The 1,033,073-nt window shown below is 45.1% G+C and overlaps 5 protein-coding genes and 1 long non-coding RNA gene across 23 annotated transcripts in view; 5 read left to right on the top strand and 1 right to left on the bottom strand.

Moving 5' to 3' along the window:
• Positions 1–423,284: 423,284 nt before the first annotated feature.
• Positions 423,285–907,812, top strand: FBRSL1 (fibrosin like 1). 17 transcript variants are annotated; one of them, XM_088532466.1, is made up of 20 exons: positions 423,285–423,579; positions 558,433–558,633; positions 634,682–634,777; positions 644,716–644,751; positions 742,662–742,691; positions 812,497–812,550; positions 851,452–851,497; positions 879,652–880,048; positions 881,548–881,801; positions 886,175–886,410; positions 888,481–888,531; positions 889,469–889,564; positions 892,905–892,976; positions 893,555–893,593; positions 894,503–894,574; positions 895,868–896,000; positions 899,591–899,668; positions 901,477–901,560; positions 902,592–902,832; positions 904,830–907,812. In XM_088532466.1, the coding sequence occupies exons 1-20, from the start codon at positions 423,298–423,300 to the stop codon at positions 906,061–906,063; spliced, it is 3,732 nt and encodes a 1,243-aa protein (XP_088388592.1). In that variant the 5' UTR covers positions 423,285–423,297; the 3' UTR covers positions 906,064–907,812. The 17 variants fall into 17 exon arrangements, with proteins under 17 accessions (XP_088388592.1, XP_088388595.1, XP_088388594.1 ...); XM_088532469.1 differs by having other exon boundaries at positions 634,676–634,777; positions 886,175–886,389; XM_088532468.1 differs by having other exon boundaries at positions 634,676–634,777; positions 893,555–893,584.
• Positions 907,813–926,967: 19,155 nt separating this feature from the next.
• On the top strand, positions 926,968–934,387 carry LOC148593109 (uncharacterized). Its single transcript, XR_015913809.1, has 2 exons — positions 926,968–927,044; positions 934,108–934,387. It is a non-coding gene; the product is annotated as an uncharacterized LOC148593109 (long non-coding RNA).
• Positions 934,388–935,700: 1,313 nt separating this feature from the next.
• CHFR (checkpoint with forkhead and ring finger domains) lies at positions 935,701–956,670 on the top strand. Its single transcript, XM_088532433.1, has 17 exons — positions 935,701–935,950; positions 937,787–937,886; positions 943,691–943,800; positions 946,130–946,189; positions 946,360–946,569; positions 947,444–947,668; positions 948,226–948,382; positions 948,681–948,835; positions 948,965–949,127; positions 950,107–950,249; positions 950,584–950,703; positions 951,026–951,109; positions 951,836–951,906; positions 952,896–952,983; positions 953,131–953,238; positions 954,169–954,241; positions 956,474–956,670. Exons 1-17 carry the CDS (start codon positions 935,812–935,814, stop codon positions 956,514–956,516), a joined length of 2,049 nt encoding a protein of 682 aa, XP_088388559.1. The 5' UTR covers positions 935,701–935,811; the 3' UTR covers positions 956,517–956,670.
• An 8,230-nt stretch (positions 956,671–964,900) lies between these two features.
• LOC104573847 (uncharacterized) lies at positions 964,901–994,295 on the bottom strand. Its single transcript, XM_088532230.1, has 7 exons — positions 994,168–994,295; positions 977,245–978,236; positions 971,291–971,342; positions 971,090–971,192; positions 969,903–970,066; positions 966,245–966,490; positions 964,901–965,644 (listed from the first exon to the last, which is right to left on the bottom strand). Exons 1-7 carry the CDS (start codon positions 994,240–994,242, stop codon positions 964,901–964,903), a joined length of 2,376 nt encoding a protein of 791 aa, XP_088388356.1. The 5' UTR covers positions 994,243–994,295.
• A 7,338-nt stretch (positions 994,296–1,001,633) lies between these two features.
• Positions 1,001,634–1,022,491, top strand: GOLGA3 (golgin A3). 2 transcript variants are annotated; one of them, XM_088532431.1, is made up of 24 exons: positions 1,001,634–1,001,688; positions 1,003,357–1,003,707; positions 1,006,087–1,006,245; positions 1,007,213–1,007,325; positions 1,007,655–1,008,346; positions 1,009,145–1,009,256; positions 1,009,800–1,010,106; positions 1,010,678–1,010,880; positions 1,011,218–1,011,355; positions 1,011,972–1,012,133; positions 1,012,936–1,013,304; positions 1,014,435–1,014,512; positions 1,015,326–1,015,589; positions 1,015,864–1,015,958; positions 1,016,748–1,016,964; positions 1,017,625–1,017,768; positions 1,018,351–1,018,548; positions 1,019,093–1,019,209; positions 1,019,723–1,019,862; positions 1,020,171–1,020,303; positions 1,020,493–1,020,615; positions 1,020,702–1,020,866; positions 1,021,174–1,021,337; positions 1,022,252–1,022,491. In XM_088532431.1, exons 2-24 carry the CDS (start codon positions 1,003,578–1,003,580, stop codon positions 1,022,457–1,022,459), a joined length of 4,431 nt encoding a protein of 1,476 aa, XP_088388557.1. In that variant the 5' UTR covers positions 1,001,634–1,001,688; positions 1,003,357–1,003,577; the 3' UTR covers positions 1,022,460–1,022,491. The 2 variants fall into 2 exon arrangements, with proteins under 2 accessions (XP_088388557.1, XP_088388556.1); XM_088532430.1 differs by having other exon boundaries at positions 1,006,087–1,006,368.
• A 4,859-nt stretch (positions 1,022,492–1,027,350) lies between these two features.
• ANKLE2 (ankyrin repeat and LEM domain containing 2) overlaps positions 1,027,351–1,033,073 on the top strand; it is a 13,971-nt gene continuing 8,248 nt past the window's right edge. The window contains exons 1-3 of the mRNA XM_088532429.1: positions 1,027,351–1,027,573; positions 1,031,470–1,031,958; positions 1,032,759–1,032,950. Of these exons, the coding sequence (XP_088388555.1) occupies positions 1,027,366–1,027,573; positions 1,031,470–1,031,958; positions 1,032,759–1,032,950 (889 nt within the window). The 5' untranslated portion in view covers positions 1,027,351–1,027,365. The remainder of the gene's footprint in view (positions 1,027,574–1,031,469; positions 1,031,959–1,032,758; positions 1,032,951–1,033,073) is intronic.

Below are 1,033,073 nucleotides of genomic sequence, written 5' to 3'. Positions count from 1 at the left end.
TTACCCAGATTTGATGACTTTTTAATATCACCTCAGCTTTAAACAGTTCTTTTAAAGACACCATTTCATCCATGATGTGATTTAGGTGAAACAGTTATTTCCTTTTGCTAAGCAAATGTTTTGAAGCAGTAAGCTTAAGACAGTCTACAGTGTGTAGAGGAGAGATGGAGAATATGCTTATATGGCTACAACCTTACCACCCTAACTCCATTCAAGTAATAGGTACGCTTAAACATCACTCATTGAAAAATCTCAAAGCAATTCACAAAGGACATACTATTAGAGCTGACTGCAGGATGGCAGGAGTGTTTTAGGAGAAGTTTCAAGGTCAGAAAGTGTATTTTCATTTTGCATTGGAACAAAACCAAAAAGTTCTGAATTATTTTCACACGAACAGGATGGAGTTGAAACCACTGCTTCCTGAACAGAAGGGTCAGGTTCCAATTTTTTAGGTCTGTACAGCCAGAACAAAACTTGACCAAAATCAATACATGCAACTTTTGGATTCCAATGAATATACTTTGTTGAAAATGTATCAACATGCTCTGATTGCTGACCCGCCTTTCAAAGGGCAGCAGGCAAGGCTTAGGTAACTTGCCCCAAACCAACCGAACAAGCTATAGACAGGGCCAGGACCCCATCTCAAACCTACTTTCTGTCTTACAGACACACACACACACACACACACACTCCTTTTGATTTAGTAATTCTACTAGTAAGATTAGTACTCATACTAATCTGAAGTTAAGGATGACCTTAACCTCAACCAGTATAGAGCAACTAGAACTTTTAGCAAATAGTGGAAACTGTAAACTGTGGGGCAACTGAGTATGACCAAGATGCTCATCACCATCTGGATACTTCCCAAGTTCAAGTTTCCTCCCAAAGTGGGCAGAAAGATGACCATGGTAAACTCTACCTGTGAAGTACCTTCTCTGTTGAGGTACAGCAGCATCTGTGGAATAACTACACCTTCTGTTGTGCAGCCCCCAGTATGGTGGGAAGATATTAAAAAAAAAAAAAAAAAACTGATTCTGTAAGTGAGTTTTTCCTGTCAGATTTCATTTTTCGAGTCCCTTTAAAGAAATAAGGGACTTGACTCATTGACGAAATAAAGTAAGATTTTACTGTTGGAGGTTGGCAAGAGAAGTAGAGGTTGATTGAAAAGTTGTTTGAACATTTTTGAATCTTAAAAACATTAGGTTTAAAAACAAGAAGATACTGAACTAAATTAATAATCACAAAAATCATTCCCATCTATTTCTTTAAAAGGAAGTAACAAGATTGATTTACCATATCTAAGGAGACATACTTTTCAGATCATTCTGTTGCACCATATCAGACATTTGCCTGAATGAATAATGTGTAGAAGGGAAGACTTTGATGTTTAAAATATTTGAACACTACTGTTAAAGGAAAAAAATGCAGGTAGATTGTAGCTGCAGTTATTCATTTACATTAATATCACTATCTCATAATGAAAACCTAACTGCATTTACTAGCGTACTGCTTAGGAGATTTAATACATCTTAATATTTTCTATTTTAAATAGTACTTAGAAGAAAACAGCAACAAAAATAGTTCAAAGTCTACAATCTCTCTTAAATCACACAGATGTACAGAAATGAGGCCCTCATCCTGTAGCAATGAGGCACTGCAACACATCAAGTAATTGCAAACTAGTATTTGCACAGCCCTTTTCTTACCAGATTTCCAACAGACTCCCCAAGAAAAGATCTGAATAACTCACTAGCTTTTGCAACTGGATTTAAGACAGAGGTAAGTAAGTAAGCCTCAACTCTCTTACACTTGTCATGCTTCCAAGCAGCCTCTAATCTTCTCTGCTGCAGTTTTGGAGAAAACAGCATGTTCCAGTGTCATAACAAAGCCAAGAGTCAACCAGCTCCTCCTGGAGACACTGCTGAGTGCCTGGAGCTGCAAGTGTCCCTCTGGCCGTGTTGGTGCATAGACTTTGGAGCTCATCCCCAGCGACCAAACACTTCTTATAGTTACTACCAAAGTGCTGCAGCCTGGTGTCTGGAAAGGCAAGGAGAGCAAGCCCTAACTCGGCATCCATCTCACTGTGGTAAAAAGCCTGAAAGAGCAGAAGTCACAGAGGGCTGATGCATGGTGATACCACACAGGGAACACTCAGCACTGGCTCGGGAAGGTATATGGTGACTGAACAGCTCTTTCTGTAACATCCTGGCAGCGCCCGCTCGCACAATAGCGTAATCTGTCTGCTTTACTTTCACCAAAATGCCAAGACAATGTGCCATGGTTTCAAGCAAGATAAATGTATTTACTGAGACAACTTCTCTGCCAAACTAATTACAGCTTTTATTATGGGGGTCACAACTGCAATGTGCAAAGACTCTCATCCATAACCAGTGGCCCTACCCAAAGCATTATGCACAACATCAGGAATTAAGTATTCACAAGACTAGCCTTAATGTGTGCCAAATTTTAACTTCATCTTGAGGATGTTTCTAAATGCAATGATTTGTCTTAGCATCTCCGCATATGTTTCAGAAATCAGTTAGATTACATATATATCCTTTTAATTTTAGCAGTATTAAGTTTCATCACTATTTCCACCCTCTTTCTGTAATGTATTATTAAGGTTACACAGAAGTTTCCAAAAGTGAACTTTGGGACCCTTCCCATGCAGCAATTCTCCCTGGTACATGAGATCATTTCTTCAAACACACAGACTGTGCTGAGTTCTAGCGCCTGTGGCTGTGATAAAGATGCACTACCCACATACTCCTCACATTGTATTAAAACTACAGGCTGACTCTGCAGAGAGGATTTATAACACAGAGCACAATCATACACAGATCTGTTGCTTTCATGTTTATGATATTGTGCTGATGACCACACTGTAAAAATAACATACAGATAAAACCCAACAATTATGTGAAGATGCATTTAAAAAAGACAATAAAGTTGTCATTGTAAAAACAGAATATAAATAACTACTAAGACTAAAATATTCAACCCACATACTTAGATTTTACAAGACTCTAATTTATAAACATTACAGCTCTCACCAATTTTAATAAGAATGAGTGCAGCTCCTACCTTTTTAAAATCCAGCCCAGTCTTCTATCCATTTCCTACTATCAATTCCTGCTATATTTTCAAAAGGCACTTCTCTGGTAAGAGAGGATCATCAGCATTCACTATGATCAGAGATCATTTGCAGGATCTTACATTCATTGTTTCATGTGATCTCTAAGAATTCCAACAGAGAAAAATGCCTGAGGACTCCATCACCCACACATGGCACCGCAAGCCCCGCTCGGCCCATGCCCCAGGCAGGGCAGTTGATAAAAACCTGCTGGACGAGGTTGCACTGACATCATCACGTCTTTGATAACCATCATAACTTAACAGTAAAGCATTTCATGGAGATATTGTGATAAGACAGAGACATTGGCAATAAATCTAAGAAGTTTTCAAAGGCAGATTCTATGTTTGTAAGAGTTCTAGCAAAGAAAACAAATGCACAAGAGATATATAAAGATAATTCAATATCCAACAATTACAGAAACAGAAATTACTTCATTATTTACCTTGAGATCCATTTTTACCTATCACCATTGCCAGCAAGCTTACAGAAAGCTAAACAAGGGCTAGCTAGGGCATTTGTATGCGCAAGCTTTTGCTTTCTGTGCTGACCAGTATTCTCTCCTGGTTCCATATGTTCTCTTTTCTGCTGCAGTTATTACCTCTGCTCTCCTACTTTGTAGAGTCTTTGAAGCAGACACTGCTGTTTAATGGCACTGTTTTGGTTCCTGGATGGGATTCATACTCCCAGGAACAAATCAGTCTTCACCTCTATTTGTCAACTGACACCTATGAGCTACAACGTCAAGCTCTTCTTTAGAACCCATTTGTCCTATTTCCATCTTTATTCTTAAACAGAAAACCTTATGGTAACAGAATTTGCAGTCAGTTCTTACATTAAATACTCTCTTAGGCAGAAGCTGCTGCTCACATCAAGTTTTATATTGAGGCATATTTTTAATATAGCTGTCCTTTTCAGTAGGAGTCTACTTTCTGAAAGGACTGAGAAGAAAAACTTGGTTTCCTCTGGTAAATGTTGAACAAAACTATTCTCCGCTGGCACTTGAATAACCAGTGGACTACTTTGCACCCCACGGAGGAGCAAATACAGTGGGAAGCTCTGAGCTCCAGCTCAAAGGCTATGGAAAAGCTGAATGTTATCACTGGCCTAGAAAAGTTCAGAAGACTTGCTGCTGGAGATGGAAAAGGAGTGACTTACCACTGAACGCAGGAGCATGTGCTCATGTTCAGCTGTCCTCATCACACTCAGATTCAGCCAGGAGGCCCAGGCTTATGGGCTCCTGCATCTATTTGCCCATGCTGGTCCACTTGCAGCTAGAGAGCCTCACAGAACATTCATTTACATGCTTGTCTGTGGCTCAGTGCACATTATTAAGAGATGCATGGCCCTCTAGCAAAATCGTCACAATAAAATTAAGAAACCCAGCCAGCCAGTCAAAGTCATAAGAGATCAAATATTCTAAGTGCAGTAGCACAGGGGTAAATTAGTATTGTTACCTTCTGACCCCAAAAGCTGCACCCAATGCTGGCTTTAAACAATAAAAATAATGAGATTTTTAGATTCTATTTATTTTTAAACAATAACTGGCAGCTTGAAAGTATAAAACATGTTTCAGCAAATAAAGCTGACATTGACATTTTTAGCAAAGACAAGCTATATAGTAGCTTGTCACTGGGCAAGTTTGAAGAATCATTGCTGCTTCTGATGTACAATGTTTTTCACAGGGACAGTGCATGTGTGAGTAATAAAAAAAAACATTTAGTACAGTTTGTATCTGCTTTAAACAAAGTTGTTCAGAAAGTTTAAATAGAAACCAAACCATTTTGGCTTTAATGCCATCTCTAGCATTAAAGACTTCAATGTTTCTTAAAAATATCATTGCAAAGAAAAAAAAAGATAGAGAGTGATGTATGGTGAAATTCCATCCTGGAAACTATGCCAGTGAGAAGCCTTAACAGATGGAAGTAGGATGACTAAACCTAACTCATCTAGTAGAGTTGAGCTCCCAAATATTCCTAATAAAGGACAAAGTCAAAACAAAGTTTTAGAGTTATTTTTTTCTCTTTTCCTTTTTTTTTTTTTTTTTAAATGTGCTTGAAAATTAGCCAGTTGGTAGGAAAAGAACACTTAAGACTATATTGGACTACCCAAATGCTTAAAGAACCTTCTATTCTGTCTCCTCCTTGAAGCCACATGACTTCTCCATCGGAAAAACGGGGACAGCTTGCCATGAAGGAAGTGGCAGAATTTGCTCTTATTAACATTCACATCCAATGATTTAGGAATTGCATGCAGCTCAAAAACAACTGAAAACCAATCCAAAATGAGAAAAATACGGAAAACTTACAGACGTGTAATCAGGCACCACGAGGGCAGCGCGGGAGGCGATGCAGGCGCACACAGGCAGGCCGTGCACGCATAACTCAGAACCCTTTTAGCTGCTGATACTGGAAAGACATTCTCTATTATTCATTAATTCCATGGCGAGCAGATAGAGTGAACATTTTTCCTTTTAATTAAGCTTGCTGTGGGCTACGAAGCTGAAGAGCTACATTTGTTTATATATTTATTTATTTAAAGGGGAAAGTATTTCTCACAAAAACCACTACGGTTAAACTGCAGCCTCACAGCCTCTGGCCAGGCTCATACACATTTCAGGATACGTCTTTGCTCACTGCGTTATGATATTTTATCCCAGATACTGATCACTTCCTGTGCTTACACTAAACACAGAGAGATATTTTATGTCCGTGCACTGATTCTCCCAAGTACAGACATTAATATCAGCTGTAAAGGGCTGATCACATTCCGCTGGTATAAAGACAGCGTGAAATGCAAAGAATCAGGTCTCTAGTTTGCTTTATACTATTCATTATTATCTAAAACACTCAGCATGTGTCCAATTGTACCAGCTCACAGCAATTTCATGACACTAAATTCTTTAATATCCATGAATTTTCTTTTGATTTACATAAACCAAAGGTGAGCATCGAGCGCTGTGCAGGCTGCCCAGAGCAGAGAATGGTTTTGTTGGTGCTGGTTGTTCCCTTCCATTCCTATGGGATGAAGAAATGTTGACAGAAGTTGGCATGTGACTACATTGGCTTAAAATACAAGGGTTTCACTAGATATTTAACAAGACAATGTTACACTAAGCAAGCATTACTGCTTGTTAGCATGCATTGTCCAATACAATTAGTAGGATACCCTGCCAGAGTAAATACTCAAGATACCTGGGCAACAGACTTAAGTTATTAAACTTTTGACAAAAGGTTAGGGGAATTCTCTTGAAACAATAGTTGTCTGTCACATGAAATACTTCTTGAACAAAGGAAAGAGAAAACTGTAGCATGAATGGGGTTAGGGCAAGGTGAAACTAGAGGTCGGCAGGATAATTTAGAGGAGTCTAATGGACTTAATACAATCTATGCAGTAGATTGAATAGAAAATAAAGGATAAAAGTGAATAAAAATCTCAAATTTCACTGATGTGTCTATCTAAAATATCCAAGGTTTTCATCCTACAGGGACTTTCCGAGGTACTCCAGAGATGGGTAAGATTTGGTAGAGGAGGATTTGGGATGAAATGCTTTCCCTTGTGAACCAAAACAAATGACAGAATGGGGTAAAAGAATGTCACATTGCTTGAGCAATGTGACAGCAATGTGAAGCTTCGCTGCCTTCAGCTGGTCATGGGCCCAGCTCCTGACTATTAGCAAATTCTTTCTGCTGCTTTATTTTTCAGCCCCTTCCTTCCTAATCCCCCCTTTTCTCTGTGGCTCTTGTCCAAACCTTTTGTTCTCAACATTTCGAGGGAACATTTATCTAGAATGAGACCCTGATCTTGACCGGGACAATGAGATACTTCCATATGACATATAAGACATAGTCAAGACAAATAATAATGACCAGCAATGATAAGAATATTGCATCTTTATAACATTTCCTCCATGTATGACATAAGGGAATCCATCAGATAACTCTTAAAATAGCCTACTCTAAAATTAGATAAGCGAATACTGCCGTGAAACACTGTAATACTAATGCAATTGGAAGAGCTGGATAGAAGGACCAGATTTAGTGCTCAGAAAATCTTCTGCATTGAAAATGTAAATTGAGGTAATTGCCACTAATCGTGCACAGCACTAATATAAATTCAGACATGAAAACTGAACAAGCAGCACTGAGTCTGACCACACACAGGAACCCTTAATTTCAGGAAAGATCTGTACCAGATTCAGTGAGTCTATTCTATTTTACTCCTACCCTTACCTGCTTTCAAAAACATTCTGTAAGCAACTGTCATGATGATACTAAGGCAAATATATCCCGAAATCGTCTCAAACAAAGCACAATTTCACTGGCAAACACAGCATACGTCACGTCTTCCATCCCTCTGCTCCTCAGTTGCACACTTGTCTGAACGTGCAGTTTAGGGGCCACAAGAATATTATTCTTTAATTGCAACCGACAGAAGAGCAACTGTGCATAAGGTGCTCACGTGGTGGTTATCGTGGCAGGCATTAGTGACAGCAGTGGGCACTTCCAGAGATTACAGCAGGATAAAATTATTTCATTTGGAGTACTGTCAAACCCATATTTCTGTGGGCAAAACTGAAATGCTGTGTAATGAGTTTTCAATCAGGAAATGCCTAGCCTCTTGGCCAACAGATTATGCAATATCCACAATATACCTGGGCTCCTGCTGCTGAAGATAAAAAGTCAGGCTAGATGTGACCTGTGAGAGCTTCATATTTTTACAGGCTTAGAACAGATGGGGGTGCAGGAAGACAAAAATTATTTGGACGTCATCTGCCTGTGCTGTTGCCTGGGGATTTTAAGCTATTTCTGCGAAGCCTCAGGAACATGATTTGTGGTCATTTTCCCCCACATATATTTCCTGTTTGATACTTACCAAAAAAACTAATCTCATTTGCCCACTACCACGGACAATTTGTTTGAGCAAGAAGGTCTTGGCTGAGTCAAGCATTCAAAAAAAAAAAAAAAAAAAAAAAAAAAAAAAGAGATATCATCAAAAATTGTATAGCAGTAGCTGCTAGGGCCTTAATGCTTTGCAGCCTTTGAAACATCACCCTCAGGTCAGAAGAAAAGGCAGGATGTTGTTAATAGACCATCTGCTTCTACCAGTATATCCTAAGCCACCGGAGAACCGTGTGCCATAAAAATGACGCCCGAGGTGCAACGTAATATCAGCATTAAACCTCAGCCCGAGAACCAGCGATGTTATTGAACACCACCAAAGGGCCACAGATCCACCTCGGGAAATCTCCTTAGCAAAAAAAGCATTAAAGTCCCATAGCTACAGGATAAGCAGGTCTTAAGAACTTGCAGTAAGTTACAATTGGCAAGAGCAAACCTTTTATCCAGTTTTTGTCCTTCAAAATCTCTGAGTTGTGAAACACGGTAGCAAATCTGATAGTGTCTTAAAATGATAAGGGAAGTAACTGAATGCCTGTCTATCCTCTCCACTAAATCACAGTAAATCCTACAATAGATAATCCAGCATTATATGAATTCTTTACTGAACGGGAATTCGGTGGTTTGGGGCTGCAGCACAGAGAAAAGGAAAGACAAGACTCCTTTGTTTTTAGCGAAAAAAAATCTACAGCTAATAGCTAAGACACTAAACACTGCCATGATGGACACACTATGGTACGTTAGAAGAAAATTGCATATTCTTTTGGGAATATATTGTCACAAGCCAGCTGCTTATAGTGGATTAGAAAAGGGAATTAGAAAATACACAACCCAATTAAAAAGTAATGTTTTGTTTGTTTCTTGCAGTTCTTTTGCTCTTTCATGCTAATTTCTTCACTTTTTCATTTTCACTTAATTTAATATTAATATTGATATTCACAAATAACTCCCAAGGTTCATGTCTTTCTAAAATGCCTCTAGCATTTGTTTTCATACTAGGCCTGATCCTACAAGTGTGAAAGGAGCTGTGCCAGTTTCCCATGGCTCAGGATACAGCCCCAAGTTCTCTTTTGCTGACTTCAGCGGGAGAAGACCAATCTCTGGATGCAGTAAACTTTCCATATCATCACAGCAAAATGAAAAGATGTTCCAGTCTTTCATGCAAGGAGACCCAAAGGAGTCTACCTCTCTTTTATAGAGATTCACAGAAAATTTACAGAAAATTTGAAGGAAAGATCATGCTGGAGGCATGATAGAACAGGAATCTCTCTTGCTATGGGTTCTTCTAGCACAAGGTAGAAGTGAAACTAGCCCATTACCGAATACTCATAAGTAACTTTACTACAATATCAAATGGACCATCAAAATGACAAAGACAGCATTGCACGATGTGTTAAGGCAGCACTGGAATTACAGAAAACATATAGTAAATCTGAATGCAAAAGACTTGCACAGACTTCACAAAATACTTGCCAGATTTGAGGGCAAATCCCCATTTTCTGAAGTAAAATCAAGAAAAAAAAAACACTTGCACAATTTCTGACAAACCTCTAGACCTCTGAATCTTCTATCACCGTTAGAAATAAGGTTTTTCAAAATGCAAAGCCCCAACTCTTCCTTGTTGAAGAAATAAATACAGTACACTTATTAGGTTCCTTTAACAACTGAACAATTTTCAGACAAAGAGCTTGAGGCATTCCATCTATCCTTGCTTTCATGAAGCAACTCATATAATTAGAAGAGAAACAAAAGCTCCTGGAATCTGATTGAAAGAAAAGACTACAATCAAAAAAGGAGGAATTGGAAGGGAGAAAAGAAAAAAAAAAAAGAAGAAAAAAGAAAAAATTTTAAAAAAACAAAGACCCAAGCTCTGATCTTGCAAAGATAGTAAATTCCTTTAGTCTTCAGATGAATAAATGTGCCCAATTGTCACATCTATTATTCCCAGAATAGCTACAGTCCAGTTAACAACTTATTTTTGGAAGCACAACTTGTGAAGAACATGGAAGCATTTAGCACTTACAGGTCTGTATTTGTGGCTCACTGCTGGTTGCTGTCCCCCAGCCAACACAGCTGTACAACCCTACGTGGCTACTGGCCTCACCAAATGGCCTCTTGGCACACCAGGTGTCAACAGGACCTTGGGTGACAGCCCTGTGAACTTTGCAAGTGCAAAGCATTTGCAATTTCGATTGCAGCGCTCTTACCGTGTGTCAAGTTCTTCTTGTTTGATGTGCCAAGTCAGGAGAGTCAATTGTACTTAATCCACAAATGCTATAAATCAAAGAAGAAAGGAATTAAGTTTCCAGATACGGGACAGATTCAGCTGTTTCCTCACTGAAAACAAGCCAAGATTTTTTCTTAAGGTTTGCATTTTAAATAATGCTTCTGCACATACTATCACATTACACCATTGTATTTTATTAGAAAGTGTTAGTAATTCTTATATTGTAGAAATTCTCCAGTGGTGCCTTCACATGTTGCCAGTATGTGGCAACAGCAGCTCAGGGGCACTCTGTGCTCAAGACACGGAAACACAAAGGTCTCAGGTGACCTGGGAGATGATTTCCCTCGTTGAAAAACATAATCTAGACAACCAGAACTACCATGGAGTATGTACTGCAGTTGAGGACAGTTTGGTCCAAAATAAACTTTTTTTAAAGTTGCAGTATTTTGTTTCAATACTTTGTTTCCACTCCTTTGATTTTACATTTCTAAACAACACACTCACATGAGTTAGTTCATTCAGTTCTGCCATTAAAAATCTTGCAAAACTTTTCATTTCAGGGAAAAAGCTAAAAGAATTCCTTTTGGGTCTGGATGCCTCTTTTTGCAGTTGCTTTAGTTTGGTCAACAAACCAAAAAGACCTGTTACTTATGTATCTCCAGTCTCCTTATTCAAGTCTTTCTTTTATAGAGAGAACAGGACCCAGCAAACTCCAAAATAAGGCGCACTGATTTTTTTTTTTTTTTTTATGGCCTAGTAAGAAAGAAGCTTAGTTCATATAAATCAATCTGCAATGAAGGACATGAAGCTGTGTGCTTTCATGCCAGGCAGGAATTGACCCATTTTTATTAGCTCACTATAAGGATAACTTCTTTTACTGCGTATGTATGTAATGTATGTAAGCGCCTCTCCTTACTCAACAATACTTAGAACAAAACAGTATGATCACAGAAAGCATTAATGTAGTAGTTCTCTAAAAAGGTGTATTGAAATGCAGAAAAATATCAGAAAACAGGGACATTATGCTATATAAAAATAGGAAACCTTGACAAAAGCAGAATGCTCTGAAGAGATAAAGGGAAGATCAATGTGTTCCATCTTTATAGACTCTCATCTTGCATTCTCCCGCCGTATCAAGTCAAAGCCGACTTTTGTCTGTAGTCTAACAAAGGGTATCAGAGTGACAAAATGTACAGTAGTTTCTGCTTTATGCTCCCTGGTAACTTGTCATTTGCAATCAGCTTAAAATTCTAAACAGCTTTTTCCTTACCTGCCCGAGTCCCTTTGCAGGGCAGCTCGCAGGCGGCCACAGCGTGGCCCTGCATCCGAAAGGCTCCTTCTCCTGCTCCCTTCCTCCCTGAGGAGCTGCCAGCAGCGGCCGGGCGAAGGATCCGCACACCTGATATACATATTGCACTGCACAGTAAACTGAGCCACATTGCACAGAGATATACAGCTCAAATATACGCACAGGATCAAGCAGAATGTGGCAAATCAGCTCCCACTCCCCTTTCAATGTTTTACTTCGGATTCCTGTCTTTTCAAATAAAATTTCATTTGAAAAGGTAGTTTAGTACTTCTAGAAAGAACGAATCTGATTTTCCGAAAGACAATAAAAAGCAGTGTTGAACTTAGCTTCAACATCTGATATTTATCAAAGCTTTTTGCTAAATCAGGTTTAGAGAGAGTGGAGAGTAAGGGGAGTGTGAAATTCGCAGAGAAGTTCTCATTAAATTTCTGAGCCCTCAAATCCATCATTGTAACGCCTGGGATTTCCAAAAAATCAAGAAATCCTTTCCATGCTGGCTCTGAAATGATTGCATCTACTTGTGTGCATGGTGGCAGATAAAGAAGCTGCCCCAGAACCACAGAGTTGATGCCCACAACCAGTCTTCAACTTTCAACACATACGTAAAGAAGAACACCTGCCTTGGAAACCTGAAGATCTACTAGAGCAAATCTTAAGTTCTTAATAAGGAGGCAGATATATGCTTGGAAAAAAAAATGCTACCAAGACAAAATCCTTTTGCTGCAGAAAGTCAACAGCTATGGGGCCTGAGGCCCATTTCTTATCTTCCAGTGAGTTTCTGTCCGGGTGCTATCAGCATGGCAGTCCTCGCATCATTTGGAATTGTTGGGTAAAACCCTTGCACAGCTGTTTGCCTCAGACTGCAGCACAGGCTCTTGCAGCCCTTCCTTTCGATTGCAGAGCACGCTCTGTGCTTGAGGAAGCTGCATATTGGGTTTTCACAGTTTGTGCTTCAGTGACTACGACCCATGCAGCACTATAACGGACCAGAAACTCCTCAAATTCCAGTACATTGCTGTGTGTGTGATATGCGAAATGCAGATGACCACGTTACCACATTCTCAGTTTCAAAACCTGCACTTTTTTGAACTTTCTTAAAGTCACTACTATGGCTGGGCTGGCAGCGTGCACTGACCTGACACGAGACGCAGGGACACGAACTCCTGACGACTTGGTCAAAGCAGCGCAGAGCAAACAGGCTCGGGACAGACTCTGCATCAGGCGTTGGCAAAGGGTTTCTACATGACCGTTTTATTTTAAAATTCATCTGTCAGAATGAGAAATAAGACAGGGTGATCTAATTTCTTTGTATGAAAACTCTGACCAGAAGAAGCATTTGTTGAATCTGCTAGATTGCTTTTCACCTCCTTAGAGTGAACTTTTGTTTTATAATCATATCCCACCAGGCATGCAGCAAGAAGAGAGAGCAGAAACTGAGTCCAATGTAGAAACTGAACAAAATTCACCTGCTATCTTATTACTGCCAGGCCTTAAGTGAAACAGCAGTCAATGTCCTGGAAACTACCTGCTACAGCCTCCTCTTCAAAGTGCAGCAATGAACCAAGCAACTCCAGTGCTGGCACCAATCCTTTTTCCCCAAGGTGTTCAATTCAAGTCAGTTGCAGCATTCGGCAGGGGTTGTACGGAGTGTGAGGAGCTGCTGCCAGCCGCACGCTCGGCGTCACCGCGCCGCAACAGCCCGACCTGCCGCGACAGCCGGACCGCGCTGCAACAGCCGGACCTGCCACAATGTCCCCGCCACCACGTGCGAGCTCTCGGTGCGACTAGCTCTGCCTCAAAGCAGACAATTACGGCACGTTTGCCAAAATATTAATGTGTATTATTATGCTCTGGTGTTAACTAAAAACATTTCTTGAGCTACTGCCTCATCCAAGCAAACAAATTAGTATAATTGGGGAGCTGTGTTTATGAATACAAAGCATAGAGAGAGGCAACGCACATTGTCTTGTTGTCATTCCTGTCAGGCAGCAGCGTTCCCAGCGCTGCTCCTTGCAGGCTGAGCGTACTGCTGTAATTGATGGCAACATTTATCATAACAGCAGTGCAAAAGCATCAATTGCTTGATGAATTTATTTGCTCCTACCCAGAAGAGGAGCTTTGATTGGACCACTTCATAAACATCAAAACGCTGCAGACCTGTTATGCTGCTGCTGCTAAAAAAAATAAAAATTAAAAAAAATAAAAGACATGGGGAAATGGGGAAGCATGATTGGGAGGCTGGAAGTTGAGTGAAAAGACAAATTGTTTTGATTAGAGGACAACTACCATTACTTTATCTATTAAAGAATTCAGATGTTCCAAAGATCTCTCTTATCAACAGCTGCAGTATAATCTGTTTCTTTCCATCCTTTCCCTGGCAATATTTTTTTCTTTCCCAAACCACAATATTCCTGGAGGGAGACAGCGTCAAAGTAAGTATCAATCTCCCAACCCAACATGACAGGACCCCTGGGTTTCGCAAAAGCAAAAACATGAATCACATCAAACTCCTCCTCTTCCATAGAGAGACACGGAGCCATATTATTTTTTCCCCATCCATCAGCAGTCCTTTAAAGCTATGCAAAATTCTTTTGGAGTGGATTCTGCACTTTTTGCACACAGCTGCAAGCAAATCCGAAGGAAAATAGGCCCAATGGCTCTACACGTGGTAGTTTCTAGACTCAGACTAGTTCTGAACAGTTCTGAAAATCACTGCTTGAGATGGAAATGGTCTACATGCTATTACAGTAAGGCTGTTTTTCAAATAACAGCAACCAGAAAGGGAGGGAAAAAAGAAGGAGAAAAAAAAAAAAAAAGTATTTCTTGACTCATTGCTACTGCTGCCCTCAGCAGGGTCAGGAAACGCAACTTTTGAATAGCCAGTTGCTGTTTGGAGCAGTTTCTGCCCAGTTTACACCAAAGTCAGCACTAACATCACTGAGTGATTCACAGGCTGGCTGAGAAACAGCATGAATGTCATTATGGGCTTCAGAGGGATTAAGAGTCCATCCTTAATGAGATCTTCTGAAAGTATAACAACCCACCAGACAGCATATCATAAACTAGATTTTAAAAAACAAAAGTATGCAAACAGACCTGCTCCACCCAAGTTCTTAATGCCATAGTTATGGTTCTTAAATAAACATTCCCAATCTGCTGAGCACCTAATAGCTACTACCAAGCTGTTCCCTTGTCCAGTAACTTGAAGAAGTGACAGACGTCCCAGAATGAGAAAGAAACACTCGATAACAACTCCTTTGGCCAGGGACTGTACTCAGGGTGGAACGTGGAAGAGCAGCCTACCTAGACTCCGTTCCACTGACTCGGAGCAGGTGCTCCGTGCTCAGCAGCGTGGCTCACAAATCCAGTGCATCAGGTTTACACAGTCAGATGCCCACAGAAATCTAAGCTTGCAATATGGAGAACACTCGAAGGCACCCTGTGGTTTGCCCCAGGAAACAGGGGCTGGTGAAACTACGCTCCTGTGCAAGGTGAAACGAGAGGGCAGAGCAGGGGACACATGCACTGAAATAAGTGAGTGACCCCAAGCAGAAGTAAGGGGGATTTCAGAAGCATATGCTGGCCTCAAGAGCACAAAAGGCACCGAATTTCCTTGGTATTAACACTCCTTAAAGACTCAAGGGCTTTAGAAGATTCCTGCTGAAACCTTTTAAATCCCCTCCTAATTACGCTCTATCTTCCTTCAAAAGCCCATATCCAGGGCGTTTTGTTACAAAAACTAGTACAAACAACATCGGCTCCTGCGAACAATCTGCAGAGGTGAAGGGGAACAAGTACAGCACCACCCAAGAGTCTGTAGGATCACAGTCATTACAACCTAAAACCTGTTTCTGTAAGTGGGACCTGTGTCTATTCATGCAGTCCTTTGAAATCATGTTCAGTGTCACACAAACAAAGAACAATAAGAAAGTCATAGTAAAAAAAAACCTATTCTATCCTATTAACCTGAGCCTGGAAAATAGCAGTGGAGCTTCAATAAAAATGAAGGGAGGCCTGAGAAAAGGGCAAATTAGACAGATTTTCAGTACAAGGAAATAGCGCACCAAATCCTTCTGCATCCAGTTACCAACGTTACCTGCTCCATGGAAAATTGGATGACAGCAGCAAGTGCTGCTCGTGGCACAGTTTCCATCCTGTTAGTCTGCTGAGCACACAAATTAAGTGAGTCAACAACGATTAGTCCAGCAGCCCAGCCCAGGGAAGGGATGGTTATTAATGTGAAAGAAAGGTCGGCAAAAGCAGGGCTAAGCAATTTTTACAATTCTCACTGCTCTTCAATGAAAGGCTCAGCTGCACCTTTCTCTGAGTTATTAAGGATTATTTTGAATGCCAGCAGAATGCCTTTCACAGCCAGATACGTCCCATCCTCTCTCTGTTAGCCTTCCTCAAAGCTGTGGCACATGATTCTCTCCCTTCAGCTTAAGCCTCTCAGCCAAAACTACTGCTCTCCAGGCTGAACTGCTGCTTACGGAGACCCTGCCGCGGCCACAGTGACGTCTGTCCCACGGATGCAGCGGTCCTTTACCAGTGAGATGAAGGGAAGATGCTCTTCCTGCAGCTCTAGCTCAGACTCGCAAGAGAAATTCTAAAATTTATGGCAAATGCCATGGTGGAAGAGCCAGGACAGATCCTGTTTGCCAGCAGGTGCCACCGAGCTGGGCTCTGTGTCTGACTTGTGATCACGCAGCTGCTCTCGACATGGGCACAGGCACAGGACAAGGGTCCATGGAGCTGCTACCGGTTGTTCCCATTTTAGCAAGATTTTCTTTGATTTCTTCAGAAATTCTTGGTTTGGGAGGGAAGAGGCTCTCAGTTGAGAGGATCAATTTTCTATCAAAAATGTTTATATTGTTTTGAGTGTCAATAGGCAAGACTACCCCAGCTGAGGACTTGGCTCCCCCGTACTAGCAGCAACTTTACTATTGTCTTTCCTTTCCTTCCATTTCGCAACAGAGTTCCATGACAGAAGAGCTGCAGCTTCATGGAAATCTGAGCAGCGCTTCCAGCCCCCAGGGAGGCTGGTTGCAGAGGGAAGCCTGGGGACAAGGGAGCCGAGATGTGCAGATGGCCAGCTGGCTGGTCACACACAGCACAAGGGCTACGGAGCCAGATGGCTCATGTTAGAAAGAGCAGGAAAGATCAGCTTGATTGAACACTCTGGCATCATTTACAGTCGTTTCAGGACAAGCACGAGGGCACCATCGTGAGTCGCTGTGAACTGTTCCATTATATGTGCACACTCTTGCATAGAAAACAAAATCTCATTCTCATTTGCAAAGTCCTGAAAGCCATCACAGCAAATCCTTCCTTATTACCCAAAAATCCTTTTTGGAGATACTTTATTGCAGCCCTTGCCACCTTGTAATAAATACTATTTAACTATTCCACAAGCATGCTGCAAAAGCCTAGCTAATTGGCAAGAAATGCTCAGTAAACTATTAATTACAGCAATATCTCTCAGATATGCCTTGGGCTCCAGTGAGATTGCTCATGTGAGTGTGACTGAGAACTTCATCTCAGACTCAGGTCAGGACCACTCAAGAGAGGCAGCACTAAAGCTCAGCACTGCCCCTTGCACCTCCTGGGCCTGTTTCTGCAGAGTAAGAGAAGAGAAATCAAGGCTCAGTTCCTCCTTCCCCTGCAAAGGGAGAAGCTTTCCCTGAAACACAACATTATAGACTACAAGAGCAAAGTTTAGCTGTTCTTTTTCTACTAATTTCCCTGCTTTGCCATCTCCTTCTAAATGACATCTCCTTGAGAGATCACAAACTTAACCAAGAGTCATGCATGCTCCAGCTTGAAAAATGTAGAAATGAGTAGGCAGAGAAGGGGTAGGAAGGAGCCAGCAGAGTTATCGCGCCGTCCCCGAGGAGAGCTAGGCTGGGCACCAGGTCCTGTCTGGCCAATTCTGCACTGGCCTCTGCTGGGAGAGAAGCTCCCTGGGCCTCCTCTGGCTTTTCAGGTAAGTTTTGCATCCCACCTTGAGCACGAGGTTGATGGAGCGGAACCACAACCTGGAGTGAATTCAAAACAAGGCTGAAGATGCTGGGAGGCAAATCTGCAGGTAACATAAATCAGCACTAACCTCAAGGCAGATTTACACCAGATGAGCATCTCCAGCCTCCTTATCAAGAATAAGGCAGTTCTTTCTTCAGGGGTTCAGCAGGGTTTGCAAGGCTCCATCTCTGCCTCCAGACCTGCGCCTGTCTCATGAGGAGTGAGTCAGTCTCACCCAGGCTGTTTGGTCTTTTAATTCAATTTCCTTAAACCAACAGCGCTGCCTAGGCTCTTTTCTTTTCCGTTCTGATTAGCAGACCAAATATGTTCTACATGAATTGCATAATTACATCAGCAAATCCATTTTCTTTTGCCTTTTTTCTTCCAGTTTTCCAAAACATAGGGCTTTTTCCCCCGCAGAACTCCCCAAAGAGATGCCACAAAGCAAAGCAATCATGCAAAAAGATTTATGACAGTCATTTGTATACATGAGTATGCTCACAGACATTCCCGTTCCCTCTTCTGTCTTCTCATTTTATTTAGTGTGAAAGCACAAGCTGTTCCCAAGTCACATTTATACATTTTTCATAAATCAGATACTACTGATACCATTTTAGAGATGGACAGAGTTTTTTTTGTTATTTTGTTCTTTTTTTTCCAGAATCCCAGCATATTTCATGATTTGCCGGAAGTCTTTACAAAGCGTCAGATTTAACAAAAAGGGACACTCGCCTCATGGTTAATCCTGACCTGGATTGAGACTTTTAACTCAGTTCCCCAGTTAAGGACTGGAACTAACTGAGGTGCCTGGGGACTCAGCCCCAGCTCTTGCCTTGCACCTCGGTCCTTCCTTGCTGCAGCTCTTCCCTAGGTACAACCTGCTGGTGCCCAGCAAGCAGCTCCCTGCATTCCCCCTGTTATGTATCTGCTCAGGAGAGTGTGTGGGGTGGAGCGAGCAGCAGTAATGGACCAGCATAAACAGCACAACAGGCTGTTCTGCAGGATTGGTCACAGCCTGGCTATTCATTAGCATTAAAGCAGCCAGAGTGGCTTGCAGCACATGATTCAGGGAAATTAACACTGGTTTCTGCATCTGCCACCGGCTTGCAGAATGATCATGGGTGTCTCAGAGTTTCTCCCCAACTCAGTTTCCTATTTGCAAATGCCTGTCCTATTTTACAACACCACACAGCAAATATAAAACAACACATTTCTACTAAAACGACAACTTTGTCCCCAGGTTCTTGTCCTCAACCCATCTTCCTCCCCTGAAGAATAATGAACGCTGCCCAGGCTGGCAACAAATCTACATTTTTGCCCTAAAGAAGCTGGTTAAAACACACACAGCAGCCTCTCATCTCCTGCTGAAAAAGCAGAGCCGAGCCAAGCGAGCTCCATCAGCTACAAACCTGCACAGCCATGGGCAGATCTCCAGCTTGTCGCCTGCTCCTCTCTTGCAGCCCGTGCAAAGTGAACATAGAAAGGCTCAGACTCAAAAACAGGACAGGCTCAGGAACCTGGGGCCCTGTAACAGAGGCCCTGTGTGATGCCTGGTCTGTAGGACATTCCCCCAGAGCTGCAAGCCAGGACAGTCCATGGTTGCATATTGCAGCCCCTCTTGCAGCCCACGTGGAAAAGCCTGAAAGCAGCAGGCACCTGCATTGCCTCTGCTGTGGAAATTCTCCCTTCTCCCTCCTCATAGCCTGCATACAAAACCAGGGCAATGGGCTGAATCCCTCTACACCCTCCTGCACCCATTGCACATAACCCCCCGCCGCAGTGCACAGAAGGGAGAAGCAAACCACAGAGCAGCATTTGTCCTGGATATCGGGCTAGCAACTCCTTTCATTATAGCACAAACTCGAAACACAAAAGCAGAATAAATGAGTTCCCGAGCAGAATATCTACCTTATTACTCAGCTGAATGCTTCCCAAGTTAGCAGAAGAGATTAATCTTCTATGTTCTTGGGGACATGTCGATGCATCACCGAGTTAAGGGCCAGAGAAGATCTCGGCCTCCCAAAAGCATTGCAGCACCAGCAGCTCTGCTGCTCTGCTCAACTGATGTCAACCCAGGCCCAGCCTTCACGCCAGAGAGACCTGCTGTAAAAGGGGATTGTGTGTTGTGGAATAAATTTGGGGTTAAAAGTTTCATCTGCACTTCCTACCCCATAAAAGACAAAACATCACTAGACAAAATGGGATATTTTATGAAAACATTTCATTTAACTGAACAGAGCTAATTGTTAGGGTGGTGATGTTTACCCAACACACACGAATGCCAAAGCTTCATTCGGAAGGGCTTTGAAATCACACTGAAAGATGCCATTTCTGCACTGGAGCACTATCAAAAAGGGTTCTAAATATTAGTAGCCCAGAGCAGTGAGAGTGCTCATCGCTGGATGGTGGGAAAGGGAAGAGGCATCCAACTCATTAAAACCAGCTACAGATCTGCCCAGACTGGAGAGAACCGTGAACAAAAATCTCTTCATTTCCAAACACTATGTTATTCAAAACCTAGCATGACCAAATTATGCTGAAATTGCTGATAGGTGTTGAAAAAATAAAAATGAATGCGACAGGAAGGGAAAACAACAGCTAATGTATTAGAGAAAAGAGGTTCTAAAAGATGGAAACCAAATCTTGGTTCTGAGTTTAGCCTCCTGACAGGGATTTATTTCTAATCACTGTGGAAGTTTGTATGTTACAATGTAAGTCTAGTCAAAACGTGTCTATTTTGAGATCATATTTGACATGAGGTTGGGCAGCCAGTGGAATATTTCTTACAGAAACACTATCTAACCAGCACTGCAATAGCTCATTTAAATAATCCTGTAAAAATAACATGTAATGTCCTCATTAAAAACACTTTCCCAGCAAGTACATCATTTTAAAGATATCTAGGATTGATAAGATGGACTTTACAAATGCTGGTAGCACCCATTTGGGCCTAGGCCAGGAGCAAGCTATTATGTAATTTTCTCTAATTGATAAATAAAATTAAAATATTTGAAGCAAGCTATAAATCAGTGAAATTCCAGTGCTACCTATTATTTGGAGGCCCCTTCCAACCTCAATCATTCTGTGATTTGCCTTCCCACTTTAATCTGCTCTCACTAAACTATTCTTTGAGGTTCTGCTCAGTAATAAAATGGCAGCCCTCATGGTTTCATAATGGAACAGCACATGAGCTATGGCCAAAACAAATCAGTTAACTCCAATCTCTCCCAGTGTTAATCATTTCTTGCCTTTACAATAACGCAGTGAACCAGATCCACCTTAACCTTCCAGTCACTTCTTGGCTTACAGCAGCTCTGAACCCTCAAAACTACAACACGAATGCTCCTGTTCGTTGAGGTATTGCCTTGCTGGTAGGTGTAGAGAGGACCTTCTCCAGAGGTGTGCTCATAGCAGCCTCCAGGCCTCGCCACCACAGAGGAACTTTAGTAACTTAAGCCAAGATTGAGGTCCCTACGTGCCAGCCGGTGCATCCTTTCTCAGAGCCTGCAGATCCTTGATTTCTCACTTAGAGCTGTGGCCTTGGAGGGGGGGAAGCAGATGCTCACTGAGATATGGAGCCTTCAGAGAAAAAGCTTTTGTTAAGGAAAATAAATGACTTCATGTGATTGAGTTAACAGCTAAAAGAGCAAATGCCAATATGTATTGAAATACAAGGCAGCTGGTCCCCAAGTTGATCAGTCACAGAGCACTCCGTAGCTCCCTGGCAAAGCCTGTATTTGTATATGAATTGTTTAACATGAAGAGATTATGAAATTCATTACTTTTAATTTTAAATAAGAGATTCTACATTAAAGCAAGGAGGAGGATATGCTCATCCAGCACCTTCTGTCCCGAAGGACTGCAGAACAACAGAAAATGAGTTCCCATTTATGGTGCTTTTCCTGCCAAATACTCAGCTACAGAGTCTGCAGGCTTGCATATGAGCACTTGGAAAAAGTCAAGGAGGAGGGTTTTTTTTTTTTTTTTACCCTAAGAAGGCACTGCTTAAATAAATAAAAAATGCTACATGATCCAGTTCAGCTCAGAGGGCAGCAGAAAGCTATGCCGAGTACTGCTGCTGTGGGAAACAGCTTTCTCTGCTCCAGGGAATCCCTTTTCAGCCACTGAACACCGAGCAGCCTGGCCAAAGGCACGCAGGTTAAATGTGGAGTCTCCAAGGGAGCTATTCCTGTGCTCAAAGCTAATGTTTGCTTAAATGTTTTGCTGAATTGCTGTTGGCTCAGCATCTTCGAGAATCAAGCTGTTGCTAGCACTTTAAATACCACAACAGAAGATGTAGAAGGAGAGCCAAGATTAGAAAGAGACTCTGGTCTCTCAGAGGCCTCGTGTATATGTATTTTCTGAGTTCATCTGTCCTACGAACAGTGAGAACAAGGATCATCTCAGGCTCTTCTCCTTTGCAGGACACCACAAGGTGTCCACTCCCTTTTGCAGGCAGAATCTGCTGGTGGTGAGAGGGGTTCTGATTGCTTTCCATGACTTGAGGACAAAAAAATCCTTTCCAAGTGAGAGCTGGGAGAGAACTGGAGTGTGGGGGTAGCACAGAAATGAAAATGAGGAACAGAAAGGCTGAAAGATTTGCAATAAACTCCATCTCATGTCCTTCACATATTTTCTTCCTTACAATTATTTACAATCATTTTGTTAACCTTGAAGAATGGAATCTGAAGTCTCAGTCTCACTTTGGAATCAGCAGGCCAAAAGAGAGATGATGCCCTGCTCAGAAGATGACAGCCTTTTTTGGCATGCTGATCATAGGAGGGTGAAATTTCCCACTTTTTTAAAACTAAATCTATTGGCTCAGGCAGACAGAATGGGAAATTCTATTTCAGTCAACTGAGATTGATGAGCAAACTACTGACCGGTAAAGGGAGTCGAGAATTAGCAAAGCAAAGGCCTTTTTAATGGAACTTTATATTGTCGATCTTCATCTGCCATCAAGAGTCTTCAGTCACAGCATGAAATTTATTCAGACATTATAACCACCTAGCCTTACTCTGACATTGGGACTTAACATGCCTCCTCTTGTTAATATCATTCAGCAACAGCTGCATTATATTACCTGTCAAAAATTATTAATCCAATTCTGTTTTCATGTATATTTATCATTTCACTGCCAACCACACTCAATGATTCTGTAAGACACATTGATTTCCTGAATGAATTAAATGAAAAGTATCTGTCATAAGTTTTACAGACAGTGGAATGATTTTCAGGAACTCCTAGGATTTGCTCTCTTTTACCCCCAACGATTTGCAGATAATGCTCAGTAAATGGTGATGCACAACTCACTATGGGGAATTTTTGTTTGTTTCCTTCTGTTTTATCTGCTTATTAGAATTCTGGCATAGAGCCAAATACCCTGGCCTTCCTCATACACTGATTCCATTTAATTTTATGAGAGCTTCTTGAACAAAATGCCACTTCTCCACAACCGCTGACCTCAGCGGCTGCTAAAGCAGAACTAACCAAATTCTAACAAAACCGTTAAATGCTCAGGCCATACCACTGACATCAGGAAACCTCACATGCAGCAAGTTGCTTCTCTAGTACCTGGCTCATCTCCCATCAAATCTGACGGAAAGTTTCCACCAACTTCCAGTGAGGGATCTGAGCTTCTTACCCCGTGTAAGCAGCTACCCATTGACAACACCCTGGCCAGGTCATGCAATGGGCCATGCACTGAGGGAACCCTGCACTCCCCTCGCCACAACTCTCTGCTCTACCTACTGAGACGCAACACAGCGCCCGAGTTAATCAACTTTTACCATTCACATGTAGCATCCACAGAGGAAATTCAGTACACGGTAAGAAGGGCTTGTTCAAGGACAACTGGAGGTCTCACTGATTGGAGCTACCAGTTCTGAGGAAGCATGACACTTCTCAAGCAAGTCTTTTTCTTCATTTTCTTCAAATGGAATGCTAATGAAATTCAACCAAGCTTAAAGCAAAAATCAAAGTTCACAGAAACTTCAAAAGTGACAAAAGGACAAGAGATATGTTAATATGAAGATAGAGCCCCCTCCAATCCACAGTGGGAAGTGCCAGTCACCTGGAGATAAAAGACAATTCCTCTCACTGACATTCAAATAGAAGTTGAAGAAAAGTAATGCCCCAAACCACCAATCTCTCTCTTCCCAACTCCCTTTAATGCTTCCCTGTTTCTCCTCTAGCCCAGCTTTAAGGGCCCCAGTGTTTGGGAAATGCTGCACTACAGAGGCTCAGCTCTTGCATGGGAGCCCTGCTGAACGGTGAAGCAGAGTGAGGCTGATCAATCTCTATTCAATAACGCCAGTGAGAAGGCCCAAATGACCCCAGAGCTGTTCATCTCTCAAGTTCATTGCCTACACCCCATTCACTAGGATGTAAGTTCACCTATCATCATTATTTGCACGTTGTAAATCTTACCCATCTTCCAAAGGCCAGAAATACAAAACGAAGCTTGTTTTCTAAGACCACACTGCCAGTGGCTAAGACAGATGCTTCTCAGAACGATACCAAATGAGCTGTGGAACGCGGGCCGTTATGAGTTGGGCCTTGAATGCAATACATCAAGCTTTAATAGTCAAGATGCAGTGCTGTTCAGGTGAGGCTTATTACATGGTTTGTAGAACAGGTGTGAGATGTTGCTGCGCTGGGTAAAACAACAGCTGAGCAAAGCATTTGCTGCAGGTACCTTGGGCTCTGAGCTCACAAAAGCACTGCAGCTGTGCCCCACTCTCACAGAAATCCCATCAGGCAAAAGACACATTTTCCAATCAAGTGCTACTACACTTGATATTATCTTACCAACAGCCTGGTTACCAAAATTGCTAGTCCAGTTTATCTATCCACACTTTCAACATCAACATCTAGGGGAACTTTTCTACTGTTACTTACTCATGCTTCCAGCAGAAATGCAGGGTCACACTTGACAGCTCCCAGGAGAAGAGGCAGGATGAGAGTCATGAGAGATGATTTCAGCATTTGTAATGGTGTCTGGACCAGGGAGATTCATGTGGATTTTAGAAATAGCAAGAGAGAGAAGGCTACAGTGGTTTTGATTCCAAGGAGTAACAGTCTAGATAGTCTGACAGGGGACACAGCCATTCCTTAGAAATGTTACAGAAACATACCCTATCCACTGACTGAGGAGGAAAGGGAATTTGTGGTCACGCAGGGATGAGATGGTACCTAGGTAACAGGCCTGGGTCAAACTGAGCATATTTCCTACATGCTGCCACTGATGCTTTATTATTGAGGTAAAAGGCAATGATTTCATATCACTTTATTTCAGGCAGTGCAGCTTGGTAATTTCTCTAAGATGGTCTTGATATTGCTCTCCGTTTTGAACTTCAGTTCTCTGCATTTGATATTTCCTCAGCAAATTTTTGTTACCACTGTGAATAACAAAATGATGCCACTTCTTCTCTTGGTATTCCCAGTTCTGCTGTTGCTGTTTACCCTAGAACCTGATCTCTTTGCTTTGGCCATATTGACTCAGGGCTCCCATAGCCCAAGACCAGACAGTGGTTCCATAATTGTGGTAGTTCCATACAGTTTTATAAAACTGAACAGTTACTGAAATACTCCCTTTCTCATACACAGGCCACACTCTATAGCCACCCCTGTGAGCTACAACAACTAGAACAACTAGAAAACAGTCCCGAGGAAAGGAGCAATATGAGCTTTTCTGGTTCTTTTGGTTTCTCCCCTAACTAAATGGGTACCAGGAACTCCCTGTGTGGAACAAGCAGCCCTTAACTCAGGCTCAAGTCCAGCCTGGGAAAAGTTTCCTCCCTTTAGCAGCCTATAAGACAAATAATGCTTTTACAAGTATGCGAAAAACGGCCTGAGCCTCCTCTCACCTTAATGCACTGTAATGAGTCCATACACACGATAACCTCATTCCTTCTTCCCTCTGTATCACCAGAGTGACCCAGCTGGCCAGGACAGCACAGTTGGCTCTCGGAGATGACGGGTTCACTCCTGGGCATGGAGCAGGGGTGGATACTGGCTCCCAGACAGCTCCCACTCCCAATTCAACGCCCAGGCCAGCTTGGCTGCCCTGGGAAACATCACGGAATGAAACCAACTGGTAGAAATTGCTCTTCCCAACCTTTCCCCAGAGCTGGAGCAACCACAGCTTGGCAGGGTCATGAGCACCCTCCCTGGCACCAAGGCCACCACCAACCCTAGGAACCTCTCCAGGGAGCACAGTAGTTTTGCTGGGGCTTTTGTCCCCAAACAGCTACCTGAAGCTTCAGCTGGAAGGGGAAGCCACACACAAAGTGTACATATTAAAACAGCTACAGCAGAGGAGGAAATCGCCTTTCATTAATTTTCCATAAGTGGATTACACCAAGCAGAGTGTAAACAGTCCCACGGGCACCAATTACCAGGCTTATTCTATAACTGAATTGTCCTAAACAAGCACCATTTTAATTTGAATATCAAATACTTTACACAGCAGGGAAGAGAAGGAATAAACCAACTTAACAATGCATTTGTTACGGATTTCTACAAAATTGCTGTGGAAACCTTGGTATCCCTAGTGGATCGTGTGAATTCTCTTTGCATATGCTCATGCTGAACACCCCGCTCGATCAGATGAGAGACACTATGGTTCCACGCCAGCTACTGCAGCATTAACAAAAATGCTCCAAAATTTGAGGAGAGGTCAGCCTAAAAAACAATCAATCAGAAAACAAACAAACAAAAAAATAATTAAATTCAGCATGATTTTCTTCTATTTTGAAGAGACTTAAGAGAGGGACCTGCTAGGCCCCTTTCTGCTTCTAAGTATCTTGGTTTACACATCACAGGTGTTTTGGCATTACTTTTCTTTAACAAACTAGAACGAGTATTCCTCATACCCTCAGGAATGAGGTGCTAGATGCTTGCTTGACGTTCTGCAGGAGGGATGAAACAATTCATCACAAACACAGACCACGATGACAACACCAGGTACTTTGAGAAACTACGTAAAGGAGAATCCCAGTTCCCACCAGTGGATAACAGCAGAGCCTTTGTAGGAAGCTCCTGCCTTCCATAAGCCCTGAGCCAAAACGAAAGCGACCCCAGACAAACAAAAAGTCTAACCCATGATACGACCTTTGAGCATAGCTTAGTTTTAATTAGTCTGCTGGCATTTTTGGCATGATTTGGTGAGTTCAGTCCTGCAGCTACCGCTTCAGCGAGCAGTCATGGATTAAATAGATTAAAGAAGAAACAGAATAATCAAATCTACTATGTTCAACTGATTGAAAGTGCAGCACCTTAGGGCACACCCTACAACCTTGCTAATCCCAGAAAAATGCAAAGCCTTATCCTTCTATAAGTATGCAATGCAGTTGTGACTGTTATAGATTAGTCCTGGTAAATTCTGGCTTCACTCAAAGACATTAAAGCCACATAATTCCTGCCTGAGCAGCCAAGAAGCTCCAACTTATTCAGGCTGGAGAACAGGTCAGAGAGAGAGAGTGGTGGGGTTAGTCCAATTTAAAAAGCGAATATTGAGGCATGCATTACACAGATTCCTCAGTGAAGTTCACCTATAAAGTCTGAAGCACAGCTTAAATCAAAGGGCTCTTAGCTCTTAATCTTCTTTCTCATATAATATGCATCCTCTTGAAACAATAACAATGCTGGGAAAAGGCATCAGTGAGCTTGTCTCCTGATTTAAACCTCCGTCGCATCAACTGACAAAGTAGATTCACAAGGCGACACTCAGAGCCTTTACTGGTAAAAATTCTGCATTCCTACCACAAGATTCTCACCATGGCAATATGTTCCAACAGACCATGCTGTAAATTGAAAGCAAAGTGTTCTCTGTACAGTTCTTGAAGAAATAATTTGGTTCCTAGGTGAAGACAATGTTGTTAAATGTCTTTGAAGCTCTGAATACTAAACAGTGCTTTTTCCCTGCCAGCATATTTTGGTTTTCTTTTACACAGCACATAGATGAATGGGCAGGAAAAAGCAGCCTTCTGGAAACTCAGCTTGGTCTCTGCCCAAAGCCATTATTCATTTCCATGTGGCAACAGCAAGCACTGCATGTTCTCCACCTATATCTACAGCATTCAAAGGAGAGATCCCCAAGGAGAAATGTGTGTGGGGGGGGGAAAGATCATGTGCAAAGCAGAAACTGTGAATTTTCTTCTGTTTCATTAGGCAGAAGAAACCTTAGCAATTGCATAGAGTGTATCCAACCATCCTATTCACTAACCAATCTCCAAAAAGGCCAAGCCTTGCTGCCCTTCCACTAATGGCTACTTTTAAGAGGGTAGACTCAAGCAAGGTAAAACAAACAGGAGTAATTCCATAGGTGCCTTTGCTCCAAACCAGCATCTCATTAGAACTGACCACCTCCATAAACCTGCTCCAAACAGTGCTAACGTCAGGCTCCACCATCTAACACTGTCACTAGACTGTGTATTTTAAGAAATAGGGTATGCCACTGTTCTTGAAAAAATATCAAACAGCGATGGGATAATAGTGGTTAAAGGATAGCCCGACCTTTTCCAGCTAACTGGTAGCGTGTGCCACACCTGACTAAGACCTCGCAGTATTTTGTCCTTGTACTTACAGTCCGTCTCTGGCCCGGGCAGCCTCCATCGTATTGAGGCAGTTTGTGCATCATTGCATTAGGTTCCGAGCCACATCCTCAACCCGTTCAACTCATGTGATGAGATACACTGGATGAAAAACAAGAGCAACGAATTTCAGGCTCAGTGGAAAGCCTTCCTGTATATTTATGAGCCTAAGTCCAACCTTTAAAAACTCTTCTCCCCAGTCAGTTTTGTTCAACAGGAAGTAGTGGATAAAACACAGAGGAGAAGCTGCTAGTAATAAAATGGTGAGGCAGAAAGGATAGCTTTGGATTTTTTTTCACAGCACTACTAGCAGCGTGAAATAGCAAGAAACGCCAACATTTTATTTACAGTCCTTCAGTACTTCACATTCTGCTATTTTTCTACCCCCAAACAAGACCCTGTGGGTCTAATTAAGTTTTCAGGGGAGGCTTGGGAGATATGATTTCACTCACTCTGTATCATTTATTCCAAGTTTTCTATAGATGCATGGGGAAAAAGCCACCCTGTACAATAAATCAAATATGGTGCTGGTGAGGGATACGCTAAATAGGGCAAAAACCCTTGCTCTAATCCTGCATGGGGTAGAAAGTTCCCCTGCTAGTGAGAGAAGTCCAGGAGAGCTCTTCCTGCACGGGGCAGGGCAGCTTTCAAGAATTAAATTGTCACGTGTCTCATTCTACACCAAGAAACGGAAGCTGTGAACAGATCTCTGCACATTCCCTTTCTTCCTTACCCTACCACTAATGCCATGGTCTGGGCAGATCACTTGGAAATAGATCCAAAGCAGTGTTCAGATTTCTAAAGAAGTTTTCTCAAGCCCTCTTTCCTGTCCTGTGACACAGAGCACGCCTGCATGTTCTGCCACATTTGGACTTTCAATACCACTACAACACAAAGGGATGCTCATGCTTCTGTTTCATAAAATGTTGTGTTCATATTGAACACAAACTGCCCCGCACTAAGTCATGCTTTTAAGGTCACCTCTGACAGAATTGATATTAATGTAACCTAAACCACTAAGCTCCGCTATTTTCTCTGCCACAGCGAACACTCTGTCCCCATGATCCGCATGCTGAAATACACTTTATGTCCTTCCAGCAGGATCACCTATCCCTAACCCATCCAGTCTACCATTAGGGAAAGAGTTGGCCTAGAGCCTGGAATTCTCCTGATCCTGCTGGGACAGATAACCCAGGATGAAGTTTGCTGCACTCCAGCTCTTCTAACTCAAAAGCCACCACTCAGCTCATCCTCCAAAAAGACAATATTTACCCTCAGAGCATCTGAATTCCTAAGTGCTTTTTGCTTTTTAAATGTCCATGTGTGAATAACCACTGTCTGAAAGCGACCTTAAATGAAAGCCAGAGACTTAACCCAATCTATGCAATACCCTAGCAGAAGGCTACAAAAACACCAAGGGCTTCAGTCATGATCCTTTCTGACAGATAAACATCAAAACATATTTGAGTAACATGACTAAAGCTCCAGAATAATGGTTATCTGCCCTAGGCTCTCTGCTTCTGCAGGCAAAAAAAACACTTAAGCTTGGAGGCCGCTGTCAGTGTATTTTCCATGATGTTAAAAAATGACGGCTTTACATTTGCTCCCTGTTGTTTTTAAGCCAACGCCTTGGAAGCTTCAAAGTGAAATAAATTTCTTTATTCCATTCCCTGTTTTTCTCCCCCTCTGCCACCCATGCACAGTGGTTTGCTTATTGAGGGTCATTCATGTGTAGGGGCTGCTGGCATTGATGTATTTTGTTGGCAGGGCAGAGGGCTTTTTGCCTTTCTTAGAGCAGATCAAGCAGACCGGTGTATTCATGTAGGCAGGTAGAAGCAGCAGATGAAGATGATGCTAATTTTGCAAGCAGAAATAATCAGCGGCAGAAGTGTCAGGCTTCCCGTATCTGAAACATGGTAGGCGACCACTCAGGCTCAGCACTTCCAGTAACCTAAGCCAGCCTTATTCTGACTGCATTATCACTAGGTAAAAGGTTTCACTCCCTTTTGATAGAAAACTTTTTTTTTTTTTCCCCCTTCAGTTGTATCTATTCTAACTTAGACAAAAACTGGATCTTGACATTGTGTACAGGGAGAGAATTCTTCCCCTTTTTGCATTCAAATGCACTCCCACAATCTTGCTTGCCACTCCTTTCAACTTGCTGTCCAAATCTGAACCTAACACCATCACACAACGTATGTCCTTATAGAAATATGAGAAAGTTCTCTGGAATGACATTGTGGTATCTCTCAGACAGGGAAGATGAGAAATACTCTGCGAGCACCCCTTCCAGCAAAGAGACATCTGACAGGCTTAATCAAATCAGTACAAACATCCCCTCCCATGAATGAACTCTGTCTGAAATTAAGGCAATCAACAAAGAAACTAATTAAGGACAAATTTCAACACAAGTTACACAGGTGCTACTCTGCTTTTAGACCTGCATGAGCCTTTTGGTGTTTCCTTAAACTCAAATGTGAAATTTATATGCACAATCAAGAAGGTGGTTGCGCTCTGGCACATTTGAAGGTGGCTCTTCTCCACCTTCTTTATAACCATCTATATGAAGAACAGATTAGGCAGTACACTATAATTACTGATATGTTCACCAGCTAGGCAAAACCCTTTACTCAGGAGCTTAACTGCTCTAAGGGCAGAGAAATAACAGATGGACAACATGCATTTCAGCAAACTGTGCCATATGTACAAGCGCATGTTATAGCATCCTTTCAAAGCGTCTTGTCTCCTAGGGCCCAGAAGAGACAGAAGACTAAGAATCCAACTCCATCTTCCAAATTCCCAGTTGGGCTGGAGTCACTGAGTTCCTGAATTCCCCATGGGAAGCAACAGCAATCCTATAGTATGGATTGTGAGCCTGCATTGCCTAGCTTGATAACAGCCAAGGTCAATGGGCATCCAAATTGCAGCTGGTCAAACACATCTTTTTTTTTTTTTTTTTTTTTTTTTTTTGCTAAAGCATTCAGTTGAAACAGGGATTCTGCGCTAGGCAGCCCCAAGCCAGCAAGTCATTTGCCATATGACTGTCACTGCGGTAGCTGCATCTGCCTTGCCAGGCTCCCTAAAAAATATTTGTGATTTGTTCTTTTTTGAGGGTTTCTGCCTACTCCAGAGATGAAAAGCTCTTCACACTGTAGACAGATGGGGTTCTGCTCCAGCAGCAGTACGCTGGATTTATCATCTGCAGCGCCCAGCTGGAAGTGAACTCCCAAACACAAATCTGAACAGAAATGAAAGCTGCTCAAAAGAGGAACCTCTCACAGCAGTGGTGATTTTTGTCGTATCACTCATCCACCAAATATTACCTTAATAAACATTAGAAATGTTAATGATGGACTCTAACTAGAAAGTTAATACAAGTGGAGGCACAGATGGGATAATACAAACCTAAAGCACTCGGTCTTCCCTGAGTTTTACTCAGGATAGTTTTATAGGCTAGTCGCTCTGACATTAAAAGCAGGCACGTAGACAGCCGAGACAAGCTCCGAGTTCCTCCAGGAGCTGGACCAACACCAGTTCACCTGCTCCCCTTTCAGCAATTTATAACACTACCTACAGCATCACTCAACAGCACCATTTCACAGGTGCTCTGACCTCCAAGCGAACTGGTATTGACTTCACGAGCTGCAGGAACATGCAGCCCAAACGTGTCTACAGGCAAATTTTCCACATGCAAACTACCTCCTGAACAAAACCAGCTCTTGGGACCCCCTTGCTGGTAACAGCATCTCCCAAACCTTTGGGCTAAGATCACTCAGAGTACCACATCTGTAAAGGATACATCTTCTCCCTTTGGGTTATATCCTGGCTTTTTGCAGAGAAAAAATGCAATAATCTGATAGGTCTCTTCCATCACTATCATTACTGAGTAGAATTTGAATAATTCAGACAAAAGTTGATTGTGATAAGAACCAGTCCATTTAATTAGACACGAGGTTTTTGGAGAGAATGAGTGGACTTGTTTTCATGTTAAAAAAAAAGAAAAAAAAAAACACACCACAATGTTTCCCTCGGGGAGCTGCCATGCTCCACAGATGGTGCAGCAGAAGCTCGAGGCAAAGCAAGTCACGGCGAGGCAGACGAGCAAGGCAAACCCGAGAGATCCGGGGTCAGTCTCGGTCACTTGACCTCCTGCAGCCCAGCTCCAGAACCACGCAGCGTCCTCTGCGGAGCACTTGAATCCATCTGGTAATTCTGGGATACCTCCCGGCACGCTCGGCCGGCTCATGAAGGTCTTTGGGAGCGCACCCTGAACTGCAGGGCACTACCCGTTGGCATTTACACATATCAAGTACATGGTCCAGAGCACCCTCCATGCCACACACGCCTGCACCTAAGCGAAGGTTGCACTTGTGAAACCTCTCACTGCCTGCGCAAGGGGCAGCGTGCTGAGCACCCTGCACTCGCATGGAGCCAGCCTGCAAACACCCCCAGCAGCTGAGGATTGGCTTCGGCATATACCAGTATTGCCACCGAACAAAAATACTTCCACAACAACAAGAATAATAAAACATACGAAACCAGAGAATGCAGAGAATTTCAGGCATTGCTTAAGGTCTCCTGTAATATCACAGATAATTATCCCTCCGTATTTGTTAGGCGAGTTGGGGGAGAGAAGAAGGATTGCTAAAAATTGGCTTTTAAATCTGGCTTCCCCTGAGAAAGATGGTCATGCTCTGAGGTTTGTGGTATAACTTGATAAGCGGTGATTAAAGCAGTAATCCCGAATTGTAATCAAAAAGCAGTCAAGGCTCTGAAATTACTTTTCACTAAGCTTTTTCCCCTTTCAAAGACAGCTCTGTATGGCAAAAGATAATACAACCACAGATGCTGTTCCAATTTCGTTTAGAAATATTTGATCCATTAATTCATAGTTTGGAAAGGTTTTCCTCTTTTATTTGTCTTTAAATCCACATTAAAAGTGGACTAGGAGGCTGGAAGAAATTATTTTTGGCTGTAGCTGTTCTCTCTGGAAGAATACCTGATATATTTATATGTCAGCACAGCCTGAGTAACAAAAAGGTTCCCCTCACCCAGTGAAGCGCTAGCTAAAGCCAGCCTTACACGTGCAATAAAATATCAGGCTGGCCCATGGCCGTGTTGGCAGCATAAAGCCTTTCCTAATAAGAAATGGTTTGCAGGTTTGGAGAAATTAAGCTCATTTTTTGACTCCCTGAGTTTACTGCTGTGTCTTTAAGGTGATTTCTGCTGGAGCACTGGACAACGACACCATTCAGCGTGGCCGTGTTCAGTGACTTCGACACTTTGCCCCTTCAGCCGATCAACTGCTGTGAATTCCTATTCCACTCACCCGATGAAAAGCACAGGCAACAGTCCATGACAGTTGATTTTCCACAGCACAAGTGGCCAAACTACCTACTAGTTTGTTCCCAACAACGTTGTTTCTGGATAAAAATGATTAGCAATAGGATGTGCAAAACGCATATGCTTTTTAAGATGTTGCAGAAGCAAGTATAAAACTGTCATTAAGTTTGAATTTTTTTTCCCTAGCTCTGTGCGATGATTTGTATCCTCTCCCTTTATGCTAATTTGGCAAGAAAACAGAAACAAAACTCACGAAACTCTAAAATCAGTAAATTTTGCCCTGCGTGACAGCAAACCTGTAGACGTTTCTCACGGTGAGCGCTCAAACCACTCTTTGCTAGTTATGACCTAGCTCCATACCCAAGTGCCTGTCTTCATTAACGACGCAATAAGCTGCCTTTCCCCACGCTTACTCTTCCAGCTCTAGCACCAAAATGGCTTAACTGGGGACAAATGCAGAGTAAATTATCCTCCTGGCCTGCCCTGAAAAGGGGGTCACACACTGCCATCTACTCGTGCCATTCAGAGTCTCAAATTTCCTCAAAAGCTCCAGTATCCACATTTCTGATGGCAGCTCTCTCCAGAAGGTATTTCCAGTGCAGCAGCTCCACACTTCAGGTTTTCTAGGGCTGGTGCCACAGCTGTTAGAGACACGATGGGAATACACACCGCACGGAGCCCAAGTGGCTGCAGGAACAGTCTCCATAAGGCGTCTCCACATACTGAAACCCTTTGGGAACACACCCTTGAGGCTTGCTAACACAAGAGCGAGCAGGAGCCCTGCTCCACACACATCAGAAGACAAATAGGTGGCAGGTTGCAAGGAAAAGCAAGAAATACTGGCTGACAAAAGCCAGTATCGTGGGCTAAGTACACATGTACTGCGGTACGACAGCAAAGGACAGCTTTAAAAGTAGAATTTGAAAGAAACTAATAGCAAAGTTTTATGTATGTTTAACAGAAAGCTTCCCTGATTTATATCAGAAATCACAGGTCCTGCTTGACTCTATGGATGCTACAGCAGCTCTGTGTACAAGGCAGAATGCAGCTGTGTGCCCAGTTCTGCCTCTCCCTGTAAACAAGGGAATTGGGGTCATGCTACACAGAGCCAGGGAATTCTCACTCTCCATTCAAAAGGTAAATAATGAATCTGACCTACTGTTCTGACCCCAGACGGTGCAGGCCATCCCTTATCCATCACTCACGCAGCATACAGAGCAGCAGAAACTAGAGTAAATTAATCATTTTCTCATTCTGCAGCGTACAGAAAATGGACTGCTCTAGTGAGTGACTGCTTCTTTATAAGATAAGGTTAATCGATAAAGATAATTAGACACTTCTGGTTAATACGTCTATGTCATTGAAAAAAGGCAGGTAAATCCCGCCATTCCCTATCGAAATACGAACAAACCGACGTGGTATAAAAGGAGTGCAGCTACATGCAAACTGCTAACATCTCAAACTACAAATATCTTAAGATTCCCTTCAATCTGAAAAATCCTAAATTCCAGAGACAAGCACATTCTAGCTGAGCTCCCACAGTCCGAGGAACACAGTTAAACCTTCGTGTTCACCTGGAACTGTCTTGGTTTTTGTGGACAGTTTAATAATTTGTCAGTGTTTCATTAAAAAGGGCCTATTTGTCAAACCCCTAAAACCAGCAAGCGGTATCTTCACAGAAGCTGCCCAGATAACCACCAGCTCTGCCTCGGGAATGAGGGTCCAGCCACCAGCAAAGCCTTGCGAGACAGGAGCCTTCTCTGCCCTCCGGGCCACCCAGTTCCAGAACAGGAGCTTCACTAGTCCCCAGCACCGCCCAGGCTCAGGTTCCCTTGGGTGCAAACGCAGGTTGAAGCAGGGCCAGGTTATCCGGAGCACAGACAGGTTCAAAGCTCTCACGTGCTCCCTCTTTCCCAGTGAACCTGTTTTAATCCCTGTGAGCCACACCGTTCATCTCGGATCACTCCTCAGCTCTGAGCAGGGAGGGCAAGATAAACCTCTCCAGCTAACAACAGTAAATCTGCAGTGATGGACAACGGGCAGATCATCTAGCTAATCTCCACTTGTCCCGCTTTAACTGAAGCTTTTTGCAAACAAGTATCGATCCATCGTTCCACAGCCACAAATCCTCAAGCAATTCTTTGTGGAAAAAAATAAAATAAAAAAGCACTTCTTTTTGTGAGGGGAAGAAAGCTAACCAGGAGAGCAAGAAAAAAAAAAAAAAATCTCTCTCCAACATCAGCAGCCCCGTTCGTGAAGTCACACACACGTGTCTGGTTTCCCCTTGCCTCAGTTTACCTGTGGTCCCAAAATGGGTTTTTGATGCACCAAAGCTTTCTTGAGGGCTCTGAATATCAGTTTTGTTTTTCTTACAGTTGTGCTACTGGGAATGAGAATACGCTCGTATTCTGCTTTCCTTGTACCTTTTCTCTGTGACTTTACTATAAACCTTTTCTGACTTTCCTTCACTTCTGTGTAACATTTGTCTCTTCATGTCAAAATGAAGATAAGAGTCAGGGCTGATGACTTCATTTGAATTTGAAACTATTTTGCTTTACTTTCCCCTTACCCCTTGAGCCACAACTCTTTTTTTTCTTTACCCCTCCCTATCATCACATCTCAGCATGGCCAGGCTTTTATTTTCACAAAAGTTGCTGAACTCCCCAAAAAATAAACTGCTAAAAAAATAGTAAGTGGTTGGGCATGAAGTTGGACAACACTGTGAGATGCCATTGCACGCCAGGAGGAACATTCAGAGAGTCCCAAAAATGTTTCATTTATGATTAGATACGTTTAGCTAAGAGAGGTCTTGGACTAGCTTAGAAAAACACGAGCACAAACACCTGAGAATACCCAGTAGATCACTTGGCCTCCCCTCTCCCAACACAGGCTCTTTGGAACGGAAGAGGTCCTGATTTGCTTTTTCCAGACATGATGTTCTTTGTCACCCAGAAACATGGTTTAATTGCTTTCATTATCTTAGGAGTTTTATTATTCAAATTATCTGTGACATTTTATTATCTGAAATATCTATCTTCCCTTCTAATGAAAGCTATAACTAACATAAGTAGACACCAACTCTTTCTGTAATGAATGGCAACAAAGAAAAGCAAAAAGCAAACTAAACCCTTAGTGCCACAGAGGGAAAAAGAATGGAATATCTGGAAAACTTTTCTTCTTAGCACCTCAGAATTAATTTTATTTTAGTGGCAACTTCCACTCACAACATTGACAACTGACTGACATACATAGTCTGTTCGCAAGGTTTTTGAAGGGAAAAACCATCTTATTCTGCACCTGAGCTGAACTTTGCACAATGTGCTCCTGACCCAGGACTTGACATTTGTGTTGGTGCAGTGCAAAAAAGGAGTGCATGTATTACTGAATCTGCTGGGTCTTTCTGCATTCTCCTCCAGTGCTGAAGGAACTGCCATGGCATACACTGTATCTGAAAAGGCAACTTTGCGTGCTGTTTTCTTCTGCAGTTTCCATATTCTTGCTTGCATTTCACAGTATTTCACACATAGTAGGTGTTTGTAGTAAAACAAAAACACTCATAGTAGTAAATACCAATCACTGACACCTAGTAGACTTGTCTTCCTGTTCATATTTGGTCTTGTTCCTGCTGAGACAAGTAAGAGTTTCTTTCTAATGCTAAATACCAGTGGAAGTAATGCTGAACGCTTGGGCTTCAATGTATATTATAATTCCTTAGGAAAAGAAAGGCTGAAGAGGAGGAAAGAGGGAATATATGAACATAGGATATTAATACCTAACGTGGTAAATGTACGATTAGCCCAACAAAAAAGGCCATGATTAAATCGTTCTATAACCCAAAAGCATAAAAAGATAAATGTTATGATGTAGAGTTAGCAATTAGGCTTTCTTAAATTCCCGAATTAAATAAATCACAGGTTCCTGAATTTTGAAATCTTTCTCCTTCATGTAAATATTTGAAGTTGTTTTCAAGGATGGCATCTGGCTTTCAGCATATTGTTTTGAAAAGGATCATGCAGAACTCAAGATAGAATCCAAGATAATGATCCTTATCCTAGAGCAGGCAGAGGTATACTAGAAACAGTTTAAATCAACACACCAGCTCCTGTCTCACCCTCTAATGGACATGTGTGGCATTGGACGATGCTGTATGAGGCAGCAGCAGAAAGGAGAAGCACTCTCCAAGCATTTGCCATTCTGGGAATGGGGAGACAAAAAGACAGTTCTTCTGTAGCCATCGTAGCCCTCACCACTGGTAAAGTGAGGCAGCACGCAAAAAAAGCAAGACCGTTCGTATAGACAGCAGAACTTGGTAATTATTTTATCAATACTCTTCCTGCTTTCTGATCATAAGGAAGGAGCACTGCTACAATTTCTGTAGCAGGAGGGCCTTTGCTGCCTTCTGTGAGATATCTTTGGTGTTGCAGAATGTGCTGCAGTGTTCCATTAATGGTACAGGATATAAATTTCTAGGCAGTTCCAAAGGCTTCATTCCTAATGTATGCAAAATCCTCTAGGCAGAGATGGGGATGCATGCAGGATTAAGCTGAGTTTTGGTGACAAAATATTACCATGATATCTGAAGAACTACAACCAGTCATTTCATTTCTGAACAGGTATATTCCCAAGCAGCTCTGAAAAAACTAATGAGATTTCTGAGCTAAATCCTAGGGCTTCTCAGAGAAAGGTGTCTTGGCCAGACACTACACACTTTGCATCTTCCAGGACCCATTAAGATTCACCTGACTGCACACAAATTGTACACTGGGAAATTCAAAGGAGCCCTCTGCATTATAACTGCTTTATCAAGCACTTGAATAGCTCAGTGCAGCCCCTCTGACCTGACTGGTAATTCACTTCTAAGTTTGATCCTAAAAGCAAGTGGACAAGTCTAAAATTCCCTGGTCCATCACATATGGAGATGCCATGTGATGTGTTCCAGTAGGACAGTCACTCAGCTCCGTCCTCCAAGGCCTACTGAATGCCAAGATGAAACGAACTTGGTGATGGAGGAGACTCACATTTGCCTTTCATCCTGCCAAGAAAAACAGGATGAATAGGTAATAGATGCTCATTCTTAAGTTCCACGTAAAACTGAGAGGCATACGGACTGTTTAAAAAAAGAAATCCAAGCAAACAAGTCTAGCTGAACGGATGAATCACTCCATGGATGATAACCAGTGCGTTCCTTATTTTTCATTAAGGACCTGCAGTGCCTACTCTTTCCTGTGGCCATCTGTGCACAGCCGATGACTTTCCAGAAAGGAGATGAGCCACTCCGGTTTACTTGCCATTCTGGTTTCCTTCTTCAGTTTCACTTTGCAGCAGAGCTGGGCAAGTAAATGGAAGTAGCATACTGAAATGTTCTACCCATCCAGCTAAATAAAGCACTCGACTTTTAGAATCAGCTTTGGATCATGAAATGAGAATGTGTGTACAGAAAAATCAGGCATATGTTTTCAAGCACAATGATTTGAGAAAACATGATTTGGACATGAAACAATTACTTTAACTGACACAGAAAGACCTGGCGAATCAAGGTACAAAGTCCCCTAAGGGAAGAAAATTCTGGAGAGTGCTGTAAACCTTGACATTTAGCTAGCCCCTAGATTCAGGATTGTAGCCATTTACCTCACTTCCATGCTACAGGCACACACACTGCTGTGGTAAGCATATTCCTCACACTAATTCTGCACTCAAGTGTCTGTCAAGAGCCTATCGTCACTAAAGAGCATCAAGAATGAGTCAGAAGAGCCCTCCCAGAGCAAGGGCGGCAGCAGGTCTTCTGGAGAAGATTCCAAATCAAAATCCTGGGGATCACAGGTCAGTCAGCAGCACCAGCATGGAGCTATGGTGTGATAGGGCTTCTCCTGCCTCAGCCCCACACCCTCCGTCACGCACCTGCCTTCACCCACTCCTGACTTAGCCCCCTTGTCAGGACTCCGAGTTCTCAGGGAAGAGACTATGTTACTAAGGGGCTATATGGCCCCAGGATATAAAGGCAAACTGCAACTGTTACTGAAAAATAAACAAGAGGAAGCATTAAAATGATCATGAGGGAACAGCAAGCAAAAAAACATCACCAAGATAATTTAAATCTGTGATGGTAATAGTAATAAGTAATAGTGATACTTTATATTTGCCAATTTTTACTGTAGATAAAGATGTCCAGATAGGAGTAGTCCATTTAGACCCTTCTGTTACGGCATGTGCCAAGTCCCACTTCTTTGATAGAACATGTCCAAGGCCCCTGAAATTAATCCAGACTAGATGAGTATTAAAGCATTTGTCAACAGCTGTGAGCCATTCATATGAACAAACGGTCATAACCCGACAGGGCTTCCCAGATAGCAAAATGAAGTCTTAATAACAAACCTAAGCTAAAAGAGCACTGATAAACTGAAGGATATCATAAAAACCATACTGCTACTGTTAAAAGTGCTCTGCTAAAAGAAAGCACAGATCATGTAGGCTTCCACATTACAAAAAAATATTCAGTGTGATTCAGAAATGGCTAAAATTATCAATCACCTTTCTTCATGGCGCTGCTTCAAACAAGGAGCATCTCCTACATTACCAAAAGCAATTAAAAAGTGGTGCTATTTTGAGGGGAAAATGAGCCCTGCCAGCTGGCTCCTGCTAATATCTAGAAGCCACATTTCCTGTAAGCTAATCCCACAAAGGTTAGCAGGTGACAACAGTATAAAGCATACAAAATAGTCCCCTTTTCCTTGGATTATTTCCCTAACCTGCTGAAAGAGGAAACACTAGTTGAGATCGCTAGTTACTAATGAGCACAGAGCTTGCTGCTGACAAGAAACTGGCAGTTTGTTAGCCTGGACACCCAAAGACACATCAAGTCTCAACAGGGAACTCCAGTTGTAGCATGATTAATGCCAATTGGTAGCTTTTTGCCAATCCCCACACATCTTTATGCCAAGGATGGCATTTTTCCACTCTGGCATCCATAATATAGTTAATACCATGTGGCTAGAAGACAGAAGCATAAATGAAAGAACACATGCATAATGCCAGATGGAAATGGAAGAATGCAGGCTATAAGTTGCCTATGAAAAGGAGATAATTACAGGCAGTGCAATTAGCAAGCTGCATATCTGTAGTACTATGACTCCTGGGGTCAGAACACACTCATATTCCTGAGTGCTGAATAAAGCATTTCAGCATTTCTTTTACTATCTCAGGATATGATAAAAAAAAAAAACATAATTTTTCCCTCAAAATGGGCATCAATTAATGACAAAACACAGGAGGATCCCACTACAGCATAGGTGTTTTTGAAGACAGGCAACAGCAAGAAAACTGCCCCCTATACCTACATTAAATACAAATATTTTTCCTTTCATAGTTAAAGATGTATGAATGCTTCACTCACCTGTGGTGAAAGAGGCTCCCTTAATTCAAAGGGAAGGCAAGGAGCTATAACCAAGCACACCTGCTCCATTTCTTGGCTCAGTTAAGTCCCACCATTCCCACCATTTTACCTGTGGCCAGTAGCTACTCTGCAAACCATCCTACCCAAATCACTAGGCAGTCTCCTACCTTCACCAAGCCAGAACGCTGCTTTAGCATCCTCAAGCATCCTTGAGCCAAAAGGACTGCACAAATAAAGATTTGATTTTCAGGACTGATACACCAAGTTGATGCTCACATTGCTCATCAGCTTAAGCTTCACTTTTTGTGAAGACCTTAGTCCAGCAAGTCCATAGCCAAAAGCTTTATTAATACAGAATTACTGACATCTCTGAAGTCGAGCAAGCACTTTTCTGAAATAGCAAAATACACACAAGAAAAGCATTGGGGTACCTAGTGCAGGAGATGCAATAAGATCCTCTGTTATCTTCAGTGCTTTCTTTTTTTCCGTCTTCAAGTTTTAAACATACACAAACGCACACAAAAAAAACACCCAGGAATGCTATTCATGTACTCTATTCCTTCCAAATGTGGCAGTATGTTTCTTTTTTTTAAAAAAAATCTGATATATTCTTAACATGAAACATTTAATGCCTGTTACACAAATGTGTAATAAAATTTGGCCCTGTGGCTCTTTTATTGTCAAGCTAAATAGGATCCATTTGAAACAAATGTGGAGCTTTCAAATTTCTTCATCTGAATGTTCCTGTCTTTGAAGGGGGCAATTCTCTTCTCCTGTCCCCCACAGATGAACAGGGATTTAGAAGAACAGTAGGAGGGCATATTTCAGCTTTAGTTTTGTTTTGCTAACCGAGGGCTTTGGATAGCAAAGCTGCACCATACTACATAGAAGAAAACAAATCCTCCCTCAAAGGCATTGATTTTAAAAGGTATTAGAGGTATACACAGAAAGAAGCAGCCACAGCCATTTTCAAAGGAAGGAAACAAAAGAGACTGAGTAATTGTACCAAGGATAACTATTGCTAAGAGAAGTCTATTCCTAACCCGGATCACATGTGATTGAGGGCCAGTTCACTGCCATTTACAGAGCTAAAGGAATTAATTGTGGTTGAAGAGGATGCTCAGCAGCCTCACTAAAATCTTAGCTTTCTTTCTACAAGAAACAGCCTTTTGGTAGACAAACCGTGTTTCTAAGGCTAAATAGTTAAGGTGCACCTGCTCAGCGGAAGAGGATGCACACTACAAGGCTAAGCTTGAGACCCACTTTCTGGCAATGGAAGAGATCCACATTTGTGCAAGAACTTCAGTTTCACTCTTATACCATTGAGTTTGCAAATAAAACTTTTATCTAATAGATTTCAGAACTTCAATGAACAAAACGAGACAAAACCACCGTCAGAATATATGTTCTTTAAAAGCATTCATAATAGAAAAGAACTAATTTTTGATTATTATTTTAGTTAAAAACACGTGTCATATGCCAGTATGTATGAGCTGCCTCATTCTTATGCAGCATGAAAATAAAAGCCAAAAAGTAAAAAGTCAGAAAGACCAAAAAACTCTCAGTGCAGCAAAACACAGAGTGAAAAGAGCAGCAACTCACCAGTGATGTGTGAAGCCCTATGGGGCTTTTGAGCTGTTACTGGGTAGCATCGAGGATTTCTGCAATACCAGCTATTGAGGTGAGGCAATGTACTCACGTCCAGCCTTTATCCGTGGCCCCGTCTGTGGTGATCCTGGGGCTGAGGCTGTTCCCAAGCTCTGAGCAACGGGTTGTTCTGTCTCCGGTGAGGACACAGTGGGAACCTGGCAACTCCAGTGCGGTTCCGATGCACATTCTGCTGCAGGAAAAGGCTTTGCTCACATAAGAAGTAACAGGTAACATCATAAATACATGTTATTAATCCAAGGTTCCTCCGGTACATATTACTCAGAGCACTTTACTATAAGAGAAGTTCTAAAGCCCTTGGCAAAATTGTTCCATAGAGCCACACAGTTGTGGCAATGGTTCACAGCCTTGCTCAACTCATTCACAAATTCTTCAAATGGACTCCAAGGGCTATGCAGTGCTATTCATGTGCATTTCTGCAACACCAGGTGTCCCAGATGAGGTGCTAGTAAAAATATAACTACTGTAAAAGAAGCATGGAAGAAGCTAGGGCCGTTTGAAAAAAGTTCACAAGATAGGTGCAATTCAGTACTAATAGTCTCATACTGAAGACCAAAACTCAAATGTTATGAGGTCTCTGTAACTTAGAAATCCACTTTTCATCTCTGTTAACACACTCTGCAAAAGCCTCATAAGCCCAGTGTGATTCAGCTGACCGCAGAGTTACCTGTAGCACTTCCAGCATCGGAATGTTTTTTTCCCCTCATTGTTTGGCTCTCATGTCACTGCAGAATAATTCCCTCAAAATTAGTAGTTCAAAATGTCTCACGTTAGCCAGGAGGCTGTAGTGAACAGAGCACATCTGTGACCAATACAGAACTGCAAAATAGTCTCTTGCAACGAGACAATAATGTTGCATTCACAACCACAAAATATTAATAACCGTTGAAAGGTAGCATGGCCTAAGAGATCAAGCACACCACTGTTAATCTGGAGCCCTTATTTCATCGTCTTCTGGTCATTTCCCACTTGCACAAGGCTCTTGAGCCAACACTTGCCACCTGAGCATTTGCCTGCTTTCACACAGCGCTGCACGGCGTTTCCTCCTCCCTTTACAAGAACCAGGCAGCCCAAGCACCTGTGTTTAAAACAGTGAGATCAAATTTTGTCTATTTGACATTCTGAAGTTTTGTCTAGCCACACTTTTTCCTCTGTTGTTTTTTTTTTTCTTTTAAGTAGGAAAGTGTTTAAATAGCTTTTGCATGTATTGATTAGGCCAGTACTAGAAGAAGTAAGGATGTGATTGATGGATCTACCTGCTCATTTAAAGTAGGACTGAGGCAGCAGTGAAATTAGTTGCTGACTTAAGTTCTTTAGCCACAAAATTATGCTCATGTAAGTAGCAAAGAGCGCATTTCTGCTGCGCAGCCAGAAAGGCAACTTTTGATGCCCTCAAAAAAAAAAAAAAAAAAAGGGGGAAGAAATTCTGCTCGTGACTTGCTACAGCAAATTGGACAGTTCTATGACTATCTGGTAGATTTATGCAGGAAACCCGTAGAACTAAGAGTTGGAAAACTGCTGCTTTTTTGCCAGTGACAAATCAACCCATGTAAAATTTTTGAAGCTGTTGTGTACAGAGACTGCAGAACTTACGTTTTTTCCATTCCAAGAATACATTGCTGCTAGAAAGAATTACAGTGCTGTATATGCACCCAGTGAGACCTGTTTAGAGCACCTCGACACATCGATAAGACAGAAGCTGCCTTTGAAGGACTCATAAAATCTCTGGCTTGTGTGTGCCAAGGTTGTAGTGGGGATGAGGCACAGGTGCCCTTGTGCCTTCGGTGACTGTTTTAGGCAGGCAGCTGCTTAAACAAACTCAGATATCCCAAAGGGACCGAAAGACGGGGACAGATAGGAATAAAATATGATTGCGACCTGCACACTACTGCTCTGCTTCCTTATCACTTAGTGTTTGAGGTCCACTTTCCCCACGCCAGAAGCAGGGACACATCTAGGTTACTAAAAGCACCAAGGCAAACCAAATACCCCTCTTATTTTTAACTTACCTTATTGGCCTCCAGCACTGCCACCAGGTCTGCTGGCTACAGAGAGCTGACAAAGCCTGACGAGGGAGGCACCTACCTTCAGAAAAACGTGGGGAAAGGAAGGAGCTGATGCCCTCGAGATCAGATGATTACCCAGACCCTTTGATCCGCTACATCAAACGCGCTCTTTCTCCTTACACCGAGCGTGTGTCCGCACCAGTCTGCTTACGGAATGAGCTACCAAGGGTCCACCAAATTCCTGATCACAGTCACACAGGGATCACAGAAAAGAACAAACACTGCCCATTCAAAGACAAAGTAGTTCTTTTTTTCCTTTTTTTCTTTCTCTTTTTTTTTTTTTCCTCTCCAGTTTTTCTTGCTCTGGGCTGATACTCTCGTGTTCATTCAAACCACTGAAGGCTCTTATCAGGGACAGCACAGCAGAGAACTTGAAACGGAAAAACAGAGGAAAAACAGTCTGAGATTCCTTAGAGAACACTAGGAAGCAAACTTTGAAATGCCTTCGTTTTAAACTGCTTTCTCTTCACAATTATCTCTCCCTAAAAGCAAAGAAATGACGGAGAAATGACCAAAAAAAAGGAAAAGACAGAAAAAAAGGGGGAGGGAGAAGAAGCAGAGAAAAACCTGTGAAAAGATCTTCTCTCCAGGGTTTCTATTTGCTTTTTCACATATATCATCTTCCAGCCACAGCACAGGAAAATGATCTATTAATCACATTAAACTTAACCATCCATTAAAAAGTATTTTACCAATACCTGTCTCATACAAAAGAAAAATCTCTAAGACAGCCATATCCTTTCCTGATTCACCCACCTTCCTTGATGGAAGGCACTTGATAGCAAGGGGAAACCTTGGAGTAAACAAGGGTTTGCATCGCCCTACCACCGAACTTCAACAGCTTGGACTTGCTCATGACACAACAACCATCTCCACCAGAGCAAACTGGGTTTTTTTGTTTGGTTGTTTTCTGCATTCCCTCTATACATAGGGGCCAGGTTCTCTGTGACAAGCAGCAGAGCTCAGGAAGGGCCCAAGGTGACGGTTGAGGAGCCCTCGTGGGGCTGGGGACCCGTCTGCTCTGCTGGGTGAACAGCACAACAGAGCAAGTGCCCTCGTATGTTCATCTGTCACCCAACAGAACTCGTGACACATCACAGCCCCGTGTGAGACTAATTCAACAGACTGGATGACATGGAGAAATCCAGGTGCCCTCATTATTGAACAGGCTTTAAGGTGCAAAACCATCAGATCGACTTGCCAGAAGAATCTCATCTTTTAAACTCTTATTTTGAACCCATTTGAATTTTCAGGTAACCAAGAAACTCATCTTTATTCTCAAGTAATTTCTTTTACAGCTGCCTGTAATCTCCCAACTTCCAGACTGAAAATCATTTAAAAACAAATGAGCTTCCTCGCAGATAAAATTCAAAATCTGGCTGAGCTTTCAAGATAATAAACCTAAAAGGCATTATTAAGTTGAAAGGGGAGACGAAAAACAGAGGAAAACAGAAAGTCCTATAAAGTTCATAATTTAACCTTAAGGGTAAAAGAAAAGGGAAGAGAGTAAATCCTTCATTTCCATATGCCACTTTATGGCGCTGGGATAAGAATAGCAGCTGAACACAATATCTATATCTTGTTAGCACTGTTCATATTGTCATGTGTTTCTGTATGTGTGTTCGTATTCCAGCTGGGCCTGGTGCCATCACATATTATATATTCACAGCTCCAGACTTTACAGCCAAGATCCTCCAAAAGCACTGGAAGCTCGAGGTGCCTCCAACACTGAAACATCCTAAGGTTGCAGCTTGGCAGCGTTTTCGGTAATGGAGGCCTTTTTAAGGTTGTTCAAATTGGATGCTCAAATCGAGCAGTGCCCCATAATCACCCAATAATCATCAATTTGTGACAAAACCTGGCAGGAGCGTGAGGCACGTTTCCATGTATAGAAACGGCTGACAGAGCTGGTTGGCAGTTTTGGATGGACATTTCAATCAAAATGTCTGATATCAAGTGCAGGATTATTGCAGTCGTGCCTTCTTTTCTCTAGTATTTCAGTGTTTAACGAGCTGCCTCACAAGGCTTGTAGGAACACCCTGCTTATCGTGCGCTGTCCCAAATGACACTAACATCAAGGGCCAGAACCAAAACCCTCGTTGCACAACGGGGATGGCTCCTCCACAAACACCTGCAGGATGGCAGCTAGCTGGCACCCAGGATATAACACAGCTTCCCTCCGACTTATGTGTGACCCAACTGGGAGCCAGTTTGGAGGTATCATCCAGGAAACTCGGGTGAGGGTCTAGGATCAAACTCCTCTTACAACAGGCAATCTCTTCCATTGAAGACGGGACCTTGTTCTTGGCCCACAACGTACCCACTGCCAGTGCTCCTCTCTGTGTCCATCCATCTGCACCTGGGGAGGGAAGGAGCAGCAGTGCCAGTGGGGCAACTGCTCGCTGTCGCGTTCTGCAACTCATCGCACACGTAACCAAGACCTGTGTCACCCTTTCTGATGAATAGACTGGATAACAAACTGCCACGGCCTAGGAAAAGCAGCTATTTTATCAGAGAAATGAAAGGTGCTTTCAACAAAATAAACGGGGAGGACGGTATGGGGGGGAGTGTTAGGCTAGAAAATGAAAAAGAGTTGCCCAAGAGATTGCTCCACTCGGCATGTTTGGCAAGGCCGGGGTTATACGAAAACGACCCCCTACAGTTTTGCCCAGAAGCATGATGTGAAAGATGAGTTTATGGGGGGCATGGGCGAAGTCTGGTGAAAGAACTAACACACACACACACACACACACACACGCAAGCGCTCTAAAGAAATTAGAAAAATGCAGAAGGCGAAGGCAGGCAGCACGATCCTTCATGCGGATCGATGCGGATCTCCCGCCCCGGCGTCTCAGACGCGGCAGCCTGGGGAAGCTGCTGGACACGACCCGGCTGCTGCGGCGGGAGCTCGAGGAAGAGAAGGGACACGGGTTTCTCACAGCAAAACCCTGCCCTGTGAAATCCCCTTTCTCCCACACTGTTATGAGGTGGAAAACAAGCACAAAGAGCGCGCTCAGACACTAATCACGGCGGCACCATGTCTCTCTACATCGTCTATGCAAAGCAAACAGGATTGCTTTGCTTTTGCCTCCCCAAATGCAGGGTGGTCCTGCTTCAAATACATCTCCCCAGAACCCACAGCCTCTCTGCAGCCTAATAAAAATGATTTTCACAGCCAAAGATGTTCCTAAACCGGAGAGAAGCGGGAATTTTCTCTCAAGCAGTGTTTTCCAACTCTTTCCAGGACAGATTACAAGCCTGTTCTTTCTTCTGGAGGTCCACAAACATGACACGGACAGCTGCTGTAACGTCTGTTCTGTGATACACAGGCTTTTGAAACCTCACTTTACACATATGTTTAACTGGAATAGTTTCCCCCTTTCCACACAAAATCAGATGAATCAGAAGGGCACCACACCGGGCTAGCAGGGATGACACCTCTGAGAGAGATGCAACGTCCTGCACCAGACCAGACCTCTCCAGCAGCAATTCCTGAACTCCACATAACAGACATTTCTACCCCAGAATAGGCCACCAAAAGGTTAAAAAGAAAACATAGATGCATAGCAAAGCCATAATCATGCTTTTAGGCTTCACTGTGAATATTTCATATAACTCTACCTAAACTGTTTCCTTTCAAACACCATTTTTAATAACATTTGCTGAAATAACTTGTACTTCAATAACTCCTACACAACATACTACACAAGGAACAAGAATAGATATCCCAAGACATGCTCTGATATAGAAATGCAGCTTTACATGCAAGGCAGTTCTATTAAAGTGCTAAAAATTTGCAGAGGGAGAGGGAATATCAGAGAGGTATCAGTCGTGATTAACAGGGGACAAAGCTATTAAAATAATTTAAGTTCCAGCCAGAGCAACCGCCAGTCTCCCAGTTGGCCAGAGCGACAAGAAACCTATTCCTGTATTTCCTATGCTATCCAAGCCAGGCTCAGGTCCTGCACGGATAACTCTGCCTCAAGCTAACCTGGACTCTCTTTCCTCCTCGTATCTCCAAGCAATAGGAGCTGGTAGCCAGGGCCCCCTCTCCTGAGCGGGAGTTCACAGCAGCCTCGGCAGGTCTGGACGCTGCAGCACGGACAGGGGCCAGGATGAGGATCTCGACGCTGCAGCCGTTTTGTCCCCCTGCTCCTGTCCTCAAAGCGCCCAGAACTGGCCTCTTTCCTCCCTGTCAACAGCAGCAGCAATTCAGCCTATGGAAAGTAATAATCCAAGAGAGTTTAGAACAATAGTGAAAATATGGAGCCCGAGATCAGTCAAGGAGCAAATACATTTTGCACACTTCCCGGCTGCTGTTTTTAAGCACATATGCAGGGACACAAATTCATGCCAAACAATTTCCGCACTCCAGCAGGTGAGCAATGGCTTCAGTGTCACACGTTGCAAAGGTGTTAACCCGCAAAGGGCAGAAGTCCCTGCAGAAGCTCAACACTAAAACATGAAATAAGCATTATGTGTTTTCTTTTGGAAGAGAAGGAATAAATATTTCTCTATTCCCCAGTGCTCTGTAGCCTTTTCTACACCTGCCACAATCCCAAGGCTGAAAAATACAACCCCCTTCTCGAAAGGAGGAGAAAAAAATAAAAATAAAGCAGATCAAATGAATTTGGACCAACATGCTTATGAATGACAGGTATATGATCCCACTTGCAACATCAATGCAGTGGCAAAGCTTCACCAAAAAGACTCTATTAAAATTATTTTGCAGCAGAACCTCAAAGCTGCCCTCTTAGCAAGATCCAGGCATTTCCCTCTTGCTTGAAAGGTATCACCATTGGCAAACCACAGACTTCCAAAATGAGCTTTTATTTTTCCATTTTAAACTGAACGAATGAAAACAAAGAGCTGAATTAAATTATCCTTAGTTCAGTGATCCACACCAGCAGATGTCTGGCTCTCACACTCACCCCATTCCTGTCCAAAAGGATTCACAGCACCATGCTCCAGGACGAGTCTCAGCCTGCTAAACTTTTCATTGCAAAATATAAGGCTTCACACTTGTATTTTGAGCCTCATAAACATTTGCAACCATATTTAAAAGATCAAAGACTTCAGTTTTTTAATTAAACGCATCTTCTCAGTAGCATGACAATGACAGTTACTTCTGTTGGATGAGACAATTCATCTCACTAGTACTGGGTAATCTTATCTTTCTTACCAAAACAAAGAAATCAGAGGAAAATAATAGAGCAGAATTCCCAGCCTGGGACCAAGTGCAATTGGGGCGAGGGAGGGTGGAGAAGCCCGATGATAAAAGTGCCACCGCAGCACCCAGGAGAGCAGAACTGCGGGATGCAGCAGGTGCAGCCGCCTGCAGGACCGGCCGACACGGCACCTCCGCCGCATCCGCGCGAGCCAGGGAGCGGGCAGGTCGAAGAAGGGCTCTGCATCACTTCTCTGCTGGGAATAAGGGAAATAAGAACACCGGGGAATAAGAACAACCCTAATCAACACGGCAGGAAATCGAGATCACTCCTAAGGCCGCCGGGAAAGGTCAACTCTCCCCAAAGTTGGCAGGAAAGTCCCACGCTGGTTTGGGGCAGTCACACGCCGAGTTCAACACATGCTGTGGTTTGGGCTGCTGGCTTTAATATTTAAATCTGAAAGCAACCCCCCCACACAGCCTGTCGCTATGCTTGGTGGAGCCCAGCATCATCTAATCGCACTGTAAAAAATGCAGTAGTTTTAAATTCAGGCATGTCAGCTGGAGTTTAATTTATCTCTCCCCTGTGGATTCCAAGTGCTTCTTGAAAGCTTTTTGGCATCAAAAAACAGTGCCAGAAAAAGCAGAACTTACAGGTCTTCTGCATCTCTCATATACCTTTGTGCCAGCAAATATATTTTTGATCAGAAAAGAAAAAGAAGAATAAAAGGTGAGTGCTGAGATAAGGTCACCCCCTCTGACATACACAGCACCTCAAACCAATGGCTTGGTCAGTTTGCTAGCAAGAAACTAGAAGTTATAAACCTGTTTTTCTTATAAAAATATGAATCTTAAATAATCAGTGTTTACTATGTCCTTCAAACTCCTCTAGTAAAAAAAATGACTTCATAAAAGCACAAAGGAACACAACGTATATTTTCTTTTGAAATTAACTCCCTCCCACCATGGCTAATAATTCACATTACAGCACACAGGCCGAGCTCAAGCAATTAAGTGTTGACATGGAAGTGATGAGCGAGGTTTTACTCCCATCCTCAACACTGAAGGCACATTCCTAATTCACTATGAATTCACCTTAAAAACACCTTTGTGACCCTCGTGTTGCCAGATATCCTGGTGCTACTGCTGCACCACCAAGAAAGGTAAACAGCATTTCATTTCCATCAGATCAAGTTTCACCAAGTTTCTTGTTCTGCCAAGCATGGATGGAATTGCAGTCCCAAAATTTCCTTTTGCGCTCGCTATGTTTCCTCTCACCTTTTGGCAGCTGTTGATTAGCTCAGAGAGCAGGCAGAGGAAGGAAAAGATGCTGGAATAGAGAAGGTTAAACAAGCACTTGGAGCTAGGAGATACAACAGATGTTTGAAGATGGGGCATCGGCTCTCTAATGCGTTATCATGTTGGTAATCTAGATTTACTAGATTATTAAAGGAAATCACAGTTTAAGATAGATAATTGGCTAAAATCTACACTGCTTTGTGAGGATGCAGGCATTTTCAGGTTTCTTACAGATGCTTCTTATGAACAGAATAACCATTAATTTTACTGGAAAAATATCAGAGTTTAACAATACAGACACAGTCTAAGAAATGAATACATCAAAATTCAGGTTGGCTCCCCATGCACCTGTGAAGTACATGAATCTCTCAACCAAAACTGTACAAGACTAAGGAAGAGAGATATTTTGAAAAAAAGATAATAAAGAAAGGTGTCACATCTGAAAAATGCTTGGGTTCTTAAGGCTATGGAAGAGAGTTAATTGCTGCTTAATGGAGAGAGTACTGAAGTATGAAAACAACCTGCAACTCTAAGAACTCTTCTCTGTCCCCAGTTGAGATTTTATTACCAACGCATTTTTGTTTTCCAAACCTCACCACACTGAATTCCCAGGACTGCCTGTCTGCTTGCATTAGCTCTCTTTAAACATTAACAGATCCCAGTTCCAGTGTGGACATGCTGGATCCAGGCGACTCAAAACTGTTTATGACGACAAAATCACTTGATAAAGGCAGGCAATAAAATACCCTTATATTTGCAATCGGGAAAAGCACTAGGCTTTCAGTTAAAAAAATAAAACAATGACAAACATAGGCTTTGGGAACTTTTCAAAGACAAAATTAGGAGCAACGCTAATAAGAAAAATCCCACGAACAAATAAAAAGCCCCTCCCACCAAAGAAATAAAAAATAAATAAAAATCCCCCTCAGCCCCAATACCAGTTTCCTGCAGACAACATTTTGTGCATTAAGGGAGAGGAGGAAGTTGGCTGTCAAACACACTCAACAGCATCATTAAATCCTGCTGAAATGCCAGCCCTGCCTTATCCTTCCAGACGTCCCTCGCAGAGCCCAGCCCCTACCAAGTTTACTCAGTGAATATTTAAGACCTGTGATTAAAAACACTCCCAGGCCGGTCCCCGGAGCTCCCCTTGCTCCTGGAGGGAGATGGCCTCGATTTGGCACCCAGGGAGCTCAAGGAGATGGCACTGGGGCATCCCCACCGTACAGGTGCCACCTGCCCGGCCACCGCCAACACGGAGCAGAGTAAGAGGAGCCCGGCCGGGCAGCTCGTGCTGCCTCCTTACACCACAGGCACCTTGGAAATAGTTCCAGATGTGCAGTAACAAGTCCTAGCCCTTACTAGTTTTGAATAAGTACCTTTACATGTATTCTCCTGTGCATTGGGAAACCTCCGTTAACTCTAATTTCATCACTGCAGACAAACGATTTCAAGCGTTCCCCCCTATCAGACTTACTGAGGTCTAACTCAGATGGGTTCAGGTTGACGGTTTCAAAGTCATGTATTAACTCCAAGTTTCCTCTAGAATATTAGCCGCAACCTCTGGCACTTTACCCACGAGCGTGAACCATGACTGTTTCCACGGTCCCCTCAAACACAGCTGCGGTGGAGCACCGGGCCTCGCCGCGCCTCATGGCGCCTCACGGTGCCTCTTCAGGCCGCGCCGCGTCTCCAGGAAGGAGTGGGCTCCAACCCCGGCACGTATCCACACTGCACAGCCGGCACCCGCCTCGGAGACCCCAATCACTGGGAAATTTTGCTAGACTAATGGAAAATGACCGCTCTTGCCTGCCAGAAAGCGTGAGCTAATTTAAATGTAAACCCGTGTAACACAGTGTTTCATTTCTTGGGGCCTGACTCGCACTGATAAGCTGTTAGTCCAAATAAGGAAAAAATTGGGTTTGGAACATGAAATCGGCTATTGAGCATCCTGCTTGTTCGTGCTCTGCCTGATCTGAGCTTTCACAGCTGATGACAAGGAAACAGCAGGAGCAAAAAGGAGCTGCCTACATGCAAGACACTCCGTCTATTCCCAAGGGCTCACCTGGTTCAGCAAATCCCAACCGTGTCCTGCATTTTTCCAAGTGGGAGAGCGCAGAGGCTGCAGCATCGCCAGGCTGGGGCTGCAGGGGAGCCCCGTTCTCTCTGGACACCACTCTGAACCCTGGATGAACCCCCTAAATGTTTTAGTGCTTCCGATAAATCCTTGCCAACAGTGGTTCACTACCAGACACGAACAGAGTATGAGCAGTTACCCTGGACTTGCTTTTACCACTGAAAAAAAAGAAAAAGTTAAAAGTTTTTGGGGAAAAAAAGTCAATATTGAAAGCTGAACTATATAACTGTTTTAAATATTATCCTAAAAAAACACCCAAGGCTGAAAGTGCAGATGAGCAGAGGTAACCCTACCAAAAGTACAGGCTAGTGTTTTTCTAATATGCTTTTCTATTAGGACTGCAGCTGTCCCTCAGATAAATTAATTAAGCCCAAACAATACAAAACAAAATTCTGTGTCATGTTCACAGAACCTGCTGGGACCTATCTGAGCTACTATAAGATCATTTAATGAGTTCTCATTAAATGAACATCTTCCCCAACAGCCAGTTCTGCAGTAAAAGATATAAGCAGAAGAGCTTTAACTGGCTCTTCCTGCTCTCAGGGCTCCCGCTGTCTCATTTGGTTCAGGCAGCTTGAAATCCGTGCGCGCCCAGGAAGCTGCAGAACAGACTCACCCAGCTTCATTTTTACTGCAAGTTTCCAGCAGCAAGAGGAAACGGGGATGACTTTGTTGAAGACACAGCTGCTTCTGGAATCAGGGATGATTCCCAGTTCCCCACGAGGCACTGGTGCATCCGGACAGCAGCGTGGAGCTGGCACCGCATCCCTTCAGCTCAAGGCCCCGGGGAATGGGGTCCGTCACCCTTGGGGGCTCCCTCTCTGCCACCCTCAGGGAGGTGAGGGGTGGTGCCTGCCCAGCTCTGCAAGCTTCACGTGTCCCTTTTGATCCAGGATTTTCTCAAAAGCAGGAAGTTTGTGGGGGCTGGAGAAGCTGGCTCTGGCTTGGCCATTCTCCTTGTTGGCTTGTGAGCACATCCTTGCAAGGTAGCTTCTCATCACTTACAGAGTTTGACTGTATTTAGGGAGATGCATCAGGGACAGAGATGCAGCTGAACCTTACAGCAGGCTTCAAATACTTGTTCGTTTATTTAAAAAAAAAAAAAAGTTCTTCCTTATGTAGGTGATTTAGATGTACTAGTAGAGTACTGTGGAGACCAATATGAACATACAATTCTTAATGCGATACTTAGATGAGCATTAAGAATTCTCAGTTAGGCTTCATGCTGACTCATATGCCCAGGGTAAAACAGGGGTTCTTTGATTTGAGCTCAGAATTACCTTTCAAAGAGCCTGCCATGCTGCTTGGAGAGCACGCTTGGCTCAAGAGGCATCGAAATGCACCCAGCACATGGAAATCTCTCTGATACATTTTTAATACTAAGGTACTGCAAAATAACTTACTATGTGCCCAGGATCATCCAGCTAGTATATACTATCAGCAGGGCCTGTAAGGAAAATGATGGCACATTAGGACAGCCCATCACTGTATTACGAACACCATTTTCACTTGGCTTACAAAACCATTTCTAATATATTCTCTGAGCTATAGCAGACCCCAGCACCCATTACAGCAGCATCAAAATCGAAATTTATTCATGTGTGCAATGCTTTTGTATAATGTTGGACTGCCCACAGAAATTTCATTTGTCAAACATAAGCCCTGAGCATGAAGATGAAGGGAGAACTGATTGATGGGTGGAAAGCAGATGCAAAATGTTGCTCTGTGAGGTGTGGGAGCAGGAACAGGTTGAAGAACCTTGTTTAATCTTTCCTTGTGCTTGAAAAAAAAAATGAGGGACTGCACAGGTGAGCTGGAAGGAATGAATTAGCAAGAACCAGACCTCCACCTCCAGGTCTTTCACCACATTTCTGCATTCAAAATGCAACAGTTCCAAGCCATCCTTTCCAAGGATGTGCTTCAGCCTTGCTGAACCCTGCTGGGGAAAAGGAAGCATTCTGGAGACACATTCACTTAAGGGACCTTTGAGGTCACGCACCTCACAGAGCCAGGATCCGCAGTCCTTCCTCAAACACTTCTTCAAAAGCTCTGTTGGAAACATTCTGGAAATAACACCTGGGGCAACCTAGCTAAGAACAAACAGATCCTCTGAGCACAACTGGGACACAACAAACTGGCACAGAGAAATCAAGAACAAAGATGTGAAGTTGTGTCGACATTGCTTATTGAAGTCCTGACAACGCTTGGTCCTACTGCAAGCAGCAGGCAACAACAACAACTTCCTGAATGATTCTGCTTAAGATCAGAGACTAAGGAATTTCTACCCTGTTTTGGGGTAGAGTTTCCACCAGATGTTAAAGAATACTGTATTTTCAATACAGGTTCCAGGAGAAAAATAGCCACGGGCATGTATGGCAGCAGAGGAGGAGGGAGTTGCATATAGAACTTTCATAGTTGGAAGTTTCTGCTCCCCACAAAATTTGTTTTTCTTTTTATGCTCTAATCCTATGTTTGTCCTCAGGTCATTTTTCACTGGCAGCCTCTTGGCAAAGCAGGTAAGATAAAATGAGTGTTGCGTGGACAAACCTCTTTGTGCAATGGAAAAGGAGGCAGCGGAGGCAAATGGATTTGTTACAATTGGGATTACTAAGGGAACAATCTCTATTAAAATCAACAGTGAAAGATTTCCATATGCCTGGAGTGTTGGGTTTTTTTGTCTTTCTTTTTCCCTTTAGCTATCTTAATGTATTTTAAGGAAGGAAGAATTTAACCGTGAATATGTACACTCACATCCTCTGTCTGCTCTTCCCAGCTTTCTCTCCAGCTGTAGCTGAACTGCAATAATGAAACTGGCTCCTGTTCTGGAAGCTGACTGCTTGGAGCGATGGAGAGGCACAGAGGTCAGCAGAGAGACCAACTAATGCAGAAAAGCCCGAGTGCACAAGGTTTTTTTCCAGATAAGCTACAGCAATGTAGCATAGAGAATCTGAACTGAGGTTCTGCATCTTGCGGAGCCCTGCAGATAATCTTAACCTGATGAAATCACTGTTAAAGCACATTTGCATCTCAGCCAAATTTGGAGCCACTCTGCACTCTCCCTGGTGCCTTGCAGGTTGTTGTCTAGCCGCACTTCTTAAGAGGCTGTTGAGGCAATCACTTGGCAGCCGTGCTGTTTTGCAAAACTGCCGCAACATTTAGGTCTAGGTCCCTGCTACTGCTAAATCTACTTTCAGGAGTGGGCCATAAAGCTTGATGTGGTGGAACAGAATTCAACCCTGTGGCCTGCAGTAGTGCCTGTAAGTCTGCGAGGGAAGAAACTGAAACCATGCCCTCAAGCACAGCTCACAGTAAAAAGCCAGCCACACAGCTTAAATAAAACCTCCTGTGATTTGGAGACACTTTTCTGTGACTGATCCTTCCCAACTACCTTTTGTTCTAGAAAGCTGAATTACTGTAGCCCTTAGGGAAGCTTATTTTATTGATTTCTTACTGACTCCTAGTTTTACCAAAGCTCCCCTGTTCCATACCTTACCTCCTCAACTACCTATAATAAAATCTCTTCTACGTGACAGATCTTCTGAGAAAGCCCCAAATATTTTCAGTCCCAGATTTAATATAGTAAGAAAATCCCAAAAGGCATCAAATAACCTAGCCTAAATGCTCCTTTGAAACCCTGAAGCCTTTTGAAAATACAGAGTAATAGATTAGATGCTCCTAACCCAAGTTCTCTGAGCTTCCACAAAGGTGTCCTGAAAACCCTGTCTAACCCCTTGTCCTAGATCAAGTTCTCATCAACCTTATCCTAACCTAGCTGTCTAAGCTGACCCTGACATTCCAAACCGAAGGCCAATATCAGCAACATCTGGCAGCCCCAGGATAAAACCTGCCAATATCATCACATCAATTAGCTTCAGTCAACCACTGTCACCCCATGCCATCAGGCACGACATATCTCACACCAAGGCTGGGGCATTTTTGGCACCTTGTGACCTTTACACCAATCATAACTTCTACCTACCAACTCTTCCCAGCCCTAAACCCAAACCTTGTCAAGCTCTAGCAATAAATCTAGCTCAAATCGACGTCTGCAAACGTCTTTAATCATTTCCCCAGCTCTTCCTGGAAACAAACACATCCTGCCTGCCCAACAGCAACACTAAGCTGGGTGCCTGTGCCCTGCTCCTCCAACAGCTGCACTGGCGCTGTATCTTTATCTCAGTATTTCTCCTGCTGCCTCAGGACATTCGTGACACCGAGGAGTTCCCTGCCATTACCAGCTGGAGGGAACATGAATTAATTCTGAACAAGAAGAACAGTAAGAGAGTATTCAGTACTGCAATGGTTATTCCCATTCAGCTGCTGAATTGGGGAACAGCTTCAGATTAGTGCTGTCACTGTTCAGAACATATACCTTAAATGCTATTGATTTTTAAGATGGGTTAATTTGTGCAATCCTTTGGATTCCTGGGATATTTGGAAAGCCACCTTCTGAATAAGGAAGTTCTCCAGGAATGCGTGAACACTGGGCCTCTCCTCACTTTATGACCATTCTTTAGCCACAGCTAAGGAGCATTTAGCCATTCATTCATCTTCATACCATTTTCTACTGAGCTATAGAGTCAGAGAGAATCTTTTACATACCATCTGCGAGGTACTTAGTGTAACACCCAGCATACATCACCTTTAGAGGCCTGCAGATGTTACGGATCAGGTGAGGATGCATCCTCTTGCCTTGCGAGTGCTTCTCCAGGCAATCTGCAAGCACCACTTGTCTGCCTTGCAGAGCAATGGAACCAGGCATCATGACCCAGGGAATGGACCTAACTATAGGTAAACCCTAAAATGCACGGCATGAAGTTAAACACATTGGGTTCTTCTGCACAGCAAACTCATGCCTGATAAACACACTGCAGAGGGTTAGGAAACACCCAGTGCAACACAACGCTACGTCATCAGCAAATGGTATTTCACAGCTCCAGGGATTTGTACACTTCTGCCTGTCCTAGGTAAGAGGAGATGTATAAAGAGAGATGCTCAAGTTGCACTGGATTAAGAATGATAGTTCTAGTACAGCCCTGACTAAAATGTGCGATATTAACCTCCCAAATCCGTTCTGTATTTTAACACAAATAATTGCTCCGAGAGATCAGCTAAAGTAAGATACAATCACAAGGCTAGTGGCAGAGTTAACCACAGCACTTCCAGTTGGTTTGTATTGCTGTATGACTGTATCGGACCTGAATAAGGATGCAGCTAATTTCCCAGCACGTGCTCAAGCATCAGGACAAGTCCAGCAGGAGGAATTGCTTTGTAACTTTACTTGCAACTTCAACTGAGCTCTGCTTACTCTGAGCCTTCTTTTTTTTTTTTCTTTTTAATTAGCCACTCCAGACCTTGATATGCCCAAACCAATCTAGCTGCTCTTGGTAGCATGTATCAGCAGATCTATTATTTTAACCTACAGGTGAAAGAGTCTGACAAGGAACTGTGCCTTCAAAGAAATAACCCATAAGGCAGCTACTTCTGTAGACTTTGGGTGGGAAGATAGTTTCAGCAGGAGAAACTTGTTAAGAAAAAGTTATTTCCAAGTGACCTATAATGAAAACATAATCACTTCTCAGATCAAGGCACCGTCAGAGCATGCAAGGCAGTTTGCAGCACAGATACAGCTTTCCAGACAGCTAGATCTAAAGCTTCTGGGGTGGTAAGCTTTATACTGCCTAACTAAAAGGTTTGCCTGGCAGAATTTGATTGGAAATGTGCTCAGACATGATTCTTCTTCCATGTAGCACAGATAAAATTTATCCCAGTATGAAGGGATTACAGAGAACCAGAAGTCGGCTTTTCTTTCTGTATGCAGACACAGACACACAAGCACACACTGTTTATGTTCACATGCACATTGCTGCACAAAACACTCTCTCAGGGCCCTAATCGAAAGATTAATTCAGATTTTCTTTAACATGGCCCTGTCTCCTGACATCTCCTTTGTACGTTCTTACCATACACTTAGGATCTGCTGCTGGCAGAATCTGCCAAAATCCTTATGGAGGAACCTTCTGCATTATTTTCCTTAGCAATTGCTGCCAATCCCTCTTTCACAGAGCATCTGAACACTTCCCCCAAGACCCATCACAGGACCTCTCCAGCCACCTCCTCAACCACCAAGCAAAGAGCCAAGATGAATGGATCTTGCAGGACAGGCAACAGATTGAACAGGACAGAAGAATGAATTCCACACGTTAACATCCATAGGGAATATTCTGCCACCAGCCAGCTCCCACTTTCAGTAAGAAACATTTTGCATGTGTCAGCTCAGAAAGAAATGATCAGACTGGTATCTAGACTGCACGCTGTGCTGAACTTCTGGATGCTTCGCTTTCTAAAAGCATCTCTTTCAGAGCGTACTTGATTTATGGCTTCATTGACGTTGCAGCATTTCAGTAGCGTGTGACAACACGGCACAGCCACCGCTGGGTCCCTGCGGCAGGACGAGTCAAACTGCAAAAGCAAGAAAGGGGCCCATGAGCAATGGTGTTAGGAGTGCACAGGGCGCAGGAAGACCCTGCAACCAGGGAATGGCTGCATTTCCAGGGGCACCTGCATCCAAAAGAGCAAAGCACACAGCTAACAGATATAGGAAGGTAAAGGCCTAAACTCTGGAAACTCTTTGTACAGATAACCAGGGCAACTCCCACCCAATCGGTCCTACCAGCAACCCCAGGCTTACTCAAATACCCAAACTGCCAATTCCCAAGTTATTTGCTGAAGGGGTACCAATATTAAGTGCTATACTATATTCACATATAAATGATAATTCCAATTATAAATATCAAACTACACCCAGCATCACTGGATTTGATGTGCACCAGCAATAACAAGGATCTGAAACCAGCCTGGCTCAGCCTTCAGCATTCAGCATAATTTGGAATCCTCAAAAAATGTCTAGCAAAGCTTCTGCTTTTTTGGCCTAAATTCTGCAACAGCCCATAGACTCTCTCTCACTGTAATAGTCATTGCCAGCATTATTTCCCCTAACACTCTTAAGTGTAGTTGGCCAACAAGAACTATTACTAATCTGTGCTTATCTTCTGCTTATTGCAAATATCAAGTCTTTTAGAAACAGTTTCATCTTCAGCCTGAGGTATGAAATTAAACTTAAACCACGAGGCCTAATCATATTACTTTGAATGGAGTATTGATTGAGGTTAATTTTATTGTATGTTTTGAGAGGCTGACTTGCTTGCTAGCTGGCTGGCTGTCATTTTGATAAATGGGAGCCCGTGGATATCTGAAAAGGGACTGATATTTCTATTTAAGCGAGCACCATCAGTAAATTCACAGAGAGGAAGAGTTCATCCTCTACTAAATAAGCAGAGCTGCTAAGGACGGTCACAATCACGTTGTGTACGGGCAGTTCAGAGACAGTCACAAGCTTTGCTCTTCCCACTTCTATATACCTGGTTCCTGCCAAATCACCTGAGATCTGGTCATCCTTAGAGTCTTAAGCATCACAAAACCTGCTTTTACATTATGTATTTTATCTTTTGCCTCATGATGACTTCAACTGAAGATGAAAAAAGATTGAATACTGTTTATCTTGCATTTCCTAAAAATTAGCAGATGACAATATTATTAACAAATGATAATATTTAAAGCAAAAGTTACGAGGAGTTTTGCTTATTCGAACTTGTTCAATTATGAATTCACTGTCTAAACAGTGCTCTCTATTCAGTTAGCTATATAAGAACAGACCAAATAGATTTTAAAGGACTGAATAGCAGATATTTTAGGCAGATGCCTAAAAATCAAGATATCTTTGAAACAAAATTGGGGGGGAGGGGGGCCGACAGTTTATCAGGGATTTTTAAACCAAGTCCAGTATCATCAAACATCTGTCACTCTGGGTTACAGAAATAGTTCATTGTCTACCTATTTAATACTTCAGAGTCAGTTATCCGATTCAGATTCTTCTTCAGATGGAGATAAGCCAAAACACCTGCATGCATTGATATAAAACTCCTGTATTTTGTAGCATGCAGCAAATTGCAGTCCACCTAGAAGCAAAAATCTGTTTACAAAATATATGACCTTGATTTTCCTTTGGACACTTCTCAGATGTCCTGTCCCTGATAGCAGCACCCAGTATTACAGTTTATTTTTCAATCCCAATTACTGGGCCGTGGTTTCCTTCTGAAGTAGGCATCTCATTCCTCATTAAAGCAAGTTCTTATCTTCACAAGTTCAAAGAAGCAAATCCTTTTCTTTTTTCCCCTTTTCTCTCTCTGCTCTTCCCCTCCACTCCCCACTGCACATCAGAAATTTTAACAAGATGTTATTTAGTTTTTGGAAACAGAGTTGAAGCAACATAATCCCTCTTGGCTGCGTGACACCAGCCCACGCAGGGCAGGCCCCTTTGCGAGGCTGTTGCGACTAGAGCTGTTTCCCAGGACTCTCTCCCCGATGCCCATTGCCAGGGCTACTCACTTGTCGCTCCTGCACAGAGCAAATCTGGAAGGCACCGCTCAGGTACATCCATGGAAACCCATGGAAAGATTTGCACTCCTGTTGACTGACGTTAGATCAGATCACAGCCACCTGCCCTGTCCGCTTTAACCAGCATGACAAGGACTATCCCAAGCTACATGTACATGTACTACAAGCGGCTCAGTGGCACCCCACAGCACATAGGCAGCGGCATAATTATACTAGGAAAAAAAAAAAAAGTAACTATCTGATTATTAGCAACAACCGAGTTTTGAAAAATTTATCAAAATTGCAACCACTGCCATTGCAAATATCACAAGAACTACAACTCTACTCTTGAGTTTCTTTTAGTTTAATCGAAAGAAGAGGTTGAAGATACATAGCATCAAAGGAGCCTGATTTCGACCATCTCCTCTGATGTTCTCATTCCAGCAGGCAGACTGAGCCACCTCTTCTTCTACAACTGCCCTTACAGCAGCTTTGTAACATACAAGCAATGTCAGTAATAAAGTTTAACTGCAATGAGATACTTCTGAACTAAAACGAGAGTTGAGCAGCTAGTTAAAAGAGCAAGAATTCCTAGGAATTAGCCAGCTACATTCCTATGTGTTCCCAAATTATTTACCTGAAACATTTCTTGACCATAAACATTTCTCAGCCCTCAGACAGGAGGAAGCAGCAGCTCCACAACCCCACCACAAATCTGCAACCACGGCCACCATGATCACAGAGGGAGATGACAGCACAAGGCACTGAGCTGCAGCAGAGAATGTGCAGCGGAACGGAGGCTTGGAGGAGGGAGAGAGGAGGAAAACGGCCAGGAGATTGAGAGGAACGAGGGAGAAGCGGGGAAAGAGTTCAATAAACACAGAGAGTTGAAGGGGAGGGAAAAAAAGGTGAAAATAGAGGAAAACAGAGTAGGGAAATGAATATCAGAAAATAGATAAAGAAAAAAAGAAACACAGAGAAGAAATGAGTAAAAGAAAGACTTAAGGGGCTTAGTGTGATAGCTTTATTATTCTCTGAAAGCCCCTTTAGCACTAATAACAGCAGAGATTAAAGAGATTTCTTTCAGCCATCGAATTTTTACAGATATATTTCCTCCTACTGTAGCTCATTCAGAATGCAATTTCTGCTAACATTAAATCAGAACCAGGGGAGACTTTCACATGGGACAAACTGGGATAAGGTCTGGAACAGGCACCGAACCACCACACAATGAACGAGGTATCATGACATGTCAGAAAGTTTTGTTTTCTTACTTCCTTTTTCATATCAAATAAACTTAGGGTCAAGAAAATATGGTATATCCCACCTCTATTGCATTTCTCTCCTTTCCAAGAATACCAGTAAATGCCTGCTTCTATGAAGTACAGAATTCTGGCATGGAAATATAATTCCAATTATAAGAGTTTTCAGAATAACAATAGAAAAAAAGACTACTGTGCAATAAAATACAGCTTCTGCCTAAACATTTGCAAAGGAAATGGAGCCTCAAGAGACCTGAACATGAACTGCTGAATCAGCTGATGTTCCTGGAACTTCAGGGTACTCCATGAGCTTGAAAAGTATCTTGTGAAGTACCACCGAATACCCCAGCACAAGTCTTGGGGAAGGTTCTCAGGGTTTCTAGGGCTTTATGCAGTATCTCTGAGCATCAGGCATGGCCAAATCCCAGAGCCCTTCCAAATTTTGGCTAGAGCCCTCATATGGCACTAAAATCTAGATCTGCATCTTGTGCCTTTCAAAAATGTGTTTTTCCATTCAGTGCCCTAATTCACATCCTTACCTTTCGGGGTCGCTGCCCAGATCAGAGGGTTCATTGCGCAGCGCTCAAAAGCGACCCCAGCTCTGCCAGAACACGGCGCTCGCACGAGAAGCGGCGCCCAGGCCCCATCCCCACGTGCTACTGGCCTGCTGTCAGTTCAGATGGGCTTTGCACCCATCTTTCTCCCATGTCAACCACTCTAATCTTACTTGCCTGAAAACCCCTGCAGTTGAAAGGGTCACCAGGCCAGGTACTTATTTTAAAGCTTTTATCTGAACTTACCTGTGCAGTAAATTAGTTAAGTTTAGGCTGCTACAAGTCTCTTGGCTATAACCCCTGGGTTTCAGGCAGCCTCAACACTTCCAAAAAAGCACTACTTAGTAATAGCAAAGAGAACTGGAGTGAGGAATGTTCAACTGGAAGGTTGCAGAGGGAAATGGCAGCTCTTTGTTGCCATAAGGGCACTCCAAGCCACGCTGTAGAACGCAGCAGTGGGGATGCGCTCCTGGGTTGGTCCTTGGTGGTGGAAGCAGTTGGCCAAGCCAAAGAAACCAGGACTGGTGACTTGGCAGGGACAGAGGGAGCCTAGATGGCCATGACAAAACCCCTCTGAAAGCTCCACAGGTAACTGCAAAAAGCTATTAAAGACACACATACGAACTCCCCTTTTCTCTAATATATTTGTGAAAGGAAAACAAAGCTATCACTTTGGACCGACACCTCCTAAGAGTTGTCTGCCTTGATCTTTCTGGAAAGCTTTTGTTCTGAACTCCAACGCTACATCTTAGTCTTGCTCCACACGGCCTGAAGACACAGGACTTCAGAAAGCCCAGAGCGTCACTAGCGCAACAGCGAGCACCATAATTTGATCGAGTCATTTCCTGAGATTACTACACTGCTTAGGGTCACTTTGGAAGACAAATTCCTCTGAGCACTGTAAAGCATTTCTATAGCTAAAACATCTAGGCCGGTCAGTAAAACATTTGATTATTAAAACAAATGCCAGACCCTCTCGTGCCTAGCACGTGACCAGGCTCAAATTCATTAACAGAAACGAGTCGATTCTCTAAAGCACCTGCTGGGAGAAAGCCCAAATGCACTTGTACTGCCAGTCCCTGGTAAATGGGTAATCAATGCTCCAGTGCTCCTTAGTTAGCAACTGCGGGAGACCCTTTTAATTGGCAGCTGGTACTTGATTCAAACAAATAAACTGACCTTCAGCCTTCGATTAGCAATCTACCTTTTTCCTATTAATTTTACTGTGACTCCCGAGGAATATTTCTGAAGATTGACCAGCTCCCTGCCATAGTCTAGCCTGACACTCTGAAGTATTTTATCATGATTTCAGTGCTGATGTTGCATTGAAACACTGCATATGCTCTACTGATTGCTCAATATGGTTTATATTAATACAAGTTGTTGGCTGTCACTGTTCTGAGAGTAGGTAGTTACAAGGAATGTACTGGTTACTTTATAACTGGAATAATTTATTATTGAACAAGCAAGTTCAACAAGCACTATAAAATCAATTTATAATTTTATGCACTTCATCTGGGCTGAAAAATGGTTTTGTTCTCCACTATTTTCCAACTAGACCTCTTCGACAGAAAAAGGGGGAATAAAGCTTTTAAAATTGCATTTCGGTCAGCAAGGCACTCTGGAAATCAAGATTAAAGATGACAGTTTTTAGATGCACAAGTTATGCTTACTTTGTTTTATGGACCTAAGGCCACCACAGTGTCAGGCATTCTATCATGGAAAAAAAAATCCAAAGGTTAAAGAAAGAAATATACTTTGACAGAGTCAGCCAAAAACTTGGCTCATTTACATTAGCTGAAAAGTTAGTCCAGTTTTGTTTATTCCTTCAGATCATTGATTTACAAAGGCACATAGCTGCTGGTTATTAAAAGTTTTAAGAGGAATGGCGGCTTCAGAAGAAAAATAAAATAAGCAGTGCCAAAATCTTCAATGGCTGCGCCTGTAATTACTATGCAAGACAAAATGCACACCTTCCCAGTAGCATGAAATCCAATTAATACAGTTCTGGGAAGACTCAGCGCTCAAATTCTGATGAAGATTTAAAGTTGCAATGACGGATGGTGGGAGTTAGCTTGGTCTAACGACCCTAAAAGCCTTGTTAATACCGGTGAGATTTACCTAACGTGTCCAGCTGGTCAGGCTAGAGACACCGTTCATCACCGCTACCGCAGCGGCGCCTGGGCCGTGCATCATATTACCAGATCGATAGGAGAAGGCAGGTCCGGGGAAGCGTCCAGACAGCCCCTTCCAGTAAAGTTTAGCATGCTGGTGCCACGCACTGAATCATCTCAGCACCATACCCAACCACGGAGCCTCCGTGGGCCATTGAGGCACTAGCAGCACCGCCACCCAGCCCCTTGTAACAGGAATCAAGAGAACTGCAGAGGATTGAACAGTGTTTGCAGAGCTGGGGCTAAAGGTGGAGCCGTGTTAGAAAGGGCAGTGATACAAGTTTCAGGAGAAAAACGCATGGAATTGCACCTCAAGTTGCAAGTGATTTTTTTTGCTTCTAATAAAACTTGGAGCCTGCAGTACTGCAGCTAAAAGCAGCTTTTGTGACACTGCAGGCCAGCACCGCTCCGACACCAAGATGTTCCCACTTTGTAATGTGCTACCGGCAGTTTTAGGCTCAAAAGTGTGCAGGAAGGGGGAACGGAGGACCTGGGAGAGCAATACTGCGCATTAAAGGGGTTGCGTGTCATGGAATCAGGGTATGGATAATTTAAACTCACGCATACTTAGAGTATATAGCATTTGTTGCCATGCTTTCAAAGGGCTTTACAATGCCTCACAGGAACATTTACAGGATGGAAAATGTCCCAAACCCTGGACCTCTCAGCATTAATGAATAGCAGAATTATCAAGGGAGAGCTAAGAATTGCTCCTTAAATAGTATCAAAGGTAATAAATAAAATCCATGGAAAGATGAACAGGAATACCAAGACCTGAATATTGCTACTTTCTACTTTAATCAGATTCCAGAGAAACCTAGGGCCACTAATGCTGATTAACAGTAAACAATAACAACACTTACCTGGACCTATTCCGCTCTGAGATGTTATAGGGACTAATTTATAATGTGTGCAGGAGAGCAGTGAGATAGGAACTGTTCTTCAGTACCACCAAAACTGGCAAAAACTATTTTCTGTTCCATGAGAAATGTTCATGGATGGAGCTCCTGTCACAAATTATAATAGCTCTTCTACAAAAAATGTACTTGCAAATGACTTTACAAGTCATTTTTAAAAATAAGTGGCTTTGTTTTAAGTAACAAACCAAGAAAATAATATATTTTAGTGTCAGGACTTCTACAAGCTTTCAAAGTTATCTTTTTCAAATATCTCAACTCCACTGTTTTTCCAAACCCATTATCATCATACTAACGCACCGTAGAGTTAAACTTTGATACAACTGCTTTTTCTAGAGGAAAGATTAGTTGATCTGAAAGCAGCTCTATAACAGCAAGGACTAGAACCATGCAAAGCTACTTTTTTAGCTCCTGCTAATTAAATAAATTGCTCTTCATGCTCTTAATGTTAAAATATTTCTAAGTACAGTACATGGAAATATTATTCAGGTGCGTTCATACCAAAAATGGAAAATTCTGACAGGCTGCAGTAATTAGCAAGAGTGAAAAAAGCCCTAGTGAAGCAGAAACACAGGCAGCAGTGACATGGTAATTGCCAATAAACAGAGGTGCCACGGGAGTAAGTTTAATTTCAGCCATCCAGCTAAGCTAAAGGGCACTTCTATGCAACCCTTTTCATGGGGAATTCCTGTTCTCCGAACACTTCTCTGAGCTATGATTGTTTTGCAGTGATGAGCAATAGGAACCATTCAGTTCTCAGATGTAGAATTAAAAGTTATTAAACACTTAAGAAAAAAGCCTGTCTTAATGATGTCTTTATCAAGAGCAATCACAGAACTTGAACTTTCAAGCTCATTCACCTTGTGCATCAAAGCAAATGCAATCCTTCAGGCAAAATGTTTACCATGTTGAATAACCCTGATCCGTAGGAAGCCACCGTCGCATGAAAAATTAACAGCCTGATGCTTCTAAAAACATTCCAAACAGTGGGGGAAAAGCAATCAAAACGCATTAGCAGAGAGGGGGATTCTCACCTTGTCTCTCCCCTTTTTTGTGCTGTAAAAGCAAACGCCACACGAGTAAAGCAGATAAGGCTTGACAGGATTAATTAGAAAACAAAACAGTAATGGGAATAGCGACTATGCCTCTCCCCCCAGCCCACAATTTCCAGTTCAGTAAGTAGCCACTTATAAAACCCAAGCAAAACACTCTCAAAATCCTAGCATGGGATGACATCTCTTGTCTGTCTTTGAGTAATGAACCTATTTTCTTGTTCCTTGAAGATAAGGCAACTTCTGACTAAGAGAAATATAGGAGAAAGTTTTCTATTATAGGTATAGGTCAGCTAAAGAATAGAGGCAGAAAATCACTATACAGCAGTGGCACAAAGTTGTGAAAGGAAGTTATTTTCCAGATGCTTTTTTCCCCCTTTTTTTTTTGTTTGTTTGTTTGTTTGTTTTTTGTTTGTTTCTCCTTTATCTCCAATTTCTTGGATTTCAAGGGCAGGTATTGAGAGACAGACTAGTCTCTGATGGAAATTCATTCATTTCATAAATGCAGGGACTAGACCCCTGGAAGAAAAACATGGAACTGAATCAGCCGTGGGGTGGGAGCAGCCTGGTCGGGAGCTTTCCGTCTGCCTTGGTTAGTGTTAGGACCCAAAACCTCCCTTGATGAAACTTCATGTTCTTCTGAAACCAGTGGTTTGGGGTTTTGGTTTGTTTGTCTGGTTTTGTTTTTTTGAACAGCTCTAATCCCAAAGCCAAAGAGGAGCTCTCTACTTAACAGGAACTTACCCAGTGCAGCAACATTCATGTTGCCCAGGAAGAAGCCAAGCAAGAAACTCTACATCACCTCTTTAAAGGCTTTGAATTTCACTTGAAATGATAATTAAAAACTCAAAAATATTCAGTATATTTTGCATGCTTAAAAAAAAAAACCTCAAGAACCACATGCCTGAGACAACAATAAACAACAAACAAACAAACCAAAACAAAACCCACTCTGAAATATTTGCAGCTTCCTCCTGTTTCCGATGGCTCACATCACACGTTGGGTTCTGCTTGTTTACGTTTTTGAACAGATGGTTGCGATGCTGTTCAGACACATTCAGCTGTCAATAATCCTCGAACACAAGCCGTCCACGCGAGGACGGAGAAACTTTCCGAAGCCAAACAACTTTAAATAATGACAACTGGTGTTTTGCTGCTTTCTGTTCAGTAGCTCTCACATTTGACAACAACGTTTCACTGCCAGAGAACTGGCTTCTGGTCATCGAAAGGATCATTCCAGGGCAATTCACCCTCTTCAGGCCAGGTGGTACTTCCTGACAAGATGCAGGCTTATTTAATCTCACCCCACCCTTTATTTTGATGTAAATAAAGACAATTAGTTCTCAATAAAATATTTGTGAATTAAACAGCAGGAGGATTCAGTGAGGTTTTTGTTCTTCCTGAGTGATTACACACAAGCATAGAAAACACTTAACTTCCAATACAGCTCCTAGCGCTTTAGGTGCTGACATTTTCATAAGGCCTATAAGGTTAGCCCCTTGTTTCACATGAGGAAAGGTATTTGTCTCTGTTGTCAGGGTAATGGCTACCACGTTTACTCATGTTGATTATGTTACTCCATGAGTTGCTCCATTCAAGTCAACCTTAAGCACTGAAAATGAGACCCTACTACCAGACAGATTGGGAGGGGCAGGATCTTCCCCTTGGATATGGGCCTCCAACCCCTCCATTCTTGTGCCTGCATTTCTGACCCTGCTAGAAAGACTGAAAAAAAATGTATTAAATCACTAAGCTGTTCAAGTAACATATAAATCAAGGATTTTATAGCACAGAGAGCACAACTGTGTGACACCAAACCAGAATGATAATAAGCGAAGGCTTATTAGCCCCGCACTGAGGAGCTGAGCTACAGCATCTCCACAGCACAAACATCATTCCAACGCGATGGTGACATGAGAGACGGGGAAGGATTCTTCAAAGGTGCCAAGGAAAGGAAGAAAATTGAATTCCCTGTCACTCATCTGGAAGCTAACGAAGCAACAAGCAGATCTCCCAAAATCAAGGGAGAAATGCATGCCTCTGTCTGAATAAAAGCCATTAGGCTGAAACCTGGGAAAAGATCCCGAGTACAAATGCCAGAGTGGAATAGTCGCCTTCTCTGACAAAGGGCATCGCCCGCGCAGCGGCAGGGCATCTCTAGCCCGAGGTGAGCGCAGGTTCAGCGCAGGGGCGCCGCGCAGGCCGGGCCCAAGGCGAGTGCAGGCCGGGCCCAGGGGCGCCGCGCAGGCCCAGCAGGCCACACAGTGCGGAGAGCTCAGGCTCCGCCAGGGCAATGCCAAGCTGCAGCTACGAGCTCTCTGTCACCGTGAGACAGGCTCCTCTGGCACAGCAGAGAGCGCTTCCCTGCTGGAGCAGCTCCCGTAGAGCTCTCCTCCACTGCTTCCCAAGTGAGGGGAGTCGGCACCCAAGGCCAGCACTTCACAGCGCTGGTTCATGTCCAGAAGCCTCCGGTCAGACAGATCCAGCCCTCCAAACTTCATTAAGCTGCACGGAAAAACCTAATAGTTTGTTTCATCACCAAAGTCCCTAGCAGCCCAGGGTTTTGCTTCAAAAGGACCCAGCCAGAAGCCACAGACATTCAGATGGTCTCCTCTTATTCATCACTAGCCAGATCTCCAAGGCAGCAAGTCACAGAACTCCGTGGGATGGGAAGCAAAAGCTGCAGCGACCTTGCCAGGGCTTTGAGGGCCCTTCAAAGCTGCCTCCTGGCACAGGCTGGGCAGAGAACACGTGGGTGCCAGGAGCACCCTGGCCCTCCTATGACAGCCTCATAGGATCACTGACCATCCATATCCTGCACCAGAAGGTACCTCTGGACATCCAAGTGGGCTGGAAGCAAAGGAAAAAGCACAAAACACTGTCAGTAGTGGGCTGAGAGCACTCACTTGACATGTAACCACCCATGCCTTATGCCTTAAGGCACGTCATCTATGCCTTTTAGCTTTCTGTGATTACCAGAAAATGCACTTGTCGCTTTCTTAAAGTGTAATTTATTCCCTCCTCCTTCTTCGGGTTGGGGGAAATTAATTTAGAATCAAGAAAAAATGTCTCAGTTTTCTGGTCATACATCAGAAACTCATGCTCTTTACAGATGAAAACAAACCAACAGTTCTTACCCAGAACACTTCAGTTTGATTTTAGGTAAGCAATGAACACCATGAGTTTATTTACAAGGGCAGATATTTCAAATGTTTATGGCTCTCAGAGGTACTTTGCATGGCAACTGCCCTTTTATATTAAAAGGAGAAGGAAAAAAAGAAAGCAGCTAACAAAGCAAGAAGTATCACTCTGTGGGCCACTTCAAATGCAGTGAATTACCCAAATCTGAATTAAGCTAGACCATACCCCACAAGGGCACATTAATTCTTTGCTCTCCGAATCCAGCAGTGTCGAAGAGATTTATCAGGAACAGACAGTTCAGTCTATTGCACCACCTTAGACCACCCTGCCCCAGACAGGGGCCTGAGCCTCTCCTTGGCTGGACCCCCCCTGCCTTTCCCAGCTCTTACGGACTTTGTCATATTTCTTTACCACGGAAGCACTGCTCGGAAATAATATGTCCCAAGGAAAATATCCATTCCTGTGTTTCTGCTAAAAAAAAGTCTCACAGTTTTCCTTATAGCACAAACTGATTTAGTGTACTACTTTTTAGGTAGGTCTTGCCCCCCCACCTTGATATTCACTGAAATGAATAATTTTTTTGAAACTTGAGGTTGGCAAGAGGCACCAGCAATAACTTTCCTAAGAGTTATCAATCTTCACAATCTTATTTCAGTGCTTACGTAACACCCAAAAGACCTGGACTCCAGCAAATTCAGAAGCCTTTATCAAAAATGTGTCTCTGGATGTCATCCATGTAGATAGCCCCGGGGCAGCGCTGTCAGCAAGGCTAAATGCCTATCAGTCACCTTCACCACGAGCCCTTGCACAGAGGCAGTTTGATCTCACTTATCATCAGAAAATTGTTTACATTTGACCTTGGCATTTGCCCTTTCTTTTAACTGAGATAGGTTACAAAGGGGAGATTTTCCTTACTGATCACAGCATTTATTGATCTGAAGAGTTTATTATAATAACCTGCAGGTCCACAGGGTCGCTTGCACTCTGGCTCTAGTTTCCACAAAGCTATGGATTTTGTGGATACAGATGTTCTGGATAAGGTGTATCTAGCCCCCAACTGCAACAAGCTATGCAGCTCAGCATGGACGAAAAAATGAGCCCTAGTAAGAAATCCCAGTGAACTGTCCACTCTGAACTCCTCCGTAGCATTTCACCTCATACAAACGCGGAGCTTGTGACTATCTATGGGTAGAATCTCAGCTCAATTGAATCCCTACCTAGCATCATCCAGCAGCAAAACTGTTTGGTCTTTACCACAAAGATGTAGCCCGAGTGTCATAACTTCCATTTCTGGCTCACAGAGTTCCCAAGAGCTCTGCCTGGGCCCTTACAAGACCTCTCCTTGCAACCAAGGCTGCTGCTCTTCCTCCCATTCACACCACGTTGGCAGCTTCTTGCCAATGAGCTGGAGCTGCTCTCGCGGCACCACTGCTATCATCTGGGGAGCTGCCAGTCCCCTACACTAGGGCAAGGACAAAGCAAGGAAATCTTCTCCTGATTCCTAGGAAGAAAGCTAGATCAGTAAGCTCAGGCATTAAAACCAAAACAGGCTGTATGACCAAAACCCAACCTCCTTTCCACACACTGAGCTCTGGCAGCCGAGCAAAAGGGCACACGTGGCACTGAAACACCCAGCACAGCACCCAGCAGTCCTGCCTCAGGGACGAGCCAGCCTTCCTCCTCCAGCTCTACCTTCATCCTGGCTGGTCAGCAAAGCTCCTTGGCACCAGGCAGGCCGAGCAGGGCAGGCGTTCTGCTTTGCCGGATCCCTTCGCAGTGCCTTGGGGTGGTCAAGCCATTTTCATGAGTGCAACTTCAAAGCAAGGAAGCACTTCAATCCAGGCAATGCTGCAGCAAGGAAAACACTGAAAAGTGTCAGTGTGTCACACTCATGGTCACCTTCCTTTAAACAGGGGTACCTACCAGGACTGCAGTAGCCTGAGCTAACAAAGAAAGAAGCCCATGACCCAATTCTCATTCCAGATAAGATGTTGCTGTCTCAGTGTCTGAAGCTGCCCAATTTTAACACCTTTACCTCCATTAGCCAGTCTAAAATACAGCCTTGCACATATGAGAGCATTCAGTGTCCCACTTTGATTCACGTGAGAATCCTTTACTCCAGAAGTAGCTTATATTTCAGGACCAAAGTGCTTGCACACCCCAAAAACATATTCTTCTTTCTCTAATGATAGCTGTGGGTGCAGTAAGAGATATTATCCCCACCTAACCACACAGCTCAGATTTTCTCAGATATAGTTACTTGGATAAATCTCCATCCCCAAAAGACTAAAGCTCTCACAGGATGAAATATTGACCTCTACCATGGTTGTTCTTTGCAGCAATATAACTTGCACCTCACATGATATTTTTATTAGCTTGCACAGAATACTATAAAACTATGAAATCCTATGAAAACCTGAAAATCACGCAGACCAGAGTATCTTCGCGGAGCACTTTTCCTGTGATGATGAACCTACTCTGGAAGATTTTAAGGTTTCTAGTCACAAGACTTTTTAGAAACCATGAACTAGCCTCAGAGGAAACATGCTAATCTTCACTTTTATTTGCTAACTTGATTGGTGTTTTATTTTCCTTCCAAGATCATGCTGACTCTGCTTGGCCCACGGCCAAGCAATGCATTTTGCATCTCTGTTTGTATCAAGTAAGAATGGCCATATTCAAGTTGATGGAGAAAACACTGGTGCAGAAGCTGACTATTAAATTAGCCCATTTCTTTAGCAACATTCCCTTTTCCTCCAGCACTTTTAAAACTGATTTGCAGTATCACTCCATGCTGACACAAACATTCTGTCTCTTGACCTTAAGCAGACCAGAGCTGCGTCAACACTAAGTGTCAAATTCAAATGGCTTAATTTGCTCTGAACCTCGCATTCGCTATTGGCTGCCCTTAAGCTGCTCATGTTTTGTATTGCAGAAAAGATCACTGCACAAAGGGACCTTGGCATTTAATGTGCATGAACCTGGCCCCAAAGGACACCTGGTCATCCTATCAACCTACTACCCTATTTGTTATTCAACTCAGAACACCTCTAACTAACACTAGGCCAAAGCTTAGTCTTGAAGGTGTCTGTTCTTCTGAAGACAACAATTATCTCCAAGCAGAAAGTTTATCTGGATAGAATATAAAAGCCTCTGCGCTTAATATAAAATCTTTGGTAGAAATGAAGACAGTATCTCTCCCTTCCTTAGGCAACTAATTTGTTCTGAGAAGACCTTTGCCCAATGCCACAAAACTAAACTATTGCTTCACACTGAACTTCCAATAAACCTACAATCTGCAATTACTGTTCTATAACTTAACAGGGCAAAAGCCAAATCCATTCTTGGACAGCAAATGGAGTGGCCCTAACACAAGAATTTAATTAAGAAATGACTCTTCATTTACCAGTATTGCCAGGAACACAGTAACCCCACAAGGATTCCCAGTAGACAAGTGACTTACAGACAAGAGGACCTACCCCTGCAGATTCCTGGTGGCTCTTCTCCTTGTGACCGACCAGGAGCTGCTTTAAGCAAACAGCATCCAGTCACACCGGGGAAAAAAAAACAAGGAAACTTCTGTGATCATTTGACTTGCACATAGCATTAGAGGGAAGAACTCATATGCACATCTTTTGATTTAAGTCTATTTTGGATCAGATTCAATTTGGGACCTGAATATACACGCTTTTATCTTCAGAGCCAGAGCTGCAGGTAGCCAATTTACCCAAGTCTGAGCAGCTGCCTTAATGACTGCAGCCCAAAGGAGGGGACTAACACGTTCCAGATCCACAGTCACCGTGTCCACACTTGCCAGGCCAATTCCCAGGCCGTTATCCCAGCAGGACAGCTACTCCCATGACTTCGGAAGATCTGCTCGCACACACAAACTCACGCACACGTGCAAGTGCTGGCAGGACTAGGCAAACCTACGGAGCAGAACCAGAAAAATAAGCAGCATTTGCACCAAACAGCAACTCTTTCCTTTGCATCCCAAACCACATTAACACAGGTGTTGGTGCTGGGCTTCCCTACTGAATATGTGCAGCTCACTAATTACCAGATTTGTCTTAGGACTACTAGCACTAATTAACACTGGCAGTCTAATTAATCAGAAATTTAAATTCCACTAAACAGCTTTTATTCAGCTATTTCCACTACGCATAATGGAGAAGTTTCTGTTGTCAGGTTTGGCTTTCCTGTTATGTTGTTTTGTTTCAACTTAAAAGCAAGATTAATAGTTTTGATTCAGGCAGAATTGATAGCTTCCTATTAAACAGCTTTTTGACCTTTTGTATTTACTTTTGAAACGAACATTGCTCTTACCAAACTCAAACCCACATCCTTCCCTTTGCCTTCTATTAATTCTCAAAATACACTACATTTTTTCCACATAACAGTAATCAGTTTCTTAGCTGTTGTTTTCTACTGATATTGACATTATCCTGTAAGTGGCTTGGGCTTAGCCAAGGGGTTATCCTGACACAAACCTTAAAACCTGAAATATTTACAATGTCCCAGTGTTAGGTCTAAAGCCGCCTCACTGCTCATTAACTCAATGTTAAACACAGATCATAGATGTGTTCTCCATCCAGCTCCACTGCCATTTCTTCAGGGATGTGTTTGATCTTTCACTGCATTGATGGTGCTTCAAGAAGGAATCACACAGTTTGATCAAGCCTTTCAAGAGACCAGGACCAAATGTAATGTGCAGATATTTCAGGTCTGGGCAAGGGCAAGCAAATTCTCAGCTAGTCAGACAGCAGCTATATTATTGTTATTAAACTCCTGCAAATGCTTTTCTTAAAATCCAAGCCTTGAAACTCTGGTCTCCTTCATAGAGATCAAGAGGAGCCCAGGGACTGTACCTGGCCATCTGCCGCTCCCAAAACCTCTACAGAAATAATTAAGCAGAACAGGACCTTCCCCCCAATGGGAATATTGTGTGTTCTCTAGTCAAGCAATTTTATTTTTTACTAACACAAGGATTTTTGGTAGATGTGAATGATTGTAACCATCTGCTTTCACAAAAAAATTAAACCAAACTTCCAAACGCCTAGCAGACCATAAACTCTACCTGCCTTTAAAAAATCTTCCTTCCAGGCCTAACCCCTGCACCTCTACACAGGCTTGCCATAATCCATAGCCCTGCAATCTATTATTAAGGTGATTTGTTAGCGGCTTGTGCTTTGCACAGCTTAAATTATTCAAATCCAAGCAACTAGGGCATTTTACCACCCGACATAACAGAGGTTTACAGCAAACGTTGCTTTAAACAATTTCAGCATAATCCAATCAGACAGTATTTCACCAGCTCAGGGCAGCTTTTCAAGCCCTGTGCAGTAGGACTTGAAGCCACCGGGAACATGGTGCCCTACCTGACTTCATGCAGAGGCAGCAGGAGGAGAGCTCACCTGCAGTGGCTGGAGGTGGAAAAGCAGATTGCATCAGATCAGCTAGAATTTGAGTGAAGAAAAGGCAGTAAAAGAAACCTTCGCACTCTGCGTATGTGCTGCTCTGAAAGATCTAGTCCCCTGAATGATTCAGCAGCTGAGGGGAATGGAGGCTACAGGTGCTTGGCATGTCTGAAAAACCAGACTTGATGAGGCAGGGAGAGCAGAACCACAAACGAGCAGGAGCAGAGTTTGATCCTGCTGCTGTTACTGACTGAACCAGCCTCCAGAGAAACCAGAGTTAACTCTCATCCTGCTGGCAGCACAAGATAAACCACGGCTGTCAGTACACTTAACAAAACCCTCCCTGGCCTAGCAGATCACGACTTAAACACATCTAAACAGGCAAAACTGTGAGGAAGGAAACTCTCCAGGCCTCAGTCATCTCTTTGAAAGCCAGTGGTTGTGATGGGGCAGCATGAACAGCATGGCAGACAGAGACAAGGCCCAGCTCTCTCTCAGCCACATAGCAGGGGCCTCATGAAGCTGGAAAACCTCCGTGCTTGAACTGGCTCTCAGGGGCAGGCAAAGTATCTGCTTACCCCATATGATGGCCCCAAGAAACACCACCGCCAGCCACGCTGCAGCAGTCCAGCCTCAGCAGTTTGGTCACTGGATGCACAAGGTGCTCTTAAATCTGTACCAGAATATTCTAATGCAGGTCTCGTATCTCTCTGAAAGCCGCAACGCGTTTTCAGTCTCCCATTACATATCCTTGCATCACTGCGTTTGTCTTCCAAAGTCTTTATACAGACGGAAGAGGAGCTTTGCAATCAGCCTGCTGATTACACCCACAGCTGGTGAAAATGAGGGAAGGCCAGATGGTGTCTCAGCAAACCTCGGGCAGCTGCCCACAGCCAAGGCAGCTGCGGCAGACGAACGCTCCCACCATGCACCTTGGGCACAACTGCAGAAAAAGGAAGTACATTTTTTTTCCCCCATTAGAATCCCAATTAACAAAAAAAGGTAACTCGAAAATTTTTCATACAACTGCCAGAAAAACAAACAAAAATACCCTGGAAGTTCAGTTGCATCATGAAATATGTGCAGCAAAACCTAGATTAATGAGGGAAATTCCAAAAGGATGAGTCTGGCATGTCCTTTGACCTCTCATGTGGTAGCCATTTGTGTTCATGGGGAGCACTTCATGATATTTATATCTGTGAGCTTGATTTCCTACCATCTTCTGAAATGCTAAGATTTTTGTCCTCTCCAAGCAATGCTATATTGAAAATAGATACAGCTCTAAGGCTCAGAAAGTGGTAAACTGGTTATCTGTTTAGGCAAACACATGATATCTGGCAAAGGAAATGAGTCATTAACACAAAAAGTGAGGTGATATCAGAGGCTACCATGGAGCACTGCTGGAGTGAAACGCTGGCCTTGGATTTCACTCTACCTGAAACATGCAGACGTGTCTGAACGTCACGGACAGTCGAGGTTCAGTTAGATGGCTGCCTGCCTGAGCTAACCAGAAGAGAATTCTGTATCTGAAGCTTCCCATAATTCTTAAGCTCCAGCTGAACACGAGGTGGGAACTGTCACTTTGATGATTTCACAGAAGATTTGGAAAGGCAATTCCTTAAAGGGTCGCTGCCTTGTCTCTCAACACCTTTAGCTTCAATGCATCCAACAGCTCTTCAGTGGCCGAGTCCATTCCCAAAACACTTTTCAATACCTCCTTTTAGCCAGTCATGACTTTTACCCTTGCAATCTTAAGCCAATAGTCCCATATCCTTAAATAAACAGGGCCTCAAGACTTTGAATCTGTTCTTCCAGAGCCATGAGGATAGCAAGCACTCTAAAAAAAATTCTACTAGAGTTGTGCAGTTCTGCATTTTCTTCACTATTAGTTTTCAGGGTGTTTTATTTCTTTAAACACCTCTCACATTAAGAGGTTCTCTCAAACTTCTTAACGTTCAGGAGCATTTACAGGACTTTCTCTGTGCTCACTTGGCTGGAAAATTGGTTGGGACCCATCACAGAAAAAGAAATGTTCATTTCAGTCTGCAACGGGCTAAAAGCCACCATATTCTTTCAGCATAACAGTACAGCGCTGAATGACATTCCTTGTCTTTGTCAGAAACTAAGACTGCAAATGCAGCCAAAATGTTCATTTTCTTGAAAAGGAAAATCAGAAAAAAAAATCTCCAGAGACGTGGTGACAAACTATCAGAGTTTGTCCATCACTCTACAAGATGAGGCTTTTGTTCTCTTCTGACAGTCCATCTTTTCAATACACTGGTTTTTGCAAGTACCATGACATGCTGCTCTGGAGCATTAGAACAGCTTCTGCATTTCATCCCAGAGGTTTCAACATTTAAATGGCAAGGAGAGGGACTCTCATGCATGCAGATTAGGCAGCTCTAGCCTGCACCGTTAGCCAGCATGAGACCTAGGATATCATGCAGCCTTACACACTGCCTTTCTGAGCTGGGGTAATCTCATTGCTTGTGCGTCTGACCCCGCAGAGAAACAACAAATGCAATTTATTCAGGAAAGGCCAATGTGTTCATTAATACTCAGCCACACAAGAGGTTTTTAAATCCATAGCTTTTACAAAACTACTTCCCATCTTATTCTGGCTAGATGGTAAAAACAGATGCCCTGGACAGGTAGGTAGGTACCTATAAAAATAACACTTTGCCATCAAACATGTGTAACGAGAACGATCATATTCCAACAACAGGGAAATAATTAGTTCCCCTTGTGCCTGTCCACTATCAGACACATCTGCTTTGAAAACAACAAGATTTATTCTGTATTTTAGGACAATAAAAGCCCATACTTTGGTCTCAGTTTGCTAAATGAGCTCAAACCAGTAACTTGCTGAGTGTTTTCCCTGAATGAGCATCAAGGGAATGCATTTGTGGGCTGTTAGACAAGAAGGAAGAGAAATAGGTCAAATTTTTGTGCTTTCATAATATCATATTACACATTTGCTTTTTTAATTAATGACAAACTATGCAACTCTGTAACAAACCAGCAAGGAGGAATATGCTGCCCCATGAACTCGTTTGTCTGAGTTTACTTGAGTCATACCTGAAATGTGAGTACCACCTACAGTAAATAAATAAATCTAAATAAAGGGATTTCATTGCGGAAACCTAAAAAGTTATAAGCCCATGTCTTTTGAATAAGTACTTCTGTAGATTCAGAGGACGATTCACTCAATCTGGAAACATTTTCAGACACTAGAAGTGGAATAGCATATCTCTGTAGGCATAGGGTAGCTTGAGCACTAACGTGACAAGTAAGTTGAAATGTTAAGATACTATATTAAGAACATGTGCATCTATGACCAGAGCTGAAGAGAGTTCCAAAATTTTCAAATTGGTCTGTTTTAGCTGTATATTGCTAAGTTTCCCTATGAAGGCAATGCTTATTAGGCAGAAGGGGAAATAAACCTATTTCCCAAGCAGCTCTCCTTAGAACATGAGTGCATCAGCACAGATTCACCCCCTTCCCTCCAAGGCCATCACCCTGAAGCCAGCACAGCTGTGGACAGCTGATAGTTTAAGCACATTCTCCTGGCTCTTGCAGGCTTCAGCTAATTCTTTTTATACTCTGGAAGTGTGTGTACATATAACAAGATTCTTTCTTCTGTGTGGAAAAATACAGCACAGAAAAGAACACCCAGGCCGGAGCGTGCCCGGCCGCGCGTCGCTGCTGCTCCGAGCTCTGCGTCCCGCACACAGCAGGCCCGTCCCCAGGGCGGCCCTCAGCCCACGCGGCTCTGGGTCACATCAACCACCTCCACGCGAGCCAGCTCTTTCCCTGCTGCAAACTGGCACTTTTCCATCCACCTAATCAGAATTTTGCTAATTAGCACCAGCACAGGACTGATGGCTTTCTGCCTGAGATGTGAACGTTTTTCCTGCACACTGGTCTGTGAAAATCTTCTGCTGGCAAGGGAATGGTCTTTGCTGATGCCACAGAGCAGCCGGGTGCTGTGTTCCTGTGTTTGGAAAGAACTTTTCCACGGTGTCTTGCTGCCCTGCTGGGACAGGCTGTAGTGGGAGGCTGCCTGGCTGCAGAACATGGTGATGTCAAAAGGGACACAGTGACCTCGTGGGTCAGCTAGAAAAGCCCCCGAGTCGCTGCCAGATGAGACCAGCTCTCCCAGTCCACTGCGCAGAGCAGGCTCCCCATTGCGGAGAAAACCAAGCATACGTGCAAAGTAATTAACAGCTACCATTTAACTCCAGAAACTAAATGAACATGGACAGAGCTGGAGCGCACGAGCACCAAGAAACAACGAACCAGCTCTCACGGGCAACAAAGAGCAACACGCTTCCCCCGAGGCTGCTCTCACCCCTCCGCACACGCAGAGCCCGAGGAAGAACGTGCAACTCCCTCCTACCATCCTAACAATATTTGTTATTGCTGTTGGTGATAAGCAGGGCCCGTATGGTCCAGAGATGGAATCTCACTACTGGATACAGCATGGATGCTCTATGTGCTACACACAGCATCAGCCTCAAAAGGCAGAACACATGAATACCTTATAATGACAGAAGAAATGTTTCTTTATATAGCCAGATTAAGTGACGTGACCAGTTACACAGACAGCCAAAGGGTAGAAAGGATGCTGAAAATCTGTTACAGTCTCCTTTTTTTCTTATACAAGGATAAAATGGAAATGCACTCCTACCTGGAGACAGGAGAAAACCAAAATCAATAATGCCAGGAATCTTGGGCTTAATCTGAGTGACTCTGATTTGCATTTATTAATGATAGCATGTAGAAAAGCTCGTAAATTGTATTGAGCGAAAGCTCCATCAGATAGAGGGAAGGTAGACAATAATGGGCATGACTAATAGAATAGCTAATAGAATAAAAGTGGTATGGGGGCCCTATAAAATAACAGACTGTTTTGTCTCCAATGAAAAATGACATTAGGAGAATGGTAAAGGCACTTCCACTAATTAAAGGTGTTTCATTCCATCTCCCCTTTCAGATAGGCTTAGATTTGTAGCTATGACTACACTGACATTAAGAAATGACACAGTGGAAAACACACAGTACAACTATTTTAGTTGACCTGAAAATCCAGTGCTCCCGTTTTCATCCACAGTCACTGCTGCTTTCAGTGCTGGTGAATGTTAAAGCTACAGTGCCTTCCACTTGGAGCTAAACTCAGCAGGAAAACCAGAGCAACAGGCATATTTTATTATTAGAGGCTTCAGGCTGGTTTATCCATCCAGGGAGCGTGTGTTGGCCTGGGAACACGCAGCCTTCCCGCAGACCTGCATCCCGGGGCAGCGCGGGACCTGAGCACCCCTCTCCCGGAGCGAGCGTGGAGCCGGGCTCCGAGGAGAGCAGCCCAACCCCGCGGCAGCCGGCACGAGCCACGGAACGTCCTGCCTGGAGCTGCGATGGCATCGCCATCCTCAGCCCTTTCCATGCTCCATTCCTTATCTCATTCCGCTATGACCCAACAGGAACCCAGCATCACATTTAATAATGGATAAGGCTGGCAGCAAGAAGCACAGAGCTAACAGGAAATTAGCCTCCCTTCATCCAAGGAGCAAGGACAAAGTGAGAGAGGAAATGTGACCTAAAGGGACACAAAAAGGACACTGACTTTTGCATTTGCTTTATGCAAAATTCCCTCAGGGCTTTTGATCCAGACACAAATCATTAGAGTCAGCAGAGGCTGCCAAGGTATCTGTTGGCTGCTATTCCATGCGCTCCTGTCCTAACCTGTGCAGGCAGTGGGGTGGTCCCTGGCAGATACCACAGCATCCCCATGAATTTACACTCATTGCTGTTATTCTCAAGGGGCCATTCACAAATCCGGGAGTGACTTGGTGCTCAGAGGCATCAGGATGGGCAAATATTAGGAGCTGGCGGTAGCTGGAGATCAACCTAGCATTCCCACAGCCAAAGCAAGCTGGTTTTGTGGCAGCTCTGCAGAAGGAACTGTCATTATGGAAGACAACTGAGGTGCCTCCTTTTCGGAGCTGCTGGTGGAGCTGTAGCAGGACCCTGCAGAGCCAAGGGAGGAGCTGGGCTGGAGCAGGTTGCCTTGCAAAGTTCAAGCCCCGCTCTGACCATCTCTCCAGCACCAATCCAAGTGCTGCCTGCAGCCCACTCTTCCTGGTGGCACAGCCACTTCCCAACTCATTGGCATGCATCCTGACAGCATGACTTTGGCAGGGAGAAAGGCTGCTGATTAATGTGTCTTTACAGCAGCCCTTTCACCTCGCTAGGACATGTTGCTTGCAGAGTTAACTGCCCAATTCTAGTTTCCAAATGAAAGCTGTCAGCTGTATAAATGCTGCTGGCACCATGAGGATGGTGTCTCCAGTCGTTCTAAATGGCACAAAGGCTGGGAAATCAGACAAACTCACTTCTTTGTAAGCTCCTTCTGAAGTGTTTCTGCAGCTTATAGTCCAGAGCATCTTTCCAGACTTTAGATTTTCCTTTCCTCCTGCATCTGCACCCAGCATATGCTCAGCAGCTGTGTCCTTATCTTCCTACCAGCGCCAGCTCCTGGCATCAGGAAATGCAGCCCCTGCAAATACACTCTTGGACTCTACTAAGTTTACCAGAGCATCCAAAAACCTGACTGCTTGGGATTTGGTCTGGCATGTGAGCTGCAAGATCACCTGGGGGATTCTTAAACTGGTCAGGTACAGGCGGGAAAAAGATTCATTTAGTTTCTGGCAATTCCTCACAGAGAGCCAGGTAGCATCTGTGAAAGGCAGCCGTTTGGTTTTGATTAATGCAAAAGGCATTGCTGAGTACAGATGGAATGAAACCAAAAACACTGTGAACACAACTGCTCATATCCATATCCACCTATTCAACATACAGGATATAAGGACAGACAATTGGCCTCACAGCAAGACATGGACACATTTAGGTACTGACAGAGGGCACAGCCTAAAAAGAATTCGTGCTCTGGAATTGTCTCAGTTTCCTACCTGGAAGCCATAACCATTTTGAGGCTGTAACATAATCACCATTCACACAGGCAAACTCTCTTAAGCCTGTTTTAATCAGGGCAGTGATGAGTCTAATTGAGCATACCAAGCACTTCCTTCTACCTAAGACAGGTATTAAACTGGCAACAGCTGGACATGTGTTGACACCAGACTGTTTTTGAGGCTCTAACTGGCATCCTGTTAATGCTTCTCCCTTGGTGTCCCCAGTTCTTCCACATGACTGTTCTTTCGTCTCTCTCTGTTTGAAGATTGTCAAGACAAGGAAATAGTTGCTTGCACTTCCATTTAGAAGTCAACTTGATACATTCATTTTTCCATTTATCTCCTCCTCTGCTTTCCATGTCCTTTCTCAGTCTGAGCACACACGCTCTGGCTTCTAACCTGCTCCCACACAGCTCCCGTTCCCCTGCGTTCCCTATGCTGTACAGAGTTTTACATCTCAATCATGTCCTCAATCTCCTATCTTCTAATGAATTCAAGTCTAATTTTCTTAACCTCTCCACACAGCTCTAAACCGCCGAGACCTCTTATCCTACCAGTTACTCTCTTCTGCACCTTTGCTAATTCATCAATATGCTTTCTGTAATAAGAACAAACCGCTAGAGGCAAAGGCCTCTTTTCTGGCAAGTGGAAAGAGATTTATTAGAAAGAACAGAAGAATGTTAATACCAGCCCTGTTTCCTCTCTCCGTCTGTGAGGGACGGACACAGACATCCATGTGAAGCTCCCTGACAATCAGTTCTGAACCAGCGGCACTGCTCGCTGCAAAATGGGAGCAGCTGATCCATAGGGGTTCAGCTTATTTCCTGATCCCCTCGTGGTGCACACAAGGCCTGCACTTCCTTACGCATAGGGTAACAGCAGAAATTGGATGCCTGTTTCAATGAGCATTTCATTTAAAGGCATCTCAGCACTTCTGCACAGCACACCTACCTCGCAGGCTAGGGCAGAGTGAGTTTCTTTAACCTGCTTTACCAAATTCCATCTTGACACAGGGGGTCAAGCACTGGACTCCAAGAGTGAATTCTCAGACTCTGCATCCCTTTCTCAGCAGCGCACTGCAAAAAATCACAGGAGAGACTGATCACAAGACAGAAAGAATAAGCAGCTTTACACTCCGGATGCCACCTGAGCAGCCTAGAGCCCTAGAGCTAACTCCCCCTTGCAAAACCCCAGCACAGCTTTGTGATGTGGGTTGCTATCCCTGCAAATGTTTTACCTTGCTTCAGACTACTAGAAACCTTTTTATCAAGAGATGGATGGAAAGGGCAAAGCTCAGATCCAGATCTGAGTGCTGAGTCTTATCACAGTTGAGTACTGCTGGATCTACTTTAGACCTTTGCATGTTATAGACAGAGAATACAGATGAGGATATAGTGTCAAGGAATGAGGAGCCTTAGTTATTACATGGCAATGATACAAACAGAGAACACACACATACTAAAGGCATTACAAGGTTATTTCCTTAATTTTTGTTTCTAGCTATTGAAGTCAGGCTTCTTCAGTCAAGCTTGACAGAGATGATGAACTTTTACATTTGCCAGGTCAGCCACTGAATTCTGTCCCTCTCAAAATACCATTCACGATAAGGGAAAACTGGGGTGAATGGAGCTCTACAGAAACAGATTTGAGGTCATATACTCCATTTCCTTGGAGATACACAGTACACAGCCCCGTACTCTGACTGGAAGGGCACTAGGAATTTGATTGCTTGTTTTGTCATTACCCAGACACAGATGGTTTGTGGATCACATGGAATAAACAGAGCCCAAGCCACCGAAGCCGCTTTCGGCATCTTCCACGTTTCTGCTCAGGAGCTCTGCAGGGCAGAGAAAGCAAAGCACTGAGGCCAAGAAGTCGTGTGCACATCCTGGAGAGAATTAACTCCAGAAACACCACGCAGCAGGAGTTCATTCCATTTCACCCTGTTGAAACTGTTGGCCTTTTCCTACCAAGCGCTAAGCAGCCCCAACCAGGCTTCGTGCAGCGTCGCTTAGTGAAGAGCCTTCCCTGGGAGAACACGGGGAGAGGAAATGCAACATTAGGGATTTCCCCCCAGAATAATCCAAGCCATTACATTCATGAGATTTCTACATTTCATTTCTCCTGAAATAAAACAAAGATTCTCTCCCTTTTCGAGTCTATGGAGCAAAAAAACAAATGTGCCTTTAACAAAGCTGCAGAAATGAGTCTCTTCTTATTAAATCATACTTAACAAATTATAGCAGTGACACAAGTTAATTGCAGAGTTATCTGGAGGATGGTAGAGTTATCATGAGTCACTCTGTAATGAGGAACAGAGCACAATTTCTAGCAGTTACCAAAGCTCTCAAACTGGAGGAAATTCTCACTGCGAACAAATGAGCAGCTCTCTGCTCGCCGTGCTCGATCCGAGCGGTCTGTCCAGATCCTGCTTACACGGTCATTAATTCCAGGTACAACGGCACTGAGAACAGGCTCCAGGCACACAGAGGCTTCACTGCGCTACGAAGAGGAGCCCTGTTCAGAAACATCACAGTATCAGTGGGTAAAGCCTGAAGGACGGCAGCGACACGGGCAAGAGCAGAGATGGAGGAAGCATTTTGAAGCACCAGGGCCCTCTCTGTTCAGGCTGAATTGTTAACCCAGAGACTACAGCACGAAGCGACCACATCCCATCGCCAGTCATGCCCCTTGGGCACTACCCATGTCCCTGCCTGTCCTGATGGGACAAGAAATATGGCAATGCTCTTGAGATGCCCACAGTCAATTATAAGAAGAAAATGCTGGAAGAAGAAAAAAGAAGAAAAAAAAAAAAAAGGCAGAGATTTAACAGAAGAACAGCAGCAGCAAATCACTGCCTACAGGTTATCAGAGACCTGGCAAACCTTCAACCAGAAAGAATGGGAGAACTGGGGGTGGAAGAAGATAAATGCAAAACAAAAAAAAAAAATGATACCTTGAAAGCAACTGGTGAAACTGAGTAAGCAGGAGGCAGATGCTGTGAAGTGTTTGGAACCAGGACAAGAAAACAAAAATAAAAGCTGAGATTTTCTCATGGCTAAAGGATTTGGACAATCTGGAGGCTTCTCTGAACTTTCTACCCAAGGAGGATCAGAGGCACACTGAAACACCTGCATGCTAAGAAGGTTTTGGATGATCATGATTACTACATAAAGAAGAGAAATACGTTATTGCCTAAGAATGCTAGAGCGTTTACAGTTCCCTTTCAGCGACCTCAAGTGTGGGTCTGCAACCATTAGTAAACTAACATGAAGAAACAAGAAAATATTTAATCAGGTTTTAACTAGGCAAACTTCTACCCTCAACAGAAGTACAGGGGTGTCTAATATCTGCTCGGAGCAGTATTGCGGTTTCTTCAGAGCCTCACAGAGCTTTCCTTCTGTCTGCAGTTTCTCTCGGTTAAGAGAGCTTTACTGCTGACAAGAGGCCTCCATCAGTGTGGGGGTGCTAACAGTACCTGAAAGATTTAATGCTGCTTTTTGGTAACAGCCCACAGAGCATTCTGTGCAACTTCCTCGTTAAGATGCTTTACAATAAATCACTGCTAAACTGTAATTGCAATTTGCTTTTCAAGAACATCCATTTCTCAGAAGTCTATAAAAGTTCAGGACGAAGACAAGCTAAGCCAAATTTTGCAGTTCAGCCCCTTTGTTTTTTGGATTTGAACCATCCCCAATTATCTTCCTTATATACCTTTGACATTTATGAGATCTATAGCCCATGTGTTCTGTGCCTGTTGGCAGGAGCACAGCATTATTCACAGTACCAGATACCACTTTCTGCAATAACTCATAGTGAGGGGAAGGTGCAAGAAGGCAGCCCGACCTACCTGCAAAGAAAAATAATGCATTCTCCTTTGCTGTACTACAAAATACATGTTTTTTTTTCCCATGCACATCTAAAAGGAAAGTATTACTGCTTTGGGAGACAAAGGTCTCATTCTAAGCTGTATATCCAGAGGTACACAGAACAGCCTCAAAGGCATGAAGGGGAGAGAGAAAAAAAAAAAAAAAGAGATAATCATCTCTCTCTGCTTGATCTTATCATTTGCTCTTGCAGCCAGGCATGCCTCCCCCGACCTCCTCCTGCCGAGTTTTTGGGATCACATCTCATTAACCCGGGCTGTGTCTGCCTGCAGCGCCCAGTGTGTTGCCAAGAGCCCAGGGAGCGCCCAGCACGGATTTCTCCGAGGAGGAAGCAGCATCTGGAAGCCTGTTCCTAGCACGGATGAAGGTCCCCAGTGGGATAAGGTGCTCATTTCTTTTTCACCAGGCAGATGCCCCCTGGAAGAGCCTCCCAGTGGCTGCACAGCAGACCTGGCCAGGAGCATCGCTGACTTCAGCCTCCGCCAACAGGGTCGTGCAGATTCCCTGGCAGAAATTAGGAATCCTCTGCCCTCGGGACCTGCTTCAGCACTGCCTATTAATGGACAAATCTTGATAAGGCTGTACCAGTGCAAATCCCTAGTACAGACATCTGGGCCATTTACCCAGCATGAAAACAGGGAATGCTACCCTGATGGAAAATTGCAGCTTGCAAAAGATAAATGCAGCTACATGGGTAGTTGAAAAATGAGAACTGGATGGTAGATTCCTGTTTTAAAAAGTACTCTCTCGGGAACACTTCAGTGGAAAAAAGGACATCTGCCCTTCTTTTCTATCAAATTCTTGCCATTTTTGAGTGTCAGAGAAGAAAGCTGCATGGGTTAGCACCAGCAATACAGCGTTTTAGAGATCTGAATACAGCTGCAGTGCATGCAAGGACAACAGGATCGAAAAAGTGACACTGAAAGAGAGAGTTAATTGGATCTGGATGGCATTTGTAGAGAGCAGCTAATAACACACTAGATAATCAACACAAGGTGAAATTCAGCACTCTCATTACAACATTCATTAATGGTGGCAATTTTCTCACTTTGCTCAATTTGGACAACAGAACCTAGTTTTGCCACTGTCACCTTCCAATTCCGTTGTACTTAGAAATCAGTGCTGTGAAATTTTTGTTTCCAAAATACTAGTGTGGTAAACCTCACTCTTCTTTCCCTTCTTAATGTGTACCTTAAAAAAAACAACAACAAAAATATCTCTAAGAAAAGCATCTACTGATTCTTTAAGCTTATTTTCAGTACACACCCGGGGGAGTCAGTCTTTTCTGCTGATACTTGTCATTTTAAAATGCATTTTTCATTTTCAAATTTAATTGTAAAAACTTTGCAGCAGTAACAACTTTCAGGAGCCCATGTCTGCAGAGAAAACGGGCTGCTGCTATACTGCAAATGAATTATAGCTAACCTAGTTAGTTGTTTCAATAAAAGCTTGATTTCTGTCTTTATTGCTCCATTGCTTCACTCCTTTGTGTTTATTAAAGAACAAACCAAGGAATTCTGCCTAAAAAAAAAAAATAAATAAACGAGGTTTTATCTTTTGGCACTGACGTTCTGATTGCTAGAGAAATAAGCACTGCAGAAACAATCTATGCCTTCCCGAGCACTTTAATGTAATGGGCACCCTCTAATTTGTAGCATGGACAATTTCACCTCTCCCCAGGGCGTTAAAAGCTGAACTGTGCAGTAGGACAGCAGAAGTGAGGAGCTCACCGAGGGGTTTAAGGGCTGTTGGGGCTCCCACAGCAGAGCCGCGTTCCTCGCTCCGGTTCAACACGCAAGGAACTCGCGACGTGGGAGCTGAAGGGAGGCAGCGCTGGCTGCGCTGAGGAGCTCACGGGCACCTCCACCTCCTGGAGGAACCACAGGGCCCCGCGCACGGGGCCTGCTCCGAAACACTGCACAGGCCGAGGGACGACAGGGCCGCGTGCGACGCGAGCACGCGGGGAGAAGGGCTCTGACAGGAGGGCAGGCCGCGCTGACGGCTCCAACAGAAACCCGTCCTGGTGAACGAAGTGTCTTTCTGTACAGCAAAATAATGAGCTCCCCGGTGTAGGCTGTTTTTGAAGAGACCCTTCTCTTTCCACTCCACAGTTATCAGCCAGACTACACAGGTGCTTTCAAACACGGCTCAGAGTAAAATGGGACAGCTAGAAATGCACGGCCATGCAGCCAGTTGTTACGGGTAACGAAGCAAGCTGCACTGAGGAGCACTTAACAGTGAGGAACAAACACCACAATTTGATCGGCAAGGCCTTTGCTGCCGCTCCGTGCCGGATTTCCAACACTAACAAGATTCTCCCCCATCGGTCTCATCTTCATCAGCCGCCATGTTCAACGCCCCAGGCCAGCCTCAGGCTCCCTCAGGGCATCTTCAGCAGAGTCTGTGCTTCAGACTTGGGTTCAAGATTCCCAAATCCCGGCACCTGCTGCGGGGAGAGCACCAGGCCTTGCTGAGCCTCAAGGGAGGCTCATCATGGAGAGCCAACCTGTAGCTCGGCACAGCACCACACTGAACTTCACGGAACACCTCAACTCCGGAGCCTGGGAAGGGCAAGAGAGATGGCACCTCTGGTCCCCGTTACGTGGCAGGGCTGAGCATCCAGCACAGATCTCACCATTGCTGGGCCCAGTGCGACGGGCAGCAAAGGCAAAGGAACAACCTTGCTGGCAGGACAGGAGTAAAAATTTAGCATTCACGTGAAAGCTGACCATAAGATAGAACTAATACGAGAGACATCAACTGTAATTATGAAAAGGAAATTACTCCCAGCAATAGCACGTTCTTAATTCACCACCACCAAAAAAAATATCATAAAACACAAGGGAAAACCAAAAATCAGAAGATAAATCATATTTTCCCAGAGAGTTACTGCGAGCTTTGCCTCATATTCCAAACATCCTTACACGTCATACGCTCCCTAAAACTACTCTGGGCCTAATTCTCCCCTGGAACGTATCTGCATTGCTATGGCGGCTTCAAGGAGAAGTGTGAACCAAAGATCTGGTGCTGAAATATAAGGGGGGGAAAAAACAGGCCCCCCGCTGCAGCCTTTTCCCTCATTAATCTTTCATGAGCCATTCCCTATTCCTGTAAATGCATTCATTATTTGAAAGTATTTGCCAAATAGTCTGCATGACTCATTTCCAGACTTCGGGCAGTTCGCTCCAGGATTCATGTCGGCAGCCCGTGACTAGGACGAGCCCTTCTGCCACACGTTTCTGCTGCCACTTCCCCTCCAGAAACATTTCGGCAAGGGTAGGATGACAGGCAATCCGGGCAGGCACACCTAGCACCAACTGCTGCATTCCAGGAGCTGGGAAACGTTCTTCAAAGAACACGGATGCAAGATGAATTCCTAATAGCCTGCAAGCATCCTCAAACGTTAAGAGCAAATTATTCGTGAACATAATTGAGAACAATGTGGTGAATTCTGTTGCACCTTCCAGTCAAAGCTAGAACCCATTTTAAAAGCTCTGCTCTTCTACAGCCAGAAGTCAGGGACTTACTAAATGAATGACTGAGTAAAGCTCATTAGTTGGAATTATCAAAAAGACAGGACTATATTATGAAACCACTTCTCAATTATTTTTATTAACTACACATTTTTCTTTTTCTGCATAATTTGACTCTTCCTTTAGGCCCCAAACTATCTTCCCAAGATAATCATGCCTCTGTCGTTCAAGAGGCAAATCTCATTTCCTACTGCGCTTGAAGTTTGGGCAATGGATTGGTGCTTTTCATGTGGTATTTTTAAATGGGTGCCGAATCTCCCCGAAGTCAGTCACTAGATCTTTGTTAGCCTTTCTCTTGCAAATAATCCCCAAATCAAGCAAAATAGGAAAATATCAAACATTCATGTCCCCACCAATACAATTTTTACTGTTAGGCTGCAGCAGATTTTATAAGCTGTAGTGGAAGTCATTATGGGATGTCAGGGTATTACAAGCACATTAATTTTATATGCATACTCATCCTAAAAGAGACCAATAGCAGAAAAATTGACTAAAACTGGCAGCCATTCTCAGACAACAAGGATCCAACTGCAGCACAGGAACTCTACATCCCTCTGGGAAAGTAGCTTCAGTTAAAGCTTGGAAGTACAAAAGCAATTCTTACACCCCTGTACAGCTTCTCATGTGCACCAACCTGAATGCTCCAACAGTTACCAGAATAAGCCATATGCCACATGAATCAAAATTTGCTCAGATACTTTCAAAAAGGAAGCAGGAAGCTGTGCACAGGCCTGCCTTCAACTACCACCCACCAGAGCTGGATTTACTTAAAGGAAAACCTTCTACAGCTCCTGCTCTCTCCATATTAGCCAAGAAGCAGTATCTTTGAGACTGCTATTTGGCCTGAATCTTTCCAGCAAAGTCAGCCTGGGGCATATTACAGTGAAAGTAATTAAAGTTTCCAAGCAGCAATAAATAGCTCCAACACAGGCCTAAGAAATTATCAAGCAACCTCTGCTCTATGTACTAGCATCGATAATTACTGAAACTTCAGGAGGAACATTGCTTTTCAAGGCATTGCTAATGCACCTCAGGAATCATAAGCCCATCCACCTGTATTTTGATGTAAGATCTTTCCCAAACTCTTGAGACACCACTGGGATTTCTTTGCTGGTCAACAATTAGTCCAACACAATTTGGATGGAGGTCAAATATTCAAGGACAGAGTGGATTACATTTCTGGGGAGATGGCTCACTGGTCTTCATTTCTTTTGAATACCCCTTGCAAACAAACCTTCCATCCCTTTGCACTCATTTTTCACAGAGGAAAGATTTCATAGTACAAAACAGAGACTCGAGGCCATGCATGACCTTAGTATTTACCCAAATTCTTTTATTTAGTTAAGACTGCTCATCTTCCAGCCTATCCGAGTTGCTGAAATTTGATGGATCACAATCTAGTGGGCAGAATGGGATTTACTGAAAGTACAACAGTAATTCAAGCATGTCAAAGAACAGCCATAGGATGCTAAACAGCACTGACAGTTGAAGGACTCTGCGCTTGTCATTTCAGACACTTTGCACAGATACTGCTTGGAATTTGGAAAACTTGACAGACAGAGAATAACAACTGGCTGCAAATGTCCCAGTGCTGCAGATGAGAGGCTTTGACAAATCAGTCCAAACTATCTTAAATTAAACTGGACTGCCTCTTTTCTATGATCTTCAGGACAACATAAGCTTGGGCTGTACACCCTGAAACAAAATAGGAAACACATATGAAATAGGTTCCCAAGGGACTGAATGGTTTAGACACTAGAACTTATCACTTTCCCCCAGCTAACTCTAACTTCCAAACAGTGCCCGGGGCTGAGCGTAGATAAAAGTTGTTTCTTCAGTACTGAAAGATCACTCGATGGCTATTGAAAAGCCTGATCCAAAAGAGCCTATGCCCAGCAACTGCCATCCATTTCAGCTCTTCATATCCCTTTCAGAGTGGCTGGGTGCAAGAGACTACAGGGCTATGTCAGGATTTGTGGAATAGCCTTTATAGAAAGAGACCTGCTTTTGTGGGTACCTATGTTCAGCTGACACTAATAAACAAACTCCCATACGGGTATTCACAAGGCAAAACCTCCCATCTCAGTGTGAACCACTTGTTCTCCTTGATGCGATGCTTTCAGATCCATACTGAATTGCTGATTCTCATTTCTTGCAAAAGGGGGTTTAGAAGACAAGGCTTTCTAAAACTGTTAACAAAAGAGAGATAGTAGAGTGTGTTTGAGCATTTTCCATCTTGAGATCTCAGTATATTTTACAAAAATCAGGGACCACATTATACCCACCTTTATGTGGGCCCTCAAGGCAAAGAAGATTACAGAGAAATAACAGCATCCAGTCAAGTTCACAAAGCATGTGGTTCTACCACTGCTAACGGCAGGACCTGAGGGACATGCAGAATAAATGTTAATACACGTAGCTTCCCCTTTACAAACTTTCAGTGGCAAAATATGGTCCTAACTTCCAACATAAGAGCAGACATCCCTAGTACCTGGCTGTCAGGACATGGTTAAAAAGCCTTGTGTGGAATCAAAGCACCTCCAGCTTCAGTATTCACAAGTACTTACAAACTTCCTCCTCATTAGAGTAAACTAGTTCTGCATGTGACTGCAAAAAGCTTCAGTGTTAGGAAGCATCAGATAAATAAAGGAAAAATAAACACCACACCATAAACTATATTCAACAGGGAAAGCTGTGCTTTGGGAAAGAGAATCATTTTTGATGGCTAAACATTATTTCAGGTGAAGGGCTACATTAATCTTACACAGAATGCATGATAAATGGTGGAGCTGATGCTACAGCTGGCCAGTGGGAACAGCAGGACAGCAGTGTCATTCGGGAGCAATGTTATCTCCTGATATATGTACGTTTTACATCCTGGCAAATGAATCTTAATGTTCCATGGGATATGGAAACAAATGAAGAAAGTGCCTGGGCTGGAGGTTTGCGAAGAGCAGGGAATTATTGGACTGCACCAAGCCGAGAGACAAAGAAGGCAAGAAAGAAGCACAGACGTGGCTGGGCTACAGGAAACAGCCTTTTAAAGGCAAGTTGAAGTTTGGAGTAAACTTCTGGCTGCAGAAAATAAACTGGGTAGCACAGCTGTTGCTCAGTAAACACACTGGCACAACTGCCACTCAATACATTATCACTTATAATGCAACAGTGCCAATTTAGATGGAGAATCTAATGAAATCGGATTCAGAAGATAAGCACTGAAGAGCTCCACAGTGAAAGACTGACCCAGATAAGGAGAAACCAGCTGTCAAGTGACCCTTCCTACCTCATGCTGAGAATGAGGGGCATTGCTGCTAACTGTCAATAGGGAAGGAAAAACAAAAAGCAACAAGGGGAAAAAAGCCACAGAGACACTTCAGTCGCTGTTGCGCGTTCTGCATGGGGACATTGTGGTTTCTGATGTGCAAGATCCCATCCCTCGTTTGATTTCACCTGCCCTTGGCTGGACAGAGAAGTCTGCAAAGTGCAAGGCAGGGAGGAGCAGGGGCCTTCAAAGTGCAGCTTCCATCTGGCTCTGCAAGAACAAGACATTTCTGTCCAGGGTGACTACGGCATCTCAGAAATATTTTCCTTTCATTTTTCCCAGAGGAAAAAAAAAAAAAAAAAAAAAAACATGTGCAGACTTCTGCCTATCACTAGCAAAGGACTCCTACAACCCAGAGCTGCACTATCACGGAAGCCACAGAGCGCTGCGCAAGGTAATGCTGTTCTGCTGCAGCCCTACAACACGCTGAGCAGGCCGCCTTCCACACATGTCACCAGAGAGAGCTTTGCTCCCTGGAAAGGAGGCAATCCTACTGCTGGCAATCAGACTCCTACCTCTGAGTACCTTCTACTAAGGTAGCTACAGTGCAGAGGCAAATGCTTATATGTATATACACATATATATATATTGGATAGGAAAGGAACTCTCACTCCAGTTGCAATCTATTTAACTCAAAGACTTCCTCCATGTCATTGGTGGTTCCTGCACAGTTTGTCACCCATCACAAGATGGGGACTGCTAACAGTGCCCATTTCTACTCCTACAAATCTCAAGGCAAAAGAGACCTCAGCCAATTGACTTGATTTTTTCTTACCTTACTTAAACCAACCTGAGCCTCCTCCTCACCACATCTGTGGCATTATTCCCTTCAAGCTGAAATCCTCAGGTATAATTTTGATGGCACTTTATCAATAGCTATTAACTTCCTTTACACATTTCCAAGCCTCTGACTTTGGACAGCAGGATTCATCCCTTTCTTGCCCCACACAGAAACACTATCTGTGACACTTTGCCAAGGCTTCATCAGCCCCCGGCTCTGCAACTTCGCCCCTCTTGAGCTCAGCCCTTTAAGAGCTGCTGATTGTACCTACAGATCTCTTGGCACATACCCAAATTTCTTCTTTACAGTGTTAAAATCTGTCCAGCTGCCAACTCCCCTTTCCACATGCACATAAATAAATGAGTTGCTAAGAGCATTTTCAGCCTGTTATCACTGTATCGGCTGTTCCACATAAAGCTGGAGCAGCTACGCCTCACGCTCCCTTATTTAATATGTCTCAGTGCCAACCAGTATCTAATGGACATAATGATTGAATACTGACATGCATATTTTTCCAACTCAGTTCTCCTTTGGCAATAATGCCTGACCAAGATTGATGAGTCTAATACCAAAGCAGGCAGATTGTTTGTTTCTTCCATAGGATTCATTTTTCAAAATAGCCTCAGATTCCCCCTTCCTTCCCCAAAGGAAAAGAGAGAATGGAAAATTGTGATGACTGTGGAGATAACTATATGAGTTCAGTTGTGGTTTCCCCAGGTCACCAAACGCAAAGATCATATTCACCAGCTAATGCACTAGCTTGGTTTACTCTAGTGTAATTTAAATGGTCTATCACAGTGACACGCACAGCTCCCCTGGAGAGGGATGCAGTTACTCGCGTGGAACAAGACCAGGACAGATCTGCTCCCATCCCAAAAGTCACGTTTCACACTTACTTGTGAAGAGCCCACACAAGATCCAGGGCAGTTCTCAAGAACAAGAGAGTTGGCATGGCAAACGAAAAGAACAAAAACTCCATGGTCAAAATGTGGTTCTCCTTTTTACATTGTCTGTAGGAGTGGGCAGCAGATCCCAGGGACATCTGAGTACACAAGGAAACACCAACGTGCCAAGCAGAGCCATTTTACAGCAAAGAGCAAGGCCACAGTGCATGTGGCTTGAAAATAAGCCAGAGTCTGTCTTGCCTAAGGAGAATCCACTGGGAGGCAAAGTCTACCACCGTGCGCTACAGATGGCAGTTACCTGGAAAAAGCACAGAGGAAACGGGAGTAAACTCTAAAATGCCAACTTGATGATTCCCTTTGCTCTCTAAGGGAAACCCAGCAATATTGTGTTTATAAGATCAACTCTCCTGTGTTTCATCAAGAAGAGCTTGGACCTGGCCTCTGTTGTATCACTTAAATTTCTACCTGCCTTTTCAAGAGAAGTGTTTATGTCTTGAGGTTAATTTCAAAAGTGAAGCACCAGGTTTTGTTTCCTTACCAACAGGTCCTTGGAAGGGAGATGCTAGAGGGAGGGCCCAAGCACGTTGCTGCTCCTCCTGAGCTCTGGCTGTGGCAGGAGCTGCTTTCATGTCCAGCTGATTGACAACCGACTCGCTGTGGTCAGCGAGCTGCAAGGACACAAAGCAGACCTGTCCTGCAGCAGCTCTGCATGCTGTGCATGCAGGCTCTCAAACCAGATGCCTTTCTCAGCTCCAGTCAAGAGCGCCAGCGCTGCAAATAGCACATGCGGAGGCAGCTTTTCGGAGCCATAAGCAGAAATAGCTTCTCGTTCAAACTGCCTGAGCCCCATTTATATGAGATCTTACGAAGCAGCAGCACATGTAGTTCAGCGCCAAAGACAAAAAGCAATTGTAGAGATGAGTCCCCAGAGGGCTCATTGCTCTTCCTTAGTCTAGAGAACTTCTTACTAGTCTATTATACTGCTCCTAATTTGAAATGACGTGTGATAAATAGGAAAGGTTAAACAGGACTGATCAGCAGCACATTTTACACTGAATTAGGTAGAGGTAAACAGAAGCCAGTAGCTGCATTCTTTGGTAGATCTATATTCCACTGTTCACATATTCTTCTTGCAAATTCTCTCCTGTATGAAGCATCACCACACTCACACACCTGACAAAGCTCACAGAATGCCACTGGGGAACACATCCTCAAATTAAGATGTATTTTAGATTTGAAGAGACAAGCAGCACATTTCAGTCATTCCTGATGACCTTGAGCTGTGATTCTCAGCCAGGTGTCCTGATGCCACTCAGGCACCTTCCATTCAACGCACTGACTCTGTCCCCTCTCCTTGTTTCAGTTTCCCCTGGGGCATCGCCAGTGTTGCGGAGAAGTCTTTGAACAGCTCCTAATCCTGTAGTCAAATACTACAGATTAGACACAGCCAAATTATCAAATATAGATTGAATAGCAAGGACCTTTGGTGAGTGTCATGCAGAAGAACTGAGAGCCACAAAAAGCCCCATGCATTTATGGTTGTGACCTAACCATTCCTGCAATACGTGAATCTCTCTCAGATGATTTTTAGTTACTTCCCACTTTGTTGGGAGGTTTCTCTCAGAGCAGAATTGTCTGATCAAAGGTGGGTCAAACAAGAACAAATGGTCACTCCCACTTCCAATTTCTAATGTAAAGAATGAACAAGTGAATGACCAAAGAATGAGCATTAAAAATCTTCCAGGAATACTATTTTGCAGAATTTGTTTTAGAACTGGATTACTACTTTCATGCCCTCATGATATTTCCAGGAAACAATCCAAGTAACTTCCATAAAAAATAAATAAATAGAGACAGACACAGACTGGTTTCCTTGCTTCTCAGCACGGCAAAGCAAACACTAAATTGAAATTGAAAGGAATGCAGATACGGATTTAAAAATCTTCATTATTTCACCCTACTGTCATAGATGCCTGGTGGCAAGTCTGCCCATGGCTCTGGAAAACCAGACTTGGGACTTCTTAAATTTTCATTACTTTTTTCTCCACTCAATTCCCATTGCTCCTTTTTTTTTTTTTTTTTTTTTTTTAAAAAAGAGTCTAAGATTTATTTTTGTGAACTGTGAATGGTATTTTCATCGGCTGCATTTTTTGTTTGTTTTCTTGGGTTTATTTTTCTTTTTTAATTATTATTCTCTTTTCTAGGTAGGTTATTTGCACCTGTGAGATTTTGGTTTTAGTTCTGCCTGAGACAGGAAAAAAAAATACCCCAAGGAAAGAAAAAGGCATTTCTTTTGCATTGTGATAAAAGACAAGCACAAAACACCACAGCTTGAGAGTTTCATATACCATCAGCTTCAGCTAGTTCTTAATAATTCATGGGTACAACACATGCCGAGGGCAGAAAAGAGATTAGCCACTTTAATAGCTCCAATTTTTAATTTGTAACCTGGATCAGACAGACCTTTGCCTGGAAGTGCTCCTTCTAGTCCAGGGTGGGACTAGGAATTTGTTGCTATCAAAGGGTCACTGCCCACACTGCAAAGGGCCTGTCCCCATAACCCTGACCAGGATCCAGGGTATTTGACAAAAATGTAATCGTGGTCCAGGGCCAAAGAGGGACTCCCAAGTTGCTGAAGACTTGAGTACAGTCCTGTAGTACTCCAATCAAGAATAAGTGCACAGAAGTGACTGGAAAAAGATCAAATTTATTTTTATCATCTTAGGTAAAGGAAGGGAAGCAGAACTACTAGACAAGAGCACAATGGTTTGAGCACTGAGTTGTTGTTGGATAACAGAGGCCCTGCACAATCACACAACATATAAAACTTACTGAATCCCTAACAAACCCCTTCAATAGAGGAAGGTTGTGCCAGCATAAATACAATCAGATGGAAGAGTCTCTCCAAAAGATAGTTACCTAGCAATAATGAGCATAAATTTGAGGCTCCAAATCATTTGGGCCCTAACTTTCTTTTGGAAATATACATCCACAAAACCCAAATTGCTGCTCAGCCCACCTAAACTATCAGTAATTGTCTTAAATCTTAGAGATGTCTCAACAGAGGCGGGTCTGGAGAATAAAACTCTGCATAAAACGAGACGTTCTCATCAAAAAACTGTTTTAGATTTAAAATCACTTGCAAGATACAGGTGAGATGGTATAATTTTCAGAGTCCTACATCTCCAGATGCTGAGAGATGCCTCACTTTAAATCAATAAAATAATGATCTATTTCAATCCGTGTCCAATCTGACTCAACAGACTACTCCATAGGACATGGCAGCTGGGGATGCATCGCTGGGAACTGTAACTCACCAGATCACTGGTCGCACTGAGGTCCTTTGCAGTGATGTAACCATTCTTGGGATATTTTCTAAAAGCTCTTGTTAAATGATCCATATCCTCCACTGCAGCTAAACAATAATTGATTTTTCTGTCCTTTCTAAGCACTGTCCCATTGCCAACATATATTTCTTATTTAAGTTCCCGGAGCATTTTGTTGCCTCTCTAGCTTAATCTCTCCTTTCCATAAACCTAGTTTATGAGCCTCCCGCTCTGTTGCTGTGAGGTGTGCGCACATTCTGGACATGTATCTCTAGACATAGCTCTGCAAAGACAAGGTGAATGTTTGTCTGCTACACAGCCTTGCACATGCCAGGAGCTGCCGTGACAATGTTGTAAAATACTATTGCAAGTCTGCTTCACTGCTGAACCTGCTCCACATTTAACAGCTGTTACCACAATCAACTATATACGGGACATCCTAGCTCCTTACTGAATCATAGCCTACAAAATACATATCTCCCCGGTGTTGCACAGACTGTGTAGGGATTAGAAGCTCTTTTTCTACGTTAATATTCCATCTTTGGCCGATTACTGCTCAGGAGTTTTATGCTGATAGTAAAATAGACAATTAGCATCACATTCCTCTATCTGTGCATCAGTGAAAAGGTAACATCAAAGTGTGGCAGAAGGAGGAGACTTATTGCACTGCCCAATCCTCTTAATTTTAATACATTTTAGTACCTCATGGACACGTGCCTTGCACAGTTAAATAAAGGTCAGCTCAAACTGGGTTTGTACAGAATAAAACAGATCCTCCCTGCTACCCCTTCAAGATATCACCAGTGTCCACAACCCTGGCAGGGAGCAGCACATTGACATGCCCTTGCACCTGCCTGTGCCCGAGCCTGCAAACTCCAAAACCGGTCCTACTGCGCCCTGTTGTGCACATTTGGACATGAACCCAGGAGCTGGAAGACTTTCACCTGGATTAGAGAGCTCCAAATTCTCCTTCTGTGAGTTCCCCAAAACAATGTTTGTCTAGGAAATAAAATTTCCCCCCTCTCTTACCAACAAACTACTGCTCAGAAGCGCCAGCAAATATCACCTCTGCCTAAGGGAGAGATGCTCAGCAGCTGCCCTGAGGCCACCCTCGCCGGCCCGCGCTTCATGGGACCAGAGCACGTCAAGGTTGAAGTGAATGTCAGTGAAGAGCCCGAGTCTTAGCAAGAGCACTCGTCGAGCGGCCCCCTCCAGCACCGGGACTGGGTCGTGGAGCACAGCACGACGCTCCAGCGCTCGAGCTGCTAGCTAAGGTCAAGTATTGTGCACTCCAGAACGCTGTATTTACCAGCCCTAGAAAAGCCAAGAGCCAGTCTGTGCTTGGAGCTGAAGGCAAGTGCTAGGAAAACATTTCTGGAACCATCAGTGCTCGCCAGCTTTTTTTTTTTTTTTTTTTCCCCTCTCCTTTCTTTTTTTCAAATTAACAAATACATTAAGAAAAAGTAGGAAAAGTTCTTGGAACAGAAGTGCTACAGGACACATTTTCCAGATACCTTTTGCCACAGCAAAGGCTAGGCTGGAGGCCCCTCGGGTGAGGAACTCCATGCACGCTGGGGTGACATGGGGCCACGTGTCCCCTTGGACACAGGGCTGCAGAAGGGCAGCTCAGGGGGATGGGGCAGCAGTCCCTGCAGTGAGGCTGTCCTGAACGTGAAAACCAGGATGCAGACGGGCCAGGGAGCGAAGACCAAAGAACTAAAAGGGTTGCTTTGCTGTTTGTTTTTTGTTGTTATTGTTGCTGGGTTTTTTTAAACACATTAAATACAAAGTCTAAAGACTACAGCTTGCATAATTTAACACGTCTGTAAACATGGAACATGCATAATTAACATTAAACAACATGCTAATCACCTCATAATGTGATCAGAGGGGCAACCTGCCCTCAGCTTATGTATAAGTAACAAGATGGAAACCCCCTGAGCTCTGTATAATAGTTTTTTTTCCCTCTTACATTTGTGTCTCAGCATGGTGGTAAGCCACAGCTTAGGCAGGAAGCCTCATGGATTATTTACACTCCGCTTTGCACTGAAACGCTTTTCTCTACCTTATATAAGTACACATATTACTCCTTCAAACACCATGACTGATTCTGTCAGGTCACTTTTAGAATAAGTTCCCTGCTACCAGTTAGAAAAGGGACAGAGCACCCGCAGTGAAGGTTAGTGCTGGGGAGAGGCCTGTTTGCCAGGGCAGGGTGCCTGACGCACTGATCCCGGCCGCTCCACGCGCTCGGAGCCGCTTCGGAGACGTTACGGGGCTCTGAAGGGTGACACGAGCACCGCGGCCAGCGAACGCGGCAAGAGGGGCCTGCACTTGTCACCTGTCATCCTCTACCCGTGCCACCCTCAGGACATCACTGCACCCACCAGGGAGTAAACACTGCCAAGACGATAAATGCCCAGAGCTATCACTGCCCCAACACCAAAGTCCTCCTTTCTAGTAACTACACTTGGAGACTGCAGAAGACATACAGGACAAACTGCTTGGAAACAGCCTCCCTGGCCCAAATTATCCCGTGGTGCTGCCTTGGGTGTTGATATGGTAACAAAAAGAGAAACACAACCCAGCCAATTCTGTTACAAATAAAGATGGCGGCGGTGGCATCACAGAGCTGAGGAGAGCATGAAAGAGGCACATGCCTCTTACATAGAAGAAATGAGAGAAGACCCTTTGCTGACAGAAAATATTCTCTTGTGGTTTCAGTGTCATGTCAAAGTAATACAGAGACACATTAACAGGAAAAAAAAAATAAGGGAAAGTATCAAGGAAAGCAAACAAAAAAACAGAGCAGGAATGGCAGAGGGAGAGCAACAGGCTCCTGCAGGTCACATAAGCAGATGTTCCACATAAGCCACGAGCACCGGGTGTTGAAACCAGGGGCAGAGTTCCTGTCGACTTCAGGAGGAACATGACTGCATTTAGAAGAAAACGTAACATGGATTTCCTCATGTTTCCTTCTCCCAAGAAGAGACAGACTTGGACTAACAGAAAACCGCAGTGTTGCATCTGTAAGTAGCTTCCATCTAGCTAACACACGAGGTCTGACTTTTGTCTCATCAGAGATCTGCCTTTAATTAAAACCAATTTTAAATAATTTATTTGGCATTTCATTAAATGCATGCTGAGTTCCAGGGCACTACCAGCGCAATTTAATATATCCAGGACATATGCTGAGAAGCTAAGGTCATAACGGCACATTTGTGTTTCTTTCCTCTTTTTGGGGGGATCTGCTATTTAAAGATAATGCACCAAATAATTTTTAACCTTGCTGCGGGCGGGCCAGCTCTCTCCCCTGGAATATGTTAGCCAGAATACTAAGAGACTACAAATAGCCACAAACAGATGCAAGTCATTCTATTTTAATGTGCTAGAGCTGCTTCACCCATGGCACTTGAGAAGCTTGACATGAGTTTTGGCATGTCTTCCACATTCAGGCTCTGAGCTGAATGAGGGGGTAAATATTTACAGATAGAGGCAAAGAGAAAAAGAGGAGAACAAGGCAAAACTAGAAACAAGACTATGAAATCGGAGAAGTGCCTACAACCCCTGAAGAAGGCACACATCCTAGAGAGGAGGAGCCGTACGGAGGACAAGGTGGCTCTTCTGTCTCTGAGGTGTAAGCGCTCCCCTGGGGTGATGGCTGTCCTAGCTGGAAGAGTTAATCCTGCAAAACCTACCTCCAGCCTCACTCACTGCAAAATGGAGTTTTACTAAGTTTAATCCTCCTGTGGCAAAACATTACATGTTAGAGGAGGAAAAAATAATAATAATAATAATAAAAAGTCTTAAATGAGATGTGCCAAGTCAGGCTACCATTGGGGAGATCAGCAAAACAAAAGGCTTTAACTGCTGAGAACGGCTGAGCCTCTAGATCCCTCTGGGTCAGCTCTGGGAAGCAGGATGCTCAATCTGAGCCCCAAACTCTGCCTCCACTTGCAGCCACAGGCGAGCAGGAAAGCGTGATCAGGGCGAGCAGGAAAAGCACAGTGCTACAGAGCAGCCCTGCTCGTTTACGGGGCCGAGAAGGAAAGGAGAGCGCGCGCGCACGTGTGAGCGAGATGGATTACGCAGAGCGAAATCGGTGCGAGAGTTACCTTGCTGGGAAGGAATCTCATGTCTAAGCCAGATGGAGTGGAGTTTGTTTATGAGTCTGAACTGTGATATCCACACGGCCCATCTGGCCCACGCTGAAGGGAAGTCCTTGCAGCAGCGGCTCGGGAAGCACCGCTCATCTTGAGCCTGCGCCTCATCTTTCCACATTAATCAGCGGGTTATCTAGACCAGTGCTGAGGATGCCATGCAGAGAAAGCACCGAGCTGTGAAACTCAGCTCTCTTCCTAATCAATAGTAATAATTTCTTTAAAAAATCTCTTGGGCAAAGCTGCCAAATTTGTGCACAGGGATCTCTGCAAAGCCAAGTCCTGAATCTCCTTTCCATGAAAGGTTCTTTCCAGCCTGTTTACAACGTACTGGTGCCTTACAGTGGCTGGTATTGCACTAACATTCACACCAAAAGCCCTTTACCCTTGGGGCTTAAAGAGATCTTAAAAATCAACAGAAATGTTTTTTTGAACTGTTTTTTGCTCTCTTTTTCCCTGCATGGTTAAGGCGTCCTGACTATAACCATGTTGATGTTCAAGAGGGAACACATGAAGCTGGACATTATGTCACCCACTACCCATGGCCTGCAAGACACCATGTTCATAGACACAGTTAACCACCCCCGTGTCGTTGCTGCAATAGCTGAGGAGTGACAGCAGTACCTTGGCTGAAACATGCCTGTCAGAACAGGATGATGGAAGGTCACAGCCATCATAAAAGAGCTTGGCACTAAAAGCCACCCATATGAATATCTGTAAAGACATGCTGTAATATGAAACATGGAGCTGAGGGAAGATATGCAAGCTCTTTGCAGCTGACATTGAGCTCAGCTTGGCCACAATAATTTTAAGTAGATTTAGTATTTGGAAGGAAACACATTAAAGCATGCACAGGCTCCTCAGTCCACTTAGGGAGTTTTGCCCTGGGATAGGATTTCACCTCACGTAAGCACATATTATAGTGCATATATTGCAGATGGAGTATTGAACCAAGATCTAACAGAGCTGGAAATCACACACCTGAGGAACAGATGAAAGACCTTGTTGGGGTACAACCCCTCGGCTCCCCTAGCAGGTTAGCTGCAAAGGATCTACATTTTTTCATACACAACTAATAGGCTGTCCTCCTTGCCTTCCACCAGGAAGCAACGTCTTCCAGAGGATCTAAAAATCACAGTAGAATTCCAGAGATGCGTTGTGAATTCCAAGGCCTTTGATGTATTCACCAGGGAACCATGACGGGACTCAAAGCGGACAGCGTTATGGTTGGGAGCCTCAACATGTTGGGCTTCAGGGAAGTTCTGCCCGCCTGCAAGCTCGCACAGGAGCACAGCTCCTTGAATGCCCATCTCCCTCCCACGAAAGGGAAACAGCTCTGCTGCTAGCCTGGACAGCCACGTAAAGAATTATTAAGTGTTTTACCTAAGAGGAACCTAGAGGATTACAAAAGATTAGATTTCAAGCTAATAGCTCACAAAGGCAAAAAAAAAAAAAAAAAAAAAAAAAAAAGAGCTTCCCCAGTCACCTTTCTGAAAATAAAGTCTCTAGAACATGTGTAGATCACAGTTTCTCCACTGACTTCAAACAGGCAGCGCAGAGGGAGGGGAGGCCCTTGGAATGTTTGCAAAAGAGGACCTTGAAAAAAAGGGATTTTATTCCAAATAGGAGGGAAGGGGCCATCACAACCACATCCAGGTTTTTCCTTCAGTCACCACCAGAGCTAGCAGATTTTGAGCTCACACTCCCTAACTTACATCAGAGACTTAAAAAAAAAAAAAAAAAACCCACATGAAAGTACAGCTGCTTTTAACCCACAAATCCACAGCTCATACCCATAATTACTGATCAGAACTGAATCATGGGAAGTTGTCAACATGGTCCAATTCTCCAGTGAGCAGGGAACAGTTCCGAGCCGTGTTCAGCACAGAGCACTCAATGTCATTCCGAACAAAAATGCCACAGCTCACCTGGAATAATAATAACAACAAACTCTAAGTGAACGCACCCAAAATATACCCTCAGCACTAATAGCACAATTTCATTAGTCTTGAGTCACTTCTGAAATTATGAAGGTATTGACATACCAAACCAAGCACAGAATGAATAAACAGAAAACAAGTATCCTACAGACTGATACTTGCTGTGAAGATTGCCTCCCATTTCAGAGGGAAAGTAACAAAAAAAAGAAGCAAAACCCTGAAGTGGGCTAAGAGCAATGACTGTTGCTTTTAATTTAGAAGCGCCTGCTCTTTCCCACTGTGAACACAGCCACATTGCTCCAGAAAACACCCAGCTTGAAGCATCCTGGAGCTGGAGCCTGCCGTGTTTGCGGGACAGCACTGGCATCTAGCGGCACCTGCCACCCTAACGCCTGCCTCCTCCTTCCCCAGCTCCTTGCTTTGCTGGGGACGACACAGGGCACTTTGGTGCTATTCTCCTGGGAAAGGCAGCTCAGACACCCTTGCTGAGGGATGCAGGGTGCACCCGAGCTGCGAGGAGCACGCGGCAGCACTTCCAGCTCGCGCTGAGCACCGTGCCCTGGCACCAACACCTGCCTCCCCTGCTAGAAGCCACCACATGAGGCTTGCTGAGCCCCAGCTACCCGGGGAAGGTGGTTTAACTCCCCAGGACCCACCTGCTCTCCTGGAGCTCCCTCGGCCCCTCCACAAAGCAGCTTTCATCCCGACAACAGCACTGGGCCATGAGGGACACAACTGCTCCCATCCTGCCCTCCAACTGCTGCTGTGCAGTAAAAAGCCAAGGGTCCAGGCTGGGGAACCAGGACACTCCTCCTACATGGAGGTGTTTGTCTAACCGCACCTTATGCAATACACAAATGTTATAAATCTCAAGTTAGTGCCATTGATCAGTTCAAAAGAAAGCTTCTTAAGAAGAAAAAAAACTTTCTTACTGGTGACACTGACATTATTAAATTCTGAGGCTGATTGTCACAGGCACTTTCAGAAGACCCGGTGTCAAATACAGAGAAACTGTCCCATCCTCTTGAAGCAAGATACCATCACAAATACCAATTCTCATTTTAACTACCCCTCATTCATCTCAGTTTTATCTTTTGCCAAATAACTGCCTCTCCTTAACCAGAAGCATGCACTGAGTAGAAGAGATAGAGATCCCTACTGTCCTCCAGCCTAGTTGGCATCACTTATTTTGTAGCATTATTTAAAAAAAAAAAACACCTTTGCAAGGTTCAAATCACTGCTCGTGTCCAGAAGATCTTTGTTATAGACAACAATCCTTAATCCACCATGCCAAAATTGTTTCCGAACTTACATGAGAGCTACTGAAACAAAGTTATCCCCTAAACCAGCAAGGGCAGAGCAAAGCTGAGGCACGAGCGCTGAGCTCGGGGCACCTCACTATGGAGGGGGTAGGAGAGATCCAAATTTAGGAGTTGGATCCCCAGCACAACACGTGAAGGTAGCAGCAGACTGAAAGCCTGATACTGTTCAAAGATTCTCACAGAGGATTATGCCCAAAGTCTCCCTTGAAGCCACTAGATGTCACACTTGGACTTTCAGTCAAGGCAATTCCACGTTTTTGTTTTGTTTTCCCCCCTCGCTGTTATGGCCATTGCCACCAGGAATGAAAGCTTTCATTTTACAGCTTAATACCAGCATCCCACATGGCTGTGTTGGGCGCAATGTGCACTGGAGAAGACGCCTGCCAAATTCCCCCTATATAAGATGGAAACTGGCCTGCTTGTAATTTAGATCAGGATGGGATCCACCTCCAAGAAATTCAAACTAACATTCATGCTCATGACTGTTTAATCTAAGCACCACGGAAAAAAACAAGGTTTGCCAAGGTCAAACGCCAAGCTGCTAGCTAGGCGTATCAGGACACAGGAACTGAGATCTCAAAGAGCAGCGGCAAAAGATCCTTTCAGGAAAACTTCCCGAGAGGCAGCAGGGGTTGAGTTCTGCAGCTCTGCGGGGTGACTTGTGGCAAATCCTCCAGCCCGTCTTGCAGGACGGCTGAAGCGGCGACGCTCGACACGCTCTGCTGCCGCCTCAAAGCCTCACGCGGCGACGGGTCCCAGCCAAGGCTCCCCTCTGCTTCACCCACACGCACTGCACCTCAGTCCAAGGCAAGTTCTTGCAGTTTCCATGTCCTCCAGCAGTGTTTTCCATTAAGTAAAATATTTCCATACCCTGCATCTGTTGTATATAATCTGTGCTCCTACCTAAGAGGGCATCAGGCTCAGTTCCCACAAATGTGGACTCGGGCAGAAGACACCTCCGAGGTCTCTTGCTGCTAATACTCTGCAAGCTTTTAAGAGGCAAATCAGGCTTTGTCAGCCCTTCTCTATGTTCATACTAAGCAGATAGACAGCAGGAGGCCTTCTTTAGAGAGAAAAGGTATGAAAGGTTCAAGCTAGGTATGGGATGCAGTATAAGGACACAGACATTGAAATAAAATAAAATCAAATATAAAAATTTTCTTCCTGGAAGGCGGGAAAAGAAAACTAGGGGTGATCAGGAGGCATAAAGTAGCAGGGCAAAAGGGGACCAGCAACAAAATGGGCAGCACTGCAAACAGGCCAAGGTAGGAAAGCAGGATCAAGGGGAATTTGAGAGAACTTTTCAGAGGGCTGGCTCCAGGATAGGATTCCTCAGGAAACACATCTTCATACAGCCAAGATGAAGAAAACAATGTAACCAGAGCAGCTTTGGGGAAAAAAAATAAAAATAAAAATAAAAATAATAAAAATAAAAATAAAAAAAAATCTGACAAATCCAGACTATGAGAATACAAAACACTAAGAGACCAGATAACATTTTTCCAATTCCAAGGCCGTAAAAAGTCCTTTAAAAACAAATAGGTAACAAAAACAACCAAAAAAAAAGAAAAACAAAGTAAAAAGAAAACTTGGTTCCTAACTTAGGAACTCTTCCTTCCCTGAGGACATTCTGCTTTTGAGCACTGCCCAGAAGGGAGACCTGCCACCCCGCATGGTAGGGCCAGCTCGCCTGTGTCTCTGCATGTCCTCACTGCGACGGCCACGAGCCGCTTGAGTGAGAGAGCCACACGGGGCTCGCAAGGGGCATCTCCAGTGTCACTGCCACGCTGAGACCAATGGCAGCGCCCTGCTGCTCTCATCAGTACCCAAAGCCTTAAACAAAGGCTCTGGCAACTTCATTCTGTCCAAGCAGGACATCAGCAGCTGCAGCTTGAGACATTGTGTTCCACAGGTTGCAGAGAGGTTGTTAACCCGTCCCAGATGCCTGCCCTTGCTTTGGCGCTGTGGGTTGAAGGGGCACAGCAGCCTCCCCAGGTGATTTAAGAAGCCTCCTTTTATGCAGACGCTGAACTGCTGCTACAGCACCAGGACTCAGAGCCCACACCAGTGCTGTGTCCCTGGCAGTGGCCAGAGGAGCTCTGGGCAGGCATCATGCAGGATTTACAACCCACATCTGTGTCACGGAGCATCAGGCAACTCACTTGAAAGGAGAGTAAGGCTCTGAACAGGCTGAACAGCGAGTCCAGTTCTTTCTCTTTCTTTTAGATAGGTGAAAAAACCACCCATCCAGCACTTACACCAAGCCACTGGTCCCACTGTACTGCTAACACGCTTTACATAGGGGAAAAACATCTTTAGGGAGTTGGAAGTGGTAATGGGCCATGAAGCATATGGCAGTGTTGTGGCATCTCGAGAGCCATATGTACAGGCCTACAAACTGTCGGGATGTGATACACTACAGATAATATCCATGATAAATTATTCACTTAACCAAAAATTGTACATCAACCCTCAACAGCTGGTAAAAGCTGGAGCCTTGCCCAGTACATTAAGGAAGTTTGCTTCCTCAAAGCTCTACTGTTCTTTGGGGGATTTGAATTATGCATGTTACCATGAAAGCTAATGCTGTACATATGCATTCAAAGTTATTATTAACCTCATCAGGCAGAGAAGGAGTAAAGGCAGCTGTTTTTCTAGCTCGTGTGCTTAGGACATGGTGATGTTTTAAAGGACTTGCTGAGAGCACGAACATAGGAGAGTTGATTTTTCCTCAGAGCAGTTGAGAGTAGCCAGTTCAACCTGAAGAGACTCCCTTGGGGTGGTCACTGACAGTGTTGTCTTATCTTCATTACATGAATGCTAGAAAAATTTAAAAAAATAAAAAGACTTTTTGTCACCTATGTTATAGCTGCACTGTGCCGGGGGAAAAAAAAAGAAAAAAAAAAAAGGAAAGCAGAAGTTACAGCCCCTTAACCTCGTTCTCCACCAAGATCCCAGCAGGGGATTTCTGGTTTTCTTTCCTTTTTCCCTCAAAAACAGAATGAAAGTGAAAACAGGGTTGTTTTCAGCTTCATCCACAACCACCATTCAGTCCCTCCATCCCAGCTGGGGCCCAGAATAGAGAAACACAGAGCAGCCTTTTCTGCCAACTATCCATTTTTTTTTCCCCAAACACCTTTGTATTTCCCATTAAAAGGGCTTTGATTTTCTTGCAGCAACTTTAAGCCATTTCCTCAAACACTGCCCGTGGGACTGACGTTTCTTGATCCCAACCAGCAGCAACGTTGCTGCAGGTCGAACTGCAGGAGTGCCAGGGACAGCAAAGGCAATACCAGTATCTCCTGCCTGGCACACTCACGCTCTTGGCATTCGTTGTCCAAGACACCCTGCGCTCCCCTTAAAATATTTTGCTCCGCCAATGGATTCAGCACGAGGCTATCTGGATAAATGACCAGCTGGTGCCATAGCTTGGGGTTAGCACAGAGAATCACTAGCTAGAAATGGGTTTGGACAACAGTCTGGGCAAAGTTTAGATCCCTTGGCCAAAGTAGACACGGAGACAGACCAGACATTCTGTTGGGGCCTGAAATAAGATTTTGCAGCATTAAGTGCTCTATTCCAGCAGCTGCTAGATAGAGCAATCATCTTCAAACACAACTTCTTGGTCTCTTCTTCCAGAAAGACAAGCTAATTAAAAGGGGGTTAAGGAGAGATTATACAGACTAAGGGGAGATTTCTGAAAGGCCCAAGGAGCAGCTCGGCAGCCAGATCTCCTGAAAGTCAGTGGCAACCAGGTAACCAACTCCTGCTTGTCCTCCAAACAGCTCTATTTGCAGCTGTTAAAGCTTCTCTGGTTAAAAAAGGAAAGAAGCATCCAAAGAGAGAAGCGTAGGGATCCATATTGCTGACACATTCCCAGTTTCTTCTGGCAAGGGTTTGTATCACCTTATACAAATCCCTGATCTTTTAAAGGATCAGCGTGTAACCTTCATACCAAAATTTTTGGTAATGTCATTCCCTCATCCCGTTTCCAAGGGATGGGTTTCAAACACCGCCAGCCCGCCCTCACGGCAGCTTCAGCAGGAGACACGGACCACGCGCGGCCAGCGCTCGCTCTGCCCTTCGCTGTGTCCCAAAGCGGCACCCGCTGTCACCCTGCACAAACTCGGCCATTCAAGGAGCTCAGTGGATGTCTCCAGCTCTCCTACAGACACAAAGAGAGGCAGAAAAATGAGGTGAGACCCTGGCCCTGGTTCCCAGCCCAAAGCAGAGGGCCGGGGTGCCCGTTCAGAGCTGCAGCTATTTGCTCTTCTCCAGGGGGACCCTAGAAGGGATTAACAACCCGCTGCAGAAGCCAGCATCTCATCTTGATTGTCACTGTCATTTACACAGTAAATGTCACTTAAAGCTAACACCAGAAGGAGCTTGTTGGTACAATTCAGCAAAAGTGGCAACAGCAGCTTAGATGCTTTTCTTCCTCATGTACATATATATATAAAAATATATTTATCTAAAATTGGATTTTGACTTCTAGTGACGGTGTCACAGTGCCAAGCTCATTTGCAGCAGTAAAACCTCCTCCCAGCATGTATGAGCGCACACCACAACCCAGGCATTTTGAGGCCCTGCTTCTAAAGACGCAGGCAGTTTGCAGTTACATCAGCTAAATCCTTGGCAGCTCTGCTCGGATGAGAGGGCCAGCTCTGCCCGTGGCTTTCAGATGAGATAAACTTGTCCATCCATAACTGGACTGCGAATGGGCTGCTCATTCTGCACTAATCGCTGAATGAATCATTTAACTCAAATGACTACTAGTCACTGTTAGTCTGGATTTCATCTGGGACCTGGAAACAAGAGAACAGTTTCGTGCTAACAGCCCTTTTTGCTGTCTAGGCCAAGCATCAGAACTGCACCTCGGTAGCTTAAATCAGCCAATAAACAGATCTCAACAACACAACAAATGCAGCTGATCATCTTGCTGGCAGAGACATTTGCACTACTGTTTCTGATAGAGGAGAGAAGCGGAGGGAAAACTACCAGAATCAGAATGTGCTACAAGATGCCGATCACCTCCAAAAACCCGCACAAGCTACCCAGGTCCAGGGAGAGCACACAGGAGGGCGGGTGGGACCTTTCATAAGAAGCTTCTGTCACCACCTCTTACTGCCCTAACACCCCCAGGGCGCTGAGGCATGCGAACAGAATGTCCACCTGTTGAGCAGCATTAGCTGCGGTGATATTGCAATAATGTAAAACACAGATTGCAGCCTTCATTTTTTCCTTTCTTGACATAATGCAGCTGCACATAACTGAGACATAATGCAGGAGCCTCATGAATCCAGAGCTAAGCTGTGGGAGACCAGGAGCAAATAAATATTTCACAAAGTGTTAGCACAAGACACGACAGCATAAATAAAACAGAAGTGTGAGGATAAAGGCTCCAAATGCAATTTGGCTCAAGTCATCTGTGCCTTCAGAAACAGAAAGATGAGATTTATTTCAAACCTGAACAATCCGAGAAGGGGAAGGCAGTGATTTTTTTTTTAAATCATTATCTTTGACCTTTATGCCGGCAGGAGAGGGAGCAGGAGCGTGGGTGACTGGCACAGCGCGTGGTTCACGATGGAAGCGTTTCTCCATGGCCTGACGGATGCTTCCTGATGAAGGTAGCCACGATGGCCCCACGTGTCACAGAGCCCCATTGCTGGGGCTCGGGGGCTCCCGGGAGGACCTGCTCATGGGCTTGTGCTGCAGCCACTGCTGATGAGAGGGTTTGTTCTGCCAGGCTGGGTTTGCCACGAGAGTCCACCCAAGTCTGCAACCTCTCACAAGAACAGTAAAACAACTGGCAGTTCATTTTCCTACCATTATGTAGGGCAGGTGTTAAAAACTCATCTCAGACAAACACTTCTTACTTGTGCACCCCTACAAAAAAAAATCATAACATGGCAGGAGATGATGAAAGGAAACACCAGACTAGACACGCTCCAAGATCCAACCCCAGGCCAGCGATGAGGCTGGCAGGAATGGAACAAGTGTCTTCACTGTCTCATGCCTCAGGGCGTGATGGGTCTCTGGATATTGCACCAGTCCATCCTCCTCTCGCATCCCGCAGACTGAACACAACTCCTGGCCAAGCGCTCTCACACTCTTCAGTTTGCAAAGAAACAGGTGGTTCCCCAAAACACGGGTCCCCTTATCTACATTAACCTCCCACCTTTGCTAGCTTTTCCTCTCCACTGCCCTAGCTACCCAGACCTTTCAAAAATCACTCTGTTGAAAGAATTCCTCTTCCTCCCACCTGGCTTTAAGAAGTCAGATAGAATTAAAGAGCTTTGAAACAAGGGTAAATCTTGGGCAGTTACAAGGCCTTCATCAACTATTTGCCCCTAATCTGAAGCACTGAAAAACAATAGCTAAGCAGACAGTATGAAACACTGGAAGTGGCAAAATTAAATGAGTACAAATAGAGACCTACAAAGCACCACAGAGTCAGCTCCTGAAGCAGAGCAGCTAAGGGTTTATTCACAGATAAATGTGCTGGGATTTCCAGTTAGACACACAAATCCCCATGTACCAGAAGAGTGACTGTGTTATATATAGCCTCATGCTAAATTTTCCACTAATTATTTGGAGTCTGCCTCTACTTCCAGGGCCCAGCAGCCCTCCCCTGGCTGCAGAGGTACCACTCCCATTTTCTTCTGAAGTAATTGGAATTTACCCACTCTGATTTCACACCGCAAGAGGTGTGACAGCGGCTGGCAACTTGCCACCCACTTTTAGATACCAATCTCAGGGCACTGAGCCAAAAGCAAAGCTGCATTGGCACCTCCAGCTCTCTAAGAGAGATAAGAGAGAGGATAAGAGCACCATGGGGGAAAAGGTAAAAGCCACATAATATTTCAGCAGGGTGGGGGAAGACGAGGATTATGCACAGACTGGCCAGGGAGCCACTGCCATTCGGCTACCTGACAGAGCAACAAGGTGCCAACACAAGCACCTGGCCTCGGCCTGAGCTCCTGTCATCAGCTCCAGCTGCTCTGGGAGGGTCTAGCTCTGCTTGGAACTACAGATGCTCCCTGATGTTACACGGGAAGGCAGATTTGAGGAAGGGTACACTGCGATTTCCCCCTCAAACGCCTGCTTGAATCAGCCACCGTGCAGCAAACGCCCCAGTGGGAGCCAACCAGAAGGGCTTCCCTTCATCTTCCACATCCCTGCCTTGACTGAGGGCCAGTAACAGGCCCAACACTAAGGATTTCTCAGGGGAGGGTTGGAAGAGAAGAGCCAGTATCCGCACTCACAGAAGAGCAGGATTTGGGGTTACCACACCTGCACACATCCTCTCAGCTCCCGACGCACTCCGTGCAGTTTCGTACCAGCACAAAGCCGCAGCGGGTAGTTGACCAGCTGCAGTGGGGCTGAAATACTACCTGAAAACACACCAAGGGCCAAACGGCTGCCGTGCACACACAGACCAAGGGCCAAACGGCTGCCGTGCACACACAGATCAACACACGCACACCGGCAGCCCCAACGGCAACTGGCAGTGCCAGGCTGAAACCCGCCACGTCACGGGCAAACAGCCAGGTGACACTTCACCCCGGCAGCACTGCGGGGCTTCTCAAGAGCCATCCTAACAGCAGCCATCAGGACCAACCGTTTCCAGCCAGCAAATGAAATGCACCGTTGTGGGAAAAACACTTTTTCTGTGGTAAAGATTTTTTTCCTTACATTTTGCATCCTCCTTTTGTCAACACAACAACATGCAAACTTGAGGCCTGAACCTCAGGTAGCTGTAAGCCAGCCCAACACTGCTGACCCCAGTGGTGGGAAGTGATTTGTTTTAGCAGAGGAATTGATCCTCGGGACAACAGCAGCAGCCTAATTGAATCCAACTCGCTTGGCTCTGGGGCTGGATGCAGTAACACAGTAAACATCTCTTGACTGCAGAGAGAACAGTTAGACCATGGCTGGATGCTTCTGAAAATCCTACCCCGGGGCTACAGCAATGACTGGCTTCAGCTCAGGAATCTAAAAGTGCAGCAAGGGTCAGAAATGTGACTCACTGAAAATGATGGTCACATTCTCAGCTGGTGTAATCTGGCCTAAGTCCACTGCTTCAAGAGGGGCAACCGAAATTTAGACCAGCTGAGGATCTAATCCAATTACCCTGATCTGAACCAAGAAAGGATACACAGTTCTCAGAAACAGATCACAGCCATACAGATATATCTACACCTACAGGAAAACTCTGTCTTAAAAAAATCTGTCTCGAAGAAATAGTTTTACAATCCTGTTGCTCTGTGTAATTTTTGGAAAAAGGTGCGACTCCTATGGTACAAGTCTCATACATGCCAAGGATCACATCTCAAGTGCTTCATTTTCTATCTCTTCTCTTGCCCAAGTAATAGACTTGAACTGCCCTCCTGATGCACAGAACAAATCTGCATAAGGAACTCTCTTCCCTTGTTTTCTTCCAAAGTATCAGTTATCTAGCAGCATTACCATTTTGTTGGCCATGTGCTACTTCATCTCTGAAGCTAATTAATAAAGATTCGTCAGAGGTAGAACTGCATCATTAAAAGATAATCCCCTAATTTTACTCATACGTGTCATATTGGCTGCTTCTTTAGGCCCAAGGCCTAAAGAGATAAGAAAGCTCCTTGTTCAGTTCTTCACGTGCTCATGATTTAAACTACCACAACACAAAAGAATCCTGAACTGTCTTTGAAAATGGGTTCTGCAAGGATGGCGTGAGCCAGGAACTCTCCCAGGGTCCCCTTCAAACTGAATTGCTGTATGATTTAGTCAAACCAGGCCAAACTCAATTCACTGTAGCAAGACTACATGCTTGCATGCGTGTAACATTTTAAGTGGTTCAGCCTCCTCATCTGGTTAACATTATATTTTTTTAAAAATCAAGATCAAGCAATGCTCGATACCCACGATTAGCTGTATTACAAATATTGTTTTATTCAGCGTCATGATTTATTGGCCTCCTCCCCCTTGAGAGCTTCTATCGACCTCAGATTCACCTCAATGAATCTTGATTTTTGAATGAAAACAGCAGTCAATAATATTTACTTCCTATTGACTTCATCCTTAACAGCACAAGCTAAAGACTGAACTATTCTTGACCTCCCTGTCTTGGTTCTAATCACAGCAGCAAGAGAGCCAGAGCACCATCTCTGCAGGTCGAGGGAAGCAACACCCAACAGTGCCCCTGAAACGAGATGATGAACAAGCCACATGTCCAGCAAGTTTATTTATGGATGGAGGCAATGAATATCCTGAAATCTTATGGTCAATTCCACGTGACAAGAATTTTGCTTTAGAAGGTATTGCTAGTCAACTCTGCTAAATCTATCAGCCAGCAGCAGAGGGTCCAAATCATGATTTGGATGCTTGGTACAAGCACCTGGGCAAACTAGTTCAAGTTGCTTGAGTGGCTTTTGAGTGGCAATTGCACCCCAAGCATTATCCCTTGGTGTTTCAAGAGAAGCTCTAGCCAAGGTGCATCCTTACCCATTCCCTACATCATAGCTCCCTCTCACCATGAATATCTCCAATTCTGTAAAACCTTCAGGCCTTTTGTAGGCCAGAACTCCCAGACCACAGCACATCTTTGCTCAGTTTGCCCCTAAACTGCCTATTTGGGTTTCCTATTCAGTCTTACTGCCCTTCAGAGATCTTATCATTTAGACACAATATTACAATTTCTTACAATCACTTGCTAAACTACACTTATTTCTCTCATTCTCAGTTGAAATCCCTACATTGCCCAGCCCTGGCATCCCATGTGCCACAGGCAAAGCAGACTGTTGCCCTGTTTGGAAACTTGGAAGAAGTCCTGTAATGTCCAGCAAGGCATATTCATGAGAACAAAGAAAAAGAGCAGCTCACATCCATGAGACTAGCTGAAACATTCTTCATTTTTTTCCCCAATATACTCGGGCTTAGAGAAGCAGTTCCAGGTTACCCCTCATTAGGCAGATGTTCTTTAAATGATTTATGCTTCTATCAAGCCTGATATCCCCACAGAAGATTGTTAGTGAAAAGCCCTGTGTAATCATTTATAGCAGGATTTATTATGTTTAACTTAGTAACTCTCTGCAGGCACTCTAACAGGATGGAGGTGGGCTGTGGGCAGCAAAAGGTCAGTCCCAAAGGAAGCCAAATACTACGCTAAGAGGAAACTAGACCAGGGCTCTAAGGAGCTTTGTTCACATTAGAGAGGAAGCAGAAAAGGCTTTAATCATTCCTGCCAAAGCCATGCACATGCAAGAGAAAGAGGAACCAAGCAAGGTTTTACTCAGACTGTCAAGGGCTTCTGTCAGTAAATGTGGTTTTACGCTGGTTCTGGCTTAGTCTTGCCCTCATTTCTTTCTCTATCCATCTTACTCATGTTGCTTCAATAGAGCCTTGTATTAAGCAAGTAGCCAGTCATGCAAATAGGTTTTTTAATATAAAAACTACCCCGTTCATTTATTTACAGGCCAAAAACCAAAGCTGGAAGAACACCAAATAGCAGAGTTAATGGCGAGTAACCAGTTGGGCCAGACTTAAGTTCCTCTGTCAGAACCAGAATACTCAGAGCTAACAGCTGCTACAGTCATTTCAAAGGCATCTGCAAGCCGCAACGACGCACTGGAAATTTCAAGTTTTAGTCATCTTGTGCTTTCCCGTTTCATCCAGAATTGGGGGGTAAACTGCTAAAATACATCCAAAAGGTCAGAAACACCACAAGAAAAGGCTCAATAATTTCAGAAACAGGAATTACTGATGGGCTCCAAAGAATCACAGCCTATCTCATGACTGGTCCTGCTCAACAGAGCAGGCTCCCCAGGCTCTCACAATCCAGAGGTTTGGATTTTACCTAAGCCAAGCTAAGCAGAAGTGCCTGGCACTGCCTGCTCTTGCTAATCCAGGAATCTCACTTTGGTTCCTTTGAGATGTTTTAGTTACTCTTCTGATTTTTGACCAGACAACTAACCAGTTCTAGTCAAATGCCTGGTGAAGCCAACAGCTTGCCTTCACACAAAGCAGCATTGGATAGGCTTAGAATATGCCCCAAAACACCACAGAATTATAGCTCATGTAAGGAAGCAATATTAGCCAGAGATACAATGAGGAGAAACAAGCAGTCCTGCGCTGTCCTCCCCATCACAGCCCCTCAACACTCTCAAGTGCTCTGGCTTTTTGTCTGTGTTTCTTCACCCGTAAAACGGGTCTTTGTTTAAAAACTATTCTCAAAGCACACAGTGAATTTTACTAATGCGACTGTCCTCCCGAGGCTGAGCATTTATAAACTCTCCTGTTGGTTGGACACGCAGGATCCAAAAGACGTGTCTTGTTGGTCACATCAGTGACAGTTTCGGCCTGAGGAAGGCGTGGAGCCCACGGCCTGGAGAGCCCCGCGACGGCAGGGGGAAGCAGGACGAGCGGCTCCAGCCCACGCACACCCTGCTCAGGGCACCAACCAGGGCCATCTACCCACATCACCAACGCTGCTACAGTCCAGCTCTTCCACAGAGCCTGGCAAATACCCCCCAAAAAGCCTTGCTATTTCCTCCCCCGCCTCCTCTTCTCCCCCAGGCTGCTGTCTGGAAAATCCCAGCCTCCTCCCACGCAGCACAGAGCAGCCTTTTAACAGTTCCTAGAAGAAAATGTTTTAACTGCACACTTGCACCTGCAGCGCCCAGCCCTGCATGTCACCAAATCCAGAATTAAGTAGCCCAGCTATTGTAAAAATGAGTTATAGCTAAAGCTCCTTCATCTCAGCCATCTCCAGGGCCATATCCCGCTTCTGTTTTGGTACCAGATGGCTCAAGGTCTATTTTTCAACAAGTGCTGTCTCCCGCACTTGCTGACACAAAGCCCTTTGAGTTACAAGCCAAATCTCTTCCCTTAATATCTTTTTCATTCCTTTTTTTCCCCTTTTTGAGCTCACAAGTGTGTCTCTTCTTAAAAAAGAAGAAAAAAGTCTATTATTCTTCAAAAGCCCAGTTGTGTCCTTCATTTACTGAAGTAGTCAAAGAATATTATGGGTCATTTTGTCTCCATGGAAACCACAAATAGACCTTCAGGGTTTCGGAGAGGTGATATTATTTTGGAGAGGCCATGTAGGGTTCTCTGGCAGAAAATAATAGGGATGGCAAATCAAGGAGACCTTTTATACGGACTGTGTGAAATGCAAAGGGTATCAAACATCATTTCTCTGCCACCGAAGACTACTCCAGGCAGCAGTTTAATACGGTATCCTCTGACAGCTGAGCCCAAATGGAAAATTAATGAGGCAGCATGATATATGGGTCTTTTTAAATCTCATAACCAGCCTCCTTTATAGAATAAAAAAGGCCAAATCAGTTTAATATTAGTGGAGAGGTTCTTTGTGTATCGTTCTTCAAAACCTTGTCAGTGCAGTGCTGAAGAGACAGCTTGTTTTACTGACTGCGCAGGTCTAGCTGTTGGTAAGTTTGGGATTATCAAAATATCTCTGCGGTTTATCGGCCCATTGGAACACAGCACTGAGCCGAGGTTGTAACCAACACCTGGGCTCCGAGGGCAACATCATCCTTCGGGATGAGCAGCTAGGGAAGCAACTGCACAAGTCCTGGCTGCAGCAGGCTGGTGGCTTGTGGCAACAGCCACTGCTTCCTGCACTGCCTGCCAAATCCCTGCTGCCAGAACCCTCATCTTTGTCATTTCTGGCATTTTAAGGCATCCAAGAGAAGCAGTTTCTCCACAGTCCCCTTTTTTTTTCATAGCAGCTACCGCATTGCCAGCGCGGTCCAGGAAAAAGTGCAGGCCTTAGCAGAGGGAGGCAGATCCTCCACTTGGTTGAGTCGCTGCCTGCAGCCGTCTCCTCCCGGAGATACCCGTGCGGAAAAGAGGTGACCTCAGCTGTGCATGACACACTGCACACCGTGACTAGCTCCATGCCTCTGTCCCAAATGGATTTCTTCACCCTACAAAATCAAATAACTCTCTCCTCCCCCAGCTCTTCTGATTATCACCTTTCTGCCAATCCCCAGCTGCATGGGATCTGCTCTGGTCCAAGGTCTCTTTAATCTTGTAGGGTCCATTTTAGAAGCTTAGCATAGCACTAGAGTATCAACCTTATTTGAGTATTGCCCTTGATATGAACTTTGCTTAAAAAGAACATATTATGCAAATAAAATGCAATTTTCAAGTCAGAAGTCCTCTTCTGTGGGCACTGTGACAAACACTCTCACAAAACAAGGCCTGAGCTGAAGACCTAACGAGCTAAGACCTAGAGTAATCACTCTACTGAAACATTGGCCAGGGAAGAGGGAAGTTTAAACAAAACAAGGAAATCAAAACAGACATTCGGTTCCAAACTTTCTGCCAAAAGATCCTGGAAACGGACACTTTCCTGCAAGACATTTCAACCTCAACAGAAAAGCAGCTTCCAGGGAAAGTAACCAACTGCACCACTTCCTCGGTGGAAGGGTTATAGGTACTTCCATGATGCATAGCCACCCTCAGCAATTCAAAGGTTGCTGCTTCACCACCATCCCCAAGCTCAAGCAGTATAATTACCCAGGCTCTGTCAGCATCCTGGCCTCCAAAATAAAGCAGTGCCCTAAAGACTGTAACTTTGTGCCATTCAAGCAGATGGACAGAAATTTGATAGCACTTTGATAAATTAAACACAATAATAATAAAAAAAGGCAAAAACAGAAGGACATTGCTTGCAGATGTCATTTGAGCACCCCATGTTGTTGTTTACCCACACGCTGCCCTCTTTAAAGGGAAACATTCACTGCAGTTGAAAACAGGCCAACAGCCCCCTGCTCACCGTGCTCCAGCTTACCCACCCTCTGCTCGTGCTGCCAGTCTCACACAAGGAACCACAGGCAGAGGGGCTGAAACCACCAAGGACTGGGGCTCTTGTAACCTGCACCCGCATCCCTTCACCCCATCCCACCACCAGCATGGACTTCTCGCTGTTTTTCTGCTTTCTGCCCCATAGGCAGGAGGCCCCACGTATCCGCGTGTTGCAGGAGAGGTGCAGAGCAGGGGAGCGAGCTGGAGTGGAGGCCGAGCTCCCTAACTGGCCATCAGGCTGGAGGGACTGGGTGCAGCTGCCTGAAAAGGGGTGGGAATCCAAGATCAGTTAAGCTGCAGTGATTTCAAAGATGCCTCATTGGATATATTTAAGAGAGTAAGGGAGGGGGGAGCAAGAATCAGGAGGAAAAACAACAACAAAATCATTAAAAAAAACCCAAATGCATCAGGGTTTCCCTCATTCCTCAGCACTGTTTGGATGCTGAACGTTTTTCTCTAAAAGTACCAAAAGCTCATACATAAATTAGTGTTTGATACAAAGCAGATTGAACCTTGCTCTGCCAGTGCTTGGGCAATGCTGTGCACTTGTTAATCACTTGCTTTCTATACCATTTAGTTATGTGCTGGTTTTACTAAAGCTCTAAATTTTGAGTTTCAAGTGCCATTTGGAGTCCTCTAGCTCTCTGCAGTTCAGGCTGCACAGCTGTGTGTCCACGATCTGCATGGAGTTCTGACGTTGCAGACCCCACCAAACATCAGAGCAGCTCATTTCAGGATGCCTGCAAGGATGGATCCTCCCTGAGTTTAATCTCAGTGCTTCTCAGTAATGCTTTTAAGCGCAACAGGATCATTTTTAAATGGACTGTGGATACCATTATGCCAGCAGATCAGAGGAACAACTATGGCCACCTGGGGCACCGAAGTTCAGCGCTGAATCACCTGAACTCTGGAAGTGCCTCGCACAGGATTTCAGTGCCACATGCCCAACATACTGGGATAGGACACCACAATCTTGCCTGCTCTAATCATCCCCACGCAAGGAGCATTGCACGCCAGGAGCAGGGCTTTGCATTGCATAAAATGCTACCCAGTAGCATCAATGCATAAACTGCGTAAACGCCAGCAACCATTCAGCAGTCTGGTGTTACAGTTCTTCCCGCACTAAGTACTTAGAGACCGTTCACCCCTTCGAAGCTTCCTAAATGCTTTATAAACAGGCAGAGTGGAAAAAAAAAAAAATCAATGCAGAGCTACTGCACAAAGGAACAGAGAGCAAGGAAAGAAAAGACAAACCTAATGAAAAATGAAAGAGCAGCCATACATTAGTTAGCATCAGCCTCGTTATTCCAGAGCTTTTTCTTTCCTCCTCTCTGTTCTAGGCTCTCCATGTGGGGGGAAAGGAACAGACCTGCCTTACGCTGAGCTGTAAGCAGCAATGTGGTTTTTATAATGGGACTTTTCTCTTTCCCCTCTGGCTAAAGTTAGGTTTAGAAATTCAAAGCAAGTTTGAGTTCTGTAAATAACTTGATTCTGGCCACCCTCAGCTGCAGTAATTGGTGCCTCCGACCTGGCTGGAACCCAAACCCGTCACTCAAAACCACCACGACATTCACCACGTCCTGGGAGCTGGATGTGACGAGGCGCTCGCGAGAGGCCGCGGACGCAGGTGGGACGCCCCAGGCGAGGCCGGGCAGCTCCCCGCAGCGCGGACGGGCTCCTCGCGGCGCCTTCGCGCGATGCGACGGCGGAGGGCAGTGCGGCCCCGCGCGAGGCCCGGCCAGGCCGCGCAGCCCCCGCGCGCTGGCTACAAAGCGTCGGCCCTCTCCGTGACTACCCTGTGTTTGTAAATTCACGTCCCTCAAAGGACCGTGGTTACAGGGAACCTACCACGAGGTTAGTGGGGACTGCAGCCTCTGTGGTCAGGCTCAAGTAGCAACAGTTAGTGATGGAGCAGCGGGATTCTCTGGTGACCCTGACCTCCACCACAGTGCTCTGCTTAGCAGGATTCGTGGCTCCTCAGCACAAATCCGCTTTACCTATTTTAGCTATTTCCACACCAGGCAATGTTTCAGCTAAGCAGCAAGTTCCCTGGGACACAAGTCCTTATTTCCCAGGGCAGGTTCAGAGAGCTGCCCCGAGGCCACAGCAGAAAGCAGAGAGACCAAAGGACCTCTGAGGTTCACACTGCGGGTCAGCGATAGCCTGTGAACAAACTCTGAGGGATCACGTCCCTATTTCGTAAGGGGTGAAAGGCAAGAGCAAGTTTCAGCGAAATCAGTAGGATAATAGTCGTACAACTGAGACAAGACCAGTCAGATCCCACTGCAGCTCCCTTCTACTAGCTACGTTGGAGCTAAATCTAAAGTTCTTTTAAAAAAATACCTTTAACTTATTATCTTTGCTATAGTAGGCTCAAAACTTCTGCACAAGGTTTTGTGCAGACACGAGACACACACTTGCCTTGATCTGAGCCAACAGGATCAGAAGCAGGCCCCGAACACCAGGAACACACGCTAGTAACGTGCCCCGTGCACCTTGCCCAGGTGATGTATTTTGTGAAGCCTAGTGCAAACATGGTTATCTCCCTTACTCCAACAGACTACTAACAACAAGTTTATACAGTTCATCTTAAACAAATATTGGGAAAGTCAGTCCATACAAGGTCTGCTAAATTGCAGAGACGTCTGTGCAATTGCAATTGATGACACAGTGTTGAATTATACAAAGGAAGAGGTCAATGCCAGCAAGGCTATTCCGCAGAGCAGATTGCATGGAGGTCTCATTTAGCACTGCCAACTCTGAACATGTGCACTATATAAAGCAGAGCTTTTATTGTTCTATCACAGGTCCCTAATTTGGCTCTAGGAGCCATCTGCTGATTTAATAGGGGATTTGGGTTGTTAGGGACTTTTCATTCTTATAAACACCTAGAGCTTAGGCATTTAATAGAGAAAAATATTACAGTGAGATAATCATCTGCAGTAAAAAATGGAAGAAATTAAAGGCAATAGGTTTTGTTTAATTTTGTCTCCTAAGCAACCAATATATTGGATGTTGTTGGTACCAAATGTTAAGTGTGTGAAAATGATTAAAGCAGCCCTTCCAAGAGTGCTGTAACTATATTATTAGGAAATTTTAGATAAATTACATTGTCAAGACTGTTAAATATCAGCTGCGCTTTTATCAGTCACGAATTAATACTGAATAAGAATGTTATTATGCATCTTATTCAAAAAAAAAACACAGATTATAAACACAACACTACCTATACACACATTCTACCTGTATTTTCTTGCAATTGTCTATGTCATCACTAAATCCTGAGTGTTTCCAGAAGCAGGAGCCTTGAAAGGGTTTCTCGTCTATTAAGTACCACAACTACGATGAAGGAAGATGTCACCAATCTTCTAAAGACACTTTTAATGACCACATTTCCAAAACAGCAGTACGGGAGAGGACAGTTCAGTCATTCACCAGACCACGACTGCTGCATGATGTAGATGATGTAACAACATGAGATTTATACGTGAAAGACACAGCAAGAAGCCAACCAACAAGCACAGATTATCAAATGCCAGCAATAAACTGCCCTAAGTCCTCCAGGAAACACTCTGCAAAATCTGTCCTCCACACTCAGGCACACACACGAACACCACAGTCTAGGGCTCCAGCAGTTCTTTTCTGCATTTTTCAATGCAAACGTGACCATCTCCTACGGTGCACACTCCATAACAACCGTTCTCCTTGTGAACTGGGGCAGGGGTTCACGACACAAAGTCTGCTCCTGCAGGTAGTTTCACAGCAGCCAGCTGGGTCCGCAAAAGGAGTCAGCCAATGGCCCTACCAAGATGCCTGCAGCAAAAGGCCTTCTTATCCCCCACGAGCATCTACACGTTATCGCAATGCAGTCATATGAGCCTGGGACACCCGCACTCCACTGAATAACTTTGGTTCCTCAGGCTCAGATGGGTTGTCTTCGTCGCCAACAGCTTGCTTCCTTCACAGTACCCACCTGCTTTTACTTAAAAATGGGGTTGTGCTGGTGCACTGTGGGTCTAGACCACGCGCCCACTTCACAGCTGGACTGGGGTTGTTAAAGCTTCAGCATGAGGTCAGCACACGGCAGGTCTTGAGCACTGACACACCAACTGACCAGGAAAGGGAGGAAAAGCCACAGGAGCCAGACGGGAGCCAAGCCTCCCTTACCTGTCCCTCCTGTGCAGCAATAAGATCTTCTGTTACCACCGCTCCTCCTCCTCTCCCACATGTCATCTTTGCAGAAGTGACCCAGGGCCACAAGCTAGTCCATAACACTACAAAGCTTTAACTCCTTTAATATCCAGCAACAACAACTTTCATTGAGGCAAAATTAACACAGCGCCCCTGAAGTCATCCCACCACAGCCAGGGCTCCAGTTTTGCCACATTTTTCTTAAACATTTTATGCAAAAATCTCAGATCCTTCATTTCAAAGGCTGTCAATCTCACAGGGAATTCAGAAAATACAGAAAAGTGTTTGAGGTAACTCACGACCTCTAACCAAGTGAATGCTAATTTGCTTCTGAAGTCAGGACAAGAAAGGAGCTGACACATGATCCCTTCCTTAAGGCATGTGGCAAAAACCAAGGGTAGTTGCAGTAGTCACATGAGCTGAAGCAAGATGGCATGAATGACCACCAGACCTGACAGCTCGCCTGGCTACCAGAATCACTCCAAGATTTAACTCCGTAAACAAGTTTTACCCTTTATTCATGCACATAGCTGGAGGTCAAAACATTTTTATCTGGGTTACTTCCTTGATTCAAGCTAATAGGTAGGATGCAAATAAGCAAACAAAGCCCCTCCCCCCCCCCCCCAAAAAAAATAAAAACCCCACTAAAGTAAACATTTTTTTGTTGTCGCAGGAAAAAGAGAGAAAACAATTTACCAGCCAATTTACTGAAAAGCTATGGTACAACTCCTGGTACTTGCATAATGGAAAGTACTTTGAAAATGAATTCCCATATTTTTCATTTGTGGTGTGTTATGAGCACATGAGAGATTAATTTCATGGGTAAAATTTTTAATTGAAGAAGTAAAAGTGTGCTTTGAGTTTGTGAGATCTTGTGAGTCACTATGTTTCTTTTTCATTCTCCAAAGAGCATGATCTGGACCCCAAGATTAAAAAAAAAAAAAAAGAGGCAGGAACCAGAGCAAAACACTTTACATTGGTTTCATTGCTACAATTATAGACCCTCCCCCTCCCCCCCAAAAAAAAAAAAAAGCCAGCAGAGGTGAGAAATCAGATTATCAAGTCTTAGCCTGAGACTTGGCTCTGTAGATATATGAGGATAGACCAGAGAAAAACTGATGCAAAACCTGGCACTGCATTCCAGCACTCTGATTGACCTTATACAGGAGACAACTTAAGAGTCTCTCTGTTTTTGTTCTTTTAAATACACGCACAGTCTGCTCCAGCTGCTTGGCTCCAGCGCTAGTTTACAGTGCCAAGTCAGACATACTTGGCCTTGAAACAAAGTTGGCCCAGCCTTCAAACAAACCCCTGCTGTATTGTGATGAGCGAACAGGAGCTCTGCGGGATCTCACTGGAGAGCTCCCAGAGCCACGACACCGCGATGCAGCCACGCTCCCAAACACGGCACTGTCCACGAACAGCAAAGACCAGCTGGAGGCAATAGTCTGCTGAAGTAAAACCTTTTCAACATCTGTCCTTTATTCCTCGGTTGCATGTCGTGTGGCACGCTGAAAGCAAACGGTGTTTGACCTGCAGGTTATCCAAACATGACAAGCCACTCGAGTTTGGGCTCATTTTAATTTAAGGCTTTTAGGAGAGAACTGCCCAAATCTAACACTGGCAACACTAAGCCTGAGGCCTTCATGGTGTAAGCAGATACTACACAGCTTTTACTCAAATTTGTGTCACCCTCCAAGGCTAGGACTAGCATTTAGGCTGAGCAGAGCGACAGTATAGAGGTTCGTCATTTTGCTACTTCTAAAGCCCAAGCTCCAGACTTGCATGTTTGCACCATATTCATGGCTGAAGGAATGGATCATCCCACCCTTGGTAGGATCATACTTCACCCCTTTGCAGCACAGCTGCTCCCTCCTGCCTGGCAGACACTGGATGTGAGGCACTCGGGGGCAGTTACCAAAACTCATCGTGCTCAGTAGAAAGCAGAGTCCCTCTCAGCAGAAGCAAAGGAGGGACAGAACAGGATCCACGTAGAAACACTTGCCAGGAGCCAGCAGGCTGGGCTTGCTTCTTCGGCAAGCAACTCCGACAGCTGTTTATAATCTGCCTAACTTTTTGTGGTCCAAAGTCTTAAAAATAGAAGCAGTTTAGCTTTTACAGGAGCTGGCCCTAGAAAATAGAAAGCTTGCTAGACAAAACAGTGACCAGGTAGGAAAAATCCCCACTTCCATTCTTCCCATCTCTTCAGCATTACCAATTCAGAAAAAAAAGCACATCCATCAGGTTGTTCCCCTAAGGACAGGAAACCCAGGGAGGGAGGAAGAGGGAAGGGAAGGCATAGCTCTATTGTTGAACAGTAGAGAATGGCTCCAGAAACGAGACAGGCAGAGAAAACCTGAAAAAAAAATACCTAATTACATCCCCAGACAGCAGCCAACCCCACCAGCCATTTCCCTCCCTTCTCTGTGGGCCTCACTCACATCCCCTGTGAGCGACACAGCTAAAAAGGTAACTGAAACCAGGGTAGAAAAGACCACACTGCAAAAACTGCCCTCTGCTCCTGGCTGCCACCTCAGCACGCCGCAGAGCCCACGCAGCACCGAGCCTCCATTGGGGCCTTGCATGTCCTCCCCTCCTCTTGGGTTTGAGCTTCGAGCTCTATGAAAGCAGCTGCAATAACTGGTGCCTGTTCCTAGCAAACTGCTGGCCTGGAGCAGAAGAGGACAAGGAAAGGGGAAAGAGGCAAGTGACTAACAGAAGCCTAAAGAGGATGGAGCCACCTTGTTCTTCCGAATATAAAATGACTTGGTTGCTAGAAGTCAAAGTAAGATCCTGGCCTCACTGATGTCAGCAGTCGCAGAATTTTTATCTGTTTCCCCATACTCCCCACCTCATCCCAACAGTTCAGCAAAATGATGCAATGGACAAAAAAGCAGAGCTTCAAGATCCTCAGAGGCTTTGGTAAGCTTAGTAAAGAAATTTAAGAAACAGAAGGTAAAAAACAAAATAAAGGAACACACAAATAGTAAGAAAAGCCAAACATTGCCAGTGTAAGTTCAATCCTTTTCTTACTGACTTTGTCTGTATGCAATAACCCCTCAAATGAAACTAACATTTGCCAGCAGGTCCCAACAACAGAGCACAACAGTAAAATCGAGCACACGTTTACTCCAAAGCTGCTCTGCAGGGTCAGCCAGGCAGCTACGTTAGGAAGAGAGGAAAGGTTGATAGCCATTCCTAACAGCATTTGGAAAGCAATGTTTGCACAAACCATAACAACAATAGCAATAACATGCTATTGTCTCTAGGTTTTAGAGCCACTAAGACTAATGAGTTCATTTATAGCCCTGATGGAAGTAATTAAATCTGAAAATCAAAGCACAACATTCCTGTTTAGTGCTCTTTGAAACCAATATTCTAATGGAATGCTATCAGCAGCTAATTGAAGCACTAATCTTGCCCAGGGTTGGGCCCATTGCCCAGATGGCTAATACATCATTTTCTAGTCTGGCAAGCAACATATTGTAGAGACTGGATAGAAAAGAGATTAGATATATCTATACGATACAATGAAAGCGTAAGAACCTTTTTGATCAATATTATGATAAAAATCGTCATTTAATGTCAATCATTCGACAGACTCCTTGCTGAAGTACAGGGACATGCACGTCCTTAGCTTTATAAATGAAAAATCTGCTGCCTTATGCAAATAAATGCTCCAAATGGATGGGAATGGTGATACAGCAACGTTAGCAAGATAGATGTTCACCGACTGCAGCATGGACAACTGGGAGACTGAATAGCTTCATTTTGCTCATATATACAAATCACTTAACGAATAAAAGTTACAATTTTCTGCAGCAAAAATGTCCTTGCTGGAAGGTTTTGCATATTACATACTGTCACTGGGAAGGGTGCAGGAAAGAGCAGCTCTACAGAAGATGCATCTCATATGGATTTATGAACAGCTCTACAGGTAGGAGGTTTCCATCCTCTTGTATCTATTAGAAGGTAGTTCAGCCCTCTGCACTTGGAAAATTGCAAAATTCTTCAATCCTCTGAAATAAAAGTTAAAAGTATCAGGAACTGTATTACCAAATTCTACATTCAAACAACATGACTAATTAGATTCTAAATTAACATAATTGTATTTTTCCCCCCAGCAGGTTGTTTATATCGTTCTTTAACTTAATAATGTGAGACATGTTGGCATCTGTCTTAGATGCTTAGAAACTTTGGTCTCTATTATCCCTTTCCCATTTCTTATACTTTTGAATGCTTTCACTCAATCACAGTTTTTATTCAGCCAGCCCCTCAGCTGCGAAAATCAGCACAATTTGGTCAACATCAGTGGAGCAGGGCCAATTTACCAGCTTGAAATAGGTCTCTGGGCATTTTGGGAACTTGACAACCCCATAGAAGCAAGAAGTCAACGAAGCAAGACAGCTAGAAGAACATCCTTAAGGTGTCCAGTGATCTGTGCCTGCACTCTCTGAACATGTGGGTTGAACTTCACTCTTGAACCATGAATTAAGAACTACTTGCAGTACATAGTTTCCTTGTCAAACGCTGCATGACTCATGGAGTTTGGGGGCAGCGTGGAAGCCATTACCTTCCTGTACTTGTGCAGGCCATCCACACAAGCTTTCAAAACTGTTTAAGTATCTGTGCAAGAACCAGTCCTCTCTAGAAGGCATAAATAACCTCAAGTATATCCTGTTTTATTGATATTTTTCCAGAGGGCTAGTTAGACAAGATATAGTCACAACTATTTGGAGATGAAAATGGGATGTGGCTTAATGCCAGTAAGAGTCTAAATGTAACATTTTTTGGAGCCTTAGTAAGAGACAGCAATTGCTGCATATTATGTTACAATGCAATCTCACTGGAGAAGACAAGAATCTGCCTTGAGGAGCAGTGCGAGCGAGAGAACTAACTATCCGCGTTCATCTATAACTTACATGTATGTGTGCGTATATAAATGTATACATACAAATATATATACATCCACGTATATCAAACCTTAGTTATTTCTTGTCCTCTACTTTTAATACACATTTCAAGGCTTTACTTTCTATAATTTCATCATTTGCTCGTTAAGCATTATTAAGCATTTCCCCAAGTTGTTCAAGTTAAAATTAGAGCCACTCAACATCCCTTCCAGCACAGGGCAGTAAAGAGGCAAATTCGTAAGACTGTTCAGCCCAATTAAGGCCTCAATTGTTTCTCCCTCTCTCCACTGAGTCTATCAAGAGCCTAGGACAAGAGTTTCCGACTTATGCACCATTGTGTAATTGTCCAAATTCCAGGTCAACTGGAATATAAAGGTTGAATGAGATTCTTGACCCTTAAAAACTCAAGGGCACACAAGTCAAAGAGCAAAGGCCTGCTCAGCATACCAAAAGGAAGACATCAAAACAGATGCCCCATAAACCTGGCATAACAGATCCAAAGCAGCACGGTCTGAGCACCCAAAACATTATTCACTCTGCTTGTTCAGTCTGTACCAAAGGACCGTCTACCAAACGAGGGATCACTCAACCTCACACTGCCAAAGGAAAGCGCAGAAGCGTAAAGTTGATATTAAATCCCTTATCATGCACTCCACTTCTTCAAAGGAAATGAAGTCGCATACGCACACCTGAACCATACAGGATGGTCCAGCAGGGTACAGATCAGCTGTTATCAGCTGTGGACCCACATTTTCAGTGTAAAGGAGACCTGAGAACCAAGTTACAGGTTTAGCAATCACAGATGTGATCCTGCTTCTTCAATAGACCTACTAAAAAGCAATAGGGAGATTAATGTCTTTGATGGATTCAAGCTGCTCTGTAACATTCTTCAACAGGCATAAAACCTGCTTAAAAAACGACCCTATAAAGGGGGATTTAAAATGCTTGGTTTACAGTCCATTCCATTCTATAGATTTAAGAGAGTGGATACAGACACTACAGATAACCAACACTGGAATTTTTTTTTCCCCAGAAGCCTTTGGAAGATGTCACAGGCCCACTGGCTTTTAAGAGCAAAGAATATAACAGTTTGCACTAAATTCTGAAGGGCTACATGACCAGGACACATTTCCTATTACTTTCTCATTACCATCTCCAGTTTAGCTCTTAATTGGGCAGCATCATTCCTTTCAAGGACAGGAAAATAGCCCCACACACATTAGCTTTTTTTAACCAAGAGTTAATGGGCATGGCAAGCAAACCTTCATCACAAGCTCTATTAAAAAGATAATTTCGAAGACGTGTGTGTGTGTATATACACGTATTGTATAACCAACTGCCACGCACGGTGTCAGGAGCCCCTGCGTTGGGGCCCAGCTCACAAGCTGGAGTGAACAGGAAAGCTGGGGACAGGCAAGGTGCAGGAAAGCCCCACCAAGGAGATGGGAATGGGAGAAGCCCCTCACGTCCGTTGCAAGGAATAGCAAAGTCAACCTTGTCAAAGGCCGTCGTTATTGATAATAACAAAGTTCAACAGCATTATTACAGCATTTCACAACTGTTAACCTTTATTGCTGGAGGGCTAATTGTGACCTTCCTCGTGTCTCCTTCACACCTAATTAGGTTTCCCTTGTAAAAGGATAAAAGGGTGTTTGTATCAGTGGGGCATCTTTTTCTGCAGCTGAATGAATTCATGAAAGAGTGAGATTGTTAAGAGAGACACAGAGAGAGGGGAAAGAAACACAGAAAAGGCAGGAGGCATTAATAGACTTTAGAATAAAATCCTGACAGATTCAAATTGATTCTGCTGCCTGAGAAAATTGAGTGCGGAGGGAATTAGATTTATGCACTGTTAAATGTAACTGCCTGGCAGTATCCATACAGAAAGCTGTTAAAATGGTAATCTTTAGAGATGTATGAAAATTGTGTGTGAATAGACCAATGAACCATCACGCGGAGCATGCCTCTTCTAGCTGAATAATACAAGACAGTATTATTATTATTAATAATGTATTACAAACACTATGCATTATGTATGTAATTTAATCACAGTATCTAAATGTATAAACAACAGAGACACTCGGCAACTTTTTTGTGCTTGCATTTATACACCAGTTTTCTCTTTTTTGGCCCCTCCAAGGCAATGGAGAACACGACTGGCGATGCTGTTTAGCTCATTAGCAGCCAGGGATCAACTAGCACCGGCATCCCTCGGACCAGGGCTGGGGGGAACCGGGCTGGACCAGCTCCTCGGCCAACGCTCCAGGCAGGAGGGCAGCCCGGGAGAGGCCGACGGAGCCGGGGCTCCCGGAGCGCAGCACAGGGCACAGGGGAGGCTGCTGGGCTGGCAGAGCTGCTGCTCTATGGGCAGCGGCACCTCAGTGGGAGGTTTGTGTTACTGCCAAGGAGTTAGGAACAAGTTTCTAAAGAACACATCCTCTAATCCAGCTTGACGGGCAAAAAAGAGCAAGCTGCAAATAACTTCTTGATGCCCCGTTTCAACATAGGTTGGTCTTTTATCAGGCTTACCTCTAGCATCAAAGCAGCTCAGAGACAACGCTACCATCGACGATAGGGACAATCAAGGAAGACCTGGTTTAGATCAGACACTAGTAGGTGCTGCCAGCGCAGCGTGTCCCACGCATGCACAGCTCCTGCTCCTCAGTGCTTTCTGTGCATTCGTGTTGGAGAATCTGGGGTCACCTCCGCGCTAACACCGTGCACAAGGACAAAGCGGTGCAGCATTGGTAGCACAGCGTTAACACACAAGAACACAGCATTTGATACAGCAACATACAGCAGCTAGGGGTATTTTATCTGCCCTCACTTCCCAGGCTGTGCACCAGCAATTGCAGGTGAAGCCCCACAGACAACATCTCCTTCTGAAACAGAGTAACACAGACAAAGTTACAGTCTGTGCAAACCTTTTTCCTTCCTTCTCTGGTGATTTCTTTTTCCCTAGTTCTAATCTAGATTCAAAGCAGCATTGAGAATAACTTGGTCCACTTGTAGCCAAGATACCTAAAGCGGTTTTCTCGTGTGCCTTTGAAAAATAGGTGTAGCCCTGTGCATTTAGCTGGCAATATAATTCATGGATCCCTTTCCAGCTGAGTTAGAACATGATCAATCCCTATCTGAGTTCACACAAACTAACATAGAACATAACCTCCAGCAGACAGGTTTTTCATTCTGCTGTGCTTTAGTAAAGGACATTGCAGGTACAGAGCGGTTACACTATTAGGATTTCCTTTTGTGATAGCTTTTAGAAGCACTGAATGATTAAAAATAAAGAAATAAAAAAACCCCTCCAGTTGCTGGATATGAGCTGAGACATACTTATTGCAAAAAGAGAGTCCTTATTTTACACTAGATAAGAGTTGGGACATTCTGTCCTGATTATCAGGGAAAACAGAACACACCAAAGCTCCAATAACCTCTTAGCATGTTGAGCGTCCTCTGATCTTAGACTGGCCCTCTCCTCGCAGGAGTTGAGTGCAAAGGAAAAGCCCTTGATCCTCCCATATATTTGACTCATACTTAACAGAAGACTAAGAAAATCTGATCACACTGGCACATTCACCTCCACTTCTGAATTCTCTGAGAAGAGGCATAAGTCCCCACAAAGTCAGCGGGATTCATATGTACGACTACTGTAAGTTCAGATTTCATCTTAGTCATGAGAGGAACCAAAGAACAGCAATTCTGGAAAATCAGCATTGTCAAAATCAATGAGAAGGGCCTGTGTAAACTCAGGTCTCATCTCTGGAAAACAGTGGCACAAGGAGCTGGAGACAGAAGAGAATTCTAAAATAGGCAGCCTGTAGAGAAAGGACATTCCTTCCCCACTCCTACCCTAACCAGCAGTTGGAGTATGCCCTGAAGAATGACTGTTTATATCCTCCTTCGGGAGATATGTTATCTAATGTATCTGGTTCGATTCCAGCAACTCTGCAGTCAACAGACTCACGCTTCCTCAAGTTGGTAGGCAAGAGGAACAGGAGTAGACTATCCACAGTTTATTTGATAAGGAACAAGCTTAAATAAATAAATAGTTTTGTTTTCAAACAACTTGGATAGAGCTACAAACGCATACTGTAAACATGAAAAAATATCAATCTCTTCTGGTTTCTTACTTAAGAATTATCCATAATGCTCTCCTGATACAAAAAGCTGCACAAGCTGGTAAGAGACTGCCATGACCAACAGGCCTCATGACTTAGAGGCTTCAACTAAAGGTACATTTGCACACATAGCTGTGGAAAAACAGACCTACTCCTTTCCCAAGATTTTCTATCCCCATGGGATCCACGACTCCAATGTCAAGTCTGCCCGGCCAGCACCCCAAGGGGCCACCCAGCCCCTTGGCCCTCCCTGGCCTGTCACCCCTGTGTCCCCAGCACAGCTCCTGTCAGAGCTGCCCTCCGCACACCCGGCAGCGCGGGCAAGCACCGGGAACGTGCGCGTTGTGCTGCTCAACAGCGCACGCAATAATGTGTTGACACAAATGGATGGCAGAAAAGATTATGCAGTATATTGCTCTGTGGAGATAAGTGTGCCAGCAAAGCAAGCAAATGTTTTATTTACCAGGCCGGCTCATTTTCGGAGTAGCTTCCTATAACAAAAGAGTTTAATATTGTTGAAGGCAAGGAAGATACCTATAAATAGGAGCAAGCGGCTGTCTGTGGAACTTTTACATGAAATTTTAATGGCAAGAGAAATAGCCTTTATGTATTACAATTGGCAAATTCTTTATTGCACTATACCTACACAAGCTTAGTGTGGAAGTAGGTTTATGGTATCAAAGTAAAAAAATCCAGAAAAGTTTTTTTTTTTGCAATATGAGTAATCTTAAAGCTCCTCTACTCCGAAGTGCGGACACTATCCCTGTACTACCCCTCTTGCTGCATCCCCTCCAAGTAGTGTGACCCGAGAGCCCAATACCAGCTGTCACTGTCCCTTCCCATGCAACAAGTTGCTTTGTCACTATCTTTTTATTTACTAGTCCTCCCAAGTTTTTTTTTTTTTTTTAAACAAAACAAAAAAACAAAACAAAAACAACAACAAAACCACCCCCACCACCCTCTGGATGAGGTTCCCAGCACATGGGGTTCTAGGGGGCCCTCAGTAGTCTCCCCGGGCACAGACCATACAAGTTTCATGCCAGTCAGCCACTATTTCTATATTTAGTCAAACCCTGGCCACACACATGGCTCTTAAAATGGATGACCCATTCATTTCCCTTCATCTGTTCAGATGGTCTTTGCTGTATCTAATAACTACCGAGTCTCCAGTCTATCAAAAATGCAATCCATCTTGCAAGACTACTCCAAAGATTTTACATACCCGCCTTCTACATATAAACTGCTACATGAAAACTAAAGGGATTTTTCACATGCAGTTCCAGTATTATGTAGGTGAAAAAATATTTTTAAACAAGCAACGATAATTTGTACTAAATTCCATCCTAACAGTTTTATTTATGAACATTGTACATCAATATACGAAAAATGTTAACCCTCCAAAACACTTATTAAAAATCATTCTCTGCCTATTGTTTTAATTACTTTTTATTAATAATTATTTTACTACTGTAGATTGTAAAGCCCATTGTTTCTCCTTCTCCTTCCTTCTGAATCTCTCCCCTTTTAAATCTATGCAGAGCATGTAATAAAACGCCAGCCTGCCTGGCCTGAGACTGCTCAGAGAGAATCCAGAACTGCATTTCCATTAGTGGCTGCTGCACGTGTTTATATGGAGGCACGAGAAGGACTATAAATATCTACCTTCTAGTCATTTGGCTTCCCAGAACCATCCATGAATATTTCTGGTTGGTGCCACAGCTCGTCTGTCAAGCAGAGGTGTCTTCACCACGTGCCCGGCTCTAGTCCCACATTTCTTCTCAGAGCTTTTTGTCTCAAGATTCTCACCCAGAGAAGGCAGCATGAAACGCCATGTATCCCAAATAGTTTTTACTGCTTGGCAATCCTGTAAGAGTCTAGAATTTACAAAGGGAGCCTAGTGGAATTTGGTACCTAAATCCTATCAATTTCAAAAGGCTTTAGGACAACAAAACTCTCAGCCTCAAGGAACAGGGCGCAGTAATGCTGAATTCCCAAACATTTCAGAGTACAGTCGCTAAAATTATAGTGTCACTTAATAACAAGCAAGGGTAAGGGCAAAGCTGTATGTTTTCAGCTGGAATTTAAGATACACTGGGAAGCCATTTGTGGAGGGGACAGGAACACCGTTCCAGACAAGAGGAGCAGAAAAGGGGGTTGTATTGCCTCATATTTGCATATGAGAAATGGGGAAAGGACAGAGCCAGAGCATATCCACAGAGACCATCAGAGAAGAGAGTAATAGCAGCACATAAAACTTGACAAGACAGCGTAGATGAGAATTTTACCTTCCTTCCCTCATTCATGATCTTATTTCAAGATTAGAATTACAGACTGTCACCACACCCACGGTGTTTAACAAACAGCTCATGCTTCAAGGAAACTCATTTCCACAGCAGTACACAAACAGGCGCACAGGATTTAATGCAGCCGGAGATCAGGCAGCCAATGCTGGTAACTCATAGGGCTCAAAATGTGCTTGAACCTTTGGGCCAGAGCTGCACGGCCCCCCGGGGCCTGCCAAGGGCACCTCTCGTACACGGAGAAGCACTCTGGCTCTCCAGAGAGGACTTTGCTTGTGAGAGGTGTGAACACTCACCACTGCACAGGGAGGAGGCTGCTCTAGGGATCGTGTCACCACGGGCCCCACCTGAGCTTCAGGCCTGACCTGCACCGCCGCAGCAGCGTTTCCAAAGACACGCCACAAAATCACCTCGAATTTGTGGCACATTTCGACATCCTCCACATCCGAGGAGGCGACTACGGTCGTAACTCCTGCCTCTTCCTGAGAGGAAAGCCAGCCCAGCCTCTAGCTTAGCAAAACACAAGACATTCACATCCATCCTCTCACTTCTTGTTGTCCTAGTCAGTGGGTGCCTTCCAAGCAAGAGCTCGTAGCTGTAACAGCCCTAAACCTGCAAGCATCTGCAGCCAGCCTGGATAATCCCACTGCCTCCCATCTCCTACCCCAACACCCTCCTGCTCTCACAGCTTGACAGAAATGTCTGGCTGGAAATCATCAGCCACCGCCATACACCAGGGCCAGGCAGTGTTTACCTAATCTGCAGACCAGGCACATCCACTCAGGGAGAAAAAAAGAAAATCACAGGCAATTTGTCAGAGCATTAGCTGATAATTCAGACAGAAATGTTAGATCTTGAGGCACGGCTCGAGGCTGCAGGAGAAATGTTATCGACTCTGACAGATCCCTGATGACATATCCACTCCCGCTCCCAGGGGCAAGGCTACATTTAGATACACTTTAATTTTCATTCTAATTCAATGTTAACACAGCAAGTGGACAGCAGGAAGAGAATTGTGAGGGAAGGTTAGAAGAGGAGGAAGGAGCTTGTATTGTTGGGTTTTGGCTTTTCTTCCCAACTCCCTAATTCTGGCCTAATTGTTTCCTTTAAAACTCACTGAATTCACCATGGTAATTATTACTCAAGCTTAGAAATAAATATTCCTTTTACTTAGAGACAGTCATTCCTGCCTACTTAATGGTATTTACCCTCCGTAATAGCTCAGAGTCCAGATTTAGACAACACTGAATTCTTCTGAGACTTGATCAAATGTATTTCACAGATATCTTCCCATCGCCTCTTGCTTCCCAGGCAGTTGCATTTCTTCATTGTCTCTGAGGCAGAGATTTTTAAGCTCCTTCAAGGTTATTTTTTTCTTATTATGTCTGTTTGCAGCATCTAACACAAAGCTGTCTTGAGCCTTCAACTGCAGCTGCTAAATAGCAAATAATACCAATAACTGGAGCATATCTAATTAGTCTGCAGTTTTCAAATTGGGGTGCCAAAGGAGGTACATTAACATTCATGACTCTGCTCCTAATTCACTTGAGTTGTCTTGAAAAAGCCGCAGTTGCAGTCGCAGGCACCTGAGGACACATCTTCATCTTTGCAGAGACTGAATACAGATTTCAGCAAAGCTTGGGTCTGGCACTCTTGAGCATCAGGACAGCTGCCACCCATCTTTAAACACGTCTCCTCAACTAGATGGCTTTCTTGGGACACCTGCATATGAAAATTTTGACTGTTTCTGCCTGGAAACAATGCATAAGTGTTTCATTTCCTTTTCTGTGTGTTTCCACACCATCCAATAATAAATCTCAGTTCTGCGAATGCATTTGCTATTTTCTCAGCTTTTGCTTAACAATTTACTTCAACAAATCTACTGCAAGTGGCAACGTGCTCTCCAAGATTCAGTTGCTCGTGCATCCAGAAACACTCCAATAGGAGGGGGAAACAGCCCTTTCAGGAATGCTGGGACATGGTAACTGGGGACTCGTCTTGCAGGGTGCTGGCAGCAGGAGCCATGCCCTGGACACCAGTGGGAGGGTTGAGTTCAACAGCCCAAGTCTCTGGGAAGGCTTCTCTCCTTGCTTTTCCTTAGACTGCACAGTCTCTAAGGAGCTCCTCAGCTCTTCCAGATTGCCCTGAGACCATTAGCTACAAGGCTAACAGAGAACACGGTTGTGTTCCTCATTCCCACAGTGGCTCTTCTGGCTTCTTACTCACAAGTTCAGATCACATTAAGATTCTTATTCTACCCTAGGAGAAAGCTCTTTGTCTGTCTCTGATTCTCTCTCTTCTTTCCCAAAGCTTTCCAAACTGTAGCATAACCTTAACTAGGTCTTTCTCACATTGGTTCTGCTCTCACTAAAAATCCCTTATCCTATCTAATGTTTCATTTCATTAATTGAACTGCACTGCCTTAAAGATTGAATGCGTCTTTCACTGACTCAATTAAGAGTAGCTTCAACTTTTTGACAGCTGAACACACACAGTTGCTCCAGTGGCTGTTAATGGGTTTAAAATGGCAAAAAGACTTTGCTAAAGGAAGCACTAGTGCTCCCAAAGCATCATGTACCACATGAATCAGGGCCATAACACGCAAGAGAAACAAGATCCCATTTAATCCTGGGCACATGTGATAATTTAAAGAGGACCTTCTCACATCTGAACCAGCAGGCAGGACGTGGCTGTTACCTTTCAACATACCACAGGCCAAAGACAATCAAGGATCCAGACACCATGGAGGTTAAATCAGTGCCTCTCTTGACAGGGAACCGTGTGCCATTAACCTTTCCACAGGCACTCGGAACGACAAGCTGGAAGATAAACACATCAGGTAGGAAACAAATTGGTTCATTTGAACGCTATTAATGTGTGTGCCCTTGGAGGCCACGTTTCTGCTTTTGGAAAATTACACATTCACGCATAATGAAGTGAGATATAGCTCACCGATTACCACCAGGGTGCTGAGCTCACGATAAGGACTTATAGCAGGTACCTAATTCTCTAAACATTTGCAAATTAAGTATTTACAAGTGCAATGCTAGCTATTTTATTACCAGCTTAGGTTACCATCATTTGAGCTTCGTATTTTACATTGAAACCAAGCTGAACATGTATTACCTATGATGCATGATTTATTGGAGTATAATTTGCTGATGTTATAATGGGAATTGAGGCAATACCCAGAGACCTTAATTATGACACAACTACATATAAACACAGGAAAATAGCCTCCCTCCTAATGAACTTATCCTCAACTGACAATCAGATAAAGACCACAGTACACAGCACACAGGGGGGATATGGTGTAAAGAGAAATTAATTTACTTGCCCAGCACCTCATCGAAATGTTTGTGTCATATCTAGAAAATAAATCCAGGCCTACGGCTCTGCACACATCTGCCAAATCCAGGACATAAATTAGATTCTTTTACCTGCCTGCTATTAGAGAGCAACACTCTCAGCCAAAAGAGTCTGGGCCTCAGTGCCAGTGAACCAGACTCCAGAGTGAAGCTGTGCAACTACAACCACCTGTTTGCTGCGAAGCTGTCGTGGCTCAAGAGTACGCAAATACAAAGATTCCAAGGAATGACGCACAGAAACAGTATGAGAGATGAAAATACAGCTAGAAGAGGATCTGACAAATAAATACTCTTACTGCAGCTATTTCTCAACACATAGTGAAGAAAAATAGAGGGATTCACTCAGGGTGGGTGAGTTTGCAAGAAAAATTATACAGTAAGATTATACACAGCAGCAAGACAGCAGGCTTGATGACCCAGGAGAACCCTCTTGGGCACATGTTATTGTGGAAGTAGATTTTACCATCTGCATAAACAAACATAGGCTTTTCTATATGTTTAAATTCACAAGCAATTTACACAAAACTTTCTCCACAAAACAGACTTTTTCAAGCAGCACTGTTTTGTTAAGATATCTCAAGGAAGAAAAAAAAAGTTCCGGTCACTTTTACTGAAGAACCACCTTTAGATGAGACATCAACCCCAGACATCTCAGAGGTCCTGCAGAGAGCACCAGGGACAGGAGAAGTAGTCCCTATGCCACAGAGCTGCGATGGCCACCCGGTGAGCCAGTCTCAATGACATTGGGCAATATTTGTACTCAGCACTCTAGTGAAGGGGGGTTATACTGACAATTTCCCAAGCACATTGCCACACACAGATCCATGCTTTTACCTGGAAAAACAGCAGCTTGATCCCAAGAAGGAGCAGCCAACACACAAGCAAACTCGACGCCTGTAATAAACCAACCTCTGTGTTTCACATTCCCCCTCTCCTGTCCGCAGATGCTGCAACCTGGTGGGCTGGCAGGCAGGGGCTGTTGCTTTTGGAAAACGCTCAGTTCCCTCAGCAGCTCTGTCCACAACCCGAGGACAGCACCGAGGAGCAGTGGAGTTTCTTTCACAGAACAGCTTTAAAACTCAACATCGACGACTCCCTGGAGGAGAAATGAATGAAACGATTTATAGTGTTATTCTCCCCACAGATGGGGAGCATGTGTCTGCTTTCCTTGGAGAGAGGGGACAAGCTTTCTCCTGGCCCAAATTCTTGCCCAAACCTGCGACACGCTCAAGCTGCCAACCTCGTGCTCTGGATCTACTGGATCCCTCAGACCTGGAGGTAAATTTTATCCCTTCCCCTGCATTTTGAGGAGCTAACAATTTTAAAAGGAGAAATAAAAAAGATTACTCATTCATTAAAAATGTGGCTTTGAACCAGACCCAAAACGTTATTCCAGGATTCTCATAATGAAACACGTACAGGCTGCTGGTTTTAGCTCTGACGCGCAGCCCTTGCACAAGGGAGCCGTTGCTCTTGAGGAGATGTGTGAACATGCGGCAGACACCGCTGCACTACCAGGGAATCTCCATGTGGAGCCCAGTTCAACCCCTGTGCACGGGTATTAGCACGAACTATGGGCATCAGGTACTCAGAGAATGATGCTACTGTTGATATCTTGGAGCATAAATTGTTTTGTATCACTCCTTTGCCTCCCGCCACCAGAACCTCCCACCAGCTTCTCTTCACTAATACAGCAAAAAGATTTTTCTGTCCAGAGCTTCTGTAAGAAGCTAGTCCTGCTGGGCCATACAGCAGGAGCAGAAAGCTCTCAAAGGCAGGAAGCTCCTCTCTTCAGTCTTTATGCAGCCACCAGAGTTTCCCTGAAAATGAGTAAGGTTCAAAGGCCAAAGTGGGCTGTGAAAACCCATCTCCTAAGGCAAAACTCAGAGGACTTGACTTAGTGTTAGCACGCCTATGCAGGAGATGAGTAGGGACCAGCCTAAGGCTGATGAGAAAACAAACCAAGCTTTAAGCACCTTTGGACATTGCCCTGACCCATATGGGACCCCCAGGAGCCAGCTGGTCTTTGACAAACAGATACAGTTACTGTGAAGGAAGACAGAAAATCCAACACTGCACCTCCTGTGCACCCTTACCTTTAAATGGATCAACTAATCCCAAAGCCCACCCTGGGAGCCACTAAACACACTAAGTAGTTCTGGTCTGCAGGAAAGCAAACAAAATATAATTATGGGGAAAACTGTTAATGCAATGCACACTGCTTCACGAAAAAGAAAGGGAGAGGAAGGAACCAGATAAAACTGGAACAACTACAGAGTACTTGAGCTGTTTTCCTGACAACACTTACTGAGAAAACATTTTCAAGGGTAGTAAGGGATGCTGGTAGTAATTCGTGAGTAAACCCTGATGCTAAGTGCTGCATGCAGGTTTAGGACCATTGACATTTGGAAAGGTTAAAATGGAGATTCTTCACCCATAAGATGCTACTTCGGTGTCTTCTAGAGACGCTGAATGGAACTCACATTGCTACAATGATGGATTCAGAAGAGCTGTTAACACCAGAGCAGCATGTGAAAGCACCTATTCTCCTGAAGGAAGCTAAGCAGAGAAGCACACATAGGTCTCTAATTGTTCTCCTTAAAATCAATAGTGCTGCTTTGCATTCATCATCAGGAATCTCCCTCTCCCGGGAAAGGCAGAAATAGAAAGGGAGGCAGATTTTTCTAAAGTTGAGCTGAATTTGGTGACAAATTTAACAGGTTAAGGCTGTGCAAGTTTGAAAATCCCATCCCTTTACCAGGGGCTGAAGCAGGGACAGGCAAACAGGTGGAGAGACGGGAAACACAAAGCCCTTTTCCAGTTCTTTAAGACCGAACCATCTCCATCCATTAGCAGAAACCTAGAGGACTGTTAATGGGACTCGTGCACCTCCCAAAACGAGGTTCAAAAATGGAATGCTGAGGAGTAACAGACATTCACAACCATTCAACTTCTCCAGCCTTCCTCTATCCCTCTCGTGGAATGAGAGCAATGCATCATCTGGGCTATATTGTGCTCCAGTAACCAAAAAATATACGCTAGTGAAGCAGAAAGATAATGAGTTATTTATGCGCACATTGTAACTCAATTTCTACATTTAATTTCTTCCTACATACTTCCCACATCCCCCAAAATACTGAAAGCCTCAGGGGGAGGAGAAAGATGTTCCCACTAAGAATTCAGATTTTCATGGAACTTCTGTACAAAGTCATGAAATCATTCCATTACATAACAAAACATGGGTCTTGTTTTTCCCCAAGGGCAAAGGTTAAGTGAAATATGGACCATATATCAACAGAACCATTCTTAGCAACTTGTCCAGGTCAGGTCTGACAAAAAATGAAGGATTATGATCCATATCAGAAGGGCTGGTAACTTTGTTACCTTAGGTTTCAAGGTCTCTCTCATTCTTGCGAGTCAGGCTTGTGTCTGAAGACCTTCACAGTTCAGAACACACTGAAGTTAACTTAATTTTGGCAGTATTTCAGGTCACCTGTATTTGTTTCAGCAAATAACTGATTCTGCTTTCAGGATAAAACCAAGCCAAGATATCCAGGAGCAGCCAACAGTTTTGGCTATTTTCAGTACAGAAAAGCCTTACTTGTCAGACCAAGTGCTCAACAAGTGTGACATCCAGCCCAGAGGACACAATCAAGTTGGGCAACTGAAATCACCACTCTCTAACCATTTTGAAAAGGGAAAGCAGATCTTGCTGTCAGCTGCATGGCAGCAAGCGGAGGAGGAAAATTCCTTCAGGTAGAGAGCAAATATTTGAAAATGTGCAGCATACTGATGGTCACAATTAGACTTTTTTTTTTTTTTTTTATTAAAGCTGTCTTGCCTTCAAGTATATAAGTGTGCAGTCATGGCTTATCAGCTGTACAAATATTATTTCTAAATATAGTTATGCCTGTGCTGCACCTCTCAAGAAATCAGCCCTTGGTTAGAGTAGCCAGTGATTTGTTATGCAGGTCCTGGATGTGTTTATAGGGAGCCTAAATGTTAAAAGTCATGCAGGAGCTCACGATTTTACGTGCAGGGATGAGAGGACATGGCCAGATATCCGTATGCATTACATGAGAGGGGAAAAGAAACTCTGTAAAATCTCAGAGGAGTAAAAAAACAAAACAGAAACAAAATGAAACAACTCAATGGGATCCAATCTGGTAAAGTCAAACTGTCTAAACTTGAAATCCAGACTGGTTTACCTGTCATTTGTTATCCTCAGGCTCTCCCTCTTTGGCTGCCATGTGTTGCAGACTGCAGCTCAGGACCAGGGTGGTGTTTTTATTGCCCGTTTTGTTTTTTTCCCCCCTCGGGTTCTCAAGCAGCAGCACGAGGAAACACCGTGCAGGTTCGTGCCTCGTGCTCCCCTCTGCACCCGCAGGTAAGCGCTGCCCGGGCGCAGCGGCCGTGACGCTGCCGCGGCCGAAGCCCCGCGCGACACCCCAGCACACAACAGCCCCCAGGAACCGGGAGAGGCCTCGGGATGAGCGGGCGCCCTCCCTGCTGCACCCCGTCCTCCGCCTTCAGCGGACAAACAACGGGGAAACCTGCACAAGCCGGAGCACAAAACCCTCCCCAGCTCCCAAACCAAGCGCGACGCGTTCGCGGCCAGCGACGCTGTTGTCAGCCCGAGCAAGGCTCGCAATGCCAGAATTACATCCCTTAATTATTACCAGCCTGGCTCCCTGAATGTTCACATTTTTTCCACAGTTACTAAATAAGTTAATCACCGCATGAACAAGGAAATCTGCAGATGCCTTTGAGGCTTTGTTAACATAGTGCCTAAGCCAGCTTTACACTCTCTTCTAATCCTCTTTAAGACAGTATGAGGCAGTGAAGTAGCCTATAATCAGTTTTTAAGGTTATAGACAATATCCCCACTCAAGCTGGTTGCCTAGAGCAACAGTGCAGGAACTGAACACTAGCAATGAGATTGGATTACTTGCCTTGTTTATTCATCCATATATATTTATCCTCTGCTCTGCCTACAGCAGGAGCAGGGATTTTGTAGTCTGTGCCATAGCTGTCCGGATGCAGAGTGGAATTTATGTAAAAAAATGCAGACAGGCTTCAAGAATTAATGTCTTTCCATTTCTGATTCTTTCCCTTCCTTCACTTCCCCCTCCACCTCAATACCTGAGAGGCGGCTTGCACCATCTCAGAGCCACCGTGCAGGGGTAACAGCTTCCCCTGTTCCCTGTCCGCACGAAGGCGGAAAGCCCTGGAGCCACCGGCAATGGCCACACGCACGGAGCACGTCCTCAGCTGGCCCCCGAGCACCAGGAACCACAAGGATGCTGCTTCCCCGTCCCCAAGGATCTGTCGCGTGCTAATCTGCAGGTAGCAGAGAGCCAACCCCAGCTGCTGCCTGCATAAGGCAAGTTGCTCCACATCTGAAACGCACTGCAAAGAATTTGGCCGCTTTCCCCATTTCTCTTGGGTACAAGTGTGCTAACTTCATCTTCTTTCCTTGAAAAGCTGGATTTTCTCCTCAGCCAAAAACCACTTTCCCTTTGTACTGTGAGCTTGGATATAGTTACACCAGAGAGTGAGAACAACTTTCCTATCCCTGCCTGAACAAAACAGCTCCTCAGTTTACCCTGGCATAACCGGTCTGATCCACGCACAGGCTCAGACAGGAAACCTGCTTACAGCTGGAAAAGCTGCTCCTGGTGCTGACCCTGGTGGGGCAGCCAGTAGTCGTCATAACGTTACTGAACCCTCAGATTTAGCAGATGGCCAAAGAGCAGTTTAAAAGACATCCTAACTGCAAGTAGGTCTGCAGACTTCCTCAAACCCTCAAAAGGTGCAACGCAGAGGTGTCAACTAACCTGCAAGATGAGATCAAGCTGCTTCCAGGGAGACCTACTCCTACTGCAAAAATGAATTTCAGTGGGGTTTTGGTGTCCCACCAGCTCCTTTGAAGATACCAAAGTACAAAACAAAGGCATATCCCAAGGCTGCTGTTCTGCTTCAAAGTATGCGAGTCCACCTGGAATTCACACATTCTGTATCAAACTTCAAAAGCCCGTCCCATGCACAGGCCAAAACATTCTTGGAGATTTCTCTATCATCAGCCAGCACGGAAACATCAAAATCAGTCAGCAACAATGAAACCATAATCTGAAGGGATCTTCTCGACCTTTCACATCCCCAAAACTTACCCAGGGCTGAGCTGTGTTCGGTGGCTAAACTCACCCACAGAGCTTCTCTCGTCTGCCTAATCGTTTATCAGATTAGACTTCAGAAAGAGGTATTTTTGCCCCACTTTCTTCTGCAGACTATCACATCCTTGCACAGTACCTTTACATTATAGCTATGTTTTCTTAGAGGTAGTGGAGCTCAGAGCTACTAAAGGGCTGTGGCTAAGGTCCAAGTCTCCGGGGTTAGCCACACGTTCTTAATGTATTCTGGGATATGTCACTTTAACTCACTTCTCTAGTTAAGTGGTATATTCACTCAAGCTAAGAGATTAGGGGGTTGACAGATAATACATTTGCTGAGAAATTGAGATTTAAAGAGATCTAACTAAATGGCAGATGAGCTCCATGAATAGTTGTCTCTGATATAAATAGAGAAAAAGGAAGGTTGTTAACAATTTAACGGGAAACTTAAAGAAAAAAATAGCTAAAGGTATTGCATGTCAGAGTGAAAATCCTCATTTTGGATATGCTGACATGTTTCCCTTCAGTATTGTCAAGCAACAGCTTTTCAACTTGACATGTTTTTTCCTCATTAAAAACCACCCAAATTAAGAGGAAAAGCAAGAGTTAAATAACCTCAAATCAAAACAAAATGTTTAATTTGGGTCTAACCGGACATTCCAAGTTGACCCAAAGTGAAAGTTTTGCGGGTTTCATTTCACTGAAAAGAACTGAAAACAACAACAACAAAACCTGTTTCAAACCGACATGAAGCATTTCCTCCCCTCCACCTCGCAACCTGCCTTCAGTTTAGTTTCTCCCCTAACAGAAAAGCCCAGTAATTCTCACACCAACTGCCTTATTTCCCAGCCCGCCTGTCCGGCTGGCCCGCGTGCGCAGCGAACTGCTTGGGACAACATGGCATGTCTGGGAAGCCCGTACCAGGGGGCCTGGGACACAGAGGGTCCAGACCTTGCCCAAACGCCCAGAAAATGGTACCGAGGCTGTCCCGGCCGCCTGTCCTGCGTCCCCCTGCCCATGTGGCCGGGTCCCTGTAGATGGCACTGCGGGAGCGCCCGGGCTCGCGGCTCCCAGCACAGCCGGCCTGCGCTTCCCGCATTATCCCCGGCGTTATAATCATTTCCTTGGCCTACTTTTTTTTTTTTTTTTTTTTTTCCTCCCTGTCTCTCTCCCGGAGAAATTATTTATCATAGGGATTGCCAGCATTTAATAAACATCCCTCCAAGAATAAATTTGTTTATCTAAGGTATTTTATTATGCTGCCTCAGATAAAAGCAAGAGAAAAAAAAATATTCCTCACCAGAATATTTTTGACTGAGCAAACAGTGAAAGAGCAGTGTCCTTGAGCACAGTTTTCAAAGGGGAGGTTTGTCAGAAGCCATTTCAGCCGTTAAGAATGAGTAATCTCCCCAACGAACAAGAAGAGGTAGAAGCACAGGCTCTAGCAATTGATCCCTTGTGACAGAGACAGATTCAGGCACCTCAAAGCGTTTTGTTCCAGGGCCTGGCCTGGTTGTCCTCCTGCATCACCTTCTGTTGTCACCCACACCGGGTGGTGGGGGAGGAAGACGGCAGCACTTTAAATTCAGGTTGCACAGGTTCAAGTAGCAACACAGGACAGCAGATCATGGAAAATCAGGACTTCTGCCACTCAATCCTGCAGCAGTTTCCCCCTGCGGCTCATCCCGCTCCCTCAGCGGGTGCGGGAGCCTGTCCCTGTGCTGCCGAGCACAGCACGAGCCAGCAGATTCCTGGGATCAGGAGGGCTCCCCATGCCACAAAATCATCATGTAGCAACAGCTGGGGCCCTGGCAAGGGCAGCCCTGGGCTGTGTAAGGAGGTAGTTCAGTGAAAGGAACTCTCATTAGAAACGGGAAGCTTGGCAGTAGGATTTCTCATCCAAAATACAAGGTTTGCAGCAGTATAAATAATGCATGTCAGCTGCCAACATCCTGAAATTAAAGTAGATTAGAGGAGGAAAAAACAATTTACACTGCAACCCTCCCCATTCAGGAGTTAACTGCTCATTAGAGGCTGCTGCAGAGTGAGGGGAGAGTATTTAAAACCGGGTCTCTCCATGCATGAGGGTGCTAGCAAGTGAGGTGACATCCTCCAAGCCACAGCCCCATCCTGCAGCCTCCTCTAGGGCTGCTCGGGGTTGCCGTCCCCGCCACACCGCAGCACACCCGGAGCCTCGGGTCGACACAGGTCACCTGGAGATGCTTCTGGCTCTAGCTCCAAAAACAGATCTGGTCTTTCACTCCAAAATGGGGTGAAAGACCCCTCATCCAAACCCTGCAAACTATCTGCTGACAGACAGCAATGGAGGGCTGCCGGACACTTGGTGACACCTCTCAGCTGCTCTGCAGACCGTGCTCCAGGTCTGGATCCGAGCTCCCAGCGTGTCTGGGGATGGATAGGTCTGGTTGGCCACATTTTCCACAAGTAAATCCTCTCATTTTGTCTTCACCCACCAACCACTTGAGCACTGCAGATGTAATCAGGGCTCTGGAGGACAGCCCTTCTCACTAGTCAAAAACAATTTTGCCACTGGCAGCAATTCAAGCAATGAGGTGTCCCTTTCCTATCCATCCAAGTTCCAGCTCCCATTGAACTCACCCCTCCCTCAGCTGCAATCTTCTAATTTGATAATAATTCCAGCAGCAATGAGCCACAGCCACACTTCCAGAATGCTTCTTTGCTAAAATGCCTTTGTGCACCATCAGCAGCAACCTCTGTAAAACTGCTAAAACAAAAAGAATCTCTTAAAAAAATATCCTCTCTTTCTACTTATTTTTGATCACTACGGCTGACTTCCAACCCCTCTAAGTGCATGGGCCTTTACAAAACATTAGATAGCATGAAAAATGGTTCCCAAGGAAAGCTAAGTACTAAGGCAGTGATTGTCTCAACCCCTGAAAGCATATGTTCCTCTGCACATGGCACCAAACCTTTCACTCCTGCTGGACCACGCATATGTCTTAGCAAAAGTTTTCAAGGAATAAGCGCGCATCCAAACACGCAGGATTCAACCCTGTCTGCTCCACCAGACAAGAACGTTCCTTCAGCACAGCGGCTGGTACATCTGTCAGCATTAAAGGAATTTAAAGTTGAGTTCCATCACAGCTGGGTTCTCCAGAAAGGAGCAATCCTCATAGCACATGAGGCAGCGCAACTCAAAAAACTGAAACTCGCTGTCTGGCTCCCTGTCTATCCCGACCCAAATTTTGGATGCTGCTCAAAAACACATGAGGGATCCAGAAAAACAGCTGGAGATGCCCCTTGCACACTGAAACAAAGCATCCATTTACAACAGGGCATTTCCAGTGCAGAGCCAGGCGTACGCGATGCCAGGGCCAGGCCAGGGCTTACAAGTCACCTCCTTCACCCTCCTGCCAGCGAGGGCGGCCCTGGCGTTAACACCTACCTGAACAGGGTCAGGAGCACCCCCAAACATCTTGGCCCGGCTCTGATTTTTGGATGCACTCGACACAACAGAGGCTTTGTCCAAACTGGAGCATTTCCTGGGGAGCAAAGCATCTCAGCCTTTGTGATTATGTCAAACCTCCCAAGCAGCTGTGGGTAATTGTAGCTCTATGATACTGCACTGTAAAATAGCCCTAGTAATTCCTCCCTTATCTTCTGCCCATTTCATCTGTCGCAACTGAGCTGTACATAGCAAAAACGCTCTCTTCCATCTAAAATAATTTGCCTCATACCCCATTTCCCTGTTGAGATGCTTTTAAGGCAAGGCTGAATCACAATGGCATAACCAAGTTCATTTTCCACTTGAGATAAGTCTCTCCCAGCTTTTTAATCAATGCAATTCTTATGCTATTTTATAAAAGCAAAATTTGGGAAAATTTATATCATAATACACATGTTATAATGTCATTTATACATTACTTCGCTACAAGTTCAAAAGCAGAGATTCTATCACTAGAGTAATGCACTTCAAAGCAAAAGCTATATTTAATGGAGTGATAATCAGAAGATGAGTTCACAGAATTCCGTGGAATTTGGAACAGAAAGAGGCTTATCTTCTACAGGTAAAGAAGAAAAAGCTGGTTCAGGCTACTGCGTTACCACTTTCAAGCAGTCATTGTATTTTTCCCCGCTATTTGCTTAGGGAGCCTGGTTTGAATTTAAGTTACAGTGGTCAAATGCTAAAGTTTTTGCTTAAGCAGAGCAAACAAAACACTAATATGAAAATTGGTCAGTTAATAGAGTCTCACAGTCGGCGGAGGTGTAGAATTGCTCCCCCGTCATTGCAGCCTGGCTGCCTCGCATGCTCCTACAGAGCTCTGCATTGAGTACAGTAATTACACCACTTCCTTCCCATCTGGGACTCAGTCCAAAGGCATTTTCCAAAGTAACAATGCTTCTCTATTCTCCCTCTTTGGAACAGAATAGCATTGTTTAGTTTAAGTGGGCTTCCAGCCAGAAGAAGGTCAATCATAACAAAGCACTGACATTAAGATAAAGGCTAAAACTATGGTTTATGAAAAGTATCCAACTCCTGACAGTTGGCACTTGAGTGACAAGTTTGTACTGGGGGCGTTTCATGTACTTAGCTTTTGTAATTTGGGTAGTGTTCAATTTCACATTTGTGTTTATTTATTGCAAACCACAGAATCACCCTCCAGGTTTTCTCAATTTTCTGTTTAGGAAAATACAATGTTCTATTGCAATTAAGTAAACAAAGTTGGTTTTAACATGCACTTTAAAAAATAACATTGGTTTTTAAGACTGCCAGTGGCTCAGCTTGTTTACAGTTTGCGGTCTCAGGCATTTTCCCTGTGGCTCTCTATATGGTAATTTTGCTGTAGAAAATAGTTGGCATTGTCTAGTCTCCTTTTTTGGTGATGTCTGCAAAGTTAAAAGCTGCTAGGGTGAGAATATCTTTCCAGCTATCAGACACATATAGATTAATGCTGATTCTTTTATTTCAACGTTTCTCTCTAAAGCGGCCCCTTTTGCCATTTGTTGTAAGCCACCCTTCATGTGTCCCCTCCGTGCTTTCGTACACATTCCTTTTCTTGACAGTTTGCCAACTAGCCTCCGATACCTAAACCTACTTGAAGGTCTGGTGTGTCTCGTCTTTCAGCACAGCTCTCTCCATAACTCTGAGCATTTTACACTCTTTCAGTGTAGGATTAGATAACCCCCTTTTGTCTAATTTTCCATCCACTCTAATATAATGGGTTTTAAATTAAGATCCAAGCATGGAAGACAGTTCTGTGGATAAGACTAGTCTAGAGTTAGGGAGATCTGTATTCCACTTTCCTATTTAACCTCCGTGTCATTTGATGGCATGACACTTCCATTCCCATCTATAAGACAGGATAATCCTTTCATTTTTTTCCTACATATTTTTTTCCCTTGGCTATTTAGAAAGTAGAGAATTATATAAAGCCTAGCACAGAGTCTCAGGGTGATCTGAGGTTTCTAGCTGCTAATGCAACAAAATTAACACAGAGCATCCTTCCCCTGATGCTATGTAGCAGTTATGCTTCTTGATAAACATCCCTGCAGCCAGACGGAGCCTATGTCAAATTAAAATGCTCACGAAGAATGTCTTCATTGGCTGCCACATTGTCACTACCCTCCTTTTGCCAAGAGCCTATATTCAAAATGAAAACATATTTTTGAAAAATGAGGAGAGTCTGCAATACACAATGTGCCAGTCAAATATTTAGTATCTGCCTCAGTCAAAAATTCCACCGCTGCCTCCCATATATCCACATTTAAACACTCTCTATGCACTACATTGCCTAACATCTTTCCCTACACAGTCAGTAAAGGAAAAATTAACATCTTAACATCACAGCCAAAGACTGGCTAAGACCCAGCTTGTTCAAATATTCAGGGGCAAAGTCCCATTGACATCAAGTGCCAAGAGCCAGAGCTAAACAAGAAATGGGTAACAGCTCCCCGCTGTCCCCTGGACACAGCGGCAGCACCTGGCACTACTGAACCACCTCTCCTGCCCCTCAGTGCTTGCAGAATACTACAGGTCTGGTACTAGTGCCAAGGGTGTTAGGGAGATACTACAAGGTTGGGGAAAATGAACAGGCTTCTCTGTTTCAGACCTGCCACATAAAGAGAGTTTTGTGAGGATTGCAGATTTTTGTACCCACTGTCAGTTGATATTACCTCAATCTTGCTTCTTTTCTTACACCACTGTACCAATAATTCATTTTTAGCAATTTAATCCTCTGCCCTCCCTGGAAATCTAGAAATACATTAAAGCATGCATGTTGAGGAAGAGAAGAGATGTGTGAGCATGAAGGTGCTCGGGACATGAGGCAGCCCTGGGAAATGCAGGACCACTGCACTTCTCTGCGTTGCATCCAACTCATCAGCCGTATCGTCACCATCAACAGCCATTACAGCCTGCGGCGGTGTCGCTATTCAGTCGTCTCCGCTCGCTTTCCATCAGACACAAATACTCATCACAGGAGCCACCCCCGTACGAACCGAGAGCCCTATTGACAGCTTGTGGTATATGTGGCTGGAGAAATTAAACCACCCTTCATCTATGCGCACGGATCCTTCCAGCTGCTGCTGGAAGTGCGTTACTGAGGCGGTCCGCTGCAGCGCAGCACTCGGCTGGCTTTAGTCTTTAAGCTTGTTAAACTGGTTTCATTTGTCAGAACTAAAATTAACTCGCATGCAGTCTCAATATTATCTTAATTTGCTAAATTCTACAGTTCAACCTAGATTATCCAAACTTCAATTATGTAAAACTCCCTGGTATTCAAAACAGGGTCAAGTCTCTTGACATCCATTAAGAACATTGAAAATTCCCTCAGTTATCAGAGACCTCATTTATATGAACATACTCCAAATCCCCAATAGTTTTTATATAATTGAGGCTGAATGTCAGTAAGGTTTTGATTTCAGGATATTTTGACTGATAATTGAAATTTCCAGAGACAGCAATTATTTCACTTTTTTTTTGTCTCTCTTTTTGTCCCGAGGAACTTGAATTTTTAGCCACAATTTTAATGTTTGAAGAATAGACCATTTGCCGCAGCACCACTTGCTTTCAGCCCTCGGACACGACGTGAATGCAGGACCCTGCAGGAGCTCGTGGAGGCCCTAAGCGAGCTCAGGGTCACACACAGGGGACACGGGGCTCTGGGGACTGAAGGGATCTGCACTGAAGAAGTGAGACAGCGTGCGGAGAAGGCAGAACTGCTGCGAGGGAATCGAGACACCCAGGTGTTGAAGAGGACTAACCCAAAGCTGCCTGGGCACCCGATCCCGGATCTCAGCCCACCAGGCTGGCTCAGGGCAGTGGTATTAAAGGCATGACAATATTGACAGTCATACTCAAGCTCACTGGGACTCCTTTATTGCAAGGGCCTTGCAGGACAGGTAGCAACTTTAAGCAACAGGGACATACCTAAGGTCTCACCCCACACTGCTGATGCAGCGTTACTAGTATCCACGCATGTTTTCTGAAAGCTTTTCTAAGAGCATTCATTTAACGTGGTCAGAACTTCAAACCTTCCATTTTTCCAGAATTATGGAGCCTATGGCCTGCGTGACAGCTGAACCTCAGCTCCTTGAGCATTAACCTAACATCTATCTTATCAAGGACCACCCTCTTGACACTTAACTGAGGTGCTCCCCAGCACAAACAGGTTAACACCCAACTCCCAGCTCCCATACTCTGCAAGGAGAGATTCCACTGGCACCGTGCAAACATGAACACAGTCCATCTCTGTGCTACACAGGAAAGATGAATTTACACTGGATATATTTCAAAATGAATCTAAAGTGGAAATCAACAATAGAAAAATCAATGAATATGAAGCACTTTGATGAAATAGAAGGCTTACATAAATAGTGCAACTAAGTTCCTTCAGGTGACAACTTTCTAAAACTGCACCCTTGCATTCAATAATACTTGACTCAAGAAAGAAATTACAGAAGTAGAAGCTAGAAAACAGCAAGTCTAGCCTGAACACAAATTACACAGCAGGTGCCCAGAAGAGGAAGGATACTTTCCTCCACCTCAGGTCAATACTCAGACGTTACCCTGATAACGCAAAAAGACATCTCGAGTTGTCTGCTTTCAAAGACGTTATTAGGCCAAGTTATTTTGCACGGACCCACAGCTGCAGCAGCAGGAAGCGAGCAGCTCCACGCGCCGGCCCCATGTGCATGCCTGCAGTAACCACATTAACCACAAAGCATGTTTTTATCTTGTTAAGCCGCTAAGCTCCGAAGTGTTCCGTTTAGTATGGTAATAACAAGGCTGAGCGATAAAGCTTTTAGTGGGCAGAGAAGCAGCAGCCAAGATCCCCTGTGAAGGGGACACGCAGTTTTTCTTTACACAGATTCCTCTGGACATGCCGACACAGAGACAAATCAAATTCCTTAAGCTACATAACATCCAGGCTATGAAGCAGCCCAACAAAAGTCAGGAATTCAGCATTAAAGAGACTCTTAAATAATTTGAGCCAAGAAGTTGACAGGCCAAGACCTGTCAAACCCGATACAGAATGTCTTCTAAATGTTAAGCAACCAATAAACCACGCTAGCTACTGGGATGTTTTTAGATAAAGTCAATATATTATTGCCAGTGTCTGCAGAAAGAATAAGTTATTGTTCTCCTGTTTTGGTTCTGCATGAGTAGTCCCCTAGTGAAAACACGAGCAGCAAAAGCACCCACCCACCTCCTGCCTGCCACATACACCCCGAAACAGCCTCTGGTTCCTAGTCAATCTGCCTGAAAAACCCTCGTCAACCCAATTGAGAGACTAGTCAAGACCTTCCCATTAATGCTTTAGAGCTCAAATGAAAATTGTGTGAAGGAGGTCAGGCTTGACTAACCCTAGTGGTATCACAGCCTTTCCATGTCCTCGGAAAAGTCACTTGAGTTTTCTGAGCACCCACTTCCTCCAGCAAAGCTAGGAAATCTTGCATGCTTTGGATTCACATCTTCCACAGTTGGTCTCAATATAAACTGCTTTACCTTTTTTGAGCTCAGGCCTTGGAAAGCCCCCTTGGTTTAAAATTACATTCAGTTGCAACCCAATGTAAACTATGGACAAGTTACTGAGATATCAGCAGAACATTTCAGAGTTGAATATTTTACATTGCCATAGCAGCCCCCTTCAACTAGTCTACTTCATCCCCAGGTAACTACTGTCAACAAGATGGTCAGTGGTTCTTTTTTTCCCCCCATCACCACACATTTGTGCCCTTATTCAATGAAAAGTTTCAAGTCTAGCAGTCCATTTATGTTCATGACCTACATGCATAGCACAGGTTCAAGCAAAGTAAAAAGGGGTAATCTTTAGCATTTTGATTTTAATGACTTCTAATAGAAAGTGATGCTAAAGCAGAAAAAAACTCACAGGAAAAATAGTTGAGGTTGCCATCTCACATCTCTCTAAAATCATGTGATCCATGCTTTTCCAGGATGTAGAAAAGGGGATCTAAATATGGTGCATGAAGAAATTGAGACCACCCTTACCCTGTTGTCAGTGAGGGGACAGTGAGCCTAGTGCCCTCGGCATACAGTAAAGCTCCTCACCTGTCCTTTGAATGTCCCCTTGGCAGGGCACCCTTTCACCTTACACATAGTAGAGATGTAAGAACCGTGATGCTCCCAAGAGACACACAGTATTTCTTTAAATCTCTGCTGCTGACTGCATAAGGAATAAGATCTGTAAGGCTAGAGTTCTCAACCCTTAAAATCACCTCCAGATAGTTCGCATTTTGGTTCATTATTTTTACATTTTATCTTGTCAAAAACAGCAGCATCAGTAGCTAATTTGCAGGTAACAGCTCTAGTCAGAGCCCAGTGCTTTCCATCTCCAATATCATGGGACTCTGCCTTCCAAGATAAGAAAAAATTCGTTAGTGTTTTTTTTATTTTTTTAATCACCATGAAAGAGTCTCTTGCAGGCATAAATCACACAACTTCAGATTGCCAACTTTGTTTAATGCAGTTTTGCTGCAATACATATTTCCTCTATATCTCTACTCCTGCAGAACAGAGGCTTAAATAACAAAATGGTATCAACCTCTTCAGATATAAATTAAGAGAGTTCTGCAGAGAGCAGAGCCCTCATCAAGCATACAGCCTACGGCTTGCACAAACTCGGTGCCTAAAACCCAAAGCTCTGGAATACCAGAGATTGGAGCTATGAAGTTCAGCATTTGTATCCAGAGGCCAAGAACCAGCTCAGACCTGAAGTGAATAACTACACCTGACCCTACGGAGCGCGCAGGCGTAAGTGCAGAATATTATTCGTACAACCCATGAGATACTTGGAAAACGGGAGGTCAGCCTAGGGGAGATCTAAAGAAAAATAGCTTTGGTTACTTATGCAAGTGCTTCTGCCTAATGCCTCCTCAGACCTCTATAAAAATAATATTGCAGTGAACTGGTTTGGTACATTTGACTCACACTAATGCCTGATTTCCCAAGTGGTTCACTACACACTGGCTTGGTTCTTAAACTTTCCTTTTTACTTTGATTCATGAGACCTTAGTTTTCAATATTTCAGACTTTCCTAGAAGCCATCTGTCCTTTTCAGGTGATTGCTTTGCTTCCCTTGTTTAAATTGCAAAAGCAAAGATAATATTTAACAGTAGAGAATCCACTGCTTCATTCTAGCAGAAGTCTTTCCCCAATTTCTTTCTGTTTTATGATGTTGTTTTAAAATTTCTCCATTATGAGCTGAGGATACATGACCATCACAAAGACTCCAAGCCACATCACCTTCAAAGCTTTCATTTGCTTCCTAAATTAGTGAAAATACATGTTTCCAAAGAACCTGCTAGGTTAAAATACACCTCCACTAGCCACATCTGGTTGATGTCCTGACACATCTGATTAAACAGTCATGGTTCACAGTGGTCATGAGCAGTAAGAGGAAAGCTTGGTCAGAAGCACCTAAGCCAGGGCAGAGTGAGCCCGGTGCCCTGCACAGCTAACACAGGCACAGAGCCACTGCTCCCACCTGGGAGAAGAGGTGGACAGGGAGGTTTGGGGTGTCTGCAGGCAGGATTAACCCCACAATCTAATAATAGTCCCTTTGCTCAACACTGTTCTCAGCCAGAGGAGCCTGCCTGGCTTTCCTGGGACGAGCAAGGCAAAGCAAGCAGCAACCTAAAACACAGCTAGAGGTTTCTGCCTACCTAGAAAAGAGCTTATTCTGCCTGTGACTAGAACTGCCTCTAATTGACAGAGACATTCCACAAGGAACAAAAAGGGAAACACCAAACAGATCATCGAGGCCAGTCTCCTACTTGAGGCATGTGCCTTAAAACTGTCATGAAGGTGAGGCCCTACACAGGCTTTTCTGGGCAACAAATCTAGGGCACACTCCAAATAACACTCCAACAGCAGAGCAAGAGCTGAGATGTCAGCATGCTCCACCGTGCCAGAACACAGACTTGGCTACTTCACAAATTGACAGGATGAAAACACTCAGCAGGGTCAAGTACCTTCATCTTGCTTGTCAAGTGCCATAAGGCCTTTGGCTGAAAGCAAAGGGTGGGACACAATAACTGAGATAGCAGAGCCTACGCCGAGATTTTGCCAAGGGAGTTGGGGGCCCACGACCCCCTTCAGAAACGCATCCACATCAGCACCTCCGGGAACTGCGTACGATTCTCCAGGAGAGCAGCAGCTGGTGTCAAACTCGCTAAGCTTGAACTATCGAAGTCTGATCAACAGATTAGGCTGGATAACATCTCAAAGCTCTATTTGTCTGTTAGTGCTCCCAAGGGGCTGCATCCCTCTGAACATCTCTGTATGGCACAGCTGGTACCTTACCTACAGACAGCCATGAACTAAATCCTGCAGAGACCACTGAGCTGCCTGGGGGATACTTCAATGTCTAAGAAAATTGACTAAGCACATGGAGTGACCCCAGGAGAAGCCTGTAGGCAGGGAACTCGAGCCCTCATCCAGACACAGATATGGCTGTCCACAAAGCAGCAGGCAAGGCCCAGGGTGCTGCAAGCCAGCTGGGCATGGAAATGATCCTCCTGTCTTACACCTGCACACATAGTCCAAGTGACTGCCATCCTCTTCCAAAACCAGAAGACGACAAATGATGAAAACGTGCGATTGAAACACTACTGATCCCCTGCTGCAGCCGCACTAGCCGCTTTTGCACCCCAGGAGTTCACCACGAACACAACAGCCCAACCAGCATCCTGCTGCGGGACACGCCAGAGCCCCTCATTCCCAGCACCAAAGGGGGGTGTGTGGGAGGCTCTGCCCCCTTCTTCACACACCCTAGTGCTGCTCTCGGGCATCGTTTAGCCAACTTGCCCCTTCCCCATCTGCTCATTCAGACTTTCCAACATCCTGCCTGACTCCACAGTTGTTACTGAGGTTGGTGCAAAGGCAAGCAAGCAGTGACCAAGTTATGGACCACAGTTTATTCCCGATTTCCCAATCCTGACATTTCCACTAGCTATGTTGTGAACTTCCAAGTCATGAGTATCCAGACATGAATATTGTGTAGGCTGCTCCTAAAACAACTGCAAAATTAGCTCCAGAAATGGCCTGGGCTATTCAAAATCCCTGAAAATATATCTTAAAGAACATATTTTAAAGCAAGTGAGTTATGATCAATGACCTACACTTATCTGCCAAAAATTTATTGGCATCATTTAGTGTAGCTCATAAATGATAATCTGAAGATTTCAGACTCTCCTCCTATGAAGAACCAAAACCACTGAGGCAATGACCAGCAGCCTGCAAGATTCTCCCCATTACCTACAGAGGGCTTAGGTAAGAACCTGTCTTGAAATAATAACCAAAAAGTGGAAGTCAAATCCCTAAATACATTATAAGTTCTTAGACAAACGGTAACTTTGTTACTAGTCTAACTATATTTCAGTGCCTGAACTTCACGAGGCAGATATTCCAATATTCTCTTTTCTATAGTGTTCCAACTCCCATTTGAGTTTACTAGGCTGCCTATCCCCCCAATGCAGAGCACAGAAACAAAGGAAATTTGCAGTTAAATCAGTCAAGGCCTAATCCCATCCCCAGTTCCCTGGTGTAACCTCAGTTCCCTCCCTTTCACCACCCACAGCCCTGGCCTCTCCACCCTCACCCCGGGAGCCAGCACTTAACTCCCCACACAACCACAATCGCTGTTACTGAGCCACTTAGGAGCCAAGGGCTGACATGGATTTCTTCAATCAGGCTGCAGAACTTTGGGATTACTCAATATAGCAGGTGCCACACTGACTCACGCTGCTCCGCAGGATTCCAGGGCAAAGGTGCCAGGCAGATTGAGGCACAAATCACACAGAACTTGAGCAGAACCTTCCAGGTTAAACAGCGATAGCCCCCCAAGGACCACTGGCCTGAAAGTAGTTTTCAGCACGTGATTTTGGCACAGCCTTGCCCAAATGACTGGCCTGGTGCAATCCCGGGAAGCTCTACAGGAGTTCGGCTGCTTCTGTAAAAACATGAGCCTCTGGTGGGCTCTGCTCGTACGGTTAAAGCCTTCCACAAATCAAGCTCTGCTCCACCTCAGGGGACCTGCACGCTGCAGGGGACTATGAATTCAGGAGCGAAGACAGCAATGCAGGGTGCAGAGAAGGGGAGAGAGAGGAGAAATGGAGATCTTGGCATTAAGGTGACTAACTGGGTGAGACAGTGTTATTAAAAAAGAGAGGAGGGGGAAGAGAAAGAGACAATTTTCCCTAATCCACCCCATCCTGCCATTAACATTTAAATTAAAATGATGAATTACTGAAATAGCCATGGTCAAGGCCTCTGTATCCTCCCCCGTTTTAAGCACCATGATGCATTGTCATGTGCAAACAGCTCTTTCATGAGACACCAAAGGGCTCTTAATAATGGATATTACACTTCTGCAATGATCGCAGTGGAAAGCACCCAAAATTACCAGCTTTCTTTGCAGAGTAATTTGTTATTTTAATGCTGTCAACCTGCAGAAATAGATTTATTGTTATTAATAATAGTGATTTGCCACATTTTGCTAGTTAAATTACAGTGCTGTATAGTTAGTTCCACAATAAAGGACTGGAAGTGTGCCAGGAGATTGCTCATAGCTCAGTGTTACAGCAGTTGGCACCATTCCCATTAAGGCATTAAAATTTGAGTCAGAAACATAACAGATGCAAAACAAAACATGAGGTCGCTCGCGGGGATTATATAAAAACAATTAAAACAAATTAATTACCAGTTATGTTAGTGTTGCTCCGTGTACACGTAGAACGATTACAAATCCACGCAGAGGTCTTTTTAAGACCATAAAAGTCACTAAGGATCCCTGAGGGACTGCGAGGGAACGTGGCGTTCCCGGCGTACCAGTGTGTTTAAGGAGACGAAAGGCAGGGAAGCACATTCCTCGGGGCAGGCCGGACTCCCAGGAAGAGCAGCCGTGTCTGGAGGCTCCCTAGGAAACCCAGGTACCAAGCAGTGAGTGCAGAGAGGGGAAGCAGGGCACGGGCCAGACAGCCTGAGCTCGCTGGTGTGGCCCCAGCAAAGCATCTCATCCCCCAGCTCCGAAAAGCTGAACTGAGGCCAGTGATTTCAACTGGAGTCATGGATATGCACAGACGTTTGCGGAAGGACAGACTTCATCTGAAGATGCACTTGGTTGAAAGAGGCCAGGGGGATTTTCTCTGTCTTCCTCCAAGCAGCCCTGAGCAGTTCTGGCCCTTCCACAACCCAAAAACATTACTTCTAATACACTAAAAGTCCTTGTCATTATCCTGCACTTGGAGGCAGATTTGTCAGGAGAAGCTAGGATCGGACACTACCAAACACTGAAGACCTTCCAGAGCATTCCCTATCCCCCAACTGCTTCAGAAATAAGACAGAAAAGGGAACTCTCCAAGGGCCTGAGTCTCCTTGTAAACCTTGACAGCCCTGCTGGCTTCAGTGTTATTGCTCCTAAAAGCCACTGCTGTAGATTTACTCCCACATTTCTGTGTCCTGAAATAATCATGAAGAGGCCATCACAGCCCAAGAGAGAACAGGTAGCACAGTAAGTTGGCTCTCCTTTATATCCTCAACCTGCTACTACCATTACAGCCTTTCCTCCTGAAATCAATGGGAAAACACTGCTTTTCAGTTTCCCACTAATGCCTTTATCCTTGGACAACATCTCAAACATCTCGGACAATATCTCAAATTGTGCTGCCTCTCTGCTGATCAGTGGCACAGGGAGCTCATGCACTTTCTCAAAATGAAATCTATGATGCCAGATAAATTGCTATTTGATGTGCTCTCACCAGCACCAGGATCATCATTTTGCTAAATTCTAGCAGTTGGATTGGAATATACTGTCTTTTAAAATTAAGAGAAGTATTAAACAGTGTATGTCTGATTTCTCAATGGGATTTGCAAAGCATTTACCCATCCATCTGGACACATACCAACATTTCTACCTGTGGGATATTTTCTGTTCCTCTTCCTGAAACCATACAGATTATCTTCCTTTTAATACACCCTAATCTAAGCTTTTTCTTTGGAATACTTGCCGGTATTTTGTTTGAAGATGTAAAACCCGATGCCACACAAGAAATTCTAGTCACACAGGAGCCAGAGAACATGCTATAGAGATAAGATTTCTTTAAAAGAAACAACTTCCTGGAAGCAAACATACATTTTTGAAGGTTTTCAATTATACCAAAGTTACAAGAAACAAAGGAAAATTCCTTGGACAGCATACACAGGTGTTATCATCAGATTGTTTTTAGCTCTATATTGCCAGGGAAAGGAAAATGTACATGGTATTGTGGCATCTGATGAATGGTATGAAAGCCTTATCTTACTATTGCTCTCCAAGAGGTGATTTACTTCATATTCTATCCTTTGGGAAGACACAGGGATGGAGTAATCACACTGACTCTGCTTATTGGGCTTGTATAATACCTAATATTAAAGAAATGGAGTTGAGCTTCACTACAGGCCTCTCCTGTCCCCCACATTAGCACACTCAAACCATCATTTTTCCTAGTGGTTCTTCGCTAAACGTCATTTCTATGGTTGGTGCAGTGCAAGGTGGAACGCAGTCCCTGCCCTCAGGAGCACAGCAAGATGCAACAGCAGCCATCAAGGGCTCACCTGAGCACTGGTGAGGAGTTCAACATCAAGCCACACATAATCCCTTGAAGAGGGAGGAATTACCCAACTCCTTTCAGAGCACACCACATAGTTCAATTAACCCATGGAAACCTCTTATTTCTGAACTGCTTGAATTTGCTTATTTGCTCAAGTACTGAGGGCAAAAAAGCATCAGCACAATCCGAGTGCTCTAGGGCATTCGGCACGGGAGAAGGGAGAGCAGAACTGGCTCGTGCTTATGAACGATGCCCTCCTCCTGGGGAGGGGGAAGTTTCATTCTCAGCGGGGCACTTAGATTGTGTCTCCTTCAGTGACAGCAGGACATGGTTAGCTTATCCTCAGAAAAATAAAGGAACCAGCAAATAGCCTACTTGTGCCAGCTGCACTGATGGTAGAAGGTCCCACATGGAATAAACTGTAGGTTGAAACATCGGCCTTCCACTAATATTGGGTTATCTAACTCAGGAGTGCTGACAAACAACAGCAATAATATTTCACATCAGTAAACAGCACATTCTGCCTTATTTATACAACATACTTATTAAATGTCCTACTTACTCAATGCACTGAAACACTCTGCAGAAAAGTAAGGTCTAAGCAAGTGAGTTGAGGGCTGCAATGTGGATAAAGCCCTTCACACAGGGACTGCATCACCAATAGCACCGGCTATGACAACAGGAGACACCCTCCCTTATGAGATCATGTCCTTTAAGGGACATTAAGTCCCTTACTCCCATGCGAGTAGCACAGAGCAGCGTGTCACCATGTCACCCCCAGCACAGAGCACAGCGTCCTCCCCTGAAGGGAGATGAGGTCTGATCCCGTATCCGTGCACCCAAACCAAGTGCAGCAATCTGGCTACCAGGAGGTGTCCTAGAAAGTCTCTGGACTGGATCCAGTCCAAGTACTTGCTCCAACTTACTTCCAGTAATAAGAAATTTGCAGACTATAGCTCCCCCCTCTTAAGAAAAAAAGCAGATGGAGGCAGTAAATATTGATGGGTATCACCAGATGTCACTGTTGTACAAAGCCTTCCAAGTTGCTTTTCTTGGAGAGCGTAGCGTAGACTTGAAAAGACACCTTCCAGATCCCCCTCTCCTGCCCACGTGGCCCCTTTCTGTCCTTCGCAGTTCTATAAAAGACACAAGAAGAGGAGCAGCAGCTCAGCCTGCTCTCGGGCATGGCCTCTTTTTAAAGTACATTTCTTAGAGCAAGGCTTGCTACACTGTGGGACTGGGGGAAAAGAACCCCAGAGCACCAGGACAACCTTTGTTTTGTGCCCAGTGGGTTTACAGCAAGTTCCATTCCTAATTTTGTTCCAACACTTCCTGCTGGAAACTAAATTGCAGGGCTACAACAACTGCTTATCAGCCAAAGAGATAACAATAATTAATACTTGGTAATATGGAACCTTGAATGTCTTTTGCATGATGTCACCTTATTAGCTTCAGCAGGGTTTCTCTGAGATAATCAAAACCAGAATTTTATAGATCATTTGCTTAAAGTCCATTTATACAGCTTTGGATGTACTTCTAAGATGGCTTCGATATGACTGCCTGCTTTCCAATAATGAAGCATGGTTCCCATTTGAAAGAGTGCCTAGCAGAAGAGCAGAGCAGTAGCTGGCTGAGCTTAAGTTGGAACCAGACATATACCGAGCAGTGTCCTCTCAAAAGGAAATCTGTAGGGGAAATAATTTCAGCTAAGAAAATAAACAAAACCGACACAGCATCAAAAGAGCCACAAAATAATGTTGATCTGCTAAAGGAACGCATTTGGCACTTTAAAGGAAAACAGATATGCACAAGGAAGTGCCTTGCTTAAAACACAAGTATTTTTATTCTTCAAGAAGTATTTATAAAGAATGTCCAAACACACACGCACACAATGCTCAGCCCTTCAGCCTAAGCACTCGGCTGCAGGTTTGTTATGTGCTGTTAGCTATTCCCAAGGTGACAAGTGTTATCTGAATGTGGTTTGTGCAGTAATCCAGAACCAATTATATGTAATAGCTCTTCAGCAAAATACACTGGAAAAAAATAAAGAAAACATGCTGATTGACAAATACAGTTCTCCGCATTTGGGTCTTGGAGTCACACATGCCCCATGGGTTTCCTGCTCTCCCCACAGTCCCGGGCAGCTGCCAGCTGGCCCTGGCAGCAGCAAAGAGGAGCTCCAGGCCCCGCATCCTCCAAAGAGCAGCAAAGAGCCACCACGTCCCCGGGGAACATCCAGCCGGAGCAAACGGAGGAGCCCACGGGCTGACAAGAAGGGAACACAGAGAGGAGGCATGAGAGGCACCAAAGACAAGTTGCTTCTATGTCAAGAATTAGTGCTGATTAGCCAGATCTGTGATTACTTAAAAGTGCTTAAAAGACAAGCCCTGCTGGGAAATGGTCTGCAAGGTTAGACCTTGGCACTGTACTTAGCATAAGTGCAAGTGTGGTAGGAGGTAACTGATAACAAACGTTCAGTCAGTGCCAGCTCCCAGCCCAGAGCATGAGCTGCACCGGGGCAGACAACCCTGCCCTGGCACGGCCACAGCAGCCCCCCTCAGCCTGCAAGGCTGCACTGACATTTAACCCACCATCAAGAGGCAGGATTAACTTAATCAAAGGATCACAGCCTCTGAGCTGTGTTAGACAGATCTGAGTATCTTCAATAGCCCATCAATGATATCATGAGCCATCCTCTCTCACAGCTGTGTTTTCACATTAGGCTGTTTTATTCCACTCCTCAGTTCACAGTGATCTTTTTAATTACTTATCAGTTTCCAATTTGGCTTGGCTACACACACCTATCCTGTTTAATGCAGGCTTAAACATAATGAACAAAGGAACAATGAAGGACAAGAAATGCATCAACTTGAAAGGAAGCATTCATGGGACTACAAGGCTGCCTGTAGCCTGAAATAACTGAAGGAGAAAAAAAGAAAGGAGGAAAAAAGAAAATGGACCTTTAAAGTGCTGGAAGGAAAGCACAGCAAATAGCACAGGAATTAAGCTCCAATCATGCCAAGACAAAAGGCAGAGCAAACAGAAATTAAAGAGAAATAACAAGCCTAGGGAAGTCTGTAAAATATGGACATGAGGTAGCAAAATGATATTCCAGCCAGAAAACTGTAAAGCTAATGCATACTTTGGAGGCTGGGGAAATAAATCTCAAATGCAACAATCTGAGGAGAAAAAAGATGCTCATGAGACTCCAACAGCAACACTCGGGATTGGTAGCAAGCCAGTTTTCTCTAAGGAGCCAGTACAACACTGCTGTTAAACTCTCTCTGCTCCTGCTATGCTGCATTTTCCACAGGGCATATTGAGACATGGAGGCAAATGTGACTTCCACCAAAAGAGGCAGGAGAAAGTTTTCAGAAAGAGTTTCCTCCTTGTTTCAGGATACAATCCAACAAAAAATTAACAGAGGTTAGGTGGTAAACAGCCTGCCATGGGACCGTAACTGCCTTCTGCAGGATTTTCTTCTTATACAGCTGGCAGCGCAGTGGGAAATAAAATATTGTACTTTGATTCAATCCATGAGTAGCATAATCTCTCATGTCCATTCCCTCTGTCATCCTTCAGCAGCATTTCCAAGTAGAACTGAAGCATTTTTGCTTCATATAAAAGAAACTTAAATTTGAAAGTCTCCAGCCAAAGTCGAGTAATGCAAGCAGCCAGGGTCACCACGGCAGGGTCACTCAGGGAAGCCCGGGGCCAAGTCAGCAAATCAACCCAGATCTGAATTCCAGCTCCATCCACCCAAAATTTTTAAAACAGTGTCTCAGTCTCACTTTCTAATTGCTCACCCAGAGCTTGAGATGCAGAGCAAGCTCTGCTGGCTGAAAGCACTCCAGGAATCTGTCCTTTCCTGGCCACTGGTGCCTGTGCCAAAACATCTGGAACGCAGAACCCTCCTGGGCTCGCACACTGTCCCGACGCTCTTTCTCCAGAGCTCTCCCTCCATGTCCTTCCTACCTCCACCTTCTACCTGTTCACTCCTCACACATCCTGCCTTGGGAAACCCCTACAGAGCCTTTTCAGCTCTTGTCCATACCAGTTATGATTAGGGCCGTTATTCACCGCAGCAGGGACCCCAGAACGCTCCAGCAGAGGCACTGGCAGATTCGGTCTTCAGGAAGAATCCACCGAGCGTGTCTCAACCCAGCTGCCTCCCACTCCCACTGACTCACTGCGATCTCGTCTGCCAGCTCTCACCAGGAACACCACCAGTGAGCCAGGAATGAGAAAACTCACAGCAGAGCAAAGGAGAAGAGTCCAAACCTGCAGAAGAACAGGCTTTGCGTTTGGATTGGTGTGTGGTGCTGTCCACCACCCTGAAAGGATCAGCCTCACAAAAGTCTTCGTGCAATGGGAAAAGACTGTGACAAGGTGCCCCACTAATTTATAGGCACCTTCTGGCTGCTCTTCTAACTCGAGCAGCATGACTGTGCCTAGCCTTTGAGGTCCTAAAATACAGTAACCACAAAGCAATGAAAGAGATCCCTGCATTGTCACCTTAAACCTTTCTTCTTTACGCAGGTAGGAGCTTTTTAAAAAAAGGAGTGAAGTTAACTGCAGATCTGTGAAGAGAAAGGACTAAGTTGGTTCCCACATATCTGCACGTTCTGCTCTAGAACTGTTATACAACACTGAGTATACATGTGGCATGACCTGCACAACACAAACATAACAGGGAAACTGGTCCTGCAGCCCGTATGTTGTCCAGTTCTCCCTTCTCAAGTCTTTCATGTCCCTATACACAAGGCTAGCTGCATGGTTGCTCAAATACTGCATCTCTCCATCCCTCTGTCCTCTCCTCTTAGAGCTCCAGCTCAAAGGGGCCAAAAGCCCGGGCCTTAGATCTGTGTTAGTCTTTTAAGAAATTGTGCCCTCCCCACTCTGTAACTGTGCAAATTTTCTCTTCCTCTCAAAAGCAGACGATCAAAGGCAGTACAGATGGGTAGCACAAGTGAGAAAGATACTAAACCAGGCAGCACAGCAGCTGCCCTGCAGACACCAGCTCACCAAGGTCTCCAGTAACGAAGGGGTATTAGCAAGCTGGAACAGCTGTTCTGTTTTGGTGCTCTGCTCTTAACCCCTGCATGAGGCCAGCAGAGCAATTACAGCCCTCTACAGCTGGTAGGTTGGACATTGCTAACTGCCTGCTCACTCCTGCTGCTCCCTGCCCAATTCTGCCCCGTGACATTGTGCCTCAAACAGCCCCTCCAAAAGAAACCCCGGTTTCCTTATTCCTACAAGGCACTGGGGACAGCTTGGTCTTAGCAAGACTAGACAAGTGCTGTTGAAGTGCTCGGCTACTGACACTGGATAAACGTTGTCACCAAGCCAACAGCAGAGTCATGAGGGGCTAAAGAAAAGAGCAAATGTTTGTAATCAGAGCTGCTGCAAACTTACTGGTTCCTTGCTAAGCCTTAAGAAAAACAAGGAGATGAAAAGTTGGCTTCTGCTCTTTTTAGTAGGCACTGGAAATGCCTTGGCTCCTTGCAAACCAATCATGTTTACACAGCCTCCCCATTGCCTCCTGCCTGCATTCATTCTGTAAGCAGCTTCTGTTTACAAGCAGCAGGGAACATGATCTCTGTCCATGAAAATGTATGATGTCAGGGTTAATTAATCCGACCTGAGGTGACATGGCCAGGAGCAGCCGCTACATCTCCCAGTAGGCAGAAGCTATATATAGTACCATGACACGAGGAAACATATCAATCACAGCACAAAGAAAATAAAAAGGCACTTTGATTTAACAGCAAATTCTACTTTGAGATCCTAGAGAAGGCCGGCCAGCTGAAATGGTGCATGAAAGTCGACTACTGTGCAAAATGTATTTTCAGATGTGGCATTTACTGGTAGCAATTTCAACCTTGAAAGAAGGGACTGTTAGAAGATTTGCGCACTTTAACAGAGAAATTTCCTTATTAGTCTAGAGGTCACAGCTGTGCAGAAAGCCCAGCAGCCTTGCTTCCCAAGGGTACATGAACACTGCGCTCAGTTCAAGCTGCAGACTTTGTCTCCCCCTAATTTCTCTTGCAAATCTGTCTGAGCCCAGAATGCAAAGCAAAATTCAGGCAAACACCCAGACAAAGCCGCACAAAGCTGTGAATTCCATATGGTTCTTGATGGGAAACTATAAATCTATCAAGGGTTGCCCCCAAACGTTTCACCAACCTTCAGGGGACTTTTCAGCTATTCATTTTTGGTATTTCAACCAGCTCACAGCTGAGGTAAAGCGAGTATCCCAGGGCTCTTGGCTTGCTCCTAAGCAGGTTTCAAAGATCTTCCCTATTAGGGAACAATAAAAATCCCTCTCACTCTCCCTTCCTTCTCACTAGTTACCTAACCATAAACCTTCAGTGTCTTCTGAGAGAAATTCCAGGAGACAGTTGATGTTGTGGGACAAAAGAGGAACTAGAATAGGCTGAAGTAGCCTTTAACACTACACACTTCCATTACATATGCTGTGATACCTCACAAACCTAGAACGGACTTCCAGCAAATGAGATGTGACCACTGCTCCAAAAGGCTACAATACAACACCCAAGTACCTTATACTAAATAAATAGAGAGGTTGCAACAGCAAAACAAGAACTAGAGCAGCAACAACCGCAGTGTAATCCCTGCTAAGCAAGTATTAGCTTACCCTGCACCCAGATTCGCTGTCACGTTAGTGGGACCGCGTTGGCAGTTTGCTTGGTTCAGGACATGCTGTGCTGGACAAGACAAGCAGTGGCTGGAACACATCCTTCAGAGCGCAGCAGGATATGCAGTAGCAGAAAGCTGTTAAAATGCAAGTAGAAAGCATTGAAGCCCAGAGTCTTCCCCACCAGGGGAGACAAGAGCCCAAATACAGAGGATGAAACTAATGCATCTTCTGAGCACAGATCCAGGGAGATCAAGGAAGAAGTCAAAACTGAGCAAGCCCTTACACAGAACCAGCTTTGCTTTGCCTGAAGGTTGTTCAGAACCTCTGAAAAAACTTGGACTAGCTCAGAACAGCACTTTTATGGATAAGCCATTTGTTCTACAATGGGATGTTTCTGTAAAGAGGAAATTTGCCTGTGCTGTTTTTCATTGTTTCCCACCAAGGAAATACCAGACCCCATGGCTTATTTCCACTCCACTCAAGACATCCAGCTCCATATCCCTGAAATATACCCAGGACCTGTAACACCACATTATTTTGTGCCAACTACCTCAAGCACCAGCCCAACGTAGCCCCCAGCTGCAGGGACTGATACAATTCTGCCACCTAAGGAGGGCAGAGCAGATAATGATAAATGCTCCCAGGTGGCCTTCAAGCAAATGGACCTATAAATATTGATAGCCCTAAAGATTTAAGTGCTCTGTTTATGCAGAGAACAGGTAAGATTTTGCCAACAGCCAAATCTCTTCCTGGAAATGGCACCATTATATCTGCATCCCTTGGCCTGGAGAGAAGAAATCTGAAGCCTGGTGCCTTATTATAAGCCTACCCAGAGATTGCCACCGAGTGCCAACACTGCTGTTTGTTGCTACCAGAAAAACCAAAACAAGCAGCCAACACACAAGCGCAACAGACACCAAAAGCAGAGCCAGGATTTTCCTGCCTTAGCTGATAGACAAGGAAGAAAGATATTTTTAAAGAAACCCTAAGTAAGGCTCAAGTGACCAAACACAGTAATGACATAGTGTAGGTGCAGCAGGGATTTGTCAATGACAAAAATGTGCAAAAAGATTGTATGTTTATCTTGTACGTACACTGTGAAAAATATAGACCCCATTGGTACCATGCTTGACTGCAGCCATGCTCAACACAACCCATGTATCAGTACAGTCTGACAGCTACGCATTATTTATGGCAGCTTTTCCAACTAGGTAGACATTTACAAATCAAAATAACTGTCATCTGTGTTGTCTGAATGCAATTTTTGGTGTGTTTTATCCTCTGCTTCCCCCCCACCTACTGTATTATTAACAGCCCTCGGCCTCTCCCTGTCAATCTCACTTTTTTCCAAGGATATTTCCCAGCACATTGCAGCCGCCGGAGCAAAGACCATCGCCCAGCAGATGGCACTTTTACCAAGCTGTTAGCAGATCAGGGGAAACCCACTCGCTTCCATAAATCCCAGACCTCAGAACAAACAACAGAGTAATTGAGATTTTGTTCCGGCTAACACCATCTTGAGGACACGAAACCCGAGCGTCCCCGAGCGCGGCGGTGAGGAGGGCTCTTGGGGGAGCTCGGCGGCTGCAGCCTGCTGCCAAAGCGGAGGAAGGGCCTGCGGGAACAGGCGGCGCTGCAGGCGGGACCGGGGATTTGGGGCATTTTATTCGCCCGCTGGCCGAGCCTCACCTCGCTGCTGCTTGGACGCGGCCATGTTGTGCTGCTGTGATCTCCAGCGAACAGAGCCACCTCCGCTCCCCGCTGCGGCGGCGCTGTGCACACTGACGCGCCGAACGTGCCGCTGGCTCCTTGCAGAGGCCTGTCCTGAGGAGACGGGCCTCAAGCCCTGCTCCGGGGGCTACAGGACAGCCACCACACGCAGCGAGCCCTTTTCCAGAGCTACTGGAAGGGCTGTCGGAGCAGGGACATGAGCTGCTGCTGCCTTTGAAGCGCTGCCTGAAGAAAAGCCCCAGGCACAGAGGGCTGAGCACAGCCCAGGCGAGAGCTCGCCGGGCTCCGAGACCAGCCACACTCCGGTCCATTCCCATCGCAGTGCGCTAAAGCAGACAGCGCCGGTTCTCCCAGCAGTGATTTTCCTCGCAAAGCGACATGTGGGACAGTTTGTGTTGCAAGATGGATAGTGAGCACAGGGGACTCAGGCCCAAGAGCAGAACCTGGCCAACAGCCTCACGCGAGGGAGGATCACTGGCCTGCTACAGCCAACAGGCTGAACTGACTCAGGTTTTCCTGTGCAGCTAAACAAGAGCATAACTCTGTGATAATGAAGCAAACCCTGCTGGGATTCTGCTTCCCCTTGTGGCAGTTTAGCTTGAGAAACAAAAAATAGGGACTTCCCTCTCACCTTCACTCTCTAGAATAATAATTACCAAAAGACTGCAGGGGAATTTATTTTTTCCTTCCACTGGAGCATACGTTTGTATCCTAAAAGCTGCATCTCTTGCAGTAAATACTACTATCGGTAGAGAAGCATTGTAGACCATGAGCTGCCTTTAAGTGGTACCTATATCAAACTGCGTGTGGTACATCAGTACATCCCAGTTGAGGAGTTGGTGGGAGGTTGGATTAACGAGGGCTTCAGGAGCCTGCAGCCCTTCCCATTAGCTCTATCATGTGCAATAAGAGCAGCCATCCTACTGTGCAGCCCTTCCCATTCCCATGGAAACCATTGGTGCATCCAGCCAGGAGTATAAATAAACCTCTCATGAGCTCCATCCTGTTTGTTATTTCACAATCGTGATGTCTACCTCTTAGCTGGGGACATGGATTCTTCTGTGTTTGTGGTGCACCAGCACAGTACACATCCCTCTGAGTACAAGAGGAGGGAGAATACATGGACAGAGGCAAGGAAGCCCAAGAAAATAAGGGAGCAGACCAGTGAATAAATAAGACATGGGCAAGCACCCTTTCTCACAAAAAAACATAATCTTACTAATCTTTTTTTTTTTTTTTTTTTTTTAAAGATTACACTGGAAAACAGCCCTAAAGAAACATCCAAAGTGCACATAATCTAATCATAATGAGCTATAAAAAAAAGGCAAAAACCCCAAAAGAAAAACAAATGTGTATCTTAATTGCTACTACACTCTGAATTTTTATAGGGAAGGAGACCCACCTCAAACCTCAAGACATCCATTAGGTGCTGCAGATGACTTGAGTATGGGTTCTGAACCCATTCAGAATGCAAGCCAAAGACACAGTATCCTTACTCTAGTTTTCAGGGTCCATCTTTCATGAATGCACATTTTCTGCCACCCCCATGGATCCTTTCCTATCTTTTCACCACACTTTTTTTCAAGGGAAAGTGGTGCATCCAAACAATTTCCATGTTTTACAGAACCTCTTAGGTAATGTACAGAATAAGATCACCTGCTGCTGCACCTCTAGGATAAAAATTTCATGCCCAATAACCTGTCATGCAGTATTTCTCTGGACTCTACTACAGAATTAAACATTAGAAGAAAGAGTTGCAAAGAAATCAAGTCTTTCCAAGTCTTCCAGTTCCCCAAAGCCTGTTCCCACCTCCTCTGTAATAATAATTATTACTGTTAATAATTAGCAGATTAAATTCCATGCAGAACTTCTCAAATTAGCTATAGCCAGAAATAGTAACAATAAAAATATTTCCAAATTTTGATCAGTGACTCTGTAAACCTGTGTTACAGTGGTATGCCTCTCACAGAGGGGAAAAAACCCTGCTTGACTTTGTTGGAGTAATTTTATTAACTCTGGCTGGTTCTGTTAGTTGACAAAGTGACAGGATCCTGGGGAAAATTCCTGTGTGTGTTTAGTACATCTTTGGCAGGTGTCAAGGTATATTCTCTGGCTTGTCACTCACCGTGCTGCCCTTTAGATAGTTATTATTTCATGTAATTATGATTATTACATGCTGAGATGCCGGCCTTATGAATAGCCTCTGGTTGCTGTCACTCACTGGAATGTGATGTGTGAGGATGAGTTGTCAAGAAGGAACTGCAGGGTATAAAATTGCCACATTTCTCTATTTTAAAATAAATAATCCTCATCCTTCTGCCAGTCATCCTTATCTACTCACTCTCCAAGACAGAAACACTCAGGCAGCACAGACCAAAAAGCACCTGCCACGAAGCATCGAACAGCAGCTATAGCCCACCTACATTGCAACACAAAGTCACCCAGAGAAGCAGGAGGCATAATAACCATGCCTGTCCTGTACACCAGTTCTGTCTCACAACCCTGTGACATTTCTCTTCCAGAGATACCATCTCCTCAACTGCTTAATTCGAAATAACCTCTAAATCTGCCCTGTGCTCAGCATCCAGCATAGCTGCTGATGCCAATACGCGATAGCATCCAGGTTCATCCGCTCCAACTTTCGGTACTTATCTAAGAGCTGAATTGCCTTCTAGAGGTGCATGACTCTCCTTGTTCTACAGAGGGCCTAAAGCAACTCTGCTTTTAAAGCAACTGTGCTATAATTTACAACATAGTTTCACGAGGCCCACTAAGCTGAGACGCAATTCACGCTGGTGAAAAGCAGAACCTCCCCATCTCTTCCCAAACTCAATTTCTTCCATCCACACATGTTGTCTCCTCACCTTCTAGTAGTCGTGCCACTGAAACCTCTCACTGAGCCACTTGAACTCACTAAAACAGCAGAAAACTACCACAGAGAGAAGGCAAATAGGCAATGGGGTCTGCCCTTAACTAGTACAGAGGTGCAGGCAGAAGAGCAGAGCGGCATGGGGAGGAAGAACAGAAGAGTCCTTCTCTTCTCAGAGATCAAGAGTAACCTAAAGTACATCCAAAAAGTACTTAGCGGTGCAAATCCAGGCCTAAGTAACCAGATGGTGGCATAAGGTAAATGACAAATTTCAAACACCCACCCTCTAAGCATCCTGCAGTGCAAATTGCACGGGGTTCTGCCTTTTCCTTAAAACTGGAGCGCAAGGCAGCTGTGATCTTGACTCATGCCTTTCAGAATAATTATATTTTTAAAAAAAACGCATATTCATTTGATTTCAAATACCCAACACTTCAACTGGTACCCAATTTCCATAGGGAAATATTCACAATTACAAACAGATCAATATTGATAAATCATCTCCCTACAACAGCTGAACAAATCATTTGTAATGATTCATTTCCTTGATGAATTTCCCCTCTTCTTCTGTTTGCAAATCATGAGTGAACAAACTGGCATCTTCCAAATTGATTTTTTCATGCATTTTTCCACCCCATGTGATTTCTAAGAGCAGCTTTCAAACTACATGCCTTAAAAGAGCCCAGAATCCAGTGTCCTCGACTGCCTACTGCTCACAGCAGAGCACAGCCATCATTAGCAGCAAACATATTGTAGTCACAATTAGCCTACCTGCAAAATATCACTCGCTTTAATAGGGTTCATGGCTCACTCCACTGTTTGTGTTTCTTGACAGATAAGTACGGCAGTCAGCATCAAGCTTCTAGTGTAAATACTTTGAATATAAGTTTGCAGTCCTCTTGGAGATTAATTTTCAACAAATATTTTCCTTCCCCATGAACATTTCCTTTCCCATTTCTGCCTGTAAACGTCCTTACTAAAGTATTCACAAAAAAAGCTAATGCAAAAACAACACAGCAAAGTTAATACCAAAGCAAGGTCTGCTGGAGTGTTTGCACAACTTAAAACCTGGCCTGACTAGGGCAAAACTGTTCCTGTTCAGTCTTTTCTATTTTTTTTTCCCCCCCCTCTTATCTCTGAGTGGGCCAGTGAACAGGAAAACTCCTTGTTTATAGCAGAAGCAAGTGGGAGAAGGCAGCTAAAAAGTGCTGTGATGGGGCTTCACCAGGAATGCATCAATATTGCTGACAAGCACAGCAGCTTCTTCAGAGCGATGAAAGCTGGCTAGCAAAATACTGATGCAGTTGTGAAAAGCTGAGTAAATTGGACTTTGCACATAAAGCTGCAGCTGATACTCCTGTGGGCTGGTTTCCCAGCCAGCTGCCACAAGACCAACCTGTCCGAGATGGCCTGCAGTTAAGCCCCGACGTGCAGCTCCTCTTTAGCAGGAACAGCAGATAAAGACTGGGGGAAAAGCACCATTGTCATCTTGTCCATAGGCTAAAAATCCACCTCGAGAAGCATCTATCCTCCTCCATGACACACAGGAGAGCAACCCATCGCTCCCTTCAATGCTCTGAGCCCTGTCTGTGCTTCTCTACCTCCTGTTGAGACTCTGAGCCACTGTCAGCCATAAGCTCTGAAGGGGCAAAAGCATCTGTTGACATTGCAGTTCAAAATTTGCATTTAATCCAGATTTATTAATTGAGCAAGGCCTGCAGCCTAGGACGCAAGGTACAATTGACTAAAAATAACATTAAAATGACATGAGCTTAAATACCAAAGTAGCACAACTGTGTCCGTACACGCAGGGAAGGGCAAGCAGTGCATTCTGCCCTGAGCCTATGCTGCTTGCATGAATATTTAGCGGAGCCGTTTTGACACCGTCTGCACAGTCGTGACAGCAACACAGAGCACATCTAAACTACCTCTGTCCAGGCAGCACGAGATCAGCTCCCTGCAACGAGACGGGAGCAGGGGCACACGCTGGCTCCTGCCCCACAGCCCTGCTCTCCGTGCCGACGTGGTGCCCCTGGCACACACTGACATCCCTCCTGCCCCGGCAGCCCCCGTTTCACTCAGCTCACAGGCCAGGAGCCTTCGCAGCCCCTGGCTGTGCCTCCCACAGGCTGCAGCCCCTCCAAATCCTGCCTGGGTGATAAAACACCCCATCTCCTTTCTACTGCTCAGTGCCCTTTCTCTTCCTCCGCTCAGCACATCTCCCTCCCTTCTGGGCAGCCTCAGGTTTATTTTAAGCCTTTCCCACCCCAGCTGTGCTGCTGGGGTTACCTAATTCCCTGCAAGACACAGTCCCCACAGGCCCCCAGCCCACTCAGGCCAGCTCCCAACCTCGGCGTTCACCTCCCACGGCCACTGGAGGATTGCGGTTCCACTCCACTGCCAGCGAAACCAGCTCTGCTCCACAGGGGCAAGGCGGATTGATAATTAAATCCGCTATAGAGATATTCACATTCTGTTCCCTTGCCATTTAAGCAGACATAAAACATTTTATTATTCTGCTGATTTAGGAACCTGAATTTAAATATTAGAGTATTAAAGCGATACTTAATTAGTTGACTGAATGTTCTCCCTTTTATCAGTGTTGACAGATCTTAATTATAGCATGGGCTGTGAAAGCTGATAGAACAGCTGATGGCAGCAGTACCGCCAGGAATACTAAAGTGTGTCAGAATTACTTGTCTGTTCTCCCTCTTCCTGCGCACTCTGTTCTTCAGGCGCGCTCTGAAGTCCTTGGCAAGTAGAGACAAAGCCTCAGCCAAGCCGGAACAGCTTGGCATTTACTCTCAAGGACATGAGAAACTGATAACCCTCAAGAAAGCCAGGATAATCCACAGACCTAGACTTTCAAAACCACTAAATGACAGGAAATTATGCCCCAGTTAATTATTTTCCTATCTACTAATCAGACATGGATTACAATGGATACTGAAGACTGAGGCTTTTTATTCACTTAACTCATTTTCAAATGTTATTTAGGCACATACGAAGGAGCATCCAAATGAAAGCTTATCAAGGACTTCACCAAAGGTTTTCAGCTACCAGCATCCATGGTGACTGCCCACTCCGGTGACAGCTCTTACTACCAGTTATTCCAGTTAAGTGAGATGTCCCTGGCTCTACCACTGGAACCAAAGCTGCCCATTCACCATGTACTGGCCCCAAGCCATTTTGATACCACCCAGAAGAGGTTAACAGTTCTTGCTACTTACTCACAGCCAGAGCTGTGTTCCTTCCTGCACAGTGATGCAGAGATGGATGGCTCTGGCAGGAGGCCTTTACAGAGGTGAATTATCTCTCACAGTGGCATACCCCTCGCTTCCTGTGATAATAACAAGTGTTCCACCTTCTGGGGAACAAGACTGGCAGCACCGTGTGCTGAAGAACGTATTTTACCTACCCCCTGCAGAGGCCAAGCCATTCCCTCTCAAGCAGTAGTAGTTAACACCATTCTAAAGCAGTGACAGTGACAAAACATACTGCGAGCAAGGGGCATGAAGAAGCAGTACTGTAGTTTTGAGTTGGAAACCCATGGGTCAGTCTTTGTCCTTGCAACAGCCCACTTGTCCTACACACACCATGAAGACTGGTCTAGAAGAACACCAGAAACTGATTTTGAATTTTTCTTCCTTTCTGCTCCTTTTAACACGAGTTAGGAAAGTTGCAGCATGAGAGCAAAAGAGCATCTGGGATGTTCATATACTGCTAGGGGTGTCCAGCCAGCCTGGGCTGCTGAAGAAAATCATTGCATAGGAAGAAAATTTGCTCTAAGTGCCAGGAGAAGAGATGAGGAAAACTAGTTCAGCACCATCCATCCCTCACTTGCTGTGAGTACAGCAAATGCTGTCCCTTGACTACACAGGCGGGGAGCACTGCACTTGAATCTCTCATTTCTGTACACATCTGCTCATTAGTAACTAGCATAATAGAATCTGCTTATGTTGCCTTGTTTGCAGAAAAAATGCTATGAAAAATGTCAAGTAAACAAGGTAGGAACAATGTGTTGGAGCCAATTTTTAAATCAACTGCAGTTGCAATCCTAAAACAGTCCCTAGACACCAGGAATACAGCATGGCTCGCAAGTGCTGAATACTGACTCTGCTGCGTTTTAAAGTGAAGGCTGTAGGGGGGGAAAAAAAAAAAAAAAAAGCATGTGCCTACATTTCAGTCTGTGCATCCTTGCCCAAAGTACAGATTATTAAATTACCCATATCCAATTTTATTCTGGGAAAAAAGGGTGGTAAAAATAGTGAATAAGATCAGCAATTTTCATCAGTTTGTGTATCCTGCCTCTAGCTCCTTCCTTTTAAGGCTGCAGAGGAAGACAAGCTTAAATCCCCATGGCACATGGATGCTTTATAAGTTATTCCAGCATGAATGATCTCAACCTCAGGAATGATATGTGCAAACACTGCCAAAGAGAAGACAGGCATGGATGAAGAAACCCTTTGTTGTCACGATTCAGGCACATTATGGGTTGTGACACCTTCTTCTGAGTAGTCCACCACTAGCAGATGTTCACTGAAGAACCATGCTAGCTCCTTGCCAAAGGAGCATTAAGTTTCCACTGCCTAGCGCAGCTGGAAATAAGCCCTTTTTCTTCCCATTGAGTGTGGTAAGAAACCCTTTTGCACGCACACCATAGGGGCAAGGCAGAGGTTCTGCACACCTGCTCGTGGCTCCTGTGTCACTGACTGCTCCTGTCACCTCTCCCACTGCAGCGTCCCCACAGGGAGAGCAGCAGCAGCGCTTGTCCCCTCTCCAAGGATGGACAACCTTCTCCATGTGCACAAGCTCAGGTTTGGGTGCTGTGTGGGTTCCAGGGGATGCACCACTCTGCAGGTTCCCTTAAAAACCCACATCCTTCACCAAGGAGTGGGGGATTATTTTACTCAACATGGCAAAGAGCCTAGGCACAACTGTTTTCAACAGTTACAACAATCTAGCCATTCCCAACTCAAACATTCAGACCACATCTAAGAAAGCAGAGACAAAGAAATCTGGAACTTATTGTTAGAAGGAAAACTGAGTAGAATCTCCTTTGTGAAAGAATTTTTTTCATTTAGCAACCTGTTCCATTTAGAAACACTAGCTCCTTCCATCAATCAAGCCACAAGCCCCAAAAGCAAAAGTGTCGCTCTTTAATAAGAGTTTTACAACATCCTAAACACTTTTTCTTCAAACAAGGTTTCTTAATACTTTCTTGCCTCTGATAGTGCTGGAAACCCAACTTTTTACACTGTAGTATTTTCAGTATTTCTAACTACTGGCAGTTAACCCTGATAAACTAGAAAATAATGGATTAGAGGGAAGGAAGACATTTATTCAACTTTTACTAATAAATCCCTAAAGTTCAAGGGGCAGCTTGACTTGTAGCTAAATGGCTTTTCCAGCCTAGGCCTTTCTCTGTCAAGCAGCCAACACTGGCATTTAGTGTTTTTCTCCCCTGTGCCCACACCTAATTCAAACCTGAGCTGGGGTTGGACTTCAACACCACCATCATGCAGTAAAACATCATGTGGCACCATTACTGAGGACAAGGGTTTTTTCTCCTTTCAAAGGTCCCTTCCCACCCTCCAACACTCTTGCCATTAGGTCCCTTTAGAACAATCTGGTGGAAGGATGGGGAAAGGTTTTTTTTTTTTTTTTTTTTCCAGCTTTGTCACATCTAATGGCTCTGGCCTTTGTCAGGCTGAAGGAGCACTGAAACTGAAGCAAGTTCATGAACTTTTGCAGGCAAGTGCTGGCTCCCTTCCGGGCTTTTCCGCCCAGATGGACCTCACAAAGCCTGTTGTGGGGCAGGCAGCGTTACCACGTGGCGCAGGCCGAGCGGCAGCAGTGGCAGATGTCAACAGCAGCAGGACAACAGCCAGCACATTGACCGCGTGCCCGCGTCCAGCCTCCTGGAGCACTTGTGCACAACACAGGCGCATTGAGCTCCGCCGGGAGCACCACGTGCCACTGGCGACTGCCAAGCAAAGGGCCCAGATCCAGCCTTGGAGACAGCGACCACAGTCTCCAGCATCTGGCAGCACGAGGATGTAAAAGTCCCTTGTGCCAAAATTACTGGATTTAAAGTTGTATTTGTAAAAATCCCCAGGCTGCAGCACCCTGCAGCGAAAGGAAGGATTGGTCTGCAACAGCTGCAGCCACCAAGCTCCCTCCCCGCTGCGACAGGCAGCTCCCGCACCTCTCCCAGCTCCACGTGGGAACAGCAGAGGTGCCAACACGGTTCTTGTCCCCAGCCAACGAGGGAGCAACTGGGCAGCCCTGAGGGTGCAGCCCACAGCGCTGGGCATCAGGGGAGGCCTGCGAGAGACAGGGGATGTCCCACATGCCGACCCACAGCACAGCCCTCAGACCATCCCTGCCCTTGGCAGGGCACAAAGCCAGGCCTTGAATCTGACTTGCATCAGCCCTTAATCTCGTTGGGAGCAGAATCACTGACACCGAACGCCCCCCGCCACTGGCTCAGCTAGAACAGGACTAATCTGTGGGGCCTGCTTGGCTCCAAGCTTTGCCTTTATAAATGCACTTAATGATCAGCAGTGATGCCTTGGCAGCCTCACCCGCTTACACTAATGCCCATGTGTCAGGAGGACATTTTGCCTGCTCACAAACCAGCCAATCCTGTCTAGCAGGACAGAGATTTAAGAGAGGCTGCCTGCCCTGCCGCACGCCAGGCAACCCAGCAGCAGCCCCTGTCCCCAGGCCACGATGCTGCTTCACTGCAGCCCTAGATGTAGGGAAAAGCATCATGAATGAGCATTTCTGGGGGCTCTTAGATGAAGGTTCACTGATGTAGTAGTCATGGGGACGTGAAGTACTGTTTCTTAGTACCTATTGCTTGGCTATAGACTTGCATTCATCCTTGCTCCGCTGTTTGCTCCAGGCCCTCTGGCACTCCTCCGGAAAACCCTTTTCAACAGGAATAGAGATGTCCCCGGCCTCTCCTGCCCTCGGTGCAGTGCGATGCAGAGTGGACAACCAGCAGCACAGACTGGCAGCCCCAAGCCATTGAGAAGGCAGGAGACTGCACTTGTACCAGGACCGAGTCGCCACTAACCTGCATGAGGGGTTTCTGTTTCACATCAGCGATCCCTCCCTTTAGCCTCAAGGTTTCATTCACATAAGAACAGTCTCTCACCACCTGCCTGCAGTTTTGAGGATAAGCAGCTAACACAGCTGTTACTCAAGGACTTCCCTTGAGCAATGAAGCCTTGTGCAGTTCAAAGATTAATGTCATTTTTTCCTCTAAGGTAGTCCATTACATAGTCATCCAAAGCAAATCACGCATCCAAAGCATTCCACATGAGAGCATGTTACAAAGGTTCACTCACCTGGAGAGCTTTCCACAAAAAAGAGAGCAGGAATTGTCTCAAATTGGAATAACTGTGTGCTTGACAAGCCATCTCTCATCACTGACCTCCAAAAGCTTTTCTTCCACCAGCAACATTTTTCCTGCTGCTATGGATCGCCCTGAACAAGTTGCAGCTTCTTCCTGGTGCACGCTGCCTTTCTTTGGCCCCCATCCAGTGTTTGCCCCACGAGTTCCCTTTTTGCCTCCAAGAAGCTGTCACAAATGGAGCCACAATAAATGCAATACACAGACCACAGCTTTCCAAAGAGTTGGCAGGCACAGCTAGCAATGATAAAAGATCATCGAGAATTTCAAGCATTGCTTTAAACGCCTTTGAACACCAGCCACACAAAACTACTTCTTTATTTACATGAACATAGGTGGCCAAGAGGTTTATGTTGCCACAGCAGTCAGAGCATTAGGAAGGAAAAATGCTGCCTGCAGAGCCCTTCCCCAGCAGACATACAGGACAAACGGAAAATATAGAGCAGGCGGGTCAGGCCATCTCCGATCAGAAAAGAGTCCAGACAAGCCTGTAGTACTAGCATCAAGTAAACAGATCCCCTCTGCGCATCCCAAGAGAATCAATGCTGAAAGCATCCACACTATCACACAGAAGAAATAGGAATGCCTCTTCCTCCACATCTTTCTGCATTGGGGACAGTATTTTTCTTCAATACCCATCAACGAAAAGCAGCTGTACTCCATTTTCTCAGCCCACAGCCTACAAAAATGAGGTTAGTGAAAAGGACTTCTCATCACATACAAAGCGGGCCCAATCCCTTCACTTGGGATGGGGAGGCCTGGCCAAACAGGCCCATGCTCAGCGCAGCGGGGGCTGCGCCCCGTCGTCGCGCTCAGGTGTGCGGGTGCCCACAGAGCGCCCGGCATCGCTCCCGGCGAGCGGCCGCGTCACCGCTGACACCAACGTCGCACAGCTCCGTGTCGGAGGAGGTAAATCAGTTCACAGCCTGCTGTAATATAATTTTGGCAAGCAGCACAATAAATCAATGGCTGCGAATTAAGCATTTTGTTTACACTCCGCACAGCAAGGCTCTTCCCTGGATGCGAAGCCAGCAGAGAACACTGCCCTTGGATTTCATCACATCCAGCCTCAGCTGTGCCTGCAGGAGCAGCTCCGAGCACCGAGCTGTGCCGCCCCACAAGGAATCATGGCATGTAGACATCCATCCACCCATCTCCCATCCCATCTTGCTCCTGCTCCAGGTGATTGGCAGTTTGCTGCCAGCTTGTGTGAGCAGCCACTTCCAGCACTGCCTGTGCCCGCCGCAGCGCTCCTGGAGCCAGGGAGGCCCTGCCAGTTCCCACCCCCTCCCCAGCTGTTCTCAGCAGGCCATACAAACGCTCACAGCGCTTCTGTGCACTCTGTGGAAGGGCAGGTAGAAAGGGAGGAGGAGAAAAGCGTCTGTCTTTGAGCCAAAGCCTCATTTGCTGTCGCTGCCAGGGCTGCGTCAGAGGAGATTTTTCTCACCACCACTCCCCATCTAGTCAGAAGCAGCAGGGATGCTCCAAGCGTGAAAGGGAAGGAGAAACAGGAGGGATGGAGCCCGTCTTGCACGGCCCGGCCTCCGCGGGCAGGCAGCAGTGAAGCAGCTCGAGCTGGCCTGGTGCCCTCGTCCTGGCTGCCCAGCCACCCGGGCAAGTGTCCCCTGCCCTGCTTGAGCCCCTGCACAAGCAGCCCCAGCCAGACCTGCCCCATGCTCTAGCAACAGCCTTTGCCAACCTCCTCCCAGCCCTTTCATGGCCCTTTTTACCATTTCCTACTGATGTGTCTCTCTCCCTCTGGCACTTTACTGCTGAGGTGGGACCTCTAGTCCCGTAAACCATAAACACCAAGATGCAGAACGAGTCCCTCTCCCTACATAATCACTGCAGAAAAAACATGGCACAGCAATAACTCACCTGCACTTCCAGGGATATTTTTTCCCCCCTTTGGTTTGACCTGTCATTCAACTCCTAGCACTAATTGTCCCCCTCTAGCACTCTGCTTCCACCCCTTGCCAGTGCCACTTGTGAAATTTGGTGGCCTCTGCAGGTAGGTACTGGATGAAGGAAAAACATATCAGAATCCACAGATGTGGATCCAATTGCACAGTAGATATTTGCAAGCTCATGCATAACACTTTACATCCAGGGTCTTAACAACGCTTTGATATCTAGCTCTGCACTCCAGTACCATCCCCTGTATAAGATGCCACATAGATAGTCATAACCCCGAAGACCAGCTGCATGGGCACATACAGAACTGGCCTGAGAGTCATAAGAGAAGCAATTCACATAGCAAGTCAGCAGGGAACAAAGTCCCATATACCAGCCTTGCTGCTCAGTGAAAACCTGCAGGAGCCTCAGCCCTGGGTGGGCAATAAAGCCCTGGAGGTGCCAGATGTCAGACATTCCCAGAGGACACGGACAGCAGGGTCTGCCCAAGCTCAGCAGCCAGGAGCACGGGCTCAGTCCCAGGAAGGCTGCAACAGGGTTTGGGAAGAAAGTTCACAGGTCTGTCTTAATTCAAGAAAAAAACATGCCAAGCCTAAAAGCACCAGAGATCCCCACACCCAGCACTGCAGAGAGCACATGAAACAGATCCTCGTGCACTCGAGGTTGTACCTTATCACCGAAACAGGCTGTTGCCTCAGGCAACAAATCACTCATGCAAGTGATGGAAAGAGTATTGGAAGCAGCTGCTTCCCACCTTGCCAGAGGCTACAGAGGTTTGTATCACACACAAGTGCACCTAGTGAGACGCAGCAGCAGTGAAGTCAAGCTCCAAGCAGGTCCTTTGAGGCAGGTCCTGTGCTCGGTGACCAGGAGGGCTGCCAGCCCGGGGCCATGTTCCGGCCCTGACCTCAGTTCAGCCACTGAGGACAGTGCAGTCAGCTGGAGTTGGGAAAGCCCAAAGGAATTACGGCTTCCCTTCGGAGGCAGGAGGACAACAAGAAAGGATGAGTTAATTGGGAGATGCAAAAGAAAAGACCTCGTTATTCCAACCCTGTGGTATTTTCTTCCCTGAGAAAGGGACTACAGTCATGCAAGAAACTACTGGTGAGGCAAGTTAGCAAGGTATTACGATTTGCCTCATTTGGTCAAAAATTAAACTAGTTACAAATTACACTTCTTCCCACACAAGCCAATGAAGAAAACACCACAACACCCTACCTGACCTCACCCCCAGCAGCAAGTGACCCAGCACCATCACTACTTCCAACCCTCAGCAGCCTTCCTGGAGCAAGGCCACCCAGGGACACACCAAGGGGCTCTTCTGGTGACATTCTCCCAGGGAAACAAGAGGTCAACTCTACATTGCTAGGATAGGACAGAAAATTAAAAGAGAAAGAAGCAAAAGGGAGCTTAAAAGAGAATCCACCCACATGCCGTTTCCTATGAATATCCCTGCACAAAAGGCATATTAGAATAGAAAGCCTGTTCAAAATATATATATATAATGTATGTTTCTCTCTCCATCTTTGACAGAAAGCTTGTTATCTCCCATAGGAGACAGGGAAAACACTGTTGCTAGTAACTTGGTCATGCAACTACTTTTCTTTACTCAGGAGACAGCAGCAGTTTAGCAGCAAAGCAATCGCTGTATTTATTTATAGTTAGCAAAGTGGTTGTAGATCCTTTGGGAACTGGGGACATTACGTATGTGAATGACAGCAATATTTCAGAGAATGACAGCGATAGCCAATACAGACTGTTCAGTTCCCTATGAGGAAGTATTATGAAGCCCATAAAAGCTGTAGAAGACTTTGCAATTCCCATCAGTTTAATGGATAAGATACTGTGGTGATGGGCAACAGGCAGAAAACATCAAAAGAGATTAGCCAGCTGAGAGGGGGAAATTGTGCATCTCAGCTGAAAACCACAAAGAGGAAACTGAGCTGAGATTTGAACGCAGATACCTGCATATCGAATCATGGCCATAGGTAATAACATGACAAGATTTCCAAGGGAATCCATTCAATAACTTACCCTGAGTTCTGTTTTTCCCTCCTCTGTAGACTGTTGAAAATTGACTGCTATATAATTATTTGTGAACATATCTGTTCCCATTTTATGCCAGCATCAGCCCAGAGGAGGTGCCAAGGCTATATTTACTCTGATTCAAGTGCTTGACTCTCACCAGCATGAGCATGGAACACGTTCCTCCGGCTCCCAAAGGGAGTGCGTGGACCAGCTGAACTCCTCAGCCCCTCTACAGCAGCCGCCATGCCCTGCTCCTCGTGGCCCAGTCACGGGGAGGCAGCGGGAATGGGGCTGGAGCCTCCGAGCCTTCCTGCTACCTCGGATGATGCTCTCATTGCAGAGGGAGGGGGGTGCAGGTACCTCGGGATGAATTCAACTGTAAATATTCAGAGTGATTCATTGCTTGGCTTTTCTCTCCAATCTAAATAGTTGGAGCTGTCAAAATTGATCTGACTCTTTATGGTGCAATACTTTAGAGAGAACAAACTGTGGATTAAATTTGCTGCTGTGGCCCAAAATAGCTTTCAAATATCAACACAGGCAAGACACACATAAAAGTGACTATTTCCTTTGTGAAGCAAGGCAAGTCTTCATATCTCCATTTAACTCCTCCCTGGAGGGTCGCAGTGGAAAACTGAGCTCTTGAGGTGGTTCCCCTTCCTTATCCTCTTTGCTGGATGAACTGAGAGGCCATGTAAGATTTTTGCACATGGAAGGGCCCTGCTTGGGCCAGGTAAACTGCCCAGGATGGGGGCAGAGCCAAAAATAAGGACAGTCCCTTGGTTTATTAGTATTAGTGCACTGCTTATCAGAATAAAAGATGTTTTTGTTCAGCGTATATAAAAACTTTGTCCTGTTTCTATAATCCATACCTGCCCTGCCCCTTCCCATGGAAATGGGCTTGTCCCACCCAGCTCCTGAGCCCTGGACTGGCAGGGACAATCGGATCCTCTCTGCCCTTCTCCCCTCTCCCTTACAGGAAAGCAGCAGACAAGAGATTGAGCACACATTGGAGCTGGGTATCAGTAACAAAGGAAAAATGGACAGCTTATGAAAATAAAGCATAGATAAAAATCTCATAAGCTAACTCCAAAGCCCCCTCAGAACTTGAAGTGACAAGTAGCCTCTGAATGATCTTTTCTTGAGGTTGCCACATCTCCCATAGGCATATAAGGACACACGTGTATTAGGCAAACTGTTGTTCACTCATGGGACACGTTCCTCATCCTGGAGTTTAATCCTGGGATACTTCACATAACAAAATCCTACCCTTATGAGTATCTCCAGGCAGCACAACCAGACTTCTACCTTTTTTCAGGGTAACCCTTTCTCCCCAATAGCCATTTCCAACAGATTCCCCCCTCTGGTTGCAATTTAGCTGCAGGTAGCGGGTAGTCACTGTTCAGCCAAAAAAAGCATTATGATGCTGAAATAAAAACCACATCCAGCAGCAAAACACTCTCAAGTTAAAAAGATAGAAGATAAAATATTTTTCCCAGGTGAAAAGCTTGAAAAAAAATGCTTGTCACTACAGCTTTCTAAACATGAGCTACCACCTAGATGAGAGAGAGTGAAAAATGCGGGTAGGCTCTTGTAATTCTAGGCATTCCACATCCCCTATGAGCTCAAAAACATTTCCAATCACACTGAGTGTTAGCGGAAAAAGATAACATTTTCTTTTGTTGGTTTCCACTTTAAAAAACAAAACAAGGCAGTTTCTTGAAAGGAGGCCAGCTTTCACAGAAGGTACGCTCCAGTGTTTAGTGCAAAAGTTACCACAGAAGCCACTGTGAGGCAATATAATATTGCAGAAAAACAGCATTTGCAGGTAAAATTCTGTGAAAGGGAAATTAAGAATTCCTCATGCAAATGTACCAACATCAGCAGCTTAGGTGTTATGGATAGGAAGAAAAAAGCCTGGAACTCATGGATTTTTTACAATTATTTTTGGTTACCTAGTAAAAACTTCATTCGTTTGAGGTCACATGGTAAAGTCAAAGGCAAATTTTGACATTTTAATTCAAAGATAAAAGCCAGTGTTAGAGTTGCTGTATGTCTTGCATACTTGGTCAAACCAGCTGAAGCTTTAAAGAAGGATGTCCACAGAGTTCCTGCAAAGGTTGCACACACAGGACACAAGCTCATACTTCTGTGAGTTGGGCTAGGATCAGAAGACAGCAATTTTACTTTCAAAATAGACACAAAGCAAATAAGACCGGCAATTTGAAATATTGGCTTCACTCAAGGCACAACCATACTGCATGCTGAACCATGAGTTACCTGGGCAGCCTAAGGAAGGCTCTTGTGATACAGCAAACACTGGGCTCAGGAACTGGAGATGGAGCACAAAATGCAGGAGACCACGGGACAGCAGCAGCCCCTCTTCAGAGCAGCTGTGGGCTGCAAAATGCCTGGAACTGTGAGCAGGAAAAGACTTTCCTGCCCATGATGAAAGAAGCGAGGTTATGCACATCCTCAATAAAAAAGAAGCTTTGATAACCATCTATCTCCATCTCCAGACTTCCTCCCAGTGACCAGAACAAGTTCAAAGCTGAAGTGCTGCAGGAAGATGCCTGTTCCACTTGTGGTCTTCATTTCCATGTGACAGTAACTCTGTGCCTCAGTTTCCCCTGCACAGGGCAAAGCATCTGTATTCCTCACAGCTCGCAAGTAAAGAGCATCTTTTACCATGTGTTTGCACAGTTGAGCACAGGGCAAGACAGGTGCCCCAACAGCAAAATAAATCCAGAATTACGAGCAAACGCTCAGGCTTAAGGCTGCAGTGCCTCTGAGTAACTGCATGGATGTCATGCGACCAAAAGGACTAGCCAAGGCAAAGAGACGCATTTATAAAGGAGAAAGCTCAAGACAGAGGGAAGGGGCTGTTTCCCAAAGCACCAGGCACTTGCCAGAAGCCACGTGCCATCCTACTGACTCTACAGTCGCTCTCCGGTAGCGGACAATTAATAATTTAGTGACTGTCTGCTCATGTGGGAGACCCGGAGGAGGCAGGCCAACAGCTGCCTACTGTTCCATTATTGAACAGATTTGAAAGCAAGTGTAATCTGTTTTCCCATTTAATTTCCAGGGACTACTGCATGCTGTCTTTGTTTAGCAATTGCTTCCCCTTGGCAAGCCCTCTTCCATCCACTTGCACATTCCTGCTCAACCTTTGCCTTTCAATTTCATGATATACCTCTAATGCTCAGACCTTTCAGCTAAGTTGTGTGGAAAGATTAAACCATTAATGCCCATGAACTGGGAGAAGGGTATCCAGTTCCACAGGGTTCCTCCGCAGCACAGATGAAAAGGACTTGTAGGTGTAATGACCATATGCTCAACACCACAGAAGGATTTAGATTTATCGTGGAACTTCACAGGACAGAGATTTGGATTTATCTTAGAATCTCAGCCACCACTGCTCACTCTCAGTACTACCTGGTGGGACATACAGTCCTGCTCAGCAGGACACAGGGATGGCTCCAGTCAAACAGGTCTGCTTCTCTGCCTGCTGCCACATGCAACCATGATACTGGTTTTTGCACCTCAGTCATCCCCCTGCACTTGTCAGTATCCAGTTTCTACATGAAGAAATATCATGTCTCAATTTATAACACTAGGAAATCTGAAGGTATTTGCACATCACTGTCTAAGGAGCAAGAGACTGTACAGCAAAGCTGTTCAAGGAAGGGACCCCGCTCAAGTGTCAGCTGGCACTTCCATCACCAAATAGCACTTTTCAGGCAGGGAGATGAAAACTTAAGAGGAAAGGAAGAAAAACATGACTGATAGACTGAGAAAGAAACTAAACTAGATGGAACCTGCCAGTGTTACAAGATGTGCTAGTGAGTGCCTCACAATGCACAATAAATGCAACATCTCTGTAGTAACAGAGATGAAGTAACATCTCTGATGAAAAAAGAATGTGCTTACACAGGTTTGGATCTCCAGAACTCAGCTGTCACATACGCAAGAGGGCTGTAAATGCAGATTCACACGGCAAAGTTTAGCTTCTCTAATTTACTGCTGCCTGCCACACTGCTCTCAGTGTGGAGCTCGGTCTCCTCCTGCAGAGGGGCTGTCACCGAGACGACCCCAGGGCTGAGCCAGGGTGCTGCTACTTTCAGGCCTAACCCGGGAATGGAAAGAGCCAGAAGAGCTCGTTCGCCAGCAAAGCACCGAGACCAGCCTTAAGAGTTACTCAAAGAGGCTGTGTAAAGGCCAGGGCCAAGAACAAAAGCCCTTTTGGTACAAATCCGTGACAACGCTAATATTTTAACCCACAGCACAAACACTTTCAATTGTATGAAGAAACCATTAAGCAGAAATGATCAAAACACAAAAATCACATTAAAACCCGGCTAGCAAAGAAGGAAAGAAAGGGGTGGGGGAGAAATGAACACAGCTTTCTGACAGTCTGGGTAAGAAATGCTTGGGAGAAAACCTCCCAAGGAATCCATTAACCTCAACATTACCTCAATGCACTGCTAGTGTGGAAAGCACTCTAATCATAGCCTCTAACCCAAAACACAGACCTGCTTCACCAAAAAACAACACAACAACCCCAGGGGCCCATCCACCTCCTTAGCATCCTAGCCTAGTTGGCATGACAATAACAAGGAATGTTACCGTGACCTGTATTGCTAATAAGGTCTCTGCATCTTCTCACCTCCTTGCCCCCGTCTAGTGAGGAACATCACACTAATCTGCTTATTTCACCTACCCTCTGCCCGAGGTCTCCTGCCAACAACACAAATTCTGGGTATTAGGCACATCTCTGATCACAATCACCAAAACCTGTGTTGCAGGCAGCTCCCTGAAGACCAGGCCTGCATTCAGAAAGGACTGCTATGGCATCCAATTCCATGCCCCAATCTCTTTAGACAGATTTCACAGTAATTGTAAAGCTGAGCAGCCTGGATTGTGCTCAGTGCCTTCGTTTCAATGTTTATCCAAGGTGATGCATATTTCCAGCTGTGATCTGTCAGTGATTATTTCCATACCCTTCACTTCATCCTTGTATGCATGCATGTACCAAGGAACAAGCAGTAATTAAAAGAATTGGGGTCTATTTAATTACCTTCTGACACGATAGCACAACAGCTGCCTTCAAAGCAGTGTGACTCCCCAGCAAATCGAATCTAATGGCAGTCAAACAGCAGCTTGGGACCTGCAACATATTAGCACAGGTTGTCTCCATTTGTGGAGAAAAAGCAGCAAATCTCTCATTTCCATTAGGAAGCCCTTTCAGACCAAAACCCCCAGCAGAAACCAATGAAAAGAGAAACACAGCATGGCCTTTAAGGCTGTGGAAGCTTTTAGTCCTGAAAGATTTGGCCATGAACATGATTTAGTCACTACAAAAAGGTAGGAGATGCCCAAATCTCATCCATATAAGCTAGGAAGATTTGGCTTCATAAAGATTTACCAGTAACTCATGCCTCAAGCAGAGGAAAGCTCTAATCCCTCTTAATTGTCCCTTCAGCCCTTCACAGCAGTGCTAAGCTGTTTAAGAAGCCAGCCTACAAAGGCAGCAGAGAAGCCCAAACCTGCACTCGCTGCAGCACAAAACCCCCAAGCCTCTTGCCAGAGAGTTTGACCAAGAGGGTCTTCTAGGAGCAGGGATCCAGGCTATTCACCTAGGGCACTTTCAGCATTAAGAAAGCTGAACCAGGAATGTTTGCTATCATACAACCTTAGATGAGGTCAGGACTCCTAAGCCAAGGCCTCCCACTGCCTCACAGTGCAGTGGCCCATCAAGGATACTCCAATGGATACTCTAAGAGCAAATTCAAACACTGGGATATCAGAACCAAGCACTTTGCCCTCTGCCTGCTCCATACTTGCCTTGGTGTTAAGATTTAATTACTTCAAGTTGTCCCTCTCTCACACTGGATCCCTTGGGCTGAGTCTATTTTGGACATGTTTGTACTTGTGAAGGTCATGGTCCTGCCAGAACCAAAACCCAAAAGGCATCTTATTTTTATCTCCTAGTTCAGGTAGAGGGCACAGAGCTCCAGCGAGGACCGCCCCTGTCTCCCCTCTGCCTCAGAGCAGACAGCCGCCACCCTCCTTTTACAACCTACCTTCTGTGACAGGCCTCACCTCGATCCTTTCACACAGCCACCTCAGGGGACAGCATAATTGTCTGCAGAGATATTTGGAAATTATTATGGCTCAGACACACTTGCACCAGGATAGCTATGGTCGTTTCAGGCTCTTTCAGTCTTACTTTTGGGGGTGCTGGCTCCCCACAAAAATCCGTTACAAACTTGCGGTGAAAAGACAGGATGCAGAACCCACAAACTGTTCCTTCGTAGAAAGGAAATGAAAACCAAGCAGAAAAATCTAACCACACTTCAGCTCATCAGGAGAAAAACAAAAGAAAGTAGAGAAAGGAGATCCTCAGAGACTATAGCATTACCGTCAGCCCCATTCTCACCTTATCCAGAAGGAGCTGCAGGTGCCTAGCATCTCTGAACACAAAAGATTTTAGCTTTGTAAGTCACCCAGAAACTCATCAATATAGGCCAGATGTTCCTTGAAGATGTGCACCGTTTCCTCTCTAAAAACAGAGGTACTACGGATTCCTTCCAGCAATTGTCTATAAGAGGGTTTCCCCTGACCCCGAGTGCCGCATCAGTGACCACACAAACCAGGAGCACCAAGCAGAACCTGAGTTGTTTCCACTCTCAGCACTCAACTACTGAGCATTTCCAAAGGGCTCAGAGCGATCCTTGCACAGAGGAAAGAACATCCAAGTAGTCTCATTACTTTCTACAAATCTTCAGTCCCCTGTTACAGCAGCAGCCCTTTTTGTTCTGTTTTTAAAGAGGTTACCACATGGTTTTCATTTCTGCACAGGATGTTACTCCCAACATCTAACTTAAAGCACATGGAAAAAATAAAAAAAAACAGAAGGTTCAGCTGAAGGAACATAGAGACAAACTGGCAAAAAAAAAAAATCACCCCAAATCTGTGTAGAGGCAGTTGTGTGAAAAAAGGCAGGCTACACAGCAGTTGACACGCCATGGAGCACACACACTGCAAGCCTAACAGATCTTACCCTCACAAATTAGGCCAACCACATCCCACAGATGAGCTTATATTGTCCCCTCAGCACCAACCTGGACTCCAAGTCATTTAACTTGAAAGCTTAGGCTCAATTTGAGCTGTGTGCACAAACATGAAAGCTTTTTGGGTTATGCCTTCCCACCCTTTGTGCTTTCAAAGCTTCGCTTGCCCAATACACTTGTGCCCTGTGCTGGCTTACGTGAAAAAAGGGTATTCAGTGATTTTTTTGCCCCTGTTTTTCTGTCCCCACAAAATGGGCAGAAAACGCCCATCTCCTTGGCCAGGATGTTCTGATTTTGACTGCATGGGTCAGGGGAAGTGTCTATTCTGCAAACAACAGTCTCAGAATCCAATGAGAATATTCACATTTACAACTTGAAATTCATTCCCTGGAAAAAGACTTTCATGCTTTGTTTAAAATTCATTGTTTCCTGTAAACTCATTCGCTAGAATATTAATAGGAGGAAAACATATAAGAGAAAGAAATGCAGCTGACAATTTGGTTAAAAATTCAAACCAGTGTTCATAAGACTTTTCAATTTCCCAGCTCAGGATTGCATAATTTTCAAGGCACGGGCCCTGAAATGGGTCTGAATTCTAATGCTACTTCGAAAAGAAAAGGCATGAGGAATGTTTTGACAGATTCTGGATATATTTTAAGCTCACTGAGGGTATAATTGAAAATCCACTAGACATCATGAAACAAGAAAGGAGGTGAAGGACAGAATATTAGGCAGGAGGAAGGAGATTTAGTCCACACATGCAGAAAGACCAAGACTGTATTTCTCTTAATATGAGTCTGGATCCTAAGCAACCCCAGTCAAGACTGATACTCAAACACACACTCGATTTGTTAGTACTCCATAGGAGATATTGATAAAGTTACTACCTTGGAGAGAAGGGGCCTGAATGTCTGCTCTCCTTTGAGCTGCAATCATTGACTCAATAGTTCAGAGACAAACAACTATTCAGTGACAAAACCATTAAACCCTTCAAGTCCTGTAAATTCCTTGCACATGCTTATGTATATTTCTATTAGACAGCATCAATATTTCTTATATAAAAGCATTTTGAAGTCCTAGAAAAAAAAACACTAGAAAGGAAAGCAAGAGAGAAAAATGGCTACAATAGTTATTAATAAGGAACTATCTTTAATTACACAGGTTACTGATATGCTGTCAAAAGGCAGCAAAGTCGCACCAAATTAACACCCATACATTTCCAATAAACACTGACAGTCTCTCATAGCTGCATCTCTTGTGAGTCCAAACTACACACACGGGGGCTCTGGAAGCAGAAGACTTGGCCTCGCAGATGGCATCTGCACTCCATCCACCCCTGTTTCTCTCCAGCAGTAATTGAGAAAATCACCAGCAATCAGAGGAAGTCAGCTGCTCTGAGCCTGTAATGAAACAGGGCTGGAACAGCTGTGCCACATCTTTTTACAATTATCCTTCCTCCACCTCTATAGTGTCAGCTCCAAGGAGAATAAACCTTGCTAAACCTGAAATACCTCCAAAAGAGGATACCCTGTCTCTGTTGCATTTGTAGAAATGAGAGAATAGCACTAACTGCTTTACTTGATCCATTCCATCCCTGTTATGGGTGTCAAAACACCATCCATAAGAGGAGCCAAGAGGTGAGCTGCAGCACTGGTATAGAGGTAAACCTGACACCTAGTGAAAGAAATCACAATATTGCAAAACAAGGTATGTCCAAAATAAGGAAGGATTTCACTCATCGACCTTACTTCATAGAGCCAAAGCACTGTACTTAAGGATGTCCCTAAATTATTACTTGAAGTAAAGGAGTAAGGGAAGGGAAACGTGTAAAGACATTAATAGGGACTGAAGTAAAACAAGCCATGTACTAAAGCTGTCTCAAGGCAAATTTTATGCACAGAAGACAAACCAAGGGAAACCAGTGCTGAAGGGAACAGATGTGACAGAATGTGAGACACCCTAAGGACTACGGCAAGCAAATATCCACACAGCAAACTGCCAAGAGAGGGAGTATAATTGTGCTCTCTTCTATAGAAAGGAACCCAAATGCAGAACCTTAATGCAACTATATCACAACAAATGAAGGAAAGATGGTAAGGGATAATGCCCCTCAAAAATAACATATTAGACAACTTGAAAAAATACATACTCTTCAGGTGCCAAATACCATCCAGGGCAGTGATCTGTGCTGTTGAAGCAGCCTCTCAGCATCGTTGCCATGGGACATGCCCACTACACCAAGAACCCTGCTGGGTTGATAACAGCATCTTTGCATGGATGCCAGTGAAACCCTCCCACTAGGAACAGAATAGGAATCAGCTCCAGCTCTCACACTGCCCCAGTCCCAGCCACCCACACGTGTTTCCACAGAAGGCAAAGGCTTCTTCAAGGAAAACCCTCCAATTGTTGGTTTGTTACGTGTGTGTAGGGAGCCCTTCTCTGATGAGAAGCATTTGCAGAGGATCTTCCCAGGACACAAGTTTACTAGCAGAAATCAGACACTTCCCTGCAGGAAAAATCCCAGATTGCCAAACGTGGAGCCCCTGAGCCGAGCACAGGCAGGAGGGAGGCCCCCAGGTACGTCTGCATCAGCACAGGGAAGTCTGTATAAATCACAGAGCCATTATCAGGGGTAAAATTAGCTCCTGTTACTGACAGCATCTATCACTCATTCTTACTCTAATCTCTACCAGGGGAAGGATTTACAAGCAACACTGATGAAAGAGAAAAGGAGAAAAAAAATCAAAGCAATATAAAGGGGAAAAAAAAAAAAGAAATCAAAGGAAAGATAACAAAAGCATTTGTGAGGCTGGAAGAAACACTATGTTATATTACAGGGACCAAGGGATCCTTATCATGCCCAGATAAGATTTTCATTCAATGTGTTGGAAATTTTTAACTGCTTAAGAAGATTCAAGTACATTGCTGGGTACTTCCAAGCTCCAGTGCAGGATTTTTCAGCCACACATCACACTGGCTTGTCTCAGTAAAAACCCTTAGGAAATACATACATAGAAAATACACCAGACAGATGTTCAAGGAATCTTAATGAACATAGACAAGAACTAAAAGTGGAAAACTGCAAGAGCTTAGATTAAGAGTTAAAACCACTATTAATCACAAAATAATTAGTCATGATGACCACAGCCCATAGGTCAGTGGAGAATACACTATTAAATAGCACATTAATTTCTGCATTATTTAGTCATTTACCGACCCATTATGGAACGTACTTTTCTTAATATGAAATACAAAGAGGGGAAGAAAGCAAAGTACCAACAGTGCTGTTTGTTAGCTCCAAGAACCATTGCTTTGTTAATTAACCTTTTCAACTTCTTGAGAGAATTAATCACCTCAAATGAATGAAGCTTCCGGGTGCCCTAAGCAGCCTGGAAGAGACGGACTCCTTCCCTTCCTGAAGGCACGGGACTCCACTGCAGTCACACAGTGGTGCCTCCACCATCGTTAACGTCGTCCACTGTAAGAATACCATTAGAAAGTGCCTTTTGTTCGAAGGTCTCAGAGCACCTAATCAGTAATAATTAACGATGCTGCACAGCAAGTCAGTCACAGGGCCACTGTTGAAATCCTACCACTCCTTTTACAACCACTGAGCCAGAGGGGGAGTTAGCCCTAAACCTCCAACCTGACTTCATTTCTCACAAGCAGCTAGAGATATTAGGACCTAGCTGGAATCAAATTAGGAAGAAAAAGAAAGAAATTGACTGAAGAGGCTGCTCTATCTTTGCAGCCATAGGCAAGTCTCACATAGAGACATCTCTGTTATTAGCAATGGGCAGTGCCTGCTGCTCCCAAGCACCTGTTTTGATGGAAATGCCTGTAGGATACAGGGCAATGGGAACTGGGAGGCAGAAAGCCCAGTGCTCACAAAACATAACACTGGAGCTGCAGCCCTGCAACTTCTTAAGCTGAAGAGCAAAGAGAGGATTGTCCTTACTGTAGCAGCCAGTTTCAGAAACCACTAACTCAAATTAAATACTCAGATTATCTTAGCCTTCCACCCAGCACCATTCCATATACTCTTGTCCCTCCCTTAAGCAAAAGGCATCAACATCTCTCTTGAAACAACATTAAAATGAATGTGAAGAATTATCTACTTGCTAAGAGAGGTTATATGCATGCACATGTGTTTTGGAAAGCCTACTTTGCATTTCTAGGTCTCAAAATATCCCTAATATAATTTACAGTGGGTTGTGAAAATTGCCATCCCAGTTAATCAAATATAATAAATAGCTCTGACTGAGCAGATGACTCTCCTACAGCACTGTGGTTATCAGAGGGATCGGTCTTAATTTGAAGCTCCATTCATCAGCTCTGCTAACAGGATTGTGCAGGGAGTGATATTTGACAGAAGTGTTTTTGAAATTCCTAAGTGGAGAGGGTGCATCGAGGGAGGCAAGACAGATGTTTTGCTTCTCATGACTTGGAGGAGGCCTCACCACCTCTCCTCCCCACGCAGTGACAGCTGCCTGAGGGACATGCCATTACAGAGAATGCCATGCTCGCAGGTGAAAACTCCTTGTTTTGTTTATTTAAATAAAAAGCCCAACAAATTCAATATGCAAGGGACAGCACATCTGCTACAGCATGTTCCTACAGCCCCAGACAAAGGATTTAAGGCCTGAAGGCAACAAAGGAGTTCTGAATTATTTGGCCCATGAGGAATAAGAAGGTGAGACAAAAAGGGAAGAAGAAACAAGAATGAACAAATGCTCTTAAACGATCCATCCAGTCAGAAGCCAGCACCATTTTGTATCAGATTTTACAGAAGTACACAGTAGAAAATGATACGCCATAAAAGTGAGAAACCAAAGTAAAATAACACCCTGTCCTGCATCCTTCCCAACTCCCTCTTCAACCTTTTTCTTTGGAGCGCATTCTTTTGTTTCTGTCAAAGGGAACAAACCTGCTGGAAAAGGCCTCTCAACTGGCGCCTGGATGTCCCAGAAATCTTGATGAGATATGGGATTGAGCTGCTGCCCCAACATGGAAAATCAAAATGATCCCATCCTCCTCAGAGGCAGCCCCTATGCTCATGGGACAGGGGAGCAGAAGCAGGTCAGCAAGGAATACGGAGAGGAAGAGAAAGAAAGAAGGGAACATTCTGCAAGTCACAGAATCATAGAATCATAGAATGCTTAAGGTTGGAAGGGACCTCTAGGGTCATCTAGTCCAACCCCCCTGCACACGCAGGGTCACCTAGAGCACGTGGCACAGGACTGCATCCAAGTGGGTTTTGAAGACCTCCAGAGAAGGAGACTCCACAACCTCTCTGGGCAGCCTGTTCCAGTGCTGTCACCCTCACTGTTAAGAAATTTTTCCTTAAGTTCCCAATGGCTTAATTGCTGCCATTTGGAGCAGCCACGGCTGCAGTGCAACTGCTCATCTTCCCCAGCACTATCCTTGTCTTAAACTTGCTTCTGCACCACACTCAACAACAGTTAGGCATTTAAACACAAGCGAAGCCTCTCTCCCATGCTTCATTGTAACACTGTTGCTCTAAATCCCCTTTTATCCCTTTAATTATGCATGAAAAAAACATGCGACCTCCCTGCTCTGCCGCTCAGCCGAGCAGCGGCTCCGTGCAGAAGGCTCATTATACAGCTTTAGCAGGGCTGAGTACTCTGAATTATTTAAATCTCCATTAAGCCTCCACTATGGCATATCTGTGTGATAAACGGATCAGGTGCTGCTGGATTTCTCCTCTGACCAACGAGCTCTCCCTTCTTCCCCCTCTCTCCTCCCACCAAACTCAGCAGGGCAGGAGATAATTGCCAAGAGGGAAGGAGTTTGCGCTTCTGTTATCAAGTGTTTCGCCGTCATTTAAAAAAAGGCCAACTGAGCCAAGTAATAAAGACACTTAAATCAGGATTAGCATTAGAGGGCAGGGTGAGGTGGTCAATGCATAACTTTTTTAATGGCCATTTTATTGTTTACATTAAATAAAACTTAAATCATTATGTTTTACTTAACCAGTGGGAATGCCCTGTCCCTGTTCTCAGATCACCACTGCAGAAGGGGGAAGAAATTGTGTATTGTCAGAGAAAAGGGGAGCCGTGTGGTGATGTGGCCAAGTGGACTCAGCTGGCTCTGTTTTGTTTTCCCATCCCACTGGCAGTGCAGGAAGGTCCCAGGAAAGCACATTGCCCACAGCTTCCCTGGGAGCAAAGGCCGAGTCTGTGACCTGGAACCAGGTCAGCCCAAGTGTCAAGACAAGGCCCTTAATCCCTGTGAAAGGTAAGAGCAGTTCCCCCAGAACAGACTTGCTGTCACAGATACCTGAGCATGAAGGCATGGAGGGAGAGGGAAGCAAGCACTCTTCACGCATCTGTCCAACACCTCCACACATCTTGGGGCCCCCTATCCAACAGCAACCCCCAAGGAGGCTCCAAAGGTCCCAGCAGGAAAAGCTTAGGCTAGCAAGGCAATTTCCTTGACTTCTTGCTTTCCACGGCATCAGGCAAGCCAAAAACTGTTCCTGAGGATTTTGACCGAGCTCCCAGCTTCACTTTATACTTTTATGCTCAGTTCTGCATCAGAAAGCCTGAGTGGGCAGCGCTCATCAGCTGCAGCAAGGCAGGACCACAGCAGCCATCCCTTGCCCACCTAGGCACACTGCACCCCTGCCAAGTGGCATGGCATAGGGGGAGCCAACTGCTCAGAACAAGCCAAAGATGCTTTCAGATGACTTCCATAAACGCTGCTTTATGAGAAAAAGATATGTCAGCATCTCTGTTTCAGCCTTCAGCTGCCACAGCTCTCAAAGGGTAAAATAGTACTCACACATCTCCACAAGCAGCAGGAATCTGAGGTACAGACACACAAACATGCATGAGTAAAACAACCCTTCAGAGGGTCCAAAGGAGTGCACAAGAGCGAGGGGAAGCAACCACCCAGAAGTACAACTGTTGCTTCATATTTGCAAAAGCCCCAATCAACAGCACAAATGGAATTTAGCTCCTGCTCAACAGAAATGAACATGTCCCAGGTCTCTAAAGGCTTTGCCTCCTTGATTGCAAAACAAAGATAGGAGAACCTCTGCAATCTGTTATGCATGTGGGGAGCCCTGAGCATCACAAGGTCAAAATAAATGGAAGTCAAAATAAATAGAGCTCTCACCCAATGCTATCTCAGAAAGTGCTTGCTGAGCAGGGCAGGAAGCAGATGGGCATGGGTAGGTGCACTAGTTGGTGAAAGGAACTGGAAGATGTGTTGAGGAGGAAAGCTGCTGTTCATGTTAAAAACAACCTCTGCCAGGAGAAAAAAAATAAGAACTATCTCATTTTAAACTTTCTCTCCATATTTATTTGAAATAAATGGAGACAGCTCAGTGGCAGCATTTTCTTAAGACTTGAAAAATAGATGGCAGGACTCTAGAGACAGGTTTCTCCCATACATCATTCCCTTCTCCTCCCAGGCTCTGGGGGACACGTGTTGCAGCGACATCTTTTACTAAGATTTACAGAGCAGTCATACTGTCAGGGATGTGGAGGCAGCCTTGCTGCCAAAAAGCTGCTGTCAAGCCAGCACTATGCTCAGGAGGCAGCTGTTCACCTTGGTTTTTAAACCACAGGTTCTAGCTAAGGAAAGAACAAAGGTAAAGGGAAAAGGTAGATCTGTCCCTGTTTACCGAGCTGCTCCTGCAGTGAGGAGCCTAGTTACTGCCTTATACCAACACCAACTTTAAACTCCACATTTACTTTGCAGCTCTGAACATACTTACTCCTTCAAGATGCAGGAAAGCAATTGAATCTCAGCATCCTGCTCAGCTCTGCCCCAGCTCCCTCCACATTGCCTAGGCAATACCAGGGGACAAGCCTGCCCTCACCTGCATCCACAGAAGAGCTCCCAACAGCTCCAGCAGTGCTGGGACTACCCTCATGCTCCCTCCATGACTCATTTGCTCTCACCTGGGCCAACTCCCATCTGTATTAAGAACAGAATGAGTCAGACATGAGCCAAAGTCCACAAATGCTAGAAACATTAAATTCAGACTTCATTTTAAAGAGGAAGATATTATTCTTGAATGCAAGACCTCCAGCAATTATTAGCTCTAGGTGCTGAGTTTTTTTTTTTAAAATCAGAAATAACAGATAGGAGAGGTAGTATTTTATGAGTATGAATCAGCCAGGTTTGCACAATAAACATCTCTATAGATACCCTTGAGAGCAGTCTTCCAACTAACCTAAATACACCAAGACCACCTACCCTAGTGGGAAAACCTAACAGGCTTCTACTGATTCCCATCCTCTTCCTCCTGCCCTTGCTCTACAAGATCGAGCAGTCAACCAGTATGTTTTTCTAATACTCTACTGTGCTCTACCTGGCCCTCCCTTGGCTGGCCACACAGCTCCTATATTCACCCAAGAGTTGGCTCAGATGAACAGACTTGGCCTTGTTTGGTGTCAGGGAAGAGATTAGAAGGCTGGGGAGAACACAACAGTTCAACAGTTTTTGCTTTAGTTCTCATGAAGTTTCATAAGCTCTTGCACTGCTCCCAGCTTAAATGACCAAGACCACAGCCCAGGACACAGAAGCAGAGTGAACTGGGCTGCCTGCAAGAGAGCCCGGAGAAGAGCTCAGACCCCCACACTCTGTTTGATGCCTCCCAGCTCCAGCAGCTGCCCTGCCCCACTCAGGTGCTCTTAGAAGAGCAGCACCCTGGCCCTCATCCAGCACTGCAGCACAATCTGCTGTGTCAAGTTCTAGTGGCTGATCACATGCAAGTGCCTTGAGAAGAATAACCCGAGAAACTTCAGTATTAAAAGAAAACCACTATCAGTTTCTAATGCAATTAACAAACCCCTGCCAAGCAAGGCAATAAGAGCACTTCATCAGACCATGATAGCCCTGGAGGGTACAGAGAGGCTGCCACGGTAACTCCTTTAATTGCCCTTAATGTTTCATTAAACACAATTACATTTAAGCCTAAACTGGGCCATTTGTTGTGGTTTTAATTAGACAAAGGGCAAGATAAAAGGATTGGATTAACCCTCCTTTCCCCTCCCCTCCATCTACTGAGGGCTGGCCACAATTTGAAGCTGGATTTGCTTGAAATTACAAGAAAAAGAGGACCAAAGTACATCCAGTACAGTTCAGTCTGCCCTCTGACATATGGCTTCAGTATGGGGAGCAGGACAGATAAGACCTGAAGCCTCCAGCCCTGCTCCTTGCAATCCACTCCTGCAGGCTGCACCAGGGCTCATCAGCCTGTTTCCATCCACTCCAGCCACCACAGTGAAAAGTTCTAAAACCAGCATCATCACCAGTCTTAATGGTGCAAACTCCTCCTGAAACCTGAGATGATTACACACTTGTTTCCAATATCAAAGTAGTAAAACTTTTTCCCCTTTAAAAAATTAATTCCATACATACTTAAACAGTGCTTCTAAATTATGTCTAAGGTTTAACTGTTGAACTTTTATCCCTCTGATATTACCATTGGCTGCAGCAAACAAGGCAGCCTGCCCTGTCTCTGACTTCAGAGAGAACAGCACATTTAGCTGCAGTGCCACACACCCAAACCAAAATAAACCTCTGAAATGCCATTTTGTTCAGAGATTTATGATACAATTAAAATTTTTTGTTGATTTTTAATGACTTTTCTTCCCCTTTGAAGCTGACAAGGTTAGGAACAGCCATGGATTATGAAGAGACTGTCTGCAAGGCGCAAAGGAAATGAAGCAGAGCAGGAAGGGTCCTCTGAAGTAGGTAGGAACCATCATCATATCTGTGGTAACATCAGCACCATTGGAGGGCACTCAGGCACCACTGGAACAGGAGCTTTAATAGAACAGACATGATAGAGACCGAAATAGCCACTCAGTGACAGGTCTGAAGAGCCTCCTTTACACCACAAGGCTCACTGAGATTTTGCTATCACCTGAGAAGTGCCACACTCTAGCAGTCTGATCCAAAGACAACTTATGTCAACAGGAAGTCTCACATTAATGTCAGTGAACCTTAGTCTTAGCCAAGGTGTAACAGACCATGTATCACCATCAGGGGAAAACGGGCAAAATCCATCCTCAAATTCTCACTGCTATTTTGCAGGGATTTTTCACAATCTCTCTCATCTTCACAGTTTCTACTTGCACAATAAATCAATTTTTAAAGCTCTAAGTAAAACGAAAGGATGGAGCAGATGAGAAACACAGCAGAGAACTTGCGTCATGCTGAAAAAGTGCAACTAGGCAGTAACAAACTCTGCTGCGTGGCCATTAGCACAGCTGGCTGTACACAGCTGCGCTGTGCAGTGGCATCCTCAGAGGCAGTGAAGAGGCACCACCACCACCACACCAGGAGCTGAAGCACAGGCCAGGAGATTCATCAGGTTTACAGCAGAGAAAGAGCTGCATGTGCAAACTAAGTGACCTCACAAAGTGGAGCTGGGAGACTTGGGGAGAAAACAAGTATAGCTCTGGATGAGTTACTCTTCAGCTTAGGCTGAGCAACCTGAAACAAAGCTGTCCTTGTTGCACACACTGTCACCAGAACAAGGCAGTGGAAATTAAGAGTGAAGACTTGGTGACAAGCACAAGGGAAAGTATGGTAGGAACAGAAAGGAGATCATCTAGCTATTCAGACTGTCACAGAAGAGAAATGCTCAAGTCCTTTTCCTACCTCAGAGGATAGGATTCCTTGTTTCCCAGGAGAAAAACACAGTTACAGGTCAGAGACTGAAATAGTTTCTAGAGTTGCTACTTGAACGTGTACTAATGCGATGACACAGGACTGAACTTCAGCAAGCTCTCCTCAGTAAGCCCTGACCACTGGACTAGATCATTCCGAGCATGTTCCATTCCTTATCCATCCTGCTACGTGAGACAGCATTAACAGGAAGAACAGAATGACGCGTCACAAGCCCCCAGGGCTTGGCTACCCATGGTAAAGCTCACCCATCTAGAAGCACCCATGTGCCCAGCAGCTCTTCTACCTCCAGGATTAAGGGGTCAGACTTAAACTTGAGGTTTGGGGAGCAGGAGGAAGCAGGGGGGTACAAGGGAACAAGGAGAACAGCTGCTAAGCTCTTAGAGATAATAAATTGAATAGCTCTGAAATTGGACCCACAAGGATAAAAGTGTTTTTAGTGCCTATAAGGCCGACTATAAACTCAATCTGTCAGACAGCAGCAGCTGTTAAAGATAATGGTCCTGGTAAATTTAACTTCCCAACTGCCACAGAGGGACTAGTATGATGTTAAGTTTCCTTCTGTGTGAAGGCGGGGGGGGGGGGTGAGGGGGGAGAAAAAGCATCAAAAAGGCAAGATCTTAAATATGCATCTCCAGTCAACTCATCGAAAACCTGCTTTGAAGAGTGAAGATGGGCTGGGCCCTGAGGGGAGACAGGAGATTCTCTGGAGGCTTTTAGGCATATGAAGGCCTCTGGGCTGCTTTGAGAGGATTCCATCAACACCATGAAACATTTGCTAATCAGCCGAGGTCAGCAGGGAAAGAAGTGACTCGCCACTCCGAGGCCAGGCCACTCCTAATTATTTAAGGCCTTGCTGTGACTTCGTCATAAGCTCTAGGCAGAGGAAAGCCTATAGCTAGACGAGGCCCGAGCAGATGGTGACTCAGCAGCAGTCCATTTCCCTTGTTCATCCCTAGCTCTGGAAGGGAATAATCCTTCAGCTGCATCAGGCCCCTTTGGGATTCATAATCTGTTACCTGCTATGTAAATAGGCAGCACACGCTCAGGCTAATCTGTGCCACAGCCACGCTTGCCAGCTCAGGGAGCAGGGCAGTCACTGAGGAGCAATATTCACAACAAAATTCTGCTTCTACCAACTGCCCCACCAGCAGATTGGGGAATTCTGCAACTGAATCCTGCAGAGAGCGTGCCTGGCCCACAGAGATCACACACAAGATTCTCATTTGAGAATAACTGACTGTAATCCTTCAAAACTTCAATCATGTAATACTGCTATGATTGGTGAGATCAAGCCTTATGCAGACCACTCTGCCAACTAAATTCTTCACAGCAAGTAATTTTAATATGATAATCTGGACTAACTATATAATTCTGAAAATGCTGCAGGATTTGGCTACAAGACCAAGAGGCAGCCCAGCAGCTTCGCCTGCAAGCAACTGCTGCATCCCTATAGCCATCATCATCCTCTTTGCATTATAATGCCAAAACACAAAACCCACAAGGACACACAAGATCTCAACGGGCCTGGCTAGAAGCAAGGAGGAAGTTTGGCCTCCCTGTACTTCCTTCTCCCATACTCAACTCCATAAAAACCATTCTCCATTGCAATTTGAGGGATGCCTCCTTTTCCCACACACACACGCCTGTCCTTCCCAAGGTATACTGCAGGGACACAAACCTTGACTTAGCACACATTCCCAATATCCTGCTTGTTTAAGGACTAGAGGAGGGTTTCATCCCTAGATGATTTTTTCACAGTTCATTTTTCAGTTGCCTATGTAGTACTTTTGGATTGCTGCCACCCTGAGAAAAACCTATAGGTGACCTTTACTGAAGGGAAAGGAAAAAGTAATAGAAAGGAAAAAGTTGGAAATGCTCAGATGGGAATGAGATTTCTCAGATGCTTAGCATAACATATGTGCCTTGATAAATTTAGGTTTCACTGGAGCGAAGGATATGGTGTCAAACACCAGTAAAGCTTCCAATCAAGTCTTCGGTAGAAGATCACACAACTTCTTTGGAACAATATCCTCAAAGTACTTCCCAAAACAGATTTTTTTTCAGGACTGGGAGAGCTTTCTCCTTTGAATGCATTTCAGCATTTCTTGCCTATTCTAACCAGCAGTTATAAGTAGTGAAGGCCTCAAGCCAGAAGCAAAGTAAATTAGCTTTAAGCCACCTGGAGAATAAAACTCCTAATTTCATTCAATACTGTAGATAATTTCTCACTGTTGTTCTTACCAAGGAGACAAGAGCAGCTCCAAATTTTAATAAATAGGGTATTTGGAGGAAGCTTATAGATATACTAATGAGACAGCAGCCTGAATTCCCTTTGCTCATACATCCCTCACTGCCACTGGAAAGTCCAGATTCAAAAGGAGCTCCTCCAACCTTTCTCTAATCAGTAGTACATATAGACACTACAGAAAGGATGCAGGGTTACTCCCTGGGAAATGATTTATCGGTCTAATACAGCATCACAAAGTTGTGTCTATTGCTTTCCAAGCAAACCTGTGTACTTTATTGCCAGGCAAATCCAAGTTTGCAACAAGAGTCCTCCTAAAGCAATTCCCTAGCAAGCAGCCCTGTGCCTATGGCACACGGGCAGACTCCTCCTTTCACATTCCTCTGTGCTAGGGGGGATGAGGAGGGAGGTATAAAAACAACCTACCCAAGCCTCCAGGTTAAACTGTGACCTACTTCAATCTATACTGCTGTCCATTATTACCAATCCAATTACTCCAGACAGGTTAGCTCAGCTCTAATTTACGTCAATCCAATTACTTTTTTTCTTTTTTTAAAAAGCAAAAAACAGATAATTTTTTTTGAACCATTAGTCAATACTAGGTCAGCATCCTACAGAAAGCACTTGGGAAAGCTCAAGGTCAAGATTAACTTTTTACAGAAAATCCCTCCCACAGTTTGCAGAGGGAGGTTTACTCACCTCTTTTCCTCACCATTCTTTTATTGTTTCCCCTTTACATTTTAATCAGATTTCTTGCATAAAGGTCTATGGCTTCCAGGACCATGCAGTGAAAGCAAATGCCATTCAGATTGTATGCCTCTTGAGGCGGAAGTCAGGAATACTAACCCAGAGCTCCTCTCTGCTGCAGCAGAATGGGAGAGCCAAGCACAAAGTGCTGCCCTTCAGGGGAAGAAAATAAAATAAAAAAATCCAAGGAGGAAATTTTAAGGCCCTAAGGACCTTAAACTCCCCAAAGAACTCCCACTTACACCACTAACCTACTCTACAACCTTGGTAAAGTAATTTCAACCTATGTGCTCCAGAGTGTTTTGCCACAAAGCCACCCATCTCTTCTGCTTCCTGCCAACTCACAACATTGGGCAGCTACTACAACCCCCTGACAACAAAGTGAATTTGAGACAAACAACCTCTGCACGGAGCATCTCCCTCACTCCTAGATATTTGGATTCCCATCCATTTCCAGAACTTTGGGTCAAAATCTTTAGAGGTGCCTTTAAATGAAGGAACAGCTGACATCAGCATGGTCCTGCTTGCAGAGCCCAGGGCCAGCAGCCAGGAGGGCTCTGTGTGTGGGAGCGCTTTCAAGCAAACCCTTGAGCAGGGCCCTGTTGAGAAAGGTCACAAAGGCAGCTAACCCAGACAGAAAAGGATGTAAAGCCTAACCACATCCAGATGGGGTTAGAAAGGGAAGAGATTGCAAAGATGAGCACTCAATCACTTGGAGGAGAAAAAAAAAAAAAAGGCACTACACACATATCCCTGTTGGAAGAAAGCAAGAGACAAAACCTCTTACAAGAAAGATTTTGGTCTCCTCAAAGTGCTTCCCTTCATCCTCTCAGCATCACACTCAAAGCAGGGATTACTTGTGCTTCAATCTTTGTCTGATGGTTGGAAAACAGGGCTATCAAAAACCATCTCTATCAAGGATAATGCAATAAATCCCCTGCTTGAAAGAATGTCCACACATGGAAGTATTGAGTCACTTCAGTATCCCAGCCTGTATGTCCGCCAGGCAGCAAGGCCAGGCACTCAGCTAGGATACCCCGCAGTGGCAGTCACCTGCCTCACTGAGTCACTTCAGGACATGGCACCATTCCAAGTCAGCATCGGGTGACACAGGCTGAAGATGCTGCTTAGCCTTTTCTTAAGCTTTCACTCTTGCTTCTTTATCCTCACACTACCCACTAGCTCCAAAATCTTTGTGATATCTGTTCCCCATCCCTTCTACATTACCTTGGCAATCAGGGTCCTCTTTTCTCTTGTCCTTTGTTTTAGCATCCTACAAATAATTATGAACTGCGCACATACATTACTTACTACGCATATATTTTGCTATCCTACCTGAATTTTAGATGGTGATACAAGAACAGGTCAGTGGGCTGCTAATATGGGTTCACAGACTATAATCCTGAGATATTTTATATTTTGCAATAAGTCACATGCTAAAGTTCAGCCCAGTACCATCTGCAGACATGAATATCCTTTAGCCACCTGCTTCAGCTCAGTCTTTCATTGTATTTACCAGCAACTCTCAATGGTATTCCATTAAAAACTTCCATAAGTCTTTTAAAACTTGAGTGCAATTTAAACACTGGACAGGGAAAGCATCAGCATGCACAAGCCAATAGCATTAGCATTTCTTAATCCAGTCTGTATCATTAAGAAAGCACCCAAGAAACCAGAAGAGTTCTTTGCTGTATGGTTAGAATACACATGGCTACATATTTTTGAAGGCTTTCTGAAAGTTGTTTTATGGAATGCACAGCCCACATTCATTATTTTCTGAACAGTTGATCTGTCTGTGAAAGCAGACAAATAAAAACAAAACACCAACTTGAAATAATACCTTTCTGAGAAGAATTTTAAGATTTAAGAATTGCATTATTAAAGCCATAGAATTTAAGACTTCCCTTTCCATGCCAGAGGGATGGGGATTAGCTCCCTTCAAAACAACTCAAGGAAAGTCCACCAAGCAGCTTGGCAATCCCCATCCCTGTCACCAAGCTGACTCCTGGGCCAGGACAGCATTGTTTCCTTTCGTGCAGCACTGCCCAGCCTAATTACAAGGGCTGGAAACAGCCAATGGTCCCCAGAGGGCCTTCAAGCTCTCCCCACTATTGTTTTAGGCTCAGGACAGAGAGGGAGCAAACAAAGAGAAAGTGACAGACACAAGGGAAACAACTGCATTCATTTCCCCTACAGCCATTTCTGCCAAGCCTCTAAATAACACTGAGAGCCTTCACCCCCCTTCCTCTGTACTTTTTAATCACAGACACCAGGTTTCTCCCAAGTTGTCTGTGACCTGGCACAGCATCTCCTAAATTGTACCTCTCCTATCAAGAGTATAAAGTCTGATAAGCACAGGAGAAATAAAAAGCCTAATGGCTCCTGCTGTGACAGAGCTTTTCTTTGGGTGAATACTGGGAAGTGTTTGCTCTCTGCAAAGACTGGAAATAGTTTCAGTGAAAAATAGTCAGTGAAATGTGTGAAGGGAAGAGTCCTATCTCCCTTTTGCCCTTGATTTGGAAACCAGTGCCTGATCAGGCTCCACCTGAGCATGTATTTTTATTCTACTCATGACACATGCCACTTGTTTTTCCTCTCTGTGCAAAGCAAGGGAGAAGGGGTGGGGAAGTGGGAAAGCAGAAAAGAGGCACAGCAAAAAGTGAGGCCACTGAAGAAATGGCACTTCAGGCAGTCTCCACTACATGAGTGATGACAGCCAATAGTGCCTCCAAGGACTTGCTTTCTTCAGGTCAATACTGCATTCTGACAGCCAGTTTATTCCTGGGATCCATGAGCCTCTCCTCCAGATTCAATCTTGCTCAGAAAATCATTCCTCTGATGCTTTATCCAGCTTACAGATAGGATGATGTAAGAGCCAAACAGAGGATATCTTACAGCTGTTGTGCTGAAGCACACTGCTCCTAAGTAGCTTTTCTTACCTGCAGCGCTGAGGAAGTCAGAGGTCATTAGAAATAAAGCAGAGTTGCTTAAAAAAAAAATCATCTCAGACTGCACACAACTTGGCAGAAAAGGGTTCACACGATCCTCTAAAATTTGTCTTGCTATGGTGGCATGTAAGGGGAAGTGAGAATTACCTTCCAAGAAGCAGCCACAATTAAAGATATCTGCAAAGCTGGATTGACTCCAATGCCCAAACCAGTGCTGGCATGGTGGCCATTGAATGTCTCCCATCAGTTGTGGCATCTCAGGAAAGAAGGCTCTGCATTCGTGAAAGAATTGCCCAGCTGCATCATGTAAATGTCTTCAAGGACCATTCTTTTTCCTTGGACACCAAGGAATAAAAATATAGTCATCTTCAGAGTAGACTTAAAATAAAGCATATGCTAAAAGAAAAAAATACGTGCAGTGCACAGATAGAACTGCTAGTCTATCTGCAAAAACACTAGCGTAATTGCAGCATTAAACAGATACATTTAAGAGCATCTCCAGTCTAAACCGCTCTGAGCCCCCTCTAGCCTCTCCCCTGCTCCCCACACAACCAGTTCCTGGAGTGAAGGAGTTAACAGGGTAACATGAAGTCCACTCCTGCTAGAGCAAAACCAAACAGAAGCTGTTCAGCAACCAGGTGAGGGCAAGTCTGGAAACTAGGAATCATTTCCCTTCCCCACCTCCCAAACAAGCCAGGCCCCACACTACAACTGCAGGACCAGCAATAGCACATTGCACAGTCCATGCCTGAGGGCAAAGCTTTCCTCTGGAAACACAAGCATCACAAAGTTCACCATCTCCACTTGACAGTTTTAGACATAGCTAGTGACTAATGAGGTCCAGGGAGTTATGGATTACTGTTGTTTATACAGCTTTGTAGAAGAAGCTGTCGAACTACTTCATAGATGAAATCAGTGCATATTTGCACATTAGTGTAATTTAATTATTTTATCATATAATCCTCCGAGGGGTAGAGAAGACCCATGAGCAAACAGACGAAGAATGTCTTTATTTCAGAAAGACTAAGGTGACACTTCTCAATGCATCAGGCACCTACAGTCAGCAGGAGGCTGCAGACACTAGTGAGAACAAGGAGACTCCAGCAGGGAAATGCCTCGAAAATGTTCTCTGCTACAGAAATAGAAGCTGAGAATTTTGCCTGACCTCACTTAACTGGTTCCCAAAGCCTGCCCTCTTCCTTTCAAGTGGGTATTTTTCAGTAAAAAAGCAGCTGGGCAGGTGACAGAAAAAAAATTCTTGCTTCCATGCCTAACTCCCAGGTTTCTGGGAGGTTGAGCCTGCAAGGTGAGCCAGGGCACGGGGTCAGCGTGAGCTTCCCTGCCCCGACGGGCCACGCACACGAGTGCCAGCTGCACACAGGCTACTTGTCACTGCAGCAAAAGCACCATAAATCTAGTGCTTCCAAATAATTTATTCACATGGCTTTACTCCTAGAAGGAGCTGCTCTACCAAAAGCAGATGTTTGTACAAAATTCCCAGAGGCTTCTGAAAAGCCCCTGCATTTAAGAGCTATTATGATCAGTATTTTGTATAAAAAACAGTGCCAAGGACTGCTCCATTCCCCACAAGACAAAATAATTCTGTTACAGATTTTATTACCACACTCCCTTTCCTGCTTGCTCTGCTGATCCAGCACAAACTCATCTTGCTGGCTCAAAACAACAATGACAAGTTAGCTGCACTGCTTGACTTCATACCAGATCAGGTACTGCCTATCCTTCCACAGAAGCCCAACAAATCATAGCCAGTCCTCCAGCTACTCCAACAAGCAAGCACAAGGTGGGTTTGTATCACACAGCACTTCAAATAGCAATTATGGATCCATGACTACGCTTGCAGGAATGAAGCTGGCCATTAAAGAGAAGGCAGGTCTATACCTCCAGCTCTGCCAGGACCTCAGTATGGCAAAGACTCATCCCCAACTTGCTCATAACCAAAACATGGAGCTCAGTAGGGGCCATCCATGCAAGCTACTCAGATGGGAGCAGCCATGCTAAGCCTCTTGCTGTCACTTGGCCCAGCATAGACAGGCCTGTCCCACTGAATTCACAGCAATGACAGCAGGAGTGAAAGCCTCCCAGCTTTGCTTTGCTTAGTTGGAGTTAATGTTACTACTTAACAGTAGTAATAAATGGGAGTCTTAACAAAAGACTGAATCAGAGCTAGGTAGTGAGTAGAGCTGAACCATATTGAATAAAGCTATAATATAATTCACTTAGAAGCAAGTTGCCTGCCAAGCACATCTTTCTCAGCAAGAGGAAAAGAGCATCTTTTCAAGTGATAAAGGACATGTGTACTGTCGGTTCAGTTCTCACACTGTGCTTAGCAATGTGTCAAGCTGCAGTATTTGCCACCAGACCTCCAGGGATAAGCTGCAATAAGCAGGATGCAGAGCTCCCTGTAGGCAGACCCCTCACCACCCACTGCAGCCTGTGTGCAGAATACTCCTCCAGCTCCCAGCAGCAAGGGGATTGCTATTACCAACAGGTCCTACCCAAATCAGGGAGACAAGAAACCACTTGGACTGCAGGACGTTTCACCTGGACCTCAAACTCCCACCATTTGATACAATCCTGCAGGCTTGTGATCACAAGATCACCTTGTATCACCTCATCGCTGCCGCAGTTCCCACCAGCTGAAGTACCAGACACAGACTAGCAGATCCAGAGCTTCCTGATGAGTCAGCTGCAAGCCAACTACCCAAGGAGCTTCAGGGAAAACAGGCTGCCTCTGGTAAATATTGCACAGGCTTGTTTAGCCTGTAGCTCTTTACACGCACCCACCATACTCTTGTATGTCCCAACATACTGTTCTTTGTTGAGCACAGTGTTATGCAAGGCTGAGCAATGAAAGCAGAGATTGTTAGCAGCTTTAACAGGCTTTGGATCATGCCAAGAACAAGTCCCACTCCATTTTAGTGGCTGCAGTATGACATCCCGGATATTTGCTATAATAATCAGATGCTCCTACACTACAATCAGAAGACAAATAACTAGTAAATAGACAGCAGCAATCTCTTTAAAGACCTGAGAGTGATGCCAAGAATATTTACAGCCTGATTCCATTGCTGCCTCTCTTGCCCTTCCCCAAACTACCACTGGACCTCACAGTGAATCCACTTGGGAGGCTTAAATAAGCCTATAGATCTTCTTGGTTCAGTAAGAGATTTCATTTATTGGAAACACAGCATGAACTCAGTGGAAATGCCGCAACTCTTCCCCAAACAGGATTCTTCTTGTTCCACCACAGAATTTCTATCCAGGCTGCTCAGTAAAGTCACTTGTAACAAGTGACTTGATACCTTCTGAGGGACAAGATTTCTGACAGTAAAAATATGAAATCAACACAGTAATGCATGGTTATTTACAACAAAACACTACACTAACTTAGGGTCATTTACACACAAAAAATTACTAGAGCATTTACTGTATATAGCCGTTCATCAAAACAGCTTTAGGGCTGCTGCTCACTGGCCATGACACAGTATGATGAAATACATTTCATTATTCATTTCAGGAAAATCATCCACAGTTGCAAAGGAGAGGCTGAAACAGATGACAAAAGCATTACATACATGTTATTGAATGTTTGGAGAAAAAAATCATTAAATAAGCCAGATAAACACACCAAACAATTCTGTTCAACGATCTAATGCATCATTCAGCCTTTCAAACACCACCTGCAGTGTGCACATTTGATGCAGCCGCACAGGACAGAGGAAGCCATGAGCAATGGCAAACATCCCCTCCTTGGGATGTGGCAGCAGCTACACTGCCTGAGATGATAGGAACAGAACAGTTTTCCCATACAGATTTTAGAGTATCTTAGCACATTTCATGACAACATCAAGGATGACATGGGTCCTGAAAAGCTAGACCCAGTCCAAAGCAAGAACAACTCCATCCAAAGCTTTTATCAAGTAGGAATTCCAAGCAGTGAAGAAACACATATCTTGTTTCTCCTGCTTTGTGGATGGAAAATGAAAAGGTCCAAATAGATTAAGTCCATGGTCTCTCTCTCACACACACACACAGAACTCTGACCACTTAAGACAAAGCTTTGTTTCAGGCAAATGATGATGAAGAGAAAATATCACCAAAAAACAAGAAATGCTTATGGGCAAATCATCTGCAAGACAGGGCACTCAAAAAAACCCCTGTGCCTAAGAGCAGAGACACCCCCCTTTCATCCTCACCTTCTTTCCAAATATGTCTGTCTTCATCAGACAGATTTGATTTCTTTTAAATGACCTGTTTTAACTCACTGCCCCCCACCCAGTTAGTGCCTGCCATCCTGCAAGTCACCAAAATGCTTTTAACAGGCATGTTCAAGCAGGGTAGGTCAGGAAAAGACCAACCACAAAGCCCCGTTTTGTGCATCGACTCTGAGATTAATTCTGTTGCTCAGGCATGTAATCAGCTTTTAAAGCCTAACGGTCTACTTTGGGAGGGGTAAAGGGAGTCAGGGAGCACAGGAATAAAGTGCAGAAGAAATGAAATACTAACCACTTTAATCTTTTAGGGAGTTGGATACAGAGTTCACTCTGATACATCTAGTTCCATAAATCTCAAAACACAAGGACAGAAAAATCAATGGGTAAGAGAAACGGATCACTCACCAGAATCAAGAAAAATGAGTCTACTTAGATCTGCCAACGAGGCCTAGGCTATCTGTCAAACTTTTTTTAGGGGAAACAATCCTTTTAATTAGGGAGAAGAGATCCACAAGCACTAAAGAGATGAAAAATTCCAGGGGGGAAGGCAAGAATTCTCAGACATTTTAGAAAGAACAAGAAAGAATCACCTGGCTCCAAAATGATCATCTCAACTTTTTCACTCCTCTCAAAAAAACACAGAAGGGTTCCAGCTTTGCTGCTGAATTAACACTGACCAAACAGACCTCTTACAACCAGACACACATACAAAAAATAGATATTCCAGTTACATAACAACAAAAAAATTAGTAAATTGCTCCCTAAAATTAAAGGTCAGGACCAGCAGCAAGGCTTCAGATCTTAAGCACCAGAGCCTGCTATTTAAGCCTGATGGTGGGACATTCACAGTCACTTCATCTGGCCTGCCAAGCCGAATACAACTCCATGCATCTATATAGTGTTAACAGACTGAACCTTACCTTGCTCTGTGCATGCTCACCAGTTTTTAAAGCACCACACTAAAGCACCTTGGGCCAAGCTAAAGAAGGACCCAGAAGAGGAAAACACAACATCCATGCTGCCCAGCCCTCTCAGCACCCATCTCTGCAGGCAAGCGCAGGATATCAAGCCTGTCTGCACTGGCAAGCAGCAATCCCAGCTACTACTAGTCTGCAGAGAAAGGGAACACCAAAAGCAAAGCCAACTTAAACCATTCAGATCCAGCCTCTTTCAAGGACCACTTGCAGCTTAACTTTCCCCCTTCAGGAATTCAACCACCCCACCCTCATATACTACCAGGATGTTCAGCTAAAGTGTTTTTGCTAGGATTTCCCCACACCAGAACCTCACCTGTTGCATGTTGCACCTAAGTCTGCCTTACCTTCCCAGTCAGCAAATGTCTGTGAGAAGGTACTGCCATGTCAGATGGGGGCATGTGGAGTGAGTGAAAAGCAGAAGGTAAACAACACTGGAGATTTTCCCTTTCGGGTTGTTTTTTCTTCTCCACACTCTTGCGTTGGCAACAGTTTCTGAAATGCCAAACCAAAGCCACCCTCTCTAAAAACTACAGCGGGTACAAACGCAGCAGCCCATCTGCTTAGCAACACAGGGTGCCAGGAAAAGCAGTTTCCAGGCTTCAGACTGAGGTTTGCAGATCTGAAGTCACATTTGGCCCCCAGCTACAGGAACAGGCATTCCCAAGGCAGGCAGGGCAAGAGTGACCTTCCCAAGGCAGGCAATCTGCAGGACACATCTTCCTTCTTTTGGCAGAGGGCAGCTTTACACACCCATAACTACCTGCTGCAGGAACTCAGATCTTTTACAGCAATATTGGCATGCATCTTCCTCAACTCCTTCAGCACAGAAAGGCTCTGTGCAAGTGTGCTCTTTGCAGGGCACAGGGCTTCTCCTACACCTCTCCTCCCCCTTTTCACCAGCCATCTAGAATCACACGGCCCATTTCTTCTGAAACTCCCACATAAGTTGCACACCTGACCCACTATGCTTTGCCAAAAGCAGCCAAAGTTCACATTAGCAAAGCAATGAAAGTAGCTCTGCAGGTCACTCTATAGCTTGGCACTTGAAATTCTTTGTGGGTCAAGCAGAACTTCAGAGATTTCTAAAAGAGGAGAGGGAAACACCTGCTAGAAAGTCAGCTGAAAACCTATGCCAAACATTAGAAAAAACCTAAAGACAGTCAGCAAAAAAGTGACAAGAGAGGCACTTAGAAATGTCAGCATGATCATAAGAAAATGATGTTATGTTGTATGATCCAAAGCCCTCTGTCACGGGTGCCATATAAATAATTATTAATTACGCTGTTGATTAGCTGTGTGAGCAATAGAGTTAATGAGCTGGTTCTTAGAGGAAATAAATACAGCTTCTAAAGAGCAGGGCAGTCATTCTGCCAAAGGCAAGCAATTAGGAGCATTTCTTGTCCGCTGAAAGTTTGCTTTTCTTTTTTTTCCTTCTCCTTTTAACCTGAGGACAACCAATATACACTGTAGATATTTGCTATTAAAAACCCACTCCTCTCATGGTCCCAGTGGACAAACTGATTTTCCCCTAATGATGAAGCCCAATTAACTGCAACCTGGAGCTCCACTTTGTAGGCAGCAGGGTTCCTCTTTGGAGATTTGGCCCGATGGGCAGGAGAAGTCCAAAGGTTGAGGATTAAAGCTGCTTTGTTTCCCTGAGCATGCACACCACATTGCAGGGTGGTTGGCATGGGAACACAGCTATGGAGAAGCCTATAGTGCACAATAAACGGTCTCCATAAAACATGGAGGCAAATGACTAGGGAGATGAAGGGCAAACTCTTCACCTGTCATTTGGGAGGGCACAGCAGATGGAAGAAGCCACCCTTGGAATTCACTGCTTCTCCCTGCCTGAGAAACAGCTGCTTTCAGCTTCCAGCTGCTTTGCTTTAACACTACTGCTTTATGTCTTCAGTGCACATTTATGTTCAATCCATTTTACCACCTGGTGTCTGAAGCATGGATATCCTGAAAGAAGTTCCATTTTATCTGCTGTTGGGGTTTATAGCCCTGAGCTGCAATGTCTCTCAAGCTACTGGTTAATCCCAGTGCAGAAACCGAGAGTTTGACTGAAGGGACAAGATTAGACAGTCCATGTTACATGGGTTGCTTTGCAAGAGCTGTCAGGAAGCTCCTAAAGCTGATTTCTGGCACAGACCCTGATCCATGAACTAATTAAACACTAGTAGTCCTGTTCTAGTCAACAGGATTGCTGGTAGGCTTCAGGCTAAGGAGGAGCAGATACCTGTTCGGCGTGAACACTGAGCCAGCAAAGCAGGAAGCTGCAAAGCTGCTGATTGCCGTGTGTCTGGTGCGTGGCCACGGGCTCACATACATCATCACATCCCGTGCAGCTGGCAGTAGCTGGGCAAACCCCATCACCGACAGCACCTCACACACCACCCTCTGAGCACGTGCTCCGAGGGCAACAGGAGACAGCCCGGCCGAGGTGACAGCCCCTGCCAGCCACCTCGTCTGCGCTACATCTGCAAGCAGGGGAAGCAGAGGGCACTAACCCACCGAAACCCACTGATCCTGCCCCAGAAGCCCCCTAAACAGGGGAGATACCTCAGCATTAAATGTGGACCAAAATTATCCAGAGCAGCCGGAGAGGTAGCAGCCATTTCCCCAGCAACTGCATCTGCGCATCCCTTGCTGCTTCATCTCAAGAAATGTTGGTGTGAACATAAAAACAACCAGGAAAAACACGTGTCTCAGCCCATGTCACAACCTCACCGGAGGCAACAACCCAAAATAGGAGAACCTGGAGACATTCAAATGCCTGTGTGATGAGATGGAATTTAGCTGTGGAAGCAGAGATCTGGGAATGATCTACAAACATGTCTGGCTGCACAGACAGCCACCGCCTCCTCCCCATGGGCCGCGTGGAGCCTCCTGGAACACGGCTGTTTGTGCAGCAGCAGAGCAAGCAGAGCTCGCGGGAGCCAAAACACCACCCCGAGCACCACAGTCACTTACCACTGGGGTAAATTTCCAGCTAAACTTCTGTCCAGGACCGCACATGACACTAAGAGCGTTTGCCTTGGAGTTAAGCATTAGCACCTTAGTACTTAGGACTAAGCAACAAGGATTTAGTGTCTCTCCCAGTGTAAGCCTCCCTGGAAAACAGTGTTAACCTCTGAAAAACAGTGTCAACATCCTGCAGTTCAAGATAGGTAACGATTCTCTCCCATGCCCAAAAGCCCGATGCCCATCTAGCAGCTCCCCATCACATCTGTAGTATAATTGCATAATGATTTAACACAACTCATTTCATCTGAGAAAGAATTTGGCCATTTACCAGTGATATTTTAAAATATGTAAAAAATTCCAAGTAGTGTTGTCCAAATAACCAGGATAGTTGTCTGGATATTGTTTTACTGGTACAGTGTGAATTTTCCACCCCATCTAGCTTCCTAGCACAAAGCTAGGACACCTCTAAACACCGGCCCATTAAGGGTGACACATGTAAGTTTCCTCTGAGGAACAAACTCCTTAAACTCTTAGAAGTCACTTGAGACTGATGTTCTTTCACATTAAAGGAGCTCACCTTTCTAGCTCTAATTTTTGCAGTATTTGAATTATTTGGATTGCAATTTGCAGCTAGAAGCTGCAGGTCCACCTTGAGTGTTATTACCAGTGCATACAACTGTGAGACTGTGGTATTTGCTTGCTGTTGTTCACAAAGAAAAGGAAACCTAGCCTGGAAACGGCTGCACAGAGCTACTAACTGAATAGCTGCAGATGAATCTAGGGATTTACATCCATGTTCCAGTACCAAGCACTATCCTGTAAACAAAAGTCCTTATATAGGTCTGTGTGGGCAGAGTTAATTATCGCCAAATAGCTTCCAGAAGCCTCAAATCAATTTATGAAAACAAAAATTAACTTTGCATATAAACATAATTGCAGTGAGGCAATAGTATATCCAGCCTAGTGCTAGTCCTGTTTTTGAAAGCTGGGCAGAAAGCCAAATGAGTTCATTAGGCAGTGTAATTAATAATGGTTTTCCCCTGCTTTCGGAAGCCATTTATGGTCCTAAGAGGCAAAGGTCTTGAGGGAAAATCACACAACTCAAGCTTTAAAAGGTGCTTCTGCAAGAGATTTATTTTAGTACCTCCATGTGAATATACAGCATTTAATGAAAAAGCAGGGGGCCTGTTACACTGTGGCCAGATCAGTTCACTCCATTCCAAGAAAGAAGGCTTTTTCTGAAAAGGAACCATCAAGTTACTCCTCAAGATCACCACCCGCTTCATAACTCAGGAAGCGCAGACATTAGTAAAGTGCAGTGTAACCAACCAAGAGGGAAACCACTTGTAGAGTTTCCAGCCTTCCAATGTGCCATGAATCTAGAACAGCTTTATACCCTCTGGATTAGAGATGAACCCATGAGCAAACACCATCTCAGGATTCTTTTCCCAGCAACAATAGCAAGCAGTAGGCTTATTTTTAATAAAAACACTGATCGCTGCCTATCAACTCTAAACTTCAGTATTTTCCTTGCCTGCAAGGAGGCCTCCACCTTGCAAGTGGCGCTACCTTGGAGCTTCGCACACTTACAGGTGTTATGCACCCAGAAAGGCACTGCTAGCCCAGGGACTCTCAGGTCATCCAGTCCATCCAGGTGTCTGTAACCATTATTATTTCCCCACTTGCAAACTATTTCTGGCACTCCATGCCCACAACTCTGACTCATGTGGGATGCTTTGTGGAGCTCTAAGCCATGGAAATATTCCAATATGCACCTCCTAAGGCCAAGAAGGCTGATAGCTCCAACTGTCCTGCACTCTGACTCAGGCTCTTGCTTGGTCCCTCCATGTTTCACATGAGAGGCAAAATAAAAAAGTCATTTTGTATTCCCCAGTGGAACACAAATCCAGCATTCAATCAAGCAGCCTGCCTCACAGTGCACCACAGCAGAGCAGTGTAATCTATTTAGGAATGGCAGCGGAACCCCTAGATTGAATTACGAGGCAGGTATTCAATCACACAGGATGCGTAGCTGCTTTCTAACAGACTAGAGGATTAAGAGAGCAATAGGATACATGTCTTCCTTCCAGAGCAGCATCTCCTCCTTCCCCACCCACCCATGAAACAGAGCATATACTTAGAGAGGAGGATTTACAGTGCTCCGAACTCACACAAAGCATTAGAGAGAACATGCAAAGACACCTCTCCTGCAGCATTCGCAGCGAAAGGATTGCAAAACTGCACTCCATGCAAGACAGGGCAAACACCCGAGCTGGCAGGAGAAGAACAGGGTGCAGCTGGAAGAGCTGGAGCTGTTTAACACCACACAGCCAACATTTGCAGTGTCTAGTGCTTGGAAGGCTGCAGCACCTGTTTCCAACACCGCTCAGAGACAGACTTGGCAGTGTGTATGAGAGGTGCAATGCACAGAAGCCAGACACTGTGCAGAATTGCAAGATGCACCAGTCAGCTTTTTTCCCCCTAGACACTCAAGTAACACCAGAGTTCTCAACTCCAAACAAAAATAAGTCCTGCACAACCAGAAGACCAAAAGAGTCCCCGCTCCAAAGAACATACATAAAATGTGGAGATTCTTGCTAAAGCTGCTGCTAACATTTCTAGGGATGCAATTTGGGAGTGGAGCATGACAAAGAAACAAGCAAGTTCATTACCTTTAAGTAAAGAAACACACTGCACGGACATTAAAGCTGCCTGATAGAAAGACTGCTGTGTACTGCAAGAAGGCAGAGAACAGTTTCATATGATGTATGAAAGAAATTCTGTATCTGATACTGCAGGATTACATCATGTCTGATGGCAGAGGCCTATTGTGCTCCCACTTGTAAAGGAGGATTACTGTATATCTGATCTGCAAGAAGGATTATTGTGTTTGAAGTGGGGAGAGTAGAATCAGGATAAATGGAAAAGCTGTAATATGCTGGAAGGAGGTTTCACTGGATTTGTGACAGGGCAGATAGAGTGTCACAGGCATTAGCAAGGATTCATCCATACACAGGGGAGGGTTCCAGAGGGGACTTCAGCATGAGATCCGTTCCCCTGCCCAGCCCCAGCTCACTTGACAAGAGCAGTGTGAGCAAGCACAGCTTGCAACTCCATACACAGGTCCATGCACCTCTTGCAATGAAACCCCAACCTACCCAGATTATCCTCTTGACTACAGTCCCTTCCAGCCTCCTTTCCACCTCAGCTCCAACTTTTAATCCTTCCCTTGCTCATGCTTTCCTGTGCTTGAATGCCGATCGCTTTATAATTAAAATCTTAATTGAATTTGACAGTGATAAACATGCAATGTATGCTATAATGTCTGCCAATATATTAGCTCTGGGACACATATCTATTGCATTTTCCATTATCAATATTCCAATAAACTTCACATTAAATCTTCTACAAGAAAATTGAGTTTTCATTGAAACCTAAAGGATTAGTCTATTAGTTTCAGAATCTTATTGGAGAAGACATGATAGCCATCCTAATACAAGCCAGACAGTAGTTAACACACCAGATGGCATTTATCAAGTTATCAACTATAGATCATTACAATTTGAACTGCAAGAGAAGGAGAAACATAACTGACTGTTCCTATCATTCAGACCTTATTTCACTTCATGCAAGTGATCTCTAGATTTGTCTTCTCCAAGAACTTCCATATTCTTTCAACACCTTGCAGCAAACTGAAGTGGCTAATGGATATAGCAGTTGTCACTGCAATTTCCAGGCCTCTTCTCCACAGAACTTATTCTGGGAGCTTCTGGATGCTTTCACTTCAGCAGCTTTTCCTTGCTGCTTCATTCTCCAGAAGGAAATGCCTGTTAATTTTGTTTTCATTTGACTGCTGATCAGAGATGTCAACTTACTGACCTTGAAGAATAGATGCTTGAGGAGCAGCTATGTAACTGGTAGACAGCAGCACATGTACCAGAGACTGCTGGTTGTCACACCAGTTCCTTCTTGGATGGTGAAACCCAATTTAATGGGGTCAGACTCTGGGCATTATTATACTCAGCAAAGCACAGAATACTTCCCTAGGAGTAGGATGAATGGAAGTTTCCCTGAATGGAAATGACAATCCCAAGCCAAAAACAGAATTGCTTTCCTCTAAGGATGATTGCAGATCTGAGCAGTTAGATGAAGACCCTGGTTCTTCCCTTAGGAAATTCTGATTCTGTCCTACCTGTTGAGGATCCTTCTCTCTGCATGCCAGCCTATAGGTTAGACAACACTCACTGAGGAGTGCAGGTCACAGAAATTTGGTGGACTCACATCAGCTACTGAGTATGCAGCCTCAAGGCTGTAGATAACCCTCTCAGATCCTTCTTCAAGCTGCAATAAGATTCACACTCAGGTTGGACACACAAAGGCACCTCATTATTTCCCCTTCACAACTGTTTCCCTCCAAAATCACCTGCTAGAATCCATCCTTTGGAAACTTTTCTGCAGCAAGCAGCTTTGCTGTAGTTGGACAGTTTGACAGAAGGGAGAGCAGATTGGGATTCCACAAAGAGTGATTCATTATCAGCAAATAGTTTTAAGTGATGATTGTTTCATCACCACCCACCCAACTCTCCCCGCATCCATAGGCTAGCAAAAAAACCTCACTGCAAGAGAATGGGAAAGGAAGGAATAGCAGCCAGCCTTACCCCTCTTTCTCCCTCTTCCAGGAAACAAGAGGACAGAACACATTAGAAAACAAACATGCAACAGGCTCTAAGAACCCTGGATTACAGATTGGGAAGTTTTGAGGCTTTTGTTTTTTTGGTAGGGGAGGGGGAAATTGAGCAATGTTTTCTTCCAAGAACAGTATGCAACATCACCCCTCTAAAAAAAACTCACATAGTGAAAAGCGCTTTCAGATATCTGCCTCAGCAAACATATGCTGAGCCCACATCTAAGGACACTAGCCCCCTTGCAGTCATTTAGTTGATAAACCCTTGCTGTATCATCAAAGCATAATTGCAATATGCCTGTTGACTTTCTGTAAATGAGCATTAACACTTCCGCAATCTCGGAGGATTGGTGCCCCAAGGTGAAGAACCCCAGAGTTCTAGTCAAACACACTAAAACTCTTCATTTTTACTGTGCTGTTGATAGACAAGTGAAAACCTTGCCATATCACATTACTCTCAGCAACTACTGCCTGCTGGGAGCTATGTTTAAGCAAGTAGGTGTAGACCAAGTCAAAAGACACAGAAAGAGAACGAGAATACCCACTGCCAGTGAGTGTCTAGAGAGGACTTCTGAATGGAGAAGACCAAGTAAAATGGAGCTGCCTTCCTCCAAGGAGGATTGCCTGGCTTCACTCGTTGCAAGCAGAGGGAAGCTGAAAGGAGACTGAGGGAGAAAAGGCACAAAACTAGACACCTCCTCATGGCATGGTCATTCCACCCATAAAGCCACTTCCTGATCAGAAAGGGGAACTTCACAGGCCCTGTCTTTCAGGGCTGAGACACCCTCACCTCCCATGTTGACACCCTGTGACTCAAAGCTGCTGCTTGCTGCAGCTTGTGCTTAAAGGCAGTCCTGTTCTGGAGCCAAGAGCACACAATCCACCCAGCAGGCAACATTTGGTTCCCTGTGGCAAACCAGTACATGCCTCAGGATTTCTAAAGAACAGTTATGACTATCATTGTTAGAGAAACCTCTCAGGCACCATCAGGTTCACTCTACAGCAAAAAGCTGCTTCAAGTTCCCAAATGCTCTCAAAAGGTTCCTCTTCAGGGGAACTTCCTCACTGAAGAGCTATTTCCACTACATCCCCAATGCTTGTTGGGCAACGAGGCACATGGGGAGTTATCAACAGATAATCACACCCCTGGGGCATTACCAAGCATAAAATGCAGCTGTGCCTTGGATCCTCTGGGTGCAATTATCTCCTCACAGACCAAGCTCCCCTCGCTTCCTAAAGCTGCCTCTCCAGCACTTAGGAAATTGCCTCTACCTCTACCCTGCTGCAAACTATTGAGTATTAGCTGGAGCCCAGAAAGCCATTGCTTTGCATAACTGAACTAAATATATTTTCCTTCAGAATATCCATTTGGATTTGAGTTTTTCAAGTTTACTTAAAAACAAAAAAAGCAACAAAAATTCTTTCCAACATTAAACACAAATCCACACAAGGAAAATGGCTCAGTTCATATCCTTTGAGCATCTAGATGAGCCTGCAGGGATATTTCATCTCAGCATTCTCAGCCACCAGTGAAGCTGGTATTCAGTGTTAGACTTTGTACAAATGGTTTAGATTATTCACCGCTTTCTCTTTTCATCATTACCCCAAGGAGAACCCAGAAGTCCCACTAGCCATTTGAGATACCTCTTCCTTCCACAGTTAGGACCTCTGCAGCAACATCTACAGATACTCACCAGATCCCTTAACCAAATTGCAGCAAAGCTGGAGGCATCCGTCATTAACGGCTTTGCTAAACACCAACACAAGGTATTTTTCTACTTTCCTGTTTTGTGGGTTACTGGTCTAACTCAGTTTCTGACAAGTGATAATTATGTCTTCTGTTCACTTTAGACCCCAAGAGTCAGGTACAGTGAAAAAAAGAATTCACATACAGTTTCTCCACCTGAATTCAGTGGTAGGAAGCAATTAAAATCAGACTTTTTTTTGTAAGCTTCAGTCTCTTCCAGATGATGCCTGTTTCCCACTGTTAAACAGAAGCAGATTAGGTGCCAGCTGAGCAGGGCTTTTATTTCCCCCAATCAGCTAACTCAGGACTAGACAAAAAACTTGTGCTGCCATATTGGCACATGCCACCACTTTCTTCAGAGACTTGGAGATACAGAAAAAAATTGAAGATTTAATGACATTATTGGCTCTCTGCTGCTGTCTCTTAGAGCATCACTTCAATGCAGAAGTAGAGAAACCTGCAGCCCAAGCAAAGCAGTTGACCCCTGCCAGACAGAGGCAGAGACTGAAAATCCCCAGTATCAAACTCAGACTGTGCAGGGTCATGCAATTCACCACACAGGCCAAGGTCACCCTCAGCACCCATTACCATTAGCCCTTGTTTATTTTTCAACACCTAATCCCAGGAAGAAAGCTCAGAGTAAAAGACAATTTATTTTCTTGGACACTTACTCCTCTATTACACATGAATTTAAACAGGTTTTCTATTTGTATGCTAAAATGCTTTTTTTCCCCCTCCTTTTCTCCAATTTTTAAGACAGCTTTGCCTGAAGGAAACCACTCTGTTTTAGCTTAACTGAACACCTATTAATTTTATAACAACAGAGAGGGGGAAGGGATTATGTCTCCGCAGATTTACAGCCTTTTCATGCCAATTGGGAAGGAAACTCACATGCTCATGCAGCATCAGACTTCTCCCACAAAGCTCATATTTACAGAAGAATGCAAAGCTCCCCAAGGGAGTCTACAAACTGACGAGACTATGAGGATCTGTTATTTATATTACAGCAGTGCCCAAGATTTTTGGACATCGCACACATTCAGGGGAAGATATAACCCCTCCCTGACAGGGTTCAGGCTCACAGCAAATTATTCACTTCCATGGAAGTGAGCACAAGTTTCACATGTTTTTCTGGGACAGAACTGTTAGCTCACGCTCCCCAGAGACAACCTGATGCCTCCGCCTGACCACTCTGCAAACAACGAGCCCACTCATTCGGGTTGTGCCTGCTGAGCCCAGCTCCCCAAACAGAGCCCGCCTGAGCCCAGCACGCTGCTGCCTTCTGGAAGCAGCTCCACTGATGTCACTGGAGCCGAGTTTGAAAGAAGTTTGGGTATTTGGCTGTTTTTTACGAACTTGTTGAGCATCTCTGAGCATGCCGAACCAAACAGCTGCTGGACTTGTCATCACTTCAGGCCACAAATGAATCAAAGTGGTTAATGCGACCAGCTTTGCGCTAGCGCAAGATGAGGGGCATGGAGCAAAGGCAAGGCTGCAGCATGGACACCACACTGGAGTACAAGAAAACACCTGGTTTCCCTTCAGAAAGGGGTTTCTTATGATCGAGGTATTTACAAGGGGGAAAATACACTGCGGGAGTTAAAAAGCACACAAAAGCATACATATCAACAAAACCTTGACCAGTTGAAAGGAATGTCATGGGAGAGCCAGAGAAGACTGTCAAAAATTGCCCAAACCAAGAAATCTGGTGGGACCTAAAAAGTCTGTGATGGGTGGGGGAAGAAAGGGAAGTAATAAGTGCAAAATGACCCCCATAGGCTGGAGTCTTCATCTGCAGTGCCTGTGTAGAACAGAGCAACATGATCCAAACTGCAGGAAAGGATGCGCAGTTACGAAAAACCTGTCTAAATAAAGTTTATGAACAGGAGACACTGTGGCATCTCAGCTTTGGAGATCTGTAAGAACATCTGCCATCTAAGTGGGCATGACCTTAAGGAAGGACTAGGAGTTCCTCTGAGCCACTGCCAGGCCTGCAATCAACAGGGGCCTCCCCAAAAGTTATGAACCTTCTCCTGACAGTAGAGCTCTGAGCTCAGCATGCTTGGGGACATCCCCACTGCATCTAAACCCCCTCAGGCTGACATCAAACAGGTCACACTGCAGTCCCAATGCTCAAGTAGGCAGCAGGGGACCTGGCAAAGAGAATAGCAGATCCCTCCCATCCTCCAGCTGGATTCAGACATGTGTGTGTGGTGAGCACAGACTACAGGGAACACAAGCAGAAACAGCTACTTCTGAGAGCAAAATCCAGCAAAAAAAAAAAAAAAAACAAAACAATCTTGCCCAGACCATCTCTCTGTGTAAAGCCCAGCCATAAGTGCTCTTGCCCCAGAAGAGATCAGCACACAGTTCATGTTTACCTGGAGGTGACATAGGTGTCCCTGCTCCCAGGGCAGCAGATGAGTGCCTGATCAGCTTCTTTTCCATAAGTTTCAGCTTCTTATTACTTTCAGCTTCTGATACAAAACAAAGCCTGTTGTTTTACAGAGACTTTAAGCCATGAGCATTTGTCTTTCTGTATGCGGAAAGCTGCCAAATTGTAAAGCTCCATCCTGTTTGCAAAGCAAGCCTTGGGGTATTATTTTTCCTAAAGTCAGTGATGTCACAGAAATACAACTTGAAAACAGAATCTAAAATTACACTCTTGAGTGCAACACATTCTGGAGTTTTCGTTGGCACTGCTAAAATTGTTCTGTTGTGTTTTTTTGGCACAGGCTGTAGTCAGATAATTGCTCAGGGCTAATCTTAAGAAGGCAAAATATATGCAACTAGCACAGTTCCACTCAGCTCTGTGTTCTAGTAAGAAACAAATATACTCCATGGTGTGAAAGCTCTTTGCCAATAGACTCTTCTAAGCTGAATGAAGTGAAGTTGGGGAATGCGGGTGGAGAGGCCACGTTCATCAGTTCCAAAAGCTTTTCTAATTACTACTTGTACAGACAAATTGTTGCTTACAAAATTAAAAACAAGGGGCTGCTAAATCAAGAGGCCAGATTTTTGTTCAGTCTGAAGCAACTGTCTTTTTTTTTTTTTTTTGCCCCAGAAATACAAGAGAGGGAGCAAAGGAAACACCTAAGCTATTTACCCTGCTCTAGCTCCAAGCAGAACTTCATAATTGTTCCAGACAAGTTCAATCAACCATTTGATCAACCTCCTAAAATTACTAGGCTGCAAAAGATTTGCTGCCCCATATTATTCCACCCTACTTCCAGTAGTAGAAGCTCAGTGCCAAGAGTAAGGACACACAAAGTCCGTGTGGTGCAGCGATAGCAAGCAGTGCCAAAGTCTGCTCTCAAGAACACACTTCCAACACCACTGGTGTAACTGGGCCAGATACTCGTGTCATTTAGCCAGATACTTCCCGTATCTTGTAAAAACAGGCATCCTGCCAGGAGACCAGTAGCTTCACTCACACATCACTGCTAAGGGAACCACAGCAACTTGCTGCCCCTCCTGTGAATGGCACAGTCCTTCACATGAGCATCTTAGGATATAGAAATGAACAGTCCTGCTTCAGGTAAGCCATTTATTCAGGTGCTGCTTGTACCTGCTTCAGGTACAAGCCATTTATTAAATATATAGGACTTCCAGATTTTAATAAGAATTCATAAACCCTTTAACTAATTCCCGTCTATGAAGGGATATTGTATGGGAAGAACATTACAGAAGAGCACCAAAGCAGCATCCTTGCAGCTCAACAAATTTGAGAACCAGAGCACTGAACTTAGGACACAAGAAATCACCTACAGCATTAATCCAGCAACATACTACAAGCTGAGACTACTACAGAAAGGCCAAGGTCACAGATCCGGAATGAAAAAAACTGAAGGATCTGGCAAAACCTTTCTGCTTAATATTGAATCTGTATTTCTGGTTCTACAAAACTAGAACCGTGAAGGTCACGTTCCTTTCTGAATAGAAAATAAAGCCTGCTAAAAAGAAGAGTTTGGAAGAAATAGAGGTCCCCACTTCCCCTTGTGCTCCACATCACATCATGTTTCTAAACCAGTGTATTTAGTATCAACAGTAATATCAGACCTAAGATAATCATTTGTCCCAGGCCCAAGCAGCCTGTTTCACAGCTAGACCAACAAAAGGAAACATCTTCAGCCCAAGCACAACTCCCTAGCCCTGCAAATGCAGCAAGATATTAACTATTCTTCCTTTCCCTGTATATCAGCAGAATGGCCAACACAAACTTCCTCAGGGTAAATCGCAAGATGTAAAGTCTGCCTACTTAGCTGCACTGGTGTTTTTTTTTTTTTTTTTTTTTTTTTCTTCAGTAAAACCACCCCATCCACACACCACCTAGCTAGCTCAAAATTAAAGCATGAAGAATATCAGCTTCAGCTCATGACAAAAGGTTTGCACTACCCACAAGACACGGTAATTTTGGATTCTGTCTGTCTCCTCCAGTAAAGCTGACAATACATAGCGCAATTTTTGCAAAGGGGAAGGTTTAGGTTCAGTCAAGATAAGCCCCTGACAGTTTATTTACAAGCTTTAGGCACTGTTTAGGCAACTCTAAAAACTGGCAGAATACAGAATTGTATGATGGGTTTCAATGATTCAGTTCAAAGCATTTGCACAGAAATCCACCTTCCCAGTCCAGCACTCTGGAGAGCTAAAGGCCCTGCCGGTGGGAATTCAGTCTACTTAGCCCAGGAGAAAGCCAGGGAAAAAGCTGAATGCTGAAAGTCTTTTTACTTCTGAATTCCAGGTTTTTAAAAATATCAGCCTCCTACCTTACAAGGGAACACTATTATAATTTGATTTAGAGAAATGGTACTTTGTTGGGGCTTTTAAAGCATTGGATTCTTAAAAAGCCATGGCAAGTATTCTTGCAGTGCAGAAATGCACGTTTCCCAAATGATAATAGAGCTTACTTAGCTTTCTCCTAAGCAATATTTAAGATCAAGAATCTTCTTTTGGGAGCCACAGAGGATGGCTTCTTCCAAAAGCAGATCAAATCATTGGGCTACTTCACTTCCTCACCATACATACAAAAACTCTGTAATGCATGCCTTCCTTAGCAATTTACCCAAAGGGTTTAATGTTGGCAAGAGAGGTAAATATTTCAAATAAAGCCCTTTGATCAGCCCCCACAGAGCTTCCCAAAAGGGCTAGAAGGAAAAGAGATTCTTTGTACTGATCTTGACCACTGTATTTCTTTAGAGCAAATTATTGCACCATGAGGTAAGCAAACACTCCAGTGAACAGTCCCTCTCGCTTTCTTATTTTCTTCCCATCAGGCTTGGAAAAGCCCCAAAACAGCCCCTCCAGCTTTATTTTGGCATCTTCGTTATTGATCCCAGCTGCAACTAGATAGCACAGAGCTGCAGAGCCATTAGAGGGATCTGAACCACACTTCATCAAATCTCAGAGTCTAAATACTTCACAGCTTGGCCAAGTATTCAAGTCAGTTCTGTTTCATTTAAATGTTGATTCTGATTAGAATGAGCAGATGTGCAAGAAATATATACATACACTGAATCTTCTGATACTGACAGAACCCCAGGGTCAGGCTTTAATCCACACACACTTTCAGTCACTCATTTTTGCCTGTCTCATGCTCCGATTTCAGACTTGGATAGGAATACAGTGCTGAAACAAAAGCACATGCCCTGACAGAACTAAGCACAGAAGCAAAAGTTTCAGAAGCTTCCCAGGAAAGTCAGCACTCATGTTTTTGATTCCCATTCCCCAGGTTCATATAAACTTTGGCATTTGTTGCCAATCCAAACTGCACCAGAACCTCAGGCCTCTGAGCCTCCTTCAAGGGCTGTGCTATAATATGGCAGGCTTATCTGATATATTCCTAAGCGTTGTGATCTAGGAGCTGCTCTGGTGAAATGTGGTCAGTAGCACTCAACAGAAAGCTGAAGTTGTAAGTATGCTTGGCTATTTATTTATATTATCTCCAAGTGGTACATGGCATCCAGCCAAAGGAAAAGGCATCCAAGTGGGGAGTACATGCATCCTTACCCCAGCCTGCTTAAGAGCAAGACTTGATCTTTGGCTGATGTGTTACTGTCACTCCCTCAAAATCAGAGATGAAGTACTTGACTCACTGCTTAGAGCACAGTTCTACAGCAGCATAAACTGATAACATCTGAGATGCTAGAGATCCTTCTGGCCCCCACAGCTCTGTCATATGTTCCCACCCACTGTCAAAGAATCATTTTCAAACAGTGGGCTGAAAATCGCTAGAGGCCTCTCACTCCTAGCAAGTGTTGCAGGAAAAAGCACACAGCAATTACACACACAAAACAAAGGGCTCCCTGCCCTCCCTGCAAGTGCTGTAGGTGTCCACAAAGGACATGACTGTTCCACACGATAGTTGCCTCTTCCTTTTCATCTAATCTCAAAATATAATGAACATAACATCAGCACAATTTATATGCCTGGCTCTAGCAGATCAGGAAGCCTGGCAGCTATTTTTTGTTGCCAGTTGTCATTTTCTAACAATCAAAATTTTTGGCAGAATAGCTTGGACATGTACTAGTATTGCCAAAACCAGAAATGTCCCATTACCTTCACATAGAAGGGCCTACATGTCTCAGTTCTTCCAAAACAAGGACCTGAATCCAATTCTCCTAAATTATTGAAAAACACTGCATACACTGCTCAACTTAAAGTGCAGTCCAGTTTAAAACTGAGGTGCTTATTCTGCTATTTAGCTTTGCAAAAAAAAAAAAAAAAAAAAAAAAGACATAACGAAAATTAGGAGGAGAAACAGCCTTTTGGTAAGAAGTATCATATCTCCTCTTGACCGGCTTGTCTTAACCAGTTTCTTCACACCAAGTGCTACATTACAGCTACTGAGATCTATGTGGGAAAAAAGTAGGAATTTGGGGCCTCTAGAGCTTCTGTGGCTGGTGCAAGAGCCAGAATTCACCACCTAACCACATGTAACAGCAGAGCTGCAAGAGCAGCCCCATCCCCTGCCAATTCAAGTGGGTTAGCCACTTAGCCCAGTTCTCACCTCTCTCCCAGGGGAGTTAGGTCACAGTCAAGTGACAGCCCTATTTACAAAGCGAGCTTGTATTCTGCAGCCAAGGGAGGGCAAACACCCGTGTCAGAATCCAGCAGCTGCGTTAGCACTGCCCTGAGGCCCCATGTCAGAGATGAGTCCTGTTAAGCCTAAGGCTGTGCAAACATGAGACACAGGTGGCTCCAGGCCCAGGACAGGGGTTATTTCAGTTAAAGATGAGACAACAGAAAAAAAATGAAAATAAGCAGCATGAAAGAGAGCAGTCCTAGAATATCAGCCACTTACTTGCAGATTGCATCCACTAGATAGACTTCAGTCTAAACTTTCACTGCTGTCAGAGGCACTGGCCTTGCTACATAACCATTGAAACAAGCTCTAGGGCTTGTAGCTATTCACCAAGCAAAAAAAAAAAAAAAAAAAACACACACAACTCAGTCAAAACACTTGCTCCCTCTTCTAGCACCTACATAGCTGCCAGGAAGCAACTAGAAATACAGGACAAGTCAGTAGCATGGGGAATTTCTCTGCAGCTCTGGCCAACAACAGGGAATGATGGCAAGTAAAAAAGGGCAAGAAGGTAAATAACTATGAAGGGCTGGAAAAAGACAACCAAAGTGACTAGCAACTTTTTGCAGCTGCTTCTGGAATATACATTGGCTGAATGCACTACTGTGTGAATGCCCAAGGAGGTGAACAAAGCTAGAGTAAGGATGAAACTGTGACATCTGGACTGGGGTGGCACCTGCTTCTGACTAGAGCAGCAAGATTCTCTTTGCTACTGCTGGCACAATTGTAATATTGTGGATAAAAATATGGTTAGAAAACTCAGCACTGAGGATTAAACTAGACACAGCCTGAAGAAAGAATTAAAAAAATACTAGATTATGATCTTGGTGGGTTACAAATAGTGACTAAAGTGACTAATAAAGAGAAGGAGTTAACAGAGAGGCCAAGTGCCTTTAGCTTCCCATTTAAGAGGCTTGTGGTAAGAGCCATTTGAAACAGACGTGCCTGAAGTGGGAAGATGCAGCAAGAAAAAAAAAATTCAGAGACCACTTCCAATAATGCTACCATCAAGGTGCTAAATCAAGAGCAGAAGAGAACAGAAAGCACTGAAGAGCCAGAGAAGGCATGAATCAAAACAGCTATGGCTTAAAACAAGAAAAAAACCCAAGCAAGTCAAAATGAAACATTTCTGTTTATTGATAGATCTTTGAGACTGGGCTAAATTTAATATCAAGAACACTTGAAAATGAAACATTCTTTAGAGATGTGGTTATTTGTACAGCTTTGGTTAACACCCTTCCTGGCAGCAAAAGGTGCTTTAATGCAGTAAAGTGCTAGAATATTGCTGTGTTCCTCTCAGTGTGCCTTGACCAGGTTCATCTCCAGATTTCTGCTCTGGGTCTCTGCACACAGACCCCCTATCCCACCATTGGAGCAGTTACATGAGTGCCAGACAGCACCAAAATCGTGGTTGGCAGCGTCACACTGCCACTTGAAAGAGCAATGACTATGGCCTGCAAAGTACATACACGGTCTTCAAACTCCCCTAGAATTACCCAAGTCTGACAAAAGGGAGGCCACTTTTCGATAAATCTCAAGCCTGTCATTGCAGAGGGTCAAGGCAGACTCCTGAGTCACAGGCTTCATGCTGTCACTCATATTAATGATGCAATGCTTTATTAATTGGAGTTTTCCTGAACAGCATGTGTAGTATCAGTGACACTCATAATTAAATAGGCAGGCAGCACTTTTTTAAATGAGTAGAGAGTTAATTGAATTCTGGAGTCCCTGTGATCAGCTGTGAAATTTATACCTGCAATTTGTGCAGGCAGCAAGAACTAGAGCCTTTGGGGCCTTGTTATTCATCAAAAATAGGCTGATTTATTTGTGCCAAGTATCTCTGTAGGAGGCTCTTGGGCCCGATGTACAGTCACTTTCCTCCAATTAACCTCCCTGGCCTAGAGGGAAAAGAGAATTAGACATCTGTTAAAAGCACAAACCTAGTCTTGAGAAAGTGGGCATATTGCAATAGAAGCCAGTTCTCATCTGAGCTAACCTCTGGCCACCAGGAGTTGAGGAGTTCCCAGTACAAAATACGTCAACAGCAGCAGAGAAACTCAGAAGCTAAACTTTATCACAGATGATAGCACATAAAAGGGACCTGGCACAAGTTAGCTAAAGCAGTCTACTTGAAAGAAAGCAGGTTTCAAACTGATCATGTTCAAGCATCTCTAATGTCTGTTTCATGGCTTCTATTGCTGTTGATATCTTAACCACTGCTACCCTTCCAAGTATCTGATTTTCCTTTCTCTTGGAAAGTTCAGCCCTATATAGAACCTCTACAGCCAGACAACTGGTTGAAAAATTGAATTAATTCTTTACCATCTGGTGTAGGCTGCTTCTCATTTCATTTTTGGCACAAGCAGCAGTTTTGCTCACTGCTTTACCCCATGACATATAGCTTGCACAGCCCATAGATCTGTATGTCACTATCTAGAAAGCTCATTTTACCTCCCAAGTTCCAAATTCCAGGTTGAGTTGATGGGTCACATTTAAATCCTAGTGAGGTCAGGAGAAAGGCCATGTGAAAACAAAAATCAAAGGCCCAACAACAAACCACACACAAACACAGAAGGAATTCCGTTTCTTGGTTCCACCTCCTTGTCCTGCTGAGATCTTCCTTCCCAACAAGCTGCACCACCAGTCTTGCACTGGAAGGAAGGGAAAGCCAGATAGAGTCAAGAGGCTCTGGGAAGCACAGCTCTTCCAGGGCAGCCCAGCCCCAGCTGCTGGATATCACAACACCCAGGAAAACATTATCCTGACCACAGCAAGGAACACTTCTTGAAGGGATTGTGAGCTTAAGGGTCTAGCACTCCAGATCTGACAGGGGGTGGGTGATCCCCGGCTTTGAGTCTGGATTCTGAAGGCCCTCCTTTGGCTAAGAGTACTCCAATGCAGGAAGGTAATCTTCCCTTTCATTTTCTATCCACTCTCTAGAGAATTCGGTTCCCAGAAGACAATAATACTTTGGGTAGCTGTTTTTCATGCCATATTTCTCTCAACTGCTGCTAAGTTTGAGCAATCTGGGTTTTCTTCTTAAACTTCCTTAGGTTTGGACTGATCACAAAGCTGGTCAGCCTTGTGCAAGCAAGAGGAACTTGCACATGCATTTAGAAAGCTTTACAGCCGCATTCAACTTCAGGTCAGCAGCATCAGGACCAGACAGAAGCTTCCTTAGTGCCCTTGAGGGCTAGAACTGCAGTGCTTCCAAACTCCTAAGGCCCTTGTGACCCTCACTTAGGGCCACATTGCCCAAGGCAAGGAAAACTTTCAGCTGAGCCAAAAACTAATAATATCCTTGCTCTATTGGTTTTCCAGTCCAAGACTAACTCTGCCAACAGTATGACAACACTGTTCTTCACAGCTCAAGAGCTGCACCAACATGCATTAGCTAATCCCCCTTAAGTGTGTGGGAAATAGTTCGAAGTTCTGTAATTGGCATTTACAAAACTTTCCCTCAGAAAGGCCTCCAAGGCATAGACAGGTCTGCCATGTGGACACCCTGGAGACACACAGCATAACTAGCTTTGCATGGCAGAAGTAAAGGCCGCAATTTGTTTAATAACGCTCATCTCGGAGCAGAAGTCAAGGACTAAAATAGCGCACGCTAGTCTTAAAATGACACTTACAAGATGTGGCCAAATTTTCTACCAGGCTCTTGTCCAGAGTAGATTGTAGCTTTATGTACTCCATGCTGTCTATTGTATTTTAGAGACACAGTACCCACGGCTGGCTTTTTTTTTTTTAAGCTCACTTTAAATGTTTAGAAGGTTTTTGTTTTGTTTTAGAGGGGGGCTCCAATATATAACCCAAATGTACTGGAAACCTTGACTGGTCAACATGACACCTACTCCACACGTCTCCCCCATCCAGTGTGGCTCACTTCTGAAAAAGTCTTTTAAAAAATGCACACACCACTGACAGCCCAATTAGCTGTTAAAATCCATCTTTCCTCATGGCTAAAAGCAGCCATTTAAAATGGGCAGTCAAGACTTGTTAATGATTCTTGTAAAGATCTTTAATGATGCCCTATGACATCAACGTGACAAGAATCTACATAAAAGCTGCTTGCACAGAAACTGGTTTTACAGGCACACTGTTTCATAAGCAGCAAGAAACTCTTTATTTCAACTCGTATTTCTTGACAAACAAGTTCAAAGTCAAATGCAGCACTGTAACCAAGGAGCATTAGGGGTTACTTACAGAAGAAGGCCATGTTAGCCATTGCTTCCAGAGGCTGACTGGGTAATCTGTCAGTAAGGACATTCTTCTGCATACGAAAATCAACCCCTTGCAGAAAGGTAGTTTCAAACTCAGGTATTCTAACTTGCCCTCATTAGACATAACCTCCAGTAGAAAAAGAATTGCTTCAATGATTCTGGAGGTCTGCCATGGTCTCATGGCAAGAGTTTCCCCCAGGAACACTCCAGAAGTCAAACTTGCTTTAGGTTGGGTTGCTTTTGGCAGGCATCTGTTTTACCTTGATCACAAAGCAGACAAAAGCAGAGAGATCATTTATGGTAACCCAGAAAGCTTCCTTTTTGGCCTTGATCAAGATGTGGCATAACCTCAGGTTAAACTGCCACCCACTGCACATAACATCACCCAAATGGTAGAAAAGTCCCAGTGCATTCTAAGAGTAAGATACAAGTATAACAGCAGATAAACACATGACCAGAACCAATTGCTTACGAGTCTAACAGGTCCACAGTAAAGAGGCCCCTTCAGAAGCCACTGCCTAAACAGCATTGCGAACTAGGGAGGTTGCAGACACTATTTCTCAAATAACTGCCTGTACCTGCAGCAAATGGAAAGCTGTGCCTTCACATTTACATATTTAAACATAATACTTGAATGTATTTGCCTGAGGCAAGCTTCATCAGTACAACATAAGAAAACAAAAATATATATTGCAAATAACAGAAGTTATTTGCACCAGTAAAACAGATACTAGTCAACAGTCTTTGCCAGCCAGGGAGAGAAACCAGCCACAGGTGACTCCCTGCTGCCCCAGGCAGCCAGGACAGCAGACACCAGCACCCACACAGAGCTTACACCCTCTGCAGAGGGTAGCCTGGAGCCACCGCAGTCTTTGGAGATGGCTTTCAGAACGCCTTGTGCGGCTCACAGACCACAGAATTTGGGATAAATTCACATATGGGTTGTTAGAGCACTAGAGAGAAAACAGTGTGGTGCACACATAAAAGAGAGTACCTGGCAGAGGATTTTCATTACACTCTAAACAGCACATATGTTTACACCTACCTATATATATATAAGCTCACAAAGAAACCAGAACATTTACTACAGAGTTATTTATGCAATCTCTGTAGGCTTAGTCATAGACAAAAACACTGCATCCATCTGTCATGCTGGATCAAATAATTGATCCATCAAACCTAATATCTACTTCTGGAAAGCAAAAGAAAAACACACTTGCTTAATTGCAACTTTTAAAGATGCAGCCTCTCTTTTCCACTCTGTGGCAGAAGAGCATGCTAGGTACAAAAAGCCTCCAGAGGCATCAGCAATACCTTTCAGGCCTCTGAAGACTGCCACAAACCAAAAATTACAGAAGGAAAGAATCACAGAAGGACAAAATTACAGAAGCACAAAGGCCCAGGAGAACCTCGCAGCAGCCTGGTAGTGTACCTCATGTTAGGCCCCACGTAGCCACTGCTGACAGACAGGACCAAAGCAGCACCACAGCCCTCAGCAGGACACGGCAGCCATCTTCTCCAAACAGAGGCAGGTGCAGCCAGACCACCTTTAAAGGCCGTTAGGGTCATTAGGTGCAGCTGCTGAGGTCGTTAGGGTTTGGCCATGGGGCTGTTAGGGTTCTGGCCTGCAGGTGTGGGGAGAGGCTAACTGAGTATCCCCCCAGATAGCTGAAGTGGCAGCTCCTTCACCTCGTAGGCCCTCAAAAACCACTCAGAACCTCACCTTTCTCAAGTGACACCCTCGCAAATCCCCAGGAAGCCCAGCTGTGCTTAAAAGCAAAGCAAAACTCAAACTGGTTTTTTTTTTTCAGTGTTACAAGGGTGGGCACACAAGTGTGTGCACCCAGAAGATGGGTTCTTCTGGGAGACTTCCATGGGTTCGTATAGTTGGGCCTTACGCCCGCAGCCTCTACAGGCACTGAGGCTACCAGAAGTGATCCTACAGACAAAGGTGTTTTAAATTTGCTCTTAGGCATCCTCGTCTGCTTGCTGGTACTACTGGATAATAGGAAACCAGCAATAGGCTGATGGGGGTTAATTGCCAGGGCCTGCAAGTGGGAAGCAGGGGTAAAGGCCTCAGCTTGTGATTATGTCACGTGTGTGACTGGGTCACTTGGCTTGCAGAGCTCAGGTCTGTCTTGCATGGGGTCTTGCTCTGAAGAACATGCTCCCCATGCTATCCCAGGCAGAGAGGGTAGGAACCTGGGCAAAGATGCCAAACTCTGCCCACAGGGAAGCCCTTGGGAAGAAGAGGGATGAGAGCACCAGTCGCGAGGACCCGCAGCCCCAGAGAGGCACCTCCAGCACGCAGTCCAGTGCATAACACTGCGGCGCTGGAGCCAGGAGCGCGGCCCTGCCTGGTGCCAACAGCAAACCTGCCCTGCTTGGTACCCACAGCACCCCCATCCCAGCTGCTGGCGGCGGCCTCAGCCCTCCATCTCGGGCTTGCTTACCACAAGAGGGGGACAGAGCACTGCACTGAGCAGATGCGACCTGAGCACGTCTGCGAGCCCACCCGTGCGAGCACCCCCTGTGCCCCTCGCTCCTTGAGGGTGCCAGTGCTCGTCATGGTGCTCCCAGGCTCCCACGTTGGTTCACTAGCTCCCTGCCTTGGCTAGCGCCTCTGCTGTACGTTGAAAAGCCGTGGTGAAGACAACATGAAGCACAAACGGCAGAGAGAAGTTCTCCCCACACCAGGCCGTGCAGGCCGTTCTGGGCTATGGGGCTGCTGTTGACGAGTTGAAGGGTCTGAGTCCGAGCTGCACGGGCCACAGTGAGGTGGAAAACCGTAGTGCAGTCCCACATAGCACCCACAGCTGCCCCAAACCTCCGATTCTGGCAGCTACACCATGGCGTGCTGCTGTGCGGCGATGCCATTGGGCCCAATACCAGAAATAAAGTTGTTTATTTAAAAGATATTTGAGCAGCTCTTTACCAAACATGACAAATCATTATTTAATTCCTTTGGTACTCATGAAAATAACATCAATCAAGATGAATGCATCTGCTAGCTAAATATGAATGTAATCATCCATTAAAATGTTAGCATTTATAAAAACTGTTTATTAAAGTGATAGGAATATCATTGTGATTTAACAATCAGCTAATGTCCCCTTAAGGCAGAATCAGAACATCTGATATTTTGAACAAGATAACATTTTAAAGCCCTATCAGTTTATAATTCAAGTTATTCTAAAACATGGTTAAGCTCTAAAACATGATTAGATCACAGCCTGGGAAATGGGCATCCTTTCCTTATCCTTGTGCACATACCCTCCAACTCAGGCCTTCCCCTCCAGCCACGTGCGCATAGCCAAAATTAGAGAAACTGCCAAAAAAGTGAGAACACAAAGATAATCTGAAATCAAAGCTAGTTTTATCCTGCCTGAGCTAGAAGAGCTTACATGGCTGCAAGAAAGATGAGAGCTAAGACAGTACTTTCCCTTCAGATGTGGTGATGCTGGAAGAGGTTGACAAACGAGCATCCTTGTGAGCCAGCAGGCTGCACCTAGAGACACACTGATGGCCACCAAGATATCCATGCACTCAAGTGTGTGTGCAATATACAGGCCCATACAATATGTGTATTCGTGTGTTCATCTCAGCTGGTGCATCCATTTGCACATGCATGTTGGAGTCCTTTACCTCAAACCCAATCACTTTTTTCTTTTCTAAGAAGACAGAATTTATGTGTCATCAGATCACATTCTGCTGCAAGACTGACAACTCTAGACGAGTTTCTTTTTGAGTCACTCTTTTGATTTAGTACATAACAGGCCTTCTTCCTTGTACATAAGCCCTTAGATCTATGTGCTGGGCCTCTGAGGCAGGAACCGCACAATGCATTCATGTGCACAAAAACTTCTGACCTTCCCTGTTCCACTAACTCTTCAATTTAGATTCAAATATGTCTGTGACAAACTCAGTTGGCACCTGTTTGCAGCATCTAGCATTTCACCAGATGGATCCGAGCTGATTTCCTACTACCCATTTATCTCCAAACTCAAGATAGTTCAGGCATATCTCTATAGAAATCTCATACATGCAACTGTACTTCAACAGGTGCAGTTTTATCCCAAAGCACTGTTTCCACTGCAATTAATAATTAACCATAACGCATCTATCTTGCAACAATTTACAAAGAAACCAGACTTTTTTGGGCACCCGATAAATTGATAGGCTTAGCCTAAAGTCCTATGCTGAAATACTAAATTCTTCCAATACTGAGCAGGAATAAAGGAACTTTGTATGCTAGACAATTTTTAGTATTTACTTTTTTTAAATTTTAAGGATTCCTAGCACATAAAATATAAGGACCTTCTCTATAAATTTCTATGTTTCAGCTGTTCGAGTTGAATATAGTAAACAATTGTTTCATTCTTCTCAATCAATTGAGCTATAAATCCCCAATGACCAACAATTCATTATATATCAGGTTTAACAGGATAAATCCAAATTCCTTTGATGACTACAAAGAAATGGTGAGAGAAGTCTTTGTCCTGTAGAATTTCCACCATCATTCAGCATTCATCAAGCACTAATGGACATTAAAAAATAAAGAGTTGCTGGAGACTGTAAAAAATACATCATTTCAAGTTTCCCATGTGACTGAGGCCTTGCAAAATTGACCAGCATAGCTATAACAAAATAATTACCCTGTTATAGCTATACCTGCATAACTTCTCCACATGGACACTGTATTCTAAATTTTAAGTGACTTTATTACAGAATAATTACTCAAGGACTTTAGTCCTGAATGAGGTTCTGCACAGGAGATTTTCACCAGTGTTGCTCTAGTGATTTAAACCAAATAACTATGCAGGTGAATTTTCCCATGCAGACTCTCAGGAGAGTCTGCCAGCAGTATTAGATAAGCTATCCCAATTCTATATTATATGAAAAGTGAACTTCTGTGCTGTACAGAGAACAGCATGCCATTCTGCACACACTCTCTGGCAGGCAGGACACTTGCCTACCACAGGAAGGTCTTCTTGTGGATTGTAATGAAAGAAAGAGAGATATCATGCAGATGTAGGAAAAGAATTGGAATTTGGTAAATGCAGGGTCATGTTTTTCAAGTGCACTTAACTCCCATTTTCAAATGTGAACAGTGGACATACAACCTTCCCACCCACTTGGCTAGACTTTTGGCTAGAACTTTATACCTCTAATGCCAAATCCATTTGCTTCAGTGGTGTTCCACTAACGGTCTTTCAGAAATATGCAGATCTTACATCGGTTCGACATGGCCCTTTAAAAATGCTATACTGTTAACACATGATATCTATACATCAGTCAAAGCCTATGTCTTTCGGCAGGCCTTTTCTGGCCAGCTGCTGGATGTGAGCCTGATCTGGCTGAGTCATCGAGGCCATAGACGATTCATTAAAGCCACCGAAGATCTTCACAGGCTACATTCTTTTAATGAGACTTTGCATGTCTCCATTAACAAATATTGTCATGATCTGGGACACGGAAACATAACGAGAACCTCAAACCTCTTGGAACACATGAGGGAATTGTTATTCCCTCCTCCTTGTATAGATTATCTCTGTGATGATACGGCGGGCTGTAATCGTGCCAGAACAAGCGAGCCCAGTCTTGCCTGATCTCAGAAGTAAAACACTCTTCGTCTTTGCTTAGGGACCACCCAGGAATCTTGGGTGCTTCAGGCACAGAGTCATTTACCATGTGTTTGAAATTGAACTAGTGGAAAGATCTTGTTCAGTCCCAAAACACAGCTGAGCTAACACCAGGAATCAAAGGAAACAAGCAGTCCTATTAAGAGCAGAATCAGTGAAGCCTGGTTTGCTGTGCATTTGTCTTTCAAAGCTGAGCTCCTCTGTGGATTCTCTCATGCCTAAAAGACTGAGTTCATGCCTTTTGTTTAATGGACAAATAGGGTTTAATAGGGTTTCTTTTGCCTACATAATATGGTACATTTTCTTAATCTGTAAAAATTCATCCTCCCAAATAAAATTTGCCTGAAATAAACAATTGGTTGCATCTCACTTGGCAACATGAAGCATTGCCCACTGATGAAGGCAACCTACCAGACCTGAAGGGCAAGGAGAATACAAGAATTGGCTTATTTATAGAAATCTAAGGACTTCAATTCATCCAATTCCCAGGTCAAAGACTTTGGGCTTTGTGACCACTGTTTCTTTGCTTGCCTTTCAGAAACACAGTGACAGTTGTGGTGTTGTGCAGAACAACTTCAGGTGCAAATACTCTTCCTGCAACTTTCAGAGCCAAACTATTGCCACACTCTCCTTCAAAAGCAACGGTCCTGGTACTGCAGATTAAGTCTAATTGGTAGGAAAAGGATGGCTGTGTTTTTCTCCTACATGTTCCTGTATGAGGCAAGGCCTTTCTATGAGCTGTGAACCACTTTACAGAACAGATGGGGAGAGGTTTAGAGCTGCAGGGAAAGGGAAAGGAATGTATTATTTTTCTATGCAATTTCTTTCTTAGGCCCAAATTCAAGGTAAGAAGCTATAGCCACAACTTCCTGTTTCTAATGAGCTTTCTTGAAAATGTTCCTATTTTCAGCAGAAGTTTTGACAATTCCCTAACTGGATTCCTATTCAAATTATAACTATGTCTTATTGTCATAGAAAGAGTTTTGCAGCATTAAAAAGAAAGGAAATACTGAGGAGCTAATTTCATGTGATCTCGGTTCCATTGCAGTCAAAGCCAGGAATCCCACTAGCATCAGTGGGGCTGAGATTTCAGTCCTGGGTTCATCAATTGTTTTTTTTTTTAAATGCCTGGGAATCCACTGCTTGATGAGGTTAAGCAGGTCTAGTGGGGACGAGCCACTACTCTTCTCCTCTTTCAAATCTAAGGCACAGGCCAGAACACTATCCGTCTGTGTGAATTATTTAACTGTCCAGCCGGTTAAAAATAGCACACCAGCAACTCCCTGAGTCCTTGCAGCTCTGCCTGTTAGACAGGCCAGGCCGTCACAGCCCAGCCAAGCGCTGAGGTCACGGACTGGGCTACACATGTGGACAGGGCCAGCTGGATGCCAAAGGGAGGGAGAAGCATGTCGCCGAAAACTCTAGTTCCAGCACGATGATATCAGCCTGCGAAAGGAAAGCAAGGCAAACTCAGAACATTATAACGCTGCCAAAGAAAACACTGTCTTCACAATGAACAAAAGTCTGATTAATTATTAATTGCCTGCCAGCTAATTAACATTCCCTTGGGCAGCTGTCTACAGAATGCCTTATATTTCCAACACACCCCAGGCCAACCTCATCTATGCAAATGGCTTTGGATCAGAGTTAGCAACTGATTTGTTGCCTGAAACAAGTTGTTCCTCTCCCCTCATCTCCTCCTGTCACCCCTTTTTTCTCCTCCCAGGAGCCTGAGCTCATTACAGTATCAGCTGAGCTGAAAACATCCTTTGCCAATGAATCTCTTTCCTGTTCTTGTGCAGTCCAGGCGTTTCGGAGGAGGCCTGATGCCTCCCCACAGCTGTCACCATGCACAGCCCTCAGCTGGCATAATCTGAGGATGGTTTTAGTGCCCAGGTGGACCAAACCTTGCTTGGAGAGGAGGGGAACCGTTCCAGGCTGCGCGAAGCTGCAGAAGCAGGGACCAAATCTTGGCTTTGGAGCTGAAGGCAGCACTTAAGGGATTCTTCGTCAGCTAATGCTTGTGTTCAGCTGTTATGAACATTAAAGGGACTTACGCACATGCAGCAAGGGCAAGCAGACCCCTTACAAGAACAAGGGCATAAATAACAGCTAAGCATAGTAAGCAAGCCTTCAACTTAACTGTTCTACCATGCAAAGAAAAATGCACTTTCCTTTTTAAGAACTTAGCAGCTATATTTTATTTTATGAGGAGAACCAATGCAGTTGGTGAATTAGTACAATATAAAAGCATCACCATTTGCCACCGCACTGCCAGGCAAAAGTTGCCCACAAGCTTATCCAAATTAGACTGGCATTACAGCTCCAAGATGCACATCTCTGCGTGTAAGTACATGTCACGCTGTCCTTGCAGCGCAGACTGAAGTGGAAGCACATTTTCCCTGAAGCCTTCACCCAGTAACTATGGCTCTATTTTAACACCTGACACCTAAGTATACCTGTCATTCACATTCATTAAATGAGAATGTGCTCGAGAGCTTCTCAATGTGCTGTTCTCTTGCCTGAGAACAGTCAACAATTTGTATGGAAAGACAATGAAGGAAGCAGTGATCAACTACAGAGTGGTCCCAGGCGTCAAGGCTGACCAACAGCGGCCAAGTATAGCAGAAAAGATGAGCTGACCTGAAACGTACTGGGAGTAGCAGACATCTCTCCAGCATCTTTACCAGAGCTGAGACTGGCCCTCCCACTCTGGAGGGTCACTTCCCTGCAGAGAGGCCAGTGATGAAAGACTTCCAGTCAGAGAAACCCTTATTAAGTGGAGGATCTTCGCAGGGTCTTGGTGCAGAGCGCAGCTTCCCGCTCTGTTTATATGTTCTTTAGCACAAGGAGTCCTGCTTCCAGGACAACATGTCCTGAGTGTTACTGCAATATAAACATCATAAAGGATTGTTTTCCTACCCCAAAGATAGGAGATATGTGCCTATTCAGCCAGACAATTGAGAAAATTCAGTTGTGAAAGCAGTTGTGTTTAGAGCAAAGGGACAGAAAAATCTGTGTGAAATGCACATATTTTAGACAAAGAACTTAATCTTCCCTAATTACTGTAGTTAAATCCTTATTTTTAACCTATGTGTTTGACATACCTGCTGTGTAGCTCCAACACTCCTCGCTGCCCAGAGAGCAGCAAATTGAGTAGGAGATCATTAAGTTACATTTCTATACATACGGGATATCAGCCCCTAGAATACATACGCACTGCAAAGGAGTAGAATGTATTTTTGCAATAATCCTCTTAACTGTTGTACAAAGAACATGCAGCCATGATGCAGATATTTTATTAGCCTAGATTTCCTCACATACTGGAGTCATATAAAGTAGATAAACTCATGAAGTCCAATTGAGACTGGTGTAAATCACGAATAACATCACTGAAACCAATGGAGTTGTACTAGAGTAGAAGTGGTATAAATCAGAGACTGATCAGGTACATATTTTCTTTAAGGTAGACAGACTATTAAGTGGCTAACATAGAATCCTTATCACATTATCCTTCTGTAAGGTAAATAACAGTCACCATGCACTGTGCGTAATGAATTTCAGTCTGTAACACACAGCAAATGGCCATTTTTCTCAGGGAATCTCTCAGCTCAGAGTTCTGGGACCAAAAATAATGGGCAATATTCTCCAGCATTCATGTGTGACATTCCCATTAGGATTAACAGGAGGTATGCACCCAAAGTCAGGATGTAGTCATCAGGAACCCGAGTTGGATATTACTGAGGCTCCAATGAATGCTCCAGTTTCATCCCCAGCAATGATACTCCCAGAGGAACAGCCACAGTTCTTCACTCAGTTTTGCATAGCACTTGCACAAAAAATATTTATTCCAAAGCAGGTAGGACTAGAACCAGAAAAGAATTAGGACAGTCTCGCATCAGTTACCTCTGAATGGAAAGGACTCAAGACAGCCTCGCAACGATGGTACAGCTCAGCCAAGGATTTCTCTGCTGCAAACACTGAACCCACATCACAGAGAGCACGAGAACTTGCAAGCTGGGTGAGGAGCTGTGGGATGAAGGCTGAAGAACACCAGAGGAAGGAAGTTAAGTGACAGACTTACAGGACAGATCAGCAATGGAGTTGGAATAACTTAGTCTCTCACATCTTCTAATCAAATATTCTTTCTGTTACATGCTACCACCTTCATAAATTTACAGTGAAAGGCTGCAAAATCCCATCTCCAAAGTACATCAGAAGTAACCAGTGAAATAATATAATTTAGTTAACTTATAATTGAACTTTAGAACTTTAGAACCCAGCCTCTGTTTTCTTCCCAAGAAAGTCTGCTTTCTTCCTATATACACATATTTTACTATTCTCTACCTGATTTTTGAATTATACTACAGACAACTTGAATACAGAGCTACAGCACATTCACCAGGCAACCAGACTGTAGCTAGTGAGGGCAGAGTGTGCATGTGTACACAGCTTCTTTAATAAGAATGACTTCCTGCCCTGAATTATACCTCAGGAGAACCATAAGCGCGCCAAAAACAAAATCCATGCTACAGTATATGTGCCTGCTAAGATCATACAAGTTTGGAGAGAGTGGAGGGGAATGAGAAAATAAATACAAAAATAACTTGCAGGGGGATCTGCCCAAGCGTAAAGGAGTGAAAAACATGGGAAGTCAAACCAGTCTCAAGGTTTTTGGGTCTTTGTTGTGCAACCTAAAAAGCTGTGTTTACTCAGGTTTTTCTTCCCTATACGAATTCAGAGTGCTTGCAGTTCTAAATTCAAAGGCTTAATCCCAGTTACCGCCACAGTAGATAAAGTGTCCGAGTACCCTGTCCAGACTTTTGACAAGATGTAATTAATATAGTAGAACAATGTAAATATGACTCTAAATAAAAGATGACTGACAGTGATACAATAGAGGGATCAGGGTAGGCTAATCCAGAAATTCAGTGTACAACCCCTTAAGCAAGGAATTTGAGAGTAACTAAAAATAGAAGGTGAGACTATCTGACAGCTAAATTGCCAGTGGTAGCTTAGCATGGATTCAGTTACATTGCTCAGCGGCCCTCAGTGAATTAAATAGATTGAAATGCTAATGATAGAGTGAATTCCCAGTGCAGAGGTAGAATAAAGTAGTCAGATTAGGTTTCAAACAAGGTGAGTTCAATGGCATCAGAGAGATCAGGGTTTGTTTAGATCAAGGTACAAAGGTAATTTTTCTAGACTAGAGAGATGATTCTTTAAAGCTTATGGGCTCCCTCATGTAAAGTAATCTTCTGAAAACAGAATGTAGACCCAACAAGCTGCTTTAAGGACTGTTACTTTATGTGATTTCTATCAACATCAGAACATTTTTCGCTGCTCTCAATACACACTTAATAACATTGTGGGTTATCTCCTAATTAGTTAAATGCTGCTCTGATGACAGATATCTGACAGTTCACCTGGCTGTCATTCAGACTATACCTACGTCTTCTAATTTGCAATGAGATTTATTGCAAAATGAAGCAATCAGACTTTCTAAGGGCACATTAAGTAACGCACATCTTAGATGAAAACATAAATATGGTGTTTATTCCCTTTGGTATTTACAGGATCACTTAAATCACAGCATCACAGAACCAAAAGCATGCAGGGGTTCATCCTTGTTGCTTCTCCAAAGGGTCAGAAAGAAATATCACTGTTTCGCCAAAGCAGATAGGAGACCCAGGCCGGATCAAATATCTTACCTGCTGTTACGGTACCAGGTCACCTGCTTAACAAATTCTAAAACTTCAGCCGGTGATAATGCAAGGTGATAGCCACAAAGTACATGCAAAAAGAAAAAGAGCCAAGCCTGAAACAACGCCCAGTGTTGAGCCATTTAAGACAACCCTGCAGGCTTTCCAGAGTAGATATATTACTACATAAATTCCAAGATCAATTTAGCCTTAAACAACTGATCCATTCCTTCACATCCAAGGTCACACAACAAGTCAATGACATTAAATTAAAAAAAAAAGAGAGAGAGAGAGAGGAGTAGTAATATGAACGACCCTAGCAATAAGGGCAATTTACTTACCTTACTTTACAAGTTAGGTCCTCACCATCACTTGGAGCTTTAAAAATCAGATTAGGCATCTTGCTAAAGGATGTGTTTCAATTCACTACCCTTGTAATATGGGATAGTTATTCTCATAAGAAAATGACATTGCAACATGTCATTCTACTATCATTCGGCAGTGTCATAACAGTTTGGCGTTGGTTGTCTTTTTCCATTACAATCATAAGAATTAGGGATTCTAGAGAAGAAAAAGCAGTATAAACCCAGGCAGGATTGGGAGATATGTAACATGTCATGCCAGTGGGAGTTACTTTTCTTGTAGAGCTGATGAATCTGTGAACAGGAAATAGTAGGACTCCTGTCAACGTTTCTTTTGATCTAAGCAACAGACCTCACCATCTGGTCTTTGCATTGATTGCTATAAAACAAAAAGGGAGGATACATGAAAAAAAATCCATAGGGATAATTTAGGTCTCTGCTTCAGTGTCCAAATTAAAAAAAAAAAAAACACTTCAGATGACAGCTGACTCTGCAGGAATCAATTCCCTAACATAGACACCCCAAATTAGCTACATTTTGAGTAGACATTTCTCAGCTACTACATATAAGCTGCTTGCTTCTGCCCTTCTCTTCAGTAAATTCCGTTCTCGGTTTAATCTCAGCATTACTGCAGGCAAAATATCTTGCAGACACTATTTGGGAACTGCTTTGATAACTACCTGTAAACTATCACCTCTGGTCTGGAAGGCTAACAGGAGCCTGGGACCAGTTGCTCCTGTTATGTGAGTGAAAACCCAAGTAACTTTAGTCCCTCAAGCACAGTGAAGTTGACATCACAGTCTAAATCCTAAATAAGATTCAGGTAGTGCAAATAATTCTTGAGTAGCAGAGCACTGATATCGTCTCTCCGTTCATTATAGCTGGCCACTTTATGCCAAGTGACTCATTACCATGAGTGGAGGGAACATGATTCAACAAGAAGAGTACATGCAATTTACAGAGATTGCTTTCCCAGTCAGTTTCCATGCTGTGGAATAATAGTGATGCTCTTCGATACAAAGAAATAAATACATAAATAAGCAGTCCTTCGGAGTGATTCCTTGCTTACAAATATTGAGAGATGTGGCAGTCTAGAAAAAAAATTCTGCAAAGAAAGAAGCCTGGTGTTCCCATTATTTCCAGTGTTGTAGAAATAAGATGCAACTGGTTCTTGGTGGATGTTTCAAAGACTGAAGAAGGAAAAAATGCTTTTTTGCAGCCTATGTAAGTCAGTGCTAGAATGAATGAAAAGAACATCTCACCTTGTTTAGATTTCCAGATTTGTCTTGTTCCTTCAGCTGGGTAGGATTTGTGTTTCTGTTCAGCGGGAACACCGCTCACATCACCTATTTTAGAAGGGGTGCCAAGGCACCACTGCAGCATCAGCTCACTTCTGAAAAGGATGTAGTCTGATTCAGGCTCACTTGTTGCTCTGGGTGCTGCAACATTTCACGAGATGAAATGTGAAGAGAGCTTTCAACATTCATATATCAGACCATTAACCTAAGATGAGGATACGATATTGCTCATAACTCTGCAGTGGGTAGTTTATCATTTCTTTTGCTGAAGAATTTGCTGGCAAAATCATGGCAGGAATAAGCAACTGATTCCAGTAAAGTCATAAGGACAAACCCAGCCTGATTACTGTATGCATAAATGGTTTAATGCAATAGGGTACAGAGGGAGCAGATCTGCCAGGAAAAAATAAACAGGAAAGAAGGTATTACTTCAGAATAACTCATAACAAGTAAATTGAGCTTTGCAAAAAAGCAGAATACAAACTCTCAATTTTAGGAGTTTCATCCTAGCTCCAGGAACAAGCAAACAAGCAAAGCTCAAGAAAAACAACCTTGCTGGATTACCAGAACAAGGAGCAGTCAAGAAGAACTAAACTTACAGAGAGAGCTCACCAGATAAAGGTTTTATTTTACTGCAAAAGAACAGTCAGGTTTTGGACTAAGTAGATAAACAGGCTTAAGCAGAAACTTTCCTCTACTATGTGAGCCAACTGCAAAGTCAAAAAAAACACTCTATTTCAAGAAGTGTAGAGGTCACTGTGCATGTAGCTGGCTGACATTCCTCAAGGAAATGGTGATGCCTACTCACTCCTGGAATGAGCAGGGCAGCAGCGATGCGCCACAAAGCAATATAATCCCAGCATGACTCAGAAACACACAAGTAGAAGTTTTACCCCACGAAGAGACAGAAAACATCTGAAACAGAACATACTCAAAAGCAGGAATGAGGATGCTCCTAGTCTTGGAGCCAAAGCAGAATCCTATAACATCTAATTCTGTGACTGATAGAGAGACCTCCATGCTACTGGCTCTACACCTCCAGCCCCATACTATAGTATATAGTATCTATGAATTCAAAGTGTGAACAAAAGGCTATTCTATTTTCTGAGTAATTCAAATTCAAGACAGAAAGATCAGGAAGACATTTTCAACAAAATCAAAGCAACAACAGAAAGTCATTACAAGGAGTCCCCCAAAATGTGTGCAAATGTAGCAAGTCAGCTACTATCCCATGGATTCACTGCGCTTTCTGTTCAGCAAGAGGCTTATGTTTCCTGAAATTATTTCTCTTGTCCTTGTGTTTCTTCTCCTCCTGACCCAGTGCCTCAGAAATGATTTCATGGGTGTCCTTAACCTAAAATCATGGTGCTGGTGCTGGAAAGAGAAGGTTCATTTCAGCTATCCCAAAGGATGGGACATGTAAGCAAAGGGTAAGACCTGCTATTTTACTGAAGATCAAACTACACCCTCCTCCTTAATCCTCCAACTCATTCTTCCTCAACTGACTATAAGAAACTAGATAGAAAGCATTGAAAGAATAAGCAATAGAAAAACATTGGGGAAATAAATAAATAAATAAAGCAGAATTCAGTAGTCACAGGAAAGAAAGGAAATCCCTATAAAGTGCCTTCACATCAGCTTTGCATTTTGAACTGGTTCAAAGCAAGAAACACGGTGGAGCCCTGCTATGGAAGAATGAGTCTCACGTTGATTTTTGTTCTGTGATTGCTATTTCGAGAAAACGCTCTTTCAGCTAACTCCCCCTTAACCTAGTAAATGGCACCATTTTTTTCCAAAAACTACATCAGGGAGCAAAGCAGCTTGACAGGAGGCACCACCACCACCAGGGCCAGGCAGGGGTGGAAAAGGTCTCTGCACATAGCGGTTGGGAGCTTGCATTTAGAGGTGAAACAGGAAGGAAAGTTTGTGGACATGTGCCACACAGCCAACATTTTGAACCAGACAGCATGACCTCTAACAAACATACAGACTTCTGCTGAGCCTTGCATGCTTTACAACTCCATCCGCTCAGTGCACACTGAAGAACCCAAATGGAGTGAGCTGTGGCTTCCTTCCAGGTGGCTGCATCCTCTTACTGAAAGAACGAGGCTCAGGAGAGGATGGCAAATACCAAAACCCTCCCAGAGTGCAGAACTGCTCCCGCTTCCCAAACAGACACAGAAGCCCCTCTGTTACCCTTTATGTTTTTACCATATTGTTCAAATGCCTTTCCTTTTCCACAGCACTTTGGCTGTGTGCCCAGCAATGCTGGCAGTATTTGTTTGCATATAAGGCCCCATGAGTCCACAATCAGCAAAAAAACATCATCCAGGAGCCAAGCACACAATAGGATGGAAAAAAAACAAAAACGTTGTTCCTTGAGAACTACCTTTTATAGGGAAAAGGGATGCCCATGTGCCCATTCTGTGAGGGCTTGCAGCAGGAGAGGCCAGAGGCTCTGGTGAAGAGACCAGTGGTTCCAGCTGACAAGCAGAAAGGTTTGGGCTATCTTGAGAAGTTGGCAGAGATTCAATGGCTCTTTTGAGATCTTCACTTTTGCTTCAGGTAGATTTCAGCAAATCCCTTCTGGAATAAGTTTTTATTGTTTATCAGTTTTATTGAGTCCTAAAATGGCAAGTCATCCACATAAAACAAAGTAAACTGATGGACATGTGTTATTTTAATATGCATGTTATTTTTATGTGCTGACCTGGAACCAAAAGTCTAGGTAATTCCTACTGCCTTGACCGCCCACTTGCAGGGCCAGGAGGTCCATTCCTAGTACACCCTCTCCATGCCTTGACCTACATCAATCCATTCCCTCTCCCATCCAAGCAAGATGCCTGCTCCTTAGGTTCTACACAGGCATTCCCTGCCCTTGGGGATCCTTTGGCAGGAGGGACATAGATCAGTTCTGTCCCCACCTCCACAGCAGAGGAGCCCTACAGGGCATTATCAAACAGGCACAAAGGATTTCTCACACTGTCAGCTCCTTGGCTTTCCCTAAGAAGGTTTGCTAGCTAATTTTTTGTCCCTTTCAGAAGAGAAGGAAAAAAGGCAAAACGAGCAAGAAGCTGGGTAAGCAGTGACACGGCCCTAAGGGCTTCTCCGCATTAAAGCTGATACAGCAGTGTAACTCCTACAGGCTGCTATTGTGGTTTGTGTTTGCACTCTTTATACTTTAATTACAGCTGTTGTCGACAACTGTTTACAAGACCACTTGCAGCTCTGCCTTGGAAATCAATTCAGATGTCAACAATTACACTGTGAATGGGCTCAAAGCAACTAGGTAAAGGCCATAAACTTGACACCAGAAAGCATAAATCTCCTAAAAAGGAAGAGTCAGACTTGTCAAGGAGGGTGACAAGGGATGGATGGGCTGGGGGACACTGGTCCTCAAAGGGATGTGTGTACCGCTGCTCCCCGGTCAGCCAAGCTGTGGGGAGAGGTGGCTCCTTGCTGGCCCTGTGTCTCGAGGCAGTGTCACTGCGTCACCCTTGCTGAGTCCCAACTGCAATGGCTGGGAGTAGCACAGAGCTCCCCTGCCCGGCGGCAGCCGCATCAGACCACCCTGAGCTGCAAAAACGCTTGCGGCAAGTTGGCAGCAGAGCAAGCATCGTGCTACCACTTCTGCTTTTCCTTCTCTGCACATGAACAACAGCTTTGTTTTCTCCCCAATGACGACATGAACACACAACATTAATAACACTGTTAAATCCATTTCATAAATAGGATTAACCCCCCTACAAACAGCAAAACTGGATTCTCAGCACTTCCCAGGATGTCTCCCAAGCAGGCCCAGCTTAGAGCAGCAGGGGTGGGATGGTGCATCTGCAGCCAAGGCCTCTTTGGGTCAGGCTCTGTGCAGTAACAGGAGCCTCTTTTGCTCTGTACTAGCTGGGAGTTTACAAATGGGGAACCGAGGCACAGGAAGACTAATAATAATGATACTTAACATTTCTTTAATGCTTTAAATGGCCTATACCATCTAAAGACAGTTAACTGATAGACCCTCACAATACCCTGGGGAGAGGTGAGTGACTATTATCATCCTGTTTTTCACAGATGGAGAAAAGGGAGAATGAAAAGTGGCATTTGCAAAGCCAGTTACTTGACAACTGGTCAGGATAACTTTTTGCCTCAGTGCTCTTCATCCCACCCTTCAAAAAATATCTTTTAGTAATCTCCCTTCTTACCAACCTTGTCCCACTGCTCCTTATACTCCCCACAGAGACACGGGGCATCCTCAGCACTTTTGTTAAAAAAACTGTATGGAGGCCAAGCATGAGGGAACTTCACCCAACAGGAACAGCTGGTTTCCCCAAAGGGCCGACACCTTCCCTTGGACAACCCTCTTGCCTAGCCCTGCCTGCCACAACCACTCCAATATTTGTCCTTGCTGGCCTCACTTCTCCTGTCCTTCTCACCATGCTGTTAATTTTATTGCCCATAATAATTCCCTCCCCTTCCCCTGCTTTTCCACCTGAAGGAGGACCACACAAGGCTGGAATGAGGCTGAAGGCTGGTTTTTATGAACATAAATAGAAAAGAGGGAAATGGCCAGCAGGCAGTGTTGACGTAAGAATGGATAGAATCAGAATGGAAATTAAACATTTCTCCCCAGCAGAGTTAGCTTCTGGAACGACCCGAAATTGCAATGGTGGGGGGTAAAAAAACAAGGAGAAAAAAAAAACGCCACAGCCAGCCGACATAGTTTTAAGAAGGAGCTTGATAAATTATGAAAGGGTGACTGCCTGGGATACATGGGATCAGACCTGCTGACCAGAGAGGTCTCTCCAGGCTGGTGCTCCCTCTGGCTCTCCTGAAAGCACTGAGCTGTTCAGCTTACAGCTGCCAAGGTTCATTTCTTTAAAGCCTTGGCTGCCAAGCAAACAAAGCCAGACTCTGAAGTGGCAATCAAGAAAATTGCATTGCAACTGTCAGCTCCAGCTGTGTTCCCTGGCACCTCGGGAATTTATGTCTTTATTTCTCCCTTCTACCCCAAGGAATATTCCCGTCCTCTCTTGGCAGGCGCTCCGCCAGGACAGCCCCACCTCAGCGAGGCACTGGGACACGCTGCCGTAGCGCCTTGGCAGACCCTCGCTCCAGTGGCACTCGGCCTGTCTCCTTCTGTCACACCCAACTGCTCCGGTTCATTTGGCTCCGCTACTGAAATAAATTAATAGCAAGGGTTTCCTGTAGCTGCTGTGCTCTGCAGACACAGATCGCAGCCGCCTTGGGTCAAGCTCAGGAGGAAGGTGGTGATGACAGCAGTGGCGGATGGCATGGTTGCGTGAAACGCTGGGACCTTCTGTTCAAGGCGGCAGCCCCTCTGCTGCCCCCCAAACGCGGTGATGTGGTGGGCACGCTTCCAGCCTGGGGGGATCAAAGGGACGGGGCAAAGGCCAGGTCCTCCTCCCGACCCATGGGGTACCAGAGGCAGCCAGAGCCCATCCATCAAACCTAAGTGCTTGGCTAGCAGAGGGAGAGCGCTCGGGGCTTTGTCTCCATGGGAAAATTGCACCGATATCGTTCAGGGTATGAACATAAATTGCTGCAATCCCTTGGGGCCCTTCTTCGCGAGAAAAATGTGAGCCCCTAATGCCCGTTAATTAACTCAAAGGAGACTGTACGGGAAATGTGTAGTTTTCACATGAATCAGCAAGTTATGCTAAAGACCAGTGCTGCGTATTTTATTTGCTGTGTGATTCAGCAAATCTCAAAAATGCGCTTAACTTCAAACATACGTTTAAAACTCAGTGAAGCCAATAAAAGAGACTGTTAAAATGCTTCAGTGAATTGGAGCTTATTTAGATTGTGTGCAATTTAGGGCTAGGCGTTTGCAAATCTTCCAATACTTTGCCTTTTAGCATAGTACCTGAACATCTCCTTTCTCTTCAGCTTGGAAAATTGCTAGTACTATTCAAAAAAGTAAGACCAAAGCCTATATAAGGTCCAGGTTTGCTTAAAATTCAAAGGAGTTTTGTGGTCATTGTGCGGATGTGCGTCTTGTTTTTTGCAGGTCTAGTATAGCCACTCTGCAGTAAAGAGCAGTAACACAGTTTTCTGCTTTCCTAAAAGCTGTTGTGCTAGCAGATTGCACTGCTTTGTGCCAAGAGGCTACGAGGCATCGCCCAAATATGTTGGAGAGCTTGTGAAATTGCTGTGTGTATTTGGAAAGTACTTGCAGCCTTGGAATGACAAGTTAGTGCTATGAAGTTGAGAAGAGCATCTCACCATCATCTGTGCTTTTCTGCCTTGACATAGCAGGCATAAAGCAGAACTAGAAGGCAATTTACCATAGCTCTTTTCTCAAGCCTTACGGAGACAATATAAGAGGGGCCCAGAAGCAGGACACACACTGTCCTGCAAGCTAGGACCAGGCTGCACATGGTGGGCTGCAGGAGTCAATGCAAAATGCAAGCATTTCCCCACTTTCTCCTGCCCCACAGCCCACGTAGCCTTTGAAAACGCTCCCCTTCCCCAGCATACCCCATGTTAGACCATCAATGCCTAATGATTGCCTTTTTAACCTTAAAATATGACAGCACCATGCTACACTTACGTGATCCTGTAATCAATCTTCCTACAGATGCCCTTTTCATGCAGTTTAAATATTTTACAAATACATGTCTAAGTACAAATCTACTGCATTAACTCTTGTATAGGAGGTACTTATGTTCAGCTAGGTGGCTGGGATTCCTGTAAGTATAATTTACTGTGCAGTATGACAGAGCCGGGCTAGAATGTGCAGCTTTTACTACCTAAAATACAATAAAATATGCTACAGGGTGTTTCGCGGATGAATCACTTCTAAACCATCTCTTTAAGTATTGTCTGTCACTGTAGCTCCTTATTGCAATACTTTGTGAGAGCTGGAGAGAAGGAGAGAGAAATTGCCCTTTAAAGCTCTACAAAGCTTACCATCCAGGAGAAATTAGGGCTATTTGTTCTTGGACTGAGGTGGGTTATGTACGAGAAAGTTACACACAACAGGTTTTATTGAGGTGGAAGAGAGGGGAATGTGCTTTGTACTTATTTATTTATGCTAACGTTTTATTAGAATAATGTCCAAGCACAAGCTTGTAAACAAAACGGCACCCAAACTGCAGAGTAGTTGTGGTCCAAAAGCTTCAGGCAATCTTTTCAGGTGACAAGATTTTCCCATAATCAGTAGGTGCCCAGTGCTCTGTGTCATTGTCACTCCAAAGAACAGGACTGGAAAGAAGCACCCAAAGGACAATTCCACAGAGGTCATGGACAACTACAGGAGCAGAGTTATTTTGGAAATGCCAGTACAAGATTCATTACAAAAGCCTTTAAACACTCATCAATATCTAAAATCAAGCTTAAGTATGAAGGACTTGAAGGTACAGAAAAAGAACAGAAATGATCTCCAGGGGGAAGTTTAGAACCTGGCCAGATATTTTGTGTACCTTATGTGACTGGAAAACACGCACAACTTCAGGTCTGCTATTAAATGTATCTTCATTTGCTAGATCCCTGGAGCCAGGCTCCCTGGCTGACCTGAAGGCCTGGATGCCAAGCGCCAAGCTGGCACTTGTCTGTTAAGCTGTTGGATGAGGCTGCACAAGTCCTGCACAGATCCAATAGCTTTTCTGTACATTGCAGCAGGTTGTTTCCAAGCCACATTCCCTATGGGCTCTTCTGTCTGCTTTAAAGCTATTCCTGCAATAGTGGAGTAAGAGCAAAGTTGGAAGGATGGGGCTGTCACAGATGGTGTCTACAGCTGTGGATCTGGGCCAGAACACGTTGTTCTTTCTTTCTGCAGATGCTTTCTGTTAATAAGACACTACTGAGCTATTTCTTTCCTTCTGTCAGTCCTTGGGGACCTTCAAAACAAACCAAAACCAAGGTAAAAAAGACATTTTTTTTTTTTCAATTTACCATTTTGGCAGGGTAAACAAGAAACCAGGAAGTTTTCAGTCCCATCTGACATGAATAAATAAAGCTGCTGTTACTCACTGCCTTCAAAAGTTTCCTCAAGATACAAAGTTGGGTTTAGAAAGTTATCCAAAGGCCACTAAAATGTGGCATAATAGAGTGAGGCTTAACCTTCTGAGCACAAGTGCAGGAGTTAATGCACGCAGGGTGCAAAGGTGCACACACATGAGCAGCCTCAGCAGGCCTGCTCCCTGCATGTGCCATCACTAGAGATGCTAGACCCATTTTGCGTGTAAGTCCTGCATAATCAATCCTGGGTCCCTTAAAAATAGTCTGGCATGATTGCTAGCCCAGCTTGCTCCTCCAACACTTGCAGGAAAGCTTCCTCTCCCGATCACCCGAAAGCAAGGATTGCAACTATCTCAGCCTGAACCACAACATTTGGCTGAGCTGAAAAGGAATGGGTTTGTAGCTTGTTGGCTTCTGTCCCCAGTATAATGTAAACAAAGGATAAAACAGCTCAGTGCCATTTTTTTTTTTCTGCCACCTTCAAGGAAAAGCTTGATCCAGGAATCGCTGGAGATTTTTTTTAAGCCCTGCAGGGGTCCCAGACTTGCCTGCAGTTCTGAGTAGCTTTATGCAGCTTCCCAGTCAATTCCACCCACAATCTTGGTTTTGTGTCTTCGACTGCATAGCTGAACGTCTCTCAGTACCAAAAACCATTATTAGCTTAGTTGGACTAATGCCTTCCTGCATATTTTTGCAAACAGTTTGAGACCATAGTGTTGCACTATGTCTCATGACTTCTCCAGAAAGAGGATGAGTCAGAACTTGGCAGTGAAGAAAATTCTTGTGTCCAGGACCCCCCACTTCATTTCTTTCGGAAGGTGGAAGGTGCATATCTGCACTTTGCATTTTGCATGCATTTAAGGAAAAAAAAACTAAAGACTTTCCCCAGCCAATTTGGGAAGGGGAGCCTTAGGGAGGTGAGATTTTTTCTTTTCTCTTTTTGATAAAGCCAGCAAAAGCAAAGTAATTCTCAAAAATACCAAATATCAGTTTTATGTGAAAACCTTCACAGATCTCCCCGAGCACCTACAGCCAAAATAGCTTTGTCTCCAGGAGGCTGTAGCACCCAAACACAACCACTTCCAATTAAGCATTGCCCAAACATTTCAGTATCTCAGCGTGCACCCATCACCTCCTGACACCCGGTGCTCATCCTAGCAGGGCAGAACTAGCCACCTCCTTCTGGCTCCGTGGGTGCTGCCAGAAAGCCCAGGAAACCCGTGTGAATGTGGAGGCATGTGAACCTCAGGAGCGTAAACCTGCCACTGCTCAGCCTCCCTCTTAGCCCTAGAGATTTATGCATCCCCTCAGTTTTAAGTAAACTCTTTTCCAAGAGCATGACTGCAAAGTAAGTTCAGGCACAAACCCGTGTAAATTATACAGTTTGAGCTCCCGGGGGATTATCACGGTTTCTGCAGTCTCTCTGCTACTCAAGCTCCCCCATAAGCTCTCTAATTATTTCCAGCTTCCTTCATGCTCCCTGACTCACAGATATACTCACAGACTGTCACCCTGGGAGCTCGAGAGGCCTCCTTGGTGGCTGCCAGCTTGTCCCCTCCCAGGGTGCGTGGCAGCAAAGCGCAGCTCCCTTCCTGGCAGCCACGCGCATCTCTGAACGGACGGGGAAGGGGGACACGGTGCCAGCGCCACAGGGGGTGGCTCTGTGCAGCTGGAGCTGCTCGTGGCAATGGCAGCAGCCTCTGTGACCAGCTGGACCGGGCACCCTGCAGCTGGCAAACAGCTGGGTCCCCACGAACGCTGCCAAGCCACGGCAGGGCAGGGCGAGCACGACTCCCTGGAGAGCAGACACAGGAGATGGGGACCGCTTGGGACCACCCTGCGGCCTCCTTGTTTCCGAACAGCTCCAGGGGTTGGTGCCTTTCACAGCTCAGCAGCTAGAGAGCCCGATCTGCCCAAGATCCACAGCAGAGCTGGGCATTGCCCAAATCCGTGCCAGGGCTCCTGGCACCCTGGAAATCCCTGGCATGGCCCTGCTGAGCTGCTGCTTGCAGCAGGCCTGGGGGAACACGCTACAGAAAGGGGCCTCGCCTGCACAGAGCACAACAGCTAGAATGAGAAGGGAGAGCAAAAAAAACAAGGCGAAAAAAAAAAAAAGAAAAAAAAAAGAGGCAGGCCTTGACTTTCATGTACCTTGTACTGGTAAATGGATGCAGTGATTTATTTTGGGGCAATGGGCTTTGGGCTCAGTAAGCTTAATGTTTTTAACACCACCTATCTTGCATCTATTCTGTGAGACTGAATAAAATTTTCACTTCTAGCAAAGGACTTGTATAAACATCAGAAGTGGACACTACTTATTGCTTATTGATTTCATGAATGAAGTATTGCACTGGGCCTGAGAACTGAGCTTTTGCACTATGAGCAGTAGCATAATTATAGGAGAAGCACATATTAATGAGGGACAAACTATATTTTCCTTAAGTGCAAAGTATATTTAAAAGGAGAAGAAGGTTCCTAGAGCTTTTGAAGTTAGAAGTTGTTAAACAGCCAGCGGCTGCAAATTTAAAATTCCTTCACATCAGGGCTCTCGAAACTGTGATCAATAGGGATTAAGTTAGACAGGACTTTTCAAAGCCTCTAGCTTTATTAACAAATAGGAAACTGAAATGCTGAGGTACTGCTAGAAACACCTGTGAGATCTCAGTGCCAGGAGAGAGAAGAGCCAAGAGGGCATTTTCCAGGCATCCACAAAAGCCTTGCACTAGGTTGACTCAACTGCAGTCAGAAAGAAACAAAAGTAGATGCTAATATTCATATCTTCAATAATATCTTCAGTGCTTGCCTGTATTTTAATCACACACCAGTTGGCAGAGCAGATTTCCTGCCCTGTCCTAGTACCTTCCTCCTCAGCACGTGGCTGTGGCACCTGCTTCCCAACAGGAAGACTCCATCTCGGCAGCGCGGCGTTCAGCACACCGGGCTTTGCTTCCTTGCTCCAGTAAGAAGAGTTCAGCCACGCATGCGGGAGGAGGAAATCCCTGCTATCCCAAGGAGGAGGTTTCTGTGAGACACAAGGGTCTACCAGGCAGGGGAGGCAGTGACTGCCAAGCACCAACAGTGAGGTCCATGCTGGAGAAGGAGGGAAGTCCCGGGGGCAAATGGAACCAGATGGAATTTGTTGCAACTCTGGTAGCCTCTGAGCTAAAAACAAAGACACTGAAACAAAGACACATCTACAGGAGCAAAGAGAGACAGCCCTTCACCTTTGCTTTGTTTGCAAAGTCAAATGTCCTCATTTTATTTACTAAAGCCTCATCCAATTGTGTTTTTTCTTCCCTTGTGTTACTGTGTTTAAGATTAAACCTTTCAATCTTCCCACTGAAGATGAAGCAAATCCTTTACAAAACTGTCACAGAAGGTTTCTTCAGGCCCTTCCATAGCCTTTTGCAGAACTTGTTCCCACTGCTACTTAATAGTCCAAGGCCCTTAAGTTATAAATGAAACTGTATTCCCTCTGCTACATACTTACACAAAGCTACATATTCATACAAAGCAAGCAGGCTGAGTTTAGATCCGTAAAGAGCTCTACATGTTACATGACGGTCAGCTGCTTGGTTTTCTGAATATCTGGACACCCCTGAGTGATTACAGGCCTGTTGTTTTCATGTTGTCTGGTCTTTAGACCACAATGCAAAAGGCTTCATAAGGTTACCCAAGTCAAGGGTTTGCTTACAACATCAGCTTGGTATAGGGGCAAGCCCAACTGCACTCGCTGTGCTGCAGCATCCATAGCCACACCATCTAACTTGAGTGCTGTTGGTGAGGCTCTACAGAGCGCCATCAAGATTAAATTTGCTGCTCATATGGTGAACCTCATACACCCAAGACACACATACACATGCTCCACAGTACCTAGGCTTGCTGTCATGCTAACGATCACTTTTCTGAGAGCTTGAAAAGCTACATGCACCACAAAGCAGGCCACAAACTGAAACCATGTGGACAGAAGGGTAGGAGGGAAAAGTATATAGATCACCCAAAGCCCTTCGGACTAGTTTCAAACTCTTCTATACCTTTTGGCACATCTTTTTCAAACCTCCTCATTCTGGGTAGGATTCACTTAATTACCAGTCTACAAAAATGCCCAGGTCCAGACAAGAGCAATCAGAGGGTTGTGCTGATTTATGCCCACTGGAACAATCTCAAAGATTAGCCAGCAGCTGGATCCTGCTCAGGATCAGTTCATCTATTCCCACTCAGTAGTCTCATACAGCACGTTTCCTTGCCCTGCAATAGGGGCAGGATGGGACATCCCATCCCTCTGCTCTGAGGACTGCTGTTAAAAAATTCCCTACTAAGTGGTTGCTTATTCCCCGTTAAGAGGTTACCTTCAGAGAAGCACAAAAAACAAAGGAGATCATTGATCCCAATCTCTATTTTCTTTTAATCAAGAGGAAAGAAGAAAAAACAAAAACAAATTTGAGGCTGCCTTTCTTTTCCTGACAGCTCTCCTTTTGAGTATGGATGGAATACAGTGATAAGACTTGGGTCCACAGAGGCAGCCCGCAGGCAGCAGTTCTATAAAAGAGCAGCAAAGATTAAGAGCTTTGCTCTAATCAGATCCAGAAATCAATTTCTTCTTCTCGTAAGGCTCTTTATATTTTCAGGGTTTTGCACTTTTACTAGAGTTATAAATATGTTGCCTTTTGAGGAAAAAATAGCCTCCTGGAAAATTAAGAAATCCAGGCCCTTTTATTTCTTTTTATATCTAGCAGGTGCAAGCTTCCAAAAGAGCTGCTTCTTAGCAGACATTGAATCTGAATCATTTACACTATTTCCTGCTTGAATGAGCTAAACGCTGTTGTTGCCACGTCTTTGGATTTACGATGTGGTCAACAGTTTGTTATTTTCTTCTCTGCCTTCCAATTGCCTTTGTCTCGCTCGGGCGACGAGAGAGGCCGAGGTGAGTCATCTGGCCAGGGGAACCACGATGCATCTTAACCAAGTGGCAGCTCCAACCTCTGGGAACCCCAGCAGCGCATCTCAGCAAGAGATGCATTTTAATGACAAATCACCGAGATGAGCGCAGCTCAGAGCCCGAGTCTGTTGTCCTCAGCACAACATCATCACATCGACTAGCAGAGCAAAATGTTTTATGTTGCTGTGAAAGGAAGCAACACGGCTGGAGATTTAATCATTTCGAATTCATCTTGGCATGATGCCACTAGTGCGTATAAATGGAGCGTTTAATGTTTAATGTGCTGTTCTGACTGAGCTGTGACCTTCCCGCGCAACTGCATGTCGGGGATTTCTGATGCCATGTCACTACAAGCAGCATTGCCACTTACACTATTTAGAGTGGGGGAAAACCATACAGCTTGGCACAGGAACCTGCTGATCGGCAGGCCTGGCATTGCCTGAGGGCTGGGGCAAGCCAGAGACCGGCAGGTTAGAGGGGATGCTCTGTTGGTGGCTTCTTAACTCAGCCGTACAGAGCTGGAGTGCACAACATGACACTCCAGGATGTTATTTCACTTACCATGCTGGTCTGTGCTTCTTAGATAACTGCAGATCCTCAGGAAGGACATACCACTGATTGTGCTTGGGGAAACACAGCAGCCTGGAAGATAAGGTAGCATCAATTGCAGGACTGTTCTTCCCAGGTGGACTTTCTGCAGCTTCAGAACACTGTAAGAGGGGACTGGAAGTTTCATTCGTGGAAAACGAGCTGAAAATAGAACTGCTATATTTTGCGCATAGATTTCTCTTCCATTCTTCTTGCCAGCCCAGGAAAATGGCTCACTCCTACAACAATAAGCTTCCCAAGAATGCTGTTATCAGCCAAAACAGTGATTGTTTGTAAGGTTCTTCTCTTTCCTCGTGTCACATCATTTTTATTGGCTTGCTTGGTTTCTACTTGATGTTATTCTTACTTCTCCACCAGAGGAAAATTATGTTAGAGAAATAAAATTGAAAAGCACTTAATGCAAATTAACCTAGAACCAGATGTACCTAGCAACTGATCTCCATGTCATTCATATACATATCTATATATGTATTTATGTGCAAGTCTCTAAATGGTAGGGGAATGATAGGATCAAATTTGACCTGTTGTTAATTGTATGCTTCCCCAACACAGGTCAGACAGAAGACAGAGCAAAACCCACCATGCTCTGTCCAAAGGGATCTACATTCCAATTTCTCTGTGCTGGCAATGAGATACAATTGCAAATGTAATGGATTGAGCATTTCAAATGCCTAACACCATAGGATTTTCTCCAGTCAAATTCCGCACTGCCAAAAAAGTGGCTCTGAGTTTGAGATACATTCTTCTCCTTGAACAGTTTCCACTCCGATGCTAAAGCCTACACACCTGTTGTGCATCTGCTAACTTCCTCAGTTAGGTTTTCTAGCGCAGGAACCAACCCCACGAGACCACATAGTTCATCTTCCTTCCATAATAAGGTCATTTGGTACCTGACATTCCTGACAAAAGGCCACCAATCTGTTCCTAGAGATCTCCTTGAAGAAGGTGTCTCAGTCTTGTCAGGTGAGGTGTTATAGTTCTTCACAACTGTAAAAAATACTTTCCCAAAAGGCAGGGAAAACACTATATTATTGCTTGAATCCCACTCTAACATCTTCAGTTTTAGTAAGGACATTTCTCAGCATCAGTGAAAATCCCTAACTCCGTATTGGCAGGATAATAGAGCACACACAATATCATTGCAGTGAGAAGGCTTCCAGCAACAGGCAGATTTCAAGAGGTTTGCCGAGCTTTAGTTGTAAGGTTAACTATAGATACAAGAAGAAAATATAAAGGGCTAGGAAGCCATCAGGAGGGCAGATGGATTAGCCGGAGGTGTAGAATGGTGCAAGAGCAGAGGAGACAGGTCCTGGCAAGCACCCTGATACACTGGGAGGCACCATCGCCTCCTACGCTGGTCAGCTCAGTCAATCAGCCTGTCTGATCAGGGTCATAACTGACCTTCCTACAAAGCAGATGCCAGCCTGCTAGGAACTAGACAGGAATTGCCAACTCATTTCATGTGAGAGCACTAACCAGCACCAGATGGACAATGAGCATGTTCATTCTTTGGTGACATGGGCTGATTCTGAACGCACACGATGGAAGGGAAAGCGCCTCCGAGTCACCCCATCTCTGCTGACCACTAGCAAGGAGCCCTGGCAAGGGATCAATCTTCTGGAGTGTCTCCCACAGAGCTGTTCTGGCACCTCACATACAAACAGAGCTTTTCAGAGCAAATAGAAAGGCAAACTGCTGTGGCAAGGAGTTTCCTGGTGGGAAACGGTGCAGAGCAGAGCAATGCTTGCTGTGGTTTCAGTTTGTGTGTTCCACCAGCTTTTATCTCAAGCATGTGCTGGTGCACACCCCGTTCTCAGGAATATATGTATTATAATACATAATTCAACTTCTCTAGTGGGGAGTTCAGCTGGGATTTTCACTCAGGCACTCAACCAAACCACTCAGAAAGTTTGTTGCACCAAATTCAACAGCTTCCAGTCCCAGCTGTTTCCCATGCTGAGAAAGGCAGATGCTGCCCAACAACTTTTCTTGTTTCTCAGGTCTGCAGGGGGGGAGGACCATTTCTTTCTTCCTCTCAAGCTGCTCACACAGACCTTATTTTGCTCCCACACCTCTCAGTCCCAATAAGCTCTTCGTGCAAGGAGTTCAGAGCTGCACAAGCTGGTCCAAGGCTTGCTTAATTTAATCAGCTAAAGCCTCAGTGCTGCTGAAGGAGAGATTCAAGCTGAAGGACAGTAACACCCACATCCTATCTGCATTCACACCAGGGTATGTCTTGCCAGCATTTGAAAGTATTCCCAGGTTCTAATGAGGTAAAGAAAAAAAAAAATCAGAGGCTTTTAAAATAAAATACTACTTGAGAAAAGAATAAAGCTGGAATTTTTCTGGGACTAGAGACACAATTAACACTACTGAGAAATAAAACAGGGCTGAACTAACCTGACTAGTGGGCTTATCTGGATGTTTTGTGGGTTTTCCTTTATCGCCTAGCCAAAACTTGAGAAAACACCTGCAGCAAAAATCTTATCTGCACTCTTCAGTTTTCTTTTCTTCTTTCCCTCATCTCCTGCACCATGTGTTATGAATAGTTTCTTTCCTTCCTCCCATCATCCTGTTTATTGGCACAGTGCTAGTTTTGTTAAAACAATGCTACATTTCTAGGACTAGGCTCCAAGCCTACTTCGAAAGAATTGGGTTGCCTGGAAGTCAAATTCGTTTCTTTTGCACAATGAACAGCAGCAAAATGGAAGTCAGTCAGCAAGGAGGCTCAGGATAATACACCTGCCTAACCTCCCTACCAAGGCTTCTTAATACTTTGCTTATGGCAGTTCAGAGTTGCAGTAACACTCAGCTTCTGTGAGCTGATCTCAGCCCATTTGGTGCCACTGTCTGCCCTAGTAGATATAACAGAGATGGGAAAAGGCAATAACCAAAGCCCAGATGAGGCTTAGGGATATTTTGAGAAATTCAGATGAGCTTGTGCAGTTCAAGCCTACTGAGCACAAGTACACTTTAAACATTTGCAGACACCTCATGTGAGAGGACAAAGCAACCCATGCAAGTGGCTGCAGGAACGGCAGGATCCTTGCAGGGTTTCACAACACAGGGAAAAGCCGAGATGCACACTATTAAGGAAAGACCCAGGGCTAGGTTTGGAATAAGTTAAGAATTTGAGTCCTGTCTGATAGCACTCAAGAGAGAAAAGGCAGGTACTTGAAATAGCTGCAGTAGAAACTAAAGGGACAAAATGTCTTCTCAGTCCCAGGTTAATTTACAAGAGGAAAAGCAAGAGAATAGGGGCAATGGATGTCAAAGACATGCAAAGATATGCAGATTGACTTGGAATTCATCTTACCATGCTTTAAAGATATTTCTCTGTTTCTGCCTAGCCTGGTGACTTTGGTCTCCCTTTATAGTCACAGAAGAAAAAGAGGCACACTTATAAAATGATTCAGCTGACCTAAATTAAACATTTACTCTAGCATGGGATGACTCATGTCTTAGGGGTGCCCATTTCTTTCCTTTAAACAAGAGTCTAGACAACTAATTCAAATGTAGACATCCACAATTAGGTGCCCACACTTGGACAGATGAACTTTGGCTCTAATGCTCAACCAGAAATCTACCTTCCAGCTATGCCAGAGAGCTCTCTGGATGATAGCCACGATAAGGAAGAGAAACAGGGCCATTTGTTCTTCTTGATGGCGCTTAGCTCACTGCACACAACATTGGCTAGAAGATTAACCATCCTGTGAATGGATGCAATAGGATTGAAACAGCAACAGGCACCAGTAAGACAACATTCATTATTGTAACTAATTTTCTAACCTGCACCTGTGTCCAATTAACTAGTGTCTGATCCTTTTTCATTTTCAAGCACCTGACAAAAGAAAACACAAATCAAATGAGTTTCTCATGTGGGCTCTTCTCAGGGGGTGGGTTGCTGGGGGACACGGGAAGCATGGATGGGCTTCCAGCCATGGACTTCAGCTCTCAGACTTGAGAAGCGATAAGAAAAGCCAGTCACAAGTCCCTTAGGCTGCCAACACAGTGGGTGCTGTGCTTTGCAAGGTGGGGCTCTTGAGAGCCCCATGGGGCTGGGGCAGCCACTACCATCTCAGGAGTATTTAGAAACCAATAATCTGGACAAAATGTTAGGGAAGGCTACTGGGAAGCTTTTTGTTTTGACAGTTTTAAAGTGTTTCTCATTTCAGCCTGTCAGTCTAGTTTCCTATGGTTCACGTGTTCACACCAGCTATGTGTGTCTGTGTCTCCCTCAACAACTTTGAACTCATTGAGCAATTTCAGCCGAATTTGACAGAGAGATAACAGCCTCCGAGACGATTCAGTTCCTCAAAGGTTCATAAAAATAGACATCCCCATAAAGGAGAGAGACACTGAGTAACCTCAACTGAACAAAAGGCTGCAGTGCATGCTCAGCCTTGATTAGACATCAGAAAATCTGAGGGGAATAGCTGTTACAGATCACTTAGACCCCAGCCCTGGGGACAGTTTGCCCAAACTCACCATCAGCTGAGACATTCCTCCAGAGTTAACCAGGCTCAGTTAATTCCAGATATTGTAGAACTCCTGGGGAACGTGTTCCCAGGGCTGGGCAGGGAGCCTCAGCCCTCGCGAGGCTTCTTCACCTCCTCACCCACGTGGCAGGACCTGCACTGAGTCTCGCAGACTAATGGCAGTGTTTATTTATGGGGAAACACAATTATATCTGCCCATAAAACACCCTGCAGCACCTTGGCCCGGGCCTGAGGCAAGTTATGAGAACACAGACTGAAGGAGGTAGGAAAGGGGCAGCAGCACCTGGTTTATGTGGCAACCTCCCACCCTCGGCTTCCCGTTTCCCCATGCAGCCACAGCACGTGCAGGACTCCCACAAATGCAGCAGATCCGCAGTCCTGCAGGAAGCAGATGTTCTCCAGCGGCAGCCACAGGGCTCCAGCTTCCTGGGAAGCTGCCTGCACCCGAGCAGCCTCTGCCTGGGAAAGCCCTCGGGGCTGCCCCTCTGCTGACCTCCCAGCAACGCTTTAGCTTCCCGTCCGACCTTATCGCTCGCTGGAGGTGGAAAAGGCCACAGACGTGTTTGCAGCGGGCTGCTACGGCCTGGGCAGAACACAACACTGCAGCAGAGAGCGGGGCTGGCTCTGGGGGAAGCAGCACATAAAGCACCAGACATCCTGAAGAGCTCAGGCAGTGGAGGGGGAGGCTGAGAAAACACAGATAAGCCAGAAGCCACATCTCCTTGCAGAGCTTTGCGAGCTGGAGAAGAGCTCTGCAGCCAGAGCTGCCTGGTGCTTCTAAGCAGCAGCCTTGGGAACAGCAGGCGGAGGGAAGATGCTCCTTCTGGGCACCACGCATGCCTTTTAAACACACACCGAGCACATGAACAGACATCAGCCCTTGTTCAGCGCTCCCTGCAGCACCACTTCTGCTACAGTTCAAGTAGCTTGAACAGCACATCCTGTCAGCTTATTTGTTTTAAACAAGACCAGTGTCCTGGCATTATGGAAACAAACTTATTGCCCTTCTCATTCATGCAGTTAACAGACAGGACCCAAAGCTCAAAGATCTCACACTCGATCTTGGGTAATGCTCCTCTACCCAAAGCAGCAGGGCTGCCAAAGCTCACACCACGCTCAGCACAGCTCACTCTGATAGCTGCCCTCACCCCAGCACCCCCTGCTCCCCTCTGCTCCCACATAGCATCAGAAATCTCCAACTACAAGTCAGGGCTGTGAGACATCCTGGCCAACATAGACAGTTCAGGTAGTTCCCTGGACAGACAGTGAGCTGGCAGTGAAAGGTGATTACACACCTTAATGTTATACTGCAGTCCAACCACTTCTTGATGAAGAGAGGTTCAGATTACTATCAAGTACATTATTAGAAGAAAAACAAAATAATAAAAAAAACTACATATCAAGAAAAAGACATATATATACGCACACATATATGGACTGAGAACCTGAGCTTGTTTCCAATCTGTATTAATTGCACTGCAAATAACCAGCAAGGGTTTTGAAATTCATCCACTGATTAACTAGAATGTGAAAGTCAGAACATGGAGGATCAACAACAGCCTCATGTCCAAAGTGTTAGGATTATTTGGAGAAAAACAATAACGATTTATTTTTTTACACCTCTGAGGAACTAGTGAAGTCAAATGGCAAAATCCTTATTTTTCACCAAGGTCACACCCAGTCTAAGTCTAGAAGGGGAGCAATGGAGAGCCTTGACTAGTGTAAATCAGTATCCCATCACTGCCTTAGTGAAAGGACATACAGACTAGCTGGGAGCCTGCAAACCTCTGGAACCTTGACCAAAACCCCAAACCCTCTGGGTCCCGATGTCCCTTGCATGGTTTCCCTTGTATTCCCAGAGGCACTTCCCACAACCCTCCAGAACCATCCAAACGTGTTCTTGTGCCCAGCCTGCCTCCAGGAGCGATGCTGCCAGCCCGCGAGCCCGCAGCACGGCCAGGACAGGGCCGGGCTCTCAGCCCGAGCGAGCAGGGGCGTTTGCACGTGTGTGTGTGACTGCATTTACAGCAGGGCCTTTTAATGCCTTCTTACATACTGTTCCTGCTGATTGATAGCTTACCATGGAGCTGTTAACACAGCGATATCCCAGCCCTATTTACAGACATCTCTGCACATTTACTTTGTCACAAGTAAACTCTGCACACAGCAATAAAGCTCAAGGTAATGACTTCTTCAGCACAAAGCCAGCAATTTCCTGTCAGCTCGCTTTACAAATGGCTAACTCTTGGGTTAATTTTCAACTGTGCCTCCAAAGGAGCACTGCAAAGTGGGGGTGAGGGAGAGGAACTCCAGGCTGTGCTACCTCGAGCTGCTGCATTCCTGCTCTGATGGATAAATGTGATGGGGCACAACCTGCCTCACGTGCCTGTCACTTTGGCCACAAATACACCTTTTGGGTTCTTTTGACCAGCAGGAAAGTACAGAAATTACTGTCAGCCCTCAGACTAACTTGAATCTCTTAATATCTTAGTAGATCCTTCTCAAAGCCAACTTTGCTGCTACCAGGTGTGATGCTGAGGATGGTGCCTTGACGCAAGGGGAGATCACAGTGGATTTCTCCTCCAAAATCCTTTCAGCAGGAAAGGCAGAGCCAGGAATCTCAACTAACTTCCTCCAGCTTTTCACAGAAATATCACTGTGCAGTAGGCAGGCACATTAACTTGCATTCCCAAAACACTCAGGATGTCTATACCACAGCTGCAGGTACTACAGAGAGCAATTGCTTTGCCAAACCAGCAGCCGTGCATTGGAGATGCAGCAGTGCAAGCTTCAGAACCAGATGACACAACGAACAAGCCTGCAAGTACCTGCATGGCCTTGAATTCCCTTTCCCGAAGCTCACAGTAACTGCAGCAGAGATGTAATCCACATGATTTGTGCTATACATAGCTTGCCATCTCCCAGCCATCTCGCTTCTAGAATCAAGAAAAACAGAAAGGATATTAATGCAGACAACCACCTTTGTGGGCTGAAACTAGGATCTTACTATCTCTAGCCTCCTTCTATAATTAGTGCAGAGAGGATGTCTGAGAACAGGAGTCTATTTTAGGTGCTGTGAGTCACCTTCCAGAGACATGCATCCTTTTCACACTGACCATATAGAAAGATCTGAAAGTAGATAGCTAAAATAGGGAATATAAATATGCATTGAAGTCTTGAAGTACACTGCCCTTTAACTGGGTTATGATGTTCTTCCTTAACAAGAGTGTGAAAACACTCTGTCACACTGAAATCTAAACTACAGCGCCTAAGAGGGCAATCAGCAGCCAGTGCAAGGGCTACAGGACTATAATACTGGAGGTCTTGTAAATCACCAGAGGACTATTCATGGTCCAACATCCTAATGCCACTGGAAAAGAGCAAATTACTTTACCCTTGGTTTCAGAAAGACATGCATTGCTTTCCTGAAATGACAGTGTTTAAAAACAACAAAATTACTTTATGTGTTTAAAAAAGTAAATATAATATCATTTGAAAAAAAAAAAAAAGGGCCAAAGGATCAACAATTCATTTTGACTCAGTCTCCAAAAGATATCTGTATGCAACATACTCCTTTTTCCCCATGATTAAAAAGAGAAGATGCTAAAAATGGAAAAAAGCATTCTCTTGAAAATCCTGCATATTTATGGCAGATATGCCTTTAGAAAAGGGGGAAAGGCTACACTGAACCCCTGGTGTTTTTCTATACTACAGTCCAAAGTTTTGATTTTTATCCTCCCCCTACACTTTTTTTTTTTAATTCTCTTTTTTTTTCTTGCTTTCATTGGTTTTCCTTTCACTCTTTTACAGCTTCAGAACCAAAATTTGCATCTTTCAAAGGAACTCCTTTTTCACACACCTAATTCCTAACTTTTTTTGGTTATTCCTGTTTAGATCTTGCCTCTTATTGTTTCTACTCTGTCTAGAAAAGCCTCAGCCTCCCATTTTCACTACGGGCTGCTCTGTGTGTTCCCTCTTCCCCCCACCTTCCACATTTATGCAACAGCAAGAGTGCCCATTACCCTCCCCAGCTTCAGACAAGGTTTCTTCAATCTCTGCTACAAACACTTCAAAGCTTGAGAGAATGAACTGTGCTTCGGCTCTGTGTCCTTCTAAACAGCTTGCAGAATATGCTTCTTGTTATTTTTAAGAATCTGTTAGAATTAAACCCCTGTAAGAAATCTGCCACCATTGTGCAGGATAGCACATTAATCAAAGACACAGGCCTCTCCCCAGCTGCCTGGGCAGGGCCAAGCCTGGAATTGATAAATTGCACCTGGAGGTAACTAATAAATCTGAGAAGTCATTTGCTTTTTATGAACAGGAGCAGTGGGGGATCCAGCTGTTGAAGGAATTTGGTCTGAAGGAAAGCAGTGCCTGCAGCTCTTGACACATTTCCCTTCCTATTCCCTTGCTCCCTGGTGCACCTGATGTTGGCTTGCAGATACACAGCCTCACTGAGCAGGTCCCGAGATGCTCTGATGGGAGGTACTTCAATTAGTTGCTGGGGCTTCCTTTTCCGTGCATGGCATGACTCCAGCCCGAGCACGTACAGGGCCTTTGGTGGAGGAGCCAGCTACAAGTTTTGCCCCCTGGCAATGCTGGGGACCAGCCATGTGTGCAGTGCACATGCAGAACCGTGCAGGAGAGGGTTGAGGTTCAAGCACTGCTGGGGACATGGCGATATTGGGGTCCTGCCTGACGCTTTGTGAGCTGGAGCCACTTTCTGCATCCAGAACTGTCTGCGCTGGGAAAAACTTGGCTTCTTCCACCCAGCAGTCCCTGCCTTCCCTGCCCAGGGTCCAGAGCAACTTGCCAAGCACTTGCTCTGCGAGACGGGGTGTCTCTCATGCTGCAGACTCAAAGTCCAGCTCAGCAGCTCTGGTTTCTGTCAGCACAACTGAGATGCATGTGTCCAACAACCATTCTGTGGAAAGCTTTTTTCTAACTGCTATCAAACTAAGCATTCTGTTATTGCTTCAGAAGTATATTCCTTACCCTCCTTGGCTGAAAATATTTTTACTATGCCCGTGTCATAAAAATCTGAAAAAAAAATTGAATAAATCATTAACTATACATCTGGTCCTAGATGATACTACAGCCTATTCTGTTCAAAAGTAAGTATGAGGCCAAGAAAAAACATCTGCTGTAGCACCAATACCCAAAATATCATTTCCTGTTTTCTCTAGATCATAAGCTCCTCATGGTAAGCAGTATTTTATACTTGTGCATTTTACCAAACTGACCACATGGTTGCTAGCAAAGATACATAAAGATACAGTCTAAATTTCAGCATTAAAAATATCCAGAAGGATGAAGTAAGAGACAGGATCTAATCACAGGAGAAGAGAGACCAGACAAGACATGGGCTCAAACATTCCCTGTCCCCCCCTTATTACTCTTCAGAGACATGTGAACATCCTTACGGGAGCCTGGAGAAGCTTTTCCAATATGAGCAGTGATTTCTCAAGACAACCAAGAACTTGCATGGGCAGCAATACTTAGCACTTAGGCACAACAGCATCTTTTGGTCAGCATGCTCTAGACCCATCATGAAACGGAAGGGCTTTTCCCCAGGACAGAGGCTTTGGGGCACAATTCAGATTCGTCATCTCAGCTCAGACTAGATGATCTCTAAAGGTCCCTTCCAACTTTAAGGACTCTATGATTAGCACCTATATTTCTCCACTATCCCCTCTGTAGCAGAGGGTAGAAAACTTGCTTGGGAATTGAGAAGTGCTTGGGATTAAGGGCTCCACGCTACAAAAGACACAACTGTTATTCCGCTCTCGGCTTTACAGGTCTCTCCAAGGCTCCAGAAGGATACCAAAAGCATCTGTGCTATCCGAATGTCCCCCTTTCAAAGCCAATCTCTCTCTAGGCAAGAAGTATAAGAAAAGAATCTGCTCTGCACCTCAGTGTCACACCAGGAGGACATTTCTGTCCCTTCCCTTGGGGCATGGCACACAGCTCAGATAAAGCACTCGAGCAGAATGGACCACCTGGTGCAGAACATCCAGCCTAGGACACCCACAAGGGACAGCCTTATTGTACTGGTTAGCTAGTAGACAAGTAGGTGAAGCATTTTCATTCCACTACGACACAGTTCAGGGCAGCATTAGCAGAACGAGTCCAGGAGAGCAGTCAAAGCAGGGCTCCCGCATCCTATTGATGTGAGAATCCAGTCCTTCTCTTCTTGACTCTAAGGGGAGAATCACAAAGGACAACTGGGCATCCAAGCAACATGCACTTCACCACCAGGACCCAGCTATCCCCGAGTTACAAGAAGTCGGGAGGCTGCAACTGGCAAGCGACCTTGCAACAAACACGTCACATCTGGTGCCACACGTTTAGCATGTTAGAACATCGCCCCAAATCCCAGCCCGTTGGCCAGAAACGGCAGCTGTGACATTTTTGTCTTTTTGCCACTCTAGTATTTGTTCACAACACAGGCTGTGTATAGAATCAGAGTGGGATTACTTACTGCAAATTACTACATTAAAGTTCAAGTGGAATTATGTTCTAATTGCCTTGTTGCAGCTATTAAGGCTATGTTATGCAAGCAAGGCACTTCTAACAGTGTCTCTGTGCTGTACGATGATACATGAGGTATAAAGTGAGCTGCTAAGAAGTAACTGCCGATACAGTCATAGCCTCTTTAATAAAGTATAAATTTTATGCAGTGAAAAAATATAACACCTTTCAAGCTCAAGATTTGCCCATGGAATCTACAAGTAACAAGTCACTCACTGCCTGTCCTCCAAAGCAGAAGCTTTTTCACCTAAGCTCACATTTGGGTTAAGTGGAAATACACCAGGAATTTGTCCTAAGAAAGCCCCAAATCCAGGGCCCTGGTAGCCTTGGAATTCCAGGCTATTCAGATTGCCTTGAAAAAATTTTTCTGTGCTTCAGCCACCAGTGAAATGGGAGCAGGAATACCTCTCGCACACATGATTCTCAAATACCTGTGATTCACTTTAAAAGGTAACTGTTAAGAGAATATGACTCTTCTAAAACAGCATTTTTTTTTGATAACAAAAGGTAGGGAAGAAATCCAGCTCTGTGTTCATGAAATAATACCTGGAAAAAAGATTAACCTGGGGTTAATCACTAGCAGAGAAAATGCCAGCACTATTTCTTGCGGTTGGCCAAGACATTTTACAGAAGAATCCCCTTCCAGGGCCAAGAGAGCACACAGCCTAAAGCTTTTACAGTGCAAAGCAAGATGTAAATACTGGAAACATTTATGATTATTTCAGTGGGTCTAACTACACAGAGACTAATACTTAAGGACTCGTTTAACTGTAAGCTCAAAGCTGATATGGTCAGGCTTCCAATTCCGCCATTTCCTGCCCTGAAGAATTTTTCGGGAAGATGAGACACAAGAAGGGAAGGAAGGAAAATTCAGAGAACTTTTTATTATTATTTTCTTTCTGACTATTTGGAAGTGTAACTTAATTCTATCAGTAACCCAGCCTGGTACGGCAGTGGTGCTAGCTATTGCTGTGTAGGCTGGGTGGTCTAACCGCTGACTGCAACAGTTAGTACAACCCATTAATTGCACTTTTTATAACATTACCCCCAAAGGAGAGCAGAGTAATGGGCTCACCTTGACCTTTTTTTTTTTTCCTTAAAAATCAGACATCTGAGAAAAGAGTGATAAAAAACACCATCTTACCAAGATGGCAATGAGAGATTCAATGATATTCAGGTCTAAATACGAGTTCCCCTCAATTACTCTGGTTAGGTTCCAGTCTGTATGTTTTATTGGGGCAGTGCATCATGCTCGATATAAATCACAGCTATAAACAGGCAACTTAATGAGGAAATACCAGTGCACACTAAACAAGTGGCTTCCCCACAGCTTCAGCGGGTCTCCTGTTAAGCAGGGCCCCCCTTTAGCACCCAGGGATCCCTGACAGCAGCACAACACAGTGCACAAAGTCCATCCTCATGGAGGGGATCGGGAGCAGTAGCCTCTATCAAGAAGGGAAGAAACATGCCCATAATCGGCGGGATTCATCCCAATAACCCGTGCGGTCTGAGAGACCAAGCAAGGCATCAGCAGGTCTTTCCCAGCACATCAGCATGTGCCTGAGAGCCCCGCAGGGCCAGGCTAACTCAGTCGCAGCACGATGCCAGCTCCTCGCCAACCCATCCCCAAGTGAGGAACAGACTTGCAAGGCCCAAACCTTGAAGGGGAAGGAAAACCAAATAGATGAGCTCCACAGTTGTGCTGTTAATTATGGGTCATTTAGTTCAGTTAATCAATAGGCAGACTTCTTTAACTGGCTAATTATGCCGAACAGCTTCCACAATGAGCAGGTTCGCTGCTAGTTGTTAACCATGAAGGGATAATATTTCACAGTGAAAAGATGAGCACAGTTGCAGTGCGCAGACAAATGCTTTGGGCTCCTTGAGTCTGCATCATGCCTGGCTGTCTGCTAAGCTCAGCAGGTAGCCCAGGTTAAACCCATCGGCCCCAGGTGCCTTTCGGGTCAGGGATATCAGGTTCACTCCTTTGCTTGGCCAGGCTGTTATGCGAGGTGTCCTCACGAAGCAGGGAGGCTGGCAAGCCAAGCCACATCCCTCCTTCAGACCTCCAGCAGCAAATGAGCACATAGAGCAGGAGGAGGAAGGCCAGGCCCTCGATTTGTCAAAACAGATAAAAGGTCAGGACAACCTCTTGCTACACAGAGCTGTTTGTTTAGGGAAAAACCCTAAGCTTGGTTGCACACTTGAACTGAATACTGGATTCAAGGCTCCTACTGAGGTCATCAAATTGCTATCGCAACGGAGCAAGATAAGAGCCGAGTGATAGGAAACGTTTGTAGCTGAAATTCCTGGATATTTTTTTCCCCCCCTGTTAAAATAAAACAACCCATGCTTGGGCTGCAGTTAGCAAGTTGTTCTTGCTGAGGAGGGACTATTTGCTGAGCGAGCATCCTCAGCAGCATCCTCAGATACGCTTCCTCTGGTGAGCGCAGGTCTCTGCTCGCTCTGGTCCCGTTTTGCCTCAGAAGAGGCAGAAGTGGCTGTTGACTTTACCCCAAGCTCTTCGTCCAGCCCCCAAGATACTTCATCCCACAGTCACTGCTCCATGCACCAGCCCAGCAGCAGCTGTTTGGTCCATCCTACTAAACAGACAAAGCTGGAGCTCAACAGCTCGCCAGGCAGCAGCTAAGACAGGGGAATTGATTCTCCTGGTCCATCAGTCACTGCCTAAGTTTTGCTTCAAAATTCAAATGGGTTTGCTTCAAATACAATGAGAGGCTTCAGGTAATGTGCTTTAGCCCACATTTTCTGCACACAAAATGAATTACAGTGAATGTAGTCATGACACTATGTATCAAGGATCAAACTATGATAATAATCATGTCTCTGAACATCCTAACATCCTTTTTAGCACTGTTAAACTCACTGCATTCTCCTCCCACAATGAGTTTCAGTAGCTGCAAGAAAGCAAAAAGTTCGTTGTAAGTAGAAGTTTAATCTCAGCTCCCTATTGCTTTCTTTTTGGCAACTGTATTGTTTTAAAAAGAAACCAAACTCAATTCCAACAATCAGCTCTGAAATCGGTTCTTTCTAAAATATACTATGAAGCAAAAGCTTTTATGTAAGCCTTTCAGTTTTAGATGTTCTTTTCTAATCTCCTCACATGTTTACCAAAACATTAAAAAGATTGCAGTGCTGATTGGTAAAAATGGAACACAGGCTTACAGGAAAAAGAGCTTTACTGAATCAGAAAGCCTCAGAGAAGTGATGAGGCTTGGATTTGGAGGTGACTTGTTAACCCGCTGCAGCAACGTCGTGCTGGCAAACAAGGCGCTATTCAAAAGGGCTGCAGTCAGATGTCGGGGACCTTTAGGCAAAACTGCAGGATCAAATTCCATGTTAATACTAGGTTGACTCTGGAAAGAGCACTATTGAGATTTAAAACTGGTCCTTGATAGTGCTATAAACCATAGCACATTCCCACATGCAACCCATTTACTCGGCTTCAATCAATCTGCCAGAAGCTGGAATTTCAGTCTAGAAATCAAGAAACAGAAGCTTAAAAGTTCATGCTAGAAAGGACTGTTTTTACCCCCATCACTAGAAAACAATGGGATAAGGAGTATTCCTTTGGGACACATGGAGCTAGACTGCAAATGCAATTCATGGAGACATTCAATCTGATGGTACATCAAAAGCAATGGCAAATTACATGTCTTCAATAAAAAACACATTAAGTCATAGATCCTCAACCATAGAGCAAGGCAATTAGACCTCAGCATTATTTGTTAAACAACAGGCCTAAGATGATACACAGTTAATTTTTGCTATAATGGCCATTCCTGGTCATTCATTCTGAAGAGAATAAATCTGTCACTTGAGTGAAAACAATTGACAGCACCATTTATTACCTTGCATGCTTCAGAAAAAAAACAGCACAATTTACATGATGCCCTTTGGCATCGGGGCTTTCAGCTCACTTAGAAACAAAGCAAAAAATATCTACAGATCTGGAATTAAGGATTTAAGCAGCAGCTGACCTTATGTGGTTTATTTAAACTTCTGCAACGATGCACTCTCATTCAGCCTCTGGTTACAAGAGAAATAGTCTCTTCTGGCAAATCCACATGCAGGCTGGCTAGTCTGTAAGATGCGAAGGGTCATGCAGAGGTCTCTATCTCATAGTTAAGGGAGTAACATTTTAGCTCTGATCCTCCAAGATGCCTCCTGGGAATTAAAGATATTTGGTTTCCTTTTAGAGGCTTTAAAGGGCTGGGCCCACCATAAAGAAGGAAAAATTCTCTTAGCTCATGAAGATAAATCTTTCCTCTAAATTTTAGCTTTCTATTTAATATAAAGGCAGCTGAATCCTTGGTACATCTAGGTCATTTACACCACTGGAAGACAAAGCCGTCAGAATCTATGGAAAAGGCTATTACTATAAGTAAAGGAAAAGGCTTTTACTATAAGTAAAAAATACATAACCAAATATTAGTCTAAATGTCCCAATCTGCTGTCATTTTTAGTAGTATCTTTGCAGTCCTTAGTATTTCTCTAATACTTCTTTTTAAAAAGGTTTACAGCATGTATATTGCATGAGATTGTCAAATCTAGAACCAGTTATAATTCCAGCAGAAATATTCAGTTTGAGCACTATTGTAAGGGTCTATCAAGTACTTCTGAGTACTTTAGAGGGAAAGAGTTGTCCAGAAAGAACCAGTCAGAAAATATCCTACTTGTGAAGCAGAACAGACCGTTAGTACCAAAGAAAGGCAGAGCTCCATGCCAGGGTACCTGTATCCTACAGAGTGTCAGGGCTACCAAGTGCAGCCTGAAGCATACGTGAATTCATAACAGGAGAAAAAGCTACAGACATCCATTCACCCATCCCAAACTTGGTAGCACCTGAAATGATCATTTCGATCAGAGCAGAGCAGTGGTGAAGTCTGGAAGGTAGGCACAAAAGACCCAGATCATGGACAAACTTTCTCCCCATTCTGGGTGGTCTCCCAGCACTCCGCTACAGGAATCAAAACTCATACCTTTATCACGAAACTACTCTATTTAGTAATGGTCATTACAGTTCCTCACCATTTACACTGCTCTTCCTCCTGGCAATTGTACACTGAGCCTTCCAAAAGGGCAGGCCAACCCCTTGTAATTCTCATTCATTATGTTTAAAAATTTAGCATGAACTGTTATGTTTATTTTAATTTTCCTACTGTTTGATAGCATACAGCAAGGTCAAGAGACTGGCCATTTATTAAGAAGCTGTATTTTTCCTGAGCGCTGTTCTACACATTATAAAGCCCTGGAGGCATTTGCAGAGCTGGTAGTAGCACTTACATTCCTCTTGAACATGCACCCTGTGCCTTTGTGCCTCCTCCCACGGCACCCAGTCTTTATAGAGCCATGAACAAACTGTCACTCTGAAATGTACTATTCTCAGCATTGGGGCAGAAGAAAGAAAATGATATCCTGGCTCTGAGGTATTTTAACAGTAGATCGTAGCACTCTGCTGCTACAGAGCATCTGCAAAAAACCCAGACCTTCCACTCCACCCAATACCTGCAGTTGCTAACATGTAATCAAAATGTCTTTCTTGCTTTTTCTTTTTTTTCCACCATAGTTGTCACCAGTCTGTAGTTATGTTGTCAAATAAACTGCTGATACAGGTATATCATTTACTGTAATTTTTAGTAAAGCTGAGAGTAGAGTTTCCTTTTTTTTCCCTCCCCCTTTAATCACTGCAGTATAAAAGGCTACCTGATTCACATGTCAGTTCAGAGCCTCAGAAACATCCTCTTCTTAAATCTTTATTGAATTGGAAGATGAAGAAACACATCAGGTAAACTCGGACAGCCCAGAATCACGAGCATCCCTGTCTGCAGCAGCACTCCAGAAACTGCTGATGAACCTCCTCTCCTTGGGTTGAGGTTCAGCAGGCATCTAGAGGTCTAAATCACTCCTCTCTATTAAAAAAGAGAAACAGAGTCTATGTACTCCTAATCTTTGCTTCACTATTCAGTGGATACAGCCTCCTCCAAAACAGCCAGTGTTGATGGTTCTTAATTTTGCCATTGCTTTTGTCTGTTTTGAAGATTCAGGCAGCATATTTTATACATATATGCATGTATGTGCATGTATGATGCCAACACACCACACATGGCCGTGTTCTGGCCATGACACATGAAGAGCATGAAAAAATTCTAGCAACTTTTAAAAAATCTGCTAGATCACCCATCACCCACCATATCTTTGTCTGTGCCTTCAGAGTCTAAAAGCAAAGTACTTAGTATTATTAGCTTTTCTGCATGAGTGACCAATCCCAAACTGGACATATGGGTGCTATGGACACACTGATAAAAGTAGCATTTATTTTTTCTGAATGGGCTATTTACTACTTGTTTTTGACCGCAGTAGCAGTCTGCAAGCTATACTTCAATGATATGCTGCTATCATACTTTGTGATAAGGCTGAAACCATTAGGCAGGCAATAAATTAAAAAAAACTCTTGATGTAAATGCTAGGGGAAATATTTTAAGGCGAGCTGGACATTCGCTTAGAGAGATGATACCTCTAGATTATGTCCTTGCTCCTCGAGCTACTCCTACTCCTTCTCTGCAGAGATATCCAAAGAGACAAAATAGGATGCTATCTATTGCAGGTAGGTATGTTAAGATCCAGTTCTGCCCACAAATATTTCATCTAGAGGAAATGCTGCTTTTTCTGACACACTCAAAAAAAAATCCAGTTTTATGTAGTTTTCTTTACAGACCTTATCATCACAGTGAAACACAGTGCACTTCACCTTATTTTATAAATGGGAAAACCAAGTCACAGACATGATCTGCACAGCCCAAGTTTCCCTATACACACTGTGAGTCTTTAGATCACTTGGAAGAAGGGAGAAGAGAAAACACACACACCATCAAATCATTAAATCTCAGATAACCTTCACTGAGTCTTAGAGAGCAGCTCTGGCAGTAACACCCCCCACAACTGCAAAACGATGGCAAAGCATACCCTGGCTTTGACAGTTTTCTTCGGCGTCTTTTGCTAGATTTATATTACCTTTCTGCGAATTCAAACAGTTTCTGCTTCCTGTGGAGCAGTGAGGGTATGTAAAACCGGATAACTAGTATGCAAAACAGGATAACTAGTTATTGGTTGAGAGTCAAACTGTTTTTCTAAAAGATGAATGAAGCTTGGTGTAGCCCTTGTTCTGGCTTCCCTATTCTTGATTGTTTAGGAGGAACTGAAAGAAGTCATGCCCTGGAATCAGGAAAATCAGAGCTGGCTGCTGACCGAGTCCAGTCACCACCTCTTGCAGCATGAGGGAACCACCTATTTCTTTAAAATACCCCCTCTACTTCTTTTTTTCTCATCTCACTTCCCTTTTCTGCTCTACTTTTCGTCGCTATAGACAAAAGTCTTAAGAATCACTTCCTGTGCTAGATGCTAACAAGACACTTGGTAGACTGGATGCCACCTACCAATGCTGGATTTCTGCCTCCTTCCTGCCCTGCACATTTCATACCTGTGGTCCATCTTTATGCATAAGTTGGGCTGCTCAAACCCTCTTCGGAGGGCAAGAGAAGTCAAAGCTTAAATCTCACTCCCGGCAGCCCAGGCTGAAGGTGATCAGCCACCTCAGCAGCTGGTGGCAAGAGACATTTGTGTCAATTCTTCTTTATAGGCCCAGTTGCACCAGCACACCACACACTGGAAACTGCCTGGCTAGAGAACTTCTGCTGAGCTTGTGTGGTAGCACATCTGCTCCACAACCATGGGTGAGGCAGAAAACGTGGTTAGCAATTTGAAAAACACTGTTTGCTTTGCTATTACTCAGAATACTTTACATGCAATGGTATTTTCATGGGGCAACCAGGCCACGATATGTACTCTAACATGACAATGTTGTTTTGCTTCAGCAAGGTTTATTGATCCTCCCTCATTAGGGAACCATCCCATGGAGGCTGAGGGTCCACATCTCATCTGAGCCCAGCAGAAAGGCAGTACAAGTGCTAGGCTCTGTACAAAACACAGGACACAATTTCTCTTCACTAGGAGCATCTACCTGAATCATCTTAAGCCGACTGTGAAATCACAGTCCAAACCAAATATATTCCTTTTTAACACTAGGAGATTTTTTTCATTTGCTTGAAAAACAAAACAAACAAAAAAGAAAAAAAAAGGCTTTAAAATGAGAAAAATACTTCTATTTCAGATGGCTCTGCAAGTTGCTCTGAGTAGTTTTCAGTCCAGCAATCTGAAATGTCTGCTCTTGCAAAGCTGTCTACATTTTTTGGCACAGATTAGTTTTCCAGTGCAAATCCCATGCGATTAATCTGTTCTTCAGGCAATGAAAAGCAAACTAGGAAGTCCAGTCAAAACAGAAACCTATGGGAATCTTTTCACAAGTTTTTAATAGGAACTGATGAAACCTTAGATCAACTTGAGAAGTTGGAACAATCCCCAGCTAGAGACAGAAGTGGTAAATGCTTGGGAAGTCAGACATCAGAACAGGCCATAGAGATCCACACCCTTCACATCCCCAGAGACTGACATTCCTGGCTCTGGTGAAGGGCCATCACTTGCAGCCAGCCTTGGCTGAGGGCATGTAATAACAAAAACTCTATCTGATGGACCTGGATCTCCTATAGGTTTGTTATGGTTAATTATTGCGGCCACCGTCCAGGGATGATCAATAAACGAATACAAAGAAGGTGTGTAAGCACTGGCCATATGTGCAATGCATCCTTTATAGGAGCCACAAGTAGCAGCATGCTGGTATCCATCAGTTTGCTAAAAAAGCACACACATGCGGACCACCCACACGCTGCAGCCTATTAAACTTGTGCATTCCAATGAGTAAAGGGCTCCGCATCAGGAGAGATTAGGAAATCTCCTCATGACTGCATGCTCTTCAAAGCTTCATCCCTGGCTGCAGAGACGGTATTAACTATAGGAGACAATGTCAAGGGAGAAAGTCTACTTGGATCTCAGCATAAATCACAGGAGCCAGACACCTCGGGGGTCACCTTGCTCAGCTCCCTCGGCAGCCACAGCCGACACTTCCACAAGGATTTTGCCTCTCCGGCACGAACACGCGCGAGACAGTGGGTGTCTTGGGCAGACATACTGCAAGCTTTTTAACCAAATAAGCACGCGAGCATTCCCGTTCTCCAGCCAGACACTTGAGTCACGAGATCGTAAATGGGGCTGACAGACTCATAACTAATGTGCATGACAGCTCCTTCTCTGCTCTCTCCCCTCCTTTGTCTCACACAAAGGGCAGAAAAGGAGACTCCAAGCTGTAACAGCAGCCCATGATGCTTTATAGCATCCTCAGAAGCATTACTGGGTTTTACTGGGCAGCAAATATTCATCTTGTAGCGTGATGTGAAAGAAGCTGAAAAGCTTTGGCTCTCCATTTTCCTCAGTCACATGTTCGATAGCTGCATCACTTATTGCTTTCCTGGTGCTGCAGTGAGAGCAGAGCGGCGCAAACAGCCTGCTTGCCTGGGGCCATCCTCAGAGAGCCAAGGGTGAAGCAACGGAGCAGGGAAAAGAGCACAACGCAGAGCAGCCTGGGCTGGTCATCAGGATCCCCGAGACCTGGGGGAGAAACACTTCTGGCCATAATCAGAAATGAGAACTAAAATAATTCATGAAAATGAAAGAACCCTCTAAAATCAGAGAAATAGCCTTCCTTTTTCCAAACAATTAAACAAAACAATGACAATAAAAACCAGTATTCTTACCTTACAGATAAGCCGTAAGGCACTTCTGCCATCTTCAGCTGAGCAGGGCCACGGACACCATTATCTTCTGAGACTTGAGCACTGAGTCAGGGAAATAAGGGCCACTACACTGAGGAAGGACACTCAGCATTGGACACCATGACTCTGTGGTGCTGCCTTGAAAACAAACCGGGCTCCACAGTCTTGTCTTCCTGAATATCTTGCTGTCTTGAGGAGCTGCACAGAACACTACAACAGAGCTCAGGAAAAAGGCAACTGCTTCAGACTGGGCTGATATGGGCTCTGAGGCCTAGGCGGGGTTAGGGCTCCAGGTGGGCCTGGTCAGGGCCATTAAGGTCTATCAACATCCTCAAGGCCCAGACATTCACCTGACTTTTGTTCAACCTGCCTGTCACATCTACGCTAAGCTTCTTTCAAGATGTTTCTACAGTCACCTGCAATAATTACAGGGAAGCCAACCCCATCAGATAAGGCTCAACCCAGCCCAAAGCAGTTACTGCACACAAGGCCTTGGTGTGTGGGTACCCCTACGTCCCCCATTTACCACATTCCTGAAGCACCCAATTCACTTCTGGTTTAAATTGCGATTTTAAAGCACTATTGAACTTGTAATAACATGAGCAATCTGGCCAAAAGGAGGAGAAGAGCAGTCACTCACAGGAGGCTGGAAAACAAGAAACAGGCTCCAGACCGCCATTGAGGTTATTTTTTAGAAATAGCAAATTAACGATAGGTTTGGGGAAAAAAAGTTGGTATGGGACGAGATAGATTATCTAAAATGTCAGAACATTTAGTTTCGACATTTTTCAAAATGAAAATGTTGACATTTTGCAAGCAAAAAAATGAGTTTAGAATGTAGTTTAATGATAAACGTGAAATTACCACTGAAAAACTCATCAAAATAATCAATTTTATGTCAAGAAGAAGGCTTCATCTTTACTCAAAATTAATTTGGATTTTTTTAAAGCAATTGAACCCTCCTGGGAAGCACTCTTTTCAGTTGATCTGAAGTGATATATTCCAATTTACACATTCAGCTATTCAGAAATTCGACACTCAAATTCAAAGAAAGGTGGGTGCAGGTAAGTCAGCTTAAAAGAGTGGATCATGTTGAGATATAAGGAAGAAGAAAGAAGGAAGGAAGGGGGAAATGCACAGCACAGGTCAAAGGAGAGAAGCAAAGAAAACAGAGTAGAAGTACCACAGACCACACCAGAGGCAGGGTGGGGGATTTGGCATTAAATTATAAGGAAAAAGTTGGGTGCAGAAGAAAACAAGAAGCTTTGTAAATGTGTCTTAAACGCCATGTTTCCCCAGATTTTGTGCAGGTTCAGAAGATATAAATGCTTAAACAAACACGTGTCTATTTATTATTCCACTGTGCTTCAGATCTTCTTCACCTTCTGCCTGGCTCATTTACTGCAATTAAATGCTTGTAAACAGATTACATGCACCCTGAAAGCTACATTTTTCCTGGTAAGTGGTCACCTCAACCTTTTCTGCTTTGGCTATGGCTCATATTCCCCAGATCTCACAATAATCACTAAATAATTGGACGGAAGTGAATTGCTAGGCCAGTTGGTTAAACAAAACTCTCTGGCATCCAAAGAACCTATGTGACTGCGCTTTGCTATTGACTGTGACAACCACTGCTTACACGGTTGGAAAAAAAGCTAATATTGTCATCGTTCTTAGAAATCTTAACAAAATTTGCCCCGAATCCAGGACTTGCATGTGTTGCTGCATTAAATTAGTAAGTATAGCAATGAACTCTAAACTCATCAGGTTTTGCTTTCTTGATGATTATGGCACATACACATTGTGAAACTAGCGAAGTGAAGTCTACTGCGAAACCGTACAGTTTTCTGGAAATGAAGATAAATTTCTCCTGGTCATTCTAAGAACTGGAGTTCAATTACTTTGTTTTTAACTCAGTCCAAAATGAGCTTCAGTATAGCCTACATGGGGAGGGGAGAATTCCAAGAGCAGTTAGCGAAACCATTAGCAAGACTGACATTTTTAATGCTTTGTTTGTTTTTAATGGCAAGATCTGCGCTGAAATAATACTGAAAGGAACAAAGTTTATGATGGTCTCTCAAGGAGGAGACAGGTTTTGAGATGGTACAAATTAATGTAACTCCACTGAATCAAGCGAGGTTACCAGTTTGCAATAATTTGTAGTCATAGTCTGCATTTTCTGTCTTCTTTGGTACAGTCTGTGTCAAGCTGCATTGATTGTCTATGTACCAGCAAAAAATAGTAGACAAAAATAAACTTTTTTTTTTCGCATTTAGGTTAGAAAATCATGCTCTCTCCAGTTCATATCTTTTCTATTTTTGAATATCATTCCATGCCAAAACTTACCCTGAAGAAAACAAATTCTGGAAAAATAAGTGAGAGATGTTAAGTTGGTGTGTAAAAGAAATGCATTGCTTAAACTGAGCTTATAGCGCAAGTGTCACAGCTGGTGTTTCCTCACAGGTTCATCTCTCTACATGCCTTAGGAGACGTAATCTCAAAAGGACGACGTGCAACCTTCCCCTTGGCCAATACATTAGGTTTTCCTTGACTGTCTGAGCTCTTACAGCAGAGAGGAGAGAGGCATGCAAATTGCTACATGAAGCCAACTCTTTATTTTTACATTATAATCTTTATTCTGAGCTTTATGAAAAGTGCATGAGAGGGAAGGAAGAAAAAGACACAGTGACAAAGCAACCAAAACTCAAAGATGCAGTGCAGTATTTAGTGGTGTTTACCTGCTCCAATAATTCTGATCCCAGGGTAGAGCAGTGAAGATTAGCTCCAGACCTCATTAGGCAGGATAGAATTATGTGGGTTAACAAAGTAATACACTTGGTTTTCTTTTGCATTTTAAAAGTGGCTTGAGACCTATAAAATCCCTTTGAATTTTATTAAAAGTCTTCTGCAATCATTTTTCATCCTGCAGCCCAGTTGAGCCGAACTAATAAATTAATATGTTATCTGTGTGGATATCCATTAGAGCTTCAAATGAACATTATTAGAGCCAAAAAAACTAACAATGCGATTTCCAAATGGGGAGGAACAAGCAGTTCCACAGAGCAATGGGGACCAAGGATAATGAATGAGGGATACATCTACCCCATGAGCCCACAAGGGACAGGCAACATGAAGAGGTGTCACTCCAGCTGCTGCAAACATGGGTTTGGAACACCCTGAACAGATGGCCAGAGGCAGGGAAAGGCAGGCAAGGACCAGCTAGAATGGAGCATGCATGAAAACATCAGCGAAGGCTCCTCAGGCTTATCCTTATCGCACAATCCATGTAAGCTTCTGCTCTTGCTAAACCAGCATCTGTTGCACACACACAGAAGTCCTGGCCACAGGCACACTGTGCTTTTCAACTGAGTTGTCTGCCTCAGCTCAGACTCTGTTAAACGTGAGTATGTCACAATATGAACACCAGTCTCACAACTTCCAAGCTGCTACAGCTCCAGGCAGCTTAGTGGCAGATATAGCTTGATGCTGGAATGATACATTCGTATTTGTGATTAGCTCCCTTCAAATCTTTTCCTATTCTTCCTTATTCTGAGACTACAGAATGGGATCTGTGACAAAAATGTGACTGTGGTAGTCAAAAACTTATTGTGCTCATAGGAGATGTGCTCCATAGGAGATGGACATCTGGAAAACTGTTATCAGTGTTAAAAATGTTATACCCATCTTCATGCTTAGTGAGGTGTCCAGTGGAAATGACAACCACCAGGGCACAAGCAATGCAAACAAGTAATAGTTTTGGGGAAGTTTTACCCATGAGACAAAAGTCTCACAGCTCCAGGCAAACACAGTGTAATTTTTCTTTTCCTGTTTTGTGAAACTCACCAAAAAGATAGGCAAAATTAAAAAACAAAGTCAGAGTGTCAAAAATACGTGTTACGTGAAAAGTAAAGACCAGTAGATTGTCTTTTAATAAGCTTCATCAGTAGAGATCTTGTGATGAGTGACATTTGCTCGGTGAACGATGGCAGGATGCCAGACACACCTCCCTCTGCCCTGCGTGGTGAGGAGGGCATCTGGATCCACATTTCCAGAGCTCCTCATGCAGGTCCCAAACAGCAGGCACGCCGGAGACGGCAAATGCAGTCGGGAGGTGCTGGCGGCTGGGGGGATGCACACTGGTTCCCATTCCCCCCAGAGATTTCTGCAGAAAAACACAGGAACCACCGGGTCCTCAAGGAATGGAGGGTTGAGAGTGCTTTGCACAAACACGTACCAAGCCTTCAACAAGCCCAGGCACACGGAGAAGACCAAACATGTCTTGTGAAAGGAGAGTCACCAGGCAAACATCTGCTTCTCTCTTCCTTTGCATGCTCCTTCACCCTGTCCTGTCACTGCAGGACACATCTGGCTTCAGCCTCCTCTTCAAGGAGACTTTGGGCAAGTGCTTGTCCACATCAGAAAGAGCTTGGCAGCTAAGCAGGATAAGTCTCCTTCAAAACAGGTGTTTTCCTCCTTGAGTAAGTACAGGAGGAGGAGGGGAGCAGTAAGTTCACTTACTCTCCTTACAAGGTATTTTTCTGGTGCTGCTTCTCACATCTCAATTGCTCTGATTCCCATCACCCTGTCTCCAAAAGGGTAGATGCCTGGGCTCTCCAGGTGCATCCCAGGAGGGATGTTGTGCAGCCAGCCGGTGCTCCAGTGCGAGGCACCGACACCTTAGGCTTCCTTCAGAGAAAACTAATCACAAGGTAGGGATTTAAGGGAAATGTCATCACACATGGCTTGGTTCACTGAACCACAGCGGCTTGGTCGTGCTTCCCTGGACTCTCTCTCCACTGAGCCCTAGCTCCCTCTTCCAGGACTCCAGCATGCACTCACTCCTGCAGCCCCTGCCTGCATAAACACCACCCTTCCCTTAAGACAGAAACTGATTCTTCTCCCCTCCACAGAAAAAAAAAAAAAGCTGCTGTCTGAGCTGAGCCTCATGATGTGCTACCCAAAGCGAATTTCAAGATACATCTCCTAGCTGCTGATCTTCCCCTGGGGTCATACAGGCACCATTTTAGTATGTCTTTATTTCTAACCTTCCTTCTCTTCATCTAATTCCCTTTCACCTCCCACTCCTATCCTTTATTACTCTTTTTCTATTCTGTTCTGAAAGGAAAATGTTTCTTTTTACTCTCAATCTCTGTTCTTTTCCTCCTGTCATTCCCTTCATGTCTCATCCACGATGATATTTCTGTTCATGCAATAACTAGTTTGCTCTTTCTCCTCTTCCTGCTGGGCTACTTTGATCTACTGTTCCTGTGTCTGTTTTACACATTCCTTTTCCTCCCTCCAAAGATACATCAATCTATTTCCCGTCCCCTCCTCCTTACTCATTTCTCTTTCCCTACTCTGATCTATTCTGGCTACATCAAATTTGTTTCATGTGTAGACGCTTTAAAAATCTGCTGCCCCAATAAGCATCGCAGTAAGGATGGGAGGATATGATCTGTCAATCCAGTAGCCTTAAACTAACTCAGGATGCCATTTTAACACTCTTCCTTATCCATGCTTTATTAAGAAGAACACCTGACTCCTGAAGGAAAACTTAGCCCGGGGAATGCTTAGAACGATAATCCCTGGGTCACTCGGAGTTCAGATGCAGATCACATTGCAGCACAAACGTGGAAAAGGCCCTGGGGACCCATCCCAGGCACTGCCTGGACAACATCAGGAAGTGCCAGCTGAAAGGAATGGCCTTTTCATTGTCCGTGATCAAGAAAGTGCCCTGAAAATGAATGAACTCTCACGCTGTCTCATAGGACTATAGGAACTTTCAGAGCTTTCTTTGCTGCAATAAATCACAGCAAGATTCAGTGTCAAGCAGTAGGGAGCCTGCTGGCCCCATGCAGCAGGAAAGCTGAGGGTGAAAATTACTCTTCCCCTCCACATGACAGTCATTTACAAACCTGCCCATTGCCCTGAGAATCCCTGAGCAAACAGAAACATAAAAAGAAGTCAAAAATCATCCTTTAAAACCTTGTGTCAAATAAGACAACAGTGATCTCTGCAATGTCTGCTCCAGATGGAAACTTACTTCTACCTCATTTGGCCACTTTTGGGGGGCATCAGAAAAATGTCTGGAAGAAATGACAGAAGAATTGCTCCAATGACACACTCATAATTCTTCAGAGCAGACAGAAAGACAGAGCATTCCCAGAGAAACAGGGACTTCTTCAGCCAGGAAGTTTGGACTCAGAGTCCTATTGCTGTTTGATGCCCTGTAAATGACCACGGTGATTTTGAGGTGGTTTACAGACTAATGTCCAGCTCTCTTACCTTGGAGATTTTATGAGCAGCACTTCATCTGAAGTTGCAACAGAGGGTTTTGGCCCCTTAATTCATAGAGCATCATAGATGTTTTCCATTCATGTAGCAGAACCATGGGGCTGGCAGAATTGATGGCACTGGGGCCTGGAAAGGAAAAGACAACAAAAAGTGTGCTTTATATTTTTGGTGATCACATGAAGTGATGTGTGTACTGTGAAAGGACTAGTTCAACAGCAAAGTGAGTGTGTTAAAAGGCCCAGTAGATAGTAAATGAAATGCACTATTAATTTACCACAGCATTTTTGATATCAGTCCTGGAAATCCAATATTTCTTTCTTTTACTTTACCCAGCTGTGGGAATCAGTCATTCCCAAGACGCTAACCAATTTGAGGGCCATGCTAAGGCTAAATTTTCCTTTCTAATCTCCAGCTCTGAATCCTCCAGGCAGTTGACAGCAACATGCAAGTGAGCTGCATGTGCACTCAAGCACCCACGAAATATGTGAAGGGGCCACAGCTGTTTGTCTGTCATTTCAAAGGTTGTATTAAGGCTGCCCTCTGCAAGCCCCAAATCCAAACATTTTTTTGTGTCTGAGTGGAAAAAAATGAATCAGATGAAGCAAGTTTCAGCAATTCCTTTGCACGTGCACAAAAATGCTCTGCATTGTTTAACAGTAATGGCCTGAAATATTGTAATTCTACAATGCCATAACAGTAACTTAGAGTCATTACACCGAGACAATGCAGTGCAGTTTGGCAGCAAGAAGTTTGACATGCCTATTTTTTTTTTAACAGAAAGGCAGAACTAGAAGCCTTGTGAGCTTTTGTAAGCCCATCCTAAATGATTTCATTGAAATATAAATTACTATGCCTAAAGTTCCTAGTGTCACGGAAATTAAATTAGCCCATTTGTTGAACAAGTGTAATTATTACCATATAGAAGGGAACAGTTAGAGTACCTGGCAAGCATCTAGTGCCATCTTAGCACACCAACTGCGGGAGGGCATGAGTCTCCTGTGTTCTAGATGCCAACTCTGTCAACACGTCTCAGATACTCCAGGACATCTAAAATGTCACTAGACACCTACGTTTGGGCACCTGATTCACTCCCACGCAGCCTTGCAATAGCAGGTGATGTAACATGATAAACCTCAGGGAGGAAACTCCTCTGCATGATTCCCTGGCCACCTCTGACTGTGAACTTGTCAAGGACTCAAAACATTTCTTCTTAGTACCATGCCAGATTATATGAGTAGAAAGGCATAATATATACTAAACTAATATATATACATGCAGGATAGATATAGTATAAACTCGTGTCTCCCCTTTGAGGCTCTACATATCAACAGGGACCAAATTCTCTCCTCAGAGAGGCAGTGATGACCTGTTGACTCAAATCAGACTGCAGTCAAGGGTAGCATTTTTCTGTAACTGGAAGCAACGCAGATTGATTACAAAGAAAGATAATTTTATTACCTGAATCTGGAAGGATCTCTTCCTATAAGAAACAACTTTGATATGTTGCTGATGGCAAATACAAGTAGATACCCTAGTAGAAATCATTGCTGAATGAACCATAGGAATAATTAAACACATCTGCTATGCTATAAACAGCTTTTGACCTTTCTGTAACATCTCATTTTGAGCTCAGCAACTGGCACAAAATCTAAGCCTGGAAAGAACCTGGAAAGATGTATACACTGCACACAAAGTGAACACCTAGCCTTGAGGCTGAATGTTGCCTTATTTGGTGAAAATTGATTAGATTTGTCAGGTGAATAAAATTCTTTATTAAATTTGCCTGGCTGAATGTATGCCCGTGTATTTTAGTTTTTCATTAGAGAGCTGCTGAATTTGTCTGAAGTAGTTAAGAATATCATAAGTGATACATCAGTAACAATTGGACCAAGCCGCAGCAGAAACCCCAGAGGAAAGTATGCTTTGCCTACCAAACTGAGGTCTAAATGCTGCCGGTTTCAATTTCTCCCCACCAGAGGGGAGCAGAAGAGAAATTAGGCTAGAAAAATATCTTTAAAAAAAAAGGAAGAAGAAAAAAAAAGACAGACCTCAAAAGCAGCTCTTCCCAGTCACACACGCACATGCAAACGCTGCCAAGAGGGACAGCACAAATATTTCAGAATCAGATGCAAAGTTCAGAAACAAACGTCCCCTCGTCTCCTAATCAGCATGTTCAGCGGAGCTGCCTGGTTTTTGTCCCCTCTCCTCTCCTCCCCCTGCTCCCCACCACCCTCTCATCACAGAATGCATCTGACATCCTACGCCTAGGGAATTCATTTCAGATGCCCGGGTCTGATTTCTAATTATGATGCAGGATGCATGGTTATAAATTTCCTATGGGATACTCATTATATAGAGCATATGAATGTGCTGTAATCAGGCGTATTTGTTGCTATGGAAAAACACAGCAAGCATGCAGAGCCTTCTGTGTGGCATCTTTAGTGTCCCTGCACTCCAAGTACTTAGATTCCTTGGCAGTATGTGGCATAGCAACATGTTATCTGGCACGAAACCCAAGGACATTAAAAGTTTCAAATGAAAAACTTGCATAGCTCTTTAGTTCATTGCATTTTCGAGGGGTGTGTAAAGCTTAATGATTTTGCATTACTGCCTTTTAAAGCTAAGCAAAGTACCATGGGCAGCATGAGGTCCAAAGCATGACCTTCTCCTCCTCCTTTCTAAGGCTTGTTGTCTTATCTCTACTGATGGCCACATCCATTTTAGGAGGGCAGAGCTGTTTGACCATTTACTCAAACATTCACATGCTGTGGTTAAATAGGGCTCAGTTTCGGTTTCCCTGGGCCCCAGCGAGGAGGTCTAAGCCTGAATGTCCACAGGACAACCGGAAAAAAATAAAGAAAAAAACCTACAATGTTTAATAAAGAAATCCTTTGATAATCCCTTCTGCAAGTGGCTGGTAGAGGTGTGAGGACGCTGAAGTGCAGCTCTCTCTACACTACCGAATTAATGGCTCTCAGTGGCACACTGAAACACTCAGACCACTTGTTTTATGCCTCCCTTATTTTAAAACACTTAACCCAAGGCCCAGGCCTGCAGAGCCGGGCGCATTCCCGAGGGCGCGCGCGTAGTTTCCATAGAGAGGGGAGAGACGGCAGCAAAGCCATCGTGCTCCATGACCCGCTCTGCCTGCAAGCCAGCAGCTTGTGTGGGCACTGCATTCAGGCACTCGGCTTTCCCCACATGATGGCCTGGGGAGCATCACTGATTAAAAAAAAAAAAAAAAAAAAATCACACAGAAAGCGCAAATCACATATATAGTAACTTCCTAACATCACTATATTTGCATAAGGCTGGATCTCAAGACCACTAAAAAAGTGGGGAGACAACACTCACTTCCACGATCTTCAGGTAACATCCAGGAGTACTCTGTTTCTGCAGGCTTTGACCCAGGGACAGTTTTTATCCTACGCTGTACTTGCAATGAGAAGCAAGATAGTAGAATTGCAAAGAACTAAAGAACTGCCAATTGTATATTGATGACTGCTGCATCTGCTCGTCAAAAATGTTCAGAACTACTGAGCATCACAGCTGCTTGAGTCTTGGTGGAGAACCAGGGATGCTCCTTATTCCTATGAGAAAGTTAGCTGCAAGTCTTGGAAATTCCGATGCCTCCAGTTGTGGCAGGCAAATTAGAATATATTGTTTGGAAATAAAGAAGGCCAGGGCAAGCTTAAGCTGCCATAATAACCCTCTCTGCTTAAGCACTTAAATGCTAAATGCAGATGTAATGAAGAGTGTTTTTTCTCTAAAACATAGGTTTAGAGAAATAATATATTACAAAGCAAGACTCATACTTCTGTTCACCTCAGGCTGGGGAAAAGACCTTATTTCGGCATGTTGGCTTAGCTCTGCTTCCCTATCTAATGAATGAAGATAGAACAAATTAATCCTTATTTTCTTTTTTAAGTGGGTGCAAGTCCAGTGAATCAAGTGGCACTAAAGAGAGCTGACACTACTTTTTTGTGATTTCTATGGAGACCAACAACTCCTACTTCGGTAGAAGGATTTTTGGAAAACCAGCAGCGTATGTGTGCATGAGAGGAGAGGTGTTGAAGCTGTCAAGCTCCAAGATATGTTCTGCCGTCCTTGTTTTTTCCTCTGTTCCCATTTCCTCGCCTGAACTCTCTGCTGGTAATGTCATGCTATGGGAACTGAAGACAGGGCAGCAAGAGCTGCTTTTTCAAGACCCCCTTGGCCTGTTACAAATTTCCACTCCCTCCGCCTTGAAACAACTCTGGTTTTGCATTTCCCATGGGGCTGTCGGAAGCTTGCATCTTGTCAGCTGAATGAGGCATGTGGAGCTGGCCTTCCAATCCACAGTTCATACCATGAGCGAAAGCGATCCAAGAGACAAATGCAACACATTTCTACAGCCACATCAGAGAGGCCAGCCACCAAATCTGGCCCACAGAGCTGAGAAACCCTGCGAAGGAGGAAACAAAAGCAAGTGAGGTATTAACAGATGGAGACCGCTACATCTGCATGGCCCACGCACAAAATTAACCAAAAGGGCCAGTCTTTCCAGCAACCTTGGATCCCTCTCGGATCCAGCTAGCGCTGGTGCTGTGTGGCTTTTGCTAGCCTGTGTGCTGAGAGTGCCAGTTCTCATGGCTAATGCTACAGAAACAGGTTTTCTTGTGGTGCAAAGAGAGCAGGTTGGCTTGCAGGAGGACTGGCTGCCCAGGAGCAATGTGCACTGACAGGGACAGCGGTCAGGGAAGCTTGGAGAAACGCTGCCTTGGTGGTGCTTATTCTCCAGCATTTTTTGCTTATTACCCTTGAGCTCCAAGCACCTCAGAGCACTTCATAAAATCAGATTAATACCACAAATCCTATTGCTTATGAAGGGTGGCAGCTGAGGAAGAAAAACTAAACAAAGTCATTGAAGCCACAGAATGAGCTAGTGAAAAAGGCAGGACTCAGCATTCAGGCTTGCGCCCGGCAGCAGAGGTAGCACCTCCTCTTGCCCATGCAGCCCTAGTTATGTCCTACCAATATAAAACCATTTTTTCCAAAATGCACAGAAACACTGTAATACAGTTGCTGAAGTTAGCTCTGTATTACTAAAGAAAAACCGTAACTTGTACTTAATTGTCCGGGAAAGCAAATGCCATCAATTATCACGAAATTTTCCACTCACCCAAACAAATTTTGTCTCATTTACCTGACAGATCCTCTAGGCTACAATGTATTTTGGGCAAGCACTGTTGCTACCCATGTATCTGTACAGCAGCTTGCACAACAGCATCCCAACCTCCTAGATGGCATTAAAAAGCAAACTCAAGAGCTTCATAAAAATTTGCTGGTGTCTCAAGTTCATAACTCTCTTCACAGCAATCACATTGCTGAAAAATCAATGTCTATACGAAGAGCGCAAGACATAAAACAGAGCTAACAACAGACCAGCGAGCGCCACACTCCCAACCCCATAACAAGCAGTCAGGCTAATGAAGGGGGCTCTTCATCTAGTGTGAAGGAAAACAGTTCAAAACTTTCTTGGTTTTGTTATTATAGCTTTTCACAATGCTTATAAATGAAAAACCTGACAAGAAATGCAAATATACAATTTCTCAAACCAAACATACTCCAAAGAGTGAAATTCCCCCTCCTACTTCAAGGGAAAAGCGTCTCATCTGCTGATGCCAGATACCGATTTAAAACACTGACAGATACAGACCACTAAAACTTCCCGTAATGAACTGTGGTTTTCAGTGTTGGTAAGAAACCTCAAAACACAACAGGAAATGAGGCAGAGGTTTTGTTTTCTTTTTTCTTTTTTCCTTTTTTTCCTCTCTACTGCTGCTTATACAAATGGGAAGTTACTGTAATTCATTGCCAAATCCATAATTCAGAAAAAAGATCTGATGTTCCCATTTTTTTTGCCCAAGTACAAGCTTCTTACCTGTCCTTTGCGCTCCTGCTCATAGGTACTTGTGGAGTAACAGCACTGGGAGGAGTGCAGGTCTGCACTCACTCTCGTGTCAATGACAAACTCAATTGCTGATTGTAGGTTCTCTACTGCAGCTTTTTGGGCAAAATGCTAAAACATTTTTCCTCTGTGTCAGTTGCATCTTTCCAGCATTGCTGGTAACCATTGCCATGGTTACCACTTGGGATCTTTGTTTTAACATCTTTTTTCTTTTTGCATTTTAACTCTATCATGAATTAGGTTTTTAGCCCCCCCCTTTTTTTTTTTTTTTGGTTGGTGGGTTTTTTTGTTTGTTTCTTTGTTTGTTTTTTAAAAAAGAAAAGTTTCCAAAATAAGGCTCTCTGGCTTCTATCTCCTCAAGCAGAGGAAGTTCTTCCCTAGAAAGTTGTGGAGGAATGACTTGTATCTTGCAGCCTGCTCATATTTGCCATCATCCTCCTTCCCGTTCCAACAGCTTGATAAAAAAAAATTCCAACAGAAAACAAAAGCTATAAAACATGAAGAGGTAAAAGCTTCTTGGAACCACACGATCATAGCAGGAAGGGCTGGACAGGGCAGCAACCTGTTGTATTTGAGCATTAGTTTCACATGCCACATAACATAACCAAATCACTGAAGAAGTGAAAATAGCTATTTTGAGTTCTCTTATTTCTTGTCTAACCATGTCCATGGTACAAAATGCTGAGATGCAGGCACTGTGATAGTGCCAGTAAATAAATACTGAAAAGGTACCTTAAAAGATGAGCTTTCTTTCTGCTTTTAAGCAGAAAAAAAGCTTGGCAGCTTTGTGATTCTTACACATTTTTTTTTCAGCTTGTAATCAATATTGAATGCAAATATTTTAGGTTGCACTCTGCATCTCAGGGGGTGATCACACTTACTAGCTAGCTAATTTCCAAAATCTTGAGATGAAGTTAAAATCTACTTTCCACGATTATTACTGCCTAGAAACTATGGGCAAATCCATTTGAAAATCCATGAAAATATTTACTGACAATATTTTCCCAACTGCTTTCAAATCAGCTATAAACATGATCTATTAACTAAAGCAATATTAGCATACATGTAGCAGAACATCTATTGGCATTATTAATATGTGTCTCTGTCACACTGCATATATTCTCCAAGGACTGTAAATACACAGGACCAGCTCTTTGAAGCGCGTGGGAGTGTTGCTATCCCATGAACAGGATTAACCGTATGCAGTTTCAGACAGGGGAAAAAAAAAAAAAAAAAAAAGAAAAGAAAAAAGAAAAAAGACCACCTTTCTCAGGACAGAGTCTAAAGAAAGAGCAGTAAAGATCCTGGGGCTGTGTCAGTTTAGTAATTCAGCCAGAAGGTGCCATAAATAAGGTCCACAGGCCAGGATACTTTAAGAAGGCATGAAGGGAGTTTTCCCAGGGACAGAGATAGTCATCTCTGCTCGGCTGCTAAGAGCAGTGCCTGCTGAATAATTGCTTCAATGGTTTCAGAGTGCTTATCACCCTGTCCTGCTCTGCCTTTGCAGAGGGAGATTATGAGACTAGAGACAAGGAGAATTTTAGAGGGTCAAATAGGTTTTGACTAGGAGGAAGAGGAAGGTCCCTCTTTGCTTCCTGTTATACTTCCAGTTTAGAGATATAAGGATCATTTTCTTCTTCTCAGAGTTTTAAAAGGGAAGTAGATTAGCTGCACTGGCCAGATTTTTTCGTCGTGCGTCCTGAAGCAAGAGGAAGCAAAGAACTTGGGTCATCTGACTCTCTCCCTAAGTCTGGCCCTCATTTTGTTATTGGTGTCTGACTACCCTTGTAGCACTAACAATAACAACTGTACTACAGGTGAACAAATCCCCTTTCCAAAATTGTGATCCTTCCTAATGCAGCTTCCCCTAATTCCAGGTGAAAAAAAAAAAAAAAATCACTGGTTTGTGTCTTTTTGCCTAACTACAATGGGAAATTTATTATAGAGAAATAGTAGGGATTTTTTTAGATGGGACATTGAACTAATGCCATTCTGACTTCCAGATAGCAAAAAAAGTAATGTCCAGCAATTCAGGATACAAGAGTTGAAGCTTGTTTACTCAGGCCTGAAAGAAGACACCTCGAGAGCATTAAAAATGAAAAATAAAAATACATGTTTTTTACTCGCAGTCAGCAGCTGCCATTCAAAGAGCAGGTAAGCAGGAAGAGAACGGGAGTAGCTGTAATGAAGAAGCTGAACCTCCTTTTGCCTTCCAGAAGAATAAAATATACCTGCATAACATGCTCAAACTACAGTATGCTGTGCTCAGAAAATACCTTTCCAGCTGATTCTCTTTTCTTGGCAGGTCTGTATCTGGCTTCTGGCTAACAAGTTTTAGAGGGACATGGGGCTTCTTATCTGCAGGGCACAGGAATGCTGCCAGCAATTCAGGGAACAGGAATCCCCCCTGGTCCTGCCCAGGGACGTTCCACCTAAATTCCCCCCCAGGGAAAGCCCCTTTGTGGGGCACAGGTAGTGGATGCAGCAGATGTCCTAGAACAACATGTTTTAGTGGTTACCCACAGTTACACTTGCCTTTTTCAGACAGCACAGTACAGTGGTGATGTCACTTCTTAAACCACAGTTTAGCATAATTCTGAGGTGCCTTGGTAAGTCTCATTGAACTCACAGGAAATTAAGCAGATGATTGTCTAATCAAGGGCACAAACAGCAATTATTTTCCCTTATCTCTCCATCAGCCTAGGATCTCAAAGCAATTTACAGAATGAGTAAGTTAAGACCTGTAACTGCTCTCCAAGGGATGGTGCTGTGCCCATTTTACAGAAGGGTAAAGTGAGGCAAGCAGCTCTGCCAAAAAGGCCTGTATACCTTCCCTTTACACTATAAATGGTCTTAAAACAGCGAGATGAGTCTTGAAATGTGAGGATTTGTCTCATGAAGGTCTAGACGCAAAAATCAGCATGAAACTACACATAGAAGTAGGGACAAGACAGGAACAGATGGAAGGAACACCAGCACCGTGGTGCAGCAACAGCTCTACTGCTCACCAGCACGTACAGAGACTCTCTTGCACACCTTTTTTGGATAGGTGTGCAAGATATACATATACACACATTGCTCGATGGAATTCATTCCTACATTGCCCTGCTGACTTACCAGCCCTCTGCGGCAAGGGAGGGTGATGGATTCACGTTAATGCGCATCCCAGGAAGGAAGCACTTCCCCAGGGGAGCAGCGTGATTCATTTTTAATGATACTTCCCTGAGTCTGTGGGCCCCAAAAGCCAAGAATTACAAGCCTTGAAAGTCATCACCACTGACTGAGCTGTTGTTGGTGAAGGAGGGTTTCCAGCCCAAGTGGGAGTCGTTACAGCAGAGGAATCGTTTTAAACTAAGTGACAAGAATATATTAGAGGAAGGAAAATTACACTTTTCAACAACTGAAGAAAAGAAGAAAAAAAAACACTTCCTGCCAGAAATTCTGAATCAGAAACACGATGAGAAGGCAAATTGCTTCCCCCTGTCTACGCTGCACGGAGCAAACCTACACACATAGGTCAGAGGCCTAGCAAAAGCCTGAGGCTAAACTAATTATTGTGATTTGCTCGTCTTTTGTAATTAATCTAGGAAAGGCTTAGGGCTGTTAGCAGCTTTAAAGAAGTAAATCTGAAGGACCAATTAATTAAAAACAGCAGTGCTTAATGAGGACCTTTTGGTTCTCTCATGTTGATTGTTATATTTGTTGAAAGTTAGGTTTCCACTGACTGTCAGATCTTGTCTGCTCTTGTAAAATAGATCTTCTTACTTGGTGCTTAACCACTTGACACTGGAACAAAAGCTTTCGATTACAAAGCAATTTGTGGGGATTATAATGGAATGAGCTACACCCATGCTCTCTGATTTAACAATCAATTTGAAGCAATGTTCAGCTCTACCCAGAACCTTTAGCATCATGAAACTACTGTTTGAATCTTCAGGTTCCCTGCCTTCAGTCTGGACCTTGAAGACATTTATCATGGAAGTAGATTGAAGCACGCACCTCAAATTTTCCTCTGTCAACAAAAATATCGCGCAGTTTCCCTTTATTCTTGGCATTGTCTTAATCTGACAGTTAAGCGCCCATCTGGCGGCTCTTTCTGTGCAAACATCATCTAGGTGCAGACCAGGAGAACCATGACTTCTCTGAGCCAGAGGTGAAATTCAGCTGCACAGTTCAGAGAGATGGTAATAGCTTTCCTTTCTTATGCTCAAGGCTATAGAAAACAGTCAATCTGTGCCCTGGGCAGGAGCTTCTACCCCTGGGTTTACTGCTACCCAAGAGAATCCTTCTTGCCTTGGAAACAGAGGCAGGTGCCAGAAACAGGGGAGATGTGATGGATGCTGACAGTGAGCAGCTCATCCTGAGAGAAATAGTCACTTACATGAGGACATGGTGGACATTAAAAAATAATAATAATAATAATTTAAAAAAAAGCCATTGATGGCTGAGTTTACTGCACTGGGGAACTAGTAAGAAACCCAGAGAATATGATTTTGTGTCTGTGAAGCTGGACCTACAAAGCCAAGTCCGGACATTAAAGCTCTGCCATAAGGGGAGAAACTTGGACCAACGTGTTACTTAAAGACGTGAGCATCTTACAGAGAACAACAATATTATCTGCCAAGAAAATGAGGCAACTATCATTGGCAAAGACTAAGTCCCTCCACCTATTTGCAAGCCTTACATAAGAAAAACCATTTTGTATCAGAAGAGAGGGACTGGAAAAGGCAAAGCAATTATGAAAGGAAAAAAAAGCAGAGTACTAGCTTAGTAGAAACAGCCCCTTCTGAACACGAATGAATTTGACAAGCAAGACAGAGGAAACATAACCATGCTATTCTCTTTCCGATACCTCCTCTATCATCTGTCCCCACAGCTAGCGTTTTCACATGTAGCAAATTAATTTTGCATTCTCAGTGGGCATTCCTTTGAAAGACCAGCCAACTTTCTGATATTTTGTGTTCAGTTTTTTATATCAGATCTATTTTAAATAAAAAGCTATGCGTTTAACAAAACACGAGTGCCAGTAACACAGAGGAGGAATGTGACATTTTTCTCCCCAGGATATTTTGACTGACACATGAAAAAGTCTATAATCTTACGTAGGCTCAAGCTGCTCATGTTGACATCCAAATGGTTGGTGAAAAGCAGTTTGACTGCTTTCCATGCAAGGTGTAAGTTTCCGATTTAGTCTCCCCATCCAGAAAAGTCTGACCTCAAGCGCTTTCCCAAGATATTTTATTTTGTTCACCTGTCAAAAATACAGCAGACAAACTGTGGGCAGATCGCCTTCGCGCTGCTTACCCAGCTCTCCAGACAACATCCTATTTATTTTTGTCACATTCTCACTGTACCAGCTGTTCATCCAAGACAGCTGAGCCTGTCCCAAAAGCCACCTCAACTCCTCGCTCAGTTTGGTGGAAACGCTCTCTAGCTTTTAGAATCGGCTGGTTCTCAATCGTCCCTGTAACGGCTTCTCCAACCGCGATCCCTCACCACCCACAAGATCTATCATCCTCCTGGAGACGCAGTCACCTCAGAAGAAAGAAAAAACCATCTGACTAGTCTGTGGAAATGAGGAAGCCTTACCCACCCCACACAACCATCGTGCTGCTTCATCCGAACGCTGTTCGGTTTCAAAACCCTCCCAGACAGAAGCGCGCAGATGCGATCTCTTTGGAGCTTTGCTGTAAAAATAGTCAAGCTGTGTAGCTCCAAACTAAACTCAGAGCAAAGATTTATTCATTTCCGGTATCCTTATGGTTCTGTACTTAAGCAAAAGCACTCACAAACCAAGACTAAAAAATATCCCCTTTCTAGGGGATTTTCTCAAGCAACACAGTGGAAACTCCATGAGCTTTGACTCATTGTTTCACGCTGGTTGTTTCAGTGGTGGCTGGGAGAAATGGAGGCTGAATGGGAATTTACCCCCAGCACCTACAGGGCTTGGGCAGCCTGCTCTGAGCACAAACCCCCAAATGGATCCTACTGCCCAGCAACATCTGAGTCACAGTGTCCCCAGAGGAGCTGACTCACCAGTACTATGAGTGAACGCAGCCAGATTTCACACTGACCTTAATATAAGTATATATAGCATTTATGAGTTAAACTTACGCCCGAGTCATATGGTCAGCATATAAGGCAGGACTTAATATATGAAAGTCAAGGCGTTTATTTTTCAGTGCAGAGAGAGGTCATCGGGCTATGATTCAGACAAGGTTAATGTGAATCTAGGTTTAGGGGATAAGAAGGCCACTTGTTCACTGCTGCATTCACATCCCAGGCTGGTTTTACCAGGTGTTAACAGTCCTATACTTAACTTTGGAGCAGGAGGAAGTTGGGGAAAAGAAAGGTGGAAGAAGGAGACTTACTCCTTGTTCTTCCAGATTCTTGGAAGTTTATAGTGAGAGCTGACATAGGGAAAACATCTCTCTTCTGATCCATTCTGGTGTGAGTACCAGCCACCAGACACAGAGCTTAGATCTAGGATTTGGATTAGGGTGCAGAAACTTGGGAAAACTGAAGAGCTAGGTCATAGAAAGCTACAGAGCTAGGGATTTATAGCAAGGGCTGGCAGCTCAACGGATTGGGGCGTAGGATTAAATTTAGGACCTGTCATGGTCACTTAGCTGTGGTTATCCCTGGATTTTGACTTAATACATTGTAAGAAAGAAAGGACATTTTGCTGCCAAGCTGCCCAGAAACAAACAGTTGGACTGGAGGATGAGGTTGGCAGAAATATACTGCTTAGGTTTAAAGCTGGTACAAGCATGAGTAAGGAAGTTGAGTGGATAGCTTGAATTGAACAGCCTTAGAGCTGCAAGGGTTGGTCTTTGGAAGGGCCAGTTATTTATATTTGCTCTGGGAACAGCGTGTTTCTCTTTGCTGTAGAGTGTGGGGTCAGGTTATTCCTGGGATTTGGGGTTGGGAGAAGAGGGTCAACAACTGCTCCTGGCCCCACCAAGCACACAGGGCTCTGCAGGGTTGGTGCCCACACAGTCCCTTGCTTGGTCTTTACTCTCTGGGTACCATGCAGGCCACCCAGCTCTTGCCAAGTTCCTGGTTAGGGAAAAGAAGTATTTATACATGAATCTTCTCCTCCATGGAGCACCTTCACAGCTGAACCCACTTGGGTGTAGCCCTGAACTTCTCCAGCCGCCCCGCTCACCCACAATGCCAGGGCTCAGCTCTGACCTGCCTGCAAAAGCTGCTGACACCCACGAGCCCCTTCCTCACCCTGCAGCCCATCAGCATCCTCAGCTCCACCAGGGCTCACCAGCCTCTCAAGGAACCACCAGTTCTCTCGTCCCGCCTGGCTCCAAGGAAGAACAAACACCGGTGCCATTTCCCAGCCCTCCCAGACGAGGGGAACAAACACAAACTGCTACAGAGCACATAAACACACAGAGGTGGAGCCAGTGATTTTCATCTGTTATTATTAAACAATAAAGCAGTCTAAATGCCTCTGCCATAAAACAAACAGGAGACGTGCCCTTAATCTTAGCTTCGCTTTCCAAAGACCACCTGGATTTTTTCAGCTCAGAGGAGTGAGGGGGAGTATGATCTATTAAACTCAACACTAAAAATTAAAGTTACTGCAATATTTTTCCTCTTAGCATAAGATTTCCCAGAGCTCAGCTTGACGCTGTCAGCAAGCTTTGCATACACACACACATGCACGTACACACAAGTGCACACACATATAAGCCCAGGGAGAAGCATTTTAGAGCTTCTTGCCTGCCAAAGCCTTTCTTGAGGCCTCAACGGGCTGCTGCCGAGTGCAGTGCCAGTCTGGGCATTAGATCCCTCGTCGCTGCCTCCCGTTACCCGCTTGTGTCAGCCACATGCTGGTCCCACACTGCTGCAGCCCTTCTTGAGGAGCAATGCAAGGGGACTGAGATGAAGCACAAACCAAGCAGCCTCCCCTCTCCTCTGTAGCTCCTCCTGCTTAGGAAAACGAGACTAGTAAAATCTCCATAGCCATCCAATGATTTAACCCATCTTTCCTCTTTCAGGAAGCCAAACTGAAATGCCCCAAAACAGAGAAATTCAACCACAGCAGCACCAGACAGATTTTTTCACCCTTCCACTTCCTTAGAGTCTTGGGCAAAAGAACATTTCCAAGCACACCCAGATCAACAAAGCCATATAGACATCTCACCCCCATTCACTTCACCTCCCTAGTTACCCTGACAGTCTGCACAGAAGATACTTTGGACTAAAATCCCACACATGATGTTGTCCCCACTACATGCAAGGCCAAGGGAACCTCCTGGCCAGCTGGCATGGCCCAATAATTGATATTCCAGATTCTGCCCTAAATTTGCAAGGTGCAATGCAGAGAAGAAAATGTTGTGCTTAATGTTTGTTCTCTGCATAACTCAGAGCAAATGAAAATATAGTAAAATACTCAGGAAAAGAAACATCTAAGCGTTGTCTGTCTTGCACAGGACAAGATCACTTGCCTGGAAGCAAACAGAAAATGCTTGATAACATGTTTGCAGCTGTGTCACTAGTGACCTATCAGTCTCTGTACACATGAAGATAGATGTCAAGGCTGAGCCTTTGCATATTCCTGAAATACAAAAGAGAATACTTTGAAAAGTAGTCCTGGAGCACTCTGGTCATCACTGTGAGATGAGGCATAATTAGGCATCTGAAAAGATGTGGCAGTTATTTTATGTCTGAGATGTGCTTTTGTGAATAGCAGCTTCAGTAATTTATGTTGCTGATTGAAAAGCTTTTTGTAGTCTTAACATACATACTGGTTAACCCTTCTATTCCCCAGCTCTGAAATCTGCACAAGTCACTGAAGATAAATAGTGCTATCTTTGGCTCCATCTCTAGCACCCTTTTCATTTCTATGCACTCATTCCCTTACTTTCTATGCATCTAGACCAGATGCCTCCCTAAAGCAGAGAAGATATCCCCAAAAAAACATCAGAAAGTATCAACACTTGTCTGTTTCTATCCTTCTACTACTCCTCCCTCAGTATCATCTGTTTTCTTCATTTTGTTTTCTCCTCACTTCTGCTTCCTGACCCATTTATCCTTTGCCTTTGCTTACTATATTAACACTGTGAAACCCTTCCTGCAAATTTTTTGCCAGGGATTAGCTTTATAAATATTAATTCAGCACAGATGCCAGTCTATCTTGAAACTACTATTGGGAAACAGAGAGAAAAAATAAAAAAACCCTTTTGTCTTGTAAAGAGACTTGCTGCTTTTGCTTACATGTCCCTCTTTACATTTGGCTATTGAGAGAGTGGCAAAGAAAAGCTCTGGTAGGGATGGACCCCACTAACCATGAGTAAAAGCTGAACCTTGTTGTACCTTAGTCTGCCAGGCTCTCTAGAAACAAGCACAGGCTTAAAGATCTTGCCATCTGAGGCCCCAATAACATCTGGGCTGAGCTGAAAGGAACAACAGAACAAAGCCACATGTCTGGAAAACAGAAAAGGAGGATAAATAGATATGAAAAGAAAGACAGGACTACAAGATGTGAGAGGAAAGGGCAAATAGCTATGATTAAAGATGACCACTTAAAAGCAGAGTTAAGAGTAATCCACTGCTTGCCAGTCTCGACCAGCAATAAGAATCTTTTAAATTTCATAACAATAAGGTATAATATAATTCCCCATTAACAAAAATCCAGGTCTGCTCAAAACTAAGGGAGCTATACAGGCAAAAGGGTTTGCTGCACCTTTCTGGTGTGTTCACAGCCTGTCAGGACACCACCTCTGTCAACAGCCTTGCAACAGCTCAGCCTACAAAGGGCTTGATGAGACTCCGACCTCCCTGTGCCTGCCCCTCCGCAGACACAGGAGACCCTTTGCTCCAGGAGAGCACCATGTGGTTGGCCTTTTGTGTCGTTCTCTTTTCTAGTTCATGAGATCTGGGAGACTCATTTGAGATTAAACAAGGGCTAGAGATTAGGTGTGCTGTAATTTAGTACTTCCTTCGCCTGCTTTATGTTTAGCAGTGTTTGGCAGAGAAAAGGACCAGCAGCAGCCAAGATGGGCTCTTTCTGTGAATCCACACAGCCTAACCTGAAGCAAAAGTGTGTCACTTGACTCTGGTTAGGAAGCCAAACATTTGCCCAGGGTCCCTTCCAAACACTGCATTTGCATTCATTTTGCCATCAAACCATGTGGCTGTTTAAATAGACTCATGGAAAACACATTAAAAAATAAACCATAGGGCAGATCCAGATGTTTTGAAATGCTAAACTTAGTGCTTTACACTCCTGCCTCCTCATCCAGCCTCAGAAGAAAAAAAAAAAAAAAAAAAAAAAAAAAAAAAAAAAAAAAAAAGCCCTCAAAAGCATTCCTGAGCTGGTTTGTAATGAGCCATTACTTCATTCTAAAAACGTACTCCAACACAGACTCTAATAATCAATCTTTTTGTAATAAACACAATTACGAAAACACTTTGAAGGTTTGGATCAGCTTCATGAAATACTAAAAATGCGTTGCTCTTTCTTTTTTAAATAGGACTCCTGTGTACAATAAAAATGATTTTTCACATAGAAAATACACACAAAGAGGCAAGATGATATCTCTGAGTACCCGTCTAGAAGTCATGCAGTACACAAGGCTCTTGCAAAGGCTTTCAGAAAGACAGGCAAAGGCATCTCACACCTGATTCTCGCAGAATCAGGCAAAAGCCAGAAGTAACCAAGATTTTTGGATAGATCTGTGACCAGCAAAGGACTGACCCCCTCTGCATCACCAGCTGAAAGCATGGGCACTTCCTCCTCTGCTCTTTTCTCTTCTCTGACCCCTCCAAGAGCTTCACCTCTCAAGTACAGCTGCACTTCTTACCCCTGTGTTTTTGAGAACTTCATAGGTTTAAAAAGCTGGTGCCCCATTGCTAGACAAGAATCCACTAGGTCACCAAGCCCTTTCTCACCTTAAATCAAGCAGAAGAGTCCATGGCCCAAAGCAGGAGAAGCAACAAGCTGCTGACACGGCAGAACCCACAGCTACACAGAGAAAAACATCAGTTGTGAGAGCAGCTCAGCAGGATGAGCTACCTGGCACCATGGCCATCGCCTAGGACCTCCGGGGTCCAGTTTTTAGAGGCATTTAGGCAAGGATAGTTTAGGCACCAATGCCAGGAATGATCAAATGCCTTCGTCTGCTTAGGCGCTTTTGAAACTCCCATCAGGATACTCATCTCCATTTTAAGCACTACACTACTCTTGAAAAATCTGTCCTCCAAACTCTCTTTTACACATGGAGAACAGAAGTACTACGAGCCGTCTAAATCTACTAAAGGGGAAGATGTTTCCAATCAGTGAAATGGTCTCTTCAAAAATCAGCTATTAAGATTAAGTACACTAAGATTATTAGAGCTGCTGGAAGGGAGGTTTTTATGCTTAAAAAAAAATAAAAAGAAAATACGTATTTTCCTATTACAGCTTGTATGAAAATAGTCATTAAAATGCTTCTAGTAAAAGCAGTTTGTAATGACTTTCTATCATTCCTTCCTCTTCTCCGCGTGGTTTGCGGGTGTCATTCTATCCAGACCTGCACGCTTCTCTGATCCGTCAGGGAAGATTTCCCTGGCAGACTTGACCTCACAGAAGCTCAGGTTTCCCAGCCTACCCGCAGAAGAATTTACTTCACGATCTATGTCTTCGAGACTTACCAGCATTAAATGTTGCAGATCAGCTTTTGAAAAAAAAGAAAGAAAAATCAATCTCCAAACATTTGAAAGTTATTACAGTCCACTCACTCTATAATTATGAAAATCTGAAATTACTTTGAAGTTGCAGTCAGAGAAATCTAATGCTGGAATTACTCTGCAGAACCACTGATCAGATTATTGACAAGTGTCATATGCAGATATTTATGCATAAATGTGAAGCACTGAAGGGCAGGACAAGCCTAACCATATACCTCCAGGCAGCTCTTGTTAATATGCTGCCCAATAAAACAATCTCCCATAAACTAAGAAAACAGTATATTACATGCTGGTTTAATTGTTAGTTATGGTTTCCTTGTAAAGTAGCATATATAAGAGGGCACTGTGAAAAGGTACTATGTTTTATAGAGGACGCCAGAAAATTATGGCTCAGGAGCATGGAAATGATTAGCACCTGCATATTGGTACAAAGCAACAAAGTTCAGAAACCATGATCTCAGCTTTTGGCAAAGTGAAGAGCTTGAAAGCTCTTAGTTTTCTTGGGCAATAAAACCAATGATTATTGAGATTTTATTAATTTAAATTAATTTCTATCATTTTTTGGCAGCAGCATAAGTAAATAATAGTACTCAGATCTTGCCTAGTCAGGCAGAACTCTCGGGATATTGTTTCTTTTGGACAGGAAAGATAAGTCACATAGTAAGGACAGATCTCGTGACCTTTATTCACATAAGTAGTCCTCAAGTCTGCAAAGCATACTGAGTAATCAAAAACTGACAAACTGTACAAGTGCCTGTGATTAAAAAAATAAAAATTGATTGATAAAAATCTTTGATAAAAATGTTTTCATCAAAAAATGAAAAAAAATCAATTTACTGAAAAGCAAGTATTTTCTGTGGGATATTCTAGCAAAAAATAAAGTGCAGCTTAAAATAATTCCCATGAAAAAGCAACAGTTTTTGACTATGTTGGACTCATTTTGATTATTACTATTTGCATGAACAAATGCAAAGACCTAAGCGTTAAAGCAAAGAATTTCTAATTTAGAAATTTAGAGAGAGAGAAAAAAAAAAAAAAAAAAAAAAAAGATCAGTGCTCACTGTGGTAAAGATGTTTTTAAGCAGACAAACCCATGGGGTTATAGGAATAAGCAGAACTCCCCGTCATTTGCCACACACATTGCCACAGTGATGAAGAGGAAGGTGACTTCCCCGCTCGCAGCCGCAGCTGTAGGGGTGCGCAGGTCCAGCAGCAGCCCCCGAAGCTCATTCACCGCTGCAGCTGCTGCAGCACCACTTGGACTAGGCACCGCTTAAGAAAGAATGAAATCGGGTACTTCATTCCCAGCTATGCTGCTACTTGGACTTAATTGAAATCTCTTAATAGGCATCTCCCTCACACCTCCCTGCTAGCAGACCTTTTATTCAGAGTATGAAGATTAACAGCATTTTAGTTACTTTGATGCTACTCTGAACACATTAGAACTGAAATGAAACTAGTTAGTCACTTCGAGTACATTGCCTTTTTTGTTACATTACTAGTCATTATTTTTTTCTTGTAGCTTGTCACCCAAACTAGAAAGCAACCAGATATTTGTATGTTTTAGGGCATTCTGATCCTCTGTGTTATTGTTTCCTTGTCTTAAAGCTTTAAGTCAAAATCATAATGTTACAGGTATATGAGGCAGGGGAATAATGTCTCCCCAGTCCACATTGTTATGCAAAATTGTGGAGATCGCTGGTTTACAGTTCTGTTTATCCCAGAGGCTTATTTCAAAGCCATGTCCTGTTGTCTGAGAGCTTGACTTTGAACCAGAATTGATACAGCATCACAGCAAACACAAACTAAGCCTGTCAGCATTAAGCGAACCACTCTGATATGTCACTAAAACAGAATGCCAGATTAATGGGTGCTTGAAAAATTAACATTTTTCAGAAGATCTCGTGGATGGAAAGTACTGAAAAGTATGGGAAGGAGAGAGAATATGAAAATAAGCCCAAAAAAAAAAAAAAAAAAAAAAAAAAAAACACCTGTTTGCCTTTCCTTCCTCAACATTCTTTTTTTTTTTTTTTTCCTTTGAACAAGAAACATTTTTCTCCAGTCTTTGGAGATGTTCCTGATTTTACCCCACCTGCCTGCATTGTCTGAGCACTTCACTGTCACAGTTACAAAGCAAATGCACCCTAAAACAATTCTTTTAACCTCATTTTATGCCTAGAAAAACCAACTTTATGGACCTGATCCATTTCAAGACTCTCTTCATCAAGAGATTAGTGCCTGTAGCCAGACCTTATTGACTTGCCCTGAGTCAGAGGAACATATTTACTGTCAGATTAAATCAGATCCCCATGTCTATCTAATCTCAGATCTTTTCTCCGACCTTGGCGGGTAGCATGTGCCTCGCAGGAAGAGCCAACACCTCCACTGGGGCAGGCAGAGGCAATCTGCCCTTGCTGGAATACCTTCTCTGACAGCAACATTGCAGGGCCAAACTCATCCAAGAAGCTCCACATCTGGATTTAGCAATTTCCTGCAGCTGTGAACAGCCTCCTGTGCAGAATCACCATGTGACACAAGCAGAGAGCGAGTGCTGGAAACCTCTTGTGCAAACCCCCCTCAGAGCAAGGCCCATTCGATCAGGCTGCTTCAGAGTGAGCCAGGTGAACTGTGGATAACTCCATAGGTGAAGATTAAAACATTCCTGAGCCCCTGGCTTCCAACATTTGATGACCCTCATAGGGAAAAATTAATTATATAGTAGCAATTCTAATATTAGGCTAGGAAAGAAATTTATCATCAATTTTTATCAAATGTGCAACATGGAGAAGTGATGGTGTAACTGACAGTGCTGCTCAGATTCCTTGACCTCTGCTGAGCAGGGTCTCCCAGAGCATGTGTATGACAGCGAAAGAAACTACTTGGAGAACATCTTTGCTTGTTGTCCATTTGATTGCTGGGGGGTAGGTTGTTCCTCTTCCTTCTCACAGAAGCAAGCTGTTGTTTCACTCCTCCGATAAAGCTGTTGGTATGGCAAATCCAGCACCAAGATACAGAGAGTTCAACAGTGCAACAGTTCACCGAGCGAGCTGTGAAGTGCACCCGTCAGCAGAGACAGCTCCGCTGCAGAACTGACTGCTCAACCCATTGCTATTAAAAACATTCAGAAGAGCTGCTCCCTCTCCAAGCATTTATTTAAATCCTACTTTTCTTGTGAGACAGAAGTGTTTTCTTCCCCATTGATCAGACCAAAGGATAAAACTTCTAAGGAGAGAAACGTAGCTATTTCTGTTAAAAGGTTTCATATTGTAAGTCAAACCACTCTGTTCCTCTCCCAATGTTTCATCTTGTCCTAGTGATGATTGATATTGGAAGTAATTTTCCCCCAAAACATCAATAAAAACACGCTCTTGTAATGCCAAGTTGTGAAGTGAAAAGCAACCAGTGCCTTTTAACAGCTGCATGGTCAGATGTGCTTAAACCAAGCCTCAGAGCCCCCAGGTTTCTGGGGGTTTCTACAGAAGCAAGACTGACAGGCTCAAACTGCAGGTGCATGCACATGTCTGCATCTCTCCACCCATCACAGCCATCTTCCTGACCCTGTTTAAATCCCAGCACAATCCAAAATTTCTCTTTTAATGAAGAGATCTTTAGAGGTCCATTAGGGTTGCTGGTGGTGACAAACACCCTTCCTTTTCTCCAATCTTTGTCAACACCAACAAAACATGCTACAAGAATGCCCAGAGAGCTCAGCCCAGCCAAACTAGGCATCACCAGACACACAGCAAAATAAACAGCATTTCTTCCTCCAAAGCACTTGCAGGCAGTACAGAGCGAGGCGCCTTCCCACTCGCTTGCCTCCCGGTATACAGCAGAGATGCAGACACTCCGAGTTCGTGTTTGCACTGCATAACTCAGACCTAGAAAGGCTCCAGAGCCCAGCTGTCAGACACCCAACCTCATGACCTGCTTGGAAATAATGAGGGGACCAAAAAGACAGCTAGAGTTCAGCATTTCAGTGCAGCATAAAGTTATGGCTACCAACAGTGCTTCAGCTCACTCCTCTGCCTGCGAATAAACCCACCTCTTGCCCAGCTCCACACAGCCACGGCCATGAGGTGCAGAGCTGCATCCCAATACAAAAGTTCCACAATATCCTCCTTTCCACGGTGATAGTAAGACCACATTAATCCTTGTAAATAGAAAACCCTGTGAAAGTTACAGTGGCTAAAATCCCATCTCAGTTCTTCTGCAGTGGGGAGGGGGAAAGGTCTCCAGCACATATTTTCCCACCACCACAACACTTTGTGCATTGTGTTATAAAATTTTTTAGTGACATTTATTTTTATTTGGCCAGTGGAAAACTTTGGGGAAGGCCTCCTTGTAAATGGCCCGTAAAGCCTGACAGGAACTAAACCTCCCACTGTTTTTGTGACAGATATAAAAAAGGACCAACTTATTTGGCACCCTTAATGCATGTTTTATGAGAAAAGGAAGACTGTCCCTCTGTAGAAGATGCTGATTCCTCAGCAGACCAAGTTTAGTCCTGTAAGCATCTTTTGTGGCCTGTTATGAGGTAAAGCTTTCCTTATAAAGTCTTGGCCTCATCACAAATCCACTTCCCTCTGGGCTCATCCATTAATAAGCACTTTCATTAAAATTCCACCTTCCACAGAGCAATGGCCTGCTAATTTAACAGGAAAATGACTTTCTCCATCACCTTCTTGTCTTGACTCCAGTGACACAGGCCAGGCCAGCAGGAGACATCCTGTCAGTGGAGTAACATTTCTCTTTGTGTATCTGTTTGCAGCAGCCCCGCATTTCTTTGAGCGGGTTGGGGAACGAGCAAAAGGGAAGGTCTCCGAATGGTCACGACAAAGATGCAGCTGCTTTGAGGAAAAAGGTACTGTCACTTGTGAATTCTGAATTGAAAAGCCTCTCTGTACAGGGCTGCGCTAACAAATTCCTGTGCAAAGCAGGGCGGTCAGGACCACGTGCATCCCCTCTGGAAGGGGTATGAGCACTTGAAAGGCTTCGGAACCAAATCCTAAGGGCGAAGACACCCCACAGGGACTAACCTGTTGTGCCTTCTTTTATCACAGGCTTCCAGAAAGCACGATATAGGCAGCCAAAAGCACAGGAGCCACGAGGGGTGAGAAAATACACGGCCCGGTGCCACCCAAGGGGCCAGTAGGTTCCACCTTGCAGCGAGTTGGCAGCCACAGCAGACGCTACCGAGGTGGCAAGAAGGGGGTTGGACTAGATGATCTCTAGAGGTCCCTTCCAACCCTAAGCATTCTATGAAGGGATCAGCTTCGGAGGGACTGAGCGAGCAACAGGGTCACGCACAGAGCTGTGGCAAAGACATCCCGGCTCTCCGACCACTGCGTTCCATCAGGGCATCGTCCTCCTCGAGCTGCTACTCTATCAACTGCAATTGATCCCACAGAGATCTTAAAAATAAAAACAGAAAAACCCGACCTCATGACACAAAATATATTCCAGGAAATAAATTTCATAGGCATGGCAATATTTTATGAGCAGACAGAGGGGCCGAGTTCATCAAATACATTATCCACATCCTGTATATTGGCAAACTTGTAAGAATTAAGAACTTTTTTGGCTTTAATGTAAAAATCCACTTTTTTTTTTTTTTTTTGGCTTCCAAGACAAGCTTTCAGGTGGAAGGCTGTACATAACACCACTGCATTTAAAAATGAGAAACTAGAAATGACAGTGACTCCATCTGTCCATAAAAAAAGCATAAAAAAATCCATATGAATTTATTTTGCATTCCAGTGACGCATCTCCCTGCATTTCACAAGAAAATGTCCAGGGAAAGTGACAGGTTTATTTTTAGCCTTTCTTTAATCTTTGCAGAGTATGGCAGCAGATTGCAACCCATCATGAGTGTCCCAAACTAGGCTGAGATAAGCTACTGAAAAAGAATGGGTTTGGATTGACTGTCATACTGCAAAGATATGGAGATGTTCTTAACAACCAGCCCCACTCCAGCTATAAGAAATTTGATCATATGCATTTCATTCTCAGTGTCACATATAAGTGGGAGATACATTTGTCACTGGATAATACATTCAGAATTAACAAGAAGAACTTGTCAGGTTTTGGCTGCAACCACTGAAGCTAAAGCCTAGAGCGAAATAAACTGTCAGATCAGAGCTTTGTTAAAAGGATTAAACCCATTCTTAAGGGTGGAGCTGTGGAAAAGCTTTTAAGCTTTATACTTACACCTGAAAGGTTTTAAACTGGGATTCTAAGAGAAACTGACATGAAATAAATATAAAAATAAAAAATAAAAAATAAAACTCCAGTTCATGTGACCTCACTAGTGGGACCTTTTCCAGAAACAACTGCATTGTGAACCCTGTGCTGAGGAAATGCCACTGTGAAACCCTGGATCCGTAAGGCGGTCACTAATTATTGGCCACATTTTTTGGCATACACTCAAGTTGCTGTAGAATCGGTAACTGTTTTGCAAGTCATTTCTCATTACAGATCTACTACAGTAATTGATTTGCACAGTGGCCATGTGGTAACTCATAAAACTTTGTAAAGGGGTCTCAGTTCTGCAAATACTTCTGCCTGTGCTCACAGGGAACAAAGCACCCTCTGGAAGCCAACGAGTGAGTCACAATCCCAGACTGCAAGCAAGCATGAGGAGGATCAGACCATTGCATTGCGCCTTTTACATCATAGAAAATATTTTCCTACGTTCAATTAATTGCAGAACTGCACCACATGATGCCCTTGTGAATGAAGTAGGTGTTACTGCAACACTTTTTTCCCAGGGAGGGAAGCAGAGCTATGACTCAGAGGTGAAGTGAGCTGCTCAAGGTCACACAGTAGCAGAGTCATAAATAGCACCCAAATGTCCCGCTCTAGCCAAACTCTGAGCTTTCTCACACTGCTTTGACAGTGTGCTGGAAGCTCGACTTCATCTTCAAAGAGGTTTTGAAGGCACTTGGTGCCTGGTCTGTCCCGCATCTGTTTCACCCACTCCTCATTGGTGCTGCTCATGAGGAAGAGGCAGCCACAGTCCCCACTAGGTCCCAGCTGCAGAGGTTGAGGAAGGCACAGGGAAGAGGGGTTTCTGAAGGCAAAGGAGTTGAGCAGGTACCTAGGATCCTAAGCAACCCACTCTGCTCTGGCAAAATATCTTCCCAAGGAGGCCACTAACCTGCTTGTCATTTGAAAGCAGAAGCTCCAGAGCACATTATTAATCTGAAAGCCTTTTACATTGCTATTGTTCCTCAATAAATATGAACCTGGGTGGTTCAAGCCTGGCATTCAGATAAAGAGGGCAATATTTCTAGAGTTGCTCTCCTCATCAGTTGGCGTTGATGGGGGTTGAGCTTTACAGGACTTGACCCTAGGGAAGTAGGGAGACCCAGCTATAGACCCCTGGCTTTGCAGAGGCTACAAATATTTCCTTGTCAAAAGATTAGGTAGATCTACAAATCTACAACTCCACATGACTCAAATCAGACTTTTTCCTCTCTCTCTCTCTCTCTGAAGCACCATAAAGTTAATCCAGATAAGATTAAAGTTGTGTGAGGCTGATAGACATCAGATAGTACATCATCAATGGCCTGGGAACATGAGACCTGAAGTTTAATCTCATTATGCTGTTACTGTATTCCTAGATGATTATGAACAAGTCTCTTAGAGACATATTCTACTGTATGGCTGAGACGCAGGAAGAATTTATCTGCTTCAGCTATCCAAACTATCAAGTCATCAGAGAGCAGCCTGTTCCTCTGCAGTACAACACTTAGCACGATGATAAATTATATAGCAGAGAGCCTGTAACAAGAATCTCCTATTTTAAGTCAGTCCAGTCATTATACAGTGTACATGCACTAAGACATTACTCAATATAAAGTCCTTCGAAGGAAGGAAGCCTGGTCCAAAGAAGCCCATTTATTCCGTGTGGGAGGAAAGAGGCTGTATCACAACATCCTTTCTAATGACAAGGCCAGGCTATGAGGAATCGGTGTTAACATCTTTAATGTGATGTGCAAACTATTTTGCAGCATCACTCCCGCGTACAGCTGTGCTGTTACCCCTCCTGCATCCTCCACCAAGCTATTTCAGCTATTTAGCTTTCCCCTCCACACACCTTTTTTTTCTTTTTACTTTTTAAATATTTCAACTCGATTGTGAAAAGAACTGTATACTCACTCAAATATCGATACACCCCTGGCAACCATTTCTGCCAGGTAATTAGGTTAGTTGCTTTCACACACACACAAAAAGAAAAAATAAATACAATAAAATAAAAAATGTGTAATTATGATTTGGAGAGCACTGGTCTCAATTTTTCCATTCTTAAAAGTCCTCTGGGGAAACAAAGAATGAGAGCTACTTATTGATTTCATCCTTGTGACGATCACACACAAGACTTGCTGGAAAACAGGCCTGCTTGCACTGTCCTCAGCTCCTCCAGGGAAACAGGGAGGGGGAGCAGAAGCAAAGCCACTTGTGCTTAAAAAGGAAAAAAAATAGAAAAGAAAAGAAAAAAAAAAAGAAAAGAAAGAGGGCAACAGTTTCGGCTTTCATTATAAGCACTGTTATATCAACAATGGCTAGGGAACAAAGGAAGCCATTTCCACTAGTTCCTGCTTCAATTAGTTATTTGAACTAGTGAAGATTGTGCCACTTTATCTCCCCCTTGTAACATAATCATTGTATTTTACATCTCATGAGAAAAAAGGCCTGCCAGAGGACATTATCTGGCTCTGGGTCATACATCACAGGAGATAACATCGTTATTCATGTCAAAAGGGATGATCAAGGTCTTCCTGTTTTATCAGCGATTAGCCAGGAAAGAAAAGCTGCTGCTGCTGCTGCTCTTGGCAGGTAGCCAGGCGCTGTCTGAGTATTTCCATATCAGCGCAGCGCGGGGAGAGCGGCGCGCATTACTCACCGTGCAACTGCGCCGCGCGCTAGAGGCCACAGAAATGGCTCTTCCGAAAGCATTAAAATCGCAGTGCTGGGGACGGTGCTGAGCTTTCCTTAGCCACCGGCAGCGGGAGACAGCGGTGTGGAGGCGAGGGCCGGATCCTGCTCCCCCCTGCAGCGCTCGGGTCCTGGTATGCACCGTCTGCTCCTGTGCTGGGATTAGGACTGCTGCAAGCTGGCGGCAAACACAAGCTTTTAGCAAATTAACATGGCCTGTGAGGCACCTAAGTCCCTTGGGCTTGAGCCAGGCTGTTATTTTCATCCCCAAATGCCCTCTTTTTGGCTGACATTGTCTCGTTTTACTTACTCCCATTCACTTTTTGCACCATTCTTTGCCATTCTCCCCTGGCCTGCAATACTTCAAAGCTGGGGCAGAGTTCAGCCCCTGGCTGTGCCACTTAGTGAATTATTCCATTTCCTGAGCTCCTTCCCTTGAGCTCAGAGAAATTCACTCTCAAAAATTTAGCATATACCCAATTTACACGTCTCAGGTGGTTTACCTACTGTCTGAGAACACCAGTAAAATGTACCCCTTCTCCCAGCTACAAGCCTAATGGGAGTTGGATTTCTGTACCTTATGCCTGAAATGCTACCCCCCCCCCAAAAAAAAAAAAAAAAAAGAAAAATTGAAAAATACACCATGTTGAGCTACAGGGGTACACTCCACAGTGTCTTCCAGAAGTGGCTTAACTTTATGCCCCTGATAGAAAGTTCACTGAACCAAGAAAGCCTTTCCACTCACTTCACTGAGCTCTGGCACCATATCCTCTGGCAGTAGCACAACGTCATGGAAACTCAGTGTCCCAAATCACCACGCAAGGCTCATCTGAATAGGCTTTTACTGCCTTCTCCCACCCAGTTATCAACACAAAAGCGTATTCATCATTACTATTGTAAATCAAAGCACACAGAAGAGCACGTGTGTTGGCTGGATAACGCATTTAAGACCAGGGTTATATAAGGTTTTAATGTTGCTAAAAACCCAAATCAGCAGAGTGAGTAACAAGCACGAGTGTATAAAGGATATATAACCTCCTCCTTTGGGAATAAACTTCCTAGGAGTGCACATTTTGGATGAGTCCATCGTGTGGGTTTTACACCTCCCCCCAGATCATATATCATTGGCTAAAAACAGGAAAAGAAAGATGGGAATTGCTGAATCAAATCACTCTCATAGTTATTCAACTCAGAGTCTAACATACAATTAAATCATTGCAGCAGCCAGCCTGAAACTGCGAGTGTGCTAATAACAAAAATAAAAAGTGTGAACCAAAACTTATTAAACATCATGGTATGTTAAAAATAATAACAAAAGAAAACCAAGGCTAAATGCCATTTCCTTCCAAAGGGCGATAAAATTAAAAATGACTCAGCAACTATGAGTCAGGACAGGAAACTTCTGTCACGGAGCCAGTAAATTGTAACTTCACCGGAAAGGGACACGGGGCTGTGAACCGCTATCGCGGGCGCTTCATCACCGCAGCGCTGCCCAACGTGGTGCGCGTGACCCGCCGCAGGGCTGCTCCAGACATGCTTGCCATGAAGAACCTGGGCAAGTCAGATCTTCCTCCAGCCGAGCTACGAAAAAGAAATGCAAGTGCTCAACCAGACCACAGGAGCAAGCCACAGCCAGCAAGCACAGCTGGGTTTCTTGAAGGTCACGCAACTAAATGCCAAAGCGCCAAGAAGAGCGCACGTCACGCAGAGCAGGGACCTTGGGGGCAGTTTTTTTCTACAGGGTTTCACTGACAGGCTGGGCAGCAGGATGACCTGGCCCTGGCTGCAAAGCTAAACTCAGGCTGCTGCTTTCCAGTGAGCAGCTGCTCTCCTTGCAGCCACCCATAAAGCTAAGAGGGGGATATAAAACAACAGTCTCCAAATGGTACCTCGAAGCCACATTGAGCTTTCCAGTCCTCCTGAGGCTGGGTACAAAACCACTTTTTAGCCACAGGACTTCTTATCCAAAGCAGCCAGCTGCTGAGTTATATGGGGTCTTCTAGCAGCACCCTGGTCTGGGAGCTCCACACAAGGCACATAGAAGCAGGGCCAAGAGCACAGGGTCCAGGCAGAGCTCAGGCTCAGAAGCTTCTCCTCTGCTCTGTAGCACCTAGCCCCGAGTCCTTATTGTGCCACCCCTCCAGGGACTCTGTGGCCAGGACAAATCTCCTTTTGAATTTTGATGTCCAAGCTGTTTGTGAACTAAAAACCTGGAAAGCTGAGCTGTACAGTACAAAGCTCCCTCTAAAGTCCATCATCAGGACTAAGCTGAGCTGACAGTTGGGTTTCCACCCACAGACATCCTAGGCAAAATATACAGTCCTTATCTCTTCCATTTACTAGAAATCACGGGATCCAAGCTGGGAAAGGCTGGCAAATAAACATGCATGAGTGGTGAGCAAACCCTGCGCTGTTCTTTTAGAGAAAGAGCCAGGAGATCATTCTCTAGATAGAAGAATTCATAAGAGATCATGTAAGCCCTGCAACCTTTAATAAGGCAATATAAGGCAATTGTAATTACAAAGGTGGTTGTTGGCTTTTTTTTTTTTTTTTCCTTTTCCTAAAATCAACCATTTCAAGTTCGAGTTACACAAAAACATAGTTGCATGATGTGTCAGAAAGGAACCAAGCAAAATATGCAACTCTCCCAGTAATTAACCTTCATTAGGGGTTATTTGCATGTGATCCCTCATCAGATCTAGGGATGCCAACCTTGAAGAATTGCCTGGTTTGTCCTTTTGGCATTTTAGCCTTGCCCACATCCTGTCAAACGTTACAGATGCAAAGACTTTGAAACGTCAGTAGAAAACAAAGAGGCCTCCTGTGGCAGCAGGTACCTGATCCAGCAGGTAGCAAACGCCTTTCAGAGAAAAACAGCAGGAGCTACAAAGCAAAATCCATATCTGAGGCCTATGCATTAATACATGTGCTAATATTATTCTAACACTTTGCTCTTCAAAGGTGGCCAGATCCTCCCTGTGGCAGAGGCATCCCAGAAACTTCAGCCTTTCCAGCAGGATCCCCATCATCCTCAACCTGTGTCCCATGTCCTCAGCCCTGCACATCCCATCGGCAGCACCAGCCCTTACAGGGCTCTCATCCAAGGGATGAGGCCCCTTGTTTAACACGACTGCTGGTGTCTGTGCCTGAACCAGACCGGGGCACAGAGCCGGATGCAACGTGGCAGGGCCAGACCACGACCCAAGCAGAAAAGTTCCACCACAGAGAGCTACAGCTACAACAGCTCTTGAAAAATCATGTGGGGTTGTGTAATGGATATCTGATGCCAAGGAGAGGGAACCCATCTGCAAGACTTTTTCCTGGCCAGACGTGTTATTTCGCACAGACCACACCACACAGATTTTTATTGCCACACTTCATAAAGTATTTCTGAAGTTTCCTGAAAGATACCGTTTCACATGCCACCAGCAAGCCCAAACCCAAGGCCTGAGCCAAGCTGCTCTGACACACACAGCAGAGCATGCAGAGACACCTGGAGCCTTTCAAATGCAGAGCCCTCCATACATTCCAGAGATAAGAGCCATGATGGCCTTGGAGAGGCCCTCACCGGCATCCCGCTCACTCAGAGCTTCCCCAAACAACCGCACGGTCACTGCATCAAGGGCTTTTCCTGCATCACACAGACTGCGTAAGGCAGTTTTCCATATAAGCTTCCAAACACACCCTGCCAACAGCATCGTCTCCTCTGCTCTGACTCCCACCTACAACTGGTCTGCAGGACTATTGCTCCCAACCTGGTGTCCCTGGATCTGCTCCAAGCGCCGCACTCCAACCAGCAGCATGTGCTACCAGGGGGTCCCAGCTCACACCCCGAGCACTGCCTGGCCACGTAGCTCAGCAGCACTAAGGGGAGCCCCCAGCCTCAGTTGGGAGTTGAGGAAACACACTGAGAACAGCCATGGTTTTAATAAAAGCAGAGCAGCGGTGCTGCTCGGGAGCGCTGCTCTTAGGCAGCAGCTTGAAGAAAAGCAGCGACGGCAGAAAAAGCATTTTAAGTAGCAACTGTTTATTTAGCAATTTCTTAGTTGATTATCAGCTTGGTGAGCAAGGCATATCGGAGTTTGGAAAAATGACTTTTAAGTCCCACACTACGACAAAATGACAATTGCTTAACAAGCCAAAGACATTTAAAACCACCCTGAACTGGGATACGAATAAAGATATTCCCTAGCTTCTAAATTACTGTTATTGATTATATCTATGTAATGAGGATGGATAGGATTTCAATTCGTGAGTTAACCTGACTGCTGGAATAATTGAATGCAGATGAAAACAATTTCCCAAGTCAGTCACAGTCCCACTGTTTAGAAATGTGGGCTTTGAAATACTTTTCCAATGTGCATATATTAGAAAAAGAATATCAACATGCAAAATCATTCCCTTAGTGTATTACTAAACGATTATTTCACTTGAATCTTTAAAAAGCCATAGAACAAGTCACCAGGAGGAGCTGGTCACTGCCCTGTTGCGTCTGGAGAACATTACCATTCTGTTAATAACTCCTCGACAGGCTCGGATGCAGACACCAGCGAGGAGACTTTGCAAGTGCACAGATGCACAGTGGGTGGGGAAAAGCGTGATTATCCACATCTCCAAAACGTGATTTAATAGAGTTTTTCTTCTAGGAATGCATTTGCTAGGAAGCCATAATGCCTTGGGATTAATTATTCCCGTTAAAAATTACAGATGCTTACAAAGAGGAACAGGGATTTCCTGCTTGGGCTTCCCAACCTCAGCTCTTGTTTCTGCCTCAGACCCTCTCACCTTTCCCACTCTCCTCCTTCACCTGGAGGCAAAGGAAGGATGAAGGTTTGTGCAAGGATTTTGTTGCTGCTGCTGAAAACTTTGCGTATGTGATCAGCAGCCAGGGGGATAATTTATTGACAGAAATTTGTGGCAGATCAGATAAGATGTTTGCAAGATAAGGGACTTTGAAAAACGAGGTACAATTCAGTCTTTGAGATATTCCTCTAACAATTTATTGTAGAGCCATATCTCAAAAGCTATATGGCCTAGAAACTTCAAGTTTGTTTTATTCAGTAGTCCTTGGCTAGATTCCGCACATAGGACTATTTCAGATAAGGTCAGAGCCTTATTTACTATGAGCTTTCTGTTTTTCCTCAGGGTTCCCTCTAAAGCATTAGGCATTCCCCAGGTCTGGAAGGGGGCTGCAGGGGAGCCTTGGCCCACACTCCAGCAGCGGATAGGTGCTGCGTGGGGACTAGCAACATATTAAGCTTAATCAGCCACAAGAGCTCTGCTTCCTAATGAGCCACCCCAGCTCCCCGAGCAGCCCTGCGTTTCGCAGGCCCTGATTCCCTCTCCCTGAAGCAGCACACGAACCTCAGCTGAGCGGTTCATCTTGTGCTTCACTCCTTCAATGCAGCAGCACTTTGTCCCTTGTCTTTAATGGGGTTAGTATGAAATTTATATCCACGGAGATTGGCTGGCCCTGTGGGCTTGCAACACTTGTTGTCATTGTTTGTTACATGCATCAGAGATTTTTGGCATTAAAGCTCCATTATTTGGCACCTATTTTTGTAGAAGAATGAACGTATAGAATCCACAATTCCATCCTAGGTTTATGGAAGTCAAATACACTATTTTGCAAAAGAGCATTTAGAAAAGTTACACACATGTTGCCTGTGAGGAGACACCTCCATGCAGTTTTTAAGCACTCGGACAGCCCCGCTTCCTCAGCTCACCTTTGCATTTGAGGCTTCTCTTGGGCAGCGGGCTCCAGAAGCGCAGGTGGCACAAGGCAGGGAACGATGCCAGCTCCCCGTCGCCACGTCAGGGGACGTCACCCATCTTCCCCGGGAGGACTCGCCCCAACACGTGCTGCAATCCTGGAGGATCACGGCAAGGGAGGCGACTCCCGCTCGGGATCTGCTGGCCTCACTCCAGCACCACGTCTTGCCCGGGCCCTGGCCTATCTCCCACCTCCTACCCCTGCCTCGAGCCACTGAGGGGCTTCCAAGGAAAACGGGGAGGAATTCTCTTTGTTAACCCATTGCTGGCACGTCGTCAACTCGATGACGGATGTGCAGTGCTCCATCTCCTCAGGGACTAAATAAAAGCTCTTCCAGGCGAGGCTGGGACTCAGCCAGACACTGATGCCCAAAGCTCCAAGCTCCTTACCTCACAACCCAGCTATAGCACTAGCCCAGGGGCTAGCAGAGGCTCCAGCTCTCTTGCCCACCACCCTGCCCCTTTTTAACACCCTCTGCTTTATCTCACCTGCAGAGACTTACAGGAGCTTGTCGGCTTCACCTTGCCCTGATCTATGTAGGCCTTGGAATAGCATTCCCTGGGAATTGCTTCCACAGCAGAGGGATTAAATTTCTTTTGACCTTACAATTACAATAATCAGGTAGGCTTTTCACCTGTCATCCACCTTGACAAGTAAATTGATGTTGCAAACAAGCAAAGAGGGGTGAAGAAAGCCGGGGAGAGAAGTGACAAGCATTTTCCTATCTTGCCCCAGGTGAGCATTGCAAATTGGCAGCAGCAGTAAGGGAGTCACCCAAGGTTACCATGTGATGATTTGGGTATGAACAAACAACTCATATTGTTTTCAGCCATCTGTATTTAACTCCTTGGAGCCAATGAGTCTGGCACTGCCGTTATTAGGTCTAATGCAAAAGGTGGCATGCCATATTGTGCTGGGAATTCCTAACAGCCCACCATCAAAGGCTTAATCATATGCAATTTATGCCTTCACGGTTTATTATATATTGGAGCTTGCTGGAATCTCTCCTGCTATCGTGCACCAACAGGCAACAAATCTGTGTAATCTCCAGTTGAGCACATTGTCTCACAAGTGCCCTTTCCCCAAAGAAAAAGGCAGTAACAAGACATTTTTAAACAGTCTAGACTGTAAATTGAATAGGAGGAGGTGGAAGCTGAGAATGAAAGATATGAATGTAGCTCCTTTAATATAGGACAGCACATAAACATCACTTACTTTAACTCTTGCAGCTGTTTCAGAGGGAAACCTGAAAGCAAAGACTTAACTTATTCAGGCTCTAGAACAGTCTTGTTAAATATGTCTATTGCTTTTCCAGATGCCACTTATTAGCACCTAACATTTGCATTGTGCCAGCAAGTAAACAAAACAATAACAAAACAATAATATCAAAAAAAACCCAAACATTTATTAAGATATATACTCCAGAGCAGCATGTTGTCCAAAGAAAATTACTGGGACACTTTTTTTTTTTTTAAGAGTAGGAGTGCTAGTCTCAAGGAAGTCTGAGCCCTGAGTCACTGGATGCTGAAAGCAGAACATCTGCCCTCTGTACTTCTCCCATCACTTCCTCGGAGACATTTGATGGGCCTCAGCCTTTGCTAGCTGATCAACTGATGTCTTGTTTTGCCACTCTCCTGTGACATACAGGCACACACATTTCAGCTGGTTTACAGACAGGAAAAGTAACCTTCTCCTGGTTCCAGCACTGGTTCTGTATGGTCCCAACCCCCATATGATGACTTGAGCATGGAGGAAGCCATGAGACTGACCTCAACATCTGCATGCTTGAAGCAGTAATATATTCCAGCTGTCTGGGCACAGGGAGTCACTTTCTGGCTATGAATGCTTTCAAGATCATCTGGTGCTGGTGATGTACCTATATATGACAAAAAAAAAAATCCAAACAAAATCCAGGAGATACAATTCTTATATAATCAGTTACTTCAAGAAACTATGATTTAAATGCTGTAGATAAACTCAGGAAAGTTTATCTTGGTTAGGAGAGAACTGAAAAACACAAATACTAGCAGTTCCAAATCCACAAGTAAACCACTCAAACTACCGTATTGGCTTAAAATAATCTGCTGAGACACCTGCATCAAAGACAGCCCTTACCTGGACCAGCACATGATCTGCAGAAAGGAGGCAGACAACGGGAAGGAAAAATGCAGTAATATATTACAGATGAGGAACAAGTCAATTAAGCAACTTGCTTTAAACTACAGGGAATATAGAACAGAAACAGGAACTGAATTCAGATTTCTTAAAGATTCACTCAGCACTACAGTGCCACAGGAAAGCACAGGAAGGTCACCCAGGCTTTCAGGGAAAAAAAAAAAAAAAAGAGAGAGAGAGAAAAAAGAAACTTCCAAATAGCATATGTAAGGAGATTGTTGCAATATATAGCAAGATATTCCCTCAAAGGGAAAGTATCTATCAATACAGACAGGGATGCTTCCACATAGAAAGTATTTAAGTATTTACTGATACTTGTTCTGCAGTAAACACTAAGCAAGGAGTTTAGCTTTGCTTTAATGATGTGACTGGAGAAATGGGACAATGTTGTCTTCATGCAGGTCTTTCAGTGACACAGTTCCTCCAGCAGCAACTATAAAAGAGAGCTGGATTGCATAACATCATCTGGGGTGAGAAATTCCTTCTCAAGGGATGACTCAACTCTTCCATCTTCCAATCTGCAAAGGAAGAAAAATCAGATTAGACCTTTAAGAGGTTGCATGTAGAGAAACTAGGCATACACCGTCGTCTACCTCTTACCAAATGATTGTCCTGGAACTTCAGAGGGGTAAAAGGAGGGAGTAAATTAGTCTGTGCTGGGCCTTAGGGTGTCACCAGAATGTGAAGACAGGTTAAAGCTTGTGTCTGAATTTGTTTTTCAGTCTGTATCTGCAGGATTGATAGCAAGGTACCCTAAGCAGATAAAGGAAGTCTCCAATCTAGGTGCCCTTTGGTATCCCGAAGGACAAATATCCATCAGAAAAGGCCCGGGTGCAAAGCAGACAGGCCTGAGGGATCAGGGCTTTGAGAATAACTTAACCCATGTACTGACTAACACTGGCCCATCTGGGCTAATTCAGGGTAGGTGGTTTCTTCTAAATGCCTATTCTTACCTAAAAACACACACACACACACATGCTGCAACCGGGCTAAACATAGATTTAGCCCGGTTGATTTGCAAGATTTCTGCAAGCTCTGTCCCACCAGCAGGGCTGACCAGTCTGTGGCATGCCAGAGAAATGTCACCTCATTTAAATGCTGAAGAGAGATAACTACTGTGATATATTTTGACAGCTAGAATAAAGGTATTTTGAAATTAGAGAAAACTGGTGTTGAATGCTTATGGTAAACAAAAGAAGTTTAAGGAATCCAACCAAACAGGTATATTTCTCAGTTCTCATTTGAAATCTATCTCACATGTATCATATCTTTGAATCTTATATAACCAGCTCCTTTTTTTGCTGCAATATTGAGCTGCAGATGTATGCTTGGTGTTACCACAGCATCCTCCCTGGTGGGCGGGAATTAATTTTGTATCATTAATATTCAATCCAAAATCTCACGGAGGAGGCAGGAGAGGTCCCAGAGAGATCGTCTGCCGCCGCTAACCCTCGGCAGCGCTTTCCTGGCTCCGGCTGCCAGGAGAATATCCTCCTTTCCTGCTCCAACGCGCCCTCGCTGCTGGAGTTACACCAGAAAGCAAACACAAGAGGCTAAACCACTTGGTGCAATCAGACAAGAGTTGTAAAAAGAGAAGGGGTGGTGGGCTGCTGGTTAAAGCTGGAATGATATTCATCTCAGCTGGGGCTGTAAACGAAGCCAGCTGCTGCTTAGAGGTGGTCTAGAGGGTTTTGTGGGGACCAGCCCACCTCGCCAGGATTTTATCCACCACAAGCTGGATTCCACCCTCAGCTCTCACCTCCTGCTCAACAGCCAAGTGCAGAGCCCTTCAGGCTCCTTCCAGCCTGGTGGGCAAACAGAGGAAGCTGCTGAGAGACTGTGGTCACTACAGCACTTCAGATGGAGACAGGTCCTCAAGCACCCCCACCCACTGAGCATCACTATCCTGCTCCTCGGCACAAGGTCTCCCAATAGCCAGCCGAGATCACAGCAGGCCTCATTCCCAGTGGGGCTGGTCTAAATGAGCTGGAATGGAAAGGTTATTCCAGATGGAATTGCCTGCCCAGACCTTCCTGACACTACCCAAGATGGGCCAAAACTCAGGAGCTGTGAATCTAGGAAACGCACGTTCGGTATGGGAATTATCATCCAACATTGAGTTTTCCAGTTATGGATGAGCTTTCACCACAAGTTTGTTAGTATGAATAAAGACAAATTGTGGAAAAGGGCAGTCGCTTTATGCAGTAAGTTGTTATTTTTTGGTGATTTGTTTTCTTGCTTCATCCCAGCTCCAAAGATGGTTCAAACACAGCATTCAAAGCTTATCCCTTGCACTTCAAATCTCTTTCTTTGCAATTTAGGTTATTTCAGCAAGAGATGCAAAGAAGAACTTCACCTCTTCTCCACTCCAGATCTATTTAATTGCCTCAGGGAAGAGACATCTCCACCAACAAGAGAGAAGACGACAGACTCTGTGAGCTAAAAGCCCTTATTCTTTCTGATTGCTCAGACTTTTCAAGCCTTTACATACACTTTCCCTTCTTTTGAACAGCTACTGTCACATCAAAGTTCACAACATCAAAGTTGGCAACAGAGCTATCCGCCCAGGAGCTAATAATTCACGTATCTCACAATCAGAAAGTAATAGGGGTTTTAATAGTGATCTATGGTAACAAATCACTTTTCCCAGATTATTCCTTGCATTTTCAAGCTGTCTCTCTTCACTGCAAGAGAGGCCATAGTTGCTCAAAGTTATGCCAAGAGGAAGTAAGTCATTAAACTTGTAACGTTCCAAAAAAACTTATTCAGTTTAGGATAAGCAAAGTTGTTCTACTGTTGATTGCTTTGGTTTCTGTTGCCAACCCTGAACATACACACTGCCAGAAATCAAACATTCCTCTGCACTTCAGAAGAGGGATTGGGACAGAGCAAAAGCGAGTTCTGTGGGTGTTTCACTTTTTCTCCGTTCAGCCTATTTTATTAGCATCTCCTAAGAAATCACTGCACTTTGTTAAGATATCTCTTGATTAGCGTTAGCTACATTATATCCATTTTTTCATAAGTACAACAGATTTCTTTACAGTTGCACAATGCCAATAAATGCTACATGAGATGAACCTCAACCTCACATTTGTTCATTTTAGGAAGCAGAATAGCTTCAATTTGAAGTATCTCTCAAGCAGAAGAACATGTGATACAGACACTGTACTTTTCCATTGTATTCTAGCTGCTCCCTAAACGTGAGTGCAAGGTACAGAGTTTGAGCTGAGCAGAGCACCTCTTAGGAAATGGTATGGAAGCGATTAAAGTTTAAAATGCACTCATGAGTATGAGAGAGAGTGGTTATTCCTTCATACAGCTTTGAGTTCAAGCAAAAGAAGGGAAAGAGAATGTATCTCAGCAAACTAGATAGGTCAATAGCCAAGGAAAAAAATATAACGGAAATACAAAAAAATAGAGGAAATATCACTTGGAGACAGTGCCCAGGATAGGCAGCCGGAGAACCTGCCGACTCCATGAGCCTGAGTGTGGTGACCACTGCCACATCTCCCACCCCCTTTGGGCTTCAGCCCTCCCAGGAGAGCTGGGTAAAGGTAGGGCAGGGCTACAAACCCACTTTGCATAACAATAAGATGTTTTTCATTACTGTTGGTCTTTCAAGGTTCAAAATGCTGGACACAAAGCAGTCCGAGTGGAAATAAATATGCACTACGCAGGGGCTCATCTCCATCCTGCATCTCCCGCCTTGATTTCTCCATCTCTCTCCACCACTGAGTTTTCAGCCAGTGCTGCAGAGAATGACTGATCAGCTCCCAGGCTGCCAGACAACCCTTAGGAGGCCGCAGAGACCCTGAAACACCGCGGCAGCTCCAAGCAAGGGATGATCTCTGCAGGGAGCTGCTGAGTGCTGCAGCCACAGCTCTGCTTCTGCACCCTGTGCTTCTGCCCATCTCATCCCCTGATGATGACCTGGGATGGGCACAGGAAGAGACGTTCAACTGCACGACACCACTGACTGTTCAAACAGTATTTTCTAAGAAAGAGGCAGTGCACTGGTCAAAGCAAAAGGCCTGTCCACGCAGCCCCCCTCCCTGCCCTTGTGCACATTTTCTAGACTTGCTCTGATGTGTTCTCATTGGTTTCCTGAACCTCTCCCCTTAAATCTCTCCTGCACAAGGTATCTCTCGGATGGTTCGAGGCAGCACATATCCATCCTTTTAACTAGCATGGGACATGGCCATGCCCAACGAGCTGCTGCCAGCAGCCTCATGAGGCTCTGAAGTGCTTGCTCGTCTGCCTGCTGTCAAATTAAAAATCCACAGCAGGCCCTCAATTCAGGCCACCCGGAATCTTGATGCTGCCAGGGAAACTGAGAACTCAGCCTTTCCACAAAGATCACCATGCCCCTCTTAAATAGTAAAATTTCAGAGAAACAGGGGAGAAATAGTGAACTGCGATCCACTAACAGTATAAAGACCTATGTGTCTTTCATAAAATACTTCATTTTTAACCTGGGTCTCTGTCAAGCTCCAGTGTTGGTTGAGACTTGCAGAAGCAATAATTTATAAATTATGAACAGCAGCAGACCAATCGATTTTTCAGAACCTGCCATGGCTTCTGAATGAAATATATGCAAAGCGCCAGGAGCCTGGAGGTGTGGAGCAAAGAAACTTGCTAGCACGAGTTTCTCCATCAATCTGAGTGACCAGCTTGTCTAAGCACAGCTCAGAGGATCACACAACAAATGCTTCCAACAAGCTGCTCTGTGTATGCGCCTGTGACTAACGGCTCGGGGGGAACAAAAGTTTGCAAGCAATTTATGAGTGGGAAAAAATAAGGAAACACTTGAGTATTATTCATTGCAAATTATTCATGCTCCTTTTTCATGCAACTGGTCTATCCATTCATCAAAATTTTTGCTCCATCCAGGGCTGGAAAACAAGCTGTTACTCATTTTTATTTTCTTGTATTGCACTCAGAGCATAATATATAACCCAAGTCATACTCTGCTGGTACATAAGTAAAGCACAGAATTAGAGAAACAGCACACCAGCCAACAGAGCCATGGGGCTGCAAGGAGCTATTGAGAGGGAAGAGATGATGCTTATTGCGGGTGTAATTCTGCAAGTAAGGAATACTGCAAAGAGGAGCTAATGGAGAAAAGTGCAGCATGGGATTTCAGCCCGTTTCACATGCTGCCTTGCTTGAGTGTGCTTAGCGGAAAGCAGGGAGCAGCAGCGGCTGGTGAGGAAAGTCACAGCACCTGCAGAGCCTCCTCCAGCTGGGAGCAAAGGGAGCGGGAGAGCTCGTGGCAGGGAATTCCACACTGGAGACAGTGTGGGATGGCAGGAGGCTCCTGTGCAGGGCCCGGCCTCTCCCCACCAGCACGGGGGTCCTGCTCTCTCTGGGTTCATCACCATCCCATGGGTGACACCGAGGGCAACCAGCAGCTCAGAGGTTATGGCCATGACCCCCTGCAAGCCCCTTGTGGTGGGACAGGTCCTGCTTGCAAGTCTCTTGGAGTTCCTTTTCAAGGTGAGCTCCTGTGTGTTACACAGAATGCAAACACATGCACCTGCACCCAAATTGAGTCATTGCGTGTGGCAGGTAGTAGACTGCTCTTTGCATGCATAATTATTCAATTTGCATTTGTGATAATTGCCTGAGCAAATCCAGCACACAGACGGGTTGTTATCCTAGACTTGTTATAGACTGATAATAAAATTTTAAAATGAAGAAGTGCACTTGCTTGTGCATTCCTGTTTTGCTTTTCCATTTCATTGATTAAAAGTGTGAGAACAAATTTAGCCCTCATGAACATCAAGGACCTTCGTGCTGGAAGTTAGACTAGGTCACGTAACGCTCCGCAGACTTTCCACACTTGGCTGTGCCAAGGCCGTTGTCCCGACTTGCTGCACGCCCGGCTCCTCCGGCCCTCCCATCATCCGTGATGATGGAGCAGCCGATGGCACGTCTGCCCGGGAAGGGCTTCTGCAACCCCCGGGTCTTCTCGTGCCCTCGGGCTGTTCCACGCGCCCTCGAGGGCTCCGTGCGCTCGCTGCCGTCCCCAGCACCAGCTTTGCCCCACGCAGCCAGAGCTCCCTCCGCTCGCGCCGAGCGAGCTGTTCACCTGCAGCCCTGCCTCGCCGCGGAGCCGCGCAGCGGGACAGCGTCCGCTGCTCCCAGGAAAAGACAGATCATGTTCTCTCTAAGGGGAAGCAGCGGTGAGAAACACACACACACCCAGCAGTAAATTCCACTATTACAGAGACACGTTTATAGGGAGATAACAAAAGAAACCTGCTTCTGCAGTGACTTTTTGTCTAGAAATAAAGAGGAGACATCTATTTTATTCTTTTGAAGTAGATACTGCGTAGGAAATAGCTAGCTTTTTACAGCTAGCTGTGTTTGCAGCTACAGTTTTCCCCAAACTTGCTCCTGAAGCCATGTGCTATATGAGTCACTCCATCAAATGAAGAGCAATAATAAGTTACTGTGAGCACTGGGCTTTTAGATTTCTCAGTCTCCTCATCAGAAGAATAAAAATTGCCCCCCCTCCTGACTTCTTAACTCTGTTGGCTCAACTTTAAAGCTGTGGCTGAAAACCAAGCAAAAGTACTGAGCACGCTGCTGTAGTGCAACTGGTTTCATGTAGTTCAAAGTCAACATTCCTGGGTTAATTTCCCAACTTTACCACAGACTTTTTTTCTTCTTTTTTCTAATATTAAACCTTTAACGAGTCATCGGATGAGTTTCTCCTCTGCAAAACAATCCTATCTTTCAGGATGCCAGAAGCTGCAGAAAATCGTATGAGCAAGTTGCTTTATATCTTTCTTTCTTTGCATATAAAGCCAAATAAATGAATAATGAAATGAGTTACTTCTTCCTAAAGTGATTATAATCTCAGGTTAAATTGTGCCATTTAGGGAATCTTCTCACAATAGTTAACTTAGGTCATCAACAAATGAATTACTCACTCTCATCTAGCTCAGCTTGAACAAGAACAGCCAAATTGCAGAACAATATTCAAAACCACAGTGTCCTCTTGCCAGAAGACTCACTTCTGTGCAGTCCTAAGGCATCTGGCAGCCGAGCCCACAGCACTTAGCTGAGCGATGCTAACGTATCCATGCCTGCCTTCTCCCGGCAGCTGGGAGCTGCAGAAAGCCTTTGGAGGACTCGGGATCTTGGAGAGACATGAGCTTCCAGCAGCCCAGGGCACAGCGGCTGTGCTGGCCTTGGCCCCTGCCGGCCCCTTCCTGCCCCAGGACACGATGCTCCCGTCCCGCAGGCAAAGCAGCCACAGCCTGAAAAGGATCTCAAAGTCACCCGCTGTTCACACCATACCTGAAGACTGCTGATTATTCCTGACCCCAAGTCAGGACAACCTTTCCAATTGACCACTCTCTCCCCCACTTTGGATGCATGTATTGCCTCACATCTCCTGCCTCCTTCTCCTATTTATTGTACTATATGTTAGTGAAGCTCCACATGTCCCTCATGCCCATAGCTTGGGACACTGATCAGAGTGGGGCCTTTTAAAAGCCAGGCTAGCCACAAAAAGAGAAAAGTTTCTAGTCAGCCTGCATTAGTAGGGCTCAATTCACCATAACAGTTAGCAGGAGACTTCCTTCGGACAGGTTCTCACCGCTTTGGTTTCTGTGTGTCCCAGTCTCTCATACCAGACATCTCCCTTGTACCACCCAGCTCCATCTCTGTGCAGCAGCTCCTCACTGGCTTGGATGGTTGGGGACACGACAAAACATCCACTCGGGGTCTCTGCAGACAAGACAGGCAATTTTGGCGCTGCTTTGGGGCAGCAAAGGCTGTTTTGTTCCTTTGCGGCAGCTGATCTAGCTTCAAGCCTTCTGCTTCACACCCACAAAGAGGAAGGAAACCACATTTCTTGGTGTCTCTGCACACTCCACAAATTCACACAGACCCGGGAGGCTGCCAAAAAGGAGCTTTTTCAAGACAGAAGATCCTAGCAAGGTCTGATTTCTAGCTGGGAAATGCATTATGCATCCAGTACCTTAGGGAATCCTTTGAGAAGGCTGAGGGAGGCTGGCAGTGGGTAGCGATTAAATATATTGCAGCTATTATTATTATTACTACTCAGAAGGCAAGCACTAGGATATCTTTGAGGGAAGTTGGGGAGGAGAAATATAAGCAAAATACTAGCAGCCTATAGGAAATTAAACCATCTTCAGAAACTAACCCAGGGAAATACAAAACTGGAGTATTGCTAGCTGAATTTTTTTCTTTGAAGGTTTGCACACTCATCCCATCATCCTCTCCTCAGTCACAGTCAGAGCCACAGTGTGCATTGAAATGGAGTGTTTAAACCTACCAGAAATCCAGCAAAAGCAAAGGTTAAATGTTCAGTGTGCGATCTTGCAGCCAGAAGCACTCACTGGGTCAGCAATGCGCTCGTATGGATTAGGGTCTCACTTTGCTCTGATGGCTGAGGTGTGTGGCCATGTGTGTTTGGGGATACCTTGAACTGTGAAAGTGAGTTCACAGAGGTCAAAGTTGTCAAATTCCCATGGGACAGCGGCTCGGCTGCAGGAGGAGAGCGTCTGTGGGCAGGAGCAAGCAGGCTGCAGGACACACGCTGGGTCTGATCTTCATCTGTAGCAACAAGAATTATGGCTGCTCTAATAATATTCCACTTTACAGCCAAAGGTTGCATCCAAAGCCCACAGAGGAGAACGGAGAGATTCTCAGCGTGCCTGAGACTCAGCCCAAAATGCACGTTGTTTTCCTGATTTACTGGAGACTGATGCTCATAATCCCAGAGGATCCCAACCAAATTAAGGCTGCTACCTCTTCAATTAAATACTGCAAAAAAGATTGTTGTTTGTATCACGGTCTCTAGTACTCCAAAACTCTGCCTGTTATTATTTGCCAGAGATATGCACTAGTGTGCTTTTTTGTAAATACAAATAATAAGACCCTTTCAACACATAAATACTCTTCTGGTGTTAATACACCCCCAGATCTGTTAGTGTCCTAGATCTGCTACTAAGTAAAACACATACAACAAAAACATCCTTATTACTCCCACCTGGAAAGATTGTCATAGGAAAGCAGATACCACCTGGCTTTAAAGCTGTACCTGATGAAGTAAATCACTGTGTGCTCGCTTGAAACACGGCGGCATTCAGGGGCTCCCGTCAAAAGCTGGATCTCTCTGTGCACGGTGCTGTGGAGACTTCCAGCAGATAGCCCCTCTACAGAAAGCCTAAGGAGAGAGAATAAAGGTGTGCTGAAAGAGAAAAGGAACTTTAGTCGTGTTCCTTCTCCTTTCTTCTAAAGAAATCAATGGGACTATTGTCATAATTTTCAAAGGGAGCAAGATGAGGCCTTTCACTGAACACAGCAAACCAGAAAGGAATACACTTTCCCTGAACACTGCACGCTGCTTTTCCTGCCTAACTCTGCACAAGGCAAGCAAAACACTTCCCATCTGCCTTACATTAGGACCCCACCACAAAGACCAATTGCAGTAAGAAAATTCAGTGATCACAAAATAGCACGGCTGGCTTTCCACCAGCCCCAGCCCACTGCGGCGGGCTGCACTTCTCTGGTTTGTTGACAGAGCCCTTCCCCATCCTGCCGGTGCTCGTCCCCTCCACCACCGAGCACCCTCCTCTCCTGCAAAAGCAGAGCTCAGGACAGATGTTTCCGATTTGCCTTTCCTGCATTCCTAGGGATAAGCAGGTATGTGGGGGAACAGCCCTTTCCAGGCTTGCCTTTCTCAAAAAAATAAAAAAAGCTCCATTTCCCAGGGTGTTTCAAAACAAAATTGCTTTTATTCCAACTGAGAATGGAGCGGCAGTCCCTGAGCGGAAACGACATTTATCCTGAAGCAGAAAAGCCCGTCTCTAGGGCAGGCTGGCCCTCAGCAGCTCAAAATATGGCCTTGTCATTCCAGCCGAGTGCGGGGGCATCTTCTGTTTCACAAAGGATATCGCATTGGTAATCTTATACCTGCCACCTGCTATTATTTTTATGGGCTCCTGATGACTGAATCACTGTGTGCTTTATCAGCTCCCTGCTTCCCCAGACGAGTAATAGAGGCTTCTGGTGGAGGTGAAGGGGCGGCAGCCTCCCTGTGGAGGGAGCGCATCCCGCTGCATCCCACCGCATCCCGCGCGCGGGAGACCCGGGGGCTCTCGGCACGTGCTGCTCAGCAAGGAGGGATGCAGCTAGGGCCAGCTCGAGCCTGTTCCCCAAAGGTGGCACTGTGGAGTAGTGCCGCTATAAGGAGGGTCCCACGGGAGCCCTGGCGCTGCCCTTCCCAAGCATCTGCCCTGGCACAGCATCTTCCCGAGCGCAGCCCTTTGCACCCTGAGCGAGGGGCATTTAGGTGCACTTGGACAGGCCCGTCAGGTCTGGGGCCCGGTTTAGGGGCACATAAGGGCTCAGCAAAACTAGGTGCAGGTTGGAGGGAGCTACCGCATGGCCTGTCAGGCCTAGACTGGGGTTTCACCTTCCCCCCAGGTTTCTTTGGAAACCCTCACCCCCAGGCTCCTCTCCCTCGTGTCAGGGCTCGGAGGCAGGTAGGTCTGTCTGCGGGGGCTTTCACAGATGCCCTAATCTGCAGAGCTGCAGATCTGCAGAGCTCTGGGGCACGAGCTGCAGGGATGCTCCGCTTGGTCAAATGCTATCCCCCTTTTATCTTTTAATTTCCAGCCCTGCAAACAAGTACAGCTGCCAGGCTGTATGTAAATAGAATAATGGGTTCCCTGGCCAGCAGGAAGGTATGACTCATTAATTGCTTTACACCACAGTATAGAAAGCCATCAGTGTCAGCTACAACCAATCTCCTCACAGAAAAGACTTATATTTGGATTGCATTTTGCAAAGGAAGCTTCTGTGTGCTCTGCCACTGTTTGCTATGCAAATTTTGGTGTTAATTGCACCAAAATGAGAAGCATATTACTTAAATCAGTGCACTCTTCAGATGGGCATCAGTGCATGCGTGTGATATTCTGCCAGATGTTATTTTATTACTGCAGTTTAATACCTAACCATCTGCTTCCTTCTTATTTTGTCATGGTTTGTATTCTCCCTGGGACCTCTTTTCTGTTACACTGGCTTTGATCATCTGCATTATGTATTAGTATGGTCAAGGCTAAAGGCTCGCAGCACCCGAGCACGATATTTGCCCAGGGAAGCAAACGAGCAGCAGAACATTAAAGTAAGAGCTTGGAACTGACAATCCAATTGAAACAAAGAATAAAGTTGGTAAAAATAAATAAATAAACAGAAAGAGGTGACCATTTGGGGATTAGCTATAAAGATCCCAGCTGAGATACAGTATGCTACACTCCTGAGGGGTACAGAGGCAGAAAAACCAAATACCTTGCAGCTCACAGCACCCTGCAGCTTAAAAAAGCCCAGGAGGTGTTTTTTTTTTTTTTTTAAGAAAAAAAAATGCGGATTAGGCTGGACAAAACGTATTTTAGTCATTTATCTGGAAGAATTTTTTTCCCCTCACTCTGCAGACTGCTCAGTGCTACAAATGCCTAGACTCGGAAAGCAAGAAGAGATGGGAACAGATTCTCATTCGACTTCCCCATGGCTCAGCAATGTGTCAAAGACGTGAGCCCCGCAGCGCAGGGCTCCGAGGACGCGTCGTGCTGCCAACAGTGCTGTTGCATAAGTGCAAACGAGAATACAAAGCAGACAGTGGAAAATGGAGAGAATCTACGGTGATCAGGGCATCCACATTTCAGAAAGAATATCTCTGTTAACAACAGCTAGGAAAATGCAAAATCCCTTTAGACTTGAATTTCCATGTCTTTGCCCAAACCACAACAAACTTCGGTTTGAATTAAAGGATTTTTGCCTTGCAGGTACTCACTAATATCTAAACTACTTGGACCCTGCCACTTTCCACCTTACAGAACAAATTCCTCACAGTTTGAAAATGATGCAGAGATTGTCACACAGGCACTCTGCAGATGACTTGATCAAATCGCATTTTATCAAATATAGCCACATTTCACTGTTCATGTTGTTAGTTCTGAATAGTGTCTTGAGACGTTTTAGAAAGAGCCTTCACTGATTCCCCCACATTACAGCAAGGGAAAGGAAAATGTTGAGCCTGAAAATCACCAGGACATAAAAGTGAAAGCAGTAGTCAGAAAAAAAGGAAAAAGAATCTCTTTTATATATCCTTATGTTTTCCCCTTTCTTAAGACAACTAGAGAATGTTTTTAATTTTTCAGATCGATTTCACAGGGGCATTTTAAAGGGCTTAATGGCCTCCCCAAAGCCAGGATCCCTAATTAGCACTGTGTGGGCTGGCTGTCTCCAGCGAGCCTCACACTGGGTCTCAGGCGCATTTTAACATTCATGCTCTCATAAGGCAGTGATATTGTTCAGATAATTCATTTTACCAACACATAAAGCAGTATTTTCAATAATTCTGTCTGGTCTGCTACAATTTTATTGTCTAGTAAGAGACAATGGATAAAAATGACCTGACCTCCTGTTAGTAAACTTCCACCAGGCTACACGTAATAGTACTTAGCACTTCACATCCTCGGAGCATTGTACAAATACCAAGTAGCAGGTCCACATGGTAACTGTCAGGTGTAATAAAGAGCAAAGAGCAGGGCTCTTGCAGTAAGCCCAGGCAGTCACGGGCCCATCCACAGAATAAATCTCCTTGTTTGGGGAGATCTTGTTACAACAGGTTTGTGTCCCTGCCATCCATACCGGTTTGCCCCAGTGATGTTATAACTTTGCTATGAACACAGCCCTAAAGTAAAAGCCCTAAAACAAGAACAGTTTCATAACAGTAACTAGTTTCTGGCTTCCTTTCAGCTAAGAATGAAATTAACTTTCAATTGATTAGGAATTAAAAGCATGACAGGGAATACAACCCAAATGTACTGCAGAATGGACAACGGATCTCTACAGCAGAAGCTCTTGCCTCCAACCTTTAAAGCTATTAACCCTGGCATGAATTTTATTTAGTGTTAATTAGGGTACTGGCAGCAAAAATCAATTAATTAATTACATCTCAGATCCACTGGAAAGCCTAATGGAAATCAAAGAGAGCTGGATCGTTCTCTATCCATGGAGGAAAAGCTGTTACAACAACTCTGGAGGAGGGAAAGTCATTTCTTTTTAAGTGTAAATAAATCAGTGTTCAGAGAAAAAAAATAAAGAGAAAAAAAGCAACACCCAAGCAGAAATGCAGAGTACTTCCTTGACTTGGCCCATCCTGCAGGGCAATATTTACCCCTCGTTCCTACATCCAGTTTTGCCCCTGAACTCTCCAGTCAAACGGGGTTTTTGCACCAGCCCTTCTGCAAAGTTTGTCCTCCTGCTTCTTACAAAGCGACTGCCAACTTCCCCCAACACCACCCCATGAGTTCAGGTTATGAGACCTCTAGAAAGGGTGAAGAAGGTCCCCAAAGGGAGGTATTTGGGCATGACTCAGAGGAGGAGGACAGCAGCCTGGGACATCTCCCCCGTCACATCTCTCTGGAGAAAACGCTATTTTATCTGTTTCAATAGAAGCATGTATTAGGTTTGCTTTCGCTTTATTTTTTAAAGCCCAAGATACAATTAGCTAAATAACACTGTGGACAGTGATTAGCGGGTGCTAATTACAATAGCATTCCTGTCCAATTGCACTTGGCATAAATACAGCTTCGCAAAATTTGGTCAATTTTTCAGAAAGAAGGGCTGGTTGTTACATGTGCTGCTGCGGACAGGACCCTGACAGACGCTCCCCTTCTCCCAAGGGCACCGGAGCACAAGAGGAAGGGGCTGCTCTGTAGCAGCTCTGCAAGGAGACCTGCCCGATCCCAATCCCTCGTAAGGGGGTTACGGTGGTTCGAGCAGGACCCCCCGCACTTGGTGCGCTACCAAGAAGCTTCAGGAGGAAACCCGCAGCAGGACAATGACATTTGGTCTTTTTAGACATGAAAACGACCCTTGTGCAAGTTCACACTCGTGGTGGCTGCCAAGCCCTGCGCAACTTGCAAGTCTGCTCTGCAGCTCTCATGCCATAGAAAACATGGACTCACCTTGCTCACGCTGCTCCAGAAGAGCTGGTTAACGAGGTCTCGTGCGTCCTAATTTGGAGTATGTTGACCGAGTTAATCAACAGGCGCTGCCGCTCTGAAGGCGCCCGCAGCGGCCCAGGCGCGCGCCGGGGAGGCCAGGGCAGCCGGAACGTCGCGTCGGCCTCCGCCAGCCGCCCTGTGCGCTCCGCCAATTCATCAGTGCCACCAAGGAGAATAAATATTTATAAATGGTCTGTCAGCTCTAATGTGATGAATTATCTCCAGCCATCACATAGATGGTTCAAGATGTGTTAAGCCAGTTCTAAACATTTGCTTAAGAAAATGTCTGAGAGGGGAGACAGAGACAAAAAAAAAAAAAAAAACGTGCCTGTCAAAAGGCCCTCCCAGGGAAGGATGAACCATTTACTGGTCTGATGCTACCCCACACTTCTTGCCCCTGGTTTGTGAAGTGCAAGTAACCTGTTGAAATACATTAAAACTCTCTTGACTAACCCCAGTTTATTGTAAATATTACAGCAAATCCACTGTAAACAGCAGCAAGAGGCTTTTGGGAACCCATTAATCAAAATAAACTGCTCTGGAAAATGCCTCTGCTCAGCTTGTTTAACTAGTGCTGCAGCTCCATACTGCATAGCTTATTTCAAAATACACAATTTATTGCCTTGGATGTCTCTGCTCAGAGCTAGATCTAAATTCCTCTGGGTACTTTAACACACAGTTAATCAAAGCACAATGCCACCCCTATCATATTTACAATCTGGCAGGCAATTAGTCAATAATAAATAAAATGCATTGGAAAGACAAATGATATTACTGTGTATGTATCAATGGGCTTATAGGCTCAAAAGATTTATCAGTACCACTGGAGAGAATAAATATTTATAAATGGATGTGTCACTCACAAAGTGATAAACTATCTCCAGTCATCACATGAAGAATGCATATTTTCAAGTTGACATACTTTATTATCTACCTAATCATTTTTCAAAAGGTGTTTTTCAACATTATTAGCCACACTTAACAACTGAAGGAAATTATCATCATCATCTCTGAATTGAGGTAGTAGAGCAAAGCCCCAGTTAAGGTTTGGATTACAGGCTTTACAAAGGGCGTAAAAGATCTTCTTTCCTTTTTTTTTTTTTTTTTTCTCCTCCCCTGTGGTCACAAGCAACTTCTTTAACCCAAGTCCTGCAAACTCTAATTCCGTGACTAGGACATTTCAAAGAAAAAAAAAATGATATAACCTCCCCCTGCAATAAAAATGTCAACATTCATGTTTAAATTTCAGGTGTCCTTGACATGCAGATACCTGAAATCCGTTGGAAATTTGACTATTTTGATCAGTTCTGCTGCACTTCGGCACTGGGAGGGAGCAGGACAGTTTTTTAAACAGTCATACAAAGACTCTTTTACTATAATTCTTTTCTTATGTTTCCCAAAAATAGGAACCATAGGCATAGCTAGTCCTGCTGACTTAAATAACAGACTTACACTGTCAACATTAAACAGGTGATTTAAGTCTTACTAGTTTTTATTGTAAATATTTAAAAAGGGGGACTTTTTAGCAAAGTATCTTGTATTAGTAAAAACGCATCTGAAGTTACATTTGTGTAAAATGTGTGTACACTACAGATGTATTTGTGAAGAAGTTTTAAACTAAGAAAACTGCACCAACACTTAGCAGCGTTCACAGCAATAGAAGACAATAATTCTTTCCTGCTCACATCCCCACAAGCAGATCATTAGCTACTGATTATTTCAACCATACATATTTCCAGAGCTTGGATTTCAGTTTTATTCTATTTTATTGACTGAAAAGCTGAAATTGTCTATTCTAAAATATATATATATATATGACTGTTTTAAGACCACTGATAACCCAATAACTGAAGTTTAAAGAACAAACAAACACACACAAACAAAAAAACACACTAAAAAACCACCTAGGAGTGCAGGAAGGTCCTCAGTGCGGCGAGGATGCTCGCTCAGTGCACTCGGATGCAGCATCTCCAGGTTTTTCCTGCCTCAGGGGACGACGCTGTACTAGGCTCGCACACTGAAGCTTGCGTGTATGTAATGGAAACTGGATATTCTCCACATCTGCAAATCTACCACACCAGTTAGACCTGATAAAATTTTAAATGCTCCTTTGAATGAAGTTTTTTAAATGCTGCTGTCGTTATCCCACTCATTTTACATTTGAGTTTGGCAGCGGATGCCATTAGTGAACACTGAGTGTCAACAGTGTCATGATGTTGCTCTTAGAGATGTGTCAAGTACCGTGGCACGATCTTGTTGCATTTAAAATTAACCACAGTGGTAAGACTCTGCCAGTTTCTTGCATTAGATACAGAATCAAGCCAGCAAAAGTGTCAGGTGCTTAGAGAATGCTTCAAGAATAAAAAAAGCAACAAATGAAACTCCCTTCTTCACTGCTTCCCCTCCCCTCTTCTTTGTATTTTTTGTGCCACACCTTGTCATGCTAATTCATTGTTTAAAAAGTCTTTTTTTGCTGCTGTGGTACAGAAACTTTTGCCTTGGCAAGGAGAAAACAGCTAACTAAATGGCCCTAGTCTATTGGGAATCCTGTAAGGCAGGCACTTACAACCTGATTTTTAACTTCTTATTCATTATCCTTGAAAGAAATTAACATTGGAGGAAGGACAGGAATTTAGATGAAACGCACAGATTTGTTTCCCTAGAGGAAAAGAAAAAAAAAATTAAAGTGTGCTGCCCAGACTATGTGAGTTAACAAATCTTAGTTTAAATGCATCTTTTTTTTCCCCTGATGCAGACTCAGTTTTTCCCTGCAAATCATTTCTCACTGTAAATCTTCAGTTTCTTGGAAACCACATGACTGATGGTCCTCAGCATCCTAGCTCGAGATAATCTATTGCACTTTAAGTGCAGAGTTGCCCACTCAGCATTATACGTGGCTCTAGTTTGCACCACTTGTTTTACGAGTTATAACAACAGCTTTACATCCTTCTTGGCTGTAGCTCTGACAATTTTTTTCCTCTATGATTCAAACCAGGGAAAAGAAGTGCATTTTTTGAATAGAGAAACACTCGTGTTAAGCTATTTTCATCTTGCTCAGTCAGATAAAGACTGAAATGATTTAAGATAGAAACCCTGAAATACGTGTGCAGAACCAGAGCCGTGCAGGGACCTGCTAAGTCTAACAACACAGACAGGGCACCTGGGGTCACACAGCTGGCCGCGAGCAGGACCACGACAGCAGCAGGTGCTACCCGGGCACTCACCCATGGTGCCACCCTAACAGCTGATAATTTGTGATTTTATATGGCAGGAATTAAAAGATAGCAAGCAAAGTTCATGGCATACTTTTTTTTTTTCCCAGTTTGCTTGTGTATTGCTATGTAGTGACTTCTATGCAAATCTGGGAATGGTGTTCCCTGTACCCTGGCAGCCAGCTTCATGCACTCCCTGGCCCCAGCAGCATTTGGCAGTGTGCAGTGAAAGAAAAACCCTGGCAAAAAGCCTTTGGAAGGAGGTAGAAGCTCCTGACCAGAGGTGGCGGCTGGTGGGACTCGTGGGGACCACGGGCGAGCAGCTCCAGAGCCGTGTGGCAGACATCTGCTCCTCTGTCCCATGTCAACGCAGCTTTTCCCAAAGCTGGAGCAATGCTCTGCTTTCCTCACAGCACCTGCCAAACACCTCGGGGACCTGGGGATCAGCTACAGCACACAGATGTCTGCTCCAGAGGGTTGCCTGAAGGCGAGATAACATTTCCCGCACATGGTTCCGTTGCAGAAAGTGACTGGGGGTGACCCTGGGCTTCCAGGCTACAGGCTGGCATTGCGGCAGCCTGGCCACAGGCTCCCGTGTGCCAGAAGCCACAACAACCTTGGCTGTTGCAGGGCTGCTCCAGCTTCGCCCTCGCCTGTCCCCAAGGGCTTGCTAGAGAGGACCCAACTGCAGTAGGTTCATTCATCCTTTTGGGAGCTCCAGGAACTCCGCTCGGCCTCTCTTCTGGCACAAACTACCATGACCACATGGATAACAGTGAGCAAGGGCGCCTTCATCACCATCAGCTGAGCTGTGCCCTAAGCCATCACACAGTGTCAAGTGTGTAAAGCAGTGTCAAAAGCATCTGAGTTCCTCAACAGCCAGAAGCTTGGGCATCCCTGAGCAGACCCAGCTCGTGCGCATGTTGCATGTCAATGAAACCTTTAACAGGCTGAACACAGTAGAGAAGCCACCAGAGCAGACAAGGCAACCAGGACAAGTGTGCTGGCAAAGGGACCCAGCAAAGGCAGCCACCTGTGAGAGCAGCAGTCGCTGCCAGCAGCGAAGTCCTCTCTACAGGACTTGGGTTTATAATGAGCAGGGTTCAGGAAGCAACATAGATTCAAAAAGGAACAGAACGTCATGTCCAACCGCATTAAAAATCTTTGGGAGAACTCTGCTTTTGCTTCATAATAGAGCATGAGAGACCATTCCTCCTTAATAACGTGTCTTAAGGAACGCAGACACTCTTATATCACACAGAAACCCTGCCGGAATGGGGTCACCCTCGTGCTAGGGCCCTGCCCCAGCAGGACGGCGGCTCTCGGGCCAAGGTGAGCGCGGCCAGCGCAGGCCGGAGGTGCCGTGCAGGGCCTGCCCGCGCCACGGCCTGGGCGCGGTGCCGCGCAGCACCCGCGCTCGCGAGCGGGGCCTTGTCCCCACGGCTGCGGTCTGACCCATCGAGGTGTCTCCTCGCGAGGAGACTTATGAGAGGGTTTGAGAAGACACGAGCACGGAGCCAAAGCGTTTTCAAGACAGATATGAAGATCTTCCACCAATCACCCAAAACAATACGTTACAGCAGAAGTACCAGGACATAGTAAGCACAAGGGGTCACGCCTGACTTTACCCTCAGGAAAGGAGAATATTTCTGTTGTGAAAGGTCACTTGAGTGTTCAGCAGCAGATGGGGGCACAGATGTAGAACGGACTGTTCAGTCAAACACGTTTCACCAGAAGATGGCTGTTGAGCAAGCCAGTGTTGAGATTTAGAAAGAGATTGAAGACATTGACCTAATTCCTTGCAGAAGTGTACAATACGGCTACAGTTTTATTCCTAGAAATTGAACAAAATTGCAAATACAGGCTGCGTTATTGGTAGATTTAAAAACATTACCTCTAAATGTAATTTATTGCTTTCTTAAAAATAAATACACGTCGTAAGTCCTCAGGTCTCGTGGCCTAAGCCTCCAGACTCACCTAAGATTTGGCTGAGAACTAGGGCTAGGGTTAAGAGACAGAAAGAGCCAAGAACACCAAACGAAGAAAGGACATGTGCGAAGAATTGTAGCACTATTACACAGACTGGTTCTAGCACCTAGAAGCAAATGGAGCCAGCACTAGGCCTGGTCGCCTCAGCCTCCAGACCCACCTGATGGCTTTATGCATATGGAATGCGTCTCAAATACTGCTGTGAAGACTCCCCAGAGATCTTAAAATCTAAGGATTGATAAGGATAGATCTAAGGATACATATGTTCATACCTGTTAAAGGACTAATTTCAGCTTTTTCCTATAGCAAAGATCAGGATCGGAAAGACAAAAATAAATTTTCAGCTTACTAGTTATCTCTCTAATTACAAGTGAATGTCTTGCCATTAGTTAGCTCTTAGTGTAGTCAGAACCTCTGTCTGACCCCAAATCCATCCTTTCCCCCTCCTTGTTTGTCATCACACTGAGAACAACCATCCCCCCTGGCACACAAGGTCACCTCCGTCCTCTCAGCGGATCTGTGCTCCCCTTGCCCTCGCACAGCTTCGCACCGGTGCTGGGTGGCATTTTGTACCTGCCGACCTGCATCCCCTTAACAGGGCGGAACCAACACTGTGAATCAGACAGAGAAAACCAAAGACAAGGCAAAGTGATGCTCCAAGGCCAAGGTCGCACAGTCACAGGCAGGCGGCTGCCGGGAACGCTGTGACTGATGGGCCAGTGCTACACATCATGCATTTTAACACACGACTTAATTGAATTCATTATGGGAACTACATCCCCACATTATGAACACCAGACGGTATTTTGCAGCTAGGGTCATAACTCAGCTTCATCAAAACCCTGTAGTGGCTGAGAATGAACAACAGCAAGGGAACACAACTTTTTCAAAGAAAGTCTATAGCTACAGGCAATTATGTGCAAAGTCAAGGGTAAAGTAGGGTGCTTCAGTTTTCTTCATTTCAATGGCAGTTTTTACCTACCAGAAGCTGCAACTTTTTCAAGTAGGGATAAAATAACATATAAATGGATCAAATATTAGCAAACACTAATACTTGTATTGAAAGTACAAGATCAATAGTACTAATGTGTCTGTGAGCGCGTATTGGATGAGTCATAGCTCCCAAATGAAGGGTTCGGGGATTTGATGTCACTGTACAACCACGCTCAGCTACCCTTTTTTCTCTTCTCCATCCCTTCCTATTGCTCACAGGAAGGAACCATAACGCTCTAAAAGCTCTCCTTGTTATTCACCCCAAGTGACACGAACAGGCATCACAACAAGCCTCATGCAAACTTGTTGTAAGACATAACATATTGCCATAGAGTTTTTTTTTTTTTTTTTAAACCAACGCTGAAATGCCTCGCCAAGTTGTCATGTGTCCACGCACCCGGGCAGCAGCCATCTGGCCACGCTGCGGCTCGCAGAGATGCACGCGCAGCAGTTCCGCACGGGAAGGGGCAGGCAGGACAACGTGACACAGTGCTGCACAAAGCAATGGCAACGCTTGCTCTTTTCCAACACACAGCAACTAAACATGCTTATCTACATTACCAAGATAATGAATACTTTATATTAGCTTTGTCTTCTATAACACTAGTCTCTTAAAGTTCTGTTGCATTACACACCTGCACACACAGATGCACACATTTACAAAAAAATGGTTTGATCCTCACTAGTTAAATTGAACTAGAGGACACAAAGTCTTTTCTCTCACTTTGCCTATAATAAAACTTTGTTCAGCCATCCAAAGGAGAAAATCCTCCAATTTCTACTCTGCTAATTCTCCCTTTTTCCTTACATCCGTTTTCTTTTCCCTGTTTCTGAAGCATAATTGCTTCAAGCAGCTAACTGTGCTGCCTCATATTAGGTGACAGTCTCTTTAGGAGAGAACTGCAGTTTCTTTAAATTGAGATAGGCCACAGCTGAAAAAAAAATCAGGTTTTACTGCTTAGAGTGTTTAGGCAGTGCTCAGATCTGAGGCTTCAGTTTGACATTCTCTAGAGACTGAAAAAAAAGGAAATTTCACAGAATGTATGCTCAAAGAAAAGCCTGTAATCAGTCTAATTTGATAACCAATTTGCTTCAGCCATGCTCTTGCTCTTAGTTTTGAAATTAATGTTCATGGGAGACAAATGTCAGTGTGCTAAGCTGGAGTGCAGAATCCATCATAGGCGCAACAGCCAGATGTGTTTGCTTTATAAACTTGGGATTTTCTGAACCTCCGGGTTAAAAACACATGTCTCTATTAGTAGAGATCAGCAGCAGCTAATTCAACAGTTACCAACCACAGCTATTTCTTGAGAAGCTTCAAACAAAGTCATTCATAGTGGATTATATGCTCAGTTCAAGCACTTTGAAATCTTCCAACAGTTTCTTGTTTCATAAACTCACTCCCTGAATGCTAAAATATCAATAAAGTTATCTTTCTTTATAAATAAATGTTCAGTAATAAACTAAGACTGTTGTCTATTAAGGTCCTGCAGATGAAGCTATGAGACACACTAAGTCATAGAAACACAGATTTCCAACGCAGACAGACTATAGAATTATCAGTCTGAGGAAAATCTTCAATGCTTTCAACTCGTGTCCATCTGTAAAAGCTTGATTTATATGACTGTAAAAATACCTTGCAAAAAGCACAAATTCTTTGACTCATAAAGAAAGCTTTAAAGAAGCAGCTTGCTTTGCTTGCAATTCAGCATATGAGATAACAAGTCACTCCTGTTTTCTGACTTCCCTCTGGAAACATTTTTAGCATTATCACACCAAGCAATATTCCATATATGCCCTTATTTATAGAACTTGATAGCATTTCTATTACAGCAAGGATAAAGCTATTTTAACTCGTGCTGTTTCTTCGGCAGCACAATACACAAGCTGGACATGTACCCTGTCCCGAGAACTCACTGTCCCAACTATTCCAGACACACAGTCCCAACTATTCCATCCCATGCAGGCAAAAGGAAGGCTTTTGGACATTTTATGGGCTCATGAAAAAATCTAGGGTGGGCAGCAGAGAACCAAGCAAAACACAGTAAATCTAGAGGTGACGGCAGAAGCCCCCAGTCCAAGGTCAGTGCTTTACTCATAAACTTTATTTTTACACTTTATTTGTTACACAAACCCGTTTTTACTTTTGGTACTTTCTGTAATCTGATATTTTCCTCAGCACCCAAGGGCTGCTTGGATCCCTGCAGGATAGAAACCTCCCTCTAACATTTAGAGACTTCCCACCATGAAACGTTCCTGCTGCGGCCCAGCCGAACGGGCTGCACCGCTTGTCTGCGGCTGCCTTTAGCTCCGGGCGCTGGAAGGGAGCTCTGGCCCCGGCCCACGGGTGCCACATCCCCGCAGCTCGGGTGCCACATCCCCGCAGCTCCGGTGCCACATCCCTGCAGCTCAAATGTCACATCCCCGCAGCTCAAATGTCACATCCCCGCAGCTCGGGTGCCACATCCCCGCAGCTCCGGTGCCACATCCCCGCAGCTCCGGTGTCACATCCCCGCAGCTCCGGTGCCACATCCCTGCGCTTGGGTGCCACATCCCCGCAGCTCGGGTGCCACATCCCTGCGCTTGGGTGCCACATCCCCGCAGCTCGGGTGCCACATCCCTGCGCTCGGGTGCCACATCCCCGCAGCTCGGGTGCCACATCCCCGCAGCTCGGGTGCCACATCCCTGCAGCTCCGGTGCCACATCCCTGCGCTCGGGTGCCACATCCCCGCAGCTCCGGTGCCACATCCCCGCAGCTCGGGTGCCACATCCCTGCAGCTCGGGTGCCACATCCCTGCAGCTCGGGTGCCACATCCCCGCAGCTCCGGTGCCACATCCCCGCAGCTCGGGTGCCACATCCCTGCGCTCGGGTGCCACATCCCCGCAGCTCCGGTGCCACATCCCCGCAGCTCCGGTGCCACATCCCCGCAGCTCGGGTGCCACATCCCTGCAGCTCGGGTGCCACATCCCTGCAGCTCGGGTGCCACATCCCCGCAGCTCCGGTGCCACATCCCCGCAGCTCGGGTGCCACATCCCTGCGCTCGGGTGCCACATCCCCGCAGCTCGGGTGCCACATCCCCGCAGCTCGGGTGCCACATCCCCGCAGCTCCGGTGTCACATCCCCGCAGCTCGGGTGCCACATCCCCGCAGCTCGGGTGCCACATCCCTGCAGCTCGGGTGCCACATCCCCGCAGCTCCGGTGCCACATCCCCGCAGCTCCGGTGCCACATCCCTGCAGCTCGCGGCTGGGCGCTCTTCTCCCCGGGGAGCAGAGCAACCTGCTCAGCAGCAGATACAGCTGCACCTGCGAGCCCGGACCTGCGGGGTTCCCCCGGCCTGCCCTCCCCCTGGGAAATCCTCGCTACTGCCCTATTCACTCACTATTTTATTCCCCCCTCGATAACCATTCCTCCTCTGAAAGGCCAGAAAAGTCCCGTTGACGCTGCCACTTTTACTGCTTATCTGCGCACGCAGCGCAAATGCAGGCCGCAAATTTCTGAAGCAACCTCAGTGTAAATTGATGACCAGGCAATAAACCTGTCTTTAGATAAGTGGAGCAGTTTGCATACGCTTTTGTGCATGCACCTGCCTGTTCAGCGAGTCATCACTCATTTCACAGCTCATTTCGCTGACTGTGGTCTTCAGGTTTTATCTTTTTAATTGGGCAAACAATACACACCTTGTCTTTGCAAATAAAGTCCAGTGCTAACGTGCATGACTCCTACAGGTTTTTTATTTATTTTTCATATATCAGCTCTTAGCAATAAGTTACACGCTGTACATTTAAGGTGGACGCGTTTTCTTTTTCACAAGCTCCTGATCTGCAATGCAAATACAGGAATTTCTGTGAGGAGACTTTGATTCTGCCTCAAGCTAATCTCTAAGCGCCCACTTCAGTGTCCCTTACAAGCAAGGGGAAGATTCCCATTGATTTCAAATGGCTTTGGAAGAGACCCAAAACTACTAAAAGGGAAAGAACAGACGTGCGAGTCTACCCTTACTCACAAACAAGGAGTCTAAAAACAGATTAGGAGCAACAGCAATTTAGCTGCTATTCTACCTCATGTGATTTCTTTTTAAACACATCCAAACAGCACATTGTGTGGGCACATCATGTAGAGCCTCCCATAGAGGCTGGCAGAGTTACCTAGTTTACACCACCCAAAGTCTTGGCCCCCACAAAAAGAACAGAAGAAACAGGACAAACAGAGCACAGTCCTTCATCCATTATGTCCTTCCATCTTTTCCCACTCTTGGCTTAGCTCACTCATTTGAAATCCCACATTTTAAGCCTCACAGCTCATGGCTGCTCCAGCCCAACCTCACACCTCGTGCAGAGGGGCCGGTTCAGCACTGAGGACCAAATCACACCCTAGTGCAACACAAGAGACTTCAGGGCCCGAAGGGGCGCGATCCAACAGCGGATTGTAACCCCAGAGGAGCAAAGCTCCACACACACATTGCTCAGACAGGAAATATGGACAGACCTGCACCGAGAGCTACACTGCTGCTGGCCTGCCCTGCAGCTGGGCGCATGCGCAGGAGGCAGCAGCTCCACAGAATCACTACATACACACACACACACACACACACACTTCACAGCATGTTCAGTTTTTGGCTAAGATGCACTGAATTAAGGAGGGAAAAATGTTGTCTTTGTTCTAAGATGCAAATGAACATCTTTTTTAGAAGCTGTGAAAGAACCCCAAGTAACCAAAATTGCACACTGCCTGCAAGAAGGCAGGCTGCCTTTCAGATGTAGACTTCAGACAGAAAATAAAACATATCAAAGTGTCTGATGTGACGTGGCTTGCAGCTGCAAGGCAAAGCGACTGTCCCACTTTCCCCCCCGAGGCGAACACTCAAAATTTTCTTGATCTTATCTTTGTCTTTCTATAAGTCTTTGAAAACCATCTGTAGAGATTCATAAAGGGTATTTGTGTTTTAAGTAAACTGCAGAAGTGATCTATACTGAACAGATGGAAACAAATCAAAAGCTTAACGGGATGCAGAAAAACAGCAACACTTGGAAAAATACTAGAAATGAATGAGTAGGCAGGTCATCTATCATTTTTATTACACCGAATGTGTCACCCTTTCCCCTGTTTGTCTCCATGGTCAGCACAGTCCACTCACTGCTGCTCCTGTCCTCATTCACGGGCTACAAAATGTGGCCAGGATGGCCAGTCTGGACCAACTTTCCCTCTCATCTCATTTCACCAGGAGCCTCTTAGCTCATTGTCAGAGCCCGAACACCCAGCCGGAGCCGTTAATGCAGCTCCTGCTGAAATATATTGTGTTTGACAGCAAAGGGCTCCAATTTTTCATGGCTTGCCAAAACATTTCTGAGCAGATAAGGTGGGGGAGAGAAGTGCTACAAATCAATCTCGCCCTCCGCTCGGGCTTGTGTGTATTTGTTTGTTTGGGTGATGTTTTCTGACAAACCATTTTGGAGGAGAAGCGCAGAGCATTTCTCCAGCTTTTCATAGAAGGCACAATAAGGTGCAAAATGATGCGTGCTGCTGGAGTGAGTGGGTGTTAATGGGACTTCCTGAGTGTACACACAAAACCAAAAGAGAAAAGAGACAAAACTTCACAAATTTTCCCTGGTGGTTCAGCCATTTACCTTGTTATCGGGGCCTGGCCTGCCTGTTCTCCTCTCTCCATTACTCAGAGCTATACAGCATATTTTAAGGAGGCTCCTGCACTCCTGCCAGAGAGCCCCGGCACCAGTTTTGATCAGCCCTTGTGACGCAGAGCAGAGCATTGCCCTGCTGCATCTCCCCCACAAACACTACTCGTGTTGCAGCTTGCTCTCTGTAAAACCCTAACGGGACACAGCAGCAGCCCTCCACATGCACAGCACCACGTTCCTGCTCACACGCAGAGCTCATGATGCGCAATCCCCTCCGAAACACACCAGCCTCCATGGCGCGGCTGCTCGGCTCCACACACACGCATGCGCCATTAATGGCCACTTTGTACTGCTTTCTTTTCTTTCAAGTGTTTCTACACACTAGTCCCCAACAGGCACAAGGCAAAGGTTAAGGGGAAACCCCTGATGGGAGACCTGGGCATGAAAGTGATGGGAGCTGTGTCAGAGTGCTCCTCCTGCTTGGTTTCTCCAGGATGCTACATGACAGAACTTCCAAGATAAATGCATGTTTCTACTCACCTACTTATTACAAACTGAATACCTTCAGTGTTTGAGGAAGAAGGAGCTTTCATTCTGCAATTCCGTCTCTCTCGCCCCTCCATCTGTTTTCCCCAGAAGGGACAGCATGGACAGTCTGGTCTGTTTAGACACTGGTACCATGCTTTGGTTGAAGACCCCAGATACTCTCACAAAACCAAGGATACAGGAAAGGAATTGTCAGCTGAAGGAGGATTGGGTATGCCCAGACCCCACATGGCTCTTCCCCCACAGATATGAAGCTCCAACATCTATAAACTAAATGCCCGCACCGATTTTTCTGCTCCTTCATGACAGGTCCACAACCTGCCACTCCCCAATACTTCCCTTTTGGAGAAGGGGACAATAAAAGAACAGATGTCCATTACTACCCATCTGCCACAGATACTCAGGAAACTGAGTAAACTGATACTAAACCATGTTTTGGGGTGGTGTTAGGTTAAATAACTCCTTTCCCCCGACCTGGACCTTGGCTACCTCCAACCTCTACCTTCTGAGAAGAGCCCAGCTCGTATGCACCACGTGCTGCCCCTCTGAGGCTCTGATGCTGCATCAAGAGAACTGAAGCTCCCCAGTTCTAGATACCTAGAAGACTAGAGAGCCTTTTACTCAAAAATAGAGGCAATACTGTGGTGGGTATTTTTAGAAAGGGAATACATATGTAAATTATTCCCCTGAAAATGTGCCTGTGCGTCAGACTCTCCACTGATTCAGAGAACATCCCTTGCATCTTTTCTTCAAGTACACACTGCATACAGTAAAACTTAACATCTTGGGAATCTGGTAGCAGAAAAGGTTGCTGCAAAAGTGATTCATCTACCCATCCTTCACAGCTTCAGTAAACTGCAGCAGTGCGAATTTCTCTGCCCCCATTCTTGGCTGCTCCAAAGCTCAGTGGCTCTTCCCTCCCATTCATATCTTCACACACACGCAGTTAAATGTAAAAAGCATTGCTGGTTTCCTCACCTACGTCGTCCCAAGCCTCCACCGTATGCTTCCTGCTGAGGAAACAGGCAGAATCCAGACAGGCCCATCTGGTGGAAACACTTCACCCTTCAGACACTCATCTGATGGGAGCCTGTAAAAGCATTCTGATCTTCGCTCGTGTCACGGCACGGAAGGAGCACGTGCTAACTCGCCCCGTGCGACACGAGCCCCGGCAGCCCGGTGGGTGAGCTGCACATCAAGACCTGCTGGGCCTGCAGCAGGTCTGCGAGCTCCAGGCACACCAGAAACCCCTCCTGTGCTCTGCATGGCATGGAAGCGCTGGGAACTCGGAGCCTCCTCCAGGAGGAGGCAGCAGCCGCAGCACACGGCCTCCTTTCTCCATCCCCTCATGTTCACACCCTCCAGTGACACAACCTGCCCGGAGGCCACGCAGCAGATAAAACAGGGCAGGAATACACACCTCAGCTCACTGGTGTCCTGCACCTTCAGAAACAAACACTACAGCCCCAACATAATGTTCGATCCCTGTCCAGAAGCTATTAGGAAGCTAATTAAAATGAACAGATTACTTAAGTATTCAGAGTTCATATCACATTAATTCAAAAGCACAAGATACAGAAAGACAAAGGCTGAAGAAAAGGCCAAGGACAGTACTGTAATGTTGCTTGGTGTGGGTTCCCCCCCTGCCCTTTCTTGTAATACAAGAGATAAGTCTGTCTCCTGGCTTATCTAGATACATTTGCAAAGATTAAAAACACACTACTTCTCCTTTGCATTCCGCTGAAAATGATTAGCCAATAGCATCATTAAACACGTACTCTGCCAGCCTTAAGGTTCTTCATCTAAGTCATAAAGACAAGGAAAGTCAGTGCAAGCTCTGCTGCAGTCTGTGGCTGGACCAGCCAGGTGAAGCCCAGCCACAGCCTGACTGCTGAAAAACATACACTCAGATCAGGGAAGTCCATGGTCTTGTAATTTGGAGTTGTTTAACTTTAGGATACTTTTTCTAAGGAACTGTGTTTCTTTGTCATATTCCAGTTTGATGCAAATTAAGAACATCAACATTAAAAGACTATAAGAAATGGGGTTAATTATGAAAATGATGACCATTATACAACAGCTCAACCATGTGCTGCTATCATACATCATAACATTAAGACGACCCACTCAGTGGCACCCAACAGTAAAGAATAAATCTATCAACCTAAGCTGAACCTTGTGGAATGTACTCCTGACATAACATAGATTAATTTGGCTAATCCATCATTTGCTAATCCTTCATCCCCAAGAAACGAATGCAGGTGCCACAACTACGACATCAGGGTCTATTTGGGACTCCAACTGGCATTGCAGGACTCTAGTGTCAAGACAGACTGAACAGAGAGAAGATAAGTATTCTTCAACTCTCAAATTAACCACATATAATGGTCAGTGCAGAAGTACCACTCCCCAGGGCCACCTGAGAAAATCTGATACACTGTACAGGATTGACATATTCACAATGGACTCTAACTCTGATAATTGGAACATAAGGAGGTCTGGATTTATGAAGCCACAGAAATAATGACCAGGATTTATCTTACCAGAAACTAAGGCAATTATACTGGACTAAGCATACTGCCTGCACTATATAAGTGATAAATACTAGCATTCAGCATTAAATGTAACCAGACCAGCAATCCATGCTGCTAGCTTTGCACAGAGAAGCTCGAGGGACACAGGTTTCCACAATATAGTGAGGCCTCTTGTAACGAGAGTAACTTCAGAGATTGTTGTGTTTTAAGTCTATTTTTTGCTAGGTCCATTTGCGGTTTTACAGCTATACTCCAAACCACTCAGGCTAGGGGAAATATTGCAAAGAATTTTCAAATATTAAAGGAACCTGGTAAGTCTGCCCCAGTTCACACTGAGTGACAAGTTCTACAGCAGCAGGGCCTAAAACACTTGCCTATTAAAACCATGATTAAACACAAAAATATGTCTTAATCCCACACAAGAGCTGGAAACCTATGTCTACCTTTAAGGAGAAAGCAGAGAAGAAAACAATAGGAATAATATTTTCCCTCTCAAAAGAGATTACTCTCAAGTTAGGTTATTTCAATGCTATTGTCAAGTCTAATTACCGTGTCCTTCATAACACTTCTTGCATTTAATTGTGAAATGGCAGCCCGGAGCTGCAGGACCGAGGCCGTCCGATAGCGCAGCCCGGAGCCGGTCCCCCAGCCCAGGGCCTCACTGCTCGTCCACGGCTCTGCGAGCACACGCAGGTCTGCACGGCTGCAGCAGCTCGTGCATCCTTTCCAGTCACACTAATGAGCATTTCTTTCTTTGCATCAGGGTTCTTTTTATGCATTTCTGGCATCAGGCCAGCAAAAACTTGAGAAATGGTGCAGAGACAGCAGGAGCAGCAAAGATAGCAGGAAGGTCGTGTTTGCTGAGGTACCTGGCAGCCAAGAACAGCAGATGTCCATCGTTCCTGCCTCCTCATAGAACTGTCCTTTCCTAAGCACTAAATATACTCAAATGAAAAAGCTTTCCAACAAGCAGAGTAGGAGATTTGCCCTTAACTTGCTTTCCTGAGTGGAAGATTGACATAACAGACAGTGTAAATCCAGCCAAGACAGGACCTTTGCTACAACTCAGAGAAGGTAGCGTGTTTCTAACAAAGCCTCTAGCATAAAATAAACATGAAAAAGCATTAACATGTTTGTGCATAATACTGGTTGTAATGGATGAGAGCTGGAAAGCACGGGTTAATGGGACAAAACCATCGCAGTTACCTGAGTCAGGTGCATATTTAATGCTCTCAGAGGACAACTAAGCCGACGGCTCAGCAGCCAGGAACCATCCTTAAGTGCTGCTGTCACAAGCTTGTGATCTAGTCCATAAATAATCATTGAATGAAGTGATTTATGGATTTGCTGAAATAAAGCTTTACTATCTCTATTCTTTCTCCAGCTCTTCCCAAATGACTCTGAGAGGAGAGCAGTGAGGAAGGCAGCACATTGGTGCTCGGAAGGCTACTCAAAGCCTGTTTGCATTCAAAGACACCCTTGCTTTCCAAAAGCAAAGGCCCCAATGGGTCTTGCACATGGCCAGACACGTCACGCGCTGAGGACACTCTGCTGGTCCACACACCAGCAGCCCCAAAGGGGCCAATTCGCTGGTGGACATTTCCAGGAGCACCTTCTTGGCGGCCCCTGGCCATGCCCCATCCATGCAGAGCGGCTGGGCTGCTCCCTTCCACAGCTTCCTCCAGGCCGAGGCTTGGCCAGCCCAGAATAACACAGCTCAAGGTTGCTATACTCAACTTATTATCTAGATACTCAGCTAAAAAAGTCCTGTCCATTTCCTCCAGTTATCCTTTTACTCAGAGCCAAACAGAATAATAAATCATCACCCTGAGGTGTTACATGATTATCACAACATAAAAGAAAAAGTCATCTCGTTTAAACCATACCTGAAGTAGCAACCCCCTGCTTTGAGCAGGAGGTTGGACGTCGTGACCTCCAGAGGTCTCCTGAATCCTAAATTATTCTGTCATTGATGGTTTTGCTTGATAGAATTTTCAGTCAGCAGCCACACTCCTCTCACAGAAATAGCTCCACATGGCAAATCATAAGAAAAGTTTAATAGCAGGTACCTCCTGCTTTGAAGCCACTCAGAGTTTAAAGCTATAGGGGGAGGTAAATACATTTAAAAGGGTTTGCAGCCTTTAAAGCAGGTGGATGATACAATACTGCAGCGCTCTACAGAACTGCAGGTGCACAGGTCCATCACGGGAGATGATGGCTTTCATAGGCATTGCTATTTGATTTTATAATGGCATCCAATTACCTTTCAAAGCATGGAAGACACAGACTTTAAAAAGTGTACTAGTACGTATCTTTCTTCCAGCACTAACATCTGGATTTACCTGCAATGATTTGTGCGTTGCTCTCCTCTCCCTGGTAGCAACTGGGCAACTTGCAATGTCAACACAAGAGGCAGAGGGGAGGCTACAGTTCACAGTTTCATTGCATTATTATTTTATATTTATGAAAACAGAGACAGAAAAAATGCCTTGTGAAGTGGCAGTTCAGCCTTGGGAGTTGGGGTCAGGGGGCTGAGGGGACACGGTTGGTGGGGACAGCAGGGCTGGAGGCTGCTCAGGCAGTACCGCAAGAGTGACAGGGCTGCACCCGTCTGTGATTAAAGAATATGGATAAAGAAGAGCTGTCACTCCACCTCATCTTTCCTGAGTATTAATCAACCGCACAGGGTATAAATCCTGAGCTATTCTGCTTTTAGACTGCATGCGGCCAAGAAGATCTTGGGCATGTCAGGAGTACCAGACCTTATACCCTGACACCTGCAGATGACGCAGCCCCGGGCAGGGATCTCTCCGTCCCCACAGCCAGCCCTGGATGGGACCCGCGCGTCCCCATCAGCACCACAGAGCTGCCCTGGCTGCTGGGGAGACCAAGCTCTGCTCGTGCTGCGCTTCGATGCTCCCAGATGGAAGGAGCTCGAGCGCTGCGGTGGAGTGTTGTTTTTACACAAGATTTATCAGTGCGGGTGACGAGCCGCCACGGCGCTGCTACCTGAGCATGCCCTGCATGCTAACGAGCACGCACAAAAGCGCTGCCGCTGCAGGGACGCGCTGCCGCTCGCCTTCAGAGAGCTTCGCAAACGCAGCTCCGACGTTCGCACCGCTGCCTCCTGAAGGAGATAGAGGCTCCGTTCCACGGGTCGGGGACAGAGGCATGGAGGTCACGGATGGGCCTTGTGGCCAGCCTGCCCGAGCAAGGATTCCCCGAGAGGTGCAAGTGCCTTGTTTGCACACGCGCGGTGGCAGAGGACGCACACGAGGTGCTGTCTGGGAGAACCTCCTGCTTAAGCGTCTGAGACTTCTGGAGGGCTAGGATATGTTTTATCTTGGACCATGTAATTACTCAGTCCTCAATTAGAACTCAGGAATTCTCAAAACAGAAGCTTTTCCAAGTTTTATCAGTGACATCTCCATGTCCAACTAAACTTTCTTTCCCCCCTCTTTTTAAATCCACAGGATATCTTATATATTGCTGTCATAGCTGTCTTACTTGCAAATCTAACCAGTATTTAGATCAATGCTGAAATGTAATTTTTTTCTTCTCCTTTTTTTTTTATTATTATTAGTTTATCTGTGAAGTGATTTATTTTTCCCAGTCATCTCATAAGCCACTCTGTGTTGTCCTGTGGTCACTGCTGGACCAGAGTTATTGAAACAGTGGTCTAAATCATCTCCCTGCCTCCAAAGCAGGACCTCACCTTCCAAAATCACAGCTTACCCTTCCATAGTCATCCAGAAACCAAGTGCCATTCCCTTTAGCACTCTCTATATTACCTTCCTCTTCTCCATCCAAGAGCTCACCAGACCAGCTGAATTCAATGCTCCTGTGGTTTGCCAACCTCACCTCTGTGGTTTTTGCACATAGACATGCTCTGGTGTTGCCTACTTACATGCTTTTAAAATAGGACAACTCTTAACATATCTCTTGTCGGCATATTTTCTGTTTCTTCTGAGTAGAGCTAGAATGAATACATCTAACAAAACTAAACAGGTCTTACTAGATCTACAAAGGAGGATTGTTCTGGGTACCAGAATTCTTCCCAAACCTCTATGGACAGCACATTCCACAGATCCAACCACACAGTCAAAAAGAAAAGCCCAACAATTCAAATAAATACCCCTAATCTTTGCAGACCACCCTCCTGCCCCAGTATGACCATCTCCTGAGCTACCCTTTGCTCCAGCGAAGCTTTAGCATTACCAGACACAGAGACCAGCCTCAGAGCAAGACCCTTCTGGCCTTACCCAGGAACATCCCCACCTGTTCCTAGTCCAAGTCAGGGCCCTGAGCATAAAGTCGCCCACCCATCAGGATGCAAATCCTTTGGGATGACCCCGAGGGGGAATTTTTCATATTCAGGCACACATAAGAGCATTTCCCACACCTCTTCCACACCTTCTCCCCAGAGAAAAATCCCGCCCATCAAACTTCTTCGCTAACCACGGGAACAACCACTCCGTGCAGCTTGTGTACGTAACTAATGCACAGAGGTCTGTTTTTTGTTTAAATAGCTGTGAAAAGCACTGTGTGTGTTTTACCCAGAGATATATTACACTTGATTAGGCGGCGCGCTGGAGCGCGAATGGTACAACAGGAGACGGACGTGCTTAACTAGCGGTTTCAGCCTGCACTCCGGTATCAGGAGGTCAAGGGAAAGATTAACTATATCTGACTGCCGTGTCAAAACACTCAATTGGAGCATTTATAAACCCACAGAACTAGCTGCCTCCGTCGGCAGAGCAGATTTATTTCCCTCCACGCAGCTCCCTCAAAACAAAACAGGGCAGTTGCCAGGGCCGTGTTTGCTTTAGGCTCCTTCCAAAGGGCAGAGGGATCTGAAACGTTCAGACGGATTCATGCAGGTTTCAAAGTCTAGCTGTTATCTTCAGCCAAAAACTGAACCTGAGAGGAAAACAAGCAGTTCTCAATCACACGTGCTTATAGGCAAACCACAGCTAGGTGGGTTTCAGATCCAAGAGTAGCCAATCTAAATGCTATTTTAATAGAGAAATCAAAAACTCTATTCCCTCCTGCCTGACACGTGTGATATATACTCAGTAACTTTTGTTTCACAGTTAAAAACCTTATGGGGAGAGGAGGAAAAAAAACACTAAATTTGGAGGATCTTTGGTTTTTAATTAATCTATAGGATTTTAGAAACTTCTTTCTACCAGTCTGTGTGAAACAATTTGAAAGAAATCTCTTCTAACTGATCCCTCCCATTACCACAAGTCAATCATTTATTCCAGGTACAGTGTCTTAAATTCACTATTGGAGCTTTTGAGGGGCAACGGTCCTTCTCACCTCAGAATAAGCATCCACTGAAATAATCTGAGCGATCCTCGGTGTGAGGGTACATGACTGCAGTATGTGCCACGTTCCCTAAGTAACTGCTTCCCATCCTCAGCAACAGCAGCAACTTTGGAGCCTGCTGTTTTTAATCCTGCACTTGGCAGCTTTGGGTGCAGAGGTAGGACAGCCACATCCAAGTGATACCCACCCAAACAAGCAAATCCTGTCACGATTCCTGGGCATTTCTGGACCCACTCTAGGACACATGGACTACTCGGCTCGGCCTGGCAGTACTTGAAGTATTTATGCACTATATCCCGTTGTACAACACAGACAAGTCTACCCTACACCTGCACAAGGCAGCAGACACAACTTCCCCACTCAAGGCACAGGAATGTTTCTTGGTTGAGACCGTCTGGATAAATCAGATGCTTCATCACCCTAAGCTGTGCTGCAGGGGTGCAATTTTGTTTTTAAACTGCACTTAGCAGCGTTCTGACTTGCAGGTTTCACTTTTTAATAGTAAACACATTTTGTAGGTGCCAGAGCACATTTCAAAGCATTTCGGTGGAGTCCTTTTACCTCCGCAGCCTGGAGGCACATCAACCGAAACAACAGCTGAAATCCAATTACTGAGGAATATTCTCAAGTACATTTCCATAGGTAATTTGTTAGTCTGTTGGAACACGCAAAGTGATTTTTCTCTACTTCTTGATGCTGTACCTCAGGCTCCTCGGTTAGAGATTTCTATCCAAACTGCATAGTAACTATTACTGCAGAGGAACCCAGGAGTGCCCTCCTCTCCAGGAGGAGGCTTCCCGTTCAAAGCCCAGCCACAGACTCCCAGGGTTCAGCCCTTCCTTATATTTGCAATTTGACAAAAAATAGCAGCAGGGCACCCTGTGAATCTGGTGACCATTCAAGCTTCTTACTGTCCAATCAGCTTGACGCATAAAGACATAAGAAGCCCAAAAGTATTTTTCCTTCAACATCCTGTTTATTGATTTAGCAAAGAGCTGACACAGATGTAGAGTTCTGGAGACAAGCAGTAATGCAACCCCCTGATCTGCTGTCACTCAGGCTCACGCAAGCTTGACTGCTGCCATAAGGGGAGCAGTGGCAAACCTGGTTCATTTTGGGGACTGCCAACATCCTAATGGCTCAGTTTGCCATCATTAGGGAGGGCCCCTGCCTCCCCTGATCCACATCCAGGCCGTATCTACTGTTAGAGCATATCTGGGGCACCAAGAGCTGGCATTAAACCTTGCCCTCCTCCTTCCAGCCCCGAAGGAGGCACCAAGTGCCCCGCAAGCCATCGCCAAGACCTCCCAGCGCTGCAGCCTGCTGGGGTTTGCCCCCATATACACGGATGCCTTTCCTAACCTAAAGGGGCTTATGAAAGCAAGAATTTCTTTGAACTTCTTTTCTCTGTATTTTGGAACTCAGAATAGCAGGAATTCCTAAATAAAGAAAATTTTCTGATTTTAACTCCAAATAAGAAATCTAGCTCTTGCGCAGCTTTAAAAATGCAGAGAAAGAAGTGAGATAGTCCAGCATTAATCAGGTAAACATCTGTGTGTCTCCCACCAGCAAAGAGTCACCCTTCCCAAGCCTAGAAACTCAAACACAGAAGGTCCCTCCCCTTGAGATAATAAAAATATTTCAGGTCTAAAGCACAGGCCAGCCTCCGAGGGAAACAGCTTGAGCGCATGTTGCCCGCTATATTCACATGTCAGAATCATTGCCACTCTAGGGGCATCACTGGGAAAGGCTGTATCTTCAGAAATAAAAATACATATATTAAATAGACAAATTTGGGCCAGAGAGGCAGGGAACATAAGCAGAAATGAGCCCAGATGAAGTGTCTGCAAGTTCTACAGATAATTCAAGGCAAATTAAACCATGTGAAATCCTACTGAGAGCCACTGATTTAGAATTATGAAGTTAACTTACAGCAATCATTTTCTATATGAGAGCAATTATGGATGGGTTAAAAGCTTCTGTTATTATAGATTGTGTATGGCTGCCACAGAGGGTTCAGTCTTTTAAGATGAAATTTTAGCCTTCATGAAAAGCTACTACATCCTGTATGCCAACTCTTGCTCACCCATCAGAAAGTCATTGAACATTATTCATTTTATTAACCAATGCAAATGCACACAGCCAGGGAGAGGTAGATACGGAACATCCTGCTTGCCAATAAAACACATACACACAAATCACCATGGTTCACTTCCCAAAATAATCACACAGGCTCAAATGCACAGCTGTGATGAATGGCAAATTTCCAAGTCTTAATGCATCAGAAAGCAGAACAGTGTTTGAAGTGGTCATCTCTTGAAAGAAAGGGAAGAGCCAAGAGAATGCAGGCAAGAAACCTGCAACCACCGAGCCAGCCCAGGGTGCACCTGGCGGTGCCTGCCCAAAGGCCACCAGCTGGCATGAGGTGGCCATGGGACACGCTAGAGCAGAGCTCGCTGCTCACCCGCAGCCGCGCGGGGGAAAGCGGGAGCCTGCTCGCTGGCTCTGTCTGCAAGGAGACTGCCCATCTTCTGAACGATGCACCAGGGACTGGTTTTGTGTACGGTCTTGCTCCCAATCCCCTGCACTTCCAGAGCCTTTCCAACTCCATGGCCATGCAGTGGGCACAGCTACCTCCTCCGTCACTGCCCTGCTGCTACCATGGGGCAGAGCCAGGAGCAAGGACTCCAGAAAGCAATCTCCAGGCAGGAGGGAGAAAGGTGGCTGGGGGCAGAGCTCTCCTGGGACAGACAATCCACTTCACTCCCAAAGCTGGGAGTCCATCCCCAGGAACCAGCCACCAGTGCTGCTCTCTGGTCCTGTGAGGGGTTCACACAGCAACAGCTTGCAAGCAGAGCCGAGGAGACCACTTACCAAACAATCTATTAAACTGAGCCTCTTTCTCCTCTTTATTCTTAATTGGGCTTTATTTCTTGCTTGATGTTTTCTGCGCAGTTAAACGAGATGACAAGAACTTTTGTTTCCTGAATGAAAATGAGATTTTGACTGAGACGTGAATGGCAATGACAGGAGCGTGTGACAGAATATGGCCATTGTTCATCTTTGGGGATGATCATCATCGAAAAAAAAAAAAAAAAAAAAAAAAAAAAAAAAACAGAACACCACACACAGAACAGGCAAAAAAAATCTACCAGATCTACCAGAGACCCAGAAAAAACAAACAAACAAACAAAAAAAAAAAACACAACACCCACATGCTGATAATCTGTTTGTAAGTGTTACAGTGAGGATACTCAATTCCTCAGGGTACAAAAAGCTGTAAAAGCAGGAGGAGATGGACAGACACCCTGCTTTGCCTCTTTGCAAGACCCATTAGGAGGCACTGGTCAACTGCTGTGTGCTGCACCCCATGGGCTGCCAGGAGACCCACGGAGGCATCACTAGACCCGTGGAGAAGAGAGGCGCTTGCTCTGCACCGGCCAGGAGGCCAGACTTGCAAGGAAATCAATACAAAGCTCTAATAGCTAGTAGAGATCCATAATTGATGTTAGCTGTTATAATAAAGTTTACAGCCAAACTCAGATGGTTATAATAACAGGGCACTGAACTAAGCAGCGTTAGAATAGCAACAAGAAAGTAAGATGTGTTGCATAATGCATGAGACGGAAACTCAGTGTATTGACAGTAAGTACTAAATGCTGGTTACAGAGAAGTTGAAGGCAAAAGTCCTGCTTGGATTCAACAGTGCCCAGACAGCGTTCTAATGAGGGCAGCTCATTCTCATCACGGGATTTCTCCCTTCTCCTCTTTCCTGACAGAACCCCAGAAGGCTACTTCTCTCACTCACATATTAAGTGCAGGTGTAAAGCTCTGACAAGAGGGCTAGAAGGCTACACAGTCAGAGCTGACAAAGGTATTTCTATGCCCCACTCATAATTCTATTATTGCACCAACAATAACAAAAAAATCTCTAAACATGCCACACACCCCAATTACCACCACTGCATAAATAAGGATGAGACCCCTGGTGACTTCCCCAAGGCCATAGAGAAAGTCTATCACAAAGCACAGCTCAAGCCTCCCAAGTCAACAGGAAGCGTCCAAACAACCCCATCATCTTCCTGAAGCCTTTGGACAACTCCCAGTTCTGAGTCCCTGCAGGGGTTCCCATCTCAAATATGGCAACCAAGTAAAACAGAAAAATTCATGTTCCTAGAAATCCTAAATTAAGTTATTTTGGACTCATGATTTATTTATTCCTATCACTTCCAATAAAAAGATGAGATGGGCTAAGAAGCTTCATGCAAAGAAACACCATTTGGGAAAAATCCCAAAGGCTAGCATGGGAATGATAGGGAAACAAGGAAGCAATGGGAAAATGAGCTCAGTCCTTTTCCCTCCTGCACATCTCTTTTTCTACGCCAAAGTTTTCTATGGCATAGGCAACACAAGAAATTGCACCTATTTAGCACTATTGATTCAGCTTACTTCAGTAACAAACCACATTAAGTTAAAATCAATACCAGCCACTCTTAAAGTGATTTAGGAGTGTCCGCACAAAGAGGCTTGCACCAATTTAGACAGATCTGTTTTGCAATCAGTTCAGTTAAAATATGCAGTTTAGGGGCTGAGCTGGGCTCTGAGTGGCCCACAGTCCCTGTTCAAGGCATTAACTCCCAAGCTTCATCAATAGCTCACAAGGGAAGGGACACAAAAGGTTGTTGTCACTGGCCAGCATCCATCTCTCCTGGCAAAACAAACAGGTTTCTGACTCCAAATGCCAAAGAGCTGGGGAGAAACCCAAAGTCCTTGGTGCTACTTTATTACACATCTCAATTTTTGCAGCCAAAATGACCAAATTGAAGATGCTTGAGACAAACTGCTCAAAAAAACTACACTTTATTTCTCCCCCTGGAATATTTACACTGCAGGATATGTACATCGCAGACCGCTTTCCTCACAGTAAATCTGCCAGCTCTGTGCTTTGCAGTTCATTTTGTCACAGCTTCCAAGTGACCAAGGGTAGGAAATGTTGCACAAGGAAGTTTCCAACCCCTGTTTATCACTGCTACTCAGATGCGTTTTGACACCTTTTGTTGGCTTTACATACAAGGGTCTGCATGTGCCCAGAAGAGGCTTGAGGGGGAACGGAAGAAGGAGGCACAAATCTCCTCACGCAGCGTGACATCACGGTGTCACACACTGCCCTCTGAACAAGGCTATCAATCTCCTCAGCAAGAAGTGAGGAAAAGGGGATTCTTACTTCAAACAAGATGAGGCTTTAACATTTAATTAAGTGGAAGCTCACAGGTCTCTCAGACACAGCTGCAAGGAGTAGGGAAAAGGCCAGCAGTAACCCAGGGTTGGTATTACCCCCTCCGGACAAGAAACCAGAGCCCAGGCCCAGCAGGGCACGAGGCCTTCCCTCCTAACGAGGGTTTGCAAGGTTTTGGGTGGTTCAGCAGGCCCTGTAAAAGGTGACATGCCAAGAGGGAAATAAAGTAGACAACAACTTGTGGATTTTTGGAGCAAGAAACCTTGGGTTGGAACATGATGGTTTATCCTTGGCAAAGCAGCCAAGGCCCTCTGCCCTAGGGCCCCCACCAAGGGCAGAGGGGAGGTCTGTTTGGAAAGATCAAGTGGTGACCAAACAGTTAATGATTTTAAGAGACTAGGAAGGAAAACAATTTTAAAAAGACTTCCCTAATGTTTTACTGAAGATGGTAGAGTCTGCATCTGCCATGAAGTAGGAGGTAAAATTAAGAACTAGGTTCTATTAAAGCCTCGGATAGCAGCCAGTTTTCACGTAGGTGACAAGGGCTTTAGTTATCAGAACACCTAAATAGCCAGGCTGGTCTGTGCATCTTCTCCAACAGCTCCTGTTTCTCCATCACTGCTGTCATCTGAAGGGGCTGGATAAAGGAGCCTGCACTCCCTGCAATTACCCTTGCTGTTTCAACCCAGGCGTCAAGTAGCAATTGTTTAAAAATTCACTTCCCTTCCCACTGTGGCTAATAGCTTAACACCTTTCTATCTCCAAAGAGAGGAGACAAATCATCAGAGTGAGAGCTCCCAGCATGCAGGGGCTTCAAGAAATTCTTCAGGGAAAGATGAAGTCCCAACTTCATCCTCTTGCAATAACGAGGAGAAGAAGAGGAAAAAAAAAGAGAGAGAGAAAAGGAAAACTTTTTTTCTTTTTTCTTTTTTTTTCTTTTCTTTTCTTTTTTTTCTTAAAAGAAAGCCACAAAACCCAAATATATTCCCTTTGGGGCTCATTTTATACCTCAGAGAAAATGTTAAATGGTACAGGAGCAATTTTTATTTATTTATTTTTAGAAAAGAGACCTGCACATTACTCCTGCCGCTGGGTTCATGGCAGTAACAAGACAAGGGATGGTCTCCCTGCAGGGACAGGGTAACCTCCGGGCCTTTTGGCTCAGGGAACCACAAGGCTCTCGTCTCCAATGCCACGAAAGGTCATGAATTTCTGTTCTTGCCTCTTTTCTCCCAATTGCTTCCCTAGAGCCAAGGGCATCATTTCTGCACCCTTACTCATTACTTTGGGAGATAACAATTAGCCAAATCTCTGAATAATCTATGAAAGGCAGCTAATGTCACAGTTACTCTTGGAGTGAACTTGCTGCTCATCTACCTCCAAAATACATGTTCGGGCATCTTTTTGTCCTAACCCATTCCTTAGACCTGCCATTCAGAAGCCGTCTGAAGTTTAAGTTTCAAGGTGTAGTTCTGCAGGCCTGTGTGATATTCTGGATACCTGGAAAAGGTTTTGAAATTATTTTCCCTGGTGTTACCACATAATCATTTGTTTCACAGAAGACACAGATAAAGTCCTACTTAGGTTGCGGAACTAAACACAACACTGTTTTGGAAACAGAATTAACCCTTACTGCTTTAAAAGGCCTCAGGCACTTAGATGTAGCTTGTATTGTTCTGTAAAAATAGCAGAAAGCAGTATTTTCCCAGAGTAAATAAATAAGGCAAAGGAAGCATTAGCTTAGGATAGAGGTGCAGAAAGATGAATCCTGTTTAGATATCCCACTCCCAGACTTCAAGAGCAAAAGGCACTCAGGTCCCCAGGAAGGGCAGGGCACGTTTGTGTACTTTCTTCCCAAACTCCATGACAAATGAGTTCCCACACACGCCCACTATGGCACAACTGCTAACTCAGTATATTCTATCATCGTATTCCCACACTAACTGCTCCCACCACCAAGTGCCTAAGCTCCGTTTCACACAGAAAGCAAACAAACTCAAGAGCAACAGCCAATGACTTTCCCTAACGCTCTGCAGAAAGCTTTTATTCGCAGGTAAAACACTCGTGTCCCCCCTCACTCCTGAGCCCACGAGAGACCTGAAAGACCTGACATCTGTCACCAGCTGAAAGACAGAGCCACCGTTTTGTGAACTGCTACAACAAAACTCAGAGCAAGGACGCTGGCCACATGACAGCAATTACCATCAGCCGCCCCATTCTGTGAGCAATGAAAGCTGACGTGCTTTCACAGGGCCTTGTTAGACCCTTTCTGCACCAGGGGAGAGGGAAGGAAATCCTGCCGGGAGGTGGTCAGAGGCAGGGAAGCTGGGATTCAAACCTCTCTGGTAGGCACACACAGGGCAAGTATTTCTGCAAAGCAGTAGCCCCCTGAGATAGTCCCAGGGCAAGACTCCTCCCTGGTGCTTTCTGCTGACTGTCTTTTTTTTTTTTTTTTTTTAAATACTAAGTCTGCATAAAGCCCATACTTTCTGGCTTCCACAACCGTGGATACAGTCTTCCCTGCCAAATGCCGAAGCCGTATCATCATCAGTGCAGGAAATTAATTGATAGCGAGAGGGTGAAACAGTCTAGTCTGTGCCGTTTGAGTCCATTCTCGCAGTGCTAAATGTGCTCTGCAGTGAGAAGACTTAAAATCCATTTGCAAAATATGCCATGTGCAGCGATAAGAAATTCATCTCTTTTCACTACCTAATCTAACATATTCAGCACAGCTCCTGCTATTCCATGGAACTTGCTCTGGACTAATCTGCAACAACCCTTACATGCTGCAGGAATCACTCCGTGGTTGTGCCCTGCTCCCAGCACAGCCACATCACTCGGTGACCCCGAGAGGAGAGCGATGGGGAGAAACCTGCAGCGCTCCGACCATCTCCTTCCAGAAAGGAGGCTGCACCCGCCATCTAGACTTCACAACATCTACAGCCAGCCCTTAATTCCGCTTGATTCTTGGAAAATGCTACAAATCAAGTCATTTTTGCAATATCCCAGCAAAAGTAAACACAAAAAAAAAGAGTTTGGGTTTGTGGTTTCAAAAGAGCTTAAATGCTTATCGACCACGTCCTTGCCATCCTGTCTGCTCCTCTCCATTCCTGGCAGGAGTTAAACACACCTAAACCTTCCCGCAGTCCCCTCGTGTCAAGCTCTTATCCAGGCAGATGCACTCCAAACTCCCCGTGAGACAGAGGGAGCCTCTGGTACTTGAAGTTGGGTTTGGTTTCGGTGGCCGCCTGCCCTACGGCTCTCAGGGCACTGCTGGGCCCTTGAACCTGGCGGCCCCAGCACCCACGGGCATTAAAAAATAACCACAATAACAACCACCAAAACTTGTTTGATGATGATTTGCAAAGCACAGAGATCCACATGCACCACTAAGAGGTGACCGGTACTGTCCCATGCTAGTCACTGGATGCCAGGGTACAGCGAGTTGCCTATAGATACAAAGGGGCACTTGGCCTTACGGATGCAGCCGAACGGGCTGAGCGCCTCGCTGCACGTCCAAGGGGTTGCATTTGTCCTTGAGGTGTCTCCAGACTGGAGCACACGGGTAGCATTGAGACAAAAGCCTTGAGAGAAGGAGTCTCTCCTCCTCCAAACTAAACCATGTCATGTTTTTTCCCTTACCTTCCAAGCAGGGAGCGTGCAAGAGGATTTATTACTTCTTAACAAGTGCCACAGAACATCTATTTCATTAATTTACAAGGGCAGCACAGGGTTGGGGGGGGGGCTGTCAGTTCAATAAATTCTTCTAGACTATTTCTTTGAAACAAACAACTTGGTGTATTTGGGCTCTGGATGTCACAGCAGAGGCTTTTATCCAAATGAACTCCGTGTTTGTGCTGGAATGACTAAAATGCTTCAAGAAAAAGAATAAAAAAAGAAAGAAAAGAGGAGGCAGGAGGGTGGAGAAAGAAGCTGCTCTCTACAGAAGACAACATCTCTCTGACACATTGTTTGAACTCCCAGTGGAGTATTAAAAAAATAAAAATAAAACTGAGCCACAGCTGCATCTTCAGCTTGCACTGCTGTATTATTTTAGTTCTAAAGGAAAAATGAGATTTTTTAATGTCTTTCTTCTCTCTTCCCCCGCCTACCCCAAGAGGAAAAAAAATATTTGTTTTTCTTACGCCCAGTGTTTACCGGGCGGCTGATGAGACTCTGCTCTGCTGGGACCAGCGAGCGCAGGGAGCCTGTCGGCAAGGGTGGCTCCAGGGCGGGATCATTAGCATCGGATTTATTGGCCAGGCTGGAACAAGTAAAAGAAATAGGCTTTTCTTCCCTCCACCCCAAGCACAGCAGGGCCGCAGATGTGAATAGCGAATATGAAATGCTGCCCTAGACCGCACCATTTCTATGACAATAGAAAATAAATCACCCCATATTTGTTTGTTTAGTTATTTAACTTTTGAGGGATTCATTTTGCGCTACTGAAAGAAGAAACGGGAAGGAGCGGAAGGTGGCGGGGCAGCCTCAGAGCCCCAGCTCCCACGGGCACCGTCCTGACCAGGATAAAACAGAAGTTTTATCTACCAGTTCCCACCGCAACACTGCCTTCCATTACATTATGCCATAGCCACTTGCACTTTAATTATGCAAGCTTCTGGCTTCCCGATTTTCCTTCTACCTTTCAATTTCACATCACTGCCCTCTTGCACAAAGCAAAGAGGAGCAGATAGATACCAACATGGGCAAACACATCCTTAGCCCTGCCATGCAGAAGGACAGATCAAATAAAATCCAGCATCAGTAGCTGAAACACATACTGCTCTCCCACCAAGCTATTCTTGCTGTACATTATGAGGAACAAACCTTCAATTTGCATGTGTATCCTCAAGATCCAAATCAAAGACTGCATCTTTCCTGCAGCTAAAAATACTGATAGACAGTGACAGTAAAATTAGAAATCCAGGAAAGAACACTAGAATCGAGAGACCTGGCCTTAAGGTGGAGGCAAACAGATCCACCTGTGCTCCAAGGACACCTGGAGTTTGTTTCAGGGTTAGGGCTCAAGTTGCAAAAAAAAAAAAAAAAAAAAAAAAAAAAAAAATCAGTGTCAGATTTATTGAAGGCAAGAAAATAAGCTGGGCCCTGGGGACCTGTCCCAAATAATCTCTAGCAGGGAGACGCTTACCTGCTAGGGAGGAACATGTCCCAAATCTCACAAAGCATCTGCGTTCTTAGACGGACTACACACAAGGCCCTCTTCTCACCCAGCCTCTTGGATATTATCACCATTTTCTTCAACCCAATATACCCCATACCATGATTTTGGGAATCATTAGGGGAAAATGAACTACAACCTAGACCCCAGGTACACGAGGGTTTTTTTTAATGCCAACTTTCAGGCACTGTGCATCTTCCCTGGTTCTTGATAACTTGTGGTACAGGCAGCTCACTGCCCTCTGCAGCCGCTGAAAGCAAATATTGAAGGTAGAGCTAGCAGACGTTTGTTTAAACACCTGGCAAATACATGACTTTTATCAGAAAGTGTCCATTTTCATCTCTTTTACTGTCAGTTAGGAGTAAAAGCAAAGTTCTTTGTCTAAAAAGTGTACAAAAATATCTTCTTTTTCAATAACTACTTCAAAAATGTTCTAGCATTAATGTTATTTGCCAGAAATCCGAACTCTGAGAGATGGAGAGAGAAATTAATTATTTACTATTTTTGAAGGAAATATTTACTGATGGTTTCCCAGGACATTTTTAAAATCTTCCCATGAATACTGGTATTTTTGCTGTTTCTGATTTCTACTGTGCTCATCACTGCAGTATCTAAGCACCTCACAAATCTTAATTAACCTCAGTCATCCTGGGAGGTATAGACATATTAATAATCCTGTCTTGGATATGAACAGACCAAAGCAGTGAGAACAATGCCGACATTTCATACCGAGTGCTGAGACGTGGCCCCTCCTGACACAGCCTGATTTCCAGAGCACCAGGTGGGAGTTTCAGGCCTCTGCACCTCTTACAGCGACACGTCAGGAATACAAGACACTGAGAAAAGACTCCAGGAAAAGCTAGTTCAACTGGATTATGTTGGCTAATTACAAGTTATTATTCTCACTTAAATATTTCTGCTTAACAACATGCAACACCCAAGCCACCAGATCATTTTTTTTTTTCCCCAGAAGCATTACAACCCAAAGAGTGGTATTTTAACTCAAAATAGAGTTAACTGAACCCACAATTCTTATTGATTTCTCCCCCTCACCCTATTTCTAGGTTTGGATGCAGAATCCATTACCACTCCCTAGTAGCACTTAACTAGGCTGATCTATGCAGGATACACAAGATAAAGAACTGCCTTTACTCCAATTTCACAAGTGAGGACTGGAAAAGAGACCAATTAATCTGGTGAGCTGCTATCGCCCACATCTCCAGCACAGCAAGGAAAGGGACACCCCAAGTCAGTCTCGGTTTAATATCCATTCAGTTGTTTTACAACTTCTGAGAGATATCAGTTAGGATTTGACCTTGTAGCTACTTGAGCAAAGATAGGGAGCTATAATACCGCCTTCAAAGAGAGAATATTACATGGCTGCTTGCTATATCATGAAAAGATAATACTAACATGCGTTTTAAATTATGCATTATAAAAGAAGGCAATTCAAGATTAAGACTACTCATTTTCCCCTACAGAAATTTTCACTCTTTTACACCAGTTTTGTCACTGAGTTCAAGACTCACAGAGTAACAGGTACTTTATTTCCCCTGACCCTCTCAAAAGGTAATGTCCTCATTTATAGAGCCACCTCGATGTAGTTTATGTTACCTTGCTCCTTTCTTCCAAGGAATATTAGCCACCAAAACACAACTTCAGGCTACCTCCAAAGCTTCATCCACAAGCAGCCTGTCACTCCTTACCTGTACGATGGTCCCATCTTGTTTAAAGAGAGACAGTTAGCCTAGACATTACTACATAGTGCCACAGAATAACCAGCTACTTTGCTTTTACAGACCAGGCTCATATCTGTCTTCTACTGCCTTAAATAGGAGATTACCAGCTTCTTTTCCATTGACCATAGCTTCCCTTCCTTCCCTTGCTCATTAGGAAAGAAATACATTGCAGCTAATTAGCTAATAATTAAGCCTCACTTCAAGGGTTTCAGAAGCTTTTAGGACACTTGTTCTCAAGCTAAGACTAGATCTCTTCCAACCAAGTAGCTGCCCATATAACTAGAGCAGCTACACTCTTCTCAAAGGACTCCCAAGCCACTCCACACTAGGAAGCCCGAGTGCTTGGCCCTCTGCCAAAGGCCCTTCCTTTCTGCAAACTGCATGCAAGGGGGTTTATGACACCAGCCTTTGCCTTGTTTTTTTTTTTTTTTTTTTTTTTTTTTCTTCTCCTTTCTCCTCTCCTTTTGTTTGGTTGTTTTTTTAATCCTAGAGCTTTCCTCCCTCCTTGTCCCACTCTATTTGCAGCGCACCGAGCCCTGCTCCATTGCATCTGCCACCTTCCTCTGCAGCTCTCTTCTCTCCGGGCATGTGGTTTCTCCCACCTGCTCATCTAACATGCTACAAACCTTCTGTTTCACTAAGCTTAGAGATTATTCTGCCAGCCAGGAAACCATGTGAGACCTGAACTGAAAACAAAACTAAAAACAACAGCATTCAAGGAGGCTGCAAAACTACTCAGATTAGCAGCAGAGTACAAAGAGTCTCTTACAGACAGGCCAGCAGCAAACACTTTGCCCTCCATGAGCTCTCACTGCAAAATGAATTTACTGAAGTTGAGCAGCAAGGGGAGGAAAGCCTCACCCAAAGAGAAAACCCACCTGAAAGGGCCCTCAATGGAGAGGCAGGACAGGGTGGCCGGGGAGATTCTCTTCCCCAATGGCAGGTGCAGCTTAAAGCTGAGCTCTGTCCCACCCACTCTGGCTACACTGCAGATGCCCATTTTTATTTCTGCCTCTAGAAGCACACACAGAAGCACTGTGGCTTAGATTAATTGCCTCTAGAGGAAAACAAGCACTTCCCTTCCTCCTCCAGAGGTCTAACGGCAGCAAAGCCCACAGGGCTCCTCACCCGTGGGCCCCTCCATCGCAGCAGGTGTCTGGGGGAAGCTGGGAGCTTGGCCCATCGCAACCATTAAACACTGAGAAAGCAGGGAGGAGCTGGCACCGAGCTGGAGCTATTGGTCAGCAAGACGTGACTGCCTCCAGTTAAAAGCAGAAACATTTTAACAAGAAATGTGCCTCTGAGTCATGGTGCTCCAGGGACCGGCGGGGCATCGTTGGGGCTTATCCACTAGCCCTGCTCAGGGACTTTCTTAAGGTCAGGATTGAGGCTGAAAATTGCCCAGCTGTGAAAAGAATAAACACTTGGTCATGTTTGCTCACTTGAGCTAAAGGTGATTCACTCATAATAACTTTCAGAGGGAAAATTATATGAGTAATACTTTGAGAAAATAGGTATGAAAAATACTGAGACGAAAATTCGTGATACATTTAATAATCATGATTCCTCCCAGAAACTGTGAGGATTCCTCATAGCATCATGATCCTCTTATAAAACCACTTCTGTGCAACCTTCAGAGTTATTTGACTGCACTGCTCTGGAGCGTGCTAACCCCCAAATGTTCTGCAAATACATTTATGTCGCTCAGCCCTATCTATGTTTAGAGAGCGTCTTGGAGAACACGTTAAATACTCGAGCCACTAAAGCTACTGTCAGCACAGTCCCTCGAGTCCCTGGAATTAATGATGTAGTTAACCACATCATGGGAACGCTCATACTAATCTCCCTGTTCTCAGGAAAGCTCGTTCCCGACTCCAGAGCCACAGGGTGTCGAAGCCGGAGCACGGGCACGTTTCCACGGGCTCACAGCAGGCAGCGCCGGCAGCACCTCGGCTCAGCTGCGCTCCCGGCTCCCGCCGAGCTGCAACGGGGAGGCAGCCCGGAGCCTTCACCGACAGCCCTGTGCCTCCTGACAGCCAGCGTCCCCCGTCCCTGCTGGGCTCTGACGGGCCACAGAGCTTCCTGTCGCAGAGAGGAAATATCTCAAACCAGGCAAAACGAGAGACACGGGAATACCTGCTACGGGGTTATTTCCTTGAGGATGACTATGAGGAAAGCACATGGAAAATCCATGTCTTTTTTAAGGAGCCCTGTGATCTCTCACCCTCCAAAATAGCTTTCCTCCTCCTGCAGAGAAAGCAGTGTGTTATTTGCAGAGAAAGCAGGAAATGTTCAGTGCAGTGGTCCGGAGACCTGCAACCCGCATGGGGCAGCAGTTAACAGCACAGGCCGGGCACTTGCGTGTCCGGAGCGAGGTACATCTGAACAGGAGAGCACAGGAACAAGAGAAGCGAGGGCACGCAGCATCGGCCAGGCCAGCACACCAGCAAAACACCCCAGAGCACTGACTGCGAGGCCGGGGATCCACGCTGTGCAGCACAGCGCCTGGCCTTGCCGGCATCTAACTAAATTACAAAAATAGAGGACGGCCGGTGCCTGGAGCAGACTGCAAAGTATCTGAGAGACAGCTGCAAACACCAGGCAAAGCAGCAAGCAGGAGCCTTGGCTGCCTGCACAGATCTCCAGCCAGGAATGGCGTCTCCATGTGCACGTGTTTCCTTGCAGAAGCAGCCTCTTCTCCCTGCTTGCATGAAAGAATGACTGGAATCAATGACTGGAAGATTTGACAAATCAAGACAGAATTGAGGATGCAGGAGATGTGCTTTTGAGGTGGTAAAACCAGGGTTCCCTAATCTGCCTCTCTGGCCCATTTCCTTCTGGCGGTTCCCAACTAACTGTTTAGGGTGTTTACTGCAAATTTGATTTTCCCTTGTCCTTTGGGAGGAGGGCTTGCTTTTGCTGCCTTGGGGAGGATCCAGGCAGAACAAGGATGTTCGCCCCAGAACATTACATGCCGACACCTACCAGCTTCAGCGACAGCAGCCGGCACGTCCTCGGGAGCACCGAGGGACGCAGAGAGCAGACATCCCCGCGGCGATGCACACGCCAGCCTGGCTCCGCACCCGCGGCCCGCACCGCGCTCGGCCTCGGCGGCCGCATCCCAGCACCATGCCCGGCCGCTCGGGCATCGCCGCATGGCAGGCTCATCCCTGTGGGAGGCAACGTTCCAGCGCTAACAACTATTTTAACACACGGTGCTATACTAAGCCCAGTGAGGCAACACCAGCTCCGCCAAGAAGCAAAAAAAGGTTTCCACGGCTATTACATTCCACAAGTTCTCCTAACCTCTTCAAAAATAAGTGCTTCTTAGGAAGCTTAATTTTATTATTAATGTATGTAGAATGCTTCCTTCTCTCCTATTCCTTCTTTCACACATTAGTCTGCTTTTTGTTTCTTTTTGTGTGCATGTGGATGCTGTGGATTTGCTGTATTTCCAGCAGGCACTCTGGGAAATGTGAGGAGTGCAGCAAGCTCTTGGTCTCTTAGTCACCATTATCAGATCAATGCACTTGAAAGACAAAATGTTGTCAGAAACCCTAGGGGCAGTCCCTGTGAAGAATGCTTTGGAAGTAAATGCATTTACATATTCAGTTTTTGCTTTCTCTAGATGGGTATAAAGGAAATTTGGGCCATAGCTAACGAAACTCAAGAGTGAGCAGAGATCTACAAAATCTCTGCAAGCAAAACTGGGAGCTGGAACCATAACAAGACATAAAGATGGAGACTTCTGTCTACATTAGCCCACCCTCTGAGAGCACCTTCCACTGATGCAGGGTGACTGGCAGTCCTGCTTACTTCTCCTGTTCATACAGCTCTCTGCACAGGCCAAATTCCTGGCGAAGCTCAGAGCTTGACCTTTACACATCAGGTTTTAAGCTACTGGATTTTCAGCATATTAAAGCACTTTAGGGGTTTAAAAGAAGTTAGACTTACCCCTGTACACATGACATGGTGCTTCCCAGCACCTTAGGCAGGGCTGCTCTGTGCCACCAGCTTCTGTGAAGATAGTTCTCAATGTACAGGTCTGCTTATGGGCAGGGTATATACCCCACGGACAGGCACTTTGCTTGGAAATTATCAGGCAGTATCTCCAAGTGAGATGCTCTGCTCTTGGCATTATTTTTTCCTGCTGCCCCTTGTTATTTTGTACCAGGAGGCTTTGCTAATGCTGTTCAGGAGTAGGATTCTTGACACAGCTGTAATATAATTTTGCATGTGTTAATTTCATTTCTTGGCTTTGCTTAATATCAGTTATTATTCTGCTGAGATCATAACTAGGCACAGTGAAGCTGGTTCAGAGAAAATAGACAGGCCCATGCCTTTCATTTCCCCTCTCCTCCCAGCTGCTGTGACCTTTGCCCATTATTAGAACCAAAATGGAAATAAGCCTTTTCTTTCTGATGTTCTGAAATATTCAGCTGAGTCAAATTTATGAAATGAGGGAACTGATTCAGACAGCCACAAGCTATTGTTTCAGTTCCACCTTAAAGCAGCTCCCGCTCTCATCAGCTCTTTTCTTTTCTGCTTTTAAAGTGCAGCTGGTTTTAGGCCAGGCCAACACAGGCCGCAGGCTGTGGAGAAGCCTCCGACCAACGCTGTGTTGAGGCCCTGGATCTCCCTGCTCCCACCAAAAGCCAACAAGGGGTGGCAGGTTCCTCAGACATGGAGGGGTTCTGAGGCACAGAGGGAGATCACTGCATGGTTTTATTGCTCACAGCAAAGCCAGTGTTTGGTTATTCCTCCTCTGGAGGAGAAGCTCTGTTCTAGGACATGCACTGTACAGTCTTGTAGCTGTGCAACAAGCCTAATAGCAGCCACTGCCACGACAAACCCTGCTTGGACAGCAGGGCAAGCCGCAGAATTCCTGGATGACAACTCATTGCATTCATGCAAGCATTTTTTTTTTCCAGTCTTGCCATGTTTCTGCACCACAGGCTTGTACTGGTACAGTGACTTTGGCACAGCTACACCCATGCAAAGCTGTCCAGAGCAAGCCAAGAAAAAGGCTATTATGAGGTCTCTGAGGCACTACGTGTCTTCTTTGTTTATTCTTGATCCTGATTCAGATCGATACTTCTCTTGAAAACAAAAATAAAGCAGCTGAACAAGTAGCTGAGAATGCACTTTAAAGTCTTCATCAAAGGTGATTCAAGGTATTTTCCAACTCTGCATTCTCTACCATAAATACACCACCCCATTTCCAGGGGCCTTTGGGGTAAAAAGATTGGTGTTATAAGGAAGCATCTTCACTGCCAAAATCTGACATTTGAGGCGCTCCTACTTGCAAAATAACTCAGGCACCTGTTGTTTGTTTTGGCAATTCTGAAATCACAGTGTTCCCATAGACTACACAACATGCACCGTCTCTGGGAGAGTGCTCACTCACACTATTAAAAGAGATCATGTTATTTAAACAAAAAATCCTCAATGTTTGAGTGGTTTAGCAAAGACTGCACAGAAAAATTACTTTGCAACTGACAGATAGCCGAGATGCAGGCCCAAAGGCCAGGAAAGTTGTCTGTTCTTGCTTTTGTTGGAAGAGGAATGTATTAGCCATGACCACGGCTAAACACAGCTGCTGTGAACAGAAGTATTTCTTGACAAGGAAAGATGGGATTTTCTTTCAGAGTATTCCTTGCTAAGCAGTTCCATGGAAAACTCCCTAGTAACATGTGACCTACCTGTCCCTTTGGTGTTTTTCAGACCCCTACAACTCCATTTGGCTGATCTCTAGGAAATGACAGGCTCAAATCAGAATAACGATCCAGATTTGGACATCTAGAATATTCAAGGGTGAAGTCAGAAAGTTGAACAGTCCTTCCCAGCCTTACCCTGTCCATCTGACTACTGACAGTTCTGCTTGCTGCTTAGGAAGCGAGAGCCACTCGGCAGCTCAGCAGAGCAGAGCGGCCCAGGGCACACGGAGCTCCCGGTGCCGGAGCAACGCGTGGGAAACCCCTCCACGGCCCCGCTCCGAAGGGAACAGGAGCTGCGCCCACACAACCTGCTGGGAAAACAGATAAAATCCAACCGACACAAACTAAGCTTTAAAACAGCTAACGGCTAGTGCTGAGACATATGTAGGCAGGCTCCAAGATATATTGGTGTATGAGCCCAGGTTAATGCTGAGCATGGGAACACTCCCCACCACACCAGGAAGAACAGAACAATACTGAAACAAGGGGGGTTTTATATACTTTTATAGAAAAACAGCTAAGCCACGTACTTTAACTATCACATTGTATATGAAATAAGAGCCTGTTATTTTAATAGCAGTTTCTTGCTTGAAACATGTTTGTTTTGCATAGCTTTAACTTAGAATTTTTTTTTCTAGACACCAAAGACAGTTGTGATTATTCACCATAATGTTCCGCATTTATCCATATCTATCTCACAGTAGTTAACATATGTAAGCCAGCCAGGCTTAGCAAATCTTTGCCCTTTTCTATATTATTGATCTGACATTTCCTCTGGAGTATTTCGTCTGAGAATTAAATTAATGCTGTACCTATGGACATTACCTAGTTAAAACAGAACAGCTGCGTAGACTGGCAAACCCTTTGTTTAGTCAGTCACAATCTTCCATTTATTAATTCATGAAATCTTGTTATTTCTTAAAAGCAGAAGATGCTATTAGAAATCCTAATGAAAACTACCAGACTTTTTATGGCCAGCTAACCCAGAAGGAACAACTTCCATTCCACAGGGCCATTGCTTTGCAATTCACAGGTAATAACATGTTTGCTTTTTTCCAGACATGTTTTCAGGAGAAGATATGCCTAGACACTAACTGTGATGTGACCACATATACCAGCTCACTGCTAATTTTGGGGCATCCCTGCAGGTCCCCTAGGGTTGCTCTGTGTTAGCCATGGCATCAGAGAGAAGGAAACACGGGTGTGAAAGGCATTTTGTTAGCAATTTCCTTTAGTTTCTGTGTTTGCTTTTTCAAGCTTAAACTATCAGGTTATTTCCACTGATAAATATTCATTTTCCCTTTTGCTTTTATGTCACGGAAGCACCATGGAAGGATCAGTAGGAAAAACAAATGACTTGGAAGAGAATGGACTCTCAGGCCTGAGGAAGAGGTGTTCTCAGCACAGATTCAGTTGCCTTCCTGGATTTGTAGGGCTTTCTTTGGTATTTAATAAAGATCGCTGCTCTGACTATAAAGAGAAACATCTGCTGCTTTGTAAGTGTCTGGCCTGTTTTAATAGACTTTATTTTTGTTTCTTAAAAGAACAGTTCGGTTTGATTAAGACTGAAGCAAGTCTTGCATACTACACACATCCTCAGCTTGTTGAAATCTTACCTGGAATCTTTAAAAAATAAAAAACACACAAAAGTCCTCAAAACCCAACCCCCTCTCCACTGCATTAGATGGAAGTCTGGAGGACATGTGAAGGTCCAGAGACTTCAAAGAAGCTTTTCCACCAACTAAGACTGTATCAAAAGAGCTTTACATTGCCACAAAAGAGGCCTTCAGATGAGGTCTGTACAGTCTGCTGTACACAGGCTGAGGACTTGACTCGAGCACAGATTTTCTGTCGCTTCTAAGTCAGAGCACCCCGGCTGCTATGCATACAAACCCCAAATGGGCTAAAGTGGGTAAGAAATGCAGATTTTGACTTTGGTTGATATTTTACCTACCTGAAGAGCAAAAGCTTCATGCTGCCAGAAAGCCTGGAGAAATCATGGGAAACTGAGTATGCTCTAACCCTCACAAAACTGGGCCTTTAGACTGGACCAAAATGAGTTTCCAGCTTACTCGGTAAATCCTGGGGAAAAATAGTAACTATAAAGGAACCAAATCTAAGCTGATGCTTTTAAGTGTCTACAAAGTTCTGCAAAGAAACCAGTGCAGACCTGTTGGCTTCTAGCCCGATTATACATAAAATATCCGTAGGTACATAAAAATCCTTGTGACATATGTATTGCTGCAGGTTATCCCTCCACAGAATATCTACAAAGGGATTTTCAGTGTCAGATTTTTTTTTCCCTTTAAACTCTTCTACTTTCCATTTACAAAAGAAAAGCAGCAACAGAAGCAGCTGATAAGTGTTAGCGATGGTAAAAGCACCATGGTTGGTAAAGGCACACAGAGTTCAGGCAGGACTGCTTCTGTACGAAGTGTTTCAGCAGGGCACAAACCCCTGTCGGGACCGGGTGCAGAGATGGGTCGATGCTGGTCTGCACTCAGCGCCGCTGCTTGGGCCCAGCTCGTGGCAGGGGAACCAGTCACGGCACCCGGATCAGCACATGAAGCGAGTGTTTGCGGGCTCAGAGCCAGAGCAAAGGCAGGCCCACCACCAAAACCTCACTGTCTAAAAAGCACACAGGAAGAAAACAACAGGTATCTTTTCCTCCATCTTAGAGATAGGGCAATAATGTGCTTGACTCCCTCACACAGCTCGCTTCACTGATGCAGTTCAGGAATAATCTGCCCTGCTTCTGCTATCAAATAATAGCAATAAAGAAAATCCTTGCCTTTACTCTCCCAAAGCTTCCAGTTGTGCCAAACCATGTGGTACATTTTGTAATGTGGACAAAATATGCACTAGGGATTAGGCTGGGACCACTAAACTCCTTTCACTCGCAAGATAAGAGATACTTAAACCTCAGGTCTCCAGAGGTATGAGGCTAATGCATTTCCCCGCGCTGCCTAGCAACATCCCTCCTCCTTCCCCCGCGCGCTCCCCGCTCCCGACCAGGCCCGCCAAGTCCCCATCCCCACCACCAAGGTCGCTGCTCAGGACAGCACCCTTTCCCAGGCCCTATGTTTATCATTTCACCTGACAACTGCCCTGGATTAACATGGACATTTAATTTGTTCCTACCCTGCAGCTTAGTTGCTGTGATTGTGTCGCAGGACTCTAAGAGAACACAAGAAGTACAAGCCAAACCTTAAGCAATGTCGTGAAATCCAGCCGTGATCCACTTCTTGTGAAGGGGAAATCAATCCAGGTCAGCTTCTTCAGGGACCGCTTATTAAGCCAAGACAGGAGAGCAGTTGGAGCAAATAACTGAGGAATAATATGATAAAAGACAATATTAGTGATAGCTGCCTTACAGATTGGCCTTTGAATGAGATTTGCTCAGTGTGCTACATGTGTCCCACTTGTTGTCATCTTCCTGCTACAAACAGATTTGCTGAAGATTTGAGCTCTAATCTGTGCAATGTAACATTATCTACAACATTTGTATTTGTATTCTGATCTTCTGCGGTTAGATGTAGACTTAGGCTCCCCAGGGGGATTCCACAACATGCTTTGATTGTGTCTACTCTGTATACCTGCAAACTAGCTTTTACACACAGAGAGGGCTTTGTTCTTCTTTTTAAAATCAATAAAAGGCAACTGATGTTTGGTGCCTGACCCAGATGCCTCACCCAGGATTTCAAGGGGCAGCACAGCAAAGACACTGACTGATTTGGCTAAAGCATTTCATGCCAGGTGCCCAAAGGCTGAAACGCACAAACTCTCCGCTTGCTCCAGCACAAGCTGGTGGAGGGTGTCTGTCCACCCTGCAGCCGTGCCCCGCGTGGCCGCACTCGAGGCTGGTGGCGCTGGCACCGCTCCACGGGAGCTCTGCGGAGCTGCGCCCCGTGACCTGGCACGCAGCTCTTACTCACATGAGCGGACTTCATGATCAGGCCATAATTCACACATGATTAGAGAGACAGACAGCCGAATTGTGCTGAGCACAGAGCAGATTTGCTGCTGATGTAAATCGGTGAGACTCCAAAGCTGATTCATATACCAGTGAGGGATAAGGCCTGACATGAGGAATCTATGAATCACTTTCTACAGAAAAGGCAGAAAGCCAAGTGCAGACCCTAAACCACTATCAATTAATCTTTGTTTTTGTTTTAATATGCTCAAGGTGAAATAGTCAATATCAGAATTGTGATCCTGAAGTGGAGGAGCACCTGCTACTCCTGTGGTCACAATCTCCCTTTATCTTGGGTTTCTGACTCCTTAATCTGTTGTGGAATGTCATTTAATTAAGCATTTTCAGGGTTCACTCTAGGCCGTGGGATTATGCTGTAAAGCAGGCAACGTTGGCCTGAAGTTGCGATAATTAAGGCCGCGAAGGACAGCTTGGCACATTGTCTAATCAGGGAGCCAACATAAATATGCCAGAGCTGGTACTAAATATTTCCATGGTAGAAGCATTCAGCAGATGTATTAGATTAGGTTTCCCCTTAGCACACAAGGAAGAGGGGAATCCGAAATGTGCATTTAAAAAAAAAAAAAAGTTAGAGACACTCTCAACATTACAGCACCTGCCTGAGTTTAACACCTTTTAATACATAATTACTGAACTCCAGAAGTGGGAGGCACTGCCATGTCCTGCCCAGCTCCAGACCACACCTCGACCCTAAGACGTGGGAGCAGGTCCCCAGGGCCAGGCCTCTCACTAGCGGGAGCTGGCGCAGTTGTGCTGACCCAAGGGAGCTGCTGTGACTGCCGGCACTGGAGCAGCTGCCTGCGGGCTGCCACTAGGGACAGCTGTGCCTGTCCCCACCCGCTCGGCGGGAGCTGACCAACCCTCAAGCTGCTCAGCTGAAGCCAAGCGTGGGCCAGGTCTCCAGCTGGTTGGGCCCTGGCCTATTTCCACCGACTTCACAAAGCAATTGCTTCCTTTCAGCACAAGGCACAATGCTGAGAACAGCAGCAGGCAGCTGGGTCCTCGGCCACAAAATTTGTACTAGGGCAATTCAGAGAAAGTAAAAGAAGAAATGGCCTCCCAGGGTCCATGGGTATTCACTTATGTGCCTCTGTGCAATCCCATATTGCCCACTGATATCTCTAGCAGTTGAGTGCACTAATAGTTCAAGTAAAGTAACACAATTCTCTCTTCCTATGCTGCCGACTCACAGGCATTCCTGTATTCCTGTCTCTGCTTCTTACCTTTAGCTTTGGCTGAATTTCCTATGCTGGTCCCTGACTGCAGCTTCTAGCTGTTCTTTATTCCTTCTCCCACCATGGCTCTGTGCTCCACACCATCAACTGTGTAAGTTCAGACAAATGCCTGTTGAGAAAAAAAAAAGGCAGCACATGAGATGACTGCCCAGCTGGCAGATTTCCCTGTTGGCAATACCCAGTGCCAAGCAGACCAGCTGTGTCCTCAGCAGACTCCACAGCACGCACTCAGGTAGCGGGAGTCAAGGACAACTAACATTTCCCAGGAATATCTTCCACTCAGACCGAGGCACCAACTTGAAGGGTCCATCTATTTGAGATGAGGCTACAAATCCTGGCCACTATCTAGAATTTCATCTGACTCCTGCTTCTACAACCGATCCCACTTTGGGAGAAGCTAAGCAGAGGGGGATTGAAGCAGTCAGTGATTTGGAAAACCACCGCCCAGACCTCTGCAACTACTGTCACCATCTCATGAGGTTTGTAGAGCGGACCTTCCTGGCTGTGCTACCATTCCCTCCTAGAAGCTTACACACAGGCAACGCTTTCAGGGATTTTCTTGTACTGCCTGCCCTTCCCGTGGGATAGGAGTTTACCCAACATGATTTTTCACTTACCTGCAGTATCATCTGCTTTTCCAGTTTGCTTGGACTTCTTATATAGTAGCAAAGATTTGTTTTATTGTTCAACATATTAAAAACAGCAGAGTTGGCTCCAACCATCCAAACTATCTGTCTGACCTTCATATTATGGTTATATTATGAATATTTACAGAATTTTTTTTTTCAAAAGTTAACACTGCGTGACAACAGTTCTGCTTTCAGACTTTTATTGCTGCTGCACAAACTTTTGTAACTGGCAATGCTCCAAACAACAGGATTCAGAGCAGTACAAAAGAAAAAGGAGAAAAGATACAGTCAATTCAACCATTGTGAATAAAAAGGGACAACAGAGGTTTAGTAACAGAGATACAAGTAGGGAAGAGGTATATTTTCTAGACATAATTTTAGGCAATATCCTGCTTTTTGCACTGCAATTTTTATGGGACAGGGGAAAACTTGAGTTCCCTGATTGTACAACACCTTGCAGAAATGTGTCTTTGGTGACCACAGATGGAACACAAATGAATACTTGTAAGATCCAAGATCACTCTTATTTTATATGCACCTGAGCAAAATACAAAACAGACTTGAAGTAAGAAATATTCTTTCTTCTTTTTTTTCTGTTTAGCAGGCCATGGAGCTGAGAGATGCAGTACTGAGAACGCAGTACAGCTTCCCCACCGCCTTCTCATTAGAACATCTCATGAAACATGCTTAGTGTCATATCCATTTAGTGTCAGGTGACAGACATTTTCTTCTGTAACATTCACTTTAACAGTAGTATTATTACTTTTCCTTGAGCGCTTTGATTTAAGCCACAGGAGATGTCACAAATTAGTGTTTACAAAACTTAACACGAGGGGGCTGTCAGTACTTGCTTCAAGACAGGATTTAGACAGGCAAGACCCCATTGTGGAGGTAGCAGACTAATTACATGAACACGGGTACAGAAGGATCCCAGACCTAAGTGCCACCTCAAGTTGAAGGGAAATTAATGATGCTCATACTACAGCTCTGAGGGACAGGGAATTCAATTCTTTCTTCACCTTTTTACGCATAATAAAAAAAAATTTAAAAAATAGAATGGGAGAGACTTCAGCTCAGCTTGCTAAGTGCTAGACCTTGCAGATAGCAGTCTGCATTCTTACATCACCCATTACATTCATTAACCCACTTAAACAGTAAGTATCTCCGAGCTAGTCTTACTCATCAAATGATGGAGGAGATACTTAGTTGAATGTTGCACAATAACCGATGCCAAGAGGTTTTTAACAAATGCATTTCCTGGTGATTCTAGGAGACAATGCTCATTTTCTTCTATTATGCAAAATTCCACAGTATTACCTATCAGTTGCAGACTGTTCCCTACTGATTACCAGTCCAGGTGAAAAAAGAAATTTTGCATTTGGGAAAGTTTAAAGAAATATCGAATTGCTATCGTTAATAATAAGGCAAGAGAAATGCAATATTTGATAAATATGTGGGATTCAAAATCCTTCAATCAAGGAGAGATACAGAGAACAGAGAACATTAATATTTGAGAGACCATAAAGTAGCCTCCAGAAATAAAACTGTAAGAGGCTCTGCAACAAAGCAAGGTGTTCCTCCATTCATCATTAATGATCAAAAACATGTCACTTTAGTCTTAATGACAGCTAGGATCAATGATGAGAAGTTTCATACAAATGCAAACTTCTTTTTGATATGAAAGTCCCAACTCAGAGGCCCTGGTGTAGTGTACTGTCCCCATCAGGAATCTCCTCTTCAGCCTTTCATCATGATTCATTGCTCCATTCAGTGCAAATCATAAGCTATAAAACTGCATTATCAGTACAGCTCTTTTTAATCAATTTCAGGTACTGATGTTTAAATATCTCCTGCACTAGAAAGTAATTGCTGTTTAGACCCCCCACCTTTTTTTTTTTTTTTTTTTTTGAGAAAGCATTGTAATATTCTTATAATTACTTATCTTTCAGAGGCAGATAAAACAGACACAGCTGCTGTTTCAAAGGACATTTTGTACATGTAGTTTGAACAGTCACATCTGAAGTACAGCAGAGATTTTCTCTAATTCAGGAAACTATTTATTGCTGACTGTGTTGTGTGACAGCTCTGTGGCCTCAGTTACACTCCCAGCAGAGGTATTTATACATTGTGATTTGCCTAAGGACTTGTTCCTCTGCTGGGCCCCAGTTCAGCAAAACACTGAAATAGATCAAGATCCTTCTTGGTGAGTTACCAGAGAGGACCGAAGGTCCCTATGCAGGCTTTGACGAAGAGTTTTTCCCTATATTCCACATGGGGCACTTCTTACCTGCGCCCTCCGCTCAGCGCCGGCAGGTTCAGCGCTGGCTTCGCCTCCACGCTCGCCCCGCGAGCTGCCTCGCTAATGGGAAAGCTCAGGGACACAGCGCCAGGGTAGATAAGGGCACATAATGCTGCTGGGGTCAACAGCAATCTCTATCTATCTAGATTTTAAAGAGGAAGTGTGACCTCTCCTTGAAGGCCTGGAAATTGAATATCTCCCCTCAATGTCCTTAAGAAAAGTCGGTGTTTCCTTCTGCCTATAAAAAGGAGATGAGTTTCCCCATCTCACCAAGCAGCAGGTTTGCAGCCCATGATTTTCTGGGTACCTGGTCCCCATCCTGCCTCCCAGGCCCAGTGCAAGGAAAGGGATGTTCCTCCAGGGAATGAGAGCCCTTCATTGACCAACTCGCCAGGGAAGCTCCCCAGTGGATGCTCCCTCTACCTCTTCCCTGTGGAGCTTCCCTGGCGAGATGCCTCATCTCTGCCATCTGATGTAGTCACTGAGCTGGTGAATTCATTCAGAGGCTCTAACTGCAATTCATATTTCAACTGGGGACTGGAAAACCCAGAAGCCCTCCAGGAGACAAGACCACTTTGCAAGAAATTCATTGCCCCTTAGTCAGTCATGACTTAAAATACAGACCTTCCACTCCACGGATTATGCTCCTTAAAGCAAGACAGGGACTTTCCCTTTGAGATCAAATATTTTTACATATACTTTCCTGCAAGCAGGAACAGAGCTAAGCATGATGGCAAATCACTATGTTTGGGAACTGTGATCATCTAGTTTCATTGTCCACTATGCTGAATTAATTACTGTGAAAAACTAGAGACTTCTCATAGGAGAATGAACCTCTTGAAATTACAATTGTTAGTAATGGAGAATCCACCAGTGCCCATGTTGTTTCAATGGTTAATTATCTTCACTTTTTAAAATGCGTACCCTTTTCCCCTGACCGAAATCTATGCCAACAAATTAGTCAAGCTAATCAGTGCACTGACTCACTAGCTAACATCTAAGAACAAGAGAAAGAGATGAGATAAAAATGTATGGGTAATACTAGTTCTAGAAAGCTACAGATAAAAAAAATACCCTGAAAACTAGGTTAAATTACCAGGAAGATAAAGCACATCTGAAACCAGGAGGATATGAATCAATAATTTACATTTCCACCACTGTTACTCAGACATTTACAAGAGCTTTCAAACCCTGCCTCCCCGGCCCCTCTCCCAGACGCAGCCCTCACGGCCATCCCCAGCAATTTCCGCAGAGCTGAAGCCGCTGCTACAACTGCTTGGAATTTTGCCATGCCGGGAGATAGCAAACAAATGGGAGGAAAAAGAAGGGGGACAAGGGGGTTCCATATCTCATCTCTGACTGCAGTTTTTCCCCCCCAACACAGCGTACTGATTTCCCACCACTCGTAATTTAAATAAACTCCTAATGCAATTCCACTGCTAAACACTGTACTTAATAACACAAAGGCTCCCTGATGCCGTTAACACAGCTGGACTGCCAACTCTGAAATGTCAGCTTTCCTCCCCACGTTGCACAAGCTCTACTGTTAATTTTGACATCTGGTTTTCAGTGAGATGTATTTCTTACAGAGCAAATGCACACTGACAAATCTGAGGCCCTCTGTGTATTTTGGTAAATTGCAATCCATTATGAATATATATCTTCCTATAATGAAATGTTAGCTTTGCAGTTGTAGTACAAGCTGTCCAAGTATCTGGTGGGAACATTTAATAACAATAATATTTTGCTGAAGTAACACAGCTACCTCATATAGGTATTCTTGATACCTATTCCTGGATGAATTTTTCCCCTGATATATTATCTGTTTAATTGCACACAGGTGAATGGAAAACTAGGTGATATTAAGATGAAGAACTGCCCTGGCAGCTTGGAGCCTCTTTGCAAAGGAAGTAAAATACAAATATCTGTGCAGCAGCTCCCACGGGGATCTTGCTGACAGCAAACATCATGGATCACGACCATCCTGGGAGGACACAGAGCTCAGTTACATGTTCAGATGTGAGCAGTGTGAAGCACTGAGGGCTCAGCCACACGCACTGAGGAGCCAGGGGCTGTGATGGGTGCACTGGGCATATCCCTCCTGAGGGGAAGCAAGCAGAGCTGCTAGAAGGCATTCCCTGCATCTGCTTTACTGTGCTGCAAAGACAAGAAAAAGCTTCACTGCTAAATTACAAGCATGAAAATATTCTGAACACACTAAGTTAGTAGATCCCAGTGCAAAGGATCTGATCCATCCTAGAGGGAATTTACTGAGCATGCAGAATGTGTCCAAGACATGGATGCCACAGAATCACTGCACACACGATGCAGCATTAGCGAGCCTGGGTACTCAGAGCTCTCAGGATTGTGCCTTCAAATGCAGCTCCCAGGCAGCTCTGCAGCAGGAGCTGGAGCAATGCTTGCAGCATGCAGGCTAAACGCTCTGGCCTGCATTTGTGCCTGACCTAAACCGAGATCCACTCATATGAGCGGCTCAGCTGGACGTGCAGCCGCCTGGCACTGCACACGTGTTTCAGTAAATCATTCCCTGTCAGCAGGATGCTCTTCCCAAGGCCTTCGTGGCAGTCTGGTGGCACATTCCCTCCCTCCTGCTCTTCCAGTGGGGCCGACTGTTCTGCTGATCTAGATGAGTATCTGGTGACAGGAATGATTAGCAACGCTTTGTCTTACAAGATCACGTTGCCAAAGCCTGAGTCTCCAGAAAACACCAAGTCAGCACAGAGCTGCCCTCCCCGGCTGGAAACACTGCTCAGCGCTGGCCCGGGAGCAGCGCGCCAGCCAAGAGCCCCTGAAAGCACCAGGGCCAGAGGGCTGAAGGCAGCGTCTGACCTCTGCCTACAGCCAACCCAGGTGCAGGGGGCAACTGAGAACACTAGGCTGACGTGGTGCCCTTCATCTGGTGCCCCAGATGAAAGATGATTTAAAAATAAAGATCTGTATTGCACACAGACCCTGATATTGGGGATATTTAACATGCTGCACTCAGGAAATGACAGTCTCAGACTCGCACACTCACCAGGGAGCCACCAGTTCCTCAAATTCAAGGGGCTACACTTGAAGCCCATCAGGTTCAGAGACTTTTGCTAATCTCACAGTAGAGCCCCAAGGATGCAGGTGCCAGTGCTGGCCAACATGATCTTCCTCAAAGTATGGGGTGCTACCCAGCCTGTATCAAGGCTCCAGACACACAAACCCAGAGGACATCATGGCCCAGCTATATCAGCCCCCTATGGGTACCTCATCCAGCCGCTGGAACAGTTTTGATCCTACTTAGAAATCAGTTCATTACTCATAAATTCATTATTATACTATTCAGTTATACAATGTTTAGCCTAAGCACTCCTTCGTTAGGGAGATCTAAAACCCATGGAGGAAAGACTCAACCAGCTGAGAGCTCCGGATTGGGCCCCTCTTGAGTGGAGGAAAACAAGTATCTTTGAGCCTGACGTGACCCAGGGTTTACTGCTTCTCCCCGCAGAAGCACTAGCTCCCGCTCAGCCGTGACAATATTTGTCAAGCGTGATGCTCATTAGTCAGCTGCGTGGCCAGGCTAGGAGTGTATAAACGCTCTGAGAGATCAGGTAGGAACCAAAGGTCTGTTCTTTGTGGTCAATTATAGCCATCAACATTAACGATGCCACCACAGAGAGCTATGCAGGGAGGAGAGAGAAGTGCTTTTCCAAGGCTAGTCTTCATGACGTACCTGGGCTACATGGAGAAGGCAATGAAAAACATAGTGTGCACCTCCAGCCTTCATCTAACCCTCTCAGTTATTTATTTCAAGAATAGTCTAGTGGATTCCACCCCCCCCAAATACCTGAATAAAGAGACTAGCATTTCTAACCTCAAGTGCATTCTCATGTATACTTCAGAATTCACATTGTTGATGATACTTAAACCTGATGTTTAATCAAAAAGAGAAAAGGCAGCACAGGGGCTGATGAAACTTGCACATCTCTGCCTGCTCTTTCCCTCTCTGAATATTCTTCTCCAAAACCTAGGATTTTCCAGCAAATCCACATTTTTTTCTGTTTTGTGTTTGAACAGGACTGTTACAACCCTACCTAAGGTTTAGAACAGGTTTAATGCTTTACTGAAGTAGGATTGTTTGTTCAGAGTCATTCTTTGTTCAACCAATAACAAGTAATTGCAGTTTAATTAACATTCATCATCTTGGACAGTGCAATGCAATAGGGCACTAATATCAGGTCCTGACCATATTCATTTAATTGCATTTTGCTGCAAAACAGCACCCTATATGTTTATATAGCAGATTTCACAGCAAAAAGTAGCATTCAATATTTGATGCATTCTCTTACAGAGAATTTGGTTTTCTTCAAGTGAGGTGTAGCTCAGTCAGTAATTCAAACTCTCAGCATCCATGAAATCCTGCAATCTATTTATGCCTGCTTTGTAGAACTGATGTTTGCCTGGTAGTCTAGAGCCTTTTATTTTTCCTCTTTTTTCTTTCCAGCATGTGCTCTTGTATTTACCAGGGCACTTGCAGTATTATTTAGGTTGCTGCCTGCAATATTTTCAAGCTACTAAAATACAGTTTCTTAGACATTTTCATAATGTTTTGAAATGCTGATTAGGATTTAGCATTAAAATTAATGGCAACTAGCTGTGGTCTTTCAGATGTGAAAGACTGTGCAATTTTTTTCTTTTTTTTTGAGGGGGGCTGCAGAGAATGAAGATATAAATAGCCAGTCTTGCTTTCCTCCAGGCAGGATCTTTTTAATCATGTAAAATAGATTTTAAAGATTAAAGACTCTAAGCTCTGTTCTGCCTTAGCTCATGTCTCCTATCACCATTTTTTGTATGTAATTTGAATGAAAAAGGACACACAGGGTGCTTTCATTTGCATTACCCCAGACTGGGATTTCCCCTTGAAGAACACAGCCCCTACCTCCTCTGTAGGATACAGAAAGTCACACACCTGGGTGAAACAACACAATACAGGGAATAAGAAAAAAAAAAAAAACAAAAAAAAAAACAAAAAAAAAACCACAAGTCCAAAGCATCAGCTTGCTTCTTGAACCTGGAACCTTGTTTTCTGAGATTAAGTTTAGAGCTGTATTGTGTAAGCTGAGAAAAGAGACAGAAGAAGTACTGGTATAGCAGCTACATATGCATATGTATAAACTGCAATTCTGTTTTTCATCTGGGCACCACCATACTGCACATGGAAGAACTGCACTAATTGGGAAGGGAGCATCAACACTCCTCTGAGATCTCTAGGGCCTCGTTCAGACGTTTGGTGACGCTTGTGGGAGTTCTCGGAGAATTGCAGGAGGCGGAGAGCAGAGATTAAAGGCCCAGCTTTATAGAGAAAGGATGAAACAAAGTTTTCCTATAGGACCAACGTAGTATGAGAAAAGCCAGCAGAAGTGGTGGGACAACAGCGTATGTCAAAGATTTATAAAAAAAAAAAAGAGCTTGGGCAAAGTAAGATACTCATAACCATCTACAATGAGTCCTCTGCTTGAGCACAGAAGCATCTGTCACTTGCACGATAACCTTGTTTAGCCAAATCACTTCCTCTGACAGAGGCAGATGACACAATATGAGTCACATCTTAGCACAGGTCTTTCTTCACTCTTATTTTTTTTTCTAATGCATCAAACCACAAGGAGACTCCTGTTACACATAGACAAAAGGGTCATTTCTCCACCTCATGCTCTTCCAACTCAGCTAAGGTCCCAGCTGGCTTCCAGTTGCGATTCTCCTTTCCAAATAAAGTTACTACTCATGCCTCAAGAATTTTTTGTGGGAAGAGAACCTGCCCACAAAGTGCTAGAGTTCACTGATACTATACTACTATATGTACCTTTTTTTTTTTTTTTTTTTTTAAATATACTTCTCAAACAGAGCACAGGAAGTTTGGGTTAATCTTGTTAGATGAACTTCCTAAACAGCCAGACCACTCCAACTCAGTTCTGTGTGCTAATGTATCAATAACCCCATCAGCAGAGCACTGATGCCTTCCATAAGGAAGGAACAACAAATGCCACCAGCTGGGAACAAGCCTTCCTTCTACTAACTAGCCTTTCATATTGCTCAGCCAGAGAACAACAAGGAACCATACAGGACATTGTTTAATTAAATATCACAGCACATAAAATGATAAGTCTTTCTAATAAGATTTGAAATTCACCTTGGAGTCATCCCGGCCAAGTCTGAGATGGAGTTTTCTGGTAGGCTGCAGTTCCAAGGGTTGGGCGAGTAGAGACCTGCATCCCACACACCCACTCTGCAGCACAAGTGGGCTACGTAAAGATACAGAGAAATAAGTAAAAATAAATAAATAAATAAAACAGCAGCCTTTTAATGCAAGAAAGCATGTTGGTTCTAGCAGTGGCCTCTCAGGAACAGAATGGATAGAGGGAGAATAAACACCCACAACTCTATTACAAATAAATAAAACTTACCTGTAATTCAATGAAAAGCTTTGACCTCGCAGGCCTGAAAATGAAAGTTCAGAGGGCACATACAGGCCAGGGAGCAGCAGCACAAACCTCCCCATGCCCCTCCACCAGCACAGCCAGGGAGAAGGGCAGGTCGCTCCCCCTCTCCCCAGCAGCTTCTGCCTCTCAGCTGAAAGTGCCCACCAGTGTTTTCAATTAATTCCAGGTGGTTTCATACCGCAGGCACTGATCCACTTGGAGCTGAACCAAACCTTCTCCCCTTGCTGCACTGATGGCTCACACACACTGCTCCCTCACATGCTGCAGATCTGTTTCAAGGTCCTGACCCTAGTTTTTAAAGCCCTTAATAGGCTAGGGCCTAATGAACCTTGGAGGCGGCTTCTTACTCCGCAATCCAAAGAAACAGCTGTGATTGCTCCGGGTGAGCAGCGCTGACAGAGCCCAGAGCGAAACCCTCCTCGCTTTCCGCATCCCAGCCTCCTCGTACCAAAGTCTCTACTTGGTCTTTTAGCAACACGTAGAGCTCCTCAGATCCTTGTCTACAGCCCTGTTGCAGCCTTCTTCACTGCTGCTGCACCAGGTCCATTGAAAACCATGTCCCCTAGAGTGCAGAGAGAGAGATGCTGTTTATTAAGTTGTAGAAAAGTAGGACTGGGAGAGAATGGGAGAGTTCAGTAGCTGATCCTTGTTTGACAATAGCAAGGGGAACACAGGCATCAGAGCCCTGGCACAGTAGCCCTGCACTTAGGTACAGCTGGTCCACCTGGGGTCCATGAGCAACGTAGCCCACATTGTCACAACAGGAGAACTTTCCTCTTCCAGTAACTTTGGGATGAGGCCCTGGCAGATGAAAGCAGGAGAGCAAAGGCAGCCCTGCTTGCAGGACATCTTTGTGCTTAGAACCAGCACAACATGCAGGTTAAAGAAGAAATTCCCCACTGCTGCTATAATAATTATCTCCAATTTTCTCATCAACCTCTGCTCAGCATGCAGCCCATGCCTTTCCACCAAACAACTATGAATCAAAATATAAAATCAGCCTGCATCCTAACACAGAGTTGAAAACTTAGCTCAATCTCTCCATCCTCGATGCCACACACTATTTCGTACTTTAATATCAACTTTAAAATGGATTAGAGGCTGATGAGCTGGAACAAAGAGAACTTATTACTTCTACTGCACTAACACCAGTCTTTCCATAGCCTTCCCTCCAACCACTTGAACTGTCCCTCTGACATCAGTGCACTTGCCCAGTTAGTTTGCTGAGCAGGGACTTGGGTTTTCCAACAAGCCACCAAGTGCAACACATGTTGAAGCACTTGTCTTGCCAAACTCATCCCTCTGTTCCCACCCTCCGATCCCCTGCTGGTCATATTCAGTCCTTTTAGACTGCACGTTCATCTGCTTTTATACCCTGCCATGTTTTGTAAGTACAGGTTCCTTCAAAAGAACGAGCAGTATTTACTGCAGCCACACCTATACTGGAAATGCCTGTGCAATGATCTGCAGTTCACGTTCACAAAGAAAACAGACGCTGTAAAGAAATAAGCATCCCTTCACTTTGAACTTTGATATCTGGTCCTTTTCTGCAGTGGGGACCTATTCTTTGAAGCAGTAGAGCTGCCATAGCCCCTGAGGGACTTGAGTTTCTTCTCACACATGCAAATATAAATCAGGAGCTGCTCTACTGAAGCCAAGTGAATTACGCAGGTGTAACCTCAATGTGACAGACAGGGCTCATGGATGTCAACAGAGACTGGAGCAGGTGCCCTTTCATTTTTCACATGGTGATTTTTCATTTTCAGCCACTTAGTTTTGCACAGCTACAATAACACATATAAAGCTGTGATGCAATAGGATAGGATGGTTGATATTTAGGAGAAATCACACACTTAGATCAATGCACACTGCAGGTATTCAGCTGGAACCAAATGTGTTGGAAGCGATGTAAACCCAGGGGGCTTGTTTGCTAATCAATGAACACAGGCATGTATGCTGCTGAGCTACTGCTGGTGTGTTAATTGTAGCTATGCATGTTTGGGGCTTTGCTTGTTTGTTTTTGCATTGCTAAAGAAGCACACATCATCAAAAGCTACAGCTTTTACAAAATAGGCATAATGTGAAAAATATACGTATATTCCCTACTCTGATATATTTTCAACTTTAGGGAAACGTATAACTCATTAGAGGCTCTCCATGCTGCCCCGTGAAGGAAAAAAAAAAAAAAAAAGAGGAAGTTTCTAGTAGTTCTACTCGCCCAGTTTACCATAAGTGACATTTTAGCAGTCACCTGGGGAAAAATCCCAATGGGAATGCTGACAAAGCTTATCATTTGAAAAAGGTCAGACCTTCTATTCTTGCTTTGAATAGATGGCAGTGACCTTAAAAATCTTCCAGTCTCAATCCCTCTCCTCATAAACGTATGATGGAGCAACTAGCTATGCCAATTCTATCCAAGAAGAGATGCAGGAGATCATTGCTCTGCACAATTTTCTTATTCCTTGTTTCTCTCTTGACAAATTACGGATCACTTTGCTGAGAGCAGGTGTTCAGCAGCACAGGCACCAGTGTAGGAGGACCAGTCGGGACGCAGCTTGCAGTGGAGAAGAGTTGCCTCTCTCCAGAACGACTGCCTTGAAAACAGATGGCAAAAATGCAATAGCATTCAAAGCCCTGGTGGGCAAGACTCTCCACGTAAATGCAGACAGAGAAAGGGGAATTCACAAAGACTAACTTTAGCCAAGACAATTCACAGCAGTAACTGTCATTTAACAGCTCTGTCTTGGTCTCTTGAAGAGTCAGTTACAGAGAGAACTACAAAGATGATTCGTACTCAGTTCAAGTTAGCTTTTTTGAGACTCCTCTATTGTCTTGTTGATTGAAGACCTCACTTCACCCATCATTTACATAGAGCAAAAAAAGGGCAGGGAAATGTAAAAAATACCCACCCTGCTGTCGGACACCAAAGCTCTAGTGTGACCTTGAGCAACAAGGTCAAGCAAAGACCTCATGGCAGATGTCACCCCCCAATCTGTTGGATTCAGCTAACGACCTTACTCATGAGTGCACCCTTCATCGGGACACGCTCCCCACGCAGTGTTAATCCTGCAAGTATTGGGTTTTATATGCACTAACTCTACAGTCTGATTTCAGTTGTCATCCTCGTGCTGGATTGTCAAAGAAAGACAAACTAGCGCTATCTCAGGTCGCTGGGTGCTAATATAGCTCACGCCTCCCCCTCAGTGCAACTATCAAAGAGCCTGATCCTCCACAGAGACTTCACAAGAGTAGCACTTCTGCCTGAGTCATCCTGTGGGATGAAATAGGACAGCCCACAACGGTAATCCCAAATACTGCAGTATGCTAGAAAATCACTGCCAAACTGCTGCAGTCACAGAAATACAATAAATATGCCCTATGATTCCATTTTTAGTTGCTTTTTAATGCAGCACTGCAGTTTGTCAGTCTTTCTTGTCCCAGCTGGAATAGATGAATTGCTGATGCTTTTTAGGAGCATTGGCAGATGAGCACAATAGAAACATCGCTCAGATATTGATGACTAATGCAGGCAGAACGTTTCCAAAAACTGTGTTGCCATCGTAGCTAAACAAAATGTACTAAATTAACATTCACATGGAAGGAAAGGAGCTCATTGCCACATATTCTGCATTTAAATGAGCCTATGGCACAACTGCAAAGCTCATCTGAAACCAAAGCTATCCATGGTTCTCCTGAAAGTTTCATGGACCTCCATAAGCCTAACTCAGGTTTCAGGCTGGCAGTGAACCCTGCAGTAGCTCACAAGGTTTAGGAGTTCGTTACAGAAATTTCACACAGCTCTAGCAGCAAGTAGGAGAGCTTCTCTTGGGTCACAGTCCTACAGACCGCTAGATATTATCCTCACTTTAAATTATTATTGCCCTGGTGTAAAAATGACAGATCACGTATTACTTGTGAGGTATAGTTCAGCGCATAGCAAAGTTCACACAAATCTCTTAGCAGCTAAAATGGATTAGATCAGCCTCTTCATGGACAACCTCATAGACAGTTTTCCTCTTAGAACTGGAAGTCATTTGCTTGAGTGCAGCACAAACCAGGGTTAACCTGCAGAGAGAGAAAATCCTTGCAATGGCTGAAAATGTCACTGTCATAAGACAGAAAGTGCAGAAAAGGAAAACAGAACCTGATTTAGATACGGGAGTGGGGAGAACCCGCCAACAAAAAACAGTACTTTAACAGCAAAACAATGAAGTTCACAGACTGACTAATAAAACAAAAGGAAAAGCCCTCTGTCTGGAGCAGGATTAAGTAGATGACTCATGAAGTTAGTTCTGTTGCTGTCATCTCTGACTAAATGTTATACTGAAGTCCACATATAAAATTATCTGACTCAAGTGAATTAGCTATGGGGAGTAAAAGCAAGAGAAGGGAGTCAGCGCTCCCAGCTTCTGTTCCTGGCTTTCACAGTGATTTGAACACTCTTACATAAGCAACTGGAGATCCTTCCATCCACTTGGAAAATTATAACAACAACAAAAAATCGTTTCCTACCTCATGTTCTCTTAAATTTGCTATATACTTATATACCCAGATTATGACATTGCACAAAGCTTATAAATCCAAAAGCAGAATGGAGACCTTTTAGTCTTCTCTCATTCCAAGACACCAAACTGCTTGTTTTGTGGCTGAAGTAACTGTCTAAATGTCTGCCGTTTCTTAGACGCGTTATGAGGATTAATGTTTTAATGTACTTAGAGTTGTCTTCAATAGCTTTCCCAAATCAAGCTATGGTTTATTCTTCAGATACAAGCAGACAAACAGAGAGCAGATTTCAGTATCTCTGGCTGCATATTTAACAGTTTTAACATTAGAGCACCCTTAGAGCATTTTTTTTTTTTTTTTGCTTTTTTCAAGTCAATTGATCAAACAATTAACAACTGCAACCCTGTGTGCTCCTGCTTTTTGCAGCTGCAGGAATCCAAACAGAGCAGATATATTTTATCAACCTAGCCTGATGCTCCCTTACTGAACACTTATCATATTCAAGAAATTAGTGAACGTGAGAGGGCGGTACAGGAAATTTTCTTGAAAACAAGGGAATCACAGGATGTTTTTCTACATCCCATTGATTTCTGTTTCATTAGATTAGGGAGCAGTGCCTTTAATACAACTAACATGTGGCAACCACATAGTGACCACAGTGAGTAAATCTGTCCTGCAGAAGCAAGCCAAAACACAGCAGGGTTTGTTTCAACTGCTAGGAGAGAATCAAGAAACCCTTTTAGCACCGGCTGCAGCTGAGGGTGAGGGAGAAGGAGAACCAAGAATATACTGAGAGTGACAGCTGAGAACAGAAATATCTCAGCACCGGGGCGTGGGCAAATCAAACAGGCCCCAGCACCCTGTGCTGCTCCTGTTCATGCTAAGAAAGCAAAGCAGTAGTTCTGATGGGCTTGCTTTCCTCATGGGAAAACTTAAGGGCTCTTAAGGTATCTGTAAGTGATGGCTGTTGTTTATACATGCACACACATGCATGTCCAGAAAGGCACACATTTACATTTATGTGCAAAAAACCCCATGCAAGCTAGAGGACTCCCAGTAAAGCTGGGTGGCTCTCAGATTACCCTATTGTTGGGAGGTCACAGTCAGTCCACGTTTTCCTTCAATATTCCTATCAGGAACACAGCTCCCTTGCTTTTTGTTCCCTAGGCAGCCCAGCATTTAGCAGATGTCCAAAGCAAATCACAACCATTATGTGGTTTTGCAATAGAACCTAGATGGAGAAGTGACCACCTAATAAACCACTGCAATCAGCAAAGGACCAACTAGCTATTTCAAAATAAATTAGGGTATCTTTTAAATCTCTCCGCAACAGATTTTATTTCAAATCAAAAGACTATGTCATTGACTTTCCCCTGAGTAATCTAAGTGACAGGGCTCTCTGAGGTGCAGTAATAGGATGTAAGTGAAGAAGTGGGTATTATTTTACCCGTGCTGTGATAATCTGAATGCACCACTGCCCAGCATCATAAACACTGAAGTGAGAAGTATTAACAGCACTTTCAAAACCCCTGTGCATTTGAGGATTGTCTAAGCAGGGGGTGAGACCAGATCTCCAGCAAGAGGGAATATAAACGTGCAGAGACATATCTAACATTGTATAAAACCCAAAGACTAAAGAAGGGAACCATGAAAGCTTACTTTTTGCCTCTCCAAGAAGGCAAATGGCTAGGCAGAAGTAATGTCAGGAAATAATACTGCAAGCAGAGAGTGCAGTTCTCCTTAATAATCAGCAGTACTCTAAAGATCTTGGAGTTTTGCCCTGACATACTTTAATTAAAGAAAGAAATCAAGACTCACCAGTTACCGTCTGGAGTAGTGAGAGAGGCCAGACCATCTGACCTCTTCCCTGGAGTAATACACATTGCAGAATAGTACCAGGAAAATGAAAATATATTTTTAAAAAAGCCCCCCCACACAGTAGCAATGGGCACCCCTTAAATTGCAGAGTTTTCCTTCCCTTTTCCAGCCAGCAGCACTACCTTCATCCTCCTCCCTCCCACTCCGAGTGGGCCAGAGGAGTGAGTCCCTTGCCATGGGTCCCCGGATGGGGGGATCCCTTAGGCTCTGCCCTCGTCCTGCCACCCAGGCCACCAGGATGCGGGACAGGACGGCCAGCAGGACAAGCGTGCACGGCTTCACATTCAAATTACATATGTGGCCTTGGAACTGCCACTCACGCAGATTTGGGTGAACAATGTATCCAGCTGAAAGCAGGATTATGTAAAGGAAGACTCAGCTCATTGCTGCATTGTGCTTGAATGAATAAGGACAAACAAATTATTATTGATGCAGGAAAAGAGAGAAGAGGAATATTACATGTAATTATTTTTAAAGACTGTTTTAATATTCTTTGCAATGTGAACTAATGTACAAGCTAAAGCTACATAAACTTAGGAGCCCACAGAGGTTTCTCTTTCAAGAAAACAGAGATTCTTGCATGAAGATTTGTTTCCCACAAGATAGTTATCTCTGCTCACCTAGTCCATAGTGCAGCTAGAATTGTGCAAATATTTCCCTAAAGGGGCACAGTGTGTCCTCCTGTTCCGCTAGTTTGCAACATCCTCTGCAAAGAATTTCGCATGCAAAGACCCCCGCAGGCGCTGGGTCCGCAGGGCGCTGCTCCCGGGCACCGAGCACCGCCGGTCACCGAAGGGCACTTTGTGTTTGACGCTGCCTGTCCTGTCCGGAGAGCCTGGGAACAGCAACTCGGCCTGCGCCCTCCCCAGCGCAGGGAGCACGTAGCAATCAAGGAGGAGACAGTACTATCGCCCCCAAATTCTCGTTATCATTACTGGTGCCACGCCACACAAAGGTAAATTAGCAACTTTCATCCATAGCATTTTTTAGAAGGAAAAACCTCTTAAAAAAAAAAACCCAAGGAGTCAAGTAACTTCTTGGTTTTCAAGAATACTGTGTGTAAGTCAACAGCTGCCTTGGATCACAAACCACGACAGTTAGTAGTCACTGCACCGAGGGAGGATAAAACTGCTCCTCTGTGCCCAGTCTGGAAGCAAAAGGTGACTATTGCCAATCACATGCAACACGATTTTTGCATTTCTAAGTCACCCACCATGACAACTGGAAGGTCTTTCACAATAACTTCACTGACATGTCCTTTGCTCTAACATGCTGCTTTTCGCCTGAATATCCCTTCTCATCTCCTCATTTTAATCACGGGACAATGAGCTGGCACTGCAGGTTTACATTTACTTGCAGGTCTTTCCCATTTAATTTTTTTCCCCCTGACACTTTTGTTATGCCTTCCCAGCAGAAGGTGGATAACAACATAAAAAAATCTATGTGCCAGCAGTACCCAAATATAAATCTAGGTCCAGCTTCAGTGGGATTTATACCTGCACTGAAAAAAAAAAACCAACAAAAACCCTATAGACTGATCTGAGCTGCTCCCAAATTGCTAAGGGTGATTGGATCTGAGAAACATAATAGCTTTGTACGCCAAGCCAGTCCTCCTTTGACTCCAGATGCAAAATTACCATTTTTCTGCTGAAAGGGTGATTTCATGCCATAACTTGCATGACTAAGGTTTTCAGAGAAGACTTTTGTTTAGATAAGGACAAGAGATGCCCTGAGGCTTGTATTGTAATGTTATACGGATATATAGATAGAGAAAGAAATTTTTTTTTGTGGAGCTGAGGGAGTGGCGTGATTTTTATCTGCATGATTACTTACTGACAGACACTGGGAACAGCAAGGTTCTTCTTGACCCGTCTTCACCCCTGCCTGGTTAGAAACTTAACAGACAGGCTGCCTTCGCAGACCTGGGTACTAGAGGCAGCACGGGCTGCCCTGAGCTTCTCTGGTGCCTCCTTGTATTCAGGCAGAAACTCCGACCTCTTTGGAACAGAGGTGTTTTCACACTCAAAATCTCATCTGCAGCTCTCCAGAAAAAAGTAAATAAATAAAAAATGCTGGGGCCAATAGTGATTGCAAAGAAAAATGGTCGAACAGAACACTTTCTTCTGTGCTGATACTCTTAACAGCTTCTGGGATTCGCCCTCCGCTTGCATTATTAAACAAACTTGCACTTACATCACTTTGGCTCTACTTTCAACCTCCAGCTAGAGGAATCTGCATTACAAAGCGACCTGCGAGCTCTGCTCCAACAAAGGCCCGGCCGGGAGGCCCTGTGCATGCTGATGCTGTCCCTGCTCACCACTCGTGCAGAGGGTGTAGTCCCTTCATTAGCACATGACTATAGTCCCCCAGGGATATGGGTAACTCTCCCAAGGCTCTTCAGGACATTGCTGGAAACCTCACTGAGCATGGGGGACTTTGCATTATTTTTCCCGTGGCCTTCCACGTGGGATAGTGGTTAATCTTAGTTCAGGTTATTAGATAGGTTAAGATATGTAGTGCTATCAATAAAAAAACAAATAGTAGTTTCTGAACTCAGGAGCAAGAAAGAGATGGTTTTGATTTAATTATGATTCAATAATATCTAATACAGATTCTCTAAAAGGAAAACTAAAAGTAATCATAACTATGCAGCCATTTAACCCACAAATCTCAAAGCTATTTAGAAAATGAGTTATCCCTATTTTACGTGTAAGAAAGGACACATGAAGCAACTTGCTTTCCAGGCAGGAGGTATAACCTGGTTGAGGAAAGCTGGAATAATGCAACAGGGAAGAGCTACTGTGTAGCCTGCTCTCCAAAGGGCCGCTCCTGTCCCTGCTGGATTCCCGTGCACAGGGACCAGCAGCAGGCTGCCCTCTGAGCCTGCAGCTCTGCGCCTTAGTCCCCATCCAAGGGACACACCAAATCAGGAGAGTCAAAGCAAGTGGTTACATCGACACGTTACCTTCAGCTCACCTCATTCTCCAGCAGGAATTCAAAGTCAGCTCTGTCAGCTGCTTCAGTGGATCTGAATCTAGAACCAGTAGCAACTTAAATGTTGTATTTCACAATGTTGGCTCTGCCATGTGTTATGATATATAGCTTCATGGAATGCTTTCTATTTTGTCCATCCATCCAAGCTTCAAAAGACAATTTTAAGCTTTCTGCTTGCTAGATAAATATCAATGCATGCATACCAGTGCAATGACTGTACTTTAAGTGGTGTAATTAACTGATACCATTAGAACACAAATACCTGATGGCTGAAAAATAATACCTTATTATTTGATCTAAAGTAGACAAAGAAATATGCACCTAAAATATATTCAAAATTTCAAAAGGCTAAAGAAATATTTTCCATCAATTTCACCGCTGACAACATCTACAGAATCATCTTTCAGCAAAAGTTGACAGTTTGAAAGGTCTTTAAAGGTTTTTCCTCTACTTTTGCTTTTAAATTGTCCATGATATAGTCAGTTTAAATATCTTCATGTTAAAGGGATCGAATCCCCCGTTACTTTAAGATTAAAGATTCTTCTTTGTTTCAGCTTTATCGTTACTCAACTACAGGAAGGGAAATATATCCATCTTGGGTTTTATTCCACATTTCAAAACACCAAAACCATCCAAACAAGAGCTGCTCGCATGCAGTGAAAAGTCTTTGTTTTGACTGGCACCCGGGAGGAATTATGACATACTATCATCAAAGTGAACTTTCCAAATTATGGAGTAAGCAAAACAAGTTTTCTCAGTATTCCAAGTTTCCTCACCATATAAATACTTCCATAATTAAATGGTATAGGTGTTCTAAACTTGGAATCAATGGAGTAAATTGGCTGAAAAAAATGTAACTGCAATCCAAACAGATGTTTACTGAGAATGTGAAAAGCATACCCCTTTTCTGTGTGTGTTGTATGTATATGTTCTAGTTTTAAATAAAACTTTCTTTTTCTGGACTTGTAGACACCTGGAAGTGTCTACAGTTACATGCATGTCACATCCACATATATGAGCATAAGTGCATTGTTCCATAGTGCCAGAATGCATTTTTATTCTAAAGTTCTGTAAAATAAATATGAATCTATATCATATATCTCATATATCCTGTACTAATATTTTGCAAGAAGGTGCAGCTCCGAAGTTTCCACAAGTTTCAGAAACAATTTAAAACTATGAAAGGTCTAACCAGCCCTAACGCTACATAAAAAACTTCGGGTGTTGGGATGGATGTTTCTTAGAAAAAAAGATGTTGTGACTGCTTACTTATTAAGCAGAGATATCTCTATGCTGTTTGTGCACAGAGTAATATCATCTTGACGACATGCCACGAGCACTGTACGCACTGTCACTGCATCTCCAAACGCGTTACGTAACAGGTAAGGACAGAGAGTTAAAATTATTAGCCAGAATGCAAATAGGAAATTCCATATTTTTAAGCCTGGTTTTCATCAACTTTGACCTCAGTTGGTTTCTTGCCTCTCAAACATTTGCTTTTCATAACCTCATTGTTCTAAACAAGCTCTTTTAAAGTCCTCTAATCAATGTGTATTTGTAAAACCATACATCTCCTTTGTTGAAGCCTCAATTCTAATCTGGGAACTTTAATTTTCTGAGGAGCTGATTTCTTAGTGGTGCAGAAGCATCAAGATGAAGGTTCAGTGAACTCGAGGTCAATAAGTCATGCATTTCTTTTGACTAGTATTTGTTCTTGACAAGCAAGCTGCTCACAAATCCCTTTTGCAAGTTTAAGGCTCTGTGTAGCCTGCAGAGACAAAATTAGAATATAAACATCTACTCACTAGAGAAAACAAGGGCGTTATTGTCACTGTAAAGAAGGAGACATCTAAACCATACCCCTGCCTGCATTAATTCCATTATTGTGCACAGGCAAGCTGACAGTTATACCACCAAGTAAACTGCAGTTATCTAGTCAAATGATCATTTAATGTTCTTTATTTTACTTTTTCTAAAGAAAATTGATTTCTTGCTATTTATGTTCAGGGTATTTCATTGTGCTGTGATTATAAACTAGACTGAATGCTTTTCTACTTTTCTACTGACTCCCTGCAAAGCATGTTTTACAATCCTTCCTGTTTGTACAATGCCAAATGTCTTTTTTAATTGCCAGCCTTTTTTTTTTTTTTAATAGGATGAATGCTTATTTGTTTACTTATAAGCTCTGGAAAAGCTAGGCTGGACTCCATTCTTTAGAGAGGCTGCTTTGAGATATGGAAGGAAATAACTCCAGTAATGATGTCTGCTGTGTAAATGACAAGGCTTTCTACAGCCCATTAAACTTTGTCAAGTATTTGCAGATATTTAAAGTTTAACTTCTAAGGGCAATTCCTCGGGCAGGTCCCTGGTCACAACTGTAACTCATGTCACACCAGGTGTCTTTTCCATTGTGCTGATTATGCAGCACCTGGAGCCCACCAGCCAACGGGGAACTCAAGAAGTGAGAAGACGGCACCACTGGACCTGCCAAAACGGCAGGAGAACTACAACTGAAATTCACAATTCCAGATCCTTTCTCCTACACATGAGATTATCCCACTGGAATCTAGGAGTACCTTTCCAGGGGAACACAAATACCAAGAGGTGAGAGGGAAGGAAAAGCTGCAGCAAACAGAGTTTGTGTCAGGGAAAGAGCAAGGCATGGCCACATTCAGCAGCCCTACAGCCACGTAAGGGCTGTGAGCAGAAACACTGCACTGAGCAACCCTCCACAGCACTGCAGCCCTCAGGAGGGCTGTATGTCAGCACGAGGATGTGGAGACCATTAAATAGGCCCAAGAAATCTCCATATTGCAGGAAAAGTATTGCAGGAAAAGGCATGCAGGTTAGGGGATTTTCATAGTCTCTGTGCAAATTAATTCATGTTTGAGGTGCCTTAGAAAAAAAAATGGATCATTTATATTAAAAAGTGCAAACTTTCCAGCTGTCCTCAAGTACTACAAAGGCAATTAGTTTAACCACCCCAATGTGAGAGCCATTTAAGGACAGACACTTAGACACAGGTTTTAAAACATGTTCAACATCCTGTGATTATTTTTTTTCCTCCTTCCCACATCTCGGTATGCAAAACCTTATTGCAGTGGAAATAAACGTGTGAAAATCAATCATGGACCTTTGCAAGCTATTAAAAATCTTCACACAGCACTACAGGTTTACCAGAAGCAGTTAAAAAGAGGCTGTCTATGAAACTGTGTGGGAAAATTTCCACATGACATAAGGATTTTGACAGACATACAGGGTATTTTGAGTAATCCAGCAACAGTTTACCTAGCAAACCACAATCACTTTCACAAATACATAGCTGTATAAACATTGTCTTGCTCCTGATGTTTTACTATCTTCACTTGGTAAAACCATCTTATGTAGAAATACTTGGTTTAGGGGGAGGGGTTGGACTTTATTGTTAAAACAAAAAGAGAAATGTAGGATTTCTGTTCCCACCCGCTCCTAGCAGCCTCTTTACCTTCTCTGTGATAGTATTCTTTGCTCCTCAGACATGAATAAACACCTTTCTCCTCCTGGGAGTGACACAGGCGCCCAGTGCTGTGCTGCGTAGGCAGGAGGAGGCCCTTGTCCTGGCGGGACAAGGCCGGGTTCAGGGAATGGGCCCGTGTCATGCAGGAGGTAAGGACAAGGTGCTCAGCTTCCAGCAGAAACTCAGACTTCTACCTCCCCCTCAGACACCTAAGTAGCTTGCATAGATGCATCCCTGCTCTCTACATCTGTCCTGACATCTCTACTCCGCTGCTGTCTCTTTTCCAAGCTTTTGCAAGGTAGACAGCTTGAGAATACAGCAAAGCTTGGGCTTTCATGTTTCTCTCCACCACTGTGTGTTCACGGTTTCTTTCCCGAGATGGAAATGCTCAGGATCAAGAGGACAACAATTCCTTCTGGAATCCAATCTTCCATTTTTATGGCTTGCAGGGCTGACATAACCCTCTTCTACCTGATGCTATGGTATATCTTTGGCTTGCTTATCTACTTACTGTTTTTAAGACCATGTTACTAGGCTTAAACATTAATCTCTGGTTAGGATTCATACTGGAGGAGCTGCAAGACCAAGTATCCCGGTGGTTGCATTCCAGGTTGGATTGCAAAATTACTTCTTTAGTACTGTGAGGATAATCAGGCCTTTCCTCCTCGATTCCACTGTGAAGAAGGTTAGGAGGAATCCCTTTCTCTGCCTGGGAGCTAGATGTACGGGGAGTCCTACATCCAAGATGCTACAGTCCTGATCACCTCTAGCAGCCCCTCACATCTTGTAAGAATAACTAGGGAAGCAGAGACCTTAGAAGCTGTTAACTTGCCCGAGTCCCCTTGAGCACAAGATTTTTTTTTTTTTTTTGGCTGCCCATACAGCAAGTTAAAGAAATCTCCTGAGAACAGAATGGAAGATAAGCACAGTTCAGTAAAAACATGAGAGTCCCTTCAGTAGGAATGTGAGGCCTTTGCCTACACTAAAAGGTAAGTTCATCACAGCTTATTTCAACAGGGATAAATCTACTTTTGAAAGAATTAAAAGGAAACAACTCATGTTAATCCAGTCTTGCAAAATCCTGCTCTCATGCATTCCAACTGCCCTGGCTGAAAGTGTTATGACACCTTTGCTGGTCACTTTTAATCTGCAGCATAACCCGACCTGTTCTGCAGGAAAACCCTTCATGTGCACGCTTCTTCCCAGCTCGGGGCTGTGCCGCAGCACTACGGCAGTCTGCTCGCTGGCTGTGGCACACTTTTCCATCACAGGAGAACTGCGTCCTTGGTGGCACCGGCCCTTTGCTCTTTCTGTGCTCAGAACAGCCCCAGCCAACTTCAACCGCAGAGGCGATGTTCCTCTTTTGGTTAGAGAGCAATGCTCTCCACCTCTAAATAATGCCTTCCAGAGTCCCAGCTTTGTTTTACTAACCACTCTCCCAAGAACAAGAGCTTCTCAGAGCTTCACGTTCTTTGCTGGTTACACGTACTACCCAAAGGTTGCAAAGGTAAATATCAGAAGAGGGGGTTGGCCAGATAACATAAGCACATTAAGTTCTGCGTAAATCTCTGCACGCACTTTATTTTGCAAACAAACCATCAGCACAGCTATTTTCCATGTGGATTAAGAGGAAAAGCCAAGAGTTGTAAAGTTGAACTTCTAGGGACCAGTTCCGGTGCTACAGCTACAAGAGAACAGATCTCACCAAAAGCAGTGGGATCTTTTCCAACATCTTCAAAAGGCCTGAAGGACATACCATCACATCTCATTTATTGAGCATGACAGTAGAGCTCTTCCCAGGAGGGGTTTAACAGTTTCACAACTATCAAGAGTTGTGAAAAGTGATTCTCCTGACCTCTGATTTGTTTTAAAGAGAAACTCTCACATCTTTCTTGGTCATAGCTCCACTTTTCAGGTTTGCAAAGAAACTCACATTGCTGATTGCCCTGAGCTTGTGTAAGTGTCAGTTATTTTGGAGTGTCTCCAGAGAGAAATATTTTGACACTCATGTTCTGTTCATTACTCTTTCAAGAGAGGAAGGATGTAGGTCTTTATCCAGAGTAAGAGTCAGCCCACCATGCTCTTGTTTGACTGCCTTATTCAACTTGATAAATGCTGGCTACCATCAGGACTTACTGCCATGAGATGTGTCTCAAACGTGAAGCTGTCATTAGTGTGTCAGCACCAGCGATTGTTTCCAACTGTGATAATGGTGGGGCCACATTTTGAACACGCACAGATCTGCGTTTGCAATGGACTGCCACACCAGCTGCTTCCCATTACAGCAGAGACCTTTCACTCACACTCACGAGCTTTGCCACCACTTTTTTAATTGGGAAACAGAAATATCCCTCCCAGTCTGTGACTCATATGGGACCTAGCAAACAGTTACCTCATGGCTGAGGGTTGGAGGAGCTCAGAGAAAGTCAAGGGCAGTTCAAAGATACTATCTGAGCCAAAGCCTGAGGAACACTTGGTTGGGTAAAGAGACTGAACCAGCTCTGCAGCAGAGATCCTGGTGTCCTGATCCTCAAGCACTGCCAAAGCTCCATCAACAGCAGCACATGAGCTAATGAAATATGATGCTGATGCAAGAACAGCAGAGGACTCTGTGTCCTCCTTTTCACATTCGCCTTCAAAGCACAGGTTAGCTCTAGGATAAGTAATTTCACATTAACAGTGCGCAAGAACTCCAATTCATTCTGACCTAACACAGTGCAAAATTTAAACAAAATGCTTAAGCACTTCTCTGCCCAGAAAAGTACTTAAGTGTGTGGTTTAATTTATAAAAGGTAAGCAGATGTGTATGTGCTTTGGGCTGTTGAACTGGGGGCTGTTATACCAACTACTACATAATATATGTATATATAATTATATAGAGACAAATATTAAAAATAGGTATACGGCTGCTTTTCATCTCACATTTTGAGGATTCTCAGTGGCTCTGTAGAAATTACATAGCTCTTCAAACAAGCCACATTTAGTAAAACATGATTCAAGCATATTTACATATATCATTCAAGTTGCCTTCCATTTTTGCTAGCAGAGCCCTGCCACTGCAAGGCAGCCTGTGCTTTACTCCACCAAACCAGGACCTGAAGTTGTGTCATGTTTCTGTTCCCATCAGACTGAGTGCAAAGAATTTTGTCTGAATATAGATTTATGACTTGCTGCTTGAAAATATACGATGTCAAGTGTCCCACTGAGTTTTATTGAGTTGGCTGTGGTAGTATCCACTACTCAGTGCAGTGTGATTATTTCAGACTTTAATCCTGTCTAATCCTGTTCTACAGAAGTGTTTCATATTTTTCCCTTCCGTCTTGCCGACTATTTTGGCATCTAAACCACACATATTATGGAATTTATACTGAAAATTAAGGTGAAGTGTGTATTTTAAAGTTGGGACTTCTGCTCATCACAGGATTTTCCAAAACTCGATAGGGTGTGTACAACTGTACCTGTGTTTTGTCCATTTTTTTTTTCCTTGGCTAAACCATTTTGATTCAGTTGCACTGAAAGCATCCCACATTCTGCTCAGTTTACACTTCAGTTGGCAGCATCGCTTATTTATGTTTCATTGTAATGCAAATTGTTTGCAGCTATTCAGCATAATATAAAAATTCCAGAAGAAGCAGAAATCATGTGCAATTTAATTTGATTTTTCTCCTTTAGGAAAGTGACATGACTTAAGCTTACGCTCCTTAAAATAAATCCAGTTTTGAAAAAAGCCTTGAAAATCCAATGAATTACCAAGGAGACACGGGGCAGTGGATCCGACTCACGGAACGGTCCCCCCGGAACACGGGGCAGCCTCAGGTGGCAGATCCCCTTCTGCTCCAGTAGGAACTGCCAGCTTGGGAGCAGGAGCCCGGCCGTTCTGCTCTCCCCAGAAGGGAGGCTTGGGCCACCACAGAGGCCACAGGCTTGGTGCAGGTGCCAGGTTTAATACTTGAGGGTGTTTCTCTTCCATAAAGGCAGCAATTATGACTTGACTTCTCTTCAGGTGGGGAGACAGGCAAACCCACAAACAGCACAGCGGTTAAAGGGGAGACAGTGCGTATGGTGTTGTAAATAACTTCAATGGAGACAGTGCATTAAAACTGCTGTGTGCTCGCATCCCTAGAGAAAACATGGGACACCTAAAAAGAGTTATGGGCACTGCGAGGTGGTGATGAACTTCAGAGACTGTAAAAAGCTCTTTTGAAACACTAGATGTGTCTTATTAAAGCTGCCTTGAGGGCAAGTATAATTAAACAAAAACAAACAAACAAACAAACAAAAACAAAACAGCAACTCCACAGCACTGCTTTCTTATTCAAAATATGGCAGCCATACATTGTCAAGTGGAAAGTAATAAAAATAATTTAAGTTAGTTACCACACTGCCTAGTGGCCCTATGTTTAAAAAAAAAAGGGGGAAAGAAAGGCTCGGTTATCTTATGGACTAACCAGAAAGCACCAAGTGGAAAGTCCCTTTGTCTGCATTTGGTGAGAGTTTCCTAAGCCACAGCAGCAGCAGTCCAAGATTTTAAGCTAAATCTTCCAGCGAACTTAAAGGCAATTTGAAGCCAACCTCCCCAGAGAAGGTCAATAAGATCTGAGTACTTATCTGCCATTGGCTGTGGAAACTGCGGTGTTTTAGAGTCTTCCCATCATGTTCAAGGGATTTGAGAGATTCACCCATTGTGGCTTTGGAGCACACAGATAAAAATCTATTCACGTGGTAATGTAAAAGTGTTCTCACACCTTCCAAGATGCATGTGGAGTGAACCATGGGGCAGCAGGGAGGGTGGCCTTTGCTGCCAGCTGGCACTGGGGAAGTCAGAGTTCATTTCCCCAGTGCCTTACTGGTTACTTCCTCCTGCTCTGATCTCTCATCTGTGCAGTCAGTGAGGATGCTAATAGCAATCCTTTACCTTCTAGACCACTTGTAATTAGCTACTACAAGTACAAAGTCCCATAGGGCCCTTAAACTAAGGTGATACAATCACTTTAGGATCAGGACAGAATGGACTATTTTAGCATGAAAGTATCTGTGGGTAACCTGGAGAGGGCTTTAGTACGGTTAGCACAGAATCGTCCCCCTATCATGTGTTGTCACTGTTCAGCTTGTCACTGTTCAGCATCTCAAAACAGAACCACGTATTCATATGCCTTGAACTTTCTTCTTTTGACAAAGCACTTTTCCCAAGAATTTGTGAAGGTTGTAGCACAACCCTTACTTTGTTCACACGTCCCTTGTGACAACCATATCCTGAAGTGTATTAGAGTTTGAAAATACAGTAGCAAGATAAGCAGTGGCAGGAAGATAGAGGAACTTCGAGGCTTAGAAGAAAAGATATTTCTAATCTCCACTGAAACTATAAGACAATGTGGATAAGGCAGACAAGCGTGAGGAGGCTGTTACAGACAGCCTGGAAAGAGGGAAAAGAGGAAGGGGGGTCAGCAACTCACACAAGCAAGCGAGGTTGATGGCAAGATGAGAGGGAGGTCAGGATACGACTAGGAGAGCAAGTGAGTAGAGCACCAGAGAGACACAGTCTAGAAGACAGGTCAGGGCAAGTCTATGTCTATGCTTTGCTTTGTTCTTATTTTTGGCTTTCCACATACCTTCAAAAGGAGAGATTATCAGATAAGAGTTGATGGGACACCATTAAGACAGAAGGTTTTTCAAGCTCTATTGTGTACATGACATTCCTTCCCCTCTGGTCTCCAGAGAGCTCTCATACATCTGCAGATGCAATTTGCAAAGCACGCACACAGCACGGCTATGCGGCGATGCAGCTTTTGGTTAGGAATTTCATCAAAGGTACAATTTAATGTGTGTGTTTAATAGCCTCATAATGGGAGCATATAGCCCAGCCTATAGCATACACTTCTGTGCTATCAACAGGCGCCGGGGAGCACGCCAATATCCCCCATTCTGCTCTTCACTGGTATCCATACACTCCAGGATAAAGGAGTTTTAAACCTTCAGTGCTATAAGGTGGGAGACGCAGCCACCTCAGCTAAAGAACAATAATTTACACCAGATGCTGGTTTGGTGAGGGCTAATTCTACAAGACGATAATATATTGGAAGCAAAAAGACTCTACCACAGCAGTGCCCTGGGAATTGAGGAGAGATGTGAATGGAAAGGCTGCTTTTCACTGCAGCAGTCAGAAGAGCTATATTTTTTAAAGGTCAGAAGCACCTGCATAACCAACATGGGAAAAATGTGTTTGTGTGTAATAGCTGGAAAAAGAATCAGCAACTGGAGAGCTGTGTAAAACAGTATCACAACTAGTGCTGCCAAGGTGAAAGACAACTTGACGTAGTTAACTTGCTGTGTACATATTAAAAGACACTAGCAGAAAAGATGAGGGTTGAAATGGAAGAGAGCTTAGTTTTCTTAAATTAAGTGTTCTTTTATGGGAAATCACCAATTTCTTTTTCTTTCCTTCACCTCCTCACTGACTTAATCTTTTAACAGTTCCACTCCTAAAGCACTTTCCAAGTTCTCCACCATATTCATTAAATTTTATCCAGTGATGGCTGGCTTCAAAATTACTAGACAGCACAGACAAAAAGAAACTCAAGAGCCTCCCATTGCCATGCATACTGGGGCAGAAAGTCCTGAGAAATTGCTCAGCACCCACTTTCTTGCAGGGCTCCTCCGACACTTGAGTAACACCACCACTCAGCACCCAGTGCTCTCAACAACCCACAGCGCAGGCTGCTTCTCTCCTGGCCGTACACCAAAAAGTAGCAAACACGGGGTACTGTAGAAAGCAGAAGTGAGCTGTCACCCCTTCGTAAACCCAGGGGACATGGGAAGGAGCCAAGAATGATGCGGAGCCCATGAAAAGCAGTTAGAAGTTCTGGGGAAGGTCGCAGCAGGGACGTAAGGAAGATGGGAGAGCTCAGTATATTACAGTGAATAGTTGTAAGGAACATGGAGGCTGCTGAGATTATTGTAGAGGAGGATTTCAGGAGAGATTGGACAAAACTCCACTGCTCATGCGACAGCTCCTCTTTTATCCGTTAATATGCAGTGCTGTTTTATAGCAGCAGGATCTCCCTGACTCTTCCTCTGCTTTGGAATGTAAATAGCAGCTGTGTCTGCATTTTGCTGGTGCAGATGCATGCTGGAGACATGCTCCGTCTGCGCGAGCAGCAGGGCCTCTCTGGAGGCAGGCAGGAGAAAGCCCCGTTTGTTAATCTTGACAGGGCTTAGCAAAGAGATCAGATTTGAAGAGTTCAGTATCAGCCATACTTGGATAATTCCAGACATGCAGAGAAGAGGAGCTTTAAGTACCTAAGGAGCCCTCTTGGTAGTGACACCCAGCCGCCTACGGAAGTAGGCAGGAGCAGGGAGGATTATCCGTTTGGATTTAGGTGCCTAAGTTCTTCCTCAAGTTCCTCCTTAGGCATCAATTGCCTTCTGTAAGTCCAGCTTTATGAAACTCACTTCATGATTTGTGGAGCAATGGTTAACACACCTGACTGTCAGATCAAAACCAAGGATCCTGGAGCCTCCTCTTCGCTGCACAGTCTCGCAGCTGCCGCACACACAGGAGGCGACAGCCCGGAGAAAGAGCAGGGCAAGGAGCAGCCCTCTGCAGCAGGAGGACCAGAAAACCAAAGTACTGATTCCACTTCTGACCCACTGAAATGAACTGGAGCACTGCTGCTGGCCCCGGGACTGCCTCTGCATTCCCATCAAACCTGAACTTGACCACGAGGCTGCAATTCAAGTTTAGAGGGCTACTCTGAATCTTTCTCCCTTTTGCTATAATTTTGCCCAAGAACTTCTCAGCTAGTTTTTCTAAAAATCTTGTTTCCTCTACTATATAAATGAGTACAAACATTAAGATCCTTTTGCTGGAAGCCTGAGGATTCCTGCAGAGTCTGTTTCAATGCCAGTCTCCTTAGTAACAAAGAAAATGGAGAAAAAGAGGGAGAAAGAAAAGGAGAGAGAAGGAGAGGAGAGTCTGTGCACAGAATTCATGTCTTTCGGGGGTGTTTGCTGCCATGCTGCTGTTCCAAAGACTATTCAGCCTCTCCTGTGTCAGCATCTCCTCACAGCTCCTAACTTCTGGCAAGGGATTATTTCCAAGATGAATGTTTCTTCCTTTTTCTTTTTTTTTTTCGAAGTCCTCAATGAGGTATCAGCTGTACTTTAAAGAGATTATGGTGAGAGCATTCCTAGCACATTGACTCCACTGTGCAGTGAGCTTTGTGATTAAATGGCTAAGCAAAGGCGGTTTCCAGGGATAAACTGTGCCAGGGATGACATGCTTCCTCACCGTAGACTGGGAGAACCTAATAAAAAATAAGGATGGAGGAAAACTGCTCCAGCTCTACAGCTATTACTAGCATCTCAGAGCACTGTCACTGCTTTGCTTGTGCTGTCAGATGTCACTTTGCATCAGTTCTGGACAGTGCTCAGCAAAAAAAAAAAAAAAAAAAAAAAAAAAAAAAAAAAAAACAGTGGAACTCATTTAATTCCGCCCTGCATGAGTGGGCCCTGCAGCAGGGCCATGCAGAGCTTTGCACGACCTCCTGCTGCCAGCGGGAGCCCGCTCCAGGAGCTCAGGTTGCCTCTCCAGGAATCTATGCAAACACCTTTGTGCATACCCTGGTAATTCCTACCTCCTACCCAGCTGTTCGACTGAAGCATTAAAAAAGGATAAACAAATTCCAGCACTCTGTCCCTATCATTCCCTAACGCAGCTCCCTGTCTGAAGCAGCAATCCAAAGAGAAAGAAAACAGAGGCCAGTAAGTGGCTGGGGCAGAACGGATGCTCTCACTGCGGAGCATGGACTGTACAATGGTTGGAATACGAGTACGGGCCTGTTGAGAGCCACGTACAACCCAGCAACAGAGTGAAACAGCAGAAATAAACCCAGCAAAAGCACAGCAAGATCCTTACATACACCTTCTTTACCAATCTTCCTTTCCTTCTCTACCTTTATTCCTCTCTATTACTCTCGGCTTATTGTAGAACTTTTCGATAGGAGGCTCTTTTTTTCCAGAGTATCTTTCAAGGACATCCTCCTAGGAGACAGCACAGCACCTTTGCCTCTTAATTGAAGGATCTGGCATTTAAAGTTGCCAATTTTATTTTCCTGCTTTCAGTAAACATGGCAGAAATACCGTTTGCACATTCTCACAAGGAATCCAGACCATTACATGGTCTTTATTACCACTTAGAATGACTGAATGGTAAAGCTGATTTTGCTGACCATGTGGCAGTTTCCTTTGAACTATACACATAGGCAGAGTTAATCAGTTGATATGAGACCAATATTCATCCTATAACCATTCTCATAGCTCTGAACTGAAAGCCACCCCCTCAAATAACATTAACTAGTTTTTCTTCATTCTTCAGTCGTCTGCCAGCACACTTAACGTTTGCTATAGAAAACAGATTTTTAATGACTAGCTAAATGCAAGTTAAGGTAGTAGCTGTAGAGCAAAATCAAGTGTTAGTGTTTTATCATGATGCACTGAAATTACACCTTCACATCCAAGCTGCAGACAGATTCTGTACTTTTAAGGTGATTTTGGGGAAGCCCACTTAACCTTCCCTTTTAAAACATCTGTTAGTTATTCAACACACTCAATGCAACTGGGAATAATGTCATGCTGACAGTTGCAAGATTTCAGCCAGACCTGCAGACCAGAATACCTGCCAGATTGCACTTTTAAGCACCTCCACACCACTTAGCTCCAAAGCCAAAAAAACAACTTTATTCTTTCTGTCCTGCTGGATTGAAAGATTGGCTTTGAGTAAAGCCTTCCATTGTTCTGACAACAGTGTAAGCATCACAGAAAATAGAGCCCTTCATTAAGGAAAGAGGGCCTTTTCCTATGCTAATATACACACATATAGATTTTACAAGCAGAGAACAGGGTAATCAGATATAGCTTGAGTCACCTTTTTAGAGACATCTCTCTGATTCACTGGGAGGAATTAATACACTAGCAGGAATTGTGTTCATTCTTAGAGGAGGACCAGTTGTGATGGAGATGTGAGACCTGGCCCATCAGAAAACTCACCTGGGCAAGGGCTCCATCCTCTCCATGCACTGGGCATCGCTGCAAAGCAGATTTCCTGCTGGCCTCGTCCTGCTCTATTTAGGGTCAAAGGCACCACAACCCCTGCTCTCCCCCAGATCGAGTCATGAGCAGCTCCAGAGCAACAGGAGCAAAAAAAAAAGTTTTCCAGCACAAATCTGAGCTGGTAGGTGCTACTGAGGAACTCTCGGTTACAGAAGCATAAACTCAAAAAACACCCTTGTGACCATCCAAAAACATTAATGTGTGGAGGTCTCTGAGGTGCAGTACCAGGATCAAATTCTTTGAACTTCAGGCTCTTCAGTTTCATGATCTGAGGAGTTCTTGTTTGTTTTTTAAAGCAGCTATGCCATTGGCAATGCTTTTGCCCTTCCTCCTGGAAAATAAAGCAGCAATATCTTTGTTTACTTGTTTTCTCTTAGCTATGGATTTGCTTACAGTTCTACGGCTCTCTGAAAAGCCCAAAGTTTCACCGATTTAAGGTCCTCTTCTTTAGGTTTAATCATAATCAAGAAAGCTCAAGCAGTGAGAACACAAAAGCTGCCTCAATCCCAAGTGTTAAAAAATGAAAAAAGTGAGGAAGTGCATACAGTACAGCACCCTGGCAGGCAGGAAGCAAATGGCTACATTCATAGAGGTAGTTCCTAGTTACAGGCTGGCTGCTGAGTCCCAGCTATTACACTGGTTCTAAAAGGTCCCTGGGACTTTCTTTTTGAGGAGTCGGCAATTCAGAGAGCTGAAAAATCACTGTAATTTGGCCTGTGAAAAATGAGTAGGTGTTCACTGTTCATTTCCCAATAAAGTCATGCTCATCACAGAAACCATCATCATGCACAGAACTAATAGCTGCCCTGCTCGCAGGCACACCCATGTACATTAAGGAAGAGCTTGTCGTGCACCAGCTTTTACCACGTATAAACAGGAGACTTTGCTTAGCAGAGCTGTCAGCAAAGTGCTTTTTTTCCCAGAAAAACTACATTCAGGTGAAAAATGTACTGAGCAAGTAAACACAAACAACCAAAACTAGAAACCTGGAACCACAAAACAAACAGAAAACAGTGAAGTGTTCCTATAGAAACCCTCTGCTCCCAAATCCCAGTCAGACAAACCAGAATGAAAGCAAACTGGAAGAGTCATAAACACACAAAGGGAGAACTCGAGGGAGACGAGGCAAGCAGCTAACAAAATGTTGACTAAATGGAATAAAACCTGTTCCTGCTTATCTGGATGAGTAACATGGCAGCGGTCAAAGGGCAATGGCTGGATAGGACTCGCTATTTTCCCACTCCTGCTGCAAGCAAAGCAGAGTATGAGAAGTGGCAACGGCAGAAAGCACCAGCTCCTGCTTTGCCAACTGTCATTTGTGAGCCTGTGCAGAAACTCTGCCTTAAACTGTGCAAAGCCTTAGAAAACCTCGAGGCCCCTCTTGAAAACCATTTTGCATCTGACCTCTGCTTGGATATTGCCAAAATAAACTCCAAGCAAAATTAGATACGACTCAGTCCAGTTTCAGCTTGATTAGTATTTACATAACGCACAGAAATGTGAGAAGAACACGTAAATAATGTACTGTTTGTTGCAGACCTCTTAGGAGGAGAGTTCTCTGATATATTATTGATCCTCATGCACCTTCCAGCTTAATGTGCAGAAGGCCAAATCTTGTTCGTTTTATTCATGCAAGTAATCTAGAAACCAAGCCACATGGACTTGGCTATAGAGTGTTTAGCTAGAGGTTGACCAATGGGTCTAGTAGGCAGAGAGCTGCAGTTTGGATACGAGACCCATAGGGGAATAAAAAGAAAAAACAAATAAACAAACAAACAAGAAAAACAGTTTCCAGATCTAGCTAACTTAGAAGACATCCTCTGTTCCGTTAGTTTCCTTCCTTCTGTTGGACCTGGTGTTCCCAAAAAACACTCCCAAGAACAAAACCTAGGAGAAGCCAGTTGTTGGATTTTCTTCCTCCTGTACCACATTTATCCTCCAGTCCTAACACAAGCGGTGAGAGGGGGGAGCAAAACAAATCTGTTGACTAGGAACAACTCAGTACCCACCAGCTGTCAATGAAGGGTCACAACCTAGTGCTACTCCATAGACACAAGGAGTTTGTAGCACCTGTGATAATGCAATGAGAACACTTTATCTTTCTGATCATCATTTTTAACTTCTTGTTCCAAGAAGAGATTAATTTCATGGCAGTATATGTGAATAAAGGGGGAGAGCATGGAAAAAAATGAATCCCAAGAACTCAATCAATTTGGAAAGACATTTCCACTTCTACTTCGCTTACTCTGGCATTACTGGAATTTTTTTTAGGTACACTGCTCCTAAGACCACCTCAGGGAAGAAAAACGTGGGATCACGTTTTGCAAACACCTAGTTTGCAAACACCTAGTTTGCAAAACGTTCCTGGCAAGCCACCGGCAAGACTTCAAACCACTGGACGGAAATGGGTTAAGAGTGGCAAAACTATCAGATGTTTGCAACACACAGTGCACCTCTCCACTGATTTGCAGCCATAAAGCAAAGTAGCTGAGGATATTAAAAATGGTTAAGAGGCAAATCAAGTTTCAGATCTAAAGTGCCCAGTACATCACATATCCTCTGATAAAAAACTCATACTGAGCCTGCAGGACAGACAGCTCAAAAAGGCATCATCACTGTTTTCCTGATGTTTCAATGTCTCACACGTCTCCAGCAAATGAGTGTCAGTCTCAAGCACACTGTTAGGAAAGACTGCTTAAAATTAATTAGCTTAACAACAATGGCCTGTCATTATGCTACTAAGTCACCAGCATGAGCACATAAGTTACAGTGACAGCTCAGGGTATAAAATAAGTGCCATTGTATTGAAACTTAAAAAGTGCCTAGCAGTCAAATGCCAATCTATTCACTTCTGGTAATATTGCATAGTTTCTTCTTAGTAGACTGTTCCAAACTCCCACACAAAGATATGACTTATTTTACTACAGAGAAGTCTTTCTACTTCATACACTGACCATGCCCAATTTTAGAAGCTGTTAAAAATGTATTTATTTGTACAATGCTGATTTATTCAACTTGAAGTATAATGCAAGATTTAGCACATAAAATTAGAAAAAGCAGTAGGTAATTGGAAACAAAAATCTCTTGGGTGCCCTACCCAGAGATGCATGATAAACCAAAGGGAAGGACCGAATTCTGAGGGGTAAGAACATCATCAGTTCCCACATTCAGCACTTTACAGGATTTCCCCAGTAGAAAGGGAAATAGTTATTGCTATAATTATTTCATAGTTCCAGTCAACTGCATTCAGTTGTACTGTTATATTCCAGTGGTAGGGAAATGGAATACAGTAAACTATAAATATCTGTCAAAATTCCTTTGAAAGGACAACAGTTAATTGCATTGCTTGATGTCCTGCTGTGCAGAGCTTGCATTTCAGGGTAGAAAGGTACAGATTGTTATTGATTTAATTCTCTTGAAACATGTGTGGTATAAAACTGTTCAAAAGACTTATGGGAGAGGAATATATGCTTCCAAAGGAAGCCCTACAGCATACAGCTGTGGCAGGTTACCTGCTTGTAAAAATGCTTTGCCAAACCCCTTTCGAAATGCTCTTGGTCCCCTCAAATTGAGGCACTTCCTTTCTTTTGCGAAAGTGAAATGAAATCAGTGAATCAGATGAGGAACAATAAAAGATTAGCAATATGAGGCATCTGCAAAAAACAGTCATCTGTGATAAGAATAATTCAGTACTTATTACACATTCCCTCAACTGTCAGTGATCTATTTGAATCTCTCCTGTTTTCACTTTATTTAGCTTCCAAATCTACCTCTGTCTTTACAAAACGATTTGATGCAGATGAGACAACATTTTAACTACTATATTCTCCTACTTATCTCTAAACCTCATTTTGATTAGGTTTTGCAAAGTTCTTGGCCACCCAAAGGCATCAGACTGTACAACTAGAAGTAATTTGTTAGGCCTTGTCTCTGCTGGGAGTAAATTCTCCTTTGTAACTGTCGACAATGGTCAGGGTGAAGCCCTGATTAACGCTTGTCCAGCTCACCTACTTTCCATGAAGGGTAACTCAATCCTGTATAAATTATGTATCATTCTGATTTCTACATCTGGGTTTTAGTCTGCTGCTGTTGCAGAGAGCTAAAATCCCCAGTGCAGAGAAGCCTTTATTAGCAAGTTACCTAGCTACTAGTAAACTCCTTGCTCCCAGATACTGTAATTAAGATGACATGTTCCTGACAGTTGCTTTAAAGAGACCAAACATTAGTGGAGAGAATACTGTAGAAATCTTTCAGCATATGTTTATCGTAAGTGGCTGACCACATATTAATTTATGTTTGCACTCCCTGCCAACCTTTATTTGGAGTGCTCTGGAAGTTGTGGATCTAACCTCTCTGAATTACTTTTCACTAGCTTTCTCCCACTTCTGTCGTTGGATCAGGAAAACACCTGATAATCTACTATTTCAGCTTTTTTAAGGTGGGCAGTTAGGATTCTAAGTAGTTTTTTTTGTTGTTGTTAGACTACTAGCTGATTGATAATATACACTGGGAGACTGAAAAAACTAAAATGCATAAATTTAGCAAACTTAAGCAACGAGCAAAATGAGCACGAAGTACAGTACACTTGTAAACACATACAACTTCTATTCAAGGAAAATTGCCACGAATTGCAAGGGTGGCACCTAATAACATTAATTTGGAAGTTTATCATTCTCCTTCATCCGGAAAAAAAAAAAAATCACTCACCACATTATAAATGCTGAGGAAGGTGGCTACACATCAGCAGTGTTTTAAAAGAAAGTAAGAGAATCATTAAATAGATTACTGGGCCCAACAACGATTCAGGCCTATCAAGTCAAGCAAGACTCACTGTTAACTGTGGATCATTGTGTTGCAGACCTGGCAATGTACCTGCCACTTTTTAGAGTTTCTGTATATGAAGCAATACGCAGTGCATACCCTGCAAAGTACATTATCCTGAAATCCAACCCATACACATGCAAATCCCTGGGTAAAAAGCACTAAACTTCATAAGGCTCCAGGCATAGTTGGAGCCTGCCCACATGGAACAAGTTCTGCAGCTAGAACCTGAAGTAGATCAGGTAGGCAGAAATATAGGCAACAACTCAGGTAGGAGAAGGGTGGGGAGAGCTTTACTGAGATGAAGTAGGCAAGAAGGAATCTCTGGAGGAGAAAAAAAAAAAAAGATTTATAAAGAGATTGAAGATAACAGAAGGTAACAGCAGACAGGATGCAAATGGGGAATTTTTCCAAGAGATTTTTACCACACAGGATCTCAGGAAGCATTTGTGCTCACTGTTGTATAGGTGAGGGAGGCAGTCTAATGAAAAAATTACTAGGTAGGAACACTGTGTTCTGTCTCTATGCCCTCCTTTCCCAGTTTAGAGTGAGGACAAGGATAATGTCTTTTTCTTTTCCCCTGAAACTACTCAGATTCAGAGCTTAACATAGTACATACGGTCAAACAGACTTTAGTTAATGTAATTACCTATCACCTTTTCTCACTCAATATAGATGAAAAAGATGAAAAAAAAGAAAAAGAGAACATTATAAGAAGAATGATTCACACTATTACTTACCTGCAAGCAGGTAAGAAGTAGCTATCCAAGCCAGCACTACAGGAAGACGTGGAAGCCTTTACTTCTCACTAGAAGACTTTACTTACCTTCTCACTTTCCCATTTGGAACAGCAGCAGACGGTTCCTTTCGTACACACTGGCTGCAGCGCAGCCCGGGCTGCTGAGGTGGGCTGGAATCCTGACTGTGCCGTGTTCTTCGCACACCTGAGCGGCAGGAAAGATTAATGCACCAAAACTGCTCCAGCAGAGTATGGTCTTGCCACACACCTCCTCCTTTCTGCTTCCCAGGCCAACAAAAAATCACCTAAGGTCAGCATATGGAAGTGTTTAGTAAAGTAGGGGAGAGTCTGATCTAGCTGTCTATGCCTTGATTGCAAGTGCATGCTTTCTCCCCAGGGCAAAAAAAACACACTTGAACCCTCAAAGCAGACAGGCTGAAACTGATTTATTGGGGTGATTTAGATCTGTTAAAATAATTTTAATTTTGAATACAATTTAATATCAATTAACAGAGTCTCACAAGTATAGCCATTAAGGATTCCCTTTCCAGAACGAAAGACAAATATTCAAGATTTATGACACTGATTTGCCATATTGGAAATAACTAATTATTCAAAATGATTCTTTGTACTCTGAAAGTGATTTTCAGTGCAAACAGCCCTAATGGAGCAAGTGACAGAGGCATTCCATGTCTGTGGAAGGGATAACAAACAGCTAAGGCCAGCTTGTCTTGGCAAAATATTAAGGGTGGGGGGAAGAAGCAGTTTAAAATAGCGAAGTCCAAATACAACTTACTCAAAATCTTGAAGTGTGTTCTGGTGCACGTCAGAACTGCAATGAAAGCCTGTGGTCTCCCCTTATTGCTTTAAGCAATTTTGTATTCAGTTTATTTATTCTGACCTTTCAGTCATCCTTCCACCTTGGATCTAACATCCTTTACAACAGCAAGGCCATACAGATCCAGTTTGCAGTAGATTTATACAGCGTGTTTGGGGTGAGGACAGTAGAGACTTGGGGCCTGATTCTCATTTGCACTGAATATTCACCTTGGTCTGAAGGGAGCAGCCCCGCTCCAAGCTCCACAGTGCAAGGGAAAAGACTCTGGATTACACTGCTCCGATTACAGTGCCTGGGAATCAGAAAATGACAGTTAGACAGAGACTGGACAGATCTTCACATAGCCTCAGGCTACAGCAAATACAAAAGCACCGCCTTTCTTCACTCTTTTCACAGCTACCAGTCCTGCCCCAGACACAGGAATAGAGTAATTGAGAACAAAGTCCCTGTTCGAGTGAGGTGTTCGGTGCCAGCAAGGTTAATGTTCAGGGGCAGGCTCACGGCTAGAGCAGTGCCATGTTTACTGCTATGGTAGCTGCTGCTCTGATGCTGCACTCAACCTACAAGCAAGGGTCTGATTCCTGCTTCTTGAGAAGCAAAGACATAGCAAGGTGGTCATTAAAAATTGCAGCAACGTGCATGTGATTAAAATGTTAATGTCAATATTGTAATCATGGTCTGACTCACAGGACAGCTGCTAAGAGACTTGATCTGTATTGCTTAGCCCCGGTCACCTGACGCAGACCAGGGTTACAAAAAGGTTGTGCCCCATCACATGGCAGGGATTGGCATTCACTTGCTCATGTGGCTAGCTGTAGAGTGATTACTGAAAATGGAAAATCAGATCAAATACAGGAGCCATATCAGCAAGTTCAGCCACATCTGCACTCTACCAAGAGAAAACAAACAAACACTTTCCTGTAGATCTCCCCAGTGCTACTAAAGCTGCAGCCCTTTCTGCTACAAAAGGTACTTGGATCTCTGGGTGAGGGGCTGGCTGGAGGCCCTCAGTGAGGTTGCTCAGGGTGGTTAATGGTGGCTGGTGCAGCCTGGGTCTTGGCAACCTACCACCCAAGAGTGCCCCTGCTGAGCTTGCCCTCCTCGCTCACATCCCCCATCCTTCCTTCCTTTGGAATTTTCTGTGCTAGGCTGTGTTTAGCTGAGTTTTATCTATCCATTTAATGCCTATGGTGAGTTTTGCCTGGTGTTATCTGAGCACCAAAAAGCCCTATAGTCTGCAAAGCTTCTTTTCAGTAGATTTAGGATTAATGAAGAGGGCCTCTCTATTGTTGGAATGTCTAATACAATTATGAACTGAATGAACGGACTAGGCAGCAGTGCAGGGCTCCCAGGTTCATGGTAGAGAATTGTCTGTTTTAACATCCATCTGTTTTCATTCCCTGTGATCCATTATCATTCACCTAGAGTTATAACATGATGAATATCATTGTGCGAAAAGCCATTTGATGCTGGGGGAAAAAAAATCACTGTGGGGCTGCCTTCTATTGAAAAAGTGAAATTGCCTCTGTGGAAGGAAAGACACAATTGATTCCGAGACACTGTTTCACAGAGAGGCATCCGTTCACATTTGGGCTCTTTGATTTTGTTAATTCCTTTGGACAACAACTCTGTTGCTGCATACTTAAACCACAATAAATATATATATACTCAAAATCCTATCCATAAACATTGACAACTATAGTGCCGCTGGCGTACTTTCTATGTTTTCCCTCACACCATTGTATTAAAGGAAAAAAATGTTCTCGTGATTTTCCCAAAAAGGCACCTTCAGTTTAGATTCACAGTGACATTAAACTCCTGTACATAAACATGTAAGCAGGATGAGAATCTTGATGACCCTGCTGACGGGAAATAAAGAAAGGAACTTTACAGGCAATTTCCACTGTCCTTGTTGGTCAGCAAATTTGGAAGTGAATGAAAAAAAAAAAGAGAACTAGAAATGCATATTAATGATAGAGGACCTAAAGCACAAAGTGATTGAAATGAGCAGTATCAAGAGAAACTGCTATAAATTCCCCAGTTTATGTCTTGTAAGGCCTTACCCTTATAAATTACTTATAAACTATATATAAATTACTTCATAAAATAAAGGACAGACTGACACACATGAAAATAGCTTATTTAACCCAATCTAAATGCTCCTTTCCAGAATGCAAGTCTTAAAACATCAGCAAAGCATATACTGTTGTTAAACTCAATCCATTGTTTAACTGAGTGTATCTAGACTCCAGATCTCTCATTAGCAGCCATCCCATGTACAGCTTTAAAATACTGCGTATCTAAAATAGTTTAGTACTGTTCCTTAAAGAAACAGGGGAGAGAAAATAATCCATTGGAAATCCACTGTCCAGCAAACCCAGATCAGGTAATTGTCTGACTTCTACTAGCCTGCAATTACCAAGGGAAGTGGCTAGACGTAGCTATCTTCCTTATTTAATTGGCATGCAAAAGATTATAGGATTTTATTAGGATGCAAACGACACCGATACAAGCGTGATGGAAGCACACAAGACATGAACAACTATTTGCATTAAGAAGCTTTGTACGACACATGGGATTCCTACCTTTGGTTTTACACTGCTTACATTTAAATGGCATTTCTATGCTACCTTTTAAAACTATTATATTTATTTGAGCCTTTGTTTAAGGAAGATAGGGCAAAGCTGTTGCCAGACACCAGAAACCCTTCTAAAAGAGCCTGTCACGGCAAGGTGAAAAGAGGCTAATCTTCTGCTGTTTCATTATTACAATTAGATCAGAAACACAAGGAAAACAATAAAAGGAGGACATTAGTCCCCAAATAAAGCCGTTAATGGTATGCTAGAAACCCAGCTATCAGCCTGGGTAGGCACTGGAGTCCCTGAGGGGTCTAAGGAAACTCGGCATCCCTGGAGGTGACTGAGTAGGAAGGCAAGTAGGAGCAGGTGGCAGGAGACTTTTGGCTTCCGTCACTTCCACAGCTCCCATTAACACTGCATCTCCTTCATAGACTTCTCCTTGCTTCTACATGAAGCTCGGTGTCCTTGTTTAGATTTTATTTCAAAACATCCTTCCTTCTCTCACAGACAGAACTAGAAGCTACCTCCCAAGGAAGGTGAAAACAGCGGAAACATGTAAGGAAGGGATTCAAGTGAGTCAAATGGAGCAAAGCCAGCCAAACACAAGGAAGGGAGAACCCAGAAGTGATGGTAGCATGTGGTAGTATCTAGCTGTATGCAATAAAAAATGATAACAAAAGGATTAGGCCCTGCTGCTAATGTGATAGGTGGGGCAGTCACGGGCATCAGGGCCCTAATCAGTGCACAGCTCCCTCAAACCCGTCCCTGGGGCTGGGCCACAAGCAGCTCCTCAGCCCAAACCCAAAGCCAGGTCCCCTTCCGGGCAAGCACCCTAAAGACCGAGCTTTGACTGAGGGCCCAAGGACAACCTGGAGGGAGGACAGGGCCTGATGCACCAACAAAGTAAGAGGAAATTGCAGCCTCCTTTTGTGCTACAGAGGGTGGATGAAGCCTCAGCAAGCTGCACGGCTGGGGAGCAAGAAGCCAGTGCAAGGCCAGGTCTCCTGCCTCCGTGTCCCCAGGAGCCAGGCCTTCCTCCCCAATCCTCCTGCACTTCTCCAGATCCCACCGACACCTCTGTGCTGCCCAACACCTTCCACCTCTGCTTCATTCCTCACTCGCCCTTCAACCTGCAGCTCATTCCGTGTCTGTCATCTTTCTCTTTACACACCAGCTCATCCCGCAACACATCCCTTGTCCCCAGATCCTCCTGTGACCCCCAACTTGTCCCACAGCTCATCTCTTATTCCCGGCTTGCTCCTCACCACTCGACTCATCTCTCGGCTCCCATCTTGTCCCTCAGCTTGTCCCTTGATCCCATCTTGTCCCTCAGCTCAGTCCTCAGCCCGATCCTGTCCCTCAAGTCATCCCTCAACATCTTCTTGCCCCTCACTTTGTCTCTGGGCCCCATCTTGTCCCTCAGCTCGGCCCCATCTCAGCCCCTCACTGCTCCCTGAGCCCAGCTCGCCCCTACCCGCGGCGGCTCCTTCCCGGCGGGGCGGGCTCCGTCCCGGGGGGCTCGGCTGGCGGGGGTCGCGGTGTGTGTGTGGGGACACCAGGCCGGGCGCTGAGGGGGCGCAGGGCCGCCCGGATCCGGGCAGGGGCAGCGCGCGGCGGGGGCAGCGGGGCCGGGGGAAACTTTTCGTGCAGGCGGCGGGGGCGGGGGCCGCGGCCCCCCTTCCTCCCTCCTCCTCCTCCTCCTCTTCCCCCTTCTCCCCGCTGAGGCGCGGCGGGGGGGGCGGCGCGCGCGCCGGCGGCGGGGCGGGAAGGAGGAGGAGGAAGGGGGGGGGCCGGGGGCACGGCCGGGCCTGCGCCGGGGAATGACGCGCAGCTGGCAGCCCTGCTCATGCGCGGCCGGCCGGGCGGTGCTAGCGCCGCGTCCCAGCTCGGCGAGAATGGGGCGGCATCCGGGCAGCGCCGACTGAGCGGCTTGTGGGGGCCGGGGCTGCGCCGCGCCGCGGGCGGCCGGGCTGGGGGCGGGCGGGCGAGCGGCATCCGGCAGCGGGCGGCGGCGGGGGGCGCCGCGCCGCGCCGGGGGGGGCTGCGAGCCGCCGGCGAGGAGGGGTCGGCGGCGGCGGGCGGCGGCGGCGGCGCGGGCGGCGGCGGCGGGGGCTGCCCGGGGATTGTCTCGCTCGCTCCGCGGCAAGAAAGTTGGGCGGCGAGCGCGGCGGCGGCCCCCGGCCGCGGAGCGCGGCCCCGCAGCGCCGCTGCCCCCGGGGAGGGGGCGCCGCGCCTGGATTATCCCGAGCTGGCTCCAGCCTCCTGGATCTGCCTCTCTCCTTGCTGGGCGCCGAGCGAAGCCGAGGTGTCCTCGTCTCGAGCCTCATAGATCTTCTCCCCCCCCACCCCCCTCCTCTCTTTCTCCCCTCCTCTTCCCGTCTCGGCTTTTTTTTTTTTTTTTTTTTTTTTTTTTTTTTTTTTGGGGGGGGGTAGGGGGGAGGCGAGGGGTGGAAATTTGTCAAGGTCATTCCGTGGATTTAATATTTTTCGCGTGTGTGTGCCGCCCGCCCCGCCGCCGCCGCCACCCAGCCGCGCTCTGTGGATTATCATCGCCCTGGATCCGAGGGTCTGAACAGCAGGATTTGTTGTTGTTGATTTTTATTATTATTATTATTATTACTGTGTCATTTTTAAGGGCTTCGGGGCTCGGAGAGGGGCAGCGGTGAGTTGGAGGGGGGCGACTTTTCCGCCCCCCCTCCTATACCCCCCCCCTTTACCTCCACCTTCTCCCCCGCCCGGCCTTCTCCTTTTTTTGATTTTTTTTTTAAATTTTATATATATATATATATATTTCTTCCTCCATCTCAATTTTTGACCCCCGCTTCTTCGGAGAGAATTTAAAAAAAAAAAAAAAATGGATGGGAAGATCAGGCAGAGCCGGAGGTCGAGGTCGCAGCGGGACCGCGTGCGGCGGCGGGAGGCGGCGGCCCGCGACCCGCGCAACCAGAGCCCCTCGTCGGGCTCCGAGAAGGAGGCGAGCCCCGCGCACGAGAACGGCGGCGCCAAGTGCCCCGCGGCGCCCGCCGCGCGCGCCGCCCGCCCGCCGCGCCGCCGCCGCCGCGAGTCCAGCTCGCAGGAGGAGGATCTCATCGACGGCTTCGCCATCGCCAGCTTCAACACGCTCGAAGCGCTCGAGGTAAGAGGCGAGCGCGGGCGGGGAGGCGCCGGCCGCGGACGGGGCGGCTTTTCCTGGGGGAGGGCGGGAGGTGTGGAAAAAATATTGGAAAATATATTATTTTTTTTTCAAAAAGTGCGTTAAGGCCGCTCTGTTTTAATACCGATTAACCATGTGCGTTCATGTGAGTGCGCGGCTGGGGTCGAGAGGGTGGCGAGGTACTTGCAGCCCCGCTGCCAACTTACTACCCCTGCCCCCCACCATTCCCCTTTCCCTCTTGCCGGTTGCTGTTAACTATCACTTAGGGCGACTCATTTTTTTTTTTTTATTTTTAATTGGCTGCGGAAATATCGCCGGCGCTGCGGCGTGTTGGGATGGTCCGGTATTGTTGTGCATGGTGGAGCTTCCCCTTCCTCCCCCCTGCCTCCTCCTCCTCCGCCCGGCTCGTGGAGTTTGTGTTTGCGTTGCCAAAATGTTACTTTATCTGTCTCCGGAGATTGTTAGCAAATGGCTGGTGTTTGACTTTTTTTTTTTTTTTTGGTGGAAAAGGAGATGTTTAAATGGATAATAATCCCTTGGTTGTAATTCCCATTTTTGAAGTAATTGAACAAATTTTTCATCTCGTGTTGACTGGACGTATTTTTTTCTGGTGTTAATAGGCTGGCAAAAATACTGCTTGTCTAACTTATTACAAACACTATTTGCTGAGCAAATACTGCCTGCCTTGTCTGAGCTAAGTTAAGCAGAGCAGGAAATTTAATATTTTCAGAGGGGCATTGACAAACGAAGACTTTGGCTTTTGATTTCTGTTTTGTTTGTGTGCAAGGGGAAGAACTGAGTTGTTGAGAAAAAGCACCTTGCGAGTCACAGGGGAGGCAGGATAACTCACTTCTGAGTAAATATGAGCAACACCGGTACCCCCGCTCAACTTTCTTCAACGTGCTCAGCTAGAAATGTGGGCAGTTTTTGGGTGCTCCCGCTGCCTTTTGACTTCCTGTCGCCCGAGCGTACGTTAGCTGCTTTACAGGAACTGAGGGTTGCGTTTGGACGAGCACATAAAGCCAATTTTGCCCCAGGATCTCAACCATCTTTCCCCCAAGGCTTTGAGAACTCATTTTGTTGGTGTTCCTGGGCTTGCTCCTGCCGCATGGGCCTCCTTCTTAGTGGCGTCGTGTCCCATTCGAGGTGGTGTCTGGACCAGGTTCCGCCGGTCTCAGCCGCGGTCTCCACAGCCCTGCAGAGGATCCAAGGTGGTCCTGGATTGTCCTGGGCATCCAGCCTCTCGTCGGGAAAACTGCTGATGCATGGGCGATCCACAAAATGTTTGGGTGATGAAATCTTGGTTTGGGGAGCCTGGAGTTGGAAATTCAGCCAAGTGCTTGGTGAGCAGCACTAGGTGTGTAATGCAGGAGTGGAAACGTGACTTAGGTTGGAGTGGAGATTGGGTTAGGTCTTTTAGTGGAGTCATTTCTGGGGTGTTGCCCTGCTAGGAAAAGGCACTGTGTGGCCAACGTGGGGCTGCTAATGAGCAAGGCATCCACTTGGGTTTTCCTTTAAAACAGGTGCCACAGACCTGTCTGCGTTTTTCCCTTTTTTCTTGGGCATGCTCTTAGTCAAATCTGCATCAGCAGATAGGTCCAATTAAAGCACCGAGTTTCCACTGAGCTGTCAGTGAAGAAAGTAAAATTCATCTTCTTGCGGGAATTTTCTACCACGATGAGCACATTATCAGGAAATAGGATTCAAATGATAGTACCGTCCCTCCAGGGCTGACGGGGAGAACTCCACACATTGGAAAGGGTATGGGCCTTGTTATCAAGTCAGCCAAGCGGTAACCTTGGTAATAGGGCACATGGGGTTAGAAAATGACCTTAACTTCAGCCACCCCAAAGTATATCCATGGAATCACCTCTGCTTGCTCTTAAAAAAACAACTGAAGGCGGAGCGTGTCGTATTTAAGGGGCTCTGCAAGCCCTGATAATCACACGCATTTCATAAATTCCAGTAGCACTGAAAAGGAAGAATACTCGGCATTGTGAGGGTTTTTCTCTGAGAAGTACAGCGCTGAGCTTGACAAAGGGTGATGTCTGGGAGATTTAATGTAGCAGCAAGCAGAGGGGATTATCGAGACAAAACTACTTTAAAGTAACATGTGCCCATGTAAATTAGTGAAACTGCAAGGTCATTTTGTGTAGTGTGGGGCTGGATACTGCAGTGTACTTGACTACAACAGGTGGTTTTCTTTCTGGTTTAGAGGAGATTTGTCTCTGTGTGTGTGTTTTTTTTTTTAAAGTACTTAAATTCATCTGTTGTGATATATTGAAAATAAATAATAATTAAAGATTTCTATCAAGCGAAAAGAAAGAAAAAAATGACTTCATGGCCTAGGAGGCCTAAAAAAGTCAATTTTGTTTAATTTGTGATTCTAAGAGAGGCTTTTGTGGTATAGGTGCCAGTTCATTCTGATCTGTTTTTCTGTTCTTATTCTAGCATTGTTTTTCACTTGGTTTTATGGAGATCTGTGATTACGTTTAATAGGCTAGCTAAGCTTTGGGTTTCCCCCAGAAAATTAAATTTATGATCGGAGGGAACTTTATGGTAGAGACATTTGGAAGTGGTAAAGTTCTTTCTTTGTTTTTCTCTTTGTCTAAAAATATTGTAAATTCCCCTTCCTCTCTTCAGAAAATTTTTACTGCGGGTGTTCTTGTAAAGAAAGGGTGCTATGTAAATATTCTTCCTACATGCTGAACTGGTGATAAGAATGTTGAAGGTTAATACTGGAGGACAGCTTCATAAAGCTTCTTTTAGCTCTCTGGTGTAAATTTAAGAAAGAGTTCTGGATTCTGAGTTGACTCATGCAGCAATGCTTGCTTGGGAATTGAGAATCTGGAAATACTGTATCTTCTTTCTGTGACATTTGTCACTTCGCTTACATCTTTATATGAAAGGTGTTAGGAAAGGGGCATCTGTGTTTGGTTATACACACACACACACACGCACACACATATATATTTCCTTAAGCACAAAAAGCCACACTAACTAGCAAACCGTCAGTCTTTCTGTGTGTATAAAAAGTTAAGACTTCCCCTTTCCCTTCCTTCCCGTGAATCCTATTATATAAAGCACGCTCAAACTCGGGTTATGTGTAGCTGATTTGTGTGTAGTGTTTTTTAGCCAACCACTGAAGGTGACTTGGGCTGGAAGGGAGTTTGCCTCGGCCTGCCTGTGTGCGAGGGGTGCTTGGTGTGATGGGCAGCCCTTGCAAAAGCACCAGCTGATGACCCGGCAGCAGAGAGGGCCCCTTGCTGTCCAGCTGGTCCAAAAAGTTAGTGGGCAGAGGAGTGGTGGGCTGAAAAATGGGGGATTTCTAGCTGCCTTCTGAAATGAATGGTATGGATGTGAGCATGTGTGTATATTCATTACATTCAGATGAAGCTGCTAATTATTCTTGAAGGTGATTGGTGAATCAGAGCGAGAGCATCTAAATGAGTGAGTCGGTATTTGAGGGCTCTCTCTGATCAGAGCTGTTCCTTTCAAGTATCAAAAACAGCGCTAAAAGGAAACTTCATCAGAATGTTAATGAATGCGATCTTTGAGAGCAATTGTTCTCTCCACGTAGTTGTAAAGACAAGGGGTTGTGTTTTCTTTTTGGCTTTTGTTTATCAATTTTACAGATTCCAGTAAAGCTTTGGAACACTCTATGGAAATTTTAACTTTCTTGTGTGTACGTTCTATTTTTTTTTTTTTTTTTTTTAGGAATGTTTAGCCTATTTATAGAATCTCCTAGAGAATCCACTTGCAAATGCGCTTTGTGCAGAAGTGGATCCCAGCACTGACAAGGCAGATCTTTGCTTGGTGTGTGTCCTGTCGAAGGTGGATACTGCCCTTGCACTTGAGCAGGATTGGGGCCCCCAGCTGCAACTAGTCACAGACCCAGAGGAGGGTGATTAATGCTTTGCCCATTGCCTCACTGTTGTTCGTCAGCAACCTAGCCGTGCTAACCTGCAATTACTTCTTTGCTGCGTGCACTTCAGTGCAGCAGAATTTAGAAAGCCTAATGGTGATGGTAAACTTCTGGACAGAATCCATGAGTTCTTCAGCTGTTATCTTGATAAGGCTGTTTTCACATGTGTGTTGTACACTGTGCAGTTACTGTTGCTCTGATCGCTCATCGATAAGAAAACCAGTGCATTTAACTGCAGCTTCCTGTTCCAAAGGTTTTGTGCCATTTCCACCTAGCTGCGCTAACTTTGTAACTTTTAATTTATGGCTGTGTTGCTCTATATGTTGTACTGGCCCTTATTTTGTTTTCTGTGCTTATGTTGTTTTAAAACAACCAGTTTCTAGACTTTAAATATTTTTGCCCTAAATATTTTGCCCTGCAATGCTTTTGAAGGAGAGTTACTCCTTTTCAAAAAAACCAACCAAACAAACAAACAAAAAAAAACTCAGAAAAGCTTTTTTTTTTTTGATACTGATCTGAATGATTTTTTCCTTGTGATTTTCTTGAAGATTTTTTTAGTTTCAATTGATTTATTTCTCTAGCTGTTGATTCTTGCACCTTGTCTGACTCAAGTACTTAAGATTTTTTTTTATTGCTGTTGTTGAAGTAAGAGGTTCTTAAGAGAGCTGCAAGGGAGGGAATGGAGGCGATGGGCTCTGGCCAGTCTGAGGTGCCTGCCCAGTTCCTTGCACGGAACCTGGCCAGGAGTGAGTGGCCATGAGAGCTCCCTGCCAAGGCCAGCTGGGTGGCCCGGCAGCGCGTGGGGATCGAGCTCCTTTGCAGAGCTGGGACGTGTCACCGCGACGCTGAAACGTGCCCGGCTGGCTGAGGCTCAGCAGTGTCCACGGAGGTTTGCTGCCCTGGGAGCAAGTTGCTCGGCCAGGCCGTGTGCGTGGGTGACGCAGCCGTGTCCCCAGCGCAGGCTGTGCCGCTGGCCTGCTTGTCACGCGTTCAGCAGTGTGTTAGTGCCATTTAACACAGCTATGGTTTCCGCACCGAGAGGTGGCTTCCTCGCCTGAGGCCAAGCTCGGAGCTGCCTGTGCTCCTTAAAACGCAGGTGAAAATCCCAGCCGAGCTCAGGGATCCCCCTTATCCTTGCCAAAGACACACAGCGAGTTCTACCTAGTTTGGTCCCTCTGAGGTCTTAAATTTTTAGCCCAAATTACGCTCGATTCTATCTTTGTTCTCTTTTGAAAGACCTTTTGTTTAATCTTACCAGCGTAGATGCTCAGCTGTAGTTCTGTGTGTAGTTTACTTTGGATAAAACATGAAATGAAGCTTGCTGAAATGTGTGGACCACACAGAAGTGGACCTGACCTGCATGAAAAAATTGAGAAGCTGAATTCTGATTTATATACAAAATAGTTTAGATGCTTTATAATGGAAAATATAAAGTATTGTGTATTGTACAGGTAAACATTTCTGATAAAAGGGCTATAATAAAATTAGTGTCCAACTTAATCCTAATAATAAATGATGTTGGATGCAATTACTATGCATTTGCAGTAATGCTTTTGACTTCTGGTATAGTAACAACTCAGTTTATTGCCCTCCCAATATGTTAATGAGACGCGCTCGTTATCATTAAGGTATGTCACAGAAGGGGACTAAATAGGACAATGATGCTTTATGGAGAAATAACAGTGAAAAACTGAGCTCAGTAGGATGAAATTACGTTGGCATCTCTCTTCACTTTGTTTCTGTTTCTCTCCACATCAAGCTTACTTGAACTTACTGGGTTTTCTGTGTATATAGCTCCTAAACTGCAAGTGAACTTAAGGTGGAGAAAGTGCCATAGGGCAATGTTGCTTTAGCTTCTGGAGTGACTGGTCTTTGTCATGGTGATATAAGTCGTGGGGGAGCCATCGTGTAGTTTCTTCAGTGAAATCAAGTTTTGACTTGCAGTATAGAGGACGAGCATCGTGGTTATCTATCTGTTGCATGAGAACATCCTGCTGTAAGTGAGAACAATCTCCAATTTTCTGCACTTTAATGCCTTCAGTTTATCACAGTAAAGGTATAAAAGAGCTTTATGTAGGTGAAGTGGCTCTTGCTGTTTAAATAACTCTTGGCTTTGCTGTGTTCCAGCACAACGGGGGCTTCCACTGCTCCAGCAGTGCTCCTTGCATGGAGAAGAGTCTGAGCTCTACTTCCCTGGTCCTGTTCCGTATCTTTGAAAAATACCTTTTTTCCCCTCAAACTAATGAGCTATTAATAATACTATTCAGAAGCTGAAAGGAGAATCAGTTTTCACCTTATTAATGCAAAATGTTTAAAATGCAGCAGGAGATAAAATAATTTCCACGGCTGCCTAGGCAAAAATGAGACCTGTAGTTGGTTGCCAGTCGAGTTCCTCTTGCACTAGCCGTTGTGAAAGCAGGGCTGGTATAGCCTGAACAGGCCCCAAGGCTCTAACACCCGTCTTGGCGCGGGGCTGGTGCCTCTGTCGAGCCCTAATGACAAGAGACTGGGACTAACTCAGGTTTTTGTAGCTTAATTGTTTTGAACTGACAGTCTGGATCCAGAACTCCAAAATACCTGGTAAAAACTAACCAAGGCAGCTATGCGTATAGCACTTGGTGATCCGAGATGAATGGAGAATGTTTCCTTTGTAACTCTGGCTTGCTTCAAGCCAAAAAGAGGCTAACTTGAACAAAAGTTTCATCTGCGAGGTCAGTGGTTGGCATGGATAAGGGGATTGAAAGGATCAAAATGATTTCTCAGCGCTACTGGCTGCAAAACATGGGCTTATGGCACCATTCCTGTCTCTCCCTTTGTGCTCAAAGCAAAGCTTTTTTAATCTTTTGCTAGCTATGTATAGTTATGGTGCATAAACGTGGCAATTTTTGAAGTCAAACGTTCTATTTTGGGGCACTGTTGGTCACTGTTAACAGGCCGGGGCAGCTGTACTTGGTCTTGTTCCCTTCTGTCCTAAGCTTTGCCAAGTGGGCGCAGGGGCTGTCTTTTCAGAAAGCCTTTTAATAAAGATGCACTGGAAAATATGGATGGTGCCTTTGTGCCTGTAGCCTAAACATGAAATTTATGATGTTTGTGACTGAATATTGTCACACTTTCTTGTTCAACAGACATGATTTGTAGAATTGTGAAAAGGTAACTGTAGTTGCCTGGTGGTGTTTTTTTTTCTCTCCCCACTTCTAAGTTTTGAATGATTTATTAGGATGCTGACATGCCCACTCTAGTCTCTACTTGGTGGGGAGATTTTTATATGTGTAGCCCAAGTTGGGAAATAAATAATAATTTAGGGCCCCTGGCTATTAGCAGAGAGTACCATAATGAAGGACACCAAGATCACTTCTTTATACTCCCCTGATGGTTAATAAGATTGTAGTTTCTTTACTGGTGGCTCTTATTTCTACCACAAAGCCTTAAAAACAAAAAGGTACCCACAAGCTGATTTAGCCTTATAATGACATGAGATGCATGGGCTAATAAATATGCTGCTGTTGACTTCTTTGGATTCATAAATGCCCCTTGCGCTGCTGCCTAAGGGGCAGCTGCTTCCATCCATGTAGCCCGAGCGCATCCTTGCACACGGGGAGCGAGGCTCAAGGTACTGTGCAGCTAAGAGATGTTTATGGAATCAGTCAAACTTGATATAAAATAATTATGGTGTTTTGACAGCTTGTTAATAACTTGCAACCATTGGAAGAAATAGAATTACAGAATTTTTGGTCTTTGGAATCTTGGCATTTCTTTGAGATTGTAAAATTAAAGGAGGAACGTGAAAACCATTAAAAGAGTTGGATGTGGTGCCTGGCAAAAATGATGGACCGCTTAATTAAAAAAATGCTTTGTTCCAATTGAAATTAATTACAGGTGGTTTCTGTGCCATTCACTGTAGTGGCCAAGGAAGGGGAGGGCACCCCCAAAATCCTGTTGGGTGGAGGGCTTGGGTGCCACTCGGGTGTGTGGTGTTTTTTTTTTTTTTGTCATGTCTGAATGAAATGGAAAGAAATCCTTGAACATTAAATGTGAAAGAAAAGTCCTGTCACCTGTAGTGACTAAAATCCCCTGAAGTGTTGCCAGCATGTACTTGAGGAATCATATAATTATATGATTATTGAAAGAGACATAAAAGACCTCATGGCAAAAACCTTGGAAAGGGGGAGGGAATCTGTATGCAAATGAAGATGCACAGAATTTGCTGTCCTTTTTTGCTAGTTGTTTTTCACTCCAAAGCCCAGTAATTGCTTTTATGGGGATTACTTAATAAAACTGGGGCATGAAAAGGAGGGAGAAATTGTTTACGCTGTGTCACAGGCCTGGCTTGCAATCCTATGGAGCTGGAGAATAAATGACTTTTAAAAGTAAAACTACAAAGTGGGTTTTCTACTAACGGAAAATAGCTATTTGCTGTAATGTTATCCGACAATAAAAGTGTTTTGTGGTCTGGTGGTTAGCAGAGGGGCCCGGAAGTTGAGATAATTTTTTATTTATTTTTTTTCTCATGACTCTCTGCCACAAACTTCCTGCCTGAGCTTTGGGCAAATCCTTTACTTGCTGCCGTGCACCACCTTGGCCACACATCAACTGCTCCCGGGGGTACTTGGTTGCCTTGCAGGAGGCCGGGATCTCTGTTTGGGCAGGCTGGGGTAACTCTCTGGCCTCAGTGCCCCCAGCCTCGTGTTTTGGCCTTGGCATGTTGTGAAACTTGGGTTGTAAGCGAGATGAAGGGAGATCCTGGGACAAAAGACCTGCTCGTGCTTGCAAGCCTTGGCAATGTTCCCTCTCCAGGATGTGGGGAAGGGATGTGCTTTTCCGTGCTCCCAGCCTCGCTCAGGAAGGGGTTTTCTGCATTGCCGGAGAGCACTCGGAAGGCTCCTGCGGCCACCGGAGCAGGAGAGGTGGGAGGGATGTCGTAACTGGGAGCCAGTCGCACGTTGGTGTCTTCTGGCCTCGTTTGTTATGTCACTAGCTTGTAGCCAGAGTTACGTCGTCTTGTGTGACCCGCTAGAGGTGTTTGTTATTTCACCTTCTTGCTGGCTCTCTTCATGTTGTCCTTCCTGCAGGACGTATAGGTGGGTGCAATGGCCCTAGCGTGCGTGCCGCGCTGCGTACCACCGTAAGGGGAGCGGGGGGCTTTCCTCAGCTGGGGTTCTCTGGTCTCCTCTACTAGCCCTCAAATGCAGATCTGTCTTTAGCTTGACTTGGGGATTTTTAAGTTATCTTAAACTGCTTTTTCGTACTGATAGCCTTGATTTATAATCTTGTTTCTCACAGAAGCACTCATTCATGCATTTACTGGGAGCTCTCCTGCTGTAGCACAGACCTGTATCTCAAGAGACATTTTGTTGAAAGACAGGCAAAAACCACCTTCCTTCTTTCTCAGGCTTACCAAAGCATGCAGTATGTTAAAAGGTGGCAGGCGGGGGGAAACATAGAGTTCAGTGTAGAGGTGCTGAATATTTTATAAGACTTTCTCCAGAAAAAAAGAACACCATTTACTCTGGTAATCTGCTTTGGAGCTGTGTAGCACCAAATTGTGATGCAAGTTTGCTAATGTAATTTTTAGCTGAAAATGACAATAGTTTCCCAACCAGATGGATTCTATAACACATTTGCTATCAGCTCATCCATCAAACTCTGCAGATGTCGGTATGTTCATTGTAATGTGCGTATGGAAATGTTGGTTACATCAAACAAACGATAAACCTACTCAAGTGCTATTAACATTTTCCCGTCACCCCTGACGTGCATTTGGTGGTGAGAGCGGGTGGGGGGTTTCTTTTCTCAGCCTGGATGGGAATTTTGGGTTGAGCTACTTTTTCTTGGGCTCATTTCACTGCTATGAAGATGGTTGCACCTGAGGGATTGATGTAAGTCATATGAAGAGAACCGTTTTGAGGCTTTCTGGTATAAGTACTGATGTTTCTTATATTACTTATATCAGGAAGACAGTTAATGAAAACAGAAATGAGGGCCTCTGGGCTTGTGTGGTCTATAACTTCATGTCATGTAGCTCATAATGTTTCTTTCATGTCACTATGTGGAAATTTATCTGTGTCCAACCAAAAGGCCTTGGCCGAGGAAAGGCTCACTTAACTTCACTTGTTCTGCGCTGGGAAATGCGCATTCACAAGTGGGCCATGTTGCCGCGGAGCATATTGCCTGGGTGTCCTTCATCCAGGAGGAGCTTGGAGTCATCAGCTCTGTGCTCGTGAAGCTCCTGCTTTACAGGCAGGTATTGCTCGTCATGCAGTTGGGACACAAGCTGTGCTTGCTCACTGCTGGCATCTGCCTTGGGGTATGGTGTGAGGAAAAGCAACAGTTATGTCTGTGCTGGACCCGAAGGAGGAAGTTGGAATTAGTGACAAATTCTCTGTAAGTGCTTTGTAGTTCCCGTACTGGAGCGATAACTGGATCCTTGTCTTGACGATGTGTGAAACATGAGGGGTGTCACTCCAATGCAGAAAGCATCTCTGGGGAGCTCTCTGCTCTCTCTGGTTGGTGGCTTTCCCCTAGATTCTGCACGAGGAGAAACACAGGGATTTTCTTTCCTGAGATACCATCTTTTCAAAAAATGATTTGACCCTTCCTGTTAGATCAGCCAGCTCTTAAGGGTGTACTCCTGGGTTCGCAGAGTTGGAGAATGGTTGAGGTTGGAAGGGACCTCTAGAGATCATCTAGTCCAACCTGCTGTTCAAGAAGAGACACCTAGAGCACGTGGCATAGGGTGGCATCCAGGCAGGGGTGGAAGATCTCCAGAGGAGGAGACTCCACAATCTGTGTGGGCAGGCTGTTGCAGGGCTCTGTCACTCTGACAGGAAAGAAGTTCTTCCTTGAAATCCCTTGTCTTGGGCAATTGCAAGGTGCTATGTTGTTCTGCATAAGCAGCTATTTACGGTTTCCAGGGAAGAAAGGATGAAGCTCTTGGCCGTGCTTGTGACCTGTGCTTGCAGTTGCACATCTCGTTGTTATGATACGTGGCCCAACAGTGTTGTGTTTTATGTCATTTTTCTGTGTTTAGTTTGTATGGCTGGTAAAACTTGTAAGGGTTTTAATTGGGCGTCAAAATGGATTAAGTGTATATTGCTGCTGTTTTTATGCCTGTGTTGAGTATAATGTAACTAGTCATCTAACACGGGATTATTGGGTTTATTTAATGGTTCACACGTGGTGCCGTAAGCTGTCCTTTCTTTTTAACGCTTTGGTAGCAGTTGGCCAACTTTGCTGCCCTCGTTTGCAGGGAGCAGGTTTTAGGAGGTGCCTTCTGGGCCTGGAAGGGACCCGCTTGCGCACGGTGGCACCTGGGGACAAATGTGTGACACTGAGTAAAACCCAAGGGGTAACCCAAATGCCTGAAACGTCAGCCCAGCCGAGTCCGCTTTTTGGGAAACATTGGATCCGGGGTTAGCGGAAAGAGGAAGCTGAACTGTCAGAGGCTGTTGGTGCCGGATTTCCTCCCGGGCAGCGCCGGGGAAGGCGGCGCTGAGCTTGGGGAGAGGTTAGTGCCGCTGGGAAGCGCCTCCCGAGAGCGGGGCGATGCAGCCGGGCCCCGAGGATCGTCTGTCCTGCAGGGCCTGGGGACGTCCCGCGGTGAGGGGCATGTCCCAGTGCTAGTGCTGGTGAAGCAGCAGCTGCCGCTGGTGCTTTTCTTTTGAGTAAATAAGTCCAGAATGAGGCAAAGCCTTTTCTCATTTATTATTTTGTTAGTTCTGATTTTCTGTTAACTGCCGGTAAGGGAATTTCTCTGTTTCAGTGTGTTTAACTGAGGCAAAAAGAAGCAAATGTTGAGAGGGAAGAAGAGATTTTTGTCTCAAATGATACTACATACATTTGCTTTGCTCTTTTATATCTCTTGTTCTTAGGTGTATGTGTGTATAAAAATTCCCATCCCGTTTATAAATGGTTAGCAGATGAAGTCACTGGTGTTTTCTAGACTATTACTTTTGCAAGGCTCAAAACATGAGCAAAATGTGATTCCTCGTTCAGTCTCTGCTGAATATTACAGGAATAACAATTCTGTGCCTAAAGCTTAAACTGAGATGCAAAAAGCCTGTCGATCAGAATAGAGACCAGGAGAGTGAAGCACAGAGTGTTTTACCAATTTGGCTGGGACAGACTTGTGTACATTCTGGGGTTGGGAAGGGGTTAAGCGCCGTGCAAGTCTCTCCTCTCTAATGGCAACAGGGAAATGCGGCTGGAGCACGGGGTGGTCCTGCCGCTGCTGCACACATGGACGTGTCGTGGAGAAGGGCAGCGCGGCGGTGCCTTCAACCCGCACGGATCCGGCGGGCTGGGAAAGGCCCGGGAAAAACAACCAGCCTTGTGTCTTCATGACAGTCGAGCCTTTCCAAAAAGCATTAACGCTTCTTTCTCAAAATGTATTGCTGATCGGAGAAAAGGCCAGGAAAGGGCTGCGATTTTCCTGACTGGCAAATTGACATCCTGTAACTTAAACTTCCCAGTTAGCCTCCAAACTATACGTGTTCAATGATCTCTTTTGGTGGCTGCAGACACCTTACAAGAAGGTCAGGATCTGGGCTGGATCTGAATGATGAGGTAAAAGCTTTGCAGTGACACATGGAATTTTTTTAGACTTTCTACTTTGTCTAAGAGTGTGTTGTCAGTCTTGAAAGCTGAGTGAACTTTAAATATCATCTCTGTTTAACAGCATTTAATCTTTCTGTTTTCTATTTTGTTCAGCTGGAACAAAGAAATACTGTTTTGTTCTCTTCTAGATTATGGGCATTCAAATGGGTTTTGTCTCTCTTTATAAATAAAGAATGAGAGCTCGGGTGCCGAGTTACCTATTGCTACTCCCTGGTTAATGTCGAAAGTTCATCCTGTGCCTTGAGTTTTCTATGTAGGTTTTTTTTTTTTTGAAGTCTCTAAAAATGTGTATCTAAAGGAGTCTAATTTGTGTTGATATATCAGAGAATGTGGGATTATTCAGCATTTTATTTTAGTGTTGATATACTGATGCCTTATTTAATAGGAAGAAAATTGAACCAGTAGCCATAGGGATAATTTTTTCTTTGAATAGAACCTGAAAAATTTCTGGCTAAGTTATTTGTTGGTGCAGCAGGTACCCTGTGTCCGGTGTGTCCTGTGGAGTGAAGGGGAGAAATAGTGATATCTATCCACTGCTTAAGTAAACTCACTCTCTTTGCTTTTCTTGGGAAAATCTGCCTAGGCAAATAGATTCTGGCCACTGGGTGGGTATCTGTTTGGCCGATGTTATTCTATGTCTGATAAAGTACTGCTCACACCTCCTTGGGCTGGAGGACGGGAACGAGTGGGGAGCTCGACCTCCTCAGTGCCGTGTCACACACAGGCCCTGCTCTGCCCTGCCCTAATACAGGGGTTTATTTCTTGCATGGTAGCCTAGACATGAAACAAATGTGTGGAGAGGGGAATTATGTAAAATGGGAAGTGACAATTATGCAAACATTCCAATCAAGGAGGAAGCAAATTCTTCGCTTTTTCCATGTGCTTGACTTCAGAGCTAAGCAGCCTGCTGGGTTTTTTTCAATGTGTATTTTGTATCTGTCATATCTCTCATATCTTGGCTGCTTCTTATTTCTTTTCTGTTCTTTTTTTTTTTTGGGTTGACCTTATTTTCCCTTTTGTTCCATGGAGTCGCTCAATCTTTGTACTGTGGGGTTTGTTTACCTTGCCAGAGAAAACCCTTCCGTGGAGGAGCGGAAAGCTGCAGCCCGTGCGGCCCCGGGGCCTGCCCTGCTCGGCACCAGCGATGGGAGCGCTCTGACAGACGGGCTCCACATCTCTGTACCTGAATCCCTCTTTTTTTTTTTTTTTTAAGGGATGGGAAGCTGGTGAGAGGAGAAGCAAGCTGTGAAAATTGCTCTGTATTTACAGATACCCTTTCGGAGAGCTAAGCGACTTGCTCTTCCACGCTGCTCCCTGTAATCAGGATGTTGAGGAGGGAGCCGGGGCTGGAGCTGTGTGGCCACTTCAGTCTGACATAAGGATGTGTTTCTGTTGAATGGTCCTTTCCTGCCCTGGCTGCCTGTCCCTGTCACCTCCCTTGCGCCAGCCTGAGCATTGATGCTTCAGGGAAACGAATTCCCTGGTTCCCTGGCCCGGCTGCCCTGGCACGAGGGAGGCCAGCGGTGCCCGGAGAGGGGCCTGCCCAGCAGATGTGCCCTGCGAACGAACCCGAGTGACTGCGGCGCGAGCTCTCGCAGCAGGATTCGGGCTAAATGTTCCCTAAATGTTTTAGGTGATGTTCTAAGTCAGGGACTCGCTGAAATGGATGATGCAAAATGATCGTGGTGCTGTCGTGGCTTTCTGTGCAGTGTTCGGTGAAGGCTTCTGAAGTTGGGGTGCTGTGGTCAGTGGGGAGTGAATGGGGATAGAAGGAGTTACTTGGGAGGGTAAGATCTAACTTGTGGTTTAATTGCTCTGAAAAACAGTTTCTACCCTGTTTTTATTGATTAATTGTAAAATGACAGGGAGAAAGATGGGACAAACTTGTATTTGTGTTTGGTTGGATGTTCCAACTGGATGAGGAAGTTTAGCCTGTGAATGGTCTTTATAGCACACTTTACACATACTTCTTTCTCTCTTCTTTATGTCTTTCTAAACTGTTTCCTGAGCTTGTGTTGTGTAAAGGAAAAACAAATATTGGAACTTAAATCTGAGGAGTGGGGGAAGAAGGAGCTTTCCGTATCAGTGTTATTTCCTTTTTTTCCTTCCTTTCCTAAGGAAGGATTGAAGAAAGTGGGGGAGGATGAGATCAGTGTTTGAGACCCGCTGAACAATAACTGCTGCAGAGAATGGTTTTCATGGAGTCTGGATGTGTGGGGACGGAGAGAAAACCACATATAAATTGTGCGAATTTCTAAATAAAAAGCATTTAATAGCATTAAAGGCGGGGAGGGACCCTCTTGTCTGTCCGTTGGAGACTGCAGTGAGCTCCGTGGCACCGTGGTCTTTGACCTTGTCAAACTGTGCCATTGGGGGCCATGTGTGGCAAAGGGGGTTGCTGCAGGGGATTAGTACATCTGGGCAGAGAGTTTCTTAAATTCGGGGCATGCATGCCAGCTCCCATCCCCAGCAGCACATAGGGATCCAGGAGAAACGCAGGGGAGAGGAGATGAGCAAGTAGGTGCCAGAAGTGCATGGGAAACATGTCTGGTTCTCGGTGCTTTCTTGACCCTCGTTGCAGGCACTGAGACAGGTGGTTGTGCTTTGGACTCCTAGCTCACTAAAAGTGAGAAGATCTGCTTGAAATTTAACTGCAAGAAACTCCCAAGTTTCCCTCAGTGATCTCATAGGCAGGGCGCAGGGCTATCTTTTTGCCTTAGTTTCCCCCTGCAGTTTCATGTCTACAAGTTTTCTTTCACATCCTGCCTACAGCTGTTACTGTTCCTAATGTGAACAGATGTAACTTTAACCTTGTGTGTGCAGGAGGCTGATTTATTTATGTATTAAGGTCAAGAATTTATATTTTGGACTGAAAATGTAAATATAAAATAGTTTTTTCTTATAAGTCTCTGAAGTTAAGAAATGAAATGTCGATGATGCGTTTGACTCTTACGGAGCACTTAACATTTACTGTCTAGATTTATGGAGGTATTAGCCCCGTTTCAGATGGGAATGCCTGAAGCGTGAAGCAAGCAAATGATTACTAACAAATGATCCATTTGATCTGTGCCTAGAAAGGAAAATATTCAAGATTTGAACTTCCCGGCCGTTATTGAAGTGTTGGGTTGGAAGTTTGGCATGGTGTCCTTGATGTCAAAGTGGTTGGGCACGAGCTTCTCTGCAAAGCCATTTTTCTCTGCCATGCTGTGGGAAGCAAGTCCCCAGCGTCCCTTTCTGTGCTTTTTGGCTGACAGGCAATAACTTACAGCTCAATCAGGGATGCAGGTGCTGTCTGTGGGCTGCAGAGACCTTAAAACAGTTTCTTTGCGAGCTGGAAAATAACACGCTCTTGTTCCAGCTGTGCTGGTAACCGCGCATGTGCTTCAGTCGAGGCCAACACCAGAGAAGAGTTCCCCCTGCTCCGGAGCGGGGAGCTGCTGCAGTTGGTTGCTGTCAGCATAGGGAAGTGTTGTTGTCAAAAGACAGCTATTTACTGGAGTTTTTCTGACCTGTATTCAACAGTTACTGACAAGTAGGGCAGGAGATATGAAAACAGCTCTTTGTCCAGTCAGAGTTGACTAGGTATTTGTGAGGTGTTTGTTTTTTAAACTGAAAATATGTCTTGTTAACTGCTTTCCCCTCTCTTTGTTAGTACATTTCTCCTTTAATTGATATGATTTCACATCCCATGAAGAAGGCCCTAAAAGGAAATTATCAATACTTTCTGCAGAAAAATGCTTAGTGACTGAGTAGGTTAAAATGACTTTAAAGCTTGAAGCTAGTCTTCAGTTTGCCAATCAGGAAAACTAATTTCCATTTCCTCCTGGAGGGGGAAAAAAGTGGTGACTGATGCTTTGCTTCTGCCTTAGTCATAAAGACCTGTAATGAAACTGGTTGTAGCAATTAAAAGGCTAAATCAGAATGTCTGAAGAATGTTTTCTTTTTTCTTTTTTTCCCTCTCTGTTTTGAGAGCTAGGATTGGTAACTCCCTTCTATTAAATTTTTTGCTAGGCAGCAAAACTGAAGTTCTGCAAACCTGTTATTTTTAGAGGAGCCTGTTTATGTTAGAGTAACATCAACAGAAGTGTGCTGGAGGCTGGTTGTAGAAGGTACTCTCTCTTTATTCCAGAGAGAATACCTACCTTGAAGTAGAGCCGCCCTTAGAAGTGGAAATAGTGGCCCAGACAATAGAAGTGAATCACCCAAGTTGGGTTTTCCAGCCTTGGGAAGCTGGTGGCCTCTGAAGCTTCCTCCAAGGATGCCTTGTTCTCTATAAAGACATGTTGAAGGCTTTAGAGAGGAGTGTGTGTTTGTGTGCGTGGCTGCAAACTGTCACAGTGGCCGAGGCCCTGGAGCAGGGCCTGGGTTCTTGCGGTTCTCAGTTCGTTGCAGTGTTTATTGTACCATGTTGCATCTTTAATGTTAGGCTGAACTTGGAGAATTAAGTAGTGCAATTATGAAGTAGAGGAAAAACACTGATGTGGTGTCTGTGATAAATTAGTCATTTTGTACCTCCAAATAGTAATTATTCCTCTGATTGGCTTTTATCTGGCCAATTTGCATGTGCAGTCATGGTAACTGGGTTTGCAGATTAGGCACAGAATTTCATGTGGATCTAATGTTGAGTTTTGGTCTCCCATAGTTGGTGCTTGCTGGAAGCAGTAAGCAGAATATATAAATGAGAGATTCTATGCAACAAATTATGACTAGCTGTTTTATATTTTCATTATATTTATTGAAATTTTGTTTCATTTATCTTTATTTCGTATTTTATCTCCCAAAGCTTTTTTATACTCAGTGCAAGAAGAGGACTTGCTTTTATTGTAGTGTGTGTGTGTGGTTTTTTTTTTTTTTTTTTTTTTTTTTTTCTTTAAGTTATTTTCTGTTAATCTGTCAGGATTGTGTAAAGTGGTCCCAGCTCTGCAGAAGCTCTAACACAGATCTCATTTGTATTGGCCTTCTCTGCTGCGTAGCTTGAGAACACGTTTAAGGGCTGGGAACTCACTGGAGCTGTAGGGTATTTCATAAGAGATATAAAAGAAGAGAGAGCCAGGGGAAAGAAGGAAAAATAAACTGAAGCAGCATGGAGTGGCCAAGGGTGAAATCCTGCCCCATTGAAGTCGGTGTGAAAACTCTCCATCTTCATTGGTACCCCATTTCCGTGTTGTATTTCTGATTTTGATCTTAACTGCCCTAGTATGCTGAGAATTAACAAGTGGTAATGGATTTAGTACTGTACACCTAGAGAGCTAAGTGAAATCTTAATTTGAAGAATATTAATTATTCAGATAGCTAAATTTTGTTGATGAGTTAAATGTAAGCTCTGTTTCTGTCTGGGATTTGTGTCAATTTATCTTGCTGTGGACTTTGTAGAATCTCTGATATGAACAGTCTTTGAAGTGGAGAAATGGTCTAAAATATCTGCCAGTAGCAAGCTGGGTTTTTAAAGCTTCATTCGCTTCAAATAAGCAAGCTTTTCCTTTTTTCTTTTTCTTTTTTAAACAAACAAAAAAAGTCTGCAAGTGCAAGAATAGCAAGATACTTTTTCATAACCATTTTTCGTATATATCAGCTCCAGCAACTCAGCTGTAGTTACCTTGGTCTCCAGTGCTGCTAAAGACAAATTAAGCTAATAAAACAGTATCTTGCAACATCATAGCAAATAAATTAGTTAATCTGTATGCAAGATTCTTGCTACGCTGAATTTAAACTGCTTAAGTGTTTTCTCTCTTGATGAGGGGTAGAGGTTTTTATAAATGTGACCTTCTTAAGGGCCTGTGACACAATGCATTGTCAAGCTTCTAGCAGTCTCCTGGTGTATCTGTAGATGAAAAGAGATTCGCTGAGAAGTATTTTTTTTAATATATATTTTCTAATAAGCCGTGTAATTTTAAGCTGATAGTTTATAGAAGGGAGGCGGTTGTTTCCACCTACCTCTGCCTGGCGTTGCCCAACTTTCTCAGTAGCTGAAGGAGTTTCTTGTTTTGCATCATATACGTGCTATACTGGAGTGTTTTTGTAAGCGCATACATGCATGAGCATATGTGTTCTTCCTGGTACTTAAAATATTCAGAGCTGTTTGATATTTCTGGTAACTCCTGTTTGTTCCTTTAGTCTTTTGGGACCAACTTCTGATTGCAGTGTAGTAGCATCTGTTGAAGTCTTCCAGATTTGTGTGAAGCATACTGTGAAAATAATTACAGGTATGCAAGCGGTGGATTGAAGTTCTCTGAGCTGTTAAAGGCTTGTGAGGCTTTTCTGTGTGTTGATTATTGGCCATCAGTGGGCAGCCTTTATTAACGCCGAGTATCAAGTTTCATTATGTGAATACTCTTTCAAGCCCTACAGTAGCTGCTCAAGAGACCCTATAGAGTAGTTACAGCACAGCTTGGGGGGCTGGAAAAATCAGGGTTGAGAACTGGGACATGGTATTTTCCTCCCTTTCATCCCCCAGATAAGTTATTTAATCTGTCTCAGCTTCTTCTGTAAAACAAGGATAACTTATCTTGGTACTTCTACTGCTTATTGGTTTTAAACCCTACATGCAGGATCTTTCTGATAGGAAGTACATTAAGATTAAAGTACATGGTGTTTTGTTCTGAAGAGTTTGAGGGTGAAATTTATAGTCAACCGTAAGCTGTGTGTTTGTTTATGATAAAGTTGGGAGATGAAGTATAAAGGAACAGACACTGGTACTGGCCATGTAACTTGCAGCTTTACATCACAAATAAGCTCTTGTTTGCAGTGATAAAGGCAAGAAATCCAGTGTATTCTACTAGCTACAAATAGCTATGGAGGGTAGAGCTTTTCGCTCCTTAAAAATGTGCTTATTCTCCCTCAAATCTCTCAGCTGCCACTGTTAAAAGGGCCTTCTCTCCACCTGTTCAAGTAGCTGTGTTGTGTGTGTTTTTTCCTGTTTTTTTCTTCTTTATTTTTTTTTTGTTCTTCACTTGCCAAATGTGATTCAGCCATCCCTGGTGTCTTTTCCCTAACCTTTTTCCATGTTCTCAGGATTTGGTTTACAAAACCCCCTCCGCATCCTTGGGGTTGATCAGTTGGAGGGTGTAGGCAGCAGTATAACCAGGCAATGGCTGCTCACAGTTACTGCCCCGGCACGCGAGGAGCAGCGTGTGGGTTCCTGCGCTCTGTGCCGGGATCTCTGCACCTCGGCAGGGCCGGGGGTCTGCAGAGCGCCCGCAAACACTGCACGGGTTCAGGAGGGTTCCCTCAGGAGGGTGAAATGTGGCCTGTGTGGATGCTGGAGCACTGTGGAGGAGGGAATTGCTTTGATGGCCAATGTTTGACCTTGAGGGGGTGATTTCATAACTGATGGCTGGAGATAGGTCTACACTTTTGTCAAGGGGATCCACTGTCTTAAAGCTTTTCATGGCTGGATTTAGATTTGATTTTTATTCTTCCGGGAGGGGGAAGATTAAAAAGCCGACACCCACTAGCACCTACAGGCTGTTCACGTGGATGCTTCTGTGTGCCTCTCTGTGGGTTGTTTTCTTTCCCAGTCCCTTCCACAAACACAGCTTGTCATCCTTGTGTCATTGCTTGATGCCTCATGTTTGGAATTGCTAAATCTCAAAAATATTTCCAATGCCCTGCTGGGGGGGCTGTTAACAAGTCTGGGCTGCTGGGGTAGGTGCTGGCCTCCTGTCCCCCGGAGGAGCAGAGAAGGCCTTCTTGGTGCTCCCCCTCCGCATGGGTCATCTCATCACTGCTAATGGTCTCTATAAATTCCTCAGGACATAATAGAGAGTCCTGAAAAGCTTTTAAATAGTGTATTAAAACCAAAGTCAGATTGCATAAGCCATATATATATAGAGAGAGAGAGAGTCAAGACTTGCCTTGCAGAGTTCAGCCTGGTGGAGCATACTACCCCTGGCATATGTATCTATGTGTAAGGGAGATGGTGCTGACACAAGTCTTAGATGTTGCGAAATGAGCAGCCATGTGAGAGGCTGTGTTAAAGAGAGCCAAGGTCTGCATTGCTTTGGGTGTAGCTGAAATAACCAGGAGAGTTATGCATGGGGATGCTGGAGTGGGTGTTGTTGGGCAGATTAAATGTTGCTCTGCATCCTTTCGAGATGCCTGTGCATGTGTGGTGGTGGTGATAGTTGCTGGTGTGTGCTTATTTGTATATTTATTTATTTGCATGTGCTATAGTATTCACCTGACAGTATCAAACCAGAGTCTGGGCTGGTGCCTTGTCTGTGGCCACTGCAAGAGCATTAGATCTCTGCATAAGGAAAGAGTCAATCCTGCCATGGCAGAGGAGAAGCAGGGAAGAAGATTCCTTTATGACTTTATCCTGGTTGTTTTGCTGACACCTTTCTAATAACGGCCCAACAAAAGGCAACTGAATGCCTGGCTATACAGACCCCAGCAGTGACTCTTGACATGTGGGTCAGAGCTGGTGTTGCGTGTGTGTGATACATTGTTACTGATTTGTTTGCTTCCTTCTCTGTGTGTTATCAAATCCATCTCTCTGCTTTCCGTGTGCATCATAGATGGGGGAAATTGCAGGCAGGGTTACACAAAGATGCTTTTCTTGTCATTTCTACTTAAATCTCACGTGATGGTTGGACAGAAGCTGTTTTCACTGCTTGAAGCGAGGGGGAGGTGGAAGGGGTGATGTATTTTTAAAGAAAACTGTATATACTTTTTTTTTCCCGTAAATGCACATGGCTTGTGTTTGTGATGGTGTGGGCAAGGAAGCACCTCATTATGCAATCTATATCAGATCTATAGTGAAGAGAACTTGATTTCCTCCCGAGTGCAGATTTATCCCCCTTGCCAAGAGAGTTTGGATGGCCACTGTGAGTTATAAGCCTCGTTGGACAGAAGGGATCGATTCCTGCCTCTCCTTCCTTGCTCAGCTGCTGCAGAGGGATCTCTGTGTTTTGCCATTTCTGTCTGTCTCCTCCTGTTTCCTTTCTCTCCCTGCCTGGGTGGGAACACCGGGTGCGGGGTGTGGAGCTTTCGCGGTCACGTTACCGCTCGTGACACGGCTCTAGCTGGTGACACGGCTCCAGGTCCTCTCTGGAGCCAGCTGGCACGGGCCAGCCGTCACCTGGTAGCTCTGTGCTTGCCTTCCACCCTGATATGTTTGCTCTGAGAACTGGAAAAGCATGACTGAACCGTGACTGTGGTATCCCGGCCTAAATGCCGGTGCTGAACCCTTTGCCACCTGCATGCCAGGGTGTCCCGTGAGGATGACAGGCCGTGTGTCCCCTTCCTGCCGGGAGGCTGGAGCCCAGCTGTTGGGAGGGCTGTGGGCGCCTTCCCGTGCTGGGCCCCACCGGTGCTGGTGCCGGTGCCGGCTCGGGCGCCTGTTGGCGATGGGGCTGCCGTGCAGGTGTGCAGGGTGTGCCTAGAGCTGCCGCAGCCCGACGTGCGCTGGGCACTGAAGGGACAGCGAGCTAGTGTGGCTGTCCCCCACCCACCGTCCCCGCTGGTAATGGGTTGTGCTGGGCGCTGCTCCCGCTGCGGGGCGTGGGGAACGCGGTGAAGGAGCCTGAGGAAAACCTTCAGGGTAAAAAGGAGAAGTGAAGCCGACCCACGTGTGCCTCAACACTGCAGAAGCTCCTCACGTCGCCCGGCACTGCTCGGCAGCCACGAGGCCCCTGTGACCCATCTGCCATGGGGCTCTGCGGGAGGAGGCCGGGGCATGGACCGTCCGCCCATGGCCCTCTGGCCACTGGGCCTCGAGGCACACTGTAGTCAGCGTGGTGTCTTCAGCGTGTTTGGAGCTGCGTTCGTGCTGACCCTGTGGCTGTGCGACCCGTTGGCCTCTGTTGGGACTGCAGAAATGTGAGTGGGAGCAGTCCAGGACAGGCGGTGGCAGCGGGAGACACGTGAGCATCAGGACTGTGCTGCTGCGCCTCGGCTGCCAGGAGATGTCAGGTTTTGGTGTTCGTATTTCTGTTGCACCAGCTGTAAGGGAGTCAAACCGCAGGTCTGGGATTTCATTTTTAAAATCGCAGTGTGTGTCACTCTTTGGAACAGGCAGTTAAGACTAAGATATTCAGTGGCTGTGTATGCACGTGTGTGTCGCGTGGGGCTGTCCTCAGCTTAATAGTTCTGGTCTGTAGTTAAAAGCAAAACAGAACTTTCCTTCTTGAGGACTGATGTAGATCACTGTGCCACCACACTGTGGGCAAGGCAAGATGCTGAAGTGAGGCTTTAGTATCCGTTCCTCAATATTTTTCCTTTTTGTTTCATATTTTGTTTGTGGTGTTTGATGGAAGAGCTTCCTGCTTGTCCCATTCCTGCTTCTTGCCTTTCCCCCCAGCAGAGCTCACGGAGGAGCAGTGCAGCAGCCGGGAGCCCGCAGACGCGGTGCTCTGCTCGCTGCTGAGCCCGTTTCTCCGCCTCCCTTCCTCGGAGGGCTGTGCGAGTGGAAGGGGCTGCGTCCGGACCCCACGGGGTCGGCGCTGCGTGGGCCCCGCGGGCTCAAGCGAGTTAATGGGCTTGAGCAGGGCCGCGAGCCTGGCATTGTTCGAGGGCTCCGCGTGGGTAACGTTACACCCGGCTGGCATTCGTGTCAGCTTAGTTCAATAGGACACACAGTGTACTAATAGCTGCTTGGAACAGGCGGAGAGAATGAGGGCCATTGTTTCAGGGTGCATAATGTGTATACAGTGTGAAAGTCAGCTGGAGACTTGACACAACAGAATTGCAGTGTGCACATGCACGCTGGAATTGCTTGAAGTAGCTAATATTTCTGCTTATGTGCGAGTAAAGAATGTATACCTGTCTCCTAACAATTCTTTTCCTCTGCAATTTCTAGTTTTAGGAAATCCGGCTTTGGTTGAATCAGCAAGTCTAGCTATGTATGCAGGATCTAAAGTGGTATTTAATGGGAAGGATGGAGACTCTGGTTTGGTTTGTATTTAAAGTTACTGCCATGCACGTAAGGAGAAAGGAATATAAGAGGAGGAGGAAAAAGGAGACATTGATCAAAAGATCATCAGTTATCAAGAAGATGTATTGAAATTGCACTGATTTTATTCACTGCTCAGGCTTTACTATGTATAGAGGAAATGGGAAACTGAGGGACATGTATTGGAGAGATGACCTTGCGGAACGCAGGCAAAGCATGCTTTGTCAGAAAGCTTAGAACTGCTCATTAAAAGTTGTCACCCTCCTTTCCCTCTCTTTGTCTTTCTGCAGTTGTTTTTGCATCAGTCTTTGGATTTTATTTCTGGATGTTTTGGGGCTAGAAATGTGTAGTGCTTTCTTGCCCATTGACTCTGTCCCATTCTCTCTATTGGCCATTTAAAAATCTTTTGCGGGAGCACTGAATACTGTTCAGACGGATGCAGGTGAACAGTGGAATGTAACTTATATGTTGCATCCTCTGAGAAGTGATGATTTATTGTGCAGTGAATAGAGCTCTCAAATGTGAACCTGGCAGTGCCCCTAAATTGGTCTTGGCTTTCTCTGGGAACTATAAAACCAACAGATTTGCAAAATCTTTTGCTAATGGATTGCCAAGTGCAGATCAATAAAGATGCAAACAGGAGCCAAAGCTGGAGGAAGAACATAAAATGCAAGCTGCCTGATTCATTTGCTCTAGAGAATCAAAGCCTTCCGATATGAGAACAGGATATAAAATAAGTTGTTACAGGCTTCCTATCCGCTGAGTAGAAAGTGGTAACTTACAGTATGCGGTGAAGTTTCCAGTGTTAGTTCTGTAATGAAGTAGTACTTGGTGTAAGGGAGAGCGTTCAGGGTTAGGACAAGGCCCTTTCCTGCCCATCTGCAAAGCAAAGGCACCTTTCAGATCCTCTCTGTCCCGGGCAAGCCCTGCAAAGGGGAAGTGTTGCCTCCAGAACTGGAGTTCGTGTCTGCTTCTAGCAAGTGTTGGTGTTGTGCGTAGCTGAGCAAATGCGGGATCATGAAATAGCTGAAGATCTAATCTCTTTTCTGTAGATACTAAGAATTTAGACTAGATGTTTAGAATATATAGCTCCTCCCAGAGAGCTTGTTTTGTAAATCAGTGTGGGGCTCATCTGAGACCAGTTTGTGGCTCCAGAGGAGGAGATGAGTGTTTTGCAGTTAGTGGTTTGTTCATGTGAATTTGGGGCTAGTACTTCTAATATGCAGTTTACTGTCTCTGTACTTTATTCATAGTTCTTCTGTTTTTGATGCTTATCCTAGGAAAGGTCTTGCCAGAGGACTGTCATCTATATCACCTTTAGGCTTGCTATAACCCCCATATGCAAGTCAAGTTCATTGAACTTCACAATTTAGTGTTGGTGTAGAATTGTAGCTTTGTAAATAATAATAAAAAAGCAAGTAAAACTCTAATTTTACAAGTTTTAGCATGATTTTTAGTAATGCTGTTTCTTTAGGAAACCAGGCATGTGCTGTAGGTGTCCCTGTTGGAGCAGGGGTTGGACTAGATGATCTCTGGAGGTCCCTTCCAGCCCTAAGCACTCGGTGATTCTGTGATTAAAGGAACGCTTCTGCTTCCCTTAAGAATCGCCTTGAACCATCTTTGTAGGGCAAGCGTAGCTGGGATGTAGCCTGCCACGGGTTAACAGCTCAGTGCTGAAGTTGAAGATGGGTGGTGAACACAGTCAAACAGCTCTAGCATGTGGAGTACTTTCACAAATGCTCTTAATTTTGGAGCATTGTTCAGTTCCAGAGCCAAGTGACTTTGGATCTTGCTTCAGTTCTTTTGCAAGGTTTACTTGATGGTTTGGGTTAGAGAAAATGAGCTTTCTGAGAGAAATGGACTTAAGAGTCTCTTCTCTTGCACGTTGTTCTCTTGTCATAGCGCCTGTGCTCCAACCACAGCAGGCAAAGAGAACTCTGGAATTTTCACAAATGGAACTTGGCCAGGACACTGGTGTTAATGTCTTCCTTCTGCCTGAAAAGAAATGTGGTAAAAGAGGCTTTTTTCTCAATCCTGAGTGTCCAGAACTTCTGATTTGTCTCGGTGGTGCTTCTCTAGCAGCAAGGAGGGTGATGTGGTAGTTTAGCAGATCCAGGCCCCACCTGGGCTTCCTGCAGGTCCCCTGTTTCCTCAGGAAAGAAAGATGTTATCCTAAAATCTTGTTTTTGTGTTTGTTCTCAAGCTATTTAACATGCATGCTTTGTTTTTAGAGAAAACAATGTCAGCCAGATTTGTGCTAATTGTTGGCAACAGTATGTTAGCCCCTCAAATGCTGACAGGGAGACAATGTTTAGTGATTGCAGTTGTGCAAAGCTAAAAATGACTTTAAATAATCAGGAAATATACTTTTCAATATAGAAGTTGAACAGTGGCTTTTTCAGTGTCGAGTTTTATTTATGTGGAGTTTTTCACTGATTGCAGGTGTTATGTGACAAATTGGATCTAGTTATGTTCTGCCTTTATTTTTGCTGAATATATGGAGGAAGAAAACTTGGCCCCAAGCCCTGAAAACTATCATCTTAGCCTTGTTCAAATGGATTGGTGGCAAGATCCTCTCCTTACCTTCTCCTTTGCTAGCATTGTAGCTACTCTGTGCTTTATCACACTTATTTGTATGTATTTTTGTGTATTTTAAAGTTGTTCTATTTGGTTTCTCTTTTTTTTTTTTTTATTTTCTTCCCCTTCAAGAAATCTTTAAGACCCCTGCTCATCTCAGAGTGCTGAGAATCAGCTGAACATCAGCCCAAAAAGGCTGTTGTGCTTGGGCTGGTTTGCAGTGTTGCTTGTTGGGCCGCTTGCAAGGCACATCGCGGTGGGTATGTGGTGTCCAGGTGACCCCTGAGCGCGCACTGAGGTTGTCCCGTTGCAGGAGGGAGCCGCATCCCTTGTTCGGAACCGTCTCTTGCTTGTGATGGAGACCTTTGGGATGGAGATGCATGTGATGCCTGTTGATTTTTAGCTGTGCGTGGCTAGCACCCTTCTGGAGCATGTGTACCACTATTCCCACAGTCGGTACTGGCTTCCTCAAAAAATAAAAAAACAAAATCCATGGACGAGGTGGCAGGCTGAGTGTCCCGCAGTCACGAGGCCGTCTGAAGCTGTGCGGTGGCATGGGAGAGGTAACTGCTGCAAACCAGCAGGCCCGTGAACTGCTGCTTTCTTCAGGCTGTACTTGCAATGGCCTCGGGCTGCAGCTCCTTTTGAGACAGAAATCAGCCTCTTGCATCTTTAGCCACGGCCGCGTAGCTGCTGGTAGTGCCGAGCGTGCTGCAAAGAGGAGAAGGTTCCTGGCTGCTGCGGGCTGTTCGTGGCTCCAGGGTGCCCCCCGCGATTTGTTCTTTTGCTCCAGAATTGAACAGTGCTATTTCTGACCCCAATGTGTTTATTTTGCTGCATTTGCTCTGCTGGCAAGGGACAGCCAAGACCTTTTTCTGGGTATTTTAGTTGCTCCTCTGCCCCTCCTGAGGTAAGGAACAAGGACTGAGCTGAGGTTTTGACAAAGAGAGGAGGTTAAAGATGCTCTTGGATACTTAGTTCCTGCAGAGGGATGGGGCCTGTGGCCTTGTGGCAGAGCCAGTGGCAGCAGACTGTCTTTTTGGGCTGCAAAGCCAGGAGTAGGGCAACTTCCCTTGCTCGAGGTAGTTAGGGTCATGGTAGCAGTCTGCAAAGCTGCCTTTAGAAGCCTTCACAGGTTCTGAAGGGGAAACCTGCACGGAGGGCTGGACTCTGCAGCCGTGGAAGTGTGGGTGAAATGTGAGGGTCGACTTGGTTTTGCAGAGCTGGAAGGAGAAGCAGCTGGTATTATCACAGGTCAGCCAAGTGAAGGCTTGTATGATACTGCTAGTTATGCCCAACTGGTCTTTATAGTGGAGTTATCCAGTCCTATTTTTGAGTTTCTCATTTTATTTTTTGCTCTGATAAAAATATTTTCAGTGTTTCTTCCCCAGCAGATGAGTATCTTGAATTGTGTTTGCTGGTGTCACAACAAGGGTAGGAAGTGGGTAGGGGAGCTGCAGAGGAGCTCCCCACTGCTCCCCAACAGACTCATCTTGGACATGGTGGGAAACTCCACCTTGAACTGGCCTATCTGAGAAGGGCAACATTTTGTTATCTCGGCACAGATGAAAAATTGCCATACAGCCTTGAGAATTAAGAATGTACAAATCTGAAGGGTGCTTAGATGCCATGTGGTCTATTGTCAAGTTGCATTATAATTTGAAAAATCTTAATAAGGAAGTTTGGAAAGGGAAAAAAAAATCCTCAAGAATGGTAGATGTTCTCCAAAGCAATATTATTAAATTCATTTTTAATTTAATTTTTTAATCTCTAGGTGCTTGTAGAAGTGGGTGCTTCTGACCCTAGGGAAGTTTTTCTTGATAGCCTGGCAGCCTTGCTGATGGCAATTGTAGCGAATGAGTTTTGGTAAATCCGACGTTCTTGTTCATTGCCCTTCCTCTGCTCTACTGGAGTGCACCCGCGCCTTGCCCAGGAACCCCTTCTCCTTTTGTGCCGTAGGATAATGAGGCTTATGGGACTGATCTTTTCTTTCTTTCCCTTGAGAAATCAAACATGTATTTTATGTGATGCCAGGGTAAACAGCTATGTTAGGAACATAGCAGCCTGACTCAGGCTCCAGCGTAACAGCTTGTCTAGCTTAAATCTCTGGCCATTTTAAAACCACTTAGAATTAAGGGGGGCTTTAAACTCTCCCCCTGCCTTCTCTGGCTTTTGCCTACGGTAGCTAGCTACAGAAAAGAGGACTTGGATATAAATAAACAGTATTGCATTATATTCTATGTTTTGAAGACTTCTTTTTTCCCCCATTTTTAGCCTTTCAAGTGGAATTGCCTATTGAAATGTCTTGAACCAAGTGGCAGGAGTCCACAAGGCTTCAGAGTACTGTGCAGTAACAGGACAGAGGAAATTGGGTATTTCAAGTAACTGAGCAAATTAGAAAGCAGAGAGAACTTCTCATGATATTCAAGCAGACGAGTTTTAAAGAGCCTTTGACTGACTTTACAGTGACTGGCTCAGAAAGATGCTGTTTAGTCCAACCAAAACTTCTTTCCCTTTGTTTGCTTGCGTTGTTGAATTGAGGGGGAGCAAGGGAGGAGATTTGGGGCCAGCTTATATGCAACTTTTAATCAGTCTTTTTTTCTAAAATGTGCTTTCAGCATCATTTGCATTGCTCATACTTGATGATTTTTGTTCTCCTGTGATGATTTTGCCTGCTGTATCTCCATATTTAACCACTCCTCTGTCCTGTGGCCACTGAAGTTTCTACCATAACTTGTCTTTTTTTCTAAAATGTGCTTTCAGCATCATTTGCATTGCTCATACTTGATGATTTTTGTTCTCCTGTGATGATTTTGCCTGCTGTATCTCCATATTTAACCACTCCTCTGTCCTGTGGCCACTGAAGTTTCTACCATAACTTAAATGTTTTTGCTTAATGTCTTCAGAATATTGTTTGGTCACATTTGGCAGGTTGCAGTACAGCTCATTATTGACAGAGCTCTTTTTCATCGTGAATGATGGCCGAGTTACCCAGCTCTGCCCTCTTACACTGGCATCTATTCCTAATTAAAAAAAAAAAAAAGGCATGGAACAAGCTTTCTGTAAGAACAAGGAGTTAGTGCCCTGTTACGCTCGTGCATGGAAATGTGCTTGGAAGAAAGCAAGAGAAAGGCTCGTTGTGGTGAGAGCAGCCCCGCGGTGCCTGCTCCGAGCTGCGGAGCGTTGTGCCCGTCTCCTGGACGTGCCCCGAGGGCGCAGCCAGCACCCTGGACCTGCAGCAAGGGGCCCGAGCGGCCTCCCCGCGCCCGGGTGGCACCTGTGGGACTTCCTGAGGAGGTGGCGCCCCCGGGGCCGGGAGATGAGAGTTGGGACCAGGGAGCGGGGCGGGAGGAGGCTGCGCAGAGCCCCCCGGCCAGGGAAGGAGAGGGCCCAGGGCAGCGCAGTGCAAACGTGGGAACACGGGCATGTACCCGAGTCCGCACAGGCCATCTTTGTTGAAGCAGCTCTGATTTTGGTTGCTCGCCGTGACAAGCCGCTCCAGTGTGAATAAGCGAGTGGAGAGAAGCAAACCAACAAGCTGCTTGGGTGCAGGAAAGAGCGTCTTCCAATTAGCCAGGGGAGGCAAGAAGACAAACCCCGAGGGCGAGGGAAGCGGCAGCCAGGAAAGCGGCACTGTTTGTTTTTGGCAGGAGCTGCTGAATGGGAGCTGCTGGTAGCTCGTGTTGTCGGTGGCAGGACGCAGCCAGGGTCAGGTTACAGCTGCCATTAAGTGACTAGGCAATGGGTTTCCTTTCTCCTCTTCTGTGCCGTGGGTACTGCCTTCATAAATCCCCTCTTTGGAGTGCTGGGAGGGAGGCACTGTGGCTGAGAAGTCGTTTTTTGCCAACTCAGCGGCTTATGAGCGGCCTTGCAAGCGGGCAGCTTGGTGCTTGCTGTGCTGCACAAGTAAGAGGGGGCAGAAAGGGAGAGCTTCCATCCTGCCTGGGGGGGACCCGGGGGGCTCGGAGTTCCTCCCCTGCATTCAAAATCAAGAACTTGCTGCTTTGGTCACACTTGGCCTTGTATCGGACAGGCTTTCAGAAATGCAGCCAGCTGTGGGTATAGGTGTCACCAATGCCAGCCGTGTTTGCTCTGTGTCTTCGTGGTGCTTGCAGTATTTCAGGGAATGTTGATGTTTGATCTGACTGCAGTTTTGAGATTAATGAGTGTTCACAGAGGACGTAGTGAGAATTAAATGCAGTATAGTCATATCTGTACTGGTGGATCTCAAAGCACTTAGTGAATAAAATCCCGTAACTGTAATAGGGGAGGGAAATGGGAGGAAAAATGCTTTTTTCTTCAGGAAACAAAGTCACAGCAGCAAGAAAGAGAAATGAGCAGTGCCAGGAATAGAAATCCTGATACACTGTCCCTGTGTCCAGCGCTTTGCGTCTCAGGGGAAGGTTGTGCTTCACTGGATGAAGTTATTAATACAGAACATTTATTTACCTTGTAGCAGTGCCAGGAAGCTCCTTCCAGAGAGATGGGGATACCTTTGCAGTACTTAAATGTCAGGCAGCACAAAAGGAAAGCTGAGGATTTTCCTTCCAGAGGGGTTGTATATCTGAACATCCAAGTGATGCACAAGTTGCAGCACAGAGGAACAGAATTTTGATTGTTTTAGGCTTAAATCTTAAAATAAGTGGTGAAGCTGCTGCCCCCCTTCAGGTAGGGGAGAGCAGCTCTTCTGGGTGTAGCCGAGTCCCCACAGCCCTCTGAAGATGGCTTTGCTCTCTATGAGAAGTGCTGCTTCCCGAGGCCAGGCCTGGCCTTGCACAGAGACCCTATAGCCCTTATAGCAGCAGGCACAGCTGCCGGGCACGCGAGCCGGCCGGGAGAGCTGGGGATGGAGGCGGCGGGGACACGGGGACATGGGGCCGCGGCAGCGCCGCGCTCGGAGCGGCCGCGCTCGCAGCGGGGTTCCAGCTGTTCCCTCATTTACTCATGTCTAGAATCCTAAAGATAAAAATGCAAAGCCAACTTCTGGGACTCCTTCCCACTTTGGAGAGCTCCAAACCTTTGTTTTTGAATGTTTCTTCTGTCGTACTCGGCTCTGCTGGTGGAACAAGGCAGACGTATGATGCTCTGTATTTCCCTTTTTCCAATCTTGGAATAATTACTAAACAAGATGGCTTGAAAACATGGAGATGATTTGGGATTTAATCATATATTGTCTTGTGTTTTTTGTTTACGGAACAACATAGGCACAAATCAACAAGATGGTGATGGCTCATTACTTACAGGTTTTATTTTATTTTTTTTTTTTATAACTTTTGTAATAAACTCTAGCTGTAAAAGGGAGGGGAGAAACCCTCCAACCCAAGCCCCACCAAACCATCCAAAAAAAACCCACAAACCCCTGCCAACCTTCTAACTGGATCTCTGGAACTGCTCAAGTTTGTCTGCCACAGCCAAATGCTGCTATGGTGACTGGTAGAACTGTTTGTAGAGGTGTGATGAAGGAGAGGTGGTAGCGGGGAGAATGTGGGATAGGAATAAAGACAATTTTAAGACCAAGTTTCACTGTTCAGTTGCTCCATCACTTCCCTTCATGGAAGGGAAGACAAAAAAACAAAAACAAAGCTTATTTTGTCTACATTTTTAGATTACAAGAATCTTTTCTTGTTCTTTTCAAGCAGAATATAGAGTTAAAATATAATGCTGCAAGATGAATAGTTTGTCTTCAGCTTTTCAGTGCAACCACTTTAAATACTTCAGCCTGCAGCCTGGTGTTGTTGTTAATACCTTTTGCTGCATCGTGTCACAGTTCATTAACATCAAGTTGGGAAGTTTTAAATCCAGACAACAAATATTTGCTAATTAGAGTTAATAGATAGTTTGTTGCAGCCATAATTTTCTGATTTGCTTTATGACTTTAAGAGAAATCCCCAAATAGTAAGAAGTTGCTTTTTCTGTAGCAGAACCATAGGAAAATTGGTCATCATGTGGCAGGGAATGTCCCAAGTGTGTGTATGGATTTTATTTTTTTCATTCTATTCCCTACAAATCAATGATAGTTGCTGTTTTTCTGGTTATAGTCTCCTCCTTGGAAACCGCGCAAGAGCTTAGATATGAAATACAACATAGTTATGTATGAAAGTGCAAAATTGAGATGCATTGGCTGTAGTGCTAGAGAACCCTGCTGCATTTTTCATAATCCCATTTTAGTGAAACACAAGAATTAACTGCAGTTCAGTCATCCTGCAACATTTTTGGAAGTAACTGAAAATCCATCTAATTGCTTAGCCAAAAGCTAATAAAAAGCACATATGTGCAACTCTCAAAGCAAAGCAGATAAAGATTGGAACGCTATTGTAATCTTATCTCAGTGGGGAAAAAATTAAGGATTTATTTGGCTCAAGTTATTCTCATGGTCTGCTTCACTGTGTCTGTTGAGAATCAATAATGACTGTCTTTATACAAAGCTGATGTTTGGTTCAATTCTCTCCGTTCTTCAGGCACTCACTGCAATTGCCGGGGACTGACGCGCGGTACCCAGTCTAGGTGTAGCAGCACTGCTGAATCCTGTAGCCCAAATGGCTGATAAAACCATGATCAGCGTCACTGAAGGTGGAATTTGAGAAACTGAGGTGCTGTTCTTGGGCTGTAGCAATTTGAGCTTGTCACCAGGCGGTTTCTGTCCCCGGAGCCGTGCGCTCACCGTGCGCTGCGGGCCATGGGCTCCCCTTAACTCGCTCCTTGTTGGGGGCCTGGGAAGGTTTCTTATCCGTGGGGTTCAGAAGGGGCCTCCTGCGTTTTGGTGCCAAGTAGAATCCTCTACGTAGGTGTTTGTAGAGTTACAGCTCTGCAGTGCTTACGCTGCTGACTTAGGCTAACTAAGGGAAGTAAGGCTTCCCTTAAGAATAAATTAATGTTTTAGTATGTTGCGTGTCCTTTTTCTCCAGTATAGTATTGGAGTCAGAGAGGAGAGTTCCCCATCATGGCTGCTCGCTTAGTTTCTTCACTTCATTGGAACGCGTTGGTGGTGTCTGCAGTGGCGATGGGACTGGACAGAAACTCGAGAGTTTAAACTCCGGCTGGAAAAATCTTGTATGATTCCTTTTTCAAGGGAACATATGAAAGTCCTGGATGGAAATGGTTGGTGTCTGTTTCTGTTTGGGAAAAGCAATGTGCTGAATAGTAATCAGCAGTTACATTTGTTCCTTTCAAAGCATCTGTTGGAAGTGTTGACCAGAACGAGCTGTGTCGGAGATCCCCCCCTTGTGCAAGGAAATCTGATGCTCATGGCTGGGCACGCAAGTATTCACACATTGAGGAGCTGAGTTTACAGTCCAATAGGCAAATGTAACTGCTGATAAAAACAGATACTACTTTAAGTTCAGTCTTGCAAGGAATTCTCACATGTTTGCAGTTAAGGAAGCATGGGGAGCCCCATGGGGAAGCTGGTTGGAATATTTGGAACCATGCTGTTACTCTACAGAATCGAAGCTGAAGTCTTAGACCTCTTTTTTACCTTTGATTAGTATTTTGTTAGCTAAAACAGAAGGAGCATTGCATGAGAACTAACTGTAGAGCAGCACTCTAGTTGATTTTTTATTCAGAAAGTCCTGGAGCGATTCCTAGATTCTCTGGTAAGCTGTCGAAATGACTCGCATTTTGCTGCTGCTAACGCAAACCTTGCTCATGAGACAAAACAAGAAGTGGGAATTGGCTTTGCCCTGAGCCCGGGTGGGCCCTGGTGGCTTCCCGGTGAGACCTCGCGGTGAGACGGGCACCGTGAGCCCTGCATGGAGAGGGGCAGCTCCTGTCCCAGCGCCCGGCCTGGGCACAGCCTGCCCTCCTGCCGCCCTGCGCCCGGCCCAAGATGCTGCTGGCAACGCCGTGTGTCTGGCTGTGCCAATGGGCCATGGGCTGCACTTACTTTATGAAGAGGAGCAAAAGGTAATGCAGCGTTATATCCTTGAAATCAGCCCGTGAGGTTGTTTTATTTTCATTTATTTATTTTTGCTCCCTTTGGTAAGCTTCACCCACCCTGTGCAGTGGATGGAAAATTGCCTAGCAGGTGCTGGCCACTGTTCAAAGCCCTGGGCTTTTTGAAAATAGAAAAAAGACCTTAAGCAATAGTATAGTTTGTTGACAACCCGCAAGGATGTATTTCAGTTGTGTTAGCACCTTGTTTCATTTCTCAGCAGAGATTGCAGGTTTAGAGCAGCAGTACCTTTTGAACTTGCTCTCTGCTGTTTGTCAGTTTTAGGGTTGCATGTTATAAATGCAGAAGCCGAGATGTCTAACAGCTACTCCAGGAGCAAAACACTAACTTGATCATGGGGCAGTGGATTCAGAGCAGAGCGTGTTGCAGACGGTCTAGGCACTGTGCTGAGCCAGAAGTAGATGGAAAGTGAGCTATTAGAGCTGAACTAAGTAGGAGCAGTCACTCTTCATTTGCCGCAGGTAAAGTGGAGCTTCAACAACAACTCTTTTTTTTTTTTTATCGTTGCTGTGTTCTTTGTTTTTGGTTTTTTTTTTTTTGTGGGGGGAAGTATCACAAGCCTTCTGGAAAATGAAGAGGGATCATTAATAATTGAGGAAGTTCCCTAGCTTTGCTTCCAACGAGGCTGTGTATGAAAGGCATCCTACTGCACAGAAATGATGCAGTGTTTGGGAAAACAAAAGGATGTTGAACTCAAGGAGAAAAGAGCAGCTATTATTTAAACTTGTTGGCAGTGCCCTGCAGCTGTGATCAAGTTCAGAGCCTCCTTGTGCTAGCTTTGCTGTTGAAGACAGGGCAATTGCTTCACCAAAAAATTCAGCCTATGTGGACAAACTAGCATTAATATTCTTACATCCAGAAAGAGACCAGAGGCTTGGACTTGTTCAGGTAACTTGTCTGTCATTGAAAATTGAACTTGATGTCACTTTCTTTCTGCACAACTAGAGAAGACTTGGACTCTGGAGTGTTTTTCTTCACTTAGTTTTCCTGCAGAGCAATATTATGGCAGTAGCTTAGTGAAAGAGGGGTGTGAGGTATGTGACTCTCAGACTTGCTTTTGCAAGTTCGTCTGAGACGGCCGGCAGTAAAATGTGTCTCATAGCAGAGACATTTCGCCTGCCTGTCTTTGAACATGTTGGTTTTGATGGCTGAGGAAATGACATTCTGACTCGTCTGTTAGGTCAATGGGTTCCAAGCACTTTCTGTTAAATCTCTGTTTCTAATATTTTCTGAAGCTTTTAAAATCACTCCAAAGCTCATTTCCTACTTCGGCAGGAAATTGTTTTGCTACTTTATTGAATGAACTGCAAAATAATCCCAAGGAAGGGAAAATGTCTTAAAGAGCATCTCAGCAATGCTTTAGCTGCTGGAGCCAGGTAAATCTGTGTAGATCAAAGGTATCAGTCCAGCTCTTTTTTTTTTTTTTTTTTTTTTTTTTTTTTTTATCCTTACTGCTTTCAGCAGCAATGATATGAAATTGATTCCAAGGTAACTGGAAAATGCTGGGTTGAAGTCAGTCAATAGATGCACAGCAATATCTTTCCATCCATGCCAGCAAGAATCTGGTTGATAGAGAAGCTGCTTTAGTTCACTCAAGCTCCATGAGCGCAACAGAGGAAAAACTGCTTTGAAGTTCTTCCTCTCACAATTGGTGGAAGGTTTATGAGCCAAGTTGATGATCTTAAGCCTCTAGGGATGTGGTTTTGATGTTGGATTATGGCTGGCGTAGTTGTTTCTAAGTTGTTTCCTTTTGGATGTATGAGTCTGGCCTTCTACCTCTATGGCTGAAGAAAGTCACCTATGAGGAGTCCCAAATTTTCTGACTTTCTCTTTACACTATTATTGAAGGAAAAAAAAAAAAACTATTAATTTGTCCTTTCATGGGTCATACTTGGTATTTACATTCTTGTGTGTTCTCTGATGTTGTCCCACCCTGTTGCTGCATAACTGGTTTTCCTGGAGACTGGATGTGGCTCTAGTTGAAAAGATTGCCAAGCAAGAATGAAATAGCTGGCTCAGATTAACTGCTAGAAAAGGTTCCTGCTAATTCTGTGTAGGAGGACAGAAAGGGAGAGGCTGTAAAATGGCTGTAGAATAATGGAGAAATCTTAAGATAAGTCATTTCCAGTAAGTGGTAACCTTTTCCACTAAGTTCATATTGAGAAGAAATTTTTTTTTTCAAAAAAAACACAAGAACAAGGTACAAATAATTAAATATTACCCATTTCTACTGTAGTGAGATTTTTGTTTTTAATGTGCTTTGTGGGTGCCTGAGGGAGGGGGTAAAATTCCCTTCTGATACCGGTTTGGGCTGTGAGGGGAATGCCCTTCTAATCAAGGTTAATAGCCTGCCCAGTGAAGCAAAAGAATATGTTTCCTGGGACCAAATTCCAAGCCTAAACAATATGTTTTAAGCCCAGCACAGCTTATCCTGAGCTTGCAAGTCCTCGGTATTCCTGTCCCCTCTGCACCTTCTTACTTCTTCTTTGGCTTGCGCTTCCCTGAGTCCCGGGTGGCAGCTAATGCACTTGAGCAGCTTGGAGCCTCGGCCAAGCTGAGCCCCGTCGTGCTGCTCTGTTCCCAAGGGACGGCCAGCAGGGAGCTACGTGTGACGGGGAGGAGGCCACCGCTCTGGTCCTGCTGCCGGGCTGCCCGCGCAGGGGTCTGCGCGCAGGTACACGAGAAGCCGAGCGCAGCTCTGCAGGGGAGCGTGTCTGCTCGCGGGGGACGGCCCTGCTCCGTGTCCGTGCCAGATGGCCCCGCTCGTGTGCGCTGTCCCTGTCTCGGAATTGGCGTGGCGATCCAGAGGAGTGTGTGCATTAGGCTTTGCATATTGGTATTACCATAGGTAGCAGTTATCTCTAGGCTTATCTCTATCCCTTCTAAGCAGGGAAGTGTCAAACCTTAATTCCATTCGGTCTGTGTCATTGAACTGCAGCATCTCGTTTTATCCCGTTATACAGAGACTTAAGGAAGATCCAGGCGTTTGAGCACTGCTGGGGTGCCGGGCACGCTGCGTGCGACTAGACTGGTGCTCTCCAAGCCAGTCCCAGCTCCCCGATGGGGACTCTGTCTTGGCCCTTCAGCCGGGTTCCTTGTCTGCCTGTTCAAGCGCTCTCTGAACTGAGCCCTCAGCGCCCCGCTGGCTGGGAATGAAGAGCTGCAGCAGCTGCTGGGATGCTTAATGTAACGCTGGGAGCTCTGTGATTTGTCTTTTTTTTTCTCTTCAAATAATTCCTCAAACTTAAGGAACTTCAAGTGCAAATTTAATGACGAAAGACAGTGCTATACATTGCAAACGGCTCAGGCTGCTTTGCAGGAACAGCAGACAATTTAGCTTCTGCAAGATATTAGAGAGCAGAGGAAAGAAGGTATATATTGCTTTGTGTCTGCTGGAGAGTGGAGATTAGATACCTTCTAGATGCCTTCCAGATGCCTGGAGATGTTGCAGAACTCGGCACAATTAGGCTGGAGAGCTTTCTTTTTTTTTTTTTTTGTCAATGAATTTCTATTCAATTTCTTCGTCTGCTGGCTGCTATTCAGCCAGTATCAAGAAGGTCTCAAATAAGTGGGGTTGCAGGCCATGATCAAAGGTGACCCATTTTCTTTTCTTGCTATTCCTCTAATTTAAAACGACGTGGAGTTTCATGGAGATCTCTGCATTTGGGAGCTTAGAAATCTATTTTAATGTTCAATTTTTCTGTGTTCCCTTTGCTGCAAGAAGGAAAGCACTGTTTATAAGGGTTAATTGCTTGATAGTGTTAATAGCTTTAACTATCAGCTCACTTGACCTGGTAGCTCTGGCTGCTGCTGGTTTCTGTGTAAATGAACTTCTCACCTGTAAAGAGTCATCACATTAAATTCTCACAGAGCAAGAATGGATCCTGCCTCATTATGCCTCAATCTGTGCTATTAGCTGATAAGGAAAAACGTGTGTCACTTCACCTTCAGAGCCTTTCCTCAGCCATGAGGAGCAAGTTTTTATTCCACGTCCAAGGAATGCTGGAGGAATTCCGCAGTCTCTGTTGCAGAGGCCAGTCCAGAAGGCTTTGGGGACAGGCCCATGTCCTTGTCCCCCGGCAGGCAGGTGGCTGCCTTGGGGCTCTTGCACAGCTCTGTAAACCCGTGCAGAGGCCAAGCCAAGGTGTAGGACCATAAACTGGGCAGTTCCATTTTTCTAGACATGCACAAGAAACACAAAATATGGTGGCTCTCCCTTGCCCCTCTCCTTCAGGGTTAATTGATGAGAATAAGTCTGTGTCTTTTGAATAAATATGCCATACTGTTTCTGCATGAACTCTGCAGTAGGAAAGACTGTGTGTACCCTGCCTGAACCCTGAAAATCCAGACCATTAGCTTTAAGGCTGTCTGGATGAATCCTGCAGCCTAAAATGGCTCTCTTGACACCTGAATGCCTTTCCCTTGCTTCCCGCTGTGGAGGGCGTATTGTGAACCACCCTCGTGTCGCTCTCTGCGAGGCCCGTCGTGCTGCGGCAGAAGAGCGGACACGCTCCGAGTTGCGGCTCCGTTCCGAGGGGCGCTACGGCAGCAGAGGCTTTAGAGATCAAGTCCAGCTCAGCTGAGAGATTTGCCTTCTGGCTCTCATCTGTTCTGTGGAGCTGTGCAAAACAGCAATTTCCTTCACCTGCCTTGTCCGTGCTGCCCGTGTGCTGGCACAGGATGCCCCTGGAATGGAAATAGAGCATCGGAGGAGCCTTCACACAAGCGTGGATGAAGTGCCCATGTGGATCTGACAGGCCAGTGCTCTGGAGGCTGTTGACTTGTTTCTTTACTGTTAACAGAAGGCTGACAGAAGAGACTCGCCAATATCTCCAGAGGCAATGACCAAAACTCGAGGGAGAGAGACCAGAGATGTACATATGTCATAGTTAAACACTTAATAGGATTTGGGGGAGTTTGTTTTTCAGACTGATTCTTTTATTTTTTTTTTTCTGGGGTCTCTATAGAGCTCTGCCATTCTTCAGTGAAGTTAAAACCAATTAGAGATGAGTTTTCTATTACTGACTTTGAATTTCCAAGTTTAAACTAAGTTACAAATAGCCTTCAAGGTCAATAGCTGGTTGCATGCTATGAAAATTAATTGATATTTTTCTTCCCTAAAGCATTGACATATTAGCAAGCAGCTCATCACTTGCGCGGAATTTCCCTGGATATCATTAGATTTAACCTGACATGCTTTATCTTTGAAGGACCTATGTTCAGTTTTTAAAAGCTTTTTGCTTTTTTTGACGGAAATAAGTGATAAATTCCACTTAATGCATCCACCCCAAGTGAAGTGCACACAATGAGAAGTAGAGGAAGGAGAGGGATTTAAGTGGGGGAGTGTACACATGTAGACCTCACAAGTATTTCAGAGTGAAAAAGAACCAGGGAAAATAAGAGTTAATAGAATGATTTTGTTGTGTGCTCTATTGATGGACAAAATGTTAAAAGTCTTGGGACTATAAACAAAGTATGGCTGAAAAAATGCTTTTTGGGGAATCATTTAAATTACATAAATATAATGTGCAAAAAGACAGTGCTTGCATTCTTTAGAGATTTGGACTCATACCAAGTTCTGTACTACGTACCCAAACAGGGCATTCTGGATTATTAATCACCTTATATTTAAGGCCAAGTTTTTTTTAATAGGAAATTAGGTTTTCCAGAATGGACAGTACCTGAGCAGTGTATTTAATGTAGTAACATACAATAACAGAAAAAATAGATGTGAGCCAAATGTTATGTTATTCCTGTGCTGGACTGTGTCCTATTTGTTCTTGGCAAGGGATCGTGTGCCATAAGGGAGGGCGATGCTTCCAGAAAGTGTGACACGTGGTGTGTTCCTCACCACGGCACAAGGTACCACGCTGTGAATTTGCCTCTTTGGGAGCAAATTCTGCCCCATGCAAGGGAGAGCAGCAGCAGTGGAGAGTAAGCAGGGGAAACGGGTCTGGGGAGCATCCAGTGCCCTGCTAGAAATGTGTGTAAAGTCATGTTATATTTGTAGCATAAGTTGGAGTAAACCAACCAAAATACTTGTTTGGGAGATGCAGAGACAGTCCAGGTTTCTTGATCTATCAAATAGCCAAGCAAAAGGAACAATATCTCCTTTATATTGATAGCGAGGACTAAATTATTCTTGCACTTGTTAAATGAAGCATATGATTAAACATTGAAATGAATACTATTATCTTTCATATCTGCCTTGGAATGAAAGGGGGAAAAAAAACAACAACAAAAACAAAAAACATATGGATGAGTCAGTCCCTGTATGCACAACAGCGGGGGAGAGGGGAGCTGTTTTCACACAGACACCAAATCCACAACCAGTGCCTGATGTCGAGGAGGTGTTTTTGGCTGCTGGGGAGGAGGAAGGGATGTGTGGGTGTTATTCTGCACCACAGCCACTGCAGGCCTGTTTTATTACTTATTTTTGGGAGGAAACCTGGGGTGTTTGGCATGATAGAGATCTATGAGCTGGTGCCTTTCTCAGAGGGACCCATCTCCCTCTAGAGCACTGAGAGATCATCATCTCCCCAGAAGAGCCAGTTTCTTCATGCTGAGTTACTTATACCTCTTAGAGAAGATGCTGTACACGTAGGTGGATAAATACAGTAATATTTTGTTGCTTCTACAGTGGGCCCTAGAGATCCAAGCGAGCTTAGTGCCGTTTTAAATCTGGTAGATGGGATAGTGTTTCACCAGACAGCCCTGCGGAACCGTGTCCCAGTGGTCGATGAAGAAAGGAAGACTGACAAAAAACAGAGGAAAGAGCATTAAGGGTTTGCTGCAGGTAACGGTGCCGCCCGTCTTCACTTTGTAGGTTTAAAGCAAATTCTTGCAGCGTGTTCCTGCTTTCTGGTGGCAGCAAATGTGCCCCTTGACTCCCAGTATATGGTGCAGAGACCAAATTGATAGATGTATGAGGGAGACATGGTATCTCCTAGAGAATTAAGACCATCTCAATCAAATAATAGAAATGGGAAAGGCAAATGAAAGATGCCAGGCTTGATGCTGTGTGTGTTTAGAGTCTGCACTATGCAACTTGGTCTGATAGAGCAACTTGAGAACCTAATCTGTCAAAATAAGATTCTGGTGAGTAAAGTGATGCTTGGGCAATTTGTGCGACCAGACCTCTGCATAGAGCTTGCTCATTTATGGGATAATAGTTAAATGACAAAATAAAATGCGCTAAGGAATGCTTTGGATGGCCAGCTGCATTACGTTCACAGCACGTCATAATGGCCATGGTGCTTCTTGCCTGGCTTTCGGGTTAGTTTCTGTACTAGTCACTGCTATGATGTGGTGGTTAAAGCAGAATGACCTCTTCCCCTAAATGAAACTAGAAAATTTTAAATAAGTTTCCCCAACACGTTTACATTTTTAAGTTTTTTTTTTTTTTTTTTTAAACTGCACAATTACTTACTTTTTTTTTTTTAAAGATTAAAAAAAAGAACTTGAAACAGCAGAGGAAATCTGCAGGTCAGGCATTGACTGATCTGAAATTCACATCATGGCATGATAACTTGCAAACTAAGCTTAGTATTTATAGCTGAATATTCTATTATTCATTATTAACAACCTCAAATCTCAGAAATATGAGTTTGTATGTAGTATTTTTTGTTCAAGTTATTCTCTCTTGGCTCCAGGCATGGTAAAGCTAATAAGCTGTAACTTTGCTTCTTGTGAATAATGTCCTCAGTGTTTCTGCTTCCACTGGATCTCAGAGGTGTGATTTTGGCCATGGCTGCTGGAGCTCCTGCATGGCCTCTTGGCTTAATTTTTAATCTCACCCAACCCATCAAACACTGTCATTCCTTAGTTTAGCAATTTTCTCAGTTTCTGTGGCATGTTTGTGCTTCTCGTAAAACTTATTGGAGGCCTGGAGCATCTTAAATCATTGCAAGGGTCATTTCAATAATGATTGAAACGCTATTAATTACAAGAGCAACACAAGAGTTAGGAGCCCAGCAGCATGAGTGTGTTGTGAGGCTTCCTTTTGTACATAGGATGTATTTAAGTGTCTTGCTGCTCCTGCTCAGTGAATTCGATTGCTGCTGTGCGTTTGGTAAACTTTCTAGTACAGCTATTAAAAGTATTTGGTTTATTACCCCATTGATGGTGCTATGAATGGTCTAATTTGGTAGGAATGACTGGAAGTTGATGCAGAAGTACGGGTAGGGCTTCATGGGCCCCATTTTGTTGTTTTTATTAGTGACAGATGTATTTTGTTGGCATGCTGTCCCACACAGCTGAACTCTATCAAACTGCTCATACTCTTGGAACTATGCTTTAAAAAAAAAAAAAAAGTTCAGACGGTGGAGCTGAGTTTTATATCTGACTCCTGGCTTGTTTGTGTAATTATTTAAAAGTTTATCGCAAACTTGCTCAACTCTGTTTATAAATGAGCTTTCAGTGAAGTCTGCCCTGTGAATAAACGTAGGGAATGGCTCTGGCCACGAGCTCTCGCCCTGCCGGGGAGCAGAGTGCAGAGGCAGTGGTTTTTGCTCATAAGAATCACTGAAATGTCCTGTCAAGTGACAAGTGTGTGGAATTAGTGTTGCCTGGGTGTTTTTCTGCACCTGGGAATCTGTGGTTATTTTTTTGTTTGTTTTTTTTGTGTGGGCATCCTGAGGCCATTTGTTGGTGTGTTGATTCATGCCTTTAAGTATCAAACCTTTTATATACAGATAGCACCAGTTCCAAACTGCCAACCAACGAAGCAGCCTAAATGCACTGCGGTGTAGCAGGCCTCCAGAAATTAAAGTTTTTATGGTATAAATAGGGAACTGGAGGCTATTAATTTTGTCCTGTGGACGTTTGTTGTTAAAGCCTGTATTTTTCATGTGGTTTTGAATTTTTATTTGTTTACTGAGTTTGTGGGAGAACCTTATTAAAACAATCCATTCTGGAAGTCACCAACACCCTTTAAAACTTAAGGGAAGAACTTAGGTTTGTTTCTGATGTATCCCTAAGATGGGATAGGGAGGTACATTACAGCTGATTTTTAAGTAGATGCTAAAATGTCCTTAATTAATCTGCCATTAAAGGTGATGAAATGTGAGTGCTTTGCAACCTGCGTGCAGATTTGCATGAAGAGGAAGGTCTGGAAGATAAGATCCTCTTGCCTCTATTACTGCTTAGAGGTGGCTTCCCAAGGTATTTGTGGCAAGGAGCACTATGGATTCTATTTTAAAGCTATATAGCATTGAACTTCAGTGCTCAACTGAAAACAGCCCCATGCTAAATCAAACTCAATTCATTTTTTTTCTGTTTCTGCATTGCTAGTTTGATCCCTAGGTATAGAAGATCAGGAGAAATCCCCCACCATTTAAAAGGATTAGAACTGGCTGGTGAGATTTTGGCTGTGGAATTAGTGGGAGCTGTTTTGCAGTAATAATAATAATTTACAGGTCAAATGCGTGGATGAATCACATGTATCTGTACCTAGCAGAAAGTCAAGATGTGGTAGTGCTGCCTGCTGTAAGCATGCCTCATGCTTTTAGTCGGGCTTTGCATTTTTGTTTTTATTAAACTTCCCTTGTCATGTGGCCCTTGTATTTCCACTGCTCCTGCCACCTCTTACCTCCTCACTTACCTTTACAGCATGTGCAGCCCCTTTCTTTCCGAGCTGAATTCCCCGTATGCCTTCCTGGTCATCCCTTGAGCGTGGAACCTGTCCCAGTTTTGATAGTGATTAATGGCTTCACAGAGCGTGCTTGCCCAAACTGCTATTTTTTCTGGCACGCATGCCCGGAGCGCGAGGCGAAGGGGACTGGCAGGCCTCGTGGCTGCAGGTTTTTGTTAGCTTCACTGCCTGCCACCGTGGTAACACTTGTAAACGTGGAGAGGTACCGTGGTGCTCGTCTCGATGGGAATGGTGAATGGGAGGGTTTCAGCTGTTGGGAGATGAAGGGGGCTCCTGGTAGCCAGGAAGGCAGGTGTGCTCGGCAGAAGGGGCTCTGCAGCTTGTTCACTTTTTCCTAGCCCCCTGCCCTTGGGTCGCCCTCTGTTTCGCAGGCTCTGGAAGAAGGAGCTCTGGCTTTGGCACTTTGCTGAATCAAAACCGGTTGAATCAAACTAACCCTTTAATCTTCCTTCACACCAGGAAGCTTTGGGAAGTAAAATGGGACTTTACTTGAGTACTGCTTGTGCTGTTAAGTATAGACTTTAACTTACTTTGTTGAAATGCAAATGAACCTTCTGGTTTGGATTTGCTTTCTTGAATTTTGTCTTTTTCTTCTCAGTTCATGTTCCCCAGTAACTTTTTGGGTGCCATTAGTAAACCTGACTAAGCAGGTCCATTAAAGAAATCAAGCTATTTTTGATAACAGCATTAAGCTGTGATTTTTAAGAATGTCAGTCAAACTGACCTGGGACAGTCTTTGTCTTCCTGTGACTGACTGTAATCCTTGGCCAGTGACAACTTTGGTGGATGCCCTGCATCAGCACTGCCTGCATCAGTGTGTTGACAGCCCATGAGGGTAACAAACATGTATGTAACATCCTTAAATGTTAATAAACTGCCAAAGTACTTCAGTGGGGCTCTCTGGATGTCATGAACTGTTGGGGACATTCACGTGTGAGATAGAGGAAATCAGTGTAGAGTGAATTTGTTAAAATTCAATGTAGGCTTGTGTATCTGTACAAGAAGGAAGAGAGATATTTTCTTTAAAAAGGGAGATAGCAGCTGCTCTGCCGTTTCTGAAATTAACTTGTGATCCTTGAAAAACTGCATGTTAGACTCTCAAATTTCTACCTTTCAAAAAGTGCCTTGCAAATGCCTATTGCCACTGATGTCTTGATCTATATTGCATCACAACTAGAAGTATGTATGCAATGGCTGACTGATACCTACTAGTTTTGTCATAGATGCTGCTGGATTTTTAGGGATTCGAAAGATGCACAGATTGCATATCCAATATAAAATACATCATCACTTCTGAAATAAGATTTGGTGTAATTTGGATTAATATGTCCGATTTGATAAGAATTAATTTCGGAGAGAAAATTCTTCTAAGAAAATGTTGTTTAACACTTCAAAAATTATCCTGAAGTGACTAGATCAACAGGGATTTATTTTATTCAAAAATATGAGTACTTATTCATCCGATTACTCAATTATAATGTTACGTTTCCTCTTTATAAGTGAAGTGCATTGGCTAAGACATGGAGCTCTGAATATAGTTTGTATTATCAACCAGACTTTACAGATATGAAACTGAGGCGAAAAAAGTAACAATTTGTCTGAAGTTCAATAAGGAATATGTGACAGTTACTGGTGTCTCCTTATTCTTCCTTGCCACATCCGTTCAGAGTGTCAGAAGCTTGTTTCTAACTACCTTTTTATACCACCAAGCAGTCTGAGTTTGTTTTAAGCCTTTTCGCCTTTGATTTAAGAGCACAGAAACTACTGTGACATGGTAATTCCGAGCCCTTGGATGCTCTCGGCATGTAACAATCATCATTTGGACAGAAGTAGCAAAAGAATTGCAAATACACTAATTCCTCTTCTCATGCTGTCTGCTGTCTTGCTAATAAATTAATTCACAAAGTTTTTATGATTAAAAACTTAAGAACCTGGTACACTGTATGTGCTCTAGTTAAAAATGGTTGGAAACTCAAAGCTTTCTTTGAAGGACCATAAAAATCTGATGGTGGCTTTGAAAGTTGGTTCCTGGTAGAAGAGGAAAAGCCTATCAGGCAGTAATTGGTTTTGTTGCAAGGGCAGGATGTGGTTCTGTGCGTGCTGATTATATCTGGCATTCTTTGCAAACATAACTGTCGTGTTCAGATTTCTCAGTACACTCAATGTCTTATTGACTCAGAGCATCTCATTTCAATCATGTTTTTTTATACAGTGCTGCAATGCATCACTTACTGTGGTGTAACTGAGTTACTGAACAAAATTATTGGTTAATAAAGGATGCCTTTTGCTAATGTTTAGTGCATCAAAGTTGTACGTTTGCATGGTAAGAGCTCATGTTTATGGGCTCTTGTTTATTTGTCTTTTGCCTCTTCACTTTCCTCCCGTAAATGGCCATGCTACGGGAATTGCAATAGTCCCTTCACTGTAAGGACCAGCTGATGAGCTAGCTGGTCAGCATAGGGTTGTCACCACTGCTGGCACTTTCAGTACAAAACTGCCACTGGTGGAGAAAAACTTACGTGTTAGGTTTTAATGAAAAGAGAAAGTATGGGGCAATGGGTAGCTGGAATCCTCGCTATGGCTGGGCAGGCTGAGTAAGGTCACTCCAGGAGCAGGACGGTACCATCCGCAGTGAGGCTGAAGAACCACTGAAGTTCTCCCAAGGTTGGTCATCATCAGTCACTCATTGACCTCCTGTAACAGATGTGTCCCCAAAATTCCTCCCCGATTCCCCTGCATGGCCTTGAAGCACTCTTGTTCTTTTTGCTAGGTCTACCCTTGATTTCCTAAGAGCAATAAACCCAGTATCATTTTCCAGTCGCTGTACAGACGCCTGCCTGGGAAGAACCACGTTGAGCAAATCCCCTGTATCTGATAAAGCTCTGGCTTCTCGGCCATTAAACTGAGCTTACGAGTTCAGTGAATCCTCTCCATGCAAGAACAGCCTGGGGAGAGGTTCTCCTTTCAGGACTGATTCGTGAGTTTGTTTAGTAGCATGAAGTGCAGTAGCTGTGGCAAACGTGTGTTTCTGAGTACAGTAATGCAAGCCTCCACGAGAAAGCAGCATGCTGTATTTCAGGGCACGCAAGAGTCGAGCTGCAAATGCTCATGTCTCGTCCTGCCCTCCAACACAGAGGATCAGAAGACAAGTGTTCTGATCTTCTGGAAGCTTGCTTTTATTAAATAGCAATTAGTGGCGGATATAGGAGCGTAATTTACTGTGTATCAGAAGGTCTCTTTAAACATTGCACTGAATTAAAAAAGAAAAACTGCCATGCACAGTTTTATTGTTCCTTTATGAAATACAGCTGTTGGATTTGTAGTATTTTCCCTTATTATATTCACTGTCCCCCAGCCATTTATCATTATAGCTCTTTGGAGTCATGACTGCTCCCCAGTCTCTGGTATTAAAAACCCATCAGAGGAGTCCAGTTGGAATTTTCCAAGCACGCACGGTATCTCAGCACCACGGTTCTCATTAATTTTAGTGACATCAAGGGTTTGGATCCCACGGGCAGGCTTTTGGAAATACTTAGTTCCAGGAAGGAAAGATGGGTGAGGCAGTTTTTGCCTCCAAATGTTTATATGAGCAGAAGCAAGCGCTTCTGTTACTCCAGTATCCCATGGCTGGAAGACTTGAGTGTCTGTGCACTCACTGTGCGTGAGAAAGGAGGAGCAAATGGAAACTGGTGTTGTGGCTGGGAGCTTCTAGCTGGCATGCTGAAAGCTAGAATTAAAGCAGCATCTCTGCAGGTACATATTTAAAACTAAAATATTTCAGCAAGTTAAAACAACTTTGGCAGCATGTGCAAATTGCTTGGCAAAAGTGTTAATTTCCTTGTTAAACGTCGTAGCAGAAAGGCCCTTTGATCCCGGCAGCCTGTTGGGAGTCCTTCCTAATTGTTATCAAACTATCCTGTAGTTTTAAACAGATAAGACCTAATTAGCTAAAGTGGTGTTGCATTTTTCAAAATAAAAAGTGCCCTCTCCGTGTTAGGCACCTGTGTTTCTGCTCTTTCAGCTAGAAATACAAGGCTGGCACCGTGCCCACCGCGTGCCTGCAAGTGCCAACTGGTATCTGTGTGGCAGCCCAGGAGAAGGGGCCAGGGCTCTCCTGCCCCCAGGGCCGGAGCATCATGAGTGAATGACCCTCTTTAGAGGGAGGTGCCATTTTAAACACTCCTAAGGACAGGAATATGCACCAAGTGTTGCTGTGAAAGGCTCTTTTTTATCCTTTGCAGCATAGAAAGGGAGAGAATTACATTGCTGGAGTAAGGTTTGACTCCTTTCTCTTGATATAGAGACACTTCTCCACATCAAAAGGCTACTTTAATGATTAATCTGGAATCCCCTTTACTACTTTTAACCTGGGGCTATTAGTGAGGCCACCACGGAGGAGAAGGAAGGAGAGAGAGATTGGAAATGCAATATTCTTCTGTCTCCTTCTCCCATCTGCTTCCAATGGGAAAACCGAAAGCATTAAGGATTTGATTCAACACCTGTTAGGTTACTCAGGGAAATACAAAGACTTTACCAGATGTTTAAGAACCACCATATGGTAGGCAGGCAAGCAGAGACTCTGCCCATTTGTCCATTTCATCAATCAGGTTGGTAACAATCCATGCTGTTGCCTGTGCCCTTGATAGATAATTGTTCCCACGAAATATGGCTTAATAACTTCACTAATTGCCCTCTGCAATGAGTAGGATGAGGGAGGCAATGGTTTCTGCTTTCCTCCCTTGCTAGTGGTGCACAACTACTGGAATTGGTTTTGTTTTTTTTTTTTTTTTTGAGCAGCAAACAAAAACCCAGTTCTGGGAATAGATAGAAATGGGATTCATAACCACAGAAATGGGATTCATAACTGCTTGCCAAGCTTCTAGAGGTCACTCTAGAGGGTGTATTTATGGCTTTATTTTTTAAGGTATTTTGGAAAGTTGGAAGTTGACGCTTTGAAAATCTGAAGCTTAGGTTCTTTCTTGCTTACATATGCAATTTTTACTGTTTCTTTTGACCACAGATTATGACCTTTTGAGGTGAATCTGTTCAAATGTCTGTGTTGCTGAAATCCAGAGCAGCTCCTCTACTGCTGTGATTTTGGGGGTTTAAAAGAGGATGAATTTAGGTAGCTTCCCAAGGAAGCACTTCATAAACTACGTTTTGCTGGTGCTTGAAGGTGCAAGCAGTGTCAGACTTTGGACCCCAGCTGTTTCATTTCCCCTGCTGAGTTCAGGCCTCAGGAAGCAAGCAGGCAAGTTGCAGATGTTTTCTCTTAGTCATCCAAACGTGGAACAGGTCAGGATAAGCAGGTTGTCACTGGGCAGGGCCCAGCACAGGTCCTGACGTTACCTCACCACGGAGCACCTTGGGTCCCATCCTAGTGACTCAGCATAGCCCTGCCCGTGCGTTTGCTTAGCAGGCAGTAACGGCTGTACCCACCACGCCGCCTGAACCCCTAGCGACTGTTTCCTCGTGCCAGCAGTGCTGAACAAGGGGCTGTTGTGGCAGTTTGTGTTTGATTCCTTTTTTGTTGTTGTTCGTTTTTTTATCTCTTTTGCAAAGAATATTTTTTTCGTGTTTGAGATGCTTTCTTAGCTACCCCCTCCTATCACTGGTTAAACACTGAGCTGTTTACTCGTATTATGTAATAGCTTTTAATTCCTCTCTAATTCTGTAGTTGACCACATTCAAAATAAGGATATTTCCGTCCTGTACGTTCAGTTTAGGCTTGTGAAAAGGTTGGAAACTGAGAACTATGAAAAGTAGCTTTATTCAGATTTTAGGCTGCAAAGATTTACTTGCATTTCTCAGTGTAAGCATATCTTGGATCTTAGAAAAGTCTCCATTAATGTGTGACAGGGTATTTGGATAACAGCCCTGCAGTCTTCCTTGTCAGCAGAATGCAGATGGAACTAGTTTTCCTCTGTTTAGGAAACAAAAAAAAGCAGTTGTCACAGTGAACATATACTTTGTAAAAGGGGAGTCAGGATCAGTCGGGGTCTGTCTTGGTCTCCATTACCTGAGCTGGATAGGAGAACTTTTCTCCAAAGGACCTGGGAACAACATGATTTAAAATGGCACCAGAGTTGGCTAAACACAGCATTTTCCTTAGTTCATACCTTTTTGTCTATATCATACAAAGTGTTATAGAGCAACTTGTTTAGACCTGGATCAGTGTATACTTTAGCTGTCAAGCTCTTTGTCAACACAATGATTATCGTTAACTGAAGCATACGCTGATCCAGGTCTAAATATGTTTTTCCTTTGTTGCCTGACGCTGTGTTAATTAAAACGTTCTTTTACCATCGGAGCTGATGGTGGCAAGTGTCATGCTGCTCCCGCCACGCGGCCTCAGCCGGGCGCTGCTGCAGGCCCCATGGAAACGGGCGCGTGGAGCTGTGGTCTCCACCACGCTGTGTCACCTCAGCAGGTCGTGCCTCCCGCCAAAGCTGTGCGTTGTTGGAGGGTGGTCAGAAAAGGGCTTTCCTTTTAGTGACTCATCTGCATAGGAGACGGCTGGTTCACGAGCTCCGTGTGGAGTCCTGGCTTCCCCTGGCATGTGCCTTGCTGTCCAGGCCGGAGCCAGCCCTCCGGAGCGCCGCCTGGTTGGCACCCGCTGGAGCGGGTCCCCTCCTGCTCGGGCGAGGTGTTGGTGGTGCTGGGAGCGTTCCTGCCTCTCTCCTGGCTCCTGGGAGATGGACCGACGTGTCATCGCTTTCAGGGAGAAGCACAGCCCCAGGCTTGGCTCCAGGTGGGGTGTGAGGGTGAGATCTCAGGGAGCTGAGGGAGGAGAGCAGACGTTTTTCAAACTGAGTCATTTGGCCTGTGTCTTCCTTTCCTTCCACACAGCTGCAGATTGGTTTCCTTTTGAACTGCTGGACCCAGTTGCGAGTCATGGAAGGAGCAAAGGATCCTCCATGGTCCCTCCTTTCTCCCACCCACCTTCATCCCTTGTGCTGTCACACTTATTGCCTTTGGATAAACTGATCTTTTCTTCCAACAATTTTTGACACCTCTTCTCAAACTGCTTGATACATTATCACTACTGAGTTCAATTTGGAATGAAAGTGAAACTTGACATTTCATATTTAGCTCTGTGGCCTAAATTATGGCCCTGTGGCCTTTGAACTGTTCTTTTATTATGGACCTCCTTGATGTCTGGAGTAGACTTTCCTGCTTTAAACCAGATTTGCTTATATATCAAATGTAAGTCTGTTTGTGTCCATAAATAATCTTTATAAACTGTTGTTAACTTTTCTGTTTTTTTATGTGTAGTGCCTTATCTGGATGGATATGTGTGCACCCATTATAAGCTGGAAATTTCTGGAAAGTGCATCCCGAGTTTTCCTAAAATATGAGGATTAAAAGTTTGGCTAATTTTAAAGACCTTTCTTCCTCTTTGTTCACCACACCTTATCTGCAACTTGAGAAAAAGCAGGGTCTCGCATATCCTAACTATTTCCTAACTGTTGAGTTGCTGAAGACAACCTTGGGCGCCTGCAGCAGTTGTGGAGGCTGAGGGTGGCTGGGAGGATGGGCCTCAAGCAGCTCACGTAACCTTCTCGCTGCTGTCCTTGCAAGGCCGGCTAATGATCCAGGGGAGGAAACCAAGATGAAAGTGGCTTTATCCATCATAAACAAGTCTAGTGTGCTACATCTTTATATTTTTCAAGAACAGTCCAGCATATTTCTTCAATTCTGTGCATCATAGTGGAAAGAGTTGTGTAATTGGAGCCTTTCTAGAATGAGTTGTCTTCAGAAAAATTGTGCTAAGTAATTGCAAGACTTTGGAAAACCGGATTTCCAGAGTTGAAGGGTGGGAAGCCAAGATAACTAAAAGGTGTTTTGAAGTGCAGGTAGCTTGTGATTTGATGCCCTTTTGCCCCTTGCTATGGAGGGAACAAATCCAAACTTGTTATTAAATGGTAAGTTTTTCTCCATATAGTTGCCTTATCACAGTACAATAAGTAATTCTGTTGATACTGCTGTTTAGAAATATGGTATAAACTAGAGCAGCAGAAGGAGCAAACCTAAAAATCAGGGTAAATTTTAATAGTATCAAGTGCCATAAAGGACTGAAAACAAAACAGAAGAAAATAATGAGAAATGAGTATTGGGGAGAAGATTGTGTGTGGTAGATCAGCAGAAGAGAAGCAGGCCTTGTGTATGGTAGAGGTGAGGAAAAAATATGAGAATACTGCCAGTCAATCCGTCCGTGAGGCCAGTGAGATTGTGCTTGTCTTCAGTCATACACGTCAAAAAGTGAATGCAAGTAGGAAAAGGCCCACTAAAGGATGTGGAAGTAATAGGTGGTGGCAGCTTAATGCAGTCATTACAGAGAAATGCAGGCTGATAGCTAATAGCAGGGGCTAGAAAAGGAGACACCCTTGAGTGAGAGGTTTATTGGAGCCAAGATCAGTTTATGTCTGAAGAACAGACTAGCATTAAGGTCTGTGAATTATGTTTCAGGTGGAAATCAGATGCTTTCATCTAAAGCGTGTGGCTGTGGAACTGCGTTTTAATAGACTAATGGAAGCAAGAAGCAGCTGACTTAGTTGTGAAGCTGGGTGCATTTACAAGTAAGGTGGTGTTAGGAGCCTGTTGGACCTGTTGATAGGTACGTTTGGATCGCCGTGTTCCGGGGTGGATGCTGCTCTGCCACTTCCTCTGGGCGAGGGACGCGGCTGCCTTGGCCTCTGGTCTCGCTGGTGTGTGAGGTGGCAGGAGCAGAGCTCTCCAAGTGCTTGGCAATTCTGTGTACCGCAGCTTGCTTTCAAGTGCTGCCTCCAGTCTTCCCTTCAGAGGTTTTATTCCATTTGCTATAGTCCTTTTTCCTCAGTTTTCTTTAGGGTGGGTAAAAATCCCCCATTGCAGGTAGAATTTCTGGCAGGTGCAGGATTGCTCTCCTGCAGTGGGTCTGCCCCATTTGCTGGCTGCTGCCTCCTGTCTGGTTCATCTTGGCATTTCAGATGGGGAGACTCAATATATTTGATCTGAGAAGGCAGATCACAGTTTTAGTGTCTTTTATTCTTGAAAACTTGTTCTATAGACCGATATGTTATGACTGAATAGGGATATTGCTACAAATATGTAGGTAGGAGTTCTTCTCAATAGAAATACATCTAATTAAAAACAAGAGACAAATGGATTGAGGCAGCGACATACGCTTTAATCAGTGCAAGTTTTTATGATGGCTTCACTGTTATGAGCGTAGCTGCTGATTCTTTGGTACTTCCACCACGTGCAAAAAGAGTGTCATTAATATAGAAAGGAGATATACTGTGTTTGGGAGGTTTGGAAATAACAAACCCACAGCATGTTTTTGTTTCTCATATGTATATTCTTGCACATATATAAAAAGCAGGAAGTGACCAATAGATTATGAATACAAACAGGAATGGTTTGGGGTTAGGAAAGGGTGAAAACATTAAGCAGCTATTGACGTGCAGTGCCCTCCCTGCCAAGGCATCCTTTGTAATATTTAAAAGTTGACCTTTCTGGGTGCCGTGTCACTATGGAGCAATTGCCTTGTGTTGTGACAACAGCAGGAGCATTGAAGTTTTGCTAGTGGGTTTTGGTTGCTGGACTTGCTCAAATGGGATTGTAGAGATGGGAGCAGGATTCCTCACACACGTGGTTTTATGCCCCTCTCATGGGAGACTGTCCCAGCCTTGATTCCTCTGCGTACCTCCTGGAAGGAGCTGTGCTCTGGCTGAAGGAGGTTTGGCAGCAACATGCCTGCTGCCAAGTAGTGTTTTTTTTTTTTTTTTTTTTTTTTTGCACTTGGAAAGCAGAAATTTGTCATAAATGGAATGAAAAGTGTTACCTTGATAGGCTGGTGCAACAGTAACCCCAAACGCGAAGGTCTCTAGCTGAAGTAATGTGCTTGGGGCAAGCCTGCAGCAATTTGTTCCCTGTCTCCTTGGGAAAGAGCTTAAATGACGTTGTTACTAATTCCTTTTCCAAAAAGTATGAGTCGGCCTGCATATTTATCCGTGTTTGTGCGAGGAGCAGCTTTGCCCCATCGGGGAGCTGCGTCGTGCAGCCTGTCACTTTGAGAGGCAGACAATTGAATCAAGGCACTAAAACATGCCACTCCAAAGCTGTTTAAATCATCGTAATGCGAATTATGAATTTATTACAATGCACGTTACCTCGGGGGAGGGAAGGGAGATCTGAAGGGGCTGTTTGTAAACATGCAAAGCAATGAGCGTTTGCTGCGCTGCCGCTGTGCCGGGGTCTCGGTGCGTGGCGAGAGGCAGCTCATCCAGAACCAAGGCCAAGGTATCTCGGGGCGGGGGTCAAGCAGCCTGTTCAACAGCAGCAAAAAAACAACTCTGAAGACTTGAGTGTCATTTGATCAACTGTGTCTCTTCACCCTCCCTCCCAACCATGTTTTCTCTTGAAGCTGGCTGCCTTCACCCTCCCTCTCTAGCCCCATCTGTGTTTCTTCCCTATCTCCTTGTCTTTGTATGTGCTTTTAGTTATCAGGCAGCTTTTGAAGCCAGGTGGTAGGGAGTGTGTAGCAGAAGCATGTTCAATAAAACGCGCGGGTTCCCGCAGAAGCCAGGAGGTTGTGGGATGCTTCCCAAGGGCTTGTGCCCGCACCTCTGGGCAAGCAGCACTGCGCTGAGCCTCGACTTGCTTTCGGTGCCTGTAGCCTGTCCAACCTTAGGGCAAAGCTGCCAGCCTTGGCACCAGACCTCATTTCTGTTTTGTGAGCCGAGGTGCCACCCATTTGGGGCTGGTTCAGGTGAGCTCTGTCAAGCTCGTAGCACTGAAGCCCCCATTGTCCCTCCAGGATTAGCTGCGAGGGGCAGCCGGCACCCAAGGCCTTTCTGCAAGCGCCGAGTTGCCCAGCAGTGCGTCCTCCTTCTGTGCTCTGGCTCTTCTCTGTCCGAGCATAGTGTGTAATGTAGCCCAGGTCATAGTGGGGATGGACAATAGAGTGAGTTTTGCTAAGGGATTTCCTGGAAAAATGTTGATAGGACTGTCACTCGCCTAAATTCCCTCCCAATAAAAGGGGTTTTGGGTGCATGGAGAGGCAATTGCAGCCGTGTGTTGTGGTGTTCTCCGTAATGTGGATGGTGGGGCCCAAGCGTGGCTCTTGCAGGCAGCCCTGTGTCTCCATAGTGCAGGCCAGCCTCTGAATGTCACTGTGCTGTGTGCGCAGTGTTGGAAGGCACAACGTGTCCTGTGCTCAAAGCTGCCGCAACAGGAGAGGCTGCCTCATGTAGGCGAGGAACAAATTCACCCATGCTTTGTATGGGGAGAGAAATGAACACCCTGCTTTCAGAAAGCTTCATAAAAACACCCTGCTCTCTTTGTAGATGCTCATGTGTGGTCATTGTGTGTGTGTGTGTGTTTGTTTTAATAGCAGTGCTGATCCTTGGTGCCATATGGTTACAGCTCCAGCCTTGACTTCACAGATGCTTGCAAGAATAAGGGAGAAACAGCTCTCTTCCCTGTCTCCAGGTTTTTGTTAGTCCATGGGCTACCTACTCCATTCACTAGCCAGGTTACTACCATGTTTTTCAAAAGAAGAGGCATCCCCCAGTGGCTTAGGTTTCTGCTAGCAATGGCATGTAATTTCCTGAACGGTAGTTGTGGGATATGAATTTTAGTCACTGCAGACCAGGCAAACAGGAGGAAGGAACCAGTGGCTTGCAGAAGGATGGTCTGTATCTCCCTGTGTTGAATGCGGAGCTGCTCGGGGCAAACATCTCTGCGCCAACCACAAGCACCGCGTGCTCCAGGACGTGCTGCGCTCAGGACTGTTTTTCACGATTTTCCAGTGTGGAGCCAGGCTGTGCTTGCAGTTTGCAAGGAGGCCGGCAAGCTTCCTTAGCGGGCTCCGTGCTGGGCTGCGAGGTGCAGTGGTGTGGCTGCAAGCTTTATCGAGCCCGTTTATTCTTTGGAGGTGTGTAATGTGCAGTGGAAAACCTGCTCTCTCCAAAAAGGAGATCTGAACTGGAGTCAAGACAGGGAAAACACCATCTGTCTAGGAAACAGTTTTCTGAAGTGATTGCAAGGGGAAGGCTGTATATGTGAAGATGTATGTTCATGTTGCTTGTTTTACTACTTGCGGGATTTTTTTTGCCTTTGTTTATTTCTTTGAAGTTCAGTTCTCTTCCTTTCTTTAGTTTCATCTTGTTCTTTTACAAATTCAGACAAAAAAATGCAATTTGTAGTTCAGACTTTTAGACCAACTCTTTTAGTTGGAAACTGTAATTATTTCTACTTAAAGGGTGATTAACTCCAATACGAGGGGAAAAATCATTTGCGTTGTAAGAAGGAAATTATTCATGTTGGAAGCACCCTTACGTGTTGGGGGTTAGGCCTGTTGTGTTAAGAGAGAAGCAAGCACCGTGTCTGTGTTGAAGTGCTCCCTGGCTGGGTTAGGGGTTTGCAAACCTCCCCACTCGGCACGAGCGGCAGCAGCCTCTGCGGCGGCTGTTGGCAGTTCCTGCGTGCAGGGAGCATCCGGCCCTGCTCTGCCAGGGAATGTGTGCGCAGGCTCCGGGGTTAGCGCAGGAATTCACCTCTGGGCAGTGTCTGTAAGATGCACTTAGTCCCCTGGGGATTTCCTCCTCCTGCGAGAGAGAAGTTGGGCAAATTCAGCAGCCCTCAGCCCTGGGCTCCTTTCCCCCCCGCTAGCCTGAACTTTGCTGACCCTAAGGACATAATGCAAGGGCTGGTGTCACAGGTTTTTGTCCAGAAAGGGCCAAGGGCTTGTGTTTTGTTTTGTTTTTTTTTGTTGTTGTTGTTGAAAAAAACTTGCAGGGAGGGAAGTTCTTTGAAGGCCCTTGGTTGAGTAACTGCTAGTTAAATTGAAGAAAATGGAGAAAACTAATGCTGTGTGAATGAGGTGGGGGGATAGAGGGAAGGTGGCACCTGCTTGTATATTAGGTCTAGAGAAAAAAAAAAATTATGCCATGTGGCCTAGAAAAGGAAATTATGAGCATCACGAGATTCCTGAGGGTGACTTCAGTAATTGAGACGCAGTTGTGTGTAATGTGGGTGACCCATCACAGTGCCCTGCCTGGCCCTGGTCCTGAGCGACCTGCTCTGGCCGATCCTGCGTGGAGCATTGAGTGGGGCTGGATGGTCTCCTGAGGGCCCTCCAACCTCAGCCCATTTGGGATTAAAACAGATATTCAACATGGGAAATGAGAACAAGATCAGCTTTTCCAATAGCTCTGCATGTTCTGATGCAGGCTAACAGAGGGGAAAGATAAATTTGAGTAGGTTTATTATGTATTATATTTTCAAACTTTATCCTGTATGTCTGCATAATGATGCAGGTACCTTGAAATAGTGCTGTAAAATTATTATACATACAAATTCTGGGTAAACCATAAATAGAACAAAATTCTCTCTCTACTTTGAGTTTCAACAGGCAAAGAGTCTTTATGCAGATACCACTTTCTTATATAACATTTTCTTAGATTTAATAATGTTATATTTGAAATATTGCTTTTTATGGCTACATAGTATCTTTTTATTCTGTTTCTTGGGTGTCTGTTCATCTGTCTCCGTAATTATATTTTACTTCCTGGAATTATGCAATCCATCAATGTCAAGAAGGGCAGGATGGTTAAGGGTTGCTCTGAGACTCATCAGACAAATGCAATGCATTTCTGGCTGTTAAATTGCATCCTTATTAAAATGGAGAAACTTTTTCTCCCTTCCCTCCCCATCTTAAGAGATTTTAAAAAAAATGAAATGGGAATCTCAATTTATTATAATCGTTTCAAAATTTAGAATTTAATTTAAAATAGCCTGTGGTGAATATTTTAAAATCAATTTTTCTTTGGTTTTACTCGAATATGCACATACTGGAGTCTGGCGTTCAAAAGGGACCTACCACAAGGGTATTTGAGTACTGCCTGGCTCTGTCTTGCTCTTGAGACCATGTAGGAGAGCTTAGATGGTGCCTGAAGAAGTTAGAGCGGTGTCGAAGGCAGCACACGTGGAATAACCAGCCCTGCAAGGCCTGCGGGACAAGTGCCACGGTGAACTGCTCCGTGCTTGAAAAGCCGAAGAGCAGAAGCCAGGCTCCTGCGTGCTTCTGATCCAAGGTCTGTTGTTTAGGATAAGGAAAATACACACACACCCCTCCATTTGACTATGTATCTGTCTTCAGAAAGATTTCTTAAATGAAAGGCCGATGGCAAACTGAAATATAGTATGTGCCTTCCCATATGCCAGGAAAGACTGAGGTAAACTTTTCCAGGAGTTAAGATGGAAAATGAGAGCAGGAGCTAGGGGAAGCACTTGGGAATTTCATGATGTGCACTTACCTTTGCTTACTACAGAAGTAAATCCATATTCACGGTGATTTGGCAGCTGTCAGACAAATGCCATTTAATTGAGTTTTGATGTGAAGGAAGCTTTCTAGAAACAAGGCTCCCTAATATACAACCAAAATTCATTTAGGGTAGCCTTAAAAAGGGACTATCCTGGCTAATTTTCTACCAGTGGTGAGTCAGATATCTGGTTTATATTGAATTAGGCTACTAGTTTTTAGGGAAAAGTAGTTTCTGGATAGCTTTAAAAAAAAAAAAGTCTGGAAAAAAACAGTCCTTGACCTTATTTGGTACTTATAGAAGGTGATTGAGGTAAGCAGTAGGGCTGCAGAAATGCTGGGTTTTTTTTTTTTGTGTGTGTGTGTGTAAATTTGTTCTGATAAATTATAGTGCTTTTGAATCACATGCCAAAAATACCTCTGATCTAGAGGAAGTTGTATTTCATTGCAGAGTGTTCAGGGCTTCTGAAGTATTTTATTCTGCTGAGAAGTTAGAGTCTATCTGATTTTCTTTCCCTCATTGGGACGCGGCGGTGGCTCTTTGCCCACCCGTTTGGATGCAGTGCTGGTGTCACACAACGTGTCTTGCTTGGCGCTGGGTCTGGAGGTGCAGTCGGTCACACGTCCCACTGGATATCGATGTAAAGGGCGAACCTATAGATCAGCGGCGCAGGGCTAAATGGGAGACGCTGTAGGGGCACTTCAGTGCCAAAGTCTATTAAATCCTCATAGCTATGAGTCTGTCCCCTCTTCCCTTTTCTTCCTTGACAGTTGAGCGTTAAGGCCTTTGGCTTAGCTTCCGCCTCCCTGGATTCTGCAGTGTACATCACAGTGTTGCTAAACAGTCTGGGATGTGCTGGGGAGCTGAAGGTATTAGCAGAGCTCTGGGATTTATTGGCAGATTGACAACCTGATAGACACTTGCTCTTTCTTCTCTCCGTTTGTCACTGTCGGATTCTTTCCTTTTCATCCTCCGAGGGGAGGGAGCAAGTCCCATTGTAGCGTAAAATGTCTTCAACATTTCCACGGTGCACAACATTTTATCTTGGCTTATCTTCTGTGAGGCTCTTTTAAAGCCTGAAGTTCACCTTTTCAGGATAAGGTGCATAAATTACCAAGCCTTTGTGTCTTGGGGAGAGACTGAAATGGGAACTGAGCTCATTAAAACTAAATTATTATTATGTTTTTTAAGTTTCTCCTTCATGGAAAGGTAGGGGTGTGTGTGTGTGTGTGTATGTGTGTATATATATATATATAAATATATAAATATATAGCCTTTATGTACTACTTTTGTGCAAATAACCTTGTAGCAGACTCAAAATTTTTGCCCTTAGAAGTGGGCTGCGCGTCTCCTCAGTGCCGTGTTTTCCGCCGGGTAGGATGGCAGGCCCTGCTGCCCGCAGGATTTCAGCTCCCCGTTTCAGCTCCCCGTTTTCCCTCGTGCTCGGGGCTGAGCAGCGCGGCCTGCAGCGCTTCCCCGCGCGCTCGCGTGCGGCGGATCGTGCGCAGAGCTCCTTCCTCCTGTGCGTTCTCAAGTGCACAGCTGTAGTAGAAGATAAAGCTACTCTGAACGCAACCAGCTCCCTGCCTTGTAACTCAGGCTGCTTTAGCTTTGTTCCACTTAAGATATTGCCAAGACTTGCTGTGACTTATTTCCCCCCATGAAGTAGTTTAAGAGTATGAAATTGTGCTGTGTTGGATAATGCAGTAAGCATGGGGCTGTTGCTGTTGTCTCTAAATATTAGGCAGATGTAATTTTGCTTGACATTCTGGAATTCAGGTGCGTTGGTTGCTGTCTATTTGGGGGATTTTATTTCTGCTACTTGCTTCTTATTTTGGGAGGATTTTATTTCTGCCTAGCTTTTTGCCTCACTAAGCTGTATCAAATGAGGAACTAATATATTTGGTAAAGAAATTAGACCATTAATTCTGCAAGATGTTTTTAGAGGTACTTCAAGATCTCAATTTGATAGGAAGGACTGGTTGAAGTAGGAAACCATCTGATCACTTCAGACTGAGCAATTAACTACTTAACAGCTGGGAAAAAAAGGGTTTGCTAGTGATGAAATTCTTCAGGCTGGTAGTGCTTAGCTATTGCATCCACAGATTTTAGAACGCTTTGCACAGGAGATTACTATCTTGCTTATTTTGCAGATGAGCAAGCAGAAGCACAGTGGGAGAAATAAGCAGAATGAGCCACTAAGTCAGCAACAGCACGAAAAGAAACAATCATGCTCTTCCGAAGCCTTCCCTGTAGACCCTACCCACTAATGTTTCTTCTATCTACCAATACTTGACAGGGCTAAGATTTTAAAGTCTATTTGTTGTCGATAATTTCTTCCTTTTAGTGTTGGGTGCTTGCGAATGAGGCACTCGAGGACATAGAGTGTACGTGCTGAACTCAAACCTGCTTCAGGCTGCCTGGCAGCACCACCGTCCATGTCCTGCGCAGTGTCCATTGTGCTTCTCACAGCAGAGAAGAGCAAAACCAAGGCGTTGCTTTGCACATTTGCTTTAACAGGATGACTTCCTTGGTCTTCACACCGCTACTGGACCACATTTGGTGGGAGGATTCCTTTGTACCCTCTCCTGGTAATATTTTGCAGCAGGGCTTTAGATGCAGGGCCACGATCTGAGGGGGGCTGCATTTCTCCATGAATTAGAGGCAGTTACTTGTGTATCTGGTGCGACTGTCAGAGCCTGGAGATGAGAGCCAGGAAATTCACACACGGCTGCAGGCTCTGAGCTTTCCCTCCCTCCCTCTGTGCTCCTGAGGGCCTGTGATCTCATGTAGCTGTTCTCTGGCACTGACCAGTCATTAATCACTAACCTGCACCAAATTCCGCATTTCTGTTTTGTCTTGCGAGTTCATCCAGGTGCTGCTTCTCCCTCAAGAATTCTCGCTTTTCCCCTGCTCTGTTGTCCTTTAGCTGGGTTTAAAATATATATTGTTACTGGCATTTGAATCCATATCTGCTCCCAGCATATGCTCTTGGCTCAATACCAACAGATGCTGTTAAGCAGTATCAAATCTTAAAGCGCAGATATATTCTGAAGTGCGACTGAGAATGGCACCGCGGGGTTCCGTGTCTGCGGCGCGGTGATTTACGCGTTGGGCTTGTGGTGGATGATGTTGGTTGATTGTTTTTAACAGTCTTCCTGACAAACTAGGCTGGGAGTTGGATTTCCTTTCATGGGGAATCTCTGCAGGGCTGTGGTGGGGCTGATGTGCATTTCTTCCTCCCCTGTAACCCTTCCTCCCACCCTGTATCTGTCTCATGTATTTAATATATAAGCTCTTGGAGGCTGGGAAAAGTGCATTTGGTAAAGTGCTGCAGGATTCAGACCTCTACTGTGTGTTATAAATAGTTCCATATTGCTATTTAATAACTAGGTGGTCACGCGCAATTTCAAAATTTCTTGAAAAAATACAAAATATATTTGGAGAGAATAGAAATTTCAACATGAAATGTCAACAAACAATTAGTGTTGTGAAGCATTTTAATTATTTTAAAAATACATAGTATATGAACTGAGTTAATGTGCTTCTCTCCCTCATTCCATCCTCATTCTCCTTTTGTTTGTTTGGGATTAAATAGTTTTAAGCAAACTTACTGCACAACTGACTCTGCTTATTGTTCCTCTTTCTGTGAAGTGCGGTGCCATCTGGCAAATGGACAAGCAGCAAAGATTGATGCTTAACAAAGAGCACCATTCATTTTCTCCTTCTAGATTTGGACAGCAAGTAAATGTTTTTAATCAAATCTATATATTTCTAAGGAATATTGGCTGCTGCAAACTTGCCAACAGCTGATTCCAGCATCCCCACATTCCCTTCGGCAAAGGAGAATGATATGGAAAGGGACAGTATAGATACTTTATCTTTCTATATAATTTTATTTCATTTTATTGAGATAGTAGGTAAAAGGTTGTTGGTGATAGGGAGAGAAGTACTGTGGTTACGTGCTGTCTTGAAAATTATTTCATAATGTAACAGCATAGTCCTTTTAATGGCCTTGCAGTGAATCTTGCAAGACAAAGGTCTGAGCAAAACACACAGTTGCTTTCAATGAAGCAACCAAAGCACTGGTGGAAGCTTTGCCTGCAGTGTTTTTCTGTTTCTCAGAGGCAAAAATGAATGTTTTATTGGTCCCCTTCACTGTCCCATTTCTTTTTGTAAGTCATTGTGCAGTCAGTGGGCAATAGAGGAATTGGGGATCTGTCGATCGGAGGGGTTTCAACAGCGTTGATCAGTGTTGTGGGGAGCTTCCGCTCTTCCTAGAAGGAAAATGAGGCAGGAATGACTGGTGGGGATGGAGCAAGCTGGCCACATGGTGCCAGGAAAATCCAGGTACTTTGGAGGCTAGGGAGCTTCGTGGGAGATCCTGAGAAAGGGATTTGTCTTCCTGGGAGGGGAAGATCATCAGCCCAAAGACTCGAGAGGAGTTGGAGAGAAGACAGCAGCTCCTAGGGTTTGAGAAACATTGCTTCTGATGTTTAAATGTTATTGCAGATACTGAACGGGTAGAGGCCTTGGTCAGCTGTGTCAATTCACTACTCACAGAGAACGAGAGGCTTTTGCTTTATGCTTAGATTAAAAAAAGACTTGGCTATTTGAATATTAAATTCAGATGCCTTTTGTAATACCTATAAATTAATAGGATTTCATGCACAGTATTCAAAAGTACTATAAAGAGGATATGGGATATGTAAAGATAAAGCTCTTTATAGCTAGGAAAAGAAAATTATTTTCTTTTTTTTTTTTTTGTCCCCCCTCTTTGAAGTCTAATAATGGAGTTAATTAGCTCTAAGCACCTGGATTTGAAGCTTTGAAAACGATCCATTTATCACAGAGCTCCTGAATTTTCCGGAAAGTTCTATGCATGCGTACGCAGCTTGGCCATGGCATTTGGTGCCTTGTGTAACACACACATGTGCGTGCAGAAACGGGGTAGCTCAGACACTGGGATACATAAAAGGACCCTGCTTTTTAATACTGACAGGTTCCTGGTGTAATTGAACATAATGTCTCTCTGGTGTCCTGGTTTCCAGGTTGGGCAGTCTTGGCAGTGTGTGCCCTACAAGTTCATGTCTATGACTTAAGTAAATAGATGATGATTAAATGGGAAGGCAGCTGTTTGCATCCTCGCACTGCTGGCCCCGGAGCCGCTGAGTCAGCGATCAGCGTTTTCCCAGCGTTTCCAGGCCGTGGAGGAGTCTCCAGCCCCTCACCTGGATGCCGCGGCTGCTCTAATCCATGTTCACATGGTGCTCATCTAAATACCTTACTCCACGTCGGTTGTTTTTTCCTCAGATATCATCACTCCTTCGCTTTTGGGCGGAAGACAGAGTTCTGGATCCTTGGCAGTAGCTGCTAAGTGTTAATCTTGGCTTTTTTTCCCTGAGATGTGTCAGAGTTGCCTGGGGGAGTGTTTCAGGCCCTCCTTTCTCCTGGCTCTGCTGTCTTCCCTCCAGCTCTCCATCCCTCCCGCCTCTGCCCAGCGTTAGCAGGGCTCATCCCAGAGTAAAGATCCTTCCACCTGCATGGCCGAAGCCGGGGGCCGGCCCGAGGCAGGAGCAGCTCCCCAGGCTGCATGGTGGGACGGAGGGAGGGCAGCACAACCAGGTCTTGCGAGAAGAAGACTCAGAGAGAGGAGTGACTCTGGTGACACAGAAGGTTTTCAACTGTTATATAATAGCTCAGAGCCTAAATTGCTCTCCAAGCAGGCAGATTTATATCCCTTCTGAGACTTTCTGCATACTGTTCCCCTCCCTTTTGCTTTTCTTCCTTCCGCTATAAACCTTGATATAAGTACTATTTCTTTTTAAGAATCTTCCTGAGCAATGTGGGCACTGCCTCAGGTCTCCTGGCATTGCTTTGCACTCAGCAGTTGAGCTTTTGCTTTGTTGGTGTTTAATTTGTTACCTTTTGAATATTTCCTTGCTCCTTTTAAAATAATACAACAATGTCAAAAGCAAGTCCATTTTTGATGTGGGGACACCTGGAATTTGTGTGTGGAAGCTCATGCTTCCCGCCTCTGCTGGGCATTGCTGTGCGACCTGGGGCCTCTGGGAGAGCCGGACTTCCCAGAAAAGGCAAGAGGGTGAAAATGTAGATATTCCTCCTTGCTTAAAATAGGCTGATGGGGCCCCTCCGCAGGACAGGAGCGGAGGCAGCAGGGAGACCTGGCAGGTCTTATCTTTGCTCCCCTGCGAATCCTCCCCAAGGGCTCGTGGAGGCACCGAGCGCTGCTGCGTGGGGAAGGCCGGAGCTCTAGGCCGCTGTGCGGGCCGCGCTCCCCACGCTGCCGTGTGGGGCTGGGAACGGCCTTGCCGAGCGCTCCTTGTGGTAAACCACAGCGCTCAAGTTTGGCGAGGGGCTTAGCAGCTCGGCTTGATGTGTGAGAACAGCAAACGCTGAGGCTTAGGGCCGCACAGAGCTCCTGCGATCGTGTCAGACGCAAACGTGTCACGGGGCTGCAGCTCAAAAGCCAGCCTTCCTGCCCCGGCCTGGGAGCAGTGCGGGGGGCCCGGATCATCTCCTGCCTCCTCCCTGCACTGCTCTTGCTGCTCATCCTCTTGTCATGAGCGTGTCTGTAAGTGGCGGGGTTGCTAAGTGAGTATGGAAGTCAAGGGGAGGCTTTGCGTTGTCTTCAGTGGGCTGTGGATTAAGTCTCGGGAGAATAATAATATCATGGTTTGCTTGCCATTAACAATGCTAGAGATGCTGCCTGGCTGCAGACAATAAACTAAGCAAGTTATGGAAAACACGATAGCCCTCCTCTGAACAGGAGGAGAGTCACTCAGACGTGAAAGCAATACATTTTGCATACTACTTCTGTGGGAAATTTCAACAGGGTGTCTTGACATAGGGATTCTATGTAGATGAAGTGCCAGACCTTAAGTGGATGGGAGAGATAATAAAATTTGCAGCGAAACCACTTGGAGTGAAGCACACAACCTTCTGTGGGAATTCACGGATAGGTACCTGTCTGCACCTTCAGTGTGGGAGTCTGGCACGGAGATGCGTGCGCACGTGAGATGCATTAGGCAGAGGTCCGCAGGGCTTGGTGCCATAAACCTGGCTGTAAGGCCCTCCTTAGCAGGATGGCCCAGTGCAGGGAGCCATTTCTCCCTGTCTCAGCTTGATGCCAGAAGTCAGATCGTGGCTAGTGATGAGGAATGAGGCAGAGGCTGTTGAGCAGCTCTCCCAGGTGCAGACTGTGGCTTGACTCGTGTCTCCGAGACCTGGGGGCTCGGTCCTCCCCAGCACAAAGGGAATGGCCTTGTCCCTTAGAGATGCAGTATTTCTGCAATACCTTTTAAAACGGCATCGAAGCATCGCCATAACCAGCTTCCATGCTGCTGTCCTCTCCTGCAGCTTACCAGACTTCTCCACGCAGGCCAAGGCTTCTTGTCTCCTGCTTGGGCCCCGTTTGGCTGCTTGGCTCTTGCAGGGCATGTGCCATGCAGCACCATCGGGATCCTCCAGTGCTGCTGCTCTGCAGGTGCTGCCTGCTGCTAACTGGTTGTGCATTTCCTGATGGCAGTCATGCTTGGCCAGACACCCGGTGGATTGTATCCCCTGGTGGTTACCTCTGCTTGGCCTTGTTTGCCCTTGGACTTGGCTGCTTTTCTCTGAGGGTGCTCTCAAAGCAGGCCTGCTCTGAGGCTGGCAGTGCGGTATGTCAGGTCAGTCCTTGCGGATGCATGTTCTGGGTATATTTTTGAGTTGACATATAAAGTATGGCACCTTTTCACCATTGTGAATGTGCTGTGGCTGATTAGAGCTGCTGTCAGGGGAAATCTCTGAGGATCAGCGGAGGAAATGCACTGTTTGACGCTGAATTAATGAAGTGAACTCTCAAGCAACAACACGCTTCCTGCAGAAGGATGGGAGCAAAGAGGTGTTTGAATATTCATGCAGTTTTAGTTTCTATCCTAACCTCTCTTTCCCCATGTGGTGGGGGAAGTTCCCTTTCCCCCACCTCCCTTCGGGTGTACCTGCTTTCTCATTTTTAAATTACGGGTATAGCTTTTGCGAGAAGGCAGAAAAGGAACAAGGGAAAGAAACAAATAGTACAGATCTTGGTTAGCCAGGCAGCTACTTGTGAACTCTATGGATTAAAAGCTGTTTTTATTGCACATGGCAGCACAATCCCTTTGGCATCTTGCTTTAATATCGCTGATGAAAACTGCTTCCTGCAGGAGAGGTCAAGTTCCTGATCGCTGACCTTTCAGCGTGGGCTGCCCGTGGGAAGCCCCGTCTCCTGCACGGGCACGTGAGCGTTGGGCACGGGGAGGTGTTGAGGAGAAGGCGGGGAGGCCGTTTGTGCCTCATATCCTTTGGCAAAGGTGCATACTGGCTCTCTGAAAGAAAGATGGCACGGGAGAGGGAGGGAAAAGCTCTTACTTGCTGAAGTGCTTTGCAGCTAACCTATGTTTCCCTATATGCCCGTGCAGCTTCCAAGACTAACGACTCGGGAGAAGCAAGAAGGGCTGAGCAGAGCATGGTTTCTGCGCAATAAATGCGGTCCTTGTGTGACTACTTGTTCACAGTCATTTAACGTTAGTTAAACAGTTAGTAGCAGGAGCAGAATTTCCCAAGGTGTTTGTCTTCTAGGTCCATTAAACACTCGCCTTTGGAGCCCCCGAGAGGAAGCTGAGTTTGGTCTATATTTGTGGTGAAACACGTGAAATTTGTGATTACATGGAACAGATGCCTATAGTATTCATGTGGGAACTGGCTGAACAGGCGCTTTGTAGAACTTAAGAGGCAACCAGTGGCAGCAAGATAAATGCAAATTGCGTAGTCACCTAACGCCTTTGATCACATATTCTTCCTTCGTGGGAGAAAGCCTATTACCCCGTAATGTGAAATATTCCAGGGAGCTCTAAACAGTGGATGGCTCTTGCTAAACCTGTAAAACTGTGGAAGAAGGAGTTATTTTTATTTGAGCAGAGCTGCTTTGTGTTCTGTAAGAAAAGTTCTTGTGATGTAGCTATTCTGTGACTTTGTGGTAATTTAACGTTGGCTGCTGACATTCGAGGCATGGAGGTCGTACTTACTGATGTTGCGTTTATCCAGCTATCTTGATTATTTGTGGTCCTTCCATTTTTATTTCCTTCTGTGCACGGTCATCTGTACTATATGGCTGCTTAAAAAAATCCATATGTATATATATTTATGCACACTTATATGTTGTACTTACTTAAAACAAGGTGAGGAAGAATGAACAGAAATGAAGTCAGTGTTTTAAAGCTGGAGGAGTGCAAATCCTCAAGGTACGCAGTGGTCTGATCCTCAGAGGCAATTAGTAGGTAGCCCTATTAATTTTAATGGCAGCTCTGAGCCGTTAAAGCCTGCTATTGCCTCTATATTTAAATTATTATTAAATACTAAATGCTCTAAGTACTTTATTGCTCTCGTTTAAGAAAAAAAGCAGCAGCTTGTTCATCGGGTGCCTCTTTTTCGTTGGTTATATTCTAATGCCTGCTGGAAAATGTGTCTATTCCTCCTGAATGAGGAGTTGCTATTGGGATAACTGTACTCATGCTCTTTTTTACAGCTTCAGTGCAATCCCTTCAGTCTGTGCTTTATAAGAAGAACCAGGTGATGAAGACTTACATTCATAATCCTTGGTGTTGAATGTCTCCTTTCTCCAAAAATAAAGCTGTACTACAGCATAATGTTTGAGTGACATTGGAAGTGTCATGTGGCACCCCAAGAAGTCATTGACACTGGAGTGGGGATAAGTAATCCTGCCAAATTTTAAACAACCTTTTATTTCTCTGGCGGGTAGGTCCAGTTCTCCTGCAGCGAAAGCTGGTTTAAAAGGATCCCACTCTGTATTTGCAAAAGCTCTCAAACGCTTGTGTGTCCTGCCTTTTCTTTTTCTGTTGCTTCCCCCAGGCCTGGGATCTAAATCAAGCTCATGCCATGCCTTTAAAAAATAAAGGTGAAAAATGTAAAATATAATTGTTTTCAAGTTCTAGTTCTGCAAGGGATTATGCCAGCAGTTGAAGAGGCTTAAATTTGGGGCAGTCTGCCGCGTTGACTAATGGCAACCAAAGCAAAAAAGGAGCCGCCTTGTCCACAGCTCTGCGTTGATTTCTTCCTCTGACCCCTTAGGAGGTGACCTCCCAATGTCACTTACACATGTGGTGACAACTGGGTTTGTGAGGGACCCCCTTGCCCCAGTGCCGTTCCCTCCCAAGGGCGCGCTGCCCCGGCCCGCGCTGCCCGGCCGAGTCGCGGCGGAGCCGGCACCGGTTCCTCAGCGCGAGGAGCTCCCTTGCCGTTCTGTCGAGCGCGGTGGAGGGGACAGATGTTTGAGGAAAGCACTGATGTATTTAACTAGGATATCTTTCCCCCTGCAGCCGGGATGGCTTGTTGGGCCTATTAATCTTTTACAAGGCTCGCATCTGCTCAGAGGTGGCCGTTCAGAGCTGCAGGTGAACTTTGGGTGTTTGCATGTGGCTTGAAAGGCTGGAATAATGAACAAACATGACGTGTAAATGAATAAATCGAACACATAAAGCAAGCAAATTAATCCTTCAGTCACTGAAAGGGCTGGACAGTGAGAAAACTATGTAATGCCCTTTCTGCCGTGGGTAAAGGCCCGTCTCTTGGAGGTTTCTTTCTCCTTGCAGCTAGTGTATGACAGAGGTTCTGACTGGCATGTCCTCAAAGAGACACCCCCATCCCCAGGTGCTGCTGGACCATGCCCAGGGCACGGGCCCTGCTGTCCCGCTCCGTCCCTTCTCAGCACGCTCGGGTAGATGCCACGGGGGAATGGAAGGGATCAGAGCTCCCAGGTAGTTAATCAGCCAGCCCCTGTGAGCAACAAATTTGTTTGTAAAAAGTTTATTTTGGCCTGAGACACTGCTCTTCTGTAATGCTTAATTCTTTTGCTTAAACTTTTTAATCATAGCTTCATGTTTTCATATCCTCTTGTTCTAACACTTGCACTTTCACCATAGCTGGTGCTGTTTGAAACGTCATAAAAGTCTGGGATAACATCAGATTGAAAAAGCCAAGAAACCACGTCTGCAAAACTTCCTTTTTTTCTTTTTTTTTTTTTTTTCTTTCCTGAAGAGTAGCACCGCTGTTGGAGAATATTTTACACAGTGTTCCATTTCAGAAAAAGAAAAATCCCTAATTAATAGTTAATAAACATTAATGCTTGTAAAAGTAATCAAAAAGATCTCTGAAGTACATTTGTTTCATTCTGCCGCTGACTTAATGGCCCATAGTTTTTATTCTGTGTGCTCAGGACCGCTTTTCATCGATCGTTGCAATTTGGAGCTTCAAGGCTAGTACTGCTCAAATATCTTGTGGATGTAATCCAGTTTCTTTTCTTTAAAAGTAGTTGCCTTGTGAATTCCTCTTTCTTCTTTCTCTGTGTGGTAGCTGAATCAAAGTAAAATGGGAAATTGTTGTCATGTGAAGCCATCTAACTTCTCGCTCTTCCAAATAGATATTCAATGTGTATTTTTAGAAGGAGTAGTGTTAGTTAGAAAATAACGGCACAGTCAGAATTTTACTAACCACTTTGAAAACGTTTCAGGGCAATCCCAGGAGATGCTGGTGTATAATGATGATGATGATGCGTTTAGCAGAATAGGCCTATTCGAAGAGCAGCACAAGCTCACATGGTTACATCCAGTGTGTGGTTAAGGTCTGGAATTAAAATCTGGAATTAATTCAACTTTGTGAATTTAATTTTCCCTTTTTGAGTATTTATACCCTAAGTTAGAGATTTAATTCTAACTTTTGTTCTCTGAAATTTGCTGAATGTGTTTTGTTCATATGAACATGCCTAGTGTGAGTGATCTTGCTTGTGAACACAGTAATGTGCTTTCTGAATTCTGAAGTGTTCTCAATTCTAATGGAAAATGAATTGTTTGGGATGCTTGTCATCTTTTTTCCATGCCTCAGGTATTCTGCCCAGAAACTTTCTTCTTACACATGATTCATTAGTCTTTAGATAGCTTAAAAATATCATGGACAAGGAAGACATATTAGCAAAGTTGCAACTATACTGGCAGATGGAAATAATCTTTTCTCAAGTGTCTGCGTACGTGCCAAAATCGCATCATGCATACAGAGAATAAATGAATGGGATTGTGAGTGAATAGGCTTCTGAAGGGCCTCTTTTGTTAATCGCTAGCAAAATTGGTCAAAAAAGCTTGTAGACTTTATTGAAAAATGCAGTGGGGATTGTTGAGAATTCTTTATCATCTTTTGGTTATTGCCACTCTGCTTTCTAGCATAGCAGAACTCCTGCCCTCCACCTGTTTGGCCGTGACTTCTGCTTGTTCCGATGCGTGTGAGAGCTGCCTAGTCTTGAAATCCTGAGGGCAGTTGTGATTCCCTGCAGTCTGGTGTGCTCCCCGGGCGTGTTTGTAGGATTGCTACGTGAATCTCCCCGGGTAATTACAAATCCACTGCCACAAGTGCCGCCTGAGACACTTGTTTTCCTGATGGCAGTGTGGTGGGACACTCTCTGCAAATCATGAGTATTTGAATGCCTGTTACGGAAAAATAAGGTTGTAGGAATGATTAGTCTTGCTTGGGAATCCGGAATAGAAACATCGTTATTTTGGGGAGGCTGGCAGGGGGTCACAGAGTTGCTGCTCTGTGAGGTGCTGTGATGAGGATGTCGTGTGAATGAGGCCCCGCTGCGGGAGCCCGTGCGGTGGGAGAGGGCCTGGGGCCGTGGGCCGCAGCAGAGCGGGGACCGTGGAGGTCAGCAGAGCTCCCGGGGGCACCGCGGCGGGAGGCCTCGTGTCAGACAACAGCCCTCCTGGGTCTGCTTGGGAATCGCGTCTCCGCTAATAGCGTGTAGCTTGTTACGGAGGAGAAAAACCTGGGGATTTGAGCGGGGCTTAGAAGAAATGGTGAGCTTGTAATTATGAATTGCGCCTCTGAGGACTTGTGTGTCGCAGCTTTAAAAACAATCACCACGTTGCACTGCGTATGGGGTCACTGCCTAAGGGAAGAGAAGGGATGGGGAAAAAAATCTGCTGCCTGAAATGTGTCTTCCAACCTCTCTGTGCGTTAGGTGTGCGTTTACCCTTGAAATGTTCCTAAGCAGGGTGAGAGGAGCGTGACCGAGCACGGCGGCGCGATGGAGCGTCGGGGCCTCGGTGCCCCGCTCCTGGGTCTTGCATTGCCCCAGTGACTGTGGTTGGCCGTGCTCCTCCTTTTGGTTGCCTTAGCAGATTGTTATGTGGGGCATGGAAATGGTTCTTCTAAATGCAGAGAGTTTTAGTACAGGGAGTACTAAAGGAGTACAAGGAAATTAAGATGGAAAGCATAAGGCAGGCATTTATAAATGATTGAACTAAATTATGCTTGCTAGAATGAGCTGCAGCTGTGACAGCGATGTTTCTTTCTTCAGGTAAATAACATTACCTATCATTATTGGTTATGCTAAAAGGCAATAATTCCATGTTAACATGCCTTATTGCAGTCTGATAAGTCACAGCCTGATCTCCATTACCAGTCTGCCCATAAATATTAGGAGTACATGGTACTGGGAGGGTGAGGAGCAGAGTCTGGGTCTGCTGCAACCATGTCAGTCTTGGCTGGCGTCCGCCAGGGCTGAGTCATTTTAAATTAAGCAATTCCTTTAATGCATATGATGAGTTGCTATTTTTCTTTAATTAAGTATATAGCTGTATATTCGCCTGTTCCCTGTTTTTAAAAATTTGTGTGTGTCAAAAAGCCATGAAGACTTTTGCACATGAGGAAACACAAAAGTTTCAGCTTTAGGCTTGTGTCTTGTGGTGTTATACCACAAATGCAATACCACTGTTGTTTTCACTTCAGTAAGTTACTGCTTTTTGTGGACAATAAAACCACAGGCTGTTGAAATTATATGGTATAATAATGGAGTCAAATCCACATGGGCAAGCAATCCTCTATGTTTTTGACATTTTATTAAATTGATGAGTAGGTAACAGATCTGACACTTATTTATTTTTTTCCTCGCTTCTAGTGGCTCAAAAGACAACTCAGGGAAAAACAAACCTTTCCAGGTAACCGTTCATAGAAAATGTGTTCAGAGTTTTGGGTCCTAATTGCCAAAGTAGCCGAGGACATTACTTCTTGGAAGGCATCAAAGTAAATTACCTTGTAGTCTGTTCAGTTTGAGCTTCTGAACTCTTGAATTGAGAGTGAGTTGAAAACAGTTATTTTTTTACAGAAACATTTAGACTCAAATTGGAATCAGTAGATTATTTTTTTCTGTGACCCTTTCAGAAACACTGTATGGCAAATCCTCTCAAACAATTTCTATTTAAAGGCTCGTTGCATTTTTTCTTCCCTATGCCAAATGGCAGAATGTGCAGGAGCAGTATTTTTAATGTTTCAAAAAAACAGGAGTGGCAAAGAGTAGTTTGTTACCTTTAAATGACTGAGCTTCCTGCAACTGTCTTCTAAGCTCTGCGACCTATTTCTTGAAATTATAGTGGAAAGACCAGCAAATAGACACCTGCCTAGAACAATATAATCTCTGTGAGATGGGGAGGAAAGGGGAGGACTCAGGTATATCTGAGGAGTGGCTGCTGCTGGGCACGCTCTTGTGCGGGGACACGGGCGCACATCCCTCTTCCCACGGAGCGGAGATGGGTCGGGCTCGGCTGGACGTTCACAGCAGTGTAGAGTTACCTGCACCTGGGGTATTTTCTGTGGGAAACCAGAAGTGTCATGACATCATTCTGAAGACAATCAACTTCTTGCAGAGATTTAAGTAAAATTTATTTCTTATCCACTGTCATGTTTTTTCCTCCAATTCAAATTGGAATTTTGCCGTTTTTCATCATTCTTTGCTACTGTTCTGTGCTTCGAACGCTTGGGTTCACTGCCTTAGATTTATTGTGGTAATATGAGAGGAAAATGAAATGAAGTAATATATTTTCTTTGTCTTCTTGCTATCAGTTGAGTCTTAGTGGTACCATTAATCATTTGATGACACATTGCTTTACCTGACCGAGTTTTGCTCACCTCTCAGTGCATTTGGCTGAGTTTTTAAGCACGTGTTTGTGCATTGCTCTGCGTCCTGAGGTGGGAAGTGTGCGTTCTGCAGGTGCTATTGCTGTTGGAGCTTCCAAAGCTTTCCTCCCCTCGTCCCCTTTCATCAGTCCGTGTTTGTGAGAGCTCTCCCGGGGTGCAGGTGAGCTTTGCCCCTGCCGACACGGTTAGCTGGTGCGCGGTGCGAGCGTGACAGCCCCGTACGTGGGGCTGATGCAATGCAATTACCGAGCAGTAACAGATCCCAAAAGAAAGTCGTAGTAGTGAAAATGACCAAAACATCTTTATTTCTGCAGAATTCAGCGCAGTAGAGGTAAGCGTGAGAGTCCCAAAGCTTTTGAACGTAAATGTTCAAAACTGTTGGCTTTGTTACCTTGGTAACGTCCGGTTCTGTCGTTACGCAGGGTGATCCTTGCAAAAGTTCCATAAAACCGTAGGTGGGAAGTCCAGGAGACTTCAGTCAAGACAGTTCCTCAGTTTGGAGGCAGCAGTGCTGGGAACACAGTACCCTGGACGTTTGCTTCCCTTGCTCCTTCCTTGCGATCTCCACATACAACTGCAATTTTTCAATAACGTACACAGCATCTTAGGAGACACTGGGCTTCCTCTGCTGTGTTTTGAACACATGGGGGTGTGTGTGTGTGTGTTTGCCCCTTGGGATTCTTCCACCTGCCAAAGTCAAGGCACAGGCTGTATTATTTTTCCCGGGGCTTCTCTAGATCCTGCTTTCTTGGATATCAAGCTTCTAGTACATGTTTCTTTGCTTTTTCCCCTCAGCCTCAAGCTTGTGAATCGCATTGCAGTGTGTCTTGGCGTGGGCCCATGGACTGTGTCTCTGCAGAGTGCAAGCTCAGGCTGGTCCCGACGAGACTCGCGCTGTCAGGTTCAGTTTAAAGACAGAGCATTTTGATTTAGTTTGGTTTCCTCAAATGCGAACATCAGGAAGGCAAACCAATGGCAGCATACCACATGATTACTGTGTTGTGTTTAGGGTTGTAAAGCTTACTTTTAATATTAACAGAGACTGGCATCTGTTTTGTTTCAGCTTTAGCGACTGAGAATTGTCAGAAAGTGTCGCACTTGTGAGGCAGGTCGTGGAGGCAAAGAGCTAACCAAGAAGCTGCTTCTAATACAGGACCGTTTCCCCTAGTAAAATGATTCCATGGATGACTTGAATGTTTGTAAGGAACTTAAATTTAGGTTTGGAAGAAAATTCTTTTGAACATAGACTGTAATTTCATAATTAGCCCTTAAAATTACATGGTAGTGAAAGCTTGGAAAACATTAAAGATTTCAAACGTTAAGGCATCTGTTTTAGATTTTAGCTATTCTCATCTGTTCCTTCTTGCTGCCCTCAAAAAAGGAAGTGAAAAAGATAGTGTGCTTTGAGTTAGTGTGAGGTTTTTATTTAGGAGAGTAGAATAAAGACGATTGAAAGCAGATACTGAACTGGCCGTAAGCGCAGGCTCTGGTGATGCCTCGATAGGAGAGAATTGTTTTTGTGGAGGCAGAGGAGTGTGTGCTGGAGTGGGGGGCTTCATCTTGGGGGTGACTGCCTTTATTGTTCACAGATGGCAAGTTTAGTCCTGATAATCTCCTCTTCAAGCATCCCTTCCCACCACAGTGATGCTTTTGCAGAGTACAGGCCCTTCCCTCTCTCAGCAGGATCCTCTGCAGTTCGGGAAAGGTATCCAGTGAACATATCACCCAGAACTCAAACAAAAAAGTCCTTCAAGAGATGGCACCCTTTTGCTGAGAGATATAAAATTGTTTTTAATGTTATCTTCTTAAAATTTTCTCTTCTACGCCTTGCAGTGAAAGCCTGTACCTCAAATGAGACAGAAGATAACACCACTGTACCTAATCACTCAACTTCATCCTTTTTTCCCCCCTTGCCTTAGTATGTTGTAGAAAAAGAGAATACAGTTGAATTGGTTTTCTTTTAACGGTAGATTTTTTTGAAAATATTTGCATTAATGTTTAGTCCAATTTGTGTTTAAGGAGGTGTTTATTTTCTCTGTATTTTTTCAAACTGTACAGACATTTGTTTTTACATGTCAGTTTTCTTTTGTATTAAATTAGGTGCAAAGTGGTGTCTAGCATCACAGCTTTACCCCACCACTTACATATTTGCATATTCCTAGGAACGTAAAAAAAAAAAAAAGAAAAAAGAAAAGAAAAAAGAAAAAAAAAATCTAAATGACAAGGTAGAAAAAAATCCTTTTGGTGAATGTTTTAGTGAAAGGCTTGTTAGATCAGCGAATGCCTTGTCTTTTGAATTGTAATTTTCCCAGCAGATCCTTGTGGGTTTCTTGCTTTGTTTGTTTTTTGTCTCTGGGGAGTGTCTGCACAAGACTTTGAAGGCCAGATCTGAGACAGCTCTGGGAGGAAGAGAGGTTGTTTCTTACTTCTTGCTCCTGTCCCCAGTAGATATTACTTCCCAGGGCCCTTGCGTGGTTGTTCTTGAGCCCTTTGTGGGGTGGGATCTGGCATGGAAGAGGGAGATGCCTCTTCCCAGGGTCTGCAACCACACACCTGGAGATAAGTAACGGAGGGGACGGATGTGCTGGGGGTTGGCCATGGAAGTTGAACCTCTGCAGAGCGAGTCCAGCCTGGGTTTGGTGCTGCTGGAGCTGGGCACGCTCTGAGCTGTGAACACGCAGGAGGCGGCCGGTTTGCCCCCAGCTCCTCTGAGCTGTGAACACGCAGGAGGCGGCCGGTTTGCCCCCAGCTCCTTTTCTTTCCGGCTCTGGCTCGGAGCCGTCCACCCTGCAGAACGGGCGCTCAGACGCCCTTTTGCCCCGGGGCTGCTTGGTGCCGAGGTGCAGCCACGTCAGCACAGGCTTGGCGTGGTGTAAGCCAGGGTGCTGAGACCTGCCCGTGCTTAGCACCTTGTACAAACAGCGGCGAGATGCTGAAGTTATTGATCTCGTTATCGTGGTGCTTTGGTGCCTCTTGTCACCTTCCTGCCTGTTGTGCTTACAGCAGTATTTTAGAGCTCTGAAATGTAGCACTTAGAGCTAAGTATCACTTGAGAGCTTACAAGAGCAAAAAATCATTTGTGTGTGACAGCTGAGCAGGAGTGTGTTAGCGCTATCTCCCACCTTAATTTTTGTTTTGTGGGCTTGTCCTGCGCTCTGGTTCCAAGAGCAGGGTCCCTGCGTGCTGTGCAGCGAGTCCTCCCCGGCTGCCCGCACTCTGCACCGCGCTCTCTGCTGTGGCTGCTCCGCTCTTACCCGCCGCTGCCCTGTGTAAGGGGGGTATTTGCTCATTTTCTACAGGCTGACAACACTGTTAAAGCCTCCCAAATCCACCAACTCCTCTAGCATTGCCTTCGTGGAAGAGACCTTGTAACAGATGTACCTCATCTTTAGCAGGGTGGTCTCGACTGTCATGGTGGTTTAGATATAAAAATGTATTAATAATTAATGTTCATAACACCCCCATTATTATTAGCATTATTTATTCACAGCTGCTTTGATCTCTTCTCCTCAGTCTCGGCTGCAGTGCAAGGGGCACCGTAAAACTTGTGATTGGAAGCCCTGCTGGGGAGGGGTGAGTGGGGGCAAAGGGAAGTCCCTCCATGTGGAACAGACACGTGGTTTCTGCTGGGAAAAGGGCAAGAAAGAGAAACAGGAAGAAAAAAAAGTCTCTGGGGCCAAGGGTGCTGCTTCGCTTAAACATCTGTAATTAAAAAAAATCTTTCAACTTAAGTTGGAAGAGGGAGGGGGAAGGGAGATGACAGTGGAAAATGTGGCAGCAACTGCTTATATGTGAGCAAGCTTGACTTGGGCGGTCTTTTTTTTTTTTTTTTTTTTTTTTTCCTCCTCTTTTTTTAAAGACATATTTTCAATATATAGTCCCATAGTCCCAGCATTTATCAGAGAGCCTTCCCAGAGCCAAGTTACAACATGGCTCAGGTTTTCGTTTCTAGGGCCAAACTACCCTCAGCATTCGCAAGCAAATGAGAGCTCTGCATGACCCACACGCTCGGCTGTAGCACCCCAGCCCTGGTGTGAGCATTTCAAGTAATAGTACAACTTTCATAGCTTTCCCAAGCAAGCTCAGTAATTTATGTTTGCACAGTCGGAGCCAACTGGTCCCGCTTCCAAGAGAAACACTGTGTGTTCACCCACTTTACTTGTAAAACAAAAGAGAGGAAAAAGGATTCCTACAGCTCGCATCTTATAGTTTCTCCCATAGGTCTGAATAACTGCCTTCCTGAAGCTTTTGAATATACAATAATGGCTTTCATTTCTTTTTCCCCTTGACTTCCTGCAAAAAAAATAAGAAGTAAAAAGTAATCACTTAGGTGCTGGTTCCAGTGAAAGGAATTGAACCTTACTTGTTGTTTGGCTTGCGTTGTTTGTAATTACTTTTTACAGACTCTTTCTGAAATATTCGGCATGCTACAGATGAAAACCACTGCTGTAGGAACTTAGATGACTACTGCAGTCACATGCTTTCCATATCCTTGGAAAAAGGGGTGGGCATATATGTCTCTATCATCTTTTCATCCATCTTGTCTTTGGATTTATGGAGAGGTAGAGAGGAATCACAGGCTTTACTGTTTTGAAAAGGCTAAGGGGCAAGTGAATGTGCTTGAAGTATTCCTGTGAGGACATCGATGACTGAACATCTGGTAAGAATTAAGTGTTGCTTACTGCAATGAAAAAGCAAAATGCAGGGAGGCTAACAGCCAGGAGCTGGACGGTGATAGCATGGATCACCCTCTGCAAATTGCGTGAAGGTCTTGATCTCCAGCCTCTCACTGGAACTTGACAAACCTCTCCAGTGTCTGTAGGTCTGAGTAGCCTCCCCGGCCTTCCCCAACCCCATTTAAATGCTATTTCTGCCCTAGATTATCAGACATCTGCTTTCCTAGTCAGTATGATGAAGAGACCAGTAACTGAGTGATGTGTTCATAAGCACACGTGTTATTTTGGTAGTTGAATGGTGATGCGTTTTAGGAAGCTGATCAGGACTCTTCAGAGAAACGGTCCCTGATTCTAAAAATCTTGGCCTAGAAAGAGTCAAAGATCAGTTGTGAAAATACCCATTTTATGTTAAAATGACTATCTGTCTTAAAACCATTGTACCCCTGTTCAGTTTCTGACCTTTTGTTTGTGTGTATGAACTTACTTGATGCTTTCTTTCCATCTTGGCCAAATTTATTTCAAATTGTGATGATTCTATCACTGTTTTACTGGGCTGAGGTAGCTACTTTGTGTGCAAACCAGCCAAGTCAGCTGTTAAGAAACCAGAAGGTCTGTGTATCTAAGGAACTTGAGAGTTTCCCTAAGAGTTTAATAGTCTTGGTAAATTGACGATATTCTTTATGAATATATATTAGAGACAAATCACACGTTCACTGCTGTCAAGTGTCAGCAGTGGCTCGATTAATGCAAGGTGACGTTGTCTGACCATTTGTTTGTAGTTGTCCATAAAACCTTGCATTTGACTGTGGGGTTGTACATTAATGAGCTAGGGAGCGTTTTTCTCTCTTGAATGTGGTCCAGCTCCAGATTTTGACTGCTATTCAGGGTCTGGAAAAGCAAGAACTAAAGGATTTGATTTGCAACTGCTGCCTTTGCAAGGGAGAACAGTGTGTTCTTGCAAGCCCTTTTCAGCAAGGGGTTGTGATTTGCCTGGTTTCTTTAGCCGTGGCATGTCGTGCTCGAGCCCAGGGCTGCTTGGCGGCGGCTGCCTCGTGCCTGGCCAGCCTCCACGCTGCCAGCCTCCCTCCTCTTCCTCCTTCACAAGCATCGCCAGCATTGCGCCTACCTCGAGGCAGGGGTAGAAAATGCACTAAGTGGTGAGACGTTCCCTTTGCCCACAGTTATGTGGTGACATGCGTGTAATCATGTTTTGCCCCTATATATTTAATTTCTGCAGATATTGAGGATTGCTGAAAGCTATTCCTGCTGAATGATCGCCTTGGTTATTTGGTAGATCTTTCTGTGCTTCCTTGAAGGACGTTCTCATTCCTAGACCAGATGAGAGTTGGTTCCTGTTTCAGGTGAGCCATTTGACATGCTATCACACGGCGAGGTTCTTGTGCAGTAGCCGGTCGCTGCCGATTTTTAGAAACCTATCTAGGTAATTATTTGAAATAGGATTTAGAGCCCCCAGAGTACAACGTGCTTGTCAAATCTAGAGAAAGCATCTTCTCTGCCAAGTGTCTTTCAGGTGCATTGTGTCAATGCCTTTTTGTTTTTTTGCTCACTTTGTAGCAGTTTTTTGACCAATAAATTGACCTTTGTTTTTTTTCAGATAGAAGGGAATAAAGATGAGGCTAAAATGTCATGAAAACTACTGGGTTGACTCTAGGGATTTTTGTGCCATGTTATTTTTTCTTTTATCTCAAGCTCAGTTCTGGTGTGCTTTGATCTTTAGAGATTTTTATAAAATATGCTTTCTTTTTTTAAATGTGCAAATGACCACTAAAATGTTCATGGATTCACAGCAAGTGTTCTGTGTAAGGCACTCTCAAGACTGCTTTGGGTTTGTGGCCATATCCACCAAAAGAAAAAATCCCTGAACCCTTAAACAAGCCTACTTTTTATGATCATACTTGAGTCTTTAATAGTAGGTTTTGTCTTTAGATTTTGAGACTTTCTAAGGAGTTGGTTCCGTTTTCCTTATTTCATGGATAGGGAGAGGAGAAGTTGTTTAGAGATGGGAGTAGGGAGAGGAAAAGGAACTGTTTTCCTTTCTGGAAGGGCTGGGAGCAGAGGCATAAGTAGCAATGGCCTTTTTGAAAACCTGCTCTTGTGCCTATCTGTTTTCTCCTGTGCGTGCAGGCCTACAACTGCAGGGCTATGTGGTATCTGTTTGGTTTACATGAGCATTCATTATTTGTTTAGCAAAGGTTTTTAATATCTCCTAAAGACATGTTTATTGTGCTTCCTTTGCAAGGTTTTCAGCCTCTGGAGGACTTTTAATATCTTAGTCAAAACTGAAGCCCGGTGTTTCCGTTTAGCTCTGGCAGACATTGTAGAAACTAAACAAACAAAAACTTCTGTGGAGCTTTTCTACTGATTTGTACCACAGCTTGCTTTGGGTCCTGCTGAAGGAGGAGCCTAGTGCAAGGCTAGGAGGATGCAGTGCCAGGGGTATTAGAGGGAAATGGCAGGAAGGGTATCATCTCTTTCATGTAGGCTGTGCTTCCTAGGAGCTGAACGTTTTCATGTGCTTAAACTAATTTGTTGTAAACCAAGGCTAGTTGACATCAATACTCTAAGAAATTTTAACTGGAAATGGACATGCAAATGACTTGGCACCTTTCAGTGACCACCAAAGTCATTAGTTTCCTTGGAGAATATTGAAAGGAGCGTTAATTAAATCAACAGGAATGGACAGGGAAGCGAGTGGTAGATAAGCAGCTGTTCAGGGGGAAAAATATATTCATCAAAGAGGCTGCATAATTTGGAGGGAAGAAGGGAAATGTTTAAAGTACTTGGACAGCGGCATGCAGCAACCAGAGCGACCTCCCAAACCACTCATGGTTTCAAGATCTCCCCTTGCTGTCTTTGATAAAAGCTTGAGATGAAGGCAGCAAGCTCTAGTCTTGGTGACCTTCCTTTGCTAATATCTTCCCTCCCTGCCACCTCCAGGGAACTGGCACAGCTTTCCCGCGCCAGCAGGCACGTCTATCCTGCCATCTGTACCACATGCAGAGACACGAAGGTGCCAGATTTCAGCCAGGGTCTGGCAAGAGACTTTTGCAGTTTGAGGTGGGAGACTGAGCAGAGATGAAGGGAGACTTTCCACCTTCCTGCTCCCTTTCCAGCAGGCTTTTCCCTTCGTGGAGCCTGTTCTTGTGGAGGGTGTTCGGGAATGAGGAGGTTTGCATGGAGGCTGGAGTCACCCCATGGTTAGCAAAGGGGTCCCCTTGTTTTAATAAGTCAAGCAGAGCAGGGAGGAAAACAGCAAGAGGATGTGGAAGAAAAGAGGGGCTGATGATACATCCGAGCAGAGGCAGGAGTCCTGATATGTTTCTGATGTGTTTGCTGTTCATTTCGTTTGGCCTTGTTTTTTCGGATGACTTCACAGCACTGTGTTCGGAGCTGCTATGAACTGCAGGCTTTTTTCTTTCTTTTTTTTTTTTTTTTCCAAATGCAAGTTAAGATGTCAGAAGGGTTTTTTATGTTTTTTATAGCTATGAATTTCTAAGACTGTCTTTCCATAACATTTTCTCTTCTTTGTTCTTCTCTTGTGATTCATGAGGTGACACAGCTCTTGTACATGAAAAAAAAATCAAGCATTTTACTCATAATGACTAAGATTACACAGAGTTACTTTTTGCTGGCACATTCTTACAAGCTCCTGTTCGGCATTTTGGAGCACTTTCATACTGGCTTCCAGAATTCATGAGCCAGGACAAGCTAGCTTTTTGCGTTGGACAGAAATCAAAGAATCTGGAAATGTAGCCAGGGACAGTAGAATAAAAGCAATGATCACGTGCAGCAGTATGTAAATGTGTTCATTAGGAATGTCTGTGTCCCTTGTTAGAGGATTATCTTAGTCCTGTGATATCTTTGATTCTGACAATTGCTTTGTGAAACACAATATCGCTGCATTCCCCATTTTGCAGAGCTTCCTCCTAAATAACTTCCCCTTCCGATTAATTCTCCTGGCCCCCCTTCAGACATGTTGTTATTTTCATTTCTTACCAGCCATCTAGTGATGTGGTTGACCTTGGTTTTCACATCCTGCAGGCCAGATCAACTACTTCCTGAAAAACATTTGACAAAGCACAAGTGAGTGTAAATGCAAGGCGGGCTGGAGATTCCTGCCACGTCCTGCCTCTCTGTGCAAGCTGGGCCAGGGGGGATTATCTGGGAATTCACCTCTGGAAATTTGTGCAGTGCTTCCTTTATATTTAATGAAGGAAAAAAAATCAGCATTCTGTGTGTGTGTGGCTGTACTTGAGTAAGAAGCTAACCTTGCCTGATAGTTGATTAAAGACAGTGGTGATGGTGTGTTTGTGTGCTTCATAAGGATGTTTCCTGAAGCATCAGGAGGAATTTCACTCATTTCTTTACCTTGAACCTCCTCAGTGTAATGTCTCTTATTTTAAAATCACATAACTCGCACTAACTAGGCATAATTAAACTTAATTTCATTTGAAATTCTCTTTAATATTTTATAATGACTGCACAAGCCGGTTTGCTCTCTTCGATGGGGAATGCTTACAACAAGCAAGCCTGTTCTAAAGCACAGTGTTGGGCACGCTTCTGGCCTCACAGTGAGGGAGAAGATTTCTGAAGAAACAAGTTAGTCCCATGTGCTGGGCAGCCAGGCCGGCAGCGTTCATGCAGACATAGTGTGCCAATGTCGAATTTATCTGCTTGCCCATTAAATCCTGGTGAAGTTGTAAGCAGGAGAGCGGCGCGTGTGAGCCAGGCTGGCTTTGGGAGCAAGGGGACAGCAGAAGAGGAGCACAGGCTGAGCGCAGGATGCCGAAATCCCTTCCTTGGCGGGGCCGCGGCGCAGGGCCAGGAGCTGCGCCGTGGCCGTTCTCGCCCACTGGTGACTTCCCCGGCAGCTGTCATAATGTTATTCTTCTTGGCCGCCGCTTTTGTTTTCGCTGAGGAATTATTTCAAACAGCTCAGCATTGATCCTGCAAGAAGAAATGAAAGCTTTGGCAGCCGGGCTTCATCCTGCCCTCCCTGCAATCCTGCGGGCGCTTCCCGCCACAGCAGCCATCGACAGGAGGGGCCTGCTCTGCCACACGTGTGGGCACGGTGACGCCCTGCGGCAGAGCAGCCCTCGTGGGCTCCCGCGGAGCGACGGAGGGAGCCCGTGATTGGAGCTGAGGGCCGCTCTGGGGTTCGGTTCAGAAGCCAGCGCGGTTGGTCTCCGCCGTGTCAGCCACGCAGGCGGGAGGGGAGGGCCCCCTGGCCCCGTGTTTGTGCCGCTGTCTCCGTTGCAGCGTGGTGGAAGGAGGGAGGAGCTGGCGGAGAGCCCTCAAAGCTGAGGCGGCTGCGGGTTTGTCAGCGCTTCCCGTGGGAGCAGGCGGGGGCTCTGCTTGCTGCCGTGCGTGGAGCCTGTTCAGCGGGGCCAGGCGAAGCCTGTGGAGGCCGAGACCTGCCCTGAGCAGCCCCTGCAGCAGGGACCTCCCGGGTGGCTCTGGGCCATGTCCTGTCCAGGAGGCCGCCCCTGCGAGGGGCCTGCAGTGACGGGCAGGCCGCCGGGCCTGGGCATGGAGCAGGGAGACGGGACGTTACGCGAGTGCCGCCGCAGCGGCAGCTGTGTAACGGTGAAGGCTGTGCGGGTATCGCTGCCGCTCTGAACCAGAGAAACCGAGGGGGAAGCACGAAGCGTTCAACTGATCACTGGTAATTGCTTCATTTCTGAAGGATTCACTTCCTGGAGCCCGCTAATAGCTGAGCACGGCCTGGCTCCGTGCGAGAGGGAGCAGCGTTGCAGCGCGCTGGAGCCTCTCTCTGTGCCAGTAAGTAGGGCTCTGCTTGTGCAGCGCTCGCTCCAGCTGCAGCATCTGCTTTTCCCAGGTGTTTTGCTGTGAAAATCGAGCGCACTGGTGATGGGACAGGTGTTGGGCGACACAAGCTTGGGACACCTCAGTTGCCTGCAGAACCCTGGCAGCAGGAGCCCTGCGGGGATATTTGACTTACTGGTGTCTTTGCGGGTTTTGTGACCTATCCTGCTGCAAGGGAGATCTTTGGGATTTTGGTTAAATCCAGCAGCTCCAAGGTATTTTTGTCATCACTGCAGCAGCAGTCTCTTTTCAGCAGCAGACTGTGGGCACCCTCTAAGAATTTGGACCAAAACCAAAAGCACAATAAGGATGCTAAAGTCTGCAGGAACAAATGGGAGTGAAAAAAGGCAAAAAAAAAAAAAAAAAAAAAAAAAGAGGAGAGGTGTTGCAGTTCTGGTGAAACACTGCCCATTTGGTCACATGTATTGGAAATGCGCATGCTTCTCTCACAGTTCGGGTTCCCCAGTCTCTGACACCTGTGGTTCTTTTTATTTTATCTTTTTCTCTCCAATTAATTTCACAGGAGAGGTCGTGGCCTGACGTGGCCATGAATGATTTGCAAATCTTTGCCCTGTCTTTTCTTGGTCCAGAGGTTTCTGGGGTAACTCAGGCTGTGGCTTGTTCTGCCTTTGGAACTGTTGGCTCAGGGCTCCCGTTTGACTCCATTCCACCTATTTATTATTCATATTAACAAAACCCATTCTCTGCACTTGCTTGAAGTCAGGCTGTGATTTTTCTCATTTTCAGAATGATTTGCTTCTCTCCTGATATAATTTAGACAGGGAAATGTAATCAATCAATCAGCATAGTAATTGCCTGTTTAGCATTGAGGACAGTTGGGAGATTGCCTTGCATTTAATGAGTCCTCCTCGATGGAGGCAGGGATCGGGGGTCAGCACCTTCTGACTCCAGGGGTTTACTCCCTGGGGAAATGTGGCCTTTTTTCCTTCTCTTTGTGCATCGGAGGTAGCTGTGCCGTGTAACTTGTACAGGTTGCTCTGCTAGTGTAGTTATCCTTGAGAAACGAATGCGCGGCAGCGATGGGACTTCATGCAATCCTAGCTTGGCTAGCAAATGGTGATAGGACAAGTTTCCAGGAAAAATCATAGTGGGGGTTATGGTCAAGTGAACTCTGTGTGGTAACTCAGGAGAGATTTAAAGGCGGTGTTTGCTGATATTTGGCCAATATAGATAGTGTCGTGGATGTCAGCCAGGACTTCAATCAACAGAGAATGTGTTTTTGAAGAGATGGTGGCTTTTCAAAGTAGTGTTGCAGAGCATTGAAATAAATGAAAAAGCCACTTGCCCATAGGACACCTAGAATTGGAGCAGTAGTGTCAGTTGGTAAGCAGGCCACACGAAGAATATTCCAGATATAATTATACTTGTTCATACTACATTCAAACTCCTTGGCTTTACTCTGAGATAACAAGACCCTGAAAGGTTTTGGTCAGTCTATGTGCACATCTGTGTAACATCTGTTTGCCTGGCAGGTGTTTATAACTGTCCCAAAGTCCCCTTTGAGAAAGCAGTAATCCAGATAAATGGCAGTTCTGCAGAGAAGCCATTTCAAGCCATTGGTCAGTGAACCGCGTAGTTCTGCTTCTGTAAAAGCTGTTGCTTCCACTAGTCACAATGATGCAAACATGTGGAAGACAAAATGGAAAGGCTTTTTGTCCCTTCCCTCTTCCCCGTGGCAGCTGCTGTGTGACCATCCCAGGCAGTGACCTGAGGCTGCTGTCACAGCAGCTGGCTGGGTGTGCTCGGCAGTCACCAAAACTTCATGCTTTATCCCCCAAAACAGCAATTTCAGAAGTGATCCAAACAACAAGGTAATAACAAAATATGAAATCAGCAAGTGCTGCTTGAGATCATGACAGAAAAATAAAATAACAAAAAGGTCAACGAGTGGCATTAAAATGTAAAATCAGAGAGCATATAAAAACAAACAGGTTTTTGGACAGAGAACGTGGGTGGATTTGAGCGCAGCAGAAACCCGAGCCCCGGCGCAGATGCCTGCAGTTGGCTGGGAGCAGGTCCTGCCCTCAGAGCACCGCTCTGAGCAGTTGTGTGTTTCTCATTCCCACACGGGATGCATGGAGCCTGTCTAGGGTTTCTAGGATGGCCCAGGCCCTCTGGCCTGGTGGAGGTTCTTGCTACCCTCCCGCTCACCGGTTGAGGCAATGCGGATCCTTCGGTGGTGGTGAGCTGGCAGCTTGGCTCTGTTGCCATGTGAAACCTTTTTTTTCCTTTTTTATGGAGGGAGGAGAAGAGGCGGATGTGAAGCGGGGGTGTTGATTCCTGCTGCAGTCCCCGTTTCCTGGTGTGGAAGGTGTTGAAATAGCGGCGCTGCCGCGACTTGCAGCGGGGAGCGTGCAGCGGCACGAGGCCGGGCACAGGGTGGGCACGAGAGCCAAGCGCGCGCGGCCGTCGCTGCTGCAGGGCCCCGCGGCTGCCGAGCGCGTCGCTGAGCCGCAGCCCAGGCGCTGCTGAAACACCCACGCGGGGTATTCAACAGGAGAAGTATTTCTGTTGTGGATTAAACTGAAAAGAGGGTCACTGCTGCAGGTTGGACATCCTGTGTAGATTGCTGCAGAATTGCTCTTCCTAGTTAAATCTTTCTCTATTGGGTGTTTAGGGCTCTAGTGGAGGTTTCATATTTGGCTTCTGGAACCTGCTTAAAGGCAGTCTTTCAACTATTTAACACTTAAAAAAAATGAACTTTTCATTGCATTCAAAATAGTGAAGAAGAACAAATCTTAAACTACTGTGTCAGGAAAAAGCAATTGCTGAGGGTTTACTCTGAGTGTTTGCGAGTTGCTGCAGTCACTGCACAGCCTGCTGTTCCTGGGGTCTGTGCCTTTGCCTACAGGCACTGAGGAAGATAAGACTCTAACAGGCAGGTTAAAATGTTGCCTCTGAAGCAGCCAAGAGGAAAAGGATAAACCCTATCAGGTTGCCCTTTTGCGGAGCGTGTAGAGCCCGCGGTTGCAGAAGGGGCCGGTTGCCAGCTCGCCCTCCTCGCCGTTCCCGCGGGATGCAGGGGGTGCTCGCTGGCCCCGTCGCCGTCTCCGAAGGCAGCTCCGTGCGCGGCAGGTTGCAGAGCAGGTGCTCTGTGAGCCCAGCTCCTGCTCTCCCCAGGAGACACGGTGCTTCTGCTCTTGCATTTTGCTGCAGGAGTTTCTCCATGTTAAAATTTAGAGAGGGCTGCTTGATCTCTAAGAAGGTTGGTGGTTCTTTTTTTAATAATAATAATAATAATAATAATAAAAATAAAATCTATCCATGGAAGTTTCACTACTGTAAAATAGTTGGCACCACAGTGCACGGCAGGATGAAGCCATTCATTGCCAGGAGGCTGGCAGGTATTTTTAGCATGGCCTGTTTGGCAAGGAAAAAGAAAAGTGTCCATTTTTCCCTCCTGAAAGGAGCAAGTATCACAGGCCATAGTGCGTTTGGATGGTGCTCAACTGCCGCTTTTCAAACTCTTGTTGGGGTAACCGGTTGCCTTCAGCTCTTGTTTGTAACGAAATGTTTAATGCATGGGTGTTGCAATTGCCACAGCTGTCTTAGCTTTTGCCTTTCCTTGTCTGTCTCTCCCTATTTTTTCCCTCTCTTTGTCTCAAATTAGAGCCACAATTAAAGTGTGAAGCCTGCTGGCAGCTAACTGGTAATTACTGTACAATGAAAGAGAGGAACATCTGTCAAAGCTGGGACAAGATAACAGCTGTAATTGATTGCCACATCGTGGAGCTTGACCACCAGCAGATGGCTAGGGCCACTTTTTAATAACCGAGTGCAGCAGTGGTCCTGGGGATTCACTGCGGCTCTTTGGAGGTGACGCCGAGCTGCACCTGTTTAGAAGCAGCCATACAAGGCTCCATTGCTTGGCTTTATTTTGATTTATTTTAAATCTACGCTCACCTCTGGAGGCGCCCCACAGGGCAGCAGCACGTGCTGTTGCTCCTGTCGCCGGCAGGCAGCGAGGACGGGGACGGAGCCCTCGAGCTGTACGCGGTGCCTGGGGGGAACGGGCAGCACTTAGTGCTGTGCAGCGCAGGACGCGCCTGCAGTCACTGGAGCCCTTGTGAAGGAGCACGGGAGCAAGTTCAAATCCACGGCGGAGCAGGAGGATCCGCAGAGGCATGCCTTGGAAAAGCAGCTTGGAGAGGGAACCGTTTGCTGCACAAAATGGGGCTCCTGCATCAGAACTGAACGACTTGAGTCTTGTGAGTGATTTCCTGCCCCCAGCCCAGACTGGCAGCTCCTGCTCTCAACCCAGCGCTGATGGCAGAGCTGCCAGGAAAGGGTCTCAAGTTTGTTACAGCATTGCAATTCCTAAAATGTGCAGGCTAAGACTAACCAAGAAGCTGCCCCTTGTTTTCGCTCTGTTGGCCCTCTATTTTACTGCGTTGTTGGGGCATGTTCATGGTGCGTTCTCTGCTATGCCGGAAACTTTATTGAAGAGGTAGGAGATGAATAATCTGGAGAGGAGGTTGTAACTTTTATTACACATAACGGCACTTGCTTTATGGTAGCTGAGATAAGGCCTGAGGAATCAGATCTGTCCTTATTCTGCAGTTTTCCTCCTCTAGTCACATACATATCCACAGAATGTGCATTGGATTTTTTTTTCCCTGCGCTTTTAACCCAAGGGAATAAACAGAGGAAAAATGCATATTTTTTGTTGTTTTCCAGGCAAAAGCAGCATTGCTGAAATGTGAATGAATTATACAGAGACTGTCTTTGAATCCTGAACTCTGCGGAGCTCCTGAATAGCTGCTGCCATTCAGTTCTCCTGGTGTTCAGTCATAGGGTTAATTGTTAAACAATTAGTGCTGCGTTTCAAAGGCAATATGACAAATTAGCTCAGGTATCTGGAGCAGTTTCACCTTGCACATTCCCCTCCTCCCTCCCTCCCTCCCTCGCAGTGACTCATTTGGACAGAGCTTCCTGGGTTATTGTGTAAAACAGCAGCTTGTTTTAAACAGTGCAATCTGTCATTAATTCAGCTAATAAATCACTGCATAAGAACAAGAGTCTTGCAAGATTAACATCTACAATCAATTGGGAATTACAACATTGGCTTTCATAGGCAAAGCTGATCATTAAGTCATGGAAAATTTATTACCTTACAAATCTGCTTATAAAAAGGGTTGAGTAGAAGCCTTTATAGATTGTACTTATTATTATCAGATATTCTCTTTTTTTGATGAAAGGTTAAGTAACTAGAGTTATTGTGCTCTGCGTTTTCCTTGAATTGCAAAACATCATGGGCAATTTTCTAAGCTAGACAAATTTTTGTGGAATGATCTTATTCAATAATGCAGTTCTCCCTGTGAACTGCAGTTGTCCTGGCATGACCATACCTGTGTGAAATGTCAGATGAGGCCAAAGCCAGCTATTTGTCAAGTGTTCAAACAAATCATGAAACAAACCAATTTTGTTGGTGCAAACCCAAGTGGGGTGCCTTATTTTGTCTGCTATGGGAGGATTCTGTTGGAGCCATAAAACAAAACTGTTGTTGTGGCTATAGTATCTTGCAGCAAGAAAACAAAAAGGAAGTTTTCTGTTAACAAAAACATTAGAAATCTCTGCGTGTCAATACACAGTGCAAAGAGCAAATGGTTCCATGAGTCTCAGACTCCTTATAGTAGTTTAGAGCTTGCTTTCACCCTAACACTAAGCACCCCCTTAAATGACAGCAGGAATTTTGTGCATTAGCATCATTATCAGTATTTGTGTTTAAAGCCAAACCAGGAAATGGGTCAGTTTGTGTGTGGTATTTGGTTTTTATGATGTAGACAACATAGTCTTAAATTTAATTGCCAGTGTAGCTGGAAGTCCTGCCCACCATTACGCTGGGTATCAGCTCACCGTAAGTGAAACCAAATAGCTGAATTCTAAAGATAGCTAATGAAGCGGTTGGGGATTTTGTTCTGTTCTTACTTTTTGTTGTTTTTATAACTGAACTTTTGGTAGATGCAGCACTGAAAAGGAACATTCTGAGGTGCAGCTCTGGTAGCTGCATCATCTCATCTCTTGATACCTCCTCAGCTGTGCAGGAATCATTCGTAGCTTGCAGAGAGCTGATGCCTGGGCTGGAGTGTTACAAAATGCAGGGGGACGATGACCAGGATGGCCACGTCTCAATGCGGTCTGGGAAAGCGCCTGTCCTCATAGGTGCCATCTACTGCCGTGTAACCCTTCAAAGTCCTTCCCGGGTATTTTTAAGAAGAGCTGCAGCCAAAGCTGGAAGCGAGCACAGGGGCTGCGCAGGGCCAGGCCGCAGGGCTGCCCGTTGCTTCTCGGCCCGCGTGCGGCCGCGCTCACAGCGGCCCCGTGCACGGCGCCAGCAAGGACGGCGCACGCACGGAACGGGAGCAGGATAGGGAAGTGAGGAAAGGCCTTGAAGCCATGAGGACAGCGGAGCGCCGCCCAGCAGGGACTGCCCGGGCGCTCCCGGAGCGGCTGGGCCGTCCCTGCAGCCGTGGTGGTGGCCCCTGGGGCTCGGTGTCCTTCGCGTCGCTCTGCTCCGCGCAGCGGTGCCCGCGGGGAGAGCCCCTTTGTGCCCCCGCCTCCCGCAGGCAGCAGGGCGGCCAGCGAGCAGGCCTTGGACGAGCGGCCCGCGTGTCTTCATGTGTCGCTCTGATCCCTCGAACAAAACCGGCATGCGAGAGGCAGCGAGGCAACGCGAAGGTCTCCTAAATGTCACTGTAATGTCAGCAGCGCTGGGAGCAGAGCAGCCTCCAAAGAGCAGAAAGCTTTGTAATATTTATAGAAACAGAATTTGTTAAAAATACATTTGCCTGTCACGGTTCAACCTTTTGGAGTCCTCACTTGTTTCAACGCTGGGAGTGGGCGGTGAATTGAGAGTCTCTGCGTGTGGCTCAGGCTGGGTTTAAGTTGTTAAGTCAGCCTGGGGTCCCAGCAAGTGCTTGGTAATTTGGCACCCAGGTTAACAGGTCAGGTCCCTCTGCACAAATTGGGCAGCGTGTTTCAAGGGCAGTGATGGAACAAACCTGTCCTGCCTCCCTGAGCGAGCACGGGGAGCTCAGCAAAGCTCTGCGTTTGCACAGCAGGGCGGGAGCTGCCTCCTGTGCTGCAGCGAGTCGGTGGTGATGCCTGTGGGACGCCTGCCCTGCAGGCTCCGGGTTTTCCCGGGGAAGCCCCATTTTCCTTTGTTTTGGGAGGGCCTATGGAGAACAATGTCGGCCTGTGCGCGGCGCCGGCTGCGTGCTGCTGTGCTGTCACTGCCGTGTGTCTTGTCACCATGATCACAGGCACGTAACGCTCGTACAGCATAACAAAATGGACCTGGAAACAACTGGGAAATGGAGAGAGAGAGAGCGAGAGAATGTTGTCCCTCGCTGTGAAGTTGCCCTAGAGGAGCCTGCCCGTGTCCCACGCTGCGCAGCACCGGGCGGCTGCTGCGCTGTTGCACACCGGTGCAGCACCGGTGCCCGTGGCTGGCGGTTGGCAGCGTCCCTGGCCCAAACAGGGTCCCAAAGTGCTCCGGTGCCGAGGGTCAGAGCTCCTGCAGTTCGGAGGACCCCTCTCTCCTGGTCGTTCAGCTCTGTATCCAGCGCTCCCCATCCTGGACCAGCTGCTGCCTAACAAGTGCCCTGCATCCCTCTCCTTGCCTCTCTCCCTTGCCTCCCTCCTTTTCCCATTGCAGCTCTTGCTTGTTTAAATTCCTGCTGTCTGCGTTGAGCAGGAGCCTGGAAGATGCATTGATTTCTTATTTCCAGCATGGTGCTGCACGGACCCAGCCTTGCTGCTGTGATCTGCTTAAACCTTGTCTCACTGAGATGGAAAATACCTCTGATTCCACCAAGCTGCTGTTGCTCAGGCCAGGCTGTGCTTTAGAGAGCAGTGTAAGGCGAGAGATGACCCATTTCCATTGGGGAGCAGGAAGCGGCTCCTGGGTTCGGTGTGTTTGGCTTTGTGCGACGCTTCCTGGTAGCAGACGAGCTCCCGCGCTGCCGTGTCCCCCAAGGTCTGCGGGTGGGAGCAGCACAGCGCTCGCTGTGCCGTGTTGCTCGAGCCGAATGTTCTGCAGAGGGGTTTGCTCCCTCCTTCCCCGCTGCTCCTACTGGAAAGACCAAATAGGAAACGTATGCGCTGGGATTTGCTTGCCTTTCCTGCGCATTAAGGTCCCTGGCAAGGGCACCCTGTGATACGCACTGGGCTGCACACGGGCAGGCAGATGCAGGCCTGTGCCCTCGTGGCGTGTCCCTGTCCCGGGAGGCCAGCGCCAGAGCTGGGCAAGGTGGGTGGCCCAAGGTGGTGGCCACGTGAGCTTTCCTGGTTTTGTGTACTGTTGCACAAGGTTAATGCAGAGATGTCTGGGCTGAAGTTCCTTGTCCTCTCTCCCCTTTCCTGCTCGCACAGGGACTGCAAATCCAGTGGAGCCGCGTTGGTCCCGTGGCTCCGCAGCGCGTTTATAGGGCTCCTCAGCAGTTAGTGGCTGCTTTGATTACGGAGGTTTTCTAATGACCACTTGACTGCAGGTGGTGAAGGATGGCTTCAAAATGTCCTGTTTTAAAATTACTTTCAGACTCCACAGAGAAATACCGAATTGTCCACAGAGCTCTAGCAAGGCTGTGTTACCTGTCTGTGGTGCACACAAATATGTGCACCTTTTTGCTGTGTTTTTTTTTTTATCAGTCTCTTCTTGTATGTTTTTCCCTGTGGGCAACTAAATTACTTGGGAGGAGGAGGAGGAAGATTAGCGAAACGAGTGTTTATCCGTCTTAATTAGTGCTCTGTTGACAGAAATTATTTTGAGTATTTTCTGCACTGTAGTTACTGTTCATGTAAATCTTACCTCTTTTTTTTTTTTTTTTTTTTTTTACCCTTGAATTGACACGTCTGTTTCAATGGTTTCAAAGGAAATGGTTCATTTTGAGTTACTGGTGTAGTGCAGCACAGCTGGCCACTGATTTCTCCTTGCAACAAGGTGCTGGGTGACTTCTTTAGTCAATCCCTGGCCTGGCGTTTGCCTGCAGGGTTCCGTTGGACAGCATCCAGGGTTGGCGACGTGGAGGTGCCGAGCAGGGCCATGGATCCCAGGTGGCTCCGGGAAGGAGCTGGGCTCATCCCGCCTTGGAGCACCATAGAGAGGCCTGGAGCTGTGCGGGGAGTCGCGGTGCAGCCCTCGATCATGAACACAGAGCGACGCAGAGCTGAGCAAGGACCCGGCTCGTGTCACGGTCCCGACCTGCAGCGGTGGGGGGAACCACTGAGTGCCGAGGCCAAGACCTTCCTTCTCTTGGTGCTGCTGCTACTTGCTGCTACTCATTAACTCTCTCATGCAGTTGAGATTTTTTGTAGCAAAAGCTCAGCTCTTCTGGGACCTGGAAAAGAAGAAAAAAGTTAGGGGGTCGGAGGCATTTGGAGTCTGCTTTGGGTTGTGAAGTGAAGGTGTGTTGTGCCCCCATGTCCTAACTGCCCCTTGGCAAGGCTGTCACGAGTGGAGATGCTGCTCAGGGTAAAAGCTTCTGCAAAAGTCGTTTTGCAGAATGCCCAAGTTGTGCAAGTCTGTGCTGAAGAAAGCAGGAGTGTAAAACATAGTCTGGCTTGAATGTACCAAAATATCATTTTCCTACCTCACCCATGAGGAAAGATGCCTGTGGTGAATGCAGCATCATGCATATCTTAATTTGATATATATTTATAATAAAATATTATTTGTGTGTGTATATATGTATATTTCTCTCTGTGAAGTGAGACTAGGAGCAGCCTACTTAACCATGGGGATGGGAAATTGCAGTTACTGGTGCTTGCAGAGTGCTTTGAAATCCTTACTGGGGGGCTGCTCTGTCGATGCTTGTTCAGGCCTCATTTGCACTGACAGCTTTTGGTCCCTGTGTGTCCTGCGCCTTCCCTCTGCCCTCCTCGGGGCACCTGCCATGCCCAGAGCCATTGGGCATTCCGAACCCGACCGGGGTCGCGGCTCCTTGGGCGCTGGTTTTCCTCCCTGGTGCAGCTGGGCGCTTGGGGCCCTGCGTTGCTTCTTGGTCCCTCTCTGTGCTTCTCCAGCTCTGCCCTCCTCCTGGGTGGAGGGGATGGTGGCGGTGTGGGAAGCGTGGCCAGAATCTTTGTAATTGTAATGGACTGCAACAAAAGGCCTATTCACGTCTTGATGAACCAGGGATTTACGTGCATTAGTTCCCCCCCACCCTGAATGGAGAAAATTCCTGTGTTCTGGTCTCCCCTCCTCAGCCAGGCTGTGGTGCCTGTTCAGTAACTGGGAATCAGTAAACTCTGTACTAGAGTTATGAGGAAATTAAACACTTCTGCTTTTTTGCTTTTGAGAATGTTCACACAGACCAGCAGGAATCCTTTTATTTATTATAACTTTCTATTAATTTTAATTTTCAGTCCAAATGTGTGCAAACAAATTAAGTCAGGATGGGTCTACATCATAGCCGAGATGCTTGTTAAGTGCAAGTTGTGTGTAATGTGTATATAGCACAGAGGCAGCGCGCCCGTCTCGTTCGTGCAGGCAGCAGTAGTTGCGCGCGTCGGAACACTTGGGTTGCAGTAAAGCCCACCAGGCTTCGGAGCCGGTCCGTGCTGTGGGGTGCTGCGCAAGCACGTGCAGCCTGTCTCAAGGACAGCGTTTGCGATGGTGAACCAGAACGCTGCGTAACAGGTTGGAGTAAGCAACAGCCGAGGGGATTCAAGGGCTTGCTCAGGGTTTCCTAACAGTTGGGTTTTCCTTGCCTCGAGAGAATAACTACTCCCTGCCCTGCGTTTTTCCCCGTCCCGCCTCCCGGTGCTTCCTCCGAATCGCTGTTCCTGAGAAGTCCTGGAGTCAGGCTCGAACCACCGAGTCTGTCGTCTCGGAGCGCTGCGCAGGCCTAGCCTGGACAGGGTTCCGTGTTCTGGGGGCGTTCAGGTTGACCCTCCTTCCTGCCCCTGTCCTTGGCCATGCCGGGACACGTGGTGGCAGCGCGGCCGGCTCGGCGCTGAGCTGCTGCTCCGTGTCCGCAATGACCAATGTCCAAAACGGGCCCAGGGTGTTGAGACACGTGGACATCATGGAGCCTGAACCTGCTCTGTTGCAAGTCATCTCTGAGGGCACGTGTTGAATGGGTTGGATGAGTCCAAACAGCCAAGAAGCTCCATTAGGTGTGTAAAAGAGATGAAACCATCAGCTCCCAGGGCATCCCACCCCTTCCTGTCAGCCTAAGGATTCTAAGGATGTGGGAAAGACTGGAGTTCATCTTTCCTACCAAAGGCAAGCACTCTGAGCCTGCTTCAAGAGAGAAAGTGTAGAAAAAAAGTGTTTGTGTTTCTTGATGTTAGTGTTTAAGAACAACTCCATGTAGCAGTCCCTAAAGTCATGGATCCTGTTGTGGATTCCCCCTCCTCCGAGGTTAGCTGTCATCTTCCCTGGGATAGTATGTCAGGAAATCTCGCTGGATTTTTGAAGGCACAGCCTGACTCGATTATGCTGTCAATACACTTGGAAATGCGATTGGTCTCTTGAAATCAAAAATAAGTGTACCACCTCTCACATGGTTCCCATAGTGCTGATACAGCTAATGATTGGTGAAGATTTGGAACTAGTTATACTAAATCATAAAAATAGATCTGAACTGAGGTCATAATTCAAGAGAAACTTTTGCTCTAGGCATGGCTTGGTTTCCTGATTAAATGTCACTTGTCTTGGTCCTATGTCGCTGTAGTCGGTCAGTTCTCCCCTACATGCATGCAGGTGTCCTGCATCCAGCCTGTCTGAACTGGAGCCTTATTTTGGAAGGGGTTATATTTTACAGCACATTTTCATAGTCCACTTTTATGGTCAATCAAACCAGTCAAAGTACTGGCTGCTGCAGCAGGATTTTGGTCCTGGAGATGAGGTTTGTCCCCTTCCTTTCTTGGTCGCTGGCTTCGCATAGGAGCGGTGGTCACCTCTGCTCATGACCAGCAGGTTGGTCAGCAACATGGGAATATTTCAGAGGGAGAAAATACTACAGTGAGTAGGAATAGCTTCCTTGTTTTTCGATCTCCTTTAATCTCATGGGTTTTAAAATTGTGCTTTTGGGGCCACACAGTGTATCATAAAATTGGTTGCTTGTAACTTAGCCCTTTGGCTTCTAGGGTTTCTTTCTGCATGGGAAATCCTGGCTTGGGAAACTTCCTAGGTAATTGGCAAAAAAAATCATGTCTTTATTTTAGATTACTGAGGTTGGTGAGACCTGAATGGAGATGTCAAACTGCCATGGTGTGTAAAGAGGATTGATGTTAGAACTGGAATTTTCTAGAGTGAAATTTGATTTCTGAAATGAAATGATAATGGAGATCACCCTATGACTAACAGTGTTTAAGCGGGTCTCAAGAGCCAGGAGCATTAAATAAATAAATGAAGCATCTCCATGAATCCTTGATGGTCTCTCCTTAGTTAGGAGTAGCCGTGGAGAGGTGCATGGCAGTGGGTGGCCCAGGGATGCTCTGCAGTGATCACTGCCAGCTCCATCTGTAGCTTATGCAGATGAACGGTGCGTTACTAGTGAGGCAATGTTCAATTTTTAATGTGGTGTGTGTGAAAGCGATATTGATATTACTACCATTATTTAATTAGAAAGCTGTCTCCGTAACCATTGCAATCCTACTCTACATTTTTTGCATGTTAATAACTGCTTTGCACAATGCTGGGAGTGCCCATTTTTAATAACATCACATATGTAAATACTGTTGTCTTCAAATTGCGAAGACCTTTTAATGATGCTGAGTGCAATGAAACAGTCTGTATACAAATGTTTAAACTTCCTTCTGACCTTGTAAATCCTGTTTTCTCCCCAAGTGCAAATCTGGTGCAATGCAAACAGTAGTGTTTCAAAAATAACCCTAATTAACAATTAGCTGCAGTAAGTCAGGATTGGGTGATGTGCTCAGTGCTGTTGATTTGATAGTATTTTATGGCACAAGTTGTGTAAGAGAAATTTAAATGTCTTAGTTTGCAGTGCTGCTGTTCACACATTAAGTGAAATATCTAAATGTCACGTGCATTTTTAGGAGCAGTGTAGTTTGTAGTGCGTACTTGTCACTTAGTGGAAACAAGCATTCAACGCAAAGGTAACAGATAACCTGAGAAAATGAAGTGTTTCTGAGCTGTGGATGTCCTGAGGAAATGTTTATAAATACAGAAATACACCGTTTCTGATTTCCTTCTCAAATAGATCATGTTTAAATATGCAACTTTTCTATTTAAAACAGAAAATACCAGTGTCATTAGAGGGATCTAGAGGCTAATTGGACTTATAAAAAGGCAAATAGTATTTTGATGATGTGTTAACCAGAAGTTCATTTTCATGGCCCTGAGTACATGAGTTTTCTAAGGTCCTTTAGAAGTAACAAAGAAGCTATTCAGCTTTTTATAATATGCCTCATATTGTTTATAATTATAGAAAGTGCTCTTATTCGTGAATATAAGAAACGGGTTGTTTTTGAGCAAATCTCCAGGGATTCTGGGCCTGCTGGTGTTCAAATGTGGAAAAGTGACAATGGTCACTACAGTAGCAACTGTGAAATGCCTCCTCAGTATGATATTTAAAAGTCTTCTAAAACATTAAAACACAAATTGCTTTTAATTCTGTGTAGCACTGAAGTTTTCAGACACTCCGTTCTGCCCTGGCTTGGCAACTTCCTGGCATCTGGGGCCAGAAAGAAGCTGCAAAATGATACCTGCCTCCCCAGTGCTCTTTGCAGGGACTGCCCTGAACATCTTGACTTCGAGAGGCCTCGAGTTACTCCCCAGTGGTACACGGAAAGTTGGGTGACTAATGGATAACACAAAAACTGGTTTTCATTCCTGCAACAGGAGTAAAAGGGTGGAGTTCTTTGCTTTGAATGTTTTCCCTTCTGGCTAGCTCAGGCATTTATTCCACAAATCAGTTCTTGTTTACCCACTTTGAAATTGTCTTTGAAACTTTTTACCACTGTTACATCAATGTTGTGATAATGCAGATTTGGAGTTTTGGGGAGTTTCTTGTAGATTTTGGCAGATTAAAATGTCAGTTGTGATATTTTAAAAGTAAATACCAATGAAGCGATCTCTTTAAAGCACTGACATCAGTGGAACTTTATCTTTTATGTACACATGCCATGTTAGATAGTGTTTTGCTTCTTTTGTTCAGCACTTGTGTAAATTGGATAAATACTGTTGTTAGGCTCATGGCTCCGGTGCTGGGACTGGAGCCTTCAGCTGTTGATCCCCAACCTCAGAGCTCAGATTAAAGATTACATTGACCCAATTTATCTTGATTTGAATTTTCCACTATGTGAGCAGTGTGGCCCAGTGTTTTATTCACCAAACAGTATTTCAGAGGCTCTAAAATGGCCGTGATCTGTCTTGCTGATTTGGATCAGAAAATATGCTTTCTGTTGTTCCAAATCAATGTTACACTGTGCAGAATGATGACAGCAGTGTCATATCACTGGCAGTTTTCAGTGTGCTTTACCTGATTCCTTACCTGATTTTTGTTTATGCTAACTCAGTATTAAGGCTGTGTTGTACAGGTCCCCCTTCAATTCAGGGAGGGCTGTGTGGCCTTCCTGCCCGCCCTGCTGGCTGGTCCGGTGGCTCTGAGCACGGCAGGACAAACTGCTCTTGTCCTGGTCGAGGACGGCTCCGTGGCAGTGGCTGCAACAGGACCGGGTGCTTTTCAGGTAGTTCGTGACTGTGGACAACTGCCCCGTGCTGTGTTTTTTCCATATGCTATAAGGTATGGTTGGCCAAATTTGTTAGTCAAATTATATCTTAGTTTACATCTGAACGTGAGTTTCAGAGTTTACACTGACTGCAGAAATGTGTTTTTCCTCCCAGCTGTGCATTGTAGATGTGCTGCTAGCACATGCTGATAAATTTATATGCAGAGAACTGTTCAGTGTGTTCTGAAGACAGGTAGTTTCATTCCGAGCTCTGCTCTTAAAGATGCCAGCACTTACTCAAATAATAAGTGAAATCCCTTAACAACTCCAAGCTTAACCTGGAATTTGTGTCGCCTTCTCCATAATCTTACTCTGCTCATAACCAACTATGTGTCATGTAGTAACGGAGATGCTGATAGTGTTGTCAGCACCAGCTGTCCCTTCTTGTAGCCGTTTCTCGTACTGAATTATTTACTACTGGGATTTATGCTATGTATATAGTGTAAAAGTTTTATCACATCAATTGTGCATGTAAACTAGCCACTGGGTACCAAGGCAGTCTCCACAGGGCTAGAAGAATGCTGGAGGGAAGGACTTCCATTTAATTGGCTTTATCTGTGGCGCCAGATTTATTCATTCCTCCCTTTATCTGTAGTTTAACAAATAATCATTCTCCATAATTTGACACATTATATGGCTGAGTAATTACATTCTAATTATGGAATCCCTTAACTGCAAGGTACAGTTTTGTGAAAGGTTTAGGGTTTCTTAACTCCAGGTGCATTTCCATGGGATTTTTTTTTTTTTCTTCAGATGAATTTCAAGGTTCCCAATACTGGAAAATTTTAAGATTCATAATGTGTTTCTTATTGTTGGGACAATGAAACAGGAGTGAGTAATGAAGAAAAGAATGAAAGGATCGAAAGGCAGCTGTTAGCCAGAAGCCTTAGGTTAGTGCTTTTTCAGTGCAGCCATCAGGGCTCATGGTATTGAACCTCCATCTGAAATGAAAGGTCAGGATTGGGTCTCTGTCTTGTAAAAGAAAAAAAAAATCCCTCAGTATAGTACAGCTTGATGTATTGAAGCATAAGTAGAAGCTTTAAGTAGGTTTATGTACCTAATACTGTCTGCTTTTTTTCTTGATCACTCTTTCCTGGATATCTTTCAAAATAGAACCAATATGTATCCATTAGGTGACTGCTGTAATAGTTCCCTAGCTTTTCAAAGTGAAATTGAACACATGATGATTTAGAAATGAAGAAACGATTTATTACAGGGGACTTATTACCAGGCCAAACCCCGGTGAACGTGATTTGGGCAGGATCACTGTGTCTTTTTGGTGGAATCTCTCAAACGTTTTTGTTGCGCATGTGGAGCCTGTTGTTCACTGATGCTTCCTGGGTAAAAGTCTTGCACTGTTTTACTTAATAGGTTGGATTTCAGCTTCCTTATTTATGTTTGCACTGATTATTTCCAGTGATTGTCTTAATGCTCATGTAGAGCCACTTCCTGCCCCAGCAGGGACGGCCTGCTCGTACAGCCCGCTCCTAAGGCTCGCGTGAGGGCTGCGTTACCCCACACTGCCAATGAGAATACATTGCCGAGCTTAATATTCCTCTAAAAGGTTGTTTCCTAAAGGTCATGTGCCCCAATTTTTATTGTGATGTTAACATCTTGTGTCCGTTGAGACCCGGGCTTGTTGGGAGCTGCCGGCCTCGTTGCAGGCCGTGTCCTTGGATGGGGTTTGTGGGACATGAGGTGCAGGTGGCCGCAGCGCCAGTGCTGAGCGGATCCCACCGGCGGCGCCTCTACGTGCCCAACTTGGTGGTTTTTCTCTCCTATATTTTTCTATGCCTGCATACCCTTTTAAAAGGAATAAGTGTTTGCAGATTTATTTATCCAGTAGTGTTCAGAGGGATGTTCTCAGGCTGGTGTTACATTCTCCTACAAGGAATAATTTGTTAAGAGTCCATAAAGAGGTAGCAGCTTTTGGGTGTGAAATGTTCTCTTCTGCCTGAGGAATTCAGAGAGGGAAATGATGTGAGCCGGGGGCGGCCTCGGCTTTTGTTATCCAAATTGCCGTAGAGAGCCCTGTGTGCAGCAGGGCAGTCCCGCCTGGCTTGCAGTGTCATTTCTGTTTAAGGTTTTGGAGAAGGGATACCCTGGGAAGAGGCTGTTATTGCTTTGCTGTAATGGGAATTGTGCGTGAGCACCAACGGGTAGAATTTGGCTCTGTGGAGATGTCCTATTAAATGCTTCAGGGAATAGCTCTTGCGCAATGTGCTCATTTCTCTAGTATAATTCCATATCACAGGTGCCATTAAATGCACCATTACCAGCCATCTTATGTAAATGATTTCTCCACTCTTTTCTCTTGGTTCAAAATACCCTTTTGGAAGGCTCTTGATTAGTTGAACTCAATTTGCTCAAAGGTTAGCATGTTAAATTGGTATTTGGTTTTCATTAACCTGTGCAGTAATATCTTGTCATTAGGAAAGGCCTTTTACAGGGTCTCCGTCATCATTCATTTCTTGTAGTTGGTGCTTTGCTTTTTCTCTTTTTATCCCATATATGCGAGCACAGATGTTGCCATAAAAAACAACTTGTCTTGTGTGTCACATAAGAAGGAGCTGCAGCAGCCTCTCAGAGCAGCATCTCCCCTCAGAAGTGCTGCGTGGTGGGTGCAGCCAGTGAGAGCATCGTCTTGCTTCAGTTTTGTAATTAGGGTTAGGTTAAGGGCAGCTGTTGTTGCAAAGGGTAAGAATATTTCTTCCTTTGAAAGAGACACTTAAAGAAATCAGGGGAACCCAGTCAGTTTTCCTGCAATGGCTTAGGAGACAGCACCGTGCCTTTCCTTCATTGCAAACATTTTCCAAGGTGATTGAATTAGGATAATCCTGATGGCCGTACACTTCTGTGCCACATGCCTTCGCTCCCTATTCTATTCATAAAAATAGAGCTAAGAAATTGTAAACTTCATCACTCAATCAGCCATGACTGCAACAGATAAAAGGACTAAATTTTTGCAGGTTATAATGAGTAGTTATTCATATTTACATTAATATCTCTAGTTTTGATTAAAATCATATACAAAAAAAACAAAAAAAAAAGCCCCGAGTGACAAACAGCGTGGTGGAAAGGCTGCAAGGCTTGTGCACAACACGGCGAGTGTCTGATGCACCCTGGCTGCGACGGGCTCCCGGAGCAGCTGGAGGAGAAACGGCCCAACGTGGCCGGGAAAGGGATTCCTCCCTCGAGCACGAGCGCTGCGTCCCGCAGCCTGGAGCAGCCTCTGCTGCCCTACCTGAGCCTGCGGTGGCCTCTGATTAATGTTTAGACTGTCTGTTACTCTGTAATTGCTGCCTATCAAAACCACATTGTATTAATATGACTGATTATTTTAGATGGCTCAGACATCTCCTGCTCTGGGCTGCCCAATGCCTCATTCTGAAGTGCAATCATGTTTCTTCCTTCTGGTATTTCTCTCTCACTCTCCCCTACCAAATTGATAAAAGCAACATCTTTGAACATAAATAAAATTAATGGAGCAGTGAAACAAAAGAAATTGTATTCTACTAAATCCTCTGTTTGCTTTGCTTAAAAAAATAACACATTACTCCAGGGATTAAAAAAAAAAGGCAGCACATGAAGAGCTTTGAGTTAAGTGAGTTTTTATGTGCTTTCCATTTCAAAAGAGAAGCATTCTTTGAAACGCGTGCTGTAAGAAAGCAAAAAGAGCAAGTTAATTTTTGGTGTCCGAGACCGACAGTAGAATATGAAATAAAGCTTTTTTCCATATGCCTGACAAAGGTCAGAATTATTGGAGAGGAAAAATGACAAATTCCTCTCCTAATGGAAAATGTGAATATCATAACTTTTCCTCTGATAGTCTGGAAATACACCCTGCTTGGGGTTTATTAGTTTTATCAACTCACTAGTTCTGGCTACACAAATCTGTTCAATTTTGCACCAGCAAAACTATATAATACTGAATGTCTCTTTCTTTTATATATATATTGCTTGTGGAAAGTTGTGTGCTGGTGAGCAGTTCCGTTTGCTTTCTTTTATTAGTAATTTCATGGTTGCAGTGGTTCTGTGCCTCCCTAGAACTGCAGCAGGAATCGCATTTTATCTGAAGAGCTGCAGGTCGGAGCCATCCCCTAACGGGGACCAAACCGCTTGGGAAGCGGCCGCGTGGGAGTCCCTGCGTCCCCAGCTGTGGCACTGAGCTTCCCTCCTGCAGAACCGCTCTGACCTGCTGGCTGGCGCTCAGTAATCTTGGTGTGGTTTGTCTGCCAAAGCTTTGGTTGAAAGAGTGGGCTGAGGCAGAGGTAGGGGGGAATTGAGATTGTTAAATTTCCTTAATGATTTGGGGGTTCATTTACTGCATATTTGTTGATGTCTTGCTTTAGGCTAAATTATGCAAGTTTATTATTACCCTTAAATAGTAGCAGGGAAAAAAAAAGAGAATAGAACCTGATTCAAATGTGAATTTCTTGAGGACTATCAGTTTCTCAAAAAAAAAGAAAAAACTTTTGTATTTTTAGGTATTGCAGCTTTAGATGCACATTTCTTAGTGCATAGAATAAGAGGCATGTTAGAAAGTTGTTCATAAATAAGGTTAGGCTGGTTTGCAAGAGCAAAAGTCTTGCTGAAGCTCCTGACCTAACTTAAGCAAAAAATAAAACAGAAGAATAGAAAAACAGAAGTAGAGGCGTTAATCTCATGTGTCACTGTTTGTTCTGGACTTGCCCTTTCACTCCTTTAAAAAATAAAAGAAAGGGGCTTCTCGTTTTCCCTTGGCTGGCACTGCAGGATTCCCCTTTGTGCCCGTCGGCCCCGCGCTGGGGCTGTGCAGCAGGTTGGCTCTTTCTCCAGAGGCTGCACACGGAGACACCAGGAGACCGGGATTGCCCTGCCCTCTCCTCGCCCGCTGATAAAGCTGGAGCCCGAGAAACACCGTGCTGGAAAGTAGCTTGTTGTGTGTGAAAGCCGAGGGCTGCTCGCTGCGTCGCGCTGGGCTCGCAGGAGCGGCAGGAGAGCTTCCCTGCGCCGCTCCCGCGCGCTCCGTGTGAGCCTCATCATCCTAAGCGACTGCGGGTGCGAAGAGGTGCTTTTTGCCCCGGTGACGTCTCTGCCCCCAGTGCTCTCCCGCTCCGCCTGCTTCCGTCTATGGAAGCCCAGGCACTGACCATGTGGTGGGGGGCTCCGCGGGGCCTGGCCCTTCTCCTGGGATCCCAGCTCTGCTGTAACCCACGGAGCAGCCAGCTGAGTGGGAGGCGCAAGGGGAAGGGTCCTGGGGAAAAATCAGGCTCAAGGCAGGCACTGTGTGATAGTTCTTTTCCTCTCCAATTTCACAGTCCTTGGGTGTGCTTCTTTTTTAATTGTTTTTTTCTTTTAACATTGCATTTTGAGAATGCAGCACTTGCTCTGGCTGAAGACCGAACCTGGGTCAACTTCGAAAAAAACAAAAAGCTGTGTATTAGGAAAAAAAATCCATGTTCACATGTAGCTTAGATGAGTTTGTCCTGGCCCTGGGTTAGCCGTGTGGGCAGGTGCTTCTCGTTACGGGGCTGGGCTCTCCTGCCAGCCCTGGCCCAGGTGGGAGTGCGGGGCTCCCCTCACGCACCGCAGGTGTGATGGGTGCTGCTGGCCCGCTTGCTCCAAAACGCATGGAAATGGGAGCCTGGAGAGACGGAGCGGGACACAGAGACTGTAGGGCGCAGGCTGGAGGTGGCACTGCGGGAGCGAGAGCTGCCCCATGCCCAGCAGCAGCCTGGGGTGGTGCTGGGGTTGCAGCCTTGCTCTCCAGCTCTGCATGGGACAAGGAACACGAGCTCTGGCGTGTTTTATTTCTTCATTTATCCCTCCAAAGCCTTTTGGGGAGGCAGGCGGCCCTGCCGCTCGCTGCGGAGGGGGAGCAAGCGGCCGTGGTCACCGAGCTGTGCTTGGTGACGGTGACGTGTGGCCCGTGGTCCCGCTCTGGGTCTGCATGGAATCAGCCTCTGAAAGCAGCCCTGCAGCTCCGGTCTGCTGGATCCGTGTTGCAAGGACCTGGGAGACCTGATAGGGAAATGCAAAGGAAAAGCCCTGGATATGAGGAGTGTTAAGGTGTCCACTGGAAAAGATGGCAAGAGTGCTGTAAGTCCTGTATTTTATTAGGTGAAGGTGCTTTGCTTTCTGCAATATTTCTGGATAATCATGCACGAATACAGAATAGGCAGAGTGAGGAATTAAATAATCCCCTCCCCTCATGCATACACTGTTTTACGAGTTTAAACTGAACCTCTTAATACTGTTTGTATTTTATATATGTGTTTTACTTCTTTTATTCTTTTAATGTCGACAAGAAGAGCCTTTCATGGTAGTTCAGAGAGTTTATTTTAAGTGATGTATTATTTACACAGTGGTAATGGCTCTTTTGTAAAAATGTCTTTTGAAACTTTTTAACATGCATATTATCATTTAAATTCACACACTGAGACTATTTAAAATGTGTATTACAGTGTACATATGTATTTAGGGGCTTGTGTATATTATTTTATCCTAATGAGTAATCCATCTTTTCACTGTGTATTTAGGGACACTTAAATCCACGGATTATTTCAGCAGTTGAGCATGCACACTAGCTTTGCAAGCTGAAAATGAGGTGAAACGTTACTGTATGAAAAAAGAAAAAACAAAAAAGTGCACAATGAATTATTTGTGTGCCATAGCCCTGCAGGTGGATCCTCTTAAGATTATCAGTCCATACATATAGTGAGTGCCTGGAGCTATTTGCTTTATGCCAGGGAAAAAAAAAAATCCCTCCCAGCAAAATGCAGCTCCTCATCCCCCTTCTCTTCTAATTCCTTTCAGGCTTCAGATAAACAGCGAGAAACCTAAAGAGTTTTAGCTCAACTTGAACTTACTTTTAATTCTTGGCAGTAGCTGTGCCTGCTAGGAAAGTGTAATAGCATTTGCATTGTCAAATCTGCTGCCATTTGAGAAATAGTGGAAATTGGCAGGAAATGAAAATGCTACTTTATAAAGACATAATTTTCAAGTTTATGTCTGGTTAGCCTTTTGCACAGAGAAATACCTATGTTAAGCTTAGCTTCGATCTCGTTTTGCATGAGTGTTTTCACCAAGACCAAGAAAAAACATACTGAGGCTTTTTTATTTTTGTTTTTCCTTTCCTTTTCTTTTTGGACAGTCTGCAAAAACAACAGAACTGCTGACACTTCACAGAAGTCTTTGCTGTCTAGAAATGATACAAATTCTGCGTTTCTCTTCATGCAGTTGTTTACTTCTATGAATGCTAACAGGAGAACAGGATCTTGCTCTCTGGAGAATTTGTCTCCTTCTGGGGCAGGCTTGAAATGCAGATAATGATCAAGGCTGCTTGTTCCTTCAGAAACACAAAGCGGCGGCAGCTTCTGGGTGTTAAGGGGTTGGTGTCTTGTTGGTGTTTAACCCAGCGTATCTTGGTGTTTGTGGTAGGTCAGGGCTATGGCACAGAGCCCGCCGGCAGGGAAGCGACTTCCTCCTGCCCCTACCTGGGAAACTGCTCCTTCAAGGTCCTTAATGCTCTCCTAGGAGATGCTGAGCTGTAAGAGCCATAGCTGAATTGGAAGTAGCAGTTGCGGTGGTAGCTGACTTGTTGTAAGAGATGTGTGACTGCTTTTGCTCTGCAGGCTCTTCAGGTGTTTGTTGAATGTGGGAATGGTGCAAAAGCTGGTGAGCAGCTAGAAACTGTGGTATCAACATTGTTTGTGTTTAGCTTTGGTAGCAAAATTGGAGTTTGTCAGCTGTGTCTAGGTACAAAGGAGCAACCTAGAAGCGTTGCACAGCAGTGTGTGTGCAGCTCCTGCAATCCTCCCAAACTCAGCGCTCCGGATGCGGGAAGGGAGCGCGCTGGATTCGGCCACCCGAGGCCGTGAGCGCTCGAGCAAGCCCATGTCCGCTGCTCCCTTGTGCTAGGTCTGAGCTTTGCTCCTGCGCGGGCAGCTCTCCGTGATGGTGTCTGGGGTGTCTTGTCATCAAATTGCACAAAAGCTTTTAACAGGCACAGTCCTTTTCAAGGAGGAGGACATTGAGGTAACAGAAAGCAGAGCAGTAGCTTTTTCCATGTTTTCTGGCTTGGGCCATGGCTTCAGACACTGGTCATGATTCGGTTGAAGTTTGTGTTGTCTCTGTCTACGCAGCGCGTTGCAGTTGCTCTCATCTTGGTTTTTGTCCCTTTTTGTTGGTTTATGGATTTTTTTTTTTTTGGTGTCTGCAGAATGTCTTTTGGTGGTAAAATGGAGGCTGCTCTCCTGCAGCACTATTTTTCAGCTCTAGGCTTGTACCATTATCTCCTGAGTTATGAACAGCAGATCGAACAGTATATAGAAAATCAGCCCTCCTTTGAGAGAAAATGCAATTCCTGTGGATTCTCTGTTGCTGGAAGAAGCTGAGTTTAGTGACAGGAATGGCCAAATAGAAGTCGTCATTCTGCTCTTTTGATTTTTGACATAAACACTATAATTAACTTTTGATCGCAGTCAATTTTCATATGCCCAATCCCAGGAAAAGTTAATGTCAGATGATAGCAAAAGCACAGATATTTCTCAGCTCTTAACCAAGTAATGGATGGGTGCTTTTCCTGCAGGGCACGTTGCCTTTTAACACGAGCGCATTATTTACCATTTTCCCAAACATCTCTGGAAATGGAGATGAGTGGGGAGACAATACTATCAAAGCATAAAATAGTGTCAAGTTTTTGACAGTCTTTAATGGGTCATTTTGACTGCTTTGTCGAAATCCCAGCTGTTCTGAATTAAATGCTGTTAGGTAGATGTTACAGAATTTGCTTTCTGTGTGAGCACAGGGGATTTTTCCACCCCCACTTCTCAGCCTACTATTACCACTACAAGAGGCTTGTCATCCTACACTTAAGGAAGCCAGATTTTTGGCCAGGGTTCAAACATATGTTTCCGTGCTGCTGCCTGTGCTCTGCTCTGCCATTGGAAACTGGTTTCAACTGCTGCTCTCTCCAGAATTTCCTCCCCGGGATGGGTGAGTTGACAAGATCACTCAGACCTCCGCAGTCTACTGGACTTCTGTGTCTTATGGCCACATTAGCGGATTTGTCAAGCTGCTCGAAGCAGAAAGAAACAAACTGCGGCAAAGTTATCCTATGCTTCAGGAACTTGTACTAGAAAAGAAAGGAACTCTCGTTGATAGCAATATTATTTAAACATTAAATAGCGAAACGATAGGCTGTTTGGTGGCTGCGGTGCGTGCGCCGGGCGGCCCCGAGTCTCCCCGTTCGCGGTTCACTGGGGGCTGCGACGCTCTCTTGCCTGTGCGCGAGCTGCCTCTCGCCGAACGGAGGCCCCGCGGGGCCAGGAGGGGTTTAGCCGTGTTCCCGGGCAGGCCTAGGGGAGCCGACTTGGGGAGCAGCCTAAGCAGCAGGCGCTCTGGAAAGGGAGCGCGGATCATGTCGGAGCGGCTGGAGGTGCCTCTGGAAAGGACCTCTGCCTGGAGGGAAAAAGGGAAAATGGGAAAGTTCCCCGTGGCTCTGCAAGAGCAGGCTCGAGCCCGGCAAACTGAGCAGCGCAGAGCATAGCTAGTGCTTTGTGTATGCTTGGTTGGGAAATGTCAGAGGATTTAACAGCTGCTTACTAATGTGAGGCCCAGGATTGTTACAAGGTTTGGGTAGGCCTGCTCTGTCGGAAGTTGCCTGTTGTTTTGGATGTGCCAAACCCGCAGTCGGGTCTGTTGGGTATCTCCTTTCTGGCACCCGGAGCGCGGTCGCTCCTGTGCTGGGGCGGCCGCGCTCGTCCCTGCCACGAGGCCTGGCAGGGGCCTGAGCTCGCAGGGACCTCGCGCAGCGAGGGAGGCACCGGGAAGCGGTTACACCAACACGAGGCGTTTCCAAGTGTTTATTTGCTCCGGGCTGAGGTTTCCAAGAAGGCCCGGGCAGGTGCCGGACGGGATGTCGGTACTGCGGTGCCTTTCCAGGCTTGGAAAAGAACCTTGTAGGGGGGGTGTCGTGTGGCACTTTTGTGCTCTGCTGGAAGTAGCTGAGAAATATGGAAAGAAAACAGAACTCGATCAGTTTTGGTTTTCTGCTTTTTGTTTTGTTTGAGGGATGTACTTTGGGTTACTTAGCAAGGGTTGTTCATATACTGATATGCTTGGATGCTTTCAAACTTTTTTTTTCCTTTTAAAAAAGCTTTGGTTAGCTCTTTAGCCTTTCATTTAAGTAAACAATAGTGTGCGTGGCCATAAACTTAGTTACCAGACAAAAGCCTGGTTTTACTGATGCTGAGACAAACATTGTTAATTATATTGAAGAATCAACAGCGTCCGTTGACTCCAGATCTCTGTTTGGAAGCTCTCGGATGGTCTGTGGGGCACATTTGCCAATCTGGCAGTGTTGCCCTTCCAGATTGGTTATTTGGCAGGAGGCGCTTGTACAGTTTAAGAGGTTTCACTCGCTTTTCTTTGACCACTGTTTCCTCCCGGTCCTTTTTTTTCCCTTGTTTTTATTACTGTTTGTATTCTCCCCTTTCTTTGGCCATGGAGAAGAGGGAGGACTTTTGAAAGGAGTAACAATAAATATTTTCTCGATTATGTCAAAATCAGATACATATTTCAGCAATCTGACATTTCGGGATGGAAGCAGGGTGGAAACATTGTGCTCGAGCAGGCTAATCACAGTGATTTATGTAATGTTATCCTTGCAGTTAAATGTCCAATCTGCAGTTGCATGCCTAGCTACAGTTTCCAAAACCTTAAATTTTTCTCTTCTGAAGGAACAGTAATAACAAAAGCTAATTGGAAAGAACAGAAAGAAACACCTGTTAGAAGGATTCCTGCTGCTGAGGGGGTGCAGGCAGGGCCCTGGCAGCCCCGTTGGGGCAGGAGCCCCTTGGGGCAGAGGGCTCCCAGCTCTGGCCAGGACGAGCTGCTGAGGGGCAGGTGTTTAGGGAGAGCAGGTAGGTAGTGTGCAAGGCCTCGATCGGAGAGAGGTTTGTTGCTGGGGAAAGCAAAAGGGAGTTGGGGTTTGGTTTGCGCCTTGGGTCTGTAATCAAGGAGTAATTTAGCTGTTGCTTCAGGAAAAGCTTGGGGCTTTGTGGTTGGTGGGAGGAGGCAGGAGGGACTTGCTCGTGGACACGGGCGCTCGACTCTCCTCTCCTTGCTCCACCGACCCTTTCCCAGCCTCACCACTGATGTGTCCTTCCTCCTGGTGCTCCTCCTGACCTGGCCTTTCTGCCTGCACTGATCAAACTCAGTCTTGTCATCTCTTGGTGACTTCAAAGCTCTCCTTGATGATTCCTTTAGAACAGATGCTCTACCTTTCCTTCCTCTGCTCAGCCTGGCAAGTTTGTTTAAGATGCAGCTTAGAAAATAATCTTTGTGGCTCATCTCTGTCTTTGCTGGAATTGCTGCATTTGTTTGATTAGAAGGAGGCGGGGGAGCACGGTGAGAAGCGGTGGGTGTGAATAGCAGGCGGGAGGTTTGTCCTAGAAAAGTCAGTGTATTTGCTGAGTGGGGAAATCTCCGCCGAGTCACTTATTCATTCCTGCACTACCCTGCCTGCCTTGGCTGCAGGTGTTCCGATATCAAAAAGCCTGGATACTCTACTGGTGGCAGTACATGTTTGCTTTATCTTTAACCTGACAAGCCATTTGTGCTCCAGGGCATGTGTTAGAAGAATTAAATGCAAACAGTCAGAGTCCTCTGCAGGTTAGAGACAAGAAAGATAGTGCAAAGGGATTAGGGATTAAAGGGAGAACAGCCATAAGCAGGATGGAAGGTTCATTTATGCACTTGGCTCCAACTAGATAAATATTTATGAGCAAAGGGAATGGATGGTTGTAAGAATGTCTGAGGTTTGTATAAGCAGAGCAAACACAAAAATCTTGAAGATTTTGGCATTATTGACTTTCAGAAAGGGTTTTTTTTTTTTTTTTTAAGTGACTTGAAGGTGTTAGCTTGGATCCCACTAAAGCCCTTGTTTAGCTGGGTATTTGTGACTGCACCAGTTCTCTCTTTTTAAGTTTGAAAATACTGTATTTTTGGTAGAGTTTTGAGATGTTTTTCATATTCTTTTCACTTGCTTTTCTGCAGAGTGATTTTTCTGTCCTTGGATTTTCCTTATGGCATATATAGAATGTTACTATCCTCACTGCACAATGTACTTATAGATTTATTGTTTAAGTACTAATGGAATAAACGTGAGAGGACTTTTTGACCTGGAACTTGAGGAGAACAATTAGAAGCAGCAGAGTTTCAGGGGAATATTTGAGTAAAGTGTATGTGGAAGTGAAACATGTTTATTGTTCACCTCACAGTGTTAAATGAATACGTTGCTTTTTCATTGTGACTGGCAGGAATCGTTTGTACAGTCTCAAGTGCCTGGGTTGCATTTAACCTGCCAACTTCTGCTAGACAAAATAAAGGCTTTGCACTGACGCAGCTAAAAACATTGGCAAGTGTTAGGATAGCTCATTTATATCCTTGCGTGTGATAGTCTTTCTATTAAATGATTTAAAAACACATCTTGCAGAGCTGAGTCAAATCAGGGCTGCAGGAGGTTTCCAACAGTCTTTCGTGGGGCAGACGTGCAGTTACAGCAACCTGGGAGCCATTCCTGGAGCTGAAGGGCAGCGCGGCCGGGTCCCGTCCGGCAGCGCTTGTGGCTCCAGCTCTCCGGTGGGATGTTGTGCTTGGCTGCTCCCGGGACACGAGAGCCCCCGGGAATGGCACAGCCACATCAAGAAGCCTTTTGCCGAGCAGTTTGCTCAGTGTTCGTAGGCAGTAGTAGCAGGGAGAACATAAGGAATAAAAACATCTTTTATTAATTGTCTCAGAGCTGCGCGTGGCCCCTTGTGCCGGCACCGGCAGCCCTGACAGGCTCGTTTGATCCAGCTTCCTGCAAAATCCCAGGAAAAGCAAGCCCTCCCTTTGGCCTCGGAAGGCTCTGAGCCGCGCACTGAGGTACTGTTCAGGCTTTCGGTGCTGTGTAATAGGCAGTGTTGCCCATGAAACTGCCATTTTATATTGATTTCCTACACCCCTACCTGTATCTTCCAGCTGCTTTATGTGCTGCTCTCAGGAGAAATTCCCAGTTGCCTCTCGGAAGTTTAGCCAGGGCTGTCTTCAAAGGGCTGGCTGAGGAGAGAGGAGAATCTGCCACCTTCTACGTGGGGGCCATTGGAGACCTGTTCCTCAGCTAGGAACAGGCCTTAGGATTTCTTTTTGTGGGGAGTTGCTTGCATGCCTTGTGCTTTTTTATGGTGTAACTTTCTGCCTCTTTATGCCAAGTTTTGCCGCTGACTAAGGCCAGCGAGTGAAGCTGCTTTCTGTTTTTGTTGGTGCCACAGAGCCGCTAATGTTAGTTTAATATCAAGTGGATGCTGCGACACTTGGCAGACTTCAAAGCACAACCTTTCTTTGGCTGAATTCCGCATCTGACGGCTTGTGCGTGGCGGCATTTCCTACGGAATCAGTTTGTCGGCCCCGGCGCTCGGGGACCCGAGTTGAGGTCAGCAGCCGGCAGGAGGGACATGCCTGGCTCCTGAGTCACCGCGGCCCTGTGGGGAGGCGGGACTTCACAGCAGAGCAGAAATCCTCTTCAAAATGTCTCACTCGTGCAGAAAACAGGCATCTTTCTCCATTGTAGGCAGAGATGACAAACATTCATTTTACTGAGTGTCTTTCTTTGTGGTGGCTGTTTAGACCCACCCCCAACTATGTTAAACCTGGACATGGTTTCCAGATCCTTGGCTTGGAGTGGCTCAGAATCAAAGTTATTTTAATGGTTAAGCTACATATAGTTTTATGTCAACAGATGCATTTTTTAAAGAATAAAATCTGCTTTGATTAGCAGCAGTCTAAAAGGAAAATGGTATCTGTAGGCCTCGAATTTCATTGAATTTTGAGTTACAGAAACTTGATGCTGCCCCAACTGATAGTCACTTAACAGGAACTGAGGGAAGTGCCTTGTGGTGGCAGCGGTGATGTCACAAAGACAAACTCTGGTCTTTGTCCCGAAGGCTGTGACTGACCGTATTCGGGTCTTGTGCCATTTCTCCAGAGCGGTCCCCACGGCCCTTCTCTCGTGTCGGTGTGTCCCCCAGGGACCTGCCTCTGGCAGGAAACACGATCTGTGGCTGCTGTGAGAGGCTGTGGATCAGCAGAATGGAAATTGTGGTGTTTTCATATAGAGAAATGTAATATAAGCCTGAAGAGAGAAGTGTGAAGTCTAGTCAGTGGGAAATGGAGGTACTGGCAGGTTTCCTGATCCATCACGTTGTGCAGATGGAGAGAAGCGGACGTGGCTCATCCCTGTGTTTTGCCATCTTGTCTGGGGTGACTTCTTACCCTGTCCTCGCCAGAGAAGTGAGTCACCCTTTAGGGTGTCCAAATCTGCTGTCTAGTTTATAAGAAACTATCCATTTTCCCAAGAAAATGACTTGAAGTGCTGCTGACGGGCAAGCGTTCTCCTAGGACACCCTGATTTCTGCCGGTCGTGCAGCACGGAGAGCTGTTCCCGGTCGTGCCCTGCCCCGCGCTGCTCCCTGGAGCGTGGTGTCCTCGCGCGGCACCGGGATCAGCTCCAGCGCGGCACGTCGAACACAGTCTCATTCTCTTGCGTTAGGATTAGAGACCTCACTGAGAAGAGCTCAGGGCACCAGCTGCTCCGTGCTGCTGGGCACAGCCCGGCCTTTGGGTTTGTGTGCGCTGGAGATGGGCACCCTACATAACCGCGGGAGCCTCCCCCGCACCAGGAGCTCTCCTCTCCTCTGCCGGCTCCGTTGTCCCCAGACCCACCAGTGCCACCACCTCCAGCACCCCCTGCTCAATGCAGGAAGCAGTGGCAAAACAGCTAGCTGGACTGGATCCTTAAAATGCACTAGGAGCCCTCAGCAGCCGTGCTGTTGATAGCGTCTTTGAGACCTCTGTTGCATTCAGATGTGGAAGCCGCGGGTATTGATTCAGTTGGCTTTGAAGTCAAGTGGTTTTGTCTCAGCTCTATCATTTTGTTAATGCAGGTGTTTAAACGAGACAGCACAAGAGCTGGATTCAAAATTAGCAGAGGAGTGGATTTCAAAGTGGAGCAGGTATAAAAGAACCAGCTTTAAGATGGTATGTTTGCATTAGGTCCTTAGCACAGTACTATTTAACAACTTTTAATCAGTGACCTGAGGGAAAAAAAAATGAAAACCATTACTCATAAAGTCCTCAGATAACATGTGGATTAGGTGGAGTGCGAGAGAAGGAGCAGGACAGAGTGGCTGTGATTGTGAACAGTATGTTCTGATGCAATAAAGTGCTTTGCCCTAGAAACTAAATGAGAGCCCTTATACAACGAGGAGATGGAAGAGGGACAGGTCTCTCCTGAGAAATGGTTATCCTGCTGGAGGCTTCAGTGTCAAGAATAATCATCTGAGTTGGGGTTTTCCCAGCCCAACTGTGCCCCAAATTGACAATGTCATCCTTGAACGTAGAGGGCGGGAAATACTGAGTCGAGCAGGTCTAAGGAGGTCATTGGCATGAGCGTAGCTTGAGTGCTGTATCCCCTCCTGGTAGTTGCAATTCAAGAAGGATGTTTAAAAATTGGAGCGACTTCAGAAAGGTGTCATGAGAATTGTTAAAGAATTGGAAGAATCTGTCTTGCAGTGAATGACTCCAGGAGCTCCCTCTATGTTATTGTAGAGGCCTAGAGGGTGACATGGTTACAATTTATAACCGCCTGTATAGGGAAGAGAAATATGATAATAGAGGGCTCCTCTGCCTGGCAGTCAAAATTGCAACACGATCCAGCGTCTGGAGAGCTGTAACACTGATACAGTTAGACTAGAGATAAGCTGCAAAATTTTACCAGGCTGAATAATTAACCAGTGTAGCAGTTTATCGTGTTGTGATGACTCCTTCGTCTCTGGGTATCTCTGCATTGAGCCTTTATCAAACAAGAGGCTGTATTTGAGACAGGAATTAATTGAGACAATCCGCTGGCCTGAGCTGTTGCAGTAACCCGGGAAGGTTTTTCTGCTGAAACAAGGTGGGAGGAGTTTTGTCCTTGTTTCCACCTGAAGAATCGCTGCTCATGTGCCCATTTCTTCTTTCTTTATTTCTTATGTGTCAAGTAGTCACAGCTTGCTCTGGGTGCTATGGCTTTCACTGGGAAACGCGCATCCTTGCATGCCTGCAGGAATTGCATCCCTTCTGCCCTGACATGCCGCTTCTTCTCAAGGGTCAAATCCGATGGAGAAGCAGCATTTGCTCCATTTTCCTGGGTGTCGGAGCTACATTCTGTGACCCACTGAGTGTCCATCAGCAACTTCTGAAGTAGTGGAGTAATGGGGACACTTAACAGCTTTGATACATTAGTCTGTTTGCAGTGAGGAGGGTTTTGTTTAAACTATGTGCATTAGTACTGAAGAACTACCCAAGCCTTTAATTTTTACACAGGTACAGAGCATCCCATCTGCTTGCCTCCCTATGTAGCCTTTTGGGAGACTATATTACCAACTAACATTAGTCCTGAGAAAACGTTTTAGTGTAGGCACATTAAAATTGCTAGGGCTCTAGGCAGTTAAATCTCTTAACTTCTTTATGAGGTTTATGCTTGTTTAGCTTGTATGTCACCAAGTGGGTCATGACTCAAATTTACCCAGCTCCGTTATTTATGCTGGAGCGAGTCTTCAGCGGGGCTATTTTTAGCCATCAGGGCTGTTGTTGAGAGGTTGCTATTGCTAAAAATGCCTTGGAATGATTTCACAAGCGATATTGTGTGGTGGAATTCGTGCACCAGCTGTCTGTCTCCAGGCCAGTTGATTGTGTTGACGCGCGTTCCCCGCGATTTGTCATCTCCGGCGGCTCCGCAGCGCCGGTGACAGGCGCGATCCGCGTCCCGCGGGGGACAGGCAGCGAGCGGTAAGTGACAGCGGCGGCCCCACCGCTGACAGCTCGGCAGGGCCCACGGCGCGGGCAGCACTTTGCTCTACTCCCACACTGGATTTTTGCTTTTGTTTTTCTTTTGCACTGATTCTGGCAAAACGCGCCCCTTGCTGTCAGCGAAGCGTCTGCTCCCTCGAAGCGGTATTTTACATCAGCTCCTCATGTAAGTGCTTTCCTTCAGGCCAAGCGCTTGCTGAGCTGTATTTTATGGCAGGCAGTGCTCACCTGTCCGTAGGAAGCAGCACTATCCCAAGTCAAATATCTTTCTTTTAAAGATGGTGCCTGGAAGAACAGGCCATGCAGAAGGGATCCCTGGAAACTGCCGGGCTGTGTCTGAGTTTGCCCCTTGTTTGCTGGGTGCTCTGAGCATGCTTGGTGCCAGTTTTCCCATCCAAAATCATAGGTTAAGGGAAAGCTTTGAAATGCGTATGTAAAGTAATTAAATTGTTAGTATTGATTGCTGGCTGTTTACTTTTGCCTGTAAAATAAAAATCCTGGTGCTGGAAAATTCTCTCACTCCCATAAATATAACACGTAGGAAATTGAATTGGCATTGGTAACTATTTTATGAAATTACAAATTGAGTTAGAGATGGCAGTAAGAGGGGGTTAACTCTTAGGCCGGGTGTTTTCAAGGCCTTTTAGTGTTAAGTCCTGGCAATGCAGAGTCGTAGCATGGCTCTGCGCTGGGCAGCTAGGAGGTAAATCAAAGCAGCTGGGATTAAATGAATTCATTGCATGTTTTTATTTTACAACAAATCCACTGATGAAGGCAAACTGCAGAGGATTCCATTCAGACCTTCAAAGCAAGCATTTGCTAATGCCTCTTAAGTTATAATCTGAAACACCAAACCATTCTTTTTTTGTTACTTATGTGGATTTCAAATAAGTGTAAAAACTCTGCATGTGAGGCAAATACTGCAGGCAGCCAGTAATGATTTATAATGCTGTAGGCTTTTGCCTCGTGAGACCTTGATTCAAATCTTGGCCCAAGCCCGAAGAGGAAATGAGTTTGGTTTTAGACTAATTCTTAGTGGATTTTTGTCCACATTACAAATGATGTGTGGCTTATCTGGCAGTCAGAAGCCTTCCTGGAGTAAAGGCTGAATTAGGGAATGTGTTTTAATAAGGCTTAATGGGGAAATTTGTCTGTCTGGATGAAGCTCTGACCAATTCTGCATCACTTGTCTTTATCAGCACTGAATTTGCCAGCAGGGAGAGAGGGAGAAAAAAAAAAAGAAAAAAAAAAAAAAGGAGAAGGGAGGAAAAAGTTAAACTGTTAGAGAAAGAATTTATGCCGTGCCATGGCAGGAAGCACAGTCCCTCATCGCGGGTCTGTGCGGTGTTTGTGCGCTCGTGTTTCTGTATCTAACATTGTATTTGCGCTGTTGAGCTCTGTTCCAGCGCACTGGGATCTTGTTGTTTGTCCATGGCCGAGGCGGGTGCCGGGAAGGAGGTGACGGGGCTGGGAGCTCCCCTAAAGCCGCGTTTGAGGGTGTCATGTGAGGGGCAGCTCGGGGCTCTCCTGCTTCTTGGAGGAGCCCGCGGAGGAGGGTCTGAGCGGAGGGCTCTTTGGGGGCGGGAAGCGCTCGAGGCCGTGGCGGCGCTGCCGGCCCCGCGGCACGGAGGAGTTGGGGGGTCCAGGTCCTGGGGAGCTGCTCAGCCGCTGGGCTCCCGTGGGGGAAAACTGTTGGGGGAGGCCCAGAGCTCTGTTTCCTGTAGTCCCCGTGAAAACTGGGAAAAATGCATCAAATTCTTGCTGTGCCATCAAAACAGAGGCATCCCTTCCCTGCCGGGTTATTTGAGAAATGATCTTTAATTTTCTTCGCTCTGCGCTTCCCCCTATCTGTTTTCCCAGCTCTCCCCGTGCCGTGCCGTGCGCGGTCCTGCCGTGGTTGCAGGCTGCGATCAGCTCTGCGTGCGCGCGGGCTGCGCTCCTCCAGTCCTGGGTTTCGCTCTCGGTATGAGTGTGGGCACGGCGGTGGCGCTGGCCTGAGCGCCTCCTCCACAGCCTGCAGCGATCCAACCACCTCCTGCAGCCGGTGGGTGCTTTGAGTGTTATTTTCAGGTAGTCCCCTGGCTTATTTTGGCTTTTGGCAAGTTAGTCCTGAATCCAGGTGCTCAGTGTGGGTAAATGAAGAGGAAAAGCAGATTTAGGAGGTTCCTCTTGGGGTGGGATGACCCCAAAACCAGCCTCCCAAGAAAGTGCACTCGAGTTGTTGCGTGTCAGCAGCTTTGAGCTGCAGCTTTGGCTCTCGGCCAGCTCTGCGGTGGGACCAGAGGAGTCAGAAGCTGCTCAGATTGGTCGTGTTCAATTTTTACCCTGGTAATGTGACTAATTTCTGAACCAGTCTTTGCGGCCTCTCGTTTTGGCAAATCTCTGAGACGCTGGGTCTGCTTTGATGGCGTTTTGGTTGTTTTTAAGAGCTGGCCTACCTGGATTTTACTGACCCTCCTCTTCAAGGAACTTTTCCAGATGGAGTGGGGATCTACAGTCCCTGCACGGATAGTACCTGCCTGCGTCCCGGTGGCTGGTTGACAGACCAGTTTGAGTCCTCTGCTCTTTGGGGTTGGATATGCATTTGTTTGGTTTTTATTTAACAGACCACTTTGTGTGTTTGTGCTGGGAGTGGTGTGTGTTTAGAAAGGAAAATGCAGTAGTATATCTTAACTGATTTATGTGAAAGCAAGTGCATTGAGTTTTCCTGTTTCTCAAAATGTTTGCTGTTTAGCAAAAGCATCTTTGTGTTAATTTCTTGGTTAATTCCCTTAATCTGCTGTAAAGAGTTTCTGATCTGGAGTTTTCTGTGTTGTCCGTTTATCAGCACCTTGTGCTCACGTTAACATGTTCTTGTCACTCAAATTGCAACGTCACAGCCCAGCCAGAGCATCATTCGTTTGTCTTTCTGTCTGCTAAAAAGAGCTTTAGAGAAGGTGCATTGATAGCAGTTGCTTATTCAAATTTCTAGTCGCTTAAAAGCTTTCTCTGTTAGGAGTGACGAGAAGTAAGTGTATCCTGCAGTGTCCTTAGATATCCTCAGCACTAAAACCAAGGCCTGTGAGCTCATTTAAGGAATATGAGAGAATTTGGTTTTAGTGACCTTTTCCAGTCAAGCTCTGGTAGAGCTTCATCATCTCCTCTCAATGAGATGCTTTGACCTTTAACAGGAATTAAAAACCTTTAGACCCAAAGCAGAGTCCAAAAATCTACTTCTTTCAGAGTAATTATAAGTATATTGAGAGCCATGGCAGTATTATTTATCTCTTAATTGGAATAATTTGCTTTACCCAACTATGTGCAGATTCTCAGCATTGTTAAAGCAGGCTCAAGTGAAAGGAAATTCCTAGGGTTCTTGTTGCAAAAAAATGCATTTCTTGCCATGTAATAGGTTTTGCTTTTATTCACAGTTAAAATGCTTCTCTGTGGAAGCCAGATGTGGGTGACGGACCTGGTTATTTACACAAATAACTTAAAGGCATTGTGCTTCAGGGGACAAGACGCTCTTGGTGGCACAGCCCTTGCTACGCAGGATCCTCAGCTTTCCAGGCGAAGAACCGTTTTTTTCCCATGAGAGGGTTGTGAAAGTCTTAAACAACCCACTGAATCCCTGTATCCTCCCTCTTCTCCAGACCCGTGTGCCAAGTAAATGGGCAGCTTCTGCGAACGCGTCCTTTCGGGAGGAGAAGGAAGCGCCTGCTGCTGAGCGAGTAACTGCAGCCCGAGTGGAGCATTTCCTCTTTGCTCACTGTTTTTTTTGCCTACTTGCTTTGTTAAGACAACTGCCCATAATAAAACACGCAATTTTTGTGTGGCTAGCTTGAATTTACAGTTCTGCCTTTTTTTTTTTCCCTCTTTTCTCCTTCCGTTAATCTCCATAACCAACAAGCTGCATTAATCCCTTCTGTATACAGAGATTCATAATCTGTTGCTGGAAGTATTATCCCTTGCTTCTAGGGACCAGATGTTGGATGCGTACAGCAGAGTTTGGGAGTCTGCCTTTTTGGTAGAGTTGCTGTAGGTTGTTCAGTGCTTCATACTGGGACTTTTCTTCCTTTGGATGTAGGATAAATCACTCCTGCTTACGTCCTTATATAGCCTGAACACCCTCTAGGCCAGCAGGGTGGTTTTAACTGTGTAATGAAGGGTTGCTCTTTTTTACAGATGGGAAGCAAAGGCACAGAGACTAGGGATGCAGATTCATGACCCGGTGGGATTTTACTGTGGCAGCTGAAGGTGATTTAATTCTGATCAATTCATAGTTTGCAGTAATCCATGCGGTTGTGAACTGCAGGGGCTTGGGCTGGGGAAGCTCCCTCCCTCGCTCTGCTTGCAGAGAGTCCAACCGGAGCGCGGGCCGGCGTTGGCGACGGCTCTTCCGTCCTGCGGGATGAGAGGAGCCGGCGCCCCGAGCGGCAGCCCCGGGAGCTGGGCGCAGGGCAGGGGCGCGCGGCGCCCGCGGGGCTGCTGCGGCACCTCGGCAGCCCGTCCCCGATTCCCGGCGGGAGGTTCACGCCGTAGGGCGGCTGTAGCAGCGCGCTGTCCTTGTCCTGCAGCGCCTGCCCGGGCAGCCAGCGCCGCTGCTCATCCGTGATCCTGTCCCAAATGTGTTCCCGCTTACTCCATGCTGTCAAACGTTGCTATGCTGCAAACACCATAGCTATTTTTCTCTCTCTCGTTTCACCTGGAGCCTTTGGAGGTGCTCAGGTAATATTTTTCCTGTGATGAATGTTGAAATTTCCATCTCTGTTACTTTCAACTCCATGTTCCTGAGATCTGTGCTTCCGGGACATGCTCAATTGCTTGGAAGGGCTGCATATGCCTCGGGATCCAGATGCTGCGGGAAACGCCAGCAGCATGTCTAAACAAACATCGCCCGTCTCCCCTTCCAGAGCGTGTAGCAGCTCTGTTGGCAGATGTGCCCATAAAATGTTAAACGCTGTGATTTCCAAGCCTCCAAAACATTTGGGTTGGAAACATGTTTGGAAATGTCTGAATGTTGGAATGTTTGGAAAAACATTCCAACTGGGAAAGACAGGGAAACCAGGAGAAAGGTGTGTCAAAGAGCAGGAGCGCCCTAAATAATTAACCGTGGCTGGTGAAGGAAATGAGCTTCTGGGCCTTGGAGTTTCCTGGGTAGCTCTGGGTGCTCAGGGCGGCCTTGCTGAGCTGCTGCCCTGGCCGTTAGCGCCTTGCTCCGACCTCCCTCCCTGCCTGTGCAGCCTGTTTTTCCTTCAGATGTTTCAAATGCCAAACCTGTGATAGTGCGAAGGACGGTAAAGCAAGGTTAGATAAGGGGAAGCAGCACGTGCTGAGGGCCGAGCTGGTGGCGCTGCCTGTGGGAGGAGATGCTGGCGCGGGCGCTGCGGGTGCTGGGGCAGCCCCGCGGGGCGGCCGGGCCCTTTCGGGGTCCCCCTCGGCACTGGGGAGCAGGGAGCGGACACGGAGCGTCAGGGAGGGAGCTGGGGAAGGTGCTTCGTGTGGGGGTCATCACCTGCACGGCCAGGGAAAGGGCCTTGGCTCAGTCCCAAGGAATCAGAAGTGGGACAGGCACAGGACCAGCTTTGACTTTTGTCTAACATTTTTTTAAAATGTATTTAAATATTTCCATCCCCATTTGTTTTATAGTTGCCAAACAGTTTTCTTAATAGTGCAAAAGGTCAAGACGAGAACATGTTTAACTCTAAAACTCTTGACTCCTCTCTTAACATTAGCCTGAATGTTGGGACACTTACAAGAATTGATACTGGCTTATGAACTTGCTATTTTTTTGTACACTTGAACTGTTGGGGAAAAAAAGAAAATCAAGACTAATTCTTTATTGTTTTAGTAATGCTTCTGTTCTAGTTATTGTTTAAAAAAAAAACAGTTTACCCTTTAGATGTGGTTGGATTGATAGCTAATGAGCTTCTAGTGTTTTAACACATATATGCATTTCATGATAGGTTCATGAGGGAATTTAGAACAAGGATAAAAGAGTTTTCCCGGTGGCATCTTTGGGGAAGGCATAATAAATGTGTGGTCTGTAGGGATAGTGGAGGATGGTTAACACTAAATGAAAATGACGTTTTAATCTTCGGAGTTCCCAGAGTCTCTGTTCTTCAAAGTCTCTCATTCACTTGATTCCTCTTTTTGAAATGCTCTCTTTATGCAAAGGAAGTGTCTGTCTGTTTGCTTGATTAGAAACTTAAGAATTTAAAAATACATGTGGTTTATCAGCAATGTTTTCCTTTTAATATTGTAAAGCTAGACAGGAAGCAGTAAGAAAGACTTGCATGAGACTGTCAAGTGTCTCAGCGAGGAGGAAAGGCAAAAGCAGCTGTCGTCTGCCCTGGCTCTTCACATAAGTGCATTACGAATGGGAAGTGGAAATCCTGTGGGCTTCACTCATTACGAGTGAGCACCCTGCCCTGGACCATCGCTCTGAGCCTTTGGTGTGTTCATAATTATGAAGAGAGATTTTCCAGTTATTGTCGCACTGAAATTTTAGGCAACCAGGGAAGAGGAATCGTTTCTGATAGTGTTTTGTGTCTTCCTGCGCCTTCTGATGTGGCGCTTTTACCTATTGCCTTTTTAACCCCTAATCTTTGTGCACTTGCATGTTTTGTTTAGAGATGCTGACCTTCAGGAAAAGAACAAGGCGAGTATGTGGAATCTTATACTATAGCTGCTATTTTGTTGGATTCCTCAGTGGTTCCTATTTTTCTCTGTTGGCATAAATGGAGTTAATGATTGTTCTCGCTTTTCCACCAGTGTGACTCTCCTTATCTCAGTGGAGTTAACAGCTGAATAAAAACATGTAGGTGAATGCAGAATTGGATGTTAGAGGTGATACGCGACATCCCCGTTGTTCTCTTGGAAGACTGCTGGTGCTGTTACCTCCCCGTCCACTTTTCCTTTCCGCCAAGGCATCGGTGAAGTGCCAGGAGCTGGACTGAGAAGAATCTGCGCCCGGTGTCCTGGCAGCCGGCGAGGAGGGGGACCGCTCTGCACCATGAGGGGAGGCCAAGCTTTAAGCAGCTCTAAGCCGTGGAATAACATGTTGGTTTTGACTGCCCTGTGATGCCGGGAGAGCGTCATGCAAGAGTGAATGCAAAAACAGAGGTGGAAAAAGCAGGCTTTTGAATTTAGGGATTAGCTTTTGGGCAGGGAAGGAAATGTGATACCCTCTGCTTTGAGTCTACACTGGGAAATATTTTTGCATATTTTTGTATCATTGGTAATGGTTTCTACAAACAAAGCAAGTGTTTACCCACACTTCATATGTACAGGAAGTTCTCAGCCCTCAGTGCCCTGAAGTCGCTTCGCTGGCCTCGTGTTTCCAGAGTGCTTAGCTGGCTTTGCCGCCTCCGAAGGGCTTTCAGGGCCGTCGTGCTGCAGTGATGTGTCATGTATCGGGCAGCCAGGAGCGCGGCCTCGCTGTGCACGCGCTGCCTGGCCCCACGGCGCTGGCTCTGGGCGCCGTCCAAAGCAGCGCGGTGGAAAGGCCAGGTTATGTGTCATATTTCAGAAGCCAAGAAGAGCTGCCAATTCTGCTCTTTCAGTAGCAAAGAGCTTGACTTAATATATTGGTCACACTGTCTTCGCTATCCTCAAGCTGATTTTGTCCAAGACGCTGAAAAATATGGCAGGACGAAGCTAAATGAACCTCACCTGCAGCTTCTTCTGTAGCTAATACCTCTGCTTGCATTGACCATGCATCCTAGAAAGCTCCTGTGTGTACAACAAACGGGAGAGTTCACTTATAGTATGAGGAGTATAGTTCAGTGTCCTTTGGCTACCAGTTTGCTTGGAGCAAAGGATAGTCTAGGACTTAGGAGATGTAGTTTCTTTTTCTGGATTTGCTAAAGGCTTGGTGGGTTCGAGGCAAGTTGTTTCATATTTTTGTTTGTTTTACCATGTGTAGAATAGAGTTCGCAGTGTTGATTCCTATTGTATTGCGCTTTTGAGAGTTGTTGATGAAAAAGGCCTAATAAAAGCCTTGCCGATGCTGATGTTATTTATAAATTACGAAAAAACTTTCCCATACCTCCTCAGCATGGTGGATTTTTTTTTTCCTTTGTGCTAGAGGAAGGATTTCTCTAATAGGATTAAAAAGCCACAAGGCTCATCTGTATGACTACCAGATTAATGTGAAGATGGGAGATCTGTGTGTGCAGGGAACAATGGGAAAGAAATGCTGTTACACTGTGGTAATGAATGTGGCCTTGCTCACCTTGCCCAAATTGCTACCTGCTGGGCCACGGGGTGGGATTTAAGCTGGTCTGGTTGATCTTTAAAGTCATCACGTTGTCAGCTCCTGTCTGCAGGGTTTGAGAGACTTTTTTTTTTTTTTTTTTTGGCCTGGCTTTGTTTCACGAGCCTCACTGGTGTCTTAGATCACCTGCTTTTACCAGTCCTGCTGAAATCTGAGATTTTACAGTTAAAATTTTGCTCGATCATGGTGGGAAGCCTGGAAAATCCATATCCCTCACTTAAATACCTGGAAAACTCCTGTGTTTTAAAATCCTTTCTGCTTTACTGACTGCTCTAGGTCCAATGTGTGAAATTTCCTTCCCTTGCCCTCTTATCTGCTCTTTGAAATGTGATATTCTCCATGTTATCTTTTTATCTGCCGTTTCTGCTCTCAGAGGGCTCCCCGGGTTCCTGCAGCAGAGCCGCTTTACACGCAGAGCCGGATGCCGAGGGGCTGCGGTGCCGGGAGGGCTCCCGACCGCTCCGGAGGGTTCTGCAGCTATGGAGGCGCTTTGTTGCTTAGCAACAGCCTCCTGAGATGGAGGCGATGGAGGTGGGATGGAGCGGCTCTTCCGGGAGAACTTGCCCACTGGGCCGGGGAGGCTTCGGACCCTCGTGTGGCTTCATGCTGCTCAGAGGGGACGCGCTGCTGGAGGGGATACCCCCAACGAGCCTCGTGGGCCCAGAGAAAGTTGAGATTTGTTAATAAACAGTAGCTGTGAAGCGCTTTTACAGCCCTTTTCGTGTTGAAAATGTTTTATATCATAACACCTTCGGGAGAGCTGCACTGCAACCACTACCTGCTTTTACAGCCGCCGCTTTTCAGAGCGTCTCTTGTTTCTGGTTGCCTTGGGAGTCAGTGTGAGAGGCCGGCTGAGACATCCCCGTGTGCTCGGCCTTTGCTGCTGCCGCAGCAGCAGTGAGAGGTGTTGGGGGGCCTGCATGAGGACATACGTAATGAAATTGCCCCCTCGGCTGCTCTGTTTTGGGTTGTCTGCATAAGGCAGCAAGTGGCCAGGGGAGGTGTCAGCCACAGTGTGGCTTGTTCAGGGCCTTCGCAAGAAACCCGCTGCCCTGCAGGCTGTGACTCTGCTTGTACTGTTCTGTCTTCACCCTTCTTGCAATGACTACTCTCTTTTATTTCTTACCAAAGTGCTATCACCTTTTGAAGAAATAAGCACTGTGTGCTACATGAGTCTTTCTCAGTCTCACACTTGCCATCGAAAAGGTGCTGTGGGTGGTGAATGAGAAACAAAAACCCTTGGAGCCTCGTAAAGGTCTCAGCAGGCCAGTAGCTAATTTGATAGGGCTAACGGTGACGGAGCTTGCTGCTCCGTGTGCTTTTCGAGAGGTACCAGGAGGCCCTGGCTATCCGTGTTAGCCTGGCTGGCTCCAGCCTTTGGCTGGAGGGAAAACACCTCCCAAAACAGAGCAGAGCAGAGAAGACTCTCAGCGTTCAGGCTGTGGGCAGGAGTGATTGATGGCACCTGCTCTGCTGATGTCTTTCTCTGCTCTCGGTTATTGTCCTGTCAGCTCTGCCTGCCCGAGGCCTTATTTTACATGCTTGGATAAGTGAATCGCATCATTCTGATTCTGCACATGTTCTCCCCTCTGCAGCTTGTTGTTTTTGTTTTCTCTTGAGCTTTAATTGTCTGCCGTCCGCATGGAGCATTTGCTTGGTTACCCTTTCCTTCCTGGCAAGTGCAACTATCCATGCAGAAGTGCAAATCCCTGGATTTGTCGGGAACTTCAATGAAAATGATGATTTATCTGCTCTTTCTTATATCACATGTTGCAAAGTGATGTACTCAAGATCTGGTGTTGTCCTTTGTCAGTCTTATAGAAGTTTGACATCCCATTAGCATTACTCTTGCTCTCACATTCATCTCCCAGAGGAAAATTGGATGGAAATGATAATGAAGTTTGGGTTTCTTTTCTAAAAACAAAATCAAGTAAACCTTAAGGACTTCCTATTGAAATGTGATGGGATTGGATTCCTATCTCTCATCCTTTGAAAATCCCAGCTGGAATTATTTAATGTCAAAGCCTGGAATTTGCTCGTGTGAAATCCGCTGCTGGCCAAGGATGCTGGGGGGATTAGAGCGCTGTGGCTCTGCCAGGAGAGCAGCGCTGGCGCCGCGGGAGCGCTCGCCGCACAAAGGGGCCTCGCTGGCCTGGCCCGCTTCAAAGCTGAGCCTTGGGGATGAGCGCCTGCCATTCCCACTGAAGCCGCACGCTGCGTGACTGACAGCTGGATCGGCGGCCTGAACCAGAGCGGGCAGCGCGCTGTCCTGCCTGGGGATGGAGAGGGAGAGAAAGAGGCAAGAGCTGAACACGGTTGGTCTTTTTTATTCTTAGATAATGGTCTTGCTTTGCCTGTGGCACTTCCAAAATGTATCTAAGACCACTCCACGTTCCAATAATGTTGTCGCTTAGCTTATGGGATACAGGGCATCAGATTAGACAGTTAAGCTAGAAAAGCCTGATGTCCTACAAAGACTTAGCTGACATAACTATATGCTCCTTGGAGGAAATCCATAGGTTTTAGTGGACATCTTTTCTGTTCCACAATACATGTACGAGGAGAAGGCAGCAGTGTGTTCAGGCAATGTACTGGGTAACCAGGAAACAAGCTCAGTCTTTGCTCAAAGACAATTATTTTAAGTAGGCATCAGTGTTGGTATGTCAGTGCAAATCCTGCACTTAAGCACAATATGGATGGATGGCTGTGTGTGCCCCGCTGCAGTGGTGCCACCAAGGTGCAGCCCTGTTTTGGAGACTACTGTGAGCCAGTATCGTTTAGGTGATGGACGGAGAGTGAGTGACTCTGTTTTGACGTATGAAAAATAGCCTTTAAGGCCCATTCTAAACTGTTGATCTCCTTATAAAAAGAGGATTTGCCCTGCTGTTCTAATAAGAGTTATAAAATAATATATGTGTAATTAGAATTTAGTAATTATTTGTGTGACTGGATCTACAGTACAAGCTGGTTCAAGTGATTGTGTAACCTTTGCATTGTGTTCATTATCTAATGTTGAAATAACAGCTGGAAGTCGAGAGACTGACATGCAGTTTGAAAATTACAGAGCTTGAAATTGCTGCTGTCTGTAAACATATGAAAATCTATTAATGACCTTTGAGCTCTCCAAGTGAAAATGTTTTATAACATAGAATACATCAAAATTGCCTGCTACTATTGTGTATGTTCCCTCTTTATCAGCGATTGCCTAGGATTTAAATGAAAGTCTCCTTCCTGACACAGACTGTTCAGATTGCTCCATGAAGCCCTAAGGATATATGGAAACATTTGGTTGCTTATTGTTTGTTCTAGCCAACTGGTTATCGATGAGCTGCTCACGAGCACAAGGCGTGCGGCAGCGCTCTGCGTAGAGGGACGTGGCCGTAGGGCTCTCCCGTCAAACGCGTCTCTCCATCAGTGTGTTTAAGGAAGAGCAAGGCTAGCACAGATGTACTGTCTTGGGCTTTCCATTAGTGAGTGTGACACTTAGACATTTGGAAAGGTATTTCTCATGTTAGAAGTCATTTCGCTCAGAGGTTTCCTATCAAGTTGTGTTAATATATATCATACAGCAGCTACAGGCTGCTCTTTTTATAGGTGGGTGTCTTCTACGTATTTCTTGTTGCTGGATCTCTTTATTTTTTCATGTTCGTTTCCTAGCCAAAAGAAGCTACCAGAGGACTAATTATTTAATGCACATTCTAGATCTCATCACAGCTGAGCTGAAAATTGTTGTCTGCCACTGAGGGCAACTGCAGTGCTGGTAAAAATGCCTCTAGTGTCATAGTGTGTAAGCATAAATTAATTTATCATGCAGCACCAGGGATTCAGGATGTGGCTGTTTTCTCTCCTGGAGATTCCCACCCCCTGCAGCAGAGTTGGCAGAAGGGAATTTGTGAGCGTTCCTCTTCAGTGCCGTGTCCCTTGGCTGTGTGCAAGTCGAAGCTAAGTCGAAGCTGGGCTTTGAAGAAGCTAAAGAGCAATCGTGTGTCTCTTCCAATGGATCTTGGCTGAGAACGGTGCCTTTCTGGGGCGGCTGGCAGTGAAGTGCACAAGTAGGTGTTAGGATCTCAGTGTCCGTAGCTAGTCTCAAAGCAAATGTGTGTTCAAACCCTGACTTTGTGCTTCAGCTGTTTGTCCCCACGCAGGAGATCCCTCTGAAGTATTCATCCCTTCAGGTGCTATTGCCTGAAGAGCAAGTACATTTTTCATGGCTGTGTACTTTTAAAAGTATGCATCTAAAAATAAGTCAAGACAACACATGTGACTGAAATCAGGAATCCTAGAAAATAAATCAAAACTTGACATTTGTATTTAGTGAGTGGAGACTTTGAACCACTTAAACAGGCCTTGGAGTCTTGAATTTGTAACCAGGCCACTCTGTAGCTGTAGCCCTGTTGTTTAGAAGGAAGCTCCTTGCATGGTAGTAAATGCAACCATGTTCTTGCTTGATACTTTGCAGTATGAGGATCAAAGCTTTAAATGCTTAAGTATAGATTGAGGAGACCCATTTAGGCACTTGCCTTGGCCAACGAGCCTATGCCTTGTGCAGCTGCCCAGCCCCAGGTTGGCTCAGCGCAGTTTTCAGCTCATGGGAGCACGGCATCTATGTCCCACAGATTTGAGATGGCTGTAGTTTCTCATTTTGCTATCAATTTTAGTTAACTGTTATTTACGAGTCTTTTTGCCCATGGTGACAAATAGGCTGCAGGCATGTGTCATTCAACAGCACCTTGCCGAGTTCTGTTTTCTGACCAGCTTAGCCGAGAGCTGGCATTGTTAAAAGCGTCCGTCTTCCTTGTCAGTTTGTGCCCACAGGACCTCGGCGGCCCTTCCTTTGCCAGCGTAGGGTCAACTGATGTATTTGGAGGCTCAGGGTTGTCCTACCTCCACCGAGAGGAGGACTGAGCACGAGGCACGGAGGCCACGCTGCGCTCGGGCCTTGGGCCTACGATGCGGCCATGGGGAGCTGACGGCGGGGCTGTCAGAGCAGTGTAAGCTCTCGTCCAAATCCTTCATATGCTGGATAAACCGGGCAGGCTGAGCAACCCGGTTTGAGGTGAGCTTTCACCGGCTGCGGGGACCAGGCCGCAGCCGCCATGGGCTCGCGGCCGCCGCCTCTCGCCTCCCTGGCAACGCCATTTCAGCTCCCTCGCTCTCCAACGCGCTCTCTGCTGACAGTAATTCCGCCAGCGCTCGCCGGGCAGTTACTGCCAGCGCTGGGGGAAACACTGATGGCTTCAAACAGGATCGTTTCCTTCTGGATGGACAGCAAGCGCCTGTGGGAGGTGTAATGGCTGCACAGCCTGGCCGCCGGCGGTGGGAAAGGTGCAGGCGGCCGCGGCAAGGCCTCGGTGAGGCAGAACCGGCTGCGTTGGCCCTCGAATGGCAACATCGACACCCACAACGCGGCAGCCGTGTGCCCACACCAGCCCGGATTGCGGCGTTCCTTTGTAGAGAGAAGGTGTTTGCTGCATACACGTGTATTTTTCTTGTCCTTTCGTTGCTATTAATTAATACGTAGAATAATTCCAGGTACTTGGTAATACTGTGAAAGGAGTGCCATGTTTTTTGTTTTAGTTTCTATCCTCCTCCCCAACAACTAAATGAGAGGGAAAAAAACGACACTGACCCCTTTCTTGACAGGTTTAGAACGTAATTCTTGCTCAGTGCTTTCTCAGTGTTGTTTGTTCAGTTCTTATGCATTCAAAAAGAGCAGTTAAAACCTTGTATAAATATTGCGGGTTGAAATGCATGTGTAAGTACAGCGATCCTGAACTTTCCCTTTCCAATTTCCGGCTAAGGTGCCTGCGGTAGTGTTTGCTGAAGGTGCCTCTGCTCGGTACAACGTCTCCGAAGAGCTAGCAGCAAAGATCTTATTAATTTTGGGGAGCCTAAGTGGTCATTTAGCGAGGACCTGGCAGCTTGTGCTTTGGCTTTTCACAGGTGACAGGAGTGCAGCGTCTGATAATAAATTTGAGCGTTTCAATTACGCAGAGTTTCTTGGTTCATCTGCTTTTATTCTCTTTTAAAGTTAAATCATGTATCATAAACCTGAAAAACAGTGGCAGCTTCAAATGTCTTAACATTTCCAAAGCTGTCTTGTCGAAAAGTCATCTTGAGCTGAGCGTTTGACAGGGTCGGAGCAAACGTGATGCATTTTAAAAAGCTAGACCCAAGCTCATCTGGAATGTGTCAGTTAGGAGAAGGGAATTGCAGTCTAAGGTTAAACAAGCAAGGATTTAATTTGCAATCATTTTAATTGATATTGATTGCATTGCTGCGAGAAGAGTCGTTTGAAATCTGGACTATTTCTTCCCCCGCTCCCTTTAAAAAAAGAAGAGGTTTTAGTGGCTTTGGCTAAAGACGAAGGCTTGAGTTATGTTTTAGTGCCGCTCGCAGCGGGGGATGACAGGGGGTGGGAAAGTAGAACACGTGAGCGTGGGTTATGTTGCAGGAGAACCCAGAGCTTCCCCCCTGCCTCCTCTAATCTTCTCTCACCATTTCTCTGTACCTACTTTTCTTTTATATTTTTTCCTTTTTTAATCTCCACTGCATTTTCTGCCTTTTAACCACACTGAGATCGAATTCGATCACCTTGATGGTGCCACCTGATATCTTGTATAGTGGCCTCTCCTCCCTGCCCGTGTTTCTCTGCTTTCCCCTTGCTTCCTCATTTCATTTGCCTCAGAGGCTCATTTCCTGCACTGGCTCCTGTTTTGGAGATGTTTTTTTCTCTCTACAGACCCATCTTTGAATCCTGGCCTCAAAGTTCTTATCTTTCATGTGTCTTTCTCCTGTATCTATCTCTAGTATTATCCTTCCATTTGAATTATCATCCCCTTTATCATCTTTAGTGCAGCCAGGCACCAGGTTGCTCTTAGTAGAGCTCCTGTCTCTGCATTTGTCAAGTGCTGTGACTACTTAGAAAGCACAAGAAAATGATTAAGTCACCATCTGTTTCTATGTTTCTTTTATAAACTGGGTATCAGGGCAATAGGAATATATTTTTTAAATAACTGCTTTAAAGTAAATCTGTTTCAGTTAATCTCTGAACCAGGATCTCTCTCTGAACTCTTAAACAAACATTTGAGGGCAGTGCTGCTAATTGCCCATTAAGGCTAATGTGAGGGGAGCTGGAGCTCCCATCGGAAGGGGCTTTTCCACAGTGGTTGCGCTAAAAGCTGCAGGAGATGGAGAAGAGCAGGGTGAGTTTGAGAGAGCAACTTTTTGTGCTTCCTTGGAGTGGATCCCTTGTTGTCTGGGATACTTCACGTTCCTCGAGGAATAAATAAGCGCTATAGCGAGGAGCTCGCGAGGTAGCTGTGGTGAGAGGAGTTGGTGGCTGTTCCCCTTCTGGGAAATGAGCCCATTTCATCCTTTAGAGTCGGCAGAGGCAGTCTGGCAGCAGAGGAATGTGACCAGGCTTTGGCTTCGTGTCTGACCGCGATGGTTCGCCGGCTGCCATTGAGATGGAGGGGTTTTCAAGGACTTGAATTTGCACCAGGGCTGCTGTTCTGACTGGTGCTTGAGAGTAGTTATTTTATTAATGGTAGATGTTATTTTTATCCTCAGCATCCCAGCAACACATTTGAGGGTTTTTTTTTTTTTTTAAACTGTGTGGCTTTACACCTTTTTCGGGTTCTTTAAGCGTTCCCAATGTATGAAAAGCATTCATAACCCTAACCTCCCCGTACATGCTCTCCCAAATCTGAAAGAGCTGTGTAAACTCAGAGGATTAGGGCAGAATTGGAGCTGGACTGAGCAAACACTCGGTGACGACTCCAGCCCGCGGCTGCCCGGGTATGTGAGCCTGCGCCAGCTCCTCCGCGCTCACTTATTTCCTGATCAAACAGACGCTGTGGATTCGCCTCTGTTGTGCAGAAAATCTCTTAATGTATCATTTTGGGTGTGAGAAGTGGGTAAAAAGAATCTCATTCTGAATATAAGGCTGTGGACTTGCGTTATTTGTGGCATTACTTGTGTGTTCTGAGCATCCTTGGAGACTGCAGCTGCAGTGCTGGAGGCAGTGAAAACCAAACCAGCTTTTGAGGAAGGAGCGTTCCCGGGAGCTGTGCGAGCGGAGGAGCAGTTGCATACCTTCAGCCAGCTCGGGCAAAAGCAGCCATGAAAGGCATTCACCAAGATGTTATCACGGACTCTAAAAACCTGCTGGAGCATCTAGGTTGCGTTCTTGGGTTGCCAACCCGGGCTGAATCTGTGTGTGTCTTCATGGCTTTCGATGTGCAAGTTACTTCAGGTGAAGTTGGAGCAGGCCTACCTACCTGTGCGGCAGGTATTTTCGAGTGAAATATATGTGGTATTTGTTACTCGTACGGCCAAAAAAGCAAGTGGGGTGACAGAACCTCAATTGTTTCCCTTGGTAACTGCCAGGGAAGAGGCTCTAAAGAAAGGCCTGGTGTTTCTTTATCTGTAACCGCGCAGCCAGTGAGGACCGTGTGTGCTCTGTCTGCAGCCCAGCAGGACAAGTGATGGGAGATGGGGAGGCTGGAGCCCGCCTGGGGGCTGAGAGAGGGATTCCACAGTGAGGACAGGTAGGAGATGTGGCTGGAAACAGCAAAGAGCAATAGTTTTGGTTGAATATTCTGACACAAGACTTGGCCATTGGTGTGCTGGGATTGGTAAGAGAGAAGGGGCCTGGCTCTACCAACAACAGCCAGGTCTTTGGCCTCCCAGACTGGGCAGAGACCCCAAGGCTGGAGGTAGAGTCCTTCAGGCTTTGTGGCCTGATTCTAGATGCTTTCCCTGTATGAACTCCAGGTTTCACATGGGAGAGCAAAAATAGCTGCTGGTCTGGACCTGTCCGGAGGGAAGGCTGTAAAGGGGCACCTGCGGGCGGGAGTTTCTGCCCTGCAGCTGGGCCCATCGTGAGCGCTGTCCACGGCAGTGGTGCAGCAAATGTTCTGCGTGCGCCGGAGTTTTCCAGCAATTGCCTGCACATGAGCACAGATGCACATCCAAAAATAGGAAGCTGCTGTGCTAAGTGAGGTCCCCAACTCGGAGGTCATAAACTTTAGTAAAAGAGCAATTGCTGGAAGGCTCTTTATGTGGAGAAAATAAAAAGGGAACAAAGGAGGCCAGAAGAGCAGCCTCATTAGCCCCCTCCTGCTCGTCGCCTGAGGCTGCAAAGAGCCGTTTTGCAGCATGGCAAGGAGGCCAGGCCATCGCGGCTGTCAGCACCTAGAAGCAGAGGGCAGTGTCCTCCGTCCAGCGAGGGTCATGTCCTGTGACCTGCCACCCCTGCTGAAGCAGAGGGAGCCGGGCCGAGGCAGAGCCTCCCCGGGCAGCGCTGGGGAGGTGGGAGCTCCGGCCTCGTGCCGTGATTTCAGTGCTGATACAAACCTTGTCTCTCTGCACAAAATGGGGCTGAAAAGTGCATTTCTAAGCAGGGAAATTTGTGTGATTCAGTAGAGGGAAGAATACAGCTTCTTTGGCTGGTTGTGCGGATGGTGGCTCGCAGCCTGCTGAGCCAGGGGTGTTACTTGCTGCAGCTTCCAGATGATGCTCTCGCCCTGCCACTGCAGCCCCTCTCCATCGCTGTGTCTGCGGCAGAAGCAGCGTCTTCCACGCGTCTGCTATTGCGTTGCCACTGCGTCTGGTTTTGTGAAGAGAAGCGTGGTTTTGGTGACTTGCTTCTAGTGTTTTGCTGAGTATCAGTTAACAGATGTCATTTCCATTGCACTACTTTCTGATTAGTTACTAGAGCGTAATGTTTTGATGCTATCTGTTTCAGCAACTTCACCGTATATAGGCCACTGTGACCTTTTTTTTTTAAAGTGGCATCTCAAACTGCTGCTTTAGAGTGTTATCTTAAAACTAAAAAAACAAAGTAAGCAACTAGGCACTAATTGGTGCGCTTCATTTTATCAGTCACGGAGAATAACGCCAGACAATCATTTTCTTTGGTCTTTTGCTAATTATGGGTTTGGCAAGCTGAGCTATATTCTGTTTTGCTCTGTGCCTCTGAGACAGTGCTGTTTATTTTAATTTAGAGGGGGGAGGCTCTTGTGTTTTGGGGTTATTTTTTGCAACCTGCTGTACCCATGCGCTTTAGCAGGAGGTTGCCAGCTCCAGATAACCCTTTGCAGGTTTTGCGGGGATCGCCTGCGTGCCAGAGAATTGACTCTTGCCCTAGGATGGGATAAGAAACAGCCGTGCTTATTTATTTATTTATTTTTACCCGTTGTGTTTTAACTTTCCGTGTCTGTGCGGCGCTAAAGCAGCGGCGCAGCGTCCTGCGCGCGAGGGAGAGGTGACTGCACAGTGAGAGGCTGGACGGGCTGCGCGCCGGTAACGTGCTGATTAACGCCGGGGTGTGCGCGGGGAGAGTCATCTAGAGCAACAGCGGGGCACTTCATCTCCGTTCCAACTTTGTTTTTTTCTTGCATTTTAGGTTGTGAGAGACTAGACACCGAACTGGTTTGTGTGCTTTTTGGAGTAGTGCAGGGGGGTGTGTGTTAGCGTGGACCAGTTGGGCACGAGCTTGAGTCGCGCCGGGTGGGAATACCGATGATCTAACATGATAGTTCGGCTCAAGAGGGGCGGACCAGGCATCTCAACAACTTTTCTCTGACTGAAGTTTACAAGTTCTGTCATGATTTTAAAGCATCTCTTGATCTGATTCGGTTGCTTCACATGAAAAAGTAATGCGGATGGCAAAGTCTGCAAGTCATTCCAGCAGAAGTTCGGTTTGACCCTTGAGCAGTTCACAGAAGATACGTGGAAGAATCTAAACTAGCTGCAGTAGCATTAACATAGTGGTTTGGTGTGTTGTTGTTGGTGTGTGTGGTGACAGGTCCGTCTGTGTGCGCTAGAGTTCAGCCTCCTGTCCTTTAGGAGCCAAGGATGGTGATAGTGACAGTAATTCCCTTCTCTGCTCTCGCTGCCATATGTTAACCATTATCGCATGACATACCAGCGTTTCTATCATGTTTAGATCGTGTGTTATAGCCCTCACTCAGGGAAGGCATTTATCATTTAGAAGTGTTCAACCTCTGTGATGTGTTTAGATACCGTGGATATTAGCTAGCTTACCGAATGCATGCTAGCCCTTAGAAGTATTTCTCGATATAAATGTTGCTGTGAATTAGACTGCTAAGCACAAGGAGGAGGTCTGATATGTGACTTCCTAGGATGGAAACAAAAGAAAATAAAAATCTACTTCTGTTTTGGGTAAGCAGAGTTAAAGGCCTTCCTTCAGGATGGTGATTTGTTTAGGTACTATTGACATATGGCTCCGGAATTAATCTGAGGCAAACTCATTTTCATAACCAGTTCCAGCATCTCTGGAATTAATCAAACACGTAGCCTGGAGAGTGTTCATCGTAATCTAATCTAAAATTACTGTTTGCATTGTGCGTGCCTAATTATTCATCGTGGGTTCTCTCTGGAAAGAACATGTTGTTTTGTTTGTGTTTTTATTCAACATTTATATTGCTTAATGCTTAACAGTAGTCTCAAATAGCTTAAAGAATTTCCAATTTTCTTCCTCCTTTGCAGAAGGACATGTCGCTAAAGCCTCAGGAGCGGAAAGAGAAGTGGGAGAGGCATCCGGGAAAGAAACCCCGAGAATCTGAACACTGTGTGTCTGCTGAGCCGAGTGAGAATGGCCACAATAACGATGCCGGGAGCTCCGAGAGAGAGGCGGATCGAGGCAAGGAACGCGTGAAGAAGAAACTCCCTTTGAAGCTGCCCAAACAGGTAGGGCAAATATTTCTCATCGGAAGGGCAGTGTAAAACGGTGTCCTGCTTGGTAGGTGGGGGTTGTAACTGGCTTCTCTGGTAATTTGTGCTGGAGAAGACGATGTCTTTTACATGAATTGTAGCCAAATGGGAAAGGTCTTTATTGCAGGCTTGATTTATAAGTTACAGTGAAAGAGAAGGTGTGCTGAGTAGTGGAGAAAGAAAGCATTTGGAAGGGTGCAGACCTGCCTTGTGTCCTGTAACTTTGAGAGGGTGCAGTAATTCCAACAGCATTTATGGTTCCTGCAATCTTGGATACAAATAGAAATCATCAATCAGACCATGACGTTCTCTGGGGGGAAACCGGGTTGTTCCTGTGCACTTGGAAGTCGCAAATGTGTGTCTATGTCACGAATCAAGTCCACGGGCCCCCCCAAAACAGTGTGTTGGGAAGGAAAGCACTGCAAGAATGTAAGTGGAAAATCAGCTTGGAGGAAGTTGCAGTTGAGAGGGGCTCCCATTGCCCTTCTGAGCACAGTTGTGATGCTAGGGGGGCAGTTCCAGAGGCTCCGCCGACCCACGGCGTGTGTGCACGGAGATGTGCTGGGGCTCCGTGCTCCTTGGTCACCGGGAAGGCTGCGCGGCAGCAGCGCCTCTCCGCGAGCAAACGCTTTCCCGGCTCTCTGGCAGCGTGGAGCCAAACGGCGCCCAGGAGGAAGACGGGGCCGCTCGGCCTTTTGGCATTTGTGCTGAGCTAAAAAAAAGTATAGCGCAGTGAGAAAGCGTTTTGAATTCCTCACGGTGCAGAAAAAAGAGCTGGTTTAACCAAAGCACATTTCCTGGTCTGTGGAAACTGTCCTGTACATGTGCCAAACAGGAGAAGATTGAAATCGATAGTTGGTGCAAGTGTGTTTTCAGAGATTTTGAGTGTTTTAGGATTTGAAAGGATTGTTAAGGTCATCTGATGTGATGCCCTGCGTAACTTCTCCACCATGTGCCATCTTTTGTGATGGAATTGTAGGATTTGTGTTCAAAAGCGCTCCTGTTTTGTATGTTAGAAATTCTAATGGCTCCTGTCTTCCAGCTAATTGTTCTTCTCCTGAACAAATTAGCTACCTTTTGTTCTTTTTATTTTGGTTTAAAAAATACTGTGGGAATAATTCACCCCTAGTAACTAATGCGAGGATGTGACTGCTGTCCTTGTTGCCGACACTGAGGTAACACGTTATATAAGCATGTATAGAACCTCTGCCAGGTTTCTTCTTTCTAACTCCCTAAATTGATATCAACTGGTTTCCTTTTAGAGTTGCCAGTATACGTGCTTAAACTGTATCGAGTTGCTTGTTTGCTTTGGCTGGTAGTCAAATGATAGGGCTTCACTTGCCTCTTTTGGATACAGATGCAATGGCTACATGTACAAGTGTTCAGCTTGTGCGAATGAAAATTGGCATTTTTATTATGGGTGGATAAATATGCGGTGTGTATTTGAATTTAGGTTCCAGTGAAAGTTGGGGCAAATAGGAGCTTTTTCCTTGGCTTCAGAAAGCCCTAGCATCTATTTCACCAGAGAGCCACGGCTGTGATGCAAGGTGTTCAGGAGCAGTAGTGCCTTATGCATTCCTGCCTGCTGCTTGCCCCAGGACCGTGTTATTCTCTGCTTCACCAGGTGCTCTGGCCTCCATGAAGATGCTGGGATTGTGATTTTCAGTTATTATGCATGGCCAAAACCCCGGGAGCTCCTGTAGGAATTCTGGGCAGCTGAGGTCTCCCCTCCCCGCAGTCCTGGGGCACCGCTCGGGAGGAGGGAAGTGCTGCTAATGTCGACATCCTCTACGGGAAATAAAAAACTCCTAATATTTGTGGCCACTAAGGAATTCATGATCCTTTTTTACAAGCCTTTGGGGTAAGAGGTTTTTGGTATACTGGGAAAATTCCAGTTTTTTGTTACTATATTCTGCAGCTTCAGTTTACCAAGTGCTTGGAGTCTTTATTCTTCAGCTCTGAAAAATGAGGATGTTGTTGCCTGTTTCTTCTGGCGAGTGTTTGCCTGCCAGTAGTGATTAACCAGAATATTTGCATGTGCCTCAGACTGTGATTTCATCTGTCTTTCATGCATTGTTTTATCTTTTTTTACCCGTTTAAAAAAAAAAATGGTAACAACTTCCAAATTTAAAAAAATATATATATAGTATAGAAATGGCAAGGGAGTTGCCCAAAGACGACAAAATCTGTGATGAGAGACTCATGAAAATAGTGTGTATATTCTAACAAATCAGAGTTCTTTTTTGTTTCAAAAGGTAGAATTTTTTGAAATATGTTGTGTTATCCTAGCTGATATAGTTGTGAAAAGCGGTTACATTTCAGGCCTTGTAAGGCGATGAAGTGGCAGCAAAATCCAAGCTAGATAAATGGTTTCTTAGTTCAAATTAATTACGTTAATGATATAACTTGATTTTCTTTTTTTTTGTTTGTTTTTGTTTTTATAACCACACAGTTCAGACCTAGAATCCTGGCATTTCCTGCCAAGCTGTCTAGAAAAATTGGTTGTGATATTAAGTTTCCTGGAATTAAGTTGCCTGGGAGTGGCATCTGAGGGTTATTAAGCATAGGTTTATACCTACTTTGGAAAGCTTATTATAATTAGTGTTAATTATATTGAGATATCTTACTTAGAATTTCCTAATCAAATTGCAGCCTTTCTTGCGCTCTCATTGCTTCTCCTACCGTGCTACTGAATTGTCATCTTTTCTGTGCAACCGCATCTAATAAATCAAATTGGGCATTATAATTATGGCATTCTGCTAATCCTTGCAGAGAGGTGCGAAGTGGTAAGCTGATTTGAGTGCCAGGTTGTCTGCTTTGTTTAGAAAATTAGATTAATGCTTCACTCCATTTGACAAAACATCCACATTCCTCTGTGCTCCCGATGATTCGGTGGTTCTGCACCTCGGGGCATGGCGAGAGAGTTGCCAGAGCTAATCCGGCCTTTCAGCCTGTTACTCCACTGTGAACAAAAATAGTTCCGCGGCGTTTGCTTCCTGCTGTAGCCAAGTAGAGACTGAAGGGCCTTTGGAGCAGCTGCAGGTCCTTTGGCCAGAGGGTTTTCAGGGTGTCGGTCTGTCCTTAGTGCATGGGCGCAGGAAAGATGCTGACTCGAGGCTTGCTGCTCTCTGATGGGAGGCACCAAACCTGCTGAGAGCCGTGGCCTGTGTCGCGAATCGAGCGAGCGCGCTGGGAGACGCGCCGTGCCCTGCGCTGGGAGACGCGCCGTGCCCTGCGCTGGGAGACGCGCCGTGCCCTGCGCTGGGAGACGCGCCGTGCCCTGCGCTCGCCCGCGTGGCTGCAGCAGCCCGGCCTCGTGGAGCACACGCCGAGTCAGCCCGGGCACGCGGGCTGGAAGTGGGCTGACCTCCTTATGAACAAGAGCTGGTGCCAGTAGAAAAAGAGCTGCTGATGCTTCAAGTTGACTTAACCGCTACATCTGCGGTTAGTCAGCAGCTCCGAAGCATCATAGTGTGTTGAATACACGTAGATGTTAATCGAGGCTGTAATAGCACTCTGCTCTGCACATAGTCATTTGTCATGAGGATGATTGTCTTCCACCTCCTCCTTCCTTTTCTCACCCTCTGCTTAACTCACCCGAGATGAGGAAGACTCCCAGGAAGCTGCTGCAGGCCAGGAGCCGTAGCTGATTCGAGTGCTCGGAGGTGGCGTGCTGACTGTGGAATATGGGAGGAAAGGGCAGGAAGGCTAACGCTGCCCAGCCGCGCTGGGGGTGGCTCTGGGAGAGCTCCTAGGAGGAGGGGAAGCTGAGTTAGTTCCTGCGTCTCGTTCCTCGCTAGCCTTCATCACGCTGCTGAGCATTACCCATGATTAATGTTTATTGCTGCTGCGGCTCTTGCTGGACTGGAACTACCAAATTAAATTAACATGTTTGATTACCTGTTTATGTTATTCTTCTGTGATGCTCATCAGCTCATCATCCAACACTGCTGATGAATATAGCACCCCTTGAGAACGCTGCTGGGGGGTGCCAGTGATCTGAGCCAAAGGTGGCAGGTTGTGAACCATTTTCCATCCAGGACACATGTTGCTTCTCCCAGTGTCCAAGTGAAAAGCAGCCGGCACTGGAAATCCTTATGCATTTAGTGGGTGGTGGCGGTGCTGAAATGCTCTGTCGAAGCTGCAGAGGAACCTAGAAACTTGTCTGGGTAATGAGATATATTGTGTGGAATAATCCCTTTGGCACCATGCTGCTAGTGCCCACAATGGGCAGTAAGAGCCTGTAGCTGCTTGATTTCTGCTTGTGTTTTTCCAGACAGTGATAAATGGCAGATCTGTCATTTGGGTGTGATTCCTGAAGCCACTGCAAGGCTCGAGGCAGAGTGGTTCTTTTATGACACAGGAGTTCAGGGACTGAATTATATAATTCTCAGTTGAGATGCAGCAGCTGCAGGAGAATAAGTCCAAGTCCTGTGTGCGAGGCCCAGAGGAGAGTGAGGAGTGGATATCTCATCCTTCTCGGTCTTAATAATACAATTTTTGGAAGCTGAGCTACTCTTTAGAGGGTCTAAATATATCTGTGAGTTTCTTTATTTCGTTACCTTCTGTATCTCAGGCTGTTAAAAGCAAATGAATTCTAGTCCTTTCTTTTAAACAAATGATGCCTTTAATGTGGCTTTGGAGGATTGGTCTGGTTTGGTGTGTGGTGTTTTTTTTGGTGCTTGCATTTCCCTGCTTTTGAACACGGAATTTATACAAACTAGTTTCTTTTCATTTCTAATTGATGCTACCCTTTTTGTTAGCAGATATTGTTATTAAATGTTCTTTGAAACTAAACAACAAAGCAAAAGGAGAAAAAACTGTCCCTTTTAATCAGGGAAATGTTTCTTCATGTACTGCTTAAAAATGGGATGGGTTTTCCACCCTTGTAAGTACAGGAACTCCGATTTGGCCGTTAACGCCCGGTGCTGGTTAGCGTGAAGGACACATCTGCAGGGCCGGGGAGCGGGGCTGTTCCCCATTGCCCCGCGCCAGCCGCGGGTGCCGGATTCGCACTCGCTCCAGGCGCCCGAAGCGCCCGGCTCCAGCTCTGAGGCCGCTGTTGGATTCGGCCGAGCGTTTTCAAGCTCGTGTCGGCTCCCGCCATGAGGACGGGCCTCCCCGCAAGCTCTTTGGGGCGGCGGTGCCAGGCGCGGCGGCACTCGAGAGCTGCAGCCCCTGCAGCCGCCCCGAGCCCCTGGGGAGCCGCGGCACCGAAATGGGCAGTGCGGCCTTCAGTCATTAGGTTTGCTAATCCGAGGCCTAAACTCAAGCTCATTTCAATCAATAGCAATCTGTTTGCACTGTCAGGAACTAATTTAAAAATCTGCTTTAAGTCCTGGTTAGGCACTTGGTATTCTGGTTTCAGCGTCCAAGTACGGGGGAGGCAGTGGGCATTGCACAGCAGTGGCAGGAGGAGGAAGCATCCTTTGTAAATAAATACTGGATGAAACCCTGCTATTATAAAGAAGTGCTATTGTGTTTTGCTGAATTTATCCAAATATTCCCAGAGATTTCTGGAGTTGCTGTAGGGTGTGCTGAAAGGCCTTGACTGGGGGCTTGATTCGTTCAGCATTTCTTTTAAAGCATCTTAGATAATTAAGGTCTGCCTTGTTGCTGTGATCCAGGTAACGTAATTAATCTCTGGAATAAAGCCATCTTTGAGAGAGACTAGATGCCTAGGATGACTAGAGCAAAATACTAACATAATCCCTCTGGAAACTACAGCTTTGTTTAAGTAGGAAAATATGCATGAAAGCCCCATGCAATTATGTTATTGAAACACAAATTGAGGGGACAGTGTTTATTAAAATTGGAGAAAAAAGATTGTTTTTAGGATAAAATTGAAGCATGAAACAAAAGCATATGCTGGATTTTACTGCATTTCAAATGCTATCTTCTAAGCAGGGAGGTGAAGTGTGTTTTGGCTGCTGTGGAAGTGCCAAATCTCAGAGAAAGGGGTTCCTGGTGGGTGGGAGCTGCTGCTCGAACAAGTGGAGGTTGGTGGCCGTGGGCACAGAGGTGATATCTCGACATGTGGCTTTTTGTGTCTGTGTTGTGCTCCCAAATGGCCCCGTCTGTTGCAGCGGCGCTCGGGACAGCAGCCGTGTGCTCCGGCGGCGGCCGGGACCGCGGTGCCTCACAGGGCCCGCGCTGCCTCCGGCCCGGCCGGGCCGCAGCGTCCTGGGCACCTTCCCTGTCCCAGTTCCCCATCGGAAAAAACGGGGTAACCAGAGACCCAGGAAAGTCTGGTGTAACGGAGCGGAGCAACCGAGAGGGGCCCGCGTGGTCACGAGTGGGGCAGGTCGGAGGAAGCTTCGCACGCCGGTTCTTGGGGCTCATCCCCAGCAAACAGGGAGGATCTCGTGTGACCTTCCTGCTATTTTTAATGTTGAAAAAAGCGCATGCAAAAAGTCAAACTATAGGAAGAAAAATAGCTAAGTGCTCTGCTACTGTGCAGGACCCGTGCTGGGTCGTATGTGTAAGAATTGTTGTATGTATAAGAATTAAAGTGGTCATAAGCTCCAAGTTTTAAAACTCTTGCAGGTCACCTTTAACTTCTCTCCCTATGATTAGATGACTGATAAGGACCTGAGGTCACATGTGGTTAAATATAGCCTTGGACTTGGAGCAGGATAAGGGGAAACAAAGCAATCCTCTTTTCTCAGTGATGTTCTCTAAGTAGCTGTGAATGAATCTCATTACAATGGCTTCTTTTGAAATGGAGAAATAAAAGGAAATTTCATTGCTAGCAACTAATGTGGCAGCAGACTTTAAAAATAATAATAGGAAAGAGAAAGGTTGTTGGTGGTCATTGGTTACATTGTTATAAAAGAGGTAAATGGTTTGTAATTTAGACAAGTGGATTTAATTACGTGAAGCAATTTACGGAAAACTGTACTTGCATCCTTTTCTCGGAATTCAATTGGTTGCCACAATGCACAAAGTCGTCTTTCTCTTCCTTCTTCCCACCCCTCTCTCTTTTCAATTTTATTTGTGTATTTGCTTTTGGAGAAGGCAGAGACCAAGACAGACACTTCTGTGGTATCTCATGATTTCAGTAAGCGGCAAAGAGTGGAGAAACACAGTGCAATCTGCATGGTCCTCGTTCCCTGGCTGCTCGTGGGGCTCTGCTCCGCTCCAAGTGCTCCTTGGATGGAGCCTGGAGCCGTCACGGGGACGGGCACAGCCTCTTGTCCTGGCCTTGGCACAGATGCCCCAAGAGGCTAGAAACTGGAAGCAGCCAATTTGGGCAAGAAAAATGCTGTTTCCTCTTTGCGTCAGGACTAGCTGTCTCTCATTTTTGCGTCAGGGTCAGCACTCTGCTGTCTGGCTGTAGCCCCAGTTCTTGGCTTTGCAATAAAAGCTCAAAACCTGGGGAGGGCGATGGGCTGCAGCAGGGAAGAGCTTTGGCCATGGCCAGCGTTGCACGGGGAGGCCTCGCTCTGCGTTCCCGCCGGAGGCGCCTCCGGAGGCCGCGGCCTCCTCGCAGAGCCCCTTCCGCGAGGGCCGCGCGGCCGGAGTCAGCGTGGCTGCCCTTGGACGACCTCTCTTAGGCAAAACGAGCACTTTTCCCCCTCCTTTAATCTCTCAGGCAAGGTTACCAGGAGCTCTTTGGGTGAATGCCCTTGCACTATTGATCTGCTGAAGTCAGTGCAGGAAACCCTCGCAGTTCCCTCTAGAATAGGGGATTAGAATAGATTTAAAGCTCTTTGTGTGTGCCTTTAACTCACAGCTGAAATATGCCTTGCCTGTTTGTAGATTTCTTTTTTTCCCCCTAGTAATATTGTAAATTGATGCTGATTTTTTTTTTCTCCTGAAGTTGAACCTTGTAGTTAATTCTCTCTTTCAAAAAAATTATTTTAAATAAAATCCCACCAAGGAGAAGATTTCAAATATTAAGTTTAGGATATTGAGATGTATAAACTGTATTACTCTATCATGGTTATGTGCAAACATCCCTATTCCCCTGCCCCCCAGCACATACGCACTCTTTTTTTTTCTTTCTTTTTTGGGGGGGTGTTCAGATGGCAAAGTTAAGGTTAGTTCCTGGATTCTGAAAGTCAATGTATAAAGTGAATTATTTAGTTAATTTTTATGTAGTTTATTTAATCAAAAAACAATTTTCAGCTTCACCCTTCTTTCCACTTTCCAGTTGCTTCGGGTTCAAGACTTTGATTTTGGCACTAGGCAAGTTTCTTCCTTCAGCTGCTGCAGACCCAAAGCAAGTTAAAGGATAGTAATGGGCAATCGTTGTGCAATTCTAATGTTTCCTCTTACGGACTTCTTGACTCATTGACAATGAATATTAAGAACAAGGAAAAACCTTTTCCAGGGGAAACCTCATCCACTGGAATAATATTGCTAGAAGAATCCAAGGGCTAAGTAATGGATCAAGCAGTGGAAACGGGCCAGAGCAGCTAGAATAACAGCTCAGTGCTGAATAGCTTTCTGATGCTGTAATATTTTAGCGGCCTGGAAGGTGATGCTGGACCTTGCACAGTTGTCTTTCTGTTAGTTCTCAAAAGTTTCAAGTGGTTATTGGGCAATATTTTATAATTTAAAATGACATTTATTTGCTGTGGTGTCGGTCCTAGTGACGTCCTCCAGTCCTTTCGGCTGGAAGATGGGCGTAGGTCAGGTGCTCAAAAGGGTCTGCTCAGCCAGTACATGAGCAAATTTGATTTTAAAAGATGTGCTCTTTGGTTACTTTGGTTATTTTTCAGCTTTTTGCCTATGGAGCAATTTCTATATGAAGGTAAATGGGATTGACATGAAGGAGCACAGCTATGTCACTAGTGTCGCTAGTGTTGCCTCAGAACTGAAGGATTTTCACTTGCTCCTGGTTGTGCAGGTGTGTTACTGTGCTATTTTTCTTTCAGGGGCGTGCTGCCAAAAATAACAATAGAAAAATAAAAAGTTATCCTCTTAGAGGAGCTATATTCCCATAGGATATTCACACAGGATGTCCACACAGGATATAGTAACCCCTCTACCGCCTCTGTCATGAGCAGAAACCAAGTGTAGATCCACCAAGCCCCAACACCGTTTGGTAAAGCCAGTCTGAGGGTGTTCCCAGCACGTGGTCCTCCGTGTTTGTGTTTCTTCCCCATTTTCATCTCCTGCTTTCCTTGCACCTCCCTCATTTTGTTCCCAAAGCAGCTCATAATTGTGTGTTTGACAGAGCGGTGGTTACGTGCGGTGCTGCTTGTGCATAACTGCCTAGCTGAGGGGAATGACAATTTGGGGCTGAATTTCAGCCCTCCTTTGTCACTGCCGTGTCTCCCTCAGTGGCAGTGTTGTCTGGACTTAACAGGGAAGATGGATGTGACCCAGGGCATGTCACAGTGGTGGGAACACCTGCCCTGGGAGGCAGCTTGCCACCACGCTTGCTCCTGATGCACGTGCTGGTGTGGGGCAGCACCAAGGTGTGTGCAGATTATAGTGAGTTCTGGCTTTTAGAGGTGAAGTCTGTTCATTTAGATAGTTTTATTCCAGCCTTTTGGAGTTTAAAGACTTGATTTCGTCGGGTGTTGAGCCTGGCCATCGTTCGGGGTTAGACGATGTAGGCTGCAGTTCTCCTAACCTGGGGAGGTGGTTGGAGCCCGGTCCTCGTGGGCTGAAAGCCGCAGCTCCAGCAGGGTTCTTGCTTATCGAAGTAAGAGTCTTATTTAGCTATCGCTCGGGAGGAAAAGAACTCCAGGATCCAGCTTTTTAGCTCAGGCAGCATGTGGGAGTTTCAATTGTCCGTGCCAAAACCCTTCTGCAAATTATGCCAACTGGGCAGGGTGTGGAGGGAACAGAAGCAATGAAGTTATGCATGAGTAAGGAACAGCTCGGTCTTTATTTAGACCTATTATAGGTCATTTGCAAAGGGCAGTCTTTCCTTTTTTTGAGGGGAAGGGGGGTCCTTTAAAGGGGCTGCTCATAGCGTGTTTGTAGGAGGTGCATTTTAGTCAGAAGCGATGGGAATCGGGGCATAGCAAAGGAGCAGAGCCAGTCCCCGGAGCGCCGTGTCCTCTGCCCGGGGCTGCAGGCGCGCGCAGAGCCCGGCTCCCCGGCGTGGGGCTTCCCGGGCAGCTCCCGTTAACGTCAGCACAGCGCGTTGCTAAAACCCACATGTAGAGCTAAAATAAATCACAACATAGGAAACAAAAGTCATGCACTCAGGCATGAGTAAGACTGGTTCTCCACCATTCTGGCCTACGAGATTAACTCCTTCCTGCTGTTGGAAACCCAAAATGGAAGCCCTTTCTGTAGCAAGCCTGCTAGGGTCAAGTGCAATGTGCTTTTCTTGGTGCGGGCATTGCATAGTGCTAGACAGTGATCTGTTGAGCAAAGACAGATTGACCGTCGGAGCTGATGGAGCTGACGTGGTTAACCCGCTGGGGGTGTCTCCGGGTTAGTGGTGTTGCTGCTCAGGGTGCGCTGGCTGTAGCGATGCACTGAGCTGTTTGTGTTGCAGAAATGTGGCCACCCGAATACCTTGTATTTGTCACCATGCGAAAGAGCCTTGCAGGTGTTTTGCTAAGACATCTTGTCTATCCTCTTAGCCTTGTTCTGAATCATCCTCACGCAGCTAGTAGATTGGTAAATACCCTTTTTTTTTTTTTTTTTTTAAATGTGTCTGTACAAATGCTGCTCTGCTGTAATCCTTTTGAGGTGGATATTCTATCCCTGTTTACCTGAATTGTCAAGAGCACAGGCAGAAAAAAAAGTCTTTGTGACAGCTTTTTTTTTCCTTTTCCCTTTCCAGTGAGGCAAAGAAATAAGGGTGTATTATTTTTTTTCTTCCCAGACAGTCTACCCACAGCAGCAGCACCAGGGACCTCTAGTAAATTGGTCAAGGGACACATTTGACCCTAGGGCTGCTTGTTAGAGATCATTGTTATAGGCACGTTGTAATAGCAGATGCAATAAAGAGTCTGCTTTGTCCCAGAGAAAAAGCAGCGTGTTGTGTGGGGGTTTGTGCGTGCGTGTTTGTTATGTACTAGGAACTGAAATGCTGTCTTGCAACCTCAGGTCACCTCAAATAGGTTTAAGCCTAAGGCAAAGCCAAAGGCAGAAGAGTTATGGAACTGGTTGTATGGGAATTGACAAATACCGGGTTATTTTTTGTTTATTGAAGCTGAGAGCAGAGGGAAAACTGGCTGCATGGAAGGCTATTTCAATTGCAAAACAAAAAAGAAAGTGTGACTTGTGTCAGGCAATTAGCAGTGATGTAGACCCTGGAGACTGGTGCTTTGGTAGCTCTGCTTTTCCTAGGCAGGTGATCATTTGTGCGCATGAGGTTTTTTGATCCCGAAGAGCTCAGAACAGCAGATGTTGGATATTTCTTAGAATCATCCAGTCAATTACAGATGGAGGAATAGGGTGCCTAAATGGGAGCTCCTAGGGCCTTGTGAAAGTTTCTTAAGAGCTAGGTTTGATTTGTGCTTTTCTCTACTCACATGTTCTAAGTTTTCATTCATTTTTTAGTTTGCACTGGAAGAAACTCCCCGCTCCCAGGACCATGTTAGCTAAATCCCAGTGTCGTCTTGGTGTGGGTGAACTCCTCCTTCATTCAAGCATTTACATAAATCCCACCTACCAGCTTTGAAGATGTATTCCCTTATCTCTGTTGCTGCATTTTGATGCCTTTGACTAGAGTAAGTGCATTGCTTGTACTATGATAGATCCGAGCAAGTAAAATGTGTTGCAAGATGTTATGCTCCATTAATGGGACTCGAAATAGGATTTCTGATCATTTGAGAGGCTTCCTTCTGTGGCATCATGTGCTTATTTTCCTAATGGCCATTATTTATTTATTTTGGCAGACTGACGAGCTCACATTGGTGGTGACATAAATTTCTTCTACTTTAGCTGCATGCATTAGCAGAATGTAGAAAAGTTTTTGGGAGTTTTTTTTTTTTGCAGTATTCAGCAACCTGTGTGACTTGCATTGATCATGTGTTTCCTGCAATGCAGGCGTCTGTGGACATGTGCTGTAATTCTTTAAGGATATCTGCTAAAACAGCTTAGTCCGAAGAGGGTTTTTAGTCCTTTGATGAAACAAGGCTGGCTGTTAGTACAGATGCACAAAAGAGAGATCTTAGTTAATTGCCAGTAAGTATCGACAGCAGCGTGATGTAATCGGTGTGAGTTCGGGTGTAATCAATAAAAGTCCATCTTTGCCTTCTGCCTACCAAAAAAATCAGATGCTTCCACTGCTGAACTGCATCTGTTCAAAGAAAAATCTGAACGTGTGATGCGATGATTTTCACTCCCGAATACCTGGAGTGACTGATGGTCACCCTTGGAGGCATTAACTCTTATGCACTATATTTATTTCTAAATTGGGTAGGATTCTTGTTCTCGCGCATGGTAACGGTTAGTGTTTAAGCTTCCCCCTCCCTTCCAGACAGTGCAGGCGTTCAGTTTAAAACCCTTCCTGCTTCCCTCCTCCTCCTGCTCCAAAGCAGCTCAGTCTGGGGCAGGAGGAGGAGGACGAGGAGGACCTGTGCCCTCCCAGCAGTGCTCACCAGCAGTGCTGGGGAGGCCGTAGGACACGCATCTGCTTGAGACTGTTGGGCGACTGGCTGTCTTTAGGCATCTGCTTATCTGTAACTGGAGATAATAATATTCTCTTCTTTTGTTAGGTGCTTGGGATACGCAGAAGAAAAGTACTATGGGACTTCATGATTATTTTATTATTGCACAGGAAAATACAAGGTGATTTTTTTCAGCCTAGAGAAGGGAGGAAGGAGTTCATTGACACTGGAGAAATAATCTTGCTAGAAGGATTTAAGGGTCTGGTCTTTCCACGTAGAGACTTAGGTTTGGAAACAGCCGTGCCACATGAGCCTGGTGCTGACCCAAAGAGAAACAGGCGAGTTCAGCTGGAGGCCGTCGGTGAAGGCCGCCTGAGCAAGCAAGGGCTCCTGCCTCGCGCTGGTGGATGTGTCACGTCGGGTGTCCGGGGAGGCTGCCAGCTGCCGCTTCCAAGCGCTTGCTCAGAGGTGCTGAGCACCCTCCAATAATTCAAACTAAGAGCGCTGCGGAAAGCTGCAGCAAACACTGGGAATGATCTAATGCTGGTATTAATCATCATCTCATGATTGGGAACTAGGTGTGAATACTGAGGGTGTTTCTGCAGTGCAAACCTCAGGAAGGATCTTGATAGCAAACTCACTGGGCCAGTTTTCCAGGCTAAGCATTTTCTTTTTCTTAATTATAAACTCTCCAAAGGTCTTCTGGGGTGAAGAGCTGGTTAGAAATACTCTGAGTATGTAATTTTGTGGTTTTCTGTCTTTAGTAACTGGCTTCTCAGGAAACTTTCGGAAGGAGTAGATCCACTTAGGCATGCTTGAGAAAGGGCTCAGGTATCTATTACTCTGAAATTGCCCCACTTGCTTATGCAGCAGCCTCGAATATGAGATGTGCGTAAAGCTGATTGCAATGGACTAAAAAGAGCTGTCAGAGGCCTGGCTTGCCAAGAAAAGCATTTTCTGCGATTCGGGATGAGTACTTTCCTTTTATACTTCCCAGCAATGGGGTTTGTTTGTGTCCTGCTCTTTGCTCAGAGACCTAGTCCTCCTCCTCCAGCGTCATCCTCTGATGCTCCTTGTGTCTGGGAGACCTTCACGCTGCTCCCACCAGTCTGGGACAGGGAGAGGCCGAGGGAGATGCTCCGGTCTGGCTGGCTGCGAGAGCGTAGGCGTGTGCTGGGGGGGATGTAACATCCGAAAACCCTCTCCCTAGCAGAAGGGCAGGGAATAGCAGCTGCCAGGGAATTGTCAGTGTTGGTGGGTGCTGCCGTTTCCTGAAGCTAACTGGAGGATACCCCAAGCTCTAAAATTCTGTGTGCCCAGCAAAATAAGGTGAGATTGGGTGGCGTTAGTCACCGTGCAGCTGATGGTTCGATTTAGCCGTGGGCTGTGCATGTTCAGCAGCACGGGCACCGAGAAGGAGCAGCAACACAAGGCCCATTGGGACCCCTGCTTGCTTTGGTCTGCTGCCTCCGTCTCCGCTGCCCCACGTGCTGCCCGGCAGCAAACTCTGGCCAGCGCGTTCACCCGAGCCGTGCGGGGCCTCGTTTCACTTTACGGATGTTCCCTGGGAGCTGCTCGCAGGGAAGGGGGACAGACTTGGTGTGAATGTTTATGCATGTGCACGTCCGTCAAGTTTACTCGCCTGGCTTTACTGTAATTCATTATATAAAGCCTGTTTGTCGCACATGACTTTACATATCCACAGGCCAGTCTCATTTAATAATTCAAATGCTTATTTCAAGTACAGGGAGGTGGGGGTTACCTAAGATCTAAGCTCAGAGGGAGAATACAGCTTGCGGCGGGATCTTGCTTCTTACCCAGTGCTGTAGCTGCCTTGATTGAAGCACCAGGAGGTCAAGTGACTTGTCAAAGGTTTCACAGTGAGGGAGCAACTCTGCTGACATTTGAAACCAGAAGCCTTCTGTTTCCAAGCCTGCTGCTGATTTACACTTTCATCCTCTGGTACACATAACTGCTGCCTGAATTAAGCTGTGACATATCTTCCCATCGGTGTAGAATTATTTAGAGTTAGACCTTGCAAAGGGAATGTCATTCCTTCCCCAAACACTGCTTGGGTTAAGTCCGTTTCCATGTGGTTCATACGCTAGTTCAGCACCACTCACTAATAAATTACAATTATTGAGGTATCAATTCATCATGTCTCGGCGACAGTGTCGCCTGTTCCACTGCATTGACCGAAGCCCTTTGCTAACCGGCTAATGTGCTGCAGTTCTCCTCTTTCTTGTCCCATAATGATGGGATCCCTTGTACCAATTTGAATCCTATTAGATTGCAATTAATTTCTCCCTATTCCAAACTGAGGCAGTTGAGTGCTTTTCCGTGTTGGGCTTACAATATGAATATATCAAAAGGGTGAAGTGCCAAGAAAACCCAGCTTGTGAAACTTTTTTTTTTTAAATATCTGCCTCATGTTCCCCGTCTCCCCTGATTACAGTAATTAGCAAACCAAATTCATTGCTTTGGGAGCATCAGTGTGAGCAAGTGAGAAGAAGAGTATAACTTTGGGATGCTTAAAGAACAAATAATACAAATAGAAGCATTAATTGCAGAAGGTTGGACGTGTAGGGGAGGAATATCTGCTTTTAGATTTCCAAGATTTTTATCTGTGTTGCAGTGGGACATTGTACCATAGGACCAGATGAATTAGCTTTATTTTGCAGTGAGTACTTTAAGGCAAACAGAATCACTTTGCAGAGGGGTGGAAGAGCCTGTTCAAGCTTAGCTCTGGCACCAGTGCGAGCAGGCAGGATTGGAGCCGCGTTACCTGCGCTCGGTGTTTGCCTGTGTTGAATATATCTCTTGGATGAGTTTGCCAGGACCTGACCCCGTCTGTCTCCTCTAGCATTATGGGCTTTGGAAGCTGCATGAAGATGGGAATTAATCTTCAAAGTTTAATAGCTGCTTGCTCTGTCTGCAGAATCAACACTTGGAAAATGTTCTTCCTTGGCCCTGACTGCAAACAGCCTAAGAGATGCAAACATGCTGTGCAGTCACCCAGGGGATAGGAAAAAGTAAACTTAACTCCCTTGAGGAAAACCATGGAGAAACAGCTGGAGGGAAACCCACGTTGCTGTGCCTGCTCGTCGGGGCAGTGTTTGATCTCTGATTGCAGTGCTAGAGAAATATTTAAATGTCTGTGTGCAGCCATAAAACAATAGTTTTGTTTTATGATTTAAACTCAGCTTTCAGAGAAGAAAGTATTTGACTGTGCCATCATGATGCGGTTTTTACCAGATAAATCGATCCTTGGAGGCAAATGAGATTAATACTAGGAGACAGATTTAGAATTTGCCCTTCTCTGTGGTTTCTATAAACTGAGGAATCCTTCTGGGCTCTTTGTTGCTCTAGCAATTTTCTCTCTGTTGGATGATGACCCTTTCAATAAGTGGTCATCCGCATTGAATTTTTCTGACTCAAAGCTTAAAAAACAGGGTTTTGTATTGCGAATAGAATCCCCATGCTGTAGCTTGACCTCACTGCCTGCTTTCTTTGGAGGCTCCGCAGAGGCCGCAGCAGTGCCAGCAGCAGCTCTTGGCCCTTGGCGCTCGCTCTGCCCCGGCTCACCGCGTCCCTCAGAGCGCGGGGCTCCGCGTGCTGCCCGCCCAGCAGCCATGGGGACACCCCTGGGGGTGAAGCGGGCACGTTGCCTTAGTTGTTTCTCCTAATGTGTTATGGCTCAGAACCTATTTCTGTGAGCAGGTAGTACCCAGGACTTCACCAGTTTTGCATTTGGATGCAGTTGATGAGACTATTTCAAGGCCGAGGTGATACTAGACATCCATAGCATACGCAATTGTTCTGAGCTTTTATTTTGTATGAAAGATAAGTGTGTGTTTGAGATAAGACAGCAGTTGTAGAGTGTTTCGTTTGTTTGTGTTGGTTACCCAGAATGGGTTACCCTTTATATTGCTTCTTATGAGCTACTTGAGCATTACAATGAGTTTAAGCCACTAAAGGCAGTGTATGGAATGTTCTTGGGAGCCTAAACGAGGGCAGAACAGCTCAGGAGAGAGCCCTGAACTCGGGGAGAGAGGTTTGTGTTTGTTAGACCTCCGGAATAGTTTAGATTGGCATATATGCTTTAAAAAGCTACTGTCTCTTTATTAACTTGTGCTTGCTCTGACCTACTGCACTCTGAGCCTCTTTGGGTGTTACCAAGGATTTGAGTTGAAGCCTCCCATGTTTCATATGATCTGATTTTTTTTTTTTTTTTTTTTCTTGGTGGGGCTTTCGTCATTACAGCTCTCTGGGATACTAGCACAGACAACATATTTGAGGTTGCATATGAAGGAGGAAGAGTACTGAGAAGAGGAAATGTTGAGTGATTGGAAGATATTAGGAAAGGTTCTGGTAAACTTGTATAGTTCTCACACTTAGCTTGCCAAATTGAGATGAAGTTGTCTCTAATTTGGAGGCAGGCATTTTGTGAACACCATGTGTTGTTTTTCTCCTTAAAGTCATTTGGCTCTAATGCATAGATTTAGTGTATGTCTCATTACTGTAAGTAAGTGGCTAAAGTAATACTCATAATGCAGACTTTTTCAAAAGACTAGAAGCTGGTGTTTGTGTGTAGTTGTGTCTGTGGCTCTTTCCATGGAAAAGAAACGTTTGGGGTGTGATGTGTGCTGCAGAAACGCCCCCGTAGGTGTTTGCACAGCCCTACAAGGAAGAAGGAAGGCTGCTTGACTGCAGTGCACGAGTGAGGTGGAAAGACGAGGGGCGTCCATAGATCTGCATGTGACCATTGGCAAGTTATTTAAGGTACTTTATTCCTTACTAATTCACATCTAAAAACAGATGTAATATCTTCCTATTGCACACATAAGTTGTAAGAAATTTTGTGACAATTGATGAGAAACTTGGATAGCTTTTATATGCTAGCAGGGGAGGGGAAAAAGCATTTTTAAAGGAGTAAAATTTAGATTTTTATATCACGTGACTCCAGAGGGTGGGATTTGAGGAAAAAATCCACTCTCAGAAGACTGCCAACTGTCTTGGGATAATGAGTGTGTTCTCCCAGCACAATGGCTGTGCCTCACTTTGCATTACAATGTTGTCTAACAGCAAGTGGCTCTTCTGATTCTTTTGTAATTTTGGAGCAAAATGCTGTTTGCAAAATAAACACACTGCGAGTTTCCTGGCGCTAATGTCAGCAGCAGCAGCGACCTGCCAGGCTGGGTCAGTTCTTGGTGGCGTGCAGGCGGGCAGCTCTCCTCAGTGGCTGCTGCACAGATGTGGGCCCCGCTTGTTGTCTTCCTTCCCAAGCTCAAGCAGCTGCGCTATGGCCATTTATTGCTGCAGAGAGGGGAATGGAGCAAAACCTCTGCCTATTTCTGCTGCTTGCCACGCGGCTGGCAGGAGGAGCGGCCCAATTGCTGCCCTGCTGCTGGGGAGGCCTGAGAACTGCTGCCCTGTGACGTGTTCCGAGCAGTGGCCCTGGGGACCTAATGGAAACGGGACCAAACGTTTCTCCTTTCTATCCATCCTCATCAAAAGATTTACTTAAGTCTATTAATGTACGCATATTTTTTTTTCCCTCTGTTTTTTCAAGCGAGGCCAGTTCAAGGCAGCAAATACAACGCGTGGCTTCAGTCAGGAAGCTGTGGCTACAATGGGGCCTAATTGGGAATGTGATTACAAGTTTTAAGCCAAGACTGAGTTTTATTATTCAGAGCAACTCTCAAAACAGAAAGGGAAGTTTCCTCAAGGAGCATGCTTGCTCTCACCTCTTCACACGTGCTATGAAGTTTATGGGCTTCAAGCTCGTGAAGTACTTCATGCATTAGATGAGAAGCGAGGAGTGTAGAGCACTGCTCTTGGTAATAATGAACTTGCTACAAAAGCTTTACTTTCATCCTTGGTTTCTTAGTCCTCAGCAGAGAAGTTCAGAATTCTTGCTGCTGTTTTACAGGCGGGGATGTTGATGGGGGCTCTGTGATGAGCAGTGACTCATTCGTGGACCAGAATGAGTCACCGGGACTCCAGCAAGTCACCGGGAAGGACCAGAAATGGAGCCCAGGGCTCCTGAATTCAGTAGCTCTAACTGATGGGCTGCATTTCCTCCTTGTCGCTGCAGCCTGCATTACAATTTGGAGATAACTTCCAAGAGGGAAACCACGGGAGAGCAGTCAGCCACATAGTGGTATTTGAGTTTGTTCCTACACATAGTCAATAACTGCTGGTAGTTAGATAGCACTGTAGGAAAACTGCGGGTAAACGTTGATTCATGTTTTTAAGGGCATCCGCTGTGTAAGCGAGGGAGGTAGTGAAGTTGTCTGTGTGCATGTGTGTAGGAGGGATATTAAAGATCTGACTTGTCAGGGGTGTAAACTCATGCCAGAATTAAGAAAAGAGAATACCCAGAATTCATTTTATTGGTTAAATTCCAACGGTGCATTGAAGAGACGGTGCTGAAGATGGTGGAAACCTAATGCTGGGGTTGTGTGATGCACAGGAACTAGAAAGGAAACCGCAAAACCCTACTGTCTCCAAAAAATGAGAGCAATCATCACAGTGAAGATTTGTGCTGTTTGAGATGGCTTCACTTGTAGGTGGTGCAGAGGGAGCCTCCTCTGTGGGCCAGGATACTGGATCTAGCATAAGACCCGTGAAGTTTTAGATAAAACGCAATAACGAACTGTGTTTAAAAACTTGCTTGCAATCTGTTGAACTTTCTTTCAGCCTGTGCTTTGGAAAGGAAAGGGATGAGCAGATGTCAGCAAACCCTGGCAGAACGGGGCTCATGTTTTAGGCCTCTGCTGTTCTCGCAGAGCACATGCCCGTGCCCATCGCCAGCACGTCCCGCTTGGAAAGAGCAGGAGGCCCCGGCGCCCTTGTGCAACGTCTGCTGCTGGCAGGCAACCACGCCGCGGTGTCTTCTGGTGACTTAGCTAAATAGTTATGGTACGAACCGCAGGCTGTCCGAGCCAGTCAGACCCTGTCTGGAAGAGTTGAAAATACGACAGCATGAGTAAGTGCCATTTGAGAATATCAAAGAGCTATAATAATGTGGATAGCATTACATTAGAAAACCAAGGTGGGAGGATTACATGAAAGCAAAACACACAGACAGGCCCCAAGGGGAGACCATCCACCACAAAGGATAATTTCCTATGGGATTCAGACCCAAGAGCACATTCCTCTGAGGCTGCTTTAAAGCATCCAGGCAAGACATCTAAAGGGAGAGAAAAATTCAGAATGCTTTTTTAGAACAACTGTGTGTAGCTGGAGCAGATGCTGGTGCCTCGTCTCCAGCTCCTGCCTTTTGTCTGGTCTCCTGCATATTTTCCTCCCTGTGACCCCTTTTTTTAGGCTAAAAGATTTTGAATTTCTCTTTTCCCTTCCCCTTTACTTGGGGAGAGAGAACTGTCTTTTATCCATGTTTTGGTTTTGCTTTTGCTGTCCAAGCAGTGCTGCAGCCGTATTTACTCAGCATGTCCCCTGGGCATTGCTGGGACTTTGGAGGACAGCAGGGCAGCGCTGCGTGGCTCCTGCTGCTCAACTGGAAGGTCCTTCACAGTGTGTTCCACAGTTAATCCCGGTGGCTGGGAGACCAGGCGCAATCACTGTTTTCTTGAATAGATGTTTACATATCTTCCTCCCAGGTGGGAGTAACTAAATCCCACGCAAACCTGTGTGAGTGTCAGTGTGTGCAGGGTCTGTGCACAAAGGGCACAGGTAGGAATGACAGGTTTAGACTTCCTGCAAAGCTGCTGTGCTATTCAGCCCCGTGGTGTTTGTGTGCAACCTGGGAGGGAAGTTAACTGCGTTTTTCCCCACTTTTCCACCCCAGCGCATGTTTGGGGTGCAGGGGAAGGCGATGCAGGAGGGTTTGTGCGTGGGTCACGGGTTCCTCACGCTTCATCTGAAAAGAGCAGGGCTGCTCGCGAGGCTGCTTGGAGAAGAGGTCCTGGCGCAGCTCCTCGTGTCAGCTTCAGGCCTCTGGGAGCATAAAGAGACTTTTATAAGGGGGAATGTGCCATGCAGGGAGCAACTGCAGCTTTGGCAAAAAAAAAAAAAAGAAGAAAGAGCAAAAGGCAAGCAGTCCCTCTGCGTGACAGTAAAATATTCAGAGAAATATGTGCTCTTTGCGCACGAGGCATCCTGAAACAAGGCATTGGCCCCTTTGTAATGCAGAGGCCGAAGCGAGATGTTTGGAGAAGGCGGATGGGCAGCTGGTTAGCGCCCAGCCCGTGGCTGCCCGTAGTCCATCAGTGCCAGGCCTGCTCGCGGCAGCGCCTCGCTGGCACGGCAGAGCCTCCGCGGGGCACCGAGCCCTTTACAGCAGGGACACAAACGGTCCCCTTGTCCCCTCTCTGCTATGGAAGCCGTTGGTGGTGAGAGCCTCTACGAGCTTTGGGTGGAAATCGGGTGCATGTGTCCTTGTGTTCAGCTGAAAGCAGCATGGACAGGTCTGCTCAGAACTGCTGCTGTCCTTGCCCGTGGCTTGCTCGGGAGCTCTCCTTGCTCCCGCAGCCTCTCGTGTGCGGCCAGGGTGCCGTAAACGTTTCTCTTGGCAGCGGTGCTGGTACTGACAGTTCCTCCTGCCACTTTGGTTGTGATGATGCAGCAGTTTGTGGCACCACACTGCAGAGAGCTACGTCTGTAGGAAAAATAATCCCCTCATTTCCTCCCTCCCGCCTCTCTTTTTTTTTTTTTTTTTTTGATGTTTCCCCTCTTTTGCCAGTTTGCTCCTTGGTCCCTCATTTTTTTCTGAATTCTGCATTTCAGGCAGTGTCTCTTGGCTTCCGTGGGCTTGGAATCAGGCCAAACGTGTCATTTCATTACAGGTTTCATGTATGTTTCATAAAATCACATCTACTGCAATATATTTGCAGGCCTGCTAGTGGTTAACAATGAGCAGGAGAATATCCCTTTTTTCCCATATTCTTTAATGGTTCCCGGCCTGGCACCGATTTGCGGGGTGTTTCAGTTGGAGGGTTTATGCAAAGCAGGGTTGGTTGTGCGGCCCTGGCTTTAAGTATCTGGTACCGCAAGTTCCAGGGTATGTAAAATACTAGCAAAGATGATATCAAGTTATTTAATTAAACATCCTATTGCAAGCACTAGAGGTCACGCATAGAACCCCATAGCAGCTAGGGACCCAGCTCCACCTTCTTTGCCTTTGAGTCCAAACTTTGGATATGACCCTGGTGCCTCACTCAGATCCTCTCCTTGATTTGCACAGACTGAATAACATTTATCCCCTCTAAGAGACAAAAAACTACTCGGGGAAGTATTGCATAAACTGGCCTTGCTCTGTTGACTTCAGTACAACTGTTGAAGTATTAAAGATATTGAGGGCAATGACGGGGTGCTCTGTTTCAAAAGCAACGACGTCTGGGATCTAGAGTCTGGTTTCTCCATAACCCTTCTCCCGCCATGTCCTGTTAGGCGAGTGCCTTGATTGCACAATTCCAGCGAGTATCGGTGGCTTTCTTGTGTTACAATAAAGCGTGTTTGTGGCAGGCTCTCCGGCTTTGGTTAGGTGGCTGCTAGTGACACAGTTCCAGTAACACTCGACACAAACAAGCGAGCAATTCTGCAAGCCGGCCTGCTCTATAGACTCCGTGAAAACACAGAGCCTGTCAGACAGTATCTTTCCTTTGTCGGCAGTTGTTTTGCTCTCTGTGTTCTCTTACACAACATGACCACACCACCCGCTGCTCTGACTTTTGGAAAAAACAACTGCTCATCCATGAGCCAAGAGGAACTAGAGTGGTTCTAAGCTATGTGAATGCAGAGGAAATGGCTAGTTCTGTTAGTCTGCTTGCTACCAAAGAGGTTCTGTTTGTCTGCAGCCTGCTGTGAACCAACCTCGAGGAAACTTCTCCTACCCGCTGGTGCCCACAGGCCTCAGGGTGGGAGCCCTAAGGACAGACATGGACGGGGTTGGTTGTTGACTCTTCTGAGCTGGGATGGTGTCCTGGTAGGCCCAGGAGCAGGATTTTACATCAGGAAACTTGGGACAGGACTCCTGGCAACTGTCCTGCCCTGAAATGGGCTGCTTGGTCTTCAGCCAGTTAACATGGTGCTGCCAGTGTAAAAACCACATCCTAGCTGTATGCCGAACGTGCCAGAATCATGGCAAAGCTCAAGCGTGTGGTCTTCTGGCGTGCTACCTCAGGCAAAAGGTTCATTAGTTGTCACATGGCTAAGACTTCCTTTTTTTTTTTTTTTTTTCCTCCAGCAAAAGCCTCTAAATTCACATGGCTTTCTCCGGAAAATCCTCCTCCACATCCTGTCTTATCATGCTTCCTCCCTCGCTCTCACTTCGTACCCACCACGGAGCAAGTCTCCCAAAGGAGACTCCACCTTAGCAGTTGCTAAGTTGTTTATTTCTCTAGGTCCCGACCACGCTGCGGTTTTCCTGCAGGCAACGTGTGGGCTCAATCTGGGGCGCGTCTCTGGGGGCCGTGTGTCCCCTTTGCAGGGACAGGCTGGGCAACCCACCGGGTGACTTGTGTTCTTTGCTGTCAGCACTGTGGTCGTGCTTCCCCTGGAACAGGTTGTTGGTGTTTGGGGTAATGAGTGCTAACAAATCACTGGAAGTGAAGATCAAACTAGAGGAGGAAAGTAGGTGAGATACCACTGCAAGCTTGGCTTGTGCTTTGTGGATCTTTTTTTATTTTTTTTTCCTTCTTCTTTAATAGCAAAAAAAAAAAAAAAAAAAAAGTGACATCAGCTCTGCTGCAGGCATGAATTAAAGATGAGAACTTAATAAAACTTGTTGGAGGGGAGAGGGAGGAATGAAAGAGGAGCTAAAGCAACGATGTCTTTATTTTTAAGCAGACAGCACCACCTCTGCTTCAGCTTCCCGAGGTGGTGGTGGGGAAGAGGGGAGGATGCAGCCCAAGTAGTCTGCGAATCAAAAGTGCCCTCTGCTGGGTAGAGCCCGCATGAAGGAGCATTTCCCAGCGCCTGTTCCCCTTGATGCCCAAAGCTTAATTACCCCCTCTTGCTGGGAAGAGCCTGGACGCGATCCAGGCCGCGCTCAGCAGCTCCTTTGCCGTTACAGGCCCGGCAGGGATTGCAGTTCGAGCACGTCACGGGCCTGGCGGCGTTGCCATTTCCCTGGGTTTGCTGCCGCGCGTGCGCTGCTGCTCCAGCACCGCTCTCCACTGCACAAACAGAAAATACCGATTTGCATTCGTGATATCGCTACGTTAGACAGGAATCAGGGTGCAATAGTGCACAGAGGTCGTTCTTGACAAAGAAGCACCTGAGAAAAAGGGGATGGAGCCAGGAAGAAGCTCGCTACAGAAGCCCTGACTCTAGTGCATTCATTTAACATGAGTAGTGCAGATAGGGTAAAGCATGCGCTGTGCATGCCAAGTCATACACTTTTCCAGCGAGAGCTCATTCCTGGCCCCGAGAGCAGGCACCACCCACGTTTGAATCCAAAGCTGGTTTTGTTGCAAGCAGCTGGATACTCACCCGGTAACAGCAGGGTCCCTGTCGGCCGAGCTGCTTCTCGCTTCTGCGTTTTCCTTTTTATCTTGTAGGGGAGAGGACGGAGTTGGCTCGAGGGCTGCAGGGAAAATCCCAGGGTAAGGAATGGCCAAGCGTGTCCAGAGATCTGCGTAGCGCTGGGTCCTGCCACGGGCGCTCAGGAGGAGCTCAGGGTCTCCAGGAGGCTCCACGGCACGCGCCGTTACTCGCGCTGCCTGTGGAACAGGCTCTTTGCATGTGAAACAGGGCTCTCGCTCTCCGTAATTCTGCTGCTATCTTCCTCCTGGGTCTTGGGGCGGGCACCGGGTCAGCGGGGCCGTGCGTGTGCCCCCGTGCGCAGCGCAGGCTCCCTGCGGCACCGGAGCACTCCGAGCCCCGCGGGCAGCCGGGGACGGCGGGAGGCTGCTGTTCGCAGCTGTCAGCCCTGTGTCTCTGAGGAGTCTGCAATAGCACAGGTTTAAAAAAATAAAGCAATAAACAGCAGTAAATTACAACTATTGAAAACTGAAATATTCCAGGTTCCAACTATTTCTTCATCTTTTATGCACGTCTAACAATTTTGGCATTTGCAATGCCATAGACCTTATGTAACTGAAATAACAATTTATATTTGAAGCAAAAAGAAATCAACTCATGTTTGTTTGTTTTGCTTTTTTTTTTCTTTTTTCCCTCCCTTCATTTTGTGTTTTGAAAGATTAATTGTGGGATACTTTAAAAAAAAAAAAAAAAAAAAGGCATAAAGCAAAGCAACTGGATAAACTGACTTTAAAAATTCAGTTAGTGCCAGGTGCTGCCCATGCCCCTGGGAAGCTGCAGTGTGATGCCTTGTGGTGAAACTCTCTAGCAGTGAGGAGTGATCTTAATAAATCCTGAAGGAAGAGGTGGCCAGGAACAGAGGGAAATAATTCTTGTGGTTATGAAACAAGGTTAAAATCCCTAGGGATATTTAATGGAAGCTTTTTTCCTCGGAGGAGCAGTAGAGCCAGTGTCCCAGGTTTTATTGTGCTGGCAGAGGTTGACTTTGGCAGGCAGAGTCTTTCCTGCCATTGTCCTGGCAAAGGCTTTGATTGCTCTGCTTGCGCTCAAGGGTGGGAAGGCACTTTTATTTAGGGTGGAATAAATATTTATTCTCTAAAAGCACTTGCCACAACTGCTGCTTTGCAGAGAAAAAAAAAAAACAGGATGGTAAGATGGTGGTTTCTGTTAGAAGCAAGTCATGCAGACTTCGTGCTCATGTGAATGTGCACCTGCTGAGCCGGGATTTGGGTTTGAATGCAGCTAAAATCTCAGAGGTAAAGTTCGCTGTAAGTGGCAAGTTTTGACTGTCTAAAACTGAGCACGTTATTCATTCTTTTCTCCCGGTACCACGAATTCTTCACAAACTTAACACCACCTAAAAATTCTGGCTGCACCGAGCAGATTTCTCAGTAAATCTGGCTGACATTACAGGGGTGTAACAATCATTTAACTTGTTTTCAGATTTGATTTCAAGAGAATTGCACAGCTCAGTCTCATCATCTGTAATCTCCCTGAATTTAGTCACAAGTGTTTCTAGTACCTAATTCAAATAATCTATTGAACTGACAGGTTGTTTTCTACCTATTTCTTGGTAACAGCTTGACACAATAGTTTTGAAATGTCTGTTTGCTCTGAAACCTCCTGACAGTTAACTGCCAGATGAGCTGTTGCTGTGTATGGTGTACGTGGTAAGATGGTGTACACGGGTCAGATGGTTGTGCAGGCAGTATTTACACCATGGTGCACTCTTGGTGGCATCTCTGTTGGTTACTGGACGTTTCTGCTGGTTATAATCACTGCCTGTGTTTACACTTAATGCTGTCAACAACATTTGGATCCAGAAGTTCATTGTCCTTTAGGAGCTGTAGGAACACGCTGCAGACAAAACACATGTACAAGATGCCACGGATGCAAGATTTCTAGTAATGGTTTCTATAGGAAATATAAAATCTGTCCAACTCTAGTGATGCTTTTCGTAGCTGAGTTTTCACTGAAGTTTCCTTCCTGCCACGCCATCCATCCATGCTTGTTTTTGCCCCTAACGTAGGGTGTGTGGCTTCCAGTCAAGCTGGGATGGTAAGGCTGGAGCAGACAGCTCTGCGCTGGGTTGGACGTTGGTTTCCTAATGTACAGAAGTGGTGTAGGAAAGTTGCAGAGTGTCTTGTGGCCCTGTGCAGGCAGCAAAGGGGAGAGCTGCCCCGGCAATGGAATCATGCACAAGCCCAAGGTGTTTTTAAAAACAGATTTGTTCCCTGGGGCCTTCCTGCGTGGAAAAGCAGCATGCTGCTGCCTTTAGCACCACAGTGGAAGGGGAGACGTTTCAGGGCCTCGATGCATTAGCTCGGAGTACGTGCTTAGCTGACAAATCAAGGGAAGCCCAGCTGGGAGAGCAGTCACAGCGTGGGCCTCGAGTGCGAGGGGCGGGCTGTAAAATGGCTCCCTGGGTTCATTGGCCTCCTTAGCGAGGCGGGGGCTGCGTGCGGGGCCGTGCGCTCGCTCGCTGCTGCCTCCCCTTCTCCCTGTCCCTAAAACACAAGGAGCAGGAGACCCCGCAGCCCCCCTGCCGAGGCTCGTGCCCGGCGCTTCCCCAGCCCCTCCGCGGGGCTCCACGCACAGTATTTCCAATGCTCTCCATAGCCTCAGAGGACGGGATGCGGCCGTGCAGCTCAACGCTGCTCTCCCTGCCAGCACTCCTCCTGGCCAGGTAATGCCGGTCACTTAAACCTTTCTAAAGCTTCTGCTTATTGAAACAGAAGCGTGAACCCAAGAAAGCTCTAACTACCCCAGACTTGTTCCCTCCGGTCATTTTAATGCAAGTAGGTTTATTTTACCTCAGCGCTACGAAGAACCAGCAGCAGAACTTGTTTTCAGAGAATCCCCGCGGCAGCTCCCCTTCCCGGGAAGGTGGCGCGGGCGCCGCGCGGTTTCAGTGCGCTTGTCCGCGCGCTCCCTGGGGCGGTTTCGGCAGGACGAGCCCTGGCCGGGGCCCTGTGCAGCAGTGGGGTCGAGAGAGGAGCGTGCGGGACGCTCCTGCCTGCTGCTTGCACCCGCGTTTTGTCAAGAGCTTGTCAGGAAAGCAGAGATGCTGCAAAGTAGTCGCTTTGCAGAGGTGATTTGGATCGCTTGTCCAAACCTAAAAGGAAACCTTGTTGTTTATGCTTGGTGTGGTGCTGCTGTTGAGATCACTGCTGTCATGCTGAAATGCAAATTTGCTCTTGTTTTGAATGATTTTTTGTGCCACATTAGAATAAAGAAGCTACTGAAATGCTTTCTTCTCTGATATGTTCTAAAAAATAAATTGCACCGGCAGTATGAAGTGACATCATGGAATATCACGAGATAGACCGTTCCATAATGATAGGTAGGTTGTCAAGTATAGGAGGGCAAAAAAACAAAATGTATTGGAAATACTGCTGTCATGTATTTAGTCACTAGGAAATGCCGTATACATTAGTATGTATACAGTATACAGTAGTTGGAGTAGTTTATAAGCAGTGGCCTCCTATATTTTGCCCTAGCTACCTCCCCAGCTTTCAACTTACAGCTATGGTGTGGAATTGATTCTATCAGAAGCCCTCAATTATGTAATTTCTGGGATTTGGTGTATCTGTAACATTCCTGCAGTTTCCAGCGCGGTCTTTGAGCGTGCGTGGGGAGGGCGATGGCTGCGCGTGCCTCAGGAGGGGCCCTCTCTGCGTCTCGGTGCGGGTGCGTGACCCACACACAGCTGGCTTGACAGGAGAGGAGGCTTCGGTTGAGGTTAAGTCAAACTAAGAGTTTAAGGAAGGAAAGTCCCTCCGTTTCTGGCAGCACAGACACCCCTGTTGATCAAAGCTTTTCATGTAATACCAAGTTCCTGCAGAGGCTACTCTGCGGTTTAACTTTCAGGTGGTAATTTCAGTCGAGTTACTGATAGTGTGTAAAGCTGAACGCAGATGCCAGAATCAAGATTAGCTTTGAATTTGCTCTCTCTTGGTCCTGTGGAAGGGAAGTGCTGCCCCTCGCTCTGCTTTGCAGGCGGCTGATCATTCAGATGCATCAGAAGTTACTGGAAGGAACTAGGTCTAGGTCCTGTTGGAGTCTATCTTCAAGCATGCAAGCATGATAAAGCTTTTTAGCAGCTGTCTACTGACCCAAGCAAGTAAGATTTCTGTCCTTTTCTTTTCTTTTGAGACCAGTGGGAACATGCTTTCAGTAATGTTGTGATAGCAAGCGTTGCTCTACAGAGCAAAGTCTGTTGGGCGAGGGTGGCCGTGGTTATCATTAAGACAATTTCTGTGATAGCTTGCTGTGGTTTCAGAATATGCTTGTGCACTTGGGCATTTATTTTTTCAGAATTCATAGGTTTTCATTAACATTGTAGTGAAATTCTAGATTGGGTTTAATTTGCAAACAAAATACTTGTTTAGAAAAGTCTGAATCTTTCATTGCTCCTTGGCTGATGCATCTTTCCTCCTTAGTGCACAGAGCACTAACCTCGGCTGCAGCTCAGCGAAGAGCAGAAAGCCGTAGCTTTGCGCTGTTGCACTTCCCATTAACTTCTTTCAGAGGGAGGAATTTATATTGTGGCAAACTCCTGTTTAACTGCAGATACATGTGTAGGGAAATGCATATGGTTGTGAGGGTGGGTTTTACCTGAGAAATATGCCAGATAATAGTGTGTTATGTTGGACGGATGATGTGGCTTGGCTATGGTTTGAAGATTTGCCTCTTCAGTTACTGCTAAAGGAGCAGAAGGAGCCCAGTATGTGCCTGTGTCTGTTCTGCATCTCCACCGTGGGGCAGATATGTCCTAACACACACTACCTCCTTTGTAATCATGGTAGCATAGACCATTTTGGGTGTAACACTGTCCCTAGCAGAGCTTCTTTTATAACTGTGTCAGAAAGAAGTCAACAGCTTCCTCAGCTGCACGCTGATAAAGCCATGAAAAGCAGGCAGATCGTAATCTGCTCTGTGCTGGAGCCCAACCTGTGACCCGGAGTCAGCGCCGTGCTGGTTTATAAGGCCGCTACAGCCGCGGGGTGGTGACAGGCCGATTCCAGCCAACACGGCCTGTGTGATTTGGTCCCCAGCAGCTGTGCAAAGAGGCCAGGGAAAACGTCCCTCCACCCCTTAAGGCAGTTCTCCTCAGCGGAAAATCCTGTGGCCTGACGTGTTGGTGTTTCCACCGTTGCTTTAGAGTTTGGCAGTCACAAAAGGCAGTGGCTGTACCTTAAAGACAAGCTGTCCTAAGGAAAGAACTCATCCCTTTAGTGAGAGAGAGAGAGGACTTTTTGGTTAGGGACAAGGGAGTTCTTGTTTTCAGCTGTGTATTTAAAGTTGTGTGTGTGTGTGTCAGTGAAAGCAGCTTTGCATGTGTAGGCTTGAAACAGCCGTTCAAATTCCCCAGGAAGAAATCTCTGTTTAAATAGTGACCGGAGCCAGGCCGCTTTCATCGCACCCCTTTGCAGTTGTCCCTGATGAGGGCACGGATGTGGCTGTGCCAAGCGCTCCAGAAGCAGAGCAGGGAGATGCCCCCCAGCCTGGGGAGCTCCTAGTGTGTCGGGAGCCCGGAGCGGCGGGAGAGCAGCAGAGCGGCTCTGGCACGGGGCTCCCGGCACAGCCCGCCTGGCAGGGCACCTGCGGACACAGGAGAGCTTGGAAGGGACACAGGTATTTTTATGAGACTTACGGGAGGTTTCAAGCTTGCAGGTGAGAGCTAATGCCGATGTGGGCATTGAAACTTGACTGGGCGCGTGCTAGGAGGCAGGGCCACGGGTGCTGGCGTGCTGTGCATGAGGGGAGATGAATAGGGTCCAACACGGCTCCGTGGCCCTGGATGCGCTTCCTTTTGGTGCAGATGGATAAGTGGAAGGAAGGTGCCACCCTGACTGTGGAGAGCTGGGAGGGAGCTTTGCAGCCGTGCTCGGAAGATATGGAGGGTAAGTTGCATTAATGTGGCTAAGGAGAAGGATGCCAACATGCCTACAGATTGCAGTGTAGTCCTGAGCAAGGGCATCAGCTGTATGGAAAGAGGAGAAAGAGATGGGTGAAAAACATGAAGCGGAAAGTCTGCTAAAACCCTCGGGTGCGGAGGCATAAGGCAGGTCTCAACTTGAGAACCCTTCCCAGCTTGTGGCCAGGTTAGTGCTGGGGTTCGTGATGAGAAGGAAGGGTTTAGAACAAGAAAGTCACCGTTTTAGCCACGATGAGCTTGAGACAGTCCAAAAGGACACGCGCAGCCTGGAGAGGCACCCGTGCGTGGTCGGTGCTGCGGCGCTGGCTGCGCGTTTGCTCGCAGACAAGGAGCAGTGCTCTGAGTGCATCCCCGGCCCGGCGAGCAAGGCAGCTCCTAGCTCAGCACCAGCCCCGGGACGAGCTGGGGGGGCAGCTCATTGCTTGAACCTGCTCTTGCAGCAAGGCCAACCTTTGTGCGGGCAGCTGGCACGTAGCGACGTTTGTGCTGTAGCTGCAAATGTCTATAAACAGAGGGAGAAATGATATTTGAAGGTGAGGGGGGGAGAAACAAAAGATTCAGGCACACTGCAGAACTCCCTGGAGTTACTGACAGGGAGCATGAAACCCTCCTCGAGGCCCGAGAGCTGATTTCATCAAATAGGTAGTAAAACTACAGCCTGTTGCATATTGGTTTTTTTATTTACATTGATCTACTGATAACTTGGAAATGGTGGAGGAGATCTAGTTATTGCTAACTCAAATTAAAATGCTTGTTCGTATCAGTTTTAAGATACTAAATTTAGATATATCACCAAACATATTCAATGTTTCTATTGGCCTTACTTGCTGACTGTTGCCACATGTTAGTTATAGGTTACCACAGTAGTAAATTCAGGAGATTTCCTTCTGTCTGAAAGTTTAAAGCTTTCTCCAACCTTCATAAGTTTTAATTAAAAGGAACATGTAATAATTTTAGGATTGAATCCAATTTCATATGCTGTTTAAATTAAGAAATAAAATTATTTCCATCAGACTTTTGGTTCAAGGTTTGTAACTGCTGGATCATTTCCTTTTTCATCAATTTCTGGGCTTTAAAATGGTTTATGAACTTTAGTGAAATCATTTAGAAATGGATTTCATGCAGAATAGTTAATAAATGAATAGCACAGCCATATAGTGAAATCAGTCTTGTTTGCATCTCAAGCAGCACAAAATTAAATGAAATGCAGGGCTTTAGATAACAGCATTTGTCTGTAATGTCAGTGCCGTTTTTCGAGCCACCTCCGCTACCCTTCAGTTTTCACAGCGATATCTTTGGCAACAAGGAGGGTTTTCAGGGACTGATTTGAGGTACATAATTGGAGCACTAAGGCTACACACACAAAGTGTCACTTAATGGATGAGGTTCATTTAATTGTAGGCTGCTCAGAAATAACCGAAGAAACACTTCACCGGGAGCTAATGCAGAGGTGTAATTAGACTTCTACATAAGTGTAATTAGGCTGATTGCGTAGAAAAAAAGAGAGTTCATAAGGTTTTCTCAATGTGTGCAGAGTCATTTTGTCTCAACTGTCTTGTCCTTAAGCTTTTGCCATAGCACGGTTGGATTTAAAAATAAGTGTGTTGCTCTCCAGCTCTGAGTTCTGGGTAGCGCGGGTCCCTCGGCGTGTTTTGCTCGCAGCCGTGCCGAAGCGGGGACGGGGCTGCGCATTGCACTGAGCAAACAAGGTGGGTTCGGAGCGTCCTAGGTGAAAACCTGTTTGTCTTTCAGGCGATGTTCTAATGAGAACCTTGTTGCGAGCAGCGGCGTGTGCGTGACCTTCCCTGCGCGGCTCCCGCGGAGGGAGATCCCGGCCACCTCCGCTGCAAGGGGCCCGGGAGCGGAAAGAATCCGCGGCCAAATGTTTGCTTGGCTTTGGTGCTAATGAGGGCTAAGTTCAGCACTGCCGCTGAACTGGCAGGTGTCGAGCAGGTTTCTTTACTGGCTGATTATCCAGTCTATATTGTTGAAGTCTAGACTAATACCTTTCCTAGCTAGATCATAGGATGAATTCAGAGACTGGAAATTAGTTCCTTGTTTTCCCTAGCTACATTTAAATCAGATGTACTTTTAAAATCGTATTTTATGCTAAGATCTTGTAAATGGCACTAGTGGCATGTAGAAAGAAAATAGTCACTTTATCTTGTTTTTCTTCTCAAATAGTTAAAATAACCATAAGGATTGCTGTCTAGTATATGTGTCTTTTTTTTTTTTTTTTTAATCTCTATTGAAAAGTTCTTAGAACTTTCTATGTATTTTTATCTTGCACAGAACTGGTATAAAATACGTCAAAACAGGGACAAAAATGTAAAATACCAGCTTGTTAGCCCTGAAATGCTGTCAGTTCATGCTTTGCTGTCAGAAAATCACCTTTTAGGAAGCTACACAATGGGAGAGAAGTTATATTTAAAAGATTAACACTTGGATGAAAGCATGCTTGGATGAAAGTCTCTATATTTGCTTTGAAAACAGTTTAGCTTCTTGCATTAATAATTTCCTGGCAGGTATTTTCTTTAGATGATGTTGCTCACAGGGAGGAGATCGTTGTACATATTCCATACAGCGGGGAGATAAAATAGCTTCTGGTTTTACCTTTTTTTAAAAAAAAAAAAAAAAACAGTGTGTTATTTGGGTATTTTGTTTGTTTTTCTCCATCGTTTTTATACATTTGTTCAAGTATAATCCGTAGTCGCTGCCAGCTGCAAGCATAACCCAGAAGAAACGTAGCTGTGAATTAGGAGCATAAACAGCAGCGTTTGGGCTCCTTCAAGCAGCATCTGACAAGGGAAACAATTTCTATGGAACAAGAAAATGCACCTCACAAGCGAGACGCTCGGAGTCCAGTAAAGGGATACCCCAAGTGTGTGAATGTGTCGTTCACGGCAGAGCGTCCCTGTGTGTTGCTGTTGTGGATTAGAGGCCGGGTTGGTTACTGGCCCCAGGGACGTTTTGGCGGGTGCCGGCTCCGCCGCGGGCTGCAAAAAGAGCAGAAACGGGAAAGAGGCTCCTCGCTGCCTCGAGCGGGAGCATCGGAGCAGCCAGCCTGGAGGACGCCAGGGCAGCTGCGGGAGGGACATCCGAACATCCTTCTGCGTGATTAGTATTTGTGCTATGGAAGTTTTAGAAAAAAATCAGCACCCACTGTGCTAGGGATTTTACAGGCTTTTGGTTAATATTTGTACGCTTTGTTGCGTTTCTCAAGCAAAAGACTCTTGACCAAATCCTTACCATCGTTTTAGTGGATGATGAAAGATAATGTGAAAGAGAATAAGAAGATAGTGTATCCTGCCCTGCTGGTGTAGACCAGTCCTTGCAACTGTTCAGCTGTCTTTAGCCCAGGCTCTGCAGCCAAATGGAGCTTATGCTATACGTTTATTAAGTGGTAGCATTTGTTATCTGCCAGGTGCTGTGAGTTGTGTGATTACAACTGCTTGTTTGGCTTCGCCCTCTAGCTCAGATGGCTCCTCTAGGCCTTCCCAAGTGCAGAAACACCATCTGGCTGCTTCTGCTGAACGCTGGGAGATTTCCATCTTTCAAATCTTCAAAGCTGGAGTCTTTTATTTTGAGAAAAGCCTGGGGCTCTCCCAGCTCTCTCGTCCCCATCCTTTCCTTCTGAGCAGGGAGAAGGTGTCTTGCCCTGCTGTTCGCGGCGTTGGTTGTCGCCCGTTAGCGTTGGAGGGGACGGTGATGAGCAGGGCGGCCGCGTCCCCAGGCTCCTGGTGATTCAGAGCAGGGGCTGTGGCAACAGCCCAATTGAAACCTCTTACAGGGAACTGTTTTTTCTGAAGCGGATGCAAATGTTACTGTGGCTGCTGGGTGGTGTGGGCGGGCTGTAGTTCCCCCTGCGCGCAGGGCACGGCTGAGCGTCTTGGGAGGAAAAAAAAAGGCTCTTCGGGGAGCTGCGTGCATCAAATGGAAGATTATCTAATAAATCTGACCATGTTTGGGGGTTCGAGTTAATATTTATACAAACACATAGAGAGAGAAATAGCTGTCGTTGCTATTACTGCGTGGAGTGAGAAGTCACAGTGAGTCATCTGAGGGGCAAGGAGCAATGTTTGAGGAGGTCGAAATTCCCCGCTCTCTATATGCTCTGCAGCTGTATTGAAAATGTAAGGTTTTGTGCCATACTTAATCTCTCAAGGTGCCTTGTCCTACCATGTAATGCAGCTGCGTTACCACGAAGCAAAACGTGCTGAGAGAGATGGGAAATTGCTGCGGACGGGGGGTTAAGGGTGAGCGCTGTGGGTGGGAAGTGTTTGTGCTCTTCCCTGTTCTTTGTGTCATACCAAGGCGGCTTCAAAGACCTTCCCAGGTGGTTTTTTCTCATCCACCCTCCAGTGGGGAAAACAGGGTGTTTTCCTATGACAAATACGGAACATTGGGAGCCTCACCCGTCTCCACACGCTGGTCAGGGCTGCCGGTGGCCTGGGCTGGGGAGGAGCTGGCCCTCGAGCTTCCAAGATGCCTGCGCTGGAGTTGAGGCTGTCCCGAGCGGAAAATCTCCCTGGCTCTGCTTGCAGGCTCCTGTGGTGAGCGGATTAAAGCTGGGTTGGAGAATGACAAATCTGTTTTGTTGCAGCTTCTGAGATTTCAAAGTTTGTTTTCGTTCAATGTTGCAACAAGAGGAAAAGCTTTTGAATGTTGTTTGCAACATGAGCATGTGTCGAAACACCTCCTTTTGGACCATACCAGCGAGGATCAGCCAAATAGTTGTCAGTGCTTAAAATGGCTGAAAAACGCTTTGTGTTAGAGAGGAAGCAGAGCATGTGCAAGTGCAAATTGTCCTTTATTTGCTTTGCAGTTTCCTGTAACGTAACTCTTTTGCCATTGCGGAAAACAACCTTCTGACCTTGGTGACCAAACCCAGCTATTCACTAGCCACCTCCAAAACGAGTTTGCTCCTCGGTGCCATATGGGCAGCACTGCTTGCTCTTTGAGCGGGGTTTATGTAAGCTCCGGGCTGGCACTGCTGCGGGGAAGGCCGGCTGCCCGTTTCCGTCTGGCTTTCTTCCTAATCCCTGCAGCTCCCTTGTGGCAGGACAAGTGTTTGCTAGGGTCATAGCAAACTGGGTTTTATTTTTTCCTGCCAGATTATTATTTTAGCCACGTCACAGTTTCCTCATGTGCACAATCCCTTTTGCTCAGGTGCTAAGGTAACAGTGACCTGGTGAGAGAAGGGTGCTCGATTCCAGCAGTTGTGTTGGCTTGTGTTTGTGTTTAACGAACATAGGAAATTATGTTGCAGCTCACACCTACGCTTTATACTCAAAAGTAGCTTGTTGAATTTGTGGTATTATTGATCTGAATGAATCTCTGCAGGATAGAGGATTTAGAGGAGAAAGAGGGTAAATCATACAAAAACTATCAAGAAATCCAACCAAAAAGCCCCTGTGTCCTACTTGGAGCCTCCTTATCCAACGGCAATAGTTTACAAGAGCTAAAACAATCATGGGTTGAGGTGCATGATTGCAGGTTTATAGCATGAGGCTTTAGTTAAGCAATAGCCTTCCACTGTTTGTGGACAAAACTGCCTGCAATTTTAATAGCACAATGGGCTAAAAATTTTTAGTTTTCAGGCAGCATGAACTGTTGAATGTTCCTGAGTTTTCAATTAGAATCAGTAATGATGCAAGCTGAAGAAATAAGGAAAAGATCTAACAGTAGGTGGGCAGTCCAGCTGGTAAATTGATTTTCTTTTGGGTCCAGGTGAATGTGAATATCTGTGTGATGAGAGGTGCAATCAGCTGTATTAACATGACTGTTCTTGGAGACTTCTAGCATAAATCAATGCTTGGCAGAAAACGTCCAATAATTGGCTGGGGAGATGTCAAAGCGATGTATTAAAAGCAGTTTGCTAATCTGTGCCAACTAGACTGAAAAGCCTGTAGTGGAAGTCATAAGAGTTCTTGGTCTCCATTCCAAAGTAAAATCAGGCCAAAACCTGATGAGTTTTAAGAGGGACACCAGAACTGCTGGGCTGACATATTCCCTATATTGGTGTTAGGGGAGCTGAATGCACCATCAAAAACAAGACTGGATTGTTTTAGTGGCACGACTGAACAAAGTTCTGGATCCTCTGCATTTGCTAATCGTTTTCAACCGTGGAAAGATCACAAAGGGACTGGAATATTATGAATCAAACTTGTTAATATTCCACCAGAGGCGATAAGATAGGAGTCTGAAAAGTCCCTGAGTCTTTACCTTCCTTATCTCTTATCACTCTTCTTAATAGTTATAGTTTTAAATTAAATAACCTCCTGTATCATAAAATAATTTACAGCTTATTGCTGTAAATTATACAATGATACAATTTTGCTTCTTATTTGTTATCATTTGTTGAGCTTTCAGAAATGTCAAAGGTCAATTCCCCCCCATTGGCCATGGTGTTGTTCAGTTTACAAATAAGAATTAAAAGATACCCGTTCCCATTTTTTCCTGATCAGAATTGGAAGGAGAACAAATCAGAAGGGGGCTTCAAAGCTAAAGGTGGGATTAGAAACTAGGCGTGATTTATTCCTGCTCGGCTGCCTGGCCCTGCTGCTGTAGGGTCATTTCTTCCTGCAGTTTCTTCCTCTGTCCGGTGGACAGAAGACTCACTCTTTCCTTGCAGCAGTTTGAACTACTGGTTAAACATTTTTAAAGATGTAAGGGATGGTACATTCCATGTGTTAATAATTAACCTCCCTCCACAGCTGTCCAGCCGTATAGCTTTCACTTCTCAGATTGCCAAGTTTTTTCCTTTTGGTGCAGTCTTCGTGGCTTCGATGCGTTTCTGCTCATTGTGCCAAAGAGCTGAAGTTGTGTCACTGTGTGCAGGGAAACCCTGGGGCCTCTGGGCTGTGGGATTTGGCCTCTGCAGCGTGGAGTCTGCTGGGCTGGGAGCTTCCCTGGGACAGTCTCGGGAAGGATGAGGTGCTGCTTCAATAAATAAATAGGTAAATGGTGATTGTACCTAGCTGCAGATGGAGATGTCGTGCTTCTGGTCCTGGTTTCCTCTTTGGTTTCTCATTTGTGTGGTGCAGCCATCACGTTTTGTCTCTTGGTTTTGATCTGGTGGGAGATGGGAAGCTGGAAGTGCTCTTCCTAAATCTGAACGGATGTGCCTTGCTTTTCCTTTGTAGTCTTCCCTAATTTCTTTTTGGCCTACTAAAGCCATGACACCAGCTGAGCTGCCACTACTCTCTGCCTGTCCTTTTCCCCTCTCTTTTGGTACATACAACTGGAAAAGAAGAAAACCTGAGTCCAGTGAAGTTAACAAGCTAATGCAAGTCTTCACTGTGCACAACTGCTGTTTTCTTGTACCTTTAATTTGCAGATGTAGGTCTTCCAGGGAGGATCGTTTTCTTTTCTGATCTGCATAGCATCTGCGAGCCTCCATCCTGATGACAGGCTCTGTGGTGCTGCAGCCGCTAATTAATAATGGTAACGAAGGAGCCAGCCCCCCTGCCTGTGCGCGGGCTCTGCAAGGGCTGTTCCGTGCCCGACCTACCCACGCAACCACCCAGGGCACCGAAGGCAGTGGCAGGTTTGGGGACATTGGACATCCGTGTGCTGGGGACTGGCCAGTTACCTGCCCCTGGTGCAAGGGCTGCAGGTTGTGGTAGCTCTGGGCTCTTCATCATCTCTATTCCAACATTATTATTAAGGTGCAGTAAACCTGCATTACTGAAATATCACTTACATTACATTGACTAGTGAATGGAAATGAGCTACCTATCATTCCGCTCTTTGGAAAAATAAAAATAACTTCCCTGTAATGCAGGTCTCGGAGGCTTCCAAAGGAGTGAAATACAAACTGTATTGCTAAATCTTCTACCAATTTGTGAATCATACTAATGTTGATCAAGAAATATGGTGTGGTACCAACATTGATGGGGGATTTAGGATGATGCCTATGGTGTGATATTCTGAATACCACGTTTGTACTGATGGAAGTGTTGCAGGCTCCAAAAGCTTGAGATCATGAACGGGAATGAGATCTGAGCCCAGACTGATTTAACATGCAGCAAGCAGATGGTTAACCTTCCTTCTGCATCTCTGTACAAATTGGACAAATTCTCAGGACTTCTTGTGATCCTTCATTTCTCATCCCAGTCTTTTTTTTTTTTTTTTTTGGTGAACTAATGAAAGAAAAATTGGTAAATGAGTTCCAGGCTGTGGGAAGGGAAGCATTTTGCAATAATGAGAAGCTGAGAGTCCAGTAAGATCACAGATGGGACTCGCAGCATTTAAACATCTCGCCTCCCGCGGTTCTGTTTGCTAGAAACTGGGAATGGTCTTTGGGAAGGTTGTGAACTGAACTATTGAATGTTTATAAAATGCCTTGATAGTTTTGCATGAAGTGCAGTATAGAAATGCTGTCCCTAACTTTCTTCAAATGATCACAGCGTTACAATGAAAAGTGCTATTCCTAGCTAGCCTTTCCTGTAGTATCTCTACGGATCTCACTTTCTTGGAAATTTGTTCTTTAATCTCCAATTTACAGAAGCTGAGTTTGCTTCAGCGTTTTTGAAGCATTTTATTTTATTTCCTTCACGAGGAATTCAATCTGCTGCAGTAAAATAGTCTTAGTACAGAAATAATAGATATATTAAAGTATGAGTTACCTTGGTGGCAATAAAGGACAGTTTTTTATTGCTTGCTTATCATAGAGAGTTTGTGTTTATGAGTTCACTGAGTTGCAAGTGCATTTTAGTAGAGCTAAATTTAACGTAGCTGCCTAACAGCAAACCCAGATAATCCATTTTCATGAAGACAGTACAGATTTATATGCCAACGATTAAAAGAAAAGTTTGAAAGTGCTTTCATAGCTTTTCTCAACAGAAAAAGAAGCTGTTAATATTATTGTAAAAATAGATGAATAGATATTTTTAAGGACATTGATAAAAAGATTGATGACAGCCGATCAATGAGGAAGTTGTTCCAGATGGAGAGTATTTGTGGTTGCGAACAGGAGCTCACAATTCAACGTAGGAAGAAAACGTCAGAATAGCAGCCTAAAGGAAAGGCTGCTGTGCAGGACAGAGCCCCTGTCACATGCAGCATTTCCAGCAGCCCCCATATTTACAAGTGCAAGCTGTCTGGAGGAGAGCTTGACATGAGGAAGTTGGAGCAGCTTACCTCAACGCAGTGTATTAAACAGAACTGGGAAAGGCCGTTCCTTGTCTGCAAAGAGCAAAATATTGCTCTTTAAATTCACATCCTGCCTCAATTTGGAGTCATTGCCCTATGCAGCTGAGCTGTAAAAAAATGTAAATAGGAGTGGCCAAGTTGCACGTAAATTAGTAAAGTTCTGAATCAGGATGTTTGCTTGCCTGGGGGATAACAGACTAGTAGGGGAAATGTCTTTTCAATTTGTAGGAAAGATATTCTGCTAGTTACGTTTGGTGATGGCACAAAGAGAAATGAGTTTTATTCTCTTAGAACTTAGTAAGTGCTGATGCAGCAATTTCAATGATACTGATTTTAACTCAGTTGTTCTCTGCAAAGATAAATTAGTATTTCTTGTGCCAGATGATACACCTCAACAAAATGAGGTGTTATTGGCAACAGATTATAGACCTGAAAGTGTTTATTCTTAAATCATAGAAAAAGAGGAGAGAAATAGCAGACCACTTCACAGGCTAATTTATAATAGCTCTGCAAATGAGATTTACTAAAAGGATCTTTCATGTGTTGAGATTAGGAGTATGGATCAACTAGAGCTGGGTGCTGGGAACGGGCTTTGGCTGCTTTCACTGAGGTTTGAAAAAGCTATGGAGAATAAGCCAGATTCAACCTATTCTGTTTGAAGGGGCTTTTGTTAGTTGGGCAGCAAGGGAACAGGAGCCTGTGAAATGGTGCCTCACAGGAAGGAACAACTGCTTATGGGCATGCAGGAAATGTGCCTTGGGGTGAAAGCTTTAATGCTCGCACTGGCCAGACAGAAATATTTGTTCCTGTGCTTCAAAAACATCCTTGTTTGTGAGCAAGGTGGAAATTGTTGCAAGCCACATAAGCGAATGTTTTGAGACATCTCCTATCTCGTGATAACAGGAAGAAATAAGTGAATTTCGGCTCTTCTCTCATGTATTATTCTTGTTTTCAGTTCTTAGGTTCGTTAGGTGAATTATCCTCTGGCAGTAACAGCAGAAACAGTCTCTCTTGATAGAACCTAGATGCAGTTGTTGGGCATGTTTGAATCTCAAGGCAGAGGGAATGCTGCGGTGGGTGGTGACTCCCTTGGCCCTGCTCCGCTTCCCGAAAGGCCGGAGGCGGCCGGGAGCCACCGCGGAGGCAGCGCCGGGAGCCCCGCGCTGCCCGGTGCCCTATGGATCCGCGCAGGTGGGCGCCCGCGGGGCCCGGGGGCGTTTGCGCGTTGGGCAGGACGTGCTGGGGGGTTGCTCCAGCGCGCCGCGCTCCGGAGCGCGCGTTTGTGCTGTCAAGGGCAGCGAGGAGGAAGCAGGTCTGCAAGGGCTGAGCAGTGCAGCTTTAATCGGAGTCATACATCTTGATGGAGCAGAGGTGAAGAGGAGGAGGCCATATGGTGTAACCTTTATTTTTGTTAGGTTCACTGATAAGCGGTTGATTTGATAAGAAATGCTGCTCCATTGGCTGCGCGTCCAGGGTACAGTTGTTCTGCGATAAGCATGTGTTTATTGCATGCCCTAAATGCCTAGAGTGACAGTTTATGGCAGGTTCGATTGAGTGCTTTAAATACGGAATGGCTCCATCATAACTGTGCTTTCAAAGGGCTGGTTTGCTGTGCATTTGGTGAGTGGCTGAAGACATGGGTTGATCTGTAACGTTAATTCCTCCCTGAGCAAGAGACCACCATAGATCTGCTTCGGGACACAGGAGAAACACGTCGTCTTTGTCAGTAGTTGTCAGTCATACTCTGGTCGAACAGAATATCAAGCACTAGCAACCCCAAAACCCAAGGAGGAAGAACATGAAATGAGTATATTGCGGCAAACTGGATGCCCTTTAAGGACCAGGTGACTATTTTGTCCATTCATATTAGAAACTCATACTAGCTGGATATTTGTCTTCACCTCCTTCAGAACAGTGTATGTATTTTCCCACCACATGTGAGAAATGGAGGAACACGTAGTTTGTGTTAGATAAGAGTCCTTAGACTAGCTCTAACTGCCTGTTATCACAGACAACTTCTTTTAATAAACAGTGTGAGGTTGATTTTAAAAATACTGCGTTTTGGTATTCATTACTTCTGGTGGATTTCCTGAATGCCAAAACCCCAGTGTTGTCCAAATCTGAGGGATTCAGGAATGAAAAAGCTATTAGTCTTTGCACTGCAATGGGAAGGAAATAACTCATTTGCTCTCTGGGCTAGTGAAGGGTGTGATGATTATATTTATAGATGTTCTGTTCCTAGTTGAACTGAGTAATATTTTCTGAAATTCAAGATAGATTCTTTCTGATTAAAATATGAAGACATTCTATTATTGCTATAACCACATTTAAGTCTCGTAATTTAAACAAATTAGTTTGCATTTCACATGTCAGACACATGGTGATTTATGGAGGGAAATGGTTTTTCGCATCTGGTTCGTCTCTTGATTCATTAAATTTTGATGGAGGAAAGTTTTTGCAATAGGGTCTGAGAGAATTTTCCTTCCTCAGTGAAGTGATTGTTTGCTGGTTTCTTGCAGAGTCTGGCTATTTTTTTTTTTTTTTCCCTTGTGTGCATATGCCAAGAAATCTTGAATTCTCTGCCCTAATTTTGAAAGTTCAACCTGAGGGAATTGAGCAATTTCTCTTGTTTACACTGTTTATTTTCTCTTTGTGTGAAGAGAACTGATCGAGCCGGCTGTGGGGGAGCAGATTGGGCCCTGTTGTGGGTCCCTCCAAGGCCCCGCGAGCGGGAGGGCCCAGCGCGTGTGCGCGGCCTGCGCAGCTCTCGCCGTCCCGCTTGGCCGCGGTGGCCGCTTGCGACGCGCCGGCTGTGCCCAGCTCGGTGCGCAGGAGCCTCGTGGGGAGCCCTGCGAGCCGGCGCTGCCTGGAGCCGTCCTCAAGCTGCTCCAAGCTGCGCTGCGTCACGTGCGTCCGTGTTGGGTGACACGGGCACGTTGGGGCTCGGCGTTGGACACCCGGGGGAGCGCCAGCAGCAAAATGTCTTCCTCTGTGCCGGCGCGGCAGGGAATTAATGAGAACCCGCGGCAAGGCTGGCTCTGAGGAGCTGCATGTGATGCCTGCGTCCAGCTGAGAGGCCGTGAGGAACCCTGGCAAGACGGGGCAGCCACCGCTCGCCTTTGAGGGCGCCCAGCGATGCCTTGGGCCGAGCCCAGGGCAGGGGGAGAGCTCAAAGGGCGCCCGGCCGCAGCGCCGGCGCGGCAGGAAGCGCGCGGCCACGCGGGAGAAAACCCGGCTTGGGAGAGAGCAGGGGAAGAGAGATTAGAGGATAAGCCGGCAAGAGTGTTAAAATATTCTCCGCATCTGGTGGCTGGAGCTGTGGGTTTTAATTGCTGAAATTACCTTGTCAGGCTGCCTTATCAGCTGCTGTTCTAGTGATTGTTTGGGTTAGATAAGCGCGAGTGCGATAAAGCCTCGATAACGTTTCAGAGATTACAGCTCTTTTGAAACTGCTGGCGCTTGCCAGGGGCTGCGGGCGCCTTTCCCTCCGCCCCCTTCCCTCTCCCCTCTTTTGATTTTTCCTCTTTTTTTATATAATCACTTGAGCTCTTCTTGAGGAGCGCTGCTGTTTTGAGGAGCAAAGCCTCTTCTGGGCAGTTCCTGGACGGGGAGCGTGCGGAGACGAGGCGCCCTGTGCCTATGAGTGGAAGCACATGCTGGTAGGAAGAAGCTGAAGGAGGTACTGGGCGCCTCTCGCCGCGCGCTGGGTGCGCTGGGTTCGTGGCTGAGCCGCAGCAGGGACCGGCTGCGCGAGGCCGAGCCCTGGGCAGGCTCATAGGGCTGCCCGCACTTCCAAAAATACACGGTTTCTATAAAAACCCCAGTCTGTGACAGTTCAGTTGATGCGGGAGGAAAATACCAGTCTTTAGGAATCTTCCTAATATTTCTTTCAACTGATTTGTGCTGTTTATGGTCATTTTTGACTTGTGTTATTTTTAATGAACCTAGTAAGAAAGCTTCTCGTTGAACCCCTCCAATGCATGTGTTTTGGATGGGATAAAAGAAAATGTTTGCAGTCTTGTGATGTGAATAGATCCATCTAGATCTATATAATCCGAATAGATTTATATGGTGTGGTGTTATGGCCTGAATGTTGGCTTTGCCTTTTTGCCGATAAGCTCTGCACTTAGCAGGCCTTGCACATCTGCAGGAATGTGCTGCTTAGGTTCTTAAAAATGATCAAAATTAGTTTATCGTTCATGTCAAGCTGATTTAACATAAAAAAGTAGATGAACTATGGAGCTCAGAAGAGCAATGGGGAAAATTAGTGACATTGCGAGGCCCATGCTTAGGAAATGGAAATTCAGGAGCTTGGGAAAAAGAACTTTCACAGTGGAAAAACTTCAGTGTTCTCAGTGTTTGGGTTTTGGTTCATATTCAACAGGCTTAACAGTAAAGCAATGCAGTGTTCATTGTCTACAGATATTTTTTCAGCATGTCCAGTCAAAGGCTGGACTTGCAACACTGTGCAATGAACACAGGGAGGAAGTGTCTGCCAGGATAATTACGCGCCTAGGACATTAATTGCATTTACAAAACACAGGACTAACCTGAAAGTGGTCACAGTTCCTCGGGTGGTGTTTGCGTGTGCTGGCTGGAGTCTCCTACCCCAAATCACTAGCTTATTAAACACCCCATGGAGCACGCTGCTGCCTCCCAGTGTGTCTCTGCCTTGCTAAAAGAGTTGGTAATTCCTTCACTGGCGTTGAAGTAGCTGCGAAGTTGGATGGTGCTGGAAGATGCTGGTTGTTAATTCTGCTTGTCAGACAGAAGCATCTCAAGATACCAAAGCGGTTGCAGGTCAGACCCACTTCCTGTAATGTGCTTTAGTTCCTGCTTGCATTTTGTTGTGGTTTCTTGACTTGGGGTTTGTGAAGAGCTAATTTCACGTAGCTGGCTTTCTTTCTCTAGCAGCAAATTCAATGTATTCGCTGTTAGTTTTCAGTCTGAAAACATGCTAAGCACATTCCAGTTGGTGCAGATACAATATGTTCTATGAAGTCCACAACAAAACTTTGGACCACATCAGTTTGACTATCTGAGATATGTAAATAATTGCAACACAGAGTACCAGGAGAGGCTGTACTCTGGAATAATCAGTCTTTGCTTTGCTGGAGGTTTTGTTTTCTTTCTTTTTTTTTTTTCTTTTTCTTTTTCCTGTTTTAATGTGAAATGCTTTGTTTATTGTATGCGTATATTTGGGAGGAACTTTTTTGGGAATTGACTTACTGAACTTCTACACCCACCCAGGTGTGCTTGCAACTGCTGAAAGTGAGTCTAAAAGCATCGGCCTGAAGAATTAGCAGTTAAGAGGCTGGTAGTTCTGCCTATTGCTAATATCTCTAAATGTCAGTTTTACAAGATTACTGTAAGCAAAAACCTTCTTGTTTATATGTGAGTAACAGAATATACATGGCAAATTTTTACTGGGCAGCATATGGGTTGGATCTCTTGTTCCTGTCCAGGAATAGATTCATTTTGAAACTGTATGGATTAGATTTCTGATGTGAAGGTGGTTTAGGTGTTTATTTTTGTTTAATTACTCATGTTGGATCCATTCTCAGAGAGATACTGTGTAAGCTCTTTCTACCACAAGAAGAGATGGACTGTAGTTAGGACAGCCAAATTTCAAAGAAAAATGGTGATCAGGCTCTGTTTTTATGGATTTTGGACTGAGGCGTAGGGTGGCTAGGTGATATCCTTGGAGTCCTGCAGGAGATGTGTGAAAGAGCCATTAACCAAAAGAGCAGCATAGGAGGAATACAGCTCCAAGCTATTCAAGTTATCAAGTATAATCAAATAATAAGAATGGACAAGTTACTTCGTTTGAGTTCGTTAATGAGTGCTGTGTTAGACTCCTCTTAATTGTATTCAGATGTTCGTGGGCCCAATTTCCAGAGCTATGTTTACAATGTCAGACCATAGACTTTTTTCCTCCTCCTAATGAAAGCTCAACATTCCTTTTGTTCCACCAAATTTCAGAACATAGAGGATGATGCCAAATTATCACATGCCTCGAGCAAAAGAAAGATCTGGCAGCATTGCCTTTCCTGGGAAACTGTGGAAATGCCCCAGCCTCCCTCCGGCCAGACTCTTTGATTTGAGGTGATGCTCTGCGAATATCATTGCACGAGCAGAAGGGGGACTGCTGAGACAGCAAGGAGTAGGTGCCCACTGGGCGGGGGGCACCCCAGGACCGGGGAAAGGAGGGAAGGGGCAGCTGCGTTGCTTTTACTGCTGGGCTCCTGCTGTAGGAGGCACGTGAAGCCCTGGGAAAGCTGCCTCTGGTGTTGGGCTGCCCTGCAGGGAATGACAACTGCTGAACCTTCCGTCGGAGGAGAGCAGCGGGTGGCTCGGGTGGGACTTGCCCAGGCCCTCCGCTCAGGACGTGCAGTTTCACAAAGCGCCCGTGGATGCAGTCAGCCCAGCTCCAGGGCAGGAGAGGTTGCCAGAGCTCTGGTAGCACCTTTCCGAGAAGTTCTCTGCAAAACTCAGTGATTTCACTGTTTACCCTCAAGTTTCATTTTTTCATCTTGACTCTGTCCCGGGTGATGCTACAGCTGAAGCTCGGCTAGCTCTTTGGGGCTTTGAGCGGTTACCAAAAGGAAGTCCCTTAAATTCCAGGCAGATTCCATGCAAAGCATTAGGCTCAGGAAGACAGATTAATTGTTCTTGAGAAGTACCATACCGAGGATTACAGTTCTGCAATAGCAAGAGCTAAATGTCCCTGTTATATTCCGCTGTTGCTATCTGGATATTTTAATCCAAGATTCTTCTTTATACTTAATGAAGGTGAGATCTGCTTACTGTTTCCCTCGTAAAAAAAAATTGTTTTGGCAATTAGGGAATAAAAAGAATACATCAGTAATTAGGATTTGGTGCTAATAGTGACAGGGGGGAACTGTCCCTTCCAGTAGAACCCAACTGCATTCCTATTGTCTTTAAAATACTTACTCTTCCACATGCAAGTCAGTTACTGTACTCTACCATCAGAAAAGCTGCAGTAATTTAAACTGAATAAAGGAAGCAAATGTAAAGGTTTTAGTGCCTGTCTCTATTACATTAGTGCAGACACCAACACGCTGTCTGTGTGAAGGACCGGCTGGCGAGGCTGAGCGTGTCCCTCGGGTTTGCTGCTCCTTGTGCGTGTGTGAACCCAGAGCGGGCAGCGAAGCAGCGTGGCAGCCGCACGACCCCGGGAAACGCCGCGTGCTCCGGAGCACACGCAGGCTCAGACCGTTACGACTCTGCAGATTGCTTGTGTGGGTGACCCACCAGTCACCTTTCTCATGGCTCAAAGCTCCAGCCATCAACAGTCTTCCAGGAAAAATGGAACGCCAATAGAAAATGACTTCATAAGTTGTCTGGCTAATTTTGATTTTGAGTTTGACCCCTGAAGCAGTTTCATGTGGTGTTAGGCTTAAAAATTGAAGATCATGACACCCACGCCAGCTTATTTAGCTACAGTGGAGAGTATGAATTCTTCTGGGCTTTCTTTCCTCCTTATAACCTCTCAGCAAAGGCAAACCTTAAGCTACCACACACAGCTGGTGTTTCTAATAAGGCACAGATGTGCATTGGGATCTCTCCCATCTCCTGCAACATTTAAATGTAGATAAATAGAACTTAATCAGCTATAAATAACAGCGTGTCATGCCTGTGGATCACAAACCCTCTGTGGGACTCCCACCGGGCCAGGGTTAAGCTTAATTACTTCAGCCTGCTGCAAACAACAGAGTAGTCGGGGTTGGGTGTTACCCGGGCGCAGGAGGACGCCAGTCCAGCGCCGCAGCCCGGCGCTCGCTGCAAGGTGCGCGCTGGATTTCGGCGCTGCGGGCTCCCTTTGTTGCTTCTTTTGGATTCAGGACTCCGGGGGGTTTTAGTGTCACTCATTGATCTGAGAGTGCTTTTAAAACAAAATATTCACACAAAGCAAAAGAAAATCTCAGGAGGCATCTGTGAACATGCTTTTTCTTCCTTATGGGTGTATAGCCGCTCAAATTTCCTGGAATAAAAAGTTAGCGATGTGGCTGTTGGACTCTGCTGGAGGTGATGGAAAGCTAGTCCTCTGCAGTCATTGTATGTTATGGATTTCAGAAGGTAAATAGTGTGTGGGGGTTGCAGCGTGATGACCGTCACCCCCGTGCTAGGGGAACAGACGTTTCTCTGCTCCTGGCCCTGGGGTTTGGTGATGGCAGGACTCTCCTACAGGGGAGCAATGCAACGGGCTGATTTCCAGCCACTTTCTGCAGCACCTGTCGGGAACCAGGCTTTGCTGAAGCCCCTGAGCCTCTGCCTGGCAGCCAGGGCAGCACTGTGTTCTACACATCCTGGTGAGACTCAGTACAGGACCACGTTAAAGTACGGAGTTGCCTTTTCTCTTCTAGGACTCGGTGGATGACCCTAGATGACTCTTCCATGCTAGATGACTTGACCATCATCTTTTGATTCTTAACAAGCCGGCGCTGGGTCTCTTTTTTGTCCTCAACAGGCTGTCACAGCCCTGATGCTACTGGGCCTTTGAGTGACAATACACTTGAGGTTTATGATTTGCCTAAGTTTTGTGAATGTTTTCCCCAGCAAATTTGGGCCTGCAGCTTTGTGCCTTTCCAGCAGAGCTGAGTTCCCGTGGGCCTGTCCTCGCCTGCCGCGCTGCCCTGGCTGTGCGCAGCGCTGCGAGCGTCCTGCGAGGAAACCTGGCCGAAGCCTTGGGCGGCGCGTCAGGAGCTGCGGGCAGCTTTGGCAGCTCTCCCCGAACGCGCTCAGCAGAAGCACGGCCGGGCACTGGTCTCGGTGCCTTGGTGTGTGGGGTCGATCACCGGCAGCTCAGCTGCAGCTTGTCTGGAGGTGCTGGGGCTGCTCCTGCACCCCTTTTCCTTAAGGAATAAGTGTGGGTGCTGGGACGGGCTGGCAGGAGGGTGGCCTTGGTCTGCAGGGAGCCGCAGACAGCAGTGCTGCTCCCGCTGCGTGCGGGGAGGGAAGGCAGACGGGGTGCCCCGATGGAGGCGCCAGTCTCCCCAAAGGGACCCTGGGAGGAGCAGCACGAGGTGGTTTTGGAGAGGGCAGAGGTGGCTCCTCCCTGCCTCTGCGGGCGCCAGGAGCCTGTGGGTTTGACAATTCACACGCAATTTCACATTCACCTTCTTTTTTTGGCCTGTGGTCACTCCCTGCAGGCTGCCTTGGCTCCGTGGGAGCGCGGCGGGATTTCATGGTGGAGAGCGCTGGGGCCGCGGGCCCCTGGGCACCCCCGCGGCTGGGGAGGGCAGGGGGATATTTGTTTATCAGCAGCGGTGCAGATGTTTTGGTTGCGGTTTGCGGTGCATTGGTGCCACTTAGTGGGGGGAGAATTGAATTGACAGCTTTGACTGTGCAGGGGAGAAAAGAGAGACGCAGCTTCACTCGAGCTCGGCTCCCCCTCTCCCCACAAACTCCTGGTGTTCCTGCAGTTTAATTAGGTATAAATGGACATCTCCTGCTAGCCCACAGAGTTGCTCTCGGGTGCGGGATGTGGCTTGCAGCCCCACAGTTCTGGCTGGTGGGTCAGGCACTGACTGTAGTTCCAGCAGAAGGAAAGTCAGCATTGAGAGTACTGCTGAATTTGAGGCTGAACAGTGCAGTTTGTTGATAGGGACACGGACGCAGCGTGCCTTCCGCCGAGCACAGTGCTGTGGGGGTGCTGAAACACGATTCTCCATCTGGGCTACGACTGCCACTGTTTTAAATACAATGGAAGAGGGATTGGGGAATGAAATGGCTTTAGCTTAGATTCCAGATTTGGAGAAGCCAGTCCATGCAAAATGCTAGCAGCATGGATTCAGACTCTTTTATCTATATTTTTATTGATTTTTTTTTTATTAAGAAAAGACTGTTGGAGAAGGAATCCTCTGCTGTGATATTTGCAGGCTCTCTCCATCCTGCCCTCCCCCAGGAAAGGCTCGTGTTGAGCTCATGGTAGCTGGGCAGAGGCTGCCCTGCGCCTGGGGACGGAGCCTCCCGGGCAGACGGCACCGTCCGTTTGCGCCTGGCCTTTCCTGGCAGTGCTGCAACAGGCACAGAGCCCCGGTGGGCCCCCAGCATCCCCAGTTTACAGGGCTTATGTAACAGCGAGGCAAAATTCTGCTTCATCGAGGTACTTGAGAACCTCTTGTGGTTGACTCATTTCTGTGTATTTTCCTCTTCGTGGAGGGAAGGACATTTCAGGAAGGTTTCACTGCAAAGCGGCTGCATTTCTTTTTGCACGAGGTCTCCTGCCCTCACTGGATTCTTCTCCACAGCCCTTGGTGGGTCACAGGGCACCCTGTGGCTGGGCCTCTGGGCACGTCAAGGTGGCCCTTGCGCTTGGGGAGCTGTTTGGGTTTCAGTGCCGTTCCCAGGACATGGCGTGGTGGCTCCTCCGTCCTTATGGCAACACATAGCGCGCCTGACACAACGCCATGACCGCGATGCCACACAAGGGGTTGACCGTGGCGACAGGGCCCAGCCTTGGCGCGGAGACATCTCCCGGAGTCCAGCAGGCCCTGCTGGCAGCAACGCTCGTTCTTCCCGTCCCCGACGGCCGGGATGGCGGAGCCGCCGGTTCCTCCCGTCCCCGACGGCCGGGATGGCGGAGCCGCCGGTTCCTCCTGTCCCCGACGGCCGGGATGGCGGAGCTGCCGGTTCCTCCTGTCCCCGACGGCCGGGATGGCGGCGCGGGGCAGCCGGGCAGGTCGGCGAGGCCTGAGGGTGCCCTCGCCAGAGGGCACTGCACAACCTGTTGCGCTCCGATCAATAACCCCTGAACCCGCCGCGCTGCCGCCTGTTCCGCAGTGTTTTACAGCGTTACCTGGAGTCCTTGAGTGCTCGTTCCCATGGCAACCTGATATAGCATTTTTATTCTTTATTACTATCACTGTTTTATTGCTGCCTTGTTCAAGTGTGCTGTCATCTTTATTTTGCCTTGGTGTGTGTGTGTGCATGTGTGTGTGAGCCGCAAATCTGCTTCTAAAAATTATATTATTAAACACTTTGGTGGATTTGGGGAAAGGATGATGGTCTGTCACTGTCAATTTAATTTTAAATGGAGAAGCACACCATAAATGGAAACAAACTAGAAAGAAAAAATAAGCTAGCAACCCAAATATAAATTAATACAGCTGGCTCAAGATGTTTGGTGCAGTTGTAGATACTCAGATAAAAGCAAATTAGTGGCAACAGCGCTGCTTGTATGGAGGAAAGTTCCAACTTTAATGACTTTTGAGGATGTCCCCGCAGTGCCCGAAGTCCAGAAGAGCAGCTTTGGGCCAAAGGCAGGAGCGGAGCAAGGACCTCCGCTGTTCTGAGGTGAAGCCTGACGCATTTACAGAGGGAGCTGTATGGCCCGCTAGAGAAAATCTTGAAGCCAGCAAGTTAAGCTGGAAATACGAAACCACAGGCTTCTCCAAGGAGATTTGGAATCAGGTTGTGGATTGCTTGTTTGGGCCGTGTTTGTGTTAAGTTAATCCTGTGCTTCAGGTGTCCTGCTGCTGCCAGGAAGGAGCCGTGCTTCCCGCTGGTGATGCTGGAGCTTCAGGAGTGGGGCAGAAGCACCTTTCTGTGATGGCTGGAGATGCTGCAGCCAGGGGTGGCTCTGCCGGCGCTCCCAGGGCTCCCAGCTGTGAGGGTGCCGAGATCAGCTGTTGAGTGGATTTAGGGTCTGGAAAGAATATTCCTGCGGGTGGGATTAGCAGGGACCGCGGGGAGAGGATTTGCTTTCCTTCCCACCGTCGGGCACAGCCTGTTTCCTGCGGCTGCTCGGGGGTTTTCCCTGGACACCCTTTGTTGCTGGAGGCTGCGGCGGGAGGGGAGTTGGAGGAGGTGAAACGCGGCGCCCACCGAGCCCGGCCCGGGGAGAAGCTCCGGGCGGCCTCATCACAGGCGGCGGCAGCGGGCGGGGGTTTCTCCTTGCGGGCACAGTCTGCGCTGGGGATGGTGCAGCAAGCAGAGCTAAGGGCGCTGTGATCCTGAGCGTGCAGCAGGCAGCTGGCAAGGCCCAGATAACAGATATCTCCCCAAGCACATGTTAGGAGCAGCGCTGCTTTCAGTGGCTCCCTTGTATGCTTGCTCGTCTTCCTTCCCCACTCTAGGTATTAGGGGGCTGCTAGAAAAATGTTTATTCTTTTTTAGCACCTCTAAGTTGCTCTCTGCTATCAACTGCTACTGTGTGGCTAAGCGCGGCGAGAGGCTATTAGGATCCCCCATGCCGAGGGAGGATGTTTAAGGCCTGGGGTCAGGGCTGCCTCCTCGAGGGTGATCTCTCGCGCTTAAGGAACAGAGAGGCATCATGTGGAAAGGTATGAATTATCTAGGACAGCACACAGAATTTTACAACCTGCACTTAAATCCTTCATTGTATCTTGTGCCAGCAGCAAGGAGGATTCTTCAGGCTCGTCTAAGGATGCTAGCAGCAATTTAGATGCTTTGGAGGATGCCTGTCTCCTTCCAGAAGCATCTGAGAGGTTTTTTCTTTTTTTTTTTTTTTTTCCCCTTCATTTTGTGAAAATTCCTCCATGCTCAAAGTCAAAGCCTCCTTGTTCATCCATAGTACCCAAAGTCTCATCCAAGCAAATGCAAAATGATCAGCAATTGGAATTCAGTCCTTAATAGGAAGTCAAGGAAATGATGCTAGCTAAGCAGAATAGCTTTTCTAGAAGGAAAACAGCACGTATAGATTGCCAGAGCACTGTTTATTAGGGGAAGAAAAAAAAAAGTCAGGGAGAGCAGCATGGCAAAGATAATGTGCTTCAAAGAAGCAGATTGAAGTCAATTAAGAGGTACAATCTTATGACAAGCTGATCTATGTGAAAAGCAAGTCAGGAGAGTGGAAATCTTCTTACAGAAGCAAATTCAAGTTCATAAGTGTGAACCCTCTTAATAGAGGGGACAGATGGGAAATGTAGTAGGAGATCACCTTAGCTAAATCATGGGCTCCTTAATGACCTGAAATTTAAAAGAAACATAAAGAAAATGGAGGGTAGGTTGAACTATGGAGGACAATTTTATTGTGAGCATGCAGAGAGAAATGAAGGCTGGAGTCCAAAATGAGATACAATTGGCAAAAGACATAAAGGGCAGCCAGCGAGATTTCTATAAATATATTAGTAGCAAGAGATGGACCAGGGAAGAGGCTGTCCACTGCTCAATGGAAAGAAATACCTCTCAAAAGATGCAAGTGAGAAAGCAAAAGTGCTTAATGACTTTTTTCTTATCCTTTCTATTCCTCCTGAGAGGGTCAGCTCCAGTCACGCAGCCAACAGTAGCAGGGAACGGGAAAAGATTTGAATACTTAGGTTAGCAGAACCTTGTGGAATTCAGTTCTGGACACTTAGAAAACTGGCTCGAGTGATTTCAGTGTCATTAGTGATAATCTTTGAAAAATTGTGGAGGACAAATGAGGCTTGAGAAGCCTGGAGAAAAGAAAATTAGAAGGGGGAGAAAGGGAGGAACTGCAAGCAAGGAAGCCTGGAGTGCCTGGATCTTTTTTTCTTTTTCTTTTTTCTTTTTCTTTTTTCTTTTTTTCTTTTTCTTTTTTTCTTTTTTTCTTTTTCTTTTTTTCTTTTTTTCTTTTTTTCTTTTTTTCTTTTTCTTTTTCTTTTAAACAACTTGTTATGGAGGGAAAAACTTCCACTCATTGTCAGGATATAGAAATATGGTTTACTATAAAACATGCAAGGCATTCTGATCTTTTTATTTGGTTCTGGTGATGGCTTCAATGTGTTTCCTTTTCACAGTTCAAGAAGGATATTGGTCATCCAAAGAGACATTTGGGAAAAAATGTAATAGTAAAGTCAGCTAAGCCCAGGGTCCAGCTTCGCTGCAGAGGCTGCAGAAGTATTGGAAGTTTCTAGGAAATGTTAGGCCAATGCCTGTTGAAGGTCATTAACCTGTTTGTAAGGTTCGTGAATCAGCTGGACTATGTGGTTCCCTCAGGAACCTTCCAGCCCTCTCCCTAGTTCTGGACAGAGCTGAAAACTGTCTGGCAAAGCTGCTAGTTACAGAGGAGATGGCTGCTTAAATCCATAGGCCATGATTAAAACCTGGGCAAAATTAAAGTCTTATACCTGTGTACTTGAAAGCTAATTTTTCTCATTTTATACAGGGGTTTGAGCATTTGGTGAGACACATTCCTAATGCTGTTTCACAGGAAAAGGTAAAGTAGGAGGGCTAGAAATTCCTTGGTCTGTTGTTGATTTTTCTTATCTCCTGTCTAGCTGTAAGGGTGCCTGCAGACCTATAAAAAAAAGAAGAATAGACAGAAAATAATACCAAGCTCTTCAAAAGGGAAATGGAGAATATAAGTGGTGTCTGGGGTGACATCAACATTTGGATCCTCCTCTTCCAGTCTGAAATCAGACTTAGGTTGGAGATGAAATAGCGTCCAAGAGTTTTCATGACAGGAAGAGTCTACAGACATCAGAAGACTCTTTAATTATGGGCAGAGTGATTCATTCAGTGGTCGCCATCTGTATCTCATTAAAATATGAAAACCTTCACTGTTTTTCCCTTAAATATGAAGGTATCCCTGTTTTATCTTTTTTGGCTTAGCAGAGCCATATTTTATGTCAGCTCATTGCAGCCTACCTTTCGAGTGAGGCTCTGAGTTATGTGCAGATTATTTAATGCTGAAGATGTTGAGCAAATGTAATTCACCTGTGTCGCTTCCACAAGACTCTTTTCTCCTTAAGCGACCAAGCACAACAGAAAAGCAGCTGGAAATGAAATTGAAGGATTAATTTGAAGTTATTTGGGGAATGGATGTAATCAATAAAAGTAAGATACGCTTTGTGTCTTTTCTTGCTGAGCCCTAATCAACAAGGAGGCTTTTCCTGAAGAAAACCTCAACAGTCCCAACACAACCCCTGCTAAAATTGATGGGGAAAAAAAGTCTCTCATGGACTTCAATGGGTGCAGCCTGCTTTGAACTGACTTTTACTGTGGTGGGGAAATATGCACTTTGTCTGCAAGAGGTTGCCCATAAATACATGTGCAGATGAATGTGTGTGCGGCTTGAGACAGCAGTACGAGGCTACGGAGGGATGGTCAGGCAAGAGAATCACAGGCATAAGCAGAGACCTCTACTTTGTTTATGCCTTTATTTCCCCCCACCAAAAATTAACTCTGAGGTGTATTTTGGAACAGCAAGGAGGATTTGCAAATTTTCTAAAAGGGTCATTGCAGCTTGCGGAAATCAGTCAGCCCAATTTCAGTGTCGTCCTGCTGAGCCTGTTTGGTTTTTTGGAGAGGGAGAGTCCTCTTGCTGTTACTTTCTGGTTTTGGAAAGGGAGAGTGTGCCCACAACAGAATTTTGCAACAGATTAGAAGCAATTAAGTGTTTTCAATTTTCCTACATCAGTTATGATTACTGTAGGGGCTTCTTACTCTGCTGCCCATTTCCAAGATGCATTCTGGCTGTCAGATATAAATTGGGGGCATCAAAGCACTTTCTGCAAGGGGTTGCTAGCTGGTCTGTCGTGCAGATTGCTCTGAATTTTCTCAATGCATTCAGTGCCAAACACAAATTACATTTTAAAAGCAATATTTTATTTGGCCAGTGTGGATTGATCAGCCCGTATACAGCAGCTGTGAGGTTAAATTCTGGTTTGCCAGTTGGCTTTAGGGTTTGAAAGCGAAACAGCAGCAACAGGTTTTTCAGCTTTGCCACAGCTTTCAGCAAAGTGACGTTGGAAAGAGTCAGAGAGGAAGGAGTTGGGGGTGCCTTAATTTATCAAGGGCCAGCCTTTAGCCATGCAGCAATTTGTCCCTCTTTGGTGGGTGTTATGACGTGCCCAGCAGTATTGAAAAGGAGGGGAACTAGATGGAAAGTTGGGACAGAAATATATAAGGGTCTGGAAAGAGGGCTGCCTGCCAAAAGCTGTGGTGTTACAGTTGGCCCCAGCTTTGCTCCGTGCTTGTCTTGGCGCTCCCGTCACAAGACGGATACATTTGTTTTATTGTTGTTCACGGAATCTGGCCGACGGCGACGGCCCCGGTGCAGGGTGGCAGGGCGACTGCAGCGCGGGGCGCTCCCGCAGCGGGGCTGGACGGGCACGGGGTGAAGTCTTCTCCTGGCACGTTTGGAGGTCTGAGGCTGGTAAAGCAGAGAGAATCCGGGATGAAGCCCCAGTGGTTTCCTGCTGCCCCAGGTGTGCGAAAGGGGAGGTTCTCTGCAGTTAACATCCCAATGGAGGAGAAGTCCCCTTGAGGGAATGAAGACCCAAATTTGGGCTTTGAGCCCTGTTCCGTCTGTGCAGCAGCAATAGTGGCAATGCCCAACATGCTGGGGTGCCAGGAGGATAAATCCATGGAGAGCACTGAGCGCTCAGATAAATAAATACCGGCGAGAGCGTGGGGAGGCATTTGTGCTTGTACGAGGGATAAGTGCTGTGTTAGTAATGACCCGGAAAGGACAGAGCTACTTGGAGGTATAGTAAGCATAAGCAAGTGCCTCCTGTAGTTGACAGGCTCTTGATATAAATCATTTGTGGAATAAGTGACACAGGAGAATTCATGCTTCCTAGAGGAGAAGGAACGAAGTCTCTGCTGAGCTTAATAAAAATGAAAATTTGGTAATGGATAATATGAGTCTGGAAGGGCTCGCGGTCTGCTTGACAGGAGCTGTAAGGTCACAGATTAAGTAGGTGCCCAGGCTGGTTGTGGCGGTGCACAGGAGATGATTGAGGGGAAACACTCCCTGCGAGCCTCCCCAGCGGAGCCGCGGGATCCGGGCTAGCTCCAAGCCTGCCCTTGCACAGCAGCATCCAGGGCAGTTCTTGTCGCAAACCCCAAACTCTGTGTTTGCCATGGCTTTAAGCAGCCAGGGGTATCTTCCAGGGTCCTCCCTTTGAACGGTGCAGAACGGGTGGGGGTGCTGGCCTGTCTCTCCAATCCCTCCGAACGGAGGCTGCGGCTCCCGGAGGGCCCTGGTGACGGCGCAGGGCCCCGACCTTCTCCTCCCGAGCGCGTGCGCCCGGAACTGCTGCCCAGGGCTCCGCGGCCAAACACCGACACGGGAAAAAAAGACATTATTTTCTTTTGAGCTCATTTCCTGAACTGTCTCCCCACTTAGTCATAGCGGTCCTGGTGCAAGGGAGAGGTGGGAACATAGGGCTGGGGCAAAGGAAAGGGTGGGAATTGCCTCAGTGTAAAACTCACTGCTCTGGGACTGTCACATCTGGGCCGTCCTCGCGCTGCCTCCTTCAGGTGGGAGAAATCCCATCCCAGTCCTGCAGAGGTTTGTATAAAATGAGGAATTTAGTATAATGCTTCTGCATGCGAGTGTTTGACATCCCTCAAGGTTGTTATCGTGCCTAACTGAAGTTGTTTTTCTATGCAATATATTTCTCCTGCTTCCTGCACTTGAGATATCTCCTCCCTCCCCTGCTCTCTGGTGTTACTGCGCTTCCCTGACTACAATTAAAATGTTGACACCTGGCTTGGCTCTGCAGATTAGGATTTGATTTTCTGTAATTATATGTTATCGCTCACATTCAGTAGCAATTTTACCTTCTGTACAGTATGATAACACTTATTAATTCAATAAAAGAAATCAATTCACAGGCAATTTCAAAATGTAACACCTTGGTAACTGAGTACTAACCAATCAGATTATGCATCTGACATTGTGCCTTGTCATTTAATCAGTAATGGGTGATTGCAAAAGCAGATATATGTCAGATGTTAATTAAGAGTAACACAGTTTGGGACCATAATGTTAACAGTGCCTGTTTTGTTATGATGCTGTGCTGAATATAGCTAATATTTGACTTGCACTTAAGTATTATTTACAGTAAATGGAACGATAAGGATATTTATTCTGTCTCTGTGTTCCGACAGATGTATTAGATTTTTTTTTAATCAGTGGAACATACTGACTGTTAATGGACCACAGCACAGTGTGTGTTTGTGTGAGTGGGATGTGGAGGTGGTTTTGTTTATAGTGAACATGTTCTGTCTTATCTTCTAGAAAGTTATGGAGGCTTCAGAGTCTTGCATTCCCAGGGCTGCTTTTTTCCTCCTTCCTGAAGTGTTTTCCTTGGTATCTGTCAGTCAGCTTTTTCCCCAGGTGGTTGTTATGGTGTGGAGGAAGAAGCGTGTAAGCCCGTGTGTTCCCCAGCTGTGGGTGTTCCGCAGCGCGCCCGGCCGCGTTCTCCTCCCACTCGGAACGTGGCCGCCGTGTCCCTGGCCGGGCTGTCCCTCGTCCCCGGCGCCGCTCGGGGTCGGGCTCTGTGCCGTGGCCGCGCTGCCGGCACTGCCGGGGCTGCGGGATCACTTCCAAGGGCCCGACAGCGGGAGGGAACTCGGCTGTGCCCAGGCTGCCCATGGGGCACCTGAAGGGAGAGGCCTTTTGCGCGCCGAGCAATGAAGTGCCCTTGGCCTCTTGGAGTAAATAGTTCACTCTCCGTGGCCTCTTTTCTTGCCTTTTCTGTAAGGTGTGACCATTATGGACTATATTGTGAATTCTGAGCTCAATCTCCTGTTTAGTGCTGCTTGAGGTGTGCTAAATGGCATTGACGCCCAACAGTTTTGCTGGGAATGAAGGACATGCAGGACCTGGTCCTTAATTTTGTGTCTTTGGTTTAAAGACCCATTTGTTCTGTGTGATTAGAACCTATTAGTCCAGTCAAATTAAGGTAACAACAGGTGAAGTAGGCCTGAAAGACATCTAAGCTTAGCTGAATGTTATCGTGCTCAGGCAACCTTCATTTCTAATTCATAATTAAGTTAGAACCAAGGCCATCAGCTATTAAACTGTGCAGTGCAAATGTGTAAGATGCAGAGAATCGCCAATAAAGTTGTAGACTTCAATTAGCCAGCACCAGCCCAGGGTTCTGAGCTTCCATGGGATGCTTAACTAATTTTATTATAACAACAGCATCCCAAATGAGCAGCTTTGAGGCATAGCCTATTCATTTAACAGTCCAAATATTCATTAAATCTTACAAATTGGCATCAGTTTTATGTTTTTTGCAACATATTCATTGAAGGAGATAGGCAAGGTTCAGCTTTAGATCACTTACATTTTCTGTTCGAAACATTTTCATTTATAGCTTGCCTAAAATGTGGCAATTTTTACAAGCTAGGCTAAATTCTCCAGTTAAAGTGATTTACTAATGACTGATAAAGCAACACTGAGCTTGTAAAACCATTTGCTGTGAAATTGCAGCAAGCAAGGAGCCTCCTCTTTTGCCCCAAGATGTCACTGATCTCGGGGAAGTGGAATGTTTGCAGATCGAGATAGGTAACGGATGAGGTTTCCTCCTCCTTTTTACGTAATAATTTCTCTTTCCCTCTCTATGTTTTAATAAAATAGACAAATCTCGCATTAGTTTCTCTCCTTTTTTAAAAAAGAAATATTCATACTTACTATCCTTTTCTTTTGCTGCGTTTTCAAAAAAGTAATAGATGCTTCAAAAGTATGTTTTTCTGTATAATTCTGTGTATCACAATTTTCAGAGTGGCTACTTGTTTTGGCTTCTATTTTTTGTTATTTTTCTATGTAACCCGAACTAGTCAGGAATTCTATGATTTAGGCAGAGCTTTGCCAAGTTATATCGCTATACCTGAGCCTTCTCTTATTGCTTGAGTTTTAAGTGGAATTTTAAGATGATTAGTAAAGAGTTTCCAAGTTGTCTTTCAGCAGAAAGGTAAAGTGATGCTTAGAAAATTTTGATGCATTCATCCATTATTCCTTTAGTGTGTTTATGCCTTTATTGAGGATGGAATGGTTTTGTTGCCTGGCTATAGAGCATAAACTTGCTGCTATCGGAAAAAGTGCCCTGGTGATGCATTTCACATGTCAGCTCTCGGGCCTCCCTGGTGGAACATCAGCAGTTTGACCTCCTGGCACCGTGGCAGAGCCGTCATGGCACAGCAGCTTTGTGCTGAGGACTGCCCTGCTCTTGGCAGTCCCAGGCACATTCAGCCTTACAAACTGATCAACTGGTCTGTATTGAAGGGTTGGGGGGACCAAAGAGAACAGTAGCAATAACGAATGATTTGTCTAAGGCTGTTTGAGGAGCTAGAGTAAAATGTGATGTCCTGGATGCTGTGACAACACTTGATTATGTGTCCATACGTGTATCTTCTTGCCCGTGGATTTCATGGAAAGGACTGCTCCTGTTTGACCTCACTGAACTCACTTAAGGTCACTTTTTCTGTACTTCGGTAGCATTACATCAGTACAACTGGAACCAGTTGCTAATTAAATGTTAGTAAAGTCATACGGTGAAAAATGTCCAGATTGCAGAGCTGAGCCTCTTTTTGGTCCCAGCAGGACCCATACTCACCAATGAAATCAGAACTTGATGTAAAGATATATTTTAAATGTACTATTAAGTACGTGTATTCTTTTCCCATACTTAAATTTGACTGCCATACATGCCTATATTTATCCATAATTTTCATGGTCCCTAAGAAATTCACTATATTTGGGGAGCTGTCTGTCCTCTACTGGTAATACTGACTTAAGTAACATACACAATCATTTCAAAGGCAAATAAAATTTTGACCTATAATAAGCTCTGCACTTGAACAAATAACATTTCAAGACTTTGGCATTCTCAAATGGATTTGGAAGGATGCAATATAGATCTTAAAATGCATGGTTGAATTAGTTTAAGCTCTGATTTTAAAGATGGATAAAACCAGAAATAAGCTCTCACTTTCAAGGTCATTATTTCTCAGTTATAGATCATTTGATATATTTACCATCATATTGCTGATTTAAAGAGCTGAGTAGATGCTTATCCATGGTAACAGTTTTACTTTAGCCTGCCCACAGTTGCTGCTGGTTGGTAGAGTAAAACCTGTCTTTCAACCATGTGTTAGGACACAGAGACACTTAATGCCACAAGTAGAATCTCTGCTTTGTGTTGAACACAAGATCCATCAGGGAGTACTGTAATTTTTTACTACATGAGTTTAGATTGCTTTTTTTTATCCCCTGGTTTCTTTGTGGAAAATCATTAATCCATCATAGCAGTGAAGCACTTCACTTTAAAGCAGTCTGTAGGCCTCTAGAGCAGATGGAGAAACTTGGGTTTGATTAAAACCATATTGTGAAAGGTGGTCGTCCTGCTCTGTTTCCTGAATTTGCTTAGGAGAGCACTATTAGGAGGGGAAGAGGGAAAGGATGCTTTATTATAAGTTATTATCCTAGGACCATGATCACTTTGCTTCATTCTTTAAGTAAACGTTAGAGTTCATCAGATAACTGAAATGAGTCCTCAAGATGCTGCTGGCCGTGGGGTGGCGGTTCCTGTCGCGGTCTCGGTAGGAGCCTCTCTCCTGCCTTTGCTGCCCATTCTCCTTCCTCCACCGTGCTCAGCGTCCCACCGGCCTGTGCTGCCGGCGGTGGCATTGCTGGAGCCTCAGCACCTTGCTCATAAGGGAAAGGGTTTCTAGAAGATACAGGGAAAAATGAAGAATAGTGTGGGGGTTTGGTCAGAGCACCAGGTGGATTATACGATGGGATCTTCCGCTGTGGAGCACCAGGTTTAGAATCTAACCCCATGTTCCTTAACATAAGGCTTGCAGATGCGTTAAGTGGTTTGTAGACCTTGTGCTAGGCCGCTCTGTGGGATGGCTTGAGACAAGCTCTGCCTTTCCAAAAGCAGACCAAAGCCTGCTTCCAAGCCTGACCAAAGCCTCACTCTTCGCTGGCCGAGAGGGAAGCAGGCAGGAGCCGGGCCGTGCTTTGACATAGCAACTGCAAAGCTAGATCACTTCAGCTAGGGCTTTAGTTAAATTCGGAGATCTGGACTTCATATAACCTATCCGAGTGGTTTTCCCCTGCAAAATTATCTGGTATAAAACAGAGCAGCAGATGTCAAGGGTCTCATAAACATCCCCCGCACAGGCCCCATGGCGTTGGGTTGACCGTGAGCGGTTGAAGAGTCTCTGCTGTGGCTGGGCAAGAGCGTGCGTCCCTGCGAGCGCCACGAGCTGCTTACGTGGCTTCGTGGCTTGTGTTTCCATGGCACATCGGGGACAAAGAGGCCAGGTACAAAGCCCCTTTGAAGGTTGATCCTCGTGAAAAGGCAGTTCACAAAGGTGGTGTGTTCTTCTCAAAAATAAAAGTGGGTTTTACCCGTATTACTATTAAAGTATAAAGCTTTAATTATGCCCTAAATTCAGTGCTTTAGCCATGGGGCTTACATGATTAGCAGGAAAAAAAAGGTATCTGGAGAGGCTGTGTGGTGCCGTGTTTTCCCATATGTGAAATTTTATACAGTACAAATTATTAAACACCAAACCTCTGGAGAAAGATCATAATGAAAAATTTAGCACTTCCTCATCAGCCTGCTACTAATTTGCCTTCTGACTAGATCTGAAAGGAGAGAGGGCTGTGCTGGGGAGCCCGTGGTGAGGACGGGGCGCGAAGGGGCGAGAGCGTTTGAACGGAGGCACCACGAGGGCCGGGGAGCCCCTCTTGGGGTGGCCTCACTGAGAAACAGCAAAGGCCCAAAACTGCATTTTTGGTCCAGGCCTGTGAGAGCGTATCCCTTGCTTTCCATCTCGTTGTTAGCCTCAAGCTCCCTAATCTCATCCTGCAGCACTCCTGCAATGCTACATTCTGAGTATCTGTGCGGAGCGGGTGCTCTTCTAAACTGCGCCGTCAAGGACTGGCCGAGAGGCACGAGCCCCGCTGCTGCTCCGCTCGCTGCCCGGCCTGGAGAACATGACGGGTTTTCTGAAAAGGGGCAGCAAATGGGGGGATTTGCTTCTGCTCGTTTTGCAATTTGTTTTTTTGTTTGCAGCAGACTATTGGTTTGCATTTTTTTTTAATTTTACCCGAAGATTTTCCCTTACTGACTTTTTGCAGGCACTGATTTGCAAGTCTGGCCCTGCAGAATTCTGCAGAAGTGCATTAGCATGGTAGAGAAGCAAAGTGATACTAAAACCTGCCTGATGTGACTGGAGGCCCTCGTCCTGTGGTTATCTGTGATTAGCTGTTGTTATGTTGTCCTAGGTGCTTATTACTGTTAAATTCATCCTTTGCTAGAAAGGCCGGTGTTGTAGCGATGGCTGGTGTGGAAGAACTGATGCTGCTGCAGCAATAGGCTGGGTGCTCGGAGGACACCTGTGTTTTTAGAGCTCTTTTTTTCCGTGATTCTCACTAGCAAAAGCACAGCCCCATGCCCCCACGTGTGGTTTGTAATGTCTCCTCACAGTCACAGCACCCTTTTAGCAGCAGGGAAGCGACCTTGTCAGGTGCACCGTGTCCCTGGGCACAGAAAGCAGGATGTGAAATCCCCGCGTTCCTGGAGGAGCAGCTTCCTCTGTTCCCTCTCTCGGGGACACAGAGCTAACTGCTGCCATAAATTCACATTTGCTCTCACAGTCCAGAACTAGTTTCACCTGGGTATTTGAGAATGAAAGGGCCTGAGGCACACAGAGAGCTCTCCCACTACGTCAATCTCAAATCCAGGTTTTGCCATTTAAGCTCAGGCAAACGCCACACCAGTGGATTGCTATCGGCCCCTGCCTGGCAGGGTGTTGATTAATAATTTGAACCTGCAAATCCTCTTTCAACTTCTGTGAAAGCTAAATTGTCCATCTGAGGCCTGCTTCTTTCCAAACGATTCTACTGTGGTTTTCCCTGCTCGCATAATTCGTGGTGAAATAGATAACGTGTCAGTGGGAAGCTGCGCCGCGCACCTGGAAGGCAGCCCGGCTGCCGGCGCACACGTGGCCGCGGGCTGCGGCTGGAGCCCTCAGCAGTTGGAGCTCTCGGTTCCACGCAGCGGTAGCCAGGAAGGAGCCGTTTCCTCATCCTGGGCCTTGCATGTTTGTTCTGGGTGGTTTTTTGTGTGTCTGGGGTGCAACGCTGAGGATAGAGCCTGAGAGAGGGAAATCTCGATGTCTTTAGGAGACAAAATGGAGGTGGCCACTGAGCTGGGGCTGGTCCTGCTGCGCAGGTGGGTCCTTGGGCAGCAGTGGGAGCAGGGACAGTGTCAGGCCCTGCTGACTGGAGTCAGCCTTGGTGAGGCCGACCTAGTTTGTTTTATGAGATGCTGTTATGTTTTAATGCCTACCTGTTTTCTTTCCATCCTGGCTCCCTTCTTTATGGTTTCAGGAAAAAGGATGTACTTTTACTCTTGCACAAATGCAAATCCATAGTGTGTCAGTTAATGACAGTAAAAAAATGATTTCAGAACCTGTGAGAGAAAGAATCAGCTCTAATGTTTTTTTAGAAAAAGACCTTGTTCATCCAGTAGTTCAATATTGCTCTATCATGTCAATAAGGAAAGCTTAGCTCACAAAGGCAGCCCATTACAAGAAAGGCTATACAATTTAAACATGTTGTAAATTCAACTAATATATAAAAATTGATTTAAGCGGGGGGAAAAAAAAGTTGTACAAAACTGTTCTTTCACCATATGTTTCAAGTTCTCCTGAAACCTTATTTGAATGGTATTTCAATGTGCTTCACCTATTGTGTTGCAAACTTTTGCAGACTGTGTCAAGTAATCCTAAAGCTTTTAAAATACAGATGGTGGTAAAATCCCCAGTGGAAAACAGACTTCTATTTCAAACTTCAGTTCTGTTTTTTTCTCTTCTAGTTCATAGCAAATTTTGACAGATCAGAAGAAATACTCACAGCTTGATGCAGCTGGATTCTTCTTTGGCATGAGCAGAAACATCTGGCCCCAAAACAGCGCATTTTACTAAAGGGCCAAAATACATGCGCATACATCTGTTGTGCTAATATATTTTTGTGTGAACTCAGATGTTAATTGCTTTGTTTTGCTGAGACAACAGCGTTGGTTCAATGAATAAGATTGTTTCCTTTAGCCTTCTGCTAATGGTTTCCTTCAGCAGTAAAATTATTTTAAATAGGAAACTGTCAGGTACGTGAAGGTAAAAGTGTTTTGAGCAAGTGTATTTATAGTAAGTGAGCAATGCTATATGCATAGATAGTATAATAATGGAATTTGTGTAACAAATGAGGTAGTTATTAGCACAAAAGGTTCCGCGTAGAACCCATGTTACATCACAAGGAGGGGTGATCCATTTTTGCATCATATTTTTTGAGGCTTTTATGGTTCCCACTTCCTCTCTGTCGTTTCCTCTTGCAGTAACACGGGAGCATTGAGAGGTCTGAGCAGTGACTTCCCTCTCTAGTTCTAACCGTAGTGGGGCCCTGGTGAGTTTTGCTGGCCGGGGCTTTGTTCCTTCTCCCACACTCCCTCTTACGGAACGATAGATGGGTAACTGAAGTCACACAGGTCCTTTTGTTGACTCTTGGTTTCTGCTTTCAGACGTGCCCCCGTTTCTCATAGTTTTCACGCTCCTTGTTGTCTGCAATATATCCTTGCTGTGGCAGATCTTGTTTGTTTCCAAAAGCCGAAATTTCCAGACTTTTCTCGGACTGTCTCTGTGTGCCTCCTTTTACTTAGCTGATTCCTATAGAGTTACTGGGTTTCCGTGGAGTATCCAGAAAACGGGTCATGCCTTTTTCTGCATTCCCAGCCAGCTCTCTTCTGTTAACATGATACGGTCTTTCTAAGAAACACTTAGTTACACATCGTCAAGGAAGAGCGACCTTGTGGTTAAGATGGAAGACAGTTGCTATTAGGAGCTGCATGTGGGCAGTGCTTTTAGCCAGCCAGTGCTCTGCGGTTCTAGCCTTATCCCAGGCCCGTTGCTTGACTTGGGGGAGAGGAGTTCCCTTTGGTGGCACCTCTAGGTAGCGCACAAGAAAAGGTGCCCCTGGACCAAATAGTTTGGCTTTGGGTTTGGAGTGCGTACAGGACAGGAAGAGCACTCAGGACCAGTGTAGTTATCCTTTTGTCATGCAGAAGACATGGTGTGAAATCCAGCTCCTGTTTTTTAACTCTTAAGCTGTAGGGTTTCAGAGAATCCTTTTTTGTCTGAGACGCTTTTTAATCTGCTCTTGCAAAGAAAATTTATTTAGTGCCAGCACTGTGCTGTGTGGAGCATCACAGAGTGACCGTTCAGGACAACCGGCGTTTTCCACCAGCATCAGGTGATGCAGTCTAGGGTCTGTGGGCAGGATCCTGGTCCATCTTCAGCAAGTTTTCTGTGCTTCGTCTACTTCATTGCATTTTGGGGCAGTTGTGTGCCCCTTGGCTACAGTAAGCGTCAAAGAGCTGTTTTGCAGAGCTCTTTGCTTGGCCTAATCGCAATGGTGGCTTCTGAAGAGCCGCTTCCCATTCCTCAGCTGTGAATGCTAATCTCAAAGCAAAGTTCAGTCATCATTAGCTGAAATAATTGTCACCCCCTTAAGTTATTCAGGGCTTAAAATTACCAAAGGGCTTCCCCTTAGTCGATTTGGCTGTAATTTTTTGTAGATTTTTGTTTTCTTCAGGAAGCTGAACAGTAAACAGCAAGTCCCGGGGGCATTCCAAGGAAATTGCTTCTGTGCTTCCTTGCAGAGCGGGCTGCGCTCGCTGCCGCAGTTGGAACATGGTTTCTTCAAATCACAGAACTCGCAGGGGTGGTGCAGGACCTGGTGGCCTCGCTGAAAGGTTCCTTGGTAACACGACCGTCTTGCCTGATGGCCGCAGTGGTGCTTCAGGGCTCGCAAATGCACAGCCTGGAACGTGTGTTTCAGGCAGCAAACGTGACAGGTCTGAGGTCTGAAACGCACAATCGTAGGTCTGAAATCATAGCCAATGATGGGCGACATCAGAATGAACATACATGTGGCTGGCAGGGCTGGGGCCTCTGCTAAATTCACATTTCCCCACAACTCTTGCAGCTGCCCACCAGTTCCTTCTGCGTTCAGTGACAAAGTGAAGCTTCTCTTGCCTTTAAAGCCAGCTTCTCCATGAGCTGCTGCTGGGCGGCAGCTGCACTAGGAAAACAGGGGAAGGGAATGAAGATTAGGGACAGGATTGTGGCCTGGGAAAGGCCTGAAAAAAAAAGTGGCATTAGGCCTGATTCTGCACAGGGGGAAGACCTGCCATCCACCATAATTCGAGCTGCTGCTTTGTAGCTCAAGCCTAATGCCAGCTGGGGGTGGGAGGGCTGGCGTCTGGGCTCCCTTCCCACGGCCCCGGAGCAGCCCCTGCAGCCCAGGCTGCTGCGGGCAGGACGCGGCTCCGCTGCCCGCTCGGCCCTGTCCTCTTTGACAGCACTTTGAAAGATTCGTCATTCCCCAGGCAGCCTCTGTATTTATTTATTTACGTTGTTTCTTTTCTTTTTCACTTAAGCTTATTAGTTGCATATGCGGCTTTATCTGGAAAAAATTGCATGCAACTTATGCTGCCTATGGTAGCATATGTTTTATATATCAGATTTATAGGGATGGTACTGATTCCTGAATTAATTTGAACAGCAAATTGTTGTTATATCTGCCTACAGTATGTCTTTTCCTTTTTAACATTTATTATATGACACATCTGGCGGTATTTTACTTGTGTTATTGTGGTGCCTCCGAGTCCTAGTAATGAATTTGAAGCTTTACTGTACTAAGCACGGGTTTTTCACATGGGACACTGGAAAAGTTGGAGTGAATTGTTGAGATGACGTGAATGCTTCCCTGCCTGCCTTGAGCTGCTGAAAAGAGCCCACAGTGTGTGTAGATTACTGTCTTATGTCAAGCCTGGTAACTTTTGTTCCCAGCCCTGAGGAGGGGGAGGTTTTACTGTGTATTCACTTGGGCAGTGTTGGCAATTTTTGCTTTTTCTGCTGGCAGTTTGCATTATCTGCAGAGGTTGGTGTAAGAAAGGTTTAGACCAGCAATCCAAATGAGTACCCGGGGGCTGACTCTGGCGCTGGATGTCCCTCTGAGGAGCTCAGCCTTGCTGTCCTGCTGGGTGTCCCCATATGTGACACACACATCTATATAGGGGACACCACTGTGACATTATTAACCAGGACAATTCCCTATGGACCATTCTACCACTGGCAGAAGTTATTAACTCTCTAGAGCTGAGATAATGAATCCAAAACATGGAAACCCATAAAGTGCAGGAAGGGGAGGAGAATACCCAGAGCGGTGTAACGCCATGTGGCCTCTTTTTTTAGGGTAAAAGGGCACTTCTGGGGTACATTGTGCAGCAACATAACACAGCGCCAGGGGTTTGTTCCTGGCCGCCACACACCTGGAAGATCATTCTTCTCTGAGCTCTCTTTTATTTAGCCATGCAAATCCTCAGGACTCCTGAGAGGGTTGTCTTACAGTGAGGGTTGGTTTAATGTAGCTCAGGAGTGTAGTGACCTTCACTTATGTTGGTGCCGGGAAGGACTCCGAAGACTTTGGAAGAATGTAAATATTCAGTGCATCATGTTAACATGAGAAAGGCATAACCAGAATGAACAAGTAGAATATCCTTACAGTCATGTTGTGTTTTGTGCTGATGAATACTCTTGAGGGTTTTCCATTAAGAAACACCCAATTTTGGATATTTTGGGTCTTCCTCCAACCCCAATTGTTATGCCTTTCTGAACACAGTTAAATTTTTATAAAGGTAAAATCAAGTAAGGTGCTCTTTGTTTCTGTTAAGCTGTAGCTGCAGTTGAGCTCTCTGTCCTCCTACTGCTTATGGCTGCTCTTCTGGGCTTCCATTCTGATTCTCAATTAGGATTTTACGTTTTTCAGGGAGTCTGAACTGTTGTCTCAAACTGCCTTCCTCTTCTCATCCTTATTTACTTCTTAACAAATATTGCTGGTAAATGTGAATTTTATCAGCGGTGGGTTTAGTAGTATTTTTCCCCAGTATTGATGAAACCATCGATGAAACCGCAAGCCTCATTTAAATCCTTTTACCTTCTGTAGCAAACATTAGGTGATTGCTTATTGACATGACTTTTTGAGAACATATCAATAAAACATATTGTAAATGGGGAACATAATGGCTATATAGTCCTATTTTTTATGAGAATATCTTCCACAATAAGAATTCTAAACGTGTCACATTTATCTGGTTCCCTCTTCAACTAAACTTATCAAAGGAAATGAAAAAGGGCTTGTTTGACATGAGTCATTTTCCAAAAAATACTTATTGACTCAAATAACAGCGTTAATTCTGTCTGTTGGTCCAGTATGACTTATTTTTTTCTCTCTCCTACTCATAGTTGGTGTCAGGGTAATGTGCCAATAGCTACCCGGAGAGTCCTGGTAGCCCTTGTGAAATGATTCTCGCAGACTTGCCATTTTTCACTTTCCTTAATGGCTATTCCAAGATTTACTAAAACTTAACATCTGTAGCATGTGGTCTAACAACTCTTTTAAGGCTTGTGCAAGATGTCTAGATTTTGTGTTTTAAAAGGTTATTCTTAGCAAATATTGTCTAGCATCTCTGTTTGTAACCAGAAGACTGGGCAGTGAATCAGTGTTTCCCTTCCAAGTGCATTCAATGTTTTACCTATCAGATGTGTTTAGTACCTTTTTGAGACTATTGTAACCTTTTGTCTTCAAGAACCCCCTCACTTTTGAGGGGTAATAGTAGCAGAGAAATACTCATGCGTATTAGAGTTGTCTTGGTTGAATTTCCTAATGTATTTTGAGCCATCTCTTGTAGCTTTGGACAATATGATATTTATATTAAATTTACTTTTGCTTTTAACTTCACAGCTGTGGATATTAGCCTTTAATAGATGGTATCTGTTTGTGTAGATGGCAGCTATTTAAAGCTGTCAATTCTGATTGCCTCAAACATGGTGCTTAAAACCATGGTGTAAACTCAGCCTCATTTAGCCCACGGGCTGCAGCTGAACAGCTTTCTCCTGAACTTGATGCTCAGCCCGGGCCAGAGCCTGGTGCTTTGCAGGGAGCTTTGCAGTACGGTCAGCAGCCCAGGATTGGTAGTGCATGATGCTGATTTTTACTGCAGCTCTTAATTGTACCTCACTGAAAACCTAGCAAAAACAGCTTCTCAATGGATGCATATTGGGAGGCCTTTTATAACTGAGAATCACGGGCCTGAATCACCTTAATGTGAAACTTAAGGCTACAAATCTGGTTTTATAACTTGCTCGGAGCCTTTCTGCTCTCTGGCGGAGTATTTATTGGACATTATTCCTTTAGACCTGTAGCAAAATTAAAGTGTAGTTAGAGCATCCAACTTCTGTCTGAGACTTACAGCTGGCGCGGCAAGTATTAGACACCGTCGTCTTCGCTGGTGCTTTTTATGAATCTCTCTTGTCCAGGTCTGACTTCAGCGTCATCCGTCAGCTTCACAAGCTGCGGCTCTTCAGTCAGTCTTGCTGTGCCTCCAGGCACCCTCATAAACACAGCCAAAGATGCCCCAATAAGTTGACTTGATTACTCGGTTGTCCCCGCTGAGGGAGTGCCGAGATCCGGACCTCTCCATCTTGCAGTTTCTCCTCACTGGGCAGCAGCACCAATGGGCCGCGAGTGGCCCGGGCTCGTTAGGCCAGGCCCAGGCGTCCTGACGCGCTCCACCCCACGGGTAGCCGGGGTGCCAGACGGGCTCTGGCACTGTGGGGTGGCCGTGACCGGGAGCGCCACAGTTGGCCCTTGGCGGTCACGGTGTCGCTCTCACCCGCTCGCGGCGGCCTGAGCGGCTCCGCGCAACACGCGTCAGCGCCGCCACGCGGAGCGGCCCAGCTGTCTGCTGCCATCTGCCACGCGCGGGCAGGGGCACGCGGAGCGCGGCGCGGGCCTCATGGCAGCCGCGAAGCTGAGCCGTTGTGCCCACTAACGCGGCAGGTCTTGTGCAAAACAACGTTGTTAGTGAGTGGTTGATGTGACCCCAGTAGCTGAGAAACTAACATTAACTTTTGAGTAGTGTGATTTTTCAGGAATATTGCCTTTTACAAGTAGTTGTTGTTGCCCTCCTGTAACAGCAGTATCGGCAGCCTCTGAACATAGAAATGCTTTACTAACGTTGAGTCTCTCTGCATCTCTTACCGCCATCCTCTAGACCGGTAAACTGCAGCATGGGTTAGTTAAGTAACTGATCATTAGGAACTTATCATTCATTAAAAAAACAGTAGTCTGGATACCAGTCCAGTGCTAAAACTCTGTGTTTCTAAAAATCATTTAATTTTCTGAAGGAATGTTAAAAAAAAAAAAAAAAAAAAACACAACAAAAGAAATTTTTCTCTATCATAACACTTTTGTCGTTTTTCTCTATCATAACACTTTTGTCGTTTGTCTCTTCATCACAAGAAGAAAAATTTGATGTGTTGTATTTAAAATGAGTTATAGCTAAGGCAGATGATCACAATATCCACAGCTGTACCACCCAATTAGAAAAACTAGTTTAATCTAACCTGATGCTACTGTCATTTTTTAAAATGAGTCCTACTTCAATCATAAAATCCTCGGACCATAACATTGCTTTCTACGCCATATGTCCTTATTTAGAGAAAAAAATGATTGCACCCTTAATTCAAAGGGAACGTTTCCCTCTGAGCCAGAACTCAATAAAATGTATCAAAAAAATTGTGGAAAAGGGCAAGCAAAGAAAATCAAATTGCGGCGTGTGAAACGATTTAAGGAGGGACCTGGGGAATACATAATCTCCAAACTGCCAAGTTAGAGCAAGTATAAAATATACAAACAAGCCTGATATTTTTCCCAGTTGATCTCATTATGAGGTATGCTTGGGATAGATAAATTTTGTTAGAATGCATTAAGGCTGGATTTTCAAGGAAACAAGTCAGAAGTAATGTGTTTAGCTGATTCCACCTTGTTTTGATACATGGGTCTTTTCAGGTTTAAAGAAGAACATTTTTAAAGCCAAATGGTTTGTTTTGTTTCAAGCATTAAAAACAGAGGCAGCTCTGTGATTTTTTTTTTTTCTTCCTTCTGGAAAACAGACGTTTATAATTTCAGCATGGTCTTTAATCACTGGCGTAGAGCTCTGTGCAGTATATGTCATTGCCACTTATTATTGCCTGCTTAAAATACACTGAACTAGCCTTGAGTGCAATCCCTTAACAGACTGTTTCGTCCACAAATAGTACTTTTTCCAAGTCTCCAATATATTTTAATTAAATTGTCCATTTATATTTATTAAGGCAGTTTACTGTCTTCTATTGCAAAAAGCTGCTACTGCTGATAGTCTGTCAGGAGAAACACTAGCTTATCTGGGAGTTGGTAATAAAAGGCAAGCATATGCTATCCAAAAAAGTCTTCCCAAAATATAGTTTAAGCATCATTTCCTTCTTTGTCGGGAAGACAACAGGCTTTGTCTTTAGCTTCCAGATGTTTTTGGAATAGTTAGTCTTAACAGTCTCATAGCCCTGGGTAATTGCACTGTTTAATTGGTAGGAAATGCTATGTGCAAATATATATATGTGTGTATGTGTACTTTAAATGGTCCTATTGAAGCTGTAGGAAAGAAAGGCCCTTTGGCAGGGTGGGTGGTGAAGTCATCACATAGTGGTTAGATGTAAAGTGGCGTTGGGCAGCCCCAGTTTAGACTGATAAGCGTGATAAGGTGGACTCATTCCTATCGCTGGAGATCCAAGGCCTTGGACCTCAACTCTGTGTCTTGGACGTCTCTCAGCCCTACTGCCTTATCTCTGAGGAGCTCGTGCCAAAATAGATTTGCCGTTAAGCCAGGAAAACTTTATATGGGAAGGCTGTGTTTGGTCTGGCCTTTCTCTCGGCACACATGAAAGCAGAGCTCCCAGAGCTTTTCAAAGAAGGAAGCTGTTCCCTCAAGCGATTGTCTGCCTGAGAAGACACGGTGGTCCTGGCCCTGCAGCCCAGTGTCGTGGCCAGTCCTGGTCCCAGTCCCGGTCCTGCTGGTGACGGGAGGGGGCTGGTGGGTCAATAGGCCCGTGTGAGCTGCCAGAAGAGGCATCCCAGAGAGGAGCATTTTAATTATGTCTCTCCCCCTCAGGAGTTGCTGCTTTCTGCGGTTCCATCAGAGCATCCCAGAAATAGATTGCTGATATATATATATATATATTTGATATTTTTCCCCCCCCTCTGTGTGCGTCTGCCAGACCCATCTTTGTGAAAAGGAGCCGTAACCCGTGGGAACGGCAGGAGGGTTCAAATCCAACCACGGCGGCTTTAAGCGGGGAAGGCAAAAACTGGTGAGGGAGGAAAATAAAAATCCCACAGCCTGTTGTAGCAGCTGTAGCTTCAGATCGTGTGGAAAATGAAGGCAGATGATTCAATTTGGCCTGTGCCCCGAGTACATTTCCAAACGCTTCTGTGTGTGCGCAAGATAATGAACAAATATATTGAGATGGCACCGGATCAGTGCGAGGCGGCCACCGAGCAGGCCACCGTGCTCCCTGTAGGAGCAAACTCGCTCCGCTGGGTTAATGGGGGTGAGGGTCGGCCAGCCCGGCACCTTTCATAACAACTTAGGAAAAGGATTTGTCTCCTTTGGCCCCCAGCTCCCCGCGGCGCGCAGGCGGAGCGCTGGATAAATCAAGGCGCGGTTGTTAGTAACAAGCCGGGGCCGCACGCCCAACGTGAGGCAACGGGCGCCGAGGGCAGCGCGCGCCCCTCTCACGGCACAAGCGCCGCCATGAGGGGCAAGGGGGCCCTTCCTCTGCGATCAGGAAGCGGTGATAAAAAATAAATTAATAGTAAAGGCCTTTAGGTACTGTAAAAGCCCATCCTGCCCCGTAAGGAGGGGTAAATCCCACCCTGGCCTGTGAGGAGAGCTGGGGAGGAGAGTGATGGCAGGTTGGGAAGGCAGAGGGTGGGCTCGGACACGTGTGGGAGGCGCGACCAGGGGGACATTGGGGCTTAATAGGTGTGTGGCGCCCAGCAGGGCCCCAGTGCGGGCTGTGAGCACGACCGGGGCACGCGCCTTGCTTCCCCAAAGAGACTTCGTGCTTCTGAGATGGCTCCTAAAGAAGCTCTGAGCAGACCCACAGGGTTTGCTTGTGGATAGATCCAAATCTGGCTGCTTCCTTACTGCTTCCTTAGTTTTTCTGTTAGCTCTGTGGCATTCACTGGAAAACACTGTCCAACAGGGCCTGAAGAAGGATGTTTGCTCTCATGAAAACAGAAAATAACAATAAACCACCTAAATACCTCCGACCAGGCAAAGGCAACGAACTGGAGAGGAGATTTTTTTCCTGTGTGCTTCTTGTTAGCAATTTGAAGGTGTTTTTGGAATAACAGTAGGGCAGCTGTATCCAGGTGGGAATGCAGCTTTCCTCCCTCCTTTTTCGCTCTGTATTTAGATCGATCGCTTGACTCCCGTACTGGAAATACTGTCTAGTGGTAGCTGATGTTAAGCATCATCAGCATAAGCCACTGGCAACACGCTGATGAGGGCACCTCATGGTGTGTGCATGGTTGTCGATGGAGCCGCTCGCTGGGTTCCTGTGCTGCTGGGGCTCCCTGCCGTGCCAGGAGCTGAGCAAGTAACAGACTTCCCAGGGCACGGGTAGTGCTAGCCTTTATGGTGAAACGTGGTCAGGAAATATGGTTAGGAGGAATTTCTGCAGGTCGAGCAAAAACACCCAGAGAAAATCACTCAAAATCACACAGGGAAGCCACAAGCAACTTGACGAAACAAGCTTTTGACTGGTTTGCTAATACCCCTGGCTGCAGAGAGTGCCCATGAAACCAATGCATCCATTTAGCAAAACAACTTGTCCTCCTAGTTGGGTCCTGCCTGTGGCTCATTAGGGTAATTACTGATGAATTAAGGCAGCTTGGCTCAGCGCTCTGGCTGCGGGTGTGCGGGCTCCCCTGCTGGCAGGCAGCAGGTGTAAATGAACAAGATCTGTCAAAAAGGCTGATGACCCTCTTAATTCACAGCAGCAAACTGGGGACAGAGGTAGTGCAGCAAGTTTAATAATTGATATTTACTTGGAAAGGTTAATGGCAGCAGCGATGCTTCTAATTTGCTTGCCCGTGCAAGACCTTGTCAGGTCAAATTGTCTCAATTTGTTACCGGGTGTGTAGGTGTAGTTTCCCTTTAATGAAATTTGGAGAAAAGAAACAGGTGGTGTTGGGAGTACACTGTAACTCAAGGAAAAGAGCAAAAGGTTGGGAGCTGCTAACAGGCTCTAGTTAACTCTGCTAACTTTAAACAGCTGACAGTTCGGTCCATGTGAATAGTTCTGGTGAACATTTAAGTTTGGGAAAGTTAAAGGATTTGAAATGAATATTTCCTTTAATTTTCTTTTATCTGAGACTTGTTTAGGTGAAAAGCATTAGGTTTTGACAAGCTTTGGTCTGGTGCTGGGTGGAAGAAATAGAGTTATGGATTGGAAATCTAAGGCAAATATAAGAGCAAATCCAACATGTATTTATTTGCTGTGTTTGGGAAATTGTAATTCTGTCCTATAATGATAAAATCATTCCATCTTCAGCGAAAACCAAAGATCATGTTAACATTAGCTACTATATGCAGACATTTTCAGGTTAGCAGATTTGAAATACTTTTCATCCAGGAGTTTCCAATGAACTTCCTAATGACTCTGCAACAGCAAAGTTAGTTTTCAAGTGATCGTAGGAAGATCCTGATGACTGAAGGGGGCTGGTGCCTCTTTTCAAAATGACTTATTGACATGTGGTTTTAAAAGCTTAGTAGTGGTCATGACATCAATGTAGTGCAGATTTCTGTGCTTGATGTTGTTGACCTCCTTATTAAGGAAACGGAACAGTGCAGATTCAGCAAGATGCATTGCAAGTGGATTAAAACCTGCCCTAATAATAGGTGCTGCTGTCACAAATGCAGCCTCACCACGGGTTGGAAGCGCTTTGAGTGGATCCCAGCAGGGATTCCCTCTTGTCGTTATGTTATTGTAACCTTTTGCTGTGGGAGCAAGGATGAAAAATCACTCTTGATAAAAGTTTGCAGGTAGCCAGTGTATTGGACAAGTGGTGTACGATGTACGATGAGTGAGACCCTATGCAGAGAACAACAGTCCTTATGTGAAAAGATGGCCACAAGCAAGTGTATATTTTTAACATTTCAATGTGACCGAGTCTAAAAGTCTTTTCTTTAGGAAAAAAAAAATACACTGATGATGTGTAAGACAGCAGAAAGACACATAGAGTAAGGACTTTATGGATAAATATATTAATGCTTGAACACGAGCATAATGTTTCCTCCATTCTTTAATATATGTGGCTATACAAGGCTGTATGTGCTGGACTAGACTGGGCTCCCTGGAAGCAGCAGAGCTCTCTGAACACACTGGGGTTGTGCTCGAGCACCACAAGCAAATCCTTGTGGAGACTCTGCCTTGGACTAGGACAGAATGAAACAAGGGGATTTTATTGCCATTAAAAGTACCCATTTGTACAAGCCGACATTTTCAATAGTATAATTTAAATGGAACCAAGCTGTTATGAATAGAACCTATTAATAAATTAAACACTTCTTTCTACCCAATATTTCACAAGAGAATTAACAGAATAATTTGTTAGTAAATGAGCCCAGGAGTGAAGCTCTGAATGATACAGCTGTCACATTCTCCTCCTCCTGCAGCTCTTGGCATGTGTGAGCTCAAGATAGTTGTGATTTCCAACAGTGTCTCTTGGACTTAGTGTCATGCAGAGGAATAAGCATGATTTGATGGTTAGAGAACCAGCCTTGGCTGTTTGGTGCATCACCTGAAGAGCAGCTTTTAGGCCTACCTGCCTCACCACGTGTTGGCCGTTGGACAGCTCTTGGGGTGGCCGCCGAGGTGCTTCTCCTAACGCCATCTCGGTAGCACCTGGGGGAAGGGGGTTTTCCTTGTCACATCAAGCCAAGGGCCTCGGGCACAGCCTTTCCTGCCCCAGGCATGCCAAAGCTGCCGCTGCTTGTGTGTTAAGGACAGGGAGTACGGAGATGTGTGCTCGAGCACGTCCTCAGCACGCTCACAAGCATCCTCTCCCCGGCGCCGTGCACACAGGAGAGAAACACTCAATAAACTGCCGTCAGTGACCTCGGGAACAGGTGGCAGAGCAGTGCTTGAAAACCCACTTTTTCCCCGCTTCTTCTCCCTCTAGATGAAGGTCCCTACAAGCAGAAGTGGCAGAAATAGCGAGGAGGACAGCATCAGGGAGGCCACGAGCTCGCAGCGGAGCAGCTCCAGGGACCGGCTCAGTGATGTAAGTACCACTCAGGAGAAAGCATCGCCTCGGCGCAGCAATTCCCGCTGCTGACACGGCTTTTCATAAATCTTGCTGAACAAATGTTGGCATCCAGAGGTCACTGTGTAATAACTTTTTTTTTTTTATGTCATGATTGAGTGTTATGGCATAAGTGGTTGAGCTGCCTTGCAAACACTATAATCATGGTGCAAATAATATGATAAGCAAAAGATCAGAGATGGGAAAGCAAGATGGAATTGTTATTCCTCAGGGAGAAATGGCTTGATGTTTTGGGTTCTTTTATTTTTTTTTCCCCCGCTTTGGATAGAAGTTGTGTTAAAAAGCTTTTTACGGTGTTTTTGGTTTTAGCTACTGCACATAATTACATACTTTGGGTGCAAAGTCAGTTCATCTAATTTTATGCTTCCTGCCTCCAAGATAGGAAAGGCTTTTGAGGGGAGAGCTGTCTTTCTCTCAGGAAACACGATAGTATGTTGAGTGAAATGTTATGATAAAACAAAAGCAAACGGTACCTTAGTGTGTAAACACACAAATGGGCTTTTGAGTCACCAAGAAATCAATGGCAGTGCTGGGATAATTTTATATGAAGGCTTTTTGTGTTAGCAATTAGCATTTTGCCTTCATTAAAACATGATTTTTTACTAATTAGGACCTTTCCCGTTAGGACTGATTTAAATGAAGAACAATAATCAAACGCTGGCACGAGCATGTCTGAAATATTAAATTTGCCATTTCAATGGCAAGCCACTGAAATCCCAGAGCGAGTGGTTTTCATGTTGAGTTCTATTAATGTAAAATATGCTTCATAACTAAAACCTGTCACAGAAAACGGCTCACACCAGCTAAATTCAATTGGACAGTTAATTTAGCTTTAAAATTGAAAACACTACCTCCGCTTCAGGATGCAAAGGGAAGAGGGGGGAAAGCCTTTGATAAGTGTAATGTATTTGCTATTAAGGCTTTCAGAGCCCATTCTACAGGAGGAGAAGGGAGAAAAGGGGGGAAAAATGGCTCCCACAAATGTGTTTAAAAGCTGAAAGTATTTATTAAAAATGTCAGCAGAAAAGTGCTTTTGGCAGATTAAAGCGGGATTCAGCTTGACAGCTCTGACAGGGAAATGTGACGGGGGAAAATTCTCTCTACATGTTTTGAGTGCGAATGGGGCGCTGTAAACAGCCTGCACAGTGGGAGGAAGAGAAAAATAACATGTCCTGCGATGCGCTCGCAGGCTTGCGGCTCCGCGCGGCCGCGGCGGGTGGCAGCGGGGCCCTTTGGGACAAATGGCCTTTCGGCGCGGGCGCCGCGGCTGTGCCGTTAGCCAGGAGTGCTCTCGGGTGCTTACGTGCGGAGTTGGTGCAGTTAGGAGGCTCTCTCCTTTGCTGCCCCTCGCGACGGGTATGTGCCAGGTCCGTGCGGTGCGGCCCTCGCTGCGCCGTGACGTGGGGCCGCGGGAGGAGCCGCGCGCTCAGGCTGGACGATTCGCTGAGGTCAAAGCACTGAGTGGTCTCGGCGACTCTTCTCATTAAGCCAAAGCACCTAAAGCTTTTCCTCTTCCTTTCCTCTTGCCCACACGTCTCAGGTTGAGGCTGTAAGAATTGAATCGTGGTGCCTAATACCCTCAGCATCTTCTAGGCGAGTTGTTGAGTGGGAAGCAGGTACAGGGACGTGGAGGCAGTGCCTGAAGGCCGAGGCACTCAGCGGAGCTCCGCTGACCCGGCGACCTGTTGCAAATGAGAATCTTTCAAATTAGTAATTAAACAGTTTGCAAAGGAAGGCTCATGAATCATGGAACGCACTTTGTTCGTTATTTGACGAGTGCAATTTAGCTCTAATTACGTATTAACGCTTCTGCACGTACTAGTAAATGTTCTGTAGTCTATTTAGTCGCTGTCAGAAAGACTTAGAAAGTCCCCCTGGTGCAGTGAGCTGCTTTCCCACTTTGTGTGCAAAGAAATGAGGCTCAGACGTTTTGTAGCTGGGGAGCAGGAGGGAGAGCCCGTCGGCGGGCTCTGGCGTGCCGAGTCGTGCAGGGTGTTAGTGCCCTGCGGCTCGTCCTCGTGTTGCCCCACGGCTCTCGTCCTCACAGGGAGTCCTAAGAGATGGTGAGCAACAGACCTGGCTCGCCCCTCGCGCCTTGAGGGTTTAAATGCCCACTGGGTTTTGAAAGGGAAGGCAGGGAGAGCTTTTCCTCCTAGCTAGCGAGTACGGGCTGGGGTCCAACCATGCAGGGGATCTGGGGCAGCCACTTTTCCTTGTGAACCCCTGGGCTTCCTCTGGGGGCAGCTGCTTCATGCTCTCCCCCAGATCTCTCCTGCCCCTCTTGGTGCATTTGGCCTTTCAGGCCACCTTCCCCTCCCATCGCTGTTCCACACCCTGGAGTTACCATGAGTAAACGGGGCGGGTGGAGGTGGACGCGGCCGCTCTGCGGGACGCGGCGGGTGCGCGGGCAGCACGTGCACAGCGGCGTTGCCTGCAGCGTCCAGCACCGCTCCCATCAGGGCCACGGGGCGATCTGCTGCTTGAGGGGACTTCTTCAGTGCCACGTACGCCAGAAAGTTGTTCTTTATTTACATGAATGCATGGCGTTAGTCTCTAATGGAGCATGAAGGCAAGAAGTGGCCTGCTCTGTCGTGAAATAATTGCACTCTAAAGAAAACTGAAACAGATGATTGACTGTGTCTTGCACATGAGCGTGCACGTAGCCGCCAGCCATCGGCCACAGAACACGGCGCGTTTTGCTTCCGTCTTTGACATCGTGGAGAAGGAGCGTCACAGGGTCCAGCAGCCATCTGTATTGGATAGTTTGTCTCTCCAGACATTACACCGAGGGCCATTTATTATGGGTCATTGGGAAAAAAACTCTTATTACGATCCAATGAAATCATCTCTGGCTGGAGGGGTTTGATTTGTTGAGGCTGGTCTGTCCTTCAGCTGATGGTCTTAAGCGGAAAACTAAAGAAATTTTAACCCAGGTTTGCACAAGGGACTGTGCGGTGAGGGCGAGGGGGAATTTGCCACTTGTCAGTGTTGGGCGTTGATGTAAAATTCCCTTAAAATCCATTATAAAGCTAAAGTCCATATTACACATGTGCTGTCAGGGTCCTCTGCAAGCAAGACAGAGTCAACAGCGTTTTTTCAAAACAGGATTTTCCTCTGCTGTCTTTCATGGTGAGGTAATTGGAAGTTGCCAGAGAATTAAGAGGCAGATAAGCCGTTTTACTATTTTGTTGTGTTGACCCAAGTAAAAGTGGAAGATTTGGGCATTTTGTTTTGTTTTTTGCCCGTGTTCCATAATTGTCCTAATCTTTTCTGATGTCCTGAACAGTCCAAAAAATCCACCCAGAGCCTTGTATAATGGCTTTAAAAAAAAGGGTTTTATCTTTTTCTTGACCCATCAGCTTAAGAACTGCCTGCTTTTTAATGGATTTTCTCCCTCACTAAATTGAATGGATCGTCCCTCATTATCATTTAAATAGAACCCTCACTCCCTGTGAACATGGAAAATTTGAATGTGGTAGGAGAGCTGTGATAATTTGAAATATTCGGAAGGTGGGGGCAAGGAGCGGGGAGCAGGCGGCAAAGTGCAGAATTGCTGAATGTAATTGTCATGGATTCTCAATTTTGTTGCCACAAGATGGGAAAATAGACTAATAATTGTCTTCCAACCCTAGTAGAATAGTTGCCCTAGTTAGCTGAAGCTAACACTCTAATTGTCATGGGGGCACAGAGATGAATGAGGATGTATGCAGGGCACAGCCAGGGCTAAATTGAGTGATATACTAAGGCAAAGAGCAAATTGGCAATTATTGGCCCAGCTGAAAAGGTTGGCAGGTGTGCTGCTTTCTCACGAGCCCTTAGGGGGAAATTGGAAATATAAAATATCGACCATAAATACTCACTGATTAGGAAATATGTTGCAAGAGGTGCTGGCCACTTAAGAGTCAAAACTCTCCTTTTGAAGGAATTGACTTCAGCTGTGTAAAAACCAGCGAGCGCTGCCGCTAACTTGTTCAGCCCTTCTTCCTCTGTCTCCCATCCCTCAGGCTATCTTTTCTAATTCTATTCCTGTTTGTTTTTCTTTAAACATAATAAACAGAAAGCAGCCTTTTAGGAAACGCAGAGGTTTTCCCGTCTCTAAATGTTCTTGGATAAGTGTTTAGCATATTGTATAGACTAGATATAAAACTCTCTCGCTGGTAGATGAATGCAAAACAACTCCTGTGATTTCTAATTCAACCGTTCGCTGTGAGCCGCTCCCCTTTGTTGCCATCGCGGTCACCGTCTCCTCCTTCCCTCCTCTCTCCCATCCCGTGCTCTCCCTCCTGGCACAAGGGCACTCGAGCAGCAGCAGGACACGAGGCTGCGGGTACTTGACGTGCGCCCAAGGCTGCAGCCCCTTTCCAGGAGCGTGATCAAATGAGCCTTTGAAGTGAGGACAGGACCACAGTCACGGCCACCGCTCCTTATTTATCCACTCCCCAATCTTTGGCACGTGTGGGATACCTGGGCTCTGCTCTGGGTCGGGCGGCAGTGGAAGAGAACAGCCTGGCACGTGTGTGTGAGGAAGACCTCGGTGCAGTAGCGAGCGCTGTTAGTGGTGGTGCGTGGAGGAGCTTTTGGAAGGCTTGCGATAGCTCAGAGCGGGCTGCGAGCGCTCAGAGCCCCTCCTGCCCTTTGTTTGCCAAGAGCAGTGCACTCAAATCTGCTCTGGGTGCTGCTGTGCTAGCAGCAGTGTCTGCAGGTGGCCCGGAGAGCTGCGATGGGCTCCGAGAGCCTGGGGAGAGGGACAGAGCCGTGGGGAGCAGAGGGCTGAGCGCGGCTTGAGTGGGCTCCGTCAGCAAGGCCGGGCGGATGGTGCAAGGGCTTTACCCATTTAGCCAGTATGTAGCAGAGCTCTGTTTTTGGAAAACTTCATGGCAGTTGCACTATCTCTGCAACCACCTCCACTAATGTGTTTTTGTCCCTCTGAGCACGTCGGGGAAAAGTGTAGAATGTGGCAGTGCGTGTGCGTGCAAAGGTCCCTGCTAATGAACGTGTAGATGGAGGTTTAGGGATTGCAACACTCAACCCAGTCACTGGGTGTGAACACAAGGAGTCAAGAGAGTTGAAGAAGAGCAATCTCCAACTTAGTGTCGTAAAGGCAGCAACAGGAGAGTTTTAAGACTCCCTGTCAAGCCTTGAGTTTTGGGGAATAGGTTTAAAAACCAGCACATGCATAAGGTCTGTGAAACCTTGCACGTCCCATTGATTTGCGCAGTGTGCTTTGTACAGCTTTCTTTTGGTCCCTCAAAATGCCAAACAGTTGCATAAAAATCACTGCTACAGAAAAATCATGAGAAAAGCTGCAATGATTTGCATGAAGCTCTGGGTAGTGGAGTGTGGCTCACGAGGAGAGTCTGGAGGAGGCTTTGGGAAGCTGGTGCAAAGAACAAAAGTGTGAATGGGAGCGGCACTTGTGCACGTGCTGCACATTTCACAAATGGGGAGTTTTTCACATGGTTAGCTGGCTTACTGTATGTGAAAGATGGTTTGCTGCCTGCAGGCAAGTTTTGTAAAAGGTTTTCTTGGAAAAGGAAATAGTAGATTTTTCGAGTAATCAAAACTAATCTTGTATTCTCTTGTTGATTATTCAACATGAATAGATGACCAGATAGACTGATAAATATACTTGCTTCCTTCTGTCTCAATCCAGTCTGAGTACAAAATGGGAGTGATTGATACATACTGGAAACAGATGCAGCTGAGGTGAGCTCTCTTCCTGAAGAATGTAAAAAAGTACAATTAAAGAGTAGTTCTCTGCACATCATTGATTAATTGCACTGAGTGCCAACCATGCCACCTCAGGCTTGCTCTTTTGGGCCATAGGGTAAGATTAGCCCTGGGATCCAGCAAGGAAGAAGAACTGAGAGTTGCGAAATAGATTTCAGTTCTGCCTGTGGTCTCCTGGGGTGACCCTGGGCATGTCTAAGTCTTTGTCTGCCTCTGTTTCCGAGCGGACGGTGCCTTGGTTTGTTTCGCTCCGTGAGAATGCCATGGAAGGCCCTGCTTTTATTTATACAAGGGAAATAACTCTTCCCATCAGTTTAACAGATGATCTTGGAAAACCTGCTGAAAGTTATTGGCAAGATTTTTGTCGTGATTTTCTTTCCTCAATTGCAATCATGGTGTTTATAAAGAATAAAGAATCTTTTATATAAAATTGCTTTGCAGCTTAAGGTCTCAAGGACATTGGGAGGGGGGTAGTAAAGTTCTTCAACAATAAGATCTTGTCTGTGCTGCCAGAAAAGCGTGTTTTTTTACATCCAGCATAATTAACACAAGAGCTATCCCAGGATAGAAATAATTCACTCTGTGACATAACCGAAATGGCTTGTCTGTGCTGTCTGGTTTTGTTTTTAACCTTGGGCTTAAAAGGAACCAAAAATGCTTAGCTGTAAAAGAGCAAGTCATCTGCAAAATATTATAACCCATTTATCTTTGTGCACAAATGCCATCGGGCAGTTCCCGCTCTGTGTCCGTAGTGGCCCAGACCCCGCCGGTTCGGCCCCCAGCTCGTGGCAGTCGCCCTGCGAAGCTCGGGGACGAGCCCCTGCTTGCGACGCGTCCGCGCAGGCCAAACGCCCCCGCGTTGGTGCCCGGAGCGCAGTCGTGCTCCACGCGAGCTGCTTGGGGTGGCAGGCTGGTGCAGCGGGGTGGGTGCCACGAGGGTGGCCCTGCGCCAGCGCCCGGCTGCCACCGCGATGCCTCCGTTGACCGAGACGGGAACGGCAGGTAGAGCGTTGGCAGACTGAGACTCCCCCGCTAGCTCTCCGTGTCCGCGCGCTCCTGTCCCGTAGGTAAGAGTCTGCAGAAGTCCTTCCAGCTGGAGCTTTGCCTTCGTAAGTGCTCTTGCTAGACAAGCACTCATTCATAGTCAGAGGAGGTTTCTCCTAGCTTGGGTAGGTGCCAAGTTAAACTTCCACTAAGATTTCTTATATTGCAGCCCCTATTGATTACTTTCCTTATTATTTGATGTTGATATAAAGACATATGGATTGAGCTATGTTTATATCAACCCCAAAAGATTTTCTCCTTAGGAACATCCATCACAGTTGCACACAAACTGTTCTTTGGCGCTCATAGCAGATACTTGCTGCAGCTCTCAGAGTTTCTGTGCTCGGCAGTTTGGTTTGGATTCGCCTAAACAGCCCTCAGTGTTCACAGCTAACACAGAAAGCCATAGAGGCTTGTATTAAACGCACAGAAAAAATGCATAAAAACAGCTATGGAGAGCATAGGGGTGTTGCTCTGCATGAATTTAAGCATTAGGAAGGATTTTAGAGTTGAAATCCAAAGAATTTGCCAGTCGCTAACTACATGCATGCAATGAAAATGTGGAGGGGAAAAAGGTTGTTCCCCTCTGATTTCCTGGAAGTTTAGTGTTAAAATTGTAAGAGAGAGAAAAGTTCTTAGGTGTGAAAAATGCCAGAGTAAATTGCCATTTATTTTTAATCATTTCTGATGTAACACTTTATTCAGCAGTTGTTTTCCTTCTTTTCTTCTCAGTGGTTTTAAGTCAGTGGTCTACAGAAACCCCAGGGTTCCTGGACAGCTTAGGGCCCTGAAAGTTCTCCAGGAAAAGTGGGTCTGTTGTTAACTTGCTTGAGTTTGTTGTATAAGGGTCCGCTCCATCCCTGAAAAATACTTCGGGGGGCCACAAGTCTTAAAAATGGAAAACGCATTAAACTGAAAACTCTGAGGGGTCATTTCTCCCAAGGCTTTTTAAAAAAGACTCCTGTTTTTGCTTTTGGTCATTGTTTCCAGTTTTTTAGACTTTTTGAGTCTTTGTGTTAGAACTAAACTGACAGGGAGAAAGAGGGGGAAATGCTGCCCTTTCTGCCTTCCTCCTCCCACTTCTCAGAGCAGATAATTTACTCTGTCCTCATTTCTCCATATACTTTAGGTGAACTGCCTGATCAAGCTATCAAAAGTGTCAGAACAGATAATTGCATATATAGATAGCAGCTGTTCAGCATACTTGACTAGATAGCAGGATATTGTTAATCTTTTTTCACTACAGTGTGGTGAATTCTGTGCAGTTTGAGGAGTTCGAGCGTTTAAGTGGAGGCAGGGATTTATCTTAATATCTCAAAGAAGAGATAAGCGCTACTGTCCTTCACTTCAGCAGTACGTAACTTAATTTCTAGATGCTTTACATTAAGAAGGTTTATAAATAACTCTGCACCTTTTTGTAGTGTTTGGAGGCAGAGGCCAAATCAGTTGTAATGTTGAGGAGGCTGAAGGTTAAGCACGGAGAGCTATTTAATGTGTTATTGCTGCTGCAGCCTTCCCTGGCCAGCTCCCCTTCCCGCTGGGCAGGTTCCTCCCGGGCTCCCACACGCGGCAGCGGCTGCTGGGCCCGCGCTGGGAAGCGGCGTCTGCTCCGCGGTGGCTGAGAACCGACGTGTCTCGGCTCTCCTGCCCGTGCCGAGCGGCGGGGCGCCTGGGGAGGCTGCTGGGGCCCCCCGAGGCCGCTTGCCCAGTTGTAGGTCATTGCTGTTGTCTCCTCCTCGCTTGGGAAACTCCTCTGTGGGTGGTTGGCCGGCAAATTGCTTCTCTGGCCTCTAGGGTAATTACAAGGCAGTGAAACAGGGTTTCCATGGGATGAGGGACGAGACATGTCTTTCCTTGACTGCAAGAGTTTGGAGGGTTTCTGGGTGTATCTTCTGGTTAGTGGGTTTGAAATTTGGCGATACAGAGGAACTGTTATCTTACTGGGGGGAAATTACAAGTGCTCGCAGCAGCCTGCAATCAGTTTGTATCAGTTCCTTTGGGGGAGCTGGGCTGTCATAGTGATTTAGTAACTTGCTAAATAACTTTTGGCAGACAAAAAAATCCTCAAGATCAGCCTGGAACAGTTTCACATTTTTGTTCAGGCTTTGGTGCCCATTAGAGTACCAGTCTTGGAAACAGAGTAGGTAAGGCTGCCCAAGTCTTGTTCAATAAAACATGTAGTGAGAGCATCATGACTGTAACTGCCGCTTGGAGATTGGCCTGCAGAATACTTGCTGGGTCGTGTGGTGCTGCTCCCTCCTTGTCATATGTTGCCATAGTTTTAGGCTTTTTTTCTCATTTCCAAAACAGCCACTGGAAGCAGTGGCAGAGCTCATTTAGCTGCTCCTGAGAGCCAAACCTGTCAGCTCGACAGTACTCACTCTTAAAGAAGGGAAGAAGATCCAAGTCACTGGGGATAATACAATGAAAGGGAAAAGAAGCAGATGATTTGGCAGCCTGTGAAGTAGGTGAGGGTGTGTTAGAGAGGAGCAGGAGGCAGCGCGAAAAGGAGCAAAAGTAAACAGTGTAATTTAACTTGCTCAAAAGGGACAGGCTACTTAGTAAAGCTCTGAGAGATGATAAATTAGTGGTTTGCTGCTATTGTTGTTTTGGATAGAGCTGTCATAGAGAAATACTGCAGCGATGAAGGCTGGAGGCTCTTGAGTGTGCAGAGGGGAATGGAAAGGGGGATGTGTGGCTATGTGATTGCAAGTCCAGCCCCGACTGGAGAGCGTCCTTATACACGGGAGCTGGGAGCTGCAGTTACGTGCTGAAGAGGGATGGTTTCAAATGCAGATTAAATGCATTCTTGAGTCTCTGTTCCTGTGAAGATGTATCCCACACTGAAAACTTTCACCTTAGTTGGAAGGTGCTGTGGAAGCCCTGCTGTAGTTTATGAAACCCTGTCTGAAACTACCCTGGGGCCATCACCTGGCAATGCTCTCTTGCTGTTACTCCTGCGGCGGCGTGCAGAATGTCAGAAAATAATTAGAGGAGTTCTGGTTGTGAAGTTTTCCCCAGAGGAGTATTGGGCTGGGGGAGGGAATCTCAAAATGATTCTTATCTTACATTACAGAGAATCTCTTGCATTACTTACTGTGGCATATTGTTTCCTCCCACAGAGTTCTGCTCAATCGCTTTCAGGAAGAGGCTACTCCGTAAGTCATTTTACAGCTAATTCTTTCACTTCTGTTGATGTTGATTGCAGAGGTTTACACTACCTATTGCATATCCACTGACATGAAGGAAATGCAAAAAGCAGAAACGGAAAAAAATAGGCTTAGGGGACTGTATTACACCTGGCCAGGGACAACACTGACATGACGGAACATTAAGCAGTCTGTTTGGGGGGCTTCTTGAATTAAATTTTGTCCATGTAGAGAAGGGGTTTTGGTGGTGTGCTTTGGGAATGGCATTCTGCTAGTGGATAGTCCTCTCCTGAGTGTTAAAGGACACAGGTGGGGAGAGTTCTCAGCAGTGGTGGGAGATGCCTCCTTCCACCTCACCAGTCCCCATACATAGTTTGTGTTCTACATAAAAAGATGAAAGACAAAATTATTGCATTTTAGAAAAAACTATGCCCCTTTACCAGTCCCAACAAAAGTCATTATTTCTTGTTTCCAAACTCTGAGCTATAAGACATTGTTGCAGGAAAAAAATGCTCAATTTCAGATGAGGGTGATGTTGTTGGTGTTGTGTCTTTCTTATAGGAAGTGTTATAGGGCTGTTTTTTCAGGGCTGGAACACATTTGCACGTGTATGCAATGTAACAGTGATGTCTAATTGACGACTTCTATTCACATGTGTCTTACTCATATGTACAATGACATTTTTTCGAGCAGAGGTTGTATAATTACTTGCATATTTGGGTACCTTTTTGCTGCTCAGCTGTCTGAAAAGGCAGGCGTGAAGATGATACTGTGAAGATTAATGTAAGAAATAAGAGAGGGTGTGAGTGGCTTAGTAGTGTCAACGGAAAACCTCCTTGAATCCTATTATATCCAACCCATAACAAATGTACGGTGTGTAGATGCCTGTGACGATACCCTGTCTGTTCAGCCAGTAAGTCAAGTGTTCCCTAATTACCAGTGTAAAGGCTGTAGGTGAACCTGTGTGCTTATCTTGTATGCAGGCTCAATGAGACTGTCTAATCCATTTAACAATTTCTGCCTGTACCTCTTGACAATAATGGCTGTTATTGCAAGCTCCACCGTGATAAAGTTTTGTCTTCTAGATGAATGATCAAAAAACTATTTCTTACTAAAAGCTGTAACTGCTCACCCTTAATAGCAGATTAGAACAAGGGCAGATTTTTATATACTACTTAAAGTGGATATAGAGACCCAGTAAGTGTTTTTTCCCACAGTAATTGTAAGAATGATTTTCTTTCAATAATTTATGTTGTATGTTTGGAGCTGTGTGGAACCTACAAGTTCCTACCCAGTGCTGTTTGCCCACGGAGCAGAAATTGTTTGGCAGGTTATAGTTGACCTCTGATTTCATAGTGGCACTGTCACACGATGCCACCGTATCTGTTGTTACCAGAAATTCATAATCCAGTACTGAGTGCCTTTGAATCATGAAGCCATTACAAAACATATATTCCTTTAAAAAGCTTAAAAGCTCTATGAAGTGATGCCAGAAAGGTTTAGCCAATAATGACATGCATCTCATAAGCATCCTGCTATCAAAATGTTCCCCACAGCCCAGGTGAGTAGCGTTACTTAACTCATGGCCTGATGAAGAACATTGATTCCAGCAGGGAGTTTCACATCTCTGCTTGCAGAGCGGTCGAGTGCTGCTCCCCATATACAGGACAGCTGGATTCCTAAGCATCTGAAGGCAGATGCTATATCTTCTGTTTGCCTGTAAAATGCCATGCACGCCCGTGGCACCACATAAATAATAATGCATCATCCTCACAGATTTTATGACTAAGAGCACAGTTTGGGAATTAAATAATTTCCCACCGGCTATAGCATTGGTTTCAAAATCTTAATGGAAAAAGGCTGAGGAATTCTTCTAGAATCCCTAAGCCAATAAATCATTGGACTGTTTTCCTCCATTGCTGGCTATTAAAAAATTTACATTTCCCTCTCAAATAAGAGGTTCTAAGAAATTAGCTCCTTTTCTGTGCCTGTGCAGGGGCAGGTTTCTTTCATTTAGCCGCTCTGTAACTTGGTGCATGCCACAGCAGCGTTTTGAGATCATGAGCAGCACGAGCTGGGCTTGCTTTTCCGTATGGGTTGTCATTTCCCCTATTAAGCTGCCTTCTGCCTCCCCGTGTACCAGCTGTTGGGCCGACCCTCTCCCTGCAGACCCCGCTGCTGCTCTAAATTGATTTAGCAGAAGGCAGAGGCTCCTGCATGCAGCCCTGCCAGGCCCCGCTGGCCCGAGCCTGCCTGGAAGCTGCTTCTCCCAGCGGCAGAGGGACGTTCAAACCTCCAGCTCAAGACAACTGGCCCCAAACCAGGGCTTGTCTCTGGGACACTGCAAAGTTTTTCATTTTCTCATGAAAGCAGCTGTATGTTAAACACTAAGTCAGTATTTTGGCACTGCCCCTGTTTACATCAAATAGGTTGTTTGCCAGCCATGGTAAAGCGTGTTAAAAGGGCACTAGCAGGAGGCACAGTGGCAGCAGTGTTCTGCCTGCGCTTGTGGGTGATCCGCCTGGTCCTCTTGGTATCGGGGTAGGGTTGTGTTGTCTGTCACTTGCAAAATGAAGATATATATCATTCCTCTGTGAAGCCCTTGTGCTGGGTTTCATAAGCAGCTGTTTAAATACCACAGAATATTTTGTGCATATTCATTTTTTAATTAACTCCCTTTGAATCTGCACACTTTTCTATTCACTTGCTTCAGCTGTCTTTGAAGAGAAGTTTGTTTTAGGGAAACATTTGTAGAAAAAAAAAATTTAAGGAAATGCAATTTTGTAGGAAGGTGACTTGCAGTCTGCAGTAATGCTGTTTTATCAAAAATCTCAGTCCAAGGTTTCAGGCCCCTTGGGCCACAGCGAGACATCTGAATAAGGTCTGTCTATGTAGTCAAAGCAGGTTACGGAGCAAACTGCTCCCATGCAGGGCATGGACTCTCCTAGATATGCCAGGCAAAATTTCTTACAAATTTATCTAACAAATTAGAGTTTTGAGTAATGTTTTGTTTTAAGTGCATAACAACATAACAAGGCTTATCTTTGTAGTGTTTTTGCAGACTCCTTATCTCATCAGTAGCATGTGTTTCATACGCTTATCTTATGAAGGTATCCCTTCCACGATGCTCAGATGGAGAATGCTCGTTTGTTTATGGAGGTTAATATCACTTTCCATTTATGACTTGATTGTCACACGTGTGTGATAAACTGCTCTAGGCATTTGTCACACTTCCTGCACACACAAATGTGATCGGTGAGTTTAGTCAGAAAAGACTGTCTGTCCTCTGAACAGACAGAGCAGATTTTGGTTTTGGTAGCAATATGAGAGAGACTTATCCACCTGAAAATGTACTGATTTGTTTAATGAAAAAAAAAACTTGTAGAATTATTGGAATCCAGTAGCCGCATGTTGAGTGTGTTAGATACTACTGAAGTTGCTCTGTGAACTGCTCTTCAAGTTCATTTCTGATACCTGCCATGCAAGTCAGGATCTAACATACTTAGCAAGCAGTTACAGTGGACACTACAACCGGAAGGTATTGATTTTAATGGCTAAAATGCAGCAATTTTTTGTAACGTTCAGCACATCATTCCGATGAACTCGAGCTGCAGTTCAACTTGACTCACTTTTGCTGAGAGTGCAGAGGAAGACAGAAGTGAGAATATGTGGTAGCTTAAAAATAAACAAAAGCCTCTTCCAATAAATTATGTGTTTATTTATAGAACATATGTGCAGCTGTTCCTCTTCTGAAATGGAAGGGGCTCAAATGCAGGAGTGAATAAACTTGAAAGCATATGGCAAAGGGAGATTCAGTGAATCTACTTGTCTGAGCGTACCTTGGAACAAAAGAGGAGGAGGGTGAGGGGACTTTGTTTTATTTGCTCTCGAAAGGATTTTTTTTAATAAAAAAACACAAAGGCAGCTGATCTTTATTCTAAACTCCTGTAAAGCACCAAAGTCTTTGCAGCTTAGTCAAGTCCCTGGCAGCTCATCAAATTCTGTTGTTTATGCATTTTCCTTGCTGAGCACTGGAAACCAGTATCTCACATAACTTATATTGAAGCTCAAGGGCATCAGGAAATGTGCAAAGAAACCCATGGCTTGCAGAGACACGCGGGTCACCCGGAGCCCCCTCAGTGCTCCCTGAGCCCTGCCTTGCCGGGACGAGTGTCCCGAAATGCGGGTGAAGGCAGAGCCGGGGGTGTCACGGGGAGCGCTAGGGGGGCTGCGAGTGCCCCTAGCCCGCTGCTCGCCCGGGATTCCAGCCACGTCCTTCCCACTGCTGCTCTCCAGTTGTATTGCCGGGTTTTGGAACTGGCTTTTTGCTTGTTGGTGACGATCTTGACAGCTCCTGAAACTCCCTTATTTAACTGTACGTCTGTGCTGTGCGCCTGGTGCTTGCTGTAGTCACCGAGTCCCCCCTTCTGCAGCCAGAGCTCTTGAGCTTGTGTCTGCGCTTGCTGGGACAGCGAGCAGGGAGCCGGGGTTCACCCGGGCCATGGCAAGGGGGAGTCTGCAGCGCAGCAGGCTCGGAGGGAAGGGAGGAGAGAGGAGAACAGGTCGGCAGGGCACTGGGAACCCGTAGCCTGGGACCTGTGTTCACTCTCTGCAGGTTTCACATACCCTGGCTAAGACTGTCAAGCTCTCTCTTAGAGGCCTGTTTTAGTTCGTGCCAGCCCAACGCAGCTCTCTGAAACCCTGGAGCAGCTGGCGCCTACCAAGAAGGCTGCTCCCGAGCCAGAAACTATGGGGCCCGTGCAGGCAGGGCCACCCTGCAGGGGAAGGGGTGGACGAGCTCTCTTAGCTGGTGCTCTCAGGCTGACGACCAGATTTTCAAACCCAGAAAAGCACCTTCTGTAGTGTCCTTCTATACGGAGCTCAGCTCAGCGCTGCCTCCTGCTCAGGAGATTTTTCTGGGTCCAGAACATCCCCCAGGTGACAATTACATATCTTGTTATAGAATCCTTGCCATTTCCATGGAGAAATTGGGGTCTTAAGAAGGATAGATTTCTGCATTAGTATCAACACAATTATCATTAAAAATATGTAATATTTCTAGTGGGGAATTCTTGAGCGTGCTTCAGTGCTGGGTATGTAAGCACGGTCAGTGACAGAAGCAAACTTCCCTTGTAACTAATGGGGTTCCTCCGCTTGCTGGTCTGTCATGTGCTCATGAAAAATCTTTCCTCTGTAGCTAGGTAAGATTTCTTAGCTGGCCTGGAAAAAGCATTGTGTTTTAGGACCTGTGATAAATTAGATTTTTTCTTACTAAAAGTCAGTATTGAAAACGAGGCTTTTGTTATGCGTCTAAAACTCCTTGAGCTGGGGCCAAAGACAGATGATAAAGAAGTGAATTTAATACTTATTTCCTACAATAACGTGCCAATGGACTCGCAGCATCAGCAAGACTTTCTGGACAAGATTTATGAATAAGTGAGAAACAATTCTAAAGTAAGTATCAATTGCTCGCGCCCTTTGCCGTGATGCCCAGTGTAAAAGAGAGACTGTGATTGTCTTCTCTGGGCAAGAAAAAGAATGGCAAGCAGGTCCCCTTCAGATGGGCAACACTCACTCTTGTTTGAAGACAGATGCTCGGTTAGAGAAAAAAAAAACATTTATGTGGCTTGTAAGAGCAATCACAGCAGAGATGATGAAAGAATCGAAAAATAATTACTATAATAGGAATGAAAAATATTTTTAAAGGAGTTCTTCCTCTGAGGTAGCAGAAATTTGAGGGCTGGGAATGTAGCCATGGGTGTCCACCCAAAGCGTTTAACTTTGCTCGTGTTTTTTTCTTGCCATCCTAAATATCTTGACCCTACAAAGCCTGTGGCCATGCGTTAACCCTCCCAGCGGGTCCAGCAGGTAACCTGGGGTGGGTTGAAGCCCGATGAGTCGTTCCCGAGCTCCTCCGTGGCCCCTGATCAGCACATGTCTCGTTCCAGATCTGTGGGAGCTCTTGGAGGGGTTTGAAATGTCCTGTGAAAAGCGTAAGCAGAAGTACAACCATAACCAAACTGCATACTTCAGCTTTACAAATACTGAAGTCCACAAACATCCTTACAACACATTTTCCTTTAGAAGTTCCCTTTGCTGAAAATCTGTTTCCTCTTAGGTGACCTCTGCTTTTAATTATGATGAAAAGTCCCATAAATTTTCACTCATCTCCGCAGTCATAAATAAGCACAAAAGCTCCTCTCTGCCTGGGTTTTGGTCTGTGTGACCGCGAGGGGCTGGCACGGAGGCCCGCGCCGCCCGCGTCCCCGCTGCACAAGGGCAGCCCGTGTTCCTAGAGCACAGGCAAGATCAGGCAGCATCAGTTAGCAGAAACCCACAAGTGCCGGTGGATACCGCAAGCCCTCGTGGTGCCCTTGAGGGAGGGGACAGAGGTGTGATTTCTGACTCAAAAGACACCGTTGTTATATGGAGACACCGCAATATTCCCCGTGCTAGGGCAGCCTCGCTGCACGCGGCTGCGCGCACCAGAATGTCAAGTTGTCCTAAATCCCTCTAGAATTCACCAGCCTGGATAGGGTTACATGCTGCTGAAGAGGAAAGGCAAAGGCTTTTGAGACAATCCAGTCTTTATTTCTGCACCTTTTTTGTTAAGACTGCCCTGAGGCAGCTGTTGTATTTATGCTGCAGCTTCCTTGTCTGCTGGTCAAGGTCCTGGCTTGTCTGTCTCAGCCTTTGCTCATGTCGTTATTTGTGCTCCTTGTTCTCTCTTTTTCTTTTTTTTTTTTTTACAAGCTGTTGCGTTGTTTTAACTTCCTTTCTTTTCCCTTTACCAAAAACAACAGCAAGGTAATTAAAGCATGCTGCTGATAAGAGTCAAGGCTGCTCGCCCAGTGTTAATGGAGCACCGTGCAAAGGGGTTAAGCAGGGGCCTCTCGAGGGGCTGCTTCTGTTTTGTGCTAATTCTGTGATGCTCTCGTGCATTAGCAGTGCTTGGGCTTTGCACCTGCAGGAGGGGTTAAGACAGGCAATTTCCAGGCTTGAGCAGGAGCAGGGATGGGCCAGCGGTTACGTTTTGTGCTGCAAAAGGTTCATCAGAGGAAATTAATGTGGGGGGTTGTTCGTGCTCTTGTGTTTTATCTTGCATCTCAATATGCCCCTACAAAAAGCTACACCCAAAACCACTGAGTAAAGGGGAGCAGCAGAGGAAGCAATGGTGACGTTATCTCAGAATACTGCTGTCAAATTAAAAGACAATCAGTGTGTTTTGCTGACCTGAATAGCATGTGAACAGGAGAGGACAAGGAAAAGGGCTTCGGTGAATCAACTTTGTTGTGCATACCATTGGCATAAGAAAATATTGTCTTAAAAATGCATTACAAGATTTAAAATAACTCCATTGTTTAGTTCAGTGAAATCCCCTTTTTCCCCATATACTTTGGGATTGATGGCTAATCAGTCCCCAGATGGGCTTCCCTTTCCTATCAGCAACCAAATAGACTAGTTGGGTTGGTGGTAAGATTAGGTTTTGCATACCCTGCAGTATAAAGAAGGTCCCTGTGGGCTGCTGTGGTCTTTGTTCCATTCCATCATGTGCGTTTCTTCCTTTTCTCCTATTTTTTTAATTGAGATTTGTTTTTTTAAAGGCTAGAGATCGATCTTGATCAATTCTTTCACTCTCCACACAGAAAGCAATGGTGCGGCTTCCATTTAGCAGAACAACAGAGACGCCCTGGGAGGTTTCAGATAACACATTGAAGCTGCACTGGCTCTGCTGCAAAAAAAAATGCAAATGGGGGAAACCTAGTTGATGCTGCAGGCCAAGATTTCTCTTTTTTCTGACTTCATGTCTCAGACCAACTTCAGTCTAGTAAGCTGCTAAGATGTGAATAAACCGGTGGATGTACTTGCATCTTTAGCAGAAAGGCAACGCTCCTCCAAGCGTGAGGTGCAACAAAGCTGAGAAATTGCATCAGGCTGAACTTCCCGAGGAGGAGACGCTCCAGGTCAGCCCAGGTGGTTCAGTGATGAGACCAGGCCTTGTGGACTGTCTTTCTGAAAGCAGTTAAGCTCTTACCACAGGAGTAAAAGAGTTGCTAAAAGACTGGATTTCTCTTCTGTGCTAGTTGTTTTGCTGGAGAAGGAGTATCCAGACAGAAATCCCAGTCAACCACGTGAAATGTCTCTTGCACAGTGTCAGTGGTTTTGCTTCACACCACCTTAGCACTTCAGCTCTGCAGTTCCTTGCGGACACTTCCAGTCCCCATGACTTGCTGGTAACTTTTTAGAAAGGGAATTGGCACCCATGTGCCCTCCTTCCAGTTCAGGTTAATGTAATGAGGTTAATAGAGTTAAATGTAACTTTAAAGGACTCCTACTTAAATAACATAATAGCACCAACTTCAAGAAAGCCCAAGAATGCAGGGCAAGGGCAAAAATGTATATTGTTCCATTGTGTGTAACTTTGGCATCAGATACAAATTGCGCAGGGACGGGAGACCTTTGCAGTACTGTTTGACAACTTGTAAGGCCAAGTGTTCTCTGCTTTTTGTTGGACTTTTCTCTTTAGTATGTGGCTTTAGTGAGATGGTGCTATAATTCAAGTGCTCAGTTATTGCCATACTCAAAAGTTGGTCATTATAAGTCTTGTTTTAAAACTTGTTGATTGATGAGACTAATTTTTGAGAGACATTTTCAACTTCCTATTCACAATGGAAGTTCCCTGTGTTCTGCTTGGTTTTCATCCGACTGTAGTTGTTCTCATTTTTTTCAGCTTATCACAGGTCAGGAAGTCAAAGGCATCGAGGTTGAGTAAAACCGCTGCTCATTGCTCTTAGCTCTGCTTTGTCTTTGTGAGAATTGTCTGCTTCTATAGCACCTTCTGTTTCATTCCTTTTTTAAAGTTTGGTTTACTAACCTGCTCCTGGAACAGATACATGCACCAAAGCTACTTTTTAATTAGATCTGCGGTCCATCCGGTGTGTATGTGCTAACATCTTGGCTGTACAATGTACTTCCAATGAGAAGGAACAGCTTGCCATAGAGTCTGGTAACCCTGAGGTCAGTTCTGAGCCCAAAATTGCTTTTGATTACGACTTTAGTCTGTGTCTCAAAAAATAAAATAAAATTCAGCAAGCACTAGCCGTCCTCACGTGGTGCTGCTGAGTTACACACTCAAGTGACATCTCTGCTACATTTTAAGGAAATTAACTTTTATTTACAAATTCTTTCCAGATACATTTCTGTACTGTTAGTTGTGATTATTCAGAGTTTTGCAACCAGAATGATGGAAAATTCACATATCGTTACATCACTGCGGATATGTCTGCAGTGGTTTCTGCAGGAATGTAGCCTGATTTGTACCTTTACTGTCTGCATTCCTTTTCTGTACTGTATTGTGGGTAAGACTTTATTCTTTGTATGCCTGAATATTTGCAGCGTAGATCTCTAGCATGCGGAGGAATGTTCTGGTCTGATTTATTGGCCACATGTGTTCTTCAGAAAGTCTCACGACACTGGCAGTCTTCAAGAAACATGTTAGGACTGTGTAGATGCAGAGTGTCTGCAAACCTCAGCTTAGATTTTTTTAGAATCATACTTTGCTGACTGTAAGCAAAAAAAAAAAAAAAAAGAAAAAGAAAAAAGCTTGGGAATTGATTCAGAAATTCTTGGTGTGGCCCTTCAAGTTTTCAAACAAGGTCATAGTGGATGCTGGGATGGTTGCTTCTACCCTTAAAATCAGCTCATCAAAATGGGAAGATTTGGGGCAATTCTGTTACAACTGGAGGACTGTAAGATGAAGGATAGTATGGAACGAGTGTTGTGCTGTTTAAGTCATGTGGCATCATACAGGCCTGACAGTCATTAGCAGGGGAAAGAAATAGTTACATTCGGGAGGGTATGGCATAAGTCTGTTTTAATCAGCTGATGAACCACTGCCATCTACTATGGTGGTTAACTCTACGGTTATGCCTTGCAGTCTACTAACTAGCTAACGTAGCTGCTGTGTGTCAGAACTCCCTCAGCGATGTCCTAGTAAGTCACCAGTGCCATGTCCCCTCATGTTGATGACCTGGGTAGGGACAGCAGCTTAAGTCATTGGGGAAACCTCTTGACTTTGCCTGGTGAGGACTTGTCCTTCAGATGCTGGGTGGCAACATCTGCAGCTGAAAAGCTAGAGTTAACGGGACACTCATACTGCAATGCATCACAAATTCAAAACTTGTTCTCAGAATCCACTGCTGTTTAAAAGCACTTCTGTGTGAGCTTTCTTTGGAGCAAAATACAGTCAAGTGTTGACAGAAGCATGATTGTCGGCTCACGGTCAAAATTAGATCAAACCTCTTCTTCCAGTCCACAGAACACATTTCCCCCACAGTATTCAGACCGCTCTTCCAAAGCTGCTTAATGGCATCTAGGCCAAGTGGCAGCCTGGTTTTACAGAAGAGAGCTCGGAGCGTGGAGATTAGAGCATTGCAGCGCAGCCCTGCGAGGCCGCCGAGCGCCGCACCGCTGCAGGCATCGAGCTCGGAGGGGTGGTGGGTGGTCACACATTTGTTCCAGTCATCCTGCCCTCCCACTAAGGCCCCTAATTTGGTTCATTTGTAGAGGGCTGGGGAACGGGGAAGGAGGGAGTAATAAATGATCCCTTGAAGACAGCATTTGGTAATATGTGCCACGTGAGGACCTAGACAGCCCGTGTAACCGAAGGCAGCTTCCTGCCAAGGATTCATCCGTGCGAGCCTGTGAGAGCACTCGCGCAGGAAGCGGCAGCCTCGCCGACCGGTTTCACTATCAGTGAGATATCTGTGGTCATTCCCCCTGCAGCTTGCGGCCAGCTTCTGGTTAGCAGAGAAAGACACTTTGAGCTGAGCTGGCATCAGTTCCCACCTACTTAATCAGTTAAGTTGTGAGTCATGTGGTTAGCTCAAGTCCCCTGGTTGTCTTGTGGATTGCCAGTGACAGGAAGGGGGAGATGAACTGAGTGGTTCAGACAGGAATAGCTTGGTTATCTGATGGTCACCCCAGAGACTGATAAAATTATGAGAGCTCTTTTCTGAGAAGACATCAAAACAGCAGAAACTGCTGTCTGTAACCACCTAAAGAGTTTAAAACGTCAAGGGAAATTTTGCTTATCTTAAAAGCCTCAAAACTGTTAGCCTGTCTCCATCAATGCAGACCACAGCACCATCTCAGACTGTCTGTGCACAGAATCAAGTTAACTGTGGGCATGCATAGTGGTAAAGCCTTATCAAAGATGCTATAGCTCAAATCTAGAAAAATTACTTTGGAGCCTCAAGCTGGGAGGTGATCAACTTGCAATGTTGTCACATGAGCCTCGCTTTTCGGAAGGAGCATGCTCTGTGTTTTCAGAAGCCTCTGCCTCATCGAGGCTCTCAGAGTGAAAGGTCTGGAGTTTGGGCATGCAAGAGCCAAAGTGATGGTAGCTGTGGCATGTACTTGCAAAGGTTAAGTTAGAGATTGTGGTCATATCCTCAGGACCACTTAGGGCACTTGATTTGGTTTCCTCATGTATTGGCTGAGTAAACCCTTGAATCAGAATGGAAAAGCTTGAAAGAATGACTTTGCCAGGTGAACTCTTAACTGAGAACCTTGAAAGGAAACCACCGTGTTGCTCTGAATCTCCGTACCTGAGTTTCTCTGTCTTTAAAAAGGGGTTTTGGTGCTTGTTTCCTCTTAACGCATGTTGAGGTATGCTCATGGAAAGTGTTCTACTCGGTATTCACCAGGACGTGTGGTCACTCCGAACAGAAGGTTTCCCTAATTTTTGCCTCTTTTGGGGGAAGACCCAGAGCAGGCAGCTCTGTGCTGCTTGTCCCCATGTCCTCGTGTGACAGCCCCTCTCCTGAACCGGCCCCCTCCACTTCGCCATCCTGGGGGCCGCGCGGGGCCTGGCATTGACCGACAGCTCTCGGGAGATGCTCCTGGAAACCAGGACACGCTTCACCCTTGGTCAGGGCCTTTCCCAACTTTGCCGTGCCTTCACATGGTCAGATCTGAGATGTGTGACTGTAGAGAATGCAAAAGTGAAACGCCGTTTGTCCATTGGTTTTCTTCAGCTTTTTTAAATGAAGTGTGAGTGATTGTAAGGACATGTTCTTAGATGGCACGTTGGATGCTTTTGTCTGCTGCTGTTGCGTGGCTCAGACTCCTTCAGTGACAACCATAACAATTGGTGCATTTTTGTCTCAAAGCTATTTCCTTTCCTGGTGCAGATTATGTCTGGTATGCATAACGTGTTAATTTAACAAAGCAGTTCTTTTGATACAGCTTTAATTTTTTAACAACAGCTTGGAGGCAATGATGTACAGATTATATAGTGTCAGTTTCCCAATTAAAGTTTTACAGGAAAACACTCTTTTTTTTTGCTTTAAGCCTGTGTTGAATACTTCCTTCAGGCGCTTGTGCAAATGAAAACTCTGCTACTGCAAAGCATCCATTTGAAACCTTGAAATATTTATTACGGCTCCACTGAATACTGAAGCAAAAATCTTCCTGTAGTCTTGTAGATGTCTGTCATATGAATATATCTTGTAATTAAATGTTTGGAAGCTGTGTGTGTGGTTGATTTCTTGTGTTTTGGCTTTTTGCAGGTTTTGTTGTTGAGCTGTTTTTCTTGAGAAAAGTATTTAGCACATTCCTGCTTGGGGTTCCTGTGAGCTCTTATCCAAGGCGCTGAGGAGCTGGGTCTGTGCAGACGTTGCATGAGACTGAGGGCTGGAGGATCCAAGGGCTAATTGGGGTTACGCTGGAGCTGGTGGTTGCAGGGCTTCTGCCCCAGGCTTTGAAGCGGCAGGGTAGTATGAAGAGTAATAGCAATATTCTTACAATTACATCCAAATCGCCCTGTTCTGGGGTTTCTGAAAGACAAGGAAAGTGCAGCTGCTTTTGCTGGCTGGCGAGCGTCGGCTCTGGAACGGCGGCGACCCAGCAGCCGTGCGGGGCCGGCGGCTTCCTCGTCTTTCCCAACGTGCTGAAGCTCTCAAATATTCTCTCCTGCTGAAGTGCCAAGGAAACCACCTGGCCCTCTTTGCGACCAAATGCTGCAGTCTCATGTGTTTATCACTTCTTTGCGTCTTTTTTTTTTTTCCTCTTCAACAACACTCTCTGCGTTACTCCCACTGTTAGATAATTATGACTTTTTCTATTTTCATCTCTTTTTTTCAAGCTTGGCTGCGTTATTTTGGGTAGCTATTTAAGACTTATTTATATATATATATAGTGTTCTTATTTGCATATTTGTATTTCAGAACAAACAGCGACATTTCTTGCAGTAAATGTTTCTTCAAATATTTTTCTTGAGAAATAGGACTTTTTCAGGCATGCCAAAATCAGCTTCATTATATCCCAATAGATCCTATTTAGAGCATGAGGGGATTAAAGGTGCCGTGTTCACAGAGACTTTATTTGATGCCATGCGAGATGTAGAGGTGAGAATTGGTTAATATTTCAGGGAAAGCTGGGAGATTGCAGCAGGTCCCTGGGAGAGCGGCCTGTGTTGGTTTGGTGAGAGGTTGGTAGATGCCCTACAAGCTTTGCAGCCCACATTTCTTTCTCAATTCTTCCAGCTCGTCCTGGAACTTGGTAGGTCTTAAGTACATTGGTTGAGGGGAGAAACAGCAACTGTGGGGATTTGGGGCAGTGTTTCTGTGGGCAGTTCCTCAGCTCGGTAATGTTTGTGGGGATGGCAGTGGTCAAGTGGTTGCCTTCCAGAACTGAATGCTGAAGTCTGAGCAGTCTTGGAAATGCAGCAGCAATCAGGTCCTTCAGACCCTGCAGTAGCTCCCTGCCTTCCGAAAGAGCATTGTAACAGTGGAAGCTGCTTCAGCAGCCCTGTTTAAGTGCGTGTTCAAACACGTGTGCGATATGAAGAGCAATGCATATGAGCTTTACGTTAATCTGGTGTCTAAGAAGAAGGGGCTTGACACGTTTATAACCAGTGTACACGTTCTACCCATCCTGCTGGCCCAAAGTGCTGTGACACGTTGTGCATCAGCCCCTGGTTCTTCAAAGTTCTTATTTGGGCGGTTGGATCAGCAATCACAAAGGGCCTATTGGGCAGATCAAAGCCATAGGCAGGTCCTCAGAAGAGAAGGAAAAATCAGAAGGGCAGTTTCGCGTTAATTTTCCGTGTTGCTGTCCCGGGCAGCCCAGGAGACCTGCCCCGAGGATCGCGTGGCAGCGTCGAGTGAGGTCTAAGCGGGGTGGGATATGAGGTGAGCAAATGCGCAGTTTTATCTAGAGGCTTGGGGGGCCAAAGGGCTTTGGGGTTGTGTGGTCTCCTTCATTAGAGGAGTGAGGTGTGAAAGAACAAGCCCTGGTAAGACTAGTTTCTGCTTTGTTTTATGGACGTTTTGCGTTTGATCTGCTCGCACCCTTATCTCTGACCCATCTATTCCTTGGGCAAACATATTTGTGTGTGTTCTGTTCAGGCAGCTCCTCAGCTCGTTGGCCTTGGACAATGAGCACAGGGAGAACAGTGGGGTTTCTTCATCTCTGTCACTGGCAGCTCTAGAAGGCTGCAGGAATCCCAAGAAAGCTCATCCATGGAGGGAAGGGCCCTCCACAGGCTAAGCAGGACCATGACGTGACTGATGCCTGCAACTTTTCACTGAACCTGGTGTTTTTCATACCGTATCTTCCCAAGTTGATTGATTTGTCAGAATTTGCTTTAAAATAAATGAATTATCATCAGTGGCTGACACACCTATGCATATTATTGAAAATAAACTAACGATTGCATGATGGAGACCTCATGCTTGGATTTGCATGTGTACGACAGCCTGCTGGCTGCCTCTGAGGATAGCTGAGGTAGGAGCTGCTATGATTTTGTGTTGGTGTCGATGCCTGTTGGATTTTGTTCAAGCGAAATTTTTGTGACACCCCAGTGCTGTGAGGATTGTAAATGATCCTGTTACTCATGTAGACTTTATCATTTGGTTAAAAAAACTGCTTTTGAATGAAACTCAGCCTGAAAGTCCTGTGCTCAGTAGTCGCTGAAGTGGCCAATAGCAGTACGAATTGTGGATTATTTTGCAATATGTACTTTTCTGGTTGCTTGCACAAACGCCATACAAAAGTCGTTTTTGCATTAATCTCTAAAGGTAGTCTTGAAGGCCTGTAATTTTGGCATCCTGCACGTTAACCAACAAAGGAAGCTGGTTTTGTGTTCAAAGCGCAGGACGAGGAGACAGGAGGTCTGCGCTCTACTCCCGGCTTGGCTAATCTCGCTGGGCGATCTCGGCCCGCTGCCGTCAGCGCCGCCCTTAACCTGCGCGAGGGGCGCGGAGACCTGCGGGCTCGAGCGACAGGCCGGGCTCTTTAGGGTTTTAATGTGATCTGCCTGTGGAAAGCCGTAGGAAAGAGCAGGAATCTAGGGGTTTAAGCCACCCCAACAGCCATGACGGGAATTGCCTGAGCTGTTGTCCCGGGCTGGCATCTCCAGTGAGTGCTTTTATCTTCGGTATTATTTTTCCCTCATGGCATTCGAATGCTGTGCACATTGGGTTGGTGTGCGTAGGGTTTGCATGCTGGGGCGCTGCGCACCCTCATGCTCTGCGTATTGGCGTTGCTGGAATTTCAAGGTCAGTAAAAGCGCTGCCAGTGCTTCACGCTTAAATCCTGCCCTTTATTCTCAGCATCCTAATAAATAAGATTTTGCCTGGAAGTTTCTGCAAAGCCAGCCATGCCATGCTAGGGACGGCGTCTCATTAACTCCGCATTTTCCCGCTTTCTTTGCTCTTTCAGGTCTGAGCCAGACCGCTTGATGTTCAGAGCAGGCTTTTTGATGCCTTAAAACGACAATGGCCGTGCCCTGCGCCCCTTCCCGCCGCCCGCCCTGCGCGCGCAGCGCGGCCGCGCGCTCCCAGGTGTTCCCGCCGCGCCGCAGCCACCGCAAATTAGTAACAGAAGCTAATGGCCCAGCGGGCGGCCATCAAAGGGCTGACAATTCCAGCCTTTCCAAAGGGCCCTTTATGTCAAAACCCCCCACGAGACCTGTCCGGCTCAAAAGGCTGTTTGTGCGTCCCCGTGTGCGGGCCGGCCGCGGCCCTCACGCTGCGCCCCTCGCTGTTGCTGCTAGCAACAGATAAAAATCAGTGGTGAGCGCAGCGGGGCCCGCGGCACATCAATCATGCGGCCCAGATAAAGGCCTCGGGCCTTTGGCCCCATCCTTCGGTTGTTTCTAAATAATTTCCAGTGGCTGAGCATGCTATGGTGTAGGCTGGGTAATTCAGTCCAGAAAACTTCATTTCAGTAAAAATGCTTTGATTTTTTTTTCCACCCCCCCCCCCTTAAAGACTGTTTTTGTTCAAATAGATGTTTGTTTCGAAAGGAGGAGTTTAGCTGATGAAAGAGATGCTGTGAAAGTTCACAGTGAGAATAATAAATAAAACTGCATGGTTAGAGGTAAAGCACCACTAAACGGGCAGCAAAAGGAATTAGTGTTTGCTAGGGGTAACAAAGCAACTTGAGGCTTTGTAGGGAGCCTCTTTTTCCTTCAGCATCTTTCAGTCTCCTTAATTTATATATATTTAAATAGAGATTAATCTTTATATGTGGATAACATCATTTCCACCACACCTTTATTAGAGATTTATAGCTGGGTATCAAATTACACTTTTAATGCCATCTAGTTGATTTTTGGTAGCAGCAAATCATATTTGTAGCTCAGAATAACTGAACAAATTTGACAGTTGGAAATTTTCTCCTTGACACAGCTAATTCTTCATCCTGTGGTAATGTTCTGCAGTAGAGCCATAAGAAACGGTGATGCTTAGCACTTGACAGGCGCAGGTTTTCCTCTTACCACTTAGCAATCCTTCAGCAGAGACCATTACACACACAAACTGAGCAACATCAGGGGCTCAGGAAGAGGGAAATTCTGTTTTGTTGCCGTGCCGACTTGTGCTGTGCATATAGGCTGGGTGTAGTGGGGTGACTCTAAAGGTGAAAGCAAGTGTTAGGGCACAATTAAAACCTCTGCGGAAGTCCTAGAAGTGAAATCTCAGCCAGCCTGCCTTTTGCACAAGCATCTTTGCATACTAATTGCGTGGGCCCTTTGTATTTATTGTAGATACTAATTACCGTGAGGTCCCAATGGGAACCGGGCACCTAGTTCTCTTTTAACCTCCCGGTTTACGAGCCTTGTATTTCAAGGGCCCTTGGCTGGGCTGGTGTGCTCTGAGGAGCCCCTCCAGAACGTGGGCACTGCTGCCACCCCCATAATGAGGAATTTGGCAGAATTTCATCGTGGGAGCAGTAGAGCTTGGTTTGATAAGATAGACAACATCAATGGTGGGGAGGTAGCCTGAACAGGTAACTCCTGTCTGCATGTGCTGGAGACATAACAGAAAAACTGGTCTGCTTCACCTTAGGCCGGTGTAAAGGTTTTAACGTAATTTTCATCTTTGTTCATGACCGCAGTTGGAGACTTTCACTACGACTAAGGCTGTATCACCAGAATCTGTGCTAAGGTGTGTGACTATGTCATGTGTTGCCACATCCAACACTATGATTTGTATTGCTAGTATTTCCAAGGTTTGAATTCTTGACTGAATACCAATTTTACATGTTTGGAGAAAGCTCTTGTTGCTTTGGTCTCTTGAAATAAGTTAAATAAATAAATAAATAAGTGTTGCCTGTTTTAATCCTAAAGGAAACCATGTAAAAATTATTCAAACACCTAAGAGTTTTCAGCAATTTGAAAGGAGTCTCTACGTATGTGTTGGCTACACAGTTTACCATTAAAATGTGTTATTGCTACCAGGAAGCTGGAGGACAGCCAGATTTTAGCTATACTTATCAACAAGCAAGGGCTGATGTTAGGGGTTAAATTACCTGAAATTACAACCAAGCATGGATGAAGAATGCTACGGTAAGATTAAAGATTAAAAGCTTTTAAGAAAAGTAACAGTTTCTGAAATGAGATGAAGTTTTCTGCAGTTTAGATACTTGTGAAAGGTAGAATACATATTGTGTACATGTAAAATTTTAACAAAAGAGATGGTATATGTTTCAGCAGAAGAGAATGTTTAGAGGCCCTGTGCTAATCTGAAATGTGTGTAACTACAGCAAGACTAGACAGAATTTGAAAAACATATTCAGAAGAACTTCACAAAACTTCCTAATGTTGGTTCTAATAAAGCTAAAAGGGGATAATCGAGAGAGGTAAATTCTGACCGGATTGGTGCTAAGGGGAACTTAGCCCTTCATTGCAGCAGGGCAAAATTGCATGGAGAGAGCCCTAACAAAGCACTGAGCTTCTGAAGTATTATTTATTACTTTATGGAACTTTGTATTTTATACTTCATTGGGTGCATATGGTACATATGATGAATTTTAGAAGTTTTCTGTAACATGACAGGATATCCCAGTGCTATATGTCCTTCAGTATCCTCTGAAAACAAAACAAATTCTGAGATTGATCCTAATAGGTTATGAAATAGGTAGCAGTAAAAATCTTTCATCCAGCAAGGTCACTATAAATGCTGGCATCACATCTTGATTACGTCCCTCTGCTCCGTTTCCCCTTCTGCTTTAGGTTTTTTGTATCTACTATATAATGCTGCCTAGGAAATAATGCAGAGAATGACAGAGAAGGGTAGGCTTAAATAACCCTGAGGGTGCTTATCTTCCTTGGCATTAACTTCATATCCACATTCATTATGTGAATGGGCTAGGAAAACTGTTTCTGTGACAAATTGGAGTGCAGGGGAGGTTGAACAGGCTCAGTTCAATTTTAGGTAATGGTATACAATCATCTATATGACTACGTTCAATGCCTGGTGCAGTCCCTCATTTAGAGAAGTTTGAATGCATAAAACCCTGTGAGAAACACTGTGATAACTCAGTTTCTTATTCTTAGGAGGAGTTGTAGTGCATAAGATGAGCTCCTGCCCTCCCTCACCTCCCTTTCTTTAATAACCCTGCCAGAGCTTCCTTCAGTGCCTAAACACTGCGTGGCCAGGTTTGAGCTTCCTATGTAAACGCAGTTTCCAGGAGGATGGGAAGCAGGAGGCAGATGTTCAGGTGAGAGATGGACGGGCACTTTTTAACATATAGCCGTTATTATTCAGTGGGAGGCAGGATTGGTTACTCTTGCATCGCACTGCTACGTGCATATATCAGAATAGAGGCAGTTTCAATTTGAATGGCAAGATGAGTGGAGTCAGTGCTTTGCTGCAAGCTGTGCGATACTCAAGCAGAGCAGCCTCCAGAATCTTAACTATTATGTGTTGTCTCATCCTCGCTTTGAAGCGTGGCGGGTGTTTTGCTGAGAAGTTGCTTGTGGCAAATACGATGCCGCTTGTTGCTAACTGCTCCTCCTGCTAATTGTTTGCACCGCGTTTGCAGGTGCCCATGTACTCGTGCAAATCTCTAAGACAAACTAATTAACTTTTTTGCATCTTCGTTTCCATGGCAAAACCTTCTAAGCAGTTATGTGAAACTGCTGAAGTGAAAGAAAATACTGGGCCATGAGAAGCAGGCGACCCAGGTTGCATGTGATTTGCGTGTTGAAAAACGGCCCAACCAATCCTGGACGTATTCTTTCAGTGAGAAGGCACCACACTTCCTTTTTAAAGGGAGATGAGTGCAATAAATAATAAGGAATGATCAAGAATCAAGTTGTTATTTAGGCTTAGAGTCATTTTATGGAATTAAGATTTCTAACTCTTTAGTAATAAGGGCATTGTTTCATTTTATTTGCCCTCAGAAACTGATATCAATAGTTAAAATGTAAACATTAGGTCTTGTTTGGGCCATATCTTGTAGATATGGCTCTTGGAAGTAGTTCTGCAGAAGTTAAACAAAGCCCTCAGGGAAGTAAGTGGAATAAATGGTCATCAGATGAGAGGAAGACATCGTGGGTCGTATAGAGAGCAATGTTCCAGGTGCTCTTTGGTGTCAATAGACACTCTTTACCTCGCAGAGTTTGGATCATCTCTGAAGTCTGCCACTGTAAACAGTTAAAAGGGATTGAAAAACAGCATTTCCTCTTTAAATCTAAGCTAGTATATATGGTAAATGCTCTGTGATACTGGGGGAAAAAAGCCCCACATTTTCTCCTTATACCTCAGTAAAACTTAATTCTTTGCAATGGAGAAAACTGTCTTTTTGTAGAACTTGAAAGATATACCAGTTATTTTCGGTCATCTATGCAAAGTAGACCCTGACTTTTGAGCAGCGTTGTGAATCAGGAACTGCAACTGCCACATGTTGTCATAGTCTATCACGCCCAGACCTCTTGCAGGTGTCACCCATCCCATCCTAGTTCTGCTCTTCAGGAGGAACTTCAGGGAAATCAAAAAGGTATCCAAATAGCTGATCATAAAAAGGTGATTCTTAAGGGCCGCTATCCCGATTATTAGCAGATTTCTTTTTGCCTCTTCATGTTAAAATTATTTTCTGAAGCTGCTCCCTGCTCTCCTCTGGAATCCTCTCAGAGCAGTAATGTTGATGTTAGGCTGAAGGCTAGTCGTGGCAGTGTAACAGTTCCTCTTACTTTGGTACTGGTTTGATAACTTATCTTGCTCATAAACAATGAAAATTCTGCTGTGTCCCGTTCGAGACAATCCAGAGACAGATCAGAACCTTAGCTGAACCAGTCTTAACTTACAGTGTGCCAGGAGTGAGAAGAGTCCAGGTTCTCCGTTCCTCCAGTGAAGGCAGAGACGGACTTTGGAGTCCTCTTGTTGCCTCTTCTGTGTTGCTGAAGAGGAGTCTAGATCTGGTCCATCACTGGGATACCTCCAAAAGCTACTTGCAGATATCAACAAAAAAAAAAAAAACTGCAACCTGTTTCTTAGGCTGGGTGTGATAGATATAGTGTAATCACTACTGGAGTAATTTTAATTAGAAGACTGCCACTAGACGAGGGGAGGTTTGCTCATATTTATTTTTTTTAATTAGACACAGATCTGCTGGCAAGATTTTCTTCCATTTGTCAGATTGATGCCTGACTTGACCTAAATGGTTCATAACTGTCATAACTTTCCCGTGTTACTGCCTCAGTCTAATGAGGCCTGCTGGTTATTGTGTGCCGTGCATTACCTTATTGATCGACATCCTACTCACTCTTCCTAATTACACAAGAGGATGAAACGATACTGTTGTACCTGGCATCTTTCCAGGATGGGTGTTCAAACTTTGCAGCCTCTCTTGCAGTTTCTTTGAACACGGTGTTGATCCCACCACTTTGTGTGCTTAAGTTATTGCTAAATTGCAGTGTTTTGAAGCCACAGTAATGTTGCTTAAAGAACTCTTCTCATAAAACAACTCATTAATATGTGTGCTGTTGAGGGCTTGCCAAAAGTTTTGTGGTCTGTCTTGCCTCCTCCGCTCTTCACTCCTCTCCACCATCAAAATGTCTGCAAGAAAGTGTGGGCAAAATTGATTCCCCTGTGGCTATTTCAAACTACACAGTTCGGGCTCATCCTTTGATCCCTCCTCATGACTTTATTTCATTATCCCTTAAGTATAAGGAGGAAAGTTAATGACATCATAAAAACTAGAACTCTATAAAAGATGTTTCTGCTGATTTACTGCCAATGTACTAGCAGCATGTCATATAACTGCCCATTAAAGATGGTGAGTTGCTCTCCTGCCTGCAGCTTTCCTTATCGCCAGCTCTTTTATTTATGAGGAGATTACAGGGGTTGGGTGTGTTCTGTAAAACATAAAACTTATTTTTATCATGCATATAATTAACCCTTTAACTATGGAATTCAGATGCATTTATCCTCAATTTTATTAAAAAGAAATAATTAAATATTCCTGTTTGTCCTCAGAGGGCTTGTATTTGTCTTCAAAGGGCTGTATTTTTGAGAGAATACTTGGTTAAGTCACTTGAAGCATTACCTAATGCCTTGTGATCAGCAAAGAGTCTGAAAGAGATAATAGAAGCTTCCTTACTTAGATAAACAAAATCAAATTGTTCCTATGCAAGGAAGTTGAATTTGCCTTATAAAAGCTCTAATCATCTTGCGTGCTCTCTTCCTAAGCTTCTAGCCCTGAAGTCCTTTCTCCATCACCTTAAAATACCTCGTAACTTGGTAAGTCATTATTTGAGCCCCTATTTCCCATCCATGAGGACCGTCACTGTGAGAAGTGCTTGTAATTTCGGTTACCTCTACTTTCAGAGCACGTTTTGCTTTTCAGAGTTCTTCATATTCTGCAGGCAAGGCTTCTCTGGAAGGATCTAGAGCTGTAGGTGGGGGTGGAGGAAAAGTTAGCAAAATATTGCTTCTGAAAGCCACGGCCAGTGAAATAGCTTGTTTAAATTAGTTATATTCCTTGTGCATGTAGACATCTTCTATTAATAAAATTGTAATGGTTTGTTTGCTACATACTGGCACTGGCTCTTAGTCTTGGGAATGCACTGTGATCAGTGTTATACATTATTAAACACTGTTTGTCTTTTTTCTGGCTTTTACCCAGTTAAGTTGTTCCATTTGCTTTGTGTTGGTCGTGAATTCCTGACAAAGAATTAGATCTCCCTCAGATGAAAAGCAGGAACAAAGCTTTCCGTGCTTACCATGGTTGGATGTATTACCCAGGTGTTGTTTGAGTCCTTGGGTAGTTCCTGAGGACGTCTACGAACAGTCAGTAGCAGTTGTACTAGGGGTTTCCCTAGGTGTAGTATTAGTTTGGTATTTCTCTATGCAGTGCTGGCAGGATGTCCGAGGGACACAGTGCTGGCTGCATGTTCACCACTTGTCTCAACCATGAACCTCTCTCCGAGTTTTCACTGGTTTTGAGCTGGTTTTCACCCTCTCATTCCAGGAAAGAGCCAATATGTATGAATGCAAAAGCTTGTTTTTACTTGTGTGTGTGTTGGAATAGGAGAAGTTCCAAATGAGGAAGTCATAAAAAAAAATAATAAAGGAAGGAAGCAGTGAATTAAGCTCCCAGTGTTTTGTTCTGTGGCTATGATTTATAAAGAGATACTTATTTATTTCTTGCAGAAGGAATTTCATCTCTACATAGAGTAACATGAATAAGTGTTTTAAAATAGAGTATAGATCTGTTCATGCTGGACCCTGATGCCTGTGGTCTGCTCACTTACACTGCGTTTAAAATACAGTGGATCTTTAAGCCCATAATAGCACAGATGCAATAGAAAATGGTTTTACTCTGGATATATCTCCAATTTACGAGGAATAAAGAATAGTAACTGCCCTCATTCAGAGGAACCAGGTATTGAGCATGAAAGACATTCTTAATTACAAAACTGTTTTAATTGATCTGATGAGCTTAAATGATGTGGTGCAACCCTGCTGCCTTCAAGGCAAACCTCGGCACTTGTGTAACTTCGTAACAGGCGGGTGTTCAAATTGAATGGAGACTTCCCAGCTCCCTGGATGTCTCAGCCTGAGACGCAGAGCTGTGGAGCAGGCAGGGGCAGCCTGCTGCAAGAGCCGCCTCTTACACTCTGCTTTGAAGGACGCCGATATCTCCGTTCCCTAGTCGAAGGAGAAGCAGCCTTCTGCATTATAAAGGTTACACATTCAAGGTGTGGTTGGAGCAGCTATTCCAGGAACTCCCCTCCCCATTGTCCAGAGGTCCAAGGGTCCTCTTCCCGCTGCAAACTTAACTAATTAATGAGTAATCAGTTCTCAGCTCTAGGGTATCAATTTGAAGGAAAAATCAATTTTCAAACCTAAATGTCTTACACTAGGACTATTTTATATTCTGAAACTACTGTGCATATGTCATAGTCCTATTTGGAGAAGTGTCCACCTCCACTCAAGGGCAGGCAGCCTGAGGAATAAATTAAATCGTATCCATTAGAGAATGACTATTACAGAGAAGCACTGAATATCAGCGTGCTAGTAAGAGGCGTGCTTGCAATTCCTGTACCTGAATCAAAACTGGCCAAGTCTTTAAAATTCACATATCATTGCTGCCAGACATTTACCTAGCATGAGCATTAATAGGATGAGAGGAGGAAAAAAAATAGAAGTTAAACAATAATAAGAAGTTCTCTGTTTATAATGTGAGAAATCATCAATTAATTGCATACCTGGAATAAAACATGCCCTAAGGCCTACCATCTGCCCACATTTAAACTTGAAGATAATAGATTTGGAAGAGAAGTTTGTAATTATTTGCTAGGTGGTTCTGATTAATTTACAAGGAAAATTGCTAATACCGATAGTGTATTACCCTGGGGCAAGTGGAAATCACAGTATTGCAGAAAGGGATGACATGCAGACGATGGCGTGTGCGTTATCTGCTAGGTTGATGGGACAGTCTGATTATTTTTCTTAAGCCACTAATGGATGCGTAGAAGATTAGTGTGTGCTTTGGACAACATGACTATAATTCTCACCTAACAGGCTGTAGAAAAAAACAACGTAAATATACCCCAGTGGCATTCTTGCAAATTAAAAACGTGAAAGGCTGCTAAAGGCTGGATTATGAAATTATAATAGATTTACACCAGCATGACTGAGATCAGGATCTTGCATTGTAGCACTGAAGTGTTTTCATGGAGTGTTCTGTACTAGAAACCTTGACAATTTTCACATAGGGAATGTATGTCTGCTCTGGCAAGTGCTCATACGCATTAAAAAGAGAAAACAGAGAAAACCATTGTATGAGTTTTGCTTTAAATTCAAGCTGAAATAGGCTGTGATGGACTACAAGGCGGGTATGGAAGAGGATAATTTATCTGTAACTCTAAAATATTTAGTTGTGGCTGTTTGCTTGCTTTGGAGAACTTCATGATGGACCTGCACAAGGCTGTGCCCCGTTGCAGTTGTGGCTGCTCAGTTGCATGATTAAAGACTGACCTTTAAAAAGAGTTTAAATTCTGTTGACAAGATACAGCTGGTAGAGCAAAAAGAACTGGTGATTTACGTGGCCATATTATAACGAAGGAAAATGGCAGGATTAGGTGGGAAATCCACATCTCCTCACCTTCTGTCCAGCATCATTCCCGCTGGAATTCCCACTTTTTTCAAGTAGTGGTCTTGCTATTTCTCTTATCTGGTCTTCCCCCTGGCTCACAGTTAAATACCATAGAGTTTGGTAGTCAGAAAAGTTTTAATGGAAATAAAACTGTTGCTTGTGCAGATAGGTCAAGGTTTGAGCCTTTCCACTGGTAGCAATAAATAGATTTGAGGCTCATCTTCCCGGTGTCCCTCTTTGTAAAACCATCTGATTTGATGCAGCCAGCAAGACGCCCCTTTTCTGGGGGTGGTTGGACACGGGTCACTGAAATGAACATTCAAGACGATGCGAGAAGATTCCAGTCTTCTCCACATTCCCATTGAGTGCAGTGATGGGATCTCTGCCCATGGCAGGGGGAATCACAGCTGCTGAACAGGATGTGCATTGGATTTTGAAATTCTCCCACTGAAAACATTTTTGTTTTCGTATATACACAATGTCCTCATATTCTGATGTGCCGCACTTTGCATTTAGTAAATACTCACCATTGAGCAGCAGCTTTTAGCATATTCAGTGGAAGTTGCATTACCATGAGCAGTATTTTTGCTGTATTTAGAAATTCAAGGCTTTGGCTTTTGTTCTCCTGCTGGGTTGTTGCTCCATATCACCAAGATCACGTGGCCTTGGAGTACAATAAAAAACGTGCGGCATATTTATTTAACCTACCAATTAATATGTCCTTCAGCCATGGAGTACCTTGCTCGTTTTTTACTCTCTATTGTACACGATAATTTAAATTCTCATGATTTCCCAGAGGAACCTGGGGATTAGTGTCTCGATGCAGAGCCCGAGTCCTCGCATGCCGCAGCAGGACACGTCACGTACCTGGGGCCGAGCGCGGGGCCAACTGCTGCAGCTGCGGAGCCCTCGCGGGTCCCGTGTGCCTGACAGCTCACGAGGAGGCAGCAGAGGGAACCACAGATTGGCAGAGGTTCTACAGAGGTTCTACAGAGGTTCTGCTCCTACTGTTGAACTCTCCTGTACCTCGTCCCTTCTGCTGTGATGTCTCCTAGCTCTGTGCAGCTTGAAACGTTCTCCATGACTTGCAGCCCTGGATCGTGGCTGTGCTCCGGTGCCAGCAGCAGTCGGAAGCCGTCGGCCACCCCAGGGTCCCCCGGTGCCCTTGATGTCCCTCAGTGTGGGACCGTCCAGCTGGCACGTCCCCTTGGTGGAGCAGGGACACCAGCGCTGCTGGCAGAGCCAGCAGGGATCCCAGCAGGGCTTTATCCTGGAGCCGAGCGTTCAGTTGAAGGGACACTCGGAAGAGGCCTGGGGACGCGGTGGGCACTGTCCTGCGGCCGGAGCCCAGGCAGTTGGTGCCAGGGCGAGGGGAGGATGAGCCGCATCCTCCTGGCAGGATGCTCTGCACAGGAGTGCGTGTCTTGCGCTCCGTGTAAACTTTGGCAGTGGTTTTGGGAACGATTTCCCTTGATATAATTGTTTAGACAACTGTCTGTTTGCTGCCAGTGTTTACAGAGCTTGCTTTGAAGCTAAACAGACATGTGCTCTTTGTCACCGCCGTCGTGTCAGTGAAGTTAAAGGTGCTTCATTTCCAGCGCTTCCTCTGATTGTCCCAGAGCAGATCTGGGGAATGGGGAGGGCTCCAGGCCAGCTACTGTCTCGGGCCTGAATCCGCTTAGTTCCTCTCCAGCCTTAATTTTCAGAAAGAGTTGCATGTGAGCATAAAATAGATTTCTTTTCCTCGGGTTACTTTTTAATTAATCTCCTATAACTCCTTCAAACTTGCAAGAGAAGGGTTGTTTGATTTCTCTTTATCAGGTAATTTTAATTATTCATACCATTGACTTCATTAAGTTAAAACACCATAATATGTACAAAACAGTGATTTTTGGAACAAGAGAAAAATTGCTCTAGTTTCTCTGAAAGCAGAATGCCTCAGATAGCAGCCCAAAGGCAAGTGCTGCCGTGGATGGCCGTCTGGAGCCAGGCTGCCCCTTGCCCAGCCGACCCAACTGGGTCCTGCCCACAGCCTCTCCCTCCTCTGGGCTGACCCAGGTAAATTGACCTTATATTAGTTCCTGCCTCTGTTTTGTGCTTTGTCGTTTTTATTCCTTGTCTAGGAGACTGGAACAAAGTATTAATAGGTGAAAACGATATACGGTTACGTATATGATTATGACAGCATGGGGGTTCTTGTTGTTTGGGAATCTTCCTACGCCCTCCTGAAATGCTGGTCGCTGCAGGACCTTTGGTTAGCAAGGCCTTTAGCATGGGCTTTAGCAAAAAGCTTACAGCTTTCACACGCTTTTTCACATCTGTTTCATATTACAAAAAGCTCCTGTCTTGATGATGTCTCACAATGTCAAACCTAAAAATCTAACAAGATCTCAACCTCCTGCCTATTGCAAAATCCACTTGGTTCACTGTATTGCAAATTGCAATAGGCAAATAAGCTCTTGCTGCTGCAACCTCAATGCTCTTTCATTGGGTTTATTCAGATGCAGCCCCAAAGCGTATGGGGCTGCCGGTGCCTCTGCTGCTGTCAAAGGAATATTACCCAATATTGTCCTTTTAGGTTGTTCAGCTCTGTGCTCCTTGCTTGCTGGCACCAGAAGAGTATAGTGTAGCGACGGGCACCTCTGCAAAGAGCTGTTAAAAGGCATTAATGGTGCTTGGGACAGGCTCTGCACTGTATCAGCAGGTAATCGTGCTGCGGGGCAGCTCTATCCTCTCCCACTTATCTGTTTAGGCTAAGTAGATTAACATGCTTTTTAAGAAGTGACGGTGGGAATTCCTGTCTTCAGTAGATTGGCTTTGTCTTTTGAGCTAAAATAACACAGCGAGAGTTGGAAATGACTCTTCAGGCAGCGAAGAGCCTGTTGTGAAGGGCCGCTGGGTACGGCCCCCTGAAATCCTAAATCCGTCAGGACAAGAAAATTAGACTGCCTAGCTAATTCCAATTTAAAAATATCTATAAACAGGAGCGTAAGTGTCAGAATCATTCCCTGAAAAGTGTGTTTTTAACTACCAAGCATTTCTTTCCTCCCAGAATGACAGTTAGAACATTGCTGTTAAAGCAGAACACGGAGATTTCAGTTGGTTGTCAAAACAAGCAGCACTTTCCTTCCAGAGAGCAGAAGATGCTGAACAATAGGCAGCACCTTTCAGAACTGCGTCTTCATTATGCAGTCAAATTTCTAGTGTAATTTTTTCCTCCAAGAATAGTGTATTATTTCTCCATAATGCTTCATAATAAGTGGACATTAAATTAATGCTACATGACAATGGGATTCCTGCGGAGTTATGTACTACCCCGAGATGAACGCCAGAAGAATTTGGTATGATTAAAAGGAGACAGTGAAAGTGGAAGGAGGGGGGAACTAATGGATTACCGCAGAGGCATGAGCTGAGCTGGGAATCACCCGGCTGTTGAAGGGCTGCAGGCCTGAGGGAGGGCTGAGTAAATCCACAGTCGAAACCTGAGCTCAAGCCATAAATTTTAGGACTTGTTTTCTGGCTCAGGTTGTTGGAAAATGAATATTATTTATGTTACGTTCTTATGACTTTAATCATCAAAACACTTTTGTCCTAATTGCGAGCAGGATGCTTGCATGGATTTGGCTCTGTAGATCAAAGACTTAGAAAGCTGTGGCTGAGGGGTCAGTTTGGTCCTGCACGCGTGTCAGGAGAGGCTCCCCCGGCTGCCGCCACCAGCACAAGTATCGGTTTGCTCCGGGTCGCTGCTGTGCAGGGAGCCAGCGGCCTCCCTTCCCGAGGAAACCTGGGCACTGCCCGCGTGGGCAGGCAGAGCTGGGGGAGATCCCGTGGGCTCCCTAGCAGGTCTGTGACGAGGACTTTGCGATGTGTGGAGAGCTTCCAGGAGCGAGAGGTCGGCATTTGTGCTCTTTCTCCTGCCCAGGGTGCTGTGCTGCAGCATCCCGATGAAATGCCAATGAAATTCCTAAAGGGAAACAAGAAGCAGGCAAGAGGAAAGAGCAACAGCGTTTGGTGTCTTGGGCATGATGGAGCTGCTTGGGCTTTATGCCTGGAGAGTGCAGGAGTGCTGCCTCTGAAGGTACCAGGTTTTATCCGAGTGAGGAATGAAGAGCAGCGTAGCCAGGAATAAGCTGTTGTTATTATATGTGCTTGCCTGCCTGGCTAGGAGGCCTGGTTTGGGCCATGGCTTCCCCTTCCCAGTCCCTCTCCTCTCGTGTAAACAGAAATGTTTGGTTAGGCCAAAGTTTGAGTTTTACTCCTTACCTAGGTGTTAGGCTACCAAAAAAGGTGTTAGGCAAAGCTATTTAAAGCATTTATCAGTGTTTGTTCACTATAAAGGACATTTGAAGAGACAGGGAGCAGAAGTGTTAGAGAAAAGCTGAAGGTGAACACCGAATTGTTGGAAGAATGATAAACCATAACCTAATAAGGTTAAATCCATGTCATTGAGTGAGATGTTTTTCCACAACGTTTTTCTTCTGGAAACTGTTACTTGGTGGGTCTGAATACTATATATTGCATCTGACTGGGCCTGAATGGAGTGATAACTCTGAAGCCTAATTACAAAAATTGTCCAGGTCATTGTGCAGATACGTCACCTTCCTGAATGCTGAAAATGTTCCTGCTATTGTGCCATACTTGATAATAGTTCTCTGTCTCAAACCTAGTCCCAGAAGTTTGGTTTGGCCTCAAGTAAGCATAAAAATGAGTGTGTCTTTTTTTATTGTTATGATTTTTAAATTCATGCTTGTTAGCAGGTGCCATGGGAGGCCATCAAACAGCTTCACTGCCACGATCTGTCTCCACAAAACCTGCCTGGGTTCAGGGGGGCTCGTGTGCAAGGCACGGACACGGCTGCTGCTTTGCGCCTTTCCCTCCAAGAGCTGCAATCTCTCTGTGAGCAGATGTTGCTAAATCAATCTACCCTGAGCCCTTTATAAACTCTTTTCAGGGACCTCATTCTTCTCTCTCCTCCTGTTTAAAAAAAAAGTATTTTAGAGCATCAAACATCCACCTTAGATAATTCAGGTAGCAGCATTTTTTTTCTTCCAGGGGCCTGTTAATGATGCCCGTTGATGGCAAGTAAGTACAGAAAGAATGATAGTCTAAAAGTATGTTTCAGAAAAGGAGTCCCATTTAGAGAGGTAGATACAAAGATAGATACGAAGAAATGTCAGGAGCTAATTACACTGTAGCGATGAATTGTGTGTGTCGTGTGCTGGGCTGCCTTCCCGTGAACCGGAAAATAGAGATTAGTAGCAGGCCTGTCCGGTGAGGCTTGCAGGTCCGTTGGCTTGATCAATAACATCAAGTTCTGGGCTGCGTTTCTCAGGATTAACATAAAACCCACTAGTACGTGGCAGGCCGGGGCTGTGGAGCAGGGGCGGCGCAGCTCCGCGGGGACCTGCAGTTAACCAGCTTCACCTGCAGAGAATTACTGCACAAACAGGAGCAGCAGGAACCACCTCTTGAAAGGGTTTGGGCCAGCAGGGATTTTGTCCCTGAGCACACGGTACCGCACGCAGCGTGTTGTGGAGGAGAAGCGAGCCCTGCTTAATAGGAACCTGCCAGCGGTACCGGCCGTGTCGTCCCGTGCAGGACGGCGCGCGGCTGCCCCGGGCTGACAGAGGAAAAGCTCCTTCCTCCAGGGGTTTTCCGCAGGAAGTACCTTCGCCTTTCAGGCTAAATCACAGTGTTCTGGTTTCATGCCGGAGCGCTGAGCCACAGCTGTGGAATTTTTCCAGCCATCCTTCCCGCTGGAGTCAGCCCAGTCAGGGCTATATATTATAGTATATTAGTTCTTGTGTTTTAGTGTACTAATATATTGTATTAGTATACAATAACATATAATATCCTTGTGGCGTGTTGCCCTTCAATAAAACAGGTCAAGCTAACTACTCGGATAGGTGACAGAGGGATAAATTCTTTGTAGGGATAAATTCTTTGTAGTAGCTTAGAGATGAATTAGCCAGTGAAGACGAGCGCGGTTTCTGCCCGCTGCTTACGGGCTTCCCTGTCAGGTCTGAGTCCTGGGAATGGGGGTCGGGATGGTTCGCTGTCCTTTTCAACCTTTTGGCTTGTAAATTGGGACTTTCTTCCTCTAATTCTGTTCAAATTGCAATAACCAATGGGCCAGGCCTTTAGCTGGAATAAGTTGTTGCAGCTCCACGGATTGAGTATGGCAGCTTTCACCAGCGAACAATCTGTCCCCTAAGCCAAAATGATTAACTTACAAAAACATTTGGTTATCGCATTTGTAGTTTTCCATTGTTTTAATGTACTGTGACAAAGCCTTTAAAAGGAAGATAGCTCGTGATTGAATTGTCCTTTTGTCAGTTTGATTTTTTTTTTTTACTTTTGTTTTCCTAAGGAGAGAGATCTGCTAATGTTTTTCTGTGCTCAGGAATATTTGTTTGTAGTGGTAAATACTTTGCCTCTGGTGAAGTCCTAGCTCCATTGAAGTCAAATGGGAGTTTCCCCAGTGTCTTCAGAGGGTAAAGACTTTCGTCTTTATAAACACTGTTGCCTATATCTCTATTTACCCATGAATAACTGGGTTGTGATTTGCACTGCACCTGCCTCTTACCTGAAAGCGTGGGCACTATTAATGCGCAGCGTTGGAGGACTGCTCATGGGTTTGGTGCCTTTGTATGGTAAACCAGGTCACCGGCTCGCGTCAACAGGCTGAGTTGTCTTTATTTGACATCGGCGAAGAATCTCGAGCAAGCCATGAAAAATGAATATGGGAAAAGGTGGATGTGACTTAAGCTCCCCTTGGTGTCAAGAGCGGTTAGAAAGGCTTGATAAAGGCTGCTGCAAAGCACTGCCCAATGCCAGGGAACGTGCAGAAAAACAGGACTGTGCCCAGTCCCAGACCATCATCCTGGGCCAGCTGCAGCTCCAGCCTTTTCTCTGCAGAGATGAGATTGAGTCGGGAGTGACAGAGACAGATTTGGTAATTTAATGCTGGCATCTCCTGTACACAAGAAAAAAAGGGTTTACCTGTGCTTAGTGTTTGTAGGAAGTGATTATCCTGTTGCTGTGCAATATCTTTCCTCACAGTGAATGACACAGGGCATTTATCATTTGCCATTTGACCTCCTCTTTATAGTATATACTTAAATGCAGTTTAATTTCATCCAGATTTATTCACAGTAAATTTCCAATTATTACTCACGTCTTAACGGCTTTATCCAGAAAGCTTGAAGCTTTTCCCCAGCATACCATCAGATGTTCTTTAGCACTATAAAATTAGTTAGAAAGTAATTTTCTTAATTTGGTTTCTTGCAACCAAATAAATGAAAATCCATCTCCAGCCGAAGCTGCGGGATTTAGAGTTTTCCTTTATTAAAGAGAAATGATAATCTATAAAGTAGGGTTGTGGCTGGGGACGAATATTAACTACTAAAAGGCTTATCTGCCATAATATCTTAGAGATGCTTCGGCAACTAGCGATTCCCTATTGATGTTTTTTTTATATATTTTGCTTGCAGCAGGAAATAGGAGAGCTCTTTAGTATCCTAAGGAAAGAATGGAAGGCCTGGCTAAAACCTGTCTCTTTTGCCTGACTCCTGACATGCTGGAAGGAAAACAGTGAGGACTTGGGTTTAAATACAGGTTCGACACCAATTCAGGAAAGCAGTTAAGCATTTGCTTAACCACATTCTTGTTCAACAATGCACTTAAAACATGCTTAGCTCTGGGCATTTTCTTTGTCCTGTTAATTTTAATGAAATTTAAGCATGTGCCTAACTTTAAATAGATGCTTAACAGCTCGACTGAGGAGAATGAAAGAATTTAGATATGTAACATTGGTGTTTTTCTTTCTGGTGAAGAGAGAAACAATAATTCCCCAATATTAATATTATATAATATATATATATATATAATTTATATATATAAAATGTATAATTCCCCGACAATTCCCCCAACAATAATACTACGAAAAAACACAGACACATGCCATGATTGAGTGCAGAGAGGGGGAACAAAATGACATCCACAGGTGCTGCTGACAGAAGCTGCTCTGAGATTAGACTCCACCTTTCAATCTGCTTATGAAGATTGCTTGCAGTTTCCATCCTGAGGTGAACAAACCTGAGAGAGAGAGGAGATGCAGGTCTGGTACTAAGCAGGTACCAGAGATATATGTGTGCTCGCAGTAGCTTATCTAAAAATGGGCCGTGTAAGTGCACTTGGAGGTCCATCCTTTAGCTAGTGCAAGTCAAGACACTTGGAAACCTTTGGCTGTGACAGTAAGTGGTGTTTTAGGCAAGGAACTTGAGGAGCTGCAGAGTTGTTCTTCATTTTTGAAACGTTTGTTCTTTGATGGGGGATAGTGGTGGCCACTGGTGTTCCTGCAGCTGCAGAGCTGTGAGCTCGCTGGAGCTGGGCCTAGGCCCAAGGTCTCCTGCAGCCTCAGTGTCCACTCGGGTCTGGGCTTGCAGGTCGGTGCCGGCTGCTGTGCGGTGGGAGAGGATCCTCCGCCGGAGCCCAGGCCCTCTGCTAACACCAGCGTTGGCGGCGCTGACCCTCTCCCTGCCGCGCGGGGCCTGGCGCTGGGCTCTGCCGTCCGCGTGGGCCGGGGTCTCCACAGCGCTGCCCGGGGCGCCCTCGAGCTGCTTCCTGGCATGGGCAGCCACAGGGGCGCCCAGCGGCCCCGGTAGCCCTGCTGCCTCCTTGTCTTCTGTGCAGAAATACATGAAATGTGCTAATGAGGAGATGAAATGTGAAGGCTTTCCTTCCTCTGATTTATGTGCAGAAGTGGTTCTAATTTTCCTGATGTTATCTCCTTTTACAGGATATAATTACCTGATTTACTTGATTGCCTTCTGGGAATATTTTTTTATAAATTGACTTAAAATTGTTTATACTGTTGCAAACTGATAATTTCATAAAGTGCCTGCTAATCTGCCAGAGTTGTTTGTTGTATTTTATTTTGCATTTTTCCTCGTTGCCCTTCATTACTTCCATTCTTGGTTATTAGAGGAAGTTGATATTGTGCTTTGGACTATGCTGGAACTGGAATAGCTTGTCAAGACCTTTCATGTCTTTGCCTCAATGTGTTGCTAAGAATAGACGCACTTACTTGGTTTTACCAGACAAAACTCAAGATTTACCTTTTTCAAAAATGTCATAGCGCCTTCAGAGTTCTAAAGAAAAGGTCTCTAGATGAAATGTGCTGCTTATGCTGCCTTGGACTGTTAGTTTAATTAGTCGAACCCATACAGATCTTTGATGAGGAGTTCTTTGGCTTTGCTAGTGCTTGAGTCCTAAATCCGAGGGGGCAATTGAGTGAAGAGACACCTTTCTGCTGTTCTTGAAGCCACTGGGAGTGAACTTGAGGAGCAGCTCTGGGACTTCGCTGTATTTCGTGACTAAACAATAATCCTGGGCTTCCCCAGTAGTTATTACATGGACATATGTTATCCATTTTGTACCTCAAGATACCAAAAAGCAGCATTTGGGGACAAACACAAGGCATACTGAAAAGCATCATGTATAGGGCTTTATAGGTCAAGTATTAACATTTTTAAGCAATGTGCAAGCAGTCCGTGTCGATGCCTCGAGAGGATCTCTGCCTTCGCAAGCGGAAGGCAATTCCCAGCGAGATTCTGAGCGCGCCTTATTCTGCCGCGGAGAAATCTGCGTTCCTCCTTCCTGTCATGAGACCTCCCTCTTGCCGGGGTAGATGCAGCCGCTTGGTTCTGTGTTGTCCCCTCCCCGCTGACATCTCCGAGCTCTTTACGTCTCCACCACTGCACACACCAAGCCTAGCCAACCGCTTGCAGAGCGGCGCGGGGATGTGAAACACAGGGGTGATAATGATTTGATTTGGTAACTCCTCAAACAGGCTTCTCCCTCCTATTACCAGGGCACGGGAGCTAGGTGAAGGAGCCTCTTTCGGAGCCTGCTCGAGGCTGTTTTACCTCCAGGGCTCCCCAAACAGCATCTGGTGCCCGGAGGCCCCGTGCTCCTCCCCGCCAGGCAGTTGTGTGGTTGGTAAATAGCTATTAGGCTGCCATGGCCTAAATTAGCTGCAAATTGACAACTCAATTGTAAAACAAAAAAAAAATGACCTAGTAATTAACGGGATATTTCCATAAAAGCATAATTACCATTTAGCACAGTGCTATTTGTACTTTCCTTTATTCCTGTAAACCGTTATATTTTTTTTAACTTTTCTGCCACTGCAAATATTATTGTTCCAATCTTATCAGTTTTTCAAGATGTTTTTGGAAACACAGATGAGCCGTCAGTCCCTGTCCTCCCGTCCCTCTCCTGCTTGCACAGCACGGCCCCCCTTGGCAGGAGGTTGTGTCTTTGTTTTAACTCCACGGTAGCATCTTCGCTCTGCCCGTCCAAGGCAAAGGCCTCCCTGGTTTTGTGCTCACAATCAGAGGCTGCATTTGCTTCTCTGGCAGCTCTTCCCTCCTCCAGGTCCCTCCTCCTCCTCCAGCCTAGTGAAATAATGGCCCTGATGAGCTCTTATCTTTTTGTCACACTCCTGCCAGCAGAGGAGACAAATTGATTTATGTATGTGGCATCCTCCTCCTGATAGTGCCATAATTTACCACTAAATATTGCTTTGACACAATAGTTTTGTAACAAATACATAATGCATATTGCTCTACTTTCCCTCCACCTCAATCGGTTTTTGAATTAATGGAGTGAGACTCCCTCAATTTGGAGGAGTCTCGTGGCCGCCGCGCGCGGATTCGCAGCATAGCAATCTGCTGCCACCCTGCGCGCTCCGCTTAGTGTCACCTTGAAATGAAGCTCGCTCCCCCATTAGGGGTTTTTTTTTCCCCTTCCTTGCACTGTCAAATGAGGCAGTTCTTCACTCCTTCGCAAGGAGCAATGCTTTACTCAGAAAGGCCTGACTTGATTTATTAGATAAAGAAATAAATTGCGTAAAAGGCTGGAAGGCTTCGCATGTCCTTGCACGGAGCTGAAGTGTTACATGGGAGCCTGCGATCACCGTTTCATTCAACTGGAGCACCACGCTTGGAAGTGCAAAAGCTGTTTTTGAATAAAAAGGACAGGCTGATTCTGTCAGGCTTGATTGATACCCTGCTGCTGTCCCCATGCCATCCTCAGTGCCACCTAAGAACATGTCCCAGGAAGGAGATTTTGCATCTTCAGGAATTACTTGGGCAAGTGAACAGTTAAGCACTGACTTTTTTATTATTTTTTTATTTCTTTTAGCAATTCCATCCACAATGATTTTACTGCTAAAAGCATCTTCATGTTTTCTCATCCCTTGATTTAAGAGCAAAGCAACAAATGCAGTGGTGAAATGGGAAAGTGGAGATGTTTGGAGCTCTTTCCAAGATACGTGAGATGACAAATGCAGCTTGTTTGCAAAGCAGGAGGGCTTTTTTTTTTTTTTGCTTAGCCCCCCCCTCCTTTTTTTTTGTTTTTCCTGCTGTACATCATATGTAAGTATAATTTTCCTCAGTTAACCAAAATGGGGAGGGACGATTTTTTTTGTGTGCCTGTTGGCGTAGGCGCTTTGCAGCGCGAGGGCCCTGTCCCTGCGGCAGCGTGGCGGGTTGGAGCGCCCAGGCTCACGAAGACCCTCGTGCTCGGAGCCCTCGTTGTGGCGCTTGGGGAGCGCGGTGGAGCCGCTGCCTTGCGGGGCCTTCTCTGCTCCGCAGCTTCCCTGCGTATCCAAGTGGGAGGATCTCAGGGGAGGCCGAGTCCTCAGAGGAACATCAATGGCAGGTCTCGTGTTGTGTGTTATTTTATTTCCTAGTTGTAAGAGAGGTTGTTTACAGGCGGGTCTCATTTAAATTCAAAATGATGGTGGTAAATCTATGTGGAAAGGGTGGCTCGCAGCGTTCTTCCCTTCCAAGCGCGGGGTGGTGCCCATGGCGCGTCGGCAGCCTCGCATCGGGCGGCCACCGCAGCACCAGCTCTTCTTTCCCTTCTCAGGAATGTGCTGAGAGTTGCTCTAAATTTTCTTTTATTTAATGAACCTGTTTATTGCTCCATTACACGTGAGTCAAAATGACAGTCTTAATTTTTCTTTTTTTGCTGCTTACACTGTCCAATAATGTGTCGTTACCTGTAGTTAGCCGCAGCATTTTCAGGACAATATACTGCATAGTTACTGGTGTCAAGGCCTTCTTGTTCAGTCCATTCTGCCATAAGTCATGGACAGATCGCTTCAGTTCCCTAATTGTTTTTACTCTTTGGCTCTCTCCAGTTGAGTAACATCATTGTAATTCAGGAAGGCCCATAGCTAACCAGGGTCTTTATGAGGTCCCAAAGCTGTTGCACGCAAAGCGATGGACTCTTCACTGCTCTGTCATGTAGTGCCTGCTCATACTTCACAGTGATACATCAGTGCAGTAACTGTTTTTTTTTTTTTTAATCAGTTTTATTGAACAGAAAACTTACAGCCTGACCAGCTAGTCTTAAGACTGATATTAATACTTGTGATTTGGAAATAGAACCCAGCAATATTGAAGAGTTATGTTTATATGTCAAACAAGTGATTTGTTCCAGTTAAGCGAATGAACCAAATTTGGCAGGGTTACTACATGTGTATACCGAGAACGTAATGTTGACTACAAAAACCCTTCATCCTTTTAACCAGCCACTGCTGCTGTCCGTTTCTTGCTTTTAGTTGTCCTTCTCGTGTGGGGGGTAGGCCTGTGGTGGCATCTTTGCCTGGTTTGAGCCAGTTAAGACTTGGCCCCACAAATGCCATCTCGTGCAGTTTAATGATGATCCCTTCAACAGACCCAAGACCCAAGTGATTTCCATCTTTAGCCAAGAAGGACTCGTTATCTGAGCCTAACAGCCTGTATGCATGTGTGGGGTATTAACATTTCCTTCCATTTCCTCATTTATAAAATGTGGAAAGCAGTGATGATGAGAATTGTGTGCCATATTTAACAAAGATAAGACTGTCAAGTAATAGATTACTGCGGTTTTCTTGAATCTTTTTTCTCTTTGAAAATTATTGCATCAATTTACTATAAACATTGTCTAAGTAACCAGTATTGAGTCAGCTCTTACCATTCGAATCTCTCTTGTCTGAGAAACCCCTTCTTAAATTGCTCACTAAAATTATAGCATTTAGGGAGAGGGAAATAGCTCATACTCATCAAGATTATCTCTTCAATCTTAAGAATACCAGTGTCTTATCACTCTGGCAGTTGTTGAGCAATTCATTTCTCTGCCTCTATACAAGAGGAAACAAAACAGCTGGGTGCCTATGAGAAACATTCATTATAATGCCAGAGTAATTAAGAGGTTCTCTTAAATGATAACTTTGCTGAGCTTTCAGATGTTCCTAAAGTAGGATGGCTGTTAAGGTTGCAGTGCAGAATATACATTATTGTCAGAGTTGCTTAATTACTGTCCTACAAATCATTACCGTTTAGAAGAGGAGGACTGTTGGTTGCTACTGGTTTTGGGTGTGTTTAGAAGTACAACATCATGGACAAGAGCAACAATCATCCAGGATCCTGAAGAAATGTAGGGCAGTAAGCGTTGCTGAGGGTTTTTAAATTTGTTTTTGGTTTTGCTGGGAGCTGCACTCGTCGCAGAAATACTATAAACCAGCCACTTTAAACCTTGCTTTTGGCTGTGTCACCTTCTGCAATTGTTTTGTGGGTTTAATATCTGAGAAGTCTGATCAAGATTTTATTTTGCTGCGAGGAAGTTGGGATCTCTTGTTCAGTAAGTGGTTCTAACCTGCAGGATTGCAGCTGTGTTTGTCTGCTGCTAATCCCCAGTGAAGCTTCTAGTTGAGGTTGCCAGCTTGATCCTTACTCGTCCCCAGAAGAACATGGATGATATTTACCTTCATCGTTATTGCTGAGGCTCTGTGCATATGCTGCTTGCTCTGCCTCCTCCAGCGTTACCAGCCCTTTCAGGGGAAGGGAAGGCCAGAAGATGCTTTCCTGCTCACCTGGTTATGCTAATTTTGTGCAAAATCCAGATTGCAAGAGTCTGAATTAGTGTCTTATAAGAGTGCTATCTTCCTATGAAACCAAACCTTTCCAAATCTCACAATAAATATCTCACTTCTATGGTATCGGTAAGGTAAATCAGCTTGTTCCTCACAAGACTGGCCAGAATTGGGCATGTGTCAGTAAATACTGTGCCTTCAAAGTATGGACAAACAAGAGCTGAAGTGTGTGTGCTCTGGTTCATGGCCACCTTAATATTTCCAATCAGGGGTACTGACAGTTCAAGTACAATACAGCCAAGTGCACTGTCTAATAAGGTTGTATAATTTTGATATAACAGCCTAGCTCTGTTGTACTATTAAAGCTTTAAAATATTAATGCTCGTTAATGGTGTCACTCAGCCATTTTATATGATTAGTTTTAAGTCTCTCTTGGGTAGGCAAGAAGGGGAATTTTTAATGAAATGTTCCCTGCTCATCTGACCTGCTGTATTACTGCATGAATGCCATTTTTATGAGGCAGGTTTATGACGTTCATTACTCTGCTCCTTGAGCCACTTCATGGCTGCTGTAATTTTTAAAGAAGAGATAAAAATAAGTCAGTTCTTTCTTTGCAGTCAAGAAGCTCTGCATTCTAGCTTTGACCTTTAAGCTGTCATGCATGGATTAATCACATTTCAGCTGGAGATTGTTTTAGACTTAATACTCGCTGTGGACTGATTAGCTTACTTGCCTTACTGGCTACTTCTTAAGGAGGTTTGTCAATGCTTTAGGAAAAAACGACACGCTTGAATCAGTTCTCCATTTGTAAGCTGCCGGTTTTGTGTATATAAGTGCATTCACATATTGGCATGTTTGCACGTGTCAGATCTCACCCATAGGCACGTATTTTGTGCACGGGTGTCCCCAGCAGCACAGGCATGGATCCTTAACAGCACAGGCAGGGGAGTAAGCCAGTTGTAAGCTAGTAGAACAGATAAGTGAGTTGACCAAGCAGCACTGGAACAGCAACCAGAATTCCTGACACCTTATTTGGGCTTTTAACTAAATGACTTTTCTCCTTAAAAAGGAAGTTGCAGCAGAGCATCAGCACTTGCACAGCTGCTTCCCAGGAAAATGCTGCCGTGCAGATTCTCTCTCCCAAAGCCAGGGGCAGGGCTGTAGCTGCAGCCAGCAGCTGCACATACAGAATTTTGGCAGCTCAGTAGTGTGGAGCTCCTGCCGTTATTAGCAGCTGCGTGAGGTTGGTGACCTTTGATCAACAAATCCAGTGGGAACACTACAGTGAAGTTCCCCAAGACTGGCAAAGACAGGGTATTTCATGATTCAGTGATCGTTTAAGGAAGTCCTTGAAGCAGAAAGAAAGAAAAGGTAATGCCTCCTTCCTGAAGCTCCGGGTGGGAGAGGGAAAACTGCCATTGGAAAGTGTAAAGGCGTAAGGAAAGCCTTGAATGTGTTAAGTGAGAAATTCAAAAATCTAGGGAGTCCTTAACTAAACTAAATGGTTGTTTTCCTTTTGCTGTCAGAACATTCTTGTAGGCGCTGGAAAGTACGCTTGCTTCCCAAGTCAGATGTTTTGAGGATCTAGGGGAGAAATCGCCTTATAAAATCCTCACTTACATGGTAACAACTCTGCCATTACACAGTAAGTGCAGTTCTAGCCAGGATGAGGTTGTGTGTGCCGTCTTGTTATAAAGATCCTGCACTCAGGGTAATGTAACCCTTTATTTGCTGACTGCTGAAGACCATAACTTCAGTCATCATCGGATGTTGGGAAAAGACCACAAAGATAAAGTCACTTGGCCAGTGGGTGGGTAGCAGGGACCATGGCAAGTGCTCAGATGGAGAACTGTGGAAATGGGAATGACAGAAGAGACTGGAGTCACAAGGCTCAGTCTGAATTTCCTCCTGAATTTCCAAGGAGCAACACACTGCGCTTGCAGTGTGCTCTAGTCCGAAATAACTAGTGACTGTATCTTGACAAACTGCAGATAAATGGCTCCCTTTTACTGGCGGTTTTTGGACGATAGAATAAATCATGACAGCAGAGGCTGAGTGGTATGTGCATTCAGCTAGAAGCAGCCTGTGATAAAAATAAAGCTGCATAATACGTATTATGTAGATGTACTTTACTGTTTGATGCTTGTATATCAACAAAAGGTGAAGATGTTTTGTTCCAGCTTCTAAAATTTCCGTTTGTACTCGGCTACATGTGCTGTCTGCACGATGCCACTGTGTCCCGTGACCTTCTCGGAGGTCCTTTCCCTCCCCCAGGGCCCTGCTGCCTCCCTCGTGCTGCAGTGAAATGGGGGGGAAGGCAGGGGGGAAGAATTACTACAATATAGGAGCTGCAATTCCCTCAAATATCTGAGAACCCTTGTTTTCATTTGTGACAGCAATTTGAGTAATGTTGCCGTGTATTATGGCATTACATAGTACTACTTAGCTCAATACAAAGCTCTAAAAACCACAATTTTAGAGTACTGGTAGAGAAACATGCATTATGCGTGCATGTATCTGCCTTTACAGAAGTGACAGGTACAAACTGTGCTGCTCTCCTCTTCCATTCACCTTGTTAATATGATTATCTGACTGTTTCAACAGAGCATAATGTGAAGAATGGATTATATACTGAGCATTCTTAATAAGACATGATAAAAGAGCAATTCATTTACTCCTCCCCAAAGCTGCACGTGAGCTGAGTGAAATTTCTGCTGGTGCTGTTCTTGCAGGCGAAAAAAATAAAAGAAAAAGAACAAAACACCAAAATCATGAGTGCTGGGAATAGGTCTCCAGAATCTTGTTGTCTTGCTTATCTTTGCAGGTAGTGAGACAAGCTGTGATTTCAAAGCATGTTACAAATGTTATCAAATCTATTAGGTTCAAAGGTGGGATGCTAAGATAAGTGGCATTAAATCTGTTTATAGAGTAATTGAGTTATTTGTATGTTTGCTCCATTATCACGAGAACCAAGGTTAAAGTAGGAGACCTGGAATTCCCTTGGATTGGGCCCTTTCCCCTGGGGAAGGGGGTCGTGTGCTCCCCGCGCGCCGTCCTGCCCGGCGCTCTCCTGGGGCGACCGTGCTTAACCACAGCAGCTTTAGCATTTGAAGCCCTGCCAGCTTAATCCTGACCTTTGCTTTGCTGAAAATGATGGTGCAATGATTTCCTCTAAAAGTTAGCAGCCGTAACTTTATTCTTTTCTCACTCTACCTCCCATTGAGATCTCAATAAAAAGCTCGTTCAGGAAAGGTTACGGAAGAGGTGAAGCTGCCAGACAGTCTTTTATTGGACAAACTGACATCGCTGGAGAAAGGAGCCGAGCCCTTCTTCAGGTCTGGAGCAGAAGTGTCAAACTGTGCCCTGAGTGCGGCGTGGGAGCAGGCGAAGGGGATAAGCTAATGGTGTTCCTCTAGCACCTCTGGTCTTTTCGTTTTAAAAAGGTATAGGGAAGCAAAAGCAAATCCAGTTTAATCCATCATGTAGAAACTCATGATATAGCATGTTTTTTCTCTTGCTAGGTGGTTAAATGTTCCCGAAAGCCATTAGCTATTTCAGACAAACACAGTGTGTGCCACATTTTTCAAAGCTCTCTAAAAATTCAGCGTCAATCTGTGAGGGATCAGCTCTCCAGAAAAGCAGAATAATTATCTTGCTTGGACAGGCAAGTGGCTTAGTGTTAGGAGACACACAAAGTACCTGCTTCGCATTCTGAAAAACCTATTTCCCCACAAAATCTCTCTGCTACCCTCCTTCTCCCTGGCCCTTCCTCGAGGCCCTTCATTGCTGTTCGTGCTGGGCACTGCAGTGCTAACCTGGCGCAGGTAGATCTGTGTTACAGCACACTTACAGAGAGGAATATAGATAGAGGCATAAGAGAATACCGGTGTAACATAAGTATGAGTTCAGTAAAGCTGGATGCGCATGGTAGTCAGGAGCTCTGTGCTTCACACATAGCTACTCTTTAGCTCTTTGTCTGCGCTTGTGGTTTTCCCCAGTTTTGACCACTGTCACATCTTCTCCGTGTGACCTTGCACAAGGTACTTGCCACCTGTGCCCAGCCGCCTCCTCTGCAAAATGCAAATACCGTGTTTGCAAAATGCTTTTTGATTCTCATTGGAGCTATACAAGGGCAACTTCCTGATTGCTAGTTACTTGATGTAACCTCCATGCTCTTGTCTGTGTGTTGTGTTCTTACCATTGCATTAAGGCACCTAAATACCTTGCAGCAGATCGTATTCCCTCTGCAGCACCAGAAATGTTGGTGAGTTCATTCAGCGCACGGGAGCCTCCTAAGAGAGTTAGTGCAGCTTTTCACAGTGTCATAGACAATTTTAGAAGAAATTGATAATGGTAGCAGAATACCTTTCTGGGAAGAGAAATTGTGTACTGAAGTCCCCTTGTCTGGATCCTAAGTCACCTTTTCTAGTGGACACTCCTTCTACAAACGAGTTGCCTGTTTGTGCTAGTTACACTTACGCACATACGGAAAATGATTCTAAAGACAGACTTTGTTCTCTGTCACTTCCCACTTTCTAAACACTGCCTATCATCCCCTTCCTTCAATAAAATAATCCTGGAAGCAGCAACAGAGTAGGCTAATTGTGGTGGCCTTCCCACTGAACTGTATATCATGCAGCTGTCACGAGGAAAGCTATAAATTCCGGCATTTATGTACCTTGAGCTTCCAACTATCTTTAACTTTTATTGAAAAAGACAACATTAAATTACAGAGCCTGAGTCGATCTCCTCCTCTCCTCTGTCTGGCAAGAGGCTGCCCTGCATTTCCATGGTGTGTGCCGGGGCTCAGCATTGCACAGGCCTTTGATGAATTCACAGTTGGTCTCCTGAGGGTCCGTTTCCTTCCATGATATTAAGCATTTATCAGCAGGCAGGGCCTCCATTTGCATGTGCCCTATTGCTACACTCTGATAAAAAAAATGCCGTGTGTCGGTGCCGTCCTTTGCGCCACGCGCAGGATCGCGGCGCTGTCTTGCAGCAGAGGGGCTGTTACGTTAAGGCACCAAAAGCAGAGCTGTCCCTGTTTGCCAGCCCCTATAGCACACCGCTAATTATCCCTGCTTTATTTGCACCTCGCTTGGTGAAGTTTGCAACACAGCCCTTCTGTTTTAATTTGAAGCCCAATCTTGAAGCTGCAAGGTAAAACCAAAGCATAACATTTACGTTGAGGTATCCACTAGGAAACAATTTGGAGGATAATCAAGATACCGTAGGAGTAAGTTCTTCATGCAGTATATATTTAATTATCAGCTGTTTCGTATTTACAATAATTCCGGGGGTGCTCTGTAGCTGTAACAGGCAGAGCGATGTGGCTACTAGTTAAGTGCAAGTTCATCAGTTTTCCACTGAAGCCTGTGCTGCTTTTTTTTCTTGCCTGATTTTCCTGCTCTGGCCAAACATTGTATATTTTGCATTAAAAAGGACTTCAGTGTTTTATCTGCCAATGTCTAGAAAGAAATTGCCCTCTCTGGACCAAATGGCTGGAAAATTGTGTTCTTGCTACTGCCAGTTACCGTTCACTGAAGGCTCCTCGTAGCCTGGGGCAAAGTGCCCTGGAAATCTTTACACCAGTTATTACCCAGGAGCAACTCCCTGCTGCTGCATTAATGTCAGGAGAGACTTTGGAGCGACTCGCAAGCGCGGGGGCTTTGTAGGGCCGTACCCGGGACACGATGTTCAGGCCTTGCCTCTCTGTCCTGTGCTCGGTGCCCTTCCTTAGCGTGTGGCTGCTCAGCCCAGCCTTGAACCGGCCTCGTGGTTTCTTCTACCTAGTGCTTCAATCCGTCCTCACTGGCGTGTTGAAATACGGAAAACACAGCAGATAAGACAGTTCTTCTTTTCTTCTTGTTTCCTTGAATGTGTTTTGTCTGTTTTTCTCAGAGTTAAAGTGTGCCTTGGTTATAGGCACAAAATCTACAAAAACATACAGCAGATTGTTTGTTGTGCAAGAGGAGCTCGTTTAGTTGAAAAGCAAAGGGGCAGATCAAGGCAGTTTAATAAAAGGTGTGCTTGGAAAAACAATGATGTTTTGGGGAAAATGGGCAGTTCAAGTCTGTCTCATTGTAAGACAAAAGAATACATGCAGATCTCAATTTAAAGAAAGCTAAGATGGTGCTCCAAGTAAGCTAATGAATTTCATCAGCATTCTGGGAGCGTAAAGGTGTCTGAATACACAGAAAAAGTTTTGCTTGAGCTGGTAGCAATGTGTACGACCTCTCAGCAACAGGGAAAATGTTGAAACAAGAGGACGTGCATGCTTTGCATTTAATGATACAATCCTTAATCATACAGTGAGGAAAAACGTTATTGAATGTTGTCCCCACAAGAGTAATTACCTAGCAGGGATTCCTGCCCTGCCAGGTCAGCTGCGACGCTCTGGTCGCGCCAGCAGTGTCCAAGCAGCCTCTTGAACTGGGCTTGGTTCTTGATGGGGCTTTCGACGTTGGGGCAGCAGGAACCTCTGTGGGTGCTTTCTGCCCCTGCGTGGCCTCCTCCAGCTCAGGGCCCGGTGGACAGCTACGCTCTTCACAGTATTGCTGGCCCCCTTTTGGCTACCAGTTTCGGTTGCTTGAGTTGTCTTGTTTATGCGACTAACTGCTGACAATCGCAGAATTGTCTCGCAGGTGTAGGAAAAAGCAGTGTAAGCAGAGAGTGCTCTGATACGCACACGGATGGATGCCGTGCGACTCCGGTGGCCCCTCGTGAGCCGTGGTCTGTCCTTCATAACCTCTGTCTCTTCCAAGCCCTGCATACAAAGCCTTGCTCGTGCTTATCAGTTCGTGCTGCTGGTTGCGAAGGCTCCTGGTTTGATTCTTGGCGTAGTGTCAGCAAGGGCAGCAAGAACAGGACTTAGACTTAAACTGCGGCTCAACACCGGTCGTGCCTGGGGCATCAGCTTGCAGCGCTCACGGGTGGAGTCTGTCTTTGGTAGCCGTGGGCTCTGCTGCTTCAGTAACTGTCTCCTCTAGCCACTTAGTTCCTGCAATATTACATTGTTTTGTGTTTCAATTTTATTGCTAAAGCAAGTAAATCCTGGTAATTAGCATCCTTGTTGAGCTAGATGATAGTAGGGTAGTGCACAGATTAGTAGAATGTTCTAGTCATAAATGTTTCTTGTTCTATTTTATAATGTCAAATTTTTCACTCCACATACAAGTGAAGAAATCACCATAACTGGTTATTAGCAATTATCTTCACTCAGGATCTCCTGTTCTCCCAAGCATTATACTGTAGCTTCATAAATTGTATTCTGTGACTCCAAAAAGGGAATGGACATTGGAGTCAAATTTTTTTCATTATATTCTTTCCCTAATGATGTTTTAAGTCTTGAAATCTGAAGTTACGTCGCGCCATTGGCTTACGTTGCTGCTCTCCTGTCATGTGTGTTGAAGGCCTTTTATTTATAGGGGTTACAAGCAGGTTAAGTGACTTGTGTCGTAATGAAAAGTGTGCATTTCTCCTGTAAATCCCAGATTCTCAGTCAGTTGGGCTAAATTTGGTTTAAGCCGTGGTCTGTTTTGCCTTTAGAACTCTCCCACATGCTAATGCTTATTTTGCACCATAAATACGCAGCGACAGCACTCCTGGGTTTTGGCTTTTTCGCACAATGTGTTATACTAGACATTTCAGAGCAGAATCCATCTCTTGCACGCTGGGTGCGTGGCGGTCACCGCCATGCGTGAGGTTGTCCCACACGTCACTGTCACACACAGCAGGGGCTGGGGGAGCAAAGTCATTTCCACTTCACATTTCCTGGCTAGATTTTAAGTGTACGTCAATAATTACGTGTTCTCTATTTAAAAAAAAAAATCAACAATAAATCCAGCAGTGCGAAATGAGAACTTGATCTAGAAAGTCACACCAGGAGGCTGGGAGAAGGAGAAAAGTAAGTGGGAATGGCCAATCCGAACAATTTTCTGTAGCTTCCCTTTTATTTCCAGTACAACAAGCTGTAGGTCTTCCTTCCAGAGTACTTGTTTAATTACAGCTTCAGGAACATAAAGCCTGTTATTATTTTAATGGAAGGAGCTGAGACTGAAATAAGACTGATCTGGGCCCATGTCTTTTCCTGGCAACTTGTAATTTCATGGATGGAAAAAACACCTGTTCAATGGGGAATCCTTATCATTATGTTTTAGATTTCCCCATTAATTTATTTTACAGTCTTTAAGCACATATACAGATAGAAAGCAATCACGTTTAAGGCCTCTCATCACTCTCTCCCTAGGAATTAGAGTAGGGGATGTAGCGTTTTCATTAATTTATGGCTGTCGGGTTGGGGATATACTTGTGTGGCAAAGTGCTGGGGAGCAGGGGACACGAGGCCAGCTCCAGAGCCACCGTGGAGCATGGGATGGGGCTTGGGGATGCACCTTGGCTTCTTCATATTTTGTGCTGCAGAAGGAATGTAACAGCTAAAAATTAAACTGGAGGGACCTAAGACAGTGTTTGGAGATTAAGGCTGAACCCGGATTGGTTTGGAGTCATCGGCTTGGTAAGGTAAGAGTGTGTCTTATAGGATAGACTGCAGTGCCATTTTCCAGCAATTTGCTCTTAATAAATGTGTGTAAAAATTGAAACAAAAAGAGTATCAACACTACACGATGATCTTTGACTCTCCATAGAATCCCTGGCAAGGAGGAAAGTAATATTTCGGGGCGGAGAGCAGGGAGGCTGCTCCTATTTCTCCTTCTCCTCCTTCATTTCTCTTTTAATAAAGAAAATCACTTTTCTTTGTCACCATTTTAATGATTCCCAGGGCGCTTCACAGCACAGACATAAATCTGGAAATCGGCTCTCAGAAAGAATGAGAGATTTCTCTTCTCTAAATCACAAAAGTATGCTGTGCTCTTTGGAAGTCCCCACAACAATGTAATTGCGGTTCTCCCATCATTATGTGGAATGTTTTTGGTGGCTTGTTTACAAGCTAAATAAATAGCTGTGCAAAACATCTGGAACCACAGTGTATTTTAAAAGGCTGCTTTTAGTAGATCTTAGGATCTCTATTATTACTGGTTTTGAGTCTTTCAGATCTGGTTGGGGTATATTAGTAGACTGTATGGAGATATTTGCCTGAAATATGATTAAAAGCTAATAATTACTCATGCAGAGAATAACAACAACTAGTGCTTTACAGACCAGCTGCCTTCATCTTTCTGCATTTTTTTTTTTTTTTAAAAAGGTACAATTTCTTTGGGCCTGGACCATTCTACTGTCTAATTGATACAGGAATGTTTTAGTGTAAAATATAAAGGTATCTATTGAAGTTGATCTGGGGGATTGACAGTATGCTCTTGCATTTCCCTGCAAATACATTCATAAAGAAGAGGACCTAAAAATTTTAAAATGCAAACTGTTCCACCAAGATGTGGAGGATCGGATTTTCTAGCTACGTCACTTGAGATACTCAGCTTGGTCTTTCCTGAGGTCTTGGGTGAAACGTCATGGGTACCCATCAGCTGCATCCGTCAGCTCCCTGAATATTGCTCTGAACTTTGTTTTCTTGAAGAATCTCATTGCCATGGGAAAATATGGTTAAAAAGATTAAGGATTGATTTCAGATTTTGCACATGTATGGTTTTGAACCAAGCGAATGCACATGTGTCCCAATGCCTTATGTTTCTGCAAGCCTAGCAGAACAATCCCATTTAAACTTGGAACAGCACCCTGTTTTCAAGCTAGGTGGGAAAATACTTAGGTCATTAAGTATTTTCTTTCTTCCAAGATGGAAGAAATGTTAATTTTTCTCAGTCTGTGGTACACTTGATTACCTTCATATGGGTCTAAGTTTTACACACTGCGTAGACGTTTTGATTAAATAGGAGACAAGGTTTGGAAAGCAGCAGTGCCTCAAGGAACACTTGTGTTCCCAGGCACTCCAGAGACCTGGGCCCAGGCTTGGAGGTCTGCCTTTGCCACCCATCCTTAGTAGATCAAAACAATTATCATCTGAGTTCTCCGGCAATCTCCAGTTTAAGTTTTTGTCCCAGCTTTTGCAGAAGAACTTAGTAAATCATTTGAAATGCACGTTAGTTACAGCAATGAGAAGTCATGTAATCTGGGTTGTTGCCCACATTAGCCTAACGCAGTAGCTCTTGTGATTTGTATGGCGTTGTCACTGTAGCACTGGGTCTAATACGGGCCTGTGCTTGGTTTTTGGACCCAAAAAAGTGTTGTGAATAGGTTGTCTCAGAGCATTTTTTTTCCTGTGCTTTGGGAGTGGTCGTATTGATCTAAGATATATGAGGACACTGTGAACAACTTCCTTAAAGTAATGCTGGAGAGGTGCTGGGATGGATCACCCAGGGATTTCCCAGGCTGCATTTTCTGTCAGGAAAGAGCAGGTTCTGTCTGATTCTGATTTGGGGAAGGAAGGACTGGATCATCTCTTCCAGGACTGAAGGGCTGTGAATAAGGCGCAGTGGTAGTTGCTAGGTAGTACGAGTAGTAGGGACTACTACTAGTAGTAGTAGGTGGTAGCTGGGTAGTAGGAACTGGAACTTCTCATTGAATGGTTGCCTCATTTGACTAATTTGGGGGGTTTTCAGGAAGCATCTGGAAGTCTTGGCTAAGATTTGAGAGCTCTCTATTGTACTCGCTCTCTCATTTTCTTTCTCTCTCACTTAATTCTTTTTTTTTTTAAGCTTTTTGTCATTTTAAGGCTTAAGGGTTTCCTTTTTTTCCCTAATGCCCAAGGGGAAGGTCTTTGAGAATGAGTGCCACACCAAGCAAGAATGTTTGAGAAGACAGATGAGACTTCAGAAGACTTTGTGTGACTGTGGGCCATTTGCTGGGGGTTAGCAAAATGTTGAGAGAGAGAAAAACTGCCAGACCTTTATTTTCTCACATGCAGGAGAGTAGCATTGACCCAGAAACCCTGAGTACTTTTCCCCATCAAGTACTTAGGAGCTGTTGTAGCCTACTTGTGGTCCTGTGAAAAATTAATAAACTGAATAAACCCAAAACAACTGAGATTAATATATGATCAGAACAAGCTTTTGTAAGCTTAGTGTTCATTATTATGCTAGCTGTTGAATGCAATGGAAATTACACCGTAAATTTTACATGCAACATTGAGAAAATAATACTAACAGTACGTCTGATGGTCTTTTACACTGCAATTAACAGGGAAAGAATGCTTTGGGGAAGGGTTTTCCCTTTTAAATGCAACGTTTGAGGGTAGAGTAAGACTTTGTTTACCCGTCTGGTGTTGAAATGATTACTTTTAAAGCATGATTTGAGCAATCACGGTTGCCTCCTGCGAGGAAATGGGGGAGAAGGCAAAACTCCCATTCCTTGTGGAGGGAATTCTCTTTCCCTGGGTTACTTAAAGGATCTGCTGTGTTCGGCCCATTAACTGAGTCCCACTGACTTTCGAAGGCTTTGCTTTTTCAGCCCCAGGAAGAGCTGCACCAGTTGTAAGTTTTATGAGGAAAAATCTGTTACAGAGTAGGCCTAGAAGGAAAAAGAAAACACGTCTGTGCGTGCCGTCCAGCTGGCACTCTCATCCGCAGTAGTAAAACAAGTAATTTTGAGACACATGGGCCAGGGAAGAGCTAGAGCTGGGCTTTTTTTCCTTTCCTTTTATTTTCCCCTCCTCCGTTTGGAGGACTTTGGAGACTTTTTAAAATAAACCGTGATCTGGGCCAGAAAAACAGCGGCCCGCCGATCCCTCCCCTCAGGTTCGCGGGCTGCGTCGCGCTCGGGCCTGCTGGAGCGCGAGGCCTCCGCGCTGGGCCCCGAAGAGGAGCCGGGGAGGCGACGTCCCGCGCCCGCCCCAGCCGCTCGTAAAAGGTATCCCGAGGTGGCCGTCAGCGAGCTCCCCTCGCCAGGGATGATTAAAGCCAGATGAGACGGAGCCCCGAAACACAGTCCCTTTGTTAGCGAAAACAAAGGCCCCGGTAATTGGATTCACATTGAGCGAGGCACTTAAAACAGCAAAGTAACAAGAAAAATCTGCCGGGTTATGTCATAACTGCCAGGGTGGGTGTTTTGTTATTTTAAAAGAGCATGACCGTCTCATTTTTTTTACTGGCTTAGTCTGGTATATTGCAGTGGAAGATTTAAAATAAAATAAGAAAAAGAAAAAAAAATTCCAGTTGTAGCATATTTTATACAGCCGACAGAGCAGGCTTGGGACACCAAAAGCAATAGGATGTGAAGCAGGTCACTGCGTCGGGGCAATAGCTGTAAAGCAAGGAGCTATTTTTATGCATTTACCAGCGCCGTGGCACGGGCAGGGTGGGATATGCCCTCCATGAGCCTCCGTGGGACAAGGAGGCGGCCCCGGCACATCAGTCATTCGCGAGCCTCATTTCTTTGGCTCACATCGGAACATTTTGGCTCCCACTTGGTCTACAGAGTCATTTTCCATAGCTCAGGAGCAGGCGTGTACCATTGGGAACTGGTTGTCACCGTCGTCTGCTGTGTTTTGGGGGAGGAAACTAATAAATACCAAATTTAAGGGAGACCTGAGCTGACTTGAGAGTTTGCTGCAACATTATGCATCTTCCAGACCTTTTAGCATCGCTTCTGCTCTGCGTGCTAATGGCGCAAGGAACAGCTGAACGTGCCAGGTTATCTGGTCTCCAAAAAAGCAGGTTGATGTTAGTTATGGAGGTGCTAGTGAGATCTTGCAGGAAGGATGTGAAGTGGCTTTCAAGAATTGCTTTTCACTGTGTCATGGCAAACAATTTTAGATTTAATATGCACATGGCTGCCAAGGAAAACTATCTGGTTTGGCAGGGACAGTTTTATTCCATCATAGGCTCCAGAGTAAAAATAAAAACAACTACAAAAAAAATTGCTCAGAAGATCCCAGTGCCTATAAAAGATTAGCCTTAAGAAGAGTTAGCAGAGTGTTGAAAAATGCCGTGTCTTGTTTTCCATTGAAAGTTGGCTGGCGGTTTTGGATGGAAAGCCCAGAATCACGTAGTTTAACACCCGCAAAGCTCAGCACTTTTCTGCTCAGATTAAAAAACTTGTAGTCATCTGCTTTCTTGTAGCTAAGGTGTGATGCACCCAGCTCCTGCGAAGGGTGCACATTTGACTACCAGTCTTCTGGTAAGAGGTAATACTCATTCCTCGAATTTGGGCATGGCACACATCTTTTTTTAATTAAAATATTTAAAAGCCATCCAGGGGATTAAGGCACCCTGTTTCCATTAAGTTGTACGAAGCATCCAGATCCCATGGGTAGCTCTGTAAAAACACAGCATTCCCGTCTCCATTGATGTGCTGGTGGGACGGAGGAGCAGGCCCAGGCTGTGCCGGCGTCTCCAGCCAACCCTGCGGCTCCCGAGCGCCGAGGGCAGGAAGGCCCCACGTTGAGCGCGTAGCCGGGTCCGTCCCTGGGCTTGCTCTGCCTTTCCTTCCGCGCCCGCGGGGCTCCTTGTCTGCGCTCCGTCGCTGCCGTTCAGATCCAGCTTCTTCTGAAGGTCTGTCAGCTGGAGCCTGTGCCCACGCTGTGCTCTCTTGCTTCTCCTTCAACCTCTGGGTTTAAGTTCCCAGCGAAAAAAAAAAAGAGAAAAAAAATCTCTTTGTAAGGCTAAAGGTTTTCCCTTTCCTTCAATTAGGCTGGAAAGGACCAAGGCAGTTTAGTTCTGTCCCTGCCCTTGCTGACTTCAGGGAGCAGAGGGGAAAAACTAGCAGATCTGTTTGGCAGAGTTTTTCCAGGATTTGGAGCCTCAAGCCATGTCTCATTTACGTAAGGCCCTCTTATGTGCTGCTGATAATCCCTGAACTGGTTCTTCTGCGATGTACAAACCTAAGTCACTGAGTGCAGACAGGAGAGGGGAAAAAACACGGGATTGCTGTCGATTCTGCAGGGAACGTGACGCGGGCTGCGGTGCCCCGGCCTGCCGTGCCCGTGGGATTTGCCGTCCGCGCACGGTGCGGTCGGCTCCGCGCCGGCCCCGCACGGAGCTGTGCACAGCAGGATCTCCCAGCCCGCTCCAAGGGGACGGATGGAAGCCACAGGTCAGACTGGGCCCTTGTGTCTTAAGTCTTAAACGGGTTAGCGTGATAAAAACGAACCCCAGATTGTGAATCAATTTGGTAATTGCTTAACAGGAGCTGGGAATAGCTGAAAGTCGCTTCTGCAAAGGCTGCCAATGCTGCCATTGCACAAGGGCTGTTGCCTGGCGAGCCCCCAGCGGGCAGGGGCACATGGAGAGTTTGGGGGACTCCATCTCAAAGACCACGGAAGGGTAAGGACACGTTGACTTGCTCGTCCCCTGTGACTCAGGCATGTCAGGTAACCCCTCGGCATGTTGCAAGCATAGACGGCATAACCCATTTCCATACCAGCCCCAAATGGAAGCGCTAGTAGCAGGATAATAGGTATTTCAGCATCTAGAGTTGTTATGGCAGGGGGAGCAGAGCTTTTCATAGCTGCAAAGCACATTCCACATTTGTCTCCAGTCTGGCTTATTGCTCACAGAAACCTGAACTGCCTGTAATGCACCAGATGTGCAAAAAGAGCAGCCGTTCCTCTTGCTATCATAGGCAGCCACACTTACAACAACAGCGACTTGTGCTTTGATTGCTTGTCTAAAACTAAAATTCAATTATGCAGTGCAGGCAGGCTTTGCTGTGACACAGAGGGTTAGAAATTAATGTTAACACTGTTTCTGGTTAAGACTTTTTGTGTTGATAAATAATTCATAAGGCAGTTAGCTCTTTGAGTCTGACAACACAAGAATATATTAATACAGTAGACTCAGCTAAAGGTCAGCCCTGAACAGTGAAGCATCTGAGCCATCTTTTATTCATTTTCTGACACAGACTCATTAATTATTACCGCATTTGAAGGTCTGCACGGGAAAAGTGCTAATGAGAAAAAGGATATTGGGTTTGATATCTGACGCTCACTCTTTGAAATGACTTTAGATTAAAAAAAAGAGAGAGAGAGGGGAGAGAACAATACAAAACAGGCCAGGTAAGACCTTTCCTATAATAAAAACTAAAATAAGAAATGAAAGACTAAGGATAAAAACAGATGCTGTTGGGCTGTGAGCTGGGGTGGCTCATGGGTGAGTAAGGTTTCTAAGAAAACATTAGGTTAGACATGGCTAAAATACCTCCCTTTTACAGTGAGGTTTAGTTGCTTTGACTCTTGCTTGTTGCCTTTGGGTTTTTTTTTTCACATTTTTCCTCTTGTGGGACAATTTATCTTTGTAGACTCTGCTTACAAACTACCGCTGAGGATTGCTGTGGCTTTGTGCTGTTGTCATCTGCTGTTTTTCCATGCCTTTTCCACACCATGTTGTTTTTAAGTGCCATGCTAAATCTGCATTCATGCACTTATTCAGGTGACCACCTGTCCTAAGGGATTGTTGCTTGCTTTTTTAGCCTGGCTTCCTTGGAAAACTAGATGTATGCCATCCTCACATATCTGTCTGCTCATCCCCCCATCTAATCATTTTTAAGCCCATTAGCAAGTTACTTCATCAAATTTGATGGAACAATAAACACCTCAAAAACAGTAAATTGTTGCAATATTTGTGTAGAAAAAGAGAAGAGCTCATCTGCAACATTCCCACTAGGGAAAATGTTGAAGCTTAAGCTTATGCCTTATTAGATTTCAGGGAATTCACACAAGAACAAACTCAAAGCACAGACCAAAGGAAATGGGGCCTCATTAGTTCTTCTGCTTATGGAAATATTCTTAAGCTATGGGCCATGAATTGTTCATCCATAAGATAAATAAGATAGCCTTATTCTTTTGAATTCATTAACCCAGGTGTGTCTATTTATTAATAAACGTGCAGGGGCAGATCGTTAGTGATGCTATACACTGGTGCAGTTCATGTACTTCAGTGGAGCTGTGGTGGTGCCACCACAAGGGTTTGATGCCTGTGTGGATGCAGCGTGAAAAAATCTGTATTTCCAGCTCTTCGGCCTACAAATAATGGCTCTTTTTAACACCAGGTTAATGTCAGGTGGCCAACACACTCATAATCTTGAGTGCTTACTGCATGCGTCCACAGAGTCGCTCAGGAAATGCAGCATGCTTGCAGGACTGTCTTGCTTACACTATTTGCCTCATAAACTACTTGGTATTTGAAGTGTGCACTCTGTTTTGAAGTGATACCTACGCCTGTGATAATCTTAGGTTTTACATGTGGCTACAGATAAAACAGAAACCAGTTTTATCTCAAGCAGAAATAAATTATCTGTTTATTATCAGCTTCAATTAATCTTGCTGAGAAAAAAAAAGACCATTTTATTTAACCAAGATTAAATGGATGCTTTAAAAATAAAATGTTTCTTTGTGCAATTAAAGTTAAACCCAAATGTTCACCCCCTATTGATGTGAAAATTGAGCCACTAAAGAACAGTTGGTAATACCAGGGATTTGGCATAATTGGTGAGGGAAGATGGGGCGGGAGGAAGCAATCTCTGCTTTTAGCTCCATCCTGTTGTGTCGTGGTATTGCTCCCGCCTGCGCGAGAGGATCGTCCACCTTGAGCTCTGGGCAGTAATCCGGGTTGTTGTGCGCAGTCTCAGGTAGTCCTGGGCGTTTAGAGGAGGCCACAGGTTTTGTCCACCATGGTTATACATCACCTGGTTGCCCAGAAGGCTGTAGGACACAGTCCCCCACTTCTGCCCTGCCAGGCAATAGCTCCCCTAAAGTGTAAGAGGACCTTCCCTTTGGCAAAACTGCGGCTAAGTCAACTCGCAAACTCTTCACTAAAGCAGTGAGTGATGTTTCAAGGCTGGGAAAATATTAGCATGTAATGTAACATCTCTGGAAATGTAATGTTTGCTACAGCTGTGTATAAATTTGTTTAATGGGTCTCTAACTCACCATCAGACTCATAAAGGCAGCCACTGTACAGGCTATTAGACTGCAGTAACTTAATTGCTCGTTAATTGGGTAATTAGTGCTTTGTTTTGCTTTAAAGCCTAAACACTCATAAAAAGTGAATTAGCTGAGTAAACAAGAATGGAATTTTCATGATACGCTGTCCCAGTTATTGCACATAATTAATCAACCTTTTATTATCATTCTTTTCTTGTTTCTTTCTTTTTTTTTTTTCCTTTTTTCACTTTTTTTCCTGGTGACTGGCTCAGGTAGCCTGGGTACACCGCCCAGCTCCAAGCCCCATGAACGCACCCAGACAGGTCTCATTGCCCAGCAGCTGCGTCCCCCATAAACCCTCAGCCCGTTGGGGCACCCTGCTTATCCCGGCACCCTCCTGCACCCCGACAGGGCAGCGGTTGAAACCGAACCAGCCAGGTGACTGCTCTCTGGGACGTCATGTGAGAATGGACTAATTTGCCTCTTCCCATTTCCCTGCGTGCACGGTGTTCAGTTCCATAGCTCCGGCTAATCTACCAGAAATGTAAATGAAAACCTAGTAGGCTGGAAAACTGGTTTATTTAACCAAGATGTGCATTAACATGAAACTATAGCTGTGCTACTTAGGTATTTGGGCAAGAGATGGGTTTGCAAATGGCTGCGCTTAGCAGCTAATGTTTCTCCGGGTGGTAACGCAGGTAGTTAAAGTGAACGTTGGGAGAAGGAAAAGGTAAATGGAAAGGCTGTTTGTGCCCAACAACTGGAGGCTTCGTTTGCACGCAAAGCCCGTGCGGCCGCTGAAGGCCGGAGCGTTGCCATCGCCTGCAGCGCTTGACCAGTGAGCGTTGAGGTGCCCTTGCCCTCCTCCACCTCACGCGCGTCTTGATTGCGTTTGAGGCCTCCTGAGGAGCAGAAGAGAGAAGGAAAGCAGGGCCCGTTTGTAATATTTGCTCTTGCTTTGGAGACAACTTCTCGGCTCTCGTGTACAGTGATGGGAGTTGGTGCTGGATGTCCCCCATGAGGGGAAGGGCGGGTAGGTGCCCACGGACACTCGTGTTGTACCCGGGGGAGGCAGCAGGGAGGCGGCAGGACTTGGCTCATGGAGCTCAAGACACGATTAGGTGAGACCCAATAAATTGTGTATTTGGCATTTGCGGTCAGATGTTGATGCTAACTGTAAGCAGAACTTCACTGTAAAAATTAGGCTTCTTTTATTGCCGAGCAGCTGGTTTTGCCGAGGGTGGCACGGAATCGCAGACTCTCCTAGGGAGCTGATAAAGGAAACAACTGTGAAGTGTGATGCAGAGCAAGCCGGAGCAGAAAAGCTTTGATCTTCCCAACGGATGATGTTAGCCACTTGTCTCGCGCCACACGTTTTCCAGATTCAGCCCTATATATGGCTGCTTTCTTGGCTCTGCTCTTGATGGTCATGAGTTAACAAAAGGTGAAATGGTCTGTGAGCAGACGCGCCCACCAGCCCCCTACGGCCTCGGCGGCTCTTCACACACGGCCCTCTCTGAGCGAGGCGCTGTGCGTGCCCTCCTCAGAAACACAGTGTCGGCAGCCTGCACAAGTGCCAAGCAGTGATTGCTGTATTTTAGGAGATTAGACCTCGGTAATGCTTAGCTGGTGAGGTGACCTCTTTTCTGGCGTTCAGAGTCCCGCTTGGAAGTGGCCTGGTTGCCATCAACGTGGCTGAGGCTAAAGGAGGGACTGGCTGGAATTGGCAATGAGCTCCCTCGGAATGATGTTAGCCAGAACCAGCCGTGCTGGCCGGTGTTTCCTCAAATAACTAATAGGACAGACTGCTACTAGCACCAAGTAGCTCTTTTCCCTTTGGAAAAGAGGCACAGCAAGGACTCCAGTAAGTTCACTAGAGCATCTCTTACTATTTTCACTTGATACGAAGAGAATTGAAGGAAAACGGGGTAAGTGAACTTAATGAAAAGAACTGAGAATACCTGAAATGCCTTGTCTTGCTGCTGCACTTTTATTATGGATTCTGCAAAATTCTCTACAAAAATGCTGACTTTAAAAACACATGTGAAAGGTGTGTAATTTTTTCTGTGTAATCTTATACCCTTACCGTTTTCTTTTTAAGTAGCATTCCAGATAAATTTTGGAGAATTGCAGAAAAAGTATTCAGTAATTTGTACCATTCATCCATTCATGTACTTTGAGGGTTATTTTTCCTTTTTGCAGACATTTTTCCAGTCAGCAATGAAATATTGGCTTCTCCAAAACTGTACTGGAATTTTCGAAATTGGCTGAAGATATAAATGCCTGTGATGAAGAAGTTTCAGCCTTTTTTTTTTATGAACATCTATTAAGCAATGTGTAAAATGCATATTTCTACCAAATAACAATTTATCATCCATTAATGCGCCGGCCACAGCGCTTGGCACACCCGGCCAGGAGTAGCCTGCAGGTTTCCTGTTAAGTTAACTGCTGCAAAGGAAGGACGTACATCCACGTCTGTGCAGAGCGTGGTGCAAATGTGCCAAGCAGACCATAGCCGAAGTGAAGCAAACTTGATTTATTATTGCACAGTGGCAAGCGTTCTGCTCGTGTTTGGGAAGCTCCGCTTACTCGGTAGCTATTAAAGAAGAGGCAGGCAGAGAAGGAAAAAACATGGTAAGCACCAGCGCTCAGCGAGTCGTACACTTTCTGCCTCTCTCAATTTTATAGGCTATTAGTAGCAGTCAACATCCAGATTGGAACCACTGCAGTGAAGGAAACACTTGGAGCTAAAGCTTGTCAGATTTTCTGCCTTCCATATAACACACACACAGCACGTGCAGACCTGTACAAATTTAGTTTTGGGGCTTTACCCATAATCCATTGGCCAAACGAAAAATCCTCTCGCTTTTCCTCGGGAGCTTTGCTGCTGCCGCTGCTGTTTTCTCTGTTTGTGGAGATTTTCTTTTCCTTTCTCGCCTGGGAATCGCCCTCCCTGCCAGCGCTGCTGGAGTGCAGGCTGCTTCTAGCCCGATGCCACCCGTTCTTCACCACAATGCAACTTGAGAAAAAAGGGGAAAATTGTATTTGTTCTCTGGAATCTTGCACTAGCTTCTCTTCAGCTAACTGCTCTAAGTGGGACCTGCGGCGTTGCTGGCAAGTCTGCTGTTGGATGTGGCCACCCAGTAACAAAACCCCAGAGGCGACGCTGGGGTGGAGCGTTACCCGGGGAAGCTCTGCTGCCACTGAATCACCCAAATGTCAGGAAAATTATGGGCTGGGATTCATGTTTTTCAAGCCTCCTCCCCTCAACCCTTTGGACCAAACTGAGGAAGCCAAAAGCAGACGGGCAGGCAGGCGTTTCCTCTCCCGCCCAGTTCTCCCGGAGTGGCGGAGCGGTTCCGCTTGATCTTATCGTCTCATTATGGCTGGTACAATAACGTGGGTGGCCACCTTGGCGTGTGGGGACCGCGTCCCTCCCCAGGGACCCCTGCACCCCGCAAGGCCACGGCCGCGATGTTGCTTGGCTGCTGCCCTTGGTCCCTCTGCTTCAGCGGGCTTTGAGAATGGCCACAGTGATGGTAAAGGCTGGTGGAGGCAATCAAGCTGATAAATAGATGGAAAATTTTAATGTGTAAAACCCGGCAGTTCTGAAAACAGAGCCAGGACAACAGAGAGATTTATGTATTGAAAAATACAGGCAGGGCACGCTTTGCGTAGCGGGATATCCGACTCTCCTGAGCGGTGGTTTACAGCATATTGAATTACGCTGGGCCGCGGTCTGTTACAATAAATCGTTCACGTAGCACCTTTGGAGCACTTTGCCAAGCAGGGCAAAAAACAAACCTATTTGCTCTGGAAATCTCACGGCCTGACCAGTGCAAAGCCAGGCACGGGGCAGCACAAGGAGTGTGGGAGTGAGGAAGGGCTGCAGCGGAGGAGACTCGCAGGTGTGCGGGGGTTCAAACGTGGTTGTGGTGAAGAACCAGCGCTGGGATGCGGGGGGTAAAGTTGATGAGGGGGATGATGATGCTGGAAACTGTTGAAAACTCTAAAGAGATCAGGAGATTTCCATCTTTTAGACTACACAGGGTCAACTGCATTTCTGCTCTGAATAATGCCCTCGTTTAGCTCACATGTATGATGGATTTGAAGCTTCAAAACATAAATGAAACTAGAGGCCTGGCTAGCTTAATGCTGTTATAAATTCTGAAGACCTAGTTTCAAATACGGCTCAAGGGCCTTAGCGGATGCGCCTGGGGATCCATTTGGCTCCCGGCTGGGTAATCGCAGACATCCCCAAGGCATCGTGCTTGGCACAGCCCTGGGGCTCTGCCAAAAGGAGTCTCCAGGGCTGCTCTAGCAAGGGCAGCTGCAAGCTGAGATTGAGGAGGGTTGGCAGGGAGACGTGGAGGGAAAGTCCACCAAGTTTTTGCCTAGAAAAGATTCAAAAAAGGGAAGAAAAAAGATGCCAAATCTCTCTTCTTTGGGGAAAAAAAAGGCATGCTAGAAAAGAGGCAAATGCTTTGTGCCATAGCCAATGCCTCCTTTTCCATAATAATAAAACTTCTGGCGAAGAGGCAGATTTCACTGTACTCCCTCTCCTTTTAGAATACACAGAGGGTAAATTTTGTGTAACATTCTCCAAATCACAACATTAGAATGGAGAAAGAAGTCTGAATAAAGGATGCTCCATCAGAGATGAACTTCTGGCCTAGTGCGCAGCAGAAGCGGCTCCATCTATGAATGTTGCTGTTCTGAAACCCATGGGCACTCACTGATTTAGCCAGTTGTGTCCAGCGCTTGGGATTTCTGACGTTTTTCTCTGTCATTCAAAAATAAAGGAAAACTTAGCTGCACACATCCTCAACTCTGTTTGAGTAGCTCTAATTTACATGACTTAGGTAGGCGTAAAGATGAGAAATGACCTTTTCAACATGACTTCAGATATTAAAACGATCTTACAATCTTATTATCATGAGAACATTTCGCAGAGTATTAAGCTCAATAAATTACCTTTTCCCCAAGCTGCTAACCCTCGATCCCTCAGGGGCAGCTGCAGCAACGATGTTGGTTCACGGCCTTCTTATTTTAGCTGAATTGCTTAATTGGTATGTGTTCTACATCCCCGATTGAGTATTTGGAGCACAAATGAAGGTTAGAACCTTTGCGCTAGTTATCGACTGGAAGAAAATTGATTCACGCTCAGGAGTGCAGTTGGGAGACGATTCACAATCCTCCCTGGGAAGGAGAGTCCTGCTCTTTTCTTTTTCCCCAGGTTTCTTGCAAAGGTCACTCCAGCTGAACATTTTGAGGGATTTCTGTTTGCTTAGGTTTCCTTTCCTTTTTTTCTTCTTCTTTTTTTGACACTGACGTTGTTAGAGAACCTGAGTTTCAGTTTCCAGGAGTTCCTGTAGTTGAGGTTATGGTGCTCTAGATGCTCTCTTGTCTCGCTTTCCCTTCCCTCAGTCTTTGCGTGGGCACTTGTCATTCTCTAAGAGTCACTGCTATTTGTGACATCCTACGGAAGAGCAGGTTATAATTCCCCAAATGCTCCCTGCCTGTGTTGGGGCCAGGCGAGGGGAGGAAAGGGTTATAGAAAAATACTGGTGTTTTAGCTCCCCTCCTCAGGATGTATCATGCAGGGTGACTTTCCAAGGGCATCTTTCCATTGTGTGCTGAACATCTCTAGTTCAGTGACTGAAAATAAATCATTAAGTAAAGGTCGCTCAATAGGATGTCTGGGAATGTAGGAACTGACAGAAAAAATTTCCAAATTGTGATGCTGAAGAAATTTAAATGCACGTGCATCATATTGCATAATAATTACTCTTTTCATTGCAGTATGATCAAGACCTTCTGTGCCTGTTGTACATGCACTGATTGCTGGAAATGCCTTTGTTTTCCACAGTCTTTGTAGCAAGAACGTGAGCTTTCTTGTGGCCTGCATTAATAGAAACATCAAAATGGCATAGACTCAGCTTTCTTTTTAATGTTCATTAAAGGGCAAACATGTGACTTGCCCGCCTCGGGCTCCGAGCGCATGCCAAAAAGAGAGACAAGGCAGCCAAAGCAAGAGGCATTCCTGGACCACAGCGCTTGTTACGCATAATCCAGAAGGGAAACGGAAGGAAAAAGCTTCAAGTCAGACAGGCACGGAGGGGCAGCAGGATGTCAGCTCAGCGGGTTGACTTGCCGCAATCTGTTCACTCCGTCTCGTTGATACGTGGGCCAGTAAGAGAGGAGACAGATAGGAGTGGGGGAGAAAACTTGGCAGCATCAAATAAGCCCAGATACGGGCACCGAGGAAGAGTGAGATGCTTCAACCGATGGGTGTTGTAGCACTGGAAGAGAAGAGAGCTCAGCTACTGAATTCCTCCAGGGATGAGCATGCAACCCTGAGCGTTTTGTTCAGTGGGTGGCAACTAATCCTGGGCTTGGTAGTTTTTCCCCGTTGCACCCGAGGGGAAAAAATACAGTAGGAGCTGTGATTTTTGGATAGTATGTGAAGAGGTTCTGTGGGAGAGCACGTCTGCTGTGACAGGTCTTGCCTCTGTAATTTGTTCAGCCCGTGGGCTCCGTGGAGTTTGGAGAGGTGTTGGGATCCTGTCCAGGAGGCAGGAGCTTTCCCAGCCTCTGCATAGGCTGGATGTTCGGAGAGGCTCGAGCGAGTGAGGCTGCTGGATACCTTAAGGGTGATTTTAGTGTTGGCCGTCGTCTGAAGATGTGCAGGTGCGTAGTCTGAAGGGACTCACGGATAGGCTGGAAGGTTTCTGATTTGGCCATTCCTTCATCTTTATCTTCTTGTACTTCATAGAGCCCTGCACTTTAACTGAAAGCCCTTTGATGCCTTAAAACTTGTGATAAGCGTCATGACAATTTAAATAAATATGCACAGATTTATTCTTTTGGTAGAAGAGTAGGTGTTTTGGGTATACTTAAATGTAAGGTACTCTGGAAATTTTAATAGAAAATGATCCAATATGTAGAATGTAATACAGGAAGATATCATTATCCTAGAAATCTATAAAATAAAATTATGAAAGACTGCCATGAAATACAAATTTCTGTTGGCATTTATAGGTGCCAAAAGTCTGTAGTTCTATTCAATTCTGTTCAAATCCTACAGACACCTCTGTCTGCGAATTTACACTGAGCTCATCGTGTGTTATCTTCATTTTAGCAGAGCTAGGATTCCAGAACCAAAGTCAAATATCAGCATGATCAGTGACTGACCATAAAAAATAAGTAAATGGAGCACTCCTCTGGTTTTTGGCACTTCTCAAGTGTTTTTTTATCACTATTGTTTGGAGGAGTCTCTCGAGACCTTAAAAATGAAAATGTTTCCTTATGTTTGCTCTTCCATTAAGTCTGGCATTGAACTCTAGGGTTACTCTTGACAGTCAAACTGTTAGTGATTTTTTTTCTTTTTCTTTTTCGGTTAAGGAAAGGAAAAGGTTTAAGTCATTTGTTTTAGATTCTCCTGCGCCCCACACACATGCGGTTAAAACGCGTTTGCAGGCAGACCAGAGCTCAGGCTGCAGAAGCAGCATTTGCTTCATATGCCGCAGCGCTCCGTGGCTGCTTGGGCTGCAGCCGCTCGCGGAGCTGCCAGCCGCAGCACCTGGCTGATCCCGGCTCCTTCCCAACGCGTCTGTCCGTGGGGACACGCAGCGCCAGGGCGGCTGGCGCGGGGCGCTCCAGGCTCCTCACGGCGCTTGCAGGAGGCGTTAGCACCGGAGAGGTGCCCGGTCCCAGGGAGCCGGAGCTACGAGGACCGGCTATGCTTCCCGCCTGTTCCCCCTGCCTCCCCAGGGCTTTTCCAAAGGAAATCCTTCACAAGGGAACTCTGGTCAGCCAAGGAGAGCTGCAGGTGTCCCATGCTGGAAGTGCCCCTGGGAAAGTGCCCTTCCCGCTGGGAGCCCCACATGGGATCCTCCTGGAGGCCGCACGCACTCTCCATCATCCGTGTGGTGTCAGAAACCTTAGGCCCTGCAAACCTGCTTGCATGTCTGTCCTTGCCATGGACTAACTACCCACCCGTGCGTTTCTGCGCCCTGACCGTGTGCAGGGCTGCCCTGCCAGCCCTCCGGGCAATACCCCAGCGATAACCCCAGTGTTGTCCCACGGGCTGCATGCCGCGTGGCCGCGCTGCGTTTCCCTCTTCTGATAAAAGCAAAATGGGCCTTAAGCCACTTGAGATCTTTGTTCCCGGAAAAGAAATATGTTTTTTATTAGGCTGGGTAAGGGAACATAAATAATAGTATTGGGAGTGAGATAGTATTTGTAGCCTTTATTTATATTATGAGCGCTTGCAGAGAAAGGTCTAAGGGGCAAGTGAGCAAATCCCTTCTTTTTGCAGTGTCTGTGTCATGCACGTTGTCTGTGCACACCAGACACTATTTCTATAACCTGCGAGTTATAGCAAAGCTAACTGTAAATATGTCAACGTTTTCTTTGTCATCCCCGAACACTCAATAATCTCTTAGATATCTTGGATATAAGCTGTGGAGTGCCGTAGCAACAAGGTCCAAGACTTTGAACTTGATTCAAAATCTTATGGAAACCTAGTGTCAAATGTGAAGATTTTGATGTGCTTAGAGTGTGTTCTGTTGCCAAAGGACAGACTCCAGGATTTTATATTACTTAGGGGTTTTTGAGTGCTGTAGGTGTCTTGCCTGGCCCCCAGCCATTCTGTGACCTACAGAGCATGTGTTACCTTCCCTTCTGCCTGTTTTCTTTGGGAAAAAAATCCCTATCCCCTTTTTGCTCGTATAAAATGATTCTTGCATAAAATGTTTCAAGTCTTGCACGTCAGAGAAATATCAAACTTCTGGTGGCGACGGCAGCTTGGAGATTGAGTGATGTGACATTCTAGGAGCCCTTTCCTTTTTTCCTCTTTCTCAAAACTTATCTCATTCCACAGTGATGAGTCTTAGACTGCCACTTCTAGGGTAGTCATGGTAAAATTAGGGTGTTAAAGCTTTTAGGCAGGGAGAAGATCCTTTCCCATCTTTCTTGGGCACGTTTTTCCCTTGTGCCTCGCATGCTCCCATCGCTCTTGCTCCGGGAGGACTGCAGTCCCATGGTTCTCCTGGGGATGAGGGGATGCACAAGGAAGGAAAAAGCACAGAGACAAGATGAGCATTGGGCAAGGGTTTGGAGGAGCAGCTTTGCACAGCCCGTACCAGCCTGCAGGTGACCCAGCTCAGATAGCACGGCTAAAAGCCACATTATGGTACAGAATATTATTTCAAAACCAGTAGTTTTTAGGGACCAGTAGGAGCACTTTCTTCAGGCACACCTTCTGTGTAACTCAAACCAGATAATTTTATCTTGGCACTCAAGCAGCAAGAAGGTGGTTTGTGTTTGGTCAGGGCGATCATCTAGCAATGCCCAGCGTGGACGGGAAGACTTGGGGCAGTGGTTTAGGTAGCAGCCCCACTGCCTGGGGCACTGAGGGCTCTGGGTGCTGTTTGGGGACGTCCTGCCCGTCCCCCACGTGCTGGGTGTCACACCTGCATCCAGCCTTGCCTCAGGCCTGCGCAAATCCCCCGCTTTGCTTTCTCCTTTTTTTCCTATTTCATCTGCAGTGGTGACTCAGCCTCATCTTGTGCCAGATTTCAGAATTTGTCTGGCTTTACCATCCCACCATCACTTCTTGTGAAGTTCTCTGTTCGTGACTAGGAATAAAAACAGTTGTATTACCAACAAATCCCTTCAAACCCAGTGAAAGAAATTTTGAGACAGCAAAGACTAGCTTATAATTGTTGTAGCACTAACTATGGCTTAAAACACACAAAAAAAGCCCTTGGGTCTAGCAAATGAAAAAGTCTGTAATTCTGTTTTTTATCTTCTCAAGCTCCTGAATCATCAGTTGGGATTTCACCCAAATGTGGAGGGCAAGTATGAACCCAAAGGTGCAGGATTCTTGGATCTCTCTCTGCTTAAGAAGGGTGGGAGAATAAAGAAGGCACAGAGTGTCCTAGCACATTTCTTTCTCCTCTTCTAAGTTTTCCCAGAGCAAATGACGTAGTAGTACTGGGAAAACACAAATGCAGAAGGATTAAACTCCTCAGATGAAGACACCGAGGAGGGAACTCCTGCGTAAAGATGCATCCTTGCATGTTCTGCTGAGTTCTCCTGCGGGGCACTCGTGCAGGGAGGAAGGCCATAACGTGGGGCAAGTTCAAGATCTCAGCTCAGACGTTCGCTCCGTGCTTGGGAACTGCCTGGTTTCCATCATGGTGCAGGCTGCCGTGGGGCGGTTGTGCAAACGTTTTTCTCATGAAGTTGCAGTTACGCAAGCGCCATTTCTTCTCAGTGGGTTGAGCAAGTTTCCTCCTCCTGTTTCTTAGAAGGATAACAAGAAGCAGACAAGCAGGTTGAAGCGGGAACTGAGAAATGTTTATTAACACTTGCTTTGAATGTGCTTTACTGTAAAGTAAGCAGCTGAAGAATCAATATACATTTTAATTGCTGCTAAGGAGGAAGAGCTGACTCACTGACAAAACCCTGCTCTCTCTTGGGTGGCGTTTTGGGGTTTGGGTTTGTTGACCTTAATATCTTTCAAATTGCCAGTTTTAATCAAACTGAATCTTATGCTAGTTAGAAATTCTGTTTCCTTCACGCAAAAGACAATTCTGCAAGAATATCTGTGTGACGATCAGGATGCAGGTCTATTAGAGTAAAAAAACCTGCTCTTTTCTTTGTTCTCACATAAAGGGGTGGTTGTTTTGAGCACGTAGCCATCCCAGGTCGCTCAGCCACAGAAAGCTGTTCAAAGATATTTAAATTGGCAACGGGGCATAATGCAAAGGACTTGTTTTTGTTTCTGTTTTCATGACAAAGTGTTACATTAGGAAGGTTATCAGGCTGAATCTTTATGTTATCCTTAACTTCTGCTTAGAATAGAATAAATTACAGGCTCAGGTTGGGTAGTCACTGCTGGATTTGGCAATTGTGTAACCAACTATGAAATTATGACCTAGATTTTCAGAAGTGGCAACAACTACAAATGCAGCCAAAGCTTTGTTTGATGTGGTCCTTGTTTGTAACTGTAGTTTTTAAACATACAACCAAGATTTTTCTGAAAATCCATGAGACCCAGTGTGGATTAAGAACCAAAATACTTTCCAGTGAAAGAAAGTTTGCAACCCGGGTTATCCAGCGTCCGGAGACTCGTAGAGGAGAGTTTGCTCCTCGCCATGCGCAGAGCCCAGCAGCAGAAGGTGGCACGTTCATGTGCAGCAAAGGACACGTTTGCTGAGAGTGACTGCTGGGCATTTCCATGGCAGCTCTGGGCCTTTCTCACATTCCCTGTTTTTGAAGCGGTTGTCTGGATTTTTTGTGCTTGAAATGCTGTTTGATAGCTGGATGATAAGCATTTTCGGGTGTGAGGACTGTGTTTACTCAAAAGAAGCTTGAAGTGGCCAAGAAAGAGAAGAAGAGAGTGAACAGTTAATGCATTCAGGAAGCAGACTTCAAAGTTTGTTGTGAGAGTAACATTCTTGCACCCTGAAAGTTCAAAATGCCGGATTCTAAAAGCCACTGGGTGCTTCAAACGCAGACGTGTGGTGGTAATGCACAGCCCCGAGATAAGGTGTCTCCTGGCAATGGGAGAAGAGGCAGTGAGCAGCGAGCAGCGCGGTGCGTGGGGACATGCCACGCACACCCGCGGCTACCGGCTCGGGAGATGGTTTCCTGGCATAAATCCCAACCAGAGGCCGGAGGGTGACCGAGTGCTCCCATGGGACGCTTGGCTGCATCCCAGGTCTCCTCGTTCCGTGCGGCAGGACACGACACAGCAGGAAGCTGTCGCATCCCGGGACGTGGCTGCTCCTGGTCCTGAGCTCATTCTCAGCTTCGTTGGAGACCCGGCGTGCTCCCTGCTCCCCACATTTCTCAGGATTCCCAGCCCTGGACCCACAGCAGTTTCAAGATGCTCCCCCAGATCACGCAGGGAGCGTTTGGCGAGTGTGTTGCTGCATGCAGATGTTTTTGGAAAGTGTGTCCTGGTAGGAGTAGTAGCTGCCAGGAATCATTGTGGTAATAGAGAAATTCTCTTCCATACCGACCTGCGTCGCGTGGCACTGATGTCCATCAGTACTCAGCGCAGCTATGGGAAGCTTTATCATCATTCAGTTAAGCAGCAAAAACCAAAAAAGCACCTTGGCTGCATTTTGTTCTGCTCTGCATCCTTCTTAGCAAATGGGTTTTCTCTAATTCGTCGTGGCTTTTTAAAGTTTCATACATATATGCATTATTATTTTCCCCCAACCACTGCAGATACACGTAGCTACCATTTTCCACAGTAAAAGCATTCTTCCCTTCTACAGAGAGAGTAAAACGTGTTACCAATGCCCGGCTGATGGTCGAGCAGCTGCTGTGCGACGGCCAACACGGCACGGCGGCGGAGCGGTCGGAGAGGAAATCCAAAGAGGCGGGAGGCTGCCGTGCCCGCCGATGCCGCTCCTCATCCAGGTGCCGGATAAGCTGAGGGATTTGGCTTCCTTCTGTCTCTGTGCAGTTGCTTGCCTTGTCCCGTGGAGCATAAACAACTTTCTGCAACCGGCAGAGCAGGAACCTCAGGTCCAAGGCGGCAGCAGCAGCAGGGATCTGTTTGGAGAGCAGGTTTCTGCCTCCAGCGCCGCTTCCCAAATGGCTCCGTAGCCCTGGGCAAGTCACTTCCCTCCTGTTTGTTTAGCTCTGGAGCAGCAAATGTCTTTCTTGATATATTGGTGTGGCGCCTAGCCAGGGGAAGGGCAAATGATTGAGATCTTTTTTTTTCCTGCTACAGCACCATAAAGATGGATGGATGGATGGATGGATGGATGGATGGATGGATGGATGGATGACAAGGAAGAAACTAAAACTATTCCCTCTCTTTCAAGCTGTAATGATTAGACTGTGCCTATCAGAAAGGCACATAAAAACGTACATTTCCAGGCATGTACCCCAGCTATTTTTTTCTTTGCAGGTTCGTGAACACTTGAATATTTTGTACTGCTTTCAATAGCAGTGCAGCTGCATCAGGGCTAGCAAAAATCAAGCACTCATGTAGACAAGGTCTATTTTATCACAGCATTAGAGCAGTTTCTTTTTTTTCTGTGACATTGTAGTAAAAACACCTGAGCCCTGTCCACTTTTAGATGCAGGGCTGTTGCAAAATGAGTATGTTTTCCAGCGTAGCAGAGACTGCAGAGACGGCGCTTCTCGCTCTGTAGCAAATATCACTGGGGAAAGTTAAGCAACAATTCCGTGTTTCGCTGGCAGGAAATCGGATGTTTCCGAGGCGTGACAACGTGTCTGTTCACATTTTGACGAGACCCAGCTTCGCAGCAGGTAGTCAGGGTGCATTAACCATCCTGGAGCGTTTTCCCTGTGAGGGCAGGGTCCGTCTTCAGCGCCGGTCGATGGCAGGGGACGTTTGTCAGCCAGTGCGGTGACACTTGGCTCTGTCGCTCGGTCTGCTCCCCGCATAGGAGTCGGGACGGGCAGATGGAACCAGCCCCGGAGTGTTTCCAAGGCTGACCTTAAAAACAGGCTATTTGGGCCTGCTGGAGGTTTGCACTGGGAAGTGCGCTTAATTAAAATTTATTTGGGAATAGAGCCCAGCAGGAGCCATATAACTGCACAGCACTGCTGGCGTTTGGATGTTAACTTGTTCTAGGCTCTCCATGTCAGAGATGAACATTGGATTCTGCCACATTTTGTGTTTGTGCAAAGTAGATCAAGAACTGCAAGCAGGAAGGATGGGAGCGATTGCCTGCTGGTTAGGAAAGCGCCCGGGAATGCCAGCAGGAACAAAGGCAGCTCTGAAAGCGGCAACTGGAAAGAAGCAGCGGATTAATTTTAATGCAGTTTAGAAATTCCAGCAACTTTTTTTTTGAGTGTAGAGTAAACATTTTAGTGAATCGAGTGAAACAATCTGGAGGAAACGGGGATTTGTGTTCTTGGTGGAGCTGATCCAATTTTTAGTGGAAATTATCCTTTAAAGCTTTACTGAGGCCCAGATTGGAAAAAAACAGTGCCTTGTGTCGAGCCCTTTCGGATGAGACGCTGTTCGTTATTTATGCATCATACATTAATGCCTAGTTGCTTCAATCGAGATAGATGTTCTGCCATATGTAAGTGCACATGAAGGATGGCCTTTGCCAAGAGCATTATGGACAGCGGCCATGGGGAAGGAGCGCACGCGAGGAGGAGGAAGGGGAAGTGGGATGATGAGCCAAAGCACCGAGGGAGAGCGTGAGTTCCTGGAGACTCCCAGGAGACCTGTGGCAGATCCCGGGTAAAACCACCATGGCCTGCGCTCCGCATGACCTCCTCAAAGAGGCCGTCGTCAGGGGACTCTGAAGAGTTTTGGTCACACGTGCCTCTTCCTCCTGAGCATTTCCATAGCGCAGAGAGCTGTTGGTGCTGCCTGTGGTTGAAGAGGATCAAAATGAAATGTCAGGAGCGGCGGGACCCTGTTTGGAGGAGGCGCCCGCACGAGGGGGTCGCGGCGCACGTGGACGCGCGGCAGCTTCGCTGCTCCACGGCTCCGTTCCTGTCTCGGGCCTCAGCAACAGGCGTGGGAGGACTAATGAAAACATCGCAGCGGGAGCGGGTAGACGGCAGCCCAAATGCGCCGCAGCTTCATTTCATTCAGCATCAACTGAGCTCTACAATTTTTATCTTCATCTCCTCAAAGTAAAAATAAATAAATGAAACACAGATTTTCCACCTGTTATGCATTACTGTAGTTATCCAGTGCAATTGAATCAAAAAGAGATGAAATGAAGACTAATCACCGTCTGTCAGATTGCAGTGAGATACCACTGATTTGGAGCAGTGTGACTGTATTCAAGAGTTGCTGAAGATTCAAAGATAAATATATTGCTTCTCGTCAGCTAGAAAATTCACTGCCTGGAGAAGTTTTGTCTCTCCAGGGCACGCGATGGGGAACGGACGCAGCGGCTGCACTGTCCTCGTCCGCGGTGGGACAGGGCAGCGTCCGCGAGCAGAATCGCTCTGCTGGCAGCGTCCGTTTCACAGACTTGTGGGACCAAATTTGCCACTGGATGTTTCGTAGGTAAAGAATTAAGGCAATAGGAATGTTTTGTAGGTAGGATGTTTTGTAGGTAAAGAATTAAGGCAGTAGGGATTCCAGCCTTCTCTTTGAAGTAGGAAGCATTTATCAGGCCTCCCTTGTCTGCGTTCCGAACGCGCCCCAGCGAGGTCTGTGCCCAGCCAGATGTGGAGGTGTGTTGGGGCACGAGAGCGCTGATCTGCTGCTAAATCCTCCCTTGGGATTTTGAAGCGCTTCAGGATTTCCTGGTGTTAGTGATGGGTCTCCACACTGAGCCTTCTGAGTTTCGAAGGATCTTGTGCCTGCCACGTCAGCTACTCGTTACTTCTTATTGCTCATATTAGCCATTTAATTTATTCCTTATTTTCTGCAGGTATTTATCATGATTCTCTCCATTTTTGCTGGTTGTAATTAGATATTATTGTGCTGCTATGTCATATTATTGTGCCATTATTTCACTGTGCTTATAAATTTAGGAAGATTAATATTACTGGGGTAATAACCTCAATTTCTGTACCATTTTCATTCCAATTGCAGAACACATACCAGTTATTAGTGAATGGCAATAGCATAGCCGAAATGGGTGCTTTGCCCAGGATGGAAGCGGGATGGCTCAGGTAGGAGCAAAGGGACCTCCGGGTCCTGCTTTGGACCTCAGCGTCCCTCAGACAAGCCGGGAAACTGCCGGGTCCGGCGGCCCCCGGGGACTTTCTCCCTTCCTTCCCCCGAAGGGACGTGCGGAGCGGAGCTGCTTTCACAGGATGCGCATGGAGGCGGCAGCTGCTACCAGGCTCTGAATAGACCTGATTAATCAGATGGATCCACACTGGGATCTTTGTGTGCCTCGTGTGTAATTTGGAGTTGCATGTTTTTAACTCCAGCACACCTTAAAAACCTCTCTGGATAATTCTCTGTAAGTCTTCTCCATCGATCATATGGAATTTTTCAGCTGAAATCTGCTTTCCATTTACTTTTCACCTTCAAATTGCGGTTCCCCAAGGTCCTTTATAGAGAACTATAAATCGTAGATAGACTTTTTGATTCTTTTTATTCAAGCTTAATATCTTGCTCAGTTAGTGAACCCTTAGGAATTGCCGTGTGGCCCCTTATAACCGGGGTGGTAATAAAGTGGCGGATTTGCAGAAACCCTATAAAAATGTGTGCAACGGTAAATTGTATTTAGGCTACTACTGGGGAGAGAGGCATGAATGTACAATTATGAGAAGGATGTCCCTGAAGAGAGATTTCAATCCGTTGCCATAGTCTAAATCCTCTATCTTGTGGTGCACAAGGTAATTCAGGCATAGAGCAGAGGATTTTTTTTCTAAAGAGATTATATTACCCATCTCCTCTGTTGATGGATTTTATTGCACAGGTTCACTGAGAGTTTTATTATTGCATTACTTAATCTGTTTTTGAGGTTCCTGAAACATTTTAAATATAATAATGAGTTCAGCTGTGTGCCTGTGCTCGGTTCCCTTCAATCTGTTACGAAGACAGAGTCTGTGACCCGCTTAAACCAACCACCGTAGAAAAACAGCCGGCGCGGAGCCTAAGACAGGCAGTGGGGAAAAAATCCAACTGGTTTGGCTGAATTTTTAGTCTTATTTCCCTGGAGGACGGCACGAATGTTAAACAGACTCGTAGGCTATAGTCTAAATAACAGATTCCAGTCCTTTGCCTTCTTCCAAAATAGGGCAAGGGCAAGTTATACAAAGATAGAGATGGCTGCAGGATATAGCCCTTGATTGACATCCTTGCGCTGCCTCTGAAGTTTCTTGTGCCGCATCCACTCTTAAAAGGCAGCTCTTCGGATGACTAAGTGTCATTAAGAGGCATAACACTTGTCATGCCATTTTAAAGAGGTGTTGTGTTATAAAGAATTGCATTTCCATTGGAAATCATAATGCCCACCTTAATAGTGTGATAAGGGAGAGGACAGTTGCATTTCTCTTTAAATAGATGAGAACTTTTTCATAATCTACACAAATTTTAATAGTCTGTTGTTGGGGCAGGCCAGATTTTTAATGGGGCTTAATTTAGATCCTCTGTACCAAAACACTCCTTTTCATGACAGTATTTTTCATAGAGAAAGCATGGGATTTGCCTGCCCGAGAGCATAAATTTTGTTGTTGTTGCTCTCAGAAGCGCAGGAGTAGTAGATATATCTGTTGTGGTAATTTAGCATTTATATATTTTGTTTGCAAAACCAATCTGAGAGCAGGGTGGGAATATAGATCACTATCACAGTGAATTCCCACACCACTAATGTCACAAATGATACAATGTTTTAGCAAAACAGCCACTTCTACTAGCAGCTCCAGTTCTGTGGTGCCAATTACAAACCAAAATGAGGGAAATAACCCTTTGTTTTGAATTTCAGTTCATAGTTCAGGCATGGCCAGAACTGTATTTCCCAGTGAACTTTCACTCCCCTTCACAAGAGAGGAACAAATTGCACTTGTCTGATTTTTTTTTTTTTGATAATCTTAATAGATGGATTTTGGTTTTGATACATGCTGCAGCTGTCAAAAGTCGCATATGTTGGGAGCTGCTGCGGCTCCGTCAGGCGCAGCGGCTGGGGACGCGCATCCCAGCGATCATTTTTGATTTTGCCTTTGGCTTAATTTTGCTTCCCCAAACAGATAAGTAGTTACCTGCAGCAGCACAAAGTCCTCCCAGGCAAGAAGAGCTCAGCGAGCGCTACAGTGCTTAATGAATCCAATTTGCCACCTTTTTTTCATTAATGCCAACCTTCAGTAATTAAACAGAATGCATGCAAATGCAGGCTCCTAGCAGCTTGCTTTATTTTGAAGTAAACCTTCAAAGGAGTTTGCTTTGAAAGTTTCCATTTGTGGCTTACAAAGTAGTGCTTAGCATGAATAAGGTAGTAATATTGGATAGTCTCTCCAATTTAATTCTTTCTTCCTGTCTTTTCGTGTGTTCTTAAATCACTGAGTAAACAAAATCTCTATCTAGGATCTACCATCTGAACGTGTGGGTGAACTGAAACCATTTAACCTACTATGAAGACGCTCCTGCGGATAGATTTTAAATGAAATGTGTTTCTAAACTCTCTGAGGTTGCTTTGCATTACAGCGCACTGGAAAAAAGAAGTTCACTTTGTTCTTGATCTTTTTTCTCTTACCATCAACATATGACTTCCTTTGGGTGTTACCTGTGCTGTCTCTGCTACTGGTATGTATGTAGGGACATAAATGTGCAGAATTCCTCGCACATCAAGTCAGCCCGTGGCCCGTACTCTCTATGTTACAAGCCATCTTCGTGCAGGCGGTAAGGAGACTTGAAAGCAAAGAGCCTGGAGAGGCACCCAAAGCCAAGGGCAGTGCTCTGGTGAGGACAGCCTCGGTCCATGCTCAGCTCACAGCGGGGCTCAGCAAACAGCCCGCGCTTAATATAAACTTCTCGGTCTGTTTGAATGTTTCACCCGTCCACAATATCATTTCAACTTCATGCTTCTAATTCTGTTCAATAGAAACCAGATGAAACGAAACCAGAAATAGTCAAAGGAAAAGACTGTGTACAAAATACGGGCCGGTGAGCGAGGAAAAACCCTGACTTTTTTCTAAACCCAGATGAGTCACCAACCCACTGGAAGACATGGTTAAATCACTTGAGTGCTCTCTATCTTATCAAGCTGGGCCGGAAGAGAGTTTTAAGTCACGAGAAACCCAGCCCTGCAGCTGGGCGCTGGGTCAGGAGGGGATGGCGAGCGGGCCCTGCGGGAGATTTGCCGCGGGCCGCTCTGTCTGCCCCGCGGGCTCGTGGCCCAGCGCGCGGCTCCCCCGTGGCGGGGCTGCGCACGGGGCCCCGTGCTGGTTCTCACGAAAGCGAGAGCCGCCTCGGGGCTGGGTGCGCGCCGGCCTCGCGCTCGGCCCGAAACTCCCCGGCTCTTTGGGCTCCAGCTCCTGCCTGGAAGGCGCCGGATGGGGCCCGGGCTGGCGGCGCCCGGCCCCGGCCCCGCGGTCGCGAGTCTCGTTTGCAGTATGAGTGGAGACACATCATATCTCACAACCCGGATCTTTAAAGTGTCAGGATTCGATATTAGAGCAATTTAAATGTATTAGCAAGTAATAAACAGAAATAAATGGCCTAAATGAACGAATTCTAGAAAAAGACATGCTTTAACTCTCCTCTGCCCTGGTGTAAGGTTTTCATGTCCTAGATCTAACTCTTTCCCCTTATGCCTAATGCAAATGGTACTTTTAGGTGGTGGAGGTTACACTGACTTTCCCTGCAGGCTCTTGGCGCAGGCCTTGTTCACCTTTTTGGATACTGGAACATCTTAATTTCTTGTAGAGCAGTTTCCAGAACTATTTTAGCCCAAACTCTCCGATTCCCTGAGTATTCACTTGGGAAAAGCAGCAGAGACACGCAATGCGTTTGCCTAAGTTATGCACAGTAATTAGGCCTGTGTTTTACCTCGGAGATTTAGCCAAGTGTTATGGGATTTCTGATAAAGCAGGAGCAGAACTGGTCATGCTGGCAGTGTCAGTGACTCATGCGTAGCCGTTTTTGTGCTTTAAATGGGACTAAGTGATGCCATCGGGCTGTTTTTCTAGAGAATCGCACAGGATGGTTTTGTAGAATGAAAACCTTTGAAGACTAGGATGGTGTTCAGCAGCATTCTGCAAAGCAAGAGGAGGAAGCTGCTGCCATTCTCTCCTGCCACTTCATTGGGAAAAACAAAGTCTTTAGTTTATAATTTTTGCTTTAGAGTAGAAGTCGAATCTCATTGCTCATCTGAGCAGCGATGTGGTGGCATCAGCTGAGCTAAGGCAGCAGGAGCTCAGCCGGTGCGAGGGAGGTGTCTTGCTTGGAGGGTTTGGTATTTGCAAGGGCATTTAGCCATTGAGAATTTCTGCTTGATGAATTTGGCCGATATTTTGGGAAAAGAATCCCAGTTAAAAAATTGTCTACTAAAATTCTAAAAAATTTTCTATTATGTGTGCAGTGTATTTTTATGGTGTCTTAATCTAATAGTCTCTCTGTATTTTATATAATAGTCTATACACTAAAAGCGATTGTATTCTGAGAGTTTTGATGCTGAGAAATTTTTGAAAGCTTTGAGCCAAGGATTAGGGACCTTTTGGTTTGAAGAATGATTCTTAGTGACCCCCCGAGGGATTTTTCTTTATTAAACTAACAAGGAAAGAAAACATGGAGCAGTTCAGCTTACCAAATTGGTGCTTCTGCTATGGGGAATTTGATTAGGTAAGGGAAGGAGTTGCACATGATCCCAAAAGCTTTTTTTATGCTTCTTTCTTGTTAGTCTACAAAATCGCATTATTCTCCTCATACTGGGCTTATGCCTGACCTGCATGTCAGAAACTCGCAGCTCGTTTTTGTAACCTTTAAAGAATGAGCCGAGTTTTAAAGGTACCGCTGACTTGCAAAACATCTGCGTGTCTAAAGCCAGCTTCTTGAAAAGACATTTTAGATCTTCTTAGAAATTTCTTCGAGACAACGCAAAGCTTAGCAGGATCTCGCTGCCCTGTTAAAAGATGAAGTTTTGGCCTGGACCAAACTTGCCCAGGTTGGACTCGTAAACCTCCCGTAGGCCGTCAGGGTTCCCCTGTGCTCAGTGGGTGACTGTCAGCACAGAGGTCCTTGAGAGCCGTTTTCAGTGACGTGCAAACATCAGCATTTCTTGCCATCAGACAAACCATTCAGCATCTTAGTTCCTCCACGTGGATAAATTGGTCTTGATAGTGCTCCGTAAACTAGGTGAGTGATGTAGGAAGACGCTGTCAGCCAGTGAAAATAAGTTGACGAGGTCACATGTATCCAATAAAATTCCTCTGCTCTTAGATCCAGCTGACAGGCATCCTTTAGACGTGAATATTGCTGTGTAACCTTCCCAAAGACCTCCAGAGCTGAAATATTTGACAAGAAAACTGAAGCTCAACACCAAGGTCTTCCCTGCTCATGAATTTTTCATGTCTTTGTTTGAAAAATGCTAGGCAGTAAAGCCCTCTCGTTATCTCTGCTGTAAAGCATGGTAATTAACATTCACACTGGAAAAAAACACAAAACAAAACAAAAAAACAAAACAGAAGAAAATCTTTTTTTTTCTGTTAAAGCTTAATTGCTTTGTTGATTTTATCTTGTGGATTTGTGGGTGTTAGTGAGTTCCCCCTTACCCGCGCTCTTTTCTCTTCCCTTCTTCCTTGCTCCTCCTTCCCATTGCATATCCCAGTGTTGTCCCTTGGAAGGAAGCAAACATAAGACCACTGATCATGGATAGATCAGGATTCAGCCTTGAGTCCATGGCCTCCCCATGGAACAGGATCTTGCAGTTAGTTGCTATTATTAAGGTTTTCATTTGCGTCCAGGTGCTGAGTAACTGTTTCTTACAATGATCATTTTAATAAAACCTTGGGTGCCTTCTGCTTGGCAGCCAGGGCTGGAGCAGTTCTGTTGAGCAGCGACTCCACCCTGCTGTGCTCTTCCATTCCAAATTTGGATCAAATTGATATCCCCTGTCACAATTCTGTCAAAATCTTCCTGTTTGATGATACAGTCAGAACAAATCTTGTGTCAGAAAAGGGTAGAACAGATAGATGCACACTGGCATCTATCCAGGCATGCCTAAATCTCACACCGGTGTGCCAGTAAAATACTGTCAACCTGAAAATATATCCTGGGGAGCTGTATGAAGTTTATCTGCGAGCCCGTGCAATATGGAACACTCTTTCCCTGTCCTCAGAGGGAAGTCACCTTTATCTGATGCAGGCAGCGGGGGGACTCTGAGCATCATCTTGCTCCCAAAAACGTCCCCTGTGTGTCCCCCGAGAAGGGTAAGAATATGCTGACCTCCATTCAGATCTCCGGCAAACTTTTCTAGCCCATAATAATTAGCTGCTTTATCAATGGGTATCAGAGCGATCCTTCTTGCATATATATGTGTGTACATATATAGAGAAAATCCTGAATTTTCCTGGTATGAAAATCCCTGTTGAAAGGGAAATGAATACGCTGATTACCTACGTGCCAGTTGCTCCATCAATTCAATGTAGGGAAACCATTAGAGTTTGGAAAATTTGCAGTTCATTTGCATTAAGAGAAAAAAATCTTTATTCAAAGATAATTATTGCTTAAGAAACTGCTACAGAAATACCAACGGGTTTTCTGTCTTTAAATATTGTTTAATATTCATAATATGTTATACTGAAGAACGGTGCATATACCTATCTGCCAAAGGAAGTATTTGTGAACAATAGGCACTATTCTTCATGGAAAGTGCAAAAAGCCTTAGCTAGGATAAGGGTCATTACCATCGTTGGTATTATCATTTTAGTCCTCCTTAAACTCTGAAACAAATCGAACGGGGACTTTTTCAACAGTCAAGAATCTGAGGGAGTTTAATTAACCCGTTAAAGAAAATTCTATTAGAGAGTTTAAGACTCATAAGGAAAAAATTGAGCTCTGTATTTTGGTTGATCAAAGGACAATCTATGGAACAAAAGCTTCTGAACATAATTTTTAGCCTCCCCTAGATGTTGAAGAGCATTAAGCCTTTCAAAATTACCATTAATGCATGTCAACTCCCCCAGTTTCTTTTTCTTGTGACTTTGAGCAGATGTAGCTCACATTTATAACCAGCATGATCTTCACCATCTGAACACTCATGATTTTATGAAATAGGACCCTTGAGACGTAATGTTTTATTCCCTCAGGGTGACACGTACCCATGAAGTGACTCAGACAGAAAGCTTGTATCTGTTACACTGACTAAACTTTCTCTCTGTGGTGGCACCAAGACTGTCAAATCAGTGGGCGGCTTGGAGTGATTGACAGTACCATTTTGAAGGTCGTTTTGCTCAATATATTCAAAGCGAGACAGATGTGGCTTTTTTTTTCCAGTTCTTACTCTGATTAATTGCCTCATTCAATTTCAACTCTATTGCAGTTAAACATTAATTCAGTAGGACTTAATAATGTATTCATTTATGATCTTGCTTGTGCATTAATGACAATGATTTGCTGTTTTTTTAATTATAGGAATCCATGCAACGCGTATTTTACATCCACTTACAGGAAAATGCTGTACACTCTCGTTCTTTTATGTTAGATAAATTAAACACTCAAAGAAGTGCTGAAGTACTTTATGAAATATTTCATTCTAAATATTTGCTGCAAAATATGTATTGCTACAGATGCCGGCTTTAAAACCACTTGGAAAAGATTTGTATATACCTAGGGATTACATTTTTTCTAAAATTGTGTGAGGAATAGTCTCAGACCTTTGCAAGACCTCTGCACAGAAAAATGTGCATCCTGCTTAATGAGAAAGTGTCTTTGTTTCGTTTTAACATTAATTAGAAAGTTTGCTTTGTTTGGGCTTTCTTCTGGTTCATTTTTTTCCAGTAATTCAGGCATTCTGGCGTGAGTGGTTTCATGTGGCTTCTGCTTCATGACAATATGCCTTGTAATCAACAGGCATCTCCAGTGGACCCCTGGTTTCCCCTAAATGCCCCTTTTGAAGTCAGCTCATAAAGAACTGGCTCAGCTTTAAATGCAACTGCATGGCATCTATAGTGACTTTAAGTCTACATGTTCTTTGTATTACTGGGAGTTTTCTTGGTCACGTTTCTGATTCCATAAAACGCACACTAGTACAAAACCAATTTTCCTTGTCTAGGCCGCCGCATGTATTTCTGCCTCTAGATGGTAATCAGAAGTAAATATTCCTGCGAGATTTCCTTGCTTTGTGCCTTCCCTCTTGGTATGTTCCATCCTTATCGTTATTTCAAAGGGAAGGGTGAATAAATTTACATGCAATCTCTGCTCCTGCAGACATGGATATCCACTCTACTAGACTTACCTAGTGTTTAGGTAGAATTAGAGCCCCATGTCTTCTGTGGGTGGCGGTGGACGCTGCTATGTAGGAGTATTTTTGTCTTGATTTAGGCATGGGCAGAGCTGAAACAGCCAGTTTGCCTGGTAACCTGTTAACGGGTTACCTGGTTCTGTGTTAAGAGCTTTCCCTACTGCACATATGTGCTTTCCCAGTGGCAGCACTAATACTACACATAGTTCCTGCTAGCATAATTACTTAGTGTAGCTTGAAAGGTCTGATCACCTACAGCTAAAATGACGCTTTAATGGGGATTACAGTTTTCCAGCTCAAGTATTCAGGAGCTTTAATTAAGCAGGAAAAGGCCAGATCAGTAGCAGAGTCAACATCTCTCTGTTGGATGGCATTCTGGTTTGATCCTGAGCTATTTATTGATCCCAGGCGAGCGATGTTTGGGGACAGCCTTTTTGCTGAAAATGGTTTTACATATTCATCTCTCTAATAAAATTTCAGACAGCATGAGCCACATCACTCTTCATCTGAAGTTTTCCTTTTTTACCCCCTCTCTCGAGTCCTGTTTCAAATTTTCTGGTGAAAACTGGAATGGAATTTCTTTTTTTCCCCCTCTCTAGTCAAAGGTTACATCTGTATTTTTCTTTAGCACCTCAAACTTTGCTTATTCTCATCATTTTAGAACCACAATTGGGAATACAATAGCCTGTGTTCTACTGCAGCACCTAGATTGAAGGGTTTGGTTCAGCACGTGCTTCAGGGCTGTCCTGAGCTGAGACATCTCTGCGCCCTGTGTGTATCTCAGTGCACACTGAAGCTGATGGGAATATTTCTGGTGCTGGTAGAGGGTTGTGAACCAGGGTCTTTCAAACGCTTACCAGCTCTATCCGTCTGTCTGAAGTATTTTTCACCAGGGCCTTGAATTCAAGATGTCTCATGGGTTCTTTGCACAGTCAATCTTCTCTACAATATTTTATTTACTGACCTGGTTGCATGGAGGGCATCGACCAGCCTAATCCAGAAATTCTGATAAAGCCCTTCACATCTCCAGAGCATTGTACAAACACGAACGTGCTTGGTTTGATTGCTGATTGGCTTAACTGTGGTCTGTCACATGCACTAAATAGTTGCTAAATAGGTTGCAGTGTTGGATTTGTTTAAATTTATACAAAAAAGCCCTACCCTTTTAGTGCTTGTGCCAAATTTGCTTATTCTTTTCCTCTGCTAAGCCCATATAGTTAATTTGGAATCTCTCTCTCAATTCTTGCTATTTGTTTCCAAATAAAATAGTAAGAACACGGTATGGTACCAACAGCAAGCCATTTAATGGAAGTATTAGTGCTATGTTGAAGCTGTTAGAAGTGCAGTCCTGTTGCTAGTTCAGTGGTTCTCATAGGCCACACTTGACAAGATGGGAAACCAGAGCAGGTTTATTTTTAATAATTGTTCCTTGAAGAAAATAATCCAACTGAATTGTGAGGAAGATTAGCAAGAGAGCATCTAATAAATGTTCTGCACTCATGCTGCAGAAGACTTAGCCCTGCATCCTATGAGGGTTGTAGAAACGTGGAGTTCCCATTGGCCTCCGTGCTCAGAGGAGTCTTGCTGATACTCACCTCTATTAACTCTAGCATGATCTGATTTGCTTAGACATTACCGTGCTGATTACATGTTAACTTTCCAGGCTTACCGTGTACTACTCCTCCCTAGGGAAGTGACTGTGTTTGGAACAGAAAAGCATTTAGGGTTCACACGCTGGAAATGCTGGGAACTAGTTGGAGCAGAATATTAAAGCGATACATCTTCCTAATAACCCAAATACCTTCCTAACAACCCAAATATTGTGTTGCTGCTGTTGGAATTTTTTGTTCAAACTTGCTTAATCATTGAAATATGTTGGGTGATGGTTCCCACTTAGATATTCCACTTGTTCACCATCCTTTTTAGGATGAAAACTTTTTGAGGATGAATTGTACTGAAAACTTCTGGAGCTCATGTGAACCAATTGCAAAAAGGACAAAAATGTCCATGTAGACTAAAATTGCAGATATGCTTACCTTTTAGAACAAAATATACTCGGTATTTAATGACTAGGTACTGCATTTCTAATATTACATTAAATGAGATCAGGACAGTAAATGATGAAAAGCGTCACAGTAGGTGCATTTATAATGTATGTCATTGTCCATAGAGATCATCAGATAGGCAAATAAGAGAGATTCCTGATTACTTTTTCAATGAGTAATTGCAAGTAATGTTGAACCATATTGTGCAGCATTACTTGCTCAGTGTCCTTCATTAAAAAAGAAGTAGAAATGTTTTTATGAATGCTTTTTAGCTAACCAGGTAGCTGCTGAAATAAAACTCACTTCAAGCATTTTTTTTCCAAAAAGTAAATATTCTTACACATTTACATCATGAGGTCTTAGCAGTGTATTCTCTAAATAGGACCGTCTATAGGGGATAGGGATGAGGTATCACTGCTACCCCTTAATAGTCAAGAAAATTGAGGCACAAAATTACACAGCAAATTGTTATCCAAGGCGGGAGATAAACGCAATTTTTTCTTGCACTCTTTGTCTTCCAACCACTGAACGCCACCGCTTTCAAAACTTCCAGCATTTGAGCAATAGAGGAAAAAGTGAATTTTACCATTAACGTTTGGAGCAGGAACTCTTTTATTAGCTTGGCGAGCAGTGTGGAAGTACCTTTGTGCCAGCCCTGGGATAACGAAGCAGATCCAGCAAAGGTGGCTCGAGCAGAGCGGTGTCTCTGGCTCTGCTTCACTAATGGTAGCTATGGCAACCTCAGGACATTAACTTATGCAGTGATTGCAAGCGTGAGCATCAAAGCAAGTAATTAGGGAGACAAATGGGAAGTCCTGATGGATTCTTCCATCAAGATCAAAGCTTCATATAAGTTTTTCATTAATTTGGAAACAAGCACTTAGATTATTTGTATGTTATATTAGGCCATCAATGAAAATTGGGACCAAAGCCAGATTGTTTTGTAATTTTTCAAGGAAGGGACACTCAACTCAGTCAAAAACCTTTTTAATAGCAGTAATTGTAACTCAGGAGTGCACCAGTTGAATCAGGCCAAGGAAGTACTCAGCGTTCTCCTAGATGTTTTCAGCAGAAGGATAATTGTTATGAACTTGGGTTGTCCTCATCATTACCAGGAACGTTAATTGCACCTCAGAAACGTTAATGGTGCAATATGTAATCCATAGCACGTGATCTAAGCATCCACAGGATTATAGGATGAGGGGGATACCCTCTCGATATTTGCAAATCCAGAATGGAAGGTTGCTGGACAAAATGTAATGATCTGTGTACACGCGTGCTCTGAACAGATGATCCGTGGTCCCTTCTGGTTTTATCCTCTATTCATCTAGTCTACAAAATTAAAAATAAAAACAATAAAAACATCCTTTGGTCTTAAATATGCTAACCTGTCTTCGTTAATGAACTGTGCATCATAAACCCTGTGGACATCACAGAGACCTCAAATAATAGGGGAGATGATAAACTGTGCAAAGCAACAGAGAGGCCTTGGAAATCTCTATGTAAACCTTCTGATAGGCAAGATCTCCTCATGTAGAGTGTTTAGAGTGGATTTGGAAGTACTGTACCATTTCCTATTGATCACCAATGGCAAGCCTTTCAACAGCTGTAGACTGTATTTTCTTAACATCAAGATGTGCTTTTCTGAAAGGTAAATTATCCAAATTGAGCAGGCGTTTTCAAATCAGTAGTACTCATAGAGCACTTCACTGTTTATAGAGCTCTATGTATGAAAATTTGATGCTCCCTAGAGCAGCAGTAACTTCATTTTGTTGGGATTCTGAAGCAGGCATTAATATTTGGGTTGGACTTTCATTTTTAATTGATGAGGGGAAAGACTATCTGCCTTTCTTTCCTTTTTGATAACGCAAACTTCTCTTTAGTAACTTCAAACGCCCCAATTCTTCGGTTAAAGGCGAATTAAGTTTTCCTGTATTTCAAATTAGCTCTCTGAGGGTGGCATCGGCTCTGTTTCTTTTATGTTTAAGTCCCAGTTCTTTAATCTGTTTCTAATACATTCTGTTCAGCAATTTTGCATTTCTGTTTTAGTGGAAGCAATGCTGATTAATTCCTTCTTATGACATCTGTGGCTGCATCCTAGATTAAACCTACTCTAATACAGAGCCTATCATTAAGTGTTAAATATTCTTGCAAGGCTACTTAAATTAGAATCAACATCAGTGGATCATTTAGTAGAGAGTCGTTAATTCTCCATCTTACGGCAAGGCCACATTCTGGTGATGCTTTTAATCACGAGATTATTGAGGTATGATTTGAAAGGGATATGTTGCCCATATTTTGCCTTTGGGTGAATTATAAAAGGTCAAGTTGCCAAGGAAACAAAATGAAGATAACACTACTAATTCCTGAGTCCGGGAGTTGTCTTTCCTGATCATATCATTTGCTCAACATATACGCTTAGAAAAGATACCAGCTAACAATATCTCTGCCATTTAGTTCCACAGAAAATGGCTTTATGACTCTCCCTTTCCCAGATAGCTTTCATACTGACGATAAGACTCACCAGAATACTTTGCCTCTCTATAACTCATAGATTGGTTGGTTTGATGGTTTACAGAATTGGTAAATGTTATTCTGAACTTGCAGAAGGGAAAATAAGGAATGGCAGGGTCACCATTTGCATTTTCAAGAGCAGCTGCAGACTTAAGATTTTACCAGTTTGGATAGCATAATTTACAGCTCTTTAGAGAATCTTGATGTTCATAAAGTGAAGAGTACTTGATAACATAACTTCATTAAGGCACCTCAAGTTAAACGCTCAAAATCACAAAGGCATGAAAATTTCCTTCTGGTCATAATTCAGGCTAGTGGCAGAGGCAGAAAGCACTCTCCAGTGTCTGCTGCTTTCTAGACTCTCATTCTTGCTCTTTTTTGCGATATTTTCCTGTCCTTTTTCTTCTTATTCCAGATGGGAAGCAGTAGATGGGATTAGCTCCTGTGCAAGAAAACCTATATAGAGTAGAATGTTGTAAAGAGTCTCTACCCCTTTTCTCCTTGCAGCCATATACATGTGTGTATATATGTGTGTGTGTCTTTGTGTCCAATTCCTTGTCCTTTCTGTGGACAACACATGAAAAAGGAATCATTATATTCCCTGAACTACTGGCATCTGCGATGGTGGTAGATCCTGTCCTTAAATTTCCATTCTGAACTGTGCTGTGTCGTAGGGCACTGCATAATGAATACGACCCTGCCAATCAAGACACTCTGTTTTATATCACTTATTACTAAATTGAAAATGGTGTTTTACTACAGCAATAAAGGGCTGGTACAGCATGAGGTACATTTTTATACAACTCTATGAACTTTGTCATTGAAAACATTATAGCCTTGAATTTGAGAGCACAGTGGAAGGCAATATAATTTGATTACCTATATTAATCAAGTAGAGTACAACATATAAAACCAGTAATGCATAAGTCTGACTGGAGCCAGATAACCCTCTTGTGCATCTTAGAAAGATTTATTTTCAGTAATATAATTCATTTGACATGAAAGTATCATAATTGCAGTTGCTAGGAAGGATTTCTTTCTTTCCTTTTTTAGGAAAAAAACTATCATGCTTTCAAGAGCAGCTTGTTCTTTTAAAGCTCTGCTTACTGAAAATTGAAAACAAAGATTTGTTTTTGTAATTGTGGCAATTTTTCATTAACCAGCCGAGCTAACAAAGTGGTTGGTTTTGAATGCTGTTTCTGCTTCATAAACAAAAATGTGTTAGGTGTGAATTAAAAAGAAATTTGAGGGAAAAAAAAAGTCATTGGGAAGCACAGGATCCTACTGTTCTTGATGAGTGCTTCTGAAAGCTGGCCCGGAGCTCCTGAGCTTTCAGTTGTCTGTACAAATACTTTACATAAATGCTGCGAAGCTTCCCACACTCTAGCTCCGTGGAAATGCTTTACGGCAAATTTGAAGTCACCTAATTACTCTGTAGTCCATGAAAACCCCGCTCGTTATTGTATGTGCAGTAGTGACACACATTTATAGCGTTGTCATGAGTTGCTATTTATGCATTTTATTGCTATATGTGGCTGCAAACAATTATTTCAAGCAAATTTGTATGTCAGGGTATCACTACTTGATCCGGCAAAAATCACGACAGGTGAAAAAGATTGACTATGGGTTGTGCTGCAAATCCCATTGGAGCAGAGTTAGGGAGACCTGTTTCATTAACGGTGCCAAGATAAGCAGGCTGAGAGGGGTTATGAGAACGTGGTCAAGGCATTTTTCCAGTTTTTCAAACAAATTTCACGTTTGGATTTGTTTGAAATAACTGTCTGAAACATAAAAAGTTTATATAATCAAGTGTCCTCTGACTCTCTGAGGAAAATGTACCAGTTCGTTGCATCTAATTAGGAGCAGTTTTATCACTGAGCTAATGACACTGGGTAATGATTGAAGTCGACAGAGTTCATACCCACACACACGGTAGGTTTAGTGCCTTCATGTTGGTCCATCGTGCAGGAAGGTTTTTGTTGTTGTTGTTCTTATTCTTGAGTCTTCTTTTTTTTTTCTGTTACTTTCTCTCCTGTTGAGATGTTTCTGCTTTCTTCTATTCTCTAATCATTCCATTATGGATTAGCGCTAAAGAGAGCTGTCACTGCTGAGCATAGACATTGAGGTGATGGACTTCCTTTTCATGAATGACATCTATATACAGTAGAATGTTTCTACATTCGTTATGGTACAAAAATATAAAAAAAATGCTGTAGTGACAACAGAAAGAGTAAATGGAGCCCCAAGTGGAAGTTCCAGCATTGTTCAGCTCAGAATTTCTTACTTGTATTTGAGTTTTTGGCGTTGTACCACCGGCTTTGTCCTGATCTTCGAGGTTGGTGCAGGTCAAAGCGCTTCTGCAGTCTGAAAGCAGAGCACTGAGGTAGCAGCTCCGTCTGTAAATCATTACATTTGCATCAATCATTGACCACTGGAAGGCTGACAAGAACAAATGAGTAACTCACGGGGTCATGGTAGGGAAGAGAGGAGCAGATGTACTAAGGTAATGAGGAGCCTTCACAATTTCACCTGAAACAGCAAATGCTTAAAAAAAATAAAGCAGGAGGGAAAAATGGTGTAGCATCTGAAGGTTTGTCATTTTCCATGCAATGGCATAGACCTTGAAACTTTTTTATTTTGCTTTGTCATGGCATAATTTTGATTCTGTGAAAGTGAATAACCCACTGGGTTATTCTCTAATCAAATTAGCTTGCAACTTCTGCTACATTACTTAGATTACGCTGAAGACACCCAAATGTGTGCTCCAGGCAATGATTGTCCTTTACTCGTAAGATTTACCTACTTTAATGTTTTTAAGGTCTGATTAAAATGAGAGAGGAAAAAAAGAGGGGATTGATTTGCATTATATTTATGTTAATGACTGCTGCTGGAGATCTTCTGTTTGTTAGGGTTTTTTACTTATTGTTTTTAAAGTATTTGTTTATCTTGGTGATTTTTTTCCTGAGGTTGCTTCCCTGTTGGGGAGCAAGGCATCCATCCTTCAAGTTTATTTTAAAAGCAGTGGTTGAAACCTTGAAGCACGTGCTCTTGAGAGCTGCCTTGGGGGAACAGTCTTCTGTAGATGTCTCAGTTTAACTAAATCATTTACCATATTTGAGTGTTAATGGTCAGTAATGTAGACAATAATGGTAGTTATTGTAAGGTTTATAACTTTTTGCCATGACAACATAAACTCTGCTGTAAGTTAAATAGCAGTTGAGTTAAACAATGTTTGATTATTAGGTTAATTATATGTGAGTATTGCATATCTTGTCCCTGACAAGAGCAGAGACTTCCCTTCTTAGACCAAAGGCCTTCAGCAAAACAAAGCATCTGAGTCTTAATAAACTTCCTATATTGTATAGTCATTCAAATACGAATGAAATGTATTTCATCTTAGTGGTTTAAGGTATGTTGAGAGCACTGTAGGTGCTTTAGATTATTTTCCAGGTGCAAAGGCATTCAGGTGGGCTTCGACACCCCTATCCTACCAGGTCCAGAACAAACAGAAGGCAAGGCAGAGATTTTTGTTCATACCTAATGATGTCGGTTCTGCTCCTGTGGTTAGTCCCCACCTCTGAGTGTTCCTGATTGAAATTTTGGGTGGCCAGCTTGCATTTGAATGGAAAAATCGGTGGTGTGTTTTGGGGAAAACCTTAGAGTCATCAGGCGGAGGTCTTCATGCATAGCCTGTTCTGCTATTTCCTTGCTATGCTTGGACTTACAGAGAAAGTAAAGCTTTGCAGAAAAAAACTAGTTGACTGCATAGGTAAGGCAGAAGGAATACATATGCACCCATATGTGCAAACACATATGTGTACAAATGGAAAATGCAAATGAAATGAAATAAACATTCACTTGAATCTGCCATAACAAATCATGGCACATTCCCTACCAAAAATGCATCACCCTCCTCCTGGAAGGTCACTTCAGTTAAGCATGGTACTGCAGTATTAAGAACTGCTTTTTCTGCAGAGTTTCATGACGAAATTTCTTCTGTCAGCTAACGCTGCACTACGGGAAGACGGCCATGCATGTTCTCCACTAAATAAATATGTAAGTGAAATTTCCAAACAGTGTTGCATGCCATGGAGCCAGAGAGACGAGAGTCGATAAATGTTTTCCATTAGAGCAGGGGTACTTCAGTAAGCCTTTTTATCTCATAGTGGCCAAGGACTTTTTGGTGCTCCATCATGACGTGGATGTAATATGTAAATGGACTAGATTTGCTGTCCAAACAGAAGGAGAAAACTGATGTTTATAGTAAGTGAGAAATTACTAGACAGATCATTATGGTTAAAGTGGCTTTTGGCTATATCCATATTAAGTCCTAAACGGCTCCTTAATTTTAAGGAAGGTTTATAACCCCCATCCGTAAGCTGCAGCAGCCTCTCGTGGCTGTAGATAACAGCTTTGAGGCACTGTCTCTTCTGTCGGACATCTCAGTGTCCTTGCGCCCAGCGGGAGCGGAGCTGCCGGCACTTCCTCTGCTGCCTCCGCTGCTCACTGGAGAGCACGAGGAGCTGAAGCCACCACGGTGCCAGGTAGCTCCAGCCTTGGAGGCAGCAGCACCAGGATTTTCCCATTCGGGTCTCCTACAAGCAGCCACAGCTCAACACTATAGGGAAGAAAGTAATGGATGTGCCTGCAGTGCCTTAGCAAGACACCATATACAGCCCTGGAAGGGCGATTCCTCCCAAAGCGCTTGGGAGGCGTCACACTTCTCAACCCTGCCTTCTAATGAAAGGAAGACGAGTGATGGGCCACGATGCCATCGCGCGTGGAGAAGGGAGGGGACTCACCAGAGCAGCACAAGAGGGGAAAACTGCAGCTCTCCTGTCAGAGTTTCCTCTGTTTTGCAAGTGGCATAAGGCAGCATCAGCCTCCTCTGAACCACCAAGCTCAGCGGTGGCGTCGCGCTGACAGGGCCGTGCAAAGGTAAGTCGAAACGGGGAGGAAAGCTTCCGTTCATTATTTGCTTGGCCCTTGCAAATGCAGTGCTAAATTCAGCCCTTAGTTCGCGCTGTGCCTTGCCGTGCTCACAGGCATTGCACGTGAAAGGTGCCTCTTGCGTCTCCGCGCTCGCCTTCCCAGCCCAGAGCTAGCCATAGGCCTCCGTTTATGAATCATAGAATCATAGAATGAAGCTGTCTTTCGTTGGGTTTCCTAAAGCATCCGCCGCAAGGGCACCAAGATACTGTAACTGTGGATAATAGTGAGTATCGTTACAGTACTACGCTATGTGTGAATGGACTTCAAGGCAGCTCTATCAACCTACCGTTAAATAGTTAAGAGTCCAAAAAAGATAGAGGTCTAGATTCCATAAACAGATATAACACCAGATACTTCTACTTCTTAGACTGTGCAATGGATTGTTGGAAAAGACATCATCAAATTCTCCAGTAATTATGCAGAATCTTTATACTTGCATGTTAAGGCTTGAAGTAGGAGGCAAACAGGGTAAAACAGCTGGAAAATCTCTCTGGAGTGCGATACTGGCATTGCTGTGTGATCGCATTGGAAACTGATCTTTACATTTTTAATCAATGTGTTTTTATTAAACACTCATATAGCAGCTTGTTTTTGCATAGACTACAGTAAAAGGTTGCATTAGGAAAAGGCAGCGCTGCCTTTTCCTCTGTGGGGTGGGGTGGGGATCTGCATGGGAAAGTTAGAGAAATCTGATGGTTCTTACATTTTGGGTTTTTTTTTCCAAGATGGTGACTCTCTCCAATGAACTGAGTCTTTTTTAGACTTGTTTTGAAAGTAGGCAGCTGTAGTTCTTTCTTTGTAGGTCTCAAGAAATAATTTGTGATTATCCCTTTTTCTCTAAAAGTGCTTTCTTGTATATAGGTATAATAATAAAGGAACCGTTTTCAGCATAAAAGATGTGCTTGTCAAACCACAGCAATGATTTTCCAGTTGCTGGCTTTTTTAGTTGTGCAGCCTTCTAATATTTCTGCTTGAATTCTTTCACGACAGAAGCAAATGAAAATTACACCGTGGTTTTTAGGTCTCTGTTCCCTGATTTTTGCTTGTCATGTCATGAACTTCTTCGAAGCAGTGAAATGGCAGCCCATCTCCCTGAGAGCTCCAGACAGATTTCTAAAGTTGTCTTGTTAACAGCTTGTCAGAAACCTACATTTCAGTCTCGCTGAGTTTATATCATGCAAAAAAAAAAAAAAAAAAAAAAGTTGCTGGAAATTATGATTTTTACAGGTTCTGACATTTTTCTAAAGAACTGAAATGCTCAAGGCTGCTGTCTCCCTTAACAGGCTGTGCTGTTTTGGGTAATATTCTGCGTTGCATCAACTGAACATCAGAGCAACATTCAGTTTCTTCCCTTTAACATGTTCTTTGAATTATTTAAGGTGTTTTGATGTTGGCTAGAATTTGTAACAAAGTCCTCCAGCTTTTATCCTAAAAAATCAAAAAGGTTGAGATTTTTCCCTTTTTCCCCCTTCCCTCCTCTCCCTCTTCCCAGGCCCTTCCTCCCCCTCCCTTCCTCCCCCCATGCTTTTAATAGATCCTTCCCTGGATCATCAGGGGACTTTCTTTTATGTTGTACAGCTTGAAATGACTTAGTCAGGGTCTTCTTGATTAATTTATGAGTGCTAAGGAAAAGGGAAGGGGGGGAAAAAAAAAAACAGTCCTTGAGGGATTGACCCTAAGCTGCAGCAGATCAACTCAATTTTATGGAATGAAAAGAGACTTAAACAGTATTTTTAGCGTGGGTGCCTCGGCGGGCGAGGTGCGGAGGCCCCGGTGGCTGGCAGGCTGCGGCCGCGCGGGCGATCGGCGCGGGCGAGGGAGTCGAATTCGCCTCTTGGGGAGGCACCGCGTGTTTTTCGGAGTCAAAGCTGTGGCAGATTGGTGCATTAATGTGCTCTGCCTCTAAGGGACAAATGCTCTTTTTTTCCCCTTCCTTTTTCTCGTCTCCTCCTCGCTGCCTTCCCCGGGCATGCAGGTGACAGCTGCTGGTCACTCAGCACACTGTGCTCTCGGTTCGCCCTCCCGCCGAGCCGCGCGCAGCCCCGACGACGCATCGCTGCCCCTCCAAATGAGCTGCGGCGCCCGCGGCTGCCCCTGCGCGCTGAGGCCTGGCCTCTGCCTCCCCCTTCCCCAGCCAAATGCTGAGGAGAGTGAGCAGGGGAAAAAAATAGAAAAGGGAAAAGAAAAAAAAAAAGGAAAATGCTGCCCGGAGGCTCAATCTGTTTCTCCACACTCTCCCCCTGCCCTGGGAAGGCCGGGCTGGTGCAGCCGCGGGGAGGCCCTGCCTCATTTCATCAAGCTGTCAAGGAGGCAGCGGAGCTCGGAGGACGCGCTGCTGCCTGGGGCAAGTTCAAGTCAACATTGGATTTCCGCCGTCCTCCCCCCGGCCCCCGCGCGGCGCTCCCCGGCTCGGCTGCTCCGGCGGCCGCCGCCGCGGCCCGGCACTCCTTGCCGGGAGGAAGGGCTTGTGGGACCTTATAAAGGACACGGTGGCAAAATTGCTGCAATAAATCAGGGGCCCTCTGACACTTGGCGGTAGCTTAATGTTTTGGCACTTTCTTTCCTGTGTATGCCTCAAGTCCCATTAGCCGCCTTCGCTGTCAAACTGGCTCATGATGAAGCTCCCTCTTCCTATCCTCCCCAGCAAGGCCCCGCAGGCACTGCCGGCCGTGCGAGCCAGCGGCAGCGGCACCGTGCGCGTGCTGAGCTCCTGCAAACGCGCTGGATTTTACTGCTCCATTTAAAAGAAATGCAAGTTGGGTGCCTTGTGCTTCTCCCTGAGCCACGCTACTGAAAAGAAATAAGGCAGCAAACTATGGTCAGAGATAGGCAAAGAGCGGGAATGTGGCCATCCTCTGGGACTGTCTGGGTTGGTGGTAAGTTTTGAAGATATCTGAACATCCTTCCTAGACCTCATACAACTTGTTACATGACTCTTCTACAGTGCCAGCTCACATTGTGAGAATAGACTGTACATTTAATATTTTGGGCTGCTCTTCCTCCTTCTGCCTTGTACCTCCCCACGCAATTTTGTTTGCATGGTTAGATTGCATGCCCCTCAGGGCTAGAATCCATTTTTTCACACAGCCAGCTTAGATGTCTATCACCTTCTTCTTAAGCATAATATAAATAATGTGTGTAGGTATGTGTGTTTGCATAGAAAGGAAAACAGTCCTTCCTGTAAGCTGTTTGGACAGGAGCTCGCAACTTCTGTGATGTGCGGTGTCTGGCACGGTAGGGCCCCGGCCTTGACGCTCTGGAGGCATGACCTAAATAATAAACATTAGTGCTGGGATGGAGTGGGAGGTATTGAATTTACGTAAATAGGATGAGGTGAATTCTGTGCAGTTCTCAGATGCTTGAAGGATGTAACCCCGTTTCCGATAATGAAGAGTTTCTCTGTACCTAACTGATGATGTTACACAAAAGCATTGCCCATCTTGTTGCTGTTCTTGCAAGACTTGAGTAGTTTCAGTTGGTTTTTCTTTTTCTTAGAGCTGTACTCCCTGGCGTGAGGCAGTTATGTGAGAATGTGATTTCATGTTAATAATGTAGCACTTTTATTACATGAAGAAAAACTCAGTGGTCTGGAAGTTAAAACACTTTAGGGGGCAAACAAAAAGGATCAAGGGGAATTTTCATGGTTCATGAACTCACCCAAGAACAATATTCAGAGTCACATCCAAACACTTGTAATCCAGATCCCACCACTTCTTTAACAGAACGCCTTTGCCAGGAGCACTGTGCCAACATAGGTGTCCCAGAACATGTAGTCCACATGTTGCTTCTTATTTGGATAAAGATATACATCTTATTCTGGACTTCCTACAGTCAAAAATGCAAATGATGAAAACACTGTAACTGTGCTAATTGTGTGGATTGTGAGGCAAAGCCAGATCACACTGCAGAACACATCTGGCCATAGGACTATCAGAAAACCTTTATGGTGGACATCTAGCTTTTTTTGCTGAGCCGCAAATCTCTAGGTATCTAACCTGCTGTTACTTGGGGTGATTTGATTTATGCTTTACACATCGTGTGAACCACAGCAGGTAAAGTTCACATTGCCCCTGTTTCAATGCAAGAGTGTTCGGGATTAGGGGGAGGTTAGAGGTTTGTTTTTAGTTCAGAGCAGATTGTTGTGCGGGCAGCAGCATCTCCCTTTCTGCAGTAGCAGGGCCTTCTCCAAACATGGCTTTCCTGTATTTTACAGTAGTCACAAGTCTCCCTCTTTTTTTCCCAGCCGAAATGTTTGTACAAGCCAAATACTAGAATGCAGCAGGACTCCTTGGCCAGTGGTGGGAAAGTCATGATGAAGGGGGATCTTGAAATGTGAACCTTCACCTCAGCCACAGAAGAAAAAGGCTGGAGGGCATGAGCTGTACATATACATGTGTATGTATATGTAAATATTTATTTATTTATTTGTTTACATACCTCTCTGTTTCCTTGGGTCACGGAGGCACAACAGTGGGAATTAGGTGGGAGAAGAGGGTGATGTGAGTGCAGTTGCTTGCATCGTGGTTAGGAAGGCACTAGCTTTTCTTTATGTTTGCAGCATGTCCCGGCAGCATCCAGACTTGGCTTGTGGAACACAGAGCAGATTTCACAGAGCCCTCTTGGCCTAGGGCTTTCTCCATGAAGTGTCCTCCCCCTGCTCCTCTCCCTTCTCCTCTTGTGCAAAATTTGCATCAGCCTCTGTGGGACGGAAGGAGTGAGAGTGAGAGAGGGGGAGAGATAGTGTAGGGCCTGTTTGTGGTGGACAGAAGCAATTCTGTCTGAACCCAGCATTGTTTCTGCTTAACTTTACCCCACAGGAGGGTTTTTCTGACTTGAATCTGTCACCGCAAGAAATTGCTTCCAAAAGGCAGCACAATTAGGGGTCCCACTTTGCAAACATTCTTGGGGGAATTGAGAGGCAATTGGCACAACTGGGTGAATAATCCTTTTACAAGCCTTTATGAACCCAGCACAATGGCTGTTTACAGTTTTGTTGATAGGCCAGGAGTGTTAACAGGCCTTTAGAAAAATCCAGGTAATTGAAGCTTTTGTCTTTCAATGAGCCCCCATAGCTGTCAACAGTCGCCTTTCTCCGCAATTTCTCTAAGTTGGTATTTTGACAAGGGCTTTTGTGCGGCGGACACAAGGCCGCAGCGTGGGAGGCGAGGCGGTGGGGCCAGGCCGCATTCCTGAGGAGAGGCCGCGCAGGCCACCCGCCATCCCGCCGCTGCCGGCCCAAACCCGCTGCCCTCCGGGAAACCCTTGGGTCGAGCAGAAGTTTCTCCTGTTATTTCATTACTCATTTCAACTTCCTGACTGTAGAAAACACCAGCCTCAGTCTGTGCATTGTTGATCCAAGGCCTTTGCCTTGGTGTCCATAGCTGAGAGCCATGGAGGAGAGGAGGCTGCAGAAAGAGGGTGTAGGGAGACTTCAACCTCTCACCACAGGACTGAGCTGGTACTTAGAAAGGTCTTTGCATCCGTATCCCTGTCAAAGAGCACGGGTCATGGGGATTCTGCTTGTCACATTTTTCTCCTGAGTTTGGTTTTGCCACAGTCATTTCTGCGTGTGTTCAGCAGCTGCGAGTTCCTCTTCCCATGTGCATTTGTGGGAGCGTTTTTCTTTAGCTTTAAAGAAGCAAACCTAAATGAATTTGGACACCAAATTTTCCTCACCAAAGCTGACTGCTTTTTTTCTTTAGGAGGGGGAAGATGAATTGAGTTGGTCAAAATGAGTTTGAGTTTGCTTCAAGCTCTCCATCTTGCAGGAGACCATATGTTGAGCACAAGTCTGCATCGTGTAAATACTGGTGTGTTGCTTTCTCCCCTATGTTCCTCATGATATGGACCCCTCAATAGCTCTGATTCAGTTCAGGACTTCATTCTTACAAAGATTAAGATATAGCGTTTTGCTGAATTAAAAGCCATGCCACAGTAACCGCTGTGGCTGATCCTCTAGGTACCATTTTGGTGTATATTTAAGTCTTTCAAGTCTGAATGAGGAGGGAGAGGAAAGCTATTTCATAATAAGATATTATGCAGCTCACTGCCCAAAATACAGTTTTTAAAGCACACATCTTGCAGTCGCCACGGCGGGGGTGACCTCCCTATCTGCACAGAGCCATATTTGCCTGTGGAGCTGCATCCGCCGGCCCGTAGGGCTCCCTGGCTCCTTGCGTTGGGAGATTGCAGCGCTGGTGATTAAACTAAGAAGGATGTAAGCTAAAGTGAGACAAAATTCTTTGCTGTCCTTTTCATTTTAAAAACAATTAATTATGGAGTATTTTCAGATGGGGAAAACGTATCCTCAGAGAGCAGATGTTTGCTTCGTTTGTATGTCTGTTTGTAAAATTTAGCGTGTGGATTTGATGGTTCACTTGTTTTTTACAACTTTCACTTATCTACATGAGGCAAAGTTGTATATTGGTACAAGGCACCTGAATAAGGCAGTTCTGCAGCTTTTAGTAATGCAAACCATCAGTAATGGATTTTTATACTCATTGTAGATGTCAATTTTGAGGCCAAATATGTTTTAAATAAGAATCTTCACTTAAAAGACAGACAAAGACTGTTATTCTCTCTTTTTTTTTTAATATTATAATACAGTAACAAATATGGAGACAACTTCTGGTACTAAAATATTTATATATATTTACATACAGAGAGAGAGACTCCAATATTATGTTCTGTTTAAATAATAATGGTTATCAGTGTCCCACCAATTTTTTTTTTGCATCTCCTCTCAAATGCTTTTAAGCTAAATTTAATACAGCCTATGGTGGTGAAGAAGTTTTATTAAATAGCTTGTCAGCGCTCATAGGCAAAAGCATTTGAGTTTTAAAAATAATTCTAGAAGTTTTGTTATCAATAGGGTTTTGAACTTAATTTGTTTGATTTTTTTCATACTGGTATCATCTTTAAGTCTCTGTATTAGTATTGATTTTGCCCAGGCACAGGTTTTTAAGTAACAGAGACTTTTTATGCCATTTTTGAGGTAGTTGTAATTTGATTGTAGGGTTCCTACTTGGTAGCCTGAAAAAAAATTAATTTCTACACCTAAGAAACTATAGATCGGTGCAAACTTTCCCAGGCTCATTTTCATGTTTGTCTCAAACCTGTTGTAAGTGGGCTACTGCTTGGGCTCTATTTAAAGCAGGGAAATTTTCTACAAATTTCCACCGTTGCTGGCAGTAGCGCACGTGCCACCCGAGCAAGTGACACAGCTGCTCACTGCTGCCATGTCACCTACGGAGCCACCTCGCCGTCCCTTGGAGCCTTTACGCCGAGTGCAGTGTCCTTCTGCAAGATAGTGTTGCCTGCTCATAAATCATGGAGCCAGGTGCTCATGTCGCCAGGTGAAACTTCAGCGAGCTGGGCAAGAGTTTGTATCATGTCATCAAAATATTCTGCTTCTACAATATGTGCGTACAGTGATTTAATGGGCAACTTGCGATGTAGGCTTATGATGAACAGGCTTAAAGAGGCAAATAATTTGGTCTCCATGATGCTGGTAGTTTGGGGTATGGGTGCTCGCCAGGAGCAGCCAGAGGGAACAGGAGTCGCATGAACCTGGCTTGATCTCGGCCCCGGAGATGAAAGGCCCCTCTTGAGTGGTCCCGTGTTTCTCAAGAGGGTGCAGATAGTAACAAGGGTACGGCGGTGGCTGTGGGTCCCCTCTCCCCCTCCCTGGTTTTCAGTGAGCACGTGGCTCTGTCAGCGCGCTCCGGAGCAGGGACAAGGACACAGGTGCGGGAGCAGCCCGTGCCCGGCACGGCCTGTTTCAGCCTGTCTTGGCTGTGAGGGACAAATAGTGCCCTTCCAATCCCGGTGCCAATAGAAGAGATTACCTAGTCTTTCAAAAAATCGGCAGAAAGCTAGGAATGTCACCACTGAGCTTTCTGCTTTGTAGTTTTTGGATGAAAGGATATGACAGGAAAGAGTCCTGCGTCCTCTCCAAGAGGAGAAGGAGCTGGACAATGTGCCCCACATGTCCTGCTTTTACATGCATAGCATGGAAGCACATCCCTTCTCGTGGTGGATCGTTTCCACATTAGCAGCTTGTCACTGTTAAGTCTGCCCCTTCCCAACTTGTAGAAGTAGGGAATCCTGTGTTCCAATTACAGAAACCCACCTGGACCATGTCTGTTCAATGGCCACCAAGAGATTTTTTTGTGTTCTCAGAACCTTTCTCAGCTCTAGTCAATGAGATTTGTATGTCCTAAAACATTCAGTGCTCAAGTTATCTTTCTGTCACTTGTGCGGGGAAAATAGAGCATTTCATTTTCAGGGGCTGTGAGAGATTTCGCTCTAAAACTCTTTAAGTAAACACTTCCTCCTGGGATCGTGATCTCATTCAAACTAAAAAATGTACCAGAATTTATGATGTATTTTAATTACTATTCTTGATACCACTCATTAAATTAGAAATTGATTGCCAGTTTCACAGTTTCCTTGTTAGATGACAAAGTGCTTATCAAGGTGAAGCAATGCAAAACTGTTTCTATATATTCCACAATTTGGGATGATAAAAAGCCATGCTTTTTGTTGTGGTATTCATGTTGCAGTTGTTGTTATAAAGCATAGCTGATTGTCTTTTTTGTTTAAAGTTCATTTTCCCTCATTCAAGTAAGAGTATGACATATTTTCGTATAAAAAGAGGTAAATTGTCTTTGGTTTATGCTAGCAATTTAAATGGCATTAATGCAAACATCAAAAGTGTATGTTTGATTGAACTGAGAACATAATAAACAGCTATCCTAAGGATTTAAGCGGATGATGCAAAAGATCCATATACATAAAGGTGTTTTACAAAACCTTCTTTTTCTCTCTCTAATCCACAGTGTGACAGCGAGAGCGATATTGACGATAAGGTAAGACTGATTTTTTTTCTTTCATGTGCTTTACCAGCTTGGAAATCCCCTCATAGACAAAATAAGAGCGAATCTAAATATAATATTTTTCCTCCAGCCTTGAAGTCAAATTAGAAGTATCTATAATTGAATGGAAGAATGTTGCATCAGGTGGTCTCTGTTCATGTCTCACTAGCCCATGTTGATAGGAGAGGAACCCCTGTGAACATGATAGTCTTCTCGGTTAGTAAGTGAGCGTTTGGTAGGACCCAAGTTGTAGCGTTAGAGCTGTCACTCTGTTTAGTCTCCTCTGATAACTTCCGAGAGCCCATATTTTATTTAAAGTAACCTTTGAAGGTGCCACTTTTGTAATCAGTTTAGAACATGGGACAGCCAGTGCCTGCCCTCAAAGGCAGTATGGTAACTGTCAAGGAATGTTTTGTCATGTTAGATGCATATTTATCACAGAGCAATGATTTTTCTGACCTTTTCTTTTGATTCAGAGGTTGGCCATTGAAAGGTTGTAGCCGTGTGTTTTTGTCCAGGGAATTCTTGTTTCACCTTTGCAAGGAAAACAGAGAAGTCCCGCTACATAGCAGCAGTTGCACCATGCTTTTAAGCATCAAATCTCTAACAGACTTGGACATCTCTTGTTGGCTTCTGTTCTCGCAGATCAAACTTGGCAGTCTCAGGTTAGATCTTCATCAAACTTTTATTATATTTGGGCTGTCCAGTCTCTTGCATTCATTCATGAGAAGTTCTAGCATGCAGGTTTCTACTGGATCAGCATTACAAAAGTGAAGGCTGAATTCAGAAAGCCCTGTCTGCCTGGCAGCACACCTGAGTGTAGCTCTATATTGGAGTTTGCCCTGAGTTCAAGAGAGCGCAGTGAAAACGTCTGCTTAAGTCTTTCCTTTTTTAAATGTTGTTAGACCTTGGGCAGCATTAAGGAGTTCTTCGTTTACTTTTAAAAAACCCCTTCAGCTACCTAATATCCCTGGAATATGGCAAAGCTGTGTTTGGACTGAGAGCTTGATTGAAGAGAAACCTGTAAGTCGTAGCTATTGAATGAAAGATACTCTGCATATTTGATTTTAGATATATGTATGCATGTCTGTATGTGTAGTCAGTCCCCTCCGTCACCATCAGCCCCGAGTTCATGTTCCTTCCTTACAAGGTTGCAAGGCAGCAGAGCTGGTAGCAAGGGGAATGAGGTGAAAAGCTGTTCCCTAAAAGCTTCGATACATGGAGTTAAAGCATTTCTTAGACCGCCCAATCAAAGAAAGTAAAAGCAATCACTTAGAAAACTGTTTAAAGATCTGCCAGTCAAACCTCAGATGAAGTTGTAAGTGACATGTAGTTTTATTATACAGCTATGCTATTAATGATTATCTAAATTACACTGGTAGACCCTGCTAGCAGCATTACATCTGAGACTGACGTTTGTTAGATTAGGTTTGACTTCACCTTGTAGAGAAGAAATTGAAATCTGAACAACATTGATTAGCTTTCAGAATGTGGGATCTGAGGTTACCTTCAGAGGAAGCTGCATTGTGTTTGGCTGGTAACTTACTGTCCTTTACAGCAAATGAAAGACTATTACATTGTTCCTTACCATTAGGATGGCATTTCTTTACGTATCTGTAACAGTAAGTTGTCCTTCTAGGCCCACATATTTTCCAGCTACCTTCTCCTTAAGGCAACTCCCCTTCAATAGTAACACTTCTTTTCTTCATAAGGAGAGCAGCACAAGGCCGGCATCTTTCTGTCTCTTGCCTGATCTGTAGAGGCACGAGACAAGACATCAGTCCCACTAACCAGGTCTCTGGAATTAAGTAGGGTTGCTTTTGTGTCAGCAGAGACTCATGCGCGTGCATGTCAACTTGTTGAGGTTGAAGCAGAGACACTTCAAACCTTTCATGGGGATAATGTAAATGAGACTTTGTCTTCAAGCTGTGTCTTCAAGCATAAGGGAAACCTGCCTCTCTGTTAATACCTGGCCCGTTAATCTCCTGGAAACTCATTCAGTATTGGCCTTAATCTAGCCTGGCTGATACAGCAAGGAGCTATAAAAATATTGGCATGAATGCCCTGAGGGAACACGCTGATGAGTTTGTTTTCCTTCTTCCATGCATCGGCAAAATGTGTCTTCCAATAATGCTCACTGCCTTGTGCGGCCAGGTGGAGTATTGAACGTACTGGCTGGCCCAGCATCCAGCTTCCCCCCAACACGGTGGCTCAGCTGCTTTCCCCGTGCAGCAGAGCAGTCCTGTCCCGCTGCTCGGTCAGCAAGAAGCAGCTTTCTCTAGGTTACACTTACACGTGTTGGCACTAAGGAAGGGCAGGGCAGGAATTAAGAAGGTACTTTAGATTTGCATAACATTTTTCATTAGTCATAAAATAACACATCACCGGTGTCTGTATATATCCTGTGAGAAAAACAGACAGAAAAAGTTGTTCACGTACAAGTACAAACTGAGTCAGTGACAGGGCTAGAAGCAAAACTGAAATTTTTCACCTCCTACTTCTCTCTCTGCTGTGCAGCTGATTAGCCACTGTTTGTTTAGCTCGTAGGTATGTGGATTATTGAACTAGTATTTTAAAAACATGGATGTTAAAGCAAAATTAAAGCTTTGCCCTCACCACATTGAAAATATAAACAAATTCTTTATGTTTTTTTTCCTTTGTACAATGTTGGGCGAGACTCCAGGGGAGAAAAGTAATTGAGCATAGTCAGTCATACATAAGGTGTATCGGAACTGAGGAGTCATTCCTGTTGTGCAGGGTGCAGTTTCACAGCAGATCATGAGAGCATTTTCAAATAGCACCGCTATTTTGAATAATCAGAGAACAGGAGTTCAGGACAGGGGACTTGTCCATCCCTTCTACTTCCTGAGAACTGTCTTTGGCCAAGTATATTCTTTCATTTCTGCATCACTGCTGAAATCTCAAAGGAAGTAAGTGGGAAGATACTTTCTCACACCTATCATTCTGTCACCACACTCTCTTTGAAGAACTGTTCAAAATACCCAAACTAATAAACTGAGCTGTCCAGCCCCTTAACCAAGTGAAAAACTTAGCAAATCATGTGTTCCCAGAGATGGAAATGCAAATCCCACTTCTTCTACAGTGTGTTGCTTGAAGGACATTATCAGTTTGGACATTGCAACTGTTAGGAGAATTGCCTGGTAGTTTGTTGACACTGTGGAAATGATGCTGTGCTTTTTGTGAGGGAAGGGGGAGAGAAAGGGAGTTAGCCTTGTAATCGTGTGGCACTGTCTCCACACTCTGCAATAGCTGCCATGCGAGGCACACGGTCCATAAACATTGTTACTGAAAATATATACTTCCTTTAATAGCAACAACAGCATTAACAGATAGCAATTACCCTTCATTTTCAGGAACTATAAAGTCTCCATTAATTCAAGATTTATGTAGTTATAGCATTTAGCACAGGAATAACACCACAGAGAATTGGTTTATACACATGTAATGAGAGAGCTTATGGCATACTTTAGTGAACATTAACATAATAGAGTAATATAAACCATCAACAGTTCCACTTATTGTCTCTTACCTGCTTTAGCATCACTATGAAAAGTGGCTAGCAGCTTGGTAATGTGCTCTGTTAAATGGCGTTCTGCAGAAAGCCAAAAGTCAACTTGTGTAAAACAAGGGAATGAGTAATCTCTGCTCATTACTCCAAAATGTTGCTCTCATTTTTTTAATAACAGTATTCAAGACTGCATTTTAAAAAAAAAAAGCCTATTTCTTTCTTTCAAAGTAATTCAATGTTCATGTTCTTTCAGTCTTGGACTTCTGTCTGCTGTGTGCAAAATTGTGGGTTGTCAGCTTAATTGCACAGCCCTGGCATGTAAGCGAGTTCTCCAAATCAGGGGTTAGATATCAGGCATTCCTTCATTTAATGTGGTGCTAAGTAAGATACATAAAGAATGACATTGTGTTTCTAAGCTGGATCAGTATTTCCTGTACATTTCTTGGGCAGGTCATGTTTGTGATTTAGCAGCAACAAGCAATCTTTAGGACTAGCAAAACCATATGCAAGGTGGACACAAGGTGATCAAGCCTGGTCAGTGAGAGACCGTTGATACTGAGTTTTAATGGTGGATAGAAGTAAGCTGTGAAGGACTCAGAATGTGAAGACTGATAGTTTACAGTATGAGAAGTGGGAAAGTATGAAGGGAACAAAGCTCCAGTCTAGGAAAATAATCTTTACTGCAGCTGTCTGCATGGGTGCAAGGCCATAATTACATCTGCAGAAACCAGGGGTAAGGATGCAATCTGGGGTGGTGAGCACTTAGACAAGAATTTTAGCTTTAGGAATGAGCAGGCGACATTCACTATGGTATATAGAAAAAGAATATACATAATTTAAGCATAGGTTGGATATTAAGATCTAGATGGTGGTTTGAGTCAGAGAGTGAAGGGGACTACAGGTTTGAGTGAGGAGTGGAAGCAGTGAGAAAAATAAGCTATGTAGAACATCTGGAGAGTTTCATTCAAAGTCCCGTTTTAGCTGTGTGGACCTTGAAGAGGTGACTACAAGCCCACAAGATAAAAAAAGCATAGTTTAGGCAGGAGGGAGAAAGTGATGTGATCATGAAGAGAGATCTAAGAGCAGAAGTGGTTACTGTCTCTACATGTGTGGGGGGTTTCTGTATGAGATCAACCAGAAATAAGATAAAGCCCCGTGTTACCAGATGAAAAACTTAGGGGAAGACAGTCTGAAGACTGCTCAGAATGACAGAAGCGCTCACAGAGGCAGGGAGGGAAGAGCCACCTCGGAGGTAGCTGGCACTCAAGCAAGGCGAGATCCGGCAGAATGAGCTGGTGGGTGAGTAAAGGCAGACGGCGTGCCAGCCCTTCCCAAAGAGCCTCCAGCAGCCCAAATCTGGGGTGTTTCATTGCAGCTTGATGCTCTCCTGCTCTCTGCAGCTTCCTTCATCCGTGCACCAGGGCAGCCTCAGGACATCGTCCCTTAGGGCTGGAATAAATCATGATCCCGGGACCCTTCAGAGCTGCCCATTTGAAGCTCACAGTGGCTGTTAGTACTTGCTGCTGGAGGCTCCTGCTTCCCAAATCCTATCACATTTTTTTTAACAGTAGAAGTGGGTTCCACCTGATAAATCTTTTGCTTCTATGAGACTGGAAGTTTAGTTTCCCTTTGGGATAATTAGTCCTTTGCTGTTTTTGATGCTTACCTAAGCTCAGGCCTCCAAGCATTTTGTCCATTACCAGATTTTCCGTTTCTATGAGGAATGAACACTTGGTACTTTTCCAGCAATCCCAGTTCTTACTGGTAGCAACAGCAGGAGTGGAGCAACTGATCTGCTGAATGCTGTTCAACACAAACCCAAACCCAGGGCTTTCACATAGCAGTATTTGCACTTCTGTTAGCATTATACTTCAATCTGTGACAGTTTTCAACTGTGACTAATAACTAAAACTCTTCACTTGCCAGTTACTTCCCAGCTGGGTTTTCAGACAAGGTCTGATTTATGTCATGCTTTTACCATAGTGTGCTCTGCTTGTGAAGAGCGCTGCTGAGCGCCGGTGTAGAATCCTGTGCCTCGGCTCTGGTGGAGACAGAGCAACTTGCAGCAGTAAAGCAGGTCCATGTGTGCACATTGGTATGTGCACACAAATACATATACACAGAATCTGTGATTCCTCTGAAGCTTAATTCTTACAGACTGAAAACCAGCTGGAAACCTGATATTTAAACCTGATTATAAAATAATAACTGGGTAAAGGTGGTTAGTTCTCTTAATTGAAGAAAGCCTCTGTTTGACAGATGAGCCACAAGTTGTTATTAAAAACAGATCTGCTTTTATAGATTATCAAAATAGTGCCTTTAGAATAACCTCGAAGCTGTTGAAAGCCTCAAGTGCTATGAACAGGCAAACATTATGGTTTTGCCATTGCAAGAGACAAAGAAAATCACTGTTTAATTAATTTATTTTACAGTTAGTTCTCCAAGAACAGATTTACCAGCCAAATAGCATCTTGAAAACCCACTGCATACCCGGTTCACTCGGTCACTCCTTGGGAAATTCCAAGTGGGGGAGAGGGTTGGCTCCCATCGCCCACCCACGGGGTACATAGAGCAGATAACACGATTCCCACTGAGACTTAGGGGAATTGAGCTAGGCCCTAGACCCTTGCAGAGGGAAAACAGCCCTCCTAGTTCTCCTCCCTAGCAAACGGGTCTGCAACTCCCAGTAAAAAGGAAAAATAATAATGGCCCATCTTGACCCTGATTTTCCCACAATTTAAATAAACTAAGAAGGCATTTGCATGAAACAAAACAGGCTCAAAGCTTCAGAACCAACGTTATTCCCTCCTACTGGGGTTTTGTCTGTATCCTTCTTCCTTTATCCAGACAGCAACTCAAATTTTAAATACAGTAGTCTGTATGTAACCAGCTGAGTCATCACAGCCTGTGGTATCCATGTTCATTCTTTTAAATGCAGAATTTTCTTTTGCAGAGTGAACAATAAGAAGGACCTTGTAGTTTGCTGTCACAAATCTATCATTAACTCACATAAAAGGAGCTAAGAGATCTTATGGAGAGCTCTTGGGCAAGACCGACTAATACCAGTTCTGGCGCTGACAGTCTGCAAGTCCCTAGCTCTGTTTGTTTGTGTTTTAATTGTTTAATGTCTCCTGCCTCGAGTTCCCCACCCAGGAGCATTTTCTTCCCCCACACCAGGGACCCAGTGAAGACATTTGTAAGGATTGAGGCAACAAGAGAAGGAGAAGGATTGTGTTCGTCTCTCTGCCCACACTGGGAGACCGCGTTGTGACATTACCATGGATCCAAAGGGCTGCCTGGGAAATGGTGGTAGCTCCTGGGAAGATGTTCAGATAGTCTGGGGATAGCACAGCGGATAAGTAGTTGACAGAAACAGGCATTACAACTGAATGATTTAACTGACCATAAAGATGCCAAAAAGAGGAGAAGGTTTTGGAGGAGGCATATTTGTATCTGCAGTTGCAGAACTGGGACTTATTTTGCTTGTAAAGTTTCTTGTAGCTGTATTCCAAAAATATTTTACCAGATTAAGTAGTACAGAGAGCATAGCGTGCTGCATTGTGTGTCTTTACATAAAGAGTAAAATTCTAAGATGAAACCATGAGTTTCAACCTGAGTTTTGTAGCTTTCTGAAGTTTCTCACCTCTGGGTCCAATCTGAAGTAAAATTCAAACCAATTTTTATTACAAGACTTTTTTGCATATGTAAGAGCTGAGATTAGCAGTGACATTTGCAGCAGCAGTGCAGACAGGAGGTAGCATTTGCCTGACCTTCCCTGGGAGCTGAGCCTTACCCCATGATTGCAATGGCTATTCCTTTGCCTAGGTGATTCTCCTAACGCTTATCAGCTGCTGATTTAACTTGCAGCTGCTTATCAGCTGCTCCTTTTGTCTCTTGATTCCATTTTAGTGATTATTGATTTCTCTGTATGTACTGTAAAGACAGGGTAATTCCAGGTGTTTTTATTCTTTTTAACATTTCTTGACAGTCTTTAATACCAACTTCTACCCAGATGCATTTTTCATGGGGAGTAAGGTGTTCTCCTTTGCAAATGGCTCACATTCAATTCTGTAATGCGTGAAGATCCAGTCTAAAAGCATCGCTTGATTTCTCTTTTGGCTTTTAAATAGTCTTCCGTAGTTTCTACATTCCGATGGGTTTCCTCTAATTTTGTACGATATTTGTATGATTATCTGCGCAGTGTGATTTTATGTTTTATTCAAAGCGGTGCCTACAGAACAGAGCAGTCGCTCTGTGAAGCTCTTAGGGGTTTTGTCTCATAAAGACAAACTGCTGAGTCCTGGCAGGCTGAAGGAGGTTAAAGCAGGGGCAGACGCTGCGTGGTCGCTCCCGTGGCTCTGCAGCCCCCGAGCGTCGGCCCCTGTGCGTGGTCGTATCTGCCGGCGTCCGAGCCCAACTCGTGGAGGGCTTGTGTTGAAATACATGTCAACATGCAGGAGTCTGGATTTCCAGGGCGCGCAGACTGACTTATGGCTCCATCCTTGGCCTTTCCCACACCTGTGACAAAATTAGGTGGGGATCGTTGCCTAAATCTCTGGCAGCAGCTGACTTAATTTGCGGTTTACTACTCCTGACAGTTTATTGGGGAAGCAAAGCGCGCCTTCATCTCCAATAATAAACAGCCCACCCGCCGACACTTTGACAGACTTAATGGTTTTTTATACAAAAATGGACAGACTTAATGTTTCGACTGTAGCGATCATCTGTCCTGATCTCCTTAATGAAATTAGATTAAGTGCACCTGGGAAAATGCTGAGACGGCACATTGCCTTCATCACCTTCCTTAATTTAAAACCAATTTGCGGGGAAAATATCCTCTGAAGCTGAGGGAGGCAGAGAGAAGGGGGAGGGAAGGGGATTTTAAAATCTATCTGGATAGCTACTGGCAGTTTTAATTCCTTTCCCTGCTGGCAATGTGAAATATTAACAGCCTTAAGAACTGCGAGTTTAAAGACTTACTAACCTCCCTGCCTTCCTTATGGGGAAAAGAAGCAAAACAAAATCTTTACCATCAAGTCCACGTGCAGGGAGGAAGTCCGGTGTGTACTGAGGTGCTGAGCTTGGCCTGCACAGGGTGGAAATCTGAAAGTTTCTTATTCCAGCAGCTAGACTGAGTTTTTCTGAAATGCTCTATAACCTCTGTATGTTGGTGCTAGCTGCTGTCTGCTGTTACCTGGATAATGATTTGGTTGTGCAGGAAAACAGTAATTTGCCCATATAGCTATGAAATCAGCTGCACTGTGTACAATATTATACAACAAGATGTTATACAACAATAAGGGATTTGAAAATGGTTACAAATGTTCCTTGGGCTCATTCTGAAGAAAGACAGAAACATGTCTTTTCAATTAAAAATCAAGGGTTGTGAGGAATAACTATAACTTTTCTTCTCCATGAAGGATGATTCCTATTCTTTCACTCTGACCCTAGTGACTGAAAAAGCTCAAGGTCTTCCACCAATGATCAGAGAGCAGAGATGGGCTCTGATGGACTGGAAACTTTCTTTATAGGAGCGAGTTGAATGTTTACAGCCTTTGTCATTCAGGCTGTAGCTGTCCAAGCTCAGCTGTGCTGTTGATTTATCCATTTCCTGTCTCAGATTTCAGTGTTGCTGGAGCAGGATTCATACAAGAGATAGGCAATTTGCTGCTACTGGAAGTTGCTTTCTTTCATTTGCTTTGATTTGTTTTTGTTCCTCGCGAAGTCTTTCCTTGTTTGGGTTCTGCGAAGATGTCCATGCTGTGTCTGTCAGGAACACCCAAAACTCACACCAAAAAGGGAAGTCCTGTGTAACTCAGTGGTCTAGAAATGTCTTGCAGCAGCCTTGGGTTTTTCTAACGTAATCACAACACGATCACTCATATTTTCTTCAGCTACTAATGATCACGCTCAGAGCCTCAGTGATGATAACCTTTGAAGAAAACAAAATAACTTCTTCAAAATAACTAATTCAAAATAACTATGTTGAAAGCCCCAGTTAAGTGATGTTTATTAATGAGGATGGTTCTCAATTTTCAAATGTTCTCCTCACCCTCAGTTAGCAGCATCTGTGAATACTCAGTGTGTCCCCAGGTCAGTTCAGCCTCGTCGTCCACATAACTGGTCCTGTCTCTGGGACTCCTTATGTAAGTTTGCATGAGTAGCCCAATTGCTGGCAATGAATAATTTAAATGATTTAAGCCTCAGACATGCTGCTTAATAATGAGAGAGCTCAGCCCCATATGTCCTTGCCCATAAATACTAGAAGATGGGGACAAGTCACTTTTAAATGGGATTCATTTATTTTTAAATGGAATCGTGGTAAGCGTTTTAAAGGTAATCAGGCATGTGTAGCTATCCTGAATGTTATAAATATAAAAGAACATTAGTCTAAAATTGAAAGGGATCCCATTCATATATAACTGAGTTAAAAGTATCACTAGCTGAGAGGATAAAAATGCAGAACAGCCTCTGCTACCCGACAAAGACGTTAAGGTGTTTATTCTTTTTATTGGTGTCACAGAGGCGGCTGAAGTGTATTATATGTGTCACCGTATACTGTGGACACGCAAATGCTCGTTCCGGAGTTCGCGCAGTCATCTCCTCTCCATCTGGTTTCTGGTGTCCTGGCTCAGCTCCACGCTGCAAACCCTGCCCGTGTTAGTGGGAAGGCTTGTCGTGCTGCCGCGGCCCAAACCAGCCCTCGGACGTCTGTCCTCTATAGGCTTTCTTGTCTGTCTTTGGTGGGAATAGACTGTTCCTGCAAAATCATTAACTTTAGCTGAACTGGGTTTTGGTTTTGCTTTGTTAAAAGTCATAGAGCTGTACATACTACATTCAAAGTCTTATTCTTTCTGAGATGTGGAGCCTGTTTTCATAACTTCATCAGAGAGATGTCTTTTGAGGCGGTCAAGTATCAAGATGTTTTGTGGATATCTGTTTCCTTTGAACTCTTAACACACAGAGATCATTTGTGCAACTGCTACAAATTAAAAGGTGGCTCCAGAGAGAGGGAGAGCAAGGTTGGAAGAAGTGACAGCTTCTTGGTGCATATGTCTGGGCTTAGTCAAAACAATGTTCTTAGTTATCCTCAGCCTTTTGAAGTCTTTGCAGCTCTGGCTTTGTTTCTGCTTCGTACATCGTTGCCAGCAGCCATCAACAGCTTCAACGTTTCAGAAATTGGCTCCTGGCTGGACACTAGGTGATGATGTACAGTATGCAGCAGATGGAAGGGCGAGTTGCTTAAAACAGATAAGTAAAACCTTATTTTAGCTTACAAATCCATATAAACCTAACCTATAGGAAAACTGGGAAGGCGGTGGGAAGTGCAGCGTGGGTGAAGGTGAGATAGGTGCTCAGCGTGGAGCTGCCCGTGGTGGCCCCTCCGCGGAGCAGACGGGGTGCCCTGCACCTCCGTGGCGGGAGGTGGCCTGGGGGACAGGGCCTTGCCCTGGGCGAGGAACCACGGCTCGTGGCTGCTCCCTCCGTGCCGAGACACGGGGCAGGAGGAGCAGGCCCGGCAGCTGGGTATTTTTAGCAGCATTTTCAAGTCAATTAGAACTAAAGCAGATCTGTATTAAGAGCTAATTCATATTAGGACTAGCACTGCGCTAGTTAGCAGTTGCCTGGAAGCAGGTGTCGCGTCCATCTGCGCGCTCGCTCCCGCGCGGTGCCGCGCAGCCTCGGGCTGGCGTCGCTGCCTCCCGCGCGCGGGCTGCAGGAGCGGGGCAGGCGCCGGTGGACGTGTCCGTGCTGCCCTTTGGCACGTTCCTGCTGGAGCTCTCGGCTCTTCAGCTCTGCAGGGGCCACGTCTGAAAACGCTTTCGAACAGGAGCAGGCGCCGCGGTGTCGCCCAGCCCCGTTGGAGATACTTGTTCCCAGCTCCCCTCCTCCCGTCCTGGCCCATCTCCTTTCCCTTCTGCCTGCGATTCCTTTCCAAATCAATTCGTTTCCGTGCAGAGCTGGCCAGCAAAGGCCTGAGAGGCGACGTGGTGGCTTGCCCTGTGACATGGCACTCTGGAGCCCCATTTTCACTCCTTTCCAAATGGGCAAAAGCCCCCCACATGGGGAGCATGTGTAGAGGCAAGGACAGAGTGGGGTTCCCCGGGGCTCCGCCGCAGCCGCACGTCGTGCTCATGCCGTGGGCACAGCTCACCTATCTATAGCCTGACCAGGGGGCAAACATCTGGGGGCAAAATTATACTACCCCGAGAAGCAGATGACGGGGTTCAAGTTTGTGGGCGAGCTCTTCTCATGCTGCTGATCAAAGCGTTATTTTCTCGCTGCCCTTTGCGAGGCGAGCTTCAGAGCGCGCCTTTAAAAATAACAGCAGCGACTCCAGGGTAGCTGGTTAGAAAGCGTTTCTTCTCCAAGCCATGTTCCACAACAAAACCTGGGGAAGCCAAGAAAAATGCTGGCCCGTATTTGGAAGGAGTTTTGTTTAGAGGCCCGGAGCCTACATACTGCGCCGCAGACAGGCGCACGCATACGTGGGGCTGGTGGAACTGCCTCGTTTCGCAGGAGAAGAAGCCAGCCAGGCTGCAGGGCTCAGGAACAGTTGCTCGCCAGACCCTGATTTATTTGACAGACTCAGTAATAAAGTAACCATTTGTCTAACTCTTCCTGATTAGTCTGAAGAGGTCTGCCAATCTTAAGAGGATTGACTAGTCAGGAAACCACTGGTTTTGGGGGTTTTTTTTGTTTTTTTTTTTTTGGTAAGGGTTGTGATATTATTTGAAATAATTTCTCTAATTTCTCCTTTATTAAGTTTGGCATTTCAAAATAATTCGCTGCTGCGATGTGAACGTTTTCCACATCAACAATAAGTCTGTTACGGAGAATTTTACAAAAACAGAATGACTTCATATTGCTTGCAGATGTATTCTGTAAAAATAATTGTTTTTCACTAGATTTTAATGTTTCTAGGCCTTTGTAAACATAATGCCTAAATACTTTTATTCAATAAACGAGATCCATTCAGTAATTGCTTGCATATTTGAAGTCCAGTAAATACAGAGCAGATTTCGACCAAAATCTGTGTATCATTTAAACTGCTTAGGTCACAGCCCTAGGGCGGAAAAGAACTGGTGAGAAACTTGTGTTTTCAGAAGTGGAGAACTGTGACTTCAGAAACCAAGACAAATAAGCCCCATTTTCCTTTAATTAGCGGATTCCTGCTTATGGGCCAGGCTTTCTTTATTCTCGGTTCAGTGAGGCTGGGAACTCAGAGGAGGCTGGAGATGTTAAGCGTTCTGTTCTCTGGACTTGCTTTATAGTCTTGGGTTACCAAAGTCCTTTAGGCTGCATTGGAAATCACATCACACAAGACCATATTTGTTCCTTGAGTGCATTGTTTTCAGGTTGGAAACACCATTGTGCGTAGATGGAGGAAATGTGTGCGCACATGCCGGGGGAGAGGATCTGACTAATTGTGAGCCTTGGCTTCACATGTGCTGGGTTATGGAGGGCCCAGCCATTAAACGCAGGCAGAAGACCTTGCTGGAGCTAGCAGGACCGCTCTAGTAAGCATATTGTGGTCTGAAGTTTGGGCAAAATGTCAACATAAAACAAAAAAGGCAGTGCATGAATAATTGTCATGCAAGAAAAATAACTTACAAAGCAAAGTAGAATCCAGAAATAAAGTTGAAATAAAAACAAAAACAAACAAGTACCACATGGGTTGTAATTCCTGTGTGAGCCGTGTTTGGTAGAGTCCTTAAATCAACCAGCTTGCTGACGCCATCGAGGAGCTCTTGTCGTGCTGTATGAAAGCAGGCACCAAGGGAAGTGTTCTCTGCGGGGATTTTTTTTTTCTTTAACGACATTTTTGCAAGGCAGGGAAGTCTTGCACTAGATCTGAGGAGGGCAGAAGTCTCAGATGAGCTGGTTTGAAAGATAATGTGGAGTTTTCCCTCGGACTTTGCCACATGCTGTTCTCTGGACACTGTATTCTTATGAGTGACATTCTGGCCTCTTTTAAAGCAGTGATAAAACTCTCCTGAGTTTAAACCAGACCTCAAGATTTCAACAGTATTAGCAAGAGCAGACCTTGTGCCCCCTCAGAACATGCTCTCTTAATACAGAGGAAATGGTAAAGAGTGGTAAAGCAGCCTTTTCACTTGGTAAACGAGGTAGGTGCAGGAAATGAATAGTCATCTCTCCTAACACAAAGAAGGTGAGAGAAGCACAGGGAGAAGTGCAGGATCACACTGGCCCAGGTGACAAGTAATGAAAAGTAAGGCCCTTGGGAAATAGCAGCTTTGTATAAATCAGGCCTTAGTCTTTTGCTTGTGTGCTTCTCGGTCACCCCAACCAGGTCCCATTCCTTCTGCTCCACCTACCCAAAGAACAACCCTCCCACCCCAATGCAGCTGTTTCCACACACAGTTAGATCCTCCTGGGTACTCCTTGCTCGCTGGCCTTGGGTGCACTGGTGGTGGAATAGCACTGAAGCTACCGGTCTGGTTTGATTCCTGGGATTCCGGAGCAATCAGCTGCTCCCCAGGGGCAGCTGTGGTGTCTCTGGGGCTCTGCAAAGCTCCTCCCAGGGAAGGGCTGTTCAACCCAGTAGCTGCCTCTTTTGGGACAGAGAGGGGACACCCAAGGGGGGAAAGAGCTTAGACTGTTTTCACCATGTGGCCTGGACAATGTCCTTGTAACAGGCCCTCCATCAGTGGCACCACCAGAAATAGGGGTGGTGCAGAGCGCTTTCTGCTTTGGGAGAGCCAGCAAGGACTGTTTTTTTCGTGAGCTGAGTTTTATGTGGGTCTTTGAGCTGGGCAAAGGTTCGAAGAGAGGTGGCAAGGTGAGGCAAAGATGTAAAGTTATACAACTAGGAATAATTGCACTCCAAGTGAGTAATCTTATTTCTGCTTAATTAGAAAAAAGAAGTGTGAAACAGGATGATTGTGGTTGGAAGCATGACCAGAACTACGCAAATACCACAAGCGCTGTGGTGTTTCCTCCAGCTATTGCAGATCAAAAGCTTTAGCTTGTGAAACTGAGCTCTTAGATTTTGCTAAGTGTTGTATTTTGCACAGGGAGTTGTGTCCATTTGGAGTAAACCCTGGCTTGGATGCACAGTCCGGATTGATGCAGTGCAGTTGGTTTGCAGAGTTCACTGAGGCAGCAGGCAGGCTGTGATTCCTGGTTCGGTTACCTTGCACCAGAAATGCCCAGAGCGTTTTGAGAAGCACACACTGACAAAGGGCCTGTCCTCCAGATTTCCCCAGAAAACAAGTATCATGGACTGTGTTGAAACTTGAGGAACAGCGCTGAAAAAATGAGAAAAGCCAATAGTCCTATGGCCCATTAGATGAAATGCAGGATAGGCTAGCATGACCCTTTGCATTTAGAAACTGCCTTGCTGGTTTTTGAGTTGGTATTTAATTTTCCTATAGCCATAAAAGTGCCTGCTCTTGTACCTGTATACAGGTAAGTGCCTCCTCGTCTGTGCTCTAGCTTTTGGATCTCGCTCTTGTCACATGCTTCGTGTCACAGTGAGAAAAGCATCGAAGCAAAGAAAATAAAGGGTCTTTAGAAGTGCCTTGAGCCCCAGGAACTGCAAGGGCCTTTGCAGATCCGCAGAGGTTGTGGTGCCCCCTTAGGAGGTGGGAGAGGAGAGTGTCCCTCACCTAGGCTGAGCGGGCAGGATGTGCTGGGCGGGTGAATTGCCCTACGAGAGCCCAGCACTGAGTCGGTAACGTCACTGGTAAGCAGGGACGGACCGCAGGCTTTCTCTCTCGCTGGGTAATCTCTCCAGGGAATTCTACATGCCGAATATTGCCATGATACATGCTCTTTATTATGTCTCTCAGCACACAATGGCACTGCTGAAAGCGTTTCCATTGCTCGTTATCTAATCTCTGTCATCAGAGGTCAATGAATACAGGCCAAGGCCTGGCCGTGGCACGCTTCCAAGGGAAAGTCATGCACCCTGTGGAGGAGCCTGTTCCGAAGCGAGCGCAAGCCGGGATTTGCCTCACGCGGTGTCCAGGCATCCGCAGACTCCAGGGTTGCCTTTGTGGGTGTATTTGCAAGGGCGTCCTGATGTGTGAGGAGCTGTTTGGGTAGTTGGCCTTGGGCTTGTCGCTGGTTGCCGGAGGAAGCTCTGGTGGGTGATGCTGGAAGTTGCCCATGTGTTATTTGCTGTATTAAAGCTGTCAGAAGCTGCCGCCAAGGCCACAATTTGCAGCAAGCTGTACACTTCTTGAAAAGGAGCTCACGCAGCAGCGTCACAAGTGTCACCGTCCGGGGACCCCGGGGAGGAGAGGGAAGCTCAGCAGAGCCTCATGGGGAGCTGCTCCTGGGCGTGAGGGGCGCGCGCGGGGGACGGGGCCGACCTGCTCTCCCTTGCAGCTGGGCACGAAACGGCTCTCCAGGGAGCTGGAGAGCGATGAGAAGGGTGGTGCAGAGGAGTGCAGTGGCTGTGTTTTGCAATGACTTCTGTTATTAGAGGGACAGAGGTTTACACCAAGGAATTACTGTAAGAAAACACCCTAGTTGGTAGGTGACCGCAAGCAGACATAAATGCATGGAATAAGGTCATGTCGGAGTAATTGGATAATGTAATAAATAGCTGGATAGGGGCCTGGTGCAGAGAGAGGCTTGCAGAGCACTCCCGCTTTCCTTAGCGCTGCTTCAGCTCGCGGGCAGCGCCGCAGAGGTGCTGGGGAGTGACATTCACAGCGACGGGCCCAGGGCATCGCCCGGGGGTCGGTGCTTCAGGGCAGCCTCTGCTCCAGCTGCTGGCATCTAGTGGGGGGGTTTATGAATATTTTGTTTGTTCCTATGATTTATTCCTAGTGTTTTTCTGAAGCTGCCAAGGCAGGGTAAAAGATGCTTGTCTCTCAGTGTGTTTTTATAAGTGTAAAGTTCAGGGTTATTTATTTTCTAAAGACGAGATGGATATGGAAAATCGCGTCCAATCTCCGCACAGATTTTTTCTGTGAAACAGCATTTGTCTCTGTCACATGCAAGCAGACTTCATTTCTGGCTAGGAGCTTCTCACCAACAAGCTTTACTGTCACCCTAGATATAGAAATTATCCTTCTTTATTTTGGGGGAGTCTGAGGCGTGATCTCTTCATTCCTCTCCAAATCACAAAACACAGATCTGCCCCCTCTTGCCTGTGCACGGAGCAGGTAGCAAAGCCAGATGTTAAGATTGTTTTGCAGTTTGTGCTTTGTCGCTCTTGCTTTCATGTGCTTACAAGCTGCCCAGGCTTCATCACTGTAAATGTCCTTGTTCAGCATCTTCCCAAGACTGAACTGTCTCGGAGAAGGAATTACCTTGGAGGACTTCAGCTGGAGCACTCAGCCTTTTCCCTGAACTACTTTAGAGAAAGCCACGTTATTTTGCACCATGAAAAAATCTCATAATGCAAAATATCTATCACCTCTCCTGGTTCGAAAACCTATTGGATGTGTTAATTGCTCTCTTCATGTATTTCTGTGCAAATTTGTCCAAGACACAAGCTTCTGAGAATAGTGAGTTGCAGGGGCTCAGCGGAGGTTTAGCAGGTTCTGGCAGCCGCAGGGAGGCGAGTGCTCCGCTCACCTGCTGGGGCTCAGCCAGCTGCTCTTTGGCTGCTCCTTGCGCAGAGAAAATGGGAGGTGGCAACAGCACATCTCCTTTACGGGATAGCTTTTCCTGTTGGCATCCAGCAACATGGACGAGGAGCAAGAGCGGGGACACTGCAGGTTGGAGATGGGGCCTGATGTAGTGAGGGGGACCAGAGCTGTGCTGGGATGGGGTGGACCTGGGGGACAGAGAAAACTAGAGAGCCAAATCTGGAGGGAAAAAGGGGGTATTACTACATAGCTGAGACGTGCATGCAAAGAAGTGAATTATGGTTGTATGGACAACCCTTAGTATTCTCTCCTCCCAGTTTTTAACTGCTTTACTTTGTCTCTAATGTTTTTTTCTTTTCATGCCTAATGGTGCGGCAATTGAAATGGGTGAGACTGTATAAAAGGTAGTGTTAAGTTTTGTATGAGCCAAGACACATCCTAAACTGAGAAGGAAGAAAGTGTTTATCGAATGTCTGTGTCTGTGTATGTTTTAGGGTACAAACAGATGTTCTCTATGTGAAACTTGGATAGAAACATAGTTTAGCAAAGCTCTCCCTCCCCTTCTGTTGCTACTTTTAGAGATGTATCAGCCTCTTAGAGAGCAGGTCCTGCAGATCTTACAAACCATTGTTTTCTGTTAGCAAGGTTTGCCAAGCTTGTCCCTGGTTGTAAACCTTTATTTCCTGTAATTTAAACAAATGATGCATTTCAGAAGTGATTCAGTTCCTTGAAATAGAGATGTATGTCTGCTCAGTGACTAGCCCACTCTGTCTGAGCTTCTGCTTTCCCGAAGCCTGGGGGATGGCTGCAGTGCTGTGGTCAGTTCTTTTAGCTTTTCTCTGAATAGCTCTACAATCCCTTTAAAGCTGAACCCGAATCCGGGAAAGTGTTGAGGTGAGTGTTCGACCCACCGGTGCTCGTGCCGCTGGTGGAACGCAAAGCTGAGCAACCTGCGTGTCGATGCTGCTCTCCAGGAGAGCAAGGCTGTGTTGGCCGTTCCCTAGGCTTTTGTGTGTATCCAGGCAATTATAAAAATCAGAGGAAATCAGGAGAAGCCATAAAGACAAGAGACAAGCATCCACAAATCCACGTGGGGTGACCTTTTGAGGGTAAGTGGCTTTCCATTGCTGGACTAACCTTAGAGAGCTGCTTTATGTCATGTAACTGCAGTAACTCATCTGCATTGTGTTTGAATTATTTGCCTCCCTTGCCATCCCTGCGTAGGGAACTGTATTTAGAATATCCTGACTATCATAAATCTAGTGTGAAGCTCAGAGAGCTCTGACCATTCCCTATGGTTAACATTAATTCCTCCGTCTAACCTGTCTAACTTGCTCTCTGGTGGCCCATTACAAGCAATTGTTTTTAATTAGCAAGCTAACTACTAGCTTGCAAGGCATAGATTAAAAAGAGAAAACAAAACACTTTGTTCAGCGTTTGGAAAGTATAGGTTGAATTATTTACTGCATTGCTTTTAAACTGTTTGAGTTTATTTATTAAAAGTGGTGAAGTTTTGTACCTGGAAGCCTCCTTGCCTCATACCGTAATCTGTTTGATAAACACTGAGGAAGAAGGTGATGTTTGCTTTTGCTTGAAAAACCCCAGCTTGGACAGTTTGTTGGCTGGAGCCGAGGGTTTGGCAGATATTTGCGGTCAGCCAGAGAGATTTGCACAGGCCTCAGACACCTGTACAAGATGAGTTGCAAAACCTGTTGTTGGAATGAATGACATGCAAGGACTCTACCAAAACTCTCCTTAGATTTCAGCGTAAGTAAAAACAAATGTTCTGCTGTAAATATCCCCCAGGTGAATACGTTTATTCTCTTTGCAGCTTTGAAAGGCGCTTCAGGCTAGAGAGGCTCCCTGGAGAGGGAACTTAGCGCTGGGAGCCAGAGGTCAGGGTCGGGGCACTCTGCTCCATTTGAAATTTGGCACCTAGGTACATATGGCAACTGCATCATCCCAGGGGCTAATTTGCCAAATCAGATGGGCTCCCCCCTCGCTGCCGGCCGCCTCGCGGCAGGGCTGAGCCATGGCCTGGAGGAGACCCGCGGCGCACAGACCTCCTGATAACAGCGTCCGCATCGTGCCCGTGGTCTCCAGGCCGTGTGAAGCACCGAAGACCAAGCAGTGCCTGTGCCGAGGGGCTGCCCGTGCCCTCGCCAGAGCTACCTCCTGCTGAGGTTGGCCTGAGAAAGGAGAGGGGGAGGGCAAAACGCCCCACTGCATGTGTAGTTGTGCCAGGAAACTTTCCAGTTTTTCCCAGTATGGCTTTTCTTGCACAGCTTTTTAGTGGTTTGAGTTGCAGTGTTTTGCTGGTACAAATATTGACATACCAATGTCGATAGCGGCTGCTAGGTGTAGATCTCCTCTGATGTCCTTTCTTAAAAATGGGAAAAACCAAGGCACAGAAATGGGTACACAAGCGCAGAGAGCTGCGGTCAGTCGGTATTGGAATCCGGGGCGCTTTACTTCTCGTGCCTGTCCTTGGCCGTGCTCCTGGCGCTGTCGGACCTGGCTGCATTCGCCTCCCGAAGGACGGGCCGGGCACAGAGGACATGGCGAGATGGGCAGGAGCCGTGGGGCCCCTGCAAGGACCGGGGGCGTCAGGAAGGTGCAGTCAGCGCTCACCTCCCGCTCCCTCTCTGCCCTTGGTCTTCCTTAAAGGTGTAGGGCTAGAAGCAGATTTAGTAACGGTACCACGTACCTGGGAAATGCGGGCTTTTATGATCCTTAGCCCAAAAAGGTCTCGGAGACATTAGCTTTTCTGTTCCTCACGCCTCAGAGATAGACGTGCTCATGTAAGCCTGCCGTTTTATCATTTGTATCGATAACATGCTTGCTTCCAAGACCTGGCATTTCCAGGTTTTAAAAAAAAAAAACCTTGGCTTGACTCATCTGCCCCCACTCTTCTTCTTTCTTCCCCTTTTATTTTTTCTTTTGGTAACATGACAAAAAGTTCACATATTTAGTGGTGTTCCTATTGGATTGATTTCCCCTTGCCAACAGGATGGGGCTGCCTTGCATGACCAGGGCCGGGAGCAGGGTGGGAATTCTCACCAGGACGTTGGGTTTATCTGCTCCACCATCCACGCCACCAGCCAGAGGGTCCAAAAGCCAGCAAAGAGTTTTTAGCCCATCAAGTTACTGAGAGCAAATGTAGGTCGTGCTTTACCCTAATTTGGCAAAATAAAGCACAAGCCCAAATGTTTTGGTGAAATTGGGCTTTGATCTCTCCTAATGCGTGGCCCGTGTTAGCAGTCACAGCTGGCCGATTCCCTCAGCCCCTTTTTGCTCTCCCTGGTGCCACTTTTGTACCAGTGCTGTTTCAGTGATGCTGGTGGAGAAGTTCCAGATTTCTACCAGCAGTTTGGCAACTCTCTAGTGTTTGAAAACCATGAGTCGGGCTCCAGAAAATAACGTGGTTTTTTCTTAAAAAGTCATGATTTGAGGATTTTTTTTTAATTGTTCTGCTTCTATTCTCTATTGCTGAAAGGGGTGTTTTGGGTTTTCTTCTTTTGCCACGTCCATGAGGTCTAAAGGTCAGGGAAGCCAAGACTTCCATCCAAACACAGGACTCCAGGAAATAAAGCTGTTTAAGGGGGAGCTTTATCAGTGATTGCTCTTGCTGTCAGTCAGGGCACACCCGGAGGGAGTTCTCCTTCCTGGCAGAAGCCCTGGAGCTCTCCATGTGTACAAAATGTAATAATTGTCAACATTGTGAGGTTCATATTAAAATCCTGAGAGTTGGCAGCATTGCACCTTCGTAACAACACAGTGCCGTGGCTTCATCTTTTATTTTTTACCAAGCCACACTTTTTTCGACCAAGCCTGTAGGCAGAATACAGAACCGCTTACAGACAGTTGGATTTTAGCTTAAAACCGTGATACCAATGAGGAAGCCAAGTGTTCCAGCTCACAGTGAGCTAATATTTTATACTGGTGGTTGGATTAGTTGAATGCTTGGCAGGAAGGCCTATGTATGTATGCACTTGCACATATCTAAACAATGCTCCCTCATATACATGTAGGAAGCCAGCCAGATACTCCAGCGATTACGGTTTTGTCTTTCTGTTGCCCATGCCTGTGCCTTTTATCATTTATTTGGAAAGTTAATGAAAACAAGCTAAGTACAAGGAAAAGCACCCAGCAGAGCAGCCATCAATGCTGCTGAAGTTTCTTCTTGCCTGGTTATAATTAATGTCTCTTCCAGCAGAGAGAGACTTGATGCAGCAGTGCAGGCCAGCAATGCACCAGGCTGCTGGAGCAGCGTGACTGGTGACGGCTGAGGGGAGAGCAGCCTGCCTCTCTTACCTGCTGTCAAGGAAAGCATGAAACCTGTCTTTTTTTTATTTTTTTCCCAAAAAAAAAGAGTGTTTTCACTTCACCTTCTTCCACATCTGTGCCAGCAGTTCTGCGCTGTGTCGCTTACCCTCTGTAGCTGTTTTAAAAGACTTCAGATGGATCAAAAGTCCACTCTGGTGTGCTTGTGCACCTGTGTTACATTAAAATAGTAACTAAAAGGGTTTTGGAAGGGAAAGATGAAATGAATACGTTGTTTGTGCTTAGTGTAAAACACTCAGACTGGGTGGATTGGAATTAAATATGCATTGAACCTAATCAAGAAAGCTGTTTGCAACATAGAAGGATGATAGAGATAGTGACCTGGACCAAGGCGGTCCTAATGCTGGAGTATACAGTTTGTATTGGTTCATCTTTATGAAAAATAAGCTGAGTTGACCAAGTCTGATAAGTTTCAGGCACCACCCGGTTTACTCATCTGTCTTGAGATGTGTCAGACTCTCTGAACTGTCGAGTCCCTCATTTCAAACTGCTGCCGACTTCTGCGGGTCTTGGCCGGGGGCTGTGGAGAGGCTCTGAGTCACCACGTCAGTGCTTTCTGCCAGGCACAGAGCAGGGTTTTTCCAGTGGAGCATTTTAGAATCTCTATGTAGATGGTGAGTTAATGACCCAGCAAGTGAATTGCTTCATGAAGCAGCATTAATAATAGTCGTTCTCTTAACCCCATTCCATATCACATACAAAAACTCCCCACTCAGCATCTGCAGCTAAAATGGGCAAAATCGCAAATGTAAAATTGCAAGCGTTCCCTCACCAAGGACCCCGCTCTGACATTTTGAAACAAGTACTTGGCTATTATTTTTAGTGCTGTACTGAGGATATAAATTGTACAAAAACAGCAACTGGGATTGCTGGAAAACTTTCTGCCCAAAGGTTGAGAATGCAGGGAGATAATAATGAAGCCAAAGGCTAATGCTGCTCTTAAATAGAGGTCACTTTTTCAGATTAGGGGGTGATACTTTTCATCCACAAACCCACGTTTGAGTTGATAACAGCCTGGTGTCTGAGCAGATAGCATTAAAAGCTCTGACTTAAATGCGCATCAGCAGGAAGGGAACGCGTTTGACTCAGTGGCCTTATCTGCCCCGAGTATCGTCAGCAGTGGGACTTGGCCTCTGTCAATACACATTGCTTCCTCTGGCAGCTCTTGCTTTGAGACCCCCGATAACAAATCACCACGTCAGTTAATTGTCCAGGCTTTCTTTTTGCAGATTGCTAAATGAGGTGGTTAAAACACTAATTACAGGATACTGCTGTTGGGCCTCTGTTAAGCTACTGTACTACTGGGAGGGATGCCTATATATATCTGTGTTTTCAAGGAAAACATTTCTAGGAGGAGTTGGGTTTGATAGCGACTGGTGTCGAACGTGCTGTGAGGTTGGATGGCAATCAGGGCTGGTGCTGCCGGGGGCCCCGCGGCCCAGGCGCGCGTCCCTCTTGGCGCTGCTGCGCCTGTTCTCGTGCTGCGAGGGGTCCAGCAAGCTGATCCAGCTGAAAAGTAGTTACTCTTCTTGGTGTGTGGCTCGTCGTCAGCTGGGTCAGCGCCGGGGTGCTGTGTTATTTCTTGAATGCTGGTGCAGGCGCAGAGGAGGAGACGGGAATAGGGAGCCCGCGTTGCCTGAAGCTCCTGTGGTAGAGCACCCTTCGCATCAAAGATTGGAGTAAGTTTATTTCTAATCAACCCATGCTATATTTCAATCAAAAGGTTTAAATTTATACACATAAATAATTCATGCAGTTATTATGCTACACATTCAGCATGCTGAACACACATTATCTTGTCCTTGTCCTCCTCAAGCAGATCTGTAAGTGCAATCATCCGAGTTTCACTATAGGAAAATAATGCCAATGGTGAGATCCTGGTGCATTAAAACTAACAGCAAAATCCTTACAGAACTCCAGGGCAAGTAGAATAACCGAGAGCCGACTTGCCCTTGCTGTGGAAGGGGCACCCCGTGGTGCTAGTGCCCTTGGAGTGACTGTCACCGCGGGGGTGGTAGAGGTGGGAACGTATCACCCAGGAGCGAGCGCCGCGTTGGCCCGGCCAGACTGAGGCTCGAGGGCAACCTACCTGCAGAGCAGTTTTTAATCCACAGGGCAATGCCACCTCTCTTCTGCAAAAACAGAGCAGCGTGATTGCTAATGTTCTATCCTAGCAAATACATCCCTACCACTTACTGAAGGATTAAATTTAATAATAAGCTTGATTGTGTTCATTAAAAAAAATTGGCTGGCTCCCAAAATAATATTTTGTGGAATATACATGAGTAAGGCTTTGGTGTTGGGTGAAGTGTTGTGTCTTTCTCAGCTTTATGCCATTCTAGTTCATTTTCTTTGTTTGATGTTCTTTTTGTCTTAGTTGAGTCTCGAGTTGAGTCTCATTTCTAGTTTAAATGAGGTAATTTCTGATAGGTGGGAAATCCTATTTCCTTTTAATTGAAGTTATCATTTAACATTATACAGAGGCGTTCCATTGTAGTAAGTGTTGCATGAACGACGTGAAGCGGGCCCGGCTCTGCCGTATGGAGGAGGCGCCTCGTTGGGTGGCGGAGCCCCCGCGCAGCCCGGCCTGCACCTTGTTAGCAATCTGCTCATGGTACAAATCACCCGAGCACGCGGGACCCCGGCTCCCGGGCCTGACCGACCTGCCGGCGCCCCGAGGTGGAGCTGGGAGCACTGCCTGGAGCTCAGATTTTCTGCCACTTCCTATCGTAAAGCTCTGCTGTCGATGGCTTGTAGCTCTGCCAAGCACGATGGCTCCTTCAGCCGAAATTTTCCATGTTATATGTCTGTCTGTGGCTGATTTTTTTTCTTTAATTGCAAAAGCTCAACTGCAAAGATTTGGCTCTCCTGAAAACGCGTTGAGGGGGAAAAACAAACTGTTTTGGTCATGTTATAAACACTTGCAAGTAATATGCTAAGAAACTTGCACGCCTCCATACTTTGGAGCAAGGATGTGAAATTTGGCTGAGGCTCAACCTTGTGTAAGACAGATGCCTTTTGCTATGCCTATAAAAGTTGCATCAAATTCAGGCAAGTCAGAATATCCCTAAAACTACCATTTTTCACATTCTCAGTATTTCAGGAGCACAAGACCCCGTGCTTACACAGGTAGGCTTTTGAAAGGGAAATACTATTTGCCAAGTAATTTGCTGGATATTCTATATGAGGCATTTCCCAAAAGGCAAGCCCATAAAGAGATCCTTCCATCAGGAGGAGGATGAATGCGCAGAATTGCTTAGCTGCCGAGAAAACCCCACGTGTATTTAAAGGGCACTGATAAGATCAGGGGAAAAACTACCCATTCCTGCCGCTCGTCACCGCAGCGTCATGTAAATCTGTCTGCACTTGCGTTTCATGCTTTTAATTGAAAACATGAAAGTGGGGGGAGCGTTTGAGCAGATTAGCTAATTGATTGATTGATTATTTACAAGGAGACAAAATGAGAGAGACGATATCTCTTTAGAGAGGCGTCAAGGCAAATCATGTGATTATCAGGATACCCATCGTTTCCCACCCCTGCAACACAACTACACCTCAAATTTTACACCAGAGATTTTCCTGACGCATTTTGAGAGGAGTTTAAGTGCCTTTCTCCAAAGCCAGGCAGCGGGGCGTTCGCAAAGGCTTCTGTTTTCGCCGTGTCAGCATGAGGCTGGCGGCGAGCGTGGGCCCCGGCGAGCGTTTGCGCGCGGCGCTCGCCCGGCCGTGCCCGCCGCTGGGCCCAGCGCAGGGGCCGAGGGTCTGTGCTGCTGTCGCAGGGCCAGCGCGGGCCCGTAAGGAATGTGTGCTAATGTGCACCATATTCTCGGCCATCTGTTGACCCCATCTGACTCGCTGCAGCCTGGCCCGCGGGGCTGCTCCCGCGGGAGGGCCCGGCAGGTCGGGAGGGCACAGAACCCTCTTGTAGCTGCCGAGTGGCAGGGCCATCTGTGAGACGCTCTTGCCCGGCTGCTGTTCCAGATCTGCCTTCTGAGGGAGGTGCACCAGCATGCTGATGTCATTGGCTTATTCCTAAGAAAATCAATGCTTCCCGCTGCCCCCAGTCCATCCCAGCTGGAGCAGCCCCTGCAGGAGGAGAGACCCCCGAGTCCTTCCCTGTGGGGCTGTTTGCCGACAGACCTTGCTGCCCTTGGGGAAGGGCTGCCTAGAAGTTATTCCTTGCGTTGAACTCTGTGATTTGTGCCAAGCAGCATGAGACCATCTTCTTTTAAAAAAAAAAAAAAAAAAAAAAAAGTCTCCAAGTACTTAATTCCTGTAGATTTTATTTCCTGCACTTTAGTCTCCGGGTGGTGAGCGCAGCTTGGGGTTAGGTTGAAGTTGGAGCGTCCTGAGCAGCAGGGCAAGTTCCCAGCCGCTTCCCACGGTAACGTTCGCGGGTCGGTGACTGCTCCGCTCCCGGGGCCCACCAGGAGGGATCCAGCACGGAACCTGTTCTCCTGTCCTCCTAATCGCCTTCATTTATTTTCTCTGGAGCAGCATGATTTGCTGTTTCATGTGTTTCCCTTTGCTTTCATGATACTGTTTAAATTAATGCCATCCTGGGGTCACATGAGCTTCGCGTAAGTCGTCATCGCGATGTTTGAGAGTGGTTTTGAAAGTCTCCCTTGTACGTATAAAAAGCTGTGTGAATACATAGTTAGGCTCTTTAAAGTGGTGTTTATAGCACTGTAATGACCCAGTATCTAGGTCTCGAATCAGAACAGGGTGTGGGCCCTTCACAGCGCGAATACAGTCACGGGGGTTAAATGACATTAAGAAGTTCTTGCCTGTGCACAGCGTCCAGTTTGCAATGTGAACACCTGAGAAGAGCAAACAGGGAGCGGGTGGCAGGTGTGGATGGCCTGGGGCCAGATGTCCCCAAAATGAGTCTCTGAGTCCGGCCGTGCTCCGGGTGAGCCCGATGCTCCCCCACGAGACTGAGCCTTTGCAGCCTTCTTTCTGGCCCCCATCAGCTCCTATGAGCTCCCATCAGCTTTCGTGGCTGGACACGGAGCTGGAAACCGCGGGTTAGAGACCCCGGCCGATGATAAGACAGGCGTTGTTCTGGATCCGGGGGAAATCCTGTTAAACAACAGCACAAGCGCCTGGGGCAGGGTAAAAAATCTGTTTGCTCCAAGCTGTGGCCCTCTCATTTGCATTCAACATATGTCCATGGCATTTGCATGTCAAAATAACCCGGCCCCAGTCGCCTCAAGCAGAGATTAGATCTGGGGAGGAGACTTCACCAGGAAAACTTTGAGCACAACAAGGAAATTTTGAAGGAGTGAAGATAATTAAAGACAGGAGATGAAAGCCATCTCAGGCAGCTTGTTTGACACCGCCAAGTATCTCCCAATAATGCAAGAAGCCTCTCTGTATCCAGGACTGTCCATCATCCGTCCTGTTTTCCCCTGCCTGCATGATTTGGCGTTTTAAAATTAAAATTGTTGTGCTTGTGCTGCTGACTCACGCGCTGTGCATCCTCACCCGTCCAGAGACGGGATGAAGCCCTGGCCCGGCGCTCCAAGGCTGCGCTAGGCAGGAGGGCAGAGCAGTTAATCAAAACGGATCAGTCCAGCTTTAGCGCATGGAAGTCAGTTAAGTCATTGGCAAAATTCCTGCTGATGCCTATAAATGTAGAATTCGAGCTATATAACCCCAAGCCTTCAAATGGCTGCCGGCGCGATTATCTCACTGGGCGACGCGCTGTTCTTCATGAGGCCAGAGCTGCTCTGATTATTTATTTCCCCTTTTTCTCTGCCCAGTTTCTGTGGATCTGAAGTGTTGGGCTTTTGTAATTGCAAGAGCGAAGCCTTATTTCTTAGGGAGAAAGTATGGTTTGAATTTATTATTTTTTGGAATAAAACTGAATGATTTGAAAACAAACCTAACCCGTTTGTCACCTTTTCGGTGTGAGTAGTCTTTTCCCTGTGCAGTCGAGGGTATTGATTTTTAATAGGCTCTAGGGGAAAAGAATCTAGGATCAGATTGCACTGTATTTTTGCCTGCAGCTAAAATCTTGAATCTGGGCTATAAACACTTAAAAGTAGCAGGGAGGAAAGGCCCCTTAGCAAACCTAACCCCCCGAAAGTTTTGAGATTTCCCATAAGAAGGTCATCCCTAAAGACAACCTGTCACCTGCGAGGCAGCAGTGGCAATAGCAGTGAGACTCTCAGGCGTGGAGAGCCCAAAATGGGCACTTCTGCGTTGCCCGAGGTGCTGTGGAGGGACCCGCGTGCGGGTCAGGGACCCCGGCTGGCTCCCAAACGGCCCGAGCGCCGTCCTCGCGTGGGACGCCGGCTTATCGGGGTGCTCCCCGCGTCCGGGCGCTCTCCGGGGGGAGCGCGCGCCCCGCTTCCGCAAGCGCTATTGTGCGGGGCTTGTGTAAGGGCCGGGCGCCTTTGCCCTTGGGCTATACCATCGGATCGGATGGAAACTGTTTAAGACAAGCCTTTTTCTTCTTTTTCTTTCTCTCGAAATAGTTTATTCCCTGACCACATTTAAGTAGCCAGAATGTTTTGCTTGGTGGAGTGTGTGACTGCAGGGGGTGGAGAGCGAAGGAAAGGGAATTGGGACTCATTTTTGTGGATATCCCAAAATAACCCAGATGAAGACAACCCAAACCTGAAATGTAAGAATTCCCAGAGGCTGGCTGGTCACAGGATATATTTCCACAATGTATTAGAGCAATTCCCTGAACTGGAGAAGACAGAGGCAGCACTGGCTGACTTGTAGTTTTACTGCCCGGTTGTTTATTAGCAATCCTGCTGTGCAAAAGCATTGAAGAAATGGAAGTTATTCAGAGGCAACTCCGAGCCAGACTTGATTGTTAGCAGCTTTAGGGATTTGGCTATTAGCTGGTGTGTTCTGTGGTAATGGAATATTGTAAAAATGTTTATATAAAAAAAGTGCAAATGTCAAGGCAGTACATGTATATGTGAATACCTCTTCATACAGTAATGGGTCATGGAAGCAAAATTTGGCAGAAGTAGAACAGGACAAAAAAGTTGCTCCGGCAGGTTTGTTTTTTTTTAATTTACTTTGCTATAAAACAAGGTCCTTTTTCCTACACTGCATGTTAGGCCCAAATTACACAGTTTGGAGCCCCAGGACTGTCTGACCTGACTGCTGATGCTCAAGTCAATTCTTTTTATTATTGCCATGAGGTTTTCAGTGTGCTGCAGGGTTGCGCATTGAGAGTACATCAATGCTTTTAGGGTGAACTGGCATTTTAGGTCAATCAGTAGGAGATAAATTGGAGCTTTCAGCACCCGCTAAAGGGATGGAGGTAATTTTCTTCCCCCCTTTTTCGTCAGCAATTTGCCCAGCCATTTCCAGTAATGGGGATGGGATGCATCACAATTCGGGGCCCAAGGGTGACTTTAATCTCGGAGCGTGACAGCGGATCCCTGTCTCCAGAACGGGATGCCCTATCTCCATCGCACCAGCACTCAGCCTCCCTGGCTGCCCTGCTCTTCCCGTCCCCCAGAGCAGCCCCTTTAATTAAAGTGAACTTTATTTAAAGCCATTAGCACCGGTGGGGCCGGTACCGAGCGCCCGCTGCGAAGAGCAGCCCGGGACGGGCTCTGGTTCTCCAACCTGGAGCGCCGCGGGGGCATCGACCACCCTCTGAAGGTTATCGGCCCAACAGGAAGGTTGCAAGGGCAATATATTTCTTAATGAAAACACTGATTCTGGAGTACAGTTATGGGGTCATTTATATTATTGTGCACGTAATCTCCATGATAATCTCTTTCAGAGCAGGGGGTCTAGAATGACCTTTTAAGGTCCCTTTTTGTACTGCATTTCTATGATTCTGCAAAGTCCTTGCTGAAAACAAATAAATGTTATCAACATTCCTATAAATAATTCATTTTTTAAATCCAGTGGTCATTATAAAATGATTGGCATAAGTAATAATCTGTGTTAGGGATGCGAGGGAAAGCAAAATGATGAAAGGCCTCCTTGATGTGCTGCCGCTGCTTGTCATCGTTCTGGAGAGACAGAGGGGCCTCACAGACTCCCAGCCTTGCCCTCGGAGCCCTGGCCTGCAGGCCCTGCTCTTCCCCGGCTTCTCCTGCCGTCCTGGAACACCAGGGACACGCTGAGGCACACGGAGTGTCTCAGCACCGCGCATTAATCCCAGCCATCAGCAGACATTCACCCTCTTGCCTTCATCTCCAGCCTAGCCTGCGCCTCTCTTTGCCCATGAAGTGTTTAAAATGGGCTGCTTAGGGGGATTCTATTCTGGGGGAGCTTCCAAGGAACCTTTGCTTTGCCTCTCCGCTTTCCGCCTTCGGTTTCAAGATCCCCTTCTCCCACGCTTACCCGCACGGTGCCCTCCTGCCCCTCTTGTGCTCCCACCCCGGAGGCAGCCGCGTCCTCCCCGCGCTCGGGATCATTCCCTGCTGAGGAGGCAGCGACCTGTGCTGCCTCCGGGGGCTTTTCCGCCCATCCAGCCCCATCCTGTGGGCTGCAGCTCCCTTCCGTGGTCTCTGTGCCGGGGCCGCAGAGACTCTGTTGCTCCCTGGCCAGCCGGGCGGCTGCTAGGGACACAGAAACAAAGAATAGAAAATGAAGCAGCTCGTATTCATTTGGATGCAGTAAATGGGTTTAAACTATAATTCTTCGGTTTCTTCTGCAGATGCTTCCGAATACTATCTGCATAATTGTTATTTTTAATCCCTGTGAACTCACAGTGTGGGCCGGCCGTTGGTGACCGTGGTTGCATTGGTTACATGGCTCCTTTAAATGCTGATTTTTGAGTCTCGGTTTAACTTTAACAAATGTTGCTGGTGGGCTCAGATACTTGCAATTAGCTCACTTAAAATGATGCCTCCGGTGTGCTAAGACACTTAAAATTAGGACCAGAAGTTAGGCAGTTAATCTGTAAAGCTCAATAAAGCCCCCTGTTTCATCCAAGGGTTGTCAGAAAATTCGTTCCACATCTGTACAGAAAAAAGCGAGGTGTAAACTGCCAAGAACCATTTTAATGATGGCTGGAGAAAAAAGCAGCCAGATGGCAGGCTCTGCTGTGGCTGCGGTTGGTATTTAACTGCTTTTTTATTGGAAAAATATGGGGTGAAAAATTGTGTGGGACTCATTAGGCAGCCTGCTGCGATTCTGATCAGCTTGCCAATCTGTTCAGTGTGGCAAGGATCCAAACAGCCATAAATTTTTAGCAGCGGCTTATAATCTATGACTTGGAGCTTGTTAAACCTTCTCTACTCCCCCTACTTTTCTACACTGCCTGGTTTGGGTTTTTTCCTCCTCTTTTTTTTTTTTTTTAATAAAAGCTTCAGGGCTCAAGCTGTGCTGAAAAAAAGAGGGGGGGGATAAAGTCTCTCACAAAAGGCTCCAGTGAATAGCGCGTCTCCTCTGCTGCTTCTCAAAGTAAGACTCCATGGACTCCGTAAGTTGGATTTTCCGGATCCTGCATATTAACTAAAAAACTGGGTGTGCAGTAACATCTAAAGCAAGACCACGAGCAGTGTTATCTTCTCAGTGGCACCTAAGAACAGCACAAATCCTCCCTCCTGCTCCTCCTCCTCTGCCGCCTTCCAAGGGAGCAGGGTTGTCCGAGGAGCCGGCTGCTCGGATGGACAGCCGCTCCGCGCTGTTTACCTTTTTTCGGGAACAATCCCGAGGTGAGGAACGTGCAAATTTCGGAATTTCATAGCTCGGAGCAAAGTGTTATGATCAGAGCCCGGCTGGCGCTCGGGGGAGACAGTAAACTGCTCGCGGGGCTTTAATTTTCCATCGTAGCGGTGTCTGGATTCTGAAGGATTCACAAAGGATCCTAAGAGGAAACGTAAACCTTCCTTTTTCTTAATATTTGCATATTACAGAAATCGATTGCAGACAAAGGAAAAAGAGGTTTTAGAGGCTGCTGTGACATGTTTCCAAGTAACATACACAGAACTATTGATCTGGCCACTTTTACGGAGATGGAAAATAAGCAGCCAGGAGTCCTTCATGGGAGTATAAATATTGGTTTTGAAAGATTTATGGAAACTAGCATCCAACAGCGGTGTATATGGTCTCTCATATATGTGCTGTTAAAAATACTACAGTATTTCTCAGAAATTGCCCCAGGTAGTAAAGTAAAATTACACACTGTGGAGTTTGGATTCTTAGCTGAAGCATTACTGTACTGTAATATTTTTACAGTGGTAATGATGCAGTCGCACGCGCGTGTATGTGCATGTGCACAGTATGTAGGCTGTAGGTGCAAGGTTATTTCAAGGAGAGGTTTTAAATAGAGCAATGATCCCGTGGCAAAAATGGGTATGCAAATAGATTAGTGTGCACAATTACTATAGATCTGTATGCAAATCACATTACTGCTGCAAATGGCTAAAACAAAATCATTTTTATTTGGCCAAGGCAAAGGTGTTAACTCTCCTTCTGCGGTGCCTGGGACTTCAGCTGTGATTGTACTTGCACTTTTGAATCAAGTATGTACCTTGAAAAAGCTGTATGGCATCTCAGATGCCTTGAGTTTCAGTGATTTAGGTTTCATTTTATGTAAAATAGCATTTCCAGTTTCTCTTCTGATGTTTTGAGATAACAGAGCAATAGAACTAAAGCGAGAAGAGCTGGCAGGTCTCTCCACAAATGCCCTTGGGCTGGTTTTAATGTCACCCCTGCCCGTGCTGGCCAGACCTGGCTTAGCTGCTGATCTGCACCAAAACCGGGCTCCGGCCTTGGGTGTTCCCTGGGTTTTGTTCACGGGCTCTCCCCGCGTGCACATATTTCACCAAGCGCTGCGGCCTTTCCAGCTCCTAGCTCATTTCTCCTAGCTGTTCTCGTAGACCAGAGCACGCCTATAAACAGGGAAGATGAAAGGTTGCTTCTTTCCCTCCTCAGGTTTTTTCTGTAACCAACAGAAAAGAACAGTGTGAGAAAGTCTGCGGAGGTTGTCTCACATTTGCTGTGAATACAGTGCAATCAGGAGGGCTTTATGTTGCGAGACGAGGGTAAATGAGCAGATAGTGGTAACAAAATCCGAGAGCTGCAGCAATCTACTTGAAGTCTTTGTCCTCTTTTTTGCGCTGTGGGAATATTGTATATTACTTTTCAGAGAAAAACTGCATATTTCCTTCCTAAAATAATGATTTATGGCTTTATGAAGGACACCTTTTATTCTCCTAGGTGCTTCTGTGTTTGGAGAAAGTTGGGTTTTGCTTCTTCTAGTAAAGGACTTAGGGGCATTGGGTTTTTTTTGGACGTTTCTGCCACTTGGAACGCATTTTCTTTAAACAGAAAGTTGAATCATGCCTCTGTCTTCCCAGCTGGCTTCAGACATTGCAAAGACAGCCAAGTTTTCTTCACTTCCAGGAAACTGGTTTATTCCTTCCCTTCCCTGCCTGCGAATACACACATTCCAAACACGGCTCCTCCCCATCCGCAGCCCTCTCGCCCTTCGGCACCTGGGATCTCCAGAAAGTGCCGACAGGCCCCTGCACTTTCTGTCGCCTTCCTATTGCTCTACCTGGCCGGCTCGGGCTGGGCAGCCTGGAAGTAGCTGGGAAGCAGCTGGGAAGCAGCCAGGGAAACAGCTGAGGAAGCAGCCAGGAAGCAGCCATGAAAGCAGCCGTGGAAGCAGCTGTGGAAGCATCCATGGAAGCAGCTAGGGAAGCAGCCCTGGAAGCAGCCTGGAAGCAGCCGTGGAAGCACCCTGGAAGCCAGGGAAGCAGCCATGGAAGCAGTCTGGAAGCAGCCGCGGAAGCAGCCCTGGAAGCAGCCTGGAAGCAGCCCTGGAAGCAGCCTTAGCACAGCCTGTCTGGCAATCGGACACCCAAATCCCGGCAGGAATCGCGGCCGCGCGGGCGGGCGCGGGTGCCGGGCACCCATCACGTGCAGCAGAGCAGAACGGCGGGGCAGAGGCCCTCAGTTTTATCTGATGTGGGAGGAGGGAGGAGGCTAAAGAGGGACGACTGCAGCATCACCTGATCTTGTAATTTTACTGCAAAAATGTTTCTTTTCAGGCCCAGCTCCTGGAATTGTGCCGGGAGATAAAAAATTTTGACTTTCATTGCAAAGAAATATTAACCCGTGTGGCTACATAGGAGAACTTGGTAATAGGAGCCTGCCCACTGCAAAGTCAGCAAGCAAATTACAAGAACATGCAATGTATTTTAGTTAATTTTAATCTTATTATTTTGAAGCTGATACTCTGATTTGGGAGAGAGAGGAAGGGAGACAGGAAGGGTGACTGAGGGCCTCCTACCTTTGGAGATCAGGGGGCCACCCTGGGCAATGTTTATGATCCATCTCTGCGGGGTAGAGCTGCTCCTCTTCGTTTTGCAGCGGGCTGGGATACAGTCTTTCCAGACACGGTTTATCCAGGCTCCGTCTCCAAAGGCCACAAAAAATGCTCTGTTTTGGGGGATAACTTGCTAGGTTCGGGACTGAGGTTTGGCCTCCTTTTCTCCTGACCATCCACTAAGCACCAAGCAGGGACCAGGAGCAGAGCTCGACGTGCGAGCGGCCCCGAGCAGCGTCCCCACGGCCGAGCCTTGGGGTTATCGGATGGAGGGGAGAAATTTGTCTTTAGTTGCTCTTATTTAAAGTGCAGCACAGATACCAGCTGGCGCTGTGCAGTCAGTGCCATTTCTTGCTGTGCATCCTCAACACACAGAAAGCGGTGGCAGTGCTGTAAACGCCTTGCTCCTAGAGACAGCAGCTTTCTGCATGTACAAAAGAGAAATGAACAGCCAGACTCTGTGTGTTGGGTGCAGTTTGGGGGGTTACGGTGCCTGATGACCACGGCCCCTTCCCACACCCCCGAACCAGAAAGCTGCCGCGACAGCGTCAGTTTATAGGACACTCTTGAATAAATAACGCCAAGTCCCCGCCGCTCGCAGCCCCGTGCTCGCTAATGACGCGGGAGGCCTCTCGGCTCTGCGGAGCGTCCCCCGGGACAGGGACTCTGCATTAAGGAACCTGCTCAGCTGTGAGCGATGGCCGTGGCCGGGCCCATGGAGCCGCGCGGGCTCCTCGGCGTCGCCGTCGGCCCCGGAGGCCACGCGCCGCAAAGGAGGGAGATTCCTCATCTAGGGGTGCCGGGGTCGCCCGTCTGCCCCCATCTCTGCGCTGCCAGCAGAAGATCTAATTTTTCAATAAAGATAATTCAATTAAGAGGTTTTAATTAGGGAGTCGAAGCTGATTTTTCCCTCCTCCCCTGTTTCTGGAGCTGTCAGCCCTTGCACAAAGGCGTCATCGCCCTTTATTCCATCCCCCCTCTTCTCTTTATTTTTTTTGTCCCTCATCATCCTGGTGGAAGGAAGCAGGAAAGGGGAAGGATGATGAAGGGAGAGCAGGGACATAAAAATGTATATAAAAAAAGAAAGGAAGAAAAAAAAACCCGCAGCATGTTGTGCCATTAAGAAGTGCCTCATATTACCCGGGAGCTTCTCCATCTGCTTTCGGTGGGCATCCCAGGAGAACCTGGCGATTATGAAGGAATTCTCGGAGGCCATTACTGGGAAGAGGAAAAAAGGCTCGCTGCAGACAGCTTAATGGACTAATTTGTAACTGCGAGAGCAGGAGAAATGAGTTGTTGGCCCCGTTCTAATTTGACAGCGAGTGGCAGAACGAATGCGCAACGTGATGAGCGGGCAGGCGCGCTCGGCTGCGCCGGGCGCTCTGCGAGGGCCCCGCGGTCCCGGGGCGCTCACCGTTATTTTTGCCTCTCGCGGCGCGCAGCCAGCGGGGAGGTGCGGGACGAGTGCCGGCTGCAGGAGGGTATGTGATCGTCAGGGGGACGGGCTGAAGGGAGGAGCTGCTTGACTCAACGCCTTGTGCGGGCAACGCGAGGAGGTCGCCCTGCGGCACGACGTTTTTCTGTGCACCAGGACTTTGTGCACCCTGTGGCGCTCTGCGCTGCCGGGGCTGGTTATAAATCACCAACCAAAGCGAAACTGGGCTGTGTTTTGCAGGGGAAACTGGAGCTTGCGACCAGGCTGTGGAAGCCGCAGGGGTGTTGCCCATTACCCACAACCTGGGTCCTAGCAGCAGCACTGGCAGCTCTTGCCCTCTGGCACTGGTGCTTGCCGGGCACCCAGTGCCCTTGCAGCTCCTGGGGCCTGGAGGATAATTCCAGGGACATCCGCTGTGGAAAGAGCAAGGTAGAAACGTCTGCCAGAAGGGGCTGGTGCCCTCGGCCAGGGGCTCTCCTGCCTGGCCACCTTTTGTCACCTTGGTTATTCCTTAACCTGCAGGGTTTGCAAATCTCTGCTTTCCCGCCCAGAGGCGGTAGCAGAGCGGCTTTAGGAATGGAAGCTGGGGAAGGAAGCCACAGCTCTGCAGATCCTGCCCTCGGCAGCCAGCCTTGGCCACCCCCCGGCCTGCGCTTTGCTCTCCCCCGTTGCCCGTTCCTCACTGGTGCTCTCACAGCGGGAAGGAGATCCATCCTTCACCTTGGTGGGCTGTGTTTTCCCATGAGTTTTCTGGAGCAGCCTCTTGCTAAGTTGTGTGATTGAAAAGATAAGGACTAATTCTGTCAGAAAACACAAATGGATGGATGATATAACAAATTGACATACATGGGCTGGAACGATTTTTTATGGCTCCCTTCCCAGGCGGCAGTACCCGGGTGTGATCCTGCCATAAATTGCGGGGCAGTTTCCTACCCGGCAGCAGAGCCGGCGCCTCCTCAGACCCGCGCTCAGAGGGACTTGTGTCAGCATCGGGCTCAGCCCCGGGCCCTCCCTTGGACCCTGTTTCTTGCCATGCTGGGCAGGATGCTCCAAGCCCCTGCAGACCCATGTTGGCAGGAAGAGCCCCACTGGCTTCGGCTGCTTTTCTTTGGGAATTTTGTTATATCAGAGGATGCTGAAAGACAAGGCTGTTTTAGTGGAAAGAAGCACAGATCGGTACGTACAAGAAGGGCCCTGGGATACAGGTGAACTGGGAATGGGAAAGGCACAAGTGCCCTGGATTCCCATCTCCCTTCCTCCTCTGCGCTGCCAGTGTCGTTTTAGAGAAATTTCTAACATGCCTCACTTCCATCTCAGCAGTAAAATCAAAGCAGGATTTGGCATAAATAGGTGCTATGCAACAAGGTAACAGTCATCCAAAACACCGGGTATTGCGTTTGCGCTGGCTGTGACTCGTGCAGGGCTGTCGTGGAGCACAGCGTCGGGTACAGCCGTGTCCCGCTCAGAGCGCAGGGTGCCGAAGGGGCTCCTCGGCGCCCCGAGCCGTCTCCCTGCTAGCAGTGAGTCCCCTGGGATACTGGGATAGGGTGTTTTCACGTCGGCGCCTGTGCAGACACCATATGTGTGTTTGGTCTATATACTCCCCAAACGAGGTGTGCGTGAGCACGCACGTGCAGGCAGCAACGTCTGCCTGCCCCGATGCTGCCGTGGTTCCGGGGGCGGCACGGAGCGCAGCGGAGCTGGATTCCCTCGCGTTGACCTCCCGGAGGTGAACAGCCAGCAGGGCTCGTAACTGCAGATATTTATTTTATTTTTTTCATTTTTACCAATATTCGAGATACTCTTTTCCTTATGGCTTTCCCTTTGGTCTTTCTTACTGCATGAAGCATCTTGGATAAGGCTTTCCCTCCCCCCATTTTATACAAAACATCACATGCAACTTTCAGAAATACATCTGTGCGCTCTTGGACTGTCACTCCTCCTTCTCTGATAGATTTTCGTTTGTTTCTTTACAAATGGCACCTGCGGTCCGTACGGATGAGTCCGAGGCACGGGGAAGGCAGGGTGCACGTGGCAGCGGTTATCGCACCCCGCGTGGATGAAAGGCCCTTACTCGAGACGCCATCCCGCGTCGCGGCGGGCGCCTCGCTGGGGCTGTGCGGGCCTCCCTAGGCCCTGTGCCAGGGCGCAGAGCCGGAGCTGGGGGACACCCCGGCGTTCCTGTGCCCAGGCTGGCGAGGGCGGCCCTGCTCCGGCAGCAGGAGGCGGTGGGAGCCCGGGCGGCCCCTCCACCTTCCCGCGCGCTGCGGCGGCTCCCGCGGCCCCGCGGGGCCTTCACAGCCGCTAGATTGTTAGTGACAGTCAGACACTTTAACACTTAAAGTAGAAGGTTTGATTTAATCGCGGGGCTGTCATTTATTATTTGTCTGCTGTGTTCCGCTGGGGCGCCCGCTGATCAACTGCCTGCTCCCAGGAGGGCTTTTTTTTTTTTTTTTTTTTTTTGTTATGTCTAAATCCTCAATACAAATTGCAGCGCTCCTAGATCTCCCAGCGGGACCCATTACCGCCTGTGGGGCATTAAGGATCATTAATAGTGCTGTCAGCAAGCTAGCCAGTTGGTTAGCTTCTCATAAATAGGAAATTAATCCATCTACTTCATTAATAATGCCGAGTGTAGCTATTTTGTTGCACTTGATGTAAGGGGCCTTGTGTTTGTCTGTAATGCGATAAGACAGGACTCCAAATTAGCATTGAATGTCTGATACAAGAGTGCAGACTCAATTACTTAGCAGAAAGGTTTTTGTTTTGGTTGGGGTTTTTTGTTGTTGTTGTTTTTTTTTCCCAAATGTCTTCAAAGTTCTTGAGCAGCAAGAAAAAAAAAAACACAACAACAGTGATTTACTTTATTTAATTATTTTTTGTATTTTGCAGGATGAGTTTCCATAGCCTGCTTGTGCTTTTGAAGATTAAATTATGGGGGAGGGAAAGCAGTTGGTGAAAATGGGGACCACACCTGGCAGGAAAAACAAACTGCTTTAATTAGAGATGGGACTAACTAGCTGTGCTCCTCCTGCCTCCTGGGGCCTGGGGGTTGTTTGGGAGGTTTTCCTGCATCCCTAGTTAAGGAATCATTACAGCCTTGCTGGGTGTTACGTTTCATGGCAGGGGGAGCAGCAGCAGCAGTTTAGGTTAAAGGAGAAGACAGGGCATGATAAGAGCCGTCCCGTTTTTATGGGAAGCTCATTTGCCTCCCCGGCCAACGTAGGTTCCCTGATGGATGGCATTGGAACTGCTCCAAGGATGTGGAGAATTCCGAGTACATTTATCTATTGCATTTCTAATTAGTTTTGCTCAATAATACCTAGGCACCAGAAACAAAATAGGGAGTTGCATGGCAATTATCCATAAAAAACACTTCATCCTATGCTTCTGTGCTGTTCCGAACTTCCTGTGTTTCCTTCCTTCCTATAACTTTCTCATCAGTGCATGGGAAAATACAAGTAATTTTTCAGCCTTAATTGTTAAAGAAAAGCTTCTAAAGGCAGCAGTGGCTTGCATCTTTCCCTTGAAACACTCTGTGCTTTTTTTTTTGTACTTCAGTCTTGTAGGTTTGTTTTCTGTCAAGCAAAGAATTCAGCTACAATGACGAGCTCGTGCTGGAGCTGGAGTTTGCAGGGTCGACAACCACGGAGAAACTTAGGATTTTTCTACAAAGCTTTGGGGAGACTTTGCTGGCAGTCGCCTTCATGGTGCTTTAAGAATTCCCTTCTGCTGGCCTTCAAGCAATGAGCTCTTGAGCAGCTGTAGAGGGGCTGTAAACGTGGAACCAGGGCAGGTCTCGGGCTCTGTCTGGGACTCCAAGGCACTGCCACAATATAAATAACAATCATAATAAATAATCACTGTTTGGACGTTGGGAGGGAGAGAGAACATTTGTATTTATTTTTATAATGGGAAGCAAATAAATGTATGAAATATCGAGAGGAGGGAGGAAAGCGATGAGATAAAGAGCTCTGGAGCCGTTCCAGGTCCCCGAGGCCGGTAGCTGGAAGGGGCACTTTCTGTTGACAAACTCTTGAAGCCCTGTGAGCTGCACGGTATTTATTGGTGTTGTTCTTGCAACAGGAGTGGCTGTGTGTGTGATCGCAGACAGGCAGTGCAGCGCAGGAAGGATCCCAGCGTTCCGAGGAGTTGCGCAGGAGGCCGTGGGGGTTTCCTCTGCGGGCGGTGGAGATGCTCGCGCCGCTTTAGACGCTTGTTGCTCTGCGGAGCCGTGTGGGGAATGGGCCTGGAGGGCAAAATATACAAAGAAACACAGGACGCAGAGACCCTATCTCTCAAAATCTCACTCTGGGCCCCCTCAAACTTTGCAAATATTCATTGTCCAAATTCCAGTGATGGTTCTGAATTTCACAATTGCCCCCTAGGATAAGCAAGAACAAAAGGATAAAACCAAACAACTTTGAATGTAGAATTGTACTGGCGAAGTCGGGAGGGTTCTGTGTTGGAAATTCATATATGAATTGTGCAAATTGACTGTTTCTAGAATTTTCTCCCTAGGGCTCTAGGGTGTTTTAACTGCTTCCTTTTCCTGCTGGAGGCTGTTTGGCCTTACTGGGTGAGCAGCAATCCCTGCAAAGTGACTGCTCTCCCCACCTCCACGTCCCTTCACCTTCGTCTTATTAGAGCCAGCGGTGCCTAGGATGCAGTGGCCGTAAAAAGCCCAGCTGCAGCCAAAATCCTAATGCACTTCCAATTCCCAGTGCATTAAGGTTGCAGAGTCTGCTGTGTATTATCCAGCCTCTGTCCAGGTTCTCTAGAGGTTTGCTGGTGCTAAAATCTTTGTGAGCTTTTTTGTCAGATGCTTAATGCTTTCAAACTTAACCTCATTAGGCTCCAGTCTATTTCTGTACTGCAGGAGAAGGGAGCACGGGAAGGATCTTTTTCCTGAAAATGAGTCCAGCCAGCATAAGTTAGATGCTTTGGAGGTTCTTTTATTGTAAACTACAGGAAAGGACTTTGGCAATGTGTTGAAATTGTTAGATTAAAGCTTTCCCCTCCATCACCCCCCGTTCTGCCATTAAAGACCAATGCTGCTGTAAACAATTTATGGCTTTCTTAAAGGAAGTCAGATAATCCCGGCTGATTTGTGGCCATTCCTTTATTGCCTTGCCAAACTCAGCTTTGTCATTTCTGGTTGAGGAGAAAGCACACACAGCCACATATGTTGAAGTTTCTGACCTTGTTTTGACTGTTGTAAGAGTGAGCACATGTGTCTTTGCAAAATAATAATAATAATAATAATAATAATAATAATAATAATAATAATAATAATAATAATAAATCCTAGAGTAAGAGAATAATCATTTCCCTGGTAATTATGTTTTTTAAGAAATACGGGGTGTAAAATGTGCCGTTAATGATTTTACAATCAGTTGGCCAGTCAGGCAGGAGAGCTGGCTGACCCAAGCTAGTGGAGAGCACCACTCCACATTAGTGTCAGAATGGATGTTTAGTCGTGTGCAGCCATGGTGAAATTGGAAGTGGAAAGGAGCCAATGCTTCTTTCAGAGAGAAGGGAATAAAAAAAAGCCCTCTCTCTTGTTTTACAAATCTCCCCAGGGATGATGAAAATGGCTCTCTTCAGCATCCATCTCCTGCTTAGTTCTAGATCAACGCATGTGGTAGGAAAATGTGTTCTGTGTAGATATTTCATGGCTTGAGAGGAATTATGAAAATACAAGGGGTCGTTTCCCTGCTCTGCAGCCTTCCTCCTGCTGGTGTTTTAACTGATCGTGTTGCTGATTAGCGCGTCTTTACTGCTATGAGCAGAGCTTGCGCTAGTGCTGTAGTGACAGTGACCGGGCACACTTCATGATTAGACCTGGTCTTTAGCAGTGTGTGTGCACTGCCTATGTCTGTTTGGTCTGGCGCGTCGCTACCACCTTGTTGGGGTTAAACTATTTAAGTTTTAGGATGGCATAGATGTGTCAACAAAGAATGCGGGAAGGGCAGGAATTTAAAGGCAAAAATGAAAATGAAAGACCAAATGCCAACACAGATACAATTTTATCAAGAAAGAAACCCCTTCATTGTTTCAACTTGCTGCTTTTTAGGGAGTTAGTGTTTTCTTGGCAGTAAAAGCCGCATCTCCATCTTCAGTAGAAGCCTGGTAGACCCTTCTCAGTGTACATAAGGTCTAAGCAACAGATATTCCAAGAAATGTGAGCTGGAGAGCATGCATTAGGTTGCTTCATCCATCCTGCTGACAAGCTAATATTTTCTATTTAAATATGTTTTCTAGTGCTGGGCCAAATTCAGCCTTAAACGTTCCAAATGACGGCTTCTTCGACCCGGTATAGGAGACTCTGCCAGAGCCTAATAGCTTTTATGGTCAAAATAATGACTCTTGGGCATGCAGAGCTGGTTCTCACTTAAACTAAAGGCCACTTCATGCCTGCTGTGGCACTATGAGAAAATATATGAACAGAAACTTATATTTCATGTGCTTGAACTCATGCTACATTTTCTTGTGCAGCGAGGACAGCACTGAGTGGCCTGAACATGAGTAAGGCCAACAGAGCCTGTACTGTCCTGTCTTTAATTTCATCTCATCTCGCTCACATCCTGATACTGCTCTAAGTAATTCTCCAGCTGTGTTGTCCTGCACATCAACTAAATATCCCTCCTCAGCTGTCACTCTGCTGAGCTGTACTTACAGACACGGGTTACAGAGGGGATGTGTAATGGCCCATGGAGTAAATCATCATCTGTGGGGAGGGTTTGGGGTGTGCTGGAAGCAGTGGACGCGTTACAGGATTTGCTAGTTGACGATTTGGCCCCGGACTGGAAAGCTTCTTCCAACCACAAAATCAACCACAAAATACTGCACAACTATTAGAAGTGCAGTATATCTTATGTCTCTGATGTGACCTATGTGAGCAGTGTAGTGCCATGAAACGGCTGACACAGGTGAGGTACAGAGATTGATTTTCAGGAAACATCTCTGAAATACCCAGTACAAATGTTGTTGATCCTTTAATACTGCTGTGACTACAGGAGGGTTTGTAAATGCTCAGCTCCTCTGAAACTTGGGCTAGAGAGATTTCAAGAAGCAAAACCAGAAATTTAGGGAGAAAAAAATACTTTTCTGAAAATAGTGGTTCTAAAATGTGTGTCCAGAGCCAATGGCAAATCTTAATGTAAGCAGGCTTTCTATTTCCAAGAATCCGCATTCTTGGAACTTTCTAAAAAGCAAAATACTCAGTTTTGTAGCATAATGGCAAATTTTTCCTTAAAAAGAAATTCAATTCCAAGCGCAGAGGGATTCTGAAAAGCTGTTATTGAGGAGACCCTGATTTATGTTGTTCACAAATGGCCTCAGCAGCAAAGGCAGGCGCTGGTTTAGCTGCCACTGCGCCCTTACACCCCAGCTCCCTTCTTCTCTTTCTTCCTGTCCAATCCAGCAGTGCATAAAACAGCAGACTAGATTGGAGGTAACTCAGTTGTAAAACACCGTTTGACAAAGGCTGTTGCAAACTCTCCTGCCTGGCGCATCGCCCGTGTTTGCGGTGGGGTCGAGATGACGGTGTTATGAAATGGCATTCGATGCAGAACAGAGTGTTGCCACAGCAATAATCCCCAACTTCCAGCTCGAACAATAAGTCATCCCAGATCCTCACCGCAGCGGGCCGGGCTCTTTGTTTACAGTAAAAATAGGAATTGTGAGGCTGCAGCCCCACTTGGCTTACGCGAGAGCTGTGGCACCTCGGCATGGCCACGGCGCGCGCTCAGACCGGGCATCTTTGCTCTTTGGAGGAGAAAGGAAAGGCTTTTTCACCTCTTTTTGATAGTATTACATAATGAGGTGGCTGTGTTGTTGCAGATTATTAGCGATAAACGTGTTACCCCTTGAGGTGTATATATTTTTTAATTGGCTTCTTCCTAGCACTGCCTATTTTTCAGGTAGTTAGAATTTCCTCCACTTCTTGCTTCCTTCATGAGTTTTAGAAGATGTAATTTATGTAGGCCCGCAATGCTGAAAATAGCCTTTGAGGATATGTGTGTGCCATTTGCAGCCCATTTCGAAAAAATATTTAGAGTTTCTTTGCATTTAGTTCATGTAATTTTTACTGCTGATGAGGAGGACTTTGGGGGGTTCGTGTTGCAATCAGCGAGGATTGCAGAGGAGCCCGGAGCACTGCCTAGTCCTCTGGCTTTCCTTTCTCTCCGAAACACGAGTGATCCTCATCTTTGAAGATTTACCTGCGCACTTGTGTGCTGGTTGCGTCCCCCTGCGCCCCACGGCCCCCGCTCCCCCTCCAGCCTTCGCCGCCTCGCTCAAAGCAAACCCCATCTGGCTGAGTTATGAGCGGCACGAACGGCTCCTCAAGGGAATGTCCTCCAGCTCTGTGATAGATATCCAGGACGTGATAGCTGGGACACGGAGCTGCTGGGTGGACGGAGCTAGGAAACGGTGGGGCTGTGCGAAGGGTCTTTGCTGGAGAGCACGTGGATCTCTCTGGGGAGCAGAAAAATTATCATCCCCCCAGCTACAGCTTTGCCATCTCCTGAACTCGGAGCAAAAGTCCCTGCATTGTCAGGTCAGACAGCTGCAGGAATAAATTTGCCTGGCATGTTTTTCCTCTTCCATGTTTAATGTCTACCCAGTCGATAAATAATTATTAAGCAATGATATAAGAGCCACACTCTCCGAAAATTCAGACTTTGGCTTGAGGAAAATGAATTCATCCAGGAAAAACACCTTTGTGCAATAAAGACTTGAGAAAGTAGAATGGCATCGTGGGCTTTCTTTCCCCCTGCTTGGATATTGCTTTATCAATACAATTCTGTCAATAAGCTGTGAACAAACGCAGGCCTTGTCAGATTTACTAACTAATCACAGAAAAGTGTTGGCAGGGCTTAAAGGATTGAGTGACCAGACATAGTAACTCATTTTAAGTGTTCCTGCTTGCTGCGTTTTTTTCTTCTTTCCTTTTCCCCCTCCCTGCTTCTCCTCTCTCACATGGATAGACCTGCGAGTATCTTCATCCGTTGTCTTCTGCTGTGGGGAAAAGGAAGAAGGGCGAGTTTTGAGGATTTTGCTGCATTGCTTGTCTTCAGCCTAGTTCTGGAGCCACAGTCACAAAAACATGTATTCACATAAATAATGCTGCTCACTTAACTACTTGCACACGCACGTTTTTGCAAACAACTATGTGCATGCGTGCAGTCTGTACAAGCACACGAGCACTGGTGCTGCAGTGATTTTCTCCGTGGGCTTTAGAGGAGCTGTTCATGTGGCCATTTGCTAACAGGCTTTCCTTTAACTAAAAAGATGAAACGAGTACACGGGAAATGCTTTTCTCGCTTTCTTGCCATGATTTCTGTCATGGATTCCTCTGTTTTCGCTGTTTGTTCCCTGCTGGCAGGTGCCATCTGTAGCAATTTTCCTTCTGCCAAAAGGATTGGCAAGCGAGTCCCTGCCGCGGCCGTGATGCCGGGGCGGCAGCCCAGTGCCAAGGAGCCGCCCTCGCTGCCGCGTGCCGGCTCCCGCAGCGCCGGGAACCCGGCCTTCTCCGCGAGGCTCTAAGAGGCTGGTCCTGAAGCAGTACCTGCTTGAAAGACCCCTTGGTTGACAGTGCCTAGCTATAGCTCAAACTTGCTTCCCCTGTGGGATTCAGACACATATTGGAAATAATTGAGTCGGTAGCCCTATTAGAAATGCCCCAAAGTATGAGGAGAAACCTCACTCTTAAAAAATGAAGTTTTGGATTCTAGGTGGTGAGCTTCGTACGAGTGAGGTAAAGCAAGAAGGGAAAGATGGTCCAGCTGTGAAGACGGTATTTCAAGCGGCACATGAAAGAACATGCTGTCATGAGAAGGGCAGATCCTCCATTGGAAAATGCAGAACAAACAAGTCTTCATGTCAGGTTGCAGATTCTTCCAGGCGTGTGGAGGTTGTAATGGGTATCAACCTGCCCATTTTCTGGCTCCATCCATCAAGTCCCACCAGCACTCTGTTTAGAGAGTTACAGGGGGCAAACTCAAACTTCACTGCTGTAGTGAAGCAGATACGTTGGTGTACAGACACGTATCAGGTAGCCTGCCCAAGGCACGTGCTAACATAGAGACGTTTGCTTCATTTAAAGCCTCAGTGTGTTTTGTTAACGTTGGGGGCAGCATTGTCTTGAAGGAGTTGGCGCAATGGTAGCTTGTGGTGCGGCGTGAGGCCGCTAAGAGACTTTTTGGGGAGATTGCATGTGCCATGAATACCCTTGTGACGTTGAAGGAGCTTCGTGTGGTGGCCCTGACCTGGTACCGCCCTGCGCCTCAGGGGATGGCTGCTGGGACGCACATTGGTGCCAGATCCGGCATCGACTGCTCCGCACGTGGATGAGGCGCGTGGAGCTCGGCCAGGCCCCTGTGGGCAGGAGGCGGCGCTGGGAGCCCCTCGGCTCCCCGGCGCTCTCCCTTTGCAGACACCACGAACTCCGTTCCTGAATCGACCCGCCCTCGGCTACCGCCGAGCGGCTCGCGGGGCCCCGCGCTGCCGGCTCCCCTCCGGAGCGGCCTTCCCACCAAGCGCGGTGGCGGGGCTCCCGCGGAAAGCCGAGGAGCCTCCCGCTCCCCCGGCTGTCAAGGAAACGCGAGGAGGCTTTCAAATGAGAGACACATGGATGTTTATAATTCACAGTTTTGCCATTGTTGTCACCAGAGATTTGTTCTTCCTGCTTGGTGAGGGGAAAAAAGGAAGGATAAAATTGGTACCATAACATGGCCAGACATAACTTGTTTGAAAGATGGGCCTCCAATTATTTACTTAAGGAAATAGTGGGAGATTTATTAATAACCTCTGGCGACTTAAATAGCTCTAGTGATTTCCATGTGTGACCTGAGGCCTCAGCCTTCCTGGCTGATTAGACACGAAACTCAGCTAAAGAGCTGACCTGGTGGGTTTGGAGCGCTCTGCCGGCAACTCCCAGATGTGGGGCCTCGGAAAAAGAGCGTCTGTCAGAGCCATTACGCAGCGCTCGGCTACAACAGATTTAATCTCGCCTCTGATTTCAGAGGAAACGGTGCGGTAGGAGGGCTGAAGCCATAATGAACTCTTAACACAAAAAAACTATTCTCTTCCCTGCATCAGAAAGCGAGTAAAAGGGTTCATCTGTCACTGCCCGCGACTGGCGGGCTCCGTTGCTGGTTGTGGATATGTCACTTTTTTCATCTTGACAAAAAAAAGCCCTTTTTTCTTCCTTTTTTCTTTTCCTTTTTCTTTTTTTCTCTAATAAGCTCTGGAATACCGTGCTTTCCTCTGGCAGTTGCAGCACGTGTGCCACTGCTTCCTGATGCTGGTATCCATATTGCTGCTGGATGGCTTTGCCAGATGTTGCCTAAATTAGATAGCTGGTGACCCCGAAATATCTCCCAGGCTTTACGTCACCGCTATGGGATCTGCTGCTTTTCTTTGTTTTTGCCATAATGGGAGGTTTGAAGGTATGTTTGAAACAATACCTTCCTTAAATCACCAAGGGACCCTCTTCCTGCCTTCCCTCCTCTCTAAATAAGTAGGAAAAAAGTGTGTGGTAGGGGATAAGAAAAACAGCAGAGCTGACGGCAAAGTTTGGAAGTGGGCAGTGCCATCACTGCTTGGATTTTTCTGGGGTCACCACACTGACTTCTGCTGCTTTTGAGCTCTGCATAGGTAACTTTAACTTGCCATAGTTTAGTGGTTTGCTGCCAACTGATTGGGCCAAGAAAAGTTAATGCCCTCATGTTTAAAAGGCCTTAGTACCATTTACAGAATTTTTGTGGGGGTGAAAGACAAAACAGCCACTTAAGGAAAAGAAGTAGAAAATAAAAGGGCAGAATTGCAGTGCATTAGTGCAGCATAGCTCTGGCTGAGATTAAGGAGGTGTTCTGCTGGTGTCTGACCTGAAAACCACCAAACAAATTGAATAAAATGGCGCTAAAAAATAATTTAAACCTGCTTAAAGAATACGCTGATGACATGCAACTCGCTGCTTTCTTAGCATTGATTTTGATGTCTGTATTTAAAATGGCTTCAAAACCCAGGTCCTGTCCAAGGCGCTTTTTTTATTAATTTTAGAAAATTTATTACTGGTAGAAACTGAAACGACAGTATGACAGACATACTGTCTATACGTTGTAGTTTGAAGGGAAAAGGGAGGTTTAGGTACTTTTTTGTGATTTGTAAAGAAACCTGAAGGTTGCCTGAGGAGGCTGGGGGTGGTTGTCCTGTGCACCTCCGGGTGTTGTGCTGGGCAGCTGGGTCGTGCCTGGCCCAGAAGGCTCTTCTGGGGAGCTTACAGAGTCCAGGAAACTGCTCATCCACAAAGGATCATCGCATGGAAAGCCTGAGCATTTGAGAGGAGGAAATATTTTTCCTCAAGCTATTTATAGCTCTTCGGCTGGGTTTAGCAGTGATAGTTTTATTACGTTTCAAGACCTCACAGTACGCATCTCCAAAACTTGTGACATATTTTCCAGCAGGACCAAGAAGAAACCAGACTCACTAGCACCGAATGCATTTCTGATGTTCAAAATGTAGTGGATACAAATCTCATCAGGTTTATGTGCATATTGCTAAGAGAAGTTTGCAAGTTCTTTGTGCAGCACAAGGTAACACAAAAGGTACAAATGCACATTCAGAAAAGCTCTTCTCTAAGAGTTACTTCTAAAAATGCTGAGAAGTGAAAAACTTCCTGACCCAGACGTTGTTTGTGTCACAGTTGTACTACTTTAATTAAGGACATGATTTAAATCATTGAACTTAGACTGTGCAAAGCCCAGCATGGACAATCCTCATTCATTTTAAACCAGGATTATATAGATTTATCTTGATCTTAATTTAAATTTGACCCTGCTTAGATCAAATTGAACTGGAAACAAGTGAAGTAAGTTTTGACACGATTTGCTACACTGTAGAATATTTTTTTAAAAACAGTGCAAGTTTAAACAGTGAAAATCGGTTCGTAGAATGACAGATGCCTGTGGCCTATAGCTAACTAGCTAGAATTTTTGTTCATGATGTTTTTGTTGCATCTTGTGACAAACTCACACAGGTTAATTCCAAAACTGTACCATGCTCTGTCAATAAGATAGGAGGCTGAAGAGCAGAATGAAGAACTTGTGCTGTTTTCAGGCACATGGGATATGAAATTTCAGCTACATCTGAGTGCTTGTGTTTGAGATTCAGTTGTGCCTAATAAAACGATTTGACTCACGTCATCAAATATCATGGATTTCAAAAAATGTTTTGTTTCTCTAGGGGAGATATTGTTTTTTAAATTAGTTCCTTTTCTTTGCCTTACCCCAGTCTTTGGGGGATGAGGGAGTGCATTTAGATCATATTTTGAAGCTTCGCAGTGCTAGAAATTTATCATTTTCTGTTTCATCGAACACCTAGACTCTCACAGAATTACACTTAGAGAAAGGCTTCAAGAAAAGCACCAAAAATTTTAAGACTTAAGAATGGCACTCTAAACAAGTCTGCACAGAAGCTTTAGACCTCAGAATTATGTCCGTGTAAGTCTGCACTTTACTGAAGCAACCTCTTCCTGCATAAGATGCCATAATAATTTGACTTTTACAGACCATCTTGACACAGTGTTTTTGAATTAATTAAAGGAACTTGACTCAAGTAATTCTACTGAATATATTCAGCTGCCTCACCAAAATCTGACTGAAAGAATACAACAACAATAATATGTCCAATAGGAAGAAACAATTTGTTCAGTTATGTTCAGTGTCTGCTTGCACTGCCTTTTTCAGTGGCCTGGCAAGAAGTGAGAGCCGTTTCATTTGCCATTGCAATGAGTGTTAAAGCTGTTCTTTTTTAACGGAAAAACAGAAAAAGCTTTTCAAGATGGAGGAGAAAAAAAGGCAGTTGTACACATTACCAAATTCCCTGCTTTGCAACACTTTTTGGAGCTTTGCTGGGATCCAGATGTTGTTAAGGCCGTAAGAGCTGCCGTATGGGGCGGGTTTGCCTCGCACGGAGTCTCTGCGCTAGCAGCGCTCAGGAGGAGATGCCCGGGAAGGCCTGTGAGCAGCAGGACTCGCACGGGACGGACCTTTCCCTGCTCCTGCCCTCGCCGCGTCCGGCGGTCGGCACTGGAGCAGCTGCCTGAGCCAGAGGTCGTAACCAGACCGTGGTGTTTCGTTGCCACTGGTGGACTCATCCCCCATGAACTCGTCTGATCTTTTCTTGGGCCCACTTGTATTTTTGGCCTCGGCAACATCCTGTGGTGGAGAATTCCACAATTTAATGACATGTCGTGTGGAAAAAATGCTTCCTCCTGTTTGCTGTAAAAAGTTTACAGGATTCATTCAGCAAAGCTGATTTCAGTTCAAGCTAAGCGTCAAAATTACATACTTTGCTAAACCAAGGTCTCAATTTGAAGCTCTTGGAAGTCGAGAAGAAGCTCTGCATTATGTTTTTGCAGAATGAAAAGCATTTTCAGTCTCCAGACTTGTTTTATGGTAGGAACATATTTTTCTGTCACTCAGGCAAATTATGTGAAAGAATTTGGTCATGCCACTCAGAGGATGGATTTCTGACTCTTACAGTTAATTCAGTTTGCTGCTATTGATGGTGTTAGTAGTAAAAGCCCACTAATACTAAGGCTAGGAATAGAGTGATAGCCAGCATATGGCACTGTATGAAGCCTCTTAGCTTCCCGAAAACTTCAGTGATAGCAAAAAATGTTGGTACTGGGAGTTGCCAGCATTTTGTGTGATGGGCTGATTTTTTTTTAACCTTGAGCTCGGACCACTTCAAATGAGCGAGTTTGAATAGGCTCGCTGCAAGTCTTGGTGTCATTTCAAGGTTTAAGTCAGCCCAAGAAGAGAAACCGGCTCCTGTAGATCCCGCCGGGCTGTTCTGCTCATCCAGGGACTTGCCCCTCACGCTCCTGGATCGCTCACTTCTCCGCGCGGGGCTCCCTTTGCCTCTTCTAAAATAGGCATGTGGAAGACCAAGCATTTCTCCATAGTTCTTGCTTAAATATGTCATCTCCTAATGTCTTCTCTCCTAACTGTGGAAAGATTTTTCTCTTTTTCTGCAGCTTCAGGGTTGCTTTTACATGAACAAACTTGCTAAGGCAAATCTGTCCTTCCACTCCCCATTTCACCACCCGTTTTGTATATCCTGGGGATCCCTAGAAGAGAGCAGGAGTTACCCAAGCAAGGATCTAATTTTAGATGATAATATCAAGAAGTTTAGTTAAATCTTTGCCTATCCTACATATTTGTTATTATGGGTGCCGAAAGTTAAGCACCAAAATCCATTTTTGCGTTTCAATTTGTCTTGATTTCCAGAGCTCCTTATATCCTATCGACTTAGGTATCTAATGATCCAATCCATCATGTCGCTAATTTTAATCAAGCGCGTAATCCCACGTTTGGTTAGGCATGTGGAGAAGCATCCTGCCAGGTGAAAAATGGGTGCAAAGCCTCATCTGTGCTTGAGTCTGTCGCCTTTGTTCTTCACAGGGCAGATGAAAACCAGAAACAAAAGGGGTATTTTGGGGAGGAGGGTTTCTTGTTTCGGGCCGTCTCGGCACGGCCGCAGAGCCGGCGTGCGGGCGCTTCTGTCGGAGCCTTCGGCCGCGGAGCCTCTCCTGACTCCTCCTCGCCGCCTGACCCTCGCCTCCCTGACATCCATTCCCCTCGCCTAACAATGACAAATGGAGTTATAATATTGGTTGTTGAACCATAAGCTGTAGATAAATGTGCTTCTGAGAACCACCATTAAGTCCCTAAATGGATTATATATATTTGGTTTAGAAACCTAATATTTAATATTAGTGTACTCTCCAGCGGCTGGCTTTATTTCTCTTGATAATCTATTCCCACTCCATTTCCTTTTAGATTTCTAACCTCATTAAACCTTTCATATCACAGTTATTTTCTGTTCTAAACAAAATTAAAGACACACCATCCCCAGGTTTTAGGAGTCTAATTTTACTCCCGAACTGGAGAAAACACAGAGATAAACATTCTTTTCGATGATGAATTTTAAAACCGCTTTACGAGTCAGCTGGAATTGCTAACCATATTGAGGACTGTAAAAGTCTGTGAAAGGCAGCATAATAAATGATGCTTGAAATGGCATTTGTTGTAGGGGAGTTCAGATGCTTACATGGTATCTTTCCCTTCCTGGTTTCGTATAAAATGTGTGGATGTATCTCACCTTGTGCAGTACCTTAAGAATTTATAGCGTTTTGCTTCTGGTCTGATTGTCTGCAAACAGTCTCAGTTACCAGCAGGGGTTCCTTAAATTCACATGGCCGGTAGAAAGTGGTATCTGTGTAATACTCTGCTCCCAGCGTGCACATTAAACAGGTTTTTCCTGATCGAGGACACATTTCTTCCTTATCATCAGGCACTTCGGCACATGGCTCCTTCTGATATATAGGCATTGCACTCTGCCTTACAAGACACATTAAAATTGTGTTTGGCCATTCTTCTTATTGCACAATGCTCTGGCCCCTACAGTAGCTACTTTAAGGAAGGAAAAAAAAAAAGCAATCTATGTGGTGTTGAAAGGGACTTTGCAGGCTGGAAGAAGCTTTAAAATATAGCCCGTATTTGCCCCAATCCATTTCTCTTTCCTGTGTTTTCCTGCAAGGCCTGTATCACTTTGGCTGATTATCAGCTATATTTGACATTAAATCAGGGTTACAGACGTGGTAGCCCATTTGTGGCTCCTCTGGGCACTGCCACCAGCGCCACGTGGCTGCCGCAGGGCGTCGCGTCCGTGCGGGGCGCGGGGGTCTCCGTAGGACGTTGCATCCATGCAGAACACAGGGATCTCTGTAGGATGTCGCATCCGTGTGGGGCGCAGGGATCTCCATAGGACGTTGCATCCATGCGGGGCTCGGGGGTCTCCATAGGGCGTCGCATCCGTGCGGGGCGCAGGGATCTCCGTAGGACGTCGCATCCATGCGGGACACGGGAATCGCGTGTTCAGCCTCGCAGCCACGCGGCGGGGTCAGCCAGCAGTACAGACCAACTGCACCTGGAACAGGGTTCGTGCAGGAGGAAGCTTGTCGGCAGCAGCACAGGTTTTGTGTTCATGAAATAGTGCCTGTATAGTCCCGGCGTGATGAAACACTAGGAAAACAGGGGTATCCCCACCCGTTCCCTCTCCTTCCTCTGTGCGGAGCAGTTAATGATGACCAGGAGCTTTATGGGCCGACTCTGCCTCACGGTTTTTCCCTTTAGGTTTGTTTTCAAGGGTTCAGCATCATGGTCTTTAATGGGATGCTCTCGTTTGGGGCTTGGTTGCAGCTGTTGATGAGGTCCCTGTATTTATGCTCTCCTCCTGTTTTCTTCCACTGTACATAATGTCATTTTGATGAGGACAAAGTCCTTGAGTGCACAGTGCTGCAGGAGGATGCGTTATTGCCACCAGGCTATTTTAAGCTGGTTTCCACCAGGTTTATTACACCCTGTGAATTACGTTTCTGCTCACCTGTGTTGGAGGCAGGTGCCAGTGTTTCCATCCTCCTTGCCGAGGGCCGCACGGGTGGCGGAGCCGCTCGGGTTTAGCTCCTAATAGCTGCTTATCTCACAGTGCTTTATCTTCACCCACCCATAGCAATCATCACCTTAAAAATCACCTCCATTACATCCAGTCTGTTCTCCAGTGCCGAACAAATCAATGCGCCTCTGACAGTCAGAGAAGGTCTAAGTGTGCGGGAATCCTGAGGAATCAATCGCACCCAGGTGCATCGGAAGGGATTAGCGGTTTTCCCCGGGGAGAAATGGCTGGCAATATTGGCCCTGGTTCTCATGACTCAGCAGCTTCGTTCCAATTTCCCATTTCAAAAATATAGCAGCAAGCTCTAAATCTTCCGTGCCTGAGTGCAGAGTGGAGAGCCCAGCGCGAAGTTACATTTCACTTTGTACTGACAGATGGAAAGCCATAATAATGTCCCTTTCTTCATGGTGAGTGATGGATTCCCGCGACGCAGGCTGGGTTCAGAGCGCTGCTCCGGAGCAGCCAGCTGTGCCAGCTGCGGGTGCCTGGCCAGCTCCGTGGCCTCCTGCAAAAGCTGCTCTCCGTTTGTGGAAGCCACGTTTTAGGGAGACTGCCAAGAGGTGGGTGCCCCCGCCAGTGTTTGGGAGAAAATGAGCAGTTTGCGTAGGCAGCAGTGACTCTCCAGGCTTGCATGGTGTCTCTAATAACACCAGGTTTGCAATTTTGAGTTCCTTGTGTGAGTTTGGATTAGAGCAATTAAGGCTGGTGGTGCTTGGTGTCTTGCAGCAGGTGGGATGGCCACAAGCTGTTCCATCACTACTTGCATCTTATGCTGTTCGCAAATCATCTTTGTACCCCCAAAAGGCTGAGGATTGAAGCTGACAAGGGGCCTGAAAGCCTTTAAGATAATCAGTCCAGAATAGATTTCCGGATAATAGGAGATCAGGGTGAGAAGGAATGATTTTACTCCATAAAGACAAAGGGTTTCGGATGTAGGGTTGGTGCTTCTCATCAATATTAAATTTACACGTGAATCAGCTGACAGTAGGAGCCGTCAGGATGAGAGAGTCAAATCCTTACGAGCAGAGACAGTGATAATCCTAGGCTGTGATGTTAACGAGGTTGAGTCGCTGGGGCTTGCCATGTGCAACCCCCGCATTGGCTTTGGTAGCCACTAGCATCTGCGTTAGAAGGCCAGAATCTGGCATTTCTTCTGTTTCCCCTCTTGCAAGAGACCTCTTTGTGCACAGAAAATCTGCAAGCTTCACTGTAGGTCGAAATGAAAAGTTTTCCATCAAGGCAGCAAGTTTCCGTCCCTTCGAGCTCACTGCTGCTTTCAGAAGCTCGTCTCGTTTTGGTCCAAGGCGCCAAGTCAACCCTTGGTGTTGCTGCGTGGGAGGGCGCAGGGAGGCCGTGTGCCTCGGGCTGACTCCCCGGGATGCAGCACGTGTTGGCTTGGTGACAGCTCAGTGTCAGCAACGTGTCCTGATAAGAGCAGACCGTCCACAGCTGCTTTCTGAAGAGCTTTTTCCTCTCCTTTCCTCTTCTACTTTGAGCTTCACCAGTCTCAGAACAAAGACATGCCCAGCTCTTTCCTTGATGTTGTTTCATTTTTCTCCACCATTGGTGTTTTGGGTTGTTTTTTTTTAAAAATCATTGTCCTCCATATGGCTGGGAATCCCAAGAAATCAGCTTTTCCCTCACTAAAGGGCATTTCCTCTGGAAGAAAAGTCTGCATTTCTTCCAGTTTGGCAAGAGCATGAGACGATGCAGCTGTGCCACCGGGAACCCAATGAAAATCCAGGTTTCACACAGTTACTGCGTCCTGCTGGGAGCTCTCGCTCGGCAGCCCAGGGCTCGGTGTTGCTGCCGCTCATCTGGACTTCGCCGAGAGATGGGCCCAGCTCAGCTTGGGCCCTGGCGGTGGCAGAAAATCACATCCAAACAGAAATGTGTTCTGTGCCCTAAGCCCAGCGGGGCTGTTGGCCAACGCGTGAACTTGTCAGCATGTTGCTGGCCTCCAAATAAAGACTGGAGGAGGAGGAGGCGGCTTGACATCTCTCTAGGTTAAATATGTGAGCTTAAAGCTCAGATACTGCTACTCTTATCTCCCATCAGATTCAGGGTTAGATTGCTGTTAGAGGACTGCTGAATTGAGTAGGATAATTTTGTTATTCCACCTCCACCCTCACATTCCTGCTCACCCGGTTAGCTGTGGCTGCACAGCTCCGCAGTTCCGTGTTTTCGGTGCACATGGCGTTGCTGCCAGTGGGGCAGCAGCTCTTGGCAGGGCCCGTGCGTCAGGAGGAGGCTCCAGGAGCCGTCCCGCTCGGAGAACCTGCTGCTGCTTCCCGTCAGAGCAGGGTGTGATTGCCAACGAGGTACTTGCCTCTCCATGCTGTGCCTCAACCCATCTGTGGAACGGCACAAAAAGCAGAGCCCCTCGGCTCCCGGAGCGTTTTTAGGGGTTGCCCTGAGGTGCAGGAGCCGCTGTGGTGTGAACACGCAGCCCGCGGTGCTCGCTGTCGCTCGGTCCCTGTCCGTGTCTCCCGCAGGGATCGGGTGGAACACGGAGCTGCCCCTGCCCTCGCGCCGGGGCGGGGAGCCGCGTCGCCGCCAGCCCCGCGCCCTCCGCGCGGCCTCTCATCAGGCCTCGCTCCTTTGTTGCATCTATTGATCCCAGCACGGCGAGATGCAAATCGCCGTGGCTGACAGGATCCGGGGTGTTCCATCATCAATGGAGAGTAATTATCCTTGGCTGCACCAATATTGGATTGTTAAGCCCCAGGATAATGCGCAAGGTAAAGACATTTAGAAGGCAGTCCACCTCGGGGATTTGTGTAAATGTGATGGATAGAGTGAGAGGAGGAGAGCTGAATTACAGCCCGCAGGGACTGACAGCTGCATGGGGCTGTAGCCTTGGTAATCCTCGTGGAGAGATAGCGCTGCAGCTGGGAGGGAGGGAGACACGGGGTGTCGAAAGCCCTAAGGTTCCCTTTCTCTTTAATCCTTGCGGTGTGTGCGTGTCGAAGGAGAAGGAACACACACGCGAGTTGTGAATGAGCTCGGGGTACTTGCAAGACTGGCCAAGTAGCTGCTTCTGTTTGTTTATTTATCTGATCATAAGTCGAGCTTTTCATGTGAGCGTCGTTCAGAGGCAGGCACGAGGGCTTGGGGTGTTTATTTCTTTGTTGATGGATTCCAATTCCATTGAAAGCAGAATTATAAATGAATAAGTAGGAGATACTTTTCCTCTTTGAAAGCATCTGGTTAGCCATTGCATATTCTGATGTATAAAGTAGTTAAGCTGTCTTAGCTGTGGGGAGAAAATGTATGTCAACAGAGATGCCATGTTAGCTGCCTAATCCTCGGCTGATAGCAGCAAACCTGTAAGTAGACTCATGCAAGAAAATCTCTTTTTCCAGAGTTATCCATGTGAGCTGAGTCTTATACCTGTCACCTTTTCTTTTTCTTTTTTTTTTTCCCTAAACCAGTCCATTTCTGTAGTTGCAGGATAAATAAAAGCACAGATTTAAAAAGGAGAAGGAGTGCTGGCACACAAGAACGCCTGCCGAGATGAGTGTCGAAGGCAGCTCCCAAAGACCACCAGGCTTCAGACCCAACACTACACTTGCACACTGCCAGCTCCGTTAACCTTCTTAAACGTTTTTAGCTGCAGTGCTTTCTTGTCAAACAATTCCTTGTGCTTGACCAAGGCTGTGCCCGGGATCAGCCCGCTTGCTTGGCGTGCAAAGCGTGCTGGATTCGTGGGGAAGCTGCTGGGACGCGAGGAGGGAAAGCCGGGCGCTGGAGGGCCCGGTGTGGGCTGTGCCAGGGCCGTGCCAGCTCGCGCGGCTCCGCACAGCCTGGGGCGAGCGGAGGGGCAGCCAGGCTGAAAGCTCCGGCGGGACCTCGCGGCACCCGGGGCTGCTTTCCCGTGGCCTCGTGCAGGCAGGACGGCGCTCTGCTCTGCAGCCGTCTGCTGCTGCCGTTCCGGAACGGAAGGAAATGGAGAAGGATTGAGCAAATCACCTGCAGGATGCTGCGTGTCCGCGCTGGGGTCTCGCAGAAGCTGCTCTCCATTCACTGCATTCCCCGGCCCGAGCCATCTCGAGCGGGTGCATCCCCAGGCAGAGGTCGGGATGTGCCGGTTTCTGCCCGCGCTCCCCTCACTGCGAGGAGATGGCGAGCGGGCACAGCCTGCCCCAAGCTGTCCAATTGGTTGCCAAATTCCATAAATGCCAGTGCACAGAGCAGATTATCTTTGGGGAGGTATGGCTGTGTGCTCCCTCACCCCCACGCCGCTTCCTCCTCTCTGTTCCCAGAAGAAATGACATTCAAAGCTGTGTGTTGCTGCCATGGAAATTTCCCTTTCCCTAGAGCCCCTGGAGCCAGAAAGAGGCAGATTCTCCCCTGGATCTCAGTGCTATAGGAGATATGGGAGGACATCCATATCGTTGTTTGGTCCTAAAGAGGACCAAAAGACAAAATTCCTCCTGCAATGGGAGGAAATTAGGATCTGAATTCCCTCCGTTCTGTTTCTAGTCCTGAATCTGGACTAGCCCAAGTCAGAACCATCCGAGCTGAGAGTTTTGCGTCTCCGATGAGGAGGAAGGTCCCGTTCAGAAGCAAAGCTCGCAGTTCAGAACTGGGGATAAAACAGTGTCCTACGGCACCCCAGCGTGTCGTCAAACACTGCATCGCCCTGTGCTTAGGAAGCGTTTTAGGTGAAGTGTAAATGAGTGGAGCATCAATAGCGTATGCGTGCAGGCTAAAATAAAAGCATGCCTGTACTCATAGTCATATTTGCTCTATTCCACATGAAAGTAGTTATTTTTTTTTTATTGGGAAAATTGTTAGATTTGATGGCGGTGTGTAATTAGTAGTTTGCCAGCAATAATTACAGGGCTGTGCTCCAGAATAAATGATGTAGCATTCCTGTGCATATAATACGGTATACCACAAAATAGGAGTTGGAAAATTGCAACATTGCTGGATTATCATATATCTGACATGTTGAAGGGGTTTTTATTTTTGCTCTGATAGTTTGTGAAAAATAGTAAGTATGGTGCACTGTGAAGCAAGAGGTTTTCTTTGTTAAATTAACCACAATTGCAACCACAAATTATGGCTTCACAAACTATAGATTTAAAACTGACTTTTCATAAATAGAGTTTCTTTGTGTTTTAACAAAAACATACATAAAAGAATGTAGCTGCACAATGATGCCAAAGTAGCACTTTCAAAATCATCAGTCCATTCAAGCCTTCTGAATACAATCACAATATTTGTTTAAAGTTTAATATCCAGGAAGAGGCTTCATAGAAATCCCATAAGCTTAACACAGTTCTGATACAATTTTTGTGGGGCTTACTAAAATAATGCCAAGATAGCTACTTATAAAGATAGATTTGTACACATTTGAAATTCTGGTTTCTTTTAATTATATTAGTCACCAGGCAACCAGTATTTAAGCTTTTGCAAAATGAAACAGAAAACCTCTTTTACAGATTTTTTTTAATGCATAATGTTTCCATGTATGTGAAAGACCCCAAACTTCCCAAGTAAAAGGAGGGACACCAGTTTCTACCAAAGGAAAGTTTGTCCCCAAAGAGTTTTCTCCCATCCTGGAAGATTGCCATGGATCTCTCTCAGCTTTTAAATATCCTACAGATTATTGGCATGCTCATTTTGATTCTGAAAGGCATACTTTTGGCAGCAGGAGAGTGAGGAGGGCCATGTGCTAACATCTCGGTTTAGCAATATGTATTCCCACATGCTAAGCTCTCATACAAATGCAGTTTTTATTGCTGTTGACTTCAAACAAAGATGCTTTGACATCTAAAGTTGTATATGTTACAGATGCAACGCCTAACCATGCTCGTGCTGTATATTTTAGGATGAGCTGGCTGCGGTCCCAATTATACAAGCGAGTATAAACACTCCTCGGATGCAGGGCCCCATACGGAGAGTCACTTATCTCTGTCGTGCTGTGTAGTGCGGCAGCGGAACATCTTGCCATGTCTGATATTTTCTACTCCAGCTCATTTGCACGTTGTTGCTTAACATCATATATAAATAACATATAGGAGCGGGCAACACAGCTCGTGTTGCGACTTCGCGCGCAGGCCGGGCGTCGCGGGCGGCTGCTCCGCGCGTCCCGCGTCGCCCACTGCCCGTCGCTCTCCCGTCCCACGTTTTCCCATCTCTGCGCCAGCAGCGAGGAGGAGGAGGAGAAGGAGCCAGCTAGGAGGCATTTCGAAGGAAAAAAGTGAACTTGTCGGCCAAAACTTTTTCACTAAGTAGAGAAACTGCAGCTTAGGTCTTGACATCTTGAAATAATGGGTGGTACTTGACTGCTCAGCTTTGTAGCAATAGGTTGCTTTTTTTTCTGGGAAAAATCCTTAGAAAGCTCTGAAAACCATTCTTCTGCTTCCACCATTATCCTCAGAGGGAAACCAGAGTTCTGGTTTACTTCTGCATTTGTCTTTACTTGAAAAATGAGGCCATAAGGGCAAGACGGGGCTGTTTTCTTCTGCTTTTGTAAGAGCTTTGGGTTTCGTGCTGGCTGCTTGGGCTGGGAGCAAGTTGGGCACCGCTTTCCCTTGGATGCAGCCGCTGCCTATTGCGCTTCCCCTGGGTGTAAAGCCAGCAAGGGGCTCTTGGACCTCCTCCTGCGCCCGGGGAGGAGGATTCCTGGCCCCAGGATGCAGGTGCACTGTGCACCCGAGGGCTCCTAACAATAACGAGCTGTAAATGTCTGGCGTCTAATCCTGGAAGGTGGCTTCAAAGGAGCATTTCTGCGGATCGCTTGGGATCGGCTGCTCCTCTTCGCATGCACGTTCATGAGCAAAGTGCCACAATTACGGGGATGTTTAGAGAATCGCAAAGGTATTTCACTCTTGTCCTGGCTAGTTTCTAGTAGCAAAAATTGCAAGTGGAAAGGCTAAGAAAATGTATTCTAAAAACAAACGTGTAATTGTTTTGTTGAGAGTTAGAGTCAACAGTGTTTATTCATGAGGCTGAGCTGCCCCAGGCGGGAGCAATCAGACTGGAGGTACCACCTCCTGCATCCTTGTTCTCTTTAATTGGAGCCATAGCCTGGGATGCCCCCGGGCAAAGGGCCGTCTCTAACCGTATTCTGCCAGGCTCACCAGCGTTTGAAAGCGCAGTGGAAAAAAACATTCCTTTGTTTAGACAGTTTCAGGCTTTCTCTCCCTTTTCTGTTTAGCAAGTGAAAATTGCATGTCAGAATTAAGCTCTCGAGCTGCTCTAGGTTCTGCCCGTGCGGCCGCGGGCGGCGCGGGCGCCCCGAGGCCGGCGAGAGGAGGGGAGCGGGAGCAGCGGGACCGGCTGCGCTCGGGTGCAGCCGCACGTGCCGTGTCGTGCTGTCCCATTCCGTGCTGTCCCATTCCGTGCTGTCCCGTTCCGTGCTGTGTGCTCCCTGCCAGGGCACACCTGCTTTTAAAGCAAATATTGGCGTATTTTAACGGTTCTGCTGCACATCCTGGTGTCACCTTGTGGCCGTTCCTAGGCCCTGGGAGCCAGCACGGCTGCCAGCCTGGAGCCGCATTCACTAGCACACCCAACACGGCTCCTCTGGGACTTCAGCCATGCTCCTCCTGACCCTTCTCCCCTCTGTGCTGCAAATCCTGCTCCTTCCCCTGACGTCTTGGTGCTCTGCTCCGGTAAGAGCTTCCCCTCCTGTTGCTGGGGCTGGTCTCTCAAGCTGCCAGCAGCCTTTCAGCTCCCAGGAAGAGGCAAGGAGCGCTGGAAAAGGCCCACGCTTTGCTTAAGGAGCTGTTTGGATCTGGCAGATCCCGCCCTGAGGCAGCTTTCTGCTTGGGACGAGCATCGTTTGGGTCAAGGCTGCGGTGCCCTTGCCGGGACTCACTGCTGGTTTGGCCGCAGAGCCGCCCGGGGCTGCTTCTGCGCCACGAGGCTACCCCGAGGGTCACCCATTCCCTCTGCTGGGATTTCGCTGTCGTCGTAGCTTCCCTGCAGCAGACACCAAAGCTGTGAAATGCGCCTCTTTATTTACTTGCTTGATGAGACCAGCAAGGTTTAAGAGCCATCCCTGAGTGATATTGATTCTCCTGAGAAGCAGCTCGTGTTTCTGGAGACTCGATCTAAATAATGACGTGCTGATACAGAGGCTTCTCGGGCCTTTGCAGATTCGCATGGCTAGAACTACAACTTGTGCTCTCTGGGAAACACCTCCTGCACGGTGACACGGCCATCCCAGGTGGGACCCCCTGGGCAATAGCACCGCATTTGCAGAGCATTTGCCATCACGGGCACCACAGGGTCCTGCGCTTTCTGGCCACAAACGTTGGTTTTGATGCAGAGAGCCCTTTTTCTGGTGCCGTCCCCTTGGCTTTTGATGTTTTTATTTACAGGCTTTTCACATCTGGATGTCGTTTGGGACACGGCCTCCCCCGCCTCCCTCCGCGCGCCTTCCTGCACAGCTCGCGCTGAACGTGGCAGCTCACGTGGCCACCGTGTGCAGCCCCAGGGCGACGTGTTCAGCAGCCCCGTGGCGGGCTGGGAGACAGGAACGCAAGTCACGCTGCGCCCGTGTGCGTTTATCCCGAGTTAACCCGCGGTGGCATCCGTGGCCACAGCTGGGCTCCACGCAGCATCTGCTCCGTAGGGAGGGCTGTGCCCTAAACCCGGGAGCCCTGGTGACCAGCACCGTGCTGCGGCTCCGCGTGTTGGTCCCCTCAGTTCCCCACCACCAGCCCCTGGGTCCACCTCCGTGAGCAAGGGAAAGGGACGCGCTCCCAGGAACACCGCTCCGGTGGCTCCACAGCCCATGGCAGCAGGTTTTGGTGGGGCTTGTGTGAACTCAGTGTCTGAAGGCAACCGCGGGCAGGGCAGGCCCTCGGGTGCCCTTGCTCACCCACGGGAGAGGGGAGGCAGCTGGCCGGGACGCGGAGGGGAAGCGCACGCACCCGTCCCCACACGGCAGCAGGGATGCCGTGGAAACCTTTACTGCACCAGCTGCCCTCCGCAAGGATTTTGCGGTGTACAGTGATGACCGTCTATTGGCTCAGTGCAGGGATGCACCGGTCAACGTTACGCAGCGATGGGGCAGCGCGCGGCGGTGGCTGCCGCTCTGCCCTGCGCTCCTGGGGCGGGTTCCGGAGCCCGCGGGGATTCTCCGCTCCGGCAGCGCCTTCCTTCCCCCGGCCGCAGGGCCCTGCCGCGTGCAAGCGCTCCGCTCGCCGGGCACGCGCGTGCAGCTGGGGCCGGGTGCGCGCCCAGCGCCCGTGCCCGCGCTCGCTGCGCGCGGGGTGCGGAGCCCGCACGCGCCGTGCACGCGCGCTCCCTGCACGCCCAAGCCGCGCCGGGCGCGGGCACGCGCTGCCCCCCGGGCGGCTCCGGCGCGGGGCGGGGCGGGGCGGCGCCGGGCGGGCGCGCGCTCGCGGGCGCGCGCGCGGGGCGGCGATCGGCGCCTCGTGGCTGGATTGGTGCGGGCTGGCGGCGCGCGCGCGCGCGGGGCTCTAGGCGCTCGGCGCGGCCGCGCGGAGCAGTCGCGGCGCGGAGCGGAGCCGGGAGCGCCGCCGAGCCCGCAGCGCCGCCGCCGCCTGCCCGCGCTTGGAATAATGTCCCGGGCGAGGTGAATGCGGCGCCGCGAGCGCGCACGCGGGAGCCCGGTGCGCGCCCCCGCCCATGCCGGCGCCTGCGGCCCGGCCGCCTCTCCCGTGCGCGCGGCCCCGGCGGCCCCGCGGCGCCAACTTTGAGCGGAGCGGCGCGGAGCGGAGGCGGGCGGAGCGGCGCCCCGCGCCGGGCGCCCCCGCGGGGCAGCGGCAGCCGCGGCGGGACATGCAGCGCCGCGCGCACGGTGAGTGGCCGCGCGGGAGCCGCCCGCGCGCGTCGCGTCTCGCTGCGCCGCGGGGCCCGGCCGCGCCGATCCGCCGTTTCCCCCGGGCTTTCCTCGCGCCCCGCTCGCGGCTCCCGAGCTGCCGCCGCAGCCCCCGCCGCGCTGGGGCGAGCGGGATGCGAGCGGCCGCCGCGCTGCCTTTCCCCCTTCCCTTTCTTCTCCCCGAGGCAGCCCGTTTCCCTCCCGCTTCCGCGCACTCCGCCCGTGCGCGCCCGCTCTCCCGGCTCTAGCAGCACAGGCAGGAACGCGGGGAGCGCCGCGATGGGCGCGGGGGGCCCCGCGGGGCGCGCGCACCGGGGCGGCCGCTGCCTCCGCCAGCCCCGGGGGGCGGCGGGACCCGCGCGGCGGCGGCGGCTCCGCGGGCGCGGCCCGCAGAAACGGCAAGAAAGTTAAAAACGCTGGGGGGGGGGGTTAACCCCTTCGACGCCTCCTCAGCGTGCCACAAAGAACAGCAAGTTTTAGTATTTCCTGTTCCCCCCCTCTTTTTTTTTCTTTCTTTCTTTCTTTTTGGCTGATCTCGCCGTTCGGGCGCAGCGCGGTTCGCGCCGGCGGCTCCGCGGAGGCCGCCGCTGTGGCGGTGGCCGCTGCCGCCCGCTTAGCTGGCGAGAATCGCTTAATCCAATTAAGAACCGAAACCCGGTGTGTTGAAAAGTGACAAATTCGAACGCGGTTTGGGGCGGGGGGGGGAGGGGGGCTGGGGGGAAGGGAGGTTTCCAGGTCACTGCTTAGCTAAAGATGATTGGGGAAAAAATCAGAGCTGGGGAAGAAGGCGACGGGCAGGGAAGGGAAGGGAGGAGAGACCTTCTTAAATGGCAAATGCTCGCACGTCTCGCCGGAATTGAAAGCGTTTTGTAGGCTTGAAAATCGTCTTCAAGTTGCTCATTTATCTCCTGAGGCCACTGGCTCGCTCATCTTTTCAGTGCCTGTCCTGATTTTTTTTCTTTTTTTTTTTTTTTTTTGGTAACGTTATGGTATCTAAGGTCCTTTTAACCTAATTTTGTAACAAAGATAATTTCTCGTTATGTAAGTTACTGTTCAGAATGATTGCTTTGGGTCCCGGAGATTGTCTTTAACCAGGCTGCCGAGTGCTGGAGGAACGGGAATTATTTACTTCCATTATCGGTTCTGGAGAGCTCAGCTGGAAAAGGCTGCTGGGGTATTACAAGAAAACAGAATCTTCCCTTTCTTATTTCTGAAGAGCAAAATCTGCGGTCATCCCCGATCAGAATTTACTTCGGAGGTTTATGTTTATGTATAAATCCGATTTTCCCCGCATGCGGACTTAAAAGGACGAGCGGCTTGATTTCTACGCACGGCATTAACTTCCTGCAAGCGGGAGACTCGCACTGCGCTGCCGAAGGATTTTATTATTTTTTTTTTCTTTAGTGACAACAGATTTCTAAATACGCCATAAGTGAAAGCCAAAAGATAGCGTGTGCCATCTGGCTTTTGTTTTCTGGGGAGAATAATGTTACAAAAGGAAGAAGGCTGTGTTTTATTTAGCCGGATTTGCTTTACTTACGAGAATGGGATGATTTTTCATGTGATTCAAAGGTGGGTTATTCTGAGCGGAACCTTAAGCCATGGTTGTGTGAATGGACCAAACCTCTCCAATAAATAAACTGTAGGATGGTGAATAGGTAAAAATACATCGTGGCATTGCCGGCTCGGGATGGACAGTCGTACCCTGGAACTCGTGGCCTGCTGTAGGTTAACACAATAGTGGGGCCGGGAGCAGCTCTGGTGTTTTCAAGTTAAAAAAGGGATTGCAATATGCCTTGAATCCCACCGAAGGGCTGTATCTAGTAGCAGTTGGTGTTTTTTGCCCTGGTTTGGCAAGAAAATTGCGATTTCAAGTGTTAACCTTTGGTAAAGGGTCCTGGTTCTGCTGTTGCTTTTTAAACCGAGAGCTGAGGGGTGTTTAATGGTGTCTGTGCTGGCAAGAGGGGCACCGAAAGGCTGCGATCTCCACTGAGCTGGTCTGTGTCCTACGGTGCAGTTGGAAAGCACGGGTGTGCACGTCATTTTATGCCTTAAATCATTTATTTTCTGACTCCCAGTACCCTTGTGTTGAGTGATTCATAATAACCAAGGATTATAGCGTCTGGGTGGATTTGAATATGAAGCAGACTTTTAAAACAATCACAGGAGATTCAGTCAAGTAAAATTATTTCTTTGGTTGGAATAGGAAATGCGGGCTGGTTAATTTTAATGACTGCATGAATTTACAGGATCTGAAGTCAGGCAGGTACAGGAATGCACGGCTCCTCCTTAATTGCCTACTTGAGCCAAGCATCAGGGTTATGCATCAGAAAGGGAAATTTTAGGGTTTCTAGCAGGCTTTTATCCTGCTGAATAAAGATAGAAATTGTAACCAGGTTAACAACAACAACAAAAAAGAACAAAAAACATATGGTTTTAGCAGAAATGATTTCCTAGACCGATCAATTACTAGGAGATGTAATGAGAAATATACTCCTTAGGGAGAGGAAGGAGGAATTTCCATTACATAATATCCCTTGGGAGAATTTCTGTATCACATAATGAGGTTGGTGATGGAGCATTTTTGGGAAATGCCTATGGATAAGAATTTGTGCATCAGATTTCCATAAACAAAATATCTTCCTGAAAAATAGGCTTTTTAAAAGTCCTCCTGGTCTGTTAGTAGGTAGTTGCTTTGCATGTGTACACATTCTTTTGTTCTGATAATTACAGTGTAAGAAACTAGGGAACTGTGGGATTCAAACTTCACACAAAATACTACATGGTCGTCACTCATTTCCATATGTATTTAATGCCAAAGAGAAAACACTGACGGATTAGGCTCCTAATTTTGGCTTTGTTAAATTATTTCTGCTTATCTATTGAAAGGTGGGTCTGATTGATGGATTTAACCTTAGTGGTGTAAACACAGATGATCTTCTGCTCCTGCCGGTGAATGTAAAATACATAAAAATATGTATACGTGATCTTGTGTGTTTAATAAGCCTAGGCAGGGAGCTGGATGTGCTTTTCACGGTGCTTGTAATCTCCTAAGAATTGCTGCTTTTTAGCCGCAGAAGAGAGCGCTTGCAAAAATTCCCCTAAATGTGTCCTTACTGTTTCAGTAGCAGTTGCTTTCAACAGGAAAATAATTCATTTCCACACACCCGCCCTCCTGACTCCAGCGTTTTTATTGTTTAAAATCTGAGGAGAGCTTTTAACCTTCAGGAACTGAAAATCGAGCTACCTGGCAAAGCCGCTGTCAGATTCGGGCTTAAAGGTGTCAAAACCAACAGAGGAAAAAGATGAAAAATCTTAACACCTCTGTCACTGATGGGGAATTTGTTTAGTCTGAGCTGCTCGTCTAAAGCCTCCGTGCTAGCGGTTCTTGTAATTTTTAGAGTGGTTTGTCCAGCTTTTTCTTCCCCTCCCTGGAGTTACAAATGTGCTTCCGCTTTGCTTATTTTGCCGAAAATCCCGGTTGCTGCTCCGCCGGCTCCGGCAGAGGAGGGAGCGCAGTGACCCCTGATGGTGGCTTTGGTAATTGAGGCAGATTTGTACAATTACAACTATTTTTAGCAAGTTAAAGGTGCAATGGCTGTTTTGAAGTCCAGGCTCCTATTCGAACATTTCATTGATAATATTTTGTAGTATTTTGCTTGCCACCTTGTGGCTGCTAAGGGCCACTACAGTGTTGAGCCTGGTTTCGTAGGGCACTCGCAGTTCCGCGTCTTCCCGAGGGTTTTATTCTGTGGCCCGGCCGGTGCCCTTTTCCCGTTCTCATTCACAGCCCGGTCCCGCGGCTGGGAGGTTCTTGCAGTGCAAACCCGGGTGGCTGGCGCTCGCCGATCCCCTTGGGTTGCTTTCCAAGTTCGTGGCAGGGCTTGGCTTTCCTAAAAGGAGGAGCGTGGCGCTGGGTTTGAGCCCTGGGAGTTTGCATGGAGGAACTGGTGGCGTTTCCGTATCCCATAGGAAAGGCCAGCAGCAACGCGGCCGAGCGCGCGGTGGCTGGTGGCGCTGGAAGGGCTCGCCGGCTGGTGTTGGTGTTGAGGTGGTGGCCTTCGTCCCTGCTCTGTGTCGTCACCCCTCCTGGAGGGCTTCTTACACATGGAGATCGGTGCATTAACCGTCTCGCACTCTCTGCTTCGGCGCAGGAGCATCTCTCGAGGTAGCTAATGTGATTTTACCTGGCAAAAATGTGACCCCGCAATTGTCAGTTCTTGTAAATCTAAACCGAGATCACCCTATTGGCATGGAAATAGAAAAACAGGTTCCCCAGAGCGACTGTTTTACTTACACGGCCACACTGAAAAGGCTAAGATAAATAAAAGGTGTCATCTTTAATACTGTAAAGATAAACCCTGCTTCCTGGTGGGTGGCGGGGTAAGCGGAAAGTTAGAGTTCACATAAAGAAAGCATTGCAGAGCTGCAGGTCATGCTCTTGGCAAAGATAAGAGTCTCTCATTTTATAAAAGAGATATTTCTTTTTGTAAATGACTTTTAAAAATTAAAAGTGTGCAACCTAGTTTACATTCTTGTGGAGAGAGCGTTACAGCTAAATCGCCCTGGGAGGCAGCTGCAAGACTTTTAATCCTGAATTCACGTGAGCTGGGTCAGTTGTTCGGGGTGTGTTTGTGAGCGGAGGAAGAACCTGTGCCTGGACGCTGTTTCAGCAGCAACCGGCTTTACCAAAACAAAAACAAACGCATGGTAGCTGCAAATCCTTATTCTTTTCCCTAAATAATCACAGTGAAAAGATAATGTTTAGGCTGCTGAGATGCCTGCAGGTAGATCCTCGCTCCAGGGCTGTGGGCTGTGGAGTTACAGCGGAGCCTGTCTCCAAGATGGTTGGAAGTGCTGCACAAATCCCGGGAACACACACACACACGCCGAGGGCACACCCTAATCCCTTTATGTTCCTTCTTCGGTGCAGATTACGCAGCAAGAAATAATTAGGAGATTAATTTTCACCTGTCACTACCAATAATAGATAACCTTGGTAGAGTGGCAGGGCTGGGGGCTTGGGGCAGGGAAAAGCGGTTAACGCCGCAGCGGTGACTGCGGGACCGGGCGGAAAACGGTGCCGCGGAGCTGACCCCCTTGCTGTGCCCGGCACCGTGGCAGCCGCGGCTTTTAATTCCGATGCAGCTCGTTTGCTTTCCGTGCTTGCAATTCCCAGCCTGCCTTGTATTCCTGCCCTGCGAGCGAAGGGAACAAACTAATGAAGATGGCTTCATTAGGCAGAGTGCAATTTAGCCCTTGTCTCTCTCCAGCAAATGCATCTGAAAAAACATCCCAGAAGTATCCAGGCTTTCGGCCTTTAGAGAAGGCAGAACCGAGGTGTTTGCGCTCCATTTCAAAATTAATTACCAGCTCGCATCAGGTGAGCTTAAAAGTGTAGCCTGTGCTCTAAGGCAGTGAAGGTAAATGGCAAGGGGAAAAAAGCCACCCTTCCTCCTCCTCTTTTATTTTTTTCTTTTATGCTGAAGTTTAAATCTACAATCTGTTGAAAATGTAATGGGAAACCAGCCTACAGAAAATGCCATTATTCATATCATCCTGAGCTCATTTATTTTATCTGCAATAGTAATGATAAGACAGGCTGCTTGGCAATGCTGATAAGCTGGGAAATATCTTAGAGCTATTTGTAAAAGTTAAAGCAGATCTTGGTACTGAGAGATAGGGAAACTGATGAGCCTTTGGGCAATCTGCAGAGCTGAAAGCTAATAAAGATTTTTAATAGGAAGGCCTCATTAGGATTAGGGAGAAGATCTATTATCTGGGATTTACACAACACAAATGGTGGGGCAACTTTAATTTTTGCCTTTTTTTCTGTTCGTAAAATGCTGCTGCTGAACGTGAAACCTCTTGAATGTGATGCGGATCTGTGCGTGCGCGAGGAGCCGGCGCGGCCGGCGGCGGGAGCAGCCTGCGTGGGAGCAGAGCGGGGCCTGAAGCCGTGACGGGGCTCGGGGTGCAGAGACACGCGGGGCTTGCAGGCCCCTCTCTGTGGTGGCCAAGGCGTTCGGCAGTGCCTGGCCTGTCTGCCCCGTGGGCTTAGCGGGCTGCGAACGCCAGGCTGGAGCAGGGGCTGATTTTGTGGTCGCGGTCGCCTTCAGGACAAGCCGTTTCAGTGCAGCTGGCGTTGGCATGAGCAGAGTGCCACGTCCCGTGCCATGCGAGTAGGTCAGCAGCCCGGTTATCCATCGGAGCTGAGCTTAAGCGCCCACGGCCGCAGCACCGAGGTGGCTGGTGCACAAAACCTTCACTTTTTGAGGACGCCCAGTGTGCAGAGGCACCTACCACGTTTGGGTCCAGCTCTGCCCCGCGTGCTTAGCGCAGTACGTAAAGTGCGTGTAAGCAGCTCAGAGTATTAGTTCATCCAGGCTTTGCAGATGTGTTTAATAACTTTTCCTTAAGGACCATCCAGACTTCTTTGTGGTTGAACAGGATTGTAAAGCAGTAATAAAGCCATGCTGGAACATTCTCTGGTTTGCTTTTGAGGTCCAAGCTATGTCGTAACCTGAGTCTGCTAACCCAGAGTTTAAACCATTTTTACACAAAGCTGATTAAATCTAGTTAAACCCCAGAGCAGATGAAGGTTTCTGCTAGGAAAGATCCATGCTGGTTGTGCGAAGCACTTGTGTGACCACAGCCGTGTTTAGAGTCAGCCCCGTTAGGCCAACGGGACTGGAGTTTGCCAGGTTTCTTCGCTGGGTGGACACGCACTCATGCAAGTGTCTCAGCCTCTGGGACCAGCTCCTCTTCTGCTGTTGGATCAAATAACCTTAATGGTAACTGCAGCGTAGCATTGCTTCCATGGAAGAGTAGTGTTAGGAGAGTATGTTCTTGTGTTCTTAGTCATCTTTAATATGATGTAGCCGCAGAAAGCCGAAGGGGAGCAGCACCGGGAGCCACGAGGAAGTCTATTCCAGGCCATAGTTGGGGAGCCGTTCGTCTGAACCCATGGTTTGATAGGACCCACAGTGGCCATGCAATGTTAGGCTGAAGCTGAAATATTCCATCCTTCATTTGCTTGAGGAACTTGCCCTGCTGCAGCTTCTACTATCCTGCCCTGCGCCCTGGCCGCACGTGGGCCCGTGGGCAGCCTGGCAAGGCCGGCACCAGAGCAGGCCCACGGCGTGCAGCTATTGCGGCCTGCCCGTAACCAGTCACAGTTTGTGCCAGAAAACCAGCATGGCCTTCTAAAGAGCTAGAGCTATTTGCACGTAACATGTTGCTCCACGAGGCTGCCATTTGAGACGCTTCTGATGTTTACGTTTGATGTGAATGAAACTTTTTGTTTTGTCTGTAGACCTCAACGGAACTGGAGCTGACTCGTATCAGGAGTGCCTTGATAACAAGCAAGGTATGAGCTCAAGTCTCTCCAACATGGGCACTTGGGACTGATTTAGCTTGATTTCCTGCAGCTGAATTGGTTGCTGTCTCTGTCTCTCACCCTTGCTGTCTCCCTTTTTTTTTTCTCTCTCTTTTTTTTCCCCTTTTTTTTTACTTTTGCTGTCTCCAAGCCAATTCACTGTTAACAGCTCCACATCAGCTAACCTGTTAGCTCAGGGTCTCATTACACACTTGTGATAAGGCTTCCAGTTTCTTCCCCAAATCCTCTTACGAAGAGCGGAAGTGGGGAGGTTGTAAAACAAAAGCAGCATGTGAATTCACTTGCAGTTACTTTCTTTCTTGCAGTTTAATTGCAGAGCTAAGCAGAAAAATATTGCAGTGAGTGGAAGTCTTGTGCTAGGCCGGGTGCCTTAACGCCAGGCGTTCGGTGACGATTTGTACGGTGACAGCCTCGTTCAGGGCTGTCCAGCTGGCTGGCTGCTCCTGTGGCAAAGCTGATGAGAGCTGCATAGGTCCCCTGTGACTTACAAGGGGGTAGTGGAGAGGAATCTGTTGTCTTTTAAAATTCAAGAGTCATCTTTTAAATGAAACATTTAAAAGTATATCAGAAACAGGACCTAAAGCCTTGGGTATTGGTTCTGCGTTTAGAAAAAGTGTTAGTGCATTATGGCCTCTTCAGATGTCCTCTCTGAGAACTGCCCTCGGAAGAGCTACTCCATGACCATAATCATATAGTGAGTGTTGAACCTTGTATTAATCAGGGGAAATAAGCACCCTTCAGTCCAGAATTTCATTCATTACGAGCTACAGCAAAGAGATGATTTTCCTAACCTGGGTATATTCATCAGTAACAGTATCAGCCTTTCACCCTGCTGTTGATCCAAACCCCTAATAAGAACTAAAATATTTGCTGAAATTCTGTCTCTCCTTGCATAACCTTCAAGAAGAGGTACCAAGAAACTCAAAAAATGCCCTCCCATTTTTGTCACTCTTGGAAGGTTTAGTTTTCCAGCTGTGTATTCACTGTCAGTAACCATCAGTGTTACGTGTACTTCAAGTCAAAGCTACAGTGAAGCGCGTTTCCCTGCTGTTGGTTTTGGGGTGGATTCTTTTTTGTTTGGGTGCTTATTATATTATTTTAAACCATTGGTTATGTTTCTGGTGATGTTTACACTCATCTCTTCTTTTTTTTTTTTTTTTTTCTCCTGTTTTCCCTACTGGTTGTAGTAAATACCTAATCATTGATCAGCTTTCATTTCAGAAGTTACAGCTGGAAGACTAATATGGAAGAAATCTAATCAATAATGACTTCTTGATTAGATTAAGTTTAAAAGTCTTCCAGACCAATGTAATTCAGGATGCTCCTTTGATAGAGAGCTTCTTCTTTAGGATAATGCTATATTCCAGTAATATTTTTTTTCCGGTTGGCTCTGGAGGAGGGTCGTGATGTTTGATACTGTGTAAAAAGTAACTGAATTGCACTGGAAAACCAAATACAGTGGTTGGGGTTTTTTTGTTTTGGTTTGGTTTTTTGGAAACCAGTTGCAGGGCCTGTGATGTGCCAGTTACCTTGGCTTGTAAGAATGCAGAGGTTTTAAAGGTACAAGTATAAACAGTAACTTGTAGCCAGGCTCTTCACGTCCCCTGCACATTACATTTTGTCAGCATGCAATAGAGTTAAATCCACAATTTTCAACAATTTACAGAATATAAAATATATAGTTGACAATGGGCCCATAATTCTGGTTGCTTCCTGCTATATTCAAAACACAGCAGTGCCAATGGCTGAGAGCAGCAATGGCTTTTTAAAAGTGCTAAATCTTCAAGCCATGTGAAATGCAATTGCCGTGGCGTCTTTTTATAACAGCATGCTTGTCTCCAGAAATTATACTATAATGAGGTTTGGTTTATATATTTTGCCCCTTTCCTCATTAAAGTGCTATCTTTCTGAAGAAGCGCTTTGTCTTGAAATACTGCATGGCTAAAATGAAGGCAGATTTATAAGGATTTAATGTACTCGGGAGCCAAGGTTTTGCAGCTTTATGGCAAAGATGTTTTAACAAAGGACTTTATGGTAAGGGTGTCCTGTGTTTTAGTCGGGTAGCTGCTCAGGAGAAAATCTTCAGGGTGAGCGTGTCATGGGCAGCAAGACGAAATTCAGAGGGAAGCGGGCCTCTAAAATCCAGTCGTGTTCTTGGCTGACTTCTAATCATTATGTAACACGACAACATGGCCAAGCAATTTGGGTTTCTTACTCTGGTGCTCCGAGACAATTCTTTCCCCTTGGAAACGTCGGTGTCGCAGCAGCTGCCTGGGGGAACGGGAGCATCTGTGCACAGAGCAGGAGGGGACGTTGGGGAGCTCCCCTGGCGGCGGCAGGGTTGAACCTTCTCGGGACAAAACTTGCTTTTTCAGCCCTCCATCTCCGCTACTCAGTGTTCAAAGCGTGCCCTGAACGCAGGACCTCCTCAGCACGCCGGAGGTTTGGCAGTGAGAAGGGCAGCACTTGGACAGCAGTTAAATGTCTCGTGTGATGGAACACGTGTCCTGCGTCTGCCTGTGTCAACGGGCAGCACTTAGTGTCCTGTGATTTCTTGATAAGCAGGGATTTCGGTCACATAAAGCAGGTGTAAGAGTACAACGAGACACATTTGTTTCCAGAGCTCCTCGACAGGAACTCGCTGTTGTAAATAAAGCCTTTCTGTGTAAGGGGCCCACCTGCCGTGTCGGGAGCGTGAGCTCACAGCTTTGAAGCAGTGTTTGGTGAGAAGGCCTTGCTTTGGTTACGTCGGGTGTGTTTTGTAGCACCTTCTCTTATCATCCAAATCGTGCGTTACTGCGTCAGAGGTCTTCCCTTCACCCCGTGGTCCTGCATGTTTCGTCCTGCTCAGCTCTCCTGCCAGGCAGAGCTGTTGCTTCCAGCCAGAGAAACTTCATGCCTTTCATTCCTGCAGTTTTCTTCTTCCAGAGGAATGTTGTGGTCCTGTGCCATTTCCTCTGGGATCGATTAGCTGATGTCTTCCCAAGATGTGTACGGTGTCACTTCTCTGCTGACACTACAGACCTCCTGTTTGTGTTTCTTCTCTGTGTTTAGTACTGTGTGCTGTTCTCGTTGACTTGTCCCTGGAGGGAGTACCGACGCAGACTGGAGTAATGGGGGAAGAGGGTGGAGGGCAGCAAATCCTCTGCTGGTCAATACTCTGTTGCAGTCGAGTCAGTAGCAGTGCCTCTTTCCCAAGGTGTGGATACCTGAATGTGATTGTATGAATCCTGTATAGGATTTATGGGATGCGTGGATGACAGGCAGGGTACTGAGCAGTCATTGTAGAGATAGGATGTTGGTTGAATCAGGACTGATTTGGGTTAGTGGCCATAAAGTGAAGACTCTTCATCCTGCTCCCCACTGCCTGGGCCATCTAGTGCGCGACCCGGTGCGTGTCACTCTTACTAGCCTTGATTAGCCAACCCATGACCTGGCTTGTTTTGAGAGCTTTAAGTGCGACAGGAACTTCAACTCCTTTTAATTCAACTGGGTTGTAACCGATCCTTCAACTCTTCTGATAATGAGTATGCATGAACAGGATAAGGGGAATAGAGCAAGAATGCATTTTTGGGCCCAAACTGAGGAAGCCTAGAGAGCTCTCCATGAGCCCGTCCTGTCAGTGTGGCTGATGTGACTGTAGCTGTTGAGGGAAACGTGTTCTTGGCTGCTGGAAAGCAAGGGCTGCAAAAGCAGGACTTCGGTGGTCACCATGACGTTCTGTCAAGTCTTGGTCCTCTCTTTTCAATGACATTGGTTCCTGCTGAGTACTGGCATGGAAAATGAGACTGCCAAGCAACAGAGGCATCTTTTAGGAAACATTATGTGGCGAATGCATGTGGTGGTTTTTGTTTCTTTGTTTTTTAATCCCTTTGAATCTCACCAAGATTGTTTTCAGGCAGAGATAAATTATGGGGCAGATAAATGAAAGTGGCAGAATGGCATGGCTGGATTGAAAAGTGATCAAAACAGTCCTGCCACAGAAAATGCTATTTCCATTTAAAGTTTTGAGATTCAATATTGATTTCAATGAAATTACCCTTGAAAACAGACTTCCTCCAAACCTTTCTTTTTATATGTTTGTGTTGGAGTTATGTTAGGACACGGAAAAATGAAACTTCTGCTTCAAACAGTTTTTCTGTTTTAAAATTGATTTTTTTAACTGCCTGAACAGTTTTTAAAATATTATTTGTTATTTGTATTCCAGTCATGCCTTCGCACTCCAGTTGTGGGCTAAGCCTCATTTTGCTAACCACAGCGCAGACTTGGGGGGGATCAGTTTCTGCTTGAAAAAGCTTTGGTTTTGTATTTCGAACTGGGACCGCATTGATCGCCAGCGCCTATTTAAAAAAAAATCTCATTTTACAATATGCTGGCTGCCTTTTTGTTTAAAGATGTATAAATACATCAGCAAATTTTCCACAAAAACACATATGCTTTCTTCCTGATGAGTGTGATGACGCACTGCGAATCCTTGCAAGAGGCCTTGAATCTCCTTCAAGCAGAGGACAGTGCTGAGGTTCAAATTGAAATTTTGAATAAGTCGTCATTAAAAAAGCTGCTGGTGGGGCCTTGTTACTAGCAGAATTGCCATTTTCCGACTTATTTTTTTTTTTAGCCAGCATGGGAACAAAGGAAGAAAGGAGGAGATGGAATAAAAGCCTGTGTGAGTGTATGTAGAGAGACTGTAGCTCACTAAACTGGTAATGGTATCTGGAAAGAGTCCAGGCTGTTGTAAATATGAACTTTTGTCAATATTCCCCAAGCTTCTTTGGACTCTAGGGTGGGCTTTATTAGCTGAAGGTCACACCATTGTGCTGGCTGCCTCTCCTGAGACCTCTGATACCTTCCTGAAAGGACAGCCCATTATCCGCGGGCTTAGACGGCCGCTTTCTCCTCTGCGGCGCTCAGGCTGATAAGCTTAAGAGGCACATTTCATCCCCCCACAGCTGCTTTCGGGAGCCAAGCAGTGTTTATCGTTCCTGATTAATTCCGGTTGGACAAAAAACCAAAAGGAGAGGCCTGTGTGCGCACACGTGCGCGCGCCCAGCGCAGCCTCCGCTCCTTGCGGGCAGCCGCGCAGGTTGCGGCCCCTTTGCTTTGTCTAGGCGACGTGTCCAAAAATGAATTTAATAACCCGAGAGGACCCCGGGTTGTGATCGGTTTAAAGAGAAGGGGGTGGGAGAAGGGGTAGCAGCAGCCTGAGCGCTGAGGTTGGAATTGATTTGTGGCAATTAAACATTAAGGTCTGCAAGAACAGGACCACCCGCTGGGAGAATGGCTTTACATTACCTGGGAAAGATGGATGGCCCAAGGAGAAGGAAGGGCAAGGATTTTATCCTCAGCTGCATGAAAAGAATCATAAAAACGTGCTGTATCTCCCTTCTGTATTTTGCAGCCTGTTAAATCTCTTTGCAAGGAATAGTATGCAAGAGAGGCAGGAGATACCAGTGCTACCTAGCTCTTCTGCTTTTGGCTTCTCCATTTTCTCCTTTCGGTTCTGACTTAAATCTGTCAGGACGTATCTTACTAATTCTTTAGTTATTAGTATTTCAGTAGAATTGTCTCCTGTGTGCGGGTTCATGGTTCCTAGGGTTATTTCTTTCCCTGTGTCAGGCTCTGGAAACGCAGGGAGTCGTGTATTGTCCCTCGTAACACCACGGAAGAGGTGTGAGATGCCCGGGGAGCTGGCAGGGTGGTTGGGGCACCCAAGCCGAGTGACTCGAGTGCCGCGCTCGTCCCTGCGCTGCCGCGAGACGCTTCGCCCCTCTGCGCGCTTAGCGCAAGTGGCACCGGGTCCTTGTCTGCTTCCCACGTGGGCCACGTTCAGAAGGGGCTGCTGATGCTCAGCGTGCAGCTGGATTCATTCCCTTTGCCAGGGCAAAGACGGAGCAACGTTATAAACCGTTCTATGAAGCTGTGTTTGAATGTGGTGCTCGCTGGTGAAGAGTAAAGAGGGATTTTGCTAGTATGGCTACAGCATTAGTATAAATGAGGCCTACTGGGAAAGGGTGTAAAATAATAGGGCTGTTGGTTACTTTCAGGGAACAGGGAATTTTCGTAAAGCATTTTAAACCGGAAGAGATCAGAAACTTCAGCAAAATAATCAGAATTTTTGCTTGAAAATGTGTATGGTACCATGAAACGAGCATGGGGAATAATTTTTTTTTAAAAGTTAGCTGCACATGCCTGTGTGAATAAGTCGTATATACTTTTGTTTTGTGAAATAGGTCAAACCTTCATTCTTGATATAAAATAGAATACAATTAATTAAGTTTTATATGATAATCTCTTTCAATACACCACAGGTCCCTTTTTAAGAGTGAGGTAGAAAGGACAAGGGAGAAAATTATCTCAGATCTCAGCAAAAATCTCTGAAGCTAAATACGTCTCTTGCTTCAGACCAGTTATATTGGTGACAAGTTTTTTTATCAGTCCAGTGGTGCACCATAGATTCAAATCTTGGCACGAAGTTTGGTGATAGATGAAGTGTAATACACAGTTTTTAGCTCCTTCTCTCACTTTCCCTTAAGTAGAGGAGGCAGAAGTGATTTCATGTTCTCTAACCAGACAAGATACCTTGGGGTACCACCCCGCCATAGGGTATGTCCTGATTTATTTACTCAGTGTGGAAAGGATTAAGCCTCTTCCTCCTTGAATCTAGCCTGCAGTAGCTGCTAACAAAAGCCTTCCACCCCCTGTATTACAGGAAGCTTTTTAGTTCTTGCTGAAATATGAAGCTCCCTTCCTTTATTAAAATTAAGAGCCACTTTCTCATATAGCAAAGTGATAATAAAGACTGAAATTGGATCTACAACTTCATGAAAAGAAGGAGAAATTTTTTTTGAGACAAATCATGCATGGTAATACCTCCATTGTTCCCTTGCTGTGTTCTTTGTATTGCTTAACTCCCTGTGAACAAAGGACCTATAACTGCACTTGTAAAAATAATCCAGGCATTTAAGTCAAAACTCAAAAGGCCCTTGGGAATCTCCCGGAAAGGTGCGTCTCCGAAATGGCGCTTTACGAGTTGTCTGAACAGGTCGGAACATCCTGGCCCTGCGGAAACCTATGGGAGTATCGGCGCTGCCAGCGCCGGGGTGGGGATTTCACACTCGGCGCTGTGTGCGTTGAGCAGAGCTGTCGTTCAGCCTTCGGAAAAGGCTGACTCCCTCCTCGCAAGCAGACGGGAGATTTTCTAGTCGGTTGCACTGGTGAATTCTAGTTAAGGGAATTGCTCGTGCCCCCCACCCCCCCGTTTTTCTCACTTAAACAAACAGCCAAACTTGAAACGTTCACTTGTTTGAACTTCAGCAAGGGCCCCCTAAAGACCCCTTGTTATTGCTCTAGAACTGAAACTGATGGGGAAGGGGGGTTTAAGCTGTGGTTCAGCCCATGCTAAACAAAATCATTTGAACAAAGAGTTGGGAGGCTTTTATTCCGAGTGACTATTCAGATGTCTCAACCCAACTACTTTGAATCATAAGGGGACTGTTCTCTGGTGAGCTTGAACACAGGTCACTAAGTACAAAGGCTGTATTGTAAGAGCTCTGAGCTGTGTACTCTTCCAGCTTCTTGCAAAATGAAGTATTTCTAAAAGTTTAGCTCTTTCCTGTGTTGAAGTCAGTGGCAGAGAAGGTACTTCGATGAACACTGAGGGGATTAACCCCAAATCTGGGTGCGGTTTCAGCCAGAGAAGGCCCTAGGAGCCCTTCTTGGATGTGTGAGTTGCCATGCTTCGAGCCGGAGGTTGAGCTGGACGACATCCAGAAGTCCCTTCCACTTAGGTGACCTCCAGAAGTCCCTTCCACCTAAGTGACTCTGTGATTGTCTAATAAGAGTCTCGGGCCTGCCAGGATATTTGAGCAGACCACTGAATTGCTTGACCCTGATTGTGTTCAACATAGACATCTTATTCCTCTAGGGTGTTGCAGTTTAGTAAGAATAGAGGATGGACATCGAATGGGAGCAAATTTGTCCTTGTACTGTCTTCCAAATTCATGGTGCAGTGGCAAAAAAAATTGGTGGCCACTAGTATCTTCTGTTGAGTAAGAGCTATTATTGTCCTTGGTGTCATGAAACCTGGAGCAAGATCCACATGCAGTTTGCACATACAGATACATATGTATGTTTTTTTTTTTCATATATATTTAATATATATTGGGGGGAAAAAAAAAGTTTTTGAAAATCCCCCAAAACATGATGTACCTACTCTCCCTAAAATTGGAACACAAGTTACCAAATTACGGTTATTTGTTGAAAGGAAAATAAGCTTGAAAAAATTTGAGGGGAGTTTAAAAAAAAAAAAACTTCTGGCTCTTAGCAACAATATAGCCTAGACAGCTATTGGTATGAAGCTGAGCCCACAAAAATCAACAGCTGATTTCTAGTGAACTATTTGTAATTAATCCTAGTAGACCTTAGATCAAAAAGTGGGCTGTGTAGCCCTAACTAGGGCTTGGAAGAGGAACTTGGAAAGCTGCACGCTGTGTACAGTTTATTTAGGCTTCGCTGTTGCTCAGGGGATTACAGAAACATTGCAGTGGCTGGGCGATTGGCGTTAACTTTTCTGTGTGTAGCTGTAACGGAATGTGCAAAAACTTTAAAATTCCTGGAAGGTGCCTGGAGAGAGCCAGCGTCGTGTCGATAGAAATGTAAACTGCAAGTGGTTGAATGGGGAGGCGTTTCTCAGGATGCTTTGCAAAAAAAAGCAACAATCACAACTTCATATGGGTAATTGGAAATGTCAGAAGTAAATGGTTAATTTTTATCTAGACTTTTTTTTTTTTTTCTTGCCAAACTCAGCCAACAGACACTTAAAAAGAGAGAGAGAACTTGGGAGTTCCTCACTAGGGCTCTGTCTTGAGGGCTTTCCTTAATGAGCTGTCTCCTTCTGTCTGGAATGGCAAGAAAAACAAAAGAGGTAGAGACCTTCCTTTGTCCCCATGTGATTTTAATCTGATTCATTCATTCTTAATCATCTTGAAGGATTATAAAAACAAAACCTCTTAAATCTTGGCCCTTACTCCTTTTTCTCTCCCAAACATCATCATTTGTTCCTTTATCGTGTTGCATTTCTTCACCAATGAGTCAGCTTTTTTTTGTATAACCAAAGTCGGGCAGAGGGGCAGGGGAGCCCTGCTTGGAGCTGCTCAGCAGCACAAGTTTTCCTTGGCCTTTCGTGCCAAGGAGGGGATGCAGCTCTCGAGCAAATTGGACCTACTTGTTTGCTGGCCTAGGCCATCCTGTTATCCGGCCAGCTGTGTTTTGATCTTGGAGGGCCGTTTGAAGATTAAATTGAGACATCTTTTCTTACTATTAAGTGCAGTAATTAAATCAGCTCAGTGTTGTTTAAGTGCAGAAATTGTCACTTCACTGGCCCGTGGGTGCCTGGAGTTGCCATTAGAGAGCTGTGTTGTTTCCAGGACTCATGATGAAGAGGAAGGAAGAGCCCCAGTGCTCTCTAAATAATTTTGAACTCTTTCCAGGTTATCCTGGTTTCCCTGCCCACCTTTTCATGTGGTGCTTCTCCCTCACCTCTCCTCACTTCATGAAGAAGGAGGTTTTGAAAGGTATTCAGTGCTTTTGCAAGCGCGTAAGGGGAAGCACCTACCCCACTGGGCAGCGAAGAGCGATGTGAAGCAGCGCAGGTGAAACGTGGCCAACTTCCCCAGAGCGGCAGCTGCTGCTCAGGCTCTGAGTTTGCAAGTTCTTGGCTCTGTGAATGCCAGAGGAGGCTGAGCTGGCACCACAATTGCAATAAATGAGCAGAAGTTGTTTTTTTTTCTTTTCCCTTCCCAGTCCTGCGTCGGCAGGGCCTGCCAGGCAAGCCAAGCGTGGTGAGTGCGCCGCTGGTTCCCGTGAGGGTCCTTGCGTTGCTCTTAGCTGGAGAAGTAGCAACACCCGGGAGATCTGAACCGCAGCCTGGGCCACGGCTGGTCGCTCAGAGGTTGCTGGTGGGTGGAAGCAAGACGTCCTCCTCTGGCAGCCCCTGCCTTCCCCCGTGGAGCGGGTTGCTCCGTGGGCCGCAGGGAGGCCATGAGGCAGCGAGCGAAACCCTCACTGGGAGCAGCAGCTCTCGAGAGGGGTCGAGTGTGTTTTGATGCTGGGTTAAGCTGGGGAGCGGCGCTGGTTCGTTGCCGCTGGCAGCGGCGCTCGCTCGAGAGCTGCTTCCCTCCTCATAGCTGTGCCTGAGGAGACCCCCTTGCGCATCTGAGTGCGCGACTGCTGCTCATGCGCTTCCCACAGCAACGCTCAGCAGCGCTCGCTCCACACAGATCACAGGGCCGGCCGTGTTGGCCGCTCCACAAGCAGCTCTGTCACCCACCCCCTGGTCCAGCAGCATCTCTTTGCTTGGCTCTCTACGTCGTGGTGAGCTCGTGCTCGGCCAGCACCGGCAGCAAGGCGGCAGATGGGCAGGGACAGCAGCGCAGGGAGTGTGATGCCTCCATTTTTCTCACCGCTCAAAACGGCGCTGTTGAAATGCAGCAATTCCGCTCAGCCTCGTGGTGCCCGTCGCAGTGCAAGCGCGTGGTCGTACACTGGTGCCATCCGTGCCCTCCGCCGAGGCAGGAGGGAGCCGCGAACGCAACGGAGCCGGCGAGGACGGAGGCAGAGAGGAGGCGCCGGGGCCGCGGCGACAATGCAACATACGGCCGTCGCGCTGGAAAACTTTCTCCTTCATTAGCGGGGATCTGTTGAGTTTCTGCTCACATTAGGGTAATTAACACAAGTACAGATTGTCGAACATCTGTGCAGTTTAACTATATGGCCGGTTCCCAGGCTTTAAACAGGGCTGTGAGGAGCCAAATGCAAAGCAGTATGAAAAGCCCACACACTATTCATTTTACTGAAATTAGCATTTCTGGATGAAAGCTGATGTTGCACGTCGGCTATAAATTTTCTCTGGTCTGCTGCCAGGTTGGCTAATGATCTGAGGTTAGTGTTTGTTAATAATTTTTTAAAAATTTGTTACTTCTAATATTCTGGAGGGGAGATTTCTAGCTTGCTCTTCTTTTCTGAGAAACAAAACAGAAAGCGAACAAAACAAAGCATGTGGGCATATTATAGCTAATGCGCTTCTAATCTTTTTCCAGTGAAAACCCAGGAAGGAATTGCTGGTTCAGCCTCCACTGGGGGCTGTTGGCTCCATGGAACCACAAAGGCTTTTTAGTATTTTTGACCAAACTGCAGTTTTAATTTGCCAGCTTTGTAAATGCCTGTGAGGCTCTACTCCTGGTGCACTGTGGATATAACTTGTGTAAATAAAAAGCAGGGTTTTGTCTGAGAGATGATGGTTATGAAGGCACTGTTCTTCTCTATGTTCTTCTCCCTTATTTCTGTCTGTGTTTATGTATTTCTGTGTATAAATGGGTGTATGTACATAGAGTTATCAGTGGAGAAGTATGGCTATATAGTGTTGGTCTCCTTAGAGGACTGTGGTTTCTTGGTGGCATCTTGGGGCTTTTTCCTTGCTCGTTTTTGCCTTGCCAGCTGAGAGCACCCAGGATGCTGGAGCTGACAAACTCTTCATTTTAGTGCTTAGCAGCAGTGGAGTCTTGGCAGAGGACCCTCCTCTTGCACCATGGTCTATCAGAGGCAAAGCTTGTTGGCCTTGAGGCTCCATAGCAAAACCTTTCCCAAAGCAAGACCATGCCTTGGTTTTTTTTGCTCTTTTGCCCTGAGTGAGTGAGCACAAGACTTTTTTTTCATCCTTTATTGGATGATTGGTGGCACCTTATTTACATGAATTTCTTCACGCTGATAGTTCATGGTCATGTTTTTGCCTGTGTTTTTTTCAGCGTCTCTTCCCTCTGCACCTAGTTTTTTTTGTTTATTTGTTTAATTGGGGAAGGAAAGGACTTGGCATCGTGAAGGAACTGTAATTCTTGCTGAGAGTTTGATGATTTGGTCCTTTTCTTCACCTTCAACTCCTACTCTGCAGTGGTCCACCCTTCAGCCCAGACTCCAGGTTGGCATCACGGGCAGGTCTTGCAGAACCTGTTGCCATCACACCCAGCAGCTCCAGCACACACCCGAGCCCACAGAGCTTCCTGTTCTTTGTGACCTCCTGCAACCAAAACGCAGTCTTGCGATTTGGTTCTGTAAATAAATGCCTGAAGCACACAGCCTGTGTGGCTTTTCTCCTCTGATGTCTCCTTCAGAGAAGATTCCTCCAGTAACTTAAGTATTTGACATATATAAAATGAGAATATCAAAATATTCTCATACATTGTTTGCCGTTCTCTGCTAATGGTAAGGGAATGGAAGAGGGCCATGCTTGGAGGGTTTTCCTGAGAGACATTAGCACAGTAGAGTACGGGCAAGGGCAGTGTGAGAAATTGGCAAGTCAATCGCAGTTTTACTGTATTGAGAAGGCTTATTTTCTGGACTTGATGGTAGTGTTACTTTGAGTCATGGCAAAACTATGAACCCGGACTTATTCAGGAAAGAACGTCCCTCTCAGGGGGTGGAAACGTTCATTTAAAACCAATGAACAAACAAACGTGGATTATTTTTGTTAACAATCAGGCAGAAAACAGTCACCTGCTTGGGTATGTGTGACTGACCATGAAATTAAATGGCTGATATACGTGCAGATAAACTACTGAAATCAAACAAACTTTTTCATTAGTATCTACCCCTTTCCAAAAGCTGGAGATATTCCAGCACAGCCCAACCAGTATTTCCCAGAGACTAGACCTAAATGCTTATTCCATTCCTGAAGAGCAGTAAATGGCAGCCTGTGCAGAGAAATGACTTTGGACCCTTGTGAGATAGCAGAGTTCTGCAGCTAGTGAAATGGGGCTGTCAGCCTGGAGTTACTCAGTTCAGTTGTGGTGAGCCATGGTGACGTGGCTGCCTGTAATGATCTTTTTCCCCAATAGATGTTTCGAGCACGGACAGTGGGCATGCCTGGCTTAAACGCAGCAGGGAGGCTACAAAGTGCACCCTGAGAACCTCTTCCCAAAATTTCCATTAGTTTCATTTGATTCTTCATTAGATCGATTCCTGTCAAGCTGCAAACTTTCTTGTTCCCCTCCATGATTAGCTTGAACAGTAATTCTGTGTATTTAAATTCGAATACCTAAAACAGGCCCGGAGAACTTGGGTTGTTTCTTCGGCTAACTGCATCCCCCCAGCCACCTCCCGGGGCTCCCGGGCCGGAGATGGAGAGCTCCTCGCTGGCCTTAGCTTGTCTTTGCAATTGCACGGTTGGAATTATCTCCATTGTGCGGACGTGAACACTGAGGCAGATTCGGAATTACTTGCCCTGGGCCACCTAGTGCTGCCAGCCAACCATGCAGTCCCTGACCCCTCTCTCTATGCTGGAACCCTTCTGTCTTGTCTGCACAGGGAAAAATGGAGTGGAGCGAGCAGAGGAGAGCGGTGTTTGTTGTGAAAACAATGTGCTTTCAGTCCCAGAAGGCGCTTGGACAGTGATGGATACATTGCTGTGAAATTATAATTATCCAGAGATGCACAGAAGGAGAGGCCGAGGTGGTAGTTGCTGCGCATGTAGATGGACACCGGGAAAGGCAGGATGTAAAATGAAGCCAGCAGTGTTAGCGGCGGCCGTCAGCTCCGCACCGGGCAGCCTATTTGCATCCCGCTGCCGGGGAGCAGTTCATACCGCAGCCTGTTCCACCTTTGAATTATGCATGACCAATTTATCATGCCCCCAGCTGAAAAACTAATTGTGTCCCTGGGATATATTTACTAGAAATTGTAGTTTGCTGTGCCGGGGTCCCCAGAGTGTCCAGCAGAGCAAATGACTGGGAAGTTGCAGTGTGTTTAGAGCAGGACTCTTGGCTCTCACTAAGCCAGAGGACCGCTGATAGATTTTTCACTTCGATTGCCTTTCTGAGAGTTCCCCCCTTCTTCCAGTTTTCTTGGACTGCATTACATTTAATCAGGCCTCCGAAGTCTTTCCTGTAGTCCACAGTATTAAAAAGCACACCGATGTGACTGAAAAAAAAAAAAGGCAATTTACTCAGGAAGTGCCAGCCTGGTTTTGGGAGAGCGGGTTGGCGCAGTGTGGCTCCATGTAATGTCTCCAATTACAGTGAGCATCTCCTCCCTCTCCATTCCAGGTCTGGAGTGATGAGTTTCTCTAATTACCGTCATTTGAATGAGAGCTTGTGGAGGAGAGGGTTTCTCTTGCTCATGCAGAGCTTGTGAGGTGGGCTCACGCTTGCAAATGTTACTACCGTGGGGTCTGGCAAAGGAGTGTGGAAAGGCCCCAAATGTAATTTCTCAGAGATAAAATGTCAGCTGTCAGACCTGTATCTGGCTGTAAACCCCCTCGCGTTGTAGACAGAAGCCATAAAGATCATGGTGAGGGTGAGGTTCGGGAGGGGAGGAGGTAACGTGCTGGGAAATTAATCACTGAGTTCAGGCTGTCCTCCCCCGCTCGTCACGGGAGCAGGATGTCGAGGAGTTAATCACAGTGAAGGAGCTGACGTAACGCGGCCGCCGCAGCAGAAGAGCCCTCTGGAAGCTCTCGCTTCCTGGCTGTTCTCCACCTTGTCCCGTCTCGTGGCACCTGGTTGCATTGTTGGGTGCTACCAGTGAGAGAAGATTGACTGGTAGACACGTCTAGAGGGGGTGGGAGGCTCGTGAGAGCGGGATGCCCTATGGAGATGGGCAAGAGGCCTTTCTGGGAACGTCGGGAGACGTGCTCCATGTCGGGGAGAGAGGCCGGGCTCTCGCAGCGCTGCGGCGGGGTTCGTGTCCGTCCTTGTGGGGTGACAGGCTGGAGGAGAGGCGCTGGCAGAGGTGCTCCTCAGTACGTTCAAGGTGCACGAAGGAGTCTGCGGAAACTATCTGCAGCAGGTGTGTGCATGCCAAGCAGGGAGCAGCCAAGGTGCTTTTATTTCACATTGTTTCTAAATGTCACAGTTCTGAATCACCTTCAAAACATTCAAACACTCTCGACGGCTCTCTTCCTTCTAGTGCCCCATATTTGTGTTCAGCATCCGTTTCCCAAAAAGCTCTGGTGAAAGGGTATTGTTCAGGTAAACACATGTCTTGCTGCAGGAAGAGGCAAGCAGATCTGTTGAATGATGCAGCCGAAATGTGTGTAAAACAACCAGCATAAAAGTGTATTTAAAGTTAGTAAAATCATATATAGCTAGTTAAAGTAAAATCCAGACTTACAGAGTTGAAGGTAGATATGGACTACCAAATCAGGAGTAGCCATGCTCTCTCCCAGGGATTTTTTTTTTAGTCAGAGCTAGCTCAAGTTAACTGTCTGTATAAAAGCATATGTGATGACATAGCCTTGGGCAGGGAGAGAAGGAAGAAGCATTAACACACTGGAGCTACTGCATAATAATATGCAGGGTTTGAATACTAATTTTGATCACAGTTGACAAACATTATAAGAATAGAAGAAGGAAAAGAGGCAGACAACGAAATCTTCAGACCTGGGAAGTGCAGCCTCCCCTTGAGCTGGCAAGTTCAAAAAAACCTGTGCTAGGCTTTGAATTCAGTCTTTCACTTAGCAAAACCAAATGGTATGGCAAGTTGGGCAGGGACACTGGCGTCAGGAGCCTGGATGACAAGGTAAATTGGAAATGGATGTCTCCTGGAGATAATTTTGTGCTTGTTGGACCCAACCGTGCAAGGTTACTCGGCTCCCTTTAAGCTGTTGGGTGTGCAGATTTCCAAAGGGCAGAGGTTCTGCAGCCCAGCAGTTCTGGAGTCTCTGTGTAGAGACAATGTAGGGTTTTAAGCTGAGAAGTTGCACAGAGCGTTAGGACATCTCTGCGCTTTGGAACGGAGGAGCACACAGGGCAAGGTGGGGAGCAGGGTGGAGAGCACCGACACGCAGCTGCAGCGGTGCCGGTAAAGGTAGGAGGCGGAATACAAAGGGCAGCATCTTCTGTGCTGCTGTTTTTGGCTGCAGCCAGCTCAGTGTCTGGATGCTTTTCCCTTTCATTATTCAGAATGAAACACATGAGCGAGTCCAGGTTGTGCTCCCTTTGCTGGTGGTTCTTATTAGCTTGTTAATGATCTTCCTAGGTTTTAAGTGTCTACAAATGCCAGTTCTCAAATAACCCGAGTTGAGGGCAGCGGTCCTTGGCAGGGTGGCCTGATTTCTCCTCGGGATAGCTTCGTGTTTTGTTCTCTTCCAAGCCCTGTTAACTTGTCACTATAAACGAGGCGCTGGAGGAAACCACAGGGATTTTGTTGCCTCATGGATATTCCTCTTCCCTTAACCTGCCTCCCGTGCCCTTTCCGAAGGGAGCTTGTCTGCCTGGCGATTGACAGCTTCCGAGCAGCTCTGCTGGCTTTTCTGTCTCCTTTTTATTATTCAGGCGCTTTTCTCGGGCGGTTGCTCTGCTCTTCTGGAGCCGCCTGAGCCACTCGGTTTTCTGCCTCTGCGGCCAAGGAGCCCCGGCTGCTTCCAGGGCTGGGGAGTGGGACGTGGACCAGCCAGCGGGGCCGGTGACTGGGGCAAGGACCTGTCCCCAGGACGGGGACAGGCGGTGGCCGTGGGACGGCAGAGAAGCAGCCGCTGCCTCTCACCCGCTCGCTCTGAGGGCTGTTCTTGCCCAAAGATGCTGCCCTCTGTCTTTTTTCCTCCCCTTTGTGTTTGCCCAGTAGCTGGGATACATTTCAGTGTCCATTTCAGTGTCAATTTTTTACATATGTGCGTAGAAATATCTAAATCATTAGGAGAAAAACAAGTTCTCATCCGTGAAGAGAGAGGTTTTGCGTGCTTCCTTAGAAAGGTGTTTTTTTGTTCATGCTTCAGGCTTAGGGAGAATTACACAAACATCAGCTACAGCTTCAATATAGCTGTTGTTGCCACCACTCTTGCAAATCCATGTGAGCACAGTGAGGTAGGCCAGCTTTCTGGCTTGGGATTTTCTATCCAGGGGTTCAAGCCTCCTGTCTTTAGCATTACGTGTTTCCAAGCGCCAGGGCATTCCAGCTAGTCGCAGAAGAGAGCTAATAAAATGGCTGAGGGAAAGGGGCCACCACACGTTCCCTCCTGCGGAGGCCCTGGGAACGTCGCTGCGGACGTGTGCCCGTGCCGCCGAGGCCTCCCTATCCCTCGCCTACGGAGCTGTGAAGGAATTTAGAGACAAGTGCAAGAGAATAAACCTTCCTGCTCAAAGAAATCCTTAAAATGTCCATCAGAGCTGCTGCAAGCGCTGGGAGGCGGCTGGAAGCGTTCCAGCGCCGGAGCCTTTGTCTCCATCCATCACGGGCGCTGCAATCTTTGTGCCCCCAGCTTCAAACAAGGGCTTCACGCTGTCCTTGCAATCTGCCTTTATGCAGCCGAGTGTGGAGGCTTCTAATTACGAGGCCGAGCGGCGCGGCGGGTGGGGAGCCGTGCTGTGCCCCGCAGCCGCGTACCTGATTATCCGGCGCTGAGGTCGTTAGAAGGGTTACTCCTGAGTTTAAGCCCGCGCCGCAAGACCCCTAATTATTTGCTGCTCTGCAAGTTGCATTAAAAAGAAATTGTTGAAAAGACAAAGGACGGAATAACATTTCCTCCGTCGTCCTCGCCGCTCTCCCCCCTCCGCGGCACACACAGACACGCACCCCCCACCTCTCCCCGCTGCGCCCAGAGCTACTTTTCACGCTCGGGTTGGTGCAGGCTCTGATAAAGCCATTGAAAGATGCAGCGGGGAGACGAGCGCTCCCAGGGACGGGCGAAAGCAGAAGAGGAAGCCCAAGGAAAATGACCCCCTCCCAGGTAGATACAGCCCGGCACTGCTTGCTGAAGGAGCTGTCCCACAGAGCGGAATTAGAGAAGAGATTAACCGTCCTTTATTGTTTTGTTTCACTTCCTAGGGAGCGATGTAATGTAGTTTCTTCCATGGTGAAAAACCCGCTTCAGCTGGAGCTCCGGGAAGCCTGAATCACTACAGATAACGCATTCAAAGTGCAGTATCCCTTGCACATGCTGCCAGTTCTCATTTTAATCTCCCTAGACATCAAAAAAATTAAAATGTAAAATTCTAAGCCATGCAGTTGAGCGCCGGGAAGGCTGCGCTCGCCGCAGCGCACGCTCCGATCTGGGGCACGCACACGTGTGTCCGCCCCGGCAGGGATAACGGCCTCGCACGTCCTTCCCGGGGAGAGGAGAGCGGAATGGGCTCTCCAGGACCGCGTGTCCCGGCTGCTAATGGAGCTAAACCAGCGCTGGTAGCAGGAGCGCTCCATGTTTGCCGTGCTTCTTGGTGTGATGGTAACATTTTCAGTTTACAGCGTAGGTTATTTCAGGGGGTGTTTGTGGTACCAGGGGTAATGTTTTTTCCACGATTGCTATTTCAAGGCCCCTTTTTTTATTTGCATTATAGAAGTACCTGAAAGCCTTGAGTGACAGGCTGAGATTTCACTGTACTAGGTGCTGTACAAACATGCAGGGGGGAGTTCAGTATTCCGAACTGTTTTTTGTTAGGGAAGATGGAGAATGTCACTTTTTTTTAGAGAGAAGTCGCATTTGTGCAAGAATTTCAGCATCAAAATGTCAAAGTTTGAGTCACTTCTGTACTGGAGAAATTTGCAGACTCTGACATGCTGTATTTTCTTGCAATCCGTGAGCCTTAAATGTTGTTCCATCTTGTGAATCTCAGTTTTACCACTCCTTTGTTTCCTTCTAGTTTTCTATATGTTACTTTGTTCCGGGGGCTTCACTGCCCATCCAGGGCACCATCAGTGGGGAGGCTTCTCCTGTCCGATTCGATCCTTTTCCCCAAGCTCCATTGCTTGGATTTGGTTCTCTGTAGCAGGGAAGGTCACTGCAGCGCGTGGGTACGGGCTTGCTAAAGGTTAGCAGGGCTCGATGCTCGAATGGCTTGAGTGCTCTTTGCTGCTCACCCATGCTGCTCCATCCGAGGTGTGAGCTAATCCCAGCAATTGCCCTTTCCCCTGTTTTATGCATTCAGGATGAACTCATAAGCCTCTTTCCATGTATAAGGGAAGATAACCTTAAATCTCAAGCCCTGAAATAACCCTGAACCTTCTCTACCTGTCAGCTTGATGCATCTGCTTTACTTTCTTATTTCCTGATCTTAGCTGCCATTTAAGAAGTGTTTTTGGTGCAATTACAATGCTCAGAGCAAGCTGAGGATGGCTGTTCCCTCACCTGGAGTTTTATGTGTCTTTTATGTTTTGTATTAAATGACAAAGTTGTCTTGAAGCTACTCTAGAGAGCAAAGTCTTTGTGTCAGTTGGTGTTTGGGGATCTTCCAATCATGCTTCATATTCTCATGGCATCTGCATCTACGATAGCTCAAAATCTCTTGGTTCTGAAATATCATTTCATCCGAGTTGGGACTGTAGTCCTGTATTTGAGACGGAGGCGGTAGTAGTGGTTGATGTTGAGTGATGCTTTCCTTGCAAGGGTCCCTTGCTGACTTCTTTTTCGTTCTGTGACATCTTCTGGTTTAAAAAAGCGCTAGGAGCGATCACAGTTTCTTCCATGCATTTTTTTGCTGTTTTTAACCCCAAAATGCCAAGAGTCTACAAGTTGAGTCATTGTTCAGGTGGCACTGAAAGAGCCATTACTCAGAGACTGCAGATAGTCTTGAGGCTTCAGCAGTGTGCTGACAAATGTCCCCAGAGCATCCGTCTTGCTCATTTCATCAGTTTGGAAATAAAAGAACTTGAAATCTAAAAGCAGCGAAGATAAAAGTGGACTTCATTATAGCACTTTGAAACCCCTGGGCGTGTGCGAGATAATGAAGCAGCCAGCACAGTAAGCCATAGTTCACTTAGCTGGAGCTTTGACACTGCGACCCTCTCAAGGAGTGAATAAATCTTGGGCAAGATCAACTGCTTCTTTTGGAAGGTGGGAACAACAACCTTTAGCTGGACATCTGCATGGAAGGGTAGAATGGGCAGGATGCGAACATCTCAGATGAGCAGTTTATCTTTAATGTGATCATTTTCCCTGTCTCCAAATTTATTATTTTTACCACATTTTACCATTTTACCATGGGTATCTTTTCTACTGTGTGTCAGAGGAGATACTCTTTTAGGTTTCACAGCAATATGTGCTGGTTGAGATGAGATATACAGCCTGCACCAATGCGGGTAAGCCAGGAGTCCCTTGATGGAGCTCCCATATGGATTACCTTGGAGTTGTAAAGGCAGGAGCTCCTGTCTGTAGCTTCAGGTAGCTCTGAAATACCTAGTACAAGACATTGCAACAGCCAGGCACAAAAATATATATATGTGTGTGTGTGTGTGGAGTTAGATGGGGTGGTGATGAAGCGTGCCAAGCAAACCGTGTGCCCTGGGCTGATGCAAGGCCTAGTCCTACAGCTGGTGCTGCTGCATGGTGACCTCGCGCGCTGGCAGGATGTGCTGCCAAGCATTGTGACACTGATTCCCCCCTGGACTGCTTCATCTCAGTTCAAATTAACTTAATACTCCATAATGGCAGCTGTAGATTTATGTTATGATGTGTTTGTGGCAATGGTCCATAGCCGCTTCAGCGCGCGGTGCTCTGAGCTTCTGAGCTTTGCTAAAGTGTTTGAAACAGCCTGATCTGTGCAGAACTGAAGAGACGGGAGAGCAAAGGAGAGGATACAGGAGAGACAGCGAGTGCTGGCTGTTGTCTGGCTTTACATGGAGCCTGTTAGCTGCCGCTTCCTGAGCTGTTGTGAATTTTCCTGTTTGAAAAACTCAGGGTGAATCTCTTCCACTCTTTTAATGCTAAAGAAAATCTTTGTACTTTGATTGTGTTTATACTTTAAAGAAGGGATCAGTGGATTTAAGAATGTGATGTTTTTCTTTAAATCAAGACGAGTGCAAGTGTAAAGGTATAAAGTCATGAAATCAGCAGTCATGACTCACACCCCAAAGGTGGTGGGATGAAAAAAGAAGGGGAAAATGGAGTTCTTTAGTTAGTATGGGACTTCTATTTCCATCGGTTGAGACGTTGGGCATCCAGCTGTCACAGCATTAGGCCCGTACCCAAAATTGTGTGGGGGAGGTTTCCTTTTCTAGTTTTTTCAGTTGCTACCCCAGCCTAGCCCATGCAACCTTTAGGACAAGTGTGTTTTGATCACGTTGGCAGTGGCCTTGTCCGACCAGCAGTCCTGCCAAGGCCATGGCTGGACGTCGGGATCAGGAGGAAGCCGTATGGATTGGTTCAGCACAGTTAACACCCAGTTCAGTCGCTGGCCGCTAGCGCGTTGCGAGCCCCCTGCTCAGGGAGCAGGATCAAACGTGACCCTTGCAAAGATGCTTGGGAGCCAGCGGAGCGGGGGGATTAGCTCTGCACAGGGACCTTACGAGAGCAGAGAGCCACAATAGCCGTCTCTGTGCCAGCTTTATCCCTGCTGCCGGGAGGGACCGTGTCAGGAGACCCCTCGCCCTGGTCCGGCTCCCGGACGCGCTCAGGCCGCTGGCAGTCGGCGTGACCAGAGGAGCCTCCGCGCGGCTTTGGGTTACACGGACACTTACCCAGGCCCAGGGATGGGCTCACACTGGGAAGATGTAAAAGGAACTTTCGCCATGTTATGCCCTTCCTGCACCCAAGGCTCAGCTGTGTGAGAGGCTGATCTATTGTCACCCCAGGTTGCAATCCCTGGAAACCTGAAAAATACTCTCGTTGTCTCTGGGTATTGATTGATACCATGAGGTTTTTTTTTTTCCTCCTACATAAAGGAGACATTTAATTGAACTAATTATCTAATTTATTGCCTGTTTAACTGGGATTTTAGCTGTATAAATTAATACTGCAAACCAAAAACGCTCTTAAAACTTTAACCCCCTTTCCTTTTCCTTAAACTGTGTTGCGGCTGCGAGATCACATAAATAAACCCGGAGGAGTAACGTGGCTGCTGCTGCTGGAGTCACTCATTGCATGTCAGGATGGAGCTGCAAGGACCAAAGAAGGCTGCTTTGCTCGTGCTTTAGTTTCTCTTTAAGCCAGGTAGAGCCTTCCCTTCGCCTTTGTATTTGCAAAAAGGAGAGTTAGGAGGATTGTGTACAAAAAGGGATTTTTGTCCCAGTGGGAATGGCCCTCTTCTGCCTTTCTCTGCTTTCTTTATATGAGTATGTAAATATATGTAAATGTATACGGCGGCTTGGATCTGCCCTCTGCATCTCCCCCTCCCATGTATAATGTATGTGTTAAACATGTAATCATTAATCAGCTTTGTGGGGAGTGGAGACAAGAAAGGCTCTTTGATGATAGATGTATACTTGTGACTGTGCTTATATGTCTGTTTATTAGGCAGCATGGTGCTATCAAAAGAAATTCCAGGTCCCTGAGGATACAAAGGAGTACATGGGGAACAAATGAAGGGGGGGATTCAACCTCTCCTGCTGTAAAACACTGTCTTCTATCACCTACCTCCTTTTTTTGGACTGAAATCGAGGACATCCCTGAATGAGGTGCTTGCTTAAAAAGCACAACAATGTTAACGTAGAAGTGAAGCTGTAGTTAACATTGCCTGGGCTGGGTGGGAGTCTTGAAGGCAGGATGACATTATTGCTTTTCTCTGCGCATACGGGAAGTGGTTTCAACCAAAAAATCGCTCAGTTTATTGAGCATAAGCAGAGCAATTTAGGCTTTGGGAACCTGTGATGTTCTGGAAGACACAGATGGAGGGTGGTCGCTGCTCAAAGAAAAGCAGTGCTCTTGTGGGCACCCATCTCAGCGCGTCTCACAGGCTGCTCCGTGTTGCTGGAGGACCTGGGGCGCTGGAATTAACTTGTCTGAAGATGAGGGTAGATGTGGGGAGATGGACGGCTCCGCGCTTCTCTTCCCACGAGGTACTGCAGGACGGGCTGGTGACCTGGGAGCCTGATGGGCCCTTTCCCAGGCAATTCCCAGTTGTAGCTCGGGGGGCTGCCAGTCTTGGAAAGTTGTGTGTGTGTCTTTCTATGAAACTGTGATCCCCGGAATGACAAAGTTGGAATAGACATGCTTGAGAGGAAAAAAAAAAAAAAGATGAAAAATCCAAATTATTTAAGTGGCTTAGATAATTTTTTTCTCTCTTCTTACTCAGCTTGTGTGACAAGTGCCCATTTTGAGGAATAGCTAATAAAATATGTATTTTAAATGAGTCTAAAAGGTGTCTTTGCCTCATTGGGCACAGAATTGCTGCACCTTTCCCTCAGCATTCCTTCCACGCCAGTCAGGAGATGAGGAGGCCTGATTGGAAGTGCTGAAGTGCACAGGGAACAGCAGTCCCGATGCCATCAGCCATCTGCTCCGCATCCCGCAATCCGTCACCGGCCGGGGAGCCGCAGAAGGAGCCGTGCGTGTGCAGGGAGACTGGGAGGCAAACGGGAAAAGTGCAAATTCCATTTTCTGCGGTCTGCTCGACGCGGAGCAGCAGATGGATTGGCTGCAGCCTGCCAGATTCATCAAGGTGTATCTGGTGTTTTAGGGAAGCAGAAATGGATTTTGGTTTTTAGTTCATGCTGTCTAGGGCTCCAAAAGGAGCTGTTGAGTGATGGAGGGTGTTGCTTTGGAAACAAACCACTTTATTTATTGCAAGCTGTTGTCCTTTTTGGTTAAGATACATGAATTTGCCAAGATGCTGTGCTACACCTCTCGAGTAGGTCTTTTTCAAGTCCAATACAATTAAAAATAAAAGAAAACAGAAACCTCAAGACCTACCCAACAAAGTGTATATGCACATGCTTTGGACTAACGAAAGCTTTGGTTATAATAAGACAGCAGATTCATCTATTTTGAATATTTCGCTGTATTTCAAACTTTCCTCCTCTCTTCTGCCAAAATCGGCACTTCTAGTTTGTTTCAGTTGAACTGAAAACCACAAAATGTTGAGAACCTGATCAGAATTTTCCTAAATTGTTGACTGTCCGATTCTGTGTTTTCAGTTTTGGAGGCTTCCCTGAGTTTTTCGTTTTTGCAGAAGAAGCAAGCAAGGCGTTTTAGTTTAGGAAAGTGCTCAAGTACCTCGGCTACAGTGAGATTAAGCACATATGTAGAGCTAAGCATTTGATCAAGTGCTTTTCCGAGCGCACCTTCTAGAAAATTGATGTCTCTCTTCCTGCTCTTGCTAAGCTAATGGGGAGATGCTGGGGTCTGATCGCAGCCTTTTGTGCATTTTCAAGATAGTGTCTCTGGAGGATCATTACACACATCCCTCTGCAGCACGTACAAGGAGATTGTCACCAGGAAGGTGATAGTCGCTGGGTATTAACATGCAGGATTAGTATGGCTCTTTTTTTTTCACTATAGTCTTTTCATCCCCTTATTAAGCAGGCACAGTCATTTCTGTTCTATAATCACAAAGGCTTCTTGCAACGCTACATTTGTGCCTTCAATTCAAGAAATAAACTCCAGCGAAAGGAGCTATTGGCTACTCTGTGGTGAAGAGAGCTGTGGAAAGGATGCAGCCCTTGGCCCCGACCGAGGGGAGGCTCCGGAGAGACCAGCCGGGGTCTCCGGCCATCCTCTGCTCCGGGGATGCTGCTGTGTGGAGAGGGCTGCGCTGGGTGGACGAGGAGAGGCCTTGCTCTCGCGCTCCTTGCAGAGGCCTCTCGTGCCAAACGGGCAGCAGGTCGTGCTGGCCGGCACCGTGCCTCCTCCTGCACCGTTCGGGAAGGCCGCGCGTGCCCGTGCCCCGCACGCTGCAGGTGCTGGCCGAGCCCGCGAGCGTTGCCTGCCGGCCCAAGCGCGTCCACTCGGACTGCGTTACAGCAGGGGAAGAGCAAAATCGAGTCAGTCGTGCTCTGCTCATTCACAGGCCCACGGGCAAGCACGGGAGAAGGGTTTGGATACACAGGCACCGGGAGACAGCCAGCATTTACCAGAAAGGGAGGGACGTTTCATGAGCAAAATTCGGCAGAAACAAAAAGGAAATCTTTGTAATTGCAATTATGCCATATTCTAACAAGTGCCGTTAGACAGATTGGGCTGCTGGAGTGCAGCATCTTCCCCGTGCAGGGCATGCAATGAGAATTCAGTCTTTTCATTCTTCTTGAGACTTACCAGACCTCAATCTAGCAGCTTTTAGCAGAAAGAACCATGTTTTTGTTGAAAATTGCTGGTTACTGATACAAGCCAATAACTGGGAGAAGTTTCCTATGGCATGAGGAAATGGCCTGTTTTTGTGGTCAGCAGCTGGCATGGTGTGTGTTTAACTGCTTTAATGTGTTTTGCAACCCCATCCAAATAGCTGCTGCGAGTGTAGTACAAAAGAATTAAATTTGGAAGAGCTTGGTGGGTGTAGCTGATCACATATTCACCCTGTTGGCTTCAGCTGGCTTGTAGAATCCATGTACCCAGAGCATGGAAAACACAGAGCTTTTTAAAAGAAAACTAGCGGTTCTCTGCATCAGATCAGTTCATGTCTGCACAGACGGTTTCTCAACTTGAATTGCCAGTAGCATCATCAGTGAAGGCTCTAAACGATGTTTTTTGTTCATTTGGGTTTTGGGGCTGTTTTGTTTTGTCTGCCTGATTGCGGTCTATAAAGGAAAAATTGCAAAGAAAAGAGCCAAAGGAAAGGCAAAAGGCATTGTACAGGAAGAAAAAGATTATAGCAGGGCTGCATAATGTTTTGGAAATGAGAAAATCCTCAATAGACTGGAATGGTCTTTCAAGAGTGGGAATGTACTCATCCACCAGAAGAATGGAAAAAGAAGGGCTGGGCGGTTGGTGGGATTCTCACAAAGGAGGGTAGATCCTTTTCCCTTTGCATCAAGTGGTCCATGGAAATTAAACTGTCCTCTCAATGCCAGGGGGAGTTCCTGACCAAAATGGATCACAGCATGTTGGACATTGTGAAGAAGTTTTCTCTGCTGCTGCTTCATGCTCCATGGAGCGTGTTCCATGGGGCATTTGCTTGAAGAGCATAATTAGGATACGCATCTGGAAAAACACACAAGGCACAGACATAGCAAAATACTAGAACCCAGGTGTATTTTAGTCCACTGTGGATGATGGAAAAGAAATTGAGACAAGCAGCATCAAAATTTACTTCCCACAAATTTTATTTCTCCATTTCTTCATGTACTTTGGCTTACGCACACAGAAACCCTCTTGTGTAAAGGAGAAAGTTATGCCATTTAAATCTCATGAAAGAACTTTGAATTAAGAGGAAACTTTGTAATACAAAGAGAGAATGTAGACCTGGCACGTAAAGTGAGGAAAGATTTCTGTGCTTCGGATGTAGGGCACGAAGAGGCTCAGCAAATGCCTGGCCCGAGTTTCATAACGTGTCTGTTAGTGTCATACCTGATTTCTCATGGAGCTGATGAGGTGGCCAAGGGAGTTTGTTGCTGGCTGCGTTAGCCTTCGACTAGGGAGGGCAGCAACATGTGGGAACTGAGGATCTTTCAGCTTCTTGAAGACGAGGATGAGGAGATTGTTTGTGAAAGCAACTGGAATGGGGCATGGAAAAATCCAGGAAGCCTGTTTTTACCCACGGGGTGAAACTCTCTCTTTGGCTTGGCCCATAGCCAGTGGCACGGCGTAACAGAAACTTTTGAATTCGTGCGTCTGCTGCTTGGCCAGTCCTCACTGGAGCCTGTCGGAGCAAACGGAGCTGCCTGTTCTGGAACCGTTTTAGCTGGAATCAGCTCCCAGCAGACCGGCGCTAATAACTCCTGTCTCCGAGCGCTCCGGCCTGCGCTGCGCGCCCTGCAGCGGGGCCGTGAGGCGGCTCGCGGGCCGGGCAGGCCGCGGGCCCAGCTGCTAAAGCCATCGCAGCTCAAAGCGCCGCCGCGGCCGAGCTCCAGGCTGCCCTTCCCGGGGGGGTTAATGCTTTAAACAGGGCTCGGCGTCGAGCAGCTCTTTCTGTGAGCGTTCTGCGGGCGTTTGACAAAGACTCCTGTTCTCCAGCAGCAGGAAGGAACGAGGCAGGAACAGACCCAGTTGGGGTGGGAAGGGGCAAGACAGAGAGGAGCAGCCAAACGGGGGCTGCAGTTGGGCTGGGGTGTGGGTACGTGTGGAGAGATGCTGCTCTACGTGCGCTCCCTCACACCTGGTATTAAATCAGGAGAAAAGCCTTCCACCTTCTGTTGCTGGGAGTTATGCTCTTTAGAGCCGGGTTCGACAGTTGTTATTGCAATTTTGTGGTGCTCTTTTGATTTACAGCTGTTTTTACGACCATTGAGACAGCCACAAATCGAGGAAATCTCATAAAACAGAGAGTAAACGTCTCCTTCACAACCCAGGCAGAGTTTTGGCATCCGTGCTTATTCCATAGAGCAGGATGTGTAAACAATATTGTGTCCCCTGAGTGGCTGATATCAGTACAGTTAAGTGGTAACAGCTTGAAAAATGCATTTCTCGTATATTAGCGGTAAAACTCGAAATGGGCCCCCAGGCTAAAGTAAATTGGTGACATTTTGCAGCAGAAAGGAAGAAAAAAAATAAGGGCAGGAATTGGAAATGAGGAGCCCCAGCTTTGAAAGCAGTGGGACTGGAGCCAAAGTTGGATTTATCTGCATTATTGCAGTATGGAAATAAATGGATCCACCACACTTGTTGCAAGGCATATCTAATTGGAGAAGACACATTATACATCCGCTGCAAGGAGTGGACTGCCCCCTTAGCCGCCTTCGTACGCGAAGGTTGAGGTCAGTTGATGCCGCCTTTGATCCAAGCGTAGTGATGAGAGCTGCTTTTGGGATCTGGTGTCGGGGGGGACGCACGCGGTGCCTCCTTCCTTTAAAAAGCAGGTGAGCCCAAGCCCCAGTTCTGGGAGCGTTTCCCTGCGGGTTTCGTGGAGCATCAGCTCCAGATCCACAGCCTGAGGGTTTCTCATTTCTGGGCCCAGAGCAGAGCTGTTGCGCAGAGCTAATGGAGCAGTGACGTTAGGTAGAAACACAAAACATTCAAAGGGACAAAGGAATTACTGCTGTTGATGGGTAGAGTTGATAGTGGGCTTATAAGAGTCAACCTGATGAACACCTGGGAGACTGGTTCTAATATTTCAGCACATTTCAGGATTACCACATCCGTATTACTTACCTGCTGAATATTTGATGTCTCCATCATGTATAGAGTTGCTGTTATCTGATGGGGGTGACAGGAGCTTTCGGTGCCTTGTAGCTTTTTAGTTTGATTTTGTAATTCATGCATGAACCTCAGCCTAATTCAAGTTAATTTGGTTTCCTGTTCATGAAAGAAAGGTGTGAGAAGTCCTTCCACTGTTGTTGTCTTTATAGTGTCTGTCAGAAAAAGTTTTCGAATAAAAAAGCTGTTGTTCCTTTCCCCATCTAATATTCAGGCTCCCCCATCCCTAATTAACCTAGTGGATTGTGTTTAAAATCTGGGCAGCTGCAATGGTTCATAGACCCATAATCCAGATGGTTCAGAAAATGTTTTTCTCTTTGGATCAAGAGAGGAAGGGAATGTAGATGCTCACTCGTTTTATTCGTATAGTGTTCAGGGTAACAGGCAGCTTCCCATTTGCTTTGTTTTGCTTTCAGGTGTTGTCTGCAAAGAGCTAGCCTAAAGCTGCCTAGTCTAGTGAGGCCATGGTATATATATATTCCTACAATTTCTGGAGGCAAAACAAGCACGTCCATCCGCCAGGATCTTTCATGAGCCCTTTGCTGCTGCTGTTAAAGCTGCAGTAAATGACATTTTTATCCAGAGGTTATTTGCTGAGATGTTTGCTGGTATGCTTAGTTAAAAGATTGGGAAGGAGGGGATTGCGGTGTTTGCTCAAGAATGCCTTCATATTGGTACCGTGTTTCTTAAGTTTCACCTCCTGGAGTCATGTTACTGCACAAGAATCTCAGTTGACATATATATTATATGGAATGCTTTTAGAGCGGCTTAAAAAGCAGAAAATGGTTGTTGACTAGTGCAGAGGAATGCCCAACTTCTTTGCTTTTTTAAAGCTGTGGTGTTTATTGACTCTCTTTCATGTGAATCCCCTTGGGGTTTTTTTATAATTATTTTGCAATGTCCTGGCACAGACACATGAGGCTGGCGGGGGGATTGCAGCAAGTATCACCGTGAGCATGGATGGTGAAGGAAGAGAAGGCAGGTGACCACGGAGTGCCAGAAGAGGTGAATTCCCCCCAAATCACGGTGTGGGTGCCTCGGAGGGTCTCTCAGAATGGGTAGTGCTAGTGCCACTCCGGAATGGTTCATGTCACTGTAACGTTCATGTTGGCCAAGGAATCTCTCCTATATGCAAGTCTGGTGGGTTCAGCAGTTTCCCTTTAAACCTCTTGGGAAGGCTGCTGGATTCAGAAGGGGAATTTCCATGGGCAGAGAAGCCTGGCTGAATCGCACTGGCTGCCGTTGCAGCGCCTAAGGTTACGATGCCTGTGTTAGAAAAGAAAGCCCCTACGTTTCATCACAGGGAAGGGTTTGGGCTCCATCAGCACAGCAAACCTGCATAATTCCAGGTTTGAGAAGAATATGGCCTTGGGAAAAGTCCCAGGTTTAGAGAACAGTTTCAGTGTTCGACCCAGGAGAAATGTGCATGGCCCAACAGACCTTCCAGAGCTCTTGGTCCCCTCTCTCTTGGCCTCCCTCTCTCTGGGGATGGTTTCAAGTTGAGCAGGACCCAACCCAGCAAGCTACAACTCCCGTGGAGATGGCAGATGCTCTTCGTGAGTTTGCACTTTGACAACTCAGAGGCTTTCTGTGCATGACGGGGAGTCCTGGTCGGGAGCCCCTTCCTCCTGCTGCTTGCACAGCTGTGGGAGGAGTGGACCAGCGAAAGAACAGTGCTTTTGTGCTGCACAGTTATGTGTTTAACATAATAAATGTTTATTGTCCTCCGGAGCAAAGGAGCAATAGGCTAAATTATAGCCCGGGGAGGGAAAGCTAGAATCATGAGGTATAGGCTGTTAATTATCTTTTTTTTTAGCTGTCATAATGTACTGGCGTTTGCCGGCAGCTCGCCCCCTCCTCCTGATCCATTACCTCCGCCGCTATCTCGCAGTATCTGCTTCCCGCCGCCGCCTCCCCGCGCTCCTGCTCTTTCATTCGCGAGGCATCTCGGGCCCCCGGAGAGATTTGCGACTCCTCTCGCAGCAGCAGCCGCTGGCGGCGATAAAGGCCCCGCGCCTGCCTCCCTCCGATTAATCAGCCCTCGCGCGGCCCCGATGGGGTGTTAATTTGCAAAGGCGGCGGACGGGCCGCGGCGATAAGCCCAGCAGCTGCCGCGGGCCCACGGGGGGTGGGCAGATACGGCGGCAGCGCTGGGCCGCGGCCAAGGAGGCGCGCGGAACAACAGCAACAAAGGGGCCTTTGCAGGGAGAGCCCCTTCCCGACGAGCTCCCGCGGGTCCGGGCTGCCCGGCGCGATGGGCCGTGCGTCGCGTGCGGTCTGATCAGTCGGCCTGATCTTTCGGAGAATTCACTGGTTGTCAAAGGGGCAGGATGCAAAGGGCTCCCAAAACAGCGTAACGAACGATAGCAAATATTCTGAGCGTTGGGTGTGTGCTGGAGTTCCCAAAAAGTGTTATATAAGGTCCCATTAGGTTCACTGCACGTCCAGTGTATGGATGGATAATGAGAAGGTAGTGGTTCCTGTTTCCCCTAATTTTTTTTTTTTTTAAAAAGCCCTACTGCACGCTATTGCAGCAGCCCGAGGAAGAGCGAAGCACCTTGGCAAATTGAAGCAAATTGTGGCGAGGTTGGGCATTTACTGAGTTTACCTACTCAACGCTCTCCCTCAGGTTCCTAGTACACTCCTGCCATTTTCCCTTTGCTATTTGAATCAGTTGTGGGTTTTTTTTTAATTGAAGGAGGGGATGTTTTACTGAATTTGTGTCAGCCCCTTGGTTCAACTGAATCCTAATGATTCTGCCATCGTTGGCCTCCCTAATTGCTCTAATATTATCTGACAACACGCAGCAGACCATGGACGCTGTTCCCTCCCTGCCTGCCAACGCAGGTTGTTACTCGATACATTTTCGAGCTGCAGCAATTCTCAGACAGACAGTGACCTTTATATGAAATCAAATGTCTTGCGAAACCCTCCCGGTCCCCGAACTGTGATTTATAGCCGTTTGTGTTGGAGGAGGCTCCAGGTGGGATTTGGGTGACACGTAATTGGTTAAAAGATAAAATCCCGGGAAGGCTGCCGTGCCGGCAGGGCCATGGCAGGAGCTGCAGGGATGAATTGCTTGGCAGCGCCGCGCGCGGCCCTCCTCCTCCCGCCCTCCCGCCTCGCTGCCAAGCCCTGGCAGGCCCTTACGATGATAAATGCAGGTAGCTGGCACGGCCCGCGCTCCAGAGCTTGTTCCAGCGCGCCAAGCCCTGCTTGGCATTCCCGGCCAGTGCCAGCGCTCGCGTTTGACGGAAGCCAGGGCACGAGGTGTGAATTTATGTCCACATCCTTCCAGGAGAGGGTAGGGATAATGAAAAGCCGAGCCAGCCCTGGGAGCAGCAGAGTAATTTGGTAGGTACCAAAGTGCCGTCTGCCACCTGTCACTCGCAGGACGTGCCCTGCTCCCCCGCCGCTCTTCCCTGCCGCGGAATTATAACAAGTTCGGGGTGGTTTTGCAAAGAGCGCTCTCCGTTCCCTTTGATTTAGTACAAATAAAATCTGTATCCCGGCCAAATGGCTAGTCTGGCTAGATAGTTTCAAGCTGTAATGACAATAATAAAAACTGCTGCAGTTTATATATGGCATTTCCAACCTTTTCTACTCGTAGGCAGGTTTTCTCCTACCTTTTGTAGCAAAAGCTGCATCAGAAATCAAGTCAGGGGTTGCCTAAGTCAGTGTTGGGGTAATGGGAAAAAGTTAAATGTGAAAGTACAGGCTGAAGCACCTACTTGTCAAGGAGTGGAATCATCTCTCAGGAAAAGGCATGGGATCTTGTTGGAGATGTTGAAAACAGATTGCACAAAGGCCTTGGTAAGTCTGTCATAGGGGAATAGTTTTTCAGTGACTAGGGGATATATTAGCTGCCCTTAACTTAGAGATTTTACTGCCTCAGTGGTGGTAGATGCGGCCTGATGTGGTGATGAAGGGAGAGGACTTGTCCCTTGGATGTCGTTCATGAGCCAGGCTACCCAGAAGCAAGGCTGGTGGCATTGCCCATGGGCTTGGGAATAAAAGCAGTCCAGTGTAATCTTGCTGTTGTTTAAAATAGCAAGATTAAAGGTCAGAGAAGAGAACAGAAACATATATTTCACATTATGCTGTTTTTTTTTTTCTTTTCCCATGCATGGTGGCCATAATTTGTACAGTATACAAATATATAATGTGGGGGAAAACAGTATTGATGAGAATGCAAAATAGCCAGGAGTGTAAAATCAAGGTAGGGTTTGAGATTTGAGAGGAGAGAGATAAGAACAAAGTGCATCTTAATTTAAACAAGGCTATGCAGGTGCAATAACATTAAGCAAGTTTTTTGGCAGGGTTTAATGAGGGACAGCTGGAAACTGCTTTTCTGGTCAGTGTCTGAGAAGAGCTGAGGGACCTTGTTCAGCTCCATGACCAGCCTCCGTGAGGCCCAGGAACTCCCCAGCTTCCTCCCTTCTCCTCCTTTTCAAAATTTCCTTTTTCAGTGCATGCATTTATTTATTTATTGGAGCTGAGCTGGGAAGGAGAGGGAGTTTGATCTTTTCCTCGGGGAGACAGCAACTGCTCGGAGGAAGATGAATCATAAAGCATGGCTAATGGAGGGAATCGAAAGGGGAAAACTGGGCTAGAGCCATCCTCCAGAGGCCGAGGATGGATGGAGAGGAGCGGAAAGAGGGGTTGTGAGGCCCGTGCCCTGGGGCTCTGGTAACAGCCAGGCTGTGGGTCGGGTGTCCCGCTGCTTGCGGAGCGCCGGGTCGCCCCTGCGCCGTGGGGACGGGGCACATCTGTGCGGTGCGGCGACGGACCCCAGCAGCATGTGCTGAAGAATTGCAATCACTGCTTAGTCTAAACTGGTTTGATCTATCCCCAAATGGTTGTAAAATGATGAAGAACATGCTTTGGATGCAGAGTGGTGTTATTTTAAACCTCTCACTGCGTGGCCAAAAGAGAAGGTCCAAGACAAAGCCTGGAGCGTGCAGAAAGGGCTTGTTCCCTCCGCGTCGCCCTGCGCTTGCTGAACCCAACTGCAGCGTTTCCTTGCGGATGCCTTCCAGGCAGCAAGTGTTTTACATCACTTTGCTCTCGCTTTGCCATCTTGTAAATTCAGTGCAATTCGGCAGCGAATTGGGACCAGTGATCTCTGCTTCTAGGCTCTCTGTGGCCTAATTTAATTCTCTGTTCCCAGACTTGTGCTGGCTTCTCAAAGGGGCTGTTGCAAAAAATAGTCTTGGCTATATAAACTGCTAAGAGAAATAAGTGGTTTCAGAAGAAAAAAACTCATGGAGAGAGATATGGGTGCCCTGTTCAAGGCCTTCTGCAGGAGAGCAGCAGTACTGAATATGCATGTGTTAAATGAACTCGAGCTAGGAGCCTAATGAAGCATGTTGCAGTGTGGAACTACAGTCCAAGAAGCTTCTTGTTCCTAGTGGACCCTCTGGTGAGTGAACTTTCATGCACGCTGTTCGTCAGCTCTTGCCAGAGATGGCCTTGAATCAGAATCAATATAGAAGTATTTAGGATACTTCAAGGCCTTGCCATTTCCATAAGTAGTTGCCTGTTGAGGTTATCTGTACTGCATATTGCAATGTGATGTAGCTAATGCAGAGTAGCTAAGAGCATGGCTGGAGTTTTAGAATCGTTGCTAGAAAGCTTGAGAACCACCTGGGATGATTCTCATTTGGGGATTATTATTTATTATTAGTGCTTATTTGCACTGGAGAAGATAGCTGGGATTCTGTAAGTGACCATGAGCTGCAGTGAGATTCGTCAGGGCGCTTTGGTTGCTGTGCTCTTATCTAACTGGATTTTCACAACTGCCCCGTGCCCAGGAGCTCCCGCCAGGTCAGTGTCCCAGCGGTCCCCGTTGGGTGCTGGGCCCTTTCCAAAGCCCATAACTTGTTGGTGAAGGTCTCGGTGGGGAGGGAGACAGGTCAACCACATCTTTGCCTGGCCAGAGAGGATCTCAACATTAAATTTGATTTGCAGAAATGCAGTGTGTATCCGGTTCCCTCTTGCTTAATACCTAGTGCAGCTGGTTTGTTCTGTGTTTTGGACAGCTTCGTACCCTCCCAATGCTGGTTTTTCCTAGATGACTTCACAAAAAGGTAGCTCATACTTTTTCACCTCAGTCTATTTTTATTTTTTTTTTCCTGTGACTGCGAATTGACTGTTTTAGAGTCAAACTTTTCTTTTGTTGTCTTAATCAAACCAGGATTTTCCTCCAAAGTTAATTCTATTTTTGAAAGGACCCTGAATTCCCAGGTGGCTTGAAACATCCCTGCACAATGCAGGCAGTGTTGTTCCGAGCTTGCTGGGCTGCTTCTGTATCCTGGAATGTGCTGAATGCTTTTTTGGTTTTCAGAGAAGAAAAATTCTAGGGAAGTGAGTGCATGCATGTGATTTCTAGGCTCCTCCTGCACCTCGCCGTCTATGTTTCCATTTCCTATAAAGAATCACAAACTAAACAATACCTTCCTGTTTTAGTTATTGTTCTCATATTACTGAATGAAAGGGTCTGGTATTAATAACTTCACAGAAACGACTGGAACACGAGAAAACCATACTGACAGATGCTGAAATTCACCACTAGGCCAGCGATCAAATGGCATCACGAGAGTAGTAGGTAAAAGCAAGGGAGACAGCAAAGACGGAATGAAAATTGCCCCAAAATTCCTGGATTTTGTATTGGGAGTTTGTCTAAGCATATCCAACACTAAGGAAACCTCCTGAAGAAGAGGTTTTCTTGAGAGCTTTCTAGTACTTGTTAAGTTCAGCAACAGTGTGAAAACAGTGTCTCTTGAGGGCAGCTCTTGGCTGTCTGTTCTAGACAGCCACCCAGAAATACAAATATGAAACTGTATTTTACTGCTTCCCTTTTCTTTTGCCTGCCATACTGAGTTGTTGGGGTTTGCCCTATACAGGACATCTAATCAGGATCCTTAGCACCGTGTGCTTTTGCTCTGTATAAACCAAGATTACAGCCTTATTAGCAACTTAACATCGTGCGATGAGATGAGACACCTGAAGTGTCAGCCCTGGACATGGAGTTCAGTGCTCAGAGTGAGGATCCGTGTAGCTTCTGTTTTCAGTAATAAGGACCTGTTTATTCCCTGTTAGCAATTTTGGTGAATGCAGAGGTGAAAGAATAGCAGTTACTGAGAGCCTTGACAGTTGACAGTGCTGTCTTTGAAGCAACATTTCTTTTGTTGTTATACATAACCATTAAATTAAGAGCTTTTGCCTCTTTTAGCTGCCCTGGGTTAGTAGGAATCGGGGCTTTCTATGCCTCACTGTTTGCCTCCAGAGAAGAGGGTGTCCTGCCTCCTTTGTGGTTACCACGTTGTATTTTGAAGAAAGAGTGTCTTTGGCTCTTCATGGGCTCTTCATGCTGAACACAGAATCAGCGTTTATATTTGCCAAGTTCAGGGGGAGGATTGGTAAGGAAATGCTCTTCTGCTTTCACTTCCCAAAGCAGCGGTGGTAGAAATGTTTTTCTGTAAGGTGTTCAGCCTAGTTTCAGATCGTCGCAGAACTGGGGAGAGATGTTTTCCCCTTTAGGTCTGGGTGTACAGCACAGCGAAGAAATAAAATCAAAAAGGAGTGGAGAACTGGTAGCTTTGAACACACTGCAAAGGGGCCCACACAAGGCTCAGTGCAGATCTCAATGTGCCTTCAAAGAGGTGCCGAGCCTTAAAAATTTGGGGGATGTGAAACTGCCTGTGAAACTGCTGTGCGTTGAACTCATTTGTGGGCGGTTCTCTTCTGCATGATGGTAGGACAAATGTCACAGCCCTCCCGCTTTATAAAATATAAAGTTCTATGTGGAGAGAGGGGAGGAATTTGCAAGCAGCAGCTTTTATAAAACCACAGTTTTCTTGGGCTCCACAGTGATACAGACCTAGTAGGTGGGCACCAAATGCGCAAGGACGACTGCAGGTGTCTTCTCTGGGCTTCAGGCCGATCATGGCTCTGTTGTTCAGCAACAAAATTGTCTTGGAAAGCAGCGAGAGGTTTGGGGGTGCCCGGAGCTCACTGCTGGGCCCACTGCTCCCCAGGGGAGACGAGGAGGAGGCGGCAGGAGGGGGAAAGGAAATCTCTGGTTTCATTTTCTCATCCAAAAAAAGTGTGATTTCCTGGGATGGCTGGAAACCCTACACATAAAGGGCTCCAACTGGCTGGTTTGCTCACAAGGGAGAATTCCACTTTTTTTTTTAATCCCTTCTTAAATGCAAATGCTTTGCAGCATATTTGGGAGGAGAGTCCTTTCAGCAGATGCATAGGTTTGCTGGATTTTTTCACTCATTAGTGAGCTCGCCCAGACACATAGGTTTTATTGTACACTTTCTTTAAAGGGTGACTGATGAAACTGAATGATGTATTCAGGCTCTTCCTCCCCCAGCTTCCCTCCTGCCTTTACAGCAACTCACCGAATATGCTATAGCACAGGCATTTACTGTTTCAGAAAGGGCTCTTATGCCAAAAGCTGTTCAGATCTGCAGTTAGAAATCACCCAGAATGAGAGCAAAAGCTAATGTAAACTCTAGGCATGAGGGTATATGTGTACTGTGACTGTGATGTTGGAAACTGCTCTGCAAATGTTGACTGTGATTGTTAAAGCAGTGCCACACGCGTGGGTTTGGATGTCAGAGCACTGAGCAATAACCCATGTGTTTTACTTTCTCTGAACAGTGATTTTTCTTGCATATTCTTTCTGTATAACTTGGACGGGCAGTGAGGAGGTCCCGGGCTCGGCATTAGCAGCAGTGAGTGCTGAACCCTGGGCAAGCCCTGCAGACAGGAGTGCCCTGCTGGTGGCCGCAGGGCAGCGGTGCCCAGTGTCTCAGGCCAGGCCCCAAGCCCCCGGGGCCACGTGTGGCTGCAGCCAGGGCCGAGCCTGGGACACATCCCAGGGCCGATCCCGCTCCATGCAGGACCCCGGGGCGGCCGTGCCACGCGGGCTGGAGCTCACGGCCGTGCTGCACATCCAGCCACTGCACCTCAGCATTTGTGGCTCAACCCCCAGTTTACTGCGTGGTCCTCAGTGCAGCCACCAGCCTCCGTATGCCAAAGCGTCATTCCCTTTGAAATGGGGAGAATCCTGTTATCCCGTATGCCCGTGCGCAGGGCGTACCTCGAGGACAGAGCCTGGTTGTGCTGAAGTGGTTGGTGTCGACGTGCGTCTCCGCTGGGTATTCCTGGAATCGGCTGATTTATTCTGGATCTGTTGCGAGTGTTTGTTGGTTACAAGCAAAAAGTCTCGTAACAATGAATCATAAATTCAGAGTTGACTGTAAAATACTTCAGACGCCGCTGTTGCTGCTCTACAACACTGTTGTGCTGTCTTTGTAAACCAACCTAGGCAAAAGCGGCTGTAAATTCTCCCTAGATTTAATCTATGCAGGGAAGGGGATCGTGCAGGTAACCTATGGAAAAATTTGACTGCCTTTTCGTAGGATTTTAGGATCCTCTGGATGCTGAACTGTGTAATGATCATATACACTACAGCTCCACTTGCAGCTTTGTGCTGGACATGGTTTAGAGTCTTTCTCATGTGTCTTGACCCTTCTTTCATGCTGCCTTGCCTCTTTTTTTTAATACATTTGTTTTCAGTAAGACGTTCAACGCTTAAAAGTACCAAGTTGCTTAGAAATAACATTAATAAATCACTCTTCTTCGCTTCTTACTATCTCTTATGCAGATCACGTTGCATTTTACTATTTGTTTTTCCTCTTGCATCATTATTAAAAATATGTAACAATGTAATAAAATTCATAGCGCTCTTTATCATGCAAATCTCTCAAGACACCTTAGAATAAAATCAATAAGATCAGAATCAAAATCAACGTAGTTCATCCATGGGTTGAATTAATTCTTTTTTCTTTTTTTTTGAGCAGAGCCAGGCAAGGAAGGCTTTTTTATTATTTTTAATATCTTCTGCTGTTCAGCGCTATCCCTCACCCCTCTTTTATTCATGCCGCAGTCAGTGTCAAAATGTCAATGACATTTTCAGCTGCCTTGTGGATATTAGCAGTGTTGATAATGCCTCGTGCTCACAGACCAGCATTGCTTCTGTAGAGGCTTCTTGCTATTTCATCAGATAGGGGGGAGCAAAAGCTTATGCTGAAGTAGGTTGACTCTTTGATATCGATGGGAAGAGATGGGGGGTGGGGAAACCATCAAATTAACTCATAAAAGCTTTATTTACAATGAATGGACTTTTTCTCCTGTCTGTCATTATCATCTTGTCTGTAACCCAGTGACCCTGATTATCATGAAGCTGTTTACAAGGTTTAGGTTAATTGGATTTCTTTAACTATTTCCCAGAGCTGTGAGGAGCACTAATTCACTGCAGCGGAGTTCAAGCAGCGTAACACAACTGGCTCTGCAAGGAGTCAGGCTTCTTCCAGAAGGAAGTCATTTTATTCCATAGCACAGCAGCATGTACCTTTCAGCTGGTTTAATATTATATCTTTCATGTGTATGTGTTTAGTTGCCACTTGTGTTGTCAATACACAAATTACCTTTTGCACCATCAGCTAGAAGTTAGGCATATTTTCAATGAGACAGGCTTTGAAATGCTTTTTTTTCTTCAGGTCAGTAGCAGCTTCACATGTTTTTTACGTGAAGAATCATGGATAAAATAGCTGTGCATTGCATGGCTGCCTAAATAAACGAGACAGGAGGATGTAGCTGGGTGAGATCAGGACAGTACTTGTCTGTGCTTGGCTTTCATCTCCTCGGGATGCGCGCCTGCTCTTTAATGGCACAACATTGCACCCTCCAGGTGCAAGCTGTAATTGCAGGTCTCAAGCTAACCAATTTGTTTTATGAGGGCTGTGTTTTTGTGAGCAAACCTTCCTAAATTCTCCTTTCGCATTACTCACCCTTTTCTTCTCTTCTTTTTCCAGGCTTCTGTAGGCTCTGAGAAGCTGTTTTCCCCTGCAGCAAATAAAGGTAAGTGATTTGGAGAAATTCTTTCCTTATCTTAAAGCAAGAGATTTGAGTGCATGAAACTGTCAACAACATTGTGCAGATAACAGGACACCAGTTTTGTCTGTGCCGTTAATTTTGCCGCCCAGATGTCACAAAGAGGAGCTTTGCAGGCTCGCGATGACTGAGGTGAAACCCAGAGCCGCGCTGTCTGGGTGCGGGGCCGCGGGTCGGGTTCATAACAAATGTCTTAAGGAGGAGGATTACTAACAAAGGCAGCATCAGCCTTTACTGGAGGGGGATGTGCTGTTTTCCTGTAATACAATCAAATCCTCATTGCCTTCCAACCGAGCAATGTTTCGGTGCTCTCTGTATTATTCTCACAAGGACTTGCACGTCTGTGCTGCCAGTGTGCACAGAGCATTTGTGTCTGCACGTCTCAGTTCTCCACGATGAGGTGGAAGGTGCTCGGCATGTTGCAGGATTTCAGCCTCCAGCTCCCACTATTACTTTTAATTGAGAGTTACCTGTGATACTCACCGGGTGTTGCTAAGAGACTGGGCCTGTTAAGGTTCCCTTTGGGAGTTACAGTGACATATTTCTAAATACACTGAGCCCTGCTTTGAGGGCTCAGTCTGTCTCTAAAACAAGGCAGCTCTCTAGTTTGAAAGACAAAATGTGGTGTGTGATTGAAAGCATTATGCTGGGAATGGCTCCACTTTGTCATGCAGGGAGGTTGACGCTCCTGCTCTGGATGAATTGCAGGCTGTATAGCTGTTCTGCAGCGTTCCGGGTACCGAGCTACGGAATAAATCAGTGCAGAGCAGTAATGAATCCTGGGGACATACAAATACCTTGAAGAGGGGAGATGAGCCCCGTTAATAAGAAGTGATGAAATAACCTTCTCGTGTTGTTTCAAGAAGGCCAAGAAAGGAGTAATTTGCAGTTGTGTAGGAGTAGGTGCTAGCCGTGGAAACGCGTTTGGGTTGCTGCGTGCTCCTTCACCTGGACCCAGGCCCAGTTTGTAGCTGTGTTCTTCAGCAGCGCCAAGCGTTAGGGGTTCTCTGGCTTTCCAAGCCTTGCAAATTTTCCATGCCAAATGTGGAAACTGATGACAAGCCCATTATGTTATTATATTTGCAGATATTTTTACAAAAGCGTGCAGCTTTATCTGGGGGAAGGAGGGAAATTTGAACAAATGGTGGGGAAGAGCATTTATCTTCTCTTGGCCTTGGCTCGCTGATACGGCAAACCAGATTGCCCATACAGCACTGCCTCACAAAACAAGAATCTTGCCATCCTGAGCAAATGTGTGGCACAGAGATCTGGTATAGAGGCTTATGCTGAAGTGTTAGCAGCTTTGTTGGCTCTTCTTGCTGAAGCCTGAGATCCCCTACTCCTTCGTAGCTCTGCAGCACGAGTTTTCAAAATACTGCTTCATCATAAAGTTAAATGTGTGAATGGCTGCGAATTTGCTGTCTTGCAGTCTGTGTTCACTGCTGTTTACATGCCTGTAACTCAAGACTGTTCTTGTTTAGTTTGCAGTGGGTAGAGCTATTGCCAGCTTCGGGAAGGTTTGGGTCCAGATTATACTCTTTGTCTTGGTCTTGTCTTTTCTTCTCCCACCTGTGCTGGTGGAGCTTGCTGATGGTGCTGGTCTGCATGAGCTGGATTGTGGGCCAGCTTTGCTGGGGCGTACCTCCACTTTTGGCACAGTGCTTGTGTTGAGAGACGAGATTAATTTGCCTCGGCAAGATTTTGTGCAGAAACCCAAACAGTGCTAAATCCTAACCCTAGCCCTGTTATCACTCCTGCAACAGAAGAGCCAGAATTTCTTTCTTGCACATGCAAATGAAAGCTGCTCTGACTCGACCAGTCTTGGAGATGCCATATGGCAGGGAGAAAGTGACTTTCAAAGTGTTCCGCTTAAATTCCTTTTCCAAGATAAGAGCGTTGATTTAAGGCCCCTGTTTGTAAGGACCGGAGCCATGGTGACTGCAGGGAAAGGATTAGTTAAACACAGTTAAACACAGTTTCCTGATGTGCACACACACAGGGCGGCACGTGCGTGTTGTCTCCTGTGGGCATTTGCACTATGCCCTTCTTTTGTAGACACTCAGGGCCTTTTTGGAAAGATATTAACTGGCAAATCTGCAGCACCCATGCTACAGCGTTTATTGGAGGTAACCGGGCTTTTAAAATACAATAAAGTGATTCATTGTGTGGTGCAACACCCCCTATTTTTCCACGGAGTTTCCCTGGGGATGTGTTTGGACCTGTGTATTTGTTTTATGCTGTCCTTGCGTATCAGCAGCTTAGTGGTGCAATTAAGTATTAAGACGGACGGTTTTCACGTATTTGAGCCTGTAACAGCTGTAAAACGTAACCTTTGACCATATTTCACAGCCCCACAAAAGGCCGTGGGAGCAGGGGCTTTTGTTGGCTGCTCTGTGCTCACCTCCTCCCGAGCCAGCGCGGCGGCGGCTCCTCCGCCACCAGCCCCTGTGCGGTGCCAGATGCGCCCATAGAAGTCCCCGCCCGGGCACGGTGGCTATTGTGCAGGGAGAGAGGTGGCCTGACCCAGGCGACCTCAGCGGCCACAGCTGCGGAACAGGCTCAATAGGGGCAGGGAGCTGCGTGCGGAAAGAGAGAGTAAATCGAGTAAATCCTCCACGTGAGGACACGGCCACTAAAAGCGAAAGCGGAGAGCTGCGATCCGCTGCGCTCACGGGGCTTTGTTTCCTCCCGTAGGAAAGCATTTGTTCCGCAAACTTGTGGCTGCGGTGCAGGGTTACAAGGACGTTGCCTGCCAAGGGCCGGGTGTTATATCCCCCGGCTGAATAAATCAATACACAAATAATAAAGGTCTGTTTGTTCCTTCATGCCGTTCCCTTCCTGGGGGACCTCCCTGCCAGGCTTTCTGTTCTCCTGAAGGGCAAGTGCATTGCAGGGTCCCGGAGATCCGGGCGAAAGCTGCGGCCCCGTCCCTCTCCCAGCAGCAGGCTGAGGGAGATGATGGTGACCAAGATGAGGGCAGGAGGGTTTGTGCCCTGCAGAGGTGAGGGGCACCTCCACCCTATAGGTGGAAGGACCGCAGCCCGCGGGTTGTAGTGATATCTTCAAGTGTTGGAGATCATTTGTGTTTCAAGATGCTCGGGGATGTGTCCCAGCTGCTGCTCCCCTCCACAGGAGGCTCTCCCAGTGAGGTGTCCCTGCGTGGGCCACGTGGCCTGGCCGTGTCTGCCCCACAGCCGGGACCTCACGGGCAGCCCAGGCCGAGCGCCTTGTGGGGACCCCAGGGAGACGTGGCACAGAGCGAGCAGGGTAACCCGGCTGCCTGGGCGCACAGAAGCTGCTCTCCAGAGACTGCCCCGGGCCGGCTGGGCGCTCGCCGAGCTCCCTGCCTCGATTTCCCCCTCCTGCGAAATGTGGAGTCGTGCTTGTCAGCCTGCTATGCGGAGAGACTTAATTAATGAATGTTTATCAAGCGATTATCAAGAGATCCTTTTAATGAGAGATTCCATAAACAGTGCAAGGCTTCATTTTCACGGCAATAATAAACGGCAGTGAAAATAAATCTTATCCTTCCCCCGCATATGCACCCTCCCATGCCCCCCTAGGAACAACGACTGCTTACCCTCTGCTCCCGCTTCTCCCCGGGTTTCCAGGCGGAGGGCTTTGAAGTGCTATCTTTCATCAGGAGCTGTACACAGCCTCAAAGCGCTGCAGCTCGCGGCCTGCGTCTTATCCCCGTGACAAGAGGGAGGCGAGCTCTCCCGGCACGCGGGTCCTAATTGTGAGCCCTGGGACGCGCCACCGCCACCCGCCCCAGCGGGCCAAGGCAGCTTAGGGCCCTTTGAAGTTGCCTGCCTTTATTATTATCTGTCCTGTTGACCACAAAACTGCGCCTTGGGCCAGCAAGAGAGATTGCTTTTTCAGAGACAAGGCCGAGCCGACAAGCACATGCAAACCCGAGGAGACCCCTTGCTCCTCCAAGACCAGTGCACCTTAATTTTGTTGCCTTAAGGCTCTCTCTCTCCTTTTGCTCTCTTCTTCTTCCCTCTTTTCTTCCTTTTTTTTTTTTTAATTCAGCACTAAACTGTCACACTAAATCATTTTAAAAGCTGCAAATTTAAAACCTCCAGTGTAGGACATGCTGTTAAAACTGATGCTTATTGCTGCAAGATGCTGCAGGAGGTGGAAGGAGAGGCAGCGGGGCAGGGACAGGAGGGTTGGGGCTGGCTCTTGGACAGAGCCAGGCAGAGCAGGAAACCATCCCAGCAAGGTCCACATAACGTTGAGCTGCTTCTGTGATCAAGCCACCTTCAGAGCCTCGACATCACTGTGCTGCTCTGCGCTGGGTGAAGGTCACCATAGACACGGAGCAAACAAGTCTCACTGTACCCAGTCAGACAATTAGCTGTATTTTACACAAATAGAGGTCGGGAGCGATACCATAAATTTCTTCACTTTCCTGTCTTGGGTCCATGGCAGGATCTGAAAGGGAGAAAAAACAAGGATGCCTCCAATGTCTTGATCTCAGCTTTACCCTCAGGTTTTGGTTGCATTTGGATGAGGTAACCATCCTTTGCTTTTTAACTGCTTGGCCTATCAGAACTTGACAAAGATGGTAATTTACAGCTGAATGTTTGGCCAAGAGTCCAGTGTAATTACAGGCATGCAAAAACTTCCACAGCAGCATGTATAGTAATAAAAAAATAAGTACTGCATTTATTTAGATAGCAACCACATTGCTATGATTTATACAGCACTCAGGATGCTCTGCAGCTGCTCTCCTCCCCGTGTTGCATCTCTTGTGGTTTTATCACAGTCTTACAGTATGCTGTGTTTTTCATGGCGCGCTGCACCTCAGAGGGCTGCATGAGAATCTGCGTTTTAATTTCGTTCATTTTCTAAGCAATATTTTAGTCGTCTTAGCCACAGAGAAGAGCCTGGTTCTTCTGGGCTTAAAAAACAACAGGCATTTGTAAAGAAGCTCAAATACATTGTTTTTAAACCTCATTTTAAACATGGTTTGTGATTTGTAAGTGCTTTTGGCTGGCAACACTGAGCTGTTGCTATATCCCCACATGGAAGGCATTCCAGGTATCCGCCTTTTGAAAAGTTCTATCTCATTTTGTCACCACCTGGATTAGTACTTCAGCTTTCTGGCCTTCCTGCCTGTGTATATGTATTATTATACAGTGACCTGGGAAGGAGAAGGAATTTGATTTTCAAACAATGCGGGCAACCAAGATAATCATGCAAGTAGCAGCCAGTTAGCCGCGTTTCAGAACAGCACCCAACACAGAAAGTGGTGCAGAAAGTACAGCCTTTAATTCTCTTGCAGTTTTCTCATTTTGCAAGCTCTGGAAAGCTCTCCCAGACTTCCCTTGAGGAACGGGAGTATACTCTGGCATCGATATATCACCTGTTTGTTGCTCAACAGTATTTATGTTATACAATCATATGTATTTAACAGTAGTCAAACCATAATCATCCTTCTGTGTAGCACAGGGGATATTTACCTTAAACCGTGCTTTCTGATTAGCTTGATAAAGCTCAGCTGATGTTAGTTAGTGTGCAAGGATGGAACATTTAGTGGAGATTGTCGTATGCCTCGCAGAGCTCGCGGCGCCGTGCGTGCACGGGCCAGCTCTGCTCGCACGCTCTGCCGCGCGCCAAGCACGGTTATCTCCCGGGTTGTCTCCCTGTCCTGTGCGAGCCAGCACAGAGCCGGCTTTGTAGCGAGGGCTGCAGCCAGGAGAGTTGAAAAGTTGAATTATAAACATTTCCAGGCCTTCTGGTTGGTGTCTTGTGTTTTGTTTTGTTATTTTAAGGATGTGGGGTATGTTGCTGCATTCCTGTCAGTGGGATTAGAATGAATAGAGGCAATACTGTAGGAGATAAAATGTGTTTAATTATTTATTTGAGTATTACAGACTGAAATTGCTTTTTGATTTAAAGCATCCAAGTTATGGATATGTTTTTGGAGTAGCGAGAGGCATGCAGAAACATATATATTCACAGTTACCCAGGGTAATGTAAGAAGTCTCTTTGTTCGGCTGCCCTTCCTCTGCAGAATTTGTTCATTTCCTTAAAGATTTTAAATTTCAAATGCAGCCTTGTTAAGTATCACGGAAAACTAACTGCATGCTGTGCCTTGCCCACCAAAACATAAATAAAATAAATAAAGTCTTCGTTGTATAAATGTTATGAAGTGGATGGTTTATTTTCTTTAATTATACTTTATATTTAAAATAAACCGTAAAAGCAAAATAGTATGTATCTCAAATAGGCCAGCACAAGCTTATATTGATGTAGTAGGCAAATTTTAAAGTTTTTTTTTTTTCAGTTTGTGCGAACATGGACAAAAGGACCATGAAATAGTAAATCCAGGAGGTGTGAGAGGCGGGAAATCCCTCCAAACACTTGTGGCAGTTTACATTAGCCAAACTCTTAGAGGGTGTGTGAAAGATATCGTGGTTTTTACTCCTTGTTTATGGCTTTCTTATCTGCTTTCCTGCATAGCAGGAGCCGCGACGGGGGTCCCGGCGCCGCCAGGGTACGAGTCCCTTGCGGGCGCCATGGGACAGGCTGGCGACCGCCCCGGAGCTGCTCAGGCCCTCACACTGTGGTCTCTTGTCCTTGATTCTTCTTTTAAAATACCTAGGAGGCATGTTGTTTATTTATTTATTTTATTCCTGGCGTGAGCTTCTCGACGCCTTCCCCTCTCCTCGCCTGCCCTCTGGGAGCAAGGCCTCGGCCTGTGTGGGGCCTGGCTGCCCCCGCTGGGCACTGGCCCTGCTCTCCGGCAGCCTGGACTGCAACAGGATTTTATTTTTATTTATATATATTTTTTTAATGTTAGTTTTGTTTGAAATGTCTTGGGACAACTATCCGGACCCGTCGCCTTGGAGAGGAGGCGAGAGGCCATTTTGAGGACATCTCCCTCCACCCCTTCACCAGAGGCTCCCGCCATTTTCTTTCCTTCTCCTTTAGATCCCCATGGCAGCCTGGCTTAGTGTGTTCACTCCGCCGTGTCCGGCTGCCCGTCCACCCTCCGGCCTTGCAGAGCCCGTGAGCACGGCTCCGGGGCCTTCCCCTCCGCCGCCAGCCCCGGGCCATGGCCATACTGACACCATTGACGTGCCCGGTTTACTTGGGCGCACCCGGACGTGTCGGAGAACGGCCCTTGGCACGCGATTTGTGTGTGCGTGTCTGTGCTTTTGAAAAGGATACTTGTTCTCGAGGTTTCCCCACCCCTCCCCAACACAGTAAATATTTTCTTGTGAATCGCTGGGACAGACAAGTGACTGAAGTGCTTTCAGTTCATTTATTTGCGTTGAATTGATGGCAGAGTCTTGCAGGAGGTAATAGGAAATTAAAAGCTTTCTCTATATATTTTTTAACTGTCCTGCAAAATTTATTGCAGTGTTATATCCCTGCTATGGGATTCTGTCGGACAGTTCAAAAAGCCTGTGGAAAGGTTCTCATTTGCCATTAAATTTTAAAAGTTATTGAAGTAATTTTTATGGAGCCCTATTAAGTTTCTGAAGAAACATATTGGTTTCATCACTAATAAATTCTTTAAGGCTTATCCATAAGGGAATACTCAGACTTCCAGATCTCTCCAATGAAATGGACGTTAACTTTTTGCCCTGTTGGAGATATATTCTTGCAAGGTATTAGCAAGGTGAGCTGCAAAGCCAAGAAAGCCTGATTACACGGGGAGTACATCTGCTAGCACTGTGAAATGGTGGGTCCTTCACAGGTCAGTCTGCTACATTTTGGGTGGATATTTCAGAAAGAAAAAGGTTTTATTTGTTTAAGTGGGGAAGAAGAAGATTGCAGGTGGCAACTGTCGTGACTGGGAGAAGTAAAGCCTTGGAAAACAGGGAAGATGTGCAGCTTGGAAGTCCTTGTTTCCTCCTAGCAGGTAATGCTTTCAAGAGCCGCTAAAAATAATATAATATGTTCACTGTGCTTCTCCATTCCATCAGAAAATGCACACGGAGTTCCTCCCAGTCAAAAGAAAGTGTCAGGCTGGGTTTGTTCTTGACTTTGTGCTCACAAAAGCCTTTCACATGCAGTCACATAGCCACCTGATTGCAAGCCGGTGGGCTAGGAGGGAAATGAAGTTACATAATTGTCATTTTCCTTCAATTTTGTTCCTTCTTCTGTTTTGCATGAAGAAGGTTATTTAAGTCTCGGTTGGTACGGAGTTTGGAAATAGGGAGACATCTACAAATGTGCATATGCTGCTTTGGTCTCTCCTTTGTTCTGCGTTTGCGTGTTTATTCATGATGTGGTACTGAGAGAGACCCGTCTCCTTAACTCTTCCTGCCTTATGCCATGAAATTTTGCAGACAAGTTTGTGCACCGGAGCACTTGAGTGCTTTTCTTCGTGACATCTTCATAGGTAAGGGTAGGAACAGCCAGCCTTAGAAAAGGTCCCATCAAGGCCACCTCAAACAACGCTGTCTTGAGTGTTGAACTGCAGTGAAAAAGCCTTTGGGAAGCTCTCTGCAAAGCGGGGTGGCAGAAAAGGGCCAGCTATGTAGGGTGAAGCAGCCAACTGTTTAATTTTCTTGCTACTGTGTGATTTGGCTCCCAAATAGCTGAGCTGTCCTTGGCTGGTTGCTCTCCAATGTGCTTGGTATTCTCCAGACACAGTGATGGGCACCCAACAGTGCAAGTTCTGTAGAGACAACCTGATTAATAAAGGCTTACTGGTGAGAGGAGGAGATTTACAGTGGAAGTGTTGAAGATTTATACAATAGTAAACATTGTCGTTGTTATTATTCAACCAGCCTTTAAAGCTTAGGTAGAACCTGGAACCACCAGCTAGCATGTCCATTACATGCCATACTGATCAGTTGCATAGACAAACTAGTGCAGATTTTAGATTTTATTGGATCAGCAAACAAATTTTCTGAGCATAATGCACCTTTTGGCCTGAAATCTTTGCATTGTAGGCCAGACTCTGATCCCTTTATGTCAGCCCAGCAGTGCAGGCTGTAAAGCAGCCCTGAGCAGAGCATTGAGGACTCCCTCCAGCTAGTGCCAATGTAGTCAGCCAAGTGTAGTCCCGAGGCCAAGGCAGAAAAGGGTCTGGCTGCAGTGATTCTGAGCAGCAGAGCACCCCTTTGCAAGTCATACAGATGGGGGTTACTTAGAGAAACTCAAAGATACTCTAAATAATAGTGTGAGCTGTACCAGGAACGCAGATGCATTTGAGAGTTTGTGTCTATAACCTTAAGACTGGTCTGGTGAGAAATACTGGCTGGTCTGCACTGCTTGCTTTCTCTTCCAAGAACACCATTGTTCTGAATTAGGAATAGGTCAGCAAAGCTAAATACAGACTCCGTTTTGAAAACACTGCTGCAGAGGCTCCCCTCTCCTCCCTCCCTTTCCCTGTCCTCCCGACAGTTCAGGAGGACTGGGTCCAGGTTTTTGGCTCGCACCCATGCCTGCTGAATACATTTCCTCACCAAATGGACACAACTATAAACCTCTTTCTGCATCATTTCCTGTAGGCCTGTACTAAACATGCCACCCAGGTGTCCCTGTCTAAAGCTGCTTCTTGCTGAGTCTGCTTCTGTTGCTGCTGGCGGGCTTGCCGTAGCGTGCTCGCAGCAGGACTCCCATCACAGTGTGTTAATTTTAAACAAACAAAGAGCGTGTTGTGAGTTGGGAGGGATTTTTTTTTTCCCATCAGGTCACACCAGAGTTTCTTTTAGAAGAGGAGGAGGCTGTTTTTTGTTTTGTCTTATTTTCCCTTTTCCCCTCTTTTAATATGATCCTTGCAATTTTGTTTTCACTGAAATATTGACTGGCAGCCTTGCAAATTGCCTGCATGCAGACAGGAGCTTGCCAGCGCTGTCTAACTCAGCTAGCCGTCAAGGTTGTGGATTCCACCACGAGCTGTGCCAGGAAAGCTGTTGATCAAAAATATTCCTAACATCTGTGAGTCCTCTCCATCCAAACGAGATGGAGTTACATTCTCCTTTTCCCTGCATTCCTTCCAGCGTGTTGCTTCAGACACCTAGAAAGCCCTGCTTGCAAATCATAAGATGATCTCTGTTTGATTTGCAATTCCGCTTCCAACGCTGTCGAAATCCAATGCAAATGTAGGAGTGTGCTTCTCCTGCTCATAACACATGGAAAAACATGAGCCTCCTTGCAGAGAGAAGGCAGGGTGGGTTCCTTTGCCCCCTAGCTCCTCTGCTCCAGATGTTGTCCTGTGCTGTCCAGAGCAGCCGTGGTCACACGCCAACAAGGAGGGTCTTGTTGGAGAAGCGGCAGCGGACGCAGCTCCAAACGGCTCCAGGCACGTCCCGAGGCCTCGCACACACGTGTGCGCGTGCACAGGGCTCCAGGCACGTCCCGAGGCCTCGCACACACATGTGTGCATGCACCAGGCTCCAGGTACGTCCCAAGGCCTCGCACACACGTGTGCGCGTGCACAGGGCTCCAGGCACGACCCGAGGCCTCGCACACACGTGTGCACGTGCACAGGGCTCCAGGCACGACCCGAGGCCTCGCACACACGTGTGCGCGTGCACAGGGCTCCGCTGCCAACTCCGGAGCGGGCCAGTGGGGACAGCAGCAAGGGAAGAGCCCGATTTCCCTTCAAGCCTGTTCCTACTGCCACGACCAATGCACTAGCCAACTATTAAATAATTAACGCGCCCGGTGGGACAGGAGGAATCAAAAGCTGTTGTGTTCCCAAGTTTTCTCTGGCTCCGGCCGGCACAGCTCACTGTGTATTCTGGCACCTCGGAGCGGGTTTTCCTCCCTCCTTCACCTCCCCCTTATTATCCTGTATGTGTGCTGGACAGGGAAGTGGCGTTCCCAGCCCAGCGGGGGATGGCTGTTATTTCAGACTAGCAACGGGGGAAAAGGAACAGCCTGTTGCCTGATTGATGTTTGTTTTTTGTGGACGGACACCAAACGTTCATTAGAGATGGAAGGTTTGCGAGGGGGGCCGGCGGGAGGAGCCGCGCGCTCTTAAGGAACTATTGTACCCATGTGCACTAAACTGGCTCTGCACTTTCTTTGACTTCTGTGAATGTCTCAGCTGTACTGTTTTGGCCCTGGCGACGTTAGGAAAATATACACGCAGCCCAGACCTTTCAGTGAAAGCCATGCGATGAGGGGTCAGGGGAAAAAGGAAGGGGAGGAGAAAACAATGCAGTAGGCTCTCGCTGTAATTAATTTCAAATGTGCTGCTCATCTGTTCTCCTCGGGTTTCAAAGAGAACTGTGGAGGTTTGCGGGGCTTTTTCGACAGCATCTGCTGCTTTGCAGCGGTGGGGGTAGAAAAAGGCCTTTCCTTCCATCTGTGGGTTTGAGCAGGCTGGCTGCACGGAGTGCTGAATGCAGCACGACGCGAGGCTGGAGGCAATGCGCACTCCAGAGGTGATGGGGAGGGAGAGAAAGGGTGGGTAGGGAAGGGCTGCTGCTCTTAGCGCTTGAGGAGGCGAAGCCAGAGAGATTTGGGAGGTTGGTCATGGGTACAGCAGCTTACTCTGGCAGAGTTAGTGGGGAGTATTCATATAAAAAATACATAGGGCTACTTTTGTTGGTCCTGAAAAGCTTCTAGGTGGCGGTGAATGCGAGCTATGGGGTTGCAGTGCTCTGAAAGGTTTGGGGCACGCGAGGCCAACCTTCATTTCATCTTCCCCTGACTCGGTGCCTCCCAAGATCTCCCTTTGTGTAATCGTGTTAGTAACCCATACGCTAATAGTTAAGCTGTGGTGTCACAGCATCTGCAGAAAGAATTCCAGACGATTTGCATTTCTTAAATCTCATCTGCTGAATTGCACTGCTTTTAGCTGTATGATATATATAAAGAAGTGGCTTTGCATCTGCCACAGAAGATCATCCTTTTTGTCAGCTCTTAGTATCAATGAAAACATACAAATGTGGCAGTAAAGAGAGATGAAACGGTCCTATTTAGATGATTGACTTCTTTCTCCTCAGTAAGACATCCACATGTTAATTGAATAGCTCTATTGATCTATATAGCTATATAGCCACAAGAATCAGCAAAAGAAAAATTTAAACTACTCTAAACCAGGGTTACTACTTTTGCAGTTACATTTTCAAATTGCTCTTTGCTTAGAAGCTTCCGCCAAATCTTGGTGCTGGTGGATAATGACCTCCTGTTTAAACACGTGGCTGTTTTATGGTGCTTAGCTCTTCGAAAAACCAACCTCCGTATCAGTTGGTGAATGTTTCTGAAGTTGGCCGTAAGGAAAACATTCATACAGGGTGATTGAAGAGAGCGCTCTCTTTTCTGGTCAGAAGTTAATTTGATGCAACCACAACATGTTGAATACCCAGAAGGTACTCGAAGTGAGTGCTTGTTTGTGATGAAGGCTTTCTGCAGGACGCCAGTGTTGATGTGTGATGAGGAAAGCTTGACCATATGACAATAAATGTTCTGTGGTTGTTTGGAAGGGATGTAAATAATGCAGTGATGTTGCAGGCCATGTAATAGCAAGTGCCTTTTGTTTTTGCAGCCTTACAAACTACATAGACTTTGTGGTACTGCAGTAGGGCAAGTTCTGAAAAATGTTCAGTGATAGAACAGTGATAGTCAGCAAAGAGACGTGCAGATCTCACGAGCTCCTGCGAGGGCACCTTGAAGCCACTTCAGTGCGGGTTGTCAACAGGCTGCCTGATGCAGGAACAAAGAAGCAGGTAGAAGCGCAGAGCTCTAGGATGTGGCTTGCTTCCACATGCTGCAGACACTGGTTACCTTTCTCTCTAATAAATCACCTCTGCAGGAAAGGGAAGTCACACTTGGAGAAGGTTCAACCCTCACCCCTAGCTTTGTGGAGAGAAAGCATATGAGAAAGGAGGGAGGACTGAGTCTACTCCAGGTTTAATTTCCTGGTCCTCCTTCATGGGAAGAAATATCACTTCCCTTTAGCGCTTGAACCAAACAACTGCAGTGGCCACATTAGAGCGACGCATCCCTTAGATCGCACTCAGATAAGCCTGGATTCCAGCATTGCTCTTAGCCACGGATGTTTTTGTACCTCGTGCATGCCAACTAATACAGAAAAGGAGCAATACCTGTGGTCTCTGCAGCAAGCACGTCTGCTCCTCAGGCTCCTCTGCTCTTAGCTGGAATGGGGATTGTATCCTAATTCCTTGCACGCAGGGAGTAGCCATAACAGCACTTTGGAGCTCGGCAGGAGTTCTTTAAATCCTCTCTCTCAAATCTTGGCTGTGCCACTCCAGCTTGTCACCTCCCTCTCCTTCTGTTTTGACAGTAAGGAAAGGAGAAAGGCAGATAGCGAGGCTCCAGATTGGAGGTGGAGAGGGAGCTGCTATCTCAGTGCTGCAGTTCTTTCCCTACCTTCTAGGAAATTCTATATCTCCAAGTGCCACACAGCAAACCCAGCTTTTTTTAACCATGCCCTGGGGGCTGTTTCCTAATTAGACTTCTTTACATGTCAATTATAATGCAGCAGATCATGTTACATTGTTAGCCTCAGTATATTGCAGTGTTCCTCTCCTAGGATGAGGGTCATAAAGTTATTGTAGGAGAGGGTTTAGTTAATAAAATGAAAGCCCCGAGGAGGATTCTGCAGGCCCAGCGTTCTGACCTTGCACAAAACTTGGTTCAAACGCTGCATGGTTTCTGTGTGGGCTGGGAAAGACGGCGGCTTTGCCGGTTTTACGAAGCCGTGTCTCAAGGTGCAGAGGAGACGGACGCAGCCCCACTGAAGCGTGGCCCTCCAGGCCCTGGGTCTGCCACAGAATTCACAAAATCCCCCACGAAGCAGGTGGAGACACCGCGTCCTTGACGCCCGGAGCGGCGAGAGCAGCAGCGCGGGGCTGCGGGTGCCCGCGGCAGCGCCCGGGGACCGTGGAGCGCGTGGCAGATGTCCCTGCCGCCCCAACTGCTCCCCTGGGTGCTTAATAAAACCACGGGGATCAGAATTTTCTCCTGCTTTTATTAGTTACAAACGATTTTTCTCTCCTTTTAAGGACTCCCGCCACCTGTTCCAGGAAGCTAGGGAGGTTTGTTTTAAAAGCCCATCTTGCTCTTAAAAAGAAAGAGGGGAGGCCGGGGGTGCCAGGAGCGTTATACCACTAAGATGTTGAGTCTGGAGATGCACGAGGGAAGAGCAAGAACAAGGAATCCTGCAGGGAGGTATTAAACGAGGCCCTTTTGTTTCTTTCCTTGTAGAGCGTAAAATGCCCAAGGCATGAATGCTCTGTTCAGATTACTCTTGAACATTTTAAATGTCTGTTCTGGTAATTTGTAAAATGAAGGGGTGGGCAACTCCTTATACTAGGAAGAAAAGAGAGATTTCCACTGGCGTGCTGAGCATCCAGCAGCAGTAATCAGGGAGTTAGTTATTCTGTGCCCTGCACAAGGAGAGGGAGAGGGTGGATGGATCTGTCTTGCGGATATAGGGAGATTTTGTCCCTGTCACATCCATGGTGTGGGATCCGAGAGGCTGCTCTTGGTGCCTGTTTTGGAGCCAGGGGAGTCCAGCCTGCCAGGCTGCTTGGGAGACGGTGGGGTGGGAGAAAAGTCTGAAAATAATATAAACACCTACTGCCTGTAAGGATTATTCCATATTTTTTTCTTGCTTCCTGCATCTATGTATAAAATAATGGATGCTCTGTGTCTCCTGGCCTAGTTTTTATTTGTGGAGTAATCATAAGGTAGAGTCTGACATTTCAGTAACTCCTTCCATTAACCAGGACTGTAACCTGTGACAAAAACAGATTCTTTGTTGCATTTTCATGCAACAGTCAAATCTCACCGTGAGGTCTACCCAAACTGCAGCCCTGGCATGGAGCAGTGCTACCCCTACCTGTCTTTTGGGGACAAGAACATGCCTTTGGGTAAGGTGAAGAGATTTTGTTGCAATTTGGTTAGATAACTAAGAAAGCTCAAGTGGATATGGTGATCCCCTTCCATTTTATCCCCAACTGTGTGTATCCACGTGGCTTCCTCACTCCTGGCAGCGTTCTTGTGCTGAGCAAACACAGCTCCATTTGCTGATAGCGTGAGGAGGCCAGAAAACGGTGTGGATTTTATTAGCTTCAGATATTTGGGCTAGAGGCTCTCATGCTGTCAGCAGAGTCAGACTCCCTGCCAGTTTGAAGAGAGCATATGTAACCCATTTTGCACGTGAATATGTTAGTGGGGATGAGGTGGCTCCCTGGAACAAACCACCACAATTTGGGGTGTTGTCTTCAAAAACAAAACGAGAGCGCCGAGTGGCACCGAGCTTGGGTTCTCTGCATGGAAAGATGAGGCTCATCATTTGTAATCACTGGATTGATTAACCTCTTCAATCGATTAGGACAGTGCATTTCACAAGAAGAAATCCCATTTCTGCAAGGTTCTAGTATTTAATTTCCGATTCATTTAGTATGAACAAAGGCTCCTTAACCACTGTGAAAAGACTGAGGAGCAGCAGCATCACTGCCGTTCCGTTTCCAAGCTTTTTAGGTGTGGAAGTTATAAACTGTTGTAATTGTGTTGAGATTCCTATCAGACACAAATACTGTTGATGGACCTTTCTTCACACAGAGGGCAGCAGTCCTGCATTTTGTGTCATCTGGAGGTGACAGGGAGCAGGTGGCTTTGGACACAGTGGGGAATGCTCCCCTCTGGATCCACAAGAAGTGACTGTGGGGAAATACAGATCTATCGAGTTGCTTGTTGTGCTCATTTGAAGTGGAAGCTCTCAAGAATTAGCACGGGCCCCACTGTCCCTTCCTAATGTGCAAGGATCCAGGATTGCGTGAATTTGCCAAACCAGAGTTGCTACTTATACCAGGTTTTTGTTTGTGTTTTTGCTCTTTGGAAAAAAATGTGACGTGGAGAAGATTTAAAGGAAAAACTTGCGATTCAGTAGAATTTTTGGTACACATGACACGCATGTGAAAATAAGAATATGAATTATGCAGCAATTACTGTCTTGGAAAAGTATCTGCAGGCTAAGCCCGGGAACTTGTCTGTTTATTTCACCCAAAATTGAAATAAAAGCGTGCAGCAATTTTGTCTGAAATAATTCCCGTGATTATACTTACAGATGTCTGAGTCTGTACTTGTTTGCTACCTAAGAATGAGGTTAATAATGTGGCAGTGCCCACCCGATTACAGCTCCGAGGATAACGCATGGAGTGTGAGGGAGCTGGGGCTCTGCTTGGAGAAGTGGGGAGGGTAAGCTGAGCACTGCAGCAGCTCACAGCAAACCTGGTTCGCCAAGAAGGTCAAATACATCAGTTGGCAGGTCAATGAATTCCCCACTTAATGACCCCCGTGTGTTATTGAAGTGAATAGTCTTCATACATGTCAGAATCACAGGTATTTCCTGTGTCCTTGATGACCTGCAGCTGAAAGTATTGTTTCCATCCAGCAGTCTGGTAGAAATTGGTGCTTAAGGCCAGTGGTTATTGCAGGGCCCACTTCAGTGGATGTAACTGGACTCCAAGGAGTCATCAGGAGAAGAGTGGCGAGCAGGCAGTTGAGTTCACGAGCCTGAAATTATTATTTCAGGCTAGCACTGCAGCAGCCTGTGCAGCCCTGCAGCCTTCAGCATCATGAGATTTCTTTCCACAGTCATAAATCTTAATAGAAGAAAAGATTCCAGAGGACCTTTTCACAGCAGGGTGTGACTCCACTGCAGTGCAGGACATGTTAGATCTTGTTTGGTGTGAGCTCTTGAATTACCCTCAAGCAGTTCCAGCACCAAAGTGTTCCCAAAATTTCTGCTGCCCATTGAGGAGTTCATGCTTCCAACAAAGGAGGAAGGTGGAAGGACCTTTGCAACTCTGTTGCACACGCTCCGAGACCAGGTGAAGGAGTTCACTTTCCCCTGTACAAGCAGTAAATACAGCCTTTTCCTTGTTGCATACCAAAACCCTCTTCATATTTTAAAAAGACAATCATTCCTCACATTTCAAATAGTGTTGCTTACTCTAAGTTAGTATCCTGAAGGACCAAATGAAATGGAAAATATTTTTCTGAAGATTTTAAGCCAATATCTTTAAACAGAGGGAGCAAAAGCACATATAGCACAGTCCCTTAAGGACTGAGATGCTAGAAACTGAAGAAGAGCTCCCCTATCATGGAGCACTTCTGATTGGCAGCTGATACATGTGGCTCCATGCCTCAAATGAGCCAGGTTTTGTTCATCTTTGTAAAGGACTTGTTTGAAGAAAAAATAGACCTGTTTCAGTCTCAAAAAGCAAAAGGCCATTTGTGACTTCCTAATGCTGTCTGCAAACCTTTTCTTTTTTTCTTTTGCTTGTGCTGTGCTTGTCTGTAGTTGTATTTATTCATTGCTCACACTGTGAATTAAAATGTTTAGGCAGCTCCTGACATGCTTCTTCCAGCGCATCCTTTGGAGTGACTATTTGGTTGCCATAGGGACCAAATCCAAAGGGCACACACCATTCAAGGAAATGTTCCCTGATTAACAACTTGCAACTTGTCCCTTAAATATTTTAATTATCCATGATGCAACTTAAAACGTTGGTGAATGTCTTCAGCACGTTGAGTATTTCAGTTTTTCTCGAAGATGCCATTACAGAAGTCTAGAGCTGAATCTTGACCATGCAAATGGGAATGAGCCACTAGGATTTTTTTGCTTCTGAGCTTACAGGAAAACCTGGCTTTCCAGGTTCACTTCTTCTGGACCTCAGAGCCTCAATAAAATTAATGGGCAGAGGTGCTACTGCGTAACTGCCAGCGAAGCGGAGGCCAGAGGGCTCTGAGTGCTGGTGCTGCAGGGGCAGGTCAACGCGTGGTGTCGGCTGCTGGTGGCACGATCGGAGGAGCAACGTGTCCTGCTGCATCCCTGCGGGCCTGGGAATGAGCAGGAGGCTGCAGGGTTTGGGGAGCTGCTCGTGGGCGAGCGTCGGCCCAGCTCCGCAAGTGCTGAACCTCGAGCGCTGTGTTCCCGAATTACAGCCCTGTAATCGCTAACCTGGCAGCAGGTGCCAAACAGGGAGAGCCGAGTTTTTAACTGAGGCAGGATCTTGTTAATTTGTGCATGGTCAGTCACTCCTTCCAGTTCCTGTTCAGTAAAGACTAAGTCACCTTGCGGCAGATTTTTCCGTTTTCACAACTCCAGCCATAACATTGGGCATGGAAGTTAGTCAAGTTACTGAGACTCTTTCAAAACCCTTCTGTTTGCTGCCCTTTTATATCTTTCAGTTCCGACTTTCCTGAGCTGGAAAGCAGCTTTGGCACTTCAAGTAACGCTCGCGCACAGGCACAATAGGTCTTTTTTTCTGCAGTCCTCTGACATCTAGCAAAAACCATGGCAGGCTTATATCCATTGGGAGTGACTGCTGTTGGCTTTGTTTTCCTCAAAACCTGAAGCAGCAGGGTTTAGCGTGGGGTCTCCTGAACACAGTACAATGTGCAGGAATGGGGGTTCTGCCAGGCACGAGGCATGAGCGGAACAGGGGGTCTGGCTTCCAAGTAAGCTTCCTTCCATAGCGTCTTCAGTCCTCTGTGCCAGAGCCACAGCTTCACTTCGCAGTTGTCCTTCCTAAAGTCGCTCCCGCTTGTTCCTCCAGGAGAGGACAGCGGATTCCCTGGATTGTGTGCTCGCAGGCCAGCTTGATGCCATTCTTACTTTCATGCGACCAGATCTGCCCCTAGCAGGACCTGTGGTAGCTTCGGCCCAAATGCCCTCAGCTTTTGCTGATCTTAGTGGTTTGATTTCCTTTCCCTCTTTGCACTTAGAATGGAGGAAGCCGGATCTGTCACATCTGGCTTCAGGCAAATCCTGATCCCATTGCTGTTTCGCATCGAAGCTTGGGGATTTTGAATGGTGTCAATTAAGAAGCTAAGAGAACATGTGAAGATTAACCTTGGAGTGCTGGGAAAGGAGGGTCACACACACAGTTACAAACAGTTCTCTAGTTCAGCTAATGCGCAATCCCCGAATCGAGCAGAAAGACATCACCTCATATTTTATATCATTATCTGTGACCTCAGGAAGGTGTGAAAATGAAAGAGGGTTCTTTTCCTCTTGTATTTTGGGTTTATTCTTCCCTGAAAGAATTTTTAAATTTTAAATTGAGTCTTTTCAGGGGCTGAATTTGGATGTGTGTGTTAGTAGGTCTGTTGAGTGCCTAGGTTTTCGAGTAGAAAGGATTGGAAAGTCAACCTGGAAGACAGACTTTGCATGGGTAGGCTCTCTTTGAGGAGAGTGTATAGGGTTTTGAGTTTGGAGCTGATGCATTTCACATGGGTAGTGCACGCCACATTCCAGAAAAAAAGTTCCCAACATGATTTGATCTTCCTACCTTAGTTGTGGTTTCTCACCTTCAGGCAGGCTCTGTTTCTCGGCTTCTCTCTGCCTCGGATGTCTTGAGCAATACCTAATTTCGAAGCCATCCTTTTCTAGCTGTCACCTGGGTGTCTGGCGATTCAAAGCCAAGGCAGGAACTGGGCCCTCAACCCTGGTGCTGCCCCTCTGCCTGCTGGTGGCCTTGAGCTGCCTGCTGTGACGTGGTTTCTCCATGGTGCCTTGGTTGTTGTCCAAGCGCTTTCGACATCGCCGGCAGGGAGGCGGCGAGGGGACGCAGCGGTAACGCGGTGCCATATGAACTCATCTTGATTAGCTTCATGGCGCGGGTCCATCACCACTTAATTGCTTGCCAATAGCTCCCTTAATGAGGGGTGATAGATGGTCTCGGAGGAGATGATCCAGTGAGATGTGGGGGTGCGGGCAGTAATACAGAAACACGACTGCCCCGGGAAGGACGCGGGGCCTGAGCAGCCCTCGGAGAGCCCAACGCAGCGGCTCCTTCTTCCATTGCCCCGAGACGAGGGGCAGAGAGGGGAGTTTCTGTGACCCTGCGTACGTTTGGCTGGTTGGGGTAATCACCTCCTGTTCCCAGCAGAGATGATCTGGTGTTTGGGAATGTTCTTTCTTGCCTTTTTCTGGTTTTGGTTAGTGAATGTGCTTTCTCAGCCAGCCATTGATTTAACTTCCCTAGGCTGGGAAGTCTGAAAGGTCATTCTCCCTTCTTTGGAACAATCTTGCTTTCAGATTTTACTTTTAATGATTCTTCATATGTTTGGAGTTCTCTGATGTCATTTAAAAAAAAAATCAAAACCTTCATAAGATTGTGCAGATGAAACAAAATTGTTGTCTTAGCCCACACAGGGTATTATGCAGCCTGGCAGATCCCTTCCTTGTAGCAATAAGAAAAGGATTTGGCATTTAACCTCTTGAAATTAAACCAGAGTGTGAACTTCAATAGTTCAATCTTATCAGGGCTTTGCTAGAATAACAAATTGTGAAAAAATGTAATCATGTCTCCAATGTGACCTTGGCAGATCCGCCTCTGTGATGTGAGAGATTAGGTAACTCTAAGCAGATGTCTGTTTATTTTGAGAGTAATAGTTATAAAATCTTTCTTTGCCGGGTTTGTTTGCTCTGCCTGTGCGAGATAGGACGGAGTGAGCGGCGGCCGCCGCGGAGCTCTGCGTCACGAGCTGCTCGGCGGCGCTCAGCAGTAATTGCTCCTGGAGGTTGGAGTTATTGATCTATTGGTGGGCGTTCAATTTCAGTGTAAAGACCTGTGTTCATGATTTAATTGCAGTGATTAATAACTCGCAGGCTAGATGGGAATCAATAAGGATTTCAAACAGCAGAAGTGGTACATTTTCTCCTGTAATGTAGCGGTTGATAGTTTATTATGTGCACTTGCTTGGCTAATTAAAATCATAAGATTACTCGATACACAGCAGTTTTGTTTGTTTGAAAAGCTTAAGTCTCAAGTTGAATATTTGTGCTTGCTTGTTTTCATATGTTTGAGGGGCTTTTTGTCTTCTTAATGGTTTATTTACCTTGCTGCTTGTCTGTCGCTGAGATTAGTTGTGAATATGCTGCATGTAGCAAAAACAGCACAAAGAAAACAAAACAAAAACACCTTTACTAAGTAAATAGAAAAACCTTTAGTAACGTTTTATGGCCTATTATGTCCCTGATTTTCAGGCAGCCAACATCTGCTTAGGAGCAGCAGCAAAGAGACTTAACCCTGCAGTGTTTGATACACCATTATAGCCCTAGATTAAAAGCCTGTATGAAACTTTCAATCTCATTACAACGTTAGCATCCACAGTAGGTGCTTTAGCTGCAAATCCGGTTCCAGCTTTGCCTTGAAATGGTGCCAGAAGCAGCATGGCTGTGAAAATGCAGTGTGACTGACTTTGGGGGGATTTGCATGGTGAGCTGCTGCCTTCATGCTCTGGCCCCAGTCCTTGTGTTTGGCACCCGTTTTCATTCAGCTCCTGCAGCTTTCGAGTGTCGTCATGCATGCTTACAGCTAACATGCCTGGATAGAGCATGGAAAGCCCCCAAATCTCCAGGAATAAAGCATCCCATTAAAGAACCATAAAGCAGCAAATCGGCATCAAGTCCAGAGGGCTTAATGCTGTTGCTCTTGGTTTCTCGGGGAAGGGGTGCGATCTTTCGGTGCTGCAGGCTTTCCCAGTGATGGGTCTTATCCATGCAGCTGGCTGGGGAAAACATTTTGCGTAGTGTTTTGCAGCCGCCCTTTGATTTGCAGAGTTCAGTATGTTTTCCAGTGGAAGTGCAGATTCCTAAATGGCAAGTGAAAGTCTCACAATGGACCCTTTTAGGTTGGCGTTCACAGGCGTCTTGATTTATACATATGCCGCAAGAGGAAACCACTGATCTCAATGGAAACGATTTGGTTTTAAGTAAATGTTTCTCTCCCAGCAGTTCCAAAAAGCACCAGAATGAATTTAAATTCCCCATGCTCAAGGACCAAGTCGTACAAGCAATGGCAAGTGAGCTGAGCCCACGAGGGTCCTCGGCAGGAGCAGTGGGTGCAGCAACCACGGTACCCAAAAAACCCTCTGCTGAGTCAGCGTGGCCGGGTGCTCCGCTCTGTTGGGCACCAAGTGTGGGAGCGTGGGCGAACGTCCCCCCGTCACCCTCCTCAGCATCAGCTTTGCCCTAAAAACACACAGCACTTCCCTCATGGCAGTGCAAAATCGACTTGGAAGATACTTTACTTTTAAACCTGGATGCTTCGGAAAGGGGTGGGAGGGAGCCGCGCTTGGAAGTTAATTCTGAGGACCAAGCTGACAGCTTTTTGCCACTGTTGCTTTCTTCTGGTTTGAAGAGCTGAAGGCTTGTTACAGCGCCGGCACGCAGCAATCTAGCAGGTTAAATGACTTGGGCAACACAGTTTATTAAAACTGGCAAGTGCTCGCTCCAGTTCTCTGCCTGATAGCCGGGGCTGTCTGCGAGCGTAATTGATAGTGGCAGCTGTTCGGAGGGTGTTTGAGATCGGTGCGAGACGATCTGACTTGACAGACAGCTCGGCGGGAGCGCGCGCGGCGGCGGGGGCTGCGCGGGCAGCGCTCGCGCTCCCGGGAAGGAGCTTCCCCCGCGCACCGGCTCCTTCCCCAGCAGCGCGAGTTCAAAGGCAAGCGCGAGGATTTGTGCTTGTTTTCCTCTGCGAGGGAACACTGTAATTATTTGTGGAAAAGCCACCAGAGGCCCATTATGTTCTGAAGCGCCTGCGTCTCAGAAGAACGTTTTTTGACACAGCCTAACACAGGCAATACACTGCTGTCACTGTGAAAATTTGGCCTTTGCTTCATAATAATGCTAAAAATATTTCACATTATACACCATGGAGCTTTCCAACCAGTGTTTTTGTTTGCGAATCCCAAGTCTGTCTGTGTTATCTCCCGCTGATTTGCATTAAAATAGGTGGAAGAACTCAGTGCTCGGTACAGTGGTAGCTCCAGTGGTTCTGTTCCATTTGCCGTACCTTTACAGACCAAGTTAATTGTCTAATGTTTTAAATAGCGCTGCCTTCCTAAATCCCAATGAAAAAGCCCATAGAAAAGCAAAAGGCAGCTGAGGATAAAGAATTAGCACTTAAATATTGATTTTTCCCTTGTAAGCACTTTGCCAGCATCAACGTTATGATTGCCTATGCAAAGCGCTTTATTCGTGCTGGTGCTTATGTATGTTGCATATCCACAATACATTATGCAGCGCTCTAAAAGCTCCGTTTAAAAAGGCTTGCCCAAATCCATTATGTAAGTTCTTTCAGTTATTTCTTTGTTTGACCCTACTGCTGCAAGATCGTGTTGCTCTGTATATGATGGTTCAAAACTCTTCTCAGAGACTCAGCGACCAAGTCTGAAATACTCCGGTTTTTGCCGCCTATGTCCCAGTAATTCCTGTGGTGATGCTTTTGCGGCATTTCTTGCTGGAATTACAATAGGGAGCAGGGTTCATAATAGCCAGCCTGGCTTATGTCTGTGTTCGAGGATGTATGGGGTGGGTGGATAGGCTGCAGATGGTGGCTGTTGTGTTTCTTGGTAAATTGCCATTGGTAGGGATGTCATTGATGGATGTAGGAGAGGCATTTCTTTCTCACATCACCCCATCACCCTTGCTGTTTGACTGCAGCGAGGGAGAGCACAGAAAGACGCCTGAATGACTCCGCTTTCTTTTTTACAAGAGACAAAGGAAAGGCGTGCAAGCAAGATTAGATTATTTCCAATCACATTGTACGTGTGTTGACAGTCGGCTTTCAGCAGCAACCAGCAGCTTGCAAAGAGCAAGCGGCAGGGCTGGAAATGTTACTGCCCTAGAATTGTTTGTATAACACAGTAACTGCTTATTGGAGTCCTCAGAGCAGCCTTTACATGTTTAATCCCTTGCACTTGAGCTACTCTTAATCAGCTTGAAAGCAAATTCCTGTAACAGAAAGGTTTAATTTGTGTCTGGGACTTTCTGTATTGTGTTTAGGCTGCAGTGCTGTGTACTTACATGCTGGCAAGCGTATCAGCCTGTGCAGCCGTGGGGATGGGCTGTGTGTGTCACAGATTTTAAACCCGGTGACATTTCATACTGCGCCCACACCGATGGTCTTTGAGGTCCAGATAAAGTTCCTTTTGCCACAAATTCATTTGTAGTGGTCTTTCAGATTTCCTTTGAACTGAAAGGCCTACTTGGCGTTACTGTTTGTCTGAAACCATTGTATGCAAAGTTCTGAGAGCAGAAAGTAAAATTCTCTGTGATTTTTAAATTTTCTTCTTCACCAGGTTAAACTAGAATTTCATTGTAGCAGAAGATGCAGGAAGCTTGGTGTTCTGCAGTCTGACAAACAGCAAAATAGTTGATGAAGAAGGCAAGAATCACTAATCTTTGGTTGTTTTTATTTTTCCTGTTGGGGCAGTTTTAGTCCTTTCCTCCATCTCTCTCGCACTCAGTCATCATTCATCCCAGGGAAATCAAGACATGTTCCACTGTCTGTTCACTTAAAGAAAACCGCCCAGTGGAAGAAGTCCAAAGTGTTTGGTTAGAAAATAAACAAAGTTGGCATGCTGAAAAGGGGTAGCGCGCTGCGTGGTGGAGAATGGCAGATGTGATCCAGCCTTCCCGTAGCATGGCTGAAACATGAATCATTGTAAATGTCAGATTTCCTGTGAAGGGAAGAGCTGAACTGACATGCGTTCAACTTTAATTAAGGTTGAATTATTGGAGCTGACTGTCAAGTCTTAGGCAAATTGGCTCAGGCTGTTATCATTAAGCATGAAAATTACTCTAGGACTTTGTAAAAATAAACACATTTTTTTGCCTCAAGAACATCGTGGTGGAGCCTGGTGAATTCAGTCCTTTTATCAGGGTGGTTGTGCTTAGCTCTGCAGGCCTCTCAGAAAGACTAGATAAGAAACTGAAACACTGAAATTCCTGAAGGAACCTATATAAAAACTGATCCAGCTTCCAGAAGGGGAAATATCCAGTTTCCTTCCTTGGAATAATTCCATGTGTGACCAGCAGTCATCCTGGTTGATTGGTGGGAGCCTGGGCCTAGAGCACCCCCTTCCAGAATATACCAGAATCCTGCCAAGAAACTGCAGACTTTCTGATCCCAGTCTGAATGGGCTCATTAACATCATGAAAATTAATGTTCTGGTGGAGGTCGGTGAAGTAAGAAGGTGCCTCAGAGACTTTTATATGAATGGGGGAGAAAATGTCGGACTGGAGATTTTGGGGACAAGTGGCATGGTAACAATCGTGTTACATACCTAGGAAGGAGAGTAATTATTGCCTTCAAAAGTCACTGTTTATTTGGTTGCACAGTTGAAGTGACCTACAAGTTGTCCTGTTTCCACCTGGAAGCCTCTGGAGTTGTAGCTAATGAGAGCATTGTGGAAACAGGCACTAAAGAGGCAGAAATAAGCAGTGCTAGAAAACTGTAAAAGGAGATATAGAAACAAGAACATGTATTTATGATGAGCACATGAGCTACTCAGTGATAAAACGGGTAGCATGTGTTCTCCAAGGGCAGGGTCTGAGGAGGTCGAGACATGGCCCTCCACAGAGTGGCCGAAGGGACGGGCTGTGAGCGGCTCCGTGCTTGGAGGCACCCTGGCTGTTCCCGCAGGAGTGGTGAGGCACACGAATGAGATCCCATCTGGGTAGCTGCTTTGTCCCAATCTGTGCATTTTCTGAGATGGTGAGGTGGAATGTCTGGATCTGAGGAACACTCCCTCTGCAGCAGGTTTGAATTTCAAACAGCTCCCAGTGTCTGGCGAGTCGTCTTCTGTTCCCTCTATTCGTGGGCATTTCCTCTTCACCCATGGCAGTTGAGCAGTTTTGCTCCGTTGTGCTCGTGGCAGCCATCAGAAGCAGAACAGGAAAGTCACCAAACAACAGGATTCACTCACGCTCTTTCCTGTGAGGTGTCACGAGTGCTTGGACTTTCCACTGTCTCTCAGGGCTTCTGCCCTCTTATCCTTTAGTTTACACCATGTCTTTCTAATTTTTCTAATACATCCGATTTTGCTGAACATGGCTACAGAAGGAGAGGGAATGTTCTTTGTCATGCCTGTAGCTGTTCCCCAGAAAAAGCATCTGGCTTTTTTCATGAAGTCTTGAATTGTTCTTAAGAATGAAACACAGCAAACATTATGGTACTGTAACTGGAGAGATGCAAGTTGGCAGCAGGAATCAGTCATGTAGTCTTAATACTAACGAATACAAGTGAGCTGGTGGGTCAGTTCAGCCAGCAAGGGACCACGCGCTTTTGCTTTGAGAATATTGCAAATGAGAACTAATGCTGAAACCACAGGGAATTGATAGTTGTGCATAAAGCTGGTCAAACAGCTGTTTTTAATGCGAGACGTTATTGATTTGTTTTGGGTCTAATTGACTTTTTACTCAACTAACTTTTGTGGTGCCAGTGTGTTTTGAATATACACCATTAGATTACATTGCCTATAATTACACGGTATGAAGTTCAACTCTGTTGGAGGAGGCCTGCTGGATGGAAAGAGCTAATAGGTTCTCAGGAAACCTATGGTCAGGAATGAAACTCATTTGCTTTTAATGGGTAGCTCCTAAAAATAGTGAAATCTACAGCTGTGAATATCAGTGAAAAACAGACTGCACAAACCCCTGACCTGACTAAAGTAGATGGCAATTTTTCTATTGTTAGCAATGAATCTGAGATAGTATTTATGAACATAGGTTGCCTTACAGAGCTGCACAGGAGAGATGAGAATTTGATATTAAACGTAAAGTCTTAGCCTAAATAAATTTGCAACCAAGTCTAGCTGCATCTTCAAAACGAGGATACTCATGATAGATGAACTCATACTTGAAAAAGGGATTCAGTGAAACCAGAGTTAGCCTTGTACTTGATGTAGCGAATAATTTAGGACTTGCAGATGTTGTGTTAAGCTTGTACCCCTTGTACAGTGCTTGAAAGTGCAGGGCTAGTTGTGCCTGCTTCCAGCCAAAGTGCTGGTGCTTGGAAATCTGTTCAAGTTGCTTGTGGGCTTGAGCCACAAACCTTTTGACTTCTTCAGATGATGAATATAGCCCATCTATTTCCATTCCTCCCCATCCCGCATTCTGAATATGTGTGTTACATGCATGTATGTGTCCTTACAATGGAATCAATGCAATGGTCCTGGTGCAGGCAGAGCCCGGAGCAGTACATGACGATGACTTTGATATTAAGGCAGGAGATGCCATCTCCAGGATTGTTTTTTTCTGAACAGAGGAAGAGCTGCTGTGATAGTGGGTTTGTCTCATCACTGCCTTCCTCTGGTTTCATGGCCCCTGAGGCCACGGAAACCCTCTCAGCAGCCAAGCTGTCCCCGCGGAGGCTGCGCGCGCGGGGCCGGTCGGTCCGTGTGCGGCGCCAGAATTAGCTCGCGCCGCTGCGCTCTGCAATTTCCACACCTCCTCCTTCAGGAACTGCCGGAGTCCTTTGATGAGGCAGGAAGATTTCCGAGGTGGGATCTGTGCACGCGGGTGTTGTGAGCAGGCTGATGTGTGTAGGTAGCATCTCCCGCATGGCTGTAAGAGCCGACTTAAAACAAGCAAACCCCCAGCACATCCTGGTGGATGATGAAAGGGGCTGGGTAGGAAATGTCATGGAGAACCTCAGCATGCACATGAAACGAGTGAACACTAATTTTCATAACCCATGGACAGTTTTGCTTGTGGTTAGTTGTACACTGATAATATTGAAAGGGATGCTGTGAACTGAATCATGTTCATGTAGGTCCTTTCACTTGTCTTTGGCCTTTTGGATACTGCTAGCTTTGAAATCTCCCTTCTTTCCTCCCTTTTCCCATTTCCTTTCTAGCCATTTAACCCTTTCTACTGCTTTACGGGTCATGGCATGTTTTAGCTTGCAGCAGAGCATAAACATAATGTACATTACAGTGGATGACAGCTGAGAAAATGAAATGACTCAGTGACCCAGCTTATGTTCACAAATTTATTATGGAGCCTTAAAACTTAAATTGAGCAGGAAACACTGCCACAGTAACTCGAGACATGTTCACACTCCTACTGTATGTAGCCTTGGGGCTCTGTAGAAGTTGGAGGTATGTTCTTTGTAGCATGCATTCATTTGGTGACAACTGAGTATTCCCTGTGCATGCTAACGAAGTACCATGGATTGGCCAGTCAAGGAGAGCAGAAGGACAGACGCACAGACACACGTCCGTCCTGCAGCAGCAGTGCTCGCACGAGGCTCCCACGAGCTGAAACATGACTACTTGTTTTTTGGGAATATGTTCTGCCATGCAGGGAGACAAACCCAGGCCTTTCAGCACGCGCTTTGTGTTTTTTCTTCTCCCCCTGTAAGGTCCCACCTTGAATGACAAGCCAGAAGCAAAAGCAGCCAATGTCCCAAAGGTGTCTGGGCTAGAGCGGAGCCGGGAGCTGAGCACCGACGTGCCCTTCGCCCTGCCGATCCCCAGCCCCCAGCCGGTAGCGGCCGTCGTGACTTCCACGTCCTCGGCGCCCACGTCGAGCGCCCGAGCGAGCCCGCTGCTGAAGAAGGAGCCCGTGATTCCAGCACCAGCACCACCCAGGCTCACGCCGCAGCCGCAGCCGCGGCCGCAGTCACAGCCGCAGCCTCGGCCGCAGTCTCAGCCTCAGTTAATACCTGAGCTTCGGAGCCAGCCTCAGAGTCACATCCCTCCACCTCTCAACTACCAAGTGCATCACCAGGTGGGCCACAACGGACTCAATAATATCAGGTAGGCAGCAGGGACACCTGTCTCTTTTTTTTTATACTATTGCCAGGATAGAGCTTGTTTCAAAAGGCACAGGGGTAGTGGGGAAGCAAGCCAAGAGCGCTCTCCATTTCTGGGTGAGATGCTCCATGTTTTGGATGTTGTATCTTTGGGGCCAACTGCACAGGCTGGCTTTAACAGCAGTGGGGGGTAGTTGCATTTGAAACATAGTGGTAAATGCTCCCTTTTTGGGATTCAGGCATGTATAACTGTGGGATAATGTTCTTTTAGATTGAGTTTCTGCTAGAGTTGTACACTGTCCTCTCGGAACCAGCCAGTTCTGGCCTTAGAAATTCAAAGTAGTTTGAGTTTAAATAACTTCACCGTGTTTATATTCATGTAGTCTTACACTGAAAATACGCAGGTGATTTGTTCATGGTTATCATCGTTTGATTGATAGACTAGCACCAGAAGAGGGCTAATTGTGTTAGAAAATGCTGTGCCCATTAGAAAGGCACTTCCGTGTAGACTGAAATCTGCTTCAGTTTGACGTGTTTATTAAGTGTGCAGGTCTGGTGGGAGGCTTAGCCTTGCCCTTTAAACTGTCTGTCCAGTAAGTAGGATGGATGAAAATGATATGGAGAGTTTCTAGAAAAAAAAAAGTTTGGAGCTAATATAGTTTGGAACTAAAGAAGTTTGGACCAGCTGGAGCCTATATATTCTTTTTGCTGGTGGAAAACGTTCCTTGTTTCCCAAACCAGAAGTAGATTAATTGATCAAGATTTGAAAACTAACCTAATAAAACCCTGTACTTGGCTGCTCAAGGGTCAAAATACACCTAAGTGTGTATCTCTCAGTGTCATGGTTAGGTTCTCTCTTGGTTGTACCTTGTAAACACCACCACAGTATTAGGACTAAAAGACTTTTAAATTATTCAATATATATCAGATGGCAACAAATACTAGTATTGTGGGAATTACAATAAATAATAATAAATGCAGTGACGCTATCTTTATTATGAAAATATTACCTTAAATCGTGTGTGTTTGGTTGCTCTTGTGAATATTACACAGCGTAGCAGAGATAAATTGGTCCCAAAGTCACTCACAGTACACAGTTCAGTCCACCCAGAGTAACAGAAAAAGGAACTGCAGTAATTGCAGCTTGTGGTCACAAGGGCACACATGGCATTTGCAGGCTCATCGGAGGCTAAATAAAGGTGCAAAATCCACCTGCCTCTGCGGCCTTCATCAGTAGCTCACAGACAGCTCTGAGCATTGCAGCCCACTCAGGTATCAAAGAGAACCCAAACCCTTGCCTCTTCCTGCAGGGGAAGTTCATTAAAATCTGTTGCTCTCTTCAATCCCAACCTAAATAAATAAATAAGTATAAGCTTGGGAAGATCAATATTGTGTAGCTGTGTTGTTTCTGATAGTGTAGTGCTTGCGTTATGTTGACGTGTGTTATAACAGGCTCTCTTTTTCTCTCTCCCCTCCTTCCCTGCCTTGTGTGTCTCCGTGCAGCCGGAGCAGCAGTGCGAGCAGTGCCACAAGCATCAGCCTCCCGAAGCACCTCCCGCTGTCTCCGCAGATTCCTCCTCACCATTCCTCCGGCCCGGCTCTGCCCCTCTCCATCTCCAATCTTGCTACCTCGCACTTCTCTCTCAGATCGCAGACCCAACACCAGCACCATCCGGCCATGTTCGCCACCCCACCCACGCTGCCACCTCCACCAGCGTTACCTACCAACAGCCTCGTGATACCTGGTCACCCTGCGGGTAGGTCCCCCTCTTCCCTCCGAGGCTGGTGGCACTTGCATGCGCTGGAGGATGTGGAGAGATGGGCTGGCTGGCAGGCAGGTGGAGCAGAGCGATGCAGACATCCCCTGGGGCAGTGTGTGCTAGAGCTGTAGGAGTGTTAGTGGAGAGCTATGAGACCTGGGCATACTTGATCAGACAAGAGATTCAGGTGTAGGCACTGAGCTTCCTATGGGAACTCTTCAACGGGATTTCTAAAACAAAACCCTCCTTTTAAGGGTGTGAGGTGGCCAGTGTGGGACTCCCCAGTCCTCAGACTTGTTTAGATTAACACAGGGCTGACGTCCCATTAGCCATTCTCCCCTTCTTTCTCCTCGCCCTGATGAAGCCGCTGCTATTAGAACTGACCTGAAGCTGCTTCTGATGGGCTCAAAGAATCACTTGAATTGAAGGGCACATAAGAAGCCCCTCTAAGGCCTTTCCGCTGGGCTGATCCTTCAGCAAGCAGCACATCCCATCGGCAGAGCGGGATCCTCCGTGCCTGCAGGAGCACAGGCTCTCTGAGTGTCCCTGGCTGCCTGGCCTTTCTCTAGGAGGCAGGGACAGCTCAGCTGACAAGCTCTGCTGTTGAGCCCTTATTATCTTTGCATCCTTTTAGAAAGTTTCCTTTGTTCACCCTGGTCCCCATTCTATTGTCACTTCTGCCCTAAATGCCATTTTTATGGCTTATCCATTAACCTACAGCTGTTCCTAGAAGAGACCCTGGCAGCTGGAGACTTCCCTGTAACTTTCTCTTGCTGGGGCCTCCTTTTGATCTGGCATTTGACTCTACAACTAACTCAGCAGGGATTAAACAGGACAAGCATTCTGTAAAAAATGTACCCTTCTGCTTCCTCCGAAGCCAGTTAAAGGAGAGGGCAGATTTGCTCTTGAAAATTCTGATGACCTTGCATCCCCTTTTTTTTCTTCTGGGAGCTAAATAATGTCCCATTATTTAGAACTGCTCCTATAAAGGAAAGAAGAAATATGAATTGGTCCAAAGTGAGCTTTCAGAATGATGATAGACCAAAAAAAAAAAAAAAGTGCTGTGGGCTCCTAGCCAGAAGCAGGACCACATAGGCCAAAGCTGCTGGCTTTCACGGGGCCTGGCACTATCTAGAATTTCAACCACATGGCTGGGAAGATGTTGGCAGCACTGTGGGGGACCTATTCATTGCTTCCCCTGTTTAAGGCAAAGAACTACTGTGATGGAGACGTTGAAAGCAGTGCAAAAGGAAATAGCAATGTGCTCACTAAAAGCATGATATTGCAGGCACTGAAAGCAAGTGTGTTTTTACCATTAACTTCAGGAGGTGCAAGATCAAGTGACCTATTCACATTCAGCAGCTTGCCAGGAAACGGTAAAAGTCTTGCTGCTACTAAAAGGATTTTTCCTGCCGTAGAAGCAGGAGAGGCCTGAGTTAGTGGAGCAAAAGGTCTGGGCGTCTAATCCTGCAGACAGTGAAATGCCTCTTGTCTGCATTATATGAAATGCCTGCAAACTGACACATCATAAAATCAATACAGAGCGCGCTGCATAGCCAGGAGCTTCTGTTGTCATTCACATAAGTTTCTTAAAAGCAAACAATATTGCCGAGGAACCCTGGAGAGCTGGGATCCAACTGCTGCTAGCAGCATAATCCTGGCTGTGTTGTTTGAGTGCACATGTGCTCTCAATGAAAGCACCAGCGTAGAGGAGGCACTCAAGAGAGGGTATGGCCTTTCGAGGTCTCCTTTTATTCATCTTGTTTTTCTCCTTCTTTGGAAGAAAAAGTGTTCTTCCTTTAAATTCCCCTTGGCACTTTTGTCCATGTTCCCAAGAGCAGAAGCAGAGCTCAAAGCTACTGCATTTGCTGATGCTAGTAACTGAGTTCTCTGAAAATCAAGAATGTACTTTTGATAGTGTCTCTTCCTTTGGAAACCAAAAGCTTGCCACCCTCCTGTGGCCTGCTGCCCTTGGGGGCACCAGGGCTAGCTCGTGTGTATGACACACAGACAGTACACCAATTCTGTGTCTCCTCTTCTGAATGTGAAGGTTTCTTCCATGGTCACCACGTGTGTGCACACAGAGCACGGGTTTTTGGGCATTCAAGTACATGTACTTGAATATATGGCCCCTGGACAAGGCATCACTGGGTACAAGAGCTGACATCTGATGCTAACGTTGCCCAAACCCCTCATGCAGCAGGGATTCCATCCTTGCTGTGAAACAACCGCCTCTCCAGCGCCACACAGCTCCTCCAAACATCTACAGGCCTTCGCCTTTCCCTTACAACGGCCAAATTTGTGGCACAGAGTTAAGGGCTGAAGGCAGCTGCAGATCCACCAGTCTGACTTCAAGTCTCTTAAAGAAATGGGATATCAGAGCACTTAAAGCTGCCTGCTCACTTTATCTCGCCCTCCAAAGAAACAAAAGAGGGGATTATCTTGATGCAAACGGAAGGATTCAGTTTCCTTAAGGCATGCCAGATTTAAATGCATAAACACTTGCGCAAGCACACACACAGCTGAAACTGTGCTCATATTTTCAGTAGATATTAGGTGTTGGTGCTAAGTGTTTCCACTATATTTTTTGTTTGTTTGCCTGCTCCTGAAAAAATTCATTATAGAGCCTTTTGGTTCAGTGCCTTAGCCTTTAATGCACAAGTGTATGTACTTTGTGCTCCCTATTTCTATCCATGTGTTAGTACTAATTATTATATGAATTGTGGCAGTCCGCAATATGTGCTCTTAGCAGCACGTTGTAACTCAAAAGCAAATGACTTAGGCTTCCCAAATTTGCTTTCAAAAATGACTTTCAATGTGATGAAGAGTTCTAAGTGCAACTAGAGGCCTTGACATTTCAGATCAGGGTGCTTCTTTTTAAAGATCTTAACCATTTCACTTCTAAAAAAGAGTTATTTCAACATTTCTAATGCTACTCTAAATATGTTAGTGCAAGAAATGCGTGTGCATTTTGAACTAAAACTTTAAAGTACAGCCATTCTTTTGGACTTCTTTTATTCATTGTTGCATTTTAAAAGGGCAGTTACAGTGGAAAAGGTGGAACTTCAAGGTTTGAGCGAGTTCAATAGCAAATAGGTGGATCAGGCATGGATGTATGTCAACAGCATCTGGTAACCCAGGTTGCTCTCAGGTTAGAAAGCATTTAATGTTTTGAAAGCCGATTCCCTTTGATAATTCTTAGGCAAAATTACAGAGGTTTTAATGGATACCGGCAGGGATTTCTGGGGAAGTGCTCATTTGTTCCTGTTACTCTCAGTCGGATCATTTCTAAAATGCATGTGTGTGTCTTGCAGCATCCCAAAGAGTGTGTAAATTTGACCTAGTTTGGTTCTGCCAGAGAAAGATGCTGAGGGGAGCCCCCGTGTCATACGCTAGAGCATTTGTTTCCGTGTGGCTGCAACCTTCATAGGATCCTGAACCGCTTCAGTGTCTTGCGGCTACTTCTTCCTCCTTGTTTCGTCACAGGAGGAAATGTCCCCTGGAAGGAGACAAAAAAATGACAACTACAGCCTCTTAGAAAATGAGGAAAGGATTGATGAATATTCAAACTTAAAATTGCAAAAAACGCTATTTGTAAAAGAGCCTTCAGAGTTTGTAGGACAGATATTCTTGGTCACAGTGTGTGTATGTCCCGGTGATTTTTGGAAAGGGGAGGGACATGTACCTGGCATGAGAAAGCCCTGGGAAACGCCGCCAGCCCGAGCAGGTAGCTACCAGCCGCCCCCTCCGGCGCTCCCCCCTTGCAGAGCAGACCTTGCCAAAACTCGGTCTCTTACGCCTATAAACGCCGCAGCGCGCGCGGTTCCCAGCACGTTTCCAGCGCGCGCAGGCGCCCCAAGCCTCCCCGGCCGCAGGTGAGTAGCGCTTCTCCCCAGGCAACCACTCCTGCCCTCGGGCGCTGCCGGCCTTCCCAGCCTCGTGCTAGCGCGGGGATAAAGTCCCTCCGCGGAGAGCGCGCCCGGCCGGGGCGGAGGAGCCGCGCGGGCCGCGGGCCGGGGCAGCGGGCGGCCCGGGGCAGCGGGCGGGCGGGGGGCGCGCGCGGCCGCCCCGCGATGTTTTCTGCTGTGATGACTCATGGTGTTCTCTCTTGCCTTTAGATACCAGCCTGTTGATATCATTCAACCAACCAATCATGTATTGCCAGCCTCATTCGGGGATTCTGATTGGTACTTTGTCACAGGCCTCTCTCTTACCTCCACCAATGAGTCCTCACGTAGAAAACCACCACAGCATGACCTGCCGAAACAGGGAATGCCAGGTGAATATTGACTCTTTCTCCTCCGTCTTTGTGGAACTCACGGGCCCACGGGCCTCTGTGTCTTTTTTTTTTCTCTCTCTCTCTCCTCTAGATCACGAACTGCTCAGGCAAGAGCTGAACAACCGGTTTTTGGTTCAGAGTTCGGACCGGGCCGCTGCCTCACTTGGCCCGGTGCCGCTGCTGAGAGCGGAGTTTCACCAGCACCAACACACGCATCAGCACCAACACACCCACCAGCACACATTCACTCCTTTTCCATCCAGCTTGCCCCAGACGCCGCTCATGCCGCCCTCTGCACCTCCCATGGTGCGTACCCCAGCCCAAAATGTGAGGATAAGTAGAGCGTCTCTGGTCAAAAAGCCTAACCCACTCTGTCAAAAAGCAGTCCTCTTCATTTCAGACAGGCGTGCGGTCCTTGTCCTTGGACAGGGGCCCGGAGAGACAGACCCTGCACTCCCGAGGGACCCCCTTTCCGTCCACAGCCACCACACCAAGGCTCCGGCTTCCCCCATGCTGCAGCCGAGCCGCCAATACCGTCTCCTCGAGACCCCCGAGCCCCTCTAGTTCCCCTTTTTGTGTGTCCTTCGGCATATTCCCATCACCCCCTCCTCAGAGCCACACCAGCTCAATGCCATGACACACCAAATCACACAAACAAGGGCTCCACAAAACCGGGGCCCTCCGGCACAAAGCGCAGACCTCTCGTGGGTTCCTGGGCCACCACTCGTCTGTTCCGGGACATGTTGTACTCGCTTGCTGAGAGCTCTCGCCGGAATACAGGATCTGTTCTGTTTGATTAGAGTTTTGTCCCTCTTCCTCCTAATTCCCAAATCTATATTGATTTTGGCATTTATTATTTGATTACATCAACGGGCGCTCATTTGTGTGTGGCTGGTTCTTCTTGAGGGAGACATCCTCCCAGCCGTGTAATACACTGTAGCGTTTTTTCATTGGAGTTGCTTGTAACACAATGGGACTTTGCTGCAGCTGTTAGAAAATTGTTAGAGATCTGGCGCAAATGGATTTTGTCAGGGCTTGAAAATGCGCTCGCTCCCCGTTTCTGGCAATTATTTTGTTGGGTTGAAAGAACAAGATTCAGCTTTTTTTTCCCTTCTCAGTTTCACACTGTATCAAAACAGTGCTTTTCTGCTAGGATTAGCAAAAGCAGGGAGTAACAGTAAAAGCAGCATTTGGGAAGAACTACTGAGAACTCAAGGAAAATAGTATTTTGAGACTTCTCTTTCCCACTGCTGATTGCTTGATGACATTGTTGGGTTGTAATCTGCTTAGCAGCAAAACAATCAAAGTAATGCCATCCACCCCAAGTCCAGCCCCAGGTGTTTGCTCAATGTACTCATGTGTGAACACCTTCCCCTCTTTTCTTGGTCTGTGGAAAACAACCTTGAAATTCTTCTCAGAAACCCGCTGTGTTATTTAAGAATCCTGATACCTGATGCGGCTAAGAGCTCCCTGCCTCCCACCCGCGCCCTGGTGACGGCCGCCGTCACAGCAAAAACAGTTTGCAAGGCTCTTTTGTTATAGTCTGCTCACGTCCTCTTATATTCCACTAGATCAGGTCTGTTAATCCCAGCACCAGAGAAGAGCGTTGAAATTTACAGCTGCATGTGTTTAGTAATTTATGGTATTTACACTGGAGGGGACATGGCTCCAGTAATAACTGTAATTAATGAAATTACAAATCCACTCTGCCGCACATAGAGGAGTGTGGAACAGCAGCTGACTTGCCAAACAAGCAGCTTTTGGTGGGATCCTAGAACTCCCTTCCCTGCCCACTTCCCCTCTCCTTCCTGCTCGGCAGAATATACAGATTGTTCTAAAATGCAATGTATACATGCTTTGGTTTTGCTTCCAAGGTGGTACAGGACAAATGGCAATAAAAATAAGTAGGGCTCACAGACTGCATGTGTGAAGGTGTTAAAACCCCATGCGTGAAAGGAAGAGGTCTAAGAGTCACCTTTTCCCTGCAGAGCACTCCCTTTTAGAAGAGAGATTTGTGCATCTAAAGCCATTAAGCCCCTTCCAAAACAGATCCTTCCTCTTCCAGGATGCCAGGAAATGGAGAGCAGGGATTCAACCACCCCGTGTTAGAAACTGTGGCTTTCTCCACCTTCCAGTCTGTGATCTAGCTGAGCCCGGGTAGCCTGCGGCAAGGCTCGATAGCACCCAGAGCAGGCTGGGGGCCTGGAGCTTCCCACCTCTAGTTGCACTGGGAATTAGCTCCCTCGTGAACAAATACAGAATAATCAGTCAGTTCTGCTGTGTTAAATGTTGTACAGATGGGCCATGATTATTTGTCTGTGTTGAAAAGCCTGCTGTGTCCTGTGTTACGGAAAACATACTCACCTGTTCCTTTTTTTTTCTCTCTTTTCTTTCCAGTTTGACAAGTACGCTCCCAAATTAGACAACCCTTACTTTCGACATTCCAACGTGAGTGCTCTACGTTTCTAGGTGGTTTCTGTTACTGGTTCTGCTTGCACTTCTTTTGCTTGTTTTGAATTGTTGGGTAGTGTTTCAATTCGTTCATTCCTAACGCTCTTTTTCGGTCTCAATTTTATTTTTTTAAGATAGAAAATTTTCTTTGGGCTTTTTTTTTTTAAAAACCTTTGTCTCCTGCGTTTTTGCCGCGGCTCTGTTTTGCTGTGCCTGGGATGGCAGCGAATGCGCAGGAATTGCTAAGCCCGCGGTCCCTGCAGTGTCTTTGCCACTGGTGCTTCTCACAGTGCAGCAGCCCGACGTGCATGGCTCTTTCACAAGATTTTGCTCAGGTCACAGGAGTAAGTCAGACTGGTGGTTTCTTCCTCCCTCTGCTCCAACGCACAAAAAACTCTATATGTTCTGGGACCTGTAAAACTGCTGTATGTGCTCAGGAGGGACCTAAGCAAACTTAACCCGGCCCACACAACTACAAGGTGGTGTGCATGTTACCTGTAGTTAGTGTGTAATACAGCATCTTGTGGTTCTTTTTTTGCTTTGAATGTGAAAGCAGGTCACATTTCAAATCAGGATTGATACGTTTGCTACTGCAGAAAAATGCACAGTTAACCAAAAATGAACACAAAACCAAATTATTCCAATTCCTCTTAGAATGGTGAATGCTCTATGCTTCCCACAGTAGTTCCACCAGTCCTAAAGGCACACTTGGTTAGTTATTTTCAAGGAAAATGCATTATCAAGAAAATCCATCAGACAAGCACATTTTTCAAAGTTTTGGCTTTGCTCTTAAAAAAAAAATGCAAATTTAGTGTACATTTTCACTGTGGCACTCATTTGACACAGTGCTACTTTTGCCGGTGCCAAGCTTGGCACCTACCTCCGTTATTGTTCAAGTTGTCCTGTGACATAAGCATCTCTTTTTCTTTTGTAGTTCTTTCCAACCTATCCTCCAGCAATGCCTGGAATGCCACCCATGCTTCCACATTCAGGTCCCTTTGGGTCACTTCAGGGAGCATTTCAACCGAAGGTACAAACTTCTTCTTCTGCAGGCTTTGTTCTTTTGCCGGGAGCGAAACTGTATTCAGAGTTGTGTCTCTGGTGATTTTATAGCACATGATTTAACTAGCAGAAGTGGAACGTAGGGTTGGAAGCAATCACCCCACAGATCTGTGAGCATCCTCTGCACTGAGCAGCCAACACTAATGCACATTTGCTCTTGGCACTAGCGGCTGCTCATGGGAAAAAGACATAAGGGTTCACTTGGGAGGTCAGCTGAAACTGGAGGAGATACATACAGGCAAATGCATTATTTGATTGAAATATTTACAGCTAATATAGACAGATGAGTCCCAAATCATGTTATAAATTAATAGTTCGAGATTGCAAAAGATACATCGGATGCATCAGGTTTTCTCCCAGTAAAAATGAGAGATCTATTGTACAAGTGCGGGAACAATAGGGAGAAACTGTTTTATGTGGGTAGAGTAGTTTGAAGGAGCTGAATTTTCATCCCTAGCTCCAACACTGTCTGACCTTGGGCAAGTTGCTTAAATCTCCTGTTCCGCAGCTTCCTCCTCTATAAAATTACCCTGCAGTGGATTTTATAAGGGTTGATTAATGCCTGCGAGCTCCTTTGAGTTAGTGTGTTTGAAAGGTGCACTGCCACTGCAACATGTCATTACAACTAGCACTGATTGGCATTTGGAAATGTTGCCATGATAACCACATTTTCAGTGAAGTGTGCAGGGTTTTTTTCCCTCTCAAATGTATTCATTTTATTAAATATATTTAAATGTGTGAAAAGAATTAAATACATCCAAACACAATAGATGATATATAGCATTAAAAAAAAGAGCATTTACTCCATTTGTAAGGTGGTGTGTTTGGCTTCCTTACATGCTTTTAAATTTCCTTATTTCAAACTGTATCTCCCTAGAACTCTGCTGCTGTGTTGGGAGTGTTTAGGAACCAGCACTGTACCCATGTTTTTCCTGGCTGCCTTTGGAAGTCGTTTCTGTAGCCACGCTGCACAGGGCTGTGTACTTACCTAGCAGCCCTGCTGGTGTCGGTGGAAGTCAGTAATTAGGCACCACTGCAAATAAGGCCCTCATGCAACCCTTCCACTTAATTTCATTTTTTAAATGGAACCTAGAATATTTCCTCAGTGCCCATCAAATGCCTCAGATTTTTATTTTCTAGACACACTGCAAGTCGCCAAGCCTTCAAAAGGGCTTTTTTCAACACGGATTCTGCGTGCAATGGATACAGGCATGGCAGAATAACAGTTACACCTAAGCAGAGGGAGCAGAAGGGACAGAGTGTCGCTATTTCTTGATGGAGTCTGTCTGCCAAAGTTAATTGTTGCCGTTCTTGTGAAGAATGCCAGGGGGTCCCTGCGGACCCCAGGCTGTCAGGATCTCAGCTCTTCACAAGAAAAGGAGCTGCACAAATAAGGTGGAACTGGCAAAATTTTGCTTGCGTTGAAATAGGGCTCGGTTTTGTTATAAAGCTGCTCTTAATGAGGAGCTTCTGATGTACTGATAGTGTGCTCTTTTGGTTTCCATCTTCATTACAGTGCCTTATAGATACCATCTTACTGTAAAAAAAAACATTAGACCAAAGAGAAACAGTTACATAGCGAGAAAGAAAAAGCGATCACAGAGTCTTTACATTTTTTAACAGTTCTAAGTGCCGTAATAAAACTAGCTTTTAATTTATTTTTAATGATACATACATACAACAGTTGCTAGTTTGAGGTTAAACATCACAAGGTCGCACTCTGATACCATGGTTAATCACTAACACCACTCCAGCTCTAGGCAGTGCCATATTTACATGGAATCTAACCTTCAAAAAAGAAAGAATAGGTTGCAAAATGGATCTGCCACCACTTTGGCACATGTTTTTCCGTTTTCTTAAGAGGAGACGGAGCTGAGCTGCTGGACAAAGCCACTCCAGCCCTTGTTCCTGCACCATTTTCCATTCTCGCTCCCTCCCAGGCTGTTTGAGTAAAGCCTCCATAATCGCTACACACCCGATGCTTTGGTTTTGGCACGCTGAACCCTGCACTCCTTGCCTTCCAAAGCAGAGGCCTTGGTTTTGTTTTCCCCTTCCCGTGTCCGTTGCCTACAGCTGCGCGTGTAAATCCACCGCACATAAATCCAGGCTGACGGTAAACTGCTCAGTGAGTTTCCCAAAGGCCGTTTCTCACAAGAGAAGGACTTGAAAAGGTCAGAAGGATTCGGTTTACTTTGCCGGAGGAAACATTTACATCTTTCTCCAGGGAATAAGTGGACAGGATGACACCATGCCATTAACATGTTGTGATCTTAAAAGTCTTGTCTGTATGATAGCTGTAACTTATTTGCCACCTTATATATACCTCAGCTGTCAGACCCTGAGAGCACAGATCTGCCTGGGGGGGTTGTTGACTTACCCACATACATGAGAATGCTCCTTTTAATGAATCTGGAAGTTATGTAGCCTTAGACAAATTAAAACCAATCTTTTCCCCCACACCCATCGTTTTACTCAGTCCTCGTGCAGTGTGACCGTTTGCAATCTGTTGCAATTCGGACTAAAATACAAGTGGGGGAATTAGGTTTAGCCCCTTTGCACTCAGCTGTTTGGCAGCACCAGGTGCAATTGCACCATGAGTGGGAGACTGATGACTTCCAGAATGAGAAAACGAATGAGTTCTTGGGGATCAGCGAGAAGAAGGCAACAGGTGGGATCCGGAGGAGGAGGAGGATCAGGGATTTGTTCAATGAGGTGTTTAATTCTTGCTGGAAAATGATGGGATAAACAACGCAAAGCTATAAAAGACCCACAAGCACCTTCTAAGGTTTCTCATTGTGCCTTGTCAAGCCAAATAGATGGACTGTTGCTGTTTTAACTATTGTATTGCCTAGCCCCAGTCAGAGAGGGACCGCAGTGCAGTACTTGAGATATTAGACAGGAACACCTGAGATGCTCTGTTCCTGACTCTGATACCAACTGCTGCCTGAAACACTGGGAAAATCAGTCCACTTCTCTTGTTTCCTCTCCTGCTCTCTGCCTGTTTTGTCTAAAGAACAAGCTTTGGGAGGCAGGGGCTGTCTCTTCCCATCCATTTACACATGCTGAGCACAATGGGATTGTGATTTCAACTGGGGCTTAGAGGTGCTGCTGTAATACTATTACTGCTACTAAATAATAATAGATGACACAGTGGTTAAATGCTGTTGGCTGTCAGTAAGAGATAACATTTAGCATGTTCAAAGCACAGTACAAACATGGACTAATTAATGCCATTAACATCAGATAGAGATGTTAAATGTACCGCTGGTATCACACAGCGTTACTCACACTCTGTTCTTGTCTTTCAGACTTCAAACCCTATTGATGTAGCAGGCAGACCAGGCACAGTCCACCACACTCTTCTGCAGAAGACTCCGGGGGTAGGCAACAATATATAACCTTCCTTTGAGCTTGTCTGGAGTTGCAGTGAGCACAGGGATAGCTTAGAAGGAAAGGAGAGAGCATTTGATGAAAAAACTGGCCTTCTGGACTTTGAATGTGCAGTCAGGACACACATTTCTTTTTCTGGTGAGACAACAGTAGCCTCCACCAGTGTGTGAATACAAGGAGTTTGACTGACTTGTTTAAACAAAATTAAAGGGAAATGGGGCAGGAAACCCCTTTGGGGTCTTTTCCCTAAGCTCTGCTTGGAGGGTAGTAGGTTTTACACAGTCCATTTCAGAATGATTATGAGGTTCAGAAAAGCACGGGCACTGTTCAGTTGCTGGCATGAAACTGCTTTGTTTATCATAAAATTCTGCTGAGTTTAGTGCAAGGAATGAAAGAGAAGTTTTAAGCCTCCTTTAAGCCTTTTGGGTTTCCTGCATCTCAGGGGACTTCTCTGGAACATTGCTTTATAAATGCTTTTGCTTGTTCAGAGGAAGGAAGTTCCCCACCTTTCTGTATATTGGCTAGTTTTAGAAAGGCTGATTGTTTTATTTCTGTGTTCTTTCCATAGGTGTCAGACCCTTACAGGCCTCCAGTAAGAGTAAGTAAGGTTTGTGGGGGATTTTTTTTATATATATACATACATATATATATATTCTAAAATAGTGTTCGTGTGTTTTTGAAATTTAACATGTCAAGTAGAAAAATTCAGGCTCATCCTTTATTTAAAGCAAAATGTCATAGTTAGCTCTTAGCTGCTTCTGATTAATAACATTCAGGTTAAATCCCAACCTTGTTTTGCATCCATTTATGTGCATTAATAGTTCACAGTATGAAGCAAAGATCACGGAAATAAATGACTATGAGCATGGACAGACATCAACAAGTTACCAAATTCACAGTGACTTAGGATAGCGTGTTTTATTTGTGTTCCTAATGTGCCACAAAAACACCTTAAAGTCAGGACCACAGCTCGGCTGAAGAACAGCAACTCACTCTGTTGTGGCTCTTTTTATGCTGTTGATTGTTTGTCCGTACCCTTTTCTTCCCCAAATGCAGGTAGTCATAATAACCACGTGTGACCTGGCCTGCAAACCCAGTGCGGCAGGAGTGAAGGAATAGGGTTCTTTTGATAAACAATTATCAACCATAAGTTGCTTTTTCTTAAGCAAGGCATAGTGTTCTTTGTTGCCATTTATTTCAGTATACATACAGGGATGGCCGCATAAGAAAGGAGAAGGTGGGGATCTCAGGTCTCTGTGAGACAAGGAGGATTCTGTGCAACCCACATTCTTCCTGTCTGTTTCCTTCTTAATTTAAACATAATTAGTCGCAGTATTAAAAAAAAAAAAAAAGTAGATCAGATACTGTGCCATTTTAGTAATCAGCTGTTCTCATTGCTTAACTATCTGTTCAACAGTAAGGGAAATGGGACAGTCTATCTGATGTAGTTTATGACTATATCAATTAATCTGAATTGCATATCAATTAATCTGAATTCCTGTGTTTTCCATTACAGAAACCCGGAAAGTGGTGTGCGGTTCATGTACAGATTGCCTGGCAGATCTACCATCACCAGCAAAAGATAAAGGTACGTTTATGGAACAAAGCCAAGTCTTTTGGCTTGCAGGTTATATATTAGAGACTAATGAGCGGAAATCAGTCACTGGTGGTGATTCTGAAGCGCTATAACTAGCACTTTCAGTCTCTAAATAATTATTGTAGCAACTGTAAAATTTATAGGAGGGCCGAGGAGTTGTGTTGAAGGGGAGCAAAATGAGCATAGATATTAAGTATGCAGCCAGAGGAAGAGAAGAAAGGGAGGGGAGGGTAATTTTGCCCCAAATCCAGCTCTTTACAAAGCGTACATGTTTAGTGTCATTTCCCTTTGGTATTAGTACCTTCTGTGCAATATGGAGTAGTATCCTATTCAGAATGCAATGACCCATATGGTGAAGAGCATTTTACAAAACATGGAGCAGGCGAGTAGAGTGATAGTTACTGTGTCAGAGGGTGTTGGGTTTGCTGCATTGCGGTGCTGATGGGCGGCGGAGGGAGGGGATTTAAAACTCAAGAAGTAACAAGGTATAGGGACACCACATGCTGGTATAGGCTCAAGGCTCCCTGTGCTAGGCAGAAGTGCAGATAACATGACTTCCACAGTGATTTTTTTTCAGAGTTCCTGCTATAATTTTTTGTTGCTTTACTAAAGAACACTTTTTGTTTAAGTACACTACAATTAGTGCATGTTGTTTTTTTTTAATAATCAAATGTATCATCTTTAAGCTGCATACTTATCAAGAGACTTTTACCTTGTCAACTTAGGCCCAGTTCCTCAGTCTGACAGCGCGGGCTTCTTCAGGGGCAGGATAAAAATAGCCTCTGGAGGAGACTCGAAGTCAGTTTTCTTCATTCTTCTCCCCCGTCTTCATCCTGAGCCACACTAGGTATAGGAAGGGCATAGCCTAGGAAGATCTCGTTCCAAATCGGAGTAGCAAAACAGACGAGTCCTTCATCCAACTCTCCAGGCTGCTGTCGGCAGCGTTCAGCCTGCAGAATGTTGTTGTCAGGCGGAGGCTGCCGGGGCGCAGCGCGCTCGGCGCGTCGCGTTGCATGGGGCGCGCGAGCGGCTGCGGGCTCTCCTCAGGCCTCATCCATGTGCATGAGGCAGGCAGCTGAGAGGCTCTGGAGCTAAGTGGCCTGAGAGATGCTGTCAGAGCCTGGCGGTGCTACGTGAGCAGAGGCACTGCTGTCACTCTTACTAACTCTCCCTGGCAGTACTAAGCAGGAGTGAGCCTGAACTCTCTCTTTTTCTCCCATAAAAGAAAAAAAAAAAAAAGAAGAAGGAAATGTATAATGAGATTGCTTTTGTATCATTTGACAGCAAATGCAGCTGGATCCCCACAAGCTAGAGATAGGTGGTAAACTCGACCTGTTCAGCAGACCTCCCGCCCCTGGGGTGTTTCCAGGCTTCCATTATCCACAGGATCTCGCCAGGCCGCTGTTTTCAACCACAGGTAAGGGAGGATCAGCATTTGTCACAGAAAACAGCCAGTGTATTAAGTGTGTGTCTCTGCAGCTGTGTAATTGAAGGAGTCAAGATTGCTACACAGGAATGTTGAAGCACTAGGAACTCATCTGAACTGGACTGCTAAAAGAGAGGAGCCCTGGGCTCTGCTCTGTCCACCGCCTCTAATGCAGATTCCTCTGAGTGTCACTGATCCTCCACAGTGTGTCTGTGCAGCTGGTCTTTATGTGCCTGGCTAATAGGCTGTAGAGTGATTCTATAAAGCAATTTTGAAAAAAAGCTTCAAAATGTTTCCATTGCACAGAATTGAAAATGGCACTGGCTTCTTTCTTTCCTTTATATTTGCCATGTTGTTGTTCTCAGCTCCTCCACCCACCACATTTCTGTTTTCTGAAAGTGTGGGTTATTGCAAAAAAAAAAAGTCAACAAATGTTGACAAATATCACAGAAAATGTATTTGTGAAAGCTGTTTTCTAAATGTAAAATCCCCCTATGTTTCACACCTCTAAAGCTTAAAATGTCATATTGAATTTAAAAAAAAGAACTACGATTTACATTGATCAATTGCTTTCCAGTATATTGAGGAAATAATTACTGCTTTCTCATTCAAACTCAGACTGTAGACACGGTCACGTTCAGCCTTGATTCAATGCTGCTGAAATGACTGAGGTTAGATAGAAGTGTTACAATTTTTGTCTCAAACGTCACAGAAAACTGACAGATTAGAATCAAGCTGAAACCTTGGTGAGATCTGAGACTGAAGTGCAGGTATCAGATCGCCTTCAGGAACTCCACTATTGATCCAGTCCGTGTTTCAGTCCTTATCTATAGATGGAAATTCTTAAACATAGATGGAAGTTTCCACCATAGATAGCTGGTATTGATAATATGTGATAATATGTGTGTATTGTAGGATGCTGCCCTGTATTTTTGTGCCTGTGAAGACACTTAGATGGTAGGGGCCACCCTACTGCAGCTGTTTGCTTCCACTGTTTTGGTCTGTCCTGTGTTCTCATTACAAGAGTCTTGTTTCACGTGTGGTTTTACTATTGAACATTGCATACCATAAGAGGTAAAAACAGGCTGTTGAATCTAGCACCAGTCCAGGTGGTATCTTGAACTTTTTCTCTTTTGAAGATGCAAGCAGGGTCTGCTTCTCTGCTCATAAAAGCAAGAGGGGAAAGAATATGAGATAGGTTGGTTAAAGAAGGCAAATCAATAGAAAATTTTGCCTTTGCTGCAGATAGATATCCTTACAGCAACTGGCCTGTGAGTATATTAATCACAAGAGCCATCACACAGTAAATCTAGGTAAAGAGTGCTATCAAAGTGAACAAACATTGCAGCAGTAACACAGATGAATAAATCTTGCACTCTGCAATATCTGAGGCATTCTTTTCACCTTATCGAACAAGCTCGTGGTTGATGTGACTCATTGGTTCTGCTGCACTGCCTAGTTACTGTGGGAGACATAAGTTATCTTAGGGCCACCTGTCTTCAGGACGGATGTTGAGCTGCCTGGCAGACGCTATATTTAATAACTACCTGACAGCCTGCAATGCTGCTGCTGGCTTTCTCCAGAGGATTTTTTATTATCGGCCTGTGTAGTTGAGTTTGTAAGCCGTCTCCTTTAAAGAAATCTCCCATCCATTATACACCTTCTGAAATCTTAAAGGATTAGAAAGATGACAGTCTCCATCCGTCTTGGAGCTTTGGAGCCGTCAGAATGTTTATAGATAACTCGAGGTTTCGTTGCTGTAGTTGCTCTTAAGTTTCCTTAACTCATTTTCTGGCTACTTAGGTTTGTGGTGCCCGAGTTGGTGAGGGACTTGTGGCTCTCTCCCTCTCCTGCTTTATGGTCTGTTTGCATTCTGGGCACATCAGGACATTTTGCAGTGACCTCCTGTTACTGAGCCCTGTAACCAGAGCCAACCCCAGCTAGGGCAAAATCCTGCTTATCTCAAAGAGGAGGGAATGAGCTGTGTTTGGTTGCTGTTCCTCCTGTGTACATTGATTTCTTCCCTCTGTTCCCTCTGCTTTGGCTGTGACCTTATATTGTACTACATCTCTCGGGTGTCCTACTTGTGCTAGGGCTGGTGATTTTGCCTTGTGAACAGAGCCAGGTGTGGATTTGAAGGGGGAAACATTTCCTTCCCCCACAAATCATGGCCACAGAAGCCATTGCCCCTGCAGTGAGCTGGAGCGGGCCTGGAGCCACTTCGTGCCCTGCGGAGCTGCTGCTTTTTGCTCCTGTTCTTCCCCAGTCACAAGAACAGTTAACCTTTTTACAACAAAATACATTTTCCAAGTATGCAAGGAGAAGAGCATTGAAAAGTGACATCCAAAGGCTTTATTTAGGTTTTGGTCTATTTTTCGCATGACTTAGCCTGTCTTCAGGAAAGTGCTGCCTCTGTCATTGCCTGGTATTACTAGTTTCTAACAAAATGGGACAGCTTGTTTAATCTGTGTGTGTGGCAGATCTTGCTTTCTGCACAGGAATAAGAAGTTGCAGTTACATTAAGGCAGCATCCAAAAGTTATGGTTGTTGGTAATTCTGCTTTGTTTGCAGCAGCAGAAACATTAGCATGGAGAAGGCCTCAGAAGGACATTTGCATTCCAGACATTTGCAGTCTGTCTAGTCAGTGGAATACTGGAGCCACAGAAACATTTTGGTGCATACATCCAAAACATACATCTTCAGAACTCGTCTTCAGGTGCATCCTGAAAGTGTCTGGACTGCTCTTAATGCACGGTGCCAGACCCAACCACAGCTAGAGATTCCTCAGCCTCACTCTCATGTGCAAGGGCTGTGTGAGTCAGTCTTCCTCCAAACCCTCTGTGTCCCTGCAAGGGTGACACTAGTGCTTTTCCCGGGATGTGTTTACCAGCCTCTTCAGTCAGACGTGTGTCTGCCCTCAGGGGAAGCGACTCCCATTTTCTGCACTGGTTTTCCCTTCTGAAGCCCATCTGAGCATGAACCTGGTCATCCTGAAATACAGGACAAAGTCGCTTGTTTCAGCCCATTCTTTCCCTTTGTCTCAACCTAATGCAATTCAATGTGTTAAGCAGTGATGTTAATTCCCAGCAAGATGATGTGATACCATGGCAATGAGCAGTGTCTGGGAAAGAAGTAAAAACACGAGGGAGTCTGTGGATGCAGAGACAGATGTGAGTGTTGATGGAGATCTCACGGGAGAGGCATGATTGATGCTCCCTGTGTGTCTGTCATTAACTGCTCTAATCAGTCACTTCATAGCACTGTCTGTCTGGGCCCATAACCTAGAGTGACCCTTTTCCTTGTAAACACGGAGTAATGAATGATAATGCCAAACAAAGAGATTAACTTCCTCATTAGTACAGGTGAGTGGCAACATTCAGTGCAAGGTCTCCTGCCCCCCAGCCCTGACAAACTGCTTTAAAGAGCGTTTAGAGAAATTGTACCTGTAGCTCATTGAGCTAGGGCTGGGGTTTTCCCTGTCCTCTGCTATCTTTTATACCCACTTCTTGAATTTGCTGATCAGATCTCTGTATCAGCCAGTTAACCTGCGACTGGACTAACAAGGGCACTTGTTCTCACAGGTGCGACACATCCAGCCACCACCCCGTTTGGTCCTTCACCTCATCACAGCAGTTTCCTGCCTACTAACCACTTGGCAGGTAAGTGTAAGTAAATGCTGCCTTCACCTTTATTCCTCTGCTCCCTTCCCTGTTCTCCGGCTCGGTTCTGCCCGAGGCACTCTAGCTCCAGCAGAAGAAAGGCTTAAACTGTCTCAGGATCCAGCAGCTAACTAGGAAGCTCTCCCATCCACGCCACCTTTCCCAGCACACCCGCTGATCTCCACATCCCAAGGGCATGCAGCAGAACTGGGAAACTTCTTTGCTGCTAGGAGAGAGGGCCATGCAGAAGGGGCAAGTCCATCACCAGTGGGAGACTTCACAAAAGCAGTAATCTTAAGTGTAGAGCTCTTCTCTGCTGCCCAGGGAAACAGTGGAAATTTTATTTCAAAGGTACCATGGTTTTATGGGCTCCTCCCATACCTTTTTTCACCTGGATAAGTTCTTGGCTAAGTTCTTTTTTCAGCTTCAGTGAACAGTTTCTGGCAAATAGCTATTCTGCACATTTTGCCTGTCTTTCTGTTTCCTAATTGGCAGTCAGCAGAGCCTGATTTTCTCAAATTTCCTCATTCTCAAAGCTCACAAGCAGCTCATTGTCAATTAAAGTTCAAGCTCTGTTGATTAATGTTTTAGTAACATTCATCCAATCAGTAAATGGAACATGCCATGTGACCCAATAGACTCTTTTTTCTGTTGCAAGTACCCATGTTTACATCAATTCCTGAACATTCAGTCAAAATCAACTGTACCTCTACAGAGTCACTCAACTACCTTCTATCAAAGTGGAGAGGCAACAACAACTATTTAAAAATAAATAAACAAATAGCTGTTTCCTTAAAAATGCAAGTGATTTGCATTATTTGCCTTGATATCTTTAATACAAGAATATCTGTGAGGAAGCAGAGAGTGCTTCACCTCCTGTTGCTTACAGGACAAGTTAAAGATTTTAAAGGGACAATCAAAAAGCAGAATGGGAAGCTGTTCACTGATCACTGCTAGGAAAAGAAATCTGAGTATGCTGGTATATTTTAATGAATAACCATCTCTGCAGTATGGAGACCTGAGTCAGGCTATATCTGCTCAGAGTGGAACCTGTTCTGATGATGATGCCTATAAGAAAAAAAAATAAAAAGGCAAAACTTATAATAAGGCAGTTAGCATAAGCCAAATAGTTGGTTGCTCAACTAGAAAGGCTAAGATCATAGTCTGCCTCAGAGGATACAGACCTCGCATCTCCTTGTCGTAGCAACTAAGACCACAGTATCATTTCCTCCACCTAAATGATAAGCTATCATTTCCTCCACCATAAGCTCTTGTGGGAGAAGATTTCAGCACAAATAGGCCCACAGGCTAGTTGGTGTTTCTAGGATGTATGTCCATAGCAATTACTTTTGGACTGTCTTGACCCACCATTATACAGAGGGCAAAAAGTTGTACACAAAAACAACAGTGAAACGATATATTCCCTCAGCGTGCTGACCAAGGACCCTGCTGAGGTGGTTTGTTCAAGGCAATTGCAATGCTTCTACTATTACTACTCCTGATGAGGAATGAGAGTTATAGTTCAGCAGCAGCCACCCTAATTTCAGCTATTAGGCCTTAATTTCTAGCTCCCCTCTGACTGGCATACAAAAGTTTATTACGGCACCTGTTTGCAGAGTGAGCACTGAATCCCTTCTCCATTTTAACATGCTGGGAATTTTCTGTGCAAAGAACCTTGCAATGAGAAGGATCAGCTTAAAGTCTGGCCTAATCCTACTTGGATTCAGACTGTTAAGAAGGGGAGGGGTGCGTTTCATTCTCCAACATTCTTGGCTAAATGCCTGCTAAATCCCTGTTTGCCTTTCCAGATCCATTTAGCAGGTCAAGCACCTTCAGCGGCCTTGGGAACTTAGGCAGCAATGCCTTTGGAGGATTAGGCAGTCATGCTCTGAGTAAGTACTGGCTGGGTTACTGCAGACAAACATCCCTTCCAGAAAAGCCACATGCTAATATTTACAGCAGCTGGTGGTAGTTTTTAAAGAAGTTTGTTTCCTAACCTCCATTCTGCTATCTGAAAACACTGCACCTAAGATTTCCAGGTCTCTGCGGTGGGAGCTTTTCTGCACGTCACACGTATCGATAGCCGTGCTCAGTGTCTCTTCACTGCTGAAGAGTGTTACCTTGTGTGTTCCTAGAGGTGCTAGAGCTGGAGGACTCTGCGCTCTGCTACCCTACGTGCATGGAAAGTAGCAGCCTTCAACAGCAAAGATACACAGTGGAACAGCTATTGATATTTCTCCTAAATCACTGTGTAGATGTTCTCTGTAACCATTGTCTGAAGTTTAAATTACCTGTCTAAAATGATTTACTTTAAAAACACGTTACTTGTAGGCAAGGCATGCTTGAGAGCCACAAGTCAGAGAGCATGCTTTTGCATCCCGTGGTGCAACAGGAATCAGTTGAAAACTAATGGAGGAAAATCAAGTGACTGTTCTAAAAAGCCTACAGCCAAGCTCTGCTTTTTATATAACACACACACATACATTCATACCACTAAATGGTCTGATTTCTGTAACAAAAACGTCCCTGAAAGCTCAGCTGCAGGCAGCTGATTGTTTCAGCCTCAACCTACAACTGCTGAAGTTTCTGCCAGTGAGGGGAGTTGAGGAAGAGCATTGCTTTTGTGCTGGAACCCTTGTTGGGGTGGGGGGACAAGAGAAGCTGGGTGTTTTTGGTCATCTCTTGAGTTATATGGATGTGTAGTTAAAGCTTCCTCCGCGAGTAGTCTTAAAAAGAGCTGGTGGATCTTTCAGCCAGTGTTGGAGGTGTCTCTTCCCACCTGCTAGTAGCTCCCCCACACCATTAGCTTCATCTTAACGTCTCAAAAGGGCAGTTCTGGTTGTAATTAGCGTAGTGCAAAATTTAAATGGAATTGTGTGGTTTGAACTATTTTTAATGCTTCCTCCTCCCCCTGTTATTCTAGCTCACAACAACATTTTTACCCACAAAGATGGCCCAAACCTGCAGAATTTTAATAATCCCCATGAGCCATGGAATAGACTCCATCGGACCCCACCATCCTTCCCAACACCACCACAGTGGCCCAAGCCGACAGATTCGGAGCGGAGCTCCTCAGTGACAAACCATGACAGAGACAGAGAGCGGGAGCGCGAGCCTGAGAAGAGGGATCTTTCTCTGGGTAAAGATGACAGAGACAAAGAACGGTAAGTGCCGTGTGTGCCAAGCAGCTTCTTCCAGACCTCTTTTTCCTCTGTATATTTCCCAACTTTGCTTTCACCTTCAGTTCTGATACTGAAATCATCTTCAAAGAAAAGCACTGTTTCTCTTTGAAGTAGCAGGTACGCATGTCCCTCAAATAAGCCCAGGTATTAGTAACAAAAGCAAATCTCTGCCTTTCAGAATTCATCCTCTCTGGGAATATTGTAAGCCTGTGCTTCAGTCCCTGCTAATAAGCTGAGGAAAAGCAGCAGGCCAAGGAAATGAGCTTGTCACTAAGTTTTCAGGGTGTACTTGAATGTTCTCAGCAGCCTCCTTCAGGAGTGCCAAATATTGCAAAATTGTGAAGGTGGAATTGTGACGGGTCCTTTGCAGACACTCACCATTCCCAGTAAGGCACAGATACTCTTATGAAATCAAATGTTAGCTGGACAATAATGAGGTAAAAATGCAAATTCCTCTGTCTGCATCAGTGTGCATGAATCCATTGATGAACTTGATTTCAGAAGTGTAAGTGCAGACAAGCCCTTATTAATGATGGCAGAACTGTATCACCTGGGCTATAGGTACTTCATTAGCTTCCAGCTATAGGATTTTCAAGCTCTTTATATTTCGGAATCTGGTTGTCTCCAACAGGGTACCTCTTTGTAGGCAATAACAGCCTGCAAGACTTAAATGTGGGTGTTTGACTAGTGATGGGCATTTCATAGTTTGCCTAGAGTGTTTTAATGAGCTATTTGGGCCATGCCTGTGAACTATAAGACATAGAAGCAATAGACCAAAAATTCTTTCTGTAAATGTTAAATTATATGATACCTTAGTATGGGTAGTCATTTGGATAGGAAGTTCACTTGTTGGCTTTAGCTTAATTGATTTGCAAATCTAGGCTATTTCACTCTCACGAGTGTTCATGCTGGGGTTTACATCTCTATTACATATTTATTAATTCAGCTTAAACTGTCCCCAGCATTCCTATTTAGACGTGGTTTTAACGAATTACCAACAGTCAGGACTTCCACCATGAAAGAACTCTGTGTTGGTAGATGTGATTGTAAGGGATAAATACTCATAAAACTCCCCAAAGCACTTCTGTTTTTCAGCACTATGATATTTTGGCTCACAAAAGAAAACCCATCATAAAACTTGAATATCAAAGAGTTTCTCAGCTGAATAATACAGTTCTCTCAATCTGCAAAGTATGATTTAAAGTATCTCTTAATTTAAGAGCTTGCAAAGTGCTTTTAAACAGTGAGTGTTATTTGTTCCCCGTTGAAGGAGGTGGGAGTAACTGAGTCTAATAGCCTTGCCCACAGATAGGGGTGCAGTTAGAAACTCACACTCATTTCATGCCTATCATTTAAACAATGGACATTGTGCTCAAAGCCCTTGTTCCTCAGGGCAGGCCCTCTTGAAACAAAGACCAGTCACTCAGCTCTATGGCCTGGTCAGGGATTTTCTTTCTTCTGCATCTGGCTGAGCTGCCCAAACTGACCGTAACAAACGGTGAGGCTGTCTCACAGACCTGCATACGTTTCTGTCGGCTTCCAGAACCATTCTGATTTGTGTGCCTGCACCCATGTCACACCCAGGCAGCAGTAACTGAAGTCTGCTTTAGGAAAGGAGCCTGGGTTGAGAATGTTACAGCCAAGAAAACCATTGGCAGCAGAACAGATACGTGTCAAGTACCCCAAAATCATCTTTTTTAAACTCTCCTCCTTGCCCTACGTTTCTCACTGAGCTGGTCTTTCTCCAGAGGTGAGAATGCACTGTTCTTTCATGTGTATCCCAAATTTATTCCTGATCTTGTGGACATTTAACATTTTTTCAGAACCTTAAAGGCATTTCTTTAATGTATCATCGCAGCTATAGCTGATGCTAGTAGAGCCTTTCAAACTATTGTCAGAGCAGTCTGTGTTCTGCATATGCAGCATTGCATGCATGTTTATTCCCACCAAACAAGAAAGTATTTTCTGTCTTTATGCAGAGACCTCTTGGATAAAAACAGACATTCAAACAGATCCTCACCGGCATCAGCTCCAGTGACGCATCAGATAAGCAATCTCATCCGCAGCAACAGCCAAACTTCCAGCGATCCCCTCAGGCAGGTTAGCCTTGGTGACAGGGAGAGGTCCAAAGAACCAGAGAGAGAGCACCCTGACCGGCTGAGAGAGCCACCCATAGCAGAACACAAGATCAAGGAGAGCCGTTCGCCAGTGAAGGAAACTCCAAGCCATGATAAGAGACCCTCTGAGGACAACACGAAGCCAGTAATCCAGTCTGTATCCCCATACAGCAAACCTGCACTAAGCGAGAGCTTGAAGCTTACCAATCTAATGAACAAGGAAATGGAGAGAAAGACAGAGCTTCCCAGCGACCTCCAGAAGATTAAGAACGACATCAAAGTCAAAGAGGAGAGGAAGGAAGACAGTGATGTACTGGTGGTAGGGTCTGAACCTTCCCAGCACTCCCGATCAGTGGAGCATCCCCCACCACCTACTTTGCATGGATTATCATTGCCTCACTCGATGGCTGCCTCTATGCCCATCTCCATGGGCAGCGTTCACCAGATGAACAACATGAATGTGCTGGACCGCAGCAGAATGATGACCCCGCTCATAGGCATGAATCCCTTGTCGGGAAGAGAGAGGCTGCCGCACCCTGGATTTTCTTGGGATCCAATGAGGGACCCATTGCGAGATGCCTACCGGAGCTTAGACCTGCACCGTCGAATGGACTTCCAGCTCCGGACAGATCCTATCCATAGGTTCCCTACCACCTCTGGGTTTTATGACCATGAGCGTTCGTACAGAGACAGGGAGCCACACGACTATAACCACGAAAACCTTCTCGAAGCCCGCCGGGAGCAGGAGCGGTTGCGGCAAGTGGAGGAGAGAGAGCGCTTGCACTTACGGGAAGAACTTGAGCGTGCCAGAATGCACCACTTGCACTCGTCCCCCATCGAAAGTCACCTGGCACACGTGCCATCCTTCATGCCTCATTTAAGCGGGATGCATTACCCCAGACTGAGTCCATCCACTGCCATGCACAACGGGATCTTAAACAGGAACCCGCCGACCGCCGCGCTGAGCGCCCCGCCGCCTCTCGTACCAGCGAGCAGCACCAGACCTGCCTCCCCACGCAGGACTACTCCACTCACAAACTCAGAGGCCAGGGACTATTCCCCCTCTAGGAACCCCAAAGAAGTAGAGGCACGATAGTCCCCAGCATTGAATTTTAAACTCGCCTGTACATAAAACCAACCAACAAACAAAACAACAACAAAAAAAACAAACAGAAAAAAAAACACAAAAAAAAAAACCTTTTACAAAATGCACTGCTGTAAACTTTTTTTTTTAATGTAAAATTTGTAGAAGTTAAGCACATTTCCATAAATAATGGGGTCAGGGATGCAGACTTTCCAACAAGAAGGTTGCTGAGAATGGGAATTTAATATATAGGTATTGATTTTTTGGTTTTGTTTTTTTGTTTCTGTGCTTAAAAAAAAAAGATGAGTTAAAAATATCAAGTTTGTACATTTTTTCCCAAATGTGAGAAACATTTTTAATGGATTTGTATTTTTTTAATTTTGTGCTCTTTATTCACTTAAAAAAGAAGAAATTTTGTTTTTGTTTTTAGTTAAATTTGCATTTAAAAGGCCTCAGATCCTTAAGAAAAAATACCCAGGGTTTCTTAAAAGTATTATTTATGGAAATACTGTAGTTTTACAGTCCACTGTGAGGTTCCCTTCTGAGGCCAATTGATCACTTACCTTGGTACTTTGGAACCGAAGTTACAGATATATATTAAAATATTAATAATAATAATAATGTACAAAACTGTTTGTTTTTTGCCTTATTATATTATGCAGAAATTTAAGAGGAATTTTTTTTGACTTCTTGTTTTAAACAAAAAAAACAAAGAAAACAAACTGTAAATATTCTGTTAATATAAATGTACACCAATATTAAATTCTTAACATAGGTAGACTTTATAAAAATGGTTTCTAGAACCACTCTGGTTATTTGTTAACATGGTTACAACTCATACTCTTGTCACAGTCAGAAAATCACACTCAGAAAGCTAAGTACGGCATATATACTTCAACTATGCAAGAACTCGGAGGCAGGTCTTAGTGGATGTTGGGGGGAGGAAGGTTTAAAAAAAAAACAACCCAAAAAACAACCAACTCGCAACGATGGAGACAGAATGGAAACGGCAAGTGAACAGGAAGAAGGATGCTTGTGTTTAACAAAAAAGATAAGAGAGACTGAATTTTTTTGTACAACACAAGGGACAGTTCGTCAAGGAAAGAGACACACGCTCCTGGAAGGGAATTTTGGTTTCCTACTCTTCAAGCTGGCAAAAGCAGATGGAACTGGCACAGTACCATGCGGCAGACCCTTTCCTTATTTTTTTTTCCTTTTTTTTTCTCTTTTTTTGTGTTGTGGGCAGGATCGCTGGCAAGCAAGGACAATTTTCCGTGGACCCCTTGTGCTAATTGTGCAGTGTTCTTATTGGAATCTGTATACAAGACAAAGTAGAATTTTAGGAGTGCAAAAAAAAAAAAGTCTAATGGTTGATTAAAAAAAAAAAAGAAATTCTGATATATTATCTATAGTACATGAAGACCATAAGCAAATGTTTGTTTCAGTGTGGTTCTGCCTTGAACTGCTTTTTGGCATGATTTATTTTTTATTTCCGATTTTACTTTTCATCCATATGTAAATTTTGCCATGTTTTACTTGCTGTACCATCCCCCCTCCCTTATTTTATTTTTCAGTGTCCATGTTTTATATATCCTGGGCTTTTTCTCTCTAGTTAATTCAGCCATCCGCTACTATTTTCTTGGCTCTGTAACTCTTGTTCCCCCCCTCCCCGTCCTCCCCCCTGCACCCCCTGTAATTTTAAACATTCAGTTTCCTTGTAGATCAATGAAGATAAATACAACATTGATTTTGGATGAAAAAGGGAGTCGAGTGTTTGTGTGTTACAGCCGGCCCTGGTGGCTCGGAGGCTAATGGTTTATCGACGGCGCGCTGGTCCGAGGGGGCCGCAGCGGGATGCGGATTTGGGGCGTCAGCGCTGGGGGCCCTGCTCCGGTGCAGAGGACGATGGATGCACAGACGGACGGACGCAGAGGGAGCAGTGCCCTGTGCAGCGGCTCGCTTGGAGGAGCGGTGATGCCGGCGTCGCTCCGGGAGCCGAAGCGACATCCTCCCCGTGCGTTACCCTTTGCTCCAAAGTGCTCGCGCGCGGGCTGGGGGCCCCCTCGTCCCTTGGCGGGCGGCTGCGTTTTAACACCGTGTCGCAGCTTCTGGTTTCACCTTTGTGTGTGACTGAGCTCCCGAGCGTAAAAAAAATAAATAGAAGGGTCCTTCATCTGATGAAAGGAGGTTTAAAGTGAAATAAGCATTAAGAATCAGCACCTGCTCCATCAGCTGGAATGGGAGGAATGGGCAGCGCATGGTGGAAGTGAAAAGCAGAAAGCGATGGAGAAAGATGGAAGGGAAAAGGTCTCAGGAAAGCTGGCTCTGGGGGATCGTAATCCTCCCCCAGGCCCTTGTCCAGCAGGTTCTGTGGCCTGACACCGCCCCAACACCGACCCCAACAGAGGAGCCTCCCTCTGGTCTCCAGGGGAGCGCGTAGCTGCCTCTTCCCAGGGCGGGCGAGTGTAAAGAAGGGGGTGTCCGTGCTCCCTCCCTCTCAGAAACACATGACATTTAAAAATCAAGCATTAAATCAGGGCTAGAAGAGCCCCGCTTGATGGATGTGGTGGCAGCCAGAGCATTACAAGAGGAGGAGTGATGGGCCAGATCAGCCATTTTCTATAGGCAGTGGTGCTGCTGTTGCTTCAGGGCATGAGCCACAAGTAGCGGTGCTGGAATTCCTAGGGAGTGATGCTGTGCCGTGTATCTGCCTTCCTGGGAAACAGCTCATCATGATGAATGGTGTTATTTCCTAGACACAGAAGAAAATTAATTCAGCCTTATTCCTCTGAGCTACCTCAGCTGAGCCTTCTTCTGGTCAAAATCACCATTACAGAAGGGTTTTCTGGTGTTTTTATGCATTTCTACCACCATTAATCTTTTTTTAAAAAGGAATTTGTGCTGGTTTTGTTCCACTTTTGGCCTTCTGACCAAGAGATTCCTTCAGCCATTGATGCAGGGTGGATTTAGTGAGCCAGGGAGGGCTGGTGGGAGGAAGCAAACGGGACTGCAAGAGTCATTGCGTGTATTAGACCAGGCGCTGTAGAAGGTGTAAGGAGAGCACCAGCTCTTGCACCACCACTGCCTTTCATGGCAAACCTGATGCCATCCACCACGCACTCGGTGCAACAGGGCTTGTTCTGCACCATCTTCAGTTCATGGGTCACGGCTGAGAGCAGCTAGTTTGGGGCTGGCCCAAAATGGACAAATTGGGAGATCAGGTGTGCAGCAACGTGATGGATCCTCAGGCTGCAAAAAGAACTACTTTTGTCAGAAAGATCTGTAGAAACCTAGCTCCAAAACAAAACTTTTATTGCCTAAAAGGAACGCATGAGAAGCCTCCATGCCCGCCTCTATAAGTATATATGGAGATGGAGAGCTTTCCTGCAACGCTTCGTCTATGTCCGTTTTTAAGAGCAGGTTGCTTTGGAAGAGCTGAGCTCGGGACATGAAGGAAAACAAGCCTTGGGCACACCAAGCCCCAGTTCCGCAGCGCTAACGGCGAGGGCCTGGCTCTCGAAGACCACGTTCTGTGAGGGGGACGTGGCGGGCGGTGGCGGCTGAAGGGCGCAGCGGTGGCCGGGCGAGCCCTGGTGGCCGCCTCAGGAAGCGGGCGCTGAGGCGCCGCCCCCCGCCGCGCGTCCCCGCGACCATGAGGGACGGGTCACTGGGAAGATGCTGCTCCCAGCAATGTGCCAAGTTACACGAGCTGGAAGAAGCAGCAGGGAGCCGGGGAGGTCTGCCACAGGCCTCGGTGACAGGCTACCCATTCTGAGCATAATGGAGAAATAATAAGAGCAATCCCAAATGCTGGTGGGAAGTGCAACCAGGGGGTGTTTTCTCAAGCCCTGTGGAGATGCGTGGTGTGGAACAAGAGAGGTCACTGGCCCTGGCCATGGACCTGTTGCCAAAGATTGAGCCGACAGCACAGCCCAGACCTCCTCGCAGGTGCCCATGCGGCGGTTTCTTTGTCTGCTCACAAAATCCTTCTGCTCCATTAAGCTTCCCTAATTGCTGTATTTATCTTTAGCCATTTTCTGCTTGTTCTCTTCCGCGTTCATGGAGGACGTGTCACAGCATTGCTCGACCTGCCTGGCCCTGCTGCGGATGGAGCTCTTCAGCGATCGCTGGGTCTTCCATTGGCCGTTGAGCAGAAGGTCAGTCATTACCGGCTTGGATGGCTCTCATGCACGCGCCTTCCTGGTCTCACCGCCCGCAGTGGTGGTTGGTGTCAGACCTCGGCATGGAGCCTTGGAGAATAGCCAAAAGGAGAAAAATAACAGCCCTTTTTTATTTGTTTGATTGTTTGCTTGTTGGTGCAAAACCCAACCAGTTCCATCCTCCTCCTCAGACCTGCGCCAGAAATGGTGACCTTCGGCTGCCTGCAGTGAGTCCCGGAGCAGCATGGATTAATACAAACGTTAGAACACACCACCACCAAGGCTACTGTGAGGCTCAACTGCCTTTCCAAGGGCCCAGTAATGGTGGTGGATGCCCGGTCATGGAATCCCATGGCTTCCACAGCCACCACAGAGCAGGAAGAAAAGGGCAGCCATTTTAAGGAGGGCCTCAAAACAAAGACGGTGTGAGAGTTTCAGTTTGCTAATGGGCACCTAAAGGACATCTACGCTGTGCATGAAAGGAGGTCCAACCAGGCATCCTCATCTACTTGAGCTTTACTTAAGCCCTTTTGGACAGCAGAGGCATTATTATTATTATTATTACGAGCACTGTGATTGCCAGGCCATTGAAGGCAGTAGTTGAGCTGGCAGGAAGACTCCGGAGGTTGCAGATGCAGATCAGCCTTTCCAGGAGCTCCGCACGTCCTGCTGCGTCCTGAGGTGTTTCACCGAGCAGACTCACCACAGGCTCAAGGCCAAGCCCCAGGGTGACCCAGCGCCCTTGCAGCCAGCGAGAGGACGGACCCAGCGACCAGCCAGTGCAGTGGGGCAGAGCAGAGCCGCGGGAGCCAGCGCGCCAGCCCCCAAAACACTGCCGGGCACATAGGGACGACTAGCGAGGAGCCACGCAGCAAAGACTCCCCGCATTTCCCTTGCCCCCTGTGTGCAACGTGCTCACTGGATGACTTCACTCAGCCAGACCTGGCCAAAAATGTGCCTCTGCGAACTAATGAATCGGGTTAATTGTCTGCCAAACCTGCGAGCAGCCAAAAGTAACAAATTAAAGTTTACAGTCCTGCGGTCTCATTTACAAGGGGATAATGCAGCAACTGTTTATTTTGCGAGATGTTGGAGCGAAGCAGGAGAAAATTACAGTTCCTATATAATATTAATAATCATCATCCTCATAAAAATGCTTTTAATAGGAAGCACCGGTGGCTGTTTTGCGCCATTAACTCGCACTATTGTTCCAGCCGGCCTGGCAGCCGGCTTGGCAGGATGGGATGGGATAGGACGGGACGCGATGGGATGGGGTCTGCAGAGGAGCGCGGCCACATCATGCCACGAGGAACACGCTTTGTAACGCACGTGGTCACGACGAGGCAGCAGGAGGGCGACGCTCCACAGGGCCGCAGAACATGCCGGCAAAAGTCCCAGTTGGCATCACTGGATCGTCCCGTCCAGGCCAAGGCCAAGGCAGAGGTGGGAGCTGCGCTGCTGAAAGGCAGGGGCTTGGGAACCAGGCTTTAGGGGCTACGGGTTTTCCAAAGTGTGGGAAAACGGCAGAAATTGAATCTTTTGGCTGCAGAACAAGGCCTGTATAGATATACTCAGCAGTCGGCTGGACTGCCGTGTCGCCCAAGGAGGCTGAAAGGGAAGGCAAGGGGAGGAAAATAAATAAATACGTACGTCCATCCCCATGAAATGGATCCCTCCCTGCTCAGACGGTTCCCTTTATTTCTCCCTTTTAGCAGCAAGGTTATCGGGTCTCACATCACATCCAAACATTTCAGCACTAGCATTAGAGGAGATGCTCCAAGGTCAGCGCCTGCAGCTGTAAACTCATTAGTCTTGTCTTTTGTGAGTGAAGAAAGCCTCCTCACTCCCCTCGCCCCTCTCTCCCCTAATTAAAATTAAAGTATTTCCTGGCCAAAAGTCGTTTCTGCATTCATTCATCTCAATTCTTTTCTGTTTGGATAAACCACCCTCTGGTACTCCGAGGGTGTTATGTATACAAACTATAAACTCTTAATGGTCCTGCAGTGTGTTATGACTGGCCGAGAGAGTGAAGGCAGGCTCCGAAAACGCGGTTCTTGGCAGCGCTGCGCACGGAGCCCAGGCTCATCACTCATATGCAATTAGAGATTAAAAAAGTGCTTGATGGACTATAGGGGAGACCAGCACGAAGGGAGATTAGGAAATAAAAGGCAAACAACAGCTTTTATCTTGGCACAGCAGGCAGCACTGCCGGAGCGGGCATGGGCCAGCCCTTGGACACCCACAGCCTCTCCTGGCTCCAGGGACCGGAGCAGGGACAGCAACACCCGCCACATCCCCCAGGAGTGGATCAGGACGGGGAAACCCGTTCTGATGGTTAAAGCCTCTGCCTTGGCAAAAGACTACATAGATATAGACAAATATTCTTGATTATACTTTTAATACATCCCTACAGGCATCTAGACTTCAGAGCCTACAGGCACAGAAGCGGCCTGTTCCATAGCCTGAGCTTTTGGGATCTTACCAGAGGGTGCCTGGGGCTTCCACAGGGATAGCCATCATTCCACAGGGATAGCCATCGTTCCACAGGAATACACATCATCTGGCAGGGGCCAACAGCTGCTGGGAGGGTGAATCAGCCTAAAAGGGGGCACCTGGGGAGCTGCAAGGGTTTGTGTGCAAGGGGAGGGTCCCTTCTCTTGGGCTTAAGGAGGAATTTTTCTGGCTAGGGCCCTGCTGCTTGTATGAGAAAGCGGTCTGCATGGAAATGCTTTTGGAGAACCTTGTGGCTATTTTTTCCAGGCAGGTTGTCCAGTTTCAGGCAGGCTTGAAGTGTTGGGCTAGTGTTGGCTGTGTTGGGGTGATGGTATGCAAGTGCTCAGGTTGCAGGGAGAGGAATGTTTGGTTTTGTGCACTGGAGAAGTCTAATTTTCTTTGACTGCCCAGGGAAGGCTCAGCTAGTAAGCCCAGCTAGCTGCTCCGAACGTGCCTTGGACTGTCCCGTGAGAGAGTATGTTTTTTCCATGCAATGAAATGCAGTTGTTTAGCTAACAGTGTTTGTTTGGAGCTAAGAAAATGCTTGATTCCCACTGGAAGGGAAAAGTGTAGTTTAGCTGGGGTGAGTAGTCATGCCCTGAAGGTGAAATGAAAGCAGGTCACCAAGGATTAAGTGCCCTCCTTACCCCTGTGTGGGAGGCTTTCATGCTAATGGTCGGGGCCTTTAGCAGCTCAGCGCCCTTCAGCGGGTCACTGGCTTGATGGCAACGCAGGGAAGGACTGAGCAGCTGAACGGCCAACGCAGCGTAACGTGTGGTCCAGAGAGGCCTCCCCTGCAAACAAGGACACAGCTCAGCCCGCAGGGCTACAGGAGACCGCGGGCTTTCTTATCTGTATTTTCTAACACTCTAGAGCTTCCTCTGCGAGGGAAGCGTGAGACTGCTCTGCTGTAGACTTGGCTTTTCCTGCCCGCAGCCAGCAAGAGCGCCGGCCCAGGGGCCCTGCCCGCTCTGCCTCGAGGATGGAGCTGGCTCTATGGAGCTTCATTACAGAAGTCTCAATCAGCCTTTAGAGATTCATTTAAATGGGTTTTCGTGAGCATTAATAGGCTATGGGAGTGTATTCATGGCCAGCTTTCCTCAGGTTTTGCAGAAAGTGGCATAAGTGAGTTTCTTCAAGTACATGTGATTGCTCATAGTCGCTGAAGTTGATTTGAATCACTTGCTAACGGGCTCGCCAATTTAGCCTGATAAATTGTGCATTATTAACTGGGGGAAGGGAACAAAGCTGTGTCCTCCCGGAGAGGAAAATGCAGGATTTCTCATCAGTGAGCAGCAATTCCTCTCATCAGCACAATCGGAGAAAGGCCATAATGAGCCATTTGCACCTGAGAGCAAAGGTCTGCAGCCTTTTACGTCTGCGAACAGACCTCCTGCTCCGAAACGCGGGTTTTCCAGCCCCAGCTGTGAGGGCTGGTGCCCGGAGGCAGCCGCGGGAAGGCTGACCCTGAGCAGCATCGCGCAGCCGGCACTGATCTCGTCTCCATGCTCCCTGTCCGTCCTCATTAAGCAACAAGCAAAAGCAAGATGTCAATCCTGCCCTGGTTAAAGCAGCTGGGAAAAAAAGCCTTTCTCTGCAGGAGCACTTACGGACTGCAAAATGGGCAGGGAAGAGGGGTTCGACCCCTTGCCTGGAGCATTGCACTTGCTAAAGTAACACACATTTTGGAAGGCTTTTCTCTTCCAAGCGCTGAATAGAAAGCATCTGCCACGCAGGAAATCACCGTCTGGCTCTCTCGAGGGAGCTCGTCTCGCTGGCTCTCACCCCCACAACCTGCTTGCTGCTTCCAGTCAACGAATGCACTAATGATAACGTGGAGGTCATGGAGCCGGTGCTCGGCGAGGCGCTCGCCCCTGTTGCCAGAGCAGTGTGACCATGGCTGTGTCCTGGCGTTCTGGCATGTGTTTTAGCCAGTTTAAATCCAGACACCCCAACCTCTGAACCCAGGTGAAACAGGGTGCGCAGATAACCTGCTCTGTGCTTGCACGACCATGAGGGATAGGCAGTGGTTTTAATGCCCTGTGCAAGCTCGGGGCTGCCTCCAAGACTGGCACCAGCCTCAGCGTCGCCGCGCGGGCCTCGCGCTGCCACGTAAGCGCCGCGGTTATTAATGCGTCGCTGCGCGGCCGGCGGGGGACGAGGGCGCCGCGCAGCCACGCACATGCCCTGACGGATGGCCCCGTGTTAACGAGCTCCGAAGGGAGCCCGGCGCAGCCTCCCGGCTGGAGACACCCGCCGCCGGGAAGGGAGTTAAAAGGGGGCAAAAAAGAACTGGAGAGGGAAGGGAGACACTCCAGATAGCGCCTCTGGGGATGCAAAGGTTGTGCTTGATTAAAAGCAGTTCTTTATGAAAATGTTATTCGCTGTGCTTGGAAGACGACATTCAATGCATAAAGAGCACACAGGCAAACCTAATATGCTCCCTGCGGAAAGGGCTGGTACACGTGCCCGAGAACGCAGCCGATTCCCTTATCTTTGATCCCTTGCCTTCAATAGCAGGGTTTTTCCTCCTGCATAGAGAGCTTCCACCTTCTTCCAAGGTAACGTCAAAAGGGCTTTCAGCTTGGGGGATTCACAGGGGCGAGCAGAGGAGTGAGACGGGCTGTCCTGGGCGCGCGTGTGCGATAGCGAGAGCCTGAAGCCCTGGGACGGACCCGTTTCGGGAGCCGTTGGCGTGGCTGCCCCGCAGGCCTGCAAGGGGCCTTTCCGGAGGCCAGGCACGGATCTGCTTCCAAGGAGTTCGCACTAGACTTTGTCTGGACGTGTTTGGTTTCTAATGCTTCCCCAGAGCACTTGTAAATTTTTATTTCTGCCAAGGGCAGGAGAACCTAGCTGCTGTGCACAGAATCAAGTTGATTGTCTACAAAGTTTAATGCTGTTTTCTTGCTCTATTATTTGGCCGTTCTGTGTTTGTGCAAAACTCTGTTTTAAAGCTCACTCAGAGCTCCTGGGCTGTGCGAGGAAGAGAAGGGGGGGAAAACTATTTCTCTGTAGTGCCAAAATATACAAAAGTTTTATGTACCATGATGGAAAGTTAAGGTGAAAAGGGCTGGATCTGAGACAAGAAACATTTCTTTAATTTTCTCTCTTTTTTTTTCTTCTTTTTTTTTTAACAGGATTTGCTGTTGCTTTGAAAGCCTCCTGCTATTTTACAGGCAATAAAAAAGAGAGACTAAAAACACTTATTTCCTGAAAGCCGCTCGTTTCCCGAGTGCCGCGGAGCTGAGCGTGGCTAGTGGGGCGAAGAGCCGCCGAGCCCAGCGGCCCCTCCGTGCGCTGGGGAGGCCAAGGCTCAGCAGCCTCCCCGGTGGTGCCGGGCTCTCCCGCGCCACCTCCGAGGTGACTGTCGGGTCCCCCTGGTTGCGCTGCCTGCTCCTTCTTTGCAGGTGAGATTTCCTACCGCCAAGCTTGCGATAGCGTCCCCCGTGTCTGGACAATGATGACACTTATTGCTCATCTTATAGGCGAGGAGGTGCTGGGGGACATGTGGTGGCAGCGCTCGGTGCTCGGCAGGGAGGGCAGCCTGACTCCAGCTTGTCCCAAGGGGCTTGTGTCTCTCCCCTGCAGATGCACGTCGTGCCGATCAAGGGATATACGGAGTCAAAGCTACCTTGGTGTGATATTTATACAGCTCGGCCTTCGTTTGACCCACAGCTTTGCTGTGCACTGAGCGCCACTGCTTTTGGCTGAGCACTGCGATGCTAAAAGAGCATCTTTTCCAAGCAGTGCAGGTCAGGCGTCTGGATAACAGCTTAGCTGCTTCCCGCCGGGGCCGTTGCTGTGGTTTCTCCATCACGCTTGGGTGAGGTTGTGTTTGATGTCTGGGGAGGCTGAGGCAGCATCACGGAAAAGATAGGAGGTATTTGTTTGTTAAAAGCCTGGATCGGGCCTGGAAAAGACCCAAAACATCCTAATTAGAGAATGCTTCTGGAAAAAAAAAAAACAACACAGGTCCGGTGAAATTCTTAAAGGGAAAGCACGTGCTACAGCTTTTAAAGAGCGTTAAACAAAGATTGCTCTAAAAAATTAGCTCTCGGATACTAAATGATCACAAAACAGGATCAGTTGGGAGTGCCTAAGGAATGTACTGAAGCAGCCAGCCCTAAAAGAACATCTTTCATATCTAACACTGGCTTGATTTTTTTTTCCCCATTTTCTGCACTCCAGACACCAGCCTGCTGCTTCATTTGGTTTGGATGGGGCAACGTCCAAGAACGTTTTCTTCAGCGCTCCCCAGGGCAGGCATTAATTAAAAGCAACCCCCTGGAGCGGCCTCCTTGCCGGGGAGGCCGTCCCGCCTCGGCCTCCGAGGCTCCCTCGAAGGCCTCGCGCAGCCTGAGCCAACACGGCGGCCTCAGCAGCCCCTTCCAGAGCCGCCCGCGCCGCTGGCGGCCCCAGCTCGGCCCGGCTCCGAGGCCCGTTCGGCCTCGCTGCTGGCACCAGGTTTGCACGGGCAGCCCTGAGTGCCACCCGCGACCCGGCTGCTGCTCTGGGGCTGCTCGTTGCCCGTCCTCTCCCAGGGCCGCGTGAGGGCAGGGGACAGGTCAGCCCAGCTGCGAGCTGCCCAAGAACGAAAACATAAACTTTGAAACGCAATAAAGGGGCTGTCAAGGCCTGACCCTGCTCCTGACTAGTGTTATAGCAATATGTTAAGGGTGTCTCGCTTCCCTGTAGTCCTTCCTCTCCCCACCCAAGGCCGTGTCTCGGTCTATCCCTCCTGAGGGCTAAGGAAGCCTCTGCTAGCCCATGGCAGTAATGCCAGCGCGGCTGCATTAGCATCGTGGGGCTCCGTGGCTGTCCCTAGGCTGTTTAATCTGTACTGCACCGTGGGTCATGTCCCTCCTGCCGAAATGTCCATTTTTCTGATGTCCAGCAGGATGAACCAGCCCAGCAGGCCACATTCTCGCGCAGGCAGGGAGATGGCAGGCGGCAATAGCATCAGTCCAAAGCCTTGGTTTCACACCTACACCAAAAGGCCTGCAGAACAACCTTGCGTCTCCTTGAGAAGAAGCTCAATATTCACAGGGTGCTGAAACACAGAAACTCAAAAATAATAACTCAAGTGGCTCGATATCCCCCAGCCATGAATGCAGGAAAGCCACAACCAGGGTTGTGCTTCAACACACAACACAGAAAGGCCTGGGCAGAGCACGAAAACGGCGACAGCTCCAGCAGGTCATTCAAAGGCAGAGGAGCCCAGAGTGACCTTACGTAAGGACCACAGATTTGCCACAAAGCATTTAACCTGTTATTTCTGCTTGCTTCAAAACTGGCCTGCAAAGAGCTAGAGGAGGGGAAGGGCTGGGGGTTCTTGGCTCCTTTCCCCCTCCGTGGAGCCCCTGCAGGCACAAAACCAGAGCCTGTCCAGGAGCTGCTTGGGGGCAGCTGCTGATGCCTGTGTCCCAGCAGCTCCGCTTCATTCCTTGAGCCTGTCTGCAGCCTATATAATCATAGCAATTAAATGCAACCACTCTTAGTTGCATAGCTTAATTACAACTAATGCACATCATTTCAATTAATTTTAATTATACGGGAAAATTTGAAGAGTCTGTTATTCCATTGTTAAAATCATCTGGGACAAACAAGACTAAAGTACTAAATTTCATAAAGGACCTAGTTATTAATTTTAACTCACTAATGAATGGATGTGTCTCTAAATCCTCAGAAGATGCATTCCCTACTTGAAGAGAAAGTGCTGCTGATTTACGGATATACCCGATTGCACAGAGACATCCAGTCCCAGCTCTAACAGCAGCATAGAAGTGGCCTGCGCTGCTGTCTCAACAAATATTTTTAATTAACATGAAATAATTTGTTGTAGAAGTAACTAGCTTAAAATTTACATCCACCACCACTGAAATATTGGTGTGTGGACACACTTGCAGCAAAATAAATGTAGGCAGGACCAAGTACTTGGAATAATATTAGCTTCTAATTAATCCAACTATTTTGTAAGTGTTTGAAATCTACCCCCTACTTAGATTTCTCCTTAGTGTGAGGATAAAAATGCTTAATGCTCTCCAGGTAAGTTTAGAAAGCATTACTTATAATATGTGCTGTTCTTTCTGTTCTTGTAAATACCACTTACATTAGAAATAAAATATTTCTGTAGTTTTCTGAAAAAAAGAAGAGCAGAAACTTTGAGTCCTGTTTGAAAGCATAAAAGGCTTTATCTTATCTAGAGTCACGGGTACAGGATAACCAGTGTTATCTTATCGCCGCACGTTGATGTTGGGCTTTAAGCGGCGCGGGGGCTGCTCTGCTCTGACTGGGGCGCTGATAGCGCCGCTGCGGCCGCTGCAGCCGATGCGCCCGCGCCGCCCTTCCTGCACCGCCGCACGCGAGGGCAGCCGGAGCCGGCACGAGCACCACGCTGGGGCTGCCAAGCGGGCCGAGCCCAGGCGGCTGCAGGGACACGGATGGGGATGGAGCATCGGGTGTCCCTGCTGCGGGGCGAGCGCCTTCCCGGGGCTTCGACCGTCCCTGATGCGCTGAAATGACGCGCGCCAAGCGTGTGTTTTGGCAAAGGGTGATGTTGGCGTGAGGAGGTACTGGATGGAAATGGGGCCCTCGCTTTTGGAACAGGTTGCCCAGAGAGGTTGTGGAGTCTCCTTCTCTGGAGATCGTCAAAACCTGCCTGGATGCCACTCTGTGCCACGTGCTCTAGGTGTCCCTGCTGGAGCAGAGGCGTTGGACTAGGTGATCTCTAGAGGTCCCTTCCAACCTTAACCATTCTGTGATTCTGGGTGAGCTGGTGGAGGCCCCTGCTTGCAGCCCTGAGTGCTGGGGGCTCAACCCCGGCAGCTGCTGGGAGACACTCGAAGAATCTTCACGTGGGATGCACAGCCCCAGGGGTGTCCACAGTGAGAACCTGTCAGGCGGGGACACAGGTTGCGGGATGCAAGGTTGTATGTGTGGTTTCTTATACATTAAATGCGTGCATATATATATATATAAATAACATAATGCATGTGTATGGTTTCTCTGACATGTGACAGATGTTGATGAATCTTGCCCCATCGAACTGTCAAACGGCCTTTGCAGAGGAATGAAGGCAGACTGGCCAAACCGCTGCAGCTACAGCTCGACGCATGGGCACGTGCTGAGCTGCTTCCATGCCCAGCGCAGCTCTCCTCCCTTCCCTTCCAGCCCCAGGCGCCAGGACACACACGGCTCCTCCCCACGATGCCTCCAGCCCCTGCTCTGCTCCCTCCTTCCTGGCTTTTCACAAAGGTGGCAACTTCCCATCTTCGAGACCCGATTTCTCAGAGGCCGCCCGGCTCAATGAAGGACATTCCCGTGCTCCGGTGGCTACACTAGAAATGACTGCGTGTAAGTCATGTTCCTGCTGAACCTGTGGTGTAAAGCACCTAATTGCCAACTTTAATCTTGTACCAGCATAAATAATAAATGCAGCGTGTTCCTCGTTTTCCTTTGCCGTCACGTTATTAAAGCAATAAAACAATTTCAAAGGTCTGGTGATCAGGAGCTAATGGCACCTCCAGGGATTAGCAGCAGCCCGGGAGACTTCTTAGGTGTAAAACCCCGCTCGCCCTGTCCATCCCCATTCACTCAGTTCTGCTCGCAGGGGACTCCCAGCCTGCAGGACCGGCCGAGACGTGACCACAGGAGGAGTTGGGTCAGGAGATGCCTCCAGACGGTGACATGGAGGAGAGGAACCGAAAACAGGCACCTAGAGAGTCTCTGCGCTCCAGGGCAGAAATGGGGCAAGTCCTGCCCTGTAACAGGGGCTGCAGGGCACTTATCTGGGAATGTCTCACTGTGCCTGGGCTGGGGAGCAGGTGACTTTGGAAGTGCCACCAGGCCACCCAGGAGCATCACTTCCCAGGACCTCCATGTCAGGGAATTTGGGAGCTGCTCCAGGATGCTCCTGCATCCTCAAAGGCCCTGTAATCCCAGTGTGACATCCCTGGGAATTAAATGACTCTTCCTATCTGCTGGGGCGTTAAGACCCAGCTATTTAGCACACCAAAACAATGGTATTAGCAAACAGACCTTCACTTAAGGTAATTATGCACCAAGGAGTCTGCCTTATCTTTCATCTCCTATTTGTTTTGCTAACATTCACCCAGATTCCTGCACTAATCCCTGCCTTCCTTCCTGGGATGGGCCCTGGAGCAGGGAGATCGAGGCAGCTGAAGGTGCTCAGTGCTAACGGGAGGAAGGCCCCAGGTGGGGGAAGGAAGGCAGCCCTGGGCAGGGGTGAGTACAGGTCGGCTGTCCTGTTCTGTCCTGTCCTGGTCTGTCCATCCAGAGCTCCCATCCCACCAGGCTGTGCAGCCTGGAGCGTGGAGTGGAGGGGATCTGAGGGACATGTGTTGCCCCCCAGCTTTGCTGGAGGCTTCAGGTGAGTTTGGGAAGGTACTGGCATTTCCTCATTGCTGTTGCAAGTGGTGTCGCTAAATCTCATGCTTCTGTTATGCCCATACTATATTACTATCCTTGATAAAGAAACAGGGGGTGAGGGAAACAGAGAAGAGGCCTGTGCCCAGCGCAGGGGTTAGGGTTAGTAAGTGCCAGGCTGAACAAGGCTCTTAGATGAGCGTTTCCTTAGTCTCCTGTCACAAGGGGTGTATTTGACATCCCATGAAGTCACTGAAGGCACCAGGGCTGACCCAGACTTGAGCCAAAGCTCAGTTTAAAATAATGAGGGATACAGGAATCTTGGGGATGCTTAACTGTCATTTTCCTTTGCGCAATGAGTGTGACTTGTGTCACATGGGTAGCCAAGCTATGTCTGGGCTATTGCACTTGTGTCTGGGGAGAAGTGGAGCCTGGGCAGTGTTGGTGGGATTGCTGTGGGTGTTAGGTCAGTGAGGAGGCTGGTGATGGAGGCCAAAGCCTCTTAGAGTGACTCATGCCAAGGGGACGGGTGCTCTCTGGGATCTAGTGCTCACGTGTTCCCTAAGGAAAGGACTTGTGAAAAGCCCAGGGCGAACCAGGCCATGGAATAAATTGTGCTGCAGTGCTTGGCTGGAAATGGAAAACAGGTATAATACAGGCAGAAAACAGGGTGGAAATAAATATCCAAACAATCTTCAGACAGCAGTGGTCCTGGAAGCTACCATGAGCTTATGTTTAGTAAAATAATCAAACAAATACTAAGACGAAAGTCCTATAACACTCAGCAGTTAATCTAACTATGCCTGATAAGCAGAACAACTGGGGTAGTTATTTTGCTTTTTATAGCTTTTTCATATGTGTGTGATGAAACGTTAATTTAAATCCCTTTGGATATGGGCATAATCACACAGATGAAAAAGCACAAACTATAAACAAAGAACTGCAAAAACTGAATGCACTGTGTTAGAGAGACATCCAAGAATGTATAATTCATTCATAGTCTGATACAAAGAGTAAATTGGGATACCAGAGAAATTTGCTGACTCCACTAAATGGGGAGATTTTGAGTGCACGCAAAGGAATAATACCAAAGAAAGGGACCTAGATAGACTAGAAAGCAACAACAACAACAAAAGAGATTCAATGTGGAAAATATGAGTAAATCTATCCAGGGAAAACTAATCCAAAGCACAGATGTTCTCATGGAGGGGGAAATCTTGAAGGCGACCATGTTAGAGTCGACAAGGGTTGACAGCGCAGTTAACGGCGTCTCCCGTGCAACAGGCAGCCCGGATAGCGATGGGGGTGTTTGCATGCACCTACAGCCCTCGGGTTAGCCCCAGCTCCGTCCTCCTCGCGCTGCTGCACTCGGGCTCAGCAGAGCTAATGGCAGCAGCGTGACCGGCAGGCAGAGAGAGGCAGAGCGGAGGCAGCTCCCAGCACGGCAGGATTAGGAGGCAGGGATGCTCCGCGGGGACGGGGGGCGCGCAGGGATGCGGGGGGCGGGTTAGGGGCACGCAGGGAGCAGGAGGGATTGTGCCGGGATGCGGAGAGGGGTGCGGGGAGCGCCGGGGACGGGGCCGCCCCGGCCCTGCTGCGGACCCGCATCGCCACCTAGCGCCGGCCCGGCCCGGCTGCCAGCGCCTGGTACCGAGCGGCGGGGACCCGCGCTCCGGAACCCGATCCCTAGGGATCCCAGCACCTCGCACCCGATCCCTAGGGTTCCCAGCACCTCGCACCCGATCCCTAGGGCTCTAGCACCTGGTTCCCAGCACCTCGCACCCGATCCCTAGGGCTCTAGCACCTGATTCCCAGGGGTCTTGAACCTGATGTTGAGTGCCTAGTACCCAAGACCCAGGCTGTGTTTACACACTGGTGTCTGCCCTTCCTCCCTCCTCTAGCCTTGCAGCACTGCTCAAGTCAGGGTGAATGTCTCCAAATCAGTAATTCTAGCATGATTTTTATTTTTTATGAGCCTTCCTACCACGAAGGATCATGCTGTTAAGTATTGCTATTACAGCCACGTGCTAGAGAAGGCTCGGGTGGGTGCTGGCAGCGCTGGCGATGCCCCAGGACCGTTGGCAGGTGAGGTGGTTGCTGCATGTCACGGGCCCGGGTCTCGAGGTTCAGTACAGGGGGCTGCCATGGTTGCCTCACGCGTCCCTTGATGAAAGGCTCAACGTGCTCCCTTGCCTTCCCTTCTCTTGTTCTCAGGGGGGACTTCAGAGCCCAGCCGACCCTGACCAGCTCCTCTAGCTCCAGAGAGGCTCCCTGGGAGCTTGTGGCCCTCGGGGCCTGGGGAACGGGCAGAGAATCTCATCTCCAGCCCCTGCCTTCCAGCGGCCGGGTAGACCAAGCCCACCCCAAGAGACTGAGGCCTTGTAAAGCCAAGCAGCCTTTTACTGAGGGAAGAAAATTTTAAAGCGTCTCAGTTATTATAGGATTTTCACCTCTAATACCAAGTCTCACTGAAATCTATTTACTTCAGGCCTGCTGTGTTGTAACAGGTCTAAGAGCTGCATTTTGTCATGGAAAGTGGCAAGTTTTAGCCTAAAAGCATTATTTTTTCATGACATGTAATCTCAATTCCTGTGCAAGGCTTTAAACTCTGTCTCTCTGCTGAAGATCAAGGACCAACTTCTTCCTTGGTGTAATTCTGCCTAAGCCCACGCATTTACACGGGGGATGAATGTGGTCTGAGAGGTTTGCAACTCTTAGGCAGAGGCTTATTGACAAGCACTGCGCTGCAGATATTTGCATTCAGCAAGGCTCATAAGCCAGGGAACATCTGTTCTCTCGTTAGCAGCCTCCTCAGCATTTGCCCTGTAGGCAGTAATCTACAGGACAAGTTTCCCAGCACCTAAACTACTGTAGGATAATTCTTTAACTAAATGGAAAGCAAAGCCCTAGACCCTGGGAATTTGCTTTTGTACAATAATCTTTTGTGTGCATACAGGGGAAACCAGGGGATTATGGAGTCAAATCATGAGAATTCAGGTCAAGTGAGATTTGGTGGGGAAGGAGAAGATGGCAGGAGCACCATTCGGAAGGTAGCGATCCCAGGGGAAGTAACGTGACGCTTGCAGATAAGCCTGTCCTGCTGTCATGGTTTAATCTTACGCATCATATTAAAATTTCTAGGAGCATTGCTGAACACCAGCTACCCCTGTATTGCATGAGGTTCCTCTGGTGTTTATTTTGTTTCTCCTCTCTAACAGCTGCACTATTTTGCAGTATCCGTATGTCTTGGATATTTTCTTGTGCCTCTGGTTTCTAGTTCTCTCTTATTTTTCCACACTGAAGGTTCACACTTTTTCAAACTTCTTCCTTAATTCATTTCCCCCTTATTTTTCTTATCCCCCCTACACTTAGCCTGCACCAAGGATTTCAAAGATCCTCTAGATATACACGGCAATTCATTTGTCTCCTCTGGACATCTGCTTAATGGAAGGAAGGAAATGTCATTAAAGAAAAACACTATGAAAAACACAACGCTGCTTTTCCTCTTTCTGGCAAGGGACTGATCTGGATATCCAGGCTGAGCACCCAGAAAGTGCAGTCAAATGACTGCTACAGTGCAGACAGAGCCAGCTGAATCCAATCAATGAGTTAACGAGACCCTGGCTGGGGTAGGAGGCTACGCTGATGGGGGATGTGATGTTGGGCAGCGACTGCTGAGCACAGAGTGGGAGCAAAGGCATTAGACTGCATAGAGATGTAAGCAAAGGAGGAGACAGCACTGAAGGAAGGATCACAGCCCCTCCGCAACACTGAGCAGCATCACAGAGCGTCCAACGGGGAGGATTTCCCTGAGCGTTTTAGGGAGATCAGCTATATGGCAGATGGGGGGGCACAAAATCCTACCTGAAAATGGGTGACTATTGTGAGGTGTGGAGCAAATCACCCTCTCAGCTGCCTTTGCAGGAGCTAATATGCCAAGTGAGAGAGCAGTGAGCCGCTGCACAACCGCAGCTCCCTTTGCTGCTCTGCAGCAGTGGGGAAGCAAGAGATTGAGGCTGTAGAAGTCTGGACCACAACACTACCACAGGCTGGGAAATGTTGAGTTTTATGTGTCAGCAGCATGTTGCTGTTTCAAGGAAAAGGAAAAAAAAAAAAAAAAAGTAAGTGAATCTTCCTGGATTAGGAAATGTCCCTGCTATGAGCGTTGCACACAGTGCTACTTTATGAATTTATCCTAATTGGTGTGCAAGGTGTTTACCCGTGGTCCTGTTTGGTGGGTGGCAACGTGCTGTTGAAGTTAGCTCTGCACTTCTCAGCTCCCTTAAAGAAGGAGGAAACATAACCTGCAAAGGAAACATAACCTTGAATAGTGTCACAGGCAGAGGCAGAAAATACCTTGTTAGTGCTTGTGTTGGTAGAGAGAACGATCAGCTTGCGCTCTACTAAATGATATATGTCATTGCCCTCAGGAATTACACAATCCTGATCGTTGCAAAGTCATATATGTGTCAGAAAAGCACAGAATTAAGGTTGTCCAAGGAATCTTAATTCAGTCTTCCTATACGTATGTTATGAAGTTATGTGCCTACACACTGTTTTCCCTAAAACCCTTGAGAGACTCCATGTTCTTGTTCTTTTCCTCTGTGTCCCATTTTCAGCTGGTTAAGTCATAGGTTCCAGATAAGCATCTGCCACATGATGGGTCAGGGAGGGAGTCAGGAGAGACGGTGCAAGTCCTTATAGGGAGTAACCTGCAGTTGGGACCTCATATTAAAATATGCAGCTCCGAGTACAGATGTTATGGATGTATCAGCTTGGTCTACAGAGAGCTACATCCAGTACTGGATGAAGAGGTTTGACCTCTGCTATTGAAATGCTAATGTCTGACCATTTCCTCCAGCCAAGCGAATCTCATTAGTTCTCCTCCCAGCCTATGTTTTTACCCTTCCTCCCGTCTGCATCGCTCTGACCCCAGAGTCTCTGCTTTTCAAATATGCAAGTAAAATTTGTCTGCTAGGTGATGGCTTTACGAGGTGATAGCATGAAGCGTGCGTATGTGCTGCAGCTGTGCCGGCCGCTCCGGAGCACGGAGGCTGCTCCGCGCGCTCTCATGCTGAAGACACAGGAGGGAAGATGCAGCAATCCGAACGCAAGAGCTAAGGAATGAAAATCCCCATTAGATCCTGGACAAGGGAAACTCTAAGTGAAACTGACTTTTTATCTCCTGGTGTCTTCGTGTTGACACTGCATTAGGCAGCCTGACATCAGAGATCCCTGGAGGCCCAAATCCAATTTTAAATCAAATGTAAAAGGCCAGCTTGTAAAGGACAAAAATGAATTGGTTCTGCCAGCAGAAAAATTAGCAGAGAAACAAGCTTATTTCCAGAGAATCTCTTAAAATAACTACTTTGTGCCCTAATAGGGATTGTCCCTGTCCCCCCCCCTTTTTTTCTTATTTTTTTTCTTTACAACTTGATGAGAACTCAAGGTTTGAAATGACCAATCTTTACAAGGAGCATGTGCATTCCAATTTGTTGCATACAGTAATTGTAGTCAAGATTACTTTAGTTAGCATTGACAGGGGCTGTTTTTCCTATTCTCTGTGTCTGTTTTAACACTAATCCCTGTACAAAAGCTAAACAGATAAACGTCTGTCCTACTCGCTTCCATTTTCATCTGTGAGAAGCTGCAGAGATTTTGTGCCACTTAGCTGTCACGCAATTCCCACGTGCTAGGTTCTCGTATTGCTACAGTTCTGGACCATTTGCTGTTGCAGGAGAAGATTTAGGTCAGTGTTTTTTTTCTTTTTTTGATTTGTGGACCCCTAAAAAGTTTTCCAGCAGCAGTGGAATTCCTTCAGGAATTTCATGCATGTAGACTGTTGTCTGGCCTTTATGAATTTGCTGTTTCTCAGTCACTTTTTGCAGATTCTTTAGAAGCTGTCCATGGGCTTGCCAGACTCTGCAGAGCATAAGCTGGAAACCAGTGATTTAGGTGAGCTCCTGAGTTATTACTCCTTCATGTATATACTGCTGTGTATGCTATAAAATGGCTAACATTAAGGCTAATGTTTAGAGGGTATTGCAACTTTCACTTCTTTACTGTCTATGTTCTCCTCAAAGCTGAATGTGGTGTGTTTAAGTGACCAGCATTCATATGGAAAAAAAATTCATGGCGATGCTGAGCCAATATCAATGCTGTCCTCCTGCTGCGGTGGCTTTGGGTGCAGCCTTCCAACAAGTCCATAAATCACAGCAAGTTGCCTCCAGAGCTTTAGCTAGCCAGTGATATATTTTCTTTGGCTTCTCTAATCCTCGCCTAGGTTAAGGTCTTCAGCGCAATTCCTTTAGCCTGAGCTCAGGCTTAGGAGGAAATGTGGGATAAAGCCCCTTTGTAAATCAGCTTTCTCCCTGCACTGCTTTACGCACCAGATTCTTCCAACCTAGGAGACTTGGACTCCTGGGGAGCCCAGCAGCACCTCTGTGGTGGCTGAGGGGCTGCAGGACTAACACTGTCCTCTTCAGCATCAGCTGAGCTCTGCAGTCTTTCTCCCCTATCATTCATACAGCCGTGCATCTTCTCCCACTCACCACTTTGCTGTTGGTGAACTGGAGGGGCACATCCATTGCCTGGGAAGTGAGGAAGGATTAATCTTAATTATTTGCACTGCTATAGTCTTGCATGCCCTAGGTACTGAGGTGTTGAGCAGGTCTCTGCTGTATGAGGCTCAATGCACACGCAGAACAGGAAGAGGGTCCGTGTGCCAGAGATCACACGAGCTAAGTGTGTGACAAGAGATAACAAGCAGGTGTCAGGGATCAGCAGATGAACAGCATGGTTTGACAGTCCAAGGAAACAGTAGGATAAGGTAAAATTAGTGTGTTAAGCTATGTCCTTGGCAAGTCATCTAGGCAACTGGTGATAGAGGCTTTTGTAGGTAGCACAAAGGGGAAAAAAAGAGATTTTGAAGGAGGGTTGATTTGTTTCCATAGCTGTTAGCAAACACTCCTCTAAAGGCACAGTGGCACTACTGCCTACTGGTAGGTAGCTGAAAATGCAGTTAAGAAGTGATATGAGCTGGCAATGTGGTTCATCAGAGATGGGCTTCAACGCCTAGAGGTGGATTTAAGATGATAAGCTGGATGGAGATAGGTCACCAGGTCTCTTCTTGGAAGAGTTTTATTTTTCTGCCGCAATAGAGAATTGTGAATCAAATGAGGGATGCTAAGAGGAAGTGATCTAGTCAAAGCAGGGCAAAGGCTAGGCAAAGGAATGGAGCAAGACACCCAATGATAAAAACAGAGGACAGAATACTGCAGCAGGGGCATGCAAAATAAAGGGAACCAAGGTACAAGTTCTAGCTGCACTGGAAAGAAAAGGTTACATATCTTATATTTTACGTAGGAAGAATCTGTAAGTGTGGGCATCATCTGAACAGGATTGCCAGAAAGAGGTCCAAGTTAAAGCTAATGTCTGGCCTACCATTCTTCTTCCTCTCCTTTACTTTGCTTCGTCAACCTAATGTTCCCCAGCCTGAAACCAATCTCAAGGTCACTGTTTTGATTCTACTCTTATCCCTCCTGCCAAGAGGTTTATAGAGCTTGGTTTTCTTTGTAATGAAAGTATACTGCCCATCAGCCGATACTTCCAGATTTCAATTTTCTTTTTGGCCTCCTAAGGCTTTAATATGAAACTTTCCATCTCACTGTCCATCAGAACCACCCCTCCTGAATTATGGCCAATTTCCTCCTAATGTCCACAGCAGGGATTTTTAATAAATCAAAAGGAAAAAAAAATTGCTGCCACATTCCCATCCTCCAAGGTTGATGGATCTAACTCCCTGCCAATAACAAGCCAGACAAGAATGTTATGGGACCCTTTGTTTTTGTGCAAGATGTAGAAAACAGACTTTCTCCTTTCTCAAGAGGTAACTTACCTCACAGGCAGTCAGGCGGTGTTGTGTATTAGCCTGAACCTCCACAGGTAATGCAGAACAAAAATCACGAGTCTCTAGAACACGGTGCTGAGAGAAAGCATCTCCCGAGGTGAGATGTTCTGCTAATGCTGGCGCCTATTCGGAAGGTGATGGGATTTAGGGAATGTTACCATTCAGAGTAATAATGAGACATCCAGGTATACACTACAGGTGGTATCTAACTCTTATCTTCTTCTGGTCTGGCCTGGTCTCAGTCAATTCACAGATAGCTACAATTTACAATATATAAAATAATAAGCTCCTGGCTACTGTTCCCTAACTGGTTACAAAATCACTCCCAATATTCAGGCTTTGATTAACAAATTCATTGTTTCCACTGCTGTTCAAAGCTGAGCCTGGTCTAGACAAGCACAGATATTTCCAGGTGATGCCCAGCTGCCTATGTCAGTGCCCACAGTGGTAGTCCATCCCTACCTACAGTTGAGAACCCAGTACAGCAATTTTTGGAACTGAAAATCTCTCCCCTGCATCTGCATACAGTCCCGGCTGATTCCCTGGCATCTGAGATGACCCTAGTAATGGATTACTATCGAAGTTTGGGGCTTTTCCCATTCTGGCAGTGTGTTTGCTTGTATAATACCTTGTTTAATAACGTTGGTTTTCACTGCCAGGGTTGGCTTTCATTGCTACTCTCAAAGTAAGAGAAGTAAACTTGCATTTTGAAATCAGAGAGGACAAGGTAAGTGTATGCTAGGAGTTTGTCTTTTATATTGGAGTCTTCTAGAAGTTTTCTACCTAAATAATTATCCAGCAGAGATTTTACTGTCAAATAGAAGATAACCAGGCACTCTTTCAGTAATGCGTCTAATGTGGTGGGCGAAGGATCCAGATTATTTGGACTGTATGATTATTTTAACTGCTGTGTAGATAAAAAGCAAAATGTGAGCAGTGGAAATGTGGAAAATATATGCACATTACTATGTTACTTCCCGATCATTTTTCTTTTTTCCTTACTCCTTAGTCCGTAGTGATCAGATCCATTCCCTCGCATAGCTAACACATTGCTGTAGGGGTACAGTGGTCACTCGTTTAAAGCTGGATTCCTGTTTTAAGTAATAGGCCTGTATTTTCTGGGCAGGTGAAATTTCTTCTATTATAATGACATTTACAGATCCTGAACTCAGGGCTAACAAACGCTGCAGGTTGGTGATGTTCTTGACCATCTTATTTTGAACCTTTTCAGAGTCGTTTTCGTTCCTGTGTCCAGGTTTCTCCCCTTGTTCATAAGCTAGGCAACGCTAAATACCAGTGTCACTACATCTGTAAGTTCTCACCTCCTCGTGGCCTTTTCCTTTAAAAGGCTGAGATGGATGTTTTTCTCCACTCAGCCACTCTTAAAGCTCTTTTCCAAAGGATGTGTCCTATCTGCACTTGGCAGGGATGTGCCTGAAATGAATTGTAGGACCAATCTGCACTTCTCGACTTCCTCAAGTGAGAGGCACATCAACAAACGGCTGCTAAATCTCACTCTGAGCGCGAGAGCCTTCAGGTCAGCCTGGAGGAGTGTATCACTCAGGAGGCTTGGTAAAATGTATAGTATGGATAGCTGTTATGCCCTTGTTGTGGATAATTTATATATTTTTACTTTCCAGTGGTGTTAATTTGGCACCCCCTGGAGGAAATATGTTTGAAAACACTCAGAGAAGGAAATACTTTGAAAATCCCCTCTGGTGCAATCAGTTCTTTAACAGGACGGTAAATTCTCCAAAATATCTATGGAGAGGAAGTCTTTGCAGAAATATTAATGTAATTTTTCTGTGGTTAGTTTTTCATCCTGAGATTAAATAAGAAATTTTTTTCTTCCTCAGACTAAACATTGTCAATCTAGGACTGTGGCTGTGTAAGTGCTGCAAAATTTCTCTAACATGATGAGTCAAATCCTCATAAAGAAAACGTGGACTGTCACCTATAAGTGACAAAAAGGATCATTAAAGAGGTCATTTGGAGTCTGGTCCAAGATATGTAGGAATCAGTCTATACCCCAATTCTGTGGTTAAGATGGGTTCCTGCCAGCTAAAATGAGGGAGAGACCCTGCTGTAGGGCTGTGTAATGATCCTTAGATTTACAAAAATAAATAAATAAAATAAATCCATATCTTAGAAAACCTAAGGTCACTAAAATACTCCCATTTTGCTAATCCAGTGGAAACACTTTATTTGTTAGACAGAAATAATCATATACCTGGTTTGCAAGCTAGTTCCAGAGTTTGCTGGTCAGAAACTGAAATACAGCAAAGGTAAAAATCTAAACTGATTTGCCACTCCAGGCTGTAAGGGAGGAAAAAGAAAATAAGGACATAAATGATGCTAAAATGCATACTTAAGCTTGAGAATGCTACTCTGAATTTAACAAGATAATTGGATGTTTGTGACTGCTAGATGGAAATGTTCATAAGTATTTTAAGTTGCTATTTTTTTTAGCTTTCTTCAAGAAATTCCCAGCTGTGTTCACAAAGGGGTTTCAGAGCGAACCAGCAGGGCCGCACATCAGTGCAAGCCAACCTGAGAAGGGCGAGCAGGAACTGTGTGAGTTTTGATCCATGTTTGTTTACTGGGCACAGAGCAGTCTTGCCACCACTCCCTCTGCTCCGGCAACAAAGCTTAATCAAGGTCCCTTCAGACGGGGACTTTTTCCCAGAAACTATATTGTTTCATTAGATCCTGGAGGCACTTTTGTTTGTTTGTTTTTGTTTTGTTTTGTTTTTGTTTTCTTGGAAAGTTCTTTGCATTTCCTAGGGAATCAGCTGTCTAGAATCTACTCCTCCTTTTTCCATATACTTTCCCCAAATTCACAGCAGCTTGTGGGCAATTCAGAGGCTTTTCAGGGGACAAATAAGGAGAAAAAGTCACAACACAGGAACCCAGGAACAGCTGTACTAGCCAGCTTAAAAGCCTCCCAAGCACCAACACTGGTCGATAATAAACGCTTGGATAAACAGTGTAAGAAAAGGTACCTAATGTGATCCTCCTCTTCTCACATGATGCCTCTGGCTGTCATCTTCTCTCTGCCACATAATAAATAAAAGAGATTTGGCGTTGGCCGCCTGATTCTGAAAATACTTTATGTTAATAGTGCATTCTAATTTACTGCATGGGAGGAACATCATTAATCTACAGAACTGGGCTGTTAATAGTTGCACTAAAAGGCTGTGCATGGTCTCCTTTTGCATTACAAGGCTGCTGTTCCTTACTCACAGACAGGCAGCTATAGGAAACCACAGCTGAAGATGGCTGTATGGCAACACTTGCTGTTTTAGAATGATTTTAAAATACTCTATTTCCCATGCAAAATACATAATAATTAGTGTAATCAGAAACCATGTTTTTCCATGTTGCATTCGTCAGATTGCTAATAATTTAATGTTACTTTTACTAGAGATGAAAAATTTGTGGAGAAAATCAAGCAGCATCAATCTTTCAGAACGTATCTGTCACAGCGGGACTGAGAGCTGCAGACATGAACGCAATACAAACACATTAGAAATTTTACAGGGGAGTATGAGTAGCTGCCTTCAGGTCCTTTTCAATTGGATTGATTTCTATATTGTCCTTTAGTAGGACAATAATGTCCTACTAAATGTCCTCAATTTCTTTTGCTGGGAACCACTATCAGAGGTGCCACTTTTGGGCTTTGCATCTATCCATGCACCATGGAGTATTTTGAAATGGATTATATGCCTGCTGCTATCTATGTGTGTGGGAAAACGTATGTATTTGTAGCTTCTTTTTCTCCTGACTCTGATGTATGGATGCCCACATAATTCAGAGCCTGAAAACGAGTTCTTCTTAGAACGACGACCTGGCTTACAGAAAGAATAGAGAGATGTATATTGCTAACGAAACATTAACCGATGGAACAGATGGGAAAGAGGAACTCTGGAAAAAGCTCCTGTCTACTCTGCCTCACTCAGATCAGTGATCGGCCCTTTCAGGGACAGGTCATTTGGAAAATAGTATAAAATTTCTGTAAGCTGGGAGGGAAGTGTAGTCAACACACACTAAAAGCAGTTATAGCAGTCTGCTGTTCAACTGTGCATAGCACCAAATCAGTACATCTCTAATTATTATTTGTCTGGCTGGCTAAGCAGCACAGCATTTAAAACCTAATTTGTTGTATAATTTAATTTTAATTGAGTCTCCCATCCACACACGACTCGTTAAGCTAGCTGTATGTTTCACTTGCTGTCTTTACATGGATACTATGGGAGAGCTGCAGGAGCTGAACCAATCATTCGCTTGCTGTGCGCTATCACCAAGGTGCAGTAATTCCTTGGAGTGATTGCAGGGGGATCTCTTGGCAAGGATATCTGGAAAATACATTTTCTCAACACCACAATGTAACAAAACAACTTCCTCCCCCAGCTAATGCTATGGTTTACACAAAAGATCTCGTTGTTGGGCTTCTAGTCGCATTCCCCATGCGCTGGTATTTTCCGCTGCTACTCGGAGATAACAATTGCTGGTAACTGTGAGCAGTAATAAAAATGAAGCACTGTGACAGTGCTGTTGAGTGATTGTAACTTCTACTGATGTGTCTCTCTTCAAATAGATAAAAGGCGCTAGTCCTCAGCAAGGACAAAGTTCAAAGTAAGTAGGGTATTTTACAGACAAATCCTTTTGAAGAAATGCAATCAGTCAGGCCTTGAAGAGCCTTTTTTTTTTTTTTAGTATTGTTACTAAAGGAAGAGTTACAGACAAAGGTCAATAATGCAAAGCTCTTAAGTACATGCGTCAATTTTGACTTAAGTGGGTGCTTTTATTTGCTTCTGTACCTTGGCCATGTGACTGAGTAACGTGAAGCAATATTGTGCATTAGAAATCAGCTTAAAGTGCAGATCTGAAACACTTTTGTAATAGAGTATTTTTCCTCTTATCAGTAGTCCCAATTAAGACTTCTGGTACAGTCTGGTATCACTGAGATTCATACGGCTAGGGGGATCTACAGGGTTTCTGGGAGATGCCAAACAAAAGCAGGAACAGGGGGCTCAAAACCATGAAGCAAGTAAGAGCATCAATGCAAAGAATTGCATTTTTTTTCTTCTTTTTTTTCTTCTTTTTCAGTTTTTATGCTGTTGGAGACAATCCAAACCTCAAATATCAAAACCACCCATAAAAAGGTTGACCATCTCTGCATGTTATTGGACTAATTTAAGAAGCTAACCAGCAGGGAGAACCAGGATATCTCAGCTTCCTCCTGATCTACTTGGATAAACCTGAAACTGATGAAGGCCTTAGGCTGAATCTGCGATAAGGAGATCAACAACCAGCAGATTGCAGCTGATGTTAAGTGGATGATAGCTCATCTACCTAGGAAGCCACCTAACACGAGGCGCTGTTGGCTTAAGGAGATTATGATATGGATGTTTTGGAGAAAGCAGGAGGTGATAAACAAGGCACTCGGGAATGAGCTGGGTGAGACGCAGGTAGCAGTGAGAGTTTTATGAGGGGGGAAAGGGCCCCCACGCTTCAGTCTTGCCCTTCTCTGTGGGCTGTGGAGGAGAAATGCACAGACGGGCGAGCAGCAGTGCCGGCCCTGGGAGCCCGGACCAGCCTGGGGCAGGGAGAGGGTCCGTACGGAGCCGGGAAGCGCCTCGTTCCCAGCGTTTTAGCCGCTGGGCCGGGGCAGGGCATCAAGTGCCAGGCATGGGGCAACCATGGCACTGACTGCCTGATGGGCCCGTTCGGTTCTGCTTGGTTCTGCTCTGCTGCTCTAGAGGTGGGTGTTAAAATGTGGCCCGAATAACAGCCTCAGGGCTTGTCGCAGGCAGCCAGGAGAGGTAATGTGGTGCTGAGAACTGGCGCATGACGGGGCTTGTCGCGGGGGCAGAGAAGCGATGCAGCCAGCTCTGTGGTACCAGTTCCTGCCCCTGCAAGCTGCAGATTTTGTATTTTTATCATTATTATTTCAAATTAGGATTACCCCCTCATATCTGTGCATACCTGGCAGTGGTCCTTTCTCAGCTTAGAAAACAAAATCACTTTAAAGCATTTTCTTGCAGCAGCAAGTATATTTCTTATTTAAGTGCTCCTTAATCTTATCTTGCTGCTGGCAAATTAATAACTCTCTACCTACCGAGCAGTTAAACTACCTTTATCTTTCGTTACTACGCGGGACAAGGACCCAAGCGAGCTCGGCTCGCCGGGCCACACGCAGCCCGCGGGCGGGGCGTCCGCTCCGCCCACAACAAAGATGGCCTCGCACGCGCGGCCCCCGCCGCGAGCCGGCCCGCACTCAAGATGTCCGACACGGCGTCTCCGGCGTTCCGGCCTAGCGCTCGCCTCGCTTTGCCCCTATGGAGCGCGCCGTGCGGCGACTTCGCCGGGAGGCGTGGCACCGGAAGGCCCGCCCCTGCCCGCGGCGCTCCAATGGCAGGCGGGCCCGGCGCGGGGCGGATCAGCTGACGGCTGGCAATGTCTGTTGACAGGAGCCGCCTCGGCCGCCGCGCGGGGCGTAAGGGCCGGCGCTGAGGGGAGGGCGCGGGGACCGGGGGGGAAGCGGCGCCCGCGGCACCCCCGCCGGGGCGGAGAGTCGCGGGGGGAGCAAAGGGGGAGGCGGAGGAGGCGGCCAGGCCCCCTCCCCGAGGGGGGCAGCGGCGCGGCGGGGGAGGGGAAGCACAAAGGGGCGCCCGGGGCGGTGCGCAGGGCCCGGCCCGGCCTCGGCCCCGGAGCCGCCGCCGCCGGGCGGGGAAGGGGGGAGGCCCCGCGGCCTGGTGTGATGGTGGGTGTCGCGGTCGCTTTGTCTCCGCCGCGCAGATGTGAGGCCGCATGGAGGACTCGGGAGTCGGGGAGCGCGGCCGGGCGCCGCCGCCGCGGCCCTGGGGCAGGCTCACCCGGCTGGGCGCCGGCGAAGCGGAGCCGCGAGTGCTGCTGCTGAAGAGCGAATGGACCATCGGCCGCAGGAAAGGTGGGCGCGGGGCGGCGGGGGGCCTGGCGGGAGCCCCCGGGCCTGGCGGCGGCCTCGACCCCTTCTGCGGGTCGTGCCCTCCGGGGCAGTGCAGGGGACGCAGCGGCCGCTTCCCGGGGATCTCCTTGTGCCAGGGTCCCTTTGCGAGGCTTTTAAAGGAAAACACAAGTTGGAGCTGCAGGAAAAAGATGCCCGTGCTGCGCCGTAGGAAACGCCAGAGGCTCCTGGCCACACGGTGTTGGAAGGGTGTCCCTGGGAGGGTGGCTGGAAGCCTTATGCCCCCCGTGTTGTTGCTACTTGCCCTTATTTTAGAGGATTTCCTACTTCCTGCTGCTTAAACAGTCAGCGCGGAGTCTCACCCCTTCTCTCTGCCCTGGCAGCGCCGATCCTGAAGTTTCCTGTTTGTCCGTTTAAGCTCTCTGATTCACCCATTGCAGAATAAAGTCATAGTCTTCAGCAAACACTCAATGCTCTTACTGTCTGAGAAATACCGATGATGTAGGAAAAAACATTTTGCCTGTTTACATTTCATAATGTATGCTAGATCACTTATCGTTGTATGGGCAATCGCTGTAGGGCAATTCTTCAAAGTGAGATCCAGTTGGGGGTTATCTTGCAAAAGATAAACTTCTCCATGTTCATTTGCTTCCATAAATGTTTCCTAGCATTAATAAAATGAACAGGTACAAGAATGCCAGGTTCTGGCTCATAAATATTACTTTAAAAATCTTCAGAAACCTTTGAAAGGCTTGTTTGGAGCATTGTGACCTTCGTGCTCCCTTACTCAAATCTGACAACTCCACAGAGCAGAATGGAAATGCTGGTGTCCTCCTCAGTAAAATTTATCCTACTGACTTTTGTCAGGCTTCCTAGAGTCACAGTCTGTACGGCACCAGTTAATTCTATGGCTGTTAATTGTCCTGTGAATATTAGGAGTAGGATGGTAATAAACTGCCAACAACTGTGATGTAGTGACTACTGTTTTACTTCTGGATAAGGCTGTCGTAAGCTAAGGTGTAAGGTACCTACAGTGTGAATAAGTGGAAGTGAATCATGTTTGTTAATTATAACTCTTCTAGAAGCAGTTACCTTGAGTCATCTGTAAGAGAATTCAGTGTCTTGCACAAGGAGCCATGAGCATTGCCTTGAATGTTAAAGTGAAGGAAAAATGTTAATTTTGCTCAGAGCCCAAGAATAATAGGTAGGAAGGTCTCTAGCATCTCAACATCGTTATTATGTTTCTCTTACATGTGCTTAAATCTTGATCCATCCTGAATTTTCAGTTTCCCTTCACTTGTAGTAATGTAACAGTGGCGTTAATGGAGGTAAGGAAAACCTCTTATTTAAAAACAAGCAAACAGGACTTCAGGGTAGAGCAGTGAAACCCTTGTACTTCTCAGCAGCTGATTCCTACTACTTTCCTCCAGTATATGAAGACGAACCAGAAGTTCAATTAACAGTATTCAATTATCTGGGCAAAAAAACCTACCTGACCCAAATATATTTGAATCTGTATTAATCTGTACCAGCAAAGGAACTGTAAGGACTGAGAGTTGAAGAAAGAAGAAGGGAGAGAGAAAAAAAAAAAAGGGGGGGGGGAACTAAAATATCCTGAAATTGTTGAAACAAGCATATGTCCATACATGGGACTATTTCACTGCTTGCATTTATATATCGCATCCTAGACTCTGGTGTTCCCTATATACCAGTAGAAATTTTGAACTATTACAGATGTACATGAGTCAGTTTATTGTGCATTTATAGCCAAATAGAATGCTGATCTGTCTGTGTAATGTGTATTTTAAAGCACACTGGAAAATCCACTTTCTTTTTAAGGTTGTGACTTATCTTTCCCTGGCAACAAGTTGGTGTCTGGAGATCACTGTAAAATCACAGTGGATGAAGAGTCTGGTCAGGTGTCATTGGAAGATACAAGGTTGGTTCTGATGTGCACTTCTATTCTAATCATCTTAGTCTACGAAGTATCATTTAGCCTGTTGCTCAAGGTATAAATAGTAAATGCATTTTGCTTTGTTTTTTTTTTTTTTTCTTTTCCATTTAGAATCTTTTTAGCACTTCCTAAATCTCTTGTTTTCCTCTTTGAAGGAATTCATAGTCCGTTTCCTGAAAAATTCTGATGAAAGATAGTATGTAATATTTCTCTAGCATATTTCCTTAGACTTGTGAACAAAAGCTGAGAAAAATTTCAGTGATGCTTGCATTCTTAAAAGATCTTTGCAGACATGAGAGTGCCTTGTTTCAGATGGTCATAGAAGGAGGAGAACATCTACAGTAATGATCCCAAAACATAATAGAGGCATAGAACAAAAATTTCTATATATTTTATATATTTTTAGGATTCGAAACATCAGTAGACTGTATACTATAAGGATTGTAGTCCTTCAGCAGTTGTGAGCACTTCAGGTGGAGGTTAGAACCTATTCATCCAGTTTATTTTTTTAAAAAAATCTATTTTATGACTATTGGTATTTCAGTTATGTGGTTTTGTTTTGTTTTGTTTAACCAAAGGGGTTACTTTCCTGTTTTCAATGCTTCTGTATTAAGGTAGTGTATAAAACTCTTGATGTAAAAGTAGTTAAGCACACACATCACTGGGACTCGCTACTGCTACTAGTGTTAGTGAGCTAATATAGTAGAACTACTTTTAGTTTATAAAGTTAATTACATGTTACTTCACACATTGAAGGCCAGTGAACTTTCTATACTAGGCGAGGTTATTTCCAGTTGAGTTTGGAAGCACAAATAGCACTGCAGGGGGTGTGGGTGCATTCCAGTAGATTTTTGTTTGTTTTTTAGACAGATTTATTAAGTCTGAAATAGGAATTTGAAGAAGAAGGTATTTCTTAGATGGAGACTGTAACTCTCTTCAAATTTTCATCTGCTTCATTTTTGACAGTTTTTGCCTAAGAGTGCAGAAAGCTTCTGGTTTATTGCATCTCAAGAACTCTGTGACATTTTAAAATACTTCAGTAAACCACTTTTTTTTTTTTTTCTGCCAGGTTATTGCAGTCTGTAAAGAAACAAATACTTTTCTGCCAGCTACCCTCTTTTTTATGTCTAGAAGGCATTTGCTCAAACACAGAGAAGAAACATAAAGAGAAAATTTCATTTTGGATGTTTTTAAGGGCATTGTGCCATATCTGCCGCTTCCTGTTTCGACTATCAGAATGCAATTAACTATATTGTTCTGGTAGCTCTCAGTTAGTATCAGATACCTTATATCCTTTCTTGTTTCAATTTATGACCTTTGCCACTTCGTTACAGAGAATGCCTTCTTGGTAACCTCCTCATAGCTATTGAAAGGCTGCTATTAGGTTCTCTGCCCTCAAGCCTCCTCTTCCCAGGCAAAACAAGCCCAGTTCCCTCAGCCTCTGTCTTCTGGTCTTGTGCTCCAGCCCCAAGGCAATCTTGGTGGTTGTCTGCTCAGCTTGCTCAGCTTTATTAACATCTTTCTTGTATCAGGTGATAGAAAACAGGATACAGTATTTTTGATGTGGGTGAATGAGTGCTAAGTAAAAGAGAATAATAATCAGTTCCCCTGATCATCAGACTGCAGCTGTGTTGGTACCGCTCAAAGTAGCCTTTCATCACTGCCAGGTCACACTGCTGACTTGTACTTGGGCTCCTGTCCCCCAGGACCCCAGCCAAGCCAGTAGGCTGTACCGTTGCAGACAGTTGGTCCACCCTCAGGTGCAGAACTTGGCGTTTTTCCTGTTTGAATGTTGTGAGGTTCCTGTCAACCTTTTCCTGCATCTCCCCGGGTCCTTCTGAACAGCATCCCTGCTCTCAGTGTGTTGAATACAACCCCTAGAGTCATCCGTGAACTCAGGATGTATTTCTTCTCCTCCTCCAGGTCATTGCTAAAGACAGTAAGTAGTATAGATATACCTGGATCTCTGAAACCACTCCTAGTTTAATTCACTTGTATTTGATAGTTTAAAGTAAGGTCGTAATAAAGCAAACAAAAGGAATTGAGAACGATGCAGAAGTTTCCGTGACTTTCCCTCTTTTTCTCTGCTTTCTTCCAAGGGAAGAAAGTGTAGCCAGCAGAAAGAGAACTAGCAGAGCTAAATTTAATTTAATTTAATTTTCTACATGATGCATTCGCAGAAAGGTGGAAATTATTATTCTGCTAATGTAATAGAAGGGCTCAGTCCTGTGCAGTACTGTGAAATAACTACTTATAGTTCAGCATGTTACACTTACGTGTATCTAACAAAAAAGGTTTGGGTTATTGTTGTCCTCTGCTTGCCTGTGGGTGAGTTGATATCAAGTGTGACGCTTGCCATTTTCTGAAGAAAGAAACTATCTGGGATTGATCAGACTTCTTGCAGAAGGCTATTTACTGTCTTCTGGGAGTTTTAATGTTTGCTCTGAATACCAGCTGAGCTTCAAAGAGTCTAGTAGGCTGAAAGAATAAGATTTTTTGGATGTTTGAGTTGGCAGTACTTGATGCCCAGAAAAATACTGCAGTGTCAGCTTTTTTTTCCTGTGGTGTGGAAAGTAGTTCTGGAAACATTTCTGTGGTCAAGCTCAGATTTTTTTTTTTAATTTAATTTTTTTTGGTGAAATGGAATGCACCGAGGGAGGCAGTTTGTAACAGCTGGATTGAGTGGACTTTGTTTCTTTATTGTGACTGAATTAAAATAAAATTATAAAATGCATGTAGACAACCAACATTGGTTCTTATCTCCTTGTTGACATAATGAGTTCGTGGTTCTAGTTTGGAAAGCAGTGCCGTAAGCATGCAAGTGAAGAGAAGTGCTTAGAGAACTTAAAATTGAGTAAGCAGAAGTTTAGAAACAATAATTAAAAAAAACAAGTTAGCAAATAGTGCAATAGGATATTCTGCAAACACACCCCTTTGTTTTTCTGTTTTATTTTCCAAACCATGCCCTAGTTCCTTGGTGCTGCTTGAAAGAAACTGAATTGTGCAAGCAGAGCTAACACCGCTGAGCCAGTAGTTAGCTTGCCCTAAGTAAAGGCAGTTTTAAGACTCTTCATTTTGAAAGAGAAATTTAAAATGCAACTCTGCATGAGACTAAGATAGTCATGTGAAAGACTGCTGTTTGTTCCTTTTCTGTAGATAAGCAGGAGATGGATCTTCAGTGCCAGTGGCACCTTTTTTGCTACTTTTTTTTTTTTTTTTTTACCTCGCTAGATGCACTATTTCTGTGACCATTCAAAGAATGGAGACTGATAGAATTCCCTAACTTATTAGGATTCAATACTTATTTAACTTTACAGTGTGTTCAGGATACTATACTCCTATAGCAGATAACTTCTGAGCCAATACTTCTACAAGTTTTACTGTAAGCTACATTCTCTTCCTAGATGAGCATTAGTAACTACTAAAAAGTAATAGATTTGCATTTTTCTAGGAAGGATACAAAAGCATCTTACAATACACAGATCATTTACCTGCTTCAAAGTAAGCCTGTTTTGAGTGTGTCGTACACACAATAGTGTGTGACAGCTGGATCTGGAAGTCAAGATGATATGTGATTCATTAATCAAACTGTAAAGTCATCAACTACTTTGGAATTGGGTCAAGATCTGAGGGTTTTTTTTCAGTGTTTAGAAAAGTGATATAGGACCTTCTGTGAAATTGTTTCACGGCTTGGGAATATATATCTGATACAACAGTTTTTCTTCTCCACCTCCAAAATAATGCAGTCTAGTATCAATTTAATATTATTTGAACCAGCAGAAGGCTTTTATATTTAATTTATGAGGAATTTCCACGTAATTTATGAGGACCATACTTTAGTCTGAAACATCAGATGTTCAAATGTACAAACATTACCATTCGTCATGTCTCTGGTTTAAAAAAAAAACTCTGCAATGTTAATCCCATACTTCACCATATATGTTAAAAGATAAGTGAAAGAATAACACAGGTGCCTTAGCTAGTTTGATTTATTATGTTTCCTTTCTCTGTTTATTAGCTGAAATCTAAATATGACTTTTTATTCCGCTGCCCATTAGTCTTTTACACTCTTTGCAATAAAGCATACTTTGCTTTGCCATCCGAAATACTAAGGGTGTCACGTTGGATGTGTCCTAGTTTTGCTAAAGGACCTTTGAGCAGTCTCAGTGATTGTTGTAAGCATTAATGTTTCACCGATGATTGAATGAGATGCATTTCTTCCTTTAAAAATACCTTCATCTTCATTATCACTAGCAGCAATGCTTATTTAAAAACAAATATAGTTTCCAACAGCTTGATTTTTTTTTTTTTTTAATCTTAACTGCTAAACTTCCAGTGCTGTTAACTTTCGGTGACATCTCCATTCTGTTATTTCTCTAGTTCTTATATTCTTCAGGGTAGTCCATACATGTATTCCTAAGGTAAAAAGGCAAACTTAAAAGGGTTTTCTTATAAAAGAAGCTTGAAGTTTCTTTCATGGGGCAAAGATTGATGTCACCCAAAGATTTTCTTTGATGACTTTTTATTTTTATGTCTTGTTACTTATGTTGGATTTGTGATTTATCCACATACGTAGTGAAGGCTGTTGTACAGGGAAAAAGAAGAGTCAGTATCTTGATCAAGACTTGCTGTGCTTGGTCTAGAGGTTTTCCTTTTAACTTTATAAATGCAATGCTTTTGTCTTTGTACAGTTGACCTTTTGGGATAGTTTAAATTGTCTTTTTCATGTTATTAAATGACAAGATTTTTTTTTTCCCCGCCCCAGGTCAAGCTGCTTTAAAAAAGAAGAATAGTGGTGAGAAGGGATGGGGCTTGTTTCTAAATAACCATCCCTCCCTTTCCTCTAGAGAAAGGGGTCCGTTTGGGGAAGGCTGGGAAAGCATGGTGGCCTCCAGGAGGTGGCAGCAGAGATTTGCTGTCATTTCATGAGAAGCTTGATTTGCTGTGAGGAGAAAAGCAGCTTTGCTGTTCTTTCATATTTAGTGTTAATTGTTGAGGTTTTGACTGGCAGAAGTCTGAAATTCTGGAATGCTGCAACCCTGAAAGAGGCTTATTGCAACGGAGCTGAAATTATTCAGTACATGAATAATTTGATTTGTTTATAAAACACTCATACCTTGTGTATAAAATGTCACCCATAGTGAAGGGGCAAAGATATCACCATTAATCAGCAGTGCTCTGCATTTACTTGTTCCCCCAGTTTGTTTTCTTCCATGAATTTTACAGCTTTTATCCATATAAAATAATTCTTTCCAACTTATGTTATATATAGATACATATATATATATATATATATTTACATGTGATTAAATATTTTTCTGCCTTAACAACTTGGTGTTCTCACTTTCAGACAGTCTAATAGTGGAGTATTAATTTTTCACTGTTTGAAGCAAGAGGGGAGAAAACTGAACGCTGATGTTGAGTACCTGACTGTACAAGAGATGTTCCTTTGTCCCAGGATGTTAGGAGATTCCCAGTGTTAACTAATAAGCATAACCTAGAACTTTTGAAATAGGATGCCAGTTGTTCTTACTTGTTTTTCATTTAAGGGATGTCAATTATTCGGCAGAAATAATCATCTAATTATTTTGACGCGGCCTAAACTGCAGAGCTGCAGTTTAGTCTTTTGGCCAGACTTTTTGTTTGTTTGTTATTGTGTTTTTTTAGATCCTGATTTATATGTTTTTTAAGAACTAACAATTTTCTTTGTTAAAAGTAGCCTGTTTTTCCCTTTCTTCCTAGGTAGTTATGAGGCATTTAGGCTAAATCATCTTTCTTTCTCTTTACAGTACTAATGGTACAATAATTAATAAACTGAAAGTGGTTAAGAAGCAGACATACCCTTTACAGACTGGAGATGTGATCTATGTTGTTTACAGAAAAAATGAGCCAGAGAACAGTAAGTAAATTATATTTTTTTCATGGCATACTTAGTCATTTTTGAGTCATGAGAGAAAAGAAGTATTAGTACCTTTGAAACAGAATTACTCAATTTTAACAGAAATAATTTGTTAAAGTGTAAAAACAAGTCTTTGCTGAAAGGTCATGGACATGCCCATTTTCACATGGACAAGTCTAAGCAACTGTCTGAAATACATATGTGCCTAAAAGTTATTTTGGAAGAAATATTGCTTGGAATTGTATCTAATAAGGCCCTGATTATATTCATCCAATACTTCCTTTAGAAGTTGAATTTCAGAGTTGTTAAGTGATACTTTATGTTAAATTTACACAATTTTTGGCACTAGAAAGAAGGAAGGCTGCAAAATAGTCTTCAAAATGTCTAATTGGGTGAAGAAAATGCTATAATAAAAAGTAGACATAGAAATCATAGAAGGATAGCATGGTAGTATGGTTTTTATAAAGACAAATCATGTTTCGCAGAGTCTAATTTGTTTTGGGAATCACCAAGTGCATGGAAAAGGATGATGCACTGACATAGCACACATAGGTTTCACATAGGTTTCAAAAAGTTTTAATGGGGGTCCTCCCTCAAAGGCTTTTAAATAAGCTGAGCTATTGCTAACTAGGAGTTAGGGTACTTTCATATATTAATAACTGGATAGAAGTCAGGGGCTAGGGTTTTAGTTATAAATGCTGTTTTTGTTCATTTTCTTCTATTGTAAGATTCCATAAATCAGCTGTGGTGGTATCTATGTTCAAGATGTTCATATATCATATAAGAAGTGGTGGTACTGAGGTGAAAGAGTTTTCATTTGATATTTGGTTGTACAGGAACATTAAATGCCAAGCTGACTGAAAAAATACCGGAAGTTTAGTTGCTCATTATTGTAAAATAACAGATGAAGTTCAACTTTGTTACATGTGTGGGGAGAGGAAGCTCAGCTTTGCATAGGTATTGTTGTGCCCCAACCCATTGCTTTGTCCATTAGCCTGCAATTCTTCTTTTAGTGTAAAGAATTTAAATTTTAGTAGATAATATTCACTTTCAGGAAGAGACTTCAGAATAGCACAAAGAGGAATTTTATATGTTAATTCTTACCACTTTGTTTGATAGCTCTGAAGTGGAATTTCAAGGTGAACAGACAGACTTTGTGTCATCATAAGCTCAGCTATTATTGTGAAGATAACTAGATACATTGGCTGCAGTCTTGGATAAGTCTGTAGCATGATACTTAATGTAAATACATAAGACCTTAAAATTTTCATGCATCAGTCAAAGTTTATGAATTGCTAATCTAAAATTTTCCAGATATATACATACTCACTAATGATGTATGATTTCCTTTTATGAAGTTACAGTTGATTTATAGAGACAGATCAGACAGATTTGTGCTGCCTGATATAAATGCTACAAGAAGCAATGATGTGCTAGACCATACAGACAGACAGGTATATCTCATGAATCCTCTTTTAAGTTGGCATTATCGCAGATGATGCAGCTTAAAAGACCTAATTTATGCTAATTTTGCAGGTACTTTATATTGAACTGAGTTACTGATTTCTGCTCATCTTAACAACTATATGAACAAGCAAGTAGCTAATATCCCTTTACACTTTCTCCAAGATGAGAGAGAATTTACATGTGTCATGTACTTGGTTGATCTGCGTAGTTCTAAAGCCAACTATTCCTGTTCAGAAAAGGGTCTGCTGCAAACTGAATCTCATACTTCTAGGTGGCTGGAGATTAAAAGAAATAGCAAGTTAGGGGTATTTTTGGAACTGTATTAGATTGAAATATGGTGGAGAAGGAGGTATCCAATTTGTTTTATTAATAGATAGCAAATTAGTTTCTGGGTGAAATTTGTAACATGTCTTAATTTGTATTTTGAGACCTCAGGTATCTCCCAAAGAAATCTAAATGAAATTGATTGAAAAAGTTGAAGTGAGCTTAGAAATAATAAGCTGCTTGCTGGAGTTTTCATTAAAAATGTTGATAAAAATATTCACAGTTTGTTCTGACACAGAGCAGATTTTAGGTTTAAGAAATGATTAAGCCTCTAATACCATGGCTGGCACAAGTTAAACTTTGCATAAAAGCTTCTCTGCGTGGCTTGCTGAGAAGAAAAGATCTTGCTGTGCTCTTTCTAATTGCCTCCTAGGTAGGAATATTAACATTAAACTATGGAGATGATCTCTCATTTGCCTCTTCTGTTGTCAGACATTGGGAAAATGGTCACTTGTCAACAGAATTTGTTTGTGTGAGACTGAGGTAAGTTAATTTTTGCTTTTAATTTTTGATCAATCTCTTTTGTCTTCTCTTTCAGATGTTGCTTATCTCTATGAATCCTTAAACACACAGCATGATGCAACTCAAGAACCAGTAGGTAAGGAAGTAATTCAAGAATCAAGAAGAGGAACCAAGCTCTCGTGACCACTGTAACTCTTTTGAAAGAGTCTGATTCCCTGGAATTTTGAGGGAACCTGCATTTAAAACCCTGATGTGGTGATTGTCACACAGATTTTTCTTCTTTTCTTTATTTTCCACTAACTGTAGAAGTTAATGTAGAAAACCTATGCCATGTGACCAAAGATACCTCAAGTACAGGAAGAAGTAATGATGAGACCCAAATTACCTCCTCACCGTCAGCTACTCAGTCTTGCTATGAGGAACCACAGCCATCTACTTCTACATCTAACCTCTTTAATGCTTCTACCTCTCTTATTGAGTCTGCATCTGTTGAGCAGGATAATCCTTCGACATCTGGTAAGAGTTGTGTCACATTCCATCAGCTGTTACTCCAACCCTGACTTGAAACAGATTAATAACTTTCCCCCATCAGGTCTTCAGCATTTATCTTCTCAAGACCTAGTGAAAGGAACAGGCGGACATGTGTATTTAGCTTCCTCTGTTACTGTACAGGATAAATCCTGGTGGATGGGTAAAGGAATTCTGAGAATTGCTTATGGTCAGGGAGGCAGAAACGTGTATTCAGAACTATTCAGTCCTTACACTATATCTTGGCACTGAGAACCCACCAGTGAAATCTTAGCAAACTGACGGCTTATGTAGCAGAGTAACGGGATATGAATGTTTGCACTCATGCAGTAGCTCTGCTGAGAAACTGTTTTAATTGTCACTTGCTGCTGCCGAACTACAGGTTCCCTTTCCCTTGCTTAGAGTTTTGAGGCCAAAAGGTATCACATGGAACCCTAGTCTTATATGCTGTGTAGTATCAGTGAGTATACTAGCCAAATGCTGCTTAATTCTTTCAATAGAACTGCAGCCAGAACAGTTATCTGGAAAATGGAATTGTCAGCAGTTCATTGGAGCTTTTTCCACATGCTCCTCTGAAAATGGAAATTAGCACTTGAGTTGTTCTAGCATCACAGGCTGTCTCTTGTTCTCCTGACTTTTATGTGATCAAAATTGTATAAATCCCCTGCCTGACATTGTTGTCGGCAAGACCTATTGTGGATAATAGTCTTATGAATACATATTCTATATTTTAAATAAGAGTGAAGATTTTAAATAGGGTTACATTGGTGTGTATGCATCATTGGGATTTGAGTAGCTGCTATATTTATATGCCCCATAACTCTACACAACTATGATGATCTTTTCTGCTTTTATTTTGCAGGATCACAGTCCTCAATTTTCACTCCTGTGCCTGCTTTCTCCATCCTAGAATCTGTGTGTCTAAGAACAATGCATGATGAACACACAAAGCTGGATATAAACACTGAAACTTCTACAGTCACTTCAGAATTTGGTGACAAAGAAAGAACAGAATCAGATTCGCAAAGGACAGAAGAGGAAGAGAAGGAGGAAGATTTGGAACCTGCTAAGAAGAAACTAAGAGAAGGCTAGTAACTACAGTACTCAGCAGCCTACTGTACACTCTTCTATTTAAATCTTACTGTTGAAAGATAGTTTAAAAATACAATTATAAACTTACAGCTATGCCCATTTTCTTCACAGAAGCCTAGTGAGACTGCAAACCATAAGAGTCTGTGCTCGTTTTACATTATTAATATGAAATTAATTAAAATCTACCAAACCTAGAAGGGCTTTAAAGGGTGCCTTCATTTTGGATACATATTTTTTTCCCCCTCACAGCATTATTTTGTTCTGTAGTACTTGGATTAAAAAGGGAAAGAAAAATGTTGTGTTTTCTTTTTCAAATTGATTCAGATCAGCCGTTGCCAGTCCTGTCTGGATTTGTTTCTTGCTTCTTGTTTACTTGATTCCTGGTCCAGTGAAAATGATGACTTCCATAGCAAAAACTTATATGAGCAAAGCAATAACCTTTAGCAAATCTATTATCAGTGAACCATGTAACTTTCAGGTTGTTTCTTAGTACTTGCAAAAAATTCCCACCTTTCTGAAAGCTATAATCTGTGGGATATTCTGTCTTTATAGATGAAGAAGCTTGTCCAAATCTTCCAGCAGCAGCACCAAGTGAATGTATAATTAAAATAGGCTCTGAAGATGCAAAAACATCGAATGTAAAACCAGATAAGATGGAAGAAACATTAACTTGCATTATATGCCAAGAACTCCTGCATGATTGTGTAAGGTATGTATGACTGACAAAAGTCGTAATCGTGTGAGAAAAACGTAAGTTGAATGACAGCTGTTTGAGGAGGAGTCCAGAAGAGCCTGTGTTCTCACAAGTCCTGCAGAGTTATTTATTTATTCTTTTCCTTTTCTCTGTTTAATCCATATGGACAGAATCAGTTGGATGCATCACAGCTGCATCCTGATTATCTAAGCACATGACAAATATGTTCTTAGTGTTACGAATGTATACAAAAAATGAAAGATTTGGATTCTGACTCCATTTATTTCACTGATTTCGTGTTTGTATTTTCCAGCCTGCAGCCTTGTATGCATACTTTCTGTGCTGCCTGCTACTCAGGATGGATGGAAAGATCTTCTCTCTGTCCAACTTGTCGTTGTCCAGTAGAACGTATTTGTAAAAACCACATCTTGAACAACCTGGTTGAGGCTTATCTGATTCAGCATCCAGGCAAGTTGAGCAGTGTGTATAACAGAATCTGATGCATTTCAGATATTAGCTGTGCATCATGATCTTTCCTTCGGAGAACAGATGCAATGAATCCTTTTGTCTTGATTTTTGAGTTTGGTTCTCTTGCAGATAAATGTCGTAATGAGGATGATGTGCGTAGCATGGATGCTAGAAACAAAATTACTCAAGATATGTTGCAACCTAAGGTGCGGAGATCTTTTTCAGATGAGGAAGGAAGTTCTGAGGATCTCTTGGAATTGTCAGATGTTGATAGTGAATCTTCAGATATCAGGTATATTCTTTTAAATGGGGCACTGAATTAATTTGCCAACGTTCGAATGTGCAAGATCACAAAGCAGGCTAGTTTCATAAACACAATTTTTGCATCCCATGCATGTGATTGCTGTTTCTATTTCCCTGATCATTATCTTATTTTCATTTTCAAGTAAATTCATTCTTGCCGGTAGTTATCTTGGCAAGTGTGTTGGCCATTCAGCTACTCCTTGAGCAGTCAACAACAAAAAAATTAGAACTCCCTAGAAGCCCAGCAAGATTCATTAAGACCAGGAACTCTATCCTCAGGTGTACAACAGCTTCACATGAGATGCATGAAATTACCTTTTGTGGCTGTTGCCCTAGAGGCAACAGTTTTTTTGGCTAAGATTTCGGCATGAATTAAAGCAGTCCATGACCTTATGAGTGCCGCTGCAGTGATCATGCTAATGTGTCTGGCATGCTGTTTTCGCTAGATGCGTGCTGTTGGAGCAACCAGTGCTTTACTGAAGGATTTCCAGACACCAGAATAGCTTTACTTCCAGCAGCAGAAACTTTTTGCTTTATATCTAGAGAGGAACAGAAAAAAACCTTTTGTTTTCCTATAGGTGATTGTTACAGCTTTGTGCCTCCCTTTACTGTCCTCATACCCCTTTGAATCTTATGTTGTTTTGCTGCCTTAAGTCTACTTGCACATCAGTTGTACACAAGTCTTTTGTACATCCTGGGAAGAGGTCCTCTTGCTTCCGGTCACACTGCTCTTGTTTTAGAAATATTTAGAAAATACCACAATTGATTGTAAGGGGCTTCTATTTGTCTGTTATGACTATGGCAAACATGATAACTCTCTGTTATTGTGTTATATAAACTTCCATATATTACTGAGTGAAGAAATACAAAATTTAAACTTCAGGAATATGATTGACCCTTTCTAGCACAGGTTGATGAGTCGTATTTGCATTTATTGAGCAGTATTTCCTATGACTTTATTCTTTCAGCCAACCATATATAGTTTGCAGACAGTGCCCAGGCTATCGACGACACTCTGTTCCTACTCTTCCTGGCCCAGGCCAAGAGACAGAGGCTGGGGGAGTGCAAGCTCTGGGAGATGCTCCATCTACGTCTGCCAACTTCCCTGCAGGTTAGTGTCAGTATAAAACTCAAAACAACCACTGTGAACTGAGCTCAGGCTTGTAGTACTATGTGAGAATCACGAGGTCACATAAGTGCCTTTGCAAGTATCTGCCAATTTGGCAGTGGCTTTTCCAGAATGGTTGGTAGTTCTTAAACTGTTTTATATATTCAACTATTTTACATGCACACATAATTTACACATACTTTTTTTTTTTTTTTTTCTCTTTTGCAGTTTTTGTAAAAGACCTATTGCTTGTGTGTTGCTTTCTGATTTTTATGTTGCTAATATTCTTATTGTTCAGTCTATTTTTAACCCCATCTCCTATTTTTTTGCCAATTAGCTGTCCAGGAATATGTGTGCCCTGCTCAAGGAAGCCATGTAATATGTACCTGCTGCTTTCAGCCAATGCCTGACCGAAGAGCAGAGCGCGAACAGAATCCTCATGTCGCTCCTCAGCAATGTGTGTATATTTATTTTATTTCTTTTTAATCGTGGCTATACAAATACATCTTTCCTTATTTTTAACTAAATGTAGGTTAAATATTCTTTATTTAGACAGTTGTAGTCACAGCAAGAAAGAATCTTCCTTTACAAAATTTGTTGATCTCTAGAATTTATTTTTAATGAGAAAACTGTATTTTGTGGGAGGCTTTTGTTTGTTTGTATTTGTATTTTTAATTAACCAGTTTAGTAGGGCTCTATTATTACTGATTTACAAGACTAATAACTGTTGAGTTATGCTGTGTGTTGGTCCTTACAGGTTTTTCCTGTGTTGCTTACAGGTACAGTTTGTCTGCAACCCTTCTGTCACTTGTACTGGGGCTGCACTCGGATGGCATGTTTTGGCTGTCTGGCACCATTCTGTGGTAATGTGCACTGATCTGTTTCTTCTGAGCATGCTCACTTTGCAATAATATCTATGTGTATTGAACTTTAGGTAATTTAAGAAATATAATAGTTTACTTTGTATCAGTCGTGCAAAAGGGAACAAAGTCCGTATCCTCACATTGCAAATATAAGTAATCTTTGAAGGGTGTATATCTTAGATTTGAGAAGACTTAACTTTTTGTCTTCTTACCATATAAAGCTTGAGAACTTCACTTGATAAGCATGGTGCTTTCTGTGTTAAAAGGAATCATGATGTCTTTCAGCCTAGTAGTAAAATGATACAAACCATTGTAAGAAGACTTAAACTTAGCATCTGATGCTATCTGGTTCAAAAAGAACTTTTTGTTCTTAAATTTATAGACTGCTTAAGCTTTTAGGTATAGTTAAATACAAGCTAGAACAGTTGAAAAAATAGGCTGCATTATGAAGCTAATGGAATGTCCTTTAGCAGCACTGTTAGTCTGTGCAGATCAGTAGTTGTGATTGTGTCCTATGGGTGAAACTGTAAAACTTAGTGTTTTATCTTTTGAGTTCCACCGACAGTTATGTATCATGTACTTGTTTGAATGCAGTCCTGTAGTTGGTGCTCACATGAGTGAGAGTGCATGCTTTCAGGAGATGGGAAAAACTCTTCAGAAAATGCATAAAGGCCAACTGGTTTGGGGAAGAAGTAGTAACTTTTTTTTTTTTTCTCTCCTGATTAGAAATAAATCTTGGTGACAAGTGTTTAGATGGAGTCCTAAACAACAACCACTATGAGTCAGATATCCTAAAGGTATGGGTAAAAATCATTATGTATGATACATTATGTTTAAGAGTTAGTAACTCATGTAATTATAGTCATGTGCCGCCTAAGTATTACAATGACAGCATTGTGTCACTTGCAGCACCTGGCTTCTAAAAGGCAAATCAAATGAGCTATGAATGCTCAGCTGGGCCAAGGTTATAGTTAGTGTGGCTAGACTGGAAATATATATTGAGTTATTTTGGGGTAATTGTATGGATCTTCTAGTCTCTGTATGGAGGGGCCATTGTATTCTAGAGATGCATTCTGATTAGCATCAACTCTACCTCCCAAATTAACAAAAAGTAATGACACTGAGGCAATCCAGAATTTTAATATCTCCAGTATGCATGTTTGGTAGATGGCAGGAAGAACAGAATTCCAGACATTGCTTCTAGTTTGGTCTAAATGACTCATACATAGACTGCAGAACTGTGATACATTTGCTTGTTAAGCTGTCACATAATTCTGCTTGTATGGAGTATTTGTTAGGGAAGCCAGTTTCTACCATCTTAAGCGTAACATCCAAAATATTAATGAAAGGGGAGAATCATTCACTTCGTCTACCAGGAAAGTGAGACTCATCAATTTATTTCTTCCAGACAAGTTAATTTTCTCTTTTAGTTGTGTGGGTAATGTTTTGCCAATGCCATAATTAGGTTATCTGAAGGAGGTAAGCTGGATGAAATCTTAATTTAAGTTAAATGAGAGCATGACTGAAATTAATCTACCTACGTCTTCTGGGCAAAAGTAGAATCGTCTGAACAAAAGGTACTAAATCAAAGGCTTTATTGGTGATCTAAAAGTGTCTTGCTAATTAAGCTAAAGAAATGGTGTTTCCTTTTTGTGATCAACATCATTCCATTTTGTAACACTAGCTACATAGGGTTAATAAAATCTGAGGGAGACAAGTTTGGTTTCTTCTCTTAACGTTGTGGGGTTTTTTTTCTCAGTTAAGCACTTAAATTGCTCTGTTTCAGGATTACCTGGCATCCAGGGGTCTGACATGGAAAAATATGTTAAATGAAAGTCTGTTAGCTCTTCAAAGAGGAGTTTTTATGCTGTCAGGTACGTCCATTCTGTATTATGTTCATTTTTTGTCTCTCTCTAGCTATATATAAATCTTTATAAAGAAGTTTGAAGTTCTGCATACATAACAAGAGCTGACTTTTTAAGCCTTCTACTAATGTTATGTAAAAATGTCTTTCTCCACAGATTACAGAATTACTGGGAACACGGTGCTTTGCTACTGTTGTGGCCTTCGCAGCTTTCGAGAGCTTGCCTACCAGTACAGGCAGAATATTCCTGTTGCTGAATTACCAGGTGGTCAATTGTCTGTCTTTATACAGTAGGGAAAAACAGCTTTATCTTCTGTCTTCTATTTCAAGCCTTAGCTTTAAATAAGAGATGCTATTTTTTTTTAAGTTTTTTTAGTTTTTTAGTTTTTCTTTTGAATCCCAAGTTTAACAGAGAGATTTTTAATGCCTTTGTGTAGCCTAGTGGAATGTCTTTGTTGAGCTACTATCTTACCAAGATTGTTTTACTTGTGAATTGTGAAGTTCGCACATAGTTATTGTTAGGCTCGATAATGGAGATTCTTTTCCTCAGTATGTTTTATTCATCTATACAGTAAATACACATATTAAAAAGAGGAATTCTGTAAAATACAGAATACAGTCAACAAGAGCTGTAGTTTTTTTATTTTTTAAAAATATGTAAGATTATGCATTTCCTGAACATGTTTTACCAGCTCTCAGCTAGGAGCAAGGATGTTTTCGTAGATGTATTCTAAATCTGTTTATATTTACAGTGGCAGTATAGAATGCAACTAAGCCTCCTTCAATTCCAGATACACTGGTTATAGAAACTCTTCCATCAGTCTTTTTCATAGGGAAATGTATCTAGGCATGTGCCTAGTGTCTTAAACTGTAAAGTCCATCTCTATTGAACTGAAGAGTAGAATTCCAACTGAGGGCCCTGTGAACCAAATTGTTTCATTTTAATTCTGTTTGAGTCTGAAATTCAGAAAGAATTTTGCTTCCTTTATTTTTTGCTTTGAACCTAGAAAAGTAAAACAGTGTAGTTTACAGTTTGTTAGCAATCTTGCTTTCTTTCTTTTCTACAAAAAAGCTCCTGCTCTGGTGAGTAATGTGTATTAGCATTAGCAAGCCATTAGAAGTGGCTTAACAATCTACATTTCCTTATTTAACCATTTCTACAATAAATGTAGTCCTTCATTTGTTTGTTTTGTAGTGACTGTCACATCACGTCCTGATTGCTACTGGGGGCGCAACTGTCGAACTCAGGTCAAAGCACATCATGCCATGTAAGCTGTAAAATTTAGAATTTATTTTATATTTTTAAAGAAAGCACACACCAAAAACTTTAAAGTACTTAATGTTCCAAAAATCCATGGCTAGAAAAGTAGTTACGAAGCTGTAGCTCATAACTCAAGGATGACAAGTGCTGCTGTACCACGAGCAGAATTTGATGACCTTTGGATTTTTTATGTAACTTTGAAGTGAGCCCTTTACAAGTGTCAAAAAGGTAGCACTAGCATTTGTAAGTTGTTGTAACCCATGGCTGACACTTCTTGAGTCTTGTTTTCCAACCCTTTCCCTCGGCCCCTCATCTCCTGGTGTTCCCCCTGAAGCAGCTCTTATTTGCTTATGTCTGAGTGCCTCTTAAGTACACTGTACGTACAATAATTAGTCCTGTGCTATTTCCTTTGCAGCAGACCTTGAAGGGGTAAATGGGTGGGAATAATTTGCAGCAAAAGAAGCAGGAGAGCTTGGAACACACGTTAGGAACCTGGGGTAGCTTACCCATTCCTGTTTTGGAGGACTTTCTAGGTCTTATTCCTTTGACCCAAGTAATTTGGTACCTAGTGAAAATGAAGTTCTGAGCCTGAAAAGATGAGTGTAACCCTCACTTCTCTAGTGTTTTAATAGATCTAGGGGGTATGGGGCTCCTGTGTTGGTCATATATGGTTAGTGGCACTGGGTAGTTTAAAAATAAAGTTTTTGAAATCAGGAATTAGTTTGCCATTTTGTCTGCTAACTACTGCAGCATGAAACCATGAGAATGTAAAGTGCTTTGTTCATCCTGATCAATAACAGAAAAAGTTAGTCCTTTTATGGTATGTGGACATTCACAGAAAATGTGCATCTAAAAAATCAAGGTGTTTTCCTCTAAATTTGCTGTGCCATACCCGACTGAGCCGTTACACCTTACCGAGAAATTGTTTTAATGAACAGAAAGTTCTGCACTGCCTTTCTAATGCTGCAATGAACGCATGCAGCATAATTCCTTTCTTATTTTTTGTACTGTGAGTTGGAAATAACTAGCCTTTAGAGTTCATGCAAGCAGGTCATAAGACTTTTCAAAGATTCATCCCCAGTTTATTAAAACTGCAGAGGATTTTGCCAACTATCTTTCAAAACTAATTTGTAATTTAAGTTGCAGAAATAGTTCAAAGCAATTTAGCTGTCTGTAAATTCAAGTTAGTGTTGTGTGCCCGGAGAAAATTTTATTTTGATAATAAGAGAGTTAATTCTACATGAAAACATGTACCAATAGTCTTTGTTCATATTGGATAATTCTGTTGTTATCCAGAATGGGAAAGATGCAAGTGTTTTTGGTATATTTTTTCTTCAAGCATTGTCTGTTTCTAGCACTTTACTGGCTGCTGTTGTTAGTTCCAAAAATCCATAAAACCAAAAAATCCTGTTGGATCACTTCTAGATGATCAGTGTTTCTATTTATTTATTTATTTTAAAAATTTCTGTTAAGAAATTTTGTTGCATAAGCAGGATTTCTTTCTAATCTTTTGTCTGATTCACTAAGAGGACTAAAATTCATGATTTCGTTTGCGTCATCTCTTCCACATGTATATATACAGGCACACACTCGACACCCCAGTTCTTAACTTGTGTTTCAGTTAAGTTTTAGGAGGTAAGAAAAAAATGAAGAATGAGTGGAGAGAAGTTTTTGAGAATTAGAAGTGCTTTCTACAGAGTTTTGTGTTATCTTTGCAATTTTGTTACCTGTGTAATTCTTGCCATTCCCGTGGAACATGATTAATACAGAGTGAGGAAAAACTTTCTGTCCTTTATCCTTCTTCCAGAAGAAGAGTCAAAGCCTGTGAAAGAACATGTTCATACTGAAATGTGTTTGTTAGCCTGGTTAATACTAGTTCCCAGCAATTTTGTATAATGCTGATTACAAAAAATGACTAATGTGTCTCAGGGCAAAATTTAATTCTCTGGATGCCCTGTTTTAATTGCTTTCTGGATGTGAAGTATGCAGAAGTATAGAGGAAGGCTTAATAACAGGTTTCTGAGTGCATAATATCACTAATAAGGATTAGGCAGAGGAGATGCTGAAAATCCTGTTATAGATAACCTGGTGGTAGATTTCGGCCTACACAGGTTCTGAAAAACAGGTATGTTATCATGTAAATGTTCTGCTTTATACTGATTAACATTTAAAATAATTCTGTGTTGTGTGACTTCTGAGAACTTTGTTACATTTTAATACTTTATTTTTCTTTTTTCAGGAAATTCAATCACATCTGTGAACAAACACGATTCAAGAACTGAACACTTGCAGTTTGTAAGGAGGGGGCAAAAAACAATAATACTGCTTGTACAGTTTAAGATTTCAGGGGATCTTCTCAATTTCCCCCTAGCAGGGAATCAATAACTCTTGCATCAGATAATCTGATGTGAACTTTTTAATTTGTAGACTTTTACAGCTGTATGTGAGTAAGGTAGGTTTTTGGTTCTGTTTTCAAGAAAGTCCAGCACGCGTTGCATTCCATCCTCATGACTACAGTGTTCCTGTATCACTGCAGTGAAGAAGAATAACAAACAAAAATCACACACACACACTCACGCACACAAAAACCAGCCATATCTTGGGAAGACCTAAGAATAAGGAGTGTATTTGCACTACTTGTGGAGAAACTAAGAAAAATCCTTAGACTTAAAGTAGAAATGTTTTGTATAAGTAACTGATGGATGTTTCAAGAGCCATTAATATTTAAGAAGGAAATTGTCAGTGTATATTCATAACTGCTTTTTGCTGTAGTCTGTTATTTTTGTCACTACTCATTCCATTTAAACAACAAACACATTAATCTCTTCTTTATAAAAGAAAAAGTTTTTTCTTTTTCCGTCCATTTAAACAGCTGTTTCAACTTTAAAGCTTCTACCATATGTGTAGCGTTATAATGGAAGAAGTACAGTTTCTTTTCTTAGATTAGTAGTGTTGATGTTTTTATTCTTGTTAAATTACAGAAATAATTGCACAAAAATTTGAAAATCACCTTTAAAGTTGGGGTAATACTTGAAGCAGAACAGACTTCTGCTAATATCACTTCTGTAGTATTTTATATCAGAAGACCAAACAGTGCTTTTGACATAGAGCAGCCAGTAGGACACACTGGTTCTTTTTTTTTTTTTTTTTTTTGATTCTTTTTTTTCTTTGATATTGTGTGCTAAGTATGTACCTCTGCCATGCAGCTGTTCTCTAGCATGCGTACACTGGTAATGTAGAAAAAGCTATAATTTAAAACAGAATATAGCAGCTTTACTGAAAAGAACAATCTTACCGGAAATAATTCAGTATGGTCAAACCGTAGCAACATGGAGATGTTTTTGACTAGGGCTAGGAATGATGAGGGAGAACACTGGTGTCACTGGTATCAAAAACAAAAGACAGCACCATAAAACTAGATTTTATTCCTATACCTTTTGCAGAGCTCATTTAGGAAAATACCCAAGCATCATTTAAAAAATGCAGTCTGATCTGTTTCATAATAATCTGATAGTTAATGTTCATTCACTTGCCTGGGACCAATTTTTCTTCGTTGTCGTACCTAGAAGAGTGAAAAAGAACGAGAAGAAAGCATACAAAGTTACCTCTGTAGATACCATGTTGTTTTTAAGTATGCCTTACTTTGTGAACAAGATTTATACTTCGATATTAAAAAGTGTACACACAATACTATGTGTTATAATGGAGCACAAATGATGCAGCACACTGTGTCTACTGGTGTCAGTGAATTAAACAGCTATTTCCAGTAATGCACATGTTAATATGAATGCTAATTAGAATGATGCATTTCTCTTTAGATTTTTATTTTCTAAAATAGCTGCCACAAGGATGGGTCTGTTGACCATGCCCGTATGCTATTAAAAGTACACTTTGGTGTGGACTTCTCTTCCTAATCTCTGGGCATTTTCTCCTGTAAGTAGGATTGAAATTGGAGCTGGAATAATACTTGAAACTTCTTTTAAAAACAACAATTTGTTTCTGTCTTTTACTACTATTAACAATGTTCTGTTACTTCTGTATTTGTGTTTTTGTGTTTAGATTTTTTTAATGGTATTGTATCTTCTCAGGACAACCATTCCCAGCTGTTTTTGATCTCATTTTCATCTCTGGCTGTGCATGTAGCAAATTGAGTGCAGTTGTGGAGACTGAGCCTTTGCACATTATATGCAGAAATGTGCTTTGCATTCTCACTCACCACTTCCCACACCCCAGATGGGCTTTCAGCATAGACTTGTCACTGTGCTAGTGTTCAAGCCTCTTATATGCTGAATTTCTTTTTGTTGGTCAAGAATAATATGTCTACAGTACTATGTACAACCTCGCTTGCACTTACTCAAGTTATGTTTGTATAGGGATGTATTATGTGACTTAAAAATGGAAAAAAAAATTAATGTGCTTAACATCTAAACTACCTGTGCAGTAGAGGTTCTTCAAATTCCTTTTATAAGCCCCTCTTCCTTTTACCCGTTACAGATAATTAATCTGCCTTTCTATGCATATAGGGTTGCGGTAGTGCAATGGAATGAAGGGAGTTTTTTGTTTGTTTGTCATTTATATTGTACCAGGAAGAAATGAGAAATTAACTTGCAGATGGGGAGGGTGAATAAATCCTGATCTTTATATGCTCTTAAGTAAGTAAGAGTATCTTTCATGGGTATTACATACTCTATACATTAGACCTTTTTAAATGTATGGTTGCCAGGTGATAGTTAATGTGATAAATGTATGAACTATGCTTGGTGTAATTGTTTAAATACTGTAAAGGTGCAGCATATTTTTAACCTGTTTAAAGCACACCCCCACCTTCTTTATAAGAGATATTTGGAAGCTGAGCATGAAATGTGGTAGAATAGATGTTGTGAAAACCAGGGTGATTAGGGTTTGACATTGTGGTGAATCAAGTATATAGTCTCTCTCTTTGAGAAAGTTCTTTTATAAAGAAGGTGGAGCGTAGTTCTTCCAGTTCTCTTTTTGTGATTTATTTTTTTCCTGAACTAAGAAGTTATTAATTAAAAAAAAAAAAAAAAAAAAGCTTTTCACTGACCTTGTCTTTTCTTCTGTGGTGTATTCTCTCACCACAGAAAAAGATATATGTGATATTTTCTAAGGCTTGGTTAAATTGTCAGTTAATGTTGGGATTTTACAGGTAAATATCATACTTGTAACTGTGAACAACACAACTCTTGTCATTCCATGGAGTTGTCTCAACCTTTCTTTACTAGTTTTGGATGATATCAGAAAAGATGATCAGTATCTTTACGGGATTTAAATCAAATGAATAATACAACATAAAAACTATCCAAATAGAAATAGCTTTTTTAAGTAAAATGGCTTCAAGAGGCTAATTTTTAAAAAGCTTACTTAAAAAAAAATAATAATATATTTAAAAATTTCTTACAACAGCAGGCTAGAAAAAGTGATTATCATATTGTGTTAGAGTCTACATAGCTTACATATTTTCAGTGATTAATAGGTATAAATGATAGAATTTCAAATGGCTTCTATTAGAACTTTATGTAGCAGATAGCTAATTTTCCCCGGCTTAGTAAATAGAATAGGGTTTGGACAAACCTTCCCATCTGAGTTTTGAGATCAGTTATGCCACATTTGATTGTAACTTTAAGTTGAAGATGAGGATTCTAGGCTTTTTTGCACTGTTACTGCTCTCACACTTGAAGTTGGAAATAGAACTCTTTTAATATTGTAATTAAGCCATACTGCTGTTCTTAAGCCAGCTGTCATTTGTTCTTCAGACTGCACTGAAGAGAAATTCCGATTCAGAGTTAAGTAATATAGAAGTGGAAATACAATGTTGTTCTGGGAGTCATAAACACAAACCTTTAGACCTTTAAACTTGAAACGGTATTGACTTGCTTTGCATTCATATTGATGAATTTAAATGTTTTGTAAACCATTACGTCACCAAAGAGCTTGTAACTAACCTGATGTAGAAGGCTTATTTTGGTTTACACCATGTAATTGGGTCTGGCACAATGTAAGCTTCCTAGAGCTTATGGTCCTTTTTTTAACCTTTATGGAAGAAGTGCATGATTATGAGAAAAACAAAATAGAGTTGGTCTCTTGTAAATGGAATAGTGTAAATGGAATCAGCATCAGCAGTCAGTGCTAATCTGAGAATCCTTTTGTGTCTCAACTATTTGAATCAGCAGCTGTAGACGGTAGTTTGTGTTTAAGCTCTAATACTGCCTTTCTTTGAAGTTAATGGAAACTCTTGCTATTTGACACTCAATGATTAGCTAGTTTATTTTGCAAATAAAAGAATATCTATCTTGTATCAATTTCTATTCTTAAAATGATTTAGCCCACTGCAAGAACTTAGGGAAAAAAGTGATTCATAAGTAGGAACTGTTAGGCATTTGAAAAGAGAATGGCCCATAATAAATTGAACTCCAAATAATCTGTTATTTATGATTTCTTCTGCTAGAAAGGGGCTTTATATTTAGAGTGCAGACTGCACAAAATAAACCATCAGTCTTTGTGTTACTGAAAGTTAAGGAAAGGATCTCTTTTTAAAAAAGAATGTGAGGGGATTTCTTATTTTTTCCACCTATTTTATCTAGTGTTCTTTTTGCATGATGCTTAGGAGCTGAAATACCACTTTACACAATTCCAGAGAATAACTTCTAAAGAAAACTAATTACACTGTTTCCCACAGCAATGCTTAATATGCAAAGATTGCTTCTAAATCTGCTTTTCAGGTCATCCTTCTTTTCTTCACACTTCCTCATTTTGACTTCCAGTGAGGTAATTTTCACTCTTAAGCTCATTAGTTTCCACAGGAAATGAATTATAAAAAATACTAAGTGTGCCATATGAGGTTTAACATCAAAGGCATTTCTAGACAGACCATGAATATGTGTTGAAGTTATTTTTGGTCTCTGCTGCGTATTCTTTTCGGTGCTGCTGAGTTTCATCTGTTTGCTTTCATTAGGTAAGTGTTGGCCAAGGACCTCTCTTTTCCCTTGAAACCCCGATGCAGCTTTAGTTGTTCAGATTTACCAGGTTGGGAAGGAGTCACATGTGTTTTGTTCATGTGTTCCACGTGAGGGAAAAAACAGTTAAGAGTAGGATGCTTTGTAACCAACTGCCTTTTCTTTAAAGGCAGATGTCTGAAAGGAAACCTCAGTTCATGTTTCTGCTAGCAAGTTATGAATAGATTTTTTTTCCCCCCTCTTGTTCCTAATCAGTCTCGTGACGGTAGTTCAGCTGTTCCCTAAACCGAAGACAATACTCTGCTTCAACCAAACTCGTGCTGAATGCTGCTCTGAATTCTTCATCTTAGGATGCATTAGTTGTATGTTCAACCTTTTGCGTGGTTTTCCCGTCGAGCCCACGTTTTCAGTAGTTTTAAATACTTGTCAGTAAGAAACCTAGCAGAGAGCTTCCTTGTCATCTTGTATAGTTTCAAGCTGTCTGCAAAAAGAACAGGACTTGCCCGTGAGTTTTTGATGTCCTATTCAATCTACATAACATGTTGTTTTGAGGGAGTGCCTAATATATTCTAGAATAATTAAAAATTCTTAAAAAGTGAACATTAAGTCCACTTTTACTGAAAGTAATACTCCTTGTTTGTCAGCATAACATTTTCTAGACATATTTTTCCCATGTAATTGTGATTGAAATTACTTTCCTCCTCTTCAGCAAGTGCTTAGCATGCTTATCCCATTTGCTGCTTAGTTACCATATGCAAACTAGCACAGTAAACTGCCTGCATCACTGCAAAGGTAGAACTGGATCCAGTGTCTGTGAGCTGTGGGGTTTTCTATCAGAAAATGTGGTAGCATGTCTCTCCGAAGCAACGCAGTTGTTAGGAACAAATTAAAGGCTATAAGTAATATTTATTATTTTTAAACAAATCCTGGTCAGTATTTACAGCTGAGAGTATTACAGCACTTCATTCCACGAGGAATACTTCTCTAGCACTTAATGATGTGCCTGGAAAAGTAGGTACTTCAGGAGACAAGTCAGGGCTTCTTGAGCCTCTCGCACGCTGTATTCCTGGCTGCTCAGGCTTCACCAAGGAAGAGGGCATTTTCTTTGTTAAAGCCAATGTTGGTGATTAGAATTTGGTTATCTACTATGTATTTCAGTTAGATTTCTCTGTCTTTAAGTGGCATAAGACATAATCTTTTAATAATTTGGAAAAAAAATCTATTTTGAGAGTAAGCAGCATTGTTCAGTATCTTGGTAATAGCTGATGTCCTGTGTAGTATCTCAGATATAAATGTCTATCTATTGGTACAGGAAGCAATGACAGAGTGGCATAGAATATTACTGAATGTGCCAAAATAAGCATATATGAAAGGGAGACCAAGTTCCCACGGAAACCAGCTTCTAGCAGCAGCCTTCACAGGTTTAGAAAGTTTCCTCTTTGGTTGCAAATATAGGGAGTAAGAGAAGTCAGTGTCAAGAAGCACCTCGTTATCTACGCTGGTTACTAAAAAGCAAATAAGCAGGAGATACAAGCACACATATATGGAGATACAGGGTTTTTTTTTCCCTCTTGCCCCTACACTGTTGGCAAAGGTGGATTGAAGGAGGTTCAATGATGGGTATTTGCCTGAATGTTGCAGCAGCTTTCAGACGCAATTCTTCGCAACAACTGACAGCGAAGGAGTAAGTAACTAGTCCTGATGCCCTGGTCCTCTGGGGCAATGCCTTTACCGTTTAGTCTTTCAGCAAAATAAAATAATTGTTTTATGTTGCAGAAATGAATAGTTAAACACACTTTTATTGAAAAAAGGACATTTCCCCAGCTCTTCAAAGGTGGCTATTGTCAATAACTGAACACAAATGTTTTTCAAAAGTAGATTTAGTACTGTGGTCTTTAGAAAAGAATTAAGTAAGATAGCATTGACTCTGCTTTACAATATGTATGAATTTAACACAGTGGAAGTTAGAGTACTGTAGATTCCTAAATATATTTTTATAATCATAATATATTAACTCTTGCCTTTGAATCATGTAATGTTAATTTAAAAAAAAAAAACAACAACTACTTGGAGCCAAACATTTGTGCTTCAGAAATCTGCTAAGCAGAGTCTGGTAACAATAAACACTGAGACTTGTGTGTACTGTTTGTTTTTGAGTCAACTGCTGGAAGGCATATATGTGTTTGCTTCCACCATTACCAGATGCAAGGCTTCTATGTCTACATCAACATGTAAGCAAAAAAAAAAAAAAAAAAAAAAAAGAGTTAGGCAAAGCCTACAATCTTGTGTTGCCTATTTCAGGCATTACTAGGTGGCAGATGGAAGCTATAACAGCAGGTGAGATCATAAATAATTCAGTTAAATATTTCAGGAATCAGACTTAAATGCCTCCTTATAGAAGGATTAAGATAACTCTCTTGATTCATGGTCTAGCTAATGTAGGGGAAGATTCATATGAAATTTTCTGACACCTGTTTCATGACATATTACTGCTTTAAAACAATATCATATGTCAGCTGCAATAGTACAGCTCCAGAGGAAGTTCCTGCCATTTAAGAAAGCAAAATAATTCTCAGACCTGTGTTGAGCATGCAGGCATTGCTTGCAGAGGTGGGAGAGTATCACCAGGAGGCAGTTAAAATACTGATTTAGTTGTTAGAAGCAGTAAGACTAGCAGGCTTCCCTTTGGTTCAGTCTTGCATTGAATGCCCTGGCTTTGCAATCAGGGTGACAGAGCTACTTAGTAGCTCATTTTTAAAGAGCGTGAGCACTCACGTTTGCCCCACTTTATTTTGCCTTTTAAGTCTTGTCTGCTAAAGAAAGGAAAATAGCTCACTAGGCAATGTGCGTTACCAGCAATAAATAGCTGGCTGATAGAGTATCAGAGCAGCTGCAGTTATCAAAATGTTGAATGCTGAAGATAATTCCTAGAGAGTATTTCAGTGTTTATGTACACATGCTCCTGTTGCCATGAGGAATAAAAAAAAACACATAGTGGACGGAGGCATTTTAAGCCTATGTATATCTAGCAAAGATAATACTGTGAGGCTTTCCTAGTAGAACTAACAGTCAGTATTGGGGTTGCTCAGCTTGTCTGTACACTTTTCTAAAGAGTTACAATACGAGATAATTATGGTCTTTAATGTTAGATGCTGATGTTTGGTAAACTCTGTGCTAGAGTACACAAATTATGAACTGTTAAAATTAAGTCTACAAAACTGTACACTAACATGCAGGATTGAATTCTACCCTCGGCTAGGCCAGGTTTGAATTGTACAGGCATTCCTACAGGAATTTAACTCATAGCTTTGAACAGAAAGGCTTAAGTGATACCACAGTGACAGGGGTCTGATTTACATTTCAGCATGAAGTAACCATTTCAAATCACTAGAAACTCTCATTCCAGAAAAGATGTTCTGCAGTGTGCAGTATCTTCCCAGGATGCTTTCCTGTAGAAATCACATATAATCACATGCATGAGAATAGATTTGAGGTTACTGAGCATAAGGGAAGAGGGTGTTTGTGCTGTGCTATGTTATGTACACTCATAATCCCAAGTTACTGGTGGGTAGTAAAGCCCCAAGTTGCATCCATCTATAACTGCCGCTCTCGGCTACTCCACACAGCTCTGCTCCAGCCACGTGCCCGTCGCCTCTGTTTCGTGAACCGATACGCTGCTTTTTCCAAGAAGATCACTGGACCGACGCTGGACATAGTGTGGGAGCAGCCACAGTACTGAAGTTTGGAGAGGTCTCAGTAGTTACAGCATCTACAGCTGGCGAGCTCTGCTCGTCCTCGGAAGAGCTAGGGGCCTTCACGTGGCCTTTGTATAAAGCAGGCGATTTTGCCCAGAGAGGCAGCTCCGACGTGAACGCGGAAGAACCGTCGTCCTGGGCAGGCAGAACCGCTGGCTGTTTGTCCAGCACGGCTCTCGCTGAAGCAAACGGGGCGTTTTGCTCCGACAGATGATCTCCGCATTGACTAAGATGTTCTGCTAGGACCAGAGGCTGCTGATCGTCCCCTTCTTCAGAAATAACGAAAACGGGTTTGTTCTTTTCTCTTTCTACCATGAGCTCCTTTGTTTTTGAACCATTGACCAAGTTGGTTTTCAGGGGGTTGGAACCTTCCAGAAGATTTTTGGGGCTTTGACTATTAACTGGAGATACTGCCCCGAGGTGTCTTGAAGGGTCCAAGGACCTCACGTGCTTACTGTCAGGGGAGCTGGTTAAAAATCCAAAGCAGGGATTCCCAAACCTGGATTTCTTCAGGTTGCAGGAGCTCAGCTTCCGCTGCCGTTGTGCAGACAGAGTGAGGGGGTAGGAGGCATTGCTGGTAGATGAATCAGAGTAAACTGTCTCTAAAGCTCCCTCTATCTCAGTGGCTGAAATAACCTTTCTGGTGGGGACACCTGGGGTTCTTGCAGCTGTAGGAAAGCCCTGTCAAAATTATAAGAAATTAGTAAACATGCCTTGAAAAGCAGTTTTCTTTTGATCCTGACAGAATTAAATGATATAATTTCTTGCTATGCTAGAATTGAAATGTTTTCTTTCGCAAAAACCTGTGTTATTCCTCCCAAGACAAGAAATGTGCTCTATTAGCTTTGTAAGCTAATAGCAAGCTCTGTTGGCTTGCTCATTACAGTCAGAGACCTATACCTCCCTCCCACACCTACTGATCCCTTGCAGTGCAACAGCAATAAGTGAATTAAATAAATTTACGGTACAACTAGGAAAAAGGAACACGTCCGAAAACTTAACAAGGTAATACAGCCTGAAGGCACTTTCTGATTTTTTTTCTGTACGGTTGATCATTTCTCAGCCAGACACTAACTGCTGGGAAATGCGGTTTCTTAGCACTTCAGGAAAGCCTGAATAAATTACAATATACTTAGGCAAATACGCCAAGCAAGATGGGCCACAATGTGTAGCCTGTTTGCAGACTGCAGAGGCAAATCCCAGGCGAAAGGGGCGAATGCCTCCGACCTGCAAGCAGCTGGGACACCAGGGACACGGAGCTGAACCCCTCCTAGCACTCACGCTGCTGTCGACCAGCTTTGTGAAGGGGCTGTTGGTAGTCCAGCTACACCATTTTTTCTGGAGCTGTGGTATCGGAGCCAGGAAATCATGGAAAGTGCGGGCGCTCCACGTCCGTTGCCTGGGGTAATGGTTTTCCATCTGGACGTGCCCCTTCTCACCAGCGTCTGCTTCGGTAGCCGGGTGATTAGAACTCAGCCAGTCGGACACAGAGGCTGGGCTTGTGACGCTTCTCTTTAGGTTTTTGTCCTGGAAATAACCAAGTTTGTCAACAGCTTTCATCAAAAAGTTTTAAAAACCCTTGAAAGTAATGCTATGAAAGCCAGTGACTGATTCCCTCAGTGCTGCTTTTTCAAGTCATGAGAATGGAGCTTCTACCTGTTTGTCTCGGGAATTTTCAATTATATAAGAAACAAAATCCTACCCTTCTCACTAACCAAATACCTCAAACACCTACGGCTTTGTTACAGCGGATATATCTGACAGGATTAGAGTAGCAAACTTCACTGTGAAACAGCTCTGTTCAACTCGGCTCTGGCAAAGCTTCAGCTGTATTTGCTGGAGGAAACAACACTTGGAGAAGGATGAGGCCTGTGGAAAAAAAAATCTAGAAGAGAGCAGCAAGAGGATCAGAAATCTAAAAAATAAAAGACCATCCTTCAAGATGCTGAAGTAATTTGTGCCATTTAGTCTAGCTTAAGGAAGAAGTAAAAGGCAATGATAAAGAGGAAGCAAATAATCTTTGTTTACTGTGGGTAGAATAAGAGGTACAAGGCCCACATAGGAAGCAGGGAAATTTTCTTTTCATGTTAAAGAAATGTTTTTCAGGCGGAAAAGATGTTTTGGCAGTAGAGCAAGATGTGTAGTCAGGTGTACAACTGGCAGAACTGAAAGGGCAGGCTACATTAAACCACTTAGCAGCTGTCTCTATTAGCAGAGTTGATCTGATATAGGAATGAACTATAGATAACGTCTACAGATCCCTTCTGTCCTTATTTTTATGTTCTTATGTTGTACTTAGAATCACAGTTATGATTCTTAACATTGATGTGGTTTTAGAGACAGGAAAGTTAAAGAATCCCACATTGTCCTACAAATCCTTCATTTGCACTAAGACTTCACCTGTTATTTGTATAAGCCTTCTGTGCCACAGCTCTATATGTATTTTTAATTTTCAGCTGTGTGACTATGGTTGTCATGAGAAGAATGCAAAACTTGCATTCCCTAAGTTTTAATAGTCCTTAAAGATGGTCTGAAATAAATGCCACAGTGTGCCTGGATTTAAACATCTTAGGAAACCAGAAACTTGTCATTTGTTGTTTCTGATAAACAAAAGCTGTCAAATTTTTGAAAATCAAAGGAATTACTTAGTTAAAACATCATGGTGGAAAAGGATGGGCAGAGAGACAAGAAATTAGCTATTTCCACAGAATAAAATTCTCAGCAGGAAGCTGGGATCTGTAGTCAGGCTCTGGATAAATTTATCTCAGTAGTAAATACTTGTCTCAGATTTGATTAAAGTAACAATCTTTCTTTATAAATTTATAACCCAGCCATCATCATCTCAGAAGCCTCTCCAGTCTGTCTTAGGATTTGTTATTATAATATTATTATAAATGCCTTTCACTGCTGTGAAAGCCATTAGGTTTGAAACAGATATTCTTTGAGTAATTACTAAGATGAATAATGTATTTTCTAGATTTTCAAAACTGTTTCAGCAAAAGAATGTTTTTCAAACCTTCAGGCTAATACTCCATTAGCCTTTAGTTTCAGACCCTTGAAACTTGTCCTGTTGGCCCCTGCCCAACAGAACTGACCTCACGCTTACCGGGATGGACAAGACCAAGCAGTCAGCCACCATTTCTCGGTACAAAGTTTTTGATAGTGGTTTTATTCAAGTTGCACATAGTTTGATTTGTCTAGATGAGCATTTCAGATGAGGCAAATCTAAAGGCTTTTTTTGCTGTACTGTAAAGGCTCAAGATTCCACACCTCTTTACACATGAAAATAAATTCTTAGCTCCTGCCAAGAAAGTAGCTCTTTTCCAGTGGATAAGTCATCCTGTTTTCCTCAGCTGAGCCACACACCCTCCACAGCACTCAGAGACTAAGCTCAGGAGCTGGCTCACCTCCCCACACATGCATTTTACAGGCCAAAAATACAAATATAGACATTAATATAACTCAAATTTATTTCTTACATCCAGAATCCCTGAGTAACCCAAGCAGCCCAAGGAGATGCTATCTGAGAGAAGGCTTGTGAATGGCCTGCACTTGCCATACTACTCAGATAGGATAGTCTACAGCTGTGCTGAAAGACCTAGTGCTTTTAAAGGTGGCCTTCCTGCCTGCCTGGGCAGGTCTTTTGCCCTTTAAGTGGCTTGTTTGGGAGGTGCTGAGCTGTATCTTGGACTGAGGAATAATGAGGTAAATCACTTTAATCCTTTACACTATATTTATTTAGTTCAGCATTATATATGTATATATATTTATTCTCTTCTGGTTTACTTGCGGCAAGGTCAGCAAATTAGTCATGTTTTATATTTTATTATGTTTGGCTACTTTGATGTAAGTGAGGGGAGCAAGGGAGAGGAAGGAAACTGTTTTTCTTCTATTTATAAGCTGTGCTTGTATGTCACTACTTAGTGAAGCCCCTATCCTGCCCATTGGGAAGAACCATTAAAAAGTACAGCTGTCTAAGGATGCCCTATTTGGTACCCTATATACTTGCTACTTGAAAGGTAAGACCTTTGGGTAAGAGAGGGTGCCAGAGCTGCTTTTAATTCTTTTCCTTTTTTTATAAAGCACTGTACTGGGTGCAGGTAAAGCTCAGCACTCAGTTTGCAGTAGCGCAGGCAACTCTTGGCCCAGTAGCCTCCTGGCTAACTTCCTATCCTGGTGGAGGGACAGAGGCTGCTTTTGTTCTGCAAGCTCTGATTCTCTACTATATTGATTCTTGATATATGAAACTCTATTATGAAGTACCAGAGCAGGAAGGTTCTTGCACTGGTTGTCATGTTCCCTCCTGTGGGAGAAAGATAGAGAGGACAGTCAAGAAGAAAGAGTATTGACCAGGGAAAGGCTTCAATATAGACTTGAATGTGTTCTGCTACTCACTAATTTTAACTTTGAAGAGATAGTAATCAGATGTAAAATTTCCAAACATGCAAATGCATCCTAATGCATTTCCAAATAAATAACTGGTCAGGAGTGTAAGAGAAAAAGCTGTAATGTTTTCCTAACACACTGAGGAGATGAGTAGCTTTCCTGGCCATGTGGCAGGGACAGGCAGGAGCAGCTTGTGGAGTTCTGACTCCCAGGTCCTTCAGTCACCACAGGTGACACTTTTAATGAAACATCTTTGCCACTTAATAGCTTCTTGTGGACTAATCCTACAGCCTGTTGATAGAACTGGATCCCTAAAATCCAGGTAACAATTCTGGCTTGCTCCTCTTGGCCAGGAGGATCCTGGCTCTTAGTGGGGACCACAGTCCATGTCACTTGATGGCAGCTCAGTCTGGGGTCCAGGAGGAACTACCTGGCTCAATTGTTAGTGCTTTTGTGAAGTGGGCAGCAAGCGGAGAGGGATGTGATGGGGGAAGCCCAAAAGGGACATCCTGTGGCTTACAGGACTTCCAGAGATGGTCAGAGGTTTTCCTACCTGTATTCTGTAAGTGGTAAAGCTCAGCCCACTGGCCCCAGGTCCAGCCGAAATAATAAACACTTCATCGCTCCCAGTCTCGGTGGTCACTGCAGATGTGGAGGAGGGCATGTCCGGATCGGTATCCTGAGGAGACCGTTCTGTGCTGCCTCCACAAGAAGTGACTGAGAGACAAAAATCAATAGAGACTTGGGGGAGTCCAAAACATCTGATCCCAACTTACCCCCAGCAAACCCTCTCCCCTCTGCTTTCCCTCGCTCCAGATAAGCTAGAACAGCTTTTTGCTATCACACCAATCAGAACAAAATTCAAGCCAACAGTTTGCTTTGCTGAAACTGCAAGCTTTTAAAAACAAAACCAAACCCTTGCGTCTGCTTTCTAATACAGACAGACCCAAACTAAAATCTGTCATTCTAAACACAAATCGTGATCCTGCAGATCAGGAACTTGCAGATTTGGCCACAAACTCTTCAAGGACCTTTTCAAAGGAGATGCCAAACTGTCAAGGTTGACATCCTTTTAAGAGCTATGTCTAAAGGCTAATGGTTTAGTGGGAAACTGATGGTATCTAGCAGCACAACAGGAAGTACCTCCTTGTTGGCCTCACCAGCCAGAAGAAGCATTGATAATTCATGTGTTGTGGCTCAAAATTGCAGTAAGTGATGTTATCTGCAGCTTGCTTGGGAATCCTCCTATACTTGTTCTAGAAACGTACTGTGAAGTAAATGTCATCTAAAGCAGTCTCATTCACAATGTCCTTCAGAAAAGTTAGCTTCAGGAACTGTTCAAACTCTATATAGGCCTTGTAAAACTTACTCTTTCCAGACAAGGTTAGACAAGGGCAGAAGAAACTCTTCCATAATTTATGGATAAGTTGTGTCTGCAGCAGCCTGAACCAGACGCTCTCGCTCTGCTAACCCAGTGTCTCTGCAGTGTCATGTGCTATGACAGCTTTTGTTGGCAGGGTCCTGAAGCAGTGCCTGCGCCTGCTCCTTGCCAGGGGAATTACCTCCCAGTGCTAATTTGGCTGAGAGAAGCAAGGGACAGTTCCCACAACGGAGGCTTTCTGCTGGGAAATGTTCCCCAGCTGTGCATGGGCAAGGCAGGGAGGAGGAGAGCAAGGAGGAAACTCTGCTCAACAGGCTCTGGGATGCCCTGCCTGCCTCCCGCCGACGCGCCGCGCTTACCCGCTTGCTCCCGGCTCACAGAGTGGTTGTTGTTTTCATTCTCCTGACTTGGCACCACGAGCTGGAGCTCATTGACATCGACAGCAGAGTTCTGGATCCCAGTCTACAACTCAGAACATGCCCCAGTAAACATGGTCAGATAAGCAGCGCAAAAGCCAATGCGAAAGAGAAACAGAAATTGCTGAAGCCGTTAGCACTAACCTCCTGGTCGCTGCATGCGCTGGGTGAGCTCCTTTTGGGGCATGTTCTCTGCCTGAAAAGGAGAGACAGCAACAGCAACAACAGGCCCGTCAATGAGTTAAAGATCCACGGAAGGGAAGGTCTCATCTGCACCCATCCTATGAGTGGGACCCAGCAGGTTAAGAACTGTTCTACCTACAGGAGTATCCAAAACTTTTGCTAAAGGTTGGTGCGCCAAGACCTGTAGGTCAATGGGAAAAATGGTATGCTCACGTAATGGAAAGCCAGCTGAAGAAAAAGGTCCATATTCTTCCTGTGACTGGTGCCAAAGCAGCACTGGAATTGAGGTATCTCCAAAACCCTACAAACCTTCTTCCCCAGCAGGCTGCTCTCTTACTTCAGCAATAAATAGCAGGACTGAAGTTCCTCCTTTGGCCTGGGCAGTGACATTGTTCTTATCCCATTACACAGAATTCTTCATCTGTGTAGCCAGTGTTGCATGCTGGATTATTTTTAGCTAGCCAAGAGTATCAGATGCTGCTCACTTCCATGAGCAATCTATTAAAGGAACAGACTATGTCAGAGGATTCCCAAATGAACATGCCCCTTGGGCTGGAAGGAAACAAAAGCAGAGTCTTAACTTGTTTTTCCAAAACTGACTTTATGGAACAACTAGCACTAATTACACTTTAGATGAAGACAATGTAAAGATGCCATGAGGAAAGGTAGGCACTGATGAATAAGATAATGACTGAAACAAGTGGATTTTATTCCTGGCGTGCAGCAGCCCTACAAGGAATTACAGAGAAATATGTGGGAGTGTTAAGGCTGACCAGACAGCAAGAAAAATAGTAATAGTGATCATGAACCCTACTGGTGCTCTTGGCTGGCATTTTTCCTCCTCTTGTTGGAAGGATCTGTTTGCTTTAAGGCATTTAACCTCCTCCACACAAGTGTCTGTGTGTGTAATCCTGTGTCCAAGTCAGGGTTTCAAGTTTTTCAGTCACTATTTCATTACTGTTCCCTGCCAGCAATAGAGGCTCAGAGGGCCCTTGGTGAAGCCGGCCATGAGCTGGCATCTGGGCAGTTTCAGCCATGGTGAGTTCCATTCCTTACCTGGTAGCACCAGATTGCTTAGAAAGGTTATTGATTAGTGACAATATTGAGGGAGAAGGAACCCAGAAAGCACCAGCAGGATTGTTCCTAACGAGCACAGAGGAATCCACAGAAGAGGAGAGGACAGGTTTGCATTTCTGAACTTAATTCAGAAGAGCTCTAGGTAGACAGCAGTTGCTCCATGATGCAAAAATGCATCAGACACTGCTTGGGCTTCTAAGGTGTTCTCAAGGCTAGAGCAGAGAAGGCTTTTCCATAATGTGGTGACTGGGGGGAAGTAAAGGCAGCTCATCCAGCAAGGAGTGGTGTCTCCTGATCAAGCAGCATCTTTAGGGGAGAGAAAGCATCTTCCCTCTGGCCACTTCCCAGAAGCTCTATCATGCACTAAAACTACTTCAGCAAGAGACTCAAAGCCTAAAATGAGCAGTCCAATGGTCAAGGTATTAATGTAGGGAGTGGGAGAACTGGATTCAATTTCCTGCTTTCTACAAATTGCATTCCTTCATCTTTCTACCCATCCTTTCCCTGCCGAAGCCTATGATGAAAATTTAATCAAATCTGGTACATTCCTATGAAGATTTCTTGTTTCAAATAACTTGCATGCTACAGACAAATCTGTTGAAATCCACCCACCCAGGGATTAAAGAGCATAAAGGAAATATTCTCCTTCAAGCAAACAAAGCCTAGGACAGCTCTTCCACACTGATCATTTGGCATCAACAAGTTTGTGCTAGCTATGGGGATGGTCTTCATTTTGGGGATCATTACTTGAATTTGCAGCATGGTTTAACAAACTAAACATCCAGGTTCTTTGAAACCCAGGTAAAAATGTATTTCTCCTCATCTTGTATACAGCTGTCCCTTTTATGGGATATTCCTGTTCTCTGAAATAAAGCTGCAATTGATCTATCCATTATAGAAATCTCAGCAACTGACAATTGGTATAAACTTTAATAGGCAAGTAAGCTTTTGCATTTAGAAACTGCAATCCCTTGCAGTCATCTGGTGGTTCTTGTTAGTCTCGCTAGATATTGTGCTCTATAATAATTAACTGGCACCACAACTACTTTGAAAGCCCTATTGCTGTTTGACCAAATGAACCAGAGGGAAAACTAATGAAGCAGGAAGATGATGAGCTGTGGTTATCCCCTGACATGAGTCCTGACCATACTGGAGCACCCAGCATGTGCCTTGGTGGGGAAAAAGTGGTAGCATAGAAACATTTCAGTGCACTTTAATGTACGTTTACGGGAGAAATAGTAGGGGCAAGTGCAAAAAGTCTAAGTATGCTAATTTCTTACCACCCCTTCTCTGCCGTTACTCTATGGCCTGCTTTGGCAACTGGATTCCTCTTCCTCATGTGAAGTACCTGCAAGATGCAGGTACCAAAGAGGCTTTAAAGAGAGTGGATATGAGTTATAAGCCTGTCAGGAACCAATGTGTGACTCCACCAGGTGAATATAAGGCTGCAGGTAGTGACTAGCAGGGCAGATAGTATGGAGTGAAATGGCAGTGGATGATGACTTGATGAAGTAGCCGTACATGCAGGGGTTGTAACTGCAAACAGATCACTGGCAGCATAGGCAGGTATAAAATGCAGCTGCAACTCATGGGTTGCAGCCACTGAGCAAAAGTGTGACTGCACTGGATAGGATTAAAATTAAAAAAGGTGGACATCTCTTGTTCTTGGGGGCTTGGGAAAGAAAACAAAAAATACTCCATAACTTGAGCCAGGCCTCATGGCCAAAAGTAATTAGAATTATTGGCCAACTAACAACTGAGGCTTTCATTCCCTCCCCAAACAGCAAACAAAAGCTGCAGTGTGGCAGAGACTTGGAGTTTCCCCAGAGAGCTTCGCCCTGGCTGAATGCAATGAGCCCCAGCAGACACTACTGACGATTTGGTGCATTAGAGTGGCAGTAGGTGCCAAGCCGGTCCTGGGCCATTTCTGCCCCTGGCAAGGCTCAACCTGCTACTTTTAGCTGAGCAACAGCAGCAACTAAAAACAGCGGAAAAACATAGTTGAACTCCAACCTGGTAGCATTGAATCAGGCAGAGTAAGAAGAAGCTATGAAGTGGGATGCCGTTTATAAAGCCAAGAGCTTGGAAGTTACTCTGGCATCTCCTGGTGTGTTTTTCTTTGCCATGGCACATTCCAGCCAGGGCAAGTGTTATCATGCCTTGGTGAACTGGTCCCATCTCTGAGTATATTGGTTTATTTGAAGTATCTTCACTGCTGCCCTCAAACCACTCCCTTGCAGTCCTGATGCTTCCTGCAGTGAGGACAAGTTGTGACTAGTATACTCTTGACACCTAAATTCAAGTCTTTATTTAGAACATGGTGGAGTCAAACTAGAAGTTCTTAAGAATGTTTAATGACTTCTGCAATCTTCTTTGAAACCACATAAGGAAACTGCAGCTGAGAAGTGTTGGTGAGCTCTGATAGAAGAGGCCAAGGACTAATATCTTCAAAGCAGTTGGATCAATAAAAGGATGGAGGGAATCTTGCAGTGCAGTGTAAGTGGGTTTACTTGGCCCAGATCTGGGCATCACTTATGCTTCAAATCTCATTGTTTTAAAATCTAACAAAAAGTAAATATGTATCGTAATCAAGGCCTCCCTGAAAATGCATGCTGGCATTGCAGACAGCTGGGATAGAAAATGGCTTTTCAAAAAACTAAAGAACTGGATATGATCTCCCTTTATATGCAGTATCAGACCAAGATATATTTTCCTTTTTTTTTTTTTTTTTTTTTAAAAATAGTCATGTAGCAATGTAAAGGCCTAAGAGCCATTGTGGCAAGAAGTGAGCCTAACACTGGCACTGTGTCACAGTAACCCCGTAGGAAGTATTTCTAGAGACAAGATCATGCGAACACTTGTGAGGGGGGGAAAAAAACGATGTATTAGATTTTTTTCTGTTGGTAGGCAACAGATGTGCTTCCCAGATGTTTATAAAATGTCCAAGTCAAATTTTACATGTGATCAGCATGGCCTGACTTTCTAAACCTTCTACGCAGAGTAAGATTCAACCAGTGAAGTCTCAGATTTGCAGTGTGGTTTTTTATTTTGTCTGAATAATATTCCACTTCATGGAGAGCTATGCTGAAACTAAATAGGGATAATGGAGCAAGAATAGTTTATGTATCAGCCCAGACTGCTGCCATAGCAAAGGGAACGTTTCTGTCTCTTTCTTCTAAAGATTGGCAAGGTTGTAAAAATAAAATATTTAGTATCTGGAAGAGATTTTCCACCAGACGTTTTCCCTTGGAGCTAGAGAAAATTGTGGTCTAAATTAGTGTTCTGTAAGCCCTTTTAAAAAGGAAAAGGTTAGTTAGATGTGATGTATCCAAGCTTAACTCTTACAGCAGTGCAAAGGCTGGGCACTGAAAGCAGGACTTTCTATGTGCAGCAAAGGACTTTAAGCCTTACAAACTTGCTCATCTTCCAACCTCTATTACACTGATGGCCTAAACTATCTATCTAGCAAAGGTAGAAATATAACCTCCAAAATGCCAAGGAAAACAAAGTTCCCCTATCAAAGTTACTTGGAGTTGCTGGATAACCCTGAAACTTCATGAGATGTTGAACTCTGGACATTAGTAGTTATCTTTCCCTCGTTTGGTGTACTTAGGTGATGCTGGAACAAGAGCTGATGAGAATACATTTAGTCCAGCCTGCATTTGCATGGTCATTCAGCTCCTTGCCCCATGGCCAAAGCCAAAGGCCAGGCTGTGGCACGTGTGCTGGCGTCTCGTGGTGTTGGAAGCTGCACAAGAAACGAGGCAGGGGATGCAGGGCAGGCTGAACACTGCTGCTGGGAAATGAGTGCTAGTGCTAACATCGAATCACTGTAACTGAGCCCTGCAAGAAAAAGCATTTGTTTCAGTTTAACTGATGCTTCCACCAAAGTCAAAACACTTCAGAAGTACTGTTTGTTTTGACAAAAACCTGGGGAGCTTGGGTTTTGTTTTGAATTTGTCAGGAGAAATATAAAAAGCCAAAACTGTTTTTATAAAAATGTTTCCGCTAGGGAGTTAGTAGGAAAAATCCAGACATATGCTGTGAGGGAAAAATCTTTCTCCTGAAAGACTTAGAGAAAAGGAAGCTATTGAGTGCGGAAGGAAGCTTTCATCAGTGGCTTTAGCTGTTAACTGATTAGCACCAGGGCTTGGCAATTGGGAATGTGGGAATGCAGCTTGGCAGCCAGCTTGCTTGGCCAGCTCGTTGCCTATCAGGTGGTGACCACCAGTGCTGCCGTGCAGGATCACGAGCGGTTTGGCCTTGCTCTGAGGTGTCACTGAGGTGAACCATGGAACTGACTTGACTTTGCTCCAGCTTTACTACCTCTGGGAGGCAGGTGCTGATACCTGCTTACTGCAGGAGGTGCATTCGAATGAATGTCTGTGTCTCTTGGATAACTACTATTTACTCTTCTGTGACATGTTTTAATGTATGTAACCATATCTTAATTCCCAGCACTGATGCTCTTTATTGCTATTTACTTTTTCACAGAGTATGAGTGATGGTTAGAGTCAAAATATGGAATTGTGCAGAATGCGCAGAGAAACGCTGAATGTTAAAACTATACAGGACACTTGGCCCAACAAAGGGCCCCTTTGGATTGGTCAACTTTCAAGTGTTTCTTCAGGAAAAGGAAAATAGATGGGAGACAAGCTGTGCAACTAGAAGACTTAGGAGCATAGGAGATAGCAGGAACAGTAATTGGCACAGGCTTCCCTCCATATCCACATACTACTACATCTAGACTGCAAGCATTAGCAGAGCATAGAAACACAACTATTTCTGTCCTACACAGATACCATACACTTCAAAGGCTCAGATATGCATCATCTTACCTGCAAGTTATGCAGAGGGCAGAGAACAGAGCAAGGGCAAAGATGACAATCCCTGTTATAATTGCCAGCATCATCATGTTTTCCTTTCTCTCCTGCCTCGCTGCATCTACAGGATCAGGTTCGGTGATGTTCTTGTACTCAAAGAGCATCGCAAAGCCTCGCCCACGGTCTGTGGTTGTGATCAGTTCCATGATAACCTCAACCATTTCCAGAGATGAACCGAAGACCATGGGCTTGTTTAAGGGTGTATTTGATCCACAAAAACGTGAGGAAAATGTGATGAGATCAGAAACGTACAAAACATCATGGGGACAGATGTCCACTGCAGACTGTGGAGTGGAAGAGGCTTCCAGTGGCAGGACTGTTGTGGGAAGGGTCCAGCTCTCTCCAGTAACTTCATCTTGCTCACTAGCAGCAAGATGGGCCAGCAAGATTTTCCCTTTCACCTCTTCTGTTCCTAGGCCGCTGATATTCTGCCTGTGCGTCATGGCACTACCAGCCACAGGGAATGGCAGTTCCTCGGGCTGAGCCTTAGTAATTGCTTTGGGGTCCTTCAGCTGCTTATACTGGTTTCCTTCAGATGCTTGTTTGGCCACATCTTTTTTTGAGCTGATTCTTGTAAGATCATCTAAGCGACTATCGAGGTCCTTTGATTGATCTCCTGTGCTGCTCAGATTCTGGGATGCCTTTGACATCCAAGTCTGGAGAGAGGACTTTGAAGTAGTGAGAGCAAAATCCAAGTTCTCCTCAGGAGAAGGCATGTCCTTATCCCTTGTTTTAGCAGGAGCTGAAAAGCCATCCCAAAGGTTTGGAGTTTCACTAGTGTTCTCAAAAATGTCAAAATCAAAAATTTCCAAGATAAGATGAGCTCTCATAGGAATGAAAAACTGCCATACACAGTGAGTCCCTGGGTAGTAGTTGTTTGGAAAACCTGGTGATAAAATCAGACCTCTTTCCATTGATTCCACCACTGCACCACAGGAGTAGTATACCTGGAAAATAAACTTGCATGTTACTGGAGATTGTTATCAATGTTTGCAAGCACAGGATCTAGCCTGCTAGGCCTACTGCAAGGTCATACCATTTTCTTTACTTTCTCTTCAGTGACTGGTATAAGATAAGACTTCTACAAACTCCATGAACTTATGTTTCTTGCAACTATTTTCTACCTTCACTGTTTGGAGCATTAATCTCTAATATAGTCAACCAATACTAGAGAAGGTGGAAGTATATACTGAATGATCAATCTTTGCCCCCTACCCAAATATAATCTAGCAAAATAATTCATAATTCTCACATTCTACTACTGATCTGCTTTTGGCTATGAGGCATGCTTGGTTATTCATAGTCATACATACACACAAAATCTGTAAATGGTTCTATAGACCACTGATCACTTGTTCTCTAAAGATACAGGAGGTGTTTTCCATGCATCATAATTCAGATTATCTTCTCCCAGAGATACTCTTAGAGCCTTCGTTGAAGATTTATGAATCTGGAGAGTGCAGAGTGCTGTTGGCACCTTGGGCAATTGTTCTTGAAGAGGGGAAGAAATCATAGAATCATAGGATGCTTAAGGTTGGAAGGGACCTCTAGAGATCATCTAGTCCAACCCCCCTGCACACACAGGGTCACCTAGAGCACATAAGTTGGAAGTTGGGTGACTTAGGTCACAAGCGCTGTCTAGGAGCATATGTTTGCTAGCATTAAGTAGAAAAGAAAGAGAATGTGCGTGCGCTTTTTTTCTTTTTTTTTTTTTTTAAATTGGAAATGATTAGTTGTCTTGGTCTGTTATCTATTTAAACACAAAGGAAGCTTGGCAGGACAACAAACAAAGTTTATGAAGTCCACATAAAGCCACAAAGATCAAAATACTCTAGGATTTTTTTTCTCTTGGTCCCGCCCCTTGGCTCACATTGAAATGGAAAGGAAAAAAAATGTAATGCCAAATGTGAAAAGTCCTTAAATAAAAACAAAAAGCCAGACCTGTTTTGCAAGACATGAACTTTGTTTTCTAGCAGGTGCTTTTCATATTCTGAGTGTTTCAGGGTGGATGGAAATAGAAAAGGACCAAAACAATAATGGAGGTAGAAACTGTATTTTGTTTTCCAGGCTGAAACCAATGTTTGACTTTTTGAAAGGGTAATTTAAATCATTTTTTTACAGCAGTATTAATGGAATAAAGTACAGGCTTCCCTTTGAAAGTGCCTGGGCTTGACTATGGCTCACACAAATTATATTCATGTGCCTACATCATTTAAAGACTCTAATTCCCCGTCAAATGTATCCCTCAGTATATAGTACCAAAATAAATATTAACTTACAGAGTCTTTGCTTTGGGGAGTAAAATAATTGCTTTTATACTGAACTAGCTAGTTGATGGTAAATATCCTACTGAAAACAGCAAAAACTTGTTTCAATTTAAGAATCTAGGAATCCTAACTTTTAGGGTCATCTGCTAATTCACATCAAAAGTACATATTTGCTATCAGTTGAATTTACAGGACTCTAGCTAGTTTCAGGTCAGTATGTTCCCTCTTCCCTTAGGCAGAGGGTAACTACTACATTTGGAAGAAGAGAAAGGGCTCCTCTGTGGCCTTCCTTGTGTTCCTTCCCTATGCCCTAGCATGCTTGAGCAGACTTGCCTTGGCCTCATGCTAGTCTCTCAAGCTTGCTTTTAATAACATTATTGACATAGCAAGTGGCAGTAAATAATGCTAAATTTTCAATTAAAAATGCATCCATTTTTGGAGCCAGGATGTGCACCAGAACTGCAGCTACTGACGGGTACTTCTCCTGGCTGTAGATGTGTTCCAAATTGGCCCAAACTTCCTTAAACTAGCAATGATTGAGAGTTGGAATTTTATTGGAAGAGCATGCGAACTGATCTAATTGCCCTCCTTTAGATGCCGAGAAGCAGTTTGGAGGCATTAACAGCTGCATCTCTACTACCAGAAGACTTTGACAGTTGACTTTTTTAACGTCGAAAAGCAGCAGACTGCAGGAGATCTGACATCAGCTCAGTGGATCTTGGGTGATTAATCACCGTGCCGAACAAGTAAGTGCATTCCCCTATAACTCTCTTGCTCTGCTCTCAGAATAGGTTCCCTTTCCTGCCTTCATTTTCCCTGGAATTCATCATCATTTGGATTGAAATACCTACTGGGCTTTGTGCACATTTGAGGAGTTGAGTTTGAGTGCCTTTGGATCCTCTGTGAGCCTCATGGCTGCCAGTTGGCTGCAGTATCTCTGCATCAGGATACACAGGGCTAAGGAATGTAAGGCTGGACCTTGTGCTAGTCCCTTATTCAGCAGCGACACCCTGGCCAGGGGACTAAGGTTGTTCTGCTCTACAAAGATGCAGGTTTGCAACAAAACCCTCATGCAGCCATACAGAGCCTGAGAGTTTTACTTAAGCTTAAAGCTGTGCTGTGTTGGAACAGATGTGGTCACAAGCGACTACAAGCTTCAGAAATCTCCCCACAAACACCAGCGTTTGCTTCCTGAGGACCATCATTTCTCTCAGAGGAAGAACAAACCCTTGATGTGTAGGGTCTGCAACATCAAACAAATAGTATGTGGGTTTTCTTTTGCTCTGTTTTTTGGGGGTTTTTTTGGTGAATTTTTGTGATTTTTTTTTTCCCCTCCTTTAAATCTGGTCACTGTAAACAAAAGAGATCTTGAGAAACAGGTGACACTGACAAAAACCAGAATTGCCACAAAGGAAATGCGGAAATTAATTCTTTTGGCCAGATGGGAGTTAACTGTAAGTCCCTACCAAGGATGTGCTCAGGAGGGAACAGTTATTGAGTAATATAGTTATCGGCTCCGCTCTCTGCTCACATGACACCTACAAATGTAGTCCTAGAACCCTGCACTATCCTAGTAGGAATACTGTCAGTGAAACAACACATTCAAAGAGAATTCCACCATGAAAAGCACTTAATTAACGCCCTCTTTAATCACTGTTCTGCCAAAGAAGTCACTAGACTAGAGCTAACCAAAGATATGCACAGAAACAAGTTCTTCATTTCACCAGCATAGGACGAGTTCTTGCAGCAGCACTCTTACATCAAAGCATGGTGACCCTCCTGGCCTCTTCCATTCAGTGAAGCCACATTCACCCCTTCTGAAGCACATGCAAAACCTGCAGAAGGTTCTTGCAAAAAGCCACGAATGGCATGTCATGACAGCCTCCATTTGTCCTGCAAGGGTAGGGCTCTGCTGGGCACCAATCTGTGCCTGAATCACCAGAAATAGGCAGTTAGAACTCAGACTTTTAAGCTTCTCTGCCCTGCCCCCAAGGGAGAAATGCTTTTGGCGTGAGGCAATGCAGGGAGCCCAGAGGGATTCTAAGGAAGACGCTGTAACACGTAGCTGGAAAGAGAAGGTGCCATGACCATGTGGGTTTGCTTGTAAAGATACGAGCCCTGATGAAGAGTAGTTGAGACAAAGGATGCAAAATCCTGACTTGGGAAACTCAGTCCACTGTGCATGCAGCTTTTACTGAAGCCCAAGAAGTGCCGACACATTTTCTCCATGTTAATGGTGGTTACAGGAAGCTGTTGTCTGCAGCAACCTGGAGGATGCTGTCTTGCCTGCATCTCATGTGCAATGCCAAAGGTTGTTTGTTTTTAAAGTGTATTTATTTCAACAATGAGGAAGGAGGACATCCTGTCTTGATGTTTGTCATTCCACCAGGAGCCTGATCTCAGACTGTCTGGCTTGGGATCTATCCAACGTAGTTTGTTTTCTTTTATAACTTGCCTAAGAAATATCAAGTACTCTTTGTGCATACCCAAGAATCAGAGTGAAAGCCTCTGCAGAGGAAAGTGGAGACACGCACTGAGGCACTGCCCTTCCAATACATCCTCAGAGCCCAAGCCACATGCTTAAAGAAGACACCCCGTTGCAGTCTGGCAAGGAAAGGATCTACAAAGATCAGAACCCACTTGTCCCTCATTAATGTGTTACGCGTGTCTCGGCTTCTGTGCATTCCTTGCATGTATTTCCAGTCTCACTCAGACTTAGCGTCACTTCCAGTTCTTTTTAGAAATGCCAGAGAAGGAATAATCCACTACATTTAACACTGAGTGTACATTTAATAGCTGCTGCATTTATTAAGTCTCTTCAGAAGCAGAAATGTGTTATCTCCTATCCAAGTTAAAGGGTTTTTTGGTGTTTGTTTGAAGGCTGTACTAGAAAGATTTTGTGTTAGAGTAATGAGAGAGAAGGTGAGGACAGAAGGCATGCATGTATGTATATGTGTGTGTGTATATATATATATATATATATTTATGTATATATATGCATACACACAGACTTTAGGCCCTTAAAGAACATCACCCTGAAGTCAAAATATTTGGTTAGGATCTTGTGCTTTTGATTGAACAATTCTTTTATGTTTTGACCTTTACTGTAAAATGTCCTACTATGTAAAATGCTGTTTTTTGTTTGTTTTTTTGTTTTGGTTTGGTTTTTTTGCTTTGTCCTGTTTAAAAATCAAAATCCACTGTAGCAACCTGATGCCAAAACAGGATTCCAGGAAGTATTTGGTTGTTCTGTAGTAGCCTTATCCTACAGCTGACTCAACAGCAACCATGGAAGTATGCAATTAGTTTTTGGACTGAAATGGATGCAGTCTTGTAATCCAAGATTTTTCAGTTTGGATGACTAAATTTAGCCATCCCAACTTATTGTAGTGTCAGTGTGGTGAAAATCCAGCTAGCTTTGCTTAGGAACCGTCACCCCTCCAAAATTAAAAACATGTGATGTACACGCATGCACACACATATGTCTTGTTTGGCAAGGCTTTAAGAAGACCTCACCAGCTCCTTCATGTTTCTTTATTCTACCCCAAGGACCTCTTTAAAACTCCACCAACATATTTGCAATTGCTCATAATACATAAAAGTATGGTATCTTGGTAACTACATCCCTTTCCCCTCCAAACATAGAAGGTTCATTCTGAGTTAAAGATCACTCAGACTCACTAGGATGTATGAACAGAGCCAACTCTCTGTGGTGAAATATGAACTGACCTGCACCTTGAGCCAGAATAACAAGAAAATATCAAACTTAAGGGTTTTTTCTTAAAAGAAAAAAAACATGTGGTGTGCAGGTGGGGGGGAGAGGGAAAGAGAGAAAGAAGGGGTCATTCCTTACTCCTAGCTTAAGGGTGGAAAAAAAACACCAAAATACAGGCAAGTCTTTACTTGCTGATGTGGCAGGAACTAGCTGCAAAGCCACCAGAAATACAATTCTTGTGGTTCGCAGAGGAAGCCCAACTCTCCTCTCACAGTATTGCCAAACTAGAAAAGTCTGAACTTTTTGGATGCTACAGATAATGATGGGAGAAAAGACTGTCCCAAGAGTAAAATATGAAATCCCAGTCTGGTAGATTTTAAAAGTGTCCAAGTGACCTATCCTTATAACTCTTATTTCACTAGCTGATTAATGTCGAGACCAAGGTTAGCAGGACTTTTTCCAAGAACAAGACAAAGCTAACAGAAGGCTTTATCAAATTAACGCTCTACTGAATTTTGCATTTTCATCTCATCCTTTTACTCAAAGTATAAGCATGCATGATTTCTTTCATGTAAAAGGACTAGATATAGCAGTAGCCCATCTAACTTATTTTTCCACCTGGCAGTACATGTATGCCTTGGAGTGTCTTGGAATCACCCTTTCTTCCAACTGCCTAATTGCTTTTGCTGTTTAAAACATTAGAAAACAGCAAATGAATACTCTGTCTTGCCATATTAGGCAACTCTTCAAGTATTTCTGGATGCTTGGAAGTAGCAGACCTGACAGAAGTAGATCAGGATGTAAGATTGACAGGCTATTGTTTTAAGGAGAAAGCTGTCCCATTCCTGTCTCCTTCTTCAAATCTTTGTCCATGATTTTTTTTTTTTTGAGCTTGACCCCAAAAGAGGTATCATCAGAGTATTCTGTTTGCTGCGGGATCTCTCACTCTCTGATTCCCAATAACCTTGCCCTGCACAAACCCTTGTACCTGCACACACACATTTTATAGGCTCCTCTCATTCCCTGAGCAAACTTACCTTAAAAGAGCACTGATCAGGGTTCAATTGTAGGGCTCCGAAACAGGGATGAGCATGCATTTACTTTTACATTTATGGTATCAGTGCAGTTGCACTCATGTTTTTAACAAGGGTCTAATATAATCTAGAAGTACAACCTGCTGGATTTAAGCAAAACCAAACCTGCATTTTTAACAGATGCTCTGTTATTTCAGTAGTGGGTAACAGCAGTTCCACCACATGAAAGTGATTATGGATGTGACATTTCCACTCTGTAAATCCCATTTCCAGGAAAGAACCCAGCTTGTCTTATATTTCTTCTTGGCACATATCAGATAGCTTTATAGGACTCTGCTTTCTTGTTTGTCATCAATTTTTCCACTTATTTTTCTCTGGTTGACAGGAGATTTGAAGAAAACAAATACACAGGTGAGAAGGGAAGGGGACTATCAGAGCCTGCTGCTGCTGCAGGAGACAAGGAAAACAAAAATATTATTGGAAGAGTAGAGGAGGGAAGCAGGAACACAGTGCAGCAATTGGAACAAAGAATGTGAAGTCTGGACTTCAGGACTTTGAGGCCCAAATGTGCCTTGGCATATAGGCAAGCTCTTCCCCATATTCTTCCCATATGTGACTTTGCAAATGAACCCTGAACTTAACATCCAAAAAAGATTGCTTGGAAGGCATGTTTTTATTTCACAGATGAAGAGGCAACCTGCTCCTTGCCTCTTGAAAAATCCGTGAGGATGCTGATGACTGCGTGCCTTGGAAAAGGGCACGTAGACTGTGCCAGGCGGGCAGGAGGAGGACAGGACCTGGGAGATCCTCATCTGCTTCCAGGTCTCAGGGGCCAGCTCTCAGTCTGCCCTCGGAGAGGGAAGCAGCAGCGTTTCCTATCCGCTCCCCAGACCGTTATGCAGGTCATTGCCAAAACAAGTCTCTGAATCAAAGCAGCTGCAGAAGAAGTGGCAGGGTAAGGTCAGTGATCTCATTAGAGCCAGGAGGCCCTGGCCCCCTGGCCACCGTTAGGTCCTAGTGCACAGCTGCAGTGTATTTTGATACCTGGCCTCAAGCAGATTGCATAATTGCACAATGAGGTCACCATCCCGTGTACTTGATCCTCTCTGAGAACAGGAGGTGGGGAAAAATCACAAAAAAAAGGAGAAAAAAACAAACATGGGCAGTCAGACAACCCCCAGACGCAGCAACGCGCTCCAGCTTCTGGGCAGAACAGCCCTCCTCATTTAACTCCAGAGATGCAATGGCTTTTTCTGCTTACAAAAAAATGCTTGTTCCCAGAGACACAAACAGAGGCTGTTTTCCAAACAATTATCCATGGAACAGTACAGCTTTCCATAGTATAATCAGCAGTATAAGCAGTCTGTGCATACATTGTATTGTGACATTTTGCATTTACCCTGCAGGTCATCCAGGAAAAGCCAACCTAGTGCTTTCTGGTTCTTTTAGGAAGCTCAGGTGAGAAGGGGAAAAAAAAAAAAAATGACAAACGGCTACTTTGAGTACTTGGTATGAGCTCCCTATATAAGGCAAAGAATACCCAGCTCTGGGTGTGTGGCTTTCCTGGCTGGTTTTGCTACTCTTCCTCTGCAGAGAGCCAGAGCAGGATCTAGAGATGTTCTTAACAAGCCTTGGAAAGAATATGTTTCCCTTCCTCCCCAACGGTGTGACTTGTAGACTTCCTGTCCAACTCAGTTACCCAAACTCTCATGGGTGGAAGCTCTCAGGATATGGAAAAGACAATAAAAATTCTTTTGCTCTTCTCCCCCCTGCCCTTTTATCATAAATAGGCTGACGTTTCAGTCCTCCCTGTTGAGTTCTTTGATCAAGATTGATTTGGATTAGCCTGGAAAAAATTTTGCAAGTTTTAACTAGGCATGGTTAAGCAAAGTTTCTGCTCCTCACCTACTTTTTTTTTTGGTAGATTTTTAAGACTAGAAGTCTTGAAGTTCATTGCTTGGAAAGACTTCCACGGCTAGGAGGTCTTCCCCTGGGGACCACAAGCATGAAACTAGTAATGTAGAACTATTTTAAGCAGAATTCTGTCATCACTATCTCAGATAAATGTACCATGCTAGGCTCACATAAGCAATGCAAGTGAGGCAGGTCTTTAGGGAGCACTCTGATCACTTGTTTTTCTCTTTTTATTACATTAGCTTTTACAGTTAAGCATACATGCAAATTATCTAAGATAACATCCACCAGGGAGTGCTGGAATTCTCATCAACAACTGGCATTTTCCTGTTGCCTTTTCAGGCTAATCTTTGGAGGGAAAAATAGTTAACTTATGTGACTGGACATGCAGGAGACAAACAGAGGATGCCATATCAGATGCAAGATGCCATATCAAATAAGATCCTACATCCATACAAAGCCACTCCTTGGCTTTTTTTTTTTTTCCTCTTTCAGAAAATACCCTCATTCAAACATACAAACCAAAATGTAAAGCTTTAGAAAGAGAAACAAAGGCATCATTTAGAGTGCCTCCTCAGGCAAATAATCATGAATATGATGGGACCATCGTAAATCAAAGTAAGGCAGTGTAATGAAGAGTTCAAGATGCCATGATCATTTGCTTCAGGGTTTTAATAGGTCAGCATAGGTCTTTTTTCTACTAGAGCAAGTTCTAATTAACAAAGTGTACACAACACACCATAGAAAAGATTAACAGTAAATGATAGGGGTGGTGGGAACTGATGGGAAAATGCATAGGGAGTTTTAAGATCAGTCTGGTTTTCATTTTCTATAAATTGAATGGGCCAAAGCAGCTCAAATTAGAGAGTAGAAAACATGGTTAGATTATGTCTTAACTGCTTGGTAACCAGATGAAATGTATAACAAACAAAAGCTATAGCACTGCAGTGAAAAAGCTTGCTTGTACAATTCAGTGTAGAAGTCCATTGAACAAGTTATGTAAGTTCATAGGGATCCGTAAAACTAATGTTCCCAAATTAACTTTTTATATATATAGTGTGTATATATGCATGTATAACCTCTCAAATACTTGGGGAACAACATTTAAATAATGAAACCCTTATGCAGCTTAGCTGCCTCAAAATGCTTTGTTTTAAGGATACCAAAAACAGAAGAAAGGGAAACTGGAAAGCAATCCAAAGCAAATTTTGCTGGGTACTTCCCAACAAATAAATTTTGATGTCTAAAATCATGCAAAACACACACATACATGTAAACTGGCACTGCAAAAAAAAAAGAAAAAGAAAAAAAGCTGTTTGTGCTTGGATTTCATTTTCAGCTGCGTAACCCAGTTGTTTTGTTGAGACGCTTCAGATGTTTTGCATGTTGAACGTCTGTCATGCAACCATACAGAGAAGGAAACATTCCACATGTGAAAGCTAAAACCTTTGAATATTCTGCATTGTCACCCACACGCCGCAGAGTTATTACTGAAACTCTTTGGGAATAGTGTTGTTTTGCTACATGTCACTAGCAGGTGAGAGGGCTTATGCAGAAGGCATGTATAGTGATCCTTAAAAGCAAACAAAAAGACCTCCTCCCTTTCGTACAAGAACTTGGAATATAAGTATTTTTAACTAAGTTTCTAAATGAGCCATTGCTACAACTGAGGCTGGTGATTCAGATACCTGTTATGGTTTGAAGGCACATACTTAGTTTTGGATGGTAGACAAACAGCAGCTCTTTTCCCCACCTCGCAGTTCCAGGATTGGTCTCCTCTCGTGTGCTCTGTAAAGGGAAATTTCCAAGACTCCAGCATTGCCAGGGTTTCAGAGAGCAGGATGCTTGTAAATTTTACTTTACTGCCTACACATAAGGAAAGACCATGAGGGCACAGCAGGGAGGGTGTGAGAGAAAGCAGAAAAATGTATCGCAGGTACTGCAGCCAGAGGAAAAACTACACAGCAGGTTTGTTTTTATGGGGTCCCAACCAGTGTGTGGTTTATTTTTCCAAGTAAATCTGCTTTGCAGACATCCTTTCTTCTTCCCCATTCAAGTTTTAACCAGGAAACTTGGAATAAGTTACTGTTGATTTTAGAGGCAAATCAAAGTGTTCAGTCTACTAAGCTGGCATTCAAAGTTGCTCTTGATGAGCAATCCTGGGGCCCTTATATTCAAATAGTGAAGTCTCAGATCCACCTGAACTGCTCGCAAATGAGGATGTTTAACGACAAAAGGGATAAGCAACCTGCGCTTCAGGTCTTAGTTCTAAAAGCAAAGGCTCCACATTTTAAGTCGTCTAGGGGAAAAAAAAAAAACTTGAACAAGAGACATGATAATATTTATTAAACAAAGGCAGGAGAGGGCTGTATTTAGGTAGAATAAGTGGATTAGATCTCCCATCGCTAATCCCAAACTAAGTACAATGCAGAGCTGGCACACCCTGCTTGGATAAAGTGAGCAATCATACCCCCGGAGTGGGATGAGGTTGGACTTTCATTTTTCATCCCAAATCACCTGTATTCGATAGCTGTCCTTCCTGGTATTCATGGCACCTGGGACTTCCTATAGACCTACTACTACTAAATAGAATAACAAAACACAAACAGTATGGAAATGGATCCACAAGAGATCAGTGAACTTCCAAAAATCTCCTCTTCAGAGCTGACAGTAATTCTGAATGGAGGCTTGTACTTGCCTTTTTTGTTTAGGTGATTTGATGTTGCAATCTGGCTGCTAACATAAAGAAATGAGAAGAATAAAATACTGGATGAAAATGAGATAGTACAGCAGGTTATGGCTTGCATGTGGCACATTTGCTTTTGTTTTGGTGCTTTGAACACCACCCACCCCTGCTCTTTACTCAAATATAATGGTTCTGCTGTACTCCCCCAGGACCAAGGATTTCACATAATTTAATAGTTTCTGTAATTAGATATTTGTGAGACTCTGAAATCCTCTGATGAAAGGTGTTGTAAAAGTATTACCAACTCTTCTGCTGCAAGAGGACTCCACCCAAACCCCAGTGCAGATTTTGTCCTCAATGTACATCATTACTAATCTGAGTCAGCAGTACCTACGGTCTGATCTAAATCCTCGTGAAGACCCAGATTACTTCTCTGAGCTTTGGTAGGATTCCAAGAATTCTAGAAAATAGGCAGGCAAGTCGGCCCTTTTCCTCTCAAAAATTTGGATCTCTTTTTCATTGGCAGGGACATGAGTAAGAGCATTCAAAGTGAAGCATAAGGCCATTTGTTGCTGAAAGCTTCCAAAAGGAATTGGAAGGTTCCTACATGGAGTCCAAGAACTAAAGCTGCCAATAAGTTTTTTCTCAACTTCTGTATAATCATTCTACATATTAATCCAAGAACCTGGATGCCCTGACCCTACTCTTCTGTTGAGAATTTGTATGAGTAGAGGGGATACTATTTAGTGCTTTGCATACTAAAGGAAGGACCTAAAACATCTCAAAACTTAGCTGGTATTGTCATTTATATCTAACCATCAAGATGGATATTTTTTATTTACTATTAATAGAGCTGAGATACAAGTGGATAGACTGACCCTGTTATAATAATAGTGTGGAAGAGGTGCTGTACCAGATCTAATTTTTGGTCTAGCTGCACTACTGCTTCGTAGCCACTCTCTAGTACCAAAAATGCTGCAGGTTCTTCTCAAAGGAAAGAGAGACAGGAAGAAAGAGACAGACAGATGAGCAACCACCACTCCTGCTCTGTCAAAGAAGCAAGTGAGAGAGGGAAAAAAAGGAGTAATTGTTTGCTGGCTACCATAGGAAAGATTGTTTATTGGTATTTTAAACCAGTGCAACAGGATTGTTTGCGTCAACCTCCTTGGAAACAAAAATGACTTCAGCATGTTCATCCCAAGGATGAATGGATGGCATCTCTAGCTGCACAGCACTCCTGTAGCTCCTTCAGCAAAAAGATTGTCCACACCATTCCAGAAATCTCTGCTACTGGCTTACTCCTCTCACTTTGGCTGCTTCTTCCATCGTTAGCTTTGCCAAACAAGAAAATTATGTTTCAGATCAAAAAAGAGAGTCTCATGTGCTATGCAGGACTTAGAGCTGCCTCATCCATCTTCTCAGCTTTCGGCTTCTCCAGTAATTAGAATTATTAGAGCTAAAACACTGTAGACATTATTGCTGCTTAGCGTGAAGTTAACAAGAGAGAGCCAGATTTACAACATTCTGGCCAGACAGAGAATTAAAAAAAAAAAAAAAAAAGTTACAAATGATTGCCCAGTTCCAGGGATACATACTCCAGGATCTTATTTCGCCAGAGACTCCACGTGAACTTTAGCCTCCAGGAGAAATCCGCCTGTATTTTTCTAATTGAAATACCAGTCAGACCAGTGGCGGGATGCAAACTAACATGCATGAAAAATAAAGGTTCAATGACCCAAATCAATTATGTTTTAAGGGCACTGCTCTGGACTCAGTAGGAAATATTTTAAACAGGAAAAAGAACTAAATGGGATCATTCATTGAACTGACCTGGAAATGAGACAGAAATTTGGTAAATAAGTTCAGTGCAAGCCAGTTTGATGTACCAGCTGTAGCAGATTAAGAAAAAAGGAAAACATATTTCTTATACTCAAATAATGCTTCAGACTGCTGGGTACTAAAATGAGCAGTGCAATAAAACAAAGCAGTTCTCATGCCTTCCTTGAGCACAGGCAGCATAATAGTTTACTTCTAGATGTAAAAAAAAGCAGTTTAGAGAAATCCTGAAACTATATCTTCTTTAAAACAGGATGACCTGCAGTTCTTCTGTACAAAACAGAAATGATAACTTAAAGCAAAGACAACTTCTGCAGATCAGAACCCAGTATTGCAGCTGGATTTTTATTTTTAAGCACATACGCACAAACTAGGGAAAACAGCCCAGTTACTTCAGGGAATATAGCTGTCCCCCCCAAACTGGCAGAACTTCCAGACTGTCCAGTCAATAAGTATCTGCAAGGTATATCGTAAACACAATAGGAAGCAGCTATTAGCTATACTAATTAAGCTCTAAAGAAAATAGGAGAGACCTGTCATTCTCTACACTTGAAGAACACTTGAAGTACTTTTACAAACAGTGAAGAGATTAATAGATACTAAGCTCATTGCCAGCGAAACATTTGGGTTCTTTGAAGATGTCTTGTTTTTTTCTTAACTGGTTTCGTTTCTTGAGATAGAAACAAAGCCTTGAGTGCATGTACAGTGCTCTACAGGGCTCTATAAATCATAAACTACCTAGACCCAAAAATCCCATTAAAGCATTAGTAAAATAACCCCCCCACACCTGGCATCCAGGATTGGAACCAGATGTGTAGCACAGCTGGTAAAGAGTAGGGCTGCTGCTATCACAGTCCGAGCCGGCTGTACTTTTCCAGCACAGCGGTTGTTGGGAGAGACTTGATAAAATTATCTTTTCTGCCTCCCATTTTCCTAAGGCAGAGCTTGATAGGCAAGATACACAGACCTATTGTGTGTCATTTTAAATGTTTGAGAATGTCCATGTCCTTGCCCCCCAATCAGAAGTGCATATTTTGCTGCTCCAGTTGCGTAATTTACTGATTCAGCTGCATGCTTGGTTGATCTGGCAGGAGGCGAGTGCAGTAGTTGAGATTCTGGATACATTGCCAATTGTGCAGCGTGCTTTGTTGATCAGAGCCGTAGAATTTAATAGCTGAAATTTCATACACTTTACTAATCAGGCCACATTCTTTGCTAATTGAGGTGCATATTTTAGTAGGTTTTTTTTTTTTTTTAAATACTTCACTGATCTTGGGAAGGATCCTGCTCCCTCTGAAACCAGGGGAAATTTTGCCATAGTCCTCAGGAATGAGACCTTACCTAGATGGTCTAGGATCACTGAAGATTCCTTCTCTTAAAAAGAGCAACAAGGGGGTGAATTTTAAAGCCAGCAAGTGAGCAGAGGAACACCAGATGAAGGATGGCGCTGACATAGAGACCTCCCCATAGTGATTTTATTAAACAGATAATATTATATAGACACACAAAGAACTGGAATTTTGGCTGCCTTATCCTTTCATCAGGCTTACTTTTATTCCTTCAGGATAAACAAGCTACTTATCTGCAGATCTTGTTCCATCTGATACAGACACACAGGAGGAAACATCATACACCTTACCTTCAAATTTTCCTTCAGTGGATCTAGCCCCTGTGTTTGTGTTGCTGTAGCACTTTGTACAGGATGCCAGAGAGCAGGAGAGCTCTATTTCTCCGCAAAACAAACATGTTTCCAGCATCCACACTTCCCCACCGCTTCACCGAGCTCCTCAGCTCTGCCCTGCAGAGACCACCTTCCTGGATGAAAAGAGGCTTTCAGGCTCCTGCACCTCACGCCGACTCTGCCCTTCCCGAGGGAGTTTCTGTTATGTTTTTATACTGTTAACTCTAAGCCAGAAAACAATTCATTTCTCATAAATCTTTGAATACCTTTTTCCACTGCTAACTTGAACTACATTTGAACCAACAGCCTAGAGTAGGATGTGTATTTTTTTCCCTAGCATAGTATCATATTATCAGAATCTAGCCCCAAAAAAGATTAAAAGAATGAAGCCTACACAGCAGAGTGCAGCCCTTGACACAGCAAGTGTGGCTTAATCACAAAAATAACAAAAGCAGAGAGCAAGAGATTTACATCCATGTCTGCACACATGCATGTCACTGTCATATTTCAGGGAAGAGCAATAGAAAATGCTGCTTCATTCTGCACAAGAATTTGTCCCACATGTTCATGTCCTGCAGACAATGTGTGACCACAGGAATAATTGCGGTGAGAAGAAGTCACACCTGGGAAAGTAAGTGGAAGGCTGCACTTCATTAGGGAGTACTGGCCATCAATACTTCACCACTTTGGATGCTGCCCGCCGGGAACTCAGACAACCGCGATTTCAGCATGAGGGAACAACAGAAGTTGGGTAGAGAGATCAGAAAAACTCATCAGCCCAAAAGGACAGAGCTTGCTGACATGTTCTCTCTGTCCCAGCATCTCCGCTCACACCCTGTAATACTCGTTCCACCTCACGACTGTACAGGCAAAATCACAATAAAATAGCCCAGGAAGGATGTACTCACTTAGGGCAGCGAGCAAGTTATGCAGTTTAATGAGAGGCATGCACCTAGCTCAGGCAGGTGTTCATCCCCATTAACCAAACCAAGAGGAGAAAGTGACTCTCGGATTATGTGATGCAATTCTGAATTCAAAGGGAAGCAAAAGACAAAAACCCACAACCATACGATTTAACACACAGAAATGTGCACCTCTGTGAAGTTAGTACTGCAGTACCACAAATGCAGCCTAATTACAAAGTTTGCAATGTATTCCTCACCAGGATTCCAGAGGGAGATAAAACATCCTCGTGTTAACCGCAGTGTCATTGCTATATTCATGCGTGCTGTGGCGGGAAGCTGGTGTAGCAGGTAGAGTTACAGTGCAGCTTTCCACTAGGAAAAGCAACTCTTTTTTTTTTTTTTTTAGTAGCTGAAAACATGAACTTACAGAAAATACTTTTCTCATAGTATAATGGTTCATCTCATACAAGTAGCAGAAGTATCAAGCCCTGCTCCTGCAGGAGCCCCCAGTGAACCCGGGTCCCTTCAGCGGTCCCAGGGCAGCTCCCCCTTGGCCGAGCTCCGCGCCTGTCCCCGCCGCAGCGCTCCGCGTCCCGGAGCATCCCCGTGCTCCCCTGGCCGCTCCGCGTCCCGGAGCATCCCCGTGCTCCCCTGGCCGCTCCGCTCTCCTCGCGCGCACCTGCGGAGCGCGGAGCCTGCCCCGGTGCCGCCTTTCCCCGGGTACCTGCTGTGCCCGCTGCAGACCAGAGGCGCGGCGCGGGCGATGGGCTGGGCAGTAACGCACCCCAGGGGGACTTTACCCTCCGCTAGTGATGCCGAACCGAGCCGAGCCGCGCTTACCTTGCCGCCCGCCGCGCCGAGGCAGAGCGCCGCGGCCGCCAGCAGCAGCCCCGCGCGGGGCGAGCTCCGGCCCATGGGGGAGCGCGGCGCCGAGCTGAGCAGAACCGAGCCGTGCCGTGCCGAACCGAGCCGAGCCGTGCCGAACCGAGCCGAGCCGTGCCGAGCCGAGCCGCTCCGCTCGGCGCCGCTGCCAGGGCCCCCCCTGCGGCCGCCTCGTCGCCCCGCGCCCCCGGCCCCGGCCCTGCCGCGGGGTCCCCTGCGGCGGAGCGGAGCGCGGGGCGCGGCGGGGCCGGGCGGGGGCGGCTCCCGCGGGGGCGCGGCGGGGAGCGCGGGGCTCCGCCGGGGAGGGAGCGCGGCCGGCGCGAGCTCCTCCCGGGAAGCGCGGCCCGCCCGCGCGGGGCCCGGCGCGGCGGGACGGGGCCGGGGGCGCGGGAGGAGCCCCGCGCAGCGCCCGGGGCAGGGGCGGCGGGGGCTCCTCCGAGCGAGCGAGAGGAAAAAGGGGCTCAGGTCTTTCCCAGGAGGAAAAGTCACCCCAGCTGCGGCCGAGCTCGGAGCATAGGACAGTGGAGACGCTCGGCGATGCGTCCTGGGGGGGCCACAGCAACTAGCAGGCGGGTGCAGCAGCCACTGAATCTCATTATAGAGCTTTGGGGAGCTGGGAGGGCCGGGGAGGCTCCTCGTTTCTGTGTCATTTTTTGGCTGTCCAGGTGAAGAAGCTCTCCTGCAGCCTGTCCGGTTGCAGCCACACACCACAGGCAGCCCAGGAGGTACCAACACCCGAGAACCACTCTGGCCATGCAGGTGGCAGTAACATAACTTGTTGGCTGTAGTCAATTCTCTTCTTCTGTAGAAGGAATAATTTATTTCAGAAGTGAAAGGCCTACGGTTCTGCAGTCAGAGCTATCTTTCTGTGGCTCTTGCCCCCCACAGCGAGTGGCACGTGGAGCCCTCAGAGATCCAGCTCTCACTGTTTGGCATTTGAGGGGGGTCTGCTTGCTTGCAAGTTCTTACGTGGTTTCTTACACCCATTCCAGAAAATTCCAGTGCTGGTGGCTACGGAAAAGGGAGGATGGACTCCAGCCCAGCCAAGCTACTGGGCTGCTCTCTTGGGCATGGCAGTTCCTGAATTCCTCTTTCCCAAAGAGTGAACCTTACCCTGACTGTCAGACAGCAGTGGAATGGAGGGGAAATGCCTGGATTTTACCTTTAGCTGGTGTCCAGGTGAGTGCATATAATGAACATCAAGACGGAGAAATGACATTGAAGAAATCCAATCTGGCATAAATGCATGAATACACTTTGTATTTAACTTTCCGTATTGTCATCCTCTGTGTAAATTAGAAATAATTTATTGAATTTATACTTTGCAATGAAAACATATGAGGCTAGGCACAGGCCCTGAGGCCGACTGTTGTGTTCAGCTCACTGACACTGAGCTGATGGGAATCCAGTGCCATCCTGTGTGTTTGATGCCCTGTCTGTACAAAAACTAATGTTTAACTTCAAAAAAGGTGAAATAGATATGGCATTTTTAGTGCCTCTGAGATCAGACTGCCCCATTATCCCGTGTTGTACAAACCAAGGAGATCTAGGGGGAAAAAAGACATGATTAGCCCAAGACTCAGGAGGAATCAGGGACAGGAATCAGGTATAGGACAGTCCTCTCCCCTCTTGGACCATGCTACCTCTCTGGGGAAATTTGCATTTGCTACTGCTGAAACATCCCATAGAAGGGTGCACTAGATCACCTTGGAGGCTTAATTGGGTTGTTTATCCTACTTGCACTGAAAGCATCAATTGCAAATGAGCCTTTGTGTGGCCAATTCATATTTCACCCTTCTAGTTCCAGGGCAAATTCTGTGAAAATGGCGTTTCTGGGCTACGATCTTGTTAGTCACTTACTGTTGTGGCTCATGTTCAAATTTCCATTTTGTTCCTCCTGTGCATTGTATCTTTGAGTTATCTGTGAGCTGGAAAAGCACCTGTAACTACATTATACCTGCTCTGAATAAACACATAAGCCAGGACATTTGACATTTCTGTCAGAAAGGTTTTTATATGATGGAAAGGATGTTTTCCTAGCAGAAAACTTCTGCCTGAAGGGCAGTGTGGCCTTTATAGCACAGGGCTGTGGTGCATTGCTTCTTTTAAAACTTCCAGTTAAATCTCAGGGCAATAGCGCCATAAATGCATGTTAAGCTCTGAAAGTTCACTGAAACAAGAAATCTACTTTTTTTTTCCTCACACATAAGGCTCAGTGTGACAGAAATAATCACAGAGATTCTGCCTGCTATTTCCTAATGTTAGTGTACAGTTGTTGGGGGATGTTAAACCAACGACTGGTCCGCAAAGGTATTCCAAAAGTGCATTTTCTTCTCATGGACGGACTGAAATAATAATGTAAAAAATGTCAAAAGAGAGAGAACAAGCCCATGTCTAGCAGTGCAGCTCTCTTTTTAAGGACCTTGTATCCCCGTTATTTGGATTCCTTTCCAGGGGTCATCTGAGTGCAGGCACCCGTAATCCTTTCAGGGCAAATAGACTGCTGTGGGCTCTGCTGCAGATCCAGCCTGCAGACCTTGAGCTTGTACCACAGGCACGAACGTAGGCTGGTTTCTCATGCTCACATTTACTCTCTTCTCAGCGTCTGTGCTCTTATCTCAGCATCCCTCTGCTAGCAGGATCTAGGGGTGCAACACTTCATCGCTATGGCTTGGCCACGACTTTACACCTAGAATTAAGCCTCAGGTTCAAGGGGTCCATGCTCAGCCTTCCCAGGACGAGCACATCGACTGTGCCATCTGCAAGGCTCTTAAGTTCCTGAAAAACAGTACTGAGTTTCAGAGAAACAGTGAAGTTTAGGCAGTTAGTGGGTAGAACTTTGGAGTTTAATGGCAGGACTTTCTTGGGCATTAGCCCTAGGCTGGGAAAGGTATTTTCCAAGAAAAAAAAAAGTAGAAACCCACTTGCAGGCTGACAACAAAAATCATTTACTGTGGGAAAGCTATGCTTAAGAACAGTCCCTCCCTTCTTCCCCCTAAAACACTGACACATGGGGACTTTCTGAATTTACTTCCTTAAATATGTAAGACATCTTGATAATGAAACTACCCCTCCAGCCCCAGAGAGACTATAACTGAATGTCCCCCCACCCCAAATTAATGCAGCTCTTGGCTTCTGCTTTCAAAGCAACTGCTGTGGCCAAACTGAATCCAGCTTTAAACAGGAGGAGGGCATTGGCAAGATACTTTCAGCAACAAGGCCTTAAATCTTTAGTGTATTCTCTGCACACAAGAGTTCTCATCTGCAGACCTTCTGGCCATACAGGCCTGTTTTTTAATGCTTTCCCAGCCTTTTTTTTTTTTTTTAATGTAGACCAGAGGTTGATTAAAACCATGCTGTTGTATCAGACGCCACACTTACTCACACAGGCTCTCCTGTTTATGGAAATGAGCTAGGGAAGTAACACTTTAAATACTTAGCCATACTAAAATAGACACACTAAAATTGTTCAGACAGAATGGGGTATAAATATATAACATATATAAATAGATAAATAAACACATATAAATAAAAAAGTATTTAATAACATAATTCTGTAGACCTGAATTCTTGTTCCATAAGCTGCATTTCCAACAAATTTATTTTTTTTCCTGCATGGCTGTGAGAGGAGACCTGGATGCCTGAGCCTGACTGCAGTCTGCCAGTAACAGAACTATTTGTATGTGGCTAGGACAGGTTTCCTTTTTAATAAGGTTTTGCAGACTGAGTGACACCAAATAATAGGAATACGTAAGCAGAAAACCATGCAGTGAGCACCAGGAATTGGAACATGGTGTTGTCAGTGGTTAGAGAACAAGCTCGCTGCTAAAGAAATATTTAGAAAAACACGTCTGTAGCTATTATAGCTACAACTGGAAAGCTCTATGCACGGACTTTGTGCTGTGCAGAGAGTGCCACCCACTGCCTCTGCAGGGTATGGAGCCTTCCTCTCCTGCCTCGCTCTTCCTCTTTCACTAACACAGTTATGAACCCACAGACACAAACGCGCAGAGCACACTTTTATATGCAAGAGCCTTTCCTCCAGAACGTTCACAGTCCTTTTGGTTATGGCTATAGGCTGAAATTCTGCTGAGGACACTTCACTTAGGACCACAGTGTTATAAGGTGTTATGGGAATGTTTAATATCCGAATCCGTTGTGGTTGCGCAGGTAGCTGCAATTCTCACTGCAACTCTGACAGAAAGGCAGTTACTTCAGTTTCATGGAGATGAAAAGGGGAGCTTTGCGTGGCTAAGTATAGTTACACGACAGCATCATCTGCCACCTGACAGATGAGTATCTGGACATTATATAAGTGACATAAGTTCAGCCCAAGATCTTCAGCAGGGGAATTCCTGCAGAATCCTGATTTTCCTCCCAGCAAACGCAAAGGCCTCTGCATGATGCCTTGCTCTGCTTCAGAAGATCTGAGTGAAATCTAGACAAAAGTCTGCAATTTCCATCTTGAACTTTGCCTACAGGGATCATTTAAAGTCCTCTTTCTTGTAAGCATTGTTAGCTCAGCTCTTTAATTTGGTGCTGTATTTTATTTTATTTTTGCCAGAGCAAAGATGAACAAAGTGGCCTTCCCCTTTTAGGGGCCAGGCCCTGTGGGTTCCCGAAAAGGACAATTCCTATTAAGGTCAGGGAGCGCTTAGCTGGGGAGAAGGCAGCCGACAACCCTGGCATGCGGTCTGGGAGCAGCACGAAAGAATGCTGCAGCTGGCTTTAGTTAAGGGAGCAGTTGTGTTACCTTTTGATTTTTATATTTGCAGAATAAAACAGAGCTCTGAGAGAGGAATTTGAATAGACAGGGGGATGTGGCCGCTGGCTCTTTCTCTGCTGGAGACAGAGACTAGCAGCTCACACAAACAAGTCTGCTGTAAATTTACAGGAACCTCTCCACTTAACTACCTCATTTGTGTTAGTGCTTGACAATTTTCCTAGCTTTTTAAACAACTAACAGGACGGTCTGTTGCTACAGGCTGTGTTGCTGCTGATGGGTATGTTTTGGTGGGAAGGATGCTGTCTGTTTCAGGCTTCTGCACGTCCGTGCACCCCGAGCTGGTGAGACTCCTTGGGCAGCAGTCTCTAAGGCAGTGGTTACTCCTGCAGCAGAGCTTCTTGATGTCACGTGGCAGAGTCACAAGTAAAACCAGAGATGCAGTAAGCGAGCTTCAACCAAGCAGTACATTGTCTTAGAGAGATGGGATCAAAGCGAAGAAGCAAACATAGATAAACATTCAAAGCAAAAACCTACATTTGTGACTCATCAGATCTTAATGTGAGCTCTCTGAACGAGGCAAGACTCCTCCTGTGTACATTCGTAGAAGAAAAGTTAACAAAGACAATGATTGAGAACTAGACATTCCAGTTTTCCTCACCGTATTGACCTTGACATCCTTTTTGGAAGAGCATCCAGTGAAGATGACTACTAAAGAATTTGAAATACACTTACATACACTCAAGTTCTCAAGAACTCCTCTCAAATCTCAGCAAAGACAGATCTTGTGAAGGTCACTTTCAGCACAGTGACATGCATATTCCATGTGTGGTTTACAAGGCCAGTGCCAAACATTTACATCCAGTCAAGAAGGAAGGACAAACTTCAGCTCATATTGAGTATTGCGTTACAGCTTGAGATTCGCCCATTATATAGGTGTCTGGATCAGATAACTGAAACGTACGCTTCTGCAGCCATTATATATCTATCTGTCATTATCTGATGGAAATCTGAAGCAAAATTTCAAAGAAAATATATAATCGGGTATCTTCAAGCTGCAGTGCTTCCTTATCACAAAATAATGACTCAAATTGAGAGGGCGTTGTTCCATGACATCTACTGCATCCATCATTTCCTCCTCCTGCTGATCAGAAGTCTTAGCGATCATCTGTGTGAAACAGAAGTTTCCATATCTTCTACCGTTCTTCTGCTCCAGAACAAAGCAACCTGGAAAAGGTCTGCTAGACTATAAGCTCAAATACACTTTGTTTAGACATTGATATAGATCTCTGAGACTTTTATTTGTGTAATAGGTGTAATAACACCTTTGGTAAAAGGTGTTCTGTGCTTCTATTAGCCAGGTCCTATCATTCAGTAATTTCTCTAAGAAATTTCTGCTGATGTACGCACTTGACAGCCCTTCTTCGTCATGCTCATTGAGTCACTGTCTTTGGCCACCTCGTTTGACAGCTTCGCTCAGATCCATGCTTTCCTATTTTGCAAATAATCCTCCTCCTGAACAAGTTTGTAAAGCAATAGTCCCTTCCAGATCAAGCCCCAGGGGTTACCTCTACACAATATTCGCAGCAAAACACCCAGCCACTATCATTTAGCAGTGTTATCAGGAGCTCGGTCAACAGGTTTGCCTGAGACTCACTGGTTACTTAACTATCTTCCTGACTTTTGCTTATCAAACAGCTTTACATCTTCCCAGAGAAAGGCCCCAGGGGCTTCTTGTTCATACTAAAGATCATATGGGCAGTTCAAAGAAAGAAAAATAATGGGAAAAAATGTAAAAAAAAGCAAAGAATATCACAGAAAACGTAAGAGGAAACAGTCCTATGAAAGACCATTCTGATAAGACAGTTCCCCGTGCCCCATAGGATATATTCTGGGACCCAGTGCTAGAAAGACACTGGAAGATTTAAGGATGGGTTTATGAGGAAAGGATAAAGGGAACTAAATATACATATATAGCAGCTTGCTGGAATATCAGTATTGAAAATATTGGAAGAGTTAAAAAAACATAAAATTATGTACGGGGACATAACTGGTGGTAATGAGATGAAATAAAGGAGTGTAAATTAGCTGCTGGAAAAGGTGTCCAGTAAAAGTGATATGCACACTGAAGTGAAATCACTGTGGAAGTGATTTCCACAGCAGACTGTGGAAAAAGGTCATCCCTTCCGTCAAGGCCGGCAGACCGCGCAGTTTGGGCTCGCAGTTTGGGCTCTTTTAGGAGTTTCTCCCTAGGTTTGTCCTGAGAGGCCTCAACGAGCGCCCAAAGCCGCGGCCTCGCGTCAGCGCCGCCCTCGGCGGCGGCCGGAGCTGCGGGGCGCCCCCGGCTCCAGCCCTTGCCGGGGCCGCCTCGTTGTGCGGAGCCGGGGGGACCCCGCGGAGCCGCGGCGGGCACGAGGGGCCGCCCCGGGACGGGCGCCGGGGCGGGGCGGCGGCGGAGGCCGCTCCTCCCGCTGCCGGAAGGGTCCGTCTGGAAAAGCCGTCGCCGCCTCCGCCGCGGGCCCGGCGGCCGCTTCCAGCGGGGCTCCCTGCGGGTGCGCGGCCCCGGTGAGGGGCGCGGGCGCGGGGCGAGGCCGGGCGAGCGGAGCGGCTTGGAGCGCGGCGCCGCGCGGCGGCGGCGGCAGCGCGGGCCCGGCGGGGAGCGCGAAGCGCGTTGCACCGCCGCGCCCTGCCCGCCCCTTCCCGCCGAGGCAGCGCCACGTCTCGGGCAGGAGCAGAGCGCCCGGCGGCGGCTCCAGGTCTGCGGGGCGCGGGGGGCGCGGGGCTGAGGGCAACGGCGGCGGCGGGGCCCGGCCCGCCTCGGCTCGGCTCGGCACGGCACGGCCCTGCGGGGCTCTGGGCCTGCACCCGGCCTGGCCCGTCCTCGCCCTGCCCGGGCTCCTCGGGCGGCGGCTGCCCCGGGGCCGGGCTCTGCCCCTTCCTCGTCACCGGGGCTTTAAACAAAACCGCGTGTTTTCCCTCCGGGTGTCCGTGGCGTGGGTGTGCTTGTGTGCACGCGACCCTTGTTTATTTAGAAATGAGCTATCCAGCGGGGCTTCGAGGCCAAAATGCACAAAACTCGTCATATTTAAGGGCAGTTAATGGAGGAGAAAGCCAATCTTCACAGACTTAGTTATATAAAAAGAAAAGAAACGAAACCAGTACTTTAAATTTGCCTAAGATGGGTATTGCTGTAACAAGGAAGCAGGTGCTGCTCTCAGCTAGGAGTCGCTAGCAAATCCTGTAATATTGGCTGGGTTTTGCAGTCTCCAAGTCGAGCCTGCCTTTTGTCTCTGGGTCCCTTTGTGGCTTGTTCTGGTGTAGCACCTATATGGTTTAGCAGCTGCTCTTCTGGAAGCTTTATTATAGGTTTTACTGCACAGAATAGGTTGTAAAATCAATAGATTGTTGTGAGTGTATATTTGACTTTCTGTGTAGTGGTGATGTCTGGTTTAGATTCTGCTCCATTTTTTTTTCTTCCTCTTTAGTGCTTCATTGCTCACCTACCTGCTGGTAGCATGTAAAAACACAACTAATACCCCAACTCAAAATTCCCATGGGGCTTTTTTATTATTATTTTAAACTGGGAATATTTGATGCTTCTTTAGTAAATCACTATCCATAACAATTTACAGTCTTCTCTGTTCAATTTATACTGACCAGCTGTTAGTAACTATTTGAACAGAACTAAATAACCGAAGTGACCGTAATAGCTTCCTGTCCCATAATATCAGCTGACCGGATCCATCCCTAAATCTAAGTTCTGGGCAGCTGGAGAATGATTTGCAAAGTCTATAAACTGCCTTTGGAAAGCTTGCCCTCGACATGCCGTGAGAGAAGGCCAGTGTTGAGTTGCAGCTGGGTCACATTCGACTGCCAGTGCAAGCTGTAATTAGAAGCTCAGGCTTTGTAAAGTGATATATATTGTTTTTTTTTCTGGAGACAAGTAAACAGTAATGATGTCATTTAAAATAATAAAGTCTGCTTTCTCTACTGCATTATAACTGAAGTCAGTAGAGCTTGTATGACCATTTGTGCTTGAAATGAAACAGTATGAAAGTCCAGACTACAATGTGCAGAGCAGGTTGCTTTCTATTTTACTAAAGTTGAGGCCAAGGAGACATATTTCCGTTAAAAAGGACAGTGATGTTAAGTCAGTTGTCTTGCTTAATATTATTTTGTGGTATTGTTACACCGGTGTATCAATGTTACTTAAAGAAAAAAAACAATAAATGCGTTAAATAGATCATGCCCTATTTGCAAAAGCAGGGTGCTCAGTTTTGTTTTATTGCCTTGGTAACCCTGTGCCCTGGTTCTGCGTGTTGAAGTTGCTGGTCTGGCGGGTTATCTGTAACTCCTACTTGTTTTCGTGCTGATACTTTCAAAGCTGTGAGAAAGGCTTGTAAAATAACTACGTTTGTTTCTAGAGAACACGGCTCCTTGGTGATTGCATATCTGTCTGCGAAGTATTTTCATGACCTCCTGGAATCACTCTGCTCCCTGCTGCAAGCCAACAATGCAAAGCTCAAACCTGAGCTCCTGTCTAACATCTTGCTGCTGCTGTTGCTGATGGAGAGAAACAGGACTTGGTAGCTCACTTGGAGACATTATTTAGAATAACTTTCCTGGGACCTGGCTCGTTTTTACAATGGACTCCTCACCTGTCCAGGATGTTCTGCTGGAGAACAGAAGCAGCAAAGGGGCCCCTAGCAAGACTGAAGAACTTCTGGGTCATAAGGCTGAGTCAGATTTGCCAGTTACAAGTGGTGAAATCAACAGTAAGTTACATTCTTTGCACAGAATCATTTCCTAGTTTTAGCAAGATTTCAAACTACTTTTCATTTTAAAACGTACTCATTCAAAACAAACTGTTAACGTACATAACTGACAGTTGATATTATTTACGTGCTGTTCATCCTATTACTCTGTCATCTGAAAGTGTCTTCAAGACAGTTTGGAAAGGTTGTTGCATCGTAAGTCCGTGAATGGAATTTTTTATTTTGGAGTAGTAGATTTTTATGTTACCTAAATGAGCTTACTTGGAAAATGTATCCCAGAAGTCTCAGCCTCTATTTATGGGAGAGAGATGCTAGCTTGTACTGCACAATTTACTTCAAAGTTATCTTCATATAGAGCCAAGTTCTGCAATTAAAAGTAAAAACAGTATCGGTTTACAGGAAGCTTAAATATGTGTGAATCTACTCAGATTTTCATGCATAGGGAAGAAGAAAAGGTCAGAAAGGACCTGTATAGATCATCTAGTCCAATCTTGTTCTCAAAGCAGATCTAGCTTCAAAAGTTAGATCCAGTTGCTCAAGGATTTGTCACCCAAATTCTCAAACTCTCCTGAGAGGAGATTCGTTAGCCTCACTGTGAAACCTCTTCTACTCTCATTGTGGAAACTTCTTCCTTTTATTGAATTGAAATTTCATACTTGACCTACAGGTCAATGAGGATATGCCCATAGGTGAGTGCCCATAGGTACATGTGTAGGAACTATAGTGATGCACAAAATCATACAAGTTCCTGGTGTAAAAGAAGCCTTTCTTGTTGGCTGGGAGGTGCTCACGTGGTGAAGCTGTTGATCTTGCACACTCGCAGCATGCTGCAGATTTGTCATCTGGTCACAGGCAAGTAGATGGAGTCCTGAGGCCTTATTTGCGTTTGTCACAGTGCCCTGTATCAGACTGGCAAAGCATAGCTGTATGATGATTCATTCACCTTTTATGTTGGGGAACAGGCTCTTTTTCTGACTTTTCCTCTGTTGGACATCTTCCAAACAGTTGAATTGTGACTTACAAATAGATAGTATGTTTTTCTGTTATTTCTAATTTAACTGCATCTTCTCCACTGTTTTAAATAAATAAATAAAACCCCACAGCTTTATGGTCACTGCTGCTGAACTAAATTACTTTAGTTCAAGGCAGCATTTTGATCCCGAACGCCTTGTGGCCTTGGAAAGCTGTCTGGAAAGCATTCCTCCAGAATTTTGCTCCAGAACCTTTTATACACATATAAAACATGCACTTGTGAAAATAAAACCACAAATAAAATATAAACTTGATATAGTAATGTCTGCAGCTTCAGAAATATGGAAAGAAACAAGATTTCTTAATATGCAAAGTATCTTGTTATTTCTGGCATCCTGTGGCTATTCATAACACTCGGCTCTTGAACTAAGTTTTGGCAGTTTAAGCTGCAGTTTTACAATGCCTTCAACACTGATTTACATTGGTTAGCTATTAGTGGAAACAGTCCTATTTTTTTTTCTCTCCTTTGTGTCCTTGTTATAGACCTGTCCCTTCCCTCCTGCCTGCACGAGTGTTTTTGTGATCACAGGGTGAACCAAATCAGCGAGATGTCTGATCCCAGTTGGAAAAGCCAGCAAATGTTCTCAGTGTGGCTGTGCGCACACGCATGCGCGTGTGTGTGTATGTGTGCATATATATATATAAAGATTCAGAAGTAAAATTCACAACTGTTTAACTCAAAACTTAGAGAATTGATGGGTTTGGCAACTTAAAACCTTATTTCCCCTCCCACCCCTATTTTGTGCAGACCTTTTGGGGGGAATTCTTGAATTATATATATTTTTTTCAGTTTATTCTTTTGATTCTTGCAATTCTACTATATTCTTAACTACTCTTTGAAAAGTTTAAAATTGTGTGTAGTTTCTGGAAGCCCTTCCCGGCCTGTGCTGGAAGCAGGGACAATGGCATGTGCTCTGCACGGTCTCCAGGAAGGTAGCACAGAGCTCAAGGGTTCTCCCTGGTCCTGCAGTTGCTGAATCTCATTTGCAGTAGGCTGCTACTCAGTGTGATGCTGAGATTGTTATTTACATGTGGTGCTTGAGCCTTCTTAGATTTAGCAGCATTAGAAACCCACCTGAGGTTTTGAAGCTGCTTTGAGGATGTTTGCAATCCTGTTTGAAGGCACTATGCAATTTTGAAGACAGTGAAGCACAGTTTTCTGTACTATTTTTTTCTGTCCTTTCCAAATGAAGGTGTAAAAGTCTCTCATAAATTTTCCTTGCCTATTAGCTATCACTAGCAGTTTGTATATTCATACTGTCTAAGGGCAGTTGTTAGCACTTGGGGGGAGGGGCAAAACTTAATGGGGTGTCTTACAGCATCGCTCTGTGTAACTTTCTTTTCCAGCTACCAGTATTAATGTCAACAAAGTGCCAAACGAAGAGGGAAGCCCGGAGATAAACAGCAAAGGTGAAGCCTGTCAGAATGGGCCTGAGTCGCTCTTCCCCGACTCTCCTTTGTCTTTCGATCCCACCAGCAGTCTGCAGGGTCAAGAGTCATCCCCAGGTGTGGCTGCTTTCCCTGGCAACCTAAGGAAGTCTCAGGGAACTAGTGCTGAGGGCATAGTTCTTAGAAAAGAAGCTTTGCAGTCTCTCAAACTAAGTCTTCCCATGCAAGAAACTGAATTGTGTAAGCATCTGTTTACTGTAGAGCCCCTGCTTTCTCTTGCTGCATAAAGCTTTTTACTCTGAGCCTATCTGTAGAATCTCTAAAGAGTTCATTTAAGCTTGGACTGAACTTCATGTTTGCAGTAAGCTTTTACTTTAAACCTAAATTCATTTTCTTTCAGTAACTGCCCTCTGCTGCGACTAAAGCACATGCCTTAACATTTAAAAATTATTCTTATGCTGAAGGGGAATTTATGCTTTCTGGGGCTGGAGCTATTCTAACTTTCCTAATTATCAGGAGTAACAGGTGATTGTGAAGGAAAATAGACAGCAGAACCAGGTGATTTTTAAGCTAAATAATAAAGTGGGTGAGTGTTTTAGGACTTATAATAAGTCTTGAAAACTCCTTATTATAAGGCTTTTTAAAAAGCCTTACTATTGCAAAGTTTTAATGTGGATTAATAAAATATAATATAATGCATCTAGAGAATAACCTTTCCCTGACCTGTAAGGGATAAATAGACTATAAATAGATAAATAGACTCTTATTCAGTTATATAATTCCACTTTTCTCAGACCTGCAGACCGGGTGTGATTAGTAGTAGTCTTGGTCTTGCTGTAGAATCTTTGTTTTTGAATACTTGGAAGCACTCCAGCAATTGTAGACTGAAAAGTTGAAATCACAGGCTTTATGAATGCTTACACAAGGCTATATCGGGGGGTGTCCTGAGGTGCATGTTGAAAGGCTTTCCTTGCGTCTCTTGCTTTAGCATGCAGCTTGTTGCTGATGGAGCTGTTTCTCTTTGCATCAGGCTTGTCTGTGTTGAATTTTTCCATCTGACAAAAAGATAACCTTTCGCTTACAGGCTCAGCAGAGTCTTCGCTCCCCTTGGAGAAAGAAGAACAAATACGACTTCAAGCAAGACGTCGACTAGAAGAACAGCTCAAACAATACAGAGTGAAGAGACATCAAGAAAGAGTGAGTGTCACAGTACAGGAGTTTTTCAACTATACAGTTTTTACAGCATTTTTTCTTTATGAGCATGCAAACTTTGGCTTTCATCTTCAATTTTCCTGTATCTTTCAGATAGCTTTTAGTCTACCTTGATTGTTTTTCAACATTTTTTTTTTTGACAGGGTCAGTTACAGATATAGTTTATGTTATTTATAAAATCTTGCATAAATTTAAGTACTAATGTAAAAGAAAGCTTAAAGCTTTATACCATAAGTTCTAAGGCAAAGTAAGTCCTTGGTGGTGGTTGAGATGTATTAATCTGGAATTTATTGTTCACTGTTGATTTATTTTAGTCTAGTCAGTCCACAACCAAAAACCGGCCCTCCAGCACATTGGATCCAGAGCTGATGCTAAATCCAGAAATCTTGCCAAGAGCCAGCACTGTAGCCATGACTAAAGAATACTCGTTTCTGCGGACCAGCGTCCCCAGGGGGCCGAAACTGGGTAGCTTGGGACTTCCATCATCCTCAAAAGAGAGAAGAAGTTCAAAATCTAAATCCAGTAAGATCCGGTCCTTGGCTGATTATAGAACTGAAGATTCAGAGACTACAAACGCTACAAGGAATTTAGTAGCTGCTGATTTATCTGGTGGGACTCTGAAGCAAAGCAGAAGTGGTTCAACATCAGTTGTTTCTGAGATTAGTCAACCTTCTGATATAGATGATCGAATAGAGAATTCCTCTTTGGCAGGAGATAGTATTTCAGAGATTGATGGAAGTGAAGTGGGAATGAGGCTGGATGGAAATGAGAGTGACAGCTCTACCTACAGCAGTGTGTCAGGAAAAGGACTGTACAGCAGTTTACAGAATGCAGAAGACAAACAGGGTATTCCATATACAATAAATGGTCAGAAGATACATCCTGATGCAATGGGGCAATTTCCCTCCATCAGTGAGGTGCTCCAGGCTGCAGCAGTGGAGCATCAAGCCCAAGAACAAGGAGTTAATGGAGAAGTACGGAGTAGGAGAGACAGTATTTCCAGCAGGTAAGAAAAAAATGTATTACAGGGAGGCCACTACTCTACATCATATTTCTCTGGAGTAGGCATTCTAAGCATCAATCTTCTGCTAACATTAGATCTAATTTTTGCCAGTGAATCAAATGTTTTATACTTAATTTTGAAATACCTGTTTTATTTTTCTTTGGGCTAAAATACAATACCCAGAGACATTAGGGTAAAATCTGTTGTTACGGACTATTCCAATGTAGACTTAATTCCCATTATGTTGAATGAAGGTTGGGAGAAGATCCTGCCATTTTCAATGGGCTCCTTGACTGTGTTTGGGAAGGAGAATAAGAAATCCGTTATGCCAGATACCTGTTCTTTTGCACCTGTAGCTATTATTCAGGGGTAATTTTCATTCATGTTAATGCAGATTTTGAGCACAAGTAGATGTGGAAGGTTATTCATCAGTGGAGATTGTAGTCTATTATGTCCATTTGCTTTTTATATTCTGTACCTTCACTTCCCTCCATAAGGAAGTTGACCTATTACGATTTTGTAAAATCACAAATATACAGTAGATTCTAGTTGCTGTAAGTATGGGAAGCTGGCATATATAATGTAAGCATGGAAGTAATTTTTAATCTTTCTGAATGGAAGTGAAGGTTGTTTCACTGTGTTCTGGATCCCTCATAAAGCCAGAAAAAAATGCCCTAAGTTCTAGGTCATGTAAGAAGTAGGTTGTCTTGAAGTCTGAACGTCTTTTAATTTCAGTTTCACTTGTCTTGAAGTAGGGTTGTATTCCAGACATCTAACTATATGTGATGTGTCTGTCTCCAGTGTGTCTATGGAAAGCTCTGTCGCAGGAACCCATGACGAAATGTTGCAGGTCCTAAAGGAGAAGATGAGACTTGAAGGGCAGCTAGAAGCACTCTCACTGGAAGCTAATCAGGTAGAAAATGAATTTGAATTTCTCTATTTAGTGAATTATATTAATATGTTAATTATTTTTCAAGTGTCTCCTACAACTTACTAATGGGAATTTGTTTTTGTAAATATATTGTTGAATAGGGTACATTAGAAGGATGTTGAAGAAAATTTTAAGTCAAAGTCTTCAAAAGGTTTAGAGGAGAGGGGGGAACAGGCTGAGTAAAAGAGACGATAAATCCAAATGAATGTTACCAATGTCTTTTCAGCTGTATTTTCTTGATGACCCTATTTAGTGTGGAAACACCTGTCTAACATGCCAATATTCTGTTCGGGTTTTTAATAAAGATGCTGTGCATCTTGTGCTTTTCTCAGTATTTTCCTTGTAGGTTGGAGAAAAAAAAAGTGAGCTATCACATTTAAAAATCATTTTACAATGAAGCAAGTGGTCTTCAGTACAACCTTTTAGCTAGATGTCTGTGTTAGCCATTAATATATTTGTCCATTTTCCTAATATACTATTACTTTCTCACGAGACTTTTGTATATAACTTTTTGGACACATTCAGGCTCTTAAAGAGAAGACTGAGCTCCAGGCACAACTTGCAGCTTTGAACATGAAGCTTCAGGCGCAGGTGGAGTACAGCCAAAACAGCCAACAGAAGCAGGAATCTCTGAGCTCGGAAGTGGCCACATTAAAGCAATCATGCTGGGATCTGGAACGAGCAATGGCTGACCTGCAAAATGCCTTGGAAGCCAAGAATGCTAGTTTAGCTTCTTCAAATAATGATTTGCAGTTGGCAGAGGAGCAGTACCAAAGACTAATGCTGAAGGTTGAAGATATGCAAAAGAATGTCCTCACCAGAGATAGCACAGGTGGGCTGTTTGTATTTTCAACAAAATTCTGAAATTTAAGATCAGATTGATTAAGATCTTAATTCAATTAAGATTAAATTTGCCTTTCATTAATAGAATATTAATCAAATGGTCCTAATTGTAAGGTGATTGTTTTCTGTTTTGTGTCACAGGAATGTCACAATTTGCAAGGTACTTCTTCCTTAGAGAGGGAGGCATAAATAGCTTAAGAACCCTTTGAGAAAGGACTCGTGTTTTTTTTAAAATGGTACAAAAACTGATTTTGTAATGATGAACTTGATGTGAAGATGTGTACCTTCAGATATTTTTAAGTAGCTCTGTTCAAGTAGTTCAGGGTTTTTTTTTTTTTTTTCTGTAAGTAACCTTGGACACCTATCTTACTTTTGTTCTGTTTAGAACCCTGATACTTTGAATTCTAGCATTTCCTCTTACTTCTGCAGGAACAGACAATTCTTTATGTAGTTATGCACATGAATGCTGTATGAATATAGCAATAGACTTTGAAAACATATAGATTAAAAATAGAACCATTGAGTATCATAGGCTGAATTCTTTGTTTTTCTTTTTCTAGTTCAGGATTTGCGACAGCAATTGACTTCCTTACAGAGCCAGCTGCAGAAGGTGCAGTTAGAACGGACTATGCTGACCAACAAGCTAAAGGCATCCGAAACAGAAATCTCTTCCCTCCAGAACGTGCGGCAGTGGTACCAGCAGCAGCTGGTGCTAGCACAGGAGGCCCGTGTCAGGCTGCAGAGCGAGATGGCCAATATACAGGTATTATAGCTTACTTGCACATAGGGCTGATGATCTTTTCTTCTCTGCTAGTTTTATTGAGATGACATTGTTTGTGAACTCTGAGCGAGCCAGTTTCTCTTGTGTATTCTTCTGGTGGAGAGATTTTTGTGGATTTTTTTGCTTTTGATCATGAAGTGTTAACTCATATTAATGTTGAGGCATAGATTTGACCAATGTCTGCATTGCCATGTAAGTAGTAGTTGAGATAAGACACAGATAAATTTAACTTTTTTTTTTCCCCCTATAAAAATCTTCTTTATTGGCCAAGCTTTGACTCTCTCTTTTAAATCTGCCATTTCTTCCTTCCTTCCTTCAGGCTGGCCAAATGACCCAAGCAGGTATGTTGGAACACCTCAAGCTGGAGAATGTGACATTGTCCCAACAGTTGACTGAGACCCAGCACAGATCTATCAAAGAAAAAGAACGTATTGCGGCACAGCTGCAAAACATTGAGGTAAGGTAGTAGATGATCCCCAGGACATTGAGGCTTTAGGTCATATTCATGAATTATGTCTGCCTTAGGTTTTGTATTTAGGTTTCACAAGCACTGTATTTACAAAATCAAAGGTTTTCTAGCACAGGGGCATTGAATTATTATGTATTAATTCAGATGCTTCTAACTTGTTAATAATTGGATGATCTCAAAGTACCTTCTTGGAAATAATAGATTCTCATAGCTGCTTTCAAAGGCCCTTATATATATTACTATCATTTCTGTGATAGTATCCAGTGAACCTCTTTTGCTTTGGCATTTTCCAGACGGTTGGATTTTAGTACTTAAAGATTCTTTTTATTTACATCTTCTTTTATCAATTTGGGAAGGACATGATGTTATTTAATATATATACGGCATTCTCTGATATTCTAAGGTTTCTTCTAAAATGTATGAGTGGATGACTTAAGTAAAGATGTAGAGATATAAAAGGCAGCCAGAATTATGTTCACTTCTCTGCTCTTTTTTTTTTCTCCTTCAGAAATCTTGATATTTTACTCTTTCCCCCTTTCCTACCTCCCCCCCACCCCTTCCCATGATATTGTAAATGTCAATTTTTTTTTTCTTTTTCGTGGAGGCTGACATGTTAGATCAGGAAGCTGCATTCATGCAGATTCAGGAAGCTAAAACCATGGTGGAAGAAGATTTGCAGAGAAAACTGGAAGAGTTTGAGGATGAGAAAGAACAGCTTCAGAAAATGGCTGATTCTGCAGCAACGCTGGAGCAAGAATTGGATCAGGTAGACTGGGCAGCATCTTAAGGGTTTTGAATATGTATTTGGTTGAAAAGGCAATAGTAAACAGATGCCGAGTTCTGAAAGGTTGCTGCAGAGATGAAATACATATCAAAGTTTCTCAATCCCAGGTGAAAAGACTCCCTTTCTGACCTGCCTTAAGTATCATATGACATTCTCTTTCTTTTTTTACTGTCTCAGTAAAGATACTTTTTTTTTGGTATTTCAGAACTAGTTTCTTGTAGATGTTAGATTGTTAGTGAGTTCAATATGTAATTATATATAGACAAGAAACACATCCATTAAAGAAGTCTTCTGTTAGATAGTATATCATTATTATGCTTACCGAGTAGTAAAAGTGCACTTTGCTACAGAGCCTCGATGCAGCAGTATGAACCTAATATGTAAAGGGTGGGAATAAAATAAATTTGTGATATCTCAATATTATATTCTATGTAATTACATGGCTTTAACATCAGTAACACTGGATTTGCCTTGTGTATTTACTTTGGATCAAAAATCCAAACTTAGAAATCAAAACTTTAAAAACTGTGAATTTTGCTTAATTTTACGTTTCTCGTTTTGATTGTTGCTTAGCCTATGGATGCTAAAAGATGCTATACAAGGCAAGAAATGCCATTAACAGAGCAAATGTAAGATATGCCAAGGAAAGGTAGAAATATTTTCACCTTCTGCTATTTTCTCCTAGAAACTCGGTGGCAGTTGCTATTTTCAGTTTTATTTTTGTTGAACTGCATTAGCAAATATAGAGTTTATATTAATTTAATCTTAAAATACTTTTTCTCAGGTCAAGTTGACCTTGCATCAGCGAGATTTGCAGCTCGAATCTTTACAGCAAGAACATCTAGATCTAATGAAGCAATTCACCCTCGCCCAAGAGACGTTGCACACCAAAGAGCAGTCCCTGGATGACTTGCAAACACAGTATGATGAACTGAAGGCCAGATTAGAAGAGCTCCAAAGCGATGCTACATCTAAAGATGACATGATCCAGTATTTGCAGAACGAGAAAATTGTTCTGGAAGTAGCTCTGCAGACAGCAAAGGCAAACAAAGAGCAACTTGATGAAGAAGCAAAATGCCTTGGAGAAAATACAGAAGTAACATCAGAAATCTTAGAACAACTGAGGCAAGAAATAGCAATAAAGTCAAGCCAGGTAATGAATCTCTGAAAGGATCCTATTTAAAAATAGATGTTGCATTTGAGTATTGCCAAAGGCATGTGCCAGAGCAAAGTACATTAGGAGATATGTGTACACGGTTTTTAATGTATGATTTAGTTAGTGGGAACATTTTAGTTGGGTAATGTTTCCCTGTTGGGACTATTTGACACTTTATATTGTTGCAGCATTGGGATGTTCAGTTTAATACCACGCAAATGCATAAATGCATATAAACACCAAGTGATATGAAATGGAAAGATGAGGTTAAGTAATCTTATTCTTTTTCCCAAAATCATCATCTTTCTAACATACATGGGTTTTAAGAAGTAATCTTTCCAAGTTGTCACACAATTTTCAGAAGTAACTTCCCCTTTCTCCCTTTCTGTAGCACTGAGCTAAAGCTCTTTCACTTGCAGAAATGTGGTCATGTTTAGGTGTGTCTTTTATTTTCAAATGATATACTGGGTTTTCCTTTTGAATATTGTTCTATACCAGCTGAGTGTTGTTCCTTCTCCTCGGCCCAAGTCCCTGAACTAATTTACCAGCACAAGCTTAGTGCATATCCCTATGCTTTCTGTGGCTGCTATAAATTATAGTCAATCTTTGACAGTTTAGTTCCATTATCAAGCTTGTTCTGTTACTTTTAGAACATTGAAGCTCCATAGATTTGGTAATCTTCAAAGAGATTTATTTTGAAGATAGTACTAAGATTTGATAGTAATACAAATAGAAGTATAAAATAACCGTGGAAGTACATTTAACATGAAGATTGCTTTCCCCCGCCCCCGGCCCCCTTCAAAGAACCAGGTGTTTTCTTCATTTGGCCATATATGTATGAACTGGTGCCATTTGGGTACAGCATATGTATGTTAATCATGCATACTAAACCTTTAAGGATAAGAGGACATTTTATTCCTGAGACATAATTCCTCACTATCTCAAACTCATGATGCAAGTCTCATTATGACCTGATTTGTGTGGATTTTCTTTTAGTATAAAATGTGTTATCTTGCATTGCTGCTCTGATGTCTATTCAGAAACAGGTCCTCTGTCACTGCTTGAAATAATTTAGAGTACAAGTAAGGTAATATATTCTTGGTTTGTTTTTTGTTTTGCTCTGTCAGGTAGAAAATTTACAACAAGAAAATTCCAGCCTTAAAAAACAGGTTCAGAAAGTGAAGGAGCAGTTCCTGCAGCAGAAGGTAAGCAAAACCAAGCTATTTCAAAGAACTAAAAGCAAACATTATGCTTTCACTATAGTAAATACATGCTCTCAGGGCTTTGGTGAAGAAATTTGAATTAGTTATCTGTATCAAATTATAAAGTTTTAATATATTGTAAAATTTCTTATCTTGATTTCTATCAGTATTATCATAAAAGCAGATCTACCAGCGATTTCATGCTTTCTTTGAAGTTTAGAAAATTTAAAAACTTGAATGTCTGGTTTGATATTAGGTAAGAGCTTATGGAAAAATACTGATGAGAATTCTGAAATGTCATTGTTTTCTCACATCTTATAAAACAGTACTTGAGAAATTACTTTTAAAATAAATGCTTTATTGTAAACTTTATTCAAAATTTACCTAGATTTAAATGATAACTTTAAATTTTCATTAGTGTTGCACATATGGACATATGCAGTGACAAGATTAATTTACTATCTTGCATATCAACCCAACACCGAAGAGTTTTTTTGGCATGTTTGATTTAATTGAGAAGACTGTTTGAACTGTCAGTCGCAGTTGATCTGTCTTTATGAGAAGTGTTAATTGTATGACTTGTAAAATTGTACACAATTAGCAGGTCCCATAAAAGAGTACACAATAGTGCTGTAAGCACTTTTAACTCTTTTTTTTTTTTTTTTATCCTCACTAATAGTTATTATTTGATCCAAGTTTGAAAAACTCTCTGAATCAGAGTGAAAAGAATTATGGTGTTTCTGTATTCTTTGACTGCCCCGCCCTGGGCAGCTCCAACAGAGATAACATTGTTTTCTTGAAACTCGTGTGTCCTAGGTAATGGTGGAAGCTTATCGAAGAGATGCAAGTTCTAAGGATCAGTTGATTAGTGAACTGAAAGCTACAAAGAAGCGACTGGACTCGGAAATGAAAGAGTTGAAACGAGAACTACTCAAACTTCAAGTTGAAAAACAGTCGCTGGAATCTGAACATTCAAAGCTACAGAAGGAAGTATCTCAGGTTCGACAGCAGATGTTGGAAATTGAGGATCATCTTCAGTCTGTGCAGAAAGAACGTGACGATATGGAGAAACGCCTCCAGGTCTGGAAGTTAAGCTTTGGACATTGAGAGAGTGCTACATGCAGGATATGGTGCTACATGTATTAGTTTTGGAAATAACTTGCATGCCGTCATGCAGTTTAAGAGATAAAAGTCATTTTGACACTTCATGCTGAAGTTGAACTAGATCTTGCCATGACTCAGTAGCTATTATTAATTATTATTAGTATTAGTTATTGTTTTAATATCTAACATAAAGCAAGCATATAAAGACTTCTTCCCTTACTTTCATCTTTTTTGTCTCCTCACTATTAAGTCCTTGCAGTTTGATAAGGAGCAAATGGCATCTCTTGCTGAGGCAAATCAAGCATTGAAACTACAAGTAGAACAAATGCAAGAAGAAGCCAAGAAGTAAGTCTGTTCTTTTAGCATAGAAAAAGTAACTATAGCATTTATTTTTCATATTCAAATTCTCGGCAGTCAGTCTTTGTCTTATCATTGACCTAGTCATTCATTTGGAAAATTTGAATAACAATCTGCATACCACGATACTGCTCTTCAGGGGTTCCAGCTTATTTAACCAATAGCGTAAGCTATTAAGCATATATATTATGTTAACGTCTCATTAACATGTTTACTGAGCTAATTTTGGTTTCCATTCTCTGAATTTTAGTCATGACTGACTAAAATGTTGGCATTAATAAGAGCAAATGTTTATGGTATAATCAGATTGAAGGTTTTGGTGATACGATGTAGCTACTAAGGATCATAGTTTAAACTCAGACTCTAAATTTCATCTTTTTAGAGTAATCTTGTATGTATTCCTTAATATTGGAGTTTTAATAATTCTCACGAATGCAATTATCATATCATTTGCATAGAATATAATGGAGAGTCTTAGAGCCATTGCAGGGCATAGGGCAAGTCCTACCGTACCAGCCTGGGATCCTCTGAGCTAAGTGACTCTGGGACAAGGGAAGTAAAGTTAGAAAACATCAACTTTGACTTCAGTAAGGCCCTTGGCATCATCTCACATAGTACCCTTACAGCTCCACTGATGAAATATGGAGCAGATAAGTGGACTATGAGGTAGATGTGTTTTTCCACCCCCACTCCATTTAGCTATGTTAAAAATCAATCCTTCGATATTATTTTCAAGCATTTTTTGTTTTACATGTTTTGTGTTTCCTCTCACTCCAGGGCCATTACGGAACAGAAGCAGAAAATGAAGCGTCTGGGGTCAGACCTGACAAGTGCTCAAAAAGAGATGAAGGCAAAACACAAAGCTTACGAGAATGCGGTTGGCATCCTTAGTCGTCGGCTGCAAGAAACCCTTACTGCCAAGGAATCTGCTGAAGCAGAGCTGAGCAAACTAAAGGCACAAATTGCAGATGGTGGAAACAACCAGATTGCCCAAGTATGCAGAGGTCTTTTAACATTATTAGTTTAAAGATAGGATTATCTTGTTACAGAGTACCAATCTTAAAATATTACATTGCACTGAGGTAATGAAAGTAGCTGGAATATAGAACTAGATAAGAACATGGTGTCAGTGTGTTGGCCATTGAGAATTTCCCTAATTATGTTTGAGGCAGGTAATTTGACAGGCTTTGTTTTACTGGCATATTCATGCTACCAAATGCAAACCAAGTTCAAGAGGAGCATCAGCTTTGCTGTTAAGTTTTCTGATTTACTATTCATGTTTTGGTTTTTTAATTAAAAAAAAAAAAGTGCCTGGAGCTTTGCCAGAGTTTTCTCTTACTTTTCTTGCTCATTGACAGTTAAAAGTTCTTAAGAGTAGCCATAACTTAGCAATATATGATATGCTGTGGTATAGTTTAATAAGAGAATTAATTGGGGGGATGGGAGAATAGAAAGGAGGGCAGAAATAATTCCATGGAGTCAAATATGAAACATGCCAAAAGCAATAATTCGATTTGAGCAGACAGCTCTGAGCAAGCCCTGTGCACTAACAGGTAGTTTGATGTTTGCTAGAGAAATAAATATTTTTTGACAAAACAAAGTTGCCTCTGAAAATGAGTGTGGTGGTAATCAGGCCTGTGATCTTTGTCTTCAGGAAAAGATTCAAGCTCTGGAGACGGAACTACAAGTTGTTAGTAGCAGTAAGTTGATGCTGGAAAAAGAGTTGCAAGAAGTGATTTCACTTACCAGCCAGGAGCTGGAAGAGTACCGAGAGAAAGTGCTGGAACTTGAGGATGAGGTGATTGCTTCAATTTACATTGTACCTGGGGAGATGGTCATAAAAGGCACCTGAAAGGCGAGGAGAAATTTTAGTACCATAATTTTATACTAACAATGTAGGAATTAGAATCTTACATAGGTAACATTGTTTCTGTGACATTTCCTAATTTTGCTGCAGAGAGCTAACCTTCATGTTTTCATGAGGGAAAAGTAGTTTCTGTGTTAGATACTAACTTTATCTCATCATGAGATGGTGGGTGTGCATGAATCAATAGGAGTCACAGTTGCCTGGTGATTTTGTGGAGGGCATTGCCTGTAAGGTCATGGAAGAAGAAAGAAAGAAAAAAAAAAAAAAAAAAAAAAAAAAACCTAATCCAATCACACGTCTTCTGCATCTGAAAAATTATATACGGGTTCTGCTTTTAGCAAGGTTTTTAGTCTTCCTAAAGGATAAAAGAATGTTAAGTGAACACGTTTTTAAAGTGTCCTTTAAAAAATCAGTAAGTAAAAACACTAACAATAAAGTTAAATGAGTTTAGATCACAACTTCTTCACAATATTAATGTGATTTTTTTTTTTCCCCTCTTCTTTTTTGTTATAGCTTCAGGAATCTAGAGGCTTTAGGAGGAAGATAAAACGTTTAGAAGAAATTAATAAGAAGCTGTCCCTTGAATTGGAACATGAACGAGGAAAGCTTACAGGTCTTAGTCAGGCCAACGCTGCTTTGCGAGAGCACAACAATATCCTTGAAACAGCATTAGCAAAAAGAGAAGCAGATTTGGTACAGCTGAACCTACAGGTATTCAACTTCTGGCTGTAATATCTTAAGAGAGCAATTTAGCTAGTATTTCTGATAACCAGATTTAGAAGTATTCATTTGTACAATTAGATGCAAATTATTGTTAAAGAATATGTTGCTGTATTTTTTCCCCTAGTTTTTTTTTTCCCTAGAGTTGTTTTTCTTGGAGAAAAATCACAATAAGAAATATACTTGCAGTAGTGAAAGTACTCTGTATTTAAGATGGTTGGAATCTAGCAATGGTGTCATGTAGTGAATCACTGAGATTAATGTTAATTTTTTATGCCAATGGTAACATACTCCTGGGGTAAAGGAAGGAGTTTAGACAATGAGTAGCCTTTAACACACAACAATTTAACCACGGCTACTTTTATGTTTGAATGGAAGAATTATCAGTGAACAGGGGAGGGCAGTTTTGCAAACCCTGCATTGGCTAGTATTTAAATGCTTCCCATATTCGTGTTTCTGGTCTTCCAGTGAGTCTACACAAAAAAAAAAAAATCTATTTGTACAACTGAATCTTTGACTTTGTGAAATGATGCAGGTTCAGGCAGTTCTAAAGCGGAAAGAGGAAGAAGATCAACAAATGAAACAGCTTATTCAAGCTTTGCAGGATTCATTGGAGAAAGAAAAGTCCAAGGTTAAAGACCTTAAGGAACAGGTAATGAGACATCTTTGGTTTTATTTATTTAATAAATGAGTTAAATATAAAGTACTTGAAAAATAGCTTTGAACAAGCAGTGTTTCCTATGGGGTTTCTATCACAATGTCCAGCGTATGACAAAGCCTTTGTCTCCTGTGCTATGTCGTGCATTTGGCATATTTATTGACTATTAGGAGATCCATTTTAACTTGTAATGCATGGAGTATATCCTGAAGTGATGATACTTTATCAAAAAACTTGTAATGGGAAGACAATATAAAATGCGGTTCTTACATTATATGATTATTAGGTACTATTAGCATTAATAAGGATAATACTAATAATGAGTGTTTTAGACAGAAATAGTAAGAAAACAAGCTTCAAGAAAACAAGAAACAGCAAGCTAACATAACAGTAAAAGTTGCTCCGCAATGTTTTCTATCCCCGTAATAGCTCCCCTTATGAGCTGCACTTACAAGCTTACGTTAGCTTGTAGGTAAAGAAAAGATACTTCTTTTTATTCCTATGTAGGTTGCAGCAGCTAAAGCAGATGCAGCACATAACCGTCGTCATTACAGAGCTGCTGCTCTCGAGCTCAATGAAATCAAGAAGGAGCTGCATGCCAAAGAACTGCTTGTCCAAGCCCTTCAGGCTGAAGTGGACAAACTGCAGTAAGTGTTCTGTAATAAATGTCTATGTTCCTAAAACATAGACTGGATTGTGTGAAAATGCCTGTCTAATTTAACATCTTTTCATGACGTAACTCCCGCTGTGAAAGTGTTAGCGAAGCTGCCAGTCAAAGCTGTAACTAATCAGGTTGTGTGCACTGTCATTTAATAGACAGATAATTTGTGCCACAAAAGGATAATCTGTATCACTTATGGTTTCATAGCTAACACAGTGAAGTACTCCTTCTAAAGAGCAGATTGAAATAACTGCTATGTCTGTTTCTGTTAATTCTGCTAATTCTGCTGTGTAGGGTAGAGGATGAGAAACATTCCCAGGAAGTATCACAGTTTCAGGAAGAGTTGGCAGAGGCCAGGTCTCAGCTCCAACTTCTGCAGAAGAGCCTGGATGAGAAGCTTAGTGAACAGCCAGGAGTAAACCAAGAGGTACAATTAAACATTGTGTTTCTTCTTACCTAGCTGCCTGAAATACATGGTTTAATTTACTCTTTCTTTGTCTTGTTTTACTAGGTTTTCTTAGAAGCAGGAAAGGTTCATAAGACATAAATGATTAAATAATTTACATTTTGTGAATAATTGTTCCTACAGAGAATTCTAAACATTTTTTTGTGATAGGTGGAAGACCTCAAGTGGGAAGTAGAACAAAAAGAAAGAGAAATTGAAGCACTTAAGCAGCAGTTGGATATGAGTGAACAGCGCAGCCATAAGGAGCTGGAAGGGATACAAGTTGTCCTGCAGGTATTTGATCTAGCTTTTTTTTTTTTTTTTTTTTTTTTTTTAACACTTTCCTTGTACTGTATTAATTCTGTTCTTTTGCCTTGTAGAATATCAAGACTGAGTTGGAAATGGTGAGAGAAGACCTGTCAGTAACTCAGAAAGACAAGTTTATGCTCCAGGCTAAAGTGAGTGAACTGAAGAACAGTATGAAGTCCCTACTGCAGCAGAACCAGCAACTGAAGTTGGACCTGAAGCATGGCAAGATGAAGAAGGTATTTAAGTAGAAAGAATGCACATTGTAGTGTAACTTGCTTACAGTACTGGAACAGTACAATCCTTCTAGATGGTATTAGTTTACTTATGGACAAGGCTAGCAGATGGCAGTAGGTTAGGAACTTCTTATTGTGAACCGTGAAACATTATTAATGTGCTTCTGGATTTTGCTCTGCAATGCAGATAGTTACCAGTAGAGTGATGTGAGACACTTTGTGGTAGAAGTGAAATTCTTGAAAATAGCCTAATTCTATTTCTGTCTTTTTTTTCCTCTCTTTCTTTCTTTCTTTGTTTTTCCTTAAACAGAGGAAGGAACTGAAGGGAGAGAATAACTCTTCAAATCCTGTGACTCCAGTGAAGATTCCAGATTGTCCTGTCCCTGCTGCCTTGCTGGAAGAACTGTTAAAGCCATCGTCAGCTATGAGCAAGGAGCCTTTAAAAAATCTGAACAGCTGTCTTCAGCAATTAAAGTATGATCTGTTATTTTAAACCACATTAATCTTAAAAATGTGTCTAGAGAACATTTGCTGGTGTGAAGGGAAGCAATAGATTTGTGAAATGAATTATTTTTGACCTTATTAGGGCTATGCATGAGGCATTAAGATGCTCTGGCATTTGCAAGTGTTTGCTTATATGGAAATGACAAAGGGAAAGGGAGGCCTTGACTACATACTAGACAAAATAGCCATCCTAAGAAATTGAGTATTTGTGCTCAAATAAATACACTGCAGAACAAAAGCAGCTATTTTTCAGTTATTCTTGCTGCTAGAGATATTTATCTCTTTGCAGTATCAGCAAGGTTGCTTGTGATAGCGATCCAGGTAGTGTATTTATTAGAAATCTCTGAAGAGGCATTTCTCTACTGCATAAATACTTTTTCATTTCTTTATTTGCAAGATTGCACATGAGAGTCTGAGTGCGAAAGCTACAACTACAGGAGGATGGGGCTTTCCGGTTAATGGTAGAACAGGGCTGGATGGATGGGCTTTGGAGGGTATTTATGGGGAGGGAGAGGTAGCCTGTGATGATGATGCATAATCTTGTACTGTCAAACTACTCTCTCTACTAAATTGATACCACATAGAAGCATTCTTGTGTGTGTGTGTTACTTTTCTCTGCTTTCCTCACCTCTGCCTTCCACGTTGTCCCTTATATCTGTGAGAGTTGTAGTTGCTAAGTGCCTTTGCTGAGGAAATAGTGCTACATCATGCCTGCCAATGAGCACATGCAGCAAAGGAGATGCTGCATTGTTGGCCCTTATTTTTCAATTATGTACATTCTGTTTGTTTGTTCTTAAATGGCTGAAGTGTTTTAGTGAGTTTTTATTTAGCAGTTAGTTTTCTGTTTGCTAATTGTTTTTTCTTGTTTCTGTTATTTTTAAAAGGCAAGAAATGGACAGCCTTCAGCGTCAGATGGAGGAACACACCCTTACCGTGCACGAATCCATGTCTTCATGGACTCAGATTGAGGGGCAGCTAATGGACATTACCTCTACCAGTCTTGCAACTGCATCAGACCAGCAGGAGATTCCTGATGTAGATGAAAAGAAGCAGAATTGTGACACTAGTGACAAGGAAGCTTTGAAACAATAACCTCCTCAGCAATTGTCTGTCTTCCTATTGCTTTAAGTGTGTAAAGAAATCTTTATCAAAGTTATTTATTTATTCCATTTTAAATTGGTGTTCAAAGTTCTGCTTTTGCCTTTAGAAGCAAAGGGCACGGTTTTGAGAAACTGGCACAACGCTAACTGCAGAACATGCTATTCCAAGGGTTTGTTTGAAACGTTTTGATGTTTTGAAATCGTTTTGACACGTTGGCAACATTTGGTAAACTTGACTTATTTTGTGATTATAGTAAGAGATTCAGATGACAGTTTAAAATGAGGACACAAAGAGCACCTGATCCTGAGACTGCATTTCTTCAGTCTCAGTGAGAAGGCACTATTAATTAAGTAATTTCAGGGGGTGGGAGGGTGGTGTATTTGCTTGTTCGTCCCCATAGTTTTTCACTACTTTGAATTGTATGCAAAAATAAGTCCTTTTAAGGTTCAGCCATTAGCAGTGGTTAAGAACTGGATATTCTTATTCAAGCATCCCCAGTCCCCATTTCCCTTTCCCTTGTGAATTTCAAGTCTCAGATTTTTAATTATTATTTTTTTTAAGTTTTGATTTCAAGCCATCTCTAATTATGACAATTACCTTTGGTCGTATAATAAAAGAAACAGATTGCAAAGGCAAGCAATGCTGACCAGTAACTGTCTTTGGCAGAGGTGCCCAAGATGTTTTCTGAAGCGTCACAGTTTTTCTCTTGCAGTTGCAGGCCAGTAGGGTGCTTTGCTTCACTGCACATAAAAACACTTTTTGCACCTTTTTATTTCAACTTTTGAAGTAGACATGCTTGGTAAAGTTATGTGTGTAATATATATATTAAGAACTTAATTTTCTGACTTTGAATATCTGTTTAAATATGCTTATGTTCTGTAAGTAAAGGCTGACATGTTTATTTTGTTACTGTCACTGTTTTAATGTTACATTTAAGTTTGTTTTGTTTTTGGTTTTGACAATGCTGTACATATGGCTTAGGGAACCTAGTTTAGGGAACCCAAAAGCCAGAGCTTTTAGAAATGTAATTATTTACTTTCAAAGACAAAACTTTAATGCCTATGAAATTATTATTTTTATTAGCTTTATTCTCCACAGCCCCCTTAACTTCCCAACTTTTGGCATATTTCCTGTTACACGAGGTGCCAGCTGTGAATGGAAATGTTGGTACTACGGCAGACCTTCTGCAGAGACACCTTGGCTACATTATTATTAAGGTAACCCATTTTTTGTTCTTTTGCCTTTGGTCCTGCTGTTTCATACAGCTCATACTGCAGTGATAAACCAATGCTCTCCTTCCCATTCTAAAATCAATACGGAGGTTCTGCTTTATGTACTGTGCATGAGCATGACTCAAAATACACATGACATAGTTCAGAAGATTCAGTGGCAACTCATGTAGCATCATGTTTTTTTCTTTAAAACATGTGGAAAGAAGGTCAATTATATCCAGTGTATATTGGCTTAAAACACCTAGTTAGAACAAGCAGGTTAAAAAGAGGTTCAAAAAAATTTTTTTTTAGGTCATTTCATCTAGTATTTCTGTCATAATTAGCTGTGGCAACATTCAGACAATTTTTCTTGTCTTTACTTTTCAGATGCCTGATTTATGCATTTTTCTAAAGAGGCAGTTACTTCTTTGAGGAGGCTGGTTTTGGATGAGTTTGGATATTCAGCTGTAAGGGTGAATTATTGCAATTTGCTTAGCAATAAGGCAAAAAAAACCCCCGTAACCAACCCTTAACTCTTATCTAGAGTTTTAGTTCTCAAAATCCATTTCAGCTCTTGACCAGCTGAACACTTTGCAGTTAAAGTGACTTCATGCCTCTCAGCTCCCAGACTTTTAACTTATTTTATGGGGTCAAATTTAAGTGATGCTAAAAGGTAAGATTTTGAAGCTGGTGAAGGAACAAATGGGTTACTGTGAGTTTAATTGTCCAAGATAGAGATTTATGGAACGGTTTATTTAAAGAAAAAAAGACTTAAAGCTTTACTGACTATCTCAGACCTGTTAACATCTGCACACTACTGCAGTCTACTTTAGAGTAAATGGTACTGATTATCTAGCTGCTGTCATGTTCTTGAAGTTGCCTGAATATTGAGCTCTAAGAAGAAAAAAATGCAGTTTTGCTAAAGTACAAAGTTAAATACTACATAATAAATAATATATTAATTGCAAAAAAACAAGTTCATGTTTTTTAAATAAAATAACGTTTCAGGGTTAATGTTGCTGTTCGTTTTGGTAAATGCTTTGCCTACAGTTCAGAATCGATTACTTTTTCTCTCAAGTTTGGCAGCATTTGTACAGATAAAGCTTTTATCTGGAATCAAAGATGCCAGAATTGTAAGAAATGTTCATAGCTCTTCAGAGTATTTGTTTCTCCTTCTGTTTGTATCAATAATACATCCTGTTTTCAGTGCAATGCTACATTTTTTTGTTTCTGCTAGCTTTTTATATGCACATCTTAGCTTATACAGCCAAGTAGCCTTAGCGGCATATTTTATTTTGAAAGATGAGGGATTTGTTGTGGAGTTTTTGAATTAAATTGCTGCGTTGTCCCACCTGCTTCCCTCTGACAGTAATTGAACACCAGATAATTTCATTTTATATTCATCATGTCTTTTTTTTTATAGACACGAACGCTATTTACTTAGTGGAAGAATAGAGGATAAGTAAGACTCGAGGGTAGGTGGTGACATACTAAGCCAATTAAGTTACTGAGGTTACTGGAAAACCTTCAGGAAGTACTCAGCATGTGACAAAAGCAAGGCCTTTTGAAGAATATCAACTATGTTCTTTAAATATCAAGAGAAATAGTTGCTGTTTTATGAAAAGGTTCTGTGTTCCACCCTGAGGCTGAGCATGCTCTCTTGGTAAAACTTGGGCCTCTTGATGTCTATGCAGTTAAACAACTTACAAGAATAAAAACTGTATCCCTTCGGCATGTCACAGCACTGCCAAATATATTGGAGGAAGATCCGCCTGATTAGTGTGTGTTTAGAACTTGGAGGAATAATCCGTAAGAGATATTATTTTTTCCTTCTTCAAGCACTGCAATGGAATGTATTTTACATGTCTGCCTCTTCAGTAATTGCTACCTACTTAAGCAAGTCTTGTTGATGAAGGGGAAATGTTGCTGCAATGTGGGAATGTTTCTGAAGTGATGAAAGTTTATAAAGGTTGTGGTATTATTTTTTTCAACTACTCCTGCTTTGTTGAGGACATGTGAACAGCTGCATTAAATACAATGGGGAAAAATACTGGTTACAGAGACTCAGTAATGCTGAATATTACTTTGTTTTATTCTGTTGTCTTCCAAATTTCTCGGAAACGGTTGTGCACTGTGTCAGGGGATCAACTGAGCCCCTTATGTGCTCATGCAATGAAAGTTTCATTCCACACTGTATTCAGGCAATATTCCAGCTGAAATCTATGAGAATTTTGCACTTAATAAGGAATAAGGTAATATTCAGAAAGAAAGCTCTGATGCTTATATTTTAATGGATTATTCTTCTATGTGACAGTGAAATGCAGCAGTATATGTGCTTTAGTTATGACAACATTCAACACACTGAGGACAGATAGTATGATTAATATGAATTTAACTCAAAGCTGACAAATTCACAACTGGTGATGCACAAGCCTTTGATGTATGGATGTATGTTTTATTAACTTTGCCAGGGAAATGTTAATAGTTGCATGTGACTTGCTGTGACCAGAAGCCTTTAAATATTTTCATGGGGAGGCAGTCATGGTCCAAAGTAACTACTAATGTCATCCGAGCACTCTTGTCTCCCACTAACATGTTGCTTCAGTCCCAGGGAGCAGAGCAGCCTCATCTCTGATAACGGATGAACGGATTGCTGAGGAGGGAAGGAGGTACTGAATCTTGTAAAAGAAATTGTTAATGTTTTACACGTGACATTAAGCAATTTAATGTCTGCTTAGGCTGTATTTGTAAAGATGAAAGTTAATTATTTCATGTTCTTGAGTGGATAATCCAGGGGATGGAGGAGTTATACTATGTACAATTAATGATTATGATCATACAAGGCATGTTGATTATAAAAAAATGTGCATAGAAATTCCTTTGAAAGTTTGTGCAATAAACTATTTTTGTTAAAGGGCTCCACATGTTTTTAGTTCTTATTCTGAAAGAGGAAGTGGTCTAATTTGGGGGGGCAGGGGAATTTTTTATTTTTAGGATTCTGAACATGCTGTATACTCACTTTAATTCAAAAAAAAATAGTAGTCTAGGTGTTGCTTTGCTTTGCTTTCTTTAGAGAATTTAGGATAATGATTTTACTTTCCCTTATTATTATTTTTCTGTGTTTGATGAACCCAGCACCAGCCTCCAGTAATGAACAGAAGACTAAAGTGTTCAATAAGGTCGTCCTGATTTTAATTAAGCACAATGATGAAGAGAAGAAGGATGGCATCTCTTTTTTGTTTTCAACAGTCTAGAAACTATAGAAACCATTAGCACTTGTCACCTTCTTAAAGGCTCATTTAAAGGACGAGGGGGCTTTGCTCGTACCCCGGCATGTTGCAGGCACCCGGACAGGACCATCACAGCCCCCTAACACCGTTTCGCTCCCTTTCCATCCGCCTTTTATCCCCCGCCCCGCGCCGCGCTGAGGCTAGGGGCCCGCCCCAAGATGGCCGCCCTCCCGGCAGCCCCTGCGCCGCGGCCGTTGGAGCCGGGCGGCGGCTCGGCTACGTCGGCGGGGGGCCCGGGGGGGGCCCGGTTGCTGGGCAACCGGGTGCCATTTCTGTCGGGCGGGCGGGCGGGGCGGGGCTGCGGAGGCGACGGAAGCCGGGAGGCCGCTGAGGTACCGTCCCCGCAGGGCGGCCGGGCGGGGAGCGGCGGCGGCGCGGGGCGGGCGGGCGCCGGGCATGGAGCGCTGGGCCGGGGCCGCCGCGGGCTGGAGCTCCCTGTGGGGAGGCGGCGGCGGCCGCTGGCCGGTCTGGGAGCTCGTGGCCGCCTTCGCGGTCATCGGCGCCGTGGGCTGGTTGCTGCGGCTGCTGGCGTGGAGGCCGGGCGGCCGCGGGGCGCCGGCGCCGCCCTCGCCCGGGAGCCGCCGCTGCAGCGGGAGCCGCCCAGGTGAGAGACGCGGGGCGCGGGGGGGCTGCGGGAGGCCCGGCCCGGTTCGACCCGGCCCGACCCGAGCCGACCCGACCCGGTTCGGCGGCCGCGGGGCCTCCCGCGCGCGTCGGGGCCGGCGGCTCCGCCCTTGAGCGCGGCCCTGCGCGCCCTGGCGCCGCTCCCACGCGAGCCTTCCCCGCTCCACAGGGTGCCCTCCTTGTTCCTTCCCCAAAGTCTTCCTTTCCTGCCTTCTCTTTCTTTCATGTTTTATTGTTTTTCAATCCTGGCTTTTTTTTTTCAGGCACGTTTGGGCTATTTCTGCCGCGTATCAGCGTGTTCGTAACTCTCTTAATTTGGCAACAGGCCAGGCAGGCAGAAATGTCTAAAATAACCTATTCCCCTTCGCTTCCCAAGGCATAGCCGCAATTATTCTGCCATGTGCTTTCCCAGCAACTTCCCTTCCGATTGACATGTAGCCAAAGGCAGGATATGTCTTGCATTTAATTCTTACCCCGTCACTGTCCCTTTGAAAGTATTTTTTTGTTGTATTTTAAAATCTATATTAATAGGAAGATGTAATGAAGAATGGGATACAATACTAGTACTATCCTTAAATGTTGATCAGTTATTCTGTCATGGTGCTACTAGTCGTAGGTTCTTTTGAAACTCTTTTGCTGTTTCATACTGATGCAGACAGACACAGGGAAATACATTTTGTATGCATTCTCCCAAATTTTGTTTCATTTGGGAAAAACCTCAAATATGCAGCTGTTGTTAAGGGTTCAGTAGTTAATCATATTTGTAAAGTCACTAAGATAATGTGCAAGACCCTGCGCACTAAATTAAAGAAGGTAACTACTCTGGTGAAGATTGTGTTCTGGATTATGTGAAATTTATTGAATAGGGCAATAAACTATGCCTGCAGTCATATAGACATTTTATTTTCCATGGTAAGCTTACTGTACAAAACTCTTTGTGTTAATAGTAGATCATAAATCTCAGGGAATTACTGTTATTCTGCTTTGTTGTTTCATTCTTCGATTTAATTGTAGAGAAATGGTAATAAACACAAGAAATGCATATTCTTTTCATTACAAAGATTGTGCATGTGCCTGCACACTGTACATACATGAGTTGTATATGTGTCTGCTTTTAGACAGCATTCCCAATGATTGCACTGCTTTCCAAGCCTAAAAAATAAGGATATTTCCTCATTTAATTCTTCAAGGTGTTATATTATGTTTACCCTTTTAAAGTATTTTCTTGGACTGTTTCTGTAATAAACTTTCTGACTGCTGTTTCATCTTTTTTTTTCAGTTACATTATACAGTCCCAAAAAGAAAAACAATTGAATGGCAGGCTTTAATCGTGGCATCATTTTTATCATTTGATTAAAGATAATTGCATCAAATGTTATCAAAAACATTTTAAGGAATTAACAACTGAAATCAAGTGAGAAGATCTTTCACTTCTGTCCTTGCACATCTGCTGTCTTTGTGTGACTGTGTCCAATAACCTTAGCAGTGAGGTTGCCCTGCACGTTAAGGAATCATAAGGGACCTAGAGTACTTTGGGGATGTAGATCATCAGCTGTTGCTTTGCCTCAGATTGTTTTCTGAAGCTGAAGTGCTCCTGTTTGCCATAGCTTCATTATGGATCCTGTTAATATTTGTGAAATATCCTGGGACTGAAATATGTTCTGAAAGCACACAGTGTTCAAATCGGGCATTTACAAAAACAGCAAACAAACAAGCAAACAAAACCACCTCAGAATTCCATTACCTCAGGGAAAATTTGAAGCTCACAGGCAAGACCTGCCCAGTTGTTATAGTATTTAAAAATCTCTGAAGCTTGGAATTAACACTTTTTCTGTAAGATTTGTCTAGCATTAGAAATGTAGTAGTGCCGGTGAAATGTATAGATGCCAGTGAAAATTTTACATGGTTTTATTCACTTGCAAAAAGTTACAAAAATTTCCACTTTGTTTTTAGTGCACAGTTCTTCATTTCTCAACTTAATCTTTGGGTAATTCAAAAAGCCACAATTGTCAAGCATATTTCATAGTTGTATTTTGTGATGTTACTATTGACAATGCACATATAATTAAACTCCCTTTTTTTTCTACTAGAGCTACAATTCGATGATGAAGGTGTAATTTTAGAATTACTTCAGAGCTTCTGTGCTTTGACAAAATAAATGATCCTAGTAGGATCCAGTATTTAGAATATTGTGGCTCTGCTGTATTAGGGTACAGCCCTTCACAGCTTAAGCCTCGTATGAGTTTGCCAGATAAATGTCAAAGCACATCATGTTAAAGGCTATGAAGACCTTCATAGAATAGGGGAACTTAGAAATAAAAATAGGTTTTTTTCCCACTGTCATGTGCACAGCTGATAGTTTAAGATTTATTTTAAGATTGCAGATCTTAGTAAGTCATATGTCAGAGATTTCTTTTTTTGTAATGTAGTAAGATTTTATAGTGATGCAATTCTGAAAAACAGCCTGATTTTAGAAAATAGAAGTGACTTCATGTGGAAAAACTGCCATTGAGTGTTCAGGCTGAAATCTGAAAACCCCGCTGGTTTTCAAAGTGTTTTGAAAACTGAATGATTGAACAATAGAAAGTAGTGTAGTGTAAGAGGAGGAAAAGAAAACAAAATCCTTTGCATGAAATAAGAGCAGGGAATAGTCCTAACTAGGTTCCTGATCTTTGCTTTAGTGCTGAGATACAGTCTTTCAAATGACATTTTAACTTCTTTATTTTTTTTATGGAGCAGTGACTTGTCCAAATAGGTATTAAAATGCCATAAACTCCAATCCAAACCAGTGAAAATGAAAATAAAGCTAGATGGTACAGGAAAGGCCAATTCAGAAGAGTACCTGTAACTTAAGGAGGGAGTGAAATCAAGCTGAAGGAGCGGGACAGCATAATCATTTCTGTCATAAAGTCGTGGTTTCTGGATAGTGTACAGCAGGAAGGAGTCATAGCCCTTATGGCTGTATGCAGTGTCTGCTGAAATAATCCTAAAGCACCTCATGTTATTGAGCTCCCTATATCCTCTATTTTAAGTATAGTTGTTTTTCAGATTCATAGATTTTTCACAAGGAAATTGTGTTGGCAGCGTGTTGTTTTCCGTACCTGTTGGTTGGCCATACGGAAGTGTGTGGATTATATGGAAGAAAGTGAGAAAGGGACTTGTAGTGTACTAGAGAGGCGGTTTTCATTTGGAAATAAATAAATAAATGAATTCTTCCCACTCCTCGTTGCTGGGAAGAGGGGAATCTGAAAAGTTCAGCTGTTCTTGTCATTTGGCTGTTTGCCCACGAAACAAGGACTGGGAAACGGCCTGTTGTGCAAATAGCTCCAGCCTTGAATCGTTGCCAGAGATAGACTCGCCTGGTTGCTGCATCGTACCCTTGCATCATACATTTTCTCAGCTAGAAATTGTTATTGAAATGTTAGAAACACTGCTGTGCCTTTAGCTTAGGGACTGCCTAACAAGAGCGTATTTCTGAGGCTTTTTATCCATCATGTTTGCATGCCGTTACATAGTCTGCTCCCTTCTTGACAGGAATCAAATCTCGTCTCAGCCTATCGTGAATTTTCACACATAAATGTTCTGAATTGTTATTCACTTCATAAGTCTTAATGAAATTTAAGAAGAAAAATGTAAACTTCAAGTATTCTCTCAAGTAGTGAGGAGAGAAGAGGAAATGTACTCTGATAGCTTTAAAATGTTTTAATGTGCTAACTGGAAATATTTTGTCTTCTGTGCATTTGCGTGAATCTCTTCAGATTCAGAATAATTCTTACAGCATGCCTTTTCTTACTTTTGATACGGCATTTAAATAGTAGGGAAAAAAAGTGTCCTCCTTTGCAGTTTTAGCTCACTTCTTTCCCCCTTCTTTCGTAGGTGAAATCACAATGGATTTGATATTATCCCGCTTGAAGCAACTCACCGCTGATGAGCTTAGAGAAGAAATTGTAAAAACGGGACTGAAGTGTGGACCCGTTACCTCAACCACTAGGTCTATTTTTGAAAAAAAATTGGCTCGAGCTTTGTTGGAACAGCAAGGAGCATTGGAGGAGAAAGGATCTAGTCTTTCAGAGGAGGCTGCTGGAAACATCCCTTCTGATAGCAGCCAGACAGAGACACGAAAGGCTTTGAAAACCTCAGCAATGAATCACAACCATCATGGAAATGCTGCTGAGGAGGTAGACTTCGGGTACTGTGTAGGTCTGAACCCTCCAGAAGAAGATGCTGTGATTCACAGGAACGGTTCAGCTTCAGTTTGTGGAGCAGCGCACGTTGATTCACAAATCAGTGCTCAGACCCCTTCCAGAGATCCCCCACTATACTATGGTGTTTGTCCAGTCTATGATGACATATTGGCAAGAAATGGTAAATAACATCTGCGTATTTCTGAGGCGCTCAAATCCAATGTGTGTTTTCATATGATATAGCTTGAAGAAATCCTTCCTCAGCAGTGCTTTCCATAGTATCTAGTTACATAGCACTGTGAATCCCAGAATGGTGAAGTAGTGAAGGCAGGTGGACACCACCTAAGCTTTTGCTTACAGAATATGATTGAAGATGTCTTCAGGCTATTAAAATTACCATGATCCTTTTTTTTTCTATATTACTTTGCATTTAATGCCAAATGATATCTAGAGGCATGGATTATTCTTTGCATTTTATTGATAATCACTGCGATACAGAACCACTAAATCGCTCATAGCAGTAGCACGTAAGACATTGTGTATTCTGAGACAGTTGCAAGTATTCTTTTTCACAAGAAGCATTTTTTATATAGAAAAGCCTTAATGACAGTGGATTGTCTATAATAGTTTATCTTTCTGTGCAAAAGAACACAGAAAGTAATCCAGGCTGAATAAGCTCTAAATTCCTTTTTCAGTCTAGGTATGAAATAATCACTTGGTTGATTTGTTTTTTAAACAGTTATTCATATATTGAGCAGTATGTATGGCAAAGCACTGATATCAATTTCTTTTCCATCTAACCTGATGTTAGGTAAAATTTATATAATTATTCAGTTTTCTAAAAATAAGATTTTAAAGGATTGCTGATGACTGTGCCACATTTGGTAGGCTAGAAGGATAGTTTGAGAATTCTGTAACCGGTTTCTGTGGACAAGTGTGATGTAACTGAAATAATTTAGTTTTGCTTGTACTTTCTTTCAGAGAGAGTACATGTTTATGAAGATAAAAAGGAAGCTCTCCAAGCTGTTAAGATGATTAAAGGCTCCCGATTCAAAGCTTTTTCAAACAGAGAAGATGCTGAGAAATTTGCTAAAGGAATCTGCGATTACTTTCCATCTCCGAGCAAGTCCTCTTTATGTCTATCTCCAGTGAAGATGGGATCATTTAACAGAGGTGAGGGCGTTCATCTGTATATGATAGTTTTGTGTGTAACCAGATTGATAATTAAAAAGTTTATCAGTCCATATTGAAGCCTGAGGTGACAGCACAAGTAATATTCTCCCTGCAATTACTAAC

This window comes from Tinamus guttatus, unplaced genomic scaffold (genome assembly GCF_059628265.1).
Source record: "Tinamus guttatus ecotype Peru unplaced genomic scaffold, ASM5962826v1 Tinamus_guttatus_pri_ptg000459l, whole genome shotgun sequence".
Classification (NCBI taxonomy): domain Eukaryota; kingdom Metazoa; phylum Chordata; class Aves; order Tinamiformes; family Tinamidae; genus Tinamus; species Tinamus guttatus.
The sequence above is the reverse complement of the archived record's forward strand: the minus strand, read 5'-3'. Positions and strand labels throughout refer to the sequence as shown.

What these genes read in the sequence shown, in the direction of transcription:
- CHFR (XM_088532433.1), top strand. Translation starts at nt 935,812, where the DNA reads ATGGAGGACTCGGGAGTCGGGGAGCGCGGCCGGGCGCCGCCGCCGCGG. An exon ending in CTCCTGCATGATTGTGTAAG is followed by an intron (nt 948,383 to 948,680) that starts GTATGTATGACT and finishes TGTATTTTCCAG; the next exon opens with CCTGCAGCCTTGTATGCATA. An exon ending in ATGAGTCAGATATCCTAAAG is followed by an intron (nt 951,907 to 952,895) that starts GTATGGGTAAAA and finishes GCTCTGTTTCAG; the next exon opens with GATTACCTGGCATCCAGGGG.
- LOC104573847 (XM_088532230.1), bottom strand. Translation starts at nt 994,242, where the DNA reads ATGGGCCGGAGCTCGCCCCGCGCGGGGCTGCTGCTGGCGGCCGCGGCG. An exon ending in GCCCTCTGCATAACTTGCAG is followed by an intron (nt 971,343 to 977,244) that starts GTAAGATGATGC and finishes TCTCCTTTTCAG; the next exon opens with GCAGAGAACATGCCCCAAAA. An exon ending in CAAAGCTGGTCGACAGCAGC is followed by an intron (nt 965,645 to 966,244) that starts GTGAGTGCTAGG and finishes TAATTTTGACAG; the next exon opens with GGCTTTCCTACAGCTGCAAG.
- FBRSL1 (XM_088532464.1), top strand. Translation starts at nt 423,298, where the DNA reads ATGGATGGGAAGATCAGGCAGAGCCGGAGGTCGAGGTCGCAGCGGGAC. An exon ending in TGCGTACCCCAGCCCAAAAT is followed by an intron (nt 886,411 to 888,480) that starts GTGAGGATAAGT and finishes TTTTCTTTCCAG; the next exon opens with TTTGACAAGTACGCTCCCAA. An exon ending in CTTACTTTCGACATTCCAAC is followed by an intron (nt 888,532 to 889,468) that starts GTGAGTGCTCTA and finishes TTTCTTTTGTAG; the next exon opens with TTCTTTCCAACCTATCCTCC.
- GOLGA3 (XM_088532430.1), top strand. Translation starts at nt 1,003,578, where the DNA reads ATGGACTCCTCACCTGTCCAGGATGTTCTGCTGGAGAACAGAAGCAGC. An exon ending in ATATGGAGAAACGCCTCCAG is followed by an intron (nt 1,015,590 to 1,015,863) that starts GTCTGGAAGTTA and finishes CTCACTATTAAG; the next exon opens with TCCTTGCAGTTTGATAAGGA. An exon ending in TTAAAGACCTTAAGGAACAG is followed by an intron (nt 1,019,210 to 1,019,722) that starts GTAATGAGACAT and finishes ATTCCTATGTAG; the next exon opens with GTTGCAGCAGCTAAAGCAGA.